The 1,026,898-nt window shown below is 41.0% G+C and overlaps 2 protein-coding genes and 2 long non-coding RNA genes across 11 annotated transcripts; 2 read left to right on the top strand and 2 right to left on the bottom strand.

The window, feature by feature from the left end:
• The first annotated feature begins 407 nt into the window (after positions 1-407).
• On the top strand, positions 408-110,274 carry LOC140481284 (uncharacterized). Of its 4 annotated transcripts, none has more exons than XR_011961493.1 (4): positions 408-521; positions 89,936-90,217; positions 91,579-91,703; positions 107,839-110,274. It is a non-coding gene; the product is annotated as an uncharacterized lncRNA (long non-coding RNA). The 4 variants fall into 4 exon arrangements; XR_011961492.1 differs by lacking the exon at positions 408-521 and adding an exon at positions 67,307-67,486; XR_011961495.1 differs by lacking the exons at positions 408-521; positions 107,839-110,274 and adding exons at positions 67,307-67,486; positions 96,963-97,049.
• Positions 110,275-174,368: 64,094 nt separating this feature from the next.
• Positions 174,369-688,596, top strand: stard13b (StAR related lipid transfer domain containing 13b). Of its 5 annotated transcripts, XM_072577224.1 has the most exons (17): positions 174,369-174,453; positions 187,971-188,890; positions 317,232-317,390; positions 412,844-412,877; positions 627,262-627,333; positions 632,683-632,764; positions 640,221-640,284; positions 648,164-649,551; positions 652,153-652,332; positions 655,517-655,676; positions 656,631-656,829; positions 661,490-661,700; positions 665,949-666,063; positions 668,359-668,580; positions 674,567-674,784; positions 684,805-684,981; positions 686,981-688,596. In XM_072577224.1, exons 2-17 carry the CDS (start codon positions 188,147-188,149, stop codon positions 687,096-687,098), a joined length of 4,143 nt encoding a protein of 1,380 aa, XP_072433325.1. In that variant the 5' UTR covers positions 174,369-174,453; positions 187,971-188,146; the 3' UTR covers positions 687,099-688,596. The 5 variants fall into 5 exon arrangements, with proteins under 5 accessions (XP_072433325.1, XP_072433327.1, XP_072433330.1 ...); XM_072577226.1 differs by lacking the exons at positions 174,369-174,453; positions 187,971-188,890; positions 317,232-317,390; positions 412,844-412,877 and adding an exon at positions 496,070-496,592; XM_072577229.1 differs by lacking the exons at positions 174,369-174,453; positions 187,971-188,890; positions 317,232-317,390; positions 412,844-412,877 and adding an exon at positions 513,621-513,639.
• A 2,666-nt stretch (positions 688,597-691,262) lies between these two features.
• On the bottom strand, positions 691,263-788,404 carry kl (klotho). The gene is made up of 5 exons (XM_072577230.1): positions 786,848-788,404; positions 755,955-756,471; positions 747,371-747,639; positions 700,738-701,878; positions 691,263-698,212 (listed from the first exon to the last, which is right to left on the bottom strand). The coding sequence occupies exons 1-5, from the start codon at positions 787,556-787,558 to the stop codon at positions 697,884-697,886; spliced, it is 2,967 nt and encodes a 988-aa protein (XP_072433331.1). The 5' UTR covers positions 787,559-788,404; the 3' UTR covers positions 691,263-697,883.
• Positions 788,405-898,477: 110,073 nt separating this feature from the next.
• On the bottom strand, positions 898,478-907,586 carry LOC140481287 (uncharacterized). The gene is made up of 3 exons (XR_011961496.1): positions 907,498-907,586; positions 899,848-899,900; positions 898,478-898,558 (listed from the first exon to the last, which is right to left on the bottom strand). It is a non-coding gene; the product is annotated as an uncharacterized lncRNA (long non-coding RNA).
• Between the last annotated feature and the right edge of the window lie 119,312 nt (positions 907,587-1,026,898).

Consider the following 1,026,898-nt stretch of genomic DNA (forward strand, 5'->3'; position numbering starts at 1 on the left):
TGGTAAAGTCTTGCTTATAAAGAAATGTTGAAGCTTACTTTAGAATGTGACATTGCTAAAAAATACAATAACATAGGACACATTAAAGTGAAAGGCATTTTAAAATGAAGTAGTGTGGAGTTTTTACTTTTATTTTTACATGTTGCACTTTTTACAAAGATCTCTGAATGGCAACAAAGAACAGGAGTGTTTCTTTCATTTCCAATGAATACTTATTGTCAATCTTCAATTAAGTGCAACATTCTACTTTTAACAAATGGTCACAAACTACACATTTGATAGAACGCTGGATGTAGTGAAGTGATCCAGCCCTGCCATTATTTAATCATTTAGACATCTGCAAGGCCAGTCCAGCTAGGCCCAATCTCTGGGGACACTCAAGGGAGAACAGCAATCCAGGCTGTACACTGTTTTGTCTGATACGGCCATGAAAACTTATGCACACATGAAGAGATTAACCAGAAACTGCTGCCGGGACTACAAACATAGAGGAGAGAGAAGAAAGATCCCAGCGTCAGCAGGTTAGATGTGCTTTATTAATAACAGAATGATATGGAGATTTAATTATTTTAATTTGGTGAATTTCTACTGGAATAATCGAAAAAAAATTCTCAACTCATATAAATAATTTAATTCCACCAAATCTAACAGAGCAAGAAGTTATTTCAAAATGAAGGCACAAGAGCTATTTATTCCTTGAAATGTTGATGTTTTTCAGTGGGAAGAGATAATTACTTACGTAACTAAAATGATTATTCTTCCAAGTTTCTAATTTATTGGAACTGCTTTCGTGAATATATAATCTGTTATGTGTAACTTTGCAAGGCAACTAACAAGTTCTGTTTAGTGGTTTATTTTCTACACAAAAGCTTGTCAGCATTCATTGAACTTGTTTCTAAATTGATCTTTAATTTTAGTTCCATGTTCGTTTGGATGTCTTCTTTTGGCCTTATTTTTGTCATAACACACTTACAAAACAACACAGCTTTAATATATTTGTATACATTCACATGAATTCCAGCATTTTCATAACCATATTCTCTACCTCCAATTCAGGACCTGTGGGCTTCTGGCTTAAGGGCCTGTTTCTGCACTGTAGGGAATCTAATCTAATCTTAATGCTTGATCTTAAAGTGGGAGGCAAGACAGAAAACTTTTTACATAAACTTAAAGCAACATTGTTTACTCTTGCAAAATTGCGTGTGAAAACGTAATGTGTCCTCACCTTCCCCAATGAGGTAACAATCAGAATTACTTGAAAGGTCAGTTTGAATTTCTGTACTACCATATTTTCAATAATTTCATCACCCAATTTATGAATGTTGCCAAAACGAGTCTTCAGATTGTGACAATGTAAACATTTAAAGAAAGGAGATCAAGAAGTTGGTAGTGAAGAACAAAAATTATGAAAATAGACGAGCAAAATACATATGTATGTAATATGAAATGATTAGTGAAAGTAAATGTGGTCTCATTAGAGAGTGAGACAGATCAAACTATAATCGGGAATAAGAAAATGAGTGTTAAAATAACACTTTGTACCTTACTTTACAGTAGAAGATACAAAAACGTTTAGGAAATAATGGAAGATCATTGGTCTAGTGGAAATGAGCTACTGAAACTATATACTAATAAATCCCTTGAACTTAATAAGTTGTCCTCAGGAATTTAACAGAGGTTGGTCTGGAGAGAATGCATCCATTGACTTTAATCTTTCAGACTTCCTTAATTTTTAGAATAATTCACCAGGATTGAGAAGTTGCAAACATAATCCCACTATTTCAATTCTTCTATAATGTGATGGTCGCATTCTAGTGCAACCCCACATTATCGAAACATGGTACTTTACAAACTATGCTTAAAGTATTGGCAATATAATCACTTTAGAGCCAACATACATTTTAAAAGTTCACACTTAAGGAACAGTGTCCCCAATTGTATTACAGCGAATTCGCGTTGATGAAATGCGCATTATATTCGAACGACCTCTACAGCAAAAGGTGTTATCTTATGTGTTCTACAGGCAGATCGTACAAGTGCAACTAGTGTGAGGAGGCAACTGGTGTGTTTTGTTACAAAAGGATTACAGGAAAGAAATCTTACTAGAATTTTACAAGACATTTGTGAGGCCACAGCTGGATTACTGTGCAAATGTTTGGTTTCCTTATCTAAAGGAGGTTATACTTGTCTTATAGAGAGTTCAACAAAGGTTCACTTGACTGGTTCTTAAGGATGAAGGGATTGTTCTCTGAGGGAGAATTGAGAAGAGTTCATTGTATCAATTAAGGTTAAGCATATATAGGCGGAGGACATTGATTGGATGGTTATTTGAATATATCTTGGGTTTGAGGGTGTGATGCAATGGTTGTGACCTACCTGTGAGCAAGGAGGCCCAGATTGAAGTTGCAGCTGCACCACTGGTGTGTAATAACATCTATGAACGTGTTGAATAGAAAATATTTTGAATATATATTGGAGTTCCTGTGCTGTAATAGTAGTGCTCTCACTTATGGGCCAGAGGGCCTGAGTTCAAGTCCCATCTGCTCTAACATGTTTCATAACGTATCCTAACAGGTTGATTATAAAGATCTTTGAATACTATAGGTCTCTTGTGATGAAGTGGTAATATCCCTATCTCTGAGCAAGAAGACTTGGGTTCAAGTCATACCTATCACAGAGGTATGTAATAAGATCCCTGAATAGGCTGATTAGGAAATATCTTAATCATATATAATGAAACATCTGCCCCTTTAAGGGGCTGCCATTCAATAATTATATTTAATTTGGCTATATTCACTTCAAAAGAGTAGTAAAAGTCATTTTCAAGCCTTCCACAACTGGTGTTTACTGCAAGGCGGTAACTGTTCACAACCCCCTACCCAAAATGTTAGTTCAGGTTAACTGCGAGTTTCCTTTCAATGTGGCTTTTTGTTACAGTTCTTCAGTTAATTCAATTTGATTTTCAACTTAACTTATTCTTCAAATGAATGTAACAAGACACTTATTGACACAGGGTGGGGAATGTATTAGGAGGTAATTCTATAAAGTTTAATTCTGGAAAAAGTCTATACCAAGTAAAGACTGGCTTGAAGAAATGTCTATTTATCCTTTTGCCTCCTTTGAGGCGCCTAGCAGGGTTTTGCTGAACATGTAGTTTATAGTTAAGGTGTATATGTGTACAAAAGGTCTTGCAAGCAAGACAGGATATTGCAGACAAGCTATTGGCTGGGAATTTCTTGTGTTTTTTCTCTGCTGCTGATATGCAGTTTCTTTTAAAGGAAGTTGCACCATTTTTACTTGATTGCACCAGATGTTGCAAACCTGGGCAAGTTTCTCCCAGGAACCTTCTAATTGATAACTAAACTCCTATGTGAAGCCTTTAGAATGTCTTTATATCACTTTGATTAGCATATGAGTGCATGCAGACTCAAATTCTACATAGAAGATTTGTTTTGGTAAGTGAACATCTTGCATTCTGGCTACCAGACCAGCCCAAATCATGGGTTGCCCAGCTGAACAGGGAAAGGATGCTTTTCATGACATTTTCATAGTGAACAATTCAATGTCTGGTGTTTTTTTTTCATTCTGTCTAACCTTTAGAAGCTTTCGAAGACATACAAGTGAAAGTGATTATGTTTTTTGACATCATGCTGGTACATATTCCAAGTTTCACAGAGGTGGAGCAAAGTGTTAGTGTTTCAAAGTTAAACATCAATATTTATCACATTCAGTGCCCTCAGGGAAGATTGTTCAGAAGTGTACACATCACAGCACAAGTAGGCTATAATGTGAACAGATCTCAGTCTGAGAAACATGAGAGCTGTCTGTGCATCGCAAAAATAGACATTCACTTCATTTAGGATGTCCAAGATGACCTTCAGGGAAGTATGGCTACATTTTTGTGGAGTGAGAAACTCTGTGATCCTTTAACAATGATGGTTGAAACCTGGTTCTGGTGCTGTGCTCCACATTTTAGAGTTCACAATTTTCACTGGTGAACCAGAACAGTTCCAATGTGGCACAGGGATCACTTACCTCCTTGCAATTTTTATGGTAGCTCAGGGTTGAGGGCTAAAGGACCTAATATCTAGTAACACACTGGGACCTAAAGAATCAAAGTTGTCCTTTGAACCAGTTTGCCCCAGCAATTGACACTCGGCAGTCCATGTCATTGCCATTGAATGTGGCATAGGCTGATCTCAGGCATGCAGATCGTTCCCAACAACAATGAAAATCATGTTGTTGAATGCATTTTCTCAAGAAGTGCTACTACCAAAGTCAGAATTTCCCAGACCCTTGATACCCATATCAAAAATTGAAAGTTCAAGCCATAGTTTAGGATAATAGTCCATCCTCTTGAAGCATTAAGATTGAAAATTAAAGGAGGAAAAACATTGCCTCTATAGGTTTACCTCAATGAGAGGTCATCAGCATTGCAGTCGAGAGTTTGGTGCTGGAAAAGCATAGCAGTTCAGGCAGCGTCCAAGGAGCTTATGCCCGAAACGTTGATACTCCTGCTCCTTGGATGCCGCCTGACCTGCTGTCCTTTTCCAGCACCGCACTCTTGACTCTGATCTCCAGCATCTGCAGTCCTCACTTTTTCCATCAGTAACGAAGTTCAGTGCCTGCCAAATCATCTGTAGGAAAGTGTAATGCAAGGAAAGAAAAATGCAACACCCTTCGCTGAATTGGAAAGCAGTCAAACTTAAGTCTTAAGCAGATCACAAGGATCAAAAGAGATAAAGTTTGGTAGTCTGCCTATTTGTCATTAATTCTTAGTACTGATGGGTCAACAATATATGCCAAAGGATTTCAAATTCTTGAAAAATCAATAAAGCACTGAATTACATCATCAATTAGCCTTCATCCATCACTGAAGAAGGTTGCCATCATGTGCTGTCATGATGAATTTCTTATTTGCTAGAAACAATTAACATAATCAAACTTCTAGCTCCAAGAAGTTGATGCTATCCCAGCTGATGTCTACCTGTGTTCAAAGCCTGGTCAAGAAACTCAGGACATTCTTTCAATCTGAGGGGAGGAGACAAAGCTGTCTCCATCGATTTCACCAATCTTGGGACAACCCGAGAAGAATTTCATTTCTCTCTATCACTGGAGGAATCTTCACCAGAATCTTTCTGAAGTGCTTTGTGTAGCAATTCACTTAAGCTCAGTTATCAAAGAGTCAGTGGAGTTTCAGAAGAATACTGTTAAGTTGTTTGCACTTGGAGAGATCCAAGAGAAATCCAAGAACAGATCATATATCCAGTTTATTGACTTTACTAAGACAGTCAACAATGAGGGTCTTTGAAAAGTAAGGAAGAAATTCAGCCTTTGAGAAATTCATTGCAGTGGTTTGATTATTCAATGATGGTATACTCCATGTGTCTTGGATGATGTGGAGTCCTCTGATGCATTCCCCAGTTATTATCACTATAACATTGTAATCTATGATGGTTGCCTAAAGGTGAAGGTTAGAAACTAAGAAAACTACAAATTGAAGATTGTAGTCATAGTGACATTTTTAAACAATGATTAAAAAAACCCATGTAAATTGTTAGGGTATGATTAACCTCTTATCTTCTTAGAATTTGAACAATAAAACATGAATGGTGAGAATGTATATGTGGACAAAGGTTATATCCCTATCAAGGATGAAACTAGGTATGGCCTTATCATTCTACAAAAGGAAAATCCGATACGAGGTATTTTGTGAGGTGAATAATCATTAGTTTTGATACTGGAGGTGGTTTGGTTCTTGCAATAGGATTCAACAATGAAATTTGCAATAAAAATGATTTATTGGATATGAGGTAGGATTTGACTTTGATAGATTTTGAAGTTAGAAGGCCACTCTGTGGAGGAATATATCACAGACTTTTGCAAACTATAAGATTGAAGAAATTGAATTTAAAGATCCCCTGCTTCAGTGTTGGCATTTAAATTGCTGGGTTGTGCTCAGATGTAACACATGGATAGGCTCCTGGTTCTACCTGGAGGTGGATATTCAAAGAGAGATTTTCTGTTGGATTGTTGCGTCATATGATTGCCACCTTAAATTCTTTCCTAGAAAACAGTAATTTTCAGAACAAATAACATATTCCACAATGTCAAAAAGAATCAAATACTGAATGATTAGCACATTTCAAGATCATCCAGACACTCGGAGCAGACAAAGGAGTTCAAAGAAGAATGAAGATTAATACACCTTTCGCAGCCCTGGACATCACAGCACAAGACAGGATTGGACTGACAATAGTGGATGAATGAATCGTAGGAATGCCTGGGGAACAGTTAACATGTGCTTCTGTTGAAACTCAAACCATCAATGTGATGAACTGTCAAAAGTGGACATGCAAGTTTTTGAAGTGACACACGATACAGATAATTCATCCCAGTTCCCAATCTTTGATGTAGTCTCAATCTCAATAAAATTTTATGTGCATATAAACTAGATCTAGTGTGTTAATATTTTTGCAAGGTAAAAAAAATCAATGAAGTATCTCGATGAAGGATAATTTTTTCTCTTACATTTTTAAATATGGGATTCAAAACAATGACTGGAATTAAGTACCTGCCACTCAGGTACATGGACTGTGTAGAAAGTCCCTGCATAAGGACTTTAGTAAAGCCTTTGACAAGGTTCTGCATGATAGACTAATTAGTAAAGTTAGATTACATGGGATTCAGGAAGAACTTGCCAACTGGATACAAACTTTTAGTGTGGACTTCCAGCTTTGTAGTGATTCCAGAGCAGTCTCTCAGCCTCAAGAGCCTCAAGGTGAAGCCCAACGCAATCTGGAGTCAAAGCCCAGCCTGGATTGGAGGCTAGATATCAGCATGGACTTGGTTGGAACAACTGTTATTCTGAACTGTTTATTTATTTTTAAATTTATTCCTACAATCTATAATGATGGATTTTTTATTTCTTTAATTTTTCAATTTTTTTTCCCCCAAGAACTTATACTAAAGAATCTGTACCTAGGTACCTTGTACCTAAGATGACACTGTATGTGGTGACTTGTAAACTTTTCACTGAACTCATTCGAGTACATGCGGCAATAAAGCTAATTCAATTCAAATTGGCTTGACGGTAGGTGGTGGAGGGTTGTTTTTTTAGGACTGGAGATCTGTGACCAGCAGTGACAGGAGAGGGTTCAGATAAAATTTACCAGGATCTGGCCATGACTGGAGGGTTTGAATTATAAGGAAAGGCTGGCTAGATTGAGACATTTTTCAGTGGAGCTTAGGTGGTTGAAGGGTGACCTAATAGGGGCTTACAATATCAAGAGAGGCATTGATAAGGTGAATAGTGAAGGACTTTTTATTTTCTTAGGATGGGGGAATTCAAAACTAGGGGGCATATTTTTAAAGTGAGAGAAGAAAAATTAAAAGGGACCAGGGGAACAACTTTTTCTCTCGGGGGTGGCTCGTATATGAAATGAACTGCCAGAGGATGTGGGGATGCAGGTACAGTTACAACATTTAAAAGATATTACGATAGATAAATGAATTGGAATGGTTTAGAGGGATATCAGCTAAATGCAGGAAAATGGAACTAGTTTAATTCAGGAAACCTGGTCAGCACAGACAGGTTGGACTGATGGATCAGTTTCTGTGATTGGGAAGTGGTATGAATTGTTGGCAGCAAATTGTGTTTGCTGCTGTTTTTCAAAGCAGGAGCAAATGTGCAGAGAATTTCTTAAAAGCTAAGAGGTTGCAAAGTATAGATGTATTGAGGGAGCACAGTGTCCTGGTCAATAAGTCATTGAAAGCTAACGTGCAAGTGTAGCAAGCTATTAGGAAGGTTAATGGAATGTTAGCATTTATTGCAAGATTATTTTTGAATATAGGAATAGTACAGAGTTGCTTCAAGTGTATAGGAGCTTGGTTAGATAGCATTTGGAGTGTTGTGTACAGTTTTGGACTTGCCACCTCAGGAAAGATATATTGCCATGGAGGGAGAACAATAAAGGTTCATAAAACTTGTGCCCGGAATGGCACAACTGTCTTATGAAGAGAGATTGGACAAACTGGGCCTCTATTCCCCAATGTACAAAAAATGAGAGGTGATCCCATTGAAAATTGCAAGAAGACCTAAAAAATGGACAGGGTTGAGGTAGTTAAAATGGTTGCCTGAGTTGGGGAGTCCAGAACAAGTGGGAACAGTTTCAAGTCAGGAAATGTTACTAAGATCAGAGATAAGAATTTTTTTTATCTACCAAAGAGGGTTGTGGAAACTGAAGTCTTTGAGTATGTTTGTGGTAGAGAATGTTAAATTTCTGATTACCAGTGATATGCATGGTTTTGGGGATGGGTTGAATAAAAATAATAGAAGTGTTTGATCAGCCACGATTGTTTTGAATGGTGGGCCATGCTTGATGTGCTGAATAGCCTTCTTCTGTTCCTATGTACTACAGTGAAATTGATACTGATCCAGACTCCTGCTGACTAGAAAGGCACCAGAGACAGATATCCTGTGCTGGTGGCCACACTGAGGACCAAATGCTCTTGCACAACTGTTCCTTTCTGGTTGGAAGCTGGAGTTACAATTGGGTTAAGGTTCCCTTGAGGATGTCCTCCTGAGTCGCTTTATTCAAGTGTTTGGTTCCTCTCATGGCCTCCTACCCATCTCTGTAGCAAGCAGGACTTGAACCTGGACCTCCTGGCTCAGAAGTATGTACACTACCACTACACCACAAGAGGACTTCAGCTTTTACTTAATGCTGGATTCAGGTAGAACAATGACTGTGACTTTGCAGATGATGTCGGAGAGGTAAGGTCTGCTAGGCTTCATGCTATCAAATCAGAATAGTTTGTCACCACCTATCTGCTATCCTCTGAACTCTCAAAGTCTGCTAAATGCAGATCTTCCATGTTTAGATGTGGCATTCTAATCAATATTGTGAATGATCTTAAAAGGTGAATTTAATTATCTAAAGATGCTAGGGAAAGTTTTATGTTTTCAGCAAATGAATTATGTTAGCAGTTAGTATAATCTTGAAATAGTTTGCTTCAGCGCCACATCTGTTCATGTTTCTGAGTGTGTAACTTCCCATGAGGTTAGTTTTAAATGTCGACAAAACAACCAAATATTTGGGGAAGGTGTGGTTGCCAGCCTCATATCTCTACTATTCAGCTTGTCATATATGATACTTGATTTATTTAACATGAAATGGTGTGCAAACAAAACTGCTTTGTGTCAAAGCTTTGAACAGCATGCTTCATTATAAATTGACTTAGTAGAGTGGAGAACGAAAAGAACAAAAGATCAAAAGAGAAGTACAGCACAGGAACAGTCCCTTCGGCCCTCCAAGTCTGTGCCCATCATCATGCCCAAAATGAATTTAAAAACAAACCTCTGTCCCTTTTTTGGTCTGTGTCCCTCTATTCCCTTCCTATTCATATACCCATCCAGGTACATCTTAAATATTGCCAACGTACCTGCTTCCACCACCTCTTCTGGCAGTGCATTCCAGTTCACTACCGTTATCTGCATAAAAACCTTCCCTTGCACATCTCTCTTAAACTTTCCCCCTCACCTTGAACATGTGCCCCTTTGTAATTGAAACTTCAACCCTGGGAAAACACCTCTGACTATTCACCCTATCTCTGCCTCTCATAATACCTTCATTAGGTCTCCTGTCAGCCACCATCTTTCCAGTGAAAACAATCCTAGTCATTTTCACCTTTCCTTATGGCCTTTGCCCTTGAGACTGGCAACATCCTGGTGAACCTTCTCTGCACTCTCTCCAAAGCTTCTACATCCTTCTGGTAGTGTGGCAACCAAAACTGCACACAATGCTTCAAATGCGGCCTAACAAAAGTTTATATAGCGGCAATATGATTTGCCAACTCTTGCACTCCAGGCCCCAGCCAATGATGGCAAGCATGTCATGTGCCTTCTTAATCACCTCGGCAACCCATGTTGTCACTTTTAGCGAACTGTGGATTCCATCTGTATGTTAATACAGGAGAAGGGGGAGTATTTTAGCAGACAATGAATATAGCTTTTGCAAGTGCACAGCTTTAGTTATTTCAGACTCTGATGTGAATTTGTAAACAGTCATACACTTGTCTTTGGTGAATGCTCAGCATAATGAATGCTATGGGAGATGTAATCAAATCAATCAGCATAATAATCCACCAGTTGAATTTGACAACATTTGGAGGAAGAATCATTTTCATTGAGCTTCACAGAGGGCTTCCATCCGCAAGGCCTACTATGTTTTAGTGGAGCCTCCAAACTGTAGTGGTTATGCTGGGAAAGACATTAAGCAGGAATTTAGAGACACAAGCAATTAAGTTACAGCTGTAATTATATGCCACGTTAATCTGCACATAGATTTGTTAAATCAAATCAATGCCATAGAAGAGGAATTCTGGGAGTGTGTATGGGATGATGTTCTAGAGCGAAATGCTGAGGAGCCAACTGGAGAACAAGTCAGTTATGGGGTGTTGTGTCATAATAAAGGAAACTATGATGCTACGAGGCATGAGCTAGCTGTGATAAATTAGGTCACATTACTTAAAGAGATGACGTTAGATACATGGTGGCAAAATGTAATGAATGCATGGATGAACTGAATGATTGTTCATTCTTGTCTGGCAGAAAAATAAAATGGGAAAAGTAGCCCAATCATGGCTAACAAGAGAGATTGGTGATAGTACTAGATCCAAAGAAGGGACATACAGATTTTCCCTGGAAAGCTGCAGACCTATGGATAGGGAACAATTTAGATTTCAGCAAAGGACAACAAAGGAGTGGATTAAGAGAAGGAAAATAGAGTAAATGAGTAAGGTTATGGGTAATATAAAAACTTCTACAGGTATTTAGAGAGAAAAAAAATTGATGAAGACAAATTACGGTTCCTTACAATCAGAAATGGAATAAAATTATAAGGAGGATCAAAGAGATGATACTTATTAAATACATACTTTGATTCTGTTTCACAAATGAAGACATAAATAATATCACAAAATATTGGGCAGCTCAGGGTCTAGTGAGAGGGAGAGATTGAAGGAAATCAGTATTAGTAAGGAAATGGTGTTTGTGAAATATATGGGATTGAAGACCAATAAATCAACAGGGCCCAAAAATTCATATCTCAGCATACTGAAGGATATGGTACTAGAAGTAGTGAATTAATTAGTCATCAACTTTCAAGATACTACAGACTCTGGAAAATTTCCTATGATTTGAAAGGTAGCTAAAGTAACCCCATAATTTAAAAAAGGATGATGACAGACTAGCCTGACATCGGTAATGTGGTTAATATTGCAGTCTATTATAAAGATTTAATAACAAAGAACTTGGAAAACAGTAATGGGTCAAATCATGTTATCATGGATTTACAAAAGGGATATCATGCTTAAGAAATCTACTAGAGGTTTTACAGATGTAACCAGTAGATTTGATAAGGGGGAGCTTGTGAGGGTGATTTATTTGGACTTTCTGAAAGCTTTCAATAGGTACAACGTAAGAGATTAAGACATAAAATTAAAGTGCATGGGATTGGGGATAGTATCCTGACATGGATAGAGAACTGGTTGACAGGCAGGAAACAAAGATTTCTTTTTTCTGAGTGGCCAGCGAGTGACCAGTGCCTCCTCCAACTATTCATCATTTGTAGAGTCATAGAGTTGTACAACATGGAACCAGACCCTTCAGTTCAACTTGTCCATGCCGACCAGATAGCCTGAATTAATGTAATACTAATTGCCAGCATTTGGCCCATATCACTTCCCACCCTTTCTATTTATGTACTCATCCAGCGGTCTTTTAAATGCTATAATTGTACCAGTCCCAAACACTTCTTCTGGCAGCTCATTCCATATACACAGCACCCTCTGTGTGAAAAAGTTGCCCTTCAGATCCCTTTTAAATCTTTCCCCTCTCACCTTAAATCTATGCCCTCTAGTTTTGGACTCCCCTGGGAAAAAGACCTTGGCTAATCATTCTATCCATGCTCTTTATGATTTTATAAACCTCTATAAGGTTGTCCAGGATAGCGGCGGAGCCGGACACATCAGACAGAGTTCGTCCACTCTGTCCATTTCCTTTTCTCTTTCTTTCTCTCTTTTTTCTACTCTTTTGTGTATATTTTTTTCTTCTCTCTTCTTTCTGCTCCTGGCCACAGACTCCAGTCACAGATTCCCGGCCTCTGACTCTGGACACGGACTCATTGCATTCCTGGTGAAGTGGCCACCTGGCCTGAAGGAGCAGTCTCCTGGCTTGGTATGGCAACCTCCCGGTCTAGTGTGGTGGACGCTGAGCCCAGGGGACAGATGCTCAGCCCAGGGTGGTGGACGCTTGGCCCGGCATGGCAGCCATTCAGCCTAGCATCGCGGTCTATCAGCCCAGTGTGATGGATGTTCTGCACTGCACAGCTAAGTCTCGGTGTGACATCTCAATTCTTGGCCAGGCATGGCGGACTGTTGACTCAGTGTGGCGGCCTCCCGGACAGGCTTGGCAATTTCTCAGTGGCCCAGTGTGGCGGTCTCTCGGACTGGCTTGGCAATTTCTCAGTGGCCCAGTGTGGCGGTCTCTCGACACTGCATGGTGGCCTTTCGGTGGTACGTGGTGGTCTGTCAGGTGATTCCTCAAAGTGCTAAGCACATAAGAAAGTGTACAGATGAAGGAATGCCTTACTGCAATTCTTCAGAGCCTTGCTGAGACCATTCAGAGAGTCTTGTGTGTAGATCTGGTCTTCCTATTTGCACCAACGACATAGGTAGGAAGAGGGGTGGGGAGGTCATTCAAGAGCTCAAGGAGTTAGGCTGGAAGCTAAAAGCTAGGACAGACAGAGTCGTCATCTCATTTGAGTGGGAGCAGCGGCCGAGGAAAAGCGAACCCGGGAGACTACAGCTAAGGTAAGACAGTTTGTTTCAAAATTACTTACCTGTAGCGGGCAGCGGTGTTTTTTTTTCTCTCTCTTCACAAAAAGAGCGGGAGCAGCAGAGGAAGTGACGGCAAACAGAGGGGCAGCCGGGAAGGAGAACTGTGAGTATAAATACTCACCCTTTAATCACCAATGGTAATTTGAGTGGGAGCAGCGGCCGAGGAAAAGCGAACCCAGGAGACTACAGCTAAGGTAAGACAGTTTGTTTCAAAATTACTTACCTGTAGCGGGCAGCGGAAGTGAGGTTGGAGCGCATAGCTGGGCGGAAAGGTAAGTGATTAGTATTTGAGTGGGTGTGTTCTAGACCCCAGGTCCTACTTTCGTAGGGCCTCCCTCCCACCCTCCTCCTCTAACCTAACTTTAAAGTCCACAGGTAAGTGACTCAGTGTTATTGACTCAGTGTTCTTGTTTTTGGGACAAAGTGTACAGTCATGGCAGCGCAGGCGGTGGAATGTTCCTCCTGCAGGATGTTTGAGGTAGGGGTGACCACCGATACTCCTGCCGACTTCGTCTGCAGGAAATGCAGTCAGATCCTGATCCTCACCGAACGAGTTAGGGAACTGGAACTGGAGCTGGATGAACTGAGGATTATTCGAGAGGCTGAGAGGGTGATTGATAGAAGCTACAGGGACATAGTTACGCCGGAGAACAGAGGTAGCTGGGTAACAGTTAGAGGTGGGAAGGGAAAGAAGCAGGCAGTGCAGGGTTCCCCTGTGGTCGTTCCCCTAAAAAATAAGTATACAGCTTTGGAAACTGTTGGGGGGGACAGCCTTGCAGGTGTAAGCTGCAGTGAAGGGGTCTGTGGCTCTGAGACTCAGAAGGGAAAGGGGGAGAGGAGGAGAGCGCTAGTTATAGGGGACTCTCTAGTTAGAGGGACGGACAGGCGGTTCTGTGGATATGGGCGAGAGTCTCGGATGGTTTGTTGCCTCCCGGGTGCTAGGGTCCGAGACGTCTCGGACCGTGTCTTCAGAATCCTTAAGGGGGAGGGTGTGCAGCCAGAAGTCGTGGTACACATTGGCACCAACGACATAGGTAGGAAGAGGGGTGGGGAGGTCATTCAAGAGCTCAAGGAGTTAGGCTGGAAGCTAAAAGCTAGGACAGACAGAGTCGTCATCTCTGGGTTGTTGCCGGTGCCACGTGACAGTGAGGCAAAGAATAGGGAGAGAGTGCAGTTGAACACGTGGCTGCAAGGATGGTGTAGGAGGGAGGGCTTCAGATATTTGGACAATTGGACTGCATTCTGGGGAAGGTGGGACCTGTACAAACAGGACGGGTTGCACCTGAACCAGAAGGGCACCAATATCCTGGGGGGGTAGGTTTGCTAGCACTCTTCGGGGGGGTTTAAACTAATTTGGCAGGGGGATGGGATCCGGACTTGTAGTCCAGCAAGTAAGCTAGCTGTGTGTCAGGATGCCCAAGACTGTAGGGAGGCTGTGGAGAAGGTAGCACTGACAGGGACTACTTGCGGACACAGAGATGGGCTCAAGTGCGTATACTTCAACGCAAGGAGTATCAGAAATAAGGTGGGTGAACTTAAGGCGTGGATCGGTACCTGGGACTACGATGTTGTGGCCATCACGGAAACATGGATAGATGAGGGACATGAATGGCTGTTGGAGGTTCCTGGTTACAGATGTTTCAGTAAGATTAGGGAGGGTGGTAAAAAAGGAGGGGGGGTGGCATTGCTAATTAGAAATGGTATAACGGCTGCAGAAAGGAAGTTTGAGGGGGATCTGCCTCTGGAGGTAGTATGGGCTGAAGTCAGAAATAGGAAAGGTGCAGTCACCTTGTTGGGTGTTTATTATAGGCCCCCCAATAGCAGCAGAGATGTGGAGAAACAGATTGGGAAACAGATTTTGGAAAGGTGCAGAAGCCACAGGGTCGTAGTCATGGGCGACTTCAACTTCCCAAATATTGATTGGAAGCTCTTTAGATCAAGTAGATTGGATGGGGCGGTGTTTGTGCAGTGTGTCCAGGAAGCTTTTCTAACGCAGTATGTAGAGTGTCCAACCAGAGGGGAGGCCATATTGGATTTGGTACTCGGTAATGAACTGGGACAAGTGGTGGGCTTGTTAGTGGGTGAACATTTTGGTGATGGTGACCACAATTCTGTGACTTTCACCTTGGTTATGGAGAGAGATAGGTGCGCACAACAAGGTAGATTTTACAATTGGGAGAAGGGAAATTACGATGCTGTAAGACAGGATTTGAGGAGCATACGTTGGGAGCATAGGCTGTCAGGGAAGGATGTGGTGGAAATGTGGAACTTTTTCAAGGAGCAGATACGTCGTGTCCTTGATATGTATGTACCTATGAGGCAGGAAAGAAATGGTCGTGTGAGGGAGCCTTGGTTGACGAGGGAGGTTGAATGTCTAGTAAAGAGGAAGAAGGAGGCTTACAATAAGGTTGAGGAAACAGGTTCAGACAGAGCAGTGGAGGGATACAGGATAGCCAGAAGGGACCTGAAGAAAGGGATTAGGAGAGCTAAGAGAGGGCATGAAAAATCCTTGGCGGATAGGATCAAGGATAACCCCAAGGCATTTTATGCGTATGTGAGAAACCTGAGAATGACGAGAACGAGGGTAGGTCCGATCAAGGACAGTAGTGGGAGACTGTGTATTAAGTCGGAAGAGATAGGAGAGGTCTTGAACAAGTACTTCTCTTCAGTATTTACGAACGAGAGGGACCGTATTGCTGAAGAGGAGAGTGTGAAACGGACTGTTAAGCTAGAAGAGATACCTGTTAGGAAGGAAGATGTGTTGGACATTTTGAACAACTTGAGGATAGACAAGTCCCCCGGGCCTGACGGGATATATCCTAGGATTATGTGGGAAGCAAGAGAGGAAATTGCAGTACCATTGGCAATGATCTTCTCGTCTTCACTGGCAACGGGGGTGGTACCAGGGGACTGGAGAGTAGCAAATGTTGTGCCCCTGTTCAAAAAAGGGAATAGGGATAACCCCAGGAATTACAGGCCAGTTAGTCTTACTTCTGTGGTAGGCAAAGTAATGGAAAGGGTACTGAGGGATAGGATTTACGAGTATCTGGAAAGACACTGCTTGATTAGGGACAGCCAGCACGGATTTGTGAAGGGTAGGTCTTGCCTTACAAGTCTTATTGAATTCTTCGAGGAGGTGACCAAGCATGTGGATGAGGGTAGAGCAGTGGATGTAGTGTACATGGATTTTAGTAAGGCATTTGATAAGGTTCCCCATGGTAGGCTTATGCGGAAAGTCAGGAGGCATGGGATAGAGGGAAATTTGACCAATTGGATAGAAAACTGGCTAACCGGTCGAAGGCAGAGAGTGGTGGTAGATGGTAAATATTCAGCCTGGAGCCCAGTTACAAGTGGAGTTCCGCAGGGTTCAGTTCTGGGTCCTCTGCTGTTTGTAATTTTTATTAATGACTTAGATGAGGGAGTCGAAGGGTGGGTCAGTAAATTTGCAGATGATACAAAGATAGGTGGAGTTGTGGACAGTGAGGAGGGCTGTTGTCGGCTGCAGAGGGACTTAGATATGATGCAGAGCTGGGCTGAGGAGTGGCAGATGGAGTTCAACCCTGCCAAGTGTGAGGTTGTCCATTTTGGAAGAACAAATAAGAATGCGGAATACAGGGTTAATGGTAGGGTTCTTAGTCAGGTGGAGGAACAGAGGGATCTTGGGGTCTATGTACATAGATCTTTGAAGGTTGCCACTCAGGTGGATAGAGTTTGTAAGAAGGCCTATGGAGTATTATCGTTCATTAGCAGAGGGATTGAATTCAAGAGTCGTGAAGTGATGTTGCAGCTGTACAGGACTTTGGTTAGGCCACAGTTGGAGTACTGTGTGCAGTTCTGGTCGCCTCACTTTAGGAAAGATGTGGAAGCTTTGGAGAGGGTGCAGAGAAGATTTACCAGGATGTTGCCTGGAATGGAGAGTAGGTCGTACGAGGATAGGTTGAGAGTTCTTGGCCTTTTCTCGTTGGAATGGCGAAGGATGAGGGGTGACTTGATAGAGGTTTATAAGATGATCAGAGGAATAGATAGAGTAGACAGTCAGAAACTTTTTCCCCGGGTACAACAGAGTGTTACAAGGGGACATAAATTTAAGGTGAAAGGTGGAAGGTATAGGGGAGATGTCAGGGGTGGGTTCTTTACCCAGAGAGTGGTGGGGGGCATGGAATGCGCTGCCCGTGGGAGTGGTAGAGTCAGAATCATTGGCGACCTTTAAGCGGCATTTGGATAGGTACATGGATGGGTGCTTAATCTAGGTTAGAAGTTCGGCACAACATTGTGGGCCGAAGGGCCTGTTCTGTGCTGTATTGTTCTATGTTCTATGTTCTATGTTCTATGAAAGATGTTTCGGCTATGAAGGGAGTGCAACAAATGTTTACCAAACTGATTTCTGGCATGGCAGGACTAATGTATGAAGACAAACTGAAGATAAGAAGAATTAGGGTGAAGGTGTGATCTTACAGGGACCTTTAAAATTCTAACAGGACTAGACAGGGTAAATGTAAGAAGGATATTCTCTGATGACAAGGGTCACCATTGAAGGATATTAGGTAGGTCATTCAGGACTCCAATGATGAGAAAGGTCTTTATACATAAAGTGATAAACCTGTGGAATTTTCTGCCATGGAAAGCAGTTAAGGCCAAAATATTGAATGTTTTCAGAAAAGAGTTTGAGATAGTTCTTGGGACTAAAAGGATTGATGGGTACATAATGGAAGTGGGAACAGGGTACTGAGTTGTATGATCAGCTATGATTATATTGAATAGTGGAGCAGACTCAAAGGGTCAAATGGCCTATACCTGCTCCTATTTTCTGTTTCTTGTGCTTTCATCCCAAACTTGCCTTTTTAACTACCTACCCTGTCTCTATGGTGCCCTTTCATCCTTTGCTAGCCCAATTCTACCACTCTCTGCAGCTAGAAGAACTCGCCACTGCCTGAATATCCTGGAATATATTAACATTCCTGGTGCCGGCACCATATTTAAAAGGTATTTACACACTAAGACAATCACGAGCAGTCCAGAGATGCCTGCATGGATCATGACATTTTCGCCTGATGCGATAGGAAGGAGAAACTGGTGCCACACTTTGCAGGCAAGAATCTGAAGGTCCTCGGGGGGGTGGGGTGGTGCAGATGGTGCCATCCATACTCCCAAGTCTGGCAGTGGAGGACATAATTCTACACCCTGTCAGCCTGGTCTGAGTTTGTCACCCAGGCAGTGCAGTCTCAGCTCCGAAGAATGACCAGCAGTGTAATAAGATCAATGATCTACTCTGCAATGTCATCCATCTTGTCTCTGCTACTTTACAGACTTTATCTCTGCTCAGGGACACATCTTTCACCATGCTCTAAGACTTGCTCTATTGTATACAATGTCTTCTCTGACTTGCTCACACCCACCCGTCCACCACACTACTAATCCTGCATGGCCTCTGCACTTTTGTACTCACTCACTTGGGCCTCGTCACCATCTTTTCTTCACCTTACATGGATTATGGACTGTGCCACCCATTTTCACCGGAATCATTCCCTCACTTTCTCTTTGTTCAGGAGAAAACAGCCCATTGAACAGACAAAGGTAAGACAGGTGGTGCAATACTCTACATTTGGCTCCACACTCCCCACAAGGGGATGGCCTTGACTATAATTGCTCCAAGCTGCTGAACTGATATCAAAGACTAACCTTGACTTACTATGCTGGGACAGCCTCCCTGAAGTGCATCTTGCTTGGTGTAGATGAGCATTACTTCTCTCTGGCTATGAGACATGTCCAGTTAGTTGAAGTGCAGGCAGTATGTCTGCACATCAGCTGTTAGCACATGGTGCAGGTGTAACACCGATGTACCATGGTGACATTCTGCAACATACCCAACTCTTGGTAATTGCTGGCAACCATAACAAGCTTCCTGACTTTGTGTCTGTAATAACAGGCATGGAATGGCAGGCAGGACAGTGCACAACAAGGCAGGGCACGGGCAGCACGGTGGCACAGTGGTTAGCACTGCTGCCTCACAGCGCCAGGGACCCGGGTTCAATTCCCGCCTCAAATAACTGTCTATGTGGAGTTTGTGCATTCTCCCCGTGTCTGCATGGGTTTCCTCCGGGTGCTCCGGTTTCCTCCCGCAGTCCAAAAATGTGCAGGTCAGGTGAATTGGCCATGCTAAATTGCCCGTATAGTTAGGTGAAGGGATAAATGTAGAGGAATGGATCTGGGTGGTTTGCTCTTCAGAGAGTCGGTGTGGACTTGTTGGGCCTAAGGGCCTGTTTCTACACTGTAAGTAATCTAAAGGTAATAAGAGATGGTGTGAGCATCTAAGCAGGTAGAAGGTGAGTGAGCACTAGGAGAGAAATGCCTGAAATACAGTTCATGAGCTGGGTGCCCAAGCAAGCAAAGGTCCTTGCAACAACTTGACAATGAGAGGTGGAATTGTGCTGTAAGGTGTAGCATTACAGTGCAGAAGTGTACGATAGGTAGGTTGGGGATATATCACAATGGTGTAGAGAGGTGAGCATGTGTCGGATGCCAAGGCCCATGGGCATGATGGGCGTGTGGCTGCTGCTCATGGCGTGTTGCCTTGAGACGTTTGTGACAGATATCCAAGATAGAAGTTCAGAGGAACAGGTGGTGAGTTGGAGTTGCCAAGTACCCAATCTGACTTTGATGTCAGGAATATTTAGCACATAGTTTCTATTTGCCTTGTAGTAGAATAGGAACTTATACATTCATGAATCAGGATTTGGCATGGTAATGAGCAATAATTTCTGTGAATAGGCATTGCTGTGAATGCGTAGCTCCCCAGTAAGAATCTTGTCTCCAGACCCAAATTCTGTTGGAAAACATGATTTTGAGAAAGGCCTCATTGGAATTCGAACATCATTTTCCCAGATTTCTCAATCTAGCATCGTTCAGGGATCAGGAACTTTAAAACGCTTCAGGTAGAATCTTTTAAGTATCTCCTTGATTGGTTTGCTGTGAATATTGCAGTTTTTTGTGTGAGCAAAATAAAATCCACCATATTTTATGGAACTACTTATTGCAAAGCGAATTATGTCACAGGATATGAAAAGTGCAAGATACTGCCTTTCAAAGCATGTATTATTTTGCAACATAGCATCCTAGTTGTCAATAATTCCATTGATATATTGTTCCAGTTCTCGATTATGCTGAAAGTAAGTCTGAGATATCAATACAAAGAACAGAAGAAGTGTTTCTAAAAACAGAAATTAGGAAAGACTTTTAATATAGGAGAAAATTATTAGATAAATATGAACATTTTCAACCATATACTAAAGACCTGAAGATTGAACCTCTTGGTATTTAAGAAAAGTACTCCTTATGTTGTTTAATATTTACTATATGCTAATAGATCTTTACCAGATTGACAGATTTGACAAGAGAGTCAGATGAGGGGAGTGAAGGAATAGTAGCTAAATTCACTGATGACACCAAGATGTTGTGAGGATATGTACACAGTGAATGGACTCTGACCAGCCTGTTGGTTTATATCTGCCAGATTAACAGCCCCAATCAGGGAACTCATATTCAATGAGATTCATCTGGCCAACATTATTTCAATCACAACACGCAAAAACACCAGAAGGAAAACATTTCTCATCTTTGTCATGAAAGGGTGACTCTAATTTTAAAACACTGTCCTCTATTTTTAAACTGACCCACGTTTCACAAAGGATTGTCGATAAATATAGATGTGAATCTGGAAAATGAAATATCATGTGGGAAAGTATGAAGTTATTCGATGTCGCAGGAAGAATTAGAAAACGGAGTAATACTTAAATGAAGAATGATTGCACTTTTAAGGCATAGAGGATTTAGGTATTCTAGTGCATGGATCAAGAAAGTTATTATTCAGATATAGCACATAATCAAAAAGGCCAGTGGGACATTATCTTATCAGACATAAACATTACATTTCTGTTATACAGGACCTTGTTGACAGCACATCTCAAATACAGTGTGCATTTTTGGACATTTTATTTAAGGAAGGATGTAAATGTGTTGGAAGCAATTCAGAGAAGGTTTATTAGACTGATACTTAAAATGAACAAGTTGTTATATGTGGGCAAATTGAACTGGCTGGGATTCTACTTGAGATTAGAAAAATGAGGGATGACTTGATTAAAGTGTGTAAGATTCTGAATAGTCTTGACAGGATGGATGTGAAATGGATGTTTCCTAATATTGTTCACTCTAAAAATAGAGGACTATTTTTTTAAAATTAGAGGCACCCTTTCAAGACAAAGATGAGAAATGTTTCTTTTCTGGTGTTTTTGTTTGTCACGATTGGAATAACGTTGGCCAGATGAATCTCATTGATAGTCCTAGCTAACAGATATAAACCAGCAAACTGGTCAGAGTCCATACACTGTCACATGTAAATAAAGAGTGACTTGGTGATGGGATACCGGCTTCCATGGAATTATTTTGGTGGCGATTAGAGAAAACTGTGTGCTTCCGAAGTAAATTCACTCACAGCAGTGGTCTGAGTTGGGGTAAGCATTTCTGGCATCAAGCTGTTATTTGGGAAGCTTGACCCGTTTGATCCTGCAGCCAAAAACTGGGTCCAGTATGTGTTTTTTTGTCTGGACAAATGATGTTGGCATCGATGAAAAGCAATGAGTAATTCTTCTGACTGCTTGTGCACCAGCAGCATTTCTGGTTACTGTAGCCTAATTTTCCCTGAAGCATCAGACACTAAACCTTTCAAGCATTCATGGATTTAGTTAAGGAATATTATGACCCCAAGCCTCCTCTAATTCTGAGACACAATCAGTTTTATTCAGCAGTTCAAGAACCAGGATAATCTGTATTGGGATTTTTGACAAAGTTACGATCACTGACAGAAGCATGTGATATTGGGTTAGCCCTGAATGAGATGCTGAGAGATCATTTGGTATGTAGGATTAATGATGTAGCCATGAAAAAGCATCTATTAGCTGAAGCCCAACTGAAATAGACACTGCAACAGGCTTTGTCTTTAGAGAATGGTACAAGTGGAGTATGTGAGCAATAGGGTATCTCGATAGAAGCAGGCACCCCCACCAGTCTGACTGAGCCTGGGGAACACCACCTGAGTGTAGGCAATCCTATAGCTTCATGCAGGACAGGTCCTGAATAGAGAGACATGATGATAGCCCACAGCAAAATCTCAAAACAAAGCTGAGCCTCAGCCAAATGGCTAAAGGGTTCTTCAGGATCTGGGCCAGCAGGCTGTTATAGTTGCTGCTGGTATGTGGACTTGAGACAGCAAAGGAGTCTTGTGAGGCCTGACTTGAGTAAAGGAACTCATAGGCTGGTATGCAGGAAAGTTCAAACCCTGGAAAGTCCAACCAGTTTTGGAACAGTTAAGTTGCTTAGCAACATCAAAATTAGAACCAATCAAAGTAAAGGTCTGGTTAAATGGTCACGTGATTCTCATGGAGGTTAATATCAGCACACTCATATCTGTGGTTGCAGAAGCAGTCTTTAAAGAGCCAGTCCTGAGGGCGAAATTGAACCCTGGTCTCTGGTGCTGTGAGGCAGCACTGCTAACCAGTGAGCCATTTTGTGGCTTCCCCAATGAGAAGCAGATGGTGTTGACTACTGTTTGTAGTAAAAGACTTGGGCCAAAGTTTGATGGGGCAGAATTGGTTGAGAAAGATTCAATTTGATTTGCTCAACGTTTTTCAGTTAGAAAATGGCTATCTGAGTGAAGTCCTAATTAAATACCCGGAGGTTTCTCAGGAAGGTTTAGGGACTATCAAAGGAGCCAAGGTCACCATAGGGTTGACTAGGAAGTGATTCCATGATTCTTTAAGGCCGTCCCAGTGCCATTTGTCTTATGGGCAAAAGTAGAGGCAGAAATCAGGAGGAAAGCAAAGGAATCATCAAACCAGTCCAGTTTGCAGAATGGTTAGCATCTGATGGCTTGGTTCACCTTTGCAGGGATTTTAAGCAAATGGTAAACCCCTTCTCACAGCTGGATAAATAAGCAATCCCTCACACAGAGTAATTGTCCGCAAAACTGATGGGGGATGTGGGGCTGTGGGGTGGAGGTGGGGGCTGTGGGGTGGGGGTGGGGGTGGGGGTGGTGGGGGGATGCTGTTCTTCACGAGGTTGGACATGAGCCATGCATACCTTCAATTGTGACTAGATGAGGAGTCCCAGCGATATGGCCCAATTAATGCCCATAAGGGTCTACCAATATACAAGACTGCCATTTGCGGTATCATCAGCCTGCACCCTTCTCCAGTGGACAATGGAGAACTTTTTACAAGGTCTACCCCAGGTTGCCATTTATCTGGATGATGTGCTAATAACAGGGAAGACCAATAAAGAGGACTTGGAGAACTTAGAAATAGTGCTTAAATATTTCTCCCAGTTGGGGGTATACCTTAGGAAGGAAAAATGTGTATACCAGGCAACACAAGTGACCTATTTGGGCGACAGAATTGACAAAACTAGGCTACACCCATTGGAAGATAAAGTAAGGGGAATCAAATGAGCCCCCACTCCCATGTCTGTACTGGAGCTCCGGTCTTTCCATGGATTGGTGAATTATTACTGAAAATTCATACAACACCTGCCCTCCATCTTGGCATCCTTACAGTGGTTATTGAAAAAGAGTCAGGTTTGGAAATAGTCACAGAGCCACCTCCCTGTAAGGTACCAGGCTAGTGTTGACTTACTGGTGGCCCAATGGAAAGAAATACCTGATAGCTTATGCTTCCCAGACTTTGGCTGATAGCGAATGTAAATATGCTCAGAAAGAGTAGGAAGGTTTGGCAATCATCTTTGGTGTGAGAAAGTTCCACCAGTACTTGTACGGATGTAAATTTTTAATAGTAATGGACCACAAACCCCTGCTAGGGCTAATTAAAGAAGACAAAGCAGTACCGCTCATAGATTCTGCCTGAATTCAGCAGTGGGCCATTTATCGTCAGTGCATATGATTACAAGTTGGAATACTATCTGGGAGGTCAAGTGGCAAATGCAGATGCCTTGAGATATCTCCCACTGGTGGATACACCACCGGTGGTGTCTCCCCTGAAAGACTTCATTTTGGTTTTAAAGTTCTTGGACACCCTTCTGGTCACCACTAATAAAATGTGATTGTGGACACAAAACGATCCTATCCAGGCAAAATTAAAACAGCTGGTGGTGAGGGGGGGGGGGGAACAAAAAGGCCATGATAAACAGAATTGAAACCTTTCTGGACCCAGAGAGACCAGATTCCCAGAGAAGGTGCTATGTTACTATGGGGAGCCAGAGTATTGTCCCGAGTAAAGGTCACCGCCAGATTCTGGCTGAACTCCACCAGGGTTATCTATGGATTTCCAAAATGAAGATTCTTGCAAGAAGTTATGTCTGTTGGCCAGGGCTAGATGCCAACATAGCCATGTTGATGGGGCAGTGCCAACAAGGATAAAATTTACCACCAGCAACTTTCCCATATTCATGGGAATGGCCAGGCGACCCCTGGATTTGGTATCATGCTGACTATGCCAGTCCTTTCATGGGTTCAATGTTCCTGGTCATTATGGACCACCAATCAAAGTGGTTTGATGTGCATTGAGTTCATTTATTGAAATCAGATGACAATTGAAAAGCTGCAAATAATGTTTACAATTCATGGACTCCAAAAGTATTAGAAACATAGAAACATAGAAAAATACAGCCCTCGATGTTGCGCCAATTCAAGCCCACCTAATCTACACTAGCCCACTATCCTCCATATGCCTATCCAATGCCCGTTTAAATGCCCATAAAGAGGGAGAGTCCACCACTTCTACTGGCAGGGAATTCCGTGAACTCACAACTCGCTGAGTAAAGAATCTACCCCTAATATCTGTCCTATACCTACCACCCCTTAATTTAAAGCTATGCCCCCTCGTAATAGCTGACTCCATACGTGGAAATAGGTTCTCATGGTCAAGCCTATCTAAACCCCTAATCATCTTGTACACCTCTATCAAGTCACCCAAACCTTCTTTTCTCCATTGAAAACAGCCCCAAGTGCCTCAGTCTTTCCTCATACGATCTTCCTACCATACCAGGCAACATCCTGGTAAACCTCCTCTGCACCCGTTCCAGTGCCTCCACATCCTTCTTATAGTATGGCGACCAAAACTGCACACAATACTCCAGATGCGGCCGCACCAGAGTCTTATACAACTGCAACATGACCTCAGGACTCCGGAACTCAATTCCTCTACCAGTAAAAGCCAGTACGCCATATGCCTTCTTCACAGCACTATTTACCTGGGTGGCAACTTTCAGATATCTGTGAACATGGACACCAAGATCCCTCTGCTCATCCACACTACCAAGTATCCGACCATTAGCCCAGTACCCCATCTTCTTGTAACTCTTACCAAAGTGAATCACTTCACACTTACCTACATTGAACTCCATTTGCCACCTTTCTGCCCAGCTCTGCAGCTTATCTATATCCCGCTGTAACCTGGCACATCCTTCCACATTGTCAACAACTCCACCGACTTTCGTATCATCCGCAAACTTGCTCACCCAACCTTCTAGCTCCTCCTCCAGGTCATTTATAAAAATGACAAACAGCAATGGGCCCAAAACAGATCCTTGCGGATCACCGCTAGTAACTGCACTCCAAGATGAACCTTTACCATCAACTACTACCCTCTGTCTTCTTCCAGCCAGCCAATTCCTAATCCAAACCTCCAACTCACCCTCAATGCCATAGCTCCATATTTTTTGCAGTAGCCTACCAATTGCAGTAGCCTACCAAAAGCTTAAATAATAAAGCCCAAATGTCTTATCACCATAATAATGCATCGCGAGAGGTAAGCCTCAATCTACCCCGTAAACACCTTTACATATCTTAAACACCTTGATTTGATTATCCCTTAATTTCCTACAATTGCTGGAATACATGCCTGCTCTTTGTTCCTTTATTATTTAAGCTTTTGGTATCCAGGATCACTGTGGTGAATCTGCACTCTCCCCTTCCAAGGCCACAATCTCCTTCCTGAGATGTGAGGTGCAGACTGAACCCAGTTACTCCAGATGGGATTTGACCAGAATTCCATGCAACTCAAATGTCATTCCAACCCTTTTTTATTCTAAGTCCTGACATTGTGGGCAATATTCCATGAATGTTTTGATTATTTTGTATACCTGTGCATTAGCTTCTAGCGATTTCTGTTTCTCCCCCAAGGGAGCAGCCGGTGACTTACTCTTCCTGTCCCTCTGTCGGTGCTGGGTGTCACCCTTCATGCTGTAATCCAGCTTCATCAACACAGGCTCCAGCCCTGTGTACATCTTCTGAATAAGCTCATGGTAAACTACCAAAGGCCACAGAAGCAGGCTCAGTATGAAGATGTAGGATATTGGTCATAGACAATGGGATATCATTTACCAGCGGGGAATTTGAGTATTTCCTAAAATAGAATGCCATTTAGCAAGTTTGGACAGCTCCATACCATTCATTGACCAACGGTTCAATGGAAAGAGCAGTCCACACATCAAAGGCAAGCTTAAAGAAACATCCGACAGCTTCACACGAAACCAAACTGTTCTGGTTCCTGTTTGATTATAGGACCACCCGGATAGCTCCAGCAGAGTTGCTGATAGGGAGAAGATTCCACACCAGGTTAAGATTAATATTGTGGAACTGGGAGAAGGGTAGAGCAGCATCAGGAATACAAACATCAGCCGTATGTCTCAAAGCAAGAGAAACAGTTTACTTCAGGGGATGAAGACTGGTGTCGAAAGCATGGAAATGGCCCTGCATGGCTACAAAGTAGGATCAACACAAGGTAAGGTTCCATGACATAAAACATTGGGTAGGTGAAGCAGTCCTGAACAAACATGAGGGTCATATGAATGCGGCTACCTTGCAAAAGGGACAGGAGCAAAACATACCTGACCCCTCAGAATAGCCAGAAAGGTTGAAATCGTGGGTTCTTCTCCACCATTCAGCATCGAAGAAACCTTAAGTCCGAGATGGCTGCAGCCGATGTCACAGCCTCGAGACCATTACCACCTGAAGGAGAGAACTGATTTCTTCCTGATGCAACGAGTGGAATAGATGGGCTACGGTCCAATACACACAGCCCATGTCCGAGTCAGAAGCAGAGGAACTGGACCTCATGTAGAAATGTCTCAAGGAAGCTACAAATGAAAGAACAGGCCTACATCCATGAACTTAATGGGTGAGGGATGTAGTGATTTGAATGAGGTTGGCCAGATGGACCTTGTTGAGTATGAAATTCCTGATTGGGCTGTTAACCTGGGCCAATCAGGGAGTCCTGGCTGACAGATAGAAGCAGGAGTCTTCACCTTTTTGATCACACAGCATTGCCCTTTGATCTGAAGGGCAGTGCTTGTCACTGGCCACTCGGGTGTTTTCCTATCTTCATGGAGGTGGATATTGAATAAAGATTTGTGCACTTTGTGTCTCTCACTGTTTCTCACACCTGCACACACACACACACACCATGGGTGCTGGGGAAGCAAAAAAAGAAAAAAAAGAAAAAAAAAGAAGCAGGAGTCTCTCCAGTGTCAAGGATGATGAACATGTATATAAAGGGTGACTTGGTATTGGGACAATGGCATCAACTTCAAAACCGTGCCCTCTGGATCCATTTACGAGTGATAACAATTACTCCCTTTCCACACTGTGTAGGTCCCTCATGATTTTGAAAACTGGAATCTGAATCTCAATATGTCATTTCTGTTAAAAGAAAGAAAAGAAGCAGGAGTCTCAACGCAGGGTGTGGAGTGTTTTATTTCCCCCTCCGGTTCTTTTTTCATTTAATCCCTGGCGCTCCCTTTCACTGTTTGATCACGCAGCATTGCCCTTTGATGAGAAGGGCACTGCTTGTCACTGGCCACTTGGGTGTTTCCTTTCTTCTTGTTGGTGTGAATAAAGATTTATACACCTTGTGTTTTTCACTGTGTCCCACACCTACACACTCACAACATGGGTGCTCGGGAAAATATAAGCACTACCACAGTTAGGCGGTAGTGTGGGATAACGAAAAGAAAGGAAAAAAAAGAAACAGGAGTCTCACCGCAGGGTGTGGAGTGTTTTATTTCCCATTCCGGTTCTATTTTGATTTAGTCCCTGCCCTCCGTTTCACTTTTTTGATCACGCAGCATTGCCCTTTGTTGAGAAAGGCTCTGCGTGTCACTAGCTACTCAAGTGTCTCCTTTCATCCTGGTGGTGGAATATGAATAAAGTTTTCTGCATTCGTTTTTCATTGAAAGAAAAAAAATACAAGCAGAAGTATCTGAGATTCCACTCATTCTAGGGATTGGCTCAAAGCTAGCTAGCTGTAATTAAAGGGTGACTTGGTGACGGGATACCAGCCTCCATGGAGTTATTTTAGCGTGACTTTGGAACTTTTAGTTTCAAAGGCGATTAAGGCAGATTTATCAAAGCTTTTAAAACAGAGGAGGAATTGAATTGAATTGAATTGAATTTATTGTCACGTGTACCAAGGCACAGTGAAAAGCTTTGTCTTACGAGCAATACAGGCAGATCACAGAGTTAAGTAGTATAGATAGTAAATAATAGGTAAACAGCAGCAAAAACAAAAACACAGGTACAGGCAAATATTAAGAGTTTGAGAGTCCATTCAGTATTCTAGCAACAGTAGGGTAGAAACTGTTACAAAACCGACCAGTGCATGTGTCCAGGCTTCTGTACCTTCTCCCCGATGGTAGAGATTGTAGAAAAACATTGCCAGGGTGGGATGGATCTTTGAGAATGCTAGCAGCCTTTCCTTGACAGCGGGCCTGGTAGATGGATTCTATAGATGGGAGGTTGGCCTTTGTAATTGTCCGGGCCGAGTTCACCATTCTCTGTAACCGTCTCCGATCTTGAATGGTACAGTTGCCATACTAGGTAGTGATGCCAGGATATGTTCTTGTTAAGCAACATTATCAAGGGTAGGTGGGTTAGTGGAATTTAAAACGTAAACAGATGAGCCACAATCTTGTTGAATAGTGTAACAGGCTCAAGGATCTGAAAAGACTACTATTGTTCTGATTTTATATGTTTATATGCTCTTAGCATTGTTAGCAGCTATAATTGTGACTCGGGAGGTGGAAAACTTTCAGTAATGTAGGTAGGCTAGAGAAGTTGGGACTTCCTTCCATGGAGAAGAGAAGCTCAAGAGGAGATTTTATAATTTTAGGAAATTGCTACAGCATGTCTCTGCCAGACTATAGGCTATATGTTGAAAAGTAAATGCAGTAAGGGCTAATTATGTAGATATTTGGCGGAAAAGAAGAGGTGAAGTTCATTTAGGTTTTTATAATTTTTAACCTTTTATTTGTAAATTTCACTTTGACTAAATGCTAAGAAGTCCAGAAATGCAATAATCCCTGCCTCTGACTTTTAAAGTTATTAAAATTGTATACAAAATTATAAAGGAGAGATTTGCAGGCACTGTCTTTGAAACACTAGTTCATTACTCACTGATAATTAAAGTGCAGAGAATGCTGTATGAAAAGGTAAGAGTGGCCTGAATGTTAACATGGGCGGGTTACAGAGAGGTTTGGGAATGAGGGTGTTTCTAGTTTCAGAAAAGTTCAGATTTTTCTGCAAGTTATGGAGTGCATCCTTTGGCTAACTATCCACCTGGCAGTTAGCCTGATTGACAAGGTTGTCTTCCAATCAGGTGGGAAACAATTTGGACCAGGTTGCAGGAACACTGGAGTCTTATTTCCAAACCCCAGGTTAGAAAAAAGCACCTAGGCAGATGGTGAAGCTTACATTCTCCCAGAAGCTATCTTTTCGTCAGCTCAGCTACCTTGTTTCCCAAAACTTGGGAGACCAATCACCCATTTTTGAAAAATGGCTAAAAATAGAGGTAGCCAGCTTCATTAAAAAGTTATAAACTATTTACTTTGTTTTAGCACTCGACGTTTGAACCAGATAACCAGATAGCTATTGCCCTTGCTATTACCATTGTAAAATCCTTTGTGGTATGGGGGTCAGGCTTCGGATTTTTAACATTTTAACATCTGACTTAAACTTAAATCATCAATTGTGTGTTAAAACTCCCCTCAAATCTAGACACCTTGATTTATTTTCAAATAAGTGCATTTATATACTGGAAGGTACTTTTTCTTTTCATAAGGGCAGCATGGTGGCTCAGTGGTTAGCACTCCTGCTTCACAGCGCCAGGGACCTGGGTTCAATTCCAGCCTTGGGTGACTGTCTGTGTGGAGTTTGCATATTCTCCCCATGTCTGCATGGGTTTCCTTCGGGTGCTCTAGTTTCCTCCCACAGTCCAAAGATGTGCAGATTAGGTGAATTGACCATACTAAATTATCCCATAGTGTTCAGTGATGTGTCGGTTAGGTGCATTAGTTAGGGGGAATGGATCTGGGTGGGATACTCTTTGGAGGGTTGGTGTGGACTTGTTGGGCTGAAGGACCTGTTTCCACATTGTAAGGAATCTACATAAAAATGTAGAGACCAGGGTGAGTGTGTGACATACATCAGCAGCCTTCCATAAGGATCACCATGCACTTGAATGTCAGTTCCTGGATATCCACAGAAGGAGTCGGAGGAAACAATCAGCTTTTTTTTTGAAGAAAGGAAATTCAGAAATAGCCAGTCTGAGCTGCATCCACATCCCTTCCAGTTTTAAAGAATATAAGCAGTTTTGAGAATAGTTCTTTCAACTGCTGAAAGTGGCGTTGTTTGCACATTCTCAATTAATTGGAATGAGACTAAGCACATTAAGAAAAAGAAATCTCATCCTATTTTAGGAAGAGAAAAGCATGCTTCCAAAATAATAGCTGTGACTTATTTCTCAGTATTTGGAAAGATTACGCTGTATTGTAATGTCAATTAAAAACCTCAAAAATAATTGAATTTGTGGAAAAGGATGAATCAGTTAACTTCACAATTCAAAGCCATGTAACCAGGAAAATTAATATATTTTATTGAAGGAGATTCAGATTAATCAGGAGCAAAAATCACTAAGTAGGCCTTTAGTTATTGTTGTGAACCAGCAATTTATGAAATGCAGATAGTTTAACCCTTGACTTTAATGGTAAACATTATCATAACAATGGAAAGTGCTAAAATGTTGACTTTTCAAAAGCTGGTTATCAGCACAGTGAATACTTAATGTCAAATAATATATACACTGATAAGAAATTTAAAGAGTAAATAGGGAATGAGTAAGTTGTAGCGAGTTTGCTGTGATTTGTTGCTGCTCGCGTTATTAGGTATGCAACATACCTCCATCATCTCACTCCCACTTTATCTTGGGCTCAGCATATGCAAAATACTGGCCAGTGTTGGGACCTTCCAGCATTCATGCTGGATTGATCGGATCATCTTGTTGTCTATGGTCTCAAGGAATATGCAGGATGTTGCAAAAGACTTTTTGTCCTCCACAGAGAAAAGTGCCACTATCTTCTTTCTGTTACCTCACTCTCAATCTAATTTGCCCATTGCACCCACTTTCCACCAAAGTTCATGTCTATTGCTCTGAACATTGCAGGCAACATCTTCCTCCCCCAAAATCCTCCCCCAAGTGCCCATTCTTGCCCTTTGCCCTTCCAGGTCAAACGCACAGGATGCCTCACCAACATTCCCTCTAAGCTATATGACTGTGACTGGCTGCAGACATCCTCATGTTCCATGCACGGCGATCAGCATGCCTACACAGAATGCAGGATTGACTTCCAAACCTGGAAATCATAAACTCACACAGACCTTAGAGATCCATGTGAAAGTATAAAACTTGAGGGAACATTGCATTTTGCCACCTTTTCTGACTGATAAAGGGCCAGCTCCGTGACTGTCCTTGACTGTTTAAGACAAGACAAGACAGAAATACTGTGAGCATCCAAGTAGGTGCAAAGTACTTGAGAACTAAGAAAACTAGCTAAGAGCCCTAATGTGCCTGCATGCAAATTGGGCTGGCAGCAGCATTGCAATGTTGGTGAGGTGCAAAGTGCATCATTCAAGTGGGGAACTACATTAAAAGTGAATTTTAAATATGCCTTGATGATGCGGTGAAGCTGGTGTTTTGATAATGCCAACATTTCTTGGATGGGAGGTGCAAACTTCTGTGGACAGAGGGTACAAGCAGTCATTACCACTGAAGCACATCCTGATTGTTTGAAAAATGCTAACCAGCATCGATACCCAGAGAAGATGTCAGTGAGCAGCAGCTACCAGGTAGCCATTCAGACTTTCCTATTCCAAATCATTGCTGTCTTGTTTCTTTCCATTGCTTGGGATAACAGCAAACTTCATATGAATGAGGCAAGGTTAGGTAGTAATGAGATATTAATGCTTGTAAATAGGCCTCTTGCAACTTACTAGTGAGATTTTTGTCTTGCCCATGAAAGCTTGGCTGAAAACTTAGACTTTTTTCCTTGGCATCAAGAAACTATTTTTTCTGATCAGATCATGTTTTGCTAACTGATTCACCATTACACATGTCAGTCAGGCTGACAAGATTTCAGTCTGGACAATGTTACAGTCTGGTCAGGGGCCAGTGTTCCCACGATGCTATCCAGTTGCATGGCCATGCAGCCACTCAGAAGTCCCAGCATACTGATTGTCATGTCAACATATTGATTTCTTCATGCAGAAGTCATTGTTCCACATGAAACTCCAAGGTTCACACAAACCAACACAGGGGAGACTAGAGTCCAGGACCAGTAACTTTTTTGGGGGAAGGAGGTGAAGTTTAAAATTCCAGTTACTTACTGAGATATTAAATCCATAGGCTTCCACAATCTTATACAAACAGTCTTTGCTATATATGGATCAACAAAGTGAGAAGTCAATACTGTGTGATGTATACTCTTAACATCCAGACGTAGCATGCTGTAAATATGAATGAAAAGATAAACTGTGGTCAAACACAACACAAACTGCACATTAAATGAGGGACATCACCAAGTATTTCTCAACAACACACCCAGATGCCAAGAATTATTGAGAGTTTTAAAGAAGTCCTTAAACTCGGTATTCATTGCAAGGAATTCAGTTCATCTCCTTCAAAGAGTTCATCTGATCTCCAGTGAGAGCAGATCTATGCATCTAAATCCCATGTGTACAATCCTCACCTTGAGATTTCTATCATCTGCTCTAGATCCTTTTTTTTGATCTTTTGAGCTTAGCTGAATTACTGGGTCTTACTGTGTTGGCCAGGCTAAACTCTAGGGCATGGTCCCAGTTCCTTAGCCATACTGCTGCCAAAACCTGCTCACCTCTCGTCAATATTTTTTCCCAAGGCTGCGCCCCAGTAGACTTAGGAAGTTGTACTCCAGTAACTAATCACAAACACAATCCCAGTTTTCTAGCTTCACTGTGCTGACACTGCTCTCCATGGGTGTTTTGTTGCCAACAGCTGCACTCTCCTTGAGCAGACCCTGCTCCTTCGGACAACAGGAACTAATCTGTATCCTGTTAAGGTTTACAATAGGGGCAGTTTCTGTTCTGAGACAGAGAGGAATGAAGCACCCTTGGTACATTCTAAACATTAAATTTCCCAAAGGTCGTGCCCACAGATGCTAACTAACCATGGTTCCACAGCAAAAGCATACAGACAAAAATATAAAAATATCAATTCTCTCAGACTATGTCATAATAGTCACACCCAACCTATCCTCCAGAATTTAATGCACATGAAGCATAACACTGTATGCAGCATTATTTGAGAGTGTTTACAACAGAAGCCCAAACAATATCTTCTGGTACAAGGGTGAGCAACCTGCTAATCAAACAGCGCAATATAATTTGCAGACTTAGACAACAGGGCCTCTGTTGAAGATCAGCACCCGAAGGTAAAAAAATGCAAGAGATTGACATTCAAAGATTATACTCACATGGAAGAGTATAAGTAAACTTCACAACAGAAGCAATTCCTTGCATCAGTCTAATGGAATCTCGTTTCGGTTCCTGACAGGAAGCTGGGAGGATCAAGTGACAATCTTGCCTGGAAGACTTTGTCAGAAGCCAAACAAATTTTAACTGGGAGGGTTGATTTTAATGTTGTTGGCCAAGTGCTTGCCAGTTTCCTAACTACTTGCTCCAGCTTGAATGTTGAGGAAGTGTCATCCATTGCTAAAACCAGAAATGTTAACACCTTAGATTAGGGGGCGAATGGAGCAGAAAATCCAAGGCACTCAATCTTAACTGCAGCTCCGCTCCTTTCCTATTCAACACTGAGAATTATAATTGCTTCATTAGTACTTGACTGGATTGCCAAGAATCAATCATAGCTGAATTAATTCGATAGAAAGCAACATGGAGCTGTATACGTCAAACTATCACATTGTGAAGATTGCTATTAACTATTTTTCACTCAAAGATATATAATTTGATATTAGTTCCTGTGATTAGTATTATTCAGTGACCTAGAATCACTAAAATTCACTTGAAATTAAACAAATTTTCTGAAACTTTACCAGTTCATCTATTCTTAAAAACACTTTAAATGAAGAACGAGACTTTGTGGAGTGCCTCCGAGATGGATTCTTAGAACAGCTGGTGCTGGAGCCTACCAGGGAGAAGGCAATTCTGGATGTGGTATTGTGCAACGAACCAGAATTGATCAGGGACCTCGAAGTGAAGGAGCCATTAGGAGGTAGTGACCATAATACAATAAGCTTCAATCTGCAATTTGAAAGGGAGAGGGTACAATCGGTAGTTACAATATTTCAGTTGAATAAAGGGAACTATGGAGCTATGAGGGAGGAGCTGGCCAAAGTTCAATGGTGGGGATGACAATGGAGGAACAATGGCGGATATTTCTGTGTATAATGTAGAAAATGCAGGATCGGTTCATTCCAAAAAGGAAGAAAGATCCTATGGGGAGACATGGGCGGCCGTGGCTGACGAGGGAAGTTAAGAAATATATAAAGTCAAAAGAGAAAATGTATAATATAGCAAAGATGAATGGGAAAATGGAGGACTGGGAAGCTTTTAAAGAACAACAGAGGATTACTAAGAAGGAAATATGCAGAGAAAAAATGAGGTACGAAGGTAAACTGGCCAAAAATATAAAGGAGGATAGTAAAAGCTTTTTTAGGTATGTGAAAGGGAAAAAAATGGTTAGGACTAAAATTGGGTGGTTGAAGACAGAAACAGGGGAATATATTACGGGGAACAAAGAAATGGCAGAAGAGTTGAATTGGTACTTCAGATCTGTGTTCACTGGGGAAGACACAAGCAATCTCCCCGAGGTAACAGTGGCTGAAGGACCTGAACTGAAGGGAACTTGCTAGGAATTGGTGTTGGAGAGACTGTTAGGTCTGAAGGTTGATAAGTCCCCGGGGCCTGATGGTCTCCATCCCAGGGTACTGAAGGAGATGGCTCGGGAAATCGTGGATGCGCTGGTGATTATTTTCCAGAGTTTGATAGATTCAGGATCAGTTCCTGCAGATTGGAGGGCGATTAATGTTGTCCCACTTTTTAAGAAAGGAGTGAGAGAGAAAACAGGAAATTATAGACCAGTTAGTCTGACCTCAGTGGTGGGAAAGATGCTGGAGTCAATTATAAAGGATGAAATTACGACACATCTGGATAGCAGTAACAGGATAGGTCAGAGTCAGCATGGATTTATGAAGGGGAAATCATGGTTGACTAATCTTCTGGAATTTTTTGAAGATGTAACTCTGAAGATAGACAAGGGAGATCCATGGATGTAGTGTACCTGGACTTTCAAAAAGTCTTTCATAAAGTCCCACATAGGAGATTAGTGAGCAAAATTAGGGTGCATGGTATTGGGGGCAAAGTACTGACTTGGATTGAAAATTGGTTGGCTGACAGGAAACAAAGAGTAGTGATAAACAGCTCCCTTTTGGAATGGCAGGCAGTGATCAGTGGGGTACTGCAGGGATCAGTGCTGGGACCGCAGCTTTTTACAATATATATTTATGATATAGAAGATGGTATTAATAGTGACATTAGCAAATTTGCTGATGATACAAAGCTGGGTGGCAGGGTGAAATGTGAGGAGGATGTTAGGAGATTACAGGGTGATCTGGACAGGTTAGATGAGTGGACAGATGCATGGCAGATGCAGTTTAATGTGGATAAATGTATGGTTATCCACTTTGGTGGCAAGAACAGGAAGGCAGATTACTACCTAAATGGAGTCAAGTTAGGTATGGGGGCAGTACAAAGAGATCTGGGTGTTCTTGTACACCAGTCAATGAAGGCAAGCATGCAGGTACAGTAGGTAGTGAAGAAAGCTACTAGCATGCTGTCCTTCATAACAAGAGGGATTGAGTATAGAAGCGAAGATGTTCTTCTGCAGCTGTACAGGGCTCTGGCAAGACCGCATTTGGGATATTGTGTGCAGTTCTGGTCTCCAAATTTGAGGAAAGACATTCTGGCTATTGAGGGAATGCAGCGTAGGTTCACGAGGTCAATTCCTGGAATGGCGGGACTATCTTATGTTGAAAGATTGGAGCAACTGGGCTTGTATACCCTTGAGTTTAGAAGACTAAGAGGGGATCTGATTGAGACGTATAAGATTATTAAAGGATTGGACATTCTGGAGGCAAGAAACATGTTTCCGCTGATGGGTGAGTCCCGAACCAGAGGACACAGCTTAAAAATAAGGGGTAGGGCATTTAGGACAGAGATGAGGAGAAACTTCTTCACCCAGAGAGTGGTGGGTGTGTGGAATGCTCTGCCCCAGAAGGCAGTGGAGGCCCAGTCTCTGGATTTGTTTCAGAAAGAGTTGGATAGAGCTCTCAAAGATAGTGGAATCAAGGGTTATGGAAATAAGGCAGGAACATGATACTGATTAAGGATGATCAGTCATGATCATAATGAATGGTGGTGCAGGCTTGAAGGGCAGAATGGCCTACTCCTGCACCTATTGTTTATTGTCTATCAATGGAACTGCAAAGATTCAAATTTTGTAATACATCCATGACTTTTCTTTGTTTGTAAGAAATTGATGCCTCCTTTTGCACAGCAACCCATTTTTAAAGCAACTTGAGTTGAGCTGTATGGTTTTGAGAGTGATCCCTCTGTTGAGAATGATAACTACTCAATGTTCTGTCATGGGTTTTACATAGAACATAGAATACAGCACAGTACAGGCCCTTTGGCCCTCGATGTTGCACCAATCCAAGCCCACCTAACCTACACTAGCCCACTATCCTCCATATGCCTATCCAATGCCCGTTTAAATGCCCATAAAGAGGGAGAGTCCACCACTGCTACTGGCAGGGCATTCCATGAACTCACGACTCGCTGAGTAAAGAAAAGGGTTTTCATTGGATTGAACACATGATTCTTCACCTGTTGATCTTTGGGCTCATTGGGCAAGATATTCTGTGAGGTAGTGGAATTTACTTCCTTTTAGAGTCATAGAGTCAGAGAGCTGTGCAGCACAGAAATTGACCCTTTGGTCTAACTCATCCATGTCGACTAGATATCCTAAATTAATCTAGTTCCATTTGCCAGCATCTGGCCCATATCCCTCTAAACCCTTCCTATACATATACCCATCCAGATTCTTTTTAAATGTTGCAATTGTACCAGCCTCCACCACTTCCTCTAGTAGCTCATTCCATACACGCACCACCCTTTGTGTGAAAAGGTTGCTCCTTAGATCTCTTTTAAATCTTTTCTCTCTCACCCTTTAGTTCTGAACTTCCCCATCCCAGGGAAAAGATCTTGCCTATTTACCCTATCCATGCTCCTCATGGTTTTATAAACCTCTATAAGGTCACCCCTCAGCCTCCAATGCTCCAGGGAAAACATCCCCAACCTCTTCATCCTCTCCTGTTGCTTTCTCTGCCATAAATCTGCCTTGTCATTGAGTTTGGAAAAGGAGCTAATTTTTGTTTCCAAGGACTCATCTTGAGATTTTCTCAGGGACTACCTTTTGGTTTCAAGCACTCCATTTTTATTCTCACTAGCTCCTCCAATAAATGATGCAGTCACATAGTAACAATACTTTTTGTATTTGATTTGGCCGACAAGATATTTGGATTTATACAGATACAGAATTAGAATAATTCAACAATATTGTCAATAATCATGACTGTTCCGTTAAATACATTACAGCATTTAAATTCACGAGAGACAACAGACAAATTATCAACAATTTTTATTTTAAATACCGACATACATCTGTACACAAGAAGCTATCACCCGTTATATTTTCATGGACTGGTGAAGTTACAGGAAGATGCTGCATGCTTTTCTTTAACTACACAGCATTTGAGACACTTTGAAATGTGATAAGACAAAATTGCAAACTTCTGTAATATAAGCATGTTCAATATCAAATTATCCAGTTGACAGTTTTCATTACAAACCAATTACATTTTCTCCCATATTGTAGTTCCTGAACTCTTGTAGACTTAAGCTAGCGACGCCATATTAATTTTCAAGGAATTAATTACCTCAGTTTTCCTGGTTACCAACTAACTGAATATTCCACTGGAAGATTTAAGACTACTGCCTCTATAGCACTTTGCAGATCCTCACTACTCTTTGCAGCCTCTCATTCACACCCTCCTCACCAACTTTGCAGCCTGTCCTTCCCACTACCTCTACAGCCCTTCTGGCTCCTGCCATTTGTCCCAAAACCCTAGTCCAGCAGCTTTGCTTCACAGACCTCAGCCTTGCTCCCCTGTCCACAGACTCAAATGAAATCACATTTGTAGCTGCAAAAGTGTCTGTGCGTTAATTTCTCTGTCAAATACCTATCACAGTTTCTCTTCTTTCTGCACACTTGTTCAGCTGAGTCATGCATGGTGACATGGATCTGGCTCAGCCTGTACTTCTGATATGAGTCATCAGTCTCACCATTATTCAAAACTGAATACCAGTTGGAGCTTAGAATGCACTCATGGGATCCCTCACAAGTACTCCTTCTTCTTCTGGTGGTCATCATTTCCTGTCTGCCTGTACATTTAAGCTGTGGGGTGCCATCACCAGAAAAGTGCTATCACTGAATCTTATCAGCCAAGCAGATTCTCCATGTGTCTTCTGCCAAAGTTATAAAAACTGAGAACTGAAAAAGCTCTAGCTGGCCATATTTTGAACACAAGTGGATCAACCAGACCATGAGAAATATCAAAGTGATCATCCAGACCAGGAGAAATATCCAAGTGATCATCCAGACCAGGAGAAATATCCAAGATTTCCCATATGACAAATGATTTGCATTTCCCTGGCCTGATGATCTCTGCTATGCCTTTAATTTTCAGACTATTATCGAGAAATATTTACCAGCTACTCTCACCACAGCTGCTTTGTTTATGTTATTTTGTTATCAGTGATTTCAGTAAGGCTCTTTTGCCTTTATATTCCGTTGTTTGCTGCCAATGTTGTTGCTAATGAACCTCTCTGTGGTATCAATGATGTCCCTCTAGATTTCAATTTTTAGCTTCTATTGTTTTTTCTGAACTACTTTGTCTCATCAACTAAATCTACACAGCTTTCCTCACTACGAAAAATTCCCTCTATCAAATTCTCTGAGTTAAGTATGTTATCCTCAGTACTCCTTTTAGTTGGATTTTGTCTTACCTATTTTGCAAGGAGTTACAAACTCTCTCTAGTGACCCTAATGTGCAGTTATCAGGCTGCATGAAATCTCCTTTCTTTCAAGGTAACAGATATCTGAGCACAGCCTCCCTTCGAAAACCAAACACCCGTGAAAACTAAAAGTCTGACCATAAGCGACACCTTAGTACAATTGTTAAGGGAGGTCATATCTGACTAGCTTGATTGAATTTTTTGACCAAGTGACCAGGTTTGTAGATGACAGCAATGGTTATTATGAAGTCCACTTGGACTTCAGCAAGGTTTTGGATAAGGTCCAGCATGGGAAAATAATAGCAAAGGTGAGAATCCATGGGACCCAAGGAAATTGGCAAATTGGATCCACTTTTGGCTAAGTGGCAAAAAGCAGAGGGTGATGGTTGATGGGTGTTTGTTGACTGGAAATTCAGTGCTGTTCCCCAGGGGCCCATGCTGTTTATATTTATATAAATGATGTAGATTTGAATGTACGTGAGTTGATCAGTAAGTTTACAGACGATACAAAAACTCATGAGGTAGGAAATAATGAAGAGGATAGCCTGAGATAATAAGAGGATATAGACAGGCTGGTCACACGGGCTGAAAAGTGGCAAATGTATTTTGATCCTGGATAAATGTGAGATGGTGCACACAGGCAGGACAAACAAGGCACGGGAATACATAATGGTAGGGCTCTGTGAAGCACCCAGAGGATCAGAGGGACCTTGATGTGCATGTACTCCAATCCCTTAAGGTATCAGGACAGGTGGAACAGACATACGAAGGGAAATGGATAGATTCTGAAGGGAAAATATAGAGAGTTAGGCAGGAATTTAAAAAGGAGATCCTCAAGCGTAGTAATATCTGGATTGCTCCTGGTGCTGCGAGCTAGTGAGGGCAGGAATAGGAGGATAGAGCTGATGAATGCATAGCTGAGGAGCTGGGGTATGGGAGAAGGATTCACATTTTTTGGATCATTGGAATCTCTTCTGGGTTAGAAGTGACCTGTACAAGAAGGACGGATTGCACCTGAATTGGAAGGGGACTACTATACTTGCAGGGAGATTTGTTAGGGCTACTCAGAGGATTTAAAGTATTAAGATTGGGGCTGGGACCCAGGGAGATAGTGAGGAAAGAGATCAATCTGAGACTGGTACATTTGAGAAAAGAAGTGAGTCAAACAGTCAGGGCAGGCAGGGACAAAGCAGAGAACAAGGTAGGACTGATAAATTAAACTGCATTTATTTCAATGCAAGGGGCCTAACAGGGAAGGCAGATGAACTCAGGACATGGTTAGGAACATGGGACTGGGATATCATAGCAATTACAGAAATGTGGCTCAGAGATGGACAGGACTGGCCGCTAGATATTCCAAGATACAAATGCTACAGGAAGGACAGAAAGTGAGGCAAGAGAGGAGGGGGAGTGGCATTTTTGATAAGGGATAGTATTACAGTTATACTGAGGGAGGATATTCCCAGAAAGACATCCAGGAAAGTTATTTGGGTGGAAATAAGAAAGGGATGATCACCTTATTGGGATTGTATTATAGACCCCGTAATAGTCAGAGGGAAATTGAGAAACAAATTTGTAAGGAGATCTCAGTAATCTGTAAGAATAACAGGGTTGTTACGATAGGGGATTTTAACTTTCCAAACATCGACTGGACTACCATTGTGTTAAGGGTTTAAATGGAGAGGAATTTGTTAAGTGTGTACAAGAAAATTTTCTGATTCAGTATGTGGATGTACCTACTAGAGAAGGTGCAAAACTTGACCTATTTTTGGGAAATAAGGCAGGACAGGTGACTGAGGTATCAGTAAGGGAGCACTTTAGGGCCAGCAACCATAACTCTACTAGTTTTAAAATAGTGATGGAAAAGGATAGACCAAATTTAAAAGTTGAAGCCCGAAATTGGAGGAAGGCTAATTTTGACGGTCGTATGCAAGAACTTTCAAAAGCTGACTGGGGGCAGATGTTCGCAGGTAAAGGGACGGCTGGAAAATGGAAAACCTTCAGAAATGAGATAACAAGAGTCCAGAGATAGTTTATTCCTTTTAGGATGAAAGGAAATGCTAGTAGGTGTAGGGAAAGCTGGATGACTAAAGAAATTGAGGGTTTGGTTAAGAAAAAGAAGGAAGCATATGTCAGGCATAGACAGGATAGATCTTAGAAGAGTATAAAGGCAGTGGGAGATACTTAAGAAGGAAATCAGAAGGGCAAAAAGGGGCCATGAGATAGCTTTGGCAAATAAAGTTAAAGACAATCCAAAGGGCCTTTACAAATACATTAAGTACAAAAGGATAACAAGGGAGAGAATAGGGCCCGAGCTGAAAATGTGTTGCTGAAAAAGCGCAGCAGGTCAGGCAGCATCCAAGGAACAGGAGAATCGACGTTTCGGGCATGAGCCCTTCTTCAGGAATGAGGAAAGTGTGTCCAGCAGGCTAAGATAAAAGGTAGGGAGGAGGGACTTGGGGGAGGGGTGTTGGAAATGCGATAGGTGGAGGGAGGTCAAGGTGAGGGTGATAGGCCGGAGTGGGGTGGGAGCAGAGAGGTCAGGAAGAAGATTGCAGGTTAGGAAGGCGGTGCTGAGTTCGGGGGATTTGACTAAGACAAGGTGGGGGGAGGGGAAATGAGGAAACTGGAGATATTTGAGTTCATCCCTTGTGGTTGGAGGGTTCCCAGGCGAAAAATGAGGCGCTCGTCCTCCAACCGTCGTGTTGCCATGGTCTGGTGATGGAGGAGTCCAAGGACCTGCATGTCCTTGGTGGAGTGGGAGGGGAAGTTGAAGTGTTGGGCTATGGGGTGGTTGGGTTGGTTGGTCCGGGTGTCCCAGAGGTGTTCTCTGAAACATTCTGCAAGTAGGCGGCCTGTCTCCCCAATATAGAAGAGGCCACATCGGGTGCAGCGGATGCAATAGATGATGTGTGTGGAGGTGCAGGTGAATTTGTGGCGGATATGGAAGTATCCCTTGGGGCCTTGGAGGGAAGTAAGGGGGGAGGTGTGGGCGCAAGTTTTGCATTTCTTGCGGTTGCAGGGGAAGGTGCCGGGAGTGGAGGTTGGGTTGGTGGGGTGTGTGGACCTGACGAGGGAGTCACGGAGGGAGTGGTCTTTTCCATCTGTTATTTATTAGCAAAGTTGATCCAATTGATATATTTAAATGATAAAAGGGATAAAAAGCAATGAGGCAGTCAAGAACAAAGTTAGAGCTAAGCTGTTTTGGAGTAAAATCAGGAAATACATTTCCACACAAGGGACTGTCAAAATTTGAAACTCTTTGTTATCATTTAAAGGAGTTGTTAGAAATTCTCTAATCAATCTGCTCAGATGTGTAATAACACACCCCTGAAGAGACTTGAACCCAGACCAGCTGAATCAGGGATATGAACACTACTAATGCACAGACGTCCAAGACCAAATAGAATTAGGGACCACAAGATGTTATATAAAAATTAAGTGATAATTGGGTGAATTTGATATATATGTTATAAATATGGGAACAAGCAATCAGTGTGGTTGAAGTTTTGTGATATGTGAGTTAATAAATTGTGTCATAACATTCTGACTAAAAAAGCATATGCTTGGACTTTCTCTATTCAACCTTTAACCTCTGGTGTTTAACATTCTTGCCCAACTGGGTGAACTGAAAAAAAACAAGAACAATATAGATCAATTATTGCTGGGTAAGGGTGAGTAAACAGACTTGAAGTAAAAGTCTGTCTTTGTATTTCTGATTGAATGATGAAATGTGCTCTAGAAGGGACCTTTACCTGTTTTTCTGTTCCTATGTTTGCTTCACTGAAACTCCAAGAATATTGTAACCCCATATTTCAAATTCCTGCCAACCCATGAAAACCCATAGCCTCCACCAACCATTGCCTTTACATCTACTATATCAGCTCACCCAGTATCTATCAATGGGTCCGACCTCAAGTCCCATCCTGAGTTCTTAAGTTTCTATTGAAGAATTCACTATTCAAAAGAAAAATCTAATTGATTTAAAAAACCATTCACTATATTTGACTTCCTTTAAAGCCTTATAAAAACAAGCATTGGAACTCTCATTTCAGTGAATTTCCAACCATATGCAGCTGTCAATCGAACCATGAGGCACCTCACTGTGATACTGGAAGCTTGTGAAACTAATCATGCTGCACAAGCTTAATCATATAAACCCTCGGGTTTAAGTCAATAGAATGAAGTCACAAACATTGTCTTTTGTTTAAGAACTGCAGATAGTTTGCTTTCCAAATCTTAAAAAGGTAGGCGTTTTAATTTCCTTTGACAATTCCTTTGATCAGCATGTTTTGAAAGATCTATTAACAGTTATCTCTACCTTTAACAATCCTAAAAGGCATCATACTCTACACAAAAGCACTTCTCCAAAAGGTTCCTATGACTATAGCTAAAAGGATACTTTACCTCTCCAAAAGGGTATCCTATCCAACTATTCAATTTTCAACCTACTCTTGGGTTTAATATGCACACAAAGTATTTACAATGTCTAGTTGATGGAAATATAACATGAATGGAGGCACCAGCCAACTTGTATGGGCAGTTGCCTCCAGGGGCCACTAGCTGTAATTTAAAAACTGTTCCTGGTCCCCCTTCCCAATGTGAAATGGTAGGACTGTGTTCAAGGCCAGGACTTCTTATTTCAAGTCTTCAGAGCTAATTTCTTACTTGCCAACATTGAGGACAGTTGATATAAGTATCTTGATATGTCAGGATTTGGGGATGCCGGTGTTGGACTGGGGTGTACAAAGTTAAAAATCACACAACACCAGGTTATAGTCCAACAGGTTTAATTGGAAGCACACTAGCTTTCGGAGTGGCACTTCTTCATCAGGTGGTTGTGTGTCACACAACCACCTGATGAAAGAGCTGCACTCCAAAAGCTAGTGCTTCCAATTAAACCTGTTGGACTATAACCTGGTGTTGTGTGATTTTTAACTTTGATATGTCAGAGAAGCTTGGTTAGACCTGTTGATCTTTTCCTGCCTGTAATTGTCGGGTATTTTGTTTATTTCTCAGATGACCAATCAGGCAATTCCAGAATAACAGTCACTTCCATGCTTGGGTATATATTCCTGCTACTTCCTTACCAACATTTCCATGGCATCCTGTCTGTGAAAACTTCAATGCAGAGATACCTACCTATGAGAAACCCGAAAGTAGATGTTAATTAAATTAATTTTTCCCATGTAGGGGAGGGAGTTGGTTATGCAGATAACTCAAACTTTTGGAGACAGAGACTTGATTCGGAGGTCATTTCCATTCACGTTATTTGAGATGACGCAGAATGATGGTACTATGTTTTTGATAGCTGTCCCTATCTTTGAGCCAGAAGACCCAAGGACAAATCCCACTTGTGACAGAGGTGTGTAATAACATCTCTGAACAAGTTGGCCAGAAAATGCTTACATTATCTGTATCAATCATTAATTACACAGAAACAAATGGTGCTTCAAGAGAAGATCCCTGTCTACTCATGTGACTGTGTAAGCTGTTAATCTATTCTCAGGCATTCAAAAATACTGTATGGAACTGGAAGTGCAAGGAACTAATCCAAATTGAACCTCCTTATTACTTTTTTTAATCGATGAAGCAATATAACTAACAATTTTTTCTGCTATATATATCTAAAGTAACCTAAAACAGAATTCAATCAGAGCTAACTCTGTTATTCCAAGGTACAAAGTCTTCAGTTCATGACTTCCCTTCTATGGTAGATCAATTGCATCATCTAAGCATATTATTTCCAAAACTATTTTGAATGATGAACACAGACTATCCTTTCAGTTATTGCTCATTGTGCAATAAAGAACATTCAGAACAAAATGTTCCAAAATGAATCAGTAAACTTAAACCTTACAAAGGTATTTCTTGCACAAATAATTGTAGAATTTGTAGTTATAAATCACCTGAAACTTTGACCATCAGTTGACCTTGACATTCACAATGGATGCTGGCCAAAAGTATAGCAATAATTGCAATTTATCTTAACTGCGTTCTAATGATGTGAGAAAACTACTATCAATGACAAAATACAATTTTTTGCCCACCTTTAGTAACTTAGTAACTTAATGAAAAATGTTTTGTAAGCTGTTGTATGTTTCCAGTTTAGAAAAGCAGTTTACTTCTTGGTCATGTGTGCTGACTTGTGACAGAATAAGAAACACTGTTGCGTTTATAATATATGAGCACAGCAAATGTTTACTTCAGTATACATATGGAGGTAGAATTAAATAATTATACAAGTAAATAAAGTTTTCTCAATACAGCAGACAAATTCAAACCTTACTCATTAAAGAAACGTGATTAGAATCATAGAGATGTAAAGCATAGAAACAGACTCTTAGGCCCAACTCGTCTATGCCAACCAAATATCCTAAATTAATCCAGTCCCATTTGCCCACACTTGGCCCATATCCTCTAAACCCTCCCTATTCATATATTAATCCAGATGTCTTTTAAGTGTTTTAATGGTACCAGTCTCCACCACTTGCTCTGGCAGCTCATTCCACCTCTGCATCACTGTCTGCGTGAAAAAGTTGTCTCTTAGGTTCCTTTAAATCTTTCTCCTCCCACCTTATACCTATGCCCTCTAGTCCTGGACTTCCCAGCCACAGCGATAAGATGTAATGTACTTACCCTATCCATGCCCCTCATGATTTTATAAAACTCTATAAGGTCACGCCTCAACCTCCAACGCTTCAGGGAAAACAGTTCAGTCTCTCCCTACAGCTCAAATCGTCCAACACTGGCAACATCCTTGTAAATCTTTTCGGAACTCTTTCAAGATTCACAACATCCTTCAAATAGGAAGGAGACCAGAATTGCATGCAATATTCCAAAAATGACCTAACCAATGTTCTGTACAGCTACAACATGACCTCCCAACTCCTATACTCAGTTTTCTGCCCAATAAAAGAGAGCATACCAAATGCCTTCTTTCCTATCCTATTTTCCTGTAACTCCGCTATCATGGAACTATGAACCTGCACTCCACATCTCTTTGTTCAGTAACATTCCCCAGGATGTTACCATTAAGTGTATAGGTCGTGTCCTGTTTGTATTTATACATTTAATACATATACATATTTTCATGTATGATTATTTACTTCTACCTCCGTATTTATCAGATTTGTTTTACTCCAAGTTAAAATAAACCCATCTCATTTCAAGCTGGGAATATAGGATTTAACAGCAGGAGTACGACAATCAGCCTGTTGAGACTGTTCTGTAATTTGATAAGGTTGAGGCTGATCTGATTGTGGTTTCAATTCCACCTTACAGCCTGCACTCCATAAACCTTAACTGCCTTGTCTTTCAAAAATCTACCTAATTCAGCCTGAAATAAATTCAGTGTTTGTTTGATATGTGCAGTGCACACAATAATTTGCTTTTATGCCCTATGTTGCATCCCCTTTACAGTAAACTCTAACATTCCATTTGCCTTCCTAATCACTTGGTGTACCTGCATGATCACTTCCTGTGATTTGTGTATTTGGACCTAAATCCTTGTGACATATGTAAGTATAATATAGTAAAATATTTTAATACCTGTTTTAATTTACTTAAAGTCAGAAAACATACATTGACAATGGGAATAATATATGCTGAGCAGAGAGGCCACTAACTCACTTAGTTTGCCTATCGAATTTTAGATGCATTGTTTTAGGGTGGCAATCAAAGAATTGAAGTCATGTGCTGAAATTATGATGATACTAATTTAAGGGACCTTTGATTTCTAATATCTAGTCAAGCAATTGTATGACTAAACTTTGGACAACTAACCTCGCGTTCTAATTGTAAAACATGTGAAAGTGTTGAGAAAAGAGACTGGTAATTCTGAAACCAACAGCACAGCATGCTGATCTTAAATTGTCTGCCAGCTCAGATTGAATCCTGTTCAGTGTACAGCAGAGTAGGAAATATTAGAAGGAACAACCCAGTTGTTTCAGTGAACCTCATAGAAAGTGTGCATCATCAAGCTTTAATGGAAGAGGACAAGCAGCAGAGACTATCTGAGGAGCTAAAAGACAATGGGAGGAGCGAAACGGAAATGCTATTCCCAATAAGCAGACTATTGCCATAAATCAACCAGCCTGTACTTACAAACTTAAAACATAACATTGTTCTCCATGTCATAACCTTGACTAATCAGAGTCAACTTGCCTGCCAGTGAGCACCATTTCCTTATGCAGCATAAATAATTGCTTTGTTTGAAATTTGGCATTTGTGCCTTCAACAGCATGTCTTTTTTTTCTCCCAGCAATACTCTGATACTGTACTGTCAAGGAACTAAAGTTGACTTTTAGGAGCACTGAATATGGGGAGGCCAGACTTTACCAAGGAAGCCATGAATTAATTAAGCAGCTCTTTACACAGACCATGGATGCTGACAGCATAGAAGGGATGTCTAGTTGACCCAATGTTCCTGAACTAACACCTTGCTAGATAAATCCAAGTCGAGAGTGTGGTGCTGGAAAAGAACAGCAGGTCAGGCAGCATCCTAGGCGCCAGAGAATTGATGTTTCAGGCAAAAGCCCTTCATCTTTCCTGATGAAAGACTTTTGCCAGAAAGATTGATTCTCTTGCTCCTCGGATGCTGCCTGACCTGCTGCGCTTTTCCAGCACTACACTCTCGACTCTAATCTCCAGTATCCTCACTTTTGCCTAGATAAATCCAAGGCCAATCCTGCTGTTCTGCTCTTTCCTGACCTGCAACCAAAGAACAAATTGAGTACTCTGCTGCTTTAGGGTTAAAAGTAAAAGCACACAGACTTCTTCAGGGCAGTAATGGTTGATCTGGTCTCACCAGGTCCAGAAAGGTTTCAATACTAGTTATGATGGCCCTTTGGTTTCCCCATTATCCAGCTGTTTTAGTTTCACTAGGACAGGATCTTTATGTATCCACAATCGGATATTGTCAGCGGTGACTGGAAGGGTGTCCAGGGCGTTTAAAACCAAAATGGACTCTTCCAGGAGAGGAACCACGAGTGGAATATCTGCCTGTGGAAGGTATCTCAAGGCATGCACATAGCCACTTGGCTTCCTGGACAGTGTTCCAGTTTATACTTGTACGTGCTGAGAGTAAAGACCCCAGTCTGAATTCGACAGAAGCAATGGGCAGCAACACCTTGTCTTCCTTCAGTAGCCCTGGCAAGAGTTTGTGATCTGTTACTATGACAAACTTCCATCTGTAAAAGTACTGGTGGAACTTCCTCACACCAAAGATGACCGCCAAATCTTCCTTCTCTATCTGGGCATATTTACGTGCGGCATCAGCCAAAGTCTGGGAAGCATATGCTATCGGGCATTCCTCACCATTCGGCAACCAGTGAGCTAACACTACCCTGATGCCATATGGGGATGCATTACATGTCAGCACTGCCTCTTGCTTTGGATCATAGTGGGCCAACACCTTAGATGATGATAGTTGCTTTTTTACTTCCTGAAAGTCTACATGACCATTTCCAAGGTTGACCCTTTTTCAGTAGCAGGTGCAAGGGTGCCAGGGTGGAGTCCAGGTTACACATGGATTTTCCATAATAATTCACTAACCCAAGGAAAGACCTAAGGTATGGTACAGATGTGGGAGCCTGGGCTCTTTTGATTGCCCTCACTATATCCTCCAATGGGTGTAACCTGGTTTTGTTGACCCTGTAACCCAAGTAGGTCAGTTGAGGGCACTTGGAACACACAGTATTCTTTTCTAAGGTGTACACCCACCTGGGAGAAACAGGTTCTCCAAGTTCTCCAAGTGATCTTTATTGGTCTTCCCTGTTATTAGTACATCATCCAGATAATGGCAACCTGGGGTAGCCCTTGTAAAATATTCTCCATGACCCACTGGAAAAGGGCGCAGGCTGATGATACCTCAAATGGCAGTCTGAATATTGATATGGACCCTTATAAGTGTAAATCATAGCATACTTCTGGGACTCCACATTCAGTTGCAGTTGCAAGAAAGTGTTCATAAAAGACAATGCCCCTGCCAACTTCGTGTATAAGTCCTATAGCAAGGGATTGGGTATTTATCCAACTATGAGAAGTGGTTTACCATTTATTTAATATCCCCACAAAAGTGAACTAAGCCATCAGGCTTCACACTTGGAACGACGGGTGCTGTTCATTTTGCAAACTGCACTGGTTTGATGATCTCTTCGCTCTCCAGCCTCCTGATTTCCACTTCTGCTTTCACTGCAAGGAAAATGGCACTGAACCTTGCCAAATCTCACAATTGCTTCCTAGTCAACATGTAAAGTGGCTTTGGCCCCTTTGATAGTCCAAAGCTCTTCCTGACAAACTCTGAGGTATTTCACTAGGACTTCACTGAGGTAGCCTTTTTCGAATTGAAAATATTGAGCCAATTTAGGTGGATCTTTCTCAACCAATTCCGCCCCAATAGGATTGGGCCCAAGCCACTTACTACCATCAGTGGTAACTGCACCAATTGCTTCTCATAGGAGATTGGAACCAAAGTCTTACCCTTAATCTGCAATGGTTCCTCAGTTACGTTCTAATAATGGCTGAGGTCTTGCACAAACATAAGTGTTGAAGTCCTGAATGAATCTTATTAAAGACAGTGTATGCATCCACAGATACAGCTGCGCTGGTATTGACCTCCATGGGAACTGGGTGACCAATTAACCAAACATTAATTTTACTTGGTTCTGATTTGGATGTTGTTAAGAAATTTAATTGTTCCCACCCACTTTCCAGAGTGTGCACTCTCCTGGGTACCAGTCTACAAATTTTCTTACTCAAGTCAGACCTTGTAGGACTCCTTTGCTGTCTCAAGTCCTCATAAGTGGGCGGCACGGTGGGCACAATGGTTAGCGCTGCTGCCCCACAGCGCCAGAGACCCGGGTTCAATTCCCGCCTCAGGCGACTGACTGTGTGGAGTTTGCACATTCTCCCCGTGTCTGCGTGGGTTTCCTCTGGGTGCTCCGGTTTCCTCCCACAGTCACAAAGATGTGCAGGTCAGGTGAATTGGCCATGCTAAATTGCCCGTAGTGTTAGGTGAGGGATAAATGTAGGGGTATGGGTGGGTTGCGCTTCGGCGGGTCGGTGTGGACTTGTTGGGCCGAAGGGCCTGTTTCCACACTGTAATGTAATCTAATCTCATAACAGCAGAAACTACAATTGCTTGCCGGCCCATATTCTGAACAACTTTTTAACCACTTAGCAGAGGCTCAGCTTTGGTGTGGGATTCTGCTATGCGCTGGCCTAGGGTCCGTCTGGACAGGATATGCAATGCGTGAGGCTCTGCGATTGTCTACACTCAAGTGGTGTTCCTCAAACTCAGTCAGACAGATGAGAGTGTCCATTTCCTTTGGGATGTTCTGTGGTCCCCATGCTCAACTTGCCACATTTTCTAATGATAAAGCCAGTTGCAGCACCTGTTTGAAGTCCAGTTGGGTTTCAGCTCATAGGTGCTTCTGCATAGTTACATAATTAATCCCACATACCAAACGGACTCTCAGCATCTCATTCAGGGTTAACCCAAAAGCACGTGCCTCTGCCAGTCATCTTAACTTCATCAAAAATCCCGATATGGATTCCCCCAATTCTCTAACAGCAGAATAAAACCAATAGCATCTCAGAATTAGAGGGGTCGTAGTATTCCTTTACTAACTCTGCCAACTCTTGGAAAGTTTTAGTTTCTGGTGCCTCTGGGAAAGTTAAGCTCTTATAACCAAAAACGCTGCAGGTCCACAAGCATTCAGAAGAATTACTCATTGTTTTTGCAAAGAAAAAAGTAAAGCATTCTTTCCACATACTGGACTCAGTCTTCAATAGCCAGATCAAATGAGTCAAGCTTCCCAAATAAAGCCATGATGCCAGAAATGGTTATCCTAACTCCAAGATGACTGTTGGAAGCGTATGGTTCTTCAGGCCTGCACTGTTTTCTCCAGTCGCTACTGAAATAACTGCACAGAGGTCCGTATCCTGTCACCCAGTCACACTTTATTTACTTGTGCACAATACACTGGTTGTGGCCAGCCAACTCAGAGTCAGTCCCCAGAACTAAGGAGATTCTAAATCTCCAGGTTTCTTTTACACAGTGAAAGATAACAGGTATACCTCTCCCTAAACAGTTTGAGGGAGTTGGTAGACACCGCATGCACCTTCTCCAGGAACACCCAGGCTCGGATATAGCCATGGAAGAGGGGCAGGCAATCGGCCGTGACAACTCCTCCACGGCCCACTGCCTGGACCTGTTTATGGCCAGTTTGGCCAGGCTATCTCTTGGTAATATTGGTCAGCCAGGGCTTTCCTGATTGACCCAGGTTAACAACCCAATCAAGGGCCTCATAGTCTATCCAGAGCCCATGGTGTTGGAAATAGTTTACTGGCTTCGATAGAGAAATGGCTGATGAGCAGGAAACTGCTACTGAGGATAAGAGATTCTTTTTCAGGTTTGGTTCCACAGGGACCAAAATTGTTGATCATATATATATTAATGACGTGGAGTAAGGAAGTGAATTTACTGTAGCCAAATTTGCATGCAACACAAAAAAAAGGTGGAAAAGCAGGTTGCAAGAGGGATACAAAAGGTTTACACAGAGCTATTGATAGGTTAAGTAAATGGTCAGAAAGTTGGCAAATGGATTATAATGTTGAAAATGTGAGGTTGTATATTTTGGGAGGGAGAACAAAAGAACATTATTTAAATGGACAAAATTGCAGAAAGTTACAACACAAAGAAACTTGAGGCTATATGTGCATGAAGCATAGAAAGCAAACACACAAGTGCAATGGGTAATCAAGAAGGCCCTTATTTCAAGGGGTTTGGAGTATAGGAATAAGGAAGTCTTACTGTAACTGTACAAAATGCTAGTGAGATGACATTTGGAATCTATGAGTGGTTTTGGTCCCCTTATTTACAGAAAGATGTTATTTCATTGGAGAGAAGATTCACTAGAATGATTCCTGATATGGAGAGATTGTCTTATGACCAAGAGTTAAACAGGTTGGAAGTCAGCCCACTGGGGCTTAAAAGAAAATAAAAGTGATCTCATTGAAAAATATTGGTGCTTGACAGGGTAAATGCTGAGAGGGTGTTTCTCCTCATGGGAGAGTTCAGGAACGGACGGCATAGTAACAGAATAAAGAGGCGTGAATCAAAGACTGAGATGACGAGGAAATTGCTCTCTCAGAGGGTTGTGAATCTATGGGACTATGGCAACCGAGAGATGTTGGAGCAGAGTCCTTGTGTATATTTAAGGCTGAGATAGATATTTTTGTGAAATATAGGGAAAATGCAGGAAATGAGGATATGAGGAATGTCAGATCAGCCATAGTCCTATTCAGAGGTAGAGCAGGCTCAAGAGGCTGAATGGCCTACTCCTATTCCTACTCCTTGTGGTCTTATTATCAATTAAAGATTTTAGGAAGGATTTTTTTGGCAAATAACAGGACCATACCATTAATGTGGATCGACATATGTATGAAGCTATAATGGCAGGCCAACAGAAATTACAATCTTTGGGGTATAGGCAATGCTATTTCTACAGTTAGCAAAGTGCAGTAAACTAGCAAACTTTGTAAAAGATCAGGTTTGTTGGGCCTCCACCAAAGCTGCTCAGTTTCTCTTGCTATTTGTAAAGCATTTAGCACCAAAGTACATTGGCTACTTAAATGTGCAAAATCAAAAGCCAGGCCAGACCCCAGAATCGAAAACATGTGGCTAACAGGACAGTACAATAACAATGGTGGCACAGAAAGTGTTAAGAAGGTGCACAACTGAAAACACATCATTGAAATTCAGAAACAAATAAATAGATGGTAAGTTTCAGAGGATGATCAAACTTCCATATTGTTGACATTCCACGCCATGTTGCTATTATAACATAATAGAAACTCGTCCAACCATTAATGTCATATATCATGAAAGGGCAGGACAATGCATGCTAAAAATTAAAAATGACATGGGAGCTCTTGCTAACAAATACAATTACAAATCCTGAAAGACATGTAACTCAGCAGTGGTAGTATAAGAGACACTATCTCACAATGAAATGAACAAAATAAATCAGCACATTCAGAAAAGGGAATAAAATTGGAGGATGGAGTTTGCATTCTGAAATGCTTGAACTCAATGTTGAGCCCAGAGGCTATAAATGCCCACTTCACAGATGAGATGCTGATCCTTGAGCTTGTGTTGAACTTCATTAGAACTTTGTAAAGTGCCGAGGACAAGAGAATGTCAGCGTGAGACCCATTTTCTGAATTAAATGGCAGGTTACGAAGGACCTGAAATCATACATACAGCAGAGTTGTTTGAGTTTGTTTTTATTTAGTTTGTTTTATGCATCTATTGATGTACCTTACTTACAAGGTACTTTCAAATTGTTACATTTATCATGTTTATTTTCACAGTAAGGTACTATATCAGCTTATATGAATGCTGTAGTCACCCACATCATGTGTATAAGATGCTCAAATGCCTAGGCTAGTTAAAAAAAATAACATTTTAGCAACAGGTTAACGCTGTTTTAGGAATACTTTCTGATAATTTAAATATTTCAGTGACAGTAACAAGGCTTGCATAGCTGAAAGATGTTTTGACAAGTACAAATATAGTCAATTTCATGTATTTGCAATCCTAGCATGAGCAAATTCCTGTTCTTTGCATCATAATGCTCTGTTCTACAGGCAAGCTGTACATTTTTATGTGAGTTTAGTTACGTGCACTTTTATTACACTTTTCTCCCTTCCATCCAGAGCATATTACAAGGCTGCTTTAGGTAAAATTTCACTGACTGGAGTAATAATATTCCTGATGAAGGGCTTATACTCACAATGTTGACTTTCCTGCTCCTTGGATGCTGCCTGACCTGCTGTGCTTTTCCAGCACCACACTTTTTGACTCTGACTCTCCAGCATCTGCAGTCCTCACTTTCTTCTGGAGTAATAATATGTGTGGAAATGTGTGCCAACACCAGTCACTGGTTCCAGAGCAGGAGGGGATAACCCTGATTAAATCCAAACACACAAAATTCACTAGTTGAAGAGGATCAGCTCTCCAGCAAAGCTGTCCCATATGATGATGGTTAAAGTATCCTCCCTAAGTATTTCCTGACTCCTCCATTCACCATAAATCTCAAGAACAGAAAAGCAAATTGAAAGAAATCTAGGGCCAGTAAGAAAGAGATTTGTACTTAGATAACATTATTCATGGTTCAGCACCTTTTAAATACTTTTGAAATATGTTAAACTACAGTAGTGTAGTAAATGCAGCTGCCAATTGGCACAAAGCAAACTCACAAAAGCAGTAATGTGATGTGACATTGACTGCCTTTGACAGCAAGGCTGCATTTGACCAAGGGCAGCATCAAGAAGTGCGAGCAAACTAGAGTCAATTGGAATCATGGGGAGAAATCTCCACTGGCTAGAATTATTACCAGCATAAAGGTATATGATTGTGGCCATTGAAGATCAGTCACGTCAGCCAGAAGGCATCACTACAGGAGTTCCTCAGGATGGTTTATGAGGACTAACCATCTTCAACTCCATCATCAGTGACCTTCCTCCCATCATTAGGTCAGAAGGAAGAGTGTTCACTGATGATTATTACATGTTCACCTCCATTTGCAAATCCTCAGACACTGAAGTAGTTCATATCCAAATGCAGCAACATTATCCAGGCTTAGGCTGACAATTGGCAAGTCACATTCGTGCCAACCAAATGTGAGACAATGACCATCTCCCACAGGAGAAACTGAAACCATCACCCACTGATAATCTGTCACATTAGAATCACTGAATCCCTTACTATCAAAATCCTGGGGGTTACCATTGATCAGAAACAGAATTAGACCACACGTCTAAGTATAGTGGTTTCTTGAGCAGGTCAGAAACTGTGGATTCTGCTGGGAGTAACTTACCTCCAGTCCCTCCAAAGTTTCACCACTATCTACAAGGCAAAAGTCTGAAATGGAATATTCTACACTTTGATTGGCACAGCTCCAACAACCTCAAGAAGCTTGCCTATGTCCAAAACATTACTGCCTATCTTCAGCATTCACTCCTTTCAACGTAATGCATGACAGTAATGCACCAAGTCTCTTTTAACATCACCTTCAAAATCTGTGGCCTGAAAGGACAAGGGCAGCAGGTACACAGAAATGTCATCTGCTGTAAGCTGTCCTCCAAGTTGTGCAACACGCAAACCTGGAAATATATTGCTGTACCTTCACTGTCACAAAATCATGGAATGCTTGCTTAATAGCACCGTGTCCTTATACCCCAATGATTGTAGCAGTTCAACAAGGCCATAATTTTCTAATTTCTTCAAGAGTAATTTGGGATCGGCAATGAATGCTGGCAGTTAGAATGGCTTCAAGGACCAAAGGTGTTTGAGAAGTTGGACCACTGCAGAATAAATACATCAAGACAGCTGCATAATGACCAAGAATCTGCATTTGTGGATACACGAGGTAAAAACAATGACTGCAGATGCTGGAAACCAGATTCTGGATTAGTGGTGCTGGAAGAGCACAGCAGTTCAGGCAGCATCCAAGTAGCTTCGAAATCGACGTTTCGGGCAAAAGCCCTACACACCTACTGCACCTTGATGGACTAGAAAGACTTATGGTTTATTATGTGATGTCCTGATCTATGGGCGTTTCAATTCCTACTTGTATGCAGTCAACTGTGGGCTTTACTTATAGGAAGTTAGCCAGGTCTTGAGCCTACTTTAGACACTGGTGTTCTGACATGACATGGAAGTTTAACTATGTATACTGAATATGATCTCTCATAGGGGAGCTTCTAGTTCCACACCTGGGGCTACCTGTTCTTACCACTGCTTTTAATCTGGTGAGCACCTAACCGCTCCACAGTTGATCAAGGAAGAAATGCTGGCACTCAGGACTGGCTGAAATGGGGCAACTCCTAAGCCTGGGGCAGGAAAGACTCTGTGGTGTCAGTGAACAGGGACTTCATTGATATGCACTGGATGGACAGCCATAGCCTGGTATGTAGCTGTAGCAGCACAATGGGTCATGTGATTGTCTTACCGGTTGGCAGCTGCCATAGAGAGCTAGGCCCAGCACCCTCAGGATCTGTTCAAGAGGAACATACACTTGCTTTCCAATGCCCCACCCAATGACAGTCAGGACTGAAGGCAGGGCACAGGAGGGTAGGGGTTGGGGAAGGGAACATGGCTTGCACTGCAGGTACCTCTACTTCACAAGAAAACAGGGCAGTACCAAGAGGCACTCAGGTGGAGGCTAAATCACATCTCACCCACCTGATGTCTCATCACAGAACAATGCAGAGGTGGTCGGTTCCTCCACCTTCACCTTCCCTGGCCTTCAAACCCTTGGAAGCTCACATTGAGAGGGACAACTTGATTCTGTTGAGAAGACCTTCAGGATGCCTGGCTGACCCAGACACAAGTGCCCCTATGGTCACCCTCCAGAGCCATTGGGCTCCACTGCTGGTCAGGCTGCCTCCAGCACAGCTGTAGGACCAAGAAATAAATTAAAACATGGTGGGGAGGGAGAGGATAAAGGAGACCTATTGGAGGCACTTTGGTGAGATTGATGATAATTAATTGTAATTTTGTATAATTGTGAGGTAAAAACAATGACTGCAGATGCTGGAAACCAGACTCTGGATTAGTGGTGCTGGAAGAGCACAGCAGTTCAGGCAGCATCCAAGGAGCTTCGAAATACTGGATTTGGTTCTGGGTAACGAACCAGGCCAGGTATTAGAACTAGAGGTAGGTGAGCACTTTGGGGACAGTGACCACAATTCGGTGATTTTTACTCTAGTGATGGAGAGGGATAAGTGTGTACTACAGGGCAAGAGTTATAGCTGGGGGCAGGGAAATTATGATGCGTTGAGGCATGACTTAGGATGTGTGGATTGGAAAAGTAGATTCCAAGGCAAGAGCGTAATTGATATGTGGAACTTGTTCAAGGAGCAACTATTGAGTGTCCTTGATAAGTACGTACCTATCAGGCAGGGAGGAAAGGGTCGTGTGAGGGAGCCGTGGTTTAATAAGGAGTTGGAATCCCTTGTTAAATGGAAGAGGGCGGCCTTTGTAAAGATGAGGAGTGAAGGTTCAATAGGGGCGATTGAGAGTTATAAGGTAGCCCGGAAGGACCTGAAGAGACAGCTAAGAGCAGCAAGGAGGGGACATTAAAGGTCCTTAGTTGGTAGGATTAGGGAAAACCCTAAGGCTTTCTATAGGTATGTTAGGAATAAAAGAATGACTAGGGAAGGAATAGGTCCAATCAAGGATAGTAATGGGAAGTTGTGTGTGGAGGCTGAAGAGATTGGGGAGGCACTGAATGAATACTTTTCGTCAGTATTCACTCAGGAACAGGACATTGTTGTCGATATGAATACTGAGGCACGAATAAGTAGAATGGATGGCTTTGAGATATGTAGAGAAGAGGTGTTGGAAATTCTGGCAAGGGTGAAAATAGATAAGTCCCCTGGGCCTGATGGCATTTATCCTAGGATTCTCTGGGAAGCAAGGGAGGAGATTGCAGAGCCATTGGCCTTGATTTTTGTGTCCTCTTTGTCTACAGGAGTAGTGCCAGAGGACTGGAGGCTAGCAAACGTGGTTCCCTTGTTCAAGAAGGGGAGTAGGGATAATCCTAGTAACTATAGGCCAGTGAGTCTCACTTCTGTTGTGGGCAAAGTCTTAGAGAGATTTGTAAGGGATAGGATTTATGCACATCTGGATAAGAATGATGTGATCAAGGATAGTCAGCATGGTTTTGTGAAGGGCAGGTCGTGCCTCACAAACCTTATTGAATTCTTTGAGAAGGTGACTAAGGAGGTAGATGAGGGGAAAGCAGTGGATGTGGTATATATGGATTTTAGTAAGGCGTTTGATAAGGTCCCCATGGTAGGCTACTGCAGAAAATACAGAGATATGGCATTGAGGGTGAGTTGGAGGTTTGGATTAGGAATTGGCTGGCTGGAAGACGACAGAGGGTAGTAGTTGATGGCAAAGGTTCATCTTGGAGTGCCGTCACTAGCGGTGTTCCGCAAGGATCTGTTTTGGGACCATTGCTGTTTGTCATTTTTATAAATGACCTGGAGGAAGGGTTAGAAGGTTGGGTGAGCAAGTTTGCGGATGATACGAAAGTCGGAGGAGTTGTAGACAGTGAGGAAGGATATGGCAGGTTACAGCGGGATATAGATAAGCTGCAGAGCTGGGCAGAAAGGTGGCAAATGGAGTTCAATGTAGCTAAGTGTGAGGTGATTCACTTTGGTAAGAGTAATAAAAAGATGGATTACTGGGCTAATGGTAGACTCCTTGGTAGTGTGGAAGAGCAGAGGGATCTTGGTGTCCATGTACACAGACCTCTGAAAGTTGCCACCCAGGTAAATAGTGCAGTGAAGAAGGCATATGGCGTACTGGCTTTTATTGGTAGAGGAATTGAGTTCCGGAGTCCTGAGGTCATGCTGCAGTTGTATAAGACTCTGGTGCGGCCGCATCTGGAATATTGTGTGCAGTTTTGGTCGCCATACTATAGGAAGGATGTGGAGGCACTGGAACGGGTGCAGAGGAAGTTTACCAGGATGTTGCCTGGTATGGTAGGAAGATCCTATGAGGAAAGGCTGAGGCACTTGGGGTTGTTTTCATTGGAGAAAAGAAGGTTTAGGGGTGACTTGATAGAGGTGTACAAGATGATTAGGGGGTTAGATAGGGTTGACAGTGAGAACCTTTTTCCACGTATGGAGTCAGCTATTACAAGGGGGCATAGCTTTAAATTAAGGGGGGGTAGATATAGGACTGATGTTAGGGGTAGGTTCTTCACTCAGCGAGTCGTAAGTTCATGGAATGCCCTGCCAGTAGCAGTAGTGGACTCTCCCTCTTTATGGGTATTTAAGCGGGCATTGGATAGGTATATGGAGGATAGTGGGTTAGTGTAGGTTAGGTGGTCTTTGATCGGCGCAACATCGAGGGCCGAAGGGCCTGTACTGCGCTGTATTCTTCTATGTTCTATGTTCTATGAAATCGACGTTTCGGGCAAGGCTTTTGCCTGAAACGTCGATTTCGAAGCTACTTGGATGCTGCCTGAACTGCTGTGCTCTTCTAGCACCACTAATCCAGAATTTGTATAAATGTGGCCTACTTAACTTTTCATCTGTGTATGGAAAACACAGTTAATGTCTCAAGTCCAATGATCATTCTTCAGAAGAATGCTTCACTATACTGGACTTAAAATGTTAATTTTGTTTTCTCTCCTGAGCTATTGTCAGACTTGCTGAGCTTCTCCAGCAATTTCTGTTTTTATTTGTTTCGTATCTCCAGCATCTACAGATCTTTGTTTTATTTTAATTTTATATCTGATTGTTCGCTTTTCTGTGCAAGTATTTTTACATCATCATGGCCATAGAAAAAGTTCTATGAATGGAGGCCTGTGATGAGAGGTGCATTTAATAAGTTATTATAGAGTTAAACAAATACTGACAGATGAATTTCACCTATTTCCAGGTTTCCTGTTTTGCTATCAGAACATGCCCCAAATTGCTGCTTCCAGTGCATGGCAAAGCTAATATCCTGGCCAATGCATTAGTGTACTTAATAGGGTAAAAAAATGTGGCTAAGGAAATTCTTATTGCTTTTTTTCTTATAATTCTAAGTCTTATTGTTCAGTAAGCATAAACCATTCCTAGAAATTCAGTAATTATTTTGATTGACTAAACTGAAAATCTTCCATAGCAATGAATTATAGTACATTTCTGAGAATCTGACCAACCTGATTTCATTGATGTAATCTGCCTCAAAGGTTCAGCCTAGGATTTATGCTTGTTGCATGTGCTGTCATGATTGTTTTTGTACTTTGCTAAACATATCCAAATGAACTTTTAAAATGGCAGTCTCCCATTCCCAGAAGTCCAGAGTATTAGCTCATTAGGGGATTAGTTTACAAATTAAAATCTAGCAGTCATTGATCACTGTGTGTAGGGGCTCTTTAAAAAAAACGATTTGTTTCGTAACCTAGTTTCTGATGCAGACCGTTACATGGCAGGATTGTTCTTGAGAAAATTGAATGCAATGGTTGTCATGCCCAATTTATGGGATGCAAAAAGGGGCCTTCATTGTGTCACTTTTCTCATAGCAGCTATATCTTTTTAAATAACAGTGACAACAACAGTGTTTGTATTACTTTCTCAAACTTTCCAGGAAGAAATTGAGATTTCCAAACCTTACTTTACATGCCTGCATGCACAATGGAGAATTTAATCTCATGAATCTGAACTCGGTTAAAGTCAGATCCTAGAATTGAAAGGTTGGTGAGTTAGTTTTAAATTATGGAGGAAGAGCTGTTCAGATAAAGAGTCCTGATGAACATACTGCAGTTTAGACAGTGGATGAATAGCTATAAAATAAGATGTCATTCATTATCATTTAGTTCACAGAAGCTATTATTGCTTAACCATAGAAGATGGAATTGATCTACAGTAGTAGCATGAAATGTGCTTCTCATTTTGCACTCCTAATCTCTGAAGCAAGAGATTATGGGTTCAAGTCCCACTCCAGGGTCATGAACACAAAATCTAGTTTGCACTCCAGTTCAGTACTGAGGGAACACTGTATTCACAGATACTGTTTTTCAAAATGTTTCAAGTAACTCTAAGTAAAGAAGAGCAGGAGAGTCATCCCTTGTACTCTCTTCAATTTTTCTCTGTCAACTAACAATGTGAAAAATAGATCATCTCCTCATTTTCTCATTATTATTTGTGGGATCTTACTATGCAAAGACTGGCTGCCATGTTTCCTAGAACAGAGAATATTCTTCAAAGTTACACCATTTTAGTAAAGCATTTTGAGATGCTCTGTGACAGTGTAAAGCATTATATATGTAAAAGAAAACTTTTCTCTTTCATGGGAACAAAATTGGTTATGCAGTAAAGCAGACTGGCTATTTATTTTCAATTCATTATGCCCTAATGCAGAACAATTCCACCCATAAAATCTCTGACAGGCAGATGAGTGAAGACCTGAAGCTTTGAAATGGTCTAACTTATTTATCTATTTAAAAGGCCTTTGAGTTTTTGGAGTAAATGACGTTCACTACAGTTTCTACAAGTCAAATCCTATCTGTCATCCAAGTGCATTCAAAGGAAGAATTTGTATCACTAGTACAAGTTAGAACACATTTCCTTAATTAATAGTCACAGAGTCAAAGTCACGATGATTCAGAACGAGACCATGTGACCCATTTAGACCAAGCCAGCTCTTTGTAGAGCAATCCAATCAGTCCCATTCTCCTCTCTATTACTGAGGCCCTCCGAGGTTAATTCTTTTGAAGGAAATGAAACCAGTTTTCTTCTGAAAGTTTGATCATCTTTGCTTCCATCATTCTTATAGGCAGGGATATCCAGGTCATGACTACTCACTTTGTAAAAAAAAAATTCCTCACACATCTTCCCTGCACCACTTGCTGAAGACCAATCATTATAAATTATCTATCTGTCATCACTATCAAATGCTGAGGTTACTATTGACCAGAAAGTTCATTTGATCAGCCGTATAAATACCCTGGCTACAACTGAAACTCAGAAGCTGAGAATTCTATGACAAGTAATTACATAACTAACTCCCCAATGTTTGTCCATAATCACCTGCAGTGTAGGAAGGGTATGTTGTGCAGAACACCCCTTTGGCCGTCCTTCTCTCAGAATGATAGCATTTTAGATTCTGGTGAGGGAGACAACTTCTCAAAGGATAGCAGTTAGAGCTAAGTCCATGGCACCACAGTTGACTCTGTGGGAGGAGGAAAAGTGGCAAGCTATAATGATAGGGGATTCATTAGTAAGAGAAACCGCTGACAAAAGAGGGTGCTGAGACATCTGGGAGTTTGCATTCTGGGAGTAAACTGCACAGTCAGTCCAGGTGTGAAGGATATCATGGAAAACCTGCTGTTGAGGAAATGTTAGTCCCAAACATTACATTACTATAGTGTTTCCATCCCTCCTTCCTCCTCTGACTAAAAAGGAGAGGCGAGGTTCAGAGGAGAAGAGAGAGAAAATTGTGAGGGGAAGTTTGACAGCGAGAGCTCCAGTGGGTAAAGGAGCACAAACCTACACAGTTTCTGGAAACTGTTGTTGGTGAGTGACGGGTAAATTTTGAAAAATTGTTATCAGAGCAGAGAGCATCAGAAGCGAAAGAAAAGGTATTTGACATTGTAAGGATTAATTGAATTAAAGGGGTAAGACATGGCAGGAAAGCTCCAAATTGTAGTCTGCTCCTCTTTCTTGATGTGGGAAGCCAGGCACATTTCCATTGGCTGGGAATTGCATATGTGCAAGAACTGTCTCCAGCTGCAGCACGTGGAAGCCCAAGTTTTGGAGTTGGAGTGGTGTCTGGGGAGCATTCGTGAGACAGAGAGTATTGTGGATACCATGTATAGAGGGGTGGTCACACTGCAGATTCAGACTCCACTGGCAGGAAGGGAATGGGTGACCTTCAGGCAGAGCAGGTGGGCTGAGCAGGCAGTGCTGGGATCTCCTGTGGCTATTCCCCTGCAAAACTGAGATACTATTTTAGATACTGTTGAGGGGCATAGTCTCTCAGAGGATAGTAACAATTGCCAAATTCATGGCACCATAGTTGGCTCTGCTGCAGAGGGAGGGAGAAATAGGCAACAAATGATATAGTTATAGGGGATTGAATCATAAGGGGAATAGATAGGTGTTTCTGTGGGTGCAAGCAGGAGTTCAAGATGATGTGTTGCCTCCCTGGTGCTCGGTGCTTGATATCTTGGAGCAGTTACAGGACATTCTGCAGGGGGAGGGTGAACAGCCAATAGAAATGGTACTCATAGATACTAATGATATAGGTTTTAAAAAAGGGATGAGGTCCTAAAAGCAGAATAAAGAGAACTAGGAAGAAAGTTGAAATGTAAGACCTCAAAAGTAGTTATCTCGGGATTATAACCAGTGCCACAAGCTAGTCAAAGTAGAGACAGTAGAATATATAGGATGAATGTGTGGCTGAAAAGAAGGTGTGAGGGGGAGGTTTTCAGATTCATGGGACATTGGGACCAGTTCTGGCAGCGGGTGGGACTTGTACAAACTGGATGGATTACACCTGGGCAGGAGGACAGATGTCCTTGGGGGGTTACTCCAAGTGGTTGGAGAGGGTTTAAAACAATGTGGCGGGGGATGGGAACCAGAGGAATAGGGAAGTAGATGCAGAAATTGAGGGAAAGGTAGAAACCAGGGCAAACAGGGAAATGCTGTTGAAAAGAACAGAGGAGGTGGTCTGAAATGCATGTGTTTCATTGCAAGAAGTACAATTGGTAACGTAGATGAACTCAGAGCATTGATTAGTACTAGGACATTACTTCAATTATGGAGACTTGGTTGAAAGAGGGACAGTACTGGCAGCTGAATGTCCCAGGATTTAGATGTTTCAGATATGATAGAAAGGGTTGTATAGGGGGTGGTGGAGTTGCATTACGGGTAAAGGAGAATCTCACAGCTATACTGAGAGAGGATAGATCAGAGGTCTCATGCAGCAACGTACCATGAATGAAACTCAGAATAGGAAAGATGAAATCACAATGCTGGGGATATACTACAGGCCTCTCAACAGCCTGTGGGAGATAGAGGTGTGAATATATAGACACATTTTAAAAAGATGTAAAAACTGCAGCATTGTTGTGATTGGTGATTTTAACTTCCCCTATATTGACTGAGACTCACTTCATGCCAGGAGAATTTGTAAGGACCATTCAGGAGGTTTCTTGACACAGTATGTAATCAGTCCAACCAGGGAAGGGGTTATACTGGACCTGGTTTGGAAAATGAGCCTGGGCAGGTGTGTGAAATTTCAGTGGGGGAGTACTTCAGGAGTAGTGACAGTAATACAGTGAATTTTAAGTTACTCATGGATAGGGATAACAGCAGTCCTTGGCTGAAGGTGTTAAATTGGGGGAAGGGTGGGGATCCAAGATGGCAGCATCCTGTTGGGATTACGTTTGCTGGGGTCCACACTGCAACACTGACCCAACAGAGCCAGAACCCTAAACACTTTACTGTGAGTAAAAACATAATAAAGGAGCTAGAAACCTGACAAAATCTACTTAGCTTTGTCCTTGTAGCTGGAGAATGCCGAAGAAAGGAGGGAGCTCGCCCGGGGCCAGGGCCACACCCTAGCCCTCTGAAACCACAGGCTTGCTTACTCACCAGACCCTGATTGAGGAGCTGGCCAAATCTTGCAAGGTCCTGGGGTGACAGATCCCGGAAAAAAATCAAGAAGAAGCTGGGTCCTGTATTTGCTATGCTGCAAAACCTGGGAAAAGGGACCAATGAGCACGAGCTCCGGGCTGCAGGAGTAGAGGCAGAGCCTGACTCCTCCAAGAGCCAGACTGAAGCCCTAGAAACATAGGTCCTGGTCTGTTGGATCTGGTAGGCAATCTCGAAAACAGAGGCAGAAGAAAGAATCTGCACGTTGTTGGCATACCGGAGGGGATGGAAGGCTGTGGAGTTCTTCCCGGAGTTCTTCGGTTTGGAGGTTGAGAAGGGAAGGATATCAATTGAATGACCCCACTGGATCACGGCACCCACGCCCTGTCCTGGTGAGGTTTGAATATCATAAAGACAAGTAAAGGGTCATGGAAGCCTCAAGAGCCCAGGGGAGAGATTCGAGAGCATTGGTATATGGTGGCTCCAGGGTCATGTTTCTCAAGACTTCTCGGACACAGTGGTCTGGAAAAGGAAGTCCTATGATGGTATCAAGAGGAGATTGAAAGAGCTTGGGATCCAGTATTCTTTAAGATATCCAGTGGTGCTTTGGATCAACCATAATACATTTGTTCGACTCGCCAGAGAAAGTGAAGAATTTTGTGGACTTGTTGACCTCAGTTAAACAGTCAAATAGGTGTAGATGACAGAGCTGTTCGGGTTTGCTTTTCTTTAAAAAGGACTTCGTGGAGTCTCCTTTCTGGTAATAAGTTGCGTGAAATGGTGTCCAGGATGTATAGATACTTATCTTTAATGTCGAAGTTTTTTTTAGTTTACTTGTCTGTCATTCTAATGTTGTTCTTGGGTGTTTTTTTTGAGTAAGTGGTCGGTGCGTGCAGCATGACCCTAGCTGGTAGGAGTTGAGAGGGCGGTTGAGATGGTTAGTAAGGTTTCAGAATGTGTCGGTACTCCCTTTGAATGGCGGGTAAATTCCTCCAATCAGTGCCTTTGGCAATTTTTTGTTTTTTTTTGCTGTATATAGTTTTTGTACGTTTTATAGATTTGTTGGCTGTAGTTATTTTAGTCTGCGTAGGTTTTGGGTTTTGTGGATTATTTTGCATTAAAGCTCAGCAACCTGTAGTTTGGCTTCTTCCTCTCTGTAGTCTAAATGGTGCTATAGAAGGTTATATCTAAGGATGTGCTTAAGAGGTGCACATGGAATATTAAGGGGAGTCATTCATCTGTCAAGAGGAAGAAGGTACTTTCCAGCCTTAAAAGGGAGAGGTGGATCTTGCATTATTCCAAGAAATACACTTGGATGATACAGAGCATTTGAAGCTGCAACAGAATGGGTACGACTGGGTTTATTTTTAATCTTTCAATAGGAGGAGTAGAAGGGTGGCCATTTTCATTCGAAAGGATCTCACATTTAAGTTATTAGAGTGCATTAAAGATACATGGGAGATTTGTAATCCTTAAAACTTTGATACATGGGGAAGATCACGGGATCTTAAATGTTTACTGTCCCCCACCCACCCCTTTAAATTCTTGACAGGAACACATTCTAGACTAGTTAACCTTGTATCTATACATATCATCGTAGGAGGGGATTTCAATTGTGTCATCGACCCTATAGTAGACAGATTGCCAAAAGGCCCACCAATATCTTCTTTGTAATCTAAACAATTAAGGGATTTGTGCGCTGAATTGGGGTTGGGAGATGTTTGGAGGCACCTTCAGCCTACTAGCAGGGACTTCACATTCTTTTTGAACCCACATAAATGCCATACCAGGATTTTTCTGACCCCTGCAGCACATCTGGGCTTGGTGGTGTCATGTATAATTGGCAATATCATTATTTCCGATCATGCCCCAGTGTATTTAATGGTTAAGAGTAAGGATATGGTGGTAGGCTCAAGGTACTGCTGACCGGACCTCTTCATCCTCAAGGATAGCAAGTTTACCGAATTCTTTTCTACTGATTCAGGGCTTCCTTAGATATTAACCCAGGCTCAGTCAATAGCCCATCCATTTTTGGGGAAACTGCTAAAGCCTATGCTAGGGGGTAGGTTATTTCCTATTTGGCCAGTTAGAAGTGAAGGACGGGTGAGCAGCAATGTTTGCTCGAGACACATCTGAAAGTAGTTGAACAATCATACTTTGACAGGCCCTCGCTGGTGAAATTGCAGAGGATCACAGCACTTCAGTCTACACTGAACTCCATGCTCTCACAGACAGACAAGAGAGAGCTTACATTTGCAAGTCAAAGGCTGTTTGAGCATGGGGATAAGCCGGGCAAGTACCTAACGTACCTTGCTAGGAAAAGGAGTGCCCCCCAAGCTATTACCTCAATCAGAGACGACACTGGAAATTTGACCTACGATTCTAAAAGTATAAATACAGCATTCCGGAAATTTTAGTCTGAATTATACCAATCTGAAAGCTGTGAGAGTGGGCAGGTTAGGACGGAACCTTTTTTTAAGAATTTCTGAGAGTGACCCCTGAACAAGAGGTGCAGGAGACTGTGAGGCAGTTCCAGAATGGCAAGGTGTCGGGTCCTGACAGGCTCCCCAGTGAGTTCTATAAGGAATTTATCAATATATTGTCAGGTCTGATGTTTAGCATGTTTAATGACTCACACAGTCATGACCTCCTCCCAGCATCCCTAGGCGAGGCAAACATCTTTCTCATTCTTAAAAAAGGAAGGCACCGGAGGACTGTGCTTCTGAAAGACCCAGTCCACTCCTGAAAGTTAACTTCAAATTCCTATCTAAGACTCTGGCATTAAGGCTAGAAACTGCACAGCTCTCCATCCTGAAGGACAACCAGACGGGGTTCATAAAAGGTCACAGATCGACGGATAATGCCAGGAGATTACTTAACATGATCCAAGTAAGTCAACAGCAATTGGTAGAGGGATTAGTGATCTCCTTAGATGTGGAAAAGGCATTTGACAGGGTCAAGTGGCCATATCTTTTTCATACTTTGAAGCAGTTTGGCCTGGGACAGACCTTCATCAGGTGGTGGAGGTTTGGTATAGTGATTCTCTTCCTGCGGTCCTCACCAATGGTGTACGGTCAAGCAATTTTAATAATTATAGGGGCAGTCGACAGGGCTGTCCCTTGTCACTATTGTTTTTTATATTGGTGTTCGAACTGCTGGTGGAGGCAATCTGCAGGGATCCCAATATAACAGCTCCAGAAGTAGGGTCAAAGTCACATAGGCTCGCACTGTATGCAGATAATGTTCTTGTCTGCTAATCAAACCCAGCAGTCTCAGTGCCACACCTGATACAATGCATCAACTTATTTAGTGGCTTCTCAAGTCATAAGATCAATTTTGTGAAGTCAGAGGCCATGCCCATGGATGGTCTCCAAGAGTGCCTGATCCTGAGGGCAGACCTTGGGTCCCCTTTAGATGGTCACAAGATAGCTTTATCTACTTAGATATATTTATTACTCCCATTTTTGATCAGCTATTTAAAGCCAATTTTGCCCATTTATTCGACTGAATCAAGCAGGACCTTCAAGGATGGGAGGTGCTTCCAATCTCTTAGTTAGGTCCAACAGCCCTCATTAAAATGAACATTCTGCCCTGCCTGTTGTAGTCTATGCAAATGCTTCCTCTGCTTTTTATGAAGCAAATATTTAGAAGGCTGAATTAAGTTCTTTTATCTGATATCCCAAGCGGCCCCTAATTAAATTGACTAAATTGCAGTTACCTTACAGACTGGAAGAAGTGGATCTTCCAGATATCGGTTAAGCTCATTGCTATCATATGTGAATAATTGGGCCCAATGGGGTCCTCACTCACTTTGGTTGGACATTGAAGGATCTCAGGCAAGATGCCCCCTTTTTAGCCTGCTGTTCTTAGACAAAATTAGAACAGTTAAAGAATATTGCTTTAGCCCAATAGTCATCAATACTGTCAAGGCGTGGAGGGCAATGCATCAGGATGAGGGCAATAATGCCAAAACGTAATTTTTGACATCCATAGTTGGTATGCTAGGCTTTCAGCCAGGGCTGATGGACTCTGGGTTTAAAATTTGAGCGGCTAGGGGAGTGTCTTGCCTGGGTGAATTATTCAGAGTGGACATATTGATGGCCTTTGACCAGTTGGCTGGTAATATGAATTGCCCAGTAGGGACCTCTTTCATTTCTTACAAATTAGAAACTTCACACAAAAAGCGACTGCACTTCTAACTGATCCTAATAAGTCTGGCATGGCGAAGAGGGTATTGAGTGCTGAGGGTACATTATCTGTTCGCAATGCTTACCATCTATTGGAGAAAGGTCCCTTGGATGAGACCAAATGGCTCTGTAAGATATGGGAAAGGGAGTTGGACGTTGAGATCTCTTCTGAAGCATGGTGGAGAATCTGGGAAAATACAAGAAGGATCTCAATTTTCAACAGGCCCCATGCCTTGCAACTGAAAATTCTCCACAGGGTCCATCTGGCTCCAGACCACCTCACTAAATTTAAAGCGGGAGCATCTCCAATGTGTCCTAAATGTAAAGTGAGCATGGGCACACTTACTCATTGTCTTTGGTCCTGCCACAGTCTGCAGGCATACTCGAGCGCTGTGGTAGGCAAAATAGAGAAGGCCTTGCGGATGGAGGTGGAAATGGACCTGGTATCTCTTCTTCTTGCCTTTGTGAATTCACTTTCATTAGACACGCACAAAAAAAGGCTTTACAGTATCCTCACGTTTTGTGTCAGAAAGAATATTCTTTTAGGGTGGGTATCGGGAAAACGCCCCAAGGCTGGTGGGCTGGCGTAAGCTACTCATGGAGCACATCCCCTTGGACATTCTTACCAGTATGGTGCACCATAAAACTGAGAATTTCTATAAGATGTGGTGGCCCTTTTTGGACAACCTAGGTACAGATTTGTCCTCCAAAATGATAACAGCCTTTATATAGCCATGACAATTCTTTGTAATGAATCTGGTATCCAGAGAGGAGGAACTACGACTGTATGAATATGTATAAATTTATGTGCTCGATGATCGAGGGCTATTCCTGCTTTGCTGAGCTGTGTTACGGTTATTACCATTATTATTAATATAAAGACTTTCCTTTTTTAGCTTAGTTATTAGTTATTATTTATTTATGTAATTAGCAGGTTTGTTTTTTTAATATTAGTTTGAATTGTTTGGTTTTGTATTTGTTGTAATAGTTAAAAGAAAAAAAATTACTTATTTTCAATAAAAGTATATATTTTTTTTAAATTGGGACAAGGTGAACTACAGCAATTAGATGCAGGAACTGGAGTGTGTTGATTAGAGGTGGCTGTTTGAAGGTAAATCCATATTGGATATGCGGGAGTATTTCAAATGGCAGTTGGTAAGAGTTCAGGAGCAGCACATTCCTACGAGAATGAAGGATTAGGTATGGCAAGTTACATGAGCTCTGGATGACCAGGGATGTTATGATCAAATGAAGAAAGGAAGCACACTTAAGGTCTAGGAGGATGGGAACTGTAAAGCCCTTGAAGTATAAATGGAAAGTAGGAAAGAACTTAAGCAAAGAATTAGAAGGGCTAAAAGGGGTCATGAAAAGTCATTATCAAACAGGATTAAGGAGAATCCCAAGGTTTTTTATACATATATAAAATGCAAGCAGGTAAACAGGAAAAGGGTTGGCCCCCTCACGGACAAAGGTGGGAATGGATGTGTGAAGCTAGAAGCAATAGGTGAAGTCTTAAACAGATACTTTGTATTGGTATTTCACCAAAGAGAAGGAATTGGTCAAGGTTGATCTCAAGGAAGGGAGTGTTGAATTTCTAAGCCAAGTTACTATTAAAAAGGAGAGGTGTTGTGCATTTAAGAAGTATTAAGATAGATAAGTCCCCAGATGGGATCTATCCCAGAATATTGAGGGAGGCAAGAGAATAAATTGCTGGGGCATTGACAGACATCTTTGTATCCTATTTGACCACAGGTGAGGTCCAAGAGGACTGGAGAATAGCCAATGTTCTCCCATTATTTAAAAAGGGTAAAAGGGATTAAGCAGAAAATTACAGGTTTATGAGCCTCATGTCAGTGAGCGGAAATTATTGGAAAAGATTCTCAAGGACAAGAATTATAAGCATTTAGAAGCAAGTGGACTGATTAACAAGAGAAAGCATGGTTTTGTGCAAAGGAGGTCATGCCTCACTAACATGATTGAATTTTTTGAGAAGGCAATAAAGATGATTAATGGGAGAAAAGCAGTTGTTGTTGTCAACATGAATTTCAGTAAAGCCTTTGGCAAGGTCCCTCATGGCTGACTGATACAAAAGGTGAAGTCACATGGTATCAGGGGTGAGCTGGCAAGATGGTCGCAGAACTGGCTTAGTCGTAGGAGACAAAGAGTAGCAGTGGAATGATGCTTTTCAGAGTGGAACGCTGTGACAAGTGATGTTCTACAGGGATCAGAGCTGGGATCTCTGCTTTTCATGATCTACATAAATGATTTGAAGGAAATATAGCTGGTCCAATTAGTAAGTTTGCAGACGATATAATGATTGGTGGAGTTGCGGATAGTGAAGAGGATTATCAGAGGATACAGCAGGATATAGATCAGTTGGAAACATGGGCAAAAAAATAGCAGATGGAGTTTAATCCGGACAAATGTGAGGTGATGAATTTTGGAAAGTCAAGTACAGGTGGAAATTATACAGTGAATGGCAGAACCCTTCGGAATATTGATATGCAGAAACATCTGGCTATGCAGGTGCATAGATCACTGAAGGTGGCAGGGCAGGTAGATAACGTAGTCAAAAGGGCCTATGGCATGCTGGCCTTCATTCATAGGAGCATTGAGTATGAGGATAAACAAGTTATATTGCAGCTTATAGAACTTTAGTTAGGCCGCATTTGGGAATATTGTGTACAGTTCTGGTCACCACAGAAGGATGTGGATCTTTTGGAAAGGGTACAGAAAATGTTTACTAGGATGTTACCTGGTATGGGGCATTTTAACTACAAACAGAGGTTGGATAGGCTAGGTTTGTTTTTACTGGAAAGCAGGAGGTTGAAGAGTGATCTGATAGAAGTTTATAAGATTGTGAATGGCATACTTAGAGTGGAAAGTATGAGGCTTGTTCCCAAAATGTAGGGGTCAATTACTAGGGACACAGGTTCAAGGTGCAAGGTGGGAAATTTAAAAGAGATGTGCGAGGCATGTTTTCCCTCAAAGGGTGGTGAGTGCCAGGAATGGGCTGCCAGAGGAGGTGGTGGAAGCAGACACAATAGCAGCATTCAAGAAGCACCTGGATGATGACATAAATAGGAAGGGAATAGAGGGATATAGATCCTGTAAGTGAAGACAGTTTTAATATGGAAGGGCAAAATGAGTCAGACCAGGTTTGGAGGGCTGAAAGGCCTATTCCTGTGCTGTATTGTTCTTTGTTCTAAAAGAGATTCCAAAATAACATGTTGCCTCTCAGGTGCCAAGGTCAAAGATGCCTCAGAGAGGCTGCAGGGCATTCTGAAGTGGAGGGTGAACAGTCAGTAGTCATGGTACACATCAGTGCCAATAACATAGGTTAAGAAAAAAGGGATGAAGTCCTACAAGCTGAGTATAGAGTTCCAGTCTGTAAAGTAGACTACACAACCTCAAAGGATTATTACTAGTGCTATGTGATACTGGGCATTGAGATAATGGAATAAATCAGATGATTTTGTGGCTGATGGAATGATGTACAGGAGGAGGGATTCAGATTCCTGGGACATCAGGAATGGCTCTGGGGATGATGGGGCCAGTACAAACAAGATGGTTTTCATCTGGATAGGTCTTGGACCAAAGTCTTCAGAGGGGTCTGTTGTTTGTGCTATCAGGGAAGGTTTAAGATAGAGATGCAGGATGTTACAAATCTGAGCAGGGAGACAGAGAAGGGGAAAACAAGCGTAGACAGAAACGTAGGCAGCAAAAGTGGAAGCCAGAGAAAAAGGGGAAAAACAAGTGGGACCATTGTGTAAACTAAAGCTAAGATAACTAACAGGGTTAACCAGCTTTGTTAGGCACTGTGTCCTTGAGCATGGAGAAACTGCAATGAGCGTGGAGAACAATACAAATAGATATACTCTGTTAAGATGTAATTACAATCTGGAGGAATGTCTGCAAGGTGACAAAGGAAGGCACTGAACATCCTCGATATTCATTATTTAGGGAGGACAGACAAATAGAGAAAGGAAAAGGGGTAGCATTGTCAGTAAAGAAGTTTATCAATTCAACAGTGAGGAACAGTATTGACTTGGAAAAACATAATGTGGAATCTGTCTGAGTGGAGCTAAGGAAAACCAAGGGACAGAAAACATTGGTGGGAGTTGTCTGAAGGCCCTCAAACAGTAATGGAGATTTAAGGAAAGGCATTAAGTGGGGGAATTAGAAACATATGTAACAAAGGAACAACTTTAATCTTGGGTGACTTTAATCTACACAGAGATTGGAAAACCAAACTAGCAATAATATTGCAAAGGAATATTTTCTTGGATCGAATATGTGATTTTTTTAGACTAATATGTTGAGGAACCAACTAGATAGCAAGCTATCCTAGACTAGGTGTTGGGCAATGAGAAAGAATTAATTCCTAATCTTGAGGTGCTGGATCCTTTAGGGAAGAGTGACCAGAAAATGATAGCATTGTTCATTAAGATAGAGAGTGAAGAACATGAATCCAGGATTAGACTCCTGAATCTAAACAAGAGTATGAGGCATGAGTTGACAATGATGCATTGGGGAACCACACTGTAAGAGCTAGCAGTGGATACTGAAGGAACATATGCATGAATTATAACAAATATTCATTCTTATTTGGCACAAAAATGAAATAGGAAAGCTTGCACAGCCATTTCTTACAAAACAAATTAGGGTTAGAATTAGGTCCAAAGAGGAGACTTATAAAATTGCCAGAAAAAGCAGCAAGCCTGAGGACCTAGTTTAGAATTCAGCAAAATAAAACATAAAGATTGATGTTTGGCACTCTCAATATGATTGTGTGCAGTCTAACACACCTGTGGTAGCTAGCTATGCGAACAAAATCTACTACTTGGCTACAGCATTGACCTCCACCACGGAAACAAAATTAAGTGGTGCAATCTGTCAGGAATTGCATTGATATTTTTGTGGGTTGATGATTAACCGATCATACATAATATTGAGTGAATCCTTGCAAGCAGCTAGTTGCATTAAAGTTTAGCATGCCTGCCACCTTGATAGCCACTGCAATAGTGTCCTGGGACAATCTCATTCAGCAGCAGTGCTTTGCTCATATGGAAGCAATGGCATTGAAAACAATGGATTGTACCTCTTCCACAACTTCAGTTGCAACCTTTTCATGTGGAACCTGTTTGGCAGCCACTGAAAGTTGCTGCTGGTTCTGTACTTGCGGGAATATCTGATCATCCTCACTTTCTCTGCACTTTTTTAGTGTACTGTGACCAGTGACAATAGCCCTTGATGTGGCTGGATCCACTTCAAACAATTTCAATAAACTCTATGTGAAACCGACTGAAATCCTTCCTAGGGTCACCTAATCAACAATTTGCCTGTAGCTCTTAATAAATGGGATTTCACGCCCCTGGGCTCCTTATGTCCTGAAAGGCCCACATGTAACTGTCAACTATTTGATTGGCACATAAATCCAGTTCCCCTTTTCTAAAGAGGCAGCACTTTTATCTTGTGAGCACTCCAGCTATTATCTCCGACCGATGTTACCATAATAAATTTCTCCCATGGTTGCAGAAGGTCTCCCGATCTTTGAAAGGCATTTGACCCTTGAAATAAAGGCAGAAACTGAGTGTTTTCAAGGATTTAGGTATCAAGGCAGCTACCAGGGTATATGACATAGATTTCTAACATGTAGCAATGATGATCACAGATTACTTGAACATTGGCTGAATGAATCATTTTCTATTGTTGAAGTCAGCCCTGTTGTGATATAGTGTCTACAATGCAATTTGTGTGCAATGTAGACATTGCACCAGCTCTCTGCACCTGCTGGTAAGCAAGCTAGTTTGGAAAAATCTACTGCCTGACTGCAGCACTGATCTTGTCATGGGTAATCAGGGTGAAGCAGTTTAAATTAGCTCAAAACTCCATTGATAACAGCTTTAATGGATTGAGAACTGAGAGATTCCACACATGTCCCCAGTGGTTCCTTGAATGTAGTGAGTGACATAAGAATTTAGCACAATTGTCACTTTGGCAGTTATTGGGATAAAATGGACACCTACCCCTTCAGATCATTAGCCCTACTCCAGCAGATGACACAATGCAACATTGGTGTCCCAGACATCTCCTGTTGGTGGCAGCAGTGTGACCTGCTCATTTGCAGCAAACGGCATTGATGACAACAGACTCTGGGACCCCTGAACCTTCTTCCCATCCCGAGGACACTGCTATGACATCTTCAAGTGTCGGTTGTTCAGATATTGTCTAAACTTGCTGCTGCCCCTGGGCTTGCTGTCACATTTGTTCCTCCTCAATTTCTCTGCACGTTTGTTTTGTAGACGTGACAGTGATAACATGTGCACATCTTAAAAATGTGTTGCTGGAAAAGCACAGCAGGTCAGGCAGCATCAAAAGAGAAGGAGAATCAACATTTCAGGCATGAAACGTCAATTCTCCTTCTCCTTTGATGCTGCCTGACCTGCTGCGCTTTTCCAGCAACACATTTTTAAGCTCTGATCCCCAGCATCTGCAGTCCTCACTTTCTCCTAACATGTGCACATCCATTGGTCATGGTTCCAATCAGCTTACATAGGAAATAATCAGGAAACAAGTCTTCTTTGTAATGTGAGCAGTCAGCAGTCACATCACACAAGTAATAGTATTATATTGCACTTGATACAGTGGGATGGATGAATCTGAAACAGAGTGCAATTGGATGCATGTTTATGGAGCTTTGATATTATACTCTATTCTGATGCATGCTGCAGAAGCCATGTTGCACTCAGTGCAGTAGGATTGCAAAAACCTTGTCCCCTATACTACCACCACTCCCACCCAACATCATCCAAGAAAAACAACGTTACATTTAAGAGCATGTTGCAAAATTCTTAAAGTTCAAGATGAGAGGAAAGCCACCCCATGCCCTTACACAGCATAGGAAACCTTGGATTGTCTTTGCTATTCACTAGTGAGATTTGCATCCTGCCTTTGAAACTTTGGGTGGAAAATCAGACTGCTTTTTCTCAACGTCAGTTTCATTTTCTCAATGTATCCATACTTTCCAAACAGACTTACATCATCTAGGGGCTAGGAACATTCTGTCCTAAAAAAAGACCTGCTTTGACGATGTCAAAGAATATGACTGCCAATTTTATTTGGAGAGACAGTGGTGTAATGGTAAAGTCAGTGGACAAGTATTCAAGAACCCCAGGTTAATGTTCTGAGGAAATGAGTTCAAATCCCATTGCAGTAGATTGTGACATCTGAATTGAACAAAAAAATCTGGAGTACAAAGCTATCCAAATGTTACCATATAATCACAGACAGGTGTCATTTATTATTTTATTTAAATTACTTCATTAATATCTTTTATGGTAGGAAATCTGCTATCCTTACCTGGCCTTGCTGACATGTGACTCCAGGCTTATATCAACATGCCATGGCAATTGGATAATAAATGCTGACCGAGTGAGCAATGCTCACATCCCATGAACAAAATAGAAATGCTTTCATGATTTTGGTATGATGCAAAAACATAACTTCCTGATTAAATTCAATGAATCTGAACATGACTATTTTTGTTTGTTACTATTTGGTGTGAAATTAAACAGTTCACATGGTTTGTATTTGCCTAATGTTACCAAGCCTTTCACAGGGAATGAGATTAAAATACCCCTTTTAAGTCAAGAGTGAGCAGAGAATAGAGAAATATAGGCCATAGAAGTAGGCCATTCAGCCATCAAGTTTGTTCTACCATTCAGCGACATCAAGGATCTGCAATCTATCTCCATATATTAGCCATAGCCCTATACCCTTTCATTTAGAGTCATAGAGTCATAGAGATGTACAGCATGGAAACAAACCCTTCGGTCCAACTCATCCATGCCGACCTGATATCCCAACCCAATCCATTCCCACCTGCCAGCACCTGGCACATATGCCTCCAAAACCTTCCTGTTCATATACCCATCCAAATGTCTCTTAAATGTTGCAATTATACCAACATCCACCACTTTTCTGGCAGCTCATTCCATACATGTACCACCCTCTGCATGAAAAAGTTGCCCCTTAGGTCTCTTTTATATCTTTCCCCTCTCACCCTAAACCTATGCCCTCTAGTTCTGGACTCCCTGACCCCAGGGAAAAGACTTTGTCTATTTATCCTGTCCATGCCCTCATGATTTTGTAAACCTCTATAAGGTCACCCCTCAGCCTCCAACGCTCCAGGGAAAACAGCCCCAGCCTGTTCAGCCTCTCCCCATAGCTCAAATCCTCCAACCCTGGCAAAATCCTTGTAAATCTTTTCTAAACCCTTTCAATTTTCACAACATCTTTCTGATAGAAAGGAGACCAGAATTGCACACAATATTCCAACAGTGGCCTAACCGATATCCTATACAGCTGCAACATGACCTCCCAACTCCTGTACTCAATACTCTGACCAATAAAGGAAAGCATACCAAACGCCTTCTTCACTATCCTATCTACCTGTGACTCCACTTTCAAGGAAATATGAACCTGCACTCCAAGGTCTCTTTGTTCAGCAACACTTCCTAGGACCTTACCATTAAACGCATAAGTCCTGCTAAGATTTGCTTTCCCAAAATGCAGCACCTTGCATTTATCTGAATTAAACTCTACCTGCCACTTCTCAGCCCATTGGCCCATCTGGTCCAGATCCTGTTGTAATCTGAGGTAACCCTCTTCGAAGTCCACTACACCTCCAATTTTGGTGTCATCTGCAAACTTACTAACTGTACCTCTTACACTCGCATCCAAATCATTTATGTAAATGACAAAAAGTAGCACTGATCCTTATGGCACTCCACTGGTCACAGGCCTCCAGTCTGAAAACAACCCTCCACTACCACCGTCTGAGCCAGTTCTGTACCCAAATGGCTAGTTCTCCCTTGATTCCATGAGATCTAACCTTGCTAATCAGTCTCCCATGGGGAACCTTGTCGAGCGCCTTACTGAAGTCCATATAGATTACACTGACTGCTTTGCCCTCATCAATCCTCTTTGTTACTTCTTCAAAAAATCAATCAAGTTTGTGAGACATGATTTCCCACACACGAAGCCACGTTGACTATCCCTAATCAGTCCTTGCACATGCACATGCACATCTTGACCCTCAGGATTCCCTCCAATAACTTGCCCACCACAGAGGTCAGGTGTTCCGGTCTATAGTTCCCTGGCTTGTCTTTACCACCCTTCTTAAACAGTGGCACCATGTTTGCCAACCTCCAGTCTTCCGGCACCTCATCTGTGACTATTGATGATACAAATATCTCAGCAAGAGGCCCAGAAATCACTTCTCTGGCTTCCCACAGAGTTTTCGGGTACACCTGATCAGGTCCTGGAGATTTATCCATCTTTACCTGTTTCAAGACATCTAGCACTTCCTGTTCTGTAATCTGGACATTTTGCAAGATGTCACCATCTATTTCCCTACAGTCTATATCTTCCATATCCTTTTCCACAGTAAATACTGATGCAAAATATTCATTTAGTATCTCCCCCATTTTCTGCGGCTCCACACAAAGGCCACCTTGCTGATCTTTGAGGGGCCCTATTCTCTCCCTCGTTACCCTTTTGTCCTTAATTTTTTGTAAATACCCTTTGGATTCTCCTTAATTCTATTTGCCAAAGCTATCTCATGTCCCCATTTTTCCCTCCTGATTTCCCTCTTAAGTATACTCCTACTTCCTTTATACTCTTCTAAGGATTCACTCGATCAATCCTGTCTATATCTGACATATGCTTCCTTCTTTTTCTTAACCAAACCCTCAATTTCTTTAGTCATCCAGCATTCCCTATACCCACCGGCCTTTCCTTTCACCCTGACAGGAATATATTTTCTCTGGATTCTTGTTATCTCATTTCTGAAGGCTTCCCATTTTCCAGCCGTCGCTTTACCTGTGAACATCTGCCTCCAATCAGCTTTCGAAAGTTCTTGCCTAATACCATCAAAATTGGCCTTTCTCCAATTTAGAACTTCAACTTTTAGATCTGGTCTATCCTTTTCCATCACTATTTTAAAACAAATAGAATTATGGTTGCTGGCCCCAAAATGCCCCCCACACTGACACCTCAGTCACCTGCCCTGCCTTATTTCCCAAGAGTAGGTCAAGTTTTGCACCTTCTCTAGTAGGTACATCCACATACTGAATCAGAAAATTGTCTTGTACACACTTAAGAAATTCCTCTCCATCTAAACCTTTAACACTATGGCAGTCCCAGTCAATGTTTGGAAAGTTAAAATCCCCTACCATAACTACCCTATTATTCTTACAGATAGCTGAGATCTCCTTACAAATTTGTTTCTCAATTTCTCTCTAAATATTAGGGGGTCTATAATACAATCCCAATAAGGTGATCATCCCTTTCTTATTTCTCAGTTCCACCCAAATAACTTCCCTGGATGTATTTCCAGGAATATCCTCCCTCAGCACAGCTGTAATGTTATCCCTTATCAAAAATGCCACTCCCCCTCCTCTCTTGCCTCACTTTCTATCCTTCCTGTAGCATTTGTATCCTGGAACATTAAGCTGCCAGTCCTGCCCATCCCTGAGCCATGTTTCTGTAATTGCTATGATATCCCAGTCCTATGTTCCTAACCATGCCCTGAGTTCATCTGCCTTCCCTGTTAGGCCCCTTGCATTGAAATAAATGCAGTTTAATTTATTAGTCCTATCTTGTCCCTGCCTGCCCTGACTGTTTGACTCGCTTCTGTTCTCAACTGTACCAGTTTCAGATTGATCTCTTTCCTCACTATCTCCCTGGGTCCCACCCCCCCACCTTACTAGTTTAAATCCTCCCGAGCAGTTCTAGCAAATTTCCCTGCCAGTATATTAGTCCCCTTCCAATTTAGGTGCAATCCGTCCTTCTTGTACAGGTCACATCTACCCCAAAAGAGATTCCAATGATTCAAAAATGTGAATCCTTCTCCCATACACCAGCTCCTCAGCCATGCATTCATCTGCCCTATCCTCCTATTCCTGCCCTCACTAGCTCGTAGCACTGGGAGTAATCCAGATATTACTACCCTCAAGGACCTCCTTTTTAAATTTCTGCCTAACTCTCTGTCAGCTTCCTTCAGAATCTCAACCTTTTCCCCTCCTATATCATTGGTTCCAATGTGAACAATGACCTCTTGCTGGGCACTCTCCCCCGTGAGAACACTCTGCACCCTCTCTGAGACATCCTTGATCCTGGTACCTGAGAAACAACACACCATTCTGCTTTTTCTCTGCTGGCCACAGAAACATCTGTCTGTTCCTCGGACTACAGAATCCCCTCAGACAATTGATCTCGTGGAACCCAACTTACCCCTCATTGAATTAGAGCCAGTTTCAATACCAGAAACTTGGCTGTTCGTGCTACGTGCCCCTGAGAATCCATCACCCCCTGCATTTTCCAAAACAGCACACCTGTTTGAAATGGGTATATCCACAAAAGACTCCTGCCTTAGGTGCTTACCTCTCTTACTATTCCTGGAGTTAACTCATCTATGTGACTGCATCTGAGACTTTCCCCCCTTCCTTTAACTGCCATCCATCACATACTGTTGTTGTTGCTAATTCCCCATCGCTTCTAACTGTCCCTCCGACCGATCCATTCGATCTGATAAGATTCGCATCCAACAGCATTTATGGAAGATATAATCTGCAGTAACCCTTAAACACTCTCTAAACTCTCACATCTGACAAGAAGTACATATCACTGCCAAGGGCATTTTTGCACCTTCACAATCTACAGACCCAGAAAATAACACCATCTTATTCCTCTACAAAACATTGCACCAGGTTAAATTAATAGTTACGGCTTATATTTTAAGTTTAATCAAGAGATTTGTCTGCAAAAACATATAATCAAGAAAGAACCCACTCTACTCACTACTGCAGCCTTTCTATTGAACAGACTTAAAACAACGATTAACTTATCTGATTCTGTCTTGTGAACTTCGCCCAAACAGGTTCCTCCAAGATTAGTTGTGAATTTCACTGTCTGTTAATTTTCCCAGATGCACTCTGATGTCCAGAGATACATGAATTCAAAACAGCAAAGGCAATAACTGTGCAGGTTCTCTCTCTCTCTCTCTCTCTCTCCTGCACTGTCCTCACCATGTGCTTCCTTTGTCTGTTCTTCCCCCTTTTAAAACTGCTGTTGTTTTGACTTTATCTTGAATAATAAAAATCGAGTAGTCTGAGATTTGCAATTTGTAAATTAAAAAAGGATTTTTATAAAATATTAACAAATCTTTAGTCATTGAAATTAACATTAATTGAACAATATTTGACCAGTGCCACTCTTTTCATTCTTGGGAAAATATTATGAAACCCTCTCTTGTCATTACAAGATTTACTTTGTTGTTCTTTGCACGCACAGTCACATTCCTTGTAAATGGAAAAATAGATGTTTGTGGCAATGTTAAATCAAAATCAAGCACCTGTAATATGATAACTTATACTTTTTCCCAACTATAATCAGTGAAATATCTGGCTGCATTTTATGTGGCTTAAGGAAACAACTACTTGCATCTTTATTGTGCCTTTTCAAGACAGTCAGAACTGAAAACGTATGGTAAGTTGATATAGAATAAAAGCATGCATAGATGAACAAATAGGCTGTGAAAAAGGTTTTGACAATGCAAAACAAGACAGCATGGTGGCTAATGAAGGAATGGGTTCCAGAGCTCACACCAGACTGCTGAAGTTCCTTCAGCTGAAAGTAATGGTGAATAAGGGGCACCAAAAGAGGGCACAGTGCCTTTTCCTGCAAACAGCTTTATTGCTAATATTTTTGGCAGGCTCCCAGAAATATTTATACCCTTTATTAGAAGCTTACCTCATTGTTAATTGTCAGTGGTTTTAGTCTCATTTCTAAGTCAAAAATCGTAAGTTCAAGCCCCGCTCCAGGACATAAAAATAGAAAATGCTGAAAATGCTCACCAGATCTAGCAGTACTGATGGAGAGAGCTAAGCAGATTGTTCTGTGAACCATTGCGAGTAGTTACTCTTAAACCACTTTTGTGCTTCCAGTTTACTTTTCTCTGATTGTTTTCTCCTTTGCCTCCCTTCATTAAGCATTCATTGCTTAACATGTACTGTTTTCGCTTCACTACTTTGAGTATTGAGCTTCTGGAAGAAGAGGAGAAACAGTAGTCATAACAGCAGCCCGAAAGACCTGGACAAGCAGCAGCCAGGCCTGTTGGACAGAAAGTTGTGACAGGAAATTTTGCTGTTCAAAGAGGCTCTTACTCGATACTTGGGTACCTATTGGGATTGAGTCATTTTCTTAGATATTTCTGAGTGGTGCAGGAAGAGTTATTGGTTTGTCTGTTGGCAATCTGTTGTTGACCTTTATGGCCTGTTCCCAAGAACCCTCTGATTTCTGGAGTTAAGTAGTCCATAAGACCATAACACATTGAAGCAGAAATTAGGCCATTCAGCCATCAAGTCCACTCCACCATTCAATCATGGCTGATCAGTTTCTCTATCCCATTGTCTGCTTTCTTACCATAACCCTTGATCCCATTTATACTCAAGCACCTATCTATCCCAGTCTTAGATATGCTCAATGACCTGGCCTGCACAGCCTTCTGTGGCAGTAAATTCCACAGATTCACCACTCTCTGGTTGAAGAAGTTTCTCCTTATCTCCATTCTAAAATGTCTTCCCTTTACCCGTGGAAGTGGTAACGGTTAGGCAGGTTCTGTAAACACTTTGTCAGTGGTTAACAAAGTCATCACTACCTTCAGCTCTTTTTACGACAAAGTCCTTTCAGATTTCTGAAGAAAAGGACCTCATCCAAATCTTGTAGTCTGCATTCATAACTGTAACAAACTGCTCACAATTGCCTCCTTGTTAGAGCAGTCGTCAAATGTCACTTTCTTTGATATTTCTTAGGTATACTGCAGGAGGCGTTGATGCTTTATCAAACAGGCTGTTGATGGTCTCTGTAGATTCTTTCAAAGGATGTACTGTCTTCTGGAGAGGGGCCACATTTTGCTAATGATTGTCAAGTTTACCAGTGCACATTACTTATTTTCCTACAGATTCCAAGCTACCACAGAGGATGTCATTGACATCGTCCAGTCTGCAATTCACAGCTTGCATAAAACATGTTATCAATGTCCTCTGTAAGAGCAATCTATTACATTACTTTGTGATAGAGGCCAACAGCCAGACTGAGAGAGCTTTGGGGTTTGCAGCAGGTGCTGGTTTCAATTTCTGTGTGATAATGTAATTTTTTTAAAAAATCACGAACAGCTGTCATAATACTTTCATTCTGTAGCATTCATTCACCTCTATCTTTCCACTTGAAACAGATAATGATAGATCCTGTTTTACAGATACCAGGATATCTGTTCCACATATGACTGATGTGCTGCTGTCACTCTACTAGAAACATACCAATCCAGCAGTGATTTATAGTGAGAATATAGTTAAAACAAGAAAGATCATAGAACTTGCCATTGACATTTTGAAAGAAAAAGTCAGGATCTTCATTTGTTCTTTGGCTCACTATGGTGTGGTGCAGACAGTGTGGGAAGCATCATTTTCCATAACTTGGCATTCAAAAGAAGATTGGTGTTGGGAGAGTCACAGCACTAAAACAAGGATGATGAAGAATTGAATGAAAGTAAAGGTGAATCAAAAGAAGGTGGGCTAGCAGAAGATTGTCCAATTATTCCATCAGCAACAATTCAAATAGCTAAGTGGTTCAGGTGGCAAGATTATTGGGGATACAGTTCTGCGGAGGAATATCAGGTTCGTTCAAACAACTTTTGAATTATTCTTTTATAAGATGGGCTCCAATTAAGTATGGAATGCGATCCTTACTTTTAACATAGAAACGTTGCTGGGAATGAAAGCCGCACTGCTGAAAGTAAGGAACTTGAATGTCGCAGTGTAGCCAAATGGTCATCCATGAACATTCAAAGTGAAGGTACATTTGAGAGACAAGATAAATGAAAATATGATCTGACGTATTCTAAAAATATCTGGTGACATTGAAATCCTTTACATCTTATCATATTTGGTGAGGCCATTGACTTTCAATGACAAGTGACTTTAAGACCTTTGCCTAACAATGCCTTGGTGAATCATTCACCTCTTACTAAGCTTGTAATTCCACCTCCTTGGTCAGCCAAAGTTCACCTTGATGAAAATGAAAGTCACTCCTGAGCTGTATATGCTGAATCTAGTCATCCATTGATTCCTCATCAAGTTAGACATGCTTTTAGTTTCAGAGCTTGTTTTTGCAGGTAACATTCTAAATTTTCATTCCTCTTTTAAATTGGATCCAAATTCCCTCCTACGTCTGGATGTCTGCCCAATCCCAGGAGCAAAGCATATTTGGTATTCACTTACCTCACATTAGTGATCTGAACTTAGAAATATGCATGTGCTCAAATTTGTTTTCATCAGAATGTTTCTTATAGCTATGTCCAACTTACAATGGGCAGTGGGGAAGGCCTGTACAATTATGTGGTTTAAAGAAATTTTCTATAGAGGGAGCATAATGTTTTCATGATGTTTCAGACCCTCTTTTCAAAAATGCAAAAAGAAATGAGCACACAGTAAGTACCTTTCATTAAAAAAAGGCACTGTGATATGGAGAATTAGATTGTGGTTGTCAGACTCTGTGTGAAGCCAAGTTGGCAGTGGACTAGTCACTTTTTCTTGCTTTCTTCAAGCTTTGTGCATACACTCTCCCGCCTTAATTATCAATAAAATGAACTGGCATGAAGAAATATAACTTGCATATAATGCAAACTCTAGTCATCATCAGAAATCTTAAAAAACCTCCAGATTTACTGCAAGGTTAACCTGTTATAGTTTGTTTCCATGACATGAAACAGATGCTATGGTTGTAAATTTGCCAAATTTGGACTTTGATCTTAATATTAGGTCTGTTAAACTTTTTGAAACTGTACTTTGCTTTATGCTGAAGGACTGTAATTAAAATTCATGGAAAGTGAACATTACTGGTTGGCCAGCATTTATTGCCCATCCCAGTTGTCCTTGAGAAATTATGTTGAGGTGCCAGTGTTGGACTGGGGTGGACAAGGTCAGATGTCACACAACACCAGGTTATAATCTAACAGGTTTATTTGAAATCACAAGCTTTTGGAGGCTGCTCCAAAAGCTTGTGATTTCAAATAAACTTGTTGGATTATAACCTGGTGTCATGTGACTTCTGACCTTGCCCTTGAGAAAGTGGTGTTGAGCTGCCTACTTGAACAGCTGCAGTCCATGTACTGTAGGTCAACTCACAAAACTCTAAGGGTCGGAATTCCAGAAGTTTGACCTAGCAACAATGAAGGAATAGCGGTATATTTCCAAGTCAAGATGGTGAGTGATGTTAGGGAACTTGAAAGTGCCAGTATTCCCATGTGTCTGCTGCTCTTATCCTTCTAGGTGAAGGTAGCCATGGCTTTGGAAGGTGCTGTCTCAGAATTATTGGTTAATTTCTGCAGTGCATCTTATAGGTGATACACAGTGCTGCTGCTACTGAGTGTTGGTAATGGAGGGAATGGATATTTGTGCATGTGGTGCCAATGAAGAAGGCTGTTTTGTCCTGAGTGGTATCAAGTTTCTTCGGTACTGTTGGAGATGCACTCCACAATTTTGATGGTGGGGGATTCAGTGATGGTAATACCAATGACTCTCAAAAGGCAATAGTTTGATTTTCTCTTGTTGGAAATAGTCATTTTCTGAGACTTGTCTGGTACAAATCTTATTTGCCACCTGTTAGCCCAAGCCTGGATATTGCCCAGGGTTTGCTGCATATAGATTTGACTACTTCAGGGTCTGAGGAGTTGCAAATGTTGTTGAAAATTTTACAATCACTGGCCAACATCCCCAATCTGACCTCATGATGGGATGAAGATAGTTGATGAAGTAGTTGAAGACAGTGGGATCTAGGACACTAACCTGAGGAAATGCTGCATGTGGCTGAGAATTCTTGATTCCCAATAATTACAGCTATCTTTCATGATGTGACCTGTGGCTCCAACTAGTGGAGAATTTTTCCTGATTCCCACTTACTCCAGTTTTGCAATGGCCCTTCATAATATTATCAGTTAAATGCTGCCTTGATGCCAAGGGCAGTCACACATCACCCCGAGAGATCAGCTCCTTTGTCCATATTTGGACAAAGACTGGAATAAGTTCAGTAGCTAAGTGGCACCAGTAGAATTGAAGCTGAACATCAGTGAGTAAGTTATTCTTTTAAAGATATAAACTGATTAAATACTTCACAGCACATGTCAAATAGTAAGTGTGATCATGTCAAATTCCACTGATTGCTCAGCAATTCCCTTTTGACCTTTTCAAATTTTATTAAGCTTCATAAGGGATCACAATCCATTTTTGCTGATCTGGCCTTGCAACTCCATCTTAAGAGTCTTCTCTTGACTTCTTCAACGCTAATTCTCGTTCTAGTCGAACAGGTTATTTCCTAGCTCTTTATGGCTTTCCTGATCACAGAGCCAGGGACTTGCTCACTTTCTCTGTTCCCAGGTCTTCTTCTGAACCCTGGCTTCAACACTTTGCCACATAAGTTGCTGGGTTTTCACAGCACAGAGCCATCCAATTGCTCTTGACTCCTCATTGAGCCCCCTATACAGATTCTAGCTGCCTTTCCAGCAGTACATCAATACATGGAGTCTGCATCTCTCTCTATCTCATTCTACTTCTCACACTCACTGTCTGTCAGCTTTGAAATCCACTATCCCTAAACTGTCTTATATTTCTTTCAAAAACCTATAATAACCCTCTGCACAAATCCTGGTCAGAATTTGTGCCACTTAGCAACTCTTGGAACTGCCTGTTTTGTAAATGTTAGCAGTAACACATTGCTAGCTTGCTCAGTAAATATAGATTGAGGTTGCGATCACAAGTATTAACTTAAATGACTATCAGGGACACTGGTACGTTGATCAGTTATTCAGAGATTTACTTTAAACATTTAGCACTGTAATTCCATTTAATTCAAATAATCTAAAATTATGTTGTCGAATATTTCAAAACTCCAGTCAGATGAAAGGAAAATACACTCTTCATCTTCCACATTCTTCTATTATGTGATACTCCTGACTGATGGAATTGATCATATTTTCAGAAATAGAAGAGTGTTTTGCTGGTTATCAATGTTACCACATCTCATGATAAACTGGGCTTTTAGTATTGCTGTTTTCTGTTGTGTAATAATGTCTGTAACATTCAGGTGGCAATGGATCATCCCTCATAATTCTGAGCAGCCTTCGTTAATATCAGACAAATTGAGTAATATATGTAGAATGGATTATAGTTATTATTGATCGTTGATATCTAACATTGCACACTGCACCAAAATGTTCTTTAGTGTATAGTTGGTATATGCAATTGTTACCAGTTATGCATTTAATAGTACTTGTAAGCATACAGCTATAAACTTTAAAAAAAACTGCCTTACCCTGGGACAGCTGCTGTGTGTGTAAATATATAAGACAAACGGGAACTTTTACATCCATACTTACTCACTGCCCCGGTCATTAAAGGAATGCGGCGTTTTCATATCATATGTTCTGCTGACATTTTTGTTTGCAAAGGATTGGCCAACAGGACCTAGGACACAGAAAGTGATCTGCAGCTACATGCTTTGGGAAAGAATGAGAAATGTTTGAGGTTTGCCCTCAGGATAACATACCTGAATACAAAATTTGTCACATATACTGTATATTTGCAGTTAGGGAGAATATAAATACTGAAGCCAAATGCCTGCACAATATCAAATACTTATTTGGCTACTAGCTCCAGTGTTAACTATCCTGAAAAGATCAAGTTCTGGGATTCCTAGGCTTGTGAGTGTCCAAAAAAGAGAAGGTTTATTCAAGAAGCATCAAACAATCAAGAGACTTTGTCAGGAGCAGGCAGAGGTAAAGGTGAGGCATTTGAGACAGTACATAAACCTCAATCTGCCCTACATTTCAAAGCACAACTTGGCTGCATGTGGAGAGTCTGCAGATTACACATTGGACTTATTATCCATCTTAGGGCTCATTGAACTTGAGTGAAAGCAAGCCTTCATCGATGGTGAGGAAGTGTCTTTAAAGAAGTAATCGCAAAATCAGGATTGAAAGAGAATGTGATGCAAAGTACTGTGCATTACTGTGTCTCTATCTTCCTACTGCACTTAAATGGGGAACTCAAAGCACCTCACTTTTGACCATTTTGTTGCAGTTGTGACAAATCAGGGTATAAACAATCAATTTGCTAATTTCCATGTCTCTGGGCTTAAATACTACCAAAGTCATATAATGATGAAAGACAAGTACATCATAGGTTGGTGGTGATAAGTCTGCTACTGACTCCATTGGAAATAAAGGTCATTCATGGGCTCCCTTTTCTTTTTTTATGGCCCAGGCTCAATATCTGAAAGGCTTTCGATTAGTATAGACTTCTTTTTAAAATCTTTGAAAGAAATTTTAGAATTTTTCAGCTTAATTGAATGCATCTTCCTGCTCTTTTGGCACTGCAGTGAGTGTCAGTAAAGTATTTTCTATTACAATGATAAGCATTAAGAGGCATTTGGATGGGTATATGAATAGGAAGGGTTTGGAGGGATATGGGCCGGGTGCTGGCAGGTGGGACTAGATTGGGTTGGGATATCTGGTCGGCATGGACGGATTGGACCAAAGGGTCTGTTTCCATGCTGTACATCTCTATGACTCTAAAAGCTTGCATTAGTGTAGCACCTTTAATGTGGTAAGGCATTCTGAGATATTTCTGAGAGCATTAACAGAAATAAATAGATTCTAAATGAAGGAGGGAAATAGCTACAGAGACAACAGAAGTTTGGTTGGAAAAATGTTTTTAAAGTATGCCGTTAAAGCAGGAGAGAGAAATGAAAGAGTCAGGGAACTCCAGAAGTCTACACAACTTTAGGCACATCCGTCAGATGCAGGAGTATTGTGAGTGCAAAAGCCTTGAGTTGGAAATTAGAGATGTCAAGGCTGGGAGAAATAACTGAGATGGGGGAAAATAACACCATGAAAACATTCAAGTTGGAGGATGAGAATTTTAAGAAGCCTGAGATAATGTAGGTCAGTGTAGACTATTGGTAACAAGCCTCAGATCTTAAAGGTTGATAGTACAAAACTATGTGCAATTTAAACTGAACAGTGTAAACATTTCCTTTGTGCAGTGAATTGTTACTTCACTATTTTTAGTAAATTAGAGGGTGTGATTCCACCAACCCACTTTACTGCAGTGTAATCATGTGATGTTTTGCATAACTGAAAGTTAAATGGTCTCTGCAATTACCAGTTTTAAAAAAGCTGAAATGCCACAATCATTCACTAGAATTGAATTTTGATTATTAAATTGCTTTGTGATTTCTTTTTATGATTAATTTATTATATTGTTTATATCATCAACTAATTTATTGTTTATCCATAAAATTGACTGCTCTAATTATTTTGCCTTAGAATTAAAGCCGAGCTCATTGCTGATCATATTTCACAGTAAAATAATTCTGAGGTGTTTAATATTTTTATTGTTACTAATAATTAATGAATAAACTTGGTTATCCTAGTGAGATCATCATTTGCTCTGTATCACACAACCTACATGTTGGCAAAAGGCCACCATTTCCAGGTTTGAAAGTGCCCAGCCAATCTCAAATTACCCTGGAAAAACAGAGTATTATGAAAATCTGAGCAACAGAACAAGCAAGTCAATTCACGTGCCACTGTGCAGAGACATTTTCACATACCGGATGTTGCTATTATTTCCAACAGATGTTCTGCCTACCATAAAATTGTGTTCGAATACTGGTGCCAATGTGATGCTAAGTAAATAATGCTTATATCTCTGTGATTGGCTGATCAACTCAAGCAATGTGTTGTTTTGGTTATTCTTTATGAGTAAAGCATAGATTGTATTTTATAGCATTCATTGAAAAGCCTTAAAGCAAAATGTTGAATAATTGAAATCTTTTAAATAGATCCCCCTTCCAATGATTTCACACAGATGCCACTTCACAATCTGACTGTAAGATATGTGATGGTCACTTATTGACATCCAAAATGATGTCTGCCATTTTACAACATCAACCTTTGCTTATTTGGACTGCGGTGCACCATGTACAAGGGGACAATACTGATCTACATTGTCTATCTTATACGTTGCAGGCAAGGATGCCCGGAGGCATGGTACATTGAAGAAACTGAGCAAAGGCTACGACAACGGATGAATGGGCACCACACAACAATCAACAAATAGGAGGGTTCCCTTCCAGCTGGGGAAGACGTCAGTCGTCCAGGACATTCAGCTTCAGACCTTCGGGTGACCATCCTCCAAGGTGGACTTCGGGACAGACAGCAGAGGAAAGTGGCCGAGCAGAGGCTGATAGCTAAGTTCGGTACCCATAGGGATGGCCTCAACCGGGACCTTGGGTTCATGTCACATTACAGGTGACCACCATTGCACTATACACACACACACAGATATTCCTACACACACACACACTCTCACATACACATGGACACAGGTACACACAGATGCACACACAGACACCCACACACACCTTTATAGACACACACACTCCCACACATGCACCCCCTCACAGACTTAAGGCACTCTGCACTCAGTACACACACACACACACTTTCTCACACTCACAACCCCCACCCCAGACAGACACACACATAGACAGACAAAGACCCACATGCACACATATATTTTGTGTGGTGAATTTTTTTGCACTTTGCTCAAAAACTACATATATTCATGTAGATCTCTGAGCTCAAAAACTGCATGAATTTATGTAAACCTCTGTTATCTCACTTTTTAGATTGGAATCAATCTAAACATCAGGTCATAAACAGAGAACACAGGGGGCTAACACCTTCAACATATTGTCTAGCTATCACCATTGTTAACAACTAACCCGAGAATGCAACTTTTATAAAAAGGGTTTTTTGATTTACACATGAAAGAAGTGAAACTATCACTGTATTCTAACAGATGAAAGGCTTAACAGACAATCAATTCTTCAATGTATAATTTCAGTTACATCACACTGCAAATTTTTGCTATAAATTCTGTGTTATGATCGAGCCCTCCACAATCACCTGATGAAGGAGCATCACTCCGAAAGCTAGTGTGCTTCCAATTAAACCTGTTGGACTATAACCTGGTGTTGTGTGATTTTTAACTTTGTACACCCCAGTCCAACACCGGCATCTCCAAATCAGATCTAGGGGAGGGTTCATACATCTTGAAACTTTTGGAGGAGAATTCCATATACATTAGATTACTTACAGTGTGGAAACAGGCCCTTCGGCCCAACAAGTCCACACCAACCCGCTGAAGCGCAACCCACCCATTCCCCTACATTTACCCCTTTACCTAATTTAACATGGCCAATTCATCTAACCTGCACATTTTTGGACTGTGAGAGGAAACCGGAGCACCCGGACAAAACCCACGCAGACACGGAGAGAATGTGCAAACTCCACACAGTCACCTGAGTCGGGAATTGAACCTGGGTCTCTGGCGCTGTGAGGCAGCAGTGCTAACCACTGTGCCACCGTGCCGCCGTGCTGCCCATAGCACATTCTTACCTATAAGAACATTGACAGAGTAGGAAAGATAGTAAGATGATATCCTTCCTTAAACTCATATTTAGAACAATTCAGCTCCTATATACTCTGTTCATATTTGCTGACTTACAATATACAAACCATCACTCTATTATTTTGAAGAAAAGTCCTATTTGAAATAATCTGTCATAGCTAATATTCTGACATTTGATTCTTTTCTGTCATCAAAGATTTGAAGGAGAAGCTTGCCAGTACTTTCAAAGTCACAGAACAAGACAATATTATGAGCTTACAGAGTTGTGGATGATATATTCATGTGGACAGAAAGTTAATGGATAAGAAGCAAACAATAGAGGTAAAAGAACATTTTCAAATTGGCAGACTATGATGAGTGGAATGCTGGGGCCTTAGATATTTGCAATCTATAGTAATTAAATGAAGAGGCAAAGAATAATGCGTCTATGTTAAAAATGGAATGTGCTGGATAAACTCAACAGGCCTGGCAGCATCTATGGAGAGATTGTGGAATCTGTGCTTATACTAATGTATCTAAATTTGCTGACATTACAAAACTATATCCAAAATGTAAGTTGTGAAGTAGACATAAGAGGTTGAAGACATTCGGTGAGCTGATAACAGAATGTCAAATGGTTATAATGTGCAGATGAGTAAAGTTATTCATTTTGTTCAGAAGAATAGAAAAACAGAATATTTTTCAAAAGGTGTAAAATTTGTAAATGCTTTTCAGGGAGACTGAGGTGTAGTCATAAGAGGAACACAAACAGTTATAACATGGGCAAAATGAGCAATTAAGAAAACAAATGGCATGTTGACCTTTATTGAAAGGGAATTGACATTACAGGAACAAAGAAATCTTACTACAATTTTTGAACAGTGCTGAGGTGAGATCTGGAGTACTGTGTGCAATTCCAATCTCAATATTATGAAGAAAATTGACAATGTAGTTATTGAGATGTATCTGCAACTGTGGGATTCAGAACAAGGGGGGCATACTTTTAGGATTAGATCATTAAAGACTGAATAAGGGCATATACCTATTCAAGTAACTCAGTCAGAAGTTCAACTAGTGACTTATGTGGCATGGTGGCTCAGTGGTTAGCACTGCTGCCACCAAATGCCAGAGGCCCAGGTTCAGTTTCACCCTCGGATAACTGTGTGGAGTTTGCGAGCTCTCCCTGCATCCATGTGGGTTCCCACCAGTTGCTCTGGTTTCCTTCCACAGTACAAGTATGTGCAAATTGGATGGATTGGCCATGCTAAATTGCCCATAGTGTTCAGGGATTTGTAGGTTAGGTGTGTTAGCCATGGGAAATGTAGTGTTATAGGGTGAGGGATCAGTCTGGGTGGAATGCTCTTTGAAGGGTCGGTGTGGACTTGTTGGGCCAAGTGGCCTGCTTCTGCACTGTAGGGATTCTATGAATATGAAAAGAAAATCCCAATTGGTCACACATAAATATTTATAGGAGGGCACACAAATTCATCCAATTCTACACTGATCCTATGTGCCAGACATTCAAGATATATGGAATTGGCTGTCATTGCAGGTTTTCCTCTGGTTCAAGGAACCTTTAACTGCAAGCATGTGGCGCTCAACTATCCTTGGGATCAGCCACCAGGATTCATCAACAGAAAGGATCTACGCTCCCTCGATGTGCACCAGATACATTAAAGGGTGGTTATGCTCATTCTTCCAGGATCTCACAAAATCCTTTCACTATGCACAATTCCGGGGTGCCCAGTTGTTTGCTGACCCCTATCAGCTACAGGGCTGCCTTGTGGAAGCAAAAGGATATCACACAATGACTGGCTAAAACTCCTGTAAAGAATCTGCAGCATGTTCAAAAGCAGCAAAATACACTGCAGGCCACGTATCCACAATGCTTAGCATAGAGCAGACCACTGATCTTCTAAAGATTCAATTCTTTTTTTTTCTTTTTTTCAACATTAAGCCTTCAGCCCTTGATTTTGTGCCAATCTGTGAAACCAATCTGAAGCCCATCTAACCTACACAATTCCACTCTTGTCCATTTGCCTACCTAATGACCATTTAAATACTCTTAAAAGTTGGGGAGTCTACTACTGTTGCAAGCACTGCATTCCACACCCCTACCACTCTGAGTAAAAAAATAACTCTGATATCTGTTCTATATCTATCACCCCTCAATTCAAAGCGATGTCCCCTCTTACTAGCCATCGCCATCCCAGGAAAAAGGCTCTCTCTGTCTACACTAACTAACCCTCTGATTATATGTCTCAAATAAGTCACCTCTCAACCTTCTTCTCTCTAACACAAGCAGCCTCAAGTCCCTCAGTCTTTCCTCATAAGACCTTCCCTCCAGACCAGACAACATCCTAGTAAATCTCCTCTGAACCCTTTCCAAAGCTTCCACATCCTTCCTGTAATGTGGCAACCAGAACTGTACGCTATGCTCCAAGTGCGGCTGCACCAGAGTTTGTACAACTGCAGCACAACCTCATGGTTCTGAGACTCAATCCCTCTACCAATAAACGCTAACACGCCATATGCCTTCTTAACAACCCTATCAACTGGGGTGACAACTTTCAGGGATCTATGTACATGGACACTGAGATCCCTCTGCTCATCTACACTACCAAGAATCTTACCATTGGCCCAGAATTTTGCATTCCTGTTGCTCCTTCCAAGGTAATTTACTTCACACTTTTCTGCATTAAACTCCATTTTCCACTTCTCAGCCCAGCTCTGCAGTTTATCTATGTCCCTCTGTAATCTACAACATCCTTCTGCACTGTCCACAACTCTACCAACCTTAATGTCATCCGCAAATTTACTTAATCATCCTTCCATGCCCTCATCCAAGTTGTTTATAAAAATGACAAATAGCAGTGGATCCAAAGCAGATCCTTGCAGGACACCACTAGTCACTGAATTTCAGGATGAACATTTCTCATCAACCATCACCCTCTGTCTTCTTTCAGCTCACCAATTTCTGATCATAACTGCTAAATCACCCTCAATCCCATGCCTCCATATTTTGTGCAATAGCCTACCATGGGGAACCTTATCAAACGCCTTACTGAAATCCATGAACACCATACCAACTGCTTTACCCTCATCCACCTGTTCGGTCACCTCCTCAAAGAATTCAATAAGGTTTATGAGGCACGGCCTACCCTTACAAAACCATGTTGACTATCCCTAATCAATTTATTCCTTTCTCGATGATCATTAATTCTATCTCTTATAATCCTTTCCAACACTTTACCCACAACCGGAGTAAGGCTCATTCATCTGCAAATACCAGGGTCTTGTCTGCTCCCCTTCTTGAACAAGGGGACAACATTTGCTATCATTGCTTGGACTGTTTAGGTAGCAATCTTTTGTATTTTTTGGACGGTGTGTTCTTGATAGTGGTGTGCTGCACACAGCACAACCTTGCACAGCAAAGGAATGTGGACTTAGTTAAGGGGGAGAGTGATGAGTTACAGGCCTTCTTAGATGACAAGAACAAAGGGGAAAATGATAGAAATGATGATGAAGGGGATAGCACCAAAGCTGCAGACAAAGCTAGGGCAACAGTATGATGTGAGAGACAGTCTCATGATAATCTCATAGTAGCAAGATGCACAGTGAAATGATGAAACACATTAGTTTCTGGTCGCTCTGTGCTCCTTTATGATTATGATTAACACCCTTGGGTTCAATTGAGGTTTGGGGGCTTTTATCTTTTATTAATTTTGTTTTGGATGTATTTGTTCTGATAAATGTCTCTTTAAGACTCTTTAGGCCTTTGTGATTCTGTGAGTAATTCACACTGGGTTTATGGCCATATGCAATAGACAATGGAAACTTCACCAAAAGCACTGTGTAATCACTGATAGCATTTCTGGATTCACAGATTCCATAACAATATGTTTCCCTGGACAGTTCACACCTGCCGGAAGAAATACTTCTGTCTCTTACCTTCAGTACATACTGCACTGAATGCTTCACCCTGTTGTGGAGCCCAAGCAATGCATTCAGTCATGCAATAAAAACCTGCATATAAAGTACCTTAGTTGCAGATGTGTTTTAGACATCTGAGTCTGGGGTTTCTTCAGTATTTGCCCAGCAGCTGAAGACCTACGGTTTGCTCCTCACAAGTGTTGGCCAAGGTTAAATGGCATGCCAAGCCCTTACTCCTTAATCTCCTAATCTATACACGTGTCACTCTATTCCCATGCAGATTTACCTTCTCTGCTTTTAAAGGCACTTAGGACATTGATAGCACAGAATACTTTAATTACTGTAGCAAAAAGGATAATAATTTGGCGTCCACTGCTGATCCTGCATTACACTGGAAGGCTTCCTGAACTGGCAGACTTTGCTTTTCTAAAAGATTCACATCAAATGCTTATGTCCGAAATGAAGAATTTCATGGCAGGGTTAGTAAAAAAGAAGTGGAGTGGCAATCTGACTGTGAGTTCCATTCCTTGGAAGATTTGGCCTGTGGATTTTGTGCTTACAATACGGTCATAGAATCATAGAGATGTACAGCACGGAAACAACTCGTCCATGCTGACCAGATATCCTAACCTAACCTAGTCCCATTTGCCATCACTTGCCCCACATTCCTATTCATATACCCATCCAGATGCCTTTTAAATGCTGCAATTGTATTAGCCTCCACCACTTCCTCTGGCAGCTCATTCCATACACTCACTACCCTCTGTATGAAAAAGTTGCCCTTCGGTCTCTTTTATATCTTTCCCCTCTCACAGTAAACCTATGTCCTCTGGTTCTGACACCCCCAACACCAGTGAAAAGACTTTTTCTATCTATCCTATTAATTCCCCTCATGACTTTATAAATCTCTACAAGGTCACCCCTCAGCCTCCGATGCTCCAGAAAAAACAGCCCCAGCCTGTTCAACCTCTCCCTATAGCTCAAATCCTCCAAACCTGGCAACATCCTTGTAAATCTGCCAGAATTGCACAAATAATGGGCTTCTTTTCAAATAATTGCACTTCTCCTGACATATGGGACAGTTATTCTTGTGACTTTGACTCCAGGTGATTATGCAGAAATGCAATTTAGGTTTGGAAGAACAATAATCTTTAATAAAGTTATGTGACCATTGCAAGATTTGAGAAAACTTGCTACTACATATTTCTTACATGTGAACATCCCTGGCATTTTAATTTATAACTTCATGCATCAACTGTACGAATGATCATCATGTTTCAACATATATTACACACAACCTTTTTAATGTAATTAATAAAGTAAACATTATGCTATTCAATATTATGGAGTGAATTTTAAGTGTCAATTACAGGGAGCTTTATAGAGGGGCTCTCTCTGTTGGCTCTTCTGAGGTTCTCAGGCAATTCTTCATAGCTCACCTTATTATGTATACACCATACCTCTATGGATTTCTACTAACCAGTGGCATAAGTAATCATCACTGCCCCAATGTCCTGTGATTTCTGGTGTTGCCATCCTTTTAAAATTACAGCAGTGCACCAGGTTAAGTGTTGTCAGTCAGGAGCTGGCCTTTTACAGTTCCTGTGTGTGAAGTACTGCTCCAGGGATGGCTGTGAAATGGAAATTGGAACTCCACTTTGCCAACAGGAACCTGAAGATCTTGGTGGATGGCATGATACATAGGATGGCTGTCCTGTTTCCTCAGGACCACCAGAGAAGGCTGTAGCATCAGCCTCTGCCAGCCAGGTATAAAGTTGCCACCTGCATCTGTACAGTATCCATGGTCTCGGGGAGCAGTGCAGAAAGAAGGTACCCCACAACAGTAAGTTCCACTATCTTTTCTTTGCTATCTGCACTCTCTCAGCTACTGACACCCTAATGGGTACATTAACTCGAGAACGTTTAGGAGCATGCTCTGATGAGTGCATCAGTGCCAAGTGCCCACAGCTGGGAATAAATAATCCAGGTCACTGGCATTCAGAGGACTGTCAGAAACCAGGCATCTGCTCAGCCCCAGGCAGGAGAGGGTCATATGGCATTGGCCATTAATAACTTTATTGAAGTGCACAAGCTGACACTGGATCAGCAGGTAGGTTTGTTGGAGGCACTTGGAAGACTGACCTGAAGATTGGAGCAGTCTGCCAATGTTATCTGTACAAAGCCACTGCTGGCATACAAGTGTCTGGCTACCTCTGTGAACAGCTTGGTGACTATCATGAAGGTCCAGGTCCAACGTATGTTTGCTGGATTTGCACTCCATTGTTTCAGGCATAGGTGCTCAGCATCAATGGCAAGGTGAAGGGGTTGTTGGGGGATGAGATGGCAAAGGACCTTGACTTTACTCAAGATGCTCCTTCTTCACAAAGAGCTCTAGTAGGCACTCAGCAGAGGAGGTTTACAGCCCTCGGAAATCTCCTCTCAGGACATTCAAGAAGTGGTAGTCTTTCCAATCTCCTTAATACTGTTGGCCTTGTTGGAGTTCAAGCTGAAGAGGATGCATCTACCTCTGGGCTGGACAAAGTCAGAAAGTCTGGCTTCTCTAAGCTCAAATGCCCTGGATTGTTTTATCTAAAACTTCACAGCCAACAGGCTCCACTATATAGCAGGCTCTCTCTACGAGAGGTGCTGATACACATAGACATTGTGGGAGTGAAAGGAAGAGGAACAATTTATATTGTTGAAAGATGTTGTAACCATATCTGAGTAATAGCTGTTTTTTCCTATTGTGCCCATGCTGACATGAAACTTTGTCATGATTGAATGAAGGAGCATCAGATTAGATTAGATTAGATTAGATTAGATTCTCTATTATTTCTGGCAATTTTTAATCTAAACTTTATTAAGCAGATAAACTGGTACAATGGGAAAAGAAGCGAGTCAAACAGTCAGGGCAGGCAGGAACAAAGCAGAGAACAAAGTATGATTGATAAATTAAATTGCATTTATTTCAATGCAAGAGGCTGAACAAGGAAGGTAGATGAACTCAGGGCATGTTTAGGAACATGGGACTGGGATATCATAGCAATTACAGAAACATGGCTCAGGGATGGGCAGGACTGGCAGTTAATGTTCCAGGATACAAATGCTACAGCAAGGATAGAAAGAAAGGCAAGAGAGGAGGGGGAGTGGCATTTTTGAAAGGGGATAGCATTACAGCAGTATTGAGGGAGGATATTCCTGGGAATACATCCAGGGAAATTATTTAGGTGGAACTAAGAAATAAGAAAGGGATGATACCCTCATTGGGATTGTATTTTAGACCCCTCAGTGGTCAGTGGGAAATCGAGAAACAAATTTGTGAAGAGATTTCAGTTATCTGTAAGAATAATAGGGTGGTTATGGTAGGGGATTTTAACTTTCCAAGCATAGACTGGGACTGCCATAGTGTTAAGCGTTTAGATGGAGAGAAATTTGTTGTGTGTGTGCAAGAAAGTTTTCTGAATCAGTATGTCGATGTACATACTTGAGAAGGTGCAAAACTTGACCTACTCTTGGGAAATAAGGCAGGTGGCTGAGGTGTCAGTGGGGGAGCACTTTGGGGCCAGTGACCATAATTCTACTGGTTTTAAAATAGTGATGGAAAAGGATAAACCAGATCTAAAAGTTGAAGTTCTAAATTGTAGGGAAGCTAATTTTGATGATATTAGGCAAGAACTTTCAAAAGCTGACTGGGGGGTAGATGTTTACAGGTAAAGGGGTGGCTGGAAAATAGAAAGCCTTCAAAAATGAGGCAGCAAGAGTCCAAAGACAGTATATTCCTGTTAGGTTGAAAGGAAATGTTGGTTGGTGTAGGGAATGCTGGATGATTGGCATACTGGATAACCAGCATATGTCTGGTATAGACAGCAGATGTCAAGTGAATCCTTAGAAGAGTATAAAGGCAGTAGGAGTATACTTAAGAGGGAAATCAGGAGGCCAAAAAGGGGACGTGAGATAGCTTTGGCAAATAGGGTTAAGGAAATTCCAAGGAGATTTTATAAATGCATTAAAGACAAAAGGGTAACTAGGGAAAGAATTGGGCCCCTCAAAGATCAGCAATGCAGCCCATGTATGGAGCTGCAGGAGATGGGTGGGATACTAAACAAGTATTTTGCATCCATATTTACTGTGGAGAATGATATGGGAGATACAGAATGTGGGGACGTACATGGTGGCCTCTTGAAAAATGTCCATATTACAGAGGAGGAGGTGCTGGATGTCATAAAATGCATAAAGTGGATAAATGCCCAGGACCTGATCAGGTATACCTGAGAACTCAAGGAAAGTGATTGCTAGGCCCTTGTTGAGATATTTGTATCATCGATAGTCACAGGTGAGATGCTGGAATTGGCTAATGTGGTGCGACTTTTAAAAAGGTGGTAAGGAAAAGCCAAGGAACTGTAGACCGATGAGCCTGACATCGGTGGTGGGCAAGTTGAAGGAAAGAATCCTGAAGGATAGGATTTACATGTATTTTGAAACACAAGGACTGATTAGGATAGTCAACTTGATTTTGTGCATGGGAAATCATGTCTCACAAACTTGATTGAGTTTTTTAAAGAAGTGAGGAAGAGGATTGATAAGGGTAGAGTGATGAATGTGATCTATATGGACTTCAGTTAGGCGTTCGACAAGGTTTCTCATGGGAGACTGGTTAGCAAGGTTAAATCTCATGGAATACACAGAGAACTAGCTATTTGGATACAGAAGTAGCTCAAAGGTAGAAGACAAAGGGTGGTGGTGGTGGGTTGCTTTTCAGACTGGAGGCCTGTGACCAGTGGTGTGCCACAAGGATCAGTGCTGGGTCCACTGCTTTTTGTCATTTATATAAATGATTTGGGTGTGAACATAGGAGGTATAGTTAGTAAGCTTGCAGATTACACCAAAATTGGAGGTGTAGTGGACAACGAAGAAGGCTACCTCAGAGTACAATGGGATCTTGATCAGATGGGCCAATGGGCTGCAGAATGGCAGATGGAGATTAATTTAGATAAGTGCAAGGTGCAGCATTTTGGAAAAGCAAATCAGAGCAGGACTTATATACTTAATGGTAAGGTTCTGGGGACTGTTGCTGAACAAATAGACCTGGGAGCGCAGGTTCATAGTTCCTTGAAAGTGGAGTCTTAGGCAGATAGGATAGTGAAGTATGCTTTCCTTTATTGGTCAGAGTATCGAGTACAAGAGTTGGGAGGTCATGTTACGGATGTACATGACATTGATTAGACCGCTTTTGGAATACTGCATGCAATTCTGGTCTCCCTCCTATTGGGAGAATATTACAAAACTTGAAAGGGTTCAGAAAAGATTGACACTGAGTTGGAGGATTTGAGCAATAAAGAGAGGCTGAATAGGCTGGGGTTGTTTTCTCTGAAGCATAGGAGGCTGAGAGGTGACCACATAGAGGTTTATAAAATCATGAGGGGTAAGGATAGGGTAAATAGACAAGATTCCTTCCCTGCGATGTGGGAGTCCAGAACTGGAGGGCACAGGTTTAGGGTGAGAGGGGAAAAGTTTAAAAGGGACCTAAGGTGCAACCTTTTCACACAATGAGTGGTGTGTGTATGGAATGAGCTGCCAGAGGAAGTGATGGAGGCTGGTACAATTATAACATTTAAAAGACATCTGGATGGGTATATGAATATAAAGGTTTTGGAGGAATGTTGGCCAAGTGGTGACAAATGGGACTAGATTAGGTTAGGATATCTGGTCAGCATGGACATGTTGTACATCTCTATGACGCTATTTTGTAACCATAGCTGAGTAAAAGCTATTTTTTCCATTGTGCCCATGTTAACACAAAACTTTGTCATGTTTGTATGAGGGAGCATCAGATGTTGTGAAGATTTCCATCAATTGAACCCTTAACTCTAATTAAGCAGATAAACTGCAGAGAAATCTCAAAGTGTTAATCTGCAGTTATTATTGGGATTATACAGAGGAAGGGCTGTCATCAGCAGCAAAACATCTACAGTCAGTGAAAGGTAATTTCATGCAGGTCAGTTCCACGTCTTTCCTGCATCACTTTGGCTGATGCTGCTGCACGGTTGGATGCTGAATGAGCTGTTCAGGACCTGTACAAGAACGCTTTCCAGCTGTTACTCAGCACAATGCTGCAGATCTCGCAAATATGCATCATCCATGTCACCAGTTCTCTGGTTCAGAGATTCTGAAAATTGGGACGTATCATCGGTCTGAATGTTCCTGGTCCGAAGCCCCAGACATGCCCTGCATTAAAATATGATGTGGATGGGCCATCATATGGCCCTCAGTGGCTTCAGTGGAAGAAGGTTTTTACATGATATACCTTACTGTATTAGGGCACTGCAAATCAAATCCTGCTATTCCTCGAGTCATCACAATAGTTGACAACATTGTGAAGTATGCAGAATTCCTCAATTTACTTGTATTTTCAACTCAGACTGATAGAAATTATGGATTAGATTTCTGTACTTAACAAAAATCACTATTTATTAAAAATAAATCAATTTGAACTATAATTATGAGGCAACAACATATAACTTCAATTGTTAAATCTCCAAGTTCCTTATAACTGCCCTTTCTCCATACACAAACAGACACAGCTTGCAGCAACTGGAAAGGGGAAATAAACTGGTTACCTTGAGGCTTAAAATGCTTTACTGCACAGAAGAATGGATCCTTCTACGCCAGAGGCCTGATGGTTTCTGCTGAGATATTCATGCCCCCAACCTCTTCATCTACCCGGAAGTCAATAACTTAGCTGTTGACGTGCAGAGAGCCTTTGACATTAATGACTGGTCACTAGTCCACAGACCAATCAGCTACTTGTTATCAACCAAAGCACCACTCATACCCACCCCTTGACTCATCTGTGAACTAGGTTTCCAATACTGCTTGAACAATGCAGCTATGCAAATGATACCTATAATGAGTGTCAAGTTCTTTGCTTTTAAAAAGTGCAGCAATGCTTCAACGAAGCTTTTTTTTTTAAGAAAAACAGTTCTTTTCCCATTGCAGTACAAAATCAAAGTACAGGAACAAAATATGATCGTCAACTGGACATGTACGCAGTGCTGCTCCTCTTCCATCTGCAAGGCATTCCACAGAAAATAAGTGACTGTGGCTTTCCTGCATCTTTGCAGCATCATGAAGACACCTGTGATTAGAAGCTCCACAAAAGGGGCTTCACATCCACTGATTGAAGCACATGCCGTGTGTTTACTATGTATACTGGTATGGTGTGATGGTGTAGGTGTGACATTGACACAGTTCGATACTGTGCAGCAACATATCCAACCTTGGATTGACCATTACTGACAACAACGACAATCTTCCTAACTTTGTGTCTGTGCTAAAAGGCAAGACAAAACTGAAAAACTGTGATTATGTAAGCTTTGAATAAGGCAGCAATGAATAATGAGGAAAAATAATGCAAGACAGAGCTGCTGCAAGCATCCAAGCAAGCACGAATGAATGAACCCTAAGGGAGCAAACTAAGAGATACACCCTGGTCTAATCCATGAATTGGATACCTATCTCTCTTCACAAAGTGTCCTGGTGGCAGCATGGCAATGAAAGGTGATGGTACACTCCAAACTGCAGTATTAAATGGAGAATTATTTTTGAAGTAGGGCAGGAATGTCCAATGTTTATGGGGTGAATCTGATTCGTGTCTAACAGCAACTTTGGTGATTGCAGAAATCATAAAGTGCTGCGCATGGAGGTGCTGTGAGAATCTGGGGACAGCTGTCCAAGATGGAGGCTTAGAGGAACAAGCTTGAGCTAGAGCTGCCAGATTTCACGTTGGGTTGTTGCTGCCTCGCTTCTATCCTGCCTGTGGGAGAGTAGGGAACTGCTCATTGATGAGACAAGATGAGATATGAAAGGATGTGAATTGGCCCTTCATTGTTCACCGATGAGATTCTTATCTCACTATTGGTTGCAGAATTATACGTTTTTTTTGACATTGAGAATCTCATTGCTGCTCTCTCATTTTCCTAACTGACTTATCATTGCCCACATTGTTCGGAAGCTAGGAAGATGTGTTTTCAATGTCTTTCTTTGAAGATAATTAATAGGTTTTATTCACAAAATTTAAATCCAACTGATTAACATCCTGAGTGTTGATAAATTAATTTGGCCTTTTTCTCTATGTTGACATGAGTTATATTAATCTAAGTTGTTGCTCTTGTTATGTTGCCCAAAGCTATTTTAGTTAATTACAATTCAGAAATAACATCATTTAAATTAGTCACTTAAAAATCTCAATATAACCATTCCTGCACATTTCAATGGGAATTTTCCATGTTATCAAAAGCCTGGTGTAAAAATACGTATTACACTAACTTGCATCAGGACTAGATTTTTAAAATGGTAACAAAAAGAAGTAGATTCTTCCTCGCACTCCTATTACCACTACATTCCCTCCAGCCAAGCTAAACTTGTCCAAGATTCCGCAGTGCCCATGAATTATAATGTTTGACTCTAACGTTTGTATAATGCTACCACTACCCCAGCTGGGAAGTTTGTAGAGGTCTAAGAACAGTTGAGGCATGAAAATATACTGGTACATAGAAAGAATCTGAACTTAATGGAAAGCTTTTTAAAGAAAGAAATAAAAGGATTTTCCAAAGCTGAGGATTGTTAGTAAAGGGAATTAACTGCTTTCCATCCTTTTTTTTTTAAACATTTTTTCTGCTTCCATTTAGCTTTTCTTATTTTTTTGCCATTGTTCTGACATATTTATATTCTACAATAATGCCTTAAAACCTTCCCAGGCCTGTCTTATTTCAGTTTCTTGGAGAATACCAAGAAAGTGCCATAAAAGCAGAAAGTGCTGGAGACATTCAGCAGTTCTGAGAGCTGCTGTGGAGAAAACATCATGGTTAATATTTTTGGGTCTGATACGACTCCTCTCAAGAATTGAAGGAGGCTGAGAAGTGATAGTTTTATGCTGTTGACAAAAGTAGGGCAGAAGATCAAGCAGACCAGATAGTAAGGGTGCCCAGAGCAAAATGCAAAAGGAATGTTAACAGTAACAGTGGAGATATAGTGAGGAAAAATAAATGTTAATGCTCAGGGAAATGTTAAGTTCCTCTGGTCTAAGACAGAAATGTTGTATGAGAGCAAAATGGTACATTGAAATATCAAGTGACGAAAAGAACAAGGTTATTCTTAAGCGCAGAGTGGACGTATTCCACAAAGGGGTCATCCAGTCTGTGTGTGGGCTCTCAAATCCAAAGGTGATTTCATTTTGAGCAGTGAATACAGTAGACAAGATTGGAAGAAGTATAAATAAATCAATTCTTCACCAGGAAGTATGTTTCGTGCCTTGGACAGTAGGGAAGAAGGAGGTAAAATGGTAAACATTACATCATCTGTGAATGCATGGGAAGATTGCACTGACTATTCATCACTAAACTCTAAGAAATGTTCAGGCTTTATCTGGTTCTGACTACTGGACTGCTAAAATGTCTTATAACTTCTTTCCAGCTCTGATGGCCTAGAACCTATCAAAAACAATTTGCCCTTCTGGTGTTATGCATAGTTTCTCACTGAACTTGACCTTTTTATGACCCTTCTCCAACTCTCTCTCTCACACACACACACTTTCTCTTTCTCTTTCTCTCTGAGTTATAAAAACTTAATTATCTCACCAGATAATCTATGTAGTGTTTAATTTTAAGCACATGATTTCTTAAAAAGGCTGTTTTAATCCATTGTTAAAAAAAGGGCTCTGACCCTTAAACAAGATAAGCTTCACAGATCTGAAAACTGAAAACCCATTCACTTGGATTTTGTGTGCAACTAATAAATCTTTAATACAGTTGAACTTGAACCTCAGATCAGCATTTGTGGTAACATATAAGTAGTAAAACTGTCTTCATATAAGAGAGGTCATCAATGTTGCAATAAAGGCAGAACTGGGAATTATTTGGATATATGGATACAGGTGAAGGAATACTTAAGGAATTTGGCTCAGATAGAATATTACCTAAATTGCTAATATAAGTAAGGATGAAAATTTTGGAGGATCTGTCCATAACTTTTGGAATTCATAGTATGTATGGGAATAGATAGGAGAATTGTATGTAACGCTCTATTCCAAAAGGAGAGAGAGACAAATTAACACAACAAGTACAAACTGGTTAATCTAATCTCATTGTTGAGAGAAACCTTCAAAATCTGTAACTCAGGACTATTTTACCTGGTACTTAGAAATGTTTGGATAAATAAATGAAAGCCAATACGAATTTGCTGTCATACATGATTGACTTCATGGAGTATTTTTGTGAAGTAACAGAGAGAATTGATAAGGATTTTGTGGTTAATGGTGTGCATATGGACTTTCCAAAGTCATTTGGTAAATCTTAATAGATTCCATTAGTAGGATAGGAAATAAACATATGTCTTTTCTTTGTGGAGCAAACATCCAGAGTAACTCCTCTCAGCCCATATCCATGTCACAGCAGCTCTCTCTTTATATGTGCTGAAAGACATTTGCCCTTCTGGTGCAATGACTCTACAAGATTGCTCCGACAACCCTGTGTGACTTCTTGTGAGCTCCCTACAGTAGATATAATCTAATATTTCTTATAACCGTTTTACAATATTAAACTTAATATCTGAATCTGTAAAACTTACTAAGCTTCTTTCATTAGACTGTTGAATGGACTCTCTAACTTCAAATAATGCTCATCTTGCTAATGTTGATCTTGCCTAGCACGCATATTGTGCAATGTAATTCGTATGGCTCTATCCAAGTTTTTTTTTCACCCTATGATCAGTATGTCCTTGCTTAATAAGGTCTACCTGTACAGCTTATAAACAAAACTTTTCACTGTACTTAGGTACAAGTGACAATAAATGATTTGTTGCAACATTTCAGAGGATATTCAAGTGTGAACCACATTGTTGTCAGTCTGGGGCCACATGTGGGCCAGATCAGGTAAGGGTGGCAGATTTCCTGCGCCAGATGCGTATTTACAACAATAGGTAATGTGAACATGGTTGCTATTAGGCTGGATATAAATTCCTGAGTTCTACTGAATTCACTTTTCACCATCTCAAAGCAGTAGTCTAGGGTTCTGGATTACTTGTCTTTTGAAATTGCCATTCCACCATTACCTCCCCCAGTTGAAATATAATTGCGCAAGAAACAGAAAGCAGAGAGCAGTGGTCAGCTATTGTTTTTTTATTCCAGACAGTGATATAGATGCATGTTAACTAAAAGTTGGTGTTGGACCTTTTTAGATTTAATATATTCATTATCTGAAGTTTGGCAAGATTTCAAAATTTGCAAATGACAAGAAACCTGGAAATGCACAATAGTGAAAAATTGTGAGGATAGTAATCACAGTCAGTGAAACATAGATTGATAGGTGGGGCAGAGACAAGCAAGTGATATTTAATACAAAGATGTGTGAAGAGATACATTTTGGTTAGGAAAATGAGGAGATGCAATATAAACTAAATAGTGTAATTTTAAAAGGGCTACAGGAACAGATATCCTGGGGAGATATATATACAAATCTTTGTAGCACAATCATTTGAGAATCGTATAAGTACAGACATTGAGTACGAATGTAAAACTTTCCGAAAGCACTGGTAGAGATCCAGCTACAGTACTAGATTTACTCAAATTACACCATGGTTGAGGAATTTTGGTTCGGTGCAAACACTGAAGTTATTTTCCTTGGTTTAGCGAAGGTACAAGGAAATTACATAGATGTGTTCAAAATCATGAAAGGTTTTGATACAGTAAATGAAAGCTGTCTGCTGGCAGCAGGGTCAATAACCAGAGAGAGATTTATAGTCAGTAAGCAGAAGCGACATCAGGAAAAATAAATGACATAGCAAGTTGTTGTGATCTGAAATGCATTGCCTGAAGGAGTGATGACTGCAAATTCAACAGCAACCTTCAAAAAGAAATTGGATGAGTGGTTGGAGGGGAAACATTTCCAGAGCTATGTGATAGGTGCAGCAACGTGGAACTAATTAGACAGCTCTTTCAAAAAGCAGCATGGTGTCAGGAATGGACTTTTTTGCTGCTGTCCCACTGCATGATTCTACTAGAGGAACATTTTTCTCTTTTTGACACAAATAATCCTCAAACCTGTTTAAATGGTGTTGCTGATTCATTTAAATTTAGGTGTAGGTTTGTACCTGGGCACTGGATTAAGATTGCCCAAATTTATTTTGTATAAGCCTATTGTAGACAACAGCTAAAGAGAATTTCATATCACTATGGATTTAAATCTGGTCTCAAAAGTGAAAAATAAATATTTGCACTCTTTTTTTGACTGGCCTAGCGTTTACAATTGAGAAGATTTTGTCAGAAGGGGGTAGAAATGAGGCTGTGAATGTGTATAGCTGAAAATCACAAATAATTGGGATGCATCAAACAGCTAAAATCTGTGAGATAGGTTTGCAAAACATACAAATATATTAACTATTTTTTTGAATGATAATAAGGAACAAATGGTAGTAATTGTACTTTTTATGCTTTGTTTATTCTTTCTCCTTCACCTCTACTAATGTCTGCTTTCATTTTTTTGTACTACAGGTGACCATGGTGTGGAGTTACCAGTATTGAACTCGGTGGACAAAATCAGAAGTCAGGGTTAGTCACACAACACCAGTTTATAGTCCAACCAATCTATGTGAAATCATAAGCTAAAGTGACTTCACCTGAAAAAGGAACAGTGTTCTGAAAGCTTGTGATTTCAAACAAACCTATTGGACTTATAACCTGGTGTCGGTGATATCTGAATTTGTCCACACTATAGGTATAAACATGGAAGCAACTCAGCCAACTGAAGAGTCCCAGGTGAAAAAAGAAATATACCATGGTTTTACCATTTGTGCCATTCTCTTCCTTTTGCATGTACCCCTGTACATTTTTCGGATTCAAATCATCACCTAATAGCCTAATGAATGTCTCAATTAAACCTGCCTCCACCTCATTTCCAGGAAGTGCACTTCAGTCCCTGTTTACTTACTTCATGAAAAAAGATTTCCCATTACATTTGCTTCTTTTACAAATTACTCTAAATCTGTGCCCTCTTGTTCTCAATCTTTTTTATGAGTAGCAACAGTTTCTCTGTGCCTACTTTGTCCTCATGATTTCAAAAACCTCTACCAAATTCCCTCTTCACCTTCTCTTGAAGGAAAACAGTTTCAACTTCTCCAATCGATCTTCATTACTGAATTTTTATCAATGTTTCAGCAGCATTTATCCAATCTTGAAATTTATCTTTTGAGCCATTGCAAATGTCTTCATATTTTTCACATTTATGAGCTTCCGAAGGTGATCATAAATGGGTACAATGAGGCCAAACCTCTGTTTTAAAAAGGTTCTCTGTGACTTTCTTGTTTTTGGAATCATTTTTGCTAGTAAGGATTTTTTTTTCTGTGGATGCTTTCTCCTAATGATTAAAATGAAGGAATTTAGGAACATCAGAACATAACCCTTCACTTCCATATAAATCAACAATCTGTCTAGCTCAGCCTTGAATATACTCAATCAACTAGTCTCTGCTGTCCTCCAGGGAACACAGCTAATCAAAAGATTAATGACCCTCTGAGAGAAGCGCTTCCTCCTCAGTTCATTCCTAAGTAGGACACTCCTATTTCTGAAACTGTCTTTAGTTCTAAACTCCACCCAAGAGAAAACTTGAAGCCAAATTTTAGGCAAGGGTCATCTGTGAGAATTGGGGAAGTTCCTGACACTGCAACCTGTCTTCACTCTAAAGATCCTCAGCCACCTATCTTCATTTCAAAGGGTTTGCTGCTTTCAGCTTCAGGTCTTAGGCAGCAATAGAGATCTCTCAATAACATGTCGATAAAAACACAAACTACAGTGGAGAAAAATGTAACTTATTACACGATATTAGAGTTATAAAATAAAACATCATTCCCCTGCAAGCTGTATAATTCTTGCTTCAATAGCAACTGTATCAAAGAAAGTGGTAATACACATGACCACATTATGATTGGGTTTCAAGAACAATTAATTCACTTAGCTCAGTGGGCAATTTGCAACTTAGGTTTTTTTCTCTAGTAATTTTAGTTGCTGAGGAAAGGAACCTCATGAAGAATCTAACATGCTGTATTTCTATTCAGTAGTCATTGTAGAAGTGGGCATTTTAGAACTTCTGCAATTTTCATGCAAGGTTGCTGAAATTTGGAAATGGTCCTAAATTATACCCATAGATCATCATAAGATGTTGTAGTCTGAGTTATACCTGTATTTACTAAAGTGAGCGATTATAGTGTTGTGATTAGAAAATCACAGTTGCAAAGTAGCCCAACTCGTCCATGCCAACCAGGTTACCTAAACCAAACTAATCCCATTTGCATGCATTGGTCCCAAATCCCTCTAAACATGTACTGTCCAAATGTCTTTTACATATTGTAATTGTACTCACTTTTACCACTTCCTCTGGTAGCTTGTTCCATATATGCATCACTCTTTGTGTGAAAACTATGCCACTCTGCTCCCTTTTAAATCTTTCCTTTCTCACCTTAAAACTATGCCCTCTAGGTTTAGACTCCCCTGCCCCAGAGAAAAGACCTTGTCTATGCCCCTCATGATTTTATAAGCTTCTATAGATCACCCCTCAGCCTCCTCTGCTCCAGGGGAAAAAAATTCCAGCCTCTTCTTATAACTCAAACCCAATATAAGCAACCATTAAAAAATATGGATGTCAGATTTTTACTTCTGACAAATGTATTCTTGTAATGTTCTTTCAGCATGACTGTTCTTTAAGTACAGCCATCTGTTCAGATGTTCATAAGCTTTAACAGATGGATGACACTTTGATTATTCTCCAAAGCACTCATGAATTCTGAAATACAGAGGCTATTTTTGCAGCTGTCCCGGGAATGGAGTTTGGTGGCTTACACAGATTTATAAGATTCTGAAGAACTTATTGATATGGAGTGATATTCATGTGATGTTTCTTCCTTTTGATGATTTATGAGTTCTGAAGAAACTAATGGCCACTTCAATGCATTTCAATAGATGCTATTTCAATTTAATAAATTTAAACGCTTTTCTTTGACTCCCTAGTGTCTCTCTCATGTGTTTGATTTCTGTTTATAAAATGGATAGTAGTAGGAAGTGGTGACTGAGTAAAAGAAGGAAGATGGTGATGGATAAAGGTAATGGGAGCTTTATACTAATCTCTAAGCTTATGTGATTGAACATCGAGTTTCCAAGGTATGAAGATCCCATTTGCTGACAATGTCGAGACAGATAGGATCACAATGTTGGGATTAATCCCAAATTCAGATTCTATCTCCAACAGAAAAATTTGACCCCAGTCTTCTTTAAGTGGTCCAATCCTCTATCCATGCTAATAAATTACCTCAAGCTGTTAGCTTGAGTTTTAAATGTGGTACCTTATCAAATGGTTTTATTGAAAATCCAAATGAACTGTATGTACTGCCTTTATTTACCGTTCTTGTAGCATCATCTAAGAACAATTGTCAGTCTTTGATCCCATTTGGTTTCCTAGTTATTTTTCTCAGTGATGATGATTGTTTTGAGTTCCTCCCTCCCTTTCTCCCCCCAAGTTTTCTATTATTATTTAGATGCTATTTATGTTTTTCATAATGAAGACAAGTGCAAGATATGTTTTGGTCACTACACCTCAGGATAAATAGAATTTCAATAAAGGGAATGGTTGTTCCTGAGTTGGCAGGACTTGTCCTCTGAAGAAAGATTGAGAAAACTGGTCTTATGTTCTCTAGAGCTTTGAAGAAGCAGAGGTGATCCCACTGAAACCTACAGAATACTTAATGGAATAAGATGTTTTGCCTGATTGCAGAATTTAGAACTGGTCGCACCATTTAAAACTAAGGAGGATTACCATTTGAGATTGAAGTGAGGAGATATTCTTTCACTCAAAGTGTGATGAAGCTTTGGAATTCTCTACCTAGAGAGCTGTGAAAGGTCAACCTTTGGATATATTTAAAAGTTGATAGATTTCTGACTACTGATGGCATGCAAGGTAAAAGGCACTAAAGTGCTCGGTCAACTATGGTTGAATTAAATAATAGAGATGCTCAATGGGCTGAATGATCTACTCATGTTTCTATGTGCTGAAAATCTCTACCGTTTTCTTGTTTCCCATCATTAATTCCTCAGTCTCATCAATGAAGAGACAAGTATGCTATTTTTATATCTCTTGCTACTTTATTTTCACTTTATTTTCCAAGTTATCCCTTACTGATTTTAACAACTGTCCAAATTATCTGGCCTACTGATTATGTCAGCAGTAACATCTGTGCTACCAATGTTCAGACTCTTTCTAATCTAAAAAATAGATTTACAGAATCTTAATGGATTCATGCAGTTTTTGAGCAAAATAAAATAGAATCAGTCTGAACATTGTGGCACAGTCAGTCTCACACAGGGCACCTTCACACCTTCAATGCATTATCTGGGCCGACATGACACCAACTGTTAAAAGTTCACTTGAGAATGCAACTTTAAAAAAGTTCTGTGATTTACATCTGAAAGAGCTGAAACCAATATATTCATTCTAAAAGATGAGAGACCTAATAAACAATCCAGGTCTTTTTCAATATATAATTTCAGTTACATCGCACTGTAAACTTTTGCTATAAATTCTGTGTCTTCTTATCTTATACTCCAACCTGATGAAGGAGCAGCACTTCGAAAGCTAGAGCTTCTAAATAAACCTGTTGGACTATAATGTGGTGTTGTGTGATTTTTAACTTTGTACACCCAAGTCCAACACTGGCATCTCCAAATTATTTCTCATTTAACCCTTGCATTATTTTTCTGCACAACAGCTACATTAAAAAAATTGATCTGATTGCCAAATAATACTTAATATCAAACACAATGTTTGTCAACAGGGAGAGAGTATTTACAATCTTGAATGAGGTAACCCAGCAGAACATCAGTGTCGATTTGGTTACACGTCACAGCTAGCTATTGCTGAATTTTAGATTTTACTGAAATATTTTGGCACGAAGTTTAAACTTAAATATTTTTGTATGCATCATTTGGAATTGTCTTAAGTTTAGAATTTCATGTCTTCAATCTAAAATTTGTAAATTACAGTATAGGAGTGTCAGAAGGTAATTATGTATAATTTGGGCTGAAACATTGTAGGTGTGTAATTCAGGTTAAAAAAAATTACTCAATCTTTGTAAACATCTAGACTTTATCCTGTTTACAGGAGTGAACATTGGCTGTAGAGAGTACTTGTTTTATAAATCTTTTACAATAACCAAAACATACTTTGACCAGGTTTGTACTTGAGTGGAGGTGGTTGCAATGATCTGGATGTAAAACTTGTCCTAGACACTTAAAGCAGCCAGCAAGCCTTTGTGCTGCATTCTGTTGGTAATGCCTGTTGGACATTTACAGGATAAGTTTATACTACTGCAATATCATCACAGAGATGATATGATGAAAGATATGAATTATATTCATTCACTTTTGGGGGGTTTGGATGTTTAACTAGTGGCATTTGAGTGTTTGTTTATTTTTGTGAAAGTTTTAAAAGTTAACTAAGATATTGTTTGTGGAACGGTGATCTTAAAACCAGTGTGTGTCAGAGAGCATGGGTGACTACAAAACCTCTGGAGTGAGAATGAAGATTTTGTTAAGTTATGAGGATTTACCTCAGGGCAGAGAATACATTGAACGACATTAGCTTGCTTTTGGATTTAGAATTGCAGGAGGCTGGAAGAGCACAACAAGCCAGGCAGCATCAGGAGGTGGAGAAGTGCAATATTTTGGGTATAACCCTTCTTCTGGAATGTAGGGGGAGTTGCAGATAAAGTGTGGGGGGAAGGGTTATAGGTGAGGAGAGGGATGAGTTGGTGAGGCGGAGATAGGTGAATACATGTAGTAGGTACAATCTGGTAGGTTGATAGGAGGAAGAATCTGGTTGGTAGCTGGAATTAACATAGAAAATCCAAAAGTTTGGATGGCTTTTGGGCACATGGAAGGAGACCTAGGCTGAGGTCAAATGCACATATAGTCTCTGCTAAAAAAGGAGATTGCTCAGAACAGTTAAATAAAAAGGTAGCTCAGTAAAGAGGCTAGTGTGTGTAACTTCTGAATTTTCAAGGACAGTCACAAGGCAAGAACTGAGAAGATACTTTTAAGGCAAACTATAGACTTGATAGGTGAAGGGGAATTTCTCCACATTGCAGGGACTCAGTGCCAGCTCCTAGGCTTTTCCTCCCAGACCATGACCCTATTATTTATTGCCAGGTTATTGTGTCCACAATGGTCACTAACTCATTTCCTTTGATGATTTCCTAATGCACTGCTTCCAAGTTCATAGCTCCCCAACTCCGCACAGCCTGCTTCTACTTCCTTCTGCCTGGAATGCTGCCTGTTTTGTTAGCGCCATTCTTTACGTATCACTATATTGTTCAGTTGCTGAACATCCACATTTTCTACTGGGCCAGTGTCTCCATCTTTTAACTTGGGAAAGTCAGAAGTAAAGTATTCATTTATTACCTCTGCTATACCCTTTGGTTCAGTGAACAGTTTACCCTGTTTGTTACTTATGAGGCCCATCCTATCCTTCACGAATCTTTTACTATTAATATTTTTGAAGAAAATTTTACTATTTATTTTAGCACAGCCTGCCATTCTTTCCTCATGCTTCCTCTTAGTCTTTCTAATTCCAGCCTTAACCTTTCTCCTGCATTTGAGATACCTTTCCATATTTCTATTGCTATTATTATTCTGGTATGCATCATGTGCCTCCTTTTTCTTCTTTATTTTCTGAACAGTATCCTTAGTCATCCAAGTTATTCTAGCTTTGTGTACCCATGAGTATGTACCTAACTTGCACCCTGTTCAACTCTTTTGAAAATGTCCCATTTTTCATCCGCTGTTTTATCTGATAAAATGCATTTCTAAGCAAACTGCTCCAGTTCAACTTTTAGACCCCTAAAATCCACCCTTTTCCAGTCAGAGATCTAAATCAGTGATTACCTTTTATTCTTTTCCATCTTAATATGGAACCTTATTTTGTTATGATTGATATTTACCAAATGCTCCCCCACTTTGATATTCTCCACTTGGTCTGCCTCATTTCTGAGGGCTAGATTCCGCATGGCTTCTTCCCTGGTAGGACTGGAAATGTACTGCTCCAGAAACTTCTCCAGCGCACCTTGCAAGAATTTCTCCTCTTCCACACCCCACTCTGAGCTCTGATGAAGAGTCACCTCAATTCAAAACATCAGCTTGCTTTCTCTCCATGGATGCTACCTGGTTTGCTATGGTCTTCAGCACTTTTTGTTTTCAGTACAGATTCCAGCATCTGCAATAATTTGCTCCCACTCTCTATCCCTTTTTCCCAGTCTATCCTAGGGTAGTTGAAATTACCAACTATCACAGCCCGAATTGTCCTGCAGATTTCCATAATCCACCCACAATACTCTCTTTTATTTCCTTTCCATTTGGAGATGTATAATAAACACACAACATGGTCACTACTCCCTTCCTGTTTCTCACCTCCAACTATATAGATTTTAATTCAGGAACTGCATTTCGGTTCACGGGCTATGCTACTATCTTTGGCCAAGAGTGTTACACTTTATCTATTTTTCCCCACCCTGTTTCTACTAAAAGCTTTATAACCTGGGATATTAAGTATCCTGTCTTTTTCAAGTTTGAGTCACATTTCTGTCAATGTTATGTCATATCCCCCAGAGCAATTTCTGCTTCTAGTTCCCCAGTTTTGTTCACTGTACTCCATGTATTTACATACATACATACAATTTAATCCTGCCCTTATCTCTTTCTTGCACATTGGTAGGCAACCATTTTTTTCTTCACTGTCAATATTCAAGCCTTTCCTCACTTCCTTACACCCGATTCTCCATCTTCTCTCTGTTGCCCTCATTGGTAATTCCAAAACTAGGTCCGTTAGTCAACCCATCCTCCTGCCTTTAATCCATTTCCACTACATATTCTACTCTTTCAGCTCAGGTGAAGCCCATCTCTTTTGAAAGGCTTCCTCCTTTCTCAAAATTAATCCCAATGTCCAAAACATCCAAACTTCTCTTTACAGCAATACTCAAGCCATGTATTTACTTCCCTGATCTGCCTTTGCCTAAATAGTGAAGCCTTCGGCACAGGTAGTATTTCTAGAGATCCTGTGTTTCAACCTCCACCCTAACTACTGAAACTGATCCTGCAAGTCCTCCAAGTTGTCCCTCCCTATGTTGGTTCCCCCATGAATCACAAACATTGGTTGTTCACCCTCCCTTTCCAGAAGTTTATCCAGTTGGTCCATTATGTCCCGATCCTTGCACCCAGAAGGCAACAGTCCACACAGGACTCACAATCTCAACTGCAAACTAGACTGTTTATCCCTTTGTTGAGTCACCCACTGCTACCACCTTTCTGATCTGGCTGCCAGTCTCTGTGTTTACCCTAACTTCAGGCACCATGGTACTGTGGTTTTCCCTCAAGTCATTCATTCCTGACAGAGTCATTTAGCTTACATCAAAAATTCCATACCTACTAGACAGTACTAAGGAGTCCTGCATTTCCTGGACCTGCTTTCTCTTCTTTTTAATGAAAGGTCGCGCACACTCCTTCCATCTACTCAATACTCTTTGACTGCATATCTTGATGTGGAGTGACCATCTCTGATATGGCTGTTCCAGAAACTTCTCTCCTCCTTGTATGGTATACAATGACACAAGGTGCTGCTCCAAATCATCTGAATATTATTCAAAGACTGCTGCCTCCTGGCATTTCATGCAGATGTCACTGTCCTGAATAGCATGTGGATGCAAAACCTCCCACATCTTACATACCATGCACATCATAAATAGAAGGCAGGACATCTCTTCAATAATAATTGCTATCTATATACTTGGTAATGAGCTTTAGCCATCTTTGCTTTACTCAGTTTTAAATTATAACATTTGTGGCTGGATGTGGTGTGTCAGTAGGCAATTTGTGTAGAAATATGTCTAATTTGAGCTGTTGGAATTTGCAAATATATGAGATTTTCCGGTCAGCTGTGTCACTGGAGCAAAACCTCTTGATGTCACTCCTCTGTCAGATGAAATTGGGATGGCAGCTCAATTAAATAACAACACAGCACCTAACAATTAAATTGCCACTGACATGTTGTTATCCAATAATTTTACTGCAACTCGTAAATTAGTGGCCTAGTCACCTGTCAGAAACAGATACAAGTTTGATTCATGCAAGAAAATCATGGTACTGTGATGTTAATAGCAATGAAGGTATTGTTGAAACACTAGTGGGAAAGGCATGCACTGTATTCACATCACCTTTTTGTAATTGGAATTGTGCAGCCTGGCATGTGGTCTTTAAAATACATGCATAAAAGGGAGAAGACAGACTTATAAAACAATGCTATGGGGCTGGAGGAACATCGGTACACAACTGTACCACGGAAATCAATCCCATGATGCCTGAACATCTGTGGGATTATGTGTTTCTTATCTTACTTGCCTCCAATTAATGTATCAGATCTCATGTCGAATCAATGAGCTATTCCAAATATGGAAGCAGCTTGCTGAAGGAATGGCACTGAGAATTGGTTCACTCTTGGATATTTTTCATTAAATAGGCAATGGGCTCACTCTTCCTAATGCAAGCAATCATGTGAATATCTACCCAAAATACTTAGACTCTGGGTATTTTTAACCAACAATTCTAACAGAAATTACAGGCACTGCACAATAAATCCTGAATTAGCACAGGACATAGTTCCCCTTGTCTCGAAATTGCTACTCCTCAGATGGATTTCAGAGACTTGTTCATTTATGTCAAACTGATCCGTACAAATGAGGTGCTCTTGCACTGATTCATCGCATTCATTACTGAGATGTGTGAACTGAGCTAGAGAACTCCAATTTGCTTTCTAAGAAGTTGGCAACTACCTGTCAAGCAGTGAAAGTACATCTGAGAGACGAAGTCCTTTGAACAGCAGTCTCTTAAATGTGCAACTGGAGCTCTTCTCTGCAACAAATCAAAGGCTTTGTGGCTTGTCAGTTCATTCGGAAAGTTTTTCCCACTGTGCAATCGCCTCCATGACCCTGGTGCATTGCTGACAGGTCAGAATGATGGCTGGGAAACCCAAATTTCTGGACTATAATTTAACAACCTCAAGTTTTAATGTTATATGTAAGATCCAAGGGGGTTCTCCATTTTCCTACAATGCTACCTTAAGAAAAGCAAAAAGAAGGTGAAATCGACTAAGTATCCCAATCCAGCATCAATTTATCCTTCTGCATTTACCTATGATGTCATCTCCAGAGGGCTGGAGAAATTCTGTCCTTGATCTCAGCATAAACAAGTTTCAAATGATGAAATGAATGTTATAGAAATTTTCTAATGTTTGATCTGTGATTTCTAAAGCCATGAGAAAAGTAAAAGGGTCAATAAGTTAGCTTGGATTTAACCTAGATTTTTTAATTTCAATTCATTTACTACTGTCACGTTGACCTAGGCACATGCAAAGATTTGTTTTGTATGCAGTACAGACAGATCATACCATACAATGTGCATTAGGGTAATAGAACAGAGCAAAGAATACAATGTTACAGCTGCAGAGAAGGTGCACAGAGAGCAATTTCAACAAATTAAATTTAAAATTTGAGCGGTCCATTCAAAAATCTGATACCAGTGGAGGAAAAGCTGTTATTGAATCTGTTAGTACATGGGTTTAAGCTTTTGTATCTTCTGTCCAATGGAAGAGATTGAAAAAGATTATAACTGGTGTGAGAGGGGTCTTTGATTATGTTGGTTGCCTTCCCAAGATAGCATTAAAGTCAATGAATGGAAGGTTGGCTTGCATGATGGACTGAGCTGTGTTCACAACTCTCTGTCGTTTCTTATGGTCCTGGGGAGACCGATTGTCATAGTAAGCCATGATGCATCTGGATAGAATGCCTTCTAAGTTGCATCTATAAAAATTGCTAAGGGTTTTTATGGATATGCCAAATTTCCTTAGGAAGCAGGATGAGAGTCCGTGGAATCCCATAAAAAGGGCAACCGAGTTACTTCGACTATCTAACACACTTTTTCAATTGGGGCATTTTACCAACTACATCAGGAATGGAGTGGCATGGGCAGCCAATTGCACTATTAGTGGGCATTTTACATTATTATCAGGCTTTTGCTAACTAGCTAAATGCAGACACATAATGAAGAGCTACGGTCATGCTCGGCAGCACCTGTGGTCTCAATCATCTCACTGGGAGAGGTTTGCCAGCGATACTCAGCGCATTGATTCTTATTCATTTTTTACTTACATGTTCCTGCCTTCACCACCTCTTCTGATAGTGTTGCTGAGTCTTCAGAGCTTCCAACCTTATGACTGGACAGGCATTATAAGGCTCATTCCTGATGAAGGGCATTTGCCTGAAATGTCGATTTTCCTGCTCCTCAGATGCTGCCTGACCTGCTGTGCTTTTGCAGCACCACTCTAATCTTGACAGGCATCATAAGGAGTCCATCTGCCCAGATGGCAGTCTGATACATGTAGTTGGCCAGTTAGGAAGTCACCTGTGTAAAATTGCTGAACAGTCCTACAGCTGGGAAGTTTGGCTCAAGCATACCTTTTTTTCAGGTGTCAGAGTCTCTTAATGTAACTCAACTTGTTACAGGTGATATTCAGTGGTATTATCACTGCACTGTTAATCCAGAGACTCGGATAATATTCTGTGGACCCCAGTTCAACTCCTACCATGTCAGGTGGTGGAATTTTAATTCAATAAAGATATGACAAGTCTATGATGGCCACGAATCCATTGTCAGAAAAATCCCACCTGGTTCACTAATGTCCTTCAGGGAAGGAAATCTGTCCTCTCTACCTAGTCTGGCCTACATGTGACTCCAGGCACACTGCAATGTGGTTAACTCTTAACTGCCCTCTGTGCAATTAGGGACAAGCAATAAATGTTGGGCCTAACTGACATCCCATTAATATCGAAAAAAATTACTTGAGAAATTATCTGGAGTCCTTACTATTTAAATTTTAAACTAATGAAAATGTCACAGCTTCAGTCTATTTTTATCCTTCTTAGTTACAACTTTAAAACTAACAATGAATAAAATGAACCAAAAGGGTAACATTTTTGTACTTGGGGACATAGGAATAGGAGTAGGCCATTCAGTCACTCAAGCCTGTTCTACAATTCAGTGAGATCATGGCTGATCTGTGGCCTAACTTCATATACTTGTCTTTTACCTATATCCCTTAATACCTTAACTCATCGAGCATCAACTGACATTTGTGAAAAAGAGATTGCTGCAAATGAAGGTGTGTAAAGATTAAAAGACACATTAAATCACTAATCAGGTTTGGGAGAGCCAAATCAGTCCATTCTCCCCCTCCTTATAAAATCTTAGTACAGAAGACGCCCTTTGGCTCATTAAGTCTGCATTGCCAAAAATATTCTACCTATATTAGTCTCACGTTCCCACATTAGGTCCATAGCCTTGAATATTTGGGCACTTTAAGTGTTCATCCAAGTATTTTTTAAAGGTTAGGAGGCTAACCACCTGAGATACTTTCCCAGTCAGTGCATTCCAGAACATTAGCATCTTCTGGGTAAAAAACACTTTCCTCAAATCCCCTCTAAACCTCCTGCCTTTCACGTTGAAAGCCTACACCTTTGTTTTTGACGTCAACAAAGGGCAACAGCTGCTTTATATCATGTCCATGCCCATCAATCTTGTATATCTCTGTCAGGTCCCCTCAAACCTGTCTGCTCCAATGTATTTGTCATTCCCGCACATTCCCATCTACATAATTTATGAATATCATGAAATAATAAAGGACCCAAAACTGATCCTGATGGTATGTCAATTCTACTGCGCTCAAGTCATGCAAACACTCTTCAGCCTCCAAGGTCTGTTTTCTGCCATTAAGACAATTTTGGATTCAACTTCAACTTAACCTGGATACCATGAGCTTTTATCTTTGTTTTCAGTTTCCTTTATGAAAATTCTGAAATTTATATAAACTACATCAACTTCCCTATCCTCATCTACACATGATGCCATTTTCTTTGTCATTCTCTTTCAGGCACCAAGCAGAAACAATGCCAACTCACATGATTGCTGGAAAGAAGGCGAATTGAGCAACTTAATTCATAATGGATATGCAGTCACTGTGGATCCTGTGACAGGAAGCATCTCCACATGTGTCACAGACTCACTGCGTTCTATGCACATTGATGTCATTATTAGCACATGCAACACCAATGAGAGGGCTGGAGAGGATGAAGACAAGGGAAGGCTGGGGTTTTGGGGAGTTGGAGGCAGGGACTGAAAAAGCAGAGCCACCTCTTTCCAGTGACAACAAAGACAAGTACCAGGAGAGAGAACAGGAGAACATGTGTGCCAGGACTGGGGCAGGTGGATGTCAAGCATTGGAAGCCAGCTACCATTATCAGGAGTGGGCAGCAGGAAGAGCATGTTGGAAGATAGTCTCTGTAACCAGAAATTTGGGCTATGGGGTTGGGTAAGTCTGCAGCCTGGCAGTTAGGAATGGGGAAGGCTTGCACTGTGAGCTGGATTCCATTTTATTTACACCTAAGGAATATGACATGAAACAAAATGTAATTGTTTTTAGATAAAGTAAAAGACTGAAGAACATTTCTAACTGCAGACATCCTACAATGCTTTCTCTAAGGCTGGTTGCTGCTTTCTGTCACTTACCATTAACAATGGGGAATGGGGTTGAGAAATATATCAGCCATGAGTGAATGGCAGAGCAAATTCGATGGACTGAATGGCCTAATTCTACTCTTACATCTTATGGTCTTACTGGCCTTCTCTTTGCGCATACACACTTGTTGGTGGTGTTTATACTAATAACAGCCATCAGACAATTATATATTTGTAGGTAACTTATGATTCTAAATGTAAAAGTCTTTTTAACCTGTTCTTTGTTTGATAGTCTGTTTTAATATTCAGGCGAAAGTGAGGACTGCAGATGCTGGAGATCAGAGTCAAGATTAGAGTGGTGCTGGAAAAGCACAGCCGGTCAGGCAGCATCCAAGGAGCAGGAAAATCAATCAGGAATTCTGATGAAGGGCTTTTGCCTGAAACATCAATTTTCCTGCTCCTCAGATGTTGCCTGACCTTCTGTGTTTTTCCAGCAACACTCTAATCTTGTTTTAATATTCACGTGGAATCTTTGGAATCACTGTTTGCATCATCGAGAAAAGAACCTGGAAAAAGGGGAATGAAGTTTACATTCCAACTTCAAAATATCTTATTGAGTATAAAACATTAATCTCAGTAGCACGTTAATAAATTTGTATAGAGATAAATTGTGTCCGTATATAAATGGTGAAGGACAGGAGGCCCTGTCTGTACATATTCAATCGTAAAAAATATAATCTTTGAAACCATAGGAAAAATAAACATGGAACAAAAATATTCTCCAATTCAGTCAATATTTTGATAAGCTGTTTATTTATCTTGTCAGAACAATCTCGGAGACAGAAGCCAGGCAAAATTTTGAATTCATATTGTAGATGAGGAGGCCTGAAAATTGGTGATGGTGAGTGGCATGTTTCTGCCTTGGGTTATTTTTATTCTGGAAAGAGCTGAGAGGTGGGCAGAGCTGAGGGGAAGATGATGAGAGTTCAGTGTCAGTGGTAAGAGTTGGGGGGGGGGCACCTGGGAAGAGCTGTGGAGAGGGTGGTAAGCTGAGGAGGTAGGAAAAGCTGGGACATAGGGAGGCCATAGGGTGGGAAGACTTGGAGGTACAGGGAGAGCTTAGGTTGGGTAGAGAGAGCTGGGTGAAGAGCTGTGGGGGATGACTGAAGCAGAAGGGAGAAGTGGGAGGGGGAAAACTGGCAGGAGAAGGGAGAGATGTGAGGGGAATATGGGAAGATCTGGGGTGAGTGGAGAGAACTGTTGCGGGGGAGTGGGGGGTGGTGGGGGTTGGTGGAGAAGGCTACCCACCAAAACAAAGTGAGTTCTGAAGTCACAATACAATCAGGGGATGGAGGCAACAGGCCAGAGGGCCCAGCTCTCTAACTTGCTGATCAAACTGCCCCTTTCCTCAAACTCACTTGCCATGGTTTCAAGACAGAGCTGTGGCAGCTAGTTTCCAGTAAACATATCAAATCAAAATGTTTTAACTTTACCTTCAGAGGGTGCTTTCACCGTGTGAAAACCTGGTTACTAACTGGGTTTGCCTACAAAGATCTTGTCTTATGTTGACATGACACATTGTCGACAATCAGAAGTTGACTCAAAATTGGACTCCTGACCCCAAAACGAAATTCAGCCCCTCAGGTCTGTGCACATCTCTGCGAGTGCACTATTAGAGCCAACTATATAACTGCAGTAATAAATGCCATAAGCAGCTGCTGATTTTCATCCTTGATCAAAGTAAATATTGAAATGTTAATGATTAGTCAAGTCTTTCATAGTTTTCAGAAAGGCTTTCAGTTTGTAGAGTATTTTAAATGAGTCACAGTATGCTCTTTCTCTTTTAAGAATTGTATTGTTTAAGATAATTACATCTTCAAGGTTGTGGCTAAAGCTGGAAACATACAATTTAAGCAGTGGGAAAATGCAAACTGAATTCTGTCAACTTTCTGCAGAAGGAATAGCAAATTCTAAACAACATCTTTGCTGTACACAAAAGGGTGAAAAAGGAGTTATTGTTTTAATGGCAGAAGGATTACGAACCAGAGGACACAGATAAGGTAATTGACAAAAGCACCAAAAGCAACATGAGGGAAAACTAAGTTGACATAGCAATTTTTATTTTATCTGGAATGCTTTGTCAGAAACGCTGGTGGTAGGAGATTCAATAATAACTTTCAAAAGAGAATTGGATAACTGCTTGAACAAGGGATTTTGCTGGACTATGGCAAAACTGCTGGGGAGTGTGACTAGTTGTATAGCTCTTCCAAAGAGTTGACACAGATGCAAAGGTCCAAATGGTTTCCTTCACTGCTATATACACAGGTAGTTCTCCTATAATGTGATGGTTGCATTCTTTTGCAACCCCGTGTTATGGAAAAATCGCAATTTAGAAGCAGCACTTAAAGTGTTGGTGATGTAATTGCATTAGAACCAATACATGTTTTAAAAGTTCACACTTTAGAAACAGTGTCCCCAATTCAGCAATCACATGATAGCAAATTTGTGTTAATGAAACACTTGCTATAGCAGAATGACCTGTACAGTGAAACGTATGAAAGGGATGATTACTGTGATCAAAGATGATTGTCTTGATAGAATTGAATTCATTGACAAAGTAATACTACTTTATGGAACTGAGAGCAAAACAAAATGCACTGGAAGTATTCAGCAGGTCTGACAGGATCTATGGAGAGAGAAGCAGAGTTAATGTTTTGTATTGCAAATTATTCTCCTTCAGAACTGACTGAATATAGAAATGTGGTGGACTTTATGCTATTGATAGGGGACGGGAGGATAGTAAAATAAATGGGAAGGTCTAGGATAGGATAACTTTGGACCGTAAAAGAGGTCAGGTTCCACCTCCTGTGATTTTATATGAAGGTGCCATTGGAAGGGTGAAATGTGATTGCAATAGAAGCAATCAAGGAAAAATCCACTACATTGATTTCTGTGATAAAGGGGTTATTTTAAGATGAAAAGTTGAACATATTGAGACTGTAACATTAAGGTTTAAAAGATTGAGAGGTGATTTTATTGAAGCATCTAGGATCCTGTGGAGGCTCAACAAAATGGATGCTGAGAGAATGTTTCCCCTTGGGGGAGACACCGGATATAAGGACCGGAGTTTAGATTAGAGTGATGCTGGGAAAGCACAGCAGGTCAGGCAGCATCTGAAGAGCAGGAAAATCGACGTTTTGGGCAAAATCCTTCAAGGCTTTTGCCCAAAACGTCGATTTTCCTGCTCCTCGGATGCTGCCTGACCTGCTGTGCTTTTCCAGCACCACTCTAATCTAAACTCTGGTTTCCAGCATCTGCAGTCCTCACTTTTGCCTGGAACTAAGGACCAGTTTAAAAATAATTTAAACTGCAATTTAAAAGAGAAATGTTGAACACAGAAAAAACTTTTATTCTTTCACAAGATGCAGAATCAGTAGCTAAACTGGCATTTACTGCCTATTCCTAATTGTCCTAGAAGGAAATGTGGTGAGCCACTTCTTGAATCTTGTGTACATGTCTTTATAGATGGTAGCTTTGGTAGGTACAACTGAAAGAACTTAGGTTCAGTTCCTGCAGACTGCTGCCACTGAGCTTCGCTGGTGGTAATCTTTTCAAGGAATTCTGCAAATGGACATAAACTCCAAGTGTCACAAATGGTAATGAACGTTGTACAATCATCAGCAAAATCCCCATTTTTGCTCTTTGATTAGCAGGCTTGGATTTACAATATGTCAATAGAACATACCTGAGCAATTTTCCACTTTGCTAGATAGATGCCATCCTGGTACAGCTTAGCTAGGAGTATGGCAAGTTTTGGAACATATATCTTCAGTATCATCACCAGAGTGCTGTTAGGGCCAATATCTTTGGCGTTTGCCATAGCCAATGCCTTTCTCGATATTTTATGAATTGATTTGGCTGAGTACTGGTATCGTGATGCTGGAATATTTAGAAAGATGGCATGATGGATCATCCACATAAGATATTTGGCTGAAGATATTTGAAAATGGTTTGGCTGTATCTTTTGCATTGGTGTGCTAACATCCGTGCTTAGATCTGATCTTTTGTTTTTTGGATTGACACATGCAAAGGACCCAATACTTGTTTCTGTTAACTGTATGCCTCTTAATTTATCCCAACATTTGCTGCTGCCCAACTTAATGCAATTCCTTCAGCTTTATTTATCAACCAGGACTTCAGCTATTTTTCATACACATTATTTTCTTTTCAACAATTTCTTCCTGGAATTTGTTAAGTGGTTTGCATTTCTCCAAAGTGAATTTCACTTGCCACCTGTGTGTCTAATTTCTATATTGTTTTTTGTTCTAACAAATATGGTTTTAATTTATCTTTATTGAAATCTGTTTGCTATTCCTTAGGTCATTTTTTATATCTGCAGAATTCTTCTGTGGATTCCCTCAAGACACTTTGTTTTATATTTGCCATACCTTCTGCCACCTGTTAACAAGCAAAATAGATAACTTACCAAATTTTTACATCTGTAAAACACAGAAGCAGTTAGCCATCATATAGCATGAATGCTCATCCTTAGATACCAGAGAACACTGAAGTACCACAGAAGAAATCATTATCTACAGCCTCCGCACCATCTGTTTGCTCCCCATTGAGCAAATCTGGTTGCTAATGACATTAGACCAGAAGGTGACCTTTGGGATCATGGATGGCGATAATGCTGGTCTTCTAAGTCATCTACAACAATGCATTTAAAAATGAAATGTTGTACCTAAATGGAGTCCTGTGACAAAATGGAGAAGCCTGAGGATCATTAGATGTTGTGTGTCGTGGCTGAGCGATCTGGAGAAGATGGTGAAATGATACATTACAACTCATTTGGTAATGCATTAAGAATCAAGCCCTGTTATTCCCGGAGTCATCACAAAAGGTAAAGATTTTAAAATAAGTACACGTCATTCTGCTACAATATGCATTTCATTGACATGAATTCTCTATAATGTGATTGAGAAATTGGGGACACTGTTTCTAAAGTGCAAACTTTAAAACGTGTGTTGATGTAACACGATTAAATTGCCAACACTTTTCGTGCTGTGTCAGAAATGCGATCTTTCTATTGCATGGGGTTACACAAGAACGCAACCAGGACATTATAGAAGAACTACCTGTATGTAAAATACCACAATTTATCTTATTCTCAAACACAGGTTGATAGAAAACATGGACCAGACTTTTGTACTTAACAGGAATTACAATGTAATGCAAGTAATTAGACTCTAGCTACAGGTGATCAGTTATAAACAGTCAGCATATAAACAATAAATTAAACTCTAGTCCCCTTATAAACTCCTTTTGTACACTTTTGCTTATACACATACACGCACACCCATTGGCAAACAGATATAGACAGGAGGAAAAATAAATGGATGGAGGGAAAACTAGAAAAGCAGTTCAGTAGATTTTGTTCACAAAACCTGTTCAGTTTGTTCACTTATAAAAGGCCTCTGAATTATTAATTAAAAGTTACAGTTCACAGCAACTGCTGAAAGGAATGTAAAATAGTTTTACTCTTGTTTTAAATTGGGTTTTGACAACAGGAACTTAGAGTGCCAGCTCCACAGATAGTAGAAACCTGATCACTTCACTGTATCTTGTCCACAGTCCCAAGCTGTTCATTATCTAACAACCAATTGTTGTTAGGCAAGAAGACATTGTCATCAATAACTGGTCACTAATCTGTAGATCAATCAATGTTTTAGCATCAACCAAAGTTCCATCTGAAAACAGAATCCCTCAACTCCAGTTTGTCTGCAACTACTTCAGTTACTGCTTACTCAAAAAGCTGGAAAACAATGCTTGCCGTAAGTGTCAGTTTACTTGCTTTCCAAAACATGCAGCATTCCTTTACAAACGCTGGTTTTAAAACAGTTCCTTCTCGTTTCAGTCTACAATTTTACAAAGCACAAAAATACAAAATACATCTTTATACATTATACAAAGGTGTTCTCAGCTAACATTGCAATGACCATTTGATTTGATTTAATTTATTGCAGTCATATGTACCTAATTCAGTGAAAAGCTTTGTTTTGCGATTAGCATGGGAAGATCATAGGAAACAAGGACATATGAATCATAGGGGCTTAGAGAGAGCAAGGCATGCAGGTTACAGCTGCACAGGAAGTGTTCAAAGCAATGTCCACGTGAGCAAGATCAGCATTATTTGAAGTTAGACAGTCCGTTCTTCAGTCTGATAATGACAGGGAAGAAGTTGTTCTTGAACCTGTTGTATTCAAGCTTCTGTGTTTTCTGCCTGACAGAAGAGGTTGTAAGAGAGCTTTACTGGGGTGGGAGGGATCTTTGAAAATGTTGGCAGCCTTTCCATGGGAATAACAAGTGTAAGTAGAGTCCTTGGATGGGAGGTTGGCTTCCATGATGGTCTGGGCTGTGCACACAACCTTCTGAGTTTCCTACAGTCCTGGCAGAGGAGTTGCTGTACCAAGCCTTTAAGCACCCATTAAGCATTGTGCATCAGTAAAAGTAGGTGAGGGTCCTTACGGACATCCTGAATTTCCTTAGCCTCCTGAGGAAAAAGGGTAGTTGTGCCTTCTTCACTGTCACGGCTACGTAGGGAGTGCAGGACAGTTGTCGATTATTGTCACTCCTCGAAACTTGACGGTCTCGACCCTCTCCACCTCAGCTCTCTTGGTGTAGATGGGGCACATTCTCCTTCTTTCTTCCGGTAGTCAGTAATCAGTTGTTGTGTTTTGCTGACATTGTATCACGACACCAAGCCCTCTATTTCCTTTCTGTACTCTGAATTATCATTGTTTGATATTCTTCCTACCATGGTGGTGTAAACTTATAGACAGTGTTCGTTTAAATTTGGCGAGACAGAAGTGTGTGTACAAGGAGTACAGTAGCGGACTGAGAACAAATCTTTGAGGGGCTCCAGTTTTGAGGGTAATCGTGGAGGAGGTGTCGTTGTCTAGCAGATATGAAAAGGCTGGTGAGGAGGAAGGGAGACTGCAGAGAGCTCAGTGACCAGATGTTGTCTTTGTAGGAGTGCTTTTGTTCAGATGGAAGTGGATTAATGTTTTTGCAGCAGATACTTTGTCAGGCTAGTTTGCATGAGCACAACCTGTGCTGGCTGTCGCAGTGTAAACCAAAGTTGTAATAGGAACCTACATCAGATGTTAAGCCTCTCAAATACATGTACAAATAAAACATTGAAATTTACTGTACAAAAGGAGGCCATTTGACCCATCATATCTTTGCTGGCTCCCAAAAGAGCTACTCAGCAAGTCCCAGTCTCCAGCCCTATCTCCATAGCCCATTTCATGACTTTCAAATATATATCTATGTCTCTTTTGAAACCTCCTGGGAAATCTGCCTCACCACTCTCCCAGGCAGCAGATTACAAATCCTGTCAACTAAGTAAAGAGGTTTCTCCTCATCTTACTCTTAGCTCTCATGCTGACAGTCTTGAAGTTGTGACCCTCTGGTTACTGACATACCAAAAAGTAGAAACATAATAACTGTCTTTACACTACCAAAGTTGTTGATAATTTTGAACACCTCTATAAGGTCACCTCTTAACCCTCTCAGTTCCATGGAGAATAAGTTCAATCCCTCTGATCTTTCCTTTCATCTAAAATCCTTCATTCTTGGTATAATTCTAGTAAGTCTCCTTTGAAATCTGACCAGGGCTTTAAGATCCTTCCTTAAATAAAAGTGCCCAGAACTGAACACAATATTCCAAATGTGGTCTGACTGATGATTTGGAGAGGTGTATCATCACTTCCTTATTTTGTGCGCCTCTATTTCTTGGATCATACGGGCTTTCTTAACAACTGTTTCAACATACCTGGCCACCTTCAGAGAATCAGGTACGTGAACCCAAAGTCCCTTTGCTCCTGTCCCCTCCTCAAAGTTGTACTATTCAGCCTGTATTGTCTCCCCATGTTTCTTCTACCAAAATGGATTACCTCACAATTCTCCTCATTGACATTCATCTACCAACTTGTCAATGTCCCCCTGAGGTCACTCAACATTGTCCTTACAATTTACTATTCTCCCTTGCTTAGTATCATCTGCAAATTTAGAGATTTTGCCCTCAACACCCATCTCTAAATTGTTTATATAAAGCAGGAAAAGCAAGGGTCCCTACATCAATTCCTGGGGAATGCCACTTTCAATCTTCAATCTCAAAAATGCCCATCCATGTCTACCCTCTGCTTCCAATCTTATAGACAACATCGAATCCATGCTGCCCAGGACCCATCAATGCCAAACATTTCTAATTTGTTAACTATTCTTCAATTTGGCACTGTATCAAATGCTTTCTGAAAGTCGAACTATACACCTACAGCACTACCCTCATCCACGGGTCTACATTTTCCTGGGTTATTTATTATAAAAGAATGGTGCCAAGTTTGTAACAACAGTGTCAGTCTTGGGTTAAATACTCATGATATTAGGCAATATATTTCTGGGCAGGTGCACCCATTTCCTCTGCCACTTTCAGATCTTAGTAAACTAAGGTCTGCCTCTAAAACAGAATCAGAAGGATTTGGAAATTAGCATACTGGTTCTATTGATAGAAAATTTGTTACTGTTGTAAATCATGACAGTGTGTGGCCTAATGCTTTTTTAACATTCGAAACTGCCAGCCATTTGACATCAGAATAGACAGGACCAAGAATGGATTTAAATTCATTCTCAGATCTCACTATAATAATTCAGGTGATCTGTGGTCACCAATTGTCAGGGGTTTCCCAATTTTTCCCATTTTGAGCCCCAGAGGTAAGTCTAGGAGACAGGGAAGCGATATGGAGTGGTGGTAGGATGTTAAAAAGTCATTTTGTGAAGGAATGAGATGCCCTTGTGCTCCTTCAGTGTTCATTGAAGTTATGGCCTCAGAATGTTTGAGACACTTTATGAATTGTTTCCAATAATCCTTCAAGGATGGCGAGCTATGATGCTCAAGAACTGAAATTGGCAAACAAATTGAACAATCCTGACCTGAAGTGGACATTGGAGCCTATTTAAAAAATGAAATAAGGTTTGCACTTATTTTGAGCAGTTGCCAGGGCTATCTCAATCAAAAGGCTCCAAACAATTTAGCTGTAGCCCAAATTTTTATGTGGATCAAGCTTTTATCTAATAAATTGGTAACCGTTGTCCACAAAATTGCTGCAAAAATGTCAAATTTATATCTTTTTTCAATATTTTGAGACTAAAGTTGTGTGATTAAATGCAAACTCAACCAAAGCGCAATAAATGAAAGCAGAAATCTGCAGATGCTGAATATCTGAAAAGAAACCAAAAGTACGAGAAATACCTACCAGGTTTGGCAGCATCTGTGGAAAAGGAAATAGAGTTAGTGCTTCAAGTTGAAAATGATTCCACTTTAGAATTGTAGGGGAATTGAGATGTAATAAGTTTTATTCCAATGAAAGCGAGGAAGGAGAAGGAGAACAAAAGAGAAGGTTAGGAATAGGATCATTTTCACTCTGTTTGAATGTTGCATCATGATTTTGATATTTAATCTCTCCTGGTCTGGTCTTTATCAAAAGTCTTCTCCTTTGTTCCTCCTACCCCTCCACTATTCCTCTTCAGTTCAGATTAAAGGTCATGAATGTGAAACATTAACTCTGATTCCCTCCTCAAAAGCTGCCTGAGGAGGTGAGTTTTTCTATCTTTTTTTCATCTGGGATATCACAAAGGTTGAGAGATAAAAATGACAAATATATCATGAAAGAAAAGGCAGAAAGAGTTAGGCAGCTCTCCTGAATGAATAAGAATTGAAGGATAATGAGCCCCAAGTCTGAAAGCAAAAAACTGATAAACAAGGTTGAAACCTGCGAATGGTGAGAAAAAAACAAATTGTTGAACTCATTGTTGAGTCCAGAAGATTATAAAATGCTTAATCCTTTTACAAAAAATGGTATTCGAAGCTTGGGAACCACATTGTAGAAGTGATTGCACTGCCAGCAGCAACTCCAGAATACTAAACTGAAAGAAAGCAAGTAAATTGCTGCTTTACCTGGAAGAAATATCTGATGCCTTGGACATACCTATCTTACTTATTCCTAAACTGAAAATTCCTCACTAGTCCCCACCCCCAGCACTGGACATGCACAGTTTATGGGGCCTGATAACATTCCATATGTGCGAGTGAAGACTTGTGCTTTGGAATTAACAATGATTCAGATATCTGAAACAGTCTGTATCTGTATATAGCAAAACATCACAACATGGTTCAATAAGTAACAAATAACATTCATGCTACACAGGTACTGTTGGCAATAACCATCTTCAAAAAGAGAGAATCTAACCATTCAATGTAATTTACTATTGCTGAATTCCCCAATTTTAACATCCTAGGAATTACCATTGACCAGAAACTGAACCAGACTAGTCATATAAACACTATGGCCAGAATAGGTCAGACCTAAAAAGATTGCAATAACCCGTCACCTGACTCTCTGTAGGTGTACAAGATGATGTTTGATAAGGTGCCATGTTGAAGGTAACTATTTTTTCATTTATAGGATTACTGGGCATTACTAGCTAGGCAAGCATTTATTACTCATAGAGCAGTTGAGAGTGAACCACATTGCTGTGGATTAGGAATCACATGTAGGCCAGACCAAGTAAGGATGGCAATTTCCTTCCCTAAAGGACATTAGTGAACTAGATGGGTTTTCCTGGCAATTGACATTGTTATCATTAGACTCTTAATTCCAGATTTTTTTTTTATTGAATTTAAATTCAACCATCTACCATGGCAGGATTTGAAGCTGTGAGTTACATATGCAGACTGCCGTGTGGAAGTATAAAACCTGGCTCAAGGAATGATAAGACTTTGTGTTAAATATTCCTGGCTCCTGGACACAAAGTGTTCAAGAAAAATAGAAAAGGATGGGAAGGAGGAGTGAGGGAAGCATTGGATAAGGACAGCATTGTAGGCCTGGGAAAGAGAATATCTCAGAGCACTCAAAGTTAGAAGCAATTTGGTTTGAGCTAAGGAATAGAAAGACTATAATTACATTGCTCAATATAGTCTATGCGTAACCAGCTAAGAGGAAGAATGGAGAGGAACAAATCTATGGATAAATTAGTGCGATGCCAACATTATGGATTAGTTATAATGAGGGACTGTAATTGCCCAAACACAGGCTGGGAGATTGGTATTTGTAAGTAGCAGGGAGGGGTACTCTGCCACAAGGATCGCTGCTGGGTCCACTGCTTTCCGTCATTTATATAAATGAATTAGCTGTGATTAGAGGAGGAATAGTTCGTAAATTTGCAGATGACATCAAATTAGGTAATGTAGTGGATAGCAAAGAAGATTATCTCAGAGTACAATGGGACCTTGATCAAATGGGTCAATGGGCTGAGGAGTGGCAGATGGAGTTTAATTTGGATAAATGTGTAGTGTTGCATTTTGGTAAGGATAGGACATTTACACTTAATGGTAGGGCCTTGGGGAGAGTTGCTGAACAAAGAGACCTAGGGGTATAGCTGCATAGTTCCTTGAAAGTGGAGTCATTGGTGAAGAAGGCATTTGACACGCTTGCCTTCATTGGTTATAACATTGGATTGGGATATCATGTTGCAGCTGTACAGGACATTGGTTCGGCCACTTTTGGAATACTGCATGCAATTCTGGTTGCCCTACTGTAGGAAAGATGTTGTTAAACTTGAGAGGATGTTGAAAAGATTTATAAGGATTTTGTTGGGATTGAGGGTTTGACGAATAGAGAAAGGCTGAATATGTTGGGGCCTTTTTCCCTGGAGCATCAGAGACTCAGGGGTGACCTTATAGAGGTTTATTAATTCACGAGGGGCATGGATAGGGTGAATAGCCAAGGTCTTTTTTGGAGGGTGGGAAAGTCCAAAACCAGAGGGCATAGGTTTAAGGTGACAGGAGACAGATTTATAAAAATCCTACGGGGTAAGTATTTCAGGCAGAGGGTGATGCATGTATGGAACAAGCTTCCCGGGAAGGTGGAGCCATGGAAAATTACATCATTTAAAAGCTTTCTAGATAGATACATGAACAGGAAGAGTTTGGAGGATCTTGGGCCAATTTTTGGCAAATAGGACTACGTCAGATTGGGATGCTTAGTCAGCGCTGATGGGTTGGACTGAAGGGTCTGGTTCTGTGCTCTATGACTCTATGATTCTATGATCCAAAGAGATTCTACAATTATATTAAGGGCAAAAGAGTAACTCATGAGAAAAGAGGGCCCTAAAGATCAACAAGGTAGTTTATGTAGGAAACACAGAGGATGGGTGAATTGCTAAATGAATATTTTACATCAGTATTTACTATAGAGAAAGACATGGAAGCCAGGAAACTTGAGGAAATAAATAGTGATGTCTTGAAAAGAGTCCACATTACAGAAGAGGAGGTGCTGGCGGTCTTAAAACACATAACGGTAGATCAAGCCCGAGAGCCTGATCAAGTGTAACTCAGGACAATGTTGAAAGCTAGGGAAGAAATTATGGGTCCCCGAGCAGAGATATTTGTATCATTGACAACTACTGGTGAGATGCTGGAAGACTAGAAGGTAGCTAATGTTGTGCCATTATTTAAGAAAGGCTGCAAGGAAAAGCCAGGGACCTACAAACCAGTGAATCTGTTGGGTGGGTAAGTTGTTGGAGAGGATTCTGAGAGAGACAAAATCTACATGCATTTAGAAAAACAAGGACTGATTAGGGATTGTCAGCGTGTCTTTATGCTTGGGAGATTGTGTCTCACAAAATTGATTGAGGTTTTTTTCAGAGGTGACCAAGAAAATAGATGAAGGCAGAGTGGTAGATATTGTCTATATGGACTTTAGCAAGGCCTTCACCAAGGTTTTACATGGTAGACTGGTTAGTAAGGTTAGATCACAAAGGATCCAGCGAAGGGAGACCTAGCCAATTGGATACAAAATTGGCTTGATGGTAGGAGACAGAAGGTGGTGGTGCAGGGTTGCTTTTTCAGACTAGAGGCTTGTAAGCAGTGGTGAGGTGCAAAGATCAGTGCTGGGTCCACTGTTTGTTGCCATTTATATGAATGTTTTGGATGAGAATAAAAGAGGTATGGTTCGTAAGTTTGCAGAAGACACCAAGATTGGTTGTATAGTGGAAGTGATGAAGGTTTTCTAAGAGTACAATGGGATCTTGATCAACTGGGCCAGTGGGCTGAGGAATGGAAGATGGAGTTTAATTTAATAAATGTGAGTTGTTGCATTTTGTTAAGACAAACCAGGTCAGGACTTACACAGTTAAATGTTAGGGCCCTTGGGTGTGTTGTTGAACCGACAGACCTAGGGATTCAGGTGCCTTGAAAGTGGCATCACAGGTAGACAGGGTGATGAAGAAGGCATAAGGCATTCTTGCCTTTATTGGTCAGAGCATTGAGAACAGGAGTTGGGACGTCATGTTATCTGTATAAGGCATTGGTGAGGCTACACTTGGAGTACTGTGTGCAATTCTGGTTGCCCTGCTATAGAAAGGATGGAAAGGGTGCAAAAAAATTTACAAGGATGTCGCCAAGACTTGAGGGTTTGAATTACAAGGAGAGATAGGTTAGTGCTTTTTTTCTCTGTAAAGCGTAGGAATTTGAGTTTGAGAGCCTTGTAGAGGTTTATGTATAAGAGGAACATGGGTAAGGTGAATAGCCGGGGTCTTCTCCCCATGGTTGGGGAATCTAAAACTAGAATCGTAGAATCCCTACAATGTGGAACCAGGCCATTTAGACCCTTGAGTCCACACCAATCCCTCCAAAGAGCATCCCAATTATACCCACTCCCCTACATTTCCCATTGCTAATCCACCCAGTCTACACATCCCTGGACACTATGGGCAATTTAGCATAGTAAATCCACATAATCTGAATTTGGACTGTGGGAGGAAACCACAAAACCCCAGAGGAAATCCATGAATACATGGGGAACATGTGCAAACTGCATACTGTCACCCAAGGGTAGAATCAAATCCAGGTCCCTGATGCTGTGAGGCACCAGTGCTAACCACTGAGCCACCATGCTAGCTATGAGTCTATGATTCTATGAAAACTAGGGGGCATGAGTTTAAGGTGAATGGGGAAAGATTTAAAGGGACCTGAGGGGCAACATTTTCATACAGAGGCTGGTGCACATATGGAATGAGATGCCAGAGGAAGTGGTAGAGGTAATACAGTTATAACACTTAAAAGGCATTTGGACAGGTACACAGATCAGAAAGGTTTGATGGAATATAAGCGGAATGCAGGCAAATGAGACTAATCCACTTTAGGAAACCTGGTTAGCAAGGACAAGTTGGGCTGAAGGGTCTGTTTCTGTGCTGTATGACTCTATGCCTATAATGCATACAGTAACCTGGGCTTTATTTGTAAGATCCTAGAGTGCAACAGCAATTGAACTTGATTCATACTCTCTTGAGATCTCAGCTGGAGCATTACATATAGTTCAAGGCTCTCCAGTACAGGAAGGATGTGAACACACTGGAGAGACCCAGCTCAAATTTACAAGAATTGTACCAGGGATAAGAAGCTTTAGTTCTGAGGATAGTCTGGGGAGATTGGGACTGTTCTTGGAGAGAAGAAGGCGAAAACAAAATCTGATAGAAGTTTTTAAAGTCATGAGGGGTTTAGATAGAGTAGATAGGGAGAAACTGTTCCCCTCATAAAAGGATCAAGAGCAAGAGGACACAGATCTTAAAGTGATTTCCAAAAAAGAGCAATTTGGAAGTGAGAAAATACTTTTTTCACATAAGGAGTGGTTTGTGTGTGGATTGCACTTCGAAGAGGCAGATTTAATTGAGTCATTCAAGACATTGGTGTTGGATGATTATTTAAATAGAAACAATGTGCAACATTTTGGGGAAAGGAGAGGAAAATGGCGCTAAATCACTTGGAGTGTTGATGCAGATAAGATGGACCAAATAGCCTCCTTTTGCATCGTAATACTTCTGTGATTCTGTAATTCAGAAGGCTAATGGGGTGTTATCCTTTAACATAAAAATAAAGATGTTATGCTTCAAGTTCTACGGAGCATTGGTGAAATCACAACTTGAATAATTTGTGTTTTGGCCTTTATATTTAAGGAAAAATATGAATACCTTGGAGATGATTCAGAGGACATTTACTGGATAGGTATGTAGAATGACAGGCTTGCCTTATGGGGACAGATTGGAGACAGTGGGTTCACTTCCACTAGAGTTTAGAAAAATGAAGGGTAACTTGGTTGACGTGTATAACATTCTGTATAGTTTTGACAAGATATTTCAGGGAAGGATACTTCCTGTTATGGGTGAGTCCAGAATTAGGGGACACTTTTAAAATTAGGAGTTTCCCTTTCAAGGCGAAAATGCGATGAATATCTTTTCTTTTTGAAGTTTATATGACTTTAGAGCTGTCTGCTTCAGAAATCTGTGGAGGCAAGTCACTGAATATTTTTAAGACAGAGGCAGATAGTTTCTTTTTGGACAGTAGTATCAAGGTTTATAGGAAGTAGACAAAATGTAGAATCCAAGCACAGATAGATCAGCCATGATCTTATGAATGGTGGGGCAGACTTGAGGACCAAAATGATCTATATCCACTGCTATTTCATAATTTTGGATGTCCCCAAAGCCTATCCACCATCTACAAGTATGATGGAACAGTCTCCTCTTGCCTAGAATAGAGCAGCTGCATCAATACTCAAGGTACTTGACACAAACCAGGACAGAGCAGCCCGTTTGACATGGATGCACTCTGTTCACTATCAATGTATAGTGGCTGCAGAATGTAGCAACTACAAGATTCACTACAGCAATTCACCAAGGCTCTTATGTAACACCTTTCAAAGCTATGACCTCTACCACCTAGAAGAACACAGACAACGGAAAACACCATCCCCTTGAAACTACACAACATCCTGACTTGGAACTATACCATCGTTCCTTTACTGTTTCTCCATTAGTGTCATAAAGATCCTTCCTTAACAGTACTATAGGTGCACCTACTCCAAATGGCCTCCAGTGGTTCACGAAACCACCATCTGAAGCTCAATTAGTGAGGGGCAACACCTACATCCTAAGATTAAATGCTTTTTGAAAATTGACCCAATGATTGGCTTGGGCCTCCTGACAGAAGCTTTAGGTTGAACAGAATGCCATCCTTCAGCCTAATCGTGACTACGAACAAAAGATAAAATTACTCACTCCTGTGGAGCCAGAAGGAACAGGAGTCATCCTCCAGCTCCACAATACTATCTGATGGTATCCAATGTTTACTAGGTAATTCAGTTGTGTTTCAAAGTATGTGTGGCATGCAGAAAGAGCAAACTGAACTCTTTAGCATTATCAGCGTCTGTGATTAAGCAAAGCCTTGAGAAAAATGTGTAGGTTGAAGCTTGTTAGGAACAAGGGGAAGGATCTTTATTTCATGAATGTATTAACAAAGGTATGAAACACTATGAGATCGGGAGAAGCAGCAATATTATAACAAAATATTTTATACTTAGATACCACATTGCCCAACCCCTGGATAGGAATGAAATACTTTTGTAGCATAATCACAGTTGTTGTGCAGGAGACTGATAATTCAAATTGTGAATATTAAGTTCCCACAAACATCAATGATATAGTTTGTTTGCTGATATTAGTTAAAATATTAATATTGATTGACACCAAGAATAGTGCCATGGCATCTCTTGCATCAAGTTTAGAAACAGATGGGCTTTGTTCAAAACTGCATGTGAAAAATAATCCCTTTTATTGTGTTCCCTCAGTATGTGAACAGAGACAGGAACCTCTGACACCACCCACTATGTGGAATGGAAAACTCAATTAACATTCGGTAACATTGGAGATATTGTCAGCCTGGATCCTTTATTCAACTCTCTATGGTAAAATTTAAACCCACAACTTGCCATTCCAGAAATTAAGGATTCAAGAGGAAATTGGTTATCCCTTGAAGAAATGGCTGATCACCCTCGATGTAAGTCTGAGACAGAGACAAAATATCTGAAGTCATCTGCTCAACAGAACAACCATTGAGCAGGTCATCAGACCTCTTTAGATGAGAACAAAATAAAAGGCATCACCCATTTAAAACAGAAATGAGGTGAAACCTTTCTCACAGAAGATAATGACTCTTTGGAAGTATCTTCCTGAAAAAGCAGGGGAAGCAGATTCTTTGAACGTTTTTAAGGCAAAGGTTGGTAAGGTTTTTGAAGATTATCAGACATAAGCAGGAATGTAGATTTGTAGATATTGGTATGCAGATTTTGATCCTTCTAGAAGGTGTTCAATAAGATATCCCACAAAAGTTTACTTCATAAAAGCTCATGGTATTGGCGGTGGTATTTTAGAAGAATAGAAAATTGGCTCATGGGCAGCTAACAGCGAATGGGGATAAGGGCTTCTTTTTCAGTTTGAAATCTGTAACCAGTGGGGTTTCTCTAGGATGCCAATACTTGGACTGCAATTGTTTATAATATATACTAAGGGGCAGCACGGCGACTCAGTGGTCAGCACTGCTGCCTCACAGTGCCAGGGACCCGGGTTCGATTCCAGCCTCAGGCGACTGTCTTTCTGGAGTTTGCACCTTCTCCTTGTGTCTGCGTGGGTTTCCTCCAGGTGCTCCAGTTTCCTCAACAGTCCAAAGATGTGCAGGTCAGACAAAATGGCTGTGCTAAATTGCTCAGAGGGAAATGGGTCTGGGTTGGTTACTCTTCGGAGGGTCAGAGTGGACTTGTTGGGCCGAAGGGCCTGTTTCCACACTGTAGGGAATCTAATCTAATGACTTGGAGGAAGGAAGCAAATGTACTGTAGCTAAATTTGCAGACAATACTAAAATGCATAGAAAGGAAAGTTGCAAAGAACAGTTTTGGTCCCCTTATTTAGGGAAAGATATCTTGTTGGCAGCAGCTCAGAGAAGGCTTACTAGCATAATCCCAGTATAGAGACTAAAACAGGTCTGCTCATTGGAGTTGAGAAGAATAAGAGGTGATCTTGTTGAAACGTACAGGATTCTTAAGGGGCTTAACAGGGTAAATGCTGAGAGGATGTTTCCCCTCATGAAAGCATTTCAGACAGGATAGTGTAGTCTTAGAATAGAAGGGTGTTAATTTGAGATGAAGAATTTCTTCTTTCAGAGGGTTGTGAGTTTTGGAACTCCTTGTCCCAGGAAGCTGTGTGAACAGTGTCCTTGCGTCTCTTTAAGGCTGAGATAGATTGATTCTTGGCCAGCAGAGGAATCAAGGATTACAGGTAAAGGGAAGGAAAGTGGATGTGAGGAATGCCATTGATTGGTAGAGTAACTTGAGGGCCCGAATAATCTACTCCTGTTCCTATTTCTTTTGGGTCTAACAGTTTCATGCAAGGGCTCTCCTCCACTGTGATGGCTTTTGTCTTCTGCTTCTCACCCTGGAGGCCATGAGGCAACCAGCGGTGATAGTTGTTGCTGCAAATGTAGTTTTCTCTGCTGTCTTCTGTAATGGTTCCTTAGCAGCAATGGGACCACACGAAGGACTGCTAGATTGATAACTGTCATGCTTCCTCACTTTGCATCAGAACTGTAAGAACAATGGGAGAAAGAACAGAATCTAATAAAGTGCCATTTCACACCTTAACTTCCTTCCCCATAATCCTCCAAGTTATGTTATCATTGTGCCGCATCTGGCCACGGTTCCATGTGCTCCCTTTGATTCTGCATTGGTGTGTTTGTTGAGAGGACAGCTCTTTGTCACCAACCTCAAGAGCTTCCAGACATACACTTTTGCAGGATTGCTTTCAAGCCTGATAATATCCCTTCCGATGTACCATAGTAAAGCTGACCACATACAAGATGGCCCAAGAAAGTGTTCATGTGGCCTTAGAATGGAGCTGCTGTCAGGACGGACACACACACACATACACAATTCCCGCTGGACTACCACAGGAAGCCTGTTGTAGCATCCTTCACCTTATAGTCCTAGAGATAGTGTTGATTGGCAAATAAAGATTAAAGGCTAACTGATTTGCCTTACTTCATTGATTCTTGTTAGTGAAAAATTACAAGATGCCAGTTAGGGAATAATGTACTCCCAATGCTTCATGAGTTGAAGTCATAAATGAATGATATAAGGAATGTCAACATTCAGCATTGTTGTGATTTGGAGGAAGATATATAGCATTGTGCAACCATTGGACTCTGTAATGATTGTAATGAGGTCAGCCAGGTGGATGTCATAGGATATGAGTTCCCTGATTAGGGCCATTAATCTGGTACAGTCAGGGAGCCCTGGCTGACAGATATAAACAGGAGTGCTAGAGGTTCTGTCCACCCTGAGATCTGGCTCTGAGGAAGCTGAATCAGTGTCCAGGAATCTCCATGTGTAAATGAAGAGTGACTTGGTGACAGCATAATGGCCTCGAAGGAGTTATTTTCGTGACAATGAAAGAAAAGCATGCGCTTGAAGAAATTCACTCACAATATCTCTGAATTGGGATAACCGTTTTTGGCATCATGCCGTAATTTGGGAAGCTTGACTCATTCAATGCTGCTGTCAAAGACTGGGCCAGTATGTGGAAAGAATGCATTATTTGTTTCTGGGCAAATTACAGTGGGGCAGATGAAAAGCAGCTGACAGCTTGTGGACTTGTAACTGTTTTGGTTATTGGGAGCCGAACCTTCCCTGAGGTACCAGATATTAAAACTTTTCAAGAGTTGACTGATTTAGTTAAGGAATATTATGACCCCAAGCCACCTCTAAGTCTGAGACATTTGGCAATATGAGGACCAAGGAAATCTGTAGCAGGATTTTTGACTAAATTAAGATGACTGGCAGAGGCATGTGGCTTTGGTTTAACCCTGAATAAGATGCTGAGAGATTATTTGGTAGGTGGGATTAATGATGTAACCATGCAAAAATGACTAGCTGAAGCCCAACTTGACTTCAAATAAGCACTTCAACTGACGTTATCGCTGGAAAATGTGGCAAGTGCAGTAGATGAGTTGCAAGGTAATCTGATGGAAGTGGACACTCTTACCAGTCTGCATAAGCTTGGGGAGTACCACTTGAGTGAATGTAGTTGCATAGTCTCACACAGGCAATATCCTGAACTGAGGAACTCTAGGTCAACACACTGAAAATCCCCAAACCAAAGCTAAGTGTTGGCCAAATCGCTAAAATTTTCTTCAGGATGCAGGCCAGCAAGCCATTGTTAATGCTGCTGGTATGCGAACTCGAGACAGCAAAAAATCCCAACAGATTTAATGGAGGAAGAGAACTCCTAGATCTGTATCCAGGTAAGTGTACAGTCTGGAAGTCGACCTACATCTGGTTTGGAATAGTTGAATGGCTTAGCAACCTCCAAATAGAACCAATCAAAATAAATGGTCAACTGATTCTAATAGAGGTCAATACAGGTACAGCCATTTCAGTGATCGCAGAACCAATTTTTAACAAAATTTGTTCTGGACCCCAACCTTTAAGTTCGCACTAGATTGCTAGACTGAAAACCTATACCAGGGAACTTTGGTTAAGGAATCTTTTGAGAAGCAGCTGGTTCGGTTCCCACCGATTGTAATAAAAGGCTCAGGCCTAAGTCTGATGGGACAAAATTAATTGAGAAAGATTCACCTAGATTGGCTCAACATTTTTTGATTAGAAAATGGCTGCCAGAGTGACGCCCTGATTAAATACACAGATATTTTTCAGGAAGGTCTAGGGACTATTAAAGGAGCCAAGATGACATTGTATATTGACCCGGAAGCAATTCCACAATTCTTCAAGGCCTTTCCAGTGCCATTTGCCTTAGGGAAACAGTAGAAGCAGAAATTAAAAGGCTGGAAATCAGAAGGAAAAATCAGTCCAATTTATGGAATGGGCAGAACCTATTGTGAAGCCTGATGGGTTTATTCACCTTTGTAGGGATTTTAAACAAATGGCAAACCACTTTTTGCAGCTGGATAAATACCAAATCCCTCACAGAGAGGATTTATATGCAAAGCTGGCAGGGGGCTGTCCTTTGAGTCACTTATCATGAGCCATGCATACTTACAATTGTGGTTAGATGAGGATTCCCAAATTTATGCTATAATTAATAGCTACAAGGGTTTGTACTAATATATGTGAATGCTATTTAGGGTATCTTCAGCCTGTGCAATTATTTAGTAGACAATGGAGAACATTTTACAAGGTCCATCCCAAATCATCAATTATCTAGATGATGTGCTAATAACTGGGAAGACCAATAAGGAGCACTTCGGGAACCGAGCATAGTCTTTAAATGTTTCTCCTAGGTACATCTTAAAAGGGAAAAATGTACACTCCAAGTGACCTACCTGGGGGCTATAGAGTTGACAAGACCAGGTTATATCCATTGGAAGATAAAGTGAGAGTGATCAAAGGTGCACCACTTCCACATCTGTACAGGAGCTTAGGCCTTTCCTTGGGCTGGCGAATTATTATGGAAGGTTCGTACATAACCTAGCTTCTATCCTGGAACCTTTGCATCAACTCTTAAAGAAAGGGTCAGCCTTGGAAATGGCCATGTAGCCAAACCATACCTTTTAGTGAAATGAAGCTTTCATCCTCTATGGTATTGGCACACAATGATCCCAGTGAGATCTGGTATTGAAATACAATGCCTTCCCATGTGGCATCGGGGTAATAACAGCTCATAGGTGCCCCAATGGAGAGGAACACTCAAGAGATATGCATCCAAGACTCTGGCTAATGTAGAGCGTAAATATGCCGAGATTGAGAAAGAAGGTTTGGTAGTCATATTTGAAGTCAGGAAGTTCCACCAGTACCTTTACGGACATAGATTTGTAATAACAGATCACAATCCCCTGGAAAAATCTACTTAAAGAGGACAAGGCAGTGCCATCCAAAGCTTCAGGCTGCATTCAGTGATGGGCTCTATTACAAAGCGCATATAATTACAAGTCAGAACACCATCTGGGAGACCAAGTAGCGAATGCAGATGCTTTGAGCCACCTTTCACTGGGAGATATACTGGAAGAGTCCATAATGGTTTTAAATTTTCTATTTCCAGTGATAGCTGGCAATATCAGAGAGTGGGCACAGAATGATTCAGTCCTGGCTAAACTGAAACAGCTGGTGCTGATGGGGGAAACCAAAGGGTCGTTATAACTGCATTGAAACCTTTTTTTACCCAATCAGACCAGATTACTTAGAGGATGGCATATTATTATGGGGAGCAACAGTGATCCAAAGCAAAGATCACTGCCAGAGACTCGCTGAACTCCACCAGGGTCATTCCAGGATTTCACAAGATGAAGATGTTGGCGAGAAGTTATATCTGGTGGCCAGGTTTGGATGCAGACATTGCTGTATTGGTGGGGTAGTCTCAGAGTGCCAACGAGGACAAAGGTTACTGCCAGAGCTCCCCAACTTCCATGGGTAAACCACCCTGGATTCAGTTACACGTCAACTATGCAGGGGCTCAACGTTCTTAGCCATTGTGGACGGTCACTGAGCGAGAGAGACAGTTTACTTCAGGGGATTAAGTTTGGTGTAGGACCCATGGGAATAGCCCTGCAGGGGTATGAGGCATGGTCAGCGCAAGGTCAGGTCCAGTGAAGTATAAAGTTTGAGTAGGTGTGATAGTCCTGAACAAACACATAGACTACATGAAAGCTGCAAACTCGCAAATGGTGCAGGAGCAAGGCCTGCCCAGCTCCTCGACTGCCTTTCTGACTGCTCCAGAAGGCATAGGTTCTCCCGCTGCATCTAGCATTCACGATACTACAGAATCTGAGATGGACACAGCAGATGTTGCTGCTTCAATACCTTTACTGCCTGAAGAGGAGAATTCATTTCTTCCAAGACACTCCGGACGTAAGAGGTGAGTTACTGTGCATTACATGCCATTCATATCAGAGGCAGAGTTGGAGGAACCTGACCCTGTGCTAAAAGGCCCCAGGATGAGATACAAAAAATAAGAACTGGTCTACGTCCTCACACTCAGAGGGGCAAGGATGTAGTGATTATAACGAGGTCAGCCAGGTGGACCTCATAGAATATGAGTTCCCTGATTGAAGCTGTTAATCTTGTCCAATCAGGAAGCCCTGGCTGACAGATATAAACAGGAGTGTCAGAGGTTCTGTTCACTCTGGGAGCTGGCTTTGAGGAAGTTAGATCATTGTCCAGAACTCTCCATGTGTAAATAAAGAGTGACTTGGTGACAGGATACCGGCCTCTGGTGAGTTACATTAGACTCATGTTTACTGGAAGAGCTTTTTAGGTTGCTTTGCGTGCCAGCCCTGACTTCCACTCACATTTAAAATAAAATACTTACTCCTCCCACTTTTGGTGCTTCTTTGTCAATTTTGAAATCTTATTGTGCAGTTGATTTCACATCGGTACAATGAGGGATTTGCAAAATCAGCCAATGGTCCATAAAATATCCTTTCTATTCATGCCCACTATTGTGGAACACTTCCTGTGTCCTGATTATCTTTCACCTCCTCTTCCAGTTTAGTGGAGCCCTGTTAATGTTCCTGTTAACCCCCTAAGCCCCCGACTAGAGAGGTGGCAATATTTTTTCTGGCCTTGCATACTTGGCATATCAATGCCAATGTGACTACAAATTGTCTTGACTACCTCCCTTTTCAGGCCATGACATCCCTTCTCAAATCCCACCTTACTAACTTAAGCCACCGACTATGACTGCAACCATTTCCTTAGCCACTGAATGCAATGTCTGATCTCAAACTGGACTTACTTGGAGACTTGATAACTCCATGGATAGATACTAAGCACTGTACTCACCTTTCTCCTCAGATTAAGTAGGATCTACCTCCCTGACTATGATGTAACCCCTGCACAGACTTTATAGGATAAAATGGGCTAACTGTGGCTCATCTCCTGGACTTGTAAGACAACGCTGACAGAATGAACAGCAAAGCACAAACTGATTTTGCTTGACTGCCAGGGCTGACTGTGGCTCAATCCTTGAACTGTAACAAAATCAATCCTCAGACCTGTGTTGAGCCAATTGCCTCATTGATTGTGGCCAAGCCCCGAAAAGAAATGGCACATCTCTGGACTGGGTGTGGCAGTTCATCCCGACTGATTTAGGGGCCCCCTTTGCCCAACCAAATATGCCTTCCCTTTCCCCTTCACAATGTACCACACTCTTCAAAACATGAAATGTATATGCCACCAAAGCTGCAGGCACATAGATCACCTCTGACATTAATGCGATACTGTGCCACTCAGCAATAGATACACAACACTTCACATTGACCCTTCAGTGTTTACTGCAGCCACAAAAAGCCAGCCTTTCCTTTTGTGCCAAAATGCCAATCACAATGCAAAATTTGCAGTTTGATCCTGCCTGCTAAAGTGCCATCCTAGAAGTTGATGTTGTTGGCTAATTACTGTAAGTAATCTAATCTAATCTAAGGGATAAATGTAGGGGAAATGGGTCTGGGTGGGTTGTGCTTCGGTGGGTTGGTGTGGACTTGTTGGACCGAAGGGCCTGTTTCCACACTGTAAGGAATCTAATCTAATCTAATCTCACCCATTAAAGTGCCACCCTGAAACAGAGAGAGAGAGAGGTTGTCTCACTGTGCCCATTAATTTGTAAATTGAGAAACTGATACTGCTGCTTCATGCTGTGTGCTAAAATGATACTTGACAAACTAACACTGGTGTGTTGTCCTGTTGCCTAGTTACCCATATACCCAAGTGGGTGGACTGATGGTTCAGCCACAAGTTAGTCAACATGGAGGCACCTACTGCAGTTGTAATTGTTCCAGTAAAGTGTAAAGAAACAACATTGTGCAGATTTTAAAGCTTTGTGATTCCCTGGACTGGAGGCAGAAAACTGAAGTTGCCTTGGTTTCTGCAGGCAACTTTCTAAAGCATCAAATTGATTGGGCAAAAGTTGCTTGGGAAGAGGAAATTAATTCTGGTGAATAGAGTAATCAATAAGATATGTACATTGTCTTCTCATCACCTGATGGCAAGAAAGTAGACAGAACTTAATTGTCAATGTGCTTCTCAATGTAGAGTTCTGACATTTGGACTCCTGCCCAATAAATTCATCACATTCACAATGATTCTTTCTACCCAAAGGAGTGGAAAACTGCACCCTCACACTTTCCAGGACACATACTCAGACTGCTGCCATTGTTTTCAAGTGTAAATGATTGTTCACCTTCTCAATCTAATAGCCTTTGTTAATCTCCACCAATGAAACTACACAGGTTTATTGTCAGACATACTTCATTTACCCTCAATTTACAGTTATAACCATAAATATAATAATCGGCAAAACCTCCAAATTTTGACACAATATTTTCCTTCTTTCTGATTAAAATTTGAAGTGATAACTAAATACTTATTGAAGATAATAGGAATCAAATTACTGTTTTAAAAACTGTTATATGATTCTTAAGTCTTGACAAAAAGTTAATTTAGTGCACACATTTTATTTCCAGTGCAATAGTTATGTTTTTTATGAAGACCTACGTGTTCACAGTGAGCAGTATGTTTACAACAATAAAAAAACTTAGTTTGTGCAATTATTTGGTTCACATTAAAAAAGTCATAAAATGCTATAACAAAATTTGGTGAGCATGCCAACCATATGCTACAGTATGACACTTTACCTCATCAAATTTTATTATCCAAAGATAATCATTTGTGTAAACTAATTATCTTCCTTCAGAAGTTTAGAGGACTTTTTTTCAGAAAATGGAACAAGTGGGCGGGAGAACATTAATCACACATAAGCAAATACAGACATATATCCTGTTCAATCACACTCGTAAGCTTTTACTTGTTCTGCACGTTTCTTGTTTCACATCAGACCTACAAGGAGATATTGTTTACACATAAGAAAGTGTAGAATAAAATAAGAGTCACTGGTTGAGTTGATGGACTAATGGGAAGCGTTCTCTTTTAACTGTGAGTGGTTTCTATTATATTTCTTTTTGTTGCTGCCTGAAGTATTTGATGCATTTGAAAGGCTTTTTTTGTCACTCTAAATGCAGCTGGAATGTAATGTTTTGGCAGACGTCGTAAACCTGTTTTGATTATTAATCATGAAATACGGAGGGAAAATGTTTTTCTTAGCTTTTACCTCTCAATGTATCTGTGACAGAAGAGTGATTATGGTCTATAGTGACAGGACTGGAACAGTGAAATTAATTAAATACAACAGTGCCTCGTGTGTTGAAACAGATCCAGGATTACTGATACTTAAGTTTGATCAGATTTATTAAATTTCAATATATTGTGTGCATGCTTTGATGCATAATATGGCTATACCTTTTGGATTAAATAGAAGCTAGCATCTTAAAAGTATCAAGTCAGAATGTGCCCATGAATTTCGTATTTTTGACCCTTTTAATAGATACAGTACACATTGTTACATTTACACTGGCCACAAATCACCACTGTATTGTGTGTACTTTCAAAATACGATACAAAACATCATTATTTTCATGTATAATTTCATTCAATATATTATATAAAAGATAATTGTTGACATTGAATTCTAATTATAAAGTCCTCAGTGACACATAATTACATAAAATTATATAGAAATTGTATACCAGATTAAGAATAAAAACAGACCATTTGATCCAAGCAGTTTGTAGTGCTGTTTATCCAACGCAAAGGCAATCGTTTTAATCTCATATGCCAGTCCTTTATTCTTCTTTCCTTCAATCATCGATTTAAACTATTCTTAAGTGCTGATGTGGTCTCTGCTTCAATTGTCGTCATAAGCAAACCACTTTAAAGCCATTATGTTTGTCAAATAGAGATCCAAACTGCATTTTGCAAAGCGTACATCGATTTAGAAATATGCCTTGTACCTTTATAAAATGTACTCTTCTAGCTGCATGTACCAGGAGACTGGGTGCAGTCAGTTCAGAAAAGCTTTCAAAAAACAGCAGTTCTTACTTCACTCGCTTTTCCACGTGCAGTGTTTGGCCTGCAATTTTGATATTTTTAGTAATTTTCCAACAAGCACAGTTAGATGTGATGGTACTTCATTTTGAATGAAAGTTGAACATCATTTAGAAAATATAAATGAATACCACCAATCACCAACATACTTTTAAACATGATTGAAATGTTACTAATGATTTCTTGTCTACCAGATATTTTCTAAAATATAAACACAGGGCAGCCTTTACAAACAATCGTAAACCTACTTGTAAGAAGGCTGATTGATAAATGTCAATTGTCAATGCTCCCTATTTTAATACTATTGAAAACTAAGCATATGTTAAAAACATGTAATAATCATACTATTTGCATAAATAACTTGCAAAAAGATGTGTATCGGTTTAAGAATAATGAGGTCTACATATATAACCAGATTTCAGCCTAATTGGCATTATTAAAATACCATTTGAGTAATGTAACTGGTCAGTAACGAGTAATGTTGATTCTGATGTTGAACTGATATCTTGAAGGCTTTGTTTGATCAATTTTGTGAAAAAGGGAGAAATCTGAAAGACTCTTATCTGCTAATGCACCTTAATTTCACTTCCATTAGGAGGTTAAAAGAATATTTTGCTGTGGCTCCACTGTTGATCAGAACTTTGCTAGAAACCAATCCTCATTCCAGTTCCCTGTTCAAATCTTTGATGTCAGTGAGGCTTAATGCCAGTAATAGAGGCTCTGTGTCAGGGAAAGTTGGAGATAGCATAAATTGTATGTAGTCTGTTGGAAATAATAGCTTTGTGAGGCCAATGACTATCCTTATTAATGTTCCCACATATTTTCACTCTCCCCTCATACTTTGCTGTCTTCCCCTCCCATACCTAGCACTCTTTTCAAGTAAACTCTGCCATTTCTTGTTTGAATTAACCTTCAGTGCTGTTGAAAGTCCATGACCTCATTTTCACATGCTGGTTACTCAAGTTATCAAAATGCATTTTTAAAAAGATGATATCTTTCCAAAACGTTTGATTATTGTGGGGTGATAGAAAGTATTAAATTATGTTTGATGCTTACTGGTTCCCAGGGATGGAGTGCTTCAAAAGTAAAACCATAATATTCCAAATCTGTTTTGGAATTGCTGTTTTAATCTAACCCTTTTATTAAGAGAAATATACAGGACAAGTGGATCACTTTCTGGATTAGTGGTGCTGGAAGAGCACAGCAGTTCAGGCAGCATCCAAGTAGCTTCGAAATCGACGTTTGGATGCTGCCTGAACTGTTGTGCTCTTCCAGCACCACTAATCCAGAATCTGGTTTCCAGCATCTGCACTCATTGTTTTTACCAAGTGGATCACTTTGCTTACTCCTATTGTGAAGTGACCTATCTGATGACAAATCATGGAATGAACCGATAATTCCATCTAATTCCACTCCATATGGCTTATTTAATAAATATGCACAGATTATCAACTATCCCGATGATTTCTTACATGTGTTCTACTCACTTACAACAGAAGCATAATCTGGTCTGCTAGGGAAGCTTGCAGCTATTCAGTTAACAATAACAAAAAGATTCTTCAAACAACAGTGTTTTCTTTGCTACATCTATTATTTAAATGAGTCATGCACTTACATATTGATCCTTTGTGGTTCCTTAGAAACTCTATTTGTGATTAATTGGTGTATTGAAGTTATTGCTTTCACTCAAAAAGTCAGACTGTTGCTGTAAAACATTCTGTATCTGAATTATTTCAAAAACTGCCACAACAAAGAGTATAAGGTAGCTTTTATCATGATGCCAAAATAAACAGATTGCCATAGTGAAGGTGCAGCCATGTGCTTGGCCATGTCAAACTACCTCTAAGTTACACTTTGGATTTCTACATTGGTTAAGCAATATTTCACAGCTAAACATTTTCAAATGTTGAGTGTTTCCCTCGAAGTAAACAATTATGCCAAAAAGGAAGCCTATAGGATATTCATGAAAAAACAAATGTAACAGCACTTAACCTGCCTTTGCCATGTCCAGAATTTATTTATCTTTACTCCTCGCAGTCAGAACATCTGGGCCTCATTTGGTTTGGCTCTATTCCCAGCATTTTTAGCTTAGCTGTTAACAATCTGAATTTTAATCTAACAAGAGGAAACAAGACCTCTTATAATAGCCCTCACAAGTTACACAGTTAGGATTTATTAATTAGTTTGTTAATTTATAAATACTTTTATTTCAATGATCAAGGATGTATTTCTATCATATCAGTTTCAGTACAAAATTTAAAAATGTGACATAGGACTCGTTTCATTTGCACCAGTGGCAGTTATGGTGGATATTCCTTTGAATCAAACTTTCCAGTGCTTGAGCACATTCCAGGCTGACAACGCAGGATGGTACGAAAGCAGGGTTTATAGTTGGAGGGGGCCATCTTTTTTTAAGTTAAAATGTTAAATCAAGGCCCCATATGTTTATGCGGTGGGATATTACTGATCCAACAGACTTAATATTCATTACTTAAACAAAAGAGAAATTAGTCATTTATCGTGGGATTTTGTTGTGTGTAAAGTGCTGTTACCTTTGCCTACACAATAGCAGTGTTATTTCAAGATTAATCCATTGGCTTTGGAACTTGAAAGCATACTTCCATAAGTCATTTGATTATTTCAAACAGGTAATGTTGATACCGTTTTATCACCAGCTGCCATCATCTCTAGTCCATCCTGCAAAACAACCTGCAAATATGCTACAGGTATATTTTTTCAGTCACGGATGAGTTTCCAAACACCAGCACCAATAGATAACATTGCAGTTGAATGTTATACTTTTCCTTTACTTCATCAGAGCAACTGTTGGAGGCATTAGAAGAAAATGCTTCATCAACTGATTGGAGGATTTGTGCCAGTGCACTGAAGCCACAGTCTTCTAGTTGTGTGCCTACCTAAAGGAAGTGGACTACAGTGGTTCATGAGGGCAGCTCACCATCACCTTCTCAAGTGCATCTAGATATGGGCAATAAATGTTGGCCAAGCCAGGGATACCCATATTGTGAATGAATTAAAAACCAATTCATGGTGAGGAGCCCTTTACACAAAAAAAAATTAGGGTCTAGACGATTTTATCTATGCTGTTGACAATATTAGCAAAGAAGAGGCCTAAATTTAATATTTTAGCACCTATTTTACAGTTGTAAAATAGATACAACAATTTCAAAGTTAGCAAGACACCAGCATGTACCAAACAGTATTGTCATTTGGACCACTTTAAATTGGCCAGACTTATTTCTTGGAGATCTTGATCGTCCAAAGTTGACGCAAGCCCTTTCCAATCAAGACCTCTAAATTCCTTAAAACTATTATTTGCAAATGTAAACTGGCTTAATCTTAAATTGCTAAAACACAAAAATGCCCAAAAATACTATTTTCTCTGCTGTTCCTAGCTCCTCCAGTTGGCCTGTTCAAGACCCCATCCCAATTGCCTCTCCCTTTGTCAGAATTAATTGTTGGCGTAGGGTCCAGAATAAATTGTTTAGGCCCCATTGTGAAAATTGTTTGGGGCTCAAATGCCTCATGCTGTTACTATGCAATAAACCTATGAGTAGTCTTCTCCACTAACACAATGCCACCATCAATGGACAGTATGACTATAGTCCTCACCTCATCCACACTAGCAAGCCTTATAAAAGTATACCTATGATTTTGGCATTGGAAATCATTTATTAAGTAATTTGGATTGTGCTAAGAGTTACACTGAAATCCAATTTAATATCATCAGCTGGCTCTGCAGAGTGATGCAATTACACATGCGAGAAGCTCCATATATAAATACACAGGGCACTGTTTTATATAGGCAAAGGAAGTTATGCATACAATGCATATTTTTATTAAAAGGAAGTGAGTCATGGGGTCAACTAATCTCTGCAGTATCCTTGTGATAACTACCTGCAAATCAGAATCTCACTACCTGGTCTGAGAGTTGCGATTAGCATGGAGATACAGCAAGCAAAGTTAGCTGCCAATAATGGCCCAATCAATAAGCACCATCTTCTCATGCTGAGTATAATAACATCCTTTTCTTGCTTCCTAGTTCTGATGAGTGTCAGGTGCAAAATTTCATCTTCCTGTCTTCTCTTAACAATGTTCAACAATAATTAAGTGTGCTGAAGCCATGACAGGGAAATATTATGTGACACACTCAATGCTTACAGCTCCTTTCTTAATCACTTCTATAAAAGGGCTTGATGACAGTAGCAGTGTGAGAGGTTATTTTATACATGTTAGAGGTTGTTTTAAACAATTTGAAGGTGTCAGCTGCATTTTTCAGGATCAGTGTTTTAAACCTGCACTTCAGAAAGCCATTATTATGGGTTGCAGATATAATGTATTACTTTGGACTTCAGATAAGGATTAAGATAATTAGAAGCAGCATCAGCAGAAATGGCAGGACCTATTCCAACAGCAATCTGCTTTCAAATCTTGCAGCTCTGCAAGAAAAAGGGGAACACCGTGGAGGTGAAGCTTCCTGGAGCCTATACTCAGCAAACAGGGTCAACAGACAGAGGAGCACCTGTGTCTGAGGAAATTCAGAATGTCATGTCAGGTGGTGGAAGATAATTCTGTTCCATCTCCTGTTGGCCACATTTTACAACCATTAACCAAAATATTTTTGCCAATGGAACTTTTCAAAGATCTGCCAAATACATTTGCAGGATGTTGCATTTATCCCAGTAGCGCAAAAGACTGATGACTGATTGATGGCTTCTTTATGAGAACTGTGAATTCTGTCTGTGATAGTCCCAGTTGAGCTGTTACTTAGTTTTTTGGCTGTGATTTGCTCCCCACAATACAGGATATTACTGATTGCACACATGACTATTAAGGTACCCTTGGATCTGCCAGAAGCATTCAAAGGATTCCATGAATATGCAATAACGGAAAAAATATTTGCACACGTTTTCTAGGCAGCTGCCATGGTACTTTTGTCTACAGCTCTTCAGCCTCATTTTTCTACTTGTACCTTAGATGGCAAGACATGAAACCAAAAGATGTAGGAACAGAATAGGCCCACCATTCAATGAAATCATGGCTAATCTAGTAATCTTCAACTCCACTTTCCTGCCTTATCTCCATAACTCTCGATCTTTATGTTTAGAAATCTGTCTATCTCAGCTTCAAATATATTTAACAACTCAGCTTTGATCCACAAATTCACCACACTCTGAGAGGAAATATTCCTCTTCATCTGTCTTAATGAACAGCATGGCCCCTTACTCTGTCCTCGACTGTCCTACAATGGGAAACAACCCACTTTTACCTTGTCCACTTTTACCTTGTCCAGTCACCTAATAGTCTTATATGTTCCAATAAGGTCTCCTATCATTCTTCCCAACTCCAGTGAGTACAAGGCTAACCTATTCAACATCACCACAGAAGAAAATCCATAACTAAATAACGGGATGAAAACTGTTCACAGTATTGCAATTATATATTTATATTCTATTAAAGGCCCAACAGACCTTATGCACGGAAATTGCATGCTAACATTTTGATTCATGCACAAAGACTTGCAGTTTTTCCTCATTTAAATAATATTCAGCTTTTCTATTCTTCCTGTCAAAATGCATGGTATATCTTTTTTGAGATAAGTGGGCAAAACTGTATTCGAGTTGTAGTGTGGCTTGTATAATTTTACCAGAATTACTCCATGGTAGTTTGCAGAAACCTGAAGAATGAGGCCTGTAAATAATGAAATTAATGCTGTATGATTCCTAGGTATGCTGTTGAACAACTTTTTGACGTGTTTAAGATGGACACCAGACCTGGAGTCACCAAGGTTTCCAGAAAGGTCATGCTATGCTGCAGTTTGCATCAATTTACCAATCAATGAGTCTTTGACCTCAAGGTACAAGTATGCAGAACCTTTTTGAAAGGTGATCCTTGAAAGATGAGAAAGCACAGACCCAGGAGGAGCAAGCTGGTAAGCAATACCAACAGTGCACATTGCTTTCTGGCTTGCCCTCATTATTGAGAGATTCTATTAAACTCTATTTCTCATCTAACAACCGTATGGTAAAAAAAACTCCCTTGCCACCCCCAACATCCTACAATTCCACCCACCCCCCCACCAACCCTCCCAACTACATCATTAATGCAAAGCAATCTTGTTGCAAAAGGCTCACTTTCACAATATGCCCAGTTCTTGTTTTTTCCATTGTCACCAACAACTGAGAAAGCTAATTGCCAGCCAATAACCAACAACTGGCAAGAATTCGGGCGCAACTGGCGCAAAAGGAAAATATTTGAGGTCCACATCTAAAACTGCATACGCTTGTTCAGCTTGAAGTCTCTACCCCTCTTCCTTCCTTCAATGCAGTTAAACCATTATTGCTTTGGCAGAAAAAGAAACAAGTTACTCAGATACTGACTCTGAGTAGATATGGGATGAATGGGGCACAGACTGACAGAGGGAACACGTGAGAAGTGGAAATACTTTAAACTGAGTCTCACTTTCATGTTTTCAGTCTCTAGCATTTCTGTTATTGCTCAGGTGCAAGTGCCTGCTAATAATGAGCTGGAGACAGGTGGGATCATGAATCGTCAATGCTCGAATTTTGAATACTGTTCAAGGAGGCATTCACGTTATGAAAGGCATTAAAGGCCTACATGTATGGACTGGATTTTATGTTTTCCTGCAAACAGGTTTGAAGTTGGGTGCGGATAAAATAGGGTGGGCAGCATGCTCCCCTGCCCAGCCACCTGTTCCAGATTTGTCCACAATCTTATCAGCAATAAAGTGGTATTGAGCAGCCTGTTTGCCCAACAGTGAACCATTTAAGGCTTTTTAATTGATAAATTTATGCCCACTTAGAGGTTAGAGCCCACTGCCATCAGGATGTCACTAGCAATGAATCAATTGGCATGGCAGGTTTCTCAGTGTGGATTGGAAGCAGCAAGGGGGAATCCCTCCATGATGGCCCCCACCCACAAGATTTTATATCTTCCAAGCAGTCCCCGTCCCATTGTTTACTTAAGTCTTGCTAAGGTGCATCATCAGAGGATTGACTTTGGAATGAATCAATGGGGATGGAGGCAATCTGCCATTGCAATGGGGCAAATTAAAATACTTGACTAAGTACAGTTTAGTTAAGAATACTTGACTTATCATTATGGACGTGATCACATTTCACTTGCTGTTGTTATTTAGTGTTGCATATCTGATAATAATTCCATCATCCATGCGAATAGACTGCTCATCTCTCCATCTCTGATGACCAAGCCTATTGAGATTTCCACTGATTCTGCACGTATTCATTAGGAAATGATGGGAAGGTTAGTTCTCATTCTCTGCCATTCACAAACATTTGTAATTCAGTGATCTTTTGCCCGTGATCTTTTAAGTTGCAGATTTTACAGTTTGGAAGAAGCTATCAAAGCAGGCTTGGTGAGTTCCTACAGTGAAACCTGTAGCTGATATCTCCTGTTGACACTGTGCATTGGTGGTGATAGGATTGAATGTGGAAGGTGGTGGATTTGGTGTCTGTTAAGGAGGCTGCTTTATTGTCAATTGTGTCAACCTTCTTGAGTTTTGTTGGAGCCACACCCATCAAGACAATTGGATAGTTTTCCATCACACTTCTGATATTTGGCCTTTTAATGGTATACTGGTATTGAGGAATTGGAAAGTGACTCAGTGCAGAAGTTTTAGCCTGTTTGCTGACTTTGTAGCCACAGTAACTATGTGACTGGTCCAATTCAGTTTCTGGTCAATGGTAGCCCCCAGGATATTGCTAGAGACAGATTTGTTGATGGAAATGCTGTTGAACTTAAACTCTAGTTAGATTTTCTATTGTTGGAGATGGGTCAGTACTTGACACATATGTGAAAGGAAATGTTACCTGCTTCTTATCTGCCCAAGCCTAGATTCTGTGCAAACCTTGCTGCAGAAGGACATGGACCTCTTTTGTATCTGAACATTTGTAAATGGTCTTGAACATTATGTAGTCATCAGTAAATATGTTTTAGACCTCCTAATCGATGAAAGGACATTGATGCAGTTGCAGGCAACTGGGCCTCAATTCTATATTGAGGAACTCAGTTGATGTCCTTGGACTGAGATGATTGATGCCCAATGATCACAACCATCTTCCTTTGCACTAGATGTGACTAATTAGTGAAGAATTTTCCCCAGTTCTCATTGAAGTTCTGTCAGGGCTCCTTAAAGTCATTAAGTGCGAGAGGATGTCTCAGTAAAAGATTGGTTCTATCAGATGTGTGTGGTAACTTGTGCACAGATACAGAAGATATGACTATGGTTCAAACAAAGTAATTTGCTTGTTTTCAAAAGGAGAGGGAAGATTTTCCAGTGAAAGATCAGCAGTGTGACATATTAGAGAACATAATCATAATGAGAAGCAAAGTACTATAAGGAATAAGCTTGAAAGTGGATAACTCACCAGGTACCTGGATGAATTGTATCTTAGGCTGTTAAAAAAAAAACCAGGAATAAAATAGTGGATGCTCTGAGGACTTGAGGATTACTGGATACAGGTGTGTTATCAGGGATTTGAAGCCCTCAACATTGCACCATTATTCAAGAAGGGTTCAAGGGATAGCCCACATAATTATAAGGTGATCGGCCTGATCTCAATTGTGGGAAAGCTACTGGACACATTGAGAGATAGAATTAACTGTTACTTGGAAGGGCACAGATTAAATAGGGATAGTTAGCAAAGTTTTATTTTGGTGTGACTTGACAAACCACCAGGAGACTCAGCTATAGTTTATAATTGTTTATTGAAGTATATGTAGGGATAGCCAGCATGGGCAGTCTAAGACAGTTCACTGAACTGTACCAGCATCAATTTCCATATTTCCTGTAGTATTTAGATCAGGCATTATTGTTCATCCATCTCTTATCCTGCCAGTTAGTGCAGTCTATTCTGTTTTCATGTTTCTATCATCCAGTCCAAGACCTGGGCCCTTTGCCATGGTCTCATTCCTTAACCTGTCTCTGTATATCTACTATTCTTTGGCTCTGTTCACATTTAAATCTGACTGAAAAATATTCTAACTGAACCCGTTTTACCTTGTGAGTTTTATCAAGGAAAAGTCATGTCTTTGAGATAGTAACAAGGAGGATTGATGAGCATTGTGCAATGAATGTTATAAACAAGCATTTTAGTAAGGTATTTGACAAGGTACCACAGGGCGGACTGATCTGAAAAATTAAAACCCCTGGTGACAGGAAGTGTGGTAAGTTACATCCAATTTAGCTCAGTGTCAGAATATAAAGGATAATAGTCACAGGTGTTTCAGTGGAAAGCTGGAAAGCAGTTTTCAGTGGGAGTTCCACAGGCCTCAGATATGGATCCCTTATTGTTTGTGGTATATATTAGTTATCTGCATTTATTCGTAGGGAACATGGTTAAAAGATTTGCAGACAACACAAAAATTGGCCGATGAATTGAAAGTGAAGAGTTTGGCTGTCAACTGCAGGAAGAATCAATTGTTTGGTTGAATGGATGAGAAATAGTTAATAAAATTCAATCTGGAAAAATGTGAGATTTTGTATTTGGAGAGGGCAAACAAGGCAAAAGAATACATAGTAAATGGGAGAGTATTGAAAGGATAGAGAAAGTGCGAGATCTTGATGCATAGATCCACAGGTCTCTGAAGGTGGCAAGATAAGTAGATAAAGGTGGTAAAGAAGGTCGATGGGAGTGCTTTCCTTCATTGGGGGGATGTATTGAATCCGTGATCAGGGATGTATTCCTGGAACTATATTAGACACTGGTTAGGCTACAGCTGGAGTTTTGAGTACAATTCTGGACAACATTACAGGAAGGACACAATTGCTGTAGAGAAAATGCAAATGATTACAAGAATGTTGTCCTGAACTTCAAAATTGCAGATATGACAAAAGATTGGATAGGCTATGGTTGTTTTCATCAGAACAAAGGGACCTGAAAATTATCTCCAAAATAATGAGGATCTTGGATAGAATGGACAGGGAAGACTTGTTTCCCCTAATGGAGAGGTCAATTACCAGGAAGCATCAATTTAAGGTGATTGATAGAGGAGTAGAGGATGCATCAGGAAAATATTTTCACCCAGAGGGTGAAGGGTGTCTTAAATTCACTGCCAGTTAAATTGAGGAGCAAGCCCTCGAGTAAATTCAAATGAACCTGGATATACCTGCAATGCTACAAATCAGGTGCTGGTAGATAGAATTATAATGGTTTGCTTACTCATTCAGCCAGTGCAGATATAATGGGCTGAATGGTCCCTTCCGGTGCTGTAATCTTTCTACAATCTCTGGTTTTGTCCATGTTTGGACCAATGCTGTAATGAGGTCAGGAACTGAGTGACCCTGGAAGAACCCAACTAAGCATCAGTGAACAGCTTAGCAAGTGTTGGTTGATACCACTGGCAAATACCCCTTTCAACACTTCACTGATGATAGACAGCAGACTGGTATGATGGTTATTGGTTGTGTTGGATTTGTACTGTTTTTCCATATTGTCAAGTGAATGTCAGTGCTGTAGCTGTGCTGGAACAACTTTGCTTGGGGTGCAGCTATTTCTGGAGCACACGTGTCCATACTATTGATGGAAGGTTGTCAGGGTCCATAGCCTTTACAGTATTCAGTGTCTACAATTGTTTCTTGGCATCTTGCGGACTGAACCAAATTGGCTGAAGAATGATACTGTGATGGAAACCTTAAGAGGAGGTTGAGGTGGATCGACCACCCAACATTCTGGCTGAAGGTGAATGCAAATTCTTCACCCCAATCTTTTGCACTGATGTGCTGAATTTCCTATTATTGATAATGGAGATTTTTGTGGAACCTCCTCCTCCTGTTAGTTGTTCAATTGTCCACAATCATTTACGACTGGATATGGCAGACATGCAAAGCTTAGACAAATAAACAAAAAAAAGCTGCAGATGCTGGAAATCAGAAACAAAATTTAAAAATGCTGGAAAACTTCAGCAGGTCTGACAGCATCTGTGGAGAGAAAGCAAAGTCAACATTTCAGTCCAGTGAACCTTTTGGATCTGAAATATTAACTCTGCTTTTTCTCTACAGATGCTGCCAGACCTGCTGAGATTTTTCAGCAATTTCTGATTTTGTGCAGAACTTAGATCTAATCAGGATTGCTTAGCCCTCTACATGCATACTGTGTGACATGCAAGTAATCCTGTGCTGTAGCTTCACCAAGTTGACACCTCATTTTTGGGACATCTTGTGCATAAACCACAAAAAGCTAATGTACCAGTTCAATGGGTAATAGGGAATGCAAGTGGAATGTTAGCCTTTATTTCAAAAGGAATGGATTATAGCAACTAGGGAGGTCTTGCTGAAACTGACAAGTGACATCCTGTTAGGTCTCTTATCTAAAGAAAGATATATTGGCATTGGTGGAAGATTCACTCAGCTGATCTGGGGCGTGAAGGAACTGTCTTGTGTGGAGAGGTTGAGTTGGTTGGGCCTGTACTCATTGGATTTGAAAAGAATGAGAGGCAAATGAGTTGAGGATTGAGATGAGTGATAGGATAGATGAGTGATCCCAATGAATGATAGGATCAGAAGTAGACCATTCTGCTAATTGTGTCTATCCTATGTGTTATGGTCCTATAGAAAATGGAGAGGATTTGAAGGTATGGGATTCTGGGTACAGTGGAGCTATTGAGAGGTGTATGGAGAGATTATGGAATGAGAGGATAAGGATTATTGGGAGTGTCTGGGGGTTGTCAGGCATGGGGCCTCCTTGAGTGGGGGAGGAAGTCTAGGGTACTTCCCACTCATGTTCAAATTTGGGCCGATGTTCATGCAAAGATTTGTCATCTGACTTATCCCCCTTGGTTCAAGATTAACGGCCCTGACACGTAGCCATAACAATAACATTTGCTGGTTCTGCTGTACTGGAGGGAAGGGAATGAAAATTATATACATCCTGATTTCACAATTCCTGCCTCAACCATGGTAGTCTAGCCTAAGGAGGGATGTGCTGGAGTAGCTTTAAGAAGACAGGGAAAATAGGCGCCAGGAAATTGGTTCTCCTAGCTGGAGAGTTCATAGGAAAGAGTTAGAGCGTTATAAAATTATAAGGGAAGGATGCTTTCAGATTTAAACAAAGAGAAACCTCTTAATCGAGTTAATTTTGAATTTTCAAAATTCTCTTCCCTAGATGATTTTGGACATTTAGCAGTTGAATATATCAGGGCTGAGATTGGTAGAATTCTGCTCTCTAAGGGAGTCATGGGAATTGGATGGGAAAGTACATGGGAAAGAGCAACTCCTGGGACTGTAGGTGGAGAATAGTCTGTTGTTATTTATGTTTTAAACATGCTTATGAAGGGGTTAGGGTGATCAACACAACAGTATGTAGTGAACATGGCATTACTGTCACCTTTCTTGCCACCCTTCATGTTCTACAATGTATCCCACAGGCATAACAGCAACATGTTGCTCTTGCTATATCTTGTTCCACTTCCAATCATATCACCTCGATACTGCCAGCTAGTTTCCTCCACCTGTTCGTAAGGAACAGTATATTACACGTCCCCTTTGCTCTACCATACTGGGGACTCGAAGACCCCAGCAGCTCATACCAAGAAGTGTTGCTGAAGCACTTGCAGCCTTTGACTTTCTACTTTGTCTGGCAAGGTTTACTGCATTCTCCCTTTGACCTCTAAGCTTCAGCTTACATGCCTTTTCGAAGGGTGAAGGTGAAATTGAATTTTCTGAATTATCATCACATCTGCTGACATTAATTATTTGGAAATCTGGAAATCATATAGCCATTCAGAAGTTGCGTGAAAATACTATAATTGACATCATGCATTTTTACATTTCCCGTTATCAGAAACCACTCACCCACTTCACCTCTGTATGTATTGTGAGTTCAAACTCCAGGCTGTGACATGTTATCACAAACAGGTGAAAAGGTGTGAAATTGTTCCCCTCTTTTCCCACTATTCATTTCACCTGAACAAGAGTTATTATAAGGAGGCTTGCTGACTCAATGAGTGTTTGTCTGCAGGCTGTCGTGATAAAAGTCACAAACAGATAGATTTCCTTGTAAATTTTGAAAAGAAAAATATAATTTGCCAGACCAAATGAAATAATAAAAGCACCTTGACTTTCACACACACACACACGTACACAAGCATTGGTGCATATATGTGGAGCGTATTATATTCAAATGTTGATGAATGTCTGTCGAAATGCAGGTGTCATATCCAGGTAAAATGAGCAAGTTGGGACTCTACAGGTTAAGTTTTATATACAACTGATTTAACTACTTGCATCATTGCTCTAAACAAAACATCAAAATAACAATTACACCTAAGTGACCAAGTTTGGAAAATTACATGGGGAGGCAGAGTGTTAGATCCAAATACAGCACAATAAAGGTGGTTAAAAGGACAAATGAAGGTTTGTACAATACGTTTCAGGAGTGAAAGATGAGAAAATCTTAAGTTTAAAAAAAAAAGTTTTGGCGTAAAGAAAATGTGACATTCTCATGTTACATATAGATGAATAGTGTCCTGGGAGGAGTTAAAACAAAAACTATCTGCTCAATCAAGGTGTACAGATGATGTAAGAGACTGTGAGAACTTAGCTTAAGTGGTTCATTGATATAAATTGAACCCCAAGATTAAGTTACAGCCTTCTGGTCGCTTATGAATATCTGTTATTGTTATAATACCTACTGTTTGCAATATTCTAGAGGAAAAAAAAGTTTAAAATATGCTGCATTGTCCTTCGCTGACGTCTGTATTGCATGCAGAGCATTGTTAGTATGATTAAAGCATTGAATGCCAAGTCAAAGGTCATTATTAGCTCAGCAATCTATTGAGTTATTTACTCCACAGTATACATTATCGCATAATGGGTATCTTGGATGTATTGCTATACACTGACATTTCAAGAGGTTCAGATGACACAGATCATGAGAATGGAGCCCCAAGTATCTGCTGAATGCTGTCTGAACCACAAGAGCTGTTACTGCCTAAGTCGATGCCTATTCCTTTTTAACTCTCCTTTTTGTTCAATGATAATCCAAGGTGACTGATGAGGTCTGCAAGTATATATGACAGTTATTTTGAAAATAATGAGATAAGAGTAGATAATTTGAAAATGGTTAGATTTGTATTTCAAAAATACAGGACATTGTAAAAAGAAGTGGTTATGTTAGATGTTTTATAATTTCATGGGAAAGAATTATATGTTGAATGATCACTTTGAAGATGGGTGAATACGATGGTTCCAGAGCTTTGAAGATTAACAGCAATAACCCAGGATGCTTCAAAGTCACCAAAAGATAAGTAATGCCCATAAATTAAATAGACCAAGTAAAGTGAAATGGAAAAAGTTTTCAAACCAAGGCTGAGGAACACCTTTCAGGGCACAAAACAAGATTAAAAAATGAATTGATTAGTTCCCAATTTGACCTCTGGGCTTCCCAGGCTACTATACATCCAACTTTTAACTGTTGTAATATAGCAAATGCAGCTGCCATGGTTTCTTCCTTTCAAATGTAAGGGCAGATAATTAACCAATTCATCTGGAATATAGCATCTCTTTTGGTTAATACTTCTTCAGTGCTACACTAGAGTGTAACTCAGTTTTTTATCAAAGATTCTAAGCAAAAGTATTGAAGTGGAAAAAGGGGAAAAAGCTAACTGATGGACAAATATTGAACTTTGTGATCAAATTTAAGTGACACATAGATTTGTTTGGCTGACACAAGGAAATTCTTGACAATTTTATTCACAAAGAATTCCAGATAATTCTCACAAATCTATAAGGTAATAAGCCAATTGAAGTGATTAGATACTGACAAAGGTGAGACCTAAATAAATTTTTTTCTCACAAAACATACTTAAACCATGTCACGGATATTCTGATTGCCAGACAATACATTCCACAGCACAGACTGGAAGTGCACACTGGGACCCTCTGGAGTTCCAAACACAAGACACTCCATGAGAATTGCCCAGGATATTGAGTATTGTAAATTGACAAATGTGCTATGTCTGAAACCCTCAAACAAATCTTCCTCAATCCCCGCCTGACTGCCCACCCGATAACTCAGTGAGCGCTGCTTCTATTGTTAATGGTCAATCAGGAAAAGATGGACAAGGAAACATTCAGTCTAACATGTACATATTAAAATAAGCCTGTGATGCACCACACATCACCCAGGTACTACCTTCTTGGCATCTTACACTGCTTGACATTGACCTCTAACTGCACACCACACCCCTCCCCAGCCCTTCAAAATCTCCAAGCCATTCCACACATGAAACTCACCTCACCTGCCAATTTCAGCATTCCTAACCAACACCCCACCTCCAACCCCTCCCCCTCCCCAATGCTGCCAAATCACCAACTGTATCCCAAAAACCCTAGCCACTCCAACATTTACCTGGCGCCCTACCCACCTTATCTGACATTTTACCAACTAGAAACCCTACTTGCCTGGCACCATACCTGCCTGTCACCCTAACCTTTAATCAAAATGAAAATTTTCTTATTCAATATGTGGATGTACCTACTAGAGAAGGAATAAAACTTGGCCTTCTCTTGGAAAATAAAGCAGGGCAAATGACTGAGGTGTCAGTGGGGGGAGCACTCTTGGGCCAGTGAGACCATAATTCTATTAGTTTTAAAATAGCTATTGAAAAGGATAGACCTGATCAAAAAATTAAATTTTTAAATTGGAGGAAGGCCAAATTTGATGGTATTTGGCAAGAACTTTCAAAAGCTGATTGGGGGCAGCTATTTTCAGCTAAAGGGACAGCTGTAAAGTCGGAGACATTCAAAAATGAAATAATGAGAGTCCAGAGATAGTATGTTCCGGTTAGTGTGAAGGACATGGCTGGTAGATATAGTAAATGCAGGATGATGAGAGAAATTAAGGCTATGGGCAAGAAAAAGAAGATGTATGTCAGGTATAAGGAGGGCTCAAGTGAATCCCTTGGAGTATAAGGACTGTAGGAGTATACTCAAGAGGGAAATCAGAAGGCCAAAAAGAGAACATAAGATAGCTTTGGCAATTAAGGTAAAGGAGAATCCAAAGAGATTTTACAGATACTTTAAGGACAAAAGAGTAACTAGGGAGGGAACTGGGCCCTTAAAAATCAACAAGGTCACTTATGTATGGAACTGCAGGAGATGGGTGAGATACTAAACAAGCATTTCACATCAATGTTTACTGTGGAGAAGGATATGGAAGCTACAGATCTTGGGGAAATTAGTAGTGATATTTGGAAAAGTCATGAAGAGTGTAGCTGAACACCTTGGGGTGCAGATTCACTGTTCTTTGAAAGTGGAGTCACAGGGTAGTGAAGAAGGCATTTGATACACTTGCCTATATTAGCGGGTCTTAAGAAGATTTGTAGCTCAGGTTGAGGTTTTGAATGTAAGTTTGCTCGCTGAGCTGGAAAGTTCGTTTTTAGACGTTTCGTTACTATACTAGGTAACATCATCAGTGATGACATCACCAACCCAAGGAAACCTAAGCACATAAATCAAAAGTGGGCCATACCGCCAATGCTTCACCGGAGGCTCACTGATGATGTTACCGACTATGGTGACAAAACATCTGAAAATGAAGTTTCCAGCTCAGCGAGAAAAACTATACCCAGAACTTGCCTATATTGGTCAGTGCATTGTGTATAGGAATTGGGAGGTCATGTTGCAACTGTACAGGACATTGGTGAGTCCATGTTTGGAATACTGCGTTCAATTCTGGTCTCCTGCCATAGGAAATATGTTGTAAGCTTGAAATATTTCAGAACAGATTTACAAAGGTGTTCCAGTTTTTGAGGGTTTAAGCTTAAGTTGGAGAGAGATGTTGAATAGGCTGAGGCTGTTTTCCCTGGAGCATCGGAGGCTGAGGGGGGATACCAAGGAAAGTTATAAAATCATGAGGGACATGGATAGGGTAAATACCCAAGGTATTTTCCCCAGGGTAGGACAGTCCAAAATTAGAGGGCACAGGGTTAAGATGAGAGGGGAAAAAATTTAAAAGAGACCTAAGAGGCAACTTTTTCACACAGAAGGTGATGTGTGTATCAAATGAGCTGCAAGAGGAGATAGTAGAGGCTGGTACAATAACAACATTTAAATGGCATCTGGATGGGTACATGAATAGAAAAGGTTTAGAGGGAAATGGGCCAAATGAGGGCATACGGGACCAGATCAGTTTAGGATATCTGGTCAGCATGGACGATTTGAACCGAAGAGTTTGTTTCTGGTCTGTACATCTCTATGGCTCTAACTGCCATTCTGATCCCAAATCTATCTTAACTATTTAACATTTCACAGAAGTTGACAAAGTGATGTTGGACATTTAAATCTAAGAACACGGCAATTGACTGTTATAAAAGTAGGGTGGTTTGACTCTCCCCATCTATTCCACACTGTGGGGTTCTGTATTGATTTCAGCTACGCTCCTCATTTCTGAATGAACTGGGATCATAATTCCTTGCTAGGAATGTGGATCTCAACACTAACACAAAAATATAAGAGGACTGGCAGTCTGAGTATGGTGGTCCCTCATTAAAAGATCTAGGCCCATATTTTTAATAAAGAAATTCTGCATTTTTGAATTAATCAGTCCATACACCTATAACTACAATAGGTATCTTTCTTTTAAAAATACAGTCAGCTGCTCTACAGCCATGTCTCTTATGAAGGCCCATTTAAATCTTGGAAATTTGACAGCTGATCAAAACTGAGTGTATGCATTAGCATTCTTGAACAGGGATGTAAATAAAGAGAAAAATGTCATATCATACCTCTCTACTAAAATGCATTTTAAATTATATAATTAAAATGTTCTGGAGAATTAATTTGAAAAATCTTACTACAGTGTTCAAAACTCTAATGAATCATGAAATGACTACAGTCACAACATTATCCCACAGTTACAGGGAAAATATGTCAATGGTTTTCATTCATAGTTGGTGTGTTGAAGTATTTTTGATGTGGAATGGAATAGTACGGTATACATTTTATGCCTTTGATTCTTTAACAGAAAGAATTCCCATTATGGGATGCACAGCCTAAATCTGTGTCACTTTATTGGAAGAATTACTGAGACTTGTAAATTTTCTCATTGGTGATTACAGACTTCCATCGGTAACTGCTGGGAATTGCTATGTCCTTTAGATTAGGGAATCGAATGAGTAAGCCCAAACATGGATAAACCAAGAAAACTAAAACTTGAGGAAAAATGCAATTCAAGAAATTGATTCCTGTGCACAGTTAAGCAATTAAGGTTACAATGACATTCATGGGTTGTGTATTTGGTTGATTTACTTGATAAACTTAATTGGCATTGACTACAAACAGAGCTGTACAATAATTTGTTCCCACAATGGGTTTAATTGGACACATTCCCAAGTTATTTTGTTCTTTTCTTACCATATCCATGCCATGTCTAGCATTTAGGTCAAATGGAGCATCCATTCCTGATGATCCTCCAGGATACAATCAACTTAAGAATGCCACCATTAAAATGAATGGAATCCACTTCACATAATGTGGCAGAATCACACATAACCTAAAGTAAAACCAAAAAAAGTGCGGTGCTGAAGATCTAAAACAAAAACATAAATTGCTGGAGAAACTCAACAGGTCTGACAGCATCTGTGGAGAGAAAACAGAGTGAACATTTTGAGTCCAGTGACTTCTTCAGAACTGAAGAAATAAATAACTACATAGCCTGGAATCAACGTAGAGTCAAAAACCACACATTTCTAATATATGTACAATATGCCATTAAAATTAGAATGCTTCCTCAGATGTCTATCGGGAACATCCTGTTGACTTTTCCCATTAACTGTTGTAACTTTGGTAAAAGTTCAGTAGAAACTCTGTTCATGCTTATAAATTAGGTTTCCATCAGAGTCACATTAACATAGCAGGAAATACGAAGGTATTCACTGCTTAAGAGTAGTACAGTGGAAATCTAGAGAAATGTCAAACTAAGTAGGTGAACCAGAAGCACTCAAAGTTCCAGATTTGATGCTTAATCAATGCTGAGTGAGCTGATTATCAAAGTTTGGAAGGGAAATATTGGACAATGAGAAAATATTTTACATGTTCAAATTGTGTAAATAAATGGACTTAAAACATAGTTGTTGACTTTCCCTGTAACATATCCATTTGTAAACTTGGTCACTTTACCTCTGATATTCCAGAAGTAATAAATAAAAATATAAAGTGTTGGAGAAACTCAGCAGGTCTGGCAGCATGTGCAGAGAGAGATATAGAGTTAATGTTTTGAGTCCAATATAAGTGTAGAAGAGTTCCCGAGAAGAGTCATATTGGACTCAAAGTGTTAATTCTGGTTCTTGCTCCACAGATGTTGCCAAACCTACTGAGTTTCTCCAAGATTTTCGCTTTTAATTTTGGATTTCCAGCATTAGCAGTACTTTGCTTTTATCACTACAGGAGGAGTGGGGTTATGTCTATTCAACCAAGCCCTATTTATCCTGTTGGAAGTGAGAATAAAAATATCCCATAGTGCAATTCAAAATAGGGAATTTTCTCAGTATTATTTGATGTATTATTGTCACATGTACCAAGATACAATGAAAACTTTTGTTTTGGCTACTATCAAATACATTAGAGTAATACAACAGAATGCAGAATATAGTGTTACAGCTACAGAGAAGGTGCAGGGAAATGTCAACTCAAATGTATGAGAGGTTCATTCATAAGTCTGATAACAGTTGTAGTTGAATCTGATGGTACCTGTTTTCAAATATTTTTACCTTCTGCCCGATGAAAGAGAGTATAATCGGGATGAGAGGATCTTTGATTATATGGCTGCTTTCCCAAGGCAGCATAAAGTGTAGACAGAGTCAATGGAAGGAAGGCTGATTTTGTGATGGACTGGGCTGTGTTCACAACTCACTGCAATTTCTTGTATCCTTGGACAGAGCAGTTGCCATACCAAGCTGTGTTGCTTCCAGTTAAGATGCTATCTGTAGTGTGTCGATAATTGGCAAGGGGCATTGAGGACATGTTGAATCTCGCAAGGTTTGTGAAGGTTTGTAGATCAGGTTGAGGTTTAGGGAGTAGGTTTGCTTGCTGAGCTGTAGGTTTGATATCCAGACGTTTCATTACCTGGCTAGGTAACATTAGCAGTGGCAACCTCCAAGTGAAGTGAAGCTGTTGTCTCCTGCTTTCTATTTATATCTTTCTCCTGGATGGGGTTCCTGGGGTTTGTAGTGATGTCATTTCCTGTTCATTTGCTGAGGGGTTGATAGATGGCATCTAGATCTATGTGCTTGTTTATGGCGTTGTGGTTGGAGTGCCAGGCCTCTAGGAATTCTCTGGCATGTCTTTGCTTAGCCTGTCCCAGGATAGATGTGTTGTCCCAGTCGAAATGGTGTTTTTTGTTTCATCTGTGTGTTAGGCTATGAGGGAGAGGGGGTTGTGTCTTTTTTTTTTCTTTTTTTGATGTTGAATCTCTTTAACATACCGAGGAAGTAGAGGTGATGGTGTGCTTTCTTGACTGTGGTGATAATGTGGATGGAGCAGGATAGATAGTTGGTGATATTTACTTCTGGGAACCTGAAGCTCTCAACCATCTCCACCTCAGCACCACTGATGCAGACAGGGGCAAGTCCTCCACTCTGCTTCCTGAAGTTGATAACCAGCTCCTTTGTTTGCTGACATTGAGGGAAAGATTGTTGTCTTTACACCATATCACCCAGCTCTTTATCCCTTTCCTATACTCTGTCTCATCATTATTTGAGATCTGAATCCATTAGTGGTGTCATCAGCAAATATATAAATGGAGCTACAGCTGACTTTGGCCACATAGTCATTAGTATATACAGAGTATAGTAAGGGGCTGAATATGCAGTTTTGTGGGACACCAGTGTTGAGAATTATCATGGAAGAAGTGTTGTTTCCTTTGGGTTTTGAGAAGATTTGTTGCTCAGGTTGATGTTCTGGGTGTAAGTTTGCCCACTGAGCTGCAAGGTTCATTCTCAGACGTTTTGACACCATAATAGGTAACATCATCAGTGAGCCTCCGGTGAAGCACTGGTGTTATGACCTGCTTTCTATTTAGGTTTCCTTGGGTTGGTGATGTCATTTACTGTGCTGATGTCATTTCATGTAGTGATGTCATTTCCTTTTTTCCCTTAGAGAGTGGTAGATGGGGTCTAACTCAACATGTTTGTTGATAGAGTTCTGGTTGAAATGCCATGTTTCTAGGAATTCTCATGCGTGTCTCTGTTTGACTTGTCCTAGGATGGGTGTGTTGTCCCTGTCAAAATGGTGTCCTTCCTCATTTGTATTTAAGGATACTAATGATAGTGGGTCATGTCTTTATGTGGCTTGTTGATTTCATGTATCCTGGTGGCTAGTTTTCTGCCTGTTTGTCCAATGTAATATTTGTTACAGTTCTTGCAATGTATTTTGTTCTGTTCACAGCCATCAACATCAATCTGGTCAAAGAAACACTGACTACACTATTAGAACAAAAGGTACATATACCAAACACCATCAACTTCATCAGCAAAAACAACATCGTCAAGCTAGTGGACTTATGCCTTACCACCCACTTCACTTTCAATAACAAAGCCTACAGACAAACCAATGGAACACCCATGGGATCACCTTCTTAGCAGAGGCAGTAATGCAGAGACTCGAACAACCTCCAACCCAAACTTTGGGTCCGCTACGTGGATGATACCTTTGTCATCACTAAATGAAACAAATTAGAGGAAACCAAGACCATCAATAATACCCCTACTGGCATAAAATTCACAAAAGAGGAGGAAAACAGTAACAAACTGCCATTCCTAGATGTCACAGTAGAGCGAACCGTCAATGGGGAACTTCAAACCAGCATCTACAGGAAAACAACACATACTAGGACCAAATACTGAACTACAGAAGCAATCATCCCAACATCCACAAACAAAGCTGCATTAAACATTATTTCAAGGAGCCACCACACACTGCAGCACAGAGGGACTAAGTGGAACAGAGGAAAATTACCTATACAGCGTTTTCAAAAAGAACGGGTACCCAATGAACACAGTCCATTGATTTCTCAGCAACAAACCCAAACAAGCAGACAAAACACTCCAGAAACCCTAGCCACTCTCCCCTGCCTCAGACATTTTGGAAATGACTGCCAGGCTACTCAGACCACTTGGCATCATGGTAGCCCACAAACCCACCAATACACTAAAACAGCAGCTAATGAACTTAAGAGACCTTATACAGACAAGCAAAACAAATGTTATTAACAAATCATTTTGCAAGAACTGTAACAAACAGGCAGAAAACTAGCCACCAGGATACATTAACACCAACTAGCCACAAAAAGACATGACCCACTCTCACTAGTATCCTTACATACAGATGAGGAAGGACACCACTTTGACTGGAACAACGCATCCATCCTAGGACAAGCCAAACAGAGACATGCACGAGAAGTCCTAGAAGCATGGCATTCCAACCGGAACTCTATCAACAAACACATCAAGGTGGACCCCATTTACCACCCTCTAAGGAAAAAAACAGGAAATGACATCACCATAGGAAATGACATCGCCAACCCAAGGAAACCTAAACATATAACTAGAAAGCGGGTCATAACACCAGCACTTCACCAGAGGCTCACTGATGATGTTACCTAGTATGGTGATGAAAGATCTGAAAACAAACTTTCCAGCTCACCGAGCAAACGTATATCCAGTTGTTGCCTATCCCTACTGATTGCAGTATGTGGGTCAGGAAGCACCACAGTTGCAGAGAGGCAGCAGACTCTTAGGTCTTTGAGTTTGGCGATACGTTTGGTTGGAATTATTGTGTTGAAGGTGAAGCTAAAGTCAATAAATAGTAATCTGATGTAGGAGTCCGTGTTTTCCAAATATTCCAAGGAAGAATGTAGGGCCAGAGAGATGATATCTGGAATGGATTTATTATGAAATAGATGAATAGTAGTAGATCAAGGCAGTCTTGTGTGCCATTACTAACGTCCCGAATCACTTCATAATGATGGATGTCAGAGCCACCAGGCAATAGTCAATCAGGCAGACTGCGTGACCTTTCTTTGCCACTGGGATGGCAATGGTCTTCTTCAACCAGGTTGGAACCTCAAGGGGAGGTTAAAGTTGCCTGTGAATACTCCCACCAACTGGTCCATGCAGGAAGAGAGTACTCCAACTGGGCCAGTTGCTTTCCATGTATTTTTATCTTTCACTAAATAGGTTAACTGATAATTTATTTCCTTTCTGTTGATGAAAGTACTTTAAAAAGTAGTTGGATTGGCATTTTAAATGTCATATCATTCAAGATTATGGAAGAAGTGCTGGAAAGTAAGATGCGTATAAATAGGACGATGTAGACTCAATGGGCTAAAGGACATCTTCTACAGTTTGTGACTCTATGACTCTAAATCTTACGATGTATATCTTGGCAGTCACCTTTACAATCATGGCTACATTTCAAAGATAATACATTGTTTGTAAAGTCCTGAATGTCCTGATGATACTATATTAATCTTTATTCATTTGATTCTTCTCTATTCAAAACAGGACAAAGGTCTAAATGCATGACTACGCATTTAAATCATGTCAGGATCTGAATGACATAATCAGAACATAACCTCTCCATTTCAGTGAGGCTTTAACCTCCTGTCATCACCTATATTATAAGTTTTATAGGTAAAATAATGGCACAAAGTGACATGAGACCAAAGCAAATTATATCCTTTCCGCTTGCTCTGCATGTTTCATTCATGTTAGCAGGGGTTAAAACTGACTGTATAGAATTAGAGATACAAATGCAATTTTACTGTAATGCCGTGTATTCCTGAAAGAGAAACCCAGTTTGATAGACCATAAAAAGAAAATTTTGTATTTGTAGAACACCTGACAAGGAATTGCTGATTGTTTGAAAGTCTATTATATCCATTAGGATAATTTTTGAACGATAGCCACTGTAGTAATGTTGTAAAAATTCAAAGTTCTGTTGAAAGATGTTCTGGTTTATGGATCTTCTGAAGCTTTTGTCAAATCTTCCATGTTATTGTTGTAAAATAGCTTTTCAGGATTACCAGCATATGACTCAAGCTGTAACCTTGGAGGTCACCTTGACAAATCATCCTCTACAAATCCCCTGACTCTTATATTTTTCAGTTCCACTAACAACCTCAGTAGTTTTGCTTAGACCTCATGACTGGGCAAATAAACATGGGTTTCCCAACTAGTGCACCCCTGAGCATAAAGGTAGATATATATCTAGCAGTCTTGTTAAGACCTCTTTATGTTTGAACTAAAGAAGCATATTGACATATTAGTGAGTCTCAGTCCTTGGAACAGTAAGTAACAGCTTGAAGTAAACATCACATGGAAGATCACGATGATTTAACATAACAATAAAACAGTTTTGATGCAGATTTTGCAATTGCCACTAAAATATTAAATTAAATTATTTTACAGTATTTCATGCAATGATATGGAATTGTCATAATTCAAGCATTTATAAACATATTGAACTGGACTTTATGTCATCTCCAACTCCCTTCCACCATCCCCCAGATAAACAGTCTGTGGAAGAACCTACCCAGCAGAAGAAAGGCTGTCCCACATCAGTTGATGCTTGTTAGCCATTAGTAGACCTGGTGAAGGATTTTGGCACTCAGGGACAGGTGGTCCACCTCACAGATGCTAGCCAATTAGATGTTAGTAGCTTTCTAATGCTATCAATACCATTGAGAGATATGCCCAGTGCTAGTACTGTTCTCCAGGCTTGAAGAGGAGAGCTATATTGGATCAGGGTTTGGGATATGTTTAGGGGCCAGACTTTGAGATGCCATGGGGTGTAGGGAACCAGGCAGTAAATTAACACCCTGAGAATAAAATTTAAGAAGAGATTCCTGCCCTTTGCCAGCCCCTCAGGCAAACTGGCGCTTCATGGATGCCAAGTCTTGAGATGCTAGATCAGTTCAAAGTCTGTCCCATTTAGCATGGTGATAATGTCACACAACACATTGGAGGTTATTCTCACTGTGAACGCAGGATTTTTTCTCCACAAGGGCAGTGCGGTGGTCTCTCTTGCCAATACTATTATGAATAGATGCATCTGCAGCTGGCAATTTGGTAAGGATGAAGTTAGGTATGTTTTTCCCTCCTTTTGTATTCCTCATTACTGGCTGCAGCTATGTCCTTTAGGATCCAATCCCCTTGATCAGTAGTACTGCTGCTGAGCCATTCTCGGTGGTGGACTTTGAAATCCCCCAACCGGAGTACATTTTGTACCCTTGCCATTCTCAGTGCTTCCTCTAAGTGTTGTTCAACATGGCAGAATACCGATTCGTCAGCTGAGGGAAGACGGTAGGTGGTAAACAGCAGGAGATTTCCTTGTCTATATTTAACCTGAAGCCATGAGACTTCATCAGGTCTGGAGTCAATGTTGAGGACTTCTAAGGTAACTCCCTCCCGAGTGTATACCATTGTGATGCTACCTCTGCTGGGTCTGTCCTGCCAGTGAGACAGGACATATCCAGGGATAGTAATTGTGGTGTTTGGAACATTGTCTGTAAGGTATGATTCCGTGAGTATGGGTGTCAGGCTGTTGCTTGAATAGTCTGTGAGACAGCTGTCCCAATTTTGGCAAAGCCCCCAGATATTAGTGAGGACTTTTTAGGGTCGACAGGGCTGTTTCTGTTGTTATCTTTTCTGGTGCCTAGGTTGATGCCAGGTGGTTCATTTAGTTTCATTTCTTTCTGATTTTGTAACGATTGATCCACCTGAATGTGTGAAGGGTTTATATCTGAAACATCGATTCTCCTGCTCCTCAAATGCTGCCTGACCTGCTGTGCTCTTCCAGCACTACACTCTCATATCTGATGTTATGCTAGGTAAACCTTTCCATCTAGGGCAATAATCTCCTTCCATTACTATTGATTTCCTCTGTTTAATATTAGTGTAAGATAATCTGACTCTATGTTCATTGAAGTACATGACACAGTGTTATTCCTGGTCAGGAGCTTGAAATTTAGACGTAATCAGACCCTGTAAACTTTGTAACAATCATTAAGAGAAGTCAGCAACACATTCTTTCACAACATCAAATGTTCTTGGAGACAATTAACAGATTTAAATATTCTTTAGTTGAAAAATTAAAATGAGGACCAAATTGATGATATTGGTTTAAGACTGAAAGCAAGAAAACTTGTGTAATTTGTGTACAACTCTAAGACCAACACCAGGTGCTACAAGTGATGAAATGAACCAAAGTCCTGAGGCCGAGCATAGCATAAGGAATAGCTCACAATGCATTCACGAGAGCTTACTTAGTTTTTGATAGCAACCCTCTATGCATGACTTAGCCAGTGCATGTAGAAGGCTGTTTTGCCCTAGGGATTCTTGCACATAGTTTTGCTGACATTTTTAGGCAGCAGGCTGAAATACTTGGTGTTGGCAAGTGGGCGGGGGAAGGGGGCCTATTATTTCTGTCTTCAGATTCAGCCACATTGTGTTGTCTTGTCAGCTCGAGTTGTGAATGGGTATTTTTTGACCATGTCCACAATCACTTTCAATTGGAATCATGAACGGAGCTGAAAGAATGTGGAATAATCTGATCAAACAGGTAATGTGCTTGTCACAGAAGAAGCCACAAACCTTGGCTTATTTAAATATTTTCAATAAGTTTCCTTTGCAAAACTAACAAGGTCACAGAAACCATGGGATTTGTAAGAATTAATAGGGACATAAGAATTAATGAGGTTTCATTTTCAAGTATTGCATAAGGGATGTACACAAGCAAATCTCCAGTGCTGTGTAACAACATCACTATTGTTATGTTGTCATTGTAAAGAAATGCTTTGTTGGCAATTATTCCTAAGGTATGTTTTAGACGTCTAAGCAGTTTGTAAAGGAAGTTTCCAGTCATTTTAACAATTTTCTGCAATAAAAATTAGTCTGGAGACAAGAGTTTGAATACATAAGCAAAATTTTAATTATTATGGATTTAAATGGAAATGTTAAAGTTAAATATCCCCATCTGGTTTTGCAACTGTGAAAATGATATTAAAATCCATAAATTGTAAACCTGTGATAGAACCTTTGTAGCCTTTTTCTTACCACCTACACTGTTGAATTTGAAAACAGATTAAAGTTTAAACCCCATTCTAAATGTGGACAACAGAGGCATTCTTTTCTATGTTTGAAATTGTGGTCAGTCTAAATTACCTAAAGTTAAGGTTGAATATTGTGGTTATTGTTATTTGTATTTATTCTGTATGTTAAAGATAAAGGTTAATTGTTCATTGATTTATCTCAAACAAATAGTGATTTGTTGTGATTTTCCATCGCAACTCTGCAAGTTGCTGATATGAACTGATATTGCATTGCCTAGTTTCTGAGTCCTTGGACTTATATCAGCAGCGCTTAGCTACAAAATTCCTTCAGAGAAAAATATTTTCAGTTTTTTTGTATATTTTACTTTAATTCAAGTTTTATCAAAGTTTGCAACCAGTGCTTTATTTATTCAGTATGCTATTTAGAAAATCTTTTCCAGAATATTAGACTCCCTTCTAAAATATATTGTAACTTCCCATTACAGAGCCCTACATATTTCAAGATAGATTTAAATGGTATTATACACAATCACAAAGGGCCATTGCATCTTTGAAGAATCAGGGAGAAGACAGTTCATCAACTCAAAGTCTCAGTGAAAATTTGGAGACCTCCACGATGTCTCATAAAACTGTATGTGATAAACATTGTTCTCGGAAATTCAGTATGTTATGAAAGAGAGGATCATTAAGAGTGAATTGGTCCCAGCAAAGTGATAGGGTGGAATTGATAAACAGCGGTTGTCCAATAATGACTTGGAGGTACTGGTGTTGGACTGGGGTGAACAAAGTTAATAAATCATACAACATCAGGTTATAGTCCAACAGGTTTATTTGGAAGCACTAGCTTTCGGAGCACTGCTCCTTCATCAGGTGGTTGGAGCAGTGTTCCAAAAGCTAGTGCTTCCAAATAAAGCTGTTGAACTATAACCTGGTGTTGTGTTATTTTTAACATTGTCCAATAAAGTGCTCAAACTATTAAAGTCCATTCAACTTGGTTAATTGGGATTAATTACAAACTTTCAGAATTTGAGCAATTAATAGAAGGCAATGTAGCACCGTATACTTCACATACTCATAGGCTTGACAATCCTAAAAAATAAATACAGTAAATAAGGGGTGAGATGGAGATAGGCAGAATGATACTGACCACAGAACAGACACATCATATGCAAATGAGAACTGCCTATAGTAGGTATAAGGATGACGTTCATACCACTCATATGTGTGAATGGAAGGATGTGACTTTGTAGGGGGAATAGGGAAGTTCAAACAGTGGCTACGTGCCCAAGATGGTAATCATGAGGTAAGTTCTAGACTGGCAACATTAGGTGAAACAATGCAAAGCAAGAAATCCCAGTGCAAGTTTTTAGTTGATCGGGGAATGCCTATAGAAAGTTATCACATACTTAGGACAGAAACTCTGATTGTGGGAGGAAAGACATTGCATAGCAGTAGCCTAGAAAAGCATAGGAAAAGTAACGTAATGAGATTAGGCAATAACTTAATGAGATTAAGTTACTGCGTCTTTCTAGACATATATGATAATATATAACTCACCAATAACATGACTTGTAGTAGAAGTCCTTATGACTGAGCTGTTTTGGTAGCTCCAAACAAATTAGAAAATATTTTAATAGGAGAGGCAAAATAAATAAAGTGCTAAACAGTGGAAAGAATTTTCTGTTTACAGAGGAACCTGAATTATCCAAACGAGATGGGCAGGCAGTATTTTGTTCGGATAATTGATTATTCGGATGATTGATCCAATGCCTCTCCTCTGGGACTCAGAGTTTTCTGAAGTTTCCTTTTTCCTCTCTCTGCCTGCCTTGCTCTCCCTCTCTCTGTCTCAGGGTTTGTTTCTGAGCAGACACACACTTGTGTGCAAGGGACCTGCAGCATTGCTGAAGCCTCCCCCAGCCATTGTTTCACTTCAATGAGATTGACAGAGCAAGCACTTGATGAGTCTGCTTCCCGTTCAGGAGACTAGGCAGCAGCACAGTGGGTCAGTGAACAACCCTGCCCCGCCCCCCCACCATGTGCTTTCAACTCTCCATATTTCCAGCCAGCGGATGGAGTGAAGTGACCAATGCCTCTTATCTCTTTTCCCCAATGGAACTCTGGAACAAAATAAAGGAGTGGAGACGGCAGCCAGACTGGGCACCAACAGCAATACTGCTGCTGCCTTTGGGGGGGGAGTATCAAAATAGTGTGCGCATGCGCACACACGCATAGTTTTTTACTGCAACTTTTTGACAAATTCCCTCTCTGCCTTGTACAAGGCAATGTTAGAGAAATTATTGGGTGTCTTTATTTGAGAATATTCAGTGCTCTGAATTTGCCCAGATTGTCATTCTGTCTGTCTTCATTCAGAGAGAGAGAGAGAGAGGGAGAGAAGTCAGTCATTTGGAGACGGTGCCTGAGCTCCCATCAATGTCCAGGACTGTTCTCGGCAGCATTTCAATAAGTCAAATTCACTTTTAATCATTGTAAACAAAAGATGTGATTGTCGCACAAGTGCTGGTAACACCTCTTTGATATAATGTTTTCACAGGACCTTGAAATCTTCTTTAGATAATCTGAAATTCAGATAATTGCTATTCGAATAATTGAGGTTCCTCTGTAATTGCTTGACTGGGGACAGCCAACCTTATCACACAACTGGATATGTATGGTGTAGGGATTAGAACAAGGTCAGCCAAATGGACCTCATAAAATATGAGTTCCCTAATTGGGGCTATTAATGTGGTCCAATCAGGGAGTCCTGTCTGACAGATATAAACAGGAGTGTCAGGGATTCTACTCACTCTAGGAGCCAGCTCTGAGCTAGCTAGTCAGTGTCATGTAACTAAAGGGTGACTTGGTGGCCCGATACTGGCCTTCGTAGAGTTATTTCAGTGGCAATGAGAGTGGGATTTCAAACAATCCATAAACTCCTTTTCGCAGCTGGATAAATACCTAATCCTTCACATAGAGTCCTTATACACAAATACGGTGGGGGGTAATTGGGGGGGAAGGGGATGGGGAGCTATCCTTCTTGAAGCTGAACATGAGTCATGGATACTTGCAATTGCAGTTAGGTGAGGATTCCCAGAAGTATGCTACAATTAATGCCCATTAGGGTTTGTGCCAAAATATGAGACTGCCTTTTGGGTATCATCAGCATGTCCCATTTTCCACCAGATGATGGAGACCATTTTACAAGGACGACCCCAGGGCGCCATTTATCTGGATGATGTGTTCAAAACCGGGAAGATCAAGATAGAGCATTTAGAAAACTTGGACATGGTGCTTAAACATTTCTCCAAGCAGTGTATGTCTTAGGAGGGAAAAATGTTTATTCCAGACAACTCAAGGGACCTACTTACATTACAAAGTCGACAAGATTGTGTTACACCATTGAAAAATAAAGTGAGAGTGATCAAAGGTCCCCCGGCTCCTACATCTGTACCAGAGCTTAGGTTTTTCCTTGATTTGGTGAATTATTACAGAAAATTCATACATAACCTGGCCTCTAATCTGACACCCTTACATTTGCTATTGAGAAAAGGTCAGCCTTCAGAATGATCTCGTAGCCAAGATGTAGCCTTTAGGGAAATAAAGAAGTAGCTATTGACGTCTAAGGTATTGGTATACTATGATCCCAGGTGAGATGCGGAGCTGACCTGCTGACAGGTATCAGGATATTGTTGCCTCAGTGGTGACCCAATGGAGAGGAATGCCCAATAGTATATGATTCCCGGACTTTGGCTGTTGACTAATTAAGGTCTGTCCAAATGGAGAAGGAAGATTTGGTGGTCAGGTTTGGTGTGAGAAATATCTTTATGACATAAGTCTGCAGAAGTAACAGACCACAAACCCTTGCTAGGGCTACTTAAAAAAGGACAGAGCTGTGCTGCCCATAGTTTCAGCAGTGGGCTCTTTTTCTGAGTGTGTACAAGTAGGAACATCATCCAGGAGGCCAACTGGCAAATATGGATGCCTTAACCAGCTTCCCTTTGGTGGATACACCACCATGGTGCCTTCACGAGAAGAATAGTTTTGAACTTTCTGGACACCCTTCCAGTCACCGCAGACAATATCAGACAGTGGACATGAAAGGATTCCATCCTGGCAAAACTAAACCAGCTGGTCACAATGGAGTAGACAAAAGGGTCATTACAACCAGAATTGAAACCTTCCTGGATCTAGCAAGACCTGATCACCATAGAGGATGACATATTATTTTGGGGAGTATATGGAGTACTTGTCCTAAGCAAAGGTCGCTGCCAAATACAGGCTGAACTCCACCAGTGTCATCTTGGGGTTTCCAAAATGAAAATGTTGGTAAGAAATTATGTCTAGTGGCCAGGATTTGAAAGCCAACATAGCCATGTTGGTGGGTGCAGTGCCCAGAGTGCCAACAAGAACAAAATTAGGTGGCATGGTGGCTCGGTGGTTAGCATTGCTGCCTCACAGTGCTAGGTACCTGGGTTCAATTCCTGCTTTGGGCAATCGTCTTTGTGGAGTTTGCACATTCTCCCCTTGTCAGTGTGGATTTCCTCCGGGTGCTCTGGTTTCCTCCCACAGTCCAAAAATGTACAGGTCAGGTGAACTGGCCATGCTAAATTGCCCATAGTGTTCGGTGCATTAGTCAGGGATAAATATAGGGTAGGGGAATGGGTCTCAGTGGGTTACTCTTCGGAGGTCGGTGTGGATTTGATGGGCCAAAGCGCCTGTTTCCAGACTGTAGCGAATCTAACAAAATTGCTGTCAGCAGCTCCCCCACATTAGTGGGAGTGCCCAGGTAAACCTTGGACTTGGTTACATGTTGACTATGCCAGCCCTTTCATTGGCTATATTTTTGGTCATTGTAGACACTCATTCAAAGTGATTGGACATGCATAGAGCTCATTCATCAAACACGGCAACGACAAATGAAAAGTTGCAAACATCTTTTGTGATACATGGACTCCGGGAGGTGTTGGTCACAGTTAACAGGCCATCATTTACCAGCAGGGACTTTGAGTATTTCCTAAAGTTGAATGGTTTTTGTTATGTAAGGACAGCTCCATACCATCCGTCATCCAATGGTCTGGTGCAAAGATCAGTCCAAACATTGAAGGCAGGCTTAAAATAAACCTACAACTTCCCTTGACACTAAACTGTCCTAATTCCTGTTTGGTTATCGGATCACCCCTCATGCAACTCAAGGACAGCTCAGCAGAGTTGTTCATGTGGAGAAGATTTTGCATCAGGTTAAATCTGATCTTTCCAAACCTGGGGACGGGGGTGTGAATGGACTCAGGAATGGCAATGCCAAACACAAGACTCCTCTAAGTGAAAGGTACAGTTTACTGCAGGGGACAAAGTTTGGTGTCGAAACCACAGGAGTAGCCCAGCTTGGGTAAGAGGCACAGTTGAAATGAGGTCAGGTCCCATCATGTACAAAGTTCAGTTGGGACAAGTGGTTCTGAACAACACTGTGGACCACAAGAAATCTACAACCTCACAAACAGGGCAGGAACAAAGCATACCTAGAGTCTAGATTAGAGTGGTGCTGGAAAAGCACAGCATCCGAGGAGCAGGAAACTCGACGTTTTGGGCAAAAGCCCTTCACCAGGAATGGAGGCAGGAAGTCTCCAGGGTGGAGAGATAAAAGCAGTCCTTACTTTTGCCTGCAAAGCATACCCAGTCCATTGGCAAGGCTGTCAGTACCTATGGGTTCTCTCCCTCTGCCTAACATTGAAGAAACCTATGGAGACAAGATGGACAGAGCAGGTGTCGCAGCCTCAATGCTGTTACCACCTGATGAAGAAGATGAGTTTTGGCTAAGATGCTCCAGGCATCAGAGGCGAATTATGGTCTGGTGTTTGCTGCCAGTATCTGAGGCAAATTCAGAGGAACCTACCCTGTGCAAAAAAAAGCCTTAAAAGAAGCTACAGGAAAAAGAATAAGCATATGTCTCTGGATTTGAAAAAATGTAGTGATTGTAACAAGGTTAGCTAGGTTGACATCATAGAATATAAGTTCCATGATTGGGTCTGCTCACCTGGTCCAACCGGGAGTCATGGCTGACAGATATAATCAGGAGTGTCAAGAGTACTGCTGACTCTAGGAGCCAACTCTGAGCTAGCTTGGTCAGTGTCATGTAATAAGTATGTGCAAATAAAGGGTGACTAAGTGACAGGTTACTGGCCTTCATGGAGTTATTTCATATGTAAAAGCCCTCTCAGTTGGGAAGAGAGGCTAGAAAATCTAGAGGTTAGAGTGGACCTCGCTATAGTGGAAAAAGCAATTCTGAAAAGGTTCTTAATCTGTATTGGCCTCATATGGGGAATGGAGGTCAGTAAATGAATAGGTCATTTTTTCAGGCTTAGATATTTCAGGGAGGTGTTTTTGAAACAGTCAAAACATTAAAACAATGTAGAAGAAACGCTGGAAATTAAAGAAATGCATTTGTTGATGCATTGACAAAATGGTATTTCTCGGTTAGTTCTGTTTTGCTGAACGCATTCAGCTGTAAACAGATGCAACAATGTTCAACTAATATCAAAATAGGAAACTGTCAGGAACCTTATGATGCATGTCAATGAGTTTGTCTAGAATTTGACCAATTTGTTTTCAATTGAATGACAGAAGAATTTAAAGTTGGAGACCAGGCTTGGGAGGCCTTTAAAAATAAGCTTAGTCATTAAGCAGAACAGGTTAGAAGTAACATTGAATCAACAATCATATTTCCAAAGTATTACTTTTATCCCAATAAGTTCTTAGGTTCTTAGAGAGAATTGATCTTGCATCCAACTCATTGACATGCATCATAAGGTTCCTCTTTTGATATTAGTTGAACATTGTTGCATTTGTTTACAGTTGAATGCATTCAGCAAAACAGAACTAACCGAGAAATACCATTTTGTCAATGGGTTAGCAGACCCAATCATGGAACTTGTATTCTGTGATGTCCACCTAGCTAACCTTGTTACAATCACAGTTACAAAGCTTGATTGCACAGCTAAATTGGCTGTGTACTCAGACAAGACCCAAAGCCAGTTTTTATAAGTTAGAAACAAGTACAATATATAAAAAACACTTTTGGGAAGTTGAGAAAATAAAAAGACTGGTTAAAAGTAGTTTAGCTTTGAAAGCACTGTCTCTAGTCAAAGCACAATATTTAGCTTAACTTCACTATCTAACTTCAGGGTGAAATAACATTCCCATGCAACATCGACTAAGCATGCATAGTAACATATTTCACTCTAGGAAAAGTATGGCTATCTCAGATGTTACACAATGCTGACCAATGAATCCTTGCAAGATGGAACCCTATAATCAATTGCAGCAGCAAAACGTTAAGTATTCAAACTTCTAGGACAGCACCTAATAATAGCAGTTGAGGGGTAAACCATTTAACACATCTCTTTAAATGTTTTTGACTTCTCAGGTCACAAACAGTCAATACTTGCCTCACTTGATGAAATGATTTGTGGGACAAGAAGAAAATCTAAGTGAGCTGAAAATTGAGAAAATAAAATGTGCAATATATTCAGAAACAATAGCATTGAACAACAATAGGAAACATTTAAAATATTAATCGCTTGACAGTACAGAACTTGAGGATTTTTGAAAAATAAGCATTCTGTTAAAGCATTTTGTCCTGCAATTATCAGAGCAGAATTGCAAATGTACCAAGTCTCAAAGGGAACAATAATTTTATACAATATAAAAGTGCTGGTTGTTTGGCAAGTGAATTCAGATTGGCAAAGGCATAGCCAAGTTTTGTTCAAATTTCACCCAGGCAAGTCAACTCTAATTGTTCAAGTCATTGCCATGTGGAATGTATGAGACAAAAGCTGACCCCAAACTCTTGTTCAGTTGGAAAAGATTTATGCAAGGACACATTTGTTCTGTTATTAAAGAACAGAGCCCTGACATGATCCACGCAGCAAACCTAACTGATGATCTTAAAGTAGTTCTTAGTATAATTCATTAGTACCATCAGATTGTTTAACAAATTTATCTATTGAAAAATTAGTTGCAAAGGTTGGATACTATGTTCTGAGTTTTACAAGTGTATGCAGATTGGATGTGAGCTCTGTACATTATCTGTCGCAAACAGGCAAATGGACATGCTGTTTGATAAGATAATAGTATATTACGCAAACTTGTGAATGGTCCTAAGATTTCATTTTTAGTTCTGAAACATGACCAGTCTGCTTCATAGTACCCTGGGTGTATAAAGTGTCTCAAAAGGTCATGAAGTTGGTGAAACCAGCCTATTCATACAGCTACCATGCATAATAACTCATATGGCATTCTCCACTAACAGGATGCAGCCATCAGACTAAAAAAACATTCTGCCTACCACACAAATTAATAATGTGGTGTATAAATTTCAGTGCCATTGACGTCAGATATGTAAGACATATATTGCAATTACTGTCAGATAGTATCAAAGCACGCATTTCTTTGGCTTTTCAGAACACGCAGAGTAATGTTGCTACCCAACCAGCTGGTGCTTGGAAAAATCAGAATATAATGTCCAATGTTAAATATGATCCCACAATTGGAAAATCTTTAACTAAACATCTCAATTTTACTAATCATTACGCTATTAGCCAATTAAGATCATCAGTTATGCTCACTTATGCATGCTAAAGGTCACGCTTATTCACACACAGAAACAAGATATTCATGCATTGTGTCTTTGTCAAATGAACAAGAGCTGTGGCGGTATCCTTTTCCCGGTGCATTCCTCTTGGCATGCCTTGATTATTGGTGCTGACTTACCTGGTCTTAATCAGGGGAAAGTTTGCATTTAACTGTTTCCATGTGCCTTTCCCATGGCAGTGACTCTGCTCATCAGAGTCTAGTTGCCAGCCAATCAACCCTGTCTCCTCATGCAGTATCAATTGTCATCCCCTTTGAGCTTTGATATTCTAGCCTGATGAGAACAAGACAATATTACTTGAAACATTGTTCAAAAGATTACAAGAAATATGTATTCCATCAACTCAAAAAAAAGCTAAACATCAATGGGAAGCCATAGATGAATAATAACATAATACATAAACTTCTAAAGAACAGTTAGAAGGCAAAGAAGAACCATGAAATTAAACTATTAAGGAACATTAGACAAAATAATAAAATATTTTAAAGGTTCATAAGTAAAGGCAGGCTGATGGGGTCAGTTAGTTCAGTTGGACAAACAGCTGGTTTGCCACACAGAATAGCACCTATAGTGTGGGTTCAGTTCCCACAGCAGCTGAGGTTACCATGAAGCACTCTTGTTCACATCCTTTCCCTTCACTTGAGGCATGGTGACCCTCCAGTTAAAACATCACCACCTGTCTGTCTGTGTCTGTCCTCCTCTCTCTCTGAGTAGCACCATGACAATTTTACTTCTTAAAAGAAGGCCATTACATGAGTTGGACTATTAAGGAATAAAAAGAATAATACCCCAGTTAATGAGAGTGTGAAGATAGAAATACTAAATAATTATTTTGCTTCAGAATCTACCAGAGAGTTAGAATGGAAGCATAATACTTCATGATGAGTTTAGAATCCCTCCAGTGTGGAAACAGGCCCTTTGGCCCAACAAGTCCACACCGACCCTCCGAAGAGTAACCCACCCAGACCCATTTCCCTCTGACTAATACATTTAATGCTATGGGCAATTTAGCATGGCCAATCACCTAACCTGCACATCTTTGGACTGTGGGAGGAAATCGGAGCACCAAGAGGAAACTCATGTATTCACAGAGAGAGCGTGTAAACTCCACACAGATAGTTGCCCGAGGTTGGAATCAAGCCCAGGTCCCTGGAGCTGTGAGGCTGCAGTGCTAACCACTGAGCCACTATGCTGCTTTGAGTTAAGAGGTAAGTGAATTTAACTTGAAACAGGATGCATTGAAATACCTATGCAAAGCCAACAAAATTCCTGGTCTTGAAATAAATCCAAAAGTATATAGCTGAGGCATCATCACCCATTTTTAACAATTTATTTGAAAAAGGTGTAGTGCTCGAGGCTGGCATTTGGCTAATGTAATTCTCATTTCCTTCTTTATTTTAAAAAAGGAGAATATTATGTGCAGGGAACTACAGATCTGTTATCTTAACATCAGTGCTAGAAAACAAATGGAATCTTTACAAAGGAAGAAAATAGAAGAACATTTAGAAACAAGAAAATAACTAAATAGTCAGCATAGATTTGGGAAGAGAAATCTTGCTTGACTAATCTTATTGAATTTTTTTGAGGCATTAACAGAGAAAGTAGACAATATTAATGCAGTAGATGCCGTTTTTCTGGATTGTCTGGATAAAGTACCCCATCATAGACTAATGAATAAGGTAATAGAAGGTGGTGTCAGGAATAAGGCGAATAGATTGCTAGCTCACTTAAAGACATAAAGCAGTGAGTGTGAACAAAGGGTAATTATTTGAAGTGACAGATGGTAGGAAATGCTACTCCTCAAGCGTCAGTGCTGGGATCACTACTGTTCAAAAATTACTTTCATGATTTGTACTTTTTATTTCTAACTGTATAAACAATATCAGATTGAGGGAGAGGCAATATTGAAGAGGATTGGAATAAATTACATTAGAACATTAATAAACATGCAGAATGAATAAACTAAGTTCAACACTGGTGAATGTGAGATAATACATTTAATAGGGTAAAAACAATGACTGCAGATGCTGAAAACCAAATACTGGATTAGTGGTGCTGGAAGAGCACAGCAGTTCAGGCAGCATCCAACGAGCAGCGAAATTGATGTTTCGGGCAAAAGCCCTTCATCAGGAATAAAGGCAGTGAGCCTGAAGCGTGGAGAGATAAGCTTATCTCTCCACGCTTCAGGCTCACTGCCTTTATTCCTGATGAAGGGCTTTTGCCCGAAACGTTGATTTCGCTGCTCGTTGGATGCTGCCTGAACTGCTGTGCTCTTCCAGCACCACTAATCCAGTAATACATTTAATAGGAAGAGCAGGAGTTCACTTGTTTTGGAAGATGCAAGTCCGTGTGAGGCAGAAGAAGAGAGATCTTGAAGTACAACTGAACCAAGTATGGAAGTGTAACTGCAACTGTACAAGGCATTAATAAGGCCGTACCTGGAGTGCTGCATACAATTATGGTCCCTTTACTTGGATGGATATAGTTACATTGGAGGCAGTTCAGAGGAGGTTCACTAGATTGATTCCAGAGGTCCGGGATTTCCCTTATGAGGAGAGATTGAGCAGCTTCGGCTTATACTCTGGAATTTAGAAGAATGAGAGATCTAATTGAGCTTTTTAAGATGTTGAAGGGAATTTACAAAGTCAGTATAAAGAGGATGTTTCTTGATATCTTCTATAACGAGAGGTCATAGCTTTAAGATAAGGTCTACCAGATTTAAAACAGATGAGGAGAAATTACTTCTCTCAAATGATTATGAATCTGTGCAATTTTCTGCCCCAGAATACTGTAGATGTCAGGTCATTAAACAAATTTAAGGGGGAGATAGATATTTAGTTAGTCATGAGTTGAAGGGTTGTGGAGAATGGGCAGGAAAGTGGAGTTGAGGTCAAGTTGAGATGAGCCATGACTGTATAAAATAGCAGAGCAGGCTCAAGGGGCTGAATTGCCTATCCTTTCTCCTAGTCACAAAACATGTGCCACTGGTTAGCAAGGAGTGAAAAAAGAACCAATAACTGAGTTCAAAAGTATAGAATTAAAAAGAACTTAAGTTATGCTGAACCTGTTTCAAACATTGTTCAGACCACTCTGAAGAGTATTATGTACAGTTCTGGTTAACATACTACAAAAAGGACAAAGAGACATTGGAGAAGATGCAAAAACATTTACAAGAATGCTATCAGAGGTATGTGTGTGTGTATAGGAAAGGATTAATAGGCGGGATTCTTTTCTCTTGAAAAATCAAGACTGAGAATTGACCTAAAAGTTGTCTTTAAAATTATGAAAACTTTTTTGTCAAGTCAATACAGAGAGAATGTTTTCCATTGTGATGTAGAGCAGAATGAGAAACTATTAAAAGCCACCAAGAAATCCAGCAGTGCAGAAGAAAAGTTTTTATCCAGAGTCATAAAGAATGCAGAACTTGCTACTGTAGGGCATAGTTAAAGCAAATATGGACACATTTAAGGAAAAGCTAAACAAACGTATGATGGAATACATAGTCACATGATTGATTTCAATGAGGAAAATAAAAAGAGGCTCATGTGGAGTATAAGCATTGGCATGGACTAGTTTGATTGAGAGACCTCTTTCTGTGTGTATGCATAGGAAAGTGAAATAGAAATATGTGAATACTTTAATTATCGATAAAATATCTATATAACTTCAGATGACTGTTCATTGGACAGTTCAACTTATTCTAATGTAAGCAACTTAAACATATATCATTTGGAGTTTTTGTAAATTTTAACATTAAAGATTAAGAAGATATATCTGATCCAACACCAAACTTCCTAACTGCTGTGAAGGCAAAATATCTAAATCTACCTCCACCACATGATTTTGCAGAATGTTCAGCTTAGAGTATTTGTTTGGCACACAGGGGATATTATCCTTTTTACACATTAGGATTCCCTGCATTAAATGCTTCTCTGCAAAAATGACACTGCAAAAATTTTGAGTGCATTATAACTGCAGTTCCTTTTTGTAATATTTGCTCTTCATAGGTCATCAGAGTTCGATTATTCATCTCTGCCTTTACAAAAAATAACACTTCAGTTGGTTCATAAGGAATTAAAAGCTTTAAAGGAATTCTATGTATTTTACAATGGAACTTTTCATTTTAACAAGTCACAGATAAGTGCATACAATTCAATATCTTAATCTAATTGCATGAATATTCTTTTTGCTTAAAATATTAATGTAGCCAGTACCCATAACAACCTTACAAAATAATATTAACTTCCAAGTGCCAACTTGATTGTGTTTTCCTGTTGATAAATGAATGGCTTTCCCTATAAATTACAAATGAACCTATTTGACAACTGTCTCCATTACAAACGTTACAACGAAATTAATACTTTTTTAAAAAATCTTTTGTAGATATACAACTGATGAGGTGATTTTTGGCCAAAGCCAAGACCATTGACTTTTCATGGTTTGTATATCAACAAGACAATAACATGGAATAGTCAAGCATCAATGTCTTAATTTAATATAAAATGCAGTGCTGCTCAAGGTTCCTGCATACTTCTGGATGCTTCTTATAAGAAACTGGAATGGAATCAACGTACAGTGCAAATCATCAGAAGTTACCTTTTTCTGCATCAGTAATGTGTCTGGAGACATTAGCATGTACCTCAGAAGAAGATTGTTTGACTGGTTGCGAACAAGAGAGATTGTACAAGATAAACAAAACTGAAAGTAATGATCCAAAGAGAGATAGTGGTCAATGTTTAGAAAATGTGAGTCCTTCTTCACTCATCCATGAAGATGGACCCTTGAAATTGTGCACAGTGTCCAAACATCCCAGTAGGAACACAGAGGTTGATGAAGGGTGCCAGTATAGAGTCATGTCACACCTACCAGAGTGGAATTTGGAGAGTGGTGATGAGGAGATGGAGTGTGCTTCAATTCTTGAGGTAGCATCATCCAATTCTTCTCTGCATAAAAATACACACCATGCAGCAAGTTCATTAAGTAAGCAGAAGGTTGAAAAGTTCAGATCCAGTATTATCTTATTTTCTGACAGTGGATCTCAAACTGAAACTGCACCTACTGAAATGACTGAACTTTGCATTTGTAAAGCATCAGATGAGTTATATCCACCTGAAGATAATTTCATAGAGTTACCGCACAATGTGGGATATTTTATGAGAAAGGGAAAGCAAGCAACCAATGGAAAACAAAACTGCAGTCTTCCTACTGAGAAAACATCCCTGTGGCAGCTTGGAAAGCATGCAGAAAAGGTTAGGATTCCTGAAGAATACAATTCATTGAAGCGAGAAGAAACAGGAAAAGAGGTAGGAATTTGCAATATGTACTGTCGCATTTTGTTTTACATTGAGTAATATCATTGCTGCTGATAATTCAGAAATTATTTGCAAAAATATTGAGTATCACATAAATTGGAACACGTTGTCATGGTTCATTTGTTAATAGATAACCAAAGTGGGTGGCACAGTGGTTAGCACTGCTGCTTCACAGCGCCAGAGACCTGGGTTCAATTCCCGCCTCAGGCAACTGTCTGTGTGGAGTTTGCACATTCTCCTCGTGTCTGCATGGTTTTCCTCCTACAGTCCAAACAAATGTGCAGGTGAGGTGAATTGGCCATGCTAAATTGCCTGTAGTGTTGGTGAAAAGGTAAATGTAGGGGAATGGGTATTGGTGGGTTGCTCTTCGGAGGGTCGGTGTGGACTTGTTAGGCCGAAGGGCCTGTTTCCACACTGTAAGTAATCTAATCATATTCAAATTAAATTTAGAAGCTTTTGAATTTTGGTCCCATTAAAATGATTTTTTTTCTTTAATCAACACCTAATATGCTTATTTGAAGTTTTCTTACTCACAGTTTGGGAACGCATGACATTAGTTTCTTTGAGGTTTGCAAAACTTTCAATTTTTTTGTATCACAGTGAATAATGGGTTGATACTGATGGAGAAAAATTGAATCACGTACCTTCAGTCTATGACTTTTCATATTTTTTTCAGGCAATTGTTGTACCTATTATTAGTTACGGAATAGGTGGTAAATCTGTTACAAATATCAGAGGAAAAGGACATGCCATTCCATTCAGTATAAACACCTGTTTGTTTTGTAGCTACCATTTGGTTTAACGGGCATATTTGATCTGAATAAATAAAACTGTAGCTCAACATGTTAGGCTATTAGGAATTTTTCTGTAGGCATATAATAAGTTAAGCAGTGATTAAAGGAGGAATAGGACTAATCAGAGACCGAAAAAGGATAGACCATGGTACTTTCTAGAGGGTATGATGTTCAATACAGTGAATGTCCAAAATGTCTTCGGGTTTCAGTTGCACAGATCTTTGAAATATCAAAGACAGGTACAGAAAGTAATCAAGAAAGCAAATGGAATGCTTGCCTTTATATTTAGAGGACTGGAGTACAAGGATGCAGAGATTATGCTGCATTTATACAAAATTCTGGCTAGACCTACTTGGCTACTGTGAGCAGATCTGAACACCACACTTTAGGAGAGATATATTGGCCATGAAGGGAGTACAATGTAGGTTCACAAAAATGAAACATGGAATTCAAATGTTAAGTTATGAGGAAAGATTACAAATTAGCCTGTTTTATCGTGAATTTAGAAGATTAGGGGTGTGATTTGATTAAAGTCATCTAGCTATTAACAGGAAAAGACATAGTAGATAAAGATAAATTATTTCTACTCACCAGGGATTTTAGAGTTAGGGAATGTAATCTGAGAATTAGCACCAGATCATTCAGGAGAGACGTTAGGAAGGTGTTAGATTACACAAAGGGTGGTTTTGAAAGAGGTTTGGCACTGTTTTCCACAAAGGCAGTTGATGCTAGATCAGTTGTTAATTTTAAATCTGAGACAATTTTTTATTAAGCAAGGGTATTAAGGGATATGCGTAAAAGGAATATGGAGTTAGACCACAGATCAGCCATGATCTCACCGAATGGTGGAATAGGTATGAGGAGCAGAATTCCTATAAAAAGGGGATTTACATGCAAAGGCCAGAGGCATAAACTGAGATGTTAAATTAATAATTTGCATCGGTCTATAGAAAAAAATGAGATGCTTCCCAGGGGATGGCAACAAAGGAGGAAACTGTCACTAGGAAGGGTTCAAAATTAATGAGGAAGAATTTTTGGGTAGACTGTTCACATTTAAAGTTCACAAGACACTGGGGACGGATGACATGCGTCCAAGGAATTTGAAAGAAGTGAAGGCAGAAATTGTGGGAACACTGGCCACAATCTCTGGAGAATTCCAAACACTGTGTCCTTCTTCAGGAAACATTGTAATCATAATTCCAGTAATTACAGACCAGTTAATTTAACTTTTGTGGTAGGAAAACTTCTACAAACAATTATTCAGGATTGCATTAGTAATCAAGTGGAAAAGGCAGGCTGATTGGGAAGAGTCAGCATGATATCTTAAGGAGAAATCATGTTTAACTAACCTGCTGGAGTTTTTTGAAGAGGTAACACAAATGCTTGATGAAAGTATGATGAATGTAAAGCTGTCAATTTAGTAAACATGAATTTCCAGAAGGCGTTTGATACAGTATGATACAACAGAGTTGTGAGAAAAATTATAGGATCGTAGATGATTAAAAAGAAATAAAGTAATGTTGTACCCAAATTGGCTGTGTGAAAGAAAACAGTATAATGGACATTGAATTGCTTGTAGAGGAAGATTTGTCATGGAGTTCTCCATGAGTCAGTATTGGGATCCTGCTTTTCTTTATGTGTATTAGCGAACTAGATCTTGGTGCACACAGTTTGCAGATGACTCAAAATTTGGAAGGATTGTGAGGAGCAAAGTGTAGAACTCAAAAAGAATGTTGGCAAGTAGGTAGAGTGAGCAGATAGGCGATAGATGAGGTTCAGTGCAGAGAAGTGTGAGGTGATGCACTTTGAAGACAAGGTAAAACAGTACAATTCTACATGGAGTTCAGGAACAGAGGAGTCTGGCTGTATATGTACACAGATTATTGAAGATGGCTATCAGGAGGCTGTCATACAATGAAAGATTCAGTAAATTATGTCTGTATTCTCTGAAATGTTGAAGAATGGCAGGTAATCTAACTAAAACATTATTTTATAGACTTGACAGGGAGACACTGAAAGGTTGTTTCTGCAGGTTGGGAAATCTAAACATTGGAAAGCACAGTCACAGTATAACAGGCTGATCTTTTAGGACTGAGATAGCAAGCCATCTATTCACTCAAGGCTTTGTGAATCTTTGGGATTCTCTACCTGAGAGAGCTGTAGAACCTTCATCACTGATTATATTTAAGGCTGACAGATAATTGGTGTCCCGGATAATCAAAGGATATGGGAAACAGGTGGGAAAGTGGATTTAAAGTCAATGATCAGCTATGATTGTACTGAATGGTGGAGTAAACTCAACAGGCCATATGATCTATTTCTACTTCCATCTGTTGTATTGGAGCACCCTTCATTCTTACCATTATTAACATCTAAACAAATGAAAATTGCAGCAGCGTATTATAGTTATCTTTATACTAGAAATGCAAAAATAAATTTTTTAAATGAAAACTAGTACAAAGCAAGAAGAAGGTGAGATGCATCAGCCATTGTTATGGACTTTCCAAGAGCCTAATTAATGCTGAATCATAAATGGGTTAATTAGACAATTCCAGCAATAAGCATTTTGTTTTATTGGCCCTTAACTTCAGATGGCCCAAGATTCTTTTAAGAGAAAAGAAAGGACTTGTCCTTATAAAATGGCTTTCACATGCTTGAAATGTTTGCTGGTTAGATGCATTGCCCAGGCTAAATTGCCTAAGGTGAGCAGGGATATGTAGTTTAGGTGAATTAGCCATGGAAAATGCAGGGTTACAGTGTTAAGGTAGGGAAGTGGGTCTGGGTGGGATGCTTTTTGGAGGATTAGTGTGGCCTCAATGGGCTAAATGGCCTGCTTCCGCACTATTACGATTCTATGATCATTCATGGAGAAATAATTACTTTTCAAGTGTATTGTTGTGCAAACCGTCCAATGCCTTGGTGTGACATTTTATACCTTTTTTGATGTTGAGAATGGTGTGGTGAAAATGCCACACTGGCTGAAACCAATATTATTGGGGTTGGCCACCCCAATCATGACCTTGGTTTTGGGAGGAGGATAGGGCAAAAATCAGCCTTTGTCTCTGTCAATGTTTCTTGACTATTTCACTTGGATAATAGGTGTCTTCTGGGAAATTGATCAGGAATATCAGCCATATGAAGTTTTGACTTTATGTTCTCACACCGTCCTGACTTGGAATGATACTCTGTTCCTTCACTATCGTTTGGTCAAAATGGCAGTACACTAAGAAACTCAAAGGAATGGAGGGATCTTGGTGTGCTTATCCACAGATCACTGAAGGCAGCAGAAAAAAGTTAATTGGGTCATTAAGAAGGCATAGGCGAAATGCCATCAGTTGTGGCATAGATTGTAAAAGCAAGGAGGGTATGTTGGAACTGCAAAACTTTGGCTAGGCCACAGCTGGATGGATGTGATTGTACTACAGAGAATGCAGAGTAGAATCATCAAAATGTTGCCTAACTGCAATAGAGCAGCTTCACTATGAAGAGTGATGGATAAGCTTGGGTTGTTTACTTTGGAGCAGTGAAATATCTAATTGATATGTACAGATTATGAGGGGCAAGGACAGGGTAGACAGTTTGTTGAATAATAAATAAGGGGCCATAATTTTAAGGTGAAATGCAGGAGGGTTAGAGGGGATTTGAAGAAAAATGTTTTTACCCAGAGGATGGTGGAAATCTAGAATGCACTTCCTGGAAGGCTAGTTAAGGCAGGAAACCTCATAATCTTTGGAAATGTATTTGTATGAGCATTTGAGATGTCATAACACTCAAGTATTGGAAAGTGGGAATAGAATAGATTTAGAGTAGTTTTTTTTTAAAGGTGCAGACCCAGTGGGATGAAAGATCTCTTCTGTACTGTATGATTCTATGAATTTATTAAAGTTCTGAAACCTCATTTCCCAACTGCACTAGAGATGAATCCACAGCAGATGGACTGCAGCAAATCAAGTACCTGATTCAACAACAACCCTCAAAGGTAGTTAGGCAACCAGTGCTAGCCCTACTAGCAACACTCAGATTATCCCATGAAAGAATAATATATTTTTTTTCAACACACAACTGGTTAGAGTAGTTGTCCTTACACTTTTGTCAATCAATGATTTTCTTCTCTTGAGTACCAGTTAGCCAGGGAATAAAAAGTCAGCCGGGGCCTCCCTGTCACGGGGCCTATGATTTGTGGTATAGTTACTAAAACAATTAAAATTAATTGGCTAAAAATAGCATGTATGACTGGATATCAGTATTGGTCACAGCGTTACCTTACTGTAAGGCTAGTCCAGCTCCAGGGACTTAATTATTAAAAAGGATGTAGTTTAATAAATCCACAGTTCAGATCCATGGCTTCCTATGATGATGGTACATTGTACTTGCTTTTGGGTTCAAATTAACTGTGATGGTGTATATTCTCATACAACGTTTCTTCAAAAGGCAACCTAATCTTTGTACAGAGATATTTTCTAAATGTATTATCATTATTAGCGTAAAGGTTGAACATGTATTCTGGTTCATCAGTATTATTTTTATTGCAAAGAATTAAAATTTAAGCACTTTGTAATATGTTCCACATAATCTTAATTGGTCCAATGATTTTATAACATTAAAATGCAAATGTTAAACAAATTCAAAAGGAAAATTTTGTGATTCTGATTGATGTCATGATGAATGTAATTTTGTGTATTCACAGGTACAGTTAGATTAATTTGTGCAATGGTATTGTGGGAGAGATGTGCTATTTCAAATCACTTAAAAATTAACAATCCTCTAATTTGAATCTATTATGTGGGTTAAGAATTGATGTGCGACAATTAATATGCTCTCATTCTGAAACAATTTAATTCTTCAGATGAAATACCAAGAAGTTCCATTTACATAGTAGGCAATATTCTTGTCTTTTGAATACCGAGCCCAATGGAACTAGACATTTCCACATCATTTTCACATCACAAGGGAGGTGATGGAGCAGTGGTAATGTCACTGGACCAGTAATCCAGAAACTCAGGCTAATGTTCTGGACATATGGCCTCCAATCCAATTCAGATGATGATGAAATTTGAATTCAGTAAAAATCTGAAGCTAAAACTAGCCCAGTGGTGACCATCTAGTTCACTAGTGTCCTTTATCTTCCAGTCACGCATGGTTGGGCCTACATATGACTTGGGACCTGCAGTAATACAGTTGATTCTTACATGTCCTCTGGGCATTTAGGGATGAGCAATAAATTGTATGCTAGATAGTGATGCTGATATCATGTGAGGTAATAAAAAATTACAGCAAAAACATAATACTGCACTAGAACAATGCCTACTTGTGGAATGTTGTTTTTAGCTGCTTTATGCGTGACCTGGATCCTGATAAAATTCAAGTAAAGGACAGAGTTAAAATGTTACATAGAATCTGCTCAATTTTTCATAATTCACCATTTTTTAATAAAGGAGAAGGAAGGACTAATCAATTGTTTCATTGTAAATGATTTTTACCATTAAATTGGCCACAATTATATTTTTGCCTCTATGCAAAGTGAATAAAATCCTGTTCAAACAGCTTTCATAAGATTTCATTCAGAGTTGCCTGCTGTCAATGTTTTGAAGCTTAATTATGTTGATGGTTGAAAATTTTTGACTGGGTTATCATTATTCCATCAGCCTGAGAATTGCCTTCCCCACATAAATTGCCATTCATCTGACTGTGTAACTACCCTTTCCTGACCTTCACCGAAACTGCTCATTTGATTGCGAGGGAATTCTTTCTTTACAATGATGCAGCTAGTTAACTCATGTGACAGGAACAAATTATTATTTTGAGTTTAGTATATTTTCAAACAATTGTTTCAGTTTTCTTCACGAATTTAAAATAGAAGAACAGTCTCTTGTTCCAAAGTGCTGAGTGAAACGAATGCTGTGCTTGTCAGTACAAATTAGTACTTGTCCAGTTGCCATGCATTCTGCAGTCTAATGTTCAAAGAGTCTGAGTGTTGGTGAAATAAAGATTTTGGGCTGAATCTTAGTTTTATGGCCAAAGATCAGTTTTTTTGAGTTTCATAGAGCGTTTTTCACTGCAAAGCCTGGTGAGGTCCAGCAGCATATCTTATCAAACTCATCTCATTAACTACCTACCCTGCAGCAATGATGCCATTTTTGCCAATTCTAGCTCCATTTTACAATGTGCCGTTACTAGAAGAAGTTGCCACTCTCTATATCTCCACGAAAAGACTGGCATTCCTGCCACCCAGGCTATTTTGAAAGATCGCTGTGCACCTGAACAAGCATTGGCAATCTGACACTGCCAAGATTAGAGTGGTGCTGGAAAAGCACAGCAGGTCAGGCAGCATCCGAGGAGCAGGAAAATCGACATTTCGGGCAGGAGCCCTCATCAGGAACTCACCAGGAACATAATGGCACAGCAGCTACAAAGACATTATGCTGATGGCACATTGTCAGCATGGCTAGTACTTCTATAGACATTTTCTTACTCTATTCACTGCTTAATTACCTGGTCACACAGTTCACCTGTCCTTAACTATATGCCATCAAATTACCCTCTCTCATTCACTCCTACCGTGTCTCGAATGCCCATTTTGTCATTGTCAAGTGTGGGGAACATCACATGCAAGCAAGCAATCAGATATTTCCAAAAAATACAACCAAAGCAAACACAAACAAGATAAGGGCTGTAGTTCACCCCCACATTGCAATCAAGTGCTGGCATGGTGACCAATAAGTATTTAACGTTCCATGGTAGTCTGCTGTATCTAGCTCTCACCTACAAGAACTGTGTGTCAATCAAGCCCTGGCCAGGTCGTAGTATGGGATAAAGCTGAGTCTGTCAGGCATAAGGACAGATTTCTCCTATTTAATGTCCTAATCCTCCTTTTAATAAGACTGTTCTGATCCTTCCAATTCCTCAGCATCTATCATTTTGCCATGTTGCCTTTTCCCTGAGGAGTATTGATAATCACAGGGATGTGGGTATGCAGGTCCACAGATCACTAAAGGTGTGTGGAGTTTAAAAGAGGTGGGTGAGGCATGTTTTCCCCAAGAGGGTGGTGAGTGCATGGAACTCGCTGCCAGAGGAGGTGGTGGAAACAGACACAGTGACAGCATTCAAGAAGCATTTAGATGAATAAATAAATAGGATGGGAATAGAGGGATACAGATCCTGTAAGTGAAGACAGTTTTAGTATGAAAGGGCAAAATGTGTTGGCCCAGGCTTGGAGGACCAAAGGGTCTGTTCTTGTGCTGTACTGTTCTTTGTTCTTTGTTCAACAGGGCAGAGAACAGCAGGCCAGAATGGTGAAGAACATTTCATCCATACTATAGTAGAGGGCACCCCAGAGAGTAGGATGGATTCTACCACAAGATCTACTACTGGTCAAGGCCTGGGCAGAATCCTATCTGCTCTCTGTAAAAGTTTGGGGTCACAGTGGTAGACCTTGTCACCCAATACCAGCCTTGTACCTTGGACTTGCAAGCACACTAGTTGCACAAGAGTGTTTCAGAATTTAAGAGTCATGGCAATTGCTAAGGTAATGGGCACTGTGACAATACAATAGCTTTAAGAGGTTATTTTGTCCAGTTTTATTTTGAAGAGAAGTTGTAAGGCACCTTGAAGAGGTCTGGTCCAGAACTGCACACACTCCAGGAAGTGATGTCAGTGAACATTAATCGAATGAAACCCTTTCCTATTGATGAATACTGCTGTGTTGTGATCAGCCCTCCTTAGTGTCACATTTGTACAGTTGATGGTACTGTACACCTGGGGAGCTCAGCTATATCCCCAAATCCTACATCTTGTGCTGCAGCATTGACTTTGTCATGAGGGAATACCATGAACCAGTGTGATTTTGCACAGATGGCATCAGTGCTGCATCTATGTATGTGTGATGAGAAATTTCATGCAGGTCACCTGGAATGAGGCAGTCGCATAGAAGTCTAAAGTGGTGGTTACCTTCACAGCCACCAGGACGGATGGCTTCCCATTCCTACAGCCCTCAGGTTTCACGCCAAGCCTAAGCATATTCATTGAAACAAAGGAAATAGGAGCAAGAGTAGGTCATTCAGGACTACTCCACCATTCAATATGGTCATGGCTGATCACCCAAGTCAATACCCTGTTCCTGCTTTCTCTTCATACCTTTGATCTCTTTAACCCTAAAAAAAACTATATCCAACTCCTTCTTAAAAACATTCAATGCTTTGGCCTCAACCACTTTCTTTGGCAGAGAATTTGACGGACTCACTATTCTCTAGATGAAGAGACTCTTCCGTATTTCAGTCTCAAATGGCCTATCCCACATGCTCAGCCTGTGACCACTCATTCTGGTCTCCCCAGTCATTGGAGGTAGCTTTCTACATTTGTTATCCAGCTCTGTTAGAATTTTATAGGCTTTTATGAGATCCTGCCTCATCCTTTTAAACTCCTGTGAATATAATCCTAACCAATCCAGTCTCTTTTCATACATCAATGCTACCATCCCATGAATCAATCTGGTAAACTTCTGTTACATTCCCTTCACAACTGGAATGTCCTTCCACAGGTAGGGAGACTAGAAATGTATACAATACCTCAGGTGTGGTCTCATCAAGCCCTGTACAATTGCAGAAAAACATCTCTTCTCCTGTACTCCAAATCCTCTCGCTATGAAGACCAACATATCATTTGCCTCCTTCACCACCTGCTGCACCTGCCTGCTTATTTTGTGCCTCCCATTTTCCCAATCTATTGTGATTCAAGTAATCTGAGACAAAACCAAAAATTGCTGGAAAATCTCAGCAGGTCTGGCAACATCTGTGTAGAGAAATCAGGGTTAATGTTTTGGGTTCAAGGATCCCATTAACTCTGATTTCTCTCCACAGATGCTGCCAGACCTGCTGAGATTTTCCAGCAATTTTTGGTTTTGTTCCAGATTTTCAGCATCTGCAAGATTTTTTGTCAAGTGATTCAGGTAATGACCTGCTTGCCTGTTTTTTTTTCTACCAAAGTGGATAATTTCACATTTATCCACATTATACTTCATTTGCCATTCATTTGCTCACTTACTCAACTTGTCCAAAGCACACTGAAGCACCTCTGCTTCCCGCTCACAATTCCACCCCCTCCCCCACCCCCATAGCAGCTTTGTGCCATCTGCAAACTTGGTCACCCATCTAAATCGTTAATAAATATTATGCATAATTGGACTTCAAACACTGTTCCTTGAGTACCCCATAGGCACTGCCTGCCATTCGGAAAAAGATCTGTCATTTCTACTCTTTATTTCCTATTTGTCATCCAGTTCTTTATCCATGTCAATACATTACCCCAAACCTGTATTCTTTACTTGAACTTACTAATCTCTTATGTGGAACATATATCGAAAGCCTTCCAGATAAGCCACATCCACTGGCTCCCTCTATCAGCATTATTAGTTACATCCTTGAAAAATTCTAGATTTATCAAGCATGATTTTCCATAAATCCATGCTGACTTTGTCCAGTCCTGTTACTGCATTCCAAGTGTCCTGTTTTAAATCTTTTAAAATAAACTCCTGAATTTCTCGATCGCTAATGTTAGGCTAACTGGTCTGTAATTCCCTGTTTTCTTTCATCCTTTTTAAATGGTGGGATTCCGTAAGTTACCATTGAATCCATGGGAACCATTCCAGCATCTATAGAATGTTGAAAGTTGAACACCTATATACTCACAGTTTCTAGGGCCACTTCCATAAATATTCTAGAATGTAAAATTATCAGGCCATGAGGATTTATTGGCCTTTAATCCCATCAATTACCCCGACATAATTTCCCTGTTAATACCAATCCTCCCTCTCTCTAGATCTTGCATTCCACATGTTTGTAGGAAGTTATGCATTTTCTCCTTTGTGAAGACAGAACAAAAATATGAATTTAGTTGGTCTGCATCCCTTTGTTCCCCATTATAACTTCGCTTTTTTGCTGAGTGTAAGGCACCTATGTTTGTCTTTACCAATCCTTTGCTCTTCAAATACCTGAAAAAATGTGTTGCTGGAAAAGCGCAGCAGGTCAGGTAGCATCAAAGGAGCAGGAGAATTGACGTTTCGGGCATAAGCCCTCTTCAAATACCTCTAAAGGTTTTTACAACCTTAGTTTGTATGTACCATGTAAGCTTACTGTCATAGGAGATAGTGAGGACTGCAGATGCTGGAGATCAGAGTTGAGAGTGTGGTGCTGGAAAAGCACAGCAAGTCAGGCAGCATCCAAGGAGTAGGAGAATTGACATTTTGGGCATAAACCTCTTTCCTGATGAAGGGCTTGTGGACCAGGGGCTGAGAGATACATGGTGGGGTGGGGAGGTGGGGATAAGGTAGCTGGGAATGCAATAGGTGACTGAAGTTGGGGGAGAAGGTGTTAGGTTGGAGAGAAGGGTGGAGCGGCTAGATGGGAAAATGATGGACTGGTCAAGCGGGCAGTGCGGAGTTGGAGGCTTGCAACTGGGATAAGGTGGGGGGAGGGGAAATGAGAAAACTTGTGAAATCCACATTAATCCCATGTAGTTGCAGGGTCCCAAGGTGGAAGATGAGGTGTTCATCCTCCAGGTGTTGGGTGGGTTATGGTTTGGTAATGGTGGAGGCCCAGGACCTGCATATCCTTGACAGAGTTGGAGGGAGCACTGAAGTGATCGGCCATGGAGCGGTGAGGTTGGATGGTGCAGGTGTCCCAGAGATGTCCTCTGAAATGATTCACAAGTTGGCGTCCTGTCTCCCTGATGTGGAGGAAATCACATCGGGTGCAACCGTTACAGTAGATAATGTTTGTGGAGGTACAGGTAAATTTCTGTTGGATGTGGAAGGATCCTTTGGAGCCTTGGACCGAGGAGATGTAGGCGCAGGTTTTGCACTTCCTGCGGTGGCAGAGGAAGGTGCCATGAGTGGGATGAGAGCTGGTTTTGAGGGGGTGGGAGGTGTGAATCTGACAAAAGAGTCTTGGAGGGAATGGTCTCTCAGAATGTCGATAGGGGTGGAGAGGGATTTATATCCCTGGTGTTGGGGTCCTTTTGTGGTGGCGGATGTGGCAGATGATGATGCGATGTATATGGAGGTTGGTGGGGTGGAAGGTGAGGACTGGGGGGTGGGGGGGGTTCTGTCCTTGTTGTGTTGGGAGGGGTGGGGCTCAATGGCAGAAGTGCAAGAAGTAGAGGAGATGTGCTGGAGGGCATCATTAACCATGTGGGAGGGGAAATTGCAGTCTTTAAAGGAGGCCATCTGGAATTTTCTATGGTGGAACTGGTCATCCTGGGAGCACTTGCAGTGGAGGCAGAGGAATTGGGGATAAGAATTTTTACAGGAGGCAGGGTGGGAGGAGGTGTAGTCCAGGTAGCTGTGGGAGTCTGTGGGTTTGTATTAGATGTCCATGGTTAGTTGGTCGCCAGAGATGGAGATAGAGAGGTCCAGGAGGGAGGAGTCCAAGATGGTCCAGGTAAATTTGAGGTCGGGGTGAAAGGTGTTAGTGAAGTTGATGAACTGTTTGACTTCCTTATGGGAGCACAAGGTAGCGAGAATACAGTCATTGATGTAGCAGAGGAAAAGGTGGGGTGTGGTGCTGGTGTAGCTGCAGAAGATAGACTGTTCCACATATCCAACAAATAGGCAGGCATAGCTGGGGCCCATGCTAGTGCCCATGGCTATCCCTTTAGTTGGAGGAAATGAAGGATTGGAAGGAGAAGTTGTTAAGGGTGAGGACCAGTTCAGCCAGGCAGATGAATGTGTTAGTGGAAGGGTAATGGATGGGACAACGTGAGAGGAAGAAACGGAGGGCTTGGAGGCCTTCGCCATGTGGATAGATGTGTACAGGGACTGGATGTCCATAGTGAAGATAAGGACTGGGGTGCCTGGGAAAAGAAAATCTTGGAGGAGGTGAAGTGTGTGGGCAGTGTCCCAAATGTAGTTGGGCAGTTCCTGGACTGAGGGGGACAGAACAGTGTCAAGGTATGCAGAGATGAGTTCAGTGGGACAGGCTGAGACAATGGGTTGATGGGGGAAGTCGGGTTTGTGAATCTTCAATAGGAGATAGAATCAAGAGGTGTGCGGTTCTTGGACGATGAGGTTGGAAGCTGTGGATGGGATTTCCCCAGGATGATGACGTTATGGATGGTCTGGGAGGTGATGTTTTAGTGTTGAGAGGTGAGGTCATGGTCAAGGGGGCAGTAGGTTTCAGGCCTATGGAGATCGGTGGACCAAATTACCACAGCGCCCCCTTCTCTGCGGACTTGATGGTGAGGTTGGGGTTGGAGCAGAGGGAGTGGAGGGCTGCGTGTTGCGAGAGTGCGAGGTTGGAGTGGGTAAGGAAGGTGGACAGGTTACTCTATTTTCCCCTTTCTTAATCAATCACTTTGTTCTTATTTGCTGAAATGTAAATTGCTACCAAACCTTAAGTCTATTGGGTTTTTTTGGCCATTTATCATAGCCTACCTTGGATCCAATACTATCCCTAATTCAATAAAACATTGCAGATTTTGGAAATTTGAAATAAACACAAAGTGCTGGAGAGACTCAGCAGGTCTGGCAGCATCTGTGGAGAAAAACAAGAGTTAATGTTTTGAGTCCAGTCTGATTCTTCTTCATAACTGAAGTAGCACTGAAGAAGCACTGGGCAGCACAGTCGCTCAGTGGTTAGCACTGCCAGGGACCTGGGTTCAATTCCAGCCTTGGGTAACTGTCTGTGTGGAGTTTGCACGTTCTCCCAGTGTCTGTGTGGGTTTTCCCACAATCCAAAGATGTACAGGTCAGGTGGATTGACCACGCTAAATTGCCCACAGTGTTCAGGGATGTGTAGGTTAGGTGCATTAGGTAAAAATGAGGACTGTCCCCCTCTCATTTATCTTTCCACCCTGCAGGCTCCCTGCCTCTATTCCTGATGAAGGGCTTTTGCCCGAAACGTCGATTGTCCTGCTCCTTGGATGCTGCCTGAACTGCTGTGCTTTTCCAGCACCACTCTAATCCACTCTAATGGGTCAGGATGGGTCATACTGGACTTGAAATTTTAACTCTGTTTCTCTCTCCACAAATGCTGCTCCTCCCAATTTCCCTTGTTAGCAATGCTCAGGCCAACTGTCTGGTCTTGTTTTTGTACCAGACAGGAATGGACAATTGATGTAATACCTCAATGCTCTTTTTAAATGTTAGTCATTGCCTTTCTATTGTCATCCATTTAACTAGCATTCCCTAATTTATTATAGCAATGATCACTCTTGATGAGACAAAACTGAAATTGCTGGAAAAACACAGCAGGTCCAGCAGCATCTGCGGAGACAAAGTAAAGTTAACATTTCTGGTCCAGTGACCCTTCTTCAGGCAAGTGTCACAGGTCGATAGGATAAGGAAGAAGGCATTTAGTATGCTTTCCTTCATTAGACAGAGCATTGAGTATAGGAGTTGGGAGGTCATGTTGCGACTGTACAGGACATTGATTAGGCCATTTTTAGAATATTGCATGCAATTCTGATTTCCCTCCTATCAGAAGGATATTGTGAAACATGGAAGTGTTCAGAAAAGATTTACAAGGATGTTGCCAGGTTTGGAGGATTTGAGCTCAATGGAGAGGCTGAAGGGGTTGGGGATGTTCTCCCTAGAGCATCGGAGGTTGAGGGGTGAGCTTTTGGAGGTTTATAAAATCATGAGAGGCATGGATAAGTTAAGTAGACAAGTTCTTTTCTCTGGGGTGGGAGGATCCAGAATTAGAGGGCATAGGTTTAGGGTTAGAGAGGAAAGATATAAAAGAGATCGAAGGGGCAACTTTTTCACACAGAGGGTGGTGGGCGTATGGAATTAGCTGTCAGAAGAAGTGGTGGAGGCTGGTACAATTACAACATTTAAAAGGCATCTTGATGGGTATATGAATAGGAAGGGTTTGGAGGGATAAGGGCCAAGTGCTGGAAATGGGACTTGATTAGATTAGGATATCTGGTCTGCATGGATGAGTCGAACCAAAGAGTCTGTTTCCATGCTGTACATCTCTATGACTGTAAGTGATGGCAAAGAATGCAGTTCTCAGTGGACACCATCAGCATCAGATTCTGGTTGGCTATCAGGTGCCCCCTATCTACCCTCAGAGCCTCACGTCACCAGTTACTTCATACTATCCCCAACAAACTGCTTCCACCCACCTCCCCCACATGGACTGCCATTACACTGACCTTTGCCTACAGCTGTGCTTGGTGCCTGCTGAGCCCCAAGATTACACTTTACTTATCCCCACTGTGGTGATCTACGCTCCTCCTGTGGAGGCTACACTAATAGAACACAAAACATAGAAAAATACAGCGCAGTACAGGCCCTTTGGCCCTCGATGTTGCACCGATCCAAGCCCACCTAACCTACACTAGCCCACTATCCTCCATATGCCTATCCAATGCCCGTTTAAATGCCCATAAAGAGGGAGAGTCCACCACTGCTACTGACAGGGCATTCCATGAACTCACGACTCACTGAGTAAAGAATCTACCCCTAACATCTGTCCTATACCTACCACCCCTTAATTTAAAGCTATGCCCCCTCGTAATAGCTGACTCCATACGTGGAAAAAGGTTCTCATGGTCAACCCTATCTAAACCCCTAATCATCTTGTACACCTCTATCAAGTCACCCCTAAACCTTCTTTTCTCCAATGAAAACAGCCCCAAGTGCCTCAGCCTTTCCTCATACGATCTTCCTACCATACCAGGCAACATCCTGGTAAACCTCTTCTGCACCCATTCCAGTGCCTCCACATCCTTCCTATAGTATGGCGACCAAAACTGCACACAATACTCCAGATGCGGCCGCAACAGAGTCTGATACAACTGCAACATGACCTCAGGACTCCGGAACTCAATTCCTCTACCAATAAAAGCCAGTACGCCATATGCCTTCTTCACCGCACTATTTACCTGGGTGGCAACTTTCAGAGATCTGTGTACATGGACACCAAGATCCCTCTGCTCATCCACACTACCAAGTATCCGACCATTAGCCCAGTACCCCATCTTTTTGTTAATCTTAACAAAGTGAATCACTTCACACTTACCTACATTGAACTCCATTTGCCACCTTTCTGCCCAGCTCTGCAGCTTATCTATATCCCGCTGTAACCTGCCACATCCTTCCTCACTGTCAACAACTCCACCGACTTTCGTATCATCCGCAAACTTGCTCACCCCACCGTCTAGCCCCTCCTCCAGGTCATTTATAAAAATGACAAACAGCAATGGTCCCAAAACAGATCCTTGCGGAACACCGCTAGTAACTGCACTTCACGATGAACCTTTACCATCAACTACTACCCTCTGTCTTCTTCCAGCCAGCCAATTCCTAATCCAAACCTCCAACTCACCCTCAATGCCATACCTCTGTATTTTTTGCAGTAGCCTACCATGGGGAACCTTGTCAAATGCCTTACTAAAATCCATATACACCACATCTACCGCTTTACCCTTGTCCACCTCCTTAGTCACCTTCTCAAAGAATTCAATAACGTTTGTGAGGCACAATCTGCCCTTCACAAAACCATGCTGACTATCCCTGATCACATTATTCCTATCCAGATGTTCATAAATCCTATCCCTTACAATTCTCTCTAAGACTTTGCCCACAACAGAAGTGAGGCTCACCGGCCTATAATTACTAGGGTTATCCCTACTCCCCTTCTTGAACAAGGGAACCACATTTGCTATCCTCCAGTCTTCTGGCACTATTCCTGTAGACAACGAGGACATAAAAATCAAGGCCAATGGCTCTGCAATCTCCTCCCTTGCTTCCCAGAGAATCCTGAGATAAATGCCATCAGGCCCAGGGGACTTATCTATTTTCACCCTTGCCAGAATTTCCAACACCTCTTCCCTACATACCTCAAAGCCATCGATTCTAATTAATTGTGACTCAGTATTCACATCGGCAACAATGTCCTGTTCCTGAGTGAATACTGACGAAAAGTATTCATTCAGTGTCTCCCCAATCTCTTCAGCCTCCACACACAACTTCCCACGACTATCCTTGACTGGACCTATTCCTACCCTAGTCATTCTTTAATTCCTGACATACCTATAGAAAGCCTTTGGGTTTTCCCTAATCCTACCAACTAAGGACTTTTCATGTCCCCTCCTTGCTGCTCTTAGCTCTCTCTTCAGATCCTTCCTGGCTACCTTATAACTCTCAATCGCCCCAATTGAACCTTCACGTCTCATCTTTACATAGGCCGCCCTCTTCCCTTTAACAAGAGATTCCAATTTCTTATTAAACCACGGCTCCCTCACATGACCCTTTCCTCCCTGCCTGACAGGTGCATACTTATCAAGGACAATCAATAGTTGCTCCTTGAAAAAGCTCCACATATCGATCGCGCCCTTGCCTTGAAGCCTACTTTTCCAAGCCACGCATCCTAAGTCGTGCCTCACCGCATCATAATTTCCCTGCCCCCAGCTATAACTCTTGCCCTGCAATGCACACTTATCCCTCTCCATCACTAGAGTAAAAGTCACCGAATTGTGGTCACTGTCCCCAAAGTGCTCACCTACCTCCAATTCTAACACCTGGCCTGGTTCGTTACCCAGAACCAAATCCAGTATGGCCTCACCTCTTGTTGGCTTGTCTACATATTGTGTCAGGAAACCCTCCTGCACACATTGGACAAACACCGACCCATCTAACGAACTTGAGCTATAGCTTTCCCAGTCAATATCAGGAAAGTTAAAGTCCCCCATAACAACCACCCTATTACTTTCACTCTTCTCCTGAATCATCCTCGCAATCCTTTCTTCTACGTCTCTAGGACTATTAGGAGGGTTGTAGAAAACTCCTAACAGGGTGACCTCACCTTTCCTATTCCTAACCTCAGCCAAAACTACCTCAGATGGCGAGTCTTCATCCATCGTCCTTTCCACCGCTGTAATACTATCCTTGACAAGCAATGCCACACCTCCCCCTCTTTTACCCCCACCTCTGACCCTACTAAAACATTTAAACCCTGGAACCTGCAACAGCCAATCCTGTCCCTGTTCTACCCATGGCTCCGTAATAGCCACAACATCGAAATCACAGGTACCAACCCACGCTGCAAGTTCACTTACCTTATTTCGTATACTTCTTGCATTGAAGTATACACACTTCAAGCCACTTTCCTGTTTACAGGCACCCTCCTTTGAGATTGATGCCATGTTCCTAACCTCCCTACACTCCAGGTCCTGCACCCTAAAGCTACAGTCTAGGTTCCCATGCCCCTGCAGAGTTAGTTTAAACCCCCCCACCCCCCCCAAGAGCACTAGCAAACCTCCCCGCAAGGATACTGGTGCCCCTCAGGTTCAGGTGTAGACCATCCTGTTTATAGAGGTCCCACCTTCCCCAGAAAGAACCCCAGTTATCCAGAAACCGGAATCCCTCCCTCCTGCACCATCCCTGTAGCCACGCATTTAACTGTTCTCTCTCCCTATTCCTCGACTCTCTATCACGTGGCATGGGTAACAAAACCAGAGACAACAACTCTGTTTGTTCCAACTCTGAGCTTCCAACCTAGCTCCCTGAAAGCCTGCCTAACATCCTCAGCCCTCCTCCTACCTATGTCATTGGTGCCAATGTGGACCACGACTTCGGGCTGCTCCCCCTCCCCCTTAAGGACCCAGAAAACACGATCAGAGACGTCACATACCCTTGCACCTGGGAGGGAACATACCAAACGTGAGTCTCTCTTGCCCCCATAAAACCACCTATCTGTGCCCCGAACTATCGAGTCCCCAATAACTATTGCTCTGCTCTTCTCCACCCTTCCCTTCTGAGCAACAGGCTCTGTGCCAGAGGCCTGAACCCCATTGCTTACCCCTGGTAAGTTCCCCCCTCCCCTCCACAAGTATCCAAAATGGTATACTTGTTCTTGAGGGGAACGGCCGCAGGGGGTCCCTGCATTGGCTGCTTCCTCCCAGTCCCCCTCACTGTCACCCATCTCTACCATAGATTTGGAGATGTACATCATGGAAACAGACCCTTTGGTCCAACCCGTCCATGCTGACCAGATATCCCAACCCAATCTAGTCCCATTTGCCAGCACTTGGCCCATATCCCTCTATACCCTTCCTATTCACATGCCCATCCAAATGCCTTTTAAATGCTGCAATTGTACCAGCCTCGACCATTTCCTCTGACAGCTCACTCCACACCTACTCTACCCTCTGTGTGAAAAAGTTGCCTGTTAGGTCCAGATCTCCAAAGACATATTCCTAATTGTTAGTCACTACCAACTGTCCCCTCTCCACTGAAGCCTATAGTGCTGTCTGATACTGTTCTGCATAACTCCCTCTTGCCTGCAGATTCCCAGTCACTGATCTGGACCACATTCCAACAGATGTATCTGGTTCCCAGTATGGGTTTGACTGCTCCACTCCATTTTCACGATGATCCCTCCCTGCCGCTTTGCCGAAAAGTCCCTTGATTATACCTGCCTCAATGCTCACCTTGGAACAATATTTACTCCAGACCTCTGATCAACTTTGACAAGTGGCCTCTAGTCACAACTGACCAGATCTTTGTGGCTCCCTGAGTGGTGACACTTGATTTCCCTAACTGCTGGTACTGACCCTATAGGACCGACCATTACTTATTCCCAGATCTATCGTCCGACATATCGACTGGCTGCGCACAGCTCATGTGGATGGCTGACCAAGGCCAAGCCTCTGGACTATGCTCATGACTGAGGGTACTGCAACCCCCTTACAAGAGCAAAACCCCATGACTGGACTCAGGACCAGCCTGGAACATCTTGGAAGCAGTGGACTGATGTCTTGGTGTTCCGTACAAACATGATGAGCCTCCCACCAAGTCCCAGAGAGATTCCCACTGACAAGCAGTGATTCTGCTTTATTTCGCAGCACAGCCCACATTATTCAGATCCTGAAAAGATATTGAAAATTTAGTCAAAGCTTTTTATTTTGCAAACATCAGAATAATTTCAAGGATACCAACTGCAAAAGAACACACCTAATATAGCAGTACTGATAGCCTTTAGAGTTCAGTTGAAGTGCTAACACAATAACAACCATGGCATGGCATGGATACCATGAGCATACAGGTAAGTACAAGTGAGTCAGCCCTAACAGAACAGGTGAGAAGCCCTGAGATGCAGCCTGGTCTAATTCATGATCTGTATGCCTGTGCTTCCGTGCAAAGTGTTTTTGCAGCAGTCTTCCAATTTTAGTTGTTAGTGTATATTGAAATGCAGATCTGTGGTTCCTAAATATCCTGCAAGTATATCCACAATCTAAGCCCAATCTTCTTTAAATACAAACCCTACCTGTGCAACACAGACGGATAGACAAAGTTAAAGGTTTTTTCTTAAAATAAAACCATCGTTAAGTTGCTAGTTCGATAAGCATTCCAGTGACAACTACCGGGCCTTCATGAGATCTAGTCGGTTGTATTATAGGCAAGTAGGGGTCTATCTTGCTTGAATTCTAAAGTCACCATAGATTTGGAGATGTACATCATGGAAACAGACCCTCTGGTCCAACCCGTCCATGCTGACCAGATATCCCAACCCAATCTAGTCCCATTTGCCAGCACTTGGCCCACATCCCTCTAAACCCTTCCTATTCACATGCCCATCCAAATGCCTTTTAGTGCTGCAATTGTACCAACTTCCACCATTTCTTCTGACAGCTCACTCCACCCTCTGTGTGAAAAAGTTGCCCGTTAGGTCCAGATCTCCAGAGACATATTCCTAATTGTTATAAACTAAAGTTCCTCTCTCAGGACTTTCAAAAAGTCATTAGCTGAGAGAGCAAAACCAAATAAAAAAAACCCTGTCTTGCAACTTCCAAAGCACCACTCTGTCTCCTGCTCAAAAACCCAGTCAAAACTTGTTCACCCTTTGGTTTCTTTTTTAAGACTCTATGAATAGCTAGCCAGCACTTCTCCTTCCTACATTGACCAATTCAGCATCCAACTAGCTGCTAGTTCCTGAGCATAATGACATCTTGGTGCCAGTTCATCTGTAGTGTTTTTAGAGCAATTCATAACCTACCTTATGAAAAAAATGCAGCAAGATGCTAACGATGTAGAAATAAGCCTCACACAACTTCTCGCGTGATTACCCTTCATTTCACAGCCCATGTTATTCAGGTTCCTATAAGATTCTGAGAATTTAATAAAAGCCTTTGACTTTATACACATCAGAACAATTCACAAGAATACCAATTCAAATGGAAAAGCAACATTTATGCTGCATGAAAGGAGGCTAGACTGACCAATGAGTCTTAACTGATGATTCCTGATGAAGGGCTTCTGCCTGAAACATTGATTTTCCTGCTCCTTGGATGCTGTCTAACCTGCTGTGCTTTTCCAGCACCACTCTAATCTTGACTCTAATCTCCAGGATCTGCAGTACCCACTTTTGCCTGTCTGACTGATAATCTTAACTCCTAATCCTAATCAGCTGGTTTTACAGTATGTTATACTTGTGTATACTGGAAACTACATGGCCTTTGGGACCTTGTGTTTTGCAAAAATGGACACCACACTGTCTGTTTCAACTCAGCAAGACGGGTGACAGCTCTTCACAGGTTTCTTTCTCAGGAAAATGCTTTGACTAATCAGAATCAACCTGATTAGTTTAAAATTTGAACCGAGTATGACAGTTAACTTTGAGAACTTGAATATTGCTGGAAAAGACACATTTGTCAAAGTTTTTCACCTTGTACTTATCAGAACAATTTTAAAAAAAAATAAATGTGATGGAAGTACAGACTTAGACATTTACAGCACAGAAGGAGCATTCATCCCATCAAGTCTGTGCCAGTCAACAAAGATCTGACTACACTAATTCTATTTTGCAGCCCTTAGCACTTGGCTCTGAAGGCTATGGCAACACAAGCGAACATCTAAATGCTACATAAATGTTTTAAGAATTTCTGACTTTACCATCAAATCAGGCAGTGAGTTCCAGACTCCTGCCACAAGTAGGTGAAAAGGTTTCTCCAAAACTCTCCTCTTACCCTTCTACCTCTTAATGAAATCTTATTCCCCCTACATATTTACCCCTCTACTAAATGGAAAAGATGTTTTCCTATCCATCCTACCTCTGCCCTCGATTTTAAACATTTCTATCAGGTCCCCACTAAAACTTCACTGCTCTAAGGAAAGCAAACCTAATCAATCCAGTTTTTCCAAAATTAAATTTACCTTCCCTATTGCTTGCTAAATTGTATGTTTTAAAAATTATTCATACATTAGGACACCCAAATTCTTCTGAGCTGCAGCTTTCTGCAGTTTTCACCCATTTAAACCATATTCAGTCTCGTACTCTTCCTGCCAATTATTTTCAATCTGGTATTTTTTTTTCCCACTCAGTTAACCCTCTCTAGACTTATGTCATCTTCACTACTTGCCTTCCCACCTATTATGTATCACCCACAGAATAGATGATAATACATTCACCTCCATAATCCAAGCCATTCCAGTATATTGTAAATGATTGTTGCCCAGCATTGATCCCTGTAGGATTCCATAAAATACTCTGTTTATCATAACTCTGTCTTTTGCTAGTTAACCAATCTTCTGTACAGGCTAATATACTGAGCTCAATGCCATGGGCTCTTATCTTACTTAGTAGCCTTATGTGCAGTGCCTTATTGAATGCCTTTTTGGAAATTCAAATATATTCCGTCTAATGGATACCCTTTATGTATCCTGCTTGTTACCTCCTCAAAAGAACTGTAATAAATTTGTCAGGCAGACAGCTTGATATTTTTTATGTGTTGGTCAATGTTCTGCCATCACATCATTAATAATTGGCTCAAGCAATTTCCCAGAGCTAACTTGCCTATAATTACCTGTTTTTGTCTCACTCCCTTTTTGAATAATACGACTACATTGAGTTATCCAAACTTTGGGGCTTTTCCAAAATAATTGGATACTTTGAAAGTTATACCATTATCTTTGTAGTTACTTCCTTAAAATCCTTAAATGTAACCAGGAGATTTATCAGCCTTTAGTCACATTCGTTTTCCTAGTAATTTTTTCCCGAGTGATACATAAAGTATTATGTGCATTTTGTCCCACTTTTAACACCTTAATTATTTAGTATTTCTGGAATGCTATTAGTGCCCTCTAGCATGAAGACTAATACAATGTGTTTATTCAACTCTTATGTCCTGTTTCCATTATTGCGTCCCTAACCTTGTTCTCTAATAAGTCTATGTTCATTGCTGACTCTCTTTTTATTTTTATAAATATTGACAGAAGTTCCAAATATCTGTTTTTATGTTACTTGCTAGTTTGCCCTCATAGTATATTTTTCCCCTTTCATTTTGTAATTTCACCCCAACAGCATTAGCAACCTTTTCTGCATGTTAATCCCATTCCTTTTCAGGTGTAACCAGTCCTCCTTGTACAGATCTGAAAGAAAGATATAAAATTGTGCAAACATAGGTGGCAGGTCGGAAGATTAGACCAAATATAAAAGGCATAAAATAATTAATTAGATTAATAAGAAGGGAAAATTAGGTGGGAAAATGAGCTGTGAAGAGGGTATAGGCCGCCTATAAAGGGATATAAATAGATTGAATAACAAAGATCTGACAATGGAGTACAATGTGGAAAAGTGTGAAATTATTCATTTTGACAATTTTTTTTAGAAAAAGCATATTATCTAAAGGGGGAAAGGTTTCAGTGTTCTGAGATGCAGAAATCTGGGTGTCTTTATGCATGAATCACTGCAAGTTAATAGGCAGGTACAGCAAGTAATCAGGAAAACTAATAGAATGTTATGAATTATTGCAAGGTGAATTGAATGCAAGAATAAGCAAGTTATGTTTCAGTTATACAGACACTGGTTAGATTGTAGCTGGAATACTCTGTATGGTACTGGTCATTGTACTTATGGAAGGATGTTAACACAATGCAAGCACCTAACAGAAGGTTTACTAGACTGTTACCTGAATGAGTGGCTTGCCTTAGGACAAAAGGCTAAACAGCTAGACTTTTATCCTCTGGTGCTTCTAAAAGTTAAAGGTTGAATTCAAACATGTAAGATCCTGAGGGGACTCCACCTGATAGATGTTGAAAGCATGTTTCTGCTTGTGGGAAAATCCAGAACTAGGGGGTCATAGTTTAAAAATAAGGTGACAGCCATTTAAAATAGAGGGAACTTTTTTTTCCCTCTCCTAGGGTTGAGAGTCTTTGGAGTTCCCTTTCTGGAAAGGTAGTGCATCCCGAATCTTTAAATATTTTGAAGGCAGGGCTGGGTAGAGTTGAGGTTTAAATCAGAGTAGCCACGATCATGTTGAATGTCAATGCAGGCTCAAAGGGCTGAGTGGTCTACTCTTGTGTCTTGCTTGTATAAGTGCCACTTTCTCCCAGTGCCTCAGGAATCTAAAACCGTCCCTCCTGCACCATCTCTTTGCCATGTATTCATCTGCTCTATCCTTCTATTCCTATATTCACTACTGTGTGGCACTGAAAGTAATCTGAAGATTACTAACTCTGAAGTCCTCCTTTTCAATTTTCTACCTAACTCTCTAAATATGATTGAAGGACCCAATTTCTTTTTTTTTCTTAATTTCTTAGTGCAAGTCAACATACCATATTGGAGTCATATCTCTGGTCACAAAAATACCTGTCTACTAACCTCACTGATGAATCCCCTGCCACTTGCATACTCCTTCATCCTCCCTTGAGTGGCTGGACCACCACAGTGTCATGGCCTTAGCTTTGGCTAGCCTCCACAGAGGAACTGTCACTCTCTGTATTACCCAAAGGTGAAAAATGGCTTTGCAAGTGAGATGGCAGTCACTCATTCTCTCCGCCTGCAATTCTTTAAAATGTGAGGTGATCTTGTGCTATTCGCAAATTGTTTTGCCTCACGAATGCACCAGCTGCTGCTTAAGTTCCAAAACACAGAGCTTATGTTCTTCCAGCCAGTGGCACCTACTGTACAAAGTCAACGACCATCGGGTTCCCACAAATTGCAGGACGTGTAAATCATAGGCCTGAACTCCAAAGACAGACCTTAACTAAATAAAATATGAACCCTTGCTTTTATTTTATTGTTGCTCCTACTTAAATATAGGCTAGAAAAACATTATTCTTGTTTATGTCAGACAAGTAATCAGAACCCATTAACTTTATCAAGCAAAGAAAGTTAGTTTGAAGTTTAAAACTATTAATTACCTATGTGAAGCTTTTAAGCTGTACTTGAGTCATAACTTGGATACATTTCCACTCACATGGGACAAGAGAGGGATATCCCCAATGCAGAAAGGGTGGACGCTGGGAAGTTTTTTCTGTTAGGCGGAGAGTCTAGGACCCGTGGGGAGAGCCTTAAAATTAGAGGGGGTCAATTTCGAACATAATTGAGGAGACATTTCTTCTGCCAGAGAGTGGTGGACCTGTGGAATTCATTACCACAGCGTGCAGTGGAGGCCGGGATGTTAAATGTCTTCAAGGCAGAGATTGATAAATTCTTGATCTTGTAAGGAATTAAGGGCTACAGGGAGAGTGCAGGTAGGTGGAGTTGAAATGCCCATCAGCCATGATTAAATGGCGGACTGGACTTGATGGGCCAAATGGCCTTACTTCCACTCCTATGTCTTATGGTCTAACAGTTTGCTCTTCTGTACCATCCCATTTTGATTTTGTTGAAGCAGCCTCAGCACCTGTCTATCATCTGAGGCCTCTCTGCCCTCACTATTGCTTCCAACCTTGTTTCCATAATACCCAAGACCCAAACAACCCCACTGTCAATCTCTATTCTGACGGGGCCTCTTCACTCTAGCTGCACCTTTTAACCTTGTTTCCATAATATTGAGACCCACACAGGTCTGCACCAAGCTGTCTGCTGGAGCCATGAGCTGGCATTCTAACACACTTTAAGAGGAAAATCCAACATTTATGCTGTAAGAAAGGAGAAGGCTTCAGAAATCTGAATACAAATGGACTTGTGAGTCCTTGTTCATGACTCTCTTAAGGTTAACATACAGGTTCAGCTGGCAATTAGGAAGGCAAATGCAATTTGTGCATTCATTTCAAGAGGGTCTGTACTCAAGAGCAGAGATGTATTGCTGAGGTTGTATAAGGCTCTGGTCAGACCACATTTGGAATATTATGAGCAGTTTTTGGTCCCATATCTGAGGAAGGATGTGTAGGCGTTGGAGGAGTCCCAGGGATGAAGACGTTGTCATATGATAAGTGGTTGAGAACTCTTGGTCTATACTAAATGGAGTTTAGAAGGACAACGGGGGATCTCATTGCAACTTTTAAAATACTGAGGGGTCTGGATAGAGTGGACGTGGAGAAAATATTTACATTAGTAGGAGAGACTAGGACCTGAGGGCACCATCTGATAGTGAAGATTCAACTCTTTAGAACTCAGATGGGACAAAGTTCTTCAGCCAGTGGGTGGTTAATCTGTGGACCTCATTGCTGCAGCAGGCGATGGAGGCCAAGTAATTGTGTATATTGAAGACAGAGATATTTGGGTTCATGATCGGTAAGGGGATCAAGGGTTATAGGGAGGTTGCAGGAGAATGGGATTGAGAAATATATAGCCATGATTGAATGGCAGAGCAAACTTGATGTACCAATTACCTAATTTTGCTCCTATCTCATATGTCACTAAGAGAATGAGAAGCAGGTGGAAAATATCAGGCAGAATTTTCCCAGCCCTAAATGTCATGAGTCTTGGTGAGTGTGGAAGCCATTTTCTGGGCTATGGCTTCCCTCCTGGTTAAAGAAACATTTTTTTGTTGAGCCCCTCACTCAGCAGATCAATAGTCTCGCAGCTCCCCAGCACGTAGCTCAGTTCCTCTCTCACTAGGGGGTCATGCTAAAATGTAGGAGAAAGTGAGGACTGCAGACGCTCGAGATCAGGGCTGAAAATGTGTTGCTGGAAAAGCGCAGCAGGTCAGGCAGCATCCAAGGAGCAGGAGAATCGACGTTTCGGGCATGAGCCCTTCTTCAGGAATGTAGCTTAAAATGCTAAAATGTAGCTTATCTGTTTAAAACACCACAGATTGCCTGCTTAATGGTTTCCTACTGTGATGTATTGCTAGAACATGTAGCTTAGTTGCTCAAGTGTGCTCAGCCCCTTCTATTAGTTTATGGTACATTGCCAATATGTGTTGTTCCTTTTGTTAAAGATATCTGTCCTGCATTTGTTACCAATCTTTGTAAACAGCATGTTAAGTGATAACTTTCAGTGCAGTTTACTTGTGCAATGTGTGGCATCAGTTAAGGCTGACCCTGAGAGCTGACCTCTGATTAGGTATTTCCTTGGATCATCCTGACATTTTGTAATTCATGGTCAACTTATGTCTCATCCCATGTCTTGTTTCTATATAATCCTGTAACTTTTGCTGTATTTCCGAGTCTTACTGAGCCACGGTGTGGGACGGTAGTCTTCCCATGATATACCGTGTAATAAACTGGTCAATGCTCAAAGTCTGCCACTAGAAATTTTCTTCAACAGTGAGAAAACTAGGAAAATTATGTGAGACAGTCAACGAGGATTTCCTCAATTTTGAGATCAAAAAGTGCCGTTTTCCAACTAGGTGGGATGAGTCTCAAGAGGCTGATTTTCAAACATTATTATCTCTTTATTAGTTAATCTCACCTCATTTGTATTCATAGCATCTGGTATTCTGCAAACAGAACCTTTGGTCAGTCTTCCTGTAGTGATTGTAACAAGGTCAGCTAAGTGAATCTCATAGGAGTTCCCTGATAGGGGCTGTTAATCTGACAAGATCCTATTTTGAGATATCCCTCACCCTGAAAGGCAACTCTCTTGATTTTGATTGCAATGAATGCTATCTGCTTTCTAGTTATTGCATCTCCTACAGCTGGAGCATTTTGCTGGCCCTCTTCCTCCAACCCCTTTGAGACAGCCTCCTGCTACAAGGTTTCTTGGTGTGTATTTTAGCACTTCTTCTGGCAATCTTTATTCTTATCTTCAAAAGCAATTAATACATTGTACCTGTTGGATAGGGCTGAATTGGGTCACATTTAGAGTTCTTTGTGTAGTTTGGAGCACAACATCCATCCTGCATCACCACCTGGAATTTGCAGGTTTCATCTCTATGGTTTTAATTTCCCATCAAACATTTACTTCAGAAAAGTACTCAGATCTGAATGGAATTTTAATACCAGTTTCAAGAATTCACTTTAAAAGCAGAATGAAGTATTCATATAATTTTCTTGCCTCAAACAGAAATGGGTGTCATAAGAATTAGTTATTTACTGAAAATAGTTTTAGTAGCATTTTATTTTACTGTTTAATCCATAAATTGGTAACAGGATTAAATAATTCCCCATGGACTCTTAAATGGTGTGTAGTATGTTTATGAATCCATGCAATTAAATACATAACACGTGCAGTGAAGGCTTCAAAAAACACCTGAGAAATAATTATTTAGATTAGAGGGATGTTTAGAACGAATCAATTTACATCAGTGATATGTTTGGAACTAAGTAATAATTTAAACATTTTGGAATGAATTTTTTTTAAGTTGAGTAAACGGGTGACTAATTAAGTAACATGCCAAGGCATATAGGGCTATTGGCTAAGTGCTGGAAAATGGGATTAGAGTAGTTAGGTGTTTGTTTTTTACTAGTGTAGACACAGTGGGCGAAGGGACTTTTTCCATGCTGTAGATCTCTATGAACATAACAGCATATTCAAAATGTTACTGAAGGACAGTCACTTAAATGGAAATGGGTTTGGCAAACTATTTGTTTGATGAGAAGAACTGTACATCGCGTCTGTCCTGACGAATTAATAGTAGATTTCAATAGCACTTACACATGCCTTTAAAAAAATGTTTGTTGACTTTTCTCTTTGCAGCATTGCCTGGATCATTGGGAGGATTAGAATAGCCCAACTATCTATACCTCTTACTTTGGCTGATTTCCCAGGATTAGTGCAATAAGCCACCAAATGTGAGGGTGCTTGCACTGCTTAAAGTGCTGCTGGTTTATCCATCTCAGACCTGGAGGATGAGAGAATGTAAAACACATTTATTCTTATTGCATTCATCGAATTCTAAAATTCCATATTTAGAAGAATTTGCTGCAAGTCTCATGTCATTTAAAAAGTAAAGTCCTGGGAGTGTTATCAGATAGCAGAGAGTCAACAGAAAAACTGCTCACTCAGTGTTTACTGGCATAAGCTCAAAGAAAATGGAAATCCACCTCTAGATCAACTGCTGTTCATCATTTATATAAATGGTTTGAATGAAAATATAGGAGGCATGGTTAGTACATTTCGATGACACCAAAATGAGTGGTTTAGTGGACGGCGAAGAAGGTTATCTAAGAGTACAGTGGGATCACAATCAACTGGGCCAGTGGGCTGAGGAATTGCAGATGGAGTTTAATGCAGATAAATGTGAGGTGTTGCATTTCAGTAAAATAAATCAGGGAAGAGTTTAAACAGTTAATGGTAGGCCTCTGTGGAGTGTTTTTGAACAGAAAGACCTTGGGGTGCAAGTATGTAGATTCTTGAAAGTGACATCATACTTTGGGATGCTTCCCTTCAGCAGTAAAAGCAATGAGTCCAGGAGTTGAGACATCATGTTGCAGCTGTGCAAGATGTTGGTAAGGCCACTCTTAGAGTACAGCTACAATTCTGGTCACCCTGCTGTAGGAAGGATGTTATTAAACTCGAAAGAGTGCAAAAACGTTTATAAGAATGTAACCAAGACAGGAAGATTTGAGGCTGAATAGGCTGGGACTATTTTCTCTGGAAAATTGGAGGCTGATGGGTGACCTTATAGAGGTTTTATAAAATCATGAGGGGCAGAGATAAGGTGAATAACTAAGGTCTTTTTCCCCAGGTTAGGAGAATCTGAAATGACAGAGCATAATTTTAAGGTGAGAGGGGAAAGATTTAAACGGGACCTCTGGAGAGGCTTTTTTTCTCAGATTGTATAGGTATATGGAACGAGGTGCCATTGTTGTAAAGGTGTATACAATTACAATGTTAAAAGATATTTAGACAGATACACGGATAGGAATGGTTTAGAGGGATATGGGCCAAATGCAGGCAAATAGGATTAGTTCAGCTTTAGAAGCTTGGATGGCATGGAGAAGTTGGGCAGAAGAGCCGGTTCCATGCTGTATGACTCTGACTCTCACTCTTTCCATCACATGACTGACCAGCAATCACCCCTGGTTTTAATGCTTGCCACTGCCATATGTTGACAACATTTACAAATTGATCTCAAACTGCTTCATGATGACCCTATGCTTCTCAAGAAACCTACACTCCAAAATATAGCTTGAAGTCATGGTAAAACAACAGCACAAGAACATGAGCATTTGTTGTATTCTGGTATGGGTACAGTAGCAATAGCTGCAATTGATGTTCTTAAGATTTTAGCATTATGTAAATGTTATTGTTTATTTGTCTCATAACTTTTTTTCATGAATAATCTTTCAAGTATTTGTAATCAACGTTCAATTTACAATGGGTTAGTTCCTGACCATAACCTAAGAAGGGACTGGGGTGATGAAATGATCTCTGAAGTTTGAATAACTTAAAACCATTGACCTCAGAAGAGTGAAACTTTCAAACCTTGTGAAGTTCTTGGGGAGCTTGATTGGGTAGATACAGGGTGGGGATATTTCCCCTGGCAGCCATGTCTAGGTTTCACATTCCCAGTAAGGTTCATCTGTTTAGGACAAAGATGACAAGAAAATTCTTCATTCTAAGTATTGTGAATCTTCGAAATTCTCTACTCCAAAGAACTCTGAGTTATCAGGTAATGAATATATTCAAGACAAGCCTGCTGATTTCTAGGTCCTTGAGGAATTTGTGAGTATAACGATAAAAGAAAGGGCAAATTGATGAGGTGTGATCTCATTGTCTAGCAGAACAGGCTTGAATGACTAGTTAGTATGTTCCTCCTTTTTAATTCTTACATTATTATGAGTACAGTACCTCCAAACTCCTGGTTTTTAATTTTGCTGTTAATTATAATCTTTCAGCTACTTTACTTCAAAATATATTTACCTCCATTTACACATTCCAGCTACCATGAAGCCAAAAATGTGAACATTTAAACTCAAATCCTCCTGTATATGGAAGAATGTTAGAATCAGTTTGGGGATTTAGGTCGACTAAGATTAAGGTTTATCATCTTTTCAGGACATACGTTTTTTAATATGTAATTTCTATATAATGTATTTTTATAAAAATTGAATCCATTTAGTAGCTATGCTATATTACAAGTTCCTGACATTAAATTCAGCCCTTTTGATACACATAATGATGAATTCTGATGTGACCACATGTTAAAATTTAATTTGAGTTGTAGAGAGTTTGAAGGCATCAATGTGAGTGGATGCTTCAAACATGAAGTGGATGTGTGACTGGTCTATATCTGGAATCCAACAGGGAGCCAGTCCCTTGGCCTACGTTGTTGGTGTCACTTGACATTGTTAAACTAGCTATCCAATTAGCATACCCACTTCCCATTAAATTTATGTAATAAATGGAACATTACCTCCATTGTTTCTCTTCATTTTGCTGGTTTTGACCACCAGTTCCCTGTTGGATTGAAGCATTCAAACTCAAATGAAAGGCATCAATATAAATGATTTGGATGAGAATATAGGAGGTATGGTTAGTAAGTTTGCAGATGTCACCAAAATTGGAGGCATAATTACAGCAAACAAGGTTACCTCTGAGTACAATGGGATCCAGATCAGATGGACCAATAGGCTGAGGAGTGGGAGATAGAGTTTAATTTAGATAAGTGTGAGGTGCTGGATGTTGCTGGGGCAACTTTTCACGCAGAGGGTGGTGCATGTATGGAACGATATGCTAGAGGAAATAGTGAAGGCTAATACATTAGATTCCCTACAGTGTGGAAACAGAGCCTTCGGCCCAACTAGTCCGCACTGACCCTCTGAAGAGTAACCCACCCAGATTCAGTCCCCCTAACTAATGCACCTAACTCTATGGACAATTTTAGCATGGCCAATTCACCTCACCTGCACATCTTTAGACTGTGGGAGGAAACCAGAGCACCTGGAGGAAACCCACGCAGACACGGGGTGAATGTGTAAACTCCACACAGGCAGTCGCCCGAGGCTGGAATCGAACCTGGGTCCCTGGCGCTGTTAGGTAGCAGGGCTAACCACTGAGCCACTGTGCCACCCCTATTTACAACATTTACAACATTTAAAAGGGATCTGGATGGGTATATGGAATTGTGTCCAAATAATGACTGGAATCGGTGAGTGGCGAAAATAGCCTCTTATTCAGTAGCACAGCACAAGATTAAGGTGGCAATAGAGTTCCAGAATACAGTTCTTACACTAACCCTTTTACACACAGTTCTTATATCTGTATCAGTTGGACAGACAGTTAGAAGCAATGAGGAATTTGCAACAGCAACACTGTGGATGGCAGTTATAGGAAGGGGGAAATATCTCAGATACAGTCACATAGATGGATTAACTCCAGGAAAAGTAACGAAGGTGGGCAGCTCGTGCATGAGTCTTTTGTGGATATACCCATTTCAAACAGGTATGCTGTTTTAGAAAATGTCAGGGGTGACGGATTCTCAGGGGAACGTTGCACGAACAGCCAAGTTTCTGGTATTGAGACTGGCTCTAATGCAATGACGGGTACGTCAGCTTCCAAGAGATCAATTGTGTTAGGGGATTCTCTAGTCGGAGTTCAGACAGATGTTTCTGTGGCCAACAGAGAAAAAGCAGAATGGTGTGTTGTTTCCCTGGTGCCAGGATCAAGGATGTCTCAGAGAGGGTGCAGAATGTTCTCAAGGGGGAGAGTGGCCAGCAAGAGGTCATTGTCCACATTGGAACCAACGACATAGAAAGGTTGAGATTCTGAAGGGAGATTACAGGGAGTTAGGCAGAAATTTAAAAAGAAGGTCCTCAAGGGTAGTATTATCTGGATTACTCCCAGTGCTACGAGCCAGTGAGGGCAGGAATAGGAGGATAGAGCAGATGAATACATGGCTGAGGAGCTGGTGTATGGGAGAAGGATTCACATTTTTGGATCATTGGAATCTCTTTTGGGGTAGAAGTGACCTGTACAAGAAGGATGGATTGCACTTAAATTGGAAGGGGACTAATATACTGGCAGGGAAATTAGCTATAGCTGCTCAGGAGGATTTAAACTAGTAAGATGGGGTGGGGGGGGGGGTGGCAGGGGGGGGAGGGAACCTAGGGAGATAGTGAGGAAAGAGATCAATCTGAGACTGGTACAGTTGACAACAGAAGCAAGTCAAACAGTGAGGGACAAGGGAGGACTAATAAATTAAACTGCATTTATTTCAATGCAAGGGGCCTAACAGGGAAAGCAAATGAACTCAGGGCATGGTTAGGAACATGGGACTGGGATATCATAGCAATTACAGAAACATGGCTCAGGGATGGGCAGGACTGGCAGCTTAATGCTACTAGAAGGATAGAAAGGGAGGGAAGAGAGGAGGGGGAGTGGCATTTTTGATAAGGGATAGCATTACAGCTGTGCTGAGGGAGGATATTCCTGGAAATACATCCAGGGAAGTTGTTTGGTTGGAACTGAGAAATAAGAAAGGGATGATCACCTTATTGGGATTGTATTATAGACCCCCCAATAGTCAGAGGGAAATTGAGAAACAAACTTGTAAGGAGATCTCAGCTATCTGTAAGAATAATAAGGTGGGTATGGTAGGGGATTCTAACTTTCCAAACATAGACTGGGACTGCCATAGTGTTAAAGGTTTAGATGGAATTTGTTAAGTGCGTACAAGAACATTTTCTGATTCAGTATGTGGATGTACCTATTAGAGAAGTTGCAAAACTTGACCTACTCTTGGGAAATAAGGCAGGGCAGGTGACTGAGGTGTCAGCGGGGGAGCACTTTGGGGCCAGCAACCATAATTCTATTAGATTTTAAATAATGATGGAAAAGGATAGGCCAGATCTAAAAGTTGAAGTTCTAAATTGGAGAAAGGCCAATTTTGACGGTATTAGGCAAGAGCTTTCAAAAACTGATTGGGGGCAGATGCTCGCAGGTAAAGGGACGGCTGGAAAATGGGAAGCCTTCAGAAATGAGATAACGCGAATCAAGAGAAAGTACATTCTTGTCAGGGTGAAAGGAAAGACTGTTAGGTACAGGAAGTGCTGGATGACTAAAGAAATTGAGCTTTAGCAAATAGAATTAAGGAGAATCCAAAGAGTTTTTACAAATATATTAAGGACAAAAGAGTAACAAGGGAGAGAATAGGGCCCCTCAAAGATCAGCAAGGTAGTCTTTGTGTGGAGCCGCAGAAAATGTGAGAGATACTAAATGAGTATTTACTGTGGAAAAGGATATGGAAGATATAGACTGTAGGGAAATAGATGGTGACATCTTGCAAAATGTCCAGATTACAGAGGAGGAAGTGCTGGATGTCTTGAAATGTGTAAAGGTGGATAAATCCCCAGGACCTGATCAGGTGTAACCTAGAACTCTGTGGGAAACTAGAGAAGTGATTGCTGGGCCTCTTGTTGAGATATTTGTATCATCGATAGTCACAGGTGAGGTGCCGGAAAACTGGAGGTTGGCTAACGTGGTGCCACTGTTTAAAAAGGGTGGTAAGGACAAGCCAAGGAACTATAGACCGGTGAGCCTGACCTCGGTGGTGGGCAAGTTGTTGGAGGGATCCTGAGGGACAGGATGCACATGTATTTGGAAAGGCAAGGACTGATTAGGGATAGTCAAATGCTTTATGCATGGGAAATCATGTCCCACAGACTTGATTAAGTTTTTTGAGGAACTAACAAAGAGGATTGATGATCTATATGGTCTTCAGTAAGGTGTTCGACAAGGTTCCCCATGGGAGACTGATTAGCAAGGTTAGATCTCACAGAATACAGAGAGAACTAGCCATTTGGATACAGAACTGGCTCAAAGGTAGAAGATGGAAGGTGGTGGTGGAGGGTTGTTTTGCAAACTGAAGGCCTGTGACCAGTGGAGTGCCACAAGGATCAGTGCTGGGTCATCTATTTCTTGTCATTTACAAAAATGATTTGGATGTGAGCATAAGAGGTATAGTTAGTAAGTTTGCAGATGACACCAAAATTGGAGGTGTAGTGGACAGCGAAGAAGGTTACCTCAGATTACAATAGGATCTTGACCAGATAGGCCAATGGGATGAGAAATGGCAAATGGAGTTTAATTCAGATAAATATGAGGTGCTGCATTTTGGGAAAGCAAATCTTAGCAGGACCTATACATTTAATGGTAAGATCTGAGGGAGTGTTGCTGAACAAAGAAACCTTGGAGTGCAGGTTCATAGCTCCTTGAAAGTGCAGTCGCAGTTAAATAGGATAGTGAAGAAGGCGTTTGGTATGCTTTCCTTTATTAGGCAGAGTATTGAGTACAGGAGTTGGGAGGTCATGTTGCGGCTGTACAGGACATTGGTCAGGCCACTGTTGGAATATTGCGTGCAATTCTGGTCTCATTCCTATCAGAAAGATGTTGTGAAACTTGAAAGGGTTCAAAAAAAGATTGACAAGGATGTTGCCAGGTTTGGAGGATTTGAGCTATGGGGTGAGGCTGAACAGGCTGAGGCTGTTTTCCCTGGATCATTGGAGGCTGAGGGGTGACCTTATAGAGGTTTACAAAATTGAGGGGCATGGATAAGGTAAATAGACAAAGTCTTTTCCCTGGGTTAGGGGAGTCCAGAACTAGAGGGCATAGGTTTAGGGTGAGAGGGGAAAGATATAAAAGACACCTAAGGAGCAACTTTTTCGCACTGAGGGTGGTACGTGTATGGAATGAGCTGTCAGATGCAGTGGTGGAGGCTGGTACAATTGCAACATTTAAGAGACATTTGGATGGGTATATGAATAGGAAGGGTTTGGAGGGATATGTGCTGGGTGCTGGCAGGGGGGACTAGATTGGGTTAGGATATCTGATTGCCATGGATGAGTTGGACCGAAGGGTCTGTTTCCATGCTGTACATCTCTGTGACGCTATGACTCTATATACTAAAATTCCATTACTATAGTGTTACTTTGTTTTACCTATAGTACACAAATGTTTGAGGTGCTTCTGTCCTGGGAGGTAGGAGATAGGTTCAAAGAAGGATGTTGCCAGCCTTGGAAGATTTGAGCTATAGGGAGAGGTTGAATAGGCTCGGGCTGTTTTCCTTGTAGCATTGGAGGCTGAGGGGTGACTTTATAGAGATTTATAAAATCATGAGGGGCATGTATAGGATAAATAGACAAAGTCTTTTCCCTGGGGCAGGGTAGTCCAGAACTAGAGGGCATTGGTTTAGAGTGAGAGGGGAATGATATAAAAGAGACCTAAGGGGCAACTTTTTCACGCAGATTGTGGTATGTGTTTGGAATAAGCTGCCAGAGAAAGTGGTAGAGGCAATACAATTGCAACATTTAAAAGGCATCTGGAAATAGGTATATGAATAGGAAAGGTTTGGAGCGATATAGGCTGGCAGGTGGGACTAGATTGGGTTGGGATATCTGGTCGGCATGGACAAGGTGGACGAAAGGATCTACCTACACGCTGTACATCTGTATGACTCTTTGCTTGGCCATGTTATGAATGCACTTTATATGGCCATCAACACTTAGACTGTAACTTGAACCTGGAGATTCTGACTCCGAGGCAGTGATGCTATCCATTGTGACGTGGGATTTCCGGAATGAAACAAACAGCAAGAACTTAGATTTATGTAGCACCTTTCACAACTACAGGATGTCTTGAAATGCTTCTGGTACCAATGAAGTACATTTAAACTGTAGTTCCTGTTTTAATGTAGAAAACTCAATAACTGATAGTTTCTTTTTGTAATTCACTTACAAGTGACAATTAATTTGCTCAATTCGGATTGTATTCCTTCTGTCTGGTGAGAATGAGATTATATTCCTGTTAAAGTCCAGAAGCCTAGATAGTAACTAGTTAACTGGAGCCAAACTTTACCTAGCTTTGTAAGCATTTATTTAGAGAGAAGAGACAAAACATAATAATTAAAGCTGTTAAAATGTGTTGTACATATTTTAAGGATTTTTGTAAGAAATAGGTAACATTGTTTTGTCTGGTGTAAGATTTGCTTAGTTTACTCAGTTGGTAACAGTTAGATGCAGAAGCATTATAGAACATAGAACATAGAACACTACAGTGCTGAACAGGCCCTTCAGCCCTCGATGTTGCACCGACCTGTGAACTATTCTCAGCTCGTCCCCCTGCACTATCCTATCATCATCCATGTGCTTCTCCAAGGATTGCTTAAACCTCTCTAATGTGGCTGAGTTAACTATATTGGCAAGTAGGGCATTCCACGCCCTTACCACTCTCTGAGTAAAGAACCTGCCTCTGACATCTGTCTTAAATCTATCACCCCTCAATTTGTAGTTATGCCCCCTCGTACATGCTGATGTCATCATCCTAGGAAAAAGACTTTCACTGTCTACCCTGTCTAATCCTCTGATCATCTTGTATGTTTCTATCAAATCCCCTCTTAACCTTTTTCTTACCAATGAGACCAGGTTCAAGTCTCTCAGCCTTTCCTCATAAGACCTTCCCTCCAGACCAGGCAACATCCTGGTAAATCTCCTCTGCACCTTTTCCAATGCTTCCACATTCTTCCTGAAATATAGCGACCAGAACTGTATACAATATTCCAAGTGTGGCCGCACTAGAGTTTTGTATGGTTGCAGCATGATATTGTGGCACTGAACTCAATCCCTCTACGGATGAAACCTAACACACCGTATGCCTTCTTAACAGCACTATCAATCTGGGTGGCAAATTTCAGGGATCTATGTACATGATTCCAAGATCCCTCTACACATCCACATTATCAAGAATCTTTCCATTGATCCAGTACTCTGCCTTCCTGTTATTCTTCCCAAAGTGCATCACCTCACATTTAGCTGCATTGAACTCCATTTGCCACCTCTCAGCCCAATTCTGCTGTCTATCCAAGTCCCCCTGCAACCGTAACATTTTTCCAAACTGTCCACTACTCCACCGACTTTAGTATCATCTGCAAATTTACTAATCCAACCACCTATGCCTGCATCTAAGTCATTTATAAAAATGACAAATAGCAGTGGTCCCAAAACAGATCCTTGTGGCACACCACTAGTAACCAGACTCCAGGCTCTATGTTTTCCATCAACCACCACTCACTGCCTTCTTTCAGAGAGCCAGTTTCTAATCCAAGCTGCTAAATCACCCTCAATTCAATGCCTTTGCATTTTCTCCAATAGCCTACCATGTGGAACCTTATCAATGGCTTTACTGAAGTCCATGTATACCACGTCAACCGCGTTACCCTCATCTACATGCTTGGTCACCTTCTCAAAAAACTCACTGTCTGAAAACATACTCATTTCTGCGAAAGTGCTAAAACATGCTCATCCAAGAACTCCCTTGAAGGTACTCAGCACCACTAATATGTCACCCATGCAACCCCACTGGAAATGTATTTGAAATCCTGCATACACATGTGAATGGTCCCAGGCAATTTACCTTTGTTTCTGCAACGATTTAGCTCCAGGTGCATCACATGCTATAGCATCAGGGTCACATGTTGGAAAGTTGTTAAATTCATTTCATCTGCTCTGTTGTGAGATAGTGCTAAGCGTGAGCACATTTGTTTAGGTCTTCTGTGTGATGTCTCTGTAAAGTTGCATGTTATTGAATTATGTTAGCTCCCAGACTACAAGAACAGGTCAGGGGCATGGAATTCTGTGATGAGTAATGCACTTCCTGATTCCCTAGGGATCTACAAGGCACAAGTTAGAAATGTGATGGAATATTCTCAATTGTTGGGGTACAGTGGCACAGTGGTTAGCACTGCTGCCTCACAGCGCCAGAGACCTGGGTTCAATTCCCGCCTCAGGCGACTCTCCATGTGGAGTTTGCACATTCTCCCCGTGTCTGCATGGGTGTGCTCCAGTTTTCTTCCACAATCCAAAAATGTGCAGGTTAGGTGAATTGGCAAGGCTAAATTGCCCGTAGTGTTAGGTGAAAGGGTAAATGTAGGGTGATTGGTGGGTTGATGTGGACTTGTTTCCACACTGTAAGTAATCTAAAAGTCTAGCTCAAACAAAATTCCAGAAACTCTACATCATCCAGGATAAAGAATCCTGCTTGATTAGCACTCCCATCAACCACAAGATACATTGAAGTAACTCATCATGGCTCCTTCGACATCACCTTCCAAGCTTACAACTTTTACCAACTAAAGAGGAAGGTGATCTCCATTTGAAGGTTCCCCTCGAAGTAACACATCATCCTAACTTAAGTTGGAGCTATATCACTGTTCCTTCACTGTCACTGGATCAAAAACCTGAACTCCCTAATAGGACTGTATGTGTACCTACATCCTATTGATTGCAGCAGTTCAAAAAGGTTGCTACCAACAACATCTCAAGGGTAATTAAGTAGGTGCAAAAGTTGTTGGCTTTCTCAGTGATACCCACATTCCATGAATGAGTAAAATAAGTATCTGACTCTCAAACTTATACAGATGTGGAAACACATTCCCTCTCCATCGCTAAAAGCACAAAGCCAAGAAATAACTTGTATTAATTACACCATTTTTGGTTCTGCTTCAGAAGAATGTAGATTTGAGATCAATCACAATCCCCTAGGATGCCACTATCCTTCATTGCCAACAGAGCATTACATCAACCATGACTGCTGCGAATGGCACTTAGGAGGTAGAAGCCAGTGTGTAGTCCCAAGATGTCAGGAAGCAGAGCTCAACAAGAGACCCTGTTACACTGCACGGTGAAAGAATTCGCTTTCTCGATGAGATGTTAGATCATGCTCTGTCATTGTCGTTGGGGCGAATTTTAAAGATGGTTTCAGATTTTAAGGAATTCATCAGTAAGTAGAGCTTTCTGTATTAAAGAAAAAAATTACATTGATGTTGGTAATCTGAAACAAAAAAACTGAAATTGATGGAGAAACTCAGCAGGTCTGACAGCATCTGTGGAGAGAAGGCAGAGTTACTATTTTGAGCCCAGTGATCCTTCAAAACTGATTGTAGCTATTTAAAGGTAGCTATATAAATATGCTGAAGATGCGATGGGGAGAGAGGTAAGGAGTAAATGATAAGTGAAAATGGAACTCAGGGCAAGAGAAAAGTAGCCGGGGAGACAAAAGCATGGATAATGGTCAGCCTGGAGGAATCAATAACTACAATTGGGGTTGGTTGTGGTAGGGGTTGGGGCAAGGAAATGGAAGAAGGTCCTCAGGCCTTAAAATGATTGAATTCTATATAGAGTGTAGAAAGCTGCAGAGTCCATAGAAAATGAGATGCTATTCTTCCAGCTTGCACTCTCTGTCTGCAAAAAAATGACATTGAGCTTCAGGGTTACCTTTATCTTTCCTAGCCACATCTCTGCCCCAGGCTTGCTGCAGTGGTCCAGCAAAGCTCAGCGCAAGCTGGAAGAACAGCATTTCATTTTTTATTTGGGGATCCTGCAACCTTCAGATTCTATATTGAGTTCAATAATTTTAGCACGTGAGCACCTACACCCATGTCCTTACCCCATCCTCAGACCTCAGATTTCTCCAGTTTCCTCATTTCCCCTCCCCCCACCTTGTCTCAGTCAAATCCCTTGAACTCAGCACCGCCTTCCTAACCTGCAATCTTCTTCCTGACCTCTCCGCCCCCACCCCACTCCAGCCTATCACCCTCACCTTGACCTCCCTCCACCTATCGCATTCCCAACGCCCCTTCCCCAAGTCCCTCCTCCATACCTTTTATCTTAGCCTGCTGGACACACTTTCCTCATTCCTGAAGAAGGGCTGATGCCCGAAACGTTGATTCTCCTGTTCCTTGGATGCTGCCTGACCTGCTGCGCTTTTCCAGCAACACGTTTTCAGCTCTGATCTCCAGCATCTGCAGTCCTCACTTTCTCCTCGAAGATGAGTTTCTGACCTAATATTTACACCATCATGATGCCCGTCTATTAGCATTTCCAACTATTGTCCCCAATATGTAGAAATCTATACTATCAGTCTTGTGTGTACAATAAAACTGAACTGCCATATGCCTCTGGGATAGAGAATTCTACTATGTGAAGAGATTCGTCCTCACTTCAGATCTAAATAGTCCTTTAACCCAAGACTGTGCCCTTGGTTATCATTTCAACCAAGGGAAACATCCCTCATGTATCAGTCCTGTCAAACCCTTTAAGAATTTTGTATGTTTGAACGAGATCACCTCTCATTGTTCTAAACTCCAGAAAATATACAGACAGTCTCTTTAATCTATGGCAAGTATATCCTTCCTTAGATAAGAACTGCATGCATAATACAACCGGGGTCTCATTAAGAGAGACAATAGTTTCAGTAAAATATCTTTGCTCCTATACTCAAATCCTCTTTTAATAAAGACCGATTGTACAACTTAAACACTGGTGTTTATTGGAAAGTGTAGAACAGGTGTGTTCTGTACATAAAAAGCAGGACAAATCCAATCCAGGCAATTACCATCCCATCAATTTATCTTAGTCATCAATAAAATGATGGAAGATGTCATCAATAGTGCTGTCAAGCAACACCTGCCCAGCACCTCCTCACTGATGCCCAGTTTGGGTTTTGCCAGGGCCACTCAGCTCCTGACCTCATTACAGCCTTGGTTCAAACATGGACAAAACAGCTGAATTCCAGCGGTGAGGTGAGAGTGACAGTCCTTGACATCAAGGCTACACTCAACTGAGTATAGCATCAAGGAGCTCCAGCAAAACTGGAAATAATGGGTATCAGGGAGCAGAGTCTCCACTGGTTGGAGTCATATCTAGTACATGGGAAGATGGCTGTGGTTATTGGAAGTCAGTCATCTGAGCTCCAGGACATCTCTGCAGGCATTCCTCAGGTTAGCATCCTAGGCCTAAGCATCTTCAGCAGCTTCATTAATGACATTCTCTCCACCATAAGTTTGGACGTGAGGATGTTCACCGATGATTGCAAAATGTTCAACATCATTCGCAACGTGTCAGATTCTGAAGCAGTCCTTGTTCAAATGCAACAAGACTTGGACAATATCCAGGCTTGGGCTGACAAGTAGCATGTAACATACGCACCACCCAAATGCCAGGCTATGACCATCATCAATAAGAGACAATCTAATCACTGCCCCTTGACATTCAATGGTGTTACAATCACTGAATTCCCCACTATCAACATCCTTAGGGGTACCATTACCTTGCTGCATAAATATAACTGTTACAGGAGTAGGTCAGGGCCTAGGAATATTGCAGCGAGTAACTCATTGTCTGTCTTGCCAAAGTCTGTCCATCATCTACAAGGCAAAAGATAGGAGTGTGATGGAATACTGTCTGCCTGCCTGGATGTATACAGTTCCAACAACATTCAAAAACCTTGACAACATCCAAGACAAAGCAACATGCTTAATTGGCAATACATCTAAAAATATCCATTCTCTCCACCATTGGTGCTCAGTAGCAGCAGAGTATCTACAAGATGCACTGCAGAAATTCACTAAACATTCTCTGAAGGCCCCTTCCAAGCATGACCACTCCCATCTAGAAGGACAAGAGCAGCATACATGGGAACACTACCACCTTCAAATTCCCCTCCAAGCTATTCACCATCCTGACTTGGAAATGTATCACTGTTCCTGGGTCAAAATCCTAGAATTCCCTCCTGAATGGCAGTGTGGGTCATAGCACATAGACTGTAGCGGTTCAAGCAGTTCACAACCTTCTCAAGGGCAACTAGGGATAGTCAATAAACTGCTGGCCAACAAATAATGCCCACATCCCACAATTAATAAAAGAAACATTTGTCTTAATTACTTGCTGTACCTGCATGTGAACCTTTACTTTTATTTATTTCTCGACCTGACTATTCAACATTCTACATGTCCCACAGTCTCTCTTCCAAAAACTTGAGGTCATCCAAAATTCTGCTAAGTGTGTTTTAACTCACACCAAGTCCCATTCCCCTATCACCTCTGTGTTTACTCACCTACATTGGTTCCTTGGTCAAGCATGCCTTTGCTTTTAAATTTTCACCCCTGTTTGCCAATGCCTTTATTTTTCACCCCTCCCTTTCTCCAAAATCACCTCCAACTTTGCAATGCTTTGAAGTATGTCCTCCTGAAGTTCTGGCCACCTGAGTTACTCAGATTTCAATCACTCTAATAATGGTCGCCACACCTTCAATTGACAAATCCCTAAACTCTGGAATTTAGTCACTGCACCTCTTTGATTTTGTCCTTTAATACACACCTTAAAACTTCTCTCTCTGTGAATGGTAGAGTGGCTGAAAACATGCACACTTAACTTGCTGCAATCTGGTTATGTGGGGTACTCGTTCAGAGCTAGCAATGTGAAATCAAGGGCCAGAATGGGCATAAAGGGGTTGGAGAAGAGAGTTAATGCAGGACTGTTCAAAATGAAAGGCCACCCTGAAGTGTCTGGGGATGGTAGGAGGTTGAGTGACATCAATGGAGGTAGTTGAGCCAGGAGTGTTGAGGCAAGAGAGGCCCTGCCTAGATGCTGGCAAGAAGGTGGAGGGATGAAAGGCAGGGCTGTGGGGTGGTGTTGAGGTAAGGGAGGTCCTGCCTACCACATTTATAGGCATTGCAAGGGTGAGGCAAAAACAGGGCTGATATGAAACCTTAGAATACCCTCTCTCTTTGACCAAGTTTTTGGTAATCTGACCTAATATCTCATTTTGTATTCCAGTGTCATATTTTGCTTTATATTGTTTGTCACAAAGCTGTTCCTTTTTCTCAAAGTTACTGTGTCCATGATTTTTTTTCAGAGGGGTTGTATAATAATCCAAGCGCTGAGTTGGTGCAGAGATGAATGGTTTATTGGGGCCCTTTTTGTTTACCCCGAACAGGTGATACCTTAGGCAAAGGCTTTCATGTTTTAGAAATTACTTGTATAATGAAAAGGGGAGTGGCCAATCCCCGCAGCTGAGGTTTTTTGGTTTAGTTACAGCAGGGGATGTGTGAAAAGCTGCTAGACGTTTCTGTGTCCTTGCAAACTGTAAGTTGCCTGTGCTATGCTTTACCTTCTGCACTAAGGGATGTGTGTATTGGGACTGTTGCATGTATTTTTGGAAGAGCATCATTAAGTTGTATTTGGATAGGATACATTATCCAGTATTCTGTTTTCTGTTCATTGTGTTCCATTCCCTAATTTTGTAAATAAATTTTGTTTGTTTAAAACTTTGCAGTCGACCCAGCTAATTTGCACCAAAGATATCCACTATACACATAGCTAAATAAATAGCAAAGTTACAGTGTGGGATACCTGCTTAAAAACGTTTTGAGGGGTCTGGCCTAGTCCATAACATGTTCCTATGAAGAGTTTAGGAGATTTAATGGTTAAATAGTTAAAGAGTTAAAGATAAGTTGTTGCTATTGGTATGTAGCATTGCAGACAACTCCAAAATAATAAATAGGGGAGGCGTTGGCCGAGGGGCATTGTTACCAGTCAGTTAATCCAGACACCCAGGTAATGTTCTGGGGAACTGCGTTTGAATCACATAATGGCAGATGGTGGAATTTGAATTTTAAAAAGACATCTGGAAGCACCATGGTTTAGTGGTTAGCATTGCTGCCTCACAGCACTAGGAACCGGGTTCCATTCCACTCTCGGGCAACCGTCTGTACGGAGCTTGCACATTCTCCCTGTATCTCTGAGCATTTCCTCCAAGTGTTCCAGTTTCCTCCCACAGTCCAAAGATGGGCAGGTTGTGTGGATTGACCACGTTAAATTGCCCCAAAGTGTCCAGGGATGTGCAGGCTAGGTGGACTAGCCATAGGGTCTGCGTGTGATGCTCTTCAGAGGTGTGGACTCGATGGGCTGAATGGCTTGCTTCCACACTGTAAAGATTCTATTATTCTAAGTGACTAAACAATTGTTGTGGAAAAACCTGTACAGTTCATTATTCCCTCTCAGGGAAAATAACTTGTCCTCTTTCTGACTCCAGACAAATGATTAGATTACTTACAGTGTGGAAACAGGCCCTTGGGCCCAACAAGTCCACACCGCCCCGCCGAAGCGTAACCCACCCATACCCCTACATCTACATTTTCCCCTTACCTAACACTATGGGCAATTTAGCATGGCCAATTCACCTGGCCTGCACATCTTTGGACTGTGGGAGGAAACCCACACAGACATGGGGAGAACGTGCAAACTCCACACAGTCAGTCGCCTGAGGCGGGAATTGAACCCGGGTCTCAGGCGCTGTGAGGCAGCAGTGCTAACCACTGTGCCACCGTGCCGCCCATCTGGGTGACATCTGGGTAATTAGGGCTTAGCCAGAAAAGCCATCCTGTGAACAAATTTAAATAAAAATCTAAAGGTGTTTCAAACTTAGAGCATTCTTAGTTCTTCTTTCAGGACTTGCTGACTTGTTGATGCTTATAAATAGTTGTGCATCTTATTTTTTAGTCATCGGGATCGCTGAGAATCCCACTGAATGATAGTTTTTAGAAACAATCCTTAATGAGGAGTAAGCCCCTTATTTACATCTTTGAGATGTTCGATGTCTACATTAGATTGGCTGCTTAAAATTAGCCTTGCAAATTTAGCATCCAGGGGTATGCTGCGAAATATTCCCTATCAACACATGCTGCCAAACCTGCTGAGTTTCACCAGTATCTGATTTTTTAATTTCAAATTTTCAACATTCACAGAATTTTGCTTTCATATGAGCTGACCTTCTTGTTTCAGCATTGACTGTAACTCCAACTACCTCTACAAAAACTGAACTACATTTCATAGTTCCCAGCCTTGACTGCAGTTTTCAATCTTCAGTTTCTAATTACCCTTGTGTCCTTTGCTGCGTGTTTAATTCTGGTCCCAAGAAGTAGAGAAATAGTGTCCCCATCCTGTGTGAGGAATTGCCAGCAGCCCAATAAATCAAAACAATTAACCCTTCCTTCCATGAATATGTCCTCTATTGACATTTTATGACAGACTCATATGAAATGAATTATTCTTGCTGTGTATATTTATTTGGCCACCAAATTGCTTAATATCCCTTGTCACCCTATTTAATTGATTTGGAATGAGATTATAAATCCTCATTGCATCAATAGCTGCAAGTACAATGGTGGTATTTCTCCAGTCTGGCTTGGCTTGCATTCATACACATTATCCACTATCTGTTAAGCTGCAACAATTCCTTTTAAACCTGCACATATTCACTTTGGTTCAATATTCAGCCCTTAAAAACAACACGATTCTTCCATGTTTTCCATGTGAGAAAAAAGGGAATGGGCAAAAACATTGAAATCTGGAAAGATGTGTAATTTCGTCAAACTGCTTGATATCGATTTCTTCCTCATTTGCAGAACTATCTCAAGTTTAAACTGTTCATCTGTTCTTTGTATTCAGGCTTATCTGTTCTTTGTTAAACAGACTACATCTCACTGAGTTAAAAATCACACCACACCAGATTATTGTCCAGCAGTTTCATTTGGAAGGAGATTGCTGCTCCTTCATCAGTACCCTGAAAGCTAGTGATTCCAAATAAACCTATTGATCTGTAACCTGGTGTGGTGTGATTTTTAACTTTGTAAGACCCAGTCCAATATCAACACTTCCAAATCATGACTCTCATTACTAAAGATACTTATCTTTAGCTCTTTCACTGAAGGGAGTAGCCTTGTGTCCTAACTGGAAGTTATTGGACTTTATTGCTGGAATACCTGGTCCAATTCTGTAACATTTTCCCTCCGCGATGGGATTGCAGATAGTGTTTGAGTAATACATTGTATTTGTAAGTCTCTGTACTTCGAACTCCTGCCTGAATTCTTTATACAGTCACACCTGCCGCACAATGATTATGTGCTGATTAAGATGCCTTTTTTACTGAGGATATAACCTCAGGTTTTTCACTGACAAACTCAGACACGTCAAAACAATTGTTATTTTCTAAAATAGAAACTGCTGTCACACAGTTGTTTTGTCAAATTGTTGAAAACCAAGCAGTGTGTGCTATAATTTAATTAGGAGCATTTACTCTTGAAACCAAAATATCTGGGCTAGGTGGATATGATGGGTTTTAATTGTATGTCAGTGTCATTTTTAGATTAGATTACATTACATTAGATTAGAATACATTATAGTGTGGAAACAGGCCCTTCGGCCCAACAAGTCCACACTGACCCGCCGAAGCGCAACCCACCCATACCCCTACATTTGCCCCTTACCTAACACTACGGGCAATTTAGCATGGCCAATTCACCTGACCTGCACATCTTTGGACTGTGGGAGGAAACCGGAGCACCTGGAGGAAACCCACGCAGACACAGGGAGAATGTGCAAACTCCACAGCCTGAGGCTGGAGATTTTGCTATTGCATACAAGTGAAACCCTTGTCTCCACACATTTTTCTTTTTTTGATCAGCTAAATATGTCTTATCTTTGTATTAGGACATGATTTAATAGAGTAATCGAGATTGGAATGGTGGTGGAGGAGCTGAAAAATCAGGTCGGAGTATTCACCTCCGATTTCTAATGTCAGCAATATTGTCCCTAAATGAGGGTGATAGGGTCTAATTTGAGAATTCTGCCAATAGGGATGGGAATCTCATCTGCTAGTGGTGGGAATCGCAATTAGACTCATTAACTATTTAAATCCAATTATCCCTGAGTCCACTGGAACTGAGTGGCAATTCAGGGATTTAATACATTCATTTGACTCTCCAATGACAGTCAAAACCACCCAGGAAACCCTGTTGTTTTTCTTTTCCTTTTTCTTTTTTTCTTTTTTTCTAACACACCTGTTTGTTTTTTTTAGTGCTTATTTTTTCCCCAGCACCCATGGTGTATGTGTGCAGGTGAGAGACTCAGTGAGAGACACAAAGTGCACGAATCTTTGTTCAATTTCCACCACCAGGAAGATAGAAAAACACCCGAGTGGCCTGTGACAAGCACTGCCCTTCACACCAAAGGGCAATACTGTGTGATCAAACAGTGAAGGGGAGGGTAGGGACTAAATCAAAATAGAGTTGGAAGGAAACCCTGTTGTATTTGCTTGTGGGGAATCCCTCATTGGGTGATGAGTTCCTGACAATCAGCTGCCCCAGTTTGAGGAAGTGTGAGTGCTGATCACCATTTCCTGCACTTCCCTTCCTCCCCTTTCCTATAAACACTTGGAACCCCTATACTGCCTTTGCTCACCTGAGCTGAAATTCAGCATAAATCCTGAACAGAAGTACATTACTCCTAGTAGTCAGTATTCACGTTTGTGCTGCCATGGCTTCTAATTGGCCTGTAGCCCTCAGGGACAGGATTCTACCCCATTGGGGTCTTGATTGAAGGCTTGACACTGACCAAATAAATGCCTAATGCACACTTCATTGTATCAATCCTTGATTTTGGAGTAAATGGAGTATTCAACTCACAATTACAACTCCACAAAGATAAAAATTACTATTTAGTATTACGTAATGAAAAAGGGCAAATTGGAGTAAGTAGAGTGTTCCTTCTGGTACTTCGGCTAATGGGGGTGAATGTTGAGTTAGTAGTCCTGCATCTTTGGAACAAAGTCCAACCTGTGGAATTTCACTTAGAATCCTCCGAACCAACCAAGTCTCCTAAATGTGACATACACTTTCTTTGTGCATTACATGGTTCCTCAGGGGATTTTAAGCAGAATCAAGATAATGTTGCCAAGGGCATCTCAATGATACTGACAAAGAAGAATAGAAGGGAAATCATGAGGATATTCCGTAGTCAGGGCATCAGACAGGCATTTCTATAGCATGAAATATGACTCCCACATAGTGTCTCCCTGATGCCATGTGCAAGTTTGTCACAAAGCAGATACAGGACATTCTTTTAGAGGAGGGTATCAACTATATGTCATGGTCCACGTTGGTACCAACAATATAGGCAGGAAAAAGGATGAGACCCTGAAAGCTAATTTCAGAATATTAGGAAGGAAATTAAGAAGTAGGACATAAAGAGTAGTAATCTCAGGATTACTCCCAGTGCCGTGTACACATGAGCATAGGAAGAAGAGGATCAATTAACTGAAAATGTAGCTATAGTACTTATATAGGTGGGAAGATATCAGATTTTTGAGACATTGGGAGCAGTTCTGGGGCAAGACTGGGACTGACATCCGCACAGGGAGATTTGCTAGTACTGTTGAGGTTGTTTCAAACTGTATGTCAGGGAGATGGGGGTGTGAGGGCTTTTACTGCAGGGAATAGAGATCACTCCTGAGCCTGGGGAGCTCTGATGGCTTGTCATGATCTCATTCACAGCCCCAAGCTGAGAATACATCACATAATTGTGGGAAACAAAAGGGCTTCATCATAATAACTGGTCAGCAGCCCACAGACCAAGCAGCTATTTGTTATTGGCTGAATCCCTATTTGTTCACAAGCCTTGGTTCCAGCTCATCTCCAACTGTTTGAACCACCACCTGTGTACTTACAAGGAATGTCAGATAGCTTGCTAACAAAATGTGCAAAAATTCCTCAAGTAACCTTATTTGTTAAAAACAGATCTCTTCCTATTTCACCCCACAATTACAACTACACAAAAATGAAAGTTACTATTTAGTAATAAAAATGGCTAATTAATAATCTCAAAAGAACTTTAGGCATTATTCTCAAAATTTGTTTGAAAGTAAGGTAATTAAATCTGAAGCAAGGCTGTTTAATTTGAATTTGCTTTCCAAGTGTTCTGTTATCATGTCTTTTATAATAGACTGTAGCACTTTCTCCACTACTTATATTAGGTTAACTAATGTGTAATTATCTGTTATATTTCTTCCCTCCTTCAAATAACGAGGTGACATTTGTCTTTGCCATAACCATTGCCTTTTCACGGCCAAACCGTTTATTAAGGTTTCCAAATGCATTATTGCCAATTCATGCCTCACACCTTCAATATTCCCTTTATTTAGATTCAGGACCTTAGTTTCAGATTTAACTGCTCATTCTCTATTTTGAAGAGCAATTCTATCATTTAATGGTTGCTCTTTCCTAACGAGCACTACACAACAAAATTAATTGATCCTTTCTCACTACACAATATCCAGTCTAGGTTAGCCTGCTCTCTATTCAGTTCTTCAACAACATATTGTCTGAAAAAAACCCATCACACATACATTTCAGGAAGTCCTACTGCACAATATTATTGTAGGTCTGGTTTGTCCAATTCATTGTATATTAAAGTCACCCATAATTAAGCTTGGGAAATTGTGAAAGAATGAGGCACAAATTAGCTGAGCTGGATTGAAGAAATACATTAAAAGGAATGATTGTGTACAGACAGTGGATAGTCTTATAGGGACATTTGTATGGCTTACAGCACCTATATATTCCTTCAAGGTACAAAGATTCAAAAAATGTCAGTCAACTATGGCTGAGAAAAATAGTTTAGCATTACATAAGATTAAGAGAAAAGGTCTATATGGAGTCCAGAAACAGTCATAAATCTGAGAAATTGGATAATTTAGAATGAAATGAAGTAGTTCTGAGAAACATAAAGGGAAGGAGCACAGAAGCATAGAAACTAAAGCACAGTAATCCAATCAGCTGTTCTAGCCTGTTCTGCCATTCAATATGATCATGGCTGATCCTCTATCTTAATGTAATATTCCCATATTCTCTCCATTCCCCTTGATGACGTAAATATCTAAAGGTTTATCAATTTTGAATATACTTAATGAATTCCACAGGTTGATCACTATCTGAGTGATGTTTCCTCATCTCAATCCTAAATGGCCTACTCCATACCCTGAGGCCGTGACCCTTGGTTCTATACTCCCCCACACAAAGAAACATTTCCCTACATCTTGTCTGTCTAGACCCATTAGAATTTTATACATTTTAATCAGATTCATTCTCTAGTAAACTCTAGTAAATACAGGCCTAGTCGAGCCAATCTCTCCTCTATATCAGATCTGCCATCTCCATTATCGGTCTAGTGAAATTTCATTGCTCTCCCTCTATGGTAAGTATATCCTCTCTTCATTAGGAACACCGAAACTGCATGCAGTACTCCAGATGTAGTCTTACCAAGACCGTCAATAACTGCAGTAAGACACCTTTATTTCTGGACTGTAATCCTCTAGTAATGAAGGTTTAACATGCCGTGTTCCTTTCTAATTGCTTGATGCACCTGCCTCTTTAGTTGCATTGACTGGTATACAAGGACACACAGATCCCTTTGTACATATACATTTCTCAATATGTCACCATTTAAATCTCTATATTTCTGTTCTACATGCTGAAATGTATAGCTTCACATTTATCAACATTATTTTACATCTGTCATGTGTTTGCCACATACTCAAAATGTCTACTTTGCCCCAAAGCATCCTTGCATCCTCCTCACAATTCACAATCCTATCTTATTTTTTTTTGTCATCAGTCAACGTGGAAATGTTGCATTTCATTTCTTCATCTAAGTCATTTATATATATATATATCATGAATAGCTGGGGTCCAACACAGTAAAAGACCCATTTATTCTCACTCTCTGTTTCTGGACTGACAACCAATTCTAAAACAATGGCCATACATTAGTCCCAATTCTGCGTGTTTTAAATTTATCCACTGGTCTCTAATGTGGGGACTTATCAAAAGCCTTCTTGAAATCCAAATGGACTACATGCACTAGTTCTTCCTTACCTATTCTACTAGTTACACCTCAAAACAATTCCAGATGTTAACCATAACTTTCAGATGTTTTCATAAACCTATACTATTTTGCCTAATGCTTTCCAAGTGTTCTGTTATCATGTATTTTATAATAGACTGTAGCACTTCCTCCACTACTTATATTAGGTTAACTAATGTGTAATTATCTGTTATATTTCTTCCCTCCTTCAAATAATGAGGTGACATTTGTCTTTGCCATAACCATTGCCTTTTCACTGCCAAACCTTTTAGTAAGGTTTCCAAGTGCATTATTGCCAATTCATGCCTCACACCCTCAATATTCCCTTTATTTAGATTCAGGACCTTAGTTTCAGATTTAACTTCTCATTCTCTATTTCGAAGAGCAATTCTATCATTTAATGGTTGCTCTTTCCTAACGAACACTACACAACAAAATTAATTGATCCTTTCTCACTACACAATATCCAGTCTAGGTTAGCCTGCTCTCTATTCAGTTCTTCAACAACATATTGGTCTGAAAAAAAAACCCATCACACATACATTTCAGGAAGTCCTACTGCACAGTATTATTGTAGGTCTGGTTTGTCCAATTCATTGTATATTAAAGTCACCCATAATTACAGTTATGTCCATGATGCAAACATCTCTAATCCACTGTTTAATACTTCCTTTATCTCTCCACTACTGATTGCTGGCTTGTAGACAACCCCCATGAATGCTTTCAGTTCTTTGTTGATTTAAATCTGATCACATTTAAAGATTTCACGTCATGATTTTCTGAGCCAATATCCTTCCTTGTATTTGTACTGATAGTTCTTGTATAAATGATGCTAACCCACCTCCTTTGCCAGCTTCTCTTGCCCTTGCTAAATGCCTTTGTTCAATTTCCATCCTAGGTCACCTTGCAACCATGTTTCTGTACTTACAACTATGTTATAACCCTATATATCTATTTGTGATGTTAATTCATCTATCGTATTTTGAATGCGACATACTTTAAGACGCAATGTCTTTAGATTTGTCCATTTTAATCTTGTTAGTTTCTTAGCTTAAGTTTGCAAAATGGTCCCATTTTTATGTGGTTTTTTTGTCTACCACTTTTACTTCTTACTTTTCTGTAGATTGTTTCCATCCTTGTTTCTTCCACTCTGCCACTCTGTTCCATATGAATACAATCCAGCACAAACATAAAAATGGATTGTAAAAAGGTTCTAAAGATACTTAAAAAGTGTTTAGCTAAGACAAATGTGTCTCCCTTAAAAGCAGAATCAGGAGAATTTATTGTGGGAAATAAAGAAGTGGCAGAGGAGCTAAATGATTATTTTGTGCTTGTTTTCACTGAGAAAGTTCTGTAAGAAATCTCTTCAAATTAGAAATCCAAGTGACTAGGGAGAATGAGGAGTTGAAAGAATTAAGAAGAATGCTGTATTCCAAAAATTAATGGGTCTGAAAGTTTCTAAGATAGAGATGTACAGCATGGAAACAGACCCTTTGGTCCAAGCCATTCATGCCAACCGGTTATCCAACCCAATCTAGTCCCACCTGCCAGCACCTGGCACATATCCCTCCAAACTCTTCCTATTCATATACCCATCCAAATGCCTCTTAAATGTTGCAATTGTACCAGCCTCCACTACTTCCCCTGGCAGCTCATTCCATACACATACCACCCTCTGCATGGAAAAACTTGCCCCTTAGGTCTCTTATATATCTTTCCCCTCTCACCCTAAACCTATGCCCTCTAGTTCTGGATTCTTCCAACCCAGGGAAAAGACTTTGTCTATTTATCCTATCCATGCCCTTCATAATTTTGTAAACCTCTATTCGATCACCCCTCAGCCTCCGACGCTCCAGGGAAAACAGCCCCAGTCTGTTCAGTCTCTCCCAATAGCTCAAATCCTCCAACACTGGCAACATCCTTGTAAAAGTCCCTGGTACTTAACCATTTTCATCCCAGAGTGTTGAGGTGGCTAATGATATTTGATGTATTAGTAATCATCTTCCAAAATTGCATGGATTTTGAATGTTTTCTGCAGATTGAAAGCTTATAAATACCATACCAATATCTTAGAAGGGAATAAGTAAAATAATAGGGAACTACCATGTCTACCAGCTTTATACCAGTAGTGGGGAAAATCATGTCTTAATGTGTGTAGCATTCACAATGAGATAGCTGAATTAACAGCACAAAGAGGTATGCAGTGTTATAATATAGTTGTAATGATAAGCACATGGCTGCAGGGTGACCTAGGTGGAAATTGAACAAGGGTATTTAGGAAGGACAAGACAAGTAGACAAAGGAGGTGGGTTAGCATAATCTATCAGAAAGGATGTGTTACATTGATACTTGGATAAAAATGTTAGCATGGATTTGTGAATGAAGAACTATGTTTGACAAACTAGTTGAATATTTTTTAGGATATTAAGAACAAACTTGATTTACAGGATGATGGATGAAGGTTATTTGAATTTTCAGAGGTCTTTTGACAAGGTTCCCCACAAGAGGCTGGTTAGCAAACTTAAAACACATGATATAGGAGGTAATATTGTGGCATGGATCAAGGGTTGGCTGACAGACAGAAAATAGAAAGTGGGAATAAATGTGCCTACCAGAGTACCACAAGGATAAGTATTTGGCCCCAGGTGTTCACAATAGGAAGCAATGATTTGTATGTGTGGACCAAATGTAATATTTCCAAATTTGCAGATGATACAAAGATAAGGAGGAATGTAAGTTGTAAGGAAGATGTAAAACATTTTCAGGAGAACTTGGACAAACTTAGCAATTGATCAAGAATATAGGAGATGAAATATGATGTGGAAAAATGTGAGTTTATCCACTTTGGTAGGAAGAACAGATCTGCAGAGTACTTTTTTAATAATGACGGGTTGGAAAGTGTAGAATTCAGGGAGACCTGGGTATTCTTGTCAATAAGTCACTGCAGCAGCCTATTAGAAACACGAGTAGAATATTAATCTTTATGCAAGAGATTTAGAATACAGGAGTAGTGTAGTCTTGCTTCAGTTGTATAGGAGCTTGCTTAGACTGCAGCAGAAGCAGTGTGCATAGTTTTGCATTCCTTACCTTGGGGAAGAGATTCCTGACATTGAGGAAGTACAACAAAGGTTCACCAGGGTTGTTCCTTGAATCGCAGAACTGTCCTATGAAGATAATTTGGTAAAATTGACCCCTTCTTTTCCAGAGTTTCAAAGAATGAGATGATCTCATTGCAACCACGACAATACTTAAAGGGATTGACAGGGTAGATGCAGGTAAGTCATTTCCTCTGTTCAGGAGTCTAGAATCAAGAGGCACAGTTTTAAAAATAAGAGGGATGCTGTTTTGGACTGAGATGAAGAGAATTTCATTTTACCCAGAGAGTTATGAAACTTTGGAATTCTTTGTACCAGAGAGCTGTGAAAGCTTAGTCTCTCAGTATATTTAAAGTACAGGTGAATAAAGTTTTGATTGTGAATGACATAAAGGGTCGTGTAGATAGTATGGGTAAAAGGCATTAAAGTATTGAGTCAGCTATGATCTTGTTAAGTAAAAGGGCAGGCTAAATGGGCTGACTAGCCTCCTCCTGTTCCTATAATCTTACATTTATTGAAATTCAGAAATTTGAGGTGCAAGTTGGCAAGACACAGGCCTCAGGGAGACCACATATGTGTACGACTACTATTGGAATTCAAATGGCTAAAAGTATGCAACAAAGAGCAATGTTAAACTTCCTGCGACTTGTAAAGCAAAGTTCATTAGTCTTTGATTCACTGAGCTTTGCCTTGTAAGGTTATTTGGAGCTCAGCACACCTGCAGTGACAAATCCAGCCTTCCAGGTTCCACTCATGGGTTAGGCTATCTGAAAAATCTCAGAAAACACATTCAGCAAAACGACAAGACGTTGACTAATATAAAAGGTGTGAAATACTTGCTCTGAAACTCAGTTCACAATCTAGATATATGGGATGTGTATTTTTCTTTAAATAATACCTTGCATGTTTGCCACTCTTGATGTTCTGACAGTACTAATTTTCTTGACCGATGGATGTAAAACCCACATTTGTAAAAGCTAATGAACTCCACAGAAGCTAACATATTGCTGATAAGAATGTTTATGTCATCAGCTAGAGTGCAGAAGCACTGGCTACAAATACAAAGATGTGAGGATGAAGACTCTGTTGGCAACAACATACACGGCTGGTTTTGTGCAAACAAATACTTTAGGGCTTGCTAGGTTTTGTCAAAGCTTTACAAAAATATTTTACTTAAGAATACATCCAAGAAAAATGTTTATGTTAATGAAACTCCATTAGTTGAATGATTTAATCCTACAAGATGATTCTCGACTAGACACCTGACAAACATATTTTAATACAGATTGTTCTTTGTTTCCAATCAGTGTTCAGTTGAATCCTGTTTTGAAAATGGCACAGAATATAAAATTCCCATATGTACTCAACCTGTACAGTGTTTCTAATGCATGCAAAGATTTAATCCCGCTTTGAGGAGAAGTTTACATGTCACAATGCCTTATTGACTTTAATGGCTTTGTGCTATTCTGTTATATGCTTGAGCAACAGCTTGCAACCGTTTAGAATATTTTCATCGTCACTGCACATGTGCAATGTCACAAACAGCATTTATCACCAAACTATGAATGTGTATGCACATGGGTGTGTTGTTGTACAACTAATTTCTTGGTGTGAAATCACAGAATTAATGGGAAGATTTATTTTCTGTGTTGCCAATCAGAGACTCCTAGTAATTCTGGATCTGTTGAGAGAGCAATGACCTTTGGGTCTGTACACATTGGAATTTAGAAGAACGAGAGATGACTTTATTGAAACATACAAGGTTGTTCAGGGGCTTGACAGGATAGATGTTGAAAAATGGTTTTGTTCCCTTTATGGGACCTTCTCGAGCCAAAGGAGACTGGGCAGCATGGTGGCTCAGTGGTTAGCGCTGCTGCCTCACAGTGCCAGGGACCCAGCTTTGAATCCAATCTAGGATGACTGTCTGTGTGGACTTTGCATGTTCTCCCCATGTCCATGCGAATTTCTACCAGATATTCCAATTTTCTCCCCACAGTCAAAGATGTGCAGCTAGGTGGATTGGCCATGCTAAATTGCCATGTAATGTCCAGGAATGTGCAGGTTAGTGGATTAGCTATGGTAAATGTGGGGTTACAGGGATAGGGTGGGCACTGAGTCTGAGTGGAATGCTCCTCAGAGGGTCGATGCAGATTCAGCACGTGGAATGGCTTCTTTCTGCACTATAATCTCAGTATAAAATTTTATACATTTCAGACAGAAATGATGAGAACTTAATTCTCTCAGAGCACAGGGAAACTATGGATTTCTTTACTGCACAGGGCTATTGAACCTGGGGTTTAAGTGTACTCAAAGCTGAGCTAGAAAGATTTTTAATCAGAAATGGAGTCATAAATTACAGAGAAAAGGCAAGGAAATTAAATTGAGGATTTTCAGACCAGCCATGATCTCACTGAATGGCAGAATAGACTTGGTGAGCTGAGTGGCCTTCTTCTGCTCCTACATCTTATGATCTAAACACCTTTACTTGATTATCATTTCTGTGTAGCATCTTTTAAAACTGTACTTTATATCCTCTGAAGTGTGTTTGTTGAGATCAGGTGGTGTCACAATGCCCTTCTTTTTTCACACCTTCTACCTGTGAGTCGCAAATAATTTCTTCTTAATTTTGTTTTCTCTGTTTTTAGTACACAGCTCTCACACTTTAAATAAACTGAGTTAACTGGATCAAAAATGAAGGGGAGCCAATGCCATGGTTGTCTTGCATAAAGAGAGTTCTATTATGTGAATAAAACAATAAAATGAAACAATAAACACACATACAACACAGGTAAACAGCTTACAAAGAAAATGGGGGCAGGAGGGATGTCTAGTACTGACAGGAAAGTAAAGGCAGTTGCAGTTTACAGCCTTTAAGATTGAGTTGAGTGAGTGAAACCTGTGTCCCAATTACTTAGCTACTGCCCTGTTTCCAATGGCATGGCAAAGCTTTCAAATACCATCGATTGATTAGTCAACTGAAGTTTTCTCAAGTTATTTCATTTTTACAAGCATTGACTTGTTGAGGTTGAGAATAAGAGGGAGAGAAGACCTTCCGTTTACTAGTATTCAGCCTATGTTGCTTTACCTCTGAAATAAAACAAAAACCTGTAGATGCTGGATATCTGAAACAAAACAAATGCTGCCAGACCTGCTAAGTTTCTTCAGCAATTTCTGTTTTTGTTGCTTTCTCTCTTGCTCAAAGCAAGCTATTGATTTATGGCTCATCTGATTGTTTCAAGAGTAGCTCCATTGACTTTTCCAGTAAGAACACACTGCAGGTCAACCTTTATCTCCAGTATGTGAAAGTATCATGCAAGTGGCTGGAAGGTCTATAGTAGTAATAGTGTAGAGTAGTCTAGAGAGATACCTCACCCTTAATTTTGTAAAAGTCACTGAAGCATTTGATAGTGCTGGTAGGGCAGACTTTACAAAATTAAAACAAATTCAGAGATTGCTGGAGAATATTAATAGGTCTGGCTCCTGCAGAATTTCTCCAGTATTTTCCGTGTTTGTTTCAGATTTCCATTTTTTTATTTACTTGTGGGACATAGATGTCATTAGTTGCTCTTGAGAAGGTGGTGGCGAGCTGTCTTCTTGAACACTGCAGTGCATGTGCTGTAGATAGATCCGCAATACCATTAGGGAGGGAATTCCAGGCATCCACAGTATTTTGCTTCTAAACAAGGAAAAGTCTCATCTGCAGCTCTCCTGACAACATGTGTTTGAGTGCACAGTTTACAGCACCATATCTGATAGTTTCACGTTGAATGGAATGAAAGAATTCTTTGTCATAACCCCAACTTTGTTTGGTGCTTTCTCCACAATGCTCCTGATCTTTGCCCTGGGATATTCAAAGAATTTACATGCACTCTAGGTCAGATAACAAGCTCTACAATCTATTCAAACTGAAAGAAAAGATAAAAACACAACATGTCTTGATTAGAGAACTTCTCCATGCTGATGGTGCTGTGCTAGATGTTCACTTGGAAAGTCAGCTCCTGGATTGTCTCTCCTGTGATTGTAACTTGTTCACTTTTAATGTGTGTAACAAGAAAACATTGTCATGTGGCAGGGTATCACATCCCTCCTCTTTATCACAACAGCAACAGGGTCAAGATTAGATTAGGGTCAAGATCAGGGTCATTCCTGATGAAGGGCTCCGGCCTGAAATGACGATTTTCCTGCTCCTCGGATGCTGCCTGACCTGCTGTGCTTTTCCAGCACCACTCTAATCTTGACTCTGATCTCAAGCATCTGCAGTCCTCACTTTCGCCTCACAACAGCAACATCCTAGTTAATAGTTCCTGCATGATGACAGACAATCTGTCTTTTGATGCAGAACTTGACACTTGTGTATGGAAACTAACAACATATTTGGCCAACTTTTGAAACATGCATGGAATAACATCAAATTGACTCTTAGGACCAAGATGCTGGCTTAAATAACTTCTGTTTTCCAAGCACCTTGTGTGTCTGTGAAACACTGATGACCTACAGCTATCAAGAAAGGAAGCTCAACAATTTTCATCTTTAGCAATGTATTCTAAGCATCTCATAGAAGGGCAAAATCAGAAATGTAGCAGTCAAGTTGCACAGCATTGCCTGTTACAATGAAACTCATTGTCATGATAGCTTCTTTTACTTTGGCCTCATTAAGGTTTAGCCAAGGGATATCCATAAGGTCAGTTAATCTGCAGCATATGCATGTGGTAAGCAGGTGTTTGTCAGATCAAACAGTCGCCCTGTGGGCAGTTGGAACTGACAAGGTAATGCTGTAGATTCCCACAGACTACAGACTATTACTCCCACCAGGCAATCAGAAAGCCCTTGTCCCATGACTAAATTAGAAAATAAGTCATATAGAGTGTACAATAGTCTGCAGCCTCGCTGCCACCTGTCTGTTATTGCTCTAGAGATATTTCACCTCTGTCCCAGGTCAAGTTATCCTTTTATAAGCTGCATAACTACCTGCAGTTCACCGAGAGACACAGTTTAATAAAAATTTCTGCATAGCAAGCCGTATCTTTCTGTGCTTTGCTTACCATAGATATTGATAATAATAAATCCATCTCATGCGTACTAATGCTGCCTTCCAACCTTATTAAATCTGACCAGGTGAGACATATTTTGTGGCCCTAGAAGATGCCAGAGGCTATGAATGTATAATGAAGATGGTATTTTCATTTTACGCCTTTGGCTCCATTGAAACGTCAGAGCCTTGTTCAGATGGGAATCCAGTAGGGAATGTGAGGGTTGAGCCATTGTATACAATCAGTAAGACTGTGAAAAACATGGCAGAGGTCACAGATTCAAAATGCAGGTTGAATATGAACAACCGAACCACAAGAGAATTCAGAATCTCACAAACTGAACAAAGCAAAAGTGCCATTCAGTTTCTTTTCAGGTCATTTGCAGAACACAGCAATATAAAAAAAATTAACCCTTTGCTATTTTAATGCATTTGCTCAAAATTTGAGTGCATAGCACTAAACAAAGTTTTGTTTAAAAAATATTATCTTGGTGTAATGTGGATTTTAACAAATTCCTTGTGTTTTCCTTAACATTGCTGCAGCCTCTAGGGAACAGATCTCGCTGGAACACCTGCTGCTGCAGTATCTGTTCTGCAAAAGCGACTTTGCAAAGAAATCTGTTCCTGGCCATTTCAAGGTCTGAACCACTACTTAAACATTCCTAAAATACATCATAATATCCGATGCAAAGGTTTCATTAAAGTAGATATGCAATATTCAGTGCAAGCAAGAAAGATGTGGTCTTTTTAAATACACTAAAGTGCTGTATGGTTTAAATCATAAATATGATTAATCTTGTGTAGTTATGAGCCTCACAGAAAGTATGTGGTTGTGATTGGTCTATATAGATGATGTCATTTGTTACGATTTGTTTTTATTACTGAGGGAGTCACAGATAACAGAAGATCTATCATAGAGGAGGTAATATAATAAACACTGACCCATAATGGAAAATTTATGTAAGACGGTAGTGAATCACAGGATTAAACTGAAATAGAATTTTCAAATGAGTGAAATCCTGCATGCTTGTACAGGCTTAACTGAAATGTTTTTCTTATCTTTCAGATGTGCAACGTTAACACCATTAAATTGCCTTGTCTGTAAAACTATGTTGCAAAATTGCTGCAGCTGTCCTCCTGGTGTTAAATAACACACATTGAATTCTATAAAAATCATGCTCATTTATAAGAAGTTGCTGTTAGGTCAGCTGTTGGAAGTGTAGAATTAAGCTCACCTTGTCATACATCTTTTGAGCAGTCCAACTCAACAAATTACTTTGCCACCACTGGAAAATAAAAAGCTTGCAGAATTAACAATAGCAAGGGGCCTGGCATTAAGAATGAAAACCAATATAATCAACAAACTGCTCATTTAAGAATCACTAATAAATATAATTATAAAATAGTTTTAATCGGTTATACACCATTTGGACTAATTCATTTTGATATCAGTTTTGACTTCAGCTTGAGCATGAAATTTTGTTTTCTAACATTAGATGGCAGCACATTTTGCAAATGTATCAATTACTATTGAAGTCCAGGGCAGGACTTTTGAGTCCTACTTGGTACTTCTGGCTGAAGATTGCTGTGAAAGCTTCAGCCTAATCTTTTGCACTGATGTGCTGGGCTCTTCCATCATTGAGGATGGGGATATTTGTGGAGCTTCCTCCTCCAGTGAGTTGTGTAATTGTCCACCACCATTCACAACTGGATGTGATAGGACTGCAGAGCTTAGATCTGATCCATTGGTTGTAGGATCGCTTAGTTCTGTCTACCACTTGCTGCTTATGCTGTTTGGCTTGCAAGCAGTCCTGTTTGGTGGCTCCACCAGATTGACATCTTCAGGTATGCCTGGGACTGCTCCTGGCATGCCCTCCTGTACTCTACAATGAACTAGGCTTGATGGTAATGGGTGACTGAGGGATATGCCAGGCCATGAGTTTACACATTGTGCTGGAGTACAGTCTTGCTGCTGCTGATGGTCCGCAGTGCCTCATTTTCTTGAGTTGTTTGATTTGTTTGAAGGTCTGTCCCATTTAGCATGGTGATAGTGCCACACAACATAATGGAGGTTATTCTCAATGTGAAAGCCGGACTTCGTCTCCACAGCACTATGTGGTGGTCACACTTACCGATACTGTCATGGACAGATGCATCTGCAGCTGGCAGATTGGTAAGGAGGAGGTCAAGTATGTTTTCTCTTCTTGTTGGTTCCCTCACCACCTGCCATAGACCCAGTTCAAAAGCTCTGTCATTTAGGACCCAACCAGCTCGATCAGTAGTACTGCTGCCAAGCCACTAATAGTGGTGGACATTGAAATCCCCCACCCAGAGTACATTTAGTGCTCTTGCCATCCCCAGTTCTTCCTCTAAGCATTGTTCAACATGGTGGGGTGGCACTTCATCAGCTGAGGGAAGAAGGTATGTGGCAATCAACAGGAGATTTCCATGCCCATGTTTAACCTAAAGCCACTAGACTTCATGAGATCCAGAGTCAATGTTGAGGACTCACAGGGCAACTCCCTTTTGACTATACCACTGTGCCACCACTTCTGCCATTTTGGTCCTGCCGGTGGGACAAAACCTATCCAGGGATGGTGATAGTGGAGGTGTCTGGGACATTGTCTAATTTCATGAGTGTAACTACGTCAGGCTATTGCTTGGTTAGTCTGTGAAACAGCTGTCCTAATTTTGGCACTAGCCCCCAGATGTTAGTAAGGAGGACCCTGCACCAACTAGTCCCACACCAACCACGTTGCCAAACTAAATCATGATGTGGAAGTGCCGGAGTTGGACTGGGTTAAACAAGATCAAAAATCACACGACACCAGGTTATAGTCCAATGGGTTTATTTGAAAACACTAGCTTTTGGAGCTTTGCTCTTTCATCAGCTGTTAGTGTGAGAGGAAGAACTAGACACAAAATTTATAAAGAAAAGATCAAGGTGTCAGGTGCAGGTTTCAATTGATTAATATGGAACTCCAAGAATTTCTTTCAAGTTATTGCCCTGAAACAAATTAAGGTGTTATCAATATAAAGAAGGTGATACCTCCAGACAGACGATGTATTTTAGGTGTGAGGTCTTGTTTGAGTCTGTCTGTGTCTTTTATTTTCGATGGAGGAGTTTATAAAATGTGTATGTATGTGTGTGTGTGTGTGAGTGATATGACATGAACCCAAGTTCCTGGTTCAGGCCATCCTCATGGGTACCAAGCTTGGCTATCAGCCTCTACTCGGTGACTCTGCTTTGTTGTGTACTCTGAGACTGCTTTGGAGGATGATTACCCAAAGCTCCAAGGTCAAATGTCTTCGACCGCTGCGGTGTTCCCCCACTGGGAGGGAACATGCCTGTCTGGCGATTGTTGCATGGTGTCCATTCATCCATTGTTGTACAGTCTGCTGATTTCGCCAATATACCATGCTTCTGGGCATCCTTGCCTGCAGCTTATGAAATATACAACATTGGATGAGTCACGTGAGTACCTGCTGTGCAGTGATGGGTGGTGTCCCCACATGTGGGTGGTGTCTCCCCATGTCGATGCTCTGACATGTCTTGCCGAGACTGCCCTCACGTGGTTGTATGGTGTTGTGATTGATGTTGAACTGAAGGCTGGGCAGTTTGCTGCGAACAATGGTCTGTTTAAGGTTGGGCAGTTGTTTAAAAGCAAGAAGTGGAGGCGCAGGGAAGACCTGAGCAAGGTGCTCATTGTCATCAATGATGTGGTGCAGGCTGCAAAGAACATGGCATAGTTTCTCCATTCCCAGGAAGTGCTGGATGATGAAGGGTACCATATCAGTCATGCCCCGTGTCGGTCTTCTGAGGAGGTCCCTTCAGTTTTTTTACTATGGCATGTCAGAACTGGCAATCAATGTTGAGGATCGTATCCCATTCTTATGAGGGCATCCTTTAACACCTTCAGGTGTCTATCGTGTTCCTCCTCACACGATCAGATCCTCTGTATGCGTAGGGCTAGTCCATAGAGGATGGCTATACACATACACACTCCTCTTTCAATGCACTCAGATGCATGTACTCCCTCACACTCGCGCACATGCTCTCTCAAACACACACATGCACACACGCACATATGCACACACACAGTATATCTCAAACACAAACACCCTTTCAGACGCATAGACTCCTTCACACTGCCACACACTCTCTCTCAAACACGCACACACACACACTCCCCCTCTCTTGCTCACATGCATACACACAAGCTTGCGCACACACACACACACGCATGTAAATCTGTGGGTAAATTTGCATTTGCAGATTTGATTTTGCAGACACATTCTATTTTGTTCAAAAAGCTCACAATTTATAGACAAAGTTAAAAATCACACAACACCCAGTTATAGTCAGGTTGTGTCAACCACCTGATGAAGGAGCAGCACTCCAAAAGCTAGTGCTTCCAAATAAATATGTTGGACTATAACCTGGTTTTGTGTGATTTTTAACTTTCTACACCCCAATCCAACACCGGCATCTCCACATCAATTTGTAGTTAGTTAGTCAATGTGGCATTCTATAAACTCCCCCTTTGGAAATAAAAAACACGGACAGGCTCCAAACAAGACCTTACACCTAAAATACATCATGTGACTGGAGGTGTCACCTCCTTTATATTGATAAAACCTTAAGTTGTCTCAGAGCAGTGACTTAAAAGAAATTCTGGGATTTGCATATTAATCAGTTAAAATCTGCACCTCCATTCTAACTGACTAAAGATTTTAGAGCCATTCAATGTGTGTTCAATTAGTTTGCATGAGTTGTATGACCCTTTGATCTTTTCCTTATAAATTCTGTGTCTAAGGTCTTCCTCTCTCACTAACACCTGATGAAAAAGCAGTACTCCAAAAGCTAGTGTTTTCAAATAAACTATAAAATGGCGTCATGCAATTTTTGATCTTGTCCAAACTAAACAAGTCCCACCTGCCTGCATTTGTCCCATATCCCTCAAAACCTTTCCTATTCAAGTACTTATCCAAATATCTCTTAAATATTGTAATTGTACATCCAATACCACGTCCTCTGGCAGTTCATTCCACATGCTAACCACTCACTGTGTAAAAACATTGGCCATCATATTCTTTTTAAATCTTTCTCGCTAACCTTAAAAATATGCCCCATAATTTTAAACTCCCCCACCTTAGGGAAAAGATTTTTACTATTCAACTTATCTATGCCACTCATGATTTTATAAACTTCTGTAAGGTTACCCCTCAACTTCCTACGGTCCAGTGAGAAAAGACCCAGCCTATCGAGCCTATCTTCATGAACCAACCCTATATTCCGAGCAATATCCTGGTAAAGCTTTCATAAGACCATAAGACATGGGTGCAGAAATTAGGCCATTCAGCGCATCGAGTCTGCTCTGCCATTCAATCATGGCTGATAAGTTTTTCAAGTCGAGAGCGTGGTGCTGGAAAAGCACAGCAAGTCGGGCAGCATCCGAGGATCAGGAGAATCAACATTTTAGGCAAGAGTCCTTCCTCAGGAACGAGGGCTCTTGCCCGAAGAATCAATTCTTCTTCTCCTTGAATGCTGCCTGACCTGCTGTGCTTTTCCAGCACCACACTCTCGACTCTGATCTCCAGCATCTGCAGTCCTCACTTTCTCCTGATAAACTTCTCAACCCCATTATCCCGCTTTCCTCCCATAACCCTTAATCCCCTTAATACTCAAGAACCTATCCTGAACACTCTCCAGTTTAATAATATCTTTCCTATAACTGTGCGACCAGAACACCACACAGTACTCCAGAAGAGGCCTCACCAATGTCCTGTACCACCTCAACATGACTCCCAAATTTTAAGATCTGTGCAATGAAGGGAAACATGTTAAATGTCTTCTTAACCACCCGGTCTGCCTGTGGCGCAAATTTCAAAGAATTATGTACTTGAACTCCTCGGTCTCTCTGCTCTACCACGCTACCCAGAGTCCCACCATTAATTGTATAAGTTCTGCCCGTGTTTGTTTAATCAAAATGCAATACCTCACATTTATCTAAATTAAACTCGGTTTGCAACTTCTCAACTTATTGACCCAAATGATCAAGATCTCTTTGTAAACTTAGTTCACCTTCTTCACTGTCAATTGTACCACCAACTTTAATGATCATGCCTCCTAACCACTGAGAGCTGTGGGGGCAGAGACCCTGCGTATATTAAATGCTGAGATAGATTCTTGATCAATAGGAGAATCCAGGGTTACATGGAAGAGGCAAGACTGTCAGATGTGAGGAATATCAGATCATACATGATCGTATTGAATGGCAGAGTAGGGTTGAGCCTACTCCAATCCTTTTGTTATGGTTGTTTGGTATGAGAAACAGGCCAAACTTTCCATAAAATCTTTCAAATAGAGAGACTGAGGAAGGATTATCTCAGATAGCTGAATACATTTGATAGAGACCAGTAATGTTTAAGAAAAGCAAACACTGCTTGGAGGAGTTGTTTAAATTATGCAGACTCACTGCCTGCTTTTATCTCACTTTAAACAAACCATTTGGAGAGGACGGAAAAGATTCTCGATAACATTCTGTGATTGTAACACCTTGTCTTGCCCCACATTCTGTTCCTTCTCCTGTTACCACCTCCTTTGCCCTTGCCTCTCCATGACTCTCTATGTCTGTTATCACCATTCCTGCATCTGTACTCATGACAACCATCGTATCTTTTTCCTAGCTGCCACATCTCTGTTGCTTCACTATTCTCAGCAGCCAGGCTATATTCCTTTCCCATTGTTTCTAATGTGACTGCTTGTCTTTCCAGTCATCCCAATGCAGGTACCTTCCTCCCAAAGAACATTCCCACAGAAATATCTCCACTTCCCAGGTCAAAAGGCCAACTCTAAACACTACAGGATAATAGAATCATGGAAATTATTACAGCACAGAAGGAGGCCATTCACAGATGCATTTGTTCTCCAAATGACTACCTCCTGCCATTTCCCTGCCTTATCCCTGTAGCCCTTCACATTCTTCTTATATCCCATATTCCAAAGTACTGCAACCTACCTCCAACCTACCTGCATCCTGCAACACCTTTAAAAAATTGGATAATAGAATATGTTTAGAGATGTATACCAGAGATACAAGATTACATGTATATCAGTACTCCTTAAACTTTATCAGAAAATACCAGCAAAATTGCACAATACCCCACAATAAAAAATTTGTCTTAATAAAAGTTTTCAATTACCTTAAATAATCAGTGGCACTGTGCATATGTAAAGGTGTATGTTCTCTGATTCCCAACCACAGGTAATCCAATAGTAATACAGTAAAAAGATAATACATGTTGAATTTTTTTTGTGACACTGTCTATAATGCTCTTGGCATTAGTTAATTCCAATTGGTTTCTTGTATTTTAAGTGCATTGATTCTCAGGAAATTTCTTACAGTTAAATGGTTCCTTTATACCACATGCTTGGCCCTGGATGAAACTGTTGTTTGCTTAACACTATAAACAGAACAACCCAGAATAAACACAATATTTATTCAAGAATGAAAACGAAGGCATGGCTCAGTTTATTGCAATTTTGTTTCACTTCAGAGACCTCAGTGGAAAAAATCTTAATCTACTGTAGAATAAAATTCACTAGACCAGTTTCTATTTGTCTTATTGATGTTAGTAATCTATCCTCTGCTAATGTGACAGATATCTGGTTTTGCCTTAGTGTATTCTATTGCATTCACTTTTTTCAGCTTATCTAATGCTGTCCTTTGTGATTTCCATTGGTTATCCATCTCTTGTCACATGGACTTCAAAATTATCATCACCATATGCAGGTCCTCCGAGGACTTAACCCATGCTATCTCTGAAATCTTTTTAATTGTACAAAGCACCCTCTGCTTTTCTGTCCATGGCAAAGGGTGCAGTTAAGTACGATTTTGTACCATCTCTGAGAAATGCCACAAAACTTTTCGGTCACTTATTATTAACATGGTAGTCATTTTCTATAGTTTAAGATGCAACATGCAGAAAATCAAATAAGTAGCCAGATAACTTTTTATTCGCCAATGCTTAATGGCAAAGTGTTGATTAAGATATTGGTAGAACTCCCTATTTTTCTTCAATCAATGCCATAGGATCTAAAAGTATACTTGAACCACTGAAACAAACATTTATGTTGCTGATATTTCTGAACAGAATGGCACTGAACTGTTGGCCTAGGTATGTACGTGAAATCTGCAATGAGATTTAAATCAAAAACATCTATTTGGAAGTACCGGCTGAGTGATGCCAAGGACTTTAGCAACTAGAACTATGGGAGGTTTGAGGAAATCACATAAATGTTTTACATATTTCTGTTTCTTCATCTCATTTTTCAAAGGTACTGTGGGTGAATGGGAGAACCTCTATGGAAATTCATTCCCTACGTCCTTCCACTTTGAAATTGTCTACTTAAACCACTCCATCCCTTGTTGCAGCTCTTCCGATCGTCAGCACCAACCATTTTGACTAAAAACTTTTGATTTACTCTAACACTTCCAAATTTCCTATTCAATGCCTGATGTACCTTGCCATTGATATGTTTCTGAGTCAAAGGCCTGTGTGGTGTTTGCACATTCTCCCCGTGTCTGCGTGGGTTTCCTCTGAGTGCTCCAGTTTCCTCCCACAGTCCAAAGATGTGCAGGTCAGGTAAATTGGCCATGCTAAATTGCCCATATTGTTAGTTGCATGAGTCAAAGGGAAATGGGTCTGGGTGGGTTACTGTTTGGAGGGTTGTTATGGACTTATTGGGTTGAAGGGCGTATTTCCATACTGTAGGAGAATCTAAAAAAAATGATACAACCCAAGTTGCTGTGTTACCAGAGGTATAGCGCATGGCTGAAGCAGATCTTGAACAACAGGAAATATAGAAAATCCTATAGAAAGAAACATTTCATCTGTTTCATGTAATTCAGTTGTAGAAATACCAGCATATTTATTTATGATGTAAACAGGCCTGTTCTATCTTAGCTCAAGCAGCTCCTGGCCTAGTAGCTACATGAAGAACTTACTGAATTGAATTGAATTGAATTGAATTGAATTTATTATCACATGTACTGAGGCACAGTGAAAAGCTTTGTCTTGTGAGCAATACAGGCAGATCACAGAGAGTTAAGTAGCACAGATAAGTAAATAATAGGTAAACATCGGCAAAACAAAAACACAGGTACAGGTGAATGCTAAGAGTTTGTGAGTCCATTCAGTATTCTAACAACAGGAGGGTAGAAACTGATTTGAAACTGTCTGGTGCATGTGTTCAGGCTTCTGTACCTTCTTCCTGATGGTAGAGGTTGTAGAAGAATATTGCCAGGATGGGATGGATCTTTGAAGAATGCTGACAGCCTTTCCTTGACAGCAGGTCTAGTAGATGGATTCTATAGGTGGGAGGTTGGCCTTTGTGATTGTCTGGGTCGAGTTCACCACTCTCTGTAACTGTCTCCGATCTTGAATGGTATAGTTGCCATACCGAGTAGTGATACACCCAGACAGAATGCTCTCTGGCGCACCTATAAAAGTTGGCAAGGGTATTCGCCGTCATGCCAAATTTCCTCAGCTGCCTGATGAATAAGAGACATTGTTAACTATGCTTTGCTACTTTCTATCTGAATGAATAACTGGGATTGCCTTCTTCTGCAGTTCCACATATATCTCCAGTCCAGAAAGCATATGTTTCCTCCCTATTACTGTAAAAAATGTAAAGAGTTAACAAAATCACCTTTGTTTTTTGCTAGGAAAGAAAGGCTGAAAATAGAAATTAAAATTAGAATCCTGTCTGAACTTATTCATCCATTTCTATTCTTCTGTATTGACCTGCAATCTTTCAATAATCTAGTATTTGACAGATTGGCAGTGTTGAAAATAGTTTTGAGACTTTTTTATGTCATGCAGTAAACTGCATTGATTATAACATATGGTCTTGCTAGGTATGGTCAGTGTTGATATCTTGTGAATATTGCCAGGATAAACATTACTTTCAAAAAAATATGATATGTGCACTATGATGCCCTTAGGAAGAAAATTTTGAAAGAAGTTACGACTAGTGTGAAAAGAAAATAATTCTGGAAAGATCTCCCTGATTTGCACTGCAGTAATTCTAGACTTGAAAACTAAGAAGCAGTACAAGAAGTGAACCATTCTGTTAGATACCCCCTCAAGGTATTATGAAGTAAGAAATTACCTGTGAGAAGATTGTTGTATTGTGAACCAATCTTCTCTTCAAATTAAATATGACATGTGTGAAACATTAGCAATCTAAGTTTCATCCAGTCACACAATGTCACAACAGGAAGTAACAGCAGGCAGGTACACCACAATGAATTGGGGAAATTGAGTGAAGTGAGCAAGAATAAAATACCCAAACTCATGACAATGTCATCCATTAGTTGGTACAGGCATCAAATAGATTTCTTTTTCAAAGAAAATGCATTGTGCTACTAATGATAAGCTATTAGCTCATTGTGTTTAAAATAGAAGTCATATAATAGTATTTTGGAATTGTTTGTACAATGTAAAATGGAAACATTGGCATGGGACCAATTGTTCTCTTAAAAGTATTGCCAAATATTGGCGAGGTTTCAAGAAAATGTTTTCATGGGTTGAGAGCATTCAATTCATGTAATATTTAATATCTTCTGGCTGCTGAACAGCTTCTGTACTCCCTTTACATATCAAAGAAGCATAGAAAGGGCATATGAACTCTTTTTAATCCTTGAACTTGAGCTTTTGTCCTGAAAAGTAGTGCCTTTTATTTAATTAAAAATAATTGGAATGCAGAGATAGGCTTTATAATGGTAAATGTGTACTCCTGCTACCATGCAATCAGCACGAAGATGTTGAGTCAAATTATGGTGTAAATTAGTCAAATTTATTTGTGGATAGTTAAGATCCACTTAGCCAGTCAATATAATATAAATATTTTGCTGAATGGCCAGAAAGGGCAGAAAGTGGGACTGAAGTCTCCTCTGAAACAGCTTATATGGAATTATGTAGAATCTGCAGCACAGAAATTGGTCATTCAATCAAACTAGTCCTTGGTTCTTATTTATTCATTATATGTAAGGAAGCTGGCAAGATTAGAATTAATTGTCCATCTTGCATTGCCATTCAGAAGAAGGTGGTTGAACTCTTGGAGTTGATGTGGTTTAGGTGTACTAATAGTCCTGTTAGGTAGGCCCTTTCAGGATTTCACACAGTGATCATGAAGAGGCAAAACTTTATTTCCAAGTCAGGCTGATGTTCCCGTGCTGGCAATATTCTTCCAGGTAGTAGAGGTTGCACTTTTGGATTTTGCTGTTGAAGAAGATTTAGAGAGTTGCTACAGAACAATTTGTCGATAGTGTACCATATAGCCAGAGTGTGCCAGGAGTGTGGGGATGAGAGGGGGGGTTAAAGGTGGTAATTGAGATCCCAATTAAGTGGGCTGCTTTGTTTTGGATGGTATTGAGTTTGAGTCTTACTGGATTGCACCATCCAGGCAAATGAGATTATTCCTTTATCCACAAGGTACTAGTCAGAAGTGAAATTATATAATTGACACTGGCCTGATTCAAACAACACTCAAACAGCTCAACACTATTTACAGCAAGTCAGCTTCTTGATTGGGAGCCCATCCCCACCATTTGCTGGAGCTATACAAGGCCTTGTTGAGACCAAACCGAATGAATTGCAGATTTGGTTTCCCTACCTAAGAAATATATACTTGCAATTGAGGAAGTACAGCACAAGTTCATGATGTGGTATCAGGGATGGCAGGACTGTCATAGAGTCTGACAGTCTTAGAGTTCGACAGCAAAAGCCCTTTCATCAGGATAGAGGCTGGGAGCCTCGGGGGTGGAGAGATAAATGGGAGGGGGTGGGGCTGGGGAGAAGGTAGCTGAGAGTACAATAGGTAGATTGGAGGGGAGAGTGGAGCGGGTAGGTAGGAAGGAAGATGGACAGGTAGGAGGTCATGAGGGCAATGCCGAGTTGGAAGGTTGGATCTGGGATAAGGTGGGGGGAGGGGAAATTAGGAAACTGGTGAAATCAACATTGATACTATGAGGTGGAAGATGAGGCATTCTTCCTCCAGGCATTGGGTGGTGAGGGAGTGGTGATGGAGGAGGCCCAGGACCTGCATGTCCTCGGCAGAATGGGAGGGAGAGTTGAAGTGGTTGCCCACAAGGTGGTAGGGTTGGTTGGTGAGGGTGTCCCAGAGATGTTCTCTGAAGTGCTCTGCAAGTAGACGTTCTTTCTCCCCAGTGTAGAGGAGACTGCATCGGGAGCAATGGCTGCAGTAAATGATATCTGTAGAAGTGCAAGTTGAACTCTGATGGATGTGGAAGGTTCTTTTGGGGCTTTGGATGGAGCTGAGGGGGGGAGGTTTGGGCGCAGGTTTTGCAATTCCTGCGGTGGCAGGGGAAGGTGCCAAGAAGGGACAGTGAGTTGTTGGGGTGGGCTTGAACCTGACAAAGGAGTCACAGAGGGAATGGTCTTTATGGAAAGTGAATAGGAGTGGGGAAGGAAATATATCTCTGGTGATGGGGTCCGTTTGTAGTTGGCTGAAATGGCGAAGGGTGATGCAATGTATATGGAGGTTGGTGGGGTGGAAGGTGAGGACTAGGAGGTTCTGTCCTTGTGGCTGGAGGGGTGGGGTTTGAGGGTGGAGGTGCAGGAAGGGGATGAGATGCGCCGGAGGGCATCTTCAACAACATGGGAGGGGAAATTGTGGTCTTTAAGAAGGAGGCCATCTGATGTGTTCTGTGGTGGAACTGATCCTCCTGGGAACAGATGCAGTAGAGGTGGAGGAATTGGGAATAAGGGATAGTGTTTTTACAGGAGGCAGGGTGGGAGGAGGTGTAACCCAGGTAGCTGTGGGAGTCAGTGGGTTTGTAGAAGATGTCAGTGTTTAGTCGGTCACCGTTGATAGAGATGGAGAGGTCCATGAAGAGGAGGGAGGTGTCTAAAATGGTCCAGGCGAACGTAAGGTCTGGGTGGAATGTGTTGGTGAAGTTGATGAACTGTTCAGCCTCCTCGTGGGAGCACGAGATGGCTCCAATCCAGTCATCAGTGTAGCATAGGAAAAAGTGGGGGATGGTGCCAGTGTAACTGTGGAAGATAGACTGTTCCACGTAACTGATGAAGAGACAGGCTTAGATGGGGCCCAAGCGGATGCCCATGGCTACCCCTTTCATCTGGAGCAAGTGGGAGGATTTAAAGGAGAAATTATTGAGAGTGAGGACCAGTTCAGCCAAACGAATGAGAGTGTCACTGGAAGGGGACTAGTGGGGACGTCAGAAGAGGAAGAAACTGAGGGCTTGGAGGCCCTGTTCATGGTGGATGGAGATGTAGAGGGACTGGATGTCCATGGTGAAGATGTAGTATTGGGGTCAAGGGAGACAGAAGTCTTGGAGGAGGTGAAGGGCGTGGATGGTGTCCCGAACGTATGCAGAGAGTTCCTGGACCAGGGGGGATAGGACAGTATCAAAGTATGTGGAGATGAATTCAGTGGGGCAGGAGCAGGCTAAGATGATGGGTCAGCCGAGGTAGTCAGGCTCGTGGATCTTAGGTAGGAGGTAGAACTGGGTGGTGCGGGGTTCCTGAACTATGAGGTTGGAAGCTGTGGGTGGGAGATCCCCTGAGGTGATGAGGTTGTGTATGGTCTGGGATTTGATGGTTTGGTGATGGGGGGGTTAGGTCGTGGTCGAGGGCGTGGTAGGAGGTGGTGTCTTCATATTGGCGCCTATCTTCAGTGATGTTGAGGTCAGTGCACCAAAGTACCCCTTGTCTGTGGGTTTGATGGTGCGGTTAGGGTTGGAGCAGAAGGAGTGGAGGGCTGTACGTTGCAAGGGTGAGAGGTTGGAGTGGGGGAGGGGGGTGGACAGGTTGAGGCGGTCAATGTCCCAGTGGCAGTTGGAAATAAAGAGATTGAGAATGGGTAAGTCTGCACCAGTCAAAAGCAGCCACGTAACTATTCAAATCAAATTTTTCAGCACTTGTCCCATAGCCTTATATCAGGCGAAGGGCTGATGAAGGGCTCCTGCCTGAAATGTCGACTCTCCTGCTCCTCAGATGCTGCCTGACCTGCTGGGGCTTTTCCAGCACCACTCGAATCTTGACTGTAATCTCTAGCATCTGCAGTCCTCACTTTCGCCATAGCCTTGTATGCTTTGGCAGCTCAAGTGAATGTCTGAATAACTCTTAAATGTTATGAGTGTTTCTGTCTTGACCACCCTTACAGACATAAAGTCATACAGCATGGAAACAGGCCCTTCAGCCCAACTTGTCCATGCTGACTAGGTTTCAGAAACTGAACTAGTCCCATTTGCCTGCATTTAGCCCATATCCCTCTAATGTTTTTCCAATCAATGTACCTGTCCAATGTTTTTTGAATGTTGTAATCATAGTTGCCTTTACCACTTCCTCTGTGAGCTCATTCTATATATACACCACCCTCTGTGTGAAAATGTTGGCCCTTAGGTCCTTTTAAATCTTTCCCATCTCACCTTAAACCTATGCCCTCTACTTTTGGACACGTTACCCTGTGCAAAAGACCTTGGCTATTCACCATGTGTATGCGACTCATAATTTTATACAACTCTGTAAGGTCACCCTTCAGCCCCCCATACTCCAGGGAAAATAGTACAATCCTCCCCAGCCTCTCCTTATAACTCAAACCCTCTGCTCTCAGTAATATTCTTGTCAATCTTTTTGTGCCCCTTCCAATTTAATAGCATCCTTCTTATAGCAAGGTGACTGAAATTGTATGCAGGACTGCAAACATGGTCTTACCAATGTCTTGTACAGCCATAACATGATGTCCCAACTAATGTACTCAATGCTCTGATCAATGAAGGCAAGTACGCTAAATGCCTTCTTCCCCACTCTGTTTACCTGTAATGCCACTTCCAAGGAACTATGTACCTGCCCCGCTGGGTCTCTCTATTCAAAAATACTCCCCAGGGCTTACCATGAACTGTGTAAGTCCTGCCCAGGTTTGTCTTACAAAATTCAATCCCTCACATTTATCTAAATTAAACTCTACCTGCCATTCCTCAGTTCACTAGCTCAGTTGATCAAGATAATGTTGTACTCTTAAATAACTTGCTTCACTCTCCGCTGTACCACAAGTTCTGGTGTTATTTGCAAACTTATTAGCCATATCACCTATATTCTCATTCAAACCGTTTATATAAATGACGAACAACAGTGAACCCAGCACCTGATCCTTTCAACACACCACTGGTCACAGGCCTCCAGTGTGAACAACAACCATCTACCACTGCCCTCTATCTCCTACCATCAAGCCAATTTTGTATCCAATTGGCTAGCTCTCCCTGGATCCCATCTCTTTAACTAGCCAACCAATGCGGAACCTTGTTGAAGGCTTTGACAATGTCCTTGTAGACAACATGTACCACTCTGCAAACAACAAATGCTGGAGATTGCAGTGGCTCAGGCAGCATCCGTGAAGAGAGAGCAAGCTACTTTTTTGAATCTAAATGACCCATCACCAGAGCTGAAGTGCTCTGCCTTCTTATATCTTCTTGGTCACCACTTCAAAAAACTCAATCAAGTTCATGAGATACAATTTCTTACATATAACGCCACGCTGACTATCCCTAATTAGCCCTTGCCTTTCCAAATGCATGTAGATCCTGTCTCTCAGAATCCTCTCCAATTTACCCATAACTGGAGTCAGGCTGAAATGTCTGTAATTCCCTATTTTTTCCTTGCAGCCTTCCTTAAAAAGATGGCACAACGTTAGCCAACTTCTAGCCTTCCGGCACCCCACTTGTGGTTATTGATAATACATATATCTCTGATAGAGGCCCTGCGATTTCTTCCCTAGCTTCCCACAATGACCTGAGATACACTTGATCATGTCCTGGGGATTTATTGGGCGGCACAATGGCACAGTGGTTAGCACTGCTGCCTCACAGTACCAGAGACCCAGGTTCAATTCCCGACTCAGGTGACTGACTGTGTGGAGTTTGTACATTCTCCCTGTGTCTGTGTGGGTTTCCTCCGGGTGCTCCGGTTTCCTCCCACAGTCTAAAGATGTGCAGGTCAGGTGAGTTGGCCATGCTAAATTGCCCATGGTGTTAGGTAAAAATGGGTATATGTATGGGTGGGTTGCGCTTCGGTGGATCGGTGTGGACTTGTTGGCTGAAGGGCCTGTTTCCACACTGTAAGTAATCTAATCCATCTTTATGTATTTTAAGACCTCGAGCATGTTGCAGATTCCTCCCACTCTCTGGGTGAAAAGTAATTCCCACGTATCCCCTCTAAAACTTCTGTGCTTTACCTCAATTTATGCTTCTTGGTCATTGATCACACTACCAGGGGAAAAGATATTTCCCTATCTATGTCCCTCATAATTTTATGCTTTTGAATCATATCCCTCCTCTGTCTCCTCTGCTCCAAGGAAAGCAACCCCATTCTGTCCAATAGTCAATAGACAATAGGTGCAGGCATTTAGCGAAGGCATTCTGTCCTTCGAGTCTACACCCCCATTCAATATGATCATGGCTGATCATCCTTAATCAGTATCCTGTTCCTGCCTTATCTCCATAACCCTTGATTCCACTATCCTTGAGAGCTCTATCCAACTCTTTCTTAAATGAATCCAGAGACTAGGCCTCCACTGCCCTCTGGGGCAGAGCATTCCACACAGCCACCACTCTCTGAGTGAAGAAGTTTCTCCTCATCTCTGTCCTAAATGGTCTATCCTGTATTTTTAAGCTGTGTCCTCTGGTTCGGCACTCACCCATCAGCGGTAACATGTTTCCTGCCTCCAGAGTGTCCAATCCTTTAATAATCTTATATGTTTCAATCAGATCCCCTCTCAATCTTCTAAACACAAGGGTATACAAGCCCAGTCGCTCCAGTCTTTCAGTGTAAGGTAGTCCCTCCATTCCAGGAATTGACCTCGTGAACCTACGCTGCACTCCCTCAATAGCCAGAATGTCTTTCCTCTAATTTGGAGACCAGAACTGCACACAGTACTCCAGGTGTGGTTTCACCAGGGCCAATTTCAGCTCCTGATTCAACTTACATCCAACATCCAGACTACTGTTTGGGGACCTGTAGATGACTCCCAAGAGGGTCTTTTTCCCCTTAGTATTTCGCAGCTCTATCCACACTGACTCTACATCCCCTGATTCTAGGTCCCCCAGCGCAAGGGACTGAATATCATCCCTTACCAACATGGCTACCCCACCCCCTCTGCCCTTCAGTCTGTCGTTATGATAGCACGTGTAGCCTTGAATATTTATTTCCCAGGCCCTGTCCACTTGAAGCCATGTCTCAGTTATCCCCACAATATTGTATCTGCCAATTTCCTAAAGAGCCTCAAGCTCATCCATCTTATTTCTAATGCTTCGTGCATTCATATATATTATTTTTAATTTGTTACTGCCCTCATCCTTCCCATCACTCCTATTTCACTCAACCTTACAGCATGATCCCTTTCCGAGTTTTCTTCCTCTTCTTCCCGACATCATTTGTGCCAACATGTACCACCACCCCTGGCTCTTCACTTTCGTCCTTGAGGATTTCCTGCACTCTGTCTGTGATGTCTTTAACCCTGGCACCAGGAAGGCAACACACCATCCTTAAGTCCCATCTGCTGCCACAAAAACCCCGGTCAGTTCCTCTCACGATGGAGTCCCCTATTCCCACGGCTCTGTGCGATGTCCGACTCTTCCGCTCTGCCTTCGTGACAACTTTTGATTGACAGACTTGGCCACCTTGCAGACTGGCAATGTCATCTGTCTCTACTGTTTCCAAAAGATTCAACTTGTTCCTGACAGGTACTTCCACTGGGGTCTCTTGCACCAGTCTCCTCTCTGCCTTCCTCATTGTCTGCTCTCTTTTGCTCTCTTCTGGCATGATTGGTGTAATAACCTGGCTGAAGGTCTTGTCCAGAAAGATCTCATTCTCTCGGATGAGCCTAAGGTCCTCGAGTTTAGATTTTAGATTACTTACAGTGTGGAAACAGGCCCTTCGGCCCAACAAGTCCACACCGCCCCGCCGAAGCGCAACACACCCATACCCCTAATCTACTCCTACCTAACACTACGGGCAATTTAGCATGGCCAATTCACCTGACCTGCACATCTTTGGACTGTGGGAGGAAACCGGAGCACCCGGAGGAAACCCACGCAGACACGGGGAGAATGTGCAAACTCCACACAGACAGTCGCCTGAGGTGGGAATTGAACCCAGGTCTCTGGCGCTGTGAGGCAGCAGTGCTAACTACTGTGCCACCGTGCCGCGCTTTCATCAGCGCTGCAATATGCTCGGTCAGTAGCTGAATGTGCTCACACTTTCCACACATATACGAGCCAGATACACCAGAGTCGTTGACCTCCCACATCAAGCACATAGCACACTGAACCAGCTTGGCAGTCATGTCTTCACCCTCTTCAACTGTGGCATAATCACTTCACTCAACCTCCTTGGCAAAGATTCCTGAGCTAAAGCCTCACTCTTCACTCCACAGGAACTTCCTTGGACCCTCTTTTTGGGGCAAGTCTGTGGACTTTTAATTTAGGTTAGAGGAGAAGGGAGGGAGGGAGGCCCTACTTTGTAGGACCTGGGGTTTAGAACACACCCACTCAAATAACAATCACTTACCTTCCTGACCGGCTTTGTGCTCTGCCTTCACTTCCGCCCAGCTCCCTCCACTCTCTGATCCAATTAGTCTTCGTGACTAAAACTCTTCAGCCCAGGCAACATCTTGGTAAATCTTCTCTGTATCCTCTCCAGTGCAATGACATCTCTCCTATATTGTGGATTCCAGAACTGTACACAATAATCTACTGTGGCCAATCAACTTTTTTTAAAAGTACCAGCGTAATCTTCATCTCTATGCCTGGGCTAATAAAGGCAAGTATTCCATGTGGAGAAAGTGAGGACTGCAGATGCTGGAGATCAGAGTCAACAGTGCAGTGTTGGAAAAGCACATCAGGTCAGGCAGCATCCAAGGAGCAAGATAATCGATATTTCAGACATAAGCCCTTTAGGCTTCTCCTGCTCCTCAGATACTGCCTGACAAGCTGTGCTTTTCCAGCACCACACTCTAGACAAGTATTCCATGTGCCTATTTAATTGTTTTACTTACCTGTCTTGGTATCTAGAGGGACAACTGGAGGTGCACAACAAAATCCTCTGATGCCTAATGTTTCCCAGGATCTTGCCGTTCATCATGTGTACCCTTGCCTTGCTTGTCCTGGCCAGGTGCATCACCTCACACTGTTCTGGATAGAATTGAATTTGCCACTGATCAGTCCAGCTCACCAACCCATCTTTGTCCTACCATTGTTAAAGCTATTCCCCTCACTATTTACAACCCTTTTTAACCAATTTTCATATCATACGTGGACTCACTGATCAACCCTCCTACGTTGAAGTCTCAATCACCAACAGAAACAGGCTTCCAGTCATGAATACAGCCTTCGATCAACATCCTCTGCTTCCTGCCAATTCTGGATCCAATTAGCTAAATTTTCTTGAATCCATGAGCCATTATCTTCATTATCAATCTCCTTATCAAAAACCTTGCTGAAATCCAAATGGACTACATCAAATGCATTGCCCTCATCTACACACCAGCTTACCTCTTTGAAAAATTCAATCAATTTGATCAAATTTGACTGTTCTTGATTAATCCCTTCCTCTTCAAGTGCAGGTTAATTACATCCCTTGGAATTGCTTCCTATTGATTCTTCACCACTAAGGTTAGACTGACTGGCCTGTAGTTTCCCCATTTATCCCTTGGTCCTTTCTTGAATAATGATTACTGCATTAGCTGTCCTCCAGTCCTTGAGCACTTTTCCTGTGACCAGAAAGGATTAAAAATTATTGCCAGTGTACCTGCAATTCCCTCCCTTACCTCACTTAACAGCCTGGGATGCATTTCATTTGGCCCTGGAAATGTATATACTTTTAAACCTGCCAGACCACTCAGAACCCTCCTCTCTGTCTATGCTAATTTTATTTAAGTGTATCCACATTGTGTCTCTCTCACTAGTGAACACTGGCACAAAATATTCATTTAGAACCCTGCCTCTGGCTCCAGTCACCAATTACCTGTGGTTCTTAACAGGCCTAGTTCTTTCTCTTGTTACTTTCTTATCCCTGAGGTAGTTGTAAGATTAGCTGAAGCTTTTCCTTTATTTTCCCGGTCGATTTCTTCATGCCACTTTTTTTTTGCTCTCCCAATTTCTTTTTCATGTTCCCTCTTACACATTCTGCACTCCTGATACTTTGCATGCTCAGAAAGTGCCTCCATTTCTTCCCCCAATCCAATTCCGTACATCTCTTGATATCCAGGGTTCACAGTATTTGTAGCTCCCACCCTTTATCTTTTTTTTGAATGTTGTAACCTGTACTTGAAATGACTCCACAATGACTGATATCCCGTCACTAAGTTATTCTTTATTTGCACGTGGAGAGTTTTGACACTGATCCAACTTCGTCAGAGCCAGCTCTCAGAGTGAACAGAACCTCTGACACTCCTGATCTGTCAGCTAGGGCTCCCTGATTGGGGCTGTTAATCTGATCCAATCAAGGAACTCCTATTCTATGACATCCACCTAGCTAACCTTGTTACACTTACTACATCCCTTCCCTCTGAGTCTGAGGACAAAGGCTGATTTTTTTTTGTAACTCCTCCGGGGAGCTTTAGCGGCAGGTCAGGTTCATCCTCTGATATGGGCAGCATGTAATGCACAGTCATTTGCCTCTTGGACCTGGAGTTTCTCGGAAGAAATTCATTCTCCTCTTCAGGCGGCAAAAGCATCAATGCGGTGACATCCACCGTGTCTATCTCAGATTCTGAGCTTTCTTCAATACTTGATGGAGATGGAGAATCTAAAAGTTCTGGAACAGTCAGAAAGGTAGTCAAGAATCTGGGCATGTTTTGCTCTGCATTGGGAGTTTACAGTATTCACGTGGTCCACATGCTTGGTCAGCACCGTTGCACTTACCTGAACTTCATATACCATTAGACCTGACCTCATATTGACCATGCCTCTTACTATGCACTGTTCCTGTCATTCCTACACCAAACATCGTCCCCTGAAGTGAACTGTCTCTCTTGCTTTTCAGAGTCTTGTGTCTGGCATTGGTGTTCCTGATGCCATTTCATTCAGCCCCCAGATCCAGGAAGATCAGGTTTAACCTGGTGACGAGTCTTTTCCCCATTAGAACTCTGCTGGAGCTATCCCTGTAGTAGTTGCATGAGAGATAGTCCTATAATCAAATAGGAACCGGGACATCTGGGAGTCTGGAGAAGCTGTGAACTGTTTCTTTAGGCCTGCCTTCAAAATTTGGACTGGTCTTTGTCAGACCTTTGGATGATAGATGGTATGGAGCTGTCCTTGTATGTTAAATATCATTTGATTTTATTAAATACTCAAACTCCCCGCTGGTAACAATGGCCCATTATCTGTGACCAACACTTCCAGGTGTCTTTGTATTGCAAACGATGCATACAATTTTTGCGACAACCTGTGTTTGAGTAACTCTGTGCACGTCCAGCCACTTTGAATGGACATCACAATGGCTAAGAACATTGAGTCCATGAAAGGACCTAGATAGTCAATATGTAACCAGCTCCAGGGTTTACCTGGCTATTCCCACTGCTATTGGAGGTAATTTTTGACCATGTAGGCACTCTTGGCACTGCCCCACCAATGCGGCAATATCTGCACCTAATCCTGGCCACCAGACGTAACCTCTTGTCAACATCTTCATTTCGAAAACCCCTGGATAACTCTGATAGAGTTCAGCCAGTATCTGTGCTCAGGACAATCACTCTTGACATCCTCTACTGTGATCTGGTCTCTCTGGGTCTAAAAAGGTTTCAGTTCTGGTTGTGATGGCCTTTTGCTTTCCCCATCACCACCAGCTGTTTCTGTTTTGCCAGGACCGGAGCTTTCTGTGTCCAAAGTCTGATATTGTCAGCTGTGACTGGAGGTGTGTCCAGAAACTTTACAGCCATTACGGACTTCCAGAGGTGGTGAATTTGCCAGTGGGAGGTGGTTCAATGTATCTGCATTTGTTACTTTGCCTCCCAACAGTAATTATACATGCTGAGTATTTGAGCCCACTGCTGAATTTGGCCTGATGCTATGGGTGACACTGCCTTGTCCTATTTAAGTAGATTTAACAGGGATTTATGGTCTGTTATTATTACAAATTTACATCAGTGATGGTATTGGTGGAACTTCCTGGCCAAACCTTCCTTCTCTATCTGGGTGCATTTGTGGTCTGCATTAGCCAAAGTCCTGGATGCATACGCTATTGGGCATTTTTCTCCATTGAGCCACCAGTGAGCTAATATTACCCCAAAGCCATATGGGGAGGCATCACATGTCAATACCAGATCTCGCTTGAGATCATAGTGTCCCAACACCTTAGAGGATGATAACTATTTCTTCACTTCCCTGAACGCTATGGTTTGGCCAAGTTGATCATTTCCAAGGGTGACTTGTTTTTCAAGAGTTGACGCTAAGGTGCCAGAAGGGAGGCCAGGTTATGTATGAACTCTTGTAATAATTCACCAGCCCAAGGAAACACCCATGCTCCAATATAGACCTGGGAACTGGGCTAGTCTAATCGCCCTCACTTTATCGTCCAACAGGTTTCAGCCAGTGTTTTCGACTCTAGCCCAAGAGATCACTTGGGGTCAGAAACAAAAACAGAAATTGCTGGAAAAGCTCAGCAGGTCTGGCAGCACCTGTAGAGAGAAATCGCATGAACATTTTGGGCCAAGTGACCTTTCCTCAGAACAGCCATTTCTGTGTCTGTTTCTGATTTACAGCATCCGCAGTTCTTTTAGTTTTACTTAGGTCAATTGGTATGCTTGGAACACACATTCACCTAGGAGAAATATCCAAGAATGTTGTCCAAGTTCTCTAAGTGCTCCTAATTGGTCTTCTCTGTTCTCGGCACATATCCAGATAAATGGTGATGGTCTTTAAATGGTCTCCATTATCTACTGAAAAATTGCACAGGCTGATGATGCCCCAAATGACAGTCTCATATATTGATACAAACCCTTATGGGTATTAATCGGAGCATACCTCTGAGAATCCTCATCTAACTGCAATTGGACGTTATGTATGGTTCATGACCAGCTTTGTGAAGGGCAGCCTCCCTGCCAGCTTTGTGAGTGATTGGGTATTCATCCAGCTACGAGAAGCGGTTTGCCTTTTCTTTAGAAGTCCCACAAAGGCAAACCATCACGTCGGACTTCACAATCAGTATGGCCAATGCTGTCCATTCTGCAAAAGCTTGATGGTTCCTTTGCTTTCCAACCTTCTGGTTTCTTCCTCTAACTTTGCCCATGACGCAAATGGCACTGGGCGGGCCTTGCGTAATCGTGGAAATGCTTCCTGGTCAATATTCAAGGCCTGGGTTCATTTGGTAGTCCCTAGACCTGCCTGAAAACCTCTGGGTATTTAATTTGGACTTCACTCAAAATGTTGAGCCAATCTAGGTGAATCTCTCTCAACACAGCTTCACCCCATCAAGCTTGGGCCCAAGCTTTTTAGTACAATCAGTGGGAACTGAATCAGCTGCTTCTCACACGAGATCAGAACCGAAAATGTACCCTTAATCTGTAAAGGTTCCCCGGTGTAGGTTCTCAGTCTTGCCAAGGTTTTGCGCAAACTTAAGGATTGGTGTCCAGAGCAGATTTTGTTAAAGACTGGTTCTGCAATCACTGAAATAGCCGCGCCAGTATCGACCTCCATTAGAACCAGGTGACCATTTAACCAAATGTTTATTTTGATTGGTTCAGGTTTGGATGTTGCTAAGCAATTTAATTGTTCCGAACCAGATGTAAATCACTTTCCAGAATGTGCATTCTCCTAGATACTAGCCTACGAGTTCTCTTGCTAGGTCCCTTTTGGTCCACTGGGACTCTTTTGCTGTCTCAAGTCTGCATGCTGGCAGCAACAACAATGGCTTTCCAGCTGAGATCCTGAAGAAAATGTTAACCGTTTGGGGTTTTGCTACGGGCTGACCAGAGCCCCTCTGTTCAGGTTATGTCCTGAGTGAGGCTATGCAAATGCCTTTACTCAAGTGGTGTTCCCCAAGCTCAGTCTGAATGGCAAGGGTGTCCACTTTGAACGAATGCTCTGTTTCTCATATGCTCCACTTGCCGCATTTTCCAATGATAAAGCAGGCCTGTTTGAAGTCCAGTCGGGCTAATAGGAGCTTTTGTGTGGTTATATCATTAGTCCCACTCTCGTTGCCACTGAAGTAACTCCACAGAGACTAGTATCCCCTCCCGATCACCCTTTTATTTACCCACAGAGAACCTTGACACTGATCCAGCTCCCTCAGAATCTGCTGTCAGGGTGAACAGAATGTCTGACACTCTTGTTCTTCTCTGTCAACTAGATCCCCCTGATTAGACCAGATTAACAGCCCAAATCAGGGAACACGTGGTCTGTGATGTCCACCTGGCTGACCTTATTAGAATTACTACAGTATATTTTCCCTCGTTCCTTCTTGAATGTGTTCCACTGTGTTGACACAGATTTGCCTAAAAGTAACTGTTCCCACTCCACACTGGCCAATTCATGCCAGATGTTATTAAAATCAGCCTTCCCCAGTGTAAATTTGTAATCTCAGGCTCATCCTTATTCCTTTCCATGACAATCTTGAATCTATTGGAGTTACCATTGCTGTCTGTAACATGCTTTCCTGTTGATACTTCAACCACTTTCCGAGCTTCATTGCCTAAAATTAAGTCCAGAACCAGAACCTACAGGCTTATAAAACTCATTTTAAGAATTCTGCTCCCTCTGAACCCCTCACACTATGACTACCCCAGCTAATATTGAAGATGTTGAAATCCCATCAATTACCGTATTACTTTGATACTTTTCTGAAACCTGCTCCTCTATTTCTCTAAGACTGTTCAGAGGCCTGTGGTGCATTCCCACAATGTGATTGCTTCTCCCTGATTTCTAATTTCAACCCATTTGGCTTCATTTGAGAATCTTTCGAAGTCGGCATCCCTCCTTACTGCTGTAATTGATTCCCTGATGAATATTGCGACACCCCTCCTTTTCCACCTCCTTCATTGCTTTGCCTGAAGACCCTATATCTTATAACATTTAGTTGCCAACCCTGCCCCTCCCTCAACCACTTCTAGGTAGTAGCAGTTACATCATACCCCTTGTTTTAAATTGTGCCCTCAACTCATCTGCCTTGTTTGCCAGACTCCCTGCATTAAAATAATTAGTATCTACCTTTGCCAAACTTCCTTCTGCTTTCACTGACCTATAACTTCTCTGCCTTCTTGACCCACTTGCTGTCTTTCTTAATTTTGGATGTTCATCTTCCCCAGCTGAATCTTCTCTCAGGATCCCACTCCCTGCCAAATTAGTTTAAACCCTTCCAACTAGCACATGCAAACCTTGCTGCAAGAATGTTGGTCTCATTCTAGTTCAGGTGCAATCCTTCTGCCTTGAAGAGGTTCCACTGCACCCCAAAAATGGTCACAATAATCCAGGAACCCAAAGCCCTCAATCCTGCACCATCTCTCCAGGAACATATTCATCTGGACTAACTTCCTACTTCCATACACACTAGCCCATGGCACCAGAAGTAATACCAAAATTATCACATTTTGGGTCCTGTTCTTTAATTGACTTACTAGCTCCCTAAAATCTGCTTGCAGGAATTCATCCCTGTATCTGTCATTGGTAAAAAATATGGACTATGATCTTTGTCTGTCCTTTCCCCTTCAGAATGCTGTGCAGATATTCAGTGACATCCCTGACTCTGCCGCCAGGGAGGCAATGTATCATCCTGGAATCTCTTTTGCGGCTGCAGAAACACGTGTCTGTTCCTCAGACAATTGAATTCCTGCCAGTCTAATCCAGCTGTACGTCTTCCCCCCTTGTGCAGCAGACTCGTCCATGATGTCGTACTGCCACTACTTTCCTGCACAGTCATCTCCCCTAACAGTATACAGAATGGTATATCTGTCAGAAAGGGGGATGGCCACAGGGGACTCCTGTACTATCTACCTTGCTCTACACTGTCTATTGTTCACCCATGCCCTTTCTGCCTCTTCAGTTTCACCTGTGTTATGAATAATTCACTGAATGTACTCTTTATGACTTGCTTAGCACCGCAAATGTTCCACAGTGAATTCACCTGCAGCTCCAGCTCAGAAATGTAGTTCACCAGTAGCTTCAGCTGAACATGCTTCCTGCATATGTGGTCACCAGGGAGAACTGAAACTTCCATGCTTTACTATATAGCACAGAAGGAGCATATCACAAATGTGAGCTCCGCTGCCAGATCAGTTTCTAGTCAGTTGGAACCACTAGGGTATTATTAGTAAGAATTTAACAATGCCATTGAACATCAAGGGACAGTGGTTAGATTTTCCCTTGTTGGAGATGATCAATCCCTTGTTGTACTTGTTGCATTTGGAAATGGACTACGTCAGAATTTGAACACTTGTGGTCGTTCTTCAGTCCTCAGCAAGTTCTCACTTTTGAACTAATAATGAAGAGAAGGTCATGCAAGAAGCATCTGAAAATACTTGGACATTGGACATTGGACAGTACCTGAGAACTTCTTGCAGTGATGTCCTCAGGCTGAGACGACTGGCCTCCAACAACTACAACTACCTTCCTTTCTGCTAGGTTATGATTCCAACCAATGGAAATTTCACCCAAGCCCCTCTGCCTCCAGTTTTGCTTGGGCCTCTTGATGCCATTCACGGTCAAATGCTGCCTTGGTGTTCAAGGGGAGTCATTCTCACCTCATCTCTGGAGTTCAGTTTCGTTTGTCTATGTTTGAACCAAGGCTATAATGAGGTCAGGAACTAAGTGGCACTGGCAGAAATCAAACTGAGCAGAAGTGAATAAGTTATTACTTTACAAGTGCTATTTATCAACATTATGAGTGACCCGTTTCATCACTTTCTTGATGATCAAGAAAAAGTTGATAGGATGGTAATTGACTGGGTTGGATTTACCCTTTTTTTGTACACAAGACAAACAGCTGGGCAATTTTCCACTTTGTTGGGTAGATGCCAGTATTGGAACAGCATGGCAAGGAATGCTGCTAAGTTCTGATGCACAAGTCTTCAGTACAATTGCCAAAATGTTGTCAGGACACATTGCCTTTGATAGTGTAGGGGAAGAAAAATATATATAAACGGGGATTCAGAATCTTGTCACTTTTACGGAAAATATTAACAGGGGATTCAGAGCTCTTCAAAACTAAACAGGTGTGTCAGAGATTCTGTCAAGTACAATGTGTGTGTAAATAAAGGATAATGGCCTCTGCCGAGTTCCTTCAATGGTGATAAGAGAAAAAATTACACTCCAAATGCAATTCGCTTGCAACAGTCCTCTTTGAATTGGGGTAAGCATTTCTGGCATCATGCCATTATTTGGGAATCTTGACTTGTTCAATCCTGGTGTTGAAGTCAGGACCCAGTATATGGAAACAACGCATTATTTTTTCTGGAGAAATGACACTGGGCAGATGAAAAGCAAAGAGTAATTCTCCTGACTGCTTATGGAAATGCAGCTTTTTCAGTTATTAGGAGCTTAACTTTTCTTGACGCACCAGATACTAGAACCTTTCATGAGTTGACAGATTTGGTTATTGAATATTATGACCTCTGATTCTGATTCTGATTCTGAGACACTACTGTTTTTATTTGGTAGCTCAAGAACCAGGTGAATCCATGTTGTGATTTTTGACAAGTTTAAGAAGATTGGCAGAGGCATGTGACTTTGGTTTAACCCTTAATGAGATACGGAAGGACTGTTTGGTATGGGTAATTAATGATATAACCATGCAAAAGCACTTACTAGCTGAAGCCCAACTGCATTTCAAACAGGCACAACAACTGACGTTATCATTGAAAAATGCAGCAAGTGGAGTATATGATTTGCAGGGTATTCCCATGCAAATGTACACTAGGCCCACTGAATTTGGGGGACACCACTTGAGTATAAGCAACTGCATAGCCTCACTCAGGACATACCCTGAACAGAGGGATTCTAGGTCAACCTACAGCAAAACCCCAAAACAAAGCCAAGCCTTGGCCAAATGGTTAATGTTTTCTACAGGATCCAGGCCGGGAAGCCATTGTAGTTGCTGCCACTACACCGACTCAAGACAGCAAAAGAATCTCACTAGATCTAAAAGGAGTAAGGGAACTCATAGGCCAGTATCCAGGAGAATGCCTACCCTGGAAAGTCCAACGACATCTGGTTTGAAACTGTTAAATTGCTTAGCAGCCTTCAAATGAGAACCAATCAAAATAAACATCTGGTCAAATGCTGACCTGATTATAATGGAGGTTGATACTGGCATGGCCGTTTCAGTGATCGCAAAGCCAGTCTTTATCAAAACTCCCCCTGGACTCCACCCCTTAAGCTTGCATAAGATTTGGATGGACTGAGAACTGTACCAGGGAATCCTTACAGATAAAGAGTACAACTTCAACTCCAGTCTCGTATGAGAAGCAGCTGATCCAGTTACCACTGTGTGTAGTAAAAGAATTGGGCCCCAGCTTGATGGGGCTAAATTGGTTGAGAAAGATTCAGTTTGAATGGCTCAACACTTTTCAACTCGAAAATAGCTGCCAGAGTGAAGTCCTAATTAAATACCTGGAGTTTTTCAGGAAGGCCTAGGACTATCAAAGGAGCCAAGGCCACCTTGTATATTGACCAGGAAACAATTCCATGATTCTGCAAAGCCTGCCCAATGCCATTTGCCTTATGTACAAAAGCAGAGGTAGAAATCAAGAGGCTGGAAAGCAAAAGAATCATCAAACCACTACAGTGGACTCCCCTACCCTGGGGAAAAGACTTTGACTATACACCTGATCCATGCCCCTCATGGTTTTATATACTCCTATAAGATCACCCTCAGCCTCTGATGGTCCAGGGAAAACAGCCCCAGCCTATTCACCCTCTCCCTATTGCTCAAACCCTCCAACCCTGGCAACATCCTTGTAAATTTTTCCTGAACCCTTTCAAGTTTCTCATTTTTCCTACAGCAAGGAGACCTAAACTGAAAGCTGTATTCCAAAAGTAGCCTAACCCTGGTTAGATAAGGAGTCCCAGAAGTATACTACAATTAATACCCACAAGGGTTTTTACCTATATATGAGACTGCCATTTGGAGTATCATCAGCGTGTGCCATTTTTCTGTGGACAATGGAGAACATTTTACAAGGTTTACCCCAAGTCACCATTTATCTGGATGATATGCTAACAACAGAGAAGACCAATAAAATGCTCAGAGAACTTGGACATAGTCCTTAGCTATTTGTCCCAGGTGGGCACGTGTCTTAGAAAGGAAAAAAATGTGTGTTCCAGACATCCACAATGACCTACGAAGTCGTCAAGACTTCATTCCATTGGACTTCAATCCATTGGATGATAAAGTGTGAGTGATCAAAGGTTCCCTGGTTCCCACACCTGTACCGAAGCTTAGGTCTTACCTTGGATTAGTGAATGATTGCAGAATGTTCATACCGTAACCAGCCTCCATTCTGGCAACCTTACATCTGCTGTTGGAAAAGGGGCAGCCTTGGTAATCGTGTCATGGTCAAGACATTGTCTTGAGGGAGGTGAAGAAGCAGCAATCATTGTCTAAGGTGTTGGCACATTATGATCCCAAGTGAGATCTGGTCCTGACATGTGCTGCCTCCCCATGCAGTATCGGCAAATTGTTGGCTCACAGATGGCCCAATGAACAGTAATATTTAATAGCATATGCTTCCTGGACTTTGGCTGATGCAGAGTGCAAATACACCCAGATAGAAAAGAAAGGTTTGGCTGTCAGCTTTGGTGTGACAAAATTCCACCAAAACCTTTATGGACGTAAATTTGTAATAATAACACAGACCACAAACCATTGCCATGGCTACTCGAAGGGGACAAGGCCGCACCAACCATAGCTTCCGATCGAATTCAGCGGTGCGCTTTCATTCCAAGTGAGTACTTGGAACAATGTCCAGGAGGCCAAGTAGCAAATACTGAGTTGTCTCCTGCTGGCAGATACATGACTATTGGTGCTGCCGCTGGAAAATTACATTCTGGTTTTAAACTTTCTGGACACCCATCTGCTCATTACTGATAATATCAGACTGTGGTCACAAAAAGGCCTGGTCCTGGCAAAACTAAAACAACTGTGGTGATGGGAGAGACCAAAGGGCCATCACAACCAGAACTGAAACCTTTCTGGACCCAGTCAGATCAGATCCGTGTAGATGATGGAATATTATTGTGGGGAGCAAGGGTAATTGTCCCGAGCAAAGGTTGCCACTAGATACTGGCTGAGCTCCACCAGGGTCATTCAGGGGTGTCCACAATGAAGATTTTAGTGAGAAATCATGTCTGATGGTCAGGATTGGATGCTGACATAGCCACGTTGGTGGGACAGTGCCAAGAATGCCAATAAGAACAGAGATTACTGCCAGCAGCTCCCCCCCATAATCATGAGAATAGCTGGGTAAACCCTGCACTCAGTCACTCTTCGACTATACTGGCCCTCTCATGGGCTCAATGTTCTTCGTCACTGTGGTTGGAAGTGCATAGAGTTCATTTGTCAAACACATGGATGATGATAGAGAAGCTTTGAGCAATTTTTGTAATTTATGGATTCCCAGAAGTGTTGGTTACAGACAATGGGCCATTATTTACCAGCAGGGAAGAATTTCCTAAAGTTGCATATAAGGAAAGCTCCCTACCATCCATTGTCCAATAGTCTGGTGGAAAGAGCAGTCCAAACTTGGAAGGTTGGCTTAAAGAAACAGACTAGAGCCTCACTCAATACCAAATGGTTCCTATTTGATTATCAGACCATCTCATGCAACTACAGGGATAGCTCTAGCAGTTGACAATGGGGAGACGAGACAGCACCAGATTAAATCTGATCTTCCCCGAGTGAGGGGAGGGTGAAATGGCATCAGGAATGCCAATGCTGGACACAAAACTCCACTAAAACGAGAGAGAGTTTACTTCAGGGAATGAAGTTTGGTGCCAAAATGACTAAAATGGCTCTGCACAGGTAAGAGGCTTGGTCATTGCCCAGTCAGGTTCCATGACATATAAAGTTTGAGTTGGTGACGTGGTCCTGATCAAGCATGTGGACCAGATGAAAGCTGCACACTTGTAAATGGGGCAGGAGCACAGAGCCAGAAAGTCAGTCGGAACCCGTGGGTCATTCCCCCATCCAAATTTGAAGAAAGCTCAGAGTCTGAGACGGACATGGCGGATGTTTGTGGGCGGCACGGTGGCACAGGGGTTAGCACTACTGCCTCACAGTGCCAGAGACCCGGGTTCAATTCCCGCCTCAGGCGACTGACTGTGTGGAGTTTGCACGTTCTCCCCATGAATACGTGGGTTTCCGCTGGGTACTCCGGTTTCCTCCCACAGTCCAAAGATGTGCAGGTCAGGTAAATTGGCCATGCTAAATTGCCCGTAGTGTTAGGTAAGGGGTAGATGTAGGGGTATGGGTGGGTTGCGCTTCGGCGGGGCGGTGTGGACTTGTTGGGCCAAAGGTCCTGTTTCCACACTGTAAGTAATCTAATCTAATCCTTCATAGTTTCAGCTTTCAGATCTTTAACACCTGAAGAAGAGAGTGAATTGCGTTTGAGACACTCCAGGCACAAAATGCTGGTTACGGTCTGGTATATGTTGCCCTTTTCCTGAGTTGGAGGAAACAGACACCATGTGAAATCATCCCAGGAGACGCTACTAGAAAAATAACAGGCATGCATCCCCAGACTTAGAGGAGGAGAGACGTAGTGATTGTACAAAGCCAGCCAGGAGGATGTCATGGAATATGAGTTCCCTGGCTGGGGCTGTTAATCTGGCCCATTCAGGGAGTCCTGGCTGATAGATATAAACAGAAGTGTTAGAGATTCTGTTTACTCTGAGAGCTGGCTCTGAGGGAGCCAGACAAGTGTCAAGTCCTAATCACGTGAAAATAAAGGGTGGCTTGGTGAAGGAATACTAAGTTCTGTGGACTTATTTCTCATGGGTGAGGCAGAGGGGAAGATTTCAGGCTCAGGAAAAGCTCAAGCGACAACCCTACTTCGATCCTGCTCAGCTGAAACAGATTATCACCATCACCGGTTCCATTTCCAGATACGGTCCACCCACCCCACCTTACCAAAGGGGAGCATCAACTTTGCTTAGCTTTTCCATTAGGATCCAGAGTCCCCTCTCTTCCCACTCAAGTCCAAGCCAATCTGCTCTTCCCCCTCCCCCCTGCCCCACAAGACTCTGGACTTACCTGATCCTCTGGAATCAGGAGACTCTATTATACTTCCAGCAGTGGCCACCATTCACAGTGACACTACTGGGACTACAGCGCTACTGACCAATCTGATTGGCTCAGTTTTCTAAGGTGGGATTTCCTCCCACGTGAGCGGTAGAAGTCTTGCTTTCGGCCAATTAAACTTCTTTAGGGAGTTAAAAGGTCAAGGACTGCAGCATTCTCCACCACCCTGACAAGGAGCAGAGTAGAAGCCCAGTAGGCAACCCTGCTACCTGTTAAATTATGTCCTAGACGATAACAGCTCATACAAGCAGAGCAACATGACTTCTCTAACAAGAAAGGTCATTCAGTCTATGCCTACCATGCCTTTTTCTCTGACAGTCTTCCCCTCTATGCCTTTAGGTTTCTTGCTTTGCTTTCTTGACTTCCCCTGTGCCCCATCTGTGACCTCATTTGGAAATGATCTTATTTCCTCCCATCTTGGACTCCGCCTAGTTTGGACTACTCCAACTCTAGCTCCTGTGGTGAGAAAGAAGTGCAGGATTCATAAATGTTATTCCTGCAGTACATTATTTTCATCTTACTGCAGGAACTGAAGCAGGAGTAGGAGTAGCCACTTATGTGGTGTCATAAGTTGAAGTATGAAAGTACTGAGAGAGCACCCCCACTGTAGAAAATGTGGTGAGTTGGTGACGGTAATGAAAATGAGAATGAGCGAGGTTAGAATCACACATCAGGGTCAAAATGTGCGTGGAAAAGAGCATAACTACAATGGTCAATGGAGAATTGATATGCAATAATCATAATAACTATTTTGGGCGCATTTAGAATTTGTCCAAGGAGGCATTGTACAATTATTTAATGCAAGTAATTGTGTCAGAGATCCTTTATTAACCTTTGCATAAACTCTCCATCTTATCTGATGGAATACAAAGGATCTGGCTCCAATACGTAATCATGCCTTGAATTATTAATCAGTGGAGCCTGATCATTGTTTTTCTGCTGTATGTTATAAAATCATAAGGCTTTTCAGATAAATTCTACAAATCATTGCAACCTTCCAATTTCTTCAATTTGTTTTCATTTTATTGTTCTTGTCTTGAAGCTTTCAATTTCTACTGAATATTGCATAATCTTAAATTTCTTCTTCATTTATACCATATATTGTGTGAATCAGCCTGATTTTGAAAAGATTAAACAGCAACAACTATTCTGCACCACTTGGTGGAACTGTAGCTACACAGTCAGCGGAAGAGCATCTGTTTCTTGAGTGACGATAACCAATAGTTTGTTGTTTTGGCGCAAGAAGGCTTAGCTAAATATATAGAATGAGGTCATGGTTTTGGGCTCCCTAAAGCTTGCATTTTCTGCCGCACGGCTCTACAATTCTATTATGCAAGGGTAGAATTTCTCTTGCTGTAAAACCTTCAGGAGTGGTATGTTTAAATAAAACAGTATCTAACTTTGGGAAAGGTTAATGTTATTTTCTACTTTATTTGACATTGCCTGTATTCCAAGTGCTTCCACCTCTCTCCGTGCTGCTTCAGGATCAGCAAAGATTGACAAATACACGAGTGAGCATATTTATTCTGTCTATTGTTCAGAAATGTGATAGTAGGGTGACAGACTCATGCTGAAGCTGCAGATGCACATAAAGCTACTGTCTACTTAGAATGTTTTAAATTGATCTTTAAAAAGTCAAAGCTAGAAGGCAACTTGAGGTATTCCTTTGTTTGTAATTCATTCTTAAACTTGACAGACCATTGATTGCAAAATAAAAATATTAAGCAAAAATTCCAAGCTGTATGTTGCTTTGAACCTTTGATAAGATTACATATCATTCAGAAATTCTTTGTTTTCTATATGTAGGTAAGTTTAAAGAAGGCTAATGGAGTAGTTAGTAAAGTGATCAATAGCATATAGAAAGAGATTTTAGATACAGCTTTTCATAGATAATAGAATATTAATGGAAGTAAAGACCAACTTCTTTCAAGATGCTCCTCTTTTTCTGCTGTTGTATATTGATGGGATAAGACTTGGCTTCAGAGGAGAGAACATTCCGTCTTATGGGATTTTACCATAACCTGCAATGCATTTAAGGTATAACGCTGCTTTTCTCAGCTGCATAGTGTATTTCTTCTAAATGACATGATTCAAACCATGTGACACATCTGCGTATATTTCCAGTGGAGATTGCCATATTAGAACAACATAAAAGGAATCATAATTCCAGTTGATCCTTGTAGTTGGCAATGAAAAGTGAAGGATTGTCACATTGTTTCCTGTCTAGTCAGGTTCTCCATAATTCCTATTTTCTGCTGAGAAGTAAGAATGTTTTATGTATAGGTTTCAACACAAAGATACAAACAATGAGATTCACAGGGTACTGTATGTTAGAATATGTATAAATTAGTGAAATCCATCTCCTACAATAACAGCTAAAACAATTTCCGACATATTTTGCAAAATGGGACCTAAATGAACTGTATAAACATTGAGACTTCAAGAAACAATTGCTCATAGAATCATAAAGTCATAGAGATGTACAGCACAGAAACAGACCCTTCGGTCCAACCTGTCCATGCCGACCAGATATCCCAACCCAATCTAGTCCCACCTGCCAGCACCCGGTCCATATCCCTCCAAACCCTTCCTATTCATATACTCATCCAAATGCCTCTTAAATGTTGCAATTGTACCAGCCTCCACCACTTTCTCTGGGAGCTCATTCCATATATGTATCGCCCTCTGCGTGAAAAAGTTGCCCCTTAGGTCTCTTTTATATCTTTCCCCTCTCACCCTAAACCTATGCTCTCTAGTTCTGGACTCCCCCACCCCAGGGAAAAGACTTTGTCTATTTATCCTATCCATGCTCCTCTTGTAAACCTCTACAAGATCTCAAGACACCTCAAATGATGTACTTTTGAAGTGCAATCATAAAGTAATATAGAAAATGCAGAAACTAATTTTCACACTGCAAACTCAAATGGACAAGATAATCTGCTTCAGTCATTTTGATTAAAATGAATATCAGTGAGGATATTAGGGAAATTTCTCCTGCAATCTACCTGAATGGCCTTAGTTTAATGTCTCATCCAATGGAGCTATGGTTTATATCTAACTGATATCAGCCCAGGTTAGCTCACCCACAGAGTCATTGTGGATAACTTCTGATTAGATATGCATATTTAATGGTCAATGTAGCTACAGTTAAAAGAAAAAAACAGTGCATTTTTGTAGCACCTTTCTTTCCCTCAGGGTGTCCCAAAACACTTTGCAGCCAATGAAACATTTTTGAATTGTAGTCACCGTTGTACTGTTGGAAATGTGGCAGTCAATGTGTGTACAATTAGCTTCCAAAAGCAGTGATATGATAACGATGGTGAAGCTGTTTTGTGATGTTGATTAAGAGGTGAGTATTGACTGGGGTACCAGGGATAATTTACCTACCCATGCTATCCTAAGTATTCACCTGAGGGGCCAAACAGTGTCTTTAACATCTCCTGAAAGATAACACATCCAATATGGTACTCCTTTTGCACAGCAGAATAAATCTTTGGTTGATCTAACAGTAAATAAAACGGTTGTAAATAAAACAGTAATCTGATCTTAATTTATTTATGACAAAAATACTTCATTGAATTTTTAAATTCGATTAACTGAATTTTACCAGAAATTGGCTAAGTGTCACTTTTGGTAAGTTTCATGGATGGTTTCTCTCTGAGGCCTGGTGTGTTTTCTCACACCATAAGAATACAAGATAGCATTGCCACAGTAGGTAGTATTCAGGCTCATCGGAGCCAGTCTGCTCCAGGCCGGCAGCATTGTTTTCGCTACATACTTTTTGTCTTTTTTCTTTTCTCATTCCTTTCTTCTTCATCTTTGAGGCCTGAGCAGTGTTAGTGGGGCAGTGGCTGCAGCGTATCGGTGTGGATCAGGACTCCTGGTGGCAATGGCAGTGCCTGGAGCCTGCACTCTTAGCAGCGGTTGGCCTGGAGCCTGGACTTCTGGTGGCGCTAGGCCCAGAGCTTGAACGTTTTGTACTGGTGGTGCTTGGCATGAGGACTCCTGGCAGAGGTAGGCCTGGAGTCTGGACTCTTGGCAATGATGGTGCCTAGTGTGGTGAGTCCTGGTAGCGTTAGGCCTGAAGTCTGGACTTTTGGTGGCGGCGGTGCCTGCAGCTGAGACTCCTAGTGGTGGTAGGTCCAGAATGTGTATTCTTGGTGATGCTTGGACCAGGAATGCTTGGCAGCAGTAGGACTGGAGCCTGGTGTTGGTGAGGTGGTTGCAGCAGCAGCAGAGCGGGAGTCTACTGGGGCATTGGTGTCATCATTGCTGTTCTCAAAGTGGTATTTCTTGAGCACCAGAACATCTTGCAGAAGCTCTGAAGCTATGCTTGAAACCCCAATGTGAACAAAAGATGACCTCTTATTTTGGTAATTTCTGTTTATCCTTACTGTATCTCAAAATGGCATGGATTGTGGTGACAAAACACTTTTCACTAAATCTTCAAGATAATATGCGATAATAAATCATTCAAATCATCATTCCTAAACTCAACCCAGTTTATCTATACATCATGTCCCTATGGTGCCTCACTCATCGTACTCACCACTGCAGGGTATTTCATGAATCCTGGCACCAGCACCATATGTCCTGCACCAGGTCATGCACTTCAGAAGTATCAGATAAAGGAAAAAGGTGCACCAGTTTTCACAGTGGTAGCGTAGAATCTCTACAATGTGGAAGCAGGCCATTTGGCTCATCAAGTCCACACCAACCCATTGAAGACAATCCCAGCCATACCCATGCCCTCCTACCCTATCCTTGTAACCCTCATTTCTCCATGGCTAATCTACCTAGTCTACACATCCCTGGACACTATGGAAATTTAGCACGGCCAATGCACTTAACCTGTACATCTTTGGATTGTGGGTGGAAACCAGAGCTCCTGGAGGAAAGCCATGCAGACATGAGAAGAATGTGCAAACAGTCTGTGAAGCAGCAGTCTAACCACTGAGCCACTGTGCCACCATGTACTGGGATGTCCTGTTGGAGGAAGTGATGCGAAGGAAGGTTAACCTCTTCCCTTGAAAACAAAAGAGGAAACCACGACACCAGATCCTGCCAGTTTGGTCTGTCAGCTAGGTCAGTGCTGTTTTCATGGTACAGAGGAACAACTAGCAGTGCCGCAGGAAGATGGAAATACTCAGCAGGTGAGGCAGCATCTGTGGTACTACAGAGGTAACAGAATCTTCTACTACCATTGATAGCAAGGTAGGAGGCTGCAAGTGTATTTAATTAGGAAGTTAAGTGGCTTACTGAATCCCCACCATTTTTCCTGATGAAGGGCTCCTGCCCAAAACATTGATTTTCCTGCTCCTTGGATGCTGCCTGACCTGTTGTGCTTTTCTAGCACCTCTCTGATCTTAACTCTGATCTCCAACATCTGCAGTCCTCACTTTTGCCTTTCTACTTCCAGCCAAAGTGAGTTCTGGACAGGAAGGTCCATTGTTGACCTTCTTGCCCTGAAGCCAATTGAGGCCTTTAAGTAGACAATCATTGTCCAGACTTATACCAGCCATAAAGCTACTGTGGCTACACAAGGAAGTCAGAGACTAGGAACTCCGTGGCAAGTAATTCACATCCAGTCTTGCCAGTCCCTTTCCACTATTTACAAGGCATGAATCAGGAGTGTGATGGAATACAGCCCACTAGCCTGGATGGGTATGACGAATTCAAGAAGTTTCATACCATTCAGGGCAAAGCAATCTGCTTGATTGGCACCTCATCCTCTTTAACTTTACTCCCTTCACCACCATTTCTTCATGCCCCCAGTGTGTGCCATCTACAGGATTAACTGCAGTAACTCATCTCAGCTCCTTTAACATCACATTCTAAACCGGCAAGGTCAAGCATCAAGAAGGGCAAAGGCAATAGATACATGGGAACATTACCAGTGGCAAGTTCCTCTCAAAGCCACTCATGATTCCCAACTTGGAAATGCATTGTTGCTCCTTCACCATCACTCAGTCGAAATCCTGGAATTTCCTTCTTAAGAAGAATAAGGGTATTTTTACACCACATGGAAATCAGTATTCCTAAGAAGGTTTGTCCAAAGCAGTTAGGAATAGTTAATATCTACTGATGTCCAAATCCAATGAGTGAAAAAAAAAGTCAACACGACAGCAGATGGAGATCAATGTGGGGAAGAACAAGGCTAATCAATTTTCAATAAGGAATGAATAAGCAGAATGGTTTTTAATTGCTTGAAATTTGTACATGTCCCTCTACAGAGCGACTCGGGGCAATAGTGAAAAAAAAGCAGAGAAAATGACCATGCCGCATCACAAGCAATTATGAAGGTAAATGGCATATTGGCATTATTGCAAGGGCAATGGAACACAAGAATAAAGAAATTTTGCTACAATTACACAGGATTTTGTTGAGATCAAACTTCAAATGCCATGCAGTTTTGGTGTCCACATTTAAAGAAGGATATACTTTCATTGAAGGCATTGCAGTAAAAGATCACTAACCAAATAGGACAACCGTCTTATTCATCAGTGGTGAGAGGCTGAGTAAATTGAGCCTATATTCTGGGATTTTGAAGGATGAGAGGTGATTAAATATGTATGTGCTGAAGAGACTGGAGAGAGTAGAAACTGAAAGCTGTTGCCCCTAACTGGGAATATTTTTGTTCTTATGTCCAGAGCGCAGCAATAGGTCATTTCCAGGCTCATCAAACCTGCCCAGGATAAACTGGTCCTGATGATCTGGTCTGGCGGGGTTCCCTGTGAAGTAGACCAAGAGAATACAAAATGAGAGTGAAGGCTGCTGGCAGGGTACAAGGCCTGCCTCCATGCACTGACACTGTAGTACAGTTTTAAGAAAATAATGGATGAAATCAAGGACATCCCTCCAGCCTCCATCCCTTTACACACTCCCCATAACTCATTCTTGGCAACCCATGCCATTGCAAGCCCTCAATATTGCCTGCCCCAATGCTTTTTATCCACCTCACTGAAAGTATGTGGCTCCTAGGTAATTACATGCCTGTACCTACACTCCTGGTCCTTTATAAGCCCAATGCTAGCTTATTTGCCATTCATTATTCTCTAATTCTAAAGAAACCCAAAGAAAATGGTTTGTCTCCATCATAGCACATTCCAAACCCAGTGCCACCTGTTCTTCTTTACATTTACTCTGTTTATATTTTCTTAATTCATCAACTACTGAGACAGCAAATTAACTCTTGCTGTTGTCAAGCTATTTCTCTATAAAATCTAGGATGCCCTGTGTTTCTTTGGTCACTCTCACAATTTGCCGTGCCATTCTCAATGATTGTGCACATATACCCCATGGTGTCTCAGTTCCCTTTACAATTGCTTCCTTTATCTTATTTTGCCTCTGCTCATTCTTAATTTCGAATTGGATCAATGAATCTTTGCTTAAGTTTAAAATCAGCTATGTTTCAATTTCATCAGCTATGTTTAGCCATTCCAGCAACTTATCTATATCGTCTTTGAATTCAAAAGCATCTTCCTCAAATTTCACAATTGGTCCAAGTTTTGTGTCATCTCCAGATTTGACATTGTGCCCTATGCACTCAAGCCCCCTCATTAGTTTTGCATTGAATGACAAACATTCTGAGTAAAATTAATAACCCATGAATAGCAGTTGATCAAATGTATGAAATACAGTTATCTACTGCCTTGTGTTTTGAATTACTTAAATTGTTTGTCTCAGTTTATTTGGAAGAAGTTTTTGTTTGTCTGATGGTTAGTTTCACCTTTCCAATGAGCAGCTGACAGACCATTATGAAGCCAAGGCATGTTCCAAAACTCCTGTTTTATGAGTCCACAAGAAAAGTAAGTGATTAGCATATTTGGTATTTTTTAAATTGAGGAACAATGTTGATTCACAGCTTGGATTTTCTTTGGTAAGAGTAACATACTTTACAGGACAATGTGAGAGAATGTTTAAAATTATGCAAAGTTAGATTAAATTAAATGGAAGCCTAATGTTTAGTGTCATAAAGTTATACAGCACGGAAACAGACCCCTAGGTCCATGCCACTAAATAAATCTAGTCCCATTTGCCAGCCTTTGGCCCATATCCCTCTAAACCCTTCCTATTCATATACTAATCTGGATTCCTTTTAAATGCTGTATTTGTACCAGCTTCTATCACTTTCTCTCTCAGCTTGTTCTATACGTGCATCGCCCTCTGCGTGAAAACGTTGCCCCATAGTTGCCTCTTAAATCTTTCCCATCTCACCTTTCCCATCTGACCTCCAGTTTTGACTTCCCTACCCCAGGGAAAAGACCTTGACTACTTACCCTATCCATGCTCCTCATCATTTTATAACCTCTCAGCCTCCGACGCTCCAGGGAAAACAGCCCCAGACTATTCAACCTCTCCCTATAGCTCAAATCCTCCAACCTTGGCAACATCCTTGTAAATCTTTGCTGAATCCTTTCAAGTTTCACAACATCTTTCTGATAGGAAGGAGACCAGAATTGCACACAATATTCCAACAGTGGTCTAACCAATGTCCTGTACAGTCACAACATGGCCTCTCAACTCCTGTACTCAATGCACTGACCAAAAAAGGCAAGCATACCAAATGCCTTCTTCACTATCCTATCTACCCTTTCAAAGAACTATGAACCTGCACTCCAAGGTCTCTGTTCAGCAACACTCCCCAGGACCTTACCATTAAATGTTTTAAGTCCTGTCTTGATTTGCCCTTCCAAAAAGTAGCATCTCACAATTATCTAAATTAAATTCTATCTAACACTCCTCTGCTCATTGGCCCATATGATCAAGATCCTGTTGTTCTTTGAGGCAACCTTCTTACACCCAAATCAGTTATATAAATGCTGAAAAGCAGTGGACTAAGCACCGATCTTTGTGGCACACTGCTGGTCACAAGTCTCTAGTCTGATAAGCAACCCTCCACCACCACCCTCTGTCTTCTACATCTCGAGCTAGGTCTGTATCCATAAAGCTATTCTGTGTGATCCAATCTTGCTAACCAGTCTATCATGAGGAACTTTGTTGAATGCTGCCCTCATTAATTCTATTGTTACTTCTGCAAAAAACGCAATTTCATGAGACACAATTTCCCATGCACAATGCTATATTGACAATCCCTAATCAGTCCGTTCCTTTCCATATACATGTAAATCTTGTCCCTCAGGATTCCCTCCAACAACTTGTCCAAGTTGAGAGGTTATAAGAGTTATAAGTGTCTATACACACAAGATAAATACAAGAGATTTCGAACAATAGCAGAAATGTCTTGAAAATTATGTGGTCCTGGAACTCATTGGCAAGATTAGCAATTGCTGCAAAGACAAAGGCTAGATATTTCCTTAGAGCTGTTCCCACTCTGAGCTGGACATGGAGACCCACATAAATAGGGTTTCCACTAAACTTCCAAAATGATACAGAAGGGGAGTGAAAAGATCTCTAAGGAAATCCCCAGTCTATATCAACAATTCAAATTAGATAGTATAGATGAGGGCAAGTTTTGAGGGGTATAAGGTGAAGAATTAGGTAAATGTGATTCCAACTATTTGCATGTGAAAAATGAATGTTGATATGGAATGGTTGGAACATCCTATGACTTGTATGTTCGTTGGATGGTGAACAAGTGAACAAAGATGAATGGACAAATTGTCTCCCTCATACTCATTCTATCTTAATGGCAAAGCTCTCACAGTTATTTATTGTGTCCAACGGCAGAACAAACTATGAAGTTGTAAATTATGAAATTTCTAGTTATTCTGTGGAGTAAAATATATGTTAAAGTCAAATCCACTTTGCGTAGAAATCTAGATATTTGGAAATGTTGACGAAAGAGCGTGAATATGAAAGACAATAGGCTGGATGTTGCATGCCCAGCCAGGTATATGTTTGGCCAGAGAAGGAGCATTAAAGATAAGTTTGTTGGATAGCCCACTACCTTCCCATCCACTTCCAAGCTCACCCCCATAATAAAGAGGATAGATGGATCCAGATTTGATATTCAGAATTCAGCAAATGCAATAAACATTGAAGTGTCAATAAAACTTGGTTAAAACTCAGTTGTCCCCAATATTATGCTACCTGTGCCACAGAACAGTTGGCATTGTCAGGTGAACAGGGGTAAATTTTAGGTCTATTTAAACATTTTTAAAATTACAAGTAGAACAGGAGTGCTATCTTTCAGGGTTTTGCCTTGCCTCCAGCCCAAGACATTGGTATCCCCTTCCTGCCTACTTGTACATTCTTTAAAACTGAGCTTACCATTACCACCCTAGAGTAGCCAAAACTACTTCCCCCTAAATTAGACTGACCAGTAGCTCCAGGAGCAGCTTTCCTCCAAATATCCATCAATATTGTCCATCTATAGCATGACAGTGGGCAGAAGTGTTTTCAGTCTGTAGAGTCAGTGACAACTTTTCTTCTGCCAGGACAAGTCATCATCTCCTATAACTCTCTGCTCTGTAAGATTGTTTATCACCCTGATGTTAAAGAATATGCTTCTCGAAGTGATTACAGTCAATCTAAAGATATGATTAATTAACCAGGAATGGAAGATGCTGAGGCAGCCAGTTTTAAGCATGTTCTATGCCCATAATTCATGGCCTGACAACATTTTGTAAAGTGCAAATGGTGGGAAGTTAAATGCTCCAGGCCTTCCTAGTAGTGAATTGGTGCACAGTTTATTGGTTATGAACTTGTGCGTGTGTCACCCCATGGAAATATGAGGACTGAGAGATTAAGGCTAGATATTAAATTCAGTGTGCCTGTTTTCAAAGTAAACATGGAGCTGTGCAGCCTGATTTTGGAGATTTTAGTCAACATTTCCAAATATCCAGATTTCTATACAGGGTGGATTTGTCTTTAACTTATATTTTACTCCATAAGTTTCAGAATAATCAGAAATAATCTTAATAACCTTTCCTTAAGAATATCTAACAATAAGCTGACCTGAAACTGAGTTGGTCATGTTTCTGGTGTCTTTCATTACCGATAAACCTGACATTAGGTGCCTTACATATATAAACAAGGAGCCTCAGGCTTCATTTGTGCACATGCCTCAACAACCCTCCTCTTCTTCATAGAATTGGGCAGCAATGATTACGGAAACATTAGCTCGACCTTGGTCAGGATTCTGCAATGGTTGTTGTAGCTGATAAGAAAAGTTGAGATTTTTAATACCATTTCTTATAAAAGCCTTTCTAAGTATTCTGGAAGGCAGGAGAACTCCTGAATCCATAGTTATTGGGATCAATGACCCTACCTACTCATCGATGCCTGCTCCATCTTTAGACATAATAACAGCAATGCATTCCAGTCCATTCAATTTTCTTTCTCTACCAGAACTGAGTGATCTGAAAAACACCTGCATTTATCCATTCTTTGGGAGAAACCTTAATAGCTTTGAGTGTAAGTGCACATACCCCCATTAGAGGCTTTATTCTTACTGAACCACTATGCTTGATGGCCATTGAGAGATAGTGAGAGATAAAATAAAATCTTGCATTTGTACAAAAGCAAAAATCTGAAACAAAAACAGAAAATGTTGGAGAAACTCAGTGATTCCTGGCAGCATCTGTGAAGAGACGTAGCCTTAATGTTTCAAATCTAGCATGACTCTTCTTCAAACCAGTTCAGCAATTATATATTCCTTTCACAACTTCCAGAAATCTCAAATAGCTTTACAGACAATGAGGCCATTTTTGAAACGTAGCCACAGTTGTAGAAAACATGGCAGTCCATTTGTACACAGCAAGCTCACACACACAGAAATCTGACAATGACCTATGAATCTAGTTTAGTAATGTTGGTTGAGGGATTAATAGTGGTCAGATCACTGGAATAAACACTGTAGCTTTTCTTTGAAATAATGTTATTGGATCTTTTTCATCCACTTTCGAAGGTAAATGGGACTTTGGCTTAATAATTCCCTAAATGGTTAGAGTAATGAGATGGTGATGTATTTAATGATGTAATGGTGATATCAACAGCCATGTGTTAGACTCCAAGAAGAGAAAAGCAGTCTGTATCAGAGGGAGATGTACAACAACACAGTGGAACTTTATAATAGTATAAATAAAAGAAACCAACCAGAGGTCAAACTATTGTCGCTTTTAGGTAATAACAGGCCACAGTTATCCAAAAGGTCATCCACAAAAGATCCAAGCCAAACCTCAAACCATCACTACACTAGAGTACTGCCACGAATTTATGGTCAAGTCTCTGGACTGGGATATGAATCTACAACCCTCTGAACTATAGCTTACATTCAAGACCATGTGTAACTGCACATCCTCATAGAATGACCACCAGTTCAGTGTGATATTCCTCAAACATTCTTTTTCTGGATAGATATTTATAAGTTCGAATTCTGTGACTCAGGCTTAGAACTGAGCAACCTTCTGTTTCCAGTATGAAGGGCAGTTAATCTCCATTCCTTTGACTCTGTTGTGCTGAGTGACTTATCCAATGTCTCACTCTCACTAACTCTGTTACTCACACGTAAAAGTACATGGGCTGATGCCTAGTAGCCAGGAGAAAAAGCAAAAGACATTGGTAGCAAGTTTAAGGAGGTCATGAATAGGTCAGCAATCTACTGAGTTTGAGTCCGATTTGTTTTCTGTCAACATCTTCCTCAATATTCCCAGGGAAGAACTAATTACAGTAGATTTAAGTTGAAGATTGTTAATAATATAGGATTTGGGGGAGGCAATGGCACAGTGGAAACGCTGCTGGACTAACACTCCATCCAGACATGGGTGAAAGTGCGTTCAAATCCCACCATAGCAAATGCGTAATTTGAATTCAGTAAACAAATAGAATAGAGATCTAACCATTCAACAAACATGAAATCACAATCAATTATTACTCACGTCCTGTGAGCAAATAAAACAATGAGATCTAAACAAAATGAAAGCAGACTTGCAGATAATATGGAAGAACTGCTTCACGTAAATGTTTGAAATCTGGAATTTTCTTAGAAGGTAGACATGTATGATTACTACTAGCCCAGAACAAGATGGTTCAATTATATCCATCAAAAATACAAAATAATCAATGCTAAGATCTGTAAAATCTCATTGGCATTCATTCTAATATACAAAATTACTCTATATGCATAATGAAAGATTGATATTCTCACACTTGAAATTTTTAGGAAAGGTTTTAATATTGATATTGCTGGGACTCTTCAAAGAAACTTTTAGATTTTTGAACCCACACAAGCCCAGCTATTGGCATTGGTCCTCAAAATGGCAACCAAAAGAATAGCCATTCCTTTGTACTTTAACACCAAGATAAACTTCTGGGAATTTGACAAAGATTAGAGAACATTCTTCTGTTAACTTGAACAGTAGTCTTTTTTTTTCATTTTTTATCCATTATCTGTAAATAAAGAAACCATTCTTTTTTTGTTTCATCTCTTCTGAAGAAATAAAATTGTTCATGTTCCCACCATCACAGCCAAAGCTCAAAAAAAGTGTTCTTGCCTTTTTTGTAAATATTTATATAGCATTTATTGAAATAATTCTCTTCTTATTATTACTTAAATACGGTCCATTCATGGGATTTGAAAAATTAATGAGTGAAATATTTGGAAAAAAGAATTATTGCAGGATAAAGATATCAGTCCAGTTATTTCTGGTGTTTGTTTCATACCAGTTCAAATGCTGCAAGCATGGAACTGCCCCTGACACTGTAGTGCTGCAGTCTCAATATTCAGGGCATAGTTCAGAGAAAACAAAAGCTCAGTCCCTGGTTCACAGACAGAGACCTGAAGATCTTGTTGGATAGGGTGCTGGGAGGAGAACAGTCCATTTCCATGTGGACTGCCATTGAATTTCTCTGCTCCTCGTTCCTTTTAGGGAGTGACAGTTGACCTGCGTGTGATTGCTCATTGTGCATCAACAAATGCATCAGGAAAGTGACCAATGCCATCTGTGCACAGTCATAGAGTCATAGAGATGTACAGCATGGAAACAGACCCTTCGGTCCAACCTGTCCATGCCGACCAGCTATCCCAACCCAATCTAGTCCCACCTGCCAGCACCAGGCCCATATCCCTCCAAGGAGCAGTCAAATCTTTTTTAAGACGTTTCGGGCAAATGCCCTTCATCAGGAATAAAGGCCTGAACTGCTGTGCTCTTCCAGCATCAATAATCCAGAATCTGGTTTCCAGCATCTGCTGTCATTGTTTTTACCATATCCCTCCAAGCCCATCCTATTCATATACCCATCCAAATGCCTCTTGAATGTTGCACTGTACCAGCCTCCACCACTTCCTCTGGCAGCTCATTCCATACACGTACCACCCTCTGCGTGGAAAAAGTTGCACCTTAGGTCTCTTTTATATCTTTCCCCTCTCATCCTAAACCTATGCCCTCCACCTCTGGACTCCTCGACCCCAAGGAAAAGACTTTGTCTATTTATCCTATCCATGCCCCTCATGATTTTGTAAACCTCTATAAGGTCAGCCCTCAGCCTCCGATGCTCCAGGGAAAACAGCCCCAGCCTGTTCAGCCCTTCCATGTAACTCAAATCCCCCAACCCTGGCAACATCCTTGTAAATCTTTTCTGAACCCTTTCAAGTTTCACAACATCTTTCCGATAGGAAGGATACTACAATTGCATGCAATATTCCAACAGTGGCCTAACCAATGTCCTGTACAGCTGCAACATGACTTCCCAACTCCTGTACTTAATACTCTGACCAATAAAGGAAAGCATACCAAACGCCTTCTTCACTATCCTATCTACCTGCGACTCCACTTTCAAGGAGCTATGAACCTGCACTCCAAGGTCTCTTTGTTCAGCAACACTCCCTAGGACTTTACCATTAAGTGTATAAGTCCTTCTAAGATTTGCTTTCCCAAATGCAGCACCTCGCATTTATCTGAATTAAACTCCATCTGCCACTTCTCAGCCCATTGGCCCATCTGGTCCAGATCCTGTTGTAATCTGAGGTAACCCTCTTTGCTGTCCACTACACCTCCAATTTTGGTGTCATCTGCAAACTTACTAACTGTAATTTCCCAATGATGAGGTTGGTGTTGCAGCCGAGGATGGAGTATTTGGAAACACGGTTGGCTTTACCCAGGCCCAGGGTCCATCAACTATACACAGATGCCATTGAGAAGGCCATGTCACAACCCTGCAGAATTCATCCATCAAGAAAGATTCCACTTGAGTAATATCCAATAATCTGTGATCACCTTTACCATTCCCTGGAGATGCATGCCCTCTGCCCTGACATCTGCCATGACTCCTTCAACCTGGAGCACAACCACATACCTGGTGAATTTGAAGGAGCACCTGCCTTACAAGGCTGGTTAGTGGGGTCAATGGATACCTGCTGTGACCCTGACTCATAACACCATTGCTCAAGCCCCTGACTGATGTGCAGCACAGATCCAACACTGCCCATGCTTTTACCAGAGCAGGTGATAGGGCTGCTAAAGATGTGGTTCTGCTGGATGGATCAGCAGAATGGACATGGACCTTCAGTATAGTTTGGACAGAGTATTCTGCAACATCCTGGGGTGGTGTGCTCTGCATAATTGGAGCAGGCAATGAGGTGATGTAATAGATTGTTGAGGATTTGGGCAATGGGAGTGGTCTTCTGTAGAAGAGGAGAACAAGGCCAATGGGAGGAGGAAGTTCTCCTTGTGCATGACTGCTCAACTGTGTCAGACAGGAGCTAATTGATACCTGATCCTAGTTGATGAGACCTGGGGGACAACAGACAGCATGAAATGTTAAATAGTCATTGGTCATCTTGCCAGTATTGCAGGGGTGGATTGCAGGCTCTTTGTTTTGTTTTGTTTTGTTGTATTCACTTCTGCCGGTTGTAAATAAAAGGTCTTTTTGGGAATTGTCCAACTATTTGCCTGTAAATGATGTTTCTCTAATGGACAAGATGTGGTTTCCAGTGAACACTGGTGATAGAGTAGTATTGACTTAGCGAGGAGAATGGGATATATTTAAGGACTAGTAAACTGGTGACCTGATGGTTGAACAGTGACTCGGGTGATAGAATGGGGTTTATGTGAGTGGAAGTGTCAAACATGCCACGATATGCAGTGAACAGCATGGTTTTGTGGCTGCTATGGCATTATATTCCTTGTGAGGGGTAACACGGATTATCAATGCTTGTCCAGGTGAATGGCAGCCTTTTAAATAGTGTGGATGCCAGGGATAGAAACATAGAAGATAGAAATAGGAGGAGGCCATTCAGCCCTTCGAGCCTGCTCCGCCATTCATCATGATGTGGCTGATCGTCCAACTCAAGAGCCTAATCCTGTTTTCTCTCCATAACCTTTGATCTCATTCACCCCAGGTGCTATATCTAGATGCCTTTTGAATACATTTGATGTTTTGGCATGAGCTAATCCCTGTGGCATTGGATTCCAAAGGCTCACCACACTTGGGTGAAGAAATGTGTCCCCAGGTCCATCCTACATGGTCCAGCTCAAATCCTCAGACTGTGTCCTCTGGTTCTGGATGCACCTACCAATGGGGACATCCTCCCTGCATCTATCCTGTCTACTCTTGTTAAAATGTTATATGTCACTATGAGATATCCCCTCATTCATCTGAACTCCAGTGAAAACAATCCGAACCTAGTCAATCTCTCCTCATATATCAGTCCAGCCATCCCCAGAATCAGCCTGGTAAACCTTCGTTGCACTCCCTTGAGACCTTCAGCAGAAATCAATTAATAATGAGTTGTGTCGGGAACAGTGAGATGGGGCTAGGTTCGGGCAAATGTGGCACTCTTGGGGTGGAGTTGGAGATTACTGAGGCAAGTTTGGTCGGATGCAGTGAGAGATTTCTCATGGTCAGAAACCCTCCAAACTAACAGGTAACCAAAACAAAAGTAAGAATCAGCCCAATTAAGCTTACAAATCAGTAAAGTAGCTTGAATCTTTTAGTTTACACTTTGCCAGATGTTGATGTCACCAACTAGGGCAGCATTTATTGCCCATATCTAATTATCCTTGAGAAGGTGGTGGTGTGTTGCCTTTATGATCTGCTCCATTTCACATGGTGTAGGTAAGCCCATGAAGTGCTGATGGATGTTCGAGCATTTTGTGTAGGACCACTACACGTCTGATTTCCAAAGACCAAATCAACAACCACTAACCTAAGGCAAGTTAACCCCAAGGAAGTTAAGGAGATTTTTTTTTCAATTCTGCAAACTATTCTGAACCCAGAATGCACTGCCCGAAAGGATGATGAATATAGATTCAAGAGTAATTTTAACAGAAGAAAATGGCAGGGTAGTACAGAAAGTGAAGAGTAGTAAGCGATCAAAGGGGAACAAGAGTAATTGAATAGCTCTTTCAAAGTGCTGACATAGGCTGAATGGCCTCCTTGAGAGCTGTGAGACTCTGTTTAATGGAGGCAGTGAGGATCTAGCCCACCGACTGGAGAGTAATCCAGAGTCCCTTGTCACTGATTGGTTGCCAGCTCTTTTGCCTTTGTTGTCTTGATTCCCACCACCTGTGGCTTGGCATTACCCGATTGCCTTATGATTCTATGGGTCTTCCTGGAAAGAGGCCACAGGGATCCCTCACTTTGCCTGGCAAGCAAGGCCTTCAACACCTGAACAAGATTCCACCCTGTGATTCTATATGCATAAACAAGCCTTCAGAATTTTTTGAGTTTACAGATTGACTGTCAATATGAGACAACAATTGAGTATAACATTCATTCTGGCAATGTGCCCTTGAAATAGGACTTTGGAAGTTAGCATATTTGAGAGGTACTGCGATGGGTGGTCGCTGCGGAGTAGGCAGCGTTTGGGCTCCTCAGCCTGGAGCTCATCAGTCTGTTTGCCTTTTCCCCCTTTTTCTTCTCCTCCCATTTTTATCTAAGAATTTAAAGTGTTTTTAATTTGATAAGAAAACTTACCTTGGAGCGGCTGAGAGCCAGAGCAAAGTGGGATGGAGCTTGGAGCAGCTGAGAGCCAGAGTGGAAAGAGCTGGAGGCCTGAAGCAGAGCAGGAACAGTTGTCTGACTTAGGTCTAGCACGGGTGGTCAGTGGCTTGTGAGGCCGGCCAGACCATATGTGGAAACCCCTGTGCTGAGCTACTGCAATGTAACATTTGTTTGTAATTTGTTTATCTGACTGTAATATTTATTTTTTTAACTATGTATTATTTCTAGCTTATACAATGAATCACGGTAAGGTAATGCAACTTCTTTTCTTTTTTATTTTTCTTTTTGTATCTAAGATTTATCCCTAAGAAATTGGTACCTAAGATGGTGCCATAAGAGGCAACATTCTAAACTTTTCACTGTACTCCTGAACTTCTGTATTTGAGTATACATGACAGTAAATGATTTTCTATTCTATATTCTGTTCTGTAATAAATATGTTAATATGTAAACAACAAGCACTTCCTACGGATTTGTTTATTTCTTGTAGAAATATGAAATTTTTGATATTAAATAAATTTAGATTAAAAAACTTTTGATAAAAATCCAAATATTTTACATATGTCAAGAACAGTTTGCTTATTCCTTACTTGAAGATATTAAAACAATTAAGGATATAGTTTGCTTTAAAAACCTTATATGATGCCATTGTTATTGAATTGAGTGCAAAATGCAGGTTCATAGCAAAATGAAATTCAAACGAGGATAGTTTTTTTTTTCATTTGCTGTTAGCAATAGAGTTAATGAGTATAAAACAAGTTTTTGTATTAATTCCTGATGTTGACATTTCTACTAAGATTAGTGAATGGAAAAATATATCTCGGGAAATTCAAACAAAGTACTTGCATAAAATATAAACTTTCAGGTCATTATGTATTTCACTTTTGTTAACATATTTAAACAAAAGTGGCCAAAACTTAACTATTTTTCAGTTTCCCATAACCTTGACATGTGTAATCACAAATCATCAGGCTTTCTATATTTGGATCAGTTGAGATCTGGCAGGAGTTTTAACAGTGACCTGGAACATGGAACTCTTCATTCATATCACATTCCAGAATTCTGTAGAAATATTGCTAATAGCTCCAGCACTCTGCATCAAGCTCTACAATGAATGTGCAAGCAAATTTAGGACTAATCATTTTTACTACAGATGACATTTTTCAATATGTTTGTTGCAGGGGAAATCTGTCCAACTTGATGTGAGATAAATGGATGTGCCTACAGACATAAGCAATCAGGCGACATATCTGGAGTGTATTTACTCAATCTCTTCCGAGAAATGAACACTAGGAAGTTCTATGTCTGTTTTCAGTGTCTTTATTTGAGCTATATTGACAGCTGTGTATTCTCTTTCCAAACCCTACTGGTTGAACATTCGCTTTCAGCACATTTATTTTTGAGGGTAGCTTCTCAGTCAATAACCTTAGTTTATACAGCTGGAATGTATCTATTGGATTGGTTGTTTAGACTGAGTTATGGCCCTGTTATCATCAGTTATTCTTATTTATATCTACAGTCAGCTGTCATAAGAAAGATACCAAAGTACAGTGCATTATTTTAAGCAATGTGGAACTTCACTAACAACCTGAAAACCATAAGTTCAAGTTACAACCTGAACTGTTAACTAATCTGCTTTTATTCCGTGTTGATATGTTTAGTTGCCATGAAATTTGTCTCAACTTGGTTGTGTTGTGTAATGTCTTTCATTTCTAAAACTAAATTGAATTGTAATGCATTTGACTACAAATGTTGGCAGCCAAAGATAAAAATTCTGATTTTTGGTTATTTGAGTACATTTATTCTGTGACAATCACCTGGGGAGGCGATTCCCTCTCTCTGTCGTTGTAAAATTGCAAATGTGAGTTTGACTGGCAGAAATGAGGTAAAAACAATGGCTGCAGATGCTGGAAACCAGATTTTAGATTAGTGGTGCTGGAAAAGCACAGCAGTTCAGGCAGCATCCGAGGAGCAGCAGGCCTAGGGTTTAATTAAAATGAGGTCAGACATTAACCCACATTCTCCTCGTCTAGGTGGGTAGAGCAGTGATGGTTTCTCAGGAAGCATTTGCCACTGGGAGCCAAAGGAGGTCCAACAGGTAAGTTTTAAAATTTGCAGTTTTAAATGCCTAAGCTGAGCTGAGCTGCACTGAGCTCCCTCCTGTCTCCATGATGGCCTTCTGAGTCACTGTTTCAGATCAGAAAACAGCCCAACCTCTCCAGATGGCCTCTGGACTCCATCCACACCAGCTAACGGCAAGGAAAGCAAATAGCATTGATGGTGAGGACAGTGATTGTCAGGATTTTGGGCCTGTTAGTATACAGTATTGGGAAGAGCGGGAGTAGGTCAGCTGAAATATTCTTGTATTTATTCTTTACTGCTTTCATTCTTCTTTACGGTTCACCCTATTTCACTGCTACTTCTTTCTACCCAGGTGGTTGCCAGAGCTGGAGCTGGTGGATAGAAATATTGAACAGCCTGCAGCAAAAGAAAAAACAATTAGAGACCTGTCTGGCAGAGCTCTTCCAGAACATTCCAGGCAGTACTATGGTTGTTGGAGTGCACTGGTGGAATGCTTTATGTAAGTTTGTGTAGCAGCCTGGCTTTCAACAGAGTAACTCTGTAGCGATGCCTGGGTTCCTAATCTAGGTCACAAATCTGCTTGGAAGGGATATTTCTTACCATCAAGTAGCTTCTGAAATGCTGGTGTGGGCTGAAAGAAGGTTGCATAGAGGACTGACACCAAATCAAATAATCATAGCTGCTACTGACAAAGACATTCACTTGAGATTGAAACCCAGTTCCACATTAAGGGATCAGCAATCATTTTTACCAAGGAGAAAGCCAGAGTGGGCAGTGTGAATGCAGCATACAATTATCATGGCAAAGACAGCAACAAAGACAGATCTTCATGTTACCTCATCCTGTGTTGCTTGGTCCTATCGAACAGCTGGGTTGATGGGAAAGTGCATTGATTCTGAAACCCCACTATTTTTCAGGTTGCCACAAGAGTTAATGACTTAACCAAAACAGAGGGTAGAGGGTAATAAAACCTGGGAAACTCAGTTCAGTAGCACCAGACTACAAGATTCAATATGATGGTCCATCTGGCTTGCCAGAACTTTCTATCCTTCACTCTCTTTGTTCCAGATTCTTTTCAGTTCTTCACAAAAGACACAGGTGATTGAGATACTACCTGCTATTCTCTTAGTTACTAGTTAAAGGCCACAACTTAAAGGCAACTAGTAAGAGAAGATAACTGGCTTTCTTCAGAGTTTGTGTATTTCAACGGCAGAGAGTAATGCACCGAATTCCCTTCCAGGCATCTGAAGGCTTCTCCTCGTATCATTCACACCCACAAGCTGTTCAACTACCCAGGAACCAATCAAAGGGACGTTGTCAGACTGATGACCACCAACATCCATGACTGGTCACAGTTGTACAATCCAATTAGCTGCTTGCTGTCAGCCAAATCTCTTTGTGCATATACAAACCCGGGGCCTATTTGCCTACATCCCCCAATGCTTGCAAAGCAACAATTAAACACAGCCGTGATGAATTTCAGTAACTTCGTTTTAAATGTGCTGCAATTCCTTCCATAATCTTAGGTTTTAAAACAATCAGTTTCTGTATTTAAGGCCACAATAAAATACAGAAAATAGATGGGCGGCACGGTGGCACAGTGGTTAGCACTGCGGTGTCACAGCACCAGAGACTCGGGTTCAATTCCCGCCTCAGACGACTCTCTGGCTGAGTTTGCACATTCTCCCTGTTTCTGCATGGGTTTCCTCCGGGTGCTCCGGTTTCTTCCCACAATCCATAAATGTCCAGGTTAGGTGAACTGGCCATGCTAAATTGCCCCTAGTGTTAGGTGAAGGGGTAACTGTAGGGGAATGGGTCTGGGTGGGTTGCGCTTTGGCAGGTCGGTGTGGACTTGTTGGGCCGAAGGGCCTGTTTCCACACTGTAATCTAATCTATTCTAATCTTAAAAAAAAATAATGGTTAGAAAATAAAATAAATGACACAGTAAACAGAAAATGGTCAGATGCCACTGCTATGTGGAATAATTCAGTGGCATAAAATCTAAGAATCACAGTGACCTTGGCAGCCATGGGCAGTACAGCCTATGCCCGGATTTGAAGCTTGAGCTATTGGCGTGGAAGGTGCCCGAATTCTTGTCATTCTCTTTGGTCAGGTTAAAAGGTGAAAAGTGGTTCTGAAAGCCAGTTCTGTGCAGGATCCTCTTTCATTCTCTTGTACGATTCCTACTGGCTGCTATGTTCTATGATACTGCTCCTTCTCCTCCAGCCCCAAAGATGACCTAACTAGTCACTTACGAGTTAAAACAATGTTTGCAATGCAGCCAGATAGTCCAATACCAACACAAAGTTGTTCCCAGAATTTTCAAATTAATGGAATGGAGAAATAGCCAAAATAATGTGCAGATATTGACTATTGGGTCAGGATAAACGACAACCAATATATTTGGAGATGAAGAGCCTATTAAATAACACTCCTGCTGACTGTGAGCCACTTGAATTGCTAGGCAAGTTTATCATGTGATAAGTCCGGTGGTCGATGTGATAAAGGTTTCAAAAATATTATTATCATTTGGAAATTTGTTTTCAAAGGTGGAGGGAAAATAAATGCTAGTTTTCAGTTCTGTGAACGTTGCTTGAGTTCATTTTACAAAGATCAGAAATCTTGGACAGTGAACTCAGGATTCTCTTCCAAGAGAGCATGTGAGTTAAACTAAATGACTCAATTATCGACCTGGGAAATTTATTGCTGAACGTTTACAATGCTGAATTTTATGATCCACGCAGAAACAAAAGGTCAGGGGCCAATAGTAGGTTGACTTCAGTTTCACCCTGCAAGAGGACAGTTTGGTTTGCAGCAATCGAGGTTTTCAGAGCTGGAGTAACAACCTGAACAGCTTTTTAGTAATTTGAAGCAGAGATTTTCTTGAAGTTCCATTAATGAAATTGTTGGTGTCTGCATTTCTCAGGAGAAACTGTAACAAAAAGAATCACATCTGGTATAGAGTGTCACTAAAAGGAAATGCTTACAACCTCATCAGTTGGTAAGAAATTAAAGAGTAAAGATAAGAAATGAGGGATACTTCAATAGGATTGAATGACTGTAAAGTTTGGGATGATGTGGGGTTGGTGGCATGGTGGCTCAGACGTTAGCACTGCTGCCTCATAGCACCAGGGACCCGGGTTTGATTTCACCCTCAAGTGACTGGCTAAATGGAGTTTTCACACTGTGTGGGTTTCCAGTGGGTGTTCTGGTTTCCTCTCACAGTCCAATGATATGCAGATCAGGTGGATTGGCCATAGTGCACAGGGATGTGCAGGCTAGGTGGGTTAGCCATAGGAAATACAGAATCTGGGTGGGTTGCGTTTTGGAGGGTCAGTGTGGACTCGATGGGTCCCTGCTTCCATACTGTAGGGATTCTATTCTCTACATAGCTGAGAAAAAAATGAAATTTTATTTAAACTTTCACTGTTTATATTAAGATCTTTCTAAATTGCGATATATATATGTGTGTGTGTGTGTGTGTGTATATGTAACTTTTGTGTAATACACCTAACCACCACAATAGCCTATCTGCAAAATAAAGCTTATGGTCTATCAAACCAGGTTTCATTCTGAGATTTGTCTTCTCCAGTATTATCATTAGCTGGGATCATAACAATGTTGGGACTGTTATTCGGAAATTAGTACAGGGAGGTACTGGATGCAAAAGAGCAGTGCTGCCGTGACATTTATTGCACAGACTAAATTTGAAAATGGCTTTGGTTGCTGCTAAGATTTTTCTGGGAGTAGAAGATCTACAGTGGAGCATTCAAAGTCTTTGACTAAGGCCACACTGAGAATGTCAGAATTTATATTGAAGATAAAAATAAAAGCAGGAATTCGTAAGGACGTGATGCTTCATCTGATTATCCAGCATTTAGCAATAAAAGGAGTGAAACCCAAAATTGACCTATCACAGCTGGAATTAACTAATGTTTAGCTAGAAATGAATTAAGATTTGTAAGAAAAGAAAGGAAAACAATGGAACCAGAAGAGAACTAAAAGAAAAAGAATTAAAAGGGAGTAGAAAGGAAAAGAACTGGAAATAAGGAAGCTTGAAGTGGGAAGTGAGGTTGAAGGAAAAGAAAAGGCAATGGAAATTTTTTAAAAAGCTTGAATTTTAAAGAGTTAGAGAAATCAGACAATATGACCTATGTAGAGAATAGCTTGCACCCCTAGCTTTTGAACAAGTTATTATTTTTTCTGGCATGTCCCTGATGTTAAAGTTAGGTGAAAGTGAGAGTTTTACTGGGATACAGGGCAAAAAAAGACAACAGTTAGGGAGTGTTTGTCCAGCTGGATTTTTTCAGAACTATCATGACAAATAGAATACCAAAGTCTAGACAGTTGGGAATTTGAAATTCAGTTCAATGTGACTTGGAGGAGAATTTTGTTTTGATATAGGTTCAGACGGAAGTGGATTTTAAGATGAAAGGAGAATGTGAGTGCAAAAGGATACAAGTGGTCAGAGATAGCCAACTGAGATGATTGGAATAGAGAGATCACTTGAAGTGAAGGAGTCATGAAAATAGTTAACTCACCTTAACAATCCTAACTTATTTTGTTATCTACACTGTTCATTTCAAGTGAAGACAATTATTATAGAGCCATACAACATGGAACAGACCCTTTAGACCAACTCATCCGTGCTGGCTAGACATCCCAATCTGACCTAGTTCCTTTTCTCAGCATTTAGCCCACATCCCTTGAAACTCTTCCTCTTCATATACCCATCCAGATGCTTTGTAAATGTTGTAATTGTACTGGCCACCTCCACTTCATGTGACAGCTCATTCCCTCCATGCTTTAAACTTCCTGTTTTATTGTCTATGTGCACACTTTAGAACGTTGAACATTGAACAGTACAACACACTAATGGGGCCTTTGGCTCACAATGTTGTGCCAAATATGACACCTAAACTAAACTAATCCCTTCTGCCTGGCCCTGCTCAATATCCTTCCACTCCTTGCATTTAATTTTAATTTGATTAGTTGCTTGCTGGATGCCTGGAGATTCTTTTGATTTGGCACCAGATTCAATTTACCATCAGAAAGAGAGAAACCAATGTCCTAAAAATCACGAGATCATTATTAGATTCCCTCCAGTATGGAAACAGGTCATTCGGCCCAACAAGTCTACACCGAACCTCTGAAGAGCAACCCATCCAAACCCCTTTTCCCTCTGACTAATGCACCTAAACACTATGGGCAATTTAGCATGGCCAGTTCACTTAACCTGCACATCTTTGGACTGTGGGAGGAAACCAGAGCACCCAAGGGAAACCCACGCAGACACGAGGAAAATGTGCAAACTCCACACAGACAACCTCTGCCTGAGGTTGGAATTGAACCTGGTGCTGTGAGGCAGCAGTGCTAACCACTGAGCCACCATGCCGCCCCACAGGTTCATTTGAAGTTGAGTGCTGTAATTTCGCCAATTATTCCTTGATGGTCTTGTTTAATGGTGCTCCTGTGAAACATCTTGTGATATTTCACCAGGTTAAAGTTGCTATATAAATGCAATAATTCAAAATGTCAGTTTATATATGTGTGCAAGTTGTCATTGCTAATTATGCGAAACTTGAGATAAAGTTTAGAAGTGTGTTAAAGAATAAAAATATTAAGAGAGAAGCTAAAGGAGTGAAACGAAATGTAAGAAAGGCTGCACCAAGAATATGGTGTGAGATCGAATTTATTAAAGGCCACCTATCCTCCTTAATCTGTTGGAGCAAGCATATATGTCAACGTTTAATCAGTCAGGGATGGTTTGTAAGGGTCAAGGTAACACCACAAGGTATCAGCCAAATTTCCATCAAAACCAGGATGTCAATGTAATTGTCCACAATAAGACAATAAATAGCAAGGAACTTGTTTCCAGTTGCGTAGATATTATGGAGGGAAATGCAGGTGCAGTGACTGAAAATATGCTCAATCAATCAAAAGGGACAACAATATATGGTACAAGCTGGATAGGAAGGAATCTTCAAGATGAGCCTGTAGCACCTACACGGGATTGTCCTTGAGATGATGATATTCATGAACATAAGACAGCAATGGTGAGTACCTGAATGGGGACAGTGGCAGAATATCAAAAGTGACATAAAGGGAGTTGTAAGCTAATGCAAGGTAAATTCAAGTCGAGGACAATCAGTGTGCTAACTAAGCAACAGAAACAGAAGTAGAGTTGAGAGAAGGATCAGGAGGTGACACAAGAAGGTTAAGAAAGGTAAAAGTAATCGACCTGAGTCAGGACCTGTTTCTAAAAAACACATAAATGAACACGGGGCATAGCTCATGTTAGGATGGATAGAACCTGGCTGTCTCCTCTCTACCCTCTGATTATAATGTGAAGCTGTCCAAATGTAAACGTACATTGAGATTGGCATGTATTTGCAAATAAGTCAGCTTGAAAATTGAAAGTCTAGATTAGAGAGGTGCTAGAAAAGCACAGCAGGTCTGGTAGCATCCGAGGAGCAGGAAAATCAACATTTCTGGCAAAAGCCCTTCATCAGAAATCATTCCTGATGAAGGGCTTTTGCCCGAAATGTCGATTTTCCTGCTCCTTGGATGCTGCCTAACCTGCTGTGCTTTTCCAGCACCACTCTAATCTAGACTCTGCTCTCCAGTATTTGCAGTACCCACTTTTGCCTCGGAAATTGAGAGATTAACCAGTGCTGGGATTCAGAAATAACTTTGGAGGCCAAGGGTCCCTAAGAGCTGTTTGAGGTGCTGAATATTTGTGGACACCATACTGAAGTTTGTCCATTGGAAAATAGCCACGTGAGATGTATGGAGAGTTGAATATGAGCCAGCATAGGTTGGATCCGGATCCAAAGGAGGTGTGAAATGGCCTTAGGGATGTTTCAGAGCAGCTTGATGAATTTGCACAAACGTTAACACCTATATCCCATCTGTCAATCTGACACTGGCACTGATTTGTGCCCCATCTGTCAGCTAGGCTGGCATTGAGTTGCTACCCAGCATTTAGGCTAAACTAGCATTTCACTATTCTGAACTGTCAGAGTAGAGATGATATTGTACGACTTGGTGAGTCCGAATGGAGCTGATGTACCTCAATCTGAGTGAGTTAGTTACTGTATACTGCTACTTCCACTGTTTGATAATAAATGTGACATAAAAACATAAGGTGACAAGGAATAAGGAAAATAAGGTTTATGTTGATATTTTACTGAGCTCATTGTATGCAGAAGTAAAATACACCTTTCATATTTTGTGGATGGTTAGTAGCCACTGCTAATCTAAAAAAAACTGCATGCCACTTACTTGCTTAGAGATTGTAGAATAATATACAATGTTGCTGCAGAATTGAACATAAGAAACTAAACCATGCAAACAGACTGTTAGCATGACTATTAGAACAACTAATTTCCAGTACCTTACAGATATGAATCCTTTAGCTGCTAGAAAATGTGCCCATCTCTGCTATCATTTGTGGAGGTCTCATCTGCTTTCTGTACCATTTGCCTGATTTGCAAAAGACTTATTTTTAAATATGTTTTATCTGTGCCTCTGATGAATGGATTATTTGCCAAAAGTGAACATAAAGCATTTTATGACAATTATCAGAATTTAATTAAGTTTCCCCACCTCCACCCTGACCTCCCAACAGTTAATGTAACACCTTCACGACATCTCTAGTTATATGATTTGCCAAGATACTGATCCCAGAGTAGTTCAGATAAAGACAGACCCAATGGTTCCACTCGATGCTGTTGTCAGTGTCAAAAGAATCAAAACCCATTGCTCCCACACCCATCTTTGAATCTTGCATTCAACTTCCAAATGTTAATTGCTGATGACTTGGATTGTTACCCAGAGGTTCATTAATTTAGTAATCAAGGTAATCAACAGAAACCTAGCAGTTTTGCAATTCGTTATGATAACCTCCATTGTGGATATTCGCATAGTGACAAACAAGATTCAAATTAGGGTGCAGCTCTGGGAAATTGAGGCTACACTATTGTGTTATGTAGAATTAGCAACTCTGGTTGATTGTATTATTGAAAGTATCCTGCATCACATGACTTCCCATCTCAATTCACCAAAGCCTACTTTTCCACACAGATTCTCCAGGCATATTGCCTTTTCATCTTTCCACTTGGATAGAAGAATCACACATCTACCCATAATGAGGAATATATCCCAGGTCTGTTCTGTCCACAAAAGAAATAGGATAAATCTAGCAGGGAAAATTCAGGTCACTCTACTCTTCATCATCAGCAAAATGATGGAAGATATCACCAACAGTGTTATTAAGCAGCATCACCTCCTCAAGAGCAGTCAGGGATGGACAAGTGCTGTGTTGCCAGCATTGCCTACATCTCATGAATGAATGAATGCCAAGTCACGTCACCATAGTCTTACCAGACCATAGGATTGCTCTCTCATTAAAGAGAGACAACTAGTGATGATTTAACTTGAGAGCAGGGGAGGGGTTGAGAAGGTGAGTATTCATGGTAACTTCAGCTAGTGCAGGAATTGAACCAGCCAACTGAGCTTAACCAAACCCCATGAATGAATGAATTATTCAAAGACTTGGAGGTTTTCCAAATACACTGGAATGCCAGGGTACTTGTCCACTGACCAAAGTCTCTTGACTCAAGGTGCCTTAACGTCTCCTTCCACCCAACCCGAAAATGTACTGACGTCTGAAGCTGCTTATCTCAACATAAGATTGACAGTTTTACTTAGACACTGGCAAGGAAGTGTCAAAACTTGCCAGGTTTCTATTTATTATAAACTTCTGCCAACCATTAAAGGAATGGTAATTGTTTAAATCAGTATCAATGACATCTAAAAATAATCAGAAATTCATGGATCTTCCGATCTATGAATATTTTCTGATTAACCTTTAAAAAAATCTTCTGAAAGAACGAAACAAAAACAGAAGTTGCTGGAAACGTTCAGCAGGTCTAACAGCATCTGTGCACAGAAATCAGAGTTAACGTTTTGGGTCTGGTGGCATTTCCCCAGAACTGAAGCAATCGCTGAGGAATGTGATGTGGCTGTTGGAAATGGGTTTTCTCAAATACTTGGTCAAACACAAAGGTGTGACAGTGAAATTAATGTCGATGAAAAAGATGACCATTGCTGTTTGTCATTTTTATAAATGACCTGGAGGAAGGGTTAGAAGGTTGGGTGAGCAAGTTTGCGGATGATACGAAAGTCGGAGGAGTTGTAGACAGTGAGGAAGGATATGGCAGGTTACAGCGGGATATAGAGAAGCTGCAGAGCTGGGCAGAAAGGTGGCAAATGGAGTTCAATGTAGCTAAGTGTGAAGTGATTCACTTTGGTAAGAGTAATAAAAAGATGGATTACTGTTCTAATGGTAGACTACTTGGTAGTGTGGAAGAGCAGAGGGATCTTGGTGTCCATGTACACAGATCTCTGAAAGTTGCCACCCAGGTAAATAGTGCAGTGAAGAAGGCATATGGCGTACTGGCTTTTATTGGTAGAGGAATTGAGTTCCGGAGTCCTGAGGTCATGCTGCAGTTGTATAAGACTCTGGTGCGGCCGCATCTGGAATATTGTGTGCAGTTTTGGTCGCCATACTATAGGAAGGATGTGGAGGCACTGGAACGGGTGCAGAGGAAGTTTACCAGGATGTTGCCTGGTATGGTAGGAAAATCCTATGAGGAAAGGCTGAGGCACTTGGGGTTGTTTTCATTGGAGAAAAGAAGGTTTAGGGGTGATTTGATAGAGGTGTACAAGATGATTAGGGGGTTAGATAGGGTTGACAGTGAGAACCTTTTTCCACGTATGGAGTCAGCTATTACAAGGGGGCATAGCTTTAAATTAAGGGGGGGTAGATATAGGACTGATGTTAGGGGTAGGTTCTTCACTCAGCGAGTCGTAAGTTCATGGAATGCCCTGCCAGTAGCAGTAGTGGACTCTCCCTCTTTATGGGTATTTAAGCGGGCATTGGATAGGTATATGGAGGATAGTGGGTTAGTGTAGGTTAGGTGGGCTTTGATCGGCGCAACATCGAGGGCTGAAGGGCCTGTACTGCGCTGTATTCTTCTATGTTCTATGTTCTATGTTCTATGTTCTATGTTCTATAAAAGAGATTGGGATGGAAATCTGGTTGGAGAGAGGAGCAGAACTTCTTCAAGGTGGGCATGTCTGGCAGAGGTGTAGCTGTGAGTTAATTACAAACTAAAACTGCAAGAACTGTATATGCTATAAATCAGAAACAAAAACAGAAATTGTTGGAAAAGCTCAGGAGGTCCGGCAGCATCTGTGAAGAGAAATCAGTGTTAACGTTTTGGGACCAGTGATCCTTCCTCAGAACTGAATGTATGAATTCTGGTATCAATGCACTAACATTTCAAGACTCATGGCAGAAGTGATTTGGATGTGAATATAGGAGATATGGTTAGTTGGTTTGCAGATGACACCAAAGTTAGTGATGCAGTGAACAGCCCAGAAGGTTACCTCAGAGTACAATGGGATCTTGATCAGATGGACACATGGGACAAGGAGTGGCAGATGGAGTTTAATTTAGATAAATGTGAGGTGCTGCATATTGGAAAGGCAAATCAGGCAGGACTTACACACGCCTGGAGAGTGTTGCTGAACAAAGAGACCTTGGGGTGCAGGTTCATAGTTCCTTGAAAGCGGAGTCACAGGTAGATAGGATAGTGAAGAAAGCCTTCCTTGCCTTTATTGGTCAGTGCATTGAGTAAAGGAGTTGGGAGGTCATGTTGTGGCTGTATAGGACATTGGTTAGGCCACTTTTGGAATACTGTGCTCAATTCTGGTCTTCCTGCTATAAGAAAGATGTGAGTCTTGAAAGGGTTCAGAAATGATTTGCAAAGATGTTGCTAGGGTTGGAGAGTTTAAGCTATCGGGAGAGGCTAATTTGACATGGGCTATTTTCCCTTATAGATGTTATAAAATCATGAGGAGCATGGATAGGGTAAATAGACAAGGTATTTTCTCCAGAATAGGAAAGTCCAAAACTAGAGGGCATAGGGCTAAGGTGAGATGGGAAAGATTTAATAGGGATCTAAGTGGCAACGTTTTCACGCAATAGGTGTGTGTATGGAATGAGCTGCCAGAGAAAGTGATGGAGGCTGGTACAATTACGACATTTAAAAGGCATCTGGATGGATCATGAATTGGGAAGTTTTGGAGGGATATGGGCCAAATGCTGGCAAATGGGATGAGATTAATTTAGGATATCTGGTTGGCATGAACAGTTGGACTGTACATCTGTATGACTCGATGACTCTAAGTGTATTTGCATAACATATTATTTGTCTGCATGCACTGCATGATAGTGTGATAAAGATTTCTGTCTGTGATCTTCAAATTTCTGCTCAGATGTAGACATGTTTACCAAGGGAAATGGAGGAAGAGAAAGTATAGAAACATTTATTTCCATTTTAATTCCAGGTTAACTTTTTACAGTTTGACACCAAAGCAATTTAGAAAATCGGGGGCTATTCAAAATCTACAAGTTGACACCTGGCTGAAGCAGTTCTGCTAGTTGTTAGTCAGTGCTAGTTAACTTCCTGGACAAATCCACAGGGACTTTGCGATCAGGTGGGGTCATGTCCAAGTTAGGGAGAATCTTAATTTTCCTTATGGAACTTGGAAAAAGTCAAAGTTCCTGCCCATCCTGGCACCACAAAGTCTGTGAGAAAATATAATTGTTTGGGCTTCTATTGTCACAATAAAAACACTGGCTTTTGTTCAAACTGCCAAGGTGAAACTGTAATCTTTCTGGATGATGTTACATGCTAAGCCAGTTAAAATCAGCAACCATCAGCTTCTGAAATTCCAAGTCTGATAAACTTTTTACTAAATGAGCAAGTTTGGGTTGAAGTGGAATGAAATTGATAAAATGCAGAATTTTGGCTTTGATGTGGAGGAGCAGAATCGCCTGATTGCAGTAATGTGCCTGTTCTCCATCACAATTCTTGGCCATTTTTCTGTAGACGAGATCAATTCTTCTGGAGATGAGAAAAATACCTAAATTTAGCCGGTGTGTAGTTTGTTAAGTCAGTTAAAAGGCCTGTTAAGACCATTGATCAGAGGCCAACTGGAGGTTTCCAATCAGCCTATGCCCCTCCTACAATATTGGGAACATGTATGATGTCTGGAGGTACAGCATACCAGTAATTTCAGTGATCCATGATCTCTTTGCACATCTCCCCTTGACCCCAGCAGTCAGCAGCTATAAGCAGTGTTATGTTGAAAGTTCTAGGAGGCACTCTCTCTCTCTCTCTCTCTGACTCCAGCGGCAGGCTGCATCTCTTATATTCTCTTCACCTTTCAAAGCCCTCCAAACATTTTTAATTGGATGTGAACAACTGACCAATGTGTATCCTGGAGAAATTTAAGAGAGGAAAATAAATAAATGTGAGCAATAGGATGGAAATTAATCAACAATATTATTCCATAGAGTTCAGTGGCACCTTGGAAATTCTGTTTGATTTCATATTGTGTTTAATATTTATAATTTTTTGGAGATTGCTTTTGTAAAACATTTAATTGAGTACTGTGATAACAACAACAGTTGTTCAGGCTTATTGCTTTGTTGTTTTGAATCAGTGGAAAAATATGTTTACCACAAAAGTAATTAGCCTGACACTGGCATTAGCTCCAGAACTAATCTGACCTTCAGGGGAGTTCAAAATGGCCTTCTAGTCTCAGCGAAGTTAGCAACCAGTCCTCCTGTAGCAGCTGGGTTTCATCTGTGCAGCTATCAGCAGGAAGGAGGATTGTGGAAATCCTCTTCTGACTGTGCTGTAGAATCATGTGACACATGGAAATGGTAATTTTAGCAATTACTGTCAACTTGGAGCAGTGATGTTCTCAGATCCTCCGTAGTATAATCCACCCTAGACCAACAATCTTCCATCAAAGGGGGCAACTTGAACCTCAAATTTCTAAAAATGTGTCTTTTTATGAGAAAAAATTTTATAAATAATTTCTTTGTTGTTTGTTATGATGTTATTTTTCCCGTTTTGAATGTTACAAGGGGCTGGATTTTCGACAGTAGAAAATCTCTATGAATCTTAAAAAAATACAAGGGTACTGTACGCAAAAGCCCCACCCTTATTTCTGACATCTAATTTTTGCCGATGGATCCAGATGGTGGGGCAAGATTCACGCTGGAGGGTAATTTGAATTTAATCCTGAGCTAAAATTGACCCCTTTTGGCTTCTTTATTATCTACCATCCAGAAGGGTAAAGACAACAAATACATGGGAGTAACATCATGTACAAGTTCCACTCCAAACCACTCACCATTGTGACTTGGAAATATGTCACCATTTCTTCAGCATCACTGAGTCAAAGTCCTCTAACTTGTTCAATAGCAGTGTTGTACATGCCTTTCTGCATGGATTAGAGCACTTCACATGGCAGTTCACCACCATTTTCTCAATGCCAATTCGGGATAGGCAACATATGCTGTCCTTACCAGCAACACATCCATCCCATGACCGAATAAAGAAAAATAAATGTGCAAGCTGTGAGATGTGGATGTGAATTGTTAGATAGGCATTGTGATTGATAAAGAAATTTTGGTAGGTGAATAATCATATTGTTATGAGTTTGCAGTGTGTAAGGTCAATGGTGCAATTGTTGGGATAAGGCATTTACAGACTTTCACTGACTTTGACCATTTGTTTAAAGTCATGGAAATTATTACAATGTTGCATCCAGGTTCTCAGGGAAAGATACATGGCATTGACCTCCACAACTGTATGGTTCTAATGCTGTCTGAGAGTTTGTATGAAAGGCTTTTGATGCCCTGTGGTCGGTGACATGATTTCACTAAACCTCGTCTACGACAAAGGTCTCCACCACAACAGAGAAAAATCTTGTACAATGACATCTGGCACCTACCTCATCCAAAAGCTGAAGATTAAATTTATGTCATGTTGATTAACTTGAACTTGTGGTCGCATCTGATGGTTTTGTGTCTGCTTGGGGTATACTCACTTCAAAGGCGCTCAACACTGATTGAATACTATACTCATTTAAATGATAAGGACGTATAAAGTTTTCAAGTCGGTTACATCAGAAATGGTATTGTTACCTCACTATTGTCATTAGAAAAGCCTTTCTTTGCCTTCCTCTTTTTCCATTACCCTCCTCTCCTGAATGCATTGAATCCAAGCCAGGCTGAATGCCCAAAGCTCCTGGATGCTTCTATTACTTTCCATCAGTGATTACACTTTGTTGTGAGCAAAAAATGTGTGTTTAAATGGAATAGTCATCTGTATGGGGCTAATCTCTAGCTTGTCCTGACTTGACATTGACACATGAGCACTTTGAAAATGGGCTGCTGGAGAGTAATTAATCGCAGTGATATTGTTTGATTTCCCTTACCTACACAGGAATTACTCAAGTTAACATTTTACTTATTAATTTATGAGATGTGATTATTCAGGCCGGGCCAATATGTATTTCCCTCCCGTAACTGACCTGGAACAAGTGGCTGTTTAGAATCAGCCACATTACAACTCTCTCAATAAAATCTTTGTGGTTATAAGATTTTCAACCTGCTGTATTCATTAGTTCCAGGCCTATTGGTGACTAGTGGGGTCTTTCTATCACTGGCAGATTCTCTGACAAGTGCAAGTGAAGGTATGGCTGCTGCTGGGGAGATTTTGACCCATCCTTCTTCTCCTTTTCTCTTTTATAATATTTTTCATAAAGTTTCAAGTCTGTAGCACTCCTGATGTAACATCTCCAGGCATCATGATCCATAGTCAATGCTTTCCATTGGCAATGATCAACATGACACACAGAGGGGACATCTTCAGGCAGTCCTTGAAACAATTGGATGGAGTCCCTCTACTCCATTTACCACTGTTCAGCTCTCCTTACAATACATCTTCAGCAAGTGATTGTTGTAACCCAGTCAATACAATTGGTTTAACAGGACAATGGTCTTGATGCTGATGATGTTGGCCATGGCCAGGGCTTCAGTGTTTTGATATGGTCTTGCCTGTGGATCTTGAGGCTGCTGCAGAGACAGCACTGGTAAAAATGTTCTAGAAGATTTATATTGTTCAGAACACATGACTCAGTGCCATACAAAATGTGTTGAAGACTGCAATTTTGCATACTTTGTGTTTGATCTGTGCTGCAACACTGTGGTTGGTCCACTCATTTGTAGGGTCTGTCAACTGCTTTGTTGTTGTTATGAATTCTCAGTGTGTGAGGTCAATGGTGCAATTGTTGGGATAAGGCATTTACAGATGCATTCACTGACGTTGACCATTTGTTTGAGGTCATGGAAATTATTACAACGTTGCATCCAGGATATCAGGGAAAGATACATGGCATTGACCTCCACAGCTATATGGTTCTAATGCTGTCTGAGAGTTTGTCTGATGCCCTGTGGTAAGTGACATGACCTCACTAAACCTCCTCTACAACAAAGGTTTTGATTTAAAAAGTCTACTGTTAATTTCCTTGGCTATGGTGGGATCAAATGAGAAGATACTCCTGATTCCTGTGAGCCAGAAGAACACAGTCATCAGCAAAACAAAAATTATGGATGAATTTTACCTATGTCTTTGTGCGATCCTGAAGATGCCTGAGTTTGAAGAGATTTTATCAGTTCAGAAACATTTGTAAACTCCCTCCTTAAAGTCTTCCTTTCCTGCTGCAGCATTATTTTGAACAAGGAGATGAATAAAATCAAGGCCTGCACATATCCCTGCTTCATGCTGTTGGAGATTCCAAAATGACTCAAGAGGTCACTGGTGCGTGTAACTTATTCATACTGATATTCATAAAGCTGCTTTATCGTCGCTATGAACCCAGATGGGCATCTGAGTTTTTCAAGGAATTTCCAAAGTCCATCTGTGCTCAAATTCTTACAAACGTGGTACACAACTTTTCTTTGGCTGCCAACACTTTTCCTGCATTTGTCTGCTAACAAATACCATGCCTGTGGTGCCTCTTCTTTGAAATTACTAACTTATTGGGAAGTTGTCTTCCATATTGGTAGGCACTAGCATGTACTTTGAAACTGTACTGGGTGACTTTTTCTGCAATGGTAGACAGTAACCTGTTCTGACATCTTCTAGCCAAGATCTTCTCTGCAGTGGAAAGGACAGTGATCCCATGATATTAGTTTTTGTACAAGCTGATGATAACACCATCATGAAAATCTAGTGAGATCCTGCCCTGTTCCCAGCAGATCATCAAAAGCACATGGAGCTTGGTCCTTCGGGTCCAGTCAGCATCTTTTAAGCTTCAAGTAAAATTTGGTTTACTCAAGTAGCTTTGTTGCTGTTCGTCTGTTTGATGATGGTTACAGTTCCCTCCAGAGTTGGGCTCTAATCTAATTTCTTTTAGACAGGCTGCCATTGAATGTGACTGACACCTTAGTATCATGACTGTGCACTTGGCATTGAAGAGTATTTTGTGATTTGATGTACTTTAACTTAATAGTCTCTTAATACAGCTGTTACAACACCGATTGTAATGAATTTTCAATTGATGATTCTTGCAGGAACTGAGATCTGAAGATGTCTTTCATTGGTCAGACTCAATGTCTTTGTTGATGAGGAAACTTGACCAGCTGAACATGGACATTGAGGATGCACTTAGTTCCAGTTCATCTCCTGCCAGCACCCCTGCTACCAAGAGACGTCAAGATTTTCAACAGCCAGTAAGCGATCCTTATATTCCTTTTATTGTGTCTGATCTATTCAACATACACAGCAAAACAGGGTGGCATTGGGTAATGTGAAATGTGTTTTCAAACAAAAACTAAATGGAAGCAAATCTTAGAAGAAAAACAAGCAAATGCTGACAGCAAACACCTAGTCAAATATAGTTCTGATGAAGGGCTGTGACTGCAATATTAACTTGTCACTTCTCTTCATAGATGTTATGCCTGACTTTGTTCAGACTATTTATTTGGTCATTAATTTTTCAGTTTATTTTATCGAGCTGCTCCTCAATGCTTTTTATTTTTGTCATGACTGAATTGATAACAGATGGTATGAAATCTATGGTGTTTATTAGTTTTATACTAAAAACATAGCAATACTCCTTCATTCATTCTCAGCCATCAATATGCACTCAACATACTTAATCATTAGTGCTTTGGTCCATTTTAATTCCAGGTGGATTTTGAACAGATGGTAATGAGATAAATTGTAAAGCAGCTTACAATTAACTCTCCTAATCTCTTCTTTGGATCAGTGTACATAATAGTTAATACCTTTATCTTAAAAATTAAGCAACTGTGTTCATGCAAATTGTCGTCATTTTTGTTGCTGTCATTGCCCAATGGTTCAGTTGGGAGTTTGGCTGAAGTGTTTGGCTTGACTACTTATTATAGCCTGTTAAATGGAAACTGCTCAGTGTCACTTTAAGAAGTCTAGTGGTGAACCAAACTTGTCAAGAGTTGTACTGTACTTAACCACTGGGTACTGTACCAAAACAGTCTACTTCTATAACTGATTTCAAGCAGTAGCAGTGGGAAGTCACTGATCTAGTGAATAAATTTATCGCCTGTAGTGAAGATATCAAATGAAGTTGTGATATAGTGATGCATGTTTGCAGCTGATTAGTGAGCCAATTTCAAATTACTGCAGATTAGAAAGATAAATTTAATGACATTATTGGACTTAAATTGTTGTGATTTCCAATTTAAGGAGAAACAAACTTCCAACTGAACTTTTAGCCTTACCTTTCAGCCAAACGCCTTTTCATTTAACTAAGCAGGAAAATATATTTGTACTTTGAAAAATAAAAGAGTAGCCGAATGATGGCAGCAAAATTGAAAGGTCAAATCCATCAATCTTACATCTGAAGTCCAATTTGGCAACCTAGATTCATCATTTCAGTATATTAAGAGTTAATGCTTAATTTAAAATTTGAGCAATACACCCCTTAGTTTTGGTTTTTTTTTGAAAGCAATATTATCCATCAATGAAATATCATTATAATTGATAGTGTTTGGTACAGTACCTCACCTCCATGTATAAATTGCCTTCAGCATCATTTAAATCCAACCTGAAGGTAATGTTGAGCTTGTTAAGAGGCACTCTTATTACTGTTCTCTGAGCACATTTTTAAAATTGCTCATAGGAAGTAAGTGTTGGTGACAATGGCTGCATTTGAAATTCACCCCAAAATGTTGCTGAGAAGATAATAGTGAGGTATTGCTTTGAGGTACTGCAGTTGTTGCATAGTAAAACACAGTGCTAAAAGAGGTGCTTTTTTAGATCATAGAACATAGAACATAGAACATAGAACAATACAGCACAGAACAGGCCCTTCGGCCCACGATGTTGTGCCGAACTTCTAACCTAGATTAAACACCCATCCATGTACCTATCCAAATGCCGCTTAAAGGTCGCCAATGATTCTGACTCTACCACTCCCACGGGCAGCGCATTCCAGCCCCCACCACTCTCTGGGTAAAGAACCCACCCCTGACATCTCCCCTATACCTTCCACCCTTCACCTTAAATTTATGTCCCCTTGTAACACTCTGTTGTACCCGGGGAAAAAGTTTCTGACTGTCTACTCTATCTATTCCTCTGATCATCTTATAAACCTCTATCAAGTCACCCCTCATCCTTCACCGTTCCAACGAGAAAAGGCCGAGAACTCTCAACCTATCCTCGTACGACCTATTCTCCATTCCAGGCAACATCCTGGTAAATCTTCTCTGCACCCTCTCCAAAGCTTCCACATCTTTCCTAAAGTGAGGCGACCAGAACTGCACACAGTACTCCAACTGTGGCCTAACCAAAGTCCTGTACAGCTGCAACATCACTTCACGACTCTTGAATTCAATCCCTCTGCTAATGAACGATAATACTCCATAGGCCTTCTTACAAACTCTATCCACCTGAGTGGCAACTTTCAAAGATCTATGTACATAGACCCCAAGATCCCTCTGTTCCTCCACCTGACTAAGAACCCTACCATTAACCCTGTATTCCGCATTCTTATTTGTTCTTCCAAAATGGACAACCTCACACTTGGCAGGGTTGAACTCCATCTGCCACTCCTCAGCCCAGCTCTGCATCATATCTAAGTCCCTTTGCAAATGACAAATGCCCTCCTCACTGTCATTTTGATTGAATGGCAATAAAGAAATTGTGATACAGTTTCAATTTGCAATCATCTCTTGGAGGAGAACATGCAGGTGGTGGTGTTCCTAGGCATCTATAGAAATAACATGAACTAGGAGCAGCAGTAGGTCATTCAATCTCTCAAAACTTCGCCACCATTTTTTAAGATTATGTGACTTCAACTTTATTCTCCTCCCTGGTCCTGATAAACTTTGATTATTTTTTCAGTCTAAAATCCATCATCCACCTGTGCCTAAACTGATATAACTCCACAGAGGCCAGTATCGCATCACCAAGTCACCCTTTATTTACAATTGGAGAGTCCTCAACACTGCTCCAGCTTCCTCAGAGCCAGGCCTCAGAGTGAGCAGAACCTCTGACACTCCTATTTATAACTGTCAGCAAGGGCTCCCTGATTGGACAAAATTAATAGCCCCAATCAGGAAACTCATATTCTGTGATATCCATCTGGCTGAACTTGTTAAAATCACCACATTAACGATGTTCAGTTATTCTGTCTCCACTATTCCAGAAGACAATTCCACAGATTATGCCTCATTGAGGGAAAACTCTCCTCATCATCATCTCCTCTAGGAAAAGCCAACTTCTTAAACTTTCTAATGTCTCATTCTTCTAAACTCCAGTGGATACAAGCCTAACCTTCCCTCATAAGATAGACTTTGATAAGAACATAAAAACTAGGAGCAGGTGTAGGCAATTCAGCCTCTCAAGCCTTCTCCATCATTTAACAGGATCATGGCGGATCTCCTCTTGGCCTCAACTTAATTTTTCTGTCTGTTCCTCATAATCCTTTAATCCAAAGCTAATGAAAAATCTGTCAACTTCCTCCTTAAATTTATTCAGTGTCCTGGCATCCCCTGCACTCTTGGATAGTGAATTCCACAGATTCACGACTCTTTGAGAGAAGTAATTCCTCTTCATCTCTGTTTTAAATCTGCCAACCCTTTGCCTATTACTATGACCTCTCAGATGAGATTGCTGTAAAAAGGAAAACATCCCTTGTAGCATCTTACATACCTCAATTAGATGTCCTCTCAACCTTCTAAACTCCAGCAAGTATAGACATAAACTTCTCAATCTCTCCTCATACGATAAGCCTTTCATCTCTGTAACTAATCTAGTCAAAATTCTCTGCACTGTTTCAGATTTAATTATGTCCTTTCTTTAAAAAGGTGACCAAAAATGTACACAGTATTCTAGATGTGGTGTTACCAATGTCCTGTATACTTGGTAGTAAAATTTTCCTACTTTTATAACCTACTCTCTTACAACAAATGACAATATTCCATTTGCCATCCTAACAACTTGCCTGACCTTCATACTAATGTTTTGTGATTCATTTAAGGAAACCTATCTATACGTCAAGTTTCTGTAATTTCTCTTATTTTAAGTAATATGCTACTTCTCTATTGTTCTTGCCAAAGTGGACAAGATTACATTTTTAAACATTATACTCCCTCTGCCAACTCTTTGCACAATCTCTTAACCTACCTATATCCCACTGCAGAATCCTTTTGTCCCCTTCACACCATAGTTTCAAAACAGCTTTGGACTATCAGTAAATTTGACAAACTGGTCCCTTCATTCAAGTCATTGACATACATTGTAGATACCTAAGATCCCAGTGCCTGTACAACTCTACTTGTTATATCTTGCAAACACAAAAATTACTTATTATACCCATTGTTTCCTGTTAGGTAACTAATCCTCTATCCATATTGATACATTTCTCCCGACAACATGAGCTCTTATTTTGTTGAATAATCTTTAATGTAGCATCTTGAAAAGCGGTCTGGAAATTCAGATGCAACACATCTGCACATTCTCCTTTATCCATAGCACTTGTTATTTGGTAAAAGAACTCAAACAAATTGGTCACACATGATTGCCTTCTCACAAAACCATGTTGACTCTATCTGATTACAGAGATATTCTAACCGCCCTGCTCAAACCTCCTTAACAATAGATTCCAGTATTTTACCTATGTAATTTTCTGTTTCTTTTAAGACATAAGAATTATATTTACTATTTACCAAACTGATGGGAGCCTTCTAGGGAATTTTGGAAAATCAACCCAGCATGTTATCCTTCTTCTGCAGGGTGACAGGGGTCATAAGTTTGGAGAACACTGTTGAAGTAGATTTGGCAAGTTGCTAAATAATGCAAGTAGACAGGTCTCCTGAACAAGTGATTAAGCAGCACTGAGGGCAAGCAGAGTTAGTAGTGTCATGGGTTGGGGCAAGTGAGGGAAAATGTACATGCTGTGGTGAGAATGGTAGAGCACGAGCCTTGGTGGGAGAAAAGTGCTGTGCTCAAGATAGAGTGAATATAATATTTTGAAGAGAAGATTGTAGCATGTAATCCTGGGGGAGTGGAGAAGTCATTGACCATCTTCCTACAGGCAGCTGGGTGGTAACCTTGGACCAGTTTAGAATGGTCTGGTGTCATGGCCTCCACTGCTGGTCCTATGTCAAATCACTGCACTACCATGTCCTGCAGGATCTCCTGCACAGCGAGATGACGACTTCCCCCATCTGTCATGTTTGAGGCATACATCAGGAACCATGCTGACAGCTCCAGACTAATAGTACTTGTTCGGGTGCGCAATGGTTTTTAAAGATGGCACAGGTGCAAAGGATGTCAGTAGCAAGTTGTTTTAGGAGTGGCAGATGGTAAGATGAGGCTGAAACCTGATGTGAGAGATGCCATAGGGGTGGGCTAAGTAGATAATGAGACAGGTTTGATAAGATACAGAAATAACATCCACTAGACCTTTCAAATCCCGACAAAAACTCAAAGCAACTTAGACTTAGCCAAAACAATGTTACATTCAACCCATGGTTTTATGCCCTCCTCTTATTGATTACAGATCGATTCCCCAGTGTGGCTGTAATGGTAGAGTGAGGGTTCTGCCTGACCATGAGGTTGTAGGTTGTGGTTGAATGTAATTCTGCTGCTACTAATGACTCTCATGATGTCCAGTTTTAAGCAGCTAGATTTGTTTTGAATCTAAAACCCAAGCTTAAAAGGCTAGAAAAACCCAGCCGGTTTGAAGAGACGCATGTCGGGTCAAGTGACCTTTATCAGAACTGAAGAAAGATAGAAATGTAATTTTGTTTATTTCTTTTTATTTAATTTGCAAGTCTTCTCTTATTTCTTTCTTTATCTCTTCAGATAGTTTTTTTTGTAACTGAGGTTGATGTTTCGTCTCCACTATTCCCATTTCATGTATTCCTTTGCTGCTATGCTCCTCATGCTGTCTGTTGCAGATTCTCCATTTTGTTCTTCCTGCTTCACCCTGCAACTGACTTAGAAGCTCTTACATTTCAACATATCCAGCTCTGATTAAAAAGCTCTGCACCCAAAATATTTCAGTGAATGTTATGGTCTTGTGGCGGGGACAGCAGGGGTGGGAAGAGGTGGGATGGGCATGTGAAATATATATCGCAGCATACTCCAACATCCTGCTCACCCCCACCCTACCGTAGGCTCAGAGCCCATAATACAGAGGGTGGATAAGATGCCTCTGTTCACTCATCCTTAGAATCCACCGAGCCTTTAAAATGATAATTAACCCTCAACTTTCCACTGCTGCCATAAAAGGCTGGCAGTGGAATGCAAGCAAAATGGAAAGACTTTGTTTAAATAGATTTGATGAAAAGACAGAAGGGAAGGAGGGCGTATGTTCTTTGGTGGGGGAGGGGGCAGGATGTTTCAATTTCACTGTTTCATCAAGATGTTAATCCTACGCCCCCAGCTTTCTTCCAAAACCCTGTCTCGAAGCCTAAAAACCCAACCCTCATGTCGTACCCACCCTCCCTTTTATGCCTGATCCCTTCCAACAGAAAGCTTCCAGGAGGCAAACAATTTTGACCCTATGCTTGTTTAGACTATCTGCAGAATGTTATTACTGTGGCATAGCCTTTATAAGACTGAACCCATCAACTCTACTTCTCTCTAGAGTTGCTGGCTGACCTTCTGAATTTTCCAGCATTTATTGTTCTTTTTATTTCAGATTTTCAACATCCACACCATTTAGTTTGAGTGTTGGTATTCCTGAATCCATTTAGCATAATAGGAGTGCCAACTGACTTCTCAAATATTAATGTGGACTTCTCTCTACACCTTCTCTGCAGCTAAAACAATGTAATCTGCACTCTATTATGCTACCCTGATGCACTTTTTATGGTATGATCTGCCTGTATAACATGCAAAACAACATTTTCCACTGTATGTCATTACATGTGATGACAATAAATCAAACTCAAACTCAATTTGATGGAGACATGCTCGGTAACAAGACTGAACTCCATCACCACAGAGACTGAGAGGTTGTCACTTCTACCAGTACTGCCATGAAAGATGCATCTTTAAAATATATTTTAGAGAAGGCAAGGTCAACTAGACTCTTCCATCTTGTTGATTCAGTCGGCCACCTACCCAGATCCAGCCTGACAAATATGTGCTGCGGATTTATGCAGAGTGGCATGGTAGCTCACAGCGCCAAGGACCAGGGTTTGATTCCAGTCTTGGGCAACTGTCTGTGTGGAGTTTGCACATTCTCCCCGTGTCTGCATGGGTTTCCTCCTGCAAGTTCAAATGTGTGCAGGTTAGGTGAATTGGCAATGCTAAATTTCTCATACTCTTCAGGGATTTGTAGGTTAAGTGCATCAGTGAGGGGAAATGTAGAGTAATAACGGTAGGGGAATAAATCTAGGTGGGTTGCTCTTCAGAGGGCCCCTGTGGTTTCATTGGGCTGAATGGCCTGTTTCCACACTGTAGGGATTCTATGACATGGCCAGCTCTAGTAGCAATGATGCTATCAAGCCACTCACTGTGAAGAACATTGTGGCCCCCATCCAGAGATCATTCAGAGCACTTGCTGCCCTTAGGTCAATGAGACCTGTAAACTTGTGGTGCCCTTTTAACTCATAATGAAACTATTTGCTAACCTGGAAATATTTTCTAGATGTTGATGCATTGTTGTACACAACAACAATATTACATCATGCAAGACTTTAGAGTCATGGAGTAATGCAGCATAGAAACAGACCCTTCGGTCCAACTAGTCTATACTGACCATAATCCCAAACTAAACCAATCCCACCTGCCTGCTTCTGGCTTATGCCTCTCAAAACATCGCCTATTCATTTACTTATCTAAATTTCTTTTATATGTTGTAACTGTAGCCACATCCACCATTTTCTCTGAAAGTTCATTCCACACATGAACCACTATCTGTGTAACAGATTTGCCTCTCATGTCTTTTTTAAATCTTCTCACCTTAAAAATATGCCCCCAGTCTTGAAATCTCTCACCCTGCCATTCACTTTATCTATACTCCTCATTATTTTATAAACCTCTGTAAGGTCACCTCTCAATCCTCTACATTCCAGTGAGTGAAGTTTTTTACAAACCCACTGACTCCCATAGCTACCTGGATTACACCTCTTCCCACCCTATCTCTTGCAAAAATGCCATCCCGTATTCCCAATTTCTCCGCCTCCGCCGTATCTGCTCCCAGGAGGACCAGTTCCACCATAGGACACACCAGATGGCCTCCTTCTTTAGAGACCGCAATTTCCCTTCCCACGTGATTAAAGATGCCCTCCAACGCATCTCGTCCACATCCCGCATCTCCGCCCTCAGACCCCACCCCTCCAACTGTAACAAGGACAGAACGCCCCTGGTGCTCACCTTCCACCCTACAAACCTTCGCATCAACCAAATCATCCACCGACATTTCCGCCACCTCCAAAAAGACCCCACCACCAGGGATATATTTCCCTCCCCACCCCTTTCCACCTTCCGCAAAGACCGTTCCCTCCGTGACTACCTGGTCAGGTCCACACCCCCCTACGACCCACCCTCCCATTCTGGCACCTTCCCCTGCCACTGCAGGAACTGTAAAACCTGTGCCCACACCTCCTCCCTCACCTCTATCCAAGGCCCTAAAGGAGCCTTCCACATCCATCAAAGTTTCACCTGCACATCCACCAATATCATTTATTGTATCCGTTGCTCCCGATGTGGTCTCCTCTACATTGGGGAAACTGGGCGCCTCCTAGCAGAGCGCTTTAGGGAACATCTCCAAGACACCCGCACCAATCAACCAAACCGCCCCGTGGCCCAACATTTCAACTCCCCCTCCCACTCTGCCGAGGACATGGAGGTCCTGGGACTCCTTCACCGCCGCTCCCTCACCACCAGACGCCTGGAGGACGAACGCCTCATCTTCCGCCTCGGAACACTTCAACCCCAGGGCATCAATGTGGACTTCAACAGCTTCCTTATTTCCCCTTCCCCCACCTCATCCTAGTTTCAAACTTCCAGCTCAGTTACTGTCTCCTTGACTTATCCGACCTGCCTATCTTCTTTTCCACCTATCCACTCCACCCTCTCCTCCTTGACCTATCACCTTCATCTCCTCCCCCACTCACCCATTGTACTCTATGCTACTTTCTCCCCACCCCCACCCTCCTCTAGCTTATCTCTCCATGCTTCAGGCTCACTGCCTTTATTCCTGATGAAGGGCTTTTGTCTGAAACGTTGATTTCGCTGCTTGTTGGATGCTGCCTGAACTGCTGTGCTCTTCCAGCACCACTATCCCAGCCTATCCAGCCTCTCCTTATAACTCAAACCCTCCATTCCTGGCAATATCCTGGTAAATCTCTTCTGAGCCATCTCCACCTCAATGATATCTTTCCTATAACATGGTGACCAGAACTGGACACAGTACTGCAGAACAGGCCTCATCAATGTCCTGTACAACCTCCATGTAATATCCCAACTCCTATATTCAAAGGTATGAGCCATGAAGGAAAGCATGCTGAATGCTTTCTTAACTATCCTATCTATATGAGGTGCAAACTTCGAAGAACTATGTAGCAGAACCTTAGGTTTGTCTGTTCTACAACACTACCCAAGGTCCTACTTTTAATTGCATCAGTCTTGTCTTTTCTTTATGTTACCAATGTGTAATACCTCGCATTTATCCAAATTAATTTCTATTTTCCAGTCTTCATCCCATTGATCCAATTAATAAAGATCTCTTTATAATCTTCGATAACCTTCTTAACCGTCCATTGTACCACCAATCTTGGTATCGTTGCAAACTTACTAACCATGCTTTTGAAATTCTCATCTGAATCATTTATGTAAATGACAACAAAAGTGGACCCAGCACCGATCCCTGTTTAAAGAAAATAGCAGGCAGTCTAAATCCAGAAAAATGTACAAGTAAAGATCAGTGGTTAAAGATTAATGATATCCAACTAAATAAAGTGGAGACATTATGAACATAAGAATGTAAGAAGAATATAAGAACTAGGAGCAGGAATAAGCTAGTAAGCCCCTCAAGCCAGCTCCACCATCTAATGCAGTCATGACTGGAGATAAAGTCTCATTTATATTTTTATGAAATACCAATCATTTTAACAAATGAAACTACCTTTTGTGATTATTTGAGTTGCAATCGAGTTGTTCTCACATGCTGTGTTTATCTTCTAACATTCTTGCAAATGGCATCAACCCTGACATGTAGATCTTGTTTAGTCAGCTGTAACCTGAAAATAAACATTCCCAGATTTGTGAAGGATGGCATATGGGAAACACACAAAAGTGATTGAAATCCAAAATACACTTAGTGAGACCAGTAGCTGCTGTTTGGGTTAGAACTAGTCAGAGCCAAGATTACATTATACTAACTTTGCACAAATCTGGCTCTGTTACCTAGATACAGAGATGGGCAACATTTTCTCAGAACAATTGGAAATATACATTTTTAGAAACTGGTGAAGAGAAAAGTTCAGCTTTCTAAATTTTTACGTTGTGATTAGACTGATTTATATAGTGTCCACAGAGTCCACCAGACTTCCTGAATAGTTTTTAACATGAGCTTAATACTACACTGGATTTTTAATCTATGTATTACTGACACAAATGCTTAGGTTGTTTTTCAGATTGGACTCTACTTCCAAAACTGCAGTGTAATTTAATGCTGGCACAATGCTAATGTTGCTCCTAATAGCTTTAAATCTAAAATTAGTTTTCAAATATATTTCCAGGTTTTCACAGGAAAATGTTGTGATCTTCCGGAAGGAGATTTATTACCAATGCTTGGTGGATATTTGCATTTTCAGTTGAAAAAGTAAAACAAATGCAGAGCTATGGGGCAAATTCAGGGAAAAGGCAAACATGTAGAGTGGCGATGGGGCAAGAACAGGGGAATAGAACTAATTGGATAGCTCTTTCAAAGAACCAAGACAGCAGCAGTGGACCGGACGGCCACCTTCTGTGCTTCATGATTCTGTGATTCATTAGGTGGCATTGCATTGACATGTTACAGCAGCACATGCATGTATCATTTGTTAACATTGCTGTATCTCAAAGCTAATATTGTTCTGTTTTATACAAATGTTAGCTTATTTGAAAAATTACATTTCAAGGGTGACTAACCTCACAGGTATTTGACTTTCTTACTTGCACAATTGAAGATCCTATGCTTTGTAAACTTGTAATGCTGACTCCCTAATAACTACAGATTTGGCAGTAATCAGAGAAGGAAGGCAATGATCAATGATCAGCACTATATCCCCATAAATGTCTGTGCGTTTAAATTTCAATTGCTTTTAGAACAGTAGACAAAATAAAATATCTCCAAGAAATATATCAGCAAGAAATGTATTCAATTCTGGACACTGCCAAGTTAGGTCAGCAAATAAAAGTAAATCCTTTTCTAACACTGCCCTACATAGATTGAAAGAGAAATTAAACTCTTTTTTTTCCCCATTTGCAAATTTCCTTATTTCTCCATTGATCTGGGGGAAAAGGGAGCTCAGTTGTGATAAAACATTGATAAAAATAGTTTGGGCTGTTCTTGACAGGCACCATCAATCTTCCAATGTGGTTCCTTATTCAAAATGCCCTGCTGAGTACTTTCAGCATTTTCTTCTGTTGCATTATTAAAGATTATAATTTTAATAGAATACTTTCATTACATGCAGAGAACAGGTTCTCAACTTACATTGTAAATGCCCAACATATTTAATCATATTTATTCTGTAATTGGCTAGATGGAGCACTTGGTTCATTGTGATTCTGTGTCATTAATCTGAGTACTGTCTACTGATAATCATGGAAATGCACTTTCTGCAAGGCAACAATGAATTAGATTGAAACATGTGACCATTTTCAAAAGGAATGATAGATATTAGACTCTGATAGTCAGCTAAAGGAGTAATTGAGCAGTAAATTTTAAATAATTTATTCATGACAAACATTAAAATTCACCACTAAACAATATTAGATATGGACTATGCATGTAGTCTCAATAAAGATGAATAAGGAAGAAGGAAAAGCTGCCTAGTAATCTAGGATAACATCAGTGCATTAGTAAGAAATGATCGTGGTCTGGAAAATGTAAATGTATAATCAGTTTTGGTGGTGATTAAAAAAAAAGCAAAGGTCAAAAGTCACTGAGGAGAGTGATTTACAGACATCCTGACATGCTGGAAGAAATGTTGTTATGTATCTAGCCAGAGTTGCTGCCCCTTTAAGAGAGCAGGTCTGATGATCCAGAGAGGCGGAGACTGGGTTGAGTCTATAACATGCTGTGGAGGTGTGAACATTGTCCATAAACTGTTCCTGTTCAGATTTACTATTTGTCTACCTGGTATGTAATTCCTGTTGCTAAAGGACACACCACTATAACAACTGGCGACGAGCTGGGGTCACAAACTGTGTACAAGCAACAATTTTCCTTTTGTCCAGAGGAGTCTGCCCAGACTTAAGAAGTGCTGTAAAGGGGTAATGTTGAGTTAACCGAGTACGAAAGGGTACCTGGGCCATGGTCAATGCCAGGAAAGAAGGTACTCACTGGGGAACAGGTTGAGAGTGGCAGTCAGGCAGATGGCTGAAGAAGAGAGTATGGAGAGCGATTGCGAGAGAACTCAGGCTGTGGGTGATGCCAGAGAGGAACAATACACTAGCACAGCTGGTGAGGGAGTTGCCAACTTGAGACCGTTCACCATGGGGACTCAGGCTGCGAATGTTTGCTAGAATTGAATGGCGAGAAAATTCCAGCTGGCATGGTAACAAAATGGCGGGTCAATTGGAGATGATTGGACCACTTGATGAAGAGTCGGAAAATTGGACTTTATACATGGGAAAATATAATTTGTTCCTAAAGGCAAAGAAAGTAGCTGAGGACATCGAGGTATTGATTTTCTTAAGTAAAGGAGCAGGATCTTTGCAATTCTAAGAAGTCTGGTACAACCAGAGGAACCGAGACCTATGCAAAGAGTTAGGAAGTTATTTCACACCCAAGTTGCTGATAATCATGGACCCCTTTGGTTGTACCAAACAGGTACGGCATGAAGGAGCGTGCATCACCCCATTCAAGGCCAGCTTAAAGAGTTTAGCAGAACATTGTAGATTTGGAGAGTTCCTTCAAGATACCTTACAGGACCATTTGGTTTGTGGCTTTCAAATCTGCTACCTTAATGGAAGTGGCTGCCAGAGAAGCAACACAGTTGTCTGGAGACACCCGGGTGCATCAAGTAGTGGAAACTTCACCGAGTGCGGTACTAACTGTATAATGCTGCTGATGCGGCAAGAGTGGCCATAAGGAGTCAAACTGTTGGACTTGAAGCCCAGTACCATATGTGTAAGCGAGTGGGCCATCTTGTCGGAATTCCTTTGTACAACCCAAACGAAAGAAGGGGAGTCCGAAAGAAACAACCCTGAGCAGGAGGTACAAGGTACATGTGCCAGCCAGGGAGTAGACAGGACATCAGCTGGGTCTGCAGAAGAAGCAGGAGGGTTGGAGTTAGCAGAGGTTTGGTTAAACATACTGTCGGTATGGAGTGAAACCGTTTGTTTCTGGGTCCTTCCCAAAGTAGAGGGGAAGACAGCAAAAAATGGAAGTAGACACAAGTACAGAGGTGTCGCTGATTCCTCAATCAGTCTATAGGGAGAAATTGATGGTACTACCATTGAAATCACCTGAGAACATACTATGGACAAACATGGAATAAGTGGTGCTACTAAATGGCAAAGTACAGTTAACAGACTACAACGCAGACTTGTCACTTAACATAGTGAAAGGCAAATAACCTGCATTATTCAGATGCTCCTGGATACAAAAATTAAGTTTAAATTGGGATGTACTTAACAGGTTGGTAGACTCAAGCATGAAGTTGCATGATATCCTGGGCAAGCACAAAAAGGTCTTCAAAGGAACTCTGGTGTAAATGAAAGGAGTTGAAATTACGTTACAGTTGAAGTCAAAGGCTCATGCTCAGCGTCTGAAAGTACTGTACACCATCCAGCGTAAAGTGGAGTCAGAACTGCAGCAGCTGGTGAATCTGGGAGCACTGGAACCAGTAATTACCAGTGAATGGGTCAATCCAATCATTCCGGTCTTAAAACCAGATGGCATGGTGAGACTTTATGGTGATTTTAAGATCACAGACAACCCAGCTCTGAGTGTGAATCAATACCTCCTTCCACTCATAGAAGACCTATTCAGTGGACTGGCAAGGAGAAAGAAGTTTTCAGAAGTAGATCTGTCACAGGCCTACCTGCAGATGGAGAACACAAAGGACTTTCAGCCATCTCTGGCAACAGTGACACACAGGGGACTTTTTCACTACAAGTGACTTCCTTTTGATATCATGTAAGCACCGGCTCTGTTGCAGAAGGCCATGAATCAATTATGAAGTGGGTTGCTGGAAATCCAGTATTATCTGGATGATATTTTGATTACTGAATCTCTCCAAAAATGATCATTTATAAAATTTAGAAGGAACCCTAAAAAGATTGCAGGAGCACGAATTACAAGTAAAAAGAGAGAAATGCAAGTTTTGTGAAGACTCTATAGAATACTTGGGCCATGTAATTAAAGGTGAGGAACTACACAAGGCACCCAAGAAGATGGAGACTATCATGAATGGGCTCAACTGTGTGAATGTGTCTCAACTGAGATCATTCTTGGGTCTTGTAAATTAATACAGCAAGTTCGTGTCTGATCTGGCAACTATGCTAAAACCCCTGCAACAGTTGCTTGGAAAAAGGTGGCCTTGGAATTTGACCCAGGAATATGAGGTGGCTTACTGGGCGACGAAGCAAGCCTTAAAAGCGTTAATACATTTTGACTTGACGTTTCCACTACAGTTAGTATGTGGTATCTTGTCTTATGGGTTGACACTGTACTATTGTACAAATTACCAAATGGTCCATTGCGTTCACATCCAGGTCACTAACTAAGATGGTGGAGAATTATGGTCAAGTCAATAAAGAAGGATTGAGCATCACTTCCTTTACGACAGGCACTTCATGCTCCTGATCAACTATAGATCTCTAACTTCCATTTCTGTCTCGTATACAGGGATGTTGTCAATGGCATCAGAACATCTGCAGAAATGGGCATTGGCTCTGTCAGCCTATTCATATGAGGTCAAATACAGACAGGAGGAGAAGCATGGCAATGCAGATGCTCTATCAAGGCTACCACTACTGAGGAATAAAGATATTCTCCACTGCAACCTGAAAATTTTGTACTTCTCCCAAGATAACAAGGTACCAGTATCAGCAAATTAGGTGTGGAACACTGCTCAGAATGACCCAGTTTTGAGCTGAGTGTTGGACTTAGTCCTGAGAGGGAGAAATAGTCATGGCAGCAGCCCAAAATTACACCACTACCTGTATCAGATGGATGTCTAATGTGGGGAATGAGAATTGTTATTCCTACCACATTAAGAGGAAAGGTGCTGGAACAAGTACATCAAGGGCACTCTGATGTGCTATGAATGAGATAGAATGTGGACTTTCAGATCGAGGAGAACGCGGGGATCTTGCAAGTCCTGCTCAATAATAAAGAAGGTGCCACCGTTGTCACCCCTTTACCCATAGGAATGACATTAAACACTGTGGCAGCAGATTCATATCAATCTTGTGGGACTGCTAGATGGACAGGTGCTACTTGTAGTTATGGATGCCGAATCCAAGTGGGCCGAGGTAGCTGTCATGAAGCCAGTATCAGCGAGAGCAATGATAGACCAACTGAACAAATATTTGCCAGATTGCCAGTTGTGAGTGATAATGGTCCACAGTTTGTGGTGCAAGAATTTGAGAAGTACCTGGAAAATCACAGAATTGATCAGCTCCATGTCACCGAGCAACAAACGGCCAGGCCAGATTTTCTGAAACCTTGAAGCAGGCTTAAAGGCTTCACAAGGGGAGGAGTCTCTAGGACAATGAATCAACAAGTTCCTCAGCATGGATATGAACACCCCACACGTTATTAACCAGTATTCGCTGACATCCTTAAGGTTCAACTATGAGCTGAGAACCAAGTTGGACTTACTGTGGTTGAAAGTGACCAAGCAAAATAGTGGTAGAGCAAAATGAAGAAGGTTAGATGGCCAGATGGACAGGAAACTCAAGGTTGAGGGGGAGTGGGGATGGTTTCCAAAGAGGAGAGACGACGTTGGTCCAGAATTATATGTCTGGGGGAAAATGGATCACACAGTGGTGGTGGCTCAAACAGGACCATTGTCATAAATGGTACAGACTAGGAATGAACTGGTCTGGAGGAGACACATGGACCAGCTGGTTGCTGCACCTCACCAAACAAGGGAGATCTGTCAGAACACCAAGCAATCCAGATGGGGCCAATGGTCCCGACTGAGTCATATGTCTCCGAGCCAGGGTTGGCTGTACTCAGGGAGGAGAAAACAGGAGCATCACAGAACAACAACTGCTGGTCAGAGAGGAATGTACCTATGGAACAACAGGAGCTTTCTAGAAAAGGTTCCTGAAATGAGGAGATGGTCTCTGAGGAATTGCCATCCCCTTGGAGATTGATCATGTCACTGTAAACTATTAAAGGGTATTTTTATTTTTCCATTTTTTTGTATATATTCCTGATAATGTATATGCTAGCTACAATACTTGTATAATAGTTCTAATTGTTGCATAAATGTTTATTAATGGGAGTTTTAAAATAAAGGGGGAGGGGTACTATATATGTTCGTGAGGCTGCTGCCCCTTTAAGAGAGTTGGTGCGGTAACATGAAGGGGCAGAGCTTGGGTCCAGTCTAGAACTAGTTGTGGAGGTGTGAACATCATCAATAAAGTGTCCCTGTTTAGATTTACCATTTATTTACCTGTGTATAATTCCTAGTTCCAAAGGAAGCACCAATATAACAAAGGTAGTGCAATGTTTGTTGGGGATTTTAATCTTCACATGTAATGGATGAATCGAACTGGCAAAGCTTGCATGTAGAATGTTCATACTGTGTATTTAGGGCAGATTTCATTTAGATATTATACTCTGAAACCAACCAAAGATTCGATCTATTCCTTCTGGTTGCAGAATACATTCACCATATGTCAGACTGTTAGCATGTTCTGGTTACACACATGAACAATATAAAACAGCATCCAGAAAATCAGAAGATGAAAGATGATCATTTGAATTCTTAGATAAAACAAAGAAAATTTTACTTTTATGATCTGATTCACCTTATTGTGCCCTCAGACACTGTAACCTGAAGGTTATCTGAACCAGGGCCAAGTTCATTGGGCAGTGTGGGAGTGAGTGTTTGCTTATTGTTGGGAAACTAATTTGAGTTATGAAGACTTGATAACACACTCTCACATTTCCTTGGTAATTCTACTGTCATGGTTTACTACTGACTTCAATTTTTCTTAGCCTCAATGGTGAAACACTCCTGAGTGCAACGAATAACAGAAGTTGGAAATATATTTAAATTGACTTCCTTTCCTTCTCAGTAGCATCTCGGAAATGATTGTAACCAAAGCACCACAGAGCGGAATTCCAGGAACCAATAGTTGGACATTCATTAATACACAAATGCAAAAGTTCAAAACAAGCAATGAAGTATCGGCAAAATTATAACCTTTGTCTACTTGCATTAAATAATACTTAGTGAATAAATTTTAGATTTAAATTTAGAATTTAGAAACATGTAAAGAAAACCTTAAGGAACAGCACTGCTCATTTAACTTCTGTAATTAATTCAGTTCAAACTCTAACTCAGTTAAAAAGCTCCCTTTTAGCACATAATTCATGTCATGTGCACAAGAATTTATTAAAATGCAGATTGTCACTGTTAATGCATGCAGTGTATGGAGCATTTGCCCTATGTATTACTATTGTTTAGTCCTCACAAAGAAATTGGAATATGATGAAAATATTTTGTTTCCTGAAGAGCTTTTTTTTTACATAAGTAAGTAGAAAAGACTATGTTTTAGTTCTGTAGTGACACTGTACTTTGCAATATAAATTATTTTCACTTGAATTTGCCAAGGTACATTTCATTCATAGTGCCAAGAAAGCAGTTGAGATTATCCAAACGTGGCATTTGAAATACCGCCAACAATACTCCGCAGTCGTAGTTTTTGTTGCTGTACTCAAGGCTAAACAATTCAATTCAATATTTTGTCTAAACACCGCAGTCTACATCTCTGGCAAAAAAAAAGTGTAATCCTTATGTGACTTTATACTTATTTGTGAGATTTGTTACGGGCAGCCTCAGGCAGAGCCCAGAGCAAGCAATGGGATTGTGATTGCCAGCTTAGGGTGGTGCTGGAAAAGCACAGTAGGTCAGGCAGCATCTGAGGAGCAGGAAAATCGACACTTCAGGTAAAAGTCCTTTGCGATTGCCTTCCATCTGTTGCTTCTGATGTAAATAGCTTTGTGCTGCCAACTGTCCAAAAAATAAAGATTGCAGTAGGCAACCAATTCTAATAACAGTCTTCAGTGGCCTGAGCAGGAGCTGCAAACTTTCTAGAGGCTAGGTAGGTGAAAACTTGCCTGCATTTCTCAAAGCCACCATTTCGCTCCTAAAAAGGGAAATATCTGAGGTTGGATCATATGCCTGGAAATCATTCTAAAAATGATCTTGAATTAGGGAACATTGAATAATGCTACAACATTGTGTGCCTAGGCTTCACAATTTTCAGACCTGCGCAAAAAAGTGGACAGAAAGAGCTGCTTTCTATTTAAAGGGAATTGGGGGGACTCCAAATGAAGTTTGTGGTCAAACTTAGTGTGACCAGATAGCCATGGCTGCCCATAGAAGATTCAGCAGACAAGATTCAAGATCCTTCTTTGATTTGACAAAGTAGATGGGGGGAGGTTCTTTCCCCTTATGGGAGAATCTGGGAATAGGAGACATAATCTCAGAATAGTGGTCACACATTTAACACAGCACCAGGAGGATTTTGTTTTTCTCAGAGGGTAGCAGGTTTGTGGAATTCCGTAATACTGAGGGCTGTTGTGTCAAGGTAGTTGAGTACATTAAAGCTTGACCTAGAGTTTTAATCAGTACGTTTATCAAGGGTTACAAGAAAAAGGCAGGAAAGTGAAGTTGAGTATCATCAGATCTGCCACGATCTCCTTGATCAGACTTGATGAGCTGAATGACTTACTTCTACTCCTATGTCTTATAAATTAGTGGCCCCTAGAAATATAACTCACCAGTTAAGAAACCATTATTCTCAATCAGAAAGCTGCACTTGATGTCAGGCCAGCACCCTAGCCAGGAGCTGTGGACACTTCTAAGGCAGGCAAGCATGAAGGACCCTCAACAGAGGAGGCTGTACAATAGATTGTTCTGGTAATTCAGAGAACCAGTTTACTGTGCTGGGGTTATGGGTTTGAATCCCATAAGGGCAGATGATGATGTTTGAATTGAATAGCAAAAAAATTGTAAAATTAAACAAAATACTAGATTAATGGCAACCATGTAATCTTTGTCAATTATTACCATATCTGGTTCATGAGTGTACTTTATCAATGGTAATCTGCTATGCTATCCTATTTCAGATCTACAGAAATTGACTCTTTATTACTCTCTGAAATAGTCAAAAGAGCCAATTCAAGGACAATTAGGATGGGCAACAAATGTCACCCTCACCAGCAATGTCCACATCCTATGTTTGAATACCAGAAAACATCATGACAGGTTTTAGAGCCTTTGATCCCCAAATCCCTACTATTGAGTTGTGAAGTCTTTGATTCACGTGGCATCATGACCAGCTGTTGAGATGCGACCTCAGTTGATCCAACTGCCTCAGCATGTAAGGAAGCCACTCCGATCTTGGTAAAATATCAGCACTAACTCAAATGGGACCCCCACAAGCAGGGCCACATTTCCAACTTATGCACTCTCTGGTTGGCTGGCAAAAAACAATCTGGTGAATTTTGGTTAATTTCCCTCTATGACAATAACATACCTCCTGAGATAAGGAGACCAAGCCTATTGTTTCCTATTCCTGCCTTTTCCCTCTTGAATAGAGGCATTATATTTCCTTCTTTCTAATCTGATGAAAGCTTTCCTAAATCTACGGAATTTTGAAAATTTAAAATGGATGCATTTACAACATTTACTACACACTTCTCTGTAGCATTTAACATGGTGAGAAACAGTAGTGTCTTCCAAAGCCATTCAGCTTTTTTGCAATACTGTGCCATTATCTTTCTCAGCACCAATCTTCATTTTTAGATAATACTCAGAGTATCTCTAGCAATTGCTAAACATTCCTCATCTGCAAGCATGTTATTATAATCCCTGTAGGGACCAATAACTTTTTTCAAAGAAATATAAATTTCCAGGTGATCAATCAAAAGAATCACTTGAGATGTTTTCATATTTTAAAACTTTTCCTGTGTTACTGTCCCAGCTGATGGTAATACTGGACAAATCAGATACCAGAATGAAACCTGTATGATTTTTACAATTTGTTTACCATGCTGATTAGTCACCGGTCACATTCATACTAGGTTGGCAATATACTTTCAATGAATAAACCTACACTTATTAGAAAAAAATTGGTGTAAATGACAATTTGGAAAGATCTTGTCACAAACAACTAACAGAAGGATTCAAGCCTTTTCCCTATCAATCCACTCACTTCATCTCACAAAGTACCAATCCAATCTTCACTCTTCAATTTCTTGCTTAACTGATAAGTGTTTCCTTTTAGTGACTTTCTGCACATTTACCAGATATGATTTTCTCTATTACTGCATGTCCTTGAGACACACAGACCCAGGTTAATTCACTGAGTTTACTGCATTTTTTTCAGCTACTTTGATTATTTTCAGGCTGCTTAACAGCACAAATGCTGGTATGGATCTTTCCTTTTGAATAAAACCTCCTTCTAAACTCTCTTCCTCTTTTCTTGGGTTATAAAAGCTAAGTAAACTCACAATTATCTTATCAGGTAACTCATTTGGCTAAGGCACACTACTTTGCAGGAATGCTGGGTGCATACTCAGCCCCCTACTGTACTCACTGTATACCCCATGACTGCATTGCCAAATACCAGACAAGTGATGTTCACAAGTTCACTGATGACACTACCATAGTCGGTTGAATCTCAAATGGCGACTAAACAGACTACAGACAGGAGGTGGAAGACCTGGAAAAATGGTGCACTGAGAACAACCTAGATCTGAATGCCAGCAAAACCAAGGAACTCATTATTGACTTTCGGCAGGATGTTACTCATGTCCCCCTACACATTAGGAGGTGGAACGAATGGAGAGCGTCAAGCTTCTGAGTGTGGTCATCCACAACAAGCTTTGTTGGACTCTTCATGTGGATGCACTGGTTACAAAGGCCCAACAACGTCTCTTCTTCCTCAGGCAGCTGAGGAAATTTGGCATGACGGCGAATACCCTTGCCAACGTTTATAGGTGCACCATTGAAAGCATTCTGTCTGGATGCATCACAACCTGGTGTGGCAACTGTACCATTCAAGATCAGAGACGGTTACAGAGAGTGGTGAACTTGGCCTGGACAATCACAATGGCCAACCTCCCGTCTATAGAATTCATCTACTAGGCCCACTGTCAAGGAAAGGTCGCTAGCATTCTCAAAGATCCATCCCACCCTGGCAATGTTTTCCTACAAGCTCTACCATCAAGAAGAAGGTACAGAAGCCTGAACACATGCACCAGCCAGTTTCGTAACAGTTTCTATTCTACTGTTGTTAGAATACTGATGGACTCACAAACTCTGAGCATTCACCTGTACCTGTGTTTTTGTTTTTGCCACTGTTTGCCTATTACTTACCATCTATGCTACTTAACTCAGTGATCTGCCTGAATTGCTCGCAAGACAAAGCTTTTCACTGTGCCTCGGTACGTGTGACAATAAATTTGATTCAATTCCGTTCAATTCAGTTTTGACTCACTGCTAAAATACATTTCTGACCTTTCAACAAAAAATATCACCTTTGCAGAACTGAAAATGAATAGCTTTGCTTTAGAACTAAAGTTCCCAAATAATAACAATATATTGTTAAGCTGCATCACAACTACAACAAGTAAACAAAAATCAACAATAAATGGACATTACTTGGTAAATAACTGACTCATTAATTTACAAAAAAGGCATTCTCCTTTAACTTAACAACTAAAAATGCCATGCTACATTTATACATTACAGGACGGCACTCTGAGCAAAGATATCGTTAAAGTTGCAATTTCTTTCAACTTCTAATAGGATCTCTTCTCCCTGCCCCACCATGTTTCCCTTTCAGTGTCTTTGTTAAATCAAACTCCTTTCACTCAATCTTCTGAACATATCAAGTGGGCTTCCAATAGCAAGAGCATAAGGTACAGGAGGAGAATTTGGCCCTTAGGCCCATCGAGTCAGGTCCACCACTTGATCATAATCAAAATGTTTCTCAACCCCATTCTCCTGCCTTCCCCTTGTGTCTCTTGATCCCCTTATTAATCAAGAACCTATCTATCTCTGTGTTAATAATATGGAGGTGCCTGGAATGAGTAAAGTTAAAAATCACACAATACCAGGTTATAGTCCAACAGGTTTATTTGAAAGCTCGAGCCTTTGAAGCACTGCTCCTTCATCAGGGTGGCACGGTGGTACAGTGGTTAGCACTGCTGCCTCACAGCGCCAGAGATCCGGGTTCAATTCCCGCCTCAGGTGACTAACTGTGTGGAGTTTGCACATTCTCCCCATGTCTGCGTGGGTTTCCTCCGGGTGCTCCGGTTTCCTCCCACAGTCCAAAGATGTGCAGGTCAGGTGAATTGGCCATGCTAAATTGTCCGTAGTGTTAGGTAAGGGGTAAATGTAGGGGTATGGGTGGGTTGCACTTCGGTGGGGCGGTGTGGACTTGTTGGGCCGAAGGGCCTGTTTCCACACTGTAAGTAATCTAATCTAATCTAAGCCTTCTGGAACAATGAGGTTCAAAGATTCAAAGAAGAAATTCTCAGTTCTAAAGAGTTATCCCTTCACTCTGAGGCTGTGCCCTTGGGTTCTGGTTTTCCTACTTGTAGAAATATCTTTTCCACATCCACTCTATTCAGGCCTCTCTGTATTCTGTAAGTTTCAATGAGATCATCCCCTCATTCTTTTAAATGCCATCAAATGCAAACCCAGAGTCTTCAACTGCTGCACACATGACAAGTCCTTCATTCTGGGATCATTCTCGAGAACTTCTCTGCACTCCCTCCAAGACCAGCACATCCTTTCTTAGATTCAGGGCACAAAACTGCTCACAATATTTCAGATGCTGTCTGACCAGAGCCTTATACAGTCTCAACAGTACATCCCTTGTCTTGTAGGAGAAAGTGAGGACTGCAGATGCTGGAGATCAGAGCTGAAAAATGTGTTGCTGGAAAAGCGCAGCAGGTCAGGCAGCATCCAAGGAACAGGAGAATCGACGTTTTGGGCAGAAGCCCTTCTTCAGGAAAGGTCGCTGAAGAAGGGCTTATGCCCGAAACGTCGATTCTCCTGTTCCTTGGATGCTGCCTGACCTGCTGCACTTTTCCAGCAACACATTTTCATCCCTTGTCTTGTATTCCAGCCTTCTCAAAATGAATGCTAACTTGTGTTTGCCCTCCTAACTTCTAACTGAATCTGCGGGTTAAACTTAAGAGAATCCTGAACTAGACTCCTAAGTCCCTTTGTGCTTCACATTTCTGAAGCCTTGTCATATTTAGAAGGTAGTCTGTGTCTCTATTCTTCCCACTTTAGGACATAACCTCACATTTTCCCATGTTATAGTCCAGCTGCCATTTCTTTGCCGACTCTCCTGTCCAGTCCTTCTGCAGCTTTCCCACTTCCGCAATCTTCCACCTACCTTTGTTTCATCTGCAAACCCAGCAAAATGCCCTGAGTTTCTTTGTTCAGATCATTCATATATAACGTGAATAGTTGTAGTCCCATCACATACCCATGCGGAATTTCATTAGTCAGCAGCTACCATCCTGAAAAAGATCCCTTTATCCTCACTCTCTGCTTTCTGCCAGTCAGCCAATCCTTTATCCATGTCAGTACCTTGTCCCCCCATACTATGGACTTTTATCTTATTTAGGAGGTCTGTGAGGCACCTTGTCAAAGGACTTCTGGAAATCCAAATAACTCATATCCACTGGTTCACCTTTGTCTAACTTAGAGTCATAGACTCATGTACAGCTCAGAAACAAACCCTTCGGTCCAACTCGTCCATGCTGACCAGATATCCCAACCCAATCTTGTCCCAACTGCCATCACCAGGCCCATATCCCTCCAACCCCTTCCTATTCATATACCCATCCAGATGCCTTTTAAATGCTGCAATTGTACCAGCCTCCACCACTTCCTCTGGCAGTCTATTCCACACATGCACCATCTTCTGCATGAAACGTTGCCCTTTATGTCTCTTTTATATCTTTCCCCTCTCACCCTAACCCTATGCCCTCTAGTTCTGGACTCCCCCACCTCATGGAAAAGACGTTGGCTATTTACCCTATCCAAGCCGCTCATGATTTTATAAACTTCTATAAGGTCACCCCTCAGCCTCCTGACACTCCAGGCAAAACAACCCCAGCCTATTCAACCTCTCTTTATAGCTCAAATCCTCCAACCCTGGCAACATCCTTGTAAATCTTTTCTGAACCCTTTCAAGTTTCACATCTTTCCGATAGGAGGGAGACTAGAATTGTGTGCAATTTGCTCATTATCTCCTCAAAGAATTCAACAACATTTGTTCGGCATGACCTCCCCCTGATGACCAGCCCTATTTTAGCATACAATTCCAAGTACTGTGCAATCTCAACCTTAATAATGGACTGTAAAATCTTACCAACAACCAATGTCAGGCTAACTGGCCTATAATGTCCCAACTTCTGCCTTACCCCATTCTTAAACAGGATGTTATATTAGCTATTTTTCAGTTCCCTGAGACTCTTCCTGATTCCTTTTGATCTGAGTATGTTTAGTGGTAGTCAGTTGAGCTTGTCTCCAGACAGAATTTTTAGGAGGTCACATTCCCCTCTCCAAACCACTTCATTTTACGTTGAATTAAAGAGACACTTTATAACATATTCGTGTTATAAAGTTCATCATTCTTAAAATGTGCCTCAAAATTCTGTGGGAGTACTTCTGATCTCCTATTGTGCTTGGCAGGAAATCAAGAGAAATAATGTGAATGACTATTAATGCTAGGTTTCCTGCTAGTTATAACAGAAAATTAGGAAACTTATGAGATTCTAATTCACTGTGGCACATCCATTCTACATCACTAATTCCAAATTTCAACTGTTCAGTGGTCTCTATTCCATTGTTATCTCTGCTGTTGTTTGACAATCTGTCTTGAATAAGTCTGAACTGTTAAATTTTGTACAATTCGTTGATGTAGGAGCAGATCAGAGCTTAATCTTTGTTCGGTTTCAGATTTCTTATTTTCCTTTTTTGTTCCCATTTAACCAGTCCAGTCACTTCTTAGCCATCACCTTGAACATTTAATCAGCAGTTAAACCTGTTGGTATCTTTTCCTGCATAACCTACAATAGAGTCATAGAGATATGCAGCATGGAAACAGACCCTTCAGTCCAATTCATCCATGCCCACTAGATAACCCAAATTAATCTAGTCCCATTTCCCAGCACTGGGCCCATATCCCTCTCAACCCTTCCTATTCATATACCCACTAGTGCAACCAATTAGAAATTTACATGCAAAGCCCACGATGGGCAAAGCACACCATCAGAAGTGAGTGGAGATAGAGAATGGGGGAAAGGGCTAAATCAAAATGGAGTCGGATGGAGAAATATATGTCTCCCATGGTGCCCACCTCTCTAAAGACATCAAGATCATTGATGGACACCGTGTACTCGCTTTCCAATGACATCTGGATCTGAACATAGCTGTGGAAGAGGAGCATACATTCAGCAGATATGGCCCCTTCCATTGCCCGCAAATGTCTTTTTATTAGTTCATACGCAATTGTCCAATTAATGCCTCCCTCTGTAGACTACTAACATTAATTTGTACAATTAGTATAAACATTCTCCCATTAAACATTGAAGAGACCCAAACTATGAGCTTTATGTCCAGCCATAAACATTCCATTCCTTCATGACTTTTTCCCAGTTGGACCACTCTATTCACAATCTCAGCTTCCTGTTTGACCAGAGATTACCTAATGACACATTGACCCTCCAAAAAGCATACCATCCAGACTCGCCCCTCCTCACACTATCCCTGCATTTCCCATGGCTAATTCACTCATCCCTGGACACTATGGTCAAGTTAGCATGACCTATCTCCCTAACCTGAAAATCCTTGAACTGTGGGAGGAAACTGGATCACCCAGAGGAAATCCACGCAGACATGAGGACATTGTGCAAACTCCACACAGACAGTTGCCTGAGGGTGAAATTGAACCAGGGTCCCTGATACTGTGTGGCAGCAGTGCTAACCACTGAGCCACAGTGCTGCCCATTAATCAGGAAACCCTCATGCCTCTCACCCGATGACTCAATAATTTTCATAAAACAAAGAACTGCAGATGCTGGAGATCGGAAACAAAAACAGAAATTGCTGGCAAAACTCAGCAGGTCTGACAATATCTGTGGACGGAAAGCAGAGTTAATGTTTTAATTCCAGTACTCTTCATCTGTACTGAACTAAACTAATGTTCAATTATTTTAATGTTCTCTTTACTGGCTTCTCTTCCTTCACTGTCTATTAAAAACAGCTCATCAAAAACTCTCCTTCTGATCTCTTATACCACACCTTGCCCGTTATCAACAACCTCATGCCTCAGTCTCCCAGTTCCTGAGATTTACAATTTTTGGCCTTGTTTTTCAAACTATTAACAGGTTCATCTCTCCCTGGTTGATAAAATCATCTGAAACCCCACAAATTTGCTTTACCTGTAGCTCTAGCTTCTTGTGCACAATATCCCAGCTGCCTCAAACAGCATTGTAGCTTGGTAATGATCCTGATCAAACATGCCAATGAGATGAATTCAGAACCTATTACGACAAGTTGTGAAACTGAATTTAGAAAAACAAAATGGAAAAGGCAGCATGTCATTACAACACCCAATACTTCACTAATGACCTCACAGAAGAAAATATACTCTTTCACCCCATCTGTCCAAAATCTGACTCCAGTCCCAGAGACATGCTTGACTCTCAGTATCTTTAGGGCAGCTAGATATGGATAATTTACTGTGTTTCCCACAACCCAAGAATGCATACAAAATACTCATTGGCAGCTGTGCTTTCAGCCATTCAGGCCCCACAATCTGGAATGTTTTCCTTAAACCTCTCCTCCTTTCAAACAGTTCTTAAAATGTTTACTTTTAATATCTCCTTCCTTATCTCTGTATCCATTTTCTATGACTCTGAAGTGTTTTGTGGCATTTCCTACTAATCAGTGTTATTCTACAAATGCAAGCTGTTAGCATATAGTTGTTATTTTCATTTTCACTTCAGTAGCTGTTTTTCAAGTTAAAATAATTAATCCCTTAAACCAACTTCATCTGATTTGTCTTTTTACTCAAATTGGCAGATTGATTATCCAATTACGTTTTGTTCTTCAGCATTTTCCTCATGTTTCACTTTCCTTAATCTAAGTTATTTTTCTTAACATCCATGTCACTTGCTAAGACCTCTGACAACAGATGGTGCAAAGATTTATTTTAATATCTCACTGCATGGATTATAATGGAGTATTTAGCGCTTACTGAGCTTCAGTAATAATGGAAAAACATATGGTGATCAATGGTATAATAATTTTAGAACAAACATGGATAAAGGTTAGCAGGATCATACCATTTGAATTTTATTCACCTGGACTGACTGTTAAATTAGCTGTTCACAGTTCAACTAAACTGTCCTGGATAACAATGTTGCAACAAATTAAACTGCAGCAAGTTACAGTCTTACTCAGGAAGTGATCAGCTTGGCTTCCTTGCAAAGAAATGACGAACAGTGAGCACAGTTGTTCTATTTTGAAAATGCAGCTGGAAGAGGCTGAGCTGTTAATACAAATCTGCAGGAATTTATAATGAACAAAACATATCCCAGTTAGAGTTATATTTCAATGGAGGACAAAATGTTTCGGTCAGGGTATTTTAGTCATTAAGACATGGTGAAATCTCTTGAACTTTACCTTCTATTTTATGCTGACTACAAGTTAATTAGTTCACCAGAGAAATATCTCAAAATAACTCATGACTGAAGAAAGCCAATGATACGAGCTGCAATAATATCATAGTATGCTGGGACAATGGACAGTATGAACAGTGCCATGGCCAGACTTGCCAATCTTTGATGATCTTGACTGTCATAAAAATAAGATATTCAAACCAGCCTGCAACATTGCAATTACTTTAAATTACTCCCAAAAATCAGTCAGGAGCCCCTGAAGGAAATTCATATCAAGTTCAAGTTCAGAGTTGAAGAGCGAATTCAATCCTGACTTGAATGTGCCGGTGTTGGACTGGGGTGGACAAAGTTAAAAATCACACAACACCAGGTTATAGTCCACCAGGTTTGTTTGGAAGCACTAGCTTTCAGAGCGCCGCTCCTTCATCAGGTGGTTGTGGAGGTACGATCATGCTCACAGAATTTATAGCCAAAAGAGTCCAGTGTCATGGAAATGTGATACAGTAAACAATCGAAGATTAAAACTTTCATCTTTTATAATGGGATATGCTGGTTTCTGTTCTTTGCGTAAATCCCAGAACTTCTTCTGAATTACATTCTCAGGATATGATTTGGAGATGCCAATGTTGGACTGTTAAAGTTAAAAATCACACACCACCAGGTTATAGTCCAACAGGTTTAATTGGAAGCACACTAGCTTTCGGAGCGACGCTCCTTCATCAGGTGATTGTGGAGGGCTCGATCGTAACACAGAATTTATAGCAAAAATTTGCAGTGTGATGTAACTGAAATTATACATTGAAAAATTGATTGTCTGTTAAGCCTTTCATCTGTTAGAATACAGTGATAGTTTCACTTCTTTCATGTGTAAATCATAAAACCTTTTTTTTAAAGTTGCATTTCTGCATTCATGTCGAACTCTGAGCTCAAAAACTGCATGAATTTATGTAAAACTCTGTTATCTCACTTTTTAGATTAGAATCAATCAAAACATCAGGTCATAGACAGAGAACACAGGGGGCTAACACCTTCAACATATTGTCTAGCTATCACTATTGTTAATAGCTAACCCGAGAATGAAACTTTAAAAAAAGGGTTTTGTGATTTACACATGAAAGAAGTGAAACTATCACTGTATTCTAACAGATGAAAGGCTTAACAGACAATCAATTTTTCAATGTATAATTTCAGTTACATCACACTGCAAATTTTTGCTATAAATTCTGTGTTACGATCGAGCCCTCCACTATCATCTGATGAAGGAGTGTTGCTCCGAAAGCTAGTGTGCTTCCAATTAAACCTGTTGGACTATAACCTGATGTTGTGTGATTTTTAACATTCTCAGGATAGCTTAGCTTTTTAAACAATAGGTGTGAAGTCTGTCTGTGTCCTAATGCTATGTCAGACTGACAAACCATGTGTATAGATTTAAAGAGTTTTACGTGGATTCATGCAGTTTATGAGCAAAGTAAAATATAATTCTGCAAAAAAATTCACCTGTAAGCTTATATGTGTGCACATGTAGGAGCGACAGATTGAGTGTGCATGTCGGTATGAATGCACATGGTAGAGTTTGTGTGCGTGTATATTATATATATATGTGTGTATTTATATGTGTGCACGTGTAAGCTTGGTTAAGCGTGTGTGTGAGTGTAATGGGGTATGTGTGAGAGGGTGCATGTGTTGCTGTGAGTGCAGGGGATGTCAGTGTGTGCATATGAGAGAGAGCTTGGGTAAGAGGGTGTGCGTGTGTGTGTGTGTGTAGGTAGTGAGGTCACTGAACCCAAGGCCCTGGTTGAGGCCATCCCCATGGGTGCCAAACTTTGCTATCAGTTTCTGCACAGCCACTCTGCATTGTTGCCTGTCCCGAAGTCCACTTTGGATGATGGTCACCCTAAGGTTCGAGGACCAATATCCCAAACCACTGAAGTGTTCTCCGACTGGGAGGAAACATTCCTAGGCGAAAGTGAGGACTGCAGATGCTGGAGATCAGAGTCTAGATTAGAGTGGTGCTGGAAAAGCACAAGAGGTCAGGCAGCATCCGAGGAGCAGGAAAATCGACATTTTGGGTAAAAGCCCTTCATCAGGAATGAGGCAGGGAGCCTCCAAGGTGGATAAATGGAGGGGGGGTGGGGCTGGGGAGAAGGTAGCCAAGAGTACAATAGGTGGATGGAGGCAGGGATGAAGGTGATAGGTCGGAGAGGAGGGTGGAGTGGATAGGTGGGAAGGAAGATTGCCAGGTAGGACAGGTCATGAGGATGGTGCTGAGCTGGCAGGTTGGAACTGGGGTAAAGTGGGGGTGATGGGAAATGAGGAAACTGGTGAAATCCACATTGATGCCCTGGGGTTGAAGTGTTCCGAGGTGGAAGATGAGGCGTTCTTCCTCCAGGCATCAGGTGGTGAGGGAGTGGCAGTGGAGGAGGCCCAGGACCTGCATGTCCCCAGCAGAGTGGGGGGGGGGGGGGGGAGTTGAAATGTTTCGGCCATGGGGTGGTGGGGTTGATTAGTGTGAGAGTTCTGGAGATGTTCCCTGAAGTGCTCTGCAAGAAGGTGTCCAGTCTCCCCAATGTAAATGAGACCGCATTGGGAGCAGCGGATACAATAAATACATTGGTGGATGTGCAGGTGAAACTTTGATGGATGTGTAAGGCTCCTTTGGAGCCTTGGATGGAGGTGAGGGAGGAGGTATGAGCGCAGGTTTTGCAATTCCTGCAGTGGCAGGGGAAAGTGCCAGGAGGGGAGGGTGGGTTGTTGGGGGGTATGGACCTGACCAGGTAGTCACTAAGGGAATGATCTTTGTAGAAAGCAGAAAGGGATGGGGCAGGAAATATATCCCTGGTGGTGGGGTCCATTTGGAGGTGGCGGAAATGTCGGCGGATGATGCAGTTTATGCAGAGGTTAGTAGGATGGAGGGTGAGGACCAGGGGCGTTCTGTCCTTGTTGCGGTTGGAGGGGTGGGGTTTGAGGACGGAGGTGCGGTATGTGGATGAGGTGCGTTGGAAGGCATCTTCAACCACGTGGGAAGGGAAATTATGGTTTTTAAAGAAAGAGGCCATCTAGTGTGTTCTGTCGTGGAACTGGTTCTCCTGGGACCAGATACAGTGGAGGCGGAGGAATTGGAAATACGGATGGCATTTTTGCAGGAGGTGGGGTGGGAAGAAGTGTAATCCAGATAGCAGTGAGAGTCGGTGGATTTGTAAAAGATGTCAGTGTTAAGTTGGTCATCATTGATGGAGATGGAGAGGTCCAGGAATGGGAGGGAGGTGTCAGAGATGTTCAAGGTGAATTTAAGTCAAGGTGGAATGTGTTAGTGAAGTTGATGAACTGCTCAACCTCCTCGCAGGAGCACAAGGTGGCGCCGATGCAGTCATCAATCTAGTGGAGGAAGAGGTGGGAAGTGGTGCCGGTGTAATTACGGAAGATGGACCGTTCTACGTAGCCAACAAAGAGACAGGCATAGCTGGGCCCATACGGGTGCCCATGGCTATCCCTTTTGTTTGGAGAAAGTGGGAGGATGAAACACTCCCGCCTGGTGATTGTTGTGCGGTGTCCACTCATCTGTTGCCATAACCTCTGCTCAGTATCACCAATGTACCATGCCTCAGGGCATCCTTGCCTGCAGTGTTTGAGATAGACCACGTTGGCCAAGTCATATGAGTATCTGCCACGTACATGGTAGGTGGTCTCCCCATTTGTAATGGTGTTATCTGTGTCGAAACTCTGACACATCTTGCAGCGGCTGATGTGGCAGGGTTGTACGGTGTTGTTATCCTGAAGGCTGGGCAGTTTGCTATGAATCATGATCTTTTTAAGGTTTGGTGGTTGTGAAGATGAGAAGTGGAGGCATGGGGAAGGTCTTGGCAGGGTGTTCACCCACACCAATAATGTGTTGCTGGCTGCAAAGAACTTGGCATAGTCATTCAGCTCCTGAGAAGTACTGGACAACAAAGGGTGCCCACAAGAAATACACAGAAAAGAAACAGTAAAGTGTGTTGGAGAACTAAATGCATAATCACATACAGGGACAGGGAGCTCCATGGTAATTGGACAGTGTAGAATGTTGCTGAGGAAACACAAATCTCCTTAGATGGTTGGAGAGCCAGGAGGAGATTGAAGGCAATTCAATATCAATCAACATTGGTAAGATACTATTAGGTACTTATCAGGAATTATGACCCGAGGGTTGATGTCCTGACCAGTTTCATTTTCTTTGTCTGGTGGAATCTGTGAGCTATGACAACAATGACTGGTCAGTGCTGCAAACTTTTAAAATTACTGCTATTTCAGCCAGAACTACTCTGCTGCTTAAGCCTTTTATTTTCTACAAGGGACTTTATGCTTTAACTCGTGTAATTCTTGATGCCTGGTTAGCTCACTAGGTTAATTTAAATTTGGTATCAATTCCACAGACCACCAGCTCACAACACAACCTCTATGTCTGCCATGGAGTTGCAGATTTCTTCTGTTCTTCTGCATCTTCTGTCAAATTTGATGTCCTTTCTGTGAAACTCTCCACAGCATTCCTCAAAGATGAACGTTGCCGAAAATTTTGTGGGATTTGTTGCGGCATCAGTGATTGAGTTATAGTGTCATACAGCATAAAACAGACCCTTCAGCTCGCCATGTCTATACTGACCAACAAATTGCTGATTGTCAGAGAAACTCATTTGGTTTGCTCATATCATTCAGGGAAGGAAACTGCCACGCTTACTTGGTCTGGCCGACATGTGACTTCAGACCCAGAGCAATGTGGTTGACTTTAACTATCCTTCTGGGAAAGTAGGGATGTGCAATAAATGCTGACCTAGCCAGCAACACCTTTGTCCTGTGAATGAATAAAAAAATCTAAGGTAAAGTAATCCCATTTACATGTATTTGGTCCATAGCCTACTACACCCCAGCATTTTAATTATTCATTGTAAGTACTGATCAGCAGGGTATGTTTGTTTTGAGGTCTTCTGGTTCACTACCTGGTTTCTCACTACTTTTTTTTTCTTGAAGATATGAAGAATAATTTCTCTTAGTTGACACCGTTTAGAAGTAATGCTGGTCACTGCTGCTCTCTAAGTTGGGACTGGACCCAATGTTGTCAGCAAGCCATTGTACACCATGTTGTGTGTGTGGATTCCTTCAAGCCCAAGTGTTCTAGCATGGATAAGGATAGCCACATTTCTGACCTAACTAGAAGAGGCTTATTGAATAAACAATATGAAATCTATTGCATTACTGTTAAGATTGCATGAAGATGACCTACATTACTGAAGAGACGGTTAGGAGCACACTGGCCTAGATCTGTTTCCTATCAGCTCATTCCTGATGAAGGGATTTTCCTGCTCCTCGGATGCTGCCTGACCAGCTGTGCTTTTCCAGCATCACACTCTTGGCTCCTATCAGCTCCTTCCTTGTTGTCCAACCAAGTCCCCATGACATCACGTGGTTGGTGTTTACTGCCCTCAATTAAGTACCAACTCTTTCAGACTCATATACAACACTTCCTGACACTTCTGCTCCCCTAAACTCCAGTTTTTTTTACTGCAATGTCTCAATTGTGATATGCAATAGGCTACATAGATCTCAAATCTTTTGCTGCCTTATTATGGAAGATTGCCTTTAGTTTGACTTGGTGGAGTGATAGTGGAAGGATCTGTGCTAACTTCTAAGTGGTTCAGATTCTGTTAGCACAGATCCTTGAGGTTGCTGCTGCCCCTTTTCCTCCACCATCCAAATCAAACTGACAATAATATTACTCAGAATGAGAAAATAGAATATTGCAAAGGTATGTCAAACAAAAAGTGAGGAAGAACTTACTTGAAGCCTAGAAACTTTTCTGCCAATCAATCAATACGCAGATCCTTAAATCTAATTGTTTGAGGTAATTGCCCCTTTAAATAGCTTTTACTGGCAATTTGATGCGGAGATTGGACTTCTGTGTTTATATGCTACATTGTGCCTTTAGAGCATAATTTCCATGAATTCATGGGCTCTACATACATGCTTCCCCCAACCTGCCTCTGGTGACCAACACAACAGACTCCTAAAGACCATCGACATAAAATATAGGATCAGAATTACGCTAGTCAGCCTTACAAGTCAGCTCCACCATTCAATGGATGTTATGTTTCTCAACACCATTCACCTGCCTATTTCCCATATTTTTGATTCCCTTACTAATAATGAACCTATCTATCTTTGTCTTAAAGACACTCAATGGCTTGTCCTCCACAGCCTTCTACAGCAATGAGTTCCACAGATTAACCACACTTTAGCAGAAGAAATTCCTCCTCAGTTCTGTTCTAAAGGTCACCCCTCACTCTGATGCTGTGTCCTTGGGTCCACGTCTCTCCTATTAATGGAAAGATCTTCGCCATGTCCACTCTATCTAGGCCATTCAGTATTCAGATCCGCATTCATCTGTCTAAACTTCATCAAGTTCAGATTAGAGTCCTCAACCACTCTTCATATGACAAGCCCTTCTCCCTGGAATCAGTCCTGTGAACCTCCTCTGCTTAGATATTGGGCGCAAAACTGCTCACAATACTCCAAATGTGGTCTGACCAGAGCCTTATACAGCCTCAGCAGTACGTCTCTGCTCTTCTATTCTAGTCCTCTCAAAATAAATGCTAAATTACATTTGCCTTTGTAACTCAGCTGAACCTGCATGTTAACTTTAAAAGAATCGTAGACTAGGACTCCTAAATCTCTTTGCGCTTCAGATTTCCAAAGGCTTTTCCCATTTAGAAAATAGTTGACACCTCTATTCTTCATATCAAAATTCATAACCTCAGATATTTTCATTTTGTATTCCATCTGCCACTTGTTTGTCCATTCTCCTAGCCTGTCCTTCTGCAGTCTTCCCACTTTCACAATGCTACCTGTTTCTCCACTTACCTTTGTATCATCTGCAAATTTAGCAACAATGCCCTCAGTTCCTTTGTCCTGATTATTAATGTACAACATGATTAGTTGCGGTTCAAACACTGACAAACTCTACTAGTCCCCAGTTGCCCCTTTATCCCCACTCTTTGCCTTCTGCCGGTCAACCAATCCTCTATCCATTCCAGTACCTTGCCCCTAACACTGCAGGCTCTTATCTTATTTGGAAGCCTCCTGCGTGGCACCATGTCAAAGGCCTTCTGGAAATCAAATTGATCATGTGCACTGGTTCTCCTTTGTCTAGTTCGCTCATTACCTCCTTAAAGAATTCTAACAGATTTGTCAGGCATGACATCTCCTTGACAAAGCCATGCTGACTATTTTACCAAGCATTTCCAAGCTACACAGTTAAATGGCTTGTCAACAGGAACGCAGGGGGAAATAAAGCAACAAGTGCTCTTTAGCAACTTCCATTATCTGTCCTGTGCTTATTTAATTGGTTATTCTTATATTTTATAAGATAGTCACAAAGACTCAAATTCATTCACTTTGCTTTATATATAGCAAAAGACAGAGTTTATCATCTTTAGTGACCTCTCGATCAACTTATTACAACTTCAGTGTTGTGCAGAAAGCACATCACTATGGTTTTACCAGGTAGGAAAAAATGAAGTGCATATAAAAGTGTATTGGAACAGTTTTTAAAGCTACATGTGATCTAAGGCCATATGCAGCCTTAGAGTCATAGAGTCATAGAGAGGTACAGCACGGAAACAATCCTTTGGTCCAACCCGCCCATGCCGACCAGATATCCCAACCCATCTAGTCCCACCTGCCAGCACCCAGCCCATATCCCTCCAAACCCTTCCTATTCATATACCCATCCAGATGCCTTTTAAATGTTGCAATTGTACTAGCCATCACCACTTCCTCGATAACACACTTCAAAAATATCTATTTAGTAAAGCAAACTCAGAAATGGAAATAATTGAATGGAAATTGTAATAATGGTGGTGTAAATAATGAGATAACATACACAAAATATCTAACAGTAAGTGCAGTAGATTTATTCGGACTCTACTTTTACAAGTCTCAAACTAAAACAAACCTTACAATTCTATGATTGTCCATTTTCATTTTAACTTCTGTTGACATTTGCTCTTTGCACGTTATTCAATACTTGGTTTGTACCAGCACATTGTATTTGATGAGAATTATTAGAAATTCAAAATCACTTGCAGTTCACTATCAGCATGATTCCAGTCACAGATAAACTAATTGGAACTTCTGACTTTGTGAAGAATGACATGTAATTAGCATAAGAAGGATTGGATCTGGAGGTTCCCTCCTGGTATGACCTAATTATGTGGAGAAATTTAACCATATTACACTGAAAAGCAATGACTTTGTTGAATACTGAGTCAGAATGTAGATTATTACATCAGCTGAACATTTTTTTGCTGCTCTGTATTGATAAACAAAACACAAAAAGACAAAATGTCTAAGACAAGTTCCAGTAAAATAAGATCTATAATAAAATTAAAAGAAAGATAAGATTGCAACCAAATGTCTGCAGTAATTATGAAATCATTTTATGGCACTCAAAAATATCTATTCATACAGTATATTTAATTAAAGTACTTTATAAAACAAAGTATGATATTGAGCCACTTATGGATAAACTGATCACAATATTCCAGTTGTGATCTAATTAGTCCTTTAGTATTAAGATAGCCATGAATAAGAATAAGTCAGGACCTTGTGGGAAGGTACTAAATTGGAATAGAGAAAATTACATTAGTATGAGGCAAAAGCTAGGGAGTGTTCATTGGGAGGAGCTGTTTTTGGGCAAGTCCATATTTGGCATATGGGCGTTGTTGGAAGACCTACTGATCAGAGTTCAGGGACAAGCATTTTCCAGTAAGGAGGAAGGACAAAAATGACAAGGTAAGGGACCTTGGATAATGAGGAAGGTTGTGAATATAGTCAAAAGGGGAAAAAAATGCATTGTAAGGTTTAGGAAGGTAAAATCAGACAGGGTGTGTGAGAAATATAAAGAAAGCAGGAAAGAACTCAAGCAAGGAATTAGGAAAACAAGAAGGGGCCATGAACTGACCTTGGCAAGTAGGGTTAAAGAGAATTCTAAAGCATTCTTTTCATACATCAAAAACAAGTGGATAACAAGAGAAAAGGCAGAACGACTCAAGGGCAAAGGGGGGATCATGTACATGGAGGCAGAGGATGTGGGCGAGATCCTAAATGAGTATTTTGCATTGGTATTCACCCAGGAGAAAGATGTGGAGGATAGTGAGATTAATGTGGAGTATGCAAATGTGCTAGAGCATTTTGAGATCAAGACAGCGGTGGTGTTGGGTCTCTTGAAGAGCATTAAGGTAGATAAGTCACCAGGCCCAATGGTGACCTCATCCAGAAAGTTAAGAGGCATGGGAAGCACCATGACTTGGCCATTTGGATTCTGAATTGGCTTGACCATGTGGATAGTGGTGGAAGGGTAGTTTTCTGGCTGAAGGTCTGTGACCAGTGATGTTCCACAGGGATCCATATTGGGACCTCTGCTGTTTGTGATATATATGTAAATGACTTGGATGAAAATATATATGGAGGGTTTAGTAAGCTGGCAAAGATCGGTGGAGTTGTGGATAGTATAGCAGGTTGTCAGGGGATACAGAATATAAATCATTGCAGATATGGGCAGAGAAAAGGCAGATGGAGTTTAATCCAGGTAAAGGTGAGGCACTGCACCTTGGAAAAGCAAATGCTAAGGATAAGTGCATAGTTAATGACAGGACCCTGAATAGCTTTGATTTACAGAGGAGTCTTGGGGTTCAAGTCCATAGCTCCCTGAAAGTGGCCACACAAGTAGGTGGTAAAGAAGGCATGTGCCATACTTGCCTTTATGATGGTCGGGGAATTGAGTACAGGAGTCAGAATCTCATGTCGCAACTTTATAAAGTATTGGTTAGGCCACACTGCATTCAATTCCTGTCACCACATTATATGAAGGATGTGGAGGCTTTGGGGAGCAGGCAGAAGGATTAGAGGGTATGACCTGCAAGGAGGGGCGAGAAAAACTCAGGTTGTTTTGTCCGGAGAGGCAGAGGCAGAGGCAGAGAGGAGTCTTGATAGAAGTCCATAAAATTATGACATACATAAATAGCATTGACAGTCAGAATCTTTTTCCCAGAGTCAAATGTCTAATATCGGGAGCATGTCTTTAAGGTGAGAGGGGGAAAATTCAAAGGAATATTAGGGTAGTGGTGGGGGCAGATACGATAAGGCTGTTTAAAGCACTTTTAGATAAGCACATGAATATGCAAGGAATGGAGGGACATAGACCAAGGGCAGGCAGAAAGGATTCATTTAATTTGGCATCCACGCTACAGGCCAAAGACCCTGTTCCTGTGTTACACTCTTCTGTGTTCTATTTTCTAGGGCCAAATATCATTGTAGCAAGGCTTCTATATTTTTATGCTCCATTTTCTGTGAATAAAGACTAACATTCCATTTGCTATCTCTTTACCCGATTAACTTGTGCTAACTTTTAATGATTTATGGATGAGTACCTCCAAATCTGTGTGTGCTGTAGCTTTCTGCAGTCTTTCTCCATTTAAATTAATATTCAGCTCCTCCTTTTTGTCCTGTCAAAGTGCATTATGTCACATTTTTCCGCATTATATTCCACCTGCCAAGTTTTTTACCCTTTACTGAACCTGTTCATATCCTTCTGCATACTCCCTGGGTCATCCCTGGATTAGTTACCGGTGGAGGGGAGTGTGCTGGATCAGTAACCATGGCCATAAGGAGTGGAAGGAGGTATTTTTTCGGATGACAGCTGGTGATGCGTGAAGTTCCACAGGGGTCAGTGTTGGGACCATAACTATTGACGTCATACATTAATGATCTGCATGAAGGAACCAAAGGCAATTGTGGTAAGTTTGAGATGACACAAAGGTAGGTGGTGGGACATTGATGAAGCAGAGAGGTTGCAGACAGATTTGGACAAGATAGGAGAGTGGCCAAAGAAGTGGTAGGTGGAATATGGGAAATTGTGAGGTTTTTCACTGATGTAGGAAGAATAGAGTGTAGACTATTTTCTAAATGGAGAAAGGCTTCGGAAATCGAGAGCAAAAGGGACTTAGAAGACTAAATTCGGGATTGTCTTACGGTTAACATGCAGGTTCAGTTGAGAGTTGGGAAGACAATGAAATGTTAGCATTTATTTCAAATATAAAAGCAGAGATGTACTGCTAAGTCTCTATAAGGTTCTGGACAGACATATTTGGAATATTGTGAGCAGTTCTGGGCCCCATATTTAAAGAAAGGTATTCTGGCCTTGGAGGAGATCCAGGGAGGTTTATAAGAATGATCTTAGGGATGAAGAGCTTGTCATATGAGGACTCTGGGTCTGTACCCGATGGATTTGAGAAGGATGAGTGGGGCTGCTCTCATTAAAACTGACAGAATACTGAAACACCTAGATAAAGTGGACATGGGGAAAATGTTTGTACTAGTAGGAGACATGAGGATCTGAGGATGCAGCCTCAGACTGAAGGGTCGACATTTTAAATTTGAGATTAAGAAGAACTTCTTCAGTCACAGTGTGGTGTATCTATGGAACTCATTGTTGCAAGAAGGCCATGGAGGCAAAGTCATTGAGCGTATTTAAGGCATAGATAGATACGTTCTTGATTAGTAAGGGGACCAAGGGTTTCTGGGAGAAGGCAGGAGAACGGGGTTGAGAAATGTATCAGCCATGATCGAATGGAGGTCCAGACTCGATAAAATCTAATCCTGTATGTTATGGTCTTATGATCCTCACTACTTGCTTTTCATGATTTGGATGAGGGTGTTTAGGTACTGCAGTCAAGTTTACAATGACAAAAGAAAAAGTGGAACGCAAGTGATGAGGATATGTGGCACTAGTAAGATCACAGCTGGAATAATGTGAAAATGTTTGGTCCCTTTTTTCAAGGAAAGATATAATCTCTTTGGACAGCAGTCCAGAGAAGGTTCAGTAAGTTGATTCATAGTATTGACAGACTCTCTCACGAGGAGTGGTTGTGTAGATTGAGTCTGTACTTATAGGAAAATGACAGAATACTGAAACACCTGGATAAAGTGGACATGGGGAAAATGTTTGTACTAGTAGGAGACATGAGGATCTGAGTGAAATATATAACTCTGAGAGGACTTAACAGGATTAATACAGTTTTCCTTTCTTGTTTTCCCTTCTGGGAGAGCCGAGGAGCAAAGGACATAAACTCAGTGTAAGGGGTTGACCATTAAAGATATGGATGAGGAGGAATTTGTTCTCTCAGATGGTTGTGAACCTGTGGAATGTTTTAGCACAGAGGGCTGTATTGTTGCATATTCAAAGCTGAGATATACAGAATGTTAATCGGTAAGAGAATCCAGAAGGCAGGAAAGTGAAGTTTAGGATTATCAGAGTATCCATGATCTCATTAAATGGCAGAACAGTCTCAATGAGCTGGATGGTCTTCTTCTGCTGCTATGTGTTCTGGTCTTATGGACTGAACAGAGATATCCCACAGAGTAGTTTAAACTGGGTTTCCCTGAGATATCCCAGGAGTTTAAACTGGGTTTCCCTAATGTAGAGGAGGCCATAACATGAACAGTAAGTACAGTACAATGATTTGAAAGAATTGCATGTAAATCACTGCTTCACTTCGGAAGACTGAGCCTTGGGCAGTGAGAAAGTATTACATCTCCTGCGCATATATAGAAAGATGTCATTTTAAAGGGAGATTTGACACAGAAGGAATGGTCCCTTCAGAATACTAAAGGCAGGAGGAGTTGATGAAAATAGCAGAATCTGATCCATCGAATATGAAGGCTAGGGGAATGAAAGGTGAGGGCAAGAGAAATTCCATTATGGAGTGAGAGCAGAAGTGCATGAAATAGATTGGATGTGGTGAAGGGCCCGATCAACCATGCTGGCTGGTACTCCTGATCTGAGGAAAAAGTGAGAGATGTCAGGAGCCCTGGTGTGGAAGATTGCATAAACAAAGCTGATGAAGGCTTTTGCCCGAAATGTTGATTTTCCTGCTCCTCGGATGCTGCCTGACCTGCTGTGCTTTTCCAGCAACACTCTAATCTAAACAAAGCAAACACAACAGAAATTGAAAGTTAAGACAAAGGAATGGAGTTCTCACAGAGAGTAGGGTGTGAACAAATATAGTTAAGGTGGCTTTTGCAGTTCATTGGTTTGTAGTGAATGTTAGTAGATTGCCTATCTTCAGAAATCGAGCCAGAGGAGTGGAGGATGGGCTGAGAAGAGTTGGCGATGGATAATGTAGGTGAAGGTGAAGGAAGGCTAAACTGGAATCAGGGTTTGTATAGTTTCCATTTCAAAACAATGGGCTGAACCTTACATATTTTGGCTGAATCCGAGTTGTGCAGATGTTTTTGGAGAGTTTGTTGCTGTGTGGCCTAGCAAGTTCTCTCAAAGTATCTTACCAAGTGCGCACACTAACGATCGATCTTTCTCATGTCATCTTTCATGACCAGTTTCCACCCCATCTTACCACATACTGTTCCAACATTCACCAGTATCCGTGGCACTGCAATATCTTTAAAAGCTCCAAGAGCACCCAGACAAGCACAATGAGTCCAGAGCTGCCTAAACAGTGCCCAAGTCATTCAGACAGGGGCAATTGGCTCCCTTCTTTGTGAGCAGAATCCTGTAGGTTCCACTGGATGGGGTAGTGCTGATGCAGAGTTTCCTCTTCCTCCACGACCAGTAGTGGAGTCCACAACACCAGATTAGGCCACCTTGCATAAAGCAGGGGCAACCATCTGGAGAATGCCCAGCACTATAGGAAGAAGGCCATGGCACAGTGGCTCAGTGGTTAGCACTGCTGCCTCACAGCACCAGGGGGTAGTGGTGAGGGGAGGGTAGGTGGGGTGGTGATAGGTGGATGTAGGTGGGAGGCAATTGTAATAGGTCAGTGGGGCAGGTCGAGTGGATAGGTGGGAAGGAAAATGGACAGGTAGGACAGGTCAACAGGGCAGTGCTGAGTTGGAGGATTGGATCTGGGATGAGGAGGAGAAATGGGAGTTGATGCCACGTGATTGCAGTGTCCTGAGGTGGAAGATGAGGCATTCTTCCTCCAGTTGGTAGGTGGCTTTGATTTGGCAGTGGAGGAGGCTCAGAAGTTATATGTTCTTGAGGGAGTGTGAGGGTGAGTTGAAGTGGTTGGCCACAGGGCATATTCCTGGCTGAGGGACAAAGCACAAAAAGGCAAGGTATTGCAAGACAGGAATGCTGTGAGAATCCAGGGATGGTCAAAGTTAATGACAGAAAGCAAACAGTCCAGAAATGCAGCCGGCTCCAATTCCCCCTTAGTGTACAGTCTCCTTACAGTTGAATTACAATGTTAGTTGCCAGTGCAGACTGAGGTGCAACATTGAAGTTCAGAAGCATCCTCTCAGTGGATCAGAGATATGCCATGAGGTTCTTAAAGGCTGGCACATGTAAGATTCTAATGTCCATGAACATGGGGTCCAAGTGGCTGGTGCACAGGGAGCATGCCCTGAGATGTCAGTGTCACATGGAGGTCATTCAGAGCAAACAGCAACCTAAATTCAGCAGGTGCTCATTCTGGTTTCTTTGTCAAATTTTCCTGATATCAAACTTCTTAGGCAAGTTTGCTATGATGGGAGGCTCCATATTAATGAGGCGGGTTTCGTTGTTAACAAGGCATTTAATAAGCATTATTCCCAGTCACTTAGTGTTTTGTGCTGTCTAGCAAGAATTTCATCATGCCACTTGTGAAAAGTATAAAAGCTGCCTCAAGTTGCTCCTGACATCAAGTTGGCCTTGCTGCATTCGCCTCCTTCTGCCAGAGATCTCACCATTATCCACTTCGCTCAGACTCCTATGAGATTTCACCCAATCTTTCTGCTGCACTGGTGCTTGACACGTATTAATAGAATGAGTGGTACATCAGATTAACATGAACCTACGCCTTCAGAGACTAGGATATTGTGTCGGCATGGATGAGTTGGACTGAAGGGTCTGTTTCGATGCTGTACACCTCTATGATCTATATAAAAATATGCAAACAAGGGGTAAGAGTCGGCCACTTAATCTTTCAAGCCTGCTCCACCATTCAATAAAATTATGACTAATTTTCAACCTCAACTCACGTTTCGCATACTCCGATAATCTTTCACCCCCTTGGTCATCAGGAATCTAACTATCTCTACCTTAAAAATATTTAAAGCACAAGTAATCCTTCTCTAAACTACAACCAAAACAATAACATCCTTCTGCACCTAGTACTGTACAGAGTACTCCACATGCTGTCCCCCAGTGGCCAGCATAACTGAAGCATAACCTGCCTACTCTTGCATTCAATTTCCCTCACAATAAACCAGAACATTCTATTAACTTGCCTCATTACTTATTATATCTGCAGACTAACCTTCTGCGATTCATGCAGTAGGGCACATCAGATCTCTCTACATCTCAGAGCTCTGCGGCCTTTCACCATTTGGATAATCTGCTTCATTTTCATTCTTTCTGTCAAGGTGAATAATTTCACACTTATCCACTTTGTGCTCCATTTGACAGGTTTTGACTACTCATTTAACGTATCCATATATCATTGTAAGCTTCTTATCTAGAACATAGAACATTACAGTGCAGTAAAGGCCTTTCGGCCCTCAATGTTGCACTGGCCCCGTGGAACCAATCTGAAGCCTGCCTATCCTACACTATTCCATTTTTATTCATATGTTTTTCCAATGACCATTTAAATGCCCTTAAAGCTGGTGAGTCTACTACTCTACTACTGTAGCATAAGAACATAAGAACTAGGAGCAGGAGTAGGCCATTTGGCCTTTCGAGCCCGTTCCACCACTCAATAAGATCATGGCTAATCTTTCTGTGGACTCAGCTCCACTTACCCATATTTTCACCATATCCTTTAATTCCTTTACTTTTCAAAAAAATAGTACCTTAGCTTTAAAAGTGATTACTCAAGTGGCATCAACTACTTCCCTGGGCAAGGAATCCTACAGATTAACAACCCTCTGGGGGAAGAAGGTCCTTCTCAGTGCAGTTCTAAACCTGTTTCTTCTAATCTTGGGGCCATGCCCTCTTGTCCCAGTCTCACCTATCAGTGGAAACATCCTAGCTAATTCTATTTTATCAATTCCCTTCATTGTTTTATGTTTCTATAAGATCCCCACTCATTCTTCTGAATTCCAATTAATATAATCTCAATCTACTCAACCTCTCCTCATAAACCGACTACCTCAACTCTGGAATCAACCTAACGAACCTCCTCTGCACCTCCCTCCAGTGCCAGTACCTCCTTTCATAAGTAAAGAGACCAAATCTGTATACAGTACTTTAGATGTAGCCTCGCCAGAACCATGTACAGCTGTAACATTATCTCTCTACTTTTAAGCTCAACTCCTTTAGCAATGAAGGACAAAATTCCATTTGCCTTCCTAATTGCTTCTTGTACCTGCAGATCAACCTTCTGCGATTCATGTACAAGGACACCCAGGTTCCTCTGCAAATCAGCATGCTGCAATTTTTTACCATTCAAGTAAATAATCTATTTTGCTGTTACTCCTACCAAAGTGTATGACTTCACATTTACTAACATTGTATTCCATCTGCCAGATATTTGCCCAGTCATTCAATGTATCTATGTTCCTCTGCAAAGTTTCACAGTTGTCTGCACACTTTGCACTCCCACTCATCTTAGTGTCATCAGCAAATTTTGACACTGTATACGTGGTCCCCAACTCCAAATCATCTATACAAATTGTAAATAATTGTGGTCCCAACACCTGAGGCATACCACTAGTCACTGATTGCCAGCCAGAATATCCCCACTCTTTGCTTCCTGTCAGTCAACCAATCCCTTATCCATGCTAATACTCTACCCCTAACACCATGCATCCTCATCTTATGCAGTAGCCTCATGTGCTACACGTTGTCAAAGGCCTTTTGGAAATCTAGGTACACTAAATCCACTGGGTCCTCGTTGTCCACCTTGCTTGAAATGTCATCATAGAATTCCATAAGATTTGTGAAGCATGACCTGCCCTTCATGAACCATGCTGCATCTGTACAATGGGACAATTTCTTTCGAGTTGCCCTGCTATTTCTTCCTTGATAATAAACTCAAGCATCTTCCCCACTACAGAGGTTAGGCTCACTGGTCTATAATTCCCCATCTTTTGTCTACTTCCCTTTTTAAACAGTGCTGTAACATTTGCTATTTTCCAATCTGCTGGGACTGCCCCAGAGTCCAGCGAATTTTGGAAAATTACCACCAGTGCACCTACTATTTCTCCCGCTATCTCTTTTAGTACCTTGGGATGCATTCCATCAGGGCCAGGAGATTTATCTCTCCTTAGCTCCATTAGCTTACCCAACACTAACTCTTCCGTAATAACAATTGTTTCCAGGTCCTCACCTACCTTTGTCTCTTCATCACTTACTGACATGTTATTAGTATCCTCCACTGTGAAGACTGATGCAAAGTACCCATTCAATGCCTTGGCCATTTCATCATAACCCATAACTAAGTGCTCCTTCTCGTCCTCTAAAAGACCAACATTTACTTTAGCTACTCTTCTTCGTTTTATATATTTATGGAAACGTTTACTCTCTTCTTTATATTCTGCACTAGCTTTTTTCTCGTAGTCTAACTTGCTTTTCTTTATCGCTTTTTTTGTGGCTTTCTGTTGATCTTTAAAGTTTTACCAGTCTTCTAGATCCCTGCTGTTTTTGGCCATTTTGAATGCCTTCTCTTTCACTTTGATAGCCTGCTTTATTTCCTTAGACACCCATGACAGATTACCCCTCCTTTTACAGTCCTTCCTTCTCAGTGGAATATACTTTTGCTGAGAACTTTGAAAGATTTCTTTGGTGGTTCTCCACTGCTCATCAACTGTCACACCATAAAGTTTCTGTTTCCTGTCTACTTTTGGCAGGTCCTCCTTCATTGTATCATAATCCCCCTTATTCAAGCATAGCACCCTGGTATAGGATTTCATTTCACACTGTATTTTAAATTCAACCATACTGTGATCACTCCTTCCAAGAGGGTCCCTCCCTGGTCATTAATTATTCCAGTGTCATTACATAGGACCAGATCTAGGATAGCTTGCTCCCTTGTCGGTTCCATTACATGCAGTTCAAGAAAACTATCACAGATATACTCAATGAACTCTTCCTGAAGGCTTCCCTGACCGACCTGGTTCGACCAATCGACATGCAGATTAAAATCCCCCATGATAATAGCCATACCATTTGTGCAGGCATTAATTATTTCCTTATTTCACTGCAATGTGATGTTATTATATGGTGGCCGATAGACTACGCCTATTAGTGACTTTTTCTTCTTGGAATTCCTCATTTCTACCCAAATAGATTTAACCTCATGCTCCATAGGACCTACATCATCTCTCAGCACCGCTGTAGTGTCCTTGAATATCAGAGCTACAACACCTCCCTTGCATTCCTGTCTGTCCTTCCGAATAGTCTGGTAGCCTTGGACATTTAATTCCCAGTCATGACCATTCTGCAACCATGTCTCTATGATGGCTATCAAATCATATTCATTCATGATGATTTGTGCCATTAACTCATCAACCTTGTTCCACGCCCCATAATCTCTGAGTAAAGAAATGACCTCTGACATCTGTCCTATATCATTCGGCGCTCAATTTAAAGTTATGTCCCCTCGTGATACCATCACCATCCAAGGAAAATGGCTCTCACTGTCCACCCTATCTACTCTTCACAATTCACTTTCTTATTTATTTTGTGTCATCAGCAAATGTAGCTACCATACCTTCCGTACCTTTATCCAAATCACTTATATAACTTGTAAATAATTGAGACCCAGCACCAATCCCTGTGGCACACCACTTGTGAAATCCTGCAGCTTGAAAAATATCCACTTACCCCTATGCTCTGCTTCCTGTTAACCAGCCAATCGTCTGTGCTAGTGCTTCCAAATAAACCTGTTGGACTATAACCTGGTGTTGTGTGATTTTTAACTTTATCCATCCAATCCAACAACCGGTTCCTTCACATCAATCTTCTATCCACACAAGTATATGTTACTCCCTACAATATCCCTTTTTATTGTCCCCAATAAGCTTTGTTGTGGCATCTTATCAAGTGCGTTCTGGAAATTGAAGTACGATACATTCACTGTTCCCTTTTATCTACAGTATATGTGAACTCCAATGAACTAATGAAACATGATTTCCCTTTGACAAAACATGGTTGGCACTGGCTGATTATTTTGAACTTATACAAGTGTCCAGCTGTACCTTCTTTAATAATAACTTCTTACATTTTCACTATGACAGATGTGAAGCTAATAAGCCTGTAGTTTCCCGCTTTCCACCTCCCTGCCTTTTTGAATAAAGAAGCTATATTAAATATTTTCCAATCTAAGAAACTTTCCTAAATCTAATGAGTGTTTAAAAATTAAAACTAACTCATCAATTATCAGATTACCACAGGGTCTTGATCAACTAGGCCAGTATGTCAAGGAATGGCAGATGGAGATTAATTTAAATAAATGTGAGACGTTGCTTTTTGGTAAGACAAAGTAGAGTAGCACTTACACAGTTAATGGTAGGGCGTTGGGGATTGTTGTCAAATGGAGAGACCTAAGGTTGCAGGTACTGGATTAGTGGTGCTGGAAGAGCACAGCAGTTCAGGCAGCATCCAACGAGCAGCGAAATCGACGTTTCAGGCAAAAGCCCTTCATCAGGAATAAAGGCAGTGAGCCTGAAGCATGGAGAGATAAGCTAGAGGAGGGTGGGGGTGGGGAGGGAACATCTCCGAGACACCCGCACCAATCAACCAAACCGCCCCGTGGCCCAATATTTCAACTCCCCCTCCCACTCTGCCGAGGACATGGAGGTCCTGGGCCTCCTTCATCGCCACTCCCTCACCACCTGACGCCTGGAGGAAGAATGCCTCATCTTCCGCCTGGGAACACTTCAACCCCAGGGCATCAATGTGGACTTCAACAGCTTCCTCATTTCCTCTTCCCCCACCTCATCCTAGTTTCAAACTTCCAGCTCAGCACTGTCTCTTTGACTTGTCCGGACTTGTCGAACCTGCCTATCTCCTTTTCCACCTATCCACTCCACCCTCTCCTCCTTGACCTATCACCTTCATCTCCTCCCCCACTCACCCATTGTACTCTATGCTACTCTCTCCCCACCCCCACCCTCCTCTAGCTTATCTCTCCATGCTTCAGGCTCACTGCCTTTATTCCTGATGAAGGGCTTTTGCCCGAAACGTCGATTTCGCTGCTCGTTGGATGCTGCCTAACTGCTGTGCTCTTCCAGCACCACTAATCCAGTATTTGCTTTCCAGCATCTGCAGTCATTGTTTTTACCTCTAAGGTTGCAGGTACATAGTTCCTTGAAAGTGACATCACAGGTTGACAGGGGGCGAAGAAGCCATTTGGCATGCTTGCTTTTATCGATCAGAGCATTGAGTACAGGAGTTGGGACATCATGTTACAGCAACAGAAAACATTAGCAAGGCTACATTTGGAATACTGCATTCAATCCTTGTTGGCCTCCTGTAGAAAAGATGCTATTATACTGGAAAGAGTGCAAAAAGAATTTACAAGGATGTTACCAGGAGTGGAAGGTTTGCATTATAAGGAAGAGACTAGATAGGCTGGAGCTTTTCTCACTGGAGTGTAGGAAGTTGAGGGATGTCCTCAACTTTTTAAAATCATGAGAGGTATAGATAAGATTTTTCCTTGGGTTGGGGATTCAAGACTGGGGACATATTTTTAAGATGAGAGGAGAAAGATTTAAACAAGACATGACGGGCAGCTTTGTCACTCAAAGGGTGGTGTGCATATGGAACGAGCTCTCAGAGTAAGTGGTAGAGGCGAGTACAGTTAAGACATTTAAAAGATATTTGAACAGACGCATGGATAGGAAGAGTTAGAGGGATGCGGGCTAAATGCAGACAAATGGGTGACCTGGTCAGCATGGATGAGTTGTGCCAAAAGGTCCATTTCCGTGCTGATTGTATGACGCTATCTCATTAGTTACTTCTTTTAAAACACGAGGATGAACTCCATCAGGACCTAAGGACTTGTCAACTCACAGTGCCCACCATTTACTCAGTGCTACTTCCCTGTACTGTAGTTTTCTTGAGTTCCTCTCTGCCTTTCAATTCCTGATTTATAGCTGTTTCTGGGATACTAGTTGTATCTTCCCTAATGAATGCCAACACAAATATCTGTTCATATGTTATCTTTTTCTCCTCCATTACTAATTCCCAGACTCATTTTCTTAAGGACCAAAATCTACTTTTTTAACTCTTTTTAAAATATCTGAAGAAATTTTTCCAATCTGTTTTTTATATTTTAACTAACTTTCTCTCTCTTGTACTCTAATATCCTGTCCTTATTAATCTTTGTGTAATTTTTTGCTGTGTTTATATTCTGTTCAGTCTTCTGACTTGCCACCTTTCATTGCACAGTTGTGTTTTTTCTTTGGTCCATCCCTAAGAAGTTTTCTTATTTGTTGGAATTTGTCTATTCTGTGCTTTCTGAGATATTCCTTTAAATGTTTGCCATTGCATCTCTAATGACTTATCCCTTAACCTAAATTGCTACTGTTCAAATTCTACAAACCTCTCCTCTTCAGCAGTCTGGTTCATTTCCCAGTGATCATAATGCTGCTTACTTTTGACATACTTGACATGGTGAGATTTGAGAAATGGGAACATTACATGTGAGCAGAAGGCAGCTTTAACTTGCATGAAAACTAACTCAGAACTGACTCGGCAATAAATTAATGCAAACGTGCAGTATACGAAATGGAAAATGCTCTTTTTATGACATTGGCTTCCTTCACATTGCTGAGCTACCCTAATGTGTTGTTCCCAAAATAACAGCATTTTTAATGACAGCAACAAGCTCCTTCCTATCCCTCAAACCTTATAAAATTAGTACTGTCATGGAACCTTGATGTATTAATCTCCGGGGTGTTCAAATAATTATAAGGAAAAGCTGTAATAGAAATGTAAATTCAATATCAGCAACCCTGCCAATGCCCCAGCATATTGCAAATTGCAGAATATTAATCCACCATAGGAATATTGTAATATATAGCACTAATTTAGCATTGAAACTTAATAAATGAATAAACCACATCAGAATAAGGCTCAAAGTTCAACCATCAATTATCTCAGTATTATGGCAGATGACTTGCTGCTTAATTTTTTTTCTATTTCTGTCACTTTAGGGATTTTAATGGTCGTGGCCATACATTTTTCATCAACGTTTTTCTTGCTCAAGGTTATAATTTTTTTGTGATTTGCAGGGAAATCTCTAAAACTTTATGGAAAATGTTCCGGTGTCATTAGCAATTAACTCATGGAGCTAAACTTCAGACACTGGTTGGTTTAACCAGGCACATGATATGCAACACTTATTCTAGTCAGGTGTATACATTGGCAAATCACATCTACCTAATCATTTTTATTTCATATCCCTTTCTATACACAGAAGATGTTTCCACTTTTGGGGTGTTCAAAACAGTGGAATACGTTATGTGATAGTCACTAATAAATCCTTAGGGAATTCAGGAGAAATACCTTTGCTCAGAAATTAGCAAATAAATACACGAGTGAGAAATGAAGAGGATATTTTATTACCTGAAGTAAGGTGGGTGGAAGTTTGTGCTTGAGCATAAACACTGGTATAGGCAAAATGCTGTATAATTTCTGAAATTGCTAGGCACTTAGCACCATGCAAACTGCAGTTATTTTTCTCATGTGCAGAGAAGTCAAATCCACGGTCCTTTGAAAAACCAGTGGAGGTTTACAAAAGGTAAATAAAAAAAGTTACTTGTGTGTGCAGACAGGAGGAACAAAGGAGCAAGTCAAAACTGTACAGCTGTAGGAATGGGGATAAAATGCTGCAGCCAATTTTACTCCCCAGCTGCTTCTTTCCACAGGGTGGCCATAGTTAAAAATTAACTCTTATGTTGTGCATGAGCCCAACTTTCCAGCAATTGAAAATTTGGAATGGGAAAAGAATCACCTTATATTATAAAGTAATTTTATCACTCAATTATTCTTATGAGCTGTAGTTTTATGTGGACAAATAACACAGCCAATTTCTGCTCGGCAAAATACAATAAACAGCAAATCAAATGCTATCCAAGGGCAGAATGTTGACCAAGCTATCTAAATATTCCTTTTATCTAGTAGTGTCACAAATTCTTTTGATTCCAAGCAGTAATGCCTCTTTTCAAAATTGTAATTTGAATCGCAACAAAATAACATAAAATTTGGTATGTTATGGATTATTATAATTATATATTCTGTACTCAGTGATTCTTTCAGGTTGAATATTAAAAATCACTTATATAAGTAAATATACAAATATGATCTTTATACTCGTGATATCTAGTATTGTAGAAAGTCTGTGTTTAAATGAAAATACAATAAATCGTATTTAGCTGGCTTGATGTGATACAATCTTCTCATGATTTCCTAGACTTTAGAAAACAGAAGTAAAACAGAAGCTAATAAGCAATGGCTTAAGCTATAAGCACAAAATAGCTATCTTAAAAACAAACTTTTAAATAAACCTGTTAGACAATAACGTAATTTTTAAATTTGTCCACCCCAGGCCAATACTGGCACTTCCACATCACCTTTTGTAATAGGAGAGGGATCAGATGAAAGTATTTTCAGATAGAGGATCATCAACTGGAAACTGATGAAGGTTTGAATAATCTATTAAAATTTATGGACAAAATTTAAAAGAAACAAGATCTAATAAGTGACTACAAGGCCTAGATAAATTTAGATTCTGTAAGGGAGTGAAGGATTTTCTTTTCCTTTATTCTTAACAGGATGAGGGCATCACTGACCAGGTAGCATTTATTGCCCATCCCTAATTGCCCAGAGGGCAGTTGAGAGTCAACAACTTTGTTGTGGGTCTGGAGTCACCTGTAGGCCAAACCAGATAAGGATGGCTGTTTCCTTCCTGAAAGGACATGAGTGAACCATATGGGTTTTTCAAACAATTGGCAATGGATTTATAGTAGTCATAAGATTCTTAATTCCAGATATTTATTGAAATCAAATTCCACTTCTTGCCCCAGTGGGATTCAAACCCATGTCCCCAGAACATTACCTTGGTCTCTGAATTAATAGTCCAGTGATAATATCAAAGGTCATCGCCAAGTAATTCCTCTTTTACGGCACTGTAGGTTGCAGCCCTTGGTAACCCAGTTCAGTACAGCAGTCCTTCAGCTGGTTCTCCCTTTTTCATTTCCCTTTTAAAAACCTTCTCTTTTTCTCTCCCAGGCTGTCTTGAAGAATGCCTATTGGATATTAGTTAACATGATGTCTGAAGGCATGTTTTGTTTTGATTAAACATTTAAGATGGCTACTTTGTTAACTTTGATGAACCGTAGTTCCATAAATGAAAGTCAATTCTTCTGGATAATTAACAATTAATTCATGTGGGTGTCACTGTGTAGGTCTGTATCTATTGCCTATCTCTAACTTCAGTTAAAAACAACCACATTGTTTTGGGTCTGGATTCACTATTGGCCAAAAATATTTCTTCCTCTACAGGACATTTGTAAACTAAGTGGCCCTTATAAAAATGGTTATGTGGTTGCTATTAGACTGGTTTTAAATTTCAAATTTTATTGAATTCAAATTCCATACATTACAGTGACGGAATTTTAACCCATGTTGGTAGGCTCTTGGGATAATTGGTCCAACGACATCACCACTGTGCCACCGCCTCTCCAACAGTTCCTGTGTTGGCCTTCCAGTCACCTATTTTCTGAGAAACTTTGAATTTTCACACAGTTAGAAGGACACGTTTTGTTGTATAAATTTTAATTAAATTTTAAATGTCTTTCTTTGTGATAGATGTTGAAATAATACATCATTAAATCTGCTTTCGGGCTGCAGTCAATCAACAACAACAGTATTGAAACTTCTGGCAGCCATCTTATAAGGTTTTGTGTCCATTTTTATGAGTCAAAATAGCCACTTTTATAAAATGTTATAACTCCACAGTTGTGGCAGCGATACATTGAATAAATGAGGGATTTTTGATTAGAAATTAGGCTTTAGGGGTCTTTGAATACATAGGATTAGATATTAAGCAGAACAAGTCAATAGTAAATAGACAATAGATGGGGGAGGAGGCCATTTGGCCCTTTGTGCCAGCACCACCATTCATTATGATCATGGCTGATCATACACAATCAATATCCTGTTCCTGCCTTATCCCCATGACCCTTGATTCCACTATCTTTAAGAGCTCTATCCATCTCTTTCGTGAAAGTATCCCGAGACTTGGCCTCCACAGCCTTCTGGGGCAGAGCATTCCATATATCACTCTCTGGGTGAAGAAGTTTCTCATTAACTCTGTTCTAAATGGCCTACCCCTTATTTTTAAACCATGTCCTCTGGTTCTGGACTCACCCATCAGCAGAAACATGCTTCCTGCCTCCAAAATGTCCAATCTTTTAATAATCTTATATGTCTCAATCAGATCCCCTCTCATTCTTCTAAACTCAAGTGTATACAAGCCCAGTCGCTCCAATCTTTCAACATATGATAGTCCCGCCATTCCAGGCATTGACCTTGTGAACCTACGTTGCACTCCCTCAATAGCCAGAATATCCTTCCTCAAATTTGGAGACCAAAACTGCACACAATACTCCAGGTGCAGTTTTACCAGGGTCCTGTACAGCTGCAGAAGGACCTCTTTGCTCCTATACTCAATTCCTCTTGTTATGAAGGCCAGCATACCATTAGCTTTCTTCACTGCCTGCTGTACTTGCATGCTTCCTTTCATTGACTGATATACAAGAACACCTATATCTCATTGTAATTCCCCTTTACCTAACTTGACTCCATTTAGCTAGTAATCTGCCTTCCTGTTCTTGCCAACAAAGTGGATAACCACACATTTATCCACAATAAACTGCATCTGCCATGCATCCTTCCACTTACCTAGCCTGTCCAAGTCACCCTATATTCTCATAACATCCTCCTCGTTTTTCACCCTGCCACCCAGCTTTGTGTCATCAGCAAATTTGCTATTATTACTTTTAATACCTTCATCTATGTCATGAATGTATATTGTAAACAGCCGCTGTCCCAGCACCGAACCTTGTGGTACCCCACTAGTCACTGCCTGCCATTCTGAAAGAGACCCGTTTATCACTACTCTTTGCTTCCTGTCAGCTAGCCAATTTTCAATGCAAGTCAACATTTTGCCCCCAATACCATGTGCTCTCATTTTGCTTACTAATCTCCTTATGTGGGTCTTTATCAAAGGCTTTCTGAAAGTTCAGGTACACTACATCCAGTAGCTCTCCCTTGTCCATCTTCATTGTTACATCCTCAAAAAATTCCAGAAGATTAGTCAAGCACGATTTCTCCTTCATAAATACACGCTGACTCTGACCTATCCTGTTACTGCTATCCAAATGAGTCATAATTTCATCTTTTATAATTGATTCCAGCATCTTTCCCACCCCTGACGTCGGCTAACCGGTCTATGATTCCCTGTTTTCTCTCTCCCTCCTTTCCTGAAAAGTGAGACAACATTAGCCATCCTCCAGTCCACAGGATCTGATCCTGAATCTATAGAACATTGGAAAATGATTACCAATGTGTCCACTATTTCTAAGCCACCTCCTGGCTCAATGGTTAGCACTGCTGCCTCACAACGCCAGGTCCCAGGTTTGATTCCAGCCTTGGGCAACTGTCTGTGTGAAGTTTGTACGTTGTCCCCGTGTCTGGGTAGGTTTCCCCCGGGTGCACCGGTTTCCTCCCACAGTCCAAAGTTGTGCAGGTCAGGTGAATTGGTCAAGCTAAATTGCCCGTAGTGTTAGGTGCATTAGTCAGGGGTAGATGTAGGGGAATGGGTCTAGGTGGGTTACTCTTCAGAGGGTCAGTGTGGACTTGTTAGGCCGAAGGGCCTGTTTCCACACCGTGGTAATCGAATCTAATCTAATCTTTAAGTAGCCTGGAATGCAGACCATCAAGTGCAGGACTTATCAACCTTCAAACCAACAGTCTGTCCAACACCATTTCTTGCCTAATATAAATTTCCTTCAGTTCATCCATTATCCTAGGTCTTTCCGCCACTATTACATCTGGGAGATTGCTTGTGTCTTCCCCAGTGAAGACAGATCCAAAGTACCTATTCAACTCTTCTGCCATTTCCTTGTTCCTCACAATAAATCCACGCATTTCTGTCTTCAAAGGCCCAATTTTAGTCTTAACCGTTTTTTTTCTTTTCACTACCTAAAAAAGCTTTTACTATCCTCCTTTATATTTTTGGCCAGTTGGCCTCATACCTCATTTTTTTCTCCACATATTGCCTTTTTCGTTATCCTCTGTTGCTCTTGAAAAGTTTCCCAGTCCTCCGACTTCCTCATCTTTGCTACGTTATACTTCTTCTCTTTTATTTTTAAACAGTCCTTGACTTCCCTCATCAGTCACGGCCACAGCTACCTCCCCTAAGAATCTTTCTTCCTCTTTGGAATGAATTGATCCTGCACCTTCTGCGCTGTATCCAGAAGCACCTGCCATTATTGTTCCACTACCATCCCTGCTAGGGTATTGCACCATTGAACTTTGGCCAGCTCCTCCCTCATAGCTCCATAGTTGCCTTTGTTCAACTGCAATACTGACACTTCCAATTCTCCCTTCTCCCTCTCAATGTCAGCAAAGTCAGCAATGAAACAAACACAAAGATACTCAGCAGTGGAAAGAAACAGAGTGAATGTTTTGATTCTGATATGACCCTTCTTCAGAACAGGAATGACATATTGAAACAGAATACTATGATGAAACATACTTTGGTCAAAAACGTTTGGAGGACAAATGAAACTTCAAATATATTAAATTCAGAGGACTGCGTACTCAAGTTTCTAGCCTTGCAGCAGACCATAAGACATTGGAGCAGAAGTAAACAATTCAGCCCAGCAAATCTGCCCTACCATTCAATGAGAACATGGCTGATCTGATAATCCTCCACTCCACTTTTCCTGCCGTTAATTACTAATTTAAAGTCTGTCTATCTCAGCCTAAGTGACCAGCCTCCACAGCTCTCTGCAGTAAAACATTCCACAGATTCACAACTCTCTGAGAGAAGAAATTCCTCCTCATCTTTGTCTTAAATATGTGACTCTTTATTTTGAGATTATGCTTCTGGTCCCAAACTCTCCCACAAGGTGAAAGAACCCCTCAGCATCTACCCTCAGAATCAAATAGGTTTCAATAAGGTTGCCTCTCATTCTTCAAAACTCCAGTGAATACAGGCTGTTCAACTTCTCCTCATAACTGACATCTGAAAGATATCAAGTTAGTTCTTTTCAGTGATGTTTCCCATGCCAAACATCCAGATGGATATCCAAATACAGCACTATATCTATCATATTCTTGGTGGGAAAACAATTAAAAATGCTGTGTCTTGCCCTTGGAAGCCAATAAAATTTTTAAAAAGTTGTGAAAAACATCTTAACTGCTGAAACACTAATGCAAGTAGAAGCAAGAGGTACACAAATGAAATCTTATACAAAGGACATGTCAAGAAAAGCTTGTACATAGAACGCTACATAGATATTCATTCTCTTCAGGAAAATGTTCACTGGACAAAAAGATGTCACTGAAAAAACAGTGAGGGTTAACCTTGCTAGCATAAAAGAAATGATAAAAAGAGAAAGGATTTATAAAATAAAATGTGTTGATGTAAATGACCAATTGTTAGACTGTTTTACAAAGAGCAGTGATTGCTCCAAGAAATCACTAGGTGTCCAAGAGAAGGATGTTTTATATTATGATGAATTGTTATGGTGAAAACCATTTATTGATGCTTTGTGATTATGTAAGCATGTTATTAAATATTTTTGTGTTAGGAAAGAATGTTATGGGATCTTTTAATGGTTGATGTGGATAATGCTTACTTGTGTTATCATGAGAAATACAGGCTAAGGAGAAGCCATATTTTTAGTGGTTTCCTCCTTCCTCTGTGAAGTGCTCATAATATTTTTCTACGTTTAAATGTATTATGTTGGGATGAACTTTTGCTTTCTAATTTTATTCACTTCAAAAGTGGTCCAAAATCAGTAAAAAGCACTGTCTGAAGGATTCTTATGTCTTTCAGAAAGTAATTTAACAAACATTCCAAAAGCTAATTTTTTTAAAAGCACATTTTTTAATCTTGTAATTATTTTCACATAATATTCAACAGTTTTGTAATGAGGGTAAATTGAGTGGATAGCCAACAAAATATAAATAACATGAGCAGCTTCAGACAACTAGCTTGGGTCAATTTCCAGCAGAAAACCAATTTCATCCCCTAGGGATGAGAATAACATCTTCTCCTACAGTATCTCAACCACTAATGGTTAGTAGAGAGAGGATAATGCATAGAAGGGTAGAAGCCATGAACCTTAATCAATGGAAATCTAAATCAGCGGTTTCTCTAATGAAAGGCTGAAAGGCAACAGTAGCTTTAAGGCCTGGCAATGTTCCTAGGAATTTCCATATTTGTTTATGCTACAGCAATATAGAGATATGTGGACAATGTAAGTACCTATTTACCATGATGTTTGTTACAATTAAAATGTTTCTATTTTGGTTTTAGTAACTTCTATAGTAAACTGTTACTACAGTTGGTCTTTCAGTTTCTTTATATGGTTCTTCTTAACAAATGTGCTTAAAAATGATTTTCACATTTTGATTAATTCATGCAGGGGATGTGGGCATCTCCATAAGACCATAAGGCCATAAGACATAGGAGTGGAAGTAAGGCCATTCGGCCCATCGAGTCCACTCCGCCATTCAATCATGGCTGATGGGCATTTCAACTCCACTTACCCGCATCCTCCCCATAGCCCTTAATTCCTTGTGACATCAAGAATTTATCAATCTCTGCCTTGAAGCTATTTAGCGTCCCGGCCTCCACTGCACTCCGCGGCAATGAATTCCACAGACCCACCACTCTCTGGCTGAAGAAATGTCTCCACATTTCTGTTCTAAATTTACCCCCTCTAATTCTAAGGCTGTGTCCATGGGTCCTAGTCTCCTCACCTAATGGAAACAATTTCTTAGCGTCCAGCCTTTCCAAGCCATGTATTATCTTGTAAGTTTCTATTAGATCTCCCCTTAAACTTCTAAACTCCAATGAATGCAATCCCAGGATCCTCAGCCCTTCCTCGTATGTTAGACCTACCATTCCAGGGATCATCCGTGTGAATCTCCTCTGGACACGCTCCAGTGCCAGTATGTCCTTCTTGAAGTGTGGGGACCAAGTACTCCAAATGGAGCCTAACCAGAGCTTTATAAAGTCTCAGTAGCACATCGGTGTTTTTATATTCCAACCCTCTTGAGATAAATGACAACATTGCATTCGCTTTCTTAATCACGGACTCAATCTGCATGTTTACCTTTAGAGAATCCTCGACTAGCACTCCCAGATCCCTTTGTACTTTGGCTTTATGAATTTTCTCACCGTTTAGAAAGTAGCCCGTGCTTGTTTCTTTTTTCCAAAGTGCAAGACCTCGCATTTGCTCACGTTGAATTCCATCAGCCATTTCCTGGACCACTCTCCCAAACTGTCTAGATCCTTCTGCAGCCTCCCCACTTCCTCAGTATTACCTGCCTGTCCACCTGCCTATCATCGGCAAACTTCGCTAGAATGCCCCCAGTCCCTTCATCCAGATCATTAATATATAACGTGAACAGCTGTGGCCCCAACACTGAACCCTGCGGGACACCACTTGTCACTGGCTGCCATTCCAAAAAAGAACCTTTTATCCCAACTCTCTGCCTTCTGTCAGACAGCCAATCCTCAATCCATACCAGTAGCTCACCTCGAACACCATAGGCCCTCACCTTGCTCAGCAGCCTCCCATGTGGCACCTTATCAAAGGCCTTGTGGAAGTCTAGATAGACCACATCCACTGGCTTTCCCTGGTCTAACCTACTTGTCACCTCTTCCAACAGGTTTGTCAAGCACGACCTCCCCTTACTAAATCCATGTTGACTTGTTCTAATAATCTCTGGCTGGGAGAGCATTTATTGCCAATCTCTGGTTGTTGTTGAGAAGATGGTAGTGAGCTGCCTTCTTGAACTGCTACAGTCCATAAGTAGATACTAATGCCATTAGGGAAGGAGTTTCAGGATTTTTACCCAGACCCACTGAAGGAATTGCATTATATTTTCAAGTCAGGATGGTGTGTGGCTTAGAAGAGAACCTGTAGTTGGTAATATTCCCATGTATCTGCTGTCCTTATCCTTCTATGATGTGGAGGTGCCTGTGATGGACTAGGGTGAACAAAGTCAGAAACCACAAAACAGGTTATAGTTCATCGGGTTTATTTGAAATCACAAGCTTTCTCTCTTCACCTGGCAAAGGAGCAGTGCTCTGAAAGTTTGTGATTTCAAATAAACCTGTTGCACTATAAACTGGTGTCATGCAACTTCTGACCTTCTCCTTCTAGATGATAGTGGCCCAGGGTTTGTAAGGTACTATCCAAGGATCTTTGGTGAAAATCTGCAATGCATCTTGGAGATGAAATGTGCTGCTGCTACTGAGTGTGAATGGTGGAGGAATTAAATGTTTGTGGATGTGGTGCTTTGCACATGTTTTAAATGTTTGTGGATGGTGTCAAATTTCCTGAGTGTTGTTGTATCTGCACTCATCCAGGCAAGACTCATTCCCTAGGTAGTCAGGAGGCGAGTTACTCACTGCAGGATTCATAGCCTCTGACATGGAGCTGCAATATTTACAAAGCTAGTCCAGCTCACATTTCAGGTTAATGGTAAATCCTAGTATATTAATAATGGTGATGGTAATGCTATTGAATGTCAAGGACCGTTGGTTACATTTTCTCTTGTTGGAGATAGACATTGTCTGCCATTGTGCAACACAAATGTCACTTTTTATTTTTTAGCCCGAACCAGGTTTTTGCCCACTTCATCCTAGGTTTAGACATGGAATGCTTTTGTACCTTAGGCATCATGAATGGTGCTCAATGGTACAATCATTAGTGAACATCCCCACTTCTGACCTTATGATGGAGGGAAGATTATTGATGAAGCAGCTGAAAATGGTTGGACCTAGGATACTACCCTGAGGAACTCCTGCAGAGATGCCCTGGAACTGAATGACTGTCCTCCACCACACACAACCATCTTCCTCTGTGCCAGACAGGACTCCAAACAGTGGAGAGCTTTCCCCTGATTGCCACAGACTCCAGTTTTGCTCAGGTTCCTTGTTGCCACACTTTGTCAAATACAACCTTGATGTCAAGAGCAGTCACGCTGACTTCACCTCTGGAATTCAACTGTTTTGTACATGTTTGAACCAAGGCTGAAATGAAGTCAGGGGTTGAGTGACCATTGTGGGACCCCAACGGCGTATCAGTGAGCGGGTTATTGCTGAGCAGGTGACGCTTGATAGCACTGCTCATGACACCTTCCACCACTTTACTGATAGTCTAGAGATGTGGTGATAATTATCTGGATTGAATTTGTCCTGCATTTTGTGATAAACCTCGGCATTTTTCCACATTGTTATGTAATGCCAATGTTGCAGGTGTATTAATACAGCTTGACTAGGGATGTGGCAGGTTCTGGAGTACATGTCTTTAGTACTATTTCAGTCATAGTTTTAGATCCATGGACTCTGCAGAATCCAGAGTCTACAGCTGGTTCTTAATATTACTTGGAGTGAATCAAATTGGCTGAAGACTGGTAACCAAGATGCTGAGAACCTCTGGAGGAGGCCAAGTTGGATCATTTACTCGGGATTTCTGGCTAAAGGTTGTTGCAAATACTTCAGCCTTAGCTGTTGCTCTGATGTGCTGAGCTCCTTCTTTTTTGAAACTGGAACAATTTAAAGAGCTTCCTCCTCCACTGAGCTGTTTGACAATCTCCATCATTCATGACTGGATGTGGCAGGACTGGAGACCTTAGGTTGTGGAATCGCTGAGCTATCCATCACTTGCTGCATATGCTATTTGGGATAATTAATCTTGCTTTGTAGTTTCACCAGGTTGACACCCTATTTTTAGTCAGGTGCTGCTCCTGGCATAACCTTCTCCATTCCTCATTGAACTAGAACTGATCCCCTGGCTTGTTGCTAATGGTAAAGTTAAGATTATGTTTGACTATGAGATTAGATACAGTGTTGGAGTACAATTCTGCTGTGCGATTGGCCCACAGCACCTCATGGCTATCCAGTCTTGAGTTGCTGGACCTGTTCAAACTCTATCCCATTTAGCACAGTGACAGTGTCACACAATATCATGCTTAAGCTGTGGGATAGCTAGTAGAGTTTAATTCTGCCTGCCTGATGAAAGCCTTACATTTAAGTTCACAATGTCAGAGTTCACAGATGACTTTTTTATCCAAGAGCCAAGTGGCCATATAAGGGCCTCAATTAAATGCTTCCTTCTGCTGTCACTGGAATGAAACCAGAATATGGTCATAACCCTGCCACATGGAAACTATCAGGTGATCTCTGGTTCACACTCCTGCGGTCTGGTGGAAGCGGTCCCTCCTTCAGGTATCCTGTGCCCTACAGAGAGATTTCCTGGTGGAAAGGGGGGATCATCAGGAAGCCACCCTTCTTTATGATATCCCTCCCAACTCTCCACTGCCCCCAGTGGGTACTGCAAGTTCTGGTTAGCTGCTAACCTCTATTTAGCTAGAAACTCTGAGGCAGGATGTTCCCAACATATCAGAAGGTCCTTTGAGAAATTGCCACTGGTTGAACCCAGAGCCCCAATGGCAGACAATGGATGTGCACATACTGCAATCATTAAATTCAAACTCTTTTTTTTCTGTTAGAACAATTTCACTCAGTAGAAGTAAAGAAAGAACATATATTTATCAAATTCATTGGCTGCAAAGTGCACTGGGATTTCCAAAGCTCATGAATGACACTCTATAAATGCATAGACAAAAGTGAGGACTGCAGAATATAGAAACCAGAGTCTAGATTAGAGTGGTGCTGGAAAAGCACAGCAGGTCAGGCAGCATCCAAGGAGCAAGAAAGTCAATGTTTCGGGCAAAAGCCCTTCATTAGGAATGGAGCCATGAGGGGCTTTTGCCTGAAATGTCGATTTTCTTGCTCCTCGGATGCTGCCTGACCTGCTGTGCTTTTCCAGCATCACTCTACTCTTTCGATGCATGTTGTTTATTTGCTTCTACTGAGTGAAGTTGTATGAAGAAAGTAACATGAAGAATAGCAGGGGATTTTAAGTGTAGTGGCTGTTTTATTAATATTGGCTGAAGGAATTGATCAGGACTTTAGGAGAAATCCCTGCTATTCCTCACATTACTTTCTTCATTTATCTTGGTCTGAAAAGCTGTCAAGGGCCTGGCTTAATGTCTCAAGCAAAAAATGGCATCACCTACAATGCATCTCTCCTTCGATACTGCACTGGAGTAAGAGCCACGTTTTTGACCTCAGGTCAACAATGACTACATTTTGCAATATTTTTTAAGGGAACAGTATCTATAGTTAAGATGTGTTGAGATATAATAGTTTCTGAGTTTGTTGCCTCATTTTAAATATATACCGAACAAACACGGTTATCCAAATGTCAATTATCCGAATTTTGGATTACCCGAACAAGATCTCAAGCTCAGGTAAAAACATTATCTGTTATCTGAACAATCAGTTATCTGAACAAAATACTCTCCACCCATCTCGTTCAGATAATCAAAGTTGTTCTGTATTTGAGATTCCATACTCAAATTTGATATTCCACAGTACTTAAGGTTAACAAGTACAGTAGCACTTAATGAAAAATCTGCTTTATTGCTGACCTTTTGCCCTGGCAAATTAGCCCTCCAGAGGCAGAATCTTAAACATTGCCAAGAATATGCCATTAGCTACTGTCAGGGAGACCTGTTTACAATTCCATGTGTGTGTTTTTTTAAGCTATTTCCCAGCAGGTGGCTTTGTTAACAGAAAAAAAGTTTTAAAGCAGCTAGAGGTTCAACAGGATCGAGACAAATTACAACCTAAACCAAGCTAAAGGAAAAAGGATTAGTTCTGCTTCAGGACAAGCTAAACCACAGTTGACTATCAAGTGTGATGTGTCACTTGCACAATAGCTCTTTGTTGAATTTTTTGACAGTCATTAGAAATACCTCTTTTAAAATGGATAGATTATCACTAGTTTCACCATGAATTTTTTATAGTACAGGTGATCATAATACATTTTATAAGATAAAGTAGATTCACTCTCAATTTTCCTAATTTGCAAAGGCCATGTGGAATGTTTTTAAAGGATCCTGATGCCTCATTCAAGCCATCGTTCCTTCTGAAAAAGTCAGGACAAATCATTCGTTAACCTTGGGATACCCCACACTGAGGATATTCTTACCCATGGTCCACATATATGTAATTCCAGCAGAGAGCATTTTGCCAACAGGTATGAGAGAACCAAGAAGAGGGAGAAATTTATTTGGCCTCATCCTCACCAATAACTGTCACTGATGCATTTGTCGCTGTCAGTAGATAAGAGTGACCATTGCAAAATGCTTGTGAAGATAAAGTTTTGTATTTGCACAGAAGACAATAATTTTTTTATGTGATAGTATCAATGTGCTAAATGTGACAGGTTAGAGATCTAGCAACTCAACTTGTATCCATAAAGCACTGTGGACTATCAGTAGTGTATAATTGTATTCAATTGCAGCTTATAAAATAATGGCTCAGACTATCCTTCACTTTCCTATCACAAGAAAGCAAGAGATCAACCCTAGTTCACGGAGGAGAATAGGAGAGCATGCCAAGAACATCACCAGATGTACCTAAAAATGAGATGCTAACACAAATATAACACAGAATCATGTTCAGGACAAATAGCAGATGCAGCTTGTTCCAGGCTGAACTAAGGCATAGATTCCAGGAGTTATAGAGTCATACAGCATGAAAATAGACCCTTCAGTCGAACCAATCCATGCTAACCATAATCCAAACTGAACTAGTCCCACCTGCCTGCATTTGGCCCAAATCCCTCCAAACATTTATTATTCATGTACTTACCCAAGTGTCTGTTAAACATTGTAACTATAAGTGCATCCACCACTTATCCTGGAAGTTCAATCCACACACTAACTATTTTCTGTGTAAGAAAGTTAACCATCGTATCATTTTTAAATCTTTCTTCCCTAACCTTAAAAAAATGTCCCCTAGTCTTTAAATCCCCCACCTTAGGGAAAAGACACCTGGCAGTCACCTTGTCTACACTCCTCATGATTTTATAAACCTCTATAAGGTCCCTCCTCAATCTCCTACACTCCAGTGAAAAAGTTCCAGCCCATCTCACCTCTCCCTTATAATTCAAATCCTCCATTCCTGGCAGCATCCTGGTAATTCTTTTCTGAACCTCTCCAACATCATAATATTCTTCCTACAATAAGGACAAAAGTGATTCCACAACCAACTCCCAGATGAGGGAAAGCTTTGCAGTCATACAGTCATAGCATCACAGAGATGTACAACATGGAAACAGACCCTTCGGTCCAACTCATCCATGCTGACCAGATATCCTAACCTAATCTAGTCCCATTTGCCAGCATTTGGCCCAGATCCCTCTAAACCCTTCCTATTCATATATCCATCCAGATGCCTTTTAAATGCTGTAGTTGTACCAGTGTCCACCACTTCCTGTGGCAGCTTATTCCATACACACATCACCCTCTGTGTGAAGAAGTTGCCCCTTAGGTTTCTTTTATATCTTTCCCATCTCACCTTAAACCTATGCCCTCTAGTTCTGTACTCCCCCACCCCAGGGGAAAATACCTTGTCTTTTTATCCTATCCAGGCCCTTCATGATTTTATAAACCTCTATAATGTCGCCCCTCAGCCTCTGATGCTCCAGGGAAAACAGTCCCACCCTATTCAGCCTCTCCTTGTAGCTCAAATCCTCCAACTCTAGCAACATCCTTGTAAATCTTTTCCGAACCCTTTCAAGTTTCACAACATCCTTCTAATAGGAGACCAGAATTGCATGCAATATTTCAAAAGTGGCCTAACCAATGTCCTGTAAAGCCACAACATGACCTCACAACTCCTATACTCAATGGTCTGACCAATAAAGGAAAACATACAAAATGTCTTCTTCACTATCCTATCTGCCTGCAACTCTACTTTCAAGGAGCTATGAACCTGCACTCCAAGGTCTCTTTGTTCAGCAACACTCCCAGGACCTCACCTAAGTCTACTCTGATTTGCTTTTCCAAAATGCAGCACCTCACATTTATCACCATTCTAGATTCAGTCATGAATGGTGAAAGGACATGAATAGCTAACAGCCATGTGTCATTCTGGATTCTACAAGTAGCTCATTCTCAAGGCTGGTGGCATCCAGTACAGTAATGCAAAAGACAAGGTTGAAATGAAAGCAACCACCTTCAGACAGAAGCATAATTCATCGTGGCCTCTTCCTAAGGATCCCACATACTGATGCCTGTCTTCAAACAAATTGATTCACTCCACATGTTTTCAAGAAGTTCCTGAAATCACTGGATATGCAAAACCAATGGACCCTGACCTATCCTGGGCAATAGACCAGTGCTACCCCAACCTCCAGCCAAGTTGATCCAGTACAACTACAACCCTGGCATCTACTTGACACTGTTTAATATTGCTGAAAATATGTTGCTGGAAAAGCGCAGCAGGTCAGGCAGCAGCCAAGGAGTATGAGAATCGACATTTCGGACATGAGCCCTGAAGAAGGCCCCGGCATTCCTGAAGAAGGGCTCATGCCCGAAACGTCGATTCTCCTGCTCCTTGGATGCTGCCTGACCTGCTGCGCTTTTCCAGCAATACATTTTCAGCTCTGATCGCCAGCATCTGCAGTCCTCACTTTCTCCTAGACTGTTTAATATTGTGCTGGATGTCCTGTCGATAAAAAGCATGACAATTCAACACAACCAGCACCAACCTATCTGTCTACGTTCAATCATCAGCAAATGATGCAAGGTGTCATTAAGTATTCTACCAATCTGCACTTACTCATCAATAACCTGCTCATTTCTGTTCAGTTTGGGGTTCCACCCTAACTCTAACTCAGCTCTTAACCTCATTGCATTATTGATCCAAATATCGACAAAAGAAATCAATACCAGAAATAAATTGAAAGTGACTCCTCTTGACATTAAGGTACAATTTTATAGAGTTTGGCATCAAAAAGCCCTTGCAAAAGTGAACTGAAATCATTGGTGAACCATATTGCAAAAGACAATGGTTGTGGCTGTTGGATGCCATACATCTTAATCTCAGAACATTGGTGTAGGAGTTTCTCAGGATAGTGTCATTGGTCCATATCCTCCAGCTCCTTCATCAATGACCTTCCCTGCATCATATGATCAGAAGTGGGAATGTTCACTGATGATTGCATTGAGTTCAGTACCATTCACTAGAGGCTGAAGCAATCCCTGCATGTTCGCAACAAGACCTTGACAACATCTAGTCTTGGGCTGATAAATGGCAAGTAACATTTGAATGATATAAGTGCCAGGCTACAATCATCCCCAACAAAACAGAATCTAATGACGGTCCCTTGACATTCAATGGATTACCGTTAACTAGAAATGAATTGAATCAGCCATTTAGGAGTAAGAGTCAAAAGAAAACTGCAGATGCTGGAATCCAAAGTAGATAAAGGAGGCTGACAGAACACAGAAAGCCAGGCAGCACCAGGTGGTGGAGAAGTCAATATTTCTTCAGATCTAGATGCAGGGGGTAGGGGGACCTACATATAAAGGGGGTGGTGGGCTAAGGAGAGTAGTGGAATGGTGAGGTAGTGAGAGTTGGACACAGGTATTGGATACGACCTGGTTGGTTGAGGGGAGGGCTGACTCTGGTTGATAGCTTGGAGGAAGAGTCGGTAGGTGGAATGGAAGGAAGGAGGTGGGGCTGAGAAGGGAGCCAGGGGATAGGTGGGAATGTTATTTGTAATTAGAGAACTCAATGGTAAGTCCTCCGAACTGTAGGCTGCCCAGGCAAAAGATAAATTGCTGTTCCTCCAATTTGCAGCCTGATTCACTGCAGCAATGGAGAAGGCCAAGGATGGATATGTCTGTGGAGGAGTGGAGGGAGAATTGAAGTGGGCAGTGACTGGGAGGTCAGGTTGGCTGTTATGAGCAAGGTGAAGCCGCTCTTCAAAATAACCTTCCCACTCATCCCCTGGCTTCCCATCCAGCCTCCCATTGACCAACCAGGTTATATCCAGTACCTGTGCCTACCTATCACTACCTCATCATTCCACTACTCTCCCCAGCCCACCCCACCCCCACTTTATCTATATCTCCCCCAACCTCCACATCTAGTCCTGAAGAAGAGTTAATATCTGAAACGTTGACTTCCGTACTCCTGATGTTACCTGGCTTGCTGTGTTCTTCCAACCTCCTGTTTGTTTACAACCATTTATGTGGACTGTGGCTACATGAGAAGGCCAAAGACTGAGTATTCTGTGGCAAACATGTCCTGGCTCTCCAAAGTCTGTTCACCATTTACAAGACACAAATCAAGTGTAATGAAATTACCTCCTCTTGTCAGGATAGGTTCAGCTCCTGCAACAGGAATAAAATTTCACACCATCTGAAGACAAAGCAGCCTGCTTGATCAGCACTCCATCTAATACCCTAAATATCCACTCTTTCTATCACCACACATGGTGGCAGGAGTGTGTATGATCTACAAGATTCCTTTCAGTAACTCACCAAGTGTCCTTCTAAATTGCTTTGCAAACTCGTGACCTCCACTATCTTGAAGAACAGGTGATGTAGACAAATGAGTACACCACCATCTTAAATTTCCCTGCAAGCCACTCACCATCTTTTTACCTGGATTTAAATCATTCAACCTGCATTGTTTCTGGCTCAAGATTGTGGAAGTCCATCCTGACCACCACTTTCTCGAGGTTAATTAGGATTGGGCAGTATATGGTGGTCAGTAAATAAAAGAAAGCAATATGCAGCAAGAATACTAGCTGGTGTTTGCGCCCAAACCCAGAGTCTGCTAATGATCAGTGCAGCAGAGATCAGCTAATTCAGCATAGATCAAAAACCAAAGCTGCAACTTTACTCATTATTCCATGTACGTATTTACACAGTGAGCAATGAGAAGAACAAGGTAATTATTATAGGTTGTTTCCAGTTTGCAAAGTCAGTTAACATATCCTGATATTTTTGTTTTGCCAGATATTTTCTGATGAGATTTATTTTCATCACATTTATAAGCATCAAGGTATCAACCACTTTTAAGGGATTGATATGTCAGTTCATTCATTGTAAATATTAAGTAAATGGTAGCAATATTATGCAGTTGGAGAAATTGTATATACTTCCACGTTAGGAATTTGCTCAGTACAGACTGAAACTTCTGGGCAAAATCTTGAACCATCAGAGGTGTCACCTGCCAGTTGGAGAGCTGTTGAGAGACTTTTGGTGCCTATCCTATGGCCTACTGAATCAGACAAGTGGTGAAGCCATTGGCTGCTGTTCTCCTGCAGTCAGATAATGGGCCATATGTCTTGCTCAGTAAGAGCAACCAACTAACCAGAGGCTAGTAGTTGTTGCATTCACCAAAACAGTCCATGGATGCTGTCAGAAGACAACGGGTCCATGCTACTGGTCCACCGAATAAAGTGTCCTTCCCACCTCCAAACCCACCACGTCTGACAGACAATTTCATCCTATCTCTGAATCAGGTGATATATTGCATCATTCCCTCTATTATATATGCAGAATATATAACCAGACCCAGTTACAACAATATTTCCAAGATCATTCAATTCATTAATTACGGAATTAAATTAACAATAATCATTCTATTTATGAACTTCATCAAGGAACAAATGGAGCTATAATTTGAACCTTTACTTCTATTGAATAGACTCATTATAAATGAAGCATGAAATACTCTGAGCAAATACAATAGAATTAAAATGTTTGAAATTTAGATTGCTAAATACATTTTAACTAGTAATCACAAAACAATCATCATTTTGGGGGTCATTTTGTTGAATCTCTCATGAACGCATTACTTTTTTCCTGGTGATTTTGTTTGAGCACTTTATCATCAGTGAGCAATATTTCCACAATTTCTATAATATTCACAGATATAACTTTTTGATTCCTGGGTGCACTGACATTGCCAATGAAGATTTCAACGATCCAACCCACTTACAGTATTTCACCTGTATCTTCTGACCTGAGCTGAAGCATCAAAACATCAGATCAGCCTCTCCAAGGAAAGACCATCACATGCAAGAATACATAGATGAAGGGAAGACTCATCCATTTTCACAACAGTATCTATACTTTGAGCAGGTCATGGTTTAAGTAAGTGAGTAAGTCAGTGGGTGAGTGGGTAGTCAAGTAAAGGGTCGCAGGGACTTGGTCAGGTAGTCAGCTGGTCAGTGAGGAAGATGTGTGAGGCAGCTGGGTCAGGTTGAGCATGGGGTAATTGAATGGTTGCAGAGAATAATCAGGTGGTTAGAAGGGTAGGTTGGGTTATAAGTGGGAGATCAGCTATAGTCAGAGAGGCTAAATCAGGTGCTGGTCTGGTGGATCAGTCTGTGCTTGGGTGGTCGATGGACATTTGGATCTGGTCGACAGGGCAGTTGAGTCTGATAGGATAGGTAGTTGGGTGTCAAGAGTGTGGCACTCAAAAAGCACAGCAGGTCAGGTAGCATTCAACGAGCTGGAGGATCGACATTTCGGGCATAATTTCGGGCACCTTAATCAGAAATGAGGCTTGTGTGCTGGGGGATTGAGAGCTAAATGGGAGGGAGGGTGGGGTTTGGAGGAAGGTATCTGAGAATGCACTAGGTAGATGAAGGTGAGGGACAAGGTGATAGGTCAGAGAGGGGGATGGAGTAGATAGGTGGAAAAGACAATGGACAGGTCAAGAGGGCAGTGCTGAGTTGGAGGCTTGGGACTGGGATAAGGGGAAATGGGGAAACTGGTGAAATCCACATTAATCCCGTGTGATTGCAGGGTCCCAAGGCAGAAGATGAGGCATTTTTCCTCCAAGTGTCAGGTGGTTAGGGTTTAGCGATGGAGGTGGCCCAGGGCCCGTATGTCCTTGGTGGAGTAAGAGGGGGAGTTGAAGCGTTCAGCCACATGACTACCTTCACCTCAGCCCCACCCCCCTCCCATTTATCTCTGAACCCCCTCATTCCTGATTAAGGGCTTATGTCTGAAACGTCGATTCTCCCACTCCTCAGATGCTGCCTGACCTGCTGTGCTTTTCCAGCATTACACTCTCGACTCTGATCTCCAGCATCTGCAAATCTCACTTTCTCCTGGGAGATCAAGGGTGTAGTCAGACCTTGAAGAGGATTTGAAGTAAAAGCAGAAATGCTGATGAAATTCAATAGTTTTGGCAATATCTGACAAAGGGTCATTGGACTCAAAGTTTTAACCCTGTTTTTCTCACTACAGATATTGCTAGACCTGCTAAACTTCTGTTTTCTGTTTTCATTTCAGATCTTCAGCATCTCCAGTTCTTTCTTTTATTCTCGAAGTGGGTTGTTAGTTCTAGTTGGAGTGCAATCAGGTTGGGTAGTAGGGCAACTGGGGAGTGCTGGCTGGTCTTGAGGTGACTGAATTGGGGTTGTTATTGGTGCTTTATTAAGTTTCATTAGAGATTCATGTCTATATATCATTTCCTGGATAAGTGTAAATTTGGGTCAGAGTCATTCATGGGGGAACATGAGCAGGTGGAAATGTTGTGCTTTCCATGCAATTTCCAGCTATATCTGTGCATCAGAGCATCTGCAGGATCTTGACACACATCTCTCAAGTTATGACCCATCTCTGACAATGTGGACAATTGAATAAATAAGGCCATAAAGTAATCTAGACCTGAAAATATGATTCTTTGTAAATCATCACCAAGCAAATCAAGACTGAATTTTTAAAAATCCTTTTTTCAATTAAAGCAGGTTTTAATTAGTCTTGTTTACATTACCTAATATACCTAAAAAAGGGAATGGCCTGTTCCCTTTTTGCTTTCTTTGTCCGTGTGATATATCTGAAATAAAAGACAGTGGATAGATTGTTACGGGAGCTAGAAAGAAATGCAGTGAGGCAATTCTGTGGCACTTTTGACTCTATTGTCTGACTGATGGCTGGCCAGCTGCTCAGTCAGATGTGATAACAATCTCCACACTCAATTGGTGAAGATGCTCACAGTTTCCAGTGTATTTTTATCTGCCTCCCAGAAAAGAAATTCCAGAGATAAATCTGTGAAATGTAGGTTATCTCTCTAAAAATGTGTATTAGGTTAATATTCAATTATCATTTCTACCTACTAATTTTACGCAATTGCTTGCTTCTTTCCTAAGAAATGCATTAGAATATAAAGATCCCCTTTCAAATGCTTTGTAATGTCAAGAAGATTTTCACTAATAGGTCAAATCATGTTTCATGTTCTTATAAATATGGCCACTTTCTCATTTCACCATACACAAGAAAAAGGAAAAATGCCAAAGTAATTTTTGTGACAAGTTATTCCAGGCATCAGGTATTGCAGGATTGATCCTGTCGAGTCGCTTTACATTCGCACTTTAACTTACCTGTACGTACATTTAGTGAGTCATCACCATGTACATGGGGCTCGCAAATTTGTGTGGTTCAATTACATTTTACCCTCACAGTCTCCTAGCATTTGGATTCTGTTTGGGTTAAAGTTGATATCATTGCAATTATCTTTGTAAATCTTGCCTTTCAATTTTATGCTGCCAATGTGAATCTCACCTACCAATCATGTACATTGAGAAATTGTGTATGTACTGTGGATGACTTTTCATCTATTTAAATGAACAATGGAAAATTTTGGTCAATGTACCTTTAACTACATTTATGAATCAGACTCTCCATTAGTGTTCTGAACTGTAGAATTAAGAAAGAGCAGGCAGGATAGTGAAGTACCTAGAAAATTTGTTTAAGATTCATGCACAGAATTCAGATTTCTTTCAGTTTGAAGTCATTTGGTGCAAAATGCAATATGGATGAACTTTGCCCCATAGTGAAGTAGTTACTAGATTGAAAATGCAGCTTAAGTACCTGTATCTTGAAACAATATAAGGCTGTTTTTCTAAATTATTGTCCAAACTAAGAAAAAGTTATGTCATTTTTGGAAGCTCTTTAAGTTGGAAATATGTAACTGAACAAGAAGGACACTTTTTTGTAGCACAATTATACTCATCCTGAACATTGTTGTTGTTGTTGTTGTTGTTGGCTTTGGTCCTGATTAGGGAGAGACTTTGTGTGGGTAGCTGGATTTTCCTTTTTCCCAGTCTCTATCAAGAGTTTGTGGTGGAGGCAATGAGGAACAGAGGGTCAGAAATCTGCCATTGGAATGTTCATTCCAGACATTAAAAAAACCACTGAGTGGGTGTTTGAAAACAACTGCCAGAACAATTCTCAGGAATAAAATGCAGTCTAGCATTACAGCCCAATATTAAATGTACAAAAGGGCACAGCAGAAGTTGAGACTGGTATGTACAGCATTCTTGAAATCAAGTTGAGCATCTACAGGTTATCTGCAAAAGCCCTGCTTTGTTCAATTTCTGTTCAGTCTTCAGACTAACAAACATTGTGCATCTGACATCAAGAACCAAAGAAATGCCATTTCTTTATTCCTATCTGATTTAATTTACCATCTAATTAACATCTTATACAGTCAAAAGCATGTGAATCTATTGCATGTTAGATAAGCTCCACTCCATGAATAGGAAAGAATTACATGTACATTTAGAGGATAGAAGACCGTTAAGGAAAAGAAGTGAGCAAAAACTTTACATATAGAGAAATGAATAAGATAGATTAGAAGTGCTGGGAATTGTAAGTAAAATACATTATGCTGGAAAAAAATAAAAGATTTCTTGCCATTTGAAATAGGAAGCAAAATTAATAGTTTGGTTATGATTCATCATCATTTTTCTTTCTATTTAAAGACTTAATTTGTCTTCTCATTAGATTAGTTCTGCATGTCCTAATTTATGTCAGTTTCCTTGTTTTCAGTCATTTTGTTAAGGTCTCCAGTTCTTAATTTTAGGTCACATCAGTAAACAAAATGTATTGTGTAAAGAAATGTTTGGGGTGCTACACTGAACCAATGTGTTGCAGCTCCAAAATACTCTGCTGTAGGTAGCAGGATATATGCTTATATCCAGCATTCTGTACATAACAATCAATATTTATATAGAGCCTTTAACATAATGAAATGGGCTTCACAGATGCCTCACATCGCATCCTTATCAATAACGTTCCCTCCGGGGTCACTTGTAGTCCTGCCTCTGAGCCATGAGGCCTAGGTTCAAGTTCCAACTACTCCAGAGCCCTATAGTAACATCTCTGAACAGATTGATCAGAAAATATCTAATCCTCCCTCCAGAGGGCTGTTGTGCAGCAGTGGTAGTGTCTATGTCTTTAAGCCATGGGATCTGTGTTCAAGTCTTACACACTCCAGGGTGTACGATAACATATTAAAACAGGTTTCTTTTTAGGAAAATAATATATAATGTTCACTTCATGATAAGGTTTGAATTGGAGATGATCATTGATTATTGCATAATGTTCTGTCCGACTTATGACTCTTCAGATACTGAAGCTGTCCATGTCAAGCTCAGGCTGATAAGTTGCAAGGGCTCCCGATGTGGTCTCCTCTACATTGGGGAGACTGGGCGCCTCCTAGCAGAGCACTTTAGGGAACATCTCCGAGACACCCGCACCAATCAACCAAACCGCCCCGTGGCCCAACATTTCAACTCCCCCTCCCACTCTGCCGAGGACATGGAGGTCCTGGGCCTCCTTCACCGCCGCTCCCTCACCACCAGACGCCTGGAGGAAGAACGCCTCATCTTCCGCCTCGGAACACTTCAACCCCAGGGCATCAATGTGGACTTCAACAGCTTCCTCATTTCCCCTTCCCCCACCTCATCCTAGTTTCAAACTGCCAGCTCAGTTACTGTCTCCTTGACTTGTCCGACCTGCCTATCTTCTTTTCCACCTATCCACTCCACCCTCTCCTTCTTGACCTATCACCTTCATCTCCTCCCCCACTCACCCATTGTACTCTATGCTACTCTCTCCCCACCCCCACCCTCCTCTAGCTTATCTCTCCATGCTTCAGGCTCACTGCCTTTATTCCTGATGAAGGGCTTTTGCCCAAAACGTCAATTTCGCTGCTCATTGGATGCTGCCTGAACTGCTGTGCTCTTCCAGCACCACTAATCCAGTATTTGGTTTTCAGCATCTGCAGTCATTGTTTTTACCATATAGATTCTGTGGGTATTGTGAGCAAGCAGGGCTAGGAATACCGCGGAAGTAGTTCACCTCTTGGTTCCCCAAAGTCTGTCCATCAACAACAAGCACAAATCAAAAGTGTGATTGATTAGTTTCCAATTGCCTGGATGAGTCCAACTCCAACAACATTCCAAAAGCTCAACATCATCCAGGATAAGGCAACTACCTTGATTGGCCATTCAGCACCATCAGCTGTCTCTAACTCACACATCACCAACTTCCTTCAACAGCACTCTCCAAACCGGCACCATGACTACTTAGAAGAAGAGAACAGATAGGAACCCTCTAACTGTGAGATGTTACTTTTGGCCACTGATATTTGCTAATATGTTTTATTACTAGGAGTTTGTTTGATGACTAAAGTTTTCTGCCCTTTGTATTGTTCATCCCTTTTTCCTTTCTTTTCTTGGTCTCCAGTAGAATCCTTAACTGGGATCCTGAAAATATGCTGTCTATTAGCTGGGTGCAAGTGCCTACTTATTTTGTCGAGTCCAAAACCTTTAAATGTGTTGGCAACTCTTCTAAAGACTCACAGAGAGCAATTTGTGTTAAGCGTTGATTCACTCCATTTGGTAAAAAAAAAGGCTGATGACATTGGATATTTAAAAGGCTATTGGCTTTCATAACATTTTGGCAATATTACCGAAGGCCTGTGCCTGAGAACTAGCTATACCCCCAGCCAACCTGTTTCAGCAACTGTAATATTGGCACCTGCCTTGCAAGATGGAAAAATTGCCCAGATATGTCAAAACAAAGCAGCATGCCGCTAATCCAATTTACTCTCAATCATCAGCAAGAAGATGGAATGTTTCATTAACAGTGCTATTAAGTGACACTTACTCGGTAATAACATGCTCACTAATGCTTATATTCCACCTGAGCCACTCAGCTCCTGACCTCATTACACAATCTTGGTCCAATCAAGGACAAAAAACTGAACTCAAAATATGAGAAGAGAGTGGCAACATGGTATCACTTGACCAAGTGTGGCATCAAGAAGCCTTACAAAACTGAAAACAATGGGTATCAGGGAAAAAAACTCTCTACTAATTGTACCTAGAACAAAGGAAGATGGCTATTGTTATTGGAGGTCAACTAATATCAGTACTCAGGTATCACTCTAAAAGTTCACCATTATAAGGTAGGAAGTTGGAATGTTCATTCATGATTGCACAATATTCAGTTTTATTCATGATTCTTTATGCAGTGAAGCAGTCCATGTCCAAATACAAGATCTGGACAATGTATTTATGCAAGACAATGCTAGACAATGGCCATCTTCGATTGGAGAAAGTAAACCATCTCATCTTAATATTCAATGACATTACCATCAGTGAATCTCCCGTTAGCCTAATCCTGGGGTGGGGGTGGGGTTCCATATGCCAGAAACTGTACTGGAATAGTCACATAAATAGTGTACTGCAAGAATAGGTCAGAGGCTGGGAGTCCAGCCATGCATGATTCACTTCTTGATTTCCCAAAGCCTGTCTACCAGCTATAAAGCACAACTTTGGAGTATAATTGAATCATCATTGACTATCTGAATAAGTGTAGCTCCAAAGCCATTCTGCAGATTGCTCGGTTGGTACTCCATCCAGATCCTTCAACATTCACTCCCTTCACTACTAAATCAGAGGAACAGTAGTGTGTATAATCTATACTTTGTATTGCAACAAGTCTACAAGACTCCTCCAATAGCACTTCCCAAACTTGTGACCACTTTTGCTTTGAAGATCAAGGGTAACAGGTGCATGGGAACATCGCCACCTACAAGTTCTGTCCAAGGCACATACAATCCTGACTTGGAACTATATTGTCATTCATTCACTGTTTCTGGATCAAAATCCGGGAACTCACTCCCTAAACACTGGTTGACTCTGTACCCAGAAATGCAATTTTCAAGAAGACCATGTAATCTTTTCAAGGGAAGTTAAGGATGGTCAAAAAATACTGGCCTAGATAGTGATGTCTGCATTTCATAAATTAATAAATAAAATAGAACATAATAAGATTTAAGGGCTAATATATTTATTATTGTATGTCAAAGGTAACCTTTTGGATTTAACAATTTCTGTACGTGGATCCTGTGTTTTTTATGTGCCAAAATGCTCAATATGCACTTTCTGGGCATAATACTAGCACTCATTTGAAATTTGGACCAGATATCCATGTCCTTCCCTTATGTCGTTATGTGATGCTACAATCTTTTGAAAGTTGTGATGATGCTGCTCCTTTAACAAGGTTGTGGTGTCCTAGGCGTTCTTTTTCCAGAGGTTGTAAAATACACAGACTCCGAAAAGTCTAAGTTTGAAGGGTTTTAGGGTTAATTTGGTCATAGCTAACAGATACTGCCTCACGTAAAAGGCTTTCATGTTTAAAAGAGAACACTTGTACAATGAAAGAGAAGTAGCCAGTTCTTTGGGAGTAACCCAAAGAAGCAGGTCCTTGCTGATATTCCTCTCTCTCTGACATCTCTCTCCTGTAAAGCTCTATGTTTGATTTTACCTTTAGTGCCTCGGGGTGTTTATGGGGATTGTTGCAAGTATTTGGAACAGCATCATTAAGTTGGGATGATCTGTTGGGTTTTCAGATAGGTTAACTTATTCCGTATTCTGTTCTCTTTTGTTTGTGTTTCATTTGGTAATCTTGTAAATAAATTCTGTTTTGTTTAAAACTAAGTGGTTTGACCAGCTGCATCCCTCCTGGAATATCCGCATTACACCTGTTTAAAACAACTAGTAAAGTTAGGGTCTGGGATACTTTCTTGAAATGTTTTGAGGGGGTCTGGCCTAGTCCATAACAGATTAGGGACACTTTACAGGATTTATTATGTAGTTCCAAACTGGGATTAGGGTTGTTGGACTCGAAGGCAGCGAGTTGTAGGTGTTAGTGTCTTTTGTTCTGGTGTTGAATTCAGTTGGTTTAAACAGTGCTTGGGATAGCAATGGCTCTTTCAGTCACCAACAGTTTTCTGGGGATAGAAGAAGTGATTTGGGGGTTTTGTAAAAGGTTTTTAAGGCCAAGCTACTGGAATCAGCTGACAAGCTGGAGTTGGAGCTGCCTCCTTCCATGAGGAAAGGAGAGATAATTACAGCCATAGCTCAGAATTTAACTTTGCTGGAAACACCATCAGAATCTTTAACAATGGCGAAAAATCAATTGAAAATGAAGCAGCTTGAGATAGAGGCAAAAGACAAGGAATTACCATTAAAAACAGAGGAAAGAGAAAGAGAACGAATCAGTTTAGCAGAACAAAAAAAGAGAGAAGAGAGAGAAAGAGAAAGAGAAAGAGAAAGAGACAAGAAAGGAAGAAAGAGAGAGAGTTTTACTTCAGAATTGGGCACTTCGACAGGAAAGTCAGCTGAAATGGATGGAGATGAAGGCTAAAGATAAGCTTAGTGAGGAAGAGAGTGAGGAAGAGAGTGAGGATGAGCAAACCCATGTAGCCAAAAGCCTGGTGAGAAACTGTTTAAATATATTCAAGCATTGCCTAACCTTGATGAGAAGGATGTGGAAGCCTTTTTCATCTCATTTGAAAAGGTGGCTAAACAAATGCAGTGGCTAGTAATCATGTGGGTTTTGTTGATCCCTTGTAGGTAGAGCTAGTGAGGTATTCACATCACTATCAGAGGAGGTATCTTGGGCATATGAGGAGGTGAAAAAAGCCATCTTAAGTGAATATGAGCTTGTGCCAGAAGTCTACAGACAACATTTCAGAAATCTGAGGGGGGACCCTGGTCAAACCTACACTGAGTTTGAAAGGATCAAAAACAAAGTACTTTTAGTAGGTGGATAAGGGCATTAAAGATTGAGCAAACCTATGACACTCTTAGAGAGATAATTATTTTGGAGGAGTTCAAACTTCACTTCCTGAAGTAATAAGAACTCATGCGGAAGAGCAGAGATTTAAAACGACAAAATTAGCAGCTGAAATTGCTGATGATTATGAGTTGGTCCATAAATCAAAGTTTGGCTTTCAAAATCAATTTCAATCTGTGAGTGATAGAAATTGGAGAAAAGAGAAATCCTCACGTGGAAAGGTAAAGGTAGATCTCAGTGAAGATCATAAGGATAACCTACCACAGGGTAAAAAGGAAACCTTTAAAGGGGACAGAGAAGTTAAAAAGCTCTGCAATAAAGTAGGCCCACATGAAATCACAGTGTTGATGGGTTAGGAAAAGCACTGGGAAGCCAGATGTAGGAAAAAAAGATAAGCCAGTGAATTTTATTGGAGTGGTAACAGAAAGTACAGTGGAGGCTAGAAAACTGCACCAGAATGTACAAGCTGGTTGGAGGTTGGTTAAGGAGGAAGTGCCAGATCTTCTCAAACCAGATACCTGCAAAAGTAGAGTTTACCTCCATAGGCCAAAAGCAGCAGGTAAAGAAGTTACAATACAGGATCCTGTCAATCCGTGATGTTGAAAGATAAGGGGATATATACTTCTGAAGGACTATTGCCAGAACAGGTACGAGTAATGGAAGTTTTTGGTGAGACAAGGTGTGCTCAATTATGTAAAGTGTGGTTAGAGTATCCAGTGAAGAGTGGAGAAGTCATGGTAGGAGTACTGGACAAAGTCTCAGCTCCAGGAATAAAATTTGCCCTTGCTAATGATATTGCTGGTACCCACGTAGGAGTGCTGCCTACTGCAGTTGAAAAGCTAGTGGAAAGCCAGGCAACTGAACTTTTGTATATTCTGGGATTTTTCTTGCCTGTGTGGTAACGGGGTCACAGAGTCACCAGTTGAAACAGGAGAGATCAAAGAGTACAGATAAGAAGGTTGAAGTGGAATTAGCAGAGACGCTGTTTGATCAGATGATTGAGACAAACCAGGGGCAGATAGATGACACAGCAGACAACTTTGGCTCAGATACTGTAACTGAATTACAGCAGAAAGATGCAAATTTAAAGCAATTGTATCAATAGGCATATACAGAAAAATAATCCAAATGTATCCCCAAATGTTATTACATTAAAAATTGTGTTATAATGAGGAAATGGGGATCATCATATATTCAGGCAGATGAGAAATGGACAGAAATTCATCAAGTTATATGGCCAGTGGATTATAGATCGGAGGTGTTGTCAGTGGGTGCATGAGCTACCACTAGGGCATCATTTAGGAGTAAGAAAACTCAAGCTAAAATGCAAAAACATTTTTACTGGCCGAGAGTACACAAGGATGTAGTTGAATTTTGCCAGACATGTCAAATAATTAGAAAACCACAGGCAATAATAAAAGCCACACCTTTAAAACCGATTCCTGCATTTGAGGAGCCTTTTATAAGAGTCTTAATGGATTGCGTAGAACCCCTACCTCAAACAAAGTGTGCAAATCAGTGTTTGCTAACAATAATGGATGTGCCCACTAGATTTCCAGAGGCCATTCCATTATACAATATCACAGCTAAAAGGATTGTTGAGAAATTACTCAAATTTTTCACTAGATACCGACTAACTGCAGAGATGCAATCAGATCAAGGATCAAACTTCACATCAAAATTATTCAAGGAAGATATGCACAGCTTAGGAATAAAACAATTCAAATCCATTGCGTTCCATCCATAGTCGGAGGGAGGGCTAGAAAGGAGGCCTCAGAAATTAAAGATCACATATGGTCAATACTATCCAGATGATTGGGATAAGGAAATTCCATTCATACTTTTTATGATCAGAGATGCACCAAATGAATCAACCAAATTCATTCCATTTGAATTAGCTTTTGGGAATGAAGTGAGAGGACTACTAAAATTGATGAAGAAGAAATTCAGAGACTACATATTTGGACTATGTCAAATTTTCAGGACTGATTAAATAGAGCGGGGGAGTTGGCTCGACAGCAGTTAAAAGTATCACTGTATATGATAAAACATGAAGCAGACAAGAAATCAAAAACTCACAATTTTGCTATCGGGGATAAAGTGTTGGCGTTACTTCCAATTATAGGCAAACCTGTAAAAGTAAGTTTTAGTAGACCTTATCAAGTTGAAAGGAAATTGTAAGGGGTGAACTATTTGATAAAGATCCCAGACAGAAAGAAATCTCACAGTGTGTGTCATGTGAATATGCTCAAAAGGTATTTTGACAGGGAAGAAAAGCAAAAGGAGACTGGTCACAACACAGAGTGAAGAACCAAGTTCAGAGGATTCTGAATTGGAGATTCCTGAAAATAAGTTGGACAGTGAGGAAGTTGTCAAAAATTGTGATGAATTACCCTCCAGAGGAAAACCGAAATGACCTGAAAGAGTTATTATTATCACATGGGGACATATGTGGAAATAAGCTGGGAAGTACTAACTTAATTATGTATGATGTAGATATAGGAGATGCTGTTCTGATTAAGCAACATCCTTTTTGGCATAATCCTCTAAAATTGGCACAGGTTCAAAAGGAGATTGAATGCATACTTCAGGATGACATAATCGAAGTGAGTTACAGTGACTGGAGCTCACCCATAGTAATGGTGCCAAAACCAGATGGTACCCAATGGTTATGTATGGACTGTCACAAAGACAATGCAGTTACAAAGACTGATGCATATCTGATTTCGCGTTTGGAAGACTGTGTTGAGAAGGTGAAACAAGCAACTTATATTTCTAAGTTTGACTTGCTCAGAAGATATTGGTAGGTGACTTTGTCCGAAAGAACAAAGACATTTTCAACTTTTGTAATGCTGAATCAACTGTATCAGTGTAAGGTCATGCCATTTGGTATGAAAAATGTGTGAGCCACATTTCAGAGATTAACCAATAAGGTCATTGCCAGAAAATCCAATTGTGTCATGTATATGGGGATTTTTAGTCATATATGAAAGGAACATTTGCAACATTTATCCAAACTGTTTGCTCGACTTTGAAAGGCAGGCTTGGTGACAAACCTGTCTAAAAGTGAATTTGCCAAGAGCAGTATCACGGTTTTTGGGATTGAGTGGATTTTATCGAAAATGCGTACCAAATTTTACCAGTGTGGCTGCTTCACTCACCAAATAGCTAAAGGAAGGCAAGGTGTTTCAGTGGACAGCGGACTGTCAGAGAGCATTTGACACCCTGAAAGTTGTGTTAGCCACATCTAATTAAGCAAAGCCATTTAAGGTAGATATCGATCCAGGTGATGTGGTGTTGGTGCTTTGTTCTTGCAGGAAATGATGACAAGATTGAAAGACCTATCGGGTATTTCTCCAGGAAATTGAACATTCATCAGCAGAATTATTCGACAGTTGAGAAGGAGTCTTTGAGTTTGGTGTTGGTGTTACAATATTTCAGTATTTACATTACCAGGAACGTATCTGAGACAATCATATACACTGATCATAACTCCTTGAAGTTTCTGGAGAAAATGAAGGACAGAAATGCCAGACTGTTTACATGGCGCTTGTTGTTACAGCCATTCAATTTGAAAATTGTGCATGTGGCAGAACGAGTAAACATGATTGCCGACGCATTCCCATGAATGAGAAATGGATGCATTTGGTGACAGGGGTAAGACAGACTGGAACAAAATGTGGTAGTGCATGTTTGCTTGACTATTGTCAATGTAATGTACATGTGTTGTGTGGAGTACTAACAATTTAGGATTAAGAGGCTTTAAAATGAAGCCATCTTTGGATATTGATGGTTCTCTTTTTTTAAAGGGCAAGGTGTGATGATGCGGCTCCTTTATCAAAGTTATGGTGTCCATGGCTTTTTTTTCAGAGAGGTCGTAAAAGACACAGACTCCAAAAAGTTTGAAGGGTCTTAGGGCCAATTCGATTATAGCTAGCCTCAGGAAAAAGGCTTTCAAGTTAAAATAAAACACTTGTTTTAGTGATCAAAGGGGAGAGGCCAGTTCTCTCACCTCAGCTTTTCTCTTGTTTGGTTTGGTCTGGTTATTCACTGAAAGCAGTCAGGCAGTTTGGAAGCTGCTGGACCCATGCTGATCCTCCTCCCTCTCTGACATCTCTCCCTTGTAAAACCCTGTGTTTGATTTTACATTTTGTTCACGATTGTTTATGGGGATTGTTGCAAGTATTTGGAACACATTCATTATGTTGAGATGATCTGTTGGGTTTTCAGATAAGTTAAATTATTCTGCACTCTGTTCTCTTTTGTTTGTGTTTTGTTCGGTAATCTTGTAAATAAATTCTAAGTGGTCTGAGCAGTTATATCCCTGCTGGAATATTGGCATTACTCCTGCTTAAAACACCTAGCAAAGCTATGGTCTGGGCTATTTTCTTGAAATGTTTAGAGGGGGTATAGCCTGATCCCGAATAAAGTGAACCAAAATATTTGTTGGAGCTGTATGAATCATTCTGCTGATTTATTTTACAACAAATGAACATGCAGAGCAACAGTTATGATCAGTTAGTTCAATCATTACAATATGTACGAAGGCAAAAACAATTGGTGGAGTTTGATCTCGATGGAGGTACACAAAGTGAATACAACCTGTACCGATTACTATTAAAATTTAAAGTGTGTGCACAATCATGTGGCAGAGGGCGCTTTTCAGGGTTGAAACCTGCTGTCAGCCGACAGTGCAATAAGTACCAGTAGGCTATAAAAGATCCTCCTGGACAAACTCTTCATCATTGAAACAACTTTCCTGCCAAACTGCATTAGCATCCTCCTAAAATTTATTGAGAGCACAAAGATCGCTTGGCTGTTTTTCATATTTAAATTCCATTTGTAAATATTTTATAGGGACCTATTTCGTGCAGGGAAAAAGAAACATGCCTGGGCATTGCACCTTTTTGAATCTAACAAAACCATGTGGACAGTAATTCCCTTGTTCATTCTTTATGGTATCCAGACTCCAATCAGAATCCTTTCCTTATACAACATAAATTGTCGCTGCCTTTAAAATTTGGTATTCTTGCACCTGTCTGGATGAGTGGAAAATGGAATGCTTTGAAAGCATGTTTCTTTATCAGTATTAACTGATATGTAGCTGGCGAACTCAAAATCGTGTAAGTTCTCAACCAGCCTAAAACCCTAAAATGGATACACAATTTGGGCACCATCCTTTAGGACATGCATTTCCTTTCATTGTCTGTCAACCAAACAGCCGAGGCTATTGCTGCCTATTCTGAGGATGTCCAATGTCAAGATTAAGAGCCGTTTAAGGATGCCTTGGATGTTATTTGCAGTCAGCAGTCTTCTCTCAGCCATGTTATAGTCACTCAGACAATATCATCGACCATCAGGACAAGCAATGACACTCTAAAGACTGGTAAAAAGGGCAAACAGACAATTAATATTTAAGGATCAAATATATTGTTGGAAGCACTATTGGATAAAACTGTTATTGTGTGTCTGGCAGTGTGTTTTATTTCAGGGGTTTGTTCAAGGGTACGCTTCAAAGGTCCAACACAAAGAGATGGGAAAATGCGGAACAACAGCCATTTTATCAGAGGACCAGAAATGCTTACAGTCCACCCATCTGCCAGATGATGTCAGCTGTCTCTTCCCATTCTCCACCTCTCTGGTAGTCTCAAAAGACCTGTGCTGAAGGCTACATTCTCATGATTACCATGTATGAATGATGTCGCAGTTGACCACAAGTTGTAAAACAACCAGTAAGCTGTATAGAGAGGTCTTCTGAGTGTTTTGCCATTGGAATAGTTTCACACTGCTGTGTCTACTCTACAACATTTCTAGCTGCACCATGACTCTCATTTTGGAGCACTAGCCTCATGGGGTCAGGTGGTGGCAGAGTGTACTGAGTCATCAGGAGCAGAACCCTTGCCATTCTCTTTGTATCTTGACTCCTTTAGTACAACTCTAGTACAAACAAAAGCACAACTTTATGATCTCTATGTGCTGTGGAACATTTCAGAATCACTTTCTGTCAAAGGTTTTTTAACTACACAAAGGTTTTTTAACTTTACAAATCAAAACAAATGGAGGGAATCTAAATTGATGTTGGTTGCACAGAATGGATAATCAGACAGCTTAGTCAGCATGTTTAACTCTGCAAATCTACTAGAGGCAAATGACACAATGGAGCTACCAATGTCCTGACAGTAAATGATGCCAACAAATTCTCAACTGGAAGTCTGTATAGAACAGAAGAAGAGGAATTGCTCTGATAGCATTGAAAATAATTGGGAAAAATGGAGACAAGCATTGATGTACAGACCTTCATGTAGCTAAACATAACACCTGCAGGTTACGATTGCAGGAAAGTATACTGCTCAGCCTTCACATTATGAAATCAGAGGTGACACTTTCCATTTACTGACAGCTGATTATCACAAGAAGCTGCAGGTTGTGAAAGCTGATCTGTCTTTTTCCCTCCTTGTTCTGTATTTTGTTATTAATTACTTATAGAGTGATCATGACAAAGTTTTTATCAGAAACTTTGTTGAGTACTTATTAACAAGAAAGTTAAAACTGTTAATAGGGAAATATATCCCAACCATGAAACAAAACATGCATTCCTAAGTACTTGTGACTGAAGTCAACTGTCTGGTAATGCAACAGGGACTATTCAAACCTTCAAACAGAGCTATTTGTAAAAAGCACAAACATGTAAGTTAACTTGATTTATGAAGAAATTAAATGAAAATATTTTGTGATCATGGCTGATACTTACTTGAAGGGATAATAAAGTATGTTTGCTTGCAGTTCAGCAGTAGCTGAAATAAAATATCACACGAGGATCCTTTCTTTCAGGAATACTTAGTCAATTAATTTCAGACTTCTCCAGCTCCTGATGTTTCCTGCCTTGCTGTGTTCTTGCAGCCTCCTGCTTGTCTACCAACTAATTTCAAGCAGCAGTGATTCAGCAATCAAGTGATTTTTATCAATGTTTAAAAAATGATTAACTCTGCTTTGGACACATCTTCAAATTGCAGCTAATGATCCAGATGTGTTTTTTTAAGGAAGCAGCAATAGTGCTCAACAGATATAGTGCTCAAAAGAAACTTAATTGAAACATTATCTTTTGTTTGTGCCCAAAGAAAGAAAAAAGCTTGTGCTTAATGTTGTAATACAGATAATATAGAGAAGTTGGTGATGTGGAGGTAATGTCACTGAACTAGTAATGCAAAGCCCAGTCTAATGTTCAGTTCGCACCTTGGCAGCTACACCTTGGCACCTTGGCAGGTGGAGTTACATTCAATTATTTTGAAAATGTAGAATTGAAAGTTAGCCTCAATAATAGTGACTATGAAACTATCACCTGGTTGAGGTTCACTAATATTACTTTGAGGAGGCAATCTGTCATCCTCATCCATCCTGATGTACATGTGACTTCAGACCCACATCAATATGTTTAACTCTTAAATGCCCTCTTATCTGGTCCAGCAAACCACACAATTCGATGGAAATTCAAAATGAGCAACAGTCCTGTGAACCAAAAGAAGTGTCATAGCCAATTTGTACACAGCCATTTCTCACAAGTATCAATTAGATAATTTGATTTTAGTAACATTGATTGAGGAATAAATATTGGCCAAGATGCAAGCATAACTCCCCTGTTCTTTAGAGTGGCTTTTGGCCTTTTTTATGTCCATCTGAGAGAGCAGATGGGGCCTCATTTTAAATTTTCAAAGATAGCCTATCTGAGCTTCAGCATTTGCACTGCACTGGATTGTCAATCTAAATTTGACATTCAAATCTCTAAACTGCAGAGTCTAAGCTGCAGACCCAATCAACACAGACTCCACTAACTCTAAATGGCATTGCTGGTTAAACTAGCTGGACAAAAGCATCTTGTGGTAATTTACTGTTCTATAGAAAATAATGGTTAGAAGTCACATTTTGGTCATATTTTTGCTAGGACAGTTCCAAAAATCAAGGAAATAACTTGTAGAGCAGTGTCAAATTCATATTGAATATTGAATAGTCATTCTTCTTATGGTTAATCACATTTCCAATAGCATATCCACAAATGCTTAGTAATAAACCTTGACCATGGATTTTCTAAAAGGTTCCTACATGGGATGTGAGTGTCACTGGGTATTGCCCATCCTGAACTGTCCTTGAGAAGGTAATGGTAAGCTGCCTTCTTGAATCATCGCAGTCCTTTGAGTGCAAGAATACCTACAGCGCTTATGAAATGAAGTTCCAAGATTTTGACTCATCATAGTGAAAGAATGGTAACATAGTTCCAAGTCTCAATGATAAGTGAATTGGAAGAGAAATTGCAACTGTGGTGTGTTTCCTATGTTTACTCCCCTTGTCCCTCCAGGAGGTTGATATCACGGGTTTGCAAAGTGTTGTAAAAGGATTTTGCATTAGTTGCTGCTAAGCATATTGTAGATAGTACAGATATGCTGCCATTGTGAGCTGTTGGTGAAGGGAGTGAGTATTCAAGGTGGTTAACTGGGTGACAGTCTGACAGTCTGCTTTGACATGGATGGCATCAAGCCTACTGAGTATCGTTAAAGCTGCAGTCAGACAAATGAAGTGTGTTTCATCGGATTCCTGACTTGTGGTCAGGGTTTGGGAAGTCAGAAAGTGAGTCATTCACCTCAGAATCCCAAAGCTCTTGTAGCTATAGTAAGTACATTGCTGACCAATTCAGATTCTGAGAGATTCGGCAATGGTAATTCCATTGTGTGTCGAGGATGAATATCATAAATTATAATAGGACAGAAGAAACAGGGCCACTCAATACTTCAAGCCAGTCAGAAAGATCATAGTTGATCTTCTACACCAACTCCACCTTCCTGTACCATCTCCTGATTCACTTACACTTAGATAAATTTCTGGATGCTAAGGTCGCGAAGCAAAAATGGACACCATGATATCACACAATGCATAGCCGTTTGACAGGAGTTAAAGATATATTACTTTTTAAAATTATCAGTTTCATGTTGTTCCCCTTCCTGGTTAACCTATGACTTCCTTATAGTAAATCATTTTAGCATTCAGATTTCTCCAGCAAAAGTTGAGGATGAAAATGTTGTTCCTTTTTTTCAATTTGCTGATGATTGTTTAGCATCCTATAAACAGGTGACATATCTCTAACTTAGACTGTACTCTAAATCACTGGCCATCATTCATCCTCGAAGATGTTTTCAAGTATCGATTTTAGAATTTGCCTTTTAACACCTCGATACTGACAGTAGCAGTTGTTCCAAGTTAGCTTACACCTCACAACAAGAGCTGTACATTCGGTGAATTGCTATTCACAAAATGTAACACTCTACCTTGTGATGACATTGCCTATAAATATAGCCAAAACTTATTCGCCTCTGTTTTGTGTATGGCAGTGTTTGTTGACATCTTCAACTGTGGGGAACAATGCATGTGCAAAAACAAAATGGAGGTGCACTCATTTAGGATGTACATGCACATGGTTCCAAACACATTATCATCACAGGATTTACGGGATGTCATGCACTTGGGCAGAAAAGTGTGAATTTTGAAATAGGTTCAACAGTGGGAAGAAAAGTGAAGGGCAACAAGCAGGGCCCAGGGTCTATATGATCATCTCTCCTTTTCTCTCCCTTCTTCCATGCTCCCACCAGGTGTCTTCCCTCCGTCCAATTCTCTCCTGTGTCCTGATCCCACTCCATGTCCTGATCTCCCTCTTCAATGGGCTGCATTTCACAAAACTATTTGTATGTGGACACGCAATTTAAAGCCAATTATGCGCTGGAGTCAGCCTTTGAGTATACTGAGTGAGTCCTGGTCAGCTCAGTTGACTGGGTTTTAATGGACAGTGATGGCAATAGTCCGGGTTCAACCTCTTCACTAACTAAAGTTATCATGAATGTCCCACCATCTCAAACTTGCCGCTTGCCTTGGTGCAATAACCCACAGATTAGACCATCACCAGTTTTCTCTCCCTAATAAGAGAGCAGTCCTATGATCTTCAGGGAACTATGGTGACTTTACTTACTTTACTCAATCACTGAGCACCTCTCAGAGGTAAATAATTGAAAAGGTTCACAATCCTTTGTGCAAAGAGATTTCTTCTCATCTCAAGCCTAAATGGCTGCCCAACTCCCCCCCTTTTGAAAGATTAAGACTGTTAGTTCCAGACTCCCCAGTCAGGATGTTTTCAATGTACACAGCAGTATGTGTAACACAAGGACTTGATTGAAGTGAAGCTTAAGATGTCTGCCTACATAGTGCATGCATTGTAGAGGTCACATGACTGTGGCAGACTGGAATAGCTTTTTGTGCATGATTACATTTCAACTCAAATATTCTTTTTAGATAAAAGAGAAAAAATATAGTCTTTATCATGGATATATAAATAAGAAGGTTTTAGAGGGAATGGGCCAAGTCCTGACAAAAGGGACTAGATTAGGTTAGGATATCTGGTCAGCATGGACGAATTGGACCGAAGAGTCTGTTTCCATGCTTTACATCTCTATGACTCTATGTACATTTTTAGTTACCCAAGTTACCAACTATACAACTATTTTCATACCTGGGCAGTTTATTATTTTCATCAGTCTCTGCATATACATTACGCACATAATCCTTAAAACCACTCTTCCTAGTCTGCCTCACTGAGGTGCTAAACTCTCACAGATGTAGACAATCTCTTCTCAGACAATCCATTCATCCAGGGAATCAGTCTATTGAACCTTCCTTGCGCTCTCTCTGAGGCAAATGTATCCTTCCTTTAGGCAAGGAAATCAAACTGCACTCAGTTCTCCCAGACATGATCTCAACCCAAGACCCTGGGGTTCTCTGTCATTAAATAGGCAAGGGTCGGTGCTGAGTCCACTGCTTTTTGTCATTTATATAAATGATTTGGGTGTGAATATAGGACGTATGGTTAGTAAGTTTGCAGATGCTACCAAAATTGGAGGTGTAGTGGACAGTGAAGAAGGTTACCTCAGAGTACAACAGGACATTGATCAGATGGGTCGATGGGGACGAGGAGTGGTGGATGGAGATGAATCAAGATAATCAAAACCGATACAATCACCCCTCTGTTATCACCTCATTTAGAAACGCTAGAAGTCCTTAAGCTCCAGGGACTTGTTGGTATTAAGTCAGTGAATATTCAACCTACTTGTCTTTATTAAATGGGTTTGTCTGATATTTTGCTTATTCCTCTTTGACATAAATATTGCAGATTAATGTCACAGTTTTTTCCATTTATTGAATCTGCCCATCTGTCAACCATAAACTACCTTAAAGCAGTCACATTTGTCAGCTGGTAATTTCCCCACATTAGGTACAAATGCTTTAGAATGTGCACTTTGTTTGACCTTGTACATATCCTAGCCATACCACTTTCAACATTAATGTCTCACCTCATCAACTTCAAACCATTTCATCGAGTTGAAATTGTTTACTTGCTTATACTAACTCCTGGACTCTCTTGAAATGGATCTGTATTGTTAACAATGTCTATGAACACTGAAGTGTCACTCGCAATCTTTCAAATGCTTTAGTAATATGGTCCAAAATTTTAAATTTTCATTTTTCAGTAATTTTTACTCCCAAATGTTCTTCCTGACATTTTGTGTATTATTGCTCATTTATAGAATAGGTAGAATAGTTCCACCGCCTCCATGTAAGGGCAGGGCTATAATGAGACATAATTATCATTTGCCTCTTCAGTTAGAGAAATGCAGGCAGTGCAGCACTTCCATGCTGCCTGCTAGTTGCTATTCCTCCCAGCAGTCAGTACTGTAGCACATATCAGCAGAGGCTGAGACTACTTCAAACTGAACTGCTGAAAGCGAGCTGTGAACCAGGACACCCGTGTTCAAGTCCCAATGCTCCAGAGGTGTGTAATAACGTCTCTGAACAGGTTGACTAAAATATATATTAAAGCCAGTCTGCACCTCTTAAAGGGCATCTGCTTTGTAACTGGAGCGGGTGCTGGAAGTCCTTTGAGTCAGAGAATCATACAGCATGGAAACAGATCCTTCATCCAACTACTCCACACCAACCATGTTTCCAAACTAAACCAGTCCCACCTGCCTGTGTTTGGCCCATACCTCCAAACCTTTCCTACTCATGAACTTATCCAAATATCTTTTAAACATTGTAATTGTACCTACGTCCACCACTTTCTCTGGTCGTTCATTCCACACACAATCCACTCTCTCTGTAAATAACGTTGCCCCTCATGTCCTTTTTAAATCTTTTTCCTCTCATCTTAAGAATATGCCCCCTTGTTTTGAACTTCCCCACCCTAGGGAAACGATCCTTGTCATTCATCTTATCTATGCCCCTCATAATTTTATAAACCTCAATAAGGTTTATTGCCCCTCAATCTTGTACACTCCAGTGAAAAAAGTCCCAGCCTTTCCAGTCTTTCTCTATGATCACAAACCCTCCATTCCCAGCAACATCCTGGTAAATCTTTTCTGAATCCTCTTTAATAACACCCCTCCAATGACAGGGCAAACAGAACAGCACACTATACTCCAGAAGAGGCCACACCAACATCCTGTACAACCTCAATGTGAGCTGAATGTAGCCTGGGAAAATGTAAAGAGAAGCTGACCATGGGACAGCACAAACACCCAGGTTTTCTAAAGCTGCAGGGGGTATTGATGCAGCATGTGGAAAGGTGAGGAAATGTGCAAAGGCCAACAGGTCCTCCAAAACCACACTCTGGGAGCAGAAGGCTGCACAGATTAACAGCAGGAGAGTACCAACCGTTCCTACCAAAAATTTGGACGCCATGGCACAAGGTAAAGGTTATCTCAAAGTCCATGCAACCTTGATCAGATGGGCCAATGGGCTGAGGAGTGGCAGATGGAGTTTAATTTAGATAAATTTGAGGTATTGCATTTTGGAAAGGCAAATCAGGGAAGGACTTCTACACTTAAAGGTAGGGTCCTGGGGAGAATTGCTGAACAAAGAGATCTTGGAGTGCAGGTTCATAGTTCCTTAAAGGTGGAGTCACAGGTGTAGTGAAGAAGGCATTTGATGTGCTTGCCTTCATTGGTCAATGCATTGACTGTAGGAATTGGGATATCATGTTGCCGCTGTACAGGACATTGGTTAGGACACTTTTGGAATACTGCGTTCAATTTTGGTATTGTTAATATGCTGTTAAACTTGAAAAGGTGCAAAAGAGGTTTACAAGAATTCCACCAGGATTGGAGGGTTTGAGTTGTAGGGAGAGGCTGAATAAGCGGGGACTATTTTCTCTGTCAGGGGCTGAGGGATGATCTTAAAGAAGTTTATAAAATCATAAGGAGCATTAATAGAATGAATAGTCAAGGTATTTTACCCATGAAAGGGGAGTGCAAAACTGGAAGGCATAAGTTCAAGGCAAGAGGGGAAAGATATAAAAGGGACCAGAGTGGCAATTTTTTCATGCAGAGGATGGTGCAAGTGTGGAATGAGCTGCCAGAGGAAGTGGTAGAGGCTAGTACAATTACAACAACTAAAAACCATCTGGATGGGTACATGAATAGGAAGAGGTTAAAAAGATATGGGTGAGGTACTGGTAAATGGAACTAGATTAGTTTAGGATATCTGGTCAGCATGGATGAGATAGACCAAAGGGTCTATGACTTTACAACTGTAACTTTAATGATTTCACACATATGGTGAAGATCAAATGAATACATATTCAACTATACAAATACAAACTATTTATACAAATGCGAGCTTATGCATTTTGGAAGATCAAATTCAGACACAAATTGTACAATAAATGACAGACCCCTTAGGAATATTAACATACAGAGTGTTCTCATTGTAAAATTTCACAGATCCCTGAAAAAGTGGCAAAATAAGTGGATGAGGTGGTCAAGAAGGCATACAATCTAATGGGGCAGTCGATTTAACCTTTTTGTAAGAAAGGGTGACTTTAGGGGAAGTCATCATGTTCATAATAGCCTAATGGCAGTGGAGTAAAGGCCCCCTGCTTTATGATCTTTGAGTGGTCAGTGTGTTCAAATCCCATGTTGCGGTTGGTTACAGCTGGGAAAGTATTTGATGAAACTGCCAGGGACACATCCAAACAGAATTAGTAACTTTGATCACTATGCTGACAAAGCAACAAGTGAGTGTGTTTGTATAGAATGATGCAAGCATAAGATTTTTCCATGATTGTCCATGTAGTTAGTATTCACTGTCTAGGTTGGGGCTTCCCAAAGTGGGATTTGATTCCCAAGCAGTGTCCAAGCTGATGCTTTGGGTCATAAGCTCCAAAGCAAGAATGACTATCCTGCCATGACTAACTCACATAGCACTTCACTCCACATTACCTGTTCTCATAGATTTTCTCCCCCACAATCTCAGATTTATCAAGGCAGCATGACAAATTTCAAGCCTCAAAAGGAAGTAAAAATCAGAAAAAATTTGAGAAGGACTGAACTAGGCTTATATTGGTGCACCATCAGGGATAGGACTCTTACCCACATTTCACTATGTTCACTGGGTAAAGATGCTAGAACATATTTGTGGTCATATTTCTGCTCACTGGAACATCCAGGCTATTTTAACTCAATGAAAATAAATTTACTTTCAAAATTCTTTTTGAAACCGCTCTGACCCTCTCAAGTGTGTGTGCTGTCCAACTAAGATCAGGGTAAATTACAGTTCTAAGGAGTTTAGTGATGAGTTAAACTAGCAGTGACAATTCTGGCTTTGAAAGCATTAGGAATTAAGCTGTTTGTTCTAACTTAATACGCATGTTTGGTAGACATGCTGAAGTATCCATATAATAGAGCGGACCTTTGCATCTTGAATGGTACACTCCTGAATGGTTTCACTAGTATAGAGAGAAACATACTGGCAGTGATCTCAACAAATAAACACGAATAGAACTGGACAGGCTAAACACATTACAGTCGGATCAACAAAATCAGCTTTTGAACTCTGAAGCCTTTGTGACTCATTTTTCTGCTTGGGTTGATCATTTGGTAACACTGCACAGTGGCTGGAATTGAGTGAATGAGAATGGAGGAGGCGGGTAATACTAATTTCAGCAACATCTGCAAAGCAAAGGAAAATATTTGGCAATGAAAGGGAAGGATCGAAGTAGCAGCAGAAAAAAATTTTACAACTTGGTCTCCAGCTCTTTTTTGAATAGTTTATTTATATATGGTTAAAATACAATACGCTAATTTGAGTGAGTGTATCGTTTCAGTTTGTTATTCTTATTATTTATACTTGTCGATGTGGCGCATGGTCACTGCCATAATTATTTAAATCTTTATTTCAAGTTATTCATGTTTTGCAGTCAATGCGTTGTACTCATGATGAGCTTCTGAGGAAGAGCAAACTGGACTTGAAACATTAACTGCTTATTTGCTCCAAAGATGTCACCAGACCTGTTGTGCTTCTCCAGCACTTTCTTTTTTTTTATTTTAGCTCTATTAGGCAGTTTTCCTACAGATGTCTAAATATTCAACTTCAAAACCATATTACAAGAGATCTCATTCTGTGGAATCCTTAATTGTTGACCAAATCAAACCAGAATATCCAGAGCTCTGCTGGAGTGACATCCAACAGGTTTACTTGTGTCCATTGCACAACTGGTTAATCGTAAAGGGTAGATGGGTTTTAGACTTTGGTTGAAGATCATCTTGGGGGAATGTACTCCGAGCTAACAACCCTGAGGAATCAAAAGCAAACATCATCACAGTGCCAGGGACCTGGGTTCGATTCCAGCCTTGGGAATCTGTCTTTGTGTACTTTGTGTACTTTACTTGTGTATTTTCTCCAAGTGCTGTGGTCTCCTCCCACAGTCCAAAGATGTGCAGATGAGGTAAATTGGCCATGCTAAATTGCCCAGAGCATGTCTGGATGTGCAAGCTGAGTGGGTTAGCCATGTGAAATGCGGGATTACAGGAATTGGGTGGGTCTGGGTGGATGTTCTTTGGAGGGAGGTTGTGTGGACTCAATGAGCCAAATGACTTGCTTCCACACTAAAATGGATTCTATCATTTTATAATTTCAGTTATTCTTCACCAGTAAGTAGCTCAAGAATCTCACATTGAGACTTAGATTAGATTAGATTCTTGACAGGATGGAAACAGGCCCTTCAGACCAACAAGTCCACACTGACCCTCTGAACAGTAACCCACCCAGACCCGTTCCTCTAGCCTATACATACGTCTGACTAATGTACCTAACACTATGGGCAATTTAGCTTGGTCAACCCACCTGACCTGATTTGGAGATGCCGGTGTTGGACTGGGGTGTACAAAATTAAAAGTCATACAACACCAGGTTATAGTCCAACAGGTTTAATTGGAAGCACACTAGCTTTCGGAGCGTCACTCCTTCATCAGGTGATAATGGAGGGCTCAATCCTAACACACAGAATTTATAGCAAAAATTTACAGTGTGATGTAACTGAAATTATACATTGAAAAATTGATTGTTAACTCTTTCATCTGTTTGAATACCATGATAGTTTCACTTCTTTCATGTGTAAATCACAAAACCTTTTTTTAAAAGTTGCATTCTCAGGTTAGCTGTTAACAATGGTGATAGCTAGACAATATGTTGAAGGTGTTGGCCCCCTGTGTTCTCTGTCTATGCCAAGATGTTTAGATTGATTCTAATCTAAAAAGTGAGATAACAGAGTTTTACATGAATGCATGCAGTTTTTGAGCAAAGTAATTGACCTAACCTGCACATCTTTGGATTGTGGGAGGAAACCCGAGCAGACACAGGGAGAATGTACAAATTCCACACAGACAGTCGCCCAAGGTGGGAATAGAAGCCAGGTCCCTGGCACTGTGAAGCAGCAGTGCTAATCACTAAGCCATTGTGCCACCCTGATTTAGTATCTGCCCTTGAGCAGAATATAGCAAAAAAGCTCTGAATGTGATCTTGTAGAGCTGCTTGCTCTATCTTGGTTGGTAGCTAATATTCAGTGTTAACAGTCCTGATGATTTATTGCACATAGAGCTCAGCAGATAGGTTTTGAACATGATGATGTTCTACCTTAGTTGCTCTATCTTGGCTGGTAGCTGATATTCAGTGTTGGCAATCCTGACACCTTGCACATAGAACTCAATCTATCTGATGTGCATTAAGCACAGCAAGCACTGGGAAATAAACAATTTATATAATTATTTAACAGAATGCAATAGAGTTTTAAAAACGTAATAATGCCGCTTCCGTTTTTGTTGCCAAATATTCCCTCTGACATATATATTCTAACCCTGAGTTATTTATGTTTAATTATCTGGGCATTAATTATGGTGAATTTTGTGTTGGGTTTGAGCTAAGATTACCTTGATAATATGTCTTTCTGTTGAATTGCACAGCATTTAGGGGGTTACCAGCACTGATCAGTAGCTTAAGTACTGTTACCTAGTGGTCTTTACCTGTGTTATCTTTCAAGTTCACCTAGAGTATTGTCAACTTAAATCAAAACCTGTACTTTTTTCTTACAGGCACTGCTATTGAAGTTGAGCCAGGAGACAGCTGGTGAGTGTTTTCTTTTGAGCCTCACAGTCTCTTACCTTCAATAATCTTTGATTGATTATATAAGCGAGAATAAAAGTGCAGCCATTTCTCTGTAGGTTTATGCTATAAGCTACATAGGGAACATGTATATATTTTTTCAAGCACGAGTAAATATTCTTCTTTATTATAGCATAGGTTGCAAAAGGTTTCAAACTAATTGCAATAAGAATGCTACAAACCACTCGCATAGCTTCATTGTTTTCTGAAATACAACCTTTCTTTGAAACTAGTAAAATATAAGGTGGAAAAGCTTTTACTTTGAGAAGAGGTATTATATATTTCAAGTTGCAGGCAGAGCTTAGCAATTTATTGAAAAGCATGTTTAGTTTTAAACTATCTGTAACTGTTCCTAAATCAAAATGTACAATAACTTAGGTTTGAGAGAAATCTGGGAAATACTTAACCAGTTCCACTTTAGCTGAATTATCTTGTTAGTATTTTTGTTTTGTCCCTCAAGACTAAAATTATTTTGAATGCTTTTGCACCTTCACATTTTAAGCTGTTATAATTTTGAAATTACACCTGTTGAACACTTTTCTGAGAACATTTCCTTGTCAAATTGTTGAGTTTCATGTTTGGCTGAATAAAAGAAATTTAATTTGCAGTAGGAAAACAAGGTACAATTGTTAGTTTTGCTTGGCCTTCATATGTGACAGTGACATGACATATATATATTTGAATACATTTGACTCTTAACTGTTTGTACTACATATATCTTTCGGCATTGCCTTCAGAGGACATTGCCTCCATAGACATTGAACACCATATATTCATGAGATGAATTTCTTCCCTAGCTTCAAGGGCAAGGTGTCATTTGTGCCATTTGCTGTTAGCAATCCCATTTATTTCTGGCATTAGGTGGATTGAGTACTCTGAACAGCCGTAGCACTCTGCAGTATTGTTTTCACGGTGTTGCTCACATTATCAACCTCAATATGGTCCTGATATAGCCAGAAGTACATAATTATAATATTTGAAAATCAATAATTGTTGCGTTATTGCTTCAGCTATAAATTCACCTCTCCACTAACCAGGAATTTCCAAACAATGTCATATATTTCCACTTGGAACAGTTTGCCTGTATAAATGTGGTGTGAATGTCACTGCTTAGTCCAGTTCCATTATGATACAGCAGGAATATTGCTCCACTAAGTCAAACTGGCAATAAAAGAGATTCTTATGGGCAGTCTGATCAGTATTACATTTATGATAACCTTGCTGGCTGGGAGAAAACTGGGTGGTACAGCACTGTCGACACCTCTAGGTTCATGGTTTAAATCCAGCATGACTGACATGTTAGAAATTCTGCTCTGTCTGCTCAGAATTGTAATATGAAAGGAAGTGGATTGTTTTAATTCACTTCTCAATTTTGTTGTTGTTTTGCACCATGGGCTGGGCCTGCAAAAAAAAATCAATTAATGTTCACAATTATTGAGGCCACAGGAATTTTCATAGAGTCATAGAGTGACACAGCCTGAAAACAGGTCCAACTTGTCCAACTTCCAGACATGCACCACCTGCTGCATGAAAAAGTTATCTCCCAGATCTTTTTTAAATCTTTCCCCTTTCACCTTAAACCTCTGCTCTCTAGTTTTGGGCCTCGGAAAAAGACCTTGGCTATTCACCCTATTCAGGCCCTTCATGATTTTATAAACCTCTATAAAGTCATCTCTCAGCCTCAGACACTCCAGGGAAAGCAGCTCCAGCCTATTCAGCCTCTCCCCAACTCAAACCCCCCCCCCATTCCCGGCAACATTCTTGTAAACCTTTTCTGCAGCCTCTCAAGTTTAATAGCATCTTCCTATAGAAGGGTGACCAGAATGGAATGCAGTATTTCAAAAGTGGCGAACACATTATTCCAAAGTGGCCTAACCAATGTATTGTACAGCCACAACATGACATCCTATACTCAATGTATTGACCAAAAAAGGCAGCTGTATCAAATGTCTTCTTCACCATTCCACCTACCTGTGACTCCACTTTCAAGGAACTGTGCATCCTAGGTCTCTTTGTTCGACAACACTCTTCAGAGTCCTACCATTTACTGTATAAGACCTGCCCTACTTTGCAATACATCACATTTATCTAACTTAAACTATCTACCACTCCTCAGCCCATTGGCTCATCTGATCAAGGTCTCAATGTACTCTGAGAAAATCTTCTTCGCTGTCCACTACATCATCCATTTTGGTGTCATCTGCAAACTTACCAAATTATTCATATAAGTGATGGAAAGCTGTGGACCCAGCACCGTTCCTTGTGGCACATCGCTGGTCACAGGCCTCCAGTCTGAAAAGCAGTCCTCCACCACCACCCTCTATCCCCTACCATGAAGCGAATTTTGTATCCCATTGACTAGCTCCCAAGGATCCCGTGTGATCTAATCTTACTTATCAATCTATCATGTGGACCCTTGTTGAACACTTTGTGGAAGTTCATATAGACTGTTGTGATTTCATCAATCTTCTTTGTCACCTCCAAACTTTAAGTATGTCATTCTATTGCAGTCAGTAATTCGTATCTGAAGTTGGTCAGAGTACAGGGCTCTCTACTGTGGCTGGGCTGCAGCATATTGTACCTGGGAATACTTGACTCAGGCACACTGTGGGGAAAAGGAGTCTCATTCACTGGAACTCACCTTGATCAATGTAAATATTGTGTAAAAAGTAGATCTTAGCCATTTCATTGTCTTATTTTTGCCAGATTTCCCTTAATACTTGCAAACATATGAAGTAGTAGAAGAATTAGACCATTTGTCTCCTTAAACCTCTTCTGCCATTCAATAAGGTTGCAGTTTATCTGTTTGTGTTTTGAATTCCCCATTCCCATCTACTCTTCAGTTCCCATGCCTATCAAAAATCCAGCTACGTCTGTCTTAAAAATATTCAATGATCCCATCATCAGTGCCCTCTGAGGCAGAGAGTTCTAAAGTTGCACAACCTCTGACAGAATAAAAATTCTTCTCACCTTTCTCCTCAAAGGGCCAGCCCTAATTTTAAAGCAATGTCCCCTAGTTCTGGACTGCACAATATGATGAAATATTCTTTTCCACATCCACTTTGTTAAGTCCTTTCAGAATTATATAATCTTCCATCAAGTCAACTTTCACCTTTCTAAATTCCAGTAGAAACAAGGAAAGCCTCTCAATATTATTCTTTTAAAGACAACCCATTCATTCCAGGTATCAATCTAGTAAATTTCTTTTGAACTGCCTCTAAAACATTTGTATCCTTCCTTGAAAAGGAGACCAAAACTTCACACAGTATTCGACTTGTGGTCTCAGCAATACCCTATATTACTGAATACGTTTCTGCTCAATTCCTCTCAGTATAAAAGATCAGCAACTTATTCATTTTCCAGATTATATGCTGTACCTGCATACTGACCTTTTGTAAACCATGCATCAGAATACTTAAATTGCTCTGCACCTGTGAATTTTGTAGTCATTCTCTGTTTAAAATTAAAAATCACACACCAGATTATAGTCCAACAGGTTTAATTGGAAGCACTAGCTTTCGGAGCGCCACTCCTTCATCAGGTGGTTGTGGATGACACAATTGTTAATTGTAAATTGTGCCCTCCACAATCACCTGATGAAGGAGCATCACTCCGAAAGCTAGTGCTTCCAATTAAACTTGTTGGACTATAACCTGGTGTTGTGTGATTTTTAACTTTGTACACCACAGTCCAACACTGGCATCTCCAAATCATTCTCTGTTTAAGTAGTATTCTGTTTTTCATTCTTCCTGGCAAAGTAAACAATTTCACCTTTTCCTACACTAAATCCCATCTGCCAATTTTTTGCCCACTCACTCAACCTATTAGTGTCATTCTCTAGATACATCTATATCTATCTACACCACATTCTCCAGGAGTGGCCCAGTCAGCAACTTCCAAATTCCATGAAGAAATAATAAAAACCTGTGAGCATGGCCAATTAGCATCTGTGGGATATGTAATTGTAGCAAGAGGCATCACAATCAAGTCAAGTTCTAGCATCGGAGCACTTAAAACTGGACAGGAATGATGGCATGACTGCAGAAGCTGCCCTGATAAAGTCAATTCAGCAGAACCTGATTATTAAATCTGGAACCTACCTGTAATGTGTGGCTCAGAAATGCAATACAATGAATTTGCCCAATGTCTTATTACATTTTATGATTTGTTTTATTACTTCAATTTTAATGTAACTATTGTTGGCAATGATAACGTAGTCTAGGCATATCAAAGGAAAGTCTTATTTATACACCAACTAATGACCTGTTAATAGTTCCCAAAAGCATTTATTTTTAAACTTACATTTAATGTTTTGCAACAGAATTCTGGAAATTTATCTTCCTAGTTAGTCAGCATTCTGTGCTTTGCATTTGCAGCACTACTTCAGTGCAAATGCAAGAAGTATAAATGAAATTACGTATCAAAAAAATGAATTCAAATCGCATTCATTTATGATTCTTAATTAATTGATTTGTCACCTAATCAGTGTACAATTTACAGAGTCTTACTGCAAACCATTCAGTTATTATTCACATGGGCTAATGGGGATATTAATCACTGTGACCCCTGGGGTTTCTCAGATCCATCAGTAAGTGCACCTCACAGTAGCATAACCTGCATTTAAATCTAACCTACCAGGTAAAAAGTGAAACAAGAAACCATTGATTAATATGTTTCATCCTATGCAGTGCACAAAACGTTAGTAAGAATGTTGGCATTTCAATACCTAACTTCCCATTTTTTTCAATCATCTTCATGTGCAAATCTTTTCAAATAGTTTATGTTACACACCTGCCACTTCTGTTTTGAATAGAAATTTACAGAATCAGTTAGCATAATTGTCGTGTTGTTTAGAAATGGGTGTGGATAACAACCTGGTAACTGTAGAGCTTAAAGGTTTGCCTCCCAACCCAAAATGTTCTCAGACCCAACCTCAGAATAGCCTGATAGTCACCCTTCTTAAATTTTTAAGTGAATTTCAGAATTTATGCTTTGGTTCATAATTTCTTTCACAATTTTTTCAAAGGAACATTCTAAAATTAAGTTACTTTCAACTGTTGAGTTTTAAAGCAATGCATACCTATAAAAGTATTTCAAAGGCATTGAGATGAATAGTAGTTAAATGATAATGTATTAAGCATTGTTGTAGTTTTCCCCCAAAAAAGCAATTTTCTTTTCTTATCAGGCAATCAATAAACACCTTATTCTTGTGTAGAGACGTCCCTGGTCATGATCACTCAGCAGCTGTTGTCAGACATAAGACTCTCACCTTATCTCGGGAAAATAGGGGAAATAAAAGGACAGAAGCTAATTGCTAGCTAGCCTATAAAACAGAAATATGCTTGGGCAAGTTTTCACCAGTTTTAAAAGATTAGAATGTAGCATTTTGTCATTTGTTCAAGTCAAACCCAGGTTGCATTAAATGAGTTAATGCCTAACTATTACTCTGAATGTTTATTGGCTGTCTCAGATATAAAACAGCTTAATGATTTCTCTTGGCCTCCAAATATTTTCATTCCATTCTGTTCAATGTGCAATCGCGTGATGGGGTTATGAGCGGAAGTACCAGTGTTTTTCAGCAGGAGAAAACAGAAAGTGATTTGCTTTGTGAATGTTCAGAACTTAGGAATGTTTAAGGCTTCATCTGGCTATAACTTCTGTGAAGCTTGCCTGAACTGTACATATACACCATATCACTTTTTCAGTTTATTTTAATGAAGGAATTGTTATTAAAATTAATTGAGGTAGATATACACTGTGCTAATAGGTGATCATGAATCAGCAGTTCATTTTCCTCGTAACTAGCTAATGCCTTATTATCATTCTTTGCTACAAAGTCAATTGTACTGCATTGTATTGTATACCTAATCCATTCCATCTTTTTTCTGCTTATCTGAAAATTATTTATCCATTCTATTTGTTTCACAGATAACTGTAAATACTTGAAATTTTAAATAAAACTGAAAATGTAGGAAAAATTTGGTTTTGGTGCAGACTCCCAATAAATAAAGGTCATTTAGATAGTTTATGCCTTCAAAGGGATTACTTTTCATCTGATCTCACCTCAGGAAGGTAATCCCATTCTGTGAGAGATCAGGTGGTGTGTTCCTATAAAGCCATTCAAAAGCTTTATTAGCATTTATGGGAAAGGCATTATTAACTCCAAGTCAAGGCGAAACTAAGCTGCACCAAAACTGTGGGCTGGATTTTGTCCTACCATCAATCTTTCAGTGGGTCCAGAAGATGCCAGAAGTCAGGTACAGAAAGGATACAACTGCCTGAATCTGATTACAAAGCAAAGTCATGAATGTGTGTCGCATGGACTTGCTTATACATCACGAGATGGGGAAGGCTTGGTGTTGGGAGGCCTTTATCCCCTAATCTTCATGCAGGATAATACATTATGAAACCTTTTGAGGATCCACGTAGAAAAAATCTCCAAATTTGCTGCTTTCCTACCTCTGCCCAGAATTAACTCTTGGTTGGAAGGCTCATTGGTGGACTTCCTGTCCCACAGCCAGTTGAGGCCCTTAAGTGGTCAATAACTTTTCCCTTAAGTGCCTCATCCTTCTGTTGGGATTAAGCTGCAGGTGACCCTATCACTATGTAGCATGCATGGAAGCTAAACTAATGGTCAACTTAAGAGGCTGGGGTCCCTTCATGAAAGGCACTCATTACCTGATCAAGAAATTGGACATTGGAAGGTTGGAGCTCACAAAGAACCACATCTCTGCCCCTCCACCCCATATTCCTGTACTCTCCTCACTGTGATCCTCTACCCAGCAAAATAAAAGCCCTTCCCACACTACTTTACTCTGCCCTCTGTTGTTGTGGGATCCTAGGACTCAGATGCCTGTCCTTCCAGCCTATGGCCTCACTTGTGGCTGTGCAGAGCATAACAGCTACTGCTATCTGGCCAGCAGCTCTCTATTGTTGAATTGATGTAGACCCCCCACTGCTAAATTAGTCTCCACCACCTCCTTTTGCTCACTTGTAATATGTGACTTACAAGGTAGAAGCCAACTATCTGCCATTCCAGCGGGCTTTATGACACAACCAAGTAGTGTGACCAGACATCAGATCACTTGTTTTGTTCCTGAAAGAGATTAATCAATCAGTTGGATTTTTATATCACTCTGGCAGTTTTCTATGTTTACTTATTTTTACAACTTTTTACTTATGTTTACAACTCAAAAATCATCAGATATATTGAATTCAGTTTTGCAACTTCTCATTGTGGAATTTGAATTTAGGACTACTGGGTTGTTAGTTTGATTGAATTTGAACTCAAATGAAGCCACTGCACACAACTGTTATGTCCCCTTTATATATCTGTTATCTTTAAAATGATAAATTTCTTCACTGAATGTACTTACTTAAAATTAGTGAAACACATACAGCTGAATTTGACCAAACATTGGCTAAGTATGAATTTCCAAGAGGTTCATGAAGGGGGTTTCCGTCCATGAATGCTACTCAGTTATCCTCTGCCGTTTACCTCATTAAGTATGCACCATGCCTCCCCAACACCTCTATCCTGTACCTTTGTGCTCAGCAATGGCAGAAATACATGTCTGGTACAGGGACTATTTGGCATTTGTGCCATGGCACCATATTTAAACTCCAGTTGTGCACTATGTCAAGCACTACTAGCCTTGTCTGAAGCAGCTACCCAAGTCAATGCAGAGTCTACACTCTGGAGGAATGTGCAGCAATGCTGCAAGATAGTGAATAACATTGGGTAAAAACAAAGACTGCAGATGCTAGTGAATAACATTCCCCACTGCACAAGGGTAAGGGCCTCCATCTTATTTATACTATCTCATACTCACTCTCTCTGTCTGCCATTGCACCATCTCTCATCAAGGCTCATGGTCTACCATTCTCAATATTGAATGTAGCATCTTTCTCAAGGACTCTAATTCACCCGATTCCTCCAAACTACTAACCCTTCCTGCTCTCTGCACATTACATTCACTCAGTTGGGCTACTTCACTATCTTTCCTGACTGATGAAGGATCAGCTTTTAAATGATCATGGTCCTCCTTTGCTATTCATTGCTACTCATCACGACAAACTACCTGCTCAAAAAGCCAAGCCTAGAGTTGCTATGAGCATCCAATTAGGCAAAAGTAAGTGAGCACTAAGAAAGAAAGCCAAGAGTTCTGTGATGCATTCTATTCCAATACCTGTCCCTGCATACAAATTGGCCTGGTAACAGCCTTCCAATGATAAATGTTAGTGAGCTCCAAAGTGCAGTACTAAAGCAGTTAATTACATTAAAAGCAAGTCTGGAATGTAACTTGATGATATGGTGAGGCTGGTGCTGTTCTAATGTCCACCTCCATGAATAGAATGTGAATGCAATTCCTGACCATGGAGCATATCCTGAGAAGTTGGGGAATGCTGACCAAGATGGATACTCAGCAAAAACTGGAGAAAGTTGCAAGTTCCAGGTACCAATTAGATTTTCCTGTCAGGAATTGATGCTATCTAGTTTCCACTGCCTTGGAAAATAAGAAAGTATATATAAATAAGGTGAGGTTAGGTAATAGTGAGTTGTTAATGCATGTAGTTAGGTCTTCGCTGCTCATTAGCAAGGTTCTTGTCTCTCTGTTAAAACCATTATGGAAAATCAGAACATTTTTTCTCAGCATTGGGAATCTAATTTTCCTGACCTCATCATATTTTCTCAACTGAGTCATCATTTCCTGTGTTGTTCAGAGGCTGGGAAAATTCCGCCCGTTATTACTGTATTGGAATACTTTAAAATAAATATCCAAATTATCAATTGCTGTAGATCACAAGAAGGTGAGATAATGAACAGAAGGACTGGATGGATGGTGGGTTGTGTGGCGTGACAGTGCAATTTGTTTATGTCATGAATTATTAGACATTGTCTTACAGGTGGAAATAGCTTCAATACTTCAATAGGAACCATTTGCAGAGCTATGAGAAAAATCAGGATGGTGGTAATAATTGGATATTTTCTTCATAGAACAGCACAGGCACAGTAGGACAAATGACCTACTTCTGTGCTGTATGCTTCTGCAATCACTTCAGCAATCTCTGAAGTCTTATTAGTACATGTGATGCTACACCTTGTGAAGCTAACATGGCCCAGTCATAACTGAAAACAGCACAGACAAACAGGACTGAGGCACTGAAACAGTCTTTTTCCATTTGTATAATTTTCCAGCATGGTGTTAGTCTCCGTTTCACAGCACTTGCAAGTAGTTCATGGCAACTGGCCAGAATGTCAAAAGAAAACTTACTGACTTGTCAGAAGCCTGAGCTCTGCTCAGCACCTGAGGAAGTGACCAGGGAATATTCTGCAGTGCCATAGGACCATAATAAGGCTGGTATATTCTAATGGTTGATAATATCAAAATAAATGCCAAAGAGCAATATACAGCTCATATTGAAAACTACAGCCCTTTATGAAGCATCACAAAAATGTAATAACCAAAAGCTGCATTTACAAATGTCATGTTAACTGCAAATATTTCATTACAATATTTATTCAATGTCATACTGAACTCTTCCAGTTCACATTAACTACTGGAACAGAGATCATTAGAGGAGCATTGTATAATTACATTGGTGATTTTGCATGCTTGCTATTGTTAGGTGAGTGCTAGAAATAAAGACTAGCACCTCATTGATATTTAAAGGATTCAATTCTTCGAAAGTATGAGGAAATGATACGTTGTGTACAAACTTGTTTGAAATACAATTGCAGGCAAAAAATGTAGAAGGAAACCTGCTAAAATGGAGAGCCACACCCCAAGCTACCACCATTCAGTGCACTCTTTATAACACTGCCGAGGCAAGGCCCACGGGATCTCCAATTAAGCAGGATGTTTCAGGGAGGGTAGGACGTGACGATAAAATATTAAATACTTCATTTTCCCTATTCCTGGATACGGTTCAGAATGCCTATACTGCTAATAACTCAGAACAAAATTAACCTTTTTTATGCCAATAGATGAAAAATGCAAAGTATGTCATTGAATTAAGTTTACATAATGTCCCCAAAATATTTTTACTTAAAATCATGATAGCATTTGGGGAGACTACACAAGAATTTTGTAGCTTGGCAAACTTGACTCATAATAAATATTGTAAGTAAATAACATTTGAAATCAATAGCTAGCTGAAAGCATGTTAAAACATTTGATATGTTCTTTTTGTGATTCCTCAAATTGCTGGGAACATTGCTACACTGACTAGAACAGAATACTAATATAACCATGATGCAGGGCTTCTAATGGACAAGCATTAGGTCGATGAGACTGCAAGCAGTTGCTTAATGATGCTGCATTGCAGCAAAAAATGGGAGTCCTTGACTGCCCTTGCTGATCTGAGAGTGTAGTGTAAGAGGAACTGCTGTGGAATTAAAGTCAATTGTGCTGGGCCAAATCATATTTGTTAATAAGCCTGATATGTTTTGTTGAGTTCAAGAAAGGTAAATTTAGCAGAAAAACAATATGTTTTTTAAAAATGGAAAAAAAAGGGGGGAAATGTGTGCAGTTTTAATAAGTATCTATTTAGGTAAGAGATTATTTCTGTTACCATTTTTACCCAAGAAGATATAAATTTCATGTAATTTAAACAGTGGGTTCATTATGGTGTTGCTGCATCTATCACTTCTAGTTCCTATCTTCTTCTACCTCTTTTCCTTTTTTTCTATTAATTTCTCCTAGACTCTTCTCTCCTGTCATCATACTTCCTTTTGTTTCTCACCTTGTAGGTCCTCTGCACTCCCAAATCCCTAACACAACTAATTATTACTGCTTGACCTTTTCACACAGATGCTGCTGCTGTTCCAGATGTAATTCCATATTAGATGAGCCTTTGGTTTTCCTCTGTGCTCTCTTGGGATCCTCCAAAGGGCCCACTGAAGCACTCATTAGTGAAGCACTTGATTTCAACTGGCCCCATCCTACTCTCTCTCATCAAACTTCCCATCTGTCACAATTGCTGGGAACTATTCTTGTCAATGTCCTCATATCATCCCTCCCAGTACTGAACCATTGGACATTGTCACCAGATCAATGATCACCTCCCCCAAACTCCCTCCAAATGTCCCTTCTTTTGTGAAGGAACTTGATCGCCTTAGAACAGCTTTTCGCAGATTAGTTTTGTTGGGCGAGGAAATGATTGAGTTACGCTCCCAATGTGGGATTAAAAAATCAGGCTAAAGATGAAAGCTCTTGGATTAATTTGCATGCAGGACTGAAGTAAGTGAAAACTCAGTTGATAAGGTATAACCTTCAGTACAAGAATTAAATATCTGTCTCCTTCTGAAAACATGCATGTTAACAAATGGTAATTTCGTATTTAATGGTTATTTATTTTTATGCGTGCATGGGACGTGGGCATCGCAGGCTGGATCATCATTTTTATTGACCATCCCTAGTTGTTCTTGAAAGGTGGTAGTAAGCTGTCTCTTGAACCACTGCAGTCCATCTCATGCAGGTAGACACACAATGCCATTAGGTAGGGAGTGATAGTGAAGGAATGGCAAAACATTTCAAAGCAGGATGGTGATTGGCTTAGAGGGCAACTTGAAGATGGGAGTGTTCCTATGTATCTGCTGCCCTTGCTTTTCTCAATGGAAATGGTTGTAGGTCTGTAAGGTGCTGTTTAAGGATCTTTGGCAAATTTCTATTATGCATTTTGGTGACAGTAAACACTCCTGAATGGCAGTGGAGGAGTGACTGAATGTTTATGGATGTGGTACCAATCAGATGGGTTGCATTGTACTGCATGGTGTCAACCTTATTAAATGTTGCTGAAGCTGGACATATCCAGGCAAGTGGGGGGTATGCCATTACACTCCTGGCATTTGTCTTGTAGATGATGGACAAGATTTGGGAGTCAGGAGGTAAGTTAATCACTGTAAATTTTCTTAGCCTCTGACCTGTTCTTGTAATCACTGCATTTATATGATGAGTCTAGTTGAGTTTCTGGTCAACCCCAGAGTGTTGATAGTGAGGGATTCAGTGATGGTAATGCCATTGAATGTAAGGGCATGGTGGTTAGATTGTTTATTGTGAGAGATGTTCATTGTAGTGCAAATTGTACTTGCAAATTTTAGTGTACAATTTAAAAGTTTGCTTACTGGATTAATATCTTATATTACAGTTTTAATGTTGGTGATCTGACAGCTGAGGTTCTGAGCTGTTTTAGAATGTTGTGGGAGAGAGCACAGTCAGCGCTTCTCCTCAAACAAGATGACAGGGACCATGCTGTTATGATACTATTCTGTGCTGTACAATGTACCATAGTGCCTATCTGGACAAATATCATTTACATATTGTGTATATAAATAAGACTTATATTTATGTACAAATAATATCACATTGACAGCAATTCTCGTGCAACCTTGTTGCTATTCAGAAACTGTACACTTATAACATTTAAATGCAGGCAGAAGCCAGATTTTAGTTTGCATCAGATTGGTGCACATCAGTCACATCACAATGCCGTCAGTCCAACATACACAAACACACACATATACAGTTAAATTCTTCTTGCAGTGTGTTTAGATAGTGGGGGAGACATAGTAAATCTTGCAGTGATTTCAATCTTTGCTTGGAACCTTGAGATCACAGTACGACTATTACTGTTTCTAAAATAAGAATATCACATCAAATAAAAATTGAAGGCGAATAAAGCCTTTCTCAGCAGGTGCTGCTGTAAACTCTCATTGATGTGGATTAGTGAACCCACCTTATTGTTGAATTGCTCTTGTCCTCACAGACCCATGGAACGTATCAAAAAAAAGGGTAATGTCTATTATTGATGTAGAATTGAGTTCACTTTTAGAATTGATTTTTAAAGCTGCATCAATCCCTAACATTGGCTGTTTTCAGGCAAGCTCATTTCTTAAAACAGCCTGTACCAAAGAACGTGAGTGATGCTGGTCAGCAATATCGACACAGTATGACAGCAGTAAGTGGTCACGTCTAAATGTAATGAATAGTGTGATGTTCTCATATCGTTAGCTAGTCCACAGTTCTGAAAATAAATTCACCATAACTTGCAACATTTAAAGCAAGAGAGCTGACATTCCAACCAATATATTTTTTCTCCTTCTACTCCATGATAAGTATGTTTTTAGAAGTGTGAACCAACAACAATATTTACTGAAGGTTTTGGCTATTGTCACCTGTTCTTTAATTGAAGAATGATGGTTTCTCAGGATCATAGTTTACTGCCATGCTCCTTCATATGACTCGTCAGGCTAATTCTAAACCCACAGATCCTTAGGCACACAGAGCAGGACATTCCGTGAGGTAGAGGAATCTGGAGTGATTCCTTTTCTGTCCTACTGCATTGCCAATAGTGCCTGCACTTTCTAAAGCAAAGTAAAGAGGAAGTACGAGAATATAATGGCACCAGGCTCCTAACATGCTTGCAAAACTTTGGAAGAACTGCTAGTCGCTCGTTTTACCCAACTGTTCTTTCATCAGAGTTGATGCCATGGTTTGCGCAGAACTGGGCAGAAAGGACTTCATATATCAGATTACCCTCATCGATACCTACCCTGAACTTTCTCACCACCCAATGTAAAATTAACTAGGCATGTTTGCAATCAGGGCCCATAGATTTCGGTGTGTGATGAAAGGTGTGTAGTTGCAATATAATAGTATCATTGTTGGAATTTGGAGATCAAAATAGAAGCAGATGGGTGTTGGTTGCTTCTGTGAAGGGTTTTCTTTTCGAAAAAGACAAAGTCAGGGAATGCTTTTGGAAAAGTAAATCCAGCATTTAAGTCAAGAGAGCAAATGACTGTGGACTCCTGTGGTGTTAATGGGTAATTGTTTGTTCTGCTGGTGAAGTGAGTATGTAAGCTTTGTTTTCAGTTCAAAGGAATCTATGATGAGCAAGTTTTTTTTTCTAAATCGTTTTAGAAGTTGCCCTTGTTATATTTAGAAGGAGGATTCAGAGCTGGTCAAGGAATAAGCCAACTCAGCAGAATTATTTAACTTGTGAAATTTCTCAGCCAGGAGATTCTGAAGGTTTTTAAATCTGAGAGAGTTGAGGTTCTTTCAGCTTTCTGACAAGGCTCCATTCAAAGAAAAGCAAGGGACCTTTTCTGGAGTCTTGGCTGATCTAGTTATTTCTAATTCACACAAAATGATAAAATGTGGTCTAGAGTAATATAACATATGAACACATAACTCACCCTGCCCTCACCTGTTGCCAATCTTATGTGGGGAGGCCTGCCTGTGCCACAATAGAGGCCCTCAGTGAGCAATTATTGACCACTAACACTCTCGAACCCAGCCCCAATTATGAGGCTGGCCAGAGGAGTAAAGATGCAAGGGAAGACTCGAAAGTCACCTGCTTAGGCTTTAGCTCTCTGTGAAGTTGGGGGCAGGTGTTCATTTTCCTCAAAGTCCCCTTTCCAAACACTATCAGGCACTCGTCTTTCTGCCACACATCCTTGCAAGGCCTGCCACCTGGTAGCTGCTCCCTCAGAGCTTTATATAACTATTGGGCTATTGAAATCAGCAAGCGTGCATTCCCCACTGTGTGTTCAGTAGGCAAGACAGGAAAGTCCACCATCTGAAAAGCCTTATCAATGTTGTTTGCACTTGTTACACTTTATTCGAACAGTTTGCTGAAAATTAGTTCTGATACCTCACAGTGTGGGAATAATGTGAATGACAATTGTGGTACATTTGCTAAACTGGAATTTGCAACTCCACAATGAGAATCCCTATTGATAACGATGATTGATCCCCCTTCAATCTCCCACTAAGAATGAATCATGAAAATGCTGAGTATGGAGAATGGTGAGGAATCCGTTCTGCCTTGGGATTTTGACTCTTGACCAGATTATTTTGTTTACGGTCATCAACCTATTGCGACTCTGAGCCTGTGACACTGACATTAGTCTGTTGAACTTCTCCAATATTTTTCAGATTCGTTGTAGAACCCACTTTCAGTCAGATTACAAAAGTTCATGGAGTGCCAGAATTTAAAATAAAACTATTTGGTGAATTAATATTTCAGAGGGATAAGCAATTTTCTGTGGAAGTTGCAGATCAGCAAAATATCATCCAATGTTTCCCTTTAGGCATTACTGAATGCAAGTATCATAGAAAGACAACATGGTAAGATTTCTTTATACAGCAATTCAATACTGACTTACTACTGTCTTAAGGGACCATTGAATGTAGCAGAGGCTTTCTTAAGTCATTGGTGACCTCATAAACCCAAAGGACTGGTTACACGTAGAGGCTTCCAGTGAAATACTTGAAGTTGAAGGTCAGTCAGTCTCTGTTCAGCTCAGCAATTTTATTGCAGTGCCATTAATTTGGAACATAGCTTGCACTGTGCATTGTTACAATTGGCTGTATTCCCCCTCAAATAAATGGCAAATGCAGTGAATTAATAAATAATCTCATTGTCACTGACTTGTTAAAATGTGCACTAAAAGGCAACTGATATGAATGTGTTAGATATAATAGAAATCCACTGAATTTGTGTGCTAATTGAGTCATGGAGAGCCAAAGCAGGAAGTTCTAGAATTTTCCATACAAAAAAACCTGATGTTTAAAATCAAACTTGCATGTGATTTTCATTCTTTAGTGGTGTACTTAATAGTTATTAGAATTATATTTTTTTTAATTACAATTTGGTAATCATTCAGTTAGGGTGAACAAACCTCAGCACTTTCATTCATCTCTTAATTGTACTGTTATAGTTCCAGGTAAGTGGCTGCAGGAAAGCTTTCTGTGTCAGATCGCTGATTGATCACTCCATTAGAAGTGAGTCACTGTTGAGGAGCAGAGAGGGAAAACTGAAAGAACTGAGGTGCAGAAAAGATAACAATAAAACCATCATGCTGTTCTTCCTTTGCACTTGCTGTTTGCTGACTATGGAATAAAATTGACAGTCGTAATGGGGAAGTAGGCATGTGAGATATCCTGACCAAGGGAAGCTCCAATAATAGATGAGTGAGAATAGGGGATGAAAAATGCATGAATCTATGATCTATCTCAATTGCCATGATGCACCATCACAAACCTCCATCTCTGACCCCAATGGTGCAGAAGAGGCATCCTCATTTGATGTTATGGGGGATGTTATGTGCCTGACTGTGAGCACAACGCTTTCACCCGCTTTTGGAGTAAAGCAAATCTGTAACTTTCAAAGCTGCTGGTACCATTAGACCAAGATACAACAGTAACCCCAATCAACATCTGCAGAAAATTGAGAAAAAGAACAAAATCTTCAAACAACCAAGTCCCAGCTATCGATCCCAGATGGATCCTAGATGAGGGCCAAGTAAACTCCAGCTCTCTCCTTTGTCCTGGATGGTGTCAAACCTCTTGAAGGTATTAGGGCTGCACCTATCCAGGTTTGTGGAAAGCATTCTATCACAGCTCTGACTTGTGCCTTTTAGAGTTTCAGGGTGTCAGGAGGTGAGTTATTCACTGCAGCATTCCTAGCCTCTGACCTGCTTAGATAACAACTGTAGTTATATGGCAAGTCCAGTTGAGTATCTGTTAAATGGCAAACTCCAGGATGTTGATAGTGGGGGATTCAGTGATTGTAATGCCTTTGAATGTCAAAGAGCAGTGGTTAGATGGTCCCTTCTTGGAGAACATCTTTGCCTGGCATTTATGTGACGCAAATGTTACTTGCCACTTGTTAGCCCAAGCCTGATATTGTCCAGATCTTGTTGCATTTGAACATGAACTGCTTCAGTATCTGAGGAGTTGTGAATGGTGAATTGCGCAATCATCGGTGAACATCCCCACTCAGAGTCATCAGGATGTACAGCACGGAAACAGACCCTTCAGTCCAACTAGTCCATGCTGACCGGATATCCCAACATTATCTAGTCCCACTTGCCAGCACTTGACCCATATCTCTCCAAACCCTCCCAATTCATATACCCATCCAAATGCCTTCTGATATTATGATGGAGGGTAGGTCATTAATAAAGCAGATTAAGATGTTTGGGCCTGGGACACTACCCTGAGAAACTCCTGCAGAAATGTCCTGGAGCTAAGATGACTGACTTCCAACAGCCACAGCCGTCTTCCTATGTGACAGATATGACTCCAACTAGCAGAGAGTTTGATGCCTGATTCTCATCAATTCCAGTTTTGTTAGGGCTCCTTGATGCCATATTTGGTCAAATACAGACTTGATGTCAAGTGCTGTCGCTCTCACTTCACCTATGGAATTCAGCTATTTTGTCCATGTTTAAACCAAGGCTGCAATGAGGTCGGGGTAGCCCTAGTGGAACGCAAACTGGTTGTCACTGAGCAGATTATTGCTGAGTAGGTGCTGCTTGATGGCAGTATTGATGACAACTTCCATCACTTTACTGATGATTGAGGGTAGACTGATGGCATGGTAATTGGCCTGATTGGATTTGTCCTGCTTTTTGTATCTATGACACACCTGGGCAATTTTCCACATTGTTGGGTAGATGCCAACAAACTGTACTGGAACAATTTGGATAGGGGACTGGCATGTTCTGGAGCACAAGACTTCAATATTATTGAAGGAAGATTATCAAGGCCCATATGCATTTTGCACTATCCAGTGCCTCCCATCATTTCTTGCAATCGTTTGGAGTGAATCGAATTGGCTGAAGACTAGTATCTGGGCACCACTAGAAGAGGCCAAGATGGGTTATCCACTTGGTACTTCTGGCTGAAAATTTCTTCAATGCTTCAGCTGAACCTTTTGCACTGTTGTGTTGGGCTTTTCCATCATTGAAGACAGAAACAGCTATGGAGCCTCCTCCTCCAGTGAGTTGTTTAATTGTTCACCACCTATTCATGACTGGTTGTGCCAGGACTGCAGAGCTTAGATACAATTTGTTGGTTGTGGAATCTGTTAGCTCTGACTATCACTTGTTGTTTGGCATGCAGGTCACCCTGTTTGGTAACGTCACCAGGTTGACACCTCATTTTTAGGTATGCCTGGCATTGCTTCTGGCATGTCTTCCTGCACTCTCCATTAAACCAGAGTTGATCCCCTGGATTTATGGTAATGCTTGAGTGGAGGATATGCTAGGCCATGAGGTTGCCGACTGTGTTGAGTATAATTCTGCTACTATTGAAGGTCCACAGAACCCATGGATTGCCCACTTGCTAGGTTCGTTCAAAGTCTGTCCAATTTAACATGGTAAAAGTGCTACACAACATGATGGAGGGTATTCTCAATGTGAAGGCAGGACATCATCTCCACAAGGACTAGCAGTGCTCACTTTTACCAATACTGTCATGGACAGTATTTGCGGTGGTAGGTTGGTAAGGATGAGGCCAAATATCCTTTTCCCTTTTTTTTGGTTCCCTCACCACCCGCCATGGACCCAGTCTAGCAATCATGTCCTTTCAAACCCAACCAGCACAATCAGTAGTGCTGCTGTCAAACCAGTCTTTATAGTAGACATTGAAATCCTCCATCCAGAGTACATTTTGGCATTGCCATCACTGAATTCCCTTTACTATCAATAACCTGGGGTTACCATTGACAAGAAACTGGAATGGATCAACTATATAAATACTGTGGCTACAAGAATAGGTCAGAGGCAAGGAATCTTGCAGCAAGAAACTCATGCCCTGACTCCCCAAAACCTGTCCACCATCTACAATACTCTCTATTTGCCTGGAGGGGTGCAGTTCCAACAACACTCAAAATGCTCAACTCCATCCAGGTGAAAGCAGCCATTGATTGGCATTACATCCTCAAGCATTCTCCTCCTTCACACTGAATAGCAGCAGCAGGGTGTACCAGCCACAAGATGCACTTCAGAAATTCACCAAACTTCCCTAGACAGCACCTTCCAAGCTCAGAACTACTAGTGGCTAGAAGGAAAGTGCATTAGATCAATGAAAACACTACCACCTGCAAGTTTCCCTCCAAGCCACTTGATACCCAGATTTGGAAATATATCATTGTTCCTTCAGTGTCACTGAACACCCTCCCTAATGGCATTGTAGACTTATCTGCAGCAAATGCACTTCAGCAGTTCAAGAAGAAGGCTCAGCACCACCTTCACAAGGGCAATTAGGAATGGGCAATAAATACTGGCCAGCCAGCAACGCCCACATCCCATAAATGAATTTTAAAAATTGTGCTCTGTATAAACTAGTTTCAGAATACCTGGAGTAGACTTAAGACTACAAAACTCTAAGAAATAAGAGTAGTCCATTCAGCCCCTTGAGCCTGCTCAACCTATCAATAAGATTATGGCTGATCCGACATTTCTCACATCTATCTTCCTGCCCTTTCCCCATAACACTTGATCCCCCTACTGATCAAGGATCGATCTTTTGCAGCCTTAAAAAGGACTCTGTCCCCCCAGCTCTCTGTGGCAAGGAGTTCCAAAGACACTCAACCCTCGGAGAGAAGATATTCCTCCTCATCTCTTCCCGAGAAGGAATTGTAGAGAGGATTTTAAAATAACTCAAAAAGCCGCTGGTTTTGTATTTGGCAAATAAAGTTAATGCAGAATGTAAGAGATAACATTTATGGGATAATGTTTTTTTAATTTGGCAGGATTTCCTGAAAATGCTATCTGAAGTCTGAGTGCAAGCATATCCCTTTTCACCACATCAGCTCCACAGCCAATTAACACTCCGAGGAATGCCATTAGCTGGAGATGGGACTTGCCTCCCAAAAGGAAAGATGTAAATGTTGTCTCAGACAGCAGCCAGCAAATCTGATTTGAGTAGTAACTTTCAATTCCAATGATGGAAGCATTGCCAGGACTGAGATTGCAAGCAAACACGGGAGAAAGAGAGGAGGCCGATGGGAAGAGACAGAGGGAATACCTGTGGGGGCAGAACTTGAGGGGAATGCTGAGCACATGATATGGAAAGGATGCTCTTGAAAAAGGTACCCCCTTCACATCCAAGGCCCAACAGTGTGATCTGCTCCCTGTGCCACCCATGAACTCCTCCCACCTGCAACAAAATTGGTGTCAGGAGAGAAGGACCCAGCCCTCAGTTAGGTTGAAGGCAAGGAGGCCACCATAGCTCTCACCTACCCTTAATAAAGTTGCAATATAGGTCCGAGGTAGAAATGCCCCCAAGGAATTTTAATGATGTCCCACCTGCAAGCCCGCTAGAAATAGATTGAGTTTCTGACCATGAAACTTTAAGTCTGGAATTAACCAAAGTGGCTACATTGGTTTCTTCCAGTCTGATGCACTCTTATAATCTGATGTATCACTTTTTAAAGAGTGCTTTTTGGAGTACTGCATACAGTTCTGTTTGCCCAGCTATAGGAAACATGTTATTAAACTCAAAATTGTGGAAAAATGATTTACAAGGATGTTACTGAAACTGGAAGGTTTGAGTTATAAGGAGTGGTTGGATCAGCTGGGACTTTTTTCCCTGGAGTTAGGAGGCTAAGCAGTGACCTTATAGAAACTTATAAAATCATGAGGGGCATAGAATAGGCGCATAGCCAAGGTCTTTTCCCTAGGGTAGGGGGAGGGCATAGTCAAAACAAGGGGGCATAGGTTAAGGCGAGAGGGGAAAGATTTAAAAGGGACCTGACGGACAACTTCTTAACACAGATGGTGGTGTGTGTGGAACGAGCTGCCAGAGGAAGTGGTAGGGGTGGGTACAATTGCAATATTTAAAAGACATTTGGGCAGGTATGTGAATGGGAAATGTTTAGGGGAATATGGGCCAAACTCAGGCAAATAGGACTAGTTCAGCTTAGATAATCTGGTCGGAATGATTCAATTGGGCCTAGGGCATTTTTCTGTCCGATATGATTCTATGACTCTAAAGTAAAGTCATAGCGAAGATATTTCCAATTGCAGGAAAACCCAAAAATAGGAGTTATAGATGTAAATCCTTACTAGAGTTACAAATACTTATCTTAAGAGAAATGTATTTCCCCAGAGAGTGAATAAAATATAGAATTCTCTACCACCTGGAATAGTTGAAGCAAATAGGATAGATTGATTGAAGATGAAACTAGATAAATATGTGGTGGAGATAAGAAAATCAGGATATGCTGATATGCCTGGACAAAGTAGAGTGGACAGAGGTTCCTGTGAAGCATAACATCAGCACCAACCATTTGGGCTGAATGGCCTGTTTCTGTGTTTTAACTTCTATGCAATCTGTAAGAGGTAGAATAGGATTATGTTATAGTGTGTCTTTATTTATTCATTGTACCAGTTTTTTCCCCTGATATTGCCATAAAAATCTTCTTATTAATAAAAGTCTTTGAACATATTTAGTTGAAGATATTAATTTCACCATTATTTTCTGTCATGAGTAGTTGACCAGTAATACTAATTATTGGATATTAAATCCTCTTCATCTTTTCCCTGTATTGATATGATTGCCCTGAACAGCACCAGTTCTTGGTTGTGAGATTCCTGTCATCATTTTCCCAAGTTTAAAAGTGCACTTTAATCCAGATGACAGTTGATGTGTCTTTCAGCAGTTCCAGGACCCAGAAAACTACAAGCAGTTCAGCTCTCCAGATATGCCAAGCCCTTGAGATCATAAATGGATAATCAGAAATCAGACTCCCTAATGTGAGACTACCTTTTCCCACCACTTTTAGTTGAACAGCAGGGTGATTATCTGGGTGCGGCAGCAGTGACATCTTTCCAGGGATAGTTTTTTTGATACATTCCTGTCAACAATTTTTCTTTTCAACTGTTAGTTATCCACAGTCACTCAAGCCTAAATTAAGAGACTTAAGAACCTCACTGACATGTCGGATAAGGTTCACTGACAGAGGTACGCACTTGGTATTCACAACAGTGCCTAAAGCAGATGCTAGACTCATTCTCTTGATGCTTCACAGTAAAGTACTTGAGATTATGGCATCTATAACAGGCATATAAAAAAAAGCAAGAAGATTGCAGTTTTTACGTATTGTGACTGGTTAGAATAAAAAAAGACCTAGCCAACTTAAATCCCATTTTCCAGGTCTTGGCCTGTAGCTTACATAATTATCGATTCTGTCTCTAACATCCTTTTAGACAACTTTCCTGACCCAAAAATCTCGAGTTGAAAACAATTTTCTTTGACTCACTTTAATTTTTTAAAATTATTCTTTCATGGGATGTGGATTTGCTGGATGCACGAGCAATTATTTTCTATCCTTAATTGCCCCGAGATGGTTGTGGTGCCTTCAACCGCCTTCTTGAATGAGTGCAGTCATTCGTGAGTAGGGCATCCACAGTGCAATTTGGGAGGGAGTTTCATTGTCTGTCATTGGCATTCACTGAAAGAGAGGATTTCCTTAACAAATCCATATTGACTACCTCTATCTTACAACTTATGTTGTCCATTAGAACTTATCGAATATTGTGCCCACCAGGAAGCTTAGCTGGCTGGCCTGTAATTACTCAATCTATACCTTCCCCCCTTTCTAATCAATAGTATAATATTAACAACAGCTAGCACTGTCATTGGAGCAAAATATGAACAGATTATCTTTTCCATTCTATACTTCTTTCTTTCTTAATTAATATTATTAATCTGAAAAAAAGCAAAATACTGAGCAAGTTGGAAATCTGAAATAAAAACAGAAATGCTGCAGAAACTCAGCCATGCTGAGCTCGCACTCAGCAGGTAGTATTTGTGGAGTGAGTAACAGAGTTAATGTTTTGAGTCCAATATGACTCTTCTTGTTCTTGGGATTAGCTGGGATTGGGACTTTGACAGTCAGAGATCGAGCCCAGTGCAGGAAGATTGAGCCCAAAATGGAGGCGAGGGAAGTGGTGGTGAAAGCAGGCAGCCCAAGGTCTCCCGGAGAGTGGGCCATAGAGGAGGAGATTGACTCCTTAGAGGGAGTGCAAGCGCAGCATGGCTAAGCAAATAAGAAAAACTGCTGAACTTTTAATTTTATTTCTTTTTCTACTTAATATGAAGAAGGACTGTGATGTTTAACTTTTAACTTTGTTTCTTTATTTTTTTACCCTTCTACCTGGGTGCCTTTTTACCTCAGATGGCAACAGGAAAGATGACGTTGTACACTTTTCACTGGATTCATGCTTCTGTACTTGAGTACACATGACAATAAAATCTAATTCTAATTCTCATTCCTCAGCGTGAAAAGAATTGCCCCTCAGGTCCCTTTTAAATCTTTTCCCTGTTACCTTAAACACATGCCCTCTAGTTTTAGACTCCCCTACCCAGGGAAAAGACCTGGGCTATTCACCCTATCCATGCCCTTGATGATTTTACAAACCTCTCTGAGGTTGCTCCTCAGCTTCTGACACTCCAGGGAAAAAAGCCCCAGATTACTCATATGGGCAAGGCAATTTGACTGCTTTGAAGATGCCATAACTCTCAGTTTTTCCTATTTAAGTATGTTTTTTCTCCATCCAATCTTTTGTATTCCTCCTTAACTAAAATCACTCCCTCTTTTGAAGGTAGGTGTTTGATAATAATTACCAACCATGCCCTCATTTTCCATTTTACACAAACATTACCTTTTTGATCTCAAATAAGTCTTTCTATTCCCTTCTTATCCTCTTGCTCTTTTTCCAGGATTTGACTTACCATTATTTATCACACCCTCTCTCTGTTTATCTTATTTCCTTTTTAATTCCATCCCTACATTTCTACATTCCTGTCACCTTTGAGCACTCAACTGTTGATATCTAACATAATCTTTTGTTTTTTCTTGCGCTGACATTCAGGTAGTCCTAAATTTGGGATTCTCATCTTTATCTTATTGGAACATGTTTGTTCGGAGCTCTTTCTCTCTAACTCCAGCTTAAATTCTCTCATTGTCCTAAAACTAAATGACCTTCAAGTAGCTGTTCTCAAATTTAGTTTTGCCAAACTGTTTTCCAGCTTTGTAAAATTGGCCTTTACCCGATGTAAAGTTCACTCACTCATAGATACATCCTTTGTTTGGAGTCCTTTAGTTATTGGCCAATACCCAAAATTCTGGCTGAATACTACTGGAAATAGATGTGGCCAGCTGTATAGGCAGATTGTTCTAAACTACATTCAAATTGCTTGAACAGAGAACCACATCCAGGAATTTAGTTACTCCTACTACCAAATTCTGCTTGATCTACTTTTTTAATTGCGAATCTTAAAAGCAACTTCCTTCCATGTTCACTTTTTTACCATGAATTTTCTTTTTAACTCTTACATAGCTCCTCACACTAACACAAAACATGTTTTTTTTTTCTCTCCCAAAAAGCGTACGAGCCATAGCCTGGTACTCAGGAGGACCTTGCTAATAAAACTCCAGAGATCTCCTGTGTAGGCAAAAAGGAAGATGGGCAAGAAAGTGGAAGACAAGGAAGGAAAGTGGGATCTTGGGTAGACTGTGCATCAGAGTTTCAGACTCTGATGCCCCTGAAAATATTAGTGCTGCTCCATTATTCCCTACATCCCCCTCTATAGGCCATCACAGCATCCTCTTAGTCATAATACTAAAAGACAACATGCAAAAAGGTACATTCCAAAGCAACTCTCATCACTAATTTTTACAAAAGCTTACAAAAATGTTCTACTCACCATGTGCATTCCACTATGCTGCCTTGAAGATCACTTTGCAAGCTTAATGCCCATAACAAGTGTTATTTCAGTGGCTGCAATATGGCTGAAGGAAGGCTGCTCGCTTTCACTGGAGGAGACAAACTTGCAGGGTACTATCAAGCAGTTCTGGTCCTTGAAGGTCATACTTTGGCTTGCAATAGCTTGGGCATGAAGTATTGTTCAGGCAACAACGGTGACAGCAAGAATACTGTCATCCTGAGAGAGGTAGTAATTCCATGATCCAAGAAATAACTGCCAGTGTACCATGATGGTGCTCAGCAATCTTAGTAATCGGCTAAAGGACATCCATGAGAGTCTGAAGTTGCTTTGATCACTGATATCAGCAGAAGACTGAATCTGGGAGAAGCTGGAATTTCACTCAAATAATTTACACAATCTCCAGTTTACAAGTTCACTCCGGTTTCCACTGTCGTATTCAGATATTGGCTTAGATTTTCGCTCCTGAGGGTCTCTACATCAATCTCAGGAACAAATCTCCTCTGAATGGCAGAATCTTTATTGCAAGGCATCGGTGCAGATGTAGATCAGAGATGGTTGCCAATTGCTGAGGCAGGTTGTTTAAAAAGATCACCTCGTTTCTCTGGGATTCCTCTGGAACATAGCATAATATTTTATCCAAATTTTTTAAGACCATAAAACCATGGTGTAAAGACAACAATCTCTCCATTAATGTCAGCAAAAGAAAAGAGCTGGCTGTGGACTTCAGGAAACAGAGTGGAGGGCATGCCCCATACTGTATCACTTGTGCTAAGGTGGAGATGGTCGAGAGCATCAAGTTCCTGGGAATGATAATCAACCACATTCTGTTCTGGTCCATGCATGTTGACGCAATGATATAGAAAGCACAAAAATGTCTCTCTTTCCTCAGGAAGCTAAGGAAATTCAGTATGTCCACAAGGACTTCTACCACTTTTATAGATGTACCATAGAAAGAATTCTATCATGGCATGGCTTGGCCACTGTTCTTTCCAAGATCACAATTAGGGATAGTCAACATGGCTTTGTGCGTGGGAAAGTATGTCTCACAAACTTGATTCAGTTTTTTGAAGAAGTAACAAAGAGGATTGATGATGACAGAGCAGTGGATGTAATCTATATGGACTTCAGTAAGGCATTCAACAAGGTTCCACATGGGAGACTGGTTAGCAAAGTTAGATCTCACGGAATACAGGGAGAACTAGCTATTTAGATACAGAACTGGCTTGAAGGTAGATGGGAGAGGGTGGTGGTGGAGGGTTGTTTTTCAGTCTGGAGGCCTATGACCAGTGGAGTGCCACAAGGATCGGTGCTGGGTCAACTACTTTTCATCATTTATAAAACAGTCTTCCGGCACCTAACCTGTGACAATCGATGATACAAATATCTCAGCAAGAGGCCCAGAAATCACTTCTCTAGCTTCCCACAGAGTTCTCAGGTACACCTGATCAGGTCCTATCCACCTTTAACCGTTTCAATTCATCCTCTGTAATCTGGACATTTTGCAAGATGTCACAATCTATTTCCCTACAGTCTATATCTTCCATATCGTTTTCCACAGTCAATACTGATGCAAAATATTCATTTAGTATCTCCCCCATTTTCTGTGGCTCCACACAAAGGCCACCTTGTTGATCTTTAAGGGGCCCTATTCTCTTCCTGGTTACCCTTTTGTCCTTAATATATTTGTAAAAACCCTTTGGATTCTCCTTAATTCTATTTGCCAAAGCTATCTCTTGTCCCCATTTTGCCCTCCTGATTTCTCTCTTAAGTATACTCCTACTTCCTTTATACTCTTCTAAGGATTCACTCGACCTATCCTGTCTATACCTGACATATGCTTCCTTCTTTTTCTTAACCAAACCCTCAATTTCTTCAGTCATCCAGTATTCCCTATACCTACCAGCCTTCCCTTTCACCCTGACAGGAATATACTTTCTCTGGATTCTCATTATCTCATTTCTGAAGCATTCCCATTTTCCAGCCGTCCCTTTACCTGCGAACATCTGCCTCTAATCAGCTTTCGAACGCTCTTGTCTAATACAGTCAAAATTGGCCTTTCTCCAATTTAGAACTTCAACTTTTAGATCTAGTCTATCTTTTTCCATCACTATTTTAAAACAAATAGAATTATGGTCACTGGCCCCAAAGTGTTCCCCCACTGACCCCTCAGTCACCTGCCCTGCCTTATTTCCCAAGAGTAGATCAAGTTTTACACCTTCTCTAGTAGGTACATCCACATACTGAATCAGAAAATTTTCTTGTTCGCACTTAAGAAATTCTTCTCCATCTAAACCTTTAACACTATGGTAGTCCCAGTCAATGTTTGGAAAGTTAAAATCCCCTACCATAACCACCCTATTATTCTTACAGATAGCTGAGGTCTCCTTACAAGTTTGTTTCTCAATTTCCCACTGACTATTACGGGGTCTATAATTCAATCCCAATAAGGTGATCATCCCTTTCTTATTTCTCAGTTCCACCCAAATAACTTCCCTGGAATATCCAGGGATATCCTCCCTTAGCACAGCTGTAATGCTATCCCTTATCAACAATGCCACTCCCCCTCCTCTCTTGCCTCCCTTTCTATCCTTCCTGTAGTATTTGTATCCTGGAACATTAAACTGCCAGTCCTGCCCATCCCAGATTCTGGATTAGTGGTGCTGGAAGAGCACAGCAGTTCAGGCAGCATCCAAGGAGCTTTGAAATCGACGTTTCGGGCAAAAGCCTTCAGCCCATCCCTGAGCCATGTTTCTCTAATTGCTATGATATCCCAGTCCCATGTTCCTAACTATGCTCTGAGTTCATCTGCCTTCCCTGTTAGGTCCCTTGCATTGAAATAAATGCAGTTTAATTTATTAATCCTACCTTGTTCCTGCCTGCCCTGACTGTTTGACTTGCTTCTGTTCTAGTAAGTTTGCAGATGACACCAAAATTAGAGGTGTAGTGGACAGTGAAGAAGGTTACTTCAGAGTCCAACAAGATCTTGTTCAAATAGGCCAATGGCCTGAGGAGTGGCAGATGGAGTTTAATTTAGATAAATGTGAGGTGCTGCATTTTGGAAAAGCAAATCTTAGCAGGAGTTATACACTTAATGGTAAGCTCCTAGGGAGTGTTGCTGAACAAAGAGACCCAGGAGGGAAGATTCATCATTCCTTGAAAGTGGAGTCACAGGTGGATAGGATAGTGAAGAAGGAATTTGGTTTGCTTTCATTTGTTGGTCAGAGAATTGAGTATAGGAGTTGGGAGCTGAAAATGTGTTGCTGGAAAAACGCAGCAGGTCAGGCAGCATCCAAAGAGCAGGAGAATCGACGTTTTGGGCATGAGCCCTTCTTCAGGAATGCCTGAAACGTCGATTCTCCTGCTCCTTGGATGCTGCCTGACCTGCAGCGCTTTTCCAGCAACACATTTTCAGCTCTGATCTCTAGCATCTGCAGCCCTCACTTTCTCTACAGGAGTTCGGAGGTCATGTTGCGGCTGTGCAGGATGTTGGTTAGGCAACTTTTGGAATATTGTGTGCAATTCTGGTCTCCTTCCTGTTGGAAGTATATTGTGAAACTTGGAAGTCTTCAGAAAAGACTTACAGGGATGATGTCAGGGTTGGAGGGTTTGCGCTATAGGGAGAGGCTGAATAGGCTGGGGCTATTTTCCCTAGAATGTCAGAGGCTGAGGGGTGACCTTATAGAGGTTTATATAATCATGAGGAGCATGGATAGGATAAATAAAGTCTTTTCCCTGGGGTGGGGGGAGTCTAAAACCAGAGGGCATAGGTTTAGGATGAGAAAGAAAAGATATAAAAGGCACCTAAGGGGCAACTTTTTCATGGAGAGAGTGATGCATGCATGGAAAAAGCTGCCAGAGGAAGTGGTGGAGGCTCGTACAATTGCAACATTTAAAAGGCATCTGGGTATATAAATAGGAAGGGTTTAGAGGGATATGGGCCGGGTGCTGGCAGGGGGGACTAGATTAGTTTAGGATATCTGGTCGGCATGGACAAGTTGGATTGAAGGGTCTCTTTCTATGCTGTATATCTCTATGACTCTATGACTCTAAATAGTAACAGTAGAAGATCATTCTACCCCTCAAGTCTGCTCTGCCAGTCAATAGGATTACGGCTGATCCAATATTCTTGATGTCCACTCTCTTGCCCTTTCCAATTAACCTTGATTTCCCCACTGATCAAGAATCTATCTCAGCCTTAAATATACACAAGGACTCTGCTCACAGATTTCTGTGAGAAGAAGTTCCAAAGATTCACAACTCTCATATGAAATTCTCATTTTTCTCAGTCTTATGTTGGTACTCCTTTATTCTGAGACTCTGCCCTCTGGTCCTAGGCTCTCCCATCCTCTCAGCATTTAACCTGTCAAGCCCTGTGAGAATCCTATATAATTCATTGAAATCACCTCTCAATCTTCTAGGCTCCGGTGAGTAGAGTCCTAACCTGTTTACCTTTGCCCTAAGACAATCCCTCCATACCGGGGATTATCCTAGAGAACCCTCCCTGAATTGTCTGCAATGAAATGATATATTTTCTTAAATAAGAAGATCAAAACTGCATGTACTCCATATGTGATCTCACCAGCACCATGTATAGTTGCAAAACTACTTCCCTACTCTTATACTCCAACCCCTTTTAGTAAGGGACAACATTCCATTAGTCCTCCTGATTATCTGCTGCATCTGTGTGCTAGTTGAATGTGTTTCACGCGCACATACCCCCAAGTCCCTTTGTGTTGCAGCTTTCTGCAGTTTTTCTCCATTTAAATAATATTCTGTTCTTTTGTTGTTCCAAAATGAACAACTTCACATTTTTCCATATTTTCCTCCATTTGCCAAATGTTTTGTCCCCTTACTTAACCTATCAATATCTCTCCACAAATTATTTGTATCTCTCTCACAATAGCCTTTTGTGTCAGTGTGCAGCGGGACCTTGATCAGATGGGCCAATGCATCAGGGAGTGGCAGATGGATTTTGAACTAGATAAATTTGAGGTGCTACATTTTGGTAAGGAAAATCAGGGCAGGACTTTTACACTCAATGGTAGGGTTCTGGAGTGTGTTGCTGAACAAAGAGACCTTGGAGTATAGGTTCATAGTTTCTTGAAAGTGGAGTCACAGGTAGACAGTGGAGTGAAGAAGGTGTTTGGTATGCTTGCCTTTATTGGTCAGTGCATTGAGTATAGGAGTTGAGAGGGTCATGTTGCTGCTGTACAGGACATTGCTTAGGCCACTTTTGTAATACTACATTCAATTCTGGTCTCCCTACTATTGGATAAATGTTGTTAAACTTGATAGGGTTCAGAGAAAATTTACAGGGATATTGCCAGGGTTGGAGGATTTGAGCTATAGGGAGAGGTTGAATAGGCTGGGGCCATTTTCCCTGGAACATCAGAGGCTGAGGGGTGACCTTTTAGTGGTTTATAAAATCATGAGGGGCATGGATAGGGTAAATAGTCAAGATCGTTTCCCCAGGGTAGTGAACCAAAACTAGAGGGCAAAGGTTTAAGGTGAGAGGGGAAAGGTTTAAGATGGGCCTGGGGCAAATTTTTCACACAGTAAGTGGTGCATGTATGGAATGAACTGCCAGAGGAAGTGGTTAAAGTTGGTACAATTACAACATTTAAAAGGCATCCAGATGAGTATATGAATAGGAAGGGTTTAGAAATGTATGGGCCATATGCTAACAAATGGGATTAGATTTATTTGGAATAGCTGGTCGACATGGACACGTTGGACCAAAGGGTCTGTTTCCATGCTGTACATCCCTATGATTCTATTTGCAAAGTCAGCTGCAGTACATTCACTTCCTTCCTCCAAGTCAGTGACATAAATTGTAAATAGTTGTGGTCCACTGTGGAACTTCACTGGTCACAGGTCACCAATCTGAAAAAAAACCCTTAATCCCCACTTGCTATTTTTTGCCCATGAGCCAATTCTCTATCCACGCTAATATACTAGCTCCAACACAATGGGCTCTTGTCTATTGGTTTACCTTTTGTGAGGTACCTTGATAAACACGTTCTGAAGGTCCAAATCCAACACATCTCCTGATTCCCCACCAACCACTATATTGATTATCCTCATTACTGGGCTTCAATTTGAGAATTTTCAGGATCTGGCTCATTATCTGTAAGTATAGGCTCCTACCTACTTTCTTCGCTGACATAACACCATTTCAACACATTTATGTGACACACTCATTGATTTCTTTCTTTCTGTAATACTATTGACATAATTTACCTTATTAAGTGTCTTTTTAACTGAATAAGGTCTGCTAAATCTAATCTTTAAAGGTTCACTCCACACTGGTAACCGAACCAGTGCCTTATCATAGGAAATGACTTCTTCAACTGTCTTATCTGTCTGTTTTATCATTTCATGTTGAGAAACCTTCAGATGTTTTTGAGCAACTAACAACCAGTTGACAGTCTGGATTGGAACTTGGACATAGTCTAAAGGAGTAATTTCTTCTTCCTGATCCTTAAATTTATCTTTAATATCTTTAAGTCGTCCTCTTAATATATATCTAAAGATTAAATCAAAGGGACTGAAATCTATTAATTCAGTGAGCACATCTGTAATTGAAAACAATAAGTCATGAACTCTTTGGGTGGAATCTTATAGGGGTCAGAGCATTATGGAATTTAGTGAGATGCTTAGTGCAACAGGGCCCATCTCGCTCTCAAAATCGCAGCATCTTTTATGTTTTTCACAAGTGGTGTGCTAAGATTGTCACTAGGCAGCAGTGAGGCACCAATTGATGCTCATTTATATAGTTTTAAATATCTGATTAGTTTCTATTAACTATTCCTATTCCTAAATAACTCCTATTTTACTAATTCACCAAACAATATCAGGAAAACTCAACAAGTAGAATAGGAATCTGGAGGATTCATTTCACTGTTGCTCCAAACATCCTCCATGTTGGACAACAGGCATCAATATCTTCGGTCATGCTCCATGTGTACTAACCACATAGAACCAAGATCCACAGATATGTGCCAACCTCAAAGAACCCTCATGGCACATTTCCAATTCACTGACAAGACACTCTTAAACTTCGATGCTGCACCAGTAACTCTCATTGTCATGTGACAGCAAGGGCATTGTGCATTCAAGGGCATACACCCAGCTCAATGACTGGATCAGACTGCATCTCTGGCCTCTTATTTACTGTCATAGCACTCACTGACTCTGACCATACATAGATGCTCACAGCATCTCTGCCTTGCATTTACTTGCTTGCCTTGCCTTTTTGCACTTTGCCTCCTCAGCTAGAGATATGAGGTTCATATAACTACTATATTACTGTGAGATTCAGTAAGGACACCAATCCATAAAGTTTGTTATGGTTGTAAGCAGGCCTTCATTCTGGGTTCCCAGCACAGTATGTCAAGGCCAGTCTCCAATGTTAGTCCAGGTCTGCAAGGGGTGGTCAAAGGCGGGATCCTCTTCTCATAGGGACAAAGAGCCAACAAAACAGGTGGCCAACCACTCATCCTGAGTTTCTGCCCTATTATGGGCTGTTTTCTTCAAGAAATTAAAGACAGATATTATGAAAATTGATGACAATAGAGGGTGGCACAGCCATTCTTCTTGGTACATATAGCACGAGTAAGGTCCGAGTCAGTGAGTGCTATGACAGTAAATAAGAGGCAGAGATGCAGTCTGATCCAGTCATTGAACTGGGTATATGCCCTTGAATGCACAATGCCCTTGCTGTCACATGACAACGAGAGTTGCTGATGCAGCATCAAAGTTGAAGAGTGTCCTGTCAGTGAATTGGAAATGTGCCATGAGGGTTCTCAGAGGGTGGCACATATCTATGGATCTGTGATGAGTCATAAGTGAGTATGTATATAGACAGCACAGTGGGATGCAGAGCTAATGGTTTTTTGGGTTGGGATGGATGAGAGTGAGAGAGGAATATATTACAAAGAATAGTGCGAGTGGTGGAACATGAGCTTTATTGTGTCACAAAGCTGGTCCCTTTTTTCTAAAAGCTGTTCCTTTTCTCAAGGATACTGTGTCTTAGTTTTTCTCAGCGGGATTGTAAACTCGCTCCCGGTTCCGATTAGCCTGGTTTGGTACAGAGATTAAAGGCTATCGAGAGGCCTTTTTTGTTTATATGTAAACAGATGAGACTTCAGGTCAAAGTGGTCATATTTTAGAAGTGACCTGTATAATAGAAGGGGAGTGGTCAGCTCCCTAGCTGAGTAGTTCAGTCCAGAACTAGTTGGGAGTTCAGCAGTGGACTGTATGAACGGGTTCTCTCTTTCTACCCTTCTAACTTCAACCTGTAGGCATCTGTTCCATTTTTTTCACTATGTTTTAAGGAGGGTTGCTTAGTGGGACTGTTGTGTATATTCAGAACAGCATAATTAAGTCTAGTTTGGACAGACTAAATTCTAATGATTTTTGAGAAGATTTGTAGCTCAGGTTGATCTGGTCGAAGTAGTGTCCTTCCTCATTCATATGTAAGGATACTAGTGAGAGTGGGTCATGTCATTTTGTGGCTAGTTGATGTTCATGTATCCTGGTGGCTAGTTCTCTGCATGTTTGTCCAATGGAATGTTTGTTACAGTTTTTGCAAGGTATTTTGTAGATGATATTAGTTTTGCTTGTTGTCTGTATAGGGTCTTTTAAATTCATTAGCTGCTGTCTTAGTGTGTTAGTGGTTTTGTGGGCTATCATGATGCCAAGGGGTCTGAGTAGTCTGGCAGTCATTTCTGGGATGTTCTGTAGGGGTTCTTTATTCTGTTCTTTGTGTTTCATTTTGTAATTTTGTGAATAAGTTTTTGTCTGTTTTAAAACCTGTTAGTCAACCTTGCTAACTTATTCCAGGTAATTTTTGCTGTACAATTACCAAAACAAATTACAAAGTTATGGTCTGGGCTGCCTGTTTAAGAATGTTTTGAGTGGTCTGGCCTAGTCCATAACAATTGGGAGGTGGGTACAGTAGCAGAGATAGTGTGATGTATCAGAACTTAGCCTCTTGAAGTGGAGAAGGTCATTGAACTTCTTACTACATTACTGGCAATCCACCAAATGGCTGAGACTGCATTGACCCACGTGATAACCTCAGACCAGATTGGCGTGGCCTGGTATTGTGGCCTAATTGCTGGTCCTAGATCAAAAGGAAATCCCACGTCAGCATCATCCTGTCCAGCAAGATCTCCGAAAGTCTCTCCACCAAGCAGGCACCGATTTCCCAATCTCCCAAGTCCAAGGCAAATGTCAGTAACCATGCAGGACAGGTCCGGACTGCCAGGGCTTGTCCCAGGTTTTCACTGACAGAGGAGGAACAAAGAATACCAGTGTTTCAGTTGATATCCACTGAGTGGCAAATTGTTACGAGAATGGAATGTGAGGTGAAAACTGGATATGAGAGACATTATAGGGGTATGGTGGGCAATTAATGATGTGAGTTTGGTAAGATATGGAGCAAGAAACCCTCCAAAAATCTGGACACAATTTGGAAAGCCCAAAATGAATTGTGATTCAGTCTATAGAATCCTACAGATTGGAAAGAGGTCTTTTAGCCCATTGTATCTACAGCAGTTTTCTAGCACTTTAATACTCTAATCCCATTTACTAACATTTGGTCCCTAGCCTTATATGCTATGGCATTTCAAGTGATCGTCTAAATACTTCTTAAATGTCCTGATGGTTCCTGCCTCTAAAACCCCTTCAAGCAGTAAATTCTAGACACCCGCCACCCTTCTGATGAGAAATATTCTTCCTTAAATCCCCTTTATACTCCCTGCCTTTTACCTTAAATTTATGGGTCCTCATTATTGATCTCACTAGTAATGCAAAAAATTTACGATATCATCTACCAAATTGGTTCTCAATAAAAAAAAACTCTTTCATCAGGCAAACTAATCATCAACTTCTACAGAAATAATTCTGCACAAAGTCACATCATTGTTTAACTTCATATAAGGGAACACGTTCATAGCTGCTATAAATACCACCTATTAATACCTTTACTTTCATCAGACTATCTGGAAGACAAAATGTACCAAAACACAAATTTGTTTTATTTCATTAGAGGAGTAAGGGTATACTTCTCTTTCAGAAACACATCTTGTTCAGTAATCTGATTCACTTCAGCAGTACATAAAGAAAAATCTAATCTTTCCAATTATTCTGAGCAGTTAGATCCACCACTGTAATACGTTCAGAGAGACAGTTTACAACTGAAGTATTTCTATAGTATAATTATTAATTCTTTATCATCTTTCTGAAGAGATTTCAGATGTTTCTATAACTACTAAAAGTTTTCTACAAGTACAATGGCTAAAAGTTTCTTTTAAAGCTTCTAACAATTCAATTTTATGCGTGCTGGATTATTGCAATGAAAACACTCCTTATCATCATTATAAACAACAACAGCCTCAAACTTTTCTTAAACTCAGAATCTTTTCCAACTTCCTTATTGATTTATAAATGTAGGATTTATGGCTCCTTCGCTGTTTATGTGAGATCTCATTTCCAATGGCTAAAACTGCAACTTCTCTTAGTTTAGAAACTTTCTGTTCCTCCAAGTGAGACCTACTAGCTACTGGAAAACTATACCTAAATTCTTCCAGGACTTAATAATTACTGGAAGGCTGTCCCAAAATTTTCCAGAATCATATTTTCAAAAATCCAAGCTAATTTCATTGAATTATACCATCTATCCAACAACATAACCTTCTAGAATCTTCCATTTTTTGAAGTGTTTTTTGCCTTCTGACAGCCCAAAATCTTAACTAACGTGCTTTTGGAACCAGCTTACATTCCTAATCATCTAAGTTTTAATTCTCACAAACCCCAAAAGTTTCTCTTGCAAAGAGATGAAAAAACATCCATCACATTACCAATCAAACTATCTTTTCTAGTTCAAGCGTTTTCATTTCTCTTTCTTCTTCTTTTTCAAATTGCTTAATCTGAACTTGAATCCTAACCAACTCAATCTACAATGGATCTAGATTAATCGTTGCTTTTTCCAATTCTTAATGTTTTACTATTATATTGACTATCTGTTTGTTTAGCTCTTGCTTTTATCTCTAAGTTCAACTCTCCTGTGAATTCTATTAATTGTAGCAAATCACTCAGGGACAAAGATTTCTGCCCAAAGAAGTTCTTCACAATTGACACTGCCATTCTGCCATTCACTTACTACTGGAAAATTCACCATGAACTCATGTTAGCCTAAACTTTTGCAAATACCATCGTATATCTGTTGTAGTCTATGATCATGTGATCCAGCTACAGTTCCATTATAACATCCACAAAGACCTGTAACAAGTTTACTCATTTTGTTTTAAATCTGGAAGTCCAGATGTTTACTAAAATAATGAGACTACAATGTTTACAGTTTATTCAAAAGAATTTTACCTCATGAAAATTATTTGGTCATATCAAACCTTATTATTGCTGAAACAAAGACACTTTCTTCTGAAGCTTTTTGTCTTGTACTCATAAATACAATTTATCAGGATAATAATGCAAGAGGAAAACCAACATGTATAATTTTTAAAAAAATATTCAACCTACTTTCTAATCAATCTGTACAGAGACGTTATTTCACACCCCCAGAGCAGGTGGAACTTGAACCCAGACCACTGAATCCAGGGATAGGGACATTACCAGTGCACCTCACCAAAGCCCCCAATCAACATTTATACTGCATGAGAAGAAAGTGATGATTGATATCAAGTGGGCTCTGATTGGTAGAGGCATTGTCATCAAGAATGCACCCACTAATGCAGATTGACAATAAACAGCTGGCTTTGTTAGGCTAATATTTATCAGAAATTTGAAAATCAACGACTTGGTCATTGAAGGGCTGAGATTTATTGTGTCTTCTACTTGTCTCCAGCAAGTCTGACCCTTCAAATCTCCTCCAACCATCCCACAGTTGTAGACTCCTTGTTGAACACAGATATCACTAGCAGTATAGGTGTTTTCACCTTGGATCTGATCTTCTTGATTCTAACATTCTTTCACTTTGGAATCTTGCAACTAAAGTTCTCTTTCTTTTCTTAGCATAGCCATCAATAGAAGATCCACTCACTTTTGGGAGCACTTCAGTTGGACTGCTGTGGTTAAAGAAAGCAGCTCACCACCACCTTCTCAAGGATAGCTGGAGCAATAAATGCTGCCCCAGCCATCAAAGCCCACATCACTTGAACCAGTTATTGAAAATTAATAAGAGCTTTCAACTAGTTTAGCCAGCACTGCATTTCAAGAGAAAATCTGTTTCAAAGAGATGTTTCTTGCTTTACAGATAGACCATTCTAAACTAAACCCAAACTGCATTAACACAGAACAACCTCTGGGACCTTCTACTCTCTAAAATTAACTTCTTATTGACCCTTTGCTTTCAATTCTTTATCTCCCAGGCAACGTCATCTACATCAAAATCAGGGGCAGGCCATTTAGGACTAGGATGAGAAATAATTTCCTTCACTCAGAGGTTGGTAATCTTTAGAATTCTCTGTCCCAGAAGATTCTGGAGATTCAGTAATTGAGTACATTCAGGCAGAAAATTTGCATGCTGCCTGCTTCAGTCAGATTGGGATAATTCTGCGTTGCAGTTCTTGCGTCTGCAAACAAGCATTTGGAATTTATTAGGCCAAGCTCTTTGTTCAGTGAAGCCAAGTCAAATGAAAGAAATGTTTAAGGTGGCTGATTATATAAATGTTAATTTAAGAGAAAGTTGAATATTTCAATGTACTTGTGAAAACTCAAGGCAATTCACAAAAGATGAATTTGTTTTGCTTTTCTATCACTGTTCTAAAGCAATGAAAAAAATTAAGATTTCTGGTTATATTGTGTCTTTCATGACTTAAAGATGTCCATAACGCATTGCAATCAATGAATTACTTTGAAGTACAGTCACTGTGCTATGGTAAGAAACCACACAAAATCTCTAATTTGCAAAAAAAAGGTAGGAGGTGGGAATTGATGACTAAATATTTGGCACAGTGCAGCCATGGATCTCAATACAACTCAGATGCAAGCAGCTGCAAAATCACTGACAGCCTCAATATGGAGGCATTCAGGCATAGTGCCATCTCACAGCAGCATAAGTCAAAATGCTGACTTGAGAGAAGGAAAAGTATTGCAGGAAAAAATCCTCGAAAGAAAATTGTAGTATCACATCTAATACAGTGTATCTTTTATGATGTAGTTAGTATATTACATTCCTCTGCCATCACTGTTTCTATAATTATTTACTTGCACTGAAAACAGAATATTTTACTTGGTTTCTTTTCAGAGAATGTTATAATCAACTTATTTGTAAATATTAGCAAATATTCGAATTTTCCAATTGTAACAAAGGCTTTACAGTTTCTCTGTACACAAACAGTTTCATTTGAGTCTGCAGTGAAATCCAACACAGATGGATGTGCAGCTGCTTTTCATTGAACCAGGCATTTACAGGATTAGAAAACCTACTTTTGCTTAAATCTCTCTCCCAGTTTCACTCAAATTATGTTATTTTCTGTGACTGGAAATATATTTAAATTAATAGTTCTATCAAAACTTCTGGTCTTAAATAAGAATTTTTAAAAATAAACATAATTTGTCATCTTTTTTTAAGCTTCAATAACTTTTAAATTACAAGTGCATTTTAATTCTTGAGCATCTTTAATTATGGCTAGGGTTTAAAGGAACCTGCTAGAGGAGGCAAAATACTGTGGGACAGGGTGGGAATGGTTTCCAGAAGAAGAATTTACCTACTTCTGATTCTTGGCATTGACGAAAATAGTCTCCAGCTTAGTGTGGAGCGGGGAAAGGCTGACCCAGGAATCCTACCCACAGGCAATGGGATGTCAATTAGGCTCATAAATGAGCTACTTGAAGGCAATTATTCCTGAGACCATCAAGATTTAATTAGATTGAAGAGGTTCCAATTGCTCACAAAGGCCTCCCAACAAATTTTGTTGGCTCAATCTGTGGCCACATGGAGAGAGGTCTCTTGACAAGTATTCAGTGTTTGATTCAGAAAGAGGGCACACTACCATAGCCTTACTAAGGAAGCCCCTCTGCTGCTCTATCCTTATCAGCAATGCACTCCCTCTGACTCAATCCTTCTCATTCATCTGTGTCAATATCCCTGCCTCAATACTATGAAGCATTACCTGCTTTTGCTGGTATTGACAGCAAGGGAAAGTTGCTGGCCCTTGATTGTACAGGAAGCCGTAATGATACCCAAATGCAAAAGAATACACCTAAATCTTATCTATATCTGAGATGATGGATTGAGCTGGCACTGGAGAATCCTACAGTTATGGATAGAGGCAACTGAAATTATAGAATTGCAGTTAGGTAAAGAAAGTCACAATTGGGATTACAGTTAAGGTTAGGAGATAGAAAAGAGCCAACCTGAGATTTCGGAGCTGCAATTAAGTTTTTTTTTTAATTCAAGGGATTTGTGTGTAACTGTTTGGATCACTTCTGGTTGACCTTGAGAAGGTGTCGTGCTGCCTTCTTAACAGCTGCAGTCCATTTGTTGTTGGTAGACACACAATGCTGTTGGGGAAGGAGTTCCAAAATTTTGACCCAGTAACAGTTAAGGAACAGTGATCTATTTCCAAGTCAGAACGATGATTGCTTTCGAGAAGAACCTGCAAATGGTGGTGTTTCCATGTATCTGTTGCCCTTTTCCTTCTAGATGGTAGAGGTAATCGGTTTAGAAGGTGCTGCCTAAGGAGCGTTGATCAATTTCGCATACACACTGTATTACAAAAGGTACACACTGCATAATGGTACACACTGTACTACAAAGTGTCGCTGGTGAAGAGAGTAAATATTTGTGAATGTAATGTCAATCAAGCAAGCTGGATGACGTTAAGCTTATTGATTATTGTTGGCGCTACACTCATCAAGGCATGTATTCCATCACATTCCTGACATGTAGATAGTGGACAGGCTTTGGGGTGCCAAGAGGTGAGTTAATCACTGCAGGGTTCCGAACCTCTGATCTTACCTTGTAGCCATGTGATTATATAGGTCATTCACTTCAGCTTCTGGTCAATAGTAACCTGCAAGATGTTGATTGTGAGGGAATCAGTGATGTTAATGCCACTGAATATCAAGAAACAATGGTTCGATTCTCTCTTGTTGGGTAGATGTCAATGTTGTAACTGTATTGGAAGAGCTTGACGAGGGGTGTGGCAAGTTCTGGAATGTTGCCAGCCTCTACAGTATCCAGTGCCCCGTGGCCACTTCTTAATATCACATAGAGTGAATCAAACTGGCTGAAGACTGCCATCTATGATGCTCAGGTCCTCTGGAGGAGGTTGAGCTGGATTGTCTGCTCAGCACTTCTGACTGAAGATAATTGCAGATGCTTCAGCTTTGACTTTTGTATTGATGTGCTGCTCCCACCCCCACACCCCTCCTCCAGTGATTGAACAGAGGGATTTTTATGCAGCATCATTCAGTGAGGTGTTAATTATCTACCACCATTCATGACTGGATATTGCAGGAGTGCAGAGTTTAAATCTTCTCCGTTGGTAGTGGAATCACCTAGATCTGTCTATCACTTGCTATTAATACTGTTTGGCATGCAACTGGTCCTACTTTGTAGCTTCACCAAATTGAGACCTCATTTTTAGGTATGATTGGTCCTGCTCCTGGCCTGACCCCCGTACTTTCCATTGCACCATTGGAATGAAAGAGAAGAATTCCAGAGTAGTGGTTAGAGGTCGAGAAGAACAGTTTCAGGATTGCAAAACTCCAGTTATCTTTTTAAAAAACAAAGCTGTGATTGAAGAGTTATATAGAGAAGACAGGTATCTATACTAAACATGAAGCACTCTGTATTTGTTTAGTCATGTTCCCAGTCCAAGTACATACAGAATTGATAATGTGTTAATCCTAACGTGATTTATTTTCAAACCATAGAATGCCCAATCTAATCTGACAAATTGAAGATATTAATATGGAATAAAACAGATCTCTATCTGTTGATACCTAAGTATAATTCTGACCACCACCATCTGGATTACTATTTGGATAAGAATGAATTTCCTTATACCTAAGGTTGAATAAGGTAGTTGGAACTGTAGACAGCAGAAGGCAGTGGGTGACGCAGAGGGCAGCAGAGGGCAGTGGGTGACATAAAGGGCAGTGAGTGATGCAGAGGGCAGTGAGTGATGCAGAGGGCAGTCAGAGGGCAGTGGGTAACGCAGAGGCCATTCAAATCATAGGCCAATGGATTAGAGAAAAAACAAAAGCTTATGTTTGCCTGGCGGATTTCATGACTAAGGTCTCAAAGTACTTTACATCTAAGTATTTCTGAAGTATAGTCATTACTACAATGTAGGAAGTCAATTTACACAGAGCAAATTGCCACAAACAGCAATACAATAGTGACCAGCTAATATTTCACCCCATTCATTTCACAAGAGGCTACTACTCATTGAGCCAATTGACCATTGTTTAATTATTCCTAAAGTATACCCCCATATGCCATGATGTTAATTTGCTCTACATCTGTGTTTTGTTGGAAGGGATGTTGTTTATGTATTCATGGTTTTGTACAATTGAACAAAAGTTAATAAATACATAGATGACAAACATTCAATGCTGTATCACAAATTTACTTTCAGTTTTAAATACTTCCAACTACAAATATTAAAACTCTGACATTTCATGTAGATTAACTGGTCACTTACCATAACTCCCAAAGTAAACACTTGAAAACAGTTATTCATAACCTCTTACAGACTCCTACAGAATTCCTGCTGCATTTAGAGTGAGAGATGAGGCAGCTACTTGCAGAAGTCCAGAGCTCAATGTATGGGTCACCAAATCCTTCCTGTCTATTAGCTTGTATCAGTTGTGGCTGAATTGAGAGTAGTCTGAGTCACAAGGTGTTAGATTGAAATTCCATTCTAAAGCTTGAACACAAACTTAAAGACAACAATTCAGTGCAGTACTGAGGGAGTGCTGCACTGTTGGAGGTCGTGTCCCAGCTGCCTGCTCAGTTAGATGTAAAGATTTAATAATACTAAAAGCAGGGGAGTTAATCATGGTATCTCAGCCAAAAGTTATCCTGCAATCAACACCACAAAAACAAATTAACTGGTCACTCTCACATTCTCTTTGTGGGAATTTGCTGTGTGTAAATTGACTTCCTTCATTGTAGTGGTGACTACACTTCAGAAGTACTCAGCGTCATAGAGACGTCCAGCACGAAACAGACCCTTCAGTCCAACTTGTCCATGCCGACAAGATATCCTAACCCAGTCTAGTCCCATTTGCCAGCATTTGGCCCATATCTCTCTCAACCCGTCCTATTCATATACCCATCCAGATGCATTTAAATGCTGTAATTATACCAGGCTCCACCACTTCCGCTGGCAGCTCATTCCATACACGCGCCAAGAAAATGTTGCCCCTGAGGTCTCTTTTATATCTTTCCACTCTCACCCTGAACCTATGCCCTCTAGTTCTGGACTCCCCCACCCCAGGGAAAAGATGTTGTCTATTTATCCTATCCGTGCCCCTCATGATTTTATAAACCTCTGTAAGGTCACCCCTCAATCTCCGACGCTGCAGGGAAAACAGCCCCAGCCTGTTTGGCCTCTCCCTGTAGTTCAAATCCTCCAACCCTGGCAACATCCTTGTAAAGCTTTTCTGAACCCTTTCAGATTTCACAGAGAATAGAGCCCCTTAAAGATCAGCATGGCCATCTATGTGTGGAACCACAGGAGATAAACAAGGTACTAATCAAATATTTTACATCAGTATTTACGGAGAAAGACATGGAAGCCAAGAATTCAGGGAAATAAATAGTGATGTCTAGAAAAGAGTCCACATTGCAGAAGAGGAGATGCTGGAAGTCTTAAAATGTGTAAAGGTAGATAAATACCAGGAACCTTAATTCAGTTTAATTCAGATAAATGCGAGGTATTGCATTTTGGTAAGACAAAGCAGGGCAGAACGTACACCCTTAATAAAAACCAAAAGAACTGCTGATGCTGGAAGTCAGAAACAAAAGCAGAAATTGCTGGAAGAGCTCAGCAGGTCTGGCAACATCTGTAGAAAAAAATCAGAGTTAACGTTTCGGGTCCAGAGTTGAGGAAGGGTCTCTGGAACTGAAATGTTAGCTTTGATTTGTCTTCACAGATGCTGCCAGACCTGCTGAGCTTATCCAGAAATTTCTGCTTTTGTTTCTTTCACAGTTAATGGTAGTACCTAAATGCGAAGTCTTTTGAGATCTTGGTCATGAAATCCACTATGTAAATGTGAGCCTTTTCTTTATAGAACAAAGAACAAAAACATTTACAGCCCAGGAACAGGCCCTTCAGCCCTTCAAGCCTGAGCCAATCCAAATGTACTGTCTAAACCTGTTGCCCAATTCCTAAGCACCTGTACCCCTCTGCTCCCCACCTACTCATGCATCTGTCCAGACGCATCTTAAATGTATCTACCGTGCCCACCTCTACCACCTCTGCTGGCAACCCGTTCCAGATGCCCACCACCCTCTGTGTGAAATACTTGCCGCGTGTATCCCCCTTAACCTTTCCACCTCTCACCTTGAAAGCATGACGTCTCATTATTGAATCCTTCACCCTGGGAAAAAACTTGTCTCTATCCACCCTGTCTATACCCTTCATGATTTTGTAAACCTCAATCAGGTCCCCCCTTAATCTCCCTTTTTCTAATGAAAATAAACCTAACCTACTCAACCCCTCTTCATAGCTAACACCTTCCATACCAGACAACATCCTCGTAAACCTTCTCTGCACCCTCTCCAAAGCATGCACATCCTTTTGGTAATGTGGCAACCAGAACTGTACACAGTATTCTAAATGCGGCCAAACCAATGTCTTGTACAATTTTAACATGACTTGCCAGTTCTTATAATCAATAGATCGTCCAATGAAGGCAAGCATACTATATGCCTTCCTGACCACTCTATCCACCTGTGCAGCAACCTTCAGGGTACAATAGACCTGCACTCCCAGATCTCTCTGCCCATCAACTTTTCCCAAAGCTCTTCCGTTCATTGTATAATTCACTCTAGAATTAGTCTTGCCGAAATGCATCACCTCACATTTGGCTGGAGTGAAAGCCATCTGCCGCTTCTCCGCCCAACTCTCCAGTCTATCTATATCCTCCTGTATTCTTTGACCTGTAATTCATTGGGTTTTAGTTTGAATGGCTTCATACATCTACAGTTCCAACTATTTCATTCAACTTGAAATATCAGGAAATTCATTCTTATCCATTCAGTTGTCTAGATATTGCTGGTTTTGTTCCATATTAATATCTTCATTTATCAGTTTAGGTTGAATATTAACACATTTTCAATCCTAAAAAAATACACAGTGCTTCATGCACATCATAGTTAGCCATCTTCTCTCTGTAGCTCTGCAATCCTACCTTTGTTATTTTGAAAGCTGACTGGAATTAGCTGGGAAAGCAGGCTGCTGATTCATTATCAGTATATGATTATCGATTCAACTGCATGAAAATCCCAATGCCAAAACATTATTACATTTGAATAGACATGTTCAAATATGCATAAGGACATGAACTATTTTTTCAATTATTTCCAACAGCCTCAAGGGTGTGGCACAAGATATTTTTACCACAAATTTCCATGGGATTTTTCCCAAGCGTCTATCCTAATTTGCAAGCCTCTTTTACAAGAGCTGAGACAGACTACTGGGATACGTCCATCGAATATCCAACTCTGTTCTTACCATATGTTGCTTATAACTACTTTAAACTGCATAGACTTGAGAAACTCATTTGTCATGACTTTCCTGGAAATAATCGGGAGGGAAGGGGTTGAATTTCAAACAATCAATAAATCAGAAATATTTGCTATGCTTTGTCATTTCCAAATTGGACCACTGCCAACCCTTATAGCAAAATTGCACCATGAAGTTCAGCAATCTTTAAGGTATTTCATAAGACAGCTATTATGAAGGTATTTGAGCAATCTATGAAGTGAATTCAAAGGGATAGATTTTACAGACATGTTGAGGGTTTTGCTTGCAGGCTAGAGAGCCAGCAAGGGCTCATGATGTTTTGTCTGGAAAGGGCTACTTATATTAATTGGCACTTTGGCACTTAAGAAGCCATCAGTGGACCTTTCTTGTAGAAATACTGCTGACAGAGATCCACAAGGCAATCAGAGGCTGAAAGCTCCTTTAAATGACAGTTCCACTGGGCAGCACGGTGGCACAGTGGTTAGCACTGCTACCTCACAGCGCCAGGGACCCAGGTTCAATTCCCACCTCAGGCGACTCTCTGTGTGGCGACTCCCTGTGTCTGCGTGGGTTTCCTCCGGGTGCTCCGGTTTCCTCCCACAGTCTAAAAATGTGCAGGTTAGGTGAATTAGCCATGCTAAATTGCCCGTAGTGTTGGTGAAGGGGTAAATGTAGGGGAAAGGGTCTGGGCGGGTTGTGCTTCGGCGGGTTGGTGTGGACTTGTTGGGCCTGTTTCCACACTGTAAGTAATCTAGTATCTAAGGCCATCTCTATGCCTGAAATATCACATGCTGGCATCCAAGGATCAAGGAGACATCCGTGCAACAGATGCAAGTTGGTTTATGGTTTGTGGAACATAGAGGAGTGGATGCAATAGGATCAGTAGCAAGAATGGAGGGTAGCTTCCGGCAAGCCCCAAAATCCCAATGTTACATTCCTTGATCAGGCAGAATCCATATATTGTAGGCCCTGTAACCAAGAGAGCAGATATATGGGGCTTGTGTTGGTTGCACGTATGTTGAGAGGGAGAGAAAACAAGATAGAAATAGAATGAGGTGTAAGATTTGTTTCTTTTTTTCACTCATTCTAATGTTAACTCCAGGAAGACTTTTTGACATATCAACCATGATCGAAAAGCAGGAGGGGCGTGGAGAGTCTGCCTGTAACAGTAGTAGACTCGCCAACTTTAAGGGCATTTAAATGGTCATTCAATAGACATATGGGTAAAAATGGAATAGTGTAGGTTATATGGGCTTCAGATTGGTTTTACAGGTCGGCACAACATCAAGAGCCGAAGGACCTGTACTGCACTGTAATGTTGTATGTTCTATGAATGACACAGCAGACACAAAAGGCCAAATGGCCTAATTCTACTCCTGTATCTTTGGTTTTATAGAATCTTTCTTATGGTTTATTATTCTTACTACTTCTTTCAGTTTCCAAAATGGTTGAGACATTAGATGAGCAAAAAAATTGAAAAAAATTAAAGTTGAGAAGCTATCAGGACTGGATGGTATGAAACAATGTACGATACTGTACAGGCACCGACCATAGATTTCCAATCCTCCTTAAATACAGTGCTGGTGCCAAGAGACTAGAGAATTGCAATTGTATACTTTAGTTGACAAATTGGTGTGAGACTAAACTTAGCATTTACAGGTCTGTCGGTTTACCTTTAGAGGTTCAAAATCTTTTAGAGTAGGTAAAGAAAAGTAAAGATCAGCCACAATTTTATTGAATAGAGGAGCAGGGTCAAAGAACTGAATGATCTATTCCTCCTCTGGCTTTAAACTGTTTGCAGTTTCGGGTATGAGGCTTTCATATGCTTACAACCAAGGCAATAAGGTGGCATTGCAGGGCAACTATTTAGATAGTGGTACCTGGAGTGGGATAAGAAGAAACAATGTATACAAGCAAGAAAAAAAACAGGCAAATGGTGCCAAAGGAGGATCAAAAGGTAAAGAGACAAAATGATTGGCTCTCTACTTAAATGCACATAGTATTTGGGATAGAATTAATGAATTGCAGTACAAACAAAGGCTAGTGGGTATGATCCTATTGCCATTATGGAGACATGGACACAAGGAGATAAAAGCTGGATACTTCAGAGGTATATGAATTTTCAAAAGGATAGGCATTAAGGGAAGGAAGTAGAGTAGCTTTATTAATATGAGATGGAACACAAACCTCAGCAAGAAATGATGGTTCAGTTGGAAGATGTAAATTCCTAAGGATGGAGTAAAAAATGGCAAGGGGAAGAAGATATTGTTGAAAGTAGTCTATAAACTTGTAATTGTAGCAGTTCTATAGTACAGAGAATAAATCAGAAGATAATGTGGATGTGTAAAAAAAGGTTAGTTAGAATCATAGAGTCATAGAGATGTACAGCACAGAAACAGATGCTTCAGTCCAACTCATCCATACCTCACAGGTATCCTAAATAAATCTTGTCCTAATTGCCAATATTTGGCCCATATCCCTCTAAACATTTCCTATTCATATACCCATCCCAGATGCCTTTTAAATATTGTAATTGTACTCGTCTCTGGCAGCTCATTTTATACACACACCACCGACTGCATGAAAATATTGCCCCTTACATCTCTTTTATATCTTCCCTCTCTCACCTTAAACCTATGCCCTCCAGGTTTGGACTCCCTCACTCTGGGGAAAAGACCTTGGCTATTTACCCTATCCATGCCCTTCATGATTTTATGAACCTCTATAAAGTCACCCTTCAGGCTCCAATACTCCAGGGAAAACAGCCCCAGTATATCTATCCTACAGTTTACTCTGTCCTACAGTATAAACCTCCTAACCCTGGCAACATCTTTGTAAATTTTTTTCTGCACCTTTTCAACTTTCACAATATCCTTCCTATAGAAGGGAGACCAGAACTGCACACAGTATTCCAATAGTAGCCTAACCAATATCCTGTACAGCCGCAACATGACCTCCCAACCCCTACACTCAATGCACTGACCAATGCAAGCATATCAAATGCCTTCTTCATTATCCTATGTACTTGCAACTCCACTTTCAAGGAACTATGAACTTTGTTCAGCAATAGTCCCCAGGACCTTGCCATTAAGTGTGTAAGTTCTGCCTTGATTTGCCTTTTCAAAATGCAGCGCCTCACATTTACCTAAATTAAACTCCATCTGTCATTCCTCAGCCCATTGGACCATCTGATCAAGGTTCCATTGAACTCTGAAGTAACCTTCTTCAGTGTCCACTACATCATCAATTTAGGTGTCATCTGCATGTTGACTATCCCTAATCAGTCCTTCCCTTTCCAAATACATGTAAATCCTGGCCTTTTGAATTCACTCCAACAACTTGCCCACCACTGACGTCACATTCACTTGTCTGTAGTTCCCTGGCTTTTCCTTACCATCTTTCTTCAATATTGGAACCGTGTTAGCCAACCTCCAGTCTTCCGGCATCTCATCTGTGGCTATCGATGATACAAATATCTCAGCAAGGTGCCATTGATCATTTCCCTAGCTTCTCGCAGAGTTCCAGGGTGCAAATGATCAGGTCCTGGGCATTTTCAGACATCCAGCACCCCCTCATCTGTAATATGGACATTTTTCAAGATGTCACTTTTTTTTTCTGACATTATCTATCTTCTATATCCTTCTCCTCAGTAAACACTGCTGATCTTTAAGGGACCCTATTCTCTCCCTAGTTATAGTTATCCTTTTGTCCTTAATATACAGTCAATTCTGCTATAATGCATGCTTCTTCAACACAAATTGGCTTTAACATGATTGAAGAATTTAGACCGTTATTTGTTGAACATGAACTGTCCTTACCTGTATTGGCTCTAACGCAATTCCAGCCCCATTAGCTTAAATGGCACAGTTATTGCGCCATGTTCTTATCGAGTGAGACCGCATGAGAACGGAACTATTGCATTATATCAGAACCAAATGTATTTGTAGAATGCCTTTGGATTCCCCTTGATTCTATTTGCCAAAGCTATCTCATGTTTGCTTATTGCCCTCTTGGTTTCCCTGTTAAGAGTACTCTTAATTTCTTTGTACTCTCTAAGGAATCACTCGATTTCAGCTGTCTATAACTGATATATGCTGCCTTCTTATTTTTGACCAAAACCTCAATTTCTCTAGACATCCAGCATTCCCTATACTTACCAGCCTTGCCCTTCATTCTAACAGGAACATACTGTCTCTGGACTCTCGTTGTCTCATTTTTGAAGGCATGCCATTCCTTCACCTGCAAAGGAACCAGCCATTCCTTTACCTGCAAACATCCACTTCCAATCAAATTTTGAAAACTGACCTTCCTCCAGTTTAGAACTTTAATTTTTTGATCCGGTCTACCCTTTTCCATCACTATGTTAAAACTAATAGAATTATAGTCACTGTTTCTCAATTTCCCGCTCACTGTTTGGGGGTTTATAATACAATCCCAATAAGGTGATCATCCCTTCCTTATTTCTCAGTTCCACCCAAATAACTTCCCTGTATGTATTCCCAGGAATATCCTCCTTAAATACAGTTGTAATGCTATCCCTAATCAAAAATGCCACTCCCCCTCTTCTCTTTTCCTCTTTTCAATCCTTCCTAAGGCATCGATACCATAAACATTAAGCTGCCAGTCCTGTCCATCCCTAAGCCATATCTCTGTTATTGTTATGATATCCCAGTCCCATGCTGGAAGTCTGGAGGCTGGATAATGTAGTGCCACTTTTTAAGAAAGGTGGTAAGGACAAGCCAGGGAACGCCGGTGGTGGGCAAGTTGTTGGAGGAAATCCGAGAGAGAGGATGTACATATATTTGGAAAGGCAAGGACTGATTAGGGATAGTCAATGTGTTTTTGTGAGTGGGAAATCATGTCTCACAGCTTGCTTATGTTTTTTGTAGAAGTAACAAAGAGGATTCATGAGGGCAGAGTGGTAGATGTGATCTATATGGACTACAGTAAGGCATTCGACAATGTTCTCCATGGGAGACTGGTGAGCAAAGTTAGATCTCATGTAATACAGGGAGAAATAGCCATTTGGATACAGAACTGGCTCAAAGGCAGAAGACATAAGGTGGTAGTGGAGGGTTGCTTTACAGACTGGAGGCCAATGACCAGTGGAGTGTCACAAGGATTGGTGCTGGGTCCACAACTTTTCGTCATTTATATAAATGATTTGGATGTGAGCATAAGAAGCATGGTTAGTAAGTTTGCAGATGACATCAAAATTGGAGGTGTAGTGGACAGCAAAGAAGGTTACCTCAGTTTACAAGGGGATCTTGATCAGATGGGCCAACGGGCTGAGAAGTGGCAGATGGAGTTTAATTTAGATAAATGTGAGGTGCTGCATTTTGGGAAAGCAAATCTTAGCAGGACTTATACACTTAATGGTAAGGTCCGAGGGAGTGTTGCTATACAAAGAGACCTTGAAAGTGGAGTCGCAGGTAGATAGGATAGTGAAGAAGGCGTTTGGTATGCTTTCCTTTATTGGTCAGAGTATTGAGTACAGGAGTTGGGAGGTCATGTTGTGGCTGTACAGGACATTGGTTAGGCCACTGTTGGAATATTGCGTGCAATTCTGGTCTCCTTCCTTTCGGATAGATGTTGTGAAACTTGAAAAGGTTCAGAAAAGATTTACAAGGATGTTGCCAGTGTTGGAAGATTTGAGCTATAGGGAGAGGTTGAACAGGCTGGGGCTGTTTTCCCTGGAGCGTCGGAGGCTGAGGGGTGACCTTATAGAGGTTTATAAAATCATTAAGGGCATGGATAGGATAAATAGACAAAGTCTTTTCCCTGGGGTGAGGGATAGGTTTAGGGTGAGAGGGGAAAGATATAAAAGAGAAATAAGGGGCAGCTTTTTCACTCAGAGGGTGGTATGTGTATGGATCAGCTGCCAGAGGCAGTGGTGGAGGCTGGTACAATTACAACAATTGTACGGCACGGTGGCACAGTGGTTAGCACTGCTGCCTCACAGCGCCAGAGACCTGGGTTCAATTCCCGCCTCAGGCAACTGACTGTGTGGAGTTTGCACGTTCTCCCCGTGTCTGCGTGAGTTTCCTCCGGGTGCTCCGGTTTCCTCCCACAGTCCCAAAGATGTGCAGGTCAGGTGAATTGGCCATTGCTAAATTGCCTGTAGTGTTAGGTAAGGGGTAGGTGTAGATGTAGGGGTAGGGGTAGGGGTATGGGTGGGTTACGCTTCAGCGGGGCGGTGTGGACTTGTTGGGCCGAAGGGCCTGTTTCCACACTGTAAGTAATCTAATCTAATCGAATCTAATCTAATCTAATTGAAAGGCATTTGGATGGGTATATGAATAGGAAAGGTTTGGAGGGATATGGGCCAGGTGCTGGCAGGTGGGACTAGATTGGGTTGGGATATCTGGTCGGTTTGGACTAGTTGGACCAAAGGGTCTGTTTCTGTGCTGTACATCTCTATGACTCTTTGACTCTATAAGTTTACAAGGAAGTAAGGAAGCTGACCAAGTAAGAGAAGCGTTAATCTTTCCCACATTGTCTGCTTTATTTTTCAGTGAGAAATAATCCTTAATTTCCCTGGTTAAAAAAAAATATATCTTCTAATGAATCAAAATCAGAATGGCTAATGAAAGGGAAATTATACTAGACAAATTTATTCTGGTTCTTTGAGGAAGCAACAAGCAGAATAGATAATAGAATACCAGCAGATGTAGCATTTTTGGATTTTCATAGTTGATTATTTACAACACATTAGACTGCATAATAAAATGAGTCCATGGGTGATGGGGGCAGTATAATGTTTTATGTATATACCCTACTTTTCAAAACAACCTTTTCACAAATGTTATTGCACACGATTGGGGCAGGTGAGACATGAACCTGGGGCACTACCACTGTGCCGCAGGAGCCCTCCATAGGGTCAATACAGTAGCATGGATAGAGAGTTGGCTAATTAAAAGAACAAAGATTGTTGGGATAAATGGTATATTTTCAGGATGGCCACAGAGACCAGTTCTGATGTCACAGTTATCTAAAAATTGATACTAATTATCAGTATGACATTAAATTTTTTGGATGACAGAAGTGAATATACTATTATTATGTTTGTGGATAATACAAAAATAAGTTAGAAGACAAGTGGGGAGGATGACACAAAGTGTCTGCAGGGAGATTTGGACAGTTAAATGGTGGGAGGAGCTTGTCGGATGGAATATAATGTTGGAAAATGCAAAGCTGTACACTCTTGTCAGAAAAACAGAAGAATCAAAGGCGGCACGGTGGCTCAGTGGTTAGCACTGCTGCCTCACAGCACTAGGGACCCGAGTTTGATTCCCGACTCAGGTGACTGTCTGTGTGGAGTTGGCACATCTCCCCATAACTGCGTGGGTTTCCTCCGGGTGCTCTGATTTCCTCCCACAACCCAAAGATGTGCAGGTTAGGTGAATTGGCCATGCTAAATTGCCCATAGTGTTTGGTGCATTAGTCAGGGGTAAATATAGGGGAATGGGTCTGGGTGGGTTACTCTTTGGAGAGACGGTGTCCACTTGTTGGGCCAAAGGGGGACAGAAAGTTGCAGCACAAATGGAGTCGAAGGCCTTCATGCATGAATCACAAAACTTTAACATACAAGTACAGCAACAGATAAGGAAGGCAAGTGGACTGTTGGCCTTATAAGTGGGACTACCTGGAATACTCTGAACAGTTTTGGTCCTCTTATCTAAGGAAAGAGATGCTGGCATTGGAGACAATCTGTGGAAGGTTCACTAGGTTGATTCCAGCAATGAAGGATTTTCCTATGAGGAAAGATTGATTAGGTTGGGCTTATGCTCACTGGAATTTAGAATAATGAGAGGAGACTTTATTCAAACATATAAGATTCTTAGAGATCTTGACAGGGTAGATACAGATTGTTTGGATTACAGTGGTGCTGGAAAAGCACAGCAGGTCAGGCAGCATCTAAGGAGCAGGAAACTCAATGTTTCAGGCAAAAGCCCTTCATCAGGCCAAAACGTTGACTTTCCTGCTCCTTGAATGCTGTCTGACCTGTTGTGCTTTTCCAGCACCACTCTAATCTAGACTCTGATCTCCAGCATCTGCAGTACTCACTTTTGCCTAGATGCAGATTGTTTATTTCATCTTGTGGGAGAATCTCGGCCATAACAACATAACCTCAGAGGAACAGGACACCCATTTAACATAGCGATGAGGAGGGTCGTGAAGCTATTGAATTCATTATTAGAGAGGGCTGAGAAAGACATATTTAATCAGTAAGGCAATCAAAAGTTATCGGGACAAGGCAGGAATGTAGAATTCAGGATTATCTCATCAGTTATGACCTAATTGAATGGCGATACAGACTTAATGGGCTGAATGACCTACTTCTTTTCCTGTGTCAATTGTCTTATGGCCTTGAGGATCAATGTTTTGTTGATAACTTAATGAGCAGAAGACACAAAATATGAAAATAGTGTGAACTATTGAAGGAGGACAGTGTGAAGGAGGATAGTGATAGGTTTAAAGAAGGTATAGACAAGTTGAAATGTGGCAGATGCAATGTAATGCCATGAAACGTGAAGTGAAGCATTTGAATAGGAAGACTAAAGAAAGGCAATATAAAGTAAAGACTTCGATTCTCAGGGGAGTGTAGAGCAGAGAGGTCTTGGAGTACACATAGAGTGGTATTATCACCAGATTATTAATGCAGAGACCCAGGTAATGCTCTGGGGACCCGACTCCAAGTCTCAGCATGGCAGATGGTGATTGTAATTCAATATAAATCTGGAATTACAGATCCAATGATGTCTATGAAATGATTGTGAGAAAAGCCCACCTGATTTGCTAATGTGCTTTAGGGAAGGGAACTGTCAGCCTCACCTGGTTTGCTCTACATGTGGCTGCAGATCCACACCAATGCAGTTAACTCTTAACAGTCATCTGGGCAATTAGAGATGGATAATAAATGTTGGCCTAGCCAATGATACCTATATCTTCTGCATGAATTTTCTAAAAGTGCACAAATTGTCGAAGGTGGTAGAGCAGGTTTATAAAGCTGTTTAAAAGAAATATGGCATCCTGTATTTTAAAAGTAGAGGCTAGGATTTTCCATCCTGCCACAGGGCCAAAGTGCACTCACAGCTTTTTGAAATTAGTAATTTTAATCCATGTGAGAAAGAGGGTTGAGCAGGAGCTTGTAAGTAACTATTCCTACGTTGCTGGCATGTGGGCATTTTGGAATGTCCACAGTCTTGATGGAGAGATTTGGTAGGTGAGGTTAATCACTCCAGCACAGTGGAGTTATGAACTGGAGTTGAATTTTCATTTGGAGGTAGGAACTACGTGGTGGATACTGGGTGAGTAGCTTGATGAATGATTGGTGAGGAAGGAATTGAAGGTTTAAGGGATGGGCCAGTGCAGTGATGGTCACAGTGGATTGAAAAGTGGGTGAGGAGGCAGGAGAATGAGAGTGAGGGATGTCTCATACATCTGCATAGACTCGATAAATGTTTCAATAAACAGATTCGGAGATGCCGGTGTTGGACTGGGGTGTACAAAGTTAGAAATCACACAACACCAGGTTATAGTCCAACAGGTTTAATTGGAAGCACACTAGCTTTCGGAGCGACTCTCCTTCATCAGGTGATTGTCTGATGAAGGAGCGTCGCTCCGAAAGCTAGTGTGCTTCCAATTAAACCTGTTGGACTATAACCTGGTGTTGTGTGATTTTTAACTCAATAAACAGAGGCATGCTTTATCGGCTGCCTAGGCATCAGGCTGCCTCTGTCTTTGCAGGCAGCAATCATGTCTAACCATGCGTGTGCCAGATGAAAGTCCTGCTGTCTAGTACTGCTGGGTATGAGGAAGGAGTGCAACATTGCAAAGTTTCCTGATTCCAACTTGCCGTCTCAAACGTGAAAATTGAATACCAGGAGTAAAAATACAAGGAAGTTATTGTGAGCTTTATAAAACACTTCTTCGGCCTCAACCGGCGAATTTTATTCAATTCTGGGCATCATGGGTGCAATGTTTAGGAGAGAAGATGACTTAACTTCCTTCACCATCAGTGTCATTAGTCAGGTGAAGGGAACCACAGGCTTCAGATGTTTGCTGAATTCCCCAAAGTTCTGGGTGCGACAGATTGCACACATATGGCCATTAAGATTCAATTGCATGGATCGGGGCATTTGTTGATCACAAAGCTTTTCATTCCATTAAAGTCCAACTTGTGGGTGACTATTGTCAAATAGCCTTGTAGGTGAATTCCCATTATCCAAGAAATAGTCACACCACGTACATCCTTAGGCAATCCCAGCTATCACAGATTTTCTATCCACCAGAGTCATTGAAGGTTTGGTTTCTTTGATATAAATAATACCTTCTGAAGATGTGGCTGTTGACTTCAGTAAAAATTCTGCAGAAAAAGCCTCAGCTGCAGCATGATAAAAGCTATGCGTTCAGGCCGTCACTAAACCAACTAGTGGATACTGGAAATGAGACTTTGAAACTTGGACACTGCAGGCAGCTGTCTGCAACATTCTCCAGTTTGTGCCTCACTAATCATCAAAGTCTGCTGCACCACACACATTCTTGAGCTTTAGAGAGGGAAGACCCAGGTAGACGTGATCTAAAAGAGTTAGTCACACCGTCTGGCGACAAATGTCAGAATGTGTCTAAGGATGAGCAGGATAGCATGGTTGCACAATGGGGCTACCCATTGTCTGGATCCCAACGTTTGGCCTGGAAACTGCAAGAGGGGATGAGTGGAGGGACTGTGGAGGGACAGTGTTAAAATGTCAAAAAAAACTCTTATTGAATATTCATTATTCAGTAAAGCAACCCAGTTGTTATTTTCTCCTCAGTGATGGTCCTGTTTAAAAAAATTGCTGGCTATGGAATGGAAAACATATTCTGGTCTGCTGCTTTTCCAGTGCATCATTGTCTGCTGACTATGTCTTCAGAGTGAAATCATCAAACATAGATTTCTCATGGAACTTGCACCAACCTGATGCTGTGAAATGGATGGCCCATGGCTGACGTCTGGTTCACAATCTAATCCACTCCTGCTGAACACCCCACCCTACACATCCCAAAGTGTACAATCTCTACTCAGTGTTAGGTGGCCAGCTGATGCTTGATTGACTGCGCTGAAATAGTTGGTGTGAGGGCACGTGGATCATACATTTCTCATTCTGCTTCCCTCACCCTGCCAGGAATGATAAAACCCAGGCACATGTTTCTTTCATAAGTGTTTTTCCTAAACATACCATTCATGTTCCGTTGTATTACATAAAAGAAAAACAGAGAGAGCTGGAGAAACCCAGCAGATCTGGTAACATCTGTGAAGAGAGAAACAAAATTAACTTTTCAAATCTGATGCAACACTGCTTCAAAGCACATTATATTACAACTTTGATCACTTTGTTACATCTTTGAACTCAATCGCTGAGTCCAAGCTGCCAGCATTTCCTGAAATCTGAGGGGTTTTTTTACTTTATGAATAGCCTTTAAACTTTAATGAATGCTCTATAATCGGGTTAGTTTGCTTCCAGTTACAAAAGCTTTTTAAAAATTCTCTTCATTCAAGGAAGTATAGGAAGAAATTAACAGACTCTTGACTGACTGACTGACTGACTGACTGACACAGTTTTAATATAACCAAGTGATCTCTTGTCGTTTAGAACTATTTCTTTTAGCTTTGGACCTTCAATTACTTGCTGTTCAATTGAAGCTTCAGGGCATGGTTAGAATCATTTTCTTTAAAGTAAGAAAGTGATTTTCCCCGTTTTTTTTCTTTCATAGCTAATGGCCTTGAAATTATGTGATGGAATACTCATAAGCAAATCTGATTTTCTAATTTTAAATCTAAATTTAAAATTGCTCCACTATTTTCAAAGAAACTCAGTTAAGTGTTCAGTTAAAAAGCAGAAAAAGCAGATTCAAATGAATCTGTTAATTTTCTTAAACTGACTTTGATAGCATAATTTTGGTGTCACTGTACTCAATTAAGGTTGCGAATTGCCCTAAATCAGTACTTTTCAATTCTAGCATGAGTAAGATTTAATGTAACAAAGAATTCACAAAGTTATACAGTATAGAATGCTTCAATACAATAACTATAACAAAGGCACAGCTTAGGTTTGAACAGGACTGGGGACTAAATATTCCTGGTTATGAGCAAATTAGTGCCTTGTGACTCTTTTAGACCCTCTTGTAGAATTTGACAGTAGTGAGTGGGCTATGTGCTGGGCCTGTTCTACTCAGCATCTGCAGTGGCTCCTGCAGCATAAGCAGCAGCTACCAACAAAACATAATTTTCAAAACATGCTCCTTCAATTTGCTCCTTCAATTCAGCACAGGCATGCTTCCTCAACCATCCCCCTCGGCCTTGTCATTGTTAGATTAATTTGACAATTTTTCTTTTACCTTTGAACACATAATAATTGAACCTAAAGTGCCTAACATTTCTTGAAATTTGAGATATTTCATTTTCCTACATGAATACTCTAAAATGTACTAACTTGTAAAATCTGGTTAGTATGCTTGTGGTTAAAAAAAGTGAAAAAGGAAACATTATCCAAGAACGTGTAGGAAGATATTAACAGATTCCTAACTGACTTACATTTGGCTCTGACATAACTGAATGATTTCCTGTAGTTTAACTTAGCCTAGAGCCATTGATATTTGATTTGATTTGATGTATTATTGTCACATGTACCTAGGTACAGTGAAAAGTTTTGATTTGCTTGCAGTACAGACAGATCATACCATACAAAGTGCATAAGGATAATAGAACAAAGCAAGAAATATGATATTACAGCTGCAGAGAAAGTGCACAAATAGCAAGAACAACATTAAATTTAATATTTGAGAGGTTCCATCAGAATTTTAATAACCGCAATGAAGAAGCTGTTCTTCAATCTGTTGGTACATGTGTTTAAGCATTTCTATTTCCTGCCCAAGGGAAGAGGTTGGAAGAAATTATAACTGGGATGGGAGGAGTCATTGATTATGTTGGCTGTATTTCCGAGGCAGCGAGAATTAGAGATGGAGTCAATGGATGGAAAGTTTGCTTGCTTGATGGAAAGGGCTGTGTTCACAACTCTCTGTCATTCCTTACAGTCCTGGGCACACCAGTTGCTATACCAGGCCATGATGCATTTGGATAGGATTCTGTCTATGATGCATCTATTAAACAATGGTAAGAGTCTTTACAGGCATGCTGAATTTCCTTAGCCTCCTGAGCATTATTGCACTTTCTTGACCATTGCATCAACATGGGTGGGCCAGGACAGATTGTTGGTAACCATGATGATTTTTGGTGATAGCCAGGCTTTAAACCAACATTCTTTCTTGATGTGTTGCATCTGAAGACATGACTGGTGCTGGCAGCTCACCCAAATAAAGTAATAAAGTATGTAAGGCCAAAAGCTTAATTTGCAACCAGCCATGAGCCCGAAGATCAAACAGTGCAGGTTCTGATCAGTCCTGTCCTAAAATTGCAATTTGGAACCTTGGACTTAGGAGCAAGAGTGGGCTATTCACCCATTGAGCCTCTTCCATTATTCAATAAAATGATAACTAATGCAGTCTTAACTCCACTCTCCTGTTTGTCTCCCATAACCCTTGACTTCCTCATGTATCAAAATCTACCAAACCTGGCATTGAATAAATTCAGTGATCCAGCCTCCAATACTTTCTGGGAAAGAGAATTCCACATAATGACCACATAAGCCCACAGGTTTGGATAATTGTAATAGTAGGAAGTAAAGTCCTGCTAGCTCTAACTTCACCAACAATTTAATTAAGACCAATTTTCAATCCCATCACTTGGTATTATTGGGCAGTAACGACTCTCTAAGAGAAAATGTTTCTTCTTATCCACAACCTTAAAAGAAGACCTCTTATTCTTAAACTGTGTGCCTTAGTTTTTATCTTCCCAAAGAGAGGAAATATCCTTCCAATAGCCGTACTGTCAACTCCCTTCAGTATCTTATATGTTTCAATAAAATCACTTCTCATTCTTTAAACGCTATTAAGAATAGACCCAACCTATTCGACCTTTCTTTATGAAATAAGCTCTTCAGTGATAAGTCAAGTGAACAATCACAGCTCTTGAATTAGGGTCCTATTTGCATCATAATGTCCAAGTTTCCATTGTAAAAGATGCTAATCATACCGGTGCTTTGATACATGCTGGTACAGACCTTTAAAAATGGACTCACCCACATTTTCATTAAAAGAGCAACAAGACTATCAATCCCATTTTGAGATTGTTACTGTCCCAGTAATACCAAGTGAAGGGATTGAAGTTTATCTGATTTATTTGTCAGCAAAATTATACATAACAGGACTTTAATTTCTAATGGACGAAATTATCCAAACCTGTGAGTTTATGTGCATCATTATCTAAATGATGGCAACAATAAATTGGACTCATTAGAATCCATTATTTGAGTGCCATGTGAGGCCTTAGAACTCTAAAATAGAATCTGTGGCACACGACCACACTTGTGGGATGTGTTGTAGAAGCACATAGATAGTGAATCTGCACCCGAAGTATGCAGGAGGGAGATCATGACATTAATCAGTAAGTGCATGCATTCAGCAGCAGGAAGATCTCACTCTCCCTCTGTCCAATCAGTACCAAGGGATCATCAACTACTTCAAACTGCTAATTAATTTCTTCTGGCTATTGCTATAATTCTCCAAGTGTTTGCAATTTCTTTTATAGTTTCAAGATGGGGAAGTCTATAAGAAGTGATGTTTAAGCTGACATCCGAAAACTACTATACAAACTAGTTAATTCCAAATATGTAAGTGCCAATAGGCAATGAAAGCTGCTGAAGAAGGGGGAAAGAGGAGGGAAAGAAGGAAATTTAGTAGGAGGCCATATCTGCCCAACTTGTTCAGAGAACAACTCTCCTTCATGAACATCAACAAGGAACAATATGTGAGACATGCATACTTCGAGAAAACCATCATCATGATATTCTGGCAATTGCTACGCTGCAACTGCAACCTCAGAGTATAGTGGGGATTGCATTTACAGAGTCTGTGATGTTGACCATAGCCATGGGGTTTTGCGCATCAGGCTCTTCACAGGATGGTGCCAGAGATATTTATTCTTTCATGGGCTATGAGCATCAATGGCAAGGAGGGCATTGTTGTTATTCCTTAATTGTCTTGAAGGTGGTGGTGAATCTTCTTTAATTGTTGCAGTTACTCTTTATAAGGACATCCACAGTTCCATCAGAAAGGGAATTCCAGGATGTTGACCCAGTTACAGTGAAGGAACGCCACTATAGTTTTATCTCATGCAGTGTGTGGCTTTCAGAAGAACTTGCAGACATTGGTGTTTAATGCATCTGCTGAACTTGTCCTTGCAGATGGTAAAAGTTATAGGTTTGGAGGCTATGGTCCAAGGTGTTTGGTGAATTACAATATGCTAATAGTCAAGAGAGTGAATGTTTAAGGTTATGGTTGGTCTACCAACCCCAGCTACATTGTCCTGGACAGCACTAAACTCTTGACTGTTCTTAGACTGTATTCATCCATATAAGGGAAATGTTCAAATCCATTATTAAGAAGATAATAGCAGGAAATGTAGAAAATTATAGTGCAATTAGGCAGAGTCAATATGGTTTTGTGAGAGGGAAATCATATTTGACTAATTTATTTGCATACTTTAAGAAAGTAATATATAAAATGGATAAATGATTATCTTTAGAATTGGTGCATTTGGATTTTCAAATGGTATTCAATAAGGTGCTATAACAAAATAAGAGCTCAAGGTATAGAACTAACATATTAGCAATAGATAGAAGTTTGGTTAGCTAACAGGAAGCAGAGGGTGGGATAAATGAGTCTTTATTGGGTTGCAAGCTGTTACTTGTCGAGTGCCATAAGGATCAGTGCTGATTCTTCAACTATTTACAATCTATATCAATTACTTAGCTGAAGATTTGGAATGCATGGTAAACTTGCAGATGTCACAAAGAAAATAGGAATATACATTGTCAGTAGAAGGTGAAGAATATTTAAAGAGATTTAGACAGGTTAAGTTAGTGAGCAAGAATCTGTCACATTACTTCAACTGTAGTAAAATATCACATTTTCCAATTTTGCCAAAATAATAGAAAAGCAGTTTAATATTTGAATGGAGAGACACTACACAATGCTACATGGGTAAGGGATCAAGGTGTCCTAATACATAAATCACAATAAGTTAGTATGCTGGTGCAGCAAGTGTTAAAGAAGGCAAATGGAATGATGGTGTTTATTGTGAGAGAGTTGAGTATAAAAATACAAGTTGCCATTAGGATACAGGACCTTAGTGAGACTACATCCAGAGTATTGTGCATAATCCTTGCTTAAGTAATCATACAATTTCCTTAGAACTAGTAAAGAGAAGGTTCACTCAATTGATTCCTGGGATCAATTCTCTTAAGACCCAAAGTTGAGCAAATTGAATCTATACCAAATGGAGTTATATGGTTTTACAGTACAGAAAGAAGTCCATTAGCCCATCATGTCCAGACTGGCCGGGAAGCAACTATCCACTTTAGTTCCATTTTCTAGCAGTTGGTGCAAGGTCTTGTATGCTGTGGTGCTAAAGTGATTATTTAAAAGCTTCTTGATTTTGTGATGGTTTCTCCATCCACCATATTTTCAGGCAGTGAGTTCCAGATACCTACCATTCTCTTGAGTGAAAGAAATCTTTGTTAAAGCCTCTCTAAACCTCCTGCTCAATACCTGAAATCTATGCTCCCAGTTATTGAGCCATTTACTAAGGGGAAGTATTTCTTCCTAGCTACTCTATATATGCCCCTAATCATTTTGTACACCAAGTTCAGCTCCTCCGCAACCCCCTCCACCTCCCCCCCCCCCTCCCCCAGCCATTGGTGATTATTTCCTTGCATCAAGTGGAGATTAATTCTGTACTTCAGAAATATTTAAAATAGTTTCCCTACCACTGATATTAGAACTTCTGTGGTAATTTTTTTTGGGGCTGGAAGAAGATTTGTGATGGAGTTCCCTGTAGGGTTGGTATTAGGATCCTTGCTTTTCGTACTATATATTAATGATCCTGATCTTGGTGTGCTACATGAGGGTGAACAGACAGAGGTCATGGTTCACATTGATGTCAACAACAGACCCTGCAGCCATTCAGTGACATCTTCAACCCTGACCCAAGGAGGCAACACATCATCCTGAAGTTACATCTATGTTAATCTCGTTGAAACATATAAGATCCTGATTGGGTTGTCATGGTGGATACCAAGAAGAGCTTCCCTGTGTGGGAGAATCATGAACTAGGGACACAATTTAAAAATTAGTCAGCTCACATTTCAGACTGAGATGAGGAGGAATTTTTTTTCTCAGAAGGTTGGTTGTTAGTCTTCCCTATGGAGCAATGGATGCTGGGTGATTTAATAAATTCAAGGTTGAATAAGGTAGAGTTTTGATTTATACAAGAGTCCAGGATTATTAGGGCACAGATCGCTAAGTGGATTTAAGGCCATAACCAGATCAGCCATGTTCTTATTGAATGGCAGACCTGGCTCAAGGAGCTGAATGGCTTGAACCTACACCTGATCCTTGTGATCTTTCCATGGTGCAAGGTTCCAATGACAGCATGCAACTTTGCCCTTATACCATAAATGAGAGTGATTCACCTTCAGTTACATCAACAATATCAGACTTATGTTTGATCATAAAAACATAAATACCTGTAAGTTGCAGCCATTATAAAGCCTTTATCTTGCAATTTTCCACTGTCCCAGCTGCATTTCTACCAAACCAAAGGATGACTTCTACCTGACAAGGGTTATCCATTGATCACACAACAAGTAACTCTGGGGCAAAATTCATGTACTTGTATACAGCACATATACAACAAAAAACATACTGTCTTATAAATCTCAGCATAAACCTTTGGAATACTGAAGCAATGTACCTGCTTCGGACGATTCTGAAAGTGTCATGAAATACTCAGCAGAAAGGACTTTAAGACCATTGGTCTACTGCATGCAACAAAAGCTGAGGAATTGAGGGGAAGGTGTAGGGAAATTGGAAGATGATAATTAAATTGTTGAGTGGAAAAGGAGGAAGAAAGCTAATTGGAGGATAAAGAATGAACGAGGCAACCTAAGGAATCCCTTTCTGCCTGGATTGTCCATTAAAAATGTATGCAACGTCACATGAGTAACAACAAGCACAGTTCACCATTCACTAAAATCAAAGTACCATATATTTGTGTCCCTGACTGAATAATCATCATATTATCTGCATGTCCACAAGGCAAAATTAAAATGCCCCACAAAATAAACATTTAAAATCAAATGTATAGATTTAGCTCAGTTGGCTGGACATCTGGTTTGTGATACAGAGTGATGCCAACAGCAGGGGTTTAATTCCTCCACCCACCTGAGGTTGCCATGAAAAACTCTCCTCCTCAAACTCACTCCCTCCTGAGGTGTGGAATCACTCAGGTTAAACCACCACTAGTCATTTCATCATAGAACAGCCCTGTGGTCTGGCATGACTTTGGCGATTTTACCTCTAGTTGTGCATTTCAATTCCTGTACCAGTTTACAGGGTTATCCAATGTAGCCAACAATCTCATCAATCAGGATTGATGCATATGTTTCAGCTCACCCTTGTACCTAGCACTGTTGTAAGCTTTTAAATGTTGAACAAAGGTTCAAATTCATAAAATATATTTCACCATGTTGTAGAGGATTATGCTGGAATATGTAAACGTATTAACATTCAGCTATTCAGACCTTGAAATTGCAAGACCAATACTATTAAGTGAATAGTCTTATCTATTGTTAATGTCCATTTATTGTTATATTACTTCTCTAGACTCTTTCTTCACTTAAATTGTGGACTCTTAGCAGCAATAATGTAGCATCATATTAACAAATTTGCAATGTAGCTCAAGCTCAATGAGCAATCAATTGGGAACTATGAAGAATATAAGGCAAAGGGCTCAGCTGCATCTTCATTGTTATTCTACATGCATTTAACAAAATTGAAGTGAAATGAAAAAAAGTTTCAGTCAAAGTTACAGTGCTAGCTAAACTCCTTGGAAGCCCATAGTTAATAGTAAAGCCAATTATGAAGTCATTGCTTTGTTGGTCCATCAAGTACAACAAAGACAAGCTTGTTGGTCTGACCATCAAGTGTCAAGCTCTTAAGCTGACAACTAACTGAGGCTACAAAAGGTTAATTCATTCGAGAGAAGATTCAGGTAATTATCTTGGACTCCACAGATGGAAACTCTAGTGTTACATAAAACTTAAAGCAAACTAAAGCATGTGCATTATGCAAATTGGTTCCATGTACAACAAGTAAAACTTACAAGTGATAGACCAGACGACCAGATCAAGGATGTTCATTATACCTTTGTTTAGGAAGATTGATTTGTAAATGTATATAAGTTGAATCTGCCAAAATTGTAAAATGATATGTATGTATTTGATTATCCAGTTAGTACTGTTCTTGAGTCCTAAATTCAATCTCAATCTGAATTAATTTAGCTGATTCCAGTCAGGGCACAATAGAGGATGATACAATCTGACCATGATGTCTTTGGCAAGGGAGAGGAAAATCTTCCAGGATCCCATTGTAGATTTCCATATAGTGACTGCATAACACATTGGTTTGCAGGAATTTTAACTCCGTTTATATCCTGAAGTTTTTGTCAGACTTTAATTTCTTTATTTATTATTAAAGGCAATTAGTTATTAATTTGGCTGCAATATCAGTGAAATTCTAATGGAATGGATTATTTTTCTCTATTACAGTAGTTCTGGCACTTCCATTTTCAAAGTTGGCCTTGGAATTATCCAAATTAGGCTTGGGCAGATATTAGTTTCAGTGGACCTGGGGGAAATATTGTCTTACTCCATGTATTAATGTTAATCAAACATAGACATTAATTGAAATATTACTTTCCGCCAAAGTTAATATGAATCAGATGGTGACTACATATACTTGGAAGCACAGTTCCCACACATGCAGGGCTATTGGATGCAATGTGATTGTAATGTGATCTTTATCGCTTCTTCAAATCCTGTAGATAAATTCAAAGCTCAATCTAAATTTTACACTTGTTTATTGTTTTGTGTGTAAGTGCTCAACCAGGCTGCCAGTGATGTGAGATACAACATTATTTTAGATTTTGTATCTTCATTTGAGCATTTTTAGTGTATGAGAAATGGCCTAGTTATAGATAAAGGGGGAGATAGCATTACTGCAAAGTGGTGCTGTATAGGCCAAGTTTAAGTCCTTGTAATTGGATAGCACTACAGATCACAAGTTTCCTAATTCAAACATTGCCAAGGGTTTTTTTTTCAAAAAATGTCATTCATGGGATATGGACAGGCTAGGTCAGCAGCTATTCCCCATCCCTAATTGCCCAAAGGTCAATCACATTGCTGCAAATCTGGAGTAACATGTAGGCCAGACCAGGTAAGGTTGGCAGATTTCCTTCTGTAAAGGAAGCTAGTGAACCAAAAAGGTTTTTAAAATTGATAGTGGCTGCATGGTCACTATTAGACGAGCTTATAAATCCAGATTTTAGTGAATTCAAATTTCAATATCTGCAATGAAGGGATTCAAAACTGTGCTTCTCTCTCCACCAATGCTGCTGAGTTTCTCCAGGATTTTCTGTGTTTGTTTCAGATTTCCAGCAACTGCATTATTTTGCTTTTATCCCCTGAACATTAGTTTGGATTATTAGTCCAGTGATATTATCACTACACCACTATTTTCCCAAAGACTGCCATCTACAGCAATGTCTGGCATGGATAATCAATGTAGTCCACATGTTGCATAAGTGAGTTTCCCACCCACTGTATCTTGGCCCAACTTTGTACAGATTTGCTTCTTCATTTCTTGGGTCAAATATAGCCTAATGGGTTCATTGTTTTCTCAGTATTAGCAATTAATTTCTTCCTTCAATGTTCCTATCATCCTTTTGGAGAACATTCTTGCACAGCTGCCTCTGTCATTATTAACTTTCTGAAGATGTTTATCTATCATGTCTCAAGAGCTGACACAAGGCCATTTTCCATTACAGATGATTCATCCATAACACGATCTTGCGCAACCCCACATTATAGAAAAATCGTGCTTTAGAAACAATGCTTAAATTGTTGGTGATGTAATCACATTACAGCCAACGCATGTGTTAAAAGTTCGCAATTTAGAAACAGTGTCCCCAATTCGTCAATCATATTGCAGCGAATTCGCATTAACGAAACGCACATTATAGTATTATCTCCAAGCTTGTCTGAGATGTGTTTTGCTATTCAGTGTGGTTAGGGATTCCTTCATAGTCATTAGGCTTAGATTGTACTCTAAAAATAGGCAGATAACCTCTTAAGGATTCTCAGCTAAATGACTAGATGAGCATTTCCTTATATCACTATAAAAGAGGTCAGTAGTTTCTACTGATGAGCTATGTTTTCACCAACTCAGAGCAGAAGATTAAATATAAAATAATATAACTGTAATTTATGCAATAATTGATTTTCAGAAAAAAACTGCCATTTTAGGTGAGGTATTTATTTTCTGATACAATTATTTGTATATAAACAGACCTATGGAAACTGTCCCAATGACAAACATGATCGACAAAAAGGGTAAACGCAGCTGGTGTTCCCAGCAGAACTGTATTTCCTGTTACTTCCAGTAACTGCTCTCGAGATGCACATTTCAGAGGCCTTCTCAAAATAGCCTTAGAAGACATAGGCAAATATTTCAAGTTCCATTAAAATGTTCCTGCAATGATCTTCCAACAGTAAAGACACAAAATAAATTCGAATGCGGGTCCACATCTAAAATGTTCCACATTTTCTTCATGATAAACTTGGTAACTTTAAAAACATAATAGATTTTATAGCCTCTTTAGGGAGCAGCTTTGTAGTCTAGGGATGGCAACTGTTTTTCTCAGAAGAAAGTGAAGGATAGTCGAAGTTCTGTGGTAATCTAACAAGTGGATCCCCATTCCAAGATACTGAAAGAAGAGGGTTGGAGTTGCAGATTTTCATTAAATAGCAGTCCATTAAGGCATGACTTATTTTTGAATGATTATCTTTTCAGAATTTAAAAGGTTTGGGTCCCAGAATTAGAATTAAAATTAGAATTAGATTTCATTGTCACGTGTACTCAAGTGTAGGAATTCATGAATACAATGAAAGGTATACAAAGTCGCCATTCTCCTGCACCATCTTGGTCACAAAAGCAGAATAAAAATAAGCAACAGAAAATTTTTTAAAAAGAGCCAAAACCTAAGAAAACTTCCAGATCTTAAAGTCTAAAGTCTTTCCTCCATAAAGGTGTCTGGAACACTCAGACATCGATGCAGGCAACTGGGCCGAGCCATGACCTGGAGTCACTCAGTGCTCCAGGGCTGTTTCCCCACCCACTGCTCCGGGGCTGCTTCCCCACACACAGCTCTGGGGCTGCTTCCTCATACAATGCTATGGGGCTGTTTCCCCAGACACATCTCCAGAGCTGCTTCCCAACTCATTTCTCCAGAGCTGCTTCCCCACACACTACTCCGGGGCTGCTTCCCCACACATTGCTCCGGGGCTGCATCCCCTCACACTGCTCCGGGGCTGCATCCCCTCACACTGCTCCAGGGCTGCATCCCCTCACACTGCTCCGGGGCTGCATCCCCTCACACTGCTCCGGGGCTGCTTCCCCACACATTGCTCCAGATCTCTTCCCCACACACTGCTCCGGGGCTGTTTCCCCACAACTTGCTCCAGATCTCTTCCCCACACACTGCTCCAGGGCTGTTTCCCCACACATTGCTCCAGGGCTGTTTCCCCACACATTGCTCCAGATCTCTTCCCCACACACTGCTCCAGGGCTGTTTCCTCACACATTGCTCCAGGGTTGCTTCCCCACACATTGCTCCAGATCTCTTCCCCACACACTGCTCCAGGGCTGCATCCCTTCACACTGCTCTGGGGCTGTTTTGCCACACACTGCTCCGGGGCTGCTTCCCCTCACACATCTCCAGGGCTGCATCCCTTCACACTGCTCCGGGGCTGCTTCCCCTCACACATCTCCAGGGCTGCATCCCTTCACACTGCTCCGGGGCTGCTTCCCCTCACACATCTCCAGGGCTGCATCCCTTCACACTGCTCCGGGGCTGCTTCCCCACACACTGCTCCAGGGCTGCATCCCTTCACACTGCTCCGGGGCTGCTTCCCCTCACACATCTCCAGGGCTGTTTCCCCACACACTGCTCCAGGGCTGTTTCCCCACACACTGCTCCAGGGCTGTTTCCCCACAAACTGCTCCAGGACTGTTTCCCCACACACTGCTCCAGGGCTGCTTCCTCACACACTGCTCCGGGCCTGCTTCCCCACACACTGCTCCAGGCCTGCTTCCCCACACATTGCTCCGGGGCTGCTTCCTCACACACTGCTCCGGGCCTGCTTCCCCACACACTGCTCCAGGGCTGCTTCCCCACACATTGCTCCGGGGCTGCTTCCTCACACACTGCTCCAGGGCTGCTTCCTCACACACTGCTCCAGGGCTGCTTCCTCACACACTGCTCCGGGGCTGCTTCCCCACACACTGCTCCAGGCCTGCTTCCCCACACACTGCTCCAGGCCTGCTTCCCCACACACTGCTCCGGGCCTGCTTCCCCACACACTGCTCCAGGGCTGCTTCCCCACACATTGCTCCGGGGCTGCTTCCCCACACACTGCTCCAGGGCTGCTTCCCCACACATTGCTCCGGGGCTGCTTCCCCACACACTGCTCCAGGGCTGCTTCCTCACACACTGCTCCGGGGCTGCTTCCCCACACACTGCTCCAGGGCTGCTTCCTCACATGCTGCTCTGCTGCCTCGCTGCCCACAGGGTATTCCGGGTCTCACAGCCCACACACTGCTCCGAGACTCTCTGCTTGTGCCTGCCAGTGGTCCAGGATTCACCGCTGGGGCTAAGGGGAGAGAAAACGAAAAGGAAAGAAAAAGAACATGCTCAGCAGAGGAGCTCAGCAGGAGGGTTTTACTCTGCCGCCATCTTACCTGGTCATATCCACATGGAAAACTGCCTGGCTATTGCTAATCTACATAATTATCAGTCTTCTTAGTTTGTACGACATCACATTGAATATACATGAATACTGACTTACATTTAAATACAACAAGAGTGACAACTGCATATAAATGTGTCATCACGGTCGCCTTGTGTAATCTCATCATTTAGCTGTATATTTGAAACATTTTCTCATCTATAGTAGGAAAAGTGTGGGGAATTTCAGTCTTGCATAGAATGTAAGCATATTTTGAATCATTAATTTTACTTTTAAAGGGCTATTTGATACTGACTGGTATAAAATAGGCAAATTATGTGCAAAAATGCCAAACAGAGCAGCTCATTTTCCATATAGACGTCAGGATTGATTTTTACCTGTTTCAAAAATGATAATGCAATGTAAATATAAATTTAAATGTAAATTTAAATGATAATGCAATGAGTAAAGCAACTTGGAATTCATTGGCTTGAGTGCCAATGATGAAAGAACAGTGAAAGTCATTGATTTTGTCTGAAACTACATTTCAAATGAGCTGTGGGACATCTGATATTCCACTATGCAATCAAAAACTCATTGGTGTTAATTAATTGAAGCAGAAGTGATCGATGGTGGAGATGCAGATAAGATGTTTTGCCCAGTTGGTAAATCTAGAACCATGGAACATAATAATAAGGGGATGCCATTTAGGACTGAGTCAAGGAGATTTGATTTTATTGAGAAGGTGGTGAATCTTTGGAATTCTCTACCCCGAATGGCTGTAGAAGTTCAGTCTTTAAATATGTTAAAAGTAGAAGTTGATAGAGTGTGATTATCAATTCCATCGAGGGTTTTGTCAATAGTGTGGGTTAAAGGCATTGAAGTGTTTGATCAACGATAATCAAACTAAATTAGAGAACACCCTCAATGGGATGAATGTCCTACTCCTCTTTCTATAATCATTGATTTAATATGCACCCCATGTGGAAAGCATCCAAAACTTGTACAGCCATTTCTTTCCATAAATTTATATTTTGTAGCACTGTCATGTTTTTCATGTAACTACACCAAAATCACAGTGTAGGAAGCAGTGAAGGTGAGACAGAATAACATTTTTTTTTACTATTCTGCTTCAAGTTCTTACATAGGGTACTACAATATTTTATAAAAAGAATCCTCATACTGTTTATAGAAACATGAGAAATACTATAATGTAGCATTGGGATACATATTAGAAAAAGACCCCCAAATATTTGATGGGGGAATTCTATGCAATATGAAATGGATCCTTTTTTTTATTTCAGTGAAAAAAAGTTTGCCTAATTCATGGCATAAACTGTTCACCTTTATAGTTATTTGTCAAGTGCAATTCTTGAGTCTGTGTATCTTGAAGTGTATTTTATAACCTGTAACAAAGATTGAAAATGGCATAGAATAATGACTAAAGATGGAGATTATGATTCTGAACACTGTGAAGGGTCTGTGTCAAACGTGAGCTTTTTGAAACATTTTGTTAAGGGTATAAAGGTCACTAACCTTACATTCTTAGCTCCCTTTTCTACATCATTCCAAATGCCAAGGATTAAGGCAATTCCACTTTAGAATGAGTGAATAGAAAAGTTCTTGTTCAATAAGTAGCCTGGAGTAACATGGCTTAAGTTATTTATTTTTAAATCTTAAATTGTTGCAAGAGTGACACTTTTATGGGCTACTTTGGAACTTGGTCAGCCATGCTTTACCTTCATTTGCCTTCTGCTCCACAAGATTGATAACTTACACAGAGAACATCTTTATTTGTCAGAACAATTATCAGAGTCTTTTAAGAATGAACCCTTCTTATGTTTTCATATGGTTCATCAACATCTGACAAAATGAGGGTTTTCATGCTAATATCTTTTACATGTTCATGACTCTTATGATTTTAAACTTCCCGAAATATCTTTACTACACATTTCTGAAAAATGTTTTGAATCTTGAATGCGCAAATCATGCCATATTTTAAACTTTTCCAATATATTAAATAAAATTGCCATAGTGAAACATCTTAACTCCCAAGAGAGGTTATTTCTCTCAGCAGCAAAAATTAAACAATGCTATTGAAGGTATTTTATAGACATATTTCACATCTTATAGTCTAAACTGTATTTAGTCTATGTTTCATTCATTCTCAATACAAGTCAAACCTAAAATCTGTCCTTTGATTGGACAGGGAGATGGCAATTAACATTAAAATACCAAGCAGAGCTGCAAGCCACACAAAGCAGAATAGACTGATGAGACGTGTGGTCAGGGATGGAATCCAAACATTTTTCTGCCCCTGTAGACTACAATCAGTTTAAGTGAGGTACTACATAGCCAGATATCATCACGGGAATGTGGATGACTCTGAGAAACTATGTTATTTAACAACTCTGTGCCACTGTTGGACCTTATTTCAAGTGCGTGCATAAAATTAAATATATGTTGATTACTTTGTCAACGATATAATTTTTTGAAACGTTCTGAAGGTATCATCAATAGATGTAATACACTAATGTCTGCATTCTATCAGCAAATGTGGAACTCAGCGTACAGGCCAAAATTTTATTCAATCACCTTATCTGCATGTTAATAAGCTATTACTTAAATTAACCTCCTAAGGGAAGAATAATGGAATGAAATATTGCTGCATTGTCTCATGTAGTGGTAGAAAATAAGCCAGAAAAGCATTTTAAGTAACACTTTATCACATGGCTCTAAAATGTCACAAAACACTTCAGGTGGAATGAGTTATATTGTGCACTTACAGTAGTTCTGTATCAGCCATTTTGCCCAATGAAAGGTTCCATAAATAACTGCGAACAGGAAAACAGAAACTAGATCTAAAATGTCATCTGAAGAATGCAGGCAACAATGCAGTGCTTGCTCAGTAGCACACTAAGAGCAAGGAGTTGGCCTTGAAATTAAACCTTTCATGCTCTAAAGCAAATCTGAGTCAAACTAAGACTTGGAGCAATAAACATTGCTTTCAAGCAGAAGGCTAACAGGTATTGCTCAGTCTACTCCTCTTGAATTGCACATTAAAAGTAGATACATCTTAGGGCCAGATGAAATGTTTCCAAATTGTTGAATGAAGGAAGAGAGGCAGGGGTGCTTGCAATAATTTTCAAGTCCTCTGTGGCCACAGAAGAGTTGATGGCAAACTCAAGGACAGTCAATGTGGCATTGTTCTTCAAGAAGGAAACAAGGAATAAACCAGGAAACTATAGGCCAGTCAGTTTAACCTCGGTGGGAGGGAAACTACTGGAAGTAATTCTGAGCATCAGAGTTAATCTGTGATTGGAGAGGCAGGAATTAATCAAGAACAGTCAGTATAGTTTTATTAAGTGGAGGTGATAATATCTGGCCAAATTGATTAAATTTTTCAGAGATAACCTGGTGTGTAGATTCCTTTGATGTAGTCTACTTGGACTTCCGCAAGCTTTTGAATAGGTCATGCATGGGAGATTGACAGAAAAGGTAAGGACCTATGGGATCCAAGGGAAATTGGTAATTTGGATCCACAGTTGGCTGAGTGACAGGAAACAGAAGTTGATGGTTGAGGGTTTTTTTCCCCAATTGAAATCGGTGTCCCACAGGAGTCAGTGATGTTTGTGGTTTATATACATGACTTAGACTTGAGGGTCGGATAAGTTCGCATCTGATACAAAAATTGGTAGGTGGTAAATAGTGAGGAGGATAGCCTCAGACTACATGAGAATATATACAGGCTAGTCAGATGAACTGATCCATGGCAAATGGAATTCAGACCAGGTAAATGTCAGGTGATACACTTCGGCAGGATAGACAAAGCAAGGGAGTACATAATGAATGGTAGGACCTTGGGAAGGACCAAGGATCCGATGGACTTGGTGAGCATGTACACCAGTCCCTTAAGGTATCAGGACAGGTGGATAAGGTGATTAAGAAGTCATATGGTGGTTTACTTGTCTTTATTAGTCGAGGCAAAGAGTTTAAGAACAGGGAAACTTTGCTGGATCTGCATAAAACGTTGGTTAGGCCCTGATGGACTATTGTGTGCAGTTCTGGAATCCACATTATATGAGGTATTTCATAGCACTGAGAGGGTGCAAAGGAGATTTACCAAGGTATTGCTCAGGCTGAACAGTTTCAGTTATGAAGAGGGTTAGGACAGAGTAGGATTTTTTCTTTAGAGTAGAGGAGATTGAGAGGGGACATGATTGAGATGTAAAAAATTATAAGGGGCATAAACTGGCTAGACAGGAAGAAACCTTTCACCTTGATGGAGATATCAATGACCGGGGACATTGATTTAAGGTAAGGGGCAGAAGGTTTACAGAAGATGTGAGATAAACTTTTTCAGCCAGAGAGGGGTGAGAATCTGGAACTCACTAATTTTAAGGGTGATAGAGTCAGAAACTTTCATAACATTTAAGAAGTATTTACATATGCACTTATGATGCTAATGCATACAACGGTATGGGCCAAGTACTAGAAAATGGGATTCGATGTGATTCTTCAGTGACCCGTAGAAATCTGAGGGATGAGATACCTCAGGTTGGTGCAGAGTGGAGTTTAACAAGTAACTTACCACCTGGCAAGAGAGTTAGGAAGTTGCTGTTTCACACTCAGCATTCAGGGTTTGGCCTGGCTCAGTCTGCATTTGAATTCACTGCAGGTCTGACTGAGAGAGGTTCTGTGGAGGTGACTCTGCGGAAAGGTGAGACTAACATCATGGCATCAAAAATCTGCAGACAGCTCCGTTTCAGCAGCTGACAAACTATGCTGAATGTCGCACGTCTCACACCAGAAATAGTCAAGAAGGATGGGATGGCAGAATGGGAACAAACTACACCGAAGGTTGACATAAGCAATGGCGCCGGAGACAGCAGGAAAGGAACACATTCCAGAACTCTGGGGAATGATGTCAAATGGCAGTGACTGGAGGAGCACAGAGCGTGAAGGTTATGGAGAGGGAAAGATGAACTTTTGAAGATGGTTCAGTTTTAGTAATATCAATTTAATATTAATTTATTCAGTATTTTACCATATGTGCAATTTATTCAGTAATTTATTTTGTAATCTAAGACAGTGCCAGAATGTGGTGACATTACACACTTTTCACTGTACCTGGGCACAATATTAAATAAATAGAAATAGAATGGTATGGGTGGTTATTTTTGGCTGGCACAGAAGCAATGAGATAAAGGGTCTTTCTTGGTGCTGTAGATCTCTATGGCTGTATGACATAACATCCCTATAGTATGAGAAGAAGCTATTTAGCCCATTGAGTCTGCACCAACCCTCTGAAGACCATCCTACCTAGACCCAGCACCCCAACTCTATCCTCATAACCCTGCATTTACCATGGCTAATCCACTTAGCTTGCATATCACTGGATTCTGCAGGGAAATTTATTGTAAGTAATCTATCTCAGCTATACATCTTTGGACTGTGGGAGGAAACCAGAGTGCCCAATGGAAGGTCATGCAGACACAGGGAGAACACGCAGACTCCACACAGACCATCCTCCAAGTCTGGAATAAAAGCCAGGTCTCTGACGCTGTGAGGCAGCAGTGCTAACCACGGAGGCACCTTGCTGCACTACTGTGCTGCCCTTTCTGCTATTGAAACATTAACAAATCTTAGTGGATGGAAGCTGTGGGAAGCTCATTTTGAACTATCCCATCCTCCCAGCTGCAACAGCATAACTTGATGGACAAATATGTAAAAACCTTTCTCATTTCCTCAATTATATGGAAAGATGCCAAAGTTACCTACTTGGATCATGTTTATTAAAATCTTTTTGGTTCCAATGGAGTAGTGGGAGGTTCCTAAAAATGAAACTTGTGAAAGCTATTCAGAAAGATTAATGTTCAAAAAAAAATTTCAGATATTTGAGATACAAAGGAAAATATATTTGGCAGGTAATGGTGACTTTGTATGCTTGTGTTTGAAGGTGAAGTACAGTAAATTGACGAAGGATAAATATCTGCATTGATGTAGTTCAGACATTCCAACATTTAAACTAAAAGTGTCATTCATAATGATCAAATGCAATGCTAACATTGCTTGAAGATTTGTTGAGAAATTGCGTCCAATTGATTATTGAAAAATTCTATGTCCAGTATTCCTAATTACCAATCTGGGCATGGTTATAATCCCTTGACAGGAATTTTGTTTGGCTTTTGACCCTTTTACCAGTTTTGAATGGGTATATTTTCCATTCTGCCACACTGGCAGCAAAATTTCTTTTTATGACATTTATTGACTGGGTGTCAGGAAGCAGCCAAGATATCTTGTGTCTACAGTCTTTGTATTGCGCTGATTTTAACTTTGATCTCTGAATTGTGAGGCACCAAGAGGAACGCAGTCAAATTCCCAACCTTCTTTTCTTTTTCTGTCTTTTCAACATATTTTTTGTGCATGACAGTGTTAGTGGGGATAGCACTTACCTTTAACTTGTAGAAACAGCATTAGTTGAATCTGGAGCTGAGATCGCTGATCTCCAATCATCACAACCATTTTCCGTTTTGCCAGATATGATTTTAGGCTATTATACATTTACTTTCTTCATCCTGCAACAGTTGTAGCCTCATCAACTTTACAGGCGTTTAAATGGTCATTGGATAGGCATATGGACAAGAATAGAATAGTGTAGGTTAGATGGGCTTCAGATTGGTTTCACAGGTTGGTACAACATTGAAGGCTGAAGGGCTTGTTCTGCGCTGTAATGTTCTATGTTCTATGTTCTATCCAGGTGATGAATATAAAATGTAAATAATTGTGGTCCCAGCACTAATTCCTGTAACACTGTACTAGACATTCTGAAAATGTCCCAGTTATCCCAATTCTGTGTCCTCTATTATTTAGCTAGTCATCTAACCATGCAAATATACTACCTCCAACACCATGGACTCTTATTAAGCAGCCTAACCTGAGATGCCATATGGAATTCCAAATGCCTTGCCACCACTGTTTCCCCTTTATGTATCCTTGTTACTTCTTCAAAAGATTCTAGTAGGTTTCTCAGGTATATCTCCTACTCACTTATAACATAGTTCAGTATTTCAATATTGCACTTTGGTGCTCACTGATGACATTACAATGCTGCTGCCAGGCTGCCTTTAATGCAAATACAAAGACAGGCAGCCTGCCATTTCTGCCAGCAAGGAAATGTCATGGAAGTGAGCATGATGTTGTATGGCACCATGCTATTTCAATGTCACACCAACTCCAAGTGGCAGCAGCTAATGTATCAAACTCACTGAATCTGCTTCAACAAAACGGCTTTCTCTCAAAATCTAAGGGGTTCAGTTCTTATTCAAGTCAAGGGGAAATGTTGTCAGTAAGTGATCCTGCCACAATTAGTGAAGAGCCTCATCTGATCTCAGTCCCAAGAGCTTGGACACAATCAGTAAGTCACTTGAACATTCATGGCAAAAACAATGACTGCAGACGCTGGAAACCAGATTCTGGATTTGAGTGGTGCTGGAAAAGCACAGCAGTTCAGGCAGCATCCGAGGAGCAGGAAAATCGACATTTCGGGCAAAAGCCCTTCATCAGGAATACAGATGAAGGGCTTTTGCCCGAAATGTCGATTTTCCTGCTCCTTGGATGCTGCCTGAACTGCTGTGCTTTTCCAGCACCACTCTGATCCAGAACTTGAACATTCATGTTCAGGATTCTGTACGTCCACAAGACATAGAAGCAGAGTATCAATATGGTCAGTGGGCGATGGTCAGTTCTTCAGGTTCAGTACTACCAGTGCAGGAATTGGTACTAATCCAGTTGGGCTGGCTGCACAGAGATCATAGAAATGTGGAAAAAAGGAGCAAGAGTAGACCATTCAGCCCTTTAAGCCTGCTGTGCCATTCAATACGATCAGGCTGATCATCCAATTCCATATCTTCTTCCTGCTTTTTTTACCATATTCTTTGTTCACTTTAGTGGTAGGAACTATATCTTCTTCTTAAAAATTCAATGTTTTGGCCCGCTCAACCATTTTCAGTGGAGAAAATTCCACAGGCTTATCACTCCCTGGGCGAAGAAATTCTTCTTCATCTCAGTCCTAAATAGCCGATTCCTTATCCTTAGAAATTGACCCCAGCTCTAGATCCCCAAATGTACCCTTCTTGTACATTGTTATAGGGCAGAACAAACCCTCCCCCACATATATTAAGAAGATAGCCTCGACCCCAACTTTTTCTTATTTATAAAGGCAGATGTAAAGCATTGTGTTCTAGATGCAATTCAATAGGCCAAATCACCAGGCTTGAAGCAAAACACTCTGGTTAAAATACAAACAAAAGAAAGAAGAATTGAAATAACTTAATTCAATTAGAAAACTTAACCGAATAATAGATTATCGAGTTTTGAGAAGATTTGTAGCTCAGGTTGAGGTTATGGATGTACGTTTGCTCGCTGAACTGGAAAGTTTGTTTTCAGACGTTTTGTCACCATGCTAGGTAACATCATCAGTGAGCCTCTGGTGAAGCACTGGTGTTATGGCCCACTTTCTATTTATGTTTCCTTAAGAAACCTAAACACATAAATAGCATGGTGATGCAACGTCTGAAAACAAACCTTCTAGCTCAGCGAGCAAACATACATCCATAATAGATTATTTATGCACTAAACATCAACTATTCCAATGGAATAACATCCCTTAAACACACCCTTGGCAAAGGCAAATTCAGTAAAACATATAATTCTCCAGTCCAGGAGGAAAGAAGATCAAGAAAAACCTCTGAGAAAGAGAGAGATCTCAAGCATTTTGCTATAGTGGGGAGAGATGTATAGCAGCTTCCAAACCCCAACAGCTACGGAAAGTTAAACTAAAATCCTGGATCTGTGGGAGCTTGACCCCACTCCTTCATGCTGCTTCTATTGTTTCAACTTTAAAACAAAAGCCATGCCTTCACAAGCTGTTTATTTAGTTGGCTTAACAGACCACTCAGCACCTCTGTCTCAACCTCTCTTCATTAAAAAATACCAGGACAATATACACCTCCTAAATTCATATTATCATCGCAACATACCTTTTTTTTTTGGTTTCTATGAAATCCCTCGTCATTCTTCTAAACCCAAGTGAATATAGTCCTAACCAATCCTGTCTCTCTTCATACGTCAATCCGGCCATGCCAGGAGTCTTCCTTGGGATTTACACTTACCACTGTGTGTAACAGTGAAACACCATCAATAAACCAGCATTGCATCCCCCCATTGCCATAACATCCTTTGTCAGACAAGGAGAAAAAATATTTCACACAATACTAGGTGCTCACCAAGAGTCTGGACAATTGCAGCAAAGCAGCTACTCCTGTGCTTGAATCCTCAATCAGATGCCTGGTTAGTCATCAGTTGGGACTGTCATTCTTAATTGGTCAGAGAAGTGGGCTGTGTTAGAGATTTTATTCACTGAAAGTCAAGAGGAGGTTGCCAGGGGACACAGCTATGGCAGGGAGGCTGAATAAGTCAAATATGAGGATTGGAGGTAGCACACTGGTTATAGCACACAATAATTCTGAAGTGGAGCAACTCAACATATAAAGATAAGAGTCAAAAGAGCATTGTAAGGTATTGGCTCACCACCCCTGGCATCTACTTGGGGACAATGCTTCATAATAATTGGCATAACTAAGATGTGGGCCTGGAGCTTAGAGATTAATATGGGCAGTTGACAATTTAAACAAAAGAGTTGGGTGGATACACATGGAAGTTCAAACCTGATGGCTTTGACAGGGAGTGCAGGGAAGAAAGGAACATGAAATGAAGAAAGGAACATTTGGACCAGGGGTTAGGGAGGGGAGGTCTGTATTACTGAGATTGAGAAGCTAAGCCCTTGACTCATTTGGTGAAGCATTGCCTATGATGACTTCCACCATCACTTGAATCGCAAATACAAAATGTAAATGAAAAATGGTTGCCACCATCCAGAGTGGAGCCTACTTCATCACTGGCCTTCCAATCACCAGCTAGCTTGTAGCTCACAAGTAACTGGTAATGTTCAACTTCAAAACAAAAAGGAAATGTGCAATCCCAGTCTTCTGATGGTAAGTGTAAAGCACAAGGATGATCCTGCAGTGACCATTTGCATTAAGGGTGTCCAAATTTAAAATACAAGACTTAAAGACATCAGTACTGGACAGTGGACAGTAGACTATCCAGTAAAAAGGTGGACAAGTGGCCATTCTGACTGTAGCCTCTAAATAAGAATTATGTAAATGGGAGAGGAAAATGTATGATTACGAGGAAAGAGTTGGGGAGTGGGACTTATTGTGTTAAGTTTTATTGTGTCTGAACACAGGGCGCTATTTGTGAACAATCTGAGACCCTTTAGGGAGCAATTGCATTAATCAGGCTCTTTGGTATTATGAAGTATAAATCGTGTTTGCCTGATTTGCTAGTGTACTTCATAGATGTAACAAGCAAAGTGGAATATGGGGGCCTGGTAAATATAACACATCTGGATTTCCAGAAGGCATTTGAGAAGGTGCTGCACAAAAGGTTAATACACAAGGTAAGATCCTATGTGGTCAAGGATAATATATAAGTGTGGGTAGAGAATTGGCTAATCATCAGAAAGCAGAGAGTCAGGAGTAGTGGGTCTCTTTTGTGGTTGCCAAATTGTAACTAGTGGATGTCATAGCATTCAGACCTTGTGCACCAACTATTTACAGTCTATAGTAATGACTAGGATGCAGGGACAGAATTTACCTATAGCCAAATTTGCAGATGACACTCAAACAGTTTGGAAAGTAAGTGGCAATAAAGAAATAAGGAATGCACAAATAGGCCAAAACGTGGCAGATGAAGTTTAACATGGAAGTGTGATTTTTTTCTATTTTGGTTGTAAGAATAAAAAGGCAATTTATAATCTGAATGGAGTGAAATTTCAAAATGCATTGGCGCAGATGGATCTGGATATCCTTGAGCATGAATCACAGGAAGTTAGTATGCAGATAGAAAGGGTGGAAAATGGAATTTTGGTGATAATTATTAAAGGAATAGCATATAAAAGTAGGAAAGCATTGTTGCAATTGTGCAAGGCATTGGTGAGACTGTGTCTGGAGTAATTGTGTAGTTTTGGTTGCCTAATTTGTGGAAGGATGCAATTATCCTCCAGTTGTATTCGAGGTAGTTCTGAATGGGTACATTGTATTAATTCCAGACATGATAGGTGTGTCTTATGAAGACAGACTGAGTAGTTTAGGCCTATACAGTTTAGGCCTGGGTACACAAGACTAATTCCAGAGAAGATAAGTTTGTCTAATGAGGAGAAATTGAGCAGTTTAGGCCTATGCCTACTAGAGTTAAAACAGATGAGAGGAGATCTAATTGAGGTATGCAAGATGCTAAAGGAGATTGACAAAATAGATGTAAAGTGAATACTTCTCCAGTAGGGTAATCTAGGATGCAAGGTAAACTAAACAAAAGAACCGCAGATACTGGGGATCAGAAACTCAGAATGAAGCTGGACACTCAGCAGATCTGCCATAATCTGTGGGAAGAAAGCAGAGTTAAAGTTTTGATTCTGGATTAGTGGTGCTGGAAGAGCACAGCAGTTCAGGCAACATCCGAGGAGCAGTAAATCGTTTTGAGTCCTGTGACTCTTCAGCTGAACATGTTCAATAGAATGAAGTGTCATAGTTTTAGGCTTGGGGCAGCAGACTTAAAACAGAGGTGAAGAAGAATTACTTCTCTCAAAAGATCATGAACCTTTAAATTCACTAGCCCAGAGTCCGGTGGACATTGGGACACTGAACAAATTTAAGGAGGAGATAGATGTTTTTAAATTGGTAATGGGTTACAGGGTTATCGGTGAATAGGCAGGAAAGTGAAGTTGAAGCTGAGGTGAGATCATTCTTAATTACATTAAATGGCAGAGCAGGTTCAAGTGGCTGAATTGGCTATTCTTACTCGTGATTCTTATGTTCTTCTGCTGTTATGAATCTAACGTTGTATAAAGTTTTAACTTGTTTTCTGTTGCATTTCAAAAATATCTCAGTTATTCTCATTTTTAGATAATTTTGAAGGCGAGACTAAGCAGCATGACTTTCTCTCCAAATGAATCTATTGGTATGCATGACAGAAATTGATGATTTTGGCATATTATTGATGTTTGCATTTTAGAGATTATAAATTATGGATACATAAATATGTTGACTCTCTCAATTCCTTCAACATCAGTTTTGTGCTCTCCTCTCATTTCTTACATGTATGCCATGTATCCTTAATCCTAGTTGTTTATTCTCATGTCAAGCTTTATGAGTATTTCCAAGAAATCCTGTTGTACATTTGCATTTAATGAACTCATGATCTACACTGTGTTGTATCAAGCAAACTATAGTAGTCGTGAGAAAGATAAACATGTCACTTTGCATGACCGAATGAAATTTGTACTATTTGCACTCCGTTGCTAATTATAGCAAAGATAAATAGCAGCCCACAAAGTGGCAATGATTCAAGCACAACAGAACAGCTTTTTACACTTTTCATATATGCAGGATTTCAATGAGCAAGATTTAGAGAGATTCCATTTTAATTTTTGTCTCCAGCTGCAAACCACCAAGATAAGATTGGCATGGTGGCTCAGTGGTTAGCACTGCTGCCTCACAGCGCCAGGGACCCGGGTTCAATTCCTGTCTCTGGTAACAGTCTGTGTGGAGTTTGCACATTCTCCCTGTGTCTGCGTGGGTTTCCTCTGGGTGCTCTGGTTTCCTCCCACAGTCCAAAGATGTGCAGGTTAGGTGAATTGGCCGTGCTAAATTGCCCGTAGTGTTAGGTGTAGGGGAATGGGTCTGGGTGGGTTGCTCTTCGGAGGGTCGGTGTGGACTTGTTGGGCTGAAGGGCCTGTTTCCACACTGTCGGGAATTTAATCATATCCCAAAATTTCAGGAAAGCTGTTTTTATTCCAAACACAAAAATTAAATTTCACTATATAAATTTTACAACTTGAGGAATTATTGAAACCTGATAACTATCTTACTCAGTACATAAATTTTTTTTAAGTATGCACATTGAAAAAAAAAGCAAAAAAAAATTATTACAATTAGAGGAGCTAACTACTGCAGATCCTGGGATCTGTACTGAAAACAACAAATGCTGGAGGTCACAAAGGGTCAGGCAGCATTCATGGAGAGAGAGAGAGAAAACTAACATTTTGAGTCCAGATGACTTTTCATCACAGCTGATGTGAAGTGTAGAGGGTGCAGTATTTAGGCAATAGTGGGGGTTGGGAGTGTAGTACTGAGGAGAAAAGGATGCTGTGGAAAAAATGATGTTGGTAGTTCAGATTAAGTGATCAGAATGTGAGAATGGTAGAACAATGGTATGCCTAACTGCCAGACTTGAAAGAGCCTCACTGGGGCTGGGATAGGGGGAAGGACATGATATCAAAAGATCGAACAGGTAAAACTAAAAGAAAGAGAAGAAGTGAGAGTTGGTTCACAACTTGAAGGAGCCTCCTGCTCACATGCCCACATGTCTGTCCTCAGCACGCTGTGGGTGCTCCAATAAATGACAGTGCAAATTGGAGGAACAACATCTCAACTTGAATTTTACAACCTTCTGGACTTAAAAAATATTGAGTTCAACACCTTCAATTATGAACCAACTCCTATCCCTTCACTTTCTTTTCGCGTTACCTGTCACATTCTCTGTTACCATGTCCTCTGGCCCCTCCCCCAGCCCCAGAGGAACTGCCTGGTCTTTCCAGTCGTCAGACACACCATTGTTCCGCCATTCTCACAGTCCAAGCACTTAATCTGAAATATCAACATTCTTTCTCCCCCAGCACTCCACCCCATCCCCCATAATTGCATAAATACTGCCCCCCTCCACGTTTCACGTCAGCTCTGAAGAGTCATCTAGACTCCAAACATGAGTTTGCTCTCTCCCCATAGAAGCACAACAGGTCAGGCAGCATCCCAGGAGCAGGAAAATCGACGTTTCAGGCAAAAGCCCTTCATCAAGAAGGGCTGATGAATTCCTAATGAAGGGCTTTTGCCCGAAACGTCGATGTTCCTCCTCCTGGGATGCTGCCTGACTTGCTGTGCTTTTCCAGCACCACACTCTCGACTCTGATCTCCAGCATCTGCAGTCCTCACTCTCTCCTCTCCCCATAGATACTAACTGACCCGCCGCGATCTCCATCATTTATTGTATCTTATTACAATTAGAATTGCTTTTAGAGTTAAAGTTAATTCATGCAACTTTTGAGCATGTAGTCTGTATTCATTATATATCTGGATATGGAGTCTTGTATTAAAAAGGCAGTATGTACGTTTCATTGGAGGAATATTTACTCAATTCTTGGCAAAGTCTGAAACATTCAGTTCCAAAAGCTCCGTTGTAAAGTCACTGCCTTGTAACGTCAGCGATATTAACTTTCCTTCAGATCAGCAGAGTTTTGGGTTTTCGTTTTACATTTTGAAAACAAAATTGGTATGTTTTTGATGATTTGATTTATGACATAAAATGTTGGTACAACTAAAAAAATAACCTGTTGGAGGTTGGCCTCCCAGACTAGAAATAGGGACAAGATGAATGATATTCGTGAGGTTCAGTGAAATGATAAGTAACATTCTCATGATGCAACTACAGTCAAATATGTTATAGAGCGAAGGGGAAAACAAAACGTTCAAACTGAAGGAATGTGGTGCTATTTTAAACAAGAGTAAACGTTTTGTTTCTATATAAATTCATCGATATTGTGAAAATATATTTTCCTAGAATAATGTCAGATTAGGACGTGATATTCTAAATCGAAATGACGCACACTTTATTTTGCCAGGAGGAAGTATGCGTCCTGTGTTAGAAGTGATGGAGTAGCTCTCCCGCTCCAGATGCAGAGAGGCACTGAGTGAGTGCATCTGTTGCTGGGACGGGCAGGTCTTGTGCTGCAGAGGAGCAGATTTCCCCCTCCCAGAAGCTCCTGTCATCGCGTCACCGCCAAACTGAAAGTCGCAGCCCAGCTGGTCCGGCTGCTGACTGGGAGGAGAGAGCACGGGGTGGGGGGGGTCTTGCCAAGGGGGACACTCGCCAGCCTGCCCTGCCTCCCAGCAGGCAGCCAGTACGGCAACCCGTCACAACCGGCAACCGGTTCACCATGCTGCCAGCCGTCGGTGCAGATCGGAGCCAGCCTTCATCTCACGCTGCACCGGCGTTTTTAGAGCCAGGGAGGGAGTGAGGGACTGGGACGTTTTGGAGAGAGGGGGGTGGTGTGAAGGAGGACATTCCATGGAGCGTCTGCTGTTTTGGGAGCAAGCGCGTTAAATCCCCGGCAGAAAGGGATGGCCCATCGGAAATCAGCGAGGCACCAACTGAGGAGGTCCTTCAGCGAGCATCTGAAAGACTCCACCGCCAAAGCTTGGGATTTATTGTGGAAAAATGTCAGGGAGCGCCGGCTGGCAGGTCAGTTCCCCTCACTCCAGACTGCATTCCCGTGACAACTTTTAAATTTTGAACATTGGAGGTAAGGGAGGGGACCGTGGGTATTTGACAGAACTTGCCGCATCTTCCAAGTTCGTAGATAAATTAGTCCACCCTCTCGTCAGGTTCTGCTGCTGGAGGTTGCGAAATGGGTAACTTAAAGATGAAACTATAATGTTCAGAAGTTTAATAGTCCTAGGCATAGAGAAGATAAGTTGATGCAACATTCAATGTACATGTACTGGTGAACTCCCACGCCTGTTACATTCCTGAAAACGCAAAAAGTTTAGCAAATGATACTTGGGATAGCAATAGTGCATGGTCGGTCAGGGAAAGTTTGCTGATACCATGGCTCTGCTGTCATGATTGACATCTCTTTTCCTAACTGTCAATTTGGGTTTGTATTGAAGGGTTGTTTGAGACCCGGTTCCCTTCTAAGCTGGCTTCCAGCTGTGAATCAATACTCAGTGCCTGTGTATTTAGCAGCAATGTTAAGAAAGCACTTTCTCAAAGATGATCTGTAAACACAATTTCTCGGGGTTCAGGGCGTTGCCCCGTCCCCATTCCTTTAGACTGTGACTTTGTTCCCGGGATTACTGTTTCAGAATTTAGCACAAAATTAAAGAACAATTAACAAGCAGCGAGACTATGAGACGGTGACTCAGCTGGTATCTCTTAGTGGAACTGCATAAGCATGCAGCATGCTGAGACCAGATGCTTATTTCAATATCATCTCACTACTGGCGTATACTCTAGGATGACATCCACTGCAAACCGGTAGGATTTAATAGCCAGCTGTTATCTGAGCTAGTGTAAACTGTGTTGTGAAGACTTTTCGAGCTGCTTTGGGCTGCTTGCCATCAGTGTCTAGTCATTTTACTGTAAAGACTTCACTGGGTCAAATTACACTGGATAACCTAAAAAGTGACTCTGGACTAGCAATTGTTTACTTATTTTAAGGGGAAATTCTTCATTTACAGTAAAAACTCACAGACCATGCAAATTCTCTGTAACTACAGTGTTTCCCAGAAATGTATTCAGCAAGTTAATTGGAGCCTTTTTAAAAAGCTTGACATTTATTGATATATTTTGCGTTTATATAGCTTAATTAATTATATACTTTTTTTCATTTTGCTGTTGTCTTGGAAATCTTTGGTCAGAGAATGCATTGTATCACTTTTGTCCTTACTGATGTATATTCCCAATCTTCCCCTGTGATTCAAAAAAGTATGTACAATAATGGCTGAGCCATAAAAAAAGCTTTGATCACTAAATTAACATGAATCAGTCAGGGGCAGGAGCAGCAAGGCAACTTCAAATTCATTAGTATTCTCACACCAGTCAGTGGAGATATAGTCATGCACAAACCCTGCTTTCCCTCAAATTTAAAAATCACACAACACCAGGTTATAATCCAACAGGTTTAATTGGAAGCACTAGCTTTCGGAGCGACGCTCCTTCATCAGGTGATAGTGGAGGGCTCAATCCTAACACAGAATTGATTGAGCCCTCCACTACCACCTGATGAAGGAGCAGCACTCTGGAAGCTAGTGCTTCCAATTAAACCTGTTGGACTATAACCTGGTGTTGTGTGATTTTTAACTTTGTACAACACCAGCATCTCCAAATCATTCCCTCAAATTGAAGTGGTAAAAATTTGCATTTTTGACTTTCTAACCAATCAGCAATCTCCTCTCAAACAGGATAAAGGTTGGCTTTTGCCTTGATTTGGTTATCTTGCAAAGTGTTCTGAAGAGTGCAAGATGAAAAGCTTCAAAACGTATATCTTTTTCAACAATACTCAAATTCTGTTTGACAGAACTACAATTTGAATTTATATAGCACATTTAATGTAATAAAATATCTGAGGAGTGGGATCAATTAAAAAAAATAAAATGACCCTTATAAAGAGGAATTAGAACAGATGACTAATAGCTTGGTGATAGGGGTAGATATCAAGGATCATCATAAAGGAAGAGTAAGGATTTGAGAAGCCAAGTGTTATTAAGAGGGAATTCCAAAACTTGGTTACAATACTGAAGGCATGGTCACCAGTGGGGTGGCCATGCCTTGGAGTCAAGGAAATCAGGAGTGTCTAACAAGTGGAATTGGAGGAAAGCAGAGGTCTTGTAAAATGGGTCAATAGTTATATCAGATCACATGTAGCTAGAAGCTGGGGAAGAGAGGGTCTGATAAAGTCTTGTGTTATGGACCAGACTAAACTCAAAATAAGAAGATAGCCCAGAGCCCATTTTTTTCTTATTTTTAAAGACAGGTGTAAGGCATTGTGTTCCAGATACAATTTGATTGGTCAAACTACCAGGCTTCAAGCAAAACACAGTTTATTCTGACACTATAATTAAAATACAAACAAAAGAAAGAAGAATTGGAATGACTTTTAACTCTATTGGAAAATTTACAGAATAATAAATTATTCAGTTATGAAACAGCAACTATTGTTGGAATATATACCCCTGGCAAAGCAAATTCAGCAAAATAGGTTGTCTCATGTGCAATTCTTGCAGCAGGAAGAGTGCCTAAGCTTCTAGCTATAACAGAGAGAGGAAAACAGCTTCCACACCCCAGCAAGAAAGTTTAACTGGAAGTTAAACTAAAATCCTGGTTCTGTGGGAGCCTGACACCACTCACTCATGCTTCTTTTAGCTGCTTTTAAAAAGTAGCTAGCTACAATGCTGTGCACAAAGCAGACAGCTCATCTCCAAGTTTACAATGCTTGCTTTCAAAAGAAATATGACAGAACAAATCCTTCTTGTAATACTTGCCCCCGAAAAGAAAAAAAATCTGTATATAAAGATAGCTTCATGTTTAACACTACTGAAAATATATAGTTCCATGAAACCTAAGCATGCAAAGATTTAATTATACAGTTCACCTCAGACCATTCTTTTTTCCCGCCATCGAACGTCTCCAACTTCATTCCTCTAAGTTGTGACAACATGTCAGCAATCACATTCTCTCATCTTCTTCTTGTAAAAGTGCAGCACTAACATCCACATCACTTGCATCAACTGCAATCTGGAATGGTTTTGGATCAAATGCCTTCTAACACTCTTCTGTCCACTGATTTTCCTGCCCTTCTTCGACAGGCCAGTCAGTGGAGCAACCACATTGGTCAAATTTGGTATGAACTTCTGATAAAGACCACTCAGTCCCAGGAATTGCAGTACTTCCCTCTTCCTCGATGGCATGGAAAATTCCCCAATAACATTTGTTTGCACATCCCCTGGGGCCATCTTTTCATGTCCAATAACGTGATCCAGAAACATGACTTGGGCTTTTGCGAACTCACTCTCAGCCAGGTTTATCACCGAACCCACCTCCTGAAATTTATCGAACAATTTCAGTAGATGCTCCAAATTTTCCTTCTATGTGTGACTAAAAATCACCAGATTATCCATGTACTTCACACGCAATTGTGTAATCCCAAAATAACTTTATTGGATAATCTTTGAGATGTGGCTGGCGCATTTTTCGTATCAAATGGCATGACTTTAAACTGATACAGTCTATTTGGTGTCATGAATGCTAAAATGTCCTCCTTCCTTTTGAATAAAGGTATCTGTTAGTATCCTCTCAGTAAGTCCAAGTTTGAAATATAAGTTGCTTGCCCCACCTTTTCAATACAGCTATCCAAATGTGAAATTGAATATGAATCAGACTTTGTAACTGCACAGACTTTGTGAAAATCCACACATAATCATTGGGTACCATCCAGTTTTGGCACCATTACTATGGGTGAGCTCCATTTGCTACAGCTCACTTTGATTATGTCATCTCTGAGTATGTTTTCAATCTGTTTTTGAACATTGGCCAACTTTAGAGGATTATGTCTATAAGGATGTTGCTTAACTGGAACAGCATTTCCCGTATCTAAATCATGTGTAATTAAAGTAGTGCTTCCTAGCTTATTCACACATTTCTCCCCATGTCATTGTAATAACTCTTTCAGATCATTTCAATTTTCTTTTGGAAGTTAACTCAATAATTTATCCCAATTTTTGAGGACTTCCTCATTGGCCAATTTAATTCAAGGAATGTCCAATTCAGAATCACTTGAACTTGATTCTTCATTCTTTGTTGTAACCAGTAAATTTTTTCCTTTCACTTTCCTTCCCTATCAAAGTACCTTTTGAGTATATTCACATAACACACTCTGTGAGATCTTTTTCTATCTGGTATTTTTATCAAATAATTCACTTCACACTATTTCTTTTTGATTTGATAAGGCCTGCTAAGCCTTGCCTTTAAAGGCTATTCTACCATTGGGACGAGTGGCACGGCAGCACGGCGGTTAGCACTGCTGACTCACAGCGCCAGAGACCAGGGTTCAATTCCCGCGTCAGGCGACTGACTGTGTGGAGTTTGCACATTCTCCCCATGTCTGCATGGGTTTCCTCCGGGTGCTCTGGTTTCCTCCCACAGTCCAAACATGTGCAGGTTAGGTGAATTGGCCATGCTAAATTGCCCATGGTGTAGGAGAATGGGTCTGGGTTGGTGTGGACTTGTTGGGCCGAAGGGCCTGTTTCCACACCATAAGTAATCTAATCATTCAGTGCTCACACCATATTTAATATTCATTTGGTAGGGCATCCATGGCACAGTGGTAGTGTCTCTACTTCTGAGTCAGGTAAGCCCAGATTCAAGTCCCACCTGCTCCAGAAGTGTGTCATTAAACATATTGATCTTCACCCTGAGGCAAGATACGGGGGAAAATGTTTATATGGGCAGTATGGTGGCACAGTGGTTAGCACTGCTGCCTCACAACGCCAGGGTTCAATTCCCGCCTCAGGCAACAGTCTGTGTGGAGTTTACACATTCTCCCCGTGTCTATGTGGGTTTGCTCCGGTTTCCTCCCACAGTCCAAAAGTGTGCAGGTTAGGTGAATTGGCCATACTAAATTGCCCGTAGTGTTAGGTGAAGGGGTAAATGTAGGAGAATGGGTGTGGGTGGATTGCTCTTCGGAGGGTGGGTGTGGACTTGTTGGGCTGAAAGGCCTGTTTCCACACTGTAAGTAATCTAATCTAAAAAAAAACTAACACTTTATCTCCACAAGGAAATTGTGAATTTTTGAAATCTTGACTTCTTCCTGTTTCATCACATGCTTTACTACTTTTAAATGCTGTCTAGGAAACTCACCCTCTCTATTTAATCTTTCCCTAAAACTTGACACACAGTCAAACCATGTGGTCTCTGACCTGTGACTCATCAACTTCGTCTTAATCAATTTCAGTAGTCCTCTCACCTCATAACCGGAGACTAACTAAAATAAACTGAATTTAGTTGTTTCATTAGGTGCACCCTTATTTACAGAATGTACAAGTGGAATTCTTTTATCCCATTCTCTGGATAGTCTTGACTATAAGCCCTCAACATGGTCTTCAATGTTTGATGCTACTGTTCTAATGCTCCCTGCAATTCTGGATGATATGTGGTGGATTTGAATTGTTCTATTCCATAACCTCTTTGAATAATTTTGATATACATTTGACCCTTGATCTGATTATATTTCTGTGGGCAATCCGTATCTAATAAAATATTTGAGGAACACTTCTAAAGTTTTTTTAATGATGATATTGCATAATGGAATGGCCGCTGGAAATATAGGATACACATTCATTATGGTCAACAAGTACTAATTCCCACATTTTGTTCTAGGTAGGGGTCCTACACAATCAATTAAGACTCTTATAAAATGTTCCTCAAATGTGGGAATGGATGTTAAGGGAGCTGGGTTTATCACTGCCTGAGGTTTTCCTATTACCTGACATGTATGATATGTCTGGCAAAATTCAGCCACATCTCTATGCAGTCCAGGCTAAAAAACTGTTTTTCATATTTTGGCATGTGCTTTTCTTATTCCAAAGGACCTTCTACTGGTAATTCATGGGCTACCCACAACACTTCCTCTGCATAACCCTACGTTAATACAACTTGATGAACTTATGCCCATTTTTCATTTTCCTGCATATGTGAAGGTCTCCATTTCCTCATCAAGACTTTACTTTTAAGATGGTAACATTCTGGGATACAACTGCTTTAGTTTTTTCATTTTCCTGTGGTAATTCAGCTTGCCTCTCTGAACTAAAAATATCCCCTTTGTCCTCTGCCTGTTCTTGTTTTTCTTCCCAACCATTTGATCAAACAGAGTTTCTGATCATTAAACTTTAACTTCCTTGTGTTTACTCCTTAATTTCTCCTCCTGCTTCAACCTGTGATTTTGTGACCTTGTTACCACACAGTCAGGAAAAATCCCAGGATATGCTTCCTGAAACACTTCAGTTATCTGATTTTCCACTGACTTATTTATTGTTCCTACAACAACTTCACCATTTTTTAACTGGACTCTCCAACCTCACTTTATATAATGGAACACCTCTCTTTTCACCATGAGTTCTATATATTACCACCTTTTCTGGTAATACCCCATCCGAATCACATATCTCCTCATCTATCACCATCAAAGATTGACTTCCTCCCATATCTTAAAATTTTAATTTCTTTATCTACTCCTCCTGGTACACATGAGTAAACTTTACCCACACAGATTAATTATTTAAAGAGATCTGGTACCATTACAAGATTTACCTTTAAGAAGAATTTGTTTTGTCATGTTTCGTCTTGTAAACTTGGAGCTGAGCTGCCTGCTCTGAGGCCAAATAACTTTTTTAAAAAGTTGAAACGATAGAAGCTACATGAAGGGTTATGTTATTCCAATTCTTCTTTCTTTTGTTTGTACTTAAACTATAGCTTGAAAATAAAGTGTGTTTTGCTTCAAGCCTGGTAGTTTGACTAACACCTCCTTTCAAAGGAAACATAATGGAACAAATCCTTCTTAAAGGCGGGTTTCATAACATTTGTCATTGTTGACCTTGTAATTTGTGAGAAATAGCTTAGTTGGCTGGATGGCTGGTATGCACTGCAGAACGTTACCCGAAAGGACACCTCATCTCAACCACTCTCCTCGCATGAGGTGTGGTGACCCGCAGGTTAAACCACCACTAGTTACCTCTCTCTAATGAGAGCAGCCCTATAATCTAATCTATGGTGATTTTGCCTTGACCTTAATAATGGAAATAGCAAATGAATGTATATTAGAGCATATCACATGAAATCTAAGGAGGACTAGACAATTGGCTACAAAATTGGTTTGATAGTAGGAGACAGAAGATGATGGTAGAGGATTGTTGTTCAAACCGAAGACCTGTGGCCAGTGGTGTGGCACAAGTGCTAGATCCAGTGAGTCATCATTTATACAAACGATTAGATGAGAATATAGGAGGTGTGATTAGTAAGTTTGTGGATGACACCAAAGTTGGTGGTATAGTGGACAGTGAAGAAAAATATCCAAGAGTACAATGGGACGTTGATCAACTGAGCCAGTGGGCCAAGGAATGGTAGATGGAGTTTAATTTAGATAAACGCAAGGTGTTGCATTTTGGTAAAACAAACCAAAGCAGGACTTACACAGTTAATGGTAGGGCCCTGTTGAACAGAGAGACCTGGGGGTGCAGCTACATAGCTCCCTTAAAGTGCTGTCAGAGGTAGACAGGGTGGTGAAGAAGGCATTTGGCACGCTTGCCTTCATCAGTTAGACTACTGAGTACAGGAGTTGAGAAGTCTTGTTACAGCTGTACAAGATATTTGTACAATCACATTTGGAGTACTGCATACAATTCTGGTCGCCCTGCTATCGGAAAGATGTTATTAAACTGGAAAGAGTGCAAAAAACATTTACAAGGATGTAACTGCGACTGGAGGGTTTGAGTTATAAAGAGGGTATGGATAGGCTGGGACCTTTTTTTTCCCTGGAGTATAGGAGGCTGAGGGGTGACCTTATTGAGGCATATAAAATTGTGAAGAGCATAAATAAGGTGAATAGCCAAGGTCTTTTTCCCCAGGGTAGGGCAATCTAGTAATAGAGGGCATAGGTTTAAGATGAGAGGGCAAAGATTTAAAAGGGACCTGAGGGGCAACCTTTTCACACAGAGGGTGGTGCGTGTACGGAGAGAGTTGCCAGAGGAAGAAGCAGAGGAGAATACAATTACAACATGTAAAAGACATTTACACACATACATGGAAAGGTTTAGAGGGATATGGGCCAACTGCAGGCAAAAGTAACTAGTTCAGTTTTGAAAACCTGGTTAGCAAGGACAAGTTGGGCCAAAGGGTCTCTGTCTGTGCTGTATGATTCTATAATTCTATCAGCATGGTTTCCAACTCTCTTCCATTGAACTCATGCAGAAACACTCTCGTTGTTAATGCGTGGTAGCAGTGGAGTGCAGATTACTTTTAAGGTCCCTCTTATTGCTGAGAAAGGAAAACAGAGCATGCTCCCCAGTGCCCATGACAGCAAACAATGTGACAGTTATTACTGTCGTGCGCAATGACTGAAAATAGGTGCTCAGAGATATGGAGAAATCTTCACCCTACCTGAGCCCCTTGGCCATATGGAGGACCTCAGCCAGGCCATGTGCAAGATCTACTTTTAGCATCTACTACAACACCACCTCTGGACTCATAAAGAAAGCAGACAGGGATCAGATCAGTGTGCTTCTTAATGCAATCGACAGCAGAAAACCAATCCTTTCTTGTAGAAGAAAGGATTGCGAGGATGATTCAGGAGAAGAGTGAAAGTAATAGGGTGGTTGTTATGGGGGACTTTAACTTTCCAGATATTGACTGGGAAAGCTATAGCTCGAGTATGTTAGATGGGTCGGTGTTTGTCCAATGTGTGCAGGAGGGTTTCCTGACACAATATGTCGACAGGCCAAAAAGAGGTGAGGCCATACTGGATTTGGTTCTGGATAACGAACCAGGCCAGGTGTTAGAATTGGAGGTAGGTGAGCACTTTGGAGACAGTGACCACAATTCGTTGACTTTTACTCTAGTGATGGAGAGGGATAAGTGTGCACTGCAGGGCAAGAGTTATAGCTGGGGGCAGGGAAATTATGATGCAGTGAGGCATGACTTAGGATGCGTGGCTTGGAAAAGTAGGCTTCAAGGCAAGGGCGCAATCGATATGTGGAGCTTGTTCAAGGAGCAACTATTGAGTGTTCTTGATAAGTATGTACCTGTCAGACAGGGAGAAAAGGGTCATGTGAGACAGTGAATGAATACTTTTCGTCAGGAACAGGACATTGTTGCCGATGGGAATATTGAGTCACAATTAATTAGAATGGATGGCTTTGAGGTATGTAGGGAAGAGGTGTTGGAAATTCTGGAAAGGGTGAAAATAGATAAGTCCCCTGGGCCTGATGGCATTTATCCTAGGATTATCTGGAAAGCAAAGGAGGAGATTGCAGAGCCATTGGCCTTGATTTTTATGTCCTCGTTGTCTACAGGAATAGTGCCAGAAGACTGGAGCATAGCAAATGTGGTTCCCTTGTTCAAGAAGGGGAGTAGGGATAACCCTAGTAACTATAGGCCGGTGAGTCTCACTTCTGTTGTGGGCAAAGTCATAGAGAGAATTGTAAGGGACAGGATTTATGAACATCTGGATAGGAATAATGTGATCAAGGATAGTCAGCATGGTTTTGTGAAGGGCAGGTCGTGCCTCACAAACCTTATTGAATTCTTTGAGAAGGTGACTAAGGAGGTGGACGAGGGTAAAGCGGTAGATGTGGTGTATATGGATTTTAGTAAGGCATTTGATAAGGTTCCCCATGGTAGGCTACTGCAAAAAATACGGAGGTATGGCATTGAGGGTGAGTTGGAGGTTTGGATTAGGAATTGGCTGGCTGGAAGAAGACAGAGGGTAGTAGTTGATGGTAAAGTTTCATCTTGGAGTGCAGTTACTAGCGGTGTTCCGCAAGGATCTGTTTTGGGACCATTGCTGTTTGTCATTTTTTATAAATGACCTGGAGGAGGGGGCTAGAAGGTTGGGTGAGCAAGTTTGCGGATGATACGAAAGTCGGTGGAGTTGTTGACAGTGAGGAAGGATGTGGCAGGTTACAGCGGGATATAGATAAGCTGCAGAGCTGGGCAGAAACGTGGCAAATGGAGTTCAATGTAGGTAAATGTGATTCACTTTGGTAAGAGTAACAAGAAGATGGGCAAATGGTCGGATACTTGGTAGTGTGGAGGAGCAGAGGGATCTTGGAATCCATGTACACAGATCTCTGAAAGTTGCCACCCAGGTAAATAGTGCTGTGAAGAAGGCATATGGCATACTGGCTTTTATTGGTAGAGGAATTGAGTTCCGGAGTCCTGAGGTCATGTTGCAGTTGTATAAGACTCTGGTGTGGCCGCATCTGGAGTATTGTGTGCAGTTTTGGTCGCCATACTATAGGAAGGATGTGGAGGCACTGGAATGGGTGCAGAGGAGGTTTACCAGGATGTTGCCTGGTATGGGAGGAAGATCGTATGAGGAAAGACTGAGGCACTTGGGGCTGTTTTCATTGGAGAAAAGAAGGTTTAGGGGTGACTTGATAGAGGTGTACAAGATGATTAGGGGTTTAGATAGCATTGACCATGAGAACCTTTTTCCACGTATGGAGTCAGCTATTACAAAGGGGCATAGCTTTAAATTAAGGGGTGGTAGGTATAGGACAGATGTTAGGGGTAGATTCTTTACTCAGCAAGTCGTGAGTTCTTGGAATGCCCTGCCAGTAGCAGTGGTGGACTCTCCCTCTTTATGGGCATTTAAACGGGCATTGGATAGACATATGGAGGATAGTGGGCTAGTGTAGGTTAGGTGGGCTTGGATCGGCACAACATCGAGGGCCAAAGGGCCTGTACTGCCCTGTATTTTTCTATGTTCTATGTTCTATGTTCCTCAAAAAAACCCAAAAGTTACCCGAAGATTGGAGGGTGCGTAATGTTGTGCTTTTATTTAAGAAAGGCTGTAAGAGGAAGCCTGGGAATCATAGAGCGGTGAGCCTGACATCATGAGTGTGTAAGTTGTTGGAGGGGATTTTGAGAGGCTCGGATTTATGTGCATTTGGAGGGCATGAACTGACTAGTGATAATCTACATGTCTTTGTGCATGGGAAATTATGTCTCACAAACTTTTAATTGAGCATTTTGAGGATGTAACCAACATGATTGATGAGGGCAGAGTGGTAAAGTTGTCTGCATGAACTTTAGTAAAGCCTTTGACAAGGTTCCATATGGTAGAGCAGGTCAGTAGTTAGATCACACGGAATTGAGGGAGAGGTTACCAACTGAATGCAAAATTGTCTTGACAGTAGGAGATAGAGGATGGTTATTGAGGATAGTTTTTGGACTGGAGGCCTGTTACCAGTGATGTTCCGCAGGGATTGGTGCTGGGTGCTCGGTTATTTGTCATTTATGTAAATAATTTGGATAAGAATTTAGGAGGCATGATTAGTACGTTTGCAGACGACACCAAAATTGCTGGTGTAGTGAACGTTGAAGAAGGTCATCTAGCATTACAAAAGGATTGTGATCAATTTGGCCAGTGGTCTGGGGAGTGGAAGATGGTGAAATAACTCCACAAAGGCAAGTATCCCATTACCAAGTTACCCTTTATTTACATGTTGAAAGCCCTTGACCCTGACCCAGATTCCCCAGAGCCAGCTCTCAGTGGGTGGAACCTCTGACACTCCTGTTTATTTTTTTTTCCTTCACATCAAAGAGCAATGATCTTCTGGTTATTTTAGGTTCAGGTTTACTTTTTTTTCTTTTTTTTTACCCCCACACTACTGCCTAACTGCGGTAGTGCTTATTTTTTTCCCCACCACCCATGGTGTGTGTGTGTGTGCAGGTGTGAGACACAGTGAAAGACACAAAGTGCACGAATCTTTATTCAATTTCAACCACCAGGAAGATAGGAAAACACCCGAGTGGCCAGTGACAAGCACTGCCCTTCACATCAAAGGGCAATGCTGTGTGATCAAAACAGTGAAGGGGAGGGTAGGGACTAAATCAAAATAGAGTTGGTTGGGGAAATAATGCACTCCACTCCTTGTGGTGCCCACCTCTCCCTGAACAACTCCAGGGTGTTGGTGGACACCGCGTGCTCCTTCTCCAAGGACACCCGGGCTCTAACGGACACTCCTGTTTATTATTTTTTTTTTCTTTTTTTTTCTCCCCAAGCAGCAACAGGGAGTTTCCCCACACACACAGAGTCACAGTCACAAACTGATCCAATCTCCAAAGGGAAGGATACACTCGAGTGGCCAGTCACAACTCCAGGGTGTTGGTGGACACCACGTACTGTTTCTGCAGGGATGCCTGCTACATTTTTTTTCTTTCTTTTTATATATGACACTCCTGTTTATTTTTATTTATTTATTTATTTTTTTCCCTTTTTTTCTCTTTTTTTTTCTTTTTCCTTTTTGTTTTTTTTTTCTTTTCTTTTTTTTTAAACCCACACTACCGCCTAATTGCGGTAGTGCTTATTTCTTTCCCCAGCACCCATGGTGTGTGTGTGTGTGTAGATGTGAGACACAGTGAAAGACACAAAGTGCACGAATCTTTATTCAATTTCCACCACCAGGAAGATAGGAAAACACCCGAGTGGCCAGTGACAAGCACTGCCCTTCACATCAAAGGGCAATGCTGTGTGATCAAAACAGTGAAGGGGAGGGTAGGGACTAAATCAAAATAGAGTTGGTTGGGGAAATAATGCACTCCACTCCTTGTGGTGCCCACCTCTCCCTGAACAACTCCAGGGTGTTGGTGGACACCGCGTGCTCCTTCTCCAAGGACACCCGGGCTCTAACGGACACTCCTGTTTATTATTTTTTTTTTCTTTTTTTTTCTCCCCAAGCAGCAACAGGGAGTTTCCCCACACACACAGAGTCACAGTCACAAACTGATCCAATCTCCAAAGGGAAGGATACACTCGAGTGGCCAGTCACAACTCCAGGGTGTTGGTGGACACCACGTACTCTTTCTGCAGGGATGCCTGCTACATTTTTTTTCTTTCTTTTTATATATGACACTCCTGTTTATATCTGTCTGCTGGGTCTCCCTGATTGGACAAGATTAACAGTCCCACTCAGGGAACTCCTTTTTCTGAGACTCACCTGGCTGACCTCATTACAGATGGAGTTTAATTTGGATAAATATGAAGTATTGCATTTTGGTAAAACAAACAAGGGCAGGAATTATCAATGGCAGGGCCCTGGAGAATGTAGTTGAACAGAGAGACCTAGTGGTTCAAGTACATAGTTTCATTGAAAGTTGCATAACAGGTAGAAGGCATTTAGAATGTGTTTTTTAGCTTCATTGCTCAGACCATTGAGTACAGAAGTTGGAATGTCATGTTGAGTTTGTATAGGATGTTGATGAGACCACTCTTGTAGTACTGTTCAGTGCTCGTTACCCTAGTACAGGAAGGATATTATTAAATTGGAAAGGGCTCAGAGAAGATTTGCAGCGATATATCCGGAACTGGAGGTTGAATAGGCTGTAACTTTAATCACTGGAGTATAGGAGACTGAGGGATAACCTTAGAGGTTTATAAAATCATGAGGGGCATAGATAAAGTGAATATCAAAGGTCTTTTATCTGGGGTAAGGGAGTTCAAAACTAGATGACATATTTTTAAGATGGGAAGAGTAAGATTCAAAGGAATCTGAGGAGCAACTTTTTCATATAGAGGGTAAATCGAATGTGGAATGACTGCAAGAGGAAATGGTGGATGCAGGTACAGTTACAACATTTAAAAGATATTTGGACAGGTACATGAATAAAGAAGGGCTTCAAGGGATATGGCTCAAATGCAGGCAAGTGGAACTAGTTTGGGAAACTTGGTTGGCATGGACCAAAGGGTCTGTTTCCATGCTGTAAGACTGTATAACAGTGAATTGAGAATGGAGTCATCAGAGACAATATTCTCGTAGTGCCACTGGTATTCTTCCTATCCAGATAGGATCTCACATTAACTAAAGAAGTGCAGTTAACCAGGCACGCTGAACTTCACAAGCAAAAAAGCTATTGATCTGAGCAACAGGGAGGCTTCCTTGGACCGATTCTGTCCAGCTCATCGATCAGAGGGCTGACAATATGCCAGCAAGGAAACCATGGGAAGAGGACGCAGTCACTACGATTGCTTCAGGTCCACGTTGTAGCAAGAAAAGAATCCACTGGCACAAGGCTTGACCAGCTATTAATTAAAACCAGATGTCTTGCATGCCAGAAGAGGGTCTATTTCAGGATGATTTGCTGCAACAGCCAAAGCAAGAAAAAATAAAACTAGATGAATCTAATCTTCAAATGTCCGAGAGTTTGATGATACTGAAGAACAAGATGTATTATTATTCTTCAGGTATGTGGTAGATCCACAAGAGGATTTCTCACACACAAATAACATAGTTAGTGACAGGAACATGAACTTTAAATTAGATACAGGAGAAAAAGTATCCATTCTTTCTGAGATCAGCCTGAATTTCTCTACCGATCTTCCATTCAAAGTCATTGGGCAGGAAGTATTGCACTATGCATGAAAAGATTGATGAAGATTCTTTTCCGCTATAATGGGAGAGAGATCACTGATGCTTTATAGTCCAATATTGATCAACACTGTTCTTCATTAAACAGAAAAGCTTGTGTGAGTTTGAATCTTTTTTATTTGATAGTAAAAGAAATTCAGGTTGACTCAATGCTGAGATTTATTTTGTGCATTCATAGAATATCAGCACCACTGGCTAGACTAGTATTTCTTGCCCATTAGGTAAAAACAAGGACTGCAGATGCTGGAAACCAGATTCTAGATTAGAGTGGTGCTGGAAAAGCACAGCAGTTCAGGCAGCATCCGAGGAGCAGGAAAATCGATGTTTTGGGCAAAAGCCCTTAATCAGGAAGGGCTTTTGCCCGAAATGTCAACTTTCTTGCCCATTACCAACTGCCCTTGAGAAGCTGTTGATGAAGAATTGGGAAGTGTATACCAATGGTGAAGATGACCAACTGCAAGAGATCCTTCTAGATGTGGATTAGTTCTTTAGGAAAGAGAAAGCTGTGCGTATCCAAATACTAATGATAGTTTTAATTTATTGCAAAAAGTGAACTTGAACCGTGCTTTACTTGTCGAAGACAGTGTATATCACATCAGCCCCACTGCTTGCTACTGACATGAATCAATATTGGTTTTCACAAAATGTAAATCATTCTGCTGATTCTTAAATCGTAAATGACATTGAGCAACATCCTGATGCAACAATTCCTCTATATGAGGAACAACCAAATCAAAAGGCCCAGATGGCTGTTGCAGAATAAATGTGTGATAATATTAAACAAGCAATCAAAATTAGCAATCAGAAAACTGCAGAAGAGTTTATTACAGATCTTAAGTGCTATAGATGCTATATAGGTGACACACGTCCTAGTGGAGTTTCAAAGATGTTATTACCTGCAAAGAAGCAGATGCACACTGAAGGGAGCACTTAAGAAGAGCCACAGCTTACAGGAAGAGAAGTTCAGACATTGTTCGCAGGAAAGTCATCATTTCTTCTTGACTCTTCTCTTGATTCATCTGTTGCTGCATTCTTCATCTGTTATGGCAGGGGGAGGATATGGCTGCTCAATTCTTCACGAGTGCTGGTTGAGCTTCGTTCTTTCAAGTATGAGTGGAGACTCGCTCAACTTTGTCTCTGTGCTGGAAAGAAAAAGAAAAAGAAAGCAGGAAAGATGAAAATCTCTGTCCATCATCTTTATACTGTGACTAAGAAGAAGAAATTTCAATCTGCTTATGTGGGTGCCTTCCAAATTGTAGACAGTAGAGAGCATATGTCATACATATCCTCCAAGAAAGCAGAAAACACAATTGGTCATTGACACCTCTGATGCACAAAGCAGTAATGGTGAAATATAGGACCAGTATGATAGAATGGAAGAGTTGAGAGATGTAGTAGATGAGGTTGATAGCTATTAAGCTATTTGAAAGACTGCATTATCAACATACCAAATGATGTCAGATCACAAGTAGGTGGAACCTGAGAGAGTCCTGCAACAGTCCATATTATGACAATGCAATAACCAATGTATTATTAGTTTATAAAAGTATTGTTTCCAGCTCACTTCTATCAAAGACAGATTAAGCAAGCAGACAAAATGTGAGGTTATGGAATTTAGCAGGGAGAAAAGAAGAGTTGAATATTATTTAAAAGAGAAAAACTGTGGAAAAAATCAATACAGAAGGATTTGGGAGTCTTCATCCATGAATCACAAAAAAATACCATCCAAGTTCAGTGCTCATAGTATTCATTCGAGTTTAGAAAAACAAGAGGTGATCTTTTTTGAAACGCGTAAGATTCTTAGAGGTCTTAACAGAATGGATGTGGAAAGGTTGTTTTCCCTTGTCAGAGAGTATCGGACCTGAGGGTATAATCTAACGAGTTGCCTATTGAAGACAGAGATGAGGAGGAATTTTGTCTCTCAGCTGGTAGTCAATTCATGAAATTCTTTGTCACAGAACATTGTCAAGGCTGGGTCATTAAATATACTCAAGGCTGACAGGGACAGATTTTTAATCAGTAATGCAATGAAAAGTTATGGAATAAGGCAGGAAAGTGGAGCTGAATGTTATCAGATCAGCTATGATCTCATTGAATGGTGAAGCAGACACATTGGGTAGAAGAACATCTGCTCCTATGTCTTATGGTCTTCCGATCTTACAATGCAGACCCCAGTGATGGTATTATTGTAACATCAGAGGTTGTTGTGCTGAAGGAAGTCTCAGCGATGAGGAGGGGCAAGGTTCAGCAGGAGATTTGAATTTAAGAATAATTGTTTCAAAACTGAAACAGTACTGAACCCCGAGGTCAATGTAATAATAAGTACAGTGATATTGGATTATAAGATTTTATGGAAAACAATACAAATCTATCAATATAACTAGTTTCAGATAATTCCTACTGGTATAGAGAAGTATAGAAGGAAAAACATGTACAACTTACAAATGATGTTCTGAGGAAGGGTCACTGAACCTGAAACATTAACTCTGATTTCTCTTCACAGATGCTGCCAGACCTGCTGAGCATTTCCACCAACTTCTGTTTTTGTTGTGAATGATGTCTGGCTCATACATCTCAAATGGAATCCAGTATGAACATTACATTCACTTCCAAGTTTTACTGTTTTTTTTCCTCTCTAACAAATCTGTGCTCCCAGTTTATAGGACAATAAATTTTGTTTAAAGATTGCATGCACAACAAATTTTTTGTTTAAAGATTGTAGTGATATTGACAATTGCTGCTTCCCCTTGACCCACACAGCGTAAACAAAAGAAATGGAGGCAGCTAAGTCCTGTTTCAAATAATTGTCTTCGGGATTGTTAGTGCGAGAAGATAACTTATGAGAGGAGAGTAGTGCCCAAGAGAGTTTTTTGTATATGTGTGTATGTTACAAATCTTAAAAGTGTGGGAACAGCTTGTGTAGACCAATAAAAATAAAATGCTCATCATTAAGAAGTTATATGTTAATTTGTCCTCATTCTAACTTGTAGTTAGTACAACTTCTGGGAGCACTTAACTGCCACAGTTATCATTCCAGCTTAAGTTGAATTATGAAAATCTTTTAAATGGCAAGCATGTTTATTTGTGGTCAGTACTGAGCAGCATCAGCAACAAGAATCAAAACAGGGTTGCATTCAAGTAACTTGTAAATTACAGATTTCTGATTTTTAATGCTTCCTGCATTTTAATAATGAAGAAATTTAGGTTGCTAAAATTAAAAGAGGCCGTGGGATTTAACAAAGAAAGAACTAATTAACCTAATTTCCTCTTCCTTTGAGTACAAATACAAAGATGGATCACTGAGCCTGATAACTTGAAAAAGTGATTCTAAAATTACAGACTAAAATTAATTTAAAAATTGACTTCTCTACCTCAAAGCTACCCTGTTGTTGGAATGGACTGTTTCTAAACAAAGTCACAATTGATCTCACTTATATCTTCTAAAATTATGTGTATATTTTCCAAGTTATCCTTTTCGACCCTTTTTCAATCATTATAACAATGTAATTTGGGTCACTTGTGATGATTATAAAGCAGGCTGACACAAAGCTCTGTGCATCTAAATGTCCTAGATTTAACTGTCATTATCTGATCTCAGTACAATCAGAATCAGGCATTGCATTGTCCTCAGTATTCCTTGATGCAACTTATGAAATGAAATGCAGCAGCATGAGTTCAAGGTTGTCATTGTTATAATATGGGAAATGCTGCAGCCAGTATTCGCTCAGCAAACCTCCACCTGCAGGATTGTGATAACGACCAGTTACTCTGTTGCTGATGATGTGCTTGAGAATAAATATTGGGACGTCAGGGACCTCTCCCCTGCTTTTCGTCAAAATAGTGCCTTTGGAGGTATTCCTGGTGTATCCAGCAAAGCAGACTCTTTATTTAAGGTTTCAGTAAATGAATGGGTTTGAAATGGAGAGGTTTGACATCAAGTGGCTCAAAGATTGGTGGTGGGTCCACATTTTTTTCTTGGTAAATAGATGTATTTTAGTTGGGTGTTGTGTATACATTCCTGAAACAGGTCATAGAGTCATGGAAATGTACAGCACGGAAACAGACCCTTTAAGTCCAATTTGTCCATGTCGACCAGATATCCTAAATTAATCTAGCCCCATTTGCTAGCACTCGGCCCACATCCCTCGAAACCCTTCCTACTCATATACCCGTCCAGATACCATTTAAATGTTGTAATTGTACCAGCCTCCACCACTTCCTCTGGCAGCTTGTTCCATACAAACACTATTCTTTGCGTGAAAAAGTTGCCCCTGAGGTCGCTTTCAAATCTTTCCACTCTCACCCTAAACCTATGCTCTCTAGTTCTGGACTCCCCCCACCTCAGGGAAAAGACCTTGTCTATTTACTCTATCCATGTCTCAAATTTATAAACCTCTATATGATCATCCCTCAGCCTCCGACCCTCCAGGGAAAACAGCCCCAGCCTATTCAGCTCTCCCTGTAGCTCAAATCCTCCAACCCTGGCAACATCCTTGTAAACTTTTTCTGAACCCTTTCAAGTTTTACGGCATCCTTCCTACAGGAGGGAGACCAGAACTGCACACAATATTCTAAAAGTGGCCTAACCAATATCTTGTACAGCATGACCTCCCAGCTCCTATACTCAATGCTCTAACCAAAAAAGGAAAGCATACTAAATGTCTTCTTCACTATCGTATCTACCTGCAACTCCATTTTCAAGGAACTATGAACCTGCACTTTGTTCAGCAACACTCCCCAAAACTAAAAATAGTTGCCAAAATGAGAAGCTGACTGAAAAAACTTCAGAAAGACATTATCAGTTTAGTGTAACAGCAATGAGATGTCATATGCAATCTAATACGGATAAGTAAAAAATAATACAATTTGGGAGGAAAGCAAATAATGAGAGATAATTTGAATAATGTAGATAAACAAAGAGAAATCATAAAGTTAAAAAAAATGTAAAACCCTAATGATTGAAAGGTCAGGTAAAAAAAGCCACAAAAGAATTATGTTTTATGTTTGTGAATGGCAACATGATGTGCAAGATTAAAGAAGTTGTTATTATCCTAGTAGGAGGTAATATTGGACAAGTTAGATCTCAGAGTGAAAATTGGCTTGATAGACCATGAGCTTTACTTTTGCAAGTTAGTTACAATGGTTGGCCTTCACTGGACATATTCAAACAAGGCTGCCATGTTCTTCAAACAAAATAACACAAGTTTATTACACAAAAGGAAAAGAGAGCAAATATTAAGACAATTTAGAAAAAATGTTGACATAAACAGCAAAAAGATTAAACTCTTTTCCTAGTAATAACATTTACAGTTATTCAATCTCAGAGAAGTATCACTCCTATCTTCACTCTTCAATTTTCAATTCAACTGACTTTCCTTAACCCTTCTTTTAGGACCGCTGAAACTGCTTAATGCTTGCTTTAAGCTCTGATGGCCTGAAGATATTTTTCCAGCTGTGATGATCTTGATTCTTTTTAATTTTGATAACTTGGAGATTTCAACCAACTATCACAATCTGGAGACTTCTACAAACGAGAAAAAATAGGATTTCCTGCTGGGATGACTTCTGCTTTCCAGAACTCAACCAACTAGTGGCCTCTGACCATCTGTTTCTCTATCATAAAGCTCAACCTTATAAACATTCAGTAATTAACTCCCCAGGTAGCTGATTTAGAGACCGCAATTTCCCTTCCCACGTGGTTAAAGATGCCCTCCAACGCATCTTGTCTACATCCCGGACCTCCGCCTCAGACCCCACCCCTCCACTGTAACAAGGATAGAACGCCCCTGATGCTCACCTTCCAACCTACCAACCTTTGCATAAACCAAATCATCCGCCAACATTTCCGCCACCTCCAAACAGACCCCACCACCAGGGATATATTTCCCTCCCCAGCACTTTCCGCCTTCTGCAAAGACCGTTCCCTCCGTGACTACCTGGTCAGGTCCACGCCCCGTACAACCCACCCTCCCATCCTGGCACTTTCCCCTGCCACCGCAGGAACTGTAAAAGCTGCGCCAACACCTCCTCCCTCACGTCTATCCAAGGCCCTAAAGGAGCCTTCCATATCCATCAAAGTTTTACTTGCACATCCACTAATATCATTTATTGTATCCGTTGCTCCCGATGCGGTCTCCTCTACATTGGGGAGACTGGGCGCCTCCTAGCAGAGCGCTTTAGGGAACATCTCTGGGACACCCGCACTAATCAACCACACTGCCCTGTGGCCCAACATTTCAACTCCCCCTCCCACTCTGCCAAGGACATGGAGGTCCTGGGCCTCCTTCACCGCCGCTCCCTCACCACCAGACACCTGGAGGAAGAACGCCTCATCTTCCGCCTCGGCACACTTCAACCCCAGGGCATCAATGTGGACTTCAACAGTTTCCTCATTTCCCCTTCCCCACCTCACCCTAGTTCTAAACTTCCAGCTCAGCACTGTCCCCATGACTTGTCCGGACTTGTCCTACCTGCCTATCTCCTTTTCCACCTATCCACTCCACCCTCTCCTCCCTGACCTATCACCTTCATCCCCTCCCCCACTGTACTCTATGCTACTTTCTCCCCACCCCCACCCTCCTCTAGCTTATCTCTCCATGCTTCAGGCTCACTGCCTTTATTCCTGATGAAGGACTTTTGCTCGAAACTTTGATTTCGAAGCTCCTTGGATGCTGCCTGAACTGCTGTGCTCTTCCAGCACCACTAATCCAGAAGCTGACCGAATCATTTAACTTCCTTGCTGATCCCAAGGTTTCTCCGCAACCTTTACATTCAAGTGCTTCCAACTGTCTGAGGTATGGCTTGCTAAACTTAAGAAATGTCTTTAACTTATCCAATTTGTCACAACCTACAGCATCTACTGAAGGAAGATAAATTAGTTTTCTTCCAACTTAAAATGGCTTACTGAAGAAAACCAGGAGAGTTTTGACTACTGCAAACATAGTGGCTCTTCTGGTCTGACAGGTTTCTGTCTGTCTTGCTAACACCCAAGCTGATGAGTTATCTGACAAGCAATCATATGGTTGTTGACAGGCAGAGGACATTTGTAATTGATAGCTGGCAACTAGTTCAGACCAGAGTCAAGATAAAGACTGTAATTTCCCCTCCCACATGGTTGATGACGCCCTCCAACGCATCTCACCCATGTCCTGCACCTCTGCCCTCAAACTCCACCCCTTCAACTAAAACAAGGACAGAACCCCCCAATCCTCACTTTTCATCCCACCAACCTCCGCATTAGCCACATCATCAGCCGACATATCCGCCACCTACAAACGGACCCCACCATCAGGGATATATTTCCCTCCCTACCCCTTTCCACTTTTTGCAAAGACCATTACCCCGTGACTACCTGGTCAGGTCCATGCCCCCCAACAACCCACCCTCCCCTCCTGCCACCTTCCCCTGCCACTGCAGGAATTGCAAAACCTGCGCCTACACCTCCTCCCTCACCTCCATCCAAGGCCCTAAAGGATCCTTCCACATCCATCAAAGTTTCACCTGCACTTCCACCAAAGTCATTTATTGTATCTGTTGCTCCCGATGTGGTCTCATTTATATTGGGGAAATTGGAGGCCTTCCCGCACCAATCAACCTCACTGCCCTGTGGCCAAACATTTCAACTCCCCCTCCCACTTTGCCGAGGACATGCAGGTCCTCCTCCACCACCGCTCCCTCACAGTTCAATGCCTGGAGGAAGAACGCCTCATCTTCCGCCTTGGAACACTTCAATGCCAGGGTATCAAAGTGGACTTCACCAGTTTCCTCATTTCCCCTCCCCCCACCTTACCGAAGTTTCAACCTGCCAGCTCAGCACCATCCTTACGACCTGTCCTACCTGCCAATCTTCCTTCCCACCTATCCGCTCCACCCTCCTCTCCAACCTATCACCTTCATCCCCACCTCCATCCACCTATTGAACTCTTGGCTACCTTCTCCCCAGTCCCAACACCCCCCTCTTCCATTTACCTTTCCACCCCGGAGGCTCCCAGCCTCATTCCTGATGAAGGGCTCCTGCCTGAAACGTCGATTTTCCTGTTCCACGGATGCTGCCTGTCCTGCTTTGCTTTTCCAGCACCACTCTCATCTTGACTCTGATCTCCAGCATCTGCAGCCCTCACTTGCGACTAGTCCAGACCAATCAGTTTCACTTCTAAGTAGCTCCTTTATCCCAGTTTGTCTACACATTGCTGGAACTTACAGCTATACAAACAGGGTTCACAACAGATTCACTTACTTTAAATCATGCAGCATCCTTGTAAATCCTTGGTTTATAAAGCAGTTCTGTCTCATTTCAGTCAACAAATTGAAAAAGCATAAAAATAAAAAAAACTTGGCCATCACAATAATGACTCACAGATAATTATGATTTGGAGGTGCCAGTGTTGGACTGGGGTGTACAAAGTTAAAACTCACACAAATCACTAGATTATAGTCCAACAGGTTTATTTGAAAGCACTAGCTTTCAGAGCGCTGGTCCTTCATCAGGTGGTTGTGGAGGATAAGATCGTAAGACACAGAATTTATAGCAAAAGTTTACAGTGTGATGTAACTGAAATTGTATATTGAAAAAGACCTGGACTGTTTGTTAAGTCTCTCATCTTTTAGAATGACCATGTTGGTTTCAGTTGTTTCATATGTAAATCCCAGACCTTTTTTAAAAGTTACATTCTCAAGTAGGTGCCATGTCAGCCCAGATAATGCATTGAAGGTGTGAGGTACCCTGTGTGAAGCTGCCTGTACCCCAGTGTTCAAAGTGATTGTACTTCTAAAAAAGGGATTTACAGAATCTTGCATGAATTCATACAGTTTTTGAGCAAAATAAAATGTAATTCTGCAAGTAGAAATTCACCTCACAGACTTATATATGTGTGTGTGTGTGTGTGTGTGTGTGTGTGTGTGTTTAGTGCAGTCACCTATAGTGTGATATGAACCCAAGGTCCCGGTGGAGGCCATCTCCATGGGTACCGAACTTGGCTATCATCCTCTGCTCAGTCACTTTTCATTGTTGCCTGTCTCGAAGTCCACCTTGGAGGGTGATCACCTGAAGGTCCGAGTCTGAATGTTCCGGAACGCTGAATTTTCCTCCGACTGGGAGGGAACAATCCTGGCTGGTGATTGTTGTGCGGTGTCCATTCATCCATTGCCGTAGCCTCTGCTCAGTCTCGCCAATGTGCCATGCTTCAGGGCATTCTTGCCTGCAGTGTATGAGATAGACAACGTTGGCTGAGTCACGTATGTACCATCTCTCTGTCGCAGAAATTACCCAATTGAACAGAGACCACACTGAGTGGGTGAAATTGAAGAGCAGTTTATTATAAACGATATCGCTGGAAGAGAAATTGACGAGGCTGACACAGAACTGACAGTCTGTACAGGTAGATCAAGGGTTCTCTTCCTCGAGCAGTGGACATAGGCAGTCTTATAGGGGTACAGTAATACGGTGTGAATTACTGTACAATCAAGAGTAAAGCACAATCAATGGGAGGACAATCAGCCGTCTGGTAGTAGTAATCAGTCCCTGATTGAGTTAGGAGATTCCAATCTCCTATGAGAGTAGATGCTAATGTTTCTTATCCTGGCATCAATGGGTTTCTATTGTGGTCAGTCCGCAAGCAAAGTACCTTGGTGCCTCTCAGTCTGAGCATCCTTTGTGGAGTTCCAGTATGTGTGAGGAGCGAGGCTGCCCTTAGGGCTTTGGGAGAGGCTGTGTTTATTGAGGGCTAGGAAGTCTATTGTCAGGCTGTCTTGGGGAAGTGCATTTCCCAGCCTGGAAGTGGCTTGAGTCATCTACTGTTTGCTGCCAGTGTCTTAGTTAGACTGTTTGGTCAAGGCTAAGGCACTCTGGGTAGTTTCTGTTGTGGCTTAGGCAGACGTGGCTCCTTATATTCTTTGCATCTATGCTGTGGGTGGACAGGGAAGTGGATTTTCTTCCACAATCTCATACGCTCACACATACACACCCACACACAAACCCTCTCACAGACTTATATCCCTTACACTTACACTTACACACATACACACACTCTCACAGACACTTCTATCCCCCCCACACACACACACACGCACACACACACACATAAGTTTGTGGGGTGAATTTGTACTTGCAGAATTACATGTTATTTTGCTGAAAAACTGCATGAGTCCATGTAAGATTCTGTAAATCCCTATTTTTAGAAATAGAATCAGTCTGAATATTGGGGCACAGACAGCCTCACACAGGGCACCTCACACCTTCAATGCATTATCTGAGCCAACATAGCACCTATTTTAAAGTTCACTTGAGAATGTCATTTTAACAAAAGTCCTGGGATTTACATATGAAAGAACTGAAACCAACATGGTCACTCTAAAAGATGAGAGACTTAACAAACAATCCAGGTCCTTTTCAATATATAATTTCAGTTACATCACACTGTAAAACTTTTGCTATAAATTCTGTGTCTTATGATCTTATCCTCCACAACTACCTGATGAAGGACCAGCGCTCCGAAAGCTAGTGCTTTCAAATAAACCTATTGGACTACAACCTGGTGTTGTGTGAGTTTTAACTCCACAGATAATTGTTAGACAAAGAACAAAGAAAATTTACAGCCCAGGAACAGGCCCGGCCCTCCAAGCCTGAGCCGATCTATATCCACTGTCTAAACCTATTGCCCAGTTCGTAAGCATCTGTATCCCTCTGCTCCCCATCTCCTCATGCATCTGTCCAGACACACCTTAAATGAATCTACCATGCCTGCCTCTACTACCTCTGCAGGAAGTGCGTTCCAGGCACCTACCTCCCTGTTAGGCTTTATTTAAATTTTAAACCAAGCAAGTTTACTGTGATGGTTCAAGGCATTGTCCTGAAAAATAAACCAGCAAATGGCTATCACCTATTTTGTTGAGTTGAGTTGAAAGTACAGTGTGTACGCATGTTCGAATATAGAACGTTACAGTGCAGTTCAGACCTTTCGTTCCTCGATGTTGCACTGCCCTGTAAAACCAATCTGAAGCCCATCTAGCCTACACTATTCCATTCTCATCCATATGCCTATCCAATTACCATTTAAATGCCCGTAAAGTTGGCAAGTCTACAACTGTTGCAGGCAGTGCGTTCCACGCCCCTACTGCTCTCTGAGTAAAGAAACTACCTCTGACATCTGTCCTATATCTATCACCCCACAATTTAAAGCTATGCCCTCTCATGCTATCCATCACCATCCAAGGAAAAGGGCTCTCACTGTCCACCCAATCTAACCCTCTGATTATCGTATATGTCTTAATTAAGTCACCTCTCAACCTTCTTCTCTCTAACGAAAACAGCCTCAAGTCCCTCAACCTTTCCTTGTAAGAACTTCCGTCCATACCAGGCAACATCGTGGTAAATCTTCTCTGAGCTCTTTCCAAAGTTTCCGCATCCTACCTCTAATACGGTGACTAGAACTGCAGGCAAAACTCCAAATGAGGCCTCACCTGAGTTTTGTACAGCTGCAGCATGACCTCATGTTTCTGAAACTAGATCCCTTGAAGAATAAAAGCTGTTCTTTCTGTATAAAAAGAACAGGGCCCTGTGTATTAATACATGTAGCTTCACTGAATACAACAAGCCCAACCAATGATCCTAAACTGGGTGTCAGCATAATTCTTTGCACAGTCAGAATTATCCAGCAAATATTGTCCAAATTCAGAATCACATTTAATGTCGGATTGTGTTGCGGGTTTTGAAGTGCTTTATGACGTGTTCTTGGCTGAAAGTCCAGACAACTTTTAGCCTGTTGAATTACATTTGCCACTTTTCTGCCACTTGACTAAACCATTGGTGTCATCCTTTAGTCAACAGCCATCTTCTTCACTATCAACTACCTGGCCAAGTTTCATGAAATCTGTAAGTTTCCCAATCATACTTCCTACATTTAAATTTAAATCATTAGTGTATATTACAGACAGCAAGGTACCCAACTCTGAGCTCTGTGGAACACCACTGGAAACTGCTTTCCATTTGCAAGAGCATCCGTCGATGATTACACTTTGTTACTTTTGAGTTGACAGCCCAAACCTGAAAGTTATCGAGACCTTGCTGCATATTGATATGGACTGCATTATAATCTGAGGTATTGTGCACGATGTTGGACATAATGTAATCGTTAATTAACATCCACAGTTTTGACGTTATGGATGGTCATTGATGAAGCACCTAAGATGGTTTTGACTAGGATACGACCCAGAGGAATTCCTGCAGAGATATCCTGGGGTTGAGATGATTGACCTCCACGAAACCACAGCCATTTTCCTTTGTTCCAGGTATAACTCTAGCCAGCAGAGAGTTTCCCCTCCTGAGAAAACTATTGAGCCTGGTTTTGCTTGGACAACTTTCACTCCATTCTCAGCCAAATGGTGTATTGATGTCAAGAACAGTCATTGTCACCTCCCGTCTGGAACTCAGCTCTTTTGTCCATGTTTGGACCAAGGCTGAAATGAGGTCAGGAGCTAACTGGGCCTTTAGATACCCAATCTGAGTATCAATATGCAGGTTTTTGCTGAGCAGATGCTGTTTGATAGCTCTGTCAAAAACTTCATTCGTCACTTGTTTTCTTGAGATTATGTGGGAGAATCCTAAGTCTTCTATATGAACAATCGATAGTCAAAGGGTTAGAATAATGCTACCAGTGTAGGTTCAATTCTGCAGAGGCTGAGGTTACCATGAAGGACTCTACTTTTCAATCTCTCCCCTCACCTGAGACATACTGACCTTTAGATTAAACCAACACAGTTCATCTCTTTTTAATCAAAGACCTGCCCTCTGGGCCAGTAGGATTATGGCAACATTACATCTTAGCAAAAGGCTGGTAAAAGCACAGGGTATGACCAGTTAGGGATCAAAACAGGGTCTGAAGGACCTGGAGGTAAGAGGCATGATTGAGGTGATAAATAAATATTTCACATTTATCTTTACCAAAGAGGTTGATACTTCCCAGGAAATGGAAACAAAGGAGGAAGTGCTTTCACTAGATGGGTCCAGAATTGATAAGCAGGAAGTGTTGTATAACCAGTTGCTTAAAGTTGATAAGATATTGGGACTGGATGAGATGCAGCCATGGACATTGAAGGAAGTAAGAGTTGAAATAGCAGTATTTCATAGACTTGGGATGATTGCAGTGCATTATTTAATTGCAGACATTATGCCCTTATCTAAAAAGGGCTGTAAGGATAACTACAGCAATTACAGACCAGTCAGTTTAACTTTACAGGTGGGAAGGCGCACAATTATTCAAGATATTAGGAATAGAGACATGAGAAAGGTAGGTTGTTTAGGAAAAGCCGGCATGGATTTCTGAAAGGAAAACCATGTTTACCTAACTTGTTCATGTTTTTTGAAGAGCTAACAGAAAACATTGATGAGGGTAGTGCTGTTGTTGTGGAACTTCAAAAGACTTTCAATGAAGTGTCATACACAACTTGTGAAAAAAAAGATAGTTCATGGAATAAAAGGGACAATAGCAACATGGATATAAAATTGGCTGAGTATAAGAATCAGAGAATAAGTCCAAGGATGTTTTTCAAACTGAAGCAAGGTTTGGAGTGAAGTTTCCCAGTGGTTGTGTTACAACTCAGGGTAAATCTCCTTTGTCAATTTTAAACCAGCAACACAGAAAAGATTTACCCTGTGCAGTAATCTGTGAAAAATCAAGAGGCCAAGAGCTATTTAAAGTAAAAAGTAACAACTTTATTTTTACTAGTACAACAGAGAATAATTAACTAACAACTATTTACAACCTCGTCCTCTAACCTATCGTTTATTTTCCCTTCTATAATACTTGTCCGATAAAACCCCCAATTAAGATTTACCAAAATTCAAATTTCAAAACCAGGCAGCTGTCAAATCTTCCTTTTGTATCTTTCTCTGTAGATTTTCTTCTTCTTCAGATTTCTCTTTCAGTGGTCGCTGATAGATAAATGTACCTTTAAGAGTGCTAATTTTCTGGGCAGTCTGCAGATGTTGGTGGCTTGGCAGCTCTGTCTCAACTGTTCACGTTTTCCCGGTCTTATACCCCCAAAGCATTTTCTTCAACAAGTCTATCAAGGCGTCGTTCATGAGGTGGTGGTCTTCTGACTGGCCTCCTTTCATCAAGTTTCCCTTCACCTTGAGACTGCGGCTGCTTAGGCTTCCTGCCAACCCTTCTCTCACCTTTTCTCGAGGTCATGGGAGCGTGGGACTCTGGTTTTGTGTCACTGGATGTTATGGGCACCTTCCTGTCCTTCTGAGATTCCTTCTTGAGCTGCTGTTGGTGGCTTGGCAGCTCTCTCTCAACTGTTCACATTTTCCCAGTCTTATACCCCCAAAGCATTATCTGCTCTTGAAATTTGAATTTTGGTAAATCTTCATCAGGGGTTTTATTGGACTAGCATTATAGAAGGGAAAATAAACGCTAGGGTCAGGGAAGGAGTTGTAAATAATTGTTAGTTAGTTGTTCTCTGCTATACTAGTAAAAATAAAGTTGATACTTTTTACTCTAAATAATTCTTGGTCTCTCGAAGTTTCACAGATTACTGCACGGAATAACTATTTTCTGTGTTGCAGGTTTAAAATTAACAGAAGTGGGTTTACCCCATGTTGTAACAGTTGGTATTGGCACCATTGCTTTTTTAAAGCCTTGTTAATAACCTAGATTTGGTGCAGAGGGGGCAACTTCAGAGTCTGCACATGATACAAAATGTGGAACTTGTAAACTGTGACGTGGACAGTGAAGAACACCAAAAAGACATTGACAAGTTGGTGGAATGGGCAATTAAGTGACAGATGATGATGAGGTGTGAGATGATACATTTCAGCAAGAAAACCATGGACAGTCAATATAAAATAGGCCTACAGTACTTAACAGCAGAGGAACCTAGGTTCTATATGTGAACAGATCATTGAAGGTGATATGATAGATAGGGAACACCAGTTGATAAAGCGCATACTGTGCTTTATTAATAGGGCCATAGAATACAAGAGCAAGGAGTCTATCCTGAAATTATACAAGATACTTGTTAGGCCTTAACTGGAGTATGGTGTACAGCTCTGGGCACCAAGATATGGAAAGGATGATATGAAGACGGTGCAGAATGATTCCAGAAATAGAAACTTTGATTTATGAGGACAGATTTCAGAGTTTGAGGCCATTCCCTTGGACAGAAAGATAAGAGGAAATATGATAGAAGTTTTCAAAGTCATACGAGGTCTGGATAGAGTAAATAGGGAGAAACTATTCTTGCTTGTTGAAGGATTGAGAAGAAGAGGACACAGATTTAAAGTGATTTGCAAATGTAGCAGATGTGACGAGCAAAAATCTTTTCACGCAATGAGTGATTCAGGTCTAGAATGTACTGCCAAGAAGTTTGATAGAGGCAGCTTCAATTCAGGGATTCAAAGCATTGGCATTGGATAATTATTTGAAAAGAAACAATGTGCACGGATTTGAAAAAAGAGCAGGTACATTACACTAAATTGTGGTGTTCATTGGAGAATCAGTTCAAACATTATGGGCTGAATGGTTTACTTCTGTGTTTCTGTGAATTTTTCCACTCAGTTGTGAATGATTAGAATTACTTAACCAAAGGGTCCTGGATGAATCAGGAGTGTATTTAATGATAAAGTTGACAGATTTTTGCTCACTCAGAGAATAAAGGGATGTGGGGTTTGGGCAGGAAAATGGAGTTGAGGCAGAAGATCAGCCATGACCATAATCAATCTTGGATCAGGCTAGATGGACCATTTGGTCTCTTCCTGTTCCTCTTTAAGTTAAATAAAACCAATTTCAAATTTGTAGAATATAATTTTTTATACTACGATAAAAACATTTTTTATGAGGTATGATTTGGCATTTCAGTATCTAACATCAACCATCTTTGCTCTTCATAAAGTGTTTAACGAGGAAACTTCTGACCCCAGCTTGTTGCGTGCATCTATCCCCCTGACTTCAACATTGTTGTTTTCTTAATATCTCCAACTTCTCTCCTTTAGCAAAAATCCACCTCTTTGAATAAGATTTTGGTCACAGCTGCTGATATCTCCAAATTTCCCAGGTTTGGGGAAAGTTTCATTAGATTGGGAAATAGTGAATGTAAATCCTTTCCTTTAAAAAGAAGAGAGACAGAAAACAGGCAGAATTTTCCCAGGCCCTGAATGATGTGGGCTGATGTGAGAAATTTGGGACAATTATGTGGAGTCTCAGCAAGGCCTTTCTTGATGTCGGGAGCAACAAGTCGCATTTTCAATCTTCCAGACGTTGAGATGAAATTCTTGCTAGTGAGCAATGAGAGACCTGTTAACATGAATTATTGCTCATTATCACTCTCATTATCACTTTATTAATCTGCAGGCTTCAATTCTATTGTTCAACAGATGCAAAGGGCGGCACGGTGGCACAGTGGTTAGCACTGCTGCCTCACAGCGCCAGAGACCTGGGTTCAATTCCCACCTCAGGTGACTGTCTGTGTGGAGTTTGCACATTCTCCCCGTGTCTGCGTGGGTTTCCTCCGGGTGCTCCGGTTTCCTCCCACAGTCCAAAGATGTGCAGGTCAGGTGAATTGGCCATTCTAAATTGCCCGTAGTGTTAGGTTAGGGGTATGGGTGGGTTGCGCTTCGGCGGGTCGGTGTGGACTTGTGGGGCCGAAGGGCCTGTTGCCACACTGTAAGTAATCTAATCTAATCTAATCAAAGGATATCCCAAGAATTTCCAGTATGAAACTCAGAGCAGGATCTTGGCATGTCCAGCTCACCACTTGCTCCTCCTGACCTCCATCGTGGACACCTGGTGCCAAACTTTAAAGCAGTGTCCACATGCACTCCCCATCCTGATTTGATATGACTTATTTATTATCACAGGTGTTTTGTTATTGTATTGTATATCATCGCCACTCTCCAACGCCATCTTAAAACACAGGAAAATAAGCCAAAACACAGAATATAAAGGGACAAAATAAAGACATGAAGAAAATACGTTCAACTTTGCAGTTCTTCTTGTTAAGAGCTCTGCCATGGGTAATGGATCTGGTGGCCAGGCATGAGCCCCCTTCACTGTGCTGCTGCCATCTGTCCTCCACCAACGCCCTTGCCACCATGAGTCCTCATTGGACCTCGCCAGTGCAGATGTCACTGATTCCACTGGGCACCACACTGGTCCAAACTTGACTCTGCCACCACCATGAGTCCACTTCAGGCCCACCTTGCTGATGCAGCCAGTACTGATGTTATCAGGTCTGATACTGGGCCCGAACTCACCTCCATCTCCATGAATCAGACACTCGCCTCCAATGCTGCCGTTACGAGTCCACTACCAATGCCATCACCACAGCCATGCTCCTCAAGAAGTAAAATAAAAGATATAAAATATTTAAAACATGATAAAAAGAAAACCAAATGAATTGTAAAGAAAAGCAGTCAGAGCAGATGACCCCCGGGCTCAGAAATCCTACTCGATCACCATCTTACTGGATCTAAACCAGTCTGAAGAAAGGCACTGTACCAGAAGTTTTGATTCTGCTTTCTATCCACAGATGTTACTAGACCTGCAGAATTTTCCCAGTCATTTCTGTTTCTGTTTGCACTTATGAAAGGAAGTTCATGTTTATCCAATTTATTAGAGTTATTTGAAGAAGTATAGTGCTGATTATAAAGGGGAACCAGTGGATGTTCTGTACTTAGATTTCCATAAGGCTCCACTTCAAAGATGGTTGTAGAAAATAAAAACTAACGGTGCAGGGAGAAACATATTGGCATTCATAGATGATTAACTAGTTAACAGGAAACAGACAGTAGGCACAAATGGGTCATTTTTTGATTGTGAAAATGTAAGGAGTGTTGTGCCACAGGGATGAGTTCTGAGACCTCAACTTTTTAAAATTTAAGTAAATTTCATGGACAAAGGCACTAACAGGGTGTTTGTTAAATTTGCTGATGACACAAAGACAGGTCTGAATGTAAGTTATGAAGAGGACATAAGGAGACAACAAAGGATTATAGGTATGTTCAGTGAATGGATAAAGATGTGGCAAATGGAATATGCTGTGGGAAAATATCAAGCATTCATTTTGGCAGGAAGGATAAAAAAGAAGCATATTATCGAAATGTTGAAAGATTATAGAGCTCTAAGATGCAAAAGATGTTCTAGTGCATGAGTTGCAAATGGTTAGTATGCAGATACAGCAAGTAATTAGGAAACTAATAGAATGTTATTTATTACGGAGAGTAAATTAAAAGAAAGTCAGGAAGTTATGCTTCATTTTTTACAAAGCTTTGGTAAGACTACACACAAAAGTTCTGAGAGGTCATGAGAGGAGGTATGGAGAGGATGTTTCCTCTGGTGGGCAAAATAAGAACAAGAGGTCATTGTTTTTTAAAAATAAAGAGATCATCCATTTAAGACAGAGATTAGCAAAACATTTTCCTCATGGAATGCTTTTCCTCAAAAGATATTGGATGCAGAGTCTTTGATTTTTTTTAGGCAGAAGGAGACAAATTCTTGATAAATATGAGTTTGTAGCATTGCTGGGATAAGGCACGAATGTGAAGGAATGACTTATTGAAAAGCGGAGGAGGCTCAAGCTGCTCAGGGGCTGAATAGTTGACTCCTACTCCTAATTCATATGCTATCATGTTCATATTTTCCTTCAGGTTTTTATTAAGCCCTTAGGAGTGCCTTTCTATTTTAAAGGTCTTATACAAAGGCAATTTGACACAATAGTACTTCTCCAAAATTGACAGAGCAGCTCAATGCCTAATATTAAAGACAGAAGTAACCAGCTGATTATCTGTTTTTTACATTTATTGCCATGAGAATATAGTTTATAACGTGTACAGATAGACTCTTTTGCTAACCATTCCTGTATCTGTCTCACCTGAGTAATCTCATTTAAAATAGCTTTCAAACATGTAACCTTGCAATAGCTGCCTTGACAGTGGAAAACATTGGAAGCAAGGACTGACATTGAGATGTTTCCATTTTATTAAACCAATAATATACTTAACATATATTATTTATGTAAATAAATGCTACAGGCTTAGGAAACATTGTTTCCATTCAGATAAGGTCCATTAGCCACTCAAATTTTACTCTTTGTGATATGGATGGCCCTTTTGATGAAATTGCAACCATACCATTCAGACTCAAAATTCAGAACTCAGTGAATCTCATTATAGTTTTAGAACTGAAACAAACATAAATGAATTGAAAAGAGCATTGCAGTTTTATGAGATTACATCATTGTATTTTATTGGGCCACTAGGGGGCCAGCAGACCAGAACTCTTCTATATTTTATTAATACAGTTGTCATCATGTTGTCTGATGAAACAAATTGAAAAGTCTAACTAATAAAATTACAGTTTGAACAATACAAAGCTGGATGAAATAAAAGATTCTCCATGTAATAAGTATAGATTTAACGAAAAATCATTCTTGGTTTCTAATGTTATAAATCACACCATTAATACATCTGTATTTAAACTTTACAATGGTAACTTGGATTTACATGTTTGAACACCAGCTTGTTCAATATTTAGCATCAATGGGTTGTGAAATAGGTAACTGTTCCAAATCCTTCAGCATACTTGACAGATGTAGTTAATAACAGTCTCAAGTCAGAATCTTCCAGGCCTTGTTGGAGGCAGCTTTGGAGGCCATGTAGCCTGGAAAAAGAATAGGGAAACTACATCAAGATGACACCCCATCATGACCCAGAGGTTCCAGAGAAAGAGTTATCATGTTCCATGGAGAGAGGCAGCCACGTGGTCTAATAAAGGCACTGTATTCTTTGCTGACTGACCTTCTCCAATATTAGACCTAGGGAGCCTGGAGTCTGTGAACTTAAAGAAGGTGGCTTTTTAACTACAGGTGTGCAAGACATCAAAGCATCTTCTCCACCCCCCAGTGATGGATCTGTATCCTCAGATGTAATCATTTCAGTGGAGTGGTGGCCTCTATGTACTAATGATTCTTTTTGAGCCTTTTAAAAAATATTTTGTGGCCTCCAATTTTGAGGCACTCTTTCGCTAACCTATCTGCCTCAAGATTGCCTATTTTACCCAGGGTGATTGCTGGGGCTGAATGCTACATGCCCTCTTACTAAGCTGTCCATGTGGCAGTCCTGGAGACAGACTCTCTCCATACATTTGTCACCATGTTGTGAACAGCACACCTCATTGAGGTTGACACCTTAAATTATTTTCTACATTGGGAAAATTCTAACCTGGTTACCATGGAATCAATCCATATCCAATACCATCCAATAGTAAATAAATATTCCAACAGAAAGTGTATTGATGGGACTGGTCAATTGGTAAATATTGCAGATTGCCTGGCCTTTAACTTCCTCTTTTCCTTTTATTATGATACCAGAGCTTTAATGGTTAAATAATAACATCAGGATGTACAAACCTTGCAGTTCTTTGAGTTTCAAAGGCTGAAAGGTAAGTCTTCAAAATGATAAAGGAGAGACAAAAGGCAACCTATTTCCTTGGTAGCGACTTAATGTTATAAACGTGAAGTCATGGAGCAATTTTTCACACTTCTGTACCTAATCGGTTGTGGATGTCAGTCAATTGAAAACTTGCAGCTTGTGTTTGATAGTTTATTTTGTTAGGTTAGAGCATCAAGAGAAATGGAAGAAAAATGTGTAAGTGGAATAGAGGTAAAGCTATCCATCAAATAAAAATGCAGCAGATTTGAGGGACTGGATCACCTACAGTTGTTTCTACAAAGCTGTCAAAAAGAAGACTAAAAATCACACAACACTAGGTTGTAGTCCAACAGGTTTATTTGAAAGTACAAGGTTTTGGGGCAGGTGCTCTGAAAGCTTGTACTTTCAAATAAACCTGTTGGACTATAACCTGGTGTGTGACTTTTAACTTTTGTCCACTCCAGTCCAACACTGGCTCCTCCACATCAAAAAAAAGACTAACATTTATATATCTTGCACAGTCATCAAAGCAGTTCACCAATTAAATATTTTTAATGTGAATTGCTATCTATTGTAGGAAACACAACAGTCACTATGTTGTGGGAACTTGCTATGTGCAGTATGACAATGACTGGGACACCTGTGGTAATTCTGTCTCCTCTTTGTAAGTTTTGTATCCCCCTGAGAGAGCATCTGGGGCTCCAATTTCATGTTTCATCTGTCAGACTGCCAGGGCATTGTAACAGCTGAAGAACAAACAAGCTGGCTAAAAGCAAGCAACAGAGAAATTATTGGGGTTTACCAGTTTATGTACTCGATACAGTTCTCAATTTCTTTTCCACTCTGACCTCTTGAGCCACGTTACTTTCCAGATCATACCACTGATGGCCATCCCTTCAACTGTCCGGGCTTGAAGCTCTAGAATTCTCTCCCTAAATCTCAATGCATTGTAGTTTTCTTAAAGCTGCTCTTACAAACCTACATCTGTGACCTAACTTCTGGTCACCTGTCTTTGGACTGAACCTTATAATATTTTGATTAAATATTAATTTTGGTCAAGCTTTACCGAGGGTTTCTTTCCATAAGGCCTAGAGAGATTTTTTTGCTATATTGTCACAAACTGCCTCACTAAAGACCAAACACATATCAATGGCACCCATCTCATCCAATGCTAGCTTGATTCTATCATCTTGCTGTAATTGGAAGAACTCAGCACCCACCCCGGATTTCCAGGCACCAGTGCTATCTTTAAATCCTGGCCAAACACCCAACCAAGTACTGGCATTGCAGAGTTGTCCTTCACTGGCAATGTACTAGGACAGAATCCCCAAACACACACTGTTCATGACACTTTCCTCATTCTTTTGTGGGACATGGACGTTTTTGGCTGGACATCTGCCCATCCCTTATTGCCCTTGAGAAGGTGGTGGTGAGCTACCTTCTCAAACCACCACAATCGCTGTGTGTAAATTGACCCACGATGCCCTTACGGAGGTGCTGTCAAGGCATTGTGGAGGTGCTGTCTAAGGTGATTTAAGGTGAGGTAAGATGTTGCATAACAAGTTTATGTGATTTGGAATGCAATGAGTCATACAGCATAGAAACAGACCCTTCAATCCAACCAGTCCATGCTGAACATAATCCCAAACTAGGCTAATCCCATCTACCTGCTCCTGGCCTATATCCCTCCAAACCTTTCCTATTCATGTATCCATCCAAATGTCTTTTAAATGTTGTATTTGTACCCGCACCCACCACTTCTTCAGGAAGTTCATTCCACACATGAATGACGCTCTGTATAAAAAATTGTCACTTATGTCTTTTTATTAATCTCTCTCCTCTCACCTTAAAAATGTGCCACCAATCTTGAATTCCCCATTTTTGGGAAATGACAACGATCATCAACTCTCCCTATACCTCTCATTATTACATAAACCTCTACCAGGTCACCTCTCAACCTCCTATGCTCCAGTGGGAAAAGTCCCAGCCTATTCAGCCTTTCCTTATAACTCAAACCTTTCATACCCAGCAACATCCTGGTAAATCTTTTCTGAACCCTCTCCAACTTGATAATATCCTTGCTCTAACTGGACAAGCAGAACTGGACACAGTGTTCCAGAAGAGGCCTCACCAATGTTCTATACAATCTCATGATTACATCCTAACTCCTAAACTCAAAGACTGAGCAATTAAGGCAAGTGTGCCAGATGTGTTTTTAACCATCCTGTTTATATGTGACATAAACTTTAAAGAATTATGTACCTGCACCCTGTTCTACAGCACTACCCAAGGCCCTACCATCAATTGTATAAGCCTTATCTTTGTCTGTTGTACCAAAATGCAATACCTCTCATTTATCCAGATTGAACTCTATCTGCCATTTTTCAGCCCATTGACCCATTTGATCAAGATCTCCTTGTAATCTTAGAAAATCTTCTTCACTGTCTACTATGGCACCAATTTTGGTGTCATCTACAACCTTACTAACCATGCCTTCTATATTCTCATCCAAACCATTTATATAAATGACAAACAAGAGAGGACCCAGAACCATTCCTATGGAATACCACTGGTCACAGGCTTGCAGTCCGAAAAGCAGCCCTCCACCTTTACTGTCTGTCTCCTGCCATTAAGCCAGTTATGTATCTAATTGGCAAGCTCACCTTGAATCCCACATGGAGAAAGTGAGGACTGCAGATGCTGGAGATCAGAGCTGAAAATGTGTTGCTGAAAAAGCGTTGCAGGTCAGGCAGCATCCAAGGAGCAGGAGAATCGATGTTTCGGGTATGAAGAAGGGCTTATGCCCGAAACGTCAATTCTCCTGTTCCTAGGATTCTGCCTGATCTGCTGCGCTTTTCCAGCAACATATTTTCAGCTTGAATCCCACATGACCTAATTTTACTAATTAATCTACCATGCGGAACCTTGTCAAAGGCTTTAGTAAAAGCCAAATAAACAATGACATACAAATGGAAAATTAATAAGGACTTGGATTGGAAAATTGTACAGGACTCAGAAAAGGAGCAAGAAACTAAGATTAGCTCTTTCAACAACTTGGCAAAGGCATGATTAGTCTTTTGGCCTCCTTCTGTATACTATTATTCTATAACTGTATGATGTACAAAACAAGAGAAGGGCAGTACACATTGGTGTTTAGAAGTGTTCAAATCTTCAAGGTGAACTAAAAAATTGTCTAATTAGTTAGCCAGTTAATTAATAAACAATCTTACAATTCCATAACACATACAAGTTTCTTTTAGGTAGAATGAAACACAAAGACTAAAAAGGGCACAATACCAGTGTCTCCACTAAGAATGTGAGTTATAAACCATCACTCCAATTGCACAACGTTTTTTCCTAAAGTATGTAAATCTATGCTTCACAGATACTTAAACTAAATGTGTGTCTTTAATCTCTAATACTGATATTGTATGGAGAATGTACTTGTTTAATATTCGGAAAAATGCAAAACCACAAAGTAGGAATTTTTTTTGCTAATGGAGGATGATCATCAATGCAGCGATGGTAATAGTTGCAGTAGAGTGAAGAATGTGTTCAACTGTTACGGGGGTCTCTGATTTGTGAATGCTCAGACTTACAAACGCTCATACTTACTAACGCAATCCCATCCAGGGATGTAATTTTAAAGAACTGACATACGAACATTTCCTGTACTTAGAACGGCTGCTTTACATTGTCCTGCATTATGCTCTGATTTGTGTACAAATCAACTTGTGAATAAACTCCAGCATGGGACCTATCCACAACTTAGGACTGTCTGTATATGTAGTTAATTAATAGTATATAGTAAAACTAAAATACAGAATCGAGCCTCTCGATGTCATATATTTTCAATTAAAGAAGTTTGTCTTTCTTTCTTTCGTGAGGTACTCAAGGTTTAAAGAAACACAGTTTTAAAATACAGCTGGAATAATTTATAACCAGCAGGGTGGGATCTTGATGGTGGTCAGAGATTATTACAGATCTTGCACTGAGAGTTTGAAACTGTCAAACTCAAGCTAATATACTGAATGTTTTTAGCTTAGCTTATTGATGTTGAGCTTCAGGCATGTAATTCAGCAGCAACAGGCAGTTTACTGGTTCTGGAGAAGGTAATTAGCTCTTCTGCAATCAAATATTGTGATGGTACTTTTTTTCAGGCAAATTTGCTAAAGTCAATTTACCTTCTAAATGTTACATTACTATTGGAGTTTGTTGGTGAAAACTGCACTTAGGTTCACCAGGGTAGCAGTTCAAAGAAGTGGGGAAAATAAATGTTTACATCCCAGAACACCCTTTCTCAAATTGAGTCAGATATCTCTTGGCATGAGATGGGTTTGTTAATGTTTCACCTCTTAACTTAGCCCAATGCCCCAGCTATCTAAAAGGTTGTGTGGCTTCCACAAAGATTTCAAGTGCTTGTCTCTACACAGAAGAGTAGTCTGATCTGTATTGGAAATGAGGATTCTGACTCAAATCAAACAATTTGGCCCCTAGATAGAACAAATACCGATGGAAAATGGAGATCTAAAATAAAAACAAAAATTGCAGGGGAAACCCAGCTACTTTGGCAGCATCTGTGGGGAGAAAACCAAGTTGACATTTCGAGTCCTGTGGCTCTTCATCAGATGTCAGAGTTATGACGAAGAGTCACTGACTTGAAACTAAACACCTGTTTTCTCCCCACTGAACATTTGGCCATGTGGCTATAAATTCTGGGAATTCCGCAGCAAGTAACTCATCTCCCAACTCCCAAGGCCCATCCACCATCGAAAAGGCTTAAGTCAGGAATGTCACGGAATAGTTTCCACTTGCCTCAATGAATGCAGTACCTCTAAGTCAAAACAGTCAACTTTACAGACTTCCCATTAGCCACCTTAAACATTCACTCCCCCAAAACAATAAACAGTGGCTGCAGTGTGTGTCATCCACATGATGTACAGCAAAAACTGACCAAGGATTCATTAACAGCAGCTTTCAAGCCTCCAATCCCTGCTAACCAGAAGGATAAAGGCAGCTGGGAACACCAGCACCTCAAAGTTCTCACACCATCCTGATTTAGAACCGTATCACTGCTCTGACACTGTAGTTAAGTGGTGAACTGCCTTCCTGAAACGCTGCAGTCCATTTGATAAAGTAGGCCCACAATACTGTTAGGGAGGGAGTTCCAGGATTTTGACCTAGTGACACTGAAGTAATGGCAATATATTTCCTAGTCAGAATGGTGAGTGGCTTGGAGGAGAACTTGAAGGTGATGGTGTTCCCATCTATCTGCTGCCCATGTCATTCTAGCTGGTTGTGGTGTTTGGTTTGGAAGGTGCTGTTTAAGGTGCATTCCTTGATAAATTTCTATGGAATCTTGTAGACAATACACACTGCTGCTACTGAGCATTGGTGATGGAGAGAGTGAATGTTTGTGGATGTGGTACCAATTAAGTGGGATTCTATGTCCTGGGTGGTGTTAAGCTTCTTGAGTGTTGTTAGAGCTGCCAACATCTCACTCCTGACTTGTATCTCATAGGTGGTGGCCAGGCTTTGGGAAATCTGGAACTGAATTACCCACCGCAAGATTCCTAAGCTCTGACGTGCTGTTGTGGCCACAGAACTTATATTGCAAGTCCAATTCAGTTTATGGTCAATGGTAACCCCCCAGGATGCTTATAGTGAGGGATTTAGTGACGGTAATGCCATTGAATGTCAAGAGATGATGGTTAGATTGTTTCTTGCTGGAGATGGCAATTGCCTAGCACTTGTGTTGAGCCAATGTTATTTGCCACTTTTCGACTCAAGCCTGGGCATTGTCCATGTCATCCTGCATTTGGATGTGGACTGCTTCAGTATCTGAGGAATCACAAATGATGCTGAACATTGTGCAATCATTGGGAAACATCCTTACTTCTAACCTTATGAGGGTCATTGAAGTAGCTGAAGATGGCGGGGCCAACCATAGTACCCTGAGCAACTGTCTTGGAGCTGAGATGACTGACCTCCAATAACCACTTTCCTTTGTGTCAGGTATGACTCCAAACAATGGAGAGTTTTCTCCCTGATTTCCATTAACTCTAATTTTTCCAGGACTCCTTGATCCCATATTTGTTCAATGTAGCCTTGATGTCAAGGACAGTCACTTACAACTTACTTTTGGATTTCATCTCTTTTGTTTCTGTTTTGACCAAGGATGTAATGAGTTCAGGAACTGAGTGGCTCTGGTGTAACCCAAACTGAGCATCAGTGAGCAGGTTATTGCTGTGCAGGTGATGCCTGGTAGCACTGTTGCTGACACCTTCCATCACTTTACTGACGATCGGAAGTAAACTAAGTGGACAATAATTGGCTGGGTTAGATTTAGCCTGTTTTTGGCTTACAGGACATACTTAGGCAATTTTCCACATTGTTGGTTAGATACCAGAGTTGTAGCTGTTTTGGAACAGGTCGGTGAGGGGTACAGCACATTCTGGAGAACAAGTTTGCAGAACTATTGCAGGTTGTTGTCAGGGCCCATAGCCTTTCCAGTATCTAGCATCACTAATGTTGCTTGAAATCACATGGAGTGAATCACTGGCTGACAAATGACATCAGTGATGCTAGGGGCCTCTGGTTGAGGCCAAGATGGATCATCCACTTTGAAATTCTGGCTGAAGATTGTTGTGAGTTCTTCAGCCTTTTACACCGATGTGCTGGGCTCCCTCAATAATGAGGATGGCAATGTTTGTGGAGCCTTCTCCTGTGAGTTGTTTAATTAACCACCATTCGTGATTGGATGTGGCAGGATTGCAGAGCTTAGATCTGATCCATTTGTTGTGAAATCATTTAGCTATGCCTATCACTTGTTGTTTGGTATTCAAGTAGTCCTATTTTGTAACTTCATCAGGCTGACACATCATTTTTAGGTATGCTTGATGCTGTTCCTGGCACACCCTCCTGTATTCTCCATTGACTGCTGCAAGTCCTGATTTTAGTGGGTAGAGATTGAATATACACTCTACAGGTGGCAAAAACACCAAACACACTGTATGATTTCTGTGTAAATTTTTTTAGTGCCTCAAAAATCAAACACTTGTGCTTCATCTGTCCCTCAATGCAATTAAAAAGTGAAAGTCAGAATCTTGTGGAAGGATTTTTTTTCTGTAGTAGGTGCTCTGATGTGACTTCTTTGAAGATACACATGGTTTATTTTCCTCTAGTCAGTTATTTGTAGACCCTGTTTCATCAAAACAAATGGGTGTGCAGATGCCTAAGAGGGAATATAAAATGAGCCAGCTTGAATTCCTTTGCAGGCCTGTTGCTACTTATTACTGCATTACCCTTCAATGCTATGCTGATTGTGATTAATTCAGTACACTCATGCATTCCCTAGTAGGTGAGATCCCGTGCGCAGGGTGAAAATTTGCTGACAGAATGTTATTATATGCATTATTCATCAGTACGTCATGTTCCCTAAGTTATTCTTCCATTAGACTTATGGAACTCTTTTAGTGTGTAGCACACTATTGTACTATCATGTTGTGACAAAGCATCACTATTAGAAAATAATAATCCTCTGCAACCTCTTCCCCTCAAAAAAACTGTACTAATGTTTACATATTTTAAACAATTCCACAAAATGAATAGCTTGATACACCAGACAAATTAATAAGTGTATTATAGATGAATTTTTAAAAAGTGTGATTCAAGATTCAAGTCTCAAGAATGTTTTCATTTTGTGCCATTGTATCATGCTTGATGATATTTTCAGCATTAAAGCATTCCTTGGAGTGGCCTAACCCAGTTAGAGTGCTTTCATATCCCTCTAATAAAATTTTAAAATGTTTTAATCAGTTCTAAGGTATGTGATTGATGGTTGTATTCCTCTCCAAAATAGTGTAAGATTCCACACACTTACTGGCATGATTTTAATTTCTTATCACATGGTGCTTCCACATCCACTCAGTTCACTGGTTCCTCCCAGTCATGTGACATAAGTTGGACTTCTGAGTTGTAGCTACTCCCCTTTCCTAAAGTCTGCTTCAACTTCTCACAGTTCAAAGCTGTGTTGCCTCTTCTCCTCCCTAATAGTTCAGCTTGTATCCTGTTACTAGTGAGTTGAAGAGAATTTGTATTCTGGATAGTGTTTTTGTGGAAATGTTCATGGAGCTGTCATTATCACCAAACACAGGCTGTGCCTATCTGAGTTCCCTGTCACCTCAGGGACAGGATATGTACCTTCGGTTGGATCAGTCACAACGGCGATCTCCATACAGAATGAGCAGGATGATTGCAAGACAGCAGCTGGTGACTAGAATTCAGCATGGTATGTTTGTTATATCAAAGAATTCGATGTTTACAGGTCAAGATAATTCAGTAGTCAGATCTTAACAGCAACCAATCATAAAACATGTGCCTACTTGTAATATTTTAAGAGGCAATATCTTTCCTGTAATATCTTTATCCCACAGGTTTAGATCTTAATTTTTAAAACATTCAGGGTAGTTGGTATTTGCCATATTTTTCCTCATAACTCCATAAGAAGTTTTTCTTTTCGCTTACGGCTATATCTGTGGTAAGGTGCTGTAACAGGTGTGTAGTCAGTTGTATTCATGATGTGCCACAACCTTGTGTGAAGCCAAAAGTAGAACAGCACTGTGACATTTTTCAACAAGGTTAGATTGGTTAACATGTTTGTAATTGTTTAAAGTCTCCACTTGACCTTTTGTTGATTCATGATATGATTACTTGTTTCTGAAAGTCATTTTAAAATGATCGTGCAACTACAAGCATGATAAGCTACCACTGTTTTAAATTTTAAGATCGGCCACTTCTGTTTCATTGGCTTGAAATAACAACTCATTAACTAAGTCTAAAAACACTCAAATATGAACATGACATCATTGTGACAAAAAAAATGATACACAGCTGTTCTCCTCATTACCCAAACAAAAATAGTTTCCTGACACACTTCTTGAGCAGGCTCTGCCCCTTTTTATCAAAGTATTTAAATAGTTCCTCATTACTTGAAGTTATTCTTTCAAAACAGAATATTAACTAGTTGAGTCATCACCTGTGTACCTTTTAAGTTGGATTGCTTAGCAACATTGTTTAATCTTTTACTGCTGCTCTCATACCAACAATTTTAATCATCCTTGTTGATATTGTAGGCTGGTTGACTGTTCCACGAAAATTCCATCCAGTCTCATCTTGTGATCATTTATTTTGCTTTGTCAGTTATCTTCAAATGATATACTATATGCACTCCATTATGTTTTGGAAACTCTTTTGCAAAACCTTTTGGACATTTTGCCAACCTCTGCTTTTTCCAACTAAGGAAAGATCATTTCATGGATATTTTATTCCAGAACAATTTTTTTTCATTCAGTGATGTTTACACTACTACCTTCCCCTTCAGGCTTCTGTGGCAGTATCTAATGCAGTGTGACCTTTCCAAAGTAATTTTGGCAGAATGTTTTACAAAAGTAAACACAAACAGAATTTTAATACAGGGCCACTATTGCCATCGTTGTCATCAGTAACAACATCCTGAATGTCCATTTACAAATATCAATATTTCAGAACAGCTTTGAAACATGGGGAACAAATAATCATTAAACAAAATCTATCCATAGAATTACTACCCTGGCTTGAAAAATGGCAAGTTATTGGAGAGCAGCAATTGTTTTGCAGTTTTAATGTTCGTTGATCAAAAAAAGATTTTTGGTTGTGTTGACTCCAATAAACCTGTGATCACAAATGCATAATCACATCAATAAATCAGGAAATGCATTTGATCTGCATCAGGGAAATGTTGACAAAACAAGGACAGCGCCAGTTGCACAGTGTAGATAACATTTATCTCCAGAACATTCCAAATATTATCAGTTTTGGCAGGGATCCCCTGTTATGTATTTAACCATCACCAACAAGTTCAGAATGTTGCTTGCACTATTCCTAGTCAAGTTCATGGCCAGTTAAAACAAAAGTTGTCTTGTCTGCCTGAACTTGTTTGAGTGCTGTTTCATAGTATCATCCATTTGAGAAGCACCTGTTTGATTTCACTGGGCCTGTTGTCCTTGTCCAAAGACAAGGATCTCCTGAACTGCTACAAAATACTGCTGTTCTGACTAAATATATGTCCTACATTCCCTAATTTTCCTTTTTCCTTTAACATAGCAAATGTGCAGGATAACAATTACTAAAATGACCAATCGTGAGACTACAATTAGTATCAATGTAGAGTAATAATGAGACTTTTTCAATTCACATCTAATGCTTACAGCTGATACCAGTTTATAGGGAACTGGTTAATTTAGGCACAAGAGCCCTCTTGTGGCATAGTGGTAGTGTCCCTACCCCAAGACCGAGAGACTCATATTCAGGTCCCACCTGCTCCAGAGATGTGTAATAATATCTGTGAACCAGTTGATTGGAAAAAATAGTTAATTTATACACTCGGGGCTCTTTCTGGACCAGGTGGCAGAGATTGAAGTCCAACCCACTGCAGAGGTGTGTAATAGTATCTGAGCAGGTTGATTGGAAAAACCGATTTAACAATAAATAATTCAGGCACAAAAACAGAAATTGCTGGAAAAGCTCAGCAGGTCTAGCAGTATCTGTGGAGAGAAATCAAAGTTAAGGTTTCTGGTCTAGTGACTCTTCCTCAGCTCTGAGAGGGGGTCACTGGACCTGTAGCATTAACTCTGGTTTTGCTTTATAGATGCTGCCTGACCTGCTGAGCTTTTCCAGCAACATCTGTTTTTGTTTCTAATTTCATCATCTGCAGTTCTTTCAGTTTTTAAATAATTTAGGCACTTGGCTCTTGTGCCTCAGTGGATAGTGTCTCTACCTTTGATCCAGGAGGCCTGAGTTCAAGTCCCACCGTGACTCTTCTGAACAGGTGATTGAAAAGAAATTGCGTTAGTTGCATGTAAAATAATTAATTTAAGCATTCGGAGTTTTTGTGGAGAGTTGTGGTGTCTCTAACTCTGAGCCAAGAAACTTGGGTTCATGTTGAACTGCTTGAGAAATGTGTAATAATATCTCTGAACAGGTTGACTTAGAAAATATCTTCATTTAGGCACTTGTATGGTCCAGAAGGCCACAGCTCCTTAGCTACCCATTGACATTGACATTGATTGTGCAGAGATGAGTCAATTCTGACAAATGTTCTTTTAAACAAAAGTGATAATTTCTTTATAATGGATAAATGGGTTAATTCCAGTCCCATTTTGTTTCAGACAATAAAGTTCAACTATGTGTACGTATAAATTGTTTTGTATTTGATTAAATCAAAGTAGAACATAATACTTAAACAAAATGAGGACTCACACTGATTACATAGAATTTATTTAACAAAGAGCACCCTGAACAATATTTGTGGTTATTTATGAGCAAGTATGGCTCAAGAGGCAATAAGTGAACTAATTAATTCTCTTTTCACATCTCAAATATCAACCAAGTCCTAAAATTTGAATCTGGTAAATGTTTCTTATTTACTGAAGGTAATTCAGGAAATTCTTCTGATCTTATACAGTAACTGTAATTTGGTAAGATGTGTGAAAATAAATTATGACCTGCCCCCCTCAGCAATACAGTAAAGAGGCATTTTCCTGACTTAGCAGTACCAGTGGGGAGCACTTGCTACCATTGCTGTTAGAGAAATGTTTATTGTGCATAATTATGAACCTCTTAATTCCTAATTGGAAAATTGGGCATAGGGTGCCCCTCAATTTATCGTATGATTATTATCCAATTCCTTTTAGAAAATTGTTACTGAATCTGCTTCTATCAAAATTTCTGGCAGTGAATTACACAGTCATCACTCGCTCCATTGTTAGCGCAATAGCAATAGAAGATATTAAGACTTCCATTTCATCACTATTTTGAATTTTGCTTTTGTTTGTGACTTGTTACTGTCAGTTATGTGAGCTTTGGAGAATCGCAAAGAACAAGGATCAGAACAAAAATATAGTTCTTCAGCTTTGCTTTTAAACGTGTGTTGTAATGCCAGTCAGCTGTGTTTCATGTGGCTTTGTGCTATGCTTTGCTGTACTGCTGTTCTAATACATAACTGGAGTGCCTCAATTCCATTATTCTAGAGATGAAATCGTTTGAGTTTAATTTTTTAAATGTCAAAATGTTTGGTCTATGTTTGTATTCTAGTAAAACATGATTACAATTCACTGGCCAAGTGATCTAATGTAAAATAGTTAACAGTATGTTGTTGCTCCTGTTGATGGTTAACATAACTCCATCATTAATGACAAATAGCTGAGTTAAAGGAGCTTTGATAGAAATTATTCAGGTATTTATTGCTTCATAATAAAATAAGCATGCATCGGATCAGGGTCTTCGAGTTACTGAATGGATTTCCAAATGATGCATTGTGCTACGCTTTGAATAAGGCATCTTGTGTTTTGGAGATGAAGGGGAAAATCCTGTGACACCCAACAGGAAAAGCAGCTTATACACTTTTGAGCATATCCTACAACAACCCTGTGACTTGTGTTCCCAGCGTTTTGACAATTAGTGGTTTTGGTATTATTCAAGTCAACTTTGATTCATCTGTGAGTTACATTCAATTTTCAAAAAATAAAAGCAAGATTATTTATTGTAGTGCGGAATTTCTATTATTGCGAATGTATTTTGACATATTTGCATTAACTTGAAATAAATTAGCACAAAGCTCCATTCTTTCAGCTGCTGGCAATGTAACATATGTTCTAGTGCATGGCCTGGTAGCAGTTTTGAATTGGGAGTGGCCTTTAAAGCACAAGGTGTCCCTGGCTTATTTAGGGGAACATCTTGTCATTTATAGCCTAGCTTTTTTGCTGAGTGCTTTTTACAGCATTGGTTTAAATTTGAGTGATATTTACATTTTATATCCATGTATTACAGGGAATGGTATTTACAGCATGTATTATTGTGATTGTTTCTGAATGATATTTGCAAGCACAGGTTATCCAGAAAATTTTGATAGTGTTTATAGTAGCGGTTCTCAATGTTTTCAGGGAATAGTAATTGCAATGCAGATTCTTGGTTGTGTTGGAAATTGAATAACAATTGTTTGTTCATTTTGTTTGTACACTAACTGGCTGAGATAAAATATTAATGACCTTTCAGCATGTTTAAAGTTCTCATAAGTAGATTTGTTTTCACAATGTGGATTTTCTAAGCGTTCGTGCAACTGTTAGAAAAAGATCAGAAAGTTTCAGTTAAATTTCTTCAGACTTTTGTAGCAGAGGTAATGTGAGGGAAATTACTGTAAATGTGGTGTTGATGAGAATGATCAGAACTATAGAATGCTTAGAACTATAGAATGTTTGAGGAAGTTGGATAATAATAATTGGATTGAGTCAAATTAATAGATGTGTTAACCAGCCTAATAAACAGACTGGGCAATACTATCTGTAAACTCACATCTGAATGTGATAATACAGTAGAATAATACCACCAATAAATTAAGTTAGCTTATCAACAAAAATAGTTCAGAATTTATGTTTATCATCTTTTGGAGCATACACAGATTGGAAAAACATTCATCTGAATGACCTGTTGAGAGTGGTGAAGGCAAGGAAAGTGAGTGATGATGACAAAACCAAAACACTGCAGATGCTGGGAATAAGAGCAAAACTGAGCAAACTCAGAAAAAAACTCAGCAAGTTGGACAGCATCTGCAGAGAGAGAGTTAATATTTTCATCAGAACATAACAAAATTGCATAGATGATTGAGGGATATCAACTTAAAGGGTTATGAGGATAGAACGGAGGAATAGGACGAACCAGAAGGAGAACTGTGCTGGGTCCTCTACTTTTTGTCATTTACATAAATGATTTGGATGCGAGCATAAGAGGTACAGTTCGTAAGTTTGCAGATGACACCAAAATTGGAGGTGTAGTGGACTTCGAAGAGAGTTACCTCAGATTACAACAGGATTATAACCAGATGGACCAATGGGCTGAGAAGTGGCAGATGGAGTTTAATTCAAATAAATGAGAGGTACTGAATTTTGGGAAAGCAAATCTTAGCAGGGCTTAGACACTTAATGGTAAGGTCCTCGGGCGTGTCGCTGAACAAAGAGACCTTGGAGTTCAGGTTCATAGCTCCTTGAAAGTGGAGTAGCAGGTAGATAGGATAGCAAAGCAGGCATTTGGTATGCTTTCCTTTATTGGTCAGAGTATTGAGTACAGGAGTTGGGAGGTCGTGTTGTGGTTGTCAGGACATTAGTTAGACCACTGTTGGAATATTGCGTGCAGTTCTAGTCTCCTTCCTATCGGAAAGATGTTGTGAAACTTGAAAGGGTTCAGAAAAGATTTACAAGCATGTTGCCAGGGTTGGAGGATTTGAACTATAGGGAGAGGTTAAATAGGCTGGAGCTGTTTTCCCTGGAGCGTCGGAGGCTGAGGAGTGACCTTTTGTAGAGATTTACAAAATCCTCAGGGTCATGGATAGGATAAATAGACAAAGTTTGTTTTTTCTTTGGGGTGGGGGAGTCCAGAACTAGAGGGCATAGGTTTAGGGTGAGAGGGGAAAGATATATAAGAGACCTAAGGGGCAACTTTTTCGTGCAGAGGGTGGTACGTGTACAGAATGAGCTGTCAGAGGAAATGGTGGAGCTAGCACAAAAGGCATCTGGATGGGTATATGAATAGGAAGGGTTTGCAGGGATATGGGCCGAGTGCTGGCAGGCGGGACTAGATTGGGTTGGGCTATTTAGTCGGCATGGATGAGTTGGACCGAAGGGTCTGTTTCCATGCTGTCTATCTCTGTGACTCTGACACTATAAACTTCCAGTCACAGGAGTTAGGGAGAAGAGTACCAGGCAAGTCAACTCAGTTATAATGTTTGGTATTTGGTTACAGAGGAACATTGCTTGAAGTCTGGCACAGTTTGTACCTAGCACTTTATGTAATACGTTGAGATACAAATAAAACTATCTGGTAGATAAGTAGTCAGTATTTTCTATTCTAGCCGATTATAAAATTAAGATGTTATGGCAATAAGAATTATAAAGTTTTAAGATGGATTTACAAAGTTTAATAAAAATTAACTACGTATGGTGCAATCTTTGCAGATTAACACCATAACCTACCTGAGTTGAGGGTCGGTTAGGGAATGGAGAGGTGATGGGGAAGAGACAGCGGCAAAGATTGGCTTCATTTCACATTCAGAACAAGATTGGAACACCTATCCTTTTATGAGACATACAAAATTATCTATCTGAACAGAGCAGGTTATATTGTTTAGCACGCAGGAATCAGAGTAGGCCATTCAGCCCTTTGTATCTATTCTACAGTTCAGTTTGTTCATGGTTAATGACTGGTCAAACCAAAATATATATTTCTAGTTAAATGAATTTGTGCACCAAGTCTCTAGGCAAAAGGAAAATCAATTCACTTTGGGGTAACTGTTTCAGTGCACTCTGGGATATCAATCCCATTGAATGTGCAATAAAAGTGTTTTCTACAGGCTAATGAGGAACCTAGCAGGCTCTGATTTTATTTTGGTTACTCTCTTCTGAGAAATGGGCATACCTTGCTAGCCAGCATTTAATGCCAATTCCTCTTTGTCCTTGAGAAGATAATGGTGAGCACACAGTTTGTGTGCAGGTGCAGCAAGTGATTAGGAAGACAAATGGAAAGCTGTTGTTTGAGAGAAGAATAAAGTGCACAGTTAAGGAAGGATGTAAGTACATTAGAAGCAATTCAAAAAGATTCATTTGAGATCAGATGGGGTTACCTAATGAGCAAATATTAAATAAGCTGGCTCTGTGGTTCAGTGGGGGTTAGAAGAATAAGACATGATCTTAATGAAGCACATATGATACCGTGAAACTTAACAGAGTGGGTACTGAAGGGCTGTTACTCTTTTTGGGAGAGCCTGGATTGATGGAACAGATTAAAACTAATGGGAGTCTCATTTAAGAAAGAGAATTTCTCTGAAAGGTTTGAGAATCTGTGGAACACTCTTTTCCCCAGAAAGTATTAGGGTTTTGTCAGACAGAACACAAATGTCAGAACACCATTTTCCTTAACAAAAATGTTCTGATAAAAATTTGTATGAAATGAGAATTGTAAAAGAACCTGCATTTTTTTTGTGTTGGTGCTGTCAAACTGTCTTAACTAGATTGTGTTCATTAGTTTCTTTGCTCTGTTAAAGGGCATGCCACTAAAGCACCTTATTTCCCAATCACTTGCAGGAATTGGTTCAAGAACAGCAGTGCACTCTGCATCAGCGTGACCCCGTTTGTGTTCTAGATGCTCATTATCTCCCAGGTTTCTCACCTTTATCTTCATTGTGAGATGAAAAGAGATCATGACAAGTTTTTAGATTAGTGTGGAAACAGGTCCTTTGGCTCAACAAGTCCACACCGACCCACTGAAGTGCACCCGCTCAGACCCATTCCCCTACATTTACCCCGGCACCTAACACTACGGGCAATTTAGCATGGCCAATTCACCTAACCTGCACATTTTTGGACTGTGGGAGGAAACCGGAGCACCTGGAGGAAACCCACGCAGACACTGGGAGAATGTGCAAACTCCACACAGTCAGTCGCCTGAGGCGGGAATTGAACCCGGGTCGCTGGCGCTGTGAGGCAGCAGTGCTAACCACTGTGCCACCGTGCTGCCCACCAAGATAGCAGGAAAAAAACAAGAACAAAATTGCTGGAGAAGCTCAGGTTGGGCAGCTTCTGTGGAAGAAAAATAGTTAGTTTCAGGTCAGGTGACCCTTCTTCAAAACACTTTTTTTGTTTTGCCCTTTTGGAGACAGAAAGGGAGTTTGTAAAATTGGTGATGAAAATTGGGTTATTTTCAGCTGCCTGTTCAAGGTTTCCTTTTTATTTCCATAAAATCTTTTAGTCTTTCACTTATTTGGCTTTTCCATCTGTTGGCCCATTTTCATTAATTTTTTTCTACACGGCAATCACTGAGTGTGAATTCTTTGTAGAGTTTTAATATCTTGCTATAGATGTTGTGCCACTCTAGTTCTAATTACCAAAATTGCCAATCTCCATCCTAACAAGGTTGAACCAAGTCATTAATACTGGGAACTTACTCCTTTCGTTCTGCAGAACAACACTTGAATTACTGATAAACTAATGACTCTCTTGACTAATTGTTAGCTCTGCCAAGTCTTTTTTTGAGGTTTTCTCACTGAGGCTCTCACACACTTCCTTACCAAACACTCCTCATTAACTACCAACCCCCATCCCACAGGCATCCTTCTCATTCAGCCTTGTTTTGCCAGTCCCCAAGCCCAGGACAGTTTGTCACTGTCAGGCTATCCCAAAATTGACCAGCATCCCTGGTGCCACTGCTATCTTCAAAATGCTTCGCTAAGTGCAGAACAGCCATGTAACTCTGGAGCTGTCCTGCACAGAATCTGGTGTTTGTCCTAGACATGGCACATAAGAAAAATTTGGTGTCCTGCTTTGTGGGCAGGGGCCTGGAAATCCTGGCAGGTTGTCATCTTCCTCTAGAAAGATCGAAGAGTGAATGAAAACACCTTGGTCTTGACTGAGGACAACCATGATTAGCTTCTTTGCTTTGCGTTGGTGCTAAACTGTAAGGTAACACCACAGCATTAAGAGCCTGGCATCTCTGGCTGAGGGCCTAGGTGTAAAAAGGCAAGACATTGCAATGCGGGATGGTGTGAGCATCCATCATGGCTTGGAGTGATGAGCTCTAAGGGGAGGATTCTGGGTAATCCAAGATGGAGGATGGGAACAATGTCTGGCTGTAAGAGCTACTCTTTTTTTTTTTTGAGGTATTTTAGGTGCTGGAGGTGATTTCCTCGAATTCCAGAAGCAGCAATTACTGTTTTAGATGCTGTTGCATTGTTTTGGAACTTTGGGAAAAAAAAAAGTCAAAACAACAGTTTTAAAAGGGAGAAGAGCAGACAAAGGAAGCACCTGGTGAGGACAGTGCAGGAGAGAGAGAGAACCTGCACAGTTACTGCCTTTGCTGTTTTTGAATTCATGTGTTGCTGGGCATCAGAGTGCATCTGGGAAAATTAACAAACAGTGAATTTCACAACTAATCATGGAGGAACCAGTTTGGGCGAAGTTCATAACACAGAATCAGATAAGTTAATTGTTGTTTTAAGTCTGTCCAATAGAAAGGCTGTATTAGTGAGTACAGTGGGTTCTTTCTTGAATATATGTTTTTTGGAGATAAGTCTCTTGATTAAACTTAAATTGATAGCTGTGTCTTATATTTAACTTGTTGCAGTGTTTTGTAGAGGAATAAGACGGTGTTATTTTCTGAGTCTGTACATTGTGAAGGAACAAAAATGACCTTTGCAGTGATAGGTACTTCTTGTCAGATGTGGGAGTTTAAAGAGAGTTTAAGGGTTACTGTGGATTATATCTGCCATAAATGCTGGTGGATTTGAATCTTATCAGATCGAGTGGATTGGTTGGAGAGACAGCCAGACGTGATGAGGCATTTGCAACAACAACAGTATGTGATGGATGGCAGTTATAGAAAGGGGGGGGAAAGTCACAGATACAGCCAAATAGATGGGTTAACTCCAGGAAGGGTAAGAGAAGTCGGCACCTAGGGCAGGAGTCTTTTGTGGATATAGCCATTTCAAACAGGTATGCTGTTTTGGAAAATGTAGGGGGTGATGGATTCTCAGGGGAACGTAGCACGAACAGCCAAGTTTCTGGTATTGAGACTGGCTCTAATGCAACGAGGGGTAAGTTGGGTTCCAAGAGGTCAATTGTGTTAGAGGATTCTGTAGTCTGAGGAACAGACAGATGTTTCTGTGACCAGCAGAGAAAAAGCAAAATGGTGTTGTTTCCTTTGTGCCAGGATCAAGGATGTCTGAGAGAGGGTGCAGAATGTTCTCAAGGGGGAGAGGGGCCAGCAAGAGGTCATTGTCCACATTGGAACCAATGACATTGGAAGGGAAAAGGTTGAGATTCTGAAGGGAGATTATAGAGAGTTAGGCAGAAATTTAAAAAGAAGGTCCTCAAGGGTAGTCATATCTGGATTACTCCCAGTGCTACTAGCTAGTGAGGGCAGGAATAGGAGGATAGAGCAGATGAATGCATGGCTGAGGAGCTGGTGTATGGGAGAAGGATTCACATTTTTGGATCATTGGAATCTCTTTTGGGGTAGAAGTGACCTGTACAAGAAGGATGGATTGTACTTAAATTGGAAGGGGACTAATATACTGGCAGGGAAATTAGCTATAGCTGCTCAGGAGGATTTAAACTAGTAAGATGGGGTGGGGGCGCGGGGGGGAGGGAACCTAGGGAGATAGTGAGGAAAGAGATCAATCTGAGACTGGTACAGTTGACAACAGAAGCAAGTCAAACAGTGAGGGACAAGGGAGGACTAATAAATTAAACTGCATTTATTTCAATACAAGGGGCCTAACAGGGAAAGCAAATGAACTCAGGGCATGGTTAGGAACATGGGACTGGGATATCATAGCAATTACAGAAATATGGCTCAGGGATGGACAGGACTGGCAGCTTAATGCTACTGGAAGGATAGAAAGGGAGGGAAGAGAGGAGGGGGAGGCAGGGACAAGGTAGGACTAATAAATTAAACTGCATTTATTTCAATGCAAGGGGCCTAACAGGGAAGGCAGATGAACTCAGGGCATGGTTAGGAACATGGGGCTGGGGTATCATAGCAATTACAGAAACATGGCTCAGGGATGGACAGGACTGGCAGCTTAATGTTCCAGGATAGAAGGGGAGGCAAGAGAGGAGGGGGAGTGGCCTTGTTGATAAGGGATAGCATTACAGCTGTACTGAGGGAGGATATTCCCGGAAATGCATCCAGGGAAGTTATTTGGGTGGAACTCAGAAATAAGAAAAAGATGATCACCTTATTGGGACTGGGACTGCCATAGTGTTAAATGTTCAGATGGAGAGGAATTCCTTAAGTGTGTACAAGACAATTTTTTTTCTGATTCAGTATGTGGATGTACCTACTAGAGAAGGTGCAAAACTTGACCTACTCTTGGGAAATAAGGCAGGGCAGGTGACTGAGGTGTCAGTGGGGGAGCACTTTGGGGCCAGTGACCATAATTCTATTTTGTTTTAAAATAGTGATGGAAAAGGATAGACCAGATCTAAAAGTTGAAGTTCTAAATTGGAGAAAGGCCAATTTTGACGGTATTAGGCAAGAACTTTCAAAAGCTGATTAGAGGCAGATGTTCGCGGGCAAAGGGATGGCTGGAAAATGGGAAGCCTTCAGAAATGAGATAACAAGAATCCAGAGAAAGTATATTCCTGTCAGGGTGAAAGGGAAGGCTGGTAGGTATAGGAAATGCTAGGTAACTAAAGAAATTGAGGGTTTGGTTAAGAAAAAGAAGGAAGCATATGTCCGGAAAAGACAGGATAGATCGAGTGAATCCTTAGAGTATAAAGGCAGTAGGAGTATACTTTGAGGGAAATCAGGATGGCAAATAGAATTGAGGAGAATCCAAAGGGTTTTTACAAATATATTAAGGACAAGAGGGTAACTAGGGAGAGAATAGGGCCCCTCAAAGATCAACAAGGCGGCCTTTGTGTGGAGCCACAGAAAATGGGGGAGATAAATTAATATTTTGCATCAGTATTTACTGTGGAAAAGGATATGGGAGATAGACTGTAAGGAAATAGATGGTGACATCTTACAAAATGTCCATATTACAGAGGAGGAAGTGCTGGATGTCTTGAAATGGTTAAAGGCGGATAAATCCGCAGGACCTGATCAGGTGTACCCAAGAACTCTGTGGGAAGCTAGAGAAGTGATTGCTGGGCCTCTAGCCAAGATATTTGTATCATTTATAGTCACAGGTGAGGTGCCAAAAGACTGGAGGTTGGCAAATGTGGTGTCACTGTTTTAAGAAAGGTGGTAAGGACAAGCCAGGGAATTACAGACCAGTGAGCCTGATGTCAGTGGTGGGCAAGTTGTTGGAAGGAATCCTGAGGGACAGGATGTACATGTATTTGGAAAGGCAAGGACTGATTAGGGATAGTCAACATGGCTTTGTGCGTGGGAAATCATGTCTCTCAAACTTGATTGTTACTTCTTCAAAAAACTCAGAGGATTGATGAGGGCAGAGCTATAGATGTGATCTATATGGACTTCAGTAAGGCGTTCCACAAGGTTCCCCATGGGAAACTGATTAACAAGATCTCATGGAATACCGGGAGAACTAGCCATTTGGATACAGAACTGGCTCAACGGTAGAAGACAGAGGGTGGTGGTGGAGGGTTGTTTTTCAGACTGGAGGCCTGGGACCAGTGGAGTGCCACAAGGATTGGTACTGGGTCCTCTACTTTTTGTTATTTACATAAATGATTTGGATGCGAGCATATGAGGTACAGTTAGTAAGTTTGCAGATGACACCAAAATTGGAGGTGTAGTGGACTTCGAAGAGGGTCACCTCAGATTACAACAGGATTATGACCAGATGGACCAATGGGCTGAGAAGTGGCAGATGGAGTTTAATTCAAATAAATGCGAGGTACTGAATTTTGGGAAAGCAAATCTTAGCAGGACTTAGACACTTTAATGGTAAGGTCCTAGGGAGTGTTGCTGAACAAAGAGACCTTGGAGTGCAGGTTCATAGCTCCTTGAAAGTGGAGTTGCAGGTAGATAGGATAGTGAAGAAGGCATTTGGTATGCTTTCCTTTATTGATCAGAGTGTTGAGTACAGGAATTGGGTGGTCATGTTGCGGCTGTACAGGACATTGGTTAGACCACTGTTGGAATATTGCGTGCAATTCTGGTCTCCTTCCTATCGGAAAGATGTAATGAAACTTGAAAGGGTTCAGAAATTATTTACAAGGATGTTGCCAGGGTTGGAGGATTTGAGCTATAGGGAAAGGCTGAACAGTCTGGGGCTGTTTTCCCTGGAGCGTTGGAGGCTGAGGGGTGACCTTATAGAGGTTTACAAAATTAAGAGGGGCATGGATAGGGTAAATAGGCAAACTCTTTTCCTTGGGGCAGGGGAATCCAAAACTAGAGGCCCTAGGTTTAGGGTGAGAGGAGAAATATATATAAGAGACCTAAGGGGCAACATTTTCACACAGAGGGTGGTATGTGTACGGAATGAGCTGCCAGAGGAAGTGGTGAAGGCTGGTACAATTACAACATTTAAAAGGCATCTGGATGGGTGTATGAATAGGAAGGGTTTGGAGTGAAATGAGCCGGGTGCTGGCAGGTGGGACTAGATTGCGTTGGGATATCCGGTCGGCATGGACGGGTTGGACCGAAGGGCCTGTTTCCATGCTGTACATCTCTTTTTTTTTTATTTCAAAAATATACTTTATTCATAAATGATTCATAAATGATTTGATGGTCTGTACATTGGATCATGCCATACATATGTCCATATTTACAAACACAGATTCGACTTTATTCTTGTCCTTTACAATCCTGTGCATTTTTTCAATCTTGTATATATACATATATTTGGCTGAGGCATCAGCAGAGCCCAAAAAAACGTCTGTATGGGCCCCCTGTTCTTCTTTCGGCAGGCCGATCTTACACGGTGGTCTTTCCCCACCGCGCCTTGGCGGCAGCTGCCCCAAGCTTCAGCGCGTCCCTCAACACGTAGTCTTGGACCTTGGAATGTGCCAGTCTGCAACACTCGGTCGGGGTCAACTCCTTCAGCTGGAAGATCAACAGATTTCGGACCGCCCAGAGAGCGTCCTTCACCGAGTTGATGATCCTCCAGGCGCAGTTAATGTTCGTCTCGGTGTGAGTCCCGGGGAACAGGCCGTAGAGCACGGAGTCCCGCGTCACGGCGCTGCTCGGGACGAACCTCGACAAGCACCACTGCATTCCTCTCCAGACTTCCTCTGCATAGGCACATTCCAGAAGGAGGTGTGTGACAGTCTCGTCCCCCCCGCAGCCACTTCGAGGGCAGCGTGCGGTGCGGCAGAGAGTCCGGGCGTGCATAAAGGATCTCACAGGCAGAGCCCTTCTCACCACCAGCCAAGCCACGTCTTGGTGCTTGTTGGAAAGTTCTGGCGATGAGGCATTCTGCCAAATGGCTTTGACAGTCTGCTCAGGGAACCGCTCGACAGGATCCGCCCTCTCCTTTTCCCGAAGGGTCTCAAGGACGCTACTCTATGACTGAGTAAGTGAAGACCCTGGAGGTGCAGCCTGATACTGTCCATGAGGCTACTGCATAACTCTGAACACACAATGTCCTTGTAGCATTTCAGTGAGAGTTGTCAATGCAGGACAAGGTGCAGCACCATATTTAGTATATCTTTAATGATAGTCAATGCGCCATGAGGGCTGTGACACGTATCAGATTCAAATTTTGGTGTGTAAGGGGCATGTGTCGCTGCATGTTAACGAGGTAAGATGTGCATTTAGTAAGGTTGTAAATGAGCAGCTCACCACTCCCAAGTGGGAATCTCCCCTCAAAGCCTGGAATGATGCAGTAAGCTCCTAGCAACATGAAGTCTGGCCTTGCTGGATGTCTATTGCGATTCTGCTTAGAAAGTATTGATAGGGCAATCATATCAATGCATTCTTTATTTAAATATGAAAAATTGTGGCTCAGAACATAATTTACCCCTTAATTCCTGCTTTTACTCAGGTATTTCGTTCTTACAAATCATGTTGAGAATTTCTAGCTGTGTATTTGCCTGCCTGTCTGATGCAGTAATTGAGTATCTGTTGTGTATCCCTTTTACTGTGGTCCTATTGCCACCTCTCAGATGTGGGAAGTAAGCCTTGTCATAAGCTTCCTTTTGCTTTTGAAGCTGAACATCTTAAATTGCCTGCATGTAACTGCAACAAATCCCAAAGTGCTTTGCTGGTTTTGTAACTGTCCCTCTGGAGGCTTGATGAACATTACAGCAAATAACAGCCCCAGTCCCATCATTTATTTCAATAAATGGCAATGCATTGCACCCTCTACTGTGGTTTCTTTTTACAGCATTAGAGCAATGAGTTAACCATTAAGTTCTTTGTGCATAAATTGCATTTGTTTTCTCAATTTAGGAATATTTTTGTCTGTCTGAATTAATTTGATTTTTAAGTTCATGCCTTCTATTAAACTGAGTGAAGTAGTAAATATAATCAGCAAGGAAAATCTAGAAAGTTTGCAAGGTGATTGTTTTGGTCAAGTAAATATCTTGCTCTATTCATGTGCAGGCTGACCTATGAACACACAGGTGCCACTCCTATTGCTTTTTGTCATCATTGCCATGCAAATAAGGAGCAACAATCAGTTTTATTCCTTCAACTATTTATAGCTTCATGTAATCTAATTAACATTATCAGACTGGTAAATATTGAATGCAGTTTATTTTACAAAACTTTTCCTAGATTCAAAGCATTCTAAGTGTGTATAATTTTAGCATTTACTGATTTATTCGTATGACATCAAAATGTATGGGCACTTAATTTGATATTAATGATAAATATGCTGTTTACTTTTGTCAATTGATTTTTAAAAATACAAATAACAGATATTTGTTTCTTTACTTCTGCATTATTTAGAGATTAAATGAATTGAGTTAGGAAATAACATTAACCTGTGTCTACATGTGTATGAAGAGAATGAGACAAATTACCAGACACACACAATTGGTCAAAAAAATGATTTTAGGATTGAGTTGATGGTTACTTTAAAAGTGGACTGTTTTAAGTTCACATTAGGTTCATACACACACATTTCTTAAATGAGGTAGTAAAAGGTGATACTGAAAATGCATTCTTGTCTTCAAGTGATGGGAGGAAACCTGGCAGTAGCAGAGAACAAAAACATTGTTATATGGTGCAGTGTTGCTATTAATGAGATTAAAGGCATATATGTAATAGAAATTTTCTCGCAGCAGGGAGCATAATATTTTTGTGACTTGGTAAAATCTCAATTTAGTCACAGCCACACTGATTATTTACAGTTGACCATAAAGGCATCACTTAGTTTTCAACTTAATGAATTTGGAGTTTCTAAATCCATTGTGTGCCATTCTTAGAACACACCCAGTCTTGTTCAAGGTCACTATACCAAATGATGCCAGATAATTGAAGCATCAAAAAGGGTCATGTATTTATAGCAGCATTATGCATTTGTCCTTCAGAAATTCCTGTCGAACTCATTAAGCATGTTATGAAGGCAGCTTCTGTCACATAAGATGGTTTGTGCCCAGCTGGTCGACTGTTTTAAATAGTTCAAGTAACTCAGGATTCCTTACTCTGGTATGGCAGTTGCTGCTACATTTGTTGCAAAGAAGTATACTGAGCTGAGCTGACGGATTTGCTGGCTTTGCTTTCCTTTGGGTTGTGTTCTCAGCCAGATGACCTCTTTGTTTCTGCTTTCTGCAATCATAACCATCAGAAGCTGTCTCCCACTTGTCACTGTCATTGTTTGTCACCTTCATATCTCACTTGCAGGTATCCTTGTTGTGTAAGTGAAAGCGTAAGGATGCCACAACTCCCTTCACTGTAAATCTATGCTTCAATCGGATGGATGTGGCCAATATGCACAGATGCTAGCTTAGCAATGAGTGTGTGCTGGTGTAATTAGCTCACAATTTCTGAGTCACAGACCTTGATCTGTCTGGAGATATCGAGCTTATGTCTGAGACAGTGAATGTGGAAACTGTTCAGCTTTTTCTTCTGTCTAGGATATGTTGTCTTGATGTCGCCACTGTCGAGGAATGAATGGAGGATGTAGGCTTGGTAACCTGTCAGTCAGGTTGCTGTTCCAAACTCTATCATCTAGTTTGGACGTAATAGGTGCAGGGTTTTTTTTTTGATGCATTGTTAATATCTGTGTTAGATATCAGTAGTACTGTCACTGACCTAGTGATCTAAAGATTCTGGCATCATGGATTCAAATCCCAAAATGGCTGCGGATGAAATTTAAATTCTATTAATAAAATCTAATTGGAAGCTACTCTCTGATTACCATCTGTTATCATAAAAACAAATATCTTAGACATCTGCTATCCTTAACCTGATTTAGCCTACATGTGATTCTATGTGATGGTGAGATGAGTGTGTCTGCCCTTGACATTAGGGCAGATTTTGAAGTTAGGATCATTTGAGCCCGAGCAAAGCTGGAGTCAATGAGAACCAGGGAATGCTTTTCACTTGTAGGATTCATACCTAGCACAATGGAAGATAATTGTGGCTGTTGGAGGTCATTCGTCTCAGCTGCAGGAGACACCTCTGCAGCAGTCCATCTGTAATGTCAGAGGACTAACCATCATCAGCTGCTTCATAAATGACCTACTCTCCATCATAACGTCAGAATGGTGAAGTTAGTTGATTGCACAAAGGTCCACACCATTCACACTCTCTGATATTAAAGCAATTTTTGTCCACATGCAGCAGACCTGAACAACATGCAGGCTTGAGCTGATAAGTGGCAAGTAATATTAGCGGAAGCAATGACCCATCTCTGTTGAGAAGATCAAATGATTAACAAGTTGCACTCTGAGACACAAGGCATCCTGACTTGGAACTGTATCACCATTCTTCACTGTCATTCTGCTGGAATTGCTTTCTTATCAGCACTCAGGATGTCCCTACACCATGAAGTTTACAGCTGTCCAAGAAGACAGTTCTTCACTATCTTCTTAGGGGTGAATAGAGATGGGCAATAAATGTTGGTCCAGCCAGCAATGTCGATGCTGGTTGAGTTAATATGAGAACAAAGTGTGGTTGACTCTTTTGAAATAATCTAGCAAGCCACTGGATACATGGGCATTTAGAGATGGGCAACAGGTTCTGGCCTTGTCAATCATGCCCAGGATGATTCAACGTCCCATTTTAAACAAAAATTGTTTTCAAACATTTGTGATTGTGAACTTTTTATTTTTATACTATACACATACAACTTGCAAATGTCATTTATTGCAATTGCTTAGATGATTTCGCAATGTCTTAGACCATAACATTTATCTTCTCCATGTTGGTTATCAAACCAAACTCTGTAGTGTTGTGAGAATCTGCCCATTTTCTGCAGAAGGCATTCCTCAGTCTATAATTCTGCACTAGAATTCTCCATGTAGAGTGGCTGAGAAATTGATCCACTCTGTCTTGATCTCTGGTAAATGAGGCTCAGGAAGCTTTTAGGTAGCTCTGACATTAAATACACAACCTCTTTGATGTCGTGATGGCATATGATGACCGTGTCAGTGCCGAATACAACCCTGTTTGACCCCTGTGGGAATTACAAATGTTTCCGCTGTAAAAGCAAGGAGCAAGAGTAAGCCACTCGGTGTTTTGAGTCTACTCTGCCATTCAATAATGTCATGGCTGATTCGATTTTTACACTCAACTCTACATTCTTCCATATCCCTCTTAATGTTCCATCCCTTTGGAAATCAGGAATCCTATCTACCTTTTGCCTTAAAATTATTTAAAGATTCTATATCTACTGCCTTTTTGAGGAAGCAATTTCCAAAGGTACGGAACCCTCAGAGAAAATGCTTCCTTATTTCTGTCTTGTATGGGCAACTCCCTTTTATTTTTAAACTATCACCCCTAATTCTATAGTCTCTCAAAAGGGAACATCCTTCCAACATCCTCCAGATCAAACCCTTCAGGATCTTTTATGTTTCAATTAAGTCAACTTGGAGTCCTTCAAACATCAGAGGGCATATGCCTAGCAAGTCTAATTTTTGCTCCTAAGACAATCTGCTTATTCCAGTTATTAATTCAATAAGCTATCTCTGAACTGCTTCCAATGCATTAACACCTTTTCCCAAATACGATGGTCAGTGTTGTACACAGTGCTCCAGGTGCAGTCTTAGCCTGCTTGGCACACCCTCCTCATTCCTGAAGAAGGGCTTATGCCCGAAACGTCGATTCTCCTGCTCCTTGGATGCTGCCTGACCTGCGCTTTTCCAGCAACACATTTTTCAGCTCTAAGTAACCTGTAATCCTGTATTCAATTTTCCTAGCAATAAACTGTAACATTTAGTTTTCTTGATTACTTGCATACTAACCTATTACAAATCATAAATTAAGAAACTCCAATCTTTCTGCATCTCACAGCTCTACAACCTCTAACCATTTAGATTTTTTTTTGTCATTCTTTCCTACATTGTACTTCATTTGTCAGATCTTTGTCTACTCAATCTATCTATATCCCTTTTGTAGGCTCTTTTCTGTCCTCCTCATGACTCCCTTTTCTATCGATCATCGACAAATGTAGCTTGGTCTTTTGTAAAGAATTGAAGTTGCAGCACCAATGCCTGTGACATCTTGCCAGCCTGAAAAAGACCCACTTATTCTCCTCTCTGCTTCATTTAGCCAGCTAATCTTCTATCCATGCCCATTATTATATTGTCCCCTACACCATATGCTTTTATTTTCCACAATAACACTTATTGTGGCGCCTTATCAAACGCATTCTGCAAATCTCCAGATGATGCATCCATTGTTCCCCTTTATCCACAGCCCAAGTTAATTCTTCAATGAACTCCAATAGATAAGGTAAACACTTCAACAAAATTATGTTGGCTCTACCAGGTTACCATCAACCTATCCAAGTATCCTACTGTGACATGTTCAATAATAAATTCTAATATTTTCCATATAACAGATGTTGAGGTAACTGACCTGTAACTTTGTACTTTCCACCTCCCTCCATTTTTGAATAAAGGCTATTATTCCTAGCTAATTTTTCCATTCAAATCTAACTAATTTTGGAAAATTAAAATCAGTGCATCAAATATCACATTAGGTACTTTTAAAATGAAATCTATCAGCATCTAAAGATTTGTCAACTCAAAGTGCCAACAATTTATTCAGTACTACTTGGAGTGAGGCAAGAAAATTACCATTTTCCTTTTCTTGATTTACAGCTATATTCAGGATGCAAGTTATTTCTTGTGAAGTCCATTGCAAAATATCTGTTCAATTTGTCCTCCATTACTGAATCCCTAGACTCATTTTCTGTACAACCAACACTTGCTTTGTTAACTCTCCTTTTTATAATATGAGAATACATTTTCAATTTTGTTTTTATATTTTTGGCTATCATACTCTCGTAGTCTGTAATAGACTCAGAAAGTTTGTCCCTCTCATAGCTGACATTGCACTCTATTTTGTAATGGGAAGAGATCACATTCAGTAACTTAACAATCAGCAAGTTTTGTTTTTCCTAGCAACTTAAGTATACTGTCTCTGCGTGCTTGGTTGAATGCCTTTTTGAAATCAATGGAGGCCACATATAGTGGTGGTCTTTGTTCACAAAATTTTCTTTTGCAGCTGTTGAAACCCCAATGGGATTCAGATGTGTTCAGCCAGGATCTGGAGTCTGAGGGCAATGCTGCAAATACTTTTCCCACAGCATTCTGAAGGCAGGTGCATTCATATTTGTTAAAAAAATACTGCAGTTGCCGTTGTGCAGGGTTTCGATCTCTGCAAAGCATCCTCAATACACAATAGACAATAGACAATAGATGCAGGAGTAGGCCATTCTGCCCTTCGAGCCTGCACCGCCATTCAATATGATCATGGCTGATCATTCCTAATTAGTATCCTGTTCCAGCCTTATCTCCATACCCCTTGACTCCACTATCTTTAAGAGCTCTATCCAATTCTTTCTTAAAAGAATCCAGAGACTGGGCCTCCACTGCCCTCTGGGGCAGAGCATTCCACACAGCCACCACTCTCTGTGTGAAGTAGTTTCTCCTCATCTCTGTCCTAAATGGTCTACCCCGTATTTTTAAGTTGTGTCCTCTGGTTCGGCACTCCCCCATCAACGGAAATATGTTCCCTCCTGCCAGAGTGTCCAGTCCTTTCATAAGCCTATACGTTTCAATCAGATCCCCTCTCAGTCTTCTAAACTCAAGGGTATACAAGCCCAGTCGCTTCAGTCTTTCCGTGTAAGGCAATCCTGCCATTCCAGGAATTGACCTCGTGAACCTACGCTGCACTCCCTCAATAGCCAGAATGTCTTTCCTCAAATTTGGAGACCAGAACTGTACACAGTACTCCAGGTGTGGTCTCACCAGGGCCCTGTACAGCTGCAGAAGCACCTCTTTGCTTCTATACTCAATCCCTCTTGTTATGAAGGCCAGCATGCTATTAGCCTTCTTCACGACCTGCTGTACCTGCATGCTTGCCTTCATTGACTGGTGGACAAGAACACCCAGATCTCTCTGAACAGCCCCTTTACCTAATTTGATACCATTGAGGTAGTAATCTGCCTTCCTGTTCTTGCCACCAAAGTGGATAACCAGACATTTATCCACATTAAACTGCATCTGCCATGCATCTGCCCACTCACCTAACTTGTCCAGGTCACCCTGTAATCCCCTAACATCCTCATCACATTTCACCCTACCACCTAGCTTTGTGTCATCAGCAAATTTGCTAATGTTATTGCTGATACCATCTTCTATATCATTTACATATATTGTAAAAAGCTGCGGTCCCAGCACGGATCCCTGCGGTACCCCACTGGTCACTGCCTGCCATTTCGAAATGGAGCCGTTAATCACTACCCTTTGTTTCCTGTTAGCCAACCAATTCTCTATCCAATCTAGTACTTTGCCCCCAATCCCGTGCGCCCTAATTTTACTCACTAACCTCTTATGTGGGACTTTATCAAAAGCTTTCTGAAAGTCCAGGTACACTACATCCACTGGATCTCCCTCGTCCATCTTCCGAGTTACATCCTCAAAAAATTCAAGAAGATTAGTCAAGCATGATTTCCCCTTCATAAATCCATGCTGACTCTGTCCTATCCTGTTACTATTATCCAGATGTGCCGTAATTTCATCCTTTATAATAGACTCCAGCATCTTTCCCACCACTGAGGTCAGACTAACTGGTCTATAATTTCCTGCTTTCTCCCGCCCACCCTTCTTAAAAAGTGGCACAACATTAGCCGCCCTCCAATCCTCAGGAACCAACCCCGATTCTATTGAACTCTGGAAAATAATCACCAGCGCATCCACGATTTCCCAAGCCACCTCCTTCAGTACCCTGGGATGCAGGCCATCAGGTCCCGGAGACTTATCAACCTTCAGACCTAACAGTCTCTCCAACACCAAATCCTGGCAAATAGAAATTCCCTTCAGTTCAGGTCCTTCAGCCACTGTTACCTCAGGGAGATTGCTTGTGTCTTCCCCAGTGAACACAGATCTGAAGTACCCATTTAATTCCTCTGCCATTTCTTCGTTCCCAGTAATATATTCCCCTGCTTCTGTCTTCAAGGGCCCAATTTTTGTCCTAACCATTTTTTTGCCTTGGACATACCTAAAAAAGCTTTTACTATCCTCCTTTATATTCTTGGCCAGTTTACCTTCGTACCTCATTTTTTCTCTGCGTATTTCCTTCTTACTAATCCTCTGTTGTTCTTTAAAAGCTTCCCAGTCCTCCGTTTTCCCGCTTATCTTCGCTAAGTTATACTTTTTCTCTTTTAACCTTATATGTTTCTTTACTTCCCTTGTCAGCCACGGCCGCCCATGTCTCCTCCTGGGATCTTTCTTCCTTTTAGGAATGAACTGATCCTGCATCTTCTGCATTATACACAGAAATATCTGCCATTGTTCCTCCACGGTCTTCCCTGTTAAGGTATTAAACCATTGAACTTTGGCCAGTTGCTCCCTCATAGCTCCATATTTCCCTTTATTCAACTGAAATATTGTCACTTCAGATTGTACCCACTCCCTCTCAAATTGCAGATTGAAGCTTATTGTATTATGGTCACTACTTCCCAATGGCTCCTTCACTTCGAGGTCACTGACCAATTCTGGTTCGTTACACAATACCAGATCCAGAATCGCCTTATCCCTGGTCGGCTCCAGCACCAGCTGCACTAAAAATCCATCTCTGAGGCACTCCACAAAGTCTCTTTCTTGAGGCCCGATACCATCCTGATTCTCCCAGTCTACCTGCATGTTAAAATCCCCCATAACAACTGTAGTAACATCTTTGCGACAAGCCAATTTCAGCTCCTCCAAAGCCAGAAGTAACCCTTGCAGCTTTTGGAAGAAGATGGCCATATTTAAAGACAGTTACACTTCTGCCTGATGCCCTGCCATGATGGTCACTTGGTATAGCTAGAAACTCAATTAGCACGATTGTGTCAACCTAGATCACACAAATATCACACAGAAGACCATGGTAAGGATCACTCTATTATGTTAGGATATTACTTTTTTTTTTCAATCAAAGCAGAAGTGTTGTCCTTGTACTGAACTCAGCAAAACTGCTTACTCAGATTAAAAACCAACAACCCCTTGACTCTGAAGTGCCCTCCAGCGTACCTCAACAGAGCATAAAGGAGGAATGGAACATAGCTCAAGGTACCATTAATGATCTCACTGTTTCAATGTATGGGAAGGAAGAATGGAACAAAGCTAAGATCACTTATCATAGAAGCCAAGCACTGGATTAGTGGTGCTGGAAGAGCACAGCAGTTCAGGCAGCATCCAACGAGCAGCGAAATCAACGTTTCGGGCAAAAGCCCTTTATTCCTGATGAAGGGCTTTTGCCCGAAACGTTGATTTCGCTGCTCGTTGGATGCTGCCTGAACTGCTGTGCTCTTCCAGCACCACTAATCCAGTATTTGATTTTCAGCATCTGCAGTCATTGTTTTTACCATAGAAGCCAAGCAGTCTACTCTCATGACTGTTCTAAGCAAGAAGACTTTGAATGCACCAAGATCTACTTGAAGGAAAATCCAAAAGGGAATGTGCCAGACACAACAGATTGCAACTTTGCTAGAACAGTCTGATGTCCTTTGACACAATGCTAGAGCCATGTATAAAGGGATCCAAAAAGGAACAGCAATATCACCAAAGCAAAGATCTAGTCGGTTATCACTGACTGTAATAAATAGTTGAAAAGGTGACTGGAAGCCTACCTTGAAATGTACTCTAGGGATAACCACCCTCCCCAAGAGTGGATACCACAGAAAGCCTGCCAAGGGTGTGTCAGCTGGTTATTATACTTGCTGTGCAGGAGCAAAATCTCCAGGTGCTTCTCTTATGCTGCTTGAAATCACCACAGGGAACCAACATATCTACACAAACTTCTTTTTAAGGAGGGGTATCCAGTGTCCCAGGATTTGCATTATGCCATGCATTGTACATTTATCTATCCATCTATCTATCCACTACATCTAGTGCCTGGGAGTCATGACCCAATGGCTAAGATGGTGGGCTTAAAACTTACTGTTGTTCCCTCAGCAGATGGTGAGAGTAGAAATAACTGCTCAACTAATGTGAATGATCTTGTCCTGGATCCTCCAACAAAAATCACACAAGTATCTTAAGACTGTGAACTAATTTTAAGTCCAGATGACTGGCTCCAGTGGTTAGTGCAATATATTCAAGATATCTGTAACTTCCTATATCAATCAGCCATGCTTCATTCCAAAGTTGTTTAACCACTAATTGTAGTAAATGCATTTTTTCACTTAGGCCATGTTTAAATATGACGAGCATGCAGTTATATTGGAGAATTTATATTCGCAATTAATCCATTTAAGATTGTGTAGAGGAGAATTTTCAGATTGATTTAAACCACAGAATGGTAGGTTACCTCAACCAGTTTTATTAATTTTTTCTTTTGACTGTTTAATAGAATATTCCTCTCTGGATTGGCCTTGGGTGTTACCATTGCTTGATATTTGCCCTTAAAAACACCGGTAAAGTTCATTGCAGTCTGTCTTGGCATGTTAAATGTGTAACAGTGTAGGAAAAAATAATTTACCTTTTCACCTTTCACCAACAGGCTCAGACAGGAATGATGTTGGTGTGGGTGCAGTACAACATTCCTTTTGAGCGTTCACTGGGATTTAGAATAGCACACATGATGGTTTTAGTTCATTGCCACTAAAGTAGTGGTCCATTATACTGCACCTCTCTTTGGAAAATAAAAAGAAATGATGAAATGCTATCAGATTTTTTTTAGCATTGGAAAAGATGACAACACACTGTTTACAACAAACCCTTGTCTCACTTGTACCAAGGTGAGCCATATTTCCAGTTAAGTAGTTCCTCAGAGTACTGTAAAACGCAATTCCTATTGTTATCCTGCTAATTCCATTGGATGCTGCAGATGCATATTCACAAATGTTTGTACAAATTGAAAACTTGAAGGGAGGAGAAATATCTAGTATTGCTGACCCAAAATATTTTTCAATTATTATTTTGTTTCTAAATGCATAAATTAACATTGATTAGAGAAATGGAACAAATACTTGTGGTGTGATTTCACTTGGGGCTGGATTGTCCTTCTTTTTTGGCTAAGTATGATTGCATCGAGTTTTTAGCCATGTTTTCACTGCATCTTAGCAAGATTTTGCATTGTACCTTACCAAATGCACCTCATTTCCTACCCACTCTGCCCCTATGGTGTCCCACAATTCCAATTCTAACCCATCTTGGCATGTGCCGTTCTAGAAGAACTCACAATTCAGTGGATATCTGTGGAAAGATCGCCATCCTTTGTGCCCTCACGATCTTTGAGGCTGTTGTGGACCTAGATGAGCACTGGTAATCCAGTATTGATACTCACCAACAATGAAATGAAACAGCAGCATGTATACTACCTGTGGCACCCACTATGGCTGACACTCCCTCACACATGATACCACTCTCTTTCCCCCTTGTTGCTATTTAACTAGTAGACCACACACTTATCCTTAGATACAGCCCTCTGAAGACACTGAGTCTCCTCTACTCTTCCCAATGTCCAGTGGTCACCTGCATCTTGTCATTGTCCAGTAGGGATGCACCATTTACATACAAGCATTTGGACAAATACAAACCTGAACTTTTATTGACAGCTGGCAAAGGGAATGTAAAATGAATAGAGACTGTAGTTCATCCCACAATAGAAATCAAATGGTGGCATTTTGGCCATGATGGTCTTCTGCCCCAGCATCGACTGAAACTGTGTGCCTTCCTCGGTCCTGTTTGCATTATAGCATACAATGCAACTCAATTTTGTCGTGCGTATAGACAGCTTTTTCCAACTCTAAGCCCTCAACCTTCCACACGGTTGACTGCTTCCTTTCCCCTTTCTCCTCAGCATTTATGAAAACACCTCATCACCTACCCCAGTTGTGCACAGCATGACAGGGTGGTGTGGCACACATTGCCTAGGCTATGCTGTAGGGTCTCTGCTCCTCTTCTCCACCACCTTCCTAATTCCCCCACCCCCAACCTGGGGATGACCATTCCAAGCTTCAAGGCCTGTATCATCAGCCCTATTTTCTACCAAAGCCTTGGTTACAGCAAGTACAGCACCTTGACCAGGATGCTACATCAGTTGAGTTATCAACACATATTGCTGTCCTGTTGACCCCCTTTGCATCTCAGACTCTTATCAATCATTCTTGCTTTCCATTGCATTCATTAGAGTCTGTCATCATAAGTTTATGCCACCAGCTTCTCTGTCACTGAGGTGAAAATGTTACTTTGGCTAATTCATGAAAGTTTGAAACTGTAGGTTACGATGAGAATTAAACTCTTATAGTAAGTGATTTCAGTATTGGACGTTTTAAAATCTTTTTATAAGTTTCTGTATCCCAGTCTACATCTAAACTGGCAAGTATTTTCCTGGAAATTCTATCCAGCTACTGATCTTGTGCTCAATCATTGTGTATTCACCAGATTTATTGGTCCAGGCCAAGTGTGGTGACTCTCAAGCTGCCTTACCTGTTCCCTATTAAATAAACATTCTGGGGTACATTTTGCACTGGCCATGTGAGGCACATCAGTATTGATGAACCTAACATTTCCTATCTTTAACAATGAGGTTTCCCAGATAATGTGTTGGAAGCACAGATTAATTTGTACTTCTAATTTATCTTCAAAAAAGCATGCTGTATGACAACTATTCCTGTTTCCCACAAGTGACATCTTTAACCTGAGATTTACAACTTATTTCATTGGAGGTAATTATAGTCAGCTTCATCTTTGTAGCTAGAACTTGGAACTCCTTTTGGATAGTCGAGATTCATTTCCCTTGGAGGTATTTTTAATCGAACTTTTCAGGCTTATTGAGCCATGTGGGACTTGAGCAATAGTACCTCTAGGCCAGAGGTCTGTGAGACTACTAATCCACAGATCCAGATAATGTCCTGGGGGTGGAGTTCAACTCCAGTCATGGCAGATGGTGGAATTTTAATTCAGTAAAAATTTGGAATCAAAAATCTAATGATGACTGTGAGTCCATTATCGATTGTCAGAAAAACTCATCTGGTTCATGAATATCCTTTTTTGAGAAGGAATCCGTCATCCTTACCTGGTTTGGCCTACATGTGGTTGACTCTTAAATTGTCTTTTGGGCAATTAGGGATTGGCAATAAATGCTGGCCTGGCTAGTAATGCCCTTATCCCATGAATGATTTTTAAAAATTTTAAGTTTGTCAAATGTACGAGACAAATGTGAAGCATGGATAATTGGAGGCTTGTTAACCAGGATGGGGTGTGTGGGAATGCACAGAAGATTGTAATCATTAGTATGGAGACCTCGTAAAAGTGGTGGGTAACATGAAGCTGACTACAATTACTTATAATAGTCATTTAAATTGGCAAACTCATTTAGAAGGACCATGACAATATCTTTGTAGGAAACAGGAATAACAACACAAATAGAAAGTTATTTTCTCAAGTTACATGGAGGTTGCACTTTGGAATTAGTGCACTTTAGAAGACACAAATTAAAGTCAAAGATTAGAGATACTGAGAGGTGAGGCCATGTGGCAATTTAATCACAAGAAGTATTTGAATTGGAATGCAGGGAGGGAGCTTTTTGTTTTGGACATTAGGATAGGGATGATTGTGTAGGACTTGAAGCAAAGGATATGATGACAGAGTTTTGGGTGAGCTGCTGTTTATGGAGGGCAGAAGATTGTTAGGTGGTAGCGATTTAGGAGACCGGTCAGAAAGTGAGTGGCATGTACAAAGAGTAATGAACAGATGCACTGAGGTGGATGTGATACAAAACAGTGAAATAAATGAAGCAGTATATATTATTTGTTCATGGGATGTGGGCTAGGCCACCACTTATTTCCCCTCCCTAGTTGCCTTTAAGGTGATTGAAATGACCGAGAGAACCAGACAATTACATTGCTATGGGCCCAAAAATCACATGTAAGCCAAAGTGGGTAAGAACAGATTTCTTTCCCTTTTAAAGGGTAGTAGTGAATAAGAGATTTTATGACAAATGACAGCGATTACACAGTCACCATTAGACTAGCTTTGTATTCTACATTTTGTTATTTGTGTTCCCATTTTTACCATGATAGGATTCAAACATATGTCCACAGGACATTAGCCTGGGGCTATAGATTACTAGACTTGTGACATTACTGCTATGCTACTGTCTCTCCGTGAAACCCCTTTTGGTCTTTGTGCTGGAACAATTATATTGATGCCAGTTGGACATCTCAAAGCAACCTGTTGGTTCCATCTCGCTATCTTATAGATGCTTTGGAGATTACAGAACAGCAAGGGGTTGGTGGCCTGCTAATGTAAAGATGTTTTAAAAAATAATTCTGAAGCTAAATGTGGCACTAAAAAAACTGAGCAGATGGTCCCAACTCTTGCATTCAGGTACCAGAAATGGCCAACCAATTATGATGGGTATATTTAAATGAGCCTTAAGATGTTGACTCAACAACATTAAGGGCATTTAAATGGTCATTGGATAAATATATGGGTGATAATGGAATCGTGTAGGTTAGATGGGCTTCAGATTGGTTTCATAAGTTGGTGCAACATCAAGGGCCGAAGGGCCTGTACCGCGCTGTTATGTAGTGACTGGCTTGCTAGGCCATTTCAGAGGGCAGCTGAGAGTCAACTACATTACTGTGGGTCTGGAGTCACGTGGGCCAGACCAGGTGAGGGTGGTAGATTTTCCTTCCCTGAAGAACATAAGTGAGCCAGATGGGTTTTTCCAATAATTGACAATAGCTGCTTCTTTGTCATCAGTAGATTCTTAATTCCATAACTTTTATATAAAAAAAAATAAATTGTGCTGGGGGTGGGATTTGAACCAGGGTCCCAGAACATTAGTTGAATTTCTGGTTTAACAGTCTGGTGATAATACCACTAGACCATCACATTCCCCCACTGCAAGTTCGTCTCCAAGCCATTCACCATCTTGATTTGAAAATATATTACCATTCCTTCACTGTCATGGCGTCAAACTCCTACAATTCCATCTCTAATGGCATGTGGGTCTACCTCCAGCAGGTGGACTGCAGCGCTTCAACAAGGCAGCTCACTACCATCTTCTCAGGGGCAACTCTGGCCAAGCGATAAATGCTGGCCTGCCAGCAACTCTGACATTCCATGAATGAATTTAAAAGAGAATGCTGCCTCACCCAGCGATTATTTCTTGTCACTTGTAACACGGGGGTAAAGTTGCAGAAGATGCTCAGCAGTACTGGGCAATTCACGTTGTGGTAGAATTGTTTAAGTTGCGACAGTGGGCACATTACCAGGAGACTATCAATGTTACTACTAATTAGTGACTTCTTAATAAACACTGCAAGTGATCCAGTTGAATACAAGAACCTGCTTGAGCTGAATACCCTCTTTGTGCCTACACAGCCTTCCCCTGTTAAGTTGCAGTCAAAATTGGAATCCTGCAGCCCCAGCTATTGCACACTTCTATCAGCTCAGCAGCAAGCTCTCAAACACCAGCAGGAATACCACTGCTAATAATATATAAACGCAACAGATCGCAACAAATTTAGCAAGTCAGTACTTAGTCCATTGCTTGGGTGCAAAGTAAACCCCACCATGCTTCCCTCTGGTGACTGCATGGAGTAGGAAAATCTAGGCATCTGTATTTGGAAGAATATTAAAATAAATTACCCATCTTGATAGGTTTTTTAAATCAATATAAATTAGCCTATAATTCATTTCAGTACAAAACAAGATTCCCATTTGTCACTGCATGTTTTTCCAGCCAGAATTCACCCCCCCCCTCCCCAATTCTAGTATTGAATTTGTTGCAAAGAAACTAATGTGATATATCGATCTGGTGGGGCCATTGAAACTGTCACATGAAAATAATTACTTTTGAGTGGTGGAATGTCTGAGTGCAGTTATTCACCTCTGAGTTATTGGTGGAGTTCATGCAGTGTGCCTTTTGAAGTTACATGTGTGAGCCAGATTCTCCAGCACTCAAAACCCTGCCCCCAGCTGTTTGAACAGCACACATTGCTGACTTCATTGGGGAAAGAATTTCAGTGATGAGCTAACAGGCACAGCACAAACCAAGCAAATGTTTGGTTGCTCTGAAAACACTGCCGCCTCTGTTCAGAAATGAATGTGCCATTCAAAGGCTTTTAATGCTTTTGCTGTGTAATTTCCTGTGATATTTCTAAAATGAATCTATAACTTCTGACCTCTCTTCAACTTTTGTTCCGTGGTGTTTTGAAGTCTCTCCAGTAATGTTCAGTAGCATGTGATCTTGATTTTGCAAATTCACTGGGACGGAATTCTTTTGGACAAATCTTGAATTCTAGGCTTCACTGACACAGTGATGCCATTATTGATGGATTTGTGATACAAAAAAATGTATCTAAATTGGGATCTCTGTCTTATTACACTAATCCTCAAAAATGACTTTCAGATTTAATCTGAGTGTTGGCATCAAGGCATGTTTAGAGCTTCAATGCTCACTCCCATGAGGTGACATTTGAAGCAACGATATCACACTTAGTGCTAATTCAAATGCATGCTGTGGTAGAAAGAAAATTCGTGAATGTAAAGTGTACTGATGAACAGGGCATTCAGTTTTTGTTTCATAAACTATCCATTTACACAAAAATGTCATTTATACTTTGTAATGTTTCAAAGAAGCAGTGCATTTTTAGCTGGGGAGTTGAATTCCAGCAAGGCAACTCAGTTGATCTGAATAAGCCTCACAAACATCAGGACGCAGTTTCAATCACTCTACTGAAGCCAGTTTTGCCATAGGAGCTTCAAATGTTTGGCTGCAAGAATATATCCAAGGAAACTAAAATTCTAAAAACAGTTTCAAGTCTGCAGTTTTGCAACTCCAAACTAAGAATGATGAAACATTTCAATTTCATGAGGAATATTATTTGGAAACTGATTATCAACACAAGTGGAAGAATTGAAATTGCTCGGAATTGAATTAATGTCAGCGTTTTGATGTGACTCCCTTTTGTTTTCATGTAACATTTGTTCATTGGGTCCATGAACCAGACTATTTCTGTCCATTCTTTTTTCACCAGAGGCCACATTCATTTTATTCAACCATGTATTTGCCCAATATTGTCAGTACTACAAAACGTTGCAAAGTGTTGTCTGGCCTATGCAGTATTGTTAATGATTAACAAATCGCTTCCACCAGATTGCATATTGGTTTCAAATTTTTTGAACATAAACCTCTTTTCATTTGAATAATCTAAGAAATAGTTTTATCAATGGCTGTACTATTACCAGTTCCAAGAATGGGTCAACTGTGTAATGAAGTTTGAGAGACAAAGGAGTAATTGAAAATGGAAAGTCATGGGTTGTATTCATATTTGACTGTAAAGCACCAGCATTGAAGTCAGTCAAACAGGGAGAGAAGGGAGTGATTGCAGTGTACTGAGGACAGACACAAGATTTAAAAATAAGTGGAAAAGAAAGCCTAAAATATCCATTGTACATTGAGATTACAGATCAATTCACAACTCAAAGAGCACACAATCTTTAAAAGGCATTCTTGAAAATTGGAAACGCTAAGAATGGGCTCTGGACTTGCCTGCCATTTTTTAATAGGGCTTCTAAGTCATTCATTCATTGGCAAAAGCACCTTCCCATTAACTTGGGCGATTGACCTGTTGAGTGTTTTACATAGCCTTGGTAGGAAAGGACAGGAACTACACTTGGAAATAAAGAAAGTTAACCTGAAAACTTAAAGGATGTGAGCATAAGAGGTACAGTTAATAAGTTTGTAGATGACACCAAAATTGGAGGTATAGTGGACCGCAAAGAAGGTTACCTCTGATTACAAGGGGATCTTGATAGATGAGCCAATGGGCTGAGAAGTGGCAGATGGAGTTTAATTCAGATAAAAGCGAGGTGCTGCATTTTGGGAAAGCAAATCTTAGCAGGATTTTTACACTTAATGGTAAGATCCTAAGGAGTGTTGCTGAACAAAGAGACCTTGGAGAGCAGGTTCATAGCTCCTTGAAAGTGGAGTCAAAGGTAGATAGGGTAGTGAAGAAGGCGTTTGGTATGCTTTCCTTTATTGGTCAGAGTATTGAGTACAGGAGTTGGGAGGTCATGTTGCAGCTGTATAGGATATTGGTTAAGCCACTGTTGGAATATTGTGTGCAATTCTGGTCTCCTTCCTATCGGAAAGATGTTGTGAAACTTGAAAGGGTTCAGAAAAGATTTACAAGGATGTTGCCGGGGTTGGAGGATTTGAGCTATTGGGAGAGTCTGAATAGGCTGGGGCTGTTTTCCCTGGAGCATCTGAGGCTGAGAGGTGACCTTATAGAGATTTACAAAATTTGAGGGGCATGGATAAGATAAATAGACAGTCGTTACTCTGGGGTGGGGGAGTCCAGAAATAGAGGGGAAAGATATGCAAGAGACCCAAGGGGCAATGTTATCACGCAGAGGGTGGTGTGTGTATGGAATGAGCTGCCAGAGGAAGTGGGAGAGGCATTTGGATGGGTATATGAATAGGAAGGGTTTGGAGGGATATGGGCCGGGTGCTGGCAGGTGGGACTAGACTGGGTTAGGATATCTGGTCGGCATGGACAGGTTGGACCGAAGGATCTGTTTCTGTGCTGTACATCTCTATGACTCTGTGACTCTATGACTCTGTAGCTGAACGCTATTAGCTGTCTTTCGAACACACAATGAAATTCTGTTACCGACATCCTATGCACTTGTCCTGTTCCATATTCTTTTATCTCCTTTGCCTGTAATTAACCTATCCGTAGGAGTTGCTAACTACAGTAGTGCATTTCATAACCTCAAAATCCTGTTTTGTTCTTTCCTTCTGTCAGTTTTAAGTAGTGTTTACTGCTTTCATAAATGGCTTACTGACTTTATGCACCGTGTTGAATTAACCACCTGGGATTGCTCTATCTCAAGAGAGTTGGGGTTTGAGAGGGTTATTAAAATTGTTATGGATCGAGGCTACTTGAAATCAGTTCAAAACTGATTACTTCCAAGTTTAATGTCTGGTATGTTTGGATCCCGATGAGTTACTGATTAGTATTTAAACTGTCATTGTTGTGTAATGGAAAACGAAGCATCAAATGAAGACACACTTGCCCTCTACAGCTGTTATTACAAACTGTTCTATATGGGATTAAAGTTTCATTTGGTGAACTGAAATAGGATTGCTGCAAAACTCCATGCTGGTGAGCAAATGAGCTCCATAATATGCCTCTTTTACAATGGAAAGATTCATGGTATCTTTGGAAAGGCCCTTAAGCAATAAGTCACTTCAAAAATGTTTTTGACAGGAAATATAATTTCCTTCCTAGACTAAGCAGTGCCCTACTTCTGTACGCCTCAGAAATGTGAGAGGGACTGTTCTATTGCAGCAAAATGGTTGGTAACTATACAGTGTGACACCAGAGTAACACTAGGTTCAGTAGGTCACTTTGTGGAGAATCTGAACTGGAAAGCTGTGTCCTACTGATTTGTCTCTCATGCCGAAGTATCATCCTCCTGCACTGCCTCACATTAGGCCAAGATTAAAGCTGCTTTGTTGTGGAATAACATTTGGGACAAGCCCAATAACTAGCTTTGTCACCTGGTCACTTGTACTGTTTCCAAAATTATGTAGTGGAATCTTTCAATAGGATATCTGGAAGCTGAAGAGATTTGACTCCTGTTTCAATCTCTTTGGGAAAAACCCAACTAGAGGCTAGCCTGCTCAGAGATGTTATTACTCACCCTGGTCTCCTAGCTCTGATGTTGGGATATTATCACTGCACCCCATCAACCCTATGACGATAATTGTTGATGATCTATGAAATGATGACATTTAAACAGCTTTCTGGGCAATTGGGATCAAGCACAGCTAAAATTTGTTCAGTTTGTTCAGCTTTGAATTCAGTAGCCTTGGCTGTCTGTTGCGATTGAGGCCAGAATATGGAACACCTCATTATTAATAAAGAGACATTTGCCTTGACTAGTAGTTTTTTTTTATCCCATGCTTCATGCCTTCCCCTTGTTGCAAATCTTCTGTCAATGTTCTCCCAGCATGCCCGGAAAATGGCTAATCACCTAGGGCAGCCAGAAGAACTTGCAACATATTGTAGCGTTGTGTAACAATTGTGGTATTAGCCACCTCCCCATTCATTACATGCCTTTTGTGTGACAGCTTGTCGAAGCTGAGTTAAGGTGCTCGCAATTCTAGGATTGTGATTGAAATCAATGCTTGCTTTTGAAATGGATTTTCATTAAATTTCTTGTGCTGTCAGTTTGTCTATAAAAACATAAATTACGTTTAGATAATGTAAATGTTATAAATGGGTCAAGATACTAATTTCCACAGTAGCCATCACAGGGAGCAGATGGAATCTGTATGTTAATTATATGCTAGTAGTTATGCCAACTCAGCCGCATAGTTTTCTATATTGTTATCGTGTAATAAATTATCTTGTTAACAGAGAACAATGCTTCACCTCTAAAGAGTGGATGCTGCCTTCCAGTACCAAGGAGGAGAGTCAGCATTTCTGGTATAAGCCCTTTATCAGCCCTTTTCCTGTTCCTTTGATGCTGCCTGGCCTGCTGTGCTTTTCCAGTGCCACGCTTTGACTCTGACTCTCCAGCATCTGCAGTCCTCACCTTCACCTTCACCTCTAAAAGATTCTACAGTAGTGTAGCTTCTACTACTGATCATTACACAGGCTTGAGACAAGCTATAAACAAAAAGGAGAATTGGTGGCAGTAAACTACTTCAAACAACCCTTACTCTAAAGCACATACTGGCAGAGGTGTCAGATACTATGAGATTCCCTGTCATAGCATTCAGGGCAGAACCACAGGACACCTTTGGCTTGTATGACTGAGAAGTTCTTGGGATAGGGAGGAAAAGGGGCATATCAAATGTGATTGCAGTAACAAAGCAAGACTCGGCTGAAAGGCCCTCACCTGTTCCTTGCTATTTTAAAAAAAAACCTACAAACTTAATAGAAAACAAGAAATTCAGACTGTAAATTACAGTTTTGTTAATTTGACAAATATAACCTTTCAATTAAGAAACAAAACACAAATCACTGAATGAAGCTGATTTACATCTTATTTTGCTAGTACAGTGGCTGGATTACCATGATGCCAAACTGAATTGTTTGGATTTATTCTTGTTGCCTTTGGGATTTGTTGATTTATGCAGCTGTTTATTCAGGATCACAATTTTTTTCTGCCACTGGAGAAGAATCTCATTTCCAGTTCTCCTTTAGAAAATTGGATTTATCTGCACTAGAATACATGTATCTTCAAAAAAAAAGTTAAAGCTGTATAAAGGACAGCCAGTCTCCTTCTCACCACTCCACTGTAGGCTACCATTGTTTCTAGATTTTTGTTTGGTTAAAAAAGTCCTACATGTTTAGCCTCAAAACATTCAATTGACCAGCTACGTTGCATTGTGTTTACAGAATGACTGGTATAATATATTCTTCTTTGAAAGAGATTGTCATTTTATATTTTAAGAATTGCACTTTATTAATCAGAAAATATTCTGGGCATATCTGGAATATTTATTTAGACTGTCTGTTTGTCAGCTCTCTACTGGCTAGGTACTGGGAGAGATGTAAGAATAAGATATTTAGGCTACCGTGGAATTTAGTGTCTTGACCCATTTATGCAACATAAATGTTGTATAAACTTAATTTGTACCTTGTCTCAAGCCTGTGTAATGATCAGTCGTAGAAGCTACACTACTGTAGAGTCGTTTAGAGGTGAAGGAGAAAGTGAGGACTGCAGATGCTGGAGAGTCCGAGTCAAAGCGTGGCACTGGAAAACTACAGGTCAGGCAGCATTCAAGGAGCAGTAGAAGGGCTGATAAAGGGCTTATGCCTAAAATGTCTACTCTCCTCCTTGGCGCTGGAAGGCAGCATCCACTCTTTAGAAGGAAAGCACTGTTGTCTGTTAACAGGGTAGTTTTCTACATTGCTATCCTATAATAAACTATGTGGCTGAGTGGGCATAATTACTAGTATATAATTAACATACAGATTCCATCTGCACCTTGTGATGGCTACTGTGGAAATTTAGTGCCTTGATCCACAGAAAAAGATATGAAGAGAATGGGTGGCATTCAATGTAATGTCAACTCCTTTCAAACCTGTGCCTTGTACAACAGAATCCAGATTCTTGTGGGGAGCGGGGGCAGGGCGGAATAAAGTCCTGGTTTCCTCTTCCCTTCATATGAGCAATATAGAATCAGTAAAACGTTATGTAATAATTTAAATATTTCAATCTAATTACCCTTTTAAATTTCTATACTTGAGAATACATGCCAAGTCTCTGCATGTATCCTTGTAATTTAACTTTAAGACCTAATATAATACTGGTGAATCTGCATTTCTCTTCCTCCGAGGGCCAGTATGTTCGTTCTTAAATCAAGTGGCCAGAACTGCATGTGGGACTTGCAATGGGTTCTGACTAAAATTCGAAGCAATTTGGAAGAGTATACCATCCATAATATGCACTGCAGCACCTCTTGCACCTTCCAACTCCTCCATCTTGCCCATCTCAAAGGACAATAGCAGCAGGTGTATGGAAACACCAGCACCTATGGATTCCCCTTCAAGCCCATAAACCATCCTAGCTATGAATTACATTGCTATTTCTTCATCATTGATGCATTATCAAAATGGCAGAACTCCCTCTCTATTATCAAGCATCACAGTACAATAAAATGCATACCCCCCATCTTTTCAGGAGTACTTAAGATTGAGCTAAAAATCTGACCATGCCAGTGATATATGCATCCCAAGAACAAATTTTCAAGACAACTTTGTTTTTACCACCTTAATCATTATTAATGACTGCAGATGCTGGAAACCAGTTTCTGGATTAGTGGTGCTGGAAGAGCACAGCAGTTCAGGCAGCATCCAAGGAGCTTCGAAATCGACGTTTCAGGCAAAAGCCCTTCATCAGGAATGTCAGCTGAGCTTAATGCTGATTTCGGATAACGATGACCACCAACATTGTGTTTGATATCACAGAACTGTCCTATCTATATAGAATGTATTGATTTTGCAGTAAAGTCAGCATATCTCAGCAAGAATCTGGCGCAGCAAAGTAACTTTATTCAGGTATCCAATGTATCACTGTGGTTAATAAGTTATTTGTGTTTTGGCTGTATTTCAAATCTGTATCATCCTCATTCACTTTAAGTGCAATTTTTTGTTGTTAAAGGTGGCTTTCTCAGTTTATTCCAGGCATGAAGTATTGTTCAGAATGATTCATTAAAGTAAAGATTTTTTTCTGAGATGTCAAATCCTTTTGTTTTCCCCTAATTTGTGTGACTGAAAGAATCTGGGCATATGACCATACCTGAGGCTCCTTATCAATCTCAAGTTGGCAATAGAACAATTCTTTCCAAACATGAACAATATTGTTTTCACTGAGCACTTTTTTAAAAAGCACATTCTTTGACTACTTTGATACACGAGGCCTATTTTCTTTACAAAATTTACAACTCATGATAATTGCAAGCAGCACTTGATCCACATAATTGAATTTCAAACTATATTCCAGTGATTCTCCAGATTAATTATCTCTTGCATTTTGGCGATGCGTTGCCTATATTCTAATATTTAAGGTGCACATAGTTTCTCTTTGGCTTTCACAGAAGGTCCCTTGCACAAGCAGTAGATTTGAGCACTAATGAAACTTCTTCTGTTTGGGGGGGGAGGGTAGAAAAGTTGTAAAGTTGCTGTCTGAGCACCAGCTGAAGTACACCTTGAAAAAAATTGAATGCGTAGTACTATATGCATGTGGTAATGCAGTGAATGAGAAAATGTTGGTAATTGCTCCCCCTTCAGCACTGTTGCACAGTGACATTCTGTTGACATCTTGTTGACATCATCCCACAGCAGATCGAAGCCGAATCAGTCTCTTTACCTGTCGTCTTGTGGGCAGTTGATTTCTTTTTTTTAAAAAGAAGGCATAGAGTTGACCATTGGAAAGTCACAATATACTCTTAGACTTATGGGCTCATTTCCAATTTAAATTTAATCCTTTATCAAAAAACTGAACAAATGATTAAAGCTTCTGTAGTTTCTTTGTGGAAGCTGAAACGAGTAGGCACCTCCACTCAAATCGAGCACTGAGCAATTTTGAAACCATTTTGTTGTCCAGCCATCATTTTTGTCTTTCTTATCTAATGCATTTGTAAGATGTTTGCATTTGGACAGTGCCACGTTGTGATAGAGCAATGTATTACATCCATTGATGCTTTCAAAGAAGACAAAAATCATCTTTGTGATTTATTTTAAAAAGAAAATACACTGTCCATTCTAAACCTTAAGTATTTTTTAAAAATTCAGCGCAACATCAGTTTTAAATTTGTTTCCCTACAGTATGGAAACAGGCCCTTCAGCCCAACAAGTCCACACTAACCCTCCAAAGAGTAACCTACCCAGACCTATTCCCTTGCCCTACCCTGACTGACGCACCTAACACTATGGGGAATTTAGCATGGCTAATTCACCTGACCTGCACATCTTTTGGACTGTGGGAGGAAACTTGATCACCTGGAGAAAACCCAGACAGACACTGGGACAATGTGCAAATTCCACACAGACAATTGCCTTAGGCAGGAATCGAACCCTGGCACTGTGAGGCAGCAATGCTAACCATGGAGCCATCATGCCAGTTGTTCCATTTATTATATCTGCTGTTCCCAGGTATTCCCTTTCTAAAAACTAACCTTTTTTTTAATGATTGCCACCTTAAGTGTGTAATATTACAGCATTTGAGTTTGACTGTGTTTGTTGGCAAGACTAAGTTTTACTATGTGCCAGATGTGTATCCACTGAGTACAGATAGTGCTGCACAGTTTTAATGTGTTATTCTAACCAAATCATAAAGCCTTCAGCTAGGGACATCCCCAAACTTTCTAAACCTCCTTTTAATTCTTGTTATCACTCTCTCCTCTTGATCCTCCTTTTTAAAACCTGCATATTTACCCTGGTTTTTGGTCACCCACCCTAATGTCTCCTGATATGGCTCATTGTAAAATTTTGTCTGATAATTGGTCCTTTTGAAGAACCTTTTTTGGAGTATTTTCACATTTCGAATTAGGAGCAAGAGTGGACCATTCCGCATCTTAAATCTGCTCCGGCACGCAGCAAGATCATGGTTGATCTGATGGTGGCTTCAACCTCACTTTCCCAACTCCTCTGATAATATTTGACTCCTTTCCTGTGTTCAAAGTGCAATATAAATGCAGTTGTAGAGAAGCTGTAACCACTCTACAAATCAGATGATGCTCATTTAAACTAATCACAAAACATGGATCTTGAAGTTGTTTCTAGTTAAATGTGCACAGGGCAGCATATGTACTTAGCAACCTCCCATTTGTGTTCCTTGTACTCTGTAGGTGTACAGGTAGTTCTTCTATAGCATGAAGCTTATGTTCTTGTGCAACCCCGTATTATAGAAAAATCACAGTTTAGAAATAGCACTCGATGTTGACGATGTAATTACCTTACAGCTAACATTTTAAAAGTCAGTGTTTTAGAAACCGTGTCCCCAGTTCATCAATGTGTTAGTGAATTTGTTATAACAAATCTTTCTGTACAAAAATATCGAATAACTAATCAACTAACTGCTCATGGCAATCCTTGTTTACTGATAGCCTGCATTTTTACATCAGAAGGAGAAGATGCCAAGGGAATAGTATAGAAATACTACAACAAGTACTGCAAATAGTACAATAGTTTTATGTGAAACAGTTGCAGTTTTTAATTCAAATTACAGAGTCCATTGGATTAGGACAAGGTAGGCATGATAGGTTGAGTTGAAAATGTGTTGCTGGAAAAGCGCAGCAGGTCAGGCAGCATCCAAGGAACAGGAGAATAGACGTTTCAGGCATCAGCCCTTCAGGAATGAACACTTTGAACACATTTCTGAAGAAGGGCTGATGCCCGAAACGTCGATTCTCCTGTTCCTTGGATGCTGCCTGACCTGCTGCGCTTTTCCAGCAACACATTTTCAGCTCTGATCTCCAGCATCTGCAGTCCTCACTTTCTCCTCGATGATAGGTTGAGTGGCTATTCTCGCTACTCTATAAATAGAGCACTCAATTTCGATTTAAAACCACTGGTACAATTAAATTTACCATTTTGCATGTTGTCATTTTTGTTGAAACCATTTTGTTGGCTGAAATTTCTGTAAACAATGAGTTGATCTTTTTGGGTTAGTCCATTCATTATTGTTGAAATGCTGCGCTCGAATACATCAGAAGTTTACAAACCAGACCAAATCTATCAGCAGCTTTATTCCAAGAACACACTGTCACTAACTGTCTTTTGAAGTATTTTTTAAAATCAGTCTGACTTATGCTGCACACATATTTGCAGAATGTCTTCAGAAATGTTCTGCTCTTACATGCCTATGTAATCCCTCAAGGCAACTGTTTCTGGCGTTCATGGACAAGTCAGTCAACCTGTGATTTATCAAGTAAACACTTTTTTTTTTCTCTTGCTGCATTTGTTTAGCTGACGCAGCTACATTTTGGCAAATCCTTGATAATTACAAAGCCGTCAGCCATGTTTCATTCTGACAATGAAAGTTGTCTAGAAGTGGAGAACAAATTGGATCAGACCGTGAAGGTAGTATGTGAATTTGCTTCTAAAGTATTAAACAAAATCTTTTCTGACAGGCAAAGGTTAATAACAAGTATGAACTACCATTGCACTGTACCTGTGTTTGCCAGTGTTGGTGTTGCTGTAAATGACATTTTCTTGTGCAGAGCAGCACATTTTATTTCACATAGGAACATCTGAGTTAGGAGCAGGTATGGGCCTTTCATTCCTTTTTTTGATCCAGTTCTATCATTCAGTAAATGACAGATATGGCTGTGCTTTTAATTCCATTTTCCTGGCTGCCTCCCTTAATCCTGATTTCTGTTATCAATCGAAGGTTTGTTGAACATCACCTTAGATAATTCCAGTGACTCTGCCACAACTTCTTCTCTTTGCGGAAGAGAATTCCACAGACTAACAACATGCAGAAATGAGTTTTAAACTATGTCCCATAGACCAATAAAAGTTTAGCAAGTCAATTTTAAGATGTTTTAGGAGTGTCGAATCCTGATGCAACTCTAGCTGAGATCTAACAATCTGACCACAAAGCTAAGGCAACTTCATTCCACTTACATATTGTAGTCTCGATTGGTTTCTGGTTTGAATTTTGTGCCTGTTTGAAAAGGGTTTTCCCACTGATCAGTAAATCCTAAAGTAACATGTCACTTTAAGAGGTATTCTGACATATACAGAAAGCAGCAGCATTAACAGGGTATTAGTGAATCAAATTCTCTTTTAGGATTGAAGGGTTTGCGTGTGGGAACTGATGACAACATTGACTTAACTTTAGGAATTTCTGTCTCTCGTCTCTCTTGCATGCTTCGATGTTTGAAAAACACTCCCTCAACTACCAATGCTCAGTGACAGCATTCTATAATGCAATGCAGTAACTTGCCCAGACTGCTTACACATCGCCTCCAAAAAGACAAGCTCTTCTACCTGGAGGGACCAGTGATACAGATACATGAAACACCACCACCACCTGAAGGTTCTCCACCTGGCCACACTGTATCCTGACTTGGAAATAAATTCCTGCTCCTTGACTACTGTTGTGTCAAAATCTTGGAATTGTCTTTTCCTAACATGATTGTGGGTGTACCTACACTACAAGAATTGTGGTGGTTCAGAAGGCAGTCTTTGTCAGTGACATCCACAGCACATAAAATTAATAAGAAAAGTACAGTTGTAATTTCTGGCAATGATATTGCGATAAAAGCATTGAGATTTCCAGTATATATGTGACTGAGGCTGCAAGATATCACCTCCTATGGATTGTGAAGTCAAAATTTGGATGGTTCTGTACTAAGCATTATTTGTGTTGTTTCAGTGAATGTTTTCACGAATGAGTTACATATAGTTCTTGGGACTGAAGGTATCAAAGGTTATGGGGAGATTTGAGTTGGATGATCAGCCATGGTCATATTGAATAGCACAGCAGGATTAAAGAGCCTACTCTTGTTGCTATTTTCTATGGATCTAAGCCTCTTGGATATTTGATAATGGGGCTTTGGTTGCTGTCTGAGAAACCTTGATGAGTTACTGTATTGTGTCTTGTAGGTGGTATATACTGCTGTCACTCAATATTTGTGTTGAAGAAAATGAACATTGAAGGTGCTAGATGGGATACCAAACGGGACTGCTTTTTCCTAAATGGTGTTGAACTTCTTGAGTATTGGAGTTGCACTCATCCAGGCGGGCATAAAGTACTCCATTAAATTCCTTGCAAGTTCTTGTAATAGAAAATCCACCAGTTTTGGGGAGGCAGGTGATGAGTTATCACAGACATCCTAGCCTCTGATCCGCTCCTGTAGCGATAGTCTTGTCGCAACCAGGCCTCAAGCGATGTTCCCCAATTCTTTATGGATCCAGACCGATGACCCCAAATGGTCGTACCACCCTCTTGTAATTCCGCAATTTTTTTTAAAAACGTTAAAAATGTCCACTGTACTTCAGGGTTCTGATCAGTGGTCATGACAATATGGCTGATTCATTTACATTTTGGGTCAATGGTAATCTCCAGATGTTGATAGTGAGGGATTCGATGATGGTAATACCATTGAATTTTCAGGAGTGATTTGGTCATATTCAATGAGAGAATTGAACCATATTTGATACTTAGGTCATTTCTCGTGTCAGGTGTGAATATTGTCCAGGTCTTGCTAAATTATGTCACTGACAAGGACTGCTTGCTTTCAGAAGTGATGTGTAAGCAGTCTATAAGGTAATTTAGTAACTAAATTATAGTATCTGAGGAGACTCAAATGGTGCTAAACGTTGCATCCTTATCAACAAAGCTCTCCACTTCCTACCTTTTATGATGCAGCAAAGAACAATAAAGCAACTGACAATGACTGTGAATGCTAACGGAACTTTATAACTTCCCAAATTGTTACAGCAAAATATTTTGTTCTGAAGTGGATGGAACCATTTATAATTTTTAATTTTGATTGTCTTCTACATTTTGTCATAAAAAGGTAATGGCATAGTTTTAGCTTCATTTTTATGTTCTGAGAGTTGTACAATGCTGTCTGAAGCTGTTTCCTAACCACCAATATGAGATATTTCAAATCTTTGAGTTCAATAGTTCAGTGCATTAGAAACAAAGTGGGGGTGGGAGTTGGGGGTGTTGGGGGTAAAGAGAAACTGCTGTTACTTAATGACAGGAGTCCACTATCATGCAGTGAGAAGCAACCAGAAGGTTAGGTGGAGGGAAGCCGATCAGTCAGAGCATAATGAGCAGTCGCCCGAAAAAAAAAGGTTGGGGGAGAAATGTCTTGAGTGGCTTTAAGGAAAGCTCCAGAAGCAAAGAACTGCTGGAATTTGAGAGTACGGGAATCCCCTGTGTTTGCTTTGAAAACGTTTGAAAGATTGTAAGCAGAAAGCTCCAGAAATTAATTTGTTCTGTCAACTGAATAAGCAACTTCAGAAGTGGAGACAGGATAACCTTCTATTGAGCTTCAAGTATCTGCAAGATAGTTGAGTAAAAGGGTTGAATCTTTATTCTTGATCTTTTGGAGGCCATTTTTAAGGCCATTTCACTGGTTCTTGCATAATGTAATATAGTTTTGTTTTTGTCTTTTGGTAATAAACATGTATGTTCTTTGGTTTAAAATACTTTGGTAACTGTTTGCACTTGGGTTCAGTGACTGATCACCATGGCAAGCAAATAGCCTAAAACATGGTGGTCTGTCGAGCCAGATTTCATTCTGGGAACTGATTTGTTCAATATTACCATCAGTAGGATCATGGAAAGCATTATAAATGAACCTGATGTATTACCTCATTTAACCTTGATCCCAGGAGGAGTGACAGGATGCCAACTGGAAATCAGAGTTCGTTATTTCCTCCTCTTGATAACTCTAGGACAACCCTAAGCTCCACTGCTTCTCCAGTTGAGAGAGATCAAATTGTTATTTACCAAGGATGAGCCAACAGCCTCTTTTTGGATTTGGCATATTCTACAAATATGCTGTGGCAGGGACTGAAAATAACATTAACAACATGCTGTTTCTAGGTGTGGTTGTCCGTACTGAAAGGATAGTATGAGCTTAAACATATTTGAAAAGGATTTTTTTGCATAAGAACTCTTCTGTCCAGGATGTTGCATGAATCAATGTCGCCATGACAGGAATGACTTTTTCAATCGTTGTTACTTAACCAGAGGCAGTGTTTTATGAATGTTCATAGAATCAAACTTTGGAGCTGTGTCAGGGTTATAGTTGTTTACTTTGAATTTCCCAATAGGAAAGAACAAAAATGTCTTGAGCTGGTATCAAAGTTCAGGTCATTTATTATTGTAATCATTCAGTTTGATTCTCAAGTTATCAGCATGACAATATAAAAAGTAACAAAGTAACTATATCACGGGATTTTAAATACTTCAATATTAGTTGGGATAATAATAGTATAAAGAATTTAGAAGTAGATTTGTTGAAATGCATAGAGGAGAACTATATGTATCCACACATATAGTTACATATAGGTCCAACGAGAGTTGGTGCAATGCTGAACCTAATTCTGGGGAATGAGCCTGGACAGGTCTTCGAAGCAACAGGTGTGGGAACAGTTTTTAGTGATAACGACCACAGCACCATATGTTTTAAATCTCCAATAAAAGGTTTTGGATTGGAGTAAGGCAGATGTTATTAAACTAAGGTAAGATCTGGTCAAAGTAGACGGGGAACAGCTACTTGAGAGTAAATCTACAGGAGAACAGTGGAGGCATTCAAAAAGACACTGGGCAGAGTACAAGCCCTACATTTAACCCTAAAGGGAACATATTGGAGCAACAAGCCCAGAGAGCCCCACATGTCTAGGAATATTCAGGACTGGATAAAAAAGAAAAACTTAATGGTACAAAGAGAGCAGTACAACACAAGCCACAGAAGAGTATGCAAAATACAGAGGGATCTCAAATGTGCAATTAGGAGATCAAAGAGTGGGGGTGTGTGAGAGAACTCTGGGAAGCAAGATTAGAGCAAATCTCAAGATAGTCTGTGTATATTAAGGGGAAGAAATAGCCAGGGAACGTGTAAGGCCTATTCGCGATCAAGGAGGGGGACAATGTGTGTGAAGCTAGAGGACATTGGTAGAGAGTTGAATGAGAACTTCACATCAGCCTTTAGTCAGGAGAAAGAAAATGTAAGCACAGAATACGAAGATGGATAATGAAGTTCTTGAGCAGATTGATTGTAAGAAGCGAGTGGGCATTGCAGGTTTTTGCGGGCTTAAAATTGAACAAACCCTCAAGTCCAGATGAGTTGTTTCCCAGTGTGTTGTGGAAGGAGGAAAATTACACTGGCCCTTACCCACATTTTTAGATTGCCACTGCCCGCAGGGGAGGTGCCAGAAGACTGGAGGACAGCTAATGAGTTTCCACTTTACAATAAGGGTGGTAGAGAAAGATCAAGGATTTACAGACTAGAGGCTAACATCAGTGGTAAGGAAATTACTGGAGAAAACAATGAAGGAGAAAATATAATGCCCATTTAGAAAGGCTAGGTTTGATAGTCATCATGGGCTTTCACGGGGAAGTCATGCTGAAATAATCTGGTGGAATCTTTCAAGCAGGTGAACAAGTTTTGGATTGAGGGTAGTGCAGTTGAAGTAGTTTTATATGGATTTTAGCAAGGTCTTTGAAAGGTCCCACATGTGAAACTGATCAAGTAAGTAAACATTCATGAGATTCAGGGTAACTGGCCAAGTAGGATCCAAAATTGGCTTAGTCACAGGAGACAGGGTGGGGGTAGAAGGATATTTTGTATGACTGCAGTCCAGTGTGCAAGGGATTTGTGCTGGGCCCCTTATTTTGTTTGTGATATTCCTAGATGTAGTTGAGAATGTGGGGATGCCAATAAATGCAGATGGCACAAAGATTGGCCAGCTGGGTGAAAGTAAGAGGAAGGTGTTAGAGGAGGATGTAAATGGATTGGGCAGATCGATGGCAGACTATAACCTTGACTAAATGTGAGGTGATGCACTATGGAAGAAGGAACAAGACAATGCAATATTCAGTGAATGGCAAGACATTAGGAAGCTCAGAGGAACAAAGGATCTTGAGGTACAGGATGGGTTAACATGGTTCTTAAGGGAAATGGGATGCTTGCATTTATAAGTTATGGCATAGATTATAAAATCAGGGAGATTATGTTGTATTTCTACAGACCTTTCATTTGTCCAAAGCTGGAGTACTGTTTGCAGATTTGGTCACCACATTATAGCAAGGACGTGATTGCACTCGGTTACCAACCGTTTAAATTCATTTTGTTAAATGATTGTCACAGGACGTTTTCAAATTGTCACTTGCTAACTTACACTGGCTATATTTCAAAAAATACTTAGCTGGCTTCACTGGACATCAAAATGCTTTTTAAGATTATGAAAGGTGTAATGTGTGACTTTTTTATAAAATTTACATGGATGAACTTGGCAAATCCATCCCAAAATTGAACATATTTTGCTGTTGACAGTAAACAAATGTGCTAGCCATTCAGTTGTATTTGCATTTATCTTTCTATGGGGTTTTACAACCATATTTGTATAAGTAGATAGTCATTTTGGTGCAGCATCATCTGTAGGATATCTGGAACCTGTGCAAAAGGTTACAAGTGGCTGTCTATCTGCATCAGCAATCTAGTTGATGAATTCTTAATAAGTAGCATGGAGTCAGAACAGGGAAGTATTAATTACAACACTTAATTCCATGCCAAATCCGTTTCGGAAACAATGGCTTTTCTTGGTTGAGTCACAATCCTAATATTGGCCTCCGTTCTGGATCAGGAACCCAATAAAGGACATGATTAGATATCACGTGATCTTCCTGAAGGTATCACATTAGGATATCATCAGTGAGAGACAGCAAGTGGTCCAGGGAATCTGGAGTACCAGCTGTGATATCTGGTTGACTGCCCCAATAGTAAAGGTGGTGCTGATGCAACAGTCAAGAGACAGCAAGGATGCCTCAAGATGGCTTGTAGTTGCAGCTGTTAAGTTCCAATGGGTCCATGTTGAAGTTACAGAGAAAAAGTGACAAAAGACTCCTAGCCTACTGCCAGTAGGCTTCCTTCAGTTCATTTCTCATGGGGAGTAGTGGGACATCAGTCAGATCCCAGTAGTGTTGTTACCTTTTTTCTTTCCCCCAATTGGTCCATTTTAATGGGCCTAATTCACTTTGTTTGCTACTGTCCCACCATAGTGACCCTATCTCCAGAAGCAATAAGCACTCTAACCACCATCTCCGGCTGTATTCCAACATTATTTTCAGACCAGTGTCCTGAATTGTCAATGAGAGGGAAAGAAAGTTGTGATTGAGTTATAATTAAGACACATAGAGTTCAATTTGGAGAAATAAAATATTTCAGTGATTAAATGCAGAATTCCACACATGTAAGATGTTGAATTTAGATGCTAAAGAGCTTTCTTAGTTTTTAAAAAAAAGTTATGCAAGTACCACAACACCCCCGTTTTGCAAGTCCCTTGCTGAGATATTAATGCAACACAGTTTTTAGAGATGGGAAATCTTGATCAGTAACTTAAAGACTTCTGTGTTTAATAAAATCCGAGCCAAGATACAATCGTGTGTTAGGATCCCATCTGATGGTAATACTGGACAATTCAAATCCCAGAAGGAAAAATGGTTTGATAGATCATAAGTTTAATTTTGTAGTTGCTTATCATGGTGGTTAGTCATAGAAACGGATTCAAACAAGGCTGTAAATGGTTTTTTAAAACAACAGTTAGTTTTTGTGTAATATGATAAAGATAGATCAAAATGTAAACAGTGAAACAAAGTTTCAACTTGCTTCCCAACACTTGCATTATATACATTATGTAATTCCAGAGAAATTTCACTCATCGTAACTTTTCACTTACCTGACGACCTCTAGTTTCTTTTTCATAGACTGTAGAGACAGTTTTCGAATTCCCTTTTTTCAAGTCTGCTGGCATGAATTTTTTTTTTTACAATTCTGAAAGCTTAACATTTGTTCTAACAATTTGAAGGTTTCTATCCAAACTCTCCTGGCTTGGTAGCTGTGTCACCTCAAAACCCTTTAGCTACTGTGACCAATGCCCCTGGGCTCCCCACGAAGATAAATTGCTCTCCCTTTTGAACTGATGGCCCAGTTCTTCTGAAATGAACATTTTAACCTTTTTTTGTTCTGCAGTCAAAACAAAAATGCTACATTTCTGCTATATTGTAAATTCAGCAATATAAACATTCTGTCCATTAACACTATAGAGTTCTCCCAAGCACTTGACTAAAGTCACATGGTTTTTTTTTCGGAATTAATGCACTTGTGTCACTGTCCTGAATTACTTTCTGACCTGTTTTAAAAGAAAAATTTACAAAACTGATCCAGGCCCATTTGCCTCTATTTTGAAATCCAAATTCCAATTCTACTTTTTTTTAACTATATACACCTTTTTAATTGCATCAATGCATGGAACACATGAGAAGTGTTCCATAATTGGAAAATGGAGTGGATAAGTTGACATGATATCTGATTGTGAAATATTTTGTTTAAGTTTTGTAAGTTAAGCAATTGTCATTTGAGGTACTTTTAGCTGCTGTGTGATTGAATGAATTTTTTGATAAGATGGAAAATTTTAATTATAATAGGTTTTCTGCAGCCAATTCATTTAACTTCTAAATAATCAACTAGAAAGAAAAATAGAAAAGTTAAATAATTTGAGCAAAAATAAAACTCACCGTAAACTCAATTAAGTAAGTTTCTTTATAAATAACTCAGGACACTCATTGTGAATCCTCAATGTTGAGGTACTAGCCATTGCCAAAGTTGTTTGGATAATTCTGGTTTTCTTGGAACATGCTCAGAGTAGAAATGGACTCAGCTTGACATGTTATGAGACAATGCAGGTACAGCTCTCCCTCCAGTTTGTAATAGAGATTTTAAAGTTCTCTAATTTGCTTCTATAGGTTTGACTGTGGCCACCAAATCCAAATAACAAATATTTAGTGCATTAAAAGTCATATACTACCTAGATTAGCTTTAATAATGCTTTTGAGAATCAAGTTGTTACACAAGTATATCACAATTTAATGTGGGACTATTATGTATTAATAATTTTCATTATTAAGCAAGTGCTGCGATCTTTCCACTGAATTTTATTTCAACAATTCTGCTTTGTAAATGCCATATACCTTCCAACAAGGAGTAACCTTTCACAAAGATCTTGGAAAAGGACTTTAGCTGATCTGTTCCTAAGCAACTGGAACAATACATCGGTAACTATAAACGTGTAGGACCCAATGCTTCTCTTCAATCAAGCTCCACTGCTGATCTTTTGATTCTGTCAGTTGTTACACCTCCCGTGGGTTTGTCATTGAAAATAAAAGGCTTATGACGTGAGTGAATGCTCAATGCATGAAATTTTCTTTTTTTAAAAAACAACTGCATTCGCAGTGATTTAGTTGCTGTATATTGTGCCTGTAAACAGATCTCTTAAATTGTCCCTACAAATAAGAATGTTTGGGTGTAAATTTTATTGAGAAAAACCTGTGTAGGTAATCGACTGTGAAGCAAGGTCTGCATGAATCTGACAATCACTCTTCTGGGTGAAGCACAGACCACTTGCTGTTATACCCCAGTGTACACACACATGCAGCCAGTTCCTTAACTACCTATCTAATGACATTTGGGTACGATTTTAGGATTCCTTAACTAATAATTCATCTCTTTGTGGAGTAGTGTTTGAAATGTATAAATGAAAACAAACAGAAGTTAGAGTAAACAGTCAGCAATGGAAATGTATGGCAAGTGTTAAGGTTGGGCAACTTTTCAAACTATTGATTACAAAACAACAGTGCTATTGAGCACCAGAAAGTAGAATTGAATTCTGTCAAATTTATTTTGTATTTAGAATGTATTAATTCATTGATCCAATATCTATAAATGATGACTTTATTATTGAAACAAAAAATGCTGTACATTAATATGGAGTTATTTCATGCTACCATCAGAAGCAAAGGGATTTTGCTGTCAACAACAGCAATGGTAATTTTGTCTCCCTAACAGGACTCATAATTGAACTGCAGCAGAGACTGACCAGAAATATATTTGCTTTTTTAAGCACCTGAGGCAAAAATCATGGAGCCCTACCTTAGCTAGTTTCTGCCAAGATCAGAAACTGGTAGTATAAGAATGTCCAAATGACATCTGTGCAAAATATCAGTGCATTAATTCTCTGCTTTTGGGATGAGAAATTGGAACTGCAGGTTGAAATTTTTTTGCAGTATGTAATCCTATGTGGCAAATCATGGAACTGAACAGGCAGCTATGGAATTGGTTACAACTAGCTAGAGTAGAGGAAAGTGGGTAGTACAGGTGTCCCCTGTGGCTATTCCCCTTGCACAGTCATCTACCGCAACCGTTTCCAAAATGGTACATCTGTTAGAAATGATAGCTAACTTGATGGATATGCACCTTCAGGTGGTCTCCTCTACATTTGGGGAGATGAGACACCTACTTTGCAGCGTGCTTCAGAGGACATCTGCAGGACACCTGCATCAACCAACCCCACTGCCCCGTGACCAAACACTTCAACTCCCCCTTGCATTCCATCATGGACATGCAGGTCTTGGGCCTCCACCACCACCAAACCGTTGCCACCTGACGCCTGGAGGAAGAACCCCTCATCTTTTGCCTCTGGACCCTCCAACCTACGGCATCAATGCGGATTTCACCAGTTTCCTCATTTTCCCTTCCCCACCTTATCCCAGTTCCAACCTTCCAAATCAGCAACACCCTCATGACCTGCCTCACCTGTCCATCTTCCTTCCCACCTATCCACTCCACCCTCCTCTCCAACCTAACACATTACCCCCCCTTCTATCCATCTATTGCACACTCCACTACCTCCCCACCCCCCTCCCATTTAGCTCCCCACCTCCTCCTGATGAAGGGTTTTTACCCGAAATGTGGATTCTCCTGCTTCTCGGATGCTGCCTGACCTTTTTCTTTTCCAGCACCACACTATCGACTCTCATCTCCAGCATCTGCAGTCCTCTCTTTTGCCGAGCTAACTTCATAGAGCCATGGCTGGATCTGCACAAAAGAAGAGGAAGAACAACAGCAGGTCCAGTGGTGGGAATTTAATTCTAAAGGAAATGGACAGGGGTTCTTGTGGCTGTGAAAAAGACTTCAGGACAATATGTTGCCTTCCTGGTGCTATGGTTAGGTATGTCACTGAACAATTCCAAGACATTCTGAAGGTGGAGGGTGAACATAGAAAAATCATGGCACATGTTGGTACCAATGGCATAGATAGAAGAAGCAATAAGGTACTGCAAGCTTTATTAACAGCAGGGAAGAAGCTGGACTTGGAGTGCTAACTTCAAATAATGTTGATCTTGCTTTGTACATGTCCTGGGTAGTTGTAACCTTGTATGCCTTGCACTGTCTAAGCATCCTATGATCTGTTTGTCCTTGTTTACTAAGGCTGAACTGTACTGCTCACAAAACCTTTCACTGTACATAGGTATATGGACCTACAATAAATCAAATCAAAACTCAAATCAGAATTTAGGGAGCCATAAACTAAATTTAAAAAAAACACTATCCAAAATGTAGTGATCTCCATGCTAGTGAGTATAGAAATGGGAAGTTACTCCACATAAATACATGGCCAGAGAGGTGGTGCAGAAAAGACGGTTTTAGATTTTTGGGACGTTGGGACTGCTTTTGGGAATGGTAAGACCTATACAAGGCACCTGAATCACAATGGGACCAGCCTCCTTGCAGCAGGTTTGCAAGTGCTATTGTGAAGGGTTTGAACTAAATTGGCTGGGAGTAATGGGATCCTGAGAGAAGGTTCAGCAGGTGAGATACACAGCCAAAGTTAGACAGCAAGTTAATCAGGAAGGCATAGATATTATAGGCCAGTTAAGGCACATGGGAGCATGACAAGGTGGAGTGATATTTACTTTCATGCAAGGAGTCTGATGAACAAGGCAGATGAATTGAGGGTCCAAATTAAAACATGTCATGGGGACATGATGTCATTGCTGTTACTGAGACTTGGTTGAGAGAGGGGTGGAATTGGCAGCTCAATATTCAAGGATACAGGGTTATCAGGCAAGACAGGGAAAGAAGTATAAGAGGAGGAGGTGACATAATTTTAAGTGAATCAACTACAGCAGTCAGTAGGGATGACATCTCGGGCTCCTCAAGTGAAGCCAAATTGTTAAACTTGAAAAACAAAAAGGAGGAATCGCCACCTATCCAGGAGAAACCGAAGAACCGAGGTAATAGGCTAGTGATAGCGGGGGATTTCAACTTCACCAGCATTAAGTGGGCAGTCATAATGTGAAAGCTTTAGTGATCGGAATCCATAAAATGCATCCAGGAGAGTTTTTAAGTCCTTCAGCCCTCTGAGAGCAGACAGTTCTGGATATAATTTTAGGTAATGAAGCCAGGCAAATGGTTGTGGTATTAATGGACAATCATTTTTCATATAGCAGTTGTAACTCCATTAGATTCAAAATTGTTATCGAAAAGAACAAGCTTGGGCCTGAAATCAAAGTTCTAAACTGGGAAGGTTGTTTCTTTAAGATCAGATATGATTTGGACTGGGGGCAATGCTGTTAAGTAAACCTGTATCATTATTGGAACATGTTAGCCTACATTCTCCCCATTTCCTCCTTCAATGTGCCCCACTGCTCTGACAAGGGCAGGACCGACCAATCCAGTGAACCCTTGCTATCAATAGATTGGATAGAGAGAAAGTAAGGCTTATGGCAGATACTGTGGGCTCAAAACCGTCGGAAGACAGAGGAGTGTGCATGGGGAAACTTAAAGGGACGTAAAAGGGTAATGGCAGGTAAGATAAAGGACAATCCTAAATTTTTATTTCATAAGTACAGTAAGGGTACACGGATAATTAGGAAAAGGATACAACCCATTAAAAACCACAACAGTAATTCATGCATGGAGCTGGAAGATTGAAGTAGGGTTCCAAAGAAATAGTTTTGTGATGGTGTTCACTAGGGAAGGACGATGTGGATATAGAAATTGGGGCGAAGAACTAAGATATACTTAAGTTAGCATTGACAGAAGAGGTTCCTGAGTGGACTGGCAGATTTACAAATAGCAAAATCTCCAGGGCCAAATGATGTGAATTTGAAGGAAATAGGGGCACTAGCAATAATTTTCAATTCCTCTCTGCCCACAGGAAAGGTGCCAGAGAACTGCAGGACAACCAATGTGGTAGTATTATTCAAGAAGGGAGAAAGGAATAAACCAGGAAACTAGAAACCAGCCTCAGTCATGGGCAAGTACTAGAAGTAATTTTGAAGGACTGGATTAATCTGCACTTGAAAAGGCAGGGATTAATCAAGAACAGTGAGAGTGGTTTTGTTAAGAGGATGTCATGTCAGACCAACTGGATTTAATTTTTTGAATAGGTGACCAAGTATGTAGATGAGGGCAACGAATCTGACATTGTCCACTTAGACCACAGCAATGCCTTTGAGAAGGCCCCGCATGGGAGACTTAGTGAAGGTAAGTGCCTATGAGAATGAATTGAATGTCAGGAAGCCGAGGGTGATGATCGAAGGGTGTTTTTGTGACTGAAGCCTGTGTCCAGTAGAGTTCCACAAGGATCAGTGTTGGGGCCTTACTGTTTGTGGTGCATATAAACAGATTAGACGTGAATGTAGGAAGGTTAAGTTTTCAAATGATATGAAAACTAATGAAGTGATATATAGGCAGGAAGATAACCTTAGATTTCAGGAGGATATAGGCAGGCTGGTCGGAGGGTTGATCAGTGCGGCAGATGGAATTCAATTCTGATGAATATGATGTGATCAACTTGGGCAGGACGAACAGGCAGTAGAAAATATTATGAACAATAGGTTCCTAGATACCATCAAGAATCCAAGGGACCTGGGTGTTGTTGTCCACTGAGCTCTTAGGTATGGCAAAGGTAGATACAGTGGTTAAGGAGGCATGTGATATACTTTCCTTTTATTAGTTGAGGTATTGAGTTGAAGAACAAGGAGGTTGTGTGGAACTGTGTAAATTATTGGTTAGGCTGCAATTGGAGTATTGTATGCAGTTCTGGAATCCACATTCGGAGGGATGGGATTTACTGGAGAGGAGACCTACCAAGGTGTTGGGCTAGAGAGTTTTAGTTATGAAGATAGATTGGACAGCCTAGGGTTGTTTTCCTCCGTACTGTGGGGACATGTTGAGATTATAAAATTGAGGGACATAGACAGGATAGACAGCAAGAAACATTTTTTTCTTTTGAGGGATTTAAGGTAAGCATCAGTATGTTTATAGGGATGTAAGGAAACAAAATGTTTCACCCAGAGGGTGGTGGAAATCTGGAACTCCCACCTGTAAGGATGGGAGAGGCAGAAATCCTCAACGTTTAAAAGGCGATGATGTTGGAGAGATAATGTTACTGAAATAGTTTCTGGGTTTCTAAGGTTAAGGTTCTGGGAACAGGGAATCAAATCCTACCATGGCAGTTGGTGATTATCTTCAGTAATGATCATGAAACAGAAACTATTTGTAATTTATATTTTTTAAAAAATCTTCTTGTGGTTTACTTCAGTAAAGCCTTCATAAAGGCCCACATGGAATGCTAGTCCAAAAGGTAAGAGCCCATGGTATCCAAGGCAAGTTGACAGACAGGATCCAAAATTGGCTTGCAAACAGGAGGCAAATGGTGATGGTAGAGGATTTTATTTTTATTGGAAGCCTGTGACCAGTGGTGTACCACAGGGATGTGTTAGGACCCTTGCTGTTTGTTATGTACATTAGTGACTCAGGTATGAATGTAGAATGCACATGTGTGCAGATGACTCATTGGTGGTGTGGTTGATGAGGAGGATGGTCTCAGCTGGTAAATTGGACACGGCAATAGCTAATGGAATTAATCCTGATAAGTGTGAGATGATGCATTTTAGGGGGTCCAATTGGGGAAGGACATACACAATAAATGGTCGGTCCCTGGGGAGTACTGAGCAGCAAAGGGACCTTGGTATACAAGTCCATAGATCCCTGAAGGTGTCCGTACAGGTAGACAGAGTGGCAAAGAACATATAAGGGTTGTTTGCCGTCATTAACCAATGTGTAGATTATAGGAGGAAGGATATATTATTACAACTTTTATAAAATGTTGTTTAGGCCATGATGGAATACTGTGTGCAGTTCTAATTGCCACACTATAGGAAGGTCACGATTGCACTGGAGAGGATACAGAGGCGATTTACCAAGATGTTGTCTGGGATGAAAATTGTCAGTTATGAGGAGAGACTGGACAGATTGGGTTTGTTTCTCTTGGAGCAGAGGAACTTGAGGAAGTATCTGATCGAAAGGCATAGACAGTAGATTGTTAGAATCTCCATGGCAGGCATGTCTAAGACCAGAGGGTATAAATTTAAGGTGAGGAGTGAAGTCTTAAAGGAAGTCTGAGGTGTGGGGGGGGGGGGGGGGGAGTTTTCACCCAGAGTGTAGAAGAAGTCTGGAGTATGCTGTCTGAGAGGGTGGTGAAGGCAGGCACTCAATATTTTATGAAGCAAAGTTTGTGAGTAGATTTGTAGCTCAGGTGCTTGTTGTTGTGGTTCTGTTCTCTGAGCTGGGAATTTGTGTTGCAGACGTTTCGCCCCCTGTCTAGGTGACATCCTCAGTGCTTGGGAGCCTCCTGTGAAGCGCTTCTGTGATGTTTCCTCCGGCATTTATAGTGGTTTGAATCTGCCGCTTCTGGCTGTCAGTTCCAGCTGTCCACTGCAGTGGCCGGTATATTGGACCCAATATACCGGCCACTGCAGCGGACAACCGGAAGTGGCAGATTCAAACCACTATAAATGCCAGAGGAAACACCACAGAAGGGCTTCACAGGAGGCTCCCAAGCACTGAGGATGTCACCTAGACAGGGGACGAAACGTCTGCAACACAAATTCCCAGCTCGGCGAACAGAACCACAATATTTTAGGAGGCATCTGGATGAGCACATAAAATGTCAGGACTTAGGCTATGGACCAAGTGCAGATATATGGGATTAGTGTAGTTTGTTTGTTGGTTGGCATAGATGCAGTACGTTGCAGGACTTGTTTCCATGCTGTATGACTCTACCTACTTAGAGGTCATGTCAAGGCATATAAAACTATGGGCCCAATGCTGGAAAATGATATTACAGCATTTAGGCCATTCATATTGACTGGTGTAGACTTGATAGGCTTGGGCCTTTTTCTGTGCTATAGATCTCTGGACCCAATTAGAAAAAAAGACATGAAGCAGTAATTATCATCCCCATTGTCTGAGCAGTGTCCTTATGAATTGTGTTATGCAAGCTCTCTTGGGATATGCTCTTTTGAAAGCATGATCTTTGGATAAAGCCAGAAGATCTTATTTAAGGGAAGCTTTTGAATCCACTTAATTACAGAAATGCATGAAAATGGCCTTTTCTGCAAAAGTTGCTGTGATGTTATGTATTGTAGCATAGTAAATTTGGCTGAGTTTTAGGGTAATAATACTACAGATGTAACATCAGGTGCAATTAGAAAACAGGAACTTTGACAACGTGTCATCAGTTTGGGTCATTGTAATGTCTTCAGCAGTCATCTGTGACATCATAGTTTTCTAATCCATCATTGTCTCCCCAGTTCTTCCTTTTGTTAGTTTGTAGAGGTTACTGATGCCTCTTCTGCAGTTGGGTTTGATGGCATGTTCCTTTTCTGCCTAATGAACCCACTGGCTGCATCTTTATATATTTTCATCAAAATCTGAACAAAATCTTAGCTTAAGGGATGATGACAAACAAATTCCACAGCTTGCATCCTGACATGATTATACGTGTTTTACCCATTTTGAATTGGCTTGAGATTTCCAAACCTGAAACTGTAATTAGCCCTGATGTTGACACTGCCCACCCACCAAGAATAGTGTGGTTGTGGGGTTAAAATGACAGCCGCTTAGAAGGTGCTGTGTCTGCACACTTCTAACTGCTGAGTTTTCAGCAGTAGGGAGACCATTGGGCGTCAAATATCAAAATCTTGGGATTGAATCCTACAATCTGGTATAGAATTTTATTTGAGGTTGCTTAATTACAAGCCCCAATGAAAACCGTTTAGGTCAGAGGGAGTTTGAATAAATATTGTATTTTAATATTTAAAAGGTACCTTGTGGCTGGGAAGTTGGAATTTTGAACTTTTTCTGCTCAAAATGTATTTAATGTTAAAGATAAACTCCTAGTCCTACTACACCATAAGCAGCTCTCTCATTAGAGTGAACCGGTGGTGGTTTAACCTGAGGGTCACCATGCCACATGCGTGGGGAGAGGTTGAGAAAGACTGCCCTTCGTGGTAACTTCAGCCAGTGTAGAAAATGATAGCTGAATAAAGTTTCTGCGTCCAACTATATTTAAATGCTTGCTGATTTCTTCATCTGGTGCTTGTATGTCTGTTGCTCTTAAAGTCAAAGATGATACCAATTATAATTGAGTTTCTGTCATGAGTTTTCTGTTGGTGAACAGGCAGATTCTTGACCTGCGCATTATTGGCATGCAAGACAGGATATCCCACAAGATAGTGACATCAGGATAGGTTTACTTCTTTCTTCTGCCATCACCCTGTCTCATCATCAAGATGTGTTTCAAACTTGATGCAGCTTGCTGGACATGTTGATATTCAGAACTTTTGGTAGCAAGCTGTTCCCAGATACTGAATATCAAAACGGACTTACTTCAAAGAGAGCTTCACTGTGGCACTAAAGCTTTTTCTCCCTGGATCACTGACCATTTGAGACTTAAGAAAACTACACCTGGCGTGGATGATGGCTTTCTGCCATCCAGTGACTGTCCAGGCCTTTTGCAATTTGTTTTGCAAGCATTTGCCTGAATGCTCCTTTTGTGGAAATGGATTCAAGAAGGACATTCCTTTGACAGTCCTCCAAGTGAATCCAGAGGATGTAGCAGAGGTGTTTAGAAAGAACATTTCTGCTATTCTTATGCTCCTGATGACATTTCTCACTGAAGTCTCACCAGTACAGAAGTGTGGTGACAACTGCACATACATTAGGTCAAGCCGAAACGAAGCACTGTCTACCAAACAAGTGAATGATGTGAGATATAAATTTCAGTGCCAGTGTGATGCACAGTATAAAGTCATAGATTGCAAAGACAGGCAAATCGTATCAAACAGCAAATCACAATGGCTGCGCGCAACATCTAAGCTACTGACTAACCAACCAGCCTATAAATGTAAAACTCACTATAGTGTTCAACGTTAGATAAGATTTGGCAAATGAAAATTTTGCTACACAATCCTAAATGTGCAGAGAATTATACAAACAATCTATTTAAAATTATTAGTTGGGTTCACAGTACAGCACACTTGTGCGTACTGGAAGCTATATTTTATATATATTATGCTTGGAGTAAGCAAGATAGGTGATAGCCATTTGCTGGTTCATTTCTAAACACAATGCCTTGATCAATCAGAGTCAAGATGTCTTGTTCTAAATTTAAACCTTAATGATTAGCTGTTGGTCATAATTAACTAGCTTCCATCAACATCTCCACTATTAAAAGTCCACAGGTCAAACAGTCAATACACTCCTCAGTACAGTAGAAATTTTGTTTTCCCTTCATTTTTGGTATATTTTGTAAATTGGAGACAGAACAAAAAACATCTTTTCAGCAATGCAAGGAGTTTTATTAACTTGCAGAAATCTTTGCCAAGCATTCATTGCTGCCATTTAGAATAGGCTGAGCTGGTACAATTGATCTGCTGTTGGATCTCCTTATTAATGGTGGTCTTTTGAGAGAGAGAGAGAGAGAGAGAGAGAGAGAGAGAGCGAGAGAGTGTTACCAAGTTATGGGAAGTACCCAACATTTGCAGAGTATCCCTGACAAAATATAGGAGCTACAATATTTGGCTGGCCAGATGTGGATTGATACGTTTCTTTTCCCTCAAGGAAAAGCAGTTTTTTGAATGCAGAATTGAAGAGATCAAGACTGGCTCACAAATCTGACGCAGGATGGGCATAAGCTGGTCATAATGTATTTCTATGGTCAGTTTTTAGTTTTGCTAAAGAGGCAACTAGATTTGGAGTTTTCCAACTGGTTGGTGTTTACTGACACCAGACAGCTTCGAAGCGAATAGCTACTGTCAGGTATAATTTAACCACTGACACCACCTCAAGGGCAACAAGGGATGGGCGTTAAATACTGGCCCAGCCAGTGACACTTGCATCCCCCGAGTGAATATATTTTTTTAAAAATGTAAAATGTAACGTGGAGACTTGCATGCAATCTTGCTTGACTATAGTCTGGGGTTTGAAGATATCTATTTCAGATCTCCTGCTTGATGCAGTTGCAGTAATATCATGATACAGTTCCAGGATTATGGAGAAGTTTCCAGAACATGCAAATCTTTGTAACACAATTCACACAACACCCCAGTTCACTAGTTGGATCAGTAAATGGAATGGAGAGTTTCCAGCATTGTTCTCAACCCCTTTCTTTGGCAGTAAAGGCCATGTTGCAGGCTCCACTTAAATTTCTAAAGCCGTACCATCTCTGAGAGGGTTTCCTCAGTCTCCGGAAATAGCTGATTCAAGAAAATGTGCCTGGATTTCCCTGCTGTAGCCAAGAGGGAACTGCATAGATAATTCTCACAGTATGCTTTATCTCCTTGAAGATCATTATTAATAGTCTTCCCATACCACAGCTGCTTGTGTATAATTTATCTGAACAATGTGGTGATGATTGATAAATTGCAGTTTTTAGGCTTCAAACTTTGTTTTCTTTCTTTTATTATATTGACTGTGTTACACCTTTTTTTTTCTAATTAGCATTTCACATGACAAGAGTAGTGGTGCCAGTTGGACTGTTTGCATTGTTCAAAGCTCCCTGGCTGATCATCTGACACTCTTCATTTATAAGAAGACTGGTGACTTTACCTTTGAAAAAAGATAGTTCTACCAGACCAGAGGTTGATCTCTCATTAGAAAGTGAATACCTGAGAGTCACCATGCCACAGGGGAAGGGTTAAGAGGGAGAGTCTTTCATGGTAACTTTATCCGGTGTGCGAATTGATTCTGCGCTGTTGGCATCACTCTATATATTGCCATCCAGCCAACTGAGCTAACCAATCCCACTGTCCTTGACATGTCTATTAAATAAATGTGGTCAGGTGAACAAGCTGCTTGAGTCAATTCATTTTTGAGTGCTTTGCATTGTGTACTAGAAAATGATCTCCTGAGATTAAGGAGATAAAACCAAACACATTGTTATTTAACACAACTGCATTTTTGTATAACAGATTAAATGGTGGAAGTTGGTCGAACTTTAATAGTGACAGCAGAAGTTCATCACTGGAGCAACTGTAGCATTACCAGAGTCTGAAATTCTGTTTTAATTGGGGAGCCAAATTTTAACATCAGGCATTCAAGAGATAAACCTTCCACCATTCCTTTTGAATAGTTATCATGTATTAGTGGTGGTGGCTGGTACAATTTTGCAGGATAGGTTTAGCTTCAATTCTTGGAGAGGGCCATTGTCTGATGCTTGAGGAAACCCAGCAACATGCTTAACAAAAGTTGTTGTCTTTTTCCCCCCGATCTAAATATGCACATTCTCCTGATTAGAACAAACTCATTTACCACAAAACATGTGCAACTTCGTATGTGCCAAGATCGATCGATCCCACGTGTTTGCAGAAGAACTAAAAAAAAAAATTAATTCGTTAAAATCACGCAGCTTACAAGGTCAAACACTAGTAAAATTTCCACTGGTACCTGGCATTAAGGCAGGAAAAGATTCCCACTAACTAATCAGATTGACCACTTATCGACTATGCTTTAGGTACTGTGACCTATTTTGCTCAGATCAGAGATTGCTTTGGGAATCCCTTGACCCCAGTGAATGCTCATTTAGTTGAATTACTGGTTTATGGCCTGCAAAGGTGAGGAAGAGAAATAGCCAGACCATAGGCATAATGTGGATAATTATTAACTGTCTGCCAAATTAAATGACCTGCTTTGAGAACATAGGGTAAATGTTTCATTAAATAAAAATGGCATTTTAATATATCTGGACAATCATTTCCGCCTTTGAGAAAACACTTTTATCCAATGTCTGGCTGAGTTGAACTTTTAGGCCAGTCCCTTTTTTTTAAAAAAAAATCAGTTGAGTATCTTGCAGGAGTTCTTGAAGTTTAATTTTGTGTATTGTTTAGGTATGCAGTATTACAAAATTACCCCCCATTTTTTGGAACATTGTTGCAACATGAAAATCTTATTGGATTATTGTTTTGATTCAAATTAATTGTAATATCTCGGTGACTTTTAAGAGTATTTCCGTATCTACCTGATTGCTTGGATTTGATTGATCATAGTATTGTAATTGATTGAGAAGGGGTAGACTGGCTCCCCTCTTTTTTCCTTTGTTTAATTGCAGAGGGATTTAAAAAAATTTGCGAATTCACTGAATGTTTAACTACTTAAGTGCTATTATTATAAATAGAACACACAGCTTTCCTTCTATAGAGAATGGCATGAATTGTACTTTGTTTTTAAAAATGATTTTTACTTAGATTGGTACATTCTGACTCTCCTACATATCCATTTCAAAGGGAGCGCTGTCTCAACATTTGACTGGATTACATTGGAAATTGAACTGAACTAACCCATAGAAATACCGTAACTATAAGAGCAGGTTAGAGATTGGGAATGGACGACGTAATTGGCGGTCCCTCACAGACAAGTATGATAAGTCCACTCTCAGGAGGAGTCCATAGGTGGCTGCACAATCTCGGCTTCTGCAGCTCTGCCACACTTGGGGCAGAAGGTGGTCATGGGAAAGGGGTGGGTGGGGTGTTGATGTGGCAGTATGCTTCTTGCGTCGTTTTGCCTAGCTTCAGCTTTTTACCAATGGCAAGACTCAAGGTGCCTGATGCCTTCCCAGATGCTGCTTCTCCGTTTTGGACAGTCTCTGGCCAGTGATTTCCAGGCATTGATGGGAATGCTGCACTTTGCTAGTGAGGCCTTGAAGCACTGCTATTTCGGAGCAGGGAGCCTACTTGGGGAGTCTCATGTCAGTCATGCAGATGGCATGTCCAGCCCATTGCAGCCAATCAAGGGTGGTCAGTGCCTTGATGCTGGGGATGTTGGCACATCTATCTTTCCAGTGAATTTGCAGGATCTTGTGTAGGCAGTGTTTTGGTGGTATTGCTCCAGAGCCTTGAGGTGTCTGCTGTAGAAAATGTCTCTGAACCACATAAGAGGGCAGGAGCTATTACAGCTCTGTAAACTGTGATCTTGGTGTCAGATCTGATGATGTTTTCCTCGAAGACCCTTTGCCTTCAGTGTGCTAGCACAGCCTTCAGCCACCTAAGGAAATGTTGAATCTCTTCATCAATATCTGCTTTGGTCAACAGGATATTCCCAAGGTATTGGAAGTGACCAGCATTCTCTCAGGCCTCCCTGTGACCAGGTGTTTGCTCTACAATGCTGGGCCAGGTTTATTGAGGATGTTCATCTTGTGGATGTTGAGGGTGAGGCCTCTGTAAAGGTGCTGACGATGATCTGGAGCTTGTCCTCCTCTGAGTTTACACATATGCAAACATTATCCATGCGCTGCAGCAAGTAACTAACCACTTTGCTCCTCAAAGCCTATCTACCATCTACAAGGCACAAGTCAGGTGTGTGATAGAATACTCTCCACTCATGTGCAAGAAGCTTGATATCGTCTGAGGCAAGGCAGCCTAATTGATCATTCAATACCTTAAATGTAAAATCCCTCCATCACTAACAATAGTGATAGTAATATATCTGTTCAATGGCTTAGTCCAAATCTACAAACTCTTAACACCAGAAAGGACAAAGGCAGCAGAGGTTTGGGAATACGACCAACTGCATGTTCCTTTCAAAGCCATACACCACCTGATTAATAGCTATATTGCTGTCCCAGAATTCTGGAACCCTTAACCTGACTGCATGCTGTGTCCCTCCAATTTGAAAGATTGCACTGGTTCAAGCAGATGGCTCACCATCACCTTATGAAAATAATTAAAGATGGCCAATAAATGCTGGCTTTGCCAGGAGTGCTGTCATCCAAAGCAGAAAATTTCCAATTCTGGGAAAATTTTGCATAATTTGTTGAAATAAGTTTCCAGCACTCATTTACAGAATTCCAGAAATTTAAGACGAATTCAACAGTGCAGTAAGGCCAACCAGTTTTATCAAGCTAATGGTACTGAAGGAGACAGTTGAAGGCTACAGAAGAAATTGGCTAGTTGATTGTTTGTTTGTGTTTTTTTTAACGTGCCTTACTTGGAAATAGGACTAAAGGGATCCTCTATATGAAAACTGAGGCCATCTACTGACTCACATTCATGCCTGCCACCTCTTCAATCAGTCTATATTTTGGCTTGGCTTAGGCCGGTCAAAACATAATGGGTCTGGTCTAATGATCTGAGCTTCCTTTGACTTTATATCTTAACGAACTGAAGCAGTGAATGGGTCCATAGTCAGTTCTGTTGTTAAATTCACTGTTGAGTCACAGAGTAAGCCAAATACAGCAAGGAGATCCTGGGTTCAATGTCTGATCTGTGCTGAATTACTTTGATCTAGATTCCCTGGCTAAATACAGAGATGTCAAGTTAATGGTTTTGGACTGGGATGGACAAAGTTAAAAATCGCACAACACCAGGTTATAGGCCAACAGGCCAATTTGAAAGCACTAGCTTTCAGAGCAATGCTCCTTCATCAGATAGCTTTGGAAGAGGATCATAAGACATAGGATTTATAGCAAACGATTCCAGTGTCATGCAACTGAAATGATATATTGAATGCACCTCGATTGCTGTTAAGTCTTTCTTTCTTTTTTTCGAATAGGTTATAGGTTTCCGTTCATTAATATGTAAACCCCAGACCTACTTTTAAGTCACATTGTCAAGATAACTTAAGGTTTTACATTAAAAAATTGGCATCTAAGCTCAGACATATTAATGAACTGAAACCTACAACCTCTTCTAAAAGATGGAAGACTTAACAGGAATCTCTATTTGTTCAATGAATCATTTCAGCTGCATGACTCTTTGATCTTTTGCTATAAATTCTGTCTTATGATCCTCTTCCAAAGCTACCTGATGAAGGAGCAGTGCTGCAAAAGATGGTGCTTCCAAACAAATCTGTTGGACGATAACCTGGTGTTGTGAGATTTTTAACTAAATGCACAGAGGCAGATTTGTAATGTTTCTGTTTCATTAATTTATTCATGGCATCTGGATGTTGCTGTCTCAGCCAGTATTTAGCCCATTTCTAAATGAGTTGATGAACCACTTTCTTGAAGCATTGTAGCCCTTGGAGTAAGGAACCCACAATTCTGTTAGCAAGAGAATTCTAGGAATTTGACCTAACATCACTGAAGGAATGGTGATGATTATTCCAAGTCTGAATGGTGTGTGGGTTGATGGGAACTTACAGGTGGTGGTGTTACCATTGTTATGAAGATTCACAATAGATCATTATTAGAGAACATGGATTCTAAAATGGAGGAAAGGTGGGTTTTAATATTTCACTTCAGATAATTTCTGACTTTTGGATTTTACTGCATGATTTTGCAAACTAAGTACAGTGTGTGGCAGGTCAATGGTACCGATCGACAGCTTGATCGTCTATTATTAACCAACAAAGCTAAAATGTTAGACTTTGAGCTCCAGGACAAGTTTGTCGCAACTAGTTTTGCAAACTATGTATGTGAGCCAAGGGAAGAAATGTTATCTACTACATTCTGAAAGCTTCTACATTACTTTTTTGTGATAAATACGTATGAGTATTTGGTAGCCATTAAAACAGAACTGTTTAATTTAGCTTAATATAATGTTAGATCATATTCCAGATATTCCCAATACAAATGTATTTTTTTTGGGGGGGGGGGGGAGACAAAAAAGCCAAACCAGTGAATATATTCTTTGACTGCTATCGGTAACTTTGTGCCATGTGTTTTGCCCAATAGGAGAATTTCACTTGCACACACACATTTTTAAATCCTTTTTGAAGTGTAGTAACAGTTGCATTTGGCTGCTGCATCTCCCAGTGTCTCTACCTAACTAGGCAGATTGGGTCTGAATTTTTCATCTGATCAAAATATTCTATTGACTTATAAACCCCAGTTTGAAGAACCTATTGGAAAAAGCAGCTTTGCTGACCTTTTTGGTTTTAATACTATGGATGGATGAATGAGGGTAGTGAGGAAAATTGGGTAAGATTTTGCAATGGGTGTCCTGACTTTAATAGGCTATTAACAAAGCACAGGTTTACACACCTGGCTGGAGAGTTTGAAAAAAAGAACAGTGTATCAGGAGCAGCAAAATGGGTTGATATTTCTTACAGGAACAAGAAATGTATGTGGGCTTCTTTTGATGCTATAGAGTTCGGTGTTTCTAGATGAAAATCACAAAAGTATTTCGGGTAAAGTGCCATTCCCCAGTGCAAATGTAGGCTCCATCTGCCAGACTGATCAATCCAGTCAACTGGATCCTTCATAGCTGGTTACAAATAAGGAAAAAGTGGACTAGCATTGATAGCAAGCTAAACAAATGCATTCCTCACTTGTACACTATTTCCTGAGGGCTGTCAACTGAACAGAGTAAATGAATTAAGGATTATTAAGAGGAAAAGTTATTGTGGTGCAGTGAGTGTCACAACTTCTGAGCCAGGAGGACCAAGTTCAAGTTTCATCAGCTCCAGATGTATCTTAAGACTATACAATATGGGCACAGAAATAGGCCATTCAGCCCACAGTGTCTACTCTGCCATTCCATCGTGGCTGATATGTTTCTCAACCCCGTCCTCCTGCTTTCTCCACCTATCCCCTGATCTCCTTACTAATCAAGAACTATCTATCACTGCCTTAAAGATTCTCAGTGATTTGGCCTCCACAACCTATTTTGGCAAGGAGTTTCACAGCTTCATCACTCTCTCTGGCTGAAAAAACACTTGTCTCAGTCCTTTCACTCTGAGGCTATGCCCTTGGGTCCTAGCTTCTCCTACCAGAGGAAACATCTTCTCCACATCCACTCTATCCAGTCCTCTCTGTATTCTGTAAGTTCCAATGCGATACTCCCTCATCCTTGAAGTCCAAATACAGACCCAGAGTCCTCAAATGTTCCTCTTATGACAAGCCCTTCATTGCCAGAATCATTCTTGTAAACTTCCTCTGGACCACTTCCAACACAAGCATATTCTACCATAGATGCAGGGCCCAAAACCACTCGCAATCTTCCAAATAGTGTCTGACCAGAGCCTTACATAGCCTCAGCAGTATATCCCTACTTTTGTATTGTAGCCCTCTTGAAATGGAAGCTAACATTTGTATTTGCCTTCCCAACTGCTAATTAAACCTGCATGTTAACCTTAAGAGAATCCTGAATGAGTACTTCTATATCACTTTGTCCTTCAGATTTCCTAAACCTTTTACCATTTAAAAAATAGTCTACATCTCTATTAATGGAATTAAAATTAGCTTTTTTGGCACATAATCACAAGTACAGTGAAACATTTGCAAGTTGCCACTTACGTTGCCATCTTGGGCAAAAATATACTTAGGTACATATTCTTAAGTACAAATCCTTGGGGGGAAAAGAATTTTAGAAAAAGTAGAAATAAAAAGGGTTGGGAGATCATGTTATCTTCAAGTAAAACATGAAAAGGAAAGATCTGAGCAGATGACCTCAGGCTGAGGAGTCCTGCTCTGCCACCATCTTGGAACAGATTATTCTGACCAAAGTGCATAATCTCTGCACTTTTTCTCTCATAGTATTTCATCTACCACTTCTTTGCCCACTCTCCCAAACTGTCCAAATCCTTCTGCAGTAACCCCACTTCCTCGACATTATCTGCCCCCCTACCTATATTTGTTATCTGAAAACTTAGTAAAAATGCCCACTATTTCTTCGTCCAAATAATTAATGTATGATGTGGATGGTTGTGGCCCTGACGCTGACCCCTGTGAAACTCCATAAATCACAAGTTGTCATCCTGAAAAAGACTGCTTTATCCCAACACTCCCCTCTGCCAGTCAGCCAATCCTCTATCTATGCCAGACACATGCCCTGTAACACCATGGACCCTTGTCTTATTTTGCAGCCTCCTATGCAGTACCTTGTCAACCGCCTTCTAGAAATCCAAATAGATCACATCCACTGGTTCTCCTTTGTTTAACTTGCTCATAACTCATCAACATATCCTAATTGATTTGTTAGGTGTGACATCTCCTTGACTAAGCTGGGCTGACTCGATCCAATAACATGTCAAAGTGTGGTGCTGGAAAAGCACAGCCGTAAGGCAGCATCCGAGGAGCAGGAGAGTCGATGTTTCTAGCACAAGCTCTTCATTCATTCCTGTTGAACAGCTAATGAAGAGCTTATGCTTGAAATGTCGACTTTCCTGCTCCTCAGATGCTGCTTGACTGGCTGTGCTTTTCCAGCACCACATTTTTTGATTCTGATCTCCAGCATGTGTAGTCCTCACTTTCTCCCAACATAACTGTCATACTATGTCATGAATAGATGTATTTTAAAAATATCCAATAAAATGTGAAGAGGCAGGATTACAAAGGATAACCAGCTAATTCCTGTATCAAAGTGCAGGAGCATAGAAGAAAATGAATCTCCATAGTGAGCTAATTATTATGAGGCTTATTTGGGCAGGCTGAGTCATGGGGTATCACTGCACCTATGGATGAGGTGCATGCAATTAGTAAAGCTTTGCTCATAGTCAAGAAATTTGGCAGCAGACCATGAATAAGCATTTTTTTTTTATTCCCCCCAATCCTTTGGAAAATTTAGTTGCTCCTTGAATTGGTTATGTGACATTGTGCTTTATATTCTGATCAATAATGGTGCCTTATATTCTGATCAATAATGGTGCCAGTGAAGCCCTTCATTAGCAATGCTTTGTGCAGTCAAAGCTTAAGCAATAATTATCTCTGTGTAAAGCCATTAATTTGTTTGAGGATTTAAAAACTTCTACAATGGTAGAAGTGTGGTCATTTTATTATATAGTGACCTTCTCTAGTTATTGATTTATATCCGTCTGGCAATTGCAAGAAAGAGGTGTCTTTGGTGCAGGAATTAAAGGCTAAATTGTGTGGTTATATTTCTGACATTTAATATTTGAATTTTACTTGTCTCGCTCTCTCTTCATGTTGACCTCCGTGAAGCATCAGTGCTGTTCTTGTCTCAACTGTGAGCTTGGCAGAGCAAATTTGACTGTTACATTCTGGTTCTTCTCTCCACCTTCTGGTCAGAGGAATACTTTCTATCCATGCCATGCTGACCTAGCTGAGACTACCATGACGAATCATAGAATTAATTCTACACTTGGTCATTTTTGGCATACTACGTGTAAACACAGTCCTTTTCTGACATTGAGCAGTCTTGTTTTATACTTTGTGATTTATTTTTTCCTCATGAATATACTTTCCTGAAAATAAAATGCTATTATAAGTGGTTTGGCTTCCTGATTTAAATGTTTTAATGGTTTTGGAGTTGGACTGGGGTGGACAAAGTTAAAATCACAACACCAGATTAAACCTGTTGGACTATATTTGGAAGCACTAGCTTTCAGAGCGCTGCTCCTTCATCAGATGGTTGTGCTTCAGGTGTGGCATCAGGTGCCACAACCCCCTGTTGAAGGAGCAGTGCTCCGAAAGCTAGTGCTTCCAAATAAACCTGTTGGACTATAACCTGGTGTTATGTGATTTTTTTTAACTAAAATGTTTTCGATCATTTAAGATTTTTTTTTGGAACACGGGTGTTTTGTTGCTTTTGTTGCTAGTTGATCTTGCTATACCCATTTAATATGTGGGTATCGGAGTTGAGATGTCATGTTAAGGTTGTATAGGACATTGGTGAGGCAACTTCTGAGTACCGTGTGCAGTTCTGGACACCTTGCTATAGGAAGGATATTTACTAAATTTGAGAGGGTTCAGAAAGCTGTGTCAGGATGTTGCTAGGAATGGAAGGTTTGAGTAATAAAGATAGGATGGGACTTTTTTCACTAGAGCATAGGAGGTTGAGATGACCTTATTTAGGCACATAGTGTGAATGTCAAGAGTATTTTCCCTCTTGTGGGGAGTTCTTTTAATGTGTAATTTTAATGTGAGGAGAAAAATTTAAAGAACTGAGGGACAACTTTTTTTATACAGTGGTTTGGATGTGGAATGAACTGCTAGAGGAAGTGGTGGATGCAGGTACAGTTACAACATTTAAATGACCTTTCGATAAGTATATGAATAGGGAAGGTTTGGAGGGATATGGGCCAAACTCAGTGAAGTGGGATTAGCTTGATTTGGGAACATGGCCAGCGTGGACCAGTTGGACTGCAGGGACTGTGTCCATGCTGTTTGACTCTATGACCATGGATGATTGAAATTTTCAATTCCTTTTACCCACACTATCCCATGGGTAATCATTAATGTCTACGTGAAATATGATCAAGGACTGAATTTCCAAGTCCTCTGGGTTATAGAATTGTGAAGATTTGCAGCAATTTTTTAATAAAATATTATGCCACCTGGCTCCAGACTCCCCAGGCCAGGGAAACATCTTGGCTGCATCTACCCTGTTTTATTCCATTTTTTTTCTCAGACATTTTTTTGGTTTGGAGAAATAAGAAGATGCCTTTTGCTGGTTGAAGTGCACCAATTCAGTATGTTTCCACAGTACTTTATCCAAAAAATCACATTGGAAAGAAAACTGTATTGATGAGATTATGAATAAATCAATTTTTGCTGGAGATATCACCAGCTTCACAGGGTTTAAGGTGTTAAATACAGGAGATTTATATTATGTTTTAATAGCATCCTTCACCGTTCATGTCTCTAACTATGTAACAAGGAAAAATCTCTACAGTATTGAGAGAGGCACTTTGGTTTGCTTCCCAGAAAAGAGCCTGGACTCATTAGCAGAACAGTTTCCACTTCACTGAGTCTATCTCCCCAAACGAAAGATGAATCATTTGGGTCTCACCACAATAAATGAAACAAGGAATCCATGCAGGAAATTAAGTCAAAATAATTATCCATGGCTGTCTAGATTTTCCAGTATTTGTGTGGTTTGAAACACCGCTTTCCTCTGGGAAATTGACCTCTAAGCTGCACTCACTAAATTTTCACCGTATATATTGAAGTATGTGTGTGTGTGTGTGTGTAGGATACATATACACTGAAGTTACTCGGTTAGATTTTGCAGATCTACAGTTGGACTAGATCCAAAAACATCTCTACAAACCTTCAAAAACTCTGCATTCATTTACCTTTTTGGCCTCTTGTGTGTCAAGCAGTAATTTTGCCCCATTATTTTGAACATGCTTTCAGCTGTCTCTAAGATCATCTTAAACCTCACTGCATCTCCATTTCCCTTTTACTCCTTTTAAGATACCTCTTTTTGATCGAGTTTTTATTTTGAATGCCTTTGGCTCAGTCTGGAATACTGTTTGACTTTCTTCTGTGTGTGTGTGTGTGTCTTGGTGTTTTTCAATGCTAAAGGAACCAGTTAAATGCCATTGTTAACTGTAAAATAGCCATGTTGCAGGTAATTGAAACCATGTGGAATTCTTGCTTTGCTGCTGCATAATGCACATGGAAGGATCTGATGTCCAACACTCTTGTAAGGAATTTGCATATTCTGCCAAAAATTCCAGTGCTTTTTCTTTCCTATCCTCTTCCTCCCCAGCCATAGGCTCCTCACTCCTCCTCCTATCCTTAATCACCACTCCCACAACCACCAATCCCAAGCATTTGATCACTGCCAAGATTATTTGTTTGGAATAGGTTCAGCTAATAGGAAAGATATAAAGGCCAATCAAATTCTTAATTGTTTGCATGTCATTCCTAAGAATGATGTGGAGGTACTGGTATTGGACTGGGATGGACAAAGTTAAAAATCTCACAGCACCAGGTTATAGTTCAACAGGCTTATTTGGAAGCACAAGCTTTCGGAGGGTTGTTCCTTCATCAGGTAACTACCCAACGAAGGAGCAGTGCTCCGAAAGCTTGTACTTATAAACACACCTGTTAAATTATAACCTGGTGTTGTGATTTTTAAATTTCCAAGAATGACAGTATAAGATAGGCCAATACTAATCTCCGATATGGGAAAGTTTCAAAAATAATTGCTCGAGGTGCCAGATTAAAGATTCTTCTCTGTACTTAGTCTTTTGTAGTACTCCACTAACTGGGAATCCTTTTTGCAACTGCTGAAGAAGGAAAGTTGAAAAGACAACTGTGATGTGAAAAAATTTCACGTGTGTTATGGCAATCGTGCTACATGGCAACAAGTCAAGAGTAAAATTCCAACATTGTAACTATTAACAATATAAACAATATTGTGAATTTGCTGTGTGTGCACAAACTTTAACTTTTGTAGTACTACACAAAAGGAACGGACTATGGAACATGATCAAACTCTGCTCATTTTTTTTTCTTTCCAAGTAAGGGAACCCAAGAAAAACCTTAATTTCCCCTTCCTTACTTCTTTGGTGTGGTTGCTAGGATACTCTATGACAGTCTCAAGTATTTTAAGTCTCCTGGCACTTAAGACGAAACCTTGGTTGTAATGGCTTGCAAGGAGAGTCAGCTATGAGAATTACGTGAGGGCAGCCATGAACTGTTTACCATGGTACCTGGTAGGCGCTGGGAAGGAATTTTACCACAACCCTGCATTTGTTCAGTCTGAAGTCACTAGAATGTCAGAGGTGCAAAGATGTGACTTTATTTTTTCCTGTCAAAAGTATTATTTATTAATGGAATTTAAAATTTCTGGGGAGAGAAAAAGGACATTTTACATTCCTAAAGGCAAGTTTTAAAAGCTGAAAGATGCTAAGTCCTTTCATTAAGTTTAATAGGACAGAACAGTTATGCAACATGATCTATAACAGTTTTGTGAAAATATCGTTGAAAAAGATGTCCCATGTTTTTATGTAGTATTTCAAATACAGGGTGTCTGCTCCTAAAGCATTCAAGAAAATGCCTAGAGCCATCTGTGTGTGCACAACTGACTTTCATGATGCTGTGTTTGCCTCAACCTGGCCACTGGTACAAATTTATAGTGGGATTCTGTGTTCCAGGTCAAACTTTTAGTGAGTCTGTTTGCTGATGGTTTAGATGCAGTGTTGTTTTTCGGTGCACAAACTTACAATTGTGCTGTTTTGCCATTCTTGGTGCTCTATCCCAATTAAATGTGCATCTGACATGATTATATCCCTGTTTACTTCTTATGTCACTTTAAGCTGAGGACTAGGTAGTGGATGTGTATAGACATCTTCCACTTCCTGGAAGGAACCTAATTTACATTGGTCACCCCAGTACAGCTTGAAAAGGACAAGTAAGCTTTTGTGCATGTACACATGGTACTTCAACTTGCAGTAGCCATGTTATTACTGTTTACCATGGTACCTGGTAGGCACTAGGAAGGAATTTTACCACAACCCTGCATTTGTTCAGTCTGAAGTCACTGGAATATCAGAGGTGCAAAGATGTGACTTTATTTTTTCCTGTCAAAAGTATTATTTATTAATGGAATTTAAAATTTCTGGGGAGAGAAAAAGGACTTTTTACATGCTTCACCCAAAGTGAAGGAAATATAGTTTTTTTTTGTCAACTGAACCAATAGATAGGATCATGAGGAGAAAAGGGTCAGAAGCAACAGCAAAGGTGAAGTGTCTCAAAGGCCATTCCTTACCCCATCTGTGCATCTAATTACTTACAAATTGGGAAATGGAAGCAACCAACCCCTCAACCAAATAAAAACTTGGCATGCAAGACACCCTACTAACCTTTCGGACTGGTGAGAAAAGTAGTTGCTTCCCCATCTGGGTATGTAATCGGGGAGGTGGCTGTTAACTCACTGTTTAAGGGCCTTAATTGTTGTCAAGTCAAGAACATCCCCAATGGAACATCTTCCCCAAACTTAATTGATAAAGTGGTGAGAAGGGGGCAGTGCCAACTTGCCCATTTATTTCATCATCTTGCTACACCCAGAGAAATAAAATTTGTACCCTCTGTCTCATGTCTGTCTGTCTCTCTCTCCCTCCCCAAGAGCTGCATTAATCTGAGTTTTTGCTCAACAATCAATGCTGAATCTCAACCCTTCAACATTTTACAGAATCCTATGCAGTGCACAGTCTGCCAAGGACTATAGGTGATGACAAGGCAAACACAGTGCCATTGGACTAATGGCTGCCTAGGATTGATTCTAATTGTTAAGTTTCAGTGAATTAAGTCACGACTTAATTGGAATGCGCTGCAGACTATTTACTGTACTGTTTAATGCAAAATTTGACAGTCAGTTTTGTTCAAAGCTGTGTTCACTTTGTTGCCTTAACTGCAAAATTGCTGTCAATGGTTGCAAAATCACTGTAAAAAGATAATTGTCATTGTTCTAGGTAGGTCAGCCAGGGATAATTCAACAGGGACATTATCTTATCTAGATTGTTGCAGTGAATGCTAAGATTACATTCATTTTCTTAGCAAAATAAACTAATAAGGAAACAAACTTGTAAGAATTTTATGTTTGAGGAATAGTTATTTTTATGGTATTGGACTTGGGGTAGTTGGGGTAGATTGCTGCCACCAGTTCTCCCTTCTATTCTGTTGAAATAAAACAAATTAAACAAAAATTCAAACTGGCAGCCCTTTGAAAGGCACTATAAAATAAAAAATTTAATTTAAAGGAAACAGTTCAAATTCTAATATTTATTGGCTAATAGTGCCCACTTGTCATGGACATCTGAAGTATACGGTGTGCTCCTGTAGGATTTTAGGTTTCGCTTTAAATTTAGTTGTCTGACCTTAATTGATTACAGTTGTAGATGTGATTTGACACATTAGGCCACTTGTCCTAATTAGTTCCAAGAGTCCAGATTAGTGGTGCTGGAAAAGCACAGCAGGCCAGGCAGCATCCAACGAGCAGGAAAATTGACGTTTTTGGCAAAAGCCCTTCAAGATCCATTTCAGGTTCAAGCATATTTTCTTTGCCACATATTTTACAGAATTTACATTTATCCAACAGTTATCGGAACCTCGACCTGAGCTACAAATCTTCTCAAAACTCACTAAGAAATAATACTCGATGAAAACTGTAATTTTTGGGCAGTTCCCTTTGAGACATCAGCTCACAGCACTGGTTGGCTCGACACGTCTCTTCTTTTCTTCTGTTGTCTAGAGGTCATCCTTTCTTGTTCATCAATCAATTAAGAATTGCCACTTATTAACTCTTGTGTGCTACTACCACCTGTGTGTGATTAGAAATACCCTGAACTGCTATTGGCATGGACAGCACATGATCAATCTCCAATTGGCTAAAGAGTGATATCCAATTCCTAATTGGTTTCTTTAAAAGTAATGGTTACCTTAATGGCATCACTTTCTACTATCTCCTGATTCTTTGAATGCCAATTGCTTTGTAAGATCATCCCTTTTGTAGCAATCTATTGATCTATTAACTTCTATCTTTACTTTGAATAAGCATACCAAATACTCCATTGCCATCACATTATCAGTAATGTAGAATGACGTCCTAGCAACTTAATAAGATTGCAAATGACCCACCTGAAACAACTAATTATTCTTAAATCCGTCAAATTCCTTTAACTAAAAGAAACTTGTGTGACTCCACATTCATTATTGTTACTTCAAAGTTAAAGCTCAAAATAACCCTACAAAACAAATGTAGGGCTGTTACATACTTCAGATTATAAAACTAAGCCATGCTTTGTGGAGACTACTTGCCATGCAGTGACCCTCGTTTTGAAGGTCAAGTCTCCTTTTCCCTCTTACCTGGGTATTTTTTATTTGCACTGTTATAGTAAAGTTATTCCTTTTGTCTTCTGTGATGTCAACTTTACTCCCAGAGCTCGACAGCTGTTTCAAAGAGCACATCAAATAGGTGCGGGAGGAGGCCATTTGACCCCCTTGAGCCTGACCTGCCTCAACAATTCCAAGGCTGGTCTGGCCCAGGCTTCAACTCCCCTCTCATGCCAATTTGGCACAGTCCATCAGCTCCCTGATTTTTCAAAAATCTGTCATCTCTTAATTGGTTTCAGTGATCTAGTATTCCCAATTCTCTGGCATATAGAACACCAGATATTCACTATCTTCTAGTAGACGAATTTTACTTTTAAATGAATGGCCCCTTAGTCTGTAACTGTCCCATTTCAAGATTTCTCCCACAAGTGGAAGCAATCTCTTAACATCTGTCCTGTTGTGCCCCCTCAGAATCTTGTATGTTTCAATGAGATCACCTTTCATTCTTCTAAATGCTAATGAATAAAAGCCAACTTTGTTTAGCTAAGCTTAACCTCTTCCCATCTAACTCGGTCATCTGAGTGTGGCTCACGTTTACTCTCTTCCTAGCTCGCATTGAGCCAAAGATGGTGACAAAAGGAAAAGATTCATGATGCAAAGAAATGCTGGTGTTTTATTGCTAAATGAGCATTTGCTGAGGGAGTGTGTTAATTCATACCGGTCTAATTTCTCCAGCAGAGAGGATGGAAGGGTAATGTTACCTTATCAGTAATCCAAAAACCCAGGCTAAACCTTTGGGGAATACAGGTTCAAATCATGTAGTCATTGGAATTTAAATTCAGTTCATAAAATCTGCAATTCAAAGCTTGTCTCAGTAATGATGACCATGAAACACCTTACTGATTTGATGTAAAAACCTATCTGGTTTGCTAATATCTCTTGGCGAAAGAAATCTGCTGTCCTTACAAGAAAGGGTTTAGAGGGATATGGGCCAAGGGCTGGCAAATGAGGCTAGATTGATTTCATGATACCTGGTTGGCATGGACCAGCTGGGTCCGTTTCTGTGCTGTGCATCTGTATGACTCCTTACTGGTATAGCCTATATATGACTTCAGACCTACAGCAATGTAGTTGTCTCCAACTGTCTTCAAGAGCAGTTTATGGATGGGTGACAAATGCTGATATTTCTACACCCCATGAAAGAATTTTTTAAAAAGTCCTTCATTAGAGGCTGACAAACAAAGAAGTAATAGACCTTTTATAGTTGACTACAACTGTTAGAAAAGCCATTTTGTTCACCGTTCTTCAGGCAAAATAGGAGTTTCTGTTCGCTCTTTGATTTTTTTTTGTTTTTGTTACAGTACCCTGCTGGCCAACTAGGTTGATATGTCTTGATATAAAACTACAAACACAAAATGATAAAACAGCTTATCCCTGAATTTTTAATTGCCATCCCTGCTCCCTTCCAAAATCCTTCAAGCTAACTGACTGAAACAACTGTTCATGCTAATTGTCAGAAAAACCCATCTGGTTCACTAATGTCCTTTTTTTAGGGAAGGAAACTGCTATCCTTACCTGGTCTAGGTATGACACATGACTCCAGACCAACAGCAATGTGGTTGGTTCTACTCCGATGGGGCAATAAATGCTGGCCTAGCCAGTGACACTGTCATCTTGTGAATGACCAGTATTCAATAGAGTCAGGGGTAAAATTCTCTTGTGGGAGCATCAAACCTGCTTCATCTTGAAATGCTGTGTTTTTTTTGTTTCATTTTGGCAGGAACTGAAATAATAACTGGGTATTTCATTGTAATTAATGTCATTTAATTCAATTCTTGCCCTCTCTTGGAGGTAGCAATTCGATCTCTAAAGCTGTACAATAGCTGAAATTTTTAAAATCTTTAAATATAATTCTTCTAAGAATTTTTGCATTTTTGTGTCTGTTAAAGGTAAAATTGGAGAAACAGCTGCTTTGTGATTATGGGTAAGGGGCTGGAAGGTGACTTTGCTCTCAACCCCTTCATTAATCAGCAGCTGGTTTTTTTTTTGTTGCTGCTGTTTGTTAAAACTATAAGTACAACTACCCTGTAAAGCTGCTCTGTTGTGTCAAAAGTAATAGTTTTCAGGAAATAACAGATGTTAATCGTGGGTTTTTTTCTGTTTAATTGAGAAGATGACCATTAGTCATGGGAATGCCAGAACTAGTTCCCAAAAACATTTTCTTTTGTCGAAACAATGTTTCAATGAAATGGAAGCATATCATTTTAGTAAGAATACCGCATCACAGACTGAGATTACTTCACCCATTAACTGTCTATCTCACTATCTCTCACTTTATCTGTCTCTAACTCCCTCTTTCTTTCTTTAATGCATTCATGGGTTGAGGGCGTCACTGGCTAGGCCAGCATTTATTGTCCATTCCTAATTGCCCAGAGGGCAGTTGAGAGTCAACCACGTTACTGTGTGTAGTGGAGTCACGTGCAGGCCAGAGCAGGTAAGGATGGCAGTTTCCTTCCCTGAAGGAGATTAGCAAACCAGATGGGTTTTTCTGACAATGGATTCATGGTCCTCATTAGACCCTTAATTTCAGATTTTTTTTTTGTTGAATTCAAATTCCATCATATGCTGTGTTGAGATTTTGAACCTGGAACCCCAGAACATTACCTGAACCTCAGGATGAACTGTCCAGCGATAATACCTCTAGACCATCACCTCCCCTTTGTTGTTTCTGTGTCTCTACGTGTCTGTCTAACTCTTTATTCCCCTCTTTATTAAACCGAGAAAACACCACTATTAACATCTCTATTTGATTTTGAGCTCTTTGAAGAGGTGACCAAGAAGATAAATTAGGACAGAGTGGTAGACACTGACATTAGCAAGGCTTTCAACAAGGCACCACATGGTAGCCTGATTATTGAGGTTAGGTTACATGGGATCCAGGGAGAGTTGGTAAATTGGATGCAAAATTCACTTGATAGGAGACAGAGGGTGGTAGTAAGGGATTGTTCAGATTGGAGGCCTGTGACCAATGGTGTGCTGCAAGAATTGGTGCTGGGTCCATTGTTGGTTAGAGCATTGAGTACAGGAGTTGGGTTGTCATGTTGCAGCTGCACTGGATGTTGGTGGGGCCACATTTGGAGTGCTGTGTACAGTTCTGCTCACCCTGATTTAGGAGGGATGTTGTTAAACTGAAAGGGGTACAAAGATGATTAACATGGATGTCACCGACTCCAGAAGGTTTGGGTTATAAGGAGAGGCTGGATAGGATGGAACTTATTTTCCCTCCTGGAAGTTTATAAAATCACGAGGGGCATAGATAGGGTGAATAGCCAAGATTTTCCCTTCAGGATAGGGGGGAGTCCAAAACTAGAGGACATCTCTTTAAGGTGAGAGAGGAAAGACTTAAAAGGGACCTGATGGGGGTAGCATTTTCAGAGGGTGGTGTGTGTATGGAACCACTGGATTAGTGGTGCTGGAAGAGCACAGCAGTTCAGGCAGCATCCAACAAGCAGCGAAATCGCCATTTCGGGCAAAAGCCCTTCATCAGGGCTTTTGCCCGAAACGTCGATTTTCGCTGCTCGTTGGATGCTGCCTGAACTGCTGTGCTCTTCCAGCACCACGAATCCAGTATTTGCTTTCCAGCATCTGCAGTCATTGTTTTTACCTCTGTGTATGGAACCAATTTCAGGAAGATGGATCGGAAGGGTTTAGAGGGATATGGGCCAAACACAGGCAAATGAATCCAGTACAGTTTAGGAAACCTGGTCAGCATAGGCAGGTTGAGCCGAGGGGCAGTTTCTATGCTGTGTGACTCTGATTCTAGGACTCTTGAGTTAGAGAATGAAGTATTGATTAACCTACCACCTGTTGGCTTTTACAGCAGATCAGCAACTGAGAAATTCTCCCTTTTGGGTAGTTTGGTTTAATGTGGCACGAAGGTTTAGTTATACTGGCACTTTTTAAAATATATTTGATGCAAAACCGTTTCAGGTGCCCAGGAATACAATGATGAGAATGTCACTCGGATGCCAGATCACCGATCAGATTTGACTGTAGCTTGGCTTGTGGTATAGACCTGTCCATTTTTGTGTGGTCCTAGCTAAGAAATGACAACGGCAGTTTAATGATGCTCACTTGTTGATTTTTGATCAGGCGATGTAAAGTTCCACCTGGTGAAAAAAAAATGCAAGTCTGTAACTTTGATAGTAAGCTTGCGTTCTTAAACAAGTATTTTAAAATGCATTGTATCATATTCATCAAAAACGTGTTTTTTAAAATGTGCTTTGCAAACCTGTTTCTGACGCAAGTGTCGCTATAAACTGCATAAAAGTACACCACAAAGGATTATCATAGCTAACCACAGTCTGAAGTAAACATTTACAGTGCTGTCTCTGGAATTGCAGGAATGACGAACAGTGCGTATATGCAAAGTTAAAAGTATAACGAGCACAGCACAAAGTTGTGGGAACGAAGGGGGAAAAAAACCTTCCAGTCACCTTACAAAATTCCAATTAAAGAGAGACTCCGATTTCTCTGCCTGCTCTTTTTGGTTTGTTTAACCGATGCAGCCTTCGGCATTTTTCTCTCTCTCTCTCTCTGCGCTGACATGTCGCAGCAGTGCCTGGGAAGCCCCACCCAATTCAATCTGATTCCAGGGATTAGCCCATTCCAATCAAGGGGTTGGATTTCCTGGTATGTGTGTACTTTCAATCTGGTTGACAAGGAAGTAGTGAAAAGCTGTGTTGTTCTGAGGGAACTTTTTACTCTGATGGATCGTAAGGCTCACTTTGTTCAGTTCGCAAGGTAGCACCTCTGTCTAGATCGGAAAACTTCGGTGTATCGGATAATAGAGGCAGATGCCTGTATCGATTCCGTGCTGTCATTTAACGAGTTTGACATTAGAACGAAGTGAACAGCGGAAATTGTAGCCAAATTGGTCTGATTTAAAACTATTTAATGCCTAAGGAACACGGCTATATCATGATTCTGCCAAGTAAGTCATTTGCTCGTTTTACGACCAATTTATTTTCTTATGATTCCATTAAGATTTATATTTTGACAGTGGCATTGTTCACGCCTAAAGTAGCTTCTAAAGAAATAGGAAGTTTTCCGACAAAATGTCAGGCGCGGTTTCGCTCCAGTTTGTACATGTGTCACTAGGCGGGCTTTTTGTGGTAGTTTGTTCACTGGATGATTGACCAACTTGAACCATAAGGTGGGAGTGTATTTGTATGGGGAGGAGACAAATAACATTGCGAACTGTAATCTTACAAAACATTTATTTCTTATTTGTGCTCAGTGGTATCGGTTTGGAGATGTCGTTAGGATAATGTGGTTCTTTTTGCTTTCTGTAGGTCAAAACGTGTTTGTTTTTGACACTTTTTTTGACAGTTTGCGTCTATTGGATGTTAAACGTCAATTTAAAGAGAAACCGTAGGTGCAGACGTGCAAAAGCGTTGAAACAGCTCTCCCTACAGTCCCATATCTTCATTTGTTGAGAGTCACATGCCAGAAGCACCAGTTTACCGAGGAAGGTGAACTGTTATCTGACTTACCTCTGCAGTTCGGGGAGGGAAAGAAAGTAAACTGACGACATGAAAAGCTTCTTTGCAGCCACCATTTTCATTGACCCCGCATTGACGATTCCAATCTGTGTGGAGTTTGCACATTCTGTGTCTGTGTGAGTTTCCTCCCACTGTCCAATGCTGTGCAGTTTAGATGAATTGGCCATGTTAAATTGCCTGTAGTGTTCAAGGGGCATTATAAACTGGATGCAGCGGTCAGGGGATATGTAGACAAATAGGGGTAGGAGAATGGGTCTGGGTGGGATATGATTCGGAGGATCAGTGTGGACTTGTTGGGCCAAATGGCCTGGTCCTACACTGTAGGAATTCTAATGATGACAATAGGCAATTGAGCATAACCTACACATTTTTGGACTGTGGGAGGAAACCGGAGGAAATCACACAAACACGAAAGGTACAAACTCAACATACAGTCGCCCAAGGCTGGAATTGAACCTGGAACCCTGGTGCTGTAAGGCAACAGTGCTAACCACTGAGCCACTGGAGTTTTTCGCACTCTGTTTTGTCAGACCACTTTTGTAGCGGTTACCACAAGATCTGTGGTCACAATATTCCTGATGAAGGGCTTCTGTTCGAAACATCAACTCTCCTGCTCTTCAGATGCTGCCTAACCTGCTGTGCTTTTCCAGTGCCACACTTTTTGACTGATTCTCCAGCACCTGCAGTTTTCACTTTCTCCATCTTAGTACAGACCTCCTGATCACCAATTATAGACCACATCTGCACAAAGGACTCTGTAGCTACTCCGTTTCTCTCACTGAAAATAAGAATCTTAAGAAATGTTTAATGCAAACTTAAGTTTATCGGAATCAATCTTAAAGCCAATAATACATTTTCAGAAACGAATAGCCTTCATGAAAATATCGTATGATTTATACCTTTATTTGGTTGTACACTTCAATGGAAGCAAGTTAAACATTCTCACATAGCTAATACCATTTTTAGATATCCTGAAATGTTGGTGCAGGGCTCACTTCAGTTCAGAATCATGATTAATGGACTTCAGGACTTATTTAAATACCAGACAGATGGTGCACTGTGTTAATCATCGCTTCAAGCATTCTATTCATCAGTGCAGTGTCATTAAGCAATATCTGAGCTTGAGTTTTTTTTCTGCTTTCTCTTTAAATTGGGACCATAGCAAAAAAGACCAAATTTCAGCAAAGCTATGATTCTGTTACCTTGCAGATTTTTTGAGTTACGGCAGGCCAAAGCACACTCTGCCAGTTCAGTGAAAATATTCATGTAGTATGTCGATAGCTTGAGAGGCATTACTTGAGAACCACCATATAGGAGATCAGGAAATCAGTATAGTCAATAAAAATGATATTTATAGTAAAAGGAACCAACTTAACTGAACAAGTTAATGGTCTCCAGTGCCCCCAGTTTCCTGCAAAATTACCTCACTTTAGGGTAAAGTGAGCTGCTTTTTCAGGCACTCTTCTGAATAGAAAGGCCTACAGGTTATGCATAACAAGGTGGGAGGCCATACACACCCACCCACCTCACGAAAATGTTATTGTACAGAGGCTGACGTATTGCAGGGAATTTTCAAAGCAGTCATGACTATCTGGTGTCAAAACCTGTACATGCTGGTTCATTGCAAAGAATTTCATATTTATTCATTTTGGGTTATTGTGAACGCAAGTAGACAACAATTCAGTCATTGTCACTGTAAAAGTTACTTTTTTGGATGATAGGTTGCATTTCTCTTGGGCTCTAATCCAAGCCCTAAGGTGCAGGTCTGTCTGCAAATGCTTCTGTGTGTTTGTAGATCTGTCTGAAGGCTTATTCTCACACTTGTGTGAATGAATGTCTTTCTTTTGGAACTTTACAATGGCATTGTGACAGCTGTATCTGTTAACCAAAGCAAAATCAATTGCAGTATTTTAGTTTAGTGCATTTCCTTATTGTGATCTATTTTAACAAATGGTAAAAGATTTCTAATAAATATAGAAAATGCTGTTTGAAAACTCAGCAGCATCCATGGAGAAAGAAGTAATGTTTTGAGTCCAGGATAACACACTTTTTCAGGACTAGTGAAAAAAATCCCTAGTTGATAATCTGAAGTTTATTGTTTTAGTAGTCTAGTATCCTTTCTGGCAGACATTGCTTCACAACAGATTTTTAAAAAAGTATGTGTGGATGAGCACCTAAAATGTCACTATGTTCAAGGCAATGAACCAAGTGCTGGAAAGTTGTATGTGTAGGTAGGTAAGCATAGATTCGATAGGCTGAAAGGCTTCTTCTGGGGTGCAGGTGACTGATTTTAATCAAATTCATATAGCAGATAATAACAATGAAGCTATAGTTGGGATTATCAAATAAATTGGAGTGAACGATCCTAAATTGAACCCATTCCTTCAGAATGACGTAGATGTCAGCCTCTACGAGTCGTGTCATACTTTCCAATTATATATTTGAGAACAGTAGTTAAATGAAGTTGGGATCTCTACAGTGGGCAACTGCACTGACATTATATCATCATCTTTCTATCATCCCTGACCCTGCTACAAAAGATTGGCGATTCCCTCTGCATTTCCTTATAATTGGCTGCAACTTGAATATTTTCCACACAGAGATACCGTTTTTATTGTCCATAGCTAGCCCGCCAGCCAGATATTGAATGAGTTTATTTTTAGAAGTCACATCAGTGTCTCCAACGCTGTGTGTGGCTGATATGGACTCATGCCAAGGATTTCATTCATTGGATTTTAACATCTTCATCCATCATTTTGTTGTGATTGCTCCTCATGGCAAATTTTTATTATTGTTGTCAAGGAAATAAAATTAGAGTGCAGCCGAATTAAATCATTATCCACATTACTCTGGTAGTTAGTGTTGACTGTTATTTTCTGAATAATAATGCCAGTTCTATTTTGATTGTGATATGTTTTTTTTTAAAAAAAAGTCTGTTTCACATTCTGATTAAAGCACTGTTTGCAAGTCTCTGTGTGTATTTGCATTCCTTGATCTAAAATATCCTAATCAATGGCTTTTTAATGGTTATCATGAAGAAATAGGACTGCAAATATCGCATCCAATTCTTTGAAAAAACAATATATTAAAGCTTTGAAAATACCATGAAATGCTTACTTAGAAAGAAATTTCTGGAAGGTATGTAGTGGTATGCCTCCGATACCTTTTTTAAGAATGCTGAAAAGATTTGCTTTCTATCAAGAGATTTTTTTTGTGTGTGTTGGACTGTTGTTACATTGTTCATGTAACCAATACATTTTTTTTCAGTCTATTGAAATCCAGGAATAGTTGCTACAGAATCACTACCATGCTAGTGATTGTAAGTCTTTCAGTACTATGGTACTTGACATTTTATTCCCCCCCTTTAGGGTACAAGCAAGATTAATTAAAATGTGTGAAGATAGACACAGCTTATGAGGTCACCTGAAAGCTATTGTATGCACCTGGTGCCTAAAACAGACAGTCTTTCTGATTCAGAAGATCAGTATAGATGAGAAAGGTCATGCACCCCACTGAATATAAAGTACAGTCTGCCTAATTTGTCGTCTAAATTCTGACTTGATTGACAATCGAATTGTTATTGCTGTAACTATACAGGTCACTCTTTATGAAGACGTGCTTATCTTTTCACCAAGGATATTACTTTCAAAAAGGCAAATTCAGGAAGATGATGATAATGCTACTTCAGAAAAGAAGGCAGTTGCCAACTTTTAATGGAACTGGTCACCTAAGAATTCTTTTATCAGTCTTACACATCATATCTTATAGATCTGATCATATTGCAAAACTATTGTATAAGTATCATAATAGAATGGTATTAGAAATTTTAAAACTGGTTCTTGTAGCACAGTAGTAGCATTTCTACCTTTGGGTCAGTCCCAGAGTCCAAGCCCCACCTGCCCCAGTCATGTGTTATAATTTGCATGAATAGGTCTCACCAGTGCCTATATTAACGTATAACCTCCTTTTATTTGTATTCAAATTCCCCAATGATAAGTTATATTCCACTTGGCTTTCCTAATTACTTTCTGTACCTGCATACTAACCTTTTTTGTGATTCTTCCACGGAGAAACCCAAATCTTGCTGCATCTGAGCTCTACAATCTCTCACTATTTGAGACTGTGATGCTATGCTGTTTGTGTATTCTTCTTGCAAAAATAGACAGCTTCACGTTTTTGTACATCATACACCATTTGTCAAATCTTCGCCCTGTCACTTAGAGGCAGAGCATGGAAACAGACCCTCCCATGCCGAACATAATCCCAAACTACACTAGTCCCACCTGCCTGCTCCTGGACCTTATCCATCCAAATCTTTCCTTTTCCTGTATTTATCCAAATGTCTTTTTAAACATTGTAATTGTAGCCACATCCTCCACTTTGAGGAAGTTCATTCCACACACGAACCCCCCTCTGTGTAAAACCTTTGCCTCTTACGTTTGTCTTACATCTCTCTACTCTCACCTTTAAAAATGTATCCCTTAGTCTTGAAATCCTCCATCCTGGGAAAAGACAATGACCATTAATTCTATCTATATCTCCCATTATTTTATAGACTTCTATCAAGTTGCCTAACTAAATGATCAATATTTTTGTGACCTCCTTGTGTCCTCTTCACAACTTACATTCCTATCTATTTTTGTGTCATCAAGTTTGGCATCCTTTTTATTTTTATGAATTATGAGAAGTTAAATTCCCAGCACTGACCATGGGGCACTTGTATATTTTGCCAACTTGAAGACATTTGTTTACACCTACAGTCTACTTCCTGTTCATTAGTAATCTTCTATCCATGCCAACATAATTCTTGTTGGCACCACGCAACCAGAAATCTCTCCATTCTGCATTGATAATGTACTGGGAACCACGTTTAGTTCATTGAGTAAAATGTACATCCAGCAAAGATTTTAAGTGGGGGGCCGATTAGGTGGGGTGCACCTGATGTGGTTTAGACCACCAATCCCCACTCCACCCCCGCCACCCCAAACCCATTGCAGAGCTCCAGCAGGCCATAGGGCAATGGAGAGTTATCCACATTGTCATGCATCCAGAGTGACTCAGTAGGCCGGGCCAGATTTTCTTCTCCAAAGTATTAAACCAGGTGGATTTTTAAGAAAATTGACATTAGTTATGTGGTTGCCATGACACTAGCTTTTTATTGAATCAAAAAATTAACTGTTGCCAAAGTGGCTTTGAATCCATGTCCCAAGTACATTGTTGAGGTTCTGGATTACTAAACCAGTGACACCACCTCCCTCCTCACTCTTGGCTTTCTAAGGGACTCCATAGCTGAAGGGCTGGCAGGTTGCCTAACACATTTGGCAACCCAACAATAAATGGACAGGAAGGTGGTGGACTGGTCACTAATTTTATTGAATGTGTCAATCCTCAGCAACTGTTCAAATATGCTGGGAGTTGGGGGAAGGGGCAAAATTCATCCCAGAGGTCAGGTTGACTTGCTGCAAATTCCAGCTCCTGACTTAAGATCCAATCACAGAAAATGGGCAAGTAGCAGTGAAGGGTATTATTGCAATAACCTTTCTACAATTGAAAAAAACATGCTAACACTGCAATTGTGTATGACTTTTGAAAACTAGGAATTTCTTGCATTTCATTTCATAGTTATTTATAACCATCAGATGGTAAAACATGAACAAAAGAGGGTGCTTCCCTCCAGACGGATTAATTACCTGATGAAATGGTGTTTACCACACCAACTGCTATTGATCTTTATACTGTGTGATGTCATTGATATGAGCAACACAAGCACACCCTCTAAATGGAACGGATCATTTTTTAATAAACCTGCTTGAACCCCTGACACTGTCTGGTTATCTATGCCGTGACTATTTTCTCTTTATCCACAGCCTTGCACAGTATTATAGAGCTTATATTGGTTTGCAAGGTGGTTGAGATGTAAAAGGAAGGGGAACTTTGCTCCTTAGAGTCAGAGGGATGTACAGCATGGAAATAGATCCTTCATTCTTTCAGAAACCTAATTGTATGTTTTGAGTTAGTTTCCCTCTCATCCAAATGGACAAAAACCATTTGAAGAGATCTTGACACACATTTTGGTATTTTATTCACATTGATCAGATTCATTGAAAGAGCTTTATTTATTGAGAGCCACTTTGCTTAACCTGACAACAGTGGAGTCTGATGCATATTTCTTTTGAGCAAGATGCAGTTAAATGTAGAGCTCTGCCTGAATATTAAACAGGTTTTTGTCTCTTTTTTTTTTATTTTTCAGAGATTGAAGCCAAGGAAGCATGTGACTGGTTGAGAGCTGCTGGGTTCCCTCAGTATGCACAACTGTATGAAGGTAGGTTTGGAGATTGTATATTTTGAATAATGTGGATAAATATACATGCTTGTGTGGCACAGATACATGTTCCTGATGATGCTCAGAGATGGAATCTTATATTCCTAGAGGAGATGAAGTTGGAAATGGCATTTAGATCGCCACAGAGATGACAAATTCAATCTCTAGCATCATTCTGCCTCCTGAATTAAATGTGGGCTGAAAAGGTTGACTTACTGTCTCACCTTGCGGCTAATTATTAAGTTACGACGCAAGAGCTTCAATCACTTAAGGGTCTCAAGCTTGCTGCTGGGATTAACTCAGCTGCACATGGGCCTGTCCACAAATGTCTGTCTTGGATTAAAGAGTGCGAGGTACTTGTCAGCTTTTGGTTGTGTGAGAATGGGTTGAGTTTAGAGTTACATTTTGGCTTGTGTCCTTGGTCTGAGGAGAAAGTGAGGACTGCAGATGCTGGAGATCAGAGTAGAGAGTGTGGTGCTGGAAAAGCACAGCAGGCCAGGCAGCATCGAGGAGCAGGAGAATCGACATTTCCCTTCATCAGGAATGCTCATCCCCGATTAGGAGTTTATGCCCGAAATGTCGATTCTCATGGTCCTCTGAATCTGCCTGACCTGCTGTTCTTTTCCAGCACCACACTCTCGACTCCTTGGTGTTAGGGTTTGCAATCTCAGCAGCAGCAGCCATAGCCTTCAATGTGGCATTGCTGAGCATAGGATCTGTTTACCTGTGGCTAGCCAGCAACAGTTGTTGCGGTGGGCCTTCTGCTCCAGGGACCTAATTAACCTAGATCCAGACAAAGGCCGCCCACTGTCCTCCTCAAGTGCCTAATGGGCAGACGATGTGGTAGCCTTTTCTAAGAGTCGTCATCGGTGCCTTGACATGTTTTCAAATAGCACACAAGACACTGACTAATCTCTCAAGGTTCTGCCCAAGAACCTCAGAGCAGTTCTTGTTTAACTTCTCTTCCTGAACTCGTACGCTTTTTTTTAACATCAAGAACAATTTTGCTTATTGATGCAAAATATATAAGGGGTATTAAACAAATCGTGTGGAAATGATCATTCATAAGAAAAAGAATACTGGTTTCCCCAGTGGTGGAATACAGAAATGTAATTTATGATGCTGGTACAATTGCAACATTTTTAAAAGGCATCTGGATGGGTAAATGAATAGGAAGGGTTTAGAGGGATGTGGGTCAAGTACTTGCAAATGAAACTAGATTAGTCTGGGATATCTGGTCAGCATGGATGAACTGGACCAAAGGGTCTGTTTCAGTCCTGTACATCTGACTCTATGCCTCTATGATTTGAGAGGATCCAAAAAAAAAAGAGTGCTCTCTTTCTGTGCTAACTTTGCTGCACTAGCTAGATGAACAGACCTCAATGTGACTAGGGCATGTAGAAAGATTATGGTAACTATCCAGAACTGCTTGCTGGGAAATTCCTATATGAATGTCAGTAGAAGATCGGCACACAGAAATCCATTCTTAAAACCCGTGCTTTGTAGATGTCCTACCGTTGCTAGTCATCTCCCATGCAAGTCAGTTAAATATAGCTTCTTGCCTGCTTTGCTTTTCTAATTGCATTGTGAACCTCAGTTTACTAGATTTGTGAACACTGAAATACTATGTCATAATTAGGCTTAGTTTGATATTTCCCATCAGTATCCTGGCTGCAGAGGGGTTGATATCAACAATCTGAACTTTCACAGCAGCCACTTGAATGAAGGCTGTTAGCAGCTGTCGAAATTTAAGTTCATCTTACTGCCTTCAAGCCAGGTGGGAATGGGGGAGGGAACAAAGTTGTGTGGGAAATCATCATCAGAATTCTGCACCATTACGTGTTCAGGCATTAATACTGTGCTTTCAGATGCCTGTACAGGAGAGCACAGTCTTCATGCTTGTAGTGAGATGACGGGTATGGTGTTTCTGTTGAGTAATGAAGGCAGAATCAAAAATATCTGAAAATTTTAACAATGAGAATATTTTTCTTTAGTTTAACAAGACATGGTCAGTGAACATGCCACTGACGAGGATTTAACACAATACATCCAGTTGGACAGCATTGTTAGTGGAAAACATATCCTACCTTAGAATCACAGAATCCCTACAGTGTAGAAACAGGCCATTTGGCCCATCGAGTCCACACCAACCATCTGAAGAGCATCCCACCCAGACCCACTATCCCCATAATCCTGCATTTCCCATAGCTAGCCTGCACATCCTTGGACACTGGGCAATTTAGCATGACCAATCCACCTAATATGCACGTCTTTGGACTGTGGGAGGAAACCAGAGGGAACCCATGCAGACATGGAGAGAATGTGCAAACTCCACACAGCCAGTCGTCCGAGGCTGGAATCAAACCCAGGTACCTGGCGCTATGAGGTAGCAGTGCTAACCACTGAGCCACATGCTACCTCCTGTAGAAAGTTGGAAAACTCAACTGCTTAAGTTTACTTGCCCATTCTGTAACTGTCAGGAGCTCACCGCCTTGTGTGTTTATGGTGTAAGGTGAGGAACCCACCCTGACTCTCAAATCCTCCTTCCGTATACATTTCTGACATTAATGATGTCATCAGGACCCAACAGGCCTGAATGGAGAAGCTACTGTGACTTACACTTGCATCTTTGTAGGCTTACAGGGAATCCAGGTCCATCAGCAAGTTTATTGCTTCCCTTTGTAGGGGTGCAAGGATGAATAGCACTGAAGTTGCCCAAGACATTTTTGGGCCTTAACGCCACAGACACCGTCTGCCTGACCTCCTTTTAAGACATTCCCAGAACCTCCTGCCGCATATCTGTGTGCATCATTTTAACCTGTACTCTAGCAAGAATCTCTAGACTGCCCAGTTTTCCAGAGGAACGTTACTATCTAGGCAGTAAGTGGATCAGTAACGTGTTAGCGTTAAGATGATCCATACCAGATTTCGGTTTAATCTTTGAATTGTAGCTCTTCATCACAAGCTGAAATATTAACCAGTCTTTTCTCTTTATGGAGTGCTGCCTGATCTGTTAATACATTTCTGTAATTTTCTAAAGTAATAGAGGGAGAGTTCTAGGTGTTTGGAACACAAAATCCCAGTTAAGATCAATTTTATGAAACCTGCTTTTGCTGTTAGTAAGCAATCCTCTCAAGATGACAGCTACTTGCCTTGGGATATCAAGCCAATTTTTTTGTTTTGTGTGCAGCACATAATCAATGTTCCTTGAATTCTCAGAACTGTGTTTTTCTTCAGTTTACTGTGATTCTCAAACATTTCAAAAGGATACATTTCCCAGGCTGGTTTTCTTAATTGATTTTTCTGAGTGAGAGATGGGTTTAATTTAGACAACTATTATTCTTTGTTGTTGTGACTGAAGTTTATCTTAAGACTGCCATAACTATATTTAGGGACCTAAATGTAGAGTTTGCAATAATAATCTACAAATTTAAGTGATTTTAACCTATGGTATAATGCTATGAACTGCCTTAAATACACAGCTATACATTCTGTAATTATTATTTTACACTGCACAATTACTTAGGAGTATGCGAAGATCAATATAATTTACTAGCACGTTAATATAACATTCTTTGAGATTAACTCTGCAGCTTCTTTGAAACAATGGACATCATAGACTGGTGAAGGATCATAAATAAAAACAAAGTGCTAGAAGTACTCATACATTAGGGATGCAGACCCTGTACCAGCTGTGTGTCCAAAGAGTTATTCCCCATTCCAAATACCAACCCTTTACCCCTCCCCACCCTCAGAAGCTTTAGGCTACCTAACAATGGAAGCTCCAATGAGAGAGAAAATTGAACTGTTTAAAGTCAAAGGCAGTTTTCTTCCTATTTTCCACACCTTCCCAGCTATGTTATTTTCCATTCTTTACCTATTTACACTCTTGGTATCTCATATTTTTTCAATTCCCAAATTTCTCATTGCATGTCCATTCACAACCACCTGATGAAGGAGCGGTGCTCCAAAAGCTAGTGCTTCCAATTAAGCCTGTTGGACTACACCTGGTGTTGATTTTTTTTTAACATTATCATTTCAATAGTCTTCCATCCTAATTGCTTTAGATTTGTGTTTTTTGTTTGTATTGCATCAGCAAGCTTCCAGCCTTTGCAGTGTGCAATCTGACCTCTATTCTGTCAACCCCACCATCCTGTGGATCAACAAGACTTGTTGGCATGGTGAGCACCAGTATAAAAGCAATGAGTTTAAGTCCTAGCTGCTCCAGACGTGTGGAACAAGATCTCTGAGCAGTTTGGTTAGAAAATACTGAAAAGCAATAGATCTGTCAATGCTCAGTACAATTAGCCCAGCAATTAATAATTCCTAAGAAAATCTGTTGTTAAATCGCTAAATAAGCTGTTATGTCATCTATGCAGTAAGAAGTTTGTGTCTATATGAATTGTCAGACTTGACTGATGTGAGGGCTGAATGCCTGAAGGTGATGACCATTAATCTTTTTACCTTTTCCTATTAGTTGAGTAAGATAATATACATACACCATCAGATTTCCTTCCACAGGCCCACTTTTAAGATTTAAAATCTAAATTTCCTGTTTGGAATACACATCGTTCTTGTTTACCAAACATTGAACTGTTTAACCAACACCAGTGAATTGGCTGTTGGGGCAGTATTCTGTTCAGTGTTATCTTAAGTTGATCAGTTTACTGATTAATTGAATCTGTGGCAGTGGAACATGTTAAAACAAATACTAGAGAGAAGTGTAATTAAAAACAAGATTATCGGAACTTTCGGGCTGTTATTGTAGAAATGTCCCAATTTATGCTGTGTTGCAGAAACATTCTGCAGCTGAGTACATTTGTCTCGGAGATCAGTGACATGATGAGAAATTTTGACAACTCTGTTTAAATAAATTAAACATTTGCTGTAGTTGTTGACTTTATTATCATCTAACCAATGAAGAATTCCTTTAATGATGTGAGCTTCTCATTCTCTCAGAACAAGATTTGGACAAAATTGTATTTTCCAGTCAAATAACGCAGTGAAAATTGTCAGCCACACAGCAAATTTTCTCTCATTTTCAATTGGAAAATGGCACTCGTGCTTAGAAATCGAGTATCCTTTTTAAATGAGTATTTGAAGTGTTGCAGTTTTTTAAAAAACACAATTTTGTTAATAAACTTATTTCCAATTGAAAATATAAAATGTATAATTTTTTCGTGAAGCATGTCTTTGCTCTTGTCAAATGCACATGGGCCTGCTGGATATTTCTGATAATTTGTTTTTTTTATATAAAGATCATATTGTCTTTGAAGAAAGCATTGTTTTGCTCATTCATCGCAATATAGTATCCAGGTATAACTTTTTTTTAAAATTGATGTATTGTAGATTCACAATTTCCAATTGACATTGCATCTGTAAAGAAAGATCATGATTTCCTTGACAAAGATTTCATGGAGCCACTTTGTAGGTAAGGAGGAAAAACACAAATTTACTCACTATTGTTGAATTATAATATTATGTGTTTCTTAATTTGAATTAAATGACAATTCTGAAAATGTTAGATGCTATACATGAACATAACAGACCTCAAGCAGTTTCTGAAGGATTAGTCACATTGGAGTCTTTTACCTATGAATTCATATTATGCATGTTCTGTCAGCATATAACTGATACTCCTTTTGTTCATGCTAATATATATGCTGTGATTACATTTCCATAAAAACATGTAATATTGTACTTTTTAGTAGAGCTGAAATATTAAATGAAATGAAACACATTTTGCAACTTCCTATTCCCATTAAAACTATAACACATCTTGCTTGACCTATTTATGGAAAATGTTAATGGATCTCAAGAGATGAATGTAACAGAAAACACTGTCTTGTTTTTAAAGGCCAGAGTACGCAAGAGCTCTTTTAATATTTTTAATCTCTGAAATTTATTGCCTTTGTCACCAGGATTAATTGTATTTTCAACATCAATAAGAGTTTATTTCTCTCAGACTGCAGAGTGATTAGTTGAGATATAATTGGAAACAGCAACATTGAGTGAATTAAAAGCCTAAATACAGCAACGTATCTGGAACGCTTGTTGAGAAGCTCTGAAACTAAACAAACCTCTAGCTATTTATAATATTGAGTGACAAAGATTTTTCAAGGAAGTGCAATGGCTATCAAGCTCATTAAATTTCTATCACCGTAGAAGCAAACCTGAAGAAAGCAAATTGATTATTGTCTGTGAAATAGATACTGGGGCTGTAAAAAGCATCACGTTCTTGGTCTCTTTAAGACTAATCCTTTTGAAGACTGATTTATCACGGTTATAGAAGTCACTTTGTCTTCCACGCTCTGAGCATCTCAGCCTGTGACTTCTCCTTCTCCTGTATATTACAGATCATGAACTTAGTACCCTGGAGAAATAAGAGATGATGATTAGCCTGAAATCACAATCTTCCCACATGATTTCAAATGTTAGAGCTAATATAATTGCTTTTGCAGCTGTTGTTGCCAGGACAACGAGGGATGTGCAATAAACAGAGCCTTACCAGCATCAGTTTATGAATAAAAAATGGAAAGGGTCTTGAGGTGATTACAAAAGACTCAGCAGCTTTGCACTTCCTTTTGAGTGCATGATCACGGAATCCTGTCATCCAGATGAAAGGGATGCAATATTAGAAGGAATTGCAGCTAGAAATACAAATAAGTTAAATAGAATTTTTGCTTTACTCCCTTTTTTTTTCCCAGACTTTGCTTTTCAGCTGCTCTTGCCAGTTGGGTGTAACGTCCTGTCAGCCTTGCAGGCGATAGCTATAAATATCTGCTCCTTTGCTAATACAGCAACATGTAGAGAGTTGAAGTAAATCCACTTTCCATTTGTGGATTATGGCAAGCAGGTTATCTGTGACTCTGCTTTTTACAGTGCTGTCAAAACCATGAATTATTATTTAATATAAATTTGACATAATTTATTATTTAAAAACAAAAGATTATAGATGCTTGAAATCTGAAAGGCAAACTCAAAAAATACTCCACAGTTCAGGCAGCATTCATGGAGAGAAACAGTTAATATTTCTGGTTCTGAGCTTTCATCCAATAGAGAATGCAGTCATTCTTGTTTTTTTTCTAGGTAGACAGAAATACGATTGATCTTTTTATTCTCCGCTCTACTTTCCCACCATAATCCTTGATTCCAGGCCTCAAGACACATGGAAGTGGCAAACAAAATCACCCCAAAAGGCCTTGGAAAATGTGAATATGTCGGGTGGGAGTTGTTTGGGAGGGAGTTACGAACATTCAGGGAGATATTGTCCATGTACATGGGAAGGACCAACCTCATAAGGAACTGCTCCTCCTATCCCCAACTGTTACTCACTTGCAGTTACTGCTGGTTCCCACATCTGTTGTTGATGGGGTGGTTCTCAAACTATCTTTGAAGGACTGAATGGGAATGTCACTGGCTGCGGTGAATATGTGACTGGGATTGCACTGAGCTGAGTAGGGCCTTGAGAGGGGAATGTGTTATTGTGGGCCAACTCCAAGGGCTGTCATCTTTTGTCTGGGGCTATGAAGGTTTAAGAGGGAGAGAAGAGACTAAAAGGAGGTGGGCACAGAGAAGGAGAGCCCCATTGTCCATACTATTATGTTTTCCATTCGCTTCTTTTCCACCTTGTCTGCCCCTTCCACCCTCCTTCATGTCTGTCCCAGCTTTTCTTAATCAAGAGCAAAGAAAATTACAGTGCAGGAACAGGAGCTTTGGCCCTCAAAGCCTGCGCCAATCCGGATCCTCTATGTAAACCTGCTGCCTGTTTTCTAAGGATCTATATCCCTTTGCTTCCTGCCGATTCATCTATCTGTCTAGATACATCTTAAATGATGCTATTGTTCCCACCCCTACCGCCTCCACTGGCAACGCATTCCAGGCACCCACTACCCTCTGCATGAAGAACTTTCCTGCATATCTCCCCTAAACATTTCCCCCTCGCTTTTGAACTCGTGACCCCTAGTAATTAAGTCCTCCACTCTTGGCGTAAAAGTTTCTTGCTATCCACCCTGTTTATTCCTCATGATTTGTCGGCCTAAATTAGGTTTAGTGGGTTACCCTGGGGTTTCTAGTTTGATTCTTTGGTCAGTTATATATGAAGATCCTGGTCTACCAATTGTCATATTCATGCAGTGTGCTATTTTACCCTACACCACTTCCTTAATGTACCTGGTTTGTGCTATGAACAACATCCCAGCACAATTCATGTGCTGCTGTGTTTGGTTACTTCACCTGCAGACCCATTCCTTGGTTCAGATCTCTGAATTGGCCCACTGGCTTACTGTCAACTATTGACCTCCCTATCTAACGGGTGGTAAATTATGTAACTGTCTGATGTCATTGTTAAATCCTGTGCTGGTTATCGAGCCCTAGGGATCCAGACAACTGTACTAATTGTTATGAAGCGATCGCCCTGGAATTTGCAGGATTCGAGCAACTAAAGATTTTATGTGAGCATCTGCAAGGAAACGGGTCTAAGTTGCCTGGGCACTGTGCTCAACTTGGCTCAGTTTTGCAGCACCTCATTACAGTGCTCATGTTGCTGCTGTCCCATAATACAGCCTTTCAATTTCACAATTCATCAGTCATGACATGATGGATTTGTGTGACATTCTTTGCATTGAGCAAGCGCACAACCTGGTATTACCTCGCCCTATTTATATCCCCTTCAGATGAAGTGTCAGTTGTTAAATTTAAATCTGGGATTGTGATCAGTTATGCTTCAAACTGTCTAATTTAGTACATTCCAGCTTTGAGTATGAGAGATGAAATGCACTAGCTGACTTCAGTCTGCAGAGCTTGTGCTGAGGGTGATGACTTTCTTTTATGTAGAAGGGTGCATCCGTTATTTTGGAAAAAGCTTTTGCTGCTAACTTGTATCTGCTACTGTGTGCCAATTTGTGATGGTCAAGAAATTAATGCTTTCCTTGCATATTGTAACTTCAGGTTTAATGGAATTATTATGATTTTTTTCTATTACTGTAATTTTCGGGAATATTCATAAAACAAAAACAGAAATTGTTGGAGAAACTCAGCAGGTCTGACAGCATCTGTGGATAGAAAGCAGAGTTAATGCCTTCTAAAAAAACTGAAGAAGGGACACTCCACCTGAAGCATTAACTCTGCTTTCTACCTACAGATGCAGCCAGCTTCTCCAGCAGTTTCTGTTTGTTTCAGAATTCCCACTTCTGTAGTTCTTTTGGGCTTTTTTAAAAGAAGAATTCTTCATCTTTTGAGTCTAGATGCCCCACATATCAATTCAAATGTAGAAGGGATTGCTATGACCTGATTGCATTACCTAATGAATGAGTGCATGAAAATAAGAAATTATTCCACAGGTAATCTCTAGAGTAGCCCTCAGTTGGGGCAGTGCGAGGTTATGGGGATGGGAAGGGTTACTCTTAGTCCTTTTTTTTTAAATGGCCACCACCTCCTGATGTCATGAGCCTTGACTCTGGGCTCTTCAGACATGGACAACAGTGTCTCAGCATTTATCCTCCTCATCCATCGAAGAATTCTTTTTACTCTTCCAACCTCCAGAGAATATAGGACACTATTTGGTCTCTCTTCTTACAACACTTTCTGTTAGAAATCTGTTACACTATCTCCAAGGCAAGCACATCTTCCTTAGATAAGGAGACAAAACCTGTCCTCCAAATGTGATCTCATCAGTATCAAAGGAAGTTTTAGAAAGACTTCAATAATATTTCACTCCAACACTGTTGCATTAAGGATATCATTTCATTTCAATTTTTAAATTGCTTGCTGTATCTTCATACACAAGTGCTCTCACTTCCTCTGAATCTGTCTCTTTTCAAAGAAATATTCTGCTTTTCCAGTCTTAGATAATTTCACATGTCCTCACATCATACGCTACCTAGTTGCCCACTCAACATGTTTATATCTCTTCACAAACCTTTTTGAGGCTCAGTACAGCTTATTTTCCCACTTAGTTTTATATTATCAGTAAATGTGAATGTATCATCCTCCATCACCTCTAAGCCATTGATACATAGCTGAGGCAAAGCAAGCACTGATCATTGTGACACCTCCTCACAATGATTCATTCTTTTGATATTTTCTGTCCATTAATCAATCCTCAATATTTGCTGCTGTATTACCATCTGTGAATATTTGCAATTTCTCTTGTTGTCTCCAGATTTCTAAATAATGTGCCGATTTAGTTATGCTGGCTTAGTTGACCAAATGTAAACTGGAGCTGTGGCATAAAGTTAACAAATTCATATGGTGAATAGGAACAAAAGTGTGCAGCGATACTACATCAGATGTAGTGACTGGGATTTGTTAAACCTTTACTGAATTCTGTTGATATATTTTTGTTACTGAATGGTAGATGAAAGTGAAAGGTAAAGCTTGTTCAACAACCAGCTTCGACTCTACGACTTGAGTTTAAATGCAGCTCAAATAGCCTAAAAGTTATCTTCCGACTGGTTGTAAGAAACCACTGTCAAATGAGCACAAAAAGTCCCTGATATACTATGCTTTTGTACCCTCCACGCTCAACTATTCCATTAGTCCAAAAATAGAAATTACTGGAAAATTTCAGTGGGTCTGGCAGCATCTGTTGAGAGAAATCAGAGTTAACATTTTTGAGTCCAGTCACATTTCTTCCTGACTGATAATTAGGAAAAGGTGATATACAGCTCTGAAGCAGGACATTTTGAGAATTTGGTGCTCGTGTACCAATGAGGTAATTTCTTAGTCATCTAGCGAACCATGTTGGGACTAGTCAGGAAACAGTCTTTCCTGAAGAAGGGCTCATGCCCGAAATGTCGATTCTCCTGTTCCTTGGATGCTGCCTGACCTGCTGCGCTTTTCCAGCAACACATTTTCAGCACTAGTCAGGAAACCACCTTCGCAAGCAATTTTTAGAAATCCTCACAGTCAAAGATTGTGGTTAGTTTTTTTTTAGTGACTTGGGCCAATTTTTGACTGGCTTGGTTATGAGATATTCTTTCTCTGAGTTAGTTGTGCTCCTGAGCACTCTTCATTCTCGGTTTGCTGCAGATAAGAATGTTTGTGGGATTCTAAGTCATGAGGAAAGCAGCAAAAGCACTTGCTGTGACACCAAGAAAATGGTGAAGGTAGAAAGTGCAAAGTGACAGAACATTGTATCTGAAACTCAGGAGCAGCATGTAAGATTGTGTGCATTTCAACAAGGGGGTGATCATTGAATATAGTTAAGGTGGAGATGGAAGTGTCTCCCTGCGAATCAAGGGATATTGGAAGTGGCAAAACAAAAAACTGATGTTGAAGTTGGAGATCTGCTGTGATCCTATTGAATGGCTTAAATGTTTGTGGTTTGTATGGACTACGCCTGCCCCTATTTATAATGTTCATCTCACTTATCAGCACCCAATACCAGAGCAAGTGTAGTCACAGTGGGCCTTTTTCATTCCCTCAACCAAGGGTAACAAGTTTTCTGGGTATTGTTTGTTCAATGTTGAAGTTTTTGACCACTAGGAGCAAGTGATGTATATCTGTGCAACTGTCTTGTGATGGTTTTGACACATTCCTCAATATCCTCCCTATTTTATTGAGATCATTAAGTTGTACGGAAGCTGCTCCGAAGGGAACGGCACTCCCTCACCAACTGGTTAATGGCCAATGCAATCAGCTGTACAACAAAGTTTGAGTGAGGTAGACCTGCTGAAACACACAGGTATGATCCTCTGGATACCTTGAGCTAAATTGTTTGCTCTACTAAAAGAAACCTTCAAGACTCATAATCAGTGGTGTGCACTACAATCTTCAAATGCAAGGTGTTGATGCGGGTTGAGGTGGGTGGGGAGGTGGGGGGGGGGGGGGGGGGTGGTAGTAGTGAGGTCAGGGAGAATTGCTTTGGAGTTTCCTGAAGAGTCAAATGGAAATGCTGATGAAAGAAGTGAGAAACCAGAAGTTGGTAGAAAACTGGAACAGCTCCTTGACATGAGTGTTGGCTCTGAGTATTGTTATAGCGTAGAGTTAGACATACATGCTAATATGGAAGCAAAGTATTGTGGATACTAGAAATCTTAAACAGAAACACAGCAACATCTGTTCCAAGTTCAATGATTCTTCTCTGATCTGAAATTCCTCAATCAGTTTGAGTGATGTTGTAATTTTAAAATTAGGCTCATTGCAACAGTGCCAATGGGTTTCAATGATGAATATGTTATTTATAAATATTGATGCATTAAGTTCGGCAATAGGTGAAAAATATGCATCCATTTTACTCAAACTGATCCAAATTCCAATTAATTATATTAGACTCATTTTGTATGCAACTATAAATGAGCTGTGGGGGTTTCTGTGTAGGTGCAGTTACATGAAGCCACAATGAACTCAGTAACTGGCTTATAGTGGGCAAAAGACTGAATTTGTATTTTGCTCCTAATTTAAGAGCATTCTGATCATATCAATGTATGCAAGAAACCTGAAAAGGCATTTAAGTTCGTCACTTAGAATGTTTATCTCACAGAATGAAACACCATTGTCGCTCCATAAACATCCCGTAAATTGACTGGGTTGACTTAGGTAGGCAGACGACATTTAGCAGCTCTGCTTGCAATAAAGATACCAGCTGATCTTTGTTTGTTGAAGCGATTTGGTAGAAAGCCACACCCGTGCTTGTAATTGAATGAACCTGAACAAAGTGCCAAATCTGTTGATTTATCAACAGAACTGCTGTATGAGCTCTAGCAACCGACAGCCTAAAATGTTAGTGTGCACTTGAGGACTTTTAAAGAAAAAGAGGATCATCTTATTTTCCATTAAAATATTCTAGGCAATTAATTGTTGTTTAAATTAGATTAGATTGCTAATATCTGAAGGTGCTTGGTAGTGAAGTTTAAGTAATATGTTGGATTTTGATTTATTTCCAGGCGACTAAACACTCTGAATAAGTGCACCTCTATGAAAATAGATGTCAACCTTCCCAAGAAGAAAGTAAGGATATACCTTTTGATAAATCTTCTACTTTCATCTGTAGCTTCTGGCAATGTTTGGTACTTTTAAAATCCATGTCTAATCGTAAAATATGATATGTGTACAAGAGTATTAGAAGTGGCTCACTGGGTTAATTAATGTCATTAGCTATTTTGTAACAATTAATAAGATGTACTTAGAATCCTTCCACAAGAAGCACATTTTTCTTCACTTTGAAATAAACTTGCTACAGTTTTCAGAGCTGCTCTTGAGCACTAAATTATGTGTGATGCTGCTGTATTACAAGGTAAAACAGCCAGAAGATCTTGGCAGTTCAAAGTCTTTTTTTTAAATTGCTTTGTTGTGGAGTTGGGAAAAGCAAAATGATGCTGGATTTCTGAAACAAGCCAAAATTGTTGAAGAAACTCTGGTCTGGCAGCATCTGTGGAAAAAAAAAGCCAATGTTTCAAGTCCTGTGATCTTCCTTCAGAACAGAAATAATGACTTATGCCTGGGTTTAGATTTATAAAGCACTAAAGTATACTGTTCTATATTTACTTTAGTGTAGATCCTGGGTTACACTGAAGCATTTTGAATTTAAAAAGGTTGGCCACTACTGCTGAAATAAATAGACATTAGTCCATTTGGCACAACCTTCCTCAATGTGGTGGAAGAACTGGACAATTTAAGTTGACTTTTAGTAGCCTTTTATCTTTAAGAGCTTAGAAAGCATGTAGTTGTGAGGAACTAGTTAATTCTCCTGCCTCTGGAAGCAGAATTCCAATAGTAGCAGGATAAATGGCTCTACCTCACTGGCCTCCAGAGGTTAGTGTACAAGATTAAAACACTTGGGATGGGCTAATATATTATTATAGATCACAAAGTGATTGACATACAAGAAACATTAGGAATAAATGGGCCATCCCCCGAGTATCCGGTAGTAACTAGCAGGTAACTGCAAGACTCAGTGCTTTAGCTGGTAATGTCTCTATCTCTGGGCCAGGAGGCCTGGGCTCAAGTCACACCTGCTTCAGAGATGTGTAATAACATTTCTGAACAAGTTGATTAGAAAATATCTATGGCATAGATGAGGGAATCAAATGTGACGTTTACTGACACAAAATTGGATAGGACTGCGAGTTGAGGATGCATGGAAGTTTCAGGTTTTGACAATTTGAGTGTTCCGGTACAATATGGCTAAATGTGAAGTTATAGACTTCAATGTGGAAAAACAGGAAGGAATATATTGAGAAATGTAGATGTGCAAAGAGGATCTGGGTGCCCATATACACTGGACAATGAAAGTAGATAGAAAGGCAATGGTATATTGGCCTTCATTGCAAGGCTATTTGAGCTCAAGTGGGGATGGCTTTACTGCAGGTATACAAGACCTTTGGTGAGACTAAACCTTGAATTTTGAGTGGGGGGGGGGGGGGGGTCTGGGTGTGATGATCTGTGGAGGAGTGGTCTGTTCTCAATGGGCCGACTGGCCTGCTTCCATACTGTAGGGGTTTTATGAAGTCAAGAAAGAGATTAATTTTTATTTGCAAGTGGCATCTGGGGTATAATGAGAAAGCAGCAAAATGGCATTGAGATAGAGGATTGGCCATGATCAGCAGACTCAAAGGGCCAAACAAACGACAGCTCCCAATTTCTGTTTCTATTCAAAGTCTAATCCTCCTCATTTCCTCAGTCTCCTGTATTGTTGCCACAGCTAAACACCCCTTTCCCTCCTGACAAAGGAGGAAATCCTAAGGGATCATTCCCTTTGAACCACCTGATCCAGTCAATATCGCTCTCCTCACCTTCCCCTTTTTTTTCCCTAAAAAGCAACTTCCCACACAATCACAGGAGAGAGAACACCTGCACTTTCACTCCCTGCCCCCAATGATTGAATATCTCAAATATTTTCTTCTAGGCAAAGGGCAACAACTTAACTATACTACTTTCAGTTTTGGACACTCAAATGTATGGAAACTGATGAATGGTGAGCGTCATTGGCCTCCTTCGGGCAGGAGCAAAAACTGGTGAATATATTGTCAGGTCTCATTGAAACTCCGTCTGAAAGTCATTTAAGCTGTTTTTTAATAGATCTCCCCAAATAAATCTTTATGAATTAATGGACTATGACTGTCACTGAGCCAGTTTCATCACTCAACTTTGGTTGCCCTTGAGGAACTAAGAGGTGAATGACTTCTTGAACGACTAGAATCCATTTAGTGTAACTCCATCTACAATGCCATTAGCGAGGATGTTCCAGGATCATGACCCAATGATACTGAAGGAACAGCGACACATTGCCAAGTATGGCTTTAGGGGAACTTTCAGGTAATGTTCCCATGCTTCTGATGGCCTTATTGTTCCGGATGGTACTTGGTTTCAAAGGTACTGTATAAGAAGCCTTTGTGAATTTCTGCAGGTGATGTAAATGTCTCCGTGTTGCTATTGGAAGGATTGAGTATTTGTGGCTGTGGTGCCAGTCAGGTATGTGGTTTTATCCAGAATGGTGCCATACATTCTGTGTTGGAGTCCCACTTGTCCAGGCAAGCGCGGAGTATTCCATCGCATTTCTGACTTAGTAGACAGGCTTTGGGTATTCAGGAGGTGAGTTACTCGTTACAGGATTCATTGGCTCTGACCTGCTCTTGTAGAGACGTACTTGTATGACAAGTCCAAATTGGTTTCTCATCAACAGTAAATCTCCAGAATTTGATAGTGGGGAGTTGCGCTATGCTAATGCTATCGAATGTCAAAGGGCAACTGTTAGATTGACTCCTGGAGATGGTCATTGCCTGATACTTGTGTAGCATGAAAACAGCTTATCAGCCCAGACCTGGGATATTGTCCATTTCCTGCTTCAGTATCTGAGTAGTCATGATTGGTGCTGAATATAGAGCAATCATCAGCGAACATCCTCCCTTCCGACCTATTCACTGTAGGATTGGCATTGATAAAGCGGCTGAAGGTGGTTGGGCCTAGAACATTTTCAGGTCACGGGACATTTTTGTAACTTTACTTGCCTGGTGATCTTCATGCTCATTGAACTGCTGATGCTTTCATTCTTTGTTCTGGTAGTACTGTGTTCATCGCCCACTACGTGATACCATGTTCTTGTCTGCTGGGCCTGCTTAGTACTGTCCTCCCAGATGTGCCAATCAATTTTGGCATGCGGAGCAGGTGAACTTGATTGGGGAAAATTTCAGATTTTGCCAGACCAGCCTGTGTAAAATGTGTGTCAGGAGTGTGGTGCAGGAAAAGCACGGCAGGTTAGGCAGCATCTGAGGAGCAGGAGAATTGCCATTTCAGGTATAAGCCCTTCTTCATTCCTGATGAAGGGCTTATGCCCAAACCGTTGATTCTCCTGCTCCTCTGATGCTACCTGACCTGTTGTGCTTTTCCCGCATCATACTCTCTACTCTTATCTGCAGTCCTCACTTTCTCCTCCCTGTATAAAATGTGCCTCAACATTGACAATGGGGTGTTGCTGATGGAGCTTAACGTGAGGCCTGTTGATCCTCAAAGCAGAACATAGGTAACAAAATAAATAGGTCAGTGTTAAGGACTTGTGGTTAGAAAGCCCACGTCTGTTATCTGGAGCTTAATCCCAGAAGTGTTAAAAGGTTTTGTGCCCTCTAGCTCCAACCCCAATATCCCCCTTTTTCTCTTTATATGTAACGTGCCAATGTAATGTCAACTCATGGCCTTAAAGCGTCGTCATGGTGCCTTGTATTAACTCCATAGGATATAGGCATCGCTGGCTGGCAAGCATTTATTGCCCATCCCTAGTTGCCCTTGAAAACGTGGTGGTGAGCTGTTGCCTTGAGCCGCTGCAGTCCACGTGCTGTAGATTGACCCACAATGTCATTATGGAGGGAATTTCAGGATTCTGATCCAATGACAGAAAAGGAATGACAATATATTTCCAAGTCAGGATGGTAAGTGGCTTGGAGGAAGATTTCAGGTGGTGATGTTCCCTTGTATCTGCTACTCTTGTCCTTCTAAATGGAAGTGGCCTTGGGTTAGGAAGCTGCTGTCTGAGGATCTTTTGAATTTCTGCAGTGTATCTTGTAGATAATAGCAGCAGTCTGTTCTGAGTGTCCGTGGTGGAGGGAGTAGTTGCTTGTGGATGTGCCTGCCATTCAAGTGGGCTGCTTTGTCCTGGATGGTGTCAAGATTCTTGAGGGTTGTTGGAGCTGCACCGTTCCAGGCAACTGGGGATATTCCATCACACTCCTGACTTGTGCCTTGTAGATGGTGGTCAGGCTTTGGGGAGTCGGGACGTGAGTTACTCATCGCAGTATTCCTAGCCTCTGACCTGTTGTAACCATTGTTTATGTGGGGAGTCCAGTCGAAGTTTTGGTAAATGGTGATCCTTGAGGATGTTGATAATGGGGAATTCAGTGATGGTAACGCCATTGAATTTCAAGGAATGATGGTTAGATTGTCTCTTATTGGAGATGTAATCCAATATTAACTGATACCTCCACAGGTGGAGGAGCTTGAACTTGAAATTGATGATAAAATGAGTTTCATTTGAAATGTAGTTTATCTGCATTGCCAGTTTTAAATATTCGTCAGTTCCTTTCTCTAACTTGTCCTGGGGATGTCTGAACTGCAGCTACAATGAGTAGCTGAGAATATTTCTGGGAATGGGAATATCTCTGAATGGTGTTGTTAGGGCATTGTCCCGCATCACTGTTGTTGTTCTGTTTGTATAATCCTGTGTGATGTAACAATTTTAATTATCATAAGATTGCATTTGCTGGAATTTCGTCATTATGATGTGTCAGGAAGGGAAAGTTATGTGAGCACTTTGTTCCAGGGTGCAGTTGTACACATTAAATTAGATACTTAGAAATTGGCCGATGGTCAGGCATGGGAAGGCGCAACTATAGTTGGCGAAGGTACGGGGACCTCTAAGGTAGCATTGAAGAAGACTCATCTTTTGCAATTGTCCAACAGGTTCAAGGATCTTGTATAATGAGGCTTGGTTGGGACCCAGGTCAATAAAACAATAAAAAATTAGTTCAGTAGGACTGATGACAAATAGAAAGTTTTGACAATTGAAGTGAACTGTTGACTTTGTTCGAATATGGTTGTAAGTTTGCTCATTGAGCTGGAAGGTTTGTTTTAAGACATTTGTCACCATACTAAGTAACATCAGTGAGCCTCCAGTGAAACACTGGTGTTAGGTCCTGCTTTCTATTTGTGTCTTGAGGTGGGTGATATCATTTCCAGTTCTTTTTCTGATGGTTTTGCTTAGTATGGTGACAAAATGTCTGAAAGCAAACCTTCCAGTTCAGTAAGCAAACCTACATCCAGAACCTCAACCTGAGATACAAATCTTCTCAAAATTTATTTTTAATATCTTTAATGGATAGACTAAGTTTCCTGTGATCTCTGGTCAATGTCTCAATGATTATTTTGGCAAGATTGAGGTGTAAAATGTTGGAAACCTGTTTTAATAACTTGATTTGTCTAGCACTTTATAATGTTGTAGGGACAGTAGTTTTACATTCAAAAAATTGTAAATTGATATTTTTTTTTCTCTCTTGGCATTTCCACACTTGCCGTTGTTATTGTATAGCTCACCAGTTATATTGATGATGGTTCATGATACATGTTGGGTGAGGAGCCTGAATTGGCATTGACTCTCTCAAACTGTATGAGGGGCCAAAGGGGGTGTTTGAAGGGGCAGGAGTTGGCCTGGAAATGATCTCTATAAGATCTTTTGAATTTACCCGTGAAAAGTTGCCAAATTCAGACTATAGCTCACAACTCCTCTGAAGGGACTGTGGGCCACAAAAAATTGATTTGGTGATGGGGGAGGGCGTTCTATGTGGTGCCTACTTTGGCATTTTAGCCAGCCAGGTTGAGAATGTAGCTTCACTAAATTTATGTGGGGAATGCCAGGATCAGAACTCGCCAGCTGTTTTTAATAGCTCTGGAGTTGTTCGGACTTGTCAAATCCAAGCCATGGTTTTGCAGGGAAAGAAATAAATAGCCAATAAAATTAACTAAGAATGTGATTAAATATTGTATCAATGGATTTAAATGGAGTTTCTAGCAAGCCTGCTACTTATTCTCCACTGCAGTGCATGTTACTCGGAAAGTTTAATCGTGAAATGTCTGGACACAACCACCTTGCTGCAATCGTTCACTTTGGGAATTTGTTTTTATTTTGTGTGTAACAAATTTGCACTTCGGTCGGCCTGCTAATCCTCAGCTAAATAAAAAGATAACAGACCTTGAGAGGGTTTGTCAATGCAATCTTTCTGCTGTTTCCAGCTGTGAGAATGTAATTCTCAAAGATGAGGTTGTAAGTCCGAGCAATCTGCACCTCCCTCACCTGTTTATTTTGTGAATAATGAGGCATTACAACAACAGCAACTTACGATGATGTAGCACTTTTGAAATTGAAAGGAGCCCCAAAACACTCCTCAGTCGCGTTGTCGGATAAAATTTGATGTTGAGCATGATTAGGACATGTTGGGGCAGGTGGCTAAAAGCTTGGTAGGTAGGTTTTAAGGATACTTTGAGAAAGAGGGCAAAGTAGAGATACGCGGGGCTTAAAGGGGCACTTGCAGGCTTAGGCACCTGAAGACACAATAATGGAGCAGTGAAAATTGGGACTTCACAGGAGATCAGTTGGCAAATGGCTTGCAAAATTCCTGCTGATACCAATCCCTTTTCCAGTGAAGCACAAACTGTGAAGAAAATAGTGAGTCAAAGAATTAGAATGTAATACTTCTTGGGAATTCTACCTGTGGAGGAGAAAATGAAGAGGAAATTTGACACTAGCTTTCAAAATGAGGGGTTTGAACTGAGTAGATGGCAGGAGAAGTTGTTTCCTCTCTCAAAAGGCCACCGACATAAGGTAACCTACGAGAAAAGCAAATACGATGCGGGAAGAAACCTTTTACACAGAGTATTGGTGTCTGGAATGTGTTGCTGAGTTATGCTAAAGCAGAGTTGATGGGGCCTTCTAGCGGACACTGCATGCTTTCTTTAAAAAAAATAAATAACAATCAACCCTATTTAGGAAAGGCAGGAGAATGACGCCAAGTTATAACACTCACTCAGAGCTGGTGCACATATGGGCAAATGGCCTCCTACACCATGATAATCCTGTGAAGTAAGAGTTGCCCTGTATGAGCCAAAGTTTGAGAGAGGGAGAGGCAATATGGTAGGGGCAAGGACAGAGACAGGAATCACAGGTCTCAGCACTGTTCCTTGCCTTGGACCCCTGTATTGCCCCCCCACTCCATCTTTGCTGGCTCATAACTCTGGGGCTGTGGCCCTCCAACTTTTCTAGAAGTCTAGGTTCTGGCTATGATATAACCCGGTCCCAGGCAAGGGAGGGTGGTTCACTCTCTGTTTTTTTTAGTTAAAAATCACCAACACCAGATTCTAGTCCACAGGTTTATTTGGAAGTACTAGCCCTCGGAGCAATGCTCCTTCATGGACTATACCCTGGTGTTGTGTGATTTTAAACTTTGTCAACCCCAGTCCGACACCAGCATCACTATATCATTGCTTTTTTTTCCAGAGATGGCATTTTCCAGTTCACTTTTTTTTTCAAACTCCTGGGATCTATTTGAACTGACTCTGTCTGTAGATCTACTGACTGTCTACTAAATAGAATGCCGAAGAATTGTCAATCCACAGAGGTCTTTATGCAAGTATGTTCGTTTTAGCTTGTTTCCTAAGACACTACTTTATTACAACTTCCTGTGTGCACAACATCTGATAAAACCTCCGATAACATTCTTATCTTGCTCAATCTTACAGCATAACAAAAGAGAAGAAGGCAGTGAAGTGCATAGTTTCTGTAATTTGTTTATTCGGTTCTGTCAAATATGATAAAAAGGTAACGATTGTATTTGCATTGCTCTTTCAGAGCGAGGATTCTGATGAAGATGACTTGTGCGCAATTAGCGATAAGTGGACTTTTCAAAGAAGCAGTAAGAGGTGGTCCCGACTGGATGACATTGATGTGCTGTTTCCCAGGCAAGACAGTCAGCTTTCTGCAGGTGGCACAAAGTTAAAAAATACAACTAGCAGTGAAAGTGTCCTCACTGATCTCAGTGAGCCTGAAGTCTCCTCCATTCACAGTGAAAGCAGTGGAGGAAGTGATAGCAGGAGTTCAGCTGGTAGAACTGTAGAAAGAAACTGTGCAACCACAGAACACCCAGAGAGATCTCTTCTAAACTGCGCTGAACCCGCAGTAATGCCAGATTCCACCTTACTGAATAGCTCGTTGTCTCCGACTCCAAAAGACATTACAAACTATAGTTTCGGTCTAAAAACTGAAAGCGCAAAAGCAAAGGCTAAGAATCTTCTAAAGCGTATGGAAACATTGAGACCAAGAGCTTCTCATAAATTTAAGGGAACGATGCGCTCTGGACCATTGGTTATTAGCTCACCTGTATTGCAACAGGAGCCTGAGTCACTAAGGACCATGCATTGTATCGAGATAGTCAATGGAAGCTTAAGTAATTTAGCAAAAGATACAACCAAAAGTGGATTTTCATCATTGGCTCAATCCAGTAGTGATAGCCACTCTGAAACCAGCAGCAGCGCTGTAAGTACACCATGTTTAAAATCACGGAAGAGACGTTTTACCAACAAACGTAGTGGCATGTACCTTGAAGACATCGATTTCATGTCAGGAACAACAACAAAGCAAGTGGCAGATCAGAATCGTAGAAATGAATTTCATTCCCAAGAAAACCTTGTTGTTCACATTCCAAAGGATCACAAACCAGGCACTTTTCCAAAAGCACTCTCCATTGAAAGCCTTTCTCCGACTGACAACTACAATCCTGTAAACTGGCGAACTGGAAGCATCTCTCTTGGAAAACAGAAATGCAACATTAACAAACCCAAGAATTGCTATCCAAAGGGAAGCAGGATCAGCATCTATGACAACGTACCTGGATCCCATTTATATGCCAGCACTGGTGATTTGATGGACTTGGAAAAAGAAGATATTTTTCCTCACTTAGATGATATCTTACAGCATGTGAATGGACTGCAACAGATTGTAGACCACTGGTCAAGAAACGTGTTACCTGAAATACAGGATGATGAGCTCTCTGTCTGTGAACGCCAATTCCACACGTCCAATCAAATAATGCTTGACTTTGAAAGGCATTCTATGTCAGATGGTCAGACTACACCCAGTGACCTTGATCGAGATGGTCAATCCCTGAATGAATCTGAAGCTGTAGGACTAAGAGACCGTAGGGACTCTGGGGTAGGGGCATCTTTAACCAGACCTAGCAGGTTAGTAGCCAAAATGTTATTCTGCCTTATTCCAGCTGGGAAGATGAAAATTGCTGGTACAAATGAAAAGTGAGTCTTGATTTTTTTTTGTGTCAATTAATTTATTGACTATGCAGAAAAATCAATGCATATAACTAATCCAGTGCTGAGATGTCAATAAGACAGCCAATTGGTTTTCCCAGTTAACATTCTCTTACAATCTGCTTTCTAATAGCAATTTAGACCACCGAGCACATTTAACTGGTTTATTAATGTGGACATGATTGCTGTGCGCATAAGGGAGTACTACTTGAAGCAGCTAATGATTCTTTGTATCTTTAAATAGATTTTCCTTCATTAGAAGGAAAATTGTTATATCATTTGGGAATCCAAAGTAAAAAGCTAGAGCTTTCTTTTCAATTTGGTAATAAACCTGAGACTTGCAGGAGAAAAAATGACCAAATCATACAGCTTTAGTTTGGCATTTAAATAAACTGTCAATAGATGCAACAATTGATCATATTGATCATTTTGTCCACTTAGAACTATATTTGTGGTGGTTGATTTGGCGGGACAAAAAAGTACCTTAATAAAATAGATGGAAGTTGAGTACTTTTTAATTTGACTCAACAGGCTAGAATCTACCAATCACATAGAACATTGATTTTACATTTCAATCCCCATCAGCTTTGATAGAGAATAAAATAGGGGAGAGTGCAAACTCAACGCTGTACTTGATTTCCCCTTATCCACCCCAGTAGTTGATGCTGGAATAGTTTTAAAATAGGTAAAAAAATTATTTTTATGAATGGTGCCTCTTTAACTGCAAAATGCATCATCGCCGAGCAAAGTGCAGACGAAATATATAAACCAAATGTACCTTTCAAGAGGCTCAATCATTTCCATTTAAACCGATTCAAACTTGTATGTTGTCTTTTGATTGTTGAAGTTGTCCAGATAATTGTATTTTAAGGACCACCAATGTTGGTTTGGGCACTTTTATTTCCAAACCTTAGTATGGAAGTAATTTACAAAGACCAAGGGATATAAGTGGAGTCACGTTTTCCCAGTGGGAATCTTGGTTAGAGATTTTGAAAAGTAGTTATTGATGAGAAATTCATAAACTTAACCTTTTTTTGAATAATCTGTTATCTCAAGCCTATTTCTCCACCACATATGTCAATTTCACAAATAAATTCAATCAGGTTTCTCAATTGCAGTTTCCCTTGTTGAATTGGGCGTCTTCCACTTATTTGCTATTAGTATAGCTTAGTGATGTTTTGACGAAATTCATTATTTTAAGGATGATGTTGAGGTAGAGTCAGATCAACGATGAACCTCTGAAATGGCAGTGCAGACTTGTTGATTTGAATAACCTATTCCTATTTCTTACCGTCATTTTTTTTTTGTAATACATAGTAATTTTATGACCTGACCAATTGTGAAAGCAGTGTGTCAAATTTATCACCCTAGTCATGAGAAGTAAAGAGGAAAAATTGGTTTGCAACAGGTTACTACTTAAGCTACTGTGTTGCTGTTTTTCCCTCTGGTAAAGGGGGTTGACAGTTGATGATTAATATGGGAGTTACCTGAAAGCAGTAACTTTTGGATTTTCAAATGTTTCTTATTCTGACCAAGGTGACTATTTCCTTTTGTAATGCATCTAAAGCTTTGAGATTGTGTGCTTCTGCATCAACAGTCTGATGTCCTGTCTGGTTGTGTTACTTTGTATCACCGACCTAATGTCTCATGAGTTTGTATGACACCATGTATCACTGATTCGATACTAAGGTCTATGCCATTTTGTACCACTGTTCTTGCACACAAGGTCTACTGTACTCTTCTCTTACTGGTCTGATTCCTGGAAGGTTCCATGTCATTTCAACTGATGACACAACATTGGGTGCAATGAAGAATCAGCTGTGGCTGTGGCTTAATGTGCAGTGAATTACAGGCAATAATCTGTTGCTATCCGTAGTTTTGTCTTCGGGATATCCTGTCATGGGCGTCTGCACTTATCTTGGTGATGCTGTGTTTTATAGTTAAAGGGGCACTGTTTATGAATGTATGGGTTCCCACTATAACTTTGATCATCATTATTCTTTTTTACATGGTTACTAATTGAAGCGTTCCAACAGGCCATTATTGTTTTCTGAAATTGTGCATTTTTCAAGATGGTTACGATAATGATTACTGTGCTCTCGCTTTAGTTGATTACATGCCTTGAATCTCCCTCTATTCACGCGTGGGAGTAAAACTCCAGTTAGGCTCTTCACTCCTACATTCTTTGAATACTAGATTGATCTTATTATCAGCGCAATATGCAAACCTGTGTGCATGAACACCCCTCCAGAATATTATTCACACCACGACACAGGTTCGAGATCAGTTGTTTTGGATTTTTTTTATTTTAAAAAGCAGGGAGTTTCAGCTAAATTCTACTGCCGATGCGATGCTGTGGCATAATACTTATAGTGCAGCAAATTAATGATGCATAAATAGTAAACAATAAATGGTTAATGGTTTGGTTTTTTTTCCTTTTTACAATGTAAAGTTTCCAAATTATATGTGGCTGCACCTAGCTCTTTAATTCTGTTTTTAATACTTTTTCAATATTTATAGACGTCAAAGGTTACGGTGGCACAGTTTCCAGATTTCACATCGACTTAGCCTCACTTTAGCTTCACTACAGATCAGCAATCAGTCAGCAGCTCAGCTCAACTTGCTGCAGAAGTTTTCCCTCCTTCGACTCACAGCAATAATGGAGAAATATTCACCATCAAACAAACATGGGTGGACCTGGTGAGTTATCTTTTGAGTCTGAGAGCAGTGAAACCACAAACCGTCTTTGTCATGTTTTATAAATTGAAAAGTTGGTCGTTGCTAGGGATCAGAAGTGGATGAAATTCTGTCATTTTTAAAACAATTAGAACCTCCCCTTGCCACACTAAATGGTTAAATGGGATTGTCTAGAGTCTATTTTGGAATCCTAGAATTCTAAAATGCCAGGTAGGAAGTTGCGCAGTCTTCTGAACACAACTTTTGTTTGCCTCTTATTTGTACTTACTGAAAAGGCACAATTTACCTATATTTAATGTAGTACTTGATCTTTTGCTTGTTTCCCTTTTTGCCATCACCGTGAGGCGAACCAAGAAAACAACCTCGAGGCTGTCCTCAAATTGAGACACACAGGCCAACATCGAGGACTGCTCAGATCTCTCATTGCTTAGTCAATGTTCATTGGGGGCGGGGGGGGGGGGGGGAGCGGTTGTGGGTGTTACTGGCATTGCTATATTGTCATAATTAAGATTACTTTTATTCCAGATTAAATCTGATGTTCTCTCCAAAGATGATGCTGTTGAGTATTGAGTATTTCCAAGATTTTCTAAAACTTATCCAATTTTCCAGTGTTCACAGACTTTTTGGAGATTTCACTTGACAATCTCCTGACTTATTAAAGGAAATACTGTTCTCTTTTTCTCTGTTCACCCATGAGTCACACAGCAACATTTTAAAGTTTAAAACAACACTTGCAAGATATTGCTGCTTAATTGAGTCTGCAAAGGTTGAAATAAAGACAGAATGTCTGAGAGAGCCTGGAATGTTTCTTTGCTCCGGCAAATACGTTGTGCAATGACCTGTAAAAGGTGGAAATCTATCTCCACTTTTCACATCCTGTCGAACTAAGTCAGTGTTCACCTATACCTGTCATCAAGCAGCGTTAGTGTTTACGATAATGCGTGAGTCTCTTTGACTAGGTTATTAGAGATGTCAAATTAAATTATTAACCTGGAAAAGAATGCTGTTCCATTTCCTTTGGAAGCTGGTCATATTGATTTGATCAACAGCAAAGCATGATCACTGTACAGTCCTTGTGGAGATAAAACCCCACCTTCGCATTGAGAATATCCTCCACTGTATTCTGTGGCACTATCACAATGCTAAATAGGATGGATTTCAAACAGATCCAGCAACTCAAGACCGGGCATCCGTGAGGCGCTGTTAGACGTCAGGTTGTACTCCAGCACAATCTGCAACCTCATGGTCTGGCATGTCCCCGATTCTACCATTGCCATTAAACTAGGGGAGCAACCCTGGTTCAATGGGGGATGCAGGTGCCCCTGCCAGAAGCAATAGCAGGCTACAAGGAACAGAAATAAATGCTGGCCAGTCAGAGATGTCACCTTCTCACGTTCTCAACACATTTTAACCAATGCAAATAGCACAAGATTGGTGATAATTAAGAGCCATGTATTCTCCCATGAGTATCTTGAGTTCCTCAAATTCTGTCCTCTTTCTTATCTGTGCTTTTTACACAATCTACCATTGGTGGCTTGCTTTCAGTTGCCAATGATAGAGGTTTGGCTCCTTAAACCTATCCTCCTCTTATTATTCCATCTTTTTAGACACTCAGAGTCATAGAGATGTACAGCTTGAAAACAGACCCTTTGGTCCAACCCGTCCATGCCAACCAGATATCCCAACCCTATCTAGTCCCACCTGCCAGCACCTGGCCCATATCCCTCCAAACTCTTCCTATTCATATACCCATCCAAATGCCTCTTAAATGTTGCAATTGTACCAGCCTCCACCATTTCCTCTGGCAGTTGATTCCATACATGTACCACCCTCTGTGAAAAAGTTGCCCCTTAGGTCTCTTTTTTTTTAATATATCTTTCCCCTCTCACCCTAAGCCTTATGCCCTCTAGTTCTGGACTCCCCGACCCCAGGGAAAAGACTTTGTCTATTTATTCTATCCAGGCCCCTCATAATTTTGTAAACCTCTATAAAGTCACCCCTCAGTCTCCAGGGAAAACAGCCCCCGCCTGTTCAGTCTCTCCCCATAGCTCAAATCCTCCAACCCTGGCAACATCCTTTTAAATCTTTTCTGAACCCTTTCAAGTTTCACAACATCTTTCCGATAGGAAGGAGACCAGAAGTGCATGCAGTATTCCAACAGTGGCCTAACCAATGTCCTGTACAGCCGTAGCATGACCTCCCAACTCCTGTACTCAATACTCTGACCAATAAAGGAAAGCATACCAAATGCCACCTTTACTAACCTATCTACCTGTGACTCTACTTTCAAGGAGCTATGAACTTCTTACAACCTAACTCTTTAAGCTTTTCGTCATCTAGCCTTATTTGTCTTAGTCTTATACATTTGTTTAATAATTCATTCATGTGAAGCACCTTGAGAATTCATATACTTCATGATAGCAACTTGCTGAAAGCATTTTAAAAATCTGCTGTCTAAAATTATCTCGTTATGCAACATATAAGTTATAATTGCTTCCATTGGTCATGATTGGAGTGCTAAACCACCATGATTGTTTTCTCTTTAATGCCAACTCCTCGATCCAGGCCGATTTAAATTGGTGTTATAATACAGGGAGCATTATCTAATTAAATGGTGAAGAGGCTCAGTTGGCTGAATGACCTCTTGCTGTTCTACAGTGGCAGTCATATTCGTAGATTTCAGGCAGCAGGATGGTATGTTAGAAGAGCTCATGTAAATTAATTTATGTTTTGAAGCGATTTCATTCCAATCATGTCCAGTCTGATCAATGTTCATGAATCAGTAATAGTCTGGTGAATTGGAAAAGCTTTTTGTGTAGTTCTTGCTCAACTATAATTTAGAATGTAGACTTCATAAAATGTTTAACAAAAAGTATATCTTTTAATGTTTGTTGGTTTCCTGACTTCTCTGCAATAATAACAATTGCTGACAGGAAGTGAATATTCTCAGATTACCAAAAAAAAGCTTTTTTAAAAAGCAAGGCTTTTCACTGTACTTAGTTACATATGACTACAATAAATCAAATCCAATCAAAAAACATGTTCTTTATTTCTTTAAATCATGTATTTGTGGTATATTTTTAAGTTAACATTTGACATTATTTTCAACAATAAGCAGGGTATTTCTGTCATGTGCTTAAATGGACCATGTCATCTTTAGTAAGCAACGTCATGTGGTTTCTTGCAGGTCTGTGCCCAAATTCATGAAGAGAGTGAAAGTACCTGACTACAAAGACAAGAATGTCTTTGGTGTGCCTTTGGTAGTTCATGTACAGAGGACAGGACAGCCTCTCCCTCAGAGCATTCAGCAAGCCATGCGTTACCTAAGGAACCACTGTCTAGATCAGGTACATGAATGAATGTATTGAAACTGACCAGAACATCATAGATGTAATTGACATCAAAATTTATATTTGGTGTAATATCTTCTGTGTCATGTCAGCTTTCATGAGAAAATTTGCTAACCATTTCATGGAACTAACTGGCCAGGTTTTGTGGAGTGAGGGATATATACTACAGTTTTCTAAATTGGATGGGAAATTATTAAACTTTGGTTGGCTGGTAGTACAGGCAAGCAAATGTGGGTATTTTTTCTTTAACTGAAGATGTGGAATCAAGTGGGTAGAGTTCAGCAGAGAGAAATGTTCAATGTCAAGATGAAGGGCTTATGCCCGAAACACCAACTCTCCTGCTTCTCGGATGCTGCCTGATCTGCTGTGCTTTTCCAGCACTACACTTTTCAACTCTGACTCTCCAGCAACTTCAATCCTCACCTTTGCCCGCATTGAAAAGCACCCAATTGAAATATGGTCCAGTATTCAACCGAGAAAGAAAACTCTCAGGCCACCAAAAACTGCCTGCGTCGCATATTGTGGAAATCTTAAATGGCTGTGGATATGTCCACACTTATATTTTGTATTCCCTTTACAGATCATAACCACTCTCTATCATCTGTTTTCTCCAGGAAGGGATATGACAATTAAGAGGAAGCTGTTCATTTTTTAAAAATGAATGGGTTTGTGCTGAAGATGAGCACATGAAGATTAAACATCTGAGTATCAATTATGAGGATATCTTGAACTTACTAAGTAACTGCTGAACAGCTGATTGAGTTGGCAAACATGCAATTCACTCATTTGTCTCCCACGCATGATAATGAATCCTATGACTTATTGTTGCAGATGTTTAAGTGTCATTTTACAACTATTGGCTCTAACCTGGAAGTTAGTGAATTTAATAATTTACAGCACACTTACAGCTAATTGATATTTTTCCATTTTAATACTTCTATTTTATTCCAGGTGGGTCTGTTTCGGAAATCTGGGGCCAAATCCCGAATTCAAGCTCTTCGACAGATGAACGAAGCTTCTCCAGACAATGTTAGTTATGAAGATCAGTGTGCCTATGATGTAGCCGATATGCTGAAGCAGTTCTTTCGAGATCTCCCAGATCCTCTCCTGAGTAGCAAGCTAGGGGAAACTTTCCTGCATATCTATCAGTGTAAGCAACACATTGACGATAGATAACATCGATTTTTAAAGCTTTTAATAGAGCTATCCTGCTTTGTTCTCCATGCTGAATTTTTATTAATCATTTCTAAAGGAATTAATCAAATTAAATTATTAATATCCTAGAAGAATCATTGAATAACAAAGATAAAGTTATTAGCAGTACAGTTCTTTTGGGGATTATAATACAGAAGTTGAATTACAAAATGGAGATGAAATCAAATTAATATTTGAACAAATCTGCTATTTTGTCATTTTTTCTATTATAAAGAATGAGAGTCTGAACTGAAATTGACCCAGTAAGTATTTATTCCAGAACTTTTCAATTAGATCTATTGATTTTTTTTTTGCATAGATTCATTGTTTCTGATGTTGATTATATCAGATATCCCATAAAGTAGCTGATTTTGTTAATCAAATAACATGACCTGCATATTGAGCAAATGCTAATTAGGCTAACTGGTCCATGTGAACACCCTCCCATATTCCTTCATCTAACCCTCCTAACATTCCTTTCCCATTCTTGGGTTCCCAATTCTTGACCCTAGTTAAAACTTATAGGTCACATGTCCCAGAGATGGTGGTTACTAGTTGCCCTTGATATCCAGGTTGCATTTGACCAAATATGGCTTTTTGTGTGAGGTCAATGATCTCAGCTCCAGGGCATCTCTGGAGGGATTCCTCAGGGTAGTGACCTAGGCCCAGCCAACTTCAGCTGCTTCATCAATAACTTTCCCTCTACCATAAAATCAGAAGTGGGGATGTTCATCCACGATTTGTGCCATGTTTAGCCCATTTCTGACTCATAGAATAGATCATAGATTTCCTACAGTGTGGAAACAGGACATTTGGCCCAACAAGTCCACACTGACCCTCAGAGTATCACACCCAGACCCATTTCCCTATCCCAGATTTACCGATTAATGCACCTAACCTATACATCCCTGAGCACTATGGGCAATATAGCTTGGCCTGTCCATCCAACCTGCACATCTTTGGGTTTTGGGAGGAAACCAGAGCATCAGGAGGAAACCCCCGCAGACACTAGGAGAATAGCTATCTGTGTGGAGTTTGCACAATCTCCCGAGGCAGGAATCTAACCCAGGTCCCTTGTGCTGTGAGGCTGCAGTGCTAACCACTGAGCCACCATGCTAACTCAGCAGGTACCAAAGCATTCCATGTTCAAATGCAGCGAGAGTTGGACAATAACCATACTTGCTGCTAAAACGTGGCAAGTAACATTCCCACCACACAAATATCAGGCAATGACTATTCCCAGTAAGAGGCAATTTAATCGTCACCCCTTGACATTCAATATTGTCACCATCACTGAATCCTTCGCTGTCAACATCCTGGGGGTTACCATTGACCAGAAACTGAACTGGATGAGCCATGTTAAAGCCATTGCTGCAAGAGCAGCAAGTCACTCAGCACCTGATTTTCCAAAATCTGTCCACCATCTACAAAGAACAAGTCCAGAGTGTGATGGAAAACTCCCCACTTGCCTGAATGAGTGCAATAGTCTAGAAGAACAAAGGAATTCACTTGATTGGTACCACATCCATAAGCTTCCACGATCCATCCACCAATGTTCAATAGCAGCAGTGTGTACCATTCACAAAATTCAACAAGGTCCCTTTGAACAGCACTTTCCAAACTACTTACGCCTAGAAGGACAAGGGCAACAGATATATAGAAACACTACCACAAGCAAGGTCCCCTCCAAGCCACTGACCATTCTGATTTAGAAATGTATTCTCCTTTCTGCATTGTTACTAGGCCAAAATCCTGGAATTCTGTCCCTGCCAACAACATTGTGTGGGTCTTTCTACAGCAAGTGGATTACAGCAGTTCAAGAAGGAATACTGCAAGGCATATCACAATCTGGTCACCTTTCTATAGGAAGGATGTTGTTAAACTTGAGAAGGTGCAGAAAAAAATTACAAGGATACTATTGGGAATGGAGGGTTTGAGATATTGGGAGAGACTGAATAGGCTGTGGTTTTTCTCCCCGAGACTGACCTTTTTCTACAGGTTTATAAAATCATGAAGGGCATTGAGAGGGTGAATAACAATGGTATTTTTCCTAGGCTGGGTGGGGGGGAAGGGGGTGATCCAAAACTAAAGATGCTGACATCCTGACTTAATTAAAACAAAATAGGGATTTCTAAACCGATCCTCCAATAACAGTTGAATTCTTGATCTCTTATCTGCAAAAGTGAAGGTTGGATTATTGTGTCTTGAAAAATGCCATAGATTATCTACTTGTGTCCTTTATTATTAAGGCCATGATGTAGAGATGCCAGTGTTGGACTGGAGTGGACAAAGTTAAAAATCATACAATACCAGGTTATAGTCCAACAGGTTTATTTGGAAGCACTAGCTTTCAGAGTGTTGCTCCTTCAGGTAGCTGTGCAGCAGGATCATAAGAGACAGAATTTATAGCGAAAGCTTACACTATCATGCAAATGAAACGATATATTGAACAAGCCAAAATTGCTGTTAAGTCTTTCTTCTTTTAGAATGGGTTACAAGTTGCAGTTCACTAATATATAAATCCCGAGTCACATTCTCGAGATAACTTAAGGTGACATCTGAGCTCAGACAATGCATTAAAAGTGTGAGGCTAGTCTGTCTGTATCCTAATCTTGAGCCAGACCGGTTCTATTTCGAAAGTAGGAATTTATAAAACATTACATGGATTGACTTCCTGCAGGTTGTATGCTTTTTGAGCAAAAATAGAATGTCTCTGCAAATACAATTATGCAAATTCACTCCATAAATTTATATGTGAGGTGTTTTGCATGTGTGTGTGCTTGGTAGTTTGTGTGCGTGAGTGCGACAGAGTATAAGTCTGTGAGAGAGTGTGGGTGTGAGTGTGTTGGTTGTATGTGTGTGTGAGAGGGGTGGGTCTGAGTGAGTGTGAGTATGTAAGAATGTATGCTTGTGATTGAGAGTGTATAGTGTAGTGGGGTCACCTGTAATGTGACATGAACCCAAGGTCCCAATTGAGGCCCTCCCTATGGGTACTTGGCTATCGGCCTCTGCTCAGAGTGCTATCGGCCACTCTGTATTGTTGCATATCCCAAAGTCCACCTTGGAGGATGGTCACCCAAAGATCTGAGGCCGAAATTTCCTGACCGCTGACCCATTCTATTTTGCTCAGAAAGCATACAATCTGCGAGCTGTCCATACAAGCAGTTAATCCATGTAACAGTTTACAAATTCCTACTTTGGAAATGGAACCAGTCTGACTCTAGATTGGGATAAAGACAGAACCTAACCTCACCTTTAATGCACTGTCTGAGCTGAGATGTCACGTTTTTTTAATAAAACCTTAACTTATCTCGAGAATATGACTTAAAAGAAGTTCTGGGATTTTAATGTTAATGAACTGAAACTTGCGACCCATTCTAAAAGATCAAAGACTTACCAGCAATCGAGGTTTGTTCAATATATCGTTTCAGTAGCATGACACTCAGATCTTTTGTTATAAATCCTGTGTCTTGTGATCTTGCTCCAAAGCTGCCTGATGAAGGAGTCTCACTCTGAAAACCTGTTAGACTGTAACCTGATGTTGTGTGGTTTTTGGCTTTACAATTAAAGCTAGAGGCTAGTTCAGCGACTAGGTATAGGATTATTGTTAGAGGTAATGGGCTGAGGAGTGGCAGATGGAGTTTAAATAAATGCGAGGTGCACGTTTTGAGAAAGCAAATCTTACCAGGAGTTTTACACCTTAATGGTAAGGTCCTAGGAAGTGTTGCTGAGCAAAGAGACCTTGGAGTGCAGCTTCATAGCTCCTTGAAAGTGGAGTCACAGGTAGATAGGATAGTGAAGAAGGCATTTGGTATGCTTTCCTTTATTGGTCAGAGCATTGAGTGTAGGTGTTGGGAGGTCATGTTGTGGCTGTACAAGACATTGGTTAGGCCACTATTGGAATATTGCGTGTAGTTCTGGTCTCCTTCCTATCGGAAAGATGTTGTGAAACTTGAAAGGGTTCAGAAAAGATTTACAAGAATGTTGCCAGGGTTGGAGGATTTGAGTTATAAGGGGAGGTTGAATAGGCTGAGGCTGTTTTTTCCCTGGAGTATCGGAGGCTGAGAGATGACCTCAGAGGTTTATAAAATCATGAGGGGCATGGATAGGATAAATAGACAAAGTCTTTTCCCTGGGTTGGGGGAGTCCAGAACAAGAGGGCATAGGTTTAGGCTGAGAGTGGAAAGATATAGAAGGGACCTAAGGGGCATTGTTTTCAGCAGAAGGTGGTGCGTGTATGGAATGAGCTGCCAGAGGAAGTGGAGGAGGCTGGTACAATTACAGCATTTAGAAGGCATCTAGATGGGTCTATGTATATGAAAGGTTTAGAGGAATATGGGCCGGGTGCTGGCAAATGGGACTAGATTAGGTTGGGATATCTGGTCGGCATGGATGAGTTGGACCGAAGGGTGGTTTCCATGCTGTACATCTGACTGTATAATATTGGATGCAAAAATGACTAAACATGGATTATGGAATCTTCAGTCTTTTTTGAAAAAAATAAATTTAAGATGTAGGCTCAGTGATCTATCAAATGCAAATGATTTTGAACATTAAAGTATCTAACTTCTTTTGTTGATGTGTTTTATAACTGTCTGTTGCACTGTGATGTGCAGATGTTCCCAGGGAGCAGCGGCTACAGGCAGTGCAGGCAGCCAGCATGCTGATGTCGGATGAAAACCGTGAAGTTCTGCAAACCCTTCTTTGTTTCCTTAGTGACGTGACTTCTGTAACAGAAAATCAGATGACTCCCATGAACCTTGCCGTTTGTTTGGCACCCTCCCTCTTCCACCTGAATTTAATGAAGAAAGGCTCCTCCTCCCCAAGGTAGGCCTCTTGCTTCCTGGGTATTATGATTCCAACCGAACAGTATAATTAGCAATTGACTTGTTTTGACCATATTTATGGGTAGCAGAGGTTCAAAATAATTTAACAGCACTGCCAGCCAACAAAGTTCCGATCCTGAACTAAACCTATAGTGATTTTATAATATTTATAATATTTTATAATCAATATACCATTGATTTTAAAAACTAATAAATAAAGTATTCTGCCATATTTCAAATCCCGTATTGTTTCTGTAGTTCTAATCCTGAGTCGGTGCTTTTCAAGTCTGAATCTTTTTTTGATGATTTTTGATCTGGAATAGCAAAGCTTGATCCAGTTAGAATCATAAAGTTGAATACACAGAGGCCATTATATTTTGTCTGTGACAATTCTTTGCTAGAGGGAACTGTTCTTACCCATAGACATTTTTTTTCCCAAATGTTTATCCAATTTTCCTTTTGAAAGTTGAAATAACTTCTATATAATCTGCTCCCTGTGGCAGTATATGGTAGGCTCTCTCAGCCTGATAAGTGAAGAAATTGCTCCTATTATCTTTCATTGTTCTTTTAGAATCTACGAATTGATAACCCCTCATAGACAATATCCTGGCAGATTAATACTCTTTTTACAGTCTTTTATTATCAGCTTCCCAAAACTGCTCGTAATATTTTAAATTTGGCCTAAGCAATCTTTTCTAAAAAGCCACCATGATTTGTGCTGTTAATTACATCCCCCTCATGGGGCCTTATCTATTTTTTTTTTAGATTTAGATTCCCTTCAGTGTGGAAACAGGCCCTTCAGCCCAACCAGTCCACACCAACCCTCTGAAGAGTAACCCACCCAGATCCATTTCCCTCTGACTAATACACCTAACACTATGGGCAATTTTTAGCATAGCCAATTCACCTGACCTGCATGTCTTTGGACTGTGGGAGGAAACCGAAGCACCCGGAGGAAACCCGCGCAGACACTGGGAGAATGTGCAAACTCCACACAGACAGTCGCCCAAGGCTGGAATCGAACCTGAGACCCTGGTGCTGTGAGGTAGCAATGCTAACCACTGAGCCACCGTGTCGCCCCTATTTGTTTCTCTTAATTGCAGCAATTGGTGAAAATCACATCAGGTGACCAGCAAGGTGTTCTTAATGTCTAGAGCAAAAAAAAAATACCATGTTCAACTAACTTTTGAATGGTGAGCCAGGATTCTTGCTAGTAAGCTGCAAGGAGCCTGTTAGGATGTATTAGCATGCATTAACATCCTCATTATTACATCATCTCAATGCATTGATCTGCAGTTTCCCATTATTATATCATCTCAATGCATTGATCTGCAGTTTCCCATTCTCTCACCACCTGGATAAAACTAGATGATGATTCCTGATGTGAAAGTCAGAGTAGTTACCTGGCAGTTCCAGCTCACCCCTTCCTCCTGCAGTCTTCTCTTCTCTTTTTTTTGGACATTTCCAAACATGCTCCATAGGCAACAGCTGCACACAAGCTACCAGGACCTGCCAGGTCAATGTCAGCAAAATGGAGTGCCAATTTCCCTCTGTCCAATATGTCTGAAGCATTCGACAGAACCCATGCCATGGCACCCACAGTCTGCCAGCCCTTGATTACGTGTATAGGCAGGCTCTAAAGGTGGTGCCAAGATTCTCCAAAGACCCCAACAGTGGTTGGTACTGCTGCCGAGTAGAGCAACACAGGGACATGGTGCGTAGGCAATGAGGTGAATTTGGGAAGATGGTGTGAACCCCGCTAGGGGTTATGGAGAGAATCTCTCCATGAAACCCACCAAAATTGACAGTTAAAATTTAATATGGACAAGAATGAGAAAATAAACCTTGGGAGGCAAAGAAACAAAGGGTCTGAATCTGAACAAAATTGACCGTCATTAAATTTTCTGTTGTCACTTATCTTTCCATTCGGCTAATGCTAAATGCAAAACATGTTTATGTAGAGAAAACAAATTTATAACTGGCATGAGCTTTGGGTTATACAACTTTGCTGCTCAGCATGATACTCAAATTCATCTCATTATGTAAACTTTCAAATCACGAGACATCCAATTGATTGCCTACAGGTAATCTACATACACTGCTTCCACCATATTCTCCTTCAGCAAAATCCACTGGTGAAAGTAACAGAACTGATGGCGTTAAATGTCCTAAAGGACGATTGAGACAAATGTGGGTCAAAGTCCTGGAACAAACTCTACCAGCATTGAAGGTGTACCTATACCAAATGGATTGTAGCCATTCTAGTTCACCATGGTTTCTCAAGGGCAGTTAGAGATGGTCAAATTCTGACCCAGCCAGCGATACCCAGATCCCATGAATGAATAACAAAAAATCTATGGTCTGTCCTTTAAACCTATGTGTTTCTAAAATTTCTTTTTGATCTGTTTTTCCTGTGGATGTCTCTGTCAATGCCAGTATTTGTTGTCCATCCCTAACTGCCCTTGAACAGTGTGACTTCCCAGACAAAACAGTTAAGAGTTGGTCATGATACTGTTGTGCTGGAATTGCATGTTAGCCAGACTAGGTAAGAACTATAGATTTGGAGACAGTGAGGTCTACAGATGCTGGAGATCAGAGTTGAGAGTGTGATGCTGGAAAAGCACAGCAGGTCAAGCAGCATCCCAGGAGCAGGGAAATTGATATTTTGGGGCTGATGAAGGGCTTTTGCCTGAAACATTGATTTTTCCCGCTCCTGGGTTGCTGCCTGACCTGAAGAACTATATAGATTTCCTTACCTGAAGGGCAAGCTAACTATTATTAGCTGCAGTGGTTCCCATTACTAAGGCAAGCTTTCAATTCCAGATATTCTTTGAGTTTAAATTTCACCAGCTACCATGGTGGTTTTTGAACCCATGTCCCAGAGCACTAAACAAAAAAATCGAAGAATTCCACAACATGGAGTCGCTACCGGGCAAATGCTAGAAATCTGAAATAGCAATTGCTGGTGAAACTCGGTGGATATCGCAGCATCTGTGAAGAGATGGTAGAATTAATGTTTCAGGTCCAGAAACTGAACGGTCCCCAGACCTGAATCATTGATTCTGCTTTCTTTCCACAGATGCTGGCAGACCTGCCGAGTTTCTTCAGAAATTTTTGTCCCAGAACACTAACCTGGACCTCCAGCTCATAGGTCCAGTGCCATCGCCACCTATTCCAGCATCACCCCGCCACGATATTGAGTTGTTATTAGCAACAATTGTCTATTGTCTAACAATAAGGTGGGAGGGCTACAGCACAGTTAATGCATAATGTTTGTAAAAATAACTATAAAAGGTTGGTGCTCCATCTGATTGAAGTCATCAAAAAGCACTTAGCAATTAATGAATTAATAAGTGGATTTAACAAAATGCATCATAAGAATAGGTCAGTTCCCAAGATTTTGTTTAGAATAATCTAATTTGACTTTGATTAATATAAAGCCAAATTTAGAGCCTAAGATATAAGGTGGTTTAAATCCTGTTTTATTTCTTTGTGTTTGCTTTTGGATGTGAATGTGATTTAACATTTCTTAACCAAGCACTGCTAAATTTGGCTGTTTTAATTTCTTCCTCACTGACTACCAATTCAGTGAGCTTAAGTATATTTACTTTCCAGGTAAAAAATATAGATAAATGCATCCATTATGTGACATCAAATTAATATCCTGGCATTTCCACTCAATTAACCTTTTTGGAGGTCTCTAGACAGCCTTTTATGTTTAATTTGTTTTGCGCTATCTACAGCAATTTCCCACTGTTAAGGGGGGCTGAGCAAATTGGGGAAAAATTTATGCAGGTATGCATATGTGTAGCTGTTAGAAGTGACTGCACTGAAACTGTCAACATAACCATTCCAATTCTGTGTATTAATAAATCATTTCAGAAACATTTTATAATTTAGGCGATGGTCCAAAATTAAAGCAGTGTTGCTATCCCAAACTATAGCATCATCTGACACCATGAATTGTTTTCCAGTTAGCAAGTGTGTATAACAAAAGTAGAGTCAAGTAGTTAAAATACAAACAGCATTTCTGGAGAGAAACAAAGTTAAAAGAATCGGTGATTGTTCATCAGAAAGCAGAGTAATTCACCCAACAGATAACCAGAAGGACAAACAATATTTTAGCACTATTATCAGGAATTGTAAAAAGTAGCTTCTGTCACCTTGAGACCTTGCTTGTGTGTGTGCGCCTAATGCTTTCAGATTAAAGTCAACAACTAACCAGCCTTTTCCTGCTGATTTACAATAGGGTAATGCATCGTAAATACGCAACAGGAAAACCTGATCAGAAAGATTTGAATGAGAACCTTGCAGCTACACAGGGACTGGCCCAGATGATCATAGAATGCAACAAAATTTTTCAGGTGAGCTACTGTTGAGCAACTAAACAAAAGAACATCAATCTACGATGATTTAGAGAATTGTTTTATAATTATATTATTATTGCATGACCATCAGAATAAATAAAATTGATAAACTGCAATGTTAAAAATGTGTTGCTGGAAAAGCACAGCAGTTCAGGCAGCATCCAAGGAACAGGAGAATCGACGTTTCAGGCATAAGCCCTGCCTGACCTGCTGCGCTTTTACAGCAACACATTTTCAGCTCTGATCTCCAGCATCTGCAGTCCTCACTTTCTCCTCAAACTGCAAAGTTACCAAATTTCCATTCCTATAACGTGATCTGCTTCAAACTCAATTTGAGCTGTCTTAGCTGATCTCAACCAAGGGCGTAGAACTCTTGGAAGAGATGACAGTTATGGTGAATTTGGGGCAAAATATTATTGGTACATTGCTGTCAGAAGACCTTTTGACAAGGTATCACACAACTAAGGAAGTTTGAGATCCAAAACTAACTGTGACAAAACAAATTTAACCATGAACTAATTCTGGCATTTGGAAGTTAAATGCAATTTCTTGGGGTGGCTAGAGTAAGTCTGAGACTGCTATGGCTGAATTGTTACCATAGTCATGATAACAGACTTGGAAGCTGGTAAAATATTGAAAATAGGTAGCAAGCCACTTGAGGATGACACTCTCTGATGTATTCTCACCACTGGAGATCTTTTGAAGGGGCACAGTCCGAATTGGATCCTGAGGTGGTCAGTCAATTGCTGGTTAGTGGAAATTTTAATCTCCCTCACATTTTGTGGCTGGTCCCAAGTCATGTTTGGAGACTGCCAATTTACTGGAGATCTCCACAGATAGGGAAACTGTGCTGTTGGCTGAGCTTACTCAACTGAAGAAGTTGCCTCCATCCCAATGGATCTGTTGGTCTATATCTTGCTTATTTTACCATAGCTTTGCAGGTCAGTAGAGGTAGTTTTACCCTGAAGAAGGGTCACTGAATCTGAAACAATAACTCTGATTTTTCTCCACAGATGCTGCCAGACCTGTTGAGCTTTTCCAGCAATTTCTATTTTGTTTCAGTTCCATGCTGAGATGCCCTATATGTTTTTCTCAAACTTATTCCCACTGTGACTCCATTCTGGTGCTTGCAAGTTGCTGGGACCCGAGACCTATGGAAGTGGGGATGGGAAGCCTATCAAAGTGGGGAGATACGTTTTGCATGGGGGTATGTATAAGGAAGGGTTAAAAGACCTACGAGCAGTGAGAGTGGGGGAAAGCTTTTAGTCAAAATTATAAAGCAACCACCCTTTCCATTATTTTTATTAGGACAAATTTCAGTCTCCAGGACTAGGGCAGTTAAGCCATGCCCACAGTTTTTAAAAGTCTACACAACTGTTAGCATTTGGGCCGCCACAGCAGGTATTGCTGTCTCTGACTCTAAAATGTTGGCTGGCAATCCCAGTTGGAACCTCCACCCACAGCCTGTGAGAAGCTCTGCAGTGGCTCCTGACCTGCTTTAAATGAGCTGAAAAGAGACTAATGGGATTCAAAGTCAGTAGATGTGAGAGAACACATTATTCTTTCCATTGATAATTAGTTTTAAAGAAGAAATGATGGCTTGGTGGAAAACTTGATGTGGAACAGCCAAAGGATTAAGATGTTTAAGCTCGCAAGACATCAACATTGGTGTTTTCAAATATAAAAGGCCATTAAAGAGCAAATGGAATTTGCATGTAATGACAAACAGTGGTGTCAATAATTTATTCAGGAGTTGTTTTGATTGGCCGTCAGAACTTTGGGAAGCCTGGATAAACTGTGAACAAAATTTTCCGTGGTGACTTATCTGGAGAACCGTTGATAATTTTACTGGCTTCAAGCTTTAACATCCTCATCTTCACCCCTGCAGCCTCCTGTTCTAAGCTGGATTCAAATAATGTGAAAGCACATAGCTTTGTTTGAACCACAGAACTGATTACAGTGAATTACAGCAGTACCAGCCACTTGCAAGTATCTTTGGTAGTTCTTATTAATTCGTAGTTAATTGGTTTCAAATGTAAATGCAAGCACACGCCCAAGCAGTGGTCAGTTCATCAGGTACTTGGATAAAATTGGATTTACTGTTTCGTTTTAAGATTTTAATACAATTTTGCAGTACAAAATTCAATTGTTACTAAAAGCTGAAAATCTGGAGCGCTTTCTTTAGAGTCTGGGGATCCAGCTGGATCACAGTGATATGCCCAACTGTTATTGTGAAGCTACTTTTCAGTGTCTGTGGCTTACCTTTATCCAATTATCCACCACTCTGAACAGATCCCTCAAGATATGATGATGCAGTCCCGGAACTCTTACATTGAGGCCGATGCCCATCCGCTGACACTGGAGGAACTCGGAAAGCAACTGGAAGATGAAGGGGCAAATTATCAGACTTACCTGGAGAATCTAATCCAGAACCTTCAGAAAGAATCCAGGGAGAAATTTAAGAGCTGGGTTTCATGTCCATGCCCTGATAACACTGAACTTGCTTACAAAAAGGTAAGCTCATACATAAGTGCTTATGCCGTATTTGAAAGTTTGGATAATTTTTGTTTGAAACTTATGTATTCCTATCATTTCAATGATGAACAATATAAACCTTGTACAAAATATATCTTAAAATTCAATAATTTTAAAATTCTATTCTGTTGACAAGATTGTGTTTCTCACTACCGACTGGAATGACATTTCATCAGTGTTAATGTCAATAAAATTGTCAGCAACTGGTAGTGGTTGCAAATAAGATACTAAAATATGTAAAGAAAGCTCTGGTGGCATACATAAATGTTACTTAATGCATTGGTTAAAAGTGGAATGTCCAAAAATATTCTTTATAATTATCCTGTACAAGAGACTTGATTTCTTTCTTTGAGTACTACAAAGGAGAAAAAGCTGCCATTTCTGAGAAGAGAAGATTGCATTAAAGTGCATCACTCTAGTTTGACTCTTGACAGCCAGCCATCAAAGTTTACAAGCAACTTGTTTATTTTCTGTTCTGTCAGTCATTAATAATCAGTGATACAGAACATCTAATGCGATAACCTAAATGCAGGGTTATTGGACAAATGTCTGTTTAAACCACCTTTTTGTTAATGAGGATAAACTAGTACAGGAAATAAAAACAAACAAACACTTTTTGGAGAATATAAAATGGTGTCTTGGACGCAGATCCCTCTTCCAAACTGCAAGAGAGGCAGATGGATTCTTCCTACAATTGGTGAAGTGCAGGTATCTGTCCAGAAGAAACTGTTTTCCAATTCTCAGCCTCAGATTATTCACTTCACTTAAGTTTGCTGTTACTGGCTGACTGAGATCTTATATCATACAACTCCAAAATTCAGATTTTATATGCATGTTGAAATAACAATTGAGAAATTTATTTTAAAAGTTCTCCCAATGTCATGAAACATAATAATAATTTTCAGTTTTTAACTGCATTTTAACAAATGCAGAATTTCCTGTCCCAGCCAACGACAGATCAGTCAGCATCTGTAAAAAGAAATGGCGAGGTTTATTGGTTTGGGTGTGTTCCCTTCAGTAGAAATGCCACATCCTTTGCTTTTCTCTTTTAAAGAAGTTTGACTGATGTGTCATGTATTTCAGCATTTTATTCTCTTTTATATTGCTTGTAAAACTTGTCAAGTATTCTTGTTTTTGATTTTCTGTTTTACTGAAGTATGCAGAATGAGTATAAGTATCAATGACACATTCATAGTGAAGCTCACAACTGGTGGTATTCTGACTTGAAATAAAAAATAGCATTTCTTTAACATCCAACGCAACATCGGGATGTCCCAAAGTGTTGTAAAATTTAATAACTTTTTTTAAAAATGTATCCATGTCTTCATGTTGGAAATGCAACACCCAAGTTGCCCCACTAACTGCATGATGTTAAGAAATAGAAGCACTGGTAGTCATTTGACCATCAAGCCTCCTCTGTAATTTGTAAAGTCATGTTGATCTTTTACTTCAATGTCACCTTCCTATACTCCCCATGTTCCTTGGCTCCCTTTGTACGAACGAGTGTATCAGTCTCTCTTGAGTGCATTCAGTGATTTAAGTATTCAGCTCTCATGGGTACAAAATTCCAAAGATTCATATCTCTTTAAATAAGGATGACCCTTACTCCCAAGACTAACACCGGGTAAAGCATTACCTCACCAGGGGAAAATCCTCATGGTATCCACCCTGTCATGCTGCTAAATTTTTTTTTCAATTAATCACTTTTCATATTTTTAATGTTCAGCAGTGTAAATAAATAAAAACAAAATAATAGATGTTGGAGGGTCTGAGATAAAAGCAAAGTGCTGGAGAAATTCAGCAGGTCTAGCAGCGTTTGTGGAAAGAGAAGCAGAGTTAATATTTTGAGTCCAACATCACTCTGCTCAGTGTGAAAACAGGCCATTCAGCCAACAAGTCCACATCAACATTCTGAAGAGTAACCCACCCAGACCCATTCCCCTATCCTATTACTTTATATTTCCCCTGACTAATGCGCCTAACCTATACATCCCTGAACATTACAGGCAGTTTAGCATGACCAGTTTACCTAACCTGCACATCTTTGGACTGTGGGAGGAAACCGGATCACCCGGAGGAAACCCACGCAGACACGGGGAGAATGTGCAAAATCCGCACAGTCGTCTGAGGCTGGAATCGAACCTGGGGCCCTGGCACTGAGATGCACTAACCACTGAGCCACTGTGCCACAGCTACTGCCAGATCAATTGTGTTTCTCCAGTACTTCCAGATTTTCTTACAGTTGGGTTGACACACAAGCTCTTAAAAAAATAAAAATGGTGCTAAGACCCAGTTCCAGGATTCCCAACCACCTTCACTGCTTTCACTGGGACTTTTTAAAAAACTAGTTCTGGTTGTAAGTCTGCAAGATATCATTAGTTAAATCTGAAACTGAATTCTAGTCTCAGTAATGATGATAACCATTCAATTATCAAAACTAATCTTGTTCATTAATGTCCTTTTTTTTGGGAAGGAAATCTGCCTACCTTACCTGGGCTAGCTGACATGTGACTCCAGATTCCCAGCACTGGTTTTTTAAATTCATTTTTGTGGGATGTAGGCACCGCTGGCTGGCCAGCATTTTTTTGCCAGGTCCTAGCTGCCTTGACAAGATGGTGGTGAGCTACTGACTTGAACAGCTACAGTCCACCTGCTGTGGGTTGACCCAAAATGCCCTTTTGGGGTGAGAATGCCAGGATTTTGAAGGCACATTGATATGTTTCCTCGTCAGGATGGTGAGTGGCTTGGAAGGGACTCTGAGGTGGTGGTGTTCCCATATACCCATTGTTCTTGTCCTTCTAGATGGAAGTGGTCATGGATTTGGAAGGTGCTGTCTGAGGATCCTTGGTGAATTTCTGCAGTGCATCTTGTAGATGGTACGCACTGCTGCTATTGAGTGTCAGGTGGTGGAGAGACTGGACACTTGTGGATGTAGCACCAATAAAGCAGGCGGCTTTGTCCTGGATGGTGTTAAACATCTTGTGTTGTTGGAGCTGTACTTATCCAGGCAAGTGGGGAGTATTCTATCACACTCCTGACTTGTGCCTTGTAGGTGTTGGACAGGCTATGGGGAGTCAGGAGGTATATTACTCACCAAGTATTCTTAGCTTCTGACCTGCTGTTGTAGACTTGGTTTATATTGAGAGTCCAATTGAGTTTCTGGTCAATGATAACCCCCAGGATGTTGTTAGTGGAGAATTCAGTAATGGTTACACAGTTGAATGTTAAGGTTCAATGGTTAGGCTGTGTCTTATTGGTGATGATCATAGCCGAGCATTTGTGTGGCACGAATGTTACTTCCGCTTGTCAGCTCAAGCCTGGATATTGTCCAGATCTTGTTGCATTTGAACATGGACTGCTTCAGTGTCTGAGGGGTCACAAATGGTGCTGAGCATCTCCACTTCCGACCTTAAGATGGAAGGAAGATCATTGAAATAGCTGAAGGTGGTTGGGCCTAGGACACTATCCTAAGGAACTCCTGCAGAGATGACTGACCTCCAACAACCACAACCATCTTCCTATGTGTCAGAAGTGACTCTAATCACCAGAGAATTAGCTCCTGATACCCATTGATCCCAGTTTTGCTCGGGCTCCTTGATGCCACAGTCACTCAAATGCAGCTTTGATGTCAAGTGCTCTCACTCTCCCCTCACCTCCAGAATTCAGCTCTTTTATCCATGTTTGGGCCAGGGCTGTAATGAGATCAAAAGCTGAGTGGCCCTGGCGGAACCCAAACAGAGTATCACTGAGCATGTTATTGCTGCTTGATAGCACTGTTGATGACACCTTCCATCGTTTTACTGATGACCGAAAGTAGACTGATGGGTAGTAATTGCCAGGTTGGATTTGTCCTGATTTTTATGTACAGGATATACTTAAGCAATTTTCCACATTGCCGAGTAGATATCAGTGCTGTAATTGTACTGGAACAGCTTGGCTAGGGGAGTGGTAAGTTCTGGAGCACAAGTCTTCAGTACTATTGCTGGAATGTTATCAGGGCCGTAGCCTTTGCAGTATCCAGTGTCTCCAACCTTTCTTGATATCACGTGGACTGGGTCGAATAGGTTGAAGACTGGTATCTGCAATGCTGGGAACCACTAGAAGAGGCCGAGATGGATTATCCATTTGGCACTTCCAGAAGACTGTTGTGAAAACTTCAGCCTAATCTTTTGCATTGATGGAAGAGCCCTGCATATCATTGAGAATGGGGATATTTGTAGAGCCTCCTCCTCCAGTGAGTTGTTCACCACCCTTCACGGCTGGATGCAACAGGACTGCAGAGCTTAGATCTGATCTGTTGGCTCTAGGATCGCTTAGCTCTGCCTATCACTTGCTGCTTATGCCATTTGGCAAGTAGCCCTGTTTTTATGGCTTCAACAAGTTGACACCTCATTCTCAGGCATGCCTGGTGCTGTTGCTCCTGGCCTGCCATTCTGCACTTTCCATTGAACCAGGGTTCATCACCTGGCTTGATGGTAATGGTTGAGTAGGGATATGCCAGACCTTGGGGTTAAAGGTTGTGCTGGAGTACCGTTCTGCTGCTGATGGCCCACAGCACCTCATGGATGTCCAGCCTTGAGTTGCTAGATCTGTTTGAAGTCCGTTCCATTTAGCACAGTGATTGAGCCCCACAACACTGAGGTTATTCTCAACATGAAGGCAGAACTTCATCGCCACAAGGACTATGTGATGGTCACTCTTAGAGATACTGTCATGGACAGATGCATCTGCAGCTGGCAGCTTGGTAAGTGTGAGGTCAAGTATGTTTTTCCCTCTTGGTTTCCTCACCATCTGCTGCAGACCCAGCTAGCAGCTATATCCTTTAGGACCCAACTAGTTCGATCTATAGAACTGCTGTTGAGCTACTGTTGGTGGTGGACTTTGAAATCTCCCACCCAGAGTACATTTTGTGCCCTTACCATCCTCTGTGTTGTTCACCATGGTGGAGTACTGATTCATCAGCTGAGGGAGGATGGTATGTGGTAATCAGCAGGAAGTTTTCTTGCCCATGTTTAATCTGAAGCCATGAGATTTCATGGGGTCTCGAGTCAATATTGAGGACTCCCAGAGCAATTCCCTCCTGACTGTATGCCACTATGCTGTCAGCTCTGGTGGGTCTGCCCTGCCAGCAAGACAGGTCATATCCGGGGATCGTGATCGAAATTGTCTGTAAGGTATGATTCCATGACTATAACTATATCAAGCTGTGGCTTGACTAGTCTGTGAGACAATTTTGGCAAAGCCCCAGGTGTTAGTGAGGAGGACTCTGTGCGTTCGATGGCTGTTTCTGCTGTTGACGTTTCCACTGCCTAGGATGATGCCAACTGATCCATCTGGTTCCATTTCTTTGAGACTTTGTAGGAATTGATACAACTAGATGGCTTCCTAGGCCATTTTCAGAGTGCAGTTGAGAGTCAACTGCATTGCTGTGCGCCTGGAATCACATAAAGGCTGGACCAGGTGAGGATGGCAGATTTCCTTCCCTGAAGGCCATTAATGAACCAGATGGGGTTTTTTTTGTGACAATTTGTAATGATTTCATGGTTATCAGTAGATTCTGAATTCAAGAATTTTAAAAATGAATTCAAATTCAAACAAATTCATATTTGTCATGGTGGGATTCAAACCCAGTCCCCAGAACATGAGCTGAGTCTCTGGATTAATAATTTAGCGATAATACCATTAGGCCACGACCTACCCTATGGTTGACCCATGACATCCTGCTGAGATCCCAGGTAAGCCACCCAGATCAAGGGTACTTTGGGATGGGCAGGAAATTCTGGCCTTGCCTGTGATGACCATATCCCATGGAAAATAATTAATTAACAAAAGGGGTTTAAGCACACGTCCTTCTTGCTCAGAGGCAGGAATACTAAACACTAATCTATAATTATTTTATAATGTTAATTTATAAATTGTCCAATTTAATGATTCCAATAATAAAAGCTGTTTTGTTTTTGGGTAGGTTGGTGATGGTCACCCTCTCCGTCTGTGGAAAATATCCGTTGAAGTAGAGGCACCACCTTCTGTAGTTCTAAATCGGGTACTACGAGAGCGCCATCTGTGGGATGATGACCTGCTCCAGTGGAAAGTTGTGGAGTCCCTGGACAAGCAGACTGAAATTTTTCAGTATGTCTTGAACAGCATGGCTCCTCACCCCAGCAGGGACTTTGTCACACTGAGGTAACTTTTGAATGTATAATGCACCACCATTCAAAACACACAATAGAGTGATAAACCAAAAGTAATAGTTGAACATTTGGTGAGAGTAAGAATTTTTCATTGGGAAATGGGTGAGCACATCTTAAATTTAGTTTAACATTTTGAATTTAACTGGCAACCTTTGGAGACTGTAAGAGGAAATTGCTTGTCAATGACAGTTAACTGTCAATCAGTTGTAAGTACCTAAACAAGGGCTAATTATTTGAACACCTCTAACATTGTTATGACTCAAAACAAAACATAAAAACAAACTGTGATGCACAAATTTCAAATGGAACATGAAAGTTTGGGATTTGATGAATAAGTATTTTGCGTAGAGAGAAGGAAGTACCAGTTCTTCCATTTTAGATGCAGTTCATTTTACCTTAAGGCAGTAGTAAGTTTTTGGCCAGTGTTTTAGTGTTTATTACAAGTTAGTGTTAAAAAAAAAATGAAGGTTTTTGATGATGTTTGAAACCAAAATATGGATATATAAACAGTCGCAACCACCTTGTGTACAGAACTATGCCCTAACTACTTTGAATGGTGTTTTCTTGGAGTGGACGTGCCTTCTTAAAAAAGGGAATATTTACATGATACCTTTACAAAATGCACTCTTGAGAGACAGTCCCTGTACTCATTCCAGAAAATATAGATCTTTGTTATAGTCACCCAAGAGGTGAGAAGGGGAGGGGCAATTACCCCACCCCTCTCCTCATTCATATACAAAGGTTTGGCTCAGAACTAGGCACAGTTTAAAATTCAATAACTTATTTTCAACCTGTTCCCTTTAATATCTTTGGAAACTTTGATCAAATTATCATTTAACCTCGTAAATTACAATGAATCCCAGGGTGGAATCTTGCAGGGATCTGAGTGATATGGGCTGTTGGGAGGTTTGTGGCAGAATCAGAGGCCCATCTCTGCCTTAGGGAGACTCGTTCCATCACGGTTCACAAGCAGGGCAGTGAGTCCCTTGAGGCAGTGACCAGTTTCCAGTTAAGGGGGGAGTATTTCTTGGTAAACACCTTGTTGATGGCCCAACACGCCTCATTAGTATTCAGCTGTCTAACCAAGCTCACCATGCAATCCAGAGTACTTGTGCATTCAGCTCACCTACTTGCTCTGAATGGTCTCTGTTACACAAGTTACACCCTCAAGCATGATCTTCAGGCACCAGATGCACACACCACTTATCCATGGACATTGGCATTTGCTATCTGCCAGCTTCACATAACCACCTCGGCACTTCTCCAATACACTGGCAGTGCACTCTGAACGTACAGACTCACATTGCAGGCCACTGCAGCAACTAGCATTGAGCACGTGGACAGGGAGCAAGTTTGCGGATTGGCTCAGGCTGCAACTCGAAGCTGATTACTTTGTCCTTTTTGCACTCGCTCACTTAGTGCCTCCAGGATAATTGCAGCACCCGTGCCTTGCCTTGCATTCCGTAACAGTTGGCTAAGTGACAAACTAGGCAGCTTGCCTTGCTGCTCAGCAGTCCTCAGTCATGGGAAAGTACACCTTGCTGTACATTGGTTCATTACATCAGTCTTTGATCTGCACCATGTGCCAGCTGCTTAAGTGGCAAATACACTGTGTGCGCAGCAAGCAAGCAGCCATATCTTAAAGTTTTAAGGGTGTCATCCTCACTGAAGTCTGTGGAGACAACCATCAGCCAGGCACTGTAACTCAGATCAGCCTCCATTGCCAGTCCAGGGGATTGTCCAGAGTCAGGTGTCCGCTTACATTGGTATGGGGCAGGGGGTTGTGTACAGGGATTGGGTCGTGGTCAGTTCTATAGCTCCTATTCTGGGGAGTAGGGCTAGCACAGTTGGGGAAGTGTGCAACCACCAGTACGGTCTGGGCATGTTTTGTCCAGGGCTATCCAGTCAGGTCACTCAAGTGTTGGCCCAAAGTCAGTGTGTTGCATCTCCCTGCCACAGGCATTGCTGGACATTATGTAGGTCTGAGGTCAGCTAACCAAGGGAAGCTCATGAGGTTTATTCAATGCTGACTCCTGAACTGTCTCTTGATTACGATCAGACAATAGCTGCCATACTTGGTGTTTATGAGCTGGACCTAGAGGCACCTCACAAGCAATTCGGAAGTGCTCAATAAAAAAAGCTAATTGCTTTCAACTGGTGGCTCTGCCCTGTAATAATACAGTGCACCTTTGAATTATCCCAGCTGATACTGCTGGAAGAATCTACAATTGGCCTCCCTGCAGCCTGAGAATGTTTTTGGAGGAGAGAATCATCACAGCCCAATATACAGTTATTGCAACAAACTGCTTTCAACTTGCACTTCGATCAGGAATGTGAAGCAGATGCTTTCCAAACTGTTTCCATGAGCTAGACAAGAGAAATGCTTGCCTTTGAAGAAACGCCCAAAGGAGGGTTTTTAATAAACAACCTTTTATACATCTGCTGGATGAGGCCAAGGTGTTCTCGATGCAATAAAGTAGGCCACACCAGACCAGAATACTAGAGCTAAAAGGCAAGCTGTGGGTCTTGTGCAATTAGTCTGGAGAGAGAAAGAGAGAGAGAGAGAGATAGAACACAGTAGGGCCAATGGGTGGGGGGGGGGGGGGGGGTGGATGGCCCTCTGGTCCAGAGCCCTGTCATTTGACTGAGTATACTCTGCGTGCCCAAAGCTGGCAAATGTCTAGATAACTCGCGGAATGAGTCCTCTCTGGAACAGCATCCCTGTACACCACAAACCAGGGCCAAATGAGCATCGTTGCAGTGTCACCAGGATTTAGGAGGTCCAAACCTCAATTGAATGAGCGAGGTGTCACATTGGCCATCTGAAACCCCCTTTGCAAACTGAGGTGGGGACCAGGGAAGTTTCCAAGTAGACCCACAGCTGATGCAGATTAACAAGCTAGTCAGCCCTCTGTGAATTAGGGTATCTCAAGAGGTATGGGACAAAATAAGGGCACAGAACCCCCAAACCAGACAGAAAAGTCAAAGGTGAAAATGTGTTGCTGGAAAAGCGTAGCAGGTCAGGCAGCATCCAAGGAACAGGAGAATCGACGTTTCTGGCATGAGCCCTTCTTCAGGAATGAGGAATGTGTGTCCAGCAGGCTAAGATAAAAGGTAGGGAGGCGGGACTTGGGGGAGGGGCGTTGGAAATGCAATAGGTGGAAGGAGGTTAAGGTGAGGGTGATAGGTCCGAATGGGGGTGGGGGCGGAGAGTTCAGGAAGAAGATTGCAGGTTAGGAAGGTGGTGCTGAGTTCGAGGGTTGGGACTGAGCCGGAGTGGGGGGGGGCGGGGGGGGGGGTGGTGAGGTGAGGTGAGGGGACATGTGGAAACTGGAGAAATCAGAGTTCATCCCTTGTGGTTGGAGTGTTCCTAGGCAGAGGTTGAGGCGCTCTTCCTCCAGCCGTCGTGTTGCTATGGTCTGGCGATGGAGGAGTCCAAGGACCTGCATGTCCTTGTTGGAGTGGGAGGGGGAGTTGAAGTGTTGAGCCACTGGGTGGTTGGGTTGGTTGGTCCGGGTGTCCCAGAGGTGTTCTCTGAAATGTTCTGCAAGTTCAGAGTGAGGACCAGTTCACTCAGTCGAAGGAGGGTGTCAGTGGAAGGGTACTGGTTGGTACGGCGGGAAAGGAAGAAGCGGAGGGTTTGAGCCCTTCATGATGGGGGATGAAGGTGTACAGAGACTGGATGTCCATGGTGAAGGTAAGGCGTTGGGGACCGGGGAAGCGAAAATCATGAAGGAGGTGGAGGGTGTGGGTGGTGTCCCGAACGTAGGTGGGGAGTTCATGGACTAAGGGGGACAGGAATCGAGGCAGGGTGGGGTTCGCCGTGGGGTCGGGGTTAGGCGTGCGGATGGCAATCGGTCAGAGTGAGGACCAGTTCAGTCAGTCGAAGGACTGCTGGGGAAATGTAAAGTCATGCAAAGGGATCTGCTGGGCGTGACCCACTAATAGTCCATGATGTGGACAAGAGAAGCCTCCTTAATAAATCAAAATTCCTATTGGCTTATCGCCTTCAGTCTCAAGGGATGTTGGAGCTATATTAGCAAAACCATGAAACAAAATCCAGCAGGGCATTGCTACTCCTGCTTACTGTCTGTGTATTTGTTTCCTTTCTTTCCTTTTGGAATGAATGAAAGGATGATTCTATATCTCTGTAGTTCTTTCCCACAACCATTTTCTTTTGATTATAGAATTTTCTTGCCACAGATGAACAGTACATGAAGAAAAATAAGAAATCCCAAACAAAACTGTTTTCTCTTCTGTATTTTTGGATTGAATCGTTTCTTTTAATAATGGAAAATTTTGCTAGATTCATAAACTTTTCACACACTTTTCACTTTTATATTGAATGCATATGGCAATAAATGATTCAAATGTGACATTAAAATGAGTGCCAACGCTTTTATGGTTATGTTGCAATGGAAACCTGAATGGGGGGAGGTTGGCTTAACTATATTCCAATTAACCTGCTGGGACAGCTATCAGCACCTGAAACACCTGTCCTTGTTGCACGACTGAAATCAGAGCTGATTGAATTACTTAAATATTTACTGAGATTCCAAGTCAGTTGTCAGCCTGCCTCAGACCCTCCACCTCTGCATGCTGCTGGCTGTAAGCTTACACTGCACTGCACAAAGGAAAATGACCTGGCTTGGCAAATAAACTACTATTGGTAACTGATCTACAGATTGTTACAATTCATGTGAACAAATATTTTTTAATACTTGCTGATTTGACTGGGACTGCCATAGTATTAAGGATTTAGATGGAGAGGAGTTTGTTAATTAGGTTAGATTCCATACAGTGTGGAAACAGGCTCTTCGGCCCAACCAGTCCACACCGACCCTCCGAAGAGTAACCTGCCCAAACCCATTTCCCTCTGACTAATGCATCTAACACAACAGGGCAATTTACCATGGCCAATTCATTGTGGGAGGAAACCAGAGCACCCGGAGGAAACCCCCACAGACAGTCTCCCCAAGGCTGGAATCGAACCTGGGACTCTGGTACTGTGAGGCAGCAGTGCTCGCCACCGTGCCACCACATTTATTGCCACGTGTATTCAATATAAAAGTGTGTACAAGAAAATTTTCTGATTCAGTATATGGATGTACCTACTAGAGATGGTCAAGTTTTCCACCTGCTCTTGGGAAATAAGGCAAGGCAGGTGTCTGAGGTGTCAATGGGGGAGCACTTTGGGGCCAGCGACCATAATTCTATTGATTTTAAATAGTGATGGAAAAGGATAGACTAGATCTAAAAGTTGAAGTTCTAAATTGGATAAAGGTCAATTTTGATGGTATTAGGCAAGAACTTTCAAAAGCAGATTGGGGGCAGATGTTCGCAGGTAAAGGAACAACTGGAAAATGGGAAGCCTTCAGAAATGAGATAACGAGAGTCCAGAGACAATATATTCCTGTCAGGGTGAAAGGAAAGGCTGGTAGGTATAGGGAATGTTGGATGACTAAAGAAATTGAGGGTTTGTTTAAGAAAAAGAAGGAAGCACATGTCAGGTATAGACAGGATAGATTGAGTGAATCCTTAGAAGAGTATAAAGGCAGTAGGAGTATACTTAAGAGGGGAATCAGGAGGGCAAATAGTGGACATGAGATAGCTTTGACAAATAGAGCTAAGGAGAATCCAAAGGGTTTTTGCAAATACATTAAGGGCAAGAGGGTAACTAGGGAGAGAATAGGGGCCCTCAAAGATCAGCAAGGTGGCCTTTGTGTGGAGCCACAGAAAATGGGGGAAATACTAAATAAGCATTATGCATCAGTATTTACTGTGGAAAAGGATATGGAAGATATAGAATGTAGGGGAATAGATGGTGACACACTTAAAAACGTCCATATTACAGAGGAGGAAATGCTGGATGTCTTGAAACGCTTAAAAGTGGATAAATCCCCAGGACCTGATCAGGTGTATCCCAGAACTGTGTGAAGCTAGAGAAGTGATTGCTGGGCCTCTTGCTGAGATATTTGTATCATCGATAGCCACAGGTGAGATGCCAGAAGACTGGAGGTTGGCTAACGTGGTGCCACTGTTTAAGAAGGGTGCTAAGGACAAACCAGGGAACTATAGACCAGTGAGCCTGACCTCGGTGGTAGACAAATTGTTGGAGGGAATCCTGAGGAACAGGATGTACACGTATTTGGAAAGGCAAGGACTGATTAGGGATGGTCAACATGGCTTTGTGTGTGGGAAATTATGTCTCACAAACTTGACTGAGTTTTTTGAAGAAGTTACAAAGAGGATTGATGAGGGCAGAGTTGTAGATGTGATTGAAATGGACTTCAGTAAGGCGTTCGACAAGGTTCCCCATGGGAGACTAATTAGCAAGGTTAGATCTCATGGAATACAGGGAGAACTAGCCATTTGGATACAGAACTGGCTCAAAGGTGGCAGACAGCGGGTGGTGGTGGAGGGTTGTTTTTCAGACTGGAGGCCTGTGACCAGTGGAGTGCCATAAGTATCGATGCTGGGACCTCTACGTTTTGTCATTTATATAAATGATTTGGATGTGAGCATAAGAGGTATAGTTAGTAAGTTTGCAAATGACACTAAAATTGGAGGCGTAGTGGACAGCAAAGAACATTACCTCCAATTACAACAGGATCTTGATCAGATGGGCCAAGAGGCTGAGAAGTGGCAGATGGAGTTTAATTCAGATAAATGTGAGGTGCTGCATTTTGGGAAAGCAAATCTTAGCAGGACTTGTACACTTAATGGTAAGGTCTTAGGGAGTGTCGCTGAACAAAGAGACCTTGGAGAGCAGGTTCATAGCTCCTTGAAAGTGGAGTTGCAGGTAGATAGGGTAGTGAAGGCAGCGTTTGGTATGCTTTCCTTTATTGGGCAGAGTATTGAGTACAGGAGTTGGGTGGTCATGGTGCGGCTGTACAGGACATTGGTTAGGCCACTGTTGGAATATTGCATGCAATTCTGGTCTCCTTCCTATCGGAAAGATGTTATGAAAATTGAAAGGGTTCAGAAAAGATTTACAAGGATGTTGCCAAGGTTGGAGGATTTGAGCTATAGGGAAAGGCTGAACAGGCTGGGGCTGTTTTCCCTGGACTGTTGGAGGCTGAGGGGTGACCTTATAGAGGTTTACAAAATTGAGGGGCATGGGTAGGGTAAATAGACAAAGTCTTTTCCCTGGGGCAAGGGAGTCCAAAACTAGAGGCCCTAGGTTTAGAGTGAGGAGAAATATATAAAAGAGACCTTAGGGGCAACTTTTTCACACAGAAGGTGGTACGCGTATGGAATGAGCTGCCAGAGGAAGTGGTGGAGGCTGGTACAATTGCAACATTTAAAAGGCATCTGGATGGGTATATGAATAGGAAGGGTTTGGAGGGATATGGGCTGCGTGCTGGCAGGTGGGACTAGATTGGGTTGGGATACCTGGTCGGCATGGACAGGTTGGACCGAAGGGTCTGTTTCCAGGCTGTACATCTCTATGACTCCGACTCTATCTCATCAGTCTTCCTTAATTTCAGAATGCTTATGTATGTGTGCTCCATAGAGTAGCAAAACTCTTATTTTGAATATTTTGTTAATAATCGGTATCTTTAATTTCATCCTGAGATTTTAGCAACAAAAAATCATAGCTTTTACGGAAACCCTTCCGCTTTAAGAACTAGATTAAAAAGGGAAAATCATGGAATGACTCTCGGAAATAAGAGGGGAAATATAATTGTATTTAAATTTGCCTCATTCCCAATTCTTCCAATGACTGTGTTCATGTACATGGATTACTAAACCATGAGAACAGAAACTTAAGGATGTTAATGGAATACTGGCCTTTATAAAGTAAAAACAATGACTGCAGATGCTGGAAACCTTTATTCCTGATGAAGGGCTTTTGCCTGAAATGTCGATTTCGCTGCTCCTTGGATGCTGCCTGAACTGCTGTGCTCTTCCTGACAATCCAGAATAATCCAGAATACTGGCCTTTATACCCTAGTCCTCTAGCTATAAAGCGGTAGCAGCCTTGGTATAACTGTAGAAAGGTCTACCTAGACCACACTTGAAATACTGAGAAAAGCTATTGGCGCCACAGCTTGTATTGGCCTGGAGCGAGTACACTATAAATGCAGCCACAGAATAGCTGGGCTCCACAAACTAGAATTCCATCTAACTTAGAAGATCAAAGAGGAACAAATTGTGTCGGCAAAAAGGGAGCATAAACTAGTGTACTTGGGTCTGACTCTAAAATTTAGACTTTCAGGAGTGAAACTAGGAAACACCTCTGCACAAGGTGGCTGAAATCTGGACCTCTTACAATTAAATCTATCACACGTCATTTGTATGTTTAAATTTGAAATTGAAAGATGTCTGTTCACTAAAGGTGTTAAGGGATATGAGGAAAGAAGTGTTAATCCAAATAATGGGCTTGCATCTTCAGCAGGGAGGTGCTTTGAATATAGTAGCTGCTGAAGCACACTGAGGTCTCTTTACAAACATACTTGCTTGCAAGCATTAAGGACACCAACTAGTGAAAATGCCAGCACTGTATTTTGATGCAACCTTAAAGGATGGACCATAATTTCTGACTTTTAAAAACTTTAGGTTTAAAAAAAATGCAAACATAAAAGGCAATTATGTCTTGTTTAACTTGCATCTACTTTTCTGACTGAACCAAAGGAACAAAAATTTAGCTAAAAGAATAGCATTGCATTCAAGCAAGGTTTAATGTATTCTTTGCAGAAATGTGGCCCAGGTTCCCTAAATGTAAATCATCCAAATTAGTGCTTATGTCACCAGGGGTGTAACTGTAACAATTATATTTGCATAACTTCATTCTCTCAAACAGCAGTATTAAAGCTTACACTGTCTAAAAGAGAACTGGTTTGTTGTTAGCCACCATCACCGTCTGGTCTGGGTATGTCATATGTATCACAACACAATGAATGTACTTGTACATCACTCACCAAAAGCAAGCAAGAGAAAGTGAGGACTGCAGATGCTGGAGAGTCAGAGTTGAAAAGAGTGAAGCTGGAAAAGCACGCAGGTCAGGCAGCATCCAAGGAGCAAGAGAGTCATTGTTTGGGCTTATGCCTGAAACGTCCTCTCTCCTGCTCCTCAGATGCTGCCTGGGCTGTGTGCTTTTCCAGTGCCACACTTTGTGACACTGAAAGCAAACATGCAAATGCAGAAATCACGTTGGAAGGGAAACTGCATGTTGCCATTCATTATAAGAGGGTTTGAGATCAAGAGCAGAGGTATCCTACTGCTCTGTTCAGAGCCTTGAGATCACACTTGGACTATTGGTCTCCTTTCCTAAGTAAACCCACCATAGAAAGAGTACAGTGAAGATTCACTCATCGGGTTCCTAGAATAGCAGAGTTGTTGTATGAGGAGAGATTGGGTCAGGTAAGCTTGTCACTGGAGTTTAAGGACAAAAGGAATCTTACTGAAATGTATAAAAATATGAAGTTCTAATATGGTTTCACAACCTGGAAGCAGGGATGATGTTTCCCTTCGCTGGAGGGTTAACGAAAAGGGTTTTCAATTTTATAATATGGGAAAGATTGTTTAGGACGGAGATGAGAGAAATTTATTCACTGAGAGACTGGTGAAACTATAGATTTATTAGACACCTGACTTTGTCAAGGATGATTAAAGATACAGGGAATATGGTCCTCAGTTAGAGGATCAGTTGTGGCCATATTGAATGGTAGAGCAGACTCAGGCTGAATGGCCTACTCTTGCTCCTGTTTTCTATGTTTATGGTGATTTTGCCCAAGATACCTGACAAACGTTCATATTATTAATAATATTAGAATTTTGAATATTCATGGAAACCAAACATATTGCTTAGTCATCTTGAATTTGGTGTTCATTTATTTAATCAATTAAATGGAAGGTAAACTAAACTAAATATGCGACTACCAGAAGCTTCAATTATGTTAATAAGGCTCTATCTTATTGGGCATTGTGATCTAAGAAACAATCTTTTATCACTTTTCTCTTGTAAATTCGATTTTTTAAAAAAAGTTTTTATCTCTGACTCTTTCAGAACATGGAGAACCGATTTACCAAAGGGAACATGTGCGCTTGTGGCCATTTCTATAGAACACGATGATGCACCTTTGGTGGGTGGAGTCCGAGCCATGGTTATTGACAGTCAGTGGCTGATTGAGCCATGTGGCTCGGGAAAATCACGAATGACACACATAAGCAGAGCAGATCTGAGGTAACTGAGCTATTGTACTCTTAGCATTCTTTTTCAATTTTAACGTTCTTCCACAGTGACAAAAAGTGAGAAAAGTCTTAGTGTTCACCTTCATTCTTCAATAACTCTCCAGTGTCCAAATGTGCAGGAATAAATATTTGAATATTATTGAAGAGAGACACGTGCCACTGAGATATCTTGTCTTGCACTGTTCAGGAAAAACTCAAGAACGCCAAATTTCAAATATTCTCAACAATGTCTATGATAGAAATGGGGTGATAATTGATTGACAAGGCAACTTTGACTAAGGCATGACCATGGAGAATGAAGTGGGGAACTATAGGATCCATGCTTTCAGGTAATTAAAAATAAGGGACAAAATCCCTGTGAGGATTTAATTGGTTTGTGCAGGTAGATGCCTTTCCTTTTGAGAGAGACCAGATAGAGGCATTGTTTGAGGGTTTTTTTATTTCACTCGTGGGATGTGGGCATTGCTGGTTGGCCAGCAGTTTATTATCTGTCCTTAATTGCCCTTGAGAAAGTAGTGGTGAGCTGTCATCTTTAACCGCCACAGTCCTCATGCTGTAAGGACTAACCCACAATGCCATTTGGGAGGGTGATGTTCCCTTATATCTGCTGCCCTTGTCTTTCTAGGTAGAAGTGGTTGTATGAGGAGCTGTGAATTTCTGCATTGCATCTTGTGGATAGTATACACTGCTGCTAAGCATCGGTGGTGGAGAGAGTGAATGTTTGTGAATATTTGTGAATGTGTGCCAGTCTAGCTTCTGGAGTATTGTTGGAGCTGCACTAATCCAGGAAAATGGGGCATATTTTATCACACTCTTAATTTATGCCTTGTAGACAGAGGATAGACTTCAGGGAGTCAGGTGGTGAGTTCCTTGCTGCAGTATTCCTGGCCTCTGATCTGCTCTTTTGCTACAGTATTTATATGGCAGGTTCAGTTGAGTATCTGGTTACTGGTAACCCCCACAATGTTGATAGAGGTAGATTCGGTGGTAACACTGTTAAGTATCTGGGGCAGTGGTTAGATTGTCTTTCTGTCTGTTATTGGTGATGGTCATTGCCTGAGATCAGGATGTTTCTCTTTTAAGATGAAAGTTACTTTTCTTTTCCCCCAGAGAATCATTAGCTTGTGGAAATTATGCAGAACTTAGTGGATACTGGCTGAGTAAGTTTATTAAAGGATTTAGGTTTTCACTATAAAAGGTGATCGAGGATTTATGGGATGAGGTTGATTGGGCAGCAGATAGGAAAATGGATTTGATGCCACAACCAGATCAGCCATGGTCCCGTTGATTGGCCTGCTCCTGCACCAAAATCCTCTGTATGCACATCCTGAACTAAGATTGCAGAACATATCAAGAGAAGAAATCCAAAAAACAGTACAAAGAAAGGTGTTGGGCATTGTGTTTCAAGGTGGTAAGTCAATTTTGTAATTCTGCTGATGCTTAAGCCTCCGTGTACTGATTTAATGATCTCGTTGTACAGCACAATTAAATTACTGCTTTCTACTGCCAACTAATTATTATTGAATGTAACATCACTATCTAAATGAAGTAAAAACTGAAACTGCTGGAAACACACAGCTAATGAATCAGCATCTGATAGTAGAAGATAGGTCAGCATTCAGGTCATACTGTTCATTCAAATCTTAGCATGAAATATACCCAAAATGTGAACTTGTTCTTTATTATGTACCTGGAAATCTGGACACCTCCAGCATTTTCTCTTTTTTTTATTTTCTAGTTTATAGCTATGTCTGTTTCGATGGTGTATTAAAACAGTGTGGATATTCTTCTGGTTTAAAAAACATAAAGTCTTTCTTCCAGTATGTAATATATATTTGTTATTTGTGGTCTATCATTGTGGCTGAGTGCATGCTGTTAACTCCAAAATTTAACTGCAGACTGACACCATTTCATGCTGCAATATTTATGTACATTTGTCTCAGTCTGAGAGAATTCATTACACTAATATCTAAACATCTTGATGTCTTTAGGGGTCGGACTCCAGAATGGTACAATAAAGCCTTTGGATATCTCTGTGCAGCAGATGCTGGAAGGATCAGAAATTCATTTCAGCCTATAAATTCAGAAGGTCCAGAAACCAAAATCTAAAATGGAAGATTGTATATTGGAAGGGAAGCCATTTTATGGGAAAGTTGATTCCTCAAGGCAAATATATAAATAGCTCACAGTAATGGTGAATGGCTTTCTTGCTAGCAAAGACATTTGTAAATTTTTTTTGTATTGAGTGATAAACTTGCCAAGGCTGTTCATGGTACTTTACTGTCCTGATTGCCATAGTTATCCTCTAGATTGCAAATACACCAGTGCTGCTGATCAGCATCATCCATAGCTAGATTTTATAGTATTGTATTGCAGTCCCTTTCTTCATGGCCTGATTCAAACTTTCTGCAATTCCTGTGCCATTTGCTGGATAGATTTGTATAAAACCATGCATCTAGAGCTGTTTGAAAAGTCACTGTTGAATATTTGTATTTTTAATTTATCCAAGTATATTCAGTGGAAACTAAGCCTGAAGTCTAGTTAATTATAGTGGGCCTCATGTGTGAAACTTGAGGTTCATAAATCCATACAGAATATTATACTGTGCTTTGCACAGTCCAAGGAATAAGTGCTTCTGAGAAGCATCAACACTTTTATTTTATATATGTAGATAATAAAAATCTATATGAAGTATAAATATATATATTCTGTATCTATATTTTAAGCGTTTAACATTTAGCTGTGATGCCTGGCTGTCTAGCTGGTATTTCTAGCTCTTGGATCCCAAATCTTGCCATAGAATTTTAAGATGATTTTTGCTATTGTGAGCCAGATGTTTGCACAGCAAAGCCAATTTCACAATGACCTTTTTTGAGGTCAGATCTGCTTTGACACCGTTTTAGCTTGACTTTATCTGTGATGGAAATAGTCAAGAAAAGCAACAGAGTTGAGAATAATGTGCATGTATAGACAGATAGATTATTTCATGAAGTCTTTGGATCTTTCCTCCAGCAACCATGAAAGTATGTATTTAAAAGGTAATTATGCATTTCAGTAATTTATTGTTCACTCTGGGTTAGCAAAAACAGGATTTTTTTTTTACTGAAATCTTATTAAAACTTTTTTCTGCAGAGAATGCAGTCTTCATTGTACACCAGTTATACCGGGCATGTCTTAAAGCACATTATCATTTTTACAGTATTATTTTCATATACAACATGGTGCAATTACTGGTAAACAATAGTGAAAAAAATACTATGTTAGTGCCACATATTTAGTCAAAAATCATGTATTCTTACTGAGTGTAGTCACTTTATATGTGCATGAGTCAAGTGGTTGCACTTGGGCCACATTTTCAACATAGTATTATGCCTCTGATTGGGATTCAGTATGACCAGGAGTTTTATTTAAGGATGTAACTATTTATACCTCATTTTTACCTCATTTGTTGGATTTGTTTTGACTGTAAATAATGTTTATCTAATATTTAGAGTGAGAAAACCTGATACATTTAAGAATATTTGTGGTTAAAAGTTTCATTATTTCTTGTATAAAAAGTTTATTTTTCCTCATTATGAAATGCACTAATAAAGATTACATCATATAAGTAAGGGTTTCTTGGTATTAGTCACATGGAAGATTTTGGTGTTTTCATATGTACTGAAATAACACTTGAATATCTTCAGATGTACAGTGACATTAATGTGTAGCAAGTCAGTTTTCATTTTTACCATGAATCTAGCATCAGCTGGATGACCCTCAGCTAGGAACTCAAAATAAGTGGTGGAGTTTGAGGGCCAAGGGTTGAGTGGGTACTTTAAAATGTCGAGGGTGGACAGAGAGCGAGAGAGGGAAGTAAAAGATGGATTTTGTGATGCAGAAATGTGAAGTGATAGGAAGCGGGTCTTTAGCCAAATTTTTCTGGCAGCAACGTCCCAAATTGCAGCCAGCTGTCAATATGGCTGCTTTTCATCCTAAACCACAGTCCTCTACCACCTGAAAAAAGAAAGATCAAGAACAGGGGAGACTAACGAGAGAAGCCACACTATAACAGTTTTAAAAAGTTATGACTTGTATTTGTATAATATCTTGCTTCTGGGCATCGCAAAAGGGGCTACAGTATCTTTTGCAAACTTTGGCAAGGATAGATGGACCTTGGTTTAAAATCTGAACCAAAACTTAGTACCTCAGGCATTGCATTACTTTATCAATGTTGTATTGAACTATCAGGCTAGACTATGCACTCAAGATTTGGAAGTGTAATATGATCTTTAAACTTCTGATTCAGGCAGGGAAGCCACTATTCAGCCAAGACGACAACAAGTATAAGAGCAATCATGCATTTTTCAGTATACTTGGACAGTGTTCCAACTTGCCATTTGAATATTTGACACATATCTTAGAATCTGTTTTCCCAGTTTGAGCAGCATATACCTGAAAACCCCCACACTAAACCTGCACTCCATTGTCTTCACTTCTCATTGAAGTGGAAACAGTATATTTGTTAAATATTGGCCAGTGCAGGATTTATGAGATGAATTAACATATGGAACCAAAACTTAATGAATCACTTCTTGGAGAAAAGGGAAAAAAATTAAGTCCGTGGAAAAAAATCCTGAAATCATCTTTCTTACTGCACCCTTATCAAAATCATTTTAAAATAACACCTTGAAGGTTCTAAATGTATTTCTAAGAGCCCCCACCTGTGCTTCTCCCCCCACCCCCCCCCCGCCCCCCCAGTCCAGTAATCTTTCTCTGTATTGTTACAATGGGAAATGCTTCACTGTAAGCATTATTTCAGTAATATTAAGTTATTTCAGAAGTGAATGTAAAAGTTCGTTTTGAAAAGAAGCTTATTAATTATAGGGAGCTGGCAGGAGCTTTGAGTTTTAAAGACTATTTTCAATACTTAAAATGCTTTATCTGGCACAAGAACATTCTGTCCTTTCACACACCACACACATGCAACCACATTAACTCTCCCATTGTTACATCATACAGTAACATAAATGATTTACGTTTATAAAGTCAAGGCACAATTTCAGCATAAAGGTATAGCATGACTCCAGCCAATGGTTAATATTAGTTTATATTTATTCATTTTATCATTTTCTGCATTCCCAGGCTGTGATCGAATCTTTCGATTGTAAGGATGGGAGTTGGTTGTGTCAAGCTTCAGATGTGTTGCACTTCAAAAAAACCAGGCAGCCTTAGTGGTAATCAATAAGTAACAAGTTATATTTGTACCACACAAATGCTGGATAAAGACCATTTCAAATGAGAGACTCTAACTGTCATCCCTTGACATTTAGTGGCATTAGGAAAAGGTGAGGACTGCAGATGCTGGGGATCAGAGTCGAGAGTGTGGTGCTGGAAAAACCAAACTGGTCAGGCAGCATCCGAGGAGTGGGAGAATCGATGTTTTGGGCATAAGCCCTTCATCAGGAACAATTCTCCTGCTTCTTGAATGCTGCCTGGCCTGTTGTTTTTACAGCACCATATTCATTTAATGGCATTACCCCATCAATGAAACCCCACATCCTAGAGATTACCATTGAATAGTAGCCACTAAATACTGACTTGTAACCACTATTTTTATATGGCTTGTTCAGAGACCAAGAATTTGTCAGCAAGTGACTCATCACCCATTTCCCCAAAGCCTATCCACCTGACCATACATCTGACTGGTCTAAATAGTCCCATACCACTCAAACTTGAAACCATCCAGGACAAAGCATCCTGCTTGATTGGCACCACATCCTCAAACATTCAGTCCTCCACCACTTACACAGAGATAGCAGTGTATGCCATCTACAAGATACACTGCAAAACTCCCCAAGGCTCCTTAGGAAGCACCGTCCAAATCCCAAACCCTAATAGGATAAAGGTAGCAGACATCTGGGAGCATCATCACCTGCAAGTTCACCTCCAAGCCAGACTCATTCTGATTTGGAAATATATTGCTATTTCTTCTGTATAGCTGGGTCAAAATTCTTGAACACCCTAATGGTATTATGGGTCTACCAACAACACATGGACTGCAACATTTCAAAACTGCAGCTTACCACCACAATTTCCCATAAGTGGAAAACAAAAGCACCATTTGAGTTCTGAATGAGCCAGTGATATCTGTGGCTACATTTGACTACTTGGGACAATTGGGTAGTCAGTTAACAATTTGATAACTGGTTCAAAGAAACAAAACTAAGAAAACAGACAGCAATGGTGTTACACTTTTTAATTAACATTTTCAGTCAATTTAATTATGTCACATGCAAATTTTACAAAGGAAAACTGTTTATTTACAGAGCACATTCATTACAAAGAACAATAAGCAAACTTAACAAAAATATGCACATCTAAAAATATATTTTCAGCACTTTTTATTTCAATTTAAATGATAGACTGTTGTGTTAGAATCATTATTCATCATTGATTTCCTGTCTTTTCTCAGAGCTGCCTGTGTCTGAACTTTCTTGATCTGTTATCAAACTATTAGATCATGGACTGAATCTTGTTTTTTTTTTGGCTAAGTCTGAGTTGTGTTGACTTTTTGGGAAGTTTGACACTGGTAGGTTTCTCCGTATCTTACCAAACTCAGCTCATCAATTGTCTACAGCATCTCATGTCTGATGTCTGCCCCACCTTATCACATGTTGTTCCCATAACAACTTGCCAGTCAGCTGATCTTCAGTGAAACACTAGCATTCCTTGCACCCATACCTTCATTAAAACTTTGTGGTACACCTCAACAGGTGCTAGTATTCTGAAGCTGCACTGCTCAGTTAGTCAGAAAATGTTAGAAATGGGGAAAGATGGTACTGCAATTCTCTGTCAGGGACTTGGAAGTCCTGGTGGATGGGATCGTACAGAGAAGGGCTGTACACGTCCTGGAGGATTGGCAGATGACATTAAACTGCTGGATCCTGCCAAACATAATCTGAAGCTACCACTCATGTCGACGCCATCTCCACAGTATAGAGGAACTGTCAGCAGTGCAGTAAGAAGGTCTTCCTGTTCTGCCAAAATTAGTACCAGACTGTCACCTCTCTCACACACTCTGCCTCTGGTATTGCACCAGCTATACCACTGTACACGCTACCACTTCCATGATCGCTTCAAACAACTTCCATCACTCATTCAGCACCCTCAACCTCCCATATCACTAACCTGGCATGCTCACCATGCTGCCTCCTTTGCCCTTCAAAGCATCCACAGCATCCTCACATGGACCAGGACTACCACCCATTCAACCTACTGTAATCCAATTCCTGACCGGCTCCCCTGTTTTCTCATTGCAGAGGATGGCAGCCCATAATAGAGCAGAGGGAGTCTGCACAATTGGGACGCCCAATATAGATTTCTCATCCAAGGTAATTTCTACTCAGGGCACTGTCGGGGTGGTCATTCCCTCCACCTGAGTGGCAATGCTACTGCTAGTAGCTAAGCCCTGTGTACAAAGGGATCCAAATGTTAGAGATCATTAGGGGAGGCCCAGTGTTTAGCACTGCTGCCTCACAGCACCAGTGATATGGGTTTGATTTTGGGTGACTGTGTGGAGTTTGCACGTTCTCCCTGTGTCTGCATGGGTTTTCTCCAGGTGTTCTGGATTCCTCCCACAGTCCAAAGATGTGCCAGTTAGGGGTGGACTGACCATGCTAAATTGCCCACAGTGTCCAGGGATGTTAAAGTTAGGTGGATTAGCCATGGGGAATGCAGGGTTATCGGGATAGGGTAGGGGGTGAGTCTAGGTGGGATGCTCTTTTTGAGTTGATGTGGACTTGGTGGGCCGAATGGCCTGTTTCCACACTGTACGCATTCTATAGGAGGGTCAATGGTGCCAGTAGCACACAATGCCACAAATACACGTTGCTTCCTGCTGCTTGTAGCTTATGTGGTAGATGCTCAGCATTAATGTCCTTCCATGAGGCCTACAATATGGCCAGGTACTGTTGCTGGATGTTGTGAAAATACATTTATCTGCTGGAGTGAAAGGCTCACAAGCAGATACATGAAAGGTACAGTCAACAACATTGATTTCCAAAGTTCACCTGCCTAATGACCCCCCATCCCCTGACCTTTGTAAGTTCAAGCTGCGGAGGATCAATTTGCTTCTGGTAAGAAAACCCTCATTCAGACTGGCTCATCCAGAACAAGTTACCCAGGATCGTCCCGTCAAATCTCCAGGTCAATGGTGTCTGCATCAAAGCAGGATCTCTTCAGCCCAGCTGTGAAACTTAGACATAGTGAAAGGGAGGGAAAGAAAATAAGATTGAGGCTCTTCGGTGGCACTTGTTATTTGAACTTTATACAACAATGTTGTTGACTGTACCTTTTATGTATCTGCTTCCCTAATGATCTCTAACATTTGGATCCCTTTGTACACAGGGCTTAGCTACTAGCAGTAGCAATGCCAGAGAGATGTTGCCTCCAAAGGGATCACTGCTGTGGATTGACCAGGCAGTATGTAGCCTACAGGCCCAAATGCGATACCTTTCAGGGGCCAGTGACTTTCAACACCATAATGAATAGTATATTCTGCAGCTCCCTCCCTCACAAGACACTTACTACACCCACTCCAATTATTCCAGAAAGCAATTGTCCTCCCATTGCACACTTTCAGTTTCCAGTACAATGACAGGAAACAATGAGTGTTCCTCTGCCAGTGGTTCCCGGCCCCAGCCTGAAAGTTTCCGTGAGCCTCCAATTATCAACATCCTCTTTGTACTGGCCCAACCTGTTAACCCCACAGGATTCACACTTAACAAACTTTCCACTAAACCTGGCCGTACACCTGCCTAACCTTCCCACTCTAACTCTAACCTATAAGGTAACCATGTCTGTTGTGCTAATTTAAGTTTCTCCCATATACAATTGTCACAAAGCCGGGTACCACTGACCACAGACTGCTCCCTCCCTCTCTCATCGCATCCTTCCCAGCCATGTTTTACAGTATCATTCCCTTTGAAATCCTCCTGCACCCCCTTCATAAATGTGCTGAACCCTTGCCAAGAGGCTGTAGACCCCAGTCCCAAAGACTAATGTGCCAAGACTCAGTACCATATCTGTGGTGGCAATTTCACACTCCTAACCTCACAGCTGACCCATTAGGTTTTCAGGACAGACGTAATGGCTTGATCATGCCCCAACCCCTCAACCAACACGAGTAGGCAGGCAGGCACAGGTAAGATGTGCCCAGACCCCTGATTGGTGCCAATACATCTCCCAACTTCATTAGCTCTACACAACCCCAACCACCCCAAGACTCGTCTCTACTGAGTAGATGGACTGACAGTGGCCCATACCCTGGTCAGCAGAGCCATGGACTCCCTGAACAACAATACCAAAACCAGAAGCCTGAGCATAGCCATTCCCTTGGAGGCTGTCCACAACTTACTATGCTAGGACCCCTTGACAATTTCTCCAAGGATTTGAAGGATTTGGATAAATGGTTGCTTGCTCACGTGCAGCATGTTTTGCATGTAAGTTACTGGCACATGGGGTAGGTGTGAGATTGCCATAGCACCTTGCCATATCCAATATCTGGGCCCCTAAAGTGAGGAATGAAATGCAGCAAGGCAAGATGCCTGATTGTGTGACTGTGCCTAGCAGCGAGACAAGGCCTAGATGCAAGGAGGTACTAAGTGAGAGAGGTGGGTACCTATCCCTGTGTGCAAAGTGACTTTCTGCAGCCTTTCAGTATGCATTGCTGGTACGCCCAGCATTTCTGTGCTTCTATAGTAGAAGTGTGAGGATGGATATACAGTAATGAACTGACATGTCAGATGCCAGTATCCATGGAGGAGGAGTGACTGCAGCTGGAGCCAATGACTGAATGCTGTGCCCTGAGCTGTTGCTTGGTTGCAGGTAATGTAGAGATAATTCAGAGCAAGCAACAAGCTGAATTGGTCAGGTATACACTCTGCTTTCCTTGTCAAGGTTTCCTGAAAATTAGCTTGTTTGGTAAATGTGGTAAAATGGGAGTCTGAAGATTAATAAGGCAAATTGTGGTGCTAACAAGGCATTTAACAATTAATAATGAGTGTCAATTAGCATCTCACCACTACCACTGGTGAAAAGCAGAAAAGATGAAAACAGATGATCTTCACATAGAGACAGACTTCAATGAACTTATCACCTGATTCTGCTACACATCTCACGATAGCCTTAATACTCAGACTCGTGTAAGAGTCGCCAATGTGTTTCTATCAAATGTACATGCATCAGAATAGACCCTTTATAGCAGTAAGTTGAAAAAGGACGTTAAAGATATATCAACTAGGAGAAAGTGAGGACTGCAGATGCTGGAGATCAGAGTCAAGAGTGTGGTGCTGGAAATCATTCCTGATGAAGGGCTAATGGCCAATACGTTGATTCTCCTGCTCCTCGGATGCTGCTTGACCTGCAGTGCTTTTCCAGCACCACACTCTCAACTAAATATATATCAGTTCATTTTTAAATAGCTGTACACACTTCTTTTCATGACAGGGCAATGCAGAGCTGTCTACATTACATGGAATAAAAGGCTTTACCTAATCTGCAGTAGATTCTTACAATGATATGATTAGCAAACTGAGTAGACTTGTTCCTGATAAGCTGGGAATTATTAAATTAAAGTATCCTATTTTAATCAACATTTTAATACAAAGATATAGAAATGGGGGCAAGTGAAAAATATTTTGTGTCAAGCTAAAAGAAACAACACTTTCGAGGATGGCTTGGGGGATTTACACAAACATCTGAATGGCAAATGCCTTTCACATAACAGTATAAATTTACCATTAAGTTTCTGATACATGCCTTATGTCTTGATCCTTTGTCTGATACTTTGCTGTACCTCAATTCTCTCAAGAATCAGACTAGAAATAATTGAACAACTGCAGAACCTTCCCAGCCATTAGATTGCTTGTAAGTATGACTTGGCTGACATTCATCAATTTTATCCCTCTCCAATCAGTTATTTCTTGCCCCTGGCAACCTGTCCAATGTATGGAATTAATGATCACATTAGAAAATACAGAATAAAGTTGTTATCGTTCCCCACTGTAGCGTGGTCAGGCACTGATGCATGCTATGAATGAGTAGTCCTTCTACATATTTCTGGTGACTGATGCAATGAAGAGAGAATTAAAGATTCATGGAAGCGTTCCAGCACACAAGGTCATCCATCCTGCCTGTGTCCATTAGCATGAGCGATTTGGTTCCTGTCATTCCCTTGCCTTTTTCTTGCAATTCTACATATTATTCTCGCCAGGTAATTATTCAATTCCCTTGTAAAAGCCACTGTTGAGTCTACCTCCATCTTATGCTGAATCAGTGCATTTCAGATCCCAACTTTATGCTTCGTAAAATAGTTTTTCTTCATGTCGCTTTTCCTTTTTGTTGCCATTTACCTTTAATCTGTGATCCCTGGTTCTCGGTCTTTCCAGCAATGGTAACATTATTTTTATGTCCTCTCTCCAGAGCCCTTGCAGCCAAAGACCTGAGGAGAATGTTGTTGCTGTTCCTTTACCGGTGCTGGAAGTCTGCCCTATGTAAGTTTGGGCTGGGATCAATGGTAGGCAGCTGAGAGATCTGCTCCATAGCACTTTGGCACAATGGACCTCCCCAAATTTCTTCATATATTTCAAAATATTAATAAGCTGAGAAATAACTTATCGTGTTTAGTACTCTTGACTTTTATTCATTCACAGGATGAGGGTGCCTCTGGCTAGGTCAGCATTTGTAATCCAACTGTAATTATCCAGAGGGCAGTTAAGAGTCAACCACAATGTTGTGGGCCTGGAATCACACGTTGGCCAGACCAGATAAGAATGGTAAATTTCCTTCCTCACAAAAGATACCAGTGAACTAGACTGATTTTTCCTGATGACCAGCAATTATTTTATGGTCAACATTAGACCCTATATTCCAGAGTTTTATTGAATTCAAGTTCCACCATGATGGGATTTGAGTCCAAGTCCCCAGAACATTACCTGAATCGTCTAATAATAATAATAATAATAATACCACAAGGCCATCAACTCCCCTTGAGATCTTGGTGCTTCACATAAATATTGGAAATTTAGATTTGCAGGTACACTTTATCTTCTATGTTGAAATAAATGGAAAACAAAATGTGTAATCATGAGTTGGGTATAGACCTAAATTTACAGATGAAAGATTGCATTAAAGTTCTAACTCTATCACTTCTTTGACACTCCTGTTCTGCTCAAAGTGATTTATATTACATGTATTATATTCCTCAAATTTACATCAACAGGAGGCATGGTTGGTCAATGGTTACACTCATTACCTGCTGCAGATTAAGAGATATCCATATTTGATCTCTGATGTGTCCTGAGTTAGCTGATCACAAGCAAGTTGTTCATTTGGAAGCTACAGATAGCCTTGTGTGAAGGAGGTGACATCCTTATTCTTGACAGCTATGTAATGCTGAAGAGTGTGCAGGGACATTTGAGGTAATTGTCTAAAACAGGCAATTTCAATCAGCAGACCATGTATTATGTCTTTCCCTGACTTTCCCAATTTTTATTGACTTCAAAAGAAAGTGGGAAAGAGTAAAATTTGCTGCCAATTTGCTACCACTCAACACACACAATTAAAATGATCCCGTGTTTGTGGCTGTAGGGTGAAAACAAGAATGGCGTGACTATAATATTGCTCAAAGGCCAATTATGTAATTATTATCCAGACTTATTCAATGACTGCAAATTTGAGTCACTGCCTTTAAAACAGAATTGTTGAACATTTTTTAGAAGGAAAATGAAAATTAGATGAAAAATTAAAGTCAGATTATTGACCAGAAAGAACATTTCTTTACAAATCACTCTTGGCAAACTATAAATGAGTGCCTTCCTCAAGACAAGTTAATACCTCTTTAAATAGAATGCTTTACTTATATTTTCTGCATCTTTTTGTCGAATAATAAATAATTAAAAACATAGTTGCAGTAAAAACACTTAAAATACATAATGCAAAAATTAGCAACTGTTTTCTGAAGAATGAAGGATTGCATTTTGCAGAAGAATTTAAGTCTTGATAACATTTTGTACTGGTGATTTTTGATGTTGGAAATCCGCCATTATCTACAATTCTTCTGTAATGTTCAACAGAGAGCTTAGCTGCTCGATTAGAAGTGTAGAAGCCATAGTTTGGTTCATCAATATCTCTCAAGGCCCAAGCAAAATACCCGCGAACGTTTACTCCATCTAATTTTAAGGCTGGAAAACAAATTGAAGGCATGAAAGGGTAAATTGCATGACATGCACAACCACAGTGTGAACATTTTGTAAAAACGGGCCTGAGTTTGAATATATATGCTGTCTTGCACATCTTCAGGACATCATGGCTTTGGCAGGTGTTAAAAGCAGGCAATGTCAGATCATTTCTCCATTAAACACAGGACTATATTTTCTTCCAGCTAACTTCAATCAAGTTTTATAATGGACAGACAATCCATCAACACGCACAATAAAGTTTAATTTTTTATGTCTTTCTCAATTCCTATAAAATGAATTCAACCTGCAGTCATGCTATTTATTGTAGATATAAATGTGTCAGTTCATTTATGTACATTCACAATCAACAGTTCAATGGCAATGAGGGGTAAATTGGATTAGGCACTGAATGTTAGGCAGGTCAGTGGAAGAGTGCCCTGCTGTTTTCTTAAAGTGCAATTATCCACCTCCATCCACCTCAAGCAATAGCTTAGTGATTCAAATGGAAGGTAGCCCTTGAGGTAATACAAGAGGATTTTGACACAGAACCAATTTTTGCAGTGATTTCATTTTATCTTTTGTCTGCGTCCTCTCCCAGTTGTCAAATATTCTCCTCACTACTTCTCCCACTTCCACATCAAGAGGACATATTTACTGCTCCCCTTGGAACTTGCATCAACTGAGAATCCCTGACTCCCTCTGTGGGCCGTAAGAACCATTTCAAGTATTACTAGGGTCATCAATCCTCAACGAGAGGTCACCCCAAAGCCCAACCAAAACCTTATTTTTATGGGAAACAGGAGGAAGTGACAGAAGAAATTAAATAAAGATAAAAAATAATAAGCAAGGAATCTTGCGAACATTGATGAACTGTCTTTGGTTCATTCCAGCACCTGCATGCATTGACTCCAGCTTTATCATTTTATGATTTGCTCAGCATTAAAATGCCCTTCTCACTTCACATCCTAACAAGATGCAGTTTTCCACCTCCAGAATATTATCCATTTGTTTCAAAATTTCCCTGTCTGCTGTCAGAATCCTAACCCACATTTCCATTCTTTTGATTTTTCAAATGCTGTCATCAGTGACTTTCCAACACTACCTGTCTCAAACTTAACCTCATCTCTGACTCTGTAATATTTGTTCTCTCTCACAAAGTCTTGAATGTATATTACTCAATTGGCTGGATGACTGGTTTGTGATGCAGTGTTGCACCATCAGTGTGGGTTCAATTCCTGCACAGGCTAAGATTTGGAGATGCCAGTGTTGGACTGGGGTGTACAAAGTTAAAAATCACACAACACCAGGTTATAGTCCAACAGGTTTAATTGGAAGCACACTAGCTTTCGGAGCAACACTCCTTCATCAGGACTATCACCTGATGAAGGAGTGTCGCTCCGAAAGCTAGTGTGCTTCCAATTAAACCTGTTGGACTATAACCTTGTGTTGAGTGATTTTTGACTTTGCACAGGCTAAGGTGACCATGATGGACTCTCCTTCTCCACCTTTTCCCCTTGCCTGAGGTGTGATGACCCTAGGTTAAAAACACCACCAGTTATCTCTTGCTGATAAAAGAGCAGCAATCTGGGACTATGGTGACTCTTTACCTCCTAGCTCTCATTGTTAAAGCTTTTGAAACATCCTATTGTATTGATTTCAAGACGCATGAACTAAATTTTCAAATGGTTCCATGGTTCTGCTTCATGCTCCTTTCTCCAGCTGCATGCCCCAACACTTCCATTTTACACATTCTGCTCAATCATTGGCAAATTTATTGGACCCAATTTTAATGGACTCAAAACCCACTTATTTGTAGAGAATTAATATTGACACCAAAATACTTCAGTTGATCTTCCCGTTCTTTAGAACATTGTAAAACCATTTTGCTTTCCCACCTTTGTCCTCTTTAATATAGCCCCCTTAAAACATATCTCTGTGCTCATGACTCGATCTTTCTCTTGCCTTTGTAAGGAGTTCTGATATGTTTCCCCACTCTACAAATGCAAGTTGTTGTAAAGATAGCGATGTGAGAACTTGAGAAAGCTTCAATCACATTGTGGGTATCAGCTAAAGAAGACCAATTGTTAACTTGAATTCACTTGTCTGATGCAAGGAGACATGAGAAACAAAAAGAAAAACAAGATACAAAATCAAACAAAACAGGAAAGTCAGCAACAAAGGCTGCTGAGGTGGAAAGAGACAGAAAGAGTTTTCATCCACAGAATAGAGAATCCTTCTTGGGATGAACTAAAACATTTCAGTGCAAGTGAATTGCAAAAACAAACCAATAAATAAAAATCTAACATTGGTGAAAGCACATTACAAAAGTTGAGAACAATTGCATGTTTAATTTTTCAAATAATCTCTGGTGATATTTTGCATATGCAGGAAATTTTGGATATACAGGAAATGTTTGACAATGATAGGGCACAGATAAACACCAGTATTCCTAGTAGCAGGCAACACAAACACTAGACTTCCAACAAAACATGTACATTTGTTAAATCAAGACATGGCAAATGGCTTACCTTTCAAAACTTCATTAATGTAACTCTGAATGTAGTAAACACGCAACTTGTCTTTGGAGGGTGAATCATCATCAATGCCATTTGATGTGATATAAATTGGGATGTTGCCATATTTTGATTTTATCCACCTGAGGAGTTTGCGTAAACCCCCTGGCACAACTGCTTTTCCATCTGGTGATGCCAACCAGGTAGTATCTTTCAGGTGCTGCACTTTGAACTCATAACCGGTCTTGGCTCCAGTTTGACCTTCTAGATGTATAATATGAGTTGTGTAGTGGTTCAATGCCACAAAATCACCAGAGCCACGGATTAGCTCTTTCTCTTCATTGGTGAAGTAAGGCAAATAAGAATTGTGCCATCCAGTGTTTTGCCTTTGGGTCTGCCAGTCTCGCATGATGAATGGGTAGTCTCCAGTGCCAAAAATAGGCTCTGCAAACCAACCGATATCAAACTCTAAACTTCTAGCAGCTGCTTCTATATCATTCCTAGAGAAAGGGTTGGCCGGGTCTACCCAATCAGCATGAAGGGAAACTGAGATCTGTCCCTTTTGAGTCTTACGAAATTCATTGTTATAGAGATGCCAGACTAAAGCATGTGCTTTGATTAAATTGTGGCCTAAAAGGGTGAAGTTTGGTTTGTGTGCTACTATGTGCTTTATGCCATTTGGCTCACTCATTGTTATCCAGAACTTCACTTTGTTTCCCAGCTGTCTGAAACATAACCTGGCATATTCCACGAAAGCCTGAATTGTTTCTGGGTTTATCCAGCCCCCATTGTTCTCTAGCACTGACGGCAAACGCTGATCTTCAAGAATAGGATGATACAGAACAACGACCGGAGTAACATTCACACGTAGAAGCTCACTGACGTAGCATTTATAATAGCGCAGGTTTGCTCTGGTCACCTGTGTGGTGTTGCCAGTCGGTAGGATCAGTGACCAGTTGAGGGAGAATTGGAAGTGAGTGGCATGTGTATTCTTCAAGAGGTGAATTTCTTGTCTGATAGTGCTGTAATCAGTGCACTGAGCCTTACGCAGTTGGCCCATTACTCCTTTGACTTTCAGCAACTTTCCAGTGCCATTAACATCCCATTTGTAGATATTGCGATCAACAAACTGAGGGGTTGTAGGAGATGTTTCCACCTAAGAATTTTTAAAAAAGACAAAAATATAGCACAACATTATTGAACAAAACAATATGATTTTATTCTCTGGATACATTTAGAATTCCTTCTTAATTATTTAAAAAGAGAAAACAAAGATTTGTTGTAGCCTTGAGTTTATAAGTGAGCATTATATGTCATTAGTTATTTTCTGTAGCTTAGGACCACCAGGGCCGAGAGTCACCAAGCAGTGGATTGCTCTAGGCACTTGTCTTCACACAACTTCACGAAGGAGGCACCCAACAAACTGGGCCAATCGGGTACAAGCTTAATTTTAAAATGAAAGAACTAAAAGACCACTGAGATACATTTTGATGGGCCCAGAGAATTATTGGCAAAATCATATGAAGTACCAAAGCCAGCTTCTTGTTTGAAACATCAAGAGAACCATGTTAACCCCCTCTTGCACATGGCACTTTGGTTCAGTAAGTTATTTACTTCCAAGTCTGAAGTTGGTGGGTTCATGCCAAATTCCACGGCATGACCACAGAAACTAGTTGTCACTGCTGTACTGTTCTGAAGGAGTTCTGTATAGTGAGATGTTAAATTGCGTGATCCTGCCGTAATATTCATAAAAGTGGAAGGATGGAGTAATTCTTTGAATATGTTAGTCAGCATTCAACCCACAGTCATAGCTACCAGAGCAGAATAAGTGTTCACTTATGCAGTTTGGTATTTGCAAGTTCCAGCTCAGAGTGCCTTATTATTAATATTATTATTTACTAAACTGTTATTATTTACTAAACAATTGATGACAAATAGAATTCTGCACAGCAGCAGGGTCTGAAAGTGAAGGTCAACTCATAACAATAGGCAGTGGGACATGCAGTTGCATTTCCTCCTCCACTGCCCCCTCAAATCTGCTTTCGTAATCAGAGGGTCAACAGTTCAGCACCCTCAGCATCCTGACCACAAACAATGGCAACTAAAAGATGAAGACATCTCAATGGCCGGGCACCCTCAAAATCAGGGAAGTGTGCTCTAGGGTTTGTGTCCTGTCTCACGGTCAGTGTGCCTTTAAAAGACAGGCTAATAATGTCATTAGTCTATTAGCATATGACCTGAGGGTCTAAAACTCCCATTTGCCATCTTACCTCAGATCATTGAAGCATGACACTCTACTGAAAGCATCCTCGTATGTTGTAACATAATAGCTTAATATTAGCCCAGGCACCTATGCAACTGGTTAATTTAATGTTTGTTCATAACAGCTAACCAATAAGTGTTGAATCCTTAATACCATGGCAACCACACCCAGTTTCTTTAGGGAATAACATAAGCATTGTCGGATTAGATGAAAGCACGGTGTTGGAGGTAAACTCACACTATGGGAGGCACTGAGGCCAATTTGTGAGACTCCAGTGAGATGGGAAGGTTGTACCATTGCCAAAAGAGATAACTATTGCTGCCGGGGATGTCTCTGTTAGTTGGAGCATCCACAAAAATAGACAACACTCCCCGTGCCAACCATCAGGAGCTCACTGGGAGACTGCCAGAACAAATTTGGCTTACTCCCCGTGAGGCACTCCCATTACTAAAAAAATGTCAGTGTAGGTGTAAAGGTTTTGAATACATTCCTGATGCCTACACATGCCGTTTGGCCAACCTGTCCTTGTTGGTAAAGCCCATCCCTTCATTTTTAAAGTAATTTACCAACTGTAAAGTGTTTGAAGATGTCACAGTTTATACAATAGAAACTGTCCTTTCTTAGGTTCCATAAAAATTAATCATGAAAAGATATTAACAGATTATTTGATAAATACATTTTTCATTAGTAAGATTCTACAGAGATAAATGTTACAAACCTGGACATGTCAGTGGGAGTCTTATCCCTGTGGCAGCACGAAATGGAATTGATATGCTGCCCATAATTTCTCAGCAATAAAATAAAAGGGTCGGAAATCACAGATGAGTGCGTGGGAAGTTCTGAACTGTGGTTAAATGGTGTTCTGATGCTTATTTCCTGATCTTTAACAGGAGAATAATAAGTCACTAAATGAGATTTTTGTGTTCCTCAGTTCAAGTCCTTCCAGTTTTACCTGAGTTATTTATTATAAACCTGATATAATAATATAACAGTACAGCAGAAAAGGACCAAGGTTGAGGAGATGTTTGTTCTGAGAGCTTTGGAACACTCTGCCTCAGAAGTCAGCAAAAGCAGAATCATTGAATATTTATGAGAAGGAGGTAGATAATGTCTTGTTAGGTAAGGGAATCAAGGGTTATTGAGGATAGATAGAAATGTGAAATTTGAAACAAACAGATCATCCATGATCTTTTGGAATGGAAGAGCAGACTCAATGGGCCAAGTGACCAATTTCTTCTTCTATTTAGTATGTTGGTATGTGGTCATATCTGTGCCTGCTCTTTGGAAGAATTATCAAATTGAACCCATTTTCCTGCATGCAGATGATAACCAAATTGCAATGATCTTTGTGCAAAACTTCATTACAGTATTTGAAAAAGCTGGCAGATTTCAAAATGGGAGCATTTAGAGACGTCATCAGATTCAATGTGGGTGGTTTGCCAAAAAATGAACCTATTCCCCGCAGTGAGTAAAAGAAATTCAGAGAGTGAGTCATGTCTGGTTGTTTTTCCACAAACCCAGACACCAAGCGGAGAGCATTTTTGAGAAGGAAATAGTCACAAATTGCCTGCTCATCCATTTGGCTGACCATGATGTATGTAACTTGGGATTTTAAATTTTGAGTTGTTAATTATATAGAAGCTGAGCATGATGTCTCATTGAAATGATAGTGTTAAAAATGCACAAACCAATAAAGATATTACAATTAATGTTACACATTACAGAGAATCTACAGTAGTAGAAAAAAGAAGAAATAAAGAGGCAGTAAATGGAGAAAATGGTTAAAATTCATGAAACAGGACAACTTACCAGAGGTATGCAGTGGGGCCCAGGTCTCTTGCACAGAGCCTGTCCCTGTTGCACAGAAAGGAAGGAAGGAAAGGAGGAGAGTGTTAGTCAATGGCGACTCGATAGTCAGGCTCAGATAGGTTTGTTGGGAACGAACGAGACTCGCAGTTAGTGTGTGGCCTCCCAGGTGCCAGGGTCTGTGATGTCTTTGGGGTCCTGAAGGGAGAGGGTGACCAGCCTCAATTCGTTGTCCATGTAAGTACCAATGACATAGGTAGAAAGAAGGATAGGGATGTAAGGCAGGATTTCAGGAAGCTAGGATGGAAGCTGAGAGCAAGAACAAACAGAGTTGTTATCTCTGGTTTGTTACCCATGCCATGTGATAGTGAGGCAAGGAATAGGGAGAGATATCAGCTGAACACGTGGCTGCAAGGATAGTGCAGGAGGGAGGGTTTCAGGTTCTTGGATAATTGGGGCTCATTCTGGGGAAGGTGGGACCTCTACAAACAGGACGTCCTCACTCAAATCAGAGAGATACTAACATTCTGGGTGGGAAATTTGCTGGTACTATTCGGGTGGGTTTAAACTAGCTCAGCAAGGGGATGGGAACCGGAGGTGTAGTTGCAGTGCACAGAAGGATGACCATTTTCTCCATTTACTGCCTCTTTATTTCTTCAGGGTCACAGGAATGTGCTGGCAGACAGCAAACTATTTTGAAGTGTGTCTACTTCAACGACAGAAGTATCCAAAATAAGGTAGGTGAGCTTGCAGCATGGATAGGTACCTGGGACTTCGATGTTGTGGCCATAAGACCATAAGACCATAAGACCATAAGACATAGGAGTGGAAGTAAGGCCATTCGGCCCATCGAGTCCACTCCGCCATTCAATCATGGCTGATGCGCATTTCAGCTCCACTTGCCAGCATTCTCCCCGTAGCCCTTAATTCCTCTAGACAACAAGAACCTATCAATCTCGGCCTTGAAGACATTTAGCGTCCCGGCTTCCACTGCACTCCGTGGCAATGAATTCCACAGGCCCACCACTCTCTGGCTGAAGAAATGTCTCCGCATTTCCGTTCTGAAATGACCCCCTCTAATTCTCAGGCTGTGTCCACGGGTCCTAGTCTCCTCGCCTAACAGAAACAATTTTCTAGCATCCACCTTTTCAAAGCCATGTATTATTTTGTACGTCTCTATTAGATCTCCCCTTAATCTTCTAAACTCCAACGAATACAATCCCAGTATCCTCAGCCGTTCCTCATATGCTAGACCTGTCATTCCAGGGATCATCCGTGTGAATCTCCGCTGGACACGTTCCAGTGCCAGTATGTCCTTCCTGAGGTGTGGGGACCAAAACTGGACACAGTACTCCAAATGGGGCCTAACCAGAGCTTTATAAAGTCTTAGTAGTACATCTCTGCTTTTATATTCCAACCCTCTTGAGATAAGAGACAACATTGCATTCGCTTTCTTAATCACAGACTCAACCTGCATGTTTACCTTTAGAGAATCCTCGACTAGCACTCCCAGATCCCTTTGTGCTTTGGCTTTATTAAGTTTCTCACCATTTAGAAAGTAGTCCATTCCTATATTCTTTTTGCCAAAGTGCAAGACCTCGCACTTGCTCACGTTAAATTCCATCAGCCATTTCCTGGACCACTCTCCCAACCTGTCTAGATCCTTCTGTAGCCTCCCCACTTCCTCAGTACTACCTGCCTGTCTACCTAACTTTGTATCATCGGCAAACTTCGCTAGAATGCCCCCGGTTCCCTCATCCAAATCATTAATATATAATGCGAACAGCTGTGGCCCGAGCACCGAACCCTGCGGGACACCGCTCGTCACCAGCTGCCATTCTGAAAAAGAACCTTTTATCCCAACTCTCTGCCTTCTGTTAGATAGCCAATCCTCAATCCATCCCAGCAGCTCACCTCGAACACCATGGGCCCTCACCTTGCTCAGCAGTCTCCCGTGTGGCACCTTATCAAAGGCCTTTTGAAAGTCCAGATAGACCACATCCACTGGGTTCCCCTGGTCTAACCTACTTGTTACCTCTTCAAAAAATTCCAACAGGTTTGTCAGGCATGACCTCCCTTTACTAAATCCATGTTGACTTGTTCTAATCAGACTCTGCTCTTCCAAGAATTTAGAAACCTCATCCTTAATGATGGATTCTAGAATTTTACCAACAACCGAGGTTAAGCTGATTGGCCTATAATTTTCCATCTTTTGCCTTGATCCTTTCTTGAACAAGGGGGTTACTACAGCCATCTTCCAATCGTCCGGGACCTTTCCTGACTCCAGTGACTCTTGAAAGATCTCAACCAATGCCTCTGCTATTTCCTCAGCAACCTCTCTCAGAACTCTAGGGTGTATCCCATCGGGGCCAGGAGATTTATCAATTTTAAGACTTTTTAACTTTTCTAGCACTATCTCTTTCGTAATGGCAACCATACTCAACTCAGCCCCGTGACACCCTTTAATTTTTGGGATATTACTCCTGTCTTCCACTGTGAAAACTGACGCAAAGTACTTGTTAAGTTCTCCTGCTATTTCCTTATCTCCCATCACTAGGCTCCCTGCATCAGTTTGAAGTGGCCCAATGTCTACTTTTGCCTGTCGTTTGTTTCTTATGTACTGAAAGAAACTTTTACTATTATTTCTAATATTACTGGCTAGCCTACCTTCATATTTGATCCTCTCATTTCTTATTACACTCTTTGTTATCCTCTGTTTGCTTTTGTATCCTTCCCAATCTTCTGATTTCCCACTGTTCTTAGCCACTTTATAGGATCTCTCTTTTTCTTTAATACATTTCCTGACTTCCTTTGTCAGCCAAGGTTGTCTAATCCCTCCCCGGTTAATCTTTCTTTTCTTGGGAATGAACCTCTGTACAGTGTCCTCAATTATACCTACAAACTCCTGCCATTTTTGCTCTAGTGTCTTCCCGGTTAGCCTCTGCTTCCAGTCTATTTTAGTCAGTTCCTCTCTCATGCCCTCATAATTACCTTTATTCAACTGTAACACCATTACATCAGATTTCGCCTTCTCCCTTTCAAACTCCAGACTGAACTCTACCATATTATGGTCGCTACTTCCTAAGGGTTCCCTTACTTTAAGATCTTTTATAGAGTCTGGAGACATTTTGGAGACATGGATAGAGTAGGGTGAGGAATGGGTGTTGCAGGTTCCAGGGTTTAGATCTTTCATTCAGAACAGGCAAGTCGGTAAAAGAGGGGGATGCGTGACCTTGTTAGTCAAGGATAGTATAATGGTGGCTGAGAGAACCCGTCTACTGAGGTGGTATGGGCTGAGGTTAAAAACAGGAGGAGAGGTCACACTGCTTGGAGTTTTTTATAGGCTTCCGCAGAGTTCCAGGGAGGTGGAAGAGAGGATTAGCAAAATTATTCTGGGTAGGAGTGAAAGGAAAAGGGTGGTCATTATGGGGAACTTTAACTTCCCCAACATTGACTGAAAATGCTGTAACTCTAGTACATTGGATGGATCAGTTTTTGTCCAATGTGTACAGGAGGGTTTCCTGATACAGTATGTCGAAGGGCTGTCAAGAGGGAAGGCCACACTGGATCTGGTGCTTGGTAATGAACCAGGCCAGGTGTTTGATTTAGTTGTAGGTGAGCACTTTGGAGAGAGTGACCATAAATCAGTTACATTTAGTTTAGCAATGGAAAGGGATAAGTACATCTCACAGGTCAAGAGTTATCGATGGGGCAAGAGCAATTATAATGCGATTAGGCAACAATTAGGATGCATAGAATGGGGTAGCAAAATGCAGGGGATGCAGACAATGGAAATGTGGAGTTGAGTGCCCTTGATAGATATGTCCCTGTCAGGCAGGGAGGAAGTGATAAGGTCAGGGAACAGTGGTTTACAACAGAAATTGCATCTCTTGTTACGAAGAAGGAGGAGATTCATGTGGTGATGAGGCAAGATGGTACAGATGAGGCGATGGAGAGTTACAGATCAGCTAGGAAGGATTTAAAGAGAGAGTTAAGAAGAGCAAAGAGAGGACATGAGCAGTCTTTAGCAAATAGAATAAAGGAGAACCTTAAAGCTTTCCATAGGTATGTGAGGAATAAAAGGATGATTAGGGTAGGAATAGGGCCAGTCAAAGACAGAAGTGAGAAATTGAGTATGGACCCTGTGGGGATCAGAGAACTGCTAAACAAACATTTCTCATTGGTTTTCACTCAGGAAAAAGAGAATATTATAGAGGAGAAAAATGAGGTACGAGATATTAGACTAGAAAGGATCGAGGTTAGTTACGAACAGGTGTTATTAATTTTAGAAAGAGTGAAAGTAGACAAGTCCCCTGGGCCGGATGGGATTTACCCAAGGATTCTCTGGGAAGCAAGGGAGGAGATAGCACAGCCTTTGGCTTTGATATTTGAGTTGTCATTGTCTGCAGGTTTGGTACCAGAGGACTGGAGGATTACAAATGTTGTGCCCTTGTTCAGGAAGAGCAGTAGAGATGACTCAGGTAATTATAGACCAGTGAGCCTTACTTCTGTTGTAGGAAAGGTTTTGGAAGGGACTATAAGAGATATGATTTATAATCATCTAGCAAGCAATAATTTGATTTCAGATAGTCAACACGGTTTCGTCAAGGGCAGGCCGTATCTCACAAACGTCATTGAGTTTTTTAAGAAGGTGACCAAGCATGTAGATGAGGGTAGGGCAGCTAACATGGTATAAATGGACTTCAGTAAAGCCTTTGATAAAGTTCCACATGGTAGGCTGTTGGAGAAAATGCAGAGGCATGGAATTGAGTGTGATTTAGCAATTTGGATTAGATACTAGCTTTCTGAAAGAAGGCAGCGAGTGGTGGTTGATGGAAAATATTCAGCCTCGAGTCCAGTTACTAGTGGTGTGCCACAAGGATCTGGTTTGGGACCGCTACAGTTTGTCATTTTTATAAATGACTTAGACGCAGGCATAGGTGGATAGATTAGAACATTTGCAGACGACACTAAAGTCGGTGGAGTAGTGGACAGTGTGGAAGAATGTTACAGGTTGCAGGGGGACTTGGATAAACTGCAGAAATGGGCTGAGAGGTGGCAAATGGAGTTCAATGCAACTAAATGTAAGGTGATGCACTTTGGGAAGAATAACAGGAAGGCAGAGTACTGGATCAATGGAAAGATTCTTGGTAATGTGGATGTGCAGAGGCATCTTGGAGTCCAAGTACATAGATCCCTGAAAGTTGCCACCCAGATGGATAGTGCTGTTAAGAAGGCATACAATGTGTTAGGTTTCATTCGTAGAGGGATTGAGTTCCGGAGCCGCAATATCATGTTGCAACTATACAAAACGCTAGTGCGGCCACACTTGGAATATTGTGTACAGTTCTGGTCCCCATATTTTGGGAAGGATGTGGAAGTATTGGAAAAGGCACAGAGGAGACTTACCAGGATGTTGCCTGGTCTGGAGGGAAGGTCTTATGAGGAAAGGCTGAGAGACTTGAACCTGGTCTCATTGGCAAGAAAAAGGTTAAGAGGGGATTTGATAGAGACATACAAGATGATCAGAGGATTAGATAGGGTAGACAGTGAAAGTCTTTTTCCTAGGATGGTGACATCAGCGTGTACGAGGGGACATAACTACAAATTGAGGGGTGATAGATTTAAGATATAATGTCAGAGGCAGGTTCCTTACGCAGAGAGTGGTAAGGGCATGGAATACCCTACCTGCTAGTGTAGTCAACTCAGCCACATTAGGGAGATTTAAACAGTCCTTAGATAAGCACATGGATGATTTAGGGATAGTGTAGGGGGACAAGCTGAGAATAGTTCACAGTTCGGTGCAACATTGAGGGTCGAAGGACCTGTTCTGTGCTGTGTTGTTCTATGTTCTATATTCTAACCTGTACTAACCATGATGTGCCTTCTCCTTCTGTCAGTTATAGCTTCATAGTAGACATATTTTTACATATAAATGTATTGATGTAAAACTACATTCAGCAAGCTTTCTCTAAGATCACCGTTATTAAGTTTCCTTATTTCATACAATTGAACACATGAACATGAAGCTAATGAAGGCCATTCAGCCCTTCACACCAAACCACTGTTTAATAATGTTATGACTAATCTGATTATAACTTCATATCAAAGCTCCTGCCTTACTCGGTAATCTTTCAGCCCTTTGTCTATCATAAATCCATCTACTGTTGCCTGGAAAATATTCAAAGACTCCATTTCCATCACCTTTTATTGGAAAACGTTCCAAAGATTAATGACCCTTTCTGAGAAAAAGTAATCCCCATTATCTCTGTATTAAATGGGTGACTTCTTATTTTTAAATAGTAACCCTAGTTCTATAGTTAATGAGACTCAGTAAGAACACCTCAGAATTTCCATGGCAATTGATCTAACAGGAACATTAAAAGTGACTGTGTGTACTATAAGACTAAATAAGTTTGTTAATCAAATCAACATTTGAGATTTAATTTTTTGTCTGGCAAACCTCTTTTAATACAGCTTGGATTTTATTTCCAATATCAAATCTGCTTTTAAAGCCAGTGATCTTTGTGCTCCCAGCATCCCTAAAGCACTGCTCCAGTAGCTATCTGAGCAGAACAAAAACGTTAACAGCCAAATCATCCATGAAGTAGCATATGCCAGACATTAGACCCACATTGTCCAGTAAGTTGTGGAAGTGACCTAAGAAAATTGTGAAACAGTAAAACAACAGAAATTTGCATTTATACAACACTTTTAATGTAGCAAAACAGGGGTGTAATTTAGCAAAACCTGACCCTAAACTACACAGGGGATGCTTGGACAAAATAGTTTTTTAATGAATACTTTAAAGGAAGGAAAGGGACTACAGAGGTGGAGATTAAGGAGGAAATGCCAAAATTTAGGTCCTGCGCTGCTAAACATATGTCGGCCATAAGGAAATCAATACAGAAAGAAATCATTTCTGTCATTGTACCCACTGCCAGTTCTTCAAAATGTGATCCAGTCATTCTCGAAAAAGAGTGTAAACATAATCAACAACTGATTTTATAGTCTGTTTAACAGAGAAAAGTGTTGCAGAGTGTTTCACAGAACTAGGCAACCTGTTTAAATTCAATACAGAGCCACAGCATGTTAGAGAGAGCCAACAGAAAGTTCAGTTAAAGAGCAGAATTTTTAATGGATGATCTCAAAGAAAGAGAGTGATGTGAAAGTATAGAGAGGTTAGGGAGGGAATTTCAAAGCTTAGGACATGGATGGTTAATGGTACAGCCATCACGAGTGAACTAGAGGGATTGGCCTGAGATCACAGTTAGAATGGAACTAGGTTCTCAGAGCGATGCAAAACTAAAGAATGTTGCAAACATAGAAAGGAGTAGGTAATCAAATGGTTGCATCATTCATCACTAATAACATTTCAAAATTATTAAGTAATCAGGGAATAAAGGGGAAGAGTAGAGTAGCTGAATATTACTGAAATGGAGAAAGACTGCAGAAAGTTGGGGTTTCTCATGCATAAATCTGAAAATGCGAGCATTCAAGTTCAACAGGTAATAGGGAGGCAAATGGAATGTTGGCATTTCAAAGACAATAGTGTATAACAATAGGGAAGTTTTGCTAAAACTATACCAAGCATGAGTCAGGCCACAACTGGAATACTGTGAACAGTTTTGGTCACCTTATCTAACGAAAGGTATACTGGCATTAGAGGCAGTCCTGAAAAGATTCACTAGGTGGATCGAAGAGAGATTGAATAATTTGGGACTGTACTGATTGGACTTTAGAAGAGTGTAACAACTTTATGACAGGGATAACAGGTAGACATGAATGAAGAGGAATTTCTTTTCTCGGACAGTATATAAGTTAGGAAATAAATTAGAAGAAAGAATCTCAAAAGTAATAATCTCTGAATTACTAGCTGAACTACAAGCCAATCGGCAGAGGACAAATAAGATTAGAGAATGAATGTGTGACTCAAAGACTGATGTAGGAAATGTGGGCCTGGCTCATGGGAACTGGCATCAATCCAGGGGAAAATGGAATCTGTAACCTTGGGATGATCTTCAACTGGACTGTGCTCAAACTGATGTTCCAGTGATTCGCATATCGAGGAAACGAGAAATAACATTAAACAAAACAAGGCAAATGCGGGATCAAGCAACTCAAAAGGCAAATTCAAAGCAGCAGGCAGTGGGCACAATTAAAGAAATGATTCTTTCTGTATTGATTTCCTTATGGCCGACATACTTTTAGCAGCGCAGGACCTAAATTCTGGCATTTCCTCCTTAATCTCCACCACTGTAGTCCCTTTCCTTCCGTTAAAACAATCATTAAAAACCTATAATTTTATCCAAGCATCCCCTGTGTAGTTTAGTGTCAGATTTTGTTAAATTACACCACTGTGTGAAATGAAGGTCAGAGAATGGCTGAAATGGACAAAGAGAATTACCCTAAGAATACCCCAACAGTCAGGTCTACATATTAAAAAGATAACAAAAAGTCTAAATTATATGCTCTGTATCTGTGCATGTAGCATTCATGGCAAAATAAATGAATTAAGAGCACAAAATGAAATAAATAAACATAGTTTGACAGCTATTCCCTCGTGTCCTCATTATTCTCCTCATTGTTTATGTAATTCAAGAAGAACAGGAAACTAGTCATAGGTGGAGTGGTAGCATTGTAAATCAAATATGGCATTAATACAATATTTATAGGTAACAACGATTCAGGAGAGATAGATATAGAATCCGGGTGGAGATGAGAAATAAGAAGGGAAATAATACACGACAGAAAGGGGGTGGCATGGTGGCTCAGTGGTTAGCACTGCTGCCTCACAGCACCAGGGTCCCAGGTTTGATTCCAGCCTCGGGCAACTGTCTGTGTGGAGTTTGTACATTCTCCCTGTGCCTGTGTGGGTTTCCTCCAGGTGCTCCGGTTTCCTCCCACAGTCCAAAGCTGTGCAGATTAGGCGAATTGGCCACGCTAAATTGCCTATAGTGTTAGATGCATTAGTCAGAGAGAAATGGGTCTGGATGGGTTACTCTTCGGAGGGTTGGTGTGGACTGATTAGGCAGAAGGGCCTGTTTCCACACTGTAGGTAATCTAATCTAATCTAAAGTTGTCTACAGATGCTTATGATAATGGGACAACAATAGTCATGGATAACTTTAATTTGCATACAAACTAGAAATAGCAGCCTGGATGAGGAATTTATAGTATCCTTTCAAGATAGCTTCTTAGAGAAGCACAGAGAGCCGGATATATCAAACATAATATTGTGCAGTGCAATGAAATTCTAAATGACTCCAGAGTAAAGGAACTCTAGACAACAGCAACCACAGTATGATTGAATTTTATTTCCAGTTTAAAAAGGAGAAAAATGAGTCTAAGAAGGGCAACAGTGTGGGCATGAAAGCTGAAGTCAACTGGGAAATTGGCTCAGAGATTGATCAATAGGCACAGTGGGAGACACTTAAGGAATATTTAACAATACTCAGCATAAGTATACTCATAAAAAAAATTCTAATGGAAGGATCTACCATCAATGGTTAATTAAAGATTTTAAGGAAAGCATCAAACCTAAGGAAATAAACATATAACCGCACGAGGGCGAGAGGCAGATCAGATGATTGGTCAGGATATAAGGAGCTGCAGAGAATGATTAAATGGTTGATGCAGAGGAAGAAATGAGAAGAAGTTCGCAAAGAATGGAAAAACAGATAACAGGAGTTTCCACTGGTATTTAAACAGAAGAAATAGTACATAAAGTGAATGTTGGATCTATAAAGAGTGATAATGGGGAGTTAACCATAGAGCAGAAGGAAAGATGGCTGAAATGAACAAAGGTAATCCTTTTGTCTTCACTTTATGGGATACAAAAAAGCATTTCAGTAATAGCTGTAAATCAGGAATCGGAAGGGAGAGAGGAACTTGATGAAATTACAATCATTGAGATCCAGTTAGAAGAAAAGAGACACTCAAAGGGCAGAGGATGAGGTCTCTTGATACGTATGAGCATCTATGCCATAGGATGCTCAAAATCTTAAAGCAGGAAGCTGATAAATCTGCAGCCAACAAGAACAAGGTTGCCTTCTCAATGGATCAGGGACACATGTTGCCAATGGCTGCTCAGGTGCCTGTCACTTGTGGAAGCCCATTCCCAGTCATCCCAACCCCTTACAGATAACTGTCTCTCAGCTTCCTCAGGAAGAAGACACAGAGAGACATGAGAGTCTACAATGAGTTTTGTGGACAGGAGGGAAGGATACCATTTGTGGAGAATGACTAAGAGGGATGGGTGCAAGAGGGCAATAGGATGAAGTTGAAGATTGAGTGTTAGCTGCTGAGAGGAAATATGAGATACTTGGAGGGAGATGAATGAGCGCAGCTACAAGAAGTGTTGGCTTAAGGAGTTCTGTGCAAGAAAATGCTGAGCAAATTGGAGTGGGCACCTGGCACCTGGAGGTGCATGCCACTCACCTTTCCCGCCATGCACTTAGTACAGTGTCTCCAGGTTGAAGGTGGCATGCTCTTGTTGTTGACTTCCTTAGCCACTTCAGAGTGGTTGAGGAAATTATCTTTAAACTCCTGTCCTTAGAAATGTTTACTTTCCTGCAGTCCCTCAGATCCTGCAACAGGACACTCAGGTAAAAGAAAGAGATCTGGGAAGCAGATCTTCTCCATTCTTGGGTTGCAAAAGCCCTAAAAATGCAAATGCTGCTGAGCTCTTATAACTCATGTTGTGGTCCCTTTAAATTAGAAACCCTCTCTTTGACAGAATGGATGCCTCATCTTACCAAGCCTTGCTGTTTGGAGGCGGTATGATAATTAGATTGAGCTAGGAAAGAGCAATCATAGAGTGTGCAAATCAATTTGTTCCTGTTAGGACCTGATGGATAAGATTCCACTGACTGAATTTATAAAAGATGGTATTAAGTTGGATTAAGTTAGTGAACAACATTGGTTATCTCGCCCCTTGTTACAATCTCAGGAAAGTCTGGCTAAAGAAATTAATTACTTAAAGCCAATCATCTTGCAATGGGGGAATATTTCAGCACACAGTAAGATTGAAACAGCCATGGAGTGACTACTTAGTTAATTTCTTTATTATTGGTGTTGGTTCAGGATGGAATGTTTTTGTAGCTATTGCTCTTTTTGAACAATACTATGAAATGCCGGCTTCTTCTCTCTTAACGTGTAACACTGCTGGGTCTCAAGTGGCTTTCTGATTCAAAGGCAAGAGACCTACCAACTGTGTCAAACCATTTCATAAAATCACTTTTAATGAATAAATGAATCCTATAGTCTGATTTCATAAGTTGTGAAACTTATCATTGAAAACTCTATCTTTTGATTCTGTTTAAGAATGTTTTTTTCTGTTAACACTAAATAAACAGCTAATACTAAAAACATCTATTAAATGGCTCGCTTCAATAATGAATCTCTAGGGACAGGAATATTTCACTTAGACTGGCAGGATTTGTATGAGAAAATGGCAAAGACAATATTTTGTTTATTTCATTTGTGGCTAATTGATTCTTCATGCTTGACATTTTTCCCTCTTTTACTTACTGTACATGATACTCTGGATTGCTCTTGTTTGTAAGTGGAGTTTTACAACACGTTTAAGCATTTCTTACTCTATTAAAATACAGTTATAATTACCATTCTACAAACATGTTTAAAATGTTGCTAGAACTCCCAAACATCACGAGGACATCAGGATGGAATGTTTTTGTAGTTATTGGTCTTTTTGAACAATACTATGAAATGTTGGCTTCTTCTCTCTGAACATGTAAAACGGTTACAAAAGGAGAGGACCATACAACATCCAGCACCTGGTCTGCCATTCAATTAGACTATACCTGATCTGCATTAACTCAAAATACCATCTTTGCTCCACATTGCATGGTAGAACTAACAGAAATCTAAATATTCAAATTTTTAAAGCTTTACTTGTTCCGGCATCAAGAGTCTTTCGGAAGATTAATTTTTGGATTTTGATTACGCATTGTATGAAATAGTTTGTTCATGATTTCCCTCCTTAATGAGCTCTTGTCTTAAGATTATGCTGCCTTGATCTTCATTTCCCCACAAAATGAAATACAGTCGGTTCTGATATAATGCACTAGTTCCATTCTCATGTGATTTTGAGTTGTAAAAAAAGTGCGCAGTAGCCGTGCCATTTAAAAATAATAGGGCCAGAATCATGTTGTAGCCAAATACAGATAAGCAAAGTTTGCGTTCTACAAACAACAGTCTAAATTCTTCAATCACGTTATACCCAATTCCCGTTGAAGAAACATGCATTATAGCAGAACTGACTGTAGTTTCTCCATATCTATCCTATGAAATTATTTTAACATTTTAGAACACACAGATTACTCTCCTCAATTTGATGAATGCACTTTTATGCATCCTTTATTTACAATGTATCCCTCCAAACCTGATATCAGAGACGAAAATGTAAGCCACGTAAAAAGCATCAGGTTATTCCTACTGATTTACTTTATGACATTGGAACTGAAATGGGTTTGTGGAAATAGGGCCAAGCCAAATAGACATAATGCAGGAGGTTATGCTGCAGCTGCACAAAGCTCTGGTACAGCCACACTTGGAGTATTGTGTACAGTCTGGTCACTGCATTATAAGAAGGATGTGGAAGCTTTGGAAAGGGTGCAGAGGAGATTTACTAGGATGTTGCCTGGTATGGAAGGAATGTCTTACGAGGAAAGGCTGAGGGCCTTGGGGCTGTTCTCGTTAGAGACAAGAAGGTTGAGAGGTGACTTAATAGAGGCATGCAAGATGATCAGAGGGTTAGATAGGGTGGACAGGGAGAGCCTTTTTCCAAGTATGGGGACGGCAAACACGAGGGGACACAACTTTAAAGTGAGGGGAGATAGATATAAGACAGATGTCAGAGATAGTTTCTTTACTCAGAGAGTAGTAAGGGTATGGAATGTTTTGCCTGCAACGGTAGTAGATTCACCAAGTTTAAGTGCATGTAAGTCGTCATTGGACAGGCAAATGGACGTACATGGAATAGTTTAGGTGGGATGGGCTTCAAATTAGTATGACAGGGTGGCGCAACATCGAGGGCTGAAGGGCCGGTACTGCGCTGTAATGTTCTATGTTCTATGTACATGAAGAAGAAACATTTACAATTATCATAACAAAAAGGAAATATATCAATAGTGCTTATGTTATTAGTCTAAAATCCACAGTATGAGTTCAAATCCCAGTATAATATTTTTAAAATTTAATTCCATATCCGGCAAAAGAATCTGGTATGTGACTGTAAATCTAACTGGTTGTTCAATGATATTTGAGAAAAGAAACCTGCCATCCTTCCCCAGACTGACCAATGCATGACTCCAGTCCTACAACAAGATGGTTTACTCTTTAACTCCTCTTTGGCAATAGTCTAGCATGCCATTCAATTATATCAAACCTCTACAAAAAATATCCCATGGACTCCACAACTTCATGGAGGTCCACCACTATGTCCTCATAGCAACTGTGATGGATGGTAAATAATGTCCTTTTTAGCAATATCCACATCCCAATAAAAAAAGAAAAGTGGGATGCAAAATTTTGCGCTGGAAGAATAGCAATAATAAGTTTAAATCTACTAAATCCAAAGGGTTGAAGAAAGGATTCAAAAATGGGAAGGTAGCAGATCCAGAGGAGTTCCTTCATGTATAGTCAATGGCAGATCTACCTGATGTATTCTTTACAAAGAAGAGGTTTTCTTGTTGACTGGATTTCCTTCCTGGTAAGAGACACAAAATAGAAGATGATGTCAGTAAAGTTAAAGGACTAGCCATTCTAACTAGGGCTACCAATGTTCCCTATCCAAAAAAAAATAAGAAGGCAGGGCAATAGTGAATTACCTTTTTATTTAAAAGATAAAAAGTTTACAATTCTGTGAATCCATTATAAAATATAACTGTTTTTTAGAATGCAATGGCGAACAATTGTTGAAAATATTGGTTTTAAGTTTTGATGTCCAACTGATCGCTAATTTGATGACCATTTTTGTTCTCAAAGATAGTTATAATGGGTTCTAAATCTCCAGCAAAATTTGTTGAAGATTCAATAAGTGACCATCAGTAGGGTTAAAAATCCTGGCAGTGTCGAGTTGAAGACTGAGAGATTTGGTTATTGAAGCATAACCCACAAAGTGGGACCACATCTGAGAAATATCATTACCTGCTTGGATCAAGACATCATGATCAGATTGGTGTTGTGAGACTAGCAATTAAACCAGAAATATGTTTATGGTCTCTTGTGACAAGAGGTAGTGATGCAACATTGCCTTCAGCAAGAAACTATTTAGATTTCAGGCTCTGAAGAATTCTGAAGAAGCCAAGTGGAATTGATCAGGAGTTTCTGATACGTTGTATCATAATTTTGTTCAGGCAACAATTGGTATCTTTAGACAGCAGCAATTTAAAACAGCCTAAGATAGGCTAAGAATGAAGGTATTTTAATAATTAAGTCTCCACATGCCTTGAACCGCATTCTCTTCAAAGAGGTCATGGTGCTCAATAAATAAAGAGAAAAATCAAGATTTTAATCCCTGCACCAGATCTGTGCTTCTGCTAGATTGAAGTCAGGCAAACAAGCTTTACACTGCTCAGTTGAAAACTTCTTCGTAAGCATTTGCAGTTCCATCAGTGTGTTTTGTCTTCTCTGAAAATTATTCATTTAAGCAAATTCATCAAAGTGAGCAAAGGCGAAACCTCTTGACACATAGCAACAAAAAGTGCCTCCCTGAATCTCTGAACATTACATTGCCCTCAAATTGTTCAATTAAATTACATTTTTGATTACATACACTGTGGTTTTGATCTATGGAGTTGATTATGAATTTTTTAAAAATTACTGGTATATTTCTACTTGACCTTTACTAATCAAGTAGCTTTGTTGTAATGTTCACCACATCTCTGATGATAGAATGGATATTTATTTGGGATTGTTCTTGACCTCTGGAAGACAAGATAAACTTCCAAAGGGTTCATCATTGTTGTGTCCATCAGCTGTTTATATCTGAGATGATTGATGCAGATCCTCATTGCCCTGGTCTTGTACATGTCACCTAAGTCCAAATGAGGAAGATTAATTTATATTTTGTGAATGAACTCTCAAGTGTTATTTCGCTGAGACAGAGTTTGTCAAGTGTCAGCAATATGCATAACTTGCAAACTAACCCAGGTATCAGTAAATGATCTTTGCAATAAATTGATTATTCTGAGATGTTAGGCCCTTGAAAGATGACTGTGAAAAATTCAAACTTGTAAAGTGCATTGTGTAGACATAGCTGCATAGGAGATGCCAAAAATTTGCTAAGTTTGGTGGAACTTGGAATCGGTAGAATAAGCAATACATGGTAAGAAAACCTTGGTCTTTCAACAAAATACATTGCATAATAATGTTTTCTTGTCCAGATTTGACCACGTCCAGATCTCTTCTCTAGCGGATTACTGTCACAGTAACAACAGGCATCTAGTTGCATTTGCTTATTAACTGCTGTCATATATGGTGCTATGATCCCCTCTGTGATAGGTGTTCTGAAGTGCCAAACTGGACAGCCCTCCTCATTCACACCTCATGCAGGCATGTGACCATTTAGCCATCCCCGAACAAGAACAGTTGCTGACCCACACATTCATCTGCTTGAAGAATCAGCAAACGGGATTTCCTTCCACTTTATTTAAGCTTACTACCACTCAGGTGCTATTAGCTATCTTGAACTAGAGAAGTCCGCAATGAAGGAAATTGCCAGTAGCTGTCAAATCTGAGTTAATTGACACAGATAGTCTATTGGAGTAACTCTGTAAAGGTTCTGACAAAGGTTCCATCAATAGCATCCTTCCTGGCTTGAAGAAGATTCATTGCTACACCAAGGTTTTATCTGAAACATCAATTTCCAGGCATTAAAATGTAATCAATGTTACACTGTTTTACCTAGGTCTCCATAGCAAAAATTAGAAGTTTGAGAAATTGAGGATTAGTTAATGAGAAACACCGATCTATGGTAATTCTCAAACAAGGTCCAATACCTAAAGGCCATGTATATGCTGTACTGATCTTACTAGAAGAAGGAATTGTGCAATTTAATTTTATCACCATCAATACGACCTTCATATAATCATTAGTGAATGCATCTCAACAGAAATCTTGAAGACACTGCCAGTGAAGATGCAAAAGACTAAAATCAAAGTATGGAAGGTGCTGTCTTTGGAAAATGGATCTCTATTTAATTATTTGCAGTCAGCAGATAAGAGATGCCAACTGTAGAACAAGGAATGTTAGGTGGGACTAGTGGACAAATAAACTGTCCTCCCCAGGTTAAGCAGACAGGAATTGGTCAAGCATAGGATCTGAAAGACTCCTATATCAAGTTAACATGAGAATATCCTGCAGCCAGTAGATTATCCCTCATACCTGCTTTTTTTTCTGCTACCTACTGCCCCTCAATATTTTTTCTATTCTTTCATGGATATGAATGTCACTTGTAAGGCCAACATTTGTTGCCCATCCCTAAAGGCTCTTGAGAAGACTATAGTTTCACTATCGAGAAGCTTCTTTGTTCAGTGAAATCTTCCAGACCAGGTGGAATGCACTAAATAATATTGCTGGTTTGAAGAATGTTCCCCCTTTATTGCAGGCGCCAGAAACATCCTTCCAATCTAATCCCAGTGGATAAACAGATATTATTGTAGAGCTGCTCAACTGGAGGACAGGAGACTGAGAACGTATACAGATACCAGCCTTGGCTGTAGATAGTAACCTTAATATCCAAGAATCCACATGTACCATTTTGTAGTTAGAAATTCCTGGCAAAGTGAAGATCCTTAAAAGAAAGCACTGTGGGAGCTCTTTGGCATGGAAACATGTATTTGTATGTTGTTGCAATGCTGATCTAGAATAAGCTGCACATTCAAAGACTACTATTTTTGCCTTTCACATATGGTGATCCAATTCTAATGTGATATCTGTGCCACCTGTGATTTTCTGGACCTTGGGGAATCCTGTTACTTAGTAATATTGCAATGCCCTGACATGTTTCGACTGATTGTCTGTAAAACTGCTACCTTTGAAGGAGAATGAACCCACAACTTGCTTGATATATTTTGTGCACACCTTTATAGTTTCTGTTGTAGTTATCCCTAGCCACAGGTAAGAATTACACTATAGTAAAGAAGTTTACTTTACGTGTAAACAGCACTGGAAAAGCAATATTTATTGCCTATTAATACCTATCCTGAGGACATTAAAAGTTAACCATATAGGAGTCAAATGTAGGCCAGATCATCTGGAATTGCAATTCCCTGCTCTGAAGGAAATGAGCAAACTTGTGGAGCTTTTAGATTAACCTTGCAACCATTATGGTCATTTTTATTTGTGTACTGCCCCACAAAACAGTTCTTTTCCTTTAAAGTTCAGTTTCATAACTTGCCTTGATGGATTTTAAATCATGACTTGTGGATTACTAAACAAAGGAATAACAATTAAATGACCATCACTTAGATAACCATTGACAAAATTAACAAAATTAACAACTTGTTTCATTTTCATTCACTCATTTCAGTGAGACATGGACGTCACTGGAAGGCCAGCATTTATCGCCTGTTCCTAGTTGCCTTTGAGAAGTTGATAGTGAGCTGCCTCTTCAACTGCTGCTGTTTACATGCTATGTAGGTTGTCCCACAATGCCCTTAAGGAGGGAATTCCAGGATTTTGACCCAATAACAGTGAAAGAATAGCAATATATTTCCAAGTCAGGATATGAATGACTTGGAGTGGAAATTGTAGATGGTGCTCCCCTTGTCTTTTAGGTGGAAGTGGTCATGGGTTTGGAAGGTGCTGTCTGAAGATCATTGGTAAATTTCTTGAGTGCATCTTGTTGATAGTACACACTGCTGTACATATCTCTGTGGTGGAGGGAATGGGTGCTTATGGATGTGGTGCCAATCAAGCAAGTTGCTTTGTCCTGGATTATGAGAAACTACTTGAGTGTTATTACAGCTGCACCCATCAAGGTAGGGAGTATTCCATCACACTCCAGATGTGTGCCTTGGAGATGGTGAACAGGCTCTGGGGAGTCAGAAGGTAAGTTACTCACTGCAGTAATCCTGACCTTTCACCTGCTGTTGTAGCCACTGTGTTTATGTGGTGAGTGCAGTTGACTTTCTGGTCAATGGTAACCCCAAGGATGTTGATAATTGGAGATTCAACTATGGTAAACTATTGAATGTCAAGGGGTGGTTAGATTGTCTCTTTCTGGAAATGGTCATTGTCTGGTATTTGTGTGGTGCAAATGTTAGTCCAAGCCTGGATTTTGTTCAGCTCCTGTTGCATTTCAATGTGTACTGTTTCGATATCTGAGGAGACATGAATGATGCTGAACATTGTGCAATCGTCAGTGAGCATCCCCACTTCTGACATTATGGTGGAGGGAAGGTTATTGATTAAACAGCTGAAGGTGGTCTGAAGACGCTGCCCTGAGGAACTCCTGCAGAGATGCCCTGGAGCTGAGGTGACTGACCTCCAACAACCACAACCATCTTCCTATGTGCCAGGTATGACTCCGACCAACAGAGGGTTTGTTCCTGACACTGATTGACTCCAGTTTTGGTAAGGCTTCTTGTTGCCACACTCAGGCGAAGGGCTGGCCACCCCTTGATGTCAAGGGCTGTTACTGTCATCTCACTTCTGGAATACAGTTCTCTTGTCCATGTTTCAACCAAAGCTGTAATAAGATCAGGAGCGAGTGATGCTGGTGAAATCTAAACTGGGCATCACTGAGCAGGTTATTACTGAGCAGGTGCTGCTTGACAGCGCTGTTGATTGCACCTTCCATCACTTGACCCATGATCGAGAGTAGACTGATGGGGTGGTAATTGGCTGGATTGGATTTGTCCTGCTTTTTGTGTACAAGACACACCTGGGCAATTTTTCACCTTGTCGGGTAGATGTCAGTATCGTAACTGTGCTGGAAGTGCTCCGCTAGGCAAGCAGCAAGTTCTGGAGCATCAGTCTTCAGTACTATTGCCAGAATGTTTTCAGGGCCTATGCCTCCAATCATTTCTTTATATCACGTGGAGTGAATTGAATTAGTTGAACACTGATATCTGTAATGCTGGAGACTACTGAAGGAGGCTGAGCCACTTGGCACTTCCGGCTGAAGATTACTGCAAATACTTCAGCCTCACCTGTTGTACTGATGCGTTGGGATTTTCCATAATTGAGGATGGGGATATCTATGTAGTGTCCTCCTCCAGTGAGCTGTTTAATTGTCCACCACCAATTACGACTGGACATGGCAGGTCTGCAGATCTTTGATCGGATCCGTTGATTGTGGGATCACTCTGCTCTGTCAATCACTTGCTGATTTTGCTGATTGGTACATAAACAGTCCTGTTTGGTAACTTCACCAGGTTGATCTCATTTTTAGGCATGCCTGCTATTGCTTCTGGCAGATCCAATGAACTAAGGTTGATCCCCTGACTTAATGGTAATAGTAGAGTGGGGGATACATTGGACCATAATGTTGCAGATAGTACTGGAATACTCTATTTCCAATCTCACGTTTTATTTTATGAGGAGCCTTCATTTGTCTACAGTAATCTTTATTTCTTTTTAACATACATATAGGAACTCTTCTACTCCATTTTTATGGTTCTTGCATCTGTACTCTCATATTCTATTTTCCTCTTCTTAATCAACTCTTGATCTTACTTTCCTGAATTCTAAAGTGCTCCTAGTCCTTAGACTTGCACTTTTTTCCCTTGCAACTTTTTAATGATTCCTCTGTGAATCTATTACTTTCCTTAATTTCTTTTGTCAGCTGTAATTGAGTCACTTTTCTTGTTGTATTCTTTTGCCCAAAAGTAAAACTGTTGTAATGTATGCAATCAGTCTTTAAATATTGTTAGTCTGGATTAGAGTGGTGCTGGAAAAGCACAGCAGTTCAAGCAGCATCCGAGGAGCAGGGAAATCGACGTTTCGGACAAAAGCCCTTCATCATCAGCTCTTTCCTGATGAAGGGCTTTTGCCCGAAATGTCGATTTCCCTGCTCCTCGGATGCTGCCTGAACATCTGTGCTTTTCCAGCACCACTCTAATCCAGAATCTGGTTTCCAGCATCTGCAGTCATTGTTTTTACCTAATTTTAAATATTGTCAGAGGTGAGGCAAATGTGATTGAAAATAGGATTTTGTATGCCCAATGTCATTATGGACTTATTTACATATATTACCCTGAAATGGGCAATCATTTCTTCTACTAGCTTCTAGAAATGACAGTGGGAAATGGGATCATGAAAAGTGGACAGTAATCTCTCAGAGATGTCCATTTCCATCATTGCTCATTTGATGACCATCACACAATCAGACAGATGGTTAAGGAGATTTTCCACAATACTGGCCTATAGTATGCCAGATCTGGAAATACTTCATTCCGGAATTTCCTCCAGAGCTACTCCTGCAATGGCAGCATAACTTCACAGTTAGTATAAATTAACTTTCCTGTCACAATATCCATTAATTCCATGATTAAGTCACAATCTCCAACATTGATGTTCTATTACTCCCTTCTTTATAAGCACTAAATTCACCTAAAACCAAAATGAAAAGAGGATTTTTTTTTAAAAAAATTGCTACTACATAAATTAAGGACATTAGTTTTGGACTGCACAGAAGCTTAATGCTGAATAATGTATTTAAATACTTATTCCATGACTTTTTGAAAAATACGGAACTTCTTCATGCCTCAAAATTATTTTGTCTGAAAATTATATAAATGTGTAGGCGCCAAGAAGATATATTTTGCTGCTAAGATAATTTTCTGTCCAAATAAAATAACTAGGTTGTTTCTGGTGTGTTATTGAATGTGACCACTAGAGGGAGTTGAACTGCAGAACAACACACTGCATGGAAAGGTAGGTAGGTAGGCTCTGTTCCATTTACTCTACAATGCAATTTTCCGCTTAAATTTGAGGGAAAACGTTGGTATAAGGGCCTTTATTTTCAACTCATAATTAGAGGAAAATGAAGATATTCTGCAATTCAAATTGTACTAAATTTGCTGATTAAAATAAATTGAAACGTTGAGCCAGTTCAACGTGTAAGTAAAAGCATTTTCTCCTTGCAACAATTGCAACAATTTTATTGTTTTGCATTTCTTATGCATTTCCGCATTGGTTTCTAACAAATGAAATCTTTCTAGTTTCTTAAAAAAAAATCCATATTCTTTGGTTTATGTTTGCATGGGATAACCAATTCTCTATTATTGCTGTTTTGATCATCTGACATTCTGACTACATGACTTCTGACCATGTTCTGCGTGATCTACAAATGGTATTGCGTTTATCTCAGAATGATTCTCTATGGTTGTGTATCTCTTTCTTTCAGTTTTGTGACAGCAGTTTTTGTGTGAGCAAGTTCCAAGGCTGATAGGAGGCCACTTTGCGTACCAAAGAGAAGGAGCTGAAATAGGGATGGGCAGTGAAGTGAGGGAAGAGAAAAGGGAGGCGAGGAGTGGAAAGAGGATGATAAGGGTGTGATGTCCCTTTAAAACCCCCCCCCCAAAAAAGCAGAGGAGCCTGTACCTGGATATAATCAAATATCCAGAGGTCATAGGCAAACCACACTGCTGCACCCTGGACCAGGCTATTCCTGGAGATCACTCTGTAATATTCATTACCTGTAATGAAACCTCTCTACAAGTAAAGGCAATTCATGGAACTCATTTGTGCTGCATTTAGATAGCACAGGAGTATTATTACATGATATACAGTGGTGATTGTTCTCTTTTGATGTAAAAAAGCAGAACAAATAAGTCAGCAATACAAATTTGAAAATCATGGGGAGAAATAGCAAACAAGAAACAACACTATATCAGAGGTTTCCATGTTCGGAACACAGAAAAAAATAAGGTTTTTTTTTCAAACTGAGTACATTCAAGCTAGGTCTGTACAAGCATACAGTCATAGATGTACAGCATGGAAACTGACCCTTCAGTCCAACCCGTCCATGCTGACCAGGTATCCCAACCCAATCTAGTCCCACCTTCCACCACCCGGCCCATATCCCTCCAAACCCTTCCTATTCATATACCATCCAAGCCTTTTAAATGCTGTAATTGTACCAGCCTCCACCACTTCCTCTAGCAGCTCATTCCATACATGTACTACCTTCTGTGTGAAAAAGTTGCCCCTAGGTCCCTTTTATATCTATCTTTCTCCTCTCACCCTAAACCTATGCCCTCTGGTTCTGGACTCCCCCACCCCAAGGAAAAGATGTTGTCTATTTATTCTATCCATGCCCCTCATGATTTTATAAATCTCTATAAGGTCATGCCTCAGCCTCCTACGCTCCAGGGAAAACAGCCCCAGCCTATTCAACCTCTCCCTATAGCTCAAATCCTCCAACCCTGGCAACATCCTTGTAAACCTTTTCTGAACCCTTTCAAGTTTCACAATATCCTTCCGATAGGAAGGAGACCAGAATTGCACACAATATTCCAACAGTGGCCTAACCAATGTGCTGTACAGCTGCAACATGACATCCCAACTCCTATCGTCAGCCAGTTAATTCAAAACTGCGCTACCTAAAGGCTGATTAAAATTTAAATGGCAATCAGGAGTTATCTTCATGCTGAACAACAAAAACATGCACACAAATTTAAACATAACAAAGTTAAAATAAAAGGCAAAAGCAGAAAGCACAATAGAAACATTGCTAAATGCATATAGCATTGTAATAGGATCACTGGAACATTCCTGCATATCAATAGTGCCTGAAGCAGGCAAAAATAATGAGCAAGAGGGATACTAAATTCCCCTAGATAGACTGGATAGCCACAGGTCTCGACTCAGAGTTCATACTCTTTAAACAAAGAATGCAGCTCAGGTTTCAAGACCAAACAGTTGTAGAACTGAATAGATTAGTTGTGAAAGTACTCACACTTTTTTTTAAATTTTTTTTTATTTCAAAAATATACTTTATTCATAAATGATTTGATGGTCTGTACATTGGATCATGCCATACATATGTCCATATTTACAAACACAGATTCGACTTTATTCTTGTCCTTTACAATCCTGTGCATTTTTTCAATCTTGTATATATACATATATTTGGCTGAGGCATCAGCAGAGCCCAAAAAAACGTCTGTATGGGCCCCCTGTTCTTCTTTCGGCAGGCCGATCTTACACGGTGGTCTTTCCCCACCGCGCCTTGGCGGCAGCTGCCCCAAGCTTCAGCGCGTCCCTCAACACGTAGTCTTGGACCTTGGAATGTGCCAGTCTGCAACACTCGGTCGGGGTCAACTCCTTCAGCTGGAAGATCAACAGGTTTTGGACCGCCCAGAGAGCGTCCTTCACCGAGTTGATGATCCTCCAGGCGCAGTTAATGTTCGTCTCGGTGTGAGTCCCGGGGAACAGGCCGTAGAGCACGGAGTCCCGCGTCATGGCGCTGCTCGGGACGAACCTCGACAAGCACCACTGCATTCCTCTCCAGACTTCCTCTGCATAGGCACATTCCAGAAGGAGGTGTGTGACAGTCTCATCCCCCCCGCAGCCACTTCGAGGGCAGCGTGCGGTGCGGCAGAGAGTCCGGGCGTGCATAAAGGATCTCACAGGCAGAGCCCTTCTCACCACCAGCCAAGCCACGTCTTGGTGCTTGTTGGAAAGTTCTGGCGATGAGGCATTCTGCCAAATGGCTTTGACAGTCTGCTCAGGGAACCGCTCGACAGGATCCGCCCTCTCCTTTTCCCGAAGGGTCTCAAGGACGCTACGTGCTGACCACTTCCTGATGGACTTGTGGTCAAAGGTGTTTTTCCTCATAAATTTCTCCACGAAGGACAGGTGATACGGAACGGTCCAACTACTCGGAGCGTTCCGCGGCAGCGAGGCCAGGCCCATCCTTCGCAACACCGGGGACAGGTGGAACCTCAGTACGTAGTGACACTTGGTGTTTGCGTACCGGGGATCCACGCACAGCTTGATGCAGCCACACACAAAGGTGGCCATCAGGGTGAGGGTGGCATTGGGCGTGTTTTTTCCCCCATTGCACCGGTCTTTGTACATAGAGTCTCTTCGGACCCGGTCCATCTTTGATCTCCAAATGAATTGGAAGATGGCCCGGGTGACTGCGGCGGCACAGGTCCTGGGGATAGGCCAGACCTGTGCCACATATAGCAATACTGAGAGTACCTCACACCTGATGACCAGGTTTTTTCCCGCGATGGAGAGCGACCGTTGCCCCCATCTGCCTAGTTTCTGTCTCATCTTCCTGATCCGCTCCTCCCAGGTCTTGGCGCACGCCCCAGCCCCCCCGAACCAAATACCCAGCACCTTCAGGTGGTCAGTCCTGACGGTGAAGGGGATAGAGGATTGGTCGGCCCAGTTCCCGAAGAGCATGGCCTCGCTCTTGCCTCGGTTTACCTTGGCCCCCGAGGCCCGTTCGAACTGGTCGCAGATGCACACGAGTCTGTGCACGGACAGCGGATCCGAGCAGAAAACAGCGACGTCATCCATGTACAGGGAGGCCTTAACCTGCAGGCCCCCGCTGCCAGGAATAGTCACCCCTCTCAGGCTCGCATCCTTCCTGATGGATTCGGCAAATGGCTCTATGCAACACACAAACAAGGCGGGTGAGAGGGGGCATCCCTGCCTGACTCCAGATCTTACAGGGAAGCTATCTGATTCCCACCCATTGATTGAGACTGCACTGACAATGTTGGTGTAGAGCAGTCTGATCCAATTTCCGATTCCCTCCCCAAAGCCCATTTTGGAGAGGACATCCCTCATATATGTATGCGATATCCTGTCAAAGGCTTTCTCCTGGTCAAGGCTGATGAGGCAGGTGTCCACCCCCCTGTCCTGCACGTAGGCGATCGTATCCCTGAGGAGTGCGAGACTCTCAGAGATCTTCCTGCCCGGTACAGCACAGGTTTGGTCCGGGTGGATCACCGATCCCAGAGCAGACCTGACCCGGTTGGCGATGACCTTTGACAGGATTTTGTAGTCTGCATTTAACAGTGAGATTGGTCTCCAATTTCTAATTTCCTCCCTCTCCCCCTTCCGCTTGTAGACGAGGGTGATGATGCCTTTCCTCATGGATTCACTCATGGTACCTGCCCGGAGCATACTGACATACACCTCCAGCAGGTCCTGGCCGATCAAGTCCCAAAGAGCGGAATAAACCTCGACCGGTAAGCCGTCGCTTCCGGGAGTTTTATTCTTTTCGAAGGACTCGAGGGCCTTGGTCAGTTCATCCAGAGATAGCGGCTGGTCCAGCCTCTCTCGTGTTCCGTCATCTAGGACCTCCGTGATAGAGGACAGGAACGACTGGGAGGCCGCGCTGTCGGTCGGCTTCGAGTCTCACACCATGTAGAAAAGAGGGGTTACAATCTGCTGACCAGAAATATCCCCAAAGCCATTTAGAGTTCTAGAAGATCAGCTGCACTTCAGAGTCAAGTTTGGAATTCATCAATTAGAATTAATGACCTACCAGCAATAATCACTGGAATCAATTTGTCAGTAGTTGCCCTAACAAGGATGCAAATGAAATTTCTTTGGAGACTGAACAATTGGAGTGGAGAATGATTTTAACACCTATCAAAATGTTCCAAAAACATCCACTAGAAAAGAAAGGTCAAAGTACCGATTGACTGCTAGCAAAGAATGGAAAACATGAAGCCGTTGCAGACGAACGACAGCAACTGCAAGGATGAGGTGTTGCAAACGATATTGACTTTGTAGCCAGCACATAAAGCAAACAAGCTATGTGGTAATTTATTGCTTCCACTGTAAACTGTTCAGCATTCCAAGATCTATGCAAGGTACAAAAGTGCATTGAGCTTGTCCATGCAGAGTCTATATCATGACACAACTAATCACAACACAGGTACAGTTGTATGGCATTAGCAGAAAGAGTGTATCAGTAATCTGTGCAAACATAAAATGATATGTGATGGTCATATTAAGACAGATCCAAGTCAAGATGCAGAGTGAAAGAACTTCCAACCAGAGAACAAACACTGAATCTCACACATTTGTGTGGGTGAAATCAGGCAACTAGAAACTTTTTCTACAATCAACATAATTTGCTCACCTTCCACCCTACCAACCTTCGCATAAACCAAATCATAGACAGTAGACAATAGGTGCAGGAATTGGCCATTCAGTCCTTCTAGCCTGCACCGCCATTCAGTATGATCATGGCTGATCATTCTTAATCAGTATCCTGTTCCTGCCTTATCTCCATAACCCTTGATTCCACTATCTTTGAGAGCTCTATCCAACTCTTTCTTAAATGGATCCAGAGACTGGGCCTCCACTGCCCTCTGGGGCAGAGCATTCCACACAGCCACCACTCTCTGGGTGAAGAAGTTTCTCCTCATCTCTGTCCAAAATGGTCTACCCTGTATTTTTAAGCTGTGTCCTCTGGTTCGGCACTCACCCATCAGCGGAAACATGTTTCCTGCTGCCAGAGTGTCCAATCCTTTCATAATCTTATATGTTTCAATCAGATCCCCTCTCAGTCTTCGAAACTCAATGGTATACAAGCCCAGTCGCTTCAGTCTTTCAGTGTAAGGTAATCCCGCCATTCCAGGAATTGACCTCGTGAACCTACGCTGCACTCCCTCAATAGCCAGAATGTCTTTCCTCAAACTTGGAGACCAGAACTGCACACAGTACTCCAGGCGTGGTCTCACCCAGGGCCCTGTACAGCTGCAGAAGCACCTTTTTGTTTCTATACTCAATCCCTCTTGTTATGAAGGCCAGCATGCTATTAGCCTTCTTCACTACCTGCTGTACCTGCATGCTTGCCTTCATTGACTGGTGTACAAGAACACCCAGATCTCTCTGTACTGCCCTTTACCTAAATTGATTCCATTGAGGTAGTAATCTGCCTTCCTGTTCTTGCTACCAAAGTGGATAACCATACATTTATCCACATTAAACTGCATCGGCCATGCATCTGCCCACTCACCTAACTTGTCCAGGTCACCCTGTAATCTCCTAACATCCTCATCACATTTCACCCTGCCACCCAGCTTTGTATCATCAGCAATGTTGCTAATGTTATTGCTGATACCATCTTCTATATCATTAACATATATTGTAAAAAGCTGCGGTCCCAGCACGGATCCCTGCGGTACCCCACTGGTCACTGCCTGCCATTCCAAAATGGAAGCGTTTATCACTACCGTTTGTTTCCTATCAGCCAACCAATTTTCAATCCAATCTAATACTTTGCCCCCAATACCATGTGCCCTAATTTTACTCACTAACCTCCTGTGTGGGACTTTATCAAAAGCTTTCTGAAAGTCCAGGTACACTACATCTACTGGATCTCCCTCGTCCATCTTCAGAGTTATATCCTCAAAAAATTCAAGAAGATTAGTCAAGCATGATTTCCCCTTCATAAATCCATGCTGACTCTGTCTTATCCTGTTACTACTATCCAGATGGGCCGTAATTTTGTCCTTTATAATAAACTCCAGCATCTTTCCCACCACTGAGGTCAGACTAACTGGTCTATAATTTCCTGCTTTCTCTCTCCCACCTTTCTTGAAAAGTGGTATAATATTAGCCACCCTCCAATCCTCAGGAAATGACCCTGAATCTATCAAACTCTGGAAAATAATCACCAACGCATCCACGATTTCCCGAGCCACCTCCTTCAGTACCCTGGGATATAGACCGTCAGGCCCTGGAGACTTATCAACCTTCAGACCTAACAGTCTCTCCAACACCAAATCCTGGCAAATATAAATCCCCTTAAGTTCAGGTCCTTCAGCCACTGTTACCTCAGGGAGATTGCTTGTGTCTTCCCCAGTGAACACAGATCTGAAGAACCCATTTAATTCTTCTGCCATTTCTTTGTCCCCTGTAATATATTCCCCTGTTTCTGTCTTCAAGGGCCCAATTTTAGTCCTAACCATTTTTTTGCCTTGCACATACCTAAAAAAGCTTTTACTATCCTCCTTTATATTATTGGCAGGTTTACCTTCGTACCTACTTTTCCCTCTGCGTATTTCCTTCTTAGTAATCCTCTGTTGCTCTTTAAAAGCTTTCAAGTCCTCAGTTTTCCCACTTATCTTTGCTATGTTATACTTTTTTTCTTTTAACTTTATATGTTTCTTAACTTCCCCTGTCAGCCACGGCCGCCCATGCCTCCTCCTGGGATTTTTCTTCCTTTTAGGAATGAACTGATCCTGCAACTTCTGCATTATACTCAGAAATATTCGCCATTGTTCCTCCACTGTCATCCCTGCTAAGGTATTGCACCATTGAACTTTGGCCAGCTCCTCCCTCATAGCTCCATAGTTCCCTTTATTCAGCAGAAGTACTGTCACTTCTGACTGTACCCTCTCCCTCTCAAATTACAGATTGAAGCTTAATGTATTATGGTCACTACTTCCCAATGGCTCCTTCACTTTGAGGTCTCTGACCAATTCTGGTTCATTACACAATACCAGATCCAGAATTGCCTTCTCCCTGGTCGGCTCCAGCACTAGCTGCTCTAAGAATCCATCTCTGAGGCACTCCACAAAGTCTCTTTCTTGAGGTCCAATGCCATCCTGATTCTCCCAGTCTACCTACATGTTAAAATCCCCCATAACAACTGTAGTAACATCTTTGCGATAGGCCAATTTCAGCTCCTGATTCAATTTACATCCGACATCCAGACTACTGTTTGGGGGCCTGTAGATGACTCCCAAGAGGGTCTTTTTATCCTTAGTATTTCGCAGCTCTATCCACACTGACTCTACATCCCCTGACTCTAGGTCTCCCCACGCAAGGGACTGAATATGCTCCCTTACCAACAAGGCCACCCCACCCCCTTTGCCCGTCAGTCTTTCCTTACGATAGCATGTGTAGCCTTGAATATTCATTTCCCAGGCCCTGTCCACTTGAAGCCATGTCTCAGTATCCCCACAATATCATATCTGCCAATTTCCAAAAGAGCCTCAAGCTCATCCATCTTATGTCTAATGCTTCATGCATTCATGTATAGTATTTTTAATTTGTTACAGCTCTCACCCTTCCCATCAACTCAACCTTCCAGCATGATCCCTTTCTGAGTTTTCTGCCTCATTAATAGTTGTCTTTCTTGACTTCTCTTGTTCTACTTTCCCTTCAATTTCCTTTTTAAACATCCAGTTTGTCCCCTCCCCCCGCTAGTTAGTTTAAATGTAGCGGTGTTGCAGTAAAAAACCTGCCTGCCAGAATGCTGTTCCCTAACCTATTAAGGTGCAAACCGTCTCTCTTGTAGAATTTATGCTTACCATAAAATATACCCCAGTGATCCAAGAACTCAAATCCTTGCTTCCTGCACCAGTTCCCCAACCACACGTTCAAGTCCATTATCTCCCTGTTTCTGGCCACACCAGCCCAAGGAACTGGAAGCAAACCAGAGATAACCATCTTGGACGTCCTGCTTTTCAGCCTTCTTCCTAGTTCTCCAAAGTCCCGCTGTAGTATGTTCCTCCTCTTCTTCCCGACATCATTTGTGCCGACATGTACCACCACCTCTGGCTCTTCACCTTCGTCCTTGAGGATTTCCTGCACTCTGTCCGCGATGTCTTTCACCCTGGCACCAGGAAGGCAACACACCATCCTTAAATCCTGTCTGCTGCCACAAAAACCCCGGTCAGTTCCTCTCACGATGCAGTCCCCTATTCCCACAGCTCTGTGCGATGTCCGACTCTTCCGCTCTGCCTCTGCACCAACTTTTGATTGACAGACCTGGCCACCTTGCGAACTGGCAGTGTCATCAGTCTCTACTGTTTCCAAAAGCTTCAACTTGTTCCTGACAGGTACTTCTCCCGGGGTCTCTTGCACCTGTCTCCTCTCTGCCTTCCTCATCGTCTGCTCTCTTCTGGCATGATTGGTGTAATAACCTGGCTGAAGGTCTTGTCCAGAAAGATCTCGTTCTCTCGGATGAGCCTAAGGTCCTCGAGTTCTTTCATCAGTGCTGCAATATGCTCGGTCAATAGCTGAATGTGCTCACACTTTCCACACATATACGAGCCAGAGTCATTGACCTCCCACATCAAGCACCTAGCGCACTGAACCAGCTGGGCAGTCATGTCTTCACCCTCTTCAACTGTGGCATAATCACTTCACTCAACCTCCTTGTCAAAGACTCCTGAGCTGAAGCCTCACTCTTCAATCCAAACTTCCTTAGACCCTCTTTTTGTGGCAAGTCTGTGGACTCTTAATTTAGGTTAGAGAAGGAGGGAAGGAGGGAGACCCTACTTTGTAGGACCTGGGGTTTAGAACACACCCACTCAAATAACAATCACTTACCTTCCCGACCGGCTTTGCGCTCCGCCTGAACTTCCGCCCAGTTCCTGCCGACATTTCCGCCACCTCCAAAAAGACCCCACCACCAGGGATATATTACACTCCCCACCCCTTTCCACCTTCCGCAAAGACCGTTCCCTCCATGACTACCTGGTCAGATCCACGTCCCCCCTATAGCCCACCCTCCCATCCTGGCACTTTCCCCTGCCACTGCAGGAATTGCAAAACCTGCGCCCACACCTCCTCCCTCACTTCCATCCAAGGTCCTAAATTAGCCTTCCACATCTATCAAAGTTTTACCTGCACATCCCCCGATATCATTTATTGTATCCGTTGCTCCCGATGTGGTCTCCTGTACATTGGGGAGACTGGACGCCTCCTAGCAGAGCGTTTTAGGGAACACCTCTTACACCCGCACCAATCAACCGCACCGCCCTGTGGCCCAACATTTCAACTCCCCTCCCACTCTGCTGAGGACATGGAGGTCCTGGGCCTCCTTCACCGCCGCTCCCTCACCACCAGATGCCTGGAAGAAAAACGCCTCATCTTCCGCCTCGGAACACTTCAACCCCAGGGCATCAATGTGGACTTCACCAGTTTCCTCATTACCCCTTCCCCCACCTCACCCCAGTTCCAAGCTTCCAGCTCAGCACTGTCCCCATGACTTGTCCTACCTGCCTATCTTCTTTTCCACCTATCCACTCCACCCCCCCCCCGACCTATCACCTTCATCCCCTCCCCCACTCAACTATTGTACTCCATGCTACTTTCTCCCTGCCCCCACATCCTCTCATTTATCTTTCCACCCTTCAGGCTCTCTGCCTGTATTCCTGATGAAGGGCTTTTGCCCAAAACGTCGATTTTACTGCTCCTCAGATGCTGCCTGAACTGCTGTGCTTTTCCAGCATCATTCTAATCTAGATTCTGGTTTCCAGCATCTGCAGTCATTGTTTTTACCTATAATTTGTTCAAGATAACTGGCATACACATAAAATCAAAATTGACACGAGTGCTGGTACACGAGTGTTGAAGAAAGCATATGGTATTTTGGCTTTCATTAACGGGGATTGAGTTTAAGAGTCGTGCGATCTTGTTGCAGCTCTATAAAACTTTGGTTAGACCGCACTTGGAGTACTGCGTCCAGTTCTGGTCACCTTATTATAGGAAAGATATGGATGCTTTGGAGAGGGTTCAGAGGAGGTTTACCAGTATGCTGCCTGGAATGGAGGGCTTATCTTATGAAGAGAGGTTGACTGAGCTCGGACTTTTTTCATTGGAGGAAAGGAGAAGGAGAGGGGACCTAATTGAGGTATACAAGATAATGAGAGGCATAGATAGAGTTGATAGCCAGAGACTATTTCCCAGGGCAGAAATGACTAACATGAGGGGTCATAGTTTTAAGCTGGTTGGAGGGAAGTATAGAGGGGATGGCAGAGGTGGGTTCTTTACACAGGGAGTTGTGAGAGTTGCCAGCAGCAGTTGTGGAAGCGAGGTCATTGGGGACATTTAAGAGACTACTGGACATGCATATGGTCACAGAAATTTGAGGGTGCATACATGAGGATCAGTGGTCGGCAAAACATCATGGGCTGAAGGGCCTGTTCTGTGCTGTACTGTTCTATGTTCTATGTTCTAAATTTCCAACCAGCCCAATTTCTGAAGCACATGAACCAGACTTGTTGACCCTCAGTGACACAATCAGAGACAACAGCTAAATTAACTACATTAAATATATTGCCTATCCCTTGCACTGGTAGTTTCACAATGCCTCGCAGTTATAGCAGTTTGCCATGGACACTACAAATATCTTACCTGGAAAGCACAAGGATGGCAGCAGTGGTAAGGCTGTGTCAACATTGTGGCTATTCATGAAATCATCCAGCTCCCACAGTAGCATAGAAGACTAAAAAGACTCATTATTGGGATTTACAGTTGTACCCAGAACGTTCAACACTATAGGAATTGCACCTCAGAGAAGATGATGTATTGCAGCAAAGGATGCAATTGTCTCAATCTATTCTCATAGAAAATGCAGCACTCATATAAAGAAAAGATTAAGTGTGAGATGAATGACATGGAACACAATTGGATCATGTCGATCACCACAATTACACACACACTAAAGAAGGATGGCACACTCACATATCTCTCTAGACAGGAAATATTTAAACATTTCCCAAAAGGGATGCCTGCCCAAAATTCTAACTCTAATGGAGTAAGATCCCAAGTTCACAAAAGCTGAAGTCTTCGCCAAGATCATTGCCAAACTTGGATTTTGATTGGTTCCCTTCATATAGGAACTTCAGGAAGTCACTACCTTCAGAACATCATCATTTGGAAGTCATGACTTCCAGAGACTACCTTTCTTGGTTTATCTGTCAGTAATGATCTGTCCCAACAGCACTCAAACAGAATTACAGAAATGGTGTCTGGATGCATGTGTTCACTAGTGATATAGCAGTAATGGACAAAACCAAAGAAGAGCATGCTCAGAACCTTCACTCACTGGCAGTGGCTTGCTTTGAAGTATTTGTGTTCAACAGGAAGAAATGTCAGGTGAATATAAATCACATCAATTCTTTTAGCTCTATATATTCAAGATATATAATCCATCCTGACTCAAAGTGCCAGGGTTGGAGGATTTGAGCTATAGGGAGAGGCTGAACAGGCTGGGGCTGTTTTCCCTGGAGCGTCAGAGGCTGAGGGGTGACCTTATAGAAGTTTGCAAAATTATAAGGGGCATGGATAGGATAAATAGACAATGTCTTTTCCCTGGGGTCGGGGAGTCCAGAACTAGAGGGCATTGGTTTAGGGTGAGAGGGGAAAGATATAAAAGAGCCCTAAGGGGCAACTTTTTCACGCAGAGGGTGGTACGTGTATGGAATGAGCTGCCAGAGGATGTGGTGGAGGCTGGTACAATTGCAACACTTAAGAGGCATTTAGATGGGTATCTGAATAGGAAGGGTTTGGAGGGATACGGGCTGGGTGCTGGCAGGTGAGACTAGATTGGGTTGGGATATCTGGTCGGCATGGACAGGTTGGACCGAAGGGTCTGTTTCCATGCTGTACATCTCTATGATTCTATGACTCTATGTAAGACAAATGCCTACCCCACAAGGCAATGAAGGTCGACAGAGATGCACTTAGAGTCTTCAATTTCTTGGCTCCATTTGTTTCAAACCTCCTCAATAAAGCATCATCATAAAAAGGTTGTGTCATACGTGTGACAGGAAGGCTATCAATATATGTTTGAGTCTCTCAAACCAGCTCTGGCAGCAGAACACTGCACCCTGCAGTAACACAATCCAAAAAAAAGACAATTCTTGAAGATGATGCTTTGCAGAATGGACTGAGTGTGCATCATGCAAGATAGCAAACCAATTTTATTTGGAAAAACCTTCTCAAACAGAATCCAATTATTCCAATACAGAGGGTGAAACATTTGCTTTAGTACTTGTAATCACAAGATTTCACACCAACCTGTTCCAGAAGCAGCTCACTGTAAAAGCCAGTCACAAACCACTGGAGGTGATTTGGTGCAAACCACAGATATTGCACCCTCTTGACTACAAGGGCTCCCTAGTCAAAGTACAGCATAAAGGATTTGACACCTGCTACAAATCAAATGGTCACCTTGAATATGCTGAGCAGTTTGCCAAATCTGAACAAGGATGCAAATAGTACACTGGATCTACAAGTCGATAGCATGGACATTGAGGTGGAATGCATGCTCATAATCAAGGTATTGCATTTAGTCAGCACAAATGTAACTAACTTCAAACAGAAACAGCTAATGACCATAACAGAAGATACTGTGGAATGTTAGCATATAAGGATGGCCTAACATTGTAAAGGAGGTATTAGAGCTTTTGCCTTACAGTGATTAGCTCGAAACCTCAAGAGATGTTATTTTCTGTTCCAATTACATGACCTCTCATTCTTCTAAACTCCAGGGCATATAGGTCTGGTCAACTCAATCTACCCTCACTGATCAGTCCTCTTATACCAGGAACCATTAGCTGCAGTTGTAGATTGCCAATCTATTGACTTACCACAATGCCACCAGCTCTCTGTCTCTCTATACAGCTATTTGCCCTGGCACCCAGTGAGTGCTGCAGTGCCTGTTTCTCTCTCCCCCCAGGTATCCCGAGTCCTGGTGCAGGCTGTCTTTCCCCTGACATACTGTATCAAAGTCTGGACGGTACTGAGGATCTTTCAGCACAAGAGGACAACATTCTGTCCAGCATGTCTTGCTCACATATGAACATGCAAACAAGGAGCAGAAATTGGTCATTCAGCCTCTTGAATCTACTCTGCCATTCAATAACATCATGACTGATCTGATTGTAACCTCAAAATTATATTCCCACCAACCTCTAATAACTTTTCATCCTTTTGCTTCCACTTCTGTTTCAAGCAGAGAGTGCCAAAGACTCAGAGAATAAGTAACTTTTTCAAAGAGTGATCATTTTCGTGTACAACCTGCTTTCTTCCCATACAAAGCCAAAACTTTTCTTGAGGTACATGGCTAGGAAAGGTTTAGAGGGGTATGGGCCAAACCCAGGCACATGGGAGTTGTTCAGTTTAGAAAACCTGATCAGCATAGACGAATTGGGCACAAGGGCCTGTCTTAGTGTTGAATTACTCTGTGACTCTAACCAGTCCAGTGAACCTTCATTGTATTCTTTCCAGGACGAGTCATACTTCCTTATGTAAAGATATCAAACACATGAAGTACCCCAAGTGTAGCCTTACCAATGCCTTGTAGAGTTGTAGTACTGATGCTCTGAACACCCTTGTAATATACAAGCTACCTTCCAAACGGCTTACTAACTTCATTATTCAAGTACAAGGATATCTAATTTCTCAAATATAAACATTTCCCAGTCTCCCAATTAAAAAAATCCATACTTTATTTTTCCTAACAATGTGAATACTTAAAGTTAAAATTCAAGTAAGTTCACGTTGAGTTCGATCTGCTGTGTTCTTGCCCATTCAGTTATCCTGTCTATATCTCTCTGCAGCCTCTTTACTTCCTTCTCACTGCCTGCTTTCGCACTGAAGATTGTATCAAACCTGCTAGAAAACATGAATATGCTCGAATCAGTCTTGTTAGATCATTCATTAACAGAAATAGCTAATTATAAAAAGTTGTAAATAGTGAAGTCCAAGTAATGATTCCTGTGATATCCTGCTAGTTATATCCTGCTAACCTGAAAATCCCGTGTTCATTCCGACCTTGTCTCAATAACCAATCCTCAATCCAAAATAAGATATTGTCTCTGATTTCATTAGTAATCATTTTGTGCAAGAACTAACCTCTTGTGCTGGAACTTATTGAATGCGCTTTGAAATCAAAATAAACTACATCCTTTGGTTTCCCATTATCCATCCTACTTCACAAATGACTCGTTGACCAACTCCTGTGTATTTTTACTCAGCATCAAATTTTATGTTAGACAATCAGGGACATAACGTTATGACCACAATCAGATCACTTACTGAATCACTAACAGGAGCCTACTCAAGGGGGCCAAATGGCCCATTCTTGTTCCTATTTCTAATGTTTTTTGTCTATTCATTTGCAGGATATGGGCTTCACTGGCTGCATCAGCATTTATTGCCTAACCCTAATTTCACTTGAAAAGGAAATCTTGAACTGCTGGTAGGGAGGGATTTCCAGGACATTGACCCAGCAACAGTGAAAGAGCATTAATTTAGGCTCCAGTCAAGATGATGCATGGCCAGAGCGGGGAGGTGGTAGTTTTCCCATGCATCTGTTGCCACTATCCTTCTTGGTGATAGAGGTCACGGGCTTGGAAGGATCTGCCTAAGAAGTCTTAGTGAATTACTGCAGTGTATCTTACAGATGGTACACACTGCTGCTGCTGAGTATTGGTGATGGAAGGAGAGAATGTTGAAGATGGTGTTTGGAGTGCCAATCAAGCTTGTCTTGTTTTTGTCCTGAAAGGTTTAAAGTCCATTTTGTGTTGCTAGTGCTGCGCTCATCCAAGGCAATGTCAATTATTTTGTCACACTTCTCGCTTGCGCCATGTAGATGGTGGACAGGCTTTGGGGAGGCAAGAGATGAGTTACTCACTGCAGAATTTCCAGATCTGATATGCTGTTGTAGCCATAGCATTAATATGGCAGTTTCTGAACAATGGTAACCACCAGGATGCTGTTAGTTGGTTTTAGTGATGGTAACACTATTGAATGTTGTGAGGTGGTGGTTACCTCATTTTCTGAAGCCACTTATTAGCACAAGCTTGAATGTTGACCAAATGGACATGGGCATGCCTTGGTGGTGGAGGAGTCATGAATGGTGCTGAATATTTATTGTGAATGAACATCCACATTTCTGACCTTATGGTGGAGGGAAGGTCATTGAAATAGTTGAAGATATTTAGGCCTAGGCCACTATCCTGAGGAATTGTGGGGATATCCCAGGGCTGAGGTGACTGATCTCCAACAACCATAAACAGCTTCCATTTGTGCCAGGTATGACTCCAACCGGCAAAGAGTTTTCCTTCAGATTCCCATTGAGTCCTGTTTTCCTTTGGCTACTTGATGCCACACTCATTCAAATGTTATCTTGATGTCAGGGGCAATTACTCTCACCTCACCTCTGGACTTCAGCTCTTTGTCCAGGCTTGAATTAAGGCTGTAATGAGGTCAGGAGCTGAATTCCACTGTGGAGCCTAACTGGAATGATCATAAGCAGGCTAATTCCTTTTGCAGGTGTTGTCGAAAATGCCTTCCATCACTTTTTTGTTAATTGAGACTGGAGCGTTATTTGGCCAGTTTAGGTCTGTCATATTTAGGTTGCGCAAGACTTACCTTGATTATTTTTCAACACTATTAACGAGTTTGGTTTTTTAATTCATCCAGGGATGTGAGCTTTGCTGTCTGGGCTAGTATTTGTTGCCTAACTCTAATTGCCGTTGAGGTGGTAATGAACCACTGTAGTCATTGGGTGAAGGAAGACCCATAATGCCATTCAGGAGAGTGTTCCAGAATGTTTCTCCAGTGATGTTTAAGGAACGGCAATATATTTCCGAGTCAGGATAGTGAGTGGCTTGAATGGGAACTTACAGGTGATGGTGTTCCCAAGTATTTGCTGCCTTTGTCCTTCTACCTGGAAGTGATCGTGGATTTGGAAGGTGCTGTCTAAGGAACCTTGGTGAATTTCTGCAGTTGTAGTTAGTACACACTGCTGCTACTAAGTACCAGTGATGGAGGCATTCTGGAATGTGAAGTAAATGAGGCAGGTGTTTTGTCCTGTGCCAAGCTTCTTCAGTGTTGTTAGAACTGCACTCATCCAGGTGAGTGGGGAATATTTCATGACTTTCCTGACTAGCTAGTACACAGGTACTGGGAAATCAGAATTTAAGGTAATCATTGCAGGATTACTAGCCTCTGACCTGGCTTGTAGCCATAACATTTATAAAGCTGGTCCATTTCAGTTTCTGCTTCATGCTCAGGAATTCAGCAAGGGTAATGCCACTGAATGTCAAGGAACAATGGTTAGGGTTACTTTGATTGTAGATGGTCATTGCCTAGCATTGTGTGGTATGAATCTTTCTTACCATTTATAGGCCAATCTGGATATTTTCCAGGTCTTGCTGCATTTAACCCTAGACTGTTTTGGTATCCGAGAATTGGAGGAATCGTATTCGCTCCATTGCCTTTGCAGTATTCAACATCTTCGGCTGTTTCTTGATGTCACATGGAATTAATCGAATTGGCTGAAGACTAGCATCTATGATGCTGGGTTCTGAGAACAGGTTTAGATGGCTCACCCACTTGGGATTTCTGGCTGAAGACAGATGAAAATGTCTTCTTTTTGCACTGTTGTGCCGGATTCCTCATCATTGAGGATATTGATATATCTGGAGCCTTTATGTTCTGTTAATTGTTTAATTATCCATCACCATTCACAACTAGATGCAGTAGGACTGCAGAGCTTAAATCTGATCCATTGAATGTGGGATTTCTTAGTACTGTCAGTGTATACTCTTACTACTGTTTGATAAGTTTGACCAGATTAATACATTTAGGTATGTCCAATGCTCCTCCACACTCTCCTTTCCACAATTTTTGATCCCCTGGTTTGACAGTAGTTGAAAAGTGAGGAATACGTCATGCTTGATTATAATAATGCTGCTTTGACTGATGGCCCACAAGTAGGAGAAAGTGAGACTGCAGATGCTGGAGATCAGAGTCGAGAGTGTGGTGCTGGAAAGGCACAGCAGGTCAGGCAGCATCCGAAGAGCAGGAGAATCGATGTTTTAAGCATAAGCCCTTCAACAGGAACCCACAACACCTCACAAATGCCGAGTTTTGAGCTCCTAAGTCTATTTGAAGTCTATTGGAATTAAACACCAGTGTTAGTGCCATACAAACCCATTAAGGCTATCCACAAGATGTGTATGGGACTTCACCAGTCCAAGAACTGTGCGATAATCTTTCTTACTGAAATTGTCATAAACATACACATTTGTGACTGGTAGATTGGTGAGGATGATGATGTTCAGCATGGAGTACTGATTCATTACCAAGATGAGCAGAGGGGGTAATCAGCAGGAGATTTCCTTGACTTGATGCCATGAGAATTACAGGTATTTGAAGTCAACATTGCAGACTCCCAGAATAACTTCATCCCAACTATGTACCACTGTGGTACCACCACCTATGGTTTCTTTCTTGCCAGTGGTTCAGGACATAGCCAGGGATGGTGACTGGGACATTATTTGTAAAAGAGGTAAAAACAATGACTGCAGATGCTGGAAACCAGGAATATATTCCCGATGAAAGGTTTTTGCCCGAAATGTCGATTTCTAAAGCTACTTGGATGCTGCCTGAACTGCTGTGCTCTTCCAGCACCACTAATCCAGAATCATTATTTGTAAAATATGATTCCATGAGTATGAATGCCAGACTGTTGGTTAACTGGTCTCTGAGACAACACTTCTAATTTTTGGCACAAATCTCTAAATGATGCTAAGTTGGACTTTGTAGGTCCAATCTCTTTGCTGTTGTCATTTCTGATGCCTAGGCTAATGCCAGGTTGTCGACCCAGTTTTATTCTTTCCTTTAGATTTTGTTGCAGTTTGCCATGGTGGAATGCAATCCAATGTCCCTAGAACAAGGTTCTGGATTAACAATCTAGTGATATTGCCCAAGGCTACTGCTTTTGAGGTTGGATAAGGAATTGGTTGCATTCTTATGGACAAGATGTTCTTGTCAACAGCGGTGATTCTCTGTGGGGATGTATTACTCCTGGAGCCCAGCAGGGATCAGTGTTAGATCTGTTGTGCTTCACCATAAGTAATCTCATAGAAGAGATCAGTGTGATATGTACATTTTTGTGTATTTTGTGACCTTGGATGAGAAAAATAGATTACATGGCTCTGATAAGAGAATAGGACAAAATTTGGGTCCTTTGACATTCAGATGTCTTTTCATGCTATCACTGCCAAGAATGGGCAAACCCTGTAGGGCTATGAACTTAGTTATTCATTCGGAGAAATGCTTAGATGTTATACAACATGACCCTCTGAAAGTTCAAAACAAGTACTATAAGGCTAACAAAAGAATAAGTAGAATTCTCAGATGTGTTGCCAAATACAAAACATAAAAATACTACACTGGCCTTGGCTTGGTCTCATTTAGAAACTTGTGCACGAAGAATTTCTACAATTACAATAGCCATCAGTAGGAGTCAGTCAGCATTTAACCCAAAAGTAGCTGTCAATCCCTTTAAATAAGACAGGAGTGGGAATCTTCCTACTATGAAGACATTAGCCCTGTGTAACTAACAGAAAGCTTTAACAGAGAAGTTAAAATCCAAGATGCGGTGTTATGAAAGCAGAACTAAATTCAATGTTCTAAACTGAATGCTGACAACATATGCATTAAAATCCTCAACAATCTACCACCCAGATCAACACACAGTACACATGGGTACCCATGCCTCAGACAATATTCTGGAACTTTACAGTCATTTGAAGCACCCAATAATCTGCTGTAAGGAATCAAATTCTGCATGGACCATCTTTGTACAATTTACAAAACAACACATTTTTTTAAATTTGGAAGTCTTTAAAACTTAAAACCAAGAAAGTTCAAGTATCAAAATGTGTTTCAAGCCCTCCATCAACTTTCTGTGATGACAACTGATCCCTGATTTACACCATTTCTAGTTGGTGGGCAGGAAGAGAATGTGGCTGTTGCAACATGGGCAGAGACCGAAGTGTTTTTTTTTTAGATTAGATTAGATTAGATTAGATTACTTACAGTGTGGAAACAGGCCTTTCGGCCCAACAAGTCCACACCGCCCCGCCGAAGCGCAACCCACCCATACCCCTACATATACCCCTTACCTGACACTACGGGCAATTTAGCATGGCCAATTCACCTGACCTGCACATCTTTGGATTGTGGGAGGAAACCGGAGCACCCGGAGGAAACCCACGCAGACACGGGGAGAACGTGCAAACTCCACACAGTCAGTCGCCTGAGGCGGGAATTGAACCCGGGTCTCTGGTGCTGTGAGGCAGCAGTGCTAACCACTGTGCCACCGTGCTGTCTAACTGTAACTTTGTCTAGGATAAGGCTCTTTCCTATAACATGCTGAAGGCTCTGGCAGTGTAGATTGAGGCCTACCTGAAAACACAGAAGGGCAGAAACTACACAGCAAGTCAACGCTTCTGCTACATATGTTCATTCATTCCTTTTGCTGTTCCATTTCTCGGGTCAGATGGGGCAATCAGGACACACAAACTTCCCCATGTCTTTGAAGATGTTGCCCCTGTTTATAACCCAGATCAGATTTCACTTGAGCTTTTCACACAGAAAACGGTTTTATTTCTCATGCTGACCTGTGGATCGGCACCAAAACCCTATTTGAAGTTTGGAATATTTTTGCATTACAAGATGTCTAATCTCAGTTGTAAATTGCGAAGGGTATGAATTCAAAATCCCCACTGAGTAAGGTAAGCAATGATATTGTAAGTTAGTCTTCAAATACTGCTTTCATAAAACCAGGATCATGGACACTTTATTAATCACTTTCTCAACCTGAACTGTCATCAAAAATTTGTATGCACGTGACCTCAGGGCCTGCATCCTCTCTACAATGTTATCCTATGTTTTATATTGCCTTTCTTCATTCTTCGGACTAAAATTTATCAGTTAACATTTTTCTACATTAAATTTCAACTGCTGTCTGTCTGACTATTCTATCATTAAACCTAACTACTATTAAATCTAATCATAGTGACAGGATTATCACTGTCCTCTTTGCAGTTCACAATATTTCCAAGTGATTTGTCATTGGCAAAATTTGTAATTTTGCCTTGCATGTTTGAATCTAGGTCATTGGTATCGACAAAAAAAATGGTTAAAATATCAGCATGTGGGGAATGCCATTCTATTCCAGTCTGGAAAAGAAAAGGACCACTTTGATTCCAGTTGCTAAACCAATTTAGTATCAGTGCTGTCATTGTCCCTTTTATATTCTATGTTGACAAGTCTGTTACATGGCACCTTATTTTGGAAGTCCACATACAGCACATACAGCACATTTCTTCGCCAACTGCATTTAAAAAAAATCAAATTCATTGAACATGATTTGCCCATTACAAACCCATGCTGGCTTTCTTTAATTAATCACATTTGTCCCAGAGACTGTTAATCCTATCCTGGTTTATCCCTTCTCAACATAGGCTCATTGCTCCTCACTCTCAAACTGCTGCACGCTAGCTAACATACAGTAGTTCCAAAGAAAAATAACAGGAATTTAAGCTACATTCCCCTAATATTAAAGTAAAAGCTCACCTCATAAGATATGTTATTCAATATCTAAATGTAAACAGAAAATGCTTTACCTCCTCAAAATATATTTTAAGTTTCTTAAAAAGGTTTTACCCTACAACATAATAAGTTTAAAGAGACCTAAGTTATTTTGTATTTGCAATGTTTCTGAAGTAATATTTGAAAAATTATTTTTTAAAATTCAGATGGGGATATGCGATGCACTAAAATGAAAACATAAGTGTTTGAGAATCCAGCAATATTGCAATATCTGATGTGCAGAATGAACTACAATCATTGAAATATGTCAACATTTGCAAAGAGGTTATAATTGATGGGAAACCATCATGGCGGAAGGGATGTGACTGATTTAGATGCAGTGATCAGTTAACTACAGTGTTGACAAACTTGTATTCTGCATTGACCATATAATAACCTTCATTTTTTTTTTAAAGAACTTAAAAGAAATACCTGTATGACATCTTCAGAGATGCCCCATACAAAACTGTTGGGGAAGGTTCCTGTAATAGGTTTGTTTTCTGGTATAGGTGGGAATCCCTTGTCTTCTATCACTTGCTGATAGAAAAAAGCAGATGATTTTGGCATTCTCTCCTTCTCTTTGCTTTGAAAGTCAATATAAAACAATCCTCGTCGGGTATTGTAGCCAGCATCCCATTCAAAACCATCTACTAGTGACCATGCTGTGTATCCAATGACATCAACTCCATCATACTTAATTGCTGTGAAAGTACAAGTACCAAAAATGTTAATGCTTACATTTCTACAAGTATAATTTGTGGAATACATTTTAGCTACAAGAAACATTTATCTTCCAAGACTTGCTACATCAAATTGCATTGCAAAGATAGGCAGCATGTTAGTGACTAGCAAGGCAGTCAAAAGCCCTTTACAGGCAATGAAGTGTAGTCACTGGGCTGGATTTTCATCCTGGAAGTGGATAGCAGTATTTGGGAAATTTTCTGGCTCAGTGCCACTGCCTCAAGTGAGAGTACCTACTTAGATTACTTAGAGTGTGGAAACAGGCCTTTCGACCCAACAAGAGGTAGCTGCAGGGATATGGGTGGGTTGCGCTTCGGCGGGGCTGTGTGGACTTGTTGGGCCGAAGGGCCTGTTTCCACACTGTAGTAATCTAATCTAATCTAATCTAATCTAAAAGTCCACACCAACCCTCCGAAGAGCAACCCACCCAGACCCATTCCCCTACACCTAACGCTACGGGCAATTTAGCATGGCCAATTCACCTAACCTGCACATTTTTGGACTGTGGGAGGAAACCGGAGCACCCGGAGGAAACCCACACAGACACAGGGAGAATGTGTAAACTTCACATAGATAGTTGCCTGAGGCGGGAACTGAACCCGGGTCTCTGACACTGTGAGGCAACAGTGCTAACCACTGCCACCGTGCTGCCCATGTGCCACCGTGCTACCCACGATCTGTGGAAACAGCTCTGCCTGAAAGGGAAGCGTTGCTTAATTGACCATTTCTTTGTCATCTATTCTGCCAATTGCTCAATGTTTGTTTACACACGATTAAAAATTATTAAGTAGTTTTTGTTAATGTTATTTGTGTGGGTGAGAGCCATCTCTACACAACTGGAGTGAAAAGAGTTCTTTAAGAAAGCTATGAAAGAATTAAATTTTAGGTAAAACACAAATGCTGTCCGTACGATTGTGTTCACTGATTCTCCACAGAATGTATAAGGGCTAAATAGGAATGTAGCTTGACACGGGATGTATGACAGACCATGGGCGTGTTGTGGATGCAAAGCCATAGTTTGCCAAGGGACCTTTCAAACTTATATTTCAAAAGGTTCCCTCATTCAGCCTTTAGATCATGTCAACAGTGAGGGGTTGTACATCACAACTCATTGAAAATCTCTCCCAATTCCTCAAAAATTCCAAAAACCTGGCCAGACGGGGAGGGCAGAGTGTGGGCTCATTATGCAATTTAGCCACATTCTTAACCCACGCTGCTAAAAACTAGGGGAATCCCAGGATCAAATGATGCCTGCTATCTTTAGAAGTCCAGGAGTCGTTCATCTCTCTGAAAATCCAGCCCACTATCAATAAAAGCAATTCCATTAAAAACTCATCAAATAATTAATGGATTTAATTTATTTTGCATACAACTTCTGAAATAAATAGAATTCTTAGAAGCATTGTTTCTTTATAATACAAAAAAAAATTTTCCTACAAGAATTTTTATAATTGCTCCAAAATAGAATTTAGTCATTACATTTTAGCATTGTTTAGCATTTCTAATAGATTAAAATCGGTTCAAATTTATGTAGAAATGAATGGCAGTTGGAGAGCAAGATCCCTCAAACAGTAATGTGATTGAGGTCAGATAATCTGTTTATATGCTGTTGACTGAGGAATAAATATTGTCAAAGTAATTCTCCTGTGCTTTGACTAATGTTGTAAAGTATTCTGCATTCATGAGAGAGGGAAGATGGGTAATGTTTCTACCAATGAAAGTCTACCTTCCAATCAGTCAACACTCTGCTGTCAGAATTGAGTGCAAGATGAAAACTGCAACAAGTCATTTTTTTTCAGGAATACTCGCATTATCTACTACCAGATGGCCAACATTTAACCCTTAAGAGAAACCGGATTACAAACGTCTGTTATAGTTGGGATTCAATTCCTTGAAGTTAAGACTCTAATGTTTAAAAATTGAGCTAAGTGTTGTTTTAAAATATGCTGAGCTTGAATTAAATCTGAAGTCAAGTTTTTCTAATACATGACTGATAATCAGATGTGATCTGTGGAGTGTCACAAGGATCAGTGCTGCATCCACTGCTTTTCATCATTTATATAAATGATTTGGATGTGAACATAGAAGGTGTAGTTAGTGAGTTTGCAGATGACACTAAAACTGGAGGAGTAGTGGACAGCAAAGAAGGTTATTTTAGAATATAATGGGATCTTGATCAGATGGGCCAAAAGGTCGAGGAATGGCAGATGGAATCTAATTTAGATAAATGTTAGGTGTTGCATGTTGAAAAGCCAAATCAGGACGCTTAATGGTAAGGTCCTGGAGAGTGTTGCTGAACAGATCTTGAAGTGCAGTTTCATAGTTCCATAAAGGTAGAGTCAAAAATAGACAGTGAAGTGAAGAAGGTGTTTCATATGCTTGCCTTTGTTGTCAGGGCATTGAGTACCGGTGTTGGGAGGTCATGTTGCAGCTGCCCAGGACATTGGTTAGGCCACTTTTGGAACATCGTGTGCAATTCTGGTCTCCCTCCTATTGGAAGGATGTTGGGAAACTTGAAAGAGTTCAGAAAAGATTTACAAGATGTTGCCAGGGTTGGATGATTTGAGTTATAGGGAGAGGCTAAATAGGCTAGAGCTGTTTTCCCAGGAGAGTGGGAGGCTGAGGGGTGACCTTATCGATATTTATAAAATCACGAGGAGCATGGATAGGGCAAATAGACAAGGTGCTTTCCCTGTGGTGGGGGAATCCAGAACTAGAGGGTATACGTTTAGGGTAAGAGGGGAAAGATTTAAAAGGGACCTAAGGGCAACTTTGTCATGCAGAGAGTGGTGCATTTGTGGAATGAGCTGCCAGAGGAAATGAAGGAAACTGGTACAATTACAACATTTAAAATAGCAACCTGATGAAGGAGCAGTGCTCCGAAAGCTAATGCGTCCAAGTAAACCTTTTGGACTATAACCTGGTATTGTGTGACTTTTAACATTTAAAAGGTATTTGGATGGGTATATGAATAGGAAGGGTTTAGAGGGATATGGGCCAAGTGCTAGCAAATGGGACTAGATTAATTTAGGATATCTGGTTGGCATGGACGAGTTTGACCAAAGGGTCTGTTTCTGTGCTGTGCATTTCTATGATTCTATGACTCTATGTAGATGGAAGAAAGTAAATTTTGACATCATGAATACTCAAGCATAACTAATAGTTATGGAGAAAAGAAAATCACGGATTGTGATTAGAGAAGTATTTCTAAGACTTTAATGATTAATTGATTGCTGTGCATTCATTGAAAGAGAACAGACACTCTCTCTCAGGGGAAAAGAATTCTCCATTTAGTGACAAGATATCACAACTGAGTTGATAACACTTTTTTTTAAATTGGCAGAACGTTGGCCTCGATCCAGTCTTGAGATTGGTGGACACGGAAGTTAGGACCTGAGTTATGAGTTGAAATCTAATGCACTAATCACCGTGGGAATTGTGTGGGAAGTTTTAGCATGTTGGAGAAATTACCTCATTCTCAGGACACTCTGCAAACCATCAGGCAGTCCGTTAGTACTTAGCTGAGTAATTATTTGGGAATTCAGGACATTGGTTAGGCCACTTTTGGAATACTCTGTACAATTCTGGCTGCCCTTCTATAGGACGGATCTTGTTAGATTTGAGAGGGTGCAGAAAAGATTTACAAGGATGTTACCAGCACTGGAGGGTTTGAGCTATAGGGAGAGGCTAAATAGGCTGGGACTTTGTTCCCTGGAGTGGCAGAGACTGAGGAGTGACCCTTATAATGGTTTATAATAGAATTCGTTGCCATGGAGCAGACTGGAGGCCGGGATGTTAAATGTCTTCAAGGCAGAGATTGATAAATTCTTGATCTTGCAAGGAATTAAAGGCTATGGGGAGAGTGTGGGTAAGTGGAGTTGAAACGCCCATCAGCCATAATTAAATGGAGGAGTGGGCTCGATGGGCCGAATGGCCTTACTTCCACTCCTATGTCTTATGGTCTTATAAAATCATGAGGAGCATGCATAGGGTGAACAGCCAAAATCTTTCTCCAAGGATGAGGGAATCCAAAACTAGAGGGCATAGGTTTAAGATGAGAGGGGGAGGATAAAAAAAGGACTCGAGAGATTTTTATTTCATGCAGAGGGTGTTGCGTGTATGATACAAGCTGCCAGATGATGTAGTGGGTGCTAGTATAACATTTAAAAGGCATCTGAACGGGTATATGAATGGGAAGGGTTTAGAGGGATGTGAACCAAACGCTAGCAAATAAGACTAGGTCAGATTGAGATGGCTGATCGGCGTGCTTGAGTTGGATCAAAGAGTCTGTAGCCATGCTGTATGACTCTATGACAATATAATTGTTAGATTAAAACTGAGCCTAATTCCCAGGCAGCTGCAAAATTGACCAACCCTCCAGCAAAAACGAATACAATTGCTGACAATAATTTCTGGACTGCCATGTTAATCTACATCTCTGCAGGCTTCTGAAGCTGCTGTCAGCATTCACTGTCCTTACTCCAATAAAACCAATAGTTTGGCCATTACTGCCATCATAAAATCAGGATCTGGATTTTCTAATAGCACAACTGATTAACATATAATGATTCTTTCACATCATATTGTGGTTGTTTAATTTGACATGCTAGCTTTGGTTCAGTGGTCCTACTCTCATCTCTGAGTCAACATGTCCACGTGATAGGGAGCTGTACTGTCAGAGATGTTGGAAGAATTATTAGACAGATGCCTCATCAAATCCATTGGATGGATGTAAAAGTGCAAACAGCATTATTTTGAAGAGAAGAGAAATTTTCCCTGGTTCCTGGCCACTAGTTATCCCTCAACCAACGTTTCAAATACAGATTATTCAGTCATTAGCTCATTGCTCATTGACTGTCACATTTGTTATAATACACTAGAGACTTGTTATGGTCCTGGACCAGGCTACCAAACCTATGTTACAATCTGATTACAGACCAGTAAATCTTAGTTTTAAAATAGACAAAATGTGAGATCCAGATAGTTAGCGAGAGAATAAAGCTTAATATTTACAGAATAAACCGTACAGAGTAAGAACAATCATATAATCAATAATGTACACATGCACAACTAATTTTCTAATATCCAGTATTAACATGAAGCAAAGATTAAGGTTCATGACTCCACAGAACACCATCAAATAGTCAACATGATCAAGGCAAATCCCCCTGTGACCCCAGCCCCCCAGACATTAATGACACGGTGGGCTAGCAAAACTTCTGGAACCCACACTATATGAGAAACTTGATAGCACTGGAGTGGGTGCACAGGAGATATAGCTGGATGTTGTGTGGGCTGGACAGTGTCAGTTATGAAGAGGGATTGGACAGACCAGGCTTGTTTTCCACAGAGCAGAAGAGATTGAGAGGGAACATGATAGAGATGTATAAAATTATGAGAGGCATAGATAGCCTAGACAAGAAGAAATATTTTACCTTCGAGGGATCAGTAAGACCATAAGACATAGGTGTGGAAGTAAGGCCATTCGGCCCATTGAGTCCACTCCGCCATTCAATCATGGCTGATGGGCATTTCAACTCCACTTACCCGCATTCTCCCCATAGCCCTTAATTCCTTGTGACATCAAGAATCTATCAATCTCTGCCTTGAAGACATTTAGCGTCCTGGCCTCCACTGCACTCCGCGGCAATGAATTCAACAGGCCCACCACTCTCTGGCTGAAGAAATGTCTCCGCATTTCTGTTCTGAATTTACCCCCTCTAATTCTAAGGCTGTGTCCACGGGTCCTAGTCTCCTCGCCTAACGGAAACAATTTCTTAGCGTCCACCCTTTCCAAGCCATGTATTATCTTGTAAGTTTCTATTAGATCTCCCCATTAATCTTCTAAACTCCAATGAGTACAATCCCATGAGTATGTCCTTCCTGAGGTGTGGGGACCAAAATGACCAAGGGGCATGTATTTAAGGGACAGAGGTTAGAGAGAATGTGAAATAAACTTTTTCACCCAAAGGGTAGTGGGAATCTGGAACTCACTGCCGTAAGGGTGGTATAGTCAGTAACCCTCATAACATTTAAAAAGTTTGAGATGTGCACTTACGATGCCAAGACATTCAAGCCTATGGGCCAAGTGCTGGAAAATTAGGTAATTGTTTTTGACCAGCACAGATGTAATGGGCGCAAGGGCTTTTTTCTAAGCTGTAGATATCTAAGACTCTGAGTGGCCACCTCCTGGAAATGAATTCCCACCTTCACATTGAGCATACCCTCCATTGTGTTGTGTGGCACTATCACCATGCTAAATGGGACAGACTTCAAACTGATCTAACAACTCAAGACTGGGCAACCATGAGGGAATGTGGGCCATCAACAGCAGCAGAATTGTACTCCAACATAACCTGCAACATCATGGTCAGGCATAACCCCAACTAAACCGTTACCAGAGAATCAACTCTGGTTCATTGGAGAGTGCAGGAGGGCATGCCAAGAGTAGTAGCAGACATAGCTAAAAATGAGGTGTCAACCTGGTGAAGCTGCCAGACAGAACTACTTGCATGCCAAAAAGCATAAGCAACAAGTCATCGACAGAGCTAAGCAATCCCACAAACAGTGGATCAGATCCAAGCTCTGCAGTCCTGCTGCATCCAGTTGTGAATGGTGGGGGAAATTTAAACAACTCACTGAAGGAAATGGCTCCACAAATATTCCTATCCTCAATGAAGAAAAAGCCCATCAATGCAAAAGAGAAAGCTGAAGCATTCACAGCAATCTTCAGCCAGAAGTAGCAAGTGGCTGATCCACCTCAGCCTCCTCCAGTGGGCCACAGCATTATAGATACCAATGTTCACCCGATTCAATTCACTCCATGTGATATCAAGAAATAGTTGGAATTATATGATACAGCAAGGGTATAGGCCATGAGAACATTCTGGCAATAGTACTGAAGACTGATGCTCCAGAACTTTCTCCACCTATTGCCAAGTTGATCCAGTACAGCTATAACACTGGCATTTATGGACAACGTGGAAAATTACCCACGTATGCACTGTACATACAAAGCAGGGCAAATCCAATCCAGCCAATTACTGCCCCATCAGTCTACTCTTGATCATCAGTAAAGTGATGGAAGGTACTATTAACAGTGTTATCAAGCAACACCTGCTTGGCAATAACCTGCTCACTGACACCAGCTAATCAGAGGTCAGCAGCTTCTCTGTCTTAAAAGGCCAATAGAGGCCTATTCCTCAGAGGATCCATCAGCAAGAATGTAAGTGTTCTTTACCAACTTGTCGTGGGATGAGATCATGGGAAGAGAGGTAATTCAGATTAATAAGCAGCAGAGCAAGAGAATGAGTTTCAAAGGTGATCCAGTTACCTGCCATCCCTGCCTCTGACCATCCCCATAGTGGACCAGTTGGAGGCCTCCATCAATCTGACATGTGAGGCACCAACATGTTGGAAATCTGGCCAGCTTTCCCAACTGCTACAAAGACAGGTATGTTATGACTGTGCACTACATTGGCTAGGCTACTTTTGGAATACTGCATGCAATTCTGGGCTTCCTGCTATAGGAAAGATGCTGTAAAACTTGAAAGAGTTTAGAAAAGATTTACAACTTGTTGCCAGGGTTGGAGGGTTTGACCTATAAGGAGAGGCTAAATAGGCTGGGGCTGTTTTCCCTGGAGTGTCGAAGGCTGAGGGTGACCTTATAGAGGTTTATAAGATCATGAGTGGCATGGATAGGGTAAATAGACAAGGTCTTTTCCCTGGGATGGAGGAGTTCAAAACCGGAAGACATAGGTTTAAAGTGAGATGGAAAAGATTTAAAAGGGATCTAAGGGCAATTTTTTCACACACAGAAATTGGTACATGCATGGAAAGAGCTGGCAGAGGAAATGGTGAAGACTGGTACAATTACAACATGTAAAACGCATTTGAATAGGTATATAAATAGGAAAGGTTTAGAGGGATTTGGGCCAAATGCTGGCAAATGGCACTAGCTTAGGTTAGGATACCTGGTCGGCATTGATGAGTTGGACCGAAGTTGTTTCTGTGCTGTACAGCTCTATGATTGAATGACTGTCCTATTTGTGAAAGACAATGTATAAATGCAAATTCTTTCATTCATTCTTTTTGCCCAATTCCCATTTAAATCTATTGGAGTCAGATCTTCCTGCAGGTGTACTATTTTACATCAAAATGTATTTCCTGTTTGTAAAGATTAAAGAATGGTTAGAGTTCATTTTTTAAAAGAATATTATCAATGAAACTTAAAGTGGAACTTGTAAAATACCATCAAATGGGAGAAAAATGTTACCTTTCAGTACATCCATGAGAAAGGTCTTTAAGGGATACATGTTATAAACATCCTCAGTCTTCGTGCTGCCGCTGCTGTCATCCCAGCCATTTTCTACAATGAATATTTTTGAGTTGTTGTATTCAGTGTGAATCCAATAGAGAAGCTGCCTCAGAAGATATTTTTTTGACTGGTTAAATAACAGGTTTGAGTCCAAAAGTCGAAAACTTAGTGGTCCAAATGAAAGTGCAAAAAAATCAGCTGTTTTCTTTATTTCCAATTTCTCTCCATCATTAAAAGCTGGCAACAGTGATTTGAGGTTATTCTTCATACACTCTGGATAATCACCATCTACAAATATTGGTTTCGCAAACCAACCCAGTACAGAGTTGATAGAGCACTGGCAGAGCTGCACAGCTTCAGGGGTTATGTCCCCATTTTTTGGCGCAACCCAATGAGAAGCCAAAGCAATTGACACGAGACCTTGCTGAGATTGGCGAAAATGTTCATTGTAGATATGCCAAGTCTTGGAGTGTGCCTGGTAATCAACATATTAGATATAATATTAATTATATTGTAATAACTTCAACCTAATCATCATCAAGAAAATATTTACTTTCTTACAAAGCACATTACACTTTAATGCTAAAATCTTTATTAGATGCATTATGTCAACTTTTATGTACTTTTTTTTTGTCTCATCATGTCATCCAAAATTTCCCTGAAGTGTGAAACAAAAGAAAAAATTAGTTCTTCCCATAAACAGAAGATATGAACATTTAGGCGTGATATATGATTTTCTTTCCCTGTCCAATGTTTCTTGTAGTTGATTAACTAGAGGTGCAGAAGTATAGGTTCTACCATACTATGACACAATTGTTGTGTCCAAAAAGATTAGAACACTGACTCTGCTACATTCTTGACAGATAATACTACAGTTTTGTGTAGTTATTAATGCATTTATTACTGGATTTAAAACTAGTCATGTTAGCTGATTGCATTGTTCATAAAGGATATATACTGTGCGTAATCTGCCAAATGCACTTAGAGCATGTTTTTGTCAATGTTTGTAGAATGTATAGTCCCTGTCATCTCTACAATAGCTTTCCTATTAAATTGTGTTAAAATAATTGCATATCATTACGGAGATTGGGATATTCTTGTGTAGGAGTAGATTATAAATGCCTGACCACCTAATGTTTGCACTTTGGGACATTTTATTATGGTAAAGGCACTCACATATGAGAATCTTTAATTTTTCAGAGCAACTTCAGAGGATTGTAAATTGTGAGATTAACTTTCTTCCAGGTCGCAGTTATTTTGGGGTATACAGAGCACATTAGAAGCTGTTAGCAATTTCATTATGTAAGAATGAGCAACCAAAGATCAACTTTATATCAAGTGTTGAAACACAAGAAATATTTATTTTAACAATTTTGAGGAGAACAATAAATGTTCAACTACTATAAATGTACTGGTTTTACTAAGTAGTTTACTGTGAAACAAACTTGAACTACAGACTGATAGAATCTATTTTCTTTTGCGTTTCAGAGTTAAGATCAATGTAGAAACATATCACCTACTGTGTATAGTGGATAGTTTAAGGAATACAATGACATCCTGATTCTTGATATCGAGGAGTCGGTGTTGCATTGGGTTGTGGAGACAACCTGATGAAGGAGTAGCACTCTGAAAGCTAGTACTTCCAAATAAACCTGCTGGACTGTAACCTGGTGTTGTGTGATTTTTAACTTTATCCTGAGTCTGGTTAAGTTTACTTGAGTGGTTAAAAGCATGTTCTAATTTGTGGGAGAATCACAAACTCCCCTGACAAGACTGATAGCTAAGAACATTCCTAAGATGAATTCCAACTTAAAGATTCAAAGATCTTCATTGCTGAAACTCTCACATTAAATCAATCTTTTCTCATCGTAAAAACCTGTGACTGTTTCATCACCACCTCCAACGAATGATGATTTTCCTGTGTTTTAGTAACCAGAAGTGTATTCAGTAACTTAGGGTGTGGTGCAACTGGAGCACTGTGCAACCTAGATAGTATATCATCACTTGTTTCCATTTCTACTAGCATACTAGTTGCTTTAGTTACTACACAATGATTGGATGTTTGGGTGTGTAAAAAAACACACAACACTTAGATGTCTTCTAGTGTTTTCTTTGGCCATTTCCCCACATTTATACATGACTCATGCATCTCAGTTTTCAGCCTACAATCTGTTTCATCTTGTTCTATCCGATTAAATACTTTATCGAACTGATTTTGTCATTTCTAAGCCGCCCACAGTTTTGCCTTCTCAGTCAGTATTATTTGCAAATCTAATCAGGTTAAGTTTCTAAATACAATTGGTTTCCAGTAGTGGATATGATAAGACCAGCTGTCAGGGAGACCCAATAATAAAACGGAAAATGGCAGCACAAGCTCCATGCCAACTTCAATGTTGCTCGGGTAATTCATGCAAATTGGAAACAATTGTTGTGTCCAAAAAGATTCCTGAGGCACTTCACTCAGCACTTAGCACTGTATTTTAACAAGTGCTTTCAATGCTTCAATGTCTTACCAAATAATAAGTTTTATAGTGAACTTCCACAACTTTAAGCCTAATATCACCTTTTTAACATTTACATTTTTTTTACAATTTACTTTCTCTGCAGATTCTCATGTTATTCTCACTTCCAACACAACTAGAAGGATAAACCCGTGCAGTTAATGTGTTGGTGTCTTTAAGGTAAAGGCCACATAATTAGTTATATAAATACGTGACCAAGATGTGAGCTGCTCGTAATAGATTTGGAACAGAACACCAGATGGCTACTGATAATGTTAATTTTTTTATTAGATTAATAAAACACAAAATTAAACTAAATGAGAAAATTCGTGTTGTGGAAAACATATTGGTTATAGAGTGACTGCTGGTTCTATTTGAAACTGTCTACCTGCCTTCAATCTCCTGACTCAGACGATAACATAACGTAAAAATTTAACCAACGTAAATATTAAGCATTGTTAATGTACTTGGATTTTATACAACATTATTGAATCACTACAGTTACGGAATATATTGGCTGTTTTATAAGTGCAATCTAGCTTCAAGTACAATTAAGTTGTTTACAAAGCTCTACATGGCTGAGGCCAAATACCCTGAGTAGATTCAGCTCTACAACTAATGAGCAAAGCATTAAAGTTCTATATCTCATAAATTGTAGGAATATTACTTATATTTAACTTGTTGCATCATTTCCTCCAGTAGATGGGAAGTTCTACCTTAATGATTGCACAAAATAAAAATGATTGACTCACTCGTCCATTCATTAATGAAAATTAATCAAACACAATAATTTAAAATATTCACAGCTGATTACGTTCAGAGCAAACAAGTCTTTACTATTAAATAGCTAGTACATAAGACTTCCTTCCAAGGACTTCATTGTCCAAAACCATCACCTGCTCTACTTATCACTTGAACTAATACATTAAAACATTCTAATATGCAAGAAAGACAAATTCTTCTATTATTCCAGCTGCAGTCATAAATTTTACTGCACTAATAGCTTTTAATGCTGACAATCAACTTTTCTCATATTTTGCATAGACTGGGCACATTTCTGACATGGCCCTCTCCTCTGGAAATTCTTACATGGACTTTGGCAAGGGGGACCCTGCATGCTCTTGGAGGGCAGCAGTTCAAGGGCTATCTCAAAGATATGCTGGGGAGCCAGTATTTCTCCAATATTCTTTTGTTAGTTGATCTGAATGTTGCATCTGAAACCTCATCATTAAACTTGCCTTGTCTCTGTGGAACCCCAATACCAGGGTTTCTTTGTCTGCTCTCCCATGTGAGTATCCAATGAATAAATGCTGAGGAAAATAAGGCATAAAACCAACATCATGTTAATATATTGAATGATTGTCTCCATTGTCAAGGCCTATTATTCTTTTTACTGGTGGAATTTCATCGGCTGGCAAGTGCTGATGTGGAAAATTCTGAACCACCATGTCTAAGTATACAATTTCTTTTTATTTAATAGTGACATAATAACTTCAAGATTTTCATCTCAAAGTACAGGTGTTTCCTGTAGTCAGGTGAATATTAACAGGTTTTATTAAGCATAACAATATACAAGAGATAGTAAGAAAGGGCACCACCTGCACCTTTCAGACTCAGGTTCCATGTGACTGGATGCCACTGTGACATAGCTCCTTATGCAAACGCTCAATGGTCATTTTTAGAGGGAAAGCAGAAATAACGCTATACTCCACAACTAGTGAACTCACTGTACATCTTTTAGCCATTACCATTTAACCAGTAGCATTAAATTGTTTACTTCCACTTCACACTCCCCCCATACTCCCACCCCACCACAACTTCACAACTTTCACCAGCAGCATCAATCTTTAACAGTATTCTCAGCTCCCTCGGAGGACATGTAGGATCTATATAACCCCTTGTCTTGGATGTTGATGGCAGTGGTGGAGTGAAATGGTATCTTTCCACAACAGCTGGATCTTGGGCTACAGTAGTGATGATGAATCAAGGAACTATTGATTGAAGCAGCAAAGCTCTGATACTCAAACTGTCACAACCCCTGGAAGGCAGACAGCTAACTGAAAACATCCTTTCATGTACACTCTGAGGCAAGAATAAATCCATGAATGAAAAGAAGAACAAAGAGTAGTTAAGACACAAAGGAATAATGACTTCTTTATTTTTTGTGTCTCACAAACTTGATTGAGTTTTTTGAGGAAGTAACCATGAAGATTGATGAGGGCAGAGGGGGTGACGTTGTTTTCTTGGATTTTAATAAAGCCTTTGACAAGGTTCTGCATGGTAGACAAATTAGTAAATTTAGATCACATGGGTTTCAGGAAGAGCTTGTCAACTGGATACAAAATTGACTTAACATTAGGAGACAGAGAGTGATGGTGGAGGGTTGTTTTTCTGACTGGAGGCCTATGACCAATAGGTTCCACAGGGGTCAGTGCTGAGTCCCCTTTTATTTGTCATTTATATAAATGAATTAGATGAGAATATAGAAGGCACGGTTAGCACGCTTACGGATGACACCAAAATTAATGGTATAGTGGACAGTGAAGAAAGTTATTTAAGAGTACAAACAGATCTTGATCAATTGGTTCAATGAGCTGAAGAAAGGCAGATGGAGTTTAATTTGGATAAATGCTATGTATTGCATTCTGGTAAAATAAACAATGGCAGGACTTAGATGAGGTTACTTACAGTGGGGAAACAGGCCCTTCAGCCCAACAAGTTCACACCGACCTGCCAAAGCACAACCCACCCAGATCCATTCCCCTACACCTAATACTACAGGCAATTTAGCATAGCCAACTCACCTAACCTACACATTTTTGGATTGTGGGAGAAAACCCATGCAGACATGGGGAAAATGTGCAAACTCCACACAGACAGTCACCTAAGGCAGGAATTGAACCCGGATCTCTGGTGCCATGAGGCAGCAGTGCTAACCACTGTGCCACCCAAATACACAACTAACAGTAGGGCTTTGGTGGTATTGTAGAACAGAGACATCTAGAGGTTCAAGGACATATTTCTTTGAAGTTTGCATCACATGTAGATAGGGTGGTTAAGAAGGTGGTTAGCATAGGATGTTGGTGAGGCATCTTCTGAAGTACTGTGCTGAAAGTGTGTTACTGGAAAAGTGCAGCAGGTCAGGCAGCATCCAAGGAGCAGGAGAATCGACGTTTCGGGCATGAGCCCTTCTTCAGGAAATCATGCCCAAAGGGCTCATGCCCGAAATGTCGATTCTCCTGTTCCTTGGATGCTGCCTGACCTGCTGCGCTTTTCCAGCAACACATTTTCCGCTCTGATCTCCAGCATCTGCAGTCCTCACTTTCTCTGAAGTTTTGTGTCCAGTTTTGCTTGCACTGGTATAGGATGGATATTATTAAGCAGGAGAGGTTTCAGAAGAGATTCACCAGTATGTTTCAGGAAATAGAGGGTTTCAGTTATAAGGAGAGGCGAGATAGGCTGGGAATTCTTTCACTGGAGCATAGGAGGTTGAGAGGTGACCTTATAGAGAGTGATAATATCATGAAAGGTTTGGAAAAGTTGAATCACAGGTTTTTTTTCCCTAGGATGGGGAATTTTGAGACTAAGGGACATGCTTTTAAGGTGAGAGAAGAAAGATATTAAAGAGTTGAGAGGAAATTTTTTTTCCATCAAGAGTGGTTCAGGTGTGGAATGAACATCCAGAGGAAGGGGTGAATGCAGGTACAGTTACAGTGTATAAATGGCATTAGGATAAATACATGAATAAGAATTGTTTGGAGGGATTTGGGCCAAACACAGGCAGGTGGGAATAGTTTAGTTTAGGATTATGTTCGGCATGGACTGTTCGGACCAAAGGGTCTGTTTCCATGCTGTAGGAGTCTATGACTCTACCCTTAAAGAAGGAACGTCATTTGCTGTATGTGAAGATATCAGTTCCCCACTTGCTTCAGCTGCAGTAAGGCTGTATCGCTGCTGACAAGAACATATCCATTCAATCAACAACATGAACTTTAGGTTAATTCTCTGTGTCTCTTTCCTGAAAGACCAAATTAAGTTTGTTACAGTTAACACTGAAGCACAAACTGAAAATGTGTACATGGTTCACAATCAGCATGTGTAGTTATCATCTGATGAGCATGTCTTATTCTTAACATCCGTGTAGTAGCAGAAACAGTTCAACTAAAGTCAAGAGAACAACTATTAAGAAACAAACTGTTGTTCACAACTAGCCAAGGAGAAGCCAATAGAAGATTTCATTGACCTTTCCAGATTAGTGGAACCCAAATTGAAGAAAGAATCTGGTGAGGTTATCTATGTTGGCGTAAGAGCACTCTTCCTATACTGTCAACAGGAAAGAAGGCCCAGACTTATGGGATTGGTGGAAATGTTCAATCCCCTACCTTCTCTCTCAGAACAGACAATGCAAATGGCAAGACTAATGCTGAATGAGAAGCAATCTTCCAGTAACGTGACTAAGGGTATGAAAAAATCCTAGTTCACCAGACAAACAATCACAGAAGGAGACCGCTATCCAACTGATCAATAGGCTAAAGTAAAAACTTTATATACTTCAGCCCAAGTGTGTCAGAAATTTGAAAGTACAGTCTTGTTTGAAGATAAAGGAGGTGGACTGCATATGATTCCGTGTGAACCCGACCAATGCTAGAACAGTGTTGAGAAGAAAAAAACTGCCTGATCTATGCAATTGGGTACTGCAAAACAAAAGGGAAATGTTCCAATCAAAAAGGCATTGCCCATTCCAGATGTCCAAGGTACCACAAAGAAGAGAGTACTTTTTCTTTCAAACAGAGCAGTCTCTCCCATGATGGACATTTGGATTAACAGTCTCCCAGATGATGTAATGAGACAACTACCTGAGTCATCAAGGAAGAGTTCCTCTGCAAAGGGAATTCAGGAGAATTCAAGGTCCTCCAGATGAGATGATGAGCCAATAATTAGGTCTAGCATAAACATCATCTACAAAGGATATCTGGTGATAAAAGATTCTCAAGTAAAGAAGTATTTCACTGATCAGAATTAAGGTCAAAATCTCTCAAACAAAAACCTACCCTTCATTCAAATCTGAAAAGATGATGCTCTAAAGGGTTTGTGAAATAGCCTGACTGATTACTTTTATGACGTTAGAGACTGGGGGAGTAGTAAATCTAACATTGGTATATACAACAATATATAATGGCTAATTACAGGGGAAAGTGCTTCTGAGGAGATGTTGTATTGGGAATTGATACAGAAGGAAATAATTTTAATGTTACATCGAGCTCCAACCAAGCTGTGGATATTACATAGTCTTTGGGTGGAGGTAGTTGAGTTCTGCAAAAATGGTCAAAGAAAGCAGATATATTCTGTACAGCTCCTGAGAATCCTCAGTGATTATGCCTAATGGGTTAATCTTAGCTGCCCTTATTGCTATCATGCAATTAATAACAATGTTATAGAAAGCAAACACTTTTTCTGTTTAGTCTCACTCATGGGCTACCTCTTCCACTAATAACTAGACAGGCCCAGGACTCATCACAGAGAAAGGAGGATCAGTGGAAGTGAACTACACACACCAGAATACCAGATGTTGGCAAGGTTGATATCTGAAAGTATTACAAAAGGCATGCCAGTAGCAGCACCAGACATATTTTAAAATGATGTTCAACCTGGTGAAGTTACAACACAGGACTACTTACAAGTCAAACAGCAGAAGCAGCATGCAATAGACAGGACTAAGCTATCCTACTTTCAACAGATTATATCTGAACTCTGCAATCTTGACACATCCAGGGGCAGTGGTCAATTAAACAACTAAGTAGAAGAGGAGCCTCTGCAAATGTTCTGCTCCTCAATGATGGGGAGGCTTAGCACATCGGTACAAAAGACCAGGCTGAGGAATTTGCAACCATTTAAGTCAGTAGTGGTGAGTGGATGATTCATCTCAGCCTCCACTTGAGGTCCTCAGCATCATATTTCCAGTGGTTTGTACATCAGGAAAATCTCAGGATCATGTCAGTTCACTAAAAGATGACATTCTGCCTTTGCCAATATGATAGGACCAATGGGAGATGACATTCAAAGCTAAAACATTCTCAATTACTTACCAGTAAAAAAAGGTCATCCAACAGACAGCTTTATTTTAAGTAATCAAGTAAACAATGATACCTGGGGGGGGGCTAAGCTTAAAACCAATTTTCAATGAGGATTCTTATATTCAGCAGATGACAGCCAAAAGATATAGGGTTTGAAGGGGACACTTTGGTATTGCAACAGAAATATCAGACTTAAAGCTTAGCAAATATTTGTTTATCCAGTCCAAAAAATACTGACAATAGTGTATAAGGAATACACCAAAGATCTGAAATGAAAATCATTACAGCAATGGAGCGAAATAAAATTGACTGACCGTGTTCTATTATAATGGAATGGAATCATGGGAATTGTCAGAACAACTACCTCTGGCAATGACAAAATTTGAGGTGGCCATTGACACAAGGTACTGTACAAAGACCAATTGTTTCCAAGATTCTGTCTCAACAATTTCCCAATGACAATCCCATAATACCAGAACTACCACATCACAGGACATGCCTGATTCAGCTGGAATCTCCAATATAAATGTTGGCAGAATGCAAAATTAGCCTGTTATGTTGAATATCTAAAGCAGTATCAGTTCCAGATACCAGTATTTAGCCAATTTGATTCACTTCACCTGATTTTAAGAAAAAGCTGAAGGCATGTGATCCTGAAAAGGCTTTGGTAGCTAACAACATTCTGGCTGTAGTACTAAAATGTTCTGCTCCAAAAATAGCAACACTCTCACCAAGCTGTTACAGGCCGGCTACAACACTGGCATTTACCCAAAAATGTGGCAAATTGCTTGGGTATGTCCTGTCCATAAAAAACATGATAATTCCAACCTGGTCAATGATCGCACATCACTTTACTCCTAGTCATCAGCAAAGTGACAGAAGGTGTCACTGCAGTGCTAGCAAATCTTACTTACATAAGAATAACCATCTCACTTTGGGTTCTGACAGGATCATTCCTGCTCCTGGCTTTGTTACAGCCTTGGACCAAACATGGATAAAATAACAGAACTCAAACTGTGAGGATTGACAGCCCTTAATGTCAAGGCACCATTTGACATAATACGGTTTCAAGGAGCCTCAGCAAGACTGAAATCAATGGAAATCAAACAAAACCTTCCACTGTTTGGAGTCGTATCTAGCACAAAGAATAATGGTTGTTGGTGGTTAACCATCTCAATCCCAGAAGTTGCTACAGGTGTTCCTCAGGGTGGTGTCTTTGGCCAACCAACTTTAGCAGTTTCATCCATGACCTTCCCTCCATCATAAGACCAGCAGTGAGGATGTTTGCTAATGATTGTAAGATGTTCAGTAACATATACAACAGCCTCTCTGTATGCAGCAATACCTGGACAATATTTAAGCTTGGGCCTATAAATGGCAAGCAACATTCACACCACTCAAATGCCAGGGAATAATCATTTCCAGCAATACAGAATTTAACCACCAGTCCTTGACATTCAATGCTGTAACCATGCTGAATCCCCACTATTAACATTATTAACCTTCAGGACGTTGCTGTTGACTGGAACCTGAACTGGACCAATCATAGAATTATAAAAGCAGGTCAGAGGCTTGAAATTGTTTGATGATCAGCTCATTTCCTGACTTCTTAAAACCTGTGCATTATCTACATGTCAGTAATGTTCTTCACTTGCCTAGATGAGTGCAACTCCATCAAAACTGCAGAAGCTCAACACCATCATGGCAAAGTGACTCCTTGATTGGTACCCCATTCACCACCTTCAACATTCAATCCTTCCACTAATGTGTACAGTGATGGTATTGTGTGCCAGCTACAAAATGCACTGCGTCAAATCACTAATGAATCACCATGCAAAATTGCAACCTCTACCATCTGGAAGGACAAGGGCCACAGTTGCACAAGAACAAAATCACCTGCAAGTCCCTTCCAAGTTCTTCCTTGGAACTATATTGGAACTATATTGCTGCTCCATCACTGTCACTGGGCCAAGATTCTAGAACTCCTTTGTTAGCAAAACTGTGTGTAATGGAGTTGCATTTGTTCAAAAAGGCAGATCATCACTTTCTGAAAGGCAATTAGGAATGGGCAATAAGTGTTGGCCTATATCCTGTCAAAGAATATGAAAAAAAAGTTCTCTTTTTAGTCAGTTGAATGATAAGAAAATGGCATAAAAATTAATTTGCATGAAATAAAAACTTCCATTACTAAGGCAAGATTGGACGAATGACTATAATTGAATGAAAAATCAGTATTCCAGCTCCAGAATTCCCTCCATAAATGTCTGTACCTATCTACATCCTATTCCTCCATTTAAAAGGTGCCTTAAAACATACATTTGTAACCAAACCTTTACTCACATGTACACACCTGCTTATGTAGCTTGGTGTCAAATTTTGTTTGATAGCTATTGAGAAGCACCTTGGGGTGTTTCATTACATTAAAGAGCTGTATAAGTTTAAATTGTTGATGTTGTATTAGCTGACTGTAAATGAAATCATAGAGGATATGTGATACATCAAAATCATGATGCCTTATTGTACACTTAAGAGAATGACATAGGTCCTGACGTCAATTCTGACGTCATTATGATTAAGTCTGTATGTGCTAGCTAAACATTTAATTTGCCATTAGGAATCAGTGAACCTTTGTAATATGCCTGAAGGAAACATCTGTGCGATTCAATCAAGTGAAGGCAATTTTTATCCATTTGGCAGCAGAGAATGTTTGCACTGTAAACTGCAGTAAACTCCTGTCAAATGCAACAAGGAAAAAGAGAAAAGCTTATAGATATCTAATGTTGCAACTAAATAAGAAACCACATAATCGTTCCATAATTGTATTAAATAAATAAAACTAATAATAAAAAAGCTCACATGAAATAATATACGAAGGTAGGGTATTAAGGACGTTTTAAAAATGAAGACTTGTAGCAAGTGAATCAGTATTTCTGCCCCACTGACTCCACAAGATTGTAGTCCTACCATCTTTCTAAATGTCATCCCTATAATCTCCATCAAATTGACATCTTACAATCAAGTGCCATGGATCTTTCCCACATTTAACTCCAAATATTAATGTCAATATAAAATTCTAAACCAAAGTTTTACTCCAACCAGTCAGTTTATATTTGTAAAATATTTAACTTGCCACATTAAGAATAAGGCTTGTGCAAGTCCCTTGAGCATATCTTCACTTGTTTACAGATCCTCATGCTCTTAGGAAGGGTATCCCTCGTGGCTTCTTCTTGTGATTTGGAAGGCTGCTGAAATACTTCAGGGAGAATACTTCAGCCAACTATGGTGGGCAACCTTTGAGCAGTATGGACCAAGCTGCAGATGACAGCATTTTCATGTGGGCTGGAGCAGGGTGATCCAACAGGCTAAGTGGCAGTGGAAAAGGAATACCAGCATCCTGACAGAAGACAGCAGGTGCCTCTTGTGAGATCAATGTCATGTTCATGCAAGAAACGGAAAACTTTTCACAGATGCTGCCAGACCTGGTGAGTATTTGCAACATTTTCCATGTTGGTTTCTGATTTCCAGCATCTGCAGGATTTTGGTTTTGCCCCTCTCATTGGGTAGTGTTTCAGATGCCTATGGCTCTGAGCTAGATCAAATAGAGTCATATGAAGAGTGGAGAAGCCAGCAGCGTTGATGCAAAAAGAAAGTGATTAAGGTGAGAGGCAGGATTCTTACATTGAAAACCCTGGTGAGATTTTTGGTGTTCCAACCATTCCCCGGGAGTTTAGCACATGACATTCTGTTCTCATTTATGGCTCATCTCTAATTGGCCTGGGAAAAACAGTGGTGACTCCCCTCTTGGACTGTACAAGCACCCACTATGCTATTAGGAAGGAAGTTCCAGGTCTTTGACCCAGTGACAAACTGTGATATAGTTGAAAGTCAGGATGGTGTGTGCCTTGGAGGGGAATATGCAGGTGATGATGTTCCTGTATATCTGCTGCCCTTGTCTTCTGAGGTAGCAGACGTCAAGGGTTTGCAAAGTTCTATGTAAAGCCCATTTTGTCGACGCTATGCACTAGTGCCACTATGTAATGGTGGTAGAAGAAATGAAAACAAAAGATTTATCACGTGCCACACTATTATGAATGTAATAGTTTGCAAAATCAGAAGTGTTTCTTCTCAAAGGAATGGAAACAAATCTTCTGACAAGGTGGGGAATAGGACAACTGCCATCTGATGTCATGAACAGCTGGCCCATTCCATGCCAACAGCCTGTTTGTCCTCTGGCACCAGTTAACCATCCCCAGTTGTCATGGTTTTGGACATTCCTTGCCTGATTAACAAATGCATTATATATCAACTGCTGCTTCTTAATAAACTTAATAAACTACCTGAAAATTCCTTACAAATGGTTACCTGTCCATATTAGGTAACTGTGATCATGAACCTCCCAAACTCAAGAGCTAGCTAGTCATATAAAAGTAGATAGCAAGACTTTTTACACACATGGACAGAAAAAGAGTAGCTAAAGTTAGTATTGGCCCTCAAGAGAGTGTGTCTGGAGAACTGATAATGAAAAACATAATTTGGGGAAGGCACTGAACAGATACATTGTAACTGTCTTTTCTGTAGAACACTTAGAAAACCACAATTACAAAGTAGTCAAGAAGTGAAGAGGGAGGCCGGTGACGAGAACTTAAATTCATCATGCTTACCAGATAAAAGTTGCTGGAAACAATATTTGATCCAAAAGCTGACATGTTGCCAAGATTGGTTGGCCTGCCATCTGGGGTCTTAAAAGAAGTAGCTGAAGACATCACAGAGGCTTAGAATTTTCCAAAATTCTTTTGATTCTGGAAAGGTCTCAGTGATTAGAAAAAAGCAAATGTAACATCTTTGTCCAAGAACAGAATGATTCAGGACATAAAGTAAAAAACTGGAAATCAATTATCCAAACATTTGTCTTAAGAAAATTGCTAGAATCAATTATTATGGAGGTTATAGGAGGATTTTTAGAAAGTCATAATCTGATCAGATTTAGTCAACAAGGTTTCCCAAAAGGGAAGCCTTGTTTTATTATTTTATTAGAGTTTTCTTGAGAAAATAATAAGTAGGTTGATAAAGGAAAACTTGTAGATTGGTGCTCTTGGATTTCCAAAAAGCATTGGAAAGGTTTAACATCAAAGGTTGCTACACAACGTAAGTGCATATGATGTTGGAGTTACATGCTAGAATGTATAAAGGTTTGATTAGGTAAATGTAAGCACAGATTAGAGATAAATATTATTTTCTCAGATTCGCAAACTGTAACAAGTGCAATGCCTCAGGGATCAGTAATGAGCTTCAACTATTTGAAGCTCATTTCAATATCTTGAGTAAAGGGACTTAGTACAATAGCTAAATTTGCTAAAAATACACAGATAGGTAGGGATGTGAGTTGTCAAGAAGAGGTGGAAAGTCTGCAAAATGATATAAATGATTTAAGTACATCAGGAAAAAATTGGTGGATGGAGTAGACATGGGAAAATATGAACTTGTCCACTTGGTAAGAAAAATGGAAAATATATGCTATTTAAATGAAGAAATATTTCTGAATTCAATGATGCAGAGGAAGCTGTGTTTCCTATATGAATCACAATAAAAATTAGTTTGTAGGTGCAGCAAGGGATTAGGAAGGTAATTGTAAATTTGTTTTCTATTTCAGATTTCTAGCACCCACAGTATGTTGAATTCTGCAGTTAATTGCAAGGGGAATGGAACATAAAATTAGTGATATTTTACTGCAGCTGTACAGGCCTTAACTGAAACCACACCTGGTGCAGTGTACAGTTTTGGTTTCTGTGTTTGAAGAAAAAAATCTAATTGCATTAGAAGCCATTCAGAGAAGATTCACTCAACTCATCCCTGGGATGAAAGGCTCATATTGTGACAAAAGGTTAGAGAGTTTAAATTATTAACCATTGGAGTTTCGAAAAGTGAGAGTTAATCTTATTGAAAAGTATAAGTTGCTGAGGTAATTTAAAAGGGTGTGTATCAGGATGGTGTTTCCTCCTGTTAAGGAGTCTAGTAATAAGAGACACAGTTTAAGAATAAGATGAGGAAAAGGAGAATTGTTCTTCTCTAAGATGATCATTTTTATGTAGAATTCCCTTTCACAGAAAGCAATGGAGGGGTGCTCATTGAATTTAGTTGAAAACAATTAGATTTTTGATCAACAAGGGAGTCAACAGCTATCAGATAGGAAAGTGGAATGGTGAACTCAGCCATGGTCTTATTGATTGTCGAACAGGTTCAAAGGACCAAGTGGCTATTCCTTCTTCTAATTCCATCTTTGTTCTTATGCTCATGCTAAACATCTCATTAAGAAAAGCAGAATCAACAGTTACTCTCTTACAATTCAGACTTCTATTTTTCCACGTTTCAACCAATATAGCATTTTAAACCTATCTTTTCAAACTGTATAAAAGGGGCTTGGTCATTAGAAACAAACAATATTGTAAAAGAATACACATCAACCCTGACATTTTTAGCAGGTTCTTATCATAAATTAGCTGATTGCAATCTAATTGAGCTATTGGGTTAAAAAGGTTTAAATGACGTATGCATTTTCCAACAGATATCCTTGTGTCATTACTGATATTGTTTGTTGGGTATTTAATTACTAAAATTATTTAGTAAGAGTGTACTGGTTCAGTTCTTTCAAAGCAATATTCCATTTAGGAATGAACTTGCATTTAAAAAGTACCTTCCATTCAAAAGTGCTTTTACTCCACCAATTACATTTGCACTCGGTCTTCGTTCTTGCAGAAAGAAAGAAATTACATTTGTATAGCACCTTTGTATCTTAGTATGTTCCAGAGCACTTTACTGTCAAACCAATAGAAAACCAGGCTTGAGAAGCCATTTGGTTTACTCCTGATTCTGCTTCTTATGTTCTTATGTACTTTTTAAATGTATATAATACTCAATATTATAATTTTGGAAACCTAGCATTTGATTTATGCATGTGTATATCGCATAATAAAAATGCTATAATGATCAGTTGAGGCTGATTGAGGGAGAAATATTGACCAAAATACAAAGGACAACTCCTCTGTTCTCCTTACAATCCCATACTGTTGTAGGATCTTTCAGATCAAAGAGACACCTCAGGTTCATGTAGCACCAAGAACCCAGTGCCTCTGCAGGTGTCTCTCAGTATTGCAACAGCATTTAAGTAAAGCAATTAAGTCTCTAGCGTGAGAATTGAACCCATAACCCCTTGTCTTAGAGGTGTGGGTACTACTACTGAGCTGTAGCTGAAACCTTTTATGCAATTGCAGCAGGTATAAGGCAGACATCAATATTTGACAATAAGATAACCCAAACCAGAAATTTGCTATTCATGATACTGTTTCAGAGATAAATATTAGCCAGGATCCCTGCTCCTTTTCACACCCATTTTATGGGTTTTTTTACATTCACCTGACAGACTGTAAGAGTTTAATGTCTCATCAAATGGCAGCATCTTCGACAATACCCCTTCAGCACAAAGTATCAGCCTGGATTTTATAATCCAATAGTAAGATTTTGAATATACAACTTCCTTAATCAGAAATGATAGCAGTATCTTTGAGCTAACCACCCTTCTCAGAAGTGCAACAGTAATCACTCAGCCAATACTGATACTTTATTGCTGTATGCATACAGTCAGGACTTCTGTAACACGACAGTTGTGTTCTTGTGCAACTCCACGTTACAGAAAAATCGCACTATAGAAACAGCATTCCAAGCGTTGGCGCTGTAATCGCGTTACAGCTAACCCATGTTTTAAAAGTTCCTGTTGTAGTAACAGCATCGTGTCAATCATGTTACAGCGAATTTATGTTGACGAAATGAATGTTATAACAGAATGACCTGTATTGCATTTCATCGACTTTGTATATCCCCTAAATTTTCCTTATGCAAAATAGACAAATGCCTGCAATATTGAAATTTTAAGGAGTTGAAAATTCAACCAAATTGAGATTGAAACTGCTGAGCGTGGTATAGAGAGCACGACCGGCATTCAGCTGCTTACTTTGAGTTACAAAGAAATACTAATTGAAGAACATTGTAATGTTGTGTAACATTTACACCTGTATTAATTGACCTGTGTTATTAAAGGTAATTGCAAATTCACAGTAACAAAAACAGAAATTGCTGGAAATACTCAGCAGGTCTGACAGCATCTGTGGAGAGAAATTAGAGTTAACACTTCCAGTCCAGTGACTCTTCGTCAGGACTGGGATGAAGGATGAAGCAATGTTACTGCAGTATATTCTAAGACATTATTCCATTATACAAACCAGCCCATCACAACCTCCTAGTGATTGCAATTACTGGAAGGCAAATTCAGTAGTAAAGATTCTTCAGGATGTCAATTGATGAGAATGGTCAGTAGACTTCCATTTCAAAATACTAATTATTTTTCATGCTGAGTACATAGAGGGACGCTCATGTAACCAACATTAAATGAAAGATAAATAGTAAAACTGAATTACTACCTTCTTTGCTTAGTAGATGAAAGAACAAATCAATAGCATTTCATGGAAAATCAACAGCTTTAATTATGTAGTGTTATATTATATACACAACACACTGCAATACAAGTAGAGTATGCAACAGATTGCTTGAGGGAATTACTGTGTCACCAAACAAATAATCATGTGATTACTGCTTAAGCATTGGATAAGAAGTTATTACTTCATTTTTCCAAAGACGTAGAAGAGAAACTAAATATTTAAGTAGGAGAGTTCTGTTTGGTCAAGAAATGAACGTAACATATTCTGTTGGAAAAGGAACTTATAATGAAACATATATGACGAGCAATTTGACTCTTCTAGGTTTAATGTAGCCCATCAAAGTGGGAACCATGGTGATGGGGCCCATTCAATCACCAGAAAGATGGCATCATAAAATCATAGAATTCCTATAGTGCAGAAAGAGGCCATTGTGCCCATCAAGTCTTCACCCAAATCCCCATCCCTGTAACCCTACATTTCCCATGGCTAATCCTCCTAATCTGCATATCTCTGGATATTATGAGCAATTTACCAAGGCCAATCCACCTAACTTGCACGTCTTTGGACTGCGGGAGGAAGCCAGAACACCCAGCAGAATCCCAAGTAGACACAGGGAGAATGTGTAAACTCCACACAGGTACCACATCAGACTTCTAGCTGGGGAAAATCCTCCATCCATCATGTCAGAGGGCAAAAGGGGCTGGTGTGGGATTCTCAGGCATTAGCAGCAAGATGTCAATGACGTTATCAATGAGCCAATTGATATAAACTTTCCTGGGACCACCACAATTCACCACAATTAGAGATTAAATTAGAGAGTCATGACTTTCTCACACCACCTAATGGGCTGCAGCGTAATCTACTAGAACAGGTATTTTATTCTGAGGCATCCAGTGCCTGATCACCAGGGAAAGATTCCGCTGAAAGTCACCCCCTGCTCCTGCCTTCAATCCCTTGAGTCTCATTCTGTGAGTTCTCCAACCCATGACCTACAACCACACTGTGGCCTGTGGCTCTTAATTGATCCTGGCCTCTGATAGGTGCATTGTTGATATCTGCTGATAGCTGGTACTCACAGCAATAAGAAACTGCTGGCCTCTGGTTGGGCAGTAGGTCTCAGCAGGCAGGACTTCCACTGGCAGGATCCTCAATGCTAGAGAAAAGCAGACATTGGGCACTTAATACCATCTGACCTCCCAATGGAGTTGACAGGTACCCCTTAAGTTCTTCAGTTGGCGGGGTGAGACTTATATCGGCTAAATTAGACCCTGACCCACAGAACACCAGCCCACTTAACGGGCCTAATTTGCAAAAGCTTAACTGAATAATAAGTTGATGCTTAACTATTAGTTTCATTTGACTTTGGCAGTCTTCAGACAGGCTTGTGCCAGTAATCTAAAATCTAGGTATTGCAAGTATCTATAAAGTATTTACAAAAAATGTAAATGAATCACACACAATCTACCCAATGATTGAATATGTTTCCTTGTGGGTGCTTGGGCAATGCAAAAGAAGAGGTTCCAGGGCTTGAATTATATCCGACACTGAGTTAGTTGGTCATAACTGTGATAGAAATATGGATACTGTAATTGACCATAGCATAATGGCTTGGAAAAGGAAAGTCACCCAAGATTTGCATTCTCAATGGCTACTGGCTGCTAGTATACATATATAGAAGGCTGAGGAGGGCAGGATCAGGCTTTCCTGATGAATGCAAATTTCACCATCTACTGTGGTGAGATTTGAATCTATGTCCTTAAAAAAGAGTAGCCTCAATTTCAAGCTTACTAGTCCAGTGGTATGGCCACTACACCACAACTTTAGTGGAAATAAATTTCCTGGAGAACCCAAGGAGTGAAAAAAATTTCTTATGTTTCCAACGAACCATGGGTGGAAGTGAGCGCTGCATATACTCCTCCAGACAATCAGACTTATTGAATCCGATAACAAAGGCCATGTCTCCATCATTCACTCAGCTTCAGCCTCAGCATGTGCACCAGCTTGGAGAAGGTGCCACGTTGGCTGAGTCAGCAACACATCACATCAAAAGGGAGTGTCTGCAGCACTCCAATGCCCCTCTCCCACTGTTCCTACCCCAGACCCATATCAACTATCAAACATCATTGAATCCTATAAAAGTACATTATAATACATATTATAGACGACAGTGACCATCTCCATCTCCCGCAGCACCCTTCTAAGTTTCACAAGTTACGAGTCACTTTTGGCTGATGTTCACCTCTTTTTAAGTTATTACTGATAATTTAAAAAATCATTTAATACCATGTTATAGTCCAACAGGTTTATTTGGAAGCACTAGCTTTCAGAGTGCTGCTCCTTCATCAGGTGGTTGTGGAGGTTAAGGTCATGCTCACAGAATTTATAGCCCAGTGTCATGGAGATGTGATACAGTAAACAATTGTAGATTAAAACTTTCATCTTTTATAATGGGATATGCTGGTTTCTGTTCTTTGATATGTAAATTCCAGAACTTCTTTTAAATTACATTCTCATAAATGTAATTCAAATGAAAGTTTTAATCTAAGATTGTTTACTGTACCCCATCTCCATGACACTGGACTCCTTTGGCTATAAATTCTGTGAACATGACCTTAACCTCCACAATCACCTGATGAAGGAGCAGCGCTCCGAAAGCTAGTGCTTCCAAATAAACCTGTTGGACTATAACCTGGTGGTGCATGATTTTTAATTTTCTCCACCCCAGTCCAACACTGGCACCTCCAAGTCATGGCGACCACTGATAATTTTGTCATCATTGAGATGCCAATGTTTAATTTGTAAGCATCAATGGTATGTGTGCAAACTGTCTTTAATCAACATTTGAACCCTAAGCACATTTGCTCTGCATGGACGTTTGGAAGTTTACTCATCAATATTCAATGAAGTGATTACAAATTAAATGTAGCTTCAGTTTGCAAGCACATGTTTCATGCATTTTATCCTTCAATGTCCTGGTGTTCAGCAGATTTGGATCCCACACTTTCCCACACATCAAACTGACACTGGCTCCTGTCCCAGCCATTTTACAATTGCGTTTGCATCTAGAGAATGGCAAGTGATATCAGGGATAACAGTGTGCAGTGGACATCATCAGCACTGGGTTCTGCCTAATTGTCACAGAAATGTACCCCACCACCCAGTGCCTCCATATGCCCTGTTATTTTGCATTACTCTGATAGTCAATTTCTGCACATCCCACTCTGTGCAATCCACCATACTGCACTTGGCCTCCAACTGTCCACCTTGTCTGCTGAGCCCAACATTTCACTTTAAATGATGCCAACCCTATTCCTCCATGCCCGCACTGTGGATGCCATGGTAATGATCAATGCCAATGACCAATCCTGCTGTAGTCTGTCATGCTGTCTGATGTTGTGCCTGATTGTCTCCTTATACCTTGATTGAAACCCCATTACCATCCTGTCCCCACATCAACATCTCAAACTTATGTTTTTTCACCCCACGGCCTTGACTACTGCACCCTTACCCCTAAAACAGCTAGTCCATGCACCATCTTCACTGATCAACACATGGACCCCAGTGCTGTGTTTACCCCAGGTGCCTAAGCAATGTCAACAAACATCCTCTAAACATGACTGGTCAAACCTCTAATCACTGTCGTTGCAGTTCCCCACCTGAGAATATTTGATTCCTCTGACTGCCAGTGCTGACCTTATAGGACTGACTGTTGCCACATCCTGACTTTAGTCAGACCTATCCCTTGACTGTGACCAGCCCGAGCAGACAGCTGACTCAATCCCTACACTGTGTGCAGACAGCCCATAACTGAGAGCCTCAGTACCCACTGATAACAGCTGTCCACATTCCCCCCACACACACTTGACCCAACTGCGGATGAACCCCCATCCAATTTCCAATGTGCCCATTTGGTTAAATAAACATGCCATGTGTTTGCCCGGCAAGCAGCTGGCACATTCTGGAGGTGTTAGATTGATGTCTCAGTGTGCCGACAGCAACACAGAAAAGACAAGTATGACCAGCAGTATGTGTGTCTGCACAAAGAACATCAGTATGACAACTGTGATAGCTCTAGCTGAAGCACTAACTGTAGCAGGCATGGTGCGCATGGCAAAACAAGGTAAGGCATGGCATGGATGCTAGGACCAGGCAGATAGGTGCTCAATTAGCATTCGCTAGGAGGGCGAGGAAACATCCTGACCCAATCCATGAGCTGAGTGCCTGTCCTTACAGCAGCCTTTCTGTCACCAATGCACCCTACAATGCAGGACAGTACATCCTCGGCAACACGGATTCTGAGGGGTTGGCAATTATTAGGTACAAATATCTGTGGATAAGGGATGCGCGTGGCTGGTGCCTATGGTTCTGCCCTGAGATGCTGTTGCACACTACAACATAGAGACTCTTCACAGCTGGTGGTGAGGTTAAGTCACCAGGTCCCCAGGTTCTCAACTTCCATGTTGAGAAGTTTTGTCTCTAGTTTGCTCATGGTGGATGGTAGAATAGAAACTGCGTGTCAGTTTGCTGCTCCCTAGTGAGAATCTTGTCTTGACACCTCAAATTTGGTTAAAAGGTGAATCAAATTCCTCCCAGCCTTGTGATGTACCATATTCCTGATGAAGGACTTACGCCCAAAACATTAATTTTCCTGCTCCTTGGATGCTTCCTGACCTGCTGTGTTTTTTCCAGCGCCACACTTTTCGAACATGTCTTGCTCAGCCAATCCTGCCACATTTCTTAGCATAGCACACACAATTCAATCCCTGTAAGATTCTGCATCTGGTGTTTAGTAAATGGGTTTTTATTTATCATTTTGTGCTATAAACATCTTGCAATATGAAATCTTGACATGTCAATGTTTCAGCTATTAATGAGACTTGCAAATTTACTTCATTGGTTTCTACTGAGGTCATAATAAGTTATATAGTTATAGGTGTTAGTGAGTTTTGAGAAGATTTGTAGCTCAGGTTGCTGAGCTGTAAGGTTTGTTTTCAGATGTTTTGTCACATTCCTTGGTACCCAAGGAAACCTAAACACATAAATAGAAAGCAGGTCATACTACCAGTGCTTCACCCAGAGGCTCACTGATGCTGTGACCTAGTATGGTGACGAAACTCCTGAAAACAAACCTTACAGCTCAGCGAGCAAACCTACATCCATAGTCATAGGTAGCCAAATATGAAGTTCTACAGAGATCAACAGCCAAGGTCTACAATTCTGGAAGCATGAAAATGCAGACGAATTGTGGGCACTGGATGTCCATTCACTTTTACAGGCCTGAAGTCCTGGTATTGAAGTGTGCATATTCATCCACAGCAGATACCAGCAGCCAAGCTCTCTGGTGCTGTTCTGATATGACAAGAAAGCTGACCCTTTCACTGTAACTTCAAGAGAGGGTTATTCCTCATCCATCTCCTGCCGATCAGGCACCCCTCTGTGTGTATCTGCCTGAGGGAGGATCTCGTGAGTTTCATTGAGCTTCTCTTCTGTCGTCTACCTGTACACTGAATAACTGGGTCTGTTATCTGGGAAGAGACAAAAAAACTGCAGATGCTGGAATCCAGATTAGACAGGCAGGAGGCTGAAAGAACATAGCAGGCCAGGCAGCATCAGGAGGTGGAGAAGTCAATGGCGTGATATCTGGGAAGCTTTCAATGCAGTAGCCTGCTCAGCTTGATCGACCTGGAAAATACTGCTGGGAGAAGACAACCTAAATTATCACCCAACACCTGTTCTATCAGCTGTCTCAGACTTCTCAATGCTAGGTCACTGGCTATGTAAGAAATATTTCCTGCTGCTTTCTCTCTTTATATTACTAATGGAGTCTCAGTTTCAAAAGACAGTAGCTTCCCACTGTGCAGCTGCCTCAGCTGTGCTGCTGAGCTCTTCACACAGCATGGGCCCTATGTGCCGTCCCAAGATTTCATTGCACCCATAGCAAATGGAATAATTGTCCTTTGATTCACACCAATTGGCTTCCTGCTGCTGCCAAACAGGTAGCCATTGCTACTGAGAGTCCACCTCCAGTGAAAGCACATGGAGGTAGAAATACATCAGCGGGCTGACCAGCGACGCACCTACCTAAACTCTACTCCCACACCCCCAAATCTGCTTCATTGGGCCAGGGAGATTCATTAATTCTGTTTCTCTCTCCACAGCTTTACCTATTAAGTATTTACAGCATTTTCTGGTTTTATTTCATTTCTGGCTTAAAAAGAAGTATTTTATTTTGTGCAAGCATCCCATTTTCACTGAATAAAAAGTGAAAAAAAGAACTGGCAATGTAACTTAGACCTAATGTCCTATATTAGTCTGAACAGCAACCAGCCTGAACTAGGTAACTGAGCTCTGTGAAGCAATTTGTGCCTGTGTTCTCAGTATATAAAATCTTGAAAACAAACAACATTTGAGACTGAAAAATAACTGGCTTTGAAGGGACAATTGATATTATAAGTTGGTACTAGGGTTATTCATTTATGCTGTGCTTTATACTAAACTTCATCTGAAGTCCATATCTCGCTTTCATTTCTTGGTTTGATCCATTCAGATTGCTATATTGCTTCAATAGATGACCACACCATAAACAACACCTATTTAAACACACTCTCGTAATATAAACTCACTTGAGTGGAAGCGGTTTGGCAATGCAATTAATGATACCACTAAGCATATCATAAATCTCATGACTATGTACTCTGAAGGCAAAGAGTCGTCCTTGCACATGATTTCAATTTCAGCGAGCCATTAGCCCACGTTAAATGGAAAGTCAGACTCCACTGCAGATGGTGAATCCTTAAAAACAGCTTGGCTGACCTCGCACATGCATTTAGTGGGGCTCTGAGCAGCTTTTCTGAATTTCATATGCAGTGTCAATGTCTGGCAGCATTGCAAGACCTCAAGGCCACCCAGAACTATTAAACCTGACAGGGAGACAGGAATAGTCATCCTTGACAAGCCTAATTATGTCAACAAAATGCATGCCATTCTTAATGACAGGGCTATATTTGTTTCCATTGGATCTGCCGCCCAGCGTGCTTGGGGAGCCTTGTTCAAAAGCAAAATTTAAAAGAAGCGTGCTGGGCTTGAGTATGAACAATGAGCTTAAAAGGTGTGGTGCTGGAAAAGCACAGCAAGTCAGGCAGCATCCAAGGAGCAGGAGACCCGACATTTCGGGCATACGCCCTTCATCAGGAATGTGAGCGTTCCCAAGGGGGCTGAGAAATAAATGGGAGGGGGGTGGACTTGTGAGAAGGTAGCTTGGCAGGCGATAGGTGAATGAAGGTGGGGGTGATGGTGATAGGTCGGAGAGGAGGGTAGAGCGGATAGATAGGAAAGAAGATGAACTGGTAGGACAGTTCATGAGGGTGGTGCTGAGTTAGAAGTTTGGAACTGGGATAAGATGGGCAGAGGGGAAATGACAAAACTGGTGCAAACAACACTGGTGCCCTGGGGTTGAAGGGTCCTAAGGCGTTCTTCCTCCAGGTGTCGGGTGGCTTGGATTTGGTGGTGGACGAGGCCCAGGACTTGCATGCCCTTGGTAGAGTGGGAGGGGAAGTTGAAGTGGTCAGCCACAGGCCGGTAGGGTTGTTGGGTGTGTGTGTCCCAGAGATTTCCAGCATCTGCAGTCCTCACTTTCTTCTACGAACAATGAGCTGCTGGGTGATTTATACAATGGGGTTTGGTCCTCATAGCTCATTCATCTGTATTTTATGGGTTGCCCAAGACACATAAAAATGAAGTACTGTCTTATCTAGAAATAGTTTTGCACAGCAAGATTGGGTGAATTGCTACAAATAGTTATCAGCAAGTTTTCCACAGCATTGTGAAGAATTTCTTCACATTTACAAAAACAACACAGAATGTCGATAATAGTAGTACCATGTGCTCATTTGACATTGCTTACCTATTCATCATCGTGCCACTCATAGAAGCCAGAGACATTTGCACTGCAGCACTATATCGTGATGATATTGCCCCAACATCATTGTATTATCAGTATTCATTGAACTTATGAACTCAGCAACTTGTGCAACTGAGATTAGTTTAACAATACAATGTATACCCAAATAAATGTTGGTACCATGAGATAGCTACTAAGTCCAGTTTTCGTAAACATCTTTGTTAGATTCCATGAGAAAAACATCTTCAGTGAAGTGATGCCTAATTTTTTCTCTCTTGTATATTTCTGACACATAAATGACATGTTTACTCTATGTGCAGCAACATGTAAGAATACAAGTCTGCACTCAAATTCATCTTTGAAATGGAGCATTCAAATGAGTTTCCTTTTCTCGATGTCCCAGTTGATAAATCAGCCCAGGGTTCTCTACATGAGAAGAACATGTTAGATGAGACAGGCACTCAGAGCGGGGAGCAGTCCAAGGGTTTGGAGCAGCACAGAAGGAGAGTGCTTGGGAAGACTCAAAATAGCACAAGAGGACAGTCTGGGAGCTGCTTCCTGTCTTATTCCAGTACTGAGGAAAAAAGCTGATTGGTGAGTACTAGTACGTTTTGCTACTATTCTAATCATAACAAATATATTTTTATAAAATTACAGTATGATAGGTCAGCTTGTCTGAGTAGTACATATCCTGCAGTATGTATAAAGTAACAGAGACACCATGTATCCCAGCCAAACACATCTCCAAGATATGCTACTGGCTGAACAAGTCCTGAGTTCTGGGTTTTGGAACTTCAGCAATGCCTCAAGTCACAGTTTTGCACCTGCAACACGGAGGCTACATGTGCAGCACATTTAGCGAGGCAGCCATACTGCAGGTTCAAGGTGCACTGACAGTGAAGAAATGACTGACCATTAAGTCAGCTAAACCCAGCAAGCAGTAGTGCAGGAGTCCCCTGAATCTATTGTGTTTGCATTGGTATTCCATTTTTGATACTGGTGCGGCTAATGGTTCCTCAGGAGAGTGCAGCCAATGCCAAATTGAGGGCAGCACTGGGGACTCAGCTGTACAGTGAGGGTCCAAGTACAATGGAATAGCAATAATGATATACGATTTAGTAGTTGGGGATCAGATAGGCATTTCTGTGGTTGTCAAAATGACTCTAGGATGGTATGTTGCCTCCCTAATGGCAGTGTAAGGGAGTGGCTGCAGCATATTCTTCCAGGAGAGGGTGATCAGCCAGAGGATGTGGACCATGTTGGCACATATGACTTAGGTAGGAATGGGGGGATGAGGTCCTGAAAGCAGATTGCAGGGAGCTGGTTTGAGACTGAAAATCAGAACCTCTAAAGCAGTAGTCGAAAGATTACTTCCAGCCTGATCTCCTATTAAGTACAGAAATGGGAGAATTAAGTGATTGAACACATGGCTAGACAGCTGTTAAGACCTTAAGACCATAAGAAACCAGAACAGGAGAAAGCCATTCGGCCCCCTGAGCCTGCTCCATCATGCAATAGGATCATGACTGATCTGACATTCCTCAAGTCCACTTTCCTGCCCTCTCCTCATAACTCTTGATTCCCCTTACTGATCAAATATTTATCTATCTCAGCCTTAAAAACGCACAAGGACTCTGGCCTATAGCTCTCTCTAGTAAGGAAGTATCCCCTCTGCATTTACCTTGACAAGCCGCTTTAGAATTCCATGTTTCAAACAGATCTCATTCACTTCTCATTCTTCTAAACTCCAGTGAGTAGAGACCCAACCTCTTTAGCCATTGTTCATGAAAAGCTCCTTCAATACCGGGAACATTCGAATGAACCTGGAAAGGTGCTGTACAAGGTTAGGCACAGATTTCTGAGCTATTGGTACCAGTTTGGAGAAGATGGAATGTCATAAGCCAGTCAGTCTATACCTGAACAGGAGAGTATAAATATTTTTGTACAGAGATTTCCTAATGCCCAAATTCAAGTTGTTGCCATGAGATCCCCACGAAGTCTAGTGGAGAGGGCTTAAACAAAATTGGCAAAGGAATAGGAATTGCAGGTCAAAGCTTAACAAATGACTTTGAAAGATAGGAATCAGAGAATAAAAATCATACATCACAGAAAATAAGTAGTATTAAAATATAAATATGTAAACGTAAGGAGTACTAAGAACAAATCAATGAGCTAAGGGGGCAGATACTGGATTAGTGGTGCTGGAAGAGCACAGCAGTTCAGGCAGCATCCAACGAGCAGCGAAATCGACGTTTCAGGCAAAAGCCCTTCATCAGGCAGATAGACATGTGTCATTGCTATAAAGAAATTTGGCATAGAAAGTTGCATGAATGTTAGTTAAACATCCTCAATATATCCAGGCAGGATAGAGAAGGGAAAAAATAAAGATGGAAGTGTAGCATTATTACTTAAAGAATCAATCATGGCTGTAAGGGAGTAAAATATGTTGAATTGATGATTTGGAGATGCTGGTGTTGGACTGGGGTGCACAAAGTTAAAAACCACACAACACCAAGTTGTAGTCCAACAGGTTTAATTGGAAGCACACTGGCTTTCGGAGCACTGTTCCTTTAGTCACCTGATAAAGGAGCAGCACACCGAAAGTTAGTGTGCTTCCAATTAAACCTGTTGGACTGTAACCTGGTGTTGTGTGATTTTTAATGTTGAATTGAAGTATCAAATCAGGTCGCATGGGTTGAGCTCAGAAACAAAACAAAAGAGGTAGCCACGTTGTTCACTGTGTTCTGTAAACTCACAAAAAGTGGGGAAGAGTTAGAGGAGCAAATATGTAGGCAAACACTTAAGTCAAAAAACAACAGAGCGACAGTAGTTGGGGACTTCAACTATACAAATATTTACCAGGGTATAAACAGTGTGAAAGGCACAGTGGGCACAAAATTCTTGAATTGTATTCAAACGAACTTTATCAGCTAGCATGTAATAAGCCCAATGAGAGAGAGGGCAATTGTAGACTTATCCTTAGGAAATGGAAGTGGACGAAGAGGATGGAATATCAGTGGGTGGTCATCTTAGAGATAATGATCATAATAAATCTAGATTCGACATCTACATGGAAAGGAACAAAGATAGAACAAAACTGAAAGGAGTAAAACCATCATGCTGAAAGCATCTCTCTCCACAAATTTAGTCAGATCTGCTGAGTTTCTGTAGCACTTTCTGTTTTCATTTTAGTAAAAATTCTAAACTAAGGAAGGCAAACTACAAAGCTGAGAGATCATCTGGTAAAAGTGGACTAATTACAGCTACTTGAAGAGAAATCAGTGGCAAATCTGTGGAAGAAATTCAAAAGCGAGATTGCATGGGCACTGTGTAAACATACCCTCACAAAGTAGAGGGATTGCAATGCTAAATTTTCTGGTTACCAAGAAGTAGATAGGGTTAAAAAAAACTACAATTTGTGACAATCTCAAAAATGTAATTCTTTAGAAAGATCAGAGGAAGTACAGGGGTGAAGAGAAAAAGTAAATTAAGAATGCAAAGAGAGGATGTGAAAAATTATTAGTTGATAAAATTAAAGAAAATGCCAAGATGCTTGATCAGCACATCAAGAACAAAAGGATGACTAAGGGAGACATTAGGTCTGTCAGAGATATACATGGTAATTTGTGCATAAATGCAGAAGATAAGAAAGTATTTGGCCCGTGTCTTCAGAAAGGAGAGGGCCCTCTTTGCAGGCAGGCAGAAAGAATACATGCATACACTGCACCTTTTTCAACTCAACAAAGCAAGCTATTCTCCAGTTTATTTCTCAGAGCAATGCCTTGACCAATCAGAGACAACCACCCTGGTTTAAAATTTAAACAAGGTTTGGCAACTTCTTATCATCCAACTTTCTTTTTTCATTCACAAGGTGCAGGCTTTACTGGTTGAGCCAGCAATTATTGCTCATAACTAGCTGCCCTTGAGAAGGTGGTGATGGGGAGGTGCCTTCTTGAATTACTGCAGTCCATTTGCTGTAGGTAGGCCCATACTTCTAGAGCTGATGCATTCTCTATGGTAATGCCTCTACCAATCTGAGTCCATGTGCCAATCAATCAGCACTCATACAATATAAAATGTGATTTTCCTTTGCTTGGATATTTTTTCAGAATTGTGCTGGTGAGTGCAAGAGGAGAACTTGTAAAAAAAAGTGTCATTTTCAACCTGATGTTTTTCAAACAAATGATATCCAGTAACTCCAAACCAATGGATAAGTTAGTTATACAGCTGGTGCTAGCACCTGGATAAACTACTGCTCAAGAACGGTTCATGATTCATTATGGATTTATGATTTATTTATTTATGACACAATTCTTTGATGTTGCAATCATTGTGAAATATTTTCAACCAGGTGAGGCAGTTATTTTCTTATAGAGGGGACACAGCAGTGCCATAAAATCCATTGACGTGTTTAATGAACATTTATCTGCCTAAACGATTGTTTATCAGACCCTGATTCTTGAGGTGGCAGGGCTGACACATGAAGAGAGTCTGAATTGGTTAGGACTACAATCACATAAGTTTCAAAGAATAAGGAGGGCTCTGAAAGAAACCTATAAAATTTGAACAGAGTTGGACTAGGTAAACTCAGGAAGGATGTTCCTGATGAACTAGGGAGTCCAGAATCAGGGGTCATAGCTTAAAGATATGGGGTAGGACTGAGATGAGGAGAAATTTCTTCAGCCAGACAGTGGTGAACCTGTGGAATTCTTTGCCACAGAAAGTAATTGAAGGCCAAAACATTGAATATTTTCAAGAAGGAATTAGATATATTTCTTAGGGCTACATGGATTAAAGGATATGGGGAGAAGGTGGGAACTGGGTACTGGGTCGGGTGATCAGCAATGGCTATGGTGGACCAGGCTTGAAGGGCCAACTGTTCTACTCCTGTTTCTGTTTGTTTCTTTATGTGAGAGCGAAATCACTCTTCCAAGAAATAGTCTTCATGCCCTTTTTTTCATCCAAATAAAATCTTTGATATCCATCCTTTTCTTGATTACAGTTAAGTTGTTAATATATGCAACTGTTTATATTGGTTTATTCTCCTGACAATTCCTTGTTAAAATTCTCCCTATGTCCATCGGAATGATTGTTTTCTGTAGTTTTTACATTTACAGTTTACATTCCTCTGCTTGAGGATTTCTTTCCCACCTGTGTAACCAAGGCATTCAAAAAAAAGGAATTGGATCATGAATTAAAAGGGTGGGGTGGGGGGGAGGTGCAGGACTAAGAGGAAAAGACGGGGACGTGGCAGAGTGAGCTGCTGTCGCGCAGAGCCAGCACAGTTGTGAAGGACCGAATGGTCTACCTCTTTGTTATAACAATTCTACGAGTCTCTAATTTTATCTCCATTGGCCAATGTCACATAACCACATTGCTTGGTATATTCCGTTTAGACAAAGTCTTTTTTTAAATTGTGTTGAAGTTAACAAGGACACTGACAAGTCTGCACGATCCCATGTCGTCATGTAGCTTTGCTTTGTGAAAAGTGTAACTGTTTACAAAGTATTATTGAACTAAACTCGATCACACGGGATTTACGCAAATCTTCAAAACTTTCCTTCTCTTCACCAAAGTTCGGTTGAACATATCTGAGCCGTCATTTTTTTTAAAAAAACTCTTCTACATATGATCACAATTTGAAAAAAAATGATAAAACACAACTATTTGTCCAAACACTTAGTTCCTCTGTACCAGGGGCTCTTTCAATGTTTAGTTTAATAGAGTTTTAACTCGAGAGAAAGTTGACTTCCTTTTCGTGGTCAACATTTCTTCCACTCAGCCCTCATTCTAGAAGGTTTTGGTATCCCCAGTTAAACCAGGGTGCTCCCAGAGCTATATCGAATACAGGTCGCAAGGCATCGTTCAGTATCACGGAACGCCTTACCTTAATCAGATTATGTGCCACTGTGTAGGGTACATGTGGGGTTCCCTTGATACCAGGAGCAAGCTTTCCCGTGCCATATCCGTGCCAAGCCAGGGCGTAAGGGTTGTCGATTGTGATCCAATACTTCACCTGGTGCCCGAAAGACTCGAAACAAAACCAGGCGTATTCACTGAAGCGCTCTACCAAGGTTTCATTAACCCAGCCTCCATACCTGTCCTGGAGAGCCTGAGGCAGGTCCCAATGGTACAAAGTCACTATGGGCTCAACGCCTATATCTCGGAGTCTCTGAATGAAGTGTGAGTAAAATCTGAGCCCAACTTCATTGCGGCTTGAGAGCAGGCCATCTGGGAAGATCCTGGCCCAGGCGATGGAGAAGCGGTAATGTGTGACACCCAAAGTTTGGATGGCGGAAATGTCCCTCTCTATGTTATTGTAACTGTCACTGGCCACATCCCCGTTGACACTGAGCTGTTTGTGGGTGAAGGTGTCCCAGACGGACGCTCCTCTTCCATCCTGCTGCCAGGCCCCTTCTGTCTGGTAAGCTGATGTGCCCACAGACCACATGAAGCCCTCAGGGAAGGTATCATGTAGGAACAGGTTGTCCTCCGGGTAAGGCAGGCTGGCAAACCTCGCCCAGGTCCCATCCCCTGCCCCATTCAGAGAGACGAGGGATGGCCACAGAAGGAGCAGGGAGAGCGCTAGTGGCTTCATGCTGTTGCCCGCTGCCTGGTAGACATGTCCTGCTCAGTGCTGTGGTCTATAAGCTGCCTGGCAAAGGGAGGCGATGTGCTCTTTGCAGTGACATACACACAGCATGCCCGCATTACACTCGCACAGGTTTGTCGTAAGGCTCAACAGAACACCGGCACCTCCATCCAGGACATCTACTAATAATTACCCACTGGACTGTTCCTGACCAACAGCTTGGGGCCAGAGAAAAAGCGAGGCACACCGAGACAGAGAGAGAGAGAGAGAGAGCAGCCAAGTGATAACCAGTCACTAAATACCCTGAAGAGTTTGGCTAATTCCGGAGACGCATCAGAGCTTTTCCCAGTTTGTGTCCTTCTTGTTGTCCTCAGGTATATGTTCACAGACCGGAGATTGACTGCAGGCAGCGGCGGAGAGTCGTCTCACCTTCTACCTGCGATTTCCGTGCGTCATGTAACTTTCCAAAATTCTGACAGAAAGTGACGGGTGTAGTTTAGTGTAGGTTTCAGTCAGAGCAGAGCGAGCTGCCTGTTGTCAGGGTTTTAGAGAGAGAGAGAGAGAGAGAAACCTGTGACAGATCGCAGCAATCGATCAGGAAACTTTAGCGACTGTTGGTGGTGAACGAATTCCCCTTTCCCGCGTCCCGGGCACTGTCCTTTTGACATCTCCCCAGGGCCCCTCCTCTGTCGCTGCCTCAAGTGTTTCTTTTTCCCCTGACTTTGCGGGACTGGAAAGTTTCCCGTCAGTTGTGATGTGAAGAAGTGAGTGCGTGCGAACTGTACCGAGTGTTCACAAGTTCTTCCAAGAGGAAAGAGAGAGCGCGGGAGACGGCCACGAATGACTGCAGCTGCCTGTTAATGATTACTCTGATCCAACCCAGTGCCTTGTTGACATTTAAATACCTCCTTACCACTCCGGATTCAATACCGCTAGACTACGAAATGAAGGATCTACATCATATATTCAAACCAAATTCGTCTTTCGAATAGAAGTACAATGCTCCCAGTTTCATCTGCGGTGAAGAAAATTAAAGATCATTTTCACTGGAGTTAAATGTGTGGCTATTTATGATTGTTTTTCCTTTGCCATCTTCCATCTCAGCACCTTGGTCCTGGAGGAACGCTGTCTCTTTTTTTTTCACTGCATCAATTGTATATGATAGAAATGACAAAGCTTTAATTCCTAATGAAGGGCTTATGCCCTAAACGTCGATTCTCCTGCTCTCCTGGATGCTGCCTGATCTGCTGTGTTTTTCCAGCGCCACACTTTCAACTCTGATCTCCACCATCTGCAGTCCTCCAAATAAAAGCTACTCTTGACTTAGTCTAGAAGTCAAAGATAGACTGGGTCAGCAGGAACATCATGCATAAAACTCTGATTAAGGGGAGGGAGAACAATACCCAATGCCAGCCTCATCCTGACGGCCACCTGTGTATGTGCTGCATCAAGCTGTGCCAAGACCCTTAGTAGTCAACACCAAGTGTCACTATGTAATGAGGGTCTACCTATTCCCAATGTTACAAAGGTTGGGCCTGGCCCTGGCACCAGTGAAAGCTCCAAGTAGTTGGACCATTCCAAATCACCTGTCCCTTGTGGAAAAAATTACAAAAAAAACCCACCTTTGAGCGCAAGTCCATCAGGCGGTGGTCAGCACATAGTATCTTTGAGACCCTGTGGGGAAAAGATAGGGAACAATGATGGGATCCACCCTAAGTATATTCAAAGTCATTTGGCAGAATGTCTCATCACCAGAATTTTCAAACAAGCACCGACATATAGCTTAGCTGGTGGTGAGAAGCTTGTCAGATCCTTCATGCATGCCCGGTGTCTGTGTGCTACCGCATGCTGTCCTTGAAGTGGCTGCACCAGTGAAGAGACTGTCATATATCTCCTGATGGAATGTGCCTTTTAAAGAAGTTAATCTCGCGTAGCTCCATGATGCAGGACTGTATACTCTACAGTCTGCTCCCCAGGACCTACATTGAGACAAACATTGACTGCGCCTGGAGCACCATCAACTCAGTGAAAGATGTTCTTTGGTCTGCCTGAAACTTGTAGGCCTTCCAATGCAAAGAGCTGAGTATTGCAGACTGGCACACTCCAAGGTCCAGGACTATGTGCTGAGGGATGCACTAAAGCTTGGGTCAGCTGCTACCAAGGCGCAATGAAGAAAGATCTCTGGCTCAGGTCTTTCTGCCCAAATTTAATGAGGGCGTGTTTAATTATCAGACCCTCTCATTCCCTCAATGTATGTAAATAGTGTCCTCTATGACTAAAAAATGCCATTGGTTTTTGCAACTGCAGGTAGTGTCAAATTTCACTGTTTCAATTTCTTGATACACAAATACTGTAAAGAACTGCTTCAGTATCTCTGAGTATAGATAAAGATATTTAATGAGTAGTGTACATTTAAATACATATTTGCTTTTAAAAACATTGCCCATCCCTAATTGCTCTGAATAAGGTGGTAGAGAGTTGCCTTCTTAAACTGCTGCCATCCATGTGGTGTAGGTAGACCCACAGTGCTATTAGGAAGGACAGTTGTCCAGCCAATTTTGAAGAAATAGCTATAAAGTTCCACATCAGGATGGTGTGTGACTTTGAGAGGAACTTGCAGGGCGATGTTTCCATTCAGCTGTTGTCCTTCCCTTCTCAGTGGCAAAAAAAAACCTGTGTGTTTGGAAGGAAAAACAAAAACAGAAATTGCTGGTGAAACTACAGTGCTGTCAATTGTATAATGGTCATGAAGAGAATGAATATTTAAAGTGGTGGGTGTAATGCCAGTCAAGCAGACTACTTTGGCCTGAAGGTTGTAGAACTTCTTGAGTGTTGTTGGAGCTGTCATCAAACTTCTGACTTGTGCCTTATAGGTAGTGGACAGGCTTTGAGGAGTCAGGAGCTGAATTCCCAGCCTCAGAATTATCTTCTTACCACAGTATTTATATCGGTCTTCTAGTTCAGCATCTGTCAATTGTAGCCCCCAGGATATTGATGGTGAGCAATTTAATGGTGGGAATGCCATCAGCATCAAGGTTAGATTCTCTCTTGGAGATAGCCTTTGCCTGGTGCTCACACGGTGCAAACGTCATTTACTACTTTTCAGCCCAGGCCTGAATGTCACCCAATTCTCATTGCATACTGGTATGGACTGCTTCAGTGTTTGAGAAATACTGCCCTTAGTCTCTTGTCCTACCCCTCAATTTTGAAGCTCTGCCCCTCCGAGCCTATGAGCTGTCACTGAGCTTGGTGAATGTGATGGATTCTCTCTTCCTATTTTTGCAAATGTTTCCAATCCAATGGAAGGAAGTTCCACAATTATTGACTTCACTGTTAGAGTCTGAGGCAGGACCTTTGAATGACCAGGACCTGACAACCTGTGATCTCCATGCACTACACAATCCATTCATCAAGTAACATTTAGTTCCATCCAGAAGTATGAAATATATTAATATTAAGTGTGCAGTGACATAGAGGTGCAATTTTTTTGTCCACTATCAATTCATGTTGTAAATATATAAATGACATAACGATAATTTAGATGAATGTGAGGTGCTGCATTTTGGAAGGTAATTCAGGGCAGGACTTATACACTTAATGATAAGGGGAGTGTTGCTGAACGAAGAGACATTGGAGTGCAGGTTCATAGTTCCTTGAAAGTAGAGTCGTAGGTAGACAAGACATGCGAAGAAGATTTTGGTATGGTCGCCTTTTTTGGTTAATGCATTGGGTGCAGGAGTTGGGAGGTCACATTGCAGCTGTAATCAGAACATTAGTTAGGCCACTTTTGGAATATTGTGTTCAATTCTGGTCTCCCTTCCAAAGGAAGCATGTTGTGAAACTTGAAAGCGTTCAGAAAAAATTTACAATGATGTTGCCAAGATTGGAGGGTTTGAGCTATAGAGAAAGGCTAAATAGGCTGGGGCTTTTCCCTGGAGCGTCGAAGACTGAGCAGTGATCTTATAGAGGTTTATAAAATCAGAAGGGGCATGGATAGGGTGAATAGCCAAGGTCTTTTCTCCAGGATGGGGGAGTTCACAATTAGTCGGCATAGGTTTAACGTGAAAGGGGCAAGATTTGAAAGGGACCTAAGGTCAACTTTCTCACACAAAAGCTGACGCATGGATGGAATGAACTGCCAGAGGAAGTGATGGAGGCCGGTGCAATTACAACATTTAAAAGGCATGTGAATGGGTACAGGAGTAGGGGGGGGGTTAGAGGAATATGGGCCAAATGCTGGCGAATGGGACTAGATTAATTTAGGGTGCCTGGTTGGCATAGACTAGTTCGACTGAAGGATCTGTTTCCATGCTGTACAGCTTTATGGCTCTATGACTAAATGCTCCTGCTATCGTGCACTATGATCTCTTCATAGTTGATATCAACATATTCTACTCACATTCATCTACATCATTCGCAGCATTTTCCTTTTATTCCAGTATGGAGGAACTTATGTACATTTTAAATTGAGAATTCCCACAATTATTCACATGATTTCAAGTTAACAGATTATTTCTATACTCACAGACGGCTGGAAAATGAGAAACCTTCAGAAATGAGGTAACAAGAATCCAAAGAAAGTATATTCCTGTCAGGGTGAAAGGGAAGGCTGGTAGGTATATGGAATGCTGGATGACTAAAGAAATTGAGGGTTTGGTTAAGAAAAAGAAGGAAGCATATGTCAGGTATAGACAGGATAGATCGAGTGAATCCTTAGAAGAGTATAAAGGAAAAAGGAGTATACTTAAGAGGGAAATCAGGAGGGCAAAATGGGGACATGACATAGCTTTGGCAAATAGAATTAAGGAGAATCCAAAGGGTTTTTACAAATATATTAAGGACAAAAGGGTAACTAGGGAGAGAATAGGGCCCATCAAACATCAGCAAGGCGACCTTTGTGTGGAACCACAGAAAATGGGGGAGATACTAAATGAATATTTTGCATCAGTATTTACTGTGGAAAAGGGTATGGAAGATATAGACTGTAGAGAAATAGATGGTGACATCTTGCAAAATGTCCAGATTACAGAGGAGGAAGTGCTGGATGTCTTGAAATGGTTAAAGATGGTTAAATCCCCAGGACCTGATCAGGTGTACCCGAGAACCCTGTGTGAAGCTAGAGAAGTGATTGCTGGGCCTCTTGCTGAGATAGTTGTATCATCGATAATCACAGATGAGGTGCCGGAAGACTGGAAGGGAGCCCTTCCTTCTTCAGGAAGGGCTAATGCCCGAAACATCGACTCTCCTTCTCCTTTGATGCTGCCTGACCTGCTGCACTTTTCCAGCAACACATTTTTAAGCTCTGATCCCCAGCATCTGCAGTCCTCACTTTCTCCTAAGGACTTATACACTTAATGGTAAGGTCCTAGGGAGTATTGTTGAACAAAGAGACCTTGGAGAGCAGGTTCATAGCTCCTTGAAATTGGAGTCGCAGGTAGATAGGATAGTGAAGAAGGCGTTTGGTATGCTTTCCTTTATTGGTCAGAGTATTGAGTACAGGAGTTGGGAGGTCACGTTACGGTTGTACAGGACATTGGTTAGGCCACTGTTGGAATATTGTGTGCAATTCTGGTCTCCTTCCTATCGGAAAGATGGTGTGAATCTTGAAAGGGCTCAGAAAAGATTTACAAGAATGTTGCCAGGGTTGAAGGATTTGATCTATAGGGAGAGGCTGAACAGGCTGGGGTTGATTTCCCTGGACCGTCGGAGGCTGAGGGGTGGCCTTGTAGAGGTTTACAAAATTATGAGGGGCATGGATAGGGTGAATGGACAAAGTCTTTTCCCTGGGGTCGGGGAGTCCAGAACGAGAGGGCATAGGTTTAGGGTGAGAGGGGAAAGATATAAAAGAGACCTAAGGGGCAATGTTTTCACGCAGAGGGTGGTACATGTATGGAATGAGCTGCCAGAGGAAGTGGTGGAGGCTGGTACAATTACAACATTTATGAGGCATTTGGATGGGTATATGAATAGGAAGGGTTTGGAGGGATATGGGCTGGGTGCTGGCAGGTGGGACTAGGTTGGGTTGGGATATCTGGTCGGCATGGACAGGTTCGACCGAAGGGTCTGTTTCCATGTTGTACATCTCTATGATTCTGTGACACAGAAGTCAAATTTTATTAGTTTCAAATCTAAAAAAATCACTAACGAATAATTCTCAGTTTGGATTCAAGATGATGGAATAAAAAGATAAATTCGCCATAGTCCTACTGAACCATGGGCTACTCTCTCATTAAGAGGAAGGACTGGTGGTGGTTTCACATGAGGGTCATCATGCCTCAAGTGAGGCGAGAGGTTGAGGAATAGAGTTTTTCATGGTAACCTCACACTGGGAATTGAACCCACACTGTTGGTGTCGTTCTGAATCACAAGTCAGCAGATCAGTACATTTCTTGATATTGTGATTAGAACAATCAGCAAGAAAATGTTAATTTATTTTTCATTGTATAGAAACATTGTTCGGCCTGACATATCATTTGTTAGCTTAAGCATTATTTGTCATATGCAAATCTATTTGTGTTGCATGTAAACCACTGTAACACTGTCGATGCATAACTATAAATCATAAATGCATGCTACTTTCCTATTTCAGAAGAACACTATAACATTTGTAGTATTTTGATCCTTACTGATTATTTATGCATGTTAACACTTTAAAAATTAAAGACATTCATTTTTTTACAAAATACTCACCTGATACTTTGATTTACTTTCAATCAGTTACCACCTTTTGAACAAAATGTTTCAATTGAATTCTGTCACTCACAACTACCCTACCAAAAAGTCCTGTCATGTAAATCTGGTCAATCTAAAACCTGTTTTAGCACGTAATTCAATTTGGCACTTTGGTGCAGGTGTGGAATTCACTATTCTCAGTTCAACAAAACTTTTGTTCAAAATGAAAAAAGACATCTTGATATTACATCCACTGCAAACACCAACATCACCTGTCTCACTTCTCATTGCACCATGCTGCCTGAAATTCCACCCACTGATTCAAAAGCTGTTATAACTCCAGAACAAAGTATCAAATATGATAAACATGGTCAACTGAAGTTCTGCTTATCTTTCACCAATTTCTCACTCCAGTATTCTTTCCCATAAGAAATTTTCCTCAGTTTTCTACCCCAGTAGATGGCTGCCTAGTGACCTTAAGAAAGCTATTTCAAGGTTGCTGTTGCCCCTTTAGAGACCTTAAGCTGTTTGTTGCCAATGATTTCTAGATGTTTAAGCTCATGAAGTTCTGGCTGTAGACTACATCACTTTGAGTATTTCCCTGAACTGTCTAGCTCAACTGACCTGTTGGAAGTATACCATTGAGACAATGATGGACACTGGTGTACAAGGTGGCAAAAAAACAGACATGTTGTTCATATCACACCACTCCAACTTCCATGAGGCTGGGGCTCATCACTTCCATTGATCTGTAGAGAGAACTGACAGTATATAAGACCATGAATGACTCCTTGAAAACTGCATCCAACCATTCTAGTAAGCTCTCCAAGGTAGATACTTGTTCTCCAAGGTAGAATCCAGACCTTGTACCACAGTTGTTTGAGTTACTGACAAATGTTAAAATCTGGCGTTACTGATTCCATTTGTGAGGACATGGCTGCAGCTTTCCTGGAGCTGATAGCGGAGTGCAGATACAACCAGACTTCTTCAAATGTCCAGATATAGCACTGAAATTTCTTGGCAGGCCTGGAATAGTGGCATGTATGATGGAGGCAATTATATGGCTGAGTCCATGAGGTCCTTGCCTTTGTCTTCCTCTTCAGAACTGCTCTGTCTGTGCCTATCCCTGCTCCAATTGTGTGTTTCTGCCTAGTTGTGTTTGAGGTTTTATGCAAATCCCTTTGGCTCACTCTGTTACACAGAACTTCTGCTCACACTACCAACTCGTTGCATCCTGAGTTAAAATTGGGACTATAATTGCAAACCTTACCACAGTGTGGAATATATATTAACAATGACAGTTTATTTTGGTGAATTGTCCCCCGTTTTCCTCCTTAATATCTCCATTGTACTCACCATGGTTGACTGTTGTACAATGGAATTGCCCTTCCATTGTTTCATTCCAGTCTAATATTCAGAATAAATACATTCCTACTATGAAGAAAAATTACAAAAGGAACACCCACCATCTGTGGTTAACTAAATGGTTTAAGGAGGGCGTCAAACTTAAGGCAAAAGATGAGTAGAACTCGGGAGCACTTTTTAAAGTTAGGGGTTGCCTGAATAACTCCTTCTCCTCAAAATTTATAGGTACACTCTTTCTCCTTGATGGGCCACATTAACATTATGGCTAAACCATTTGAGAGTGAAATCAGGAAGCACTACTTTACAAAAATCAATGAAAATCTGGAATACTCTACTGCTTGAGGAGATGGTGCCACAGTGCTATTGTCACTGGGCAAGTAATTCAGAAGCTCAGTTTAATGTTATTAGGACATAAGTTTGAATTCTACCATGGTAGATGGCGAATGTTAAATTCAGTTAAAGGCTGATCTAATGGTGACTGTGTAACTACTGTCAATTGTCATACAAATCCAAGTGATTTATTAATGCCTTAAGGAAATTTGCCTGGTCTGTCCCACATTTGACTCTAGACCCACAGAAATGTGGTTGACTCAACCTCTGGGTAATTAAGATTGGTCTAGCCAGTGACACCCACGTGCCTTAATTGAATATCAAAGATCTTGTTAATGTTGGATCTGCTGAAATTGTCAAGACTAAGATGAATGGATATTTTTGCAAATAGTTGTTTGGTAGTATAGAACTTGAGTATTACTGAAAAAGAAATATTTTGCAGAAGCTGCTCATCTTGAACTCATCAGGATATCATCTTACGAATTGTTGCATTGAGTACAAGATGAAAAGCTTGTGTTAAGTGTGTTACAAGAACAGAAACAGAATCAATTACTTTTCTTATGTTTAGTCTTGGATTAGCTATTGTTGGCTTGAGTTTACTTTTCAACAATTGTTTGTAGTTTGGTTTTATCTGTAAAGATCAAGGAAGTGAGGTATCAATATAATAGTCAATGTAAGACACTGCTATCGTACCATATGATTTTTTGTCTCTAGCTGCATCAATGTTGTCAAATGAGATTTGCATTAGGGTCAGAAATGCTTCAGGTCAGAAATAAGGCCATGTGTTCATAGTGGTGGAGGAGTCATGCTGTTACATTTTATGACTTACTTGATTACAGAGCAAATATGAGGTGACTTTAGAGTTTAATTGTCAAAGCAAATTGTGCAAAACAGCCTTAAGTTTCTAGCAACATATCTCTACATTTTAAATTGGCTTACCTTTTTATCTTTAGAGAAAGGATAATTTCATTTAAAGTACATCACAGGTCTATACACATGACTTCGGAATTAAATTCTGTAGTTTTATATATAGTTATTTTGTCTTTAATTTAATGTATATCTCACAATGATTACCTGTTACCTTATCTTATTTGCACTTAATTCACTAGGTTATGATTTCTTGTAAGATAACTGAGGTTGTGCAAATTCAGTTCAGCTGTAATATTTGATACCTAGTGACATGTGGTATGGTCAATTAAGAAGTCTTGCAAAATGTGTGACTCCTAACTCTGAAGGACAAAGGAAAACTCTGTCTAAGATAGTCCTGTCTTTTTAAATTGACTGACATATCAAGGAAACTGGATTCGTGGTGCTGGAAGAGCACAGCAGTTCAGGCAGCATCCGAGGAGCAGTAAAATCAACGTTTCGGGCAAAAGCCCTTCATCAGGAATAAAGGCAAAGAGCCTGAAGGATGGAGAGATAAGCTAGAGGAGGGTGGGGGTGGGGAGAAAGAAGCATAGAGTACAATAGGTGAGTGGGGGAGGGGATGAAAGTGATAGGTCAAGGGGGAGGGTGGAGCGGATAGGTGGAAAAGAAGATAGGCAGGTAGGACAAGTCATGGGGACAGTGCTGAGCTGGAAGTTTGGAACTATGGTGAGGTGGGGGAAGGGGAAATGAGGAAACTGTTGAAGTCCACATTGATGCCCTGGGGTTGAAGTGTTCTGAGGCGGAAAATGAGGCGTTCTTCCTCCAGGCATCTGGTGGTGAGGGAGCAGCGGTGAAGGAGGCAGATGGTAACAAGAAGTGATATTTGGAGGATGACCATCACCATTAAGAAGTCAATCACAAATTGATCAAATGCCAGTCAATCTAAGACTGATCATATGATGTTCATGCATTGGAAAGCCAATCTATGCTCAAAGATGCCACTGACCATGCACAGAGGCACTGACAAGTAGGCGTTAAGAAATATTACCATTTAACAGTCAGGTTTGCAGCAAGAAGAGAAGAAAGAAGACTGACCCATCAACAGAAGACACTAAGAGACAAGCATCCAACCAGAAGTCATGAGCTAGTGTCCCAAATGTGTCGGACTGATTCTGCTATTTTTATTAAGTGTCACTTCATATATTTATCATGGTAAACTTAATACATTCTGTGAAACGTGTGAAGTCATACGTATACTAGAGTTGGTCTGTGAGGATTGAAAACTAAAAGACACTTCAGATTACCTCTCCCAATTCAGCCTATAGTTATCCCCTTTAAGCCAATTAGAATGAAAGTTAAACTTCAGAGGCTATACCATCCAGTTCAACATTGGAGTACTAAACCATCAATTTCAGCTACTTCCACATGTCAAGCCTTCTTTGCAATTCCTCCTTGGCTCCTCCATGATACCTGGTTCAGTTTAAACCAACCTATTCATAGGATTCCATTGAATTGGAGCTGAGGCTTGGACCTAAGATTCTCCCCAGTACGAAACAATTTATTTTTATCATTGCGCACTTCTGCCCCTACCTAAGCTTCCACTGAAAACCTATACATGCTTTTATCAGGACAAGATTATTCCAATGTTTCTCTTGCTAGTTTCAAAAGCTGTATTTCCCACACATTTGGCCAAATCTACGACCAATGTTCTGTGCTGCTTTGAGTCATTGTCACTCACTTGCTTTCACCACAATGATTTATAAGGACCTCCCATTGTCTTGTATATTCCGTTAAAAATGCTTGCTTTATTTTTAAACATCTTCATGCTTCATCTCACTACTGTTCTCTCCAAATTCTTTGTTCCACTAATTTAAGATATCTTGATAGCCCTATCACGGTGACACAGTGGTTAGCACTGTTGCCTCACAGTGCCAGAGACCCGGGTTCAATTCCCGCCTCAGGCGCCTGACTGTGTGGAGTTTGCACATTCTCCCAGTGTCTGCGTGGGTTTCCTCCGGGTGCTCCGGTTTCCTCCCACAGTCCAAAAATGTGCAGGTTAGGTGAATTGGCCATGCTAAATTGCCCATAGTGTTAGGTGAAGGAGTGAAATGTAAAGGAATGGGTCTGGGTTGGTGGCGGGTCGGTGTGGACTTGGTGGGCCGAAGGGCCTGTTTCCACACTGTAAGTAATGATGAGGTATTTCATCTCTCAAAGTTTGATGAGAAGATTATCAGAGAAAGTGACAGAGGGCAGAATCGAAGCTCCTTGGATGCTCCCTGAACTGCTGTGCTCTTCCAGCACCACTAATCCAGAAAAAGGGCAGAATCCATTTTATTGTCATTCAGACCCTAGTGATGGAGATAGGGTGAGATGAAGCATGAATATGTTTAAAAATAAAGCAAGCATTTTTAATGGAATGTACAAGACAATGAAAGGTCCTTATAAATCATTGTGGTATCCTGGGATCTCAAATGAGACTTGGGTCTGAGACTGGCAGGTGCCTCATTCATCAATAAAACCAATGACATCAAAATGGGAAATCAACAGAAATAGGTTAAGGAAACGGAGCTGTCCTGTTTAATTGCTCACCCAATCTGTTCCTTCCCAAAGGAGAGAGATGTATTTTCCATCATTTTACAGATTTGGTCCCAAACCTTATCACTTCTTTGTTACTTATACTTTCTAATTTCTCATTTGCCCTCTCAGATCCACTTGCCTTGTAAAAATTCAGACAGCTTTAGAAAAAGTTTAGATTAAATTAGATTCTCTACAGTGTGGAAACAGCCTAACTAAGGCACCTAACATTGTGGGCAATTTAACATGGCCAATTCACCTGACCTGCACATCTTTGGATTGCAGGAGGAAACCGGAGCACCCAGAGGAAACCCATGCAGACACGGGGAGAATGTGCAAACTCCACACAGACAGGCGGGAATCAAAGCCAGGACCCTGGTGCTGTGAGGCAGCAGTGCTAGCCACTGAGCCACCATGCCACCCCAAGTTTAATGTTAAAGGAGTTTTATAAATATAGTATTATGGAAAATCTTGCCTTGTGTTCTATAAAGTTACTTATGGGAATACAATTAGTCACTGAATACATCTGGTTCATGTATGATTTTAATTGTGATTTCAAACTGTAAGTACTTAGAAGTCCTATTGTATCTGACAATGAGATTCAGCAGAGCAGAATAACAAGATGAGTCACAAACTATTCAGCATGAAGTTGGTGGTGTTCTGAAATTGTAATTCTAAGGTAAAGTCAATCTGTTTTTAAAAAACTGTTCACACCTTTACTTGCAATCATACAATGCATTGTGCAATGGACAAATAATTTATATTCTAAATAATTTAATATATTATAACACAGTGAGTAGCACTGCTGCCTCACAGTGCCAGGGATCTGGGTTTGCTTCCTATCTCGGGTGACAGACTGTGTGGAGTTTGCACATTCTCCCAGTGTCTGCGTGGGTTTCCTCCGGGTCTCCTGTTTCCTCCCACAATTCAAAGAAGTGCAAGTTAGGTGAATTGACCATGCGAAATTGCCCATAGTGTTAGGTGCATTAGTCAGGGGTAAATATAGGGTTTCTCTTCAGAAGGTAGGTGTGGACTTGTTGGGCTGAAGGGCCTGTTTCCATACTGTAGGGAATCTTCCTGTAACTTTTAAACTGCCCCAACATGGGCCACATCTGACAAAGTCATCAATGACATTATTTTTTCATGTATTTCTGAACCTCTTTGTGGCTTTTGACAAAGTGACTGGAAATGTGTCTCTATATGGTCTCTCCTATTTAGCACAATTTTGTGAATTAAGGTTCTCATCTGTTTTTTCATATATTGGTAGCTACTGGTAATATAGAAATACAGATATATGGAAAACCAGGATTAGAAAATGTTATGCAGAACTATAATCAGTCACAAAATCTAATATTTTCAATTATTGTAAGAATACTGGAACTGATACTCATTCATTAATAATCATGAGATATATCTTTAACCTCTTCACCCTATGAAGGAACTATGTACAGGTTGCCTCCCTGTCTATGTCCAAGAGTTAACAATGCCAAATCCTCACTTATATCAAGTAGTTTGGACTATTTTAGTGCTTATACTAACACCCTCCCATTAACATCTATACAAGTTATTAAATAAATGAATTTATTTAGATCTTAATTAAATACAGTTATAGCATAAATCTTTTCAAACTATCACTTTGTTCTTCACTTCTACCCTGAGTTTTCTGTATTAAACCTGGTTCTTTAGTTGGATTGTCCACCTCTACACGACATTAAAAGGATATTCTATATTTTATTCTATCATAGATACACTTTCCTTTCTTCATCTTAGTCTCTATCGCTTCCATCAGTCTGACACTTCTAGATTTGATTGTTCTATTTCCCTGTCATGGGAATAAACATCAACTGTTTTAAATCTCTCTCTTCTTTAAAGGTTACCAATTATTCAGTTGCTTCTTTTACTGCCAAGCCTTGATTCTAAATAGTCTGTCATAGATCTATTCTGAAGTTGAAGTTAATTATCCTTACCCTGGATTATCCTTTATCATTTTTCAAAGCCTTCCTAAACCTCAGGACGCAATAATCACTGTCTTTGAAATGATCTCCACTGACACTTGATCCACGTCATTCCCAAAAGCCAAATACAACAATGCCTTCTTTCTCATTAGACTGGAAACATAGCACTGTAGAAAATTTTTCTGAGCACACACTGGGAAATCTTGTCCCCAACTGCCCTTTAGACAATTATTATTACAGTCTATATTCATTTTTCCTACTGTTCTATAATTCTTGAACTTCTTTGTAATTTCCATGTAAATTTGTTCCTCTATTGAACGATGAGGTTTAATGAATATATAGATGAGCCTCTGAGGAAAGCTGTGATATCACTGACCTGAGTAGTTATGTGTTAATGTTTTGTTAAGACGTTGAACCCAATTTGCTTTGGAGCATGCTGCTCTGTAGCATTACCATAATGTGCAGTGTATCAATAACCATGATTTAATGATATCTATGAAGCCTTGTCTATGTTTGTGTGAAGACCTGAAGAACCCATATTAGAATACGGTCCAACACTCTACATTTTTCCCATTAGCTGGTGGCCTCTCAATTACACTAAACGATGTAAGTGCCAAATAAATCCTGTCCTTTATCCCTCTATGACATCTTCATTCTTCAGCAATGCATTTTCCTTAATTAATACTCTTACTTCACCCCCTTTGCTTTCTTTGCTATTTTTCCTGAACACAATGAATCTAGAATATTAATCTTGCGATTCTTTATTATAGTCAGAACCTCATATTTTCATACGGCAAATCTCTACCTGCCCATCACCAATATTCATCATTAATAGCATTTACATTCATCACTTGTGGTCTTCTTTGTGCCTGTGCAGCTAAGCCAATCATGGTATTCATGAGGTTGACTCTGGCTGCAGTCCCTAAGTTAACCATCATTTTAATCACTATTCAATACTGAATATTACTGAATAATAGAGATTCTAATGCACTCAAGGAACTCCTCCATTTCCTGCCTGTTTCATCTTAATTCACTGGTGGCTGCTCATTCTCTTTCTTCCTGCATGCCCCTAAGCTGTGCCTTAAGTATTACCATGCTATCCATGTAGCTGTCAACTTCTCATATGTGCTGTGGTGACACTGGCTGCTGTTTATGCTGCTGCTAGTGACAACACTGCTGTATACATGGTTACTCAGGACACAAGAGGAGTCCTGGAATTCCCACAGAGTAGAGCCTGTATGCTCAATGACAGGGCAGACCTTTCTTTCTGCTGTCTCTAAGACAATTACCTTGCTACTAATATTAAATGCCATCACTACTAATAAACTAATAATACTGATAAACTTTAATAACCTAACAACTTATAAGTAATAGAGAAGACTTAACCCGCTACTTATTTCCCTTCTGTTGGCATCAATTAAATATACGAGAAGCTAACTGAATACTTTACTTACATTTTTAACATTTCTAATCTCAGTTTGTATATTCATTCTCTCATGGAGCTTTAGAGAGAAGGAAGACGGAACAGTAATGGTCAGCAGGCAATCTGTTTTCCTGTGATCTGTTTTTCTCATTTTTCACACTCCAGTGCGCTCTAGAGTGACAGCATGTGAGACAACATTAGTCACATCCTAACAATTGGAGTACCTGCTCATTATTCCTACTACATGTGATTCCAGGCTCACAATAATGTGGATCAGCAATGACTGTTAACTGCTTTCAGAGCAATTAGAGATGGGTAATAAGTATTGGCATAGACTGCCCACATCCTATGAATGAATGAAAAATAATTAGAAAGTTTCTCCATCACTCTGTTATTTAAGAAAGCTGACAAAGGAAAGCTGGGAAATTAGAGACCAATTCGCCTAATATCTACTATTAGGAACTTGCTAGGTTCTGTAATTAAGAGTTAGGTAACTGAACGCATCTTTAACTGATGAGAGAGATCAATTATGGATTTGTAAATGATAGGCCAAACTTGATTAACAAAATCAAATATTTTGAAGAAAAACCTATCTTATTGAATCAAGAATGTTAATTACATTGACTTCCAGAAAACATTTCATAAATCCCTTTATAAGAGACAGCTCGCTAAAACTGAAAGTTATGGAATTGAATGCAAATTATTGAACTGGTTGGCAACTTATCTGAGCATGGAAACAGGTAGCATGGATAATAAACAAATACTCCAACTGGCAGGATATGACTAACATTGTCTCACAAAGGATCTGTGCTGAGACCTCAATATTCACTATATTTATGAATTAAATTAGATAAGGAATGTTATGATCCTATTGAATGATAAAGCAGACTCAAGGGGCCAAATGGCCTACTCCTGCACCTAGATCTTATGGTTTTGTAGGATTGAGAAGAAACAGAAAGCTGTATATCAGTACAATTTGGATAAATGTAAAGTTATACATACAAGTGTGAAAAACAAAATAAACATTTTTTGTTGGGAAGTGTGGATGAATCTCCACTCAATGAAAGTATTCGAAAAGCGTGGCACTGGAAAAGCACAGCAGGTCAGGCAGCATCTGAGGAGCAGGAGAATCGACGTTTCAGGAAAAAGCTCTTCATCAGGGTGCTCACTGGGGGCATGGTGGCTCAGTGGTTAGCACTGCTGCCTCACAGCACCAGGGACCCAGGTTCGAATCCTGCCTCAGGTGACTGTCTGTGTGAAGTTTGCACATTCTCCCCATGTCTGTATGGGTTTCCTCCCATAGTCCAAAGATGTGCAGGTCAGGTGGATTGGCTATGCTAAATTGCCCATAGTGCTAGGTGCATTTGTCCGAGGGAAGTGGGTCTGGATGGGTTACTCTTCTTATTGGGACAAAGGGCCCATTTCCACACTGTAGGGAATCTAATCTAATCTAATCTACTTTTCAACTCTGATCTGCAGCATGAAAGTAATAGGCAGGTGCAGCAAGCAATTAGAAAGACAAACAGTATATTGGCCTACTTGCAAAAGGAATAGAGTTCAGAAGAAGTGATTTCTTACTACAGTTATACAGGACCTTGGTGAGACCACACCTGGAATATCTTGTGCAGTTTTGGTCTCCCCACCTAAGAGAAAAATTACTTGCCATAGAAGGAGTACAGCTGAGGTTCACTAATCTTATCTTATGAGGAGAGGTTGCTATGCCTACTTCTCCAACCAAGATTCTCGCCCACCCTCTGACGACCCTTTCTCCCGCCTCCAACACACCCCATCCACCTGGACACCCCGTGCTAGCCTCTTACCCGCCCTCGATCTCTTCATAACCAACTGCCGCTGCGACATTAACCGCCTCAACCTCTCCACCCCTCTCACCCACTCCAACCTCTCACCCTCGGAACGTGCAACCCTCCACTCCCTCCGTTCCAACCCCAACCTCAACAGCAAACCAGCAGACAAGGGAGGCGCGGTAGTAGTTTGGCACACCGACCTTTACACCGCTGAGGCTAAATGCCAGCTCGCAGACACCTCCTCCTACTGCCCCCTTGACCATGACCCCACCTCCCACCACCAAACCATCATCTCCCAGACCATCCATAACCTCATCACCTCAAGGGATCTCCCATCCACCGCCTCCAACCTCATAGTCCCACAACCCCGCACTGCCCGTTTCTACCTCCTGCCCAAAATCCACAAACCTGACTGCCCCGGCCGACCCATTGTCTCAGCCTGCTCCTGCCCCACCGAACTCATCTCTGCATACCTCGACACGGTCCTATCCCCCTTAGTCCAAGAACTCCCCACCTACGTTCGGGACACCACCCATGCCCTCCACCTCCTCCATGATTTTCGCTTCCCTGGTCCCCAACGCCTTATCTTCACCATGGACATCCAGCCCCTGTACACCTCCATTCCCCATCACGAAGGACTCAAAGCCCTCCGCTTCTTCCTTTCCCGCCGTACCAACCAGTATCCTTCCACTGACACCCTCCTTCGACTGACTGAACTGGTCCTCACCCTCAACAACTTCTCTTTCCAATCCTCCCACTTCCTCCAAACCAAAGGAGTAGCCATGGGCACCCGCATGGGCCCCAGCTATGCCTGCCTCTTCGTAGGATATGTGGAACAGTCCATCTTCCGCAGCTACACTGGCCCCACCCCCCACCTTTTCCTCCGCTACATCAATGACTGTATCGGCGCTGCCTCGTGCTCCCACGAGGAGGTTGAACAGTTCATCCACTTTACCAACACTTTCCACCCCGACCTCAAATTCACCTGGAGCATCTCAGACTCCTCCCTCCCCTTCCTAGACCTTTCCATTTCCATCTTGGGTAACTGAATCGACACGGACATTTACTATAAACCGACCGACTCCCACAGCTACCTAGACTACACCTCCTCCCACCCTGCCCCCTGTAGAAACGCCATCCCATATTCCCAATTCCTTCGTCTCTGCCGCATCTGCTCCCAGGAGGACCAGTTCAAAAACCATACCACCCAGGTGGCCTCCTTCTTCAAGGACCGCAATTTCCCCCCAGACGTAGTCGACGATGCCCTCCACCGCATCTCTTCCACTTCACGCTCCTCCGCCCTTGAGCCCCGCCCCTCCAACCGCCACCAGGACAGAATCCTACTGGTCCTCACCTACCACCCCACCAACCTCCATGTCCAGCATATCATCCGCCATCATTTCTGCCACCTCCAAACGGACTCCACCACCAGGGACATATTTCCTTCCCCTCCCCTATCAGTGTTCCAAAAAGACCACTCCCTCCGTGACTCCCTTGTCAGGTCCACATTGGGGAGACAGGCCGCCTACTTGCGGAATGTTTCAGAGAACACCTCTGGGACACCCGGACCAACCAACCCAACCACCCCGTCGCCCAACACTTCAACTCCCCCTCCCACTCCACCAAGGACATGCAGGTCCTTGGGCTCCTCCATCGCCAGACCATGGCAACACGACGGTTGGAGAAAGAACACCTCATCTTCCGCCTGGGAACCCTCCAACCACAAGGAATGAACTCAGATTTCTCCAGTTTCCTCATTTCCCCTCCCCCCACCTTGTCCCAGTCAAATCCCTCGAACTCAGCACCGCCTTCCTAACCTGCAATCTTCTTCCTGACCTCTCCGCCCCCACCCCACTCCGGCCTATCACCCTCATCTTGACCTCCCTCCACCTATCGCATTCCCAACGCCCCTCCCACAAGTCCCTCCTCCCTACCTTTTATCTTAGCCTGCTGGACACACTTTCCTCATTCCTGAAGAAGTGCTGATGCCCGAAACGTCGATTCTCCTGTTCCTTGGATGCTGCCTGACCTGCTGCGCTTTTCCAGAAACACATTTTCAGCTCATGACTGAACATCATCCATTACAGTTGAGAAGAATTAGAGGGGATTGGATTGAAATGTATACAATTTTAACAGGGTGAGGCAGGCTGGATACAGGGAGGATGTTTTCCCTTGTTGGGGAGTATATAATGAGGGGACATGTCTCAGAATACTGTTTGGGACATTTAGCTCTGATCTGTGGGAAATATGTTTCACTCAAAGGGTCATGTACCTATGTAATTCCTCCCACAGAAGTCTGTGGAGGTCATGATACTGAAAATATTCAAGACAAAGGTAGATTTTGCCTACACTTTAAAGACATTGAGGATTATGTGGAGAAAGCAGGAATATTTTTATGATATGAGATATTGGCTGATGGAAAATGCTGAAGAGCTGAATGACCTACTCCTTCTCCTAGTTTCTATGTTTCTGTATCAAGTTTTCTGATGACACAAAGAGAGATGGCATTATAAGCAGTGAAATTGGAAGCACATTTTTTACTCAACCTCTGCCCACCCCTCTTTACCTTATAAAATCCTGCAAGATTATTCACTTTTCTGGGACAAATACCAATATTTTCCACACCCCTCTAAAATTCAGGCTGATTTCTCCCCGGTGTTTTGTTAATCTTTGAGATGAGAAACCTGATGAGGATCCTTCCATTAGTTTTTGAACAAGCAATCTTCCAATTTGTTTTAAAAATCCTATAACTATTGCCTTGCCGGTTTTGAATCACTGTAGATTTGAACATTATTATGATTCCACTTGATGTATTCTGGACAAGTCAGATCCTAGACTAAAACTAGACTTGACTTTGATTTTTTTTTGGTTTTAACGTGGAGGTCTTTCAGTGAAACACAGATACACAACCCTGCAGATTTGAAGTTAATAACAAAACAGAAGTTTATTACCCAAGAAATGAAGACAAAATAGGAAAAGTCAAATTATTTACATATAATACCATTTAAAGTTTTGAAAAATGCAGTCAAGTATACTTCCAATTGAACTCCTTTATAGCACTTGCATTTGCGAGAAATTCCTTCTCCTTCATATCTATAAGCCTTAATTTAGCTGTGATTTCAATTCCCTGTCTTAAAAAACCTGGAGCCTTCATAGATCTGAGCTTAGACTTTCTCAGCTTTAAACACCACTTCAAAATTTTAACTAAACACTTATGACCTGGAGCTTTTAAAATAAACTCTTTACACTGAACTAATGTCTTTCTTAACAGTTCTTAATGACCTCCCTTTCTGGAGCAACTATTTCATACTTACAGGTTCAGATAAAGCATTTGCAAAACTTCCCAAATTCAAACTAAAAACCTTTCTTCCAAGCTATGGGTGTTTTTCCCAAAGCATCTCTTCAACCTTCCCAAAAAAAAAGTTCCACTTGAAAGTCTAGTTCACTACACTGGTTATTTGATTCACTGTAAATCTAAACAAAATTCTATTGGTCTCCACGCAGTCTCTTTCTAATACTACATTTTAGAAGAAATACCAAGACAATAAAAATGCTTATTCGTTAATCGTTAAAACTTTCAAACACATAGAAGAGCCATGTGCCATCAGTCCAAAATCCCAAATTCCAAAAATAAATGATGGCAAAATATCACTCACCTTGCATCTTCAAATAGAAATTAATTTTTGGTATTCTGCTCCCACAGCTTCTGTACAGGTCTTTCGTAGCTTAGTATTCAAGATCACCATTTTCTAACAGATAGCTAATTGTCAGGCAAATCTTATGGCTTTATTTCCCAGCACACGAACTCCAACTCTCTAAACTGAGCTCAAGCCACTGGATAGCAAAACCATAATAACATTTATCTTCTTTTGCTCCCCTGTCACAGTGAGCTGCAGCCCATACAAGATCAAAACTGCAACTATCTTCTGTGAGGAACATCCAGATGAATTAAACAAAATAACTCCTTAGCCCATCTCTATGTCAACATGTTTAAGCTGAAATGCAAGCTGGTTATTGTATTTTCAACACGACTCTTTGATTCTGCCACCCAAATGAATAAACTCTATGTCTCATATAATTTATGACCCTTTCTCCAGACTGACTGATCCTATTAAGGAAGAGTATTTTGACCAACTGTGTTTAGTTTATTTTCATCTGGAATCTATCAGAATAATTCAAACGTTTAAGTTTTTGTCTAGCAAGACATTGTCTAAACTCACCAGACCTTCTGGATTAAGAGGTAAGGACACTACCAGAGCACTACAAGTTGGGAAGTCGTGTTAAGTTTGTATTGGACATTGGTGAGGACTCTTCTGGAAAATTGTGTCCAGTTCTGGTTACTCAGTTATAGGAAAAATATGGTCAAGCTGGAGAGGGTTCAGAAGAGACTTACCAGGACATTGCTGGGTATGAAAGATTTGAGTTATAATGATAGGCTGAGTAGGTTAGGACTTCTTTTCACTGGAGCATTGGATGTTGAGAGGCAGTCTGATAGAAGTTTATTAAATAATGAGTAGTGTCGATAGAGTTAATGGTAGTCGTCTTTTCCCTGGGATAGGGGATTTCAAGACCAGGGGCACATTTTTACAGTGAGAGGAGAGAATTTTAAAAAAGACATAGGAGACAAATGTTTTACATAGATGGTGGTTTGCCTGTGGAATAAACTTCCTGAGAAAGTGGTGGATGTGGGTACAATTACAACACTTAAAAGACATTTGGATAGATACATGAATATGAAAAGTTTGGAAGGATATGGGCTAGGAGCAGGCATGTTTGGTATGGACTAGTTGGATGGAAAGGTCTGTTTCATGACTCTGACTCTATGAGTCTATGTATTCTTACACAGAGCTGAATATTTCCTTTCCCATCACTAAATCACCCATGGTATCTTTTCACCTATTACCTATCACCAGTAACATGTTTTCCAATTGATTAATTTACTTACAAAGCCTGTGAAGAGCAATGCAGTGTAAACCTTCTGGCTCCACCAAAAGCTTAACAACAGGTCATCAATTTTTTTTTCAAGTTTCTTACTTTCAACTCTGACCTGACAAGAAAAATATAGGTTCTGAATCAAGTTTTTCATTTAGCACGTAATTAGATTCCCTACAGTGCAGAAACAGGCCCTTTCTTCCCAACAAGTCCACACTGACCCTCCGAAGAGTAACCCACCCAGACCCATTTCCCTCTGACTAACGCACCTAACACTATGAGCAATTTAGCATTGCCAATTCACCTGGCCTACACATCTTTGGACTGTGGGAGGAAACCTACGCAGGCACAGGGAGAATGTGCAAATTCCACACAGACAGTTGCCCAAGGGTGGAATCGAACCTGGGACCCTAGTGCTGTGAGGCAGCAGTGCTAACCAGTGAGTCACCATGCCACCCTTCTGAGCCAGCGTGCTGCCCATAAATTCTCCAACTTTAAACTTATATTTCTTTAACTATAAGTTTTATGATTTAAGAATCAAATAACTGCAACAACAGAAATTGATTGATTAAGTAAAAGACAACCATGGTAATTGGATTTCAGTCAAAGTGAATGTGATCTCATTTTCACTTTCATTGTAGACGTATAGATCAGGCTATATTCTGAATGGTGTAAAGCCGGGAACAGTAGAAGTCCAAAGTGACTTCCGGGTTCAAATATTATGAATGGCTGCAGAAATTAATCAAAAAAAGTACGTTGATTTGCATATCTAGACAAAGAATGGAAAGCAGTTAAAATCATGCTTTACTTCTACAAATCCCTGGTTAGACCACACCTAGAGTACTGCAGATTGTTGTGGGCACTAGACCTCAGGAAAGGTATAGTGGTCTTGAAGTAAGTACAGCATAAATTTACCAGAATGTTACCTGAACTCCAAGAGTTAAATTATTAGGAGATATTATACAATCTAGGATTGTATTCCTTGCAAGTTAGAAGGTTATGGGGTAATTTGATCAAAAGTTTCAAAATGTAAAAGGGAACAAATAGTGCATATGCAGAAAAACTACTGTCACAAGCTGGGAAGGCTAGAACGAGGAAGCGTAGGTTAAAAACTAGAACCAGACCTTACAGGAGTGAAATTAGTAAACACTTCTACACATAAATGATGATAGAAGTTTCAAATTCTATCCTGTTTAAGGCAGTTGATGCTGAATCTAAGATTAATTATTTTTGTTAATTACATGTTTTAAGTAATCTGGGTTAAAATTGGCTATATGGAGTCAGGTTGCAAATCAGCTGCTATCTCATCGGTGGGTTCAAGGGGTTAAATGGCCTTCTCCAAAGTTCCCATCTTGTTAATTATGAGAGATGAAAAGAAACAACATAACAACGATAAGTGTTTATTAAATTTTGAACAATGGTTTGCAGTGCTTAAATAGAAACTGTATTTATTTAAATAATTAGGTATTCTCACAAATAGCATAAAACCATTGCTATATTGTCATTGTTCACATTACTAACCCAACAAAGATGGGTGCGATAACCATGTGATTGAATTTCACAATAATCTTTCAGAAATTTTTCAGAAGTCAATGTCAGACAGACAATCATTACCCATGTACCTCTTGATGGATCGGGACTGCTGTTATCTTAAACTCTGCTACAGAGACAATCATCTCCAGAGAACTTCCTACAATTGAATTGCGAGTTAGACCCATCCGACAAAAAAGAAGTTTTACTGATTTTTTTCAGTTCACCACAGGAATGACCCATAGGCAGTTGTTGATCTTCAGTGCAAGGCTTTGTTTTGATGGAAATTTCTTCTCCGCTTCCACGATGCTTAATCACATGACTCTCACAGCACTGAATCCATTTGCATGTTCAGCCATACAATTTTGAAATAGCAGTCAGTTTAGGAGTCAGCGCTGAAGCAGAAATTATATTCATCAAAATTTCCTCAGAAGACTTCTGAAGAGATATTTAAAGAAACTGACTGCTGTTGCTTTCCTGTTGTCTAGCCAGTCAACTGTCCCCACAAAGGAATTCTGGACTTTTTGGACTCCATCATAAAAGGCAAAACATTGTTAAACTAGGGTATTCCTAAACTGGTTTATGTTTATGTTGTTGCTAATTGAATAATTTCCTAACCTTTTCCAATTCAATCTTGGTGTATGTTTGCAAGTATGCCAGTATTGTGAAGTATTCCCTCATGCTTAAGCATGGGTGAAATGAACATCATTTCTGATTTAAATTTACAACAGTGTAAATGCTGTGGTTAGACTACACCAATTGGGAAACATGGGTATGGGGCAAGTATGCCTCAGCTGTTTTTAAAAGAAGAGTAAAATTTAAATCACAATTTGCTCAGCGCGGAAAGGGACAGAGAAGAAACTAACAATCTGCTCATAATGATTAATGACAAAATAAGCCAAAATGATTACAACACCAGTTCAGTTATATCCTAGCAATTCAGCATTAACTGTTTACTGTTATAAATTAGTAGTGATCAGAGCCTGAGATGGAAATAAATTAGAATGATTCAATTAGAATTGGACCTCTTCAATATTTCATGTTGTTAACAACATTAAGTACAAGTCTATTGAATAGATTCAAGCACTGTATTCATACTTAACAATATTACTGGATCTTGCAATACCCTGCCTTATGAGCTGGTGGAGATGATTTGGTTGCTTTGTTTTTCTTCAGGAAAATTATGTTAGCTGGATGAGATGTCATAGTGATAATCCTCTATCAATAAGGGGTATTATTCATTCCTTCTGGATTCTCTGTTCTTTCCACATTTATATCCTTACATGTGTTAGCTAGCATAAATCACATCTTTTTTGCTTTGAGGGGAACTAGTACAACTAAATGACACACTATTGTCCAATTGCATCTGTAGTTATAACAATACAATCCTCCTTCTGTAATCTCGCTCTCTGTTGGAGATGTAATATTCAATTTTATAGACACATTTACACAGGAAGGAAATCTTACCCATTCCACTGTGACCATTACTGCATAAGTTACTAAAAGAACTATAACTAAACCAAGTACTAAGAATGAAAGATTTTGATATTAGAAGCACTATCCTATGTAACCCTACTTTTCTGAGAAATCACCTATCATTTATATTAACAATCTGAAAGAGATATATGTTCATAGAGTTCTAGTGTTAATTTACTTGTATACTATTTCTACCCTGGATGCTCTTTAAATCAGTGAAACACCAGGACTGAGTCACATATTCCCTCCTCTACTTCTCAGCTGTTTGTCAATGGATATCATTGCACAGGTTCATGAAAGAGAGCAAATATTGGTAGTGGTAGTATTATTGGGATGTTACTGAGCGAGCAACACAAAAACCTGGTCCTGTGCTCTGGACATATGGGATTACATATTACCTGCTATATGGCAAAAGGATGGGACATGGGAAGAATCATAATATTGCAAGAAAACATGTTGAAAACGAAGCCCAACATCATGTTACAAGAAGACGTTTTCTCTATTCGCCTGTGGGAAGTGTGTGTTGCTGACTGGCCAGCATTTATTGCATGTTCCTAGTTGCCTTTGAAAAAGTGATGGTGAGCTGCCTTCTTGAACTGCTGCCTTCCATGTACTGTAGGTAGACCCACAATGGCATTAGGGATGGAATTCCATAATGATATTATGAAAGGCAGTCCTGTCTGAAACATATCTGGAAGAAAATTGAATCTGATTAATTTAAATGCTAGCTCACCAGGGCTTTCTAATTTTGTGAGGCTTGGAAACGAAATGGGAAAGGGAACTCAACAGTTTGCTTAAAGGATTGTTATTCCATGCAGAGTGCAGTGGATGATAAATATAAAAGAGGAATGTTATTTTCTATAGTTAAAAGTATAAGTTGCCAGGACAAAATTCAGGATTGAGATAGGTGGCAAGTAACCTTCACCCTTACCCCAGAATCAGTTAATGACCATCATCAATTCTAAAGATTCTAATAACCTCCCCAATTGTATTACTGTAATTGAATCCCCACCTTCAAAATCCTGAGGTTTAACATTGACCAAAAACTTGATTGGACCATCTGCATAAATACTGTGATGACAAGCGTACGTCGGAGGCTGGGATTGAGGACGCAAATCTCTTGGCTGCCAAGACCATGCAGATTTTGCTGGTGCCTGTAGGATATTGGGACAGCAGCAGAGCAATGGACAATGTTCCTTACTTGGTTACTAGAACATGGAGGTTTCAGTATCTCCACAAGTGATCCCAGTCCTCACAAACCATTGACTCCACAATGGGGTGAGGAGCCAAATACCCACTACCTATCTGGCTCTCTTTACTCTATTAATGGCCCGTTTTCTCCTGCAATAAGAGTAGGGGACGCATGGAATGCAATGAGTATCTGGATGGCTCAGCTGTTAGTGCCAGTGTGGTTAAAGAAAAGATGGGTGAGTGAGTAGGCAAAAGCCATGCAGAGTTAGTAGTGTGGGGCCTTTGGAATGGGTAAGAGAGAGAAGGGAAAATGTTTCATGCAATAGAGAGATTGATAGACCAGGACCCTTGGTGGGATAGCCAGGATCGAATGAGTATGAGCTCGTCAAAAGAAAAGGGTGGCACTTACACTGCTGGACTAGAGAATGTTATTGACCTTTTTCCTACGCTGCTGGCTGTTTCTCCAGATTGCCAAGGTTGCACTAACTCAGGTGACAACTAAGGGCCAGACTGGCAGGGTGTGGTATTGTGACCTCCCCTGCCAGTCTTGATGGACCAAGACAAACTTCCTCTGCACCATTCTGCCTACCAGGACCTCCAGGTTCTCATCAGGAAGTGGGGGCACCAGTTTTCCCTTGTCTGCCATGTCTGGGCAAAATTATGCAAACCAAGTCGGGCAACACTGGACTGACAGTGTGTAATGGGTACACAAGGGGACTTTTAAATATGACACTTGTGCTGTGAATTCCAGGGTATCCCAACAGAGGCGAGTAGGTCCACTTACAGAGAGTGGGGGAATAGGATGAGGCGTGGTACAGAGTTAATTAAGTGAGTTCAGGAAAGTAGCATAAAAAACTGTAAGGCCTCACAGAGGGGAACCCTCCAAGAAACTCATCAAAAATATGCTGAAGCTGGATAATTTGTTCAATATAGTCATCTTCTTTTGTGCAAATTAATTAAATCTAAATTTTTCTGCTCTTCTCCTCTTCTAAGTTTGTGTCACAAATCCTATTCTCTTCTACATTATCAAGGTTCAATTCATCTAGAACATTGAACATTGATCATTACAGCGCAGTACAGGCCGTTCAGCCCTCAATGTTGCGCTGACCTGTCATACCAACCTGAAGCCCATCTAACCTGCACTATTCCATGTACATCCATATGCTTGTCCAATGACGACTTAAATGCACTTAAAGTTGGCAAATCTACTACCTTTGCAGGCAAAGCATTCCATACCCTCACTACTCTCTGAGTAAAGAAACTACCTCTGACATCTGTCCTATATCTATCACCCCTCAATTTAAAGCTATGCCCCCTCGTGCTTGCCGTCACCATACTTGGAGAAAAGCTCTCCCTGTCCAGCCTATCTAACCCTCTGATTATCTTATATGTCTCTATTAAGTCACCTCTCAACCTTCTTCTCTCCAACGAAAACAGCTTCAAGTCCCTCAGCCTTTCCTCATAAGACCTTCCCTCCATACCAGGAAACATTCTAGTAAATCTCCTCTGCACCCTTTCCAAAGCTTCCACATCCTTCTTATAATGTGGTGACCAGAACTGTACACAATACTCCAAGTCCAGCCGCACCAGAGTTTTGTACAGCTGAAGCATAACCTCATGGTTCCGGAACTCGATCCCTCTATTAATAAAAGCTAAAACACTGTATGCCTTCTTAACAATCCTGTCAACCTGGGTGGCAACTTTCAAGAATCTGTGTACCTGGACACTGAGATCTCTCTGCTCATCTACACTACCAAGAATCTTACCAAGTTAAAAGTCACACAACACCAGGTTATACTCCAACAGGTTTAATTGGAAGCACACTAGCTTTTGAAGCGACACTCCTTCATCAGGTGATAGTGGAGGGCTCAATCCTAACACAGAATTTATAGCAAAAATTTACAGTGTGATGTAACTGAAATTATACATTGAAAAATTGATTGTCTGTTAAACTTGATTTCTGTGTCGATATGTGCGATCTTCTTGGAGATCCTCTCCACTTTAAGCCCCAGTCCAACACCGGCAGCTCCAAATCATAACTACTGTCGACACCACTAACCGTCGGCTTAAAATGGAGAGGCTTACTGGTCGATAATTACCTGGGTTGTCTCTACTCCCCTTCTTGAACAGAGGAACCACATTTGCTATCCTCCAGTCTTCTGGCACTATTCCTGTAGACAATGACGATTTAAAGATCGATTTCAAAGGCTCGGCAATCTCCTCCCTAGCTTCCTAGAGGATCCTAGGATAAATCCTATCCGGCCCAGGGGACTTACCTATTTTCACACTCTGCAGGATTTCTAATACCTCTTCCTTGTGAACCTCAATCCCACCTAGTCTAGTAGCCTGTATCTCAGTATTCTGCTCGACAATGTTGTCATTTTCTAGAGTGAATACTATCAAAAAATATTCATTTAGTGCTTCCCCTATCTCCTCTGAATCCACACACAACTTCCCACTACTATCCTTGATTGGCCCTAATCTTACTCTTGTCATTCTTTTATTCCTTAAATACTTTTAGAAAGCCTTAAGGTTTACCCTGGTCCTATCCGCCAACAACTTCTCATGTCTCCTCCTGGCTCTTCTGAGCTCTCTCTTTAGGTCTTTCCTGGCTACCTTGTAATCCTCAAGCACCCTAACTGAGCCTTCACATCTCATCCTAGCATAAGCCTTCTTCTTCCTCTTGACCAGAGATTCCACTTCCTTCATAAACCGCGGCTCCCGCGTTCTACAGCTTCCTCCCTGCCTGACAGGTACATACTTATCTAGGACACTCAGGAGCTTTTCCTTGAATAAGTTCCACATTTCTAATGTGCCCATCCCCTGCAGTTTCCTTCTCCATCCTATGCTTCCTAAATCTTGCCTAATCGCATCATAATTGCCTTTCCCTCAGCTGTAACTCTTGCCCAGTGGTGTACACCTATCCCTTTCTATCACTAAAGTAAACATAATAGAATTGTGATCGCTATCGCCAAAGTGCTCACCTACTTCCAAGTCTAACACCTGGCAGGGCTCATTACCCAGTACCAAATCTAATGTGGCTTCATCCCTTGTTGGCCTGTCTACATACTCCCATCTACTCCCATCAGAAGCTTGAATCTTTGTCTGATATCTCCCTGAAATAATATAGCATTTTTGAGCTTCCCCTCAGAGCTAGACAACTTGGGAGATACAATGTTAATTTGGCTATCATGCTCAGCATTGTTTCCAAATCACAGATATCTTTATCCTGGCTCAGTGACATAATTACACATAGTATTCCAGGTGCATTATAGGTATAACCCTAGATCTACCTCTTCTGTTGTATACTCTGGTCTATAGCCATTTAATTTATTTATTTATTTACAATTTTCTTTTTCCCAGTCTCATTATTTTACATCAGTTCACATTGATTGTATTTACCACTTGTCATCCCAGTTTTCCAACCTATCCTGCCTGATCTTGTATTAAATTTGTCTGTTCCCTATTGCTTGAAGCACAAAGACTGACTGTTTGGGCTTATACCCGAAACATCAATTCTCCTGCTCCTCAGATGCTGCCTGACCTGCTGTGTTTTTCTAGCACCACATTCTCGACTCTGATACTCCAGCATCTGCAGTCCTCACTTTCCCCTTATCAATAAACTCCCCCAGCTGAGCCCTTCCAATGATCTGTATAGCTCAGTTCCTGAGCTTCACCCTATATGATCTCAACTCACCCTCTTCTCTACCAGACACATTTCATCTTACTTCCTAAATCTACAGTCTTAGTATACCTTCATCGTCACCCCATTTCTTAATTGCCACAGTGGATTTTAAAATCCTTAACCTCGTCTTCCTACAACCAATGTTGAAGCATGCACCTATAATTCCTTTCTAGTTTCACTCCACCACTAGACATAACATATTTCATCTTTAACCAGGCTGGTGATATGACCAATTAGTTGGATCTCAAATTGTGTCAAATTCAGTATCAGGAACAAATCAACCAGCTTTCTTTAATCAACTAATGTTTTACCAAAATAACAAATTAGATTGTACAAAAAATAGATATGATTTATATTCTAATATTCTAAATGTAACATGGGCCAGTATGGAGAATGCGGAATGTTACATTCCTGAAGGGCTCATGCCCAAAACGTCGATTCACCTGTTCCTTGGATGCTGCCTGATCTGCTGTGCTTTTCCAGCAACACATTTTCAGAATGGAGAATAGACAAGCAATGGTTGATCATCCCACAGAACACATCAAATAGCAAATACAATTAAATACAGATTTCTCAACAGTATAACATCACGTGGGATTACAATGCTTCACTGTTAACTTCCTAGCCTCAAAACTCCTTCAAGAGCCACTCTGTCATGGAATGCCCCAATGACTATTCATGTTCTGCTCCTCCGTTCCTGAGACTACATTCACTCGGAATCTTCTCCAGCACGCACTCACAGGCATAATTCCAACTTTTCACAAACAGCAAACTTAACTACACCAGTGCTGCCCTGGGTTTTCTTGAGGTCTAATTTGGTTCAACTTCATGAAGTAACTAATGCTTGTAGGCTTTCAACACCACCACAACATCCCACACCGTGCCCCACAAATCGCACCCCTGTCCCCCCCCAACTCCTAGTGCATTTAACTATTAATGGCACACAGCTTCTTCTGAGCCTCGACACAAACAAGATCTGTTCTGGAGCCCTGACCCCAACATCTGTCTGTTCACTTCTCAGTTAGAACTGCCTGAGCGCAGAAACATTCAACTACTTTTGACATCTCATTGAGTCCCTGAGTATGTAACCTCTATGCAGTTCAGTTGCCTTCTCAGCACTACAGCTTACCAGTCATTTGCTACATGGAATTTGCTTGTCTCTCTCCTGAGGACTTCTGGGAGGTCCAGCTGCGCAGAACTATTCAACTGCTCTAGCACTTTGCTGAGCCTTCCAATCACACAGAACTGATGCAGTTCATCTGTCTTTAGCAGCACAGCTAACACAGTTCTGCCTAATATGGAGTCAATTTCATTGCTGCAACTTTCTCCAGGCTGCCATCTGAATACTCCAAGAACCTCATCTCCAGTGTTTCCCTGAGAGAAAATGAACACTGCAGATGCTGGAGATCACAGTCGAAGAGTGTGATGCTGGAAAAGCACAGCCAGTCAGGCAGCATCCAAGGAGCAAGAGAATCAACATTTCGGGCATAATTCCTGATGTAGGGCTTATGCCCAAAATATCGATTCTCCTATTCCTCGGATGCTGCCTAACCAGCTGTGCTTTTCCAGCACCACACTATTTGAGTCCAGTACTTCCCTTCCTATTATTCTATCCACTTTTAAACATCTTTCTCCCAAATTCCCCAGGTCCTTCTGCTATGGTACATTTACTCCCGTATAAAACCACCCCAAAACCTACTTTTTCAACAATACTTTCGGTTTAGGATATTCTGACACATACGAGTCACTGCATTAATGCAAGTTGTTACTTTCCAAGTGACAAAAATTCTTTTACTGAGAACAAAGAAATAGGAAGTAATATCGTGATATTAGGAGAATGATCTGAAAATGTCATTCTGAATGAACTGATAATTATTATATGACTCAGATTTTACAGTTTTACTTCTTAATGTGATATTTATTTACAACGTCTTTATTATATTTAACAACTGTCCAACAAAGTGCTAATTATTAGTATTATCTCTTCGTGCCCTTTCGATAGCATTTTCATCATAGAATCCCTACACATAGATAGATAGATCCCATTTGGCCCATCGAGTCCATCCTGACTCTCTGCAGAATCTTATAAGGGTCTGAGCATCATGGGCTATGGAGAAATGTCTGACGAAATCGGGTGACAATTGTGACGAGGCCCAGCTTGACATCAAGATCATCTCCTACCACCGTTAATGCCTTTTATAAGCAGCGGGGGAACTTCTCACTAGGCAGGGGTAATATGCCAAACGATAGTGATTATTGTTTTTAAACACCTTGTTAGTGTCACAACTCATCTCATTAATATTAAGACTCCCATCTTAACAAACTTGCTAAACAACCATTGTGAACATTTGACAAGGAAACCAGAGCAAGTACCTGGCAGGAGTTAGAGCTAATGTGTGATTTATAGGCATTAGTCAGTGGTCTGGACCTGTGGGACTGTCCAATCAAGATGGTAGGCCACAGTCAGTCCATCAGATCAGTCTGCAGAAGCTAATGGGAAAGGGGAAGGGGAGAATGGGAGGGGTGAGAGTGCACAGAGTCTCAGTAGTTTACTCATTAGGCCTAGGGACTGCAAGCTATGAGGAATGACACAGTACATTTGTTAAGGTAAGGCAGAAGGAATTGAAAGGGGAGGGGAAGCTACTGTAAAGCATTGCTGGAAGGGCGTAATGAGAGAGGAGAGGTCCTCCACAGTCAGGGATACAATGTTTCAAGAGGAGGGCAATGTGTGACCACAAATGGCACTGTCACCTTGTATACTACCCACCACGAACTGGACGGGAAGGGTAGGCAGGTGTTGACACTTATCAACATTGGTGGGATATGTGAATCCTGTGTGGTTAATAAGATGGCCATTAAGAGAGGGATGTTGATATTTGGCTAGGAACACACTTGGAGTGGGTGGAGATAAGTGACTGTACCAGTGAGGGAGGGAACTGCAGTAGACACCATTCACAGGATTTAAAGGGGAACACCATTGGTCACAGGTCCCATGAAAGTAGAGCACATGGGTTGCCATCCTATAGCATTGACCCTCTATGTGTTTTTCACCTCCATGGCACAGCCACTGCTGGAAAACTCTTTAACAGCTTCACCTTTGTTTACAGAAGGAGCCATGCATTTGTGACATTGAATAAGGATGGAAAAAAGTGTCACCAGGACCCAGTGCAAAATGTATGTACTGTTCCCCTTGCATGCAGATGCTGCAGTAGCCATTCAGTACAGATCTCCATCCATTAAGTGCATGTGTGGCTATGAACGACTGCAGGTTGGTGTGAGAATGTTTCCAGCACCTTCACTGAAAGACTTACAAACGTTTGAACGTTTATTAAGAAACTATGCTTTGCAGAAAAACCTTCTTCACTCATGCCAGCAAATTGGTCTTCATTCTCTCCCTCCCATTATGTCTCAGTGAAGTCCATGGATCTGCAGCTGGGCTGGAGGAAAACTGCTTGGAAATGTAGTCCATTCCCCTGGCAGTTTGGTGGAATGATGGAGCACTTGAGTCTAAATGGCCCAGACATGCTGAGGATCTTCTTGCTGGATTCCCAAGGACAAAAGGAGGATAGACAAGTTGGAACTAGAGGGCCTAGTCACCTCTGCAGTGTCCTGAACAAAAACTGCCAAGAGGCCTGAGCATAGTTCCATCTCTGGATGAGGGTCTCCTGGCATCACTCAGTCTCCTTGTGAGGATGGGGCAATGTACCCCAACATTATGCCATCATACCTTCAATCCTGAGGACCATGACTGGAGTAATGTGATGCAGTTGTATGTGCGTGCATTAGTAGGGTGTAGGGGGATGGGTGGGTTATTCTTCGGAAGATCGGTGTGGACTAGTTGAGCTGAAGGGCCTGTTTCTGCACTTTAGGGAAGCTAATCTGAAGGACCCTGCGGGTGCCGGACCTGGCTCTTTGAGGCAGCCCCCAATCTGTCGGATAGAGGTAGACAGACGTTAACCTTATTAACTGCACTGTCACAGATTCTGGGCAATGAAGTCTGTTGAGTCCCAGATGGTTATGTGCTGCAGTTGTTCCTCCCTATGTATTCAGATGATACCACAAGGATGTCTCCTGCCTGGGCTAAGCTGGTGGCTGGTCTCTGGCAGTCCTCCATGAGCCAGCGAGTTAGGCCATTTCTTCCCCAGCCAGCTGCAGAGCTCTCACTGTGAGGTGCCCCACCATGCTCTCTCTCTGGTTCCCGCCAATGTGGGAGTATCTGGGCTGGTGGGGGTGCAGGAGGCAGCCTTGCCGAAGCTTCATCTGAAGCCTCAGTACTCTCACCCTCGGAGGTGGTTCACATCTCTGCAGACATTGCCAGGAGGTTTGTGGAACCTGCAAGACAAAAGAGAGAGCAGGAAGTCTTTATGTCCAGTGGTGCTCTTTGACTGAGAGTGACAGCAGAGTTAATGGGAGAGTCTCACTGATGTGTAAAGTCGCACTTACTCATTTGACAGGTCATGAATATTTCTGCATCCATGCAGGAGCAGTCCCTGTGTTTTCCTGCCGGGGGCAGAAGTCTGTCCTCGTAAGGAGTGAGGACATGGATGTTGGTCAGCAGCCCCCTCCCCACCACACTGCCCAGTAGAGGTTGTTACCTCACATGGGGAATGGATGAGATGACAGTGGGTGATATGGCTGCTAGTCCTGGTAAACGTGGTGGAAAGGTCCTGCAGAGCTTTCAGAGACTGAGGAGGGTGTTTAGAGGGTGGTGGGGTGGTGGTGTGAAAGTGGGGGTATACAAGGTGGAAGGCTGAGGGGGAGGAGCAGGTGAGTGATTGTGTTGCAGGCATCAGTGAGAGGGGTAGGGTATGAGCTTTAGTGGGAAATTTGTGCAGTAACATTGATGGATTGAGCGTGAGGTGGCAGAGAGAAGAGTGTAGCACTTACTCTGATGCAGCATATTAGGTCATTGACTCTTTTTTTGAATTGATGGTTGCTCCTTCACATCCTGAAGATGGCACTAATCTTGGTCATGATCTTAGACCAGGCCAGCACTGTCTGAGGCTGTAACTAACTCTAGTAGTCAACCAGGAAAAGGACACATCTCTTCTGTTCCATCCCATTCAACAGGACCTCCAGGTCCCTGGCAGAGAAACATGGTGCCATCTTCCCCTTCTCCAACATCTTCAGATTTGTCTGTCAATGTGTAGGGAACTTTGGAATGCCCATGCTAATCTAGGTCCTCAGTGATGTTTTACAGATGGCATAGCTGCAGTATCCAGATATCCACTCAATGGTGAGCTGTTCGAGGAATGGTGTATGCGATAAGACATGGTGAAAATTCAACATGAGACACATGGATGTGGTAGGTAATAAATGAGGTGAGTTTAGCAAGGTAGGGCAAGAAAACCCACCAAAGATCTCAACGCAACCCAGACTTAGCCCAAAAAATAGGATTCAGCCTGTAGTTCTAATTACTTAAATTTCTTTATTGCAGACTACACTCTATTGGGAAAAGTGCTCTCATTCATAGACACATATTTTGACTTTTGTTGACCCTTCCTGACAGACCTTAACAAGTTTAACAGTCCCGAAGGTGTTATTCATCTTTTACACAGAATCTTTCTCATAGCCAACAGCTCTAAAGAGCACCTGAACACCTGCACCTCCCACCCCAAAAGGATCTCTGAACCCCACCTACCTCCAAAGGATATTTGCTTCCCATCACCCCCGAAATGACCCCTGAACTCCACCCCTAAGGTGTCCTGGCACCATATTCACACGCATACTTCAGTACTCTAAAGGAATGCCCTGAGAAGACACCTACTAACCTGATCTAATCACCACATGCGGGGTTCTAGGCATCAGGGCTCCAAAAATCCATTTACGTGGAGGCAGCTAAGAGGCCAGGAACCAGGTATACACAAACTACACCTTGCCCCCCAATCCTGTCCCCATGAACAAGAGAAATATCATGTTCAGGAGCAGGGCTTGAATTTCCCAGCGTCTTCCAGCATTTTCACAATATTGGAGGTGCTCTCCATTGTGGAAAGAACAGCAGTCTGAGTTTCTATAATTGTATGTTATTAGAATGGCAACATCGTATATTTTGGGAAGTACCAAATTAACCCCAATGTCTAAACAAGAAAAAAATTGTCCTGTATAAAGCTAAGTCCCAACTGCATGGTAATCATTTCCTTGCTTTTTTGCAATATTAAATTTTCTCCACATCTGTTTGATCTTTCTACTAGCTTCAATACAATATACATCAATACAATACAATATTACACACTCAGTGGTAGGATTAAACCAGTGATGATGTACAATCAGCTTGTTGCATTCTAAACAATTTTCTGTTGGAGTCAATTGAAAGAAGAAATCAAAATACAGAATTGTTGGCTGATTCACCAATGCAACATTTACATTAGTGCCCAAAGCGGATTATTACCATATGTTCCAGCAGGTCTCAGCTTCTGCTACTAGTGAGTCAGCACATCATGAACAATTACAGTTGCTATAGAATTGGTAACATTTAATATCCTATTTTGACAGGAGTCATAATTGCACTTGTTTGTCACAGAACGTTAGGAAACACAGGTACAAGAGTAGACCATTTAGCCCCTCACTCATTGTGTCATTCGATTACATCATGGCTGATCTAAGATCTAAATCAAATTTAACTCCAGCACCTGCCTTGCCCCATGTCTCTTAATATTTACAGCTAAAGAAAATTCAAGTTCAGACAATCATCATTTGTAGCAGGAAATTCCAAATTTGTACAATGCCTTATGTGTAGAAGTCTTTTTTAAATGTAATTCCTGAATTCTAATTTTTAGAATATGTCCCATAGTCCTGGATTCACCAATGAAAATAGTTTATTCCTCTCAAAGCCCTGTCTGTCTTCCCTAATATCCAAACAATTATAGATACTCTACACTGTTACTCTGGTTATGACTGCATTTCATCACAATTGTAAATAGTCTTCTAGCAGACTTATTGCTGAGTTCCTTGCTGAATTGCACTGACAGCCATTAATTAACTGCCTTACAAACAACTTGATTTGTAGCTTGAGCAGGAAAAGAATTAGCTCAAGATCTGAAGCTTGCAGTTATGATATGCCTTGCAGTTGCACCATTAGATATAAACAACAGAGCCAAAAAAATACATATTCACAAATGATATCCTCCTTATTGATTTTTGTACACATTGCTGGTTTAGCTCTGAAAGAAGATATAAAGCCTTTCAATAACCTTGTCTGAATCATTTTATTACTATACCCTTGATCAGTACAAGAAGTGATGAACTCGGTGGCATGTTTCAATCTCAGCCATGAACTCATTCGCGTTGTCTGTAATACCTGTGTGCTGCTCATGTAATTTATCACTCATAAATATAAACTATCTGCAGTGTTTAGCAAATCAGATTTCATTTTACTTATAAACTCTAGATTGGTAGTCATTCAAAAAATTACAAATACTACACAGTAACTAAATTTTTGATGGTACTATAGACATTCAACTTTTCAGATTCTCAAAAAATCAATATATTACAATTTTCTCAGTCATAGAGTCAAAGAGATGTACAGCATGGAAACAGACTCTTCGGTCCAACCCGTCCATGCCAACCAGATATCCCAACCCAATCTAGTCCCACTTGCCAGCACCCGGCCCATATCCCTCCAAACCCTTTCTATTCATATACCCATCCAAATGCCTCTTAAATGTTGCAATTGTACCAGCCTCCACCACATCCTCTGGCAGCTCATTCCATACACGTACCTCCCTCTGTGTGAAAAAGTTGCCCCTTAGGTCTCTTTTATACCTTTCCCCTCTCACCCTAAACCTATGCCCTCTAGTTCTGGACTCCCCGACCCCAGGGAAAAGACTTTGTCTATTTATTCTATCCATGCCCCTCATAATTTTGTAAACCTCTATACGATGACGAGAAAGTGGAGAGGGAGAGAGGCGCAGGCAAGAGAGGGGAGGGCGACGGAGAGTGGGGAGGGCAAGAGAATGGGGAGCCTCCGACGCTCCAGGGAAAATAGCCCCAGCCTGTTCAGCCTCTCCCTTTATCTCAGATCCTCCAATCCTGGCAACATCCTTGTAAATCTTTTCTGAACCCTTTCAAGTTTCACAACATATTTCCAATAGGAAGAAGACCAGAATTGCATGCAATATTCCAACAGTGGTCTAACCAATGTCCTGTACAGCCGCAACATGACCTCCCAACTCCTGTACTCGATACTCTGACCAATAAAGGAAAGTATACCAAACGCCTTCTTCACTATCCAATCTACCTGCAACTCCACCTTCAAGGAGCTATGAACCTTCACTCCAAGGTCTCTTTGTTCAGCAACACTCCCTAGGACCTTACCATTAAGTGTATAAGTCCTGCTAAGATTTGCTTTCCCAAAATGCAGCACCTCACATTTATCGGAATTAAACTCCATCTGCCACTTCTCAGCCCATTGGCCCATCTGGTCCAGATCCTGTTGTAATCTGAGGTAACCCTCTTTGCTGTCCACCACACCTCCAATTTTGGTGTCATCTGCAAACTTACTAACTGTACCTCTTATGCTCACATCCAAATCATTTATATAAATGACAAAACGTAGAGGACCCAGCACCGATCCTTGTGGCACTCCACTGGTCACAGGCCTCCAGTCTGAAAAACAACCCTCCACCACCACCCTCTGTCTTCTACCTTTGAGCCAGTTCTGTATCCAAATGGCTAGTTCTTCCTGTATTCCATGAGTTCTAACCTTGCTTATCAGTCTCCCATGGGGAACCTTGTCGAACGCTTTATTGAAGTCCATATAGATCACATCTACTGCTCTGCCCTCATCAATCTTCTTTGCTACTTCTCAAGTTTGTGAGACATGATTTCCCACACACAAAGCCATGTTGACTATCCCGAATCAGTCCTTGCCTTTCCAAATACATGTACATCCTGTCCCTCAGGCTTCCCTCCAACAATTTGCCCACCACCGAGGGCAGGCTCACCGGTCTATAGTTCCCTGGCTTGTCTTTACTGCTATTTTACCAAAAAAAGTAACAGCTAGTTTAATATCTCAGCCATTACATAAAGCTAATCTATTTTGTTTTGCGTTGTTATATGCCTCAATCCTATAGAAGACAAAGAGTTGAGGTAGGGACAGGATTTTATGTTAGCAGCCTGTAACTAGTGGAGTTCTACAGGGATCAATGCTGGGACCATATTTATAAAACATATTCATGACTTAGATGAAGGAAGTGAATGTGCTATGGCCAAGTTTGTGAATGACACAAAAAAGGGTGAAAAGGTTAATGAAGAGGATGACACAAGGAGTCTGCAGAGGAATCTAGGCAAGTTAAGCAAGTGAGCAAATAACTTGGAAAACATTATGGCAAAAAGTGAGGTTATGAATTTTGTCAGGAAGAATAGAGAAGGTAAATATTATTTAAATGGGGAAAAACTGCAGACAGCTACAGGACAGAGGGATTTAGTAGTCCTTTTGAATAAATCACAAAAGCTAGTATCCAAATTCATTGGATACTTGAGAAAGCAAATGGATAGTTGATCTTTATTTCAAAGAGAAAGAAATATAAAAAAGGGTGTATATATACAAACTGAATAAAGCACTGGTCATACCCCAGCTAGATTACTATGTAGAGTTTTGGGATCCTTATTGAAGGAAAGATATGCTGGCATTGAAGGCAGTCCAGACAAGGTGCACTAGGCTGATGCTGGATACGAAGGTCCTCTATTAAGAGGTGAGGTTGAGTAGGCTGGACCTGATCTCATCGGAATGTAGAAGTGCATGAGGCAACCTTTTTGACACATGTAAGATTCTTAGGGGACTTCACAGGGTAAATGCAGAGAGGTTATTTCCTATTGTAGGTTGGTCTAGAACTAGAGGACATAATCTCAAAATAAGGGTTCACACACTTAAGACTAGTTGAGGAGGAATTTCTTCTCTCAGAGGGTACTGAATCTGTGGAATGCTTTATGACTGAGACTGGGACATTAAGTATATTTAAGACCAAGACAGACAAATTTTTAATAATCAAATGAATCAAGGGTTATAGGGAAAAGGCAAGAGATTTGGAGCTGAGGATTATTAGATCATCCATGGTCTCATTGAATAGCTGAACAGCTTCAATGGGCTGAATGGTTGTTTCTGCACGTATGTCTTATGGTCTAATCTCCACTCAATCAGCATTCAAAAAATAAAACTAAGGGGCAAAATAGGCAGTTGCGAGGATAAGCTATTAATCAATTAATAAGTTATGTCTTTATTTTGTTTCTTTTTCTGAGTACAAATCAATTATAAGATATTTCTATGCCTTGAAACCTTACATCTGGTGGAACATTGAACTCTGGAAAATGCTGCTAAACAAATAAACAAAATGAAGAAGTTTTCTGTGGAGGATAGCTAATGCCTATTGCTCTTTGGGATGCCAATATCCTGAGAAACTCATGGTTAGCAATTATTGCTGAGTAATAACCAAAGGATGCACTAATTTGATAATTTGATGGTAATTTGATGGGTTTGTGCAAAATCATGCAACCTGTCTGACTCAATTCCTGACTTCCTACTGCAAGGAGACAAAAATGCCCTGTCTAAGATAGTTTGCATTTGAATTTGACCTATTGTTGTCACATGCATTGAGATACATTGAAAAGTGTTGTTTTGCATGCTATACAGGCAGGTTGCACCATACACAGTGTATCAGACTAAAGAACAGAGTGCAGAATGCAGCATCACAGCCACAGAGAAGGTGCAGAGAGAGAGATTAGAACTAACATTTGAGAGGTCCATTCAAAAGTCTGAAAACAGCAGGGAAGAAGCTGTGCTTGAATCTGTTTGTCTGTGTATTCAAACTTTTATATCTTCTGCCCAATGGAAGAGGGTGAAAGAGAGTATAACCGGGTGGGAGGGCTCTTTTTTTTATAATATATTTTTATTAAGAAAAAATAGACTTTTAAATATTACAAATACAAAACAATGTAATTCAAAACAGTACAAAAATAGTACAAAACTAAACCCAAATAATAAAAAAAATTCCCCAACCCACCCTTCTATACGAATGTATAAACATATATAGAGAAGTATAAAATTTAAAAAAAACCTAAGCTAGCTACTTAACTAACTAAATAAATACCTAACAACAAACAAATAAATAGTAATAACTCAGTCCAGCCAAACAAAACACTCATACATTCACAGTTCCTCCTCCCTGGATATTGGACTCATGAAACACAATCGTTACGGCTATATAAAAGCCCTTGTTAGTGTGGCAGATAAATCTGTGTCCAGGTATTTCAAAAAGGGTTGCCATGTCTTGTAAAAATTCTCAGTTTTGTGGTTTACCATATTTGTGAGAAAATCCAGTGGAATATGCTCCATAACAATCTTCCGCCAACCTGACAGGCCTGGGGGGTTTTCTGATATCCAACCTAGCAAGATATTCTTCCTTGCACAGAATGTAAGAATATTGAAAAGTTTTGCCTTATACGAATCTGCAGGAAATACAATGGGTGGGCCCAAAAGGAGCAAAATAGGGTCCTTCTCCACCCCGACACCTAAAGTCCTCTCAATTGCACCCACCACAGCGCTCCAATATGTTTGAAGCCCGTCACAAGACCAAAGACAATGGGTAAGAGTACCCGTACAGACCTTGCACTTGGGGCATGCTGAAGATACCCCTGGTTTAAATTTTGACAAACGGTCTGGGGCTAAGTGGGCACTGTTCAACTTCAACTGTAAAGCATGGGTCCTATTGCAAATTGATATCTTCCTTGCATTCTCCCAAATATCCTCCCATGCCTCTGAAGAAACTTCAACACCCAGCTCTCTTTCCCACATCTTGCAGAGTCGATCAGACTCATCTGAGGTGGCACCCCCCAATTGGTGATATAGAGGACTGACAGAGAGTGTACTCTTAGCCCTTAGTACCCCTCTTTCTATGTCAGATTTGGAGGGATCAGTCAAAAGTGTGAATAAAATCCCTAACTTGAAAAAAACGAAAGAGGTCTCTATTAAGTAACTCGTACTTCCGTACTAACTGATCAAAGAACATCATTACATCGCCCTCAAATAAATCACCCATGCAAGATATACCCCTAGCTGCCCAACGTTTAAATCCTGAATCTATCGTGCCTGGTTGAAAACTCGGCATACCCACTAAAGGTGTAAACAAAGATGTTTTGCCAATATTACCTTCCCTCTGCCGAATTGCCCTCCATGCTTTAACAGTATTGATGACTATTGGGTTATGGCAATATTCCCTAACTGTCCTCACCTTGTCCAAAAACAACAAACTGGTAAGGGGGCACCTTGCCTGGGAGACTTCAATATCTAGCCATATTGAAAGAGGGTCCCCACAAACCCAATCACTTACATAAGTCAAATCTGAGCTTAATTGGTAATTTTTAATGTCCGGAAGGTCTACTCCCCCCAATCTGAGGTAACTGCAGTTTGGCTAATTTAATGAGGGGCCGTTTACAGTGCCAGATAAAGGAGCTGAACCAACTGTTCAGTCTCCTGAGTGTTTGTTTATTGAAAATCAGGGGGAGCATCCGTATAGGGTATAGCAAACGAGGGAGAATATTCATTTTAATAAACGCTATCCGACCCAACCATGAGACGGGAAGTGCCTCCCATCTTTGGAGATCTTGTTTAATTTTTTCAAATAATTGAGTAAAATTGGATTTGAAGAGGGAATCCAGAACTGGAGTAATGAATATGCCCAAATACACAAAAACCCCCCTGTGACCACCTAAATGGGAATCTATAGTCACTCTCAAGAGCCAACTCTTTCATAATACCACCCATATGCATAGCCTCTGATTTAGCAAAATGAATCTTATACCCTGAAAAAGCGCCAAACGCGTGAATGCATTGTATCAGGTGAGGCACTGAGAATGCTGGATTTGTCAAAAAAATTAAAACATCATCTGCATACAGCGAGATCTTATGGAATTTTGACCCCACTTCTGGAGCTGATATATTAAGATCCCCACGAATGGCCTCTGCCAACGGTTCAATCACCAACGTAAAAAGTAATGGTGAAAGGGGACAGCCCTGCCGGCTGCCCCTAGAAATATTAAAATTGCTTGATCGTACCCCATTGGTAATGATCGCAGCGAGAGGTACACTGTAGAGAACCTTTACCTATCTTATGAAAACTTCGCCCAGACCAAACCAGTCTAGAGTATAGAAAAGGTACAGCCACTCAACTCAGTCAAATGCCTTCTCTGCATCTAAAGAAATTACCAATCCCTGTATTGACTGCTTGAATTACGTTAAGCAGCCTCCTAACATTATTGGAGGATCTGCGACCCTTTATAAAGCCCGTCTGATCCTCTTTAATAATAGAAGGTAACACAGTCTCCAGCCTTAATGCAAGAGCCTTAGAAAGGATCTTAAAGTCCACATTTAAGAGTGAGATGGGCCTGTATGAAGTACAGTCTTCTGGATCCTTCCCTTTTTTAAGGATAAGTGAAATATTGGCCTCTCTCAGAGATGGTGGGAGACAAACATGACTGTATGAATCATTAAACATATTCAGCATCGGGCCTGACAGTAAACTTATAAATTCCTTATAGAATTCACTGGGAAGTCCATCAGGACCGGGCGCCTTTCCACTCTGAAGCTGCCTCACAGCTTCCTGCACTTCTTGCTCTGATAATGGGGCATTGAGAAAGGACTGTTGTTCGGGAGTCACACCCGGGAGCCTCAGATCTCTAAAAAAGGATTCCATTTTGGCCTGCCCCTCCTCAGAATTCTCAGACTGATATAACTTAGAGTAGAATCTCTGGAACGCCACATTAATCTTTTTAGAATCACATGTTAGGTTCCCAGACCCTTCCCTAATCGCTGTAATGGTTTGTGGGACACTTCTCTTTCTGGCAAGGTATGCTAAGTATTTGCCTGGCTTGTCACCATGCTTGTATAACCTTTGCTTTGCAAAAGCCAGCTCCTTCTTTGCCATCTGCGTGAGCACAGAATTTAGTGCAGACCGCAGTGCCGTAATCCTCTGTAGTTTGACCAACGAGGTTCTGTCAAAGTAGGCCTTCTCGGCTGCCTTCAACCGTACTTCAAGGAGATATTGCTGCTCACCCTTGTGCCACTTCCTACTGGTGGAATATGAAATAATTAACCATCTGGCATAAGCTTTGGCAGTTTCCCAGAGAACAGTTGAGCTATCAACTGAGCCTATGTTGATGTCTAGGAATGCCCGAAATTCCCTAGAGAAATACTCCACAAACTTGCTGTCCATGAGAATAAAGGGGTCTATTCGCCAGTACCTTGAATCCACTGTGACATCCTTAATTTTAACCATTGAGGTACACTGGAGCATGATCAGAGATGGCAATATTACTAATCATATAGGATACCACCAGATCCAGGGTTACCACAGGGGTCAGAAAAAAATCAATCCTCGTGTGACATCTGTGCGGATTGGAGAAAAACATGAAATCCCTACCTGTAGGGTGGAGGCACCTCCAGATGTCCACCAATCCTAATTCCCCACACAAACCCAATAACTGTTTAGTTTGTGCAGAGGGTATTGAGGGACCTTTAGGCAACCTGTCTACTGTGGGGTCTATGAGGCAGTTAAAATCTCCCCCAATAATGATGTGCCGAGACTTGAGACTTATCAGTTTAGAAAAAGAATTTAAGAGGATGAGCTGGGGGACAATAAATATTTAAAATGTCATATTCTTCCCCATTTATCAAGACTTTAAGAATTACAAACCTCTGGTATGTGTCTTTAACACATTCCAACAATTTAAATGAGAGATTTTTCCTAACCAATATAGCCACTCCCCTACTTCTGGTATTAAATGATGAAAAATAAACTCAGTCAAAGCCATTCTGCTGTAATTTCAGATGCTCCTTGTCATCCAAATGTGTCTCCTGTAACAAAGCAATATCCACCTTCTCCTTTCTAAGACTCAAGAGTACCTTCTTCCTCTTAATTGGTGAATGACTTCCCTTCATATTCCAGGTACACCATTTAATCAAATCATTAGCCATAATCTTCTGCAATTACATTTAAATTACAGAGAGGAGGAACCCGAACCACAAATTGCTAAGCCTTAGTGTCGCATGGTCCACCAAATATAAAAATTACATAAACTAAAACCATTACATTTAACAAACATACAACATTATTAAAACTAAAAAACAACAAAAACCAGAAAACAAACCAACATATTAAGCGCCAATAGCGCTGAGTAGGGGAACTCACCCCCTGCCCGGAGGGGGCTACTACCTGTCCCGAACTGCTCATAAATAGGCATCTAACCATCTCAACCACCTTTACTTCTCCCAGCTAGAACCGCATCACAAGCACAAGCTCAGAAGAATAAACACCCCATAGAATATCAATATGAATAAAAAAACATTCTTTTATGAAAAATAAAGGGGAATAAACATCCCACCCATCCTTTGGTATGTCCTAACTTAGAAATTTAAAATGTACATCTTAACCACTGCCAGACATAGTTTGAACCAAATCATTATCAATAGAGGGAGAAAAAAGGGGAAAAACAAAGCTCCAACCAGATTTCCTCCATATCTTTTACAGAATGATAAACGCATACCCAAGCAACAATATTTATACATACTACAATTGTTTAAATTAGGTTAGGTTGTCCACAAAGTCTCTTGCCTTCTCCGATGTGTCAAACAGATGTATGGATCCATCTAAGGTGATCCGAAGCACTGCCGGATATCTCAGGGAGTACTGAATCCCAAGCTCCCTCAGTCTTCTCTTGACACTATCATACAATTTTCGTTTCTGGATCATCACCGCTGAAAAGTCCTGAAAAAACATGATCTTAGACCCCTCATAAATTAGGGCCTTTGGATCCTTCCCCTGGAGTCTGGAAGCCTCCATGACTCTTTCCTTATCCCGGTAATGATGGAACCGCACCAGGAAAGGACGAGGGCATTGACCCAGACCCGACCTCCGTGCTGTGACCCAGTGAGCCCTCTCCATCTTCAATCCTCTCATCCCAGTCTCCAAGACAAGGAATTTCGGAAGCCAATCTTCAACAAATTCCGTAGGCTGCTCACCTTCCTTACCCTCAGGCAGACCGATGATCTGAATGTTTTTTCTCCTGCCCCTGTTTTCAAGATCATCCACTTAGTCACACAAATTATGAACCTGCATCTTCAGGGCTTGGATCTCTTCCTTGAATGAACTGGTGTCAGCTTCCACCACTGTGACCCTGTGCTCCACCTCATCCGTCCTCTTCTCCAGGTGTCCCAGCTGCTGCTCATGTTTCTGCAGCACAAGTGAGTCAGGAGCCAGCTTCTCTTCAATCTGTTTCCCCAACATCTCGCGAGATTTCGAGAGCTGGTTCACCAGGTCCTGGAGAGTAATCGGCTCCAAGGCTGCTGCAGGCTGGGCTGCTGCAGGCTGAGCTGCAGGCCCGGCCTCAGATGCTTCTCCTCCCTTTTTAGGCATTTCTGGACAGCTGAAAATACAGGTAAGTCAATTTTTAAATGTTTCTTGGGGTTCCACAATCTTTCCAACACCCCAAGAAATCCTGATGACCTGGGTTGGGTGGGTTAAAGGACACAATGCGAAGCTCTGCAGTGTGATCTTCTCAGACCGCCGCCATCTTAGATCCCCCAGGAGGGCTCTTTGATTATATTATTTGCTTTTTCCCAAGGCAGCGGGAAAGATAGATGGAATCAATGAATGAAAGGCTGGTTTGCATGATTGACTGGACTATGGTCATGACTCTGTAATTTCCTGCAGTCTTGGAAAGAATAGTTGCCATAATAACACACTGATACTACACTGATAAAATTTTTAGGAAGTAACCTATTCTAATACATGTGCAAGAACAATTTTTTCCACACTGATCTGAATTGCTAGTAATCAATGTTAATGCCTTTACCATACAGTGAAGATCAAACCATACATTAAACTAGTGGACTGACCACAGGCCTAAATGAATTATGTAACCATTATACTTATCAAAGAAATATTATGCAAGTGCTACAATTTTTACAGAAGGCAGGTTATATTTAAATATAAAATATGTTTTAGTGTCCCTGGGAAAATGTGCTGTGAGCAGCAAAATAGCTTTTTACAGGATAATAAGTTCAAACCACTGACTAGAGAGAAGTAGTCTTACAGAAAATTGGCAAGTCGTGAGAATCATGTTTAAGGGATATGATCCATGTCTGTTTCTGTTAATTAATGAACACTCTATATCCCTTAACAGTCCAGAAATAGAGATTTTGTTCCACATGACTTTTTTTAAATTTCAGTTCTATCCTAATTCCTCTTCTACATGTCCTCCAAACTTTAGCATTGGGTATCTCCATCAATCCTCCTTATAATCAATGATCTGCAAAATCAAAAATGATCAAAATTAGTTTGAAGCTACCTCACAATTCTGGTTTTATTTTCTGATTTTCTGTTATTATGAAAAGCTAATATTGTGATTTTTTTTTAACACGGAGTATAATTTGTAGTTTTAGTGATTGAAATGTTAAAGCCAAGGTGAATGAGAAAACATCTGAGTCTGAGAAACTGATGAACATCCTTAAAGCTAACTACAGCTCAAAGAATGCTCCATGTTCCCTCTGGGGAGTTAGAGTTAATGGTGTAAAAGCAAGCAATCACAAGTGGTCCTCTCTTCATTTTGAAATGGAGCCAATGGATCTGATAAGATTACTGTTGTTCTCTTTAAATACATAAGTCGTTCATAACAGGTCCAAATGTAAGGTTTATTTTTGAAGGTAAATTTTGAATCTCTATCTCAGCCATGCCATTTTACCACAGGAAAAGTCTGCAGGGTGATTTTATTTTGATTTTGTAGTTTTCTGGGTGATTTTGTGTAGAAACAGGCAATTGAAGATTGGGTCAGGACTGTAAAGCAGCTCGGACCAATGGCAGGCATATTTCTGATTTGATGTCATGAAGCATAATTTCAGTGAGACCCATGCTTGAAGTAGGCTGTTCTTAATAATAAGGTACTTAAGGAGATTTAGAGTGTCACCAAGTTAGATGCTGGAGGAAAGACCACAGAGATCATACCTCAAGAATAGGAACACTGAGGAGAGTCATAGAGTCATAGAAATATACAGCATAGAAACAGATCGTTTGGTCCAATGTGTCCATGCCGACCAGGTAGTCTAAATAAATCTAGTCGTATTTGCCACCATTTGGCCCATATCCCTCTAAATCGTTCCTATTTATATACACATCCAGATGTCTTTTAAATGTTGTAATTGTACCAGCGTCCACCACTTCTTCTGGCAGATCATTCCATACCCGCAACCACCCATTGCATGAAAACATTGACACTTAGCTTCCTTTTAAATGGCTAGTTCTCCCAGCGTTCCATATGATCTAATGTTGGTAACTAGTCTACCATGAGGAACGTTGTCAAATGCTCTACGTAAGTCTATATAGATTATGTCCACCACTCTGTCCTTATCAATCCTTTTTGTTACATCTTCAAAAAACTCAGTGAAGCTAGTGAGACACGATTTCCCATGCACAAAGCCATGCTGACTATCCCTAATCAGTCCTTGCCTTTCCAAATATATGTAGATCCTGTCCCTATGGATTCCCTCCAATGACCTGCTGACCACCAATATCACATTCACCAGTTTATAATTCCCTGGCTTTTCCTTACCACCTATCTTAAATAGGGGCACCACTTTGGCCAACTTCCAATCTTCCAGCATCTCACCTGTGGCTATCACTGATACAAATATCTCAGCAAGGGGCTCAGCAATCACATCCATAGCTTCCCACAGCGTTCTCAGGGAAAACCTGATCAGATCCCAGGGATTTATTCGACTCCATGCATTTTAAATTAACCAGCACCTACTCTCTGCAATATGGACATTTTTCAAGATATCACCATCTATTTCCCCATGTTCTATATCCTTCACCACAGTAAACATTGATGCAAAATACTCATTTAGTTTCTCCCCATCTCCTGCAATTTCACACATAGGCTGCCTTGCTAATCTTTAAGGGGTCCTATTTTCTCCCTCCCAGTTACCCTTTTGTCCTTAATATATTTATAAAATCCCTTTGGATTCTCCTTAACACTATTTGCCAAAACTATCCCCTTTTTTTCCCTCCTGATTTCCCTCTTAAATGTACTCCTTCTGCCTTTATACTCTTCTAAAGATTCACTTGATCTCTGCTGTCTTTACCTGACATATGCTCACTTCCTTTTCTTCACTAAACCCTCAATTTCTCTAGTCATCGCAGCATTCCCTATACCTACCAGCCCTGCCTTTCACCCTGACAGGAGTATACTGTTTCTGGACTCACACTATCTCATTTTTGAAGGCTTCCCATTTTCCAGCCATCCGTTTACCTGCAAACATCTGCTCCCAATCAAGTTTTGAAAGTTCTTGCTTAAAACCATCAAAATTGGACTTCCTCCAATTTAGAACTTTAACTTTTAGGTCCAGTCTATGCTTTTCCATCATCAGTTTAAAACTAATAGAATTATGGTCGCTGGCCCCAAAGTGCTCCCCCACTGACACCTCAGATACCTGCCCTGCCTTTCTTCTGAAGCATCTGTCAAGTTTTGTACTTTCTCTAGTAGATACATCCACATACTGAAACAAAATTTTCTTGCGCACAATTAACAAATTCCTCTCCATCCAAGCCTTTAACACTATAGCAACCCCAATGTATGTTTGGAAAGTTAAAATCCCCTACCTTAAGTATCCCACTACTCTTACAGATAACTGAGAATTTGTTTCTCAATTTCCAACTGACAATTGAGGATTCTATCATACAACCCCAATAAGGTGATCATCCCTTTCGTATTTCTCAGTTCCACCCAAATAACTTCTCTGGATGTGTTCCAAGGAATACCCTCATTAATTACAGCTATAACGTTATTCTGAATCAAAATCATCACTCCACCTCCTCTCTTGCCCCCTTTTCTATCCTTCCTATAACATCCATACCCTGAACATTAAGCTGCCAATCCTGTCAATCCCTGAACCATATCTCTGTTACTGCTATGATATCCCAGTCCCATGTTCACAACCATACCCTGAGTTCATCTCCCTTACCTGTGAGGCCTCTTGCATTGAAATAAATGCAGTTTAATTTATCAATCCTACCTCATTCTCTATTTTGCTCCTGCGTGCTTTGACTGTTTGACTTGCTCCTTTTCCCAACTGCACCAGTCTCAGACTGATCTCTTTCCTCACTGGCTCCCTGGGTCCCCCCCCCTTACTCATTTAAATCCTACCAATCAGCTCTAGGAAATCTCCCCACCAGTATATTAGTCTCCTTCCATTTCAGGTACAATCCATCCTTCTTATAAAAGTCCTTTCTACCCCTGAAGAGATTGCAATGATCCAAAAATATGAATTCTTCTTTCCTTGCACCAACTCCTCAGCCACGCATTCATCTGCTCTATCCCTCCATTCCTACCCTCTCTAGCTCATGGCACAGATATTACTTCTTTTTTTAAATTCCTGCCTAACTTCCTATATTCTCCCTTAAGAATCTCACTCTCTTCTCTTCCTATGTCATGAGTTCCAATGTATACAAAGACCTCGCTTTGGTCCCTCTCCCCTTTGAGAATATTCTGTACCCTCTCTGAGATATCCTTGATCCCTGGCATCAGGAAGGCAACATACCATTCTGATGTCTCGCTGTTGGCCACAGAAATGTCTGTCTGTGCATCTGACTAGAGAGTCCCCTATCACAATCAATCGCTTACAACCTGACATAGCACTTGTTATATTAAAACCAGTCTCAGTACCAGAAACCTGACTATCACTGCTACATTCCCCGGAGAGTCCAACAACCCTTACATTTTCAAAAACAGCGTACTTGTTTGAGATGAGAATAGCCACAGGAGACTAAGCTAAAGTGAATTCCTGAAAGCTGTGGCACACCTTAGTTTGGTCCTAGGAAAAATGAAGGAACCCTCAAGATGCTATGAAGTATAGTAGAATTCCTGGGTGGATTGCAATAGAATAGGCTATGTCCTGTTGAGCCTTTTGGTGATACTAAAGTGTTTATGAAATATAATGATAAGTTAATGACACTTAATTTCTTTAACTCTTACGCAGTAAAGGTATTTGTTAAGCATGAAAACATTACATTTTTGGTATGGCTTTTTCCGTTAATAACAGAAAGCTTGAATTTATTTTTACAAGTTATTGCTCTGTACTGAGATCATAATGATTGCTTTGCCCTAAGTATCTCAAATGAAGAAAAAAACTCAAAGATGTAAGACAAGGAGCAGAGCCATCCCTAGAAAAGGGTGAATTGGGGTAGCCAGCACAGATCCTGTGCTTTGGGGGCACCCACTCTGGGACCGTAGACACTCGGGATAAACTGGAAACCAGGGTGAGGGTGATCTTTCAATGGATGAGACTGGCACCATGTGATCTCTCACTCTGCTTCTTGTTTCATTTGAAGTCATCTTGATTAGTGAGATTTTAAAAAACTATTTGAACTTCTTTCTCATTATACATAAGATGTAATAGGGAAATATAAGAGTCTGTGGTGAATGTTAAAGACAGGAGGCCTAATGGTATTATTGCTGGACTGTTTAATCCAGAGAATGATACAATGTTCTGGGGACGTGGGTTTGAATCCCACCATGGCAGATGGTGGAATTTGAATTCAATTTTTAAAACAATCTGGAATTAAGAGACTAATGGTGACAATGAATTCATTGTTGATTGTTGAAAAAATGCATCAGGTTCCCTAATGTCCTTTAGGGAAGGAAACTGCCATCTTTACCCGGTCTGGTCAGCAGGTGACTCCAGACCCACAGCAATGTGGTTGAGACTGAACTGACCTCTGGGCAAGTAGGGATGGGCAATAAATGTTGTCAATGATGCCGTCATCCCATGAACAAATTTTTAAAAAATTAATATCTGCTGACTCAGAGATCTTTAGAGTCATAGAGTCATACAGATGCACAGCACAGAAACAGATCCTTCGGTCTAACTCGTCCATGCCAACCAGATATCCCAACCCAATCTAGCCCCACCTGCCAGCACCTGGCCCATATCCCTCCAAACCCTTCCGATTCATACCCATCCAGATGCCTTTTAAATGTTGCAATTGTACCAGCCTCCACCACTTCCTCTGGCAGCTCATTCCATACACGTTCCACCCTCTGAGTGAAAATATTGTCCCTTAGGTCTCTTTTATATCTTTCCCCTCTCACCCTAAACTTATGCCCTCTAGTTCTGGGCTCTCTGACCCCAGGCAAAGACTTTGTCTATTTATCCTATCCATGCCCCTCATGATATTATATTCCTCTATAAGGTCACCCCTCAGCCTCCAAGGCTCCAGGGAAAACAGCCTGTTCAGCCTCTCCCTATAGCTCAAATCCTCCAACCCTGGCAATATCATTGTAATTCTTTTCTGAACCCTTTCAAGTTTCACAACATCTTTCCAATAGGAAGGAGACCAAAATTGCATGCAATATTCCAACAGTGGCCTAACCAATACCCTGTATAGTCGCAACATGACCTCCCAACTCATGTACTCAATACTCTGACCAATAAAGGAAAGCATACCAAATGCCTTCTTCACTAACCTATCTACCTGCGACTCTACTTTCAAGGAGCTATGAACCTGCACTCCAAGGTCTCTTTGTTCAGCAACACTCCCTAGGGCCTTATCATTAAGTGTATGTGTCCTGCTAAGATTTACTTTCCCAAAATGCAGCACCTCACATTTATCTGAATTAAACTCCATCTGCCACTTCTCAGCCCATTGACTCATCTAATCAAGATCCCATTGTAATCTGAGGTAACCTTCTTCACTGTCCACAACGCCTCCAATTTTGGTGTCATCAGCAAACTTACTAACCATACCTCTTATGCTCCCATCCAAATCATTTATATAAATTATGAAAAGTATGGACCCAGCACCGATCCTTGTGGCACTCCACTGGTCACAGGCCTCCAGTCTGAAAAACAACCCTCCACCACCACCTTCTGTCTTCTACCTTTGAGCCAGTTCTGTATCCAAATGGCGAGTCTCCCATGGGGAACCTTGTCGAACGCCTTACTGAAGTCCATATAGGTCACATCTACCGCTCTGCCCTCATCAATCTTCTTTGTTACTTCTTCAAAAAAACTCATTCAAGTTTGTGAGACATGATTTCCCATGCATAAAGCCATGTTGACTATCCCTAATCAGTCCTTGCTTTTGCAAATACATGTACATCCTGTCCCGCAGGATTCCCTCCAACAACTTGCCCAGAGGAAAAGCTGGCAAGCCTAAGGAGAGTGGGTCCCGCACAACATGATTTACCTATGCAGTGTAAGCCCACCCACAAAGTGATGTGCCTCTGGCCCTCCACTCTACAATGCTCTGAAGACCAGCCAAATATTTTGCTTACAGCCTAAAATTTACAGAAATAAAAGAAAGGAATAAGGAGCAGGAGTGGCAGGTGGGTTGATATTTATATTGAATATCCAAAAATCACAAAACAGGTAAGAAGGAAATTATTAGGATGGACAGAAAGTGAAAAGCTTTAAGTCAAAATAGCTGATTTTAGTGAGATTTTTAAAGGAGGAGAGACAGATTAGATTACTTACAGTGTGGAAACAGGTCCTTCGGCCCAACAAGTCCACACCGACCCTCCGCACAGCAACCCACCCAGACCCATTCCCCTACATTTTCCCCTTCACCTAACACGATGGGCAATTTAGCATGGCCAATTCACATAACCTGCACATTTTTGGACCATGGGAGGAAACCAGAGCGCCCGGAGGAAACCCACGCAGACACGAGGAGAACCTGCAAACTCCACACAGACAGTTGCCTGAGGTGGGAATTAAACCCGGGTTTCTGGCGCTGCAAGGCAGCAGTTCTAACCACTGTGCCACCTTGCCGCCCACAGATGATGAGGTGCAGTGGCTAAGGGAAGGATTGCCAGAGCCTGGAGTCTGAACAACCCAAAAACTAATGAGGCAAGAAGGAGGCTAGAGCTAGAGTAGGAAGAATGGAGCTTTGCTGAGCTGCAAGGTTTTGAACAATCACTGGGGATCAGGCTATGAAGAAATGAGGTAATTTCAGTTCAAGGATGAGATGAAAGTTTTAAGAAATTAGGCACTGGGGCTCAATGAAAATAAACCAGTTAAAAATTATACACAATCAGCAGTATTATGGATGAGCTGAAGTTTAAAGCAAGTGATAAATTAGAACTCCATTTGGAAGGTACTTTGTTTTTATTTAAGCCCCATATCCAATGTTTGAGCAATGCAAACTGATTAAAGGCCCTAGAAGCAAATAACAACCAGAGAAATGACCTCCCAGGCCTAAATACTTGGAAGCAACCAGTAACATACTAGGGGTGTGGATCCAGAGGCCTACCTGCAGTGTGTCCAGCAAACTGGCATGTTTTGCTTCCACACCATTTGCGAGTTTGTAGCTTTCATATGGTCCATGCTTGCTCAGAACCGTCACATTTAGCTAATCTTTATACATCAATGGACCTGGCCTCACGTCGACCATGCCTCTTATCCATGCAGGTCATTATTGTGGTTCCTGCATCAAACTTCATCCCCTGAAGAAAACTATCTCTCTCTCACTCAGCGGAGTGTCTGGCATTGGTGCTTCTCATGCATTTCACCCTCCTCAGGTGCAAGAAAATCAGATTTAAACTGATGCATAGTCTTGCCCCCATTAGCAACTCTGCTGCAGGTATCCATGTAGTTGCATGAGGAGTGGTCCTATAATCAAAAACGAACTGGACAGTTCAGTATCGAGTGAAGCTGTAGGCTGCTTCTTTAAGCCTGCATTCAAAGTTTGGACTGCTCTTTCTGCCAGACCATTGTCAATGGATGGTATGGAGCTTTCCTTATATGATGAACACCATTCTACTTTAGTCAATATTCAAATTCCCTACTCATAACCGATGGCCTGTTATCTGTGAGCAACACTTCCGGGAGTCTGTGTATTGCAAAATATGCATGTAGCTTTTCTATCATTGTCTCCGAGTTTGACGAATGAACACTATGCACATCCTATCATTTTGAGTGAGTGTTCACAATGATTAAGAACATTAAGCTCATGAAAAGATCTGCATAGTCAATGTGTAACAGTTCAGGGTTTACCCAGCTGTTCCCATGAATGTGGGTCAGCTGCTGGTGGTCATTTTTCTCCATGTTGGCACTCTGGGCACTGCCCCATCAACCCTACAATGTAGACATCCAATCCTGGCTACCATACATAACTTCATACTAATATCTTCATTTTGGAAACCCCTGGATGATCCTGGTGGAGTTCAGCCAGTATTTGGCAGTGACCTTTGCTCATGACAATCACTCTTGCTCCCATAACAATATGCTGTTCTCTACTGTGATCTGGTTTTGCTGGACACAAAAGGTTTCAGTTCTGCTTGTGATGGCCCTTTGGTTTCCCCCATCACCACAAGCTGTTTTAATTTTGCTAGGACCAGATCTTTATGCATCTAAAGTCTGATATTGTCAGTTGTGACTGGAAGTACATCCATAAAATTTAAAACCATCACGAACTATTCCAGTGGCAGTACCACCAGTGGTGAATCTGTGAGTGGGAGGGAGCTCAATGCATCCTAATTATCTACTTTGCCGACTGGACATTGTTCCAACTTGTAATTATATGCACTTAGTATTAGAGTCCATTGCTGAATTCGGTCTGAAAGTATGGGTGGCAGTGCCTTGTCCTCTTTCAGTAGACCTAGCAGGGGTTTGTGGTCTGTTATTACAAATTTAATGTCCGTAAAGGTATCGGTGTAACTTCCTGACTCCAATTACGACCAGTAAACCTTCCTTCGGCATTTTATGCTCTGGCTCAGCAAATGCCCTGGAGGTAAACGATATTAGGCATTCCTCTCCATTAAGCCAACGTGCAGCTAAAACTAACCTGTTGAGGTATGGAGAGGCATCACAGGTCAATACCAGATTCTGCTTGGGATCATAGTATGCCAATACATCAGAGGATGATAGCTGTTTCTCCACTTCCTTGAAAGTTACGGCCTGGCTACATGACTTTTTTTTAAGAGTTGATGTAAAGATTCCAGAATGAAGGCCAGGTTATGTATGAACTTTCCGTAATAATTCAGCAGCACAAGGAAAGATGTAAGCTCCAGTACAGACATGGGAGCCGGGACACAATTGATCACCCTCACTTTATTTTCCAACGGATGTAACCTACTCTTGTTGACTCTGTAGCCCAAGTAGGTCATTTAGGGTTCCTGGAACACACATTTTCCCCTTCTAATGTGGATGGCTATCTGGGAGAAACTTCTAGGGACTATGTCCAAGTTTTCTAGCGCTCCATATCGGTCTTCCCTGTTATTAGCACTTCATCTAAATAAATGGTGACTGGGGGTAGACCTTATAAAATGTTCTCCATAGTCCGCTAAAAAATTGCACAGGCTGACGATACCCCAATGCAGTTACAATAGTTACAATTGGATAATATTAACTGTTGATGATATCACTGAAATTACTTTCAAAGGAAAATGTTACCCTGAGGTTAATGCGATGTATCATTGTAGCCATCAAGAGGTAAGCGACTTTTTTTCTATCTCTTTGAACTAGTATTTGAACTTCATACACAGGATAGAATCCATGAACGAACATTCAAAATTCAAAGTTTTGATACAGGGGTGAATATTTCGAATGATATTTTGACATTAACATATCCTATCATGGACAGGAAATTGTGTACTGACCTATGAGTTCCAGTAGATTAGATTCCCTACAGTGTAGAAACAGGCCCTTCAGTCCAACCAATCCACACCGACTCTCCAAAGAGTAACCTGCTCAGACCCATTCCCTCTGATTAATGCACCGAATACTACGGGCAATTTAGCATGGCCAATTCATCTGACCTGCATATCTTTGGACTGCGGGAGGAAAGCGGAGCACCTGGAGGAAACCCACACAGACACGGGGAGAATGTGCAAACACCACGCAGACAGTTGCCTGAGGGTGGAATTGAACATGGGACCCTGGTGCTGTGAGGCAGCAAGGCTTAGAGTAGATGCTGGAGTCGAAAGAAATATTAAACTTTACATATTTGAATGCTACTATTGAATAAATTAGTGTAGCAGGAGGACTAACTAATAAAATCTATCACAAGTTGTTCCGGCCCACAGCTTCACCAACGATCACAAGACCATTTGACATAGGAGCAACAGCAGCCCAAAGACCTTGTTCGGCCATTTAGTGTGATCAAAGCTGCTCTGATAATTCTCAATTCCACTTTTCTCCACAATACTCGAATCCGTTACTCATTAAAAATCTATCTCAACATCAAATGAAATTAATGACTAAGCCTCTATAGTCCTATGCAGTAAAGAATTCCACAGATTCACTAGCCTCTGAAAAAGAAATTCCTCCTCATCTCTGTCAATAGGTGACTCCTTATTCTGAGATTATGCACTCTGGCCCTAGACTCTCCCACAAGAGGAAGCAACCATTCTGCATCGATCTGTCAAAGTCCTTTAAAAATCTTTTATGTTTCAATAAGGTTGCCTGTCATTCTTCCAAATTCCAATGAACACAGGCCCAACCTGCTCAACCTGAATTATAGGGAGAGGCTGAATAGGCTAGGACTGTCTTCCATGGAGTGTTGGAAGCTGAGGGATGACTTTATAGAGGTTTATAAAATCATGAGGGGTATGCTTAGGATGAATACCCAAGTCTTTTTCCTAGGGTGGAGGAGTCCAAAATTAGAGGGCCTAGGGTTTAAGGTGAGAGGGGAAAATTTTAAAAAGGACTGATGGGGACCCTTTCATGTAGAGGGTGGCATGTGTATAGAATAAGCTGCCAGAGATGGTGCTGGAGGCTGGTACAGTTACAGTGTTGAAAATGTATTGCTGGAAAAGCGTGGCAGGTCAGGCAGCATCCAAGGAGCAGGAGAATTGATGTTTCGGGCATGATCCCTGCTTCAGGAATGAGGAGAGTGTGCCAAGCAGGCTAAGATAAAAGGTAGAGAGGAGGGACTTAGGGGAGGGGCATTGGAAATGCGATAGGTGGAAGGAGGTTAAGGTGAGGGTGATAGGCCGGAGTGGGGGTGGGGGCGGAGAGGTCAGGAAGAAGATTGCAGGTTAGGAAGGTTATGCTGAGTTCGAGGATTGGGACTGAGACAATGTGGGGGGAGGGGAAATGTGGAAACTGGAGAAATCTGAGTTCATCCCTTGTGGTTGGAGTGTTCCTAGGCGGAAGATGAGGCGCTCTTCCTCCAGCCGTCGTGTTGCAATGGGCTGGCGTTGGAGACGTCCAAGGACCTGCATGTCCTTGGTGGAGTGGGAGGGGGAGTTGAAGTGTTGAGCCACGGGGTGGTTGGGTTGGTTGGTCCGCGTGTCCCAGAGGTGTTCTCTGAAATGTTCCGCAAATAGGCGGCCTGTCTCCCCAATATAGAGGAGGCCACATTGGGTGCAGCGGATGCAGTAAATGATGTGTGTGGAGGTGCAGGTGAATTTGTGGCAGATATGGAAGGATCCCTTGGGGCCTTGGAGGGAAGTAAGGGGAGAGGTATGGGCGCAAGTTTTGCATTTCTTGCGGTTGCAGGGGATGGTGCCGGGAGTGGAGGTTGGGTTGGTGGGGGGTGTGGACCTGACAAGGAAGTCACGGAGGGAGTGGTCTTTTTGGAACGCTGATAGGGGAGGGGAGGGAAATATATCCCTGGTGGTGGGGTGGGGTCCGTTTCGAGGTGGCGGAAATGAACACGGATTATGATGATGTCTATGGAGGTTGGTGGGGTGGTAGGTGAGGACCAGTGGGGTTCTATCCTGTTGGCGATTGGAGGGCCGGGGTTCAAGGGCAGAGGAGCGGGAAGTGGAGGAGATGCGGTGGAGAGCATCGTTGATCACATCTGGGGAGAAATTGCGGTCTTTGAAGAAGGAGGCCATTTGGGTTGTTCGGTATTGGAACTGGTCCTCCTGGGAGCAGATGTAGCGGAGAGGAAGGAATTGGGAATATGGGATGGCATTTTTACAGGGTGCAGGGTGGGAGGTGGTGTAGTCTAGGTAGCTGTGGGAGTCAGTCGGTTTATAGTAAATGTCTGTGTTGATTCACTCACCCGAGATAGAAATGGAGAGGTCTAGGAAGGGGAGGAAGGAGTCTGAGATGGTCCAGGAAAGTTTGAGGTCGGGGTGGAAGGTGTTGATAAAGTAGATGAAGTGTTCAACCTCCTTGTGGGAGCACGAGGCAGCGCCGATACAGTCATCGATGTAGTGGAGGAAAAGGTGGGGGGTGGTGCCAGTGTAGCTAAGGAAGATGGACTGTTCCACATATCCTACGAAGAGGCAGGCATAGCTGGGGCCCATGCGGGTGCCCATGGCTACTCCTTTGGTTTAGAGGAAGTGGGAGGATTGGAAAGAGAAGTTGTTCAGAGTGAGGACCAGTTCAGTCAGTCGAAGGAGGGTGTCAGTGGAAGGGGACTGGTTGGTAGGGCAGGAAAGGAAGAAGCGGAGGGCTTTGAGTCCTTCGTGATGGGGGATGGAGGTGTACAGGGACTGGATGTCCATGGTGAAGATAAGGCGTTGGGGACCAGACAAGCGAAAATCATGGAGGAGGTGGAGGGCGTGGGTGGTGTCCCGAACGTAGGTGGGGAGTTCTTGGACTAAGAGGGACAGGACCGTGTCGAGGTATGCAGAGATGAGTTCAGTGGGACAGGAGCAGGCTGAGACAATGGGTCGGCCGGGGCAGTCAGGTTTGTGGATTTTGGGCAGGAGGTAGAAACGGGCGGTGCGGGGTTGTGGGACTATGAGGTTGGAGGCGGTGGATGGGAGATCCGTTGAGGTGATGAGGTTATGGATGGTCTGGGAGTTGATGGTTTGGTGGTGGGAGGTGGGGTCATGGTCAAGGGGGCAGTAGGAGGAGGTGTCCGCGAGCTGGCGTTTAGCCTCAGCGGTGTAAAGGTCGGTGCGCCAAACTACTACCGCGCCTCCCTTGTCGGCTGGTTTGATAGTGAGGTTGGGGTTAGAACGGAGGGAGTGGAGGGTTGCACGTTCCGAGGGTGAGAGGTTGGAGTGGGTGAGAGGGGTGGAGAGGTTGAGGCGGTTAATGTCGCGGCGGCAGTTGGCTATGAAGAGATTGAGGGCAGGTAAGAGGCCAGCACGGGGTGTCCAGGTGGATGGGGTGTGTTGGAGGCGGGAGAAGGGGTCGTCAGAGGGTGGGCGAGAATCCTGGTTGAAGAAGTAGGTGCGGAGGCGAAGGCGGTGGAAGAATTGTTCGATGTCTCGCCGCGTGTTGAACTCGTTAATCCGAGACCGTAGGGGAATGAAGGTGAGGCCTCTGCCGAGGACTGATCTTTTATCCTCAGAGAGGGGTAGTTCTGGAGGGATGGTGAAAACACGTCAGGGCTGGGAGCTAGGACCTGGGCTGGGAGCTAGGACCTGGAGTGGGGCTGGAGCTGGGAGTGGGGGCGGGAATCGGGGCAGGGATGGAGATTGGGGCGGGGGTGGGGTTCGGCGTGGGGGCGGGGTTAGGTGTGCGAATGGAGATCGACTTGGGGGTGTGGTTAGGCGTGTGGACGGAGATCGGCGTGGGGACGGGGTTAGACGTGGTGATGGAGATCGGCGTGGTGATGGGGTTAGACGTGGTGATGGAGATCGGCGCGGGGGCGGAGACGCATGTGGCGTGGTCGTTGTGCAGGTGAGTGATGTCACTGGGGGCGGAAGTGGCTGCGGCGACGGCAACCCAGGGGGTGGAAGTGGCTGTGGTGACAGCAGAAACAGTGTTGTTCCCGATAGCCATGGACCCCACAGAGGCCGCAAATCTGTCGGCGATGGTCTTCCTGGCGATCCTGGAGGCGGTTGTCTGGGCGGCGATCGCGGAGGCTGCAAGGTCGTTGGGGGCGAAAGTGACGTTGTGGTTTGCGGCAGCAGTTGCTGCAGTGTTTAAAGGCTATGATGTGGAGTGGTGATGTTGGACTGAGGTGGACAAGGTCAGAAGTCACATGACACCAGGTTATGATCCAACAGGTTTATTTGAAATCACAAGCTTTCAGAGCACTGCTTCTTCATCACTTCACCTGCTGAAGGAGCAGTGCTCCAAAAGCTTGTGATTTAAAATAAACCTGTTGGACCATAACCTGGTGTTCTGTGACCTCTAACATTTAAAAGCCATTTGGATGGGTGTATGATTAGGAAGGATTTAGAGGATATGAGCCAAAGCTGGCAAATGGGACGAGGTCAGATTGGGATGTCTGGTTGGCAGGGACTAGCTGGGGGGACAGCAGCATACGTTTGCTGCTGTATGACTCTATGTCTCTATGATTCTCCTAAGGTCCTCTCTCTATACCCAGAATTAACCTAGTGAACCTTCTCTGGACTGTCTTCAATGCCATTAAATCTCCCCTCGGATAAGAGAACAAAAACTGTTGGCACTATTCCAGATGTGGTCTAATTAGTGCCTTGTATTGCTATGACACAGAGGTGAACCTGTTAAATCTGTTAAAATATGAGTGACGGAGAACTTCCAAATTCCAATATTTAAAGAAAATAACATCAAATTGTTTTTTTTAATTCTAAAAGTGAACATTAAACAACAACAATTCACAACCCTCAGCCCCCTTTCTGTTGACTGCTTACTATCTACCTCCAACTCTATAATAATATGCTGTTCCACTAAGACATTTACTAAAATTACATAAATTTAATTTCAAAGCCACACAGCTGGTGTCTTCTTCTCTGTCTTCACTCTTCTGGATGAAGATCTCCCTAGGTTATCTTCTTTCTTTTTACTGCGAATATGTTTCACATGAAAAGATACCTTTGATAAGATGTTAGCTCTCCATGAGTTTCTCTCTCTATGGCAGTTACTCTCTGACCAATTTTCAAAACGAGCGCATCTTTTACACCCCAACATTGGATCATCTCATTGGTTTGATGCTGGCAAAACAATAAATTCAAACTTGATTGGGTTTTAATACCCTGGGGCGGAATTTAAATTGATTGGTTGAATTTGAATTGTTGTCAAAACAGCAGCCATAACTCAGGTATCCATTTCACAGCCAAATGTTATATATTTCAAATTTTCCAGTACACTCCGGGACTGCCACCTAGTCAAATCACACAGATGCTTATAATCTTTCAGTTCAAAACACATTCTCTCTTTCTCTTAAAGGTATAGTACACATCTTCAATATCATAATAGCATAGGTTTTGCAAGACTTCTCCATTTTCATAATGAAATGAAAAACTGTGATGCTGAAGATTTGAAACACAAACAAAAACAGAAATTTCTGGAGAAACTCAGCAGGTCTGACAACATCTGTGGCTCACTGGATTCAAAACATTAACATTCTTTCTTTTCACAGATGTTGCCAGACCTGCTGAATTTCTCCAGCAATTTCTGTTTTTGTGTGAACTATAATTCTATCCCTCATTCTGTTTGAAATAAAGGCCATTGTTTATTTTTGCTTCTAACTAAATGTGGATGATAGTTTTTGACTAAGAACTTCCAAATCCTTTGAGCTGAAAATTTCTACATAGCTCCTCCATTTAAACAATATTAAACTCCTCTATTCTTCTGACCAAAGCGCACAATCTCAGATTCTCCCACATTATGTTCAAAGTTTTTGCCCACTCACTTAACCTGTCAATGTCCCTCTGCCAATTCCTTGTGTCATCCTCAGCCTTGTCTTCCCACTTATTTTTGTACCACCCACATACTTGGCTACAATACATTCACTGTCCTCATCAAAGTCATCAATTTTAAAAAGCTTTGTTTTAAAATTCAGTCACCAAAAGATTTTTGGATATTGCTCAATATTATTGTATTTATTCTAAGAAATAACATTTTGGGATGATGCAGTGAGATGCATTCTAAAACGTAGGCTCATGCTGCCACTTCCCAATGTGCGGAGGAAGAGATCTTGGCTTTGCCTTGAAAGGAATGGACCAAGCAGTTGTTGGGCTCCTCCGCACAGGCAGCTTATGAAATTTTGTGTAAGCTGCCAGATGAGAGTAGTATGATGTCAGCCTGTCCTCGCAGCTGTCAGATGATGTGTGGCATAGGGGCGGTCTAGAAAAAGCTGAGTTAATTGAAAAATGCACCCTAAAAAGGAACAACCAAAATATAAATCAGGGTCAGACATCCCTTGTGCGTAATTGATAGTGATGACATTGATGTGATGGTTTCATCCATTGGGAATGCCTCCAGTTTGACCTGCTGCCTGAACCAGGTGTACAAGTGTGCCAGATGATGATCTTAGTAATGTGGAAATCCATTATAACGTTAAAGGCTCAAATAAAGGTAAAATACTGCAGATGCTGGAAATCTGAAACAAACACAGAATTCTGTAGATACTTAGCAGGTTTGGTAGTGTCTGGGTGGAGAAAAACAGAGTTGTTAACATTTTGAGTTCAGTATGGCTCAGTTCAGAAGAACAGTGATACTGGGCTCAAAATATTAACTCTGTTTCTGTCTCCATATAATTTTAAGGACTACCCTTATGATAGCGATTAATCATAGAACAATTGATTACTGTTGTTCGAGCAACAAATCTAAAATTAGTGTTTGGAGAATGTGTTCTAACAAAATTGCACCTGTCCACGGAATCCACTTACAACATGTGTTAGCCTATCCAAACCATGCAAATATTTGAACCCTTGGGTTTGGCATCGGATCAATGGCATATTTCTGGGTTAGAGGCAGGCTCAGCTTTGCTTACGATTTGTTTTCTAGAAGAATTTCAGGGCTAAGATGTCTAACTAATAATCATTCAGCAATATCAGAATGACCTGTATACTGTAGTTGCAATACAGTCAATTCTGATATAATGTGATAGTTCCGTTCTCATGCGATCTCACATTATAAGAAAATCACGCAATAGCCACGCCATGTAAACTAATGGGGCCAGAATTGCATTATAGCCAGTATAGATAAGGAAAGTTCACATTCCACAAATAATGGACTAAATCCTTCAGTCATTTAAGAAACACACGTTATCGCAGAACCAACTGAAAAGGCAAAAGTGTCTGTGCTTGCCATCCTGACTCCCCAGTAGCCAATGGAGTCTTTACAGGTGCATTAAATGCAGAAATCCAGAAGCTGTCAATGATTCTATACTTCTCCAGAACTGTTGAGCAATTTAAAACCACTGATCAAATGAGAACTTCCATTCTCACATAGTGCAAGAGATGAATAAGAGGTGAATGGCATCTCTAATGCCAGCCAAATGTGGACCATTCTCTGTGGGACACCGGATTCCCACTGGCAGAGTCTGTTGGCTTGGAAGGATGACAAGTTTGGGTAATTAGTTGGTGTTGAAAATGTGTTGCTGGAAAAGCACAGCAGGTCAAGCAGCATCCAAGGAACAGGAAAATCAATGTTTCGGGCATAAGCCCTTCTTCAGGATTCCTGAAGAAGGGCTTATACCCAAAACATCGATTCTCCCGTTCCTTGGATGCTGCCTGACCTGCTGCGCTTTTCCAGCAACACATTTTCAGCTCTGATCTCCAGCATCTGCAGTCCTCACTTTCTCCTCCTAATTAGTTGGTGTTGTCAGCTCCCATCAAGAGAAAAGATGAATGCTTGGTTAGCTGAGGATGGTGCCTAAAGCCCAGGGCATGGCCTAAACAAGGGTCAGAACATGGAACCTAATGAAGAGACAGAGAACCAGGATGGCAATAAGGAGCAGAAGCAGGAGGCTAAGACTGATAAGTCTCAACATTGAGGAGCCAAAGTCTTGGACAGAGTCACCTAAAGCTTCTGACAAGGACTAGAAATCCAGAAAATGAATGTGGAGCTGGCGTACAGCTGCAAAGTACAAAGGTGAGTCACCTGGACAACATTCCTGAGTCCAATAAATCTTGAGTTAAAGAAAGATTCATTTGGGTCTGGGAGACAAAGTAAACTGTTTCCCCTCATTCCTTAGAAATTAGCAATAGTAGATACAGCAAGTAACTTTTCTACCCAGTTGTATAAGATCCATAGTAAAGCTCTCAGGGTACCCTGGTGGATCTAGACCTTCAGCTGTGAATGTCAATTGTAAATAGCTTGTTTCTCACAGATGAACTTTCCCAATAATCTTTATGGGGATATTAAGGCAGTAGAGTAAAGAATTCCTGTTTTACAAGATGCATGTGGCCCATCTGCTTGAATTTCATGTAATATTATGCATTTTATCTAGCTCCAAAAACTTTTGAAAAAGTTACATCTTCCTTCTGACCACTTGTGCCTTGTGTCTCAGAAGCTTTAATTTCCTCTTCGAAGCTTGCTTGCAAAGTACGAGCAGTGGAAGGATTGACCTGGTGATTATGAATCTCAGAGCACTCAACACTCTCTACCTCCTTTAAAACTCAACACTCTCTACCTCCTGTGCCTCTGCCTGCCTATCTTGCAGTTCTTGGAGTGTCTGAAAGGAGACAGTCACAAGGTGAGGCAAGGCGAGACTGACTGTCCTTGACCTCCAGGCTGCATTTGACCAAGTGTGGCGTCAAAAAATCTTAGTAAACCCCAGCAAACTTTTATCTCAGAAAAAACTACACTGGTTGGACTTATACTTACTGCAAGGAAAGATGGTGGTTGTTTTGGAGGTCAATCATCTCAACACCAGGGCATTACAATCTCCATCTGCTAACCAATAATTTTTCCTCCATCTTAAAATCAGAACTGAAGATGTTTGCCACTGATGACACTGTGATCATTACCATTTGCAACTCTCTGGACACTGAACCAGTTCATACCCACATACAGCCAGATCTGGACAACACTTAAACTTGGGCTAATAAGTGGGAAATAACTTCATGCTACACAAATGCTGGACCATACCCATATCTAACAAGACAGAATCAAAGCATCATGCCTTGATGTTCAACTCCATGACCATTCTGAATCCTGTAGGGATTGACCAGAAACATCACCTGGCCAGCTATATAAATACAGCAATTATAAGAGCAGGTCAGAGGCTGTAGCAAATAACACCCCTCCTCCTGACTCCGCACAGCCTGACTACAAACTACAAAGCACAAGTGTGATGGAATACTCTACATTCTGTAGAATAAATGCAGCTCCAACAATAGTCAAAAAGCTTGAAACTATTCAGGACAATGCATCCATCTTTATTGGCTCCTTATCCACCATTTTCAACCATCTGCAACAGGGCTTTAAGTTATCGGCAGTAAATTGCTGCCAGCAACATCCACGTCCTATGATTGATGAAACAATCAATAGCAAATTATAAACAATTTTGGGGAGAGTGGGATGCAAGAAGAGGATTAAGTAAGAGCGCATCATCATCTTCAATGGTTTCCACCCAACCACTGGTCATGAGCTCAGTACACCACTTGTAAGATGTCAAGTGAGTAAGGATGTGTCATTGTTCCCTGCCATTGAAGGTGCTGCTGGCTCGATTTATGCTCCACCTTATCCTGTGAGGTGGAAGGGTGTGTGTCAGAGCATGTAATGTAATGTGTCTCGATTATGCCATTGTCGTGACCAAATATCTGGCAGTGAGTAACAGCTGTGGATTCTAGGTGTGAGGCTTGTAACAGTGCTTAAGGGTAAGGGAAAGTTATAAATGTGTTGTATCAATGATGATTGTTAGAGGTCATTATTAGTGAGCAAAGATGTAATGGTGGTGAATTGATCAATATCAAGTGATCAATATGAGGCTATTGGTTCAGTTCTGGATATTTCAAGATCAGTTCACTGACCTTGATCATCCATTAACATCATTAAGCTTGTTCAGGCATTGCAACAGGGCCTTTGAGACAAGCTGCATCCCAAAACTTCTGACAGTTTGCTCAGGTGTGTCAGATAGTGAAGAAAGGACCTCTCTTTTCTCATTCATTTCCTGTATCAAGGTCAAGTGCTGCATGCGAGAACTTTGAAGAACATACTATGCCATGCAGAACCACTAATCAGTGCTCTTTCTATTCAGAATATCTTTTGCATCTTATTCCAGTAACTACATCAGTTAGAATGCACCTCTTGTTCAGAAGATGCAGGGTGGCTTTAACAAATACACTCTAGTATTTAGCATTAGGCGGAACATAGCAACCATGCAAACCAACACACATCACGAGTTTGCACGTTGCCTATTTTGGAAGGAACAGGCATCAGTTAATCATTCATCATGAACATTATGCCTGTTTTAAGTAGCAATCTAATTTTGCCTTGTAATAGTTTGATATTCTGGATTGATAGGCATAAAAAACTCTTGAATCTTTTTATGTTGATCCTTAATTGAGAACCTGAGCAGGTCGAGGCCAATTGCAAACCATTAAGAAACAAGTGTACAACACAGTGACAACCTCAACAAATGTCTTCATTACTGTAAGGTCACGGAATCATTATGGCACCAAAATAAGCCATTTAGCCCATTGAGTTCATGCTGTGTGCCAAAATCCGTTTATATTTTTAATAGGCAGGTACAAAACAGAGATAGAAGGGCTGGGCTTTTCCTACACAGATATTTAAATTGGAAACATTGCAAGTTCTTAGCAATTAAGTCATTTTGTTGTTAAGGATTCCGTTACAAATGTACTTGATAAGAATCTTGGCAACTGGCAGAGCTCCATTCCTCAGATATCATTCATTTCATGAAAGATAACAAACAGCAGCTGGGGACCTTGAGAAATCTGGAATCATCCTTGGACTGCACTACATGCTCCAAGTCTTATTTCACAAGAAAGCAAACATAACCTTTAAAATTTAAGTTGCTGAGTTGTTTGTACGCAACTAGGGTACAGTTAGTCAGTGATTTCTAATGCATTGTTGGTGGACACTAGGATAACAAATTACATCTTATTTTGAACTTTTATGTGCCTTCATTTCCTGAGCTACTAGTGCTTCATTTCTTATGGTGTGCTATTAAATTTCCCAGTGATTCAGCCTATTAAGACTTTGACACCTGACACCCACATACGGTAAAGTTCCAGTTTAATTAGACTGAGTATCAAGTGAGGCTGCTCTTGGCTGAGTACCATCATCTCCTATTTGTATATAAGTGGACATCTGAGGAATTATGAGACCATGTATTTCTGGGCAACCTTAATTAACAAAGGATGACAAAATTTTCATAATAATAAATTCAACATTTAACTGCAAAATCTATTAAAAGTGCACAATTGTCTACCCTATTCTATTCTTAGCGACATAAAGTCAATAAAGTTAAGGCTATTGCAGTAGAAAGAAATAACTTGTGCTTATACAGATCTATCAAATCCTTAGGATGACTCAGTATTTTGCAAGGTAAAAACAATGACTGCAGATGTTGGAAACCAGATTCTGGATTAGTGGTGCTGGAAGAGCACAGCAGTTCAGGCAGCGTCCAAGTAGCTTCGAAATATTTTGCAGTCAATGTGTTACTCCTGAATGGCTCCTGTATTGATGTTAGCAAACAAAGCAGCCAATTTGTGCACCAAAAGAGTCCATAAACAGCATATAAATAAATAAATAAAGAGTTAATACCTTAAGTCTTAACCCCCAAAATGTGAACAGTGATCACAATGTACAAATAAGCCAAACCTATTGATTGAAAAGCAGTAGAATGCCCAAACATTGGCATGATTTCTAGGTCTATCCATCACTCTCTGCACCATTCATTGGCTGTATGTAGCAGCAATGAGCCCTATATTGTGTTGTTCTGGCACTAGTTAAAGCTAGTTTGTTCCTCTCATTGTGACTGCTGCAGGTACTGAACTTACTGGGAATAGCGACAATCAACACACACTGACTCTGGTAAAATGGGACTTTGATTCCCATAGAGTCATAGAGTCCTACATCACGGAGACAGGCCCTTGGCCCAAACTGGTCCATGCTGACCAAAATTTCCATCAACGCTAACCCCGTTTCCCTGCACTTGGCCCATATCCTTCTAATCCTTTCCTATCCATGTATTTGCTGAAAATGTATTGCTGGAAAAGCGCAGCAGGTCAGGCAGCATCCAAGGAGCAGGAGAATCAACGTTTCGGGCATGAGCCCTTCTTAAGGAATGAGGAGAGTGTGCCAAGCAGGCTAAGATAAAAGGTAGGGAGGAGGGACTTGGGGGAGGGGCGTTGGAAATGTGATAGGTGGAAGGAGGTTAAGGTGAGGGTGATAGGCCGGAGTGGGGGTGTCATCTGCAGACTTACTAATCATGCTTTGTACATTCTCATCCAAATCATTGATATTATATATATATATATATATATATATATATATATATATGTATATAGGACCCAGCACCGATCCCTGAGGCACTCCACTAGTCACAAGCCTCCAGTCTGACAAGCATCCTTCCCCATTATTACCCTCTGCTTCCTACTATCAAGCCAATTGTGTATCCAATTTGCCAGCTCCCCCGGAATCCATGTGATCTAACTTTCCAGAGCAGCCTACCATGAGGAACCTTACTGAAATCCATATAGATTACGTCTACCGCCCTGCTGTCGTCAACTTTCCTTTCCGTCCTTTCCAGGCACTAGCTCAGAAGGCAGTGACAGGAAATAGCCAGGGAGGTCAGTGGCAGGCATAAAGTTTCAAGAATGTGGATATATATGAGTAATCAGGTCAATGACTGCAACCTCATCAGCCAGATTCTAGCAACAGCCCTACAAACCTCAGCCATTTCTGAATCCACCAAAACTCCCCTCAAATATTTCTCCATTAATCAACAGTCATACCTAATACTTACACCCTTCACCATAGGAGCACTGTTGAAATCCTGAAATTCACATCTCACAACATTTAAATTTATATCTAGCTATCCAACCATAAAAGCCACACCACGGGTTGCATGGTACACGCTGATGGCAGACTCTTCTTGCAAGAGAGATGGTTCACAATTAAAGGAAGCAGGACGTGACTGGAGGGGGATAAGCACATCTACATGTTCTGACTCCATGGAGGGAATAATGCTGGCCATGATGGGAAAACCATTGTTGAGGCAGAAGACAAGGATATCCGCATATTCATCTTCATTTTCTCATTGCACGTCTAAATCATCTCTCAATCTTTTTTCATTTCCAAATTGCACATGATGGAACCCAAATCTTCCTGGAAGCAACTGGCTTGTGGACAACCCGTTATGCTGCCAAACACAATTAATTCATCAAAAGGCTGACCACAACCTGGAGATGATCTCAAAACTTTGAATAACAAAAGAAAATCACTCAAAATGCTTAGTATTCCCACAGCAGCCAGAAAAAGTAATCAAGCAACTGACTTGTAAATAGTTGATGATTCCTTTAGATGGTACAAAATAAAATGGACAATAGCAACATGAGACTAAACTTTCTGAGTTATGAACAACAGAAAGTAATAGTTCATGGATATTTTTCAGGCGAGAGGGAAGCTCGTAGTTGAGTTCCCTGGAGTTGTTTTCTTTGTTTTCCCTGATTTATATTAATGATCCAGATCTTGATGTGGAGAGGGAAATTTTGAAGTTTGCAGATGCTAAAAAACTTGGAAGCTTAGTAAACTATGAAGAAGACAGTATAGACCTTCAAAAGAACAAGGATAAGTTGGTGGAGTAAGTGAATGTGTGGTAGATGAAGTTCAGTGCAGAGAATTGTAAATTCATATAATTTGAGACAAAGTACTTGGAAAGACTGTATAAACTAAAATAATTATTCCAATGTATGTGCAGGAACAGAGAGACCTGCGTGAATATAAACAGAATTCATTAAAGGTGGTAGAATAGCTGGAGATATCAGTTAGTAAAGCAAACAGTAAACACGGCTTACTCATAGTGACAAGAACAGAGAGGTGATACTGAAGCTTTCTAAGACACTGGTTAGACCTTAGCCAGAGTATCGTGTACAGCTCTGGATACCACACTTACGGAAGGATGCAGACACATTTCAGAGAATACTGAAGAGATTTATGAGAATATTTCCAGGGATGAGGAACTTCAGTTAGAAAGATAGTTTGGAGAATTGGAACTGTTTCCTTGGAGGGAATATCGCAAAGAGGAGATTTGATTGAAGTTTTCAGAAGCATGAGAAGTCTGCATAGAGTAGGCATGGAAAATCTGTTCCTGCTCCTATCACAATCAAGAATAAAAAGACACAGCTTTTAAGTGATTTGTCAAGGAAGTAAATGTGATGTGACAAAGAAAACTTTTTTCACACTGCAAATGATTCAAGTCTGGAATCTACTGCCCGGAAATAGAATACAGGCAAGTCTAATTGAGGCATTCAAAGGGCATTAGATGTTATTTAAACAAAAATAATGTGCAAGGTTGTGGCAAAGTGTAGACGAATGGCACTTAATCATGATGCTCATTCACAGAGCCAGTGAGACACAATAGGCTAAATGGCTTCCTTTGACACTGTAACTATTCTGTGATTCACTGGTTGGTGAGTATGAAGGAACCTGACTCTTATTGAATATATGTTTAGTTGTGGGAGATTGAGAGATTATGGTCTATAATATGGAACTTCAGATTAGGAATGCTGGAATTAATGATTTAATAATCTGTTGGTTTTGCATGTTGTGGATGTTCTATCGTAGCGAACACACAAAGCCTTTTACAAATATTGCACCCAGCACATATCATGTTGGAAATGAACATCGAAGATATCAATTTGGCATTTTAAGTGAGGTTGTAGCATCCAAAACCAGTTGGAGACTTAACTTTGCTCCTTAACACTACATCTAGCTTGCATATTGTTATTTTTTTGATGAGGAATACTGGTCAAGGAATGAAGAGCATTCCTCATTCTCTTGACAGAGGTCTTTAAAGCTCTGAATTGCTTCAATGGGCTAGATACAGAGAAGATGTTTCCACTTGTAGAAATATCCAAAAGTGGGGTCGAAATATACCTCCTCTACTGCTACTATTAATTATATCAGTGTACAGGATGGGTTAAAATTGATGATATTCATTAGATGCATGACTTTAAATGAAACCTGTGAACATTCCTGTATGTGCCAAAGACAGCACAACCAACTTGCTTTTTTGTATTTGTTTTTCTGTACTTGCTGATTGTTACACTATATAAGAGGGAGAGGTTTGTTCCAAGTCATTGGACTTAACCTTAGACTGGGATCGCGAATGGTGCCAGAACAAACAGAAGCCTCCAGAAGGGTACCCAATGGGCAGCAGGGTGTGAGACGTATTGCTTCTTTATTTCCTTTCTTTTTTTTTAAATTATTACTTAATATTTAAGCAAATTGCTGTTGCCGAGTATTTTCTCAACTACATTTAACCAAATTCAAAATACCTCTTGGATAGACTTTGTGATCCAAAACACTGTTGATCAAGCAAGACGGGATTCGGGAAAAAGTTTAGGAGAAGGGAAAGGCAAGTTGATGATCCGGGGACCTTCCGTATGCCAGGATGGAATGCAGCAAACTCTGGATTTGGATCCATAGGTAACTTGTTAGCATAAATAGGATCCCTGCTTATAACCGGAAAAATAGAGAAAGGAGGGGTATTCATACAGTTGCCATGCACAAGCAGTTGCAGGAAGCAGGCTTCCCCAGAAGCAAGGACAATGTACCATAAATGGGATGGATATTGTTAACAGCCTTGTGTTCTATGTGCAGAGGATCAGAGGAGTGCCAGGCCAGAAACAGGCAGCTTGAGGCCATATTGATAGCAGTAGATCACTGTAACATCACTCTATCAGAAGCGGTTAAAACAGGGCAGGAGAGAGCCGAGAAGACGGATGAGAAACAGAACCATGTAGTATGCAGTCTGACGATGGTACAACAGAAAAAGAGAACAAAGCAGCGCAATTGGAAAGTTGACCCAATCAAAAGACCACATATTATTAACATCACAATGGGACCCCTCATTATTGGGATGGAGACATTTGGCATTTGTCTGTTTGAAAGTATGTATGGACGGACGGGGAAAGGGATGCTCCACCTCCAGAGCCATCCTCAGAAAGGGACTAATAGCATGACCCCTAATAACAAATAAGGCAAAACAAATAGGAGAACAAAACCCACACAATTCAAGAGTAGTGAGAGATTTCTCTATGTCTGAATTACAGGTTTTGGGGTCGCACTTTAAGCAGAAGTCAAGTGAACTCTTGATCTGCTGGCTGATGCGGTCCTGGGACCAGGGCGCCACCCATAGCATGTTGAGTGCCACAGAGTGAAGGAATCTGGGAGCCTTAAGAGTTGATCCACATGTGACTAGCATGTTTAGAAACATAGGGCAAACTGGATGGTTGTGGAATACAGTGACACTAGCAGTAGAAAAGTGCTTTTCCCCAATTGGGAAGGTCATGTTGAACGATGGGAGGCCATATCAGAAGATATAAAACATTTGAGGGATTTGGTTACACAAGCGGGTGTGTGTTCTCAGCAGTTTCAGGGTCCAGACCAGGAAGCTTTCACCACCGGAACAAGGAGCTGGCTAATGCAAAGTGGCCCAGGCTGGATGAGAAGTGCCCCATTAGGGCCAGACCAGGGACAGGTTTGTTTGTTGTGAGGACAGTTGGAGGATGTGGAGGCTGGTAATTGAAAACTGAGACCCACCCAAGCAGGTGACAAACAGGAGAAAGTGAGGACTGCAGATGTTGGGGATCAGAGCTGAAAATGTGTTGCTGGAGAAGCGCAGCAGGTCAGGAAGCATCCAAGGAGCAGGAGAATCAATGTTTTGGGCATGAGCCCTTCTTCAGGAATGAAGCCCTCCTGAAGAAGGGGTCATGCCTGAAACATCGATTCTCCTGCTCCTTGGATGCTGCCTGACCTGCTGCGCTTTTCCAGCAATACATTTTCAGCGCAGGTGACAAACAGGGACAACAAGGTGGAGATGGGGTGGGTTCAAAGGTGATACGAAGTTAACCAGAAGAGAAATGTTTGTGGCATTATTAAAAGCAAGAGTAGAAATGCCTGTGGATACATGGTGTATGTGGCGGACACATTGCTCTCCAAAGGGTAAGGAAGTAAAATACACTAAATCAGATGAAGACAGAGAAAAGGAAACCACACTGACTGTGTCCCCCACAAACCCATTATACTCTAACCTGGAGGAGGTCAGGCAGGTTTTTTTTAGATTAGATTAGATTAGATTAGATTACTTACAGTGTGGAAACAGGCCCTTCGGCCCAACAAGTCCACACCGCCCCGCCGAAGCGTAACCCACCCATACCCCTACATCTACATCTACATCTACCCCTTACCTAACACTACGGGCAATTTAGCATGACCAATTCACCTGACCTGCACATCTTTGGACTGTGGGAGGAAACCGGAGCACCCGGAGGAAACCCACGCAGACACAGGGAGAATGTGCAAACTCCACACAGTTGTGGGGAGCCAGTCAGCCAATTGATATGGGGTGGGGCCAGGACTCCAGGGTCTTTGTAAGGGCATTTGGTGGGTTGACTGGAGACTCAAGGCCTCATGTCTCTATCACCATTTATTGGAGGAAAGGCAATGTACAACAAGATATTGCATTACAAGACATTGGGGCAGAAGTTACTATTATACATTGCAATCCACATAGACATGTAGGGCTCAAAATGACTATTAATAGATTTGGTGCAGCAGTAACACTGGCATTTAGAACACATAACAGAATAGCCTTGGGGAATAGATCCACCATGAGTAGTCCCAGTATTGATATCCAATGTACCAGAAAATATTATTGATATGGACTTACTAAAAGGTATCACCTTGCAAACCCCACTTGGCAAATTCTCTTTTGGTATATCACCTGTGACTGTTGGTAAGGCAAAATGGGAACCCCTCATTATTCCTCCGCCTACGCGGTGGTTTCAATTAAACAGTATCTTATTCTGGGATGACAGAAACAAATTGAGGATACTACACAAGACCGGTTAGCTGCGGGGACTGTGACACATGCAGAATATGTGTACAATAGCCCTGTACGGCCTGTAAAGAAGCCTGATGGAAGTTGATGAATGACAGCTGGTTACCACCAACTTAACAAATATGCTCCTCTCCTGTCAGTGGTCATGCCTGATGTGATCACTATTATAGAAAGTTTGTCACAGGGGCCAGATACCTGGTATGCCATTATTGACCGAGCAAATGGCTTTTTCTTCATACCAATAGCGCCAGAATCACAAGCTCAAAGAACAAAGAAAATTACAGCACAGGAACAGGCCCTTCGGCCCTCCAAACCTGCACCGATCCAGATCCTCTATCTAAACCTGCTGCCTATTTTCTAAAGATTTGTATCCTTTTGCTCCCTGCCCATTCATGTATCTGTCTAGATGCATCTTAAATGATGCTATTGTTCCCGCCTCTCACAACTCCACTGGCAATGTGAACCAGGCTCCCACCACCCTCTGTGTAAAGAACTTTCCATGCATATCTCCTCTAAGCCTTTCCCCTCTCACTTTAAACTCGTGACCCCTAGTAATTGAGTTCCGCACTCTGGGAGAAAGCTTCTTGCTATTCACCCTGTCTCTATCTTTCATGATTTTGTAGACCTCAATCAGGTCCCCCCTCAACCTCCATCTTTCTAATGATAATAATCCTAATCTACTCAACCTTTCTTCAAAGCTAGCACCCTCCATACCAGGCAACGTCCTCGTGAACCTTCTCTGCAAACATCCACATCCTTTTAGTAATGTGGCGACCAGAACTGTATATAGTATTCCAAATGTGGCCGAACCAAAGTCCTATACAACTGTAACATGATCTGCCAACTCTTGTACTCAATACCCCGTGCAATGAGGAAAACATGCCGTATGCCTTTTCGACCACTCTACTGACCTGCGTTGCCACCTTCAGGGAACAATGGACCTGCACACCCAGATGTCTCTGTACATCAACTTTCCCCAGGACTTTTCCATTTACTGTATAGTTCACTCTTGAATTGGATCTTCCAAAATGCAGCACCTCACATTTGCCCAGACTGAACTCCATCTGCCATTTCTCTGCCCATCTTGCCAATCTATCTATATTCTGCTTTATTCTCTGACAGTCACCTTCATTATTTGCTACTCCACCAATCTTGTGTTATCTGCAAACTTGCTAATCAGGCATCCTCCAAATCATTTATATATATTATAAACAACAATGGTCCCAGCACAGATCCCTGTGGAATACCACTGGTCACAGGTCTCCCTTACACTACTACTCTCTGTCACCTGTTGCCCAGCCAGTTCTCTACCCATCTAGCTAGAATACCCTGGACCCCCATGTGACTTCACCTTCTCCATCAGACTACAATGGGGAATGTTATCAAATGTCTTACTAAAGTCCATGTATATGACATCAACAGCCCTTCCCCCATCAATCACCTTTGTCACCTCCTCATAGAATTTCTATTAGGTTTATAAGACATGACCTTCCCTACACAAAACCATGCTGCCCATTACTGATAAGCCCATTTTTTTCCAAATGGGAATAGATCCTAACACTCAGTATCTTCTCCAGCAACTTCCCTACCACTGACGTCAGGCTCACCGGTCTATAATTACCTGCAGTGTCCCTGCTACCCTTCTTAAACAAGGGGACAACATTCGCAATTTTCTAGTCCTCTGGGACTTCACCTTGTTCAAGGATGCTGCAAAGGTATCTATTAAAGCCCCAGCTATTTCCTCTCTCGCTTCCCTCAGTAACCTGGAGTAGATCCCATCCAACCTGGGGATTTGTCTACCTTAATGCCTTTTTGAATACTCAAAACCTCCTCCCTCCTTATGCCAACTTGACTTAGAGTACTCAAGGATCTATCCATAACCTCAAAATCCGTCATGTCCCTCTCTTCGATGAATACTGATGCAAAGTACTCATTAAGAATCTTGCCCATGTTCTCTGACTCCATGCATAACTTTCCTCCTTTGTCCTTGAGTGAGCCAACCCTTTCTCTAGTTACCCTCTTGCTCCTTATATCTGAAAAAAGGCTCAGTTTGCTTTTACGTGGGAAGGTCACCAATATACCTTCTGTTGGCTACCACAAGCATACTTAAAAAGCACAAACTTATGCCATGGGCTAGTAGCAAGGGACATAGATATGTGTCCGCTGCTACATTAAATTGATGACACCTTGAGCCATGGACCAGTGGAAGCTCTTGCCACACTGGTGCAGCCTGTACGGAACAGAGGCTGGGAAGTGGACCCGAAGAAGGTGTAGAGACCAATACAATCAGTGCAGTTTGTAGACATTTTATGGACAAAATGGGATAGTCTCATCCCTGACAAAGTAAAGAATAAAATACAAGAAATGGCTGTTCCAACTGGCAAGACTGACTCACAGAAATGCATAGGTCTGCTTAGATACTGATGTAGCCATATACAGTCATTTCTTCCATAGCACAATAATCGCATTCCTGTGTGACCCTGCACTATAAAAGAATTGAGCAATACAAATAACACTTAAAGTGTTGGCGAGGTAATCGCACAATCGCTAAAACATGGTTTAAAAGTTTGCGCTTTAGAAACAGCATCCCCTATTCGTCAGTTGCGTTACAGCGAACTCGTGTTGACGAAACGCCATTATAGCAGAATGACCTGTACCTCACTTAACCGCGTTACTAAGACCTCTATATGCCATTACCCTAAAGAAAGCTCAGCCTGAGTGGGGCGAAGATCAACAGAAAGTGTTTATGGCCAATAATGAGGCCGTAGCGCTAGGACTTCCCCGACACCTCGGATACCTGACTTACCCTTTGAATTATAAGTACCAGTAGTACAAAATGTAGCCATGTGAAGCTGTTGCCAGACATAAAAAGGTCCAAAAAACTAACCAAGGCAACAACACATTACACAACATTTGAAAAAGCAACTTCTGGCCTGCTATTGGGCCCTAGTAGAGGCTGAAGGGGCAGATGGACAAGGACAAAATGCTCCTCAGATCTGATTTACCAATTCTAAAGTGGGTCTTATCTGAGGTTGCAACCCAAAAGGCCGGTAGAGCCCAACAAAGCTCCATTATAAAGTGGAAATAATACAGAGCTGATGGAGCCAAGAAGGGAAAGGCATTGCCAAACTCCACGAACAAATAGCTAAATATCCATCAAGTGAATGAACTCCAAGTTTTGACCGGGCCATACCCGCATTTCCCGTTCAATGGGGCATTCTGTTTGAACAACTGTCTGAAGATACTGAGTCACTGTTCTTAGTTCACTGATAGATCAGCCACCTGGAAGAATGGCCAAAAGAGGTGGCAAGTTGTTGCATTTAACCCCTCCACACAGATGATTATCCATAGTGAAGGAGATGGGGGAATCGAGCCAGTATGCTGAATTAGCAGCTGTGATCCTAGCACATTTATACTGACCCATTAGCAGTGGCCAATGGGATGACTGCATGAATGTCAACCTGGCAATCATGTGACTGAAAAATTGCCAGGAAGGCCCTGTGGGGAACAAAACTATGGACACAAATATGGGCAAAGGCATAGCACATGAAAATTACTGTGTATCATTTTGATGCCCATATGAAGGATGGTTCCGAATCTATTGATCACAACAATACTGGAGATGGAATAATAAAAGCCAGAACAGTTGAAGGGCATCAAACTAGATACGTCACATTGGAAAATGGGCTCATGTAAAGTCAGGACATTTAGGGTATCAAGGCACTGTGCAACAGGCAAGAGTCGAGGTTTGCACTTACCTGCCGGTCTGGTGGAAGGAGTCATTGACAGGTGTGAAAAATGTCAAAAGGTAAAACACGTATCACTGCTGGAAAAACCAATGGCACAAATCAAATGAGGAGATCAGCCTGCTCACACCTAACAGATTGACCATTACCATTATAACATCAATATCAAAATCTGCTAACCATGGTGGACACTTACTGATGTTAGCTTTCCCAACAACCAAAGTAAATGAGAATAACACTGTTAAGGGCCTAGAGCAGTTGATATCCTACTATGGTGAACCATCAGAAACACAATCAGATAATGGCTTACTCTTTACAGATCAACAGGTGCAGCAATGGGCTGCAGATAATGGGATACATTGGATGTTATTATCCTCAAGCAGCAGGCCTTGTAGAACGAAAGAATGGATTCAAATTAAATTATTGACTCCTAATTATACATTCTAGGGGGTGGCTGAAAGTAACATGTGCTGTTAATGTCATTAGGGTGGATTGTGCAGGATGGGCTAAATTTGATGATATTTGTCAGCTGCATGACGTTGAATGAGTCCTGTGAACATTCCTGTACACATTGAGGATGGCACGATCAACACGTATTTCTGTACTTCCTTTTCTATACCTGTTGTTTGCTGTTTGTTACACTGTATAAGAGAGGTTTGTTCTGAGTTGTTGGACTTCACCTTGGGCTGGGATCATGAACTGTGACAGAAATGAACCTAAGCCTCTAGACCAGCAGTTAATCAAGGGCTCCCCAGTATGCAGAAGGGCGTGAGACTTATTGCTTCTTTTTTCCTCCTTTTCCTTTTTTTTATTATTACTTAATAAATATTTAAGCAAATTGCTGTAGTCGAGTCTTCTCTTAACTACATTTAACCAAATCCAAAGAACCCCTCGGATACACTTTGTGATCCAAAACAATCAGTTACTGGTTCAAACCATGACAAAGCCTGGATTTTCCACAAATGCATGATTCAAATACTGATTGGATAAAGTCACTCAGCCGTCGGGGCTCCTTTCTTATCTCAGTTTATTTACAATACCAGTTCAATGAAGTTTCACTTGACAGCCAATTAAGAGCATATCCTATTGCCTTAAAGCAAATGGATTGGTCAATGTTGAGACTGATGATTCTGAAGTGACTGGAATTCCAACAAGGGACTGTTTTAGAGTCCTTTGGTTTTCTCTTGGAATTCAGTTGCTTGGGAAGATCATTTGTTCCCTCAGGAGTGCCTGAGTATGATGCATATCTTCAGCAAAGTCCACCAGCTGGAACCATTTGGATCAAGGAAATCACTAAAACGCTCTTTGTGACAAACACATCTGTCAAATGGCAGGTATTGAACTACCATTGCAAGTGCAGTCCTTGCTAAACAGATTCTGAACAAATCAGGGCCCCTACCCCCAGTGAAAGTGAATGAAAGAAAACATAGCTGCAACCTAGGAACTATATTATCTGTGGGTGGCTTGTAGGGGTTCTTGCAGATGGTAGTGGTTCCGTGTACCTGCTGCCCTTGTCCTCCTAGGTGGAAGAGGTTGTGGGTTTGAAAGATACTGTCTTAGGAACCTTGGCGAGTTTCTGAGAGTCTGTGTAGAGTATAATAGACACTATGCATCAGAGCCTCAGTATAATCCCTTTATGTACAGAGAAACACAAACAATGCTGTGTATTACCGAGGTGTGTCACGTCAATAGATTAAGTAGTGGGCATATCACCTTAAACACAACAAATGAAGCAGTCAGTTGACTCCATGGATTTGCATTCACTAAATAAGATTAAAAACCAGAATACGTTTTAATTTTTAAGTGTTAATCGTGCACCAGATGAAAGAACGAGATCACATATTAGAAAACTACAGTTATAATGAAATAATGCTGGGTCCTTTTCTACTCATGCATCGGAACAATGTAATGCTCTGTTCTATAGGAATACTCAATAGGAAAATAATACAACGAGACATCAAGCTTCTTGTTCGAAAGACAACTAAACGTATAATCAATGCTGTGCACCTTTGAAAACATAACGTCCAAGGTCACAGAAAGTACATCATGTGCCGATTGGTATGTGATAAATAGTGACAGTGTTCTCTGGATAAGAGTACTCTAATTTTATAGATTGATGAGATATTTCACTTCTGTGTTTGCTACCATCAAATAGAATTCCACTAACCCTATGAGTACTGAATGTTCTTTTTGCTTTCCAAATAATCCTATGTTGTTACTTTACCATTCACTCACAAAAAGCGATGTTTACCTTTGAACATAGTGCCTGCCAAATGCCATTAACCGTGGTTTATGTTTACGCAGTTGTCTTTTATCTAGTTAAATATTAGCATTTTGCAAATGACTCATTTTATGAATGGAATGAATGCAGATCAAATTATCTAGAGGTTTCTCGCTGAAATTTTATTGGCTATGACAATTGCACAATGGTTAAGATTTACTAACAAAGATGTTTATTCGTCATGATGTGGTCTCACAGGAATCAGAACTACTCCACATTAATAATAGGCTCACACACAAAAAAAAGGATTTTGTAACAAGACAAACCTGTCAGCAAATCCCAATGGTTTAGTTGAATGCAGATTTTCTTGTGATTTTCTATTTATGGAAGCTTTGTCGGAAAGTATTGGGAGGGAGATGATGCACTGGTTATAGGTTATTTAGGGATTTGATGATTATGTATTTTATTGAACCAAGAAGGGTGGACAGCATCTTTTTCTTAAAGAGAACTACTAAGAATGCTGTATACCTTCTTTGGATTGCCCAGTATTTGCATAGAGTTAAAATCAGGACAATAAAATGATTCCAAAGAAACATTATCTAATATATTAAATTTAATATTGTTATTAAAGGCTAAGTACAATGCACTTGTATAGCACAGCAACATTACTTAGTAGGCAATGTTTGTGATGTTAAATAGATATTCAACACCATCATGCCTTTACTGCCTCACATTTTCCACAGAAATTTTACTCGCTACCATCTCCAAGTTGGAGTATCTAACCATCTACCCTTGGTATTCAATGGCCTTACTATCATTGAAACCCCGATTATAAGCATCCTGGGAGTTACCACTTACCAAAAATTGAATGAAACCAACCATATCAATACTGTGGTCATGAGAGCAGTTCAGAGGCTGTGGTGAGTAACTCATCTGTGTCTCCCTAAGATTTGACCCCAATCACAAGGCACAAGTTAGAAGTGAAATGGAATACTCCCATTGCCTGGATTAGTGTCACTCAAACATCACTCAAGATATTTGACACCATCCAGAACAAAATAGCCCACTTGATCAACTATCATAAATTCTTCTAGCACTGATGCAGAGTGTCTATAAACTCTATAAAAACTCCCAGCAACACACCAAGATTCCTTAGACAGTACCTTGCAAATACACAACCTCTTCACCTGAAAGGACAAGGGCAGCAGGTGCATGAAACCACCAGAGCCTGTAAACACGGCCAATACAGTTCCTGTGTTGCAGCTATATTTTCTTGCATTCACTTTCACTGGATCAAAATCCCTTCATGATAGCATTGTGTGTGTTCCTATAACAGCATCTGCAGCAGTTCAACAAGCTATTTCATTGTCACATTCAAGGGCATTTAGGGACCAAATGCTGCCCCACTTGCAATGACCATATTCTACAAAAGAATAAAAAAAGCACTACACACTGAGATAGAAAGGAAGGAAGAAAAGTGCATTAACCTACACAAATATCTGAGGTACTACAGCTACAACTCTAGTAAGAAGGTATGGTTACAGAATGGTAAGTTTCCCCAGGCAGTTACTATTATCAATTCTGTTTTGAGAATAGAAAATGTTGACACAAAAATGTGACAGAAATGTGACAATAATAATTCACATTCTATGCTGGGAAATGCATAATGATTCAAGATTAATATTCTAAGTATGAATATTTTGTTTAGAATTGTATCTCTACATTATTCCCGTTGCTTTAAAATTGACTATGCTGGGATTGCATTTTCCCAATTTCTTTTCTCACATTTATGGATAATTCTGTTGGGAAAAGGCAGAAAAACGGAATTTAGAATTCAGGATTATCATGGATCAGCCATGATCTCATTGAATAATGGAGCGAACGCAACTGGTTGAATGGCTCACTTCTGTTCATGCATCTTAAGGTCTTATGAACTTATTCTAATCCAATCAAGCTAATGTGTTTAAAATTCCCACTTTGCTGGTTGTAAGGTATTATGTGAAATGGGTTTTGGGTTGTCTTAATTTAGTCAGGCCAATTTAATAGTATTACTAGAAGAACAATAACTGGGAAAGGATCATACTAGAGTATGAAAGAGATAGAATTCCAGAAGCAAACAATGGAAGAGGAGATATCTAAATGTCCCTAGAAGGAGAAAACAGACTCGCAAATCAAAGGATGAATGTGGAGAAGGAGGAGAACAGTGACCAGATACATTAGGGAAAGATAAGGATCAAATGGGCCACGGACCAAGGAAAAGATGGATCTTTCAAAGTAAAGAAGGGGGATCATACAAAGTTGGAATAGAATAAATGATTTTTTGTAGACTTAGTTGGAAAGAGAGTGGAAACTATTGCTTGGAAGTGAATAGGCTGATGATGCAAGAAAAAATGAGTAAGGTTCACAATTCTTTCCTCTCTTTGACAACTCCATTGAAATTCTGTCTTCTCCCTGAGTCATTTCCTGCAGAATTTGACTCATACTGAAGTATTGCTCCATTGATACTGGCAGACTAACTGTCTTATTTAAATGATATCCTTTCTCTTGTGAACTCAGATCGTAAAGTATCAGCTGGCTGTTTGTTTATAACCTGAACCCTGTTCTCACATGGTGTCCACCCGCTAGCTAATTTTACTAACCAAAACTTTATAAAATGATAATAGTGAGGCAATCCTGGTTGATTGTTAGTTTCTTCCAAAATCCACCCTAAGGACATCCAGACTAATTGTTGTCATCATAATTGAGATTTAGAGACTCAGAATCAGACCTTTAGCCATTCACTTTTCGTCATCAAAGTAAAGTTGAAATCTTAAGCAGTTAAGAACAGCTGCTCTTATTTAGTTAAATGCAAGCAAAAAGAACACATGGGGCAGTTTTCAGCCATTATAAATTATTGACGCCAAAACTAATCTTCAACTTAAATTCTATTCCTTGATTCATCACTCAGGGCAATGCCTTGACCAATCAGGATCAGCTTGCTTGGTTTAAATTTAACAGAGCTTGGCAGCTAACTGTCAGTTATCATCTATTGGTGCATTCTTCAAGACAATGCCTCTACCAATTGGAGCCCACTTGTTAACCAGTCCCTTCTGATACAGTTGAAAATATTGTCCTCCTCACATTGGAATGTTCCAATGTGCGCAAGATGAAAATCTTCAACAAAATGTCCCTTTAAGTGACAATATTTAAGTTTCTTACTACCAAACAACTATTTAGATGAGGAATGTAAAATATGTGTGCATAAATACAAAGATAATTAGATGAAGAGGAAATCAGTAAATAGTAAAATAAGAAAATAACGCAAAATGGAACAGAAATGCAAAAATAAATGAGAAGAAACCTAAGAATTAGAATAATTGGTCCTGAAGAATAAAGGTAAAAACAATGACTGCAGATGCTGGAAACCAGATTCTGGATTAGAGTGGTGCTGGAAAAGCACAGCAGTTCAGGCAGCATCCGAGGAGCAGGAAAATCGACGTTTCGGGCAAAAGCCCTTCATCAGGAATACAGGCAGAGTGCCTGAAGGGTGGAGAGATAAATGAGAGGAGATTGGGGGTGGGGAGAAAGTAGCATAGAGTACAATATGTGGGTGGGGGTGCAGATGAAAGTGATAGGTCAGGGAGAAGGGTGGGGGAAGGTAGCAAAGAGTACAATGGGTGGATAGGGGTGGGATGAAGGTGGTAGGTCAGAGAGGAGGGTGGAGTGGATAGGTGGAATGGATAGTTTGGCCGAATTGGTCCTCACCCTTAACAATTTCTCCTTCAAATCCTCCCACTTCCTCCAGACCAAAGGGGTAGCCATGGGCACACGTATGGGCCCCAGCTATGCCTGTCTCTTTGTTGGCTACGTAGAACAGTCCATCTTCCATAGTTACACTGGCACAAACTCCCCACCTCTTCCTCCGCGACATTGATGACTGCATTGGTGCCATTTCGTGCTCCCGCAAGGAGGTTGAGCAGTTCATCAACTTCACCAACACATTCCACCCTGACCTTAAATTTACCTGGACCATCTCTGACACCTCCCTCCCCTTCCTGAACCTCTCCATCTCCATTAATGACGACCGACATGACACCGACATTTTTTATGAACCCACCGACTCTCACAGCTACCTGGATTACACCTCTTCCCACCCTACTTCCTGCAAAAATGCCATCCAGTATTCCCAATTCTTCCGCCTCCGCCGTATCTGCTCCCAGGAGGATCGGTTCCACCACAGAACACACCAGATGGCTTCCTTCTTTAGAGACCGCAATGTCCCTTCCCACATGGTTAAAGATGTCCTCCAATGCATCTTGTCCACATTCCACACCTCCACCCTCAGACCCCATCCTTCCAATCGTAACAAGGACAGAATGCCCCTGGTGCTCACCTTCCACCCTACCAACCTTCACATAAACCAAATCATCCCGCTAACATTTCCACCACCTCCAAACGGACCCCACCACCAGGGATATATTACACTCCCCACCCCTTTCCGCCTTCTGCAAAGACCGTTCCCTCCGTGACTACCTGGTCAGGTCCACGCCCCCCCTACAATCCACCCTCCCATCCTGGCACCTTCCCCTGCCACCGCAGGAATTGCAAAACCTGCGCCCACACCTCCTCTCTCACCTCCATCCAAGGCCCTAAAGGAGCCTTCCACATCCATCAAAGTTGTACCTGCACACCCACCAATATCATTTATTGTATCCGTTGCTCCCGATGCAGTCTCTTCTACATTGGGGAGACTGGGCGCCTCCTAGTAGAACATCTTCGGGACACCTGCATCAATCAACCACACCGCCCCGTGGCCCAACATTTCAACTCCCCCTCCCACTCTGCCAAGGACATGGAGGTCCAGGGCCTCCTTCACCGCCGCTCCCTTACCACCAGACGCCTGGAGGAAAAAAGCCTCATCTTCCGCCTCGGAATACTTCAACCCCAGGGCGTCAATGTGGACTTCACCAGTTTCCTCATTTCCCCTTCCCCCACCTCACCCTAGTTCCAAACTTACAGCTCAGCACCGTCCCCATGACCTGTCCTACCAGCCTATCTTCTTTTCCACCTATCCACTCCACCCTCCTCTCTGACCTATCACCTTCATCCCACCCCCATCCACCCATTGTACTCTTTGCTACCTTCCCCCACCCTCTCCTTGACCTATCACCTTCATCCCCACCCTCGCTCACCTGTTGTACTCTATGCTACTTTCTCCCCACTCCCACCCTCCTCTCATTTATCTCTCCACCCTTCAGGCTCTCTGCCTGTATTCCTGATGAAAGGCTTTTACCTGAAACGTCGATTTTACTGTTCCTCGGATGCTGCCTGAACTGCTGTGCTTTTCCAGCACCATTCTACTCCTGAAGAATAAAGCACTATTGCAATGTTACTTATAAATTATACATTTTTTGTTTGTAAATAATGTTAACAATGTCTGGCCACAGTTGTCCCTTGATATATGGTGACATGCTGGAAAGGATACAAAGTATTTATGAGTTCCAAAATAGAACAGCCATCCGAGAATAAATTTGAATGACAGCAAACTGGATTGATGTCAGTTCTAAATGAAGGTTGTACCTGCTGCCATTTTTCTGTGTACTTGTGTTTCTCACTGCAACTTCACACATTAGTATCTTACCTTGCTCATTTCTCTGTATACAGGCCTGCAATCTTAACTGTTCTTCACTATCCTGCAATAAAAATTAACAAGAATCTACCACTGCCTTAAAAACATTCAAGGACTCTGCTTCCATTACTTTGTCTCACCAAAGACTCTCAGCCATTTAGAAAATAAAATCAGCTCCTCTCTATTTTAAATGGATGGCCCCTGATTTTTAAAAAGCAATTCTGTAAGAATTCTGGGGAAATCCTCTAACATCTACCCTACCAAGGCCCCTTAGAATCATATATGTTTCAATCAAATTGTCTCTTACACTTCTAAACTTCAGCACACACAAGCCTAGCCTGTCCCATCTTTCCCAATAAGATAAACCTTCTCATTCACATGTTAATCTAGTAAACCTTCACTGAACTGTCACCAATGCATTTTCACCTTTCCTTAAATAAGGTGGCAGATATTGTGCTCAATACTCTAGGAGTAGTCCCACCAATACCTTGTATAACTGAAGCATACCCATCTTACCTTTGTATTAAATTCCTCTTCCAATAAGTAATGAGTTGGATGATCAACCTTAATTACATTGAATAATGGAGCAGGCTTGAAGGACAGAATACCCTACTCTTGCTCCTATATTCTATGTTTCTATGTTATAAGATTCTGTTACCTTTTCTAATTACTTGCTGCACATGCATATTAACATTTTGTGATTCATGCACAAGGTTCCCCAGAACCTCAAAGCTCTTAACTTCTCACCATTTAGATAATACACTTCTTTTTTAAAAAATCATCCTGCCAAACTGAAAGGAATTGCACACATTTTCACATTATACTGTATTTGTCCCAACTTTATTCACTGACTTGAATTGAATTAAATTTGTTGTCACTTGTATTTAACAAATAAATACAGTGAAAAGTGTAATATGTCACCACTTTCCAACTCCATTTTGACTTACAGAAGATATAAAGATATAAGACTGAAATTAAGATATCAGACATAAATTTAAGTAAAAACAGCTTAATCCATCTATATCATTTTGTACCCTCCTCGAGTCTCCTTACAAATTACTTTCCCATCTATTCTCATATTGACAGCAAATTTGGCAACCATGCACTCTGTCTGTCCTTTAATGTAATTTATAAAGTAAATAGTTGAGGTCTTGCCACGTTGGCAAAATGAACGCTGTTTGAGCACAGTTAGTATGTTACTTGTTGTGAACTGTTGACGGGACATACAGGCCATAACGTGGCTCCATGTTTGAAGACAAAATTCATGCCTACTCTTTATGTTATTTTAATTAGATAATATTCTCTTCATGCCTATGTACTACCTACTACACCATGAGCTTTTACTTTCTACAGTAACCTTTGAGAGGCATCTTCTCAAATGCCTTCTAGACATCTTCTCGGCCTTTTGGCTCGGAATATGTGTAGCTTCTAGACATCTATGTCCAGTACAGGCACTATTCCCCTTTATCCACATCCAGTTTCAGTTCCTCAAAGAGCTCTAATAGAGTGGTCAAACACAACTTCCCTTTCATAAATATATGTTGACTCTATGTAAATTACATTGAATTTTCCGAAGTACCCTGCTATAACTTCTCTAGTATCTTCCAATATTTTCCTGAACGACTGATTTTAAGCCAACAGGCCTAATACTTCCTGCATTCTGTCTCCTGTCCTTTTTGAATAAAGCAGTTATATTTGCTATCTTTTAATGTAATAGAACCTATCCTCAAATCAAGAGAGCTGGAAAATTCAAGTCAGTGTATCAACTTGTTTACTAGCTGCTTCTTTTAAGACTGTAGGACTTTGTCATCAGGATTTGGGTGATTGTCGGTCTGCAGGTCCATGAATCTACACTGTGTTGGTGACTGTGATTTACCTGAATTGCTCTATCCCTTCCATTTCCTGCTTTATTGCAGACATATGCCATATTTTGGTCAAATGCCCCATAGACGGTCAGATGATATAAAAGTGCACCTGTTCACAACAAGATAGGTACTAACTGTATTCAACTAGATTACCTTTGCAAAACGCATAACACAAAGTGGTCAGCATAAGGAGTGATTCCATGATTGGACGGTCATTGATAAAATGTCCTGAGTGAGCAACAAAATTATGCTGACAACCAAATTTAGGGCTGTCAGTCAGACTCACAGTGTGGCACTCTTGGATTTATTGGAAGCTACATATTAATACACAGTGCACTGCTCTTTACAGACGGAAAGAACAAGTACAAACACGGCATCTGTTTTAACTCAACAAAATATCCATTATTTGATCAATTCTCAGGGCAATGTCTTGACCATTCTGAGACAATATTCCTGGTTTAAGTTGCTTAAAGCTTGGCATTTCACTGTCAGTCACCATTCTCCATGGCAATACCACTTGACAACTAATCAAAAGTCTCCTTTCATACAGGATAAATGTCTTTTTCCTTTTACTTTGGTATTTCTTGTAAATTATCATGATGAAGGCAAGATAAAAAGTTACACCAAGACCTGGCCTTTATCAACACTCGTTCATCTGTGCACTAGTAATTCACAACACTTTGATTTGACTGGCTCTTTGCCTTGTTGACTCAGTTCCCAGGTGCCCTGTATTATTTGCTTTGCCAAAAGCAGCTCACACTTGCCACACAAAAAGATTAAAATTTAAATGTACAGATGTCATTAGATCTTACCGCAGCAAACTTTGGAGTAATAACATGCTCATTAACTCAGCATTGCTTTACTGATATCACAGTAACAGATGCTGCTACTGCTCCCCCTGCTACTATTGACCTGATTAACACACAAATAAAACCTGAATCTTCATCTTAAGCAGGTTGCAAATCATTGAGAGGCACCAAATTAATGGTCAGACTCCCATTTTTGATTGTCTGCTACCTATACTGTGGGGCCATTTCTTCATGTAATGCAGGAAAATATTCAGCAGAGCTGCAGTGAGAAATCCTGGTTGGCATCTGCACTGCATTAACAGTATTGGAGCTGGTAATTTATATTAACTGCTCCTATCAGCAGTGTTGCGCGGTGTCAGAAAAACATTTATTCTGCTTCAAATTACAAGACTATGGTATTATATAATTTTTTTGGTCTTGAATAACATAGGGAATTGTAAAGTGATTTATTCTGAACTAAACAGTACTCAAGTTCTAAAAGTAAAAGTAAAATATGAAAGATTTTATGATTAATTATCGGGAAATTTCTACCACAGGAACTAGACTTGCAATATTTGCACCAAAAGGAGTTAGGACAGAGCGGTAATGCAAAAGAAGACAAGGAACAGGTAACTATCAGCCAGTTAGCTCAACATTTGTCATTGGGAAAATGTTGAAGTCCATCATAAAGGATGTGAAAGCAAAGCTGTTTTCCTGGAGTGTCGGAGGCTGAGGGGTGACCTTTGTAGAGGTTTAGAAAATCATGGGGGGCATAGATAGGATAAATAGACAAAGTATTTTCCCTGGGGTGGGGGTGTCCAGAACTATAGAGCATAGGTTTAGGGTGAGAGAGGAAAGATATAAAAGGTGCCTAAGGGGCAACTTTATCACGCAGAGGGTGGTACATGTATGGAATGAGCTGCCAGAGGAAGTGGTGGAAGCTGGTATAATTACAGCATTTATAAGACATTTGGATGGATGTATGAATAGGAAGGCTTTAGAGGGATATGGGCCAAGTGCTGGCAAATGGAACTAGATTAGGTTAGAATATCTGGTTTGCATGGACGAGTTGGACCAAAGAGTCTGTTTCCACGCTATGCACCTCTATGACTCTGAGTGTAAGTACATCACAAAATCAAGCAGTGTCAGCATGGGTTCCTGTAAAGAGAGCCATGTTTGACAAATCCACTATGATTCTTTGGGGAGGTAAGTAGGATAGAGAAAGGGAAGCCAGTGGAAATCATTTATTTCAATTTCTAAAAGACTTTCAATAAGGTACTGCACGTAAGGCTACTTAATAAAATAGAGTTAATAGTGTTGAGATAGTGTTTTAGCACAGATAGAGGATTGGCTAACTTATAGAAAACAGAAATAAGGGATAAGGGCAACATTTTCAGGATGAGAACATGTAACTAGTGGAATGACACAGGGAACAGAGCTACGTTTATCATTATTTAAAATATATAGCAGATACTCGGATGATAAAAGTAAATGTACTCTCACCAGTGTTTGTGGATGACACAAAAGTAGATAAGAAGGGAAGTGATGAGGATGCACAGAGAGGTAGATTAAATGAGTAGACAAAAAAATTGGTAGATAGAATATAATGTGAGAAGATGTGGCCTTATGCAATTTGCCAGGAAGATAATCTAAATAATAATAGATAATATACAAATAATATTCAACTCTTCTAATCTTCCTGGAAAACCATATAAGGTCACACCTTCTCACATTATATTTTTTAGATTAGATTACTTACAGTGTGGAAACAGGCCTTTCGGCCCAACAACTCCACACCGACTTGCTGAAGTACAACCCACCCAGACCCATTCCCCTACATTTACCCCTGCCCCTAATATTACAGGCAATTTAGCACGGCCAATTCATCTAACCTGCACATTTTTGGACTGTGGGAGGAAACCCACGCAGACACGGGGAGAATGTGCAAACTCCACACAGTCAGTCGCCTGAGGCGGGAATTGAACCCGGGTCTCTGGCGCTGTGAGGTAGCAGTGCTAACCACTGTGCCACCATGCCACCCAATTTCATATATATAATATATAATAAAATATTATAAATGGAGAAAGACTGCACAAATTTCCAAACAGAGTGATTTGAGGGTCTTAAGTACTTGAATCACAGAAAGCTAGCATCTAAGTTCAGCAGGTAATAGGGATGGCAAATGGAATGTTAGCCTTTATTTTAAAGAGAATGGTATATAAAAATGCTTGCTTAAACTATGCAAGGCACTGGTAGGACCACAGCTCTGATCAGTTTTGTTCCCTTTATCTCAGAGAAGATTAAGTGGCATTGAAGGTAGTCCAAAGAAAATACATTAGATTGATTTTGGATTTGGAGGTATTTTCTTTCAAGGAGAGGTTGAATAGCTGGGTTTGTATTCATTTGAGTTTAGAAGAATGAAAGGAGACATTTTTTAAACATATATGACACCTTGGGAGCTTGTGTGAGAAACTTTATGGAAGAGTCTATGACCAGGGGGCATAATCTTGGAGCAAGGAGTCACACATTTAAAAAGAGATTCGGAGGAACTTTTCCTCTGAGAGGACAGTCAATCTGTGGGATTCTTCACTGCAGAGAGCTGTTGAAGCTAGGTCATTGAAGTATATTTAAGGCAGAGATAGACAGATTGTTAGTCAGTAAGGGAATCAAGGGTTACGCGTATAAGGCAGAAAAGTGGAATTGAGGGTTATTATTAGATCAATCATGATGGCACTGAGTGGCAGAGAAGATCATTGGGCCAAATGACCTACTGCTACTCTTATATTTTATGAACTTAAGGGCTTAACCAGAGGGGATAAACGACAAAGCCCCAGAAATCAACTTGAAACTGAGAACTTGGGGGAATGAAGCACAGATCTGAAGGAATATGGGAGTAGAGTACAGAAATAGCCAGAACCCAAAGAGAGAATAAGCTTCAGAGAGTGAGGTAACAAAAAAACCCAAAACATAACAAAAGGTTATCCTGTGCTGGATGAGTGCAACCCCAGAAACATTTAAGCAGCTCAACACCGCCAAGGCAGACTGTTAACTGACATCCTATCCAATACCTTCAATGTTCACTACCTCCAGCGCTCACACACAGTAGCAGCAGGGTGCACCATCTGCACAGTACTCTGCAGCAATTCACCAAGGCTCTTCCAAATCTCTAAACACTAACTGAGAAGAACAAGAGCAGCAAATAATGGAAACACCACCACCTGCAAACTTCCCTCCAAGCCTCATGCCATTCAGCTTTGGAATCCATCCTTCATTGGCACTGAGTCAAAATTCTGGAACTCTTCTAACAGCACTATGGGTCCATGCTTTCTATTCATTGGATCTAAAAGTCAGATAAATGCGCAAACTTTGTGTACTTTTTAAAATCTTTGACATTTTGTGGCAACACTGGAAACAGCGAGGCTTGATTTTCACTTTGCTATGTCGGTGAGGCATCACACTCACTTTACTGAATCATGTTAAGTTCCAAAGTTTAGACTGGATTTATACAACTTTGGCATATAGTCATGGGATAATGACAGCAATGATGGTGTCTCTTTGCTTTTTACCTGTAAGAAAATACCCCCAAATATAAATGCTTTCAATAATACCAATAAAGTGAATGTTGAGTTGCTCCACTAACTGAAGGAAAGATTCTTCAGCATGTTCAAAATTGCCTTACTCTGTCAAGAGAGACAACAACTCAATTGTATTTAAGTGAGAGTAGAATACCTCAAAGATCGGAGGAAGCTAAGAGAAATTGATGTGATTTTAAAGAGGGGAAGACAGAGAAAAAAAAACAAGAATAATCAGTCATACTGAAAAGATAGTGAAGGTCAATAAAAAGCTTTTGAAGTGCAATGTAGATGGGATGGTAACCCAACAACAGATGAACTGGTATGTGTAAACTTCAAATTACCCATCCAACTGTATGGGCAGCACGGTGGCACAGTGGTTAGCACTGTTGCCTCACAGCGCCAGAGACCTGGGTTCAATTCCCACCTCAGGTGACTGACATTCTCTGTGTGGGTTTCCTCCAGGTGCTCTGGTTTCCTCCCACAGTCCAAAGATGTGCAGGTCAGGTGAATTGGCCATGCTAAATTGCCCATAGTGTTAGATGAAGGGGTAAATGTATGGGTGGGTTGTGCTTCGGTGGGTCGAATTGGTGTAAAGAGAAAAGGAGGTCTCTCTGGACAGAACAGTTTTCCATTTGACAATCTTTGAACCAATCCAAAGATTGACAAACAATCAAAAGTGTTACTGCATGTGTAGTACACAAATGGAAAGGACAGAACACTGAAGACAAGAAGATTGAGGGATAGTGGGTTGGCTAATATTGATTTTTGTTATGGAAGTAGTGCCAGAATCCACTGAACAGTGAAGGGAGTCTCTGGGTATTCTGTGCTGTCAGGCTTCTTGCAATGCAAATGTAGGCACATTTTTTTTTGATGTCTGAGGACATTGGATGTAATAAAATTGCTGGTGAATGTAACTCTATCTTTAACCAAGATAGAGAAGAAGGTAAAGAGATGAAGAAGTTGCATTACTAATTAGGGGGAATGTTACATCTGCATTCAGACAGGACATACGGAAGGTCCCATCCACTGAGGCAATATGAGGACAGCTCAAAAATAACATGGATGTAATCACTTTGATAGGATTATACTACAGAACCCCCAACAGCCACCGAGACATTGAGGAAGAAATATGGAGGCAGATTATGAAAGATGCAATAGCAACAGGGTTATCATAGTGGGTGATTTTAACTTCCCCAATATTGACTGGGACTCCCTTAGAGAAAGAAGCATAGATGGGGCAGAATTTGTCAAATGCATCCATGAGTGTTTCTTGAAAGAGTATGTGAATAGTCCAACTATAGGAGGGGCCATTTCTGGACGTTGCTTTGGCTAATGAGCCTGAGCAGGTGACTGACCTTTCAGGGGGAGAGCATTTTGCAAACAGTGATCACAACACCTTAAGTTTTAAGATAGCTATGAAAAAGAATAAGTCAGGAACTTGCGGGAAGGTACTAAAATGGAGAGGGCAAATTACACCAGTATGAGGCAGGAGCTAGGGAATGTTAATTGGGAGGAGCTGTTATTGGACGAGTTCACATTTGACATGTGGAATTGTTTAAAGATCTACTGATCAGAGTTGATCACCAGTATGTTCCCATAAGGATGGCAAGGTAAGGGACTCTTGGATAACGAGGAGGTTATGAATTTAGTCAAAAGGGGAAAAGAAGCATGTGTAAGGATTAGGATGCTAAAATTGGACAGGGTATGTGAGGAATGTAAAGGAAGCAGGAAAGAACTCAAGCAGGGAATCAGGAAAGCAAGAAGGGACCATGAAATGGCCTTGGCAAGTAGGGTTAAAGAGAATCCCAATGCATTCTATACATACATCAAAAATAAGAGGATAATTAGGGAGAAGGTAGGAACATTCAAGGATAAAGGAAGAAACTTGTGCTTGGAGGCAGATGATATGGGTGAGAGCCTAAATGGGTACTTTGCACCGGTATTCACCCAGGGGAAGGATATGGAGAATTGGGAGATTAGTGTGGACCATGCTCATATGCTCGGGCATTTTGCCATCAAGAAAGAAGTGGTGTTGGGTTTCTTGAAGAGCAATAAGGTGGAGAAGTCCCCAGGGCCCGAAGGTATCTCCACATTGATTATTGAGAGAGGCAAGAGTGAAGATTATTGTGCCCTTGACCAAGGTCTTTGCATCCTCGTTAGCAACTGGAGAGGTTCCGGACGACTGGCGAGTAGTTAATGTTGTTCCTCTGTTCAAGAGGGGAAATAGGGATAATCCAGGAAGCTATAGACTGGTGAGTTGCACATCAGCGGTTGGGAAGCTATTGGAGAGAATTATTAGGGGTATGATTTACATGCATTTGGAAAAGCATGGCCTATTTTGGATAGTCAGCAAGGCATTGTGCAGGGCAGGTGATGTCTTGCTAACATAATTGAATTTTTTGAGAAGGCTCATCCAGAAAATTAAGATGCATGAAACTCATAGTGACTTGGCCGCTTGGATTCAGAATTGGCTTGCCCATAAAAGGCTATAAGTAGTGGTGGAAGGATGTTTTTCTGGCTGGAGATCCATGACTAGTTGTGTTCTGCAGGGATCCATACTGAGATTTCTGCTTTGGTCATATATATATATGTAAATGATTTGGATGAGAATATAGATGGATGGGTTAATAACTTTGCAGTCAACACAAAGATCAGTGGGGTTGTAGATAATGTAGAAGATTGTCAAAGGACAGAGCAGGATGTAGATCAGTTGCTGATATGGGCAGAGAAGTGGCAGATGGAGTTTAATCTGGGTAAGTGGTAGGTGCTGCATTTTGGGAGAACAAATGTTAATGGCAGGACCCTGAACAGCAATGATATACAGAGGTATCTTGGTGTTCAAGTCCATAACTCCCTGAAAGTGGCCACACAGGTAGATAGGGTGGTAAAGAAAGCGTACGGCATATTTGCCATAATGATGGTTGGGAAATTGAGTACAAGAGCGAAGATGTCATGCTGTAACTTTACAAGATTTTGGTTAAGCCACACTTAGAGTATTGCATTCAATTCTGGTCGCCATATTATAGGAATGAGGTGGACCATTTTGAAAAGGTGCAGAAGAGGTTTACCAGGATGTTACCTAGATTAGAGGGTATTAGCAATCAGGAGAGTCTAGAAAAACTCAGAGTGGCAGACTTTGAGGGGGGATTTGATGGAAGTTTGTAAAATTATGGGATGCATAAATAGGGCAGACGGTCAGAATCTTTTCCCCAGAACTGAAATGTATAGTAATAGGAGGCATGCATTTAAGGTTAGAGGGAGAGAGTTGAAAGGAGGTGTGAGGGACATTTAGATAAGCAAATGAATATGCAAAGAATCGAGGGAAATGGACCAAGGTCAGGCAGAAGAGATAACTTCAATTTGACATCATGTTTGGCACAACATCGTGACAGAAAGTGAGGACTGCAGATGCTGGAGATCAGAGCTGAAAATGTGTTGCTGGAAAAGTGCAGCAGGTCAGGCAGCATCCGAAGAGCAGGAGAATCGACGTTTCGGGCTTGAGCCCTTCTTCAGGAATCACCAAAGGAGTAGCCATGGGCACCCGCATGGGCCCCAGCTATGCCTGCCTCTTCGTAGGATATATGGAACAGTCCATCTTCCGCAGCTACACTGGCACAACGCCCCACCTTTTCCTCCGCTACATCGATGACTGTATCGGCGCTGCCTCGTGTTCCCACGAGGAGGTTGAACAGTTCATCCACTTTACCAACACCTTCCACCCCGACCTCAAATTTACCTGGACCATCTCAGACTCCTCCCTCCCCTTCCTAGACCTCTCCATTTCTATCTTGGGCGAACCAACCAACATTTACTATAAACCGACCGACTCCCACAGCTACCTAGACTACACCTCCTCCCACCCTTCCCCCTGTAAAAACGCCATCCCATATTCCCAATTCCTCCGTCTCGGCCGCATCTGCTCCCAGGAGGAACGGTTCCAATACCAAACAACCCAGATGGTCTCCTTCTTCAAAGACCGCTCTTTGCCCCCCAGACGTGGTTAACGATGCTCTCCACCGCATCTCCTCCACTTCCCGCTCCTCCGCCCTTGAGCCCTGCCCCTCCAATCGCCACCAGGACAGAATCCCACTGGTCCACTACCACCCCACCAACCTCCATATACACCATATCATCCGTGTTCATTTCCGCCACCTCCAAACGGACCCCACCACCAGGGATATATTTCCCTCCCCTCCCCTATCAGCGTTCTGAAAAGACCACTCCTTCCGTGACTCCCTCGTCAGGTCCACATCCCCCACCAACCCAACCTCTACTCCCGGCACCTTCCCCTGCAACCCGCAAGAAATGCAAAACTTGCGCCCACACCTCCCCCCTTACTTCCCTCCAAGGCCCCAAGGGATCCTTCCATCTCCACCACAAATTCACCTGCACCTCCACACACATCATTTACTGCATCCACTGCACCCAATGTGGCCTCCTCTTTATTGGGGAGACAGGCCGCCTACTTGCGAAACGTTTCAGACAACACCTCTGGGACACCCGGACCAACCAAACCAACCATCCCGTGGCTCAACACTTCAACTCCCCCTCCCACTCCACAAAGGACATGCAGGTCCTTGGACTCCTCCATCGCCAGACCATAGCAACACGACGGCTGGAGGAAGAGCACCTCATCTTCCACCTAGGAACCTCCAACCACAAGGGATGAACTCAGATTTCTCCAGTTTCCTCATTTCCCCTCCCCCCACCTTGTCTCCGTCCCAACCCTCGAACTCAGCACTACCTTGCTAACCTGCAATCTTCTTCCTGACCTCTCCGCCCCCACCCCCACTCCAGCCTATCACCCTCACCTTATCCTCCTTCCATCTATCACATTTCCAATGCCCCTCCCAAAGTCCCTCCTCCTTACCTTTTATCTTAGCCTGCTTGGCACACTTTCCTCAAGATTCCTGAAAAAGGGCTCATGCCCGAAACGTCAATTCTCCTGCTCCTTGGATGCTGCCTGACCTGCTGTGCTTTTCCAGCAACACATTTTCAGCACAACATTGTGGGGCAAAGTACTTCTTCCTAAGCTGTACTGGTCTATGTTCAACGTTCTATATTCTATGTTCTATGTTCTGTGTCCTATGTTCTAACTCAAGGGCTGAACTAGTTTACAAACAAATGTCAAGTTAGATGGTGGTGAGATTGCATGTGGTCACATACTTGTATGGACAATAATGCCAGAGTTTGTGACTACTTGAAGCAAATCTTTGTTGCATTGATTATTTAAAGGAATCTTTAATTGACTTTTCCTTTACCTGTTAATTAATGTTTGGCCGACACTGATTTAGTGGATTTGTTACAGGAGAGTTTAAGCTTTTGCACAGCAATTAACGTTCTGTTAGTGATATGGGGATTCCTTTCCTTCTAAAAACATAATCAACTTGCATGGAGATCTTAACAATCAAAATATTATTAGTTTGATTCACTTGAGGCTTAAGAAGCCATAGAAATCATGAGGGGAGAATGCGTCATGGTTGAAATAGAACACATGACTATAGAAGGAGTAATCTTTCATGCTTGAATGGATTTTTTTCTGATTCCAAGCTACGTTAAGTTCTTACATGGCGGTGGATGATTGATTTAAGTCTGGAATCTTATGCCCAGGAAAGATAACCACCTTTGTGCCACCAACTTTTTCTAGATTAGGTTTAAGTGATTTAATTCTGGGTAATCCAAGATGGAGGATGGGAAAAATTTCTGGCTGTAACAGCTGCTCCTTTTCTTTTTGAGATATTTTAGGTGTTGGAGGTGATTTCCTCGAATTCCAGAAGCAGCAATTACTGTTTCATATGCTGTTGCATTGTTTTGGAACTTTGAAAAAAAAAGTCAAAACAACAGCAGTTTTAAAAGGGAGAAGAGCAGACAAAGGAAGCACATGGTGAGGACAGTGCAGGAGAGAGAGAGAGAGAGAGAGAACCTGACAGTTACTGCCTTTGCTGTTTTTGATTTAATGTATCGCTGGACATCAGAGCACATCTGGGAAAATTAACAGACAGTGAAATTCACAACTAATCTTGGAGGAACCTGTTTGGGCGAAGTTTACAACACAGAATCAGATAAGTTAATCGTTGTTTTAAGTCTGTCCAATAGAAAGGCTGCAGTAGTGAGTAGAGTGGGTTCTTTCTTGATTTCATGTTTTTGGAGATAAGTCTCTTGATTAAACTTAAAATATAAGCCATAACTATTCATTTAACCTGGGGCAGTGTTTTGTAGAGGAATAAGACAGTGTTATTTTCTGAGTCTGTAGATTGTGAAGGAGCAAAAATGGCCTTTACTACAGTGATATGTACTTCTTGTCAGATGTGGGAGTTTAAAGAGAGTTTAAGGGTTACTGCAGATTATACCTGCCATAAATGCTGTTGGATGCGAATCTTATCAGATCGAATGGATCGGTTGGAGAGACAGCTCGAAGCAATGAGGAATTTGCAACAACAACAGTTGGATGGCAGTTATAGGAAGGGGGGAAAGTCTCAGATAGAGTCACATAGATGGGTTAACACCAGGAAGGGTAAGAGAGGTAGGCACCTAAGGCAGGAGTCTTTTGTGGATATACCCATTTCAAACAGCTGTGCTGTTTTGGAAAATGTAGTGGCTGATGGATTCTCAGGGGAACATAGCACAAACAGTCAAGTTTCTGGTATTGAGACTGGCTATAATGTAACAAGCGATATATCGGCTTCCAAGAGATGAATTGTGTTAGGTATTTTGTTGTCCGAGGTACAGATAGGCGTTTCTGTGGCCAGCAGCGAAAAAGCAGAATGGTATGTTGCTTCCCTGGTGCCAGGATCAAGGATGTCTAAGAGAGGGTGCAGAATGTTCTCCAGAGGGAGAGGGGCCAGCAAAAGGTCATTGTCCACATTAGAACCAATGATATAGGAAGGGAAAAGGTTGAGATTCTGAAGGAAGATTACAGAGAGTTAGGCAGAAATTTAAAAAGGACGTTCTCAAGGGTAGTAATAGCTGGATTACTCCCAGTGCTACGAGCTAGTGATGGCAGGAATAGGAGGATAGAGCAGATGAATGCATGGCTGAGGAGCTAGTGTATGGGAGAAGGATTCACTTTTTTGGATCATTGGAATCTCTTTTGGGGTAGAAGTGACCTGTACAAGAAGGACAGATTGCACCTAAATTGGAAGGGGACTAATATACTGGCAGGGAAATTTGCTAGAGCTGCTCGGGAGGATTTAAACTTTGTAAGGTAGGGCGGTGGGACACAGGGAGATAGTGAGGAAAGAGATCAATCTGAGACTGGTACAGTTGAGAACAGAAGTGGTTCAAACAGTCAGGGCAGGCAGGGACAAGGTAGGACAAATAAATTAAACTGCATTTATTTCAATGCAAGGGGCCTAACAGGGAAGGCAGCTGAACACAGGGCATGGTTGGAACATGGGACTGGGATATCATAGCAATTACAGAAAGATGGATCAGGGATGGGCAGGACTGGCAGCTTATTGTTCCAGGATACAAGTGCTACAGGAAGGATAGAAAGGGAGGGAAGAGAGGAGGAGGCGGAGTGGCATTTTTGATAAGGGATAGCATTACAACTGTGCTGAGGGAGGATATTCCTAGAAATACATCCAGGGAAGTTATTTGGATGGAACTGAGAAATAAGAAAGGGATGATCACCTTATTGGAATTGTATTATAGACCCCCTAATAGTCAGAGGAAAATTGAGAAACAAACTTATAGGAGATCTCAGCTATCTGTAAGAATAATAGGGTGGTTATGGTAGGGATTTTTAACTTTCCAAACATATACTGGGACTGCTGGAGTGTTAAAGGTTTAGATGGAGAGGCATTTGTTAAGTGCATACAAGACAATTTTCTGATTCACTATGTGAATGTACCTACTAGACAAGGTGCAAAACTTGACCTACTCTTGGGAAATAAGGCAGGGCAGGTGACTGAGGTGTCAGTGGGGGATCACTTTGGGGCCAGCGACTATAATTCTATTAGTTTTAAAATAATGATGGAAAAGGATAGACCAGATCTAAAAGTTGAAGTTCTAAATTGGAGAAAAGCCAATTTTGACGGTATTAGGCAAGAACTTTCAAAAGCTGATTGGAGGCAGATGTTCACAGGTAAAGGGATGGCTGGAAAATGGGAAGCCTTCAGAAGTGAGAGAACAAGAATCCAGAGAAAGTATATTCCTGTCTGGGTGAAGGGAAAGGCTGGTAGGTATAGGGAATGCTGGATGACTAAAGAAAAAGAAGGAAGTGTATGTAAGGTACAGACAGGATAGATCGAGTGAATCCTTAGAAGAGTATAAAGGAAGTAGGAGTATACTTAAGAGGGAAATCAGGAGGGCAAAAAGAGGACATGAGATAGCTTTGGCAAATAGAATTAAGGAGAATCCAAAGGGTTTTTACAAATATATGAAGGACAAAAGGGTAACTAGGGAGAGAATAGGGCCCCTCAAAGATCAGCAAAGCAGCCTTTGTGTGGACCCACAGAAAATGGGGGAGATACTAAATGAGTATTTTGCATCAGTATTTACTGTGGAAAAGGATATGGAAGATATAGACTGTAGGGAAATCGATGGTGACATCTTGCAAAATGTCCAGATTACAGAGGAGGAAGTGCTGGATGTCTTGAAACGGGTAACGGTGGATAAATCCCCAGGACCTGATCAGGTGTACCTGAGAACTCTGTGGGAAGCTAGACAAGTGATTGCTGGGCCTCTTGCTGAGATATTTGTATCATCGAAAGTCACAGGTGAGGTGCCGGAAGACTAGAGGTTGGCAAACGCAGTGCCACTGTTTGTGAAGGGCAGTAAGGACAAGCCAGGGAACTATAGACCAGTGAGCCTGACCTTGGTGGTGGGCAAGTTGTTGGAGGGAATCCTGAGGGACAGGATGTACATGTATTTGGAAAGGCAAGGACTGATCCGGGATAGTCAACATGGCTTTGTGCATGGGAAATCATGTCTCACAACTTGATTGCACATTTTGAAGAAGTAACAAAGAAGATTGATGAGGGCAGAGCAGTAGATGTGATCTATATGGACTTCAGTAAGGCGTTCGACAAGGTTCCCCATGGGAGACTAATTAGCAAGGTTAGATCTCATGGAATACAGGGAGAACTAGCCATTTGGATACAGAACTGGCTCAAAGGTAGAAGACAGAGGGTGGTGGTGGAGGGTTATTTTTCAGACTGGAGGCCTGTGACCAGTGGAGTGCCACAAGGATCAGTGCTGGGTCCTCTACTTTTTGGCTTTTACATAAATGATTTGGATGCAGTTAGTAGGATTGCAGATAACACCAAAATTGGAGGTGTAGTGGACAGCGAAGAGGGTTACCTCAGATTACAGCAGGATCTGGACCAGATGGGCCAATGGGCTGAGGAGTGGCAGATGGAGTTTAATTCAGATAAATGCGAGGTGCTGCATTTTGGGAAAGCAAATCTTAGCAGGACTTATACACTTAATGGTAAGGTCCTAGGGAGTGTTGCTGAACAAAGAGACATTGGAGTGCAAGTTCATAGCTCCTTGAAAGTGGAGTTGCAGGTAGATAGGATAGTGAAGAAGGCATTTGGTATGCTTTCCTTTATTGGTCAGAGTATTGAGTACAGGAGTTGGGAGGTCATGTTGCAGCTGTACACGACATTGGTAAGGCCACTGCTGGAATATTGCATGCAATTCTGGTCTCCTTCCTATCGGAAAGATATTGTGAAACTTGAAAGTGTTCAGAAAAGATTCACAAGGATGTTGCCAGGATTGGAGGATTTGAGCTATATGGAGAGGCTGAACAGGCTGGGGCTGTTTTCCCTGGAGCATCAGAGGCTGAGGGGTGATCTTATCGAGGTTTACAAAATTATGAGGGGCATGGATAGGCTGAATAGGCAAAGTCTTTTCCCTGGGTTCGGGGAGTCCACAGAGGGCATAGGTTTAGGGTGAGAGGGAAAGATATAAAAGAGACCTAAGAGGCAACTTTTTCACGCAGAGGGTGGTACATGTATGGAATGAGCTGCCAGAGGAAGTGGTGGAGGCTGGTACAATTGCAACATTTAAGATGTAGTTGGATGGTTATATTAATAGGAAGGGTTTGGAGGGATATGGGCCGGGTGCTGGCAGGTGGGACTAGATTGGGTTGGGATAACTGGTCAGCATGGACGGGTTGGACCGAAGGGTCTGTTTCCATGCTGAACATCTATATGATTATATGACTCTAAGTAAAGTCCATGTGTCAACAGAATCAATTAGAGAAATTGTTGAAATCTAAATGGAATGTGGGAACAGGAAAGGTAACAGATTAAGCTACTGCTCATTTGAAGCATAATCACATATTATGTTAATACTTCAAAGTTAAAAATCACACAACACCAGGTCATAGTCCAACAGGTTTAATTGGAAGCACACTAGCTTCCGCAATCACCTGATGAAGGAGCGGCACTCTGAAAGCTAGTGCTTCCAATTAAACCTGTTGGACTATAACCTGCTGTTGTGTGAATTTTAACTTTGTGCACCCCAGTCCAACACTGGCATCCCCAAATCATGATTACTACTTCAAGGAATATGTGACCAATTGTGCGCATCTTGACTGCACAGGACTGCCACCCCATACAAAACCAAAACATGCTGGGTCAAGGAAAATCCCTTTTGTTTGCAATCCCATAATGGCTGTGCAGACCACTGGAGCTACACACAAAGACTGTAGAGTTGCAAGGCCAGTGGCTCAGTTGAATTTTCACCTCCATCTGCTTGCAAAATTTGATAAACAGCTGTAGCTTCTTTCTGATATGAGAAAAGCATAGTGTTCTCTTCACCTCAAGTAAGGATTAGCACATATAGCAGGTGCTATCGTTTCAATTCTCAGAAATTCAAAGCTGTCAAAACCAATTTTTCCTCTGCTCATTAGTCCAAGGGAAAACGTGGTAGAAAAATAAAATATGCAGTTTCTTTGCAAGTTATGAGCACCGTGCAACAACGTCAAAAATATATATGTGCGTCAAAGACTGCATGAAGCAGCAGGATTAGATAACTTCATCTGTAACACCCATTTCATTCCATTCTCAAATAAGTACTTCATCCCACTACAACCTCAAGATTTAAATTTATCCTTGCCCTCACAGTAACTAGCAAGTTCTATTCCCTTAAGATTATATTATTTCAAAACCCATCTCCTGTTTCCTTTGAGCTATTTTTGAATACAGCTCTCTAGACAGGGAAAGAAACACAGATATATAGTATGAAATACTTAGCCATGAACTTGGTGTTTTATTTCCTTTCCTTCACAAACACTTTCATTGCCAGCATATATGCATATGGTGGAAAAAAATAACTGAATTGCAGTTCTACTCATGTTGCAGGGGTACAATCAGTTTTGCGGCTAAATTTAATATATTTCAATTAGAGGAAAATAAATGCAATTTTCTGTCTTTGTCAGTGTAACTGAGGGCTCAACACCAATTTATATACAGGCATATCGAATTCTGCGCATCTGAGTGTGGAAGCTGGCTGGATTCAATCAATATGATGCACCATGTTAATCAGCTTAAACTGTAATTGTACTCAAAATTGTGCAAACTTCTCTTTTTGTTATTCACATTGTCGTACCCTGCATAGTGGCTACATATTTTGGGAAAGTATAGGAAGTAGCAATCAGTGTGGTAGCTGAAGATAATCTTCTTATGGGAGCTTTCATGAAACCTGATTTTATTAGCAAAAAAAATCACAGAAGAAAGGTCATTGCTCAGGGCCACTACTTTCTGATAACTGAATCGGTCAATGTCTATTTTTATTACATGGGATTAAGGGTTTGTACTTTGTGTGGGTGTGTTACATAATTTTATTATTAGAACAATTAAGCCTGTGATAATTGATTAATTCAAACTATTTTTATTTTAATGGGATATTATTAGATTCTGTCAGTGTTTTGCATATCATGTTCTGCAAACGCAACTGGTTTTCTGGGGAGAATTAGGAACATTCATCTGTTTACAATCTTCTTTTGGCTTCTCCGATTTTAATCAGGGTTTCTATGATACTAGCTGATCACCCTTCTCCAATGCCTCATGACAGTCACTGATCCTTTCAATTCTGTTACACTTAAGTCTCTCACCAATGGTCTTCAATCCTTCTGCCCTCTTTCTTCCTGGCAACTCTATATCTACCATTCACCTCTCCATATTTCCTCTCTCTTACAATACAAAGATGACCATACCATTTGAATCTCTTGTTGATTACTGTCAATGTTGCTCCAGCCAATCCTCACTTATTCTTGGATGTGTTGATTCCTAATTTTGCCATTTATCTTTACTCTACACATACACCACAGCATTTAAATCTCTTCATTCCTTGATTACCAAGGAAGGGAAAGATTGTCAGGACATGCAGGAATGTACTGTTGAGATTAAAATCAGGTCAGCCATAATCTAGTTGAATGGCAGAGGAGACATGAAGGGCTACATGGCCGATTCTTATTCGTTGCTTGTATGTTCACTGGTTAGCACCCAGTAATTGTGCCTCTTGTTATGACAGAGATGGACAGCTGAATCAAATCAGCCTCTCTAGCTCTGTATTTGCAACACAGTAAAATTAAATCAACGAAGATCCCCAACGATTATTCCAATGGTTCCTAACCAGACTTCCTATCCCAAACTTTATTAATAATTAATTCCAGATACTAGTTTTGTATATCAAACAAAAGTCTTAACTATATATTAAATATGCTACCACTTTAGAAGAGGAAAAAGAAATTTAGACCATAAGACCATAAAACATAGGAATGGAAGTAAGGCCATTCAGCCCATCGGGTCCACTCCTCCATTTAATCATGGCTGATGGGCATTTCAACTTGACTTGCCTGCACTCTCCCTATAGCCCTTAATTCCTTGCGAGATTAAGAATTTATCAATCTCTGCCTTGAAGACATTTAACATCCCGGCCTCCACTGCGCTCTGTGGCACTGAATTCCACAGGCCCACCACTGTCTGGCTGAAGAAATGTCTCCTCATTTCCGTTCTAAATTGACCCCCTCTAATTCTAAGGCTGTGCCCATGGGTCCTAGTCTCCCCGCCTAACAGACACAACTTTCCAGCATCCATCTTTCTAAGCCATGCATTATCTTATAAGTTTCTTTTAGATCTTCCCTCAACCTTCTAAACTTTAATGAATACAATCCTGGGATCCACAGCCGTTCATCATATGTTAGGCCTACCATTCCAGGGATCATCCATGTGAGTCTCCGCTGGACACGCTCCAGTGCCAGGATGTCCTTCCTGAGGTGTGGGGCCCAAAATTGGACAAAGTATTTCAAATGGGACCTAACCAAAACTTTATAAAGTCTCAGAAGCACATCACCGCTTTTTTATTCCAACTGTCTTGAGATAAATGACAACATTACATTTGCTTTCTTAATCACGGATTCAACCTGCAAGTTAACCTTTAGAGAAGCCTGGATTAGTACTCCAAGATCCCTTTGTACTTCGGCTTTATGAACTTTCTCACCGTTTAGAAAATAGTCCATGCTTGTATTTTTTTTTCCAAAGTGCAAGACCTTGCATTTTCTCACGTTGAGTTTCATCAGCCATTTCCTGGACCAACCTCCTAAGCTGTCTAAATCTTTCTGCACCTTCCCCACCTCCTCAGTCCTACCCGCGTGTCCACCTAACTTCATATCATCAGCAAGCTTCACCAGAATGCCCCCAGTCCCTTCATTTAGACCATTGATATATAAAGTGAACAGCTGAGGCCCCAACACTGAACCCTGCGGGACACCACTTGTCACCAGCTGCCATTCCAAAAAAGAACCTTTTATCTCAACTCTTGCCTTCTGTCAGACAGCCAATCCTCAATCCATGCAAGGAGCTCACCTCAAACACCATGAGCCCTCACTTTACTCAGCAGCCTCCCATGAGGCACTTTATCAAAGATCTTTTGGAAGTCTAGATAGACAACATCCACTAGGTTTCCCTGGTCTAACCTACTTGTTACCTCTTCAAAGAATTTTAACAGTTTTTTTAGGCACAACCTCCCCTTACTAAATCCATGCTGACTTGTTCTAATCCAACCCTGCACTTCCAAGAATTTAGAAATCTCATCCTTAATGATGGATTCTAGAATTTTACCAACAATCGAGGTTAGGCTAATCGGCCTATAATTTTCCATCTTTTATCTTGATCCTTTCTTGAACAAGGGGGTTACAATAGTGATTTTCCAAACATCTGTTACTTTTACTGACTCCAGTGACTTTGAAAGATCACAACCAATGCCTCCATTATTTCCTTAGCCACCTCCCTTAGAACTCTAGAATGTAACCTATCAGGGCCAGGAGATTTATCAATTTTTAGACCCGTTAGCTTTTCTAGCACTTTCTCTTTTGTAATGGCTGCCATACTCAACTCTGCCACCTGACTCTCCTGAATTGTTGGGATATTACTCATGTCTTCCACTGTGAAACTGATGCAAGGCACTTTTTAAGTTCCTCAGCTATTTCCTTATCTCTCATCACTAGCCTTCCCACCTCAAAGTGAAGCAGCCCAATGTCTACTTTTGCCTCTCATTTGTTTCTTATGTATTGAAAATAACTTTTAGTATCATTTCTAATATTACTGGCTAGACTACCTTCATATTTGATCCTCTTCTTCCTTATTTCTCTTTTTGTTATCCTCTGTTTGTTTTTGTAGCCTTCCCAATCTTCTGATTTCCTAATGCTCTTGGCCACTTTATAGGCTATTTCCTCTTCTTTGACACATTTCCTGACTTCCTTTGTCAGCCATGGCTGTCTAATTCATCCCCAGGTAATTTTTCTTTTCTTTGGAATTAAAGTCTGTTTTGTGTCCTCAGTTACACCCAGAAACTCCTGACATTGTTGCTCTACTGTCTTCCCCACTAGGCTCTGCTTCCAGTCGATTTGCGTCAGTTCCTCTCTCATGCCCCTGTAATTACCTTTATTTAACTGTAACACCATTACATCCAATTTTGTCTTCTCTCTTTCAAACTGCAGACCGAACTCTACCATATTATGATCGCTGCCTCCTAAGTGTTCCCTTACGTTAAGGTCTTTTATAAAGTCTGGCTCATTACATAGCACTAAGTCCAGAATAGCCTGCTCCCTTGTGGGTCCATCACAGTCTGTCCAAAAAACAATCCTGTAAGCATTCCGTGAATTCCCTTTCTTTGTGTCCACCGGCAACATTATTCACCCAGTCCACCTGCATGTTGAAGTCCCCCATAATCACAGTGACCTTGCCTTTCTGACATGCTCTATCTATTTCCTGGTGTGTCTTGTGGCCCTGATCCTGACCATTATTAGGAGGTCTGTACATAACTACCATTATGTTTTTTTGGCTTTGTGGTTCGTCAACTCCACCCACCCAGACTCCACATCACCTGACCCTATGTCTTTCAGTGTCATAGATTTAATTTCATTCTTAACTAACAAGGCAACCCCACCAACCACACCCCCACCCCGCCCACCTCCACGTCTTTTCAATAAGTTGTAAATCCTTGGATGTTTAACTGCCAGTCCTGAACCCTCTGCAACCATGTCTCTGTGATGCCTACCACATCATAATCATTCATGATGATTTGCACTGTTGATTCAACTAGATTAGATGAGATTAGATTACTTACAGTGTGGAAACAGGCATTTCGGCCCAACAAGTCCACACCGACCCGCCGAAGCGCAACCCACCCATACTCCTACATTTACCCCTTACCTAACACTACGGACAACTTAGCATGGCCAATTCACCTGACCTGCACATCTTTGGACTGTGGGAGGAAACCGGAGCATCCAGAGGAAACCCACGCAGACACGGGGAGAACGTGCAAACTCCACACAGTCTGAGGCTTTGTTATGAATGCTACGAGCATTCAGGGAAAGCACCTTAATGCAAACTTTCTTATCATTATTAGAGATATTGGAAATCATAAGATGTCCTAAGTTATCCTTCCTTTTTGCTACATAGAAGAATACAGCGCAGTACAGGCCCTTTGGCCCTCGATGTTGCATCGGTCCAAGCCCACCTAACCTACACTAGCCTACTATCCTCCATATGCCTATCCAATGCCCGTTTAAATGCCCATAAAGAGGGAGAGTCCACCACTGCTACTGGCAGGGCATTCCATGAACTCACGACTCGCTGAGTAAAGAATCTACCCCTAACATCTGTCCTATACCTACCACCCCTTAATTTAAAGCTATGCCCCCTCGTAATAGCTGACTCCATACGTGGAAAAAGGTTCTCATGGTCAACCCGATCTAAACCCCTAATTTTCTTGTACACCTCTATCAAGTCACCCCTAAACCTTCTTTTCTCCAATGAAAACAGCCCCAAGTGCCTCAGCCTTTCCTCATACGATCTTCCTACCATACCAGGCAACATCCTGGTAAACCTCCTCTGCACCCGTTCCAGTGCCTCCACATCCTTCCTATAGTATGGTGACCAAAACTGCACACAATACTCCAGATGCGGCCGCACCAGAGTCTTATACAACTGCAACATGACCTCAGGACTCCGGAACTCAATTCCTCTACCAATAAAAGCCAGTACGCCATATGCCTTCTTCACCGCACTATTTACCTGGGTGGCAACTTTCAAAGATCTGTGTACATGGACACCAAGATCCCTCTGCTCATCCACACTACCAAGTATCCGACCATTAGCCCAGTACCCCATCTTTTTGTTACTCTTACCAAAGTGAATCACTTCACACTTACCTACATTGAACTCCATTTGCCACCTTTCTGCCCAGCTCTGCAGCTTATCTATATCCCGCTGTAACCTGACACATGGTTCCTCATTGTCAACAACTCCACCGACTTTCGTATCATCTGCAAACTTACTCACCCAACCTTCTAGCCCCTCCTCCAGGTCATTTATAAAAATGACAAACAGCAATGGTCCCAAAACAAATCCTTGCAGAACACCGCTCATAATTGCACTCCAAAGTGAACCTTTACCATCAACTACTACCCTCTGTCTTCTTCCAGCCAGCCAAATCCTAATCCAAACCTCCAACTCACCCTCAATACCATACCTCCGTATTTTTTGCAGTAGCCTACCATGGGGAACCCCTTATAAAACGCCTTACTAAAATCCATATACACCACATCTACCGCTTTCCCCTTGTCCACCTCCTTAGTCACCTTCTCGAAGAATTCAATAAGGTTTGTGAGGCACGACCTGCCCTTCACAAAACCATGCTGACTATCCCTGATCACATTATTCCTATCCAGATGTTCATAAATCCTATCCCTTACAATTCTCTCTGAGACTTTGCCCACAACAGAAGTGAGACTCACCGGCCTATAGTTACTAGGGTTATCCCTACTCCCCTTCTTGAACAAGGGAACCACATTTGCTATGCTCCAGTCTTCTGGCACTATTCCTGTAGACAACGAGGACATAAAAATCAAGGCCAATGGCTCCGCAATCTCCTCGCTTGCTTCCCAGAGAATCCTAGGATAAATGCCATCAGGCCCAGGTGACTTATCTATTTTCACCCTTTCCAGAATTTCCAACACCTCTTCCCTACATACCTCAAAGCCGTCCGTTCTAATTAATTGTGACTCAGTATTCACATCGGCAACAATGTCCTGTTCCTGAGTGAATACTGACGAAAAGTATTCATTCAGTATCTCCCCAATCTCTTCAGCCTCCACACACAACTTCCCACTACTATCCTTGACTGGACCTATTCCTACCCTAGTCGATCTTTTATTCCTGACATACCTATAGAAAGCCTTAGGGTTTTCCCTAATCCTACCAACTAAGGACTTTTCATGTCCCCTCCTTGCTGCTCTTAGCTCTCTCTTCAGAACCTTCCTGGCTACCTTATAACTCTCAATCGCCCCAATTGAACCTTCACGCCTCATCTTTATATAGGCCGCCCTCTTCCATTTAACAAGAGATTCCAATTCCTTATTAAACCACGGCTCCCTCACACGACCCTTTCCTCCCTGCCTGACAGGTACATACTTATCTAGAACACTCAATAGTTGCTCCTTGAACAAGTTCTACATATCAATTACGCCCTTGCCTTGAAGCCTACTTTTCCAAGCCACGCATCCTAAGTCATGCCTCACCGCATCATAATTTCCCTGCCCCCAGCTATAACTCTTGCTCTGCAGTGCACACTTATCCCTCTCCATCACTACATTCCTAGTCTGCCTCGAGCTTAAACCCACGTGCACATATGCTATCCTGATGCTTATCTTTTCATTTAACTCCATACTCCCTGTCACTTTCACTTTCCCTTCCCCCCGACTCAAAAGTTTAAAGTCCTACTTTCCACCTTATTTATCCTTTTCGCTAGAACACTGGTTCCAGATCTCCAGACGTGGAGATCATCCCATCGGTACAGATCCCGCTCTCCCCCCGGTTCCAAAACTGATGCCAATGCCCCATGAAATGGAATCCCTCTTTCCCACACCAATCCCTTAGCCCCGTGTTTACTTCCCTAACTTTCTTATTTCTATGCCAATTGGCACGTGGCTCGGGCAGTAATCTGCAGGTTATGACCCTTGAGGACCTGTACTTTAATTTTCTTCCTAGTGCTTGATAATCCCCAAACAGGTCCGCCAGCCTAGCTTTGCCCATGTTGTTAGTCCCAACGTGGATCACAACAACTGAATCCTCCCCATCCCGCTCCAATATCCTTTCAAGCTGGTCGGAGTTGTCCTCTTCCCTGGCACTGGGCAGGCAACACACCATGCAGAACACACCTACTTAAATAGCAATCACGTGGCTTCCCAACAGCCTCCCTGCTTCAACCTCACTTGCGTCCATCTCCCGCCGCTCTCTCCTGTAAAAAAGGAACTGTTATTTAAAAATCTGATGAAGGTCTACCCTTTAAGCCTGCAACATTTGTTTCAGCAGGTCACACAAAAGACAAACAGGCAAAAAAACACAGTTATGGGATAAATAATAAAAGGAAATACTGGTCAGATTACTTAAATGGTTTTAATGATGTACTGGTTTATAAGCATAAAGTGGATTCTTTGGTTTCTTCTCTGGAATTGCCAGAACCCCATCACCTTCTCAGTTTACGTGGCTAAAGGGAGTAGCATTTCTAACTCAGCTTTCTACTCCTTGGGCTTCCAGGACCTGGTGTAGCAGATTAGGCAGTGAGCTTTCAAATCTTCATGCTGTCTTGCCAGCAGCCAAGCTAATTTCTCAATAAACATAGTTTACAAATCAACTTCAATTCTCAATCACTCTGCTAGATGAATCCTCTCTTTCCAAGGACTCAATTACCATTCAACAACTGCCATCTGTGTGACATGGGGTTTCTTCCAGATTTACCAGGTAATGGCCTACTTCTGCTGTTTTAACACAGTGCTATACCTGAAATGTCTGTTAGAACATTTTTAATCAAGAATTAATCTGCAATTATCCTTCAGGTCTAGCCTCAAACCAAACTTTGTTTGTTTGGTCTGTTCTTTGCCTTTTACCACAAGCTGTCCTGAAGTTCGCAACTCACTTCCAGCTCACAATTCCCACTTCACAACACCCTACAAACGTGATAAAAAAGAAAAAGAATAAAAATAACAAAAAATATCAGTGGGGTTTCTGACACTCTCTTACTGATACCAAAAGAGAAAATTCTTGAAAGTCTCAGCAGGTCTGGCAGCATCTGTAAGGAGAGAAAAGAGCTGACGTTTCGAGTCTAACTGACACTTTGTCAAAGCTCTTTTGGTTTCAGATTCCAGCATCCGCAGTAATTTGCTTTTACTCTCTTACTGATGTTGCCCAGGTTTCTGCAATACATAATAATGCTGCGTTGTAAATGTTTTCCTTACGTTTCTGGTATCAGGAAGCTCTGATTGGTTAATAAGTGTTGCCCAATGGGACTATCATTCCCAACGTCCTTAATTCTGGGAAGTGTGCTGCTGCCCAGTTAGTGCCTCATAGGCATTTGATTCAGGATGCCTTGTCAAAAAGATGTGACATGGGACCCTCAGCAGTTTTCGAGCTAACAGACAAGACCACATCACCTCAATTACATACTGCACTATAACTATGAGTATTCCCTTAGTCTTGTTCAGCTGTTCACATGTGACCATTTAATTGAATGAAAGGAAACCAACCTACCTCCTGACTAATGGAAAAAAAGGTATGCCTCAGGCTTCAGGTTTGGGTATTGTCTGGAATTCAACAAAAATCAGAGTGAGCCATCATTCCAGAGTTAGAACATAGAACATAGAAAAGTACAGCACAGAACAAGCCCTTTGGCCCACAATGTTCTGCCGAGATTTAATCCTAATGTAAAATATAATAAATTCACCTGCGCACACCTCAACTCACTGCTCTCCATGTGCATGTCCAGCAGTCACTTAAATGTCCCCAATGACTCTGCTTCCACCACCACAGCTGGCAACGCATTCCATGCATTCACAATTCTCTGCGTAAAGAACCTACCTCTGACATCTCCTTTATACCTTCCTCCTAATATCTTCAAACTATGACTCCTCGTACCAGTCAATCCTGCCCTGGGGAAAACTCTCTGGCTATTGACTCTATCTATTCCTCTCATTATCTTGTACACCTTGATCAGTTCTCCTCTCTCCCTCCTTCTCTCCAAACAAAAAAGTCCGAGCTTATTCAACCTTTCTTTGTCAGGCAAGCCCTCCAGTCCAGGCAGCACGTTGGTAAACCTTCTTTGTACCCTCTCTAAAGCCTCTGTATCTTTCCTATAGTAGGGCAACCAGAACTGGACACAATATTCCAAGTGTAGTCTCACCAGGGACTTGTACAGCTGGAGCAAACCTCGCGGTTCTTAAACTCGATCCCCCATTGATGAAAGCCAAAACACCATTGCTTTATGAACAACCCTATCCACTTGGGTGGCAACTTTGAGGGATCTATGTACTTGCACACCAAGATCCCTTTGTTCCTCCACACTGCTATGAATCCTGTCTTTAATCCGATATTCAGCATTTGAGTTTGACCTTCCAAAATGCATCACTTCGCATTTATCCAGGTTGAACTCCATCTGCCATTTCTCAGCCCAGCTCTGCAACCTGTCTATGTTGTGCTGCAGCCTGCAGTAGCCCTTTACACTATCGATGACAGCTCCAACCTTTGTGTCATCTGTCAGTTCACAACCTTTATAAAATGGTTCATAGATGCCAGACAAATGGCTGCTGCAGCCTTTGTCCAGCAATGTCGCTCTGATGTAATTCCTATTCTCAGCCCCACTGTGACAGGAATAAGACCTTAGAAGATGACAGTCTACCAGGAATATTTCAAATCTGGAACTGCCCCTTGATTCTGTACTCTGGCTGGATCAATGGTTTCTGCCAGACAGATTGTAGCATTTGCAATTAGATTGACAGCCAACAGATGTTTGAGCCACAATTGTACACACATTACCGTCATTCTTGAGTTTTTGGAATGTTTGCCTCAACGATTTTGACACCGTTGGTCAGTTTTTATCAATTTTTTAGGTTGATAGTTGTGATTTTGAAGAAGTGAACTGTAGCTAATTATAGGGCAAATTGTTATGAATTGCTATGAAAGCACTGGGATAAATGACATTTGTTTTTTAATTCCTTGCTTTCTTTAGCTCAAAACTTTTGATGTCAAGGTAAACATGCCTATCAAACAGATTGCAAGAATGGCTACCTACTCCTTCCATAACGCAGTGAAAAATATTCAGGGTGTTAACAAAGGAAACTATAGAACAGAAGAGGTGAGAAATGTCAGTAAAGCTTATCTAACTCAAATATAAAACAATGTTATTAGAATCTGCATTTAACAATCTTGTTGGTAATATAAAACCTTGCTTGGTTATTATTTATAGCTCTGAGAATGTAGGAAATATGAAGCAGGAGGGGAATCCTCCAGAGCAATGCAGCAACAACTTGAGAAATATCTTTGAGCATTGCTCACTGACTGATGCTCACAGCTGCTCCATCTGGATTCTTGACAACAGTAGTAACCTCGAAGATAAATCTTTTCATTGTCACTTGGAGCTATGGAATTCTGAACTCAATTGAACAGCACAGACCAGCCATATAGCATCTGTTTAGCTAAATCCCTGAGGATAGTAAGTGCTAGACAAATCAGTATAGGCTACCTGTATATTCCGCAGAGTTTGTCTGAAAATAATCTTAAGTGTGCCACATCAATAATCTCCATTAAGAAACATGCAGATCTGTCATTAAATAGACATGACTGCTGTACACCAATTCTTCAGTGCTGCCATTTTTATATAAGTTAGAAAGATGAACCAACCATGGCTAACAAAAAAAGTTTTAAAATGTATTAAATCAAAGCATGGGACTGAGAAAGTTACCAAATAAGTAGTAAGACTGAAGATTAGAAGCATTTTAGAATTCAGCAAAGGAGGATCTGAAAGTTGATAAATTAAGATAAAATAAAATATAAAAGAAAATTAATGAGAAAAATTAAAATGAACAATAATAGATGTGTAAAAAAGAATGTATAAACAAAGACAAACGTAGTCCACTGTAGGCAAAGACAGAAACACTTAAAACAAAGAATAAGGAAATGAGAGAGAAACTAAACAAATACTTTGTGTCTTTCTTACTGAAAAAGAATTTTAAAATCTCAGAGGAATATTAGGAAACCAAGGGAGTAGTGACAATGAGGAACTAAAAGAAATCGGAGCAGTCCTACAGATTGGAAGGTCACAAATGCACCCACACTATTTGAGAAAGAAGAAGCAGAGAAAGCATGGAACCACAGAACACTTAGTTTGACATGCATAGTTGGGAAAATACTCAAACTATTATGAAAGACATGATATCTGGATACTTCAGAAATAATGGTAGGATTGGGCAGAGTCGACATGGACTTGTCAAAGGGGAGTAATGTTTGATAAGCCTGGTACAGATTTATTAGGATGTAACTAGTAGATTAGATAATGGGGAACCAGGAAATATTGTATATTTAGATTTCCAAAAGGCCTTTGATAAGGCTCCACACAGGAGATTAGAGGACACAGGTTAGGGGTAATATATAGACATGGTTTGAGAATTGTTTAACAGATAGAAAGCAGAGAGTAGCAATAAATAAGCCATTATCAGGTCAGCAGGCTGTGACCAGTGGGACACTGCAGGAGTTGGTGCTTAGTCCCCAGCTATTCACAATCAATAATCAATGATTTGAAGAACAGAAATTCAAAAACCAAAAAGAGTAATTCTTAAATGATAAGAAATTGGAAAGTGTTAATGTCCAAAGGTACCAGAATATCATTACTTATAAGTCACTGGAAGCTGCCATGAAAGTGCAGCAACAGTTTTGATCTCCTTATAAAAGAAAGGTAATACTTGACATGTAGGCAGCACAACAAAGGTTCATCAGACTGATCACTCGGATTGTAAGATTGTCCTATGATAAGAGACTGGGGAAATTTAGCTTATATTCTCTTGGGTTGACAGACTAGAAAATGATAAAACAGTGTATATAATTTCTCTAGATTTTTGAAAGACCTTTAGTGGATAACCCCTGATAGACTAATGAATAAGTTCAGATAATGTGAAACCAGGAGACATGTGGCAAAATTGATCATTAGCTGGCTTTAAGGTAGAGGAAATAAAATGGAGAAAAGGAGCAGAGAATGTGAAGTGGTGTTCCATACAGATCAGAGTTGGGAAAACCGCTGTTCATAATCTAGATCTACACTATGAACCTGGAATCAAAAACACGGTAGAATTTCTCAGGAGCCGAAAAATGGTGTGAATGTGGATAATTAGCTTACTGGCTCTCTCCACATTGATATCACGGGTTTAAGTAGCCCAGCTGAAGTTCTTAACTGGAAATTAGGGGCCTTTTCCAATAGTTATTGTTTATTTTGCCAAGTTGGAAGGGACCCACATTGTTTGGCCAGGCTGCCTTGGTGGTCTACCAGACAGCTGGGAGAAGCTCCTAACTAGGCACACTGTGTTTACTGCAGGTTTAGCCAACACCAAGGGCTGCTCCCATGGGATGATCCTGGGACTGCCCTACACACACACACACACACACACACACACACCTACCTTCACCCATGTCAAATCCTGCCTGACTGTCTCCAGTGAGGCCACCCCACTCAATTTTATTCCAGGGCTTTCATGGTTGCTTCTTGTCAGAGATGTATCACAATCCCAACAGTGACCACCACTGCCAGTGGCACTGCCAAATCTGAATAGTTGCTGGCCCTTTAATTGGCCTGCACTTCCTACAGGTGGGATCTGAACCTCTGAACCTTTGCCATTACCTTTAAGTTCGATGAGCAACTTTTGAATTTGCATGTGACACCAAATTTGGAGAAATTGTGAATAGTGAGGGGAACTGCACCAAATTACAGGACATTAATAAACTTGCCAAATGGGCACACAATTCGCAAATGAAGTTCAGCATAAATTATTGTGAGGTTGTATATTGTTTGTAAAAACAGACATCACTGATTCCTTGAGAGGTACGAGTCAACGTGGGGTAATAAAAACCAAGGGATCTTGGAATCCAAAATTCCAATCACTTACAGTTGTAAGGCAATTTTGTTTCTTGAGGAATAGAATTCAAAAGTAAGGGAGTATATTAAACATTTATTGAATCTTAGTTAAACTACACTTAGCATACCACATGCAATTTAATAACCCTATTCTACAAAGGATATTGAGAGAAATTCCATCAGTATTTACTGTGGAAAAAAGATGTGGAAGCTAGAGAACTTGAAGAAATGAATAGTGATATTGTGCAAAGAAAAGTATCTTTATTACAAGGGAGGAGGTGCTGGATGTTTTAAAACACATAAAGGTGGATAAATCCCTGGGACCTGATCAGGTGTACCCTAGACCTTTGTGGGAAACTAGAGAAGTGATTCCTGGAGCCGTTGCTGAGATATTTGTATCATCTATAGCCATGGGTGGGGTGCCAGATGACTGGAGGGTGGCTATTGTGGTGCCACTATTTAAGAAAGATGGTAAGAAAAATCCAGGGAACTATAGACCTGCGAACCTTATGGCAGTGGTGGATAAGTTGTTGGAGGGAATCCTTAGGGACAGGGTTTACATATATTTGGAAAGACAAGGACTGATTAAAGATAACCAATATGGCTTTGTGATTGAAAAATTGTGTCTCACTAACTTGATTGAGTTCTTTGAAGAAGTGACAAAGACGATTGAGTAAGGCAGCATGGTGGACGCTGTCTATATGGATTTCAGAAAGTCATTTGATAAGGTTCTACATGGCAGACTGATTTGCAAGGTTAGATCATGTGGACTTTAGGGAGAATTAGCCACTTGGATACAAAATTAGCTTGAAGGTAGGAGACAAAGTGCTGTTGCGAGGTTGTTTTTCGGTAAAAACAATGATTGCAACTGTTGGAATTAGATTCTGGATTAGAGTGGTGCTGGAAAAGCACAGCAGTTCAGGCAGCAGCCGAGGAGCAGGAAAATTGACATTTTGGGCAAAAGCCCTTCATCAGGAATAGGTTGTTTTTTGGACTGGAGCCTGTGACTAATGGTATGTTGCAATGATTAGTGCTGGATCCACTGCTTTATTTATATAATTGATTTGGATGTGAATATAGGACGAATGGTTAGGAAGTTTAAGAATAACACTAAAATTAGAGGTGAAGTGGGCAGTGAAGCAAGTTATCTTAGATTACAACTAGACCTTGATCAGTTTGGCTGATGGGCTGAGGAGCAGCAGATGGAGTTTAGTTTAGATAACTGTGATGTGCTGCATTTTGGAAAGGCAAATTAGGGCAGGGCTTAAACACTTAATGGCAAGGCCCTGGGGAGTGTTTCCATGCAAAGTGACCTTGGAGTGAAGGATCATAGTTCCTTGAAGGTGGAGTCACAGGTTGACAGTATAATGAAGAAGGTATTTGGGTATACTTGCCGTTATTGGTCAGTGCATTGATTAAAGGAGTTGGGATGTCAAGTTGCAGCTATACAGAAGATTGGTTATGCCACATTTGGAATACTGCATTCAATTCTGGTCTCCCTGCTATAGGAAGGATGTTGTGAAACTTGAAATAATTCAGAAAAGATTTACATGGATGTTGCCAGGGTTGAAGGGTTTGAGCTATAGGGAAGGGCTGAATAGGCTGAGTCTGTTTTCCCTGGAACATCGGAGGCTGAGGGGTGACCTTATGGAGGTTTATAAAATCATGGGGGGCATAGATAGGGTAAATAGACAAGGTCTTTTCCCCGAGGTAGCAGAGTTCAAAGCTAGAGGGTATAGGTTTAAGGCGAAAGGGGAAAGATTTAAAAGAGACCTAACAGGCAATGTTTTCATCCAGAGGTTGATGAGCGTATGGAATGAGCTGCCAGAGGAAGTGATGGAGGCTGGTACAATTACAACATTGAAAAGATGTCTGGATGGGTAAATGAATAAGGTGGGTTTAGAACGATATGTGCCAAATGCTAGCAAATTGGACCAGATTAATTTAAGATATCTGGTCAGCATGGGCAAGTTGGATTGAAGGGTTGTAGAACTCTATGACTCCATGAGATACTGGAGCGGGTGGAGAGAACATTTACAAAGATAACCATAAGAAATGCCAGTGGATACACATCAAGAAAGGATGAACATATGAGGCCTCTTTCCCCCATGAAAAAAGATGACCTAATTGAAATGTTTAAAACTATTGAAGATTTTGACAGAGATGATGCAGAGAGAATGACAGAACTTAATACACTCCACTGTGATTGGTTTGGTGGTGGACGTTTTTAATCAGGGTGGTAGGTGGTGGCTGTGACCTCAATTCCTTATGATTTATGTCTCTGAGTCTGCAGTGGGAAAAATTAAGGGCAGAGTTCCTGCCACTAATTGACTTCATTAAATGAGTAATTAATTAGAGGCCTCATTCTGCTGCTGCTGATATTTATCCAGTGGTGGAAGGAACTGTATATGCAGAAAGCCTGAAAGCCAAGCCCCATCAGAGTAGTTTGAGATCTTTCCAGGTGGGAAGTTCATTACTTGTCCAGTCTGTGCTTGATCAAGAGATCTTACCCAACAAAATCTTTCCCACCTTCTCTAATCTGTACCTGGACCCTTTGGTCATCCTGGGTCTAGGTGGGTGCACTAACAGCAGCAGCCACTGTCTCTCCAGAGTCACAGCTGAGTGACAATGAAGGGCAATGCTTTTTCTTTGTTGACTGTTGGGATTTTCACCTCCCTATTCTCAGTGTCCCTGAGCCTGAGTTGGAGGTGGGGCTGCTATTGCCCATGTAAGTTCCTGATTGGCACAATGCAGAGGGACTTTGTAAAAAGTGGGTTCACACAGGTCTCACCAACTCTTCTGCTGGCAAGCATGAGCCCTTCACCTGCACTAAATACTGCTCAATGTTATCAAAAGTTGATCATCAGTGTCAGATAGTCCCCAGAAAATCCAATACAGAATTTAGAATAAACCCCTTTATACAGAAAGTATTGAGAACAGTGAATTAAGTGAATTAATTAATTCATTGTAGCAACGTAACAGGGGCAGGTACATGACTCCTGGCAGCCATTTTTAGATGCTATGTTTATTATTTAAAAGTCAAAGTAACTTTCTTTATAAAACATATAATATTTTAACTATATATTTGTGACAAGAGCAACAATGATACATCTAGATGAAGAAAGATAGGAGGCGCCTCAAGTGGAACATAAATGCTGGGCTAGTTGTGCTGAATGACCAAGATAAAGTGACCTAAGTAACCTATCCCCTCAGATAATTAGGTGAGCTGGCTTCGGAAAAAGATGAATTACGAATCCAACCACTGCTCCTTTCCAATGACCAACCTTATGTGAGAGGAAAAGATGACACCCTCCACAGATCCATGTGCTTTTTGTAACATATAAAGAGTCAATCACTTCGGTTTCAGGTAGCACCTATGAGAAACACACAGAGGATGGTGAAAGAGAAGTATTTGTTGATGAAACACATGTCAAGCCATGCACTGTAGATCAGGGCTCTCCCTTTCCTCTCCTACTCCATGCTCTGTTCTTATTGATGGGTCTTAAGCTTTGGTATAGACTCACAATGGGAAGAAGTTTGAGAAGCACTGGTGTAGATATACAAACATTGTGCAATAAATATAATTGTTAGACATCTACATTATATAAAAGGTTTTCTCTTCATTCAGACATTCATAGAACTGATTGCATCCCACAGGGTTTGTAGAGAAAAATACATACAAATCTTTAAGATCCTCAGTTCAGATGGTTAGACTTGTCCTGAAAACAGCAGAAATTAGATTAGATTAGATTACCTAGATTAGATTAGATTACCTACAGTGTGGAAACAGGCCCTTCGGCCCAACAAGTCCACACCGCCCCGCCGAAGCGTAACCCACCCATACCCCTACATCTACATCTACCCCTTACCTAACACTACGGGCAATTTTTTAGCATGGCCAATTCACCTGACCTGCACATCTTTGGACTGTGGGAGGAAACCGGAGCACCCGGAGGAAACCCACGCAGACACGGGGAGAACGTGCAAACTCCACACAGTCAGTCGCCTGAGGCGGGAATTGAACCCGGGTCTCCGGCGCTGTGAGGCAGCATGTAATGGTCATGGTAATGAAAGGTATGAGAATATATCTATAATAAGTTTCATCTACATCGCCTTACAGCCCTGATTATCCACAATCTATTTCCCTGCCACAAATATTGGGGGGAATATGCTTAAGAGATTCTTATGCCATCAGACTTTTCAAGTTTGAGACAGGATTAGACCATTTAAATTTTTATCAAATATCCTCACTAGTTTAGGCATATCTATGACTCCTGTTGGGAGGTGTCAAATGAACCAACGGAAAGCAGCTTCAGAGCACAGTCTGCCGTAATGGAATAAAGCTTCAGGTTATCGTGACATTAGATTTCATTAATAGGGAGCTGGCTTAAATATTCTCAAGATGGAGGGCAAATGGAGGCCTCACATCTGCCTCTATACTGTTTGTGGCTATTTTACTGACATCCAATCAAATTCAGTCAAAAGATGTGGAACAAGTAGAACTTTGTTAATGATGTCAACTTTCCTTTTAAATGCCAGGTTTTCAGGCTGTGTTTGAAATTCCTTCTCACCGTTGCTTCCACAGAAAGTTATGCAATCTGACCTTTAGTGTGGGCACCTGCCACAGGTCTCAAATTAGTTTCTTTTGCTAGGTTTGACATCTCTCTTTCAATGTAACATCCTTGTAGACCCAGGGATACTAATCATGGCTTATGGCATAATACCACCATGGAGCAGGACTGGGAGATAGGCTGCAAGAACCACCTCGGTTAGGACACCAAGTGAACTTACACTATTATTCTGCACCACTCTCAAGCCGACTGAATTCACAAGTCCTGGACTTGACATCAGACCCATGTACTCTGCTGAGGTTATGCCACTAGCTTCAAGGAAATTTCAGGTCTACCTGATATACTTTTTATATAATCTTACAAATATATGCCAAATGGAAACACCTGAGCCTAGAAATAGAATCACTGATACAAGTTGTGCCATCTATTCAGAAAAAATGGGACAGGACACAAATATGCTGAAATCATTCCAGTTTGAACTGTATTAGAACTGGAAGTCTCTTTGGAAGGGCTATCAGATGTTAGATCATGCCATCTGTTAAAAATCACTCCCTTTTTCATGCCTGTAAAAAGCAGGTGTAAATTATGGCAGCAACAGAACAAGGTTTGGAGTGTCTCAAAATGTGCGCTGGTTGCCTAGCAATTCCTGAAACAATTTGCATTTCCTTTTGTTTTGATAATAGGATGAAGATTATCATCTCTGTTTGGGAATTCTCCAGGGAAAATTGGATTCACTTTTAGATTTGGTATAGGCCTCAACAGGGGTTTCCCAATGAAGAAAACATGCCAGCAACTAACTAACATTGAAAGGCTACTGCTCAGACATTTTGTACGTGTGGATAGCTCACGGAATACATTCGAGCTGTGTCTCAGACCTGCTTAAATATTCTCTTACTGCTCATTTGTTTTGCGTCTGTCTGCATGTTCATATCATTCATGCCTTGCTAGGCCAGGCTTAATGGTGCATCAGAGCTGAAAATGTGTTGCTGGAAAAGCGCAGGTCAGACAGCATCCAAGGAACAGGAGAATCGACGTTTCGGGCATGAAGAAGGGCTTATGCCCGAAATGTCGATTCTCCCGTTCCTTGGATGCTGTCTGACCTGCTGCGCTTTTTTAGCAACACATTTTCAGCTCTGATCTCCAGCATCTGTAGTCCTCACTTTCTCCTTAATGGTGCATCAGTCTGAGCAAAAGGCTGTTATCAGTGTTGTTTTCAGGGTTATTTAGTGCAGACACACAGACAGTCTGCTTGTCATGCTTGTCAGTATTGAACTATCATAGGGCGAAGAAAGAGAGAAAGTGAGGACTGCAGATGCTGGAAATCAGAGTCGAAAAGTGTGGCGCTAGAAAAGCACAGCAGGTCAGGCAACATCCAAGGAACAGGAGAATCGACGTTTCAGGCATAAGCCCTTTATCAGGAAGCACACTGAGATGGCAATGTAACACTATTTTAAGAGGATTCAAGGGGGCGTGGGTTGTAGAGGCACCAGGAGGATCAATTAGATAATGGAGGGGAGTGGAGGCTGGTGGGAAATTTAAAGCAGGAGGAATAAAGACAGTGACAGGTGAATCTCAAGTTGAAAAGGGGGACCTTGAAATATCATCAGAGGGTATTATAGTTATGAGAAAGCAGAGTTATTCACTGTGATCACCACCATAGCCTTCAGCAGCAGGAGGACCTCCAGTATAGCCCAGGCAGAATCATCTTAGTTTGTTGTGTTCTGCACAATTAGAGAAGGCAGCAAAGTAGAGAAACTGGGGAAACAAGATCAACCTTTCAAGGAGGAGGATGAGGACATCGGAGAGGAGAAAGCTGACATTTTCTCTGATAGAGCTCAACTGAGATGCTCACTTCAAGCCAACCAGAACCTCATTGAGACCAGTTTCCAATAGAGGAGGCCTGCATGCAGCAGAAAATTGTTGACAATTACAATTTTGGATTGAGATACCTAAATCTGTTTGCTATTGTGGGGTGAAGTTCAGTCTCTGTTGACTTCCATTCTATTCCTATTTCCTTACTGTAACTAAATGATCACATTTGTATTTGCATTTGTTGGTTCGGTAACCCGTGCATGATGTTCCCCTACTGGGCAAGATGTGAATCAACAGTGGACATTGGGACAGGGTAGTACTGACCTAGAGGGTACTTAGGCATCATGAAGGCACAATAGGTAAACTGTGTGGTGTGGTGTTTAAACATCAGTTAGACTGAGAAAATGTGAGAAAGTGTGAGGGAGGGCAGTGGGCAGAGTGGCTTTGTAGCTGCTGTATCATTGCATTGCCAGTGAGAGGAAATGTGATATTGCTAATGCTTATCTGGGAGCAGAATGACCTCTCAAAGGGGGGCAAGAGAGGCCGATGTTTAGCAGATATCCGATGAGTGGCGAAATGTTCTGGGAAAGACGTGGTAAGACAGGGTGGAAATCCGACATGAGAAACACTATAGTGATGTAGTAAGTGAGGCTGGGTTAGTAGGATAGGGCAAGAAAACTGACTGGCCCTCATGGTGAAAATCCCTCTGTTGCTCAGACTTAATGAGAAAATATAAGATTCATTCCCCAATATCTTAAATAGTGTCAAAAGTTGTTATGGACAGATTGCGAGTTTTGAAACATAACCCTTTCCCTATTTCCTCATAGGTCCCTCTCTGTAAGTGACAATAGACAATAGACAATAGACAATAGATGCAGGAGTAGGCCATTCAGCCCTTCGAGCCTGCACCGCCATTCAATATGATCATGGCTGATCATTCCCAATCAGTATCCTGTTCCAGCCTTATCTCCATAACGCTTGACTCCACTATCTTTAAGAGCTCTATCCAATTCTTTCTTAAATGAATCCAGAGACTGGGCCTCCACTGCCCTCTGGGGCAGAGCATTCCACACAGCCACCACTCTCTGGGTGAAGTAGTTTCTCCTCATCTCTGTCCTAAATGGTCTACCCCGTATTTTTAAGTTGTGTCCTCTGGTTCGGCACTCCCCCATCAGTGGAAATATGTTTCCTCCTGCCAGAGTGTCCAATCCTTTCATAATCCTATACGTTTCAATCAGATCCCTTCACAGTCTTCTAAACTCAAGGGTATACAAGCCCAGTTGCTTCAGTCTTTCCGTGTAAGGCAATCCTGCCATTCCAGGAATTGACCTCGTGAACCTACGGTGCACTCCCTCAATAGCCAGAATGTCTTTCCTCAAATTTGGAGACCAGAACTGCACACAGTACTCCCAGGTGTGGTCTCACCCAGGGCCCTGTACAGCTGCAGAAGCACCTTTTTGCTTCTAGACACAATTCCTCTTGTTATGAAGGCCAGCATGCTATTAGCCTTCTTCACGACCTGCTGTACCTGCATGCTTGCCTTCATTGACTGGTGGACAAGAACACCCAGATCTCTCTGAACAGCCCCTTTACCTAATTTGATACCATTGAGGTAGTAATCTGCCTTCCTGTTGTTGCCACCAAAGTGGATAACCAGACATTTATCCACATTAAACTGCATCTGCCATGCATCTGCCCACTCACCTAACTTGTCCAGGTCACCCTGTAATCTCCTAACATCCTCATCACATTTCACCCTGCCACCCAGCTTTGTATCATCAGCAAATTTGCTAATGTTATTGCTGATACCATCTTCTATATCATTTACATATATTGTAAAAAGCTGCGGTCCCAGCACGGATCCCTGCGGTACCCCACTGGTCACTGCCTGCCATTCCGAAATGGAGCCGTTAATCACTACCCTTTGTTTCCTATTAGCCAACCAATTCTCTATCCAATCTAGTACTTTGCCCCCAATACCATGCGCCCTAATTTTACTCACTAACCTCTTGTGTGGGACTTTATCAAAAGCTTTCTGAAAGTCCAGGTACACTACATCCACTGGATCTCCCTCGTCCATCTTCCGAGTTACATCCTCAAAAAATTCAAGAAGATTAGTCAAGCATGATTTCCCCTTCATAAATCCATGCTGACTCTGTCCTATCCTGTTACTATTATCCAGATGTGCCGTAATTTCATCCTTTATAATAGACTCCAGCATCTTTCCCACCACTGAGGTCAGACTAACTGGTCTATAATTTCCTGCTTTCTCCCGCCCACCCTTCTTAAAAAGTGGCACAACATTAGCCGCCCTCCAATCCTCAGGAACCGACCCCGATTCTATTGAACTCTGGAAAATAATCACCAGCGCATCACGATTTCCCGAGCCACCTCCTTCAGTACCCTGGGATTCAGGCCATCAGGTCCCGGAGACTTATCAACCTTCAGACCTAACAGTCTCTCCAACACCAAATCCTGGCAAATATAAATTCCCTTAAGTTCAGGTCCTTCAGCCACTGTTACCTCAGGGAGATTGCTTGATTGGCATTTAACTTTCCCTCCTTTTAAACAGGCATATTTCTCAACACCCTCCATTTGTGGACTCTGTCTTGGTAATGATTGCCACAACACTTTTAAAGTAGGGTTTATTTCACACTGTCTTAGATGTGGGAAAGAGGTATGAGGGAGAGGGAGTTCTTTACAATACAGCTATGCTTACAAACCTATGTCAGGAGAGATAGAATTGAAAAGGATAAAGACATTATTTAATTAGCAACAACTTAAGTATAAAACGAACAAGGGGTACCAGTTATTAAATGTCCTTGCTTTAAAGATAGAGTCATAAAATCCAAATCTGAAGTTAGCAGCCTGGAATTCCTTTGTGGTAGGATTGAATTGGCTAACCAATAGGTCAAGAGTTGCAGCCTTTATTTTTGTTTAAAAATCTCTTTAAGGTTTGTCTGGGGAATATTGCTGCCATGTAATTTCCATTTCACTATTTTGATGAAAAATAGTTGTTGACTTGGAGAAAGCACAAACACAAACTATTTGTGATTTTAACAGGCCAGTTGACTCCTTTACTGATTAGTATTTCAAAATTGTATGGTTAAAAGACAATAAGGTTCAGCCCTGTGGGAGTCATGTGACCAAGCCTCACTATTGGGTCGAAACTGTTACTTTGGAGATAAGGCTTACATAGCAGATACTGGATTAATGGTGCTGGAAGAGCACAGCAGTTCAGGCAGCATCCAACGAGCAGCGAAATCAACGTTTCGGGCAAAAGCCCTTCATCAGGAATAAAGGCAGTGAGCCTGAAGCATGGAGAGATAAGCTAGAGGATGGTGGGGGTGGGGAGAGAGTAGCATAGAGTACAATGGGTGAGTGGGGGAGGAGATGAAGGTGGAGGAGAGGGTGGAGTGGATAGGTGGAAAAGAAGATAGGCAGGTTCGACAAGTCCGGACAAGTCAAGGAGACAGTGCTGAGCTGGAAGTTTGAAACTAGGATGAGGTGGGGGAAGGGGAAATGAGGAAGCTGTTGAAGTCCACATTGATGCCCTGGGGTTGAAGTGTTCCGAGGCGGAAGATGAGGCGTTCTTCCTCCAGGCGTCTGGTGGTGAGGGAGCGGCGGTGAAGGAGGCCCAGGACCTCCATGTCCTCGGCAGAGTGGGAGGGGGAGTTGAAATGTTGGGCCACGGGGCGGTTTGGTTGATTGGTGCGGGTGTCTCGGAGATGTTCCCTAAAGCGCTCTGCTAGGAGGCGCCCAGTCTCCCCAATGTAGAGGAGACCACATTGGGAGCAACGGATACAATAAATGATATTAGTGGATGTGCAGGTAAAACTTTGATGGATGTGGAAGGCTCCTTTAGGGCCTTGGATAGAGGTGAGGGAGGAGGTGTGGGCGCAGGTTTTACAGTTCCTGCGGTGGCAGGGGAAAGTGCTAGGATGGGAGGGTGGGTTGTTGGGGAACGTGGACCTGACCAGGTAGTCACGGAGGGAACGGTCTTTGCAGAAGGCGGAAAGGGGTGGGGAGGGAAATATATCCCTGGTGGTGGGGTCTTTTTGGAGGTGGCGGAAATGTCGGCGGATGATTTGGTTTATGCGAAGGTTGATAGGGTGGAAGGTGAGCACCAGGGGCGTTCTGTCCTTGTTACGGTTGAAGGGGTGGGGTTTGAGGGCGGAGGTGCGGGATGTGGACGAGATGCGTTGGAGGGCATCTTTAACCACGTGGGAAGGGAAATTGCGGTCTCTAAAGAAGGAGGCCATCTGGTGTGTCCTATGGTGGAACTGGTCCTCCTGGGAGCAGATACGGCGGAGGCGGAGAAATTGGGAATACGGGATGGCATTTTTGCAAGAGATAGGGTGGGAAGAGGTGTAATCCAGGTAGCTGTGGGAGTCGGTGGGTTTGTAAAAAATGTCAGTGTCAAGTCGGTCGTCACTAATGGAGATGGAGAGGTCCAGGAAGGGAAGCGAGGTGTGAGAGATGGTCCAGGTAAATTTAAGGTCAGGGTGGAATGTGTTGGTGAAGTTGATGAATTGCTCAACCTCCTCGCGGGAGCACGACGTGGCGCCAATGCAGTCATCAATGTAGCGGAGGAAGAGATGGGGAGTGGTGCCAGTGTAATTACGGAAGATCAACTGTTCTACATAGCCAACAAAGAGACAGGCATAGCTGGTGCCCATACGTGTGCCCATGGCTACCCCTTTGGTCTGGAGGAAGTGGGAGGATTCAAAGGTGAAATTGTTAAGGGTGAGGACCAGTTCGGCCAAACGAATGAGAGTGTCAGTGGAAGGGTACTGTTGGGGACGTCTGGAGAGGAAAAAATGGAGGGCTTGGAGGCCCTGGTCATGGCGGATGGAGGTGTAGAGGGATTGGATATCCATGGTGAAGATGAGGTGTTGGGGGCCGGGGAAATGGAAGTCTTGGAGGAGGTGGAGGGCGTGGGTGGTGTCTCGAACGTATGTGGGGAGTTTCTGGACTAGGGGGGATAGGACAGTGTCGAGGTAAGTAGAGATGAGTTCAGTGGGGCAGGAGCATGCTGAGACAATGGGTCGGCCAGGGTGGTCAGGCTTGTGGATCTTGGGAAGGAGGTAGAACCGGGCAGTGCGGGGTTCCCGGACTATGAGGTTGGAATCTGTGGATGGGAGATCTCCTGAGGTGATGAGGTTCTGTATGGTCTGGGAGATGATGGTTTGGTGATGGGGGGTGGGGTCATGGTCGAGGGGGCAGTAGGAAGAGGTGTCCTCGAGTTGGCGGTTGGCTTCAGCGGTGTAGAGGTCAGTGCGCCAGACTACCACTGCGCCCCCTTTATCTGCTGACTTGATGGTGAGGTTGGGATAGGAGCAGAGGGATTGGAATTTTACAGAGCAGATAACCAACCTTCTTCTTCTTCAACTATCCATTGGGTCAAGGATGATTTTCTCCCACTCTGTTGTTATGATGACAAAATATTCTGAATCTGGATCTACAAACCCTGCCACAGGTGGAGCAGGTAATGTTTGCTGAAGGGGGCAGGTGGACTACTTAGTTTTTCACAAAATCCTTCCACAGTTTATGCTTAGCTTCAATGTGGACCTGATGGTGCCATTCTAAATAGCTCTTTCACATGATTTTTTTTCTCTATATTGGTGGTCCTAGGCAAGGTACAGTAGGAATATCATATTTTTAAAGGAGAGTTTGATGAGGTCCTTGAAATATTTCCTTTCCTCTACTGGCAGCTGTGAAGAAGCATCTTCTTACAAGAAATATGTAATTTGTAACTCTACTGTGTAGATTTTGTTTCTTGGATGCACTTTATCTCCATGACAGTTTTTCATATAATAATCAGCATTCTAGTTCACTGACAACATACACAAGGCTTTGATTATCAGACTGATTTTCTGATTTAACTTCTGAGAAACCTCTGGCAGGTTACTGCTAAATCCAATCACATGATTATAGCAGCCATCTTTGTTGGGATGTTAGTTCTGCTTTTAAAATAGTCAATAAAATAAACCTGGATAACTATTAAGGATGGTTCATTTGAATTGAAAACAAGACAACCAAAACTTTGCAAATAGCCTTGGACACTAAATCAGAGGCAGTCGAGTCCCTTGTCACTGTGCATTAATTAAATTACGACGTGAAAGAAATGACATTTTGTAATTGGCGAAAAGCAGTTCTTTTGTAGATTTACAATAACAGATGCCTTTGTTAGTAATCCCATCCTCCTTCAATAAATTTAATTAAGAGCTATTAGGAGAATAACAATGAAATTGGTGCACATTCTGACTTTTTCAGGTTAGATCAAAAGGTACCATTTCCATAGCAGGATTCAACAAAAAGTATGGTTAGCTAAAGGTGCTGTTACATTTCAGTTGTGAAAAAGTTATTATTCAGGAGTGAGTCATATTCATAATAATGAGCAGAATATACTGCAAAATTAAGATTATAGTTAGGGTTTTGATAATCTGTTGTCATGCCTCCCATAATATCGATGACTGGAAAACATCAGATTCTGGGGATTTATCACTCTTCATAAAGTCATAGCCTCATGGAGACGTATAGCACAGAAACAGACCCTTCGGTCCAACCTGTCCATGCCGACCAGACATCCCAACCCAATCTAGTCCCACCTGCCAGCACCCAGCCTATATCCCTCCAATCCCTTCCTATTCATATACCCATCCAAATGCCTCATAAATGTTCCAATTGTACCAGCCTCCACCACTTCCTCTGGCAGCTCATTCCATACACATACCACTCTGTATGTGAAAGAGTTGCCTCTAAGGTCTCTTTTATATTTGTCCCCTCTCACCCTAAACCTATACATTCTAGTTCTGGACTCCCTGACCTCAGGGAAAAGACTTTGCCTATTTACCCTATTCATGCCCCTCCTAATTTTGTAAACCTCTATAAGGTCACCTCTCAGCCTCCAACGCTCCAGGGAAAACAGCCCCAGCCTGTTCAGCCTCTCCCTACAGATCAAATCCTCCAACCCTGGCAACATCATCCTTGTAAATCTTTTGTGAACCCTTTCAAGTTTCACAACATCTTTCCGATAGGAAGGAGACCAGAATTGCACGTAATTTTCTAACAGTAGCCTAACCAATGTCCTGTACAGCCACAACATGACCTCCCAACTCTTGTTCTCAATACTCTGACCAATAAAGGAAAGTATACCAAACGCCTTCTTCACTATCCTATCTACCTGCGACTCCACTTTCAAGGAGCTATGAACCTGCACTCCAAGGTCTCTTTGTTCAGCAACACTCCCTAGGACCTTACCATTAAGTGTATAAGTCCTGCTAAGATTTGCTTTCCCAAAATGCAGCACCTCGTATTTATCTGAATTAAATCCATCTGCCACTTCTCAGCCCATTGGCCCATCTGGTCAAGATCCTGTTGTAATCTGAGGTAACCCTCTTCGCTGTCCACTACACCTCCAATTTTAGTGTCATCTGCAAACTTATTCCATTAATTTCCAGATTATTGAAGACTTAGCTAAGCTAATTCTATTAGACCTTTCCTCTTCATCCTCTGTTAATTTCTTTGGGATTTCAGGCAAGTTGTCCTCCTTTTCTGTTGTGAATACAGAAGCAAAGGAAACTTTCAATATGTCTGCCATTTCCCCATGGTCATTGACAATATTCCCAATCTCAGCCTTTGGAGGGCCAATTGTAATCTTAACCATCCACTTTCCCTTTACATAACGATAAAATCTCTTATTGTCTCTTATGTTCCTTGCACATATTGCTCAATACTAGATTGAATATTGTCTGTTCCATTGTAGCATCCAAGACATATTGCCATAGGTATATGTCTTGGAGGTTTAGACAAAAGGATTTGAATCTTATCAGGGGAAGTCCATGGAATATTGAGGAAAGTGGGAAACCCAAGTCTGTGATTACGTTGCACACTGAAGGGATAAAGACAGTGTTGGAGGAAACTCCAAATAGAAGGCTGGGACCTAATACAGTATAGGGGTGCTACAGGAAGTTGGGGGGGGGGGCAGGGGTGTTTGCTTGCAAGTCAATATCATTCTGGCTTTGATGGTGAATTGCTATTGTGAACATGGTGATGTCATAAAATATGTGTTAAGAACTGGGGAGATTTACAGTCAAATAGAAGAGTTGGATGGAAGCGTAAAGAGCCTGAAACTTGATGGGTTGACAGGTACAGCAACATAAAATTGAACATGAAAGGTGGGGTTTAATCTTGACTATTAGCTGGAGTCTGTAAATCACTCCTAGCAATGCAAAACAAATAATGTGCCATTTGCAATTAAGCCTCAACTGCACAATAAAAATAGCAAAATGGTTGCAAATGTACTGAAATTAGGTGGAATAAGTATTGGATTAGTGGTGCTGGAAGAGCACAGCAGTTCAGGCAGCATCCAACGAGCAGCGAAATCGACGTTTCGGGCAAAAACCCTTCATCAGGAATAAAGGCAGTGAGCCTGAAGCATGGAGAGATAAGCGAGAGGAGGGTGGGGGTGGGGAGAGAGTAGCATAGAGTACAATGGGTGAGTGGGGGAGGAGATGAAGGTGATAGGTCAAGGAGGAGAGGGTGGAGTGGATAGGTGGAAAAGAAGATAGGCAGGTTGGACAAGTCAAGGAGACAGTAACTGAGCTGGAAGTTTGAAACTCGGATGAGGTGGGGGAAGGGGAAATGAGGAAGCTGTTGAAGTCCACATTGATGCCCTGGGGTTGAAGTGTTCCGAGGCGGAAGATGAGGCGTTCTTCCTCCAGGCGTCAGGTGGTGAGGGAGCGGCGGTGAAGGAGGCCCAGGACCTCCATGTCCTCGGCAGAGTGGGAGGGAGAGTTGAAATGTTGGGCCACGGGGCGGTTTGGTTGATTGGTGCGGGTGTCTCGGAGATGTTCCCTAAAGCGCTCTGCTAGGAGGCGCCCAGTCTCCCCAATGTAGAGGAGACCACATCGGGAGCAACGGATACAATAAATGATATTGGTGGATGTTCAGGTGAAACTTTGATGGATGTGGAAGGCTCCTTTAGGGCCTTGGATAGAGGTGAAGGAGGAGGTGTGGGCACAGGTTTTACAGTTCCTGCGGTGGCAGGGGAAAGTGCCAGAATGGGAGGGTGGGTCGTAGGGGGGTGTGGACCTGACCAGGTAGTCACGGAGGGAACGGTCTTTGTGGAAGGCGGAAAGGGGTGGGAAGGGAAATATATCCCTGGTGGTGGGGTCTTTTTGGAGGTGGCAGAAATGTCGGTGGATGATTTGGTTGATGCGAAGGTTTGTAGGGTGGAAGGTGAGCACCAGGGGCGTTCTGTCCTTGTTACGGTTGGAGGGGTGGGGTCTGAGGGCGGAGGTGCGGGATGTGGACGAGATGCGTTGGAGGGCATTTTTAACCACGTGGGAAGGGAAATTGCGGTCTCTAAAGAAGGAGGCCATCTGGTGTGTCCTATGGTGGAATAAGTATGTTTGTTTGATCTGTATATTTAAAAGACACCTGGATGGGTATATGAATAGGAAGGATTTAGAGATTAGTGATTACTACTCTCTAGTTTGGGACTCCCCCACCCCAGGGAAAAGACTTTGTCTATTTACCCAATGCTAGCCCCTCATGATTTTATAAGCCTCTATAAGGTCACCCGTCAGCCTCTGATGCTCCAGGAAAAACAACCCCAGCCTATTCAGCATCTCCCTATAGCTCAAATCCTCCAACCCTGGCAACATCCTTGAAAATCTTTTTTGAACCCTTTCAAGTTTTACATCATCCTTCTGATAGGAGGGAGACGAGAATTGCCCACAATATTCCAAAAATACCTAATCAATGTCCTGTACGGCTGCAACATAACCTCCCAACTCCTTTACTCAATGCTCTGACCAATAAAGGAAAGCATACCAAATGCCCACTTCAGTATCCTCTCCACCTGAGACTCCACTTTTAAGGAGTTATGAACCTATACTCCAAGGTCTCTCTGTTCAACAACACTCCCCAGGACTTTAGCATTAAATGTATAAGTCCTTCTCTGATTTGCCTTTCCAAAATGTAGCACTTCACATCTATCTAAATTAAACACCATCTGCCACTCCTCAGCCCATTGGCCCATCTGATCAAGATCCCATTGTAAACTGAGGTAACCTTCTTCGTTGTCCACTGCACATTCAATTTTGGTGTCATCTGCAAACTTACCAAGTTGGAGACTACTAGCACTTACATTTTTTTTACGATTTATCATTATTCCTGTGGTATGATTGTACTTGTGATGATTTCTGCAAGTTTAAGAACTCATTATAAGAGTTTGCACATATATTTTAACTATTATCATTGCTAGTCTAATTATTCTGCTTAATTATTTGAATTATGCAATGTTATTAAAAGATTGTCAGTGTAACTTGCTGATAAAGTACTCATATTTTCACTTGCAGAGGGAGGCAGCACATGAGATTATAGTCAAGAAGAGGCGTCAAAATTTTAATGATAAAGGCATGAATATATTCCTTCAGAGTTCTTGCATGAAAGAATGTGCAATAGAGTTATTGGCACATTGAAGTTGACACCCCACGAGAAAAGTGCAAAGCACTGCCTGGAAGGAAGCTTCAGCCGTAGTCTCAGCAAATAGTACAGTTCCCAAGATGGTTGACAAACGTCAAAATGATTTAAGGCTATGTACCTACATATATTATATATACATTTATCAAAGTATAAATAAGTGACTGTGTGAAACTTTAAATTTCTTTTTTTCTGAGGGAAGGATGCCAAGAGATCACATGTCAATTTGCTAGTGTTTACCATTCTTATGGCATGTCGTAAAATGCAGTGCACTGGCCTTGGAAATTGTTGTAATGTCAAGTAGCCTGCATTATTAAACTGGTTGGTGCAGCAGAAAAATAATTGTTGTTTACTGATTTTATGAGGCCTCTAAAAGATAGTAGCCTTGGTGCTGGCTCTGACAATATCACCAGTGTTATTTTTAATCATCAAATTTCCCCAATGGTATGAGAATGTCAGTTCAATGTCATTTGTCACAACGCAAGAAAGCATGATTTCATTTTAATTCTGTGTGTTTTTTTTAGGTAAAGCTTATGCATAATATCTGGGAGCACTCATTGAATGGTGGGGGATAGACATACATCAAAGGGCTGACAGAAGAGAGCAGTGTGTAAGGCACTGGCTTAGTTTTCAGCATTGCATACTGACCTGCGGAGTTGCAGGCACGTGGCCCGGCAAATACAAGATGAAAAGTAAAGTGATGCTTGCACCATTCATTTGAGAATTAATTTGTGAGGTTTTTGTCCTCCTCTGATAGATATCTCAGACACATCTGATGAAAACATAGCTCTGTTGGCTTCAGTGTTTGAGTGACTTGAAAGAGGCAAGTACACCTGCAGTGGAGGAGGGAAGGCAGTGTCCTCAGGGCAGCATTTCTGCATGTGAGGATGTGGTTGGAAATGTATTTGTCATTTTGAATTTGTCAGTGATTGAAGAGAGTGCAATATGTGATGCAGTGAAAGAAGGAGCCATTGAACCCATGGGAGCCTGTGTCTTTGCCAGCAGAAGCTCGGCTATATCCATATCATCAGCAGCTACTTGAGACCCATGCTGAGGATCTCAATAGTGATGAGAGGCTCCACAATACTTTCATGAGTCACATTTACAGAGGGTTCAGACTTTTCAGACTAATGCTATCTCAATTCGCCAGTCTACATGAATTCTGATGGATGTAACTCACAGCAGGTGAATACTTTATGATTAATATGAGAATTAGCTTATGAGACAGAATCTGCAGCAGAACTCTGAGCCACAAAGGCAGCAGATTAAGCTTCAGAGGCAGTTTCCTCGCAAAAGAATATGGCTGGAACGACAACACTGCACTTCTAACCAGGAACAAACCCATGCATCCTCTGACCTGCAGCAGCTGAGGGCAGAAAGATCTGGTGCCAGGCATTCATCAGAAACAGAAGAGGTCTCCTCACAGAGATGGGGAAAATGAAGAACAAATTTGGATCCAAAAACTCTTCTGGGAGAACGTGAGGACTGCAGGTGCTGGAGACCAGAGTTGAAAAGTGTGGCATTGGAAAATTACAGCAGGTCAGGCAGCATCCAAGGAGCAGGAGAATCAATGTTTCTGGCATAAACCCTTCATCAGGAATGTGGGTGGAGTGGAGGACGCTGAGAGATAAATAGGAGGGGGTGAATCTGGGGGGAGGTAGCTTGGAAGACGATAGGTAGAAGCAGGTGGGGGGTGATGGTGATAGGTCAGAACAGAGGGTGGACCGGATAGGTGAGAAGGAAGATGGACAGGTGGGACAGTTCAAAAGGGCAGTGCCGAGTTGGAGGGTTGAAACTGTGATGAGGTGGGGAGAGGGGAGGTGAGGAAATTGGTGAAATCGCGTTGATACTGTGTGGTTAGAGGATTTCAAGGCAGAAGATGAGGTGTTCCTCCACCAGGCAGCGGTTGGCTAGAATTTGGGGGTGGAGGCCCAGGACTTGCATATCCTTAGCAGAGTGAGAGGAGGCATTGAAGTGGTTGGCCACAGGGCGATGGGATTGTTTGGTGCTTGAGTTCCAGAGATGTTCTATGAACATTCTGTGAGTTAGCGTTCTGTCTCGCCAATGTAGAGAAGACCACATCAAGAGCAACGGACACAGTAGAAGAGGTGAATGTATGTGCAGGAAAATCTCTGCTGAATGTGGAAGGATCCTTTGGGGCCTGCGATGTAGGTGACGGGGTAGGTATGGGTGCACCTACCTCTTGCGGTGGTAAGGGAAGGTCCCCAATGACCCTGCCTCTGGGGGTCTGCTGCTGGCAATGCATTCCATGCTCTCACAACTCTCTGTGTAAAGAACCCACCTCTGACATCCCCTCTATACTTTCCTCCAACCAGCTTAAAACTATGACCCCTCGTGTTAGTCATTTCTGCCCTGGGAAATAGTCTCTGGCTATCAACTCTATCTATGCCTCTCATTATCTTGTATACCTCAATTAGATCCCCTCTTCTTCTCCTTTTCTCCAATGAAAAAAGTCTGAGCTCAGTCAACCTCTCCTCATAAGATAAGCCCTCCAGTCCAGGCAGCATCCTGGTAAACCTCCTTTGAACCCGCTCCAAAGCATCCACATCTTTCTTATAATAGGGCGACCAGAACTGGACGCAGTATTCCAAGTGCGGTATAACCAAAGTTTTATAGAGCTGCAACAAGATCTCACGACTCTTAAACTCAATACCCCTGTTAATGAAAGCCAAAACACCATATGCTTTCTTAACAACCCTGTCCACTTAGGTGGCCATTTTAAGGGATCTATGTACCTGCACACCAAGATCCCTCTGCTCCTCCACACTGCCAAGAATCCTATCCTTCATCCTGTACACAGCTTTCAAATTCAACCTTCCAAAATGCATCCCCTCACATTTATCCAGGTTGAACTCCATCTGCCACCTCTCAGCCCATCTCTGCATCCTGTCAATGTCCCGCTGCAGCCTACAACAGCCCTCTATACTGTCAACGACACCTCCAACCTTTGTATCATCTGCAAACTTGCTGACTCATCCTTCAATGCCCTCATTCAAGTCATTAATAAAAATTACAAACAATAGAGGTCCAAGGACAGAGCCCTGTGGAACACCACTCACCACAGACTTCCAGGCAGAATATTTTCCTTCTACTACCACTCGCTGTCTTCTGTTGGCCAGCCAATTCTGTATCTAGACAGCTATGTTCCCCTGTATCCCATTCCTCCTGACCTTCTGAATGAGCCTACCATAGGGAACCTTATCAAATGCCTTGCTGAAGTCCATATACACCACATCCACAGCTCGACCCTCATCAACTTTTCAAGTCACATCCTCAAAGAACTCGCTAAGGTTTGTGAGGCATGACCTGCACCTCACAAAGCCGTGTTGACTGCATTTAATCAAGACATGCTCTTCCAGATGGTCATAAATCCTATCCATCAGAATCCTTTCTAATACCTTGCAGACGACAGACGTGAGACTTGCTGGTCTGTAATTGCCGGGGATTTCCCTATTTCCTTTCTTGAAGAGAGGAATTACATTTGCCTCTCTCCAGTCCTCAGGTACGACTCCAGTGGAGACCGAGGGTGAAAAGATCTTCGCAAGTGGCAAAACAATTGCATTCCTCGTTTCCCAAAGTAGCCAAGGACAAATCTGGTCCGGGCCTGGCGACTTGTCAATCTTAATGTTTGACAAAATTTTCAGCACATCAGCTTCCTCTATCTCTATCCATTCCAGCATGCACACCTGCTCTTCAAAGGTTTCATTCACGATAATGTTCATTTCTTTCGTAAAGTCAGAAGTAAAAACTCATTTAGGGCTTCCCTTACCTCCTCAGACTCCACACACAAATTCCCTATGCTATCCCTGATCGACCCTACTCTTTCTTTGACCATTCTCTTATTCATCACATAAGTGTAAAATGCCATTGTGTTCTCCCTAATCCGTTCTGCCAAGCCTTTCTCGTGCCCCCTCCTGGCTCTCCTCAGACCATTTTTAAGCTCCTTCCTCGCCTGCCTGTAATCCTCTAGAGCTGAGCTTGACCCTAGCTTCCTCCACCTTATGTCAGCTACCTTTTTCCTTTTGACGAGAAGCTCCACCGCTTTCATCATCCAAGGTTCCTTTATCTTACCACTTCTTGCCTGTCTCAGAGAGACATATTTATTCATCACTTGCAACAACTGTTCCTTAAACAGTCTCCACATGTCTATAGTGCCTTTACCATGGAACAATTGCTCCCAATCCATGCTTCCTAACTCATGTCTAATTGCATCATAGTTTCCTCTTCCTCAATTAAATATCCTCCCATTTTGCCTAATCCTCACCTTCTCCATAGCTATGTAGAATGTGAGGCAGTTGTGGTCACTATCACCAAAATGCTCTCCCACCACAAGATCTGATACTTGCCCCGGCTCGTTTCTGAGCACTAAGTCTAGAATGGCCTCTCCCCTCGTCAGCCTGTCAATGTACACACCTTCTGAACACACCTTACAAAACCAGCTCCATTCAAATCTTCTGCTTGAAAGAGGTTCCAATCAATATTGGGAAAGTTAAAGTCACCCATTACAACAACCCTACTACATTAACACTTTTCCAAAATCTGCCGACCTATGCTTTCTTCCATCTCCCTGCTGCTATTGGGGGTTCTGTAGTAAACCCCTAAAGAGGTGACTGCTCCCTTGCTGTTCCTAATTTCCACCCATACTGACTCGGTAGGCAGATCTTCCTCGACAATGGAAGCTTCTGTCGCTGTGATACCCTCTCTGATTAGTAGTGCTACACCACTCCTCTTTTTCCCCCCTCCCTATTCTTTTTAAATGCTCTAAACCCTGGAACATCCAGCAACCATTCCTGCCCCTGAGAAACCCATCTCTCTGTTATGGCCACAACATCATAGCACCAGGTACTGATCCATGCTCTAAGTTCGTCACTTTTATTCCTGATACTCCTTGCGTTAAAGCAAACACACTTTAACTGATCCCTTGGTTCCTTGCCAGGAAAATCCTTCCCACTAGCTGGTCTACCTCTTGCTATTGCCTCATCTGCATCAACTCTCACCTCAGGTTCCCACCCACCTGCCATACTAGTTTAAACCCTCTCGAACTACTTGAGTAAACCTTCCACCCGGGACATTGGTCCCCTTCCAGTTCAGATGCAACCCGTCCTTCTTGTACAGGTCCCACCTTCCCCAGAAGGCATCTAAATTATCTACATATCTGAAGCCGTCCCTCCTACACCAGCTGCGCAGACACATATTAAGCTGTGCTCGCTCCCTGTTCCTCGCCTCGCTATCTTGTGGCACTGGTAGTAAGCTAGAGAACACTACTCTACTCGTCCTGCTTTGCAGCTTCCATCCTAACTCCCTGAAATCACTTTTTACATCCTCGATCCTTTTCCTGGCTATATCATTAGTGCCAATATGTAACAAGATTTCTGGCTGTTCTCCCTCCCCTTTTAGAACCTTATACACCCGATTGGAGACGTCCTGAACCCTGGCACCAGGGAGGCAACATACCTTCCGGGAATCCCGATCCTGACCACAAAATCTCCTGTCGATTCCCCTAACTATCGAGTCCCCTACCACGAGTACTTTTCTATTCTGTCCCCTTCCCTTCTTTGCCACAGTGTCAGGCTCAGTGCCAGAGAACTGACTGCTATGGTTTTCCTCTGGTAGGTCATTCCCCCCAGCAGTATCCAAAACGGTATACTTATTGCTGAGGGGAATGTCCACAGGGGATCTCTGCACTGTCTGACTGTCCCCTTTCCTCCCCCTAACTGTAATCCATCTATCCTTGTCCTAAGCCTTAGGAGTGACCAACTCCCGTTAAAACACATTTGCACCAGTCTTTAAAGTCTAAGAGTTTTTTTCAATAGAAATGACAGAAAATAAATGCAAAAAGCTTTAACATATGTAAAAATAATACTACCCTCCTACTTTTACAATAAGAAGTGCAGCTAAGCTTTTATTTCTGCAAGCCTCATACAAACCTGAGCCCCTGCCTGAGTGAGCAGCCACTCAGCTTAGCTGGATACCACTATTGTGCAGATGAGCAGGAAATGAAAGGTTTGTGTGCTGCCTGTATCATTTCCATCATGCACTGGGTAATTGTGCATCATAATCTCTGTGCCTTTGCCAGTTAATGAGCTTTATTTGATTTTTTTTTTACCCCCACTGTTTAACTTCTGTTAACAAGGGTTGAAGCTGGGCTGTTTTGCTGATCTCTATCCAGTTTCAGGGTTTTCCACCGCAGAGGACAGAATGTATTAACAGTATCAGGTTTGTCATGAAGAAGTGCAGTGAGCGTAATCATGGAACTGTTTTAACCCAGCCAGAGAAACTATGATCCACATCGTCCTGGATCAGGCAGGACGCAGGGTAGCAGAAGAGAAAGCCAACAAAGAACAAATGTATGCATTAATGAATTGATAATAGTTACTAAATATATGGAAGACAGAACAATAAATTAGTATTGTTTGCAGATTTCTTGCATTCACTAAGCAGCCAATAGCTTTATCCTAATCAAATACACTAAGACATTTGACATTAAAATGAGCAGATGCGTCACAGTTTCCTAGCACCTCATACATTCATTTAAATAACACCTACTGCTGCTATTGTACCAAATTATTCCGGTAAAATTCATGACTTCTCAGAATATATGATACTTTGAACATCTTTCTCCTCTTTATTTGTCAATCTTTCTTTTCTCTTCTGTCTTAATCAAATTGATTCCTTGCTGGTGTGTAGACTCACGATGTCATATCCTCTGGTACATCTGCCTCGTGACCATTTATCATGCATGAACATTAGCAGTGAGCAGAGTGCCAGCTGGTTAATCAACCATACAGGAACATTCGTTCTAACTGAGTCTGATCCTGTCCAGACTTGACAATGTCCAGTCTTGCTGTCTACATAGCAATTAAGAATAAAATCTCTGACAAATTTATTCCTTATCCAAAATTGTGCCAATGGAGTCAATTATAGCCCTTGTACAAGTATAGACAAGGGAATCAATTTGGAAATATCCTGATTTGTAAGGTGACCTGTGATATTTTAATTGTAAAGAATACTATCACAAGTTTGCTCAACTAAAATGCCAACTATCTTCTTTCTTCAGAAGCTAATGAATATACTGATAAAGACACAGGTATAATTATTTGTTACTAACATTGTTAAAGATTAACATGGATGAAAATTGTAACACACAGCTAGGACCCTCACAATGTTTGAGTTCAGAGACAGATACTATACGTAACAGCTTCTGAGTGGCATAGACTCAGTTTACAGCTTTGTCGACAGAATATTCATTAGACTTTGCCTCGGGCTGAAAGGGGTGTTTTATGTCTTGGGTAAAGAAAAGAAAAATCAAAATCAGAAAATATCTAAACCTGTTTATGGTCCCAGAATTGGTACGGCGCATGCAGTGCTCATCCCAACTGGATGGTCTAAGACTAGCTCAAAACCATCCCAGAATATCAGGGTCTGTGCCTGACTGGCATTAACCTTAAGTTAAATGCTAAAAGGCTATGGTACAGCCAATGACTGTGAAGTTTCAAGGGCACAGCAACTTTTCTTGGTTGTACTGGAAGATCTTTTCAAAATAAAATCACTGGCTAAAATATTATTTTTATTTTCGATGTTTCATAAATTTCTTGCACGTAGTGGCCATAAATAAAAAAAAGTCAAGTTGCTTGGATTATACTAGAAATTATGTAACTGCTACAGTTTACGCAAATTTGAAAATGTTCTTTCTTTGCTCATTTTGAGTACACATGTTTATAGTAGAATGAATTGAAAAACCCAGGAAAAATGAAAAGATGAGCTTCAGTTTTAACCGAAATTCTCTGTTGGCAAAAAAAACTGAATTCAAGTAGGGCCTAATTTATTGCCTAGTCCAATATTATTTTCCATTGTTGACTTCAAAGTCATAGAGACATACAGCATGGAAACAGACCCTTCAGTCTAACTCGTCCACACCAACCAGATATCCTAAATTAATCTAGTCCCGTTTGCCAGCACTTAGCCCATATCCCTCCAAACTCTTCCTATTCATATACCCATCCCGATGCATTTAATTGTGCCAATTCCACCACTTCCTCTGTCAACTCATTCCATACACACACCACACTCTACATGAAGAAGTTGTCCCTTAGATCCCCTTTAAATCTTACCTATCTCACCCTAAATTTATGCCCTCTAGATCTGGACTCCCGTACCCCAGGGTAAAGACCTTGTCTGTTTACCTCATGCCCCTCATGATTTTGTAAACCTCTATAAGGTCACCGCTCAGTCTCCAACGCTCCAGGGAAAACAGTCCCAACTTATTCAGCCTCTCCCAAGAGCTCAAATCCTTTAACCCTGGCAACATCCTTGTAAATCTTTTCTGAACCCTTTCAAATCATCCTTCCTAAAGTGGGGGGGGGAGACCAGAATTGTACACAATTTCCCAACAGTGGCCCGACCGATGTCCTGTACAGCCGCAACATGACCTCCCAACACTGATACTCAATACACTGACAAATAAAGGAAAGCATAGTAAACACCTTCTTCACTAGCATATCTACCTGAGACTCCACTTTAAAAGAACTAAGAGAACTACAAACCTGCACTCCACGTTCTCTTGTTCAGCAACATCCTTCAAGATCTTATCATTAAATATATACATCCTGCTCTGATTTGCCTTTCCAAACTGCAGCACCTCACTTTTATCTAAATTAAGTTCCATCTGTCACTCCTCTGCCCATTGACACATCTGATCAAGATCCTATTATATTCAGAGGTAACCTTCATCATTGTTCACTATGCCACTAGTTTTGGTATCATTTCCAAACTTACTAACTACACCTATGTTCACATCCACCTCATTTATATAAATGATGAAAAGCAGTGGACCCAGCACCAACCCTTGTGGCATTACCAGTGGTCACAAGGCCTATTGTACTCAATGCTACTCTCTCCCCACCCCCACCCCCTCTAGCTTATCTCTCCATGCTTCAGGCTCTCTGCCTTTATTCCTGATGAAGGGCTTTTGCCCGAAACGTTGATTTCGCTGCTCCTTGGATGCTGCCTGAACTGCTGTGCTCTTCCAGCACCACTAATCCAGAATCTGGTTTCCAGCATCTGCAGTCATTGTTTTTACCTAGTTGATCTTAATCCTACTGTGAATCCTCTTGCAAGGATGCCTGCCTTGAAGAAGTTTTCCTCCTCTCTCTACAAGAATCTCAGGGAGTCCCTCTCCCACTACAACTCCCAGGTCATTTCCTCTGCTCTGAAGCTCTTCAACCATGTCGTGAAACAAACTTGCTACCACAGCCACATTTGCTTCCTCAGTGCCTGCCTCCGTAACCAACTCATCCCACACGGACACCGGACCACCTTTAAACCAGCAGAGTTCGGACCTGAACAGGACAAACAGTACAGGCTACAGATTCAAAAACACCAGCAACAGTTCTCCTTCAAGATCCTCCGCTCCACACTTGCAGCAATATGCCGGCACCTAACCTCTCTACAGTCAGCCCTGCCTCAGCTGAGGGCCACACTCTCTCAGAATTGCAAAGGACCCACTCTGTACTACATCCTCAGGTGAATTCATACTCTCAACAAACAGTATTTCAATTCCATCTCCACCTCCACCTCCACCTCCACACCCTCCACCTCCTCCAAGACTTCCGTTCCCCCGGCCCCCAATGCCTCATCTTCACCATGGATATCCAATCCCTCTACACCTCCATCCGCCACGACCAGGGCCTCCAAGCCCTCCGTTTTTTCCTCTCCAGACATCCTCAACAGTACCCTTCCACCGACACTCTCATTCGTTTGGCCGAACTAGTCCTCACCCTTAACAATTTCTCCTTCGAATCCTCCCACTTCCTCCAGACCAAAGGGGTAGCCATGGGCACACGTATGGGCCCCAGCTATGCCTGTCTCTTTGTTGGCTACGTAGAACAGTTGATCTTCCGTAATTACACCGGCACCACGCAACACACCAGATGGCCTCCTTCTTTAGAGACCGCAATTTCCCTTCCCACGTGGTTAAAGATGCCCTCCAATGCATCTCGTCCACATCCCGCACCTCCGCCCTCAGACCCCACCCCTCCAACCGTAACAAGGACAGAACACCCCTGGTGCTCACCTTCCACCCTATCAACCTTCGCGTAAACCAAATCATCCACCGACATTTCCGCCACCTCCAAAAAGACCCCACCACCAGGGATATATTACACTCCCCACCCCTTGCCGCCTTCCGCAAAGACCGTTCCCTCCGTGACTACCTGGTCAGGTCCACACCCCCCTACAACCCACCCTCCCATCCTGGCACCTTCCCCTGCCACTGCAGGAACTGCAAAACCGCGCCCCCACCTCCTCCCTCACCTCTATCCAAGGCCCTAAAGGAGCCTTCCACAGCCATCAAAGTTTCACCTGCACATTCACTAATATCATTTATTGTATCCGTTGCTCCCGATGCGGTCTCCTCTACATTGGGGAGACTGGGCGCCTCCTAGCAGAGCGCTTTAGGGAACATCTCCACGAAACCCACACCAATCAACCACACCGCCCCGTGGCCAAACATTTCAACTCCCCCTCCCACTCTGCCGAGGACATGGAAGTCCTGGGCCTCCTTCACCGCCGCTCCCTCACCACCAGACGCCTGGATGAAGAATGCTTCATCTTCCACCTCGGAACACTTCAACCCCAGGGCATCAATGTGGACTTCAACAGTTTCCTCATTTCCCCTTCCCCCACCTCACCCTAGTTCTAAACTTCCAGCTCAGCACTGTCCCCATGACTTGTCCAGACTTGTCCTACCTGCCTATCTACTCCACCCTCTCCTCCCTGACCTATGACCTTCATTCCCTCCCCCACTCACCTACTGTGCTCTATGCTACTTCCAGCACCACTAATCCAGAATCTGGTTTCCAGCATCTGCAGTCATTGTTTTTACCTCCAGTCCCAACCTGACCACCCTGTGGCCAAACACTTCAACTCCCCCTCCCACTCCACCAAGGACATGCAGCTCCTGGGCTCCTCCATCATCACGCCCTAATCACACAATGCCTGGAGCAAGAACAACTCATCTTTCGCCTCAGAACCCTCCAACCCCATAGCATCAATGTGGATTTCACCAGTTTCCTCATTTCCCCTCCACTCCCACCTTATCCCAATTCCAAACTACCAACTCAGCACCGCCATCATGACCTGTCCTACCTGTCCATTTTCCTTCCCACCTATCCACTCCACCTTCCTCTATGACCTATCACCTTTACCCTCACCTCCATCTGCCTATCACACTCTCAGCTACCTTCCCCCCAGCCCCACCCACCTCCCGTTTATCTCACCAGCCCCTCAGCTCACAGCCTCATTCCTGATGAAGGCTTTTGCCTGAAACATTGATTCTCCGGTTCCTCAGATGCTGCCTGACTTGCTCTGCTTTTCCAGCACCACCGTCTTCATCCAATCTCCAGCATCTGCAAACCTCACTTTCTCCATATAGACCAAGTCCACTGCTCTGACCTCATCAATCCTCTTCATTACTTCTGCAAAAACTTGATCAATTTAGTGAGACATGATTTCCCTCACACAAAGCCATATTGACTGCACCTAGTCAATCCTTGCCTATCCAAATATATGTAAATCCTATCCCTCAGGATTCCCTCCAACAACCTGCCCACCACTGACATCAGGCTTACTGGTCTATAGTTCCCTGGCTTTTCTTAAATAGTCACATCATGTTAGCCAACCTCAAGTCATCCGGCACCTCACCTGTGACTACTGATGATCCAAATATCTCAACAATCCAGCAATCACTTCCCTAGCTTCCCACAGAGTTCTAGGGTACACTTGGAACGGGTCCTGGAGATTTATCTACTTTTATGCTTTTGATGACATCCACCACTTCCTTCTCTGCAATATAGACATTTTTCAAGTTGTTACCACATATTTTCCCACATTCTATGTCTTCCGTGTCCTTCTCTACAGTAAACACTGATGCAAAATACTCATTTAGTATCATCCCTACCTCCAACGGTTCCACACATAGGCTGCCTTGTTGATCTTTGAAGGGTCCTATTCTCTCCCAAGTTACCCGTTTGTTCTTAATGTATTTATTAAATCCTTTTGAATTTTCCTTAACCCTATTTTCCAAAGCTATGTCATGTCATCTTTATGCCTTCTTGATTTCCTTCTTTCGTATACTCCTATTGCCTTTACACTCTTCTAAGGATTCACTCCTATGGTCACATCCAAAACAATTATATAAATGATGAAAAGCAGTGGACCCAGCGTCTATCCTTGTGGCACACCACTGGTCACAAGCCTCCAGTCTGAAAATCAACCTACCACCACCACTCTCAATTTTCTCCTTCAAGCCAGTTCTGTATCCAAATAGCTAGTTCTCCCTGTATTCCATGTAATCTAACCTTGCTAACCAATCTACCATGAGGAGCCTTGTCGAATGCCTTACTGAAGTCCATATTAATCAAGTTCAGTGCTCTGACCTCTTCAATCCTCTTCACTACTTCTTCAAAAAACTCAATCAAGTTATTGAGACATGATTTCCCATGCACAAAGCCATGTTGACTACCCCTAATCAGGCCTTGCTTATCCAAATACATGTAAATCTGCATGTAAATCTCAGCTGTCTATATTTGACATATGCTTCCTTCTTTTTCTTCACCAAACCTTCAATTTCTCTAGTCATCCTGCATTCCCTACACCTACTAACCTTCCCTTTCACTCTAACAAGAACATACTGTCTCTGGATTCTTGTTATCTCATTTCTGAAGGCTTCCCATTTTCCAGCCATCCCTTTCCCTGCGAATATCTGCCCCCAATCAACTTTTGAAAGTTCTTGCCTGGTACCTTCATTATTTGCCTTCCTCCAATTTAGAACTTCAACTTTTAGATCTGGTCTATCTTTTCCATCATTATTTTAAAACTAATACAATTATGATCACTAGCCCCAAAGTGCTCCCCCACTGACATATCAGTTACTTGCCCTGCCTTATTTTCCAAGAGTTGGTCAGGTTTGCACTTTCTCTAGTAGGTACATCCACATAATGAATCAGAAATTTTTCTTGTACACACTTAACAAATTCCTCTCCATCTAAATGCTTAACACTATGGCAATCTCAGTCTATGTTTGGAAAGTTAAAATCCCCTATCATTCCCACCTGATTATTCTTACAAATAACTGAGATCTCCTTCCAAATTTGTCTCTCAATTTTCCACTGACTATTGGGGGTGGGGTCCATAATGCAATCCCAATAAGGTGATCATTCCCTTCTAATTTCTCAGTTCCACCCAAATAACTTCCCTGGACATATTCCCAGGAATATCCTCCTTAAGTACAGCTGTAATGTTATCCCTGATCAAAAATATCGCTCAGCCTCCTCTCTTGCCTCCCTTTCTATCCTGCCTGTAGCATTTGTATTCTGGAACAAATACATTTACATGTATTTGTAAGCTGCCAGTCCTGCCCATCCCTGAGCCATGTTTCTGTAATTGCTCTGATATCCCAGTCCCATGTTCCTAACCATGCCCTGAGTTCATCTGCCTTCCCTGTTAGGCCCCTTGCATTGAAATAAATGCAGTGTATTTATTTATTTATCAATCCTATCTTGTTCTCTGCTTTGTCCATGCCTGCCTTGACTGTTTGCTTCTTTTCCCAACTGTACCAGTCTCAAACTGATCTCTTTCCTCACTATTTCCCCAGGTCCCACACTCCCACCTTATTGGCTTAAATCCTCCTGAGCAGCTCTAGCTCTAACAAATTAGTCCACTTCCAATTCAGGTGCAATCTGTCCTTCTTATGCAGGCCACTTCTATCCCTGAAGAAATTCCAGATGATCCAAAAATGTGAATTCTTCTCCCTCGCACCAGCTCCTCAGCCACGCATTCATCTGCTGTATCCTCATATTCCAACCCTCACTGGCTCATAGCATTGGGAGTAATCTAGATATTACTACCCTTAAGGACCGCCTTTTTAAATTCCTGCCTAACTTCCTATATTCTCCCTCCAAATCTCATCCTTTTTTTTCCCTATGTCATTCATTCCAATGTGTACAATGACCTGCTGCTGGTCCCACTCCTCTTTGAGAATATTCTGCACTCTCTCTGAGATAGCCTTGATCCTGGCATAAGGGAAGCAACACACCATTCTGATTTCTCACTGTTGGCCTCAGAAACTTCTGTCTGTGCCTCTGACTAGAGAGACCCCTAACACAATTGATCGCTTGGAACCTGGTGTACCCCTCATTACATTAAAGCCAGTCTTGGTGCTAGAAACTTGGCTGTTCATGCTACATTCCCCTGAGAGTCCATCGCCCCCTACATTTTGCAAAACAGCATACTTGTTTGAGGTGGGGATAACCACTGGAGTCTTCTGTACTACCTGCCTACCTCTCCTATCTTTCCTGGTAGCAGACCATCTACCTTACTGTATCTGAGGTTTTTCTCTCTTCCTATAACTGCCATGCATCACACCACCTAGTCCCTGTAAGTTCCTCATTGCCTCTAACTGCTATTCCAACTGATCCATGTGATCTGATAGGATTCACAACCAAACACACTTACTGCAGACATAATCATTTTCCCTCATCTCCTACATCTGACAGGAAGAGTATATCACTCTACTAAAGGTCACCTTTGCACTTTAACAATCTACTGACTGAGAAAATTGCACAGACCTACTGCTCTAAAAAACACTGATCCAGGCTAACTTAGTCTCTATAGAACATAGAATATGACAGTGCAGTACAGGGCCTTTGGCCCTCAATGTTGCGCTGACCTGCAGAACCAATCTGAAGCCTATCTATCATACACTATTCCACTTTCATCCATATGTTTACCCAATGACCATTTAAATGCCCTTAAAGTTGGCAAGTCTACTATTATTGCAGGCAGAGCATTCCACTACTACTCACAGCCACTACTACTCTCTGAGTAAAGACACCACCTCTGACATCTGTCCTATATCGATCACCCCTCAATTTAAAGCTATGTCCCCTCATGCGAGCCATTACCATCCGAGGAAAAAGGCTCTCCCTGTCCACCCTATCTAACCCTCTGATTATCTTATATGTCTCAATTAAGTCATCTTTCAACCTTCTTCTCTCTAATGAAAACAGTCTCAAGTCCCTCAGCCTTCCCTCATGAGACCTTCCGTCCATACCAGGCAACATCCTGATAAATCTCAACTGAACTCTTTCCAAAGCTTCCACATCCTTCCTCTAATGTGGTGACCAGAACTATATGCAATACGCCAAGTGCGGCTGCACCAGAGTTTTGTACAGCTGCAACATGACCTCATGGCTCTGAAACTCAATTCCTCTACCAATTAAAGCTAACACACTGTATGCCTTCTTAACAACCCTATCAATCTGTGTAGCAAATTTCAGGGATCTATGTATATGGATACTGAGATCTCTCTGCTCATCTACACTACCAAGAATCTTACCATTCGCCCAATACTCTGTATTCTTGTTGCTCCTTCCAAAGTGAATCACCTCACACTTATACACATTAAACTCCATTTGCCACCTCTCAGCCCAGCTCTGCAACTTATCTATGTCCTTCTGTAACCTGCAACATCCTTCGGCACTGTCCACGAATCCACTGACCTTACTGTCATCCACAAATTTACTAATCCATCCTTCTATGCCTCATCGAGGTCATTTATAACAAACAGCAGTGGCCCCAAAACAGATCCTTGTGGTACACCACTGGTAACTTAACTCCAGGATGAACATTTCCCATCAACCACCACCCTCTCTCTTCTTTCAGCTAGCCAATTTCTGATCCAAACTGCTAAATCACCCTCAATCCCATGCCTCTTGTTTTGTGCAATTGCCTACCATGGGGAACGATATCAAACACCTTACTAAAATCCATACACATCACATCAACCACTTTACCTTCATCCACCTGTTTGGTCAACACCTCAAAGAACTCAATAAGGTTTGTGAGGCACGACCTACCCTTCACAAAACCATGTTGACTATCCCTAATCAACTTTTTCCTCTCTAGATGATTATAAATCCTATCTTTTACAACCTTTTCCAACATTTTACCCACAATTGATGTAAGGTTCACTGGTCTTTAATTAGCAGGGTTGTCTCTATTCCCCTTCTTGAACAAGGGGACAACATTTGCTATTCTCCAATCTTCTGGCACATTTCTGTAGATAGTGATGACATGAAGATCAAAGCCAAAGGTTCTGCAATCTCCTCCATAGCTTCCCAGAGAATCCTAGGATAAATCCCATCTGGCCCAGGAGACTTATCTATTTTCACACTTTCCAGAATTGCTAACACCTCCTCTTTATGAACCTCAGTCCCCTCTAGTCGAGTAGCCCATATCTCAGTATTCTCCTCGACAACATTGTCTTTTTCCAGTGTGAATACTGACGAAAAATATTCATTTAGCGCTTTCCCTATCTCCTCGGACTCCATGCACACTTTCCCACTACTGTCCTTAATTGGCCCTAATTTTACTCTAGTCATTCTATTATTCCTGATATACCTATAGAAAGCTTTAGGGTTTTCCTTGATCCTACCTGCCAATGACTTCTCATGTCCCCTCCTGGCTCTTCTTAGCTCTCTCTTTTGGTTAACTTGTAACTCTCAAGTGCCCTAACTGAGCCTTCACATCTCATTCTGATATAAGGCCTCTTCTTCCTCTTGACAAGTGATTCAACTTCTTTAGTAAACCACGGCTCCCTCACTCGACAACTTCCTATCATACCTATCAAGGAAATGCAGTATCTGTTCCTTGAATAAGTTCCACATTTCAATTGTGCCCATCCCTGCAGTTTCCTTCTCCATCCTATGCATCTTAAATCTTGCCAAATTGCATCATAATTGCCTTTCCCCCAGGAATAACTCTTGCCTTTTGTTATATACCTATCTCTTTCCATCGCTAAAGTATACATGACTGAAATGTGATCACTATCACCAAAGTGCTCCAAATCTAACACCTGGCCAGGTTCATTACCCAGTACCAAATCCAATGTGGCCGCGCCCCTTGTTGTTTTGTCTACATACTGTGTCAGGAACCATCCTGCACACATTGGACAAAAATTGACCTAAAGTACTCAAACTATAGTATCTCCAGTCAACATTTGGAAAGTTAAAGACCCCATAACAACTAACCTGTTACTCTTGGTTCTATCCAGAATCATCTTTGCCATCCTTTCCTCTAAATCCCTGGAACTATTTGGAGGCCTACAGAAAACTTCCAACAGGGTTACCTTTCCTGCTTCTAACCTCAGCCTATACTACCTCAGTAGATGAGTCCTCAAACTTCCTTCCTGCTACTGTAATACTGTCCTTGACTAACAATGCCACACCTCCCCCTCTTTTACCATTTTCTCTGTTCTCACTGAAACATCTAAACCCCAGAACCTGCAACAACCATTCCTGTCCCTGCTCTACCCATGTCTCTGAAATGGCCACAACATTGATGTCCCAGGTACCAATCCATGCTGCAAGTTCATCTACCTTATTCCAGATGCTCCTGGCTTTCAAGTAGACATACTTCAAACCACCTTCCTGTTTGCTGATGAACTCTTGCAACCTTGAAACCATGTATTTCTGACCTCACTACTCTCAACGTCCTGAACACTGGAACTATAATTTAGATTCCCACCTCCCTGCTGAATTAGTTTAAACCTTTCCAAAGAGCATTAGCAAATTCCACCCCCCACCCCCAGGATATTGGTATCCCTCTCCCACCCCAGATTGAGCCCCAATTTTCCAGGAATCCGAAACCCTCCCTCCTGCACCATCCCTGCAGCCACGTGTTCAACTCCTCTCTCCCTATTCCTCAACTCGCTAGCACATGGCACGGGCAACAAACCAGAGATAACAACTCTGCTTGTTCTAGAACTAAGCTTCCACCCTAGCTCCTCGAATTTCTGCTTTTAATGCGCATCCTTTTTCCTATCTATATCATTAGTACCTATGTGGACCACGACTTGGCGCTGCTCCCCCTCCCAAGGATCCAGAAAACACAATCCGAGACTGCTCCTCTCTCCCCTTTCCTTCTGAGCTACAGGGTCAGAGTCTATGCCAGAGACCTGTACACCATGGCTTACCCCTGGTAAGTTGTTCCCCCAACCCCCCCAATAGTATCCAAAACGGTATATTTGTTACTGAGGGGAAAGACCACACGCGATCCCTACACTGTCTGCCTATTTCCTTGCCGTCCCCTGACTGTAACCAATCTGCTTATGTTTTATATTTTTAAATTTTAATCAAGAGACAGATCCCAATAAAACACACAACCAAAAAGAACCCACTGTACTCACTATTAAAACAAGACAGCAAGGTTACACTTAAAAACTACGCACTTAACTGTTCCTGTGCAGTGAGCTCTCCAACACAAAGTCAACTGTGAATTTTGCTGTTTGTTAATTTTTCTTAGACACACCCTGATGTCCAGAAATACTTGAACTCAAACAGCAAAGGCAGTAGCTGTACAGATTTACTGCTGTGTCAGACAGCAATGTAGGTTTCTTTCTCTCTCTCTCTCCCTCAATGACCATGTGGTCACTGCCTTTGTCTCTCTTTCTCCTTTTTTCCCCAAAGTTCCAAAACAGTGCAATATCTTATAAAACAGTAATTACTGTTCCTGGAATTCAAGGAAATCAGCTCATACAACTAAAATACCTCAAAAAGGAGCAGTTGTTACAGCCACAATTTGTTCTTGTCCTCCATCCTGATGCATTGTAATCAGGCACCCCATCTGAACCTGCAATGCTGTTGCTGGGTGGGTTAGGTTAAAATTGAAACTAAAGTGTAATGCTCCAGTTCATTTGTTTTGAAACAGACATTTTTCTTTTTCTCGTGTCTTTTCCTCCAGTTATGAATTTATGTTGCTTTCTGGTATTAACAGATTAATCATTGAGAGTATGGCAGCTCATCCAAGTCTGACCTCCCAGATATGTCCTGCTAACATCCCTTTCAGCAGAACCACTAATTAGTGATCAGGAATGTCTGGAAATATTGGAAATTAATCTCTTGTACAGCTCTAAAATCTTTTATAGATTAGGTTTCACAATTCTGCACTCAGTACTCTACAAATTACCCAAAGTCTTTTAAGGTTTTAGTGCCACCTGCATTCTTATTTAAAGCTCCTGAACAGAAATCCTATTGTCCTATTTACAGCACTTTTCACCCACTTTTTTTAACAGTCTGTATCTGTATCCTTAGATCGCATTGATGCTGTAGTACACTGAAAATGTTACCACAAAGATTATATTTCTTTCCTCTGTAATTTTTCACAAAATATACTCTTCACACTAATCTTTATTGAAGTGCACTTGCCATATTTCCTTATTCAATCGAATTTTTCACCTCAACTTCACAATGTCCGTTTTGTAATATGGCATTATCAGAAAATTTTGATATTTTAGACATCATTGTTGAAATTATTTTTGTAAATGGAGCTAAATAAAGTATGACCTGGATAAAAGCAATTTGCTAATGATTCACAGCAGGTTTGGCAACTTCTGACAGAAACAGAGAACAGAATCTTCCCAGAAACTGAACGCATGCTTTGGTGTCATTGAGTGCAAAATGTCCTTGCTGCATTACAATAATAGCTGTCCTTGCACCCTGAGGTGCGGCACTCAAGAGCAGAAGCATTATGTGGGTGTGTGTATGTGTGTGAGAGAGAGAGAGTGAGTGAATGTGTCTGTGAGACTGTGTGTATGATTCTGTGTGCACATCTGTGTGTGTCTATATGTGTGACAGACTGCATGTGTGTCTGCGTGTGTGTGTCCAGGGTCCAACATAGAGGTCCTTTTGAGTAAGCGGTGAGCTGAAGTCACCAAATACCATGTGTACTTCCATGTCAAGAATTCTGAGTCTCTTGTTTGCTTGTCGCAGGTGATGCAATAGAAAGCTGCATATTAATGAGGTGAGCTGTGCAGCTAATGCTGTAAACAAGCAATGATCCTCCTAATAATAGGTAATTCACCACTGTCTCGAGAGAATCTCACTTTGCTGACTAGTACTTATTTAAAAGATGCAGTAAGTTATTCTTGACAATACAATAGGCTTTACTGGACTTCTGGTGTGATTCAGCCATGTTTTTCACCATAGACAACATTATTCCTGGCCAGCTCTATATAATCCTAGGTCTTTGTGAGGAAGGGGAACCTAGAGTAAGGTCAATGTCCCGTTGTGCTGAGCATCAATAGTTCAAGCTGTGCATTTATCCAGCAGACACTGACAGGGTTAGATCAAGCTCTCTATGGTAGCTGCCAATCTGTTCGCGTAGCTCACCAGAAGCAGTTCATAGGCAGCACGGTGCAAACATAAAACAGAAACTACTAGAGAAACTCAGCCAAACTGGCTACGACAGGGGAGGCAAAACAGAGCTAATGTTTCAAGTTCACTGACTCTTCTTCAGGACTAGAAACAACTAGAAAAATGTGGTATTTATGCTGAGGACAGAATGGAGGAGGGTAAAAACGAAGTGGCTGGGTGGAGACAGAGCCCAGAGATATTTAGAAAACAGGGCAGGCAAACAAAGGGATTGCTGATAGGAAGCCAAGGAAGGAGAGAGGCCAGATAAGTGGTAATGGGGACTTTGTATAGTTGAAAACAGTTGGCTGTTCTGAAAGCACGATATGAAGCCAGGACTTGGAGATATGGGGATAGGTAATGAACATGGAAGAGGGTGTTAACATTCTGAAATTGTTCAATCAACATTGAGTCCTGAAGGTTATGAGATACCTAAGAGATATTGTTCCTGCAGCTTGTGTTGAGCTTTGCTAGAGCAGTGCAGCAGGCCTGAGACAGAGACATTGGCGTGCTGAAGTGGCAGGCAACTAGAAGCTCGGGCTCATTTTTGCAGTTAGAATGAAGATATTCAGGAAAGCAGTCACTCAATTCCATCTCCCCAGTGTAGAGTAGATCACATTGTGAGCAGTCAATACAGTAGACTAGATTGAATAGAGTTAGGTAGATCACTGGTTTACCTGGAAGGTGAGTCTGGGTCTTGGTTAGTGAGGAAGGAAGAGGCAAATAAACAGTGTTGCTCCTGTTGCAATTGCATGAGAAGTTGCCGTGGGGACGTTGGGAGCAGAGGAGGAGTAGACCAAGTGTCCCAGAGGGAACGTGCCCTGCAGATTGCTGACAAGGAAGTGGAGGGAAACATGAGGTAACATCCCAATGGCTATAGTGGAAATAGTGGCTTGTGACTGAAAAACCTGCCCGTTGCACCTGTGTCTGGCTGTGCATTTCAATGAAATTCTGAATTACTGACACCATCATGTCTTACCTAAGGCTGAGCAGGTGCCCGGTCTGCAGCAGAACTCCAAGTGCCAGTTACATGGGCTATTTCTTACTTGACCAGAGACATGCCATGGGTTGTACCCACCAAGTTGCCAGTATTAGAGCAGGTGCAGCCTTGCTAGTGCATCTCCTCAGAAATCTACGGCTTCTTCCTCACTGAGGGGGTGTGTTAAGAATACATTTGGAGTGGTGGTACTGGGAGAACAGCACAGAAATGGACAATGATTCTAACTCGGTTTCTGGAGAAAGTAAAAAATCACGCAACACCAGGTTATAGTCCAACAGGTTTATTTGGAGGCACTGCTCCTTCATCAGGTGACAGTAGCACCAGCCAAGACCAGGGTTCTCTCTTTGTTCTATTATGGTCTGTCTTCTCCTGGAATGAGAGAAAGGGAGGGGATTGGAGATGGAAGTGTATGGCATAGCTGTAGGTACTGCGGAAGAGATGGTGAGATATCCTGACTGAGTTAGTAGACAGTGCAGAGGCTGTGAAGGGGTGATAGTTTATGGGGTGGGATTGGGTGGCTGACAGCAAATGAGGAATGATGCTGCAAGCAATACCGAGACTGGTAGACCATGAGCGTTGGTGGGAGTTAGGTGTAGTATGAGCAAGACAGTGAGTGTGAGGTTTCAGACAGAAAATGACAGCACTTATCCTCATGGAGCAGAGGCATTTTTTTGCAGCATTGCTGTGCATTCGTCTGGGCCATAAATACTGCACTGACCTGGGGGCAACCTGGCTGATGGCAGGTAATAACCGAAAGAACTGCAGAAGTCAGAAACATAAACAGAAGTTGCTCGAAAAGGTCAGCAGGTCTGGCAGCATCCATGAAGAGAAATCGGAGCTAACGTTTTGGGCCTGGTAACCTTTCCTCAGAACAGAACTGAACCCGAAACATTAAATCGGATTTCTCTTCACAGATGCTACCAAACCTGCTGACCTTTGCCAACAACTTCTGCTTTTGTTTCTGATGGCATCTGGTGTTGTGGTATCCTCTGCCAGTCCTGGATGAAAGGACTTCTCTCCTCTACATCACCCCATCCACAAAGACCTTCAGGACCCTGTCAGCAAACTGAGTGTCAATATCCTTCACTCCTACAGGTCTGGGGCAATCCCTACAGATGTGGAGGGCAGCTCTGAGTTAACAACACTTGACTGAGTGCATGACAGTGTTTTAAATATGGCATTAGTACCAGAAATCCCTGAAGGTCCTGGAAGGGGACGAGTACAGAGAGAGTATGACAAGCAGAGCACCAGGTAATAAAACAGGTTTGGGAAGAAAACATGAGCAATCTCACGAGGATTCACAGAGAGAAATTCTCTATGAAACCTCAGGTGATTTCCAGTAAAATTCATCCCAGAATGAATGTTTCAAGTCAAATATAAACCTTCCACGGAACAATGTAGAAGATTAAGGAAGGGTAGGAAGAGTCAATGGACTCTGTTTCTCTCTTCACTAATACTGTAAGACTGCTGAGTTTCTCCAGCATTTTGTCCTTTTCTTTCAGATTTCCAGTCATCCATAATACTTTGCTTTCATTGAAAGTACATCCCAACACAAATCTCCAAGGGCTCACCACCAAGTGCAATCACCTAATAGTTGCGCTCTGACATCCATTCTGTTAGCACTTATGCATTCATTTTGTCTTGAATACAATTTTAAATAGCAAACTAAAAACGCAGCAGAGTAGTTTTCCCAATGAGGCCCTGGGATAAGTTAATGGAATTAATTACTTGAAAAACCACATTTATATTAAAACGGTGAAGAGATAGACAATAAGTGCTTGCCAGTCAGGGACATCCAGGGACACCCATGACCCATAGGTGAGTGAATAGGAAAATGTTCTGATGTGTCTATTTAAACAGAGTTTTAAACAAAGTCTCACATCTTTTCAACTGCATTTATTTTGTTTCAATGTATGTATTTATAGAGAGAGAAAGAGATAGATAACAGAGTCATTCACAAAAGGGGTAGGATCCTATGGTGATTAGGAATGGAAGAAGAGACTTTTATATCATCAAGCTAGGTGAGATTTAGAAGAATGGTTGTGTGCTAGCCCATTACATCAATCTTCCTACTCTAGTTCAATATTTCAGCAGAACCATTTCCTGAATGATCTGCACAAGGCAATCTAGATAATTTACTGTTTGATATTTTTAAAATCTTTAAAAAAATTAATCATATCCATCATAAACTTGACTCAATTCTGCCTCTATTTAATAAATTCGTCAACTCAAGTATTTCAACAGAATGCAAACGTTTTAATGTAATTGCTTCAAAAGTGGTTAGAAAAAGGATTAATTTGAATAATGTCATTCAATTTAAAACATTATTTTTAGATACACACAATGCAGAACATTATCCTCATCAGATAAACAGGTCATGCACCAACATATTGCACATTGTATATGTTTCTCTCTTTCTGAAACCTGAGTGTTGTAAATGTATATAAGTGCTGCACTTAAATTTTTACCTTTTAACTGAGTGATATTTCATAACTCAACTAAGCTTTTCATGGAAGTGACGATGAAAATGAATTGACCTTTATTCAGTATATTGCCAGTCAGAACTTGGCTCCACTACATTGTCAATGTGGAATCACTATTGTATTTCAGGAAGATGTGTGGAGCTGCAAACTGGTAAAAACTCGGGAAAAGCTGCAATGAGAAACACGAGATGAGTTTGTTCCTTCCTGCATTGGACTCCTCCCACTCACTGACTCCTCCTTTCACCTCCTCAGCAATCCTCCTAATTGGTGACAGTTGAGAAATGGACGTCATTAATAATCAACATGAAAGAAACAAGTGGGTGATTTAAAAAAAAATTAATGTGTGATGGCACGCACATTGACAGATCGTGCCTCTATTTGAATTGATCTATTTGTTGTCATGAAAGCAGCGCTGCATTATGCTGAGTGATGTTTACATGGTAACTGATGTCTTTGTAACGCACAACCTGCCAGCACAAGTGAGGAACATTGCATGAAGCTGTCACACCCACTACCCAAGAAACAGTTTACAGTTAAGAGATGCAGATTCCTTCAAAAGTCAGGCATTGACAAACTGCTGTATATTTGCCTGAACACGCATAAATCATGTTGCAAGCATTGGAAGCTGAAATACGCCCCGTGGCTAGATAGGTCAGGTAGTGACATTGTTTACCAAGTCAAGATGTTGAAACTTTAACTCTTTGTAGTGGATGTTTCCCGGAGTGTTTTGTACGGATAGGGCACTATCAGAATGCACAGGGAAATGTTATTGCCTACTACCAGGAGGAGGTCTTTGTAGAGACGAAACATGAAGTGCCCCCAAAGACTGAAAACTAATGAGACCTGGCCAATTTTAACTGCTGCAACTCATCATTGCATAAATAAAATACTGAGGATGCTGAAAAACTGAAATAAAAACACTGAACACTTAAAATACCAAGGTAAAAACAATGACTGCAGATGCTGAAAATCAAATACTGGATTAGTGGTGCTGGAAGAGCACAGCAGTTCAGGCGGCAGCAGAGTGGCGCAGTGGGAGCGTGCTGGGCCCATAACCCAGAGATCGATGGATCGAAACCATCCTCTGCTATCGTTCACTGTCACCTTAAGCTGCTTTCTTCAGCAAACTGCCTTTGCATCTACTTGCTGATGTTCGTATCGATCCACTCCACTTAAAATACCAAGCAGATCAGACAGCAGTCACGGTAAAGAAGAGAGTTAATATTTCAGGTTATTGAGCCTTCACCAGAACTCATTGCAGCGGAAATGGCAGAGTTGCTCATCCTTTCAGCAACAGGTCACCCGCCTGCCATCACACCATTTCTACCAGGAAGCTGGGCTCCATTATTTAGGGAATGAATGCACCTCTTAAAAGGAGATTATACTCACTCAATTGTAAGAGGACGTTTGACCTCAGTGATAGCTCTGACTTTTCTCAGAGCTGGTTGCAAAAAGAGAAAAGGCTGCTCTCAGGTTTATGACGCCTCCCTGAAAGTATGCTTGCCAGAGTGTAGCCCAACCGAGGAGTCCTATGCCCATAACGTGGTAAAAGGATGGATGCATACAGGCGTCAGCAGGCAAAGCCTGCTTGAGAAGGTAGGAGAGATTAGTGTATGGAGCATCAAATATGCAAGAGATTCAATAAATATTGCTTGGGTAGGGGGAGAGGAAGTGACGTTGTTAGGATATGGGACTCCAGGAGTAAGTGTAGCCCCTCTCACAGTAATTTAGTTTAACCCAGCGATGTGAATGCCATGGAATTTGCTGCTTGCATGCCAATCTAGATTTCTATGTTTCTAATTAAGTTGACCCATATGAGTTAATTTCAACTCCAATATTAAAGGGACATTGGAAACATGAAAGCTGATTAATTCTGGAGTAAGGGAGCGGAATACAAGAAAATGATTAATGAAGAGAACGTGCTCTGAGGTTGTACTTTGCTTTAAGTGACATTTCCTGAGTCTTTAGTCAGGATATGGCAGTATCAGGATGCACAGGGAGATATTATTGCCTACTAACAAGAAGCAGAAGTATTTCAGAAGCTGTGTTTGGAGGTAAGAGAGGAGGCGAGAAGCAGGTGTATGCTACAACACTGAGATTCAATCTGAAAAGCAGGTTATTGACTAGAACAAAGGATGAAAGATGACTGCTGAGGCACATTCACCTACATTCTGAATTGTGTATCACCCAATAACCTCACGCTGCCTTCTGAACTCTTTCTCATTGCGTCAATCCTCACATCAATTTGGCTTACACCAATCCACATCTATCTATGCACTTCCTCCAAATTCTCATCAGTTCATCCATCAATGAGATTCACCCTCAGCTTTCTGCAACCTCAGCCTCAATAAATATGTTCAGCACCCACAGTTACACTCAGTCATAGATCTCTTACTGCTCTTCTTGGAGGAGGAGAGCCGGAAGCACAAGGGAGAGGCAGAGGACTGCAAAAGGGCCTTTAAATAATCAGTCAAAGCTACGGAGAAGAAAGTCAGTTTGTTGGAGAAGAGATCCCGATGCGGTCTCCTCTACATTGGGGAGACTGGGCGCCTCCTAGCAGAGCGCTTTAAGACCATCTCCGGGACACCCGCATCAATCAACCACACCGCCCCGTGGCCCAACATTTCAATTCCCCCTCCCACTCTGCCGAGGACATGGAGGTCCTGGGCCTCCTTCACCGCCGCTCCCTCACCACCAGACACCTGGAGGAAGAACGCCTCATCTTCCGCCTCGGAACACTTCAACCCCAGGGCATCAATGCAGACTTCAACAGCTTCTTCATTTCCCCTTCCCCCACCTCATCCTAATTTCAAACTTCCAGCTCAGCACTATCTCCTTGACTTGTCCGGACTTGTCCGACCTGCCTATCTCCTTTTCCACCTATCCACTCCACCCTCTCCTCCTTGACCTATCACCTTCATCTCCTCCCCCACTCACCCATTGTACTCTATGCTACTTTCTCCCCACCCCCACCCTCCTCTAGCTTATCTCTCCATGCTTCAGGCTCGCTGCCTTTATTCCTGATGAAGGGTTTTTGCCCGAAACGTCGATTTCGCTGCTCGTTGGATGCTGCCTGAACTGCTGTGCTCTTTCAGCACCACTAATCCAGTATTTGCTTTCCAGCATCTGCAGTCATTGTTTTTACCTGTTGGAGAAGAGAGTCATGGTATTCACACCTACTCATGTTGACTTCACATCAGCAATGAATGAACTATCATCTATGCATAATGATATGTGTAATGATCAGTTAAACCATTTGCAGTTCTGACAAAAGGTCACAGGACTCGAAACAGATGCTGCCAGACTTGCTGAATTTCTCTCGCACTTTCTGTTTTGGGCTCAGATTTCCAGCATTTACAGGTTTTAAAAATTATTTTTGGGAGTTGCTGCTGTTGCATACATTGCTGCCATTTTGCGTCACAGTTTTAGAAAGTTTAAGGTGGTGGATAAATACCGATAAAACAGACTCAACCAATTCATGCTATTATTAACTGTCCACAAGAACAGTCATTCTAATCCCACAGCCCTGTTCTTTTCCTTCAAGTCTTCATTCCCTATTCATTCAACCACTTGTACCTATATATTGACAAGAAATTGCTCCAATTTGAAGTGGACCAGCTCTACACAAATACACGCACATACAAGTTCATTTGGAATTAATGGGATCCTTTTACTACATATAAAATGGAAGGTCTCAGGAGACCTTTGAAATTAGCACAGACATTATCGTTAGATATTCATGAGAAACCAGCTTTGCAGTTACCACAAGGATAATGTTTCTAGTTCTAGTTTCTAGATCAAATCATAAGCATTATTAGAATATATCTGTATTTTTCCATTATCATTTTTTTCTGTTAACAGTTTAAAATGTTTATTTGCAAATTAAGGATTAAATATAAAACTAGAGAAGTGGTTACCAGTAAAGTTCCTGAATGGTTGGCTATTGTCTGAATAAATAATATAGCACTGTCATAAACAGCCTGTGGTGTGTGTATCATTTTTCTGCTTCTCAATTATATATGCATTGCATAGCTATTTACAATACAGTTGTGTTATGCCATCTTTTAATGTGGTGTGCATTAAGTTTCAACTGCTTTGTTGCTTGGATATTGGAGACACAACGCCTCATCATACATAGTCTCACTATACACATAACCACATACCTATGAAGTCAGACCAAGACGCAATTTATTTTCCTAATTGACAGGTCCTGATGGATCGCGCAGTCCTTCATAGTAGTTTGGGGATTTTGTTATCACAGTGTCCACGTTTGTGTGTTATCCACAGGCCAACCACTCCCCTGTCCCTGTGGCTAACAAGGATTTGATGCATATTTTAATTATCCCAATACTTCATTGTCCACCATCATTCTTGCCTGGAGATGGTAGAGCTGCAGAGCTTTTATGTAATCAGTTGGTTGTAGGACAGCTTAGTTTTGTCCACTGCCCAGTTGCTCAGCTCTTTAGTTGGCATTTCACTTTCAGGTGGGCCTGCTGGCATGTTCTCCTGCTGTCCTCACGAGTATTCTCTTGTCTCTTTGAAAACTAGTGATATTTATCTTTGTGCATGCAGGAGAAGACAGTCCACACTATTATATGTGCGACCAACAGGCGGAACGATACCATTTCTCTCTGTCTTGAACCCGTCCTGGAACCTGAAGGACAATATGAGAGCAGCTCCATTGCTGATGCTGAAGCAGGATTTCCCACCAAGACAGGATGAGTTCAGGGGCATCAGGATAAATCAGGCAAATATGAGGCTTTGTCCAAGTAGCCATAACTGAGCACATGGAGCTTGACACTATGGACAGTGGGAGTGTTGCATTGGTAAGCATTCACTTTACCTGCTTTCTGACAGAGATCAGGGTAAGGAGAAAGAGTAGGGGCTTGGAGAGACCCATGTCTACCTACCTGTCTCTGAGGAGGGCATTTGTCATGATCAGATCCCAGGCAAGATTGTCCAAGTGATTACTGTTCCAGACATGTATCTAAAAGTGGTAAGCTTTGGATTAAGAGGAATGAACAGTCTCCCTTGCTTTATTGACACACTTACCCCGCAATAACATCACCGCAAATGGTCACAACAAGGTGAATATGAAAAGGATCTGTCCCTAGGGAATGACTTTCTCCCAGACCAAACTAATTTATGTTTCAATAGGAAACAATTTCACCAGGCTTTCTTCATCTGATAGTAGAGTGAGATTATTAGTTTCTAAACACAACAAAAAATAATAACACAACATAAATATGCATGGATTAAGAATAAGAAGGGAGTTCAAAACAAAAGTTAAAAGATACACGGATTAGTCTCCATGGACCATTTGTGAAGTGCAGACTGAGAAATTTTGACAGTTGTAGACTCAACTTGAGGGTTCTTGGTTTTTGCAGGTTCTTTGAAATCCTTTTGCCCTGTTCCCTTTTAATGTGGTTGGTTGACAGAACTCAAAGTGCTATTTGGTTTGGCCTGTTTGATGTTTCTCTGACATGTTACAGGTGTGACATTGGTCCCACACAGAACTTTGATAGACACCACTGTAGCAGATGTCTTTTCAAAACACATTTTGGAATTAAAAGTTTAAAAATTTCTATAGTAGTTCAGGTTTCCAATCTATCATTATTACAGGAGAAAGGAGTCTCAGAGGTTACAGCATCACATAATTCCCTCAAAGGCGCAATAGTCTCAGTGGGTCATTGTACATAGGTCTGGGCAAACAATCTGATTAACACAACACAGACACACCCAGAAAGTTATTGGACAGACTATGCAAGATGAAGACAAGTTGCAAAGAGGTAAGTGTTACTAATAAACAGATGGAGGTCAATAACAGTCTGAAAACCATGGGAAACCAGGTCTATGCTGAACCTCAGGGAGGTGACTCTCTGGAGTCATCAGTAATATCAAATATTATGTGTTAGGTGAAAGATAAGGGAACATATTGCAGAGCTTCCAGAGGTCAGCACGTCAGCATAGTACTAAACTATATGGAGGGATCTGAGATCAAAGCACTGCTCCTTCCTAAATTACATAATTGTTTAAGGCAAAATGCTAAGTGAAGTCCGTATCACTTGATCCAGGCAAAAAATTGATGCCGACTGTACTTATTGGTAACATGGTCGATTGGTAATGAACATCCATCCAACATAAAGACATTTCAAGAACCAAAAGACCATGAGGAAGAAGGTCAATGTCTCAGCCCTAAAACAGCCTGAATAAAGAAATAAAATCCTAAAGCAGTTTACAAACCAATCTAGAAGACTTCACACATCCAACTCAATTTCAGAACAGTGGCATCAAATAAAGTCATCTGTATTGAAAGCTGGGTCCAAACCATTGGATTTGAGCGTTGTCATCACCAGGACAGAAATATATGACGTTCTGGAACATGAATGAGCTTCAGCTTTGCTGGAAGAACAAGCCAAGGTCACAAGAACGTGGCATTCCAACTGCTCAAGGCTGATATTCAAAACCAAATGCAGAACATAAACAACAAATGATGGGAAAAGAAAACTGAAAAATCAGCAATATGTTGACTGTGCAAAGCTTTTTGAAGCCACCTGCACTTATACACCAACATCAAGTGTACAAAATCCCTTTCTTCACAAGATGGTGACAGTGTTTCTCTTGTGAATCTACCGTGACAGTTAATATTCCAGACTATACCTTAGTGGCCTGGTGGAGAATCCATGGGTGGACCATCACGAATGGAGGATCTGTAACAAACAATCAAATGGATGAAAAACAACAAAGTCCTCAACTCTGATGGTATTCTAACTGAGCCCTTCTTAGTCGGTGGACCTTTCCTTCCATCAGAACTCTATGCACAATTCTGTAGATTTGGGAGAAGAAGGAACAGCCGCTTCCCCAAGTCCCACTTCAAGAAGGTAACAGCCATAACTAACTTCAAGAAAGATGAATCAGAAGTCTACTGCTCAGCTATTTTGAAGAAAATGACCTTTTCAGGATGGCCTGCAGTGGATCTGGGTCTGGATCTGGATGGAATGTTCTTTGGAGATACGGTGCAAACTCATTAGGCTAAATGGCCTCTTTCCACACTGTGGGCATTCTATGACCCTCTAACTGCTGACTAGACTGCATGTGGACCAAGCCATCTTGATTCATTATTACTTAAGCAATAATGTTGGTGTGTGGCTCTGAAACAGCCATCAGACAATTCACAATCACGTGCAAGGTACCTGCAGTTATTTTCGGAGATACTGGTTACAATTACTGTATACACAATTATTGGCCAAACTTTATAACCAGTAATAATTGTCAAATTGACTATTTGAAATCAGAAAGTAAAGTTAATAGTTTACTTAGATCCAAATTGATTTTATGAGAGCATGAGAACACAGAAATGCTGTTTCACCAATGCTAAGTTATTGCGTCTATAAGAGCAGCCATAAAATATTGCATTCTCAACTCTACAGTTACCATACAAATGTTCTCCTTGCTGTGCAATACAATGGTTTTATTGCACTGCCTCTAACATTTGGATCATTAACCCAGAAGAGTTCATTAAACGTATTGGAGTGTATATTAGTATTCATAAATGAGTAAATTTAAGTGAATAAACATATTTGTATAACAATTGTGCATCTTCAATACTAAGTATCAACATAAGACCATAGAAATAGGCAATTTAATCCATTGACACTGCTCAATCTGATCATGGTGATTTGATAATTCTCAACTCCAATTTTTCATACCCTACCTTCATAATTCTTGATTCCCTTAATTAGAAATCTGTCACTCCTAACCTTGAATATATTTAATGACTCAGTCTTGACAACCCAGTGCTGTGAAGAATTCCATAGATTCACCACCCTCTGACACAACAAAAATTCCTCCTTATCTCAGAATTAAATGGGTGACTCGGTATTATACCCTCTGTTCCTGCACTTTTCCACAAGAAGAAACAACCTCTGCACATCTACCCTGTTGAATCCCCAAGGAGCTTTATGTTTCAGCAAAGCCCCTGTCTCATTATCCTACACTCCAATGAGTACAAGCCCAACCTACTCAAACTCTACTCATAAGAAAATCAGTCCACCCCTGGGATCAACCTAGTGAACTTTCTCTGGACTGCCTCTAATCCCAGTATATCTTTCCTTTGATAAAGCGATCAAAAGTATTCCAACTGTAGTCTGATCATTGCCTCCTATAATATTAGCAAAACCATCTCCCATATTTTTATATTCCATTCTGTTTGAAATAAAGGCCTTCATTCCATTTGCCTTCTCTATTACTTGGAAACTACATATTTGCGACTCATGCACACAGATTCCCAAATCATCCTGTGCTGGAACTTTCCCCATTTCAATAATCTTCAGCTGCTCAGTTCTTCCTGCCAAAATACATAACCTCACATTTTCCCACATCTGTCAAGTTTTTGACCACTTGCTTGAACTCACTACACCTTTCTATAGACACTTTAAGTCATCCTCACTACTTGTATCCCACCTATTTTTGTGTCATCTGAAAATTTTGCTGTATTACAGTCCCTTTCATCATCCAAGATATTAATATACATTGTAAATTATTATGGCCCCAGAACTGACAAACCACACTGTTTATAACTTATGTGTGTTATAGAGGTATGGAAATGTATAGTATACAAACAGGTCCCTCAGTCCAACTTATCCATGCCGACAGATATCCCAACCCAATCTAGTCCCACCTGCCAACACCCAGCCCATATCCCTCCAAACAATTTGTATTCATATATCCATCCAGATGCCTTTTAAATGTTGCAATTGTACTAGTCTGCACCACTTCCTCTGGCAGCTATTTCTATATACGGACCATCCTCTGTGTGAAAATATTGCCCCTTAGGTCTCTTTTGGATCTTTCCCATCTCACCCTAAACCTATGCCCTCTAGTTCTAAACTCCCCCACCCCAGGGAAAAGACTTTGTCTATTTATCCTATCCATGTCCCCATAATTGCATAAACCTCTATAAAGATAAAGTGAGGACTGCAGATGCTGGAGTACCAGAGTTGAAAAATGTGGTGCTGGAAAAACACAGCAGGCCAGGCAGCATCTGAGGAGCTTAAACCTCTATAAGGTCACCCCTCAACCTCCGACTCTCCAGGGAAAACAGCCCTAGCTTATTCAACCTTTCTCTGTAGCTCAAATTTTCCAACCCTGGCAACATCATCCTTGTAAATCTTTTCTGAACCCTTTCAAGTTTCACAACATCTTTCCAATAGGAAGGAGAACAGAATTGCACGCAATATTCCAACAGTGGCCTAACCAATGTCCTGTACAGCTGCAACATGACCTCCCAATTCCTGTACACAATACTCTGACCAATAAAGGAAAGCATACCAAACGCCTTCTTCACTATCCTATCTACTTGCGACTCCACTTTCAAGGAGCTATGAACCTGCACTCCAAGGTCTCTTTGTTCAGCAACACTCCCTAGGACCTTATAATTAAGTGTATAAGTCCTGCTAAGATTTGCTTTCCCAAAATGCAACACCTCACATTTATCTAAATTAAACTCCATCTGCCACTCCTCAGCCCATTGACTCATCTGATCAAGATCCCATTGTAATCTGAGGTAATCTTCTTCTCTGTCCACTACACCTCCAATTTTGGTGTCATCTGCAAACTTACTAACTACACCTTTTCTGCTCACATCCAAATCATTTATATAATTGATGAAAAGTAGAGGACCCTGCACCGATCCTTGTGTAACTCTACTAGTGACAGGCCTCCAGTCTGAAAAACAGCCCTTCACCACCACCCTCTGTCTTCTATCTTTGAGCAAGTTCTGTATCCAAATGGCTAGTTCTCCATGTATTCCATGAGATCTAACCTTGCTAACCAGTTATCTTACCTTCTGCAACATAATGACATACTGTGTCAAAGATGATTCTGACCATTTATCAGTATTGATTAAAGTTAATTAGCAAAGATGAAAATTTCAAAAATGTTTGCCTCTAAAACTGGAAGAAAGTTCTTCAGATAATTTTTCACAGATTATAACAGGTATTTCACTGAGTAGCTTTTTGATCCCCCTTAACTTTACATGCAAAAGAAAATTAGCAGTAAGGAAGAAGAACTTTTAAGGGATAGTTTTCCAATGAGAATTTGATGGTCTTTAACTGTTAAAATAAACAAAAATTAAAATGAGTATTAAAACATGGAAATGAATAACTGCTGCAACTCATCAAGCTACCAAATGAAGCTTGCATGCATTCTATACCAGAGAGAGCAATAGTGGTGTATATAACGAGCAGTAGAAATACTTAGTAGCTGTGGGTGAGAAGTAAAGTTAATATTTCAAATTGCTAACCTTTGTCAGAACTAAAGCAGGAATTATAAATGCAGCATAAAGTGTGCAGAGAACCAACTTAATGCATGAATTTCTATTCCTGGAAGAAAGGTATTTTTCCTAAAAGAAACACAAAGCAATGAAACAAAATAAAGAACTGTAGGTGGTGGAGATCTGAACCAAAAACAGAAATTGCTGGCAGTAGGTCTAGCAGCATCTGTGGGGAGAGAGCAGAGTTAATGTTTCAAGTCCAGTCACTCTTCATCAGCAGAATGTTTCTGTGAAGCCCATAGGAACAGGATTGTTCCCCAAACTCCACAGTTTGCCAATTCCCAGTCTCCCTGTGCCTTAGCCAGGCCTCCCTGCCCCCTTCAGGGACTTAACCTGAGTTCTGATTAAAAAGTCACCGAACTCAAAAAGTTCACTTTGCTTTCTCCCCACAGATGCTGCCAAACCTGCTGAACTTTTCCAGCAATTTCTGTTTTTATTTCAACTAAAAGTTGCTGCATAAGTATACATTTTTATGTTCAGAGCTTTTGTTACAAACCTTCCAACACAAGCATCACTTCAATCTCCTGAGACTTTCAAGTTGATATCAATAAATTTGTTTTGATATATTGTGTTCTTTCCTCCCCTCCACTCTTTCCCCATTTCTGTACTTAATTAAATCCTTATTACATTTCTAATCTTTTCCACTTCTTGCCAATCTAAATTGTAAACTCTGTTTCCCCTCCGCAGTGCTGCCCAACTTACTGAAAAGTCCAAGTACTTTCTGCCTTCACTCTTGTCTTGGTTTCTATCTTAAGAAGCTGGCAAGTGAGGTAACGATGAGTGGGTCATGTGTTAGACCTGCCCTGTCTGTTGCAGTCTGAGCGATAGCTATTATTTTAGGCAGAATGTTTCTGTGAAGCTGATACAAGCAGGATTGTCCCATAGATTACATAGTTTTGCCAATCCCTGCCTCCCAGTGCCTTATCCAGCCCCCTCCAACACCCACACTGCGACTTAACGTCAGGACACTCCTGATGAAGTATCCAGGCATTCATCATCTTCAAAAAGCCTGTGGAGACATTGGCAGTATGTGTAAAAGATGTCACTGAGGTGTGAAGTTGAGGACTTCCTGTTGGGAGAATGGGATATAATTTAGCATTAATATGAAAGATTATTAAAGGCAGGCTCCAGTGACACCTCGGAGCTTAGTTGGAAATGGCTGACAGCGGACGTAACTGGAATGTGTTAAATATGTCACAATGGAGTGAAATTTAAGGAGCTTATGTGAAATGAACAATATTGAGTACACAGTTTGATTGTTTCTGCCTTGTTGTTTACTTTGAGATCTTCAGCTTCTGTTGATTATCTACATTTATAGCGATAAGTTCCAGAATCAAACTTGCTGATCTTTTTCTCAATCTTATCTAATTCATCATGGTACCTTTGAAGTAGCATATTTGAATACACGTTTTAAGTTGTGTGCTGGCAAAAAAAAAATTGTATTTTCGTATTTTCAGATGGGAAGCACATTGGAGACCCTGAATTTATCAATTAGTCTCACATTAAATTGATCCTGACTAGTGATTCACCTGCTTGATCATTATTTTGAGAATGAAGCTGCATAGGTCTGTGAGTTTTACAGCTGTAAAACTGAGCAAATGTAGCATTATAGAATGAATATTTACAGCAAATTCATAGTCTTGATTTCATCCTCATCAGTCTATTTGTTGCAAATACCTGTATCGATGACAATATTGATTGGAGTGACACCATCTTAACATTGGGAACACTATCATATTCTGTGGTATCAATCCTCTGTAAAATGGAATAGATTCAGAACAGACATATCAATTCAGAATTGGGTACTAATGAGGTGCTGGGAGTAATCAACAGCAACAGGATTATAGCTGATAATGTGTTGCTGGAAAAGCATAGCAGGTCAGGCAGCACCAAGGAGCAGGAGAATCGATGTTTTGGGCATGAGCCCTTCTTCAGAAATGAGGAAAGTGTGTCCAGCAGGCTAAAATAAAAGGTAGGAAGGAGGGACTTGGGGGAGGGGCGTTGGGAATGCGATAGGTGGAAGGAGGTTAAGGTGAGGGTGATAGGCCGGAATGGGAGTGGGGCAGAGAGGTCAGGAAGAAGATTGCAGGTTAGGAAGGTGGTGCTGAGTTCGAGGGTTGGGATTGAGATAAGGTGGGGGGAGGGAAAATGAGGAAACTGGAGAAATCTGAGTTCATCCCTTGTGGTTGGTGTGTTCCTAGGCAGAAGATGAGCCTATCTTCCTCCAGCTGTCGTGTTGCTATGGTCTGGCGATGGAGGAGTCCAAGGACCTGCATGTCCTTGGTGGAGTGGGAGGGAGAGTTGAAGTGTTGAGCCACGGGGCGGTTGGGTTGGTTGGTCCGGGTGTCCCAGAGGTGTTCTCTGAAATGTTCCGCAAGTGGGCGGCCTGTCTCCCCAATATAGAGGAGGCCACATCGGCTGCAGCGGATGCAGTAAATGATATGTGTGGAGGTGCAGGTGAATCTGTGGCAGATATGAAAGGATCCCTTGGGGCCTTGGAGGGAAGTAAGGGGGGGACGTGTGGGCGCAAGTTTTGCATTTCTTTCGGTTGCAGGGGAAGGTGCCGGGAGTGGAGGTTGGGTTGGTGGGGGGTGTGGACCTGACAAGGGAGTCACGGAAGGAGTGGTCTTTTCGGAACGCTGATAGGGGAGGGGAGGGAAATATATCCCTGGTGGTGGGGTCCGTTTGGAGGTGGCGGAAATGACGGCGGATGATACGATGTATATGGAGGTTGGTGGAGTGGTAGGGGAGGACCAGTGGGGTTCTGTCCTGGTGGCAATTGGAGGGGCAGGGTTCAAGGGGGGAGGAGCGGGAAGTGGAGAGATGTAGTGGAGAGCATCGTCGATCACGTCTGGGGGAAGATTGTGGTCTTTGAAGAAGGAGGCCATCTGGATGGTACAGTTTTGGAACTGGTCTTCCTGGGAGGAGATACGGCGGAAACAAAGGAATTGGGAATATGGGATGGCGTTTTTACAGGGGGCAAGGTGGGAGGAGGTGTAGTCTAGGTAGCTGTGGGAGTCGGTCGGTTTATAGTAAATGTCCGTGTTGATTCGGTCGCCCGAGGTAGAAATGGAGAGATCTAGGAAGGGGAGGGAGGAGTCTGAGACGGTCCAGGTAAATTTGAGGTCGGGGTGGAAGGTGTTGGTAAAGTGGATGAACTGTTCAACCTCCTCGTGGGAACACGAGGCAGCGCCGATACAGTCATCGATGTAGCGGAGGAAAAGGTAGGGGGTGGTGCCAGTGTAGCTGCAGAAGATGGACTGTTCCACATATCCTACGAAGAGGCAGGCATAGCTGGGGCCCATGCGGGTGCCCATGGCTACTCCTTTGGTTTGGAGGAAGTGGGAGGATTGGAAAGAGAAGTTGTTCAGGGTGAGGACCAGTTCAGTCAGTCGAAGGAAGGTGTCAGTGGAAGGGTACAGGTTGGTACAGCAGGAAAGGAAGAAGCGGAGGACTTTGAATCCTTCGTGATGGGGGATGGAGGTGTACAGGGACTGGATGTCCATGGTGAAGATAAGGCGTTGGGGACCAGGGAAGCAAAAATCATGGAGGAGGTGGAGAGCGTGGGTGGTGTCCCGAACGTAGGTGGGGAGTTCTTGGATTAAGGGGGACAGGACCGTGTTGAGGTATGCAGAGATGAGTTCGGTGGGGCAGGAGCATGCTGAGACAATGGGTCGGCCGGGGCAGTCAGGTTTGTGGATTTTGGGCAGGAGGTAGAAATGGGCGGTGCGGGGTTGTGGGACTATGAGGTTGGAGGCGGTGGATGGGAGATCCCCTGAGGTGATGAGGTTATGGATGGTGATGGACTGTTCCACATATCCTACGAAGAGATGGACTGTTCCACATATCCTATTCCGCAGCTACACTGGCACCAACCCCCACCTTTTCCTCCGCTACATCGATGACTGTATCGGCGCTGCCTTGTGCTCCCACGAGGAGGTTGAACAGTTCATCCACTTTACCAACACCTTCCACCCCGACCTCAAATTTACCTGGATCATCTCAGTCTCCTCCCTCCCCTTCCAAGACCTCTCCATTTCTATCTCGGGCGACCGAATCAACACGGACATTTACTATAAACCGACCGACTCCCACAGCTACCTAGACTACACCTCCTCCCACCCTGCCCCCTGTAAAAACGCCATCCCATATTCCCAATTTCTTCGTCTCTGCCGCATCTGCTCCCAGGAGGACCAGTTCCAATACCGTACAACCCAGATGGCCTTCTTCTTCAAAGACCGCAATTTCCCCCCAGACGTGATCCATGATGCCCTCCACCGCATCTCCTCCACTTCCCACTCCTCCACCCTTGAGCCCCGCCCCTCCAATCGCCACCTGAACAGAACCCCACTGGTCCTCCCCTACCACTCCACCAACCTCCATATACATCGTATAATCCATCGTCATTTCCGCCACCTCCAAACGGACCCCACCACCAGGGATATATTTCCCTCCCCTTCCCTATCAGCCTTCCGAAAAGACCACTCCTTCCGTGACTCCCTTGTCAGGTCCACACCCCCCACCAACCCAACCTCCACTCCCGGCACCTTCCCCTGCAACCGAAAGAAATGCAAAACTTGTGCCCACACCTCCCCCCTTACTTCCCTCCAAGGCCCCAAGGGATCCTTCCATATCCACCACAAACTCACCTGCACCTCCACACACATCATTTACTGCATCCGCTGCACCCGATGTAGCCTCCTCTATATTGGGGAGACAGGCCGCCTATTGCGGAACGTTTCAGAGAACACCTCTGGGACACCCAGACCAACCAACCCAACCCCCCCCATGGCTCAACACTTCAACTCCCCCTCCCATTCCACCAAGGACATGCAGGTCCTTGGACTCCTCCATCGCCAGACCATAGCAACACAACGGCTGGAGAAAGAGCACCTCATCTTCTGCCTAGGAACCCTCCAACCACAAGGGATGAACTCAGATTTCTCCAGTTTCCTCATTTCCCCTCCCCCCACCTGATCTCAGTCCCAACCCTCGAACTCAGCACCACCTTCCTAACCTGCAATCTTCTTCCTGACCTCTCCGCCCCACTCCCACTCCGGCCTATCACCCTCACCTTCACCTCCTTCCACCTATCGCATTCCCAACGCCCCTCCCCCAAGTCCCTCCTTCCTACCTTTTATCTTAGCCTGCTGGACACACTTTCCTCATTCCTGAAGAAGAGCTCATGCCCGAAACATTGATTCTCCTGCTCCTTGGTGCTGCCTGACCTGCTGCGCTTTTCCAGCAACACATTTTCAGCTCTGATCTCCAGCATCTGCAGTCCTCACTTTCTCCAGCAACAGAATTATATTCAGCCATAATTTGTAACCTTATGGTCTTGCATATCCCCTACTCTATCATTGCATTCAGGAAGGGGGACCAAGCTTGGTTCAATGAAGAGTGCAGGGGGACTTGCAGGAGAAGCAGCAGGCATGACTAAAAATGAGGCGATGATCTGGTGAAGCTACAACACAGGACAACTTGCTTCCAGACAGTGAAAAAAAACATTCAATAGATAGAGCTACGTAATCCCACAACCAATGAATCAGATTGAATCTCTATACTCCCTCTAAATTCAGTTGTGAATAGTGTTGGACAATTAAATAACTCATGGGAGGAGGAGGTTCCACAAATAATCCCATTCTCAATGGTGGGAGAGGCCATTACATTCATGTAAAAGACACAGTTCAGGCATTTGCAACAATCTTCAGCAAATGGATGATCCATCTCTGCTCCTCCGGAGGTGCCAATGGTCTGCCAATACTATTCATTCCAAGGAATATTCCCTCAGATCCAGGCCACTAAGGAGCCAGGGTACAACTGAAATCCCAAAGGAAAACAAGAATTGGGAGATGATTGAGCACCATTACTTCAATATTTTATTAAACAGCTCAATAGATGGAGTTTTAACATTTAGATGCTCGATTTATCCATGATCCCTTAGGTACTCTTAAATTTCTGATACGTACTGCTGTGTAATGTACTCTATCAGCTGAGGTAGAGGTAGATAAGATGGACCTTGCTGGATAATAGCTTGAAATTATCTTAATGGGCATCTTCTGGCTGTCTAATGCAGCCAGCTGGAGGTATTCGTGAAACTGGCAGAAGGGCTGAGGAGCCATTGCATCCATTATGGCCTGTTGCATCTGGCTCTTCATGAATGTCACTAATTTCTCCATCAGAGAGAAAGCCATGCTGACAGTTTTGGAAGCTAGTTCAACACCACAACTGTCTTACTATAACTACAATATATATTTTTACCAAAAAATATCTTTGTAAACAAAATAAAACGTATGAATAATAAACATTTTCTTTTTATGTTTAATATAAATCTTGAAACAAATATTAACATATTTGTTTCCCCAGATTACAGAGGAGAAAGTGCTGGATGTCTTGAAACGGGTTAAGTTGGATAAATCCCCAGAACCTGATCAGGTGTACTTGAGAACTCTATGGGAAGCTAGAGAAGTGATTGCTGGGCCTCTTGCTGAGATATTTGTATCATCGATAGTCACAGGTGAGGTGCCAGAAGACTGGAGGTTGGCAAATGTAGTGCCACTGTATAAGAAGGGCGGTAAGGACAAGCCAAGGAACTATAGACTGGTGAGCCTGACCTTGGTGGTGGGCAAGTTGATGGAGGAAATCCTGAGAGACAGGAAGTATATGTATTTGGAAAGACATGGACTGATTAGGGACAGTCAACATGGCTTTGTGCATGGGAAATCATGTTTCACAAACTTGTTTGAGTTTTTTTGAAGAAGTAACAAATAGGATTGATGAGGGCAGAGCAGTAGATATGATCTATATGGACTTCAGTAAGGCGTTCGACAAGGTTCCCCATGGGAGACTTAGCAAGGTTAGATCTCATGGAATCAAGGGAGAACTAGCCATTTGGATACAGACCTGGCTCAAAGGTAGAAGACAGAGGGTGGTGGTGGAGGGTTGTTTTTCAGACTGGAGGCCTGTGACCAGTGGAGTGCCACAAGGATCGGTGCTGGGTCCTCTACCTTTTGTCTTTTACATAAATGATTTGAATGCAAGCATAAGAGGTACAGTTAGTAGGATTGCAGATAACACCAAAATTGGAGGTGTAGTGGACAGCGAAGAGGGTTACCTCAGATTACAATGGGATCTTGACCAGATGGGCCAATGGGCTGAGAAGTGGCAGATGGAGTTTAATTCAGATAAATGTGAGGTGCTGCATTTTGGGAAAGCAAATCTTAGCAGGACTTATACACTTAATGGTAAGGTCCGAGGGAGCGTTGCTGAACAGAGACCTTGGAGTGCAGGTTCATAGCTCCTTGAAAGTGGAATCGCAGGTAGATAGGATAGTGAAGAAGTCGTTTGGTATGCTTTCCTTTATTGGTCAGAGTATTGTGTACAGGAGTTGGGAGGTAATGTTGCAGCTGTACAGGACATTGGTTAGGCCACTGTTGGAATATTGTGTGCAATTCTGGTCTCTTTCCTATCGGAAAGATGTTGTGAAACTTGCAAGGGTTCAGAAAAGATTTACAAGGATGTTGCCAGGGTTGGAGGATTTGGGCTGAACAGGCTAGGGCTGTTTTCCCTGGAGCGTCGAAGGCTGAGGGGTACCTTATAGAGGTTTACAAAATTATGAGGGGCATGGATAGGATAAATAGACAAAGTCTTTTCCCTGGGGTCGGGGAGTCCAGAACTAGAGGGCATAGGTTTAGAGTGAGAGGGGAAAGATATAAAAGAAACCTTAGGGGCAACTTTTCACACAGAGGGTGGTACGTGTATGGAATTAGCTGCCAGAGGAAGTGGGCGAGGCTGGTACAATTGCAACATTTAAGAAGCATTTGGATAGGTATATGAATAGGAAGGGTTTGGAGGGATATGGGCCGGGTGCTGACAGGCGCGACTAGATTGGGTTGGGATATCTGGTTGGCATGGACGGGTTGGACCGAAGGGTCTGTTTCCATGCTGTACATCTCTATGACTCTATTACTGTACTGGTTTACGATATAAATGTTAATGAACAATAATAACCATCTTTTATAGTAATAGCTGACACAAATATAGTGGAGGACCTAGAGAGTGCATGATTCACTGAGTCAAAACAGCCCATTTTCATTTTAATATTAAGACTGAATTTCTAATGCCACATATCTTAAAAGGACATGATTGCAAACTGTAACTGTCATATCAGGAGAATAACCATATACCTCAGGGCAATTTAACCTCTTAAAATGATCAAACAGGTTGTCATGCTATACAATACTCTGATATTTATAATTGTTCATTTCAAACATTATTAGAGAAGAAAGATTTATTCTCAAATCATAGAGAGCAATGTAATGAGTAACTGAATAATCTCTTCGCAAAAATAAGGATGAAATGAAACTGAATAATTGGTCGTGCTTCCTTTACAACAGTATAAATCCAGTCTAAATGGAATAGCAGGGAGATAAAGTATAGCAAAGCATTCCAAATTAATCAACTGATATTTTGAGAAGTAAACACATGATTATACTGATAATAATGTTGTTGTATACTGTAACCCTATATTCGGTAGCCTTGTTACGTAAGACAGCTTCTGTGTATTGTGTAAGTGCTTCACTGTGCATTACTAATTCATTATTTAAAAGGATATGCTGCTCCTAAAATGTCTTAACAGTTTGATGTGAAACTTGAATGTAGGAATCAGAACATATTAGGAAGAACTTTTGCAACCTTCACCTTTGCTCGGTGAAGTATAGCAGGATAGGGACTGTTTATGTTCTCAAAAGCAATGTTAAGCAAATAAAAACTCATACATGAAAAATATGATCTGGTATAGATTATTTTTGAATTTTAACAGCTGACTTTCTAACAAAAGAGGATAAGGAATTTTCTTTTTGCTATTTTATCCTGCAACACTGAAGCACAAACATGAATGATAAAAATCCACAAAATTAATTTCAATAATGGCTTAACAATTTGTTCAAACATTTTGATATATAAGAAAGGAGGTAGAAAGGTAACACCCGAAAAGTCAACTTCTCCACCTCCTGATGCTGCCTGGTTTGCTGTGTTCTTCCAGCCTCCTGCCTGTCTGTGAGGGAACTGTATTAAGTAGTTTGTTGATAACTTGAGATTCTGTTTTACAGAGTTCGCAACGCTACATTCTAGCTGCATTAATGTCTTTATTACTGTCCAGTAACACAAACATTACATGAAAGACAACAATACCTTATGAGGATTTCAAATCAAAACTAGTTATGTTTAAATCTAATACAAACAAATTTCCTCACAATGTCCAATGAAATGCCAGACTTCCCCAAGTTGTCAATTTTTGGTGGATTATCAAAAGGAGAAGAAATTTGGATAGGTATATGAATAGGAAGGGATTGGAGGGATATGGGCCAGGTGCTGGCAGGTGGGACTAGATTGGGTTGGGATATCTGGTCGGCATGGAAGGGAGAAGAAAATCAGAAATTAAATGCCCAAACCATGTTCCTGCTTTGTCCACCGGCTGATTCTAGAGCAGAATTGGAAGTAACCTTGGAGCAGTTTGTTGCCTACTTCATCAATCAGTGGATAGTTTGCAGGTGGGTTTTTAGTCCAGAATCACAGCAATCCTACTGATGTCAGAAGTTGGGCATGATAGATGATTATTTATTTGAATAAATACATCTTAAGGCTGTGCGGTTGCAGTTAATGCATATGGAAATGAAAATTAACTTTGGCTTAAATATATAAAAACAAAACGAGATCCAATTTTTACATCCTACCCTTTCCATTGATTTGTGTGGTGTGTTACCATCTGCTACCAACCATTTTGCTCCCCATGAAAGTTGAATTCACTCACTATGAATTAGAGGTCATGGTCCATGCCAAAGCCATACTACTGAGAAAATAACATTAAACTAAAATACTTCTTAATTATTTTCAATGCATCTTGTATATCCATTGATCTTTCAAAGGCTCATTTAAGAAACTCATTTCCATCTTGATGCAGTTGTGGGAGATTTCTCCAGTTGATGCCTTGTATTAACAAATTCAGCGTTCAACTCAAATGAAAAAGAAAATTGTGAGCAGGGATTAATATGCTGCCAACCCATTAATGGCTTGTGTGCTCACCCTATTGGGGTTGAGTTTCTCCTCCATTCCACTTTAGGTCCAGACAAGAATTAGTTATGTGGATCCATGTTCCTGCAAAAGGACAGAAAGTGGAAATATGGTGACCTTTTACCAGGTGTGTCAAAGTATTGACTAGCTTTATTTAATTAGGGCTGGAAAAACTGCATTCATTGACATAATCTGTCAATATTTTTTGTTGATATGGAGATGCCGGTGTTGGACTGCAGTGCACAAAGTCAGAAGTCACAGGACTCCTGGTTATAGTCCAACAGGTTTATTTGAAATTGCACACTTTTGGAGCACTTCACCTGCATTAGATGAAGTGGAGGGAAATGCACAGACATAGACTATATATAGGTGGAGAGATAATGACAAGATAATTACAGATCGTTAAGAGTGTCAGCAGGTAAGTACAAATAATATGGGCGGTGTGTCAACAGGCTGAATAACGAGTCTTTGCAGGTGATAAAATGTGTAAATTGGTATGAGTAAAGCATCAATAGCTAAATAACAAGTGAAGGGACGACCTTGAACTGATTAATTAAGGCAGAGAGATAATTACAAATAATCAAAAATAATTTGCCTTACTTAATCAATTCATAGATCATCCCTTCACTTGTTATTCAGCTGTTGATGCTTTACTCACACCGTCTGACTCTTTCAATCACCTGCTAGCACTTGTTATTCAACCTGTCGACACTCCACTTACACTATTTGTACTGACCTGTTGACTGGAATCTGGAATTATCCTGCCGTTCTCTCTCCTTCCCTGTAAACACCAATTGCACTAAAAATGCCAGCTTGCCGAAGTACAATTAGAATTTATCCTTCCATGAAATCACAGAATAATTAAGGTGCATAAGAAGGTTCTTTCAGTCTGTCATGTCTGCAACTGCATTGCAGACACAACGACACTTGCATCACCATAGCCCAGGGTCAAAAGCTGGAAAATGAGATTAATGTAATCAGATCGTTGTTGACTGGCTGCAGACATGATGAGCTGAAAGGCCTCCTTCTCTAATGTAAATTATTATGGATCTACATACTCTCCTAATGAGTATTATGATTTAGTACCATTCTCCTTCATTCTCCCCTTAACCCTGCATAATATTATTTTTAATCATTGAATGCTGTCATCAATGTTTCTATTGAACCTGCCTCAACCAGACTTCCTGACAATACATTCCATTGCACATTAATTTAATTCTGTGTCCTCACATTCTTGATCCTTTTATGATTGGGAACAATTTTTCCATATTTACTCTGTTCAAACCAATATGAAAACATCAGTCTAATCGTCTCTCAGCTTCTCCTCTCTGAGGAAAACAATCCCAACTTCTCCACTCGATCTTCCAAATTGAAATGTCTCAAACTGGAATCTTTCTCATAAACCTCTTTTGCTAAGAGAGGATCTGATTGAAATGTATAAAGTCCTAACAAGGTCTGACCGGATACATGGAGGATGTAGTCCCTGGTTGACGATTCTAGAAGCAGGGTACACAACCTCAGGTTGCAGGGTAGGCCATTTACTACTGAGATGAAGAAAGATTTCGGGATAATGAATCTGTGAAATTCTCAAAGATAGAAGACTGTAGAGGCCAAGTCACTGAACTGAATATTCAAGAAAGAGATATGTAAATACTTTGATTTTAAAGACATCAAGAGGTATGGGGAGACTATCACATTGGCATAGTATTGAATGGCAGAGTAGGCTTGAAGGGCCAAGTGGCCGACTGCTGCTCCTCGTTTCTATGCACAATTTCCAATGCATTCACAACCTTCCTGAATTTGGCAACAGACCCATCCACAATACTCCAGTGAAGGTCTAACTATTGTGTCTATGTGTTCAGCACAAATACTTTGATCCTATACTATTTGGCTCTATTAATGCATCTTAGGGTATTGATGCTTGATTAAATACCCTCTCCATGCACATCTACACTAATTCTCCTACACCCATTATAGTAGTACTCTTTAGTCTATACTGTCTCTCCATGTTCTTTGAACAAAATGTATCATATTAGTTTTTCAACTGTATTCCAATATTGGCACAATGTTTCAGTGCTTAACTTGCAAATATGGTATTAAATATGCATCTGAAGAAAAGAGAACCGAGATGGATGAATTTGCAAGAGCCAGAATAAAAAAACATGCAATGGTAGTGTCCCTACCCTTGAGCCAAAGGGCCTCATTTCAATTCCCACCCACTTCTGGAGGCGTGTAATAACACCCCTCAACAGTTTGATTAGAAAATTGCTGTTTTGAAATCTTAAAATTCAAGAGGTCAATTTTAGGGATTCTGGACAATTGATCCACCAATACTCTGCTGTAAACTGATATTTTTGTAAAATTCTAAAATCTTTGCAAAACGACATCCAGAATCTTTTTTATTTAACATTGATACATATTGAGTTGCAAGGGCACTCATATGGATTCTGGATCGAATAATAAGAATTGCTCCTTGTCTGCCAATCCCTTTGGCTCTTGACTATTTATTGTATTACATGAGGGTTTGAAGTAACAATTGCCATGTTTTCAAATAATTTCTATTATTCAATTTCTTCATGTGACTGAATGAGTTAGAAGCTTCTGATAAGATCATAATGGCTTTGATTATCAAGTTAAATGAGGGTTGTTTGTAGGTTTGTCTAGGATAATCATTTCTAATAGATGTTTGCACCCTGTTTCCACTGATCTCTTGTATTGATTGCCATTGCCAGAACAGAGTACAAAACATTCTTCAAAGAAGACTGATAAGTCTACATCAGGACAATTTAATTCTCTAAACAACAAATAAGGGCAATTAAATAGTGGAAAGCACCACCCAAAAAGTTAGATCTACTGCCTGAATCATTTCAGAAAGGCAAACACACAACTAACTTATAGCCAATAATAAAAATCAGACAATTTGTCACATTTAGTTGGTATTAAATCAAACTACTGAACGTAAAATCATAGAATAGAAAGCTCAGAATGAGGCTATTAATCCAATGAGTCTGCAAGATATTTCAAAGAGCAATTCAGTTAGTTCTACACTACTGCTCTTTCCTATATTCATACAATCTCTTTTTTCCTGAAAGATTTATTCATTCCATTTTGAAAGGTCTAATTGAACCCACCAACCTGTCACAGAGTCTTACAGCATCGAAGCAGACCCTTCGGTCCAAACAGTCCACACCAAACGGTGTGGCCTAGTGGTTAGCACTGCTGCCTCACAACACCAGGGTCCCAGGTTTGATTCCAGCCTCAGGCGACTGTCTGTGTGGCGTTTGCACATTCTCCCAGTGTCTGTGTGGGTTTCCTCCCACAGTCCAAAGATGTGCAGGTCAGGTGAATTGACCATGCTAAATCGCCCATAGTATTAGGTGCATCATTCAGAGGGAAATGGGTTTGGGTGGGTTAATCTTCAGGGGGTCTGGTTGGACTGAAGGGCCTGTTTCCACACTGTAGGGAATCTAATCTAATCTCAAACTAAACTAGTCCCATCTGGCTATGCTTAGCCCATACCCATCTGAACCTTTCCTATTCATGAACTTATCCAAATGCCTTTTAGATGCTGTAACTGTACCAGCATCTAACATTTTTTCTGGCATTTCATTCCACACACAAACCACTGTTTGTATAAATAAGTTGCCCATCATGTCCTTTTGAAATCTTTCTCCTTTTACCTTAAAAATACGTTTCCTGACTTTTAAGTCCCTCACCGTAGGGAAAAGATTCTTGTCATTCACCTGATCCAAGCCCTCATTGTTTTATAAACCTCAATAAAGTCACCCCTCACCCTCCTACCCTCCCAGTCTTCCTAAATCTATTTTGATATCTCAAACCCTCATTCCCAGTGAAATCCTGGTAAATCTTTTCTCAACCTTCTCTAGTTTAACAATAACATTCCTATAAGAGGGTGACCAGAGGTGCGCATAGTATTTCAGAAAAGGCCTCACCTATGTCCTGTACAACCTCAATATGACTCCTTTATTCAAATGCCTGAGCTATATATGTGAAGAAGTGTGTTAACTACCCTGTCTACCCATGACACTAATTTTGAAGAATTATCTACCTGAATCGCTAGGTCTCTCTATTCTACAACACCACCCAGGGCCCTACCATTATTTGTATGAGTTCTGCCCTTGTTTGTATTACCAAAATATAATACCCCTCACCTTTATCCAAATTAAACTGCATCTGCCACCCCTCAGCCCATTGACCCATTGATCAAGATTTCTTTGTAATCTTAGATAGTCTTCTCCATTGTCCACTATATCATCAATCTTAGTGCATCTGTAAACTTACTAACCATGCCTCCTACATTCTCATTCAAATCATTTATATAAATGACAAACAAAAGCGGACTGTGGACTGATCCCTGTGAACCATTGCTGATCACAGACCTCTTGTCAGACTGTACATTCCAAATCCTCATCACCTTTTATCAAAACAAAAAATTCTATCTCATGCTGCCACTGGTTCTTCAGCTGATCACCTTAATTCTGCATCATTGATTCTTCAACCAGTGGAAACAATTTCTCTTCATTTAATCAAACTGTTTATGATTTTTAACCTCAGCTTTGTTGGTTTGTGGACAATGCTGTAATCCCTCATTCAGGAATTGAGAAGAGTTACCACAAATGCAGGGTTATAAAGAGGTCAAGTTATATGCTTACATCACTTTTCCATAGCTTGCTTTTCCTGGAACGCATTGCTAATCTGAAACTGGAGGCTATAGCTTGAGGGGTACCACTTCACATCAGACACAGCCAGTTGTCTTTCCAGCTCTTCCCAAAATCATTAGCTTGTTGTAAGGATTTTCAGATTGATAAAATGTACCTTCTGTGGTCATCCAGTTATAGGATTGGACCTTCAACCTTTGGCTTAGAGGTTGGGATCCTACCCATATTGCACCAGTAGGTACCAAAGGAACTATTTGAATGTCTTTCTATAACATCTCCAAAGATTTCACATTCTTCCTAAAATGTGTGGCCTAGCATTAGGCACAATACTTCATCTGGGGCTGAATTAATATTTTATACAGGTTCTGCATAATTTCCTGCCATCTTCTAAATTTGCATGCAAATAGTCCAGTTCTCTGTCTTCTTGCACTCATTTTACCATTAGCATTTTTTAAAATTTCAACTCACCCCAACTTTCTGCTTTGAATTTCGTCTGCAATGTGACTCCCAATTCCAACAGTCTACATCCTCTTGAATTCCAGGATGTTCCCCTGTGTTTACTGCACTTCCAAGTTTTGTGTCATCACAAGTTTTGAAATTAGGTCAAAATCATTAATACACATCAAAAATAGGAATTAATGAACCATTGGAAACTCCACTGCAAACTTCCCACAGTCCAAGAAATTGGTATTTACTGCAACTCTATTTTCTATCAGTTAACCAATTTTGTATCCATTTTCTCCAAAGGGCTATTGCTAGCAATAGGTGGTGGAAGGAGAAATAGGAAGAAGCAACATAAACCTGGTAGGACACAACTGCGGCAATTGCAGGCTCAAAGGGATCTAGAGTGTATTTACATACATTTATTAAGAGGGCAAGATATATTGAGAAACAAACAGCAAAATATTTCTGATGTCAGTCTACGGGTTAGTTGATAGTTTTCTCATCTGCGTTGGAACTTCACATAAGGCCGACAGTCCATCACTGTAGGTGCTGCATTTTGAATGAGATATTAAACAAAGACCCAGTCAGTTGGAGGTACCTGAAAGACCTATTCTGAAAGTGAGCAGTGGATTTATCTCCAGTGTCTTGTCAACTAGATCACAGTGCTGTTTATGGGAGTCTGCTGCATGAAAAAATATCTGCCACATTTCCGACATGACAGTAGTGATTACACTTTAAAAAATATTTAATCAGCTGGAATTGGCTGGACAATGTCCAGGTTTAGGCTGACAAACGTCAGCTGACATTTGCACCACACAAGTGCCAGTCAATGACTATCTCCAACAAGAGAAAATCTAACTATCGCACCTTAACATTCAATGGTATTTTCAATGGCAATTGCTAAAATTTCACTCCCACCCCATCAACACCCTGAGGGTTACCACTAACTGGCTCTATCCATATAAATACAGTGGCTGCAAGAGCAGTTCTGGGGCTAATAATCTTGTAGCAGGTAATTTCACCCATGGTTCCCAAAAGCTTGTCCACCATCTCCAAAAACTCCAAGATAGGGGTGGAGTAGGATGCTTCAGACTGAGCTTGTCTGCACTGTCCATTTACTCTTCTTTTTTTCTGTCTTTCTTCTTCTCTTTTGTTTCTTTATCCTTTTCTCTCTTCTTTCTTCTCTTTGGCCTCAGACTCCCAGCCTCGGACTCAGTGCAGAACCAGTGAAGTTGCCTCCCAGCCTGGCGGGGCAGTATTCTGGCTTGGCATAGCAGACTCTCGGCCTGGCGTGGCAGACTCTCGGCCTGTGGCAGACTCTTGGCCTGGCGTGGCAGACTCTCAGCCTGTGGCAGACTCTTGGCCTGGCGTGGCCTCAGCATGGAATCCCAATCTCACGTTGATTCCTCAAACGTCGGACCCATTGTGGCTAAGCCCTTAAAGATTAATGTTTGAATTTCCAGCTTTTTAAAAAAATTTTTACTTAAACCTAAGAATGTCTGCAATGTGTAACTATTAACCTTACATTGTATGTTTTATGCTATATTATAATTACTGTAATGATTAACTTTTAACTTTGTTCATTCTTTCTACCTTGTTCTTAGAAAGAAGACTGGGGGTATTTCTTTTACTCTCGATAATAGTACAAAAGAGAGATGGATTGACCATTTTTGTGATTCAATAAAATATTAACACACTTTTGGTACAACTTGTGGAGTAATGGGCTTTGATTACCAGTATACTTTTGTGTCAGGGATAGCAAAGGATGAGAGTATCATTGAAACGTCACAGAGGAGATTTACTAGGATAGTTCCAGGGAGAAGATATTTTAGCTCCAAGGTTAGGTTGTAAAAACTGAGCTTGTTCTTCACAGAGCAAACAAATTTGAGGAGGAATGTTAGAGTGTGATATTATGAACAAGATTATGAACAGTTTAGTTAATGTAATTAAAGTATAGCCGTTCTCATTAGCTGATCGTAATGGAGCTAGGTGGACAGAGATTTAAGGTTTAATGCAAGATTTGCAGAGAATGTGACGGAAAACCTTCTTATGCACAACATGGTTATGACCTGGAGCTCATCAGATAGGAGAGTGGTGTAAGATAAGACCATAAATAATTTCAAAAGGAAGTTTGGTGACCATTTGAGGGAAGTAGACTTGCAAGGCCAAGAGGATAAAACATGGGAGTGGGTTGGCAATAGAGAGTGAGCATGAAATTAATGGGCCAGTGACCTCATTCTGAGCTGTAATGGCTTTACAATTCAAAGACTTTAGGCTTATCCAAGTTTCTGTCTTTTTTTTTCCCAGATATGTTTTATAAATGTTTCCCTAGCACAGAATATGAACTGACTGGTCCATAGATACCAACCTTATCCTTTTTTGAAGGATGTACCGTTTAACATCCTTTAGATCTTTAGCACCATCTCTCTATCAACAGAGAATTGGATGGTTGTGGCCATTGCAATTTCTAACTTAATTTGCTCAAAAACTCTGAATAAATTCCATTCAGACCAGGTGCCTTATGGGAACATATGATATAGGAGCAGAAATAGATGTCAGCTCTTGGAACCTGTTCCACCAACCAATAAGATCATGCCTTATCTCTTACCTTAACTGTAATCTCCTACATTATTCCCATAATTATTATAAAATACTATTAATTTTTATCATCTATGGACTAATTCAAGGGTAGAGAATTTTGAAGGTTCACGCTACTTTAAAAAAGTAAATTTCTCCTATTCTCAAGGTGGCATGGTGGCTCAGTGGTTAGCACTGCAGCCTCACAATGCCAGGGACTCTGGTTCAATTCCAGCCTCGGGTGACTGTCTGTGTGGAGTTAGCACGTTCTCCCTGTGTCTGCGTGGGTTCCCTCCCACAATCCAAAGATGTCCAGGTCAGGTGAATTGGCCATGCAAAATTGCCCATAGTGTTAGGTGCATTAGTCAGAGGGAGATGGGTCTGGGTGTGTTGCTGTTTGGAGGGGCAGTGTGGACATGTTGGGCCAAATGGCCTGCTTCCACAGTGTAGGGAATCTAATCTAATCTCAGTCCTATATGATGAAGCCCTTATTCTGAAACTGTGGCACCATATTCTAGACTCTCCAGCTAGGGGCAACACCTTCTTAACATCTATGCTGTCACTAATATCCAGGGATCACAGGATTTGTTAGCCCCACCCTTTGTGTTTATTGCAACATTTTGGCCACGTTTTCTCCCCAGTTCCTATTTGAAGGCATTCCACTGCTCTGACACAGATTTGCTTAAAAGCATCTGATCTCAGACTACTCTGGCCAAATTATACTTGAACTTATTAAAATCAGCCTTTCCCCAGTTTAGAACTTTGATTTCAGGTTTAACCTTGTCCTTTTCCATAATAACCTTGAATCTAAGAGAGTTGTGATCACTGTCTTTTAAGTGCTTTACCACTTGCCCAGCTTCATTACCTTAAAATCAAGGTCAGGACCACCCCTTCTCTTGTAGGGCCTTCTACATCCTGACCTAAAAAGTCCTTCTGGATGCATTTTAAGAATTTTCTCACTCTAAACCTTTCTTGCCCCTCACAGACTTGTCTCCAGTAAGCCTCCTGCCAGGATCACAATTTCTTTTAGGGAATCTCAATGGCTGCCCTAGACATTTCTAGGAACAAAAGTAAAAGGCTTCACGGTGAAACCACTTTCAGTAATCACAACAGCTATCATCCTTAAAGCTGTGAAGACACTGACATCTCCAACCCCTCAATGTTCATTTTCTATAAAATGTCGAGGTGTACAGAAAATAAAATTCAATTCATTCCTTGACAAGCTCAAGTATATCCCCATTGTACATCTTTTACCAACCACTATTTGACTATTATCACAGAATTACCGAATAAAAAAGGCCATTTGGTTCACTGCGTCTGCGCTGGTTCTTCAAACAAGCATCGTTATGTAATGCTGATCTCCTGCCTTTTCCCCATACCCTTGCACACTATTTCTATCAAAATAATCACCCAAAGCACTCTTGATTAATTGAATCAGCCTCTGCTACATTTCCGGGCAATGTTTTCCGTGCCGCAATTACTGAGTAAAAGAGGTTTTTTCTCTCCTCACTCTTCCTTCTTTTGCACATCACTTTAAATCCATGCCCTTCCATTCTTGTTCCTTCTACAAGTGGGAATAGATTCTCCTTATCTACTATACCCAGATTGCTCATGATATTGAAAACCTCTATCAAATCTCCTCTTAGTCCTCTTCAAAAGGAATGCTTCAAACTATTTCATTCTATCCTCAGAACTGAAGTTTCTCATTTTTGAAACCATTCTTGTAAATCTCTTCTGCTCTGCTTCCAATGCATTCACATCTTTTCTATGAGGTGGTATTCACAATTGTACACAATACTCCAGCTGAGCTCGCATAAGTGTCTTGTACAGATAGAATACAATGCAATGGCATAGAATAGAATAGAATAGCAGTTTATTGTGACTTGTATTTATAAAAATACAGTGAGATGCATATAATTCACCACAACTTAATAACAAAAATGATAAAAATAAATAATCAAGACAAAGTTAAGACAAATTTCATCTTTTGTTCCCTCCATAGCTCCTGGGTGTCTGGAGTGGCTATGGGATTCTGCCGCCAAAGCTGCTCCAAGGCTTCCAAAGCAAGGATTTCCAGACTGGACTCATCATGCTGCTGATGCCAAAGCCAAAACCAAAGCCACTGCATTGTCACCGTAGCAAGGAGGGACAGATCAGACCCACCAAGTCACTAATGCTCACGCTGTCACCACTTCAGTCGCTGTCCGAAGCGGTCACATTGCTGCCATGGCCACAAGGAACAAAATGGAACCACCACTGTTATAACCACCACTGAAACCACTGCCAAGAAGAACAGGCCACAGCCTGAGACAATAAAGCCTTCGATAAAGCTGTGGCCACAAAGAATGGACATCTGGATCCACCAAGTTACCACCGCTGCCACCACAGCACCTTGCAACCATCTTCCTCCACCACAGTCGCAGAAGAGAAAAAAAAGGTGAACTTTGATACAAAAGAGAAATGAAGAAACAAAACGAAAACCCAAAAAAGAATGCATCCAGCTAGCTGAGCAGGAGCAGAAGCATATGGGCACAGAGCCCAAAGACTTCCTACCTGGCCACCGCCAACACATTGAAAAGGTTCAAAATCACTCTCCTGCTTGTGTACTCTTGCTGCTATTAAGAAAGCTGAGGAGACAGTGTGTTTTATTCACTGCTCTCTCCACATGACCTGCCCCCTTCAATGATCTGTGCACATATTCACCCAATGTGACTTATATGTATATAAGTCCCTCTGTTCCTGTACCACTTTTCAAATTGTACCCATTATAATATGCTGTCTCTCAGTGTCTAACAGCCAAAGTACTTCACCTCAAACTTCTCTGCATTGAACCTCACTTGTCACCTATCCATCCATCCCACTAACTTGTTAATGTTCATTTGGAGTTCCCCACTTTCCTCCTCACAGTTGACAATTAGTCCAAGTTTAGTGCCATCTACAAACAATGAGTATGTCACTTGCACTTTAAGATTTACACCATTAATATATATCAGGAAAAGTAAGGGTCCCAGTACTGATCCCTGAGGTACAGCACTACAACGTACAAACAAACATGCAAGGAACAAGATAGGCCACTTGGCCCTTCAAACATACTTCGCCATTCAATATGATCATGTCTGATTTGGTTTTAACCTGAACTCTACATTCCTGCACATCCCCAGTAATCTTAAAACTCCTTGGTAATCATAAATCTATCTATCTTGCCATAAAAAAATAAATATTTTGCATGCACTGCCTTTTGACGAAGAGAATTCCAAAGACTCACAACTCTCATCTCTGTCTTAAATGAGTGTCACCTTATTTTCAAACTAAAACCATGGACTCTGGGCTCAATGAATTTGGTGCAATTATGTTTCAATTCTGTCTCATGGCCCACATTCCCATTATTTCTAAGAATTTGATTTGCTCTCAGGTTTAAGAGAAAAAGAACAATGAAAGTAATCAATCTCCAGTGGCAAACAGACAGAATGAAGGGATGGATAGTTTGCAGATGGGAAAGCCTTTGCCTGAAGGACACAGTTTTCAGGAGTGATTGTGAGGGGATGGAGGTTTGATGACTTCATCAGTTAGGAAGACCACAGAAGGTTAGATCCTGGGCAAGATGTCTGGAGAATGCAAAGTGATTGAGGAGCTTGTGCCTCAAAAGGTTCTCTGATCACAGTTCTGCATTGAGGATCTGCAGATTGCAGAGAGGAACTCGGCCAGAGCTGGGGATCAGCAACCTTTTGCTTTAGCCAATCTCTGCTTCATTCAGCAGTCAAGTTTCCCAAGGCCCCAGGAAATCCATGCCAGCGGCACTAAATCTAAAAGTCCATTCAAATGTGAAGTAAACAATTTTTCATTTAGGGACAGACAACAAATGCTGTCCTTGCCTGCATTACCCATTTCCCAATTAACACAGATTTTTTAAAAAAAATCTTGTAGCAATCAAATGTACATGTGCGTGTGTACATGTTGCACATGTGATTGTGTGTGCACGTGTGTGTGAGTATGAGTGTGTGTGTACACATGTGTGTTGGTTATGATCTAGTTTCAGGTGTTTGAGATCTTCCTCTGTTAGGGTGGGAGGGTGGTGTAGGGACAGAGGAGAGTGAAATGATGCCCCCACCATATAATTCCAACATGGAGTCACCCCAGAAGATGATGTTAATTTCTGGAACTCTTGTAAATGATAGACTATTTTGTGGAACATCACACAATTCTCTGTCGGCAGCTCCTACCAGAGCAAATTGACATTAAATATGACAGTTCATATTTGCAGGGCAGAACCATTAAAAGAGTAATTCAACCTCCATGCAGTGAAAATAGAACAACTCTGGTCCTGGTCAAAAAAGAGACGAAGGTGAAATCAGACATAACGTGAAGAGCAAATGCTAAAATGCTACCAAAGTTACATTGAGAAAAAAATAAAAATGTGAAAGACAGCATAAAACCAGCCTTTTGGAAAGAACGCCTAACATGCACTAAAGAGTAATGACTGTGAAATTGGACAATATCCAAAATCACAACACAATAATTAATCTATACCATTGCTTCCAGTACAAGTGGCACTCAAGCTTGATGATAACTGCTTACAGCCAGTGTTAAAAAGCACTGCTGAATACCCTCCCAACTCAACAAGGTACCCATGGTTGGGCAACTCTAACATCACAAATAGCACTTCATAATGACAAGTTGCATTCTGGCTGAGCTAGGTGATCCAGAAAGAATTTGAGAACATTTAATTGTGCTATAGGGGAAAAGACATGTTTCAATATTCTTTGAACTAACACTGGAAACCTTAGTGGAAGAGATGGACAAGAGGGGAGATGCTCTCTGTTTCCAGACTTTCAGGAGGATTTCCATATAAATTATGCAAAGGCTGTGGGAATTCGAAATGATGGCAACAGACACTAGACATTTCCCAACAACCTGGATGTAGTGCTGCAATCTATACAGTGATCTCACACAAAAGGTCATAGTCTACTAATTAATTTTCTTATGCCTAATCCAACAATTTACATATGTTCTTATGTAAATAAACAACAAGGCTACAGATTGACAGCTGGAAAGTGAGATTAGGCTCCTAGTTAATCACCTGGACTATAGTGGAGAAAATGACCTGGTTGCAGTAGATTTTGAATATGAATTGCAAAGTTAGCCACATGCACTGCTTATTGGACCACTCAACTAGCAACAATCACTGTCAATCTGGATGCATATCTCACAGTCAAAAAGGTCGCTATCCTATATTTTGCAACTCGGCAAATTTCATTTCTCATTTCTTATGCACACATCGCCCCATCGAACCACAATAATCTCTTCACCCAGAGATGTTGTATCACAATTGTTGATTAATTTCCCCCTCTCTTGCAGGACGTAGCTGCAGGTAACAGCATCTAACAAGACAGGAATGGACATGCCTTCATAAGTTAACTCAGATAGTTGATGTCATTGGAACAGGTATTGCTGAAATCATGCTGAACACCAGGCCAGAAACCATCGAAAATAATGGTTTCCAGATTGTTAAACTTCTTTTTACAATAAGGTACAGTTTGTGTAAGCAAGTCAGTCCTGCTTTCCTCTCTTTTCCTCCTTTCAGCAAAACCCCATTCTTTTGTCTTTCGTTTTTTCAGATATTGGAAAACTGTCACCCGACCAGGCAACAGTGTAAAAGCAAGCTGTGGAAGAGAAAGAAGAGGCTAATAATCAATAAACACTCGATCTCATACTGAAAGACATTAGCTGTGATTGATCTGTATTAAGTGGCACTTACACAGAAGAACCTGCACACTGCTGCTCAGTTTCATTCCACCAGGATCACTTGGCTCTGGGACCACATTGTCCATGTTTTGATAAAGGCTGTAAAGAGCTAAACTGAGGTGCTCATGTGCAAGTAACTACTCTTGACATCAAGGCAGCATTTGTCTAATTGTGGCTTCAAGCAGCCTGAGCAAAACTGACATCAATAGGGATCAGGGGAAAGCTTTCTACTGGTTGAAGACATATCTTACACACAAGAAGAAGGTTGAGGTTGTGGAGGTCAGTCATTTCAGCTCCAGAACATTCTACAGGAGTTCCTCAGCATAGTGTCCTTGGCCAATTCATCTTCAGCTGCTTTATCAATGACCTTATCTCCACCATAAGATCAGAAAAGGGTGGCATGGTGGCTCAGTGGTTAGCACTGCTGCCTCATAATGCCAGGGACCCCGGTTCAATTCCAGCTTTGGGCAACTGGCTGTGCAGAGTTTGCACATTCTCCCCAAGTCTGTTTAGGTTTCCTTCAGGTGCTCCGGTTTTCACCCACAGTCCAAAGATGTACAGGTTAGTTGGATTGGCAATGCTAAATTGCCTGTAGTGTTCTGGGATGTGTAAGTTATTATTCAGAGCTAAATGTAGAGTAATAGTGTCGGGGAATGGGTTTGGGTTACTCTTTGGAGGGTTGGGCTGAAGGACCTGTTTCCACAATGTAGGGGTTCTATGATCTATGATTCTATGATCTATGATATACACTGGTGAATATATAATATTCTGCACCATTCGCAACTCCTCAGGTATTGAAGTAGTTCATGTTCAAATTGAGGCGAGCTTGGATGATGTTCAGAATAAGTTGACAAATGGAAAGTAATGTTTCACAGAAAGTAATGTACCACAGAAATGCCAAGGAATGGCAATCTCCAACAAGGGAGAATCTAATCATCTCACACTACTATTCTTACTTGTGAATGTCCTATCAACACACTGGGGGAGCTTCCATTCACCAGATATTATACTGGACTGGCCTTGTAAACACAGTGGCTATCAGAGGTTGATTTTCTGAGGCCTCTGGTCTCTCCAAAGCCTGTCTTCAAGGCGTCAGTCAGGAGAATGATGGAATAATCATACATAAGGACAAGTTGGCAGCAGCGACAGCAAGGTAGGAAGTGTTCAGTCTCTGGGCCTGTACACTCCCACTCACCTGGCTGGCCACACTCTTCTTTGTTCTTTGCTTTTTATTTTGTTTCTTCATTTGTGTTTTGTGTCAAAGTTCACCTTTTCTTATTTTCTGCGGCTGCGGTGGAGGGAGACGGTTGCGAGGGGCAGCTGCAGCAACGGTAACGTGATAGATCTAGATGTCCATTCCTCGTGGACATAGTGGCTACAGCTTTATCAAAGGCTTCATCATCTGTGGGTCTGATCCTTTCCTCCTGGTGGTGATGTGAATGTTTCAGCAGTGGCAGTATGGTGGTTCTAATTCAGGCAACAGTTTGAGTGGTGGCTTCAGCGTCAGTGACTTGGTGGAATCGGTGTGTCCCTCCTTGCTATGGTGATGATGCATTGCTTTCAATGTCAGCTTTGGTGGTGGCAGAATGGTGGGTCTGGTCTTGATATCCTTGCTTTGGCGGCTTCAGAACAGCCTTTGGTAGCGGCATCCTGTATACGTTACAGAAACCCAGGAGACATGGAGGGAACAAGAGTAAAACTTTGCCCTAACTTTGTCTCAATTATTTCTTTTTATAATCTGTCATTAAAATGGCACTGAATTGTGGTGCCTTATTCACATCTCTAAGCATATTTACATTCATACAAGTGACAATAAATTTCTACTCTACTCTATTCTATTCTAATCCCCACTTGCCAAAATGAGTGCACCTACAACATTCAAAGGAAAGTCTTCTGCTTGACTAACAGCCATACACAACTTTAAGCATTCATCCCCTCCACTACTAATGCACAGTGGCAGTAATACATGTTACACAGAAGGTGTACTGCATCTACTCACATAGGCCCCTCTGACAGCACTTTCCAAGCCTGCAACATCTACCACACAGAAGAACAAGGCGAGAATGTGTATGGGATTACCTGTAATATCTAAGCCACACACTATCCTCAGTTGGAACTACATTGCCACTGTTGCTGGACCAAAATCCTGAAACCTCCTGTTATTGTGGGTGTACTTACACCATACAGACTGCAGCAATTCATTCTCACCACAATTACTCAAGGGTAATTGGGAATGAGCAATAAATGCTAGATTTGCTAGTGACTCTCACATTCGCATGAACAAATACATTTGTATAAAACTTTTTAGGACTTGGTACCTCATAATTAAACAGCAGGAGCAGCAACTTATTGACATAGCTATAAAATCCCACAAGTAACCTGCTAGGTATGATTGATGTTTGACAATTAAACAACAAATGAGAAAGGAGACTGCTGAAGATTTCCCACTATGCCATGTAGAGCTTGCAAGAATTTCCCATGAATTGTCTTGTTGTCCAACCCACTTATCATACAAAGAAATGCAGTCAAGTAAATGGGGCGGGGGGGGGAGGTTATGGAGTGCATCTGCAGAAGTGAAGCAGTCAAATGATTACACTGTAAACAAGAATTTCAGTGGTTGTTACATCAGAGCCACTGAACAGGAAACTGTTGAAAAGTCACAACCTTTTTGTTCATTCTCAGGAGGGTAGTTTCACTTATAGACCAACACTTCCTACCTATTTGTAATCACTTAAAGTTGAATACAACTGACTGATGTACTCAGCCATTTCAGAAGGCACACAAAGACAAATGCATTGGCGTGAAACTGCAGTCGTGCTGAACTCAATCCAGAGACTAATCAAGGTTATTAAAATATAGGTTGGGACTATAGGTGGGTGGCACGGTGGCACAGTGGTTAGCACTGCTGCCTCACAGCGCCAGAGATCCGGGTTCAATTCCCGCCTCAGGCGACTAACCGTGTGGAGTTTGCACGTTCTCCCCGTGTCTGCGTGGGTTTCCTCCGGGTGCTCCGGTTTCCTCCCACAGTCCAAAGATGTGCAGGTCAGGTGAATTGGCCATGCTAAATTGCCCGTAGTGTTAGGTAAGGGGTAAAGGTAGGGGTATGGGTGGGTTGCGCTTCGGCGGGGCAGTGTGGACTTGTTGGGCCGAAGGGCCTGTTTCCACACTGTAAGTAATGTAATATAATGTAATCTTTACAATAATCCTGACAACTTTATACTTCTTATTTGCAACATTGAAAAGAGCCAAACTCAAATTCTCCATCTGCCCTAGGAGAATCTGAATTCAAATTCTCTGTATTTGAATCAACGAGGAGAGAGTGAGGACTGCAGATGCTGGAGATCAGAGTCGAGAATGTGGTGCTGGAAAAGCACAGCAGGTCAGGCAGCATCCAAGGAGCAGGAGAATCGATGTTTCAGACATAAATCCTTCATCAGGAATTTCTGATGAAGGGCTTATGCCCAAAATGTCGATTCTCCTGCTCCTCGGATGCTGCCTGGTGCGTTATGCTTTACCAGCACCACACTCTCAACTCTCCATTTTGGAAGCCTATTGAAAATAGAGAACTTTCATCGATTAGCACAGAAATAAAATAAAGATGAACAGGAGGAACTGTTAAGCAATTTCTTGTGAAACAAATCACTCTGTGTACAATCGTGACATTAATAGTGTGTTGGACTATAAACTACTGATTGTTCCATAAAAACTTTAACAATTGCCTTTTGGAATTACAAGGAATTTAACTCTAGGAAGCTTCATGGATAAATTCAATTTGTGTAGCCCAACTGAACTATCAAGAACAATGGGACAAGTGGAATTGTTAAAGCAACTGCTGAAGCTCACGTTGATATGTTATTGTGATTTCACCAAGTTATGACTGGAAGGTGAAGTTAATTGATAGGGAGTCAAATTAGAATTAAACATTTACTTAATCAAAAATAAAACAGGATTTGCCTCAACATGTACTAAAATATTGGAACTGTATAGATAAGTTAACGATTGTAATAGAGGTGCTTATTTAATACCTCAATGTTCTAAACAGGCTTTAACGGTCACTATAGTTTTAGACCATTTACTACATTAGAGTCAGCATTTGCTGCTGGTGTAATCTTACTTTATGTGCACTGTGGACAGTGTTAATGTGAGCAACTGCCAAACTGTTTATCTCAAGCATTTAACTATACAACTAACAACAGCAGGTTTGGGGAGTGGCTTCAAAATTCATACTTGGTTGTGTAGTTGTGACTGCAGAGGAATTCAGAGAAGTCACTGAATGTAATTTTGAAATATTTGAATCAACGGAAAGTTGTTTTTGACAAAGATTTTGAGCATAAAATTAGTAAATTGAATAGATTAGGGTAGGTGCTTTAGGTACAAGATAGCTGAAAGTAGCAGGTTATTTGTCAAGAACAATGTTCATCAAAAGGTGGGTTTTTTTGAGCTTGTTCTGTTGACAGAAAATTTTGATGACTGGCAGCATGTATCAGGAAATCACAGGCTCACAGGTCAGGATTTTCCACACAAGAATTTTTAAAGGATAGAAAGTTGCAGTTACAGTTTCTGTTTTTTTTCTAGATTTTCATAATGTTCATTATCATACAAATTTAGGTTAAAAACCTAATGATGATGCACTTATAGTGGAAAGAGATTTTAAAAAGCACAATAAGCATTTAGTCAGAATTTATTAATATGTTTCATTTAATTATTATATCATAAGTGAAATAAAGATGCAGAATTTACATTTACAATGCCACATGATATAAGATTCCAAGTGGACTAAGATATTTAACTGACTCAGGGCATTGTCAGAATAAATGTTCTGAAATCATAGAGAAGGGCAATGGTTAAGTCAATATTTACAAAATAAGATACAAGGCTATTCAAATAAAGAGTTTGACATCCTAATGTTTTGTCATAATGTTCTACAGGTCCATTGCCTAAGAGGCAGACAAATGAGCCCTGCAATCTGTATCACTAAAACCTCTGCTGGGGACATAAATGACACACAGGTTCTAGGAATCTAATTTTATTAAAATCAAAAATGTCACTGCACTTGGCTGTACACAGTCTGGTTATATATCTAATCAAGGCTATCTAATGCAATTGATAAAACTGCTTAATGACCATGATGTGAAATAACCAGACCTATCTTCAGGCAGTTTACAACAAGGTTCTCTTGAAAAGTCTTTTATTTCAAATCATTCAACATGTATAGTCTTCACTTGATTGACACAAGAGATGTTGTTATATTATTCATGGCCAGCAGCTAGACTGAGCATTAAGGCATCACTAATGCTGCTATTGAAGATCGTTAGAAACCCTGGAGGCAAAGTTGGTTAGCACCCAAAAACAGGCACAAAGATCCCAACAAATGATAACCCCACTTGCATTTGTTTTTGATGCTGCTTGCATCAGACTTCCTCCTCCCTGCTCATATACAAGACTGTAGGTGTTGTTGAAAGTGGCCACACACCTTAAGAAATGTTAGAGCAGAATAAGGCCATTCAGCCCATTCAGTCTGCTCCACCATTCAATGAGATCATCACTGATCCAACAACCCTCAACTCTGCTTTCATGCCCTATCCCCATAATCCTGGATTTCCTTACTGATTAAAAATCTGTCTACCTCAGCTTTGAATATACTTAATTATGTACACCTCTGTGGTAAAGAATTCTACAAATTCAAAATCCTCTGAAGAAAGAATTTTCTCCTCATCTCTATCTTAAAGAGTGACCCCTTATTCTGAGATTATGCCCACTGGTCCCAGACTCTCCCACAAGGTGAAGCAATCTTTCCACATCTAATCTGTCAAATTAAAATTCATAATATGTTTCAATGAGATTGCCTCTTACTCTTCTAAGTTCCAACAAATACAGGCCCAACCTACTCAATCTCTCTTTGTAAAGCACTCCCTCCATACCTGGGATCAGCATTGCAAACCTTCCATGATGTGCTTTCCAATGTGAGTGCACCTTTCCTCTATTAGGGAACAAACAGTTTTCACATTATTCCAGTTGTTGTCTGATTTGTGTCTTGTATAGTTTTAACAAGACTGCTATTCTTATTCATCATTAAATCTATTTTAAACGTTCTGTGAAAGTGTAACATTTACAGAACTCTGAGATCCAAGAGTAGTAATTAATATTAAATTTTGCTGTGCAATTTGTGCTGGGAGAGGGGCAGGGTTACTGTTAAAGTTTATTGCAAGAAATGGGTCACACAACACAATTAAGGTTTCATGGAAAAGCGATTCTGGGGACAATATTTAATTGGATAGAAACAAGGTCAGACTTCATGGGAGGAGTGCTGGTAGTCAGCTGTCCTTCAGGAAAGGGGTGGCTGTGTTGATAGAATGAACACAGAAAGAACTGTGAGGAATGAATAAGCATCTAAGAGTTGCAAAGTAAAGTTGCTGCAGTCCCAGAGGACAATAAGGCTACTCTCTCAGAGATAGATGACAGGGAGTGAGTTTAATCTGAGGGTCACCACAAGGGTGAGACTGTAAAGGTGTCACCTTCATGGTAACCTCAGCTGGTGTGGGAGTTGAAACCACACTGTTGGTGTCACATTGCATGGCAAACCAGCTGTCCAGACAATTGAGATAAAACGGCACAGTGGCACAAGTGGGCAGCACAGTGGCACAGTGGTTAGCACTGCTGCCTCACAGCACCAGAGACCCAGGATCAATTCCCCCCTCAGGCGACTGTCTGTGTGGAGTTTGCACATTCTCCCCGTGTCTGCGTGGGTTTCCTCCAGGTGCTCTGGTTTCCTCCCACGGTCCAAAAATGTGCAGGTTAGGTGAATTAGCCACGCTAAATTGCCCGTAGTGTTAGGTGGATTAGTCAGGCGTAAGTGTAGGGGAATGGGTCTGGGTGGGTTACGCTTTGGCGGGTCGGTGTGGACCCCTTGGGCCGAAGGGACTGTTTCCACACTGTAAGTAATCTTATCTAAAAGAACACCCCAGAACAGGCTAATGGTTCTGAAATGTTGGCGAAGATTAGTAGTTATAACTCAGAAGAAGTGCTGAAAGAGTGAGAGAATCAACAAATTGGTATTGGGGGAAGCTGTAAGTGGCTCAGAAGAACTAATATTTGAGTACTAATATTTTAATGCAGCAGAAAAAGTGGGCGATTAAAATCTCATAAGTGACAGCTGAGAAAATCCAGGAACATGCCTGAACTGAAAGCTCGCTGTTAATGAAGAGCTGCAGCTATGATGGCGAATGAGTACTGGAATGAATTTTCAGAGTCCAGAGGGAGTGTAGACATAGGAGAGGAGCGTGATCAACCAAAACAGGAGCTGTAATTGAGGCAGTCCTTTGCAGAACAGTCTTGAGAGGCAGTTTCAATGTCAGATTGGCAAAAATGTGTCTGCTTTAATGCAAGGAGTGTCTGAAATAAGAGTGACAAACTTAGAGCATGGATCAGTACTTGGGGCTATGATGTTGTGGCCATAACGGAGATGTGGGTTTCACAGGGGCAGGAATGGTTGCTTGATGTTCCAGGGTTTAGAACATTTAGAAAGATAGGGAGGGTAGAAAAAGAGGACGGGGTGTAGCATTGCTAATCAGAGAGTGCATCACAGCTACAGAAAAGAAGGTTGTTGAGGAAGGTTTGTCTACTGAGTCAGTATGGGTGGAAGTTGGGAACAGCCACCGCATTGGGGGTTTTCTACAGACCACCTAATAGCAGTAGAGAGATTGAAGATCTCATAGGTGAGCAGATTCTGGAAAAATGCAAAAGTAGCAGGGTTGTTGTTATGGGCGATTTCAACTTTCCCAATATCGACTGGAACCTCCAAAGTGCAGATGGTTTGGATGGAGCCGTTTTTGTCAGGTGCATCAGGGAAGATATTTAATTGGGGAAAAGGAAATTATGACACTATCAGACAGGAGTTAGGAAGTACAGACTGGGAGCAATTGTTCAACAGAAAGTCTCCACATGTCTGCTGTGCTCTATTTAAGGAGCAGTTGTTGCGAGTGATGCACAAATTTGTTCCTCTGAGAGGGGTAAGAAGGGATTAGATTAAGGAACCTTGGATGACGAAAACAGAGGAACATCTCGTCAAAAGGAAGGAGGCAGTTTACGTAAGGTGGAGGAAGCAAGGATCTAGCACAGTTTTAGAGGATTACAGGCTTGCTAGAAAGGAGCTCAGAAATGGACTGAGGAGAGCCAAGAGGGGGCACGAAAAAGGCTTGGCAGGATGGATTAGGGAGAACCCAAAGGTATTTTAATCGTACGTGAGGAATAAGAGAATGATCAGGGAGAAGATAGGGCTGATCAGGGATAGCGTAGGGAACTTGTGCTTGGAGTCTGAGCAGATAGGGGAAGCCCTAAATGAGTTTTTTGCTTTGGTTTTCACTAAGGAAAGGGACCTTGTTGTAAATGAAAACTTAGAGAAGCTGGGATACAGTCTTGACCAGAGCAAGATTGATGACGTTGATGTGCTAGAAATTTTGGAAAACATTAAGATTGATAAGTCTCCAGGGCCAGACCAGATTTACCCTAGGCTGCTCCGGGAAGCAAGAAAGGAGGTTGCTAAGCCGCTGGTGAGGATATTTGCCTCCTCACTCTCCACAGGAGTCATACTGAAGGATTAGAAGGAGGTGAATGTTGTTCCTCTTTGCAAAAAGGGTTGTAGGGAAATCCCTGGCAATTGCCGACAAGTCAATCTCACATCTGTGGTCAGCAAAGTTTTGGAAAAAATTCTGAGGGATAGAATTAATGACTATTTGGCAAAGTACAGTGTGACTAAAGGCAGTCAGCATGGCTTTGTGAGGGGCAGGTCATGCCTCACAAATCTTATTGAGTTCTTTGAGGAGGTGTCTAGACAGGTCAATGATGGTCGAGCAGTAGATGTGATGTATATGGACTTCAGCAAGGCACTTGATAGGGTTCCCTATAGTAGGCTCATTCATAAAGTCAGGAAGTATGGGATACAGGGAGATTTGGCTATCTAGATTCAGAATTGGCTGGCTGACCGAAGGCAGAGAGTGGTTGTAGATGGAAAGTATTCTGCCTGGAGGTCAGTGTTGAGTGGGATCCCGCAGGGCTCTGTTCTTTGTAGTTTTTATAAATGACTTGGATGAGGGGGTTGAGGGGTGTGTTAGTAAATTTGTAGATGACACAAAGGTTGGAGCTGACGTTGATAGTATAGAGGGCTATTGCAGGCTGCAGCGCGACATAGACAGGATGCGGAGCTGGGCTGAGAAATGGCAGATGGAGTTCAACCTGGATAAATGTGAACTGATGCATTTTGAAAGGTCAAACTCGAATGCTAAATATAGGATTAAAGACAGGATTCTTGGCAGTGTGGAGGAACAGAGCGATTGAGGTGTGTAAGTTCATAGATCCCTCAAAGTTGCCACCCAAGTGGATAGGGTTGTTAAGAAAGCATTGGTGTTTTGGTTTTCATTAACAAGAGGATTGAGTTTAAGAGCCGCGAGGTTTTGCTGCAGCTCTACAAGTCCCTGGTGAGACCACACTTGGAATATTGTGTCCAGTTCTGGTCGCCCTACAATAGGAAAGATACAGAGGCTTTGGAGAGGGTGCAAAGAAGGTTTACCAGGATGCTGCCTGGACTGGAGGGCTTGTCTTATGAAGGACGATTGAATAAGCTTGGACTTTTCTCTCTGGAGAGAAGGAGGAAGAGAGGAGACCCCATCGAGGTATACAAGATAATGAGAGGAATAGATAGAGTCAATAGCCAGAGACTTTTCCCCAGAGCAGGATTGACTGGTACGAGAAGTCATAGTTTGAAGATATTAGGAGGAAGGTATAAAGGAGATGTCAGAGGTAGGTTCTTTACGCAGAGAGTTGTGAATGCATGGAATGCGTTGCCAGCTGTGGTGGTGGAAGCAGAGTCATTGGGGACATTTAAGTGACTGCTGGACATGCACATGGAGAGCAGTGAGTTGAGGTGTGCGCAGGTGAATTTATTATATTTTACATTAGGATTAAATCTTGGCACAACACCGTGGGCCAAAGGGTCTGCTCTGTGCTGTGCATTTCTGTGTTCTATGTTCAAACGTGAAGAATTGTAACTGAAGAGTGTGGTGATGGAAAAGCACAGCTGGACAGGCAACATCCGAGGAGCAGGAGAATCGACGTTTCGAGCATAAGCAATGAAGACCTTATGCTCAAAACGTCGATTTTCCTGCTCCTTGGATGCTGCCTGACCAGCTGTGCTTTTCCAGCACCACTCTTCCCTCTGATCTCCAGCATCTGCAGTCCTCACCTTCTCCTCCATGAAGAATTGGAGTCCCTTGTGAAGTTTATTGATATTTAAGGGCCCACTATGCCATTAACTTCTGAAGACAGTTGCTGAGAGATCTATGCATCTGTATTGGATATGTGTTACAAGTGTTTGATCACAGCATGCTATCCATGTTTCCAATATGTTAATTCAATTTTCTGGAAGTAAGCTGAACTCGAATTTTATTTCATATTGCTGTTCCAGTGTGTTTAATAAGATATTGTTGGACTCTGAAAACAAATAAATCTTGTGGCTTTATTATCTTCATAAGTCCCCTAGAACTCAACTTTCACTTACCTTAAAAATTAAAGGCTGCTTTCCCTCACTAGAGTGTAACATTATGTAGTGATCTTGTTGAGGATTATCACACAGACTGTGATACGAATGTAAGTAAAAGCAGGAGTACAGCATATGGCCCTGTACAGCCTGCTCTGCCATTCAACATCATCATGGCTGATCCTGAGTTTCAACTCCTCTTACCCACACCACCTAATCTCTTGATTTACTGAGAGACCAGAAATGTATCATTTTCAGTTTTAAGTACATCCAATGATGGAACATCCATCACCCTCTGGGAACGAGACTATCAAAGATTCACAACCTTTGAATTGAGAAATTGTCCTCATTTTAGTCCTAAATAATCGGCTTCTTAAAGGCAGGGGAGAGATACAAACTGAACTCTTTTATTCCCTCTCACCTTCTAACCAAAAAAAAGTGTTTTAATTTTGAAAATGTTGTGGGTAACTCTCAAGATCTTTTTGTGGTGGTTATTTTTTAAATCTGACTTGCAGCAAACTCTCATAGGTTTCACCCAGGAATATTATTTACCTATAAATTTAAACAGAGTGATCATTCTCACATGCTCATATATACACACACCCCACTTTCACACACTCACGCAATCACATTCACATTCACTCACTCACTCAGACTCACTCACGCACATTCACTCTCACTCTAACATACACATATAAATTCACACAATCACAAATTCACTTATCACACAAACATACACATATTCACATGCACATGAATAAGATCCAAGAAAGAATGTTTGCAACAATGAATATTAAAACTTAAAGTATAGATATCAATTCTCATGAGTATCATAATCCTGTGTGAGGTCTTTCACTCAGGAGTTAAAGTTCAGAGAGACCAAATAGCTGAAGACAGGAGTTGCAGAGTTCTTTCAAAGTTAACTGTAAACCAATCTTTTTTCAAGGAAAAACAAGGAACTTGCAGACATAAATGTAGCAGAGACTTAGACTTACAGACAGATCCAGCAGTGGGTCCAGAGACTACTGCTTTCTTGGCTGTTGGAATAAGATTGACTTAAAACTTCAGAGATGTGAAAATAAAACTCCACAATATGCAGGAGTTTTGGTCATATGACATTGCCCATTGCTACGTCATCTGAGTTTGCTGAGATGATCTTTTTGGCTTGCCAGAACTTGCTACTCCTTGAACTTCCTTCTCCAGGTACCCTTGACTTGCTTGAAGTAGGCACAGAGCAATTGGTTCACACTTATGAAGTATTTGGTTATGATTAACAGCTGATAGCAATTGGTGAGGAAAATAAATTTGGCTTCTTCAGGCTTGAGGATGATATTTATTGCAGATAGAAGAACAGCTCCTTCCCTTTGAAATGCCCAATGGCTTCTGCCTAAACATTCATACCCACAAACTGTCCAGTTATCTGGGAACTAATCACAGAGTCGTTGGCAAGCAGAAGGCCTTTGTCATTGACAACAAGCCACCATTCCCCAAACCAATCAGCTACTTGTTGCTGGCTGAATCTCCATTTGTCCACTCCTTTGTTCCCACTTGTCACCAACTAGACTTTTCTCCACTGTTTGAACACACAACAGTGTAAACAACACTTATAACAAGGGTTTTAAAAAGTGCAACAACCATTTTCACAATCCTTGCTTTTTGAATCAGTTCTTTTCCCATTTAGTTGTGCAATCAAAACTACAGAAAAATAAAAAAGATTCAACAGTTATGAAGTAAAGACTGAAGTCATCTGTAATCATAGCATTCTGCATGTGAAATGCAAGAAGTATACAACTGTGTAGTTACAGGAGTCACGATGCTGATCACAAGCAAATGGACCATGCCATCAATCATTCATTCTTAAGAGGCTTTACAGGGCAAATGTTGAGTTCTCCTCATGGGAGACCCTTGGTCTAGAGGGCATAGTCTCAGAATAAAGGAGACTAAGCTGAGTTTATGAAAATCCATGTCACAGAGAGCTGTGGGGCAGAGTCCTCGTATGTATTCAAGGCTGAGAAAAATAGATTCTTGATAAGTCGGGGGATCAAGGGTTATGGGGAAAATGCAGGAAGGTTGATGCAAGGAATGTAGGATCAGCCATGATTCTATTGAATGGTGGAGCAGGCTCGAGGGGCAGAATGGCTTATCCAGTTCCTATTTCCCATTTTTTACCGTTTCATGATCTTATTGCCGTTTGAAAACAATCATCTCCGTGAAGTAGAAGTAATTATAAGTTTGATCTGTGGGCACAAAGCACAAAGATATAGCAAGATCTCATGGGTTGCACAGAGGGATGGAGCTAATTCCCTTTGACCTTGAACTGTAAGTATTCACCAATATCCTCTGATATGCAATGTTGCTTCTCATAGTGTCAGTACTTACTGTCTCCAAATGCCTCTTTGCAGCATGCCATTCCTCAGAGAATGGTCCTATGTAAGAGTCCCATGTAGAGGCATTCTGCCTGGTCAGACCACTCCATGTCCTACCACATGCAGGAGTCTGCGAAACCATAATTTCTGAATGATGTGAATGCTAACTGCTCATTGCTAAGGGCTGCTTTGTTTCTGATAGTCCCCATTATAACCATGAGCAATGGATCCAGCCACAGTAGGAGCTATTGTTACTATGGCTGTAACACAACAAAGGCACAGGGAAATTGGAGATGGAACAGATGCCAAGGACCAACAGCAACCTCCAGCAGTTGCTGAACAGCCTCCACATGAAGCAGTCACAGCTGGAGGTCCCCTTATAATCTGTCATCTTCACTGCCACTTCCCCCAGAGACACGGTGTCACCGCACAATGAACAGGTTCTGGGACACTGTCTCAGAACCATGCTGGCTGCTGAAGTGAAACTGGACTTCAGGGAGTGGGTGACCATCAAGTTGTCAGCTGCACCAAGCATACGTACAACTGACTCTTTCCAAGGGATTATTGGATGCTGTCTAAAATCTCACAACCCCAACTCTCAAATGCTGTTACTGCAACAATTTGTGCAAGATCACATCACTTTATTTTGTTTCCTTTGAGGATTTCATTGCAGCAACTTGGGCTCTAGGCTTTGGCAACATAGCTGGCTTCTCACAGGTACAGAGCGCAATGGACTGTACACACATTGCATATTATACAGCTGAATGTTTCAATTAAAAAGCGCCACATTTCATCAATGTACAAGTCACTTATGATCATTGGCACCACATCTTCAAAGTCTGCTTCAGATACGTGAGAACTGCCATAATGTCTACATCTTTGAGAACACTCAAGTTCCTGTTTCATTTCATGGAATGGATGCCTTGCAGCAATGGTCATTAGGAACAACAACTACACTCTGCAGCAATAACTGAAGACTACAAATGCAATGCCCTGACTGAGGTGGCGTGTAGAAACAATGCTGCCACTTCTTCCACCAGGACCAATCTGGGACAAGCAAGCACCTTCTGAAGCTGAGATTCCGATACTTGAATCTGTCGGAGGTGGGGGGGTGGGGGTGCCTTGCCGTCCAGTCCAGGCATAGAGTGCCAGCTAATCCTAGCATGCTGGAAACAGGTAAAGAGTAGATGTGACGGACGCTGAAGAGCTGGGAGAGCAGCAGCAGGGATCTAAAGAGGAAAGCGAAAACACTGTGCAGGAGGAACACCTCTTGTTGCATATCAAGTATATCAAGCCAGACAGGACCTATCACACACCTGGTTCCAGTGGTCGAAAGTTGGATGCAATGGTTACTCATTGACTGTAAATTTGCTTTTGCTCAGGAGGCAAGTAATCTTTTTCTATTAAGAGGCAAATGCAGCTTCTGATTGCTTATCAATATTCATTTCTGCTGATGCTGAATAAAAGTCAATGTTTTTCATCATTTTAAGACTTCCCATTATGTAATGTGTCCACATTGAATAATGATAAAATTCTGGCATTACGGAGGACTGGGGAAACAGTAGCACTGACATAGACAGGATTGTGAGATGGCATGTGATTTAGTGGCGGGATCTCATGCTTAAACAGCAATAGATATAAGTCTGTGCATTAGTGTGCACAATGAGTGCCAGCAGCGACACATATCTTCCCTGAGCAGCATTGGTTTGGAGTTGGTCTTCCACTATGTGCCTAGTAAATAGCAACATCAGATTGCCAATTCTTGACCAGGTGACAACTAGACTTCAAAAAAATGGTACTGGCACCAGAGATCCCATGCTATCAAGACAGTGAACACTACTTTCACTTAATGCAAGTGACGGAATTGGACAAATGGGGCGCCATGGGACATGGGTACATCCATAGTAGAACAAATTGGGAAGATAATGCAAGAAAACTCACTGACCCTTGAGGCAAGAAAGCCTCCCTGAAATTTGATACTAGGTTGATTTCTGGTAAGATTCAGTCCAAACTATTAATGAGGAAATGGAGACCACCTCAAATGATGAGGAATGGGCAGTGGTCCATCAGATGGTAGTTTCACCTGAGATTAGCAACTATATTTGATGAGTAGCTCAAAAATCTCCAGTTGCATGTCACTCAGATTTAAGGTAAATACAGGCTGAAATACTAAAGCATTTATATTGACCATAATTATATAAAGATTCAGTGAATTTGCTAAACATTTCAAGTATGTCAAGTAGTGTGAAAATCTTAAGCACCAATTAAATCTACACCTTTAATTCTGATGCAGATTTTGAAAAACCAATTAGCAGACTCTTAACAGACTGTGTAGGAGCCCTGCACAAAATGAAGAATGGGAATCAGTAACTTCATCAATTATGAACGCTGAAAAATGTGTTGCTGGAAAAGTGCAACAGGTCTTCTTCAGGAATGCCCGAAACGTCGATTCTCCTGCTCCTTGGATGCTGCCTGACCTGCTGCACTTTTCCAGCAACACATTTTTCAGCTCTGATCTCCAGCATCTGCAGTCCTCACATTCTCCTACTCGATTGTGAATGCGGCAACAAGATTTCCTAAGGCACAGTCTTTGGGGAAATCTATGGCAAAAATGGCACTGGAAGTTTTTAAGAGGCTAGTGATGGTGGTAGTTTACAAGTTACAAGTTAACCAAAGAAATACAAAGAGATCATGCTTTTCCCACCAAAATAAAACAAAGGATTACAAATACTGAAAATATGAAACAAAACAGAAATTGCTGGAGAAACATAGTAGGTCTGGGTTTATTGCAGAGAGAAGGCAAAGTTCAGAAAGCAGATTTTTTTCAGGTAACAGTTCTCTGGTATTTGAAAGGAGGGAGGCATATATTAGAATTGGTGTGACGGGCTTGACAAAAGCAAAAAGTGCAGTTTTCCTGCTTAACTGTCCACCTGTTGGTAAATGATGTGCCCTCATGATGGAGAGAGACTATGCAGGATGCAATATGATGACAGAACTGAATCAATCTCTACAAATTCAGAAACTTTCATTTACTGGTATGCAGATTATTAACAAGCACCTCCTGACTCAACCACCAAAGTTTCAGTCTGTTCCAATTTATAAGAGTATATGCACCATTTTTTTTGTTGAATATCAGGGTTGCTGGCTTTGTCAGCATTTGCTATCAATTTTCCATTGTCAGTCTGTGCAGTTGACTAGACCCATGAATATGAATCTATGAACAATGCGACATATGTGTTCTATACCTCCCTCTAATGGTACAGCTAAGATTAATACTGACTGTCATGCAAAACTATCTATCTATCTCTGTATATATTTGGTGCATTAATAGTATATCAGTGGAGTCCATAGAAAATATTCCTAATTAAGTAACTGTAATATAAATTATAAAACTTGCATTGAATCTGTTGGAGACATTAGTCAATTTTTAAGTCTACAATACTACACAATATTGTTATATCAACAATTCAAAGCCATGTAGTATCAGTAAAACTCAAGCTGTTGAAAGTCTTTTGTAACATATCCTTTAGTCTATAACGATTTTGTATGGCTCTCTAAAGCAATCTTGTTACATTGTCTATAAGAACTTGCATTTAAATAGCATCCATCAAAAGTTCAGAATATCTTCACATTTCATACATTCTGTAAAAGAGTAGGCTTTAGCTTAACATCATTGAGAAGTGGAACTTCTGACACAGAAGTGCCAGCCTATATTTTTATACTCAGGGCTTTGAAGTGGGTCTTAAATGCACAACCTTCTGATTTCCAGACAAGAATTCTACCAAAAAATTAAGTTTGGCATCCATTCCAAGAAATATGTTCAGGTATATGCTTTGACAATCACAAGCAGTCACATTTGCAAAAGCTAAACTTAACTGTACTTTTAGATCCAAATTCACAGGAAATGAATAGCAAAGAGTAGTAATATTGTTTTAAAACTGTCAACTAAAACTACAACATACAGAACTGAAGTGAGTTTTGAGAAGATTTGTACCTCAGGTTGAGGTTCTGAATGTAGGTTTGCCCGCTGAGCAGGAAGGTTCATTTCTAGAGGTTTCGTCACCTGACTAGGTAACATCTTCAGCCTCCAGGTGAAGCACTGTTGATGATTCCTGCTTTCTATTTATATGTTTGGGTTTCTTTGGGTTGGTGATGTCATTTCCTATGGTGAGGTCATTTCCGGTTCTTTTTCTCAGGAATGGTAGATGTGCTCTAACTCGACGTGTTTGTTGATAGAGTTCTGGTTGGAATGTCATGCTTCTAGGAATTCAAGTGTATTTCTGTTTGGCTTGTCTTAGGATGGATGTGTTGTCCCAGTTGAAGCAGTGTCCTTCCTTATCTGCATTTAAAGATACTAGTGAGAAAGGGTCATGTCAAATTTGTGACTAGTTGATGTTAATGTATCCTAGTGGCTAGTTTTCTGCCTGTTTGTCCAATGTAGTGTTTGTTACAGTTCTTGCACGATATTTTATAAATGACATTAATTTTGCTTGTTGTCTGTATAGGGTCTTTCAAGTTCATTAGCTGCTGTTTTAGTGTGTTGGTGGGTTTGTGGGCTACCATGATGCCAAGGGGTCTGAGTAGTCTGGCAGTCATTTCTGAGATGTCTTTGATGTAGGGGAGAATAGCTAGGGTTTCTGGATGTGTTTTGTCTGCTTGTTTAGGTTTGTTGCTGAGAAAATTGGCGGACTGTGTTCATTGGGTACCCATTTTTTCTGAATACACGGTATAGGTGATTATCCTCTGCTCTTTGTAGTTCCTCTGTGCTGCAGTGTTTGTCAGTTCATTTAAATAATGTTCTCATGCAGCTTTGTTTGTGGATGTTGGGATGGTTGCTTCTGTAGTTCAATATTTGGTCCATATGTGTTGTTTTCCTGTAGAAGCTGGTTTGAAGTTCCCCATTGGCTGTTCGCTCTACTGTGATATCTAGGAATGGCAGTTTGTTGTTGTTTTCCTCCTCTTTAGTGAATTTTATGCCAGTAAGGGTACTATTGATGGTGTTGAAGGTTTCTTCTAATTTGTTTCGTTTAGTGATGACCAAGGTGTCATCCACAAAACAGACCCAAACCTTGCATCAGATGGTTGGCAGACCTGTTTGTTCGAGTCTCTGCATTACTGCCTCTGCTAACAATCCTGATATCGGAGATTACATGGGTGTTCCATTGGTTTGTCTGTAGGTGGTAAGGCATAGGTTCACTAGTTTGATGATACTGTCTTTGCTGATGAAGTTAGTGGTGTTTGGTGTATGTGTCTTTGGGTCTTCTAACAGTGTAGTCAGTGTTTCCTTGGCCAGGTTAATGTTGATTGATGTAAATAGAGCTGTTGCATCAAAGGAGACCATTACTTCATCATCTTCCATCTTCGTGTCTTTGATGATCTTCAGAAATTCTTGGGTGGAGTGGATGGAATGGTGTGAGTCTTCTACTACGTGTTTTAGTCTTTGGTATAGCTCCTTGGCCAGTCAAAAAGTTGGTGTTCCAGATAGCGAAACTATGGATCTGAGGGGGGCTCCTGGTTTGTGACTTACACTGGCATAAAATTCACAAAAGAGGAGGAAAACAACAACAAACTGCCATTCCTAGATGTCACAGTAGGGCAAACAGCCAATGGGGAAAATCAAACCAGTGTCTACAGGAAAACAACACTTATGGACCAAATATTGAACTACAGAAGCAATCATCCTAACATCCACAAATGAAGCTGCATCAGAACATTATTTCAATGAGCCAACACACACTGCAGCACAGAGAAATTATAAAGAGCAGAGGAAAATCACCAATACTATGGATTCAAAAAGAATTGGTACCCAATGAACACAGTCTGCCGATTTCTCAGCCACAAACCGAAACAAGCAGACAAAACACGTCCAGAAACCCTAGCCACTCTCCCCTACATCAAAGACATCTCAGAAATGACTGCTGGACTACTCAGACCCCTTGGCATCATAGTAGCCCACAAACCCACCAACACACTAAAACAGCAGCTAATGAACTTGAAAGACCCTATACAGAAAACAAGCAAAATTAATGTCATTTATATATTACCATGCAAGAACTGTAACAAACACTACATTGGACAAACAGGCAGAAAACTAGCCACTAGGATACATCAACGTCAACTAGCCACAAAACAACATGACCCTCTCTCACTAGTATCCTTACATACAGATAAGGAAGGACACCACTTCGACTGGGACAACACATCCATCCTAGGACAAGCCAAACAGAAACACTCTTGAGAATTCCTAGAAGCACAGCATTCCAATCAGAATTCTATCAACAAACACATTGAGTTAGACCCCATGTACCACCCCCTGAGAAAAAGAACTGAAAATGACCTCACCATAGGAAATGACATCACCAACCCAAAGAAACCCGAACATATAAATAGAAAGTAGGAATCATCAACAGTGCTTCACCTGGAGGCCCACTGAAGATGTTACTAGTCAGGTGACGAAACCTCTGGAAATGAACCTTCCAGCTCAGCAAGCAAACCTACATCCAGAATTGAAGCCCACAATATCCAGAAGGAATACTGATGAAAGGATACTATAAAGGTTTTACGAAAGATGTTAATATTTTTATTATGGCATATAACTGCTATAGACATAGCTAGATCTTATTAGAGAAATTTAGAATATATTGCCAACCATCCCAAAAAAACTAGTATCCTTCATGAGTTAACTGCATCTTGGATAATTGAATAAAAGTAAGTTGAAAATACTCACCAGATCTGTATGCATCTAAATGGAAAATACAGACTAATTGTTAAGGTGGGGCCAACAGTCAGAATTTGTTAGGAAATAACTGAGACTTACAGAATTGCAATGGCAGGAGGATTTTTAACTCTTCATATCAGAGATCACTCAGCTCCTGACCTCATTACAGCATTGATTCAAACATGGACAAAAGAACCGAATTCCAGAGGTGGGTAAAAATGACAGCCCTTGACACCAAGGCCACATTCAACTGAGTGTGACATCAAGGAGCCCGAGCAAAACTGGAGTCAATATCTCCACTGGGTGAAATCATACTTGGCACAAAGGTTGTGGTAATTGGAGATCAATCATCACAGATCCAGGACATCAGTGCAGAAGTTTATCAGCACAGTGTCCTAGGCCCCACCTGTATCATCAATAACCTTTCCTCCATTATAAAATCAAAAATGGAGATATTCACTGATGACTGCATAATGTTCAGCAGTCCATGTTCAAATAAGGCAAGACCTGGACAATATCCAGGCTTGAGTTGACAAGTGGCAAGTAATCTTTGTGCCTAGTGACTACTAATTTGGTCCTGAATTACTTTTTTCTAGAAGTTCACCAGTTGGTAAAGTGACTGCCTGCAGATACTAAGTTTATCCTTACTCTCACTTTTGAATAGAATATAACATTTGCATTTCTCTAGTCCTACAGTCTAAAGAAAATTGAAAAATTTATTATGGCCATTATCTCTCCAATTTGCATTATCACTTCCCTGAATATTCTCAGATATATTGTCTCATTTCCTCATGGTTCATCATTTTCACGTACAGGCAACAATCCAGTACCTCTTCCTTTCAGACTGAAATGCTCTTAGTATATTGATTAATATTTATTTGAGTATGACTTGGGAGGGGGCAATATATTTCTTGGAAAAGACAGTTGTTATGCATTCATTTCATAAATCAGCTATGCCGCCCTCTTACATGTGTAAATCTTATTTTTGGTTCCCAGTTGGCCGCACACATCCTTTTATGACATTTTTACTGCTTCTATACTGATATAATCCTTCCAGACCGCTATTATATTAGCTATTCCTTTCTTTCTGCACTCTTTCTTTGTGTCTCTTATTTGCTTTCTCATTCTCCACTCCTATCCTCAAATCTTTAATATTTAAACCTGACATCTGTCATAAACATAATTTATCTTATCTTAAACGCTATCACTTTCAACATCAAGGGACCTCTGGATTTGTTTGACCTGCAGTCCCCTTTGTAGGAATATTCCTTTACTGTCATTCATCTCTTCTTAATAAGCAGCCTATTGTTCAATTATAGATTTCCCTACCTACTTTTGATGTTAATTTATTTGGCTCAGCTCCATTCTTAGCTGGCTGAAGTTGGCTTTGCCCTAGTTAATGATTCTTAATCTGGATTGTTCCTTGTCCTGATTGTTGTCATGATCGTTATGATCTCAGCTGACGTTATTAATTGACAAGTCCAGATTGAAATCTGACTTGATTAATCATATTCACTGAAACACAAATTTGCATTTCTGCCTGCATAGATTTCACAATAAAGGTTTATTATACAAAAGAAAATAAGATTTAGTAGAATAAGCCAAGTTATTTAAATGTCACACAATTTTAAAGATTTCAAAACAATACAATATCAATGTCAACAGCACTTACTTATGATATTCAAATGCCAGAAAGTATCCCCTTCTCTACCACGCAATACAGTACTCTTGTGTTGCTTTCAATTCCCAGTCTCAAGAGCCTGGCATTGTTTACCTTGAATATTCATGTCGTGGAAATTAAATCGATTCAACTCAAATGTTAGAAAGAGCAAAGAAAAAGCTTTTTTTTTAACCTCTACATGCAGGGAGTCAATACACTTGGCAAAGGTGCCTTGTGTAAAGGCCCTGAACAAAATTCACATATTCTTTTTATACTATTCTTATCACATGCTCAAGGACAAGGGCTGGGAAACATTCGAGCTCTTATTTTCTCATTCCCTTGACATGGACATAACTGTCTTTATGTTTTCCTTAGCTTTTTGCTGAATTCGACTGTTCGCAAGGTCAGGTTGAATGTTTGCAAAGTTCAGCAAAGCCAAGCTGTCTCCTCGACTGCAAGATTCAGCAAACCATTAGATTTATCAAAGCATTCCCTTTCAGATTTCACAGTAAATGCTAATTTTGTTCATTTTCCATTACAATTCAATATAATAGAGCTTGGATTTCTTCAGAGGTTCTAACCAAACACTTCTAGTCTGGAACTTTCAAATTAAACTTGTTTTGAGTTAGACCATAAGACATAGGAGTGGAAGTAAGGCCATTCAGCCCATCGAGTCCACTCTGCCATTCAATCATGGCTGATGGGCCTTTCAACTCCACTTACCCACATTCTCCCTGTAGCCCTTAATTCCCTGAGACAACAAGAATCTATTAATCTTACCTATTTCTAAATGTTCAGAACTAAGTCCTTGCTCAAGGAGAACTCTGTTCTTACACCTAATTCAACCAGAACTTCTGTAAACTGAAACCAAACCCTCTAAGCAATGGGTGTTTCCCCTAAGCAAAATAAATCTAATTCTTGGCCCTTCTAACTGAAACAGGAAAAATGTTAATTCTACCAACTCAAAACTATCTCAATTAAATTCTGATTACCACTTCAGGAACTTTTCCCCCCACATTGGTTCAAAAATAAACTATGACTCCAAAAGTTAATCATTAAATCTCCTCATACACACAGAACAAATCCGACATACCACTAGTTCAAAATCCAAAAATAAGCGATATTAAAATATACATAAATCACATACCTTATGTCATTCTATAGCCAAAAAGAGGGAAATCAGGAGGGCAAAAAAAGAGGACATGATTTAGCTTTGGCAAAGAGGATTAAGAAGAATCCAAAGGGATTCTAAAAATACATTAAGGACAAAAGTGTAGCAAGGGAGAAAATAGGATCCCTTAAAGATCAGCAAGGCTGCTTACGTGTGGAACTGCAGAAGATGCGAGAGATACTAAACAAGCATTTTGCATCAGTGTTTACTATGGAGAAGGATATGAAAGATACAGAATATGGGGAAATATATAGTGACATCTTGAAAAATGACCATATTAGACAGAAGGCAGTGCTAGATGGCTTAAAATACAAAAAGGTGGACAAATCCTCAGGACTCTATCAGGTGTACCCTGGAACTCCATGGAAGCTGGGGAAGTGATAGCTAGGTCCCTTGCTGAGACATTTGTATTATTTGATGGACACAGGTGTGGTGCCGGTAAACTGGAGGTTGGTTAATATAGTGCCACTATTTAAGAAAGTTGGTAAGGAAAAGCCAGGCAACCATAGACTGGTGAGCATGACATCAGTGGTGGGCAAGTTGTTGGAGGGAACCCTGAGGGACTGGATTTACATGTATTTGGAAAGGTCAGGACTGATTAGGGATAAGCAACATGGCTTTGTGCATGGGAAATTATATCTCACTAACTTAACAGTTTTTGAAGAAATAAAGATGAGGATTGATAAGGTCCAAACAGGAAATGTGATCCATATGGACTTCAGTAAGGCATTGGATAAGGTTCCTCATGGTAGACTGCTTGGCAAGGTTAGATCACATGGAATATAGGGAGAACTAGCCATGTGAATATAGAACTGACTAGAAGATAAAAGATAAAGAGTGGTGGTGGAGAGTTGCTTTTCAGACTGGATACCTGTGACCAGCAGTGTACCACATGGATTTGTGCTAGGTTCACGCTTTTAATCATTTATATAAATGATTTGGATGTGAACCTAGGAGGTATGGTTAGTAAATTTGCAGATAGCACCAAAATTGGAGGTGTAGTGGACAGCAAAGAAGGTTATCTCAGATTGCAGCAGGACCTTGACCAGACGAATCAATGGGCTGAGGAGTGGCAGATGGAGTTCAATTTAGATAAATGCGAGGTGCTGCATTTTGGAAAAGCAAATCTGGACAGGACGTATACATTTAATGATAAGGTCTTAGAGGGTGTTGCTGAACAAAGAGACCTTGGAGTGTAGGTTCATAGATTGTTGAAACTAGAGTCACAGAAGAGAGCATTTGATATGCTTGCCTTTATTGGTCAGTGCATTGAGTATGGGAGTTGGGAGGTCATGCTGCGGCTGTACAGGACATTGGTTCGGCCACTTTTGGAATACTTGTGTGCAGTTCTGGTCTCCATGCTATAGAAAGGATGTTGTGAAACTTGAAAGGGTCCAGAAAGGATTTACAAGGATGTAACCAGGGTTGGAGGATTTGAGCTATAGGAAGAATCTGAATAGGCTAAGGCTATTTTCCCTGAAGCATCAGAGACTGAGGGGTGACCTTACAAAATCATGAGGAGCATGGATAGAGTAAATAGACAAGGTATTTTCCCCAGGATAGAGGAGTCCAAAACTAGAGGGCAGAGATTCAGGCTGAGAAGGGCAAGGTTTAAAACAAACCTAAGGGGAAACGTTTTCATGCAGAGGGTGTTGTGTGTATGGAATGAGCTGCCAGAGGAAGGGTGGAGCTGGTACAATTCAAAATTAAAAGACATCTGGATGGATATGTGAATAGGAAGGGTATAGAGGGATATGGGCCAAATGCTGGCAAATGGGACTAGAGATTAATCTAGTCCCAGCTGGTCAACATAGAAAAGTTGGACCGAAGGGTGTGTTTCCATACTGTACAGCTCTATGACTCTATGACTGTAAACATTGTGATACAATGATCACTGTACCGTAAGTGTTCTCCAACAGACAATTGATCCACCTGGAGCATATCAATCCCAGGAACTAGGTCTGACTGTCTCCTTTCTCACTGGACTAGAAACATATGTCTCATGAAAATTTTCATACTCAAATTCCAAGAACTCTTACCCTCTATGGCCTTTACTCTATTAACATCTCAGTTTATCTTTTTTATTCATTCATGTTAATGTGGGCATTACCAACTGGGCCAGGTCCTATTGGCCATCCCCATTTATGCTTGAGAAGATGCTGGTGGTGAGATGCCTTGTTGATCCACTCAGTCCATTTGGTTAAGGTAACAATGTCATTAGGGAGGGAGTTCCAAGATTTTGATTCAGCATCAGCTAAAAGAATGATCATGCATTTTGAAATCTCTCCCTCGCTTTGAGCATCGTGAGTTTACAGGAGATTTAGAAGATGGTAAAACTGTGAATTCAAAAATAAGCTAGCTAGAAAAAAAAAAGGTTTATACAGATATTTTGAATAGGAAGAGTGTCAGAGGCTCAATGCTAAGATATCAACTGTTTATAATCTACATAAAAGATTTTGATCAAGGGACTGAAGTTATTGTTTCCAAATTTGCTGATGACAAAGACAGAGGGGAAAGTTAGCTATGAAGAGAATTAAAGAAGGCTACAAAGATGATATAGGTAAGTAGCCATTTGATAGTACAGAACTTTCATTTTGCACTCATCAGGACATTTTGCAAAAATGCTAACATTTATACTGCAGGAAAAGAGAGTGTTGATTGGCTAGCAAGTGGATTCTGATTATCTGAAGTATTGCCATGGGAATTGCACCCATGAATACTGATTGACAGTTAACAGTCAGGCTTTGTTAAATTTTAAACCAAGCAGCTTGGCTCTGAGTGCTCAGGATAATATCCTGGCCAATGAATTTGAGAACGGAATGGCTGTTATCTATTTGATAAGTTGTAACAGGCACAGTGAATGAACATTTTCTTTCTGTCTGCAAAGAATTGCGTTAATTTACATAGCCTCTAGTACACTGCAAAACCAAATGGCAATCTCAAATTGCTTCACAGCCTAATTTCTTGCAATAATCATCCACCAGATTTTGTCCAGTTGCAGGGTTATATCTAATGCTATACATTGTGTTGCAAGTTTTACAAACACTGACATTTTGCCTGTCACACAAATGGGTAATATGGTCTATGAATGTCAGTGCCAACGTCACGCCAGGCGTGTGAGCTATGCATCCCAAAGACTGGTAGACTGGATAAGTAGCATGTCCCTTTGACAGTTCGCAATGGTCAAGTTGCTAACTGTACTCAACTGGCCTGCACTTGCAAAACATATAACAGAAATTCTGCAACTGGACAACATTTGTTGGATGATCCTTAAATGCGTGAGGAATTATGCTAACAAGCAATTTAGGAGATCTGGATGGATATAAATGCAAGAGGCAAGACAAGGCTGCCCTTTTGGGAATCTCATTTATATCTTGTGTGGAGCAACAGACAATACTGCTGGATGCAAAAGGGTAACCAGGCAGACATATCTCATCCTCTCAGGACGACATAATTGATGAGTTTTCAGTCAAGTAAAGGCTTAGTTCAAGACCGCCACAACCTGCTCAAAGTAGAATTCAACCTATGATTAGAAACTAAGGAGATGGGGGTGAAAATAGCCAATTTGTTAAAATACTGGCACAGTGGGCAATGTGATGTGCAGCCTCCACATCTTCATTGATTTCCAAAGAATCTTTAAGAAGCAAAAATTGTTTCAAGTGAAGTAACTTTATTTCTGGATTAGATAGCTATTTGTCAAATTATCCACCATCTCATGCTAAAATTTGACTTGCCCTGATTGAAATGTGTTTATTGTTGATTAAACTAAATGCATTTAATCGGACAGGGTTTGTTTGTACTTTTCATGCATCAGTGATATCCATACTTCAGAGGGAAGGGATTGCCCTTCTTTTCATTGCTGACCTGTGCGCTTGTTTTAGAAATCTTTCCTTGTACACTAACGAAACCTAATCCCATCAATCTCTGAATGTATGACGGAAATGTACTGGAGATATTTTTAGCATCAAATGAATCTGCTTTTCAGTGGAAATTTGATCATCCATGTGAGGATGGATTTCAATAACAGATTTGCAGAGGTAGATTAAAGTAAGGATAGCAATGATTTAAAAATCAGTTAAAGGGCATTGTTACTTGGTGAATTATTGTGTAATGGTAGGATTACAGATTAGTGATGGGTTGACTTATCAGAAAATAAAAGGAAAGGACAAAATGTGTAAATATTATATTGTATCAAGAAACCATACAGACATCGGGAAATGTGATAATAGAACAAGTACAATGACTTTGTATCCTAGTGCATAAAGCATCTGGAATAAGGCAGGCAAGCTGACAACACAAGTTGATGTAAATAAATAAAATCTCATAGTTATTACAGAAATATGGTAATAAGGAGGTCATAACTGGGAACCTAACATTCAAGAATATTTGACCTTTCAGAAAGACAGGAGGGATGGAAAAGGTGGTGAGGTAGCACTAGAGTCACACAACATGGAAACAGGCTCTTCAGTCACCTCATCCATGCCAACCAGGTTTCCTAAACTGAACTAGTCCCATTTGCCTGTATTTGTTCAATATTCCCCTAAATGTTTCCTATCCATATACCTGTCCAAATATGTTTTAAATGTTGTAGTTGTACTCACCCCTACAACTTCCTCTGGCAGCAATCTGTATATGCACCACATTCTGTGTGCAAAAGTTGCCTTCAGGTCCCATGTAAAATTTCCCCTCTCACCTTAAACCTATGCCCTCTATTGGTGGGCTCCTCTACCCTGGGAAAAAGACCTTAGCTATTGACCTTATTTATGCCCCTCATGATTTAAAAAAACTTCTATAAAGGTCACCCCCAACCTCCTATGCTCCAGGAAAAAAAAAGTCCCAGCCTGTCCAGCTTCTCCTTATAACTCACTCCATTTTCAGTAACGTCCTTGTAAATCATTTTAGCATCCTTTCCAGTTTAATAACATACCTCCAATGGCAGAGTGACCGGAATTGAACACAGTACTCCCAAACGTGGCCCCACCAATGTCTCGTACAACCATAGCATGATGTCCCAACTCCTGTACTCAATGCTCTGACCAATGAATGCAAGTGTGCCAAACACCTTCTTTACCATTCTGTCTATCTGTGACACCACTTTAAAGGAACTATGTACCTGCATCACTTGGTCTCTCTGTTTGTCAACACTCCCCAGGGCCCTAATATTAATTATGTAAGTTCTGCTCTGGTTTGCCTTACTAAAATGCAACACTGTTAATAAGAGATGAAAAGACGACAGTTTTGAGAAATGGCCTAGGCTCAGAGGATATTGTGTCCATTTGGGTGGAGGTGAAAAAAAATCAAGGGAAATAAGACATTTTTAAAAGTAATGCAGAGAATCCCAACAGTAGCCATTGTGCGAGAAAGGCTTTAAATGAACAAATATTAGCAGCATATAAAAACAGCAATAATTATGGGTGACTTTCATCTTGATGTTGATTGGGTTAATCAAATTGAAAAGCGTACCTATGACAATGAATACATAAAGTATATTAGTGATACTTTCCTAGAGCAATATATCATGGACCCAACTAGGGAGCAGACTATCGTGGACCTGATAATGGGTAATGGTGCAGGTTTAAGAAGTGACCTCTGAGTAGAAGATCCCCTAGGAAGTAGTGATCATACCATGATAGAATTTAATATTCAGTCTGATGGTAAGAGACTTGGGTTGAAAACAACTGTGTTTAACTTAAATAAAGGGAATTACAATGAAATAAGGAAAGAGTTAGCTAAAGTGAACTGGGCAGATAGATGAGTGGGAATGACAGTATGCAAGCAGTGGCTGACATTTAAGGATGTAATTATGACTCTCAGCAAAATACATCCCAGTAAGAAAGAACGAGTCTAAGAGACAAATAAACTAATCATGGCTAACCGAAGAAGTTAAGGAGTGTATTAAGTTGAAAGAAAAAGCATACACACCAGCAAAGGAGGACAAAAGAGGGAATAAAGAAATGGAAATGGACTATGAAGGCAAACTTGCAAGGAACATAAAAACCGACAATAAGAGCTTCTTTAAATTTATAAAAAGGACAGCAAAGTCAAACTGAATATAGGCCCCTTAGAAATTGAATTGCTGAAATGGTTTTGGGAAACAGGGAAATGGCAGATGAGTTAAACAGATATTTTGCATTAGCCTTTGCAGTGGAAGATACTTCTCAAACTCCATTAATATTAAAGAATACAGGGGAGGAAGTAAGTACCATCACTGTAACTAAAGAAGTAGTATCAGACAAACTAATAGGACTAAAGGCAACCATCCCCGATGGCTTGCATCCTAGGATCCTAAAAGAGAGTTAGTGACAGAAATTAGTAGATGCAGACGACATAAAATAGGTGGAAGGACAGATTGTGAGAGGAATCCAAAAAATTTTAGAGGGATGCTGATAGGTTATGTAAATGAGCAAAAGTTTGGCAAGTAGAGTATAATATAGGAAAACGTGAAGTTGGTGATTTTGGAAGGGAGAACGAAAGAACAGAATATTATTTAAATGGAGAAAAACTGAAGAAAACTGCAACACAAAGGGACTTGGGGATAAGAATGCACAAAACAGGGGAAGTTAGCACACAGGTGCAGCAGCTAACCAGGAAGGATACTGGAATGTCTTTAATTCAAGGGGATTAGAGTATAAGAGTAGAGAAGACTTGCTGCAACTGGACAAGGCACAGATGAGACTACATCTTAAGTACTGTGAGCAGTTTTGCTCTCCTTACTGAAGGTGGGACATCATTTCATTGGAGGCAGTTCAGAGAATATTCACCAGGATGATCCCTGGTATGGAGGGGTTGTCTTATGAGCAATGGTTAAACAGGTTGGCAATCTACTCACTGGAGTTTAGAAAAATGAGAGGTGACCTCATTGAAACATAGAGGATTCTTAATGGGCTTGACAGGGTAAATGCTGAGAGGGATGTTTCCCACCAAGGAGAGTGCAGTACCAGAGAGTTTGGTCTTAGAATAAGGGGGCACCAATTTAAGACTAAGATATGAAGGAAATTCTTCTCTTCAAGGATTGAGAGTCTCTGGAACTCCTTACTGCAGAGAGCTGTTGGGGGCAGAATCCTTGTCCATATTTAAGGTTGAGATATATAGATTCTTGATCAGTAGAGGAATTAAGGGTAACAGGAAAAAAGCAGGAATGCTGGCTTGAAGGACCAAATGGCCTACTCCTGTCCCTATTTCTTATGGTCTTATTGTCTAACAATAACATAATGATTATTACTCTGTATTCTAAAGGAGGGTTATTGGAGCCAAAACATTAACTCTGTTTTCTCTCCACTAGTAAGGCCACATTTGGAGTACTGCTAGTTGTAATCACTCTGCTATAGGAAGGATGTTATTAAATTGAAAAGGATCCAAAAAAGAATTGCAAGGATATTAGAAAGACAGGAGGGTTTGTGTTACAAGGAGAGGCTTGATAGGCTGGAACGTTTTTCCTTCCTTTTAGAGATTTATAAAATAAGGGTCATAGATAAGGTGAATAGCCAGTCTTTTCCCCAGGGTAGGAGAGTCCTAAACTGGAGGACATAGATTTAATGTGACAGAGGGAAGACTTAAAAGGGACCTAAGGGGCAACTGGTGGTGCATATGTAGAAGGAGTTGCCAGAGGAAGTGGTAGAGGTGAGTAACAACATTTAAAATTTGGACAGGTACATAGATAGGAAATGTTTAGAGGGATATGGGCCAAATGCAGGCAAATGAGAATGGTTCAGTTTAGGAAACCTGGTTGGCATGGACAGGTTAGGCCGAATGGTCTGATTTGGTGGCTGTACGGCTCTATGACTTTATGCTGCTAGATCTGTTCTGCTTTTGGTCAGGTTCCCAGCATCTGAATTTTTTTGTTTTTCGATTATTATTCTTTAGTTGACAGTTAATGTAAAGTTTGAAATAATCTGCTTAAAATTTTATTTGAACATTAGGAAATGTTATATGATAGCAGTGAAGGCATCCTAAGAGCATAAACATGGGAAAAGACTACACTTAGAACCAAATAAATGAAAAAGGGCAGTATAGTGGCTCATTGGTTAGCACTGCTGCCTCACAGTGCCAAGAAGCTGGGTTCGTTTCCTCCCTCAGGCAAATTTGTGGAGTTTGTACGTTCTCCCTGACTGCATGAGTTTTGTCCCACAGTCCAAAGTTGTGCAGGTCAAGTGGGTTGGCCATGCTAAATTGCCCCGTACAGGGATGTGGAGGCTGGGTGGATTATCCATGGTATATGTGTGGTTACAAGGATAGGATTTGGGTGGGGTGCTGTTCAGAAGGTTCGTGTACGCTTGAATAATCTCTTTCTGCACTGTAGGGATTCTAAAATATTGAAAAGAGGAAGGAATTGGGAAAATAGTGTCCAATTCTCCTTAAAGCACAATACTTCTGATCCTCCTCACTGGAATTCTGTTCCGCACTCGATAGCCATATTATGTCTGTGGTGCACTACAACAGAAAAGATTTACAAGGATGTTGCCAGGGTTGGAGCTATAGGGAGAGGCTGAACAGGCTGGGGCTGTTTTCCCTGGAGCGTCGGAGGCTGAGGGGTGACCGTATAGAGGTTTACAAAATTATGAGGGGCATGGATAGGATAAATAGAAAAGTCTTTTCCCTGGGGTCGGGGAGTCCAGAACTAGAGGGCATAGGTTTAGGGTGAGAGGGGAAAGATATAAAAGAGACCTAAGGGGCAACTTTTTCACGCAGAGGGTGGTACGTGTATGGAATGAGCTGCCAGAGGATGTGGTGGAGGCTGGTACAATTGCAATGTTTAAGAGGCATTTGGGTGGGTATATGAATAGGAAGGGTTTGGAGGGATATGGGCCGGGTGCTGGCAGGTGGGACTAGATTGGGTTGGGATATCTAGCCAACATGGACAGGTTGGACCAAAGGGTCTGGTTCCATGCTGTACATCTCTATGACTCTATCATGGTTGAAAAATGGAAACATTTTCACCTGCAATCTTGGAGTCAGATCCTTACCAACTCCACTTAAGGTTGGCTGTCATCTGTATTGCATTGTAACCCCCCAAGCGGCATTTTGTGGTGTAAGCTCACCACTGACTGCTCAGCCAGCTCTGCAATCTAACTTCTCACCACGATCACCAATATATAATAGAATTCATTGTCACGTGTATTTTTACAAATAAATAGTGAAACATTTTCCAAGTTGCCATGCTGTGACACCTGTATTAATGACATAAGCCATAGCCAAGAAGAAAAAAAATAAAAATTAAAGCAAAGTTAATCTCAGATCAATTTCAGTTCAGGGAAAGCCGATTAAAACAATGAACGCTAGAATACCCAGAAGCCACCACTGCAGAAGCCCTCCATGCTGGGAGAAGACCACCAATCGAGACTATCTCTCTGGGACAAGGCAACCCCTACACCAGGTTAAGACTGCCCACCAGGTTGCTGGAATATTTGGAACGTATAGCCACTGATACCAATGCCTGGCCATCATGATCATGGAAAGAATTTTGTTCTGATTAGATTTTATGTAATCACATCATTTCTAAATGTATGAGAATTACTAAAACATATTAAGGTAGGTTTTTCTTCAATAATGCCACCTACTTTAGAGTCATAGGGGTCCATAGTACAGAAAAAAGCCCGTCAGTCCATCTGTGCTGGTTAAAAAAAAACATCCATTTATTCTGATTCCATTTCCCAAAACCTGGCCCATAGCCTTGTATGCATTTGCATAATTGTAATGATTTAATTATTATTAAGATTATTACTAAAGCTCATAATTAAAACAAAAGCTGAATGTTCACTTGGAGGTGTACACTGGGTATAATTGTGTAATTGAATAATTCAACTGAGAGCTAAACTAACAACATGAAGATCATTTAACCCCAAAACTGGTATCTTTGGGCTAATTAGGAAGTTCACAGAATCACAGAATTGTTACAGTGCTGAAGGAGGCTAGTCAGCGCTTTGTGCCTGCACTGCACTGATTCTATTCCCTCATTCCCATATCCCAGCATACCATTTCTATTCAAATTATGATCAAATGTCTTTTTGAATGCCTCCATTGAACCTGACTTCACCATATTTCCAGAGGAGCTGTTTCTCCCTATCTGTTCTATCCAGTCTGCTCATTATTTTGAAAATCTCTTATCAAATCTCCTCTCAGCCTTCTTCTCCCCCCGGACAACAGCCCCAATGTCTTCAATGTATCCTCACAACTGAAGCTTCTCATTCCTGGAACTATTCTTGTAAATCGTTCTGCTGTCTCTCCAATACATTTGCATCTTTCCTATGATATGGTGCGACAACTGTACACAATATTCTTTCTCCACTGTCAGGATTCTAAAATAGTGGAAAGAGAAAGAAATGCGGAAAAATGCAAGCACATTTTGTGCTTTTCACTTTCAGGTATTTTCTAAAACGATATTGTCAAATTCTCCATAAAGCACAATAATTCTGATACTCCTCAATGGAATTCTATGGTCTGAGATCTAACCAGCATCTGATACAAGTTCAACATCACCTCCTTGCTCTAATACTCTATTTCTCTATTAATAAATTCAAGACTATTGTATGCTTTATGAACTGCTCTCTTCACCAGTCTTACCATTTTCAAAGACCTGTGCACATATATAGTTTGGTCTCTCTGTTCTTGCACCCCTATTAGAATTATATCTTAAACCCAAGAACTTAAATAATGTCATTTCTGAAACCAACCTATCCACTTCTTTTCTGAGAGAGAGAGAATGGGAGCTTCCAATGATCAGACCAGCTTCCCAGAATGAATATTTTTATTAATATTAAATATTGGCTATTTACATGAAGCAAGGGAATAATCTTTTATCTCTATTTGAGACTAAATGGTGGGTGGCCAGGTTTCCTAGATCGCAGGAAAGTTGAACTCTGAAGGGATGTATAAACACCACTAATTAGCAGCCCAAGACGGACTGCTGTCCAGGCCTTAGTATACATAGGCACAAACTGCGACATCATTTGCCTTGTTGTGGATCGCACTGATTACTATGCAAATATTGGTGATGAAAGGAAGTTCACAGAATCACACCTTATGATGAAAGGAAGGTCACTGATGATTCTTTCCTGAAGAATTCTCATAGAGCCAGGTTGGCAGTGAGACGATGGTCTATATTCAACTACATCAATTTGTATTTATGTTAGGAATGACCTCAGCCAATGGAGAATTTTGTCCCAATTTCCCTCCAATACTAATCCCAAACTTGCTGTGATAACATCCTAACCATTAATATACCCACCACTTCTCATAATCTCTTCTCAAGCAGCAGTTACCAATGTGGGGTAGCCAAGCCCAGCAAAGTCATTATGAATTCACACACTCCGTGGCATTTGGGAAATTCCAAACCAGAACTCCTTCATCCATTTCATTATCCCACTCGAGTAAATATCAGGGCCCATCCTACAAGTACTTTCATCTTCAAATTAATACTGTGACAATTTTAAAACGACATTTCATAAACCTGTTATTTATCTGTTTAAGACTTTTAGACAGATGTACTCTACCCTAAAATTTAGAAAGGCTCATCAAATGTTCTACTCTGTGTCAATACACATGTTTGGTTGGAATTGATTTTTAAGCCCCATTATATTTACCAAACACTTGCAATCTATTTTAAGAATCAATATTTCCTTGAAATGAACTTTTCACACAAATGAGCTGTAATTACATTATCAGCACTGTCGTTTACAGAAATGTCAATTAATTTTTGTTTTAAAAATGAAGAAATTTCATGTTCCTGTACATTTTGGGTCCTTCAAATTAGTCAATTTCAATATGGTTCAAAGTATTTTCTGCAAATGTTACTTGCACCAATGTTTTGCTTTGTTTTACAAGGTGGTATGTTTTTCTTTATTGTCATTTATTCAAGGTTTAAGAATGCTGACGTCCAATTTTGCAGTAATTGGCATCAACTTCCTCAGATTAAGTTTGTGTTGCTATAACCAAGCCAACTGATTATATTCTTTTCCCTCAGAAATGAGTTTTACCTACCAAAACAACATTCGGAGTCAGATCATCTTCGATTCAGAAATGTATAATGGAAGTGAGTCCAGACAATTAGTATGGTATCAAAGGAATGGTACATTTGTTAGTAATGTCATCTTTTGTGTGAGGTATGAAATTGAAGTCCCATCTGTCTTCAGATGGACTCCATGCACTATAAAGGAATGCTCTCCACTCTTTACTATCCCAGGCATGTTCCTTCAGTTGCCCAACAAATACCATTAAAAACAATACTGCACACAATAAGTTTCAGTAACTTCAATAACTCGTTTTTAAAATTTCAACAATTTGTTCCACAATTCTTCATTTTAAACAGTCCTCTTTCCATTTCAGTCCAAAATAAAATCTACAGAAAATAAAATGAGACAGTCATTACATAGTAATTTAGAATTACCAATGAGAATGATTGGTGGATTAGGTTTCTCAATCACACTAAAATACTACGCTGGCAACTCAGGTACCCCAAATAGATGGAAACAAAAAGCATCCTATAACATAAAGCACCATTTCTTTGCCCTTGAGTTAATTTAGCCCCAAATTAAAAAATGTTACAATTCTCTTGTATTATAGTAGATTAGTATTTAGGAATAAGCCTAGGAAATTCCTGCTGGATAATTGTTATAGAGTCATAGAGATGTACAGCATGAAACAGATGCTTCGGTCCAACTCATCCATTTCACCCAGATATCCTAACCTAGTCTAGTCCCATTTGCCAACACTTCTAAACCCTTCCAATTCATATACCCATCCAGATGCCTCTTAAATGTTGTAATTATCTCCACCACTTCCTCTGGCAGTTCATTCCACACACACACCACCATCAGTATGAAACAGTTGCCCATTAGGTCCCTTTTAAATTTTAGATGAACTTTCAAAGAAAATTATTGTCTTTAATTATTGCCATTTATGGGCTGAATTTTCCCAGCCTTGTGATAAGGAAAACTTGGTGGCAGGTGATGGCTCTTCAGTGTTGTTGCCAGGGAATTTTCCTGGAGATGATAATCAGATTGGTAACTGGCTCCACAGAGCTGATTTTGCTGGTGAAGGTCCCTTTGTAGGTTTGGTGTGGCCTCAACAGTAACTTGTTGACAGCGGAGTAAGCCCTTTCCCACTGTCATTAGCTAAACAGAGGTGACCATCAGACCCAGGGGCACCATTCATTAATGACAGGCCAATGAACATGAAAGATCACAATTTTTGCCCAGACCAACTCAATGGATCCTTTGGTTTCCACTCCATCCTTAGAGCATCTTTGGTTTTGTGCAAGCTTGCAAGGGGACCTCTCTCAATAAGGCTGCAGAGTAGAGCTGTCAGCCCTATGACCGAGCCTATAGCAGAAAACCCACTGTTACGTTCAATTAGGTGAGGCAACAAAACCATGAGACAACCTGTTGGGAGGCTGTTCCCCGAATACTGCCAAGTTGATCTCACTATCAGGAAGTCCAGCAAGAAAACCCCCTAAACATACAAAAAGAGCCCTGTGCTCCCTTCACAAAGATGTCCACTGCTGAGGAAAGACTTAGGATACGAAAGAAACTTTGCAAAGATATCACGGATTTGCTCCACACTACACATCAATGACACACTGTGGGTGGAGTTAGTTTGAATGTGTGAGAAATAACCAGCGAGAAACACACATACAAAAAAAACTTTTAATAATGTAACATTAAGATTAAAGTCTAGTATATCTCAAAGTTGTATTTCTTTAGTATTAATGTGCAATAAATGGAGTTCTAAAGGAGCCTAAATATGAAACCAGTTCTCAACATTACAATCTCCTCAATCAGTTTGTCGTCAACCCAAATTTATCAATGTAGTCATAAAACAACATGACTAAACGGTCTTCAAATGCTCTGAGGATGAACTGTATAATAGGCATTTACATTTCGCAAGAACAGATGCGAACTTTCTGTATTAAATCACATGGAAACTTAAGACAGTTTGCAATTAATAAACTAATTAATAAATAGAACTGGTTGTTTATATTGTTGAACTACATTAAATATTTCTCAGTTAGAAAAGGGACTCCTGTTAAATCCTCACTTCTGATAAACTGAACTTAAGCCAAGTATAGTGTTTTTCAGGATTGAATAAACCTCCTATATTAATTTGCTTATTGGACAGGATTTTCTTTTGCCCAATTCCTAATGAAACCTGGTGGTTTAGGCATAATTTTGTATATTGGTCTAAAATAAAAAGAAAATATTAAACAGTAGCAAACAGCTAAAGTAGCAGATTTCATCAACTTACTGAAACACTCACTTCCCAATTGTTAAATAATGATAGGTGCAATACTCCTAACAACAGTGGATTTGGATTAATGGAAAACCTGTAAACATGAGTTTGATTTGACCAACGAAACCTTATTAATTCAGTTCCATTTTGATGGTTACTGAGCTGGCCACAGATAATGTTTCTCTGCTGTTACAGGGAGCTCTCAATCAATACCACTCAAATTGCCACATTGCCTTGCCAACCACAATAAACTGCTCACCCATTCCCCTTGAGGGACGAGCAATTAGTTTGATTTGTCCTCTCAGCCCCTGTAAATAATTTTCTGGCCCATGTGCATGGAAAATTTTTTTATGATATTTAATAGCAATGCTGTGTGAAGAGCTTAGAATCTTAATTTCACAACTTTGCTACTCACAGGCCGCTGATTCATAGAGAAGTTAAGAAACCAGAATGAAAAAGCAGCTGGCCCACTCCCTCCTGGTCAGTGTTTAGTCTCTATGTGTGCAAAATAGTTCTAATCAAAATTGGGGTTTCAGCTATCATTGGCCATCTTAAATGATCTTAAGTGGGCGGCACGCTGAGTCTGTGGTTAGCACTGCTGCCTCACAGCACCAGGGACCCGGGTTCGATTTCTGCCTCGGGCGACTGTCTGGGTGGAGTTTGCACATTCTCCCAGTGTCTGCGTGGGTTTCCTCAGAGTGCTCCGGTTTCCTCCCACAATCCAAAGGTGTGCAGGTTAGGTGAATTGGCCATGCTAAATTGCCCATAGTGTTAGGTGCATTAGTCAGGGGTGAAAAATGTGTTGCTGGAAAAGCACAGGTCAGGCAGCATCAAAGGAGCAGGAGAAGCATGCTGCCTGACCTGCTGTGCTTTTCCAGCAACACATTTTTCAGCTCTGATCTCCAGCATCTGCAGTCCTCACTTTCTCCTAGTTGCATTAGTCAGGGGTAAAATGTAGGGAAATGAGTCTGGGTGGGTTACTCTTCAGAGGGTCAGTGTGGACCTGTTGGGTGGAAGGGCCTGTTTCCACACTGTAGGGAATCTAATCTAACCTAATCTAATTTGCTCCCCTCACTATAAACTGTGTTTCCTTCTGAAATTGCTGCATTCAATTCTATTAGGTTTAACCTTGGAAATAGAATAACTACAAAGCAGGTCAGAGGCTCAAAATACTGCAGCACATAGCTCAAATCCTGGCTCCCCAAAGCCTGTCCACCATCTACAAGGCACATGTCGGGAGTGTGATGGAATGCTCCCCATTTGCCTGGATGGGTGCAACTCCACCAACACTCAAGAAGCTTGACACTATCCAGCACAAATCAGCCCGCTTGATTGGCATCATATCCACAAACATTCACTCCTTCTGCCACCGATACTCAGTAGCAGCTGCGTGTACTATCTACAAGAAACACTCGAGAAATTCACGAAAAATCCTCAGACAGCACCTTCCAAACCCATGACCAATACCATCTAGAAGGACATGAGCAGCAGATACATGGGAACACCACCACCTGCAAGTTCATCAACAAGCCAATAACCATCCTGACTTGGAGGTACATCATCGATCCTTCATTGTCGTTGGATCAAAATCCTGGAATTCTCTCCCTGATGGCATTGTGGGTCAACCCACAGCAGGTGGACTGCAATGGTTCAAGAAGACAGCTCACCACCATCTTCTCAAGGGCAAATTGGGATGGGCAATAAATGCTGACCAGCCAACAATGCCCATGGCCCACAACTGAATAGACAAATAAATAAATACATAGCTGGCAGATGATTTGGCCCAAATCATGGTGTCTATTTGGCTGCATAAAGAACAACATCAGCACTTGCCATAATGGCCTATAAAACACCTCCAAAAGTAGTAAACATAGTAACCAGCAAAAATGCTTCACAATGACCACAATTAATAATTATTCAACAGGAAGAAAATATAAAAGCCAAGGAAACAACATTCAGTATAAATTCAGAAAAGCCCTGCAGGTCTGGCAGTATCTGTGGAGAAAAAGCAGTGTTAACATTTCGGGTCCAGTGACCCTTCTTTAGAACATTCAACTTTTAGTTACATCAAAGATACTACTGTTAATTTATGAATAAACTTCAAAGGAAAGCTGCATAGCATGTTATTTTTGAAAGAAGCAGACTGATCTTCCTTGCGTATGAAGCAACTTTCAGAAGGGATTTCAGAAGGGTCATTTAACAATTTAGCAATGCCAGTTTTGTTCAAAGAATTTGGCAGGGTATCCCAAAGTCTGCAATGAAGCAGTTACTTGTTTAAATGATATTTGATCTATAACTAATCAAAATGTGTTTTTTCATCTCTCCTTTACTCAAGCACATTTTTAATTTTCAACAAAGGGAGTGAAAGCTGGATAAAATAAATAGTAATGTCTTAATCAGCAGTACAAGCTATGATTCTTGTTTAATAATTGGTGGACAGAGATCAGCACTGTGTCTAATAAACACTTCAGGACTAACACAGACATTCTACGTGACATGTTTCTTCCAAATGGGAGTCAAAAATAGTCCAACCATCAACTCGGAACTGCACCCATTGCATCATTGCTTTTTTTAAAAAAATGTTCACTAGTGGAACATGGGCATCACTGGGTGGGCCAGCATCAATTGCCCATCTCTAGTTCCCCTCGAAAAGGTGGTGCTGAGCTGCCTAATTGAACCGCTGCAGTCTATGTGTTGTAGGTAGACCCACAATGCCCTTTTGGGGGCGTATTTCCAGGATTTTGATGCAGAGACAGTGAAGGAATGGCAATATATTTCCCAGTCAGGATGGTGAGTGGCTTCGAGCGGAATTTGCAGGTGTTGGTGCTCCCATTTATTTGCTGCTTTTGTCCTTCTAGATGAAAGTAGTTGTGGGTTTGGAACGTGCTCTCTAAAGACCTTTGGTGAATTTCTGCAGTGCATCTTGTAGATAATACACACGGTTCCTACTGAGCGCTGGCAGAGGGAGTGGATGCTTGTGAACATGATGCCAATCAAATGGGCTGCTTTGGCCTAGATGGTGTCAAGCTTCTAGGGAGTGTTGATCAGGCTGCACAAATTCAGGAAGTGGAGAATGTATTCAAAAACACTCCCTGACTTGTGCCTTGTAGATTGTGAACATCAGATTCCTGAAGAAGGGCTCATGCCCGAAAAGTCGATTCTCCTGCTCCTTGAATGTTGCCTGACCTGCTGCGCTTTTCCAACAACACATTTTCAGCTGTGGGCATCGGAAGGGGAGTTAACTCGCTGCTGTATTCCTAGCCTTTGCCCTGCTGTTCTAGCCACTGTGCTTATGTAGTGAGTCCAGTTAGGTTTCTGGTCAATGGAAACCCCAAGGGTGTTGATGGTGGAGGACTCAGTAATATTAACACCATTGAGTGTCAAGGGGTGATGATTAGATTATCTCCTATTGGAGATGGTCATTGTCTGGCAAATGTTACTTGTGACTTGTCAGCCCAAGCCTTGATATTGCCCAAATCTTTGAAATACTTTAGTAGCCAAGGGGTCATGAGTGGAGCTGAACATTGGCGAAAATCCCCACTTCTGACCTTATAATGGAGGGAAGGTCATTGATGAAGTAGCTGAAGACAGTTGGGCTGAGGACACTACACCTGAGGAACTCCTGTAGCGATGTTCCAGTAAGAGTATTGAATACCTGTTAGAGCTGTACAGGTCACTGGTAAGGCCACATTTGAGTACTGTGTACAGTTCCTGTCAGCCTGCTATAGGAAGGATGTTATTAAAGTTTAAAGGGTGCAAAAATGATTCACAAGGATGTTACTGAGACTGGAAAGTTTGAGTTATAAGGAGAGGCTGGATAAGCTGGGACATTTTCTCCTGAGTGTAGGAAGGACTGTGAGATGGTCACTTACCAAGTGTCATGGAAAGATGCATCTGCAACTGGAAGACTGGTGAAGATGAGGTCAAGTATGTTTTTCCCCTTTTTGGTCCTTAGCACCTGCAGCAGAGCCCATCTAACAGCTATACCCTTTACCATCTGACCAGCTCCAACGCCACACTTTTTGGTGAATATTGAAATCCCCCACCCAGAGTCCATTTTGCACCCTTTGTACCTCCTCCAAGTGTAGAACATGGAGGAATATTGATTCATCAGCTGAGAGAGGATGTTACATGGTATTCAGCAGGTGATTTCCTTGCCCATGTTTAACCTGAAATCATAAGACTTCAGGGGGTCTAGAGTCTATGTTGAGGACTCAAGGTCAACTCCCTCTCAACTTCATGCCACTGTGCCCCACTTATTCTGCTCCTGTCTTGCTGGTGGGAAAGGGTATATCCAGGGATGATGATGGTGGTGTCCAGGACACAGTTATACTCATGGAATCATACCTTACAGATAATGTCAGGCTGTTGCTTGACTAGTCCATGAGACAGCTCTCCCAATTTTGGCACTACCCCCAGATATCAGTGAGGAGGACTCTGTAATGTCAACAGATCGGTTTCTACTGTTGTCTTATCCGCTGCCTAAATCAATGCCGAGTGGTCTGTCTAGTTTCATTTCTTTGTCGAGACTTCATATCAATTCATAGAACTGAATGGCTTGCTAGGCCACATTAGAATGCAGTTGAGAGTCAGTCATATTGCTGGCGGTCTGGAGTCAAATGTAGGCCAGAACAGGTGAGGATGGCAGATTACCTTCCCTGAAGAACTTTAGTGAACCAGATTAATTTTTCCGACAATCAACAATAGAATTCAACATCATTGGTAGATTTCTTAATTTCAGATATTCTTTATTGAATTCAAACTGTACCACCTGCCATGGTGGGATTTGTACTGGGTCCCCAGAATATTAGACTGTTAATCCAGAAACTCAGCTAAAGACATTACCATTATCTTTAGCTGAGTCTCCCCTATACCATCTCTACACGCCCAAAACATCAACTATTATGGTATCCAAGTTCTGAGTCCAGTTTTCTGCTGTAGATTAAACTATCAGCCTCTAAAATAAAACTAATAACCTTGCAAGCAGATAAAGACTGATCTGATCCACCTAGTCCAAAATTGTCTTAAAGACTACAGTACAAGTTCAATGTAATATCTGATTCTCTCCTTGAAAATTCTTTATAGAAGCAACCTCTACCTGTAATGCTCAATCATAATGAAATGAATAATTCAAATTATATCTAGCTCTAAGATCTACAGGATTCAGACTCAGAGGAGGCAATTAAAAGCTAGTTTTGTTTTGCCAACAGTGGATGCTTACAATAAATAACTTTCACGTTATAATTACTGTGCACTAACTTATATTAATAGCACTGCTATTAATATAAGTGATATCTACAGCAGTGCTCCTATTTCTCTCACAATGAGCACAGGGCTCCATGGAAGACGTATTTAAAACCAAATAAGAATACTTTTTGATCTTGTATGTGCACCTCTTCTCTAGTATTAAGATTTATCAATGAGACCTGTAGATACATGCAAGAGTGTAAATTAGTGATTTAAAAAAAAAACCCTCAGTAAGGAAGATATATGCCATACCCAACTGTTCTACTGCAGTAATGTTTCTCTAAAATGAAATTCAAACTCTCAGTTAATAGAAAGAATCACATTGACTTTTTTAGATGAAAAATGATTTTGCAAATCTTCATTTGTATCTTATCATATCACTTTTCAGTTGAAATAAGTGTAACTTATTTTGGTAGAAGTGATGTGGAGGAACTGGTGTTGGACTGGGTAGAAGGAATGGATTTAAAAAGAGTGAAACATAAAGCAAGAAGGTGATGTTAAATTTATGTATACAGGTAATGTGTAGTTCTAGTATCCACAATGCAAACAAAATTAAAGCTCTGGAGAAAATGCAAGAAAATGTTGCAAAGATGATCCTAAAACTTGAGAAGTTTGAGCTTGCCAGAATTCATGAACAGTAATGGGACTCATTTGTTTGGAGATAGAAGCAGATTGATGACCTGTCATCAGAGTTCATCTGAAGGTGCTAACTCTTCTGGATCCAGAATAAGACAACTAAGAAACCACATTCCCCTCTGGCCGAACACAACTTGGCATTGATAGTGACAACTAGAAAATTTATGGACTGTGCCATTCTGTCCTTGGATTAGAAAACAGCAATATCACACCTTAAAAAGGAATTAGTGGAGTTACAATTAAAAATAGCATCAAGAATTATTTTTCCAGTTAAAGCCACCAGGAATCCCCCCCCCCCAAAGGAACTTCAGTCTTCATCGCAATGTGAATGGTGTGCGATGTTTACATCAATTTTACAAAGAGAATCTCAATCAGGCATTGGATCTCTAGATGCAAATATTTCAGACATTTGTCCCAAAAGCCTATAAAGAAGCTTTATAGGCCAATATGGGATTAGATTAGAATAGATTAGATTAGATTCCCTACAGTGTGAAATGTAGTACAGTTCTCGTGCATGTGCATTCTGCCTCCCTTATTGGGTCCTTCAGTGCTCATTCTTAAATTTGACCAAAGTTACTTTTTTTATAAAAAACTTTGACTACAGAAATATCTCAATTTTTCAAGTTTTTTTTTGTTTAAAAACCATCCACTTCTAATCATTCTTGTACAAATTACAATATTCGAATATGCTTTATTGTCACATGTACTTCAGTGCAGGAGTACAGTGAAAAGGTTTTACAATGGCAGTCTTTAATGACGCCATCTTAGGTACAAGGATCTAGGTACAAATTTTGGATACAAAAGAGAATGAAAAGGAAAAGTAGCAGCATTACTTAGTGCCTAAAAAAAGTTAGAGATAAGGTAGTTATAACAAAGTTAAAGGATTTACATTACAGTCCAATAAAGAACTTCAGATAGCAATAGGTCAGCACATGGTCTGACTGCCGGCACCAGGCACAAATCCAACAACTGTCCCGCTCCTCAGCAGCACTCAAGGTAAGTTGTGCTGTACCAGTACTCAGGTTCCCCCTCATGCCACTCCGACATCCCCCTTGCGCCACTCCGGTTTCCCTTCGCATCGCTCTGGCACTCTGGTTCCCCCTTGCGCTGCTCTGGCAGCCCCTCATGCCACTCCAGAAATCCAGCACCCCCTCATGCTGCTCCAGGACTACTGAAAAGAGAGAAAAAAAATAAAAGAAACAAAAAGAACAGGCAGAGCAGAGGAGCTCCAGTTGGAGCCTCCTACTCTGCCACCATCTTATCGGCAATAGTTGTCAAAGTAGTCATATGATAGTGACAAATATGCACTAATATCAAATTTTGTTTTCTTTCATCTGATTGTTTTGCTGGAGGTATTTCATGGACCGAAATGCTTTTTAAAAAAGAAACATGAACCTGAAATGGCTGTAATGATCACCTGACCACAGGTTGAGAAAGCTTGGAGAGACCTGTGAAATTAAGGCATCAAGAAATTCACACTTGTATGAGAATTTCACAAATCATGAGATTAATTGCTCACCTCCTAGGCTCAGGAATAGACACTGAACAATTTTTCAACAGCTGTTTATGAGCAGCAGAGCAGATCAAAGGAAATTTGTTTGTGGATAAGAACTGAAAGATTCTCTTTGTCTGTTTCTCCCATCTCAGCATTCAGTGAAAAAGAAAATGAAGTAGACAACCATTCTCTGAAAACTCAAAGATTAAGCATAAAGTTTGTTTTTAAGGATATAAGTTAATCATTAATGAACTATAGTCTCAGTTTAAGTTTAAGTTTGTTTTGGTATTTTCTTGTGCAGGCCCGGATCAAATCACTTCTTGAATTTCAAAAAGGCAACATCTGATCATTGACAGCGTGGTTTCTTTACCATGCTGTTAATGATTGTCTCAAAAAATTCAAGTATAATCTAACCTTCAAAAACTTATGTTGACATCCTTTACACCTGTCCAAAAGCTCAGAGTGCAATTCTTCCTTCTTCAGAGATGGCTAGAAAGATGACACCAAGGGCAAGTAATTCAGCAAATTGATCCTGGAGCGATACTACAGAACAACCTTGATTATCCAAACGAGACAGATGGGGAGTATTTTGTTCAGATAACTGATCTGACTGGAAACAAAAGGAGGCCATACTGAACATAATTACGTAAGAAAAGCAAGGGTACAGTTTTTATTTCATTCAACTGATAAAATGTGTACAAACACTGGATATTGCTTGAAAATTCATGATACTTTACAAATAAAATCAGTTTTTGTATAAATAAAATTCATTGAGGTAGAGGTCAGTTATTATCTTTTGAAGAAACTATTCAGTACAGATGATCCAAATTCACTTATAAATCATTGTAAACAAAGAAAAGGTGATTGTCACACCAGTCAGCAACATCTCTATGATGGCACATTTTACAGGACCTTGAGATCTTGTTTGGATAATCCAAAATTCAGATAATTGATATTCGGATAACCGAAGTTGTTCTGTACATCCTTCTCATCACCTCAGCAAATGCCTTCTGGTCAAAAAGATCCATAGGGAACCTGCTCAACCTGCCACCAATGAAGGCTGTCAAAGTGGTCAAAAAACAGCCACTGAACTGCCTCAACCAGACATTGGCCCAATGACCTGCATTCCCAATAGGTGAGCAGAATCACTGCTTTCCAGACAAGAAAACCAGAGTGATGTGCCTGCTGTTGCGGGCTGGGTCGGTGGGGGGGTGCGGCTATCTCCAGAGTCTGGGGACAATCAGGGTCAGGAGTGGGAGGGCAAACTAAAAATCACCCTTGCCCTTACCTCTGATCCCGACACCCCTCCCCATAACCTCCATTCTGTGAGACGATATGCCCCCTCATGCCCAGAAGAACATGAGCCTATTTGATGGTGTTGCTCTGTCCAGACTGCATGACCTAGCCCTCCAGTGATTCTCTTCAGCTCACTGGAGGAACAGCAGCACTTCAGTGGTGGAGGTTTATGAATGAAGGAGAAGCTTACAGGACAGTGTCTTAGTGCCTAACAGTGCTCAATACAGCAAACTTTCTTGGGCAGTAAGTCAATCGTCCTTGAAGTCACTGGTCCCATCACATGGTGCTGGGAGCGCTAAAGTCCAGCCTCAGTCACCGACTCTGATGATAGACTACAATAACACTTTCACAACCAATCTGTAGCACGCATCAGTTACTTTCTTACATGATGGCCAAGAGATGTAACAAATGTTGAGAGCCAAGAGTAATCATTCTGCTTAAGAATTGGAATTAAGCAAACTGTAGTCAGCACTGTAAATAGTGCAGATCATGCTGTTCACATTAGAACAAATGTAATGAGGTCCTGAGAATTGATGCATGGGGAGGAAATTGCTTTCTCATGTATGTGCACTTCATAACATTTCGCAAACACACAATGCCTGATTTCAAGAGGACTGCTGCAATTACGATGAACTCAGTCTCCAACTGGTTGAGTTTCTCAAATGTCATTGAAACATTTCAACGTCCTAGCATTTTTCAGTTAGATTTGAACAATGATAAAACTGCTATATATTATTCCATTCACGAGTCTGGAAGTCAATTGCTTGGAGAGATTTTCAAGTTTGAATTGCTTTCTTCCATATTACAGTACTATAATACCTGCCACCTCTAATTCATTAAATGGCCCCCAAAAATTGCACCAATATTTCCTCCATCCTCTTTTAAATTAAAAATAATTGGCGGCTCTTTGGGATAGAAAATTAAAACTAGAGCTAGAAAAACTTACCTTCCTGGTTTGTACCCACTTCCTTGCTTTTATTACCCTTCATTAACTGCATAAATTTGTGTATTCCATCATTCTGCTTATTTCTCATGTCCTGACTTTCCATATCTACTGCAATCTGCAATGTTACTTTGTAAAATACAAAAACACTTAAATATTGACAAATTAACATTTTAAAACCATTTTACTAATCTTGAACATTAGACTTTAAAGGGGTCCAGTTATGCATGTCAGAACATAGGAACAGGAGTAGGGCATTCAGCTTCTGAAGCCCATTCGGTCATGCAATGAATCATGACTGATCTGTGACCTAACTCCATTTACCGGTCTTTGGCTCATATTCCCTAATACCTTTGCTTAACAAAAATGTATCTATCACCGATTTAAAACAAATAACATATCTAGTATCAGCTGCAGCATGTGGAAGACAGCTCCATAACATCTATCACTTCCTAACATCCCCCCTCAATGTTCTGACCTCAAGTCTCAGACTATGCCCCCCAGTTCTGGAATCCCTAACCATTGGAAAGAGTTTCTTTATCAACCTGTCTTTCCTGTTAATATTTTGAAGAAATGAAGACATTAATCAATCACATCACCCTTACATCTTCTAAATTCGAGAGAAAATAGGTGTAATTTGTATAACTTAACCCCTGAAGCTCTGAGATCATTTTTGTAAACCTACATTGTACTGTTTTGCAAGGCCAATATACCCAGAAACAGCGTAAACTTGATCTGTATTTCTTTGAGTTTAAGGTTGACAAGTGTTCTAATCAATTAAATGAAATGACATTTTATAGACAGAATTATGTGTTGTCTATAACTCTGGTCACTTCCTTGGAACAGACACAGTAAGTGTTTGAAGTACAATTTAATGTAGGCTGTTAAAAAATTCTTACATGGATGTGGACATTGCTGGCAAGATTGGCAATAATTCCTGGCTACCTTTGCAATAATTAGTTCTGCAGTCCATATGAGAGATTAGACAAAAGCCAACCACAGTGCCGTGTATCTGGTCTATATGTAATTCCAGACAGGGTAAGAATGGCAGATCTCCCTCTCTAAAGGACATAAGTGAATCAAATAAGGTTGGCTACACAGGAGCTCGGGCTCACACTGAATCTGTTTAGAATAGACCACTCACATTGTGATGGTTTAAAAGGTGCTTTTTGCCAGATGGTGTTTATCACAAGGAACTGTTTAGTGATCTCCCTCATTTCCCATTCCTTGATCCAAAGGGTAGCCACTGATGGACCCTGCTGAGAAAAGTTGCTCCATACATGACACCAAAATGAAATGTCAGTGGTAGATAGATTAAGCAGCTCATTCAACCACCTCATAAGCTTTTGAGAATCTAAACGTGGATGATTGATGCCCGAGAAGACAGGAAGCTAGTGAAGGGGTGTTCAGGGAAAATCTGTGATGACAATGCACGGTATTTACATTACAAACACAATGTGTGGGTGACTGCTGCTACAGTATGATCGCAGCCATTGTCCTGATTTCTGTCATAGCAGTGCCCCATTCAGATCCAGCAAGTTGGGTTAGTAAGCTTTTTGGATTTGACCTTTGCTACTGTTTTCTTCAAATGCTCCCAGAATGACAAATTCCTGTCTTGAGCTTCTCATAAATGCTTTGCATTGGGATCAGGCTTTAATCTTCAACTATGCATGCAGATTTGCAATTTTGTTTTTGGCACTAACGTTATGGAGGTAGGATATAAAGCCATATATAATGGAATTCAAAGTGAAGCAGCACGTGCTGCAATACTTTATCACCTTTAAGGATCTCTCCCAGGAGGCAGGATCTGTTGTGGATAGATGATTAAGATATATGATTGTCAGGAAGTATTCAGAGGTTTGTTAACTACGGTTGGTGCTCGGACTAAGCCCTGTGATAGCCTGGTTTCTCCCGGCATCTCACTTTTCC

This window comes from Chiloscyllium punctatum, chromosome 9 (genome assembly GCF_047496795.1).
Source record: "Chiloscyllium punctatum isolate Juve2018m chromosome 9, sChiPun1.3, whole genome shotgun sequence".
Classification (NCBI taxonomy): domain Eukaryota; kingdom Metazoa; phylum Chordata; class Chondrichthyes; order Orectolobiformes; family Hemiscylliidae; genus Chiloscyllium; species Chiloscyllium punctatum.

Bases quoted from the DNA above. Each gene is read 5' to 3' on its own strand.
- stard13b (XM_072577224.1), top strand. From the start codon at position 188,147: ATGGAATCAACGTACAGTGCAAATCATCAGAAGTTACCTTTTTCTGCA. The intron at 649,552-652,152 runs GTTAGTAGCCAA...CAATATTTATAG, and splicing joins TCTTTAACCAGACCTAGCAG to ACGTCAAAGGTTACGGTGGC. The intron at 652,333-655,516 runs GTGAGTTATCTT...GGTTTCTTGCAG, and splicing joins AACAAACATGGGTGGACCTG to GTCTGTGCCCAAATTCATGA.
- kl (XM_072577230.1), bottom strand. From the start codon at position 787,558: ATGAAGCCACTAGCGCTCTCCCTGCTCCTTCTGTGGCCATCCCTCGTC. The intron at 747,640-755,954 runs GTAACATTTTTC...GTACTTTCACAG, and splicing joins TCTCATGGATGTACTGAAAG to CAATTAAGTATGATGGAGTT. The intron at 698,213-700,737 runs GTAAGCCATTTG...TTTGTTTTCCAG, and splicing joins CATTAATGAAGTTTTGAAAG to CCTTAAAATTAGATGGAGTA.